Source organism: Chrysemys picta, chromosome 8 (genome assembly GCF_011386835.1).
Source record: "Chrysemys picta bellii isolate R12L10 chromosome 8, ASM1138683v2, whole genome shotgun sequence".
Taxonomy (NCBI): Eukaryota; Metazoa; Chordata; order Testudines; family Emydidae; genus Chrysemys; species Chrysemys picta.
In genome coordinates this window covers 72,288,633-73,442,065 of record NC_088798.1, presented here as the reverse complement: position 1 = coordinate 73,442,065, position 1,153,433 = coordinate 72,288,633, and the positions used below count along the sequence as shown (strand labels likewise).

Below are 1,153,433 nucleotides of genomic sequence, written 5' to 3'. Positions count from 1 at the left end.
GGAGCAGGAGGTGAGGTTTTTACTCACGAAAGCTTATGCCCAAATAAATCTGTTAGTCTTTAAGGTGTCACCAGACTCCTTGTTGTTTTTACCGGAAGGAAGTACATCGCCTACCGGGCCAAGGGAGTCTCCTGGAGGACTTCCTGGTATGATGCGTCATCGGAAGAGGAGACTAAGTGTCAGCGTCGGGAAGCGAGGCGTAGGTCTGCCGGAGAGCGCCGGACCCTGGAGGGTTTGGAGTTCGGCTCCCAAAATGGAACCATAGAGGCTCATGGGGCTGAGGGAGCGGCCTGACCCATAGAGATCGATTGTGCTCAGGGGGCGGGAATGGGGCTCATCCGGAACGAGGGAGAACGGGAAGGAGAACGCTTCCGGCTGCCTCTGCGTGAGGGTAACAGGGGGAGGGGATCGGAGCAGTGTCCTGACTCCCGTGATGCTCCGCGGGGCGGGGATTTGGGACAGAGCGTGACCCCGGAACTTCCCCTGCCACAACACTGATTATCAAGGCCCTTCCCGTCCCCATGACAACCCAGCATGGGTGCCTACGTCTGAGCCAAAGAGCCACGAGGGGATTTCGTCTCCAGCCCGTGCCCTCGAACTGTCTGTTCTGTTTGTACAGCACCTAGCACAGCTGGGGCAACTGCGTGCGATGGTAAAACAAGCAACAGCGAAAGGTGTCTCTGAAGAGCAGAGTGTTTGCTATTGAATGTGCGAGCGATTCTGGGTGAATTGCTACCTGCCTGAAGGTAGGATCCCATCACACCCCAAGTCAAGGGTGAGAGTTGGGAATTTCCTATTAGTAAGGGGAGCCCCCACCACACAGGTAGGAAAAGGACCCTGATTGGAGTCAGTGCCCTTGGCCTTGTTGCACAGAGAACACATCCCATCCATGAAAACATGTTGCTTTACTGCCTTTTGCAGTTCCCATAGAGGCAGTAGTTACCACACACGTCATAGGACATCTTTACAGATGGGAAAGGGCCTACAATAGGGAAACCAGAACTTAATTTTTGTCAGGGCTGAACCCCAGCACCTCTAGATTTGGCAGTTCAGAGCCCCAGCACCTCTGGGCTTGCTGCATCAATTATGAATGTAAAACAATTGTTTGAGCCCTGACATCTTTTTCATTACAAATTAAGCACAGAGGAAACCATTATATTTTAGTAAATTCATGTTTCTTTCTTGTGAGCCCTACAAAGCCAGCTGGAACCTCTTTCAGCTTTGTGCATTGTCAACAATACTGCTAATTAAGTTCTAGGTTAAAAAAAAAACCACCACATTTTGCTCATTGACATCTGTACAATCCCACTGAAGACAACAGGGCCCTTGGGTATCCAGGAAGGCAAGATTTGGCCCTGCCACCTCTTAGTTATGATGCATGGGTTCCAAAGGACACAACTGGCTTACAGAGTTATTGGTGCTGGTAGCTTATTTGTAAGGCTACAATTTAGTCATGAAGGTCGCAGAAGTCACAGGATCCGTGACTTTCAGTGACGTCAGCCTAAGGAGATCTGGAGCTGCAGGGCCCTCCTCTGCCAGCATGGGCCGGGAGCTGCAGGCTCCCACCGTTGCCTCTGGTGGCCCCCAGAGCTCCAAGCCACTGCAGAGGGCAGGGTACCCTGCAGCTGCTGCGGGCAGTGGGGAACCCCAGCTCCCACAGGTGGTGGGGGAATCCCTAAGCTCCGGCCACTGTGGGCAGCAGAGGACCCCCGGCTGCCAGCAGTGGCGGGGAGCCCTGCAGCTCCCAGCTATGGCAGGGAACCCCACTGCTCCCAGCCACCGTGGGAGGCAAGGGCACCCCATAGCTCCTGGCCCCCATGGGCAGCGGGAGCAGTTGCAGGTAGCAGGAGTACCCCGCAGCCCCCAGCTGCTGCTGGTGGCTCCTAGCCCCTGTGTAGCTGCCCCACTTCAGGCAGTGGGGGGGATCCACAGATCCCCATTTTCTCAGGTATATTTTTAGTAAAAGTCAGGGACAGGTCATGGCTTCCTGTGAATTTTTCTTTTTTGCCTGTGACCTTTCCGTGACTTTTACTAAAAATATCCATGACAAAATCTTAGCCTTACTTATGTCAGTGGAGCAAGTTTATCTAAGTAGTTATATGTGCCCTATGCTCCTCTCTCTCCATGCCAGTGTAGTATCAGAGTCCATAGGAAACCTACTATGGCATTTTTACACTTTGCTTTCAGAGAAGAAATGTGCTTTAAACTTAGTTTTTATATATCTTTTCTACATAAAAGCTAAAAATTAACACACAACTAAGCAGCTTACATTAGTCATGGATTAGGAAAGCCTTGTCTGTCATTACTTGGTTTTCTTTACTTGGCTTAGAAAAGCCCATTGCCTTCTTTTTCTGATATTTCTGCCACTTTCTGTAGGAAAACCTCTCATTTAATGAATTTCAATGGAGCAGAGGTATATTCTTATTCCACTTCTCCCCCACTTGTCTCTAGTGATGGGTTTTGGATGTTGCCCCCATGACCATTTTAGATATTACATATGTAGGAGACAAATATTTGTGTGCATAACTTTGGTGCTGATAGCCTGGCTGCCTGGAGCTGGACTCTCACTCTGCCCGGAGCTGACAGCCTCAGTTTTCAGCATTGGGTAGCCAGCTTGTGCTGTCAGCACTCCATGCTGCCCCCCGACTTAAGGACACACACCACTAGCAGAAGGAGAGTAGTGGAGACATGAAAAACTGCAGTAATTACTGCGGTGGCTGTAAGTCGACCTAACATTGGTCAATTTAATCGTGTAGTGTAGACAAGGCCTTTATTTGGGTTGATTCCACCCCCCACCTCCACTGGGGTTACCAGGCCTTGCTCTCACAGATCAAAACACTGAGCAGAATGCAAGGACAGGAGGACACCCCTGGAGACTGCTGTGTGTGTGGAAAACTAGACCTCTCAGGGTCCTCATCACAAAGATGGTTAGACAAGAGGCATGAAATGGGTGTGTAGACTTTTTAGTTGCTTTAATCCTTTTCACTGACTGCTTTGTTCCCAGGGCTAAATAAACAATACTTTTGGCTTTAAAAAGGCTGTTTTGGGTCACTGAATGAGCTCCTGGTAATAAGCTCTCAGCAGGAAGACCTGCAGGTATCCAAACCCAGTTGGACATGCAGTGTAAGAACTGCTAGTGCCCCATACCCAGTTTGAGAGTGAGAGAGTCACAATTCCACCTTAAGAGAAATGCGGGCACAAACCCTGAGACTTGAGAAGGGGTGTCCTCAGAGATCAGAGGTGGGACAGAGCCTCACGGAGCCCTGAGCCTTGTCTACAGAATAACTTTTTGTTTCTGAGATCTAGAGTTTGAAATTTTACACAGTTATACCAGTATAAAACTGATCTAGGCACTCTTTTCTCAGTAGAGTACCCTTATATCTCCTGGGAAGTGTTATAAGATAAAGTCACTCTTACAGTGGAATAATAATGTCCACAAGGGGTGGGTGAGATGGAAATTTTACTTGTATAGCTGCTAAGGCTTTCCCAGGTAGATAAGCTCCTCAGGGTGAAAGTGCTAAATGGGCTTTTCTCTCCTCCACAAGTGCTTGGAGACCTCTGACTGCTAGAAGATGGGATGGCTCACTGAAAAAAATTGTCCTGTTCTGCTCGCTCCCTCGGAAGCATCTGGCACCAGCCACTGTCACAAGATGGGATACTGGGCTAGATAGACCATTGGTCTGACCCTGTAGGGCGATTCTTAGGTAAGGGCCATACAAACATCAGAACTTGGAACAGCCCATTATTCCAGTGACTGCTCTGCTCAGACTGCTATGCTCTACTGTTCACTGTTTCACACATTTGAAAATAGTCTTGCCTTTCAAAAAAAAAAAAAAAAAAAAAAAAAAACCCTATTCTGTTCTAGCAAGCTAGGGAAGCTACCCTTTATAACCAACAAAAAGAAAATCCCAGTTGGGAACTCACAAAAGTAGCTATAACTTAGGCATAGCACATTGCTGACTTCAGCTAGACCTGTAAACAGCAGTCAAACATCCTCAGCAACCCACAGTATTTTATTTACATCATTTATCCATGTTTGCATGGAAACCAAAGTCTCGGCTCATCCACAGCCTCATTCACTTTAAACAGAACCATTGGAGAAGAGACTAGATCACTAAAATGGGGTCATTTCCTGGGAGGAGGGATGTAGCTACTGTACAGCACTAGGCCAACAGCCCAGCCCAGGCACAAAATGGGAATATCATGTCCAATCTCCCAATGACATGTAGGGATACTGAAGAGCATTCTTGAAGCATAGTTCATGTGTATCCTGGACAGTAGTGGTACTCCCATCCCGCTGAGCAGGGAAAGAGAAATTTCCTAGTTCAGCTCCATGACTGGGGGTAGGGAAAGGGAGCCCCACAGATGGGGACTGACCTTCCAGTGATTCATAGCTGCCTCGCACAGGTGAAGGGCAGATAGATTTTAAGGACAAGTTTCCATGGAGGTTCTGGATACATGAGGATGCTCACAAGGCCACCCGCAGCAAGCCTGAACATAGCAAAATGCTGAGTCAACTTGTAAAGGCATTTGGGCATTGTACAGGACCTGGCAGGTGTGAATTCCTTCAAGATAGTGCAGAGTTAATTTGCTAAGGCCTAGGTCATTGCAAGGGAATCTGCCTTATTGCAAATGTAGGAGCTCTGCTTTGACCAATGAGCTTGCTATCATAATACAAACACATTAAAACAGACCCACTCCTCATGCTACTTAACCTGAGAGGTCTAACCAATGGTAATCTGCCCTATGCCTTTAAAATGTGTCCGCTCCCTACACAGTGAGATGTTGTACCAAGTCATAAGATTGATGGGGCAAGATTAATCTCAGTGCAGCAGGAGGTGGCCAGCCTTCAGCCCAATCAGCACTGCCCAGATCCTCATGGAATCATGGCCTGGCAGTGCCATGTTACTGGCCTAGGAACTCCAGTGCATCGCATGGCTGGAAACAATCAAGATGGCAGGAAATAGGTCTAGTGAGTCAAGCTGCTGTGCACAGAAAGGCTCTAGGACTCCAACCTTCTCCTGATTTCCTCAGCAAGCTTCTCCCTAGGGATATTGACCTGCACAACAAACAAGAAGGAACTGGTCACAGCAATAGAACTGTCTCATGGGAAGTGCCACAAGCACCCAATGATATCAAGATGCCCACTTACCCCTTGCAGCCACCCAGACCTGTCTTCTGCCATCCCTCAAACGCTCCTCTCCATGAACTCCTGCTGGAAGCACCACCCCATAAAAATGCATCCCCTGACCAAGGAGAGACTTGTGGAAGAAGTGATGATTAGGAACTTCCTGTTCCACACCCCTGAGGGACAGGATTTGACTGCTCAGCAGAGAGCTTTAGTGATCTGTAACTCTGAGGAAGGTTCGCTGTGGACTTAGACCAGTTTGTAAAGAGGATTCAATCTGTACCGGAGCCTGGTTAACTCTAGTGATCTGCGATGCAAGCAAGAGCTCCCAAAGAGGCCCTAATAGCCAGGGAGAGTGTTGTCTAGAAGGGAGGCAGCCTTTGGATCCCCTATCCCATCCACAATATCCAAGGACATCCTAACCTCTTCCCTGCTAGCTACGACTCGTAGTTTGACGACTCCATCTTTCAGCTCCTGCTCTCCTATGATGGCTGTGAGAGGGATTCCCGTGTCTTCACAATACTGCAGCTGGTTCAACAGCTTGGGGTTCTTCTTATACAGCATCTCTGCCTAGAAGGGGCGGCAATGTGGTTGTGTTCAAGACCTTACACAGAATAGGAAGTGACAAAACCTACCCAGTTCTAACTCATTGCTAGGACTGGCTGGAAATTCGCCTATAGTTTTCTGGTGTAGAATGCAGATTAGTTGAAATCTAAACATTTTGTGGAGGTGGTTTGATTTTGGCTAAGCTCCAGCAGGACCAAGGCAAGTTTTGAAACCGACCTGCTAGGCAGGTTTTCCTACCAGCTGGCCTGCCTTGTGGGCTACCAATTCTTTTGCAGCCTACATAGCAAGCTGACAGTTCCCCTTCAACCTGCTGGGTGGAATTTCATCTGGAAATGATCAAAATTGTGATTTTTTGGGGGTTCTGTTTTAGGAGGTTTTGAAATTTTGGGGTTTTGTTCCAAATTGGCACTAAACCAAATTTTGAAATTCCAAATGCCTCCAGGAAACAGAATTACCATTCTCCTCACAGCTCTAGACATGAGCACAGAGTCTCCTGGGACAGATGGTTGCAGCAGGCTCAGTACCAGTAGCTGCCTTTCTCCGTCAGAGCCAAACAACAAAGAGGTTGGCGAGTCTGGGCTTGCTGTGCCACTTCTCCCCGGAGACTCCCTCTCCCCCCATTCTAAGGGCTGGCTTTGAGAAGCACAACTAGGCCAGTCCAATTGCCCAGTCTTACCTTGATCCCAGAATCCCACAGCTCAGAGATGAGTTTCAGTTTCACATCAAGGAAGTTCTTCTGGGGGGTTGCCACCAGCACTTGCGTCTCAGTCGTCCGGATCTTCTCCTTAGAAGCCTGGGAGCAGGAACAGAGTTGTGAATGAAACATATGGAAACATCCTATTGCTCGTGAAGACACATGCTCCAAGGTATCTGACGGTTGCTCCTCACCCACCCCTTGTACCTATTACTGGAGAATGCCACCATTTTCTTAACACAGGCTATATAGGGAGATTACATGAAAAACAACACCAACAACAAAACCCCACCAAACTGTGTTCAAAGAATGTAATTTTGCAAAGTCAAGCTTGTGCAACCTTAATTTATCTGCCTTGGGCACATGCATCATGACTCTGGATTTCATTATGTACTATTTTTTCCACAGGATCCCTGTCTCATTCTGAGCACACACTGGACTTGCTCTGGGGATAAGGCAGCTGTTCAATAATTTTTTTGAGCGTCACCAGACAATGAGTTGCCTCAGTCTTATTTACCACACATCACCCCAACCCTAAACTAAATAGAGAATTACTAATTTCCTCATGGGTTTTCCCACCATCTATCATAGTAGTATGAAGCTCACAACCATTTAGTTAATTATCTTCATGACGCCCTGGGAGACAAGTATTTTACAGATGGAAAAGCAAGGCACAGGGAGATTAAGGCCAAAATGAGGATGCCAATTTACAAACAGGGAAATTGACAGAAAAGCAGCTTGGTCCAAGCTTCAGCTAAGGAGTGGAAGAGCCCAGAATAGAACTCAAGACCTCCTACGTCTGAGCCCTACCGTAGTGAAAATTCTAATTCAAGTGATATGCCCAGGAAACCTGTAGCAGAGGATTCAGATCTCCTGCATTTCATTCAACCACAAGACCATCCTTTCTTTTACTGCAGTCCCATGCCTCATCTGCTACAGATCTTCCAATTTCTACAACAAATGTGTCAAGTATCCTACAGAAAGTGGCCACCTTACCTGCACCCCCTGGTTGGTTCCCACAGCTGAGGGCCATTCTGTGTACTTCTGAGTGGCACTCACCTCCACCTCCTGCTCCATGATGGAGAAGAGCCGCTCGATTCCGATGCTGACTCCCACACAGGGCACCTTCCGCCCCTTGGGGTCGAACATCCCCACCAGCTTGTCGTAGCGGCCGCCTCCAGCTACGCTGCCCATGCTGACTGGCTCCTCCCTGTGAGCGTTCAGAGGCTGCAGCACGACGGCCTCGTAGATCACCCCAGTATAATAATCCAGACCCCGCGCCAGGCTCAGGTCGAAGGAGATCTGCAGGACAGGAGGGGAATCCCATTACCAGGCACAACAAATGATCCAGCCAGGCCTGGGTCAGTATCCCTCCACCACTCACCTTATCTGCAATGCCAAACAGGGTCAGGTACTCAAACAGCAGCTTCATGTCTCCCAGCCCCTCCCGGGCCAGCTTGTTCTGGGACAGCTTAGGGTCCTGATCCAGCTGCTCAATCAGACCCAGCCCACCTGCAGAAATGACACACAACTTAAATATACCAGGGAGGGCGACGTGGCCAAGCTCCTATGGACTCACTCCACCCAGCCTGGGTCACACCTACCTGCTCACTCCTTCAGCCTTGTGCATCTCTATCTCCTTCCCAGGGGATACTGACCATGCATCCCACCTGGGACACCCAGGCTGCAAGTCAGCTAAACATCTGGGGAACAAACCCCCCGCACACACACCAGTTGTGTTGTCTCCCCACCCCCACCATGCAGAGACCAAGGAAGTTGGTCACTGGGAAGGCGAAGTGACCCACATGGACTCTCAGCTTGCCTGGGTGAGGCTGGACAGGGAACCAAGTCTCACAGCTCCACAGAACTCACCATGCAGTCGAACGTATTCCCCGATGCGATCTGCAGCCTCTGGCGAGAGACCTTTCTCTCCAACCATCTCATTCTTCACATCCTCCCATGTTGCCTGGGGTGGAGGAGATGAGAACATTAATCACAGCTTCCCTGGCTGAATCTGCTGCTCCTGGGAATGCAAAATCTCTTCCCCAGCTTCCCCCTCCACACCAATGCTACCCCATGGGTTCAGAACACACCCTGAGGAAACTGCAGGAAAGGGGAAACCATTGCCTGGTGACTAATCCAGTTAGAGATCTCCCATTTCTAACCTTCCCAGAAGAATTAACAATAGGTTTCACTCTCATTTGGTGCCTTCATTCTAAACTCTCAAAGCTCTTTATTAATGAGTTAGGACCAGATCCTCAAAAGGTATTTGAGAGTTAGGTGCCTACTTATTTCACTGGAAGTTAGCATACCTTTTGAGGATCAGAGCCCTAATCCCTCCAAATCCCTGGAGAGGCAGGAATTCTTATCCCCATTTTACAGATGGGAAAGCACAGGCACAGAGAGCGGATGCAACTTGCCCAAGGACAGAATCCAAACTTCTTGGCACTTGGGAGAGCCATGGAGAATGTCAGCTATGAAAATCCTGCTTCAGATGGGTGTTTCCATCCTACGCATTTGGAGATGGATCACAGTCCTCCCACCAGAGCATACACAGCTGAGGGCTAGGGCAGTGCTAGACAGCAGTCAGTGTCTGCCAGCCAGGGCTGGGAAATCCGCAGAGCATTACCTTGTTCAGTTTGTCCACGGTAGAGCAAGTGCTATGGAACAGGCTGTCTGGAATGCCACATACCGCAAACACTCCATTCAAAATGCGCCGGTCGTTGACCTGGGGGTGAGAAGCAGAGTCACTCTAAAGCGGATCCCAACAGAGCCTCCTAGTAAGATTGAATCACTTCCACTTGGTTTCTATATTGCTCCAGAGATCCGTGAAGCAGCTGTAGTCAAAATCCCCCCATGCCTTCCTTCAGAGGTTCTCTTGTATGCTGGGCACACCAGAGTGGGGGGATGGGTGGGAGGGCAGGCACATTCTTGCCTGGGCAGACTTGTAACTTTATTAAACCAATGGGCTATAGTTTTACCTTAATGAGAAAGTCTCCGAGCTGCAACACGCTCAGGATCTCATGCACGATCTTCAGACACTCAGCATCAGGAATCATAGGGTCAAAGTGGCCGGCAATGTCAAAATCCTGGGGTACAGGAAGAGGCAGTGAGAATCCAGGCAGTGTAACCCAGCTAGGACACCCCGGCAACAATCAGGGTCCCCAGACACACAGCTCCCTATGCTGTACCCCGTTCCCTGTACCCCAAGGGGAGCCCAGGCCTGTTGTTCAGAGACCTGTACTCTAAGCTGTCCAAGGTAATAGAAGTCCATCTCAGCCTGTTACAGAAAGCCATTGTTTATGAAAGTTAGCACAAGTTGGAGGCAACCAGACTAAGATAAACTGGACTGTTTAAGTTAAACCACTGTGCTAAGAGAACTGTAAAGTTCCTGGTAAAGAGGGGGATAGGACGGGACATATGGACTGGAAGGTGCGAGCTTTACCATCATGGTTGCCACCCCCACCATCTCCTGAAATCCACCAGAACACCACTGGGCCTTCATAAACCTGATGCTGAGACAGGGCCTGATCAGATTGGGCCAGAGAGAGGGAACAGATGACATCGCTGTCTCCACCCGGAATGTGAGATTTGCATTCATGCCGTCACCCTCCCTCATGTGTCATTTTCCTTCCTCACCTTATTTCTTCTCTCTCCTCTCCCTTTCCTTTTTCTGACTAAAGAGTCTGACTTAGCCTGCCAAGACAACACCATCTTTTGCAACACTGCTTTGAGCCTGTGACCAGAGAAGCAAGCTAAAAGCAATGCCTTCAACAGCCCAATGCTGGTACAAGTTTGCCAGGACTCTGAGTGTGCTGGGTCTGATTTTCACCAGCAGTGAGGTTGCAAATGAAAATCAGCACCCAGGACAGAAGCAGCATTTTCTACCTTTGCAATTCTGTTTTCTCCCCTTGGGTGTTTGTCTTCTTTTCTCTTAAAGAAACAGGAGTGGACTTCAACAACAGTTCCAGCCCATCTTAACTAACTTTTTCTCTTTTCCCCCAAAAAGACGGTTAGTAACATATTTCTTTCATCTAACAGACTTTTAGATAGGGGGTTCCCCTGTTCATACTCTACAGCTAAAGGGAATAAGGGATATTGTTAAGCCTGACTTAATACTTTGCATTTCAAATGCATTAACTGTTTTTCCTTCTTTTCCTGTATTTTTAATAAAAGGTTAAAAAGACTGGTAATGGTGGTTATTACAATGGGAGTCACAAAACCTTGGACCACACTTAACTGTTTGATGTTGTAACAGTAAAAAGGGTTTCACTGCATCTTATCTGTGAGACACCCCCCTTTTCAGCACAAAAGGCTCCAGACACACATGGAGCCCTCTTCCTCCCTGTCCTGTTCCCCATGCTTTGTGGGGAGCCAGAACTCCAGACCCCACACAGGGAATCCTGGGCCCAGACACACAGCTCCCCGCGGCACGGAGAGCACTCAGGCTGCCGGTACTCACACACTGGTAGAACTCCCTGTAGCGGCCCCTCGTCATGGCCGGATTATCCCGTCTGTAAACTTTGGCAATGTGGTAGCGCTTAATGTTGGTGATTTTGTTCATTGCCAAATAACGAGCAAAGGGCACCTGAGCACAAAGGGTTAAGGGTGGAACGTAAGAAGACTCTCCTGTGGCCTGGAGAGTCCAGGGCCAGCGTTCAGCCCAATTATCACTCTACAGACAGCTGCTGGGCCAGTACAACACAACCCCACAGCAAAGCCTATGCTGAAGGTCACCTGCAAACTGTGGCCACCTGTCCTAATGGACAGTAAAATCTCAGTCCCTATGAGCGCATCTTCTTAGAAATCACACCATGTTAACAGCCAGAACAAACAGCCTCATTGGTGGGTCATTTGAACAGATGTTGTGGTCCTTTGCTGCTATGATACAAACTGGGATTACATATATAATACAGTGACAGATTAAAGGCCAGAGATAAGGGAGCAAAGATGCTTTCAGGTGAAATTTTAAACAGAGTTGCAGTCAGTAAAGCACGGAGGTCCTGGATGGATGACCATTAGGCAACAGTAACAAAGGAAACGGCTCTTTCACTGAGAATAGGGAGGTTGTGTGAAGAGTCAGAAAGGAGGCTATACCAGATGAGCACAGGCAGATGGGGAAGGGAGTAGAGAGAGAAGGTTCAATGTCCAGGGAATACACTGGAGCAAGCCCATGGACGGTTTCTATGTACAGACCCTGAAGTCACCCGGGAGCTAGTTTTGAGGATGGGGTGATGTAGGCACCATTCTGAGTGTCTAGTGGTGAGTAGTAATTCTCCATGTGCTGGAGTCGGAAAGGCTGGGACTTGAGCTGATCCTAGAGCCGGAGCTACAGTAGTCTAGGTGGGAGGATGGAAGTTTGGATGAGGATGAGTCAAGACAGAGGTGTCCATGGGCAATGGCATGGAGGCAGTTACAGGTAGGCTTGGAAACACTGAGGAGGAATGGGATGAATGTATACAAAGTGGAATTAGCATGCATGTTCCTCCCCAGCTAGGAGGAGGTGACAGAGACTCCAGCATGTCTCACCTCCACCCCATGCACTCTTGCTTAAGAAACACCAGCAACCCCTGGATGAGGTGGTGCTTCCCAAGGTCTGGGACTCTGGCAGGATACAGTCAGGTCGTAGCGAAGAGACAGCAGCTCTCCCCCCTGGTCTTTCAGGTCATAGATGAGCTTTGAGTCCTCCCCATACTTCCCCATCAGAGTTTCCTACAGAAAAGCAAGACAACTGTGTCAGGCAAGAGAGGACGCGCTCCAGAAGCAGAAAGCAGGAGTAAGAAGCCTCTAGAAAGAAAGCAGGGAGAATCCTTGAGCCTGATTTTAGAGGTGATCAGTTGGATCTAACCCCGGTCAGATGATCTATCCCCTCCAGCTTTACCACAGAAGCTCACTTGCCACAGGAGCTGTTCACAGCTGAGTTCTTAGGGCATCTGCCCTTCAGGTCACAATTAAAGTAGCTACTGCCACTTAAAATGCACCCAATAATTTCAAGGGGCATAAAGCCACAAACCTATGGATCACATCTGACTCAGGGATCAGCGCCTCCAGCAGCACAACTTCCCCCTCCCAGATGTCACGTCGCAGCCCCTACCCTCACCTTCAGCTCAAACACAGGGGTGTCAATGACCTCAGCCCCATGGCGCTTGAAGCAGCTGATGATGGTGTTGAAGACTCTCTCCCGGATGGCCATTTGCTTGGGGCTGTAGTCTCTGGTGCCCTGAGAGCCCAAACCAACGGAAAGTGCGTGAGAAATCTTAAAAGTGAAGAATTATACCCACCACCCTGCAACAGTAAAAACATCCAATATCTAAACTGTTCCCAGTTCCTGCGGCTGCTCAAAGCTCTGAGCCCAAAAGTTTGGCGCTATAACAAGGGTCAGCTAGGCCTAGAATAATGGAAGTTGATGATCCATTGGACCTACTGCTGTTTGAAACACTAGGGATCTTTTAGTGCACAGGGTCCACATGAGCAGTTGGCATGTGGCATGCTGGAGCATTGTAGATTTATGCCCCCATTTGTCATGCACTAATTCCTCGTTTAGATATGCCCTTAGGCATAAGAGTCAATTGGGAAGAGGGAACAGAATGGGAAAAGGAGGAAGAGCCTTAGGCTTGAGAGCATAGGTGCCAACTTTCCCCCATGCCAGTCGGTGCTTTTGCCCCCTCCCGCCCTACCCCCATTCCAACCCCTTCCCCAAAGTCCCCACCCCAACTCTGCCCCTCCCTGCCCCTATTGGACACCTTCTGCAAATCCCGGCCCTGGCTTCGCCTCTTCCCCGAGCATGCCGCGTTCCCCCTCCCTCCCAGCGCTTCCTGCGCAAAACAGCTGTTTCGCGGCACAAGCGCTGGGAGCCATGGGGGAAAAGCGGGCATGCGGTGTACCCAGGGGAGAAGGCGGAGGTGAGCTGGGACGGGGGGCAGGGCGGGAAGGGGAGCTCCTGGTGGGAGCTAAGCACCCACCAATTTTTCCCCATGGGTGCTCCAGCCCTGGAGCACCCACGGAGTTGGTGCCTATGCTTGAGAGGCTGGAGCTGAGGAAAAACTGCACCCTACCATAAAGAGCAGGATAACAAGCAGGAAAGGGGCAGTTTGTTTCAGTGGTGGGAACACCTAAGCCGTATGTCAGTAGAGATGGGGTGGGGTAACCAGGAGAGGAAGCAACCCATGAGAGACCCAGCTGCCTGAAGGAGGTGGGGAGTTACCTTGGGGGGTTTCAGAATGAAGTTCTTTTTCCCCTCATCAGTTCCCAGCTGTGCCTTTGGCTGCTGGAGCTTTACCACACCCTCTGCCACCTGGGGACAGAGAAAAGGCTTTGATAAATGGAGTAGGACACTGACCCCTGAGTGTCTGTCTGATGTCAATTCAACTGGTGGACCTACAAGGCCTGCAGGAGGTTTCCTTAGTTTCTAACAGCTCCACTATAAGGAGGTGGCAGTTACCTTTGGGGTTTTGAGAATCAAGGTCTTCCCCCTTATCAGTTCCCAATCTGATTTCCTTCCCCAGACCTGAAGAAGAGCTCTCTGTAACTTGAATGCTTGTACCCTCCAACAACTGAAGTTGGTCCAATAAAAGATATAATTATCTCACCCACCTTGTCTCTCTAATATCCTGGGACCGACACGGCTACAATAATACTGCAAATAACAGCTCCACTGTAATTCAAGTCCTTGCTTTTCCTAGTTTTTCTTGCATTTGACATTTTAAATGTTAGCAGGACAGCCAATGGATTCTTAACAGCCCATTAGCGTGCATAGGAATCTGGGAGCCATTGACACCCACTGACTACAGAGTAGAAGATATAGTTGTTTGTTTTGGCTTTTCAGATAAATTAGAAGGCTCCCAAATCTGAATTATCATCACTTTCTATCCAGCCAGAAAAATCCCTGCCAGAACTACTGGACAGTCTGCAGGGAGCCTGCAACAGGTGGACTCCAAACTTTGCCCATCAGAGGGCTGCACTGGCAACTTGCCTGGGTTCTGCTGCCTTCATCTAACCCAGTCCTTTAGTCGGGATCAAGATAGAGCAGGGGTAGGCAATCTATGGCACGCGTGCCAACCTGATTTTCAGAGGAGATCACAGTGCCCGGGTCCTGGCCTCTGTTCCGGGGGGTTCTGCATTTTAATTTAATTTTAAATGAAGCTTCTTAAACATTTTTAACACCTTATTTACTTGACATACAACAATAGTTTAGTTATATATTATAGACTTATAGAAAGAGACCTTCTAAAAACGTTAAAATGTATTACTGGCATGCGAAACCTTAAATTAGAGTGAATAAATGAAGACTCGGCACACAACTTCTGAAAGGTTGCAGACCCCTGAAATAGATCCTCACACACTGGAACCTCTAGTCCGTGCTGACTGTCCGTTTGTACTCAGGGAACACCCTGGTAATAACACTTAGTGTTAACATAGCACTTAACACCTTGAAAGTCAGTTGGACACATTAATTACTTCATTCACACACAACACTCCAGGAGATGCTTTCGCCATCAATAAAGATGTAAACAGAACTTAGGTTAGGATTCAGGTGCCAGCCCCATGCAGCTCACTGCTTCTCTACAGCTTCATGGGCTCTGCCTGGCTTAGGCTCCGACCTCCCCCATCTCCTCCCAGGACTCAGAGCCCGTCTGAAAGACGAAGCGGACGGACCCTCGGGGCTGGAGCAGGGCCCGCCACCCGGAGCGGGCCTCACCTGGTTTTGGGGATGGGCAGCAAAGGCTCGCCGGGCCCAGGACGGTGTCAGGTGCTGGCCCCCAAAGGTCACCCGGCAGCCCCCCGCAGCGAGGGGGCGCAGCCAGTTCATGGCTCAGGAGGTAGCTGGATCCCGCAGGCCGCTGTCCGAAGGCTCCTGGCTAGAACTCGCCCCGGCCTTGCACTGGGTGCGGGGAGACCCGAGGCTACGCAGCTGGGAGCGGGGGCAAGACACGCGTGCGGGGCTGGGGCAGGCACCTCAGCGCCCCGGCCCCAGCGAGCTCCGCAGGGCCACAAGCTGACCGGGAGCCCCCGGGGGAGGCAGGAGCAGCGCTGCGGCCAGGGACACTCTTCTGCACTGACACCCTGCCTGGAGAATTCAGCCTCATTGCAGCCATAGAGTCTCAGGACCTATAGTGCGTTTCCGCAGAACTAGAGCGTCCCGGAGCCAACCGGACAGAGCTGTTCCGGGTCACCACCGGGGAAGACTATCTGGAACCATGGAGTCTCAGGAGACTTCCCAGAAAGGCACAAAGTTACTCATACTCCAACCGCAGGCACCTGGCCTACACAACCCTGAACATCCGCTTCCGGCCGCCACTCTCCGTCTCATCTCAGAGAACGACGTTACTCTCTAGCTACCGCGGCCGCCGATCTATGGTACCCGGGAGGACTGGTTCACTTTACGACTTTTGCTGCCGGAGTACGGCACTTTCTGGTTCCTTATTCACTTCACGTTCAACATGGCGTCGGGCAGCGGGGTAGGTGTTAAAAAGGGAGCGCGAAGGGGAGCCCGGGGCTGTTCCCCCTCCCGAGCGCGGAGCTATGCTCCCAGCCCGGGTAGAGACACCCTTCCCCGCGAACCCGGAGACACTTGCTGGGATGCTCCCACGTCCTGGCTCGGGGACAGGCTCTGTCTCAGTTGGCTTTTGCTTGCTCCTCTCCCCGTGGGCTCGGGGCAGTCTGTGCTCGTGGCCGGTCACTTGAGGCAGGTTCTCATCCTCCGTGCTTCGGATCCGGGCCAGGCGCTCCCTTTGGCTCAGTCTCTTCGCTGGTTGGAGGGTTGTTCCCCTCTCCGGTCGCGCTGTGCTTTGTGTCTCCCAGCGTCCGCCGCTAGCTTATCGACAGGATTCGTATTTGGTGGGAGCCTGCTTTAGCTCTTCCCATTTCGTGGCAGGGAGATTAGTGTGGTAGTTCTGTGCAGGGAGCCGTTGCATTGTAGTGTGTGGATTTTGATCTAATTTTTCCAGATACATTAATTCAGTGGCGCTCTCTGCCTTTCCAGACGACTGTACCCCTTTTAGGAGTCTGATTTATCTTGTGTACCCCCAAGTTTCACCTCATTTAAACTACTTGCTTACAAAATTAGACATAAAAATGCAAAAGTGTTATAGCACACTGTTACTGAAAAATAGCTGACTCTCATTTTTACTGTATAGTTATAAAATGAATCAATTGGATTATAAATTTGTTCTTACATTACAGTATATAGTATACAGAGCAGCATAAACAAGCCATTGTCTGTATGAAATTGTAGTTTGTACTAAATTTGCTAGTGCTTTTTATGTAGCCTGTTGTAAAACTAGGCAAATATCTAGATGAGCTGATGTACCCCCTGGAAGATCTTTGTGTACCACCGGGGGTACATGTACCTTGGTTGAGAACCACTGCATTAATTAGTGTTCTGGGTTTTGATGTAGTGTCCTGATCGCTGTTCATTTCAGTTACTCTGGGAGAAGTTTCCTCCTTTGGTTGGAGGTTAATATTGGGAGATCTGGGACTGTTGTTAATCTATTCATAAGTGCTTATTCAGATTTAGATTTTGCTCCTTCACTGCTTTGCAGTAGGATTGTTGCTGCCTTAGCTGAGATGGAGCCAGAAGTGCAGTTGTTTTTTTATATGCTAATGAGGGTGGGGTTCATCTTACCTTTGGTCTGTGACTCCTATTCTGCTGTACATGTAGAATTTTGTTTGCAGGGACTGTAAGTGGAAGGTTTCTATTTAGGCTATGTCAACACCACAGACTAGTCACTGTAAGGTCTCGCATGTAGCCGCTCTATGCCGACAGGAGACAGCTCTTCCGTCCGCTTAATTAAGCCACCCCCCACGAATGGTGGGGGAGAGTGTCTCCTGCCAACATAGCGCTATCTACACTGGTGTTTTTGTTGGTGAAACTTATGTCGGTCGGTTAGGTGTGTTTTTTCACACTCCTGATGGACTAAAGTGCTAGTCTAGACATAGCCTTAGAGCTTGTGCCATTATGTATACTTTTTTGACAAAGCTGGGCCACAGACTTGCTTCCTTAATCAGTAGTAGAATGAGAGGTGATTGTATCTATCTAGTGGTTTCTTTGTGGCATAGTAGGTCCTGCAGAGGTTTCTGTAATTTTTTATAACTAGTTTGAAATCCCCTGAACCACTTATGATTCAGCTTAAGTATATTTAATTTAAGATGTCTTAAATTGCCGTTTTATTATAAACCTTTATTTGTTTTGTGACTTTTCCTGAAAGATCATAACTCTTATTTTATCGATGTTGACCTTTTATGTTAATATGTTGAGATCATAGGAGATTAAGGTTGGAAGAGACCTCAGGAAGTCATCTAGTCCAACCCTCTGCTTAAAGCAGGACCAACAACAGGTTTCTTTCCCTGACCAGGAAATGAACCCTGACCGTGGCGGTGAGTGCGCCAAATCCTAATCACTAGACTACCAGATATGTTTCTAGTAGGTGTAAATGCTTCGACAGATCTATGTGGATGATGGCATGCTTAGATCATTCATGTGCATGAGTGTAGGTTTTATCAGTTGTTTAGTGGGAGTCTGGGTTTTGAGAATTACTGTAGTAGACACTTGACAGGTTATTGTCTATGTAGAAAGTGGTAGTGCTGAGGGGGAGAGGGACAGATTTGGGGTAACTTCTTTCTTCTTCCAACTTGAACCTACAAAAAGCTACCTAGGAAGAATTCACCACTCTTGCCCCTCCTCTCAAAAACAAAATGAAACAAAAACCTGACCTCAGGAGAGACACTGTTCTCTGCCCCCCCCCTTGAAACCCTGCTCTTCAGAGCCACAAGTAGAAGGAGGTGGAGTTCCCCCACAAAAATGCACTTGGGCAAATATCTCTATTTTCCCCTGTAGAAGAGACTTTTCTTTGCTTGAAGTTTAGCGAAAATAGCTTGGAGATTTGACTATCTTATCCCCAAGCCCAGAGATAGAGACTCATGCCCTCCAAAAACCCCTCAGTGCTGGGGAACCTTTCTCTGCAAATTCAGGGCAATCTTTTAGATTCTGAGCTACTTGAGGGGCTTTTGGGGGACACAAGTCTCTCTATCTCTGCACTTGGGGATAGGATTTCCAAATCTCTTGCATTGCTGCTGTCTTCCCTTATTCCAGACCTGTCTGTCTTTGGCCTCTTTTTTTCCCTTTTGGCCCCTCTGTCCTCTGATCTGTGAAAAAAGTGACAGCTTCCAGATTGGCTTTTGTGTTACCGTGTATACAGTAAAGATCTTTGTTGTTCATTATCCAGCTGCTAAGTGGAGAAGCCTCACTCCCCTAAACCATATTCTTCCTGGTGCCTCAAACTGCTGCCAGTTCACTTATCCGAACACTCAGTTTAAAGGCTTGTCTACACTGGCAATTTACAGTGCTGCAACTTTCTTGCTCAGGTGGGTGAAAAAACACCCCTCTGAGCGCAGCAAGTTTCAGTGCTGTAAAGTGCCAGTGTAGACAGTGCACTAGCTCTGGGAGCTACGCCCCTCATGGAGGTAGTTGTTTTAGCTCTGCCGCAACCACATGAGCCACGTTAAAGCACTACCGTGGCAGCGCTTTAGTATTGCCAGTGTAGACTAGCTCTAATATTGCTGAATCCATGCTATGTAGTTGTGAGGAGGCCATTCTGACTGCATAAAAACCCATCAGGGCTTCATGTTGAAACTGAATGAAAGGAGCATTGGGGTCACATGGGTAAGGCTGAGGGCATTAATTAAAACCACTTAACTGGAGATCAAGACTGTTGTTTTAACAAACAGGTAATGCCAAAGAGTCAGCTATTAGCACCACCGGGGCTTATATATATATTTTTTTCCTGCTTCCTTGGCAAAGCATTCCATTGCTGTGAGTCACATAGAGAAAAATGAGCAAGACAAATGGAATATTCAAGGGGCAGAATGGTCTAATGGTTAGCGCAGGAGACAATCGGGCCATGAATTCTATTCCCCCTGGTTGTAGGTGGATGTGGTGTTCATTCGTTAGAGCAGGACTAGAATCAGGACTCTTGGGTTTCATTTTCAGCTTTGGCCTTGGCTACACTTGCAGCTGTACAGCGCTGTGAGGTAAACCTGTCTTTGTACAGCTGAGTAGGGAAAAGCGCTGCAGTCTGTCCATACTGACAGCTGCTAGCGCAGTGGTGTGGCCACACTTGCACCATTTGCAGATGTGTTAGGAGTGGTGCATTACGTAGCTATCCCAGCATTCATGTGGCTGCAATGTGCTTTTCAAAACGGGGGGGTGGGGTGGATTGTGACAGGGAGTGTCGGGGGGGGAGGGGGAAGAGAGTGCTTTTTGGAGCATGTCAGCTCTCTATTTTGCAAGTTCCGAACTCCCGGCCCCCTGCTCATTCATTTACTCACTCAAAGCAAGAGTACTTGTGGCACCTTATAGACTAACAAATTTATTAGAGCATAAGCTTTCGTGGGCTACAGCCCACTTCTTCATATGCATCCGAAGAAGTGGGCTGTAGTCCACGAAAGCTTATGCTCTAATAAATTTGTTAGTCTATAAGGTGCCACAAGTCCTCCTGTTCTTCTTTTTGCGGATACAGACTAACATGGCTGCTACTCTGAAATCACTCAAAGCAAGCTGCAAACTATTTGCTTTTCTCTGGTACAAGCTTTGAAACCGGCACTTCCGCATTCCTGCAGCCGGTCACAACAATGGAGAGGATTGGCCACTTGACAAGGTGATTAGTACAGCTCTGCAAGCGTTTACACTCACACCGGTGAGTCGTAGCCACTCCGCTGCAGCTGTTATTCCTCTCGGAGATGTGGAGTACCTGCAGTGGTGTATCCAGGGAGATAGTGCTGCAAGTGCCCTGCCAGTGTGGACGGGGAGTGAGTTACAGCGCTGGGGGAGGCTTTACAGCGCTGTAACTTGCAAGTGTAGCCAAGGCCTTTGTCTCTGTTTTGCTATGTCACATTCACAGCCATTCAACTTCTCTATGCCCTACAATTAACATGGGGCCTCGGGTACTTTTCAGTCCTTAGCAGATGTCATCTACAGGGGAAATCTCATCTGTAACCTATAAGCAGTTGTTAATATAAAGATTTAGGGGCTTGCGGCAACCTCCACCCCCTGTTTGATCAATCTGAAAAAGTTCCTTTAGAATCACTAGGTAAGCCCTTGTTACAGATAGATCAGAAGTTGGATCTAATTCATTTCACTGTGTCTGGCCTGGGGACGCTGGTAAAATATCTTCAAAAGACTACATCCCTTTTATTATAAAAAGAGTGAAGCAGCAATGAAATTGCCTTCTCTTCAGGCTTCAACCAACTTTGATTTGTTATAATACTGCTTTTATGTGGGAGAATCTAGAGTCTGGAAAATACCCCAAAACATATTATTTTGCACTTTGTGAATTTCCCTTTTTTCTTACATGGGGAGGCTAATAATAATCTTAGTTGTGACATGTTTAAAATGCTTAAGAAGCTCAGGGAATAAATGAGAAAAGTTTTCTACCCATTTCCAAGACATTTTTATTCCTATCACTGGTTGTTAATTCCATTTTAAGGATTGCCAGGAGGGGGAAATTTTGAATGTTTGTACTGTTGCTATAATTTCAAATGTTTAATTTTTTTATTTTTTTTATTCATGATTAGAGTCATTTCCCTAAGTAAGGGAAAGGTGTCATGTATCCCTATTCACATCCCCGCCTTCTGACAGGCTCCCCTGGATCCCACTCCCACCCCTCCCTGTTCCCCATCCCCTGACCGCCACCGCCCAGAACCTCTACCCCATCCAACCGCCCCCTCCTCCCTGACTGCCCCCCCATAACTCCCCACTCCCTGCCCCCTTACCAGCAGCAGGAGCTCGCAGCCGCGACACCCGGCCAGAGCCAGCTGCGCTCCCCACACTGCCCAGCGGGAGCGATGGGCCAGAGTGCAGCCTGCGTGGCTGTGGGGAAGGGCAGACAGCAGGGGAAGGGCCGGGGATTAGCCTCCCTGGCCAGGAGCTCAGGGGCCGGGCAGGATGGTCCCGCGGGCCGTAGTTTGCCTACGTCTGTTTTAAAGGATGCCTTTTTGCCTCTCACTGTTTCTTTTACTTGTTTAACTGTGGTGTCTCTTTTTTGGTTCTCTTACTATGTTTTTTAAATTGGGGTATACATTTAAGTTGAGCCTCTATTATGGTGTCTTTAAAAAGTTTCCACAGTTTTCAAGAAGACAGACTTTAGCAAACTCAGGAAGCTGGTAGATAAGATTCCATGGGAAGCAAGTCTAAGGGGAAAAACAGTTTGAGAGAGTTGGTAGTTTTTTAGAGACGGCATTAAGGGCACAAGAGCAAACTATCCCACTGCACAAGAAAGATAGGAAGTATGGCAAGAGATGATGCTTGCTTGACCAGGAAATCTTCAATGATCTGAAACTCAAAAAAGAGTCCTACCAAAAAAAGGTCCAATTACAAAGAATGAATCTAAACAAACTACACAAACATGTGCTGTGCTCCCTGTAAGCTGTGCGGTTGGGCAGTTACCTAGGCGAGATTCAAGTGCCATGCAGTTGATTAGCAGAGCCATGCACATCCAGCCAGCAGTGTGTGTTTAGGTGCCCCTCCCCCCTGCGGCTTTGCAGCCACATTGCTCCTGCAGCTGCTCCCAGGACCCTCCTGCTGGCTGTGCAGAGTGGGGAAGGAGAGTACTGATGTTATGGTGTCCCCCAGCCCCTGTACCCCATCTCCACAGAGCAGGGTGGAGGGGACAGGGCTTAGGACTCTCAGCAGTTCTGAGGTCTGAACAAGCCTTCGGGTGAGTGAGTGCCTTAAAGAGACAGTGCATGGTCTCTCAGACTTCCCCAGCAGCCAGCACACTCTCTCTCTCATGCGTGCACACACTCTGTCTCTCCCCCTCCCCTCTGCACATGTACCCCATCTCTGCAGAGTGGGGGATGGGAAACATGGTTCAGGAGGAGGAGAGCGATCCGTGAGTGCCTTAAAGAGACAGCAGAAAGGCGTCTCTCCAAAACTTCCCCAGCAGCCGTATCTCTCTCAATCTGTGCCACACATCTCCCAACTCTGTTGTTGTTGTTGTTACTTCTTGGTACTTCCTGCAATGCACATATATTCTCTGTAATTTTATTCTTTCAAAATGTGGTGTTTTAGTTTTTTGACTGTCTATGCATTTCATAATTTGTATTTCTCTTATACTTAAATCTAATTCTTTGAGTAGTGAGTTCTAAAATTCCTAACTTGTCCTGCTGGAGTAATTATCCCTATTGGTAACTTTTTAAAAATATATATTATATCTAGGTTTTTTGTTTCTACTGGTAGCGCACATCCACACATTACCTTGGTGCACATAACAAAATTTATTCCACACATGGGTGGAAAAAATTAGAGGGAACATTGATGTAGGGACAAAATTAGAAAGGCCAAGGCACAAAATGAGATTAAACTAGCTAAAGACATAAAGGGTAACAAGAAAACATTCTACAAATACATTAGAAGCAAGAGGAAGATCAAGGACAGGTTAGGCCTGTTACTCAATGAGGTGGGGAAAGACAATAACAGAAAATGTGGAAATAGCAGAAGTGCTAAATGATTTTTTGTTTTTATTTCACCAAAAAGGTTAGTCATGACTGGATGTCTAACATAGTGAATGCCAGTGAAAATGAGGTAGGATCTGTGGCCAAAATAGGGAAAGAACAAGTTAAAAATTACTTATCTAAGTTAGATGTCTTCAAGTGGCAGGGCCTGATGAATTACATCCTAGAACAGCATTTCTCAGATGCGGCAACCAGGGGTTTTTCTTGCCGCCACAGCCTCCTAGGCTGTGATGGGTGGGTGGGGGGCTCCCCCTCCCTGTCGCTCCTGGATGCACTGCCTTGATGTTGGTTGCTGGGGCTACCAGCAGGGATTGGATCCTGCCCCCTCTGGAGTCACCTGGGGCACAATGCTGGAGGATCAGGCAGCCAGTGAGTTCCCCACCTTCCCAGGGGTGGTGGGGCTCAGGCTTTGGGCTTCAGCCCTGGGGTGGCTCTGGCTGCACAATGGCAGGCCGCCCCAGGCTCTGGCCACACGGCTTCGGGCTCCATCCCTGGGTCCTGTCCTCCAGCCGCAAGGCTTCAGGCTCATGAAGCAGGGTTTCAAGTTCCAGCCCCCCCGCTATCTCCCCTAGCCCCCACTGCCTCCCCAGGGCTTAATTTGTCCCCAAACTTGCCAGGGCTGAGTAAGACTGCTGTGCAAAGTGATACTTGTATGTTTGTTAATATCACTTTTCACAATAGACCTACTAGCTAGCAATAAATATATACACATCCAAATTATTGTAATTTGTGCATATTTATTTGGTTTTCCTAAAGCTAATTAACTATTTTATGGAAAAAGTGAGTGCGGCCACCAGCAAGAGTTGGTGGCCATATTCTGAGGCCACCAAAAATTTGTCCTGAGAACTCCTGTTAGAATACTCAAGGAGCTGACTGAGGAGATGTCTGAACCATTAGCGATTATCTTCAAAAACTCATGGAAGATGGGAGAGATTCCAGAGGACTGGAAGAGGGCAAATATAGTGCCAATTTTAAAAAAAGGGGGAATAAGGACAACCCGGAGAATTACAGACCAGTCGCTTAACTTTAGTACCCAGAAAGATAATGGAGCAATAATCAAGCAATCAATTTGCAAACACCTAGAATATAATAAGGTGATAAGTAACAATCAACATGGATTTGTCGAGAACGAATTGTGTCAAACCAACCTAATAGCTTTCTTTGACAGGGTAACAAGCCTTGTGGATAGGGAGAAGGGGTAGATGTGGTATATCTTGACTTCAGTAAGGCTTTTGATACTGTCTCACATGACCTTCTCATAAATAAATAGGGATATACAGCCTATGGAGCTATTCTAAGGTGGGTGCATAACTGATTGAAAAACCATTCCCAGAGAGTAGTTACCAGTGGTTCACAGTCAAGCTGGAAGGACATAGCAAGTGGGGTCCTGCAGGGATCAGTTCTGGGTCCGGTTCTGTTCAATATCTTCATCAGTGATTTAGGTAATGACATAGAGTACACTGATAACATCTGAACGATATCAAGCTGGGAGGGGTTGCAAGTGCTTTGGAGGATAGGATTAAAATTCAAAATGATCTGGACAAACTGGAGAACTGGTTTGAAGTAAATAGGCAGAGCCTTGCATGGATACAAATTTATATCCGTGGAACTGCAGGGCTCTCCCAGATACCGCAGCGGCGAAAGGAGCAAAGCATGGGGCTGCTGCTCCCAGGAGCCAGCACCCCGTGTGGCAGCTCCTCCTGCATTACTGTACCACCCCCAGCCCTGCCCCTGTCCCTTCCACACAGCTCTCTGCATCTCCTGTCTGGGAACGTGCGTGCTGCTTGAACACAGGAGCGCGACCAAGGACAGCTGCCAGTGAACCTGGTTCCCACCCCGGTGGGCAGGGTTGGGGTCGGTACAGCCAAGCTGGAGGAACTGCCAGAGCTGGTGCTGGCTCCTGGGAGCGGCGGGCCTATGTTCTGCTCCTTTCGCCGCCACGTTTCCTGGGATAGCCCTACGGATACCGATTTATATCTGCAGGTATAAATTTGTATCCACGCAAGGCTCTATAAATAGGATGAAATTCAATAAGGAGAGATGCAGAGTACTCCACTTAGGAAGGAACAATCATTTACACACGTACAAAATGAGAAATGACTCCCTAGGAAGAGGTACTGTGGAAAGGGATCTGGGGGTTATAGTGGATCATAAGCTAAATATGAGTCAACAGTGTAACACTGTTGCAAAAAAAAGCAAACATTCTGGGATGTATTAGTAGGAGTGTTGTAAGCAAGACATGAGAGTAATTCTTCCGCTCAACTCCCTGCAGATAAAGCCTCAGCTGGAGTATTGTGTCCAATGCTGGGCACCACATTTCAGGAAAGATGTGGACAAACTGGAGGAAGTCCAGAGGAGAACAACAAAAATTATTAAAGATCTGGAAAACATGACCTTTGAGGGAAGATTGAAAAAATTGGGTTTGTTTAGTGTGGAGAAGAGAAGACTGGGGGGAGAGAGGGGAACACTATAACAGTTTTCAGGTACATAAAAGGTTGTTACAAGGAAGAGGGAGAAAAATTGTACTCTTTAACCTCTGAGGATAGGGCAAGAAGCAATGGGCTTAAATTGCAGCAAGAGAGGTTTAGGTTGGACATTAGGAAAAATCTTGTTAACTGTCAGGGTGGTTAAGCACAGGAATAACTTGCCTAAGGAGGTGGTGGAATCTTCATCATTGGAGGTTTTTAAGAGCAGGTTAGACAAACACCTGTCAGGAATGGTCTAGTTATTACATAGTTCTGCCTTGAGTGCAGGGGACTGGACTAGATGACCTCAAGGTCCTTTCCAGTCCTATGCTTCTATCATTTTATGGTAGGAGAGGGAGACTAGCTACTTGAGATGCCTTGGGTGTGGGGAAAGCACCACTCCAGTTGGCTACTGCCTTTAGTGAACCTTCTGTGGTTTGCTAGAGGGACATACCTGATCATATCAGTCTGAATGGGGCTCTTCTTTGTGTTTTAACAATTGTGGATAGGGAAGAGATGGGGAGAGGCTCAGAGACTGGCAGAAAGGCTGAGCAGAACAGTTATCTGAAAAATGATTGTGCCAATGTGGAGACTGAATTGAATCACAAGTGCATATCTTGTCACAACCTTAATTTTAGCATCACCACTGGTGCCTAGATAAAATTTGCACATCATGTATATAGAGGTCATAGCCATGTGATGAATTATTTTCCATAATTAATCCTGTATCCTTGAACATTTGACAGTGTCACTGCCCATCTCCCCTGGCACTCACTTGAGCATTCTTAATTTTTGAGCAAAAGACATTTAAAAAAAAAAAAAAATCCGTTCCAGAAATGTTTTCTCTCTTCCTGTTTCCCTCCTCTCCCCCATTTGTCAGAGACGCAGGAATAGGAGAGTTACAGTTTTGGACCTGAGACAGCTTTTCTGCAAATAAAAAAAGTAATGATTTTAAAGTCTGATGTGTGACTAGGGCCCTACCAAATTCACGGTCCATTTTGGTCAATTTCACGGTCATAGGATTTAAAAAATAGTAAATTTCATGGTTTCAGGTATTTAAATCTGAAATTTCACGATGTTGTAATTGTAGGGGTCCTGACCCAAAAAGGAGTGGGGTGCATGTGGGAGGTCACAAGTTATTGTAGTGGGGGTTGCAGTACTGCTCCCCTCCTGCGCTGCTGCTGGTGGTGGTACTGTCTTCAGAGCTGGAGAGCGGTGGCTGCTGGCTGGGAGGCCATCTCTGAAGGCAGAGCTGCCGCCAGCAGCAGCAGTGCCGAAATAAAGATGGCAAGTTATGGTATTGCCACCTTTACTTCTGCACTGCAGCCTGCAGAGCTGGGCCCTCAGTCAGCAGCTGCCACTCTCTGGCTGCCTAGCTCTGAAGGCAGCAGCGCAGAAGTAAAGGTGGCATGGTATGGTATTATCACCCTTACTTCTGTGCTGCTGCTTCTGAAGCGCTGCCTTCAGAGCTGGGTGCCTGGCTAACAGCCGCTGCTCTCTGGCTGCCCAGCTCTGAAGGCAGAACAGAACTAAGTGTGGCAATACCATGACCTCTCTAAAATAACCTTGCGACCCCTCTGCAGCTCCCTTTTGGGTCAGGACCCCCAATTTGAGAAACGCTGGTCTCCCCCCCCCCCGGGGGGGGAAATCTGTATAGTGCAGGGCTGGAATCAAGAGCCTTATCCCATTGGAAAGGGGAGGTCCCCATTTTCCCATTGAAACCCAACAGTCACTTCTAGTCATGGAAGGACCAGGGATACAGCTGTAAATGTGAAATGTTTATGCATAGAAGATCTATTTTAGGTTATTCTTAAGGGGCCATAGCTCACCAGAAATATGTGCAGTTGGTCTCCTGGTATTTCTGGTATCTGGCCTTTGCAATTGAAGAGATACAAAGATTTCAGTGCCTGATTAAAAATTTTTTTTAAAGTGCTTAGTTTTTCTACAACTTGTATTCTGTGTATGCCACACTTAGTTGGAATATTCTGTATAAGTCACTTTGACTTTGTTTCTTGTGAATAGTGCATCCATCTTATAATCATGTTGATTAAACCTTTATACCACACCATCATGTACTCTGTGTACAGGTATAGACATATGTGCGCACACATCTTTGTATGTATTTATCTCTCAAGAGAATCTCAATCTTACGTTTGTCAGCATGATCTTTTGTGGATTCAGATTTTATTGACTTTGGTGAAAGAAATGTCACATTTTCTGTATTATTGGGTTTTGTCACTTGGTGTTTATGAATACTTGTTTCCATAATTTTTACCCCCCCCCCTTATTTGTCTCATAAATGGAAAATGGGGATTATCCTCTCAAGAGCTCACTAAGCTTTCGTTTGTGCAGAGCCATGAAATCCTCTGCTAAAAGGTGCTGTACAACTGCAAAGCGTTATCTTCCTACACCAGCCCTCATACTCCTGGCTGTGGGTACAGAGGTCGTCATTGGAGTGCACTTTTAGTGCGCTTGCTTGTCGCCATGGCCCAACAAGCCACATAATTTCAGCTTTGTCCAGGATCAGTCTTTTCTTACTGCTAGTGGAGTTGTGCAGGGAAGCCTCACTGTCTGTTTCCCTTGCAGACTAAAAACCTGGACTTCCGTCGGAAGTGGGATAAAGATGAATATGAGAAACTTGCAGAGAAACGGCTCACGGAAGAGAGAGAGAAGAAAGATGGTGAGTAGTGCACTGACTCCAGGCAGACTATTTTACAATGACTCACCCAGCCCCTTTTGAGTGTGAGAGGGAAAGCAGCTGGAAGCAAATAACAGGAATTCAGGACCAGTTTGTCCTCTGTTCCTTTTCCTTTGCTTGCCATAGAATATAATCCAGTGGGGTTTTTTTCATTATAAAAAAGAGGCCAGGAACCTTATTCCTTCCCTGTTCTATTCCATATAGAGATGGAGGAATGATCAACATCTGGAAATGGGAAGAGCTCAAAGTGTGGCCCAACTGGATGACTGAGGATTCTTTAGCAATCTTATTCATTATAAACTATCACTTACTCTGCTGTTCCCTACAATGCAGGGAAGAATTACTCTTTAAAAAATGGAATCCCAGCATGAACCAGATGGCCCAATGGTTCTCAATGACCTTTTTCACTGTGGGCAACTTGTGATCCATTGTTTTAGGTTCCCAAACCTTTCTGAAGTAGTTCTGTTTTTGGTTACGTTTTTAGGCAAACCGGTTCAGCCTGTCAAGAGGGAACTTCTGCGGCATCGAGACTATAAAGTGGATCTGGAATCCAAGCTGGGGAAAACCATTGTCATCACCAAAACTACCCCTCAGTCAGAGATGGGAGGGTAAAGCACCTTTATTTTTTTCCAGGCTATCATGCTTTCAGATGTTAACAAAGAAAGAGTCTTGGGATAGTGTTACGTGCAACTAGGGTCATGGCAAAGGAAGGGAGCCTTATAGTGTGCCAGTTTTTGTACCTCCTCAGCAGCACAGGAGGAATACTTTTTAGTTACAGCAACTTCCACCAACTTCTATATCGTGTTAGATCTGGAAATTAACTTTCTGGAATTATGGCCAGAAGTGCAGCAGTGCAAGCTTCTTCCTCCCTTACCACCCCACATCAATGTTTCTCAACCACTCTCTGGAAACCTCCTCTAGGCAATCTCTCTAGTCTGGTCAGTCCTTGGCTTCTTGGCTAAGACTCGCAATAAGAAGCCAGTTACATATTGAGATGCTCTTGTGATCTAGATACTTGTCCACTAGAAATGTGGCTGGTTTGCATCACAGAAATCCCCAAAGGTCTCTGCTGTAGTAAAGACTCTTGGTTACTATTGACAGGCGTTACGTTTGAGCTAGTGAAAGGCTCCTTAACCCATCCCCAATATTCTGAGCCATCAAGTCTCTGGAACAAGGAGCTTTAAAGATGGCCCAGAGTAATAAGAAGCATTTCAGTGGCCTGTTGTCAGAGGAAGGTAGCAAAAGATACCAAGAGAAATGTATGGATGGGAGAGAAGGGGTTAGAAAGGGGCTGACTGAAAGCAAAAATAAGCCATTGTACAACTGCAAAGATGGGCCAGTTTCTCTTCCAGCTCTTCTCTCACCCCACCTCACCAAAACATGGGAAGTAGGACCTGGGAGCAATCACTTCAGACTTTATAGGAAGTGGGTGCTGATTGTACTAGCTCACATTGTTTCTTGGACTCTCTCTGTTGTAGATAACTTCCCTTTCGCCCTGGGGGAGGAGGTACTATCCAAGAATCAGGCTTATCAGAGTCCAGACAATACAGTTCAATGCTCCTGTGTAATGTTGGGCTCATACTTATCATATTTCTGAATGCTCAGCATACTATCTAGCATTCTAGCTTTCTTTCGGTGCAGTATTTTTTAGTCTAGGGCTGCTGTCTGGAATTGAACTAGGCCCAGGTGAATTTCTCTCTTTAATTGGCATGAAAGGCAAATTCTTACAGGATGAATTTTGTCTTGTGCTTTGGAGCTGATCCCTTCTCTCTTTCTCCCCAGATATTACTGTAATGTATGTGACTGTGTGGTGAAAGACTCCATCAACTTCTTGGATCATATCAATGGCAAAAAGCGTAAGGATAATATATTTTCTCTGTGCCATGTTGCGTGATCACTAAAATACTGTCACAAGCCTTTCCCCTACCAAATGTACTTCCTTCTGTGTGGCCAGGGCCTACAGTGTCAAGTGTTGGCACATATGGAAATAAATGCTTTTGGTATTAGGATTTACTCAGCATTTGCTGGTGAGGGTCATGGAAATGCTGACTTATCTCCTAACAACTTCTCCATGGTGCTGGAGGCCACTGGTGTGAAATGAGCTCAGGAGAAATTGCAACAGTTAAGCCCTTCATTGGACTGGGAGTGAGAAAATGCTTCAGAATTTCTGTTGTCAGAGAAGCCCATTGTCGTCAAGCTGTGCAGTTCCTCAGGGAACTTTAAAAGTGGATGATAAATATCATTGGCGTGTCAATGTTAGAAGGAAATTTCTAAGGAAGGAATAGGGATATGTCCCCTGATGGCTAGATCCCTTTCTTAGAGGGAAGTGGAGCATAATGAATTCCTGAGCTCTGATATCAACTCTGACCTGGTCTCCCTCCATGGTTCTGAGCAAGGTACTCAACCTCTGAGTCTGTTTCCTCATCTCTAAAACATGGATCAAATGCACAGGGGTGTTGTGGGGATTAACTACTTTGTTTATAAAGAATTATTGAATTGCCTTGTAGAGCCATACTGTGCAAGCCATGTGCTGGGCTCCTGTTGATAACAACACAACCATTTAGTCTTGGGCTTAGGTGGGATCAAAAGGTTCCATGGCATGAAGTATAAAAAGCTATCCCTCATCCTCTGGACCAACTGTCATTTCCTTTTCCTATTTGTGTGATCATTCATGGAAGTAGGAACTCCTATTCTCTCAACTTTATCTTCTGGTTAATTTAAATTTAACATTGGCTTAGCTTTCCTATTTTATAATTAGGTAGAGCTGTAGTATTGAATTTTTAAAATAAATTTGTAGTGACTGAGCAATTCTGTTGGTCTTGACTCCATTGGAATTGCAGCTGACCCAGAATGAGAGGCTGGATTCACAAAGTATGCTTCTTGCTGAGCAGAATATCTACTGTAGATCAGCCTGTTAGTGAGTAGAGCGCTTAGGAGAGCAGAACTGTCCCAGCAGGTGTTCATCCTGTGTGGCTTTGTCCCCCATAAAGCATGATGGGAGTGGAGAAGGAAGTCTTCCTGATGGAGGAGGATTTGACTCCATGCCCTTGCTCTTCAAAGCTGATTAATTCATCAGTGTCTAAGTCCTCAGGTGGGAGTCTGTGTTCTCTGCCTTTGAGGTCAGCATTGTCCAGACATTAATCAGAGGCCATCATCATCAAGGCAGGCACAGATACCGTTTTATCCAAGGAAGCAGGGGACAGAGTTTGGCTCCTTCACTTCAGGTCGGAAGTGAAGAAGTAGGGCAAGACAATACCAACAAGCTTTGATTTCTTCATTTGTCGATATGGAAAAAAAGTGGTGGAAAAGGAGATCTCAACATCCTAGTTCAAAGTGATCAGTCAGAGTTCTCAGTCTAAGTAGTCCTCAGTCCTGAGTGTAGTAGGAAGAGAACATGAGATATAAACCCTTGTATTAGAGGCTGGGGCATGAGACCTGAGCTAAAGTAGTGGGCAACCTTTGCTGATATAAAGCAAAGTTAGCAAAAGTCAGGCTGTGAACAAACATCAGGCTCTGCCTGCTTGCAAGTTCACAGAATGTGGCAAGGACAGAGCTGATATTGCAGAAACACACATTCCTAAGAAGTGCTAGGCACAGAGTACTCACACAAACACATTCCAGAAGAATGGTACCAGTATATCCCAATATTAAGGATGATACAAAAACATTCCCCACAGATAACAGGAACACACTGACCCCTCCTGAAAGATATGGTCAGGATGACCGTATGATGAATAAAGATGTTTTGATCGATCCAACATGTACAAGGAGATGGGTGATAACTAGCACGTCATGGGGGCAGTATGTAACTTGTTTTTATCAGGGTATAAAGAGGTATCTCTGAGAGTGTGTCTTGGTCCAGCCGAGGGGGAAATGGAAAGTCCCTCCATTTGCTGAGTTGCGTCCGTTGTCACGGGCATACGTTTAGTATCCTTGTAGAGTCTGCCAGGTGCTATTACCGTGTTTTATTGACAATAAACCTGGCCTGGTGCTTTTGTACCTTAATGGATCTCGTAGACATTGGGCGCTTCGCTCGAGGTCTGCTGTGCCAGCTGTCTGCGCAGAGCTGGGGCAGCACACAGGGAGAACACACACATGCAGCCGAACATCTAACAACATTGAGAATCCATCTGTTCTGAGGAACTTACCAGTGGTGGTTTCATCCGTTCTTAAAGCTTTTGACAACTCCTCCTTCTGTGGGGGGAGACCAATTGGATCTAGTTTTGCAGTCTACACTAATTAAGCCTTTATACCATCTAAAAGCAGAAATTTTAGAGGACATGGATGAGAACCCTTACTGTTCTCTCAGTGGAGGATCTGTTGATCTGACTTTGCAGCTGGAATGTGGATCTGTAGCTTGTAAGGGATTAGTATAATTTGACTCTACTATGGAACACTGAAAGATCTGATCAGTCCAAGTTAACAGAAACGTACTTTAGCATTGTTCCAGGAACTGACAGTAAAAAGTGCCACTTTCACTAGTAGGTCCTTCCCCATGTGCTGATTTTATGTCTGGTGCAGTGTCATACAAGAGTAACAAACACCACCATTTTAGGATTCTGTGGCAGTTGGAGGCAGCCACTGTTGCATTCATCATAAATATGGTCTATGCTGTAACTGGTTTCAACATCTTCTGAGTATTCAAGGGTGAAGGTCCTTAGAGTTTCTGTTTCTAATTCCTATATTACTTTCATATCCCTGTCTCCTAGAAAGAAGGAATTGGTTAAAAACTGGGGAAGGAGAAATAAGAGGAGGAAATAGTGTAGAAAACAATCCTCCGTCTGTGGAGTCTATGGTCCTTTCTTCTGTGTCATCACCAGAAGATTCCAAGGCCTTTCTAGAGATCATAATCTAGATGCCCAAGGCTCTGGACCTTCCCCTCTCTGTAGCCCAAAATGAAAAGTCTCAGAATTTTTGATATGTTCTTGGTTGTGCAGAGAGCAAAAAGGTTGCTGACCCAATACTAAGGGTCTTTTGGATATAGCTAGGAAGTTGTGGGCTCATCTGGCCACAGTACCAGCAATAGTAAAGGAAATGAATTGGCCAAATTCAATCATATTTGTGGAGTACTTAGATGATACAGTGGTGTGGGCCATATGAGAATGTAGATAGATCTTCAGTCTTCCTGTTGAAAAGACCCAAATATCAATTATCTATTTTTTCCCTTGTGGATCTCTCATGCATTTGAAAAGGAAGATAGTGGCAATATAAGTCCCTTATGTCCCACTTTTATAGAGACCACTTTCTACCTCAAAGCCATTGTTCCTCTGCCAAAGAGCAGGTTTCATGACATCTATAGAAGCCCCAAATAGTTTCTTTACTCATCTGTTCCCCTTATAATACTTTTTGAGGATAGACTGCTTCATGTTTTCTTTTCCATTTCAGTCAGACGAATGGATGCTAGAAATGATTGGAAATGGCAGTTGTTTTGTATTTTTGATCTCTTTTTAGGGGGTCTTTCTCACAAGATGGTGCTATGGGGGAAAAATTACTTCCCTTTTAAAAAGCAACAGAGGGTCCTGTGGCACCTTTGAGACTAACAGAAGTATTGGGAGCATAAGCTTTCGTGGGTAAGAACCAGAAGTGAGGTTCTTACCCACAAAAGCTTATGCTCCCAATACTTCTGTTAGTCTCAAAGGTGCCACAGGACCCTCTGTTGCTTTTTACAGATTCAGACTAACACTGCTACCCCTCTGATACTTCCCTTTTAAAGATTGGTACTATGGAAACCGTGTCTGTTGAGTTCAAAGGCAAAGGCTTCTATTCCCCGTATTAGTATTTTTCTAAAGTCCTTAAAAGAAAGTGAGGGCCTTTGTCTTATCTCTATTATAAAAAGCTAAACAAATTAATTAAGAATTAAGTTTTACATAGTTTCTCTGTCAAATATTCCTTCCATTATTTCACAGCACCGGTTTAATGTGCTCTATCTCAGATGTTTATTTTCATATTTCTATAAGAAAAAGACTCAGGAAACTTCCAAAGTTCCAGTTCAGCAACAAGCATTTCCAATACAAGGTATTGACATTTTGCATTTTCCAAAGCCCCACAGTATTTATCTGTGGTGGCTCCTCACTTAAGAAGACAAAGTTTTCAAGCCTGTCTGCACTTTGCCAACTGGCTGGCTAAGCCAAAATTATTCTAAATGGCTCAAGATCTCTTGCAATCTGCCTGTTTTAGAGGTTGATCAAATGCAGAGAAAGTGCTGTTGGAGCCTAGTCAAAGTCTGACTTTCACAAAGCAACTCTGGATTTCTCAAAGGGACTAGCATTGCTGCTGCTTGACACATTTGAAGAGTTAAAGACAGTGCAGCTAATTACGGAGCAACTAGTGAACCAGCCAGATTTTACCTCATGGTGCCGAGTGTCATGGTGCCATGAATACTCTTAACTCCCTGAGCAAGATTATGAATGACAACTCTCCAGAAGGGGAATCTTACACAGTTTGAATGGGATTCTCTGTTTAATTAGAGGCTTGTTCAACACCCCTCTTTGGCTCTGATGCTACTTTCTAGGTTTCTGCAATGAGTGGTTTCAAAGACAGTCTTGGAAGGAAAAATTGACATTATTCACCCACTAACTTACATTCGTAGAAAGTGTTACCTCAGCAGATCCTCACTAACCTTGCCTCCTTCTCTCTTGCAAAAAATTTTCAAAATAAGCCTACTGATGTGAGAAACAAGAAAAATGGGATTTTTAAAGGAGTGTTGAGAGTAAACCACTGTAGTTTATTGAAATGTATTTAAAAGTGGCTCTGTTAGAAGGACAGGCCTATATTTGGCACACATTGGGGGGTCAGGTGGTGAGAGATGGATCTACATTTCAATAGAATTTGGAAGTAGAAATCCTGGGACACATTTATTTCCTCACTGCATGATCCTAACGTATTATTAACCTCTATCCTTTTTGTAAGATCCTGGGAGAGTTGCTGGTTGGGAAGGGAGGTTGTGTGCAAGGGGATCTCTTTATATAAACTCATTCACAGAATGAAGTTTGAGCATGATTGATCTAGTCCGTAAAGCTGGATGCAAAGTGAAACTGCCTAATATCTCTGGACCACTCTGAAGCTGGTTTCAGACATGTAGCACTCTTGTGCCTGAGCTTTGTACTGCTCCTTAACTGCTGCTCGCATTGGTGGTTCCAAAGCAATCTGCTGCCCCAAGGCATGTCCCAGACAGGCAGCAGACTATCTGGCAGTGTGGTGGCAGGAAGCCAAGAATGCATGGTGAATTGGCCAGGCATAAGTGCTTTGGAAGAACTGCCATGTGGAAACTTGTTCATAATCAACTCCACTTGTTAGAGAGCTTTGAATCTTCCCTATTCACTCTCTATGAATTAGTTATTTATAATTATTTATCTTGGTGTTTCATTGGAGGATGGGCAGCTCTTTAATCTTCCTGCCTGCATTTTACCAATGGCTAGAAATTCCCTGCTTAACACTGAGCTTCTACAAAATGCCACTGATTTCTTTTTGTCCTGTCATCACTGAAGAGGTCTGCTGCATGGCAGGACTTAATTCTGATAAGTAGAGTCTCCCACATCAGCTCTCCAGTCACTTACACCTTCCGTGGACAGGACAGAGTTGGATTTCCATTCAGAACTCCTGACATTTCAAAATATCCGGGATGGGGTAGGGGCTACCATCGTGGCACCTTTAAAGGAACAAGTCAACTTGTCACACTTTTCTGTGTAAATATTTTGTTTACTATTATTATGAGTACTGTCTGAGATTATTGTAACTGAAAAATGAGATGTGCCTTTCTCTCCCAACCCTCCTTTTTTGGTTTACGTGTGAAACTGCTTCTTTACCAAGTGCTGTCAAAAGCACAGTTTCCCTTGTTTAGTCATATGGTTTCCCGTTTCATTCATAGATTCCAAGTCTGGAAGGGACCACTGTGATCATCATGTCTGACCACCTGTATAACACAGGCCAGAGAACTTCCCCAAAATAATTCCTAGAGCAGAGCTTTTAGAAAAACATCCAATCTTGATTTTAAAATGGTGATGGAGAATGTACCACAATCTTCGGTAAATTGTTTCAATGGTTAATTACCATTGCGATCAAAACATTACACCTTATTTCCAGTCTGAATTTGTCTAGCTTCAACTTCCAACCATTGGATTGTGTTACATCTTTCTCCGCTTATACTGAAGAGCCCATTATAAGTAACTACAAGGGGAACAAATATTTACTAGACTGTAATCAAATCACCCCTTAACTTTCTCTTTGTTAAGCTAAATAGATTGAGCTCTTTGATTCATTACTATAGGGCAGTTTTTTTAATCCTTTATCATGACTCTTCTCTGAACCCTGTCCAATTTATCAACATCCTTCTTGAATTGTGGGCACCAGAACTGCACACAGTATTCCAGCAGCAGTTGCACCAGTGTCAGATACAGAGATAAAAATTGGTAAGGCAACTCCCATCTTTTCATGTGCTGTATATTTATACCTGCTTACTGTATTTTCACTCCATGCATCTGATGAAATGGATTATAGCCCATGAAAGCTTATGCCCATATAAATTTGTTAGTCTCTAAGGTGCCACAAGGACTCCTTGTTGTTTTTAGAGATAAAATAATCTCTCGCCCACTTGAGAATTCCCTTTTTATGCATCCCAGGATCACATTAGCTCTTTTGGCCACGGTGTCATTGGGAGCTCACGTTCAGCTGATTATCCACCATTACCCCAAATTTCTTTCAGACTCATTGCTTCCCAGCATAAAGTCCTCCGTCCTGTAAGTATGGCCTATGTTCCTCACTGTATACAGTTACATGTAGCTGTATTAAAATGCATATTGTTTGCTTGCACCCAGTTTACCAAGAAATCCTGATTGCTCTGAGTCAATGACTTGTCCTCTTCATTTATTTACTACTCCCCCAGTTTTTGTCATCTGCAAACTTTATCAGTGATGGTGTTATTTTCTTCCTGTTGTTTGTGTGGGTCTTTCACACAGACATGGAAGAGAGAGAAACAATAAAAAATAGATATAGGTGATTGTAAATCCACACACATTGGTTTGGGGGCTCAGAAGCAGGTGTGGATCTTAAATCTACATTTTAATTTTGACTAGGTTTTAGATCAGTGGTCCCCAAACTGTGGAGGGTGCCCACTGTAGGGGGATGTGGAGAAACGTTCGGGGGGGTATGGCAGAACCTGGGTCAGCCCCCCCCGGGGTCGGGGAGGAAGTGCCACCCAGCCCCACTCCCAACTGAGGTCTAGCTGCAGCACCAGCCCTGTTCCTGACTGCAGCCCCTGGCCCTGGCTCCTGACTGTGGCTCCAGGTGTGGGGGCAGGATTTGGACAAAAAAATGTGGGGAACCACTGTTTTAGATTGTGGAAATATCCCTTTAAAACCCATCACCTGTCAAACACTGCAAACTGCACAGAATATGGAAACAAGGGATTAAGATGGAGACCGGAGCTCTAATTTGCTGTCTGGTAGCACAGAGATCTACCTGCAAATCACTGCTGGGGCATTTTTCCCTAATTGATTTTTCAGAGGTTGCACTTGTGAAGCATTAGCAGTGAACGCATTGTGAGCTGGATTTACTATTGCCCTGTTAGTGCAAAGTGGGTATAAAGTGCTACTAATCAGAATGGCAGCATTTTACATCTGCTTTACACTTGAGTAAATGACTACACAAAGTACAGGGCAACAGTGAATTGGGCTCTATGGTGGCACTGGAAGTGGGTTGGGGAACATTGGTGCGAGGGGATGTATGGGGGTGGAATGGGAATTGGAGGAGGTTACAATGACACCTGAGTGTTGAGACTTCTAATTTTGGGTCCTGGAATAGGCTGTCTGCAGATGTTTAATGAGCACTGAAGTAGAAGTAACATGGCTGCTCTCTAATAGCCCTGTCCATTCCTGTCTCCTCCAGATCAGAGGAATCTGGGCATGTCCATGAGGGTGGAGCGCTCCACACTAGATCAAGTGAAGAAACGCTTTGAAGTGAACAAGAAGAAAATGGAGGAGAAACAAAAGGATTATGACTTTGAGGAGAGGATGAAGGAGCTCAGAGAGGAGGTGAGGCAATGGTAGCATTGCAACAATTCATTAATTGAAGGAAGCCACCATGTGTCTAACTATCAAACAAAAATGTGCAAAGAATGTTGGCAGCAAGTGCTCCCAGTACACCAGGATCTCTGCTGGGTTAAAAGAAGGTCTTCTCTTCTGTCTCCCCAAAAAGTCCTTTCTCTGAATTGTGACAGCAGTTGTTTTCAGACAAAACTGTCATCTTCATGTTCTCAGGCATAGTGACACTGATCAGAATATGTAACATTCAGTATATCAACTCCCATAAACTAAATGTGATCTCAGGGCTCAGAAAGTGGTAATTAAAGCTGACTTTTCATATATTTCCTTGTAGTGCTGCCATAGTTTCTGGTGCTGAGGTAGAAGAGGATCTTCTCCTATGTTGTACTGCATCTGTGCCACCCCCATGGATGCCAGAGCTTTAGGAAGCTTGATATGTGGACACAGGAACTCTGTTAAAATCAAATGCCCCATGTCACTTCCCTCCCTCCCTCTTGAAAATGTTTTTAAAAGGCAAAAGCAAAGCCCTGTAATGAAGATTTGCCTCGAATTTCATTTCAAAATAACCAGTTGAAAAGCATCTTGTATGTCCCTGAGCTCTTTGATGCTTTTATTTCCTATGAATGGTCATTACAAAAAAAAAATGCTCCTGGTACATAAGGCTCCCCTGCCACCTTGGTTTCCAGATTCTCTGAGCTTTATTCTACAGCATCCACAGGGCCACCAATGCAATCCTAAAACACTACCTCCAACTGTACTGGCTTGGTTGGGACAAAACTGGTCAACTGCAGGTTTTGTTGCTGATGAACCCAAGGAATTTTTATTAATCTATTTAGGGAAATACAAATGCAGAGACATATTAGGGGTGCAGGAAACTCCTTGGGATGAAAGACTACTGGAAATCTACATATTCTAAAAAATAAACCGTAGTATGTGACACCAATAAGCTGCTAAGTGTGGCTGTCTTAGGCCTTGTCTACACTACGAGAGTAGTTCGATTTTACTTGCATCGAATTTTTGTAATCGATATTGCAAAGTCGAGCGTGTGTGTCCACACTAAGGACAGTAATTCGACTTTGTGCGTCCACACTAACGGTGATAGCGTCGACATTCGAAGCGGTGCACTGTGGTCAGCTATCCCACAGTTCCCGCAGTCCCCTCTGCCCATTGGAATTCTGGGTGTAGCCGGCAATGCCTTCTGGGTAACAAAATGAGTCGAGGGTGCTTTTGGGAAACTGTCGTCATCCGTCCATCACTCCCGCCCTCCCTCCCTGAAAGCGCCGGCGGGAAAACAGTTCGCGCGCTTTTCCAGTCATTGACAGCGCGGACGCCACTGTACTCCGAGCATGGAGCCCGCTGCGACCATCGCTGCAGTTGTGGCCGCTCTCAACGTCTCGCAGCTTATCATAAAGGTTTCCCTGAGGCAGATGCAGAAAAGTCAGGCAAGGAGGCTACGGCACCGCGGTGATGTCCTGAAGTCTGAGAGTAGCACAGACCTGTCAGAAAGCAGGCGACCCAGCGCCGAGGACATCACAGTGGCAATGGGTCATGTTGATGCCGTGGAACGGCGATTCTGGGCACGGGAGACAAGCACTGAGTGGTGGGACCGCATAGTGCTGCAGGTCTGGGATGAATCCCAGTGGCTGCGAAACTTTCGCATGCGGAAGGGAACTTTCCTGGAACTTTGTGAGTTGCTGTCCCCTGCCCTGAAGCGCAGTGACACCCGGTTGCGAGCTGCACTGAGTGTACAGAAGCGAGTGGCCATAGCCCTGTGGAAGCTTGCAACGCCAGACAGCTACCGGTCAGTCGCGAACCAGTTTGGGGTGGGCAAATCTACCGTGGGGGTTGTTGTGATGCAAGTAGCCAAGGCAATCGTTGATGTACTGCTGCCAAAGGTAGTGACCCTGGGAAACGTGGAGGCGATCATAGATGGTTTCGCAGCGATGGGATTCCCAAACTGCGGTGGGGCCATAGATGGAACTCACATCCCTATCCTGGCACCGGACCACCAGGCCACCCAGTACATTAACCGAAAGGGCTACTTTTCCATGGTGCTGCAAGCACTGGTGGACCACAGGGGACGTTTTACCAACATCTACGTGGGATGGCCGGGCAAGGTTCATGACGCTCGTGTTTTCAGGAACTCTGGTCTGTTTAGACGGCTGCAACAAGGTATTTACTTCCCGGACCACAAAATAACTGTTGGGGATGTGGAGATGCCTATAGTCATCCTCGGGGACCCAGCCTACCCGCTAATGCCCTGGCTCATGAAGCCCTATACTGGCGCCCTGGACACTGAAAAAGAACTCTTCAACTACCGGCTGAGCAAGTGCAGAATGGTGGTGGAGTGTGCTTTTGGCCGTCTCAAGGGGAGATGGAGAAGCTTACTGACTCGCTGTGATCTCAGCGAAACCAATATCCCCATTGTTATAGCAGCTTGCTGTGTGCTCCACAATCTCTGTGAGAGCAAGGGGGAGACCTTTCTGGCGGGGTGGGAGGTTGAGGAAAATAGCCTGGCTGGTGATTACTCACAGCCAGACAGCCGGGCGATTAGAAGAGACCAGCGGGAAGCGCTGTGCATCCGGGAGGCTTTGAAAGCAAAGTTCCTGAGTGAGCAGGGTAACCTGTGATTTTATAGTTTGTGTACTGAGAAGCTAAACCTGCCCCCGTTTCTTTACCCAGGTAATGTTGACTATCCTATCCAGTTACATACCCCCTTCACCCCCCCTCCAACACACGTGTCGAAATAAAAATAGTTCTACTTTGTTAAAGCACACCGTTTTCTTTAATACTGTTTTAGCGGGAATTTTTTAAAACTGGGACGCAGACTGTGGTGCGGGGCGGGTCTAGTGTTGTGATGCGAATGCAGCTTCTAAACTCAAGGATTGACAGGCTCCGCTGCGGTGGGATGCTTGTTTCAACGGAGCCTGTCACCCCTCCTGATCGGGACTGTGTGTATGGGAGGTCTATTTGACTTTGTGGCAGGGGGAGGACGGTTACAGATCCCATGCTGTGTGGCTCTGTGATCCTGTCTAAGGACCGGCGCTTAAGATCTGTAACTGCCCTCCCCCGCCACAAAGTCACAGAGCAACCCACCCCCCCCAACATTACATCAAAACAACCTCCCAGACTAACCGGGGCAACTAGTCACTGCATCACTGCACTGTGTATGTGCCCTGCTGCTGTGCCTGCCCCCGACTATGTACCCTGCCAAAGGAGACTGTCCTGTCCAATTTCCAACCCCCTTTCCCCTCCTCCTCCAAAAGAACATGATTGAAACAGTAGTTAACAGAAACGAATTTTTTATTATCAACTACACATGGCATTGGGAGGTGAAACTTGGACGTGGGCTTGTGTCAGGCGGGAAGGAAAGAACTTTTCAAATTTTGGGAAATGAGAGCCTTCTGCTACTAGAGCTCTCTGCAGGGGTGGAGTGAGAGTTAGCAGGGACTCTGCCGCCTCTCCTTCTTTGCACTTTGGGTGAGGTGGGTATGGGACTTGGTGGCGGGGGAGGGCGGTTAGAGATGGACTGCAGCGGGGCTCTGTCCTCCTGCCTCCGTTCCTGCAGAACATCCACAAGGCGCCGGAGCGTGTCCGTTTGCTCCCTCAGTAGTCCAAGCAGCGTTTGAGTCGCCTGCTGGTCTTCCTGCCGCCACCTCTCCTCCCGATCCATGTTGGCTTGGTGCATTCGGGTCAAGTTCTCCCGCCACTGGGTCTGCTGTGCTGCCTGGGCTTGGGAAGAGGCCATAAGCTCAGAGAACATGTCCTCCCGTGTCCTCTTCTTCCTACGCCTAATCCGCGCTAGCCTCTGGGAGTGTGATTCCAGGCTAGGTTGTGAGACAGTCGCAGACGGGGCTGTGGAAATGGGAAAAAGGGAGTGAATTCCTCTGAAAGATAAATGTAGTTGTGAACAAAGAACATAGTCTTTCTCTGTGAACAAGACCATGCACAGCACCTTTCACATGCGCACTCAGCACAAGGTCGAATTCTCGGCCTTCGCATTCTGTGCCTGGGGTCTTGAACAGCACATTTGAGAAGCGAGGCAGCACAACGGAATTTCTGTTGCAGGCAGACATGGTAAGCCGTACACTTGTGGCAGTTTAAAACTTTTATATTACCACTGGCCTCATTTCACATTTAAATCAATGTCAGTCCCTGCTGCCAGCAATCCGGCAAGCGGGAACTCTGCCCCTGTCCCACCCCCTCGCGGCTGTCCCCGGGAATGATCCCTTTCGGCTGCCCCTCTCCCGCCTCCACCGCGTGGCTGCAAACCAGCGGTGACAGTTCTGTAAAGGAACGGGAAAGCAGTCCCAACACTAACATTCCCCTACCTAATTAAAAGCAGGTCACCATGGCCGACATCACCCTGATGAGGATCTCCGAGAGCGACAAAGAGAGAATGCTCCGGGAAAGCCTCCAAAGACCAGGGCCGTATGCCGCCCTGCTGTGCAGAGCAATGATCCCCGAGTACCTGATAATCTCGTGGCGCGGCAACGTGTCGTACTTCGGAGGACCCAATAAGGCCGCTCTCCCCAAGAACCTCATGCAACGGCTTTCAAGTTACCTCCAGGAGAGCTTCATCGAGATGTCCCAGGAGGATTACTGCTCTATCCCCGCACATATAGACCGCATTTTACTGTAGCTGCAGTAGCAGGGAATACACAGTAGAGCGGCTTGTGCAGGACAATCACTGAAAACCGGACATTGCTAGATTTCTTTTCAAAACTTGCACTGCCCCTTACTAAACCGTTAAGCGCCTAGGGCACACTAATCATGAACAACCCATTCTTTTAATTGTTAATATTCCTGTTTTGTTAAAAATAAATGTTTAGATGTTTACAACACTTACTGGCTGATCCTTCACCAGATTCTGTGTCCGGGGTAATGGCTGGGGACGCTTCGTAGGGGATCTCTGTAAGGGTGATGAAGAGATCCTGGCTGTCGGGGAAATCAGCGTTGTGAGAGCTGCCAACTGCCTCGCCCTCCTCATCTCCTTCCTCATCTTCCCCGTCCCCTAACATGTCTGAGGAACCGGCCGTGGACAGTATCCCATCCTCAGAGTCCACGGTCACTGGTGGGGTAGTGGTGGCGGCAGCACCGAGGATGGAATGCAGTGCCTCGTAGAAACGGGATGTCTGGGGATGGGATCCGGAGCGTCCGTTTGCCTCTTTGGTCTTCTGGTAGCCTTGTCTCAGCTCCTTGATTTTCACGCGGCACTGCGTTGCATCCCGGCTGTATCCTCTCTCTGCCATGTCTTTAGAGATCTTCTCGTAGATCTTTGCATTCCTTCTTTTGGATCGCAGCTCGGAAAGCACGGACTCATCGCCCCACACAGCGATGAGATCCAAGACTTCACGATCAGTCCATGCTGGGGCTCTCTTTCTATTCCCAGACTGCACGGCCATCACTGCTGGAGAGCTCTGCATCGTTGCCAGTGCTGCTGTGCTCGCCACGATGTCCAGACAGGAAATGAGATTCAAACTGGCCAGACAGGAAAAGGAATTCAAATTCAAATTTTCCCGGGGCTTTTCCTGTGTGGCTGGTCAGAGCATCCGAGCTCGCACTGCTGTCCAGAGCGTCAACAGAGTGGTGCACTGTGGGATAGCTCCCGGAGCTATTAGCGTCGATTTCCATCCACACCTAGCCTAATTCGACATGGCCATGTCGAATTTAGCGCTACTCCCCTCGTCGGGGAGGAGTACAGAAGTCGAATTAAAGAGACCTCTATGTCGAACTAAATAGCATCGCAGTGTGGACGGGTGCAGGGTTAATTCGATTTAACGGCGCTAACTTCGACATAAACGCCTAGTGTAGACCAGGCCTTAGACTAAATCACCTGTGTTGGAGTTACAAAGCGATAGACGTGCAGGTGGTGATGGAAACACTGAGAGACCTTGAGCTCCAGCACCAACAGGAACTGCTGCTGAGTAGGGAGCTGAAGTCACACTTCTGTATACCCCCAGCAGAAGTCTGGCGCCGTTCCAGGGCCTGTGATCTTCATAGAATGAAACATTCTGATTAGAGCAATGAAAACTCTTTGAAGCCAAACTCCCTCCCCACCCCAGGCAACTTAGAACTCAGCTTATGTTCCACTGAGCAGCTGTCACTCTGCTGCACCAAAAGCCATCAGACAGTGACATTGTCTGTCTGTAGCCATCATTCGGCACCACAGTTGTTGGAACAGGGCATCAGTACAAGAGAAATGTCTTCTGTTTTAAAAACAACTCTCCTTTTGCCTTGTTGAATTTCTGATTGTCTTTGGCATTTGTTTAACAGGGGAAGCTGAGAATCACACAACACTATTGCAGTATAATCCTCTTAGGTGTAATTTACCTGTTAGGATCACTTCCCTGTGGGAAGCCACTCTCCTCCAAGTCCACCATTTTCCTTCCATCCATTGTCTGTTCTTCAGACAGAAAAGAATCCTGTCTCCCTATGTTGGGGATAGAAATTAGGCTGACTGATAAGTGTCCAGACCTTCTATCTTAAAGGGCTTGCGGTATAAGAAAGTTAGAATCACACTGCATTTCTTTCCTTGTACTGCAGGAGGAAAAGGCCAAAGCCTATAAGAAGGAAAAACAGAGAGAGAAGAAGAGAAGGGCAGAGGAAGACTTGACATTTGAAGAGGATGATGAAATGGCAGCTGTGATGGGTTTCTCTGGCTTTGGCTCTACCAAGAAGACTCACTGATCAGCTCTGGACTTTACCCTTTCTTGATAAAGATTGTTTATACCCCCAGGACTCTGGAAAACTCTTTAAAGACTTGACAGAGAATTTGTATGTAATTCTCCCACTAGATGTTGGCTGGAGGAGTTGGGAAGCAATTCCACGCTCAACCTGTGCTGCAGAACAAGCTCTGTCCCCAGTCATTAGTGCCCTACTGCCTACAGAGATACCATAACCTTAGCCTAGCTGGCAAACCTCTAAATTCCAAATGAAGAGACCTTTCAATTAGCCTCTTCTCCACAAACTCCCCCCGTCCCATCCTGCAGTAAATTCTGTGGAGTTCTCATGGTTTCTGTCTCTGATTCTTTTCATCTTTTGTGAGGAGTCTGCAAGCTGAACGTTTCTTCTGGAAACCTCATTGGCCTTTAGCCACCTCATCCTTTGTACTAGTCCTGGCTGCTTGTCACTCTGTGTTCTGTGGCCGTGTGTGTGTGCGCGGGGAAACATTCTGTTGGGTACCTTTTAGTGTTAAACTAATAAAATTCTGTACAGATGGTATGGTTCAGGAATTGCTTGTCCAGCTGAGAAATGGGTACACTTTTTGTTTGCTTAAAATACAGAGAATTCTTTACATTTTTTTAGATGTGTATCAAAAGGAATTACACTGTAATGAGTGTTAAATATGGATAGTATAGGTTGAATTTTTATTTCTTTTGTTGAGAAGAGCTTGAGACTTTTTGGACACTGCGTTTGCTGAAACTTCTTTTTGTATTTTATCTGCAATGGACTATCTCTATTTTATTTTCACTGTTTTCCTTGTGTTCAGTGGTGTAATCAGAATTTCTTTAGCGTAGGTAAGAAATATCTTTCTGAGATTTACCTAGGATAGAGCTAAAGGGAAAACAGCAGAGAAATATGTGGAATTTGCCTAAAATAAATAATTTTTTGGAAACTATCAGATTGTTTTGTAGGGAATCTTGTTTTATTCTCTTTAAGTGAGGACTTGAGAACAGAACAGGTAATGGCTTTCGAAGTGTGTGTGTGTGTGTGTTTGGTGTGTGGGTTTTCTTTTGTGTGGGGGGGGAAGGGGCGGGAGAGGAATTGTTGGGTAGGAAATCCCAGACTGGAGTTTCTTGCCTCAGCTATAATAAATTGACTCTAGTATTTAATGGCTATTGTAGTATGTCCCTAAATATTTCTTATCTTATTTGGGGCTTTTTCTTTCTCATCTTGCATCTGGTTGGGGACCTGCTTTCTGAGCCACTTCAGGTCTCCTATTCCCCAAATCCTTTTCATTGCTCCTTTTATTTACTTCAATCCAACCCTCTGTGACTCATCTGCTTTTTCCAGTTAGGAGGATTTACATCTCATGTCGCTGATTTTCATAGTGCCATCCTTTTTATATTGATGGGATCATTGTTCTTGCCGCTCTCTGTACCTTTGTGAAATCTCAGACTCAAGGAAGGGCTGCAGTGTATTTAGCCTTCTCTTTCTAATACACACAGAATAAATCCTGTAATGCTTTTCTGCTCTTTTTAATTCCTTAATTTTAGACTGCTGACAGCTTCATTGCCTCAGATATTTCCACTTCAATTCAGATTATAATCCCCATTGAAGATGCTATTGAAATGATATACAGCCAGTAGCATTGCCAGCTGAGATACAACTGTCCTTGGTGATTTGACCCTTGAAACTCAAAAATCCTTTTACTGTGGCTCAGGAATGTCCTCAGTGCACAAAAGTGGAAAAATGAATTTCATTCCAGCCACGTACCTGTCCCTGTTCAAATCAAAGCACAAAACTACATTTAAATGAGTGAGAGAAAGGAAGCTTGTGATTGTACCCTCTGTGCCTGTTGGGTGGGGGAGAAGGGATTATGCTGCCATGTAGCTGTTTCATGCACATTAGAAGTTTAGAATGTTTTAGATGAGATTTCTACACCAGCCATTTTACCCTGGGTAATGGCTTTGCAGCCAGCTAAAGCCCTTCAATCTTTTGCTCAGACACATTTGCAAACCGCTCATGACTGCAGACTGAACTAATTAAGTTTGGTTTGTACTGATGAAAAGCAGCATGGTCCAGTGGACCATGGATAGAAGTGGGCACCAGGGCAGACCTCCTGTGTCCCTGTTGCTGGCTCTGTTCTTGATTTGCTGTATGACCTTGAGGAAAAGTAACTTCACAGGTAGGTGCCTCCATTTCCCTTTATGTAAAATGAGCACATGCTGCTATGGGGATTAACTAATTAATGTCTGCATAGTGATTGTTGTAGATTCCCTGCCTCCAAGACACACAGCCCTCGCTCATTGGAGCAGGCAAAGAGGGTGGCATAATCTCTGAAGGAATAGTTGGCAGTGCAATGGGGCAGGGTTGTGGCCATGCTCCGGTTAGTCCAAATAAAGACATTACGTCACCCAGCTTGTCTCTCAGGTTAGCACAAGACACCTGAGGTCTAGGTGAGTTCTTGACTCAGTTTGGTAGCACTTGCAGACGTGGCCTGTAAAGGATTATCAGACCAGGGATGTTACTTTAGCAGACAGTGGGAGAACTGACCCCTAGTGTCACCGTACCTGGCTATCTTTGGGTGTGTGCATCCTACTTCACTAGCAGGGATGGATACAGCTCTGTCTCCCAGCTGCCCTGGAGAAGGGGGAAATCCCTTGGCAGAATAGTTGGGGGAGGGGAGGAGCTGTTTTTCATTTGCATGATTTCTTCCCCCTTCTGCATTAAAAGCCTTTTACCTAAACCGAAGCCTGAGGCCATCTCCCTCTGCTGGGCCTAAGCTTCCGCCTACACATGGCAGTATCTCTGCCTGCTTCCTCAGTCCTGGCGCTGGGGCTATGCTCTCAGGGGGAGGGCTCTTTGTCTTGGTTACGTGCTGGGGGCAGTGGAGTGTGCAGTGGCAGAGATATAGGCTCGTGCTGGATTCCCAGCAGCAGGAGCTGCCTCCAGCCAAGGATGAAAAGCCAGTTTCATGGGAGGAAATAATATTTAGCAAAAAAAAAAAAAAAAAAAAAAAAGAGATAATAATCCCCTGCACTGAGCATTAACCCTCTCCTCTCCTGCCTGCCTGGCACTGAGCATTACCCCTTCATTTTCCTCCCTCCAATCCCCCTGCACTGAGCATTAACCCTTTACTCCTCTCTCTCTACCCCCACTCTGAGTATTAAACCCTGCCCCTGTTGGGGTGATACTCCCATGGAGGGGGAGGGAGTGGGACACAGCCTTCCTACGAGGCAGAAAATACAGTCTCCAAGGTTTAGATCTAGCACAGGACTGGACATGCTCCCTCCCCCCATAGCCATGCACAATGCCTGCTCGCTTCTTGCAATGCTGGGGGCGATGGCTGTTCCTCACTCTTCCCCAAGCCTTTGTGCCACACTAACTCCCCCCCAAGGAAGCTGGAAGATATGGAGCTGGGGGGGAGGCCCCCTACTATCACTGCCCACCCTACTCCCAGGGCTTGGGGTGCTTTTCAGTGGAACTCTCACCAGCTTGGACTTGGACATGGGGGTAGGGGACAGGGTTCACAGCCCCCTCTCCTGCCCTCTCCACTGCACCCCACCCCACCCCAAATTTGCATGTATTTTTCCTTGAGCAGGCTGGGTGCTTCTCTTCACCAACTCCTATAGCTTCCCCAGGCACCTCTTGCTTCCCAGCTGGCTCTAACCAGCCATTACTTCATAAATGCTCTGGCTGAGCGAACTTTGCTGGGATTTCAAGTCCTGTGGGCGCTGCCCTGGCTTTCACCTCCCAGGAGACCATTGGGAGCCCTGAATTGGAGTAACCACCTCAGAGGAGCTGGTCAGGGCCAGGGATTGACCCCGGAAGCATGAGGAAGACTGGAATTTGCACCTGTAGAGTAACATTGTAGCTGGGTTGGTCCCAAGATATTAGAGAGACAAGGAGGGTGGGTGAGCCAGACCTGAAGAGCTCTGCGTAAGCTCAGAAGCTTGTCTCACCAACAGAAGTTAGGCCACAACTTGTCTCAGCTCTATAGTAAAATACACACTGGGAGCGGCTGGAGCCCTGGCCAAAGCGGAACTGTATTGAAGGGAGGGGTGCTGTGCTAGGCAGGGACAATGACCAATTACCCCCCTTTCAAATACCCCCTCAATCTACTGTGATTTGTGCCAGCCTCAGTCCTGTAGCCCTTGCTCAGGCAGAGCTACCGCTAGCTTTGCTCAAGAAAGAACTCAGGGCTTCAGGATGTGGCCAGCTGTAGGGGATTCTCTTACTGTTTAATGCAATGAAATATTTATAGGAGCACTTGGAAAAGCGCATAGGCTTTTATGTCAGCCTATGAAAAAACTCAGCTTTCACTCTCTCTCCAGTTCATCTATCCCAGCAATTATTCTGGCCTCATAACCATGATAGCTGGGTGCCTTACAGAATTACATAGATCTGCCCTGTGGCCTTATCACTGCTGATGCTCTCCACACAGTTCTCCCCACGAGAGGGCAGAGTGGATATCATTATTAATATTGCTGCTGTGAGAAAGCTCAGGCGACGAGAAGCCCTACAAAACACTTGACAAGGGTGAGACAGCTGCTGTGCTGGCTGCTTATTACACTAATCAAAATAGCCTCGCTCTTACCTTGTGCTTCCACATCTCTGTTGTAACCACCTCGTGTGTCTAATGTTCTAGACAGACAGTAATTTCTTTGGGGCAGGGACTTTCTTTGTGTTATATGTGTGTACAGCACCTAGTGCATATAGGGCCCTGATTAGGCCCGTGGGTGCTACTACAATACAAATAATAACCATAATTCATGTGTTTTGCCCTGCAGGAGGTGAGAGTTGTGGTCATTATGACTTCTTGGGCAGGGGAATTCCATAAGCTGGAACCATGGCCCAGCTTTGCAAAGGTATTTAGGTGCCAGAGGTGGTGCTAGCCCATTGGGATCCTAAGCAGGAATATTTTTGGTCCCCTCTACACAAACTAAAAAAGAGAATAGGGGGCCCTCTTGAGCTGTTCAGGGCCCTAAACAATTACTTCGTCTGCTTATACCTAATGCCGGCTTCGTTTGGTGCCTAGCTCCCATGGGAGTTAGGTGCCTAAATCCCTTTGTGGATCTGGGCCTGTGTCGCTCAATGGCTCCTAACCTCTCTTGCCTTTGATCAAAGTCACCAAAACCCTTTTTTTGTGTTATATGTGTGTTCAGCACCTAGTGCATATAGGGCCCGGATTAGTAGGGCTGGCTCCAGGCACCAGACAAGAAAGCACGTGCCTGGGGTGGCACATTGTAAGGGGTGGCATTCTGGGCAATTTGGGGGTGGCCAGCCCAGCCCTGCAGGGGCATGAACTAGTGATCCCCGCTGCTCACCGTGCCGCTGGGCTCCCCAGGACGTGCCACTCCCCACCACCTGCACCAGCCTCCGCCTCCCGCGCCGCTCTGAGCCTGGCCCGGCCGAGCTGCCTTTAAAGGAGCGGCTGAGGCACCTCCTGCAGCCCCCGGGGGCTCCACCTGCCTGGCTGGGAGAGGCACCCCAAGGCTGGAGGGCTGCCCACGGGCAGAGGGAGCGGGCGGGTGCTGCCCTTCAGTCCCCTGTAAGCCGCCTTGACCACCCTCCACGTGCTCCCTGCGGCTGCCATTTTTTTTTTTTTTTTTTTTTTTGTTTTGCTTGGGGCAGCAAAAAAACTAGAGCTGGCCCTGCTGATTAGGCCAAACCCCCACTGCCCTTGAGCCTGCAGAATACCCAGGCGAATACACCTCAAGCTTTACTTGGCAATTTTGGTATTAAAAGACAAGATTTTAGTATTTCACACCTGTTTAACACCTACTGACTCAGTGTTTAACTACTTGGCACTAGCTACATTCCTTCCCATTAGAACATATGCTAATCCTGTCCCAATTAAGCAACAGCTATTCACTATCACGCTGAATCGCTTTCATGGGAGACATCCTGATAAAACAGCCATCCTGATTTACTTTGTCCCACTAACGGCACATATAGAGTCTACCTGCCATATTAAAGCACTTCAGAAGTTACATATATTCAGCAATATGGAATTGCAGCAGCATCTGGGGGTGGGGGATGGAAAGGGTAGCAGATGACTATCTGGTAAGACACTGCACAACAGTAGGGCAGGGACCAATGGGCAGATTCGTATATTTACTAAATACATCATAAACTCTTTAATGTCTACACAGCACACAAGGGGTATGTCTCTACTCCAGGGCTCAGACTCAGGTTATGTCTACACTACGAAATTAGTTCGAATTTATAGAAGCCGGTTTTATTGAAATCGGTTGTATACAGCCAATTGTGTGTGTCCACACAATAAAATGCTCTAGGTGCTCTAGTCGGCGGACCGCGTCCACAGTACAAGGCTAGCGTCGACTTCCGGAGCATTGCACTATGGGTAGCTATCCCACAGCTATCCCACAGTTCCCGCAGTCTCCGCTGCCCCTTTGAATTCTGGGTTGAGATCCCAATGCCCGGATGATGCAAAACAGTGTCGCGGGCGGTTCTGGGTACATGTCGTCAGGCCCCTCCCTCCCCCGTCACAGCAACGGCAGACAATAGATTCGCGCCTTTTTACCTGGGTTACCTGGGTTACCTGTGCAGACAACATGGAGCCCGCTCAGCTCAGCTGAGCTCACCGTCACCATATGTCCTCCGGGTGCCGGCAGACGTGGGACTGCATTGCTACACAGCAGCAGCTGCTAACTGCCTTTTGGCGGTAGACGGTGCAGTAGACTGGTAGCCTTCATCGGCGATCTGGGTGCTGGCAGCCGTGGGGCTTGCCTTTTGGCAGTAAATGGTGTATTACGACTGTTATCCGTCCTATTACAAGTCGGGTCATCGTACGTTAGCAGAGTCTTTCCTGAGCAGCCGATTGTGCAATAGGCCTGAAGACCATCGTCATACACTGCCCCGTATTTGCTGCCAAGCACCCAGAAAGAGCCCCGTATTTGCTGCCAAGCACCCAGAAAGATGCCGAGGGCTATCAGTCACGCTGCACCGTCGTCTTAAGATGTAAAAAATAGATTTGCTCTGTATTCATTTGCTTCCCCCTCCCTCCATCAAATCAACGGCCTGCTAAACCCAGGGTTTTCAGTTTAATCTTTGGGGGGACCATTCTGTGTGACAGTTGTTTGTGTCTCTCCCCGGTGCACAGCCACCGTTCTTGATTTTAATTCCCTATGCCTGTACGCCATGTCGTCACTCGGCCCCCCTCCCTCCTTCCCCTAGTCCGTCAGATAATACGTTTGCGCCACAGCTCAGAGAGCCGAGAAGCGGTTCGCGCCTTTTCTTTGAATTCTGGGTTGAGATCCCAATGCCCGGATGATGCAAAACAGTGTCGCGGGCGGTTCTGGGTACATGTCGTCAGGCCCCTCCCTCCCCCGTCACAGCAACGGCAGACAATAGATTCGCGCCTTTTTACCTGGGTTACCTGGGTTACCTGTGCAGACAACATGGAGCCCGCTCAGCTCAGCTGAGCTCACCGTCACCATATGTCCTCTGGGTGCCGGCAGACGTGGGACTGCATTGCTACACAGCAGCAGCTGCTAACTGCTTTTTGGCGGTAGACGGTGTAGCATGAGTGATAGTCGTGGGGCTGGCAGCCGTAGGGCTGCATTGCACCAGCCCCTTGCCAGGCGATGGTATATTATGACTGGTACCCATCGTCGTCATACTGGTGTGGCTGTCAATCATGGCCACCTGGGCAGACATGCTACTGTTTTGATGATGATGGTTACCAGTCGTAATATACTATTTTCTGCCAATTGCCCAGTATTGTCTGCTAAGCACCCAGAAGAGGCCGAGGGCGATGCTGGGTGCTGGCGGACGTGGGGCTGGCAGACGTGGGGCTGCATTGCTACACAGCAGCAGCCCCTTGCCTTTTTGCAGATGATGGTATTTTATGATTGGTAACCGTCATCATCGTACTGGAGAGGCTATCACTCATGCTGCACCGTCGGCTGCCAGCTTAAGATGTAAAAAATAGATTTGTTCTGTATTCATTTGCTTCCCCTTCCTCCGTGAAATCAATGGCCTGCTAAGCCCAGGGTTTTCAGTTTAATCTTTGGGGGGACCATTCTGTGTGACAGTTGTTTGTGTTTCTCCCTGTTCCTGTACCTGTACGCCATGTCGTCACTCGGCCCTCCCTCCCTCCCGCCCTCCCTCCTTCTCCTGGTCCATCAGATACTACTTTCGCGCCTTTTTTCTGACCAGGCGCCATAGCTAGCACTGGGATCATGGAGCCCGCTCAGATCACCGCGGCAATTATGAGCACTATGAACACCACGCGCATTGTCCTGGAGTATATGCAAAGCCAGGACATGCCAAGGCGAAACCCGGACCAGGCGAGGAGGCGATTGCAGCGCAGCGACGAGAGTGATGAGGAAATTGACATGGACATAGACCTCTCACAAGGCACAGGCCCCAGCAATGTGGAAATCATGGTGTCACTGGGGCAGGTTCATGCCGTGGAACGCCGATTCTGGGCCCGGGAAACAAGCACAGACTGGTGGGACCGCATCGTGCTGCAGGTATAGGACGATTCCCAGTGGCTGCGAAACTTTCGCATGCGTAAGGGCACTTTCATGGAACTTTGTGACTTGCTTTCCCCTGCCCTGAAACGCCAGGATACCAAGATGAGAGCAGCCCTCACAGTTGAGAAGTGAGTGGCGATAGCCCTGTGGAAGCTTGCAACGCCAGACAGCTACCGGTCAGTTGGGAATCAATTTGGAGTGGGCAAATCTACGGTGGGGGCTGCTGTGATCCAATTTGCCAGGGCAATGAAAGACCTGGTGATAGCAAGGGTAGTGACTCTGGGCAACGTGCAGTCAATAGTGGATGGTTTTGCTGAAATGGGATTCCCAAACTGTGGCGGGGCCATAGACGGAACCCATATCCCTATCTTGTCACCGGAGCACCAAGCCACCGACTACGTAAACCGCAAGGGGTACTTTTCAATGCTGCTGCAAGCCCTGGTGGATCACAAGGGATGTTTCACCAACATCAACGTGGGATGGCCGGGAAAGGTACATGATGCTCGCGTCTTCAGGAACTCTGCTCTGTTTCGAAAGCTGGAGGAAGGGACTTTCTTCCCGGACCAGAAAGTGACCATTGGTGATGTTGAAATGCCTATCGTGATCCTTGGGGACCCAGCCTACCCCTTAATGCCATGGCTCATGAAGCCGTACACAGGCAGCCTGGACAGGAGTCAGGACCTGTTCAACTACAGGCTGAGCAAGTGCCGAATGGTGGTGGAATGTGCATTTGAACGTTTAAAAGCGCGCTGGCGCAGCTTACTGACTCGCTCAGACCTCAGCGAAAAGAATATCCCCATTGTTATTGCTGCTTGCTGTGCGCTCCACAATATCTGTGAGAGTAAGGGGGAGACCTTTATGGCGGGGTGGGAGGTTGAGGCAAATCGCCTGGCCGCTGATTACGCGCAGCCAGACACCAGGGCGGTTAGAGGAGCACAGCAGGGCGCGGTGCGCATCAGAGAAGCTTTGAAAACGAGTTTTGTGACTGGCCAGGCTACTGTGTGAAACTTCTGTTTGTTTCTCCTTGATGAACCCTCCAACACCCCCGCCCCCGCCCCGGTTCACTCTACTTCCCTGTAAACCAACCACCCCACCCCACCCTCCCCTCCTGCTTGCAGAGGCAATAAAGTCATTGTTTTTTCACATTCATGCATTCTTTATTAGTTCCTTACAGAGGTAGGGGGATAATTGCCAAGGTAGCCTGGGATGGGTGGGGGAGGAGGGATGGAAAAGGACACACTGCATTTTAAAACTTTAACTCTTATTGAAGGCCAGCCTTCTGATGCTTGGGCGATCATCTGGGGTGGAGTGACTGGGTGGACGGAGGCCCCCCACCGTGTTCTTGGGCGTCTTGGTGAGGAGGCTATGGAACTTGGGGAGGAGGGCTGTTGGTTACACAGGGGCTGTAGCGGCGGTCTCTGCTCCTGCTGCCTTTCCTGCAACTCAACCATACGCTCGAGCATATCAGTTTGATGCTCCAGCAGACGGAGCATTGCCTCTTGCCGTCTGTCTGCAAGCTGACGCCACCTATCGTCTTCAGCCCGCCACTAGCTCTGTTCATCCCGCGATTCAGCCCGCCACCTCTCCTCTCGTTCATATTGGGCTTTTCTCATCTCCGACATTGACTGCCTCCACGCATTCTGCTGTGCTCTATCAGCGTGGGCGGACATCTGCAGCTCCGTGAACATATCGTCCCTCGTCCTACGTTTTCTCTTTCTAATGTTCACGAGCCTCTGCGAAGGAGAAACATTTGCAGCTGGTGGAGGAGAAGGGAGAGGTGGTTAAAAAAGACACATTTTAGAGAACAATGGGTACACTCTTTCATTACAAGGTCGCATATTTCGGCTTGCAGGCAGCCATCGTAGGCCACAGTGTTTTGGCTTTTTTAACCTTCTTAACATGCGGGAAAGGTTGCAAACAGCAGCGCATTTCCCATATTAAGGATAAATTGGGTTGTCCATTTAAAATGGGGTTTCAATGTAAAAGGAGGGGGCTGCGGTTTCCCGGTTAACATGCGGCACAAACACAAGTAAACCACCCACACACACACACACACACGATTCTCTGGGATGATCACTTCACCCCTCCCCCCACCGCGTGGTTAACAGCGGGGAACATTTCTGGTCAGAAGAGCAGGAACGGGCGCCTCTGAATGTCCCCTTAATAAAATCACCCCATTTCAACCAGGAGAGCTTTCTGGAGATGTCCCTGGAGGATTTCCGCTCCATCCCCATACACGTTAACAGACTTTTCCAGTAGATGTACTGGCCGCGATTGCCAGGGCAAAGTAATCATTAAACACGCTTGCTTTTTTTTTGTAATGTTTACAAATATTTACAAAGTTACACTCACCAGAGGTCTCCTGTGTGCCCTGAGGGTCTTGGGTGAGTTCGGGGGTTACTGGTTCCAGGTCCAGGGTCACAAACATATCCTGGCTGTTGGGGAAACCGGTTTCTCCGCTTCCTTGCTGCTGTGAGCTACCTACAGTACCTCCATCGTCATCTTCCTCGTTCCCCGAACCGTCTTCCCTGTGTGTTTCTCCAGTGAGAGAGTCATAGCACACGGTTGGGGTAGTGGTGGCTGCACCCCCTAGGATCGCATGCAGCTCCACGTAGTAGCGGCAAGTTTGCGGCTCTGCCCCGGACCTTCCGTTTGCTTCTCTGGCTTTGTGGTAAGCTTGCCGTAGCTCCTTAATTTTCACGCGGCACTGCTGTGTGTCCCTGTTATGGCCTCGGTCCTTCATGGCCTTGGAGATCTTTTCTAATACTTTTCCATTTCTTTTACTGCTACGGAGTTCAGCTATCACTGCTTCATCTCCCCATATGGCGAGCAGATCTCGTACCTCCCGTTCGGTCCATGCTGGAGCTCTTTTGCGATCCTGGGAGGACTCCATCACGGTTACCTGTGCTGATGAGCTCTGCGTGGTCACCTGTGCTCTCCACGCTGGGCAAACAGGAAATGAAATTCAAACCTTCGCGGGTCTTTTCCTGTCTACCTGGTCAGTGCATCTGAGTTGAGAGTGCTGTCCAGAGCGGTCACAATGAAGCACTGTGGGATAGCTCCCGGAGGCCAATAACGTCGAATTCCGTCCACACTACCCCAATTCCGACCCGCAAAGGCCGGTTTTATCGCTAATCCCCTTGTCGGAGGTGGTGTAAAGAAACCGGTTTAAAGGACCCTTTAAACCGAAAGAAAGGGCTTCGTTGTGTGGACGTGTCCAGGCTTAATTCGGTTTAACGCTGCTAAAGTCGACCTAAACCCGTAGTGTAGACCAGGCCTCAGGCTTGAGCCCAACCTCCCCTGCTGTCTACACACAATTCTATCTGACTCGAGCCTACCCCCCTGGAGCCAGCAGGAATGAAGGGTTTGAGCCCAGAGCCTGCAGGGACTCAGGTCCATACTCCATTGTTTTGAAGTGTGAACACAGCTCGAGCCTGGGCACCCCCAGACTTGTGTTGTGAGAGTCCACTAAAGCTATACCACAATCCCATGGGACAGTGTCTTTAGTTCTTTCTAACCCAAGACTGGCCAATTGACTCTCAAGAAATGGAAGCCACACCCCTGGTTCACATAGAGCTGCTCAGTGTTTAATCCTTCCATTTTATGTGGCTGCTGAGCTGCCAGGAGAGTGAACCTTAGCTATGGTCACTGACACTAAGAAGTCCTTTGCCAAGTATGCTGCTAGCTGGTCAAAGAAGCTGTGACGTTATCTGATTAAAATATAACCATGTAGATCACTGTTGCTACCACTGTTATATAATTGCAACAAATCTTGTACAAAGGTTGTCAAGTAAGATGTCTCTGGAAAGGGTATGACTTGCTGAATATGATTATGCTATTTGTTTGCATGTATCATTTTTGTATTTGAAGTTATGTCTGTTGGTTGTATACCTGTATTTCAAAATGTTTGCCCCTGGGTAGTGCCCACAAGGTAGTTAGCCAGCTCATCTTGCAGGGACTGTTCAAATGGAATGGCCCATCAAAAGAACATTTAACTCACAGTGGAAGACTCCCATCTACCCCGAATGGACTTTCCGGTGAACGTGCTGTTTGAGGTATAGATAATGACTTCTACTATGACTAAGTGTAATCATGCATGGACATGTGATTTGCCCATGTGACTCCAAACACCATCTTGTCACCTGTGATTCTCCACTAGCTGTGCTGAGGGCTTTGTTTGAAACAATGGGTTTCCCTCCACATGGCAAAAGCTATAAAAGGCCCTGGAAACCCCTCCATTTTGCCTCTTTCCTGCCCAAGCCTCTTTCCAGCTCGAACCTCTGGACTATGGACTTATACTAATGGGAGCATTTCTAGCCATTGGACTGAGGACCTTCCAATGATTTGGAAGCAACCAGAGACTTGACTTCAGCCAGCAGTTTATCCCATTGCTGCTACAAGCCTGAATCAAGAACTTTATGGTTACTGTATGTATTTGATTCCTTTAACCAAATTTAATTCTCACCTACCTTTCTTTCTTTCTTATAAATAAACCTTTAGATTTTAGAAACTAAAGGATTGGCAACAGCGTGATTATTGGGTAAGATCTGAGTTATATATTGACCTGGGTGTGTGGCTGGTCCTTTGGGATCAGAAGAACCTTTCATTTGATAAGACTGGTTTTAAAGAACCACTCATCTGTAAGTCTAGTATTTTGGTGGTGATACAAGGACTGGAATATCTAAGGGAACTGCTTTCCTGACTTCTTGTTAGCCAGTTTGGTGAGACAGAAGTTTACTTTTGTTGCTGGTTTGGTATATCTTATAGGAGAATAACCACCAGTTTTTGGGTGTGTTTGCCCTATTTCTCAGCAGTTTGTCCTGAATTTGGTCTTCTCAATTGTGCCCCACCAAGGCACAGTTACAGAATGGCAATCCATTCCCCCACCCCCGCCATTTCATTACGTGATGTGGCAGTACCTCATTTACTGTAAACATTGTACAATCATATTGATAAATGCACTAGACTCACTTCCATTGGGCCATGCAAGCCCATAACGTGGGAGCACAGAGCATCCTGGATTTGTTTTGCCTGGGCCCATCTTGCCCCAGTTGTGACAGATGCATTTTCTGGTTGCATGTACCGGTCCAGCAATCCATTACGGTCAGAGCTCCATTTAGGGGGCAGAGAGCTTACCTTTGGCTTTGCAAAGAGTCACAATAATGTGGGCGGCACTGATGACACAGGAATGCAAAAATATCTGTGGACAGCGCCAGTGGGATTTCAATCTGTCAAATACACATTCAGCCACCATTCTGCATCTGCTGAGAATGTAATTCAACCTTCTTCCTCCCGGCCCTCTGAGATTAGGATATGGTTTCATAAGCCAAAGCAAAAGGGGGTATATGGGGTCCCTCAGGATAACACTGGGGACAGTAACTCTGTTCATTCCAATGTAATTTGTTGGAATTTTTTTTTAATTTGCCAGTCTGTCCATAAATGCAGACTTCTGATCACCAGAAAACCCTGGCATCGTGAACTTTTCCAGTGCAGCCTATGTTGGTGTCCAAAAATGGAGTAGTACCCTTTGCGGTTTACGTATTCGTGTGCAACTTCAGGAAAGCAGACTATGGGCATATGACTCCTATCAATGGCCCCATTCTCTTAAAGCCAGATATTACTTCAAGGATATTGTTTATTCCCACCACCTTTGGGTAAATCACACACCTTATTCCCTCTGAAACCTCTGTGACCACTTTACCCACAGTTGACTTTCCAACGCTGAACTGGTTAGCAATGGACCTGTAGCAGTCTGGGCTAGCCAGCTTCCAGATAGAGCAACTTCTCATCCGGTATGGCCCCCTCATGCCTATATCCTGAGGCTGAAGGGGTGGGTCAAGCTGTTCACAAAGCTCTAGAAACATAGCTTTCTTCATGCAAAAGTTCTGGACCCACTGCTGGTCATCCCAGGTCTGCATGACCATATGATCCCATCAGTCTGTGCTTGTGGCCCTGCTACAGATGGTAGCAGCAACTCTACCAAGAGTAGTGAGCAGCATCAGCCAGTTTGAGTCTGTGATGTCTGTATTGTCCTCCTCCTCCAACAGGAGCCTTCAGTAGGTCAGAAAACATTGTGGAAATGTCCACCCAGTGTCTTATGGATGCTCTGCCCGTTTGCTGAAAGAGGAGTGAAAGCGCAAGCAAGAGAAACTCTTCAAATGGTGACTCCTCCATGTTGCTGGCTCTGGTTGCCAGGAGCATACAGACCCAAAAGACAGCTTGGTAGGATGTGTTGGGAACTTGGCAGGCTGTGACAACTTCCAGTAATGAGTTGGGTGGACAGTTAAATTTTTCCACACTACACCATGAACCAGGGACTAGAGTGGCCACAGCCGAGGAGTGGTGGTGCATGCTAGGAAGCCTGGGATATGGTGATTTCACTGTGATCTGCATACTCTGGGTGTAGATGCTGGACCCCTGGATTTGATGCCCAGTTCCAGAAATTGTAAACCTAGGGTCACCAATGTGTATGGATGCTCTAGCACTGGGCTTGCAAACCCAGGATCCATGGACTTGAGACCCTCCAACCCTGACCTTACATTGCAGTGTAGACATAACCAGAGTTTCAGTCTGTAAAGTCTTGTCTGAAAAATCCATCCACCACAATGTTCAGGACTCAGTGGATCTGCCTTGAGAATGAAGAGCGAATCCTGCCTAGATTTGAACATGTGGCTTCATAGAAATGGGGTAATTATTAACATCAAAATTGAACTATGTATTTGTTATTTGCATTACCAGAGCACCTAGGAGCCCTAATGATGTACTGGTGCTGCTCTCTCTACCTTCTTTTCTTTTCTTTTTCAGCTTCTCTCTATGCAGAAAACACTTCAAGCATTTCTCTCCCCTCGGCCACTCCTATTTACATACAATACTTGCATGCATACCGTGAGACTCTCCCGTCCCCATCCCTGTGGAAGACCTTAACTGCAGAGAAATGAAGGGATTTTGTTCTCCTTATGCGGTGTGGCTCTCTGCTGCTCCCAGCTGCAGGGGGGCTCTAATCACCATAGTCATACAATGAGCTGTGCTAGAGTGCTGTACAAATATTAACTAATTAATCCTCACAGTCCCCCTGTGCTGTTGGTAAATCAGCTTTGCAGACAGTGTAATTGCTGCCTACTCCTCTAGCCTACGTAGCCTCCTGGGCTGAGTACTTCAGCTCTGTGGGCCTGATTCACCAGTGTACCACTAGTTTAACATCAGTGTTATTCCATTGATTTCAGTGCAGCTACGCCAGTGTACAGTTGGAGTAACACCCTAGTGAATTAGACCCTGACTCCATAAAGGCTGACTGTAGTGGGAGACACTGGTTGCCCTTATGTAATGTGTTGTCACCTTGCACTCTCAAAGTGCCTTACGAAGCTGGGTAAGCATTAGCCCAATTTGAAGGCACAATGATTTAACAATGTATTTGGAGCTTATCACAAGTAGCTAAGATGTGTGTCTAGCTGAAAGGAGACCTGGATTCTAAGACCAGCCCTGCTTCTCTCTGTGTTACCTTGATCTTTATGACTCCATAACCCCAGCCCAGTTCTGCAAAGACACTTAGGTGTTGCAATGCCTAACTTCTAGGTGCCTAGCCACCAGGTGGAATCCACAAACCCTGGGTCAGGTGCCTAGGCTTCTTACACCATGCCTAGGAAGAGATAAGTGCCTGAGAATGGGATCCACAAAAGCCAGTACACCAGGTGAAGAGCTGCCTAAACTAGCCAATAGCAGATGCTGATGAGAGGAGAGAGTGTCCTCTAAACCTTGTTCCTCTCGGGGAGTTAGGCGCCTAAGGAAGGCACTTATATCTGCTTGGTATTGACAGCCAGGAGGAACCCCCTCCGGGCGGGAGTCAAGTGCTGAAGTTTTTTGATAAGAACAACAGGGGTACAAGCCCAGCTCCTTACAAAATGGCCTGGGGGAAGGGTAACAATTTCCTTATGGTTATGACAGGTTTCAGAGTAACAGCCGTGTTAGTCTGTATCCGCAAAAAGAAGAACAGGAATACTTGTGGCACCTTAGAGACTAATAAATTTGTTAGTCTCTAAGGTGCCACAAGTATTCCTGTTCTTCTTCTTATGGTTATGGAACTTACCCAGAATGTGGGAGACACCAGCTCAATTCCCCCCCTTGTCTGATGAGGAGAAGGGAGTTGGACATGAGTATCCACATTCTCAAGTGAGGGCCCTAACCACTGGGCCACAGAGTCACTCTCACAAGCTTTCTGGCCCAGTGCATATTTAATTATTTATACAAAGTGGAATGGCTTCAAGAGGCGAGATTGAGTGAGCCCCATATCAGAATATCCCATAGTCCTGTGGTTAGGGCACTCAGCTGAGAGGTGGGAAATTGGTCCTTGGTCCTCATCAGGCAGAGGGGGGAAATTGAACCAGGGCCTGCCACATCCTGCAAAAGTTCCTTAAGCACTCAGCTAAATGGAGGGCCTCCTTTGCTTGCCCTTCCTGGCCATTTGATGTGGAGTTAGGCATGTTCTGATCAGGCCACCCAGGGGGTCAGGCAGGGCAATGCCTCCCTTCACCTGGCTTGAGGACCTCACTGGGGTTTAGGTGCGAGGTAGGCATCCAGGCGCCTATCTGAGACAGCAGTTTGCATGCCCAGAGATAGAAATTTAGGTCTGGTCTACACTACAAGGTTAGGTCAAATTTAGCCACGTTAGGTTGATTTTATAAGCAATGTGGCTACACAACCAACCCTGTTCCACCAACCTAAAGGGCTCTTAAAATCGACTGCTGTATTCCTCCCCGACAAGGTGAGTAGCGCTAAAATCGACCTTCCTGGGTCGAAATTGGGGTAGTGCAGACACAGCACTGTGCAATTTGATGGTATTGGCCTCCAGGAGCTATCCCAGAGTTCTCCAATGTGACTGTTCTGGACAGCACTTTCAACTCTGATGCACCAGCCAGGTACACAGGAAAAGCCCCGGGAACTTTTGAATTTCATTTCCTGTTTGATCAGCGTGGCAAGCTCAGCAGGACAGGTGACCATGCAGTCCCAGAATCGCAAATGAGCTCCAGCATGGAGCGAACGGGAAACACTGGATCTGATTGCTGTATGGGCAGAAGAGTCTGTTCAGGCAGAACTCCAATCCAGCAGAAGAAATGCTGATATATATGTAACCCTTCTGTCCATCTAAGTTGGCAGCAACAAGGGCCGGGTTCTGTATCTAGGGGTTCCGTTTCAATAACACAGTGCAAAACCAGCTCGAGCCCCCACCCAGTGACCTGGGACAATTACATACCACCCCCTGGGCACCTCTAAGAGGCAATACTTCCCCTCTCGCAAGCACGGAGTCTGAGTGTAACAGAAAATGTTTAATAACATGAGGTAAACAACATCAGCATTAAATTGGAAAAACACCACAACTAGAGTTCTTAGACCAAACCATGAGCGAAGACCCACCCCAGCAAATTGGGCCGTGTCCTCTCCCATTGGTTCTTGAAACCCGCGACCCAAGAATCACAAAAGTCCCAAAAGTCCAACAACCCCCCAAAGTCTCTGTCCATGATCAGTGCAGCCCCAGAGTTCAAAAAGGGGGGGGGTGAGCAGGGTGTTAAGGGGCACCTTACGTGATCCGAGGCCAACCGGCTGCTTCTCCGTGGGGTTCCACCGCAGCCTTCACCACGAACTGCTCCACTCCACCCGCAGTCCCACTCCTGCCGTCCCACGAACTGCTTTGGCAGCTGCTCCGCTCCGCTCACCGACCTGTGAGCCGCTCCGCTCACCGACCTGTGAGCCACGCTGCTCCGCTCTGCTCCGCTCACCGACCTGTGAGCCGCGCCGCTCCGCTCCAGCTGTCCCTTGGGCCGCTCCCACAAGGCTCTGCTCTGCTCGCTGCTCCTCCAGCCGCTCCGCTCCGCTCACCCCCGCTAAGCTAAGTTAGCTTATAGCTTCAGGCTCCCCCACTAGTTAACACAGCCTCAGTGATCTCAGCTCTTAAATAGCTTTAGCTCTTTTGTGATTTCAGCTCTTAGTGATTTCAGCTAGTGGTAGGGGAGCCCCAGTGCTGGTGCACTATTGGCCCAAAGTGAACTCAGCTCAGCAGTCTGTAACTAGACTCCTAAGGGAATCAAAATTAGCTCTGACATTCAACAGTGGAGAGAGGAGGTAGTGCAATTGGTGTTTCAACCCCCTCGGGAAGGGGGGCCATACCATCAGGTACAAATACCTGTCCCCATCCTCTCTCCCTTTACTGGGTTTTGTAACCCATGCCCCTTGACAAGCAAATGCTACTTAGGTAATGGTGAATGACTCACTCAGTCCTTCTGTCATACAACAGTTCCACTGGCCTTGATTCACAGAATCAGGGTAACAAAACTTTATTCTTCCTGCCCCAATAACAGAGAAACTGGGGATCCCACACCAGCCAAAGTAACCACTTTGAGTTGCTGTGGTTTCATGCCAGGCAAGTGGGTGTGCCTATGCAAACAAGATCAGCCCCTGGAGTTCTTTTCCACACTCGCCATAATTCACCACCAGATGTCAGGGTAGAGCTCATCCTGACTCTGCTTACATATATGCCAAAATTGCACAGGGCATGGTGGACACAGGCTACACCAGGGACACACAGCAGTGCTGCGTGAAAGTTAAGGAGCTCAGGCAAGCCTACCAAAAGACAGAGGAGGTAAACGGTTGCTCCAGGTCAGAGCCCCAGACATGCCGCTTCTATGATCTGCATGCCATGCTAGGTGGGGACCCTACCCAGGACCGGCTCCAGGCACCAGCCCACCAAGCATGTGCTTGGGGTGGCACCTGGAGGGGGGCGGTGCGGCGCAGTGCTCCGGCCCGAGAGCGGGGCCTCAACTGGGCTCACCGCCATCCCCGCGGTGCTCTGGCCACCGGGGAGAGTGGAGCCGCAGCGGGCTCGCTGCCCTCGCCCGGCGCTCTGGCCGCCGGGGAGAGCGGAGCCCCGGCCGGGCTCTCCACCCTCCTCCCGGCGCTCTGGCTGCCGGGGAGAGCGGAGCCCCAGCCGGGCTCTCCGCCCTCCTCCCGGCACTCTGGCCGCCGGGGAGAGTGGAGCCCCGGCTGGGCTTTCTGGCCGCTGGGGAGAGCGGAGCTCCGGCCAGGCTCTCCGCCCTCCTCCCGGCACTCTGGCTGGTCAGGGAGAGCGGGGCCCCAGCCGGGCTCTCCGCCCTCCTCCCGGCACTCTGGCCGGTCAGGGAGAGCGGGGCCCCGGCCGGGCTCTCCGCCCTCCTCCCGGCGCTCTGGCCGCCGGGGAGAGCGGAGCCGCGGCGGGCTCGCCACCGGGGAGCGCAGAGCCCTGGCCGGGCTCTCCGCCCTCCTCCCGGCACTCTGGCCAGTCAGGGAGAGCGGGGCCCTGGCCGGGCTCTCTGCCCTCCTCCCAGCGCTCCGGCTGCCAGCGGAGCCGCGGCGGGCTCGCCACCCTCTCCCCGGCGCTCCGGCCGGTCGGGGAGAGCTGGGCCCGCGGCTGGGCTCGGCGCCCTCCCCTGCCGCACTCCGGGGGAGGGGGGCGGCGGGAGGGTTTTTTGCCTGGGGCGGCAAAAAAGCCACAGCTGGCCCTGACCCTACCACTATCCCACCACTGTCTGTGGACACCTGCAAGGAGGAAGCCTCATGCAACATGGATCAGGATTTTGTGGATGAGGAGGAGGAGGAGGAGGAGGAGAATGCGCAGCAGGCAAGCAGTGAATCCGTTCTCCCCGGCAGCCAGGACCTTTTCATCACTCTGGAGCCAGTACCATCCCAGGGCAAATTCTTCCTGGACCCTGAAGGTGGAGAAGGCACCTCTGGTGAGTGCACATTTGTAACTACAGTACAGGGGTTAAAGCAATTGTGTTTAATGTTTGATTTGCCCTGAAAAACTGGGATGCATTTGCAGTCAGTACAGCTACTGGAAAAGTCTGTTAACGTGTCTGGGGATGGAGCGGGAATCCTCCAGGGACATCTCCAGGAAGCTCTCCTGGAGGTACTCTGAAAGCCTTTGCAGAAGGTTTCTGGGGAGGGCTGCCTTATTTCGTCCTCCACGGTAGGACACTTTACCACGCCAAGCCAGTAGCAAGTATTCTGGAATCTTTGCATCACAAAATATGGCAGTGAATGGTCCTGGGTTTTGGTCACATTCAATCAACATTCGGTCTGTATCTTTCTGTGTTAGCCTCAGTAGAGTGATATCGTTCATGGTCACCTGGTTGAAATAGGGGAATTTTTGTAAGGGAACAGTAATCCCCTCTGTTTGGTGATCCCTGGTACATTAGACCCAGGTAATGCTGGGCTGTTTGCACTGGACTAAAAGGGATCATCCCAGAGAATAGCCACACATGGGTAGGGTGACCAGATGTCCCGATTTTATAGGGACAGTCCTGATATTTGGGGGTGAGGGGTAGGGAGCGAGGGGTGTGCTGCACATCCACCCGGAAACCTGCAGCCCCTCCTTTTAAATGGCCTCTGCAGGCCCTCCTTTTAAACGGCAAAGCCAACCGGCATTGGTTGCTATGGGAAAGGAGGGTGCTTCAGTTTGAAACCATTCCCACGTGTTATGAATGTGGAAGAAGCCCACCCCGCATACCCTTTGGCTTACCATGGATGCCTGGAAACCGAATTCTGTTGCCCAGCCGTTGGCAGGTGCTCAATATAAAAGGCAAATTCCGACCTTGTACCTAAAACACGTGCTGTGCTGATGTGAATTGCTTGATTCACTGTGAAAGAGTCTCCCTTTTGTTCTCAGAAATGTATCTTCTTAAAAGTCTACTCTCCCTTTTTTCCCCCCTGCAGCTGCAAATGTTTCTATGCTCCCCGCATCAACTCCATCCCTGAGGTTATCGCAGATTAGAAGGCGGAAAAAATGCACTTGCGATGACATGTTTTCAGAGCTCACGCAGACCTCCTGCACTGATAGGGCACAGCTGAATGCATGGAGGCATTTGGTGGCAGAGGCCAGGAAAGCGTACAGTGAGTGTGATCAGAAAATGCAGGAGGAGATGCTGAGGCTAATGGGGGAGCAAATGGACATGATGAGGCATCTGTTGGAGCTGCATGAAAGGCAACTAGAGTTCAGAACCCCACTGCATCCATTGTGTAACTGCCAGCCCTCCTTGCCAAGTTCCATATCCTCCTTACCCAGATGCCCAAGAATGCGGGTCGGGAGGCTCCGGGCACCCAGCCACTCCACTCCAGAGGCTGGCCCAAGCAACAGAAGGCTGTCATTCAAACAGCTTTGATTTGTAGTGTGGCTACTACCAGGGGCGGCTCTATGTTTTTTGCTGCCCCAAGCATGGCAGTCAGGAGGCCTTTGGCGGCATGCCTGCGGGCGGTCTGCTGGTCATGCGGATTCAGTGGCGTGTCCGCGGGTTATCTGCCTATTCCGCGCCTTTGGCGGGCCCGCTGCCAAAGCCACGGGACTGGTGGACCTCCCGCAGGCATGCCACCGAAGGCAGCCTGACTGCCGCCCCTTGCAGCTTGCTGCCCCAGGCACGCGCTTGCTGTGCTGGTGCTGCCCCTGGTGGCTACAATAAGCAATGTGGCCTTGTCCTTCCCTCCTCCTCCACCCTACCCGGGCTACCTTTTGCTAGTCAGCGTTGTCAGTGATCTCAATTTTTTAAAAAAATAAAGAAAGAATGAATGAATGGATTCAAAACAATAGGGACTTTATTTCCTTTGCCAGCTGTGGTCAAAGGCGGGAGGGAGACTGGCTTACAGAGAAGTACATTCACCAAAGATGGCTGCTTTGCATCTAGTACAAATACACACAGCTGTCACACTGTAGCCTGGTCAGTCATTAAACTGTTTTTCAAAGCCTCTCTGATGCACAGTGCGCCTAGCTGTGCTCTTCTAATTGTCCTGGTGTCTGGCTGCTCAAAATTGGCCGCCAGGTGATTTGCCTCAATCTTCCACCCCACCATAAACATCTCTCCCTTACTCTCACAGATATTATGGAGCACACAGCAAGCAGCAATAACAATGGGGATATTGGTTGTGCTGAGGTCTAACCTACTCAGCAAACAGCGCAGCGCCCTTTTAAACATCCAAAGGCACATTCTACCACCATTCTGCACATGCTCAGCCTATAGATGAACTGCTCCTTACTGCTGTCCAGGCTGCCTGTGTACGGCTTCATGAGCCATGGGAGCAAGGGGTAGGCTGGGTCCCCAAGGATCACTATTGGCATTTCAACATCCCCACGGTAATTTTCTGGTCTGGGAAGAAAGTCCCTTCTTGCAGCTTTTTGAACAGCCCGGAATTGCGAAAGATGCGAGCGTCATGCACCTTTCCCGACCATCCCATGTTGATGTTGGTGAAACGGCCCTTGTAATCCACCAGTGCTTGCAGCACCACTGAGAAGTACCCCTTGCGGTTTATGTACTGGTTGGCAAGGTAGTCTGGTGCCAAGATGGGGATATACATTCCGTCTATCGCCTCACCACAGTTAGGGAACCCCATTGCAGCAAAGCCATCCACTATGACCTGCACATTTCCCAGTCACTACCCTTGATAACAGAACGTCAATGATTGCCTTGGCTACTTGGATCACAGCAGCCCCCTCATCAGATTTGCCCACTCCAAATTGATTCCCGACTGACTGGTAGCAGTCAGGCATTGCAAGCTTCCACAGGGCTATTGCCACTCCCTTCTCAACTGTCAGGGCAGGTCTCATCTTATGATATTCCTGCGCTTCAGGGCAGGGGAAAGCTACTCACAAAATTCCATGAAAGTGGCCTTACGCATGCGAAAGTTTCTCAGCCACTGTGAATCATCCCATACCTGCAACACTATGTGGTCCCACCAGTCTATGCTTGTTTGCTGGGCCCAGAATCGGCGTTCCACTGTATCAACATGCCTCAGTACCACCCTGGTATCCCAATTGCCACATCCCGTGCATTCAGGAACATCTTTGTCCATGTCCTCCTCATAATCGTCCTTGTGCTGGTGGCTCCTAGCTAGGCTCTGCACATACTGCAGGATAATATGCAAGGTGTTTATAATGCTCACAAAAGCAATGCGCAGCTGAGCAGGCTCCATGCTTACCCTGCCATGGTGTCTGCACAGGTAATCCAGGAAAAAAGGCGTGAAACGATTGTTTGCCATTACTTTCACGGAGTGAGAGAGGAGAGCCTGATGACATGTACCCAAAACCACCTGCGACAATGTTTTTGCCCCATCAGGCATTGGGAACTTAACCCAGAATTCCAATAGGCAGCAGAGACTATGGGGTAGCTACCCACAGTGCATCACTCCGTGAGTTGATGCTAGCCATGGTATTGAGGATGCACTCTGCCTACCTAATGCGCTTAGTGGGGACATGCACGATGGACTGTATAAAATCGGTTACTAAAGATCGACTTTTATAAAATCGACCTAATTTCGTAGTGTAGACATACCCTTACTCTCACAGGGGACTTTCTGCAGCAAAAACCTAGGTGCCTATAGGGTTAGGTGGCAGTTGAGCCGGGGCTTTATGGATCACAATACTGTCTAAATCTGGGCTTTGGGCTCCTAAGTCCTTTTGTGGATCTGGGCCCCCAGCTTTAAAGAGGGGATAATGATATTTTCCTACCTCATAGAGGTGGTGTGAGGCCTGTGAATATTACAAACATGTTTGTAAAGTGGGAAATATAACGTCAGTCACTGGTAGAAGTAAGAAAAAATATCAGTGAGTCAACGGTGTGCCCTTGTTGCCAAGAAGGCTGACAGCATTTTGGGCTGTATAAGTAGGGGCATTGCCAGCAGATCGAGGGATGTGATCATTCCCCTCTATTCGACAGTTGTGAGGCCTCATCTGGAGTACTGTATCCAGTTTCGGGCCCCACACTACAAGAAGAATGTGGAAAAATTGGAAAGAGTCCAGCGGAGGGCAACAAAAATGATTAGGGGGCTGGAGGACATGACTTATGAGGAGAGGCTGAGGGAACTGGGATTGTTTAGTCTGCAGAAGAGAAGAATGAAGGGGGATTTGATAGCAGCTTTCAACTACCTGAAAGGGGGTTCCAAAGAGGATGGATCTAGACTGTTCTCAGTGGTGGCAGATGACAGAACAAGGAGTAATGGTCTCAAGTTGCAGTGGGTGAGGTTAGGTTGGATATTAGGAAAAACTTTTTCACTAGGAGGGTGGTGAAGCACTGGAATGGGTTACCTAGGGAGGTGGTGGAATCCCCTTCCTTAGAGGTTTTTAAGGTCAGGCTTGACAAAGCCCTGGCTGGGATGATTTAGTTTGGGATTGATTCTGCTTTGAGCAGGGGGTTGGACTAGATGACCTCCTGAGTAGGGTGACCAGATCACCACACTAAAATATTGGGACACATTGGGGTGTCATCAGCCCCATCCAGAGTCCACCTTTGCTCCTCCCAAGCTCCACCCCAGGTCCCGCCCCATCCCCGCTCACCACCCCCCTGGCGCACCGCTGGCTTGCTGCATCCCTCCTCAGTCCCTCACCCACCGCTCGCCTCCCCGCCCGCCTTCTACTCACCCCTGCGGCGCCGACTTCCCCTCTGCCAGGTGGATGCTCGCCCACCCCCGCCTCTTCCCGCCCTCGCCCCTTCCCCCAAGTCCCTGCCCTGCCTCGCCTCGTCTCCACCTCCTCCCCTGAGCGTGCCACATCCCCACTCCTCCCCCCTCCCCATCCTGGAAAGCGCTAAGTGCCGCCAAACAGCTGTTAGGCGGCGGGAAGTGCTGGAGGGGGGAGGAGCTGGGACATGGCACGCTGGGGAGATGCGGGGAGAAGGAGGCAAGGAGGGGGAGCTTGGCTGCAATTTTTCCCCGTGGGTGCTCCAGACCCGGCGCACCCATAGGGTCAGCACCTCCCTCCCGCTCACCTCCTTACCTGAATATCGGGACAAATGGTGTCTGGATCGTACATTGATCAGGACGCGGGATAAAGGGTTAAATATCGGGACAGTCCCGATTTTATCGGGCCATCTGGTCACCCTACTCCTGAGGTCCCTTCCAACCCTGATATTCTATGATTCTATGATCAGTTGCTTCTGACTCCCAGTCTTAAACTTGCTCACCCACGGTAAGGGGCCATTTGGGAGGCTGAAAGAGAAGGATATATATGCTAGAGATGAGCTCCTGGTATTGGAAGTGCTGGCAGGTTCAGAGCAGGCCAGTATATTTGGCCTTTTTTTACTCATATGCAGCACATCCGTGTTTAACACTGTGACTCAAAGTGGAATGGACTTTTCTACTGGGCATGTGCTGGGGCATGTGGTAAAATGGAATCAATATTAATTGCTCAAAGTAAACTAAAAATCATCTTTATTTCACACTTTTAATTCACAGGCCAAGTGTGAACATTTTCAGTCTGAAAGATGATTATTTCTAAAAGTTTTGAGCATCTGAAAACAGGGAAGGGGGGGGTTTGAAGAGAACTGATTTGTTGCTTTAACTACAGTTTTTGCTGCACTAAACTTTACACTAAAATAATTGTTTAAAACATAGTGTGTATGTTCCCAATTGTAGCTAGAGGCCTGCATCAAGGATCTGGGTCCCATTGTGCTAGGCCCTGTACACGCATATTACAAATATGGTCCCTGCCACAAAGGTCTTACAATCTAACTGTAAGATAAGAGACAACATGGGGGATACAGCAAACCAGACAGGACACTGGGGTGTGGGGAGGAGCTTTGTTCTTTCTTTTTTTCTGTCTTCACTTCTCTCACTCTCTTTCTTTCCTGCTCTTTGTCCATCACTTTATCCCTCTCTCTCTTTCTTGGAAAAAGAAACAGAGGGTCCTGTGGCACCTTTGAGACTAACAGAAGTACTGGGAGCATAAGCTTTCGTGGGTAAGAACCTCACTTCTTCACTTGCATCTGAAGAAGTGAGGTTCTTACCCACGAAAGCTTATGCTCCCAGTACTTCTGTTAGTCTCAAAGGTGCCACAGGACCCTCTGTTGCTTTTTACAGATTCAGACTAACACGGCTACCCCTCTGATACTCTCTTTCTTGGTGCTCTTTGCCTCAATCTACGTGCCTAAATTGCATATCTAAAAAAATCAGTTTCCCGTGGCCCAACTTCATCCCTCTTCTATCCAATCTTCAAACACTGCATCTCTTCAGCTTCTTCCCTTCTCTCACTCTTTCCCCTTTAATAGTTTCTTTCTCTAACCACATTCTTTTTTAATTTTTCTATTGACTTTCTCATCACTTTCCTCTCCTTCCCCCTCACTTTCATCATCCCCTTGTTTTCTCCCATTTCATTCTCTCACTTTGTCTCTCTCTCCTTCTGTGACAGTTTGGGGATCTGTCTGTGTAAACTTATGAATTCCATTTGATTTTATGAACTCTATTTATTGGCTGAGTGAAGCAAGATCTTACACTCATCTGTAATTGTCTCTAGATCAAAGAGCCGGGTGATGGCAGCCATTAACACCTTCCAGCATAACAACACCCTATTCCTGCTCTACTCATCCACCCAATGGAATTTAAAATGTTGACAGCCTGAATGATTTATCTCCCAGACAGAAAGTAGAGAAATAATAACAGTGGGGGAGAAAGCAGGAATGGGGAATAAGAGAGGGGCCCACAAACCCCCTGGGGGGAAAGAAAGGGGGAACTTGGTATAGAGAGAGGTGGTGTCAAGCTGCTTGCAGTGACTGAAGAGTGTGAGTACCAGACTGTTAAGAACCAGGGCACAACCCCCAAATTGGTTGTGAGTTCTATACCTAGGGTATGTCTACGCTACAAAATTAGGTCAATTTTATAGAAGGCAATTTTTAGAAATCGATTTTATACAGTTGATTGTGTACATCCACACTAAGCTTATTAAGTCGGCGGAGTGCGTCCTCACTACCGTGGCTAGCATTGACTTACGGAGCAATGCACTGTGGATAGTTATCTCACAGTTCCCACAGTTTCCACCCCCCATTGGAATTCTGGGTTAAGCTCCCAATGCCTGATGGGGCAAAAACATTGTCGTGGCTGGTTTTGGGTACATGTCGTCAGTCGCCCCTCCCTCCGTGAAAGCAACAGCAGACAATTATTTCCTGCCTTTTTTCCTGGATTACCCATGCAGACATCATACCACGGCAAGCATGGAGCCCACTCAGCTCACCATCACTGCTGCTGTTGTGAGCATTGCAAATACTTCACGCATTATCCTGGAGTATATGCAGAACCGGGCTAAGAGATGCCAGCACGAGGAGGATTTTGATAAAGACATGGGCACAGACGTTCCTGAAAGCATGGGCTGTGGCAATTGGGACATCATGGTGGCACTGGGGTTGGTTGATACAGTGGAACGCCGATTCTGGGCCAGGCAAACAAGCACAGACTGGTGGGACCGCATAGTGTTGTAGGTATGGGATGATTCACAGTGGCTGCGAAACTTTCGCAAGTGTAAGTCCACTTTCCTGGAACTCTGTGAGTTGCTTTCCACCACCCTGAAGCGCAGGAATACCAAGATGAGAGCTGCCCTGACAGTTGAGAAGTGAGTGGCTATAGTCCTGTGGAAGCATACAACACCTGACTGCTGCTGGTCAGTCGGGAATCAATTTGGAGTGGGCAAGTCTACTGTGGGGGCTGCTGTGATCCAAGTAGCCAAGGCAATCATTGACATTCTGTTATCAAGGGTAGTGACTCTGGGAAATGTGCAGGTCATAGTGGATGGCTTTGCTGCAATGGGGTTCCCTAACTGTGGTGGGGTGATAGACGAAATGCATATCCCTATCTCGGCACCGGACCATCTTGCCAACCAATACATAAACCGCAAGGGGTACTTCTCAATGGTGCTGCAAGCACTGGTGTATCACAAGGGCCGTTTCACCAACATCAACATGGGATGGTCGGGAAATATGCTTGACACTTGCATATTTAGGAACTCCGGGCTGTTCGAGCAGCTGCAAGAAGGGACTTACTTCCCAAACCAGAAAATTACCATTGGGGATGTTGAAATGCCAATAGTTATTCTTGGGGACCCAGCTTACCCCTTGCTCCCATGGCTCATGAAGCCTTATACAGGCAGCCTGGACAGTAGTAAGGAGCAGTTCAACTATAGGGTGAGCAAGTGCAGAATGGTGGTAGAATGTGCCTTTGGACATTTAAAAGCTCGCTGCCGCTGTTTGCCGAGTAGGTCAGACCTAAGCGCAAACAACATTCCCATTTCAGAGTAGGAGCCGTGTTAGTCTGTATCAGCAAAAAGAATAGGAGTACTTGTGGCACTTTAGAGACTAACAAATTTATTTGAGCATAAGCTTAAGCATAAGCATAAGCATAACATTCCCATTGTTATTGCTGCTTGCTGTGTGCTCCATAATATCTGTGAGAGTAAGGGGGAGATGTTTTTGGTGGGGTCGGAGGTTGAGGCAAATGGCCTGGCATCCGATTTTGAGCAGCCAGACATCATGGCAATTAGAAGAGCACAGCAAGGCGCGCTGCACATCAGAGAGGCTTTGAAAACCAGTTTAATGACTGGCCAGGCTTCGGTGTTACAGCTGTGTGTGTTTCTCCTTGATGCAAACCCGCCCCCTTTGTTGATTTTAATTCCCTGTAAGCCAACCACCCTCCCCCTTCGAAATAAAGTAACTATTATTTTGAAACTATGCATTCTTTCTTTATTAATTAAAAAAAATGAGATAATGGGCAAGGTAGCCTGGGTGGGGTGGGGGAGGAGGGAAGGACAAGGCCACATTGTTTATTGTAGCCACATTAAAAATCAAACTGTTTGAATGACAGCCTTCTGTTGCTTGGGCCATCCTCTGGAGTGGAGTGGCTGGGTGCCTGGAGCCTCCCCCCACCCCGTGTTCTTGGGCGTCTGGGTGAAGCAAATATGGAATGTGGGGAGGAGGGCATGTGGTTATACAGTGGATGCAGCGAGGGTCTGTGCTCTTGTTGGCTCCTGCAGCTCCAACAGACACTTCATCATGTCCGTTTGCTCCTCCAACAGATGCTTCATCATGTCCGTTTGCTCCCCCATTACCCTCAGCATCGCGTCCTGCCTCCACTCTCTACTTTTCTGGCCTCTGCCTCTGCCACTGAATGCCTCCATGCACTGAGCTGTGCCCTATCAGTGTGGGAGGACTGCATGAACTCGGAAAACATGTCATCTCGAGTGCGTTTTTTTTGCCTTCTAATCTGCGATAACCTCAGGGATGGAGATGATAGGGGGAGCGTAGAAACATTAGCACCTGGGGGGAGATAAAAAGGGAGAATAAAATTTAAGATGATACATTTCTGAGAACAAAAAGGAGACTCTTTCACAGTGAATCAAGCAATTCACAGCAGACAGCACATGTGCTTTAGGTACAAAGTCGCATTTTGCCTTTTATATTGAGCACCTGCCGGTATGGTAACACATCACAAATGGCTGGGCAACAGAATTTGGTTTTTAGGCAGCCATGGTCTGTTCTTAATGTTTCCTCTGAATACTGTGTGGGTGCCTCAGTTTCCCCTATGAATTTCTTAAGTCTCTAGATTGTGGGGAAAGGCCAGTGTGCATAAATCACTAATACTCTGTCTCCCTGGCAACAAATGGCCAGGGCCCCTTCCCCTCCTGCAGGGAAATAGCTAAAGGTGAACAAAGAGATCAGGTGAGCTCCTGGCCCAGGAAAGAGACAAAGCCGAGAGAAGGAGGGGCTGGAGGGTGTTAGAGAGTTGAAGCTACCTGGGGACTAGGAGTGAGGGCAGACGTGGGTGTCTGGCTCTCTGAACCCCATAATGGACCCAGCCGAGGGGTCCCGTTCGCCGCTATACCTACAAGCTCTGTTTTAGACCGTGTTCCTGTCATCTAATAAACCTCTGTTTTACTGGCTGGCTGAGAGTCATGTCTGACTCTGAAGTGGGAGTGCAGAACCCTTTGGCTTCCCCATGACCCCGCCTGGGCGGACTCGCTGTGGAAAGCGCACGGAGGGACATATGCTAAATGCTTCCAGGAGAGACCCAGGAGGTGAAGCCATGTGAGATTCTTGCCCTGAAGACAGTCTGCTCCAAGGGAGAGGAGGCGCCGCAAAGTCCTGACTGGCTTTGTGGGGAGCAGTTCCAGAGCATCGCCCAGAGACTCCGTGACAACTGGTGGCAGCGGTGGGATGTACGGCACCCCGTGAATGGCGCTTCTTGCAGTAAGTGACTGGGGATCAGTAAAACAGAGGGGGGACAGTTTCAGGGGGCGATTAACCCCTAGGAGTGTGTAACCAGCGAAAAGGACTGTTGGAGTAACGGGGTCCCCCTGAGGACTGCAGCGAGCAGTCTCAGGGGTGGAGGAGCTTGCCGCTCGACCCTGGGAGAGAGAAGGACGTTTGCAGTAACAGGGTTCCCCTGGGGATTGCAGCAAGCGGTCCCGGGGCAGAGGAGTCTGAAGCTCAACCCTGGCAAAAAGTTGGTAACCACAAGAAGGTCTGGCACACTAGGGGTTCTTCCTGGAAACCGTGAGGGAGCTAAGAGCACAGGGGCCTCTGAGTCCAAAGCAACTTGGGAACAGTGAAGTGATGGCCTATCACCGTATCCTTAAGAAAAACATTGTAATCCTGTGCAAAAAGAGAGGGTTACGCATTGGAAAGTTCACCAAGGCCCAGTTAATCGTGCAGCTGGAGGATGAGGACTGCTCTAAGGAGCAGATTCCTGACCCAGACGGAGCTACAAAAGAATCTGGGAGTAGCTGGAGCAGTAGCCAGGCATCCCTGAAAGTCTGCTCCCCAACCAGACGGGGGTCTTCACGATCGGGTTCCCCATCAGGGGATCGGAGATGGATGGGACTGGAGCTGAGTCCGAGAGAGCGAGAGGACCATGAGAGAGAGCAAGAGCCCAAGAAAAAGCAGCAGGAAAACCAACAGCAGCATGAACTGGCGATGGTGGAGCGGAGAGGCATAGGGGGCTTCCCAGAAGTAAGTGGGAATAAACCCCGGGCTGCCAGTTCCGCGGGGAGCCTCAACTCTAAATTGCTGCCCCTGGTTAAGGAGGGAAGAAATGTGGATGCCCACTACACGGCCTTTGAGCAGGCTGGTGATTTGAACCAGGGGTACCCTGCGGAAAAGCCCCGGTATCTAGCTCCCTTGCTGGGTCCCAAGGCCATAAACGCCGTCAGCCAGATGGGTGGGGTGGTGGATGTGACGAACTGGGCCTGTTCTTACTGTGGTCTGTGAATGCTGACAGGGGAGTGTGGCTAGGATAGTCTGCATTGGGGGATGGGAGTCTGCCCGAAGGCGAATACCAGAGCGTGTAACATGAGAACCCAGGAAGGGGTTGGAGGCCAGGTGACACCTTGGCCCGGGAAACTGAACAAAGGCGGTGGGAGGGGTCGCTGAAGGCAGAGTGCTGGAAGCGGGCTGGAGAGATGGCTGGGAGGCAGAGATGGCTCTGACCCCCCCAAAGGGGGGTGGGCTGGGATGCCCTGGGACCCCAAGCTGGACCTAACTGAGGGGGGCCCTGTTGTCTGTGCCTGCAAGACCTGTCTTGGACTGTATTCCTGTCATCCAAATAAACCTTCTGCTTTACTGGCTGGCTGAGAGTCATGGTGAACCGCAGGAAGCCGGGGGTGCAGGGCCCTGAGTTCCCCAATACTCCGTGACAACTGGTGGCAGCGGCGGGATCTACTGCACCCCGTGGATGGCGCTTCCTGCAGTAAGTGACTGGGGAGCAGTAAAACGAAGGGGGATTGACGGGGACCAGGCGTGCTGAAGAGTGAGAGAGAGACGGTTATTACCCCTGGGAGTGTGTGACCAGCGAGAAGGACTTTTGCGGTAACAGGGTCCCCCGGGGGGATTGCAGCGAGTGGTCCCAGGGGCGGAGGAGTCTGCAGCTCGACCCTGGCAGAGAGGTGGTGACCTCGAGAAGGGCTGGCACACTAGGGGTCCCCCTGGGAACTGTGGGGAGCTGTGAGCACACAGGCCGGTGAGTGGCCAGCAGGAAGATGTATGCCAAGCGGCTTAAGAGCGACCTGGTGGAGCTGTGCAAGCAGAGGGGGCTGCGCATTGGGAGGCTCACCAAAGAACAGCTCATTGCCCGGCTGGAGGCGGAAGATTGCGCGAATGAACTGATCCCTGTGTCTCAGGGAAGCAGCCTGGCAAATGCAGCGCAGGCACCAGTGTCTGTCCCAGCTGGGAGTGGTCAGCCGGCTGCTGAGGGCTTCCCGAGACCCCTCCTTCCTATGCCTAGGGGAAGGGTGGGGAGGAGCCCAGCAAATACCGAGGGCGCCGTGACCCCCCCGGCCAGCAGGGGATCCTCCCGGAGAAGCTCGCCGGCCAGCAGAGGATCCTCCCGGCGACGTTCGGCATCCGTGGAGCGGAATTGGCTGGAATGGGAGAAAGAGCTAAAACTGAGAGAGCTGGGGGATCGTGAACAAGAGAGACAGCGTCAGCATGAACGGGAGGAGAAAGAGAGACAGAGACAGCATGAAGAGAGACAGAGACAGCATGAACGGGAGGAGAAAGAGAGACAGAGACAGCATGAAGAGAGACAGAGACAGCATGAAGAGAGACAGCGTCAGCATGAACTGGAACTGGCAAGATTGAAGGGCAGCGAACCCCCGGCTGCGGTGAGTGAGGGGGGACCCAGGACTGCACGGAGCTTTGATAAGTGCATCCTGGCCCCACACAAGGAGGGGGAGGACATGGATGACTTCCTGGAGGCCTTTGAGACGGCCTGCGAGCTGCACCGGGTTGATCCCGCGGACAGACTCCGGGTCCTTACCCCCTTACTGGACCCCAAAGCCGTGGCATTGTACCGCCAACTGGAAGAGGCAGAGAAAGGGGACTACGAACTATTCAAAAAGGCCCTGCTACGTGAGTTTGGGCTGACTCCTGAGATGTACCGGGAAAGGTTCCGGAGTCAGGATAAAACCCCTGAGATCTCATATCTGCAACTAGCCGTCCGCATGGAAGGATACGCCAGCAAGTGGGCTGATGGGGCCCAGACGAAGGAGGACCTGGTCAAACTGCTGGTACTGGAGCAACTGTATGAGCGGTGCCCATCCGACCTGAGGCTGTGGTTGGTGGACAGAAAGCCAGAGAACCCGCGACATGCAGGCCGGCTGGCCGATGAGTTTGTAAAGAGCCGGTCAGGAGATAACAGGGAGGAGTCCCAAAGGAACAGTCCCACCACAACGCAGAGAGAGAGTCACCATGGGACCTCCCCGTGGGAAAATACAGAAAAACCCCATCAAAGGGGAACATCCGGCGTCAGGACCATCCGACCCACTCGGGGGGACCCATGGGACATGGGCTGCTACCACTGTGGCCAAAAAGGCCACATACGGGCCCAGTGCCCCAGGCTCAGGGACAGACTGAGCAGACCGAACCCACAGAGGGTTGACTGGGTAGAGACCCAGCCCGGCGAGAGGCAGCATTCCCAGGGAAGGGGGGCTGGCAGAGTACCACCTGCTAAGGAGGGAGGAGAGCTCCAGACCAGCTCCTCTAGGGGGCTGGATGCTCCAGACTCAGGGTTTTTGGTTTATACGGTGGGCGCGGGGCTGTCCCTCCGGAGAGAGTACCTTGTTCCCCTGGAGGTGGATGGGAGGAAGGTCAATGGATACTGGGATACGGGCGCAGAGGTGACGCTGGCCCGGCCCGAGGTGGTGGCCCCAGATCAGGTGGTGCCCAACACCTACCTGACCCTGACGGGGGTGGGCGGAACACCAGTCAAAGTGCCCGTGGCAAGGGTACACCTGAAGTGGGGGGCCAAGGAGGGCCCCAAGGATGTGGGGGTACACCCGTATTTGCCCACTGAGGTATTGATGGGGGGGGACCTGGAGAACTGGCCAAGCAACCCCCAAAGGGCACTGGTTGTGACCCGCAGTCAGAGCCGGCGAGGGGCACTGCACCCTGGCCTTCGGGGGGTGCCTTGCCTGAGGCGCAGGACCCTAACCTGGTGGGGAGGGAACGCCCAGGGACACGGCTCAGGGAGGCTGCAGCTTCAGACCCAGCGGGCGAGAAAGAGCAGGTGGCCATCCCTGTCCCAGCTGCTGAGTTCCAGGCCGAGTTACAGAGAGATCCCTCCTTGCGGAAGATAAGGGACCTGGCCGACCTCAATGCGGTACAGACCATGGGACGAGGTGGCCGGAAAAGGTTCCTGTGGGAGAAGGGGTTCCTGTACCGAGAATGGGCTCCCCCAGGGAAAATGGAGTCAGGGGGGATCAGGAGGCAGCTGGTGGTACCCCAGAAGTATCGCCGCCAGCTGCTGTGCCGGGCCCATGACATTCCTCTCTCAGGGCACCAGGGAACCTGGCGTACCCAGCAGAGGCTGCTACGGAGCTTTTACTGGCCTGGGGTCTTTGTTACTGTCCGACAGTACTGTGGATCCTGTGACCCCTGTCAGAGGGGGAGGAAGGCCTGGGACAAGGGGAAAACAGCTTTAGGACCCTTGCCCAGCATAAAGGATCCTTTCCGGAGGGTGGCCAAGGTTAAAAGGGCGGCTCTAAACCAAGAGAGCCCAAAGCACAGACCTCCAGATGGGAGCGCTGGGAGAAGACCACAGCCCAGTTGGAACCCCAGAGGTATGGGGGTGGGAAAAGGGCACAGGCCGCATAAACCTTCCCACATGCGAACTGCGAGGGCCATCAAGCACCCCGACCTAAGGGGGGGCGTGAAACTGGAGGAGCCTGGTGTAATTCTCACCAAGGAATGGGAGGGATGCGGGGGCATCCATGGGAACGGGGGTAGGTTCGAACTTCCCCGGGTCACTGGCTAAAGTGACCCTGCTCAGTTCGGTCTCGAAGGGGGGAGATGTGACGAACTGGGCCTGTTCTTACTGTGGTCTGTGAATGCTGACAGGGGAGTGTGACTAGGATAGTCTGCATTGGGGGATGGGAGTCTGCCCGAAGGCGAATACCTGAGCGTGTAACATGAGAACCCAGGAAAGGGTTGGAGGCCAGGTGACACCTTGGCCCGGGAAACTGAACAAAGGCGGTGGGAGGGGTCGCTGAAGGCAGAGTGCTGGAAGTGGGCTGGAGAGATGGCTGGGAGGCAGAGATGGCTCTGACCCCCCAAAGGGGGGTGGGCTGGGATGCCCTGGGACCCCAAGCTGGACCTAACTGAGGGGGGCCCTGTTGTCTGTGCCTGCAAGACCTGTCTTGGACTGTATTCCTGTCATCCAAATAAACCTTCTGCTTTACTGGCTGGCTGAGAGTCATGGTGAATCGCAGGAAGCCGGGGGTGCAGGGCCCTGAGTTCCCCAATACTCCGTGACAGTGGACAGGCTCCCACTCCTGGCCCAGGCCTATATGTCTACATGGAGTCTCCTGGGCTCAGGCCCCTTGGACCCCCAGTGGAAGCGGAAGGTGGTGGTCAATGGGGAGACATGCCTGGGGTGGCGAGACCCTGGGACAGAGAGAACTGTTGTCGGGTCCCAGGTGGTGCAGCCACAGATGCTGAGGGGCTGTGTGACCTGGGTGAAGGTCCCCGGGATGAAGGCCCTCGCCCTGTCTATGGCCCGGATCCCTGTGCAAACCCAGGAGGGGTCGGGCTAGCTGGCCATTGGGGTTCTCCAGGATATCGGCTGTGAGGTCCTTTTGGGGGGTGACTGTGTCTCTTTGGGACAAGATCCAGGCCCTGCCCCTGTAACGGCCAATCCCACTAACCAATTGGCTAAAAGGAAAATGATCAGTGAAAATGCAAATAACCTGGCTGGCAGGAGGGAGGGGCTGCTGGGCTCAGAATACCTGCCTACCTGTAATCAGACCCCTGGGGCTGAGTGGGAGGGAGAGATGCTCCCCGTCCCCCTGCACACTGGAAAGGGGGCTCATGCTGGCTCTAATGCTGTAACCAGAACAGAGAGCTCGCTCCCTGCCCCCACTGGGACAACAAGAACAGTGCTGGGCATGGTGGGAGCTAAGACCCCAGCTGAGTGGGAGGCAGAGGCAGGGTAGGTCGGCTGCCAACCAGGTTTGCCTGGTCCAGACAGGCTGCTGGGAAGTGATTACACAGCAGGGAGAGAGCTACCAGGGACAGGGCTCAGAAGGGCTGTGACCCCAGGCCCAGCCAGCGAGAGGGAACAGGTCCCACTCCCTCCCCCAGCATCTGAATTCCAGACCGAGCTGCAGAAGGATCCCTCCTTGAAGAAGCTAAGGGAACTTGCTGGCCACAGAGCTGAAACCCCCTTGGGGAAGGCTGCAGGGACAAAGTCCTGTGGGAGAAGGGATTCCTGTACCAGGAATGGGCTCCCCAAGGGGAAGTAGAACTGGGGGAAATCGGAAGGCAGCTGGTGGTGCCCCAGAAATCCACAGGGTTCTTCCCTTTTGAGCTGCTGTATGGAAAGAAAGTGAGGGAACCCCTGAGCCTGACAAGGAAGGATTGGGAGGAGAAGGGGGAAGACCCCCTGGTGAATCTCTTCCCTAAGGTGGGAGCCAATCTCCCCATCAGGTGTTCCCCGTTCAGAGTCACTGGAAAAGCAGCCCAAAACCTAAAGAAAGAGGTCAAGGACATGCTGGCTTTAGATGTGATCCAGCCGTTCAACAGCCCATGGGCCTCACCCATGGGGCTGGTCCCCAAGGGAGACAGAATGATCTGGTTTTGTGAGGACTATCGGAAGCTTAAAGCCATCACCGTGTCCGATGCCTACCCCATGCCTAGGCCTGGGGAAATTCTAGACAAGCTGAGGGGGATGGAGAACTTGGCCCTGGTGTGTCTTTAGCCAGACCTGGAAGGAACACATGGCCCAGGTGAAGAGGGTGCTGGGCTGCCTCAAGGAGGCAGGACTGACGGTAAAAGCCAAAAAGTGCAAGGTGGAGAAAATCAAAGATTGGCCCATTCCCCAGACCAAGAAACAAGTCCGGGCCTTTATCAGGATGGCGGGGTGCTACCAAAGGTTTGTACCCCACATTAGATCCCTAGCTGCCCCCATCCCTGAGCTATGTGAGAGGGGTAAGCCAGACGAGGTGGTCTGGACCGAGCAGGGCCAGAGGGCCCTCTGTATACTAAAGGAGGCTCTAATCCAGGGCCCACTAAATCTGGTAAACCCAGACTTTGCCAAGCCTTTTGCAGTGTTCACCAACGCCTCAGATGCAGGGCTGGGCAAGGTGCTAATGCAAGCTGATGCTAAGGGCAGGAAACACTCCACCGGGTACCTAAGCAAGAAACTGGTGCCCTGGGAGCAGAACTATGCGGCCTCAGAGAAAAAATGCCTGACCATGGTGCAGGCCCTTAGAAAGCTGCAGCTGTATTGTTTTGGGCGGCGTCACATGCAAGGGGCTGATGCCGAGCTGCTGGAGACAGAGACACCTGTTCAGAGGGTGGCAAAGGTCAAAATGGGGGCTCTTAACCAAGGGAGCTCAAATTGCAGCCCTCCAAACTGGAGCGCTGGGAAAAAAAACAATCTCAGTTTAGACCCCAGGGGTATTGGGGTGGCAAAAGGGTACAGGCCGCATAAACCTTCCCACATGCAGCCTGCAAACGCCATCAAGCACAACATATCCACGGGTGGGCCTAAAACTAAAATGTCTTGGTGCAACTCCCACCAAGAAATGGGAGAGATGATGGGGCATCCATGGGAACGTTGGTGGGTTCGAACTTCCCAAGGTCACTGGCTAAAGTGACCTCGCTCAGTTCAGTCTCCAAGGGGGGAGAGATGTGATGAAGTGGGACTCTTCTTAATGTTTCCTCTGAATACTGTGTGGGTGCCTCAGTTTCCCCTATGAATTTCTTAAGTCTCTAGGTGGTGGGAAAGGCCAGTGTGCATAAATCACTAATACTCTGTCTCCCTGGCAACAAATGGCCAGGGCCCCTTCCCCTCCTGCAGGGAAATAGCTAAAGGTGAACAAAGAGATCAGGTGAGCTCCTGGCCCAGGAAAGAGACAAAGCCGAGAGAAGGAGGGGCTGGAGGGGATTGGAGAGTTGGAGCTACCTGGGGACTAGGAGTGAGGGCAGACGTGGGTGTCTGGCTCTCTGAACCCCATAATGGACCCAGCCGAGGGGTCCCGTTCGCCACTGTACCTACAAGCTCTGTTTTAGACCGTGTTCCTGTCATCTAATAAACCTCTGTTTTACTGGCTGGCTGAGTGTCATGTCTGACTGCGAAGTAGGGGTGCAGAGCCCTTTGGCTTCCCCAGGACCCCGCCTGGGCGGACTCGCTGTGGAAAGCGCATGGAGGGACATATGCTAAATGCTCCCAGGAGAGACCCAGGAGGTGAAGCCGTGTGAGCTTCTTGCCCTAAGACAGTCTGCTCCAAGGGAGAGGAGGCTCCGCAAAGTCCTGACTGGCTTTGTGGGGAGCAGTTCCAGAGCATTGCCCGAGGACTCCGTGACACATGGTAAGCCAAAGGGTACGCGGGTTTGGCTTCTAACGCCTTCATAACTTGTGGGAATGTTTCAAATTGCAGTGCCCTCCTTTCCCAGAGCAAACAATGGGTTGAGTTTCATATTTAAAAGAGGGGCTGTGGTTTTCGGGTGGATGTGCAGCACACACCTACCCCAACCCCTCTAAGTAGCTATTCTCCGGGATGATCCCTTCACCCCTCCCCCCGCGCCATGTGGCTATTCTCTGCGATGATCCCTTTTAGCCAAGCGCAACAGCCCAGCATGAACGGGGTCCTTTTACTGTTCCCTTACAAAAATTCCCCTATTTCAACCAGGTGACCATGAACAATATCACTCTACTGAGGCTAACACAGAAAGATACAGACCGAATGTTGCTTGAATGCGACCAAAACCCAGGACCATTCTCTGCCATGCTTTGTGCTGCAGTGATTCCAGAATAGTTGCTACTGGCTTGGCATGGTAAAGTGTCCTACCGTGGAGGATGAAATAAGGCAGCCCTCCCCAGAAACCTTCTGCAAAGGCTTTCAGAGTAGCTCCAGGAGAGCTTCATGGAGATATCCCTGGAGGATTCCCGCTCCATCCCCAGACATGTGAACAGACCTTTCCAGTAGCTGTACTGGCCACGAATGCATCCCAGTTTTTCAGGGCAAATCAAACATTAAACACCATTGCTTTTAAACCCTCTAGTGTAGTTACAAATGTGCACTCACCAGAAGTGTCTTCTCCGGCTTCAGGGTCGGGGATCCCACCTTGGGATGGTATTGGCTTGAGGGTGAAGAAAAGTTCCTGGCTGCCGGGAGAACAGATTCACCGCTTGCCTGCTGCACATTCTCCTCTTCCTCCTCCTCTTCCTCTTCCTCATCCGCAAAATCCTCCTCCCTGTTGCGTGAGACTCCCCCCTTGCAGGTGTCCATGGACAGTGGTGGAATAGTGGTAAGGGCCCCACCTAGAATGCCATGCAGCTGGTCATAGAAGCAGCATGTCTGGGGCTCTGACCCGGAGTGACCGTTTGCCTCCTTTGTCTTTTGGTAGGCTTGCCTGAGCTCCTTAGCTTTCACACGGCACTGCTGTGTGTCCCTGTTGTAGCCTCTGTCCAACATGCCCTGTGAGATTTTGGCAAATATATTTGCATTTCTTCTTTCTGATCGGAGTTCGGCCTGCACAGATGCTTCTCCCCATACAGCAATCAGATCCAGTGTCTCCCTTTCGGTCCATGCTGGAACTCGTTTGTGATTCTGGGGGGACTGCATGGTCATCAATGCTGCTGAGTTTGCCATGCTGACCAAACAGGAAATGAAATTCAAAAGTTCCCGGGGCTTTTCCTGTGTACCTGGCTAGTGCATCGGAGTTCAAAGTGCTATCCAGAGCGGTCACAATGGAGCACTCTGGGATAGCTCCTGGAGGCCAATACCGTTGATTTGTGTCCTCACTACCCCAAATTCGACCCAGCCAGGTCGATTTTAGCACTACTCCCCTCACTGGGGATGAGTACAGAAGTTGATTTTTAAGAGTCCGTTAGGTCAACAGAACGGGGTTCGTTGTGTGGACGCAGTCATTTTTAAATCGACCTAACACGGCTAAATTCAACCTAACCCCATAGTAAAGACCAGGCCCTAGATTTCACCAGCCAATTATCAAGTGGAAACTCCTCAGGCACTATAAGAGCCTTACCATGAAGTCACAGACAGTCTCCTTGGGTACTCTAATCTAGTTAACAAACCCAGATGAGCATACCTTTGTGACAGATAGTCTCTTACACCTAGCATCCCAGCAATATGCAGGTTACACAAAGGACCATGCACTTACCCCAGGTCAATTGCTCCTAAGATCTCACACCAAAGACAATGCTTGTAGCTAATTCTATAATAAAACTATATACAAATGTATTAATTAGTAAAAGGAAACAAGAGAGTTTTTACAAGGCTAAAGCAGGTAAACATATCTACCCACAAATGAGTTATAATCTTAAATTTCCAAAGGCAATAGAAGCTTCTATAATAAGCAAGCTCTGTAGGTCCTTTAGGGCTAACCCAGGCTCAGCACTGGGGATCTCTTGCTTATGCATGGTAAACCTGGCATTCCAAAGTAAAAGCAGCATAGAGATATGGTTCCTTCTTGTTAGAGGTTTTTATCCCCCTCCTCCCATGTGCTCTGAGCTGCAAACTCAGCTGATGGGAGGAATCCTCTTGCTTGACTCATCTCTATGAGGTGAGGGAAGTCGGCAAAATAACAAATGTATTTTGTTCTCCTTATCATCTCACAATAGTTCATCTGGTGTCGATGGACCTTTCCTGTTGGGCAAGACATATCACCTTTCATTGGAGATCAGCACTTCACACTAGTTAATGTGCCTCTCCTGTTTGGTGATTTACACAGTCACAAAGGTTTACAATACAACTGCTCAAATATTACTTTACAGTATGGGATACAGATGTTATAAATGAGATTAATTCATGCAGCAACTCAGATGCATTCAATAAAGTCTAAATAGTAAATACATTCTTATAATTCTAACACCCAGGTGAGCCATATGTATTCCAGCCATGTATTTGAGGCATGGGGATCTTGGCATGAGCTGGCACCTATTCTGCCGCATCATAGGGTGTAGGGGGGCAGAGAGCCCCTGGAATGTGGGGGGGAATGGGGGACCTTGGTATGAAGAGAGGGGGAAATGAGGGCACACAGAGTCACTGTGTGGAGGGAGAATGGAAGACCCTATTATTGGGTGAGGGGAGAATGGGGAGACACAAAAACCACTGGGATGTGGCAGAGGAGGGAATGGGATGGCACACAGGGCTGCTGACATGGGGGGAGAATGGGAAACCCTGGAGGTATGGGAGCAGGAATGGGGGACACACTGAGCCCCTGACATGAGGGAGGGCTCAGAGGATAGTACACAGGGTGCTTGTAGGCCAGATGAAGGAATGCAAGGAGCCCCTGGTGTATGCAATGAACTTGGCCTAGAGAAACAACAGAATTTGCGACCCTCTAGTGAGTATAATCTTTAGTGTGGATTAAAACTTCCATTTTATGGCAGACCATATCAGTGAATCAGAAACAGGGCCAGCAACTGTACAACTCTACCCTGGTGGTACAATGGGGATTACTAAAACCCTCTGCTAGCACTCCTACTCATGGGTTGGAGAATGGAAAATCCTCTCAAGAAGAAAGGAGAAAAAGGTGTCAGAAACCTGTTGGAAGAGAGGGGGTGTATGTGCATGTGTGGTAATCCCCTCACCCCACTCCTCCCACCCCAGCCTGAGCATGTAATTGGAAGAGCTGCCATTTTCCTCCTGCTGATCACGTGATAAAGCGTTGCAGACTGTTTTGTACTTAAAAAAACATGACCTCTGATCGATAGGCCATTCCACCACCAGCAGCAAAAGATATAGCAGCAGACATGGGGGAAGGAGGGACCTGCCCCTCCCAATGGACACTGACCAAAATCCAAAAGACTCTCAAAGAGTAGTGAAGGGACTGGAAGAAGGGGTTTGGATTCAGGTGTTTGTTGTGTTTCTATATTCTGTAGCTCTCCTATGCCTTCTAAGAGTAAAGTGTGTGTTTAAGAAGTTCCTTTGTGAAGCTTGTGCGTTACTTTCTTTAATTGTCACATGGTGCCCAAAGAGTTAAGCTATACACCAGCATGCTCACAAGGGAAGAGATCTGGGGAGAGTGTGCTTAAGCTGTTGGGGGTCTCAGGAGGGCTGAAGCACTGGTTCCAGAGTTAAGACAGCTGGAGTGCAGGGTCCCATTGCCAAGAGAGATGTCAGATCTAGTATCTGTACCTGAGGAGCACATCTGAGTGATCCAGAGCTACGAGCAGTGATCAATCACTCACCAGGCCAGGGAGCTTGAAAGCAGGGCCGGCTCCAGGCACCAGCCAACCAAGCACGTGCTTGGGGCGGCACCTGGTAAGGGGCGGCCAATCTTGGAGTGGCAGGGGGCAGCGCAGTGCGGCGCTTGGCGGCGGGTTGGGGCGGGTTCCGGCGGCGCGGCGCTCCGCGGGGAGGGGTTCGGCAGCACGGCACTCGGCGGGGGGTGTTTGGTGGCACTCCGCGTGGGGGGGGGATTTCAGCGGCGCTCCGCGGAGGGTGGGGGGTGTTTGGCAGCGCGGCGCGGCGCTCCGCGGGGGGCGGGGGTGTTCAGCAGCGCGGCGCTCCACGGGGGTTTCGGCAGCGCTCCATGCGGGGGGGGGCTTCGGCAGTGTGGTGCTCTGCGGAGGGCGGGGGTGTTCGGCAGCGTGGCACTCTGCGGGGGTTTCGGAGGCGTGGCGCTCCACAGGGGGCGGGGGTGTTCAGCAGTGCGGCGCTCGGTGGGGTTAGGCGGCACGGCACTCGGTAGGGGGGTGTTTCGGTGGGGCGGGGCGGCGCTGTGTGTGTGTGTGTGTATTCCGGCGGGGCTGCACTTTTTTTTGCTGCTTGGGGCGGCAAAAAAGTTAGAGCTGGCCCTGCTTGAAAGCATGTGGGTCTAAAGGTTGGGTCTGGTTATAACAGTCTGGTAACTGCTCACAAGGGAGCAGGCAGGGCTGTGAAACCTTCCCATTTCCATCTCTTTATCCCTTGACGTCTTGACTCATTCTCTCTCTCTTCCCCCTCTTCCCCTCCTTATTTTCATCCTCTGTTTATCTCCTTTCTCCCCTTCTCCTCTCTTCCCAGTCTCTCTCCTGAACTCACTTCCTTTGCAGTCCATTCTTTTGCCTTTGGAAAGTGACAAGGGGCTTTCTTCTGCTCCCAGACTTCCATACACAGAAGGGAGCTGGCTGGGTTTCCAAGGGGAAGTTCAGTTATGAAGAACTGCTGGGATCACCTCTCCCAGAGTAAAAATGGGAAAACTTCATAGATTCATAAAGTTTAAGGCCAGAAGGGACTTTTAGATCATCTTGTCTGACCTCCTGTATTATTGAATTACATTGTTACCCCTGTATTGAGACAAATAACTTATGTTTGGATAAAGCATCTTCCAGAAAGGCAGCGAGCTGGATTTGAAGACATCAAGAGATGGAGAATACATTACTTCTCTTGGTTATTTGTTCCAATGGCTAGTCACCCTCACTGTTAAAAAATTGTGACTACTTTCTAATTTGAATTTGTCTGGCTTCAGCTTTCAGCCATTGGTTCTTGTTCTGCCTTTCTCCTCTAAATTAAAGACCCCTTTAGTACCCAGAATTTTCTCCTTGTGAAGGAAATCACACACTATCATCAAATCATCTCTCAATCTTCTTTTTGATAAACTAAACTGATTGAACTCTTGTCTCTCACTGGACTTGTCTACACCTGAAATGCTACCATGGCACAGCTGTACTGCTGTAGTGTTTCAGCATAGACACTACCTATGCTGATGGAAGGAGTCTTCCATTGGTGCTGAGGCAGATTATGGTTTTGTCAGGCCCCTGGGCCACAGCAAGTGGGGCTCCCTACCCCTTCCATCTGCAGTCCCCTGACCCCATTTCCCCAGCAGGAGTGCTGGGGAAATGGGGTCAGGGCACTGGGGCATGCCCTGCTCCGCCTGCTCACTCAGCAGTCCTGCCAGGAAGCGGGTTGGGTTGAAGGGACGCCCATGTTTCCCAGTTCCCAATTCTGCCACTGCATCGGTGTAGGTCAGTGTTTCCCAAACTTGGGACGCCGCTTGTGTAGGGAAAGCCCCTGGTGGGCCAGGCTGGTTTGTTTACCTCCCGCATCTGCAGATCCAGCCTATCATGGCTCCCACTGGCCGCGGTTCGCCACTCCAGGCCAATGAGAGCTGCTGGAAGCAGCGGCCAGTACGTCCCTCGGCCCGCGCTGCTTTCAGCAGCTCCCATTGGTCTGGAGCAGTGAACCGCAGCCTCTGGGAGCTGCGATCAGCCGGACCTGTGGATGCGGCAGGTAAACAAACCGGCCCGGCCCGCCAGGGGCTTTCCCTGAACAAGCGGCGTCCCAAGTTTGGGAAACACTGGTGTAGGTAATCTCCTCCCTGAGAGGTGGTAGCTAGGTTAATGGAGGACTTCTTCCATCAGCCCAGCGCTAGCTACACCAGGATTAGGTTGCTCAGGGTTATCTGGGTCAACTTAGCTTTTCAGTATAGCTCAGGCCACTGTAAGGCCTTTTCTCCAGCCCTCCAATCATTTTTGTGGCTCTTCTCTGCACCCTCTCAAATTTGTCAACAACCCTTTAAAAATGTGGACATCATAACTGGGTTCAGTATTCCAGTATCAGTCTTACCAATGCCATATGCAGAGGTAAAACCACCTCCTCTACTCACTAGTCCCCTGTTTATACATCCATAGATCACACTAGTCCTTTTTGCCACAGCATCACACTGGAAGCTCCTGTTGAGCTGCTTGTCCGTTATGATCCCTAAATCCTTTTCATATTCACTGCCTTCTCCCTGGCGATGTACAATATTCACCCCTCCCCCCCCAGGTAGGAAGCTGTTGTGTGGGCACACTGAAGAGGGGGAACATTAAGACAGCAGCAGCAGGATAAGGGAGAACAGGAAGCTGTCTCTCCCTGCTTTTAGCAGAAGGGTCTTATGCTCCTTTAACAGGCACCAGCAGTGGAACCTGCTCTTCTCTGGATCCTTGGACTAAGAATCAAATCCAACCCCTTCCCGCCCGCCCCCCCGCCCCCCCCGCCCACGGAAACTGCTGCTTCTCTGGCAGGGACTAGCACATGCATCTTATGGGGGAGCAAAATAAAACTGCTGCTTCTGGTTTAGGTGGAAGCGGACGAAGAATTGCTCTCATGGAACCTGGAGGGAGTGGATGGCTGAAGGGGCAGAAGATTACTGAAGATTTGCCCCGTGTGTTGCTGAGAGAGGTCAGTGCCTCAGAGACCTGTTGGATCCATCGCTGCTCCTGAATTCCATGACAGTGGGGAGCTTGTAATGCCACTTCCTAGCTATGCAGGGGCGGCTCCAGGAACCAGCGCAGCAAGCGCATGCCTGGGGCGGCAAGCCATGGGGGGTGGCCTGTTGGTCACTGTGAGGGCGGCAGGCAGGTGGCTTTCGGCGGTGTGCCTGCAGGAGTTCCACCGGTCCTGCGGCTTCGGCGGCAATTCGGCGGTGGGGACGCCGATGGTGCGGCACTGGCCAACCTCCCACAGGCATGTCGCCAAAGCTGCGGGACCAGTGGATCACCCGCAGGCGCGCTGCTGAAAGTCGCCTGCCTGCCGTGCTTGGGGCAGCAAAAAACGTAAAGCCACCCCTGCACCTGGCCAAGAGGATGCAACTTGTCCTCTCTAACGTGGACCTTGTAGCAGTCATCCACCTCTCTGGCCCTGCAGTCTGAACTATTGCATTTTGCTTCTCTCGAAGACCACCTGGAAGCTTCAGAGAGGAAGCAGACAATTATGGACATATAGGACTCTATCCTGCAAGGTGCTGAACAACTCCTGCTGGTTCTGAGTGCATAGTAATGGGAGTTAAGGATGCTGAGCACCTCCCACAGTTGTTCAGCACCTTTCAGAATCGAGTTTGTGGGGTCAGGTTTTCTAGGGCTCAGCACCCTGCAGCTCCCCCGGTGATAGTAATGGCCAGGCTTTCAAGAGAACTCACTTGAAAATCCAGCCACTTACACTGGTTCAGGAGCTGAGCTCTTTTGGAAATCGGGCCCTTAATGCCATTGCTCAGGCCTTTGTATCTCTTCCCTGTTTGCTTCTGAGCACAATTCAGGGTGTTAATAACAACAATCAGGGCTCTGATGTGTCTAGGACTGAGCTCCCTGAGAGAGGCCTCACAGATTCTGCCCCATTGTGGCAGTTGAGATCAGCTGATCCTTTTTGCTGTAGGTAACCGGAAATGAACTCTCCAGGAGGGCACCATCCTGCCTTTCAAACAAGTTCCCCTTGGCAGGTCTGCCAGAGCCTGTGCTTGGGACCCTTCAGGGCACAATAGAAGGCATATTTATTTGCTTTTTCACTTGATTGCATTTCATTTCTGCCTTTCATCCCTGACTAGCATGGGTTATTAGAGACTGTGGCTCTGAGCACTGGTGCTGCTAGCATTATCTGATGTGTGTGCCTTTCAGATTTTGCATCCCAGCACATGGAGGCAAGCAATTTGCCCTATAAGAGTTAATAAATACAAATTCCTCATTGACACAGTCACCTTACTCCCCTAAAGGCGCTGCTGTTTATTTTACCAATTTAATCCAGGGAGTCAAAGCTCCTGGAGGGAAGGATGGATGATTAACTCACAGAGGCACCTACTTCACATAACATATCCACTTAGCAAAACCAGTCTTCACTAAAGGGGAAATGGCCTGCTTGTCATTTGGCTACACAAATGCAACCTGCAAATGAGTCACCAAATTAATAGCAATATTGTGGGTCTCACAAACAAGCAGTGCCCTTTCTAATCTCCATATATGTGCTCCCTCTGGCAGCATCTGCCTTTCAGGCAAGTCTCAAGCTTTACACTGCTGACATTTTGATGGGAAAATAGAGTAACACACACACATTTGTGTGGATGGTGGATTTTATACCCATGTTAGAGTGTTCAATACAGGCATAAACAGTCAGCTTTTGTTTAAATTCCTCGGCGATTCTTCTAGTGGTTTGTTGAAACAAATAATTTTATAACTGTGGTGTGCATGGAAGTGGAATAACAACATAGGCCAGGCAAGGCTGAGCGCCAGCAGGCAGCTGGAGAAGCTTCCCCCATGCAGCTTTGCCAAGGCAGCTCAATCCTAACCTGCAGCACCCCTGCTATTTCCAGCCTGGTCCCTCGCACAACTCTGCCAATGCACATCAGTGCTGACCTGGAGCACCCCTGCTCTTCCAGCCCAGGACACTCACACAGATCTGCCTGGGCACATCAATTCTGACCTGTAATAACTGCTATCTCAGTCCTGGGACCACCACACAGGTCTTCAGTCTGGATCTGCAGCCCTCCTGCCATTCTAGTCCTGGGTCTCTTTCAGAAATAGGCTTTCAATGGTGCAATGGTTCTGTGGCACAGACAAACGAATCATAGAACAGGATGAAGCCAGATCTATTTCCATGTGTGACTTAGTCAAAATTGGAAATTTAATTTTCCAGGTGACATACAAGTGCATTGAGCTAGCACATGGCTCAACTCCAGGACCTAACCACCACTGTGCCACACTTCTTCTCCCCACCTCTGCGTTGGACTCCCCCAGCCCCCAATCCACACAGGAGATGCAATGGAGTAGAGAAATTCGCTCTACACTTCCATCTGCCAACAATCCTCTTCAGTCACTACCATGGAGCCTCCCACGATACACAGCAGTTCCAGAGCCCCCATCCCATTGTGCTATGGAGCTGCATGTCCCCTTCCAGTTGTACCCTTACCTCCCCCACTGTGTCCCTTCTGCTGAATCAGGACCCTCGTGTTCCACACTCCGCGCTATGGAAATCTCCGCTTCTGCACTTCCTTCACTGAGCTGTGCAGCTCCTATCCCAGCCTTCACTCAGCCAGCACCCCCGCTTTCCCTTGCTCTAGCGAGTCCTCTGCTACTCCCTTGCCCTTGGTTTCTCCATTGCGCTAATCCCCTTAGATCCCAGATACATGGGGAAAATAGAGATGGGGTGACAGCAGGAAATGGGGTAGTGGCGCACCAAGTAGGGAGCAGCAGAGAACCATAAACAACGGGAAGGATGGAGAGGAGAGACACCAGGCAAAGGAGAGAAAGGGGGAAGCCACTGGTGGAGGGAGGGAAACCAACAAGGAATAGGATAGGTGAACCATCCGCGAGCAGGTGAGGGCCCCGTAGAATAAGCAGGGGGAGCTTACTGGGAAACAGGGATGCAGAAGCACCAGGGGGCAGGAGGGGAAGTAACCGGGCCCCCCACAAAAAAACAGAGAGGTGACAGCCCCGGGAAATGCCAGGAGGAGGAGAGCAAGGAACGTGGAAGGAGAATCAGCAGGGAGGTCACAGGGCGATGCCATAGGTTGCGGGGAAGGAAGGTCCCAAGGGAGACGGAGAGCTGCCTCGGAGAGCGCTACCAGTAGGGTGACCAGATGTCCCGATTTTATAGGGACAATCCCGATTTTTGGGTCTTTTTCTTATATAGGTTCCTATTACCCCCCACCCCCGTCCCGATTTTTCACATTTGCTGTCTGGTCACCCTAGCTACCAGCCAGGGGAGGAGAAGACTAAAGGAATAGAAATAGTGCAAAAATTAAGTGAAGAGAGAGGAGCAGGAAAGGGGGAGGAAGGGAGAGAACAAAGGAGAGGAGGAGACAGTGAAGGAAAACGCCTGGGAAAGCAGAGAGACTGCAACTCTCTGGAGTATGGAGAGAGCGAAGACCAGGGCTGCCCAGAGGATTCAGGGGGCCTGGGGCAAAGCAATTTTGGGGCCCTTTCCATAAAAAAGTTGCAATACTATAGAATACTATATTCTTGTGGGGGCCCCGTGGGGCCTGGGGCAAATTGCCCCACTTGCCCCCCCCCCCCAGCCCTGGCGAAGACACCGTGTTTGCATGCGGGAAGGGGAGCGTGCACACAGTCATTGAGGATGAAACTGGGAAGCCGATTGAAGGGTCCAGGAGGCGTGGAGTGGGAAGGGAGGCCCAGAAAGAAGAATACATTTTTTTATGTGAAAACGACAAAAGGAAGAGATTTCTGACGGGTTTTGTGTTGATTTTGTTTTTTGACCGTTTGCAAAAAGTCTGGTGTTGGGGAAACCAAACTCATCTGTGCTCTGTGCCAATAACCCCAAAGAACAAGAAGCAACAGAGACCCGAAAGGGAGGGTGCAAGGTGGAGACGTGTGTAGGCGTGGCCATTCCCGGGGCAGTGTTTGTAGGGTAGAATTCAACAACCCCAGTAGCATCGCCGGCCCAAGCACGAAATACTTGCGTAAGGACCCGATTCTGCCATGGTTCTCCCGTTGCTTCCAGGAGTACGGTACTCTGGAGGGTGGTAGCCCCAGGCTCTCGGTGGGACTATGGAAAGGTTGGGATAGTGACAGGAGAAGGCGAGGGTTGTGGTCATGGCGAGCTGCAGTTAGCGATGCACTTAGTGGGAAATAGTGAGTCTTGCCGATTAAACGCTAAAAGGATTTGTTGGCTTGACCTAGTTGGGATTGTAAAGGATCCTTGACTGGCATGCGGGGAGGTCCTGGGGCTGGTGCTTTGTTTACCTGGCAAACTAGGGACAGGTGCCGGGCGTGGTGGGTCCTTTCCTGGGGCCAGAGAGGTGCAGGAGAACGGCCCCAGTGTGAGCTGGGAGCACTGCTGAGTGCTTTCCGGCTCCTCTAGGGAAGGTGCTACGGCAGGTGATTCCTTTTAACTCTAATTAGGTGTGAGGGCTGGAGAGTTGCCTTACTCTGCTCTACATAAGAGGGAAGCTACAACAGTCTATTTTAGGGACCTCCTGAGACGGTGGGGAGGGAAGTTTGGAAACCCTGAGTCCAGGGAGGCTTTGCTCGCTAACGGGATGGGGGGGGGGGACATAATGATGGTGCAAGTGAGATTGGGGACCCCCTCTGGAGCCTATATTCCGGCCTCATGTTGGCCAGCGCCCTGGCAGCCGTTATCGGAGATGCTGGTGCCAAGGGAAACCTCTTTGTGTTCGGGATCTTCTGAATGTTCCTTCACATTGAGCAGCATCCTGGCACAAGTTGTAGGGAAGCATTTGGTTTCAAGCTGGTTTGTGGGGCTCCCTGCATCATATAGCTCCAATGGGATTATAGGGAGAGGGGATTGAGAGTCAGTATCTCCCTGCCCCACCTGCTCCCGACGGACCTTCTCCCTGGCTCCCCTAGTGAGTCCGCTCCAAGCTCCCTAGCCTGGCGCTGAGCTGTGAGTCACACACCTAGCCTCGTCAGGACAGTAACTGCCCCGCGCTGTAGGGGTCCCAACTCCCATCAGTCCCCTCGAGCCTTCGCTGCACCACTACACCAAGGGAACCTGCGCTGCGCCTCTGCGGAACCCCCTAGCTCCCCACCAGGACCATCTCCAGAGCTGTGAAACTTCTCATCCCTATAGCTGCCCCGGCGCCTCCCCTCCAGACACTCCTCGCCCTGCCGCCGGTCCCAGCACGCCTCTTGCAGCGCCCTTGGCACCAAGAGCTTACCTCCGTATCACAAATGACTGTCCTTCCTCTTCCCGTGCCCGCACAGCCACCAGGGACTTCCCGGGCCTCCCACTGGACCACCACTGAGCACATACACAGCTCCCCACTTTGTCCCCACTGACCCTTCCAGCCGCCACCGCTAGCCTCCCAGCCCTCCCCACTGCTCCATCTGAAACCTCCCTCTGTGCCGCATTACTTCACCCCCCGCCCGGTCACCGACCACCCTCACCTTTGGTATCCCACATACCCCCTCCCCTCCTGCCCGGGACCCCGAACACCACCAGACCCCAGAGTCCCCTCATCGATCCCACCTAGCTCCTTCACCCCGGGGCGGCCTGGTTTGTACTTTGGTTGCCCGGCGGGAGGGGAGCAGCGAGGGTGGGGGCTGGGGATCTGGTAATTTCATAGTGACAGCAGACATCTCCCGTCCCGATTATTCAGCACAAAGCCTGAGCAACAGACAAAGGAGGGAAGCGCTCGCATCGAGCTGCGTTTTGTAAAACATCACCGCAGAAATAAATCTCCTCTGAGATCTGCGCCTCTCCCAATCCCTTAAATCGATTAACAGATTATCCCCTTTAATCAAGTCATCGGGAAGGATCTGCCACTAGGGGGCTTCTCGCGACTACACAATATCCCCTAATTAACGCCTGGAGAAGTCGCTGGCAGTTTCCATCCTTCTCAACTAGGAAGAGGATAAGCGAGTAGTTTCCTGGCCAATAAAAGCCGGTATCATTTATGGGGGCTTCTGAAGAAAATGTTTAAGTGAGAGCCGGATAATCCAATGGAGAAATCTTAATTGGGTGCCTCAGGGAGAAAAACAGGACGTGTTTCAAATAAAATGAGTTCTATTGGGAATCGCCACCACAGCTGGGCTTGCTGCTCACATTTAAGAGGATCAGAAATGTGGCTCGGGTGTGAGAAGCCCTCCCGTTACGCGGACCCCTGCCCCAGCCATCCCCAACCCGGCTGCCCTCCCTTCGCGAAGGGTGGCTGAGACACCTCAGCAAAAAAATGCAACTGTGGCGGTTTAAGGGCAAAATTAACAAGCAGAAAGTTGGTCTCAGCCTCCCACTGGCAGGCGCTGGCTGAAGTCTCAGCCTGCACTGCAGGTGTGTGCGCTGCTGAAGAAAGGTTAATGTAAAATCTGTTGAACAGCCAGTCACACGGAGCCCCCTTCGGGCGCTTTCCGCCATCTCTGCTCTCACAGCAGGGGACTCTGCTGGATTAGAGACACTTTGGAAATTCTGCAGGCTCGAAGAGGGCAGGGTGTTAGGGAAGCAGGAGGGGGGGCCTTTCTCCATGTCTCTGTGCTGATGGAATCAGCCTTGAGCCGGCTGTCTGGGATGTAATCCCCTTCTCTGGTAATTAAAAAAGTCAGCATTACAAGGAAAACGGTGTGCAGTAAAATGTAATCAATTCTGTGGGAGCTTAACCATCTGTTAAAGGTTAAATCCATGCATGGAGGCTGATGTCAGGATATTCATACGGAGGATTTGGCTTTCGGTGTGTTTCGGGCTCTTTAATCTACCGTAAGGATGAAGCAAACATCTGTGTGAAAATATTACTGGCCCCATATTCATCTGCTCGGGGCTAGAGATGCTGTCGCCCAGTAACCAGTAACATAAACTTCCTCTTTGTGGGCGGAGAGGCGAAGGCCAGTCAATGGGTCCCCGCGGGGGTGGGCCCTAGTGGGCGGTGTGATCGGATTTAATGGGAGTTGAGTTCTTTCCGTTCAAACAGGTTTTTTCTTTGCAATAAAGTCGCTGGGGCGGAATCCGTCTCCGTCAGGCAGTTCCGTGCCACGCTGGGAAGATACCTGACCTTTTCCTGTATGGAAATTATTGCAATCTCCCGGGCATTAGCATGAACACATCGCGCTCTCTCCTCCCTCGCTGCCTCTCTCCCGCCCCTCGCCCTCGTCAGCAAAGGGTTAACCATTCCGGCATAATTACAGCTCCGGCTTTCGACTCCTCTGTCCACCAATGCGGTGCTGAAATGCGAGGCAGGTCCTCCCTCCGCTGCTCCGTCTGTGAGCCCGAAAGTAGTTGGAAGTCCAAGTGTTGGACAAACACAAGTGTGGGAGCGGCAAAGCAGCAGCAGCGGCGGCGCTCTCAGGCCCGGGCTAGCCACCGCACCCTTCGCCTCCGATGTCTTCTGCCCGGGGAGACAGCGCAAGCTCCCGCTGGGTGGCACGGGTGGTCTCAGGTGAGCCTTATCCCTGGAGGCGCTGCCGGAGCAGGGGCCCCGGCGCCATGGGGACTGGAGTCTGGGGCAGCGGCTGGACTTGGAGCTGGCAGATGCTGTTGCTCCTGGTGACTTCATGCCAGGAGCCGGCGGTCGGCCAGCTGCGCTATTCTGTTCCCGAGGAGCTGGAGCACGGCGCCTTCGTGGCTAACATCGCCGAGGACCTGGGTCTGGACGTGTCCAAGCTGTCGACGCGGCGGTTCCGCATAGTGTCCCGGGCCGGCACCAAGCAGCACCTGGAGGTGAACTTGGAGAACGGGATCCTCTTCGTCAACGAGAAGATCGACCGCGAGGAGGTGTGCGAGGCCAGCGGGGCCTGCCTGCTGCATCTGCAGCTGGTGATCGAGAGCCCGCTGGCGCTGTACCGCGTGGAGGTGGAGGTGCTGGACATCAACGACAACGCGCCCAGCTTTCCCTGGCCGGAGTACGTGCTGGAGGTGACCGAGTCGGCGCTACCCGGCGCCCGCTTCCCGCTGGAGAGCGCGCAAGACCCGGACGTGGGCACCAACTCCCTGCGCACCTACCAACTCAGCCCCAACGGCTTTTTCTCGCTCGAGGTGCAGACCCGCAGCGACGGCAGCAAGTTCGCCGAGCTGGTGCTGGAGCGAGCCCTGGACCGCGAGCAGCAGCGCAGCCACCGCATGCTGCTCACCGCCCTGGACGGCGGCCTCCCGGAGCGGTCGGGCACGGCCGGAATCCTCGTCACCGTGCTGGACGCCAACGACAACGTGCCGGCCTTCGACCAGCCCTCGTACGGGGTGAGCCTGCCCGAGGACGCGCCCCCGGGCACGCTGGTCATCAAGCTCAACGCCACGGACCTGGACGAGGGCACGAACGGCGAGATCGAGTACTCCTTCAGCGGCCACGCGCCGCCCCGGGTGCGCCAGCTCTTCAGCGTGGAGCCGCGCAGCGGCCAGGTGCGCCTGGCCGGCCCGCTGGACTACGAGCGCGCGCGCTTGCACGAGCTCTATGTGCAGGCCAAGGACCGCGGCCCCTCGGCGGTGGCCGTGCACTGCCGGGTGCTGGTGCACCTGCTCGACGTCAACGACAACGCGCCTGAGGTGAGCCTCACCTCGGTCTCCACGCCCGTGCTGGAGGATGCGCCGCCGGGCACCGTGATCGCCGTGATCAGCGTGCTGGACCGGGACTCCGGAGACAACGGGCAGGTGAGCTGCGAGATCCCCCGCAACGTGCCCTTCCAGCTCCAGGCCGCCTTCCGCAACTACTACACGCTGATCACCACCGCGGCGCTGGACCGCGAGGCAGTGCCTGAGTACAACGTCAGCATCACGGCGCGGGACATGGGCTCGCCTGCGCTGCTCACCAGGAAGACCCTGACAGTCCAGGTGTCCGACATCAACGACAACGCGCCCCGCTTCCTGCAGCCCTCCTACAGCGTCTATGTGCTGGAGAACAACGCCCCGGGCGCCTCCATCTGCTCGGTCAGCGCCCTGGACCCCGACTGCCGGCAGAACGCCTACCTGTCCTACTCTATTGTCGAGGGGCACATCCAGGGCATGCCCGTGGCCACCTACGTCTCCATCAACTCGGACAGCGGGCACATGTACGCGCTGCGCTCGCTAGACTACGAGCAGATCCGCAACTTCCAGGTGCAGGTGCAGGCGCAGGACGCGGGCTTCCCCCCGCTCAGCAGCAATGTCACCGTCAACGTATTCGTCCTGGACCAGAATGACAACGCGCCGGTCATCGTCTCGCCCGTGCCCCGCAACGGCTCGCTTGCCACAGATGTGATGCCCCGCTCGGCCGACCCCGGCTACCTGGTGGGGAAGGTGTCTGCCGTAGACGCGGACTCCGGGCAGAATTCCCGGCTCTCCTACCAGATCCTGCAGGCCACTGACCCCAGCCTCTTCAGCGTGGCCCTGTACACTGGCGAGCTCCGCACCATCCGAGCCTTCCTGGACAAAGATGCCACCAGGCACCGCTTGGTCATCCAGGTGCGGGACAACGGGCAGCCGCCGCTCTCCGCCTCGGTGTCCCTGCTGCTGTCCGTGGTGGAGAGCATGCCCGAGACCCTGTCCGATTTCAACGAGCTCTCCCTGAACCCCGAGCTCTCCTCCTCCACGCTCACCCTCTACCTCATCGTCTCCTTGGGGTCCGTGTCTTTCACCTTTCTGGTGGCCATCATCATCCTCACGGCCATCAAGTGCCACAAGGACCGGCACTCCCTGCATGGCTACGGCTGCTCCCTTCCTGCCTGCTGCTGCGTGAAGGCCAGGGCCTCAGCCGACGTCTTCAAAAATTCCAACATTAAGCCCCAGCTCTCCTCGGGCAACAAAGTGCCCACCAACTGCCTGGATGTGGCGGGCAGCGGCCCTCCGGGCTACTGCTACAAAGTCTGCCTGACCCCGGAGTCCGCCAAGAGCGACTTCATGTTCCTAAAGCCCTACAGCCCGAGTCCCCCGAGGAACAACGAGAAAGCCGCCGAGAACTTACCAGGGCCGGGAAGGAAGCCCCGACTGGCCAATAACACCGTCAGTGCCGCCAGCCAGGTAACCCTGCGCTGCAGTACAGCCGGTGGGGCTCAGTGAGACACACCGGGAGAGAGTGCCATGAAATACCCCTTCAAGGGTTAGCCCGGCTTTCCCCCTTCTTCTCTACCTCCCCCGCCCCCTTGGAAACGAATCTGAGCTGGGAGAAATCCTTTCATTCGGGCACAACTTTTTAAAGATAATTACCCTACCCTTTGATCAAGTGGATGTGTCGGAATTAGTACCCCTCAGACAGCAGGGAATTCTCCAGCATGCTCCTTATCCATTTCAGTTAATGATTTGGGGAACGTCAGGCTCATTTTAAATTAGGGAAAGTAGCAGAAAGCGCTCAGAAGCAGCAGCCCAGCTCCTATTAAGACTGAAATACGGAGCGTGCCCAGGAAAGCCAAGGGCTGTCTCAGGAGATAACTGTCCCCTTTTGAGGGCTCTCGCTTAGCCTCCGATTGCGGCTGCACAACCCCGTAGCCTTCCTTCAAGAGAGCCAGACATGACACGGGGCAGCAAAGCAAGCTGTGTTTTAAGCCTCTTGAAATTTCACTCTCTATTCTGTATTTCCCCATAGCACATATTACAAGCGGCAGGAATTACTCAGACGCTCTAGTGGCCCTTGGGGATTTTCAGCTCCTTTGTCTCAATAAGAAATTCAGGCAGATACACCCGGCTCAAGCAGATTCAGATGCAGCCGTTGCCCGATGCTGCCTCAGTACCGCACCCAGTGCTTTCCTACTAGTGACGATACTTTTCGGGTTTTATTCTTATTATTTATAAATCGCCCTAAGTGGCTTTGTTGGAGGATGGGGGAGGTTTCATGTGGTGATTAAAATCCTTCCCAAACAAGCGAAGGGAGCGAAGGGTGTCATGCTGCAGTATTGCCTCTCCAGTCCTCACAGTTGAGACCTGGTGTCTTGTTTGGTTCTTTCAGAGGCATCTCCTTGTCTTTGTAACTGAGATACTTCGCCATTCCCCCCATTTCCTAAGGACACCACTTTTCTCCTGGCATCTATTAAAATTAATGCTGAAATATTGTCATTGAAGGGGAAGAGCACTTTGCAGAAGACAAATGCCTGACATTTCGGTGAACTGATCACTAGATGGTGCAAAAGCCTAGACTCTGAGCTCGGAGAGAAAAAAAGATTTAAAGAGATTTTTATGTCAACATTTGTTAGGTATTTAAATGAATAACGTCTAATTTTTTAGATGAAATACTCTTTCAATAACGCGATTACCGGGGATGGATGGGGATGAGAAGTCTAATCCATTTACAAACATTTTACTTTTAACAAAATATCCTTTTTTAAAATAAGCACAAGACATTCTGTAGACAGGTTTTCTTTTTACATTTTCCCTTGGATCATTGGACACAGTTGTCTAATATGTTAATGCGATTTTCCTCCAGTCAGTTACAAACTCCCTCTAGTGACATTCCGCACACAGCTGATTTCCACACCTCTCCGCCTCAGACTGGTGTAGGGAGATACCAGACTAAGCCACCTCAATCGAAACTAAATAATAATAATAAAAAAGGTTTACAAATATCAAGAGAAAAAAATCTGTAATGAAAGAATGGATCCAGATTTACAGACGGGGGTTGGGAATTAAGGTGTGAAAACTGGGGTAGTGGGGAAGAAGGAGAAGAAAGGAGGTGTGATCTAGTGGGGGGAGACAAGTCTGGAAGACTTCGCTTTCGGCTCTGTCAGAGATTTCCTGTGTCTCCATGCCTCAGTTTCCCATCTGTAAAATGGAGATAGTATTACCTCACAGAGGTGCAGTGAGGCTTAATTCTTGGATGTCTGAGGGGCGCTTTGAGAGCTGATGGGTGGCTCTGTAAAGAGGCAAAGCAAGTTGTTATCAAACCTGTGTTACCAAGTGCCAGGAGAACACTAGAGGGCTCAGTTATGTCCGAACAGTTACTTTGTTTACTACCACGGGCTAGTTGGCTTCAGAGGCGCATTGCTTTCAGAATACAGTAATTGGCCTGATTCCTATCTCACTCCCGCCGCTGTAACTCCACTGGCTTCTTTCTCTTGGCTGTTTTCTGGAACGAGGGCGGAGGGAGATATGTCCTAAGCTCACCGGATCTCATCCCTAATATATTTCCCACTCCTCATGCTGCCTCCCAAGGCAGGGAAGCCTAGAATTTGGATGTCCACTAATCTGCCTTTTCAGTTACAACCACCTCTAAGACATTTAAGTTTTTACCCCTAAATCCTCAGAAATGGCTTCCCTGATTCGGACTCGCTTTTGAACTCACACCTGGCCAATTACCAGGATCAACTGCACCCAGTTTGCGCGGGCCATGGCCTGAGAAATCATTGACAAGACAGGAACTGGAGCTTTCCAACGTCTGACCTAAATGACAACGAGGCAGGCATATTAAATAAAACTGTGTAACAATAGTGAAATAATTGGGGATTTTTAATGCAAGCCAAATCGAATACAGCTTCCATTTCACAATCCAGCGAGTCTGACACCGAGATTAAAAAATCACTCTGGCTAAACCCAAGTTGGAGTCTGACCGAGAAAACAGAATACAAATGAGCCTCTTTGAAAGCCCTGTTTGCTTCTCCGTTCATGTTCGTATCTGATGTTCCATCACCTCCTATTCTTTGAAGGAGACGGATTAGAAGAACAGGCAGATTATTTAGACCAGCAACATATTTACAGAGAGCAACTGAAGTGGGTTAGAGTGCGGGCCAGAGAGGGTTTTCAATGGATTTCTGGAAGCAGACGGCTTGTTGCTTCACTGGTGAAACATAAAAGATAAGACGGCTCCCTTTGTTAGTTATTCTAAACGCAGAAATCCTACAAGCAAGCAGCAGCTTTGTTCCTGCGCTTTGGCAGGGACAGTAATTAAATATTGTAATCTGAATGAGATCCGAAAGCAGACCATTAACTGGATGCGGAGTGACAGCTTTAGCTTCCAGTGGGAAAGGTAAATATACCTCCCCCGGAACAAGGAGAATAGGGCAGCATTGCCCTTCTATTTGCCCTCTGTCTCTGCCTTGCACTTTTCACTCCTCGCGTAGCGTCAGGTGTATGGGTTCTTGGGGGTGATTTTTTTATCTGAGCTGGAGATTCTGTCGAGTGATCAGTTTCACATAACCCTAGGAGATATACCTAGAAGGCATCTCACTTCTCTTGCTCTAGCGATCATTTCCCACCTATTTCGCAGTGTAGCTAATTCACCCCCTAACCACATGGAACCTGGGTCTTCAGTGGTTTCTTAATTTGCCCGAAAAGCAGGCAGAGTTCATCTAGCTCAGACCAACCCAACCTAGCCACAGAGCCAAAAGGATCTAACCTAATTCATTCAATTCCCTTTGCTGTGAGCATTAAGCACTTAAAGCTTCTTTGGGGGGAGGTGATGGGTATGTCAAACCCACGCACCAGAAAGATGGAAATTCCATGTGTTTAATGTTGTATATTTCCTGTGTTTTACAGATCAAACAGCCCAATACGGACTGGCTGCCTACAAAAACCCAGCGATCTGCCCTGAAAAGGTACCAGAACCTAATACTTAGAGGGTGTGGGGTAAAAGGGGAAGGACGATTATTGCTGACCCGAATATGAATGGAGTCTTCATGGCGTCTTTGTTGTCTTGATGGTTCTCTTTAGTTCGCAGAGTCTGGAAGACGTAGGGGGAGTCCGCAGAGGAGTCCAGAAAGAGCATGACAGGCTGCGTACCCTGGTCACTCCAGTCTCCGGTTAGTGTTGGGTAGTGCAGAACATCACACGCCTAAAGTCTAACCGGGCGGCTCCCAAACTGGCTGGGGAAACCGAACCAAGCTGCCAGCCTAAGGCCCTATCTGAGCCTTTCGTTCCCCACCAGCGCTGTATGTGCTTTATCCCGCATCGGAGCCCGGGCTGCTCCAAACCCTAGCCTCGCCGGAGGCCAGTGCACCGCCAGGAATGGGGGGGGGGGGGGGGAGCGGTGGTGGGAGCACTGGGATGTTGGAAACGCATCATGGTAGTGAGAGGAATCTTCCTATGTACCAGTCACAACAGCTATAGGCACCAGAACTAGTGATGAAGAGAGGTAGTCCAGCGCCAGGCCCCTTGAACGGATTCATTTCTTCCTACCTCAGGCATTTTAAAGGCCGATGAAGGCGCGGCTAGATTGGGAGGGAGGGTGTATCTGGCTGACTGATCCGCTCTGGTCCCCAGAAGCTTTTCCCGGCGCTAGCTAACGTTTGCTTTCTCCAGAATTCCAGAAAGCATCCGGGGCCTCCAACAGCATTTGGACCCCCAGGTACGGCCCCCTGTACCCGCCGCACATCCCGTACCAGCACAACGTTTATATACCAGGGACCCCAACCATGCTGGCAAACAAGGAGGGGCCCCGCTGCCTGGATCCGGAGGACAAGAACAGTTTCTCCACTTTTGGGAAGAGGAAGAAAATGGCCACCTATTGCGACATAGGCGACAGCATGATTATCAACAATGACCTAAAATAATGGCTGCCAAACCAGAGTGCCGGGCAGCTCTGTCCATGTTCCTGGAGAAGCTGAGATGGGGTCAGTTGCCTTTTCCAGCCTGCAGCTTTTATACAGTGCACGAAGCAGTGGGGTCCTTCTATAGGAAGTGCCCTCCTTGCTAATCTGCTGAACAGTGTGATGCTAAGACATTGCCTGCAGCCCCGGTACCTATTATTGTAATTAACCAAGTCCAGTCTCCGGCCTGCAGCTGGACAGAAGAGGAGATGGATTTGCAGCACTTGAACCGAGAGAAGGAATGAAATGGGAGACTGGAGGAAAGACATTAAGATTCTTCCCATGTCATTCTGCAGGGGTGGTAGCTGGCCTGTGTATTAGTGGGTACATGACCGTTTAGTAGTGGGTGTGAGAATTACACGAAGGATTTGCCTTGTGTTAAACACATCCCCATGCAGACTTATTCTGGGGGCCGAAAATCCGAGCAGCCCTCGGCCATATCTCGCGCATTTCAAGAAGCCTTTAGCAAGCTCCATTTTGTAACTATTGTAACTTCTTTCCTCCCGAGGCTGTGTGAATGTATCAAGTACACGTGTATGTTTCTGACTGTTGAACGCTCTGGAATCGCTGAAAAATGCCATGTTAAAATCAAGAGGGCTGAGAGAGCTACTCGGGTTAAAGCAAACATAGATAGTACCTGGGCAGGGAGAACTCTCCATAAATTAAGGAGTTATGGAATACTGTAATAATTTCTTAGACCTGGATCTCAGATCAGTTACAGGGGAGACTTGGAGGCAGGGCACAGCATGCTAAAACCAGCCCATTGCTTCTGGCCTCACTGACAGTTACAAAAACATAACCAAACAACTGCCGGGTGTTGTAATTTTTGATCCGCTCATCTGAAACGCAGATCTCATCTGGGAAGACTGTTTTTTTATTATTAAAATTATAACTGAAATTTTCCAGGATCTAAGCGTTCTTAAAGAGAGAGTTTATGGGCAAGTCTCGCGTTCCCAGGCAAGGGACCCACATCTCCTCCTCTTTGTGGTCTGTGATGTGGAAGGGGGATGGAGACTGGGCCGCCAGGGGATGCAGAGTGGGGCTATATCATCTTTTCTACTTAGCCTCCCTCAGGAATCTCAGGAGCACTGAAGGCAGAGACCCTGGTTATGCTACCAGGGTCTTAATGAAGCCAAGTTGCCATTTACCCGGGGACCCCTCATGGGGGTCAGACATGGTACAGGGGCTCAGTCTTCTAGGTGGATGACTTTGGCCTCCTGCAAGCCCCTGGAATCCTCTACATTTAGGGGAAGACTCTGCTGTCTTATTCACCAATAACAGTCCCCTTGGTGATGACTATGGGGTGGATCTCAGCAAGATTTCCTTCCCCAAAGCCCATTCTTGTCCCCCCCCCCATGGGAAGTGTAAAAAATAAACTCTCCCTTTTGACTGGTGAGCCATAGGATGGGACCCATCTTTAGATGGGGTGATGATCTCCTGCACACAAGCACATCACCGCTATAGCTGCCCTCCCAGATCAAAGAGAAGTTTTCACTCCATCCCATGTTGCTTTTTAAGGCATTAAACACACAATCGGGCAGAATCCCAAATCAAAAACACACTCCGCCCACCTCCTACAAACTCCTCTGTTAGTTGTACTCAGACTAGAGCTCGAAGAGTATATTTCCTTTGAGAAACTCAACCGAAGATTGTCCATCACCATTGAGAAAGTTAAAGCTCGTTCAAATTTGCCACGCAGGTGGGAGTGGGGACACAGCTCAGATCAGGTAATTCTAGTTTTGGCTTGCTTGGGACTAGCCCCCGAGATCCCCAAGGTCTCTGAATCTGAATCTCCTCTTTGTTGACAGATTTGAACTGACAAACCTATTTAAAATAACACAGAGGAACAATTTTCCTGGAGAGATATGTTGGTCTGTGGACATGGAAACCGTGTGGAGAAGTGTGCCAGAGTCACAGAAGGAAGATTGCTAGGCTTTTGAATTACAGCTAATTTCGAACAATATATGCAGTGCATGAGAAATTCCCTTTCAACAAGTAGCCTTTGTTTCACAGTGTTTGCTTTATACTAATAAAATTGTATTTTAATAGCTCAGACAGCTCTATGGCTTTTCTGACGGGCATCAAACAGCAGCCACACTGGCAACGGTTTCTCCGATGGTTTTGTTTTTCACCTTTCATTAGGCAGAATATTATCATCGTCTCTGAGCGGGGACTTGGCCAAAGCTTGCTGGAGATCTTTTAAAACTCTGTAATTTGCCGCAATTACCATATTGGATGCTGGCAATATTAAAATGCTTCATCTTGTCGTTTCCACGGAAGAGGTTATATCCCTTGCTTTTCTTTTAAAATCTCTGCTGTGTGCACTATTGCATTCCTCACCTGTACGGTCTCCTTTCGGCGACGGCTGAAGTATTCCCTGTACATACTTCACTGGACTCTTGTCTTGGCCCCTTTGAACCACTTTGGTGGTAAATTGGGGGCCGTCAAGCTTCTTTCACCAGCTGCCTGAGGATTCCATCAGCGTTGCGGGAACAAGTAGGTGGACTAGCCATTCTCCCCGACCTCTCTTCTGGCCCTGGGGAAAAAGGAGGCGTGGCTGGAGCAGCTGCAGATCCTGGAGATCCCCAACTGGCAGAACAACCCCACGAGGCTGTTCTAAGTGGCACAGGGGATCAAGGTATCTCCCTGCCCTCCTCAGGATTAGGGCGCCGCAAAGGTTGCAGAAAGTTGCATTTGCTCACCTGCCCAGGCGCCGATCCTACAATAACGGGTCTAGCCCGTTCAGCTGTGCTAGACCCAGGGATGCTAACCACTCTCAATAGAAAGCACTTTTCAGTATCCTTCTGCGTGAGAGCTGCAAGCTAAATATAATGACCTATTAGTTTCCTCTTTGCATTGTTTCTACTATTCAGTTAAGCTTTTCCTGAGAGACTCGCCACTCACACCTGGCATCTGGACTAGTAGGAAGACAGGCACCTATCCCTGGATATGTGCCAAACGCAAGGACGTAGGTGTCTGGAAGCAGATGTGTCAGATTTGCTATGGAAAAATCCTCCTCCCTCCAACCGCTTTCTTTCTTTCTTTCTTTCTACTGGAGTTCCCTGATTAGCTGCAGAGCTTGGGCAGCGGCAGTGCAACTTTCCCAAACACAGAAGTCAGACTGAGGGGGGAGGGAAGGGGAACGAGGGTAATCAGGTACTCTCCTCCCAAGCTCCAACCACAACCCACACTCCACCTGCTTGTGAGCCTCAAATGAGAGGATGCCCACAGTTAGACGGGGCAGATTTTCATCACCTGATCTTCCCGCTTTCTCCCATGATTTGATCAGCAATCGCTTTTTAGCAACGTTGACGTTAAATTGTCATAATTAGGCTTTAGAGCTAACGCCTAGTGGGAATGAATTGGGTCAATCATTGTCTTCTCTGCCGACTCTGCCAGCTGTGGGCTAACCAGTGCCAATTCTACAGCTGGTTTTGGGGATGTAGATTATACGTGTCTGTTCGGAAATGGACGGAGATCACCAAATCACTTCATAGGGGCCACTAAACAGTGGCCAGGAGGTAATTTTCGAGGTGAAGAATGATCTTGCAGTTAAGGAAAGCAGGCTTCGAATTCGGGAGACCTGACTTCTATCCACATTCCTGCCACATGATCTTAGGTAAAATAAAAAAAAATCACCCTGTGCTTCTGTAAAACGAGGCTAATGATATTGCCTTATTTCATAAGTAAGCTGTGAGGTTTCATTCAAGTAATATTTATAAAGGGCTTTGAGATCTTCAGAGAAAGTGTTTTAGATGTTTTATTATTAATGATTTTTGGTCACTATTAGTTTTTGCCAGATTCAGAGCAGAAATGAAAGCTTCATATTCCAATTTTACAATTTGGGATATAATTTTGTGGTCATAAAGGGGTGGTTTCATGGCCTATGAAGAATGTTAAGGAAAAACAAAGAAACTCCAGGAAACTAAAGTCTTACAACCTCATATGAAATTAGATGGTTTACAGAAACCTGATTGCTGCGGAAAGTAATACAATCAAGAAGCAATAACTCCATTACATTGACTTAATTCCCTATAAAACTTAGTGGGTATGTGCCAAATTCGGGGGTGCAATCCAAACCAATGAGGAGTTTTGTCACTGCCTGCCTTGTAATCCCGAGTGCTTCAAAATGCTCTGCTGCTGTAGTGCTCTTGACTGGATGTTTCTAGCCAGCATAAAAACATGCACTGAGTGTCTGTGTGTTAATCCCTGGTTCAGTTTTCTGTTCCCTACAGCCTGCCTACAACACAGAAGCCCCAATGTGGTTACACCTGACAAGATGACCCCAATGCCTCAGAGTCCTGAATTTTCCCAAAACTGTGGGCTCTGCAAAGTGGAGCCCTCTCCTGGATCATCAGAGAGATATTAAGGTTCTTTTGTTCCTTTTGATGATACAATACCCAGCATTACCACATTAACTGGTTCTTCTGATCCCAAAGGACCTAAAGGACGCACCCAGGTCAATATAGAATTTAGATTTTACCCAAAAATCACGCTGGTGCCAATCCTTTAGCATCTAAAATCTAAAGGTTTATTCATAAAAAGAAAGAAAGAAAAGTGAAGGATAAAATTGGTTAAAGGAATCAATTACATACAGTAATGGCAAAGTTCTTGGTTTAGGCTTGTAGCAGTGATGGAATAAACTGCTGGCTTAAGTCAAGTCTCTGGAGTACATCCACAGCTTGGATGGGTCATTCAGTCCATTGTTCAGAGCTTCAGTTTGTAGCAAAATTCCTCCAGAGGTAAGAAGCAGGATTGAAGACCAAATGGAGGTGTTTCCAGGGCCTTTTAAACTTTTGTCATGTGGAGGGTATTCCATTGTTATTACTGTGGAAAATTTCAGCAACAAGATGGAGTTTGCAGTCACATGGGCAAGTCCCATGTCCATGCATTTTGCCTAGTCACAGCAGAACATTCCATTAAGTGTAGATGGGCATCTCCCATGGTCCATTGTCAGTTAAATGTTCTTTCGATAGGCCACTCAATTTCAATAGTCCCTCCAAGATGTGCTGGCTAATTACTTTGTGGGCATTACTCCAGGAGCAAACATTTGAAATCCAAGTATAGAGCCAATACTTATAACTTCAAATACAAATATGATACATGCCTATAGATAGCATAATCATAACCAGCAAATCATAACCTTTTCATAGACATCTTACGCGACAAACTTTGTACAATATTTGCTGCAAATATATAACAGTGGTTGCAACAATTATCTATTTGGTCATATTCTAATCAGATTGTTCTCCTGTACAAGATGTCTTTGAGTGAGATTCCCAAGGGAGGATCTATTCTGGAGAGGAGAGTGCCTGGGCTCCCAATCACCTTATTTTTTCCCAGGGACAAAACGGGCTCTCTCTCTTAACACTGGGCTTCTTTCCTTCCCTCTGTGGCTTGTAATCACTGGATGCTTTAGCTTGCACATGTACATCAGCAAGATCCATGGCATTTTGGACAGACTCTAGGGGTGTATCCCAGATAGCTTGTCTGATTTCCTCAGAACACATGCCCAAGAATATTCTTGTGCAAAAAGATCAAACAACTGGTCATAATTCTCTGCCCCCTTCCTCTTGACCCATTTTTCATCAAATCACACAATTTATTCACATTCTTCATGAGTAATTTTGTTATGCATTTTAAGACCTCTAAATTTAATTTCATACATTTTGGGGGTGTGATGTTATCTGATTAAAATATGACCATACAGATCATAGTTGCAACCACTATTATATATTTGCAACAAATCTTGTACAAAATGTGGCATGTAAGGCGTCTATTAAAGGTTTTTATTTGCTGGTTATGATTATGCTATCTGTATGCATGTATCATTTTTGTATTTGAAGTTATGAGTATTGGCTGTATACCTGGATTTCAAATATTTTCTCCTGGGGTAAATAACAAGGTAGTTAGCCAGCACATCTTGGAGAGACTATTCAAATTGAGTGGCCCATCAAAAGGACACTTAACTCACAATGAACATGTGACTTGCCTATGTGACTCCAAACACTATCTGGTCACCTGTGATTCTCCACTAGGTATGCTGAGGTTTTTGTTTGAAACAATGAGTTTCCCTCCACATGCCAGACGATATAAAAGGCCCTGGAAACACCACAATTTTGCCTCTTTCCTGTCCTTTGGGATCAGAAGAACCTATTATCTGATAAGACTGGTTGTAAAGAGCCACTCATCTCTGAATCCAGTGTTTTTGGTGGTGATATAAGAACTGGAATGCCTGAGGAAACTGCCTTTATGTTTCTTCTTAGCCAGTGTGGTGAAACAGGAGTTTATTTTGTGGCTGGTTTGGTATGTCTTATAAAAGAATAACTATCAGTTTGATAGGTGGTTCTTTTTCCTATTTAATAAATCCTTATATAGTTTATTATAGGATTGGCTACAAGAATTCTCTTTGTTGTAAGATCTAAGGTGCAATTGACCTGGGATAAGTGACTGGTCCTTTGGGACTGGAAGTAACCTGAATATTACTGTGATTCTTGGTGGACGAGACCATCTATCACAAAAGTATGCTCACATGGATTGTGAGATAGATCTGAATACCCAAGGAGACTGTCTGTGACTCCATATTAAGGCTGTTATAGTGCCTGAGGAGTTTCCACTTGGTAATTGGTTGGTGAAATCTAAATATAGAATTCACAACCAATTTGGGGTTTGTGCCCTGGTTCTTAAGAGTCTGCCCTGAGATTGGTACATGTGCTCTTGAGTCACTGCAGGGCAGCATTACAGGGACCATTGCAGAATTCATGTTAAATTCCCTTCCCCCATGTCACCATCTAAGAAAAAGGAAATTTAATCTCATTAACTCTTCAATAGAGACAAATCATTATCTTTACCTTGACTCCTATTACCTTTGAAATTAATAGTGTACACTACATATTTTTGTTATGTTACCAAAGCAAAAGACAGCAATATTCACAGACTATAATTGCTGTGTATCAATTTGGATAGGTCAAAAAGTTGTTGCTTTTGGAAAAGCGTAATATAAAGAACTCAGAATTCAGGTCCTGAATCACAAAAGTTAGAGGTGGAAAGGTTTTGATCAGCCAATCCAACTCCTTGTAAATAAAGGAATATAGAAAGTTTCTTATCCTGGGACACCATTTAATTGTTTAATATATTTAACTTTCAGGATTTTTCTCATATTATTACCTTAATTTAAATTTGACCTATTATACCTTTGTGTATCATGCTAATTTTTGTCTATCCTTAATGTGAGAAGCAAATCCCTTAATTAAGCATATTTCAGTATATAAGGTACAGACTTCTTTTCCCATGCCTTAATCCCATGGCCATCCCAGGCTCACCCTAATGACACAGGCAGAAGCCTTTAATAGATTGCCAAGGTTACAACACAATGCTGGAAACTCTTATCTTGCCATATACTGAATATAAGAAGAAATCAGGGCTGTGGTTCAAACACTGTTCTGACTGTTCTAACTAGTGTGGAACCAAAAGAGCCATCCATAATGGAGGTGCTTTGGGAATGAAGTGAATAACTGGATGAAAAGTCTTTTCATTATTGCTGAAAGTTAAGTGGCCCCTTTATGGAAGGCAAAGAGGATGTCTCCAACCAGGAACTAATGAAAGTTTCTTCTCACCCCTTGAATTCAAGTGCTTTTCATGGAAGGTGCTAAGTCAATATAGCTTGGGCAGTTAAAGCTTAATGTTTTCCTTCCAGTTTCAACTGCAGAGTTCCAGCCCCAGAGGGAGCAATGATTGATTTTTATATGTATATATATTATAAAGAAAGGGGACATCTTATTTATCACCTGAATTAATTGTGCTTTTGCATAGTACTTTTACTCTCAGTATTTACATCATTTTATAAACATTGTTTCTCTGAGCCAGGTATACAACTTCCTGAAGGTCAAGCAGCATAAATGGTGAAAACTTCAGTATCATAAAACCCCAATATCACAGATTCCAATTTTTGTGATCTTTTGTCTTGTTTGTGAAAATCACACTAAAATGATGAAGGCTCAGTTCTGATCTAATTTCTGCATTGGCATATCACAAAAGGAATAGCATTTGCTTTTGAGTGGCAGAAGAAACCTCTGCTTAAAACTATAGCCACACTAGGATATTACAATCTTTGTAGAGAACATGCCTGGTCAGACACATATGTCTCTCTTCTTTGAAGATCTCCCACACAGGTTGCATATGATTACAAATGGAAGATCTTAGACCTACAACCTTGTTATTTTTAGGTTCCTTCTTGAACTAGTGCTAGGGCACATCTCAGGAGCATTAACAATTTTAGATATTATTGAAACATACACTGCACATGAGCATCCTCAGAAATATAGTCATGGAATATCAAGATTGGAAGGGATGGACCTCAGGAGGTCATCTAGTCCAACCGCCTGCTCAAAGCAGGACCAATCCCCAATTTTTGGCCCAGATCCCTAAATGGACCCCTCAAGGATTGAGCTCACAACACTGGGTTTACCAGGCCAATGCTCAAACTACTGAGCTATCCCTCACCCCTGTCAACAGAGTGCTGTCTTTTTACATATGGTTTTGCACATTTTGAAGATCAAAAGGCAAAATCCAGCATTCAGGGACTCAACAGACAGATTGTGATAAAAATGAATGTATAAAGGTGGTACGTGTCTTGTTGCTCTCAAACTTCTGAAGATTAACGTATGAGGCTCAGAGGGTCAGTAAGTTTGGCCAACCTCTGTAATATGCTTTCACTTCAGTGAGAAGCATGCCAAATAAGGCAAAAGGCAGTAACCTAACAGCAAAATGTTGCAGGTCATATTAGTTAGGTACACAGTGTTTCTGGGCTCAAAATACAATAGGGTTTATTTTCATGCTTATGCTCTAGTTGAATAGGCTCTTTGGACTTGAACATTATTTATTTCTTCTTAATAACTTGAAATCCTATTCTGGATTGGATAGCCAACATGAGTCCAGAGCTAGATACAAAATTGGAATGTGAGATAGATGGCTCTGATCCTGTGAGCACTTAAGCAGGTGCTTAACTTTATTCACATGAGTAATGTAAAGATATTACAGGACTGTTTCAATCAGCCCCACAGGTTACCTCATGGACCCAAGAAAAGCGGACACACCCACTGCTTAGGCAGATAAACCACTAAGTTCTTAGATTCAAGGACAAGATTTCATTTGCATAGGTACAGAGTGTTACATTCCACTTGATCACTGGGGTGCTGCAGGCCAGTGAACTGGTTATAATCACAAGGAGAGAGGCAGAGACTTTTATACACAATATTACACATCCTCTTTTATCAACACCCTTTTTCTCATTTGCTACCCTGAATTTTTCCTTCCCTATTGGGTAATATTTATTGTCATACATGATGTTCCAAATTACACAATTTAGCAATAACAAAATGATCAACCCTATTATATGAAAGAGATTTTGTTTTCCCTAGATAGCCCAAAAACTCAATATTGGATGTTCAGATGTTAATATTCTTTGCCAGGAACCTTTGTTCACATTTTTCTATCTCTAAAAGGTTATACAGAGGTTGTAACATCCACTTGAATACATAGGTCTGCAATAAGGCACACATTCAGCTTAATTGTGTTGCCCTCTTTTTGAGAGTACAGCCCTGAAAATATCAATGTGAGATCAGAGGTTGTGGCCACAGACCTGATCTAAAACCCACTGAGGTCAACGGGAGTCTTTCTATTCACTTTAATGGTCTTTGGATCAAGCCCACAGACTGATGGTTTGGATCAAACCCATTCAGAGGTGGTTTTAGTTTCTCCAATGACTCAGGTTTTTTCACAAAGATTAAAACCAGATTAGTATTCCCATATAGCAGTGACTGGGCCCAGTTATACATTGATTTCCATTGAAAGTGGCTCAGTGTGTCTCTTAGCCCATTCACTAGGACAATTCAGCATTTTGAGTTAACATTTACCCCTCTATTTCCTTCATATTATTCTATCACTTGTAGTTTTGTGTTAATAAATGTATTCATATACGTCTTTCTGATATTTAACCTTTGCCTCAGATTTAATGGCTGGAAAATTGCGAGGTAGGATTGTCATGTACTGTTCTCTCTGCTCCTTTTATTTTCTCTTTTACTCACCTGAAAACATCTTATGCTATCTTCCCCATAGATCTAAAATGTAGAAACAGGCCTGAGCTGAGTGAACTGCATAACTCCCAGTTTGCCTATAATGCATTTTCAGTCTAAGTGGTGGAAATGTCACAGATTCTGTTTGCAGTGTTCATTCTAGTGGAATGAATCTTTCTTGTTAGTGATAATAGGAATTAATCAGCTTAATTAGTGTGAGAGTAAGTAGACACCTTTGTGTATTGAATAACTTATGACATTTTTGTTCAAAGAGCTCAAATCAAGCCTTAGAAAATAAATTAAATATGACCCTAGTGCAGCCTGCACTTTGCCTAATGACTTGTCTACCATGAAATTCAATGATGTACAAATCTTACAGTTAAATAAATGATATATTTTTTGCATGTTTTAAACAATAGGAGCAATTTTATTACAGCATTCTGAATTCAAAGTATTTCTCCAATGCCAAGAAATAGGGCAAACAAGTTCATGCTAAACTGATTGAAAAATAAAATATTTGTACAGTCAACCATCAGAAATGCATTCAACAGATCTGGAGGCATGTGTGATGAGTTCATTTTACTTCATTGCTAGGGATATCTACAATAACAGGTGAAAAAAATTACAAGAAATAAGGAGAGAGTGAAGACTCCTGGAAGGGTCAGTGAGAGCTCCATATCAAATCTGCTTATTTTAATAATGTCTACAATAGGGAATATCATTAAATAGCTACAGAAATGTCTTATCATACATTTTGCCTGTGCAGAAAATAAATCATGGTGATACAAAGGAAAGATAAGGGTAGAAAAGCGGGAGAAGCTTTATGAGTATTAGCAGGATTTCAGCTAGGCTGGGAGGTAGAGTATGTATGAAAAGGTAGCTCCATCTGAAATACAAGAATTGGGGTTAAATTGCTATATGAACCTGGAGGAAATGATGGGCTATCTGAATTTACTCTGTTCTCTTACAATGAGTCACCACATTTCTGTATCCAAATCTTCATCTAAATAACACTGGTGTTCAACAATTCCATAGTGGTAAAAACATAAAGGAAGATATTTATAGAAGGATTTAACTCACTTCTTTTTTTAATCTATCTGAAATCCAGGTGTTTTATGAGCACCAGGAAATACAGCTGCACTAGTTTGATTCCTGCTGTGACCTGACAGGTTACTAAACATCCCATGGTGACAGATAGTGATCTAGAAATAAAAAGTTAGAAGACTGAAAGCTTTGATTTGCTCATGGTATTAATGTGTTACCCATCAAAAATAAAGTGGTTTTGGTTCTGCTGGTTTTGTTCTAAACTTTTATCAAACTTTTATCAGAGGTCTAATCCTGACCCTGCTGAAATCAATGGGAGGTTTGCCATTTGATTCAGGGGAGCTGTTTTAAGGTGCTATGAGCTCAATGCTGGACATCATCATCAATGATGTTCTAGTCCCAATCTAGCAAAGCACGTAAACACCTGCTTAATTTTAAGCAGGTGAATAGACCAATTGAAGTAACACATGTTGGAGTCTTTGCTGGCTTGGGGTCAGAACGCTCCGCACCTTGAAGAATGGAGTTGGTAAGTTACAAGGAAGCATTGCAGTTGTGCTGCTAGGTTGCAAAGATGCCCCCTTACTGCAGCCTTCCCATCCATGTCTCACACAGCCTCTGTCATAGTTTTAATTATTGTTCACTCTTTCTAATATACCCTCCTTTCCCTTCTATATAACTATTGTTTGGAAACACATTAGTTTACTTACCTATGAACACTTTTCCCTGTTCTCTCTCTTCCAAGAGACAGAGTGGAAGAGAAAACATGCACACACAACAGGTCCACAATCACCCTGGTTGGCTGCCCCCTCGCCCTGTAGGTGCCTAAACTCAGTTGGTGCCTAAATATTTACTGTAAAAGTCCCTTAGGCACCTAAGTTTCTGTCTCTGGACATGTGCACAACAGTTCACTCTAGGCATTCAGATGTCTAAGACCCAGTGGGAGCCTCAAACTAGGTATAGACGGGCATTCCCTGCCTATCTCACCTGTGGGGTCCAATCTGGTAGGCCTGCTTTGAGCACACCTATCTGATAGGGGCCCATTCAAAATCTGGCTGCAGGAGCAGATGCTGGAACCTCCCTTATAAGGGTATGTCTACACTACGAAATTAGTTCGAATTTATAGAAGCCGGTTTTATTGAAATCGGTTGTATACAGCCGATTGTGTGTGACCACACAATAAAATGCTCTAGGTGCTCTAGTCGGCGGACCGCGTCCACAGTACAAGGCTAGCGTCGACTTCCGGAGCATTGCACTATGGGTAGCTATCCCACAGCTATCCCACAGTTCCCGCAGTCTCCGCCGCCCCTTTGAATTCTGGGTTGAGATCCCAATGCCCGGATGATGCAAAACAGTGTCGCGGGCGGTTCTGGGTACATGTCGTCAGGCCCCTCCCTCCCCCGTCACAGCAACGGCAGACAATAGATTCGCGCCTTTTTACCTGGGTTACCTGTGCAGACAACATGGAGCCCGCTCAGCTCAGCTGAGCTCACCGTCACCATATGTCCTTTGGGTGCCAGCAGACGTAGGACTGCATTGCTACACAGCAGCAGCTGCTTAACTGCCTTTTGGCGGTAGACGGTGCAGTAGACTGGTAGCCTTCATCGGCGATCTGGGTGCTGGCAGCCGTGGGGCTTGCCTTTTGGCAGTAAATGGTGTATTATGACTATTAGCCGTCCTATTACAAGTCGGGTCATCGCACGTTAGCAGAGTCTTCCCCGAGCAGCCGATTGTGCAATAGGCCTGAAGACCATCGTCATACACCGCCCTGTATTTGCTGCCAAGCACCCAGAAAGATGCCGAGGGCTATCAGTCACGCTGCACCGTCGTCTTAAGATGTAAAAAATAGATTTGCTCTGTATTCATTTGCTTCCCCCTCCCTCCGTCAAATCAACGGCCTGCTAAACCCAGGGTTTTCAGTTTAATCTTTGGGGGGACCATTCTGTGTGACAGTTGTTTGTGTCTCTCCCTGATGCACAGCCACCGTTCTTGATTTTAATTCCCTGTGCCTGTACGCCATGTCGTCACTCGGCCCGCCCTCCCTCCTTCCCCTAGTCCGTCAGATACTACGTTTGCGCCACAGCTCAGAGAGCCGAGAAGCGGTTCGCGCCTTTTCTTTGAATTCTGGGTTGAGATCCCAATGCCCGGATGATGCAAAACAGTGTCGCGGGCGGTTCTGGGTACATGTTGTCAGGCCCCTCCCCCCTCGTCACAGCAACGCAGACAATAGATTCGCGCCTTTTTACCTGGGTTACCTGTGCAGACAACATACCACGGCAAGCATGGAGCCCGCTCAGCTCAGCTGAGCTCACCGTCACAATATGTCCTCTGGCTGCCGGCAGACGTGGGACTGCATTGCTACACAGCAGCAGCTGCTAACTGCCTTTTGGCGGTAGACGGTGTAGCATGAGTGATAGTCGTGGGGCTGGCAGCCGTAGGGCTGAATTGCACCAGCCCCTTGCCAGGCGATGGTATATTATGACTGGTACCCATCGTCGTCATACTGGTGTGGCTGTCAATCATGGCCACCTGGGCAGACATGCTACTGTTTCGATGATGATGGTTACCAGTCGTAATATACTATTTTCTGCCAATTGCCCAGTATTGTCTGCTAAGCACCCAGAAGAGGCCGAGGGCGATGCTGGGTGCTGGTGGACGTGGGGCTGGCAGATGTGGGGCTGCATTGCTACACAGCAGCAGCCCCTTGCCTTTTTGCAGATGATGGTATTTTATGATTGGTAACCGTCATCATCGTACTGGAGAGGCTATCACTCATGCTGCACCGTCGGCTGCCAGCTTAAGATGTAAAAAATAGATTTGTTCTGTATTCATTTGCTTCCCCTTCCTCCGTGAAATCAATGGCCTGCTAAGCCCAGGGTTTTCAGTTTAATCTTTCGGGGGACCATTCTGTGTGACAGTTGTTTGTGTTTCTCCCTGTTCCTGTACCTGTACGCCATGTCGTCACTCGGCCCTCCCTCCCTCCCGCCCTCCCTCCTTCTCCTGGTCCATCAGATACTACTTTCGCGCCTTTTTTCTGACCAGGCGCCATAGCTAGCACTGGGATCATGGAGCCTGCTCAGATCACCGCAGCAATTATGAGCACTATGAACACCACGCGCATTGTCCTGGAGTATATGCAGAGCCAGGACATGCCAAGGCGAAACCCGGACCAGGCGAGGAGGCGATTGCAGCGCAGCGACGAGAGTGATGAGGAAATTGACATGGACATAGACCTCTCACAAGGCATAGGCCCCAGCAATGTGGAAATCATGGTGTCACTGGGGCAGGTTCATGCCGTGGAACGCCGATTCTGGGCCCGGGAAACAAGCACAGACTGGTGGGACCGCATCGTGCTGCAGGTATGGGACGATTCCCAGTGGCTGCGAAACTTTCGCATGCGTAAGGGCACTTTCATGGAACTTTTGTGACTTGCTTTCCCCTGCCCTGAAACGCCAGAATACCAAGATGAGAGCAGCCCTCACAGTTGAGAAGTGAGTGGCGATAGCCCTGTGGAAGCTTGCAACGCCAGACAGCTACCGGTCAGTCAGGAATCAATTTGGAGTGGGCAAATCTACGGTGGGGGCTGCTGTGATCCAATTTGCCAAGGCAATGAAAGACTTGGTGATAGCAAGGGTAGTGACTCTGGGCAACGTGCAGTCAATAGTGGATGGTTTTGCTGAAATGGGATTCCCAAACTGTGGCGGGGCCATAGACGGAACCCATATCCCTATCTTGTCACCGGAGCACCAAGCCACCGACTACGTAAACCGCAAGGGGTACTTTTCAATGCTGCTGCAAGCCCTGGTGGATCACAAGGGACGTTTCACCAACATCAACGTGGGATGGCCGGGAAAGGTACATGATGCTCGCGTCTTCAGGAACTCTGCTCTGTTTCGAAAGCTGGAGGAAGGGACTTTCTTCCCGGACCAGAAAGTGACCATTGGGGATGTTGAAATGCCTATCGTGATCCTTGGGGACCCAGCCTACCCCTTAATGCCATGGCTCATGAAGCCGTACACAGGCAGCCTGGACAGGAGTCAGGACCTGTTCAACTACAGGCTGAGCAAGTGCCGAATGGTGGTGGAATGTGCATTTGGACGTTTAAAAGCGCGCTGGCGCAGCTTACTGACTCGCTCAGACCTCAGCGAAAAGAATATCCCCATTGTTATTGCTGCTTGCTGTGCGCTCCACAATATCTGTGAGAGTAAGGGGGAGACCTTTATGGCGGGGTGGGAGGTTGAGGCAACTCGCCTGGCCGCTGATTACGTGCAGCCAGACACCAGGGCGATTAGAGGAGCACAGCAGGGCGCGGTGCGCATCAGAGAAGCTTTGAAAACGAGTTTTGTGACTGGCCAGGCTACTGTGTGAAACTTCTGTTTTGTTTCTCCTTGATGAACCCTCCAACCCCCCCCCCCCCGACCCGGTTCACTCTACTTCCCTGTAAACCAACCACCCCACCCTCCCCTCCCCACTTCGAGCACCGCTTGCAGAGGCAATAAAGTCATTGTTACTTCACATTCATGCATTCTTTATTAGTTCCTCACAGAAGTAGGGGGATAATTGCCAAGGTAGCCTGGGATGGGTGGGGGAGGAGGGATGGAAAAGGACACACTGCATTTTAAAACTTTAACTCTTATTGAAGGCCAGCCTTCTGATGCTTGGGCGATCATCTGGGGTGGAGTGACTGGATGGACGGAGGCCCCCCCACCGTGTTCTTGGGCGTCTTGGTGAGGAGGCTATGGAACTTGGGGAGGAGGGCTGTTGGTTACACAGGGGCTGTAGCGGCGGTCTCTGCTCCTGCTGCCTTTCCTGCAACTCAACCATACGTTCGAGCATATCAGTTTGATGCTCCAGCAGATGGAGCATTGCCTCTTGCCGTCTGTCTGCAAGCTGACGCCACCTATCGTCTTCAGCCCACCACTTGCTCTGTTCATCCCGCGATTCAGCCCGCCACCTCTCCTTTCGTTCATATTGGGCTTTTCTCATCTCCGACATTGACTGCCTCCACGCATTCTGCTGTGCTCTATCAGCGTGGGAGGACATCTGCAGCTCCGTGAACATATCGTCCCTCGTCCTACGTTTTCTCTTTCTAATGTTCACGAGCCTCTGCGAAGGAGAAACATTTGCAGCTGGTGGAGGAGAAGGGAGAGGTGGTTAAAAAAGACACATTTTAGAGAACAATGGGTACACTCTTTCATTACAAGGTCGCATATTTCGGCTTGCAGGCAGCCATGGTAGGCCACAGTGTTTTGGCTTTTTTAACCTTCTTAACATGCGGGAAAGGTTGCAAACAGCAGCGCATTTCCCATATCAAGGATGAATTGGGTTGTCCATTTAAAATGGGGTTTCAATGTAAAAGGAGGGGGCTGCGGTTTCCCAGTTAACATGCGGCACAAACACAAGTAAACCACCCCCCCCCCCACACACACACGATTCTCTGGGATGATCACTTCACCCCTCCCCCCACCGCGTGGTTAACAGCGGGGAACATTTCTGGTCAGAAGAGCAGGAACGGGCGCCTCTGAATGTCCCCTTAATAAAATCACCCCATTTCAACCAGGAGAGCTTTCTGGAGATGTCCCTGGAGGATTTCCGCTCCATCCCCATACACGTTAACAGACTTTTTCAGTAGATGTACTGGCTGCGATTGCCAGGGCAAAGTAATCATTAAACACGCTTGCTTTTTTTTTGTAATGTTTACAAATATTTACAAAGTTACACTCACCAGAGGTCTCCTGTGTGCCCTGAGGGTCTTGGGTGAGTTCGGGGGTTACTGGTTCCAGGTCCAGGGTCACAAACATATCCTGGCTGTTGGGGAAACCGGTTTCTCCGCTTCCTTGCTGCTGTGAGCTACCTACAGTACCTCCATCGTCATCTTCCTTGTTCCCCGAACCGTCTTCCCTGTGTGTTTCTCCAGTGAGAGAGTCATAGCACACGGTTGGGGTAGTGGTGGCTGCACCCCCTAGGATCGCATGCAGCTCCACGTAGTAGCGGCAAGTTTGCGGCTCTGCCCCGGACCTTCCGTTTGCTTCTCTGGCTTTGTGGTAAGCTTGCCGTAGCTCCTTAATTTTCACGCGGCACTGCTGTGTGTCCCTGTTATGGCCTCGGTCCTTCATGGCCTTGGAGATCTTTTCTAATACTTTTCCATTTCTTTTACTGCTACGGAGTTCAGCTATCACTGCTTCATCTCCCCATATGGCGTGCAGATCTCGTACCTCCCGTTCGGTCCATGCTGGAGCTCTTTTGCGATCCTGGGAGGACTCCATCACGGTTACCTGTGCTGATGAGCTCTGCGTGGTCACCTGTGCTCTCCACGCTGAGCAAACAGGAAATGAAATTCAAACCTTCGCGGGTCTTTTCCTGTCTACCTGGTCAGTGCATCTGAGTTGAGAGTGCTGTCCAGAGCGGTCACAGTGAAGCACTGTGGGATAGCTCCCGGAGGCCAATAACGTCGAATTCCGTCCACACTACCCCAATTCCGACCCGCAAAGGCCGGTTTTATCGCTAATCCCCTCGTCGGAGGTGGTGTAAAGAAACCGGTTTAAAGGACCCTTTAAGTCGAAAGAAAGGGCTTCGTTGTGTGGACGTGTCCAGGCTTAATTTGGTTTAACGCTGCTAAAGTCGACCTAAACCCGTAGTGTAGACCAGGCCTAACTTTTAGACCAGTATTCAGAGCACTCACCAGGGATGTGGGAGAGCCATGCTCAATTCTCTCCTCTGCTTGAAGGGCAATAAGGGGTTGAACAGGGGTCTCTCACCTCTCAGGAGAGTGCCCAAACCACTAGGTTAGGGGATATTGTGAGGTGAAGCTCCCTCAATCTCTCCTGTTGGAGTGGTTCCACTTTGGACAAATACTTAATCATTGGGCCAGAGAGCATGAGAATGACTCTATAGACTGGTGGTCAAGGCACTCATCTAGGCAGTGGGAGACCAAAGGCCCTGTCCCCTTATTATTGGATTATTTATCCAAAGTGAAACATCTGTTTTGTGTGGCATTAGGTAAAAGAAACAGCTTAGACACCTGTCTCCAGGGGATGGTTTCCTGGTTGTGGATCACAAGCAAAGAGAGGCACCTCTCTGCAGCCTGGACTTAGGGTATGTCTACACTGCAGTTAGACACCTGTGGCTCACTCAGGCTTGCAGGGATTGGGCTGCAGGGCTGTTTAATTGCAATGTAGATGTTTGGGCTTGGGCTGTGACCTGAGCTCTGAGACTCTCCCACCTCACAGGGTCATAGAGCCCAGGCTCCAGCCCGAGCCCAGATATCTACACTGCAATTAAACAGCCCCACAGGGAGCCCAAGTCAGCTAGCATAGGCCAGCAGTGGGTGTTTAATTGCAGTGTAGACATACCCTCAGAGATCTAACTCCATGCAATGGGCAGGGCTTATGAGTCAGGACAAACTCCTTTCATTGGCATCTCCCAAGGGCTAGATAAGGCCTAGAATGCTGGCTGCTGTGGGTCCCATTCTTAAGCACCTGTCTCTCCCCATGCAGTGTGCTTAGGTGCCTAACTGAGGCTTTGTGGGTTTCAGTGGTTTTCAAGATGCCTAAAAGCTTTCTTGATTCACTGAATCAAAGGCCTGATAGATGTCTATAAAAAGTGTTGCTCATGACTTATTAAATTCAGCTATCTTCTCCAAAAGCCGTCTCAAGGTAAAGATCTGGTTGATAATTGAATGGCCATATCTAAAGCCCCACTGAATATTCCAGCCTTTGCCATGAAGCACATTGCTGATTACCCTGGGGACTATGAAATTCTACAAATGTGTAATCTTGAACCTTTCAGTGACTAGAGTGTTGTGTGTATTAACTGAAGATAAGGAACCTTTCTGTCTAGCTACTCAAATTGTGCCCATGCCATTTGCCTCCCTGGATGTCTAGTTTGGCCCCTCAGAGCCCTGTCCAAAACTGCCTCTGACTGTTTTTCTACTCTTGTTTCTACTCATGCTGTATTTCACCTACATCCTCTCCTCTCCACTAATGCTTCCAGCCTCATGTCACCATTCTTTTTCTTCTCCCACTTTCTTTCATGTCCCCCCTTATGCCTGGAATTACCTCCCCATCCCAATGACCTTCCTATCCCTACCCCATTGCATCAGGTTCCCATCTGTATTCTGTCAAATCCCCACTAAAAATCTACCTCTTCCATGCAGCCTACAGATGCTAACTGCCTGGTCTAAATAAAACCACACCGGCTCCCCAATCTGTACCACAAACAAACACAAATATTCGGGAATTATCACCATTCTGTGGCCTAGACACTATAGGGATGGATGCTTTATAAATACCATGACTACTAGCTAGCGAGACAGACAGACAGAGAGCTAAATTGTTTGGGTCATGCTTTTCTTGTCTGATCTTTGTCTCTTAGACTGAAAGCATCTATCTAGCTATCTCGCACTCACACCATGGTATACAAGCGCCTCCTAGGGCCAAGGAACTTGTCACCACTTAACTAATAATAAAATTATTAATCATTACGAACTAAAAACCTGTTGCTGCGTCTCTTAACGCTACTGATCTGTGTCACAAAGGACGATAACAGGGAACAGAACACGTGCTCATTATCAGCCACAAGCACTTTTGTCTGGTTCCACTGGGCAGTGGAAGTTTTATTCGGCAGTGTGGAGACTCTTTGGAGACCCATCCAACTGTGTCTTGGGGTCCAACGTTTGTTTGGCAGATTCAGAGTCACCGATAAGACGCTGGAGTTACTGACACATGTAACCAGATCTGGGCAGCCTCAGAACACCGGGACTGAGGTGATCCGAGGCTCTGGGCAGCGATGAATAACTCAGGCGGACCCCTGTTTGCACAACAAAATATGGTTAAGGATTTGATATTGGCGTAATATGGAGAGCTGAGGGTTCAAGTAGATTTGAATGCCAGGGGCTAAGTCTTGCCCTCACTTCACTGGGGTTCCCGGGAGTTTAGTGTGGGCGGAATTTGGTCCCCAAGTCTTTGCAAACAATCTTTCTTCTCCGTTCTGTATATTTGTTTATTTTATTTTATATTCCTGAAGCATTTGTGGAACAAAGCGCTAGCTGACGATGCCAAACGAAGCCCGTTGCTCTTATTCTGCCTGTTTGTTATGAACAGGATATTTTCTCCTTGTGTCTCTGAAAAAGAGTTCATACCAGATCGTGTGAACAGAACGATCCAACCCAAAGCTTCTCAGGACACACAAGACTCTTACACAGTTTAATCAGTTTCTGATGATTGGATTTTTATTTGCTCCTTTCCCCTTGTTTACCCTTTCATCTGGAAATGAAACTGTTTAAGGGATTATATAAAAAAAGAATTTCCCTGGGTCAGATTTATTCTGGTCTGTAGCTATTTGCGATCAGTGTGAATGGACACACCCATTTGTAAAGATCTGCTGAAGTTCCAAAACACGCGTTACAATTCTAATAAAAAATAAGCGAGTGCCATAATGTATGGAAACTCTAGGTGTCGCGGTTGACCAACAAGAAACTGAAATCTGTATGTCTGTCTGCCTTGCTAATTCAGAGATGAATTTAGAAATTTACTGGTGCTCTACTAGTGTTAGTATCTCAGGATACGAGAAAAAGCAACTTGGAGACTTTATTCTTAAATGATTGCTTCTACACAACACTTTGCGTCTGAATTATAGAGGACAATCCTCAGCGCAAAGCGGGTGAATTAAGCTAAGAGAAGGACAAAGAGGCGATTCTTGTATTTTCTTCTCATGAGTTGTTTCCTAATAAATACACAGTTCAATAGCCAAAGAAATGAACACAGAATACAAGTGAAGACTATCCTGAAACCCGTATTATGCTAAAGACCTGCTCTGCTCAGTGCTTAGGCGCCTTGAAAAAGTTGCCCCACAATGCTTTCAAAGGGAGGTAGTGAAAGTAACTAGAGCGAGAAATGACATTTTTGCTGCCTGAAGCTGGAGTTTAAAAACTCAGTTCACGATTATCGCCTTACTGAAGGGACTCTGACCACTGCAGGGTTCTAAACACGATGCTTCTTCTTAAGGGAATTCGCATTGGGTCCCTCTATCAGTTTATCCCTGAATCTCAGCATCGATGCCTGCACGCACACACACACAGAGAGTTATTAGTTTAATTTTGTTTTGAATTACAACAGGAAGCAGAGAGAATCGGAAAAGAAAACACGTTTTTCCAGTAGAGAGGCTGGAAATGAGGCCATTTATCCTGGTAAACGTCAATGGGGAACCGATTCCCAGCATTTCTGGGGGTAATTGTTAGCCGACGAGCAGCGATTTGTAAAGCCAGTAACAAGGGGTGGAAAGAAAATATAAATTATTGGCCTATGGGCTGATCTGTTAATTAGGTTTATGTGTCTGATTTCATTCTGGTTCCTTTGACAAGAAGTCGTGAACAAAGCATTAGGTTGAGAATGGTGGGGATTGTTTAGTGGACTGTCGGTCTGTAGGTTGTGTAGATCTGAGAACAAGTAAAAAATGTATATTCACTCATACTACGGAACCTGTGAAAAGTTCCCCCTAGAAAAATGTATTGTCTTGAGAATTTCCTGGGGGAGGGGGAAAGGAGGAAATGGAAAAAGAGGGTTAATAAAATAAAGGCTACAGAGGCAGTGATATTTCCTGGATATCCTCTCCTGGTGGAGTTATTGGAGACAGTATCATGTTTCCTGGCTTGACTCTCAGGAGCTCCAGGAATATTCCCACTAACCTAGGAATGTTGCTACTCCACAGACAGTACCTGTGATGATACGCCCTGGGCTGGGATAGGGAATGCATACAGTCACCTGTTAATTGCCGGTGATTACAAAATTATTGCATTTGTGCTCTGTAATTTAAAACCTTATCACATTCACCTGTGAAGATTTCATGACCCTTTCCTTTGTGTGACACAAATTCCACAAAAAGTGTAGATTAGATGTAGACAGCAGAATGCTTAGTGACAGGCCCTCTCAGAGGTCCAGAGAGGCCCAGGCCACATCCAGCTTTTGAGGCCCCTAGCCAGAAAATAAAAATAAAATATGACCACACATGAAAACAAAATAAGGCACCAAAAAAAGAGTAAGAGACATAATTTGATTTTTTTTATTTAACAAATGCTTTTCTAGCCTTTTTCTGTGCAAATGCACTAATTATTAAGGAAAAATCTAGCTTTTGTGCACTGTCACAGTTGATATTAAGCATGGGGAGCCTATTCAAATGCTCTTGTCCCATAGTTGAACGGTGATAGTTCTTTACCAGCTTCAACACGTTGAAGGTGCATTCACCTGAAGCCACTTATGCAGGCAAACTGACAAAAATACGCAATGCAATTGTGATATTAGGAAACACCCCAGAGAGTCCAAATTTGAGTATTTCTTGAAGCAATTCCTTTGGCTTGCAATCCAATTTAAAGTTCATGGAATATATTCGTTTGAGGAAGATGACCTCAACACAGATCTTTTAAGATTTCTTTGTTGTACTGTTGCTGAAATTGTTCAGCTGCAGAAAGTAGATCTTCATTACTCAGTCTGTTGAACTGCCAAAGAAACCCAAAAAGGATACAAATTAGTCACAGTGACTCAACTCGATGTGTAAGACCGGATTGAATAGAGTCAATGATGACAAGGAAGGCATTGACGCTATAATGCTGCTCAGCATCGGATTCAGTAGGTAAGTTGATGGTATTCAGTCTTTCAACTTCCTCCAACCTTTGTTGATGCTCCATCCTGATTGATCAGAGAGAACTGATGCATTTGCAGCACTTTTGTTCAAAATGAAGCAGGGTGCACAGTACAGAGATTGTTTTTCTGTACTCCAGCATAACCAGTCTCGTGTGCAGGCCTCACCATTTGGAAGTGTTTTTGTCAGCAGATGAGTAGGGAAAGCATGATTATCAGCATCTCATGGAATGTTACTTGGCATTTCAAAACAACTAATTTGAAGAAATAATTCCAATGTCAGTCACAGTTAAACCTGTAGTACTCATGAATTGCTCTTGCTGCATAAGATCTACATCTTCCTGTTGCTGTTGAGTTTCTTGATCGTACACAGGATCTTCTGCTGCATCTGTTACTGTTGGCATATCTCCTTCTTGACTACTGTTCTCATGTTCAGGTATTGGCATTGAAATATCACCTGTTGCAGTTGCGGAGTTTTCATTATCTGTAGCATTGTTTGTTGGGTAAGGTGTGTTTTCCAGTGGTTTGAGAAATGAAGTAATCAGCTTTGAGCTCTTAGCTGCTGCTTCACTCTGTTGTTTTCACCGTCTCTTGCTTGCACCACTTTCAAATCTCCTCTTCATAGTGATCTATCTGGTCAATATGTAGTCTATCCACACTTGAAATATTCTGCTGCAAATAAGTAGCTTATCTACACTTGAAATATTCTACTGTAAACATGTACACAAATGCTGAATGGTACACAAATGCTGAAAAGACTTAAAATGAAGGAATACTAATTAAGAACACAAAATGAAACAGTCGGACAGGTTATTATCCTTATCACTGAATCAAAACTCAAGCACCCAAGGTATATTATAACAGGCTGAGCTGAAGACATAGGGATGATATATGTATAGTAAACACAGACACGGATACAGACAGAGGGATAATGTCCAAAAATTTCAAACATGTGTCCTCACGAAACTCACTGTACAAGTATCAGAGGGGTAGCCGTGTTAGTCTGGATCTGTAAAAGCAGCAAAGAGTCCTGTGGCACCTTATAGACTAACAGATGTATTGGAGCATGAGCTTTCGTGGGTGAATACATCCGACGAAGTGGGTATTCACCCACGAAAGCTTATGCTCCAATACGTCTGTTAGTCTATAAGATGCCACAGGACTCTTTGCTGCTTTCACTGTACAAGATTGTCCTCACAAATTTTCACCTTGAATCTGGGCCTATAGACTACAAAAGCCTATGATGATGGCCAAGCTAACAAGCTAGGACTCAACCAACCAACCAGTCACCTCTTTTAGCTACCATATGAATATAATGATGAGGAATTCTCCCACATAAATAATTCCTTAGTCAACTAGACATAAAACTATAAAGACACTAAAATGTAACAATTCTCTATCTTTCAACACGCACTTGATCCAGCACCAGCCACTAGTAGTGGTTTGTTTATATAATCAGCTGATCTGAGAGGACACGTTCATCATGGTCTAATCTTGTGCCATCAGAACCGATATATTTTATGAACATTTTAAACTCTTTAATATGACAAAATCTATATCAGTTAACAAAAAATTATGTTTTTTACCAAATCACATGTCTTAGGGCTGGTCTACACTACGAGTTTAGGTCGAATTTAGCAGCATTAAATTGAATTAACCCTGCACCCGTCCACACAATGAAGCCATTTACTTCGACATAAAGGGCTCTTAAAATCGATTTCTGTACTCCTCCCCGATGAGGGGAGTAGCGCTAAAATTGACATTGCCGGTTCGAATTAGGGTTAGTGTGGATGCAATTCAACGGTATTGGCCTCCGGGAGCTATCCCACAGTGCACCATTGTGACTGCTCTGGACAGCAATGTGAACTCGGATGCACTAGCCAGGTAGACAGGAAAAGCCCCGTGAACTTTTGAATTTCATTTCCTGTTTGCCCAGCATGGAGAGCTGATCAGCACAGGTGACCATGCAGAGCTCCTCAGCACAGGTAACCATGGAGTCCGAGAATCAAAAAAGAGCTCCAGCATGGACCGTACGGGAGGTACTGGATCTGATCGCTGTATGGGGAGATGATTCCATGCTAGCAGAACTACGGTCCAAAAGATGAAATGCAAAAACATTTGAAAAAATCTCCAAGGGCATGATGGAGATAGACCACAATAGGGACTCACTACAGTGCCGCGTGAAAGTTAAGGAGTTCAGACAAGCCTACCAGAAAACCAAAGAAGCAAACGGACGGTCCGGAGCAGAGCCGCAGACATGCCGCTTCTATGCTGAGCTGCATGCAATTCTAGGGGGGGCTGCCACCACTACCTCACCCCTGACTGTGGATTCCAATGAGGGGTTACTCTCATCCATGCCTGAGGGTTTTGCGGATGGGGAAGAGGAGGACGAGCTTGTGGAGAGCACACAGCACCCTGTTCTCCCCAACAGCCAGGATCTTTTTCTCAGCCTGACTGAAGTACCCTCCCAACCCTCCCAAGGTGTATCCCAGACAATGAGGCCATGGAAGGGACCTCTGGTGAGTGTACCTTTGTAAATATAAAACATGGTTTAAAAGCAAGCATTTTTTAATGATTAATTTGCCCTGAGGACTTGGGATGCATTCATGGCTAGTACAGCTACTGGAAAATTCTGTTAATGTGTCTGGGGATGGAGTGGAAATACTCCAGGGACATCTCCATGAAGCTCTCCTGGAGGTACTCCAAAAGCCTTTGCAGAAGGTTTCTGGGCAGGGCAGCCTTATTCCGTCCTCCATGGTAGGACACTTTACCATGCCATGCTAGTAGCAAGTAATCTGGTATCATTGCATGACAAAGCCTGGCAGCGTATGGTCCCGGTGTTTGCTGGCATTCAAACAACATCCGTTCTTTATCTCTATGTGTTATCCTCAGGAGAGTGATATCATTCATGGTAACCTGGTTGAAATACAGGAATTTAATTAAGGGGACTGTCATAACTATAAAGGGAAGGGTAACAGCTGTCCTGTGTACAGTACTATAAAATCCCTCCTGACCAGAGACTCCAAAATCCTTTGCCCTGTAAAGGGTTAAGAAGCTCAGGTAACCTGGCTGGCATCTGACCCAAAGGACCAATAAGGGGACAAAATACTTTCAAATCTTGGGGCGGGGAAGGCTTTTGTTTGTGCTCTTTGTTTGGGAGTTCGTTCGCTCTTGGGACTGAGAGGGAGCAGACATCAATCCAGGTTCTCCACATCTTTCTAAACAAGTCTCTCCTATTTCAAACTTGTAAGTAAATAGCCAGGCAAGGCGTCTTAGTTTTCCTTTGTTTTCTCAACTTGTAAATGTACCTTTTACTAGAGTGTTTATCTTTGTTTGCTGTACTTTGAACCTAAGACTAGAGGGGAGTCCTCTGAGCTCTTTGTTTGATTACCCTGTAAAGTTATTTTCCATACTGATTTTACAGAGATGATTTTTACCTTTTTTCTTTAATTAAAAACCTTCTTTTTAAGAACCTGATTGATTTTTTCCTTGTTTTAGATCCAAGGGGATTGGATCTGTATTCACCAGGAGTTGGTGGGATAAAGAAGGGGGGATGGTTAATTTCTCCTTGTTTTAAGATCCCAGGGGGGTTGGAACTGTATTACCCAGGAGTTGGTGGGAGGAAGGAGGGGAATGGTTAATTTCTCCTTGTTTTAAGATCCAAGGGGTTTGGATCTGTATTCACCAGGGAATTGGTGAAAGGTTTCTCAAGGCTTCCCAGGGAAGGGAAGCCTTGGGATGGTGGCAGCGGACCAGAGCTAAGCTGGTAGTTAAGCTTAGAAGTTTTCATGCAGGCCCCTACATTTGTACCCTAAAGTTCAAAGTGGGGATACAGCCTTGACAGGGACATTCAGAGGTGGCCGTTCCTACTGGGCTGTTTGCCTGTGGCTGAAAAGAAATCCTTCCCTGCAGTTAGCCAAGTGGTGGGGCGGTGGGGGGGGCATTGGCGCTGAGCTGTTCGCATTTGGCTAGCAGGGATCTTCCCTGATACCAGTCACACGGTGGGGGAGGGGTAAAGCGATCATCCCAGAGAATTGGATGGGGGAGGAGGGGTTAGTTTGTTCTCTGCTGCTGCACGTTAACACGAAAACTGCAGCACTCAACGGGCTTTGCTTCGTATGTGGGAAAGGAGGGCGCTGCTTTTATGAAGGTTGCAGAAGCCGAAAGACAATGGCTGCATGCAAGCCGAATTCTGTTGCCCAGACCTGCGTCTGTGATCTCTAACACCAAAGCCACAGGCACTCAATATTAAGATGCAAAATGTGACCTTGTACTGAAATTACATGTGCTATGTAATGTGAATAGTGTTGTTCACCGTGAAAGAGTATAAGCATTGTTCTGTAAAATGTATCTTTTAAAATACTTCTCTCCCTTTTTTCCCTCCTGCAGCTGCAAATTTTTCAAACCTCCCTCCTCCGTCCCGAAGGCTATCTCAGATAAGGCGGCGAAAAAAACAGACATGAGACGAAATGTTCTCTGAGATCATGGAATCGACCCGCAATGAAAGAGCTCATCTGAATGAGTGGAAGGACATGGTATCACAGTACAGGAAAGCTGCCAGTGAACGTGAGGTCAGGAGGGATGAACGTGAGGAGAGGAGGGATGAACGTGAGGAGAGGAGGGACGCTCGAGATGAGAGGTGGCGGGATGCAAAGCTGGGGCTGCTGCGTGATCAAACGGAAATGCTCCGGCGTCTGGTGGAGCTTCAGGAACGGCAGCAGGATCACAGAGTGCCACTGCAGCCCCTGTATAACTGCCCTCCCCCCTCCCCAAGTTTCATAGCCTCCTCACCCAGACGCTCAAGAACACGGGGGAGGGGGAGGCTCCGTGCACCCTGCCACTCCACCCCAGTGGACAGCCCAAGCAAAAGGCTGTCATTATTTTGAACTTTTGAAGTGGCCTTTTCCTTCCCTCCTCCCCTCCTCCCAAACCCCACCTGGGCTACCTTGTCAGTTCTCTCCCTCTTTTTATAATCAATTAATAAAGAATACATGATTTTTAAATGATAGTGACTTTATTTCCTTTGAAAGCAAGCTGTGCTCGAAGGGGGAGGGTGGGTTGCTTACAGGGAATGAGTCAATCAAGGGGGCGGGTTTTCATCAAGGAGAAACAAACAGAACTTTCACACCATAGCCTGGTCAGTCATGAAACTGGTTTTCAAAGCTTCTCTGATGCGCAGCGCTTCCTGGTGTGCTCTTCTAATTGCCCTGGTGTCTGGCTGTGCATAATCAGCAGCCAGGCAATTTGCCTCAGCCTCCCACCCTGCCATAAATGTCTCCCCCTTACTCTCACAGAGATTGTGGAGCACACAGCAAGCAGCAATAACAATGGGAATATTGGTTTGGCTGAGGTCTGAGTGAGTCAGTAAAGTGCGCCAGCGACCCTTTAAATGTCCAAAGGCACATTCTACCACCATTCTGCACTTGCTCAGCCTGTAGCTGAACAGCTCCTGACTACTGTCCAGGCTGCCTGTGTATGGCTTCATGAGCCATGGCATTAAGGGGTAGGCTGGGTCCCCAAGGATAACTATAGGCATTTCAACATCCCCAACAGTTATTTTCTGGTCTGGGAAGTAAATTCCTTGGTGCAGTTGTTTAAACAGACTAGTGTTCCTGAAGACATGAGTGTCATGAACCTTTCCCAGCCATCCCACATTGATGTTGGTGAAAAGTCCCTTGTGATCCACCAGTGCTTGCAGCACCATTGAAAAGTACCCCTTGCGGTTTATGTACTGGCTGCCCTGGTGGTCTGGTGCCAAGATAGGGATATCGCCCCACCACAGTTAGGGAATCCCATTGGAGCAAAGCCATCCACTATGACCTGCACATTTCCCAGAGTCACTACCTTTGGTAGCAGCAGCTCAGTGATTGCTTTGGCTACTTGCATCGCACCAGCCCCCACAGTAGATTTGCCCACTCCAAATTGATTCCTGACTGACCGGTAGCTGTCTGGCATTGCAAGCTTCCACAGGGCTATCGCCACTCACTTCTCAACTGTGATTGCTGCTCTCATCTTGGTATTCTGCTGCTTCAGGGCAGGGGAAAGCAAGTCACAAAGTTCCATGAAAGTGCCCTTACGCATGCGAAAGTTTCGCAGCCACTGTGAATCGTCCCACACGTGCAACACTATGCAGTCCCACCAGTCTGTGCTTGTTTCCCAGGCCCAGAATCGGCATTCCATGGCTAGAACCTGCCCCATTAACAGCATGATCTCCAAAGCGCCGGGGCCCGCAGTTTGAGAGAATTCTGTGTCCATGTTCTCATCACTCTTGTCGCCGCCTCCTCCTCACCTGGTTTTTCAGGTTCTGGTTCAGCATAAACTGCACAATAATGTGCAAGGTGTTTACAATGTTCATGACTGCTGTCTTGAGCTGAGCGGGCTCCATGCTTGCTGTGGTATGGCGTCTGCACAGTTCACCCAGGAAAAAAGGCGTGAAATGGTTGTCTGCTGTTGCTTTCACGGAGGGAGGGGGGAGGCTGTACCCAGAACCACCAGCCGACAATGTTTTTTGCCCCATCAGGCATTGGGATCTCACCCAGAATTCCAATGGGCAAGGGAGACTGCGGGAACTATGGGATAGCTACCCACAGTGCAACACTCAGGAAGTCGACGCTAGCCTTGGTACATGGACGCACACCGCCGAATTAATGTGCTTAGTGTGGCCGCATGCACTTGACTTTATACAATCTGTTGCCAAAAATCGAATTTTGTAAATTCGGAGTAATCCCGTAGTGTAGACATACCCTTATATACTTAAATTTGCAGCTCTAAGCTGAAAGAGTGTGTCACATTTTAGTCCCATCAGGATGCACATAAAAACAAGTTGCAAAAATGATCAACTGCCAAAAAATTAACAAGTGTCTAAATCTGAGGTCCCCTTTGAGCTTGAGGCCCAGGCCAAATGGGCCTCCTGTCCCCCGCTCTGATTGGCCCTGCTTAGTGATGCACCAGGCCACCAGCTTCAGTGCTACTTCACAGACCAAGGGTTTCTAGGCTAATTTAATTCTATCTCGGTATTTACAGTCTCTGAAATAAAGAAAAAGCTGTATCTGGTGAGTATGTAGAAGATGGAAAATACTTGGAAGGCAGGGATGTGGAAGAACACTCTAAATGTCAGGATCTATGAAAAATGTAACAGAATTTCACTTTTTTTCAGCAGAGATCTCTCCAAGTGTCTCTCACTTGCATTCATACTAAAGTGAAATAGGGTTTTTTTCCGGGTCAAAACATTCTACTAAATGAGTGAGCTGCAGGTTTCCATGGCTTCTTTCATGTCTTTCTTTCATGTCTTTCTTGTCTTCACCGAAAACAACGTACGTTTTGGTTCTAACGCTGTTTTACCGCCAAATCCTCCCTTTTACTTTGATCTCTCCCGCTAAACGTTAACACTTGATTTAAACCCTCGCCCTTTCCCCTAGAACTAAACCGAGACCCAAACTGTAACCCTAACATTTATCCTGGACCTTTATCCCCAACCTCATTTCACAGCTAGCCCCGAATCCTATACCATAACCCTAACCCCTATTTTAAAGAAGACCTAGAGTGACACGGATTGTGAAGCAGCTCTTTGAAAAGTACTTTGAAGATGTAAAACGCTCAATAGATGCTGAATCTTTCTTGGCCTGAAGCTAACCCGCACACGGGCTTATTTTTCAAGATAAGGTGATTTAAGTAGCATTCTTCAGAGAGATGCTTTCGGTTTATTTAATAGTATAAACAAAGGGGCTCGTGTACTCTTCTCCCTGCTGTAGATGGAAACGTCCATCTTAACGCATTCAAGTTTAATGCAGTGCTGCTGAAAGTTCCCAGATCGGTTGCCCTGGGATCTGACTGAAGTCACTTTGTCCAGCCCCAGTATTGTCCCGGCGGCGGGAGGCCGAGCTGTACCCCACCAGCTTTCCTCCAGCTTTCTTTGCTAAGAGCCTTTCTACCGGCGAGGGGGGGCTTGGTCTCCGAGCTCGTTCACCCCCCGACATCGCCCTTCCCAAGTATCGGCGGGAGGCCAATTAACGCCAAGGGCGATGCTGAGTCTCGTGATGGACTGTTTTAATTTTCCTTTTGTGCCGCAGGCGACCCGGTTTGTAAAACAGTTACGAGAAACGCGACTGTCACTCTGCAACCCAATTAGGCCGGCCCCTGGGAAATAACAGCCGACGCACACATAAATCCTGAGCCTTGTAATTTTAATACAAGTCACAGCTTGTCGCCCTCTCTGCTAGACAGTGGCGACAGATTTCGCTAATGTGCAGCCCGGTCTCTAGCGCACTTAACAATATGAGGTGACAAAGCACCCGAGGGAGGGACAGAAAGCTGCGCCAGGAGCCTGCCCTGGTTGGAAGGGGAAAGCACCTTCCCAGCCCGTGGCTGGGTTGCCGGGCCGGATCGCTGCACATCTGGACACAGTAGACTTGGCTTCTCTGCAGGCGCTGGGCAGCTTTTAGGAAGGGCTGGGACCCAAGGGCACTGGTGGAAATAAGGGACAGGAACGGGGATTGCCTTTAAAACAGCTCAGCTCTGATCGGAACAATAACACCACCTGCTGGGGTAAATACACCCCGGGGCTGATTCTGCTTATTCACCAAGTCTGGATAGAGAGAGTAGCTGAGTGCTCCAGATCAGGAGGCTTATCTGGCACTTTGCACAGTCCAGATCCATTGGTTTGGGACCTTAGGCATAGAAATCTCCTTCCCGGGGTTCGTTTTCCGCCAGAAAGCCCACAAGGCCCACAGAATAAAACTGAATCCTGTTTCAGACGCTGATGATTCAAATACCCGAGTATTCCCTCCCTCGCTTGAGGCCTAGCACTGTCATCCCAGCTAAAATCGGGCATAGGGAAAAAGAAAAGGAAAAGGCTTCCTCCTCTCCCCTTTCCTCCCACCTAACTTCCAGGATTGCTGATGTTCATGTAAAGGTATCAGGACCGAAAGGTAAATTAACAACTCATCCTGGCCCCAGGTCTGAACAATCAGGGAATATAATCTGTGTGCTGAAAAGTGCAACAGCAGCTGGTAGGTTATTAATAAATTGTGTGCAATCTGTCCAGGATGAACCTCTGAATGGGAGTATAAACCATCTGCTGCAGGGTAGTAATCCTAATGGTGTCTGGGATCTTTTGGAAATGGACATAGAAAATGAAGGGGGATTAACGTCCAGGGTGAGCTGAATTACCAGCCAGCACAGGTGTGCAATCCATGGTTAGGCCAAGAGAACAGTGGCTTGAAGTGGCTCCTCTAGGGTAGAGTCTCTGATTGTTACCATTAACAGCCTCCCTGAGTGTCGCAATAACCATGGGGAATGTCCACTCCTGAGGTGAAGCATTGACCACTGTTATTGCCTGTAACCCTGACTTAGTGGGTCACAACTGAGGATGCCAAATTCAGGATGAACTGCTGAGAAATAGGGCAAACAACCCAAAACTGGTGGTTATTCTTTTATAAGATATACCAAACCAGCCACAAAAGTAAACTCCTGTTTTACCACACTAGATAACAAGAAAATATAAATGCAGTTTCCTCAGGCATTCCAGTTCTTATATCACCACCGAAAACATTGGATTCAGAGATGAGTGGTTCTTTACAACCGGTCTCATCAAATAATAGGTTCTTCTGATCCCAAAGGATCAGCCACACACCCAGGTCAATATATAACTTAGATCTTACCTCAAAATCATGCTGGTGCCAATCCTTTAGTATCTAAAATCTAAAGATTTATTCATAAAAAGAAAGAAAGAAAGAAAGAAAGAAAGAAAGAAAGAAAGAAAGAAAGAAAGAAAGGTGAGGGTTAAAATTGGTTAAAATTACATACAATAATGGCAAAGTTCTTGGTTTAGGCTTGTAGCAGTGATGGAATAAACTGCTGGAGTCAAGTCTCTGGAGTACATCCACAGCTTGGATGGGTCATTCAGTCCTTTGTTCAGAGCTTCAGTTTGTAGCAAAATTCCTCCAGAGGTAAGAAGCAGGATTGAAGACCAAATGGAGGTGTTTCCAAGGCCTTTTGTAGCTTTTGTCATGTGGAGGGCATCCCATTGTTCTTACTATGGAAAATTACAGCAACAAGATGGAGTTTAAAGTCACATGTGCAAGTCACATGTTCATACCCAATTTCCCTCAGTTATTGCTGGAAGCCATTACCTACACTGCAGACAGCACATTTACATGACAGCCCACTCAGTAGATAGGCATCTCCCATGGTCCATTGCCAGCCAAGTGTTTCTTGATGAACCACTAAATTTGAACAGTCCCTCCAAGATGTGCTTGCCAGCTACCTTGTGAGCGTTACCCCAGGAGCAAACATTTTGAAATCCAAGTATAGAGCCAATACTTATAACTTCACATACAAAAATGATACATGCATACAGATAGCATAATCATAACCAGCAAATCATAACCTTTTCATAGACACCTCACTCAACAACTGTTGTACTATATTTGCTGCAAATATATAACAGTGGTTGCAACAATGATTTATATGGTCATATTTTAATCAGATAACATCACATTGCCAGAACAGGCTGCCCTGTTGTAGCTGATCTAGCAGATCTCCCTGCCCTTTTCCTGGAAAGGGTTTAAGGCAGCGTCTGATGGAAAAAGCTTGATAAATGCAAAGTAATGCACATTGGAAAACATAATCCCAACTATACATATAAAATGGTGTGGTCTAAATTAGCTGTTGCCACTCAAGAAAGAGATCTCGGAGTCATTGTGGATAGTTCTCTGAAAACATCCACTCAATGTGCAGTGGTAGTCAAAAATGTGAACAGAATGTTGGGAATCATTAAGAAAGGAATAGATAATAAGGCAGAAAATATCATATTGCCTCTATATAATTCCATAGTATGCCCACACCTTGAATACTGCGTGCAGCTGTGGTTGCCCCATTTCAAAAAAGATATGTTGGAATTGAAAAAGGTTCAGAAAAGGGCAAGATAATGATTAGGATTATGGAACGGCTTCCGTATAAGGAGAGATTAATAAGCCTGGGACTATTCAGCTTGTAAAAGAGATGACTAAGGGGCGATATGATTGAGGTCTATAAAATCATGACTGGTGTGGAGAAAGTAAATAAAGAAGTGTTATTTACTCCTCATAACACAAGAACTAGGGGCACCAAATGAAATTAATAGGGAGCAGGTTTAAAACAAACAAAAGGAAATATTTCTTTACACAACGCACAGTCAACCTGTGGAACTCTTTGCCAGAGGATGTTGTGAAGGCCAAGACTATAAAAGGGTTCAAAAAAGAACTATATACATTCATGGAGGATAGGTTAATTAATGGCTATTATCCAGAATGGGCAGGGATGGTGTCCCTAACCTCTCTTTGCCAGAATCTGGGAATGGGCAACAGTGAATGGATCACTTGATGATTACCTCTACTGTTCATTTCCTCTGGCATTGGCTGCTGTCAGAAGACAGGATACTGGGTTAGATGGATCTTTGGTCTGACCCAGTATGGCCATTCTTTTGTTCCTTTGTTCTTCCTATTCAATGAATATATCACCCTGGCAATGAAAAGTGGCCACCCATGTGTAATTACACAAGCAGTAACTGCTGAGAAGGGGCGGCACGTCCGGGTCTTCGGCGGCAATTCGGTGGTGAGTCCTTCCCTCCCTCTCTTTCTCTTCGGCGGCAGCTCAATCGGTTGTTGTTTTTTTCTTCGCCGCTTCAGGAGGCAAAAAAGCTGGAGCCGGCCCTGCAGAGAGGATTAGTGGAGTGAAGACTGACCAGAAGTTAAAACTCTCCGAGCTGGAGGTTTGGCAATTTATTCTCTCAAGGAAGTCACTTATAATTTCTGTGACTCAATTTCCCCACCTGTAAAATTAGGATACTACTTACTCTTTTGAGATTGCTGTGAAGGTTAATTAGTGTCTGTAAAGCACTATATAAGGGCTAAGTAGTCATCTTATTATTTTCCACTGGAAAAAAATCCATCTTTTAGGCCACTGGTCTTGATTAAAGATCTAGATTTATCGGGAGGATCTTCATTTATATCTAACTCACTAACTCTAACTTGCTTAACTCACAAGTGTCATATTTCCATGAAGCTGTAATTGGTGACCTCAACTGGATGGGAAACAAATCAAGAAACATTTTAAAAGGGCTTTGTCTCTTCAAAAAAATGGGTGTTGATCCCTTTTAAAAAGTGGCAACTGTACAAATAGTCTTTCAGAAAAGAGTCTTTCATCTCACTAAATAATACCCTGGAACCATTTGAAATGAGATGGGAGGTATTGAGGAAAAAGAAAAAGAAGAATCCATAGCAACATCAAAGCCACAAACTGGAAGGAAGAAATATATACACTTTTCCTTCTCTTTAATACTTTTACAGGTATCTTCTGTGTCATTTTGAACTCTCTGTTTTCCAGTGAGAATTATGCTAACTCCTTTACCCTTTCCTCATTAATTACATTCCTCAGATATTATAATGTAATTGTTTATATGGGCTGCACAAAATAATGCTATACTTTAATTTAATACAGTGACCAATACTGCGGCATTCCAGATGGAGTTTAACAACTGCCACATAGATGTCATAGTTTTATTTTCTGCCTCTAATTAAATCTAATATGTTCTTTGCCTGTTACTGCAGCTGTGCACTGGCCAGTGATTTGTCTGCAATGATGCTTCCATTGGTTGCCAGATCAGTGTAATGCTGCATGATTGTTCTATTTAGTATAAAATCATTTGACTGATTCTTTGCTCATAGAGGGCCAGATTGCAGATCACTTACTTATCCAGGTGAGCAGTTACCTACACCATCAGTCTCATTGAGGCCTGTGAATCATCAAGGAAGTTTGTGAGTTTGACAAACTAATCATCAAGGAGTTCACAATCTGGGAGCATATATTTTACATTTTTCCAACACAGCTTTATTTGCCTTCTGTTGCCAAATCCTTTGAACAGAAACATCTTTTGTGATCATATCATAGCGCTTTAAAATGTGATGCTGGCTGAATTGAGGGGTTGTGCTCCTATAATCTCTGAATATAGCAAAAATACAACATATGTTTGTTTACATAAACACAATAAAAAGAAAAGAAAACAAAACATACAAAATACAAATTCTAAAGAAAAAAATACGTTTCATTGGGTGTGTGATATCTCCATATGGCTTTATTTCTGATAATGACCACTTCATGACATCTGTGAATGTTCCAAAACCATTATCAGATATCGGATATTGATATTGTCAGTCTTTGGTCTGCAAGTATGCCATCACTGATTAGTTTCTAAATGGATTGAAATAGCCGACACATTACATATCAGCATGGAATTATTGTTACATGTTTGGCTTAAATGCATAGTCATAAAGAAATCTGCATGGAATTTCATCTGGCTATAGATACAAATTTATTTGATGAGAATTTGGCACTTTCTTGAAAGTGTGACATTCAATGCATATTTTTTTCAGAACATAACCCTTATGACAATTGGGAAAATTAGAGAGATAATAATATCTTTGAAAATGTTCTCTGAAAACATCTGCTCAATGTGCAGTGGCATTTAAGAAAAGCTAACAGAATGTTAGGAACCATTAGGCAAGGGATAGATAATAAGACACAAAATACCATAATGTCACTATATAAATCCATGGTATGCCCACCCCATGAATACTGCATGATGTTCTGGTTGCCCCATCTCAAAAAAGCTATATTAGAATTGGAAAAGGTATAGAAAATGATTAGGGATATGGAGCAGCTTCTGTATGAGAAGAGAGTAAAAAGACTGTGACTGTTCATCTTAGAAAAGAGACTACCAAGTGGGAATATGACAGAGGACAATAAAATCATGAATGGTGTGGAGAAAGTGAATAAGGAAGTGTTATTTACCCCTTCACATAACACAAATGTGACACTGGCAGACCAGGTGTCAGCTCATGGCAAGGTGCCTCAACTGAATACTGACAAATGCATAGCTGAATTCAGTTTGGCTCACCTGTGTGTTATAGTGTGAAAATAGGTATTAGAATTATAATAATGTGTTTAGTTTTTAGATTTTATTGAATGCTTGAAAATTGCTGCATGCATTAATCTCACTTATAATATCTGTATCCCATATTATAAGATAGTATTTGAGTGTTTGCATTGTAAGTCTCCGTGTAAATTACCAGTCAGGAGAGAGACATTAACAAGTGTAAAGTGCTGACCTCCAACAGAAGGTATGTCATGTCCTGGCCCTCAAAGAAGGCCCAGTAATACCAGGTGGATTAGAGAGAACCTTAAAGAAGACAAAAGACTTTCTTGTTTACTTTTCCCCTCCTCCTCCTCTGAACCCCCATGAAGATGAGTATTGTAAATGAATTCCCCCATCAGCTGAGTTTGCATCTTAAAGAGGGGGTGTGGGAGGGTGTGGGTAAGGGAATAAAAAACACTTGTAAATAACTCTAATTTCTGTTTCCAATATAATAATTCTTTAGATGGTTTATTAGAGGATTGGCTACATGTGTTGTCTTTGGTGTGAGATCCAGGGCCGGCTCCAGCATTTCTGCCACCCCAAGCAAAAAAAAAAAAAAAAAAGCCGCGATCGCGATTGGCAGCGGCAATTGGAAAAAAAAAAAAAAAGCCGCGATCGGCGGCGGCAGTCCAGCGGCAGGTCCTTCGCTCCTAGAGTGAGTGAGGGACCTGCCGCCCCCGAATTGCTGCAGGTGCCGCCCCTCTCCCTTGGCCGCCCCAAGCACCTGCTTGTTAAGCTGGTGCCTGGAGCCAGCCCTGGTAAGATCTAAAGTGTAGTTGACTTGGTGTAAGTGACTGGTCCTTTGGGACAGGGAGTAACTTGAATATTGCTGGTTTCAGAGTAGCAGCCATGTTAGTCTGTATCCACAAAAAGAACAGGAGTACTTGTGGCAGCTTAGAGACTAACAAATGTATTTGAGCATAAGTGTTCGTGGGCTACAGCCCACTTCATCAGATGCATAGAATGGAACATATAGTAAGAAATATATATACATACAGAGAACATGAAAAGGTGGAAGTAGCCATACCAACTATAAGAGGTTAATTAATTAAAATGAGGTATTAGCAGCAGGAGGAAAAAAAAACTTTTGTAGTGATAATCAAGATGGCCCATTTTAGACAGTTGACAAGAAGGTGTGAGGATACTTAACATGGGGAAATAGATTCAATATGTGTAATGACCCAGCCACTCCCAGTCTCTATTCAAACCCAAGTTAATGGTATCTAGTTGCTGTGATCTTTGGTGTAAGGGATCATCTATCACAAAGCTAAGCTTACCTAGTTGGCAAGACAAATCCCAGCATCCCTGGGTGGCGAGATGGATGGGGATTGTCTGTGACTCCATTTTAAGGCTTTTATAGTGCCTGAACATAAGAAAATCTTCACACAATTCACAGTCAACATGTGGAACACATTTCCAGGGGATGTTGTGAAGGCCAAAAGTATAACTGGTTTCAAAAAAGAATTAGGTAAGTTCATGGAGAATAGATCTGTCAATGGCTATGAGCCAAGATGGCCAGCAACGCAACCCCATGCTCCTGGTGTTGACTGCCAGAAGCTGGAACTGGATGACAGGGGATGAGTCACTTGATAATTGCCCTGTTCTTTTCATTCCCCCTAAAGCATTTGGCCCTGACCACTGTCAGAAGACAGGATACTGGACGAAGTGAACCATAAGTCTGAAACAGTATGGCCATTCTTAAGTTCTTATGTTCTTGTCCTAAAGGAATATATATTTTGCAGAAAAAGAAAACAAGCCTTTGAAGTAGATTGAAAATTCTTAATTCTTTATTTTCAACCAGCATCAATCCTCAAACATGTGGTGATCCCTCCAGCCCTTGCTCAAAAACCCATCTCTTAACATTCATGCTCTTGACAACTATTGCCATAACATTCTTTTCTGGGACTTACTATTGAGAAGGAGGCGGTGGGCCATCTCCAGTACCATAGAGCATCCTCTAAATCTTTGGACACCAGAAAGTCAGATTTCAATCCTAAATGTGTGTGGAAATGTAATTAATTTTGGGTGTTCTTCTAATACTGATAGGCCCTTACACTGCTTTTTGTACTCTAGGGCATGAGGTACTCTTGACTGTGGAAACTGGCAGGGATGGAAGTAATCACTTTAAATTGGTTTCACATATTCCTTATGGAGAGATACTGGAGGCTGATGGTGGATGACTGCTCCTTAAATTCCAACAGAACCAAAGAAATAACACTTAGTGAATTAGAAGAGTCCAAGAGAGATCTAAGGAATAAATGACTGTGACATTCTGTACCTTCGGGGAACACCCAGCAACCCAATGTCCATCTTTATATTATGATTGTGCAGTATCTAATGCAGAGTTTGTCATGTCAGGTGTCTTCAGAAGGCTCATGATGTACTGAGCATTGTTGTTATAGTAATGTTATAGTAATCATGGTTATAGTAATGTTATAGGTTGTAATTTCATGTATATAGTTATGAGGCTGAAAATGTGTCCCTATGGATTAAAGCAAGCCCAGGCAAAAACTTTCCAAGAGCAGAGGGGCAGTTCCAACCTCATCAGGGCATGTATGGAACAAACCCAGCCCAGCCTCACAGGAACAAAGGACACTGGCCTAGGCAACAACAAAGGATCTGTTGGACTCTTGAGTGAGTCACACCCCTTCCTTTGGTCAGTTTGGGACTCCGATGAGGTATGCTCACCTGACTCTGAAGGGGGAGGGGCTAAAGCCAAGGGGGAAGAAAGGACATGATAAAAGGGAGAGACATTTGCCATGCTCTTCTGCTCTCTTCCACCTCCATCTAGAGACATCACCACCAAGTGACTGAAGCACTGATCAAAGGGGAGAGCCTGGCTGAAGGGCAACCAGCCAGCCTGTGGTGAGAAGCATCTAAGTTTGTAAGGGCATTGAAAGTGTTACGATCAGCTTAGAATGTATTCTGCTTTTATTTCATTTGACCAAATCTGACTTGTTATGCTTTGACTTATAATCACTTAAAAATCTATCTTTGTAGTTAATAAATTTGTTTGTCTATTCTACCTGAAGCAGTGCATTTGGTCTGACGTGTGTCAGAGACTCCCCTTGGAATAACAAGCCTGGTGCATATCAATTTCTTTGTTAAATTGACAAACTCATATAAGCTTGACAGATTTATTTGGGCATAAGCTTTCGTGGGTAAAAACCTCACTTCTTCGGATGCATAGAGTGAAAGTTACAGATGCATCTGTAACTTTCACTCTATGCATCCGAAGAAGTGAGGTTTTTACCCACGAAAGCTTATGCCCAAATAAATCTGTTAGTCTTTAAGGTGCCACCAGACTCCTTGTTGTTTTTGTAGATACAGACTAACATGGCTACCTCCTGATACTTCATATAAGCTTGCAGTGTCCAGAGGGTATAACTGGACACTGCAAGATGGAAGTTCCTAGGGTTGTGTCTGGGACCGGAGATATTGGCTAGTGTCATTTGGTTGTACTATCCAAGGAGCAGCTTACATGCCAGAGGCTGTGCATGAACAGCCCAGGAGCGGGGTTCTCACAGCAGAGCAGGGTAAGGCTGACTCCCAGAGTCAAGGATTGGAGAGGCCTAGCAGATCACTGGTCCAGATAACACCAGGGGAATGTCACAGTGGTGCAGCAAGCAGGTTGTATGTGCAGCTTGTTACTCCAAGTGAAGTTCACACTATAAGCACTGATATTTGTGATTTTAAGTGAGTCTTAAGTGCAGTGGCTAAGAACCATCAGGAGGAGGTCACAGTTTTGTTATTTTCTGTTTGTTTATTTTGGGTGAGGGAAATAAGCACAAGACAGCAGAAAAAATGACTACCAGTGAGCCAGCTACAAAACTAGAGCTGGCCAGATTGGAAGTGGCAGAGAAGGCAAAGGACCGTGAGTTGCAAATGTACCTGGCAGAAATGAGGCTCAAAGAAGAGGATGCTGCACACAGAAGGGCTATGGAAGAAAAAGAGAGAGAAGAAAAAAAAGAGAGAGAGATGAAAGGGAGAGAGAGCAGAAAGCGAAAGAGAGAGAAAACACAAGCTGGACCTGCTAGAGAAGCAGAACCAGAGGACCCCAACCCCAATGACTCACATCACTCCAAAAATCCACACATGGGAACACTTATGTCCTGCATACAGTTAAGAGGATAATATTGCTGAATATCTGACTACCTTAGAAAGGCTGTGTGTAATACACGAAATCCCTGTTGATAAGAGAGTTCCTACCCTGATTGCGAAATTAACTGGTAAAGCTCGAAATGTATTCAATGGAATGCCTATTAAAGATGCTTTAGACTATTGTAAATTTAAAGATACTGTTTTGCAAAGTTTTCAGATTACCCCAGAAACATATAGAGTTAAATTTAGGAATCTTAAGAGGTATATTGGTATGAGTAATGGGGAATATGTAAACAAAATGAAAGATTTGTTGGGAAAATGGGTAAGGAGTAAAGAGGTGGGAAGTTTTGAGGGAATGTTGGATCTTGTTGCTCAAGAGCTTTTCCTAAGCATATGTAAGGCATATGAGGTAAAGCAGTGCCTATGAGACAAAGATGTAAAGACTGTGGATGAGATGGCCTTTTTAGCTGATGGCTTCAAAAAGACTCAGGTGTCCATTGAGGGCAGGCCACAGAAAGAGGGGTTTAAAACTGGTGGGAAGGGAGGATCCCATTTTGCCCCTGGGAAGAGAGAAGGGGGTTGGGAGCCTAAACATTCTCTTACCCCAAAACATCCCTCTGCTGGTAATTCCCATCCCAAATCTATTGGTTTTGTGAGGTTGGCCTCTGCAGAACCAGATATGAAGCATGTTAAGGCCATTCAAGTTAATGGCAGGGAGTACTTGGGGCAGAGAGATACAGGGACCCAGATCTCTCTGGTTAAGCAGAGTGTGGCCCCAAAGGCCAGTATGTTACCTGGCCAAATGGCAGAGATTGTGGGGGTGGGTGAAAGCAGATTTCTCATACCACTAGCTAAAATCCATGTGGTTTGGGAAAGTTTTGAAAGTGTTTTGACTGTGGGGTAATAGAACACCTCCTAGTTGACCTGCTTCTTGGTAATGTTTTTTTCTGTGTAGCTCAGGTTAAAGTATTTGCTTGCAGCAGGAGAGAGTTTTATGCTGGGACCCCTGAGGGAAATGGTAAGGTCTCAGGAACTGCTGAGAGAATGGGAGAGAGTCTCCTTGATTCTCCTACAGCAGGGGGAAGCCACATGCTTCCAGGTAGGAGGGTGGTTGAGACCAACTCCTGCACTGCAGCTGGAGGCAACACCACATCAGGAAGGGATGGGGGTGTAATGCCTGCCAGGGAGAGAACTGTACAGGTTGTTAGCTGCCAGCAGGTCACAGCTGAACCAGAGACAAACTAGTTTCTAGAGAGCATAGAGAAATGAGTCCCAGAGGAGAGCCCAGAGAAGGGGTAGGGAATCTCAGAAACCTCAATGGTGGGTGAGGATTCCTGTGACTCTGTAACACAGGGAAGCAGTGTGCTTCCAAGTATGGGAGGGACTGAGACTAGCTCCTTTCCAGCAGAAGGCAACATGCCCTCAGGCGCAGGAGAGGTGTTGTCAGTGATTAAGGAAACTGTCCCAGTTGTTAGCTGGCAAAGTTTTGCAGTTGAACAAGAGATAGAACCCTTCCTAGGGAGCACAGAGAAATGTGTCTTAGGAGGGGCCCAGAAGAGGAAACTGGGGAAGGAATAGTGGGGGTACAGGAATGTCTCCTCACTAGTCACTTGGGGCATGATACCCAGGACACTAGGAGGATGGCTGGGTCAGCATCTATGCACCCAAACACTCAGCCTGTGACCCAGGTTTTGAGAAGGAAATGTATAACTGACCTCCTGGAGGGGAGCAGTCACACAGCTGACTTCTCAGGGACAGAGAAAGGGGTGGTGGAGGGTACCCCAATCCAGGTCCCAGTTTTTCAGGATGCTATTTCTGATAAGTTTTTGGAAAGTAACTGTGTCTCTTTAAATCAAGATGCAGCTCCAATGTCTGTGATAATAGAGAAGTTGGGACCAGGAAATTGCCAGGTAGTAGTTTGCTAGAATACAAATGACCCAACTGACAGAGAAGGGGGTGTTTTCCCCCAAGCTGGTAAGACACAGAGAGCAGTTATGGGAGAACTGCTGGGAAAAGGTGAATCTGATCGAAGGGTAAACACACCTAGCCCAGAGAGCACAGATCACAGCCCTCCAGGGGGCAGGGAAGGACTCAGTGCTGGGAGGGGGAAACACAGGGCAACCCCAAAAGGGGAGCTGGATTTTTTGCATATGTACAGTCCTGGGGTTGGGAGATCACTCCCCAAAGGGCCAGCCAATGTACAGGATCCCCCTGAACACCTATCTTGCCAGACCCTATGGGACCAAAATTCCAGAAACATGATTAAATTAAGAGCCCACACGGGGGGAACCTTAGAGGAAAAGAAAAGCCAGTGACTGATTATATGGGAGAGTCAAAGGACACCCTGGGTAATGAACAAACTAACCTCAAACTACACTATCTGAACAGAGGGAGTGGTATCATAAAATATCAGGGGGTAGCCGTGTTAGTCTGTATCTACAAAAACAACAAGGAGTCTGGTGGCACCTTAAAGACTAACAGACATGCATCCGAAGAAGTGAGGTTTTTACTCACGAAAGCTTATGCCCAAATAAATCTGTTAGTCTTTAAGGTGCCACCAGATTCCTTGTTGTTTTGGTATCATAAAGATACTTGTTAACACCCATCTGTGATACAATTTTTTGGTATTAATGTTAAGTTTTGGGGATAAGAATTTTGAAACGGATATTAAACCTTATGATAATGCTACTTTTCAATTAATATCTGTAAACAGGTTTAAAGCTTATCACAACAAAGAAACCATAAAAAAATTGTTTGCTGTGTGTGAATGGGAAACTGAGGTACACCACCTCATGGCCTTAATGGCTGGATGCCAAAAGAACTATAACACAAACTGCCTTCACGATAGTCAGTGACTAACCCTCTTGTAGTAAACTAAGGGGGGAGGTGTGACATTCTCTCGGGGGAACATCCAGCACCCCCATGTTCATCCTTATAACAAGATTGTGTGGTATCTAATGCAAAGTTTGTCATGTCGGGTGTCTTCGGAAGGCTCATGATGTACTGAGCATTGTTGTTATAGTAATGTTATAGTAATCATGGTTATAGTAATGTTATAGTAATGTTATAGGTTGTAATTTCATGTATATAGTTATGAGGCTGAAAATGTGTCTCCATGGCTTAAAGCAAGCCCAGGCATAAACTCTCCAGAAGCAGAGGGGCAGTTCCAACCTCATCAGGGCATGTATGGGACAAATCCAGCCCAGCCTCACAGGAACAAAGGACACCGGCCTAGGCAACAACAAAGGATCTGTTGGACTCTTGAGTGAGTCACACCCCTTCCTTTGGTCAGTTTGGGACTCCGATGAGGTAATGCTCACCCGACTCTGAAGGGGGAGGGGCCAAAGCCAAGAGGGAAGAAAGGACATGATAAAAGGGAGAGACATTTGCCATACTCTTTCGCTCTCTTCCACCTCCATCTAGAGACATCACCACCAAGCGACTGAAGCACTGATCAAAGGGGAGAGCCTGGCTGAAGGGCAACCAGCCAGCCTATGGTGAGAAGCATTTAAGTTTGTAAGGACATTGAAAGTGTTAAGATCAGCTTAGAATGCGTCTTGCTTTTATTTCATTTGACCAGATCTGACTTGTTATGCTTTGACTTATAATCACTTAAAAATCTTTTTTGTAGCTAATAAATTTGTTTGTTTTTTCTACCTGAAGCAGTGCATTTGGTTTGAAGCGTGTCAGAGATTTCCCTTGAGATAACAATCATATCAATTTCTTTGTTAAATTGATGAACTCATATAAGCTTGCAGTGTCCAGCGGGCATAACTGGACACTGCAAAACGGAGGTTCCTAGGGTTGTGTCTGGGACCGGAGATATTGGCTAGTGTCATTCAGTTGCACAATCCAAGGAACAGCTTACATGCCAGAGGCTGTGCATGAACAGCCCAGGAGCGGGGTTCTCACAGCAGAGCAGGGTCAGACTGGCTCCCAGAGTCAAGGATTGGAGTGACCTAACAGATCACTTGTCCAGATAACACCAGAGGAATGTCACAGTGGTGCAGCGAGCAGGGTTTATGTGGAGCTTGTTACTCCAAGTGAAGTTCACACTATAAGCACTGATATTTGTGATTTTAAATGAGTCTTAAGTGCAGTGGCTAAGAACCATCAGGAGGAGGTCACAGTTTTGTTATTTTCTGTTTGTTTATTTCAAGTGAGGGAAATAAGCACAGGAAATGGCTTGTGTCATTTGGTTGCACAATCCAAGGAGCAGCTTACATGCTACAGGCTGTGCGTGAACAGCCCAGGAGTGGGGGGTCTCACAGCAGATCAGGCTAAGGCTGGCTCCCACAGTCAAGGATTGGAGTGACCTAGCAGATCACTGGTCCAGATAACACCAAGGGAACCTCACAATGATACAAACTAATGGGTCCTAAATTCAGGACAAATTATTGTAAAAGAAATTGACAGAGAAAAACAGGGATCTACAAGGCGTAGTAACCCAGTGGATAATCCACAGCAAGAAATATATACCCAGGGATTGCCACACCCTTGAGAGTGCATCATGAATTTACATTTAATACACAGGGAGGTGTTCCTGAGGAAATTTCACATACAAAAACCTGTCTTGTTGCAATCAGTCAGAATCAGTGAGTGTGAGGCTATCCATTGTGGCAACTGGACAATATAGTTATTTTTTTGTGTGTCTGATGCCTGGCACAATGGAGCCCTGTTCTCAGATGGCTTAAGTGTAAATAAATAAATAAATAAATAAATAATGATAATAGGGTTAAGATATGGCACATGCTATGGTTAATAAATCTGGAATCACAAAACCATTTTGATATGGGGAAAGATTTGCATTAAAACCCTTTTTATTGTCCTTTTTATTATGCAAAAATACAATAACACAAAATACAATAACACAACAACAAAAACTATTGGAGGCCTCGGGGTCCTGCCACACACTGTCCCAGAGAGGAGCAGAAGAGAAGTCCTCCAAATGGCCTAGAGTGGTTTCAGGGAAGCAGCCAATGAGGGTGGCCATACAGAGCAGCCAATCAGGGCCCAGCAAACTCACATAAAAGGACCTTCAGGGCCAGAGTCAGTCAGTTGCTGTCTAGAGCTGGAGGAGTGAGAATTGTGTTCCTGGCTGGCTGAAGGAGCAGCAGCACTAGAGCAGTAGGACTATGGACAGAGCAGTTGCTGGTAGGGACTGGGGGAGCAAGGAAGGTGCTCCTGACTGGCTTCTGGGACTGAGCCCAAGACAGTTGCTGGCAGGGACTGTGGGAGCAAGAGGGAGCTCCTGGCTGGCTGCTGGGACTGAGTAAGGACTGAGCCCAGGGAGGGCTGCAGGAACACAGTGTCTCCAAGGAGTAAACACTTGAGGTATGGCCCCATACCAGGTCCAGAACTAGTTAAAGGCTGAGCCCAGGGAGGGCTACAGAGATACCAACAGAAGGCTTGTGGGATAGGCACCTAGTGGACTGTATACCCTAGAAGGGGTCTGTTCTGTTTCAAATACAGATGGTGTGTGTGACTTGGCTGGAAGGCTGAGTCACTGAAAACCCACCTGAGAAACCACCAACAGGGGTCATCACAAATTGAGATAATTTAGGCACATGCACTTCACCAGGGGGCACTCACGAGAGGTGCCACCCCATTAATTGAATGTCACCCCATTAAATTGTGGCCACTTATATAAGCATTTTTATAGTCAGATTTAATTTTTCTGCCCTTAGTTAGGTGAGGATAAAACCATTGGCCTAAAAGAAAGCTGTGTGCATGCATCGGAGTGCAGTATTTGGTCCACACAGTATGAAAGTTTGTTATAATGTCCATTTCAAGTTATACTCATAAAATAGATAGAAGGAAAGACAATAGTATGGTTCACAGCACATCTGCCATTCTGGGGAGGAAGACTGACATGGTGAGATCAAATAAACATTATTTAGAACAGATTCATAGAGTCTAAGGCAAGAAGGGGCCACAGTGATAATCTAGTCTGACCTCCTATATAACACAGGCCAGAGAACTTCCCCAAATTAATTCCTAGAATAGATCTTTTAGAAAACATCTGATCTTGATTTAAAAAAGATCAGTGATGGAGAATTCACCACAACCATTGGTAAATTGTTCCTGTGAACAATTACTCTCACCATTAAAAAATTATTCCGTATTTCTAGTCTGAATTTTACTAGCTTAAACTTCAAGCCATTGGATCATGTTATACCTTTCTCTGCTATATTGAAGAGCCCATTATTAAATATTTATTTCCCATGTAGGTGCTTACAGATTGCAATCAATTCATCCCGTAACCTTCTCTTTGTCAAGCTAAATAGATTGAGCTCTTTGAGTCTATCATGATCAGGCAGGTTTTCTAATTCTTTCATCATTCTTGTGGCACTTCTCGGAACCCTCTCCAATTTGTCAACATCCTTCTTGAGTTGCAGGCACCAGAACCAGACACTATATTCCAGCAGCAGTCACATCAGTGCAAAATGCAAAAATAAAATAACCACTCTACTCCTACTTGAAATTCTCCTGTTTATGCACCCAAAATCACATTAGCTCTGTTGGCCACAACGTCACACTAGGAGCTCATGTTTAGCTGATTATTCACCACAACTCCTAAATTTTTTTGAGAGTCACTGAGTCCCATGATAGATACCCATCCTGTAAAGTGCATTCTTTGTTTCCAGGTCAGGTGCATATGTAAAGCTGCCTGTAGTGACTCAAGAGTGAGAGTACCAACCTCGGGACAGACTGTTAGGAACAAGGGCATAAATGCCAAACTGGTTGTGAGTTCTAGACTTAGATTTCACCAACCAATTATCAAGTGTGAACTCCTCCGGCACTATAATGATACAGAGGATTTTCCAGCTGCTCTCTGTGCTGAAAACACTGTTCAGCACTAGGCGCTGTCCAGCATCAATATTGATGATCTGTCACCATTACCTGAAGCAGGGAGAGATGAGATTTGCGTTTATGTAAATTAATGGAATTGGAATGGTGACAGTGAAATATAATGTTAAGATGCATAGAAGTATGTAATGTTTTGGTAATTATAAGGATTTGAATAGTTAATAAAGATAGTTTTAACTGGTCATGGCTAGGGAAAACAAGATGATGGTCACAAGAAACCAAAGCTGTGAAAACCAAAATGGCAATTTAGCCAATCGCAAGCAGGTAGACTGGGGTGAAATAAAGGTCACTCCAATATCTGAAGGGAGGGATCAGTTAGGTAGAATATAGGTCTTCAAATAGATCCAGCTCTGAATGTGCAGGTTTTCAATTAGGTCCAGATTCCAAAGAGCTTGAAGCTGATTAGTAGGTTAGAATCATATGTGAAAGAACCAATCAGAATAGATCAAAATCTGTATATAAGGCAGAGAGCTGACAGGCTTTAATCAGTGCGAGTGGAAGGTACAGTGTGGATAAGCAGCAAAGGAGTCATCAGGAGAAGATCAAAATAAGAAGAAAGAGCTGAAATCACGAAGGCAGAAGCAAAAAAGCAAAGCAGTGGAGCATCAATTGACAGAATAGAAGGACCAACTCAGAGGGATAGAAAGAAGACAGCAGAGAAAGTAAGCATGATGATTTTAGTGGAAGAATCCAGTTGAAATGTGTATGTGTATGCCTGAGTTAATAAAGCTGGATATCTGTGTGTGTATGTGTGTTCATTGTTTTCAATGCCTTGCTGTCAGCATTCTGCATGTGACTGGCCATTGCATGCAGAATATAACCACTTAAAACTGTTTAATTGTATAATATCAGAGTATTGGATACTCGAATATGCATATGTGCTACTAGAATTTGTTTGTATTCTAATATATGCCTGTTATTCTAAAAAGTTTTATGGTTTATTTTTTTGGTATACGCATTGGACTTATTGTATTAGGGAATATTCTGTGTTAAATAAAGGTTATTTTGTTTTTGAAGAAATTACTGCCTGAGTGTTAATCCTTCAGGCGGAAGGCTGTCTCCGTGTCCTCCCAAGGGTTAACAGAACTAGTCTGCTCTGGGGAGTCTTTTGGAGGTCAGAGACAAATTCCCTGGTAAAATCCAGGTAATTCCTCTAGGGCAGGCCACTTCCTGTTACATACCAAAACAGATCAAACTGACAATTGATTTGTTAGGGTAGAAAGGCCATTGTGGGGTGTCTTAGGTCTGAATTTTGGATAATAATAACAGCCTTAACATGGAGTCACAGACAATCCCTTTGGGTACTCTGATTTATCTCACCATCCAGGTGACCATACCTTTGTGATAGTGTTGGGTATATGTCGTAATATGCTATAGGCCATTGAGGCCTAGTATGAATGCAGTGTGCTTGACATGAGTATGTGAGTTACATGTTGGCAACTGAAGGGAGGATTTAAAGTTGTGAGTGGTCAAGGACTGTTTGTGCAAAACAACTTGGTTTTGTCCATGGGAAACATACAGAATCAGCAGAAAAGGAAATAATATTGGTGTTGTTGTTATGACAATGTATCTGTTACAGCTGTGGACAAAAACTGGGGAAATGGAATGTCTGGGATTAGGGCAGACTGCCCGGAATTGTTTTCCTGAAGTTATGGGTGAAAGGCCTAGCAAACAGAGACAAAGAGCTGATGATGCGACAGACTGGTCTATAAATAGTTGCCTGACATATCTGATATTTGGAGTCAGACATCGATCCAGAGCCCTGATTTTGAAGAGGTGTGCAGTGCTGGCTCCCCACGCCTTATGATTGGACCGAACCTCGACAGGCCATCGGGACTTCATTCTAATCTTCGGAATCTGGTGCAGTATGTTTGGGGTGTGACTGTAGCGTGAGTGGGGTTTATATTGTAATCAGTAAAAGTATTTAGAGTATTATATACCAACACTGTGTCTGGTATCTGCCTGCTCCCCATCCCATAGAGAGGCCTCTATTAGAGCCTAACAATAGATGGTCCCTTTCACCAAGAATCCCAGCTATATTCAGTTTACTTCCAGTCCCAAAGGGCCAGTCAGTTATCCCAGGTCAGTTGCATCTTAGGGTATGTCTACACTACGAAATTAGGTCGAATTTATAGAAGCCGGTTTTATAGAAATCGGTTGTATACAGCTGATTGTGTGTGTCCCCACATAAAATGCTCTAAGTGCTCTGGTCGGCGGACCGCGTCCACAGTACCGAGGCTAGTGTCGACTTCCGGAGCATTGCACTATGGGTAGCTATCCCACAGTTCCCGCAGTCTCCGACGCCCATTTGAATTCTGGGTTGAAATCCCAGTGCCTGAATGATGCAAAACAGTGTCGCGGGGGGTTCTGGGTACATGTCGTCAGGCCCCTCCCCCTCCGTCAGAGCACCAGCAGACAATAGATTCACGCCTTTTTACCTGGGTTACCTGTGCAGACAACATACCACGGCAAGCATGGAGCCCGCTCAGATCAGCTCACCGTCACCATATGTCATCTGGGTGCCGGCAGACGTGGTACTGCATTGCTACACAGCAGCAGCAGCTAACTGTCTTTTGGCGGTAGACAGTGTAGCATGACTTGTAGCCGTGCGGCTGGCAGCCGTAGGGCTGCATTGCACCAGCCCCTTGCCTTTTGGTAGAAGATGGTATATTACGACTGGTAACCGTCGTCGTTGTACTGCAGTGGCTGTCAATCATGGGCACCTGGGCAGACATGCTACTGTCTCGATGATGATGGCTATCAGTCGTAGAATGCTATTTTCTGCCAATCGCCCAGTATTGTCTGCTAAGAACCCAGAAGAGGCCGAGGGCGATCTGGGTGCTGGCAGATGTGGGGCTGGCAGACGTGGGGCTGCATTGCTACACAGCAGCAGCCCCTTGCCTTTTGGTAGAAGATGGAATATTACGACTGGTATCCATCGTCGTCGTACTGCAGTGGCTATCAGTCATGCTGCACCATCGGCTGCCAGCTTAAGATTTAAAAAATAGATTTGTTCTGTATTCATTTGCTTCCCCTCCCTCCGTGAAATCAACGGCCTGCTAAACCCAGGGTTTTCAGTTTAATCTTTGGGGGGACCATTCTGTGTGACAGTTGTTTGTGTTTCTCCCTGATGCACAGCCACCTTTCTTGATTTTAATTCCCTGTACCTGTACGCCATGTTGTCACTCGGCCCTCCCTCCCTCCCGCCCTCCCTCCTTCCCCTGGTCCGTCAGATACTAGTTTCGCGCCTTTTTTGAGACCAGGTGCCATAGCTAGCACTGGGATCATGGAGCCCGCTCAGATCACCGCGGCAATTATGAGCACTATGAACACCACGCGCATTGTCCTGGAGTATATGCAGAGCCAGGACATGCCAAGGCGAAACCCGGACCAGCCGAGGAGGCGATTGCAGTGTGGCAAAGAGAGTGATGAGGAAATTGACATGGACATAGACCTCTCACAAGGCACAGGCCCCAGCAATGTGGAAATCATGGTGTTACTGGGGCAGGTTCATGCCATGGAACGCCGATTCTGGGCACGGGAAACAAGCACAGACTGGTGGGACTGCATCGTGCTGCAGGTGTGGGACGATTCCAAGTGGCTGTGAAACTTTTGCATGCATAAGGGCACTTTCATGGAACTTTGTGACTTGCTTTCCCCTGCCTTGAAGTGCCAGAATACCAGGATGAGAGCAGCCCTCATAGTTGAAAAGCGAGTGGCGATAGCCCTCTGGAAGCTTGCAACGCCAGACAGCTACCGGTCAGTCGGGAATCAATTTGGAGTGGGCAAATCTACTGTGGGGGCTGCTGTGATCCAAGTTGCCAGGGCAATGAAAGACCTGGTGATATCAAGGGTAGTGACTCTGGGCAACGTGCAGGCAATAGTGGATGGTTTTGCTGAAATGGGATTCCCAAACTGTGGTGGGGCCATAGACGGAACCCATATCCCTATCTTGGCACCGGAGCACCAAGCCACCGAGTACATAAACCGCAAGGGGTACTTTTCAATGCTGCTGCAAGCCCTGGTGGATCACAAGGGACGTTTCACCAACATCAACGTTGGATGGCCAGGAAAGGTACATGATGCTCGCGTCTTCAGGCACTCTGCTCTGTTTCGAAAGCTGGAGGAAGGGACTTTCTTCCCGGACCAGAAAGTAACCATTGGAGATGTTGAAATGCCTATCGTGATCCTTGGGGATCCAGCCTACTCCTTAATGCCATGGCTCATGAAGCCGTACACAGGCAGCCTGGACAGGAGTCAGGACCTGTTCAACTACAGGTTGAGCAAGTGCCGAATGGTGGTGGAATGTGCATTTGGACGTTTAAAAGTGCGCTGGCGCAGCTTACCGACTCGCTCAGACCTCAGCGAAAAGAATATCCCCATTGTTATTGCTGCTTACTGTGCGCTCCACAATATCTGTAAGAGTAAGGGGGAGACATTTATGGCGGGGTGGGAGGTTGAGGCAAATCGCCTGGCCGCTGATTACGCGCAGCCAGACACCAGGGCAGTTAGAGGAGCACAGCAGGGCGCGGTGCGCATCAGAGAAGCTTTGAAAACGAGTTTTGTGACTGGCCAGACTACAGTGTGAAACTTCTGTTTGTTTCTCCTTGATGAACCCTCCGCCCCCCCCCCCCCCACCCGGTTCACTCTACTTCCCTGTAAACCAACCACCCCACTCTCCCCTCCCCACTTCGAGCACCGCTTGCAGAGGCAATAAAGTCATTGTTATTTTACATTCATGCATTCTTTATTAATTCCTCACACAACTAGGGGGATAATTGCCAAGGTAGCCTGGGATGGGTGGGGGAGGAGGGAAGGAAAAGGACACACTGCATTTTAAAACTTTAACTCTTATTGAAGGCCAGCCTTCTGATGCTTGGGCAATCATCTGGGGTGGAGTGACTGGGTGGCCGGAGGCCCCCCCACCGTGTTCTTGGGCGTCTGGGTGAGGAGGCTATGGAACTTGGGGAGGAGGGCTGTTGGTTACACAGGGGCTGTAGCGGCGGTCTCTGCTCCTGCTGCCTTTCCTGCAGCTCAACCATACACTGGAGCATATCAGTTTGATGCTCCAGCAGACGGAGCATCGACTCTTGCCTTCTGTCTGCAAGCTGACGCCACCTATCATCTTCAGCCTGCAACTTGATCTGTTCATCCCGCGATTCAGCCCGCCACCTTTCCTCTCGTTCATATTGTGCTTTTCTCATGTCTGACATTGACTGCCTCCACGCATTCTGCTGTGCTCTATCTGAGTGGGAGGACATCTGGAGCTCCGTGAACATATCGTCCCGCGTCCTCCGTTTTCTCTTTCTAATGTTCACTAGCCTCTGTGAAGGAGAAACATTTGCAGCTGGTGGAGGAGAAGGAAGAGGTGGTTAAAAAAGACACATTTTAGAGAACAATGGGTACACTCTTTCGTTACAAGGTCGCATTTTTCCTCTTATAGTGAGGGCCTGCCAGTTTGGTATGAGAGATCACTCACGCAGTGCCAGGCAACAGATTTTGGCTTGCAGGCAGCCATGGTAAGCCACAGTCTTTTGGCTTTTTTAACCTTCTTAACATGTAGGAATGGTTTCAAACAGCAGCGCCCTTATTTCCCATATCAAGGATGAATTGGGTTGGCCATTTAAAATGGGGTTTCAGTGTAAAAGGAGGGGCTGCGGTTTCCGGGTTAACATGCAGCACAAACCCAACTAAATCCCCTCCCCCCCCAATTCTCTGGGATGATCACTTCACCCCTCCCCCCACCGCGTGGCTAACAGCGGGGAACATTTCTGTTCAGAAGAGCAGGAACGGGCACCTCTGAATGTCCCCTTAATAAAATCACCCCATTTCAACCAGGTGACCGTGAATGATATCACTCTCCTGAGGATAACAAAGAGAGATAAGGAATGGATGTTGTCTGCATGCCAGCAAACACCGGGACCATACGCTACAATGCTTTGTTATGCAATGATTCCAGACTACGCGCTACTGGCCTGGCGTGGTAAAGTGTCCTACCATGGCGGACGGGATAAGGCAGCCCTCCCCAGAAACCTTTTGCAAAGGCTTTGGGAGTACATGAAGGAGAGCTTTCTGGAGGTGTCCCTGGAGGATTTCCGCTCCATCCCCATACACGTTAACAGACTTTTCCAGTACCTGTACTGGCCGCGATTGCCAGGGCAAATTAATCATTAATCATTAAACACGCTTGCTTTTAAACCATGTGTAATATTTACAAAGGTACACTCACCAGAGGTCCCGTGTGTGCCCTCAGGGTCTTGGGTGAGTTCGGGGGTTACTGGATCCAGGTCCAGGGTGACAAACATATCCTGGCTGTTGGGGAAACCGGTTTCTCCGCTTCCTTGGTGCTGTGAGCTACCTACATTACCTCCATCCTCATCTTCCTCGTTCCCCGAACCCTCTTCCCTGTGTGTTTCTCCAGTGAGAGAGTCATAGCACATGGTTGGGGTAGTGGTGGCTGCACCCCCTAGAATGGCATGCAGCTCCGCGTAGAAGCGGCAAGTTTGCGGCTCTGCCTCGGACCTTCCGTTTGCTTCTCTGGCTTTGTGGTAGGCTTGCCGTAGCTCCTTAATTTTCACGCGGCACTGCTGTGTGTCCCTGTTATGGCCTCTGTCCTTTATGGCCTTGGAGACCTTTTCTAATACTTTGCCATTTCTTTTACTGCTACGGAGTTCAGCTAGCACTGATTCATCTCCCCATATGGCGAGCAGATCCCGTACCTCCCATTTGGTCCATGCTGGAGCTCTTTTGCGATCCTGGGACTCCATCATGGTTACCTGTGCTGATGAGCTCTGCGTGGTTACCTGTGCTCTCCACGCTGGGCAAACAGGAAATGAAATTCAAACGTTCACGGGTCTTTTCCTGTCTACCTGGTCAGTGCATCTGAGTTGAGAGTGCTGTCCAGAGCGGTCACAATGAAGCACTGTGGGATAGCTCCCAGAGGCCAATAACGTCGAATTCCGTCCACACTACCCCAATTCCGACCCGCAAAGGCCGATTTTATCGCTAATCCCCTCGTCGAAGGTGGTGTAAAGAAACCGGTTTAAAGGGCCCTTTAAGTCGAAAGAAAGGGCTTTGTCGTCTGAACGTGTCCAGGTTTAATTCGATTTAACGCTGCTAAAGTCGACCTAAACTCATAGTGTAGACCAGGCCTAAGATCTCACACCAAAGACAACCTTGTAGCCAAGCCTATAGTAAACTCTATATAGATTTATTAAATAGGAAGAGGAAACGAGAGTTAGTTACATGATTAAAGCTGGTAAACAAATACACAAATGAGTTAGAATCTTAAGTTTCAAAAAGTAATAGCTTCTATAATTAGCAAGCTCTCTATGTCTTTTAGGGCTATCGCAGGCTAAGCAGGTGGGGATTTCTTGCTTGTGCCTAAAAACACTGCTGTCAGATCACTAAAAAAGTTGCAAGTACAGTGCATTAAGAATAAAAGAAGAACAGGAGTACTTGTGGCACCTTAGAGACTAACAAATTTATTAGAGCATAAGCTTTCGTGGGCTGTAGTCCACGAAAGCTTATGCGCTAATAAATTTGTTAGTCTCTAAGGTGCCACAAGTACTCCTGTTCTTCTTTTTGCGGATACAGACTAACACGGCTGTTACTCTGAAACCTGCATTAAGAATGGCCTTTTTAAAACACAGGGTTAAAATATTCACATTCAACATATATTTGGTGGTGGTGACAGCCATGGGATAAATTGCAGAGCCACGTGGCAAACTGACAACTGTAGTTCTGTGATTTATCATTTACCTTTGACTGCCTCACCTGCACCCTGCCCAGTAATCCATCTTTCCCACAGGATCACTTCTAATATTCCAAATGTCTGAGCAGCTCTAAACAGATGCTTGGAAAAAAATCCAACTTCCATATAAATATATCCTTCTTTCCTCCCCAAACATAGAGCTTTTCATCCGAACTCACACTGAAGAAGACCAAGAGGGACAATATTCAGTCATTGACCAGTGACAGGTTTAAATGTTCCTATCTCCTGGCCCTGCAGGGATAGAAATCAGAGCTTTATACCAGTGAAAGGGGTGACTTCCAGCTTTTGGTGAGACCCAGCTCATTCTGAGGGTATGTCTACACTATGAAATTAGTTCGATTTAATAGAAGTCGATTTTTTAGAAATCGATTTGATACCGTCGTTTGTGTGTGTCCTCACTAAGCGCATTAAGTCGGCAGTGTGTGTCCACAGTCCCGAGGCTAGCGTCGACTTTCAGAGCGTTGCACTGTGGTAGCTATCCCACAGTTCCCGCAGTCTCCGCCCCCCCATTGGAATTCTGGGTTGCGCTCCCAATGCCTGATGGGGCAAAAACATTGTCGTGGGTGGTTCTGGGTACATGTTGTCAGCCCGCCCCCCCTCCGTGAAAGCAATGGCAAAAAATGGTTTCTCGCCTTTTTTCCTGGGTTACCCGTGCAGACGACATACCATGGCAAGCATGGAGCCCGCTCAGCTCACTGTCACCGTAGGTCTCCTGGGTGCTGCTGACAGACGCGGTACTGCAGTGCTACACAGCAGCAGCTCCTTGCCTTTGCAAGTTGGCAAAGACAGTTACCAGTCATACTGTACCATCCGCTGCTGTCATGGGTGCTCCTGGCTGGCCTTGGTGAGGTCGGTCAGGGGCGCTTGGGCAGACATGGGTGCTCCTGGCCGGCCTTGGTGTGGTGGGTCAGGGGTGCCTGGACAAAAATGGGAATGACTCCCCAGGTCATTCTCTTCTTTAAGTTTTGTCTAATGGAGATTCAGTCCTGCCTGGAATATCAGGCAAGCCTACTAAAGAACCAGAGAGGGAAATGGCTGCTCTGGGTCAGAGCCCCAGACATCCCGCAGAAATGATGAGCTGCATGCCATTCCAGGGGGTGCCCCTACAACAACCTCACCCGTTGCTTCCCTCCTCCCCCATCCCTCCCGGGTTACCTTGGCAGTTATCCCCCCATTTGTGTGATGAAGTAATAAAGAATGCGTGAATTTGAAACAACACCGACTTTATTGCCTCTGCAAGCAGAGATCAAAGGGGGGAGGGGAGGGCGGTTGGCTTTCAGGGAAATAGAGTGAACCACCATTCTGCACTTGCTCAGCCTATAGTTGGACTGCTCCTTACTACTGTCCAGGCTTCATGAGACATGGGAGCAAGGGATAGGCTGGGGTAGGTGGGACCGCGCGGTGCTGCCGACTGGGAGAACAGCCTGAGGCAGAAGCCTCCAGCTGGCATGATATTCCAGGCACGACTGAATCTCCATTACACAAAACTTAAAGAGAGAATGACCTGAAGTCATTCCTATTTTTGTCCAGGCACCCCCGACCGACCTCACCGAGACCGGCCAGCAGCACCCATGTCTGCCCAAGCACCCCCGACTGACCTCACTGAGGCCAGCCATGAGCACCCATGGGACAACGATGACAGCTACCAATCATACTGTATTGGCAACTGTCCGCCAGGCAAGGCAAGGGGATGCTGTGTAGTGCTGCAGTACCACGTCTGCCAGCAGCACCCAGGAGACATACGGTGACAGTGAAAAAAGGCGAGAAATGATTTTTTCCTGTTGCTTTCATGGAGGGAGGGAGGGAGAGGGCGACAATGTTTTTGACCCATCAGGCACTGGGAGGTCAACCCAGAATTCAAATGGTTGGCGGAGACTGCGGGAACTGTGGGATAGCTACAGTTGTCAGTCACCCCTCCCTCCATGAGAGCAACTGCAGACAATCGTTTTGCGCCTTTTTTCCACACAGACGCCATAGCACGGCAAGCATGGAGCCTGCTCAGATCACTGCAGCAGTTATGAGCACTGTAAACAGCATGCACATTATCTTGCAGTATATGCAGCACCAGAACCTGCAAAGGCAGGTGAGGAGGCGATGGCAGCGACGGCAGGACGGTCACGAGAGTGATGAGGATATGGACACAGACTTCTCTAAAACCATGGGCCATGGCAATTTGTCCATCCTGGTGACAATGGGGCAGGCTCATACCATGGAACGCTGATTCTGGGCCTGGGAAACAAGCACAGACTGATGGGACCACATACTGTTGCAGGTCTGGGATGATTCACAGTGGCTGCGAAACTTTCGCATGTGTAAGGGAACTTTCATGGAACTTTGTGACTTGCTTTCCCTTGCCCTGAAGCGCAAGAATACCAAGATGAAAGCTGCCCTGACAGTTCACAAGCGAGTGGCAATAGCCCTCTGGAAGCTTGCAACGCCAGACAGCTACCGGTCAGTCGGGAATCAACTTGGAGTGGGCAAATCTACTGTGGGAGCTGCTCTGATCCAAGTAGCCAAAGCGATCTTTGACCTGCTGCTATCAAGGGTAGTGACTCTGGGAAATGTGCAGGCCATAGTGGATGGGTTTGCTGCAATGGGATTCCCTAACTGTGGTGGGGTGATAGACGGAACACATATCCCTATCTTGGGACCGGAGCACCAAGGCAGCGAGTACATAAACCGAAAGGGGTACTTTTCAATGGTGCTGCAAGCACTGGTGGATCACAAGGGGCATTTCACCAACATCAACGTGGGATGGCTGGGAAAGGTACATGACGCTCTCATCTTTAGGAATTCTGGGTCTGTGTCAACAGCTGGAGCAAGGGTCTTACTTTCCAGACCAGAAAATAACCGTTGGGAATGTTGAAATGCCTATAGTTATCCTTGGGGACCCAGCCTACCCCTTAATGCCATGGCTCATGAAGCCATACACAGGCAGCCTGGACAGTAGTCAGGAGCTGTTCAACTATAGGCTGAGCAAGTGTAGAATGTGCCTTTGGACATTTAAAAGTGCGCTGGCGCAGTTTACTGACTCGGTTAGACCTCAGCGAAACCAATATTCCCATTGTTATTAGTGCTTGTTGTGTGCTTCACAATATCTGTGAGAGTAAGGGAGAGATGTTTATGGTGGGATGGGAGGTTGAGGCAAATTGCCTGGCTGCTGATTACGCTCAGCCAGACACCAGGGCGATTAGAAGAGCACAGCAGTGCGCGGTGCACATCAGAGAAGCTTTGAAAACCAGGTTCATGACTGGTCAGGGGGCTGCAATGTGAAAGTTCTGTTTGTTTCTCCTTGATAAAAGCCTGCCCCCTTGGTTCACTCCACTTCCTGTAAATAAACCACCCTCCCCTCCCCTCCCCCCTTTGATCACCACTTGCAGAGGCAATAAAGTCATTGTTGTTCAAAATTCATGCATTCTTTATTACTTTGTCACACAAATGGGGGGATAACTGCCAAGATAGCCCGGGAGGGGTGGGGAAGGAAGGAAGCACTGGGTGGGGTTGTGGAGGAGGGGAGGAGGGAAGGACAAGGTCACACTGCACTTCAAAACTTATTGAATGCCAGCTTTCTTTTGCTTGGGCAGTCCTCTGAGGTGGAGTGGTTGGGTGGCAGGAGGCCCCCCCATCGTGTTCTTGGGCGTCTGGGTGAGGAGGCCATTGAACTTGGGGAGGAGGGCGCTTGGTCACACAGCGGCTGCAGTGGCGGTCTGTGTTCCTCCTGCTGCCTGTCCTGCTCAACAATATGCCAGAGAATATGAGTTTGATCCTTGAGTAGCCTGAGCATTGCTTCATGCCTCCTTTCATCACGCTGATGCCATATCTCCTCTCGCTGGTCCCTCCTGTCCTCACGTTCATTTTGTGCTTTCCTGCACTCTGACATTGTCTGCCTCCACGCATTCTGCTGGGCTCTTTCAGTGTGGGAGGACTCTATGAGCTCAGAGAACATGTCATCGCGAGTGCGTTTTTTTCTCCTTCTAATCTTCGCTAGCCTCTGGGATGGAGATGATAGGGGGAGCGTTGAAACATTTGCAGCTGCGGGAGGGAAAAAAAAGGGAGAGTAGTATTTAAAAAGACACATTTTAGAGAACAATGGGTACACTCTTCCACGATGAACCAAGCTGTTAACATTACATAGCATGTGTGCTTTCTTTACAAGGTCGCATTTTGACTCATATATTGAGGGCCTGCCGGTTTGGTGTGAGAGATCATACACGCAGGGCCGGTGGGCAACAGAATTCGGCTTGCAGGCAGCCATGGTAAGCCTCAGTCTTTTGGCTTCTTTAACCTTCATAACATGTGGGAATGGTTTCAAACAGCAGCGCCCTCATGTCCCATACCAAGCACCCGTTGGGTTGGCCATTTAAAATGGGTTGGCCATTTAAAAGGAGGAGCTGTGGTTTTCAGGTTAACGTGCAGCACAAACCCAGCTAAACCCCCCACTCCACCCTATTCTCTGGGATGATCACTTCACCCCGCCCCGCCACCGCATGGCTAACATTGGGGATGATTTCTGTTCAGCCACAGGCAAACAGCCCAACAAGAACAGCCACCTCTGAATGTCCCCTTAATAAAATTCCCCTATTTCAACCAGGTGACCATGAATGATATCACTCTCCTGAGGATAACACAGAGAGATAAAGAATGGATGTTGCTTGAATGCCAGCAGACGCTGCCATGCTTTGTTATGCAATGATTCCAGACTATGTGCTACTGGCCTAGTGTGGTAATGGAGGACGGAATAAGGCTGCTTTCCCCAGAAACCTTTTGCAAAGGCTTTGGGAGTACATCCAAGAAAGCTTCACCGAGATGTCCCTAGAGGATTTCTGCTCCATCCCCATACACGTTAACAGACTTTTCCAGTAGCTGTACTGGCAGCGAATGCATCCCAAGTCTTCAGGGCAAATTAAACATTAAACATGCTTGCTTTTAAATCATGTACAATATTTACAAAGGTACACTCACCAGAGGTGCCTTCGCTGCCTTCAAGGTCCGTGAGCCCACCTTGGGTGGGTTGGGAGGGTACTGGCTCCAGGGTGATAAACAGTTCCTGGCTGTCAGGGAAAATGTTTTCTCCGCTTCCTTACTGTGCGCTAACTTCAATGTCCTCCTCCTCCTCCTCCTCGTTCCCTAAATCCGCATCCCTGTTGCATGAGAGACCATTGACAGAGTCAAAGCACAGGGGTGGGGTAGTTGTAGGGGCACCCCCTAGAATGGCATGCAGCTCATCATAGAAGTGGCATGTCTGGGGCTCTGACTCGGAGCGGCCGTTTGCCTCTCTGGTTTTTTGGTAGGCTTGCCTCAGCTCCTTAAATTTCACACAGCACTGCTGCGGGTCCCTGTTATGGCCTCTGTCCTTCATGCCCTTTGAGATTTTTTCAAATATTCCGGCATTTCGTCTTTTGGAATGGAGTTCGGATAGCATGGATTCGTCTCCCCATACAGTGATCAGATCCAGTACCACCCGTTCGGTCCATGCTGGAGCTCTTTTGCGATTCTGGGACTCCATGGTTACCTTTGCTGATGAACTCTGCATGGTCATCTGTGCTGATCAGCTCTCCGCACTGGGCAAACAGGAAATGAAATTCAAAAGTTTGCAGGGCTTTTCCTGTCTACCTGGCCAGTGCATTGGAGTTGAGAGCGCTGTCCAGAGCAGCTACAATGGAGCACTCTGGGATAGCTCCCGGAGGCCAATACCATCAAATTGCGTCCACACTACCCCAAATTCGACCCAGCAAGGTCAATTTCAGTGCTAAGCAAGGTCAATTTCAGCGCCAATCCCCTCGTCGGGTAGGAGTACCGAAATCGATTTTAAGAGTCCTTTAAGTCGACAGAAATGGCTGCGTCGTGTGGATGGGTGTAGGGTAAAATCGATCTAAAGCTGCTAAATTCAACCTAAACTCGTAGTGTAGACCAAGCCTGAGACTCCATTCACCTCCTGGACTTAGCCACAGAAGTTACTAACTTGGCTTTGCAGTCTGTGAGATTTAAAAAGAAAAGTCACCATATATTTTAAAAAACCCTCAAAAACATATCTAAAGTAGATTTTCTCTAAGTACATGTGGCATATACAGCATACATGATGGTGCAGTGTGGAATCAAGGAATTATGGCACTTGCTTGGGATGACCTACATAATTGATTGGTGGCTTTTCTTTTTTGGGTATTTTGGCCAATTAAAATTCATGAGATAAATCCTTTATACCACATCACACTATAATGTTGTAACTGTGCCTCAGTGGGTCACAACTGAGAATGCCAAACTCAGGACAAACAGCTGAGAAACAGGACAAACACAACCCAAAACTGGTGACTAATCCCTCGTAGGATATACCAAACCAGTAACAAAAGTAAACTTCTGTTTCACCACACTGGCTTACAAGAAGTCATAAAAGCAGTTTCCTTGGGCATCCCTTGTATTATGACCAAAACACTGGATTTAAAGATGAGTGGTTTTTTACAATAACCAGTCTCATCAAATAAAAGATTCTTCTGATCCCAAAGGACCAACCACACACCCAGGTCAATATATAACCTAGATCTTACCCAAAACTCACGCTGATGCCAATCCTTTAGTATCTAAAATCTAAAGGTTTATTCATAAAAAGAAAGGTGAGAGTTAAAATTGGTTAAAGGAATCAAATATTGTAGTGAGGTGGAGTGGCCTCTCAAGGACTTGGAGTGCGAGGGCCGCACTGAGCCTTGGTGGGTGGAACCAGGGGCTAATTCCCCTCCCCCCCCCCAGGAAGTGGGAGGGAGGGGCAGGAAGTATAAAAGGCAGCCCACGAAGTTCAGTAGGGAGGCAACCACCGGAGAGACCTGACGCCTCCTGTGGCCTCCCAAGCTGGGAAGCGGCGGAGAGTGCTGAGGGAGCAGAGGACTGGCCAGAGCCTCTGGGACTGCTAGCTGATTCAGACCTGGAAAAAGCAGACAACTGGCCTGGACCGCCCAGACCATTGTCGGACCTGACCCCGGAGGGAGAAGACAACTGGCCCGGACCACCAACAGACCAGACCCCCAAAGACTTGCTCGCGGTCCCGGAAGCTGCCATCAACCTCAACCTCAACCCCTCCTCACGGCAACATGTACACAAAGGAGGGGAGTGTGGAAGTGGCCCAGGGGTAGGAGACCCCTGTCTGACCATAACGCTGACAGAGGGTGAGTCAGCATGTTGCGGCATGGATCCCAGCTGACCCAGTGACAAAGTGCTTTGTCACTGCTAGGGACCTGGGCCAGGATGCAGTGGAGTGGGTGGGCCTGTCCCCCCACGCCACCCCAACACAGGTGTGGCAGTCTCCCCTTCCCCAGGCCAGAAGCCTGAGCCTCAGACTCTTTGCTGCCCCACCTTGATCCAGGGCCTGGGCTAATTGACTGTTCATTTGCTGCTCAGCCGGCACACAAGCCTGAGCCTCAGATTCTTTGCTGCTCTGCCTTGATCCAGGACCTGGGCTAATTGACTGTTTGGTTACCGCCCAGCCTGAGCACAGGCCTGGGTTCCAGCTGCGAGCAGAGACCGCTTCGTTCCCCATGGTGACTGACGTATCAGTGATATAGTGAGACGCGGTGGCCTCCTGACGACCCAGAGTGGGAGGGCCCCCACATTGAGCCACTACAATACATATAGAAATTGTAAAGTTCTTGGTTCAGGCTTGTAGCAGCAATGGAATAAACTGCTGGCTTAAGTCAAGTCTCTGGCTGCTTCCAAATCATTGGAAGGTCCTCAGTCCATTGATTAGAATGCTCTCATTAGTATAGTTCAGAGGCTTGGGCAGGAAAGAGGCTGGAGCAGGATAGAGGCAAAATGGAGGGGTTTACAGGGCCATTTATATCCTCTCTGCCATGTGGAGGGAAACCCATTGGTTCAAACAAAAACCTCAGCCCAGCTGGTGGAGAATCACAGGTGACCAGGTAGTGTTTGGAGTCACATGAGCAAGTCACATGTTCATGCCCAGTTTCGCTCAGTCATTGCAGGAAGCCATTACCTATATTCCAGATAGCACATTTGCGGGACAGTCCACTCAATGTAGATGGGTGTCTCCCATGGTCCATTGTGAGTTAAGTGTCCTTTTGTTAAGTGCCCTCTGTCAGCGCTGATGGGCCACTCAGTTTGAATAGTCCCTCCAAGATGTGCTGGCTAACTACTTCTTGAGCATTACCCAGGAGCAAACATTTGAAATCCAGGTATAGAGACAATGTTTATAACTTCAAATACAAAAGCGATACATGCATACAGATAGCATAATCACAATCAGCGAATCATAGCCTTTTCATAGACATCTTACATGCCACATTTTATACAAGATTTGTTGCAAATATATAACAGTGGTTGCAACAATGATTTACATGGTCATATTTTAATCAGACAACGTCACATATATGTTCTATATCAGGGGTCGGCAACGTTCGGCACACGGCTCACCAGGGTAAGCACCCTGGCGGGCCGGGCCAGTTTTATTTACCTGCTGACGCGGCAGGTTTGGCTGATCGCGGCCCCCACTGGCCGTGTTTGCCGTCCCCGGCCAATGGGGGCGGCGGGAAGCAGCGCGGGTGAGGGATGTGCTGGCCGCGGCTTCTCACCACCCCCATTGGCCCAGGACGGCGAACCGCGGCCAATGGGGGCCGTGATCGGCCGAACCTGCCGCGTCAGCAGGTAAATAAAACTGGCCCGGCCCGCCAGGGTGCTTACCCTGGCGAGCCGCATGCCGAACGTTGCCGACCCCTGTTCTATATATACATCTACAGTATTTACAGCTATAAAATATCTCTCCATGTATCTCAGAGCTACCACTTTAGGTAACTATCATTGCAGTGTGGCCTTGAGCATCAGTGCCCCTCAGTCCCTCCTATTCTCTCCCTGTAGCAAATAATTGTTTAGTTTTCAGTGGGCTGTAATACTTTGGTTTAATTTTGGTTGTTGTGTTTAATGTGTGGGTGCTGGTGGCCTATGATACACAGGAGGTCACACTAGAAGATCTGGTTGCCCCTTCTGGCTTTTAACTCTCTGATTCTTTGCTCTTGTAATATTGCTAGTAGATGGAGGAAATTAAAACCAAATGCTAACATTGTTAATTTAAAACAATAGAATCAACATATTCGCTGTAATAATCCATTTAAACTCAAGAAGTCGCTGCTGTCCATCACTACCATATTAGCTTTTCCTACGCAGAATACTCTTCAAGTAAAGGCAAACTTTAAAGGGATTTTTCCTATCCTATGGGAACGGATCACAAAGGGGAAAACGAGGAAAAGACTCGATTTGAGCTCTTCACAATTGATTTATATAAAAACCATTCAATTGAAATCTGAAATATTCTTGTTCTTCGGCAGAATATACTGAACAAGACTTTATTTGTGGAGAGGCTGACACTATGAAGGGGATAAACGAAAGAAGATGTCGGGTTCGGAAATAACCCTTCTTTATACCCTGTTCTGCTTTTGTTCTGCAATCTCTGGATGGGATGCTATTCGGTACTGTAGATGCTATTCGGTTCCCGAAGAATTAGAGCCTGGTACCTTTATAGGGAATATTGCCGATGATCTGGGGCTGAGTATCAAACATGCCCCCTCGCGGATTGTGCCGGGAACCGAACGAAAACTTGTAGAGGTGAATTTGCAGAATGGGGCCCTAATTGTTAATGAGAGGATGGACAGAGGAGAGCTGTGTGGGCGAACAGGAAGCTGTCAGATGAAATTTGAGTTTGTCATTGAAAATTCTCTCTCCTACACTATTTTCGGCTGGAATTCCTGCTTACAAATGACAACTCACGCAGATTTCCCCAGAGTGAGGTATCGCTCCTAGTAGCTGAGTCAGCAATGGCTGGCACCGTGTTCCCACCAGTCGGCTCTCAAGATCCGGATGTTGGAAATAATTATTTGGCCTCTTACAAACTTACTAGAAGTGAGCATTTGCTTTAAAAGTACATACGCATTGTGAATGGAATAAAATGCCAATGTTAGTGTTACAAAAGTCATTGCAGGGAGAACAAGAGGCGATTCAAAATATTACTGTAAAAGCTAAAGACAAGGGGGTTTCCCAAATATATGTCTGCATCGGTGTGCTGGATTCCAACGATAACGGTCCAGTGCTGGTTAAAACAGCTTCACTGCCAGACTAGCGGAGGAGGTGGTCAAAGACGCATTGATTATTCAGCTGAATGCAACAGATGTATTTGACGGTAAATTCTCTTTCTAATCCTATCGGGGAAGACACTGCAGCTGGGACGATGGTCTGTCTGCTCAGTGTCCTAGACCAGAACTCCGGAGACAACGGGAAGATCAGCTGCCACATTCTTCAGAACGTAGCCGTTTCAGCTGACGTCCCTGCTGAAAAAACATCCTTCTCCTTGGTGACCAGCGGCGCTTTGGACAGAGAGGTGGCCGCCGCCAACAAAGTCACCATAGTCGCCCGGGATTGCGGCTCCCCTCCTCTACCTAGCAGGGAAAACCCCCGAGTGGGAATTTCGATGTAAATGACAACGCCCCCTGCTTCGAATCGGCCTCTTACACTGTCTGTGTGTCGGAGAATAACTCTGAGTCTGGGCGCCTCCATTTTCTCGGTGGCCGGAGTGGACCCTGACGGCTGAAAATGGCCGATTGTCCTACCCCATCTTGAGCGGCGAGGCGCAGGGGGACTCGCTGTGGGCGCTGGTTTCCATCAGATCCCGGAGCTAGGATATTTACACTCTGGGCACGTTGGACTGCGGGCGAACGAAGAACTTCAGTGTCCATGTCCAGGGGCAGGACGCCGGGGACCCCTCCCTGAGCAGAAAAAGAACAGGAGTACTTGTGGCACCTTAGAGACTAACAAATTCATTAGAGCATGTTAGTCTCTAAAGTGCCACAAGTACTCCTGTTCTTTTTGCGGATATTGACTAACACGGCTGCTACTCTGAAACCTCCCTGAGCGGCACTGCCTCTGTGCACATCTTCAGTCTTGAGGAGAATAATAAAGCTCCTTGCTTGCTGTCCGCTGGGGAGCCGCGGGTGTTGCGGGAAAGTGCCCAGCGCTGCGAGCTCCGAGCAGTTGGCTCACAGCCCAGATCGCCGTCAGAAACCCTATCACACCTGTCTCTCCTTCCAGCTGCTGCAGGCCACTGACCGCAGCCTGTTCCGGGTGGGGCTGCACACGGGGAACTCAGATCGCTGCGGCTGGTGAGTGAGGCCGGTGATTGTGGTGAAAGATCACGGAGACCCAGTGCTTTCTACAACCTTAACCGTCACCCTGAGCTTGACTCGGTGGGGGAACGTGGCACCAGGGCTAGCTTTAGCAAGTGCGGGGCGGATTCATGGGGCGTGTACTCACCGGGCGGGACTCCGAGTCTTCGGCGGCACTTCGGTTTGCCGCGCTCTGGGCGGGGGAGCAGGGCTGCGTGCTTAGAGCTGTCTGCCCGCTCTCCAGCCGGGAGAAGGGGGCCGCGGGGCTTGTCGCGCTCCGGACTGGCGGTCTGACCCGGGGAGTGGGGCCGCGGGACTTGCAGCGCTCGCGCTGGCGCTCCCGCTGCTGGAGCGGGGCCGCGGGGCTTGCCGCGCTCCGCTGGGGAAGCAGGTCGCGGGGTTACTGGGCTTCGGCCAGGATAGCGGGGGGCAGCGGGGATTACCGCGCTCCAGCCGGGGTAGCGGGGCCGCAGGGATTGCCGCGTTCTGGCCGGGGTATCGGGGAGCGGGGCTTGCCGCGCTTCAGCGGGAGGAGCGGGGCCACGGTCTTGCAGCTTTCCGCCCGGCGCTCCGGCTGGGGTAGCGGGGCCTCGGGGCTTGCCGAGCTCCGGCCGGGGTTGCGGGGCTGCGGGGCTTGCAGCGCTACGTCCAGGGCTCCCTGGGCCGCGGACTTGCCGGGCTCTGGCTGGGCGCGGGGCCCTCTTAGGCGTGGGGCCCAGGGCCTGATTGGGGGAATCGGCCTAAAGCTGGACCTGCGTGGCACACAAGAAGCCTGAAGCGAAACTGATCGAGCAACTCTCCAAGGGCTTCTCACACATGACCATGTGTCTGATAATCACCCTGGGATGCATTTCCTTTATTTTCTTATTCAAATGTATAGTCCTGATTTCTAGCCACTGCCGGAGTGCAGGGGACTTGTCCAAGATCCCTTTTCTCCTGCGAGGGCTCCGGGAAAAGGGATGAGAATGGCTCCTTCTGTGGCACTCAGGGCCGGCTCCAGGGTTTTGGCCGCCCCAAGCAGCCAAACAAACAAACAAACAAACAACAACAACAACAAAAAAGCCGCTATCCCGATCAAGATCTGTGGCGGCAATTCGGCGGGAGATCCTTCGCTCCGAGCAGGAGTGAGGGACTATCCCCCGAATTGCCATGGAACAGCTGGATGTGCTGCCCCTCTCCGAAGTGGCCGCCCCAAGCACCTGCTTGGTAAGCTGGTGCCTGGAGCTAGCCCTGGTGGCACTTCTGAGGGCTTGGCTACACTTGTGAGTTACAGCGCATTAAAAGAGCCCCAGTGCACTAGCTCACTACCCGTCCACACTGGCAAGGCACTAGAGCACTCTAACTCCTCCTGGTACTCCACCTCCCAAGTAGAATAATTTTTGATGGGCCCCTGCTGGAGCGCCCCAGCGTCAGTGTGAATGAGGTGTTGCATTACTGTGCTCTGATCAGCCTCCAGAAACGTCCCATAATCCCCTTAAGTCAAGTGGTCACTCTTGTCATTGTTTTGGATATGCCCTTTGAAAGCTCTGTTTGACAACCAGCTTGCTTATCTGCTCAGAGACAAAGCAACCATTACTGTGGAATGCTGTGTGTGAGAGAGAGAGAGAGGCGGGAGAGGAGGTCTGCTGCTGTCTGAATTTACAAGACAGCATTCTGACATGCTCTCAGCCCCCCCAAAACCCATTCTCTCTCCCCCCACATACACACAACACACTCCCTGTCACACTCCACCCTACCCCCCCCCATTTGAAAATCACATTGCAGCCACTTGCATGCTGGGATAGCCACCACAATGCACTGCTCTCTGTGGCCATTGCAAGAGCTGCTAATGTGGCCACGCCATATGCTGTCAGCTATCAGTGTGGACAGACTACAGCGCTTTGCCTACTGCGCTCTACAAAGGCTGTTTTAACTCAAAGCGTTCTACGGGCATGGTTACACTTGCAGATGTAGAGCGCTGTGAGTTAAACCCGCCTTTGGAGAGCCACATTTGCATTATCCCACAGAGCACCTCTTCCCATTCTGGCGCTGTGTCTTGTGGGAAGGGGGCGGGAGGTGCGGGGCATTCTGGGTACTGTCCTAACTCCGAGTGATGCTTCGGTTTGCATCCCAGCATTCCTGTGCTTCTGCCCACATTTGGCGCCATCTTTCAACGTTTTTTGTACTGCGCGCTCTGTCTTTCCTTTCGGTCTCTGGGACTGGAGTCCGAACTGCTGAGAAGTATGCTGATGAGTCTCGCCAGCACGTCACGTTTGGCAGTCAAGTTATTCCTTAGGATCCAAAGTGACGGTGAGGGCTCCGATGATAATATCGACTCGAGTAGTGCATACAACATGAGTTTGCTTGTGGCATTCACGGACATGCTCACCACTGTGGAACACCGCTTTTGGGCTCGGGAAACAAGCATTGAGTGGTGGAATCACATCATCATGCAAGTCTGGGATGATGAGCAGTGGCTGCAGAACTTTTGGATGCGAAAAGCCACTTTCGTGGGATTGTGTGTGGAGCTCACCCCCACCAGCAAGGACACGAGATTGAGTGCTGCCCTGATGGTGGAGAAGCGGGTGGCTATTGCAATCTGAAAGCTGGCAACTCCAGACAGCTACTGATCGGTCGCTAACCAGTTTGGAGTGGGAAAGTCGACCATTGGAATCGTGTTGATGCAAGTTTATAGGGCCATTAATCGCATCCTGCTCAGAAGAACCATGACTCTGGGTAACGTGCAGGACATAGTGGATGGCTTTGCACAAATGGGTTTCCCTAACTGTGGAGGGGCAATAGATGGCACGCATATTCCAATTCTGGCACCAGCCCACTTAGCCTCTGAGTACGTTAATCGGAAGGGGTATTTCTCTATGGTTTTCCCAACGCTTGTGGATCACTGTGGGCATTTCATTGACATTAATGCAGGCTGGCCCGGAAAGGTGCATGATGCACGCATCTTTTGGAATACTGGCCTGTTCAGGAAGTTGCAAGCCGGGACTTTTTTCCCAGACCAGAAGATCACCGTAGGGGAGGTCGAAATGCCCATTGTGATCCTTGGAGACCCCGCTTACCCTTTAATGCCGTGGCTCATGAAACCCTACATAGGGAGCCTTGACAGCAGCAAGGAGCGGTTCAACAACAGGCTCAGCTGGTGCAGAATGACTGTGGAGTGTGCTTTTGGCCGTTTAAAGGGCTGCTGTATAGGAAGCTGCGAACAGGGGCTGCTAACAGGGAGTTTCTTAAGGGAGTTCTCCAGGTGAAGGAGGAGCAATACAGCACCCTTGGGGTAAGTGACTGTCTGTAGTGTGTGTTTGTTTGTGTTTGGGGGTTACTTGCTGTGTGCTGAGCTTGTATTTGTCCGTCTGTTTGGTTGGTTGATTGTTTGAAGGACCGTGTGCTGTGGCTGGCAGTTGGAAGCTGTGAGCTTCAAAGGAAGGTCTGAAAGCTAGAAGACTCTGGTAATTGGCTGAGCCTTAATCAGTGGGCGGGGCATTCACACAGGCCAGGGCTTTATAAAGCAGCGCACAAGCGACCAGGGAGCTTTTGCGACCAGGGGCTGCTAACAGTGAGTTTCGCAAGGGAGTTTAGAAGGGGAGTGGGAAGGGAGCGGGGGTCCCTTTATTCCCCTTAAAACTTATAAACCAAACTACATTCAAAACTTCTTGCTTAAACAACCCTTTCATTAACTAGGAGACAATGCAGGCAGAAGCCCAGCTGCAGAGTTGGGGCTATCCAGTTTATTGCACTGAGTGCAGCATGTATGATTACCTGCCCTGTAGGCGGGTGGCGTATGTGTGCATTCGGTCCAAGGAGCTCCTGGCCTCAGAGACCACATACGGACTTTGGAGGCCAGGGTAGCAGAGATGGAGGAGCTAAGGGAGGCAGAGAGGTATGTTGATGAGCCTTTCTGGGACACTGTAGAATTGTCCCACTGCCGGTCAGACAGCCCCTGCGCTGTTGAGGAGGATGAAAGGCCCAGGGAAGCAGAGCAGTCAACGGGAGGAGAGGGAAACCTTCCCATAGTTGGGACCCTCCTTCCAGATGGTGCTGGGGTTGCCTCTCGCACTGAGGTTACCTCTCCGGGGGAGGGATCTCCAGTTGCTAGGAAAAGGCAGGTGTTAGTAATAGGAGATTCGATCATTAGAAACATAGATAGCTGGATTTGTGATGACCGGGAGAACCACATGGTGACCTGCCTGCCTGGTGCGAAGGTTGCTGATCTCTCAAGGCATCTAGACAGACTTATGTGTAATGCTGGGGAGGAGCCGGTGGTCGTGGTACATGTAGGTACCAGTGACATAGGAAAGGGTAGGAGAGATGTCCTGGAGGCCAAATTTAGGCTGCTAGGGAAGAGACTGAAATCCATGACCTCTATGGTGGCATTCTCAGAAATGCTCCCTGTTCCATGCGCAGGGCCAGGTAGGCAGGCAGAGCTTCAGAGTCTCGATGCGTGGATGAGATGATGGTGTAGAGAGGAAGGGTTTACAATCATTAGGAACTGGGGAAACTTTTGGGACGGGGGGAGCCTATACAGGAGAGATGGGCTCCACCTAAACCAAAATGGAACCAGACTGCTGGCGCTAAACATTAAAAAGGTTGTAGAGCAGTTTTTAAACTAGGTTGATGGGGGAAAGCCGACTGCTGCAGAGGAGCATGTGGATCGGACAGAGACTTCTCTTAGGGGAGAGTCTAATGATAGCGAATCTCCAGGTTATAGTCAGGAGCAGAGGATGGAGGAGGATAATGTAAGGGCCAGATCAGATGATAAACATTCACATAAAAAAGAATCTAACACATCAGAAAAGGGCAGACAAATAAACAGTGACAAGTTTTTAAAGTGCTTGTACACAAATGCTAGAAGTCTAAATAATAAGATGGGTGAACTAGAATGTCTTGTGATAAAGGGGGATATTGATATAATAGGCATCATAGAAATCTGGTGGACTGAGAGCAGTCAATGGGACACAATCTTTCTGGGGTACAAAATATATAGGAAGGACAGAACAGGTCGTGCAGGGTGGGGGAGTGGCACTATATGTGAAAGAAAATGTAGAATCAAATGAAGTAAAAATCTTAAGTGAATCCACATATTCCATAGAATCTCTATGGATAGAAATTTCATGCTCTAATAAGAATATAACATTAGGGATCTATTATAGACCACCTGACCAGGACAGTGATGGTGATGATGAAATGCTAAGGGAAATTAGAGAGGCTATCAAAATTAAGAACCCAATAATAGCGGGGGATTTTCAATTATCCCCATATTGACTGGGAACATTTCACTTCAGGACGAAATGCAGAGATAAAATTTCTTGATACTTTAAATTACTGCTTCATGGAGCAGCTGGTACAGGAACCCACAAGGGGAGTGGCAACTCTAGATTTAGTCCTGAGTGGAGCGCAGGAGCTGGTCCAAGAGGTAACTATAACAGGACCGCTTGGAAATAGTGACCATAATACAATAGCATTCAACATCCCTGTGGTGGGAAGAACATCTCAACAGCGCAACACTGTGGCATTTAATTTCAAAAGGGAGAACTATGCAAAATTGAGGGGGTTAGTTAAACAGAAGTTAAAAAGTACAATGACTAAAGTGAAATCCCTGCAAGCTGCATGGGCGCTTTTTAAAGACACCATAATAGAGGCCCAACTTCAATGTATACCCCAAATTAAGAAACACAGTAAAAGAACTAAAGAAGAGCCACTGTGGCTTAACAACCATGTAAAAGAAGTAGTGAGAGATAAAAAGACTTCCTTTAAAAAGTGGAAGTCAAATCCTAGTGAGGCAAATAGAAAGGAGCATAAACACTGCCAAATTAAGTGCAAGAATGTAGTAAGAAAAGCCAAAGAGGAGTTTGAAGAACGGCTAGCCAAAAACTCCAAAGGTAATAACAAAATGTTTTTTAAGTACATCAGAAGCAGGAAGCCTGGCTAAACAACCAGTGCGGCCCCTTGATGATCCAGATACAAAAGGAGCGCTTAAAGATGATAAAGTCATTGCGGAGAAACGAAATGGATTCTTTGCTTCAGTCTTCATGGCTGAGGATGTTAGGGAGATTCCCAAACCTGAGCCAGCTTTTGTAGGTGACAAATCTGAGAAACTGTCACAGATTGAAGTGTCACTAGAGGAGGTTTTGGAATTAATTGATAAACTTAACATTAACAAGTCACCGGGACCAGATGGCATTCACCCAAGAGTTCTGAAAGAACTCAAATGTGAAGTTGCGGAACTATTAACTAAGGTTTGTAACTTGTCCTTTAAATCGGCTTCTGTACCCAATGACTGGAAGTTAGCTAATGTAACGCCAATATTTTAAAAGGGCTCTAGAGGTGATCCCGCCAATTACAGACCGGTAAGACTAACGTCGGTACCGGGCAAATTAGTCGAAACAATAGTTAAGAAAGAATTGTCAGACACATAGAAAAACATAAACTGTTGAGCAATAGTCAACATGGTTTCTGTAAAGGGAAATCATGTTTTACTAATCTATTAGAGTTCTTTGAAGGGGTCAAAAACATGTGGACAAGGGGGATCCATGTGGACATAGTGTACTTAGATTTCCAGAAAGCCTTTGACAAGGTCCCTCACCAAAGGCTCTTACGTAAATTAAGCTGTTATGGGATAAAAGGGAAGGTCCTTTCAGGGATTGAGAACTGGTTAAAAGACCGGGAACAAAGGGTAGGAATTAATGGTAAATTCTCAGAATGGAGAGGGGTAACTAGTGGTGTTCCCCAAGGGTCAGTCCTCGGACCAATCCTATTCAACTTATTTATAAATGATCTGGAGAAAGGGGTAAACAGTGAGGCAGCAAAGTTTGCAGATGATACTAAACTGCTCAAGATAGTTAAGACCAAACCTGACTGTGAAGAACTTCAAAAAAATCTCACAAAACTAAGTGAGTGGGCAACAAAATGGCAAATGGAAATTTAATGTGGATAAATGTAAAGTAATGCACATTGGAAAAAATAACCCCAACTATACATACAATATGATGGGGGCTAATTTAGCTACAACAAGTCAGGAAAAAGATCTTGGAGTCATCGTGGATAGTTCTCTGAAGATGTCCATGCAGTGTGCAGAAGTGGTCAAAAAAGAACAGGATGTTAGGGATCATTAAAAAGGGGATAGAGAATAAGACTGAGAATATATTATTGCCCTTATATAAATCGATGGTACGCCCACATCTCGAATACTGCATACAGATGTGGTCTCCTCATCTCAAAAAAGATATACTGGCACTAGAAAAGGTTCAGAAAAAGGCAACAAAAATGTTTAGGGGTTTGGAATAGATCCCATCTGAGGAGAGATTAAAGAGGCTAGGACTTTTCAGCTTGAAAAAGAGGACACTAAGGGGGGATATGATAGAGGTATATAAAAATCATGAGTGATGTGGAGAAAGTGGATAAGGAAAAGTTATTTACTTATTCCCATAATACAAGAACTAGGGGTCACCAAATGAAATTAATAAGCAGCAGGTTTAAAACAAATACAAGAAAGTTCTTCTTCACACAGCGCACAGTCAACTTGTGGAACTCCTTACCTGAGGAGGTTGTGTGGGCTAGGACTATAACAGCGTTTAAAAGAGAACTGGATAAATTCATGGTGGTTAAGTCCGTTAATGGCTATTAGCCAGGATGGGTAAGGAATGGTGTCCCTAGCCTCTGTTTGTCAGAGGATGGAGATGGATGGCAGGAGAAAGATCACTTGATCATTGCCTGTTAGGTCCATTCCCTCTGGGGCAGCTGGCATTGGCCACTCTCGGTAGACAGGATACTGGGCTAGATGGACCTTTGGTCTGACCCAGTACGGCCATTCTTATGTTCTTATGTTCTTATGGACCTGGCCGATAACAGCATCCCCCCAGTTATATCTGCATGCTGTACCCTCCATAACATTTATGAAGGGAAGGGTGAACAATTCACTCAGGCATGGAAGTCGGAAGTTCAACACCTGGAGGCTGAATTTGAACAGCCAGAGAGCAGGGCTATTAGAGGGGCCCAGCGAAGGGCTGCAAGGATTAGGGATGCCTTGAGGGAGCAATTTGAGGCTGAAAGCCACCAGTAATGTCTGGTGCCTTGCACGGGAGTGAAGTACAATGGTTCCAATGTTAGTAGAAATCTGTGTTTGCTACGCTGATTTGCAGTGCCTGTTTCTTTCCTGGGCTAAGGTATCTTTTACTTTATGCAATAATAAAGAACGTTTTCAAAGCCAAAAAATCCATTTATTGAAAATAAAATTAATTTATTGAAAAGAAACACAACTGCTTGGGAAACAGAAAGGGCAAGGGGGTGGGGTGGGGAATGGTACAATCACAGATTTGCATATGTCCTGTCTGGAGTGCTGTGCAATGAGTGCTGCACTTCAGGATGGCTATACTGCCTGATGATGTGGGTTGAGTGCAGTGGGTAAGGGTCGTAGTTTTCAGAGCTGGGTGGTGAAGCTACAGGTGTTGGAGGCAGCTGGTGGTGGTAAGAACCTGGAAGTTGGGGAAAGTGGGTTGGAGATGAAAAGGGGGCACAAGGGAAAGAGTTTTGGGACAAGGGCTGCAGGGGTGTATGTGGGTGTGGTAGTGCTCCACCTGCATGACTACGAGTGCCTGGATAGAGTCTGCTTTGTGCTCCATTATGCTTATCAGCCGACACATACTTTGCTGCCGGAGCACCGCGGCTTTGCTCCTCGTTCTGCTGGCGGATCCTCCTTTCACTCTCCTGCCACTCCTGCACTTTTTGATTTTCATTACTTGAATGCTGCATTATTTCATGCAACATGTCTTCCTTGCTTCTACATGGCCTCTTTCTGATTCTTTGGAGTCTTTCGGCCGGTGATAACACGGATGGCTGAGATCTCAAGGTTGCATCTGTAAAGGCAAAATCCAACACTTAACAGAGGCAGCATTGTTCACACCAGACAGAGCAATGATTCCCCCGTACTTAAGGGCAAGCACAATCTACACAATAACATAATTTGCCCATCCCAAAGCGAGTGCACGTAACCCACAGGAGCCCCAAAATGGTGAGTAAGCACAGGGTCAAGCGTGACTGATTGTTTCACAGCTGTACTGTCCTCTGGGTTTCTGTGCCATGGGGAGAGCCAACAGTGGCAGGGGGCCCCTATACTGAACACTGTCCCCACATTTTCCACAGGAGGTCATCCTGGAAGATATTTCACTGCTGAGAGTGACCTGGAAAGCAAGGGAGGGACTTATACTGCAATGCGGCTTCCGCCCTGGCTCATATGCAGCTTGCCTGTGTGCAGCAATGGCCCCCCCGCCCCTCACGGCACAGTGGCGCGGACAAATTAGCCTTCCTGGGACAAGGACCACAGTGGCTCTCCTGAGAAACCTGCGCAAGTGCATTGCCCAATTTCTGGATGAGGCCTTTGAAGAGATCAGAGGCCGATTACCGAGATGTAAGAGAGCACATGAACACCCTATTCCGCATCTAGGCATGCATTCAGCCCTAATCCTCCTCGCTCCAAGAGCCTGCATAGAATAACTTCCTTCCCAAAATAAAAGCCGCTTACTGGGAACCTCCTCTAGTGTTTGTCCTTCCCCAAGCACCGGCCGCTGCGACTGGCTACCTTCCTCCTGGCTTGAGAACAGCTCCTGTCTGCATGCATCTAGGGATTCTGGGGTGCCTTCTTCCGCCTCAGCACACTCGCTCCCGCTTTGCTCCTCCTCCTGCCTTGTTGAACTGGGCTCTGAAGTGTACATGGTGGTACTCGGAGTGGAGGTGGGGTCGCCTCCAAGTATCGCATCCAGCTCTTTGTAGAAATGGCAGGTCACGGGGGTAGCACTGGAGTGGTTGTTTGCCTCACGGGCTTTGTAGTAGGCATTCCGCAGCTCCTTCACTTTAACCCTGCACTGCAGTGTGTCCAGGTCATGGCCCCTTTCCATCATGTCCCTTGATATCTGCCTGAAGGTATCATAATTCCTATGGCTGGAGTGCAGCTGGGACTGGACAGCTTCCTCCCCCCAAACACTGATGAGGTCCAGCACCTCGCCATTGTTCCATACTGGGAACTGCCTGATGCATGGAGGCATGGTCACCTGGAAAGATTCGCTGAGAGCACTCCACGCCTGGATGAGCAAACAGGAAGGGGATTTTCAAAATTCCCAGAGACTTTAAAGGGCGGGTCTAATGGTTGGTCACCTGAGTGCTGGGCAGTAGAGTTCAAAGTGATGACCAGAGTGGCTAGAACAGGCATTGTGGGACACTTCTGGAGGCCGATCAGAGTGCATTAACAGGACAGGTCGTCCACGCTGGTGCCGCGGCGCTCCAGCAGGGGGTGCAGCAAATATTATTCCACTTGCCAAGGTGGAGTACCAGCAGAGCTGTAGCCGTGGAGTGAGAGCGCTCTATGTGCCTTGTCAGTGTGGACGGGGAGTGAGCTAGTGCGCACGGGGCTCCTTTATTGCGCACTAACTCGCAAGTGTAGCCAAGCCCTACATCTGCAAGTGTAGCCATGCCCTAAGTGTCAGGTGGCTTATCTCAGGAGCTGTCCAAGAATGACCTGATTTTGGTGAAACCGTTGAATACCATCAGGATTTCTAACGTGGGGAAATTCTCATGCAAAAACCTTCAAGGGTATGGACCCAGGGAGATGGTGAAGCAACTTTTCCATCGGTAAGTCACTGCGGGCTCATATATGTTTTTGGAGGATCATATCATAGCCTGAATGCTGGATTTGTGCAGAATTGTTTTCCTTTATGCTTCCTGCTTTTCCCCTGGATTCATTTTCTCTCGGGTATGTGGTTCATCTTAGTCTGAATATCTGATGATTATTATAGGGGGAAAAGAAACCGTTATATATTTGGATCTCGTTAGGAACAACTTTCTGCTGACTGGTGCTTTCGCTGGTGCTACGCGGTATCTTTTATTTCCCATTGACTTTCAGTTATGGCAGGCAGCATAGTTCCATGTTGGCACTCAGTGTTCACTGGGAATGTAAGGATACTGGGGGAGATTGTGACAAATCATGCGTTGCATAGCCATCAGGTATGTCTCTGCCTCTCGTAGCTTTACCTTATCTTCTCATTGAAGCAGGATAATGCTGTTTCCGTGTTGTGTTAAATTTCCGAGATGGAAATGATAGTGGTGGGTTGATGGAATCATGTAAGGAAACTGAAGGGATTTTGCATGCATCTGCAATCGAAGGCAGCAGTGCCGCCCTTCTCTCATATGGTTCCAGGTATGACAAAACCCGAGGAGTCTGGTGGACCGCAGCGCTTTTCTCTCATGTCCGGTTGAGCAGAAGATGGTGATTTTTCTCGCTCAAATATGGACCTCACCCCATTTACCCATGGGCTTATCATCGAGATTATTGTCATTCATGCTCCTTGAGCTTCCCTTGCTGAGGCTCTGGATTTTTTTCCCTGCAGAGTTCAACTGCTCATCTTCTGAGTGAGGTGGGATGGTATTTGCACATGAACTCCATTCACTGGCTACCACTTTTGGATGCAATTCAAAATACATTTTAATGCCAGCCATAGCCTGGAAGGGAACCCAATTATTATTTAAGAGCGGCGCCTTTCTTTAGCTCTGTAAGGACAGCTGAGATGCGCTGTGGCTTCCACTGTCAGGGGCTGGAACTCTGCTTCCCAGAGACAGCAAGGTTATCCAGGTCTCAGGTTTTTTAACTTTCTCTCCTTGACTGTGTTCTGTGCATGACAGCCCGAATTCAGGAAGCTTCCGATTACGAATGAGACGTTTTGTTCAGTCAGGTGCTTTGAGTAAAAAGCTTTGCTTTCTCCTTTTGGTTTGTAAGATATGTTAGTTTCTTAACAAAGATGGAATGAAGTTTAACCTTTTGTAGATAACTAGGTACTTTCAGTGTAGGCAAACATTTAATAAACATATAATAATGGTTTTATGCTATTTTTCTAATTTCTCCACATACGATGACTAATGTGTAATGAGACAAACTCCCAATGTCGACGACTAACAATTAAATCATAATTATGGATATCTAACTTTAAATAGTTTATTTATCAGCCTATTTGCCAAAGTATATAAGATGCGTCATTAGCAATAGATATGGAGACAAGGGATATGTATTAAAAGAAACTGGACTCTGTAGTAAGAGGACATATTATAACTGTGTCAAGACCTATATTTTCCCTTGGTTTTTAAATTACAGAACCTGATCCTATAACAACATCCTATAAGTGCAAAAGAATCAGTAGAAAATATGGGTTTGTGGCTTTTATGACATTCCCACATTTATCTTCCACTTCAAATTTCGGAGCGTTTCCTATGGAAGGGATGTTTGATTTGATCTACACTTTCAATGCTTTTGTTCTGATAATATGCTTTTATCTAATTACTAAAATTGTAATATCCAGTTTGTATCCAAATAATATTCAGAACAAGACCCTAATGAATCAAGTGTTTTCCAAATCAACTGTAAATACACACGGGTTTCAGTGAAATGAATGTTAACCATTAATTTTATTCTTGTTTTTCCCTTATCAGTAGATCATATTTCTAGTTAAAGAGGATAACATTATACTATTTTATGGGTTAGTTTAATTGTCTTTATATCCATGTATCAGAATGAATAAATAACAACATACACGGAGCTATACAATATAAAATAACTTTCTAAGACGGGGCTGGATGAACATATTTATAGATGTCTACCCAACTTCAGAACTGTGGATCTCCTTTCAAATTCCGCCTCAGCAGATGCTATCAGATGGTGCCTTTCATAAATAGTCAAAAGGAATTCATGAGATGTAGGGGCATATCTCCAGGGAGTGTTCACTTGCGTGCGGGGTTGCTTGGTCCATTTAAACAGGAAACAAGATTGTGAGCACAGTTCCTTAAGCATAGTGGCTGCTATAAAATCCAGTTAGCTTTTTTGGGATAAAGATGCCTCTCCCAAGACAGGAGCAAACATTCTGCTCAATGAAACCACAGGCCGGACTTTATTCTGGGCGTAATGACGTTTTCCATATTTACATATTATATAAAATTATATATTTTAGGATTTTTATACAAAACTTCAGTATTATAGGAGTACATAAAAGCAGAAGTATTACAGCTATTGCACGTTTTATGAAGCATTTTCTTAATAGAGGGTTTGATGTTGCGATTCATTTAGAGCAATTTTTGGTTTAGACCCAAGATGTCGCTGTTGTCTACAGTTACGGACAAGGATAGCTGATGATTTTTCTGTTTCACAATGCAGTCAGCAAGGCAAATCACTAAAGACAACGCTCGCCACACGAGTAAACAGACAAAGGTAAAACAAAGATATTTTCAAAGGAATGTATTTGTATATTTTAATTATTTCTTTATTTTATTGCACAATATAGTGAACCATAGAGAGGCAGGCAGAGACAAGAAACGATCTTATTGCCAAGCCTTTCTGAAGCGGTTACTATGAAGAACAGAAGCAAACTAAGATGTCGGACTCAGTGCTGGTATTTCAGAGCCCTATTTACTTCATTCTGGTTCTGTGTGTCTGTCGCTGGAGAGGGTCGTTACTCAGTTTCTGAAGCTCTAGCCTGGTGCCTTTTATAGGGAATATGGCCGAGGATCTGGGACTGCATATCAGAAACCCGCCAACTCTCAGGCTGCGGACTGTGTCAGGAAAAGAGAAAATTTGTGGAGATGAAAATGCAGAATGGCGCCCTGATCGTCACTGTGAGAATGGACAGAGCAGAGCTGCGTGGGCAGACAGTAAGTTGTGTGCTGAAATTTGAGATTGTGGTTGAAAATCTTGCAATGTAGTATGTGGAACTAGAAATCCTGGATGATTTCCCCACGTGGCTGAATCTGTTTTAGTGGGCAGTGTATTTCCTATAGTAGGGCTCAAGATCCTGATATCGGTACTGATTCTTTGGCCACATATGAGATTAGGGCAAGTTCACACTTCGCTTTGAAAATAGAGAATCGTGGCGAACGTAATACAGTGCCAATTTTAATACTGGAAGAGCCATTGTACAGAGAAAAAGGATCGACTCAGAATCTAACAGCAGCAGCTAAATACAACGGGGCTCCCCAAAGATCTGGCACCCTCCATATGGGTATCATTGTGCGGGATTCTATCAGTAACTGCCCTGCATTTGATGAAAACATCTACAATGTCTGCCTAGTGGAGAATGTGGACAAAGGCATCCCGGTTATTGACTGAATGCTACCGATTTAGGAGGAAATGGAAGGACATTTTTGGCAGCAACACTATAGTCAACGTTCAGAAAATGTTTTCTATCGATCCTGATAACGGGGAGTTAGGGGTGAAAGGTGAAGTGAATTGTGGACAATTGGGAATGCAGGCGCGGGAGGGAAGTCAGTTAGCATTGCACAGTTCTTGTAAAGGTTGTGAATGGCAATGACAATGTCCCAGCAGTGACGGTAAATTCTCTTTCTATCGGGAAAGGCACTCCAGCTGGGACGATGGTCGGTCTGCTCAGTGTCATGGGCCAGGACTCCGGGGACGATGGGAAGATCAGCTGCCACATTCTTCAGAACGTACTGTTTCAGCTGACGCCCCTGCTGATAAAACATCCTTCTCCTTGGTGACCAGCGGCGCTTTGGTCAGAGAAGCGGCCGCCTACAACATCACTATAGTCGCCTGTGATTGCGGCTCCCCTCCCCTATCTAGCAGGGGAACCCTCCCAGTGACAATTTCCGATGTAAATTACAACGCCCACTGCTTCGAAGTGGCCTCTTACACCACTGGTTCTCAATCTGGGGTACCTCTACCTCTGGGGATAGGCAGAAATCTTCTAGGGGGTACATCAACTCATCTAGATATTTGCCTAGTTTTACAACAGGCTACATAAAAAGCACTAGCGAAGTCAGTACAAACTAAAATTTCATACAGACAAAATGAGGAAGTAAGTACTTTTTCAGTAAGAGTGTGCTGTGACCTTTTTGTATTTTTATGTCTGATTTCCTAAGCAAGTAATTTTTAAGTTAGATGAAACTTGGGGGTACACAAGACAAATCAGACTTCTGAAAGTAGTCTGGAAAGGTTGAGAACCGCTCTCTTACACTGTCTGTGTGTCGGAGAATAATTCTGTGGGCTTCTGGATTTTCTGGGTGGCCATTGTGGACCGTGAGATAAAGACCCCAGTGAAAGTTGCTTTATACCATAAATGACTTCTTCTTGGCGCAGCTAATCCTGGAACCCACAAGGGGAGAGGTAGTTCTTGTTTAGTCCTAAATGGAGCACAGGATCTGCTCTAAGAGGTGAATATAGCTGAACTGCACAGTAACAGCAACCATAATATAATTAAATTTAACATCCTTGTGTGCGTGTTGGAAGAGGGAAGACAGCAAAGATGCCCACTACAGAAGCTCATCACAGTAGCATTTAACTTCAGAAAGGGGAACTACACAAAAATGAAGAAGCTAGCTAAATGGAAATGAAAAGGAACAGTCATAAAAGTGAAATGTCTGCAAGCTGCATTGGAACTTATTAAATAAACCATAATAGAGGATCATTAAATATAGACCCCAAATTAAAAAACATAGTAAGAGGACCAAAAAAGTAGGGCCAATCAGAGGGTGGGCCAGGAGGGCCATTTTTTCTGAGCCTCAAGCTCAAAAGGAGCTTCAAATTTAGACACTTGTTAATTTTTTTGGCATTTGATAAATTTTGCAACTTGTTTTTATGCGCATCCCTATCGGATCAAAATGTGACACACTCTCTCAGCTTAGAGCTGCAAATTTAAGCATATAAGAGATGTGATTTGGTAAAAGACATATTTTTTGATAACTGATATAGATTTTGTCATATTAAAGAGTTTAAAATGTTCATAAATATTAATTAAAATATATCGGTTCTGATGGCACAAGATTAGACCATGATGAATGTGTCCTCTCAGATCAGCTGATGATATAAACCAACCACTACCAGTGGCTGGTGCTGGATCAAGTGCCTGTTGAAAGGTAGAGAATTGTTACATTTTAGTGTCTTTATAGTTTTACATCTAGTTGACTAAGGAATTATTTATGTGTGAGATTTCCTCATTATTATCTTCATAGGGTAGCTAAAAGAGGTGACTGGTTGGTTAGATGAGCCATAGCTTGTTAGCTTGGCCATCATCATAGGCTTTTGTAGTCTATAGGCCCAAATTCAAGGTGAAAATTTGTGAGGACAAACTTGTACAGTGAGTTTTGTTTGAAAATTTTGGACATTATCCCTCTGTCTGTATCCGTGTCTCTGTTTGCTATATATATGTCATCCCTTTGTCTTCAGTTCAGCCTATTATATTATATCTTGTGTGCTTGAGTTTTGATTCAGTGATAAGGATGTCTGACTGTTTCATTTTGTGTTCTTAATTAGTATTCCTTCATTTTAAGTCTTTTCAGCATCTGTGTACCATTCAGCATTTGTGTACATGTTTACAGCAGAATATTTCAAGTGTGGATAGGCTACATATTTACTTTAGAACATTTCAGGTGTAAATGAATTGAAGAAAGGTATATTTTGTTTGATAATTTCATGAGTAAAATGGGAAAAGAAATTGTTGATTGAGTACTAGCAATTCTAGAAGGTTTTAAGTTAAATTTTCAAGTCTGAATTGGTCAAGCCTATGGCAATGGATCTAATGTGGCTGGGAAGTACAAAGGTGTACAAGCAGTTCTGCTTGAGCATAATTCAAACTGTATTTTCTCCAGCTGTGGAAACCACACACTAAACCTTGTAAGTGTTGACTGTGCTGAATCATGCAAGGAGGCAAATACTTACTTTGGAACTGTTCAGCAAATGTACAATCTCTTTAGTAGCAGTCCACAAAGGTGGGAAATTCTGAAGAAATATCTTCTTGTTTCACTGCATGGGATGTCCAAAACTAGATGGTCTGCACGGATTGATGGTGTTCAACCAGTTGCACAGTATTTGAATTCAGCGAGAAAGGCTTTAAATGAGCTGGAATCTCTCAATCTCACTGCACAGGCTGGAACGGAACTTCAGTCTATTCAGAAGCACATGTCCAAATTTGAATGCATTCTGATGTTATCTTTGTGGATGAAGCTACTTACAATGATCCACCAAACTAATCTGGTAATTGAAGCACACAATGCTACACTTGATGTTGAGAGGGATAACATTGAAAGTCTTATAAATGACATTCAACAGATTTGTGAACAAAGGGATGCGATCCTGACTGAGTCCAAATTAGTAGCACAGAATATTGGCATTTCATCTGAGTTCTCCGCCAATCGCAACTTACCCACTGAATCTGATGCGGAGCAGCATTCTAGGGTCAATGTGTTCCTTGTCATCATTGACTCTATTCAGTCAGGTCTTACACATCGATTTGAGTCACTGCAATTAATTTGTACCTTTTTTAGGTTTCTTTGGCAGTTCAACAGACTGAGTAATGAAGATCTACTTTCTGCAGCTGAATAATTTCAGCAACAGTACAACAAAGAAATCTCAAAAGATCTCAGTGACGAGACATTCTTCCTCAAATGAATATATTCCATGAACTTTAAATTGGATTGCAAGCTGAAGGAATTGCTTCAAGAAATACTCAAACTTGGACTCTCTGGGGTATTTCCTAATGTCACAATTGCATTGTGTATTTTTGTCAATTTGCCTGCATGAGTGGATTCAGGTGAACGTACCTTCAATGTGTTGAAGCAGTTAAAGAACTATCTCTGTTCAACTATGGGACAAGAGCATTTGAATGGGCTCGCCATGCTTAATATCAACTGTGACATTGCACAAAAGCTAGATTTTTCCTCAATGATTAGTGCATTTGCACAGAAAAAGGCTAGAAAAGCATTTGTTAAATAAAAAAATTCTAATTATGTCTCACTCTTTTTTTTGGTGCCTTATTTTGTTTTCATGTGTCATCATTTTTTATTTTTATTATGGCTAGGGGCCTCAAAAGCTGGAAGTGGCCCAGGCCTCTCTGGACCTCTGAGAAGGCCTGCAAAGAAGTGCCACCATTGATAAACACCAAAGTAAAAAGTGATTAGAGGCAAAAGACATCCTGCAAAAATTGGAAGCTAAATCCTACTGAGGAAATACAAAGGAGCAAAAACTCTGGCGAGTCAAGTGTAAAAGTATAATTAGGAAGGCCAAAAAAGAATTTGAAGAGCATCGAGCAAAACTAAAAGCAAACTTTTTAAAAAGTAAACTAGAAGCAGGAAGTACTTTAGTGGGGCCATTAGGCAATGGAGGTGCTAAAGGAGCACTCCAGGAAGACAAGGCAATTGTGGAGAAGCTAAATTAATTCCTTGACTCAGTCTTCACTGCAGCAGATGTGAGGGACATTCACACACCTGAACCATTCTTTTTACGTGACAAATCTGAGGAACAGTCCCAGACTGAGATGTCAATAGAGGAGTTTTTGGAACAAATTGATAAATTAAACAGTAATAAGTTACCAGAACCAGATGGTATTCACTCAAAAGTTCTGAGGGAACTCAAATACGAAATTGCAGAACTATTAATTGTAGTATGTAACCTATCACTTAAATCAGCATCTGTTCCAGATGACTGGAGGACACCAATTGTTAAAAAGGCTCCAGAGGTAATCCTGGCAATTATAGATGGTAAGACTAACTTCAGTACCAGGAAAATTGGTTGAAACTATAGTAAAGAACAGAATTATCAGGCACATAGATTAACCCGGTTTGTTGGGGGAAGAATCAACATGGCTCTTGTAAAAGGAAAATCAGACCTCATCAATCTATAAGAATGCTTCTTTTAGTGGGGGGAGGAGTCAACAACCATGTGGGCAAGGGTGATCCAGTGGAAATAGTGTACTTGGACTGTCAGAAATCCTTTGACAAGATCCTTCGCCAAAGGCTCTTATGCAAAGTAAGCAGTCTGTGGAATAAGAGGGAAGGACCTCTCATGGATCAGTAACTGGTTAAAAGACAGGAAACAAGGGGTAGGAATAAATGGTCAGTTTTCAGAATGGAGAAAGGTAAATAGTGGTGTCCCCCAGGGGTCTGCACTGGGACCTGTTGTTCAACTATTCATAAATGATCTGGAAAAGGAAGTGAACAGTGAGGTGGCAAAATTTGCAGATGATACAAAATTACTCAAGATAGTTAAGTGCAAAGTAGAATCAGGGCTAGCCGCCCCAAGCAAAAAAAAAAAGAGCACCGTAACAGCCCCCCCTGAGTGCCGCACCACACCGCCCTGCCGAAACACCCCCCCGAGCGCTGTGATGCCAAAACACCCTCCCAAGCGCTGCGCCACCAAAACACCCCCCTGAGCACTGCACCGCCGAAACACCCCCCTGAGCGATGCGCCACCCCGCCAAAACACTCCCCCGAGCACCGCGCTGCGGAAACACCCCTCCTGAGTGCCACTCCATGCCACCGAAACAAAAACAGCCCCCCCCCCCGGGTGCTGCCTGGCCGAACCAAAAACAACAACAACAAAAACCCTTGAGTGCCGCCCCGCGGAACCAAAAACAAACAAACAAACAAACAAACCCCTAGCACCCCCCGCCACCCCAAGATTGGTTGCCCCTTACAAGGTGACACCCCAAGCACATGCTTGGTCGGCTGGTGCCCGGATCTGGCCCTGAATATAATGCAAATAATTAGAAAGGGATCTCAGGAAACTGGGTGACTGGGCAATAAAATGGCAGATGAAATTCAGTGTCGATAAGTGCAAGTAATGCATATTGGAAAACATAATTCCAACTATACATACAAAGTGATGGGCTCTAAAGTAGCTGTTAAAACTCAAGAAAGAGATCTTGGAGTCATTGTGGCTAGTTCTCTGAAAACATCCACTCAATGTGCAGTAGCAGTCTAAAAAGCTAACAGAATGCTAGGAACCGTTAGGAAAGGGATAGATAATAAGACAGAAAATATCATAGTGGCACTATATATATCTATGGTACACCCACACCTTGAATATTGCATGCAGTTCTGGTCACCCCATCTCAAGAAAGATATAGTAGAATTGGGGAAGATACAGCAAAGGGCAACAAAAATGATTAAGGGTATGGAACATCTTCCATATGAGGAGAGATTAAAAAGACTGTGACTGGTCACCTTGGAAAAGAGGAGACTGAGGGGGAATATGATAGAGGTCTATAAAATTGTGGATGGCATGGAGAAAGTGAAAAAGGAAGTTTTATTTACTCCTTCACATAACACAAGAACCAGGGCTCACCTAATGAAATTACTAGGCAGCAGATTTAAAACAAACAAAAGGAAGTCCTTCTAAACACAAGGCACAGTGAACCGGTGGGATTCGTTTCCAGGGGATGTTGTGAAGGCCAAAATTATAACAAGGTTCCTAAAAGAATTAGATAAGTTTATGGAGGATAGGTCCACCAATGACTATTAGCCAAGATGTTGTAAGGATGTAACCTCATGCTCTGGGTGTCCCAAGCTTCTGATTGCCAGAAGCTGGAAGTAGGTGGGTCAATAATACATCTTAAATTTATTATTTATGTTACCATAGCTTAATGTAGCATGATATGGCAGTGTGTAGAACCATGTGTGTGTATGTGTGTAAGTTTTTATGAATGTAGTATTACATGAATTTCACAGTAACTGGTTTTTATTGTATGTATATTATCACTTATAAGAAAATGAGGCTAGCTACAGTCAAGTGTTATGTACTGAATTGGCAGGACAACCTTCAGCGTTAGATACGTACTTTGAATTAGTTAAACTCCTCAGCTATCTCGTCCCGTGTGGGAACAGGAACAAGTCTGATATAATATATACAGTGAAACAGCCAAGGCATTCTATCACAGATTGGACTCAGAGACTAGGTATATGCAGTTGTTATAATTACGAGATGTTGACAGTAGAGTGGAGATGAAAGTATAAGTGAGCCTCAAACTCATGACCTGATTGAAAGCAGCCAAAGGTGAACTTTAAATTAAAGTGTAAAATTTAGGTTGGGATTTTCAGAAGAGAGTTAGCCCCCTAAATCCCATTGCAAGACAATGAAAATTAGGCAACAAAATCTCACCAAAATCCCAGCTTCCATCTTCAAAAGGATCATTTGTCACATCAGATCTTGCTATCCCTGCCCAGTGAAGTGGCAGGTGTTTTGGTTACAAACAACAGTTTAACGATTTGATTAATGTTCAAAGGTTTACATTGATATGGTGTCAGGTCACTTCTACAACTAAATATAACCTGCCTTCCCCGTAGACTTTTGTTGTCGTTAGTGATGAAGAAAATTAATTTCACTTTAATTTTCAGAGCCCACAATGTATCTGTCAAGTATTCACCTTTTAATTCCACCCTCTCCCCCCGAAAAAAGGCATAAAAGGAAATAAACGGAAGATCACAATAGTGAAGCAAAGAAGCTGTTTTATGTATGAGGAAAAAATGTAATGCACACAACCAGCCACATGATGTCGCACTCCACCTACGAAGAAATTGTAAGGCAAAAAATCAAAACCGCTCCTCTTTTTATTGAATACGCAGTCAATCAGGGGTTCAAGAGGACGGCAAACATCGTGGCATTGGAATTAGAATACCAATTTCCAGAGGCTTACACATTTTGTATGAATTGGCTGTATATTCGAAGAAATCGGCGTCCGCGATGGCAGTTTTCCGGCGAGACTCCCTGGTAACCAGGCAGCTGCTGCGGTTGGTTCTGTTACACACGGCCTGGGAGGTGGGCAGCGGCCAGGTCCGTTATTCCGTGCCGGAGGAATCCAAACACGGCACCTTTGTGGGCCGCCTGGCCCAGGACCTGGGGCTGGAGGTGGCGGAGCTGGTGCCTCGGATGTTCCGGATGGTCTCCAACGGCAGGAGAGACTATTTCGAGGTAAATTTGCAGAACGGCGTTTTGTTTGTTAATTCGCGAGTAGACAGGGAAGAGCTGTGCGGCCAGAGCCCCCTGTGCGCCATTGACCTGGAGGTGATAGTGGACAAACCCCTGAGGATATTTCACGTGGAAGTGGAGATACAGGATATAAACGACAATGCTCCTGTTTTCTCAATAAATGAATTAAATCTGTTCATATCAGAATCGAGACTGCCGGGTTCGCGTTTCCCACTAGAGGGCGCTTCTGACGCAGACATTGGTACAAACTCTCTGCTAACCTATAAACTCAGCTCTAATAAATATTTTACTTTAGATGTACAAGTGAGAAATGACCATAATAAATTAGCAGCGCTTGGGTTAAAGAAAGCTCTGGATAGAGAGGAAACCACTGAGCATATTTTATTACTCACCGCCACTGATGGGGGCAAACCGGAGCTCACGGGCACAGTTCAGCTGGTGATCACTGTGCTGGATGCCAATGATAACGCGCCTGTATTTAATCAGTCAGTTTATGAAGTAACTGTGTTAGAAAATACAGCTAAAGGGACATTAGTAATCAAACTTAACGCCACCGATTTGGATGAAGGGACTAACAAGAATATTTCGTATTCGTTTGGTAATTTTGTGCCTCCCATTGTAAGAGCGGCGTTTAACCTAAATTCAGATACCGGTGAAATCAGGGTGAAAGGAGACCTGGATTACGAGCACGTTGAGTTATATGAAATTCGAGTTGAAGCTCAAGATAAAGGTCACCAGCCAATGACGGGACAGTGCAGTGTTTTACTACATGTTTTGGACGTGAACGATAACGCCCCTGAGCTGGCCGTGACTTCCCTTTCTCTGCCGGTTCCGGAGGACGCTGCCCCAGGGACAGTGGTGGCTCTTATTAGCGTCTCTGACCGGGACTCGGGAGACAACGGCAAAGTCACCTGCTCCATCCCCCCGAACCTGCCCTTTCAGCTCGTCTCCACCTTTAAGAATTATCACTCGCTGGTGCTGGCGGAGGCCGTGGATCGGGAGCGAGTGTCTGAATATAAGATCCTGGTGACAGCCAGAGACGAAGGGACCCCGCCTCTCTCGGCCAGTAGCAGCATTTTGGTGCCGATCGCGGATGTGAACGATAACGCCCCTGCTTTCCCTCAGCCCGTTTACACCTTGTTTGTGAAGGAAAACAACCCGCCCGGGGCTCATCTCTTCACCGTGTCGGCCTCGGACCCGGACCTGAGGGAAAACGCCTTTGTGAGCTACTCGGTGGTGGAGCGAAGTGTGGGAGAGCAGCCCCTGTCCAGCTACATCTCGGTGCACTCGGAGAGCGGGCACATCTATGCCCTGCAGCCCTTTGACTACGAGGAGCTGCAAGTGCTGCAGTTCCAGGTGAGCGCGAGGGACGCCGGGTTCCCGTCGTTGTGCGGGAACGTGACTGTGCAGCTCTTTGTCCTGGATGAAAATGACAACGCGCCCGCAGTGTCCCCGGCTGGCTCCGGCCGCGGCTCGCCAGGGCCTGAGCTGGTTCCGCTGTCGGCCAGCGCAGGGCACGTGGTGGGCAAGATCCGAGCGGTGGATGCGGATTCCGGCTACAACGCGTGGCTTCGCTACGAAGTGCAGGAGCCCAGGGCTGCGGGGCCTTTCCGGGTGGGTGTGTACAGCGGGGAGATCAGCACCACGCGGGCCTTGGAGGAGGCGGACGGCCCCAGCCAGAGACTCGTGATCCTGGTGAAGGACCATGGGGAACCGGCGCTGTCAGTGACAGTCACTGTCAGCCTGTCCTTAGTGGAGAGTCCCCAGGCTGTGAAATGGGACTCGAGGCAAAGGGGCAGGAGCGAAGGGCCCTTGGTTGACATGAACGTGTCTTTAATGATCGGCATTTGCTCGGTGTCCGGGCTGTTTGTGCTGGTGATTGTCGTGTACGTCGGCCTGAGATGCCACCCGGGTCCGGAAGTGATGTGCGAGCCTAGGAAAGCCACCGTGGTGTGCTCGAGCGAAGTGGGGAGTTGGTCCTATTCCCAGCGCCAGAGCCGGAACTTGTGTGTAGGGGAAGGCACCGCCAAGAATGACCTCATGGTTTTCAGCCCCAACTTTCCGCACTCCTGGGAAAATGGAGAGGCCGGGAAGGGGCAGATTCTCACACCAAATGCGTCTGGCCAGGTGAGTTTCATGAATTTGTTCTATATTTTTTTAATAAAAAAAAATTCCTTAATGCATCTGAAGAAATTAAACTAAGCTGTATTGCTTTATAAGACACTTTTTCGCTCCATTAAATTTAGGAGGACAGTTTCAACATTATTAATGAGAGTGGTAATTATTTCTGAGTAAGAAATAATAGTAATAATATATATAGTGGATGAAAGTGGTTGTTCTTCTCTCCTCCGAAGGTGACCAGTCAGAGATACTTCTGAGGAAGGTTCAGGGAGCTCCATAATGGGCAATTATGTGGAAACCTGGCCTATAAGTGAACCCCTGACGCATAGATATTGATTTATGTTATGGAAGATTAGGTTTTTGTAGCTTTTAGTGGTATTTTATTCTTTCTAAACTAATTGTAATTTTGAATTATCTAGACACACCTTCCATCTTTGATTGTTTCTCAAGAAACTGTTGATCTCTTCAGTGTCTAGAGGCAGTGAGTTCCACAAGTCGATAATGTACGGCTAAAATGTGTTTTATTTTATCAATTTTAAATTGGTTCCTCCTCAGTTTCACTGAATGTTCTTTTGTTCTTGTATTATGATAAGTGATAAACCAGAATTTTTCACAGATATTTGTTTGAATAATTCATTATATTGTATGGTTCTTTCATGTCCCCAATCACTCATCTCCTCTCTCAACAGTCCTAATCCTTTCAATATCACCTATTTTTCATTCCACCTCGCTCGACTAATTTATTTAATTGAGTTGATTCAGTGAACATTTTAATGGGGGAAAGGTAAATAGCTGAAATATTTTTGGTGAGAACAATGCCCTAAGTTGTTTTTCTGATGAATTATTATGTATACTTTAGCTTTAAACATGAGTAGATATTGTATCAGTTACTGTTAGTCACAATTGATAGGAAATTGAAATGTTGACACAGTTACCAAAAAATCATATCGAGCTGTAGAGATTTGTGGTTGACAATTGCATCTTCAAAGAAGCGGTAATAATAATAAGATTATTGTTCTAAAGTTATCTTCCATTGCATAATATTAGCAGCTCAACAATTTTCTACCTCTACATAAACTTTAAACTGTGCAACATGTTTAGAGTGCTAGACAATTTCAGCAGAGAAATGCCAAGGGAAGAAACAGCTTTAAATTACAGTTTATTTTCTTGTTTGGAGCTGGTAATAGGAGATGCAAACAAAGCAAATGTGAGCCAAGCATTGGCTGACTTTCAAACAAATATTGACTTTTAAAATATGTTGCTATAAAAGTAATTATTTCTTGCGGTGTAATTTATTTCAGAAAGAAGATTAAATATTGTGACTTTATATTTGAAGGAATTCAAATGATTTCAGATATTAGGATTATGCTCCTGAAATTTCCACTCATTTCCCTTGGTAATCAGTATATACTGGTCATAATAATAGTCCTGATCTTCTTCTCATTTATTCCTGAGATCAATGGAGTTATGAAGTGAAAAAAACATGGAATGCGAGAGAAAAAAAATGTCTGAATATTAATTTGCTGGAGAGGTTGCAAGTAGCTATAATATGAAGATCATGAAAATGTAATTATATTTATAAGTATAGAAAGTCATTTAAAAACTTTATGGGATTTTGGTGCTGAAAAGAGACAATGGAAAATTTTAGGAAAGAAAACTGTGATTTTATAAATTAAAGGGAAATTGTACTCTTATTTCTTCCATTCAGGGTAGGTACTAAAAACTGACCCTAGATGAGAGAACATTCATATTTAAGTTTATATAGATTGTATCAAAAATGTATTTATATTAAAAGTACAAACTGAAGCATTCAGGCCATGAGGCAACACTGCTAGATTTGGGTGAGGCATGCTTTGTAAAAAATGCTCCTAAATGAAAAGGGATTTTTTCTTTTAAATCAATAGAAAACAAACACTTTTGGAAGGGTCTTTCTACAGTCACTGACTGTAACTCTGATTTGAAGAATCTGCTAAATTAAAAAGTACCCCAAATCCTTCTCTTTTACTTTCAGACAGTATCTGAATTGCTGAACTGCTGTACTTTTGTTAAGAAAACTCCTGTTTGTGAATATTATGTTGTGATAAATGGCATTTTCTGTAATATTTTCATGTGTTTCAGTTTCCTTCTGTAGTTAGCATTGTTACCCAGTGTATACAAAAGGGACTTGGAACAGAGTAGGAGACATGAGATGTTTGTCTCCTAGCTGTATGGGGTGGAATGAATGGGTCATGAAAGAACTGGTTGAAACTGACCGAAATAAACAGAGGCTCCAGAAAGACCATGAGACCTCTCTCCCCACCCCACGCAAGGACTGAAAAATTGACATCTAATAGCAGGAAACCTTGTTAGGCAGAACATATGAACTCAGGTGAAGAAGAAAGGAGAAAGGTATCAAGTGACTGGAATAAGGGCTGCCCTTTGGAGAGACACACAGCTGTTACCTGGGACTGAGGATCAGGGAGAGAGCCAGAGCCAGCTTGCACTGGCTGGGCCAGGATGGACCATGTCTTAATCTTTGCAACTCTTTGCAACCTAAGGACTTCTATATGCTGTGTGCCAAGTGACTCATACATTATTACCTTGTTTTGAAATGTCTGCCTGCTGTTGCTGAAAAATATCCACTGAAAGCCTTTTGCCCTGAAGATGGACAGTGCAAGCCTTCCATCAGAGTCTGTCTTGCCTGGATTTGCTACAGAGAGGCACAGTGATCACTGGTGCCTGAAGGCTCAGTCTCAGCATTTTGGAGGCCATGGGCCTGCTCCTGAGGAACTGTGTGAACCCTTGGGGTTTGGCACATTAAAAGGGTCACTGTCAAGGGACTAGTTATTGCTGGAGCATAAACCAGACCCTGTGGATCCATGACAGATGTCACTGTCCTTTTAGGTGTACAATCTTCTCTTCAGCCTCCAGAATGACATTGCAGCCATTATTTAAAATGGCTGCCTAACAATATCTTTTCAAATTGGATCATCCTGTTAACATTCTTCAGAAAGAAATTGAAAGAGTTTAATAATTTATCTGGAGGTATTTAAAGGTCCATAAAAATAATAACTCTGGTCAAAATTCAGAAAGAAGGTATTAGAGATTTTTACAGATGATAAGTATAATTTAAAAAATTGCTGGGTAAATGATTCATATGGACAGCAGTTCTTTGCCCTAATCAACGGATATATAATTTATTCCAGATTATTGCTTCACTATGGAGGAATTTAGTAATAGTTTTTAAATTAGTTTTACATAATCCTTCAATATTATCTGTAACTGGTGTCCCTGGGTATTTAATTTTCTCTTAAAGACCCAAAGATTGTAAATGCAGTATCCTATTTTGGGAGAGTCCAATCAGCAGTATTTCTGTTTTGTGTAGTTAATTTTGTTTCCTAAAACATAGAAAATTAATCTAGAATGCAGACATCCTCGATGATAGATTATAGGAGCAGGAGTGTGAGTGTTCATGTCTAATGGTTAGAGTCAGGCACATGGAACCAGAGCTGGGGTCAGAGTCAGGTGCCAAGTCAAAGGTCAGAGCTGTAGTCATGTGTAGGGACCTGGAATGAGTCAGGAAGGGAGGAATAGAGAGGGATCTTGGATAAAGATGACAGGAACCAGGAACAAGCAGAAAGGCAGGGCTCAGGCAAGTAGGTAGGGTCCACAGTAGTAGACAGCTAGGAATTAATCTAGTTCCTCAGACAACATCTGTGCCTCTTTCTGGTTTAGATAGAGCATCCCAGACAATTGGTCAGCTGGATATCTCCCCCAGTAAGGAGTTTTGTGGGTGGGGCCTTTGCAAGATAGAGCTTCACTGGCTCCCTTCTCAACTGGGTCAGGTGAGCTGCTGGGTGGTGGCCTTGGTGTGAGGACTGTGTAGGGACACCTGGACCCAAGGACTGTGATGATCACATAGATTTACATGACCGTGTTAAATAAAGCATAATGGCATCATCTTAGAACAACACTTTCTGATGTATCCTGTTATAAAAGCAAATAATAGAGGAAACATTGGGTATGCCTGGTACATTCTTCTTTCCAACTTTATAACATTAGTCATGTAGATCAGAAATATACCACTGAAAATTAAGGCTGGGTATAAATATCGTTATACATTGAACTAAGAAAAAACACACAACCCGGTCAAAAGCCTTCTGAGCATTTGAGAGAATGAAAGCATTGCTTGACATTTTAAGGTCCAATGGTGATTAGAAAAGCTGCTTCCAGTTATATGTACAGATTTTTCAATTCTAATAGCATATGTCAAACTGTTCTACTGTGGCTCAAGAGAGTGGCTACTAACCTCAGTGCAGTGTTAGAAACCAGGCCACAAACCCCAAACTGGCTGTGAGTTCTATGCTTAGGTTTAACCAACCAATTATCAAGTGTAAACTCCTCAGGCACTATAACAGCCTTAACATGGAGTCACAAACAGTCTGATCTGTCTTTCCACCAAGGGAAGCTTACCTATGGTATAGATGATTTTCAGGTTACTCCCAGTCCCAAAGGACCAGTCACTTACCTCAGGTCAATTGTGCCTTAGATCTCAAACCAAAGACAACACTTGTAGCCAATCCTATAATAAACTATCAAAAGATTTATTATGTAGGAAAAGGAAACAAGAGAGTTGTTTACAAGGTTAAATGAGATAAATATATATAAACACAAACGAGTTCCAATCTTAAATTTCAAAAAAATAATAGAAGCTTTTATAATAAGCAAGCTCTGTATGTCCTGTAGGGCTAACCCAGGCTAAGCACTGGGGATCTTTTGCTCATCCTTTTCACCTCAGAGTCCAAGCAGCATAAAGATACAGTTCCTTCTTGTGAGGGGTTTTTATCCCTTCCCTCCTTCTGCTTCAAGTGCAAACTTAGCTGATTGGAGGAATTCACTTGAACCTTTCCTCTTCATTGACAGGGAGGAGTAGGGAAGAAGAAGGGGGCATAGAAAGGCAGGATAGAGCAGAACAATCAACAAAATGTTTTATTCTCTGATGTTCCATAATAGTTTATCTGGTGTCAATGGGCCTTTTTGTCAGGTGGGACATAACACTTTCTATTGGAGATTAGTACTTCATACTAGTTAATACTTCTCTCTTGTCCCCTGACTTATACAATTACAGAGGCTCACAATGTAAATGTTCAAATATTACCTTACAACATGGGATATGGATGTTTTAAGTGAGATTAATTCCTGCAGCAACTTACAAGCATTCAATAAAGTCTAAACACTAAGCACATTATTATAATTCTAATACCTATTTTAACAATACTAACACAGAGGTGAACCAGACTGATTTCAGCTATTTCTTTCTTGTCTTTGCTTTGAACATACTTGTGTGTTAAGTTTAACCAATGCTAATTCATTATACTGTTTGTTTTTATTCTATTTTAACTCATTCTTTTAGGTTATTGATTTTATTAAAGGATAAACTGGCTTATTTCCAAAGGTTTTAATCATCCTTCTATATCTGTGACCTGCTGGCTTCTTGAGATCCTGGAGATTTTCTTTCTGGTTATGTCAATAATTCCAGGGAATGTGTGGCATCTTCTGATTTTTGAAATAAGGAAACATTTAAAAGTATCCAAAGCATTTCAGGGTATGAGAAGGCCTGTGTGCGATGCACTGTGCAAACAGTTCATTAATGATAGTCCTTGGCTCAGACAGCTTATACTATAAAATGGAGTTTACAGTCTGAAAGACTTAGGTCTCTAAGAGCTAGAAATAATAATGTTTTTTTCCCTTTGTGATTTTAAAAACAGGATCAAATGCCGTACTTTTACATTTGGTGTGTGCACTGGTTTAGAGTGTAAGTGGTAGACCCTGGCAAGATGAAGAACCTTTTCCCTATCCTGGAAATGTAAACAAGTTTCCTGTAATAGTTTTGGGCTGGTTGATTCTCTGGACCCTTTCAGATCAATGACAGCTGAGGTGACCTTGAAGATTTCATTAAAAAGGGAGCCCATAAACTGGAGCATGTTACACTGGTCTACAATTTTTGAGAAGTCGTCTGCTTCAGAGATAAAATGTGCTATTGATTATGTATTTTGATGTGCTGAATTCAAATATGACAATTAAAACAACTGATTGGCTACTGTTTCTAAGATATTTAAGTTTTTACATTTTATGTCTATGTATATTGTGTAGATAGTAGAGTTTTAATCATAAATTGTAAACCTAGGTCTTTTCATGTGTTTATGGTTGCTTTACATGATAATATTTCACCTGTCCTGTTTATGTAACACTTTAAAAATCAGCAAAAGGGTTATATAAATAAAATTTATTATGAAACAAAAGGCAAAAAACTATTATGTACATAGTTTAGTCCTATTCAGTGTCTACTCGGCGCTTCTTGGCTTGTCTCTTGTATTCATTAAATGGAGCATCTCTTGTCACTGTCAAGCAATAGTCTGCAAGCATTGATGGGCTCCATTTGCCCTGGTAGCATTTCTCCATTGTTGCAATGTCCTGGTGAAATCGCTCGCCGTGCTCGTCGCTCACTGCTCCGCAGTTCGGTGGAAAAAATCTAGATGAAAGTGCAAAAAATGTATCTTTAGTGACATGTTGCAACCAAGGCTTTTGTATGCCTTGAGGAGGTTTTCCACCAACAACCTGTAGTTGTCTGCCTTGTTGTTTCCGAGAAAATTTATTGCCACTAACTGGAAGGCTTTCCATGCCGTCTTTTCCTTGCCACACAGTGCATGGTCAAATGCATCATCTCGAAGAAGTTCACGAATCTGAGGACCAACAAAGACACCTTCCTTTATCTTAGCTTCACTTAACCTTGGAAATTTTCCACGGAGGTACTTGAAAGCTGCTTGTGTTTTGTCAATGGCCTTGACAAAGTTCTTCATCAGACCCAGTTTGAGGTGTAAGGATGGTAACAAAATCTTCCTTGATTCAACAAGTGGTGGATGCTGAACACTTTTCCTCCCAGGCTCCAATGACTGTCGGAGTGGCCAATCTTTCTTGGTGTAGTGGGAATCTCTTGCATGACTATCCCATTTGCAGAGAAAACAGCAGTACTTTGTGTATCCAGTCTGCAGACCAAGCAAGAGAGCAACAACCTTCAAATCGCTACAAAGCTGCCACTGATGTTGGTCATAGTTTATGCACCTCAAAAGTTGTTTCACATTGTCATAGGTTTTCTTCATATGGACTGCATGACCAACTGGAATTGATGGCAAAACATTGCCATTATGCAGTAAAACAGCTTTAAGACTCGTCTTCGATGAATCAATGAACAGTCTCCACTCATCTGGATTGTGAACGATGTTGAGTGCTGCCATCACACCATCGATGTTGTTGCAGGCTACAAGATCACCTTCCATGAAGAAGAATGGGACAAGATCCTTTTGATGGTCACGGAACATGGAAACCCTAACATCACCTGCCAGGAGATTCCACTGCTGTAGTCTGGAGCCCAACAGCTCTGCCTTACTCTTGGGTAGTTCCAAATCCCTGACAAGGTCATTCCGTTCACCTTATGTTATGAGTTGTGGTTCAGAGGAGGAGGATGGGAGAAAATGTGGGTCCTGTGACATTGATGGTTCAGAACCAGAAGTTTCATCCTCTTCCTCTTCCTCTTCCTCTTCCTCGTTTGACTCAAGTGAGAATGATTCTGGTGCATCAGGAACCGGCAGTCCTTCTCCGTGGGTACTGGGCGTATAGCTGAAGGAATGTTTGGATAATGCACAGTCCACTTTTTCTTCTGTGACACACCTTTCCCAACTGGAGGCACCATGCAGAAGTAACAATTGCTGGTATGATCTGTTGGCTCTCTCCAAATCATTGGCACTGCAAAAGGCATAGATTTCCTTTTCCTGGTGAAGATTTGTTGCACAAGTGTTGCAGCATATGTGTGGGGCCCACCTCTTGTCCTGATCTCCAATTTTGCAGCCAAAATAAAGGTGATAGGCTTTCTTAACCATAGTGGTTATACTGCGCTTTTGTGATGCAAAAGTCACTTCACCACAAACATAGCAGAAGTTATCTGCACTGTTCACACAAGTATGAGGCATCTCTGCTCACTTTGGCTAAACAGAAATGTGTCCCTTTGCAAAATCAAACACTGACAAATAAGAGAGCACGACACTGTATGATTTCTAGAGCTGATATAGGGCAATTTGTTCAGCAGAGTGATGTAAGCTTCGTTATGATTGCATCATCCATGACTTCTAGGAATAACATGATGCAATTCACATCATGTATGACGCAATACCAGCTTCAGATTGCATCATTCATTGTTTTGCCTAAAAAGCAAGTACTGTCCAAACCCAGTCATAGATTTATTCATAGATCCAGTCAAAGATATATTTTAGTCATTTCTGGGTTAAATTGAGATCCCTTCCCTTTATAACTCACTTATCCTCTGCCATTCCCAAGTCAAGGGTCGTATATACTGACCCAATAGCATATCTTGAAAACTAGAGCCAATCAACAATTTTAAGCATCATTTTTGTTCTCGGTGACCCAGAATTAGTAAAGTTTGACTACATTTATTTCAGAAGCATTTTGGCTGTAGAGCACTGTATTGGCTCCTTCCATTTCTGGTAAATGAATTAAATGCCGAGTAGAGTTTCTGGCTGTTTTCTAGGTTACCTGTTTGATAGATACTTTTAAATAATTACTCTGAATCTTGCTGATCTTTATTTCCACTCTGTGGCTTTTCTGTATTCAAGCTTTCCACCTCTTAATATGAAGTGAGCTCCCACTAGCCTTTCCTGAGAGGCCTCTCTGCCGGTTCACATATTTCAGGATAGCTAAAAGAGCACCAACCTGTTCTGAAAGTTTCATGTTTCCATTGTGCAATGCATTAATAATTTCCATTACTTTCATTAAACTAATTCACTGGCTGCTTGATCTATTGGACTGCAATGTGTCTGTGTCGTGGAGGGCTCAGGTAGGGTGTTGTAAGAGGATGCCCACCATCAGGTGGATTCTGACTGGAGAAGATTCGAATTGCCATTCCACTATGTTTTTGTTGACTGGTTTTAAGTTCAGCCATCTTCTAATCTAGAGGGAAAGTTCTGGAGGGCATTTGAGTTGCTTTCTAGAGGCGAGGCAATGCTGGGGGAGCAGAGCTCTGACTGTAGCGATCTGTCACAATATAGAGTCACTTGATGTCTACCCAATAATTTATATTTAGAAACACAGCTAGAGATTTTGCAAAATGTATAGTATTCATAAGTCTGCAATAAGAACACCGGGCATGAAGTAACGGTATGGGGATATTTATTCAGAAATACATCAACTTACCCAGCTGGGCAAAAGGGAAAATTTCCCTTGTATTTTCACATTCACTTCACTAACAATTACTGTCACAACACCTAACTTACATGTAGTTGTAGTTAGCAGGCCTGTTATAGTTCATTGTGACTTGTTAGTTCCATTCTGTGGTACAGTCATTGCCTGTAAAGGGACTCACCAATGCATTTTGTAAAATAAGGTGGAAAGTTGTCAAATGAAAGTATACTGTTTTAGAACCCGAATAAGAATAAGAACTTTTTCTTTTATTGAACACCTTTAAAGGCTTTCCATCTTTCACTTTCTGCATTCAGATAAGTATAAAAACCATATTATATATTTACAGTCAGCTGATACAGTGATTTCCTCCTTGCAAAAGAGAAAACAAGTATTAGAGATCATTAATTTAATTACTAACTTGGCTAACACTAATATTGGGGGCGGATACCAGACTACACGAATCTCAACTCGGGGATGGCAAAAAAATTAGACGTCATGTACTACGGCCCACAGTATCGGCATTGCTCCAGACTTTTAACGATTATTCCGACTGAAATTAAGTTCCGATGATAGGACAACCTAAAAAAAAAAAAAAAAATAGACTAGAGCCAATAATTAAGTACAGTTGATCAGAAGAGTCCTTATACCATAATGGGGGGTGGGGTGGGGGGAATAATGATTAAATATAAGGAAAAGAAATAGCTAGCAGCGGACTTCATATTTACATCACAAGATGTCGCTGTAGACTGAAAATACGTTTTCATAGAAAGGGGAAAATACAGCTCCTCCCACCGTACTCATAATAACATCTGCAGCAAATCAGAGATTGGCCAGCATTGCCTGATACGGCTCGAATTAAACCTTTGCAGAGACGTGGCAGGATATATTAAAACATATTTATTTTCTGGCAAAAACCGGGATTTTATTTGTTAGCTTGCACTCTCCGCATTCGCAATGGCTCTTCTCCGGCGAGACGCCCTGGTAACCAGGCAGCTGCTGCGGTTGGTTCTGTTACACACGGCCTGGGAAGTGGGCAGCGGCCAGGTCCGTTATTCCGTGCCGGAGGAATCCAAACACGGCACCTTTGTGGGCCGCCTGGCCCAGGACCTGGGGCTGGAGGTGGCGGAGCTGGTGCCTCGGATGTTCCGGATGGTCTCCAACGGCAGGAGAGACTGTTTCGAGGTAAATTTGCAGAATGGCGTTTTGTTTGTTAATTCGCGAGTAGACAGGGAAGAGCTGTGCGGCCAGAGCCCCCTGTGCGCCATTGACCTGGAGGTGATAGTGGACAAACCCCTGAGGATATTTCACGTGGAAGTGGAGATACAGGATATAAATGACAATGCTCCTGCTTTTTCCGTAAATGAGCAAAACCTGAGTATAGCAGAATCACTAACTCTTCCAGGTTCGCGTTTCCCACTAGAGGGCGCGTCTGACGCAGATATTGGAACAAACTCTCTGCTAACCTATAAACTCAGCCCAAGCGAATATTTCACCATAAAGGTGCAAACTAATGAAGAGCAAAGTAAATCTTTAGTCCTTGTTTTAAAGCAATCACTGGACAGAGAGGAAACCCCTGCGCATCATGTATTACTCTCAGCCACTGATGGGGGCAAACCAGAGCTCACCGGCACAGTTCAGCTGCTGATCACTGTGCTGGATGTGAATGACAACGTCCCTTCTTTTAATCAGTCTAGTTATAAGGTTCGATTGTTAGAAAATGCAGCTAATGGAACAATGATAATGAAAGTGAACGCAACCGACTTAGATGAGGGAATTAATAAGGATATTTTATATACGCTTCGCGGTGTTACTCAACCCAGTGTAAGTGCCACATTTAGAATAGATTCAAATACTGGAGAAATCAGTGTGAATGGAGAACTGGATTTCGAAAACACTAAATTACACGAAGTTCGAGTAGAGGCCACTGACAAAGGTAATTTCCCATTATCCGGGCACTGCAATGTTTTCATAGAAGTGTTAGACGTTAACGATAACATCCCTGAGCTGGCTGTGACTTCCCTTTCTCTGCCGGTACCGGAGGACGCTCCTCCAGGGACAGTGGTGGCTCTTATTAGCGTCTCTGACCGGGACTCGGGAGACAACGGCAAAGTCACCTGCTCCATCCCCCCGAACCTGCCCTTTCGGCTCGTCTCCACCTTTAAGAATTATCACTCGCTAGTGCTGGCGGAGGCCGTGGATCGGGAGCGAGTGTCTGAATATAAGATCCTGGTGACAGCCAGAGACGAAGGGGCCCCGTCTCTCTCGGCCAGTAGCAGCATTTTGGTGCCGATCGCGGATGTGAACGATAACGCCCCTGCTTTCCCTCAGCCCGTTTACACGGTGTTTGTGAAGGAAAACAACCCGCCCGGGGCCCATCTCTTCACCGTGTCGGCCTCGGACCCGGACCTGAGGGAAAACGCCTTTGTGAGCTACTCGGTGGTGGAGCGAAGTGTGGGAGAGCAGCCCCTGTCCAGCTACATCTCGGTGCACTCGGAGAGCGGGCACATCTATGCCCTGCAGCCCTTTGACTACGAGGAGCTGCAAGTGCTGCAGTTCCAGGTGAGCGCGAGGGACGCCGGGTTCCCGTCGTTGTGCGGGAACGTGACTGTGCAGGTCTTTGTCCTGGATGAAAATGACAACGCGCCCGCAGTGTCCCCGGCTGGCTCCGGCCGCGGCTCGCCAGGGCCCGAGCTGGTTCCGCTGTCGGTCGGCGCAGGGCACGTGGTGGGCAAGATCCGAGCGGTGGATGCGGATTCCGGCTACAACGCGTGGCTTTGCTATGAAGTGCAGGAGCCCAGGGCTGCGGGGCCTTTCCGGGTGGGTGTGTACAGCGGGGAGATCAGCACCACGCGGGCCTTGGAGGAGGCGGACGGCCCCAGCCAGAGACTCGTGATCCTGGTGAAGGACCATGGGGAACCGGCGCTGTCAGTGACAGTCACTGTCAGCCTGTCCCTAGTGGAGAGTCCCCAGGCTGTGAAATGGGACTCGAGGCAAAGGGGCAGGAGCGAAGGGCCCTTGGTTGACATGAACGTGTCTTTAATGATCGGCATTTGCTCGGTGTCCGGGCTGTTTGTGCTGGTGATTGTCGTGTACGTTGGCCTGAGATGCCACCCGAGTCCGGAAGTGATGTGCGAGCCTGGGAAAGCCACCGTGGTGTGCTCGAGCGAAGTGGGGAGTTGGTCCTATTCCCAGCGCCAGAGCCGGAACTTGTGTGTAGGGGAAGGCACCGCCAAGAATGACCTCATGGTTTTCAGCCCCAACTTTCCTAACTGTGCAGAGAAAAGTGGGACAGTGAAGGAACAGGAGCTGGCACCAAATTCATCTGGCCAGGTGGGTTTCATGAATCTGTTCTATATTTATTACGTATTCAAGCATTTTGAGATCTTAATGTGGGTTGACAGAATTGTTTTCCATGAAAATGTAATAGAAATAAATTAAACCCGATTGTATTGCTTTAGAAGAGATGTTTATGATGTTTATGAGGACAGTTTCTATATTTTAAATGCGGTGGTAATTTATTTTTGGGAATGAAATGGTAATGATATGTATGCTGTATCAGAACAATTGCTCATCAGTTTGGTATCTTGTGTCTGACGGTTACCAGTTAGGGATGCTTCTGAGGAAGCTTCAGGGATATCCAAAATGGAGAATTATGGGATAACCTGATTATACGTGAAACTCAGTGCTAACCCCTGGCATTTAGCTGTTGGGTTATGCCCAGAAACATTAGGTTTGATATCCCTTTTGTTGAATTTTATTATATCTAAAGTAACTGGCTTTAAATTATCTAGATGACATCTAATCCTTTTTTGTGTCCCAGTAAACTCCTGCTCTTGTAATGTGTCCTGGCAGAGAGTTCCATAGGTGGATAGATCATGGTGCAAAAATATGCTTCCTTTTTTTAGTTTACAATTAGTTCCTCCTCAATTTTATTGAATGCCCCCCTAATTCTTATATGAGGAGAAATGGGAAACCAGAGTATTTCACTGACCTTCCTCTGTGTCATTCATTATGTTATATGCTTTTATCATGTCCCCTCTCACTCATCTTCTCTCTAAACAGCTCGATCATATAAAACTGAATTGCCTGAGGCTTAAAGTAACACCATGATCTACTCCCCCACATGCTCCAGTGAATGCCAGTACCATTGCTCCAGGGGCAGGACTGGAGCAGGAGGAAATCCTAGCAAACTATATTAGGATTAACAGCGAGGAGTATTTGTAGCACCTTAGAGACTAACACATTTATTTGGGCATAAGGTTTTGTGGGCTATAACCCACTTCATCGGATGCATGGAGTGAGAAATACAGTAGGCAGGTATAAGTATACAGCACATGAAAAGATGGCAGTTGCCTTACCAAGTGGGGGTTCAGTGCTAACGAGGCCAATTCAATCAGGGTGGATGTGGCCCATTTCCAACAGTTGAACAGAAGGTGTGAATATCAACAGAGGGAAAATTACCATCCTAGCCACTATGGATGTAGAACAGACATGGGAAACTATGGCCCGCGGGCCAGATCTAGTCTGCTGGACCATCCTTCCCGGCCCCTGAGCTCCCGGCCGGGGAGCCTAGTCCCCGACCCCTCCCCCGCTGTTCCCCTTTTCCCACAGCCATGCCACCACACGGGCCACACTCTGGCCCACCGCTCCCGCTGGGCAGTGTGGGGACCGCAGCTGGCTCTGGCCAGGTGTCATGGCTGAGAGCTCCTGCTGCTGGTAAGGAGGCGGGGAGTGGGGGGGTTGGTTAATGGAGCAGAGGGTTCTGGAGGGCAATCAGGGAGGAGGGGGTGGTTGGATGGGGCAGAGGTTCATGGGGGGCAGTCAGGGGATGGGGAACAGGGAGGGTTGGGAGTGGGAGTCCTGTCTGGGGGTGTGATGTGGATAGGGGTCAGGAGGGCAGTCAGGGGACAGGGAGCAGAGGGGTTGGATGGGGGCAGGGGTCCCAGGAGGGGAGAGGGGGGGTTGGATGGGTTGGGAGCTCTGAGGGGGGAGTCAGGGGTGGGAAGTGGGAGGGGGCAGATAGGGGGCGGGGACCAGGATGTTTGGGGATGCACAGCCTTCCCTACATGGCCCTTTATACAGTTGCGCAACCCCGATGTGGCCCTCGGGCCAAAAAGTTTGCCCACCCCGATGTAGAATCTCTCTACAGCAATATTCCACACAAAGATGGACTACAAGCCATGAGGAACAGTATCCCCGATAATGTCATGGCAGACCTGGTGGCTGAGCTTTGTGACTTTGTCCTCACCCACAACTATTTCAGATTTGGGGATGATTTATACCTTCAAGTCAGTGGCACTGCTATGGGTACCCGCATGGCTCCACAGCATGCCAACATTTTTATGGCTGACTTAGAACAGCACTTCCGCAGCTCTTGTCCCCTAGCCAGGAGCGGCGCCAGGGTTTTTTGCCACTCTAGGTGGCAGCGCTCCTCCTCTGAGCCTTCGGCGGCGGGGGTCCTTCCGTTCCACATCTTCGGGGCACTTCGGCGGTGGGTCCCGGAGCGAGTGAAGGACCCCCAGCCGAATTTCCACTGAAGACCCAGAGCAGAAGGACCCTCCACTGCCAAATTTCCACTGAGGGCGGCAAAATGCTGCCCCCCAAATCCTGCCGCCTAGGGTCACCTAGTGGAAGCACCGGCCCTGCCCCTAGTGCCCCTACTCTACTTGCGCTACATTGATGACATCTTTATCATCTGGACCCCTGGGAAGGAGGCTCTTGAGGAATTCCACCAGGATTTCAACAATTTCCACCCCACCATCAACCTCAGCCTGGACCAGTCCACACAAGAGATCCACTTCCTGGACATTACAGTGCAAATAAGCGATGGCCAAATAAACACCACGCTATACCGGAAACCTAATGACCGCTATACTTACCTACATGCCTCCAGCTTTCATCCAGACCACATCACATGATCCACTGTCTACAGCCAAGCCCTAAGATATAACCACATTTGCTCTAATCCGTCAGACAGAGACAAACAGCTACTGGATTTCTATCAAGCATTCTTAAAACTACAGTACTCACCTGGGGAAGTGAAGAAACAGATTGACAGAGCCCGAAGAGTACCCAGAAGTCACCTACTACAGGACAGGCCCAACAAAGAAAGTAATAGAACACCACTAGCCATCACCTACAGCCCCCAACTAAAACCTCTCCAGCGCATCATCAAGGATCTACAACCTGTCCTGAAGGACGATCCCTCACTCTCACAGACCTTGGGAGACAGGCCAGTCCTCACTTACAGACAGCCCCCCAACCTGAAGCAAATACTCACCAGCAACTACACACCACACAACAGAAGCACTAACTCAGGAGCCAATTCCTGCAACAAACCCCATTGCCAACTCTGTTTGCATATCTATTCAAGGGACACCATCATAGGAATTAACCACATCAGCCACACCATCAGGGGCTCGTTCACCTGCACATCTACCAATGTGATATATGCCATCATCTACCAGCAATGCCCCTCTGCCATGTACATTGGCCAAACTGGACAGTCTCTACGCAAAAGAATAAATGGACACAAATCAGATATCAAGAACTGTAACATTCAAAAACCAGTAGGAAAGCACTTCAGTCTCCCTGGACACTCAATAACAGACTTAAAAGTGGCCATTCTTCAACAAAAAAACTTCAAAAACAGACTTCAACGAGAAACTGCAGAACTGGAATTAATTTGGAAACTTGACACCATCTAATTAGGCCTCAATAAAGACTGGGAGCAGCTGGGTCACTACAAAAAGTAACTGTTGATACTCACACCTTCTTGTCAACTGTTGGAAATGGGCCACATTCCACCCTGAAAATTGGCTAAAGTAAATGGCATAGATTGTAAGGGCTGGACTCTGGAGGGACCTAGTGTCCCAATTCATTTTGGTCAAGGAAAGTTTGATAAGAGAGGATGACAGACTTCTGGTAAAAGTTTAATTGGCTTTGGCTGAATTCCCTATAACTGTACCATTGGCCAAGGTCTACCATGGGTGCAAGAATTTGAAAGGAGATGTTGTTAATATTGGAAATCTACCTCCCACTGATGTTTTAATTTGTAATGATATTTTAGTCATGTCTAAGCAGGTTAATATCATAACTCGCAGTCAGAAGCAGTATGGCTTGCCTGACTTGTCTTGGACAGCAGGGAGGGTTTTGAGGGGGGTGAAAATGCCCCCAGTCCTTTGTCAGCTGAAAGTAACAGATTGTCCCCGGAGGAGGGATTTAGAGATCCCATTGTTTTGCCAGAGCTTGCTCTTAACATAAATGAGACTCACAAGGAATTTCTTGTGATCCTTCCCTCGACAAGGAGAGGGATAAGGCTCAGAATAATACCCCATCTGTGGAAGAAAAGGGCAGATTTTTTCTAGATAGAGGCTTGTTGTACAAGGAGGCTCCCTTAGGGAAAAATTGACAAGCTGGTACTGGTGCTTGTTGAGTACAGGATGTTGAAGGTAGCTCATGATTGTCCCTTTGCTTGACACTTAGGAGTGGAGAGAACCTTGTGATAGGCTAAAATGGAATTTCTATTGAACTCACATTTTTGAGATGGTGAAAGATTACTGCAAGATTTATGTTTTATGTCAAAAGAATTAGAGGTTAAAGGGACACTGCAAGACATCTGACTTGATCTTTGCCTATTATTAAGGTGGTGTTTGCTAGAGTATATGTAGATATTGTGGGACCTCTACCCAGACCTTCCAGAAATGGAAATATATATACTGATTGTAGTGGATTTTGCCAGTAAGTACCTTTCAGCCACAGCTCTATCTAACATAGAAGCTGAAACCATGGCTACTGCCCTAATTACCTTTTTAATAGAGTTGGTTTTCTCAGAGAAATTTTGTCAGGCAAAGGTCCAAATGTCATGTCTGTAGTTTTCAAACAGTTATGGGAGTTGTGTGGAGTGAGCCTTATAAAAGCCTTCCCCTGCCATCCAGAAACCAGTGGTCTGGTAGAAAGATTCAATGGAAGATGAAAGTCTATCCTGAGACTCAGGGCCGGCTCCAGCATTTCTGCCGCCCCAAGCAAAAAAAAAAAAAAAAAAAAAAAGCCACGATCGGTGGTGGCAGTTCAGTGGCAGGTCCTTTGCTCTTAGAGGGAGTGAGGGACCTGCCGCCCCCGAATTGCCGCAGGTGCCATCCCTCTCCCTTGGCCGCCCCAAGCACCTGCTTGTTAAGCTGGTGCCTGAAGCCGGCCCTGCTGAGATTGTACTTTACTTGATGAGGGAATGAGTGGGATATGTTACTCCCTTCTTTATTATTCACTTACAGGCATATACTCCAATAGTCTACAGTGTTTGCTTCCTTTGATCTCTTTTATGGGATTCAGGTGAGGGTACCCCTAGGTCTAATTTCAGACTCAAGGGAGGGTTGTACAGAAGAGCCAGAAGAGCCTGTGGGGGACCATGTCACTCATTTTAAAGACTTTTTAAAGGCTATGGTGGAATTAATGCATCAGAACCTTGAAAAGAGTCAAAAGTCTAAAGACAGAAAAATGGCAATGAATATGATTTGTTGTGCTGGTGAGGGAACATTTACTTCCTCTTTAATTAATCTGGTCAGGGAGAGTAAGGAACAAACCCCTCTGGAGAGCACTGAGATTTGGGGGAGGGGGAAATTGGACACAACCCAAAAGCAGGAGATGTTGGCCCTTGAAATACCACAGGTGGGTATTTTCCAAGCTGCCAGGTTTAACTACCAAAATAGTGCATTCCATTAAAATTACAGGACCATACCATGCTAAAGGAGAAATGCAAAGACCAATTCAGGAGGAGATGGAGAGCATGCTAGACATGGAAGTGATTACTACATCAAAAAGCTCCTGGGTGTCTCCTGTTGTAATGGTATCCAAAAGGGATAAAAACATGAGATTTTGTGTGGGTTTAGAAGGATGAATGCCATCATCTAACCTGATCCGTACCCCACAGCCCAGATAGAGAACCTACTTGATCTGTTGTGTGGGGGAGGGTGCAAAGTTCATAAGTACTTTGGATTTGATTCAAGGGCATAGGCAAATTCTCTTAGATGCTGATGTCCCAGAAAAGTCAGCTTTCATAGTGGAATCTGGCCTGTATGCGTTTAAAGTTATGGCTTTTTTATATTTGGACTGTTAAGGAGAGGGCTGAGCAGTACAAAACATACATTTCTGGGGGAAAGCCCAGGACTTGAAGTGTGTTGGGATAACCCTGCTGTATAACCAAGACTAATGAGAGCCAGGGTGTGACTGGCAGGCTGCAGTTACAGAAACACATCTGGGAGTGATCTGGTGGCTGGTTGTGAGTTGTCCATGTTGGAGGCTACAATAGCAAGACATCGCAAAGCACCCCAGATTACAGGACAGGGGTGACACAGCCCTGTAACTGGTCTGGATTGTACTGTGATATGACACACTTACTATTTCATTGTTAAACTCTGATTTAAGATTCTTTTTTAAAGAAAAATGCTGTATTTATGACATGCTGTCTTCTTGGGTTCCTGGACACTTTACCTCTAGTTGTGACAATTATGTGGGGAAATATGTGGCATCTTCTTGTGTTTAAAAGGAACGAAATATTATCACTGCAAAGTTCCCACAGCAATTCAGGTCAGTAGAGAGCAAATCCATGCTATGCACCGTGTAAGCATTTAATCAGTGATAGTCCCTGTCCCAAAGAGCATACAATCTGCAATACTGCATAGAGCAGAAAAGGCTTAAAGCCTCTAAAATCTCAGAATCTGAAAGCTCCTTCTATTCATATTTTTGAAACAGAAATACATAACATTCTTTTACATAGGGTTTCTGCACTGACATGCGAAATACCTGAGTTTACTTACAGTGTGTGATAGACAACATTCCTTTCTTCAGATGAAGAATCTTTTCCCAATCCTGGAATTTTAAACATTTCATGATCACTGTGTTAAGCCCTTTTCCAGGAGTAATTTTAATCTCCTGGCCTTTGGAGGGCCTTTCAGATCAATAACAGGTGGGAAGCCCTTAACAGAAAATAAATCATTAACAGGGGAGCCCATAAACTGCAGAGCATGTTACTGCTTCCGTTTCCTTCTGGTAAACCTGTTAAATGAAGATTTGAAGTCCAGACTCTGTCTTCCACTCCACATCATCCACTTTGGTAAATACTTTTAATTAGTCATTCTGAATCTTGCCGATCCTTATGCCTCCTGCCAGGTTTCTATCCTCAAGTTCCTCTCCCCTTTAATTGAGCTTCAGCTTCCACCAGCCTTTCCTGTAAGACCTTGATACCATTTAATGTCTTTAAGGGAAGCTGAAACAGCACCAACCTATTTTGAATGTTTCACATGTTCCATTTGATTTACATTTTGGGTATTCTTTCATTCAGTTAATACACCACTCTGGTTATCTCCCACTGCACTCTGTGAGTGTGGCTATGGGAAGCCCACTGTGAAGTAGATTCTGATTAGGAGCAAATAGCGATTGGAATCGATTCCATGGTTTCGTCACCTGTATTGAAGAGACAGTGCTCTGGAGGGATGTGAGGCATTTAGGTTTCTTTCTGGGGGCGACGATGAGTGCTCAGGAGCAGAATTGTGGCTGTATAGAGCTGTCAGAACCTGGGGTCACGTGACTGCCACCCGACATTTGTATAGAAAAATAGAGCATTTATAAAATGTCATATTGTATTAATAAGCCTGTAAAAGGAACACAGTGAATGAACTGACGCCAAGGGGAAATTTTATTCTGAAATATATCATCTTACAAAATAAAACGAGCCCCAGAGATGCAAAGGGGAACTATTTCAATGTGTTTTCACATTCACTTCACTCACAATTACTGTCACAACTAACTTATATGTATTGAAATATAATGAGACAAGACTGGAATTAGCTCGTCTATTGTCAATGTAAAAGAAGCAGTGAGAGATAAAAGGCATCTTTTAAAAAGTGGAAGTCAAATCCTAGTGAGGTAAATAGAAAGGAGCATAAACACTGCCAAATTAAGTGTAAAAATGTAATAAGAAATGTCAAAAAGGAGTTTGAAGAACAGCTAGCCAAAAACTCAAAAGGTAATAAAATGTTTTTTAAGTACACCAGAAGCAGGAAGCCTGCTAAACAACCAGTGGGGCCCTTGGATGACCCAGATACAAAAGGAGCACTTAAAGATGATAAAGTGATTGTGGAGAAACTAAATGAATTCTTTGCCTTAGTCTTCATGGCTGAGGATATTAGGGAGATTCCCAAACCTGAGCCATCCTTTGTAGGTGACAAATCTGAGGAATTGTCACAGATTGAAGTATCATTAGAGGAGGTTTTGGAATTAATTGATAAACTTAACAGTAACAAGTCACTGGGACCAGATGGCATTCACCCAAGAGTTCTGAGAGAACTCAAATGTGAAATTGCGGAACTATTGACTAGGGTTTGTAACCTGTCCTTTAAATCAGCTTCTGTACCCAATAACTGGAAGATTGCTAATGTAACGCCAATATTTAAAAAGGGCTGTAGAGGTGATCCCAAGAATTACAGACCGGTAAGTCTAACGTAAGTACTGGGCAAATTAGTTGAAACAATAGTAAACAATAAAATTGTCAGACACATAGAAGAACATAACTTGTTGGGCAGAAGTCAACATGATTTATGTAAAGGAAAATCATGTCTTACTAATCTATTAGAGTTCTTTGAAGGGGTCAACAAACATGTGGATGAGGGGGATCCAGTGGACGAGGGGGATCCCTAACCCTAGCCCTAACCTCTAGATTTCCAGAAATCCTTTGACAATGTCCCTCACCAAAGGCTCTTACGTAAATTAAGTAGTCATGAGATAAGAGGGAAGATCCTTTCAAGGATTGAGAACTGGTTAAAATACAGGGAACAAAGGGTAGGAATAAATGGTAAATTTTCAAAATGGAGTGGGGTAACTAGTGGTGTTCCCCAAGGGTCAGTCTTAGGACCAATCCTATTCAACTTATTCATAAATGTTCTGGAGAAAGTGGTAAACAGTGAGCGGCAAAGTTTGCAGATGATACTAAACTGCTCAAGATAGTTAAGACCAAAGCCGACTGTGAAGAACTTCAAAAAATCTCACAAAACTAAGTGAGTGGGCAACAAAATGGCAAATGAAATCTAATGTGGATAAATGTAAAATAATGCACATTGGAAAAAATAACCCCAACTATACATACAATACTATGGGGGATAATTTAGCTACAACAAGTCAGGAAAAAGATCTTGGAGTCATTGTGGATAGTTCTCTGAAGACATCCACGCAGTTTGCAGTGGCAGTCAAAAAAGCAAACAGGATGTTAGGAATCATTAAAAAAGGGATAGAGAATAAGATGGAGAATATCTTATTGCCCTTATATAAATCCATGGTATCCCCACATCTTGAAAACTGCATACAGATGTGGTCTCCTCATCTCAAAAAAGCTGTACTGGCATTAGAAAAAGTTCAGAAAAGGGCAACTAAAATTATTAGGGGTTTGGAACGGCTCCCATATGAGGAGAGATTAAAGAGGCTCGGACTTTTCAACTCGGAAAAGAGGAGACTAAGGGGGGATATGATAGAGGTATATAAAATAATGAGTGGTGTGGAGAAAGTGAATAAGGAAAAGTTATTTACTTGTTCCCATAATATAAGAACTAGAGACCACCAAATTAACTTAATGAACAGCAGCATATATATTCATAATTGTTTGCATTGTTGCTGGAGCCGAGTTTGTCCTAGGATATGAGAGAGAAAAGGTAGATGAGGTAGATAATGTATTTTATTGGACCAACTTATGTTGTTGGAAAGGACACACTTTTGAGCTCTTCTTTCTCCTGAAACCTGTTTGAACCCCTTATGCTTAAGGATCAGTTCCACCCGGTATTTAGCTTGGACAATCTGCTTATCTTCACCAGATCTGAGGAAAAGCTCTGTGAATCTCGAAAGGTTGTCCTTCCCACCAACATAAGTTGATCCAATAAAAGATACTACCTCACCTGCCTTGTCGCTGTTATATATTCATCACTACTTTATTCCAGTCTGCATTCAGATATATGTAAGATACATTTGCACCTGTTATAGAGACTTTCTGTTTGCCAAAGTGAAAACAAGTATGATATACACTTAATTTAGACATTAAACTAAATATCACTAATATAATGTTGTTTGCAGCTATCTTGACTACAGCAGTCTCAACAGCCACACCTCAACAAAACAGAGTTTATGAAAGAAACCTCCCAGTATTAGACTTGTTCCAGATCTTTGACGATTGTCTGCTCTGAAGTTAAGGTCTGATGTCAAGAAAATCTTCAAAAACTTGTTCAAAATAGTTGATATTTACCAATAAAATTAAAGATGATTTTTTAAAAAATCATAAACATAATTTAAGCGATTTCTTTCCTTCAAAAAAAAGAAAAAGGGGAACTATTTGGAAGATCAGTATATTAGGCCACGGACTAATGATTAAACAGTGTCCATGACAAGTGGAAAGTTAAGTTAAGTTAAGAATGATTAAATATAAGGAAAAAGAATAGCTAGTAGCTGACTTTATATATTTATGTCACAAGGTGCCGCTGTTGACTAAAAATACGTTTTCATAGAAAGGGAAAAATACAGCTCCTCCTCCCCGTCCCCATACTACAATCTGCAGCAAATCAGATATTCACCAGCATTGCTTGACATTGGACTTGCATTAAACCTCTACATAGACGTGGCCCGATATATTAAAGCATACTTATTATCTGGCAAAACCTGGGACTTTATTGGATAAGCGGCACCGCCCCGTGTCCGCGATGGCTCTTCTCCGGCGAGACTCCCTGGTAACCGGGCAGCTGCTGCGGTTGGTTCTGTTACACACGGCCTGGGAGGTGGGCAGCGGCCAGGTCCGTTATTCTGTGCCGGAGGAATCCAAACACGGCACCTTTGTGGGCCGCCTGGCCCAGGACCTGGGGCTCGAGGTGGCGGAGCTGGTGCCTCGGATGTTCCGGATGGTCTCCAACGGCAGGAGAGACTATTTCGAGGTAAATTTGCAGAATGGCGTTTTGTTTGTTAATTCGCGAATAGACAGGGAAGAGCTGTGCGGCCAGAGCCCCCTGTGCGCCATTGACCTGGAGGTGATAGTGGACAAACCCCTGAGGATATTTCACGTGGAAGTGGAGATACAGGATATAAACGACAATGCTCCTGTGTTCCCTGGAAGTAAAGAAAATCTGTTTATTTTAGAATCGAGATTCCCCGACTCACGTTTCCCACTAGAGGGCGCTTCTGACGCAGATATTGGAACAAACTCTCTGCTAACCTATAAACTCAGCCCAAGTGAACATTTTACTGTAGACATGCGAACGAATGATGAAAAAAGTAAATCGTTAGTCCTTGTATTAAGGAAACCACTGGACAGAGAGGAAACCCCTGAGCATAGTTTATTACTCACTGCCACAGATGGGGGCAAACCGGAGCTCACCGGCACAGTTCAGCTGGTGATCACGGTGCTGGATGCCAATGATAACGCGCCAGTATTTAATCAGTCACTTTATAAAGTCCAGTTACTAGAAAATGCTCCAAACGGATCGCTAGTAATTAATCTCAACGCCACAGATTCGGATGAGGGAATAAATAAGGATATTAAATATTCAGTTCGCAGTGTCACTCCGCTCACTGAAAGCTCCATATTTAGTATAGATTCAAAGAGTGGTGAACTGAGAGTGAATGGAAAACTGGACTTCGAAGACACTAGTTTACACGAGATTCAAATCGAGGCTACAGATAAAAATCCGCATCCCCTGGCTGGGCACTGCAATGTTTTGGTGGAAGTGTTAGACGTTAACGATAACATCCCTGAGCTTGCCGTGACTTCCCTTTCTCTGCCGGTGACGGAGGACGCTCCCCCGGGGACAGTGGTGGCTCTTATTAGCGTCTCTGACCGGGACTCGGGAGACAACGGCAAAGTCACCTGCTCCATCCCCCCGAACCTGCCCTTTCAGCTCGTCTCCACCTTTAAGAATTATCACTCGCTGGTGCTGGCGGAGGCCGTGGATCGGGAGCGAGTGTCTGAATATAAGATCCTGGTGACAGCCAGAGACGAAGGGGCCCCGTCTCTCTCGGCCAGCAGCAGCATTTTGGTGCCGATCGCGGATGTGAACGATAACGCCCCTGCTTTCCCTCAGCCTGTTTACACGGTGTTTGTGAAGGAAAACAACCCGCCAGGGGCCCATCTCATCACCGTGTCTGCCTCGGATCCGGACCTGAGGGAAAACGCCTTTGTGAGCTACTCGGTGGTAGAGCGAAGTGTGGGAGAGCAGCCCCTGTCCAGCTACATCTCGGTGCACTCGGAGAGCGGGCACATCTATGCCCTGCAGCCCTTTGACTACGAGGAGCTGCAAGTGCTGCAGTTCCAGGTGAGCGCGAGGGACGCCGGGTTCCCGTCGTTGTGCGGGAACGTGACTGTGCAGGTCTTTGTCCTGGATGAAAATGACAACGCGCCCGCAGTGTCCCCGGCTGGCTCCGGCCGCGGCTCGCCAGGGCCCGAGCTGGTTCCGCTGTCGGCCGGCGCAGGGCACGTGGTGGGCAAGATCCGAGCGGTGGATGCGGATTCCGGCTACAACGCGTGGCTTCGCTACGAAGTGCAGGAGCCCAGGGCTGCGGGGCCTTTCCGGGTGGGTGTGTACAGCGGGGAGATCAGCACCACGCGGGCCTTGGAGGAAGCGGACGGCCCCAGCCAGAGACTCGTGATCCTGGTGAAGGACCATGGGGAGCCGGCGCTGTCAGCGACAGCCACTGTCAGCCTGTCCCTGGGGGAGAGTCCCCAGGCTGTGAAATGGGACTCGAGGCAAAGGGGCAGGAGCGAAGGGCCCTTGGTTGACATGAACGTGTCTTTAATGATCGCCATTTGCTCGGTGTCCGGGCTGTTTGTGCTGGTGATTGTCGTGTACGTTGGCCTGAGATGCCACCCGGGTCCGGAAGTGATGTGCGGGCCTGGGAAAGCCACCGTGGTGTGCTCGAGCGAAGTGGGGAGTTGGTCCTATTCCCAGCGCCAGAGCCGGAACTTGTGTGTAGGGGAAGGCACCGCCAAGAATGACCTAATGGTTTTCAGCCCCAACTTCCCTAACTGTGCAGAGAAAAGTGGGACAGTGAAGGAACAGGAGCTGGCACCAAATTCATCTGGCCAGGTGGGTTTCATGAATCTGTTCTATATTTATTACGTATTCAAGCATTTTGAGATCTTAATGTGGGTTGACAGAATTGTTTTCCATGAAAATGTAATAGAAATAAATTAAACCCGATTGTATTGCTTTAGAAGAGATGTTTATGAGGACAGTTTCTATATTTTACATGCGGTGGTAATTTATTTTTGGGAATGAAATGGTAGTGATATGTATGCTGTATCAGAACAATTGCTCTTCAGTTTGGTATCTTGTGTCTGACGGTTACCAGTTAGGGATGCTTCTGAGGAAGCTTCAGGGATATCCAAAATGGAGAATTATGGGATAACCTGATTATACGTGAAACTCAGTGCTAACCCCTGGCATTTAGCTGTTGGCTTATGTCCAGAAACAATAGGTTTGATATCCCCTCTTCGAAGATTGAAGGGAACTGGAAACAGGAGCAGATAATCTGTGATGGGCAGGTTAGTCATGTAATTGATCCACAAGAAATATATGAGATATAAGAGTTTTTTACAGGATTTTTATATTGGCTACAGTATTAGGATTTCATAATGTGGTGTATGTGAAAACCATAATTTACGTAGAAATCCTGTTTAGCAACATTTCCCAAACGGGCTATTGGAAAGCAGGTGAGCGGTAATTTGTTATGGGAACGGCTTTTTATTAATAGTGTTAATAGTATGAGTCGATGTAAACTTCTTTGCGGTTGCAAATTTAAGGGTAAAGTTGTTTATTTAAAAAAATCATACTAGTATTTTAAGATAAATGGTGAACGTCTTTTCCATTGGTGGAAATAGATATGATCATATTAGCACGTTACCCGACACATTGTATTTACGTTAGGGTTCTATTCCCTTTCACTATTTTCTATTTCTTCAGACCTATATATTTTAAAGAAATCTACCCTAGATTTTCTCTATGAATACTATGACTTTCAGGCTCTGTGTGGTTGATAAGAAAAACTGGTTGTTCCAGTGTGTTTCTTTTCTCAGTGATCCTATACTTCGCAGTAAGGTATTTTACAAATGTAGGTCTGCATGGCATTCGTGAAAACATCCTCATACTGTATGGGAAGTCCTTTGTGTGAATTTGGTTTTATTCTTAAGAACTCTAAAATTATTTGCAATTGAGCAAAATCTCATCCAGAAATGTTTTCATTGTTGATAATCCCAATGTCCCTCAGGCTTCAGAAAAGAAGCATTAGTTTACACAAAATCCCTTTGGAAAAGTGAGTCCTTACTTGGTATTTTTTTAAATCTGAATTTGAGACATGTCTGTAACATGTCCTCATCTGTTGGGCATTTTAAATATCCCTATTTCAGTAAGAAAAAAAATTAAGATTATGAGATTTTTAAAGTTCTTATTTATCTCATATAGTACCGATAGGAAGTGAAGAGAAACAGTCAAATGAAAAAGATTCCCATTCAATTACATCACATGAAGGCAGATAACTAAAAAGTGACAAATTTTATAAGTGCTCGTATGAAAATGCTAGAAGTCTAAATACTAATATGGGTGAATTTGATACCTTGAACTTGGTATTAAATGAGGATATTAGTATAATAGAAATCACAGAAACTCGGTGGAATGATGACAATCTTTGGAAACAGTAGTACTTGGATACAAAATATATAGTAATGGCAGAGTAGGTTGTGGTCGTGGGGGAGTGGCACTGTATGTGAAGAAAGCACAGAGTCAAATACAGTAAATATCTTAAACAAATCAAACTTTACCATAGAATCTCTATGGCTAGATATCCCATGCTTAAATAAGAAGAATATAGTAGTAGGAATATACTACCAACCACCTGACCAGGATGGTGACAATGATTGTAAAATGCTCAGGGAGATTAGAGAGGCTATAAAAATAGCAAACTCAATAATAAGGGGGGATTTCAACTATCCTCATATTGACTGGGTACATATCACCTGAAGCCAGGATGCAGAGATTAAGTTTCTAGATACCATTAATAAGTGCTTCTTTAAGCTGCTAGTCCTGGAACCCCCAAGGGGAGAGAGAATTCTTGACAGAAGCACAGGAGATGGTCCCACAGGTGCATATAGCTGAACCACTGGGTAATAGCCACTATAATAAAATTAAATTTAACATCCTTGTGTAAGGGAGGAAATACCAAAGAAACCCACCACATTAGCATTTAACTTCAAAAAGGGGAACTAAACAAAAATAAGGAAGCCAGTTAAACTGAAACGAAAAGGAACAGCCACAAGAGTGAAATGCCTACAAACTGCATGAGAACTTTTAAAAAACACCATAGTAGATGCTCAGATTAAATGAATACCCCAAATTAAAAAAACATAGCAGGAGGACCAAAAAATGCCACTATGGCTAAACAACAGAGTAAAAGAGTCCATTTAGAGGCAGAAAGCTATCCTGTACAAATTGGAAGTTAAATCCTACTACAGAAAATGGAAAAGAGCATACACTCTGCAAGTCAAATGTTAAAGTATAATCAGGCAGGCCAAAAAAAGAATTTGAAAAGCAACTAGGAAAAGACAAAAAACCAAAAGCCAAAATTATTTTTAAATACACCAGAAGCAGGAAGCTGCCAAACAACCAGTGGGGCCACTGGGCAATCGAGGTGCTAAAGGAGCACTCAACAAAGAGGAGGCCATTGCAGAGAAGTGAAATTAATTCTTTGCATCGGCTTCACTGCAGACAGTGTGAGGGAGATTTCCACACTGAGCCACTCTCTTTACATGACAAATCTGAGGAACTGCCCCAGACTGAGGTGTCTATAGAGGAGGTTTTGGAACAAATTGATACATTAAACAGTAATAAGTCACCAGGGCTAGATGATACACTATTCACCCAAGAGGCCCAAAGAAACTCAGATATGAAATTGCAGAACTTCTAAGTATGGTATGTAACCTATCATGGAAATGAGCTTCTGTGCCAGATGATTGGAGGATAGCTAAAGTGACACCAATTATTTAGAAAGATTCCAGAGGTGACCCTGGAAATTACAGGCTAGCAAGCCTGGCTTCAGTACCAGGAAAACTGGTTGAAACTGTAATAAAGATCAGTATTATCAGGTAGATTAACATTATATATTGGGGAAGAGTCAACATGGCTTTTGTAAAGGGAAATCATGCCTCACCAATCTACTAAAATTCTTTTAGATGGTTTAGATACAGTGTACTTGGACTTTCAGAAAGCTTTTGACAATGTCCCTCACCAAAGGCTCTTAAGCAAAGTAAGCAGTCATGGGATAAGAGGGAAGGTCCTCCCATGGATCAGTTGCTGGTTAAAAGATGGGAAACAAGAGGTAGGAATAAATGGTCAGTTTCCAGAATGGAGAGAGGTAAATAGTGGTGTTTGCCAGGGATCTGTACTGGGACCAGTTATTTTCAACATATTCATAAATGATCTGGAAAAAGGGGTAAACAGTGAGGTGGCAAAGTTTGCGGATAATACAAAATTACTCAAGATAGTGAAGTCCAGAGCAGACTGTGAAGAGTTAAAAGGGATCTCCCAAAACTGGGTGACTGGGCAACAAAAAGGCAGATGAAATTAAATGCTGATAAATGCGAAATAAATTATCATAAATTGTTTTATAAGGATTAGGCATTAAACAATCTCATACTTTCTAAATAATCCTGTATTCTTCCCTTTTACTGACTGATTTCACATTTTACTTAACTATTCCAAATGATTAATCTTTTTAAAATAATGTAAGAGCTGTAATAATTTTATGAGGGGAGCAGAGCACATACAAGCACCACTGATCTTCATTTTCAGTATTTGATTTTGGTTTTGAGCATTCCTTTTGTCGCTCTCTTCTGGAATTTATTTGAACGTATCTGAGGTGTGTCTTGTCTAGAAAAACAAGAATCCGTAGCCAGGCAGAGGTTTTTTTTCTGTCGTAGAACATAGACAGGGAAGATGGTGGCCTCTCTCCCTCCATGTGCGTGTGAGCAGCCCAGCAATAGAGTATGGGCTTTGGATGAAGAGCTCTGCTCTGCTTCTAAATTTGTCTCTAATTCACAGTTAGCTAATTTGCAGACATCTAGTTAAATAAAGGGCAAAGTCGAACCTACAGATGAGAGATTTGTGGAGTGATTTCGAATCACTGAGAAGAAGAAAGCTAATCTTCCAGAATCTACAGCCTCATTCCGTGCTTGTACTGTTACTGGCCTGGTAAGAGACAATATGTTGCTTTCCAAAATGAATGACATGAAGAAGACCCCTAGGAAACACCTGAGACTTATTGATGTTCTTGGTGGGTTAGAGTCTACTAATCTTTCTTCACTTTTTAGAAAATTAACCTGAATGATTACAGTTGTTTGATACTAGGGACTCCCGTCCAGTGCTCTTCACTAAAAGACTTTCTAAAGGTGGGGAAGAAACCCTCATCTAAATCTATGCCATGTGTCGTACTAATAGCTTGAAGCTCTGTGTCATTTCATATAGTAGTTATTGTAGATGCTAGCGCACCGGTTGCTTTTCAAGCTAACTAAAGTAGGTGTTTACCTACATTACATGACAATTTTAGGTAAATTATGCAAAGACATTATTTAATCGAAGATTTGGGGAAAGCGGACAGAAAGGTGTTGTTTATACCCCGATCAGCTATATACCGAAGTGGAAGACAATTTCTAAATGTTCAAGTCTGTGGAAGAGACAGAAGATATTGCTACAGCTGAAGAGGTGGAGAAGGGCCTCGACACCGATTAATTTTCACCTGAAGAGTCAGATATGAAATCGGAGTCTATGCAAATTAATATTTTAAATACAATCTGTAAAAATAATTGATTGTATACGAGAACCTATACTGTGTTTTGCATTATTGTGCTTTGTTTATATGAATGCATCTACATAGAATGTTCTCAGAGGGGAGATCTTTCCATTGATTTCTTCAGAGATGTACTGGCATAAATTGACAGCAGAATGTCGCTCCAGCTAGGGAAATTACTTCTGACCATCCATTCTCCATGGCATTTATAATTAGATACAGTATTGTGCACTTGCCCTTCTAAAAGCGGTTGTGTATATTTGATAATGCAAACTGGTTGACGTGATAAATTTACATATTGCTATATCCCAACTGAGCAGGTGAATGATCCTTATGTAGAATCTGAAAGACATTTTGGATCCCAGAGAATGAGTGTTGCTAAAAGAATGTAAATTCTTCTTCTTCTTCTTCTTCTCATCAGTCGCAGCAGCAAGAACAAAAATAATAATAATAAATAAACTATTTAGATGCCGGAAAATATTTTTAAAATATCAAGCATGTATTGGAAAAACACAAGAAGTTCTGCAAAACGAATTTCCTCACACCGGGTATTGATGCCAGTCAGAAATAAGAATTGTCATGATTCCCCATGTATTTAAATAATAAAAATACAGGATAAATGTTGACTACTGAAGAAGAATTAGGAGATACTCATTCAATTACAACCCATTATTTTTTGCCTCTTCTGCTTATTCTCAAACGCCACACTTAAAATTATGATTCTTTATAGATGAGAAATTAGGGGGGCATTTTCCGGTGTGGAGACAAGTGGCAAGAAAATAGATTTCAGCTGTGTGTGATCATAGAGATCTATGGATACTAAGAAATTGCACAGCGTCCAATAGTTAAATAGCTAAGTGCACTTCATCATATCAGCTTCTAAACCCGTCCCTGCAATCTCTTATTCACGTTACTTACTGATCCCAGTAACGCCACTCAGGCTTAGTAGATAAGAATCAGCTCCTAAGAATTAAAGTTACAGGACTGCGTACTCAGAGTCTAAGATCTTCAAGACAGGAATAGGAGTTCGGTATCTGTATAGTAGAATGTAAATGTGCAGCGTACATACATGATAAGGAAGATAAAATAATAACACAAAAACAGACAGGTTATAAGCTGATAAACCAAATTATATATTTCATAAACCCTTCAGTTGTTTTGAAGATCGCAGTTTTGTAAGGGGCTCATGTTCTGAAATCACAACAGAAAATAAACATTGAACATGATAAAGTCTCATACAGTGAAAAGAGGCGTTATCGGCACACGGGCGCTACTAATGTTACCACTGAATATATAATGAAAACAATGTATTTCAATATACCCTAAGTTATCACAAATTAAAATACGCATATTTCTATAAAATTAAAAAACGTATTGTAAAAAAATTCTGGAAAAGGGACAAGAATAAGAACAATAAGAAGAAAAAATACAAGCATATAAAATAAAAATAATCATAACAATTATGTTGCATTTCTACATTTAAACACATGGTGTCGCTGTAGACCAAAAAAAAGCCTTCGGTGAGAAAGTCAATAGGAAGCCCCTCCCTGGTTTGTACTGTGAATCACGTCAATATCAAAGGGCGGATCAAACCGGACGCAGAGGGATTAGACTGAGCATTTTGCAAAGATAAGGCTTAAAATATATTTTAAAATTATTTGCATTCGCCACGTCTTAGCCGGTGAATTTTGAAAGGAGTGTTTCTGCTATGGCAGTTTTCCGGCGAGACTCCCTGGTAACCAGGCAGCTGCTGCGGTTGGTTCTGTTACACACGGCCTGGGAGGTGGGCAGCGGCCAGGTCCGTTATTCCGTGCCGGAGGAATCCAAACACGGCACCTTTGTGGGCCGCCTGGCCCAGGACCTGGGGGTCGAGGTGGCGGAGCTGGTGCCTCGGATGTTCCGGATGGTCTCCAACGGCAGGAGAGACTATTTCGAGTTAAATTTGCAGAATGGCGTTTTGTTTGTTAATTCGCGAGTAGACAGGGAAGAGCTGTGCGGCCAGAGCCCCCTGTGCGCCATTGACCTGGAGGTGATAGTGGACAAACCCCTGAGGATATTTCACGTGGAAGTGGAGATACAGGATATAAACGACAATGCTCCTGTTTTCTCAATAAATGAATTAAATCTGTTCATATCAGAATCGAGACTGCCGGGTTCGCGTTTCCCACTAGAGGGCGCTTCTGACGCAGACATTGGTACAAACTCTCTGCTAACCTATAAACTCAGCCCAAGTGAACATTTCACTCTAGATGTACAAAAGAAAAACGACAAAAGCAAATCTGCTGAGCTAGTGTTAAGGAAGGCTCTTGATAGAGAGGAAATCCCTCTTCATAATTTATTACTCACTGCTACTGATGGGGGCAAACCGGAGCTGACGGGCACAGTTCAGCTAGTGATCACGGTGCTGGATGTGAACGATAACGCGCCTGTCTTTGGTCAATCCGTGTATGAGGTCAGTTTAACGGAAAATACAACTGTTGGGGAGTTAGTCATCAAACTCAACGCCACCGATTTGGATGAGGGGATTAATAAGGATATTGCGTATTCCTTTAATACTCTTATTGTTCCCGAAGTAAAAGACATGTTCAGTATAGATTCTCATACCGGAGAAATTAGAATAAAAGGAGAATTGGATTTTGAAGGTACTAAATTGTATGAAATTCAAGTCCAAGCTACAGATGAAGGTCACGCTCCAATGGTCGGACATTGCAAAATTTTGGTGGAGGTGTTAGACGTGAACGATAACGCCCCTGAGCTGGCCGTGACTTCCCTTTCTCTGCCGGTGACGGAGGACGCTCCTCCGGGGACAGTGGTGGCTCTTATTAGCGTCTCTGACCGGGACTCGGGAGACAACGGCAAAGTCACCTGCTCCATCCCCCCGAACCTGCCCTTTCGGCTCGTCTCCACCTTTAAGAATTATCACTCGCTGGTGCTGGCGGAGGCCGTGGATCGGGAGCGAGTGTCTGAATATAAGATCCTGGTGACAGCCAGAGACGAAGGGGCCCCGTCTCTCTCGGCCAGCAGCAGCATTTTGGTGCCGATCGCGGATGTGAACGATAACGCCCCCGCTTTCGCTCAGCCCGTTTACACGGTGTTCGTGAAGGAAAACAACCCGCCCGGGGCCCATCTCTTCACCGTGTCTGCCTCGGACCCGGACCTGAGGGAAAACGCCTTTGTGAGCTACTCGGTGGTGGAGCGAAGTGTGGGAGAGCAGCCCCTGTCCAGCTACATCTCGGTGCACTCGGAGAGCGGGCACATCTATGCCTTGCAGCCCTTTGACTACGAGGAGCTGCAAGTGCTGCAGTTCCAGGTGAGCGCGAGGGACGCCGGGTTCCCGTCGTTGTGCGGGAACGTGACTGTGCAGGTCTTTGTCCTGGATGAAAATGACAACGCGCCCGCGGTGTCCCCGGCTGGCTCCGGCCGCGGCTCGCCAGGGCCCGAGCTGGTTCCGCTGTCGGCCAGCGCAGGGCACGTGGTGGGCAAGATCCGAGCGGTGGATGCGGATTCCGGCTACAACGCGTGGCTTCGCTACGAAGTGCAGGAGCCCAGGGCTGCGGGGCCTTTCCGGGTGGGTGTGTACAGCGGGGAGATCAGCACCACGCGGGCCTTGGAGGAGGCGGACGGCCCCAGCCAGAGACTCGTGATCCTGGTGAAGGACCATGGGGAACCGGCGCTGTCAGTGACAGTCACTGTCAGCCTGTCCCTGGTGGAGAGTCCCCAGGCTGTGAAATGGGACTCGAGGCAAAGGGGCGGGAGCGAAGGGCCCTTGGTTGACATGAACGTGTCTTTAATGATCGGCATTTGCTCGGTGTCCGGGCTGTTTGTGCTGGTGATTGTCGTGTACGTTGGCCTGAGATGCCACCCGGGTCCGGAAGTGATGTGCGGGCCTGGGAAAGCCACCGTGGTGTGCTCGAGCGAAGTGGGGAGTTGGTCCTATTCCCAGCGCCAGAGCCGGAACTTGAGTGTAGGGGAAGGCACTGCCAAGAATGATCTCATGGTTTTCAGTCCCAACTTTCCTAACTCTGCCCCGAACGGGGAGAAAGAGAAACAGCAGGAGCTTACACCGAATTCAAGTGGACAGGTGAGTTCCAATAGGGGTTTTTAGGGCTCTTAGTATTATTTGTGTTAGTTAGGAAATGCTAAAATAATGAGTAATTGTTGACAAGAATAAATAATATTCTTGATTCATATATGGTTAATGGGTATATTGTATTGATGCCTAATCTAAAACTATATTCATCTTTTGGTGGAAGTTGTTGAACTTTTAGGAGTGGAGAGGTTTGTGATCATCATGGAAGTGACCTTTCTTTCTTTCTTTCTTTCTTTCTTTCTATCTTTCTTTCTTTCTTTCTTTCTTTCTTTCTTTCTTTCTTTCTTTCTTTCTTTCTTTCTTTCTTCTTACCATCAGTTCAGACCAGTCAGGTTGTGAGTTTCACCAGAATGCAAGCTGAACTGCTGTGTCCCCTTAGCTCTCCAGCTTGTGATGCCTTTAATACTACTTTACTGACAGAACAGCAACCCTTCTAGACTCTGCTCTCTCACATCCACTAGAATGTAAAGTCACTGAGAGCTGAATACATGAATGCTCTCCCAGCCATCCATGAGTCTATACAGGGTCACACCATCAGATCCCTCAGTCCCCAGCCTTATCCCTCAGAAATGTGTGTCTTGTACTGTTAAGTAGCCCACTGGACCATACCAGCTCACAATTAGTCCGTCATTGCGACAGTGGGTTATGAATATGCACCAATCCTGCTGACCCTGGTAAAGATTCCTCAAACAGTTCAATCAAACATAGTGGTTTAGATAAAACAGTAAAACAAGTTTATTAACTAGAGAAATATAGATTTTAAGTGATTTACAAATGCTAAGGCATAAAAGTCAGAGTTGGTTACAAAAGAAATAAAAAGATAAACATGGAAGCTACTTCCTAAACTTTACCAAATCCAATACGTTTAAAAGCAAACAGGTTTCTCTCATCCAAAAGCTTTCAGCAGTCTGTACTGGCTGGAAAACCTCCAGGTCAGGACCACTCCCCACAGTTCAATGATACACCATTGTCTTTCAAGCGATTTTGCTGCCCTGAGTAGAGATGCGGGAGGAGAAGAGACGAGGAAGTCACTGTCTCTTATTTTATATCACCCTCCTCTCTTTGAGGATTACACCTTGCTGGGATGTAGACAAAACAATCTGCTGTGTACCTGAGATTCGAAAAGTCTTTCAAGTGAATTGTAAATTTCTTTGTTTAGGGTCTCCCCTGCTGTGAATGGTTGCTTCAGCAGTTAATAGTTTTCTATCACCTGTGATCAGACCGTTGTTGTCTCTCAGGAGCTAGTCTGTGGGTGTTCCCCAGAATTACAACACATTTCAGTAACAAACATATCGTAAAATCTCCTAGCTCCATATATTGTGTTGATAGACACATTTTAATATGACAGTGATGTTCAGTAGATTACGAGTTTTCAAATGATATCTCACAAGGCATACTTTGTAAAGAATATATCACAAGCATATAAAATCGTGAATATGGGGTACAGCATATCACATGGGGTACAAGGTGTCACACAGGTATTGTTAGTTTTTAAAACACTTATTGTGATTTTCAGTATATATAATTTGAATTCAAGGTTACAGATTCATTGTGGTGCATTTTGTTTCCTAAATAAATCCATTCAGTAAATAAATAAATAAATCCATGAAATGTATTTAAAATACATTTATGTATATTTGTGCTATTGCAATTACAAAAGTGTATTACATATGTGGTTGTTTTCTGTAAGTAATCTTACCACTCTGGAACATGTAGGTTTTGATTTATATAGTATGTGGTGTAAGTTTTTTGCTCTGAAAGTCAATTTAAATATTCTTATATGGGGATATAATAATTTAAAAGTAATTGTGTTGTTACTCAAGCTAATTTATCACTTCTTCCTAATTTTCATAAAGCAAATTAAACTCGAAATCAAGAAACCATATTTTAAGTATTTTCTCTATAAATATTGTATTACATTGTATTTCGTTGCTAATTTGTCAATTCTAAAGTATTACAGCAAATTTTGTGAAATGAAAGAATAATTTGTTTACTTCACTAAAAATGTGTGCAATTACATTTTTAGTAAGGGCTAAATTGGCAGAAGTCCCGGTGGCACTCTTTTAAGCTCCGCCCACAAAATGTGCTCCACCCATGTGAGTCACCTGAATGAGATATTGCTCACAGCAAATCTTGAAAATAGTATGAATATTAATATGTTTCGCTTTACTGGGCTCTTAAGCTTGACTCCTCCTGGGTGGGTCTTGAATATGGGTTTCATGGGGCTCCTTGGGTTTGGCTCCTTCTTGACTGGGGAAAAATAAATAAATGATGGTATCTCCCAAATGCCACTCATTTGAGGCAGCAAAATGAAACATTGTTCACAGTGAATTCTGTCTATCTGTAACCTTTCCTTTTCTTTTTTACATGACTGATGAAATAATTAACAATGTTGACATTTAAATAATCATTATTGGACATCTGAGGTAACCCTTTGCTGACATGAGTGGAGCAGTTCACGCTTCTCTGAACTGTTGCTCCATGTTCTCTGAAAACTCATCTCTTCATGGGTTGCACTTGGTTCACAATTTTTAGGTTTCATCTGGAGCTTTAACAGCTACATATTTTTAAAAATGTTTTTCATAAAATGTCTGAATTGAATGCTAAGAAATCTGCAATTCTCCCTTTAGATTCTTTAGATTGCCATTGGTAGAATAGAATTTTGCGCGTCTCTATCCTTTGGTAAAACACTGGGTAATGCAATGCTGCATTCCAGCCACGGGAGGGAGTCAGAGCCACGGTTTGTCTGAATTGCACCTACGTTTAGGATCCTGGTGTCAAGGCTGATGCCCCTCTCCGGCACTTTGAGTGCAGAAGGTGCGGGCCTGTAAGGATTCTAAAAATTAATACTAGACACTCCAGGCTGGTATTAAACTCCTTAGATGGGTAGATGCTGCCACCACCCAAATGCAAAAAAACACTTTGAACCCAGGAAGCAGCACTTGGGAATTCCTTCCTGTGGGGTATCCTCAAGGCCTTTCACCCCCTCATCCCCCAGGAAGAGCTGAGAAAGAAACCAAAGGAAATCATCTGTTGCCACCAGCTAATTAAATAACATGTGCACAAACCTCTTAGGATACAAAAACCCAATCCTGTCCTTAAAACGGTAAATTTTATTAAAAACAAAAAGAAAGAAAATACATCTGGAATGTAGTCTATTGCTAGATTTAAAAAGAGCAAATATAATAATTAAGCATCAAGAGTGGTTTTCTTGAGGTCCAGCTTAAAGGTTACAAGCAAAACAAAAGCATTTGGGGGTTAGCACAGAGGAGTCCACAAGCCAATAAGAATTAAAAGAAATAACCTTAATTGCATCTTCCTAGACATTCCCTGATTTACTTACATATCTGGGGTTTCAGATAAGCAATTCCTAGGTATGATTTGATTATTTTTGATACCTGGTTTAGCTTCTTACAGCATTGCTGCTATGTGTTTTCTCTCTCCAGAGAACAACAGACAGACAAAAGAGAAGTTTTTTCCCAATTTTAAAAAGTTCTAGCCCTCGCATTGGCTCTTTTGGTCAGGTGCCCACTCCCTTCCTTTTACCTATGGGATTTTTTAACCCTTTACAGGTAAAGCAAGTAGAGAACAGCTACTAACAGGGATTTTATAGCTAACTGTCTGGCTGGGTGTCCATAAAAGGAAACAACCTCACCCCCACCCCCGCTTCTTAAGGAAAAAGCACTGTATTTCAGTATTCTACAGTCTGTCATATGGAAAATAATATATTCTTATATCCTATCTTGACGTCTGCAGAGCTAAATTCTGAGGCTTACTAAAATGTCAATGTCAAAGATTACAATGAGTTTGGAGGGTGTTTTCTGGTTTTGTTCATTGAGGTACTGGTGACATGTTCATACTTACAATATGTCACTGTGAAAGATCAAGTGCCAGATTGTAACATTGACCTTTTCCTAGATAAGGAAAAGATGCACACGTTTGTTGCTGATGGGAGAACATGACGCGCATACATTAATTTTTTTTGTAATTCAATGTAATTTAGCTTCCAAAGTTTTGTACTAATATTTCAGTTATTGCGGCAACTTGGGAGTTGGCAGAGAGAGAGACTTTTGAAGCACATTTTTAATGTCATAAAAATTTCACAAAATATTTACAATTGTTAAAGTTTGGAGTTTTGAGAAACTCTAATTGTCATTATGTTCTTTATCTCCAGTTTTTCTCCATAAAGGTCACATTCTCATGAGGTTTTACTCTATTCCTGTAGTGTCCTGGATACAGTGTATACAGCATTGACATAAAGAGCAGTAATTGATAATTTTAGCATAAGATATTCTTGACTAAAACTCTTCACTCTCTGGACTTTATGAATGAGAAAGTGGCTACGACCTTACAATTAATGAGAGAAATGGAAAGAAAGAGAACATTGAGGTGATGATCATGGAGAGTTTAATTACTTTGTCCATTATCTTTTAGAATGGTAAACAAAAGGTAAATTTGAATGACAGGCCAAACTGGGGATGGCTTTACTAACTAGAGTATTTTAAATTACATTAAATTGATTCAGGATATTTAATTTTGTTTCTTTTCACTACAGCATTTAGGAAAGCTAGGAAATAAACAAGCTCTTACTGTGAAAGAAATAATGCTACACTATATGAAGAAGGCTGTCATACAGAAAGAAGTTAAAAAAAATTCACTACAGATTCTTAAATTAAAATTCCACTATTTCCCCCCTCAAAAACCCTGGACTAATAATGAAACCACCAACACCAATGCTCAATGGTTTGTGGAAGTTTATTTAACACATTCTATAGTGCAGGAAATAACATGAAGGCTGGCAGAAATAAACTCTGCTTTACACAATTTGTGTATAAATTAATTGAACTATAATAATTCCAGTTTCTAAACTTATGGCAAGGACAATGGGCATGGTTCAGCACAAAGCCAGTGAATGGATGGCTCTATCTTCACTGCATTGGGTTTCTGGGGCTATCACATTCTGTGAGAGGAAATAGTAGCTACACCTAAAAACTGTTAGGGGAGAGAAATGTGCAAAGCCGAAGCAAAGAGAGAATCAAGGCCTTTTGCACATGGGAATTCCGTCCAAATCCATCTTCAAATTCTTCTCCTTCATTCACATCTGACAGACATGAGGCTATATCAGTCAAGAAAAGTCATTGGAAGAACCTCAGTCCATTGGTTAGAATCCTCACATAAGTATAGTCCATAGTCCAGAGGTTTGGGCAGGAAAGAGGAAAAATGGAGGGGTTTCCAGGGCCTTTTATAGCTTCTGCCATGTGGGGGGAACCACATTGTTCTCACTGTGGGAAAGTACAGTAACAAGATGGTGGTTGAAGTCACATGGACAAGTCCATGCATTTTGCCTAGTCATTGCAGGAAACCATTACCTATATTTCAGACAGCACATTTGCAGGACAGTCCATTCAGTGTAGATAGGCATCTCCCATGGTCCATTGTCAGTTAAGTGTTTCTTGATGAGCCACTTCATTTGAATAGTCCCTCCAAGAGGTGCAGGCTAACCACCTTGTGAGCATTACCAAGGAGCAAACATTTTGAAATCCAATCCAGAGCAAATATTCATAACTTCAAATACAAAAATGATACATGCATACAGATAGCATAATCATAACCAGCAAATCATAACCTTTCCATAGCCATCTTACATGCCACATTTTGTACAAGATTTGTTGCAAATATATATCAGTGTTTGCAACAATTATCTATATGGTCATATTTTAATCAGATAACATCACAATTATATTCTGAAAATTTCAGTGATACTTTAACTAGGAACTGGATGATGAGAACAGATAATTTGAATGGAAGAGGAAAGGGGATTGAATATCTGGCAGATCTCAGCGAGGAAAAATACAAGATTTCTCACTTCCTTAGATGCTATTTCAGGACTCGGAGAGATAATATTTTATTAAAGCTAATGTTAAAAAAATTATATAATACATAGGTTGGGAAAAGAGTGTCTGTACATCTGGGTATAGTGCTTACATTATCCACAAATGCAAAGTTTTTTTTTAAAGTCATATGATACATAGAGTACATAATCAGCAATAACCCAAATTTAGGTGAATAGATTTAACAATACAGCTTAGATATTAGAATCCGAATACTCGGGTACATCACTCATGAAAAGTTGTACAGAGATTTGGTTGTGGAAAGCAAAATACATCAATGAGTGGAGATTGTCCCTCAGTAATTGAGAATTAGGATAGGTTGTCCATTTAGAGAAAAAAAAAACAGTCCATCAGGAAAGTATTTGAGTTACTTTCTGGACTGCACTTCTCATCGGCACTCCAGCTCATCCCTCCTGGTTTTGCTGATGTCTACTGATACGTTCTGTGTAGATATTCCTTGATCACCTGATGGTGTCTGACACCATGAGTTGCCGCATCAGCTGAGCGTAGCGTTGACTGACTCCACATTCTCTCAGGACTCGCTCATTACCGGGGTCCCATGCACCCAGGGCTCCAATGATCAGTGTGTGAGTTTGGACCTAGTAGTCCCTAGCTCTCAGGGTGTTGGCCAGAGAGGCATATTTCTCCAGCTTTTGAGCTTGGGCGTCGTGGAAAGCCAGAGTCCTGTTTTTGAAGGGCACTGTGATGTCCACCATGATGATCTTCTTCCGGTCCTCGTTGCTGATGACGATGTCTGGTCACAGTTGGCTGTCAGTTCTGGGGATGGTGGAGTTTACAGCAACCTTCCCCATGGATGGCTGGATGACTCTGGTGAGATGATTTTGGATGGTATTGTGTCACAGCTGCCAAGCTCTCGAATGGGGCTTGCAGCTACACTGGATGTGGGGTAAAGTCTCATTGGCATAGCCGCACTTCTTGCATCGCTTGTCCCAATTCCCATGGCGGACAGCTCCACTCAGTGGGACGCAGTTGAGCCAGGCCTGGTGGATGAACCTCCAGTCGGCAAATTAGGTGAAGTTGCCTCCAGGGAGGAAGTGGTTGCTGGCTTGCCACTTGCATGTCACTTCAAAGGCCTTGCCCTGGTCTGGCTTCCGTTTCAGGTTTTCCACATATTGGCAGCGAATGACATCATTCAGGGTCCTCTCCAGCATGGTTCTGTCTCTTGGAGTGATGATGTGCACTCCATATTCTTCACCTGTGGCACCAGGGTTCCCAGCTTCTGGCGTTCTTCACACCATGTCCAGTGGCAGCCAATAAACTTCTCCAGTTATTGCGCAGCATTGCGGGCATGAGTCCAGAGCAAAGCAAAGTCTCCTCCCCTTCCAAATTTGTCTTCCAGTGAGTCGCTTAGGTAGGTGGCTACATCTTGGTTGGAGGGGGTCCTGGCAATTTGCTTCTTGATGGCATCCTGCAGAGCACTCTCCACGATGTTCCTCACTGTGCTGTCCGGGCATGTCAGAAGGTGGAAGGTATTATCTTGGCAAGAAGGTACCAATCAACTTGAAAAGCGAATAAGACCACAAATCTCAGAAGAATCAGGATTCAGAGAGATAAGGAAATCCCAGAGCCACCAATAATTCATGGAAGAATTCTTATGGGAGAATAAATATTAAAGGGATACTTGATTGGCGATCCTGTGCTGGAAAGAACTATCTATCTCATATACCTAGAAGTGTAAGGACTTCTGAGAAACACTTGCAGTTGTCAATGGTTCCAAAAATTGCAAAGAGCCATTGCAGGCCATAGCCAGGAGGAGTACAAGTGACCCGAAGTATGATGTGAAAGGATGACTTTAATCTTTCCATGACGTAGGTCTTCAGCACAAACAGAATGAGACTCGTTGGGAAGCATCTTGGAAAAGGAGACAAAGCAGCTACTGTTTCTGGGAAACCAGAGTCGTGCAGGAATAAGAGAAACACTGTATGGGATTAAATATTGGTAACGCACAGTAGGAGGAGGTGGGAGGATTTGACGACATGGGAACTGTATATATTAAATCCATATATTGAATCAGGCTGGTAAACTATTCCTGGCTGATTCAGACTATGCTGCCAAACCCGCAATTAGGGACAGGATGACATTCAACAGCGATATACATTGCCCATGCTACCTGGGCTGGAGATAGACTGGGGGGGGGGGTGCACTCTGTTCATACTCTCCAAACAGTCCCAGAGTAGTTGGGTGTTTTGGTAACCAAATAAACAATGAAATAGTTAACAAGGTTTACATTTGAATCAGCATAATCTGACATCTATCTGTGCGTTTACTTGGCACTGCGCATCTGAATTAACATTACATTGAGACGAATGAGGGTAGTTCGTAGATATCTTAAGATCAAGAGCTGACCACTATGCACAAACCCCAAGTAATAAGTTGCCTTTATGCAAAAGATTTAATATATTTTTTTTTGGGGGGGGGGAATTATAATAGTCCCTCAATCCAGTAGCTTTGTAGGAGTATCTGTATCGTTACTCCACTGCCACGGCTACAGCCCGTGGACTTTGTTAGCTAGTGGAACCCCTGTGTGCCTCCGACAGGTGGGTTTAGATGTGTGATTCTAAGCAGATGCTCTGGTCACATAATAATAATAGTAATAGTAATAATAATAGAAAGAAGAAGAAAAGGTGGAGCCTAGGAGTTCCAAATGAGTTGGGGCTCCATTGAGCTGGGCCATTGTGCAAACACATAAAAGACAATTCCAGCTTCCAAGAGTTTATCATTCAAATAGACAAGACAGTCAATGCGTGGGAAGGGAAACTGGTACAGAAAGGCGAAGTGATTTGCCCAAAATCACATAGCAAGTCAGAGATAGATCCAGGAATAGAATCCAGGTCTCCTAACTCCAAATCCAGTGCTCTGTCCATTGGACTCCTCTACAGGACCCACTACGACACCAAATTCTTTCTTTGGAATCCAACTGTGTAGTTTGCGTCCCACCCCATGTAAGCGAACTAGTAGAGGACAACTGTTCTCCGATTTCTATGGATTTTGGATTGAAATGATTAGCTTCTTTTTTTTGTAGATTTCTATACATTTAAATTAGCCTTTGTAATTTTGCACTCTTAGTATGGCCATAGGTGAACACTGAAGTCCGATTCCTTGGTGTTACAAAAGACAATACATCGAGGAAGACAGAAAAATATGATCATAAACACTCTGCTCCACGTAATAAATCACAACGTTGTCACTAACCTAAAGTAAATAAAAGTCGAGTCCTATTTCCTTAAATTTAAATCGAAAATAAAAACATACACCCATTAGTATCTAAAATTGAAGAAAAGGAAGGAAGGAAATTTAATGAATGTTCAGATGTCGCTCATTTAACTGTGGATATTTTTAAAAATTTTGCCATCTTCAAAGAAAATACTTTTTTTGAAGAAATTTGATAAAGGTCGGCGCAGGAGTAGTGCAGTAGGAAAATATTTTACCCCCCCGCCCCATTTAGCATTTACACGTTTTAGTCACAGGATGTCGCTGTTGACTTCATAAAAAAAAGGAAAAACAGAGCTCCACCTTGCTTTGTATCCAGTCTCTCACAGCCTGAGATCTGCTGAATAATGCCGGAGTCAAATGGAATTTATTTCATGATTTAAAACATACGTGTGAAAGTTTTCAAGAGATTTTCTTAATTTATGAACAACAGAAGGAAGATATATTTAAAAAAAAAAACGGAAAATTTCGGACTGTGCCTCTTCGGACTGTGCTGTAATTTGCAGCAAACAACAGATTCGGCAGGATTGCCTGACACCGGATTAAATTTGCACAAAGACACGGCAGGATATTTAAGAATATTTATTTTCTGTTAAAGACCTAGGAATTTTATCTCTCAAACAGTCACTGACACCGCCCCGTGTCCGCGATGGCTCTTCTCCGGCGAGACGCCCTGGTAACCAGGCAGCTGCTGCGGTTGGTTCTGTTACACACGGCCTGGGAGGTGGGCAGCGGCCAGGTCCGTTATTCCGTGCCGAAGGACTCCAAACACGGCACCTTTGTGGGCCGCCTGGCCCAGGACCTGGGGCTGGAGGTGGCGGAGCTGGTGCCTCGGATGTTCCGGATGGTCTCCAAAGACAGGAGAGACTATTTTGAGGTAAATTTGCAGAACGGCGTTTTGTTTGTTAATTCGCGAGTAGACAGGGAAGAGCTGTGCGGCCAGAGCCCCCTGTGCGCCATTGACCTGGAGGTGATAGTGGACAAACCCCTAAGGATATTTCACGTGGAAGTGGAGATACAGGATATAAATGAAAATGCTCCTGTTTTCTTGGTACAAGCGCAAAATCTAGTTATCTCAGAATCGAGACTGTCGGGTTCGCGATTCCCACTAGAGGGCGCGTCTGATGCAGATATTCATATATTCATAGATTCTAGGACTGGAAGGGACCTGGAGAGGTCATCGAGTCCAGTCCCCTGCCCCCATGGCAGGACCAAATACTGTCTAGACCATCCCTGATAGACTTTTATCTAACCTACTCTTAAATATCTCCAGAGATGGAGATTCCACAACCTCCCTAGGCAATTTATTCCAGTGTTTAACCACCCTGACAGTTAGGAACTTTTTCCTAATGTCCAACCTAGACCTCCCTTGCTGCAGTTTAAACCCATTGCTTCTTGTTCTATCCTTAGAGGCTAAGATGAACAGGTTTTCTCCCTCCTCCTTATGACACCCTTTTAAATACCTGAAAACTGCTATCATGTCCCCTCTCAGTCTTCTCTTTTCCAAACTAAACAAACCCAATTCTTTCAGCCTTTCTTCATAGGTCATGTTCTCAAGACCTTTAATCATTCTTGTTGCTCTTCTCTGGACCCTTTCCAATTTCTCCACATCTTTTTTAAAATGCGGTGCCCAGAACTGGACACAATACTCCAGCTGAGGCCTAACCAGAGCAGAATAGAGCGGAAGAATGACTTCTTGTGTCTTGCTCACAACACACCTGTTAATACATCCCAGAATCATGTTTGCTTTTTTTGCAACAGCATCACACTGTTGACTCATATTTAGCTTGTGGTCCACTATAACCCCTAGATCCCTTTCTGCCGTACTCCTTCCTAGACAGTCTCTTCCCATTCTGTATGTGTGAAACTGATTTTTCCTTCCTAAGTGGAGCACTTTGCATTTGTCTTTGTTAAACTTCATCCTGTTTAACTCAGACCATTTCTCCAATTTGTCCAGATCATTTTGAATTATGACCCTGTCCTCCAAAGCAGTTGCAATCCCTCCCAGTTTGGTATCATCCGCAAACTTAATAAGCGTACTTTCTATGCCAATATCTAAGTCGTTGATGAAGATATTGAACAGAGCTGGTCCCAAAACAGACCCCTGCGGTACCCCACTCGTTATGCCTTTCCAGCAGGATTGGGAACCATTAATAACAACTCTCTGAGTACGGTTATCCAGCCAGTTATGCACCCACCTTATAGTAACCCCCTCTAAATTGTATTTGCCTAGTTTATCAGTAAGAATATCATGCGAGACTATATCAAATGCCTTACTAAAGTCTAGGTATACCACATCCACAGCTTCACCCTTATCCACAAGGCTCGTTATCCTATCAAAGAAAGCTATCAGATTGGTTTGACATGATTTGTTCTTCACAAATCCATGCTGGCTGTTCCCTATCACCTTACCACCTTCCAAGTGTTTGCAGATGATTTCCTTAATTACTTGCTCCATTATCTTCCCTGGCACAGAAGTTAAACTAACTGGTCTGTAGTTTCCTGGGTTGTTTTTATTTCCCTTTTTATAGATGGGCACTATATTTGCCCTTTTCCAGTCTTCTGGAATCTCTCCCGTCTCCCATGATTTTCCAAAGATAATAGCTAGAGGCTCAGATACCTCCTTTATTAGCTCCTTGAGTATTCTAGGATGCATTTCATCAGGCCCTGGTGACTTGCAGGCATCTAACTTTTCTAAGTGATTTTTAACTTGTTCTTTTTTTATTTTATCTGCTAAACCTACCCCCTTCCCATTAGCATTCACTATGTTAGGCATTCCTTCAGACTTCTCGGTGAAGACTGAAACAAAGAAGTCATTAAGCATCTCTGCCATTTCCAAGTTTCCTGTTACTGTTTCTCCCTCTTCACTAAGCAGTGGGCCTACCCTGTCTTTGGTCTTACTCTTGCTTCTAATTTATTGATAAAAAGTCTTCTTGTTTCCCTTTATTCCCGTAGCTAGTTTGAGCTCATTTTGTGCCTTTGCCTTTCTAATCTTGCCCCTGCATTCCTGTGTTGTTTGCCTATATTCATCCTTTGTAATCTGTCCTAGTTTCCATTTTTTATAGGACTCCTTTTTATTTTTTAGATCATGCAAGATCTCGTGGTTAAGCCAAGGTGGTCTTTTGCCACATTTTCTGTCTTTCCTAACCAGCGGAATAGCTTGCTTTTGAGCCCTTAATAGTGTCCCTTTGAAAAACTGCCAACTCTCCTCAGTTGTTTTTCCCTTCAGTCGTGATTCCCATGGGACCTTACCTATCAGCTCTCTGAGCTTACCAAAATCTGCCTTCCTGAAATCCATTGTCTCTATTTTGCTGTTCTCCTTTTTACCCTTCCTTAGAATTGCAAACTCTATGATTTCATGATCACTTTCACCCAAGCTGCCTTCTACTTTCAAATTCTCAATGAGTTCCTCCCTATTTGTTAAAATCAAGTCTAGAACAGCTTCCCCCCTAGTAGCTTTTTCAACCTTCTGAAATAAAAAGTTGTCTGCAATGCAGTCCAAGAATTTGTTGGATAGTCTGTGCCCCGCTGTGTTATTTTGCCAACATATATCCGGATAGTTGAAGTCCCCCATCACCACCAAATCTTGGGCTTTGGATGATTTTGTTAGTTGCTTAAAAAAAGCCTCATCCACCTCTTCCATATTGGTACAAACTCTCTGCGAACCTATAAACTCAGCCTAAATAATTATTTCACTTTAGATGTGCAAGTAAAAAATTACCACAGTACATTGGCGGAACTTGTGCTTAAGAAATCTCTGGACAGAGAGGAAATTCCTGAGCATCGTTTATTGTTCACCTCCACTGACGGGGGCAAACCGGGGCTCACAGGCACAGTTCAGCTGGTGATCACTGTGCTGGATGCGAATGATAACGCGCCTATATTTAACCAATCTGTTTATGAGGTGAGTTCGTTAGAAAATGCAGGTCATGGAACGTTAGTCATTACACTTAATGCGACGGACTTGGACGAAGGAATTAATAAAGACATTTCATACTCCTTTAGTGATCTCCCATTCAGTGTGAGAAAAATATTCAGCATTGATGCTTATACTAGTGAGATCCGACTTAAAGGAGAAGTCGATTATGAAGTCAAAACCATGTATGAAATTCGAGTGGAAGCCAGAGATAAAAGCCCGTTTCCTTTGGCTGGACATTGCAATGTTTTGGTGGAAATTTTGGATATTAACGATAATGCCCCTGAGTTAACAATAACGTCTCATTCTCTGCCGGTTCCAGAGGACGCTCCCCCGGGGACAGTGCTGGCTCTTATTAGCGTCTCTGACCGGGACTCGGGAGACAACGGCAAAGTCACCTGCTCCATCCCCCCGAACCTGCCCTTTCAGCTCGTCTCCACCTTTAAGAATTATCACTCGCTGGTGCTGGCGGAGGCCGTGGATCGGGAGCGAGTGTCTGAATATAAGATCCTGGTGACAGCCAGAGACGAAGGGGCCCCGTCTCTCTCGGCTAGCAGTAGCATTTTGGTGCCGATCGCGGATGTGAACGATAACGCCCCCGCTTTCGCACAGCCCGTTTACTCGGTGTTCGTGAAGGAAAACAACCCGCCCGGGGCCCATCTCTTCACCGTGTCGGCCTCGGACCCGGCCCTGAGGGAAAACGCCTTTGTGAACTACTCGGTGGTAGAGCGAAGTGTGGTAGAGCAGTCCTTGTCCGGCTACTTCTCGGTGCACTCGGAGAGCGGGCACATCTATGCCTTGCAGCCCTTTGACTACGAGGAGCTGCAAGTGCTGCAGTTCCAGGTGAGCGCGAGGGACGCCGGGTTCCCGTCGTTGTGCGGGAACGTGACTGTGCAGCTCTTTGTCCTGGATGAAAATGACAACGCGCCCGCAGTGTCCCCGGCTGGCTCCGGCCGCGGCTCGCCAGGGCCCGAGCTGGTTCCGCTGTCGGAAGAGGAATAGAAATACAAGGAATGACAAGAATACAAAGAAAAGAAGAGAAACGTGAATTTGATCCTAGGTATCCCTGGACAAGGAAGAGAAACAACATATGAGAGCTGCCTGTAATCCACTCACACATATCAGTTTTGTAAGGCGCTTAGATACCATGGCGTTGGGCATAGTATAAAATATAGATAAATATATTTCATCTTCTTTTATTAAACTGATCTGTTGTTGGTACCAGCTGCACTTCTATTTAAAAGTGACTTGTTATTAGTAGGAATCGAAACTGATCTTTTTAAAAGGGAAAACTTAGTTGTTTCACAGTTTAGCTGTTGGTAACAAATTTTACTCTCCATTAAAATTCTTGTTCCTTCTACTGACAAATGCTGGACACTGGCTCAATAAATGATAAACAGCAACCCAGGAAACAATAGAAGAACATTTTATTTTCCACTGCATTTATCTTCGTGTGCCCCAAAGCATTTTACAGGGTTACGGTAAATTATACGACTACGGAGTTAAATAATAAATAATAGAAAAAAGAAAGAGAAATTAAAAAGTAAAGAGAAAAATGTTATAGATGAGATTTTAGAGCTGGAGAGTCGTTTGGGCAGACATATATAAAAGACTGTTCCAAAAGGATAGAGCTGGGGAGGTAAGATTGCGGACGGAATGCGAGGAAATAGGGCCTGAACCAAAGCTTATTAAAATTAGTGAAAGCAGGGCCGGCTTTAGCAAGTGCGGGCCGGATTCGTGGGTCTTGTACTCACCGGGCGGCGCTCCCAGACTTCGGCGGCACTTCGGATTGCCGCGCTCCGGCAGGGGTAGAGGGCCGCGGGATCTTGCCGCGCTCCGGCCGCGGGAGCGGAGCCGCGGCCTTGCAGTGCTCTGGCCGGGGCCGCGTGCTTAGAGCTGTCTGCCCGCTCTCTGGCTGGGGGAAGGGGGCGGCAGTGCTTGCCGCGCTCTGACCGGGGTAGCAGGGCCGCGGGACTTGAAGCGCTCGGGCAGGCGCTCCGGCCGAGGGAGCGGGGCCACAGGGCTTGCCGCGCTCCGCTGGGAGGAGTGGGGTCGCGGCGATTGCCGCGCTCTGGCTGGGTGGGGGGCCCTCTTAGGCGCGGGGCGCAGTGCCCGATTCGGGGGAATCGGCCTAAAGCCGGCCCTGAGTGAAAGAATCTTATTCTTACGTCAGTGGTGTTTCACTGAGGTTTGAATCAGGCCCTAAAGGAGCAGAAGGAGTGGGGAGGAGAAAAGGCGAGAGTTTCAAAGGACCCATGAGGTAGGATAGAGCAAGTTAGGGAGGGTTTCAAAAGCGAAACGAAGTGTAGGGAACTCCTGTTTTCAAACGTCAGAACTCAAATCTCTTTGTAAAGAAAAGGCCAGAATCATTAGCAAAGTAATTTTTTCAAATGTTAACTGAGATGATTGTGGCAGCCGCATTTCCCATTTCTATCAATAAAAAGTGGACACTCTGAGTATTAGAGATGGAGGAAAAATATAAAATAGATATTATCATTTTACATTTATATCTGCTTTACAGTTAAATATTTCAATATTTGTTTTATTGGGGAAGGAAAGTTCCTTCAGTCTATCACCGGTTATTACAGCATCATTCATTCAGATTTTCCTATGCACAGATATAATATGAGAATGATCAGAAATCAGATTATTTTAGATATAAGTAACATGAAAATATTTATTCTTAATGATGAATTAAATATAAATACGAAAAAATAATTTGTTGCTGTGACTCACATGTACCACATTGTGGCGCTGTCTACTAAAAAACCGCGTTATCCCTGGAAAATGAAAACATAGCTCCACCCTTGGAGGAAGAAAACACTGGCTGCCCCAGCCTCAGAATAACTGAATCATACTGGATGCGACAAGAGCGGCTGGAATTCATTGTGACAGTACTCCAGGGTAGCTCAAAAATATTATATAGAACGGCTAGTAATTAGTTAATCAGATTTGAATCCGAAACATTCCACGTTCGCGATGGCAGTTTTCCGGCGAGACTCCCTGGTAACCAGGCAGCTGCTGCGGTTGGTTCTGTTACACACGGCCTGGGAAGTGGGCAGCGGCCAGGTCCGTTATTCCGTGCCGGAGGAATCCAAACACGGCACCTTTGTGGGCCGCCTGGCCCAGGACCTGGGGCTGGAGGTGGCGGAGCTGGTGCCTCGGATGTTCCGGATGGTCTCCAACAGCAGGAGAGACTATTTTGAGGTAAATTTGCAGAACGGCGTTTTGTTTGTTAATTCGCGAGTAGACAGGGAAGAGCTGTGCGGCCAGAGCCCCCTGTGCGCCATTGACCTGGAGGTGATAGTGGACAAACCCCTGAGGATATTTCACATTGAAATAGAGATACAGGATATAAATGACAATGCTCCTGTTTTTTCGGCAAATGACTTAAATATATTTATTGCAGAATCTAGATTGCCGGGCTCTCGATTCCCACTAGAGGGCGCATCTGACGCAGATATTGGTACAAACTCTCTGCTAACCTATAAACTCAGCCCAAATGAACATTACACTCTAGACTTGCAAACGAAAAATGATCAAATCACATCTGCCGATATGGTTTTAAAGAAACCACTGAATAGAGAGGAAGCCTCTATGCATCATTTATTACTCACCGCCACTGATGGGGGTAAACCGGAGCTGACGGGTTCAGTTCAGCTCCTCATCACTGTCCTGGATGCTAATGATAATGCGCCTGTATTTAATAAGTCAGTCTACGAAATAAAATTATTGGAAAATACAGCTAATGGTGCACTAGTGATGACCCTCAACGCCACAGATTTGGATGAGGGAACTAATAAGGATATTTCCTATTCCTTCATTAGTCATCTTCCCCCTAGTGGAAGAGACTTGTTCAGTATAAATTCAAATACTGGTGAGATCAGAGTTAAAGGAGAAATTGATTTTGAAGTGCACAGTGTATATGAAATTCGAGTTGAGGCGAAGGATAAAGGGAATCTGCCACTGGCTGGCCATTGCAAAATTTTGATAGACGTTATAGACGTGAACGATAACATCCCTGAGCTGGCCATGACTTCCCTTTCTCTACCGGTTCCGGAGGACGCTCCCCCGGGGACAGTGGTGGCTCTTATTAGCGTCTCTGACCGGGACTCCGGAGTCAACGGCAAAGTCACCTGCTCCATCCCCCCGAACCTGCCCTTTCGGCTCGTCTCCACCTTTAAGAATTATCACTCGCTGGTGCTGGCGGAGGCCGTGGATCGGGAGCGAGTGTCTGAATATAAGATCCTGGTGACAGCCAGAGACGAAGGGACCCCGTCTCTCTCGGCCAGTAGCAGCATTTTGGTGCCGATCGCGGATGTGAACGATAACGCCCCTGCTTTCCCTCAGCCCGTTTACACGGTGTTTGTGAAGGAAAACAACCCGCCCGGGGCCCATCTCATCACCGTGTCTGCCTCGGACCCGGACCTGAGGGAAAACGCCTTTGTGAGCTACTCGGTGGTGGAGCGAAGTGTGGGAGAGCAGCCCCTGTCCAGCTACATCTCGGTGCACTCGGAGAGCGGGCACATCTATGCCCTGCAGCCCTTTGACTACGAGGAGCTGCAAGTGCTGCAGTTCCAGGTGAGCGCGAGGGACGCCGGGTTCCCGTCGTTGTGCGGGAACGTGACTGTGCAGGTCTTTGTCCTGGATGAAAATGACAACGCGCCCGCAGTGTCCCCGGCTGGCTCCGGCCGCGGCTCGCCAGGGCCCGAGCTGGTTCCGCTGTCGGCCGGCGCAGGGCACGTGGTGGGCAAGATCCGAGCGGTGGATGCGGATTCCGGCTACAACGCGTGGCTTCGCTACGAACTGCAGGAGTCCAGGGCTGCGGGGCCTTTCCGGGTGGGTGTGTACAGCGGGGAGATCAGCACCACGCGGGCCTTGGAGGAAGCGGACGGCCCCAGCCAGAGACTCGTGATCCTCGTGAAGGACCACGGGGAGCCGGCGCTGTCAGCGACAGCCACTGTCAGCCTGTCCCTGATGGAGAGTCCCCAGGCTGTGAAATGGGATTCGAAGCAAAGGGGCGGGAGCGAAGGGCCCTTGGTTGACATAAACGTGTCTTTAATGATCGCCATTTGCTCGGTGTCCGGGCTGTTTGTGCTGGTGATTGTCGTGTACGTTGGCCTCAGATGCCACCCGAGTCCGGAAGTGATGTGCGAGCCTGGGAAAGCCACCGTGGTGTGCTCGAGCGAAGTGGGGAGTTGGTCCTATTCCCAGCGCCAGAGCCGGAACTTGTGTGTAGGGGAAGGTACCGCCAAGAATGATCTCATGGTTTTCAGCCCCAACTTCCCTAACTCTTTGGAAAATGGGGAGGAGAAACAGCAGGAGCTCATCGCGAATGATGCAGGACAGGTAAGTCTCTGGATGGAATGTTATGAGTAGTCTCTCAGAGAGGACAGTGATAGTATCTCGTCTGCTTTTTGTATAAATGGTTATTTGAGATGGCTTTTAAAATAAAGATATTTGAAAGTAATCGATGTTTTTTTAAGGACATATCTAACGGTTTCACACGGAATGAATGATGCTTAATAGTGATTTCTGTATTTTTGATTAATGATTTGAAGCTTTGGTGAAATTTAAGGGGAGGGTTCAGTCCTGAGGCCTGGATAGATTGTTTTTCATAATGTAAATTAATATTTTAAAGATATTTTATCTTTTTAATGATACCCTTTAATTTTAATCAGTAAGTAACCCCGGGAGTGTTTTTAGTTAAAGTCTGCAGGAAAATCACACTTTTTATTTGGCACTGATTTCGAGCTGACATAGATTTCAGCCTCTGTGTGGTTTGATTCTTAATAACTGAAAGCGTGCAACAGCTGCATATATTTAAATTTCTGAAAAATTAGCTCTGATTGTGAGTTGTTAGATCTGCTAGATTTTATTTATTTATTATTTTGAACAGACTGTCACTTTCAAGGAGTGTTCCAGTTCGATTTTATTAATCTGAAAATAGATGCTTGATTTCCTTTTCCATCCCTTAATGAAAGCATGGTTGTTTTTCCTTCAGTCCCTGACTTAATTTTAGTCTTAGTTAAAACGAAGAATTGGAGACACTGTAGCTCAGAAGGAAGATGAAGGCTCCTGTTAGGAATACAAACATTCAAATTTTTTCAGTGTCCTACAGTCAATTGGAGGAACAATAAATGTTGCCATCTCCTATTTTCCCAATTTTGTAGCAAAATTCTCACAATGAGACAAGTATTCCTGTCAGTGATGAGAGTTTGGAATCAATGGTGGACGGTGTTTCTTTTTCTCAACACTAAGGTAAAGGCAACTGTATAATATTGTATGGTGAAAAGTAGTTTTAAGTGTTAGGCCAAAGCATTGAATTTCAACTGTCCTCCTGAATGCAATTGCTAAATATATATTCATTGGAGATGGTAGGATCTGGTAAATGGACATTAGGAACTTCTAAAAGTTTATGGGTTTAGATTTCAGAAATTTCAGCTACTGATGTAGTGGGAAGAAGTAATTGTGAAGAGAAAGAGAGGACCTTATCTTGATTACACTTGTGTAAATCCAATGTAATTAGGCATTCCAATGGCCCCATCCTCTATCTATAAGAAACAATGAACTCCTATTGGCTTTATTAGGAATAACTCATATCCTGGGAAGTACAGTTTGTAATTATTGATTCATAAATATAATATTATGATTATTTTTCACCTTATTTTTTTGAAGCATAGGAACTGCCTTACACCAATGACTGTCACTGTAGCATACTAGTAGATGTCTTGAAGAAAGTGTAAAATTCCAATGATAAACACTAGCATGCCTGTTGGAAGCTTCTTCTTAATCCAGGACAGTTGTTGGTTGCTTATGTCTTGAAGGAGGAGGGTTATATACTTAATGCCTTTTTATTATGTATAGTGCAAGAGAAGATATTTCAGAAATGCCGAGTCATAGAATCATAGAATATCAGGGTTGGAAGGGACCTCAGGAGGTCATCTAGTCCAACCCCCTGCTCAAACCAGGACCAGTTCCCAACTAAATCATCCCAGCCAGGGCTTTGTCAAGCCTGACCTTAAAAACCTCTAAGAAAGGAGATTCCACCACTTCCCTAGGTAACCCATTCCAGTGCTTCACCACCCTCCTAGTGAAAAAGTTTTTCCTAATATCCAACCTAAACCTCCCCCACTGCAACTTGAGACCATTACTCCTTGTTCTGTCATCAGGTATCACTGAGAACAGTCTAGATCCATCCTCTTTGGAACCCCCTTTCAGGTAGTTGAAAGCAGCTATCAAATCCCGCCTCATTATTCTCTTCTGCAGACTAAACAATCCCAGTTCCCTCAGCCTCTCTTCATAAGTCATGTGCTCCAGCCCCCTAATCATTTTTGTTGCCTTTTGCTGGACTCTTTCCAATTTTTCCACATCCTTCTTGTAGTGTGGGGCCCAAAACTGGACACAGTACTCCAGATGAGGCCTCACCAATGTCGAATAGAGGTGAATGATCACGTCCCTTGATCTGCTGGCAATGCCCCTACTTATACAGCTCAAAATGCCATTAGCCTTCTTGGCAACAAGGGCACACTGTTGATTCATATCCAGCTTCTCGTCCACTGTAATCCCTAGGTCCTTTTCTGCAGAACTGCTTCCTAGCCATTCGGTCCCCAGTCTGTAAGAGTGAATGGGATTCTTCCATCCTAAGTGCAGGACTCTGCACTTGTCCTTGTTGAACCTCATCATATTTCTTTTGGCCCAATCCTCTAATTTGTCTAGGTCCCTCTGTATCCTATCCCTACCCTCCAGTGTATCTACCACTCCTCCCAGTTTAGTGTCATCTGCAAACTTGCTGAGAGTGCAGTCCATGCCATCCTCCAGATCATTAATGAAGATATTGAACAAAACCGGCCCCAGGACCGACCCTTGGGGCACTCCGCTTGAAACCGGCTGCCAATTAGACATGGAGGCATTGATCACTACCCGTTGAGCCCGATGATCTAGCCAGCTTTCTATCCACCTTATAGTCCATTCATCCAGCCCATACTTCTTTAACTTGCCGGCAAGAATACTGTGGGAGACAGTATCAAAAGCTTTGCTGAAGTCAAGGAATAACACATCCACTGCTTTCCCCTCATCCACAGACCCTGTTATCTCCTCATAGAAGGCAGTTAGGTTAGTCAGGCATGACTTGCCCTTGGTGAATCCATGCTGACTGTTCCTGATCACTTTCCTCTCCTCTAAGTGCTTCAGAATTGATTCCTTGAGGACCTGCTCCATGATTTTTCCAGGGGCTGAGGTGAGGCTGACTGGCCTGTAGTTCCCCGGATCCTCCTTCTTCCCTTTTTAAAAGATGGGCACTACATTAGCTTTTTTCCAGTCATCCGGGACCTCCCCCGATCGCCATGAGTTTTCAAAGATAATTACCAATGGCTCTGCAATCACATCCGCCAATTCCTTTAGCACTCTTGGATGCAGCGCATCCGGCCCCATGGACTTGCGCTTGTCCAGTTTTTCTAAGTAGTCCCGAACCACTTCTTTCTGCACAGAGGACTGGTCACCTCCTCCCCATGCTGTGCTGCCCAGTGCAGCAGTTTGGGAGCTGACCTTATTTGTGAAGACAGAGGCAAAAAAAGCGTTGAGTACAGTAGCTTTTTCCACATCCTCTCTCACTAGATTGCCTCCCTCATTCAGTGAGGAGCCCACACTTTCCTTGACTTTCTTCTTGTTGCTAACATACCTGAAGTAACCCTTCTTGTTACTCTTAACATCTCTTGCTAGCTGCAACTCCAAGTGTGATTTGGCCTTCCTGATTTCACTCCTGCATCCCTGAGCAATATTTGTATACTCCTCCCTGGTCATTTGTCCAATCTTGCACTTCTTGTAAGCTTATTTTTTGCGTTTAAGATCAGCAAGGATTTCACTGTTAAGCCAAGCTGGTCACCTGCCATATTTACTATTCTTTCTACATATCGGGATGTTTTTTTCCTGCAACCTCAATAAGGATTCTTAAAAATACAGCCAGATTTCCTGGACTCCTTTCCCCCTCATGTTATTCTCCCAGGGGATCCTGCCCATCAGTTCCCTGAGGGAGTCAAAGTCTGCTTTTCTGAAGTCCAGGGTCCGTATTCTGCTGCTCTCCTTTCTTCCTTGTGTCAGGATCCTGAACTTGACCATCTCATGGTCACTGCCGCCCAGGTTCCCATCCACTTTTGCTTCCCCTACTAATTCTTCCCGGTTTGTGAGCAGCAGGTCTAGAAGAGCTCTGCCCCTAGTTGGTTCCTCCAGCACTTGCACCAGGAAATTGTCCCCTACACTTTCCAAAAACTTCCTGAATTGTCTGTGCACCGCTGTATTGCTCTCCCAGCAGATATCAGGGTGATTGAAGTCTCCCATGAGAACCAGGGCCTGCGATCTAGTAACTTCTGCTAGTTGCCGGAAGAAAGCCTCATCCACCTCATCCCCCTGGTCTGGTGGTCTATAGCAGATTCCCACCATGACATCACCCTTGTTGCTCACACTTATAAACTTAATCCAGAGACTCTCAGGTTTTTCTGCAGTTTCATACCGGAGCTCTGAGCAGTCATACTCCTCTCTTACATAAAATTCAACTCCCCCACCTTTTCTGCCCTGCCTGTCCTTCCTGAACAGTTTGTATCCATCCATGACAGTACTCCAGTCATGTGAGTTATCCCACCAAGTCTCTGTTATTCCAATCACATCATAGTTCCTTGACTGTACCAGGAGTCCTGGTGATGAAGATAACAATAATGGTTATTTGTAGCATAATCATATAAATGTAGGGCTGAAACTGGAAGGACCTCCAGAAGTCATCAAGTCCAGGCCCCTGTGCTATGGTGAGCCAAGTGAACACATCCCTAACTTGTTTTTTAAAACTTCCAATTATGGGGATTTCACAACCTCCCTTGGAAGCCTGTTCCAGAGCTTAACTACTCTTATAGTTAGAAAGTTTTTCCTAATATGTAACCTGCTTCTTCCTCCCTATGCATTAGGCCAGTAAATCCTCAAAGAAGCAATTAGATTGGTTTGGCATGATTTGTTCTTTACAAATCCATGCAGGCCATTCCTTACAACCCTATTATCCTCCAGGTGCTTACAAATTCACTGTTTAATAATAATAATAATAACTGTATTGAAGTTAGGCTGACTCTTCTAAAATTCGCTGGTCCTCTTTGTTCCCCCTTTTAAAGATAGGTACTGTGTTTGCCCTCCTTCAGTCTTCTGGGAACTTCAGCTAGTTCCTTAAGTACCCTAGGATGAATTTCATCAGGCCCTGCCGACTTGAATTATCTAAGGTATCTAAATATTCTTTAACCTGTACTTTCCCCTATTTTGGCTTTCATTTCTTAAATTATTTTTTTGCTGGTCAGTCTAATTTTAAACACTGAAATTTTAGGGATTGATTTTTGAACATGAGTCATTGATATCATACTTGCCACCCAAGAAGGAGATAGCAAGTAAGTGGAGGTTTCATTTTAACTATAGAGTCCATGGATTACAGGAATGATCACCTTTTTTTCTACTTGATAGTAAACAAGAAGTAAAATCGGATTATAGGAATGGATAGATATTAATCTGAATGTTCTCTTTCCCTTTTATTTTATCTTAGGTTATTCAGCCGGTTTCCCCATCACTATAACATTTAGATTATTTACAAAATACGCAGTAATTAGTGAGAACCAGAATAATGTTTCAGTGTAAGCGGAACAATCCGATATTGAAGGAAACAAAATAAATATCTTCAGTGCAGATGCATCTACCAGAGAATCTATGTCATTTAAATTGCATTGTTTATTTCGCTGCAATGGTCTAGGAAAGCTCCATATAGAAATTCTGTTTTACAGAAAGGCTAATAAGAAATTAGCTCTAAATTAAACAGTGGGGTTGTAAATACATTGCAACAGAGCAGTCACAACTTCTAAGAGGAACTTGACTGAGAGCACCCAAGCTACTAATGGAAGGAACACGCCTAGTTCTAGACTAATGCTCGTTTCTGGGTTTTATCCACAACAGAAAATAGTAGCTGGGTTAAGCAGTGATTTACTTTTAGAATATGTACTAACTCAAAGCTAAACCAGCGAATAATGACTTTCTACTCCTACCCCCCAGAATGGAGTCTTCTATACATGACAGCTTCTTCGACATAGTAGAATTCCTTGCATACTACGGAAGATACTTCCCCTCTCATCTTGACACGCACAATCAGCTGTCATTAAGCAACAGTTTGTGCAAACCCTTACCAAAGCGTAACGTATTCATGACATCCCCACACCAGCAATATTTGAGAGAAAAGATCATTTTTAATGGTCGTGGGAATAGGAAAATAACCAAAACAAGCGACTGAATGAGGATTTTCTCATAGTTACCTCCTCAGAAGCTGTGTCCTGCACAGGGGCGCGGATACAGTAGTAGTACTGAGGAAGTGGAAATCAGATCAGATCTCCAACTGCTAGAGAAACTGGGATTCCCACAGCTAAGGACCCCCCTGGTCCTCTGAACGGAGGGAGCAATTCCCAAAGAATAAAAGGGATGAGGGAAAGCGGTTCTTGTGAAGAAAAGAGTTGTGTGTGTCAGAAAATGGCCAGAGGGACTTGGAAGGGATTCTCATTGGAGCCTCTACTGCTTTTAAGAGCCACGAAGAAGCATTGCAGGGAATAGTTAACTGTTAAAGTAACCACTGGTACTTTCTGATTTGGGGACGCGGAGAGAAAGAGATTCCAATCTTTCCAGACTCTAGGACTAGGACATAAACAGGAAGGAATTAAGACTTTTTTTTAAAAAAGAAAACGGTTTCCTGTTTCCACACTACCAGTTATTCAGAGAGAGAGAAAAAACTAAATTAAACAATTTTAAGACTTCATTCCATTAGCATATGTTTGGAAATGGTTAAAAAAAGTTAATTAAGTTAATGGCGGCAGAACTTTGGAGGCTGAATTCAGGTAATATATTTACATAGGTACACACAAGCCACGGATATTATGGTGATATATATGCGATAAAATGTAGAACTATGTGATAAATAAATTTCTCTGTGACCACTTCAAATGTTTTCTGCGGACTCAGTCACGGCTGTCAAGAGACCATCTCAAATTGTTGATGATAAAAATCCCTATACTACATCACACCATCACATATACATGTGTCATTTATTGAGAGAGATGACTGACTCAATAGAGTTTCAGAATCTAGGTATCCGAATGTGAAAATAACCTCCCTTAATTGTACTATGTGTGGGATGAATGTGTGTGTTTTTTCTGTATAACTAATTTCCAGTTTGCATGCACTTCAATATCTCTTGACGCAATCACTAACAGAAAGTTAGAAATGGAAATGTTGCCTAAACATTTTGCAGAGCAACTTTAAAAAGCACAGAGTAACAGAAAACAGATAAACCATCCAGAGGAGAAAACAGAAGAAAAGCAATATATGAGATATTAAAGCAGGTAACTACAGTTCAAACTACGTCTTCCTCCTCTCCTAAGGCCTGCTGTTCATCTCACATGATTTATGTTATGACTTTTGTTCTTTGTACAACAAAACTAGTAAGAAAAACCACAAGGGCATAGTTAAAGACCAGATAAAAGTGTGTACTAAATACATAAACATGGAACTCCTAACTACATACCATCTCTGGCTGGTTTCTAGCAGTTTCTCAAAATATAGAACACAATAAGCGCCCTTAGAGGGATCACAAACTATTTAAAGGAATAGTATCCTATTCATATAGATTATGACTTGTAACTGAAGAGATATTCTATCATTCAGAGCCACAGTGAAACACTTGACCTTGAAACACTTGACTACGGAGCTTCTTAGTATTGCCTTCTTTAGAGAAACTCTGAGGCCATTTTTCCTGTCCCTTTCGTTGACCCATTGCTAAAAAAAACCCCTCTCTTCTACCTTTACATAAGTTAGATGATTACACATAGTTATGTATTATCTTTACATATATCTAGTGAGCTCACTGTAACTTGATAACGAGAAGATTGTATTTTCTACGTTTTTCTGAAAATTAGAGTTTTATAAGATAGGAAACATATTCCAATAAAAATTGATTAATTTCCTAGATGCATTTATTAAGAAATGGAAACTTCTAAAACGCATGTCATATGTCCTCAGATTATCACCTAAAATATCAAGTCAGACAATCAATCAATCAACAAATCCCAGCTGTTTCTAGACACCGTTATTTTAAATAGCTATTTAACGTGTCTTCAGATATAAATATTTTACTTGAATATAATTTTCCGTAATATCAGAAAAGATCACCTTATGCAAGAACTGCATTTGAAGACTGAGACACAATTGTAACCAGTGCCCATGGACAGAGAATAAAAATATTAACGAACAACTATGAAAAAAAATAGTGTGGTATTGCATAGTGTGGTACTCCATTTCAGTCACAAGGTGTCGCTGTCTACTTAAAAAGGTATTTCCTTAAATAGAGAAAAACACAGCGCCAGCCTGATTTAGAGCAGTGTGAATAAAGCTCAAGAAGATGGCGGAATAATACTGGAGGAAAACTGACTGCATTTAAAGCATTAAATGATAATATTTTGGCACATATTTAAAATAATTTTCTACATTTGCGAGATATAAAGCAGTAACATTTTACAAAGAAGAAGCATCCTACGTCCGCAATGGCTCTACGGCGAGACTCCCTGGTAACCAGGCAGCTGCTGCGGTTGGTTCTGTTACACACGGCCTGGGAGGTGGGCAGCGGCCAGGTCCGTTATTCCGTGCCGGAGGAATCCAAACACGGCACCTTTGTGGGCCGCCTGGCCCAGGACCTGGGGGTCGAGGTGGCGGAGCTGGTGTCTCGGATGTTCCGGATGGTCTCCAACGGCAGGAGAGACTATTTCGAGGTAAATTTGCAGAACGGCGTTTTGTTTGTTAATTCGCGAATAGACAGGGAAGAGCTGTGCGGCCAGAGCCCCCTGTGCGCCATTGACCTGGAGGTGATAGTGGACAAACCCCTGAGGATATTTCACGTGGAAGTGGAGATACAGGATATAAACGACAATGCTCCTGTTTTTTCGGTAAATGAAGATAATTTCATTATTGCAGAATCCAGACTCTCAGACTCGAGTTTCCCACTAGAGGGCGCATCTGACGCAGATATTGGTACAAACTCTCTGCTAACCTATAAACTCAGCCCAAGTGAACATTTCACTCTAGATGTGCAAAGAAAAAATGATCAAAGTAAATCTTTAGTGCTTGTTTTAAAGAAAGCTCTGGACAGAGAGGAAACCCCTGAGCATCGTTTATTACTCACGGCCACTGATGGGGGCAAACCGGAGCTGACGGGTTCAGTTCAGCTGGTGATCACTGTGCTGGATGCCAATGATAACGCCCCTGTATTTGATAAGACAGTTTATGAGGTGAGTTTATATGAAAATGCTGCCAATGGGACATTAGCTATCAAACTCAACGCCACAGATTTAGATGAGGGAATCAATAAAGACGTTTTCTATTCATTTAATAACCGCATGTCTACCAAAATAAAAGACATTTTTAGCCTAGATATTAACACTGGCGAAATAAGAGTGAAAGGAAATATGGATTTTGAATCTCAGAACATATATGAAATTCAAGTGGAAGCTATTGATAAAGGACACGCACCGTTGGTGGGACACAGCAAAGTTTTGGTGGAAGTGTTAGACGTGAACGATAACATCCCTAAGCTGGCCGTGACTTCCCTTTCTCTGCCGGTTCCGGAGGACGCTGCCCCGGGGACAGTGGTGGCTCTTATTAGCGTCTCTGACCGGGACTCCGGAGTCAACGGCAAAGTCACCTGCTCCATCCCCCCGAACCTGCCCTTTCGGCTCGTCTCCACCTTTAAGAATTATCACTCGCTGGTGCTGGCGGAGGCCGTGGATCGGGAGCGAGTGTCTGAATATAAGATCCTGGTGACAGCCAGAGACGAAGGGACCCCGTCTCTCTCGGCCAGTAGCAGCATTTTGGTGCCGATCGCGGATGTGAACGATAACGCCCCTGCTTTCCCTCAGCCCGTTTACACGGTGTTTGTGAAGGAAAACAACCCGCCCGGGGCCCATCTTTTCACCGTGTCGGCCTCGGACCCGGACCTGAGGGAAAACGCCTTTGTGAGCTACTCGGTGGTAGAGCGAAGTGTGGGAGAGCAGCCCCTGTCCAGCTACATCTCGGTGCACTCGGAGAGCGGGCACATCTATGCCCTGCAGCCCTTTGACTACGAGGAGCTGCAAGTGCTGCAGTTCCAGGTGAGCGCGAGGGACGCCGGGTTCCCGTCGTTGTGCGGGAACGTGACTGTGCAGGTCTTTGTCCTGGATGAAAATGACAACGCGCCCGCAGTGTCCCCGGCTGGCTCCGGCCGCGGCTCGCCAGGGCCCGAGCTGGTTCCGCTGTCGGCCGGCGCAGGGCACGTGGTGGGCAAGATCCGAGCGGTGGATGCGGATTCCGGCTACAACGCGTGGCTTCGCTACGAAGTGCAGGAGCCCAGGGCTGCGGGGCCTTTCCGGGTGGGTGTGTACAGCGGGGAGATCAGCACCACACGGGCCTTGGAGGAGGCGGACGGCCCCAGCCAGAGACTCGTGATCCTGGTGAAGGACCATGGGGAGCCGGCGCTGTCAGCGACAGCCACTGTCAGCCTGTCCCTGGGGGAGAGTCCCCAGGCTGTGAAATGGGACTCGAGGCAAAGGGGCAGGAGCGAAGGGCCCTTGGTTGACATAAACGTGTCTTTAATGATCGGCATTTGCTCGGTGTCCGGGCTGTTTGTGCTGGTGATTGTCGTGTACGTTGGCCTGAGATGCCACCCGGGTCCGGAAGTGATGTGCGGGCCTGGGAAAGCCACCGTGGTGTGCTCGAGCGAAGTGGGGAGTTGGTCCTATTCCCAGCGCCAGAGCCGGAACTTGTGTGTAGGGGAAGGCACCGCCAAGAATGACCTCATGGTTTTCAGCCCCAACTTCCCTCACTCTACCGAGAATGGGGAGAAGAAGATAGAATCCGAGTTCACACCAAATGAGAATGGAACGGTGAGTTTCTATTGTGGGATATGTATGCCTTGTTTATATTTTTCTGTAATTATGTCTTATTATTTGATGACATTTTCCCTTGGTATAGTTCTCTGAAGAGTCATAGTTCTCTGAAGAGTGATAGTTCTCTGAAGACATCCGCGTAGTGTGCAGCGGCGGTCAAAAGAGCAACCAGGATTTTAGGAATTATTAAAAAGGGGATAGAGAATAAGACGGAGAATATCTTATTGCCCTTATATAAAGCCATGGTACGCCCACATCTTGAATACTGATGTGGTCTCCTCATCTCAAAAAAAGATATACTCGCATTAGAAAAGGTTCAGAGAAGGGCAACTAAAATGATTCGGGGTTTGGAACAGGTCCCATATGAGGAGAGATTAAAGAGGCTAGGACTTTTCAGCTTGGACAAAAGGCGAAAAGGGGGGATATGATAGAGGTATATAAAATAATGAGTGATGTGGAGAAAGTAAATAGGGAAAAGTTATTTACTTGTTCCCATAATATAAGAACTAGGGGCCACCAAATGAACTTAATGGGCAGCAGGTTTAAAACAAATAAAAGGAAGTTCTTCTGCACACAGCACACAGTCAACTTGCGGAACTCCTTGCCTGAGGAGGTTGTGAAGGCTAGGACTATAACAGCGCTTAAAAGAGAACTGGAGAAATTCATGGAGGTTAAATCCGTTAATGGCTATTAGCCAGGATGGGTAAGGAATGGTGTCCCTAGCCTCTGTTTGTCAGAGGGTGGAGTTGAATGGTAGGAGAGAGATCACTTGATCATTACCTGTTAGGTTCATTCCCTCTGGTGCACCTGGCATTGGCCACTGTCGGCAGACAGGATACTGGGCTGGATGGATCTTTGGTCTGACCCAGTATGGCCATTCTTATGTTCTTGTGTTCTTATGTTGTTCCCCTCCAAATTATGTTTATTTACATATTTTTTTTGGAAAATTTTAATCAGTGGCTTAATTGTCATCAAAATAATCCTGGAAAATAAATCCAGGGCTTTATATCTCTCAAAATCTCTGTTTTAATGTTCAGTATTATAACTTTGGATATTCTTCTTCACATAATAGTGTAATCCTTCTTTGAAGACAAGTGAAACTAATTTTTTTTTTAGTGTGTTATAGGTGATACATGTACTGGTCATGCCTATAATTAAGGTTGCCTCACATATTTCTTTTCAGTCGCTTAATATTTTCCCAAGCTTAAATATTCAGAGTGAAATTTACCATGGTGAATATCTGCATCACATGATTTTTTCTTTTTTCAAAAATTTCAGCCAAAAGTTTTTATCTGTTTCTGACAATGAGGTAAGGGGGGAAATTATATTTTGTCTAAATTAAAAAAAGTTTTTACAAGTATTTTGTCAAGCAGTTCTTACACTGCTATTCTTTGATGCAGGGGCTTGAAATTTGTATCTGGGATTTTCCTTTGGCTATCTCCATGAAAATTCACCATAATTTAGTGAAGTTTTAATTTTTTGAACAATCTCAAATAGCACATGCTCAATAGAGAGTGGTTGGAATTTGGCAGCTAAATTCTCTGAAGAGTCCATATGTACTGAGCATGCTTTATCCCCTTTCAGATTTTACATGCCAATTGGAGTACACACAACTTCCCCACAGAGTGATTAAGCATGCTCCATCCCAGGAATGCAGGGACTGCGTAGGCCTTTTCTAGTAATTCCTCCTGTTGGTGGCTGTGGAACACTGTGGTGGTGGGCACAGGAACTGAGATCAGGGAGACAGTGTATCCTGTGGTCTCAGGCAGAGTGGGGGAAAAGGATGAAACACCCTGATTAAAATGCAGAGGGGTAAAGAGGGGGATGGGAGGAAGGGATGCAGGAGTGTGTGTGAGTGGGGGTTAAGGGCCTCTGAGAGGAATGGGAGTTAGGACAGTTGCTGTGGATAGACAGGGATAGGAGCAGGGGGAGGGAGCAGAAGGCTGAGAGGAAGGAACAAAGGGAGGGAGCAGGAGCTAGGGGTACGGTTGCAACCTGCCCAGTGTTTACCAGAATTCCCCCCATCCTTTTTTGAAGTAGCTTTCCCAAAAATCTGTAAGCGTGCTTAGTCCACACTGCCGGCTGTCCAGTTTTATGGACTGAGCATCATCCTGGATGTCCCATTTTTCTGTACCTCAGAGGTAGCAACCTTAGCTAGGAGGGAGTGTGATAGGAGCAGGGAGGAGGGGAAAAGCAGGATCCATGTAGGTGATAGAAGATGATCAAGGAGGGGGGAACACAGGCAAGAGCCAGGGGAAGAAAGGAGTGAGGGGCAAGACAGGGACATAGGGGCAGGAGATGGATGATCAGGAGACAGGGATATCAATAGACAGGCTATATGAGTAGGTGCTGAGGAGAGGGGCAGAAGAGGACAGAAAGAGGCTTGAGTGGGGCCAAAGGCAGAAGGGTCTAAGTACTAGAACACACTACCCTTCAGAACCTGGAATTGAACCCAGCATTTCTTTGTTATCTAGTACGTAGCTGTGAAACCTTCTCAGCCTTCTACTACACCAGTTACTCTGTTGGTAGGGGCCTGTGTTGTGGATCTAAAGATCCTAAACCTGTGGATGACCCATTTTGGGGGTCAATATGGTTTTACATGATGAAACATTTGTATTTAAATTTTTAAGTTTTTTAAAAATCTTAAGAAATGACATTAAAAGGACCTACGTTAAAATAAAATTAAGGTAGAAATGTCAGTTATTCAAAAGTTATGAACTGTCAGAATTAAGGTTGCCCAAAGAATCTTAACTCGGCCCCCTCATGGGTATGCATTATGGTATAGTATATAATTACATGAACTATATACACACACTATTTTCCATAGGACCCCTATCTTGTTCAGTGCACAGGACAGACTGTTCTCTAGGAATGAATCAAGGTTGTGTAGTGAATGAGTATGTTTTCTGTAGGAACCCAACCTCATTTGTTGCAGAAGCTGGAAGGTATATGGTGAATGAGGCAGAGAACTGCAGAAAGAGAAAGGATGGTTTTGTAGTTAAGGCAGTTGAATGCCACCTTAGAGAACTGGATTATGTGCATGTCTCTGCCACAGAGTTCCTCTGTGATGCTGGGCAAGCTACATAAATCTAAATTTATGCAAGTGGACAATGTATATTCCTCTTTTTCTGGATACCCAACTTGATACATCTGGGCTCTGACTTGCAGAAGTACCGACCACTAACTATATCTGAAGTCTGTGGAAGCTCTGTTCCAAACATATAAAGTGCTATAAAAATGATTATGTACTCTGAAGATATGGCCATAGGCTTCTCAGATGGGCACCCAAATTAGTTGATCCTTTTAACAATTTTGGATTTCATCTCTGAGCCTCATTTCCTCATGTGTGAATGGGGATAATAATACCACCTTGCCTCACAGGGGTGTTGTAAAAATAAATTCAGTAGTGTTTGTAAAGAATTAATATACTACTATGAGAACAGGAAATTAATAATTCTGTATTCAGTGCAGGGTTTGGATGGTGTGTATTACATAATGCATGGCACCACACATTGAATGATGATGAAAAAAATAATATTGAATAGCTACCCATTCAGTATGCGCTGAATCAGGGCTCCTGAGGAAAAATAGCTTATGCACAAGGGGGCTGAATTAAGGTTGCAAGAGAAAACCTATATGTCAGTAACCCTACCGTCATTGCAAATATCTTTATTTTGCCTACTATAATTCTTGTCCCTTGTAGACTCTTGGAGCTAGATTCATTAAAGGACATAGGTGTTGTGATGCTGAGTGTCATGGTACCTAGAAAATTGCTGGGATGCACAAAGCCAGATTTAGGCATGCAAACTCCCTATACAATGAATGGGAATGGATAGGTGCCTCAGAATGGGAGCGGTGAGGGTGGAGGAGACTTGGGCCCACCCACTACTCTGGGTCCCAGCCCAGGCACCCTGTAGATGGCTGCCACTTGCTGCATCCCCTCTGACTCCTCAGTTCATTTCCCTGGGCCACTTATCATAGAATCATAGAATATCAGGGTTGGAAGGGACCTCAGGAGGTCATCTAGTCCAACCCCCTGCTCAAAGCAGGACCAATCCCCAGATAGATTTTTGGCCCAGATCCCTAAATGGCCCCCTCAAGGATTGAACTCACCACCCTGGGGTTAGTAGGCCAATGCTCAAACCACTGACCTATCCCTCCTCCCTTCCCCGCAGCGTATAGCACCTTCTTTGCCCTTACCTCAGGACTTCAGTCTGCCAGTCTTAGCAGCTAGCCAGGAGCTCTCTCTAGCTTCCTTAGTCCCTTCTGGCAGCACTGCTCTGTCCAGGGTGCTGGCACTCCTTCCTCCTGCTAGGAGCCTGATATTCCCTGCTGGAGTTCCAGACAGCTTCTGAAGCCTTTCTGCTCTGCAGCCCGTCTTATATGGGACAGCTCAGCCCTGATTGGCTGCTCCTTGCAGCCCCTCTCTCATTGTCTGCCTCCTGTGCAGCCTCCAACAATAGTTTTAAAATGTAATGCGCAGTAGCAGATTTTTAAACATATAGAATGTTTGTAAAGCCATATCTTCCTTGTCCCTTTTAAAATAATTTTCCATTTCCCCCATTGTCTTTATTGTCTATATTAAATTCATTAGTATGCTTTACATCCTTGCCTTATTCCTCTTTGAAAAGAGAAGGTATTAGAGCTGCATCATTTTATAAGAACTATTGGCTGGGGTGATATAATGTTTCTCTTTGCGTCATAAATTCAGAGCCATATCCTGGGGCACAGTGTTGTATTTAAAAAAGAACAGGAGTACTTGTGGCACCTTAGAGCCACAAGTACTCCTGTTCTTTTTGCGGATACAGACTAACACGGCTGCTACTCTGAAACCTGTTGTATTTAAGTAATTCAATTCAACCCTGTCAAAGGCTTTTTCTCATATCTAATGATAGGAGAATCTGAGCGTTCTTTTGGATCTGGACTGAATATAGTATTTTTAGTTCCCATCTTGTATTTGTTAGGTATATCTATATTTCATAAAGCCTGTTTGGTCTTTATTAATATAGCTTGGTGATACCGGAAGTGGTGTACTCTACAGTGCCTTAGCCATAATCCTTACATGTGAACTTAGTAAATAAATTGATTTGTATAATTAACTTTAATTAAAATCCAATTCAGGTTTGGGAATGACTTCTGCACAGAGGTTTATATTTCTTTCTCTCTGAATATTGTGTAACACCCATCTGTGAGACGCCTATCCAATTTTCTTTTAGAGCTTTATAATATTTTATAATTAACCTGTCTTGAGCTAGGGCTTTACCATTTTCATACTATCAATGGCTGTTAAGATGTCTTCTTCTGTGTTAGATTGTTCAAACATATTTACATCTAAAAACTGAAATATGGAGTATCATTTTGTTTATCTAAAGTGCATTTTCTCTTAATAATGGATAATCTATTATGTGCATTTCTATGATAAGTTGAAAATGCATCATGTAGTTCTTTGGGATGGGTAACCATTTCTCCATGGCATTTCTAACTATTGGGATGACACAGTTAGTTTACATTACTTTTAATTTTCAGACCAATAGTTTGCTTTGCCTTTGCTTATTTGTTTTTGTTTTTTGTTATTGTTGATTTTTTTTTACTGGAGGTTTATTTCTCTGGTTTCAATTATAGTCTGGCTTAGTCTATTTATTTTGAATTTCAGAGGGTCCAATTAATAAAGCAACCTCTCACGACTGTTTTAAATAGGTCCCAGATATCTTATATTTACCCTGATGTGTATGTATGATATCTTTGTAACCCTTCTGCCCGTCTGAGTTGGCAGCAACAAGGGCCGGGCTCAGTATCTAGGGGTTCTGTTTCAATAACACAATGCAAAACCAGCTTGAACCCCCACCCAGTGACCTGGCACAATTACATACCACCCCCTGGGCGCCTCTAAGAGGCAATACTTCCCCTCTCGCAAGCAGAGTCTGAGTGTAGCAAAATCCTTTTAATAAAGGAGGGAAACAATGCGGCATTATGTTGGGGGAAACACCACGAACAGGATTCATAATACAAACCATGAGCAAAAGACCCACCCCCACAAGTAAGTTTGGCAGTATCCTTTTCCCCTCAGGGTCTTAAGTTCAGCAACCCAAAAAATCACCCAAAGTCCCAAAAGTCCAACACCCCAAAAGTCTCTTGAGTCCAGGAACCCAAAAATCACCCAAAAGTCCAACAACCAAAAAGTCTCTCTCCCTGGTCAGTGCAGCCCCAGAGTTCAAGTTTATCTACAGAGTTTTACCTCCCAGCCTGGTGGGGGGGGGGGGGGGGAGAGGCACAGTGCTGTTAAGGGGCACCTTATGTGGTCCAAGGCCAATTGCCCCGCCTCTCCATGGGGTTCTGCTGCAGCCTTCACCGTGAGCCACTCCACCAGCCACTCCACCAGCTGTCCCGTGAGCTGCTCCAGCTGTCCCGCAAGCTGCTCCAGTTGTCCCGCAAACTGCTCTGCTCCACCAGCTGCTCAGGAACATATTTTCAGACCCCCCCCCACACTCAGTGATTTCAGCTTGTAGTAGGGGAGCCTCAGTGCTGGTGCACCATTGGCCCAAAGTGAATTCAGCTCAGCAGCCTGTAACTAGACTCCTAATAGAATTAAAATGAGCTCTAATATTATACAGTAGAGAGAAGAAGGTGCAATTGGTATTTCAGACTCTCAAAAGGGGCCCATGGCATCAGGTACAAATACCTATCCCCAGCCTCTCTTAATTCACTGGGTTTTGGAACCCATTTCCCTTGTCTAGCAAGTGCTACTCAGTTGATGGCGAGTCCCTCTATCATAAAACAGTTTCATTGTCCTTGATTCACATAATCAGGGTAACAACACTTTATTCTTCCTGCCCCAATAACAGAGAAACTGGGGATCCCACAGCAGCCAAAGTGACCATTTGGGCTCATGCTAGGTGGGGTGGGTGTGCCTATGCAAACAAGATCAGCCCCTGAATTTCTTTTCCACAACTCGCCACAATTCACCACCAAATGTCAGGGTAGAGCTCATCCTGACTCTGCTTACATCTTCATCCACATTTTTGAAATATTGAATAATATGATTTTAAAATTATTTACTTGGTCTGGATCTTGTCATAGGAGACAACTCAAACTCCTGGTTTTCTTAGAGAGCTTTTTGTCCCTCAAGTTAAATGTCAGTTCAACTGGAGTATGGTTTGACTATGTAATATTATGTATGTCTGCATGCATAGTCTGCAGGAAGATGGTGTTAGCAATAAGAATTAACCAGAATCAAAATCTATCCTGAATAAAGGTTATATGGGTGAAAAAAAATAAGAAATCTTATTCATATGAGACTTCAAATATATTTCAATCCCTTTGTCCCTATGTTTAAAAAGACAATGTCCTAGATTTGTATCTTTCCTTTGCTTCAATATATAGATATAATTTCCTTATAAAATTATTTCTTCTTCTTGGATAGAGTCTAAAGTCCTATATTAATCATTGAAACACTGTTTTTTATTTGAGTTAGGGGCATAGATTGATCTTCTTGTAACTCTCCTGCCATTTAAATCTCCTTTGAGAATAATAAATTTACCATTAGGTATCTATAATTTGGTCTATTATTTTAAATCTAGTGTATTTGGATAAAGGAATAGCTATTCTTCTTCAACTCTGGCAGAGGCATAATAGTTTTGTCCCAAATATATTCCCATTAAGCCACTCTCCCATCTCTCATTAAAATGTGTTTCTTGTATGCAGAAAATATCGGATAGAGTTTTCCTTAGTTCTATAGTGACCTTGTATCCTTTAACCACATAATTTAGCCTATAACATATATCCAGGCAGGTTTAATAAGAGCTAATTATTACAGTAAAATCTAATTGATTACAAGGTACACCACTTTGGACATTATAATCATTTTTGGAAATTGTATTCTAATCCATCAGAAGTAGCTATACTTTCCTGAATTCTTTTGAGTAGATTTAAAACAAAACAATGTGCTTTCTTAAACAATCAAAATCCCAGTATATTTATCTGATCAGTTCTTAATGTGACCTTATACCCCACTTCTGTTAAACTGTCTTTGGACTATATCATAAGAGGAAAAAGTTTTAGTGGTGCAATAAAATAAATATTCAGAATAAACAGTAATATTTTACCCATCATTCTCTATCTTATCCTTCCCTTATATTGAACTACTTCTGTGGTGCATCTATTTGTTGTTCAGATTTTGGTGTTGACCTTTACACATTTTCCTTTTAACGGAAATTGTAGGGGAATGCAAAGCTTTCCACATATCCTCTGTATCATCTAATTTAACTTTATGTCATATCTAAATAATAATGACATCTTTGCTTCAACAGTTACCAAGAGAGGGCAACAAGGAAGACAAAGTATAAGATTTTATATGTATAGGAAAAACAGCTTTATATTTAATTAGCTGTTGATAAGAGCATGAAGAATTGAAGGAAAAAGTTACTAATATTAAAGCCACAGTGTCCAACTATGGACTTTGAGGTGTTGTTGATTTTCAATGTGAAAATAAAAGTGGGAGTACATGGGATAAAAATAGGTTGTGATGATGTTGAGGAGACGAAAACTTTCCACATCTGATTTGAGCACCAATAGAGAAAAAATAATGACAAATGTTTGAATGATTCTGTCAACAACCAATAGCTGACTTCCTCTCTGATTTTGACTAGGATACATTGCTTTGGTGTGCTATTTTTCCTGCTTTATATTCACTATATATTTCTTCTAATCTGCCTATAATGCATTTTTATTTCTTTACTTTTTGATTATTGTCCTACATGGAATACTTCAGTGTGTATCTCATATACAAGGCAAAACTGAAAGCATCTGGAAGATTTTGGTTAGATAAAATATAATCTAACTGTATATTTTTAAAAAAATATTTTTTACATTTGACAATTTTCTTAATAGTTTTATTATAATTTAATCTGAAAATTACAAATATTTGAATTTTGAAATTTAAATTACATGAAATTTTAATTTTTATATAAATTTATTTTTTAAAAAACATTATAAACACTTCAAAATTTTACATAATGTGAGAATTTCCATTATTCAGCCAAATCCTGAATGCCTTTCTCCGGAAAAAAAAATCCAAAGAAGCCAAAAGAAGTGAAGTCAATGGAAGGTTTGCTTGGTTAAGGAGTACATGATCTTCCCCATTTCCTTCAGTGAAAGTTCTCATCTGGGAAATGGATCTATGCCCAAAGTTTTCTGACATGGCAGTCAAATCTTTGGGAAAGTCATAAATCAAGGAGAAAATAGATCCTGAGTGACACAGTCATATAGCATGGCTTTCAACTCCTAATAATCCAGAAAGAAATCATGATTTTAGCAATTACTTTATGCTTAGGTATACTGTTCAAGAATCGGGTTTGGTTGTCAAAACTTGCATCTTTTAAATATTTGGATGAGTTATTCAAACATGATGTGTTATTCCCCCAAAAATATAGAGAATTATTTGTTTATTGAAAAATAAAAATAAATTCTACATTAGTGGGTTTAGTTGCTATAACTTTTGATGTGGTCTTGTTGAATTTGCAATTAACGGCCACATGCCTGATCATGCGAGGGACCAAATGCTCTGAGTTCCAATTCTACATCACTGGACGGAGCCCATAACAGAATAGACACAGAAAATGAGGTTGTATGACAAGCAATGCTCCATATTTTTATCAAATGAAATCTGCTATTCCAAGTTGGTTCTCTTTCTAATACATTAGTAAGTAGCACAGTAAATATGTGCAGTGTTTTTTTATTGACAGAGGCAGTAGCCTGGAAGAAGAGACTGTTTAGCAGCAGTCACTGGACTGGGTAATCTTAGGGACAGGGGTTGTCTTTTTCTTCTGTGTTTGTACATCACCTAGAACAACAGGGTCTTGGTCAAACATTGGTGCTCCTAAGCACAACAACAACAAACACAGACTGCCCAATATCAAATCAGATTATAATTCAAACCCACTTTACCTTAATTTATCATATTTCTGTCTATGATTTGTCTATTAGATATTACGTAATTACCCGTGGAAAAGTTTGGTATGAATAAAATAACTAGTGTAGGTTACTTCAGAAAAGCACAGTTCGGTGGTCCTGGTGGATCAGTTAAAATGACTCACATTTTAAGTACTAGGCAGCCACATCAAATTTGTTCTAAGATGCTTGAAAGATGATAAAATGAGACTACCCAACATGTCAACAAGCTGAGATAAACAACAATTGTCGCTCAATGGAAAACAAGTGTGTGCTTCAGTTCCATATGAGGAGAGATTAATAAGACTGGGACTTTTTACTTGGAAAAGAAATGACTAAGGGGGGATATGATAGAGGTCTATAAAATCATGACTGGTGTGCAGAAAGTAAATAGGGAAGTGATATTTACTCCTCATAACACAAGAACTAGGGGTAACCATATGCAATTAATCAGCAGAAACTTTAAAACAAACGAAAGAAAGTATTTCTTCACATAACACACAGTTAACCTGTGGAACTCTTTGCTAGAGGATATTGTGAAGGCCAAGACTATAAGAGGGTTCAAAATATATCTCTATGGATAGTAACTCCGTGCTCTAATAAGAATATAACAGTAGGGATCTATTATCGACCACCTGACAAGGACAGTGATAGTGACGATGAAATGCTAAGGGAGATTAGAGAAGCTATCAAAATGAAGAACTCAGTAATAGTGGGGGATTTCAATTATCCCCACATTGACTGGTACATGTCACCTCAGGACGAAATAGAGACCCAATTTCTCGATACTTTAATTGACTGCTTCTTGGAGCAGCTGGTACAGGAACCCACAAGGGGAGAGGCAATTCTTGATTTAGTCCTGAGTGGAGCACAGGATCTGGTCCAAGAGGTAACTATAACAGGACTGCTTGGAAATAGTGACCATAATATAATAATATTTAATATTCCTGTGGTGGGAAGAACACCTCAGCAGCCCAACACTGTGGGATTGAATTTCAGAAAGGGGAACTATGCAAAAATGAGGAGGTTAGTTAAACAGAAATTAAAAGGTACAGTGACTAGAATGAAATCCCTGCAAGCTGCATGGACCCTTTTCAAAGACACCATAATAGAAGCCCAACTTAAATGTATACCCCAAATTAAAAATCACAGTAAAAGAACTAAAAAAGACCACCGTGGCTTAACAACCATGTAAAAGAAGCAGTGAGAGATAAAAAGGCATCTTTTAAAAAGTGGAAGTCAAATCCTAGTGAGGTAAATAGAAAGGAGCATAAACACTGCCAAATTAAGTGTAAAAATGTAATAAGAAAAGCCAAAAAGGACAGCTTGAAGAACAGCTAGCCAAAAACTCAAAAGGTAATAACAAAATGTTTTTTAAGTACACCAGAAGCAGGAATCCTGCTAAACAACTAGTGTGGCCCCTGGACGATCGAGATCAAAAAGGAGCACTTAAAGATGATAAAGTCATTGTGGAGAAACTAAATGAATTCTTTGCTTCAGTCTTCACGGCTGAGGAGGTTAGGGAGATTCCCAAACCTGAGCCGTCCCTTGTAGGTGACAAATCTGAGGAATTGTCACAGATTGAAGTGTCATTAGAGGAGGTTTTGGAATTAACTGATAAACTTAAGAGTAACAAGTCACTGGGACCAGATGGCATTCACCCAAGAGTTCTGAAAGAACTCAAATGTGAAATTGCAGAACTATTAATTATGGTTTGTAACCTGTTCTTTAAATCAGCTTCTGTACCCAATGACTGGAAGATAGCTAATGTAATGCCAATATTGAAAAAGGGCTGTAGAGGTGATCCCGTCAATTACAGACCGGTAAGTCTAATGTCAGTACTGAGCAAATTAGTTGAAACTATAGTAAAGAATAAAATTGTCAGACACACAAAAGAACATAACTTGTTGGGCAAAAGTCAACATGGTTTCTGTAAAGGAAAATCATCTCTTACTAATCTATTAGATTTCTTCGAAAGGGTCAACGAACATGTGGACAAGGGGGATCCAGTGGACATAGTGTACTTAGATTTCCAGAAAGCCTTTGAAAAGGTCCCTCACCAAAGGCTCTTACATAAATTAAGTTGTCATGTGATAAGAGGGACGATCCTTTCAGGGAACGAGAACTGGTTAAAAGACAGGGAACAAAGGGTAGGAATAAATGGTAAATTTTCACGGTCAGTCCTAGGACCAATCCTATTCAACTTAATGATCTGGAGAAAGGAGTAAATAGTGAGGTGGCAAAGTTTGCAGATGATACTAAAGCACTCAAGATAGTTAAGACCAAAGCAGACTGTGAAGATCTTCAAAAAGATCTCTCAAAACTAAGTGATTGGGAAACAAAATGGCAAATGAAAGTTAATGTGTATAAATATAAAGTATTGCACATTGGAAAAAATAACCCCAGCTATACATACAATATGATGGGGGCTAATCTAGCTACAACTAATCAGGAAAGAGATCTTGGAGTCATCGTGGATAGTTCTCTGAAGACGTCCACACAGTGTGCAGCGGCAGTCAAAAAAGCAAACAGGATGTTAGGAACATTAAAAAAGGAATAGAGAATAAGACGGAGAATATCATATTGCCCTTATATAAATCTGTGGTACACCCACATCTTGAATACTGTGTACAGATGTGGTCTCCTCATCTCTAAAAAGATATACTGGTATTAGAAAAGGTTCAGAGAAGGGCAACTAAAATAATTAGGGGGTTGGAATGGGTCCCATATGAGGAGAGATTAAAGAGGCTAGGACTTTTCAGCTTGGAAAAGAGGAGATTAAGGGGGGATATGATAGAGATATATAAAATCATGAGTGGTGTGGAGAAAGTGAATAAGGAAAAGTTATTTACTTGTTCCCATAATATAAGAACTAGGGGCCACCAAATGAACTTAATGGGCAGCAGGTTTAAAACAAATAAAAGGAAGTTCTTCACACAGCGCACAGTCAACCTGTGAAACTCCTTGCCTGAGGAGGTTGTGAAGGCTAGGATTATAACAGGGTTTAAAAGAGAACTAGATAAAATCATGGAGGTTAAGTCCGTTAATGGCTATTAGCCAGGATGGGTAAGGAATGGTATCCCTAGCCTCTGTTTGTCAGAGGGTGGAGATGGTTGGCAGGAGAGAGATCACTTGATCATTACCTGTTAGGTCCACTCCCTCTGGGACACCTGGCATTGGCCACTGTCGGCAGACAGGATACTGGGCTGGATGGACTTTTGGTCTGACCCAGTATGGCCATTCTTATGTTCTTATGTAAAAAAGAACTAGATAAGTTAATGGCGGGTAGGTCCATCAATGGCCATTAGCCAGGATGGGGAGGGATGCAAAAGCATGCTTTGAAGTGTCCCTAGCCTCTGGTGCCAGAAGCTGGGAATGGGTGACAGGGGATGGATCACTTGATGATTACCTGTTCTGTTCATTTCCTCTGAAGCACCTGGCATTGGCCACTGTTGGAAGACAGGCTACTGGGCTGGATGGACCATTGGTGTGATCCAGTATGCCATTCTTATACTCTTATGATGTATGTTTGCATCTTTTTTGTTGAAATGAGAGGATAACAAGTACTATTGAAATAGTAAATCTTAAAATGACTTTCTTTTACTGTTGTATATATGAAGGAGGAAATTGACTTGTGAAAATAATGGATCAAAGCACGAGGAGAAATTCCTTATCTAAGCCGTTTTCTGTAAATCCATACATTTACATTTGTTTTCTTCTTCAAGTTCAATACGTTCATTATATAATTTTGAAATTGCATCACTGAAGACTAATGATCACTATCAACTTTTCAGTCTGTGGATGTCTGCTATTTCCTGGAGTTTGAGATGCAATAATTTAAGTATGCACTGGTACCTTTTCTATACAGATAGTTCTTAGTAATATCTCCAGGTCCATTATTTTTTCCTTTTAAGTATCTCCCTTACTCATTGCAGGCCCACAACTGTATTGCCCTAAAAGGAGAAGTTTAGGATTGGCGCTCACTGTTGCTTTATCTCAGTTTTTTGATATAAGGGAAGTTGCTGAATAGGAACTCATTTGAATATGTATTATCTGGTTTGTTAAGAAGAATATTGTCCCATAAGGGTTAGTGAAAGTTTTCTGCAGGCAATCGTTGTCCACTGGCTATTACTATCCCAATTGTTCTATGCTTCAAGGTCTGTAGTTGTGCTCCTCAGTTCCACAAGGTAAGGGGCTGCTACCACCTTTCTTGCATAATGACTTATACAATGTTTTTCTATTAACTCCAAGGACCATTGCCAGCATGGAGGACTGTGATTCTTCTAATACTTCAATAGGGATTTTTGTTGACAATTTTACCATCAAGGCTCTACTAAACCACATTATTGTTAGCTTATTTTATTTGATTAAATTTTTCAACAGAAATATAATGTACATTGTATAATGTTTCCAAATGGGGGATAGTAAGTATACTAAGTAAGATACTTTATCAAGGTTTTTTCACAATGGAAGCTGATTTTTTCTTATATTTTTGATATAATTGATTCTAAAACCCAACGTTTCTCTGAATTGGATGATTTTATTCATAACATGAAGCAGTGGGATAAGGATATCTAAAATCCTCATTAAAACATCATCAGTATGTAGTACAACTTTATTATTTAGGTCTCCTGCATTTATTCCAATGTTACTGTACATTTTATTACTGTGTTTTTGTTTGGAAACAGTTTAAAGACAATTCAAAATAAGAGTGGTGGTAGGGACAGCCCTTTCTGGGTGAATCTCTGAAGGCCAATAAGTTCAGAGCAGCTATGACTAATTTGGAATCTGACTATTAGAGTTTTATAAAGAGATTCCATCTACCTCATAACTTTTTCTCACATCAACCAGTATTCTTCTGAATTAATTCCATTCTACCTGATAAAAGGCTTCTCTGGATCAAAAGACAGCCATATACCAAGTGTACTATTTGACTGGCCCAAATGGATTACACCTGGAACTCTCCATAGGTTACCCACTACTTGGAAACATCTAATAAATGGTGTCTGGTTTCTATTAATTTACTTATGCCACCAGAAGGTCTACCCTAGTGGCAAACACCTTGCCAAATTCCTTCATATAAATATTTAGTAGGGAAATAGGTCTATATGAAGCACAATCAATTTTGTCTTTATCAGACTTCAGAATCAATGAAGTATGGGCTTCTAACATAAATTTTGGAATTTGCAAAGAATCTAAGAATCTATTAAATAAAATGCTAAATCTGCTGCTGAATCTTTATGATATTGACTAGAGAGCCCAGCAGGGTCTGGTTACTTGCCAGCAGGCATCTTTTAAATTATATTATAAATGTCTTCTGCACTGACAGGTCTAGCTTAGCTTCTCCATTGGTTCTTAGTCAAAGAAAGTAAATTAACAGTTGCAATATATTTTTAGCTGATTTTTATTTATCTAGATTTCACTTGTATAGAATAAGTGTGAAAATGCTCAAACATTTGGTATATTTCATTGCTTTATTATTCAGACTTTACCACCTTCTATTTCAATAATGTTTCTCTTTCCTCTCACTTGCCTCAGTCTATAAGCTAATTTTTAAAGTTAACACTACTTTAGCTCACAGATGACTCTTTCCATTTAATATGTAAGAAAAGCTTTCAGTTGCCCTGTCTGTGTTGTCAAGTTTTTAGAAAATGTTTTGCCTCTGTTTATTTATGTAATATATATATTGCAATATTTTAATTCCTGGTAATAAGCAGTTTCTTTTAGGTTCCCTTTCTCTCACTATTACAGTCAGTTTACCCCAATGTACTGTTTTATATGTTGCTCATATGGTATTAAGACTTTCCTTTTTTCATCCTTTGAAAGTATTTGTCTCACCCTTCAAAGTGTTCAGTGGTACTGAGTCCCTCTGAAGGAAGATATGTATGCCTTGATATAGCAAAACATGTCAGCTCTTGTTTAACTTTAGACATAATATTTGTCCCATTGACTTCAATGAAACTACTCGGGTTTAAAGTTAAACAGGTGCTTAAGTGCATTGTTGGATGGGACTCAGTGTCCATGCTTTTGGTCTTCACTGCTATTGTACTCAAGGAAGATGCCATCACTGGAGGTTGGCCTGGCCATTTACTTGCCCTATAGTGGCCTCATTGAAAAAGGGTCATAAAGAAGACCTGATCAGTATGTGGCTAATACTGGTATGTGCTTTAGGGGAATAGAAAACAAGGAGTAATTTCTTACATATGGATTAATTTCTCTTCCAGAATCAATAATTCACATTTCCAAAGGTACTTTGCATATTTGTAGGCCAATCAAACTCATCTTCCCTTTAAATTATCTGATCTATTTATTTGTGGGTTAAATGTTAAATTCAGGTATCTAATATTTAGCTCTTTAGAAACAAAGCTAAGCAGAGTGGGGAAGAACTTTTCAAAGAAAGATTTTTATCCACTTCTACTAGAGATCTACATTGAGCATATGATGATCTCTTTGCCCACAAGGTCACGTCTTATTGTTATGAATTGACGAAATTTGTCTTTTTTTGACATATTTGGCCTCCGACTGTAATGGTTTAGAAATCAGTCTAGCCACTCCCTCTGTCCCTTTTGACAATACTGTAGACATACAATTCCTGCCTGAACCAGGAATAGTCTATTTCTTCTTTCACATTTCTAATGAGGTTATTGTAAAGACTCGTGAATGCATAGGTAGTTATTTTTTGTAAGTATTCAAACCATTGACATTTTTATTAAGGTGCTAAGATATAGGGACTACTGTTAATATAAATCATGCTTTGTTCATATAACATTACCCATTCTTGTCAAATGTAATATTATTGTCATTGCTACATTTTTCTCTTTTCCTACTAATTCATTTGTAAATTTCCGATATTTATACCAAACACGTGTTTTAGTATTTTTGACTTCTTGATCTGTGAAGGCTGAAATACTTTTTCTCTCTCCCTTTCCCCTCTTTGTTTTCCTTCTTAGAGGATTCATCTCTATGGTGGGAAGTGTCCTACTCATCCACATCAGCCACAGTCTACCAGTATCTTAGGACAGATAGGTAGTGTCTTCTCTTTATGGCTTATCCTCCTGTATCATCTACATTCTCTTCATCACAGTATGTTCTCTTTGGAAATTATCTGTTCTGGTTACAAGTCCTCTGGGTTTAACAGGGTGCTACATTGATTTGGTTTCATTTCTTTTCTCTGTTTTTAAGTCTGATCCCAACATTATTAGCAGGTTTTAACTGAGTCTCAGTTCTGATAATATAACCTGAATTTTAAGGGGAAATCAATGTTTAAGAGGGAGGGACCACCAGCAGTTTCTTACATTGGCACAATGCAGAGATCTGGTGTTTCTTCTGAGTGCCTTTCTCATTCTTAATGTGAGCAAGGACAGAGTTTGAAAAATAGAAATGCATTGCCCCTGCACTTCCAATGGGACACGCCATTTTCTAATAATTCTCATTAAGTGATCCTTGTTTTCATAGTAGTGCAGCCAATTATACAGTAGGGTGAGTCCGTGCATCTACGTGTGGAAACACTGTGTGGCATGTTCTGTTTTGGTACATAGGAGCTTCTTTTTCCTTCCCAAATTATCGTAGTCGTGTTTTCATATATTTCTCCCCATTTTCTATCCCGTCTGTGAGGTCTTTCAGTCTTATGCTATTTTGCTCTTTGGGTTCTTTAAATCATTTTAAGGTCCAGATCAAACTTCTTGATTTTAGCCAACTGAATTCCTTTATCTAGATCAGTTAGTATATCTGAATGTTGCATTTAAGTCCTTTATCAGTAAATTCTTCTACATATGTATTATTTCCTGAAGGTGGTTTGCATCTCCGTTTATATTCATTTTTATTTCAGCTATTTCTCTGATGTCTGCCTTTGTAGCAGGCACATTCTTATCCTTGTCCATTGTAAGTTGTTTACCCACAGGTAGCTCTGCAGTCGGTCTTGCTGCTTCTCTCTGATGGCGTACACAGAAGCTCTTAATATCATAAGCAGCTTTCTGTACACGCATCCTGGATTTGGGAATATCCAGACACCTGTCATACGAGTTTTCAGGGATTCATATTTATCTAAGTAATCTCAATTGGCAAATGTAGAGACCATTGCTTTGGTGCGCTAAACAGGAGCAATCGCTTGACTGGCATGATGGCATGATGGATTATATAACGCATAAAATACAAGGGGGAATGGGGAGCTAGAAAGAGAGAGCGAGACAGAGAGAGAGAGAGAGAGAGAGAGAGAGAAAGAGAGAGAGAGAGAGAGATGGGAAAAACTTGGCCACTGTTCCTGCCTCTTCTGGGCTCCTTGCGGATACTTATGGAATATTCCTGCCTAAGCATCTCTAAGGTGCTTATCACCATTATCTGTTTTGATAAACACACACATACATACACAAGATGACCTACTGATGACAAAATATGAAAAGCACAGAATGAAGGTATAATGAATTATTACAATTGAACAGTTATGCAGTTCAATAATTTCTCATAGGTTCAAGTCTATTAATATAATTTATATAAAATATTTCCCCACACTCTTAGTTTAACACTGATTCCTTCACCATAGAAGAGTCATAGAGATGTGACCACCCAACATTTCACACATTTTAAAGACGTGGGAAATTTTTGTCCGATTTATCTACTGAGGGAAGATCAGTACATTTGAATGTTTGCGAATGAATTTTTCCTACTATTCGTAACTGAACACATAGATCATAATAGAGTATCTTTTGCGGTAAATCATTTTTAAAAATAACAATACATAAAATACAAGGGCTTCTAATTTTAAAGAAAAAGACACAGACATTGAGGAAAATTACCAGAAATGAAAAATAATACATCTTAGGGGCCAGCAACTAGCAAAACTCCCACTGCTATCTAAGGGAGTAGATTCATATAATCAAATTAGAGATCTATAATTTCCGATAATAATATAAACTGTTTTAAATTTTAAATAAAAAAACACAATACTGAAAACCAATCAGAATATTAAAACACCACGAAAAAAGTATATACATTACAAAGAAAATAGTGTTACAGCTATTTTAAAATAAACCTATCAATGTTTACTTACACATTCACAGACACATGGTGTCGCTGTCCCCTAAAAATACGTTTCAATAAGAAAAGAAACACATAGCTCCACCTTCAATTTCAACTACAGCCTTAGATGAAACGTCAGGAGGTCTCCCGGATGTGAGACAGTTGGATTAAATTAAACTGCTTTCAAAGGTACCGCATCCCCCCGTTCACTGGACTCTGCTGTTTGCTCAGTTAAAAACTGATTTATAAACCGGCACCGGCGCCCCGCCCCGTGTCCGCAATGGCTCTTCTCCGGCAAGACGCCCTGGTAACCAGGCAGCTGCTGCGGTTGGTTCTGTTACACACGGCCTGGGAGGTGGGCAGCGGCCAGGTCCGTTATTCCGTGCCGGAGGAATCCAAACACGGCACCTTTGTGGGCCGCCTGGCCCAGGACCTGGGGCTGGAGGTGGCGGAGCTGGTGCCTCGGATGTTCCGGTTGGTCTCCAACGGCAGGAGAGACTATTTTGAGGTAAATTTGCAGAACGGCATTTTGTTTGTTAATTCGCGAGTAGACAGGGAAGAACTGTGCGGCCAGAGCCCCCTGTGCGCCATTGACCTGGAGGTGATAGTGGACAAACCCCTGAGGATATTTCACGTGGAAGTGGAGATACAGGATATAAACGACAATGCTCCTGCTTTTTCCGTAAATGAGCAAAACCTGAGTATAGCAGAATCACTAACTCTTCCAGGTTCGCGTTTCCCACTAGAGGGCGCATCTGACGCAGATATTGGTACAAACTCTCTGCTAACCTATAAACTCAGCCCAAGCGAACATTTCACTCTAGATGTCACAACTAACGACGATCAAATCAAATTTGCAGAGCTTGAGTTAAAGAAATCTCTGGACAGAGAGGAAACCCCTGTATTTCGTTTATTACTCACCGCCACTGACAGGGGCAAACCGGAGCTCACCGGCACAGTTCAGCTGGTGATCACGGTGCTGGATGTGAATGATAACGCGCCTGTATTTAATCAGTCAGTTTATAAGGTCCAAATGCTAGAAGCTTCAGCTAATGGGACATTAGTCATCAAACTTAACGCCACAGACTTGGATGAAGGTATTTATAAGGATATTACATATGCGTTTAGCAGTCTTGTTCCTCCCTATGTTAAGGACATGTTTAAAATACATGGAAATTCTGGTGAAATCAGGGTTAAAGGGAAAATGGATTTCGAATACATTAACTTGTACGAAATTCAAGTTTCGGCCAAGGATAAGGGGAATCCCCCACTGGCTGGACACTGCAGAGTTGTGGTGGAAGTTTTAGACATGAACGACAACGCTCCTGAAATAACAGTCTCTTCTCAATCTCTGCCGATTCCGGAGGACGCTCCCCCGGGGACAGTAGTGGCTCTTATTAGCGTGTCTGACCTGGACTCGGGAGACAACGGCAAAGTCACCTGCTCCATCCCCCCGAACCTGCCCTTTCGGCTCGTCTCCACCTTTAAGAATTATCACTCGCTGGTGCTGGCGGAGGCCGTGGATCGGGAGCGAGTGTCTGAATATAAGATCCTGGTGACAGCCAGAGACGAAGGGACCCCGTCTCTCTCGGCCAGTAGCAGCATTTTGGTGCCGATCGCGGATGTGAACGATAACGCCCCTGCTTTCCCTCAGCCCGTTTACACGGTGTTTGTGAAGGAAAACAACCCGCCCGGGGCCCATCTCTTCACCGTGTCGGCCTCGGACCCGGACGTGAGGGAAAACGCCTTTGTGAGCTACTCGGTGGTAGAGCGAAGTGTGGGAGAGCAGCCCCTGTCCAGCTACATCTCGGTGCACTCGGAGAGCGGGCACATCTATGCCCTGCAGCCCTTTGACTACGAGGAGCTGCAAGTGCTGCAGTTCCAGGTGAGCGCGAGGGACGCCGGGTTCCCGTCTTTGTGCGGGAACGTGACTGTGCAGGTCTTTGTCCTGGATGAAAATGACAACGCGCCCGCAGTGTCCCCGGCTGGCTCCGGCCGCGGCTCGCCAGGGCCCGAGCTGGTTCCGCTGTCGGCCGGCGCAGGGCACGTGGTGGGCAAGATCCGAGCGGTGGATGCGGATTCCGGCTACAACGCGTGGCTTCGCTACGAAGTGCAGGAGCCCAGGGCTGCGGGGCCTTTCCGGGTGGGTGTGTACAGCGGGGAGATCAGCACCACGCGGGCCTTGGAGGAGGCGGACGGCCCCAGCCAGAGACTCGTGATCCTGGTGAAGGATCATGGGGAGCCGGCGCTGTCAGCGACGGCCACTGTCAGCCTGTCCCTAGTGGAGAAACCCCAGGCTGTGAAATTGGACTCGAGGCAAAGGGGCAGGAGCGAAGGGCCCTTGGTTGACATGAATGTGTCTTTAATGATCGGCATTTGCTCGGTGTCCGGGCTGTTTGTGCTGGTGATTGTCGTGTACGTCGGCCTGAGATGCCACCCGGGTCCGGAAGTGATGTGCGAGCCTAGGAAAGCCACCGTGGTGTGCTCGAGCGAAGTGGGGAGTTGGTCCTATTCCCAGCGCCAGAGCCGGAACTTGTGTGTAGGGGAAAGCACCGCCAAGAATGATCTCATGGTTTTCAGCCCCAACTTCCCTCACACTGCAGAGAATGGTGAGTCCGAGAAACTACAGGGAGCACAGGTGAGTCTGATGTAACTATATGTGGAATGTTTCTTACGATATATCTAAAGAATTGTGGTTAGATTTCCATATGGAATTTGTTTGGTCTGTAGAATATCATGTCATTTACCATCTAATGAACCATTTCTTCATATAGTGGTTCTTCATTTATACACTGGAAAGCTGTGTACGTGAAAAACACCTGCGACTGTTTTTCTTCCATATAGTCTGGCATCCATTTGGCGTGTTTCAGAATATTTGGTTATCAAGTGTGAAGGGCCAATAGTTTTCGAGATACTGTTTGAATGCACATAGTATACGTGTTTGTAAAATTCAAATCACGAGGCTTTAAATATTAGCTGAAAGAAATACTAAGCATGGAGATCATTTCTCTGCATACGTTTTTTAACATAAAGATCTCCACTTTTTCTCATTGTACTCCAGTCTTCGAGAACATGCAGGCGACCTAATATTTCGTGTGCTATGAAATAATGGGAGTAAATAAATGCTTTTTTTCTGTCAAGCTATCTCTGCTTGGAAAGATGTAATTTAGTGCTGCAGGGTCAGCATCAAGGCATGAAGTTCCCTACCATGGAACCTGTTCAACATGGAAAAATTGATACAAAGGGAGATAAATTTCGTGTTGAAGTGTGCGGCAGACATTACTACAGGGATATTGTAATGTGGAGTTATTTATGTATATACTTTCAAGATTGTAGACAAAACTTCATAACTAAACGATATTTTGTAAGCAGAAGGATAAATCACATGCAGTATTTGGTCAAGTGTGATGCCCATCTGTTTTTTGGCCAATTAATATTTTAATAATTATTTGGTGGAACCTTCTTCTCTTAATAAAATGTTCCATCAAGATCAATATAGCCTCAGAGTATCCATTAGCAGAAATACGATGTCACTCTTCGTCTGTGTCTTTAGCTAAAGCTCTATCTCAGCCTTGAAAGAGCATTCCTTTTTCTTCTCACTGAGTCACTGGTGGCCCTTGCTACACCTGTTATTCACTGTTTTCCATTCCATCAGTCTTCTCTTTTGCGTTTGCAGTAGGGGCATTTTTACATTTCCATATTACAATCCTACCACATTATCAGCATGTATTTATCAGCATCTTTTATATTTTCTTTTAGGGCTAGATTGTGACACTTTGAGACCTATCTTCCTCCGCAAGTGGTTCCATTTAGTTTAATGGGACTTGGCGCCAAGGGCTATTCAAAGTTTATAAAGTTACCACAATCTAGCCCATGTTGATGTAGCTGATATTGGAAATATAAATAACTGTTGTTGAACGAAGAGCAACTGGAAACGTTTTAATGGAAAATGTTATGGTGCTAATAAACTATTTGGGAGTTGGAAGCCAGTTTTAAATCTCCAGTTTTGTCATCAGGAATTTAGAATTTACCCGTGATATCTCCAAATGTGGAGTGGAGCCCACTTGCTTTACTCCGGCTAGCGTTTTCTTTAACTTCACTGAAAATAGGAATCGCTGCTAAACAAAAATGCCTGGAATTGTTGGAAAAGGGTCGTTACAAGGAATATGACCCAGCAATTCAGATGAAAGTGCAAATGGAGACGTGCATTACTAATCATGTTCCATTTTATCCAAACTGGCTTTTACTTTCTAACCCCAACAATTAGAATTTCTTGTTCCGGGTTTTCTCTGTGAATGCCTCACAGACGGCAGTGTGGAATGAGAAACCTTTCACAATAGCTGATAAAGGAGAGATTTTACTAGGATCTAGGAGTCCTATCTTTTCCTCCAAAGTCAGAAAAATACTGACAGATTTAGTGCAGTGTTTTAAAGATGTGGTGGGGAATGTAAATGTGATAAAATGCTGGGCTTCTCAGCTATAGGGACACCCAAAGGAAAACACACTGTAGTATGTGTGTCCAGTGGTATGGGAAATGGAAACACTAAAACGGAAGAGGGTTTCTGTCTGAGTTTGTTTCCGGTAGAGGATAGATTGTGAGGAATGTAAGGGGTGCTGGTAGTGTAAGGGGTGCTGTTCCAAGCTCCCCCCAGAAAATAAACTCTGTCCTTGTGAGTAGCCAGAATGAGGCGCCTCATAGGAAATGTGTGGTTCTCGGTGATCCCTTGAGGTCGAGGATGATCTCTTTCACAGGTTTTATTCATTATGGGTCCCCTTTGCTGACTGAGGAGTCTGATCCTTAAGCCGCATGCTCCTTGGCAGATGTTGAAGATGGTGTTGGAAGTCAAGGTTGGGATATGATTGCTGCATGACAGTTGTCTTTCCTTTCTTCTCTGTCATTTTTCTGCGATCAGGGCAAGGTGATTTTCCCTCAAAAGTGGACATTCCTTCTCTGACAAGTCTTTGCCAGTTATCCCTATTCTGCGCTACTGTCTCCTAGTGTATGGTGTCAATGCCACATCTCTTGATGTCTATCCTGAGAGTGTCTTTAAAGCATTTTTATTGACCTCCCCATTTCTTTCTTCTTTGGTGACTTGGGTGTACAACAATTGTTTTGGTGAGGGTACATCAGGCATGCACACACAGTGCCTGCTTCACCTCAGCAGGGGCTGGATAATCAGGGCCTCAACACTGAAGATGTTGTCCTCTGTGAGGACACTGACATTAGTGCAGTGATCCTCCCACTCTATGTTGAGGATCTTCCGAAGAAAGTGCTGGTACTGGTGTTACGGGTTTTTCAGATGTTTTCTGTAGGTCACCCAAGTCTCACAGCCACAGAGGAGAGTTGAGATTACCACTGCTTCATAAACTAAAAGTTTAGTATGTGTTCAGATGTCATGATTGTTGAACACCCAGCGAGACAGTCTGCCAAAGGCAAGGCTGGCACAGTGGATTCTTTGCTGAATATCGATGTCTATGTCTGCCATCTGTGAGAGATGGCTGCAAAGATAGGCAAAGTATTCTACATTTTCCAGTTCTTGTCTGTCAGTGTAGATCTTCCTTGCTGGGTCTTACGATTCACCGGGAGTTGGCTGGTGGAGAACTTTTGTTTTGCCGATGTTGACAGTTAAACCTAGGCTTTTGTAAACTTCAGAGACGCAATTAAGGGATGTTTGTAGATCCTCTTTTGGGTGTGCAACTACAGCACAATCATCTGCAAACCAGAGTTCAGTTATTGTTGCTGATATTACTTTAGTTCTGGTAGAGAGACAAGAAAGGTAGAAGAGGTTGCCGTCAGTCTCATATTGGATGCCAATGCCCTGAGGCAGGCGGTCTTGAGTTAACATTTCTATAGCTGCTAAGAAAATGGAGAAAAGGATGGGTGTTTTATGCCAGTTCAGATGACAAAGGGCTCAGAGGTAGAGCCATTGCACAGGATGGAGGCAGTCGTGGAGGAGTCTTACAATGATGATAAATTTGCTTGGGCAGCCAAACTTTGACATGATTTTCCACAGAGCCTCATGGTTGACAGAGTCAAAGGCTTTGGTCAGATTGATAAAGGCCATATACAGCTCCCGATGTTGTTCTTGACATTTTTCCTGGATCTGCCTGGCTGCGAAAATCACTTCAGTGGTGCTTTGAGATTATTTGAAGCCACACTGGGACTCTGCAAGAGGGAGCAAGATAGAGCAGGCAATTCAATAAGAGTCTAGCAAGAATCTTCCCAGCAATGGAGAGGAGGACAATGCGTTGATAGTTGCCACAGTTGCCTCTGTCTCCCTTTTTGAAAATGGTGATGATGTTAGCATTACGTAAGTCATCAGGGATTTCTTCTGTGTGCTAGATTTTGAGGAGCAGCAAATGAAGTTAGTTAGGGTATGTCTACACTACGGGATTAATCCGAATTTATATAATTCGGATTTGAAAAACAGGTTGTATAAAGTCGAAATGTATGCGGCCACACTAAGCACATTAATTCGGTGGTGTGCGTCCAAGTACCGGGGCTAGCGTCGATTTATGCACCGTTGCACTGTGGGTAGCTATCCCATAGCTATCCCATAGTTCCCGCAGTCTCCCGCGCCCATTGGGATTGTGGGTTAAGGTCCCAGTGCCTGATGGGACAAAAAACATCGTCGCAGGTGGTTCTGGGTACAGCCTCACCTCCTCCCTCCCTCCTCCCTCCCTGCATGAAAGCAACGGACGGCAGACAACCATTTTCACGCCTTTTTTCTTGGGTGGGTGAACACTGCAGACTCCATACCACGGCAAGCATGGAGCCCGCTCAGCTCAAGACAGCAGTCATGAACATTGTAAACACCTCGCGCGTTCTCGTGGAGTTTATGCTCAGCCAGGACCAGAAAAACGAGGCGAGGAGGCAGTGGCGGCGGCAGCGCAGTGACAAGCATGATGAGGATATGGACACGGACACGGATACAGAATTCTGTGAAACCACGGGCCCCGGTGCTTTGGAGATCATGTTGTTAATGGGGCAGATTCTATCCATGGAACGCCGATTCTGGGCAAGGGAAACAAGCACATACTGGTGGGACCGCATAGTGTTGCAGGTCTGGGACGATTCCCAGTGGCTGCGGAACTTTCGCATGCATAAGGGCACTTTCATGGAACTTTGTGACTTGCTGTCCCCTGCCCTGAAATGCCAGAATACCAAGATGAGAGCAGCCCTCACAGTTGAGAAGCGCGTGGCGATAGCCCTGTGGAAGCTTGCAACGCCAGACAGCTACCGGTCAGTCGGGAATCAATTTGGAATGGGCAAATCTACTGTGGGGGCTGCTGTGATGCAAGTAGCCAAAGCAATCACTCAGGTGCTGCTACGAAAGTTAGTGAGTCTGGGAAATGTGCAGGCTATAGTGGATGGTTTTGCTGCAATGGGATTCCCTAACTGTGGTGGGGCGATAGATGGAACCCATATCCCTATCTTGGCACCGGAGCACCAAGCCACCGAGTACATAAACCGCAAGGGGTACTTTTCAATGGTGCTGCAAGCACTTGTGGATCACAAGGGACGTTTCACCAACATCAACGCGGGCTGGGCGGGAAGGGTTCATGACGCTCGCGTTTTCAGGAACACTACTCTTTTTAAAGGGCTGCAGCAAGGGACTTACTTTCCGGACCAGAAAATAACTGTTGGGGATGTTGAAATGCCAATAGTTATTCTTGGGGACCCCGCCTACCCCTTAATGCCATGGCTCATGAAGCCGTACACAGGCAGCCTGGACAGGAGTCAGGAGCTGTTTAACTACAGGCTAAGCAAGTGCAGAATGGTGGTAGAATGTGCATTTGGCCGTTTAAAAGGTCGCTGGCGATCATTATTGACTCGCTCTGACCTCAGCCAAAGAAATCTCCCCATTGTTATTTCTGCTTGCTGTGTGCTCCACAATCTCTGTGAAAGTAAGGGGGAGACCTTTATGGCGGGGTGGGAGGCTGAGGCAAATCGCCTGGCTGCTGATTACGCGCAGCCAGACACCAGGGCGATTAGAAGAGCACACCAGGAAGCGCTGTGCATCAGAGAAGCTTTAAAAACCAGTTTCATGACTGGCCAGGCTACAGTGTGAAATATCTGTTTGTTTCTCCTTCATGAATACCCGCCCCCTTTATTGACTCATTTTCTGTAAGGAACCCACCCTCTCCCTTCCCCCAGCTTTCTTTCAAACCAAATAAAGTCACTATCATTTAAAAATCATTTATTCTTTATTAATAGATTAGAAAAAGAGGGAGGGAACCCGGGTGGTATTTGGGAGGAGGATTGCTGGGAAGGAAAAAGCCACAAAGAAAAGGTTAAAAAAATGACAGCCTTTTGCTTGGGCTGTCTACTGGGGTGGAATGGGAAGGTGTACGGAGCCTCCCCCCCCGTGTTCTTACACGTCTGGGTGAGGAGGATACGGAACATGGGGAGCGGGGAGGGTGGAACACGGGCTGAAGCGGCAGTCTGTTTTCCAGCAGCCGTTCCTGAAGCTCCACCAGACGCCGGAGCATGTCTGTTTGCTCACGCAGCAGCCCCAGCGTTGCATCCTTGCTCCTCTGGTCTTCCTGCCGCCACCTCTCATCTCGAGCGTCTCTCCTCTCCTCACGTTGGTCCCTCCTCTCCTCACGTTGGTCCCTCATGTCCTCACGTTGGTCCCTCCTGTCCTCACGTTCACTGGCTTCTTTCCTATACTTTGAAACTGTTTCCTTCCACTCATTCAGATGAGCTCTGTCACTGCGGCTGGATTCCATAATTTCAGAAAACATCTCGTCTCGCGTTCTCTTCTTACGACGCCTTATCTGTGATAACCTTCGGGATGGAGGAGGGATGCTTGAGGAATTTGCAGCTGCTGTAGGGAGGGGAAAAAAGAGAGAATTGTTTAAAAAGCTACATTTTGCAGAACAATGCTTATACTCTTTCACGGTGACCAACACTATTCACATTACATAGCACATGTGATTTCTGTGCAAGGTCGCATTTTGCCTCTTAATGCTGAGTGCCTGTGGCTTTGCTGCTAGAGATCACAGGTCTGGGCAACAGAATTCGGCTTGCATGCGGCCATGGTAAGCCATTGTTTTACAGCTTCTGCGCCCTCCTTTCCCACATACCAAGCATAGCCTGTAGAGTGCTGCGGTTTTTCTGTTAACATTCAGCAGCAGCAGAAAACAAACTAACCAACCCCCCTCTCGCCATGAATTCTCTGGGATGATCGCTGTACCCCTCCCCCCCACCGCGTGGCTGGTATCAGGGAAGATCCCTGCAGGCACCAAACTAACCACCCCCCCCCGCCGACCCCCTCCCGCCATGAATTCTCTGGGATGATCACGGTACCCCTCCCCCCACTGCGTGGCTGGTAACAGGGAAGTTCCCTGCTAGCCAAACGCGAAAAACTCAGGGCCAATTTCCCATCTGCGCTTGGCTAACTGCAGGGAAGGATTTATTGTCCGCCACAGGCAAACAGCCCAGTAGGAACGGCCACCTCTGTCCCCTTAATTAAGTTCCCGTATTTCAACCAGGTTACCAGGAGTGATATCACTCTCCTGAGGATTACACAACAAGATAAAGAACGGATGTTGCTTGAATGCCAGCAAACACCGGGACCATACGCTGCCAGGCTTTGTCAGGCAATGATACCAGATTACTTGCTGCAAGCATGGCGTGGTCAAGTGTCCTACCATGGAGGAGGGAATAAGGATGCACTGCCCAGAAACCTTCTGGCAAGGCTTTCGGAGTACCTCCAGGAGAACTTCATGGAGATGTCCCTGGAGGATTTCCGCTCCATCCCCAGACACGTTAACAGACTTTTCCAGTAGCTGAACTGACCGCGAATGCATCCCAAGTCCTCAGGGCAAAGTAATCATTAAAAACCGTTTGCTTTTAAAACAAGTTTTATATTTTAAAAGGTAAACTCACCTGAGGTCCCTTCCATGGGGTCAGAGTCTTGGGTACTGGCTTGGGAGGCTTGGGAGGGTACTTCAGTCAGGGTGAGAAAAAGATCCTGGCTGTTGGGGAGAACGGAGTGCTGTGTGCTCTCTGCAAGCTCATCCTCATCCTCCTCCTCCTCCTCTCCCCCATCGGCAGAATCCTCAGGCGTCGCTGATGAGACTATCCCCGACCCAGAATCCACGATCACAGGTGGGGTAGTGGTGGCAGCCCCCCCTAGAATTGCATGCAGCTCGGCGTAGAAGCGGCATGTCCGCGGCTCTGACCCGGAGCGACCGTTTGCCTCCTTTGTTTTTTGATACTCTTGTCTGAGCTCCTTGACTTTCACGCGGCACTGCTCAGAGTCCCTATTGTGGCCTCTCTCCATCATGCCCTTGGAGATTTTCTCAAAAGTTTTTGCATTTCGTCTTTTAGAACGAAGTTCTGCAAGCACTGAATCCTCTCCCCATACAGCGATCAGATCCAGTACCTCCCTCACGGTCCATGCTGGTGCTCTTTTTCGATTATCAGCCTGCATGGTTACCTGTGCTGATGAGCTATCTGTGGTTACCTGTGCTCTCCACGCTGGGCAAACAGGAAATGAAATTCAAATGTTCGCGGGGCTTTTCCTGTCTACCTGGCCAGTGCATTCGAGTTTAGATTGCTGTCCAGAGCGGTCACAATGATGCACTGTGGGATAGCTCCCGGAGGCCAATACCATCGAATTGCGGCCACACTATCCCTAATTCGAAATGTTAAAATCGATTTTGGCGCTACTCCGCTCGTCAGGGTGGAGTACAGAAATCGATTTAAAGGGCCCTTTACATCGAAATAAATAGCGTCGTTGTGAGGACGGTTACAGGGTAAATTCGAATTAAAGCTGATAAATCCGAATTAAAGTCGTAGTGTAGACCAGGCCTTAGTGTTTCTCCTACCACTTTCAGTACTTCAACTGGTATGCCATCAGGACCTGGTGCTTTATTGTTCTTTATTTGCTTAATTGCTTTGAGGACCTCTTTAGGTATTGGTGGGATGTCAAGCGTTTCCCAGATTGGGTGCTGAGGGATGGAGTCGATGGTGTCATCAGTCACACTCGATTTTAGATTTAGAATCTTTTGGTACTGTTTCTTCCAGTGCTTTTTGATGGATTCATTATCTTTAAGAAAGGTACTACCATCTCTGGATCTCAGCGGTGCGAGGCCACATGAGCTTGGTCCGTACAAAGGCTTTGTCTCTCAGAAAAAGTTCTGCATATCATGTCTGTCGATGAATGCTTGGATTTCTTTTGATTTGTCCTCCCACCATTTGCATTTGATTTCTCGGAACCTCCTTTGAACTTCAGTTTTGAGCTGATAGAGAGAGCTCCGCTTCTGACTGGATGATGGATGGTTTTGCCAGTTGCAGAAAGCTTTTCTCTTCTGGTCCAAAAGGGCTGTGATCTCAATATTGTTGTCGTCAAACCAGTTCTGATGGCAGCAGGTAGCAAGGCCAATGGATTCCTCGCAGACCTCATGGATGGTCTGTTTTAGGGCTTCCCAGGCTTCTTTGACATGTGTGTTGTCATTTCCAGGTACGTATATGGTCAGTTTTTCACTGAGGAGTGCTTGGTGCACTGAGGATTGAAGTCTTTGGATGTTATATTGCCCTCTGTGTGATTTGGATTGCTTTCTATGTTTTGGTGCAATCCTGATGGACACGACTGACCTCACCAGGTGGTGGTCAGTCCAGCAATCATTGGGTCCTCTCATGACATGGGTGATTTGGACAAATTATGTAGGTATTCAAAATAGGGATGTATATATCATGTAAAAAGTTAACCATTTAAATGATTAAAATTATATCATTTAACTGGTTAACTGATGTTGCTCCCACCAGCGTGGCGCAGCCAGGGCTGGGACTGAGGTCGGATGGCTGGCTGGCACAGGACTGCTGGGGCTGGGGTCGGCTGGCTAGCTGGCACAGGGCAGCCAGGGCTGGGGTCGCTTTGGCCGGCTGGCATCTCCAGGGCTGGGGTCCCTCCAACTGAGGCTGAGGTCACTCTGGCTGGTATGGGGAGGCCGGGGTTGGGGCTGCTATGGCCAGCACAGGGCTGGGGCTGCTCCACCTGGTTGGCCCAGGGCTGGGGCTGCTCTGGCTGGTTTGGGGCTGGGGCTGCTCTGGCCAGCACAGAGTTGGGGCTGCTCTGGCTGGTTGGCCCAGGACTGGGGCTGCTCCGGCCGGTATGCAGGGGGTTAACGGTTAAGGTCAATTAATGGTAAGCCTAATGCTTACCAGTTAATCGGTTAACCATTTAACATTTTACATCCCTAATTCAAAACATGATTTTTGTGTTGCTTGGCTGCTCCATTAGGTTTCTTGAACTTTGTTTAACTTTCCTGATTGGAGAAAAATAAATGATGGCATCTTCAAAAGGACAGCTACTTTGACACCAGAATGTAGGATAACTCACAGTGAATTGTGTAGATCTGTGATCCTCCTTCTCCTTTGTCTATGAAGAAGGAAACAGTTATCAGTGTTGACATTTAAAGTATCACCACTGGGCATCTGAGTTAACTCCCTCTGAGATTCAGGAGGCAGGTCACATCTCTCAGAGCTATTTTTCCGGTTCTTTGCAGACTCACCTCTGCATCAGTTACATTTGGTTCACATTTTTTCATGGTTGAGATTTTCTCCTCAACCCATAACAGTGGGTTTTTTATTATGATGATAAGGAGAATTATAATTAAGTTCCACTATAAAACCCCAGCCATATCAATTAATCATTGATATCCAAAGTAAATTGGTGATATTGTTCCATTGAATTAATATCATTTTTATTCACTTTTAACATCCTAGTTTAGTGTAACTGATTTGTTTTCTATGACTGATTTGTGATCTCATTGTAGCATATAATGCCGTGTATGTAGTGCACACTGTAATGTACTTTGTACATATATAATATCATACATGATTATTATATCCTCATACAGTTTTGTCCTCCAGTCATTTGCTCTTCTACCTCCCTTTATCACTAAACCTCATGGTCCTGGCATAGGACGTGGTATTTAACAGACTGGAGTTGGCGATAGTATTATCAGCAAAAGTTACCTCAAATTAGAATACAATAAAGCAAGCCTTTTGTTTTGTTTTTAAATTTTGATCTGTGATCATATGAATTTAAGAGTCTTTTTCATGCAACCACTTGAATAATTTTATAATGAGATTTCATCCAACAGTGCTATAATTGTTACTTTAGAGTAGAAGGAATCCAAGATTACCATTGACTATTATAAACTAGGGCTGTCGATTCATCGCAGTCAACTCACGTGATAAACTCAGAAAAAATTAATCGTGATTAAAAAAATAATCACAATTAACCGCACGGTTAAACAATATAATATCAATGGAAAATTATTACATATTTTGGGTGTTTTTCTACATTTTCAAATATATTGATTTAAATTACAACACAGAATGCAAAGTGGACAGTGCTCACTTTGTATTATTATTTTTATTACAAATATTTGCACTGTAAAAATGATAAAAGAAATAGTATTTTTCAATTCACCTCATACAAGTACTGTAGTGCAATCTCTTTATTGTGAAAAATGTAACTTACAAATGTAGATTTTTTTTGCCACATAACCGCACTTGAAAACAAAACAATGTAAATCTTTAGAGCCTATAAGTCCACTCAGTCCTACTTCTTGTTCAGCCAATCGCTAAGACAAACAAGTTTGTTTACATTTACGGGAGATACAGCTACCTGCTTCTTCAGGGCCGGTGGAAGGATGTTTCGCGCCCTAGGCGAAACTTCCACCTTGTCCCCGAGCCACTGCCGTGAGGTGCCCCCCCCATGGCAGCTCCCCCCCCTGCACTGAGGCACCCCCCCTGTGGCAGCTCCCCACCCCTCACCCTGAGGCACCCCCCCAGCTCACCCCTGCCCCGCCTCCTCCCCAGCACGCCATCGCTGCTTCACTTCTCCCGCCTCCCAGGCTTGCGGCCAGGGCCGGCTCTAACTTTTTTGCTGCCACAAGCAGCAAAAAAAAGTGCTGCCCCGCCGAGCCCTGCCACACCGAGCGCCGCGCCGCCGGAACCACCCCCACCGAGTGCCGCGCCCCGCCCCGCGCCACCTCCCCGCCGGGCGCCGCGCTGTCTCCCCGCCGAGCGCCGCGCCGCTGGAGCTCGCCCCCCGGCCGAGCGCTGCGCCGCTGGAGCGCCCCCCCACCGAGCGCCATGCCGCCGGACCCCCCCCCCCCGAGCGCTGCACCCCGCGTCGCCCCCCTGCCGAGCGCCATGCTGCCAGAGCGCCCCCCCCTGCGGAATGCCATGCCGCGCCGTGCTGCCCCCCGCCACCCCAAGATTGGCCACCCCTTACCAGGTGCTGCCCCAAGCATGTGCTTGGTTGCCTGGTGCCTGGAGCCGGCTCTGCTTGTGGCGCCTAAGCTGATTGGCGCCGCAAGCTTGGGAGGCGGGAGAAGTGAAGCAGCTCACCCCTGCTCCACCTCCTCCCCGAGCACGCCGTGGCTGCTTCACTTCTCCCGCCTCTCAGGCTTGCAGCGCCAATCAGCTTAGGCGGCACAAGCCTGGGAGGCGGGAGAAGTGAAGCAGCCATGGCGTGCTCGGGGAGGAGGTGGGGCAGGGGTGAGCTGGGGCGGGGAATTCCTCTGCGTGCCGCCCCACCCCTTACTGCAGGTGGCCCTCCCCGTGCTCCACTGCCCCAGCTCCCTCCACCTAAATGCCAGTGGGGACCGGGGCGGCCAAAGATCCGGCCGCCATGGTCACTGCTGAAGAAAATGGTGCCCCCCAAATCCTAGCGCCCTAGGCAGCCGCCAAGGTCACCTAAATGGTTGCACCGGCCCTGTGCTTCTTATTTACAATGTCACCTGAAAGTGAGAACAGGCATTCGCATGGCATTTTTTTAGCTGGCATTGCAAGGTATTTACGTACCAGATAGGCTAAACATTTGTATGCCCCTTCGTGCTTTGACCACCATTCCAGAGGACATGCTTCCATGCTGATGATGCTCATTTTAAAAATATTGCGTTAATTAAATTTGTGACTGAACTCCTTGGAGGAGAATTGTATGTCTCCTGTTCTATTTTACCCACATTCTGCCTTATATTTCATGGTATAGCAGTCTCGGATGATGACTCAGCAGGTTTGTTTTAAGAAGACTTTCACAGCAGATTTGACAAAATACAAAGAAGGTACCAATGTGAGATTTCTAAAAATAGCTATAGCACTCAACGCAAGGTCTCAGGATATGAAATGCCTTTCTAAATCTGAGTGGGATGAGGTATCGAGCATGATTTCAAAAGTCTTAAAAGAGCAACACTCCGATGCAGAAACTACAAAACTGGAGCCAGCGTGCAGATGTTAATTTTACTCACACAGTGCAGAGGTAACTTCTATAGCATAACATCCAATTCAGCAAAGTACTTAAGCACATGCCTAATTTTACACAAATGAATACATTCATTAAGGTCAGCATCAACAGGACATCTCACTTGGTGCACAGTGCCTTGCTGAGCATAGGATAAACCCTGCTGTTCACCCCTCTCCCTAACAGAGGCAAACACTAATATATTTCATCTTAGGCAAAACCAAAAAACAACCAACGAATCAGCTCCAAAAGAGAGCGACAGAGAGAAAACCAATACATGCAAACGTCTACAATTGTGCAGTTTGCACTTCACACAAATAATTAAAAAAAATCTTATTGGTAACGGGAAAATTTCTCAGGCGTGAAAGAATGGTGAGTAAAACAGAAAAGTTCTGGGAACGCAGTGAAAGTTTTGCACATATCGAATTACATACGACAAAAATATATCAACAACATATATTCACACTGTCCGATAGTAGATTTATCTTTACACTAAGATTTCTAACATTCATTAAAAAGATGGCGGCTAGTATACCTGGGCCAGAAACATACTTTAGTTAATCATGAAGATAACTGTTCCAACACAATAAAATAACCCCCAGTTTCACGAGGGAGTTCAGTTTTTAAATGAGAACGGCAACATTTGGAAATACTAGAAATTTCAGATTAATTCTGAAATAAATGAATAAATATCCCCGATGGTTAGAAAGCTACAAACCACATGCAGACACATGGTGCCGCTGTTCACTAAAGAAACGGTGTAACAGCAATTAAAATTGAACTCCTCCCTCCAGCGACGGAAAATTACAGTCATTCAGAGCCTGATGTCTGGATTGAAACCTGTACGCGGATATTAAAGGTTTTTCCCCCTCATCTACTTCAATATCTACGAAAGGAGATAACTTAAAAGAAGGCAAACCGCGTCAGCTATGGCTCTTCTCCGGCGAGACGCCCTGGTAACCGGGCAGCTGCTGCGGTTGGTTCTGTTACACACGGCCTGGGAGGTGGGCAGCGGCCAGGTCCGTTATTCCGTGCCGGAGGAATCCAAACACGGCACCTTTGTGGGCCGCCTGGCCCAGGACCTGGGGCTGGAGGTGGCGGAGCTGGTGCCTCGGATGTTCCGGTTGGTCTCCAACAGCAGGAGAGACTATTTTGAGGTAAATTTGCAGAACGGTGTTTTGTTTGTTAATTCGCGAGTAGACAGGGAAGAACTGTGCGGCCAGAGCCCCCTGTGCGCCATTGACCTGGAGGTGATCGTGGACAAACCCCTGAGGATATTTCACGTGGAAGTGGAGATACAGGATATAAATGACAATGCTCCTGCTTTTCCCGTACCTGAAAAAAATCTATTTATTTTAGAATCCAGACTCCCAGACTCGCAATTTCCACTAGAGGGCGCATCTGATGCAGATATTGGTACAAACTCTCTGCTAACCTATAAACTCAGCCTAAATGAATATTTCAGTGTAGATTTGCAGAAAAATAACGAGCAAAGAAAATCGTTAGTCCTTCTGTTAAAAGAAGCTCTGGACAGAGAGGAAACCTCTGAGCATCATTTATTACTCACCGCCACTGATGGGGGCAAACCGGAGCTGACGGGCACAGTTCAGCTGGTGATCACTGTGCTGGATGCCAATGATAACGCGCCTGTATTTAATCAGTCCGTCTATGAAGTGCGTTTGGTAGAAAATGCGGCTAATGGAACATTAATCATTAAACTCAATGCAACCGATTTAGATGAGGGAATTAATAAAGACATTTCATATTCATTTAGTAATTTTTTTAATCCTAATTTAAGAAACATGTTTAGTCTAGATCCAAACACTGGTGAAGTAAGATTTAAAGGAGCATTAGACTTCGAAAATATCAGTTTATATGAATTTCAAATCGAAGCAACTGATAAAAGTGCTTTCCCCTTGACTGGACATTGCACCCTGGTGGTGGAAGTTTTAGACGTGAACGATAACGCCCCTGAGCTGGCCGTGACTTCCCTTTCTCTGCAGTTGCCGGAGGACGCTGCCCCGGGGACAGTGGTGGCTCTTATTAGCGTCTCTGACCGGGACTCGGGAGACAACGGCAAAGTCACCTGCTCCATCCCCCCGAACCTGCCCTTTCGGCTCGTCTCCACCTTTAAGAATTATCACTCGCTGGTGCTGGCGGAGGCCGTGGATCGGGAGCGAGTGTCTGAATATAAGATCCTGGTGACAGCCAGAGACGAAGGGACCCCGTCTCTCTCGGCCAGCAGCAGCATTTTGGTGCCGATCGCGGATGTGAATGATAACGCCCCTGCTTTCCCTCAGCCCGTTTACAGGGTGTTTGTGAAGGAAAACAACCCGCCCGGGGCCCATCTCTTCACCGTGTCTGCCTCGGACCCGGACCTGAGGGAAAACGCCTTTGTGAGCTACTCGGTGGTGGAGCGAAGTGTGGGAGAGCAGCCCCTGTCCAGCTACATCTCGGTGCACTCGGAGAGCGGGCACATCTATGCCCTGCAGCCCTTTGACTACGAGGAGCTGCAAGTGCTGCAGTTCCAGGTGAGCGCGAGGGACGCCGGGTTCCCGTCGTTGTGCGGGAACGTGACTGTGCAGGTCTTTGTCCTGGATGAAAATGACAACGCGCCCGCAGTGTCCCCGGCTGGCTCCGGCCGCGGCTCGCCAGGGCCCGAGCTGGTTCCGCTGTCGGCCGGCGCAGGGCACGTGGTGGGCAAGATCCGAGCGGTGGATGCGGATTCCGGCTACAACGCGTGGCTTCGCTACGAAGTGCAGGAGCCCAGGGCTGCGGGGCCTTTCCGGGTGGGTGTGTACAGCGGGGAGATCAGCACCACACGGGCCTTGGAGGAGGCGGACGGCCCCAGCCAGAGACTCGTGATCCTGGTGAAGGACCACGGGGAGCCGGCGCTGTCAGTGACAGTCACTGTCAGCCTGTCCCTGGTGGAGAGTCCCCAGGCTGTGAAATGGGACTCGAGGCAAAGGGGCAGGAGCGAAGGGCCCTTGGTTGATATGAACGTTTCTTTAATGATCGCCATTTGCTCGGTGTCCGGGCTGTTTGTGCTGGTGATTGTCGTGTACGTCGGCCTGAGATGCCACCCGAGTCCGGAAGTGATGTGCGGGCCTGGGAAAGCCACCGTGGTGTGCTCGAGCGAAGTGGGGAGTTGGTCCTATTCCCAGCGCCAGAGCCGGAACTTGTGTGTAGGGGACGGCACCACTAAGAATGACCTCATGGTTTTCAGCCCCAATTTTCCTAACTCCGCAGAGAACGGGGACAAAGAGAAACATCAGGCGATGACGCCGAAACTCTGTGGAACGGTTAGTGACATTGTTCTTTTTTTTGTCTGAAATTATCTGATCGTTTTCTAATTTGGGAGAGAATTTAAGGCTGTTTGAAAGTTTCTAAATATTTTAGAAAAGGTCAATTAAAATTAATACGAATTCTTGTCAAAGTCTTCCAAACGTTTCTGCCACAGGCAGGAAAAATGGCTCAGGGGAGTGTTATTCTGTGTCAATAGTGAATTCCTCCCCCTCATCTCCCATTTAGTTTGAATTAATGTAAGAAATTGGAATGGCGATGAAAATGGTCCTCTTTATATTTTATATGGAGACCCCAGACGCATTCTGGACTCGGCGCTCCGCTCTTTCAAATGTAATTTCCAAACTGCAAGGCAGAAAATCCTACATCACGATTATTCATCTTCTGTAAATTCCCGTTGATTTATATGGAACCAATTTCCCACAATTTACACCAGCGTCACTCTCCTCTTATTTTGCCCTTCTCAGTGATACAACATTGAGTCGGTGTCAGCAATTTTCAGTGCCTAGTCAATACATTCTATACAGCAATGATGACTATTTTATAACTTATTCTTTTTCAGTGGTGACCCTTCCTGTGCCTTGTGTCTTTTAGACTCTATTCGATTACTAATAAACTTGCAAACATATGTATAAATAAATGAAATAACAATACTCCGGTGAATTCCTTCTGGGGATTTCTAAATAATTAAGTATCTCAGCGCATCTGTGATATTGGTTTTTCCAGTTGAAGATGGGGAACTCAGACAGAAACATGCAATGATTCGCAGAAGATAGCACAGAAAGAGAAATCAGATTTCTTAGCATGTGTCTTTAACCTCAAGGGCACCTTTCTTCTCTTTGGTTCCCTTATGGTAGCTATGCTGTCCTACTGGAGTTTTATCACTTTTCTCTTTTACCTATTAGATGGTATATTTTCCTTACAATTAAGTATAGGAATACCATCCCGGAAACAGTTTTTTAAAATTATATTTGTTTCTTAATTATAGTTCCAGAGTCCTTTATTACACTTAAATCACTTGAGGTTTCAGTGGAGCATGGTGAACAAAATCATTTAATAATATTACCCTATATTCAAGGTGTATTTCTGAAATAACTCGTCTTGCTCACAGTAAAAAAGTACTAAAATAGATTAGTATTATCTGTTGGCACTACAAGCTGGTCACTAGAATCATAGGGACTCTACTTATAGGTCTTAGATGTTTGATTAATAACAGCTAATGCCCCTCCTCCAGTTATCTCCCAACTGTATTGTTCTATCAGGTGTGATATAGATTAGCATTCCCTATAATATTCAGCTATTATCCCATGGTAATGAACACTAACTAATCTTATGAAGAGGAGCATGTACTTTTTAAAGAAAGGTATCACCATTATTTACTCCAATGGAATGCTTTTTTGAAATTTATTTCAGAGTGATTAAAGAGAGCAGATTGTTTTTATTGTCTATTTGTTTCCGCTGATTGTACATCCATATACCTGAGTCATTTCAGCTGTTGTTTTCCAGATTTTACTTCTTGTCTGATATTGGGTCAGGGAAAATGATCTGTCTTTGGTCATATTATTGGTCATAGTTCTTTATAAATTTTATGGGTATATGCTAGTAAGAATAATTAATGTTGGCTTAACCCCCGTCCCGAGCAAAATATAGGACCATTTTTCTAACAAATTTTACAGAATTGAAAGTTGGATAAAATATAAATTAAACTAATATAGAGTAAGATCACAGGAACATTGGGATTGCCAGACTGGATCAGACCAAAGGGACATTTAGTCCAGTATCCTGTCTCTGACGGTAGCGAGTAGTAGATGCTTCAGAGGACGGTATAAGAACCCCACAAGAGGCATATGTGGGATATTCTACCCCACTTTTAGGTATCATTCCGATCTCTAATAATTAGAGATTGTCTTAAACCCTGAAGCAAATGGTTTAATAGCCCTCCCAGAAACGTTGTGGCATTAATTATAATAATTGGCTATTCTTGATATCCATATAAATATCCAACATCTTTATTAATCTTGTTAAATTCTTGGTCTCAAGGACTTTCTGTGGCAACAGGTTCCCCAGTCTAATTACACTTTATGTGAAAAAGTATTTCCTTATATTGGTTTTGAATGTCCTACCTCTTAATTTAATATCCCCTTGTTCTTGTGTTATGAGACAGGGAGAACAGAGGTTCCTTTTCTAGACTATTTCTTATTTTATATCATCTCCTTTCTAAGGTAAACAATCCCAATCTTTTCCATCTCTCTTAACATAAGACCTTTTCCAGGGCCTTGACCATTCTCTTCACCCTTCTCTGAACGTCTTTCAGTTGTGCAATATATTTTTTTGAGATTAGGTGGCTAGTGCTACACACAGTATCCAAATGAGGCCACACTATTGATTTATGTAAAGACTTATAATATTTTCCATATTATTCTCTATCCCATTCTTGGTGCATCCTAACATCTTGTTGACTTTTTGACGGCAGCTGAATATTGAGCAGAGGTTTTTATTAAGCTGTCTACAGTCCCTGTCTTGGGTTGATACAGTTCATTTAGAACTTTATAAGGTGTAGGTGTAGTTTATTTTCCCTCCTCCAATATGCTTTCCTTTGCATTTGTTAACATTACGTTTCATTTGCCATCTTGTTGTCCATTCACCTAGCTTGTTGGGATCTCTGTGAAGTTCCTCACTGTCTGCTTTGCTTTCGACTAACCTAAATAAGTTTGTGTCATCTACAGATTTTGATACCTGAATTTATTTCATTTCCTTCCAGGTAATTAAATATTAAGCAACACAAAACCTAGTTCAAAACCTTTAGGAACCCCTGTTAACTTTTGCCATGATACAACTTGACCACCAACCTTTGGTTTCTGTCTCGTTGACAGTTTTTGTTCCAAGACAATACTTTGCCTGTCACTTCAACACTACTTAGCTTCTTTAGTTGCCTGCATGCAACTTTGTCAAATGTCTTTTGTAAGTCTAAATAAATTGTGTCATCTGGTTATTTTTTATCCACTATTTTATTAACATATTCAAAGAATTCTAAAAGATTAGCCCGATTCGATATTCCATTGCAGACTCCATGCTGTTTAGACCCTGACATGATTATATCTGTGTTGCTGCCTGCCCTTTCAGGCAAGCAGATATTGGAAGGCAATAGCTTGCATGTGACACCATCAAGGTGATGAAATGTGTATATATAAAATAGTCTTCAAATGCGGCCTTCGTCACATAAGAGGAAACATATGGCTTTCCGGGCTTTTTCCACTGTGGAGAGAAATTATCAGGGGCCAGCGGCCCAAACTTAACTGCCTGCAAGAGATGGCAGATGACTCAAGCTTTTTCCAGTTGTGGAACACCGTGTTGTTGTTCTTTAGTATTTATGTAAGTAGTGGACATATTCCTGCCTTCTGGCTATGGCATGGAGTCTTCTTTTTTCTTGTTGGTCAATGATCTCCCTCTGACAATGGATGAAGAGCAAGCGTCCATCTGGATTATTTTAGCTAAGTATATCAACTGCCTTTGATATCCTTGAGAGTGAGGTTTTGTGGACCCTGGCAGGGTTGGATGGATTTGCTCTTGATTATTTACCTTTCTCTGTGAGATGGCCCAGAAGGTATATATTTTCTGATTTCTTATCTGACTAAGGGGTAGCTCGTGTGAGTTATTGCAGCGTTTTAATCTTTCCTCCCACCTGTTTAACTTTTAGGTGAAGGCGTTACAGGAAATAATGAAACATCTTGAGCTTTGATTACTTGGGAAAAATCAGGAAACTTCAACTAATGCAAAATACGTTTCACCTGATTGTTAAGAGACGCTCCTGGCAGAGAGCCTACTACACTCCCAGCACCATTGACTGTAGTAATGTACAGTAGTGTACAGCTCCTGAATACAATTGAAGATATTGGTTCTAACCGTCAAATCCCAAATGGCCCCTGAGTACCTCAGAGATTGCCTGGCCCCTTCTCTGATATGATGCCGCATCAATTGAGATCAGCCGAGGCACTTGAACCAACAATTTCCTGGTTTCAATAAGAGACCTACCAGGTCATGAATATATAAATTTCACATATTAAGACATCTGGTCATAGTTGAGATAGCTCAGAATTATTTTTCACTTCCAGCAAAGTTTATTACATTTTATGTTTCAAGCTACTAACATTTTGCCATTATAAAAAAGAGGGGACATGGTTGTTAATGGCAACCATTATCGGGTAATTATGAGTATGTGTCTTTGCGAATATGCGCGGCGTAAGCATCATATATTTATGGTGTCAATGGTTATTTAAAATGGAATTAATCTGTTTTAGATTTGAATATAGAGACAATATATACCAAATTTACAAAATATTCAATATATATAAAATAGGACAAAATAGAAAGCGTTTATTTCAATAGCAGGCTAATGATAAAAAGAACTAGTGCAACATAGCAAGCGGTATAGTTAATGGGTTAGTAAAATATAAGAAATATTTCTGAATCAAGAAAAATAGTTACTGAGATTTAGAAAAATTGAAAGGCATGATTTGCAATTGTACTTACACATTTAGTCACAAGGTGTAGCTGTCGCCTAAAGAGACATTCCAAAAAGAAAGAAACACACAGCTCCTCCCCCAGCAGCCCTGAAAATCCTGCTTCTCAACGCGTCAGGAGGGCTCCCGGACGTGTCAGGCTTGGATTAAATTAAACTGCTTTCAAAGCGCATCTTCCTCATTCACTGGAGTCTGCTGGTCCTTCAGTTAAATCGTTGATTCATAAACCGGCACCGCCCCGTGTCCGCGATGGCTCTTCTCCGGCGAGACTCCCTGGTAACCAGGCAGCTGCTGCGGTTGGTTCTGTTACACACGGCCTGGGAAGTGGGCAGCGGCCAGGTCCGTTATTCCGTGCCGGAGGAATCCAAACACGGCACCTTTGTGGGCCGCCTGGCCCAGGACCTGGGGCTGGAGGTGGCGGAGCTGGTGCCTCGGATGTTCCGGTTGGTCTCCAACGGCAGGAGAGACTATTTTGAGGTAAATTTGCAGAACGGCGTTTTGTTTGTTAATTCGCGAGTAGACAGGGAAGAGCTGTGCGGCCAGAGCCCCCTGTGCGCCATTGACCTGGAGGTGATAGTGGACAAACCCCTGAGGATATTTCACGTGGAAGTGGAGATACAGGATATAAATGACAATGCTCCTGTGTTCCCCGTAAATGAAAAATATCTCAGTATTGCAGAATCGAGACTGCCTGACTCGCGCTTCCCACTAGAGGGCGCTTCAGACGCAGATATTGGCACAAACTCTCTGCTAACCTATAAACTCAGCCCAAGTGAACATTTCACACTCAATGTTAAATCAAATGATGCCAACAAGAAATCCTTATCGCTGGTGCTAAAGAAACCTTTGGATAGAGAGGAAACCCCTGAGCATAATTTATTACTCAGGGCCACAGATGGGGGCAAACCGGAGCTCACCGGCACAGTCCAGCTGGTGATCACGGTGCTGGATGTGAATGATAACGCGCCAGTATTTAATCAGTCCGTTTACAAGATTCGATTGTTCGAAAATGCAGCTAATGGGACATTAGTCATCAAACTCAATGCCACAGATTTCGATGAAGGAATTAATAAGGATATTTCATACTCCTTCAGTAGTTTTGTTCCTCTAAGTGGAAGAGATGTCTTCACAATAGAACCGAATACCGGGGAGATCCGAATTAAAGGACAATTAGATTTCGAAAAAAATAAAGTATATGATCTCCAAATTCAGGCTGACGATAAAGGTAACCTTCCTTTGTCAGGACACTGCGAAGTTTTGATAGACGTTTTGGACGTGAACGATAACGCCCCTGAGCTGGCCGTGACTTCCCTTTCCCTGCCGGTGCCGGAGGACGCTCCCCCGGGGACAGTGGTGGCTCTTATTAGCGTCTCTGACCGGGACTCGGGAGACAACGGCAAAGTCACCTGCTCCATCCCCCCGAACCTGCCCTTTCGGCTCGTCTCCACCTTTAAGAATTATCACTCGCTGGTGCTGGCGGAGGCCGTGGATCGGGAGCGAGTGTCTGAATATAAGATCCTGGTGACAGCCAGAGACGAAGGGACCCCGTCTCTCTCGGCCAGTAGCAGCATTTTGGTGCCGATCGCGGATGTGAATGATAACGCCCCTGCTTTCCCTCAGCCCGTTTACACGGTGTTTGTGAAGGAAAACAACCCGCCCGGGGCCCATCTCTTCACCGTGTCGGCCTCGGACCCGGACTTGAGGGAAAACGCCTTTGTGAGCTACTCGGTGGTAGAGCGAAGTGTGGGAGAGCAGCCCCTGTCCAGCTACATCTCGGTGCACTCGGAGAGCGGACACATCTATGCCTTGCAGCCCTTTGACTACGAGGAGCTGCAAGTGCTGCAGTTCCAGGTGAGCGCGAGGGACGCCGGGTTCCCGTCGTTGTGCGGGAACGTGACTGTGCAGCTCTTTGTCCTGGATGAAAATGACAACGCGCCCGCAGTGTCCCCGGCTGGCTCCGGCCGCGGCTCGCCAGGGCCCGAGCTGGTTCCGCTGTCGGCCGGCTCAGGGCACGTGGTGGGCAAGATCCGAGCGATGGATGCGGATTCCGGCTACAACGCGTGGCTTCGCTACGAAGTGCAGGAGCCCAGGGCTGCGGGGCCTTTCCGGGTGGGTGTGTACAGCGGGGAGATCAGCACCACGCGGGCCTTGGAGGAGGCGGACGGCCCCAGCCAGAGACTCGTGATCCTGGTGAAGGACCATGGGGAGCCGGCGCTGTCAGTCACAGTCACTGTCAGCCTGTCCCTAGTGGAGAGTCCCCAGGCTGTGAAATGGGACTCGAGGCAAAGGGGCGGGAGCGAAGGGCCCTTGGTTGACATGAACGTGTCTTTAATGATCGGCATTTGCTCGGTGTCCGGGCTGTTTGTGCTAGTGATTGTCTTGTACGTTGGCCTGAGATGCCACCTGGGTCCGGAAGTGATGTGCGGGCCTGGGAAAGCCACCGTGGTGTGCTCGAACGAAGTGGGGAGTTGGTCCTATTCCCAGCGCCAGAGCCGGAACTTGTGTGTAGGGGAAGGCACCGCCAAGAATGACCTCATGGTTTTCAGCCCCAACTTTCCTAACTCTGCAGAAAACGGGGACAAAGAGAAGCAGCGGGAGATGACGCCGAATCTCTGTGGAACGGTTAGTGACGTCCTATTTTTTTAGATCGATTACAACATCCTTTTATTATAGCAGATATGTACAGGCATTTTATTGATTAATCATCTCATTTTCCTTTTGTAAAATAGTAACAATAGTAATAATTTGATATGAATCATCTTTTTTATGGGTTTCTTCCCATACTTTTAAAGCGGTTTGTGTATGTAATCCTTCTGCAAGGTGGAGTCAGCAGCAACAAGGGCTGGGTTCAGTATCTAGGGGTTCCTTTTCAACAATACAACACAGAACCAGCTCGAGCCCCCACCCAGAGACCTGGGACAATTACACACCACCCCGTGGCCAACTGTAAGAGGCAATACTTCCCCTCTCACAAGGACAGATTCTGTCTGAGTTTAGCAAAACCTTTTAATAAAAGGGAATTAACTCAGCATTAATTTGGGAAAACACCACAACTAGGGTTCATGAATACAAATCATGAGAAAAAAACCCACCCCCAAGTAAGTTGGGCAGTGTCCTTTTCCCCTCAGGTTCTTAAGCAACCCAGAAGTCCCTTTAACGTGCCTGTCCCTTCTCTGTACCCCACTCACAGTTGCTGTCCTTAGCCACTGCAGCCCCAGAGTTCAGAGGTTCATCCAGAGAGTTCACCTCCCACACTGTGTGCAAGGCAGGGTGGGGTAAGGAGGCACCATACATGCTGCACTGCTTGGGTTCTTGTTTGTTGCCCCAGTGGCCGATTGCCATGCCTCTGCGGGGCTCTGCCCTGGCCCTCTCCTCCAGCTTCTCTGCTGGCCACTTGCCACACCTCTCCACCAGCCTCCCTGCTGGCTGCTTGCCACACCTCTCCATCAGCTGCCCAATATGTTTTCAGAGCCCTCTCCCATTTAACACAGCTCTCAGTGATTTTAACTGCTAGTGGGGGAGCTTCATTCTTGGTGCACACTGGGCAGTCTCTTGCAATAGAGACACTGTCCCAAAATAGGTCTAATACTCAGACCTAGGTATCAGTGATTTCAGCTTTGCAGCCAGTAAGAAGACTCTCAATTGAGTCTAAATTAGCTCTTGTATTATACCATGGAGAAAAGAAGGATCAAATGGTGTCTAGGATCCTGAAACAGGGCACACGCCACCAACTACAGCTACTCTGTTCTCCTCCTCACCCTCTCATTGGGCTTTAGAACCCACATCCCCTGCCTAGAGAGTGCTGTTCAGTTGAGGGTGAGTCCCTCCATTGGGGTATGCCAGGTACAGTTCTGCTGCCCTTGGTTCACACAACAAGGATAACAACCCGTTATTACTCCTTTCCCAATAACAAGGAGACGGGGGTTCCAAAACCAGCCATAAGTGATCATTTGGGCAAGCAATCCTATCATGCTGAGCATGTAGGCAGGGTGGGTGTGTCCATGCAAACGAGACCAGCTTCTGAAGTCTTTTTCCACAGCTCACTACTAGATGTCATGGGGGAGCTCATCCAGACTCTGCTTACAGTTGTATTCACAGAAGGAAAAGAATTGGAATAGAATTATTTTCTATGCATTAAAATCTTATGTTAAATAATATTGTTCTTGATGTACGTTAAATTATATTATAGAGTAAGTGTTAGGGGTTGCAGTTTTAGGGTCGTCCAAAAGAACTTTATCTAGAGATTTGCTTCTAATTGGTCCTTATCCTTATTGTTTATATTTCCTAATGGAAGGCTCGATTTCTATATATGTACTTCTATACTTCTTCGTTTGTAGAATGAAAACTGCAGAATTTATGTCCCCATTTGCACTCTGCATTATTATAGAACCTTCTCCTGGAGTAAAACACTTTTATTTGCTTGGGGAATTATTATAAAAATTGCTAGTTTATCTTTCGATTCTCGTTAGTTATGACCATCAATAGCCCAATGCTTTACTTAAATAAATAAAACTTTTCACTTAGATAGCAAAATCTATCTGAAGATGCTGAACTATTTTAGAAAAATGTTAATTAAGGTTCTGATTCCGCTCCTCTCATTGACTTCAGTGATGAAGCCTGCCAAAAGCCCTGTGAGTTAAATAGGACTGTCCCCATTTGTAGGTGAGATATTCATATGGGGAAGTGAAATAAATTGCCCATGGTCATACCAGAAGTGTGTGACTAAGGAGGGGATAGAAACCTGATCTCCTACTTCCCACCATTCCTCCTTAATCACAAAGGTGCCTATCCTACTCCCTTTAAAATCAGAGAAAAAACTTACCTTGTCTTCCCTGTGAACAGAATGGGCACAAGACCATTGTGTCTTTGGGTCTCTTCTTGAAACTTGATTATTTTATTGGTCCATTAATTTAATCTTTATATGGGCATATAATGCATTTTTTCTCAAAATGCAGCATGGAAATGGGTTTACAAGATGTGGAAATAAGTATTATGTTCTTTCCTGAGCCCTAAAGTGTACTGTTATATATTGTAACTAAAATAGTAGTTCACTGAAGCTCTGCCAGCCACAGAAATATCTAATTAAACACTCCTTTTAAAACTTAATTTAAAAAATACTAGTCTTTGCTGAGAAGAAATATCAATAGCATTTTTTGTATTAAGAATGAAGTGTTATGCATACTAAATACTGGTTTGTAATAACTACTCTTCACTCAAGAAAGACTCAAGAACTACTATTCACTCCAGACTCCCTCCTTCACATATGATGGATGATTGTATCTTATTTTAAATATATTGCACTATTAATCATTTTAAAACAGACTGCCATCCCTTTGGAAGCAAAAATGTTAATCTACCCGCTCCTAGTAACAGAAACTAACTAACTTTATGGAGAGGAGGGAGCATCTTGTCAAAAGTAGGTGTAAACATTGTGTACTGCCATGGAATCTTTTTCTTGGATTTTATTTCACTCTTGAACTTGATTTGTCTGAGAATTGTTATTAATCATAACTTAATTGTAGGAAAGTATATTGTTACCTTTACCTTATTTTCTCTGATACTGCAAAAGTTGCTTGCAGATGCTAGTTTACAAGTTTTAACTTTGTTTTCCAATATTGGATTATAGAATATAAAATAATTTAAAATTGTATTTCTCAGAAAATTACCTTACATTATAGTTTTCCTGGTTCCCTTTTCTAACAAAAGACTGTGGACAATAAAAATTTGATTTAAAACAGTTGCAAAATGTAATAATTTTTATATTAATGTTCACAGAATTGCAAATTGTAAAAGAAAGAAAATAAATATAAAATAATAAGGAAGATTAAAGAAAATGTGTTTAGACATTCTCCAGATTTGGTCATGATAAGATAGGTCCCATTCCCGCCTTAAACACTAAGGATGCCGGACAGGATGGGAATTGTCTCTATTTGATAACAACATGAACATGGAATATGGGCATGATGAAGAGGACACAGACACGTCCCACATTAAAGAGGGGAGTTATTAGTCTCTCCAGGTGTTTCCTGCTTGAGATAGGAAATGACAGCTGTGCATACTTTCCTCTCAATAGGAGGAGATAGGAGTTGGTCCTAGCGTTTTCCACTTGATTGAGCCATTTTGATGTGATGTAGTCCTTAGGCATATAAAGGGCATATCTCTGTATTTCTTGTATGTCCAAAACTTTCAGTGATTTTAACTGAGAGGGACAAGGTGGGTGAGGTAGTATCTTTTATTGGACCAACTTCTGTTGGTGAAAGGGTAAGCTCTTGAGCTCAAAGGAGCTCTTCTTCAGGTCTATGGAGCTCAGTCCAACAAAAGATTACCTCACCTACCTTGTCTCTCTCATATCCTGGGCCCAGCACCATTACAACAACACTGCAGACAGTGATTTAAATGGGAGTTGTAAGCATACCAGGACTGAAGTTTCACAACATAACCCTCTGCCCCACATCAGCATGATAATAAAAGTGACCTCTAGTGACATCATCAGTGAATACAGTGCCCTCAGGTGAAAATAGTTTCTTCAGTTGTGCAGCATGTGCCAATGGTCTACTAGGTGATCTAATAACTTGTCCTGGACTATGGTTACTTGCTCTCATATCCCTTGATTCCTCTCTCATCTTGATTCTTCAACACAGGTCACCTTGGTATGGCTTGTGGCACTTAGATACCACGGTGATAGCTTTTTTTTAGAAACAGTACTATAGACAGATAGATGAAGAGATAGATCAAGAAGGTAAATGGCTAGAGTGAAGGCAGCAGAAATGGCAATCTCAGATGGACAAACTATGATAAACAGCTTAAATCTTATTCAACGGCTGTGTGGGAAATAGGATAAGGCTTCTTCACTTGTATCAGAGCATCCTCAGTGTTCTGATCAGTGGAAGTGCTCTGGGAGGAGAACAGCCTGGTAAGTGCAGGCTAGCTTCATATAGATATTGCTTTCAGACTAAGCTTGGCTTTTGTAAGAGCAGAACCATTGCTGGAGACAAGGTTGAGGGTGCAGCAATGGATGGTTTCTTTCTTTCTTTCTTTCTTTCTTTCTTTCTTTCTTTCTTTCTTTCTTTCTTTCTTTCTTTCTTTCTTTCTTTCTTTCTTTCTTTCATCTGGTGTCACTTATTCAGGTTCTAGATGTTCTCAGAGAGCATTGGGTTACTCATCTGTGAACTGGGTTCTTGTTACTCTTAGTTGATGGAGGATGGGTTCCATTATTGTTGGGTATTTTTAATGTCTCCCTTAGGTAAGGTAGGATGCTAACACCTTCTAGAAAGCAGTTGTTAGGCTTCTGGTCAGGATGCCATTGCTTGATGATGATAATCCCATTTATTATTTGCATTTGCTAATTGCCCTTTTACTGATAGATGGTGTCATGACCATGGAGTGGTTCATGACCATAAGTGCCAACCTCAGGAGAGACTTTAAAAAGCAGGGCAGACACCCCAAACTGATTGTATGTTCTATCATTATATTTCAGCAGACCAGTAATATTCATTTTCACTTGAGGTGCATTATTAATATTTTATACTACATGTAATGCTTCACTGCTAAAATAGATGCTTACAATTTTTTTATAAGAGGGTGTATTGCCCCCTGACATGGCATATTCCCCATCACCTTGTACATGTTGGTTTAATTAAAACATCTTTATTACATATTGTCATTCTGACCTTATCTTTTAGAAGGGTGTAACCGTGTCTTAGTCGGTCACAACTGAGGATGCCAAATTCAGGACTGTCAAGACTAATTCCCCACTCTAGCACTTTGAGTGCAGAAGGTGGGGGCCTGCAAGGACTCTAATAGAAGCCTGGAGTGGCAAGTATTAATTTTTAAACTCCTAAGGTTACAGCTTTTCTCTGACCTTGGATGGGTAGATGCTGCCACCACCCAAGTGCAGAACCCCTTTGATCACCCAGGAAGGCGCACTTGGGAATTCCTTCCTGTGGGGTACCCTCAAGCCCTTTCACCCCCCCCCCCGCCCCACCGGGAAAACCTGAGAAAGAAAAAAATCAGCTGTTGCCACCATCTAATTAAACAACATGTGCCTCAACCTCTTAAAACACAAAAATCCAATTCTGTTCTCAAAAGGTAAATTTTATTAATTAAAAAAAGAAGAAAATACATCCGGGAACTTATGCTTTTGCTAGATTTAAAAAACAACAACTACAAGGATTAAGCGTCAAGAATAGCTTTCTTGAGGTCCAGTTTACAAGCAAAACAAAAGCACCTGGGGTTAGCACAGAGGAGTCCACAAGCCATAAAGAAATAAAAAGAAATAAACCTAATCGCGTCTTCCTAAACATTTCCTGATCTACTTACATACCTGGGGTTTCAAATGAGTAGTTTCTAGGTATGATACTGAGGATTTTTCATACCTGGCCCCAAGCTTCTTACAGCTTAACTGCTGTCCAGTCTGCCTCTCCCCGAGAGAATAACAACAGACAGACAAAAAGGAGTCTTTGTTCAATTTTAAAAAGTTCTAGCCTTCCCATTGGCTCTTTTGGCCAGGTGCCCACTCACTTCCTTTTACCTATGCATAGCAGTGAGACTTTTTAACCCTTTACAGGTAGAGCAATTAGAGAACAGCTACTAAGAGGGATTTTATAACTACTGACTGTCTGGGTGTCAAAAGGGAGCTACTCCCCCCCTTCATTTATCACAAGGACCAGGGCCGGCTCTAGCTTTTTTGCTGCCCCAAGCAGCAAAAAAAAGCGCCGCCTCCCGAGCCCCCCAGCCGAGCGCCGCACCGCTCTCCCACCGAGCGCCGCCAGAACCCCCCCAGAGCGCCACCCCCCCCGCCAAGCGCCGGAGCCCACCCCCCCCTGCGCTGAGCACCGCCGGAACCCCCCCCCCGAGCGGCACGCCACCAGAGCCCGCCCCCCCCGCCGAGCGCTGCGCCACCAGTGCCCGCCCCCGCCCCCTGCCGAGCGCTGCCGGAACCCCCCTCCAGCGCCACACCCGCGCCGCCCCCCCCGCCGAGTGCCGGAGCCTGCTCCCCCGTGCCGAGCGCCGCCAGAACCCCCCCCCCGAGCGCCGAGCCCCGCGCTGCCCCCCCGCCGAGCGCCGCGCCGCCGGAGCCCGCCCCCGCCCCCCGCCGAGTGCCGCCGGAACGCCCCCCCGCGCCGCCAGAGCCCGCCCCCTGCCCCCCGCTGACTGCCGCACCGCTGGAGTGTCCGCCCCTCCCCGCAGAATGCCGCGCCGGGCTCCCCCCGCCGCCCCTTACCAGGTGCCGCCCCAAGCATGTGCTTGGGTACCTGGTGCCTGGAGCCAGCCCTGACAAGGACAAACTGCTGAGAAATAGGGCAGATACACCCCAAGACTGGTGGCTAATCCCCCATAAGATATACCGAACCAGCAACAAAAGTAAACTTCTGTTTCACCACACCGGCTAACAAGAAGTCAGAAAAGCAGTTTCCTTAGGCATTCCAGTCCTTGTATTACCACTGAAAACACTAGACTTATAGAGATGAGAGGTTCTTTAAAACCAATCCCTTCAAATAAAAAGTTCTTCTGATCCCAAAGGACCAGCCACACACCCAGGTCAATATATAACTTAGATCTTACCCAAAAATCATGCTGATACCAATCCTTTAGTATCTAAAATCTAAAGGTTTATTCATAAAAAGAAAGAAAGAAAGAAAGAAAGAAAGAAAGAAAGAAAGAAAGAAAGAAAGAAAGAAAGGTGAGAGTTAAAATTGGTTAAAGGAATCAAATACATACAGTAATTGCAAAGTTCTTGGTTCAGGCTTGTAGCAGTGATAGAATAAACTGCTGGATTAATTCAAGTCTCTGGTTGCTTCCAAATCACTGGAAGGTCCTCAGTCCATTGGTTAGAAATGCTCCCATTAGTATAGTCCAGAGGCTGAAGGAGGATATATGCTGAAGCAGGATAGAGGCAAAATGGAGGGGTTTCCAGGGCCATTTATATCCTCTGCCATGTGAAGGGAAACCCATTGATTTAACAAAAACCTCAGCACAGGTAGTGGAGAATCACAGGTGACCAGATAGTGTTTGGAGTCACATGGGCAAGTCACATGTTCATGCCCAATTTCGCTCAGTCATTGCAGGAAGCCATTACGTATATTCTAGACAGCATGTTTACAGGACAGTCCACTAAGTATAGATGGGCATCTCCCATGGTCCATTGTGAATTTAGTGTCCTTTTGATGGGCCACTCATTTTGAGTAGTCCCTCCAAGATGTGCTGGCTAACTACTTCATGGGCGTTACCCAGGAGCAAACATTTGAAATCCAGGTATACAGCCAATATTTATAACTTCAAATACAAAAATGACACATGCCTACAAATAGCATAATCATAACCAGCAAATCATAACCTTTTAATAGACACCTCACTTGACAACCTTTGTACAAGATTTGTTGCAAATATATAACAGTGGTTGTAACAATGATCTATATAGTCATATTTTAATCAGATAACATCACAAGGCGTCAGTGTGTTCCTGTTACTTGTAGGGAATGTTTTTGTACCATTCTTAATATCAGGATGTTCTGGTACCACTTGATATCGGGATGTGTTTGCATGAGTACTCTGTGCCTAGCACTTCTTAGGAATGTGTATATCTGCAATATAAGCCCTATTCTTGCCCGATTCTGTGAGCAGGTCCTGCCTCTTGCTCACAGCTTGTCTTTGCTTTATGTCAGTAAAGCTTCGATTACTACTTTAGCCTAGGACTCAGGCGTCATACTAGTCCTTTGATACAAGATCTTATGTCTCAGGCTCTCTTCCTACTACATAGTATAAACACTAACACATCCTTACAAGTCTAACATCTATCTTGAACAGTACTCACGTACAGGAGAACTGGTCTGGTTTCCAGTTATGAATTTGTCAGTGCTCAGTTGACGCCTACAGCCTTAGCAAGAGTCAGCACCTGGTCGATCATTGTCAAACATGGAATACTCCTGGGGGAATTCTGTGCCACTGTGAACGCGCAGAATTCATGTGTCCTGCAGAATTTTTTTCTCTGCAGAAAATGCTCTTCTGCCCAAGAAGTGCTGCCATTCCACCTTTTACCCATCAGAGGACGCTGTGGTGCAAAACCAGCCTGAATGGTGCCACAACGGCCTCTGGTGGACAAAAGGCAGAATTGCAGTTCTTCTGGGGCAGAATGTATTTTTTGTGGGGAAAAAAAATTCTATCCGTGCACAGTGGCACAGAATTTCACCAGGAGTAGAAGTTCATCACAGCACCCTGCCTGCGGAGCCAGGTTAGGACTGACAGAGTGGGGCACATGGGGTTGCTGAGGTGTGAATGTCACACACTGGGATTCAGAATAGCTAGTGGGGGGACAGAGTGGGGTGCAGACTCAGGAGCTAGTGGTGTGACAGCATTGATCCAGGGGTTGAATGGGATTGGGGGTGCAAGGCTACATGGGAACAAGGATGGGGGGCTTCAGGGACACATGGGGATGGGGGAGGAGGCTGCAGAGACCCATGGGGGTGTGGGAACAGGGACAAATGTGCCTGACTATATGGGAGAGGCTTAGTGTCAGCCAGCATCTTCATGGGGGAGACTCCCCAACTCCCTAAAAATCCTACCTCTCACCCCAAAAAAACATATTCCATATTTCTCCCAGCTGCACACAACAACCCTTCAGGTTCACTCCAGGCGCCTTTCCTCTCCCTCAGCTTCTCTGTTATCCCTGACTCCCTCAAGCCTTTGGACTGCTTCTGACAGGTGCAGGAGATTCAGTTCTGAATTTGCTCCAACCCCTCAGACAGAGACAAACACCTACAAGATCTTTATCAAGCATTCGTAAAACTACAATACTCACCTGGGGAAGTGAGGAAACAGATTGACAGAGCAAGATGGGTACCCAGAAATCACCTCCTACAGGACAGGCCCAACAAGGACAATAACAGAACACCACTGGCCATCACATACAGCCCCCAGCTAAAACCTCACCAGCGCATTATCCACGATCTACAACCTATCCTGGAAAATGAGCCCTCACTCTCACAGACCTTGGGAGGCAGGCCAGTCCTCGCTTACAGACAACCCCCCAACCTGAAGCAAATACTCACCAGCAACTACACACCACACCACAGAAACACCAACCCAGGAACCAATCCCTGTAGCAAACCTCGTTGCCTACTCTGTCCCCATATCTACTCTGGCGACACCATCAGAGGACCCAACCACATCAGCCACACCATCAAGGGCTCATTCACCTGCACATCCACTAATGTTATGTATGCCATCATGTGCCAGCAATGCCCCTCTGCCATGTACATTGGCCAAACCGGACAGTCCCTCCGCAAAAGAATAAATGGACACAAATGGGACATCAGGAATGGTAACATACATAAGCCAGTAAGTGAACACTACAATCTCCCTGGTCATTCTATTACAGATTTAAAAGTCACTATCATTGAACAAAAAAACTTCAGAAACAGACTTCAAAGAGAAACAGCAGAACTAAAATTCATTTGCAAATTCAACACCATTAATCTGGGCTTGAATAAGGACTGGGAGTGGCTGGCTCATTACAGAGGCAGCTTTTCCTCTCCTGGAATTGACACCTCCTCATCTATTATTGGGAGTGGACTACATCCATCCTGATTGAATTGGCCCTGTCAACACTGGTTCTCCACTTGCGAAGTAAATCCCTGCTCTCCATGTGTCAGTATATAATGCCTGCATCTGTAACTTTCACTCTATGCATCCGAAGAAGTGAGTTTTTTACCCATGAAAGCTTATGCCCAAATAAATCTGTTAGTCTTTAAGGTGCCACCAGACTCCTTGTTAGTTCTGTATTGTAATTTAAATGAATTACTTAAAGTTCTGTATTAATATGCATAGTAAGGAATCTATTTGTAAAAAAGAAATTACTAGAATCTTTTTTGTCTGTATTGTTACAGACATACTTGCTGACAGATATTTTGAAATAAATTACCAAAATAATTGAAATTGGCATGATTATATTGTGTTATTTTGACAAATAAAATATGAAGAATTTTAAAGTATTGTGCACGGAATTTTTAATGTTTTGGCGCAGAATGTTTAATTTTTTGGCACAGAAATCCCCCAGGAGTAATGGAACTAGTTTTTCATTCAGAGTATTATTAGACTGTGGAACTTGTCGCTACGGGATGTTGTTGAGGCCAAGAATTTAGCAAGACATAAAGACGGATTGGACTTCTAGACAGATAACAAAAATAATCAGAATAATAATAGTTAATGTTCAAAAGTTTTTGAAGGCATATAAAACCTCCAGCTTCAGGGCTTAAGACAATTTCTAAGGTTAGGGATTAAAATGAGAAATTTATGGAGGACAAATTATCCCATCTCTTCCTATTGTCTGGTTTCTTTCACTTTTCTCTGAAGCATTTGTTATTGGTCCTGTTGGAGACATGATACTGGACAGATCTGATCCAGAATTACATTTTTTATGTTCCTGTGATCCAAATTTTCTTGACCCCAATCAATATAGCTTTAGACTTGGTTATGGTAAGCATACTGTACTTATCTTGTATATCAGTCCTCTCCTGCAATGGATGAAGATCAAGTGTCCATGTTTGTTATTTTAGACAATTCTATCAGCTGCCTTTGAAAGTCTTGACAATAAGATTATTGACATGGCTGTTAACACTGGCCAGGTTGGAGAGAACTTGGATTTGATTGATTTAATTCCTTTTTCTGTGAAAGGATTTAGCATTGGATGGTTTCTTATCAGCCCAAGGGGACTCATGGATTACTATTCTTACCCTCCTTTTCCATGTGTACATGAAGCTTTTAGGGAACATAGTGAGTGAGACTGTGGGTGTCTTCAGATGGCTCAGTTGCTAGGAGTTATGATGCTTGGGTAACATTTATTTCTGTGATTCATAGATTTTAGTTTCTATAGAATAGTTTAGTCCACAGTTTCTGTGGAATCTTCAGGTGCTCCTAGAAATCTAGATAGCAATGGCTCAGAGTGGGTTTTGCCATTTATTCTTGGCCAGGAAGTCGCATCCTTTTATTTTGGATGTGGTGTTCACCACAGTAATCCATGCTTTTGTCATTTCCATATTGGATTCCTGCAAATACATTGGGTAACACCTGCAATACACCCAGAAGCATCAGCTATTGCAGAACATGGCTGCCTGCTAGATGGTGCTTCTCACAGAGTGTGCATTATACTCATTCTGCATTAATTGTATTAGTTTGCACTTTGCAGCTTAATTCTATGTGCAATTTAGGTTGTTGAATTTAGCCTATTAAGGTCTAAATATTTTGTTTCTTGGGTATCTCAGGGACTGCTTCTCTCCTCGTACAATTAGAAGTGAAATCAGATTGCCTGTCTGCTCCACTGAGATCAGCTGAGGCACCTGAACTCATAGGATCCTAATTAGAATTGGGAGGGGACTGGAAGCCAGATATTTTTCACTGTGGGGCCCCTGAATCTAGAACCTGCTGACTATTGGTGCACCAGAACGTGAGTGTATTGACCTAGATGACATACCTCATATCCTATCAATTTTCAAATATTTTTTTTGGTGAAGGAGGGCTGATGGAAGTGATTGATGGTGATGATAGTCTGAGGCCATGTCTGCACTACAATCTTATGTTGACTCAAGTTACGTGTCAACAAATACTTTGCGGTCATTAAGCAGCATACCGTTCATTTTTTCAATAGCTCTTTCTGCTGCTTCCTGTGTCTCAAAATGTACAAATCCATAACCCTTGGACCCATTTTCATCACATACTACCTTACAGGAGAGGATGTTTCCAAAAGCAGAAAATGTATCATACAAAGCTTTATTATCAATTGATTTGTCCAAGTTCTTGATGAAGATGTTTCCAACACCACTTTTGCGTAGAGATGGATCACGCTGAGACCACATGATGCGCACTGGCTTGCCTTTAATGACATCAAAGTTCATGGTATCCAAAGCTCGTTCAGCGTCGGCGGGTTGCTGGAAGTTGACATAGGCGTAGCCCAGAGACCTGCGGGTGATCATGTCCCGGCAGACGCGGATGGAGAGGATGGGCCCGGCGGGGCTGAACTTCTCATAGAGCATGGCCTCGGTGACGTCGGGGTGCAGGTCCCCCACGTACAGGGAGGCCATGGGGTAGCTGGGGGCGCTAGGGTTCATCCTGCCGCCGTCTCCAGCAGGGGAAGGGGTCACACTGACGCGAGGAGGCCGCGGCGGCCCCGGGGTCCGTGAGAGGCGAGTGGAAGATTCGAAACTTAACGGCTCCGGGAGGCGGATTCTCGGCGGGGAGGGCCCGGCTCGCTCGGGGCCGGCCTTGGCGGAGGTCTCGGCTGCTCCTGGTCTAGGCGGGGGTCAGGCTCGCTCGGTGTCTCCTCTCGGCTGTGCCGGGTCCGGGTACAGCTGCTGCAGTTAGTACTTCGCTTGCATGTGTGCATACTTGACTCCTTGTGTTGGTGGTGTGTGTACTCACTGGGTGTGCTTGTGTTGATGCAGTGTGGCACACTAGGGATAGGCATCCCACTGTGCAACTCGCCACTGTTGGGAAGTTTTGCCAATGTATGATGGGGCCAAAACAAGTCAACTCAGCGGTGACTGGGAGCATGAGGTCAACTTCTCAGTTTGCAAATGTCTCCATCCCATAAAGGTATCTATATCTCATAATTTTTGCACCTTTTTTCAAAATCCTAAAAACCTGAATGCCCTCCTCATTGTCCATTGAAGTCTTTAAACCATGATTTGAGGACTTCAGTAGCTCAGACATAGGTTAGGGGTTTGATGCAGGAGTGGGTGGGTGAGATTCTGTGGCCTGCGTTGTGCAGGAGGTCAGACTAGATGATCATAGTGGTCCCTTCTGACCTTAAAGTCTATGATTCTATGATCATCTCTGATAGAAGCATGGAGGCTGCACAGCTCTACACTATTGTCATGAGCATTGCAAGCACAGGATGCACAATCCTGTAGTATTTGCAGAGACACAGTAAGAACCAAATGACTGGGGATGATTATTCATTGGAGGACAGATTGCTGTGGAACACAGTGAGAACCAATTCCAGGTTGTTGTTGGCATTCATGGAGCAGCTGCAGATGGAATGCCACTTCTGGGGCCAAGAAACAAGCACTGACTTGTGGGATTGCATCATAATGCAGATTTGGGACATTGAGCAGTGGCAGAACTTTTGGATGCACAAGGCCACATTTCTGGATCTGTGCGCTGAGCTCACCCCAGCCCTCCAGCACATGCACACCAAAGATGCCAGGGTCAGTATGCTCCTAGTCTGTGTACTGCAATGGTGCCTGCGGAAGTTCTCACTGAGTGGCATGGGAAAGTGTCCTACCACAGAGGAAGAAATAAGGCAGCCCTCCCTAGAAACTTTGGGCAGAGGATTTCAGAGTATCTCCATGAAAATTTCATCAAGTTCTCTCAGGGGAGAGAGAGGGACATACCTGTGTAGATAAACTAATTGTTTGACAGGTCCCCCCAATCCTGCCTAACTTTGGATGGGAATGAAAAGCAGATAGCAGCCTTACTTCTCTTGGTTGTACCACTACCCCTTCTAGCACAAGTATATTAATGAAAAGCCAAATGTTGTGTCCTGCTTCTTTGGGGGTGCCATCCTTGTAATTGAAAATTTATCTACACACTTACCCAAGTTTCCTTCCCCTGCATCGAGTTCACCTGTGCTCAAATGGCTGGAATGGCTGGACTATGGTGGTGTCAAAGACAGGTCCTGGCTTGCTGTGTAGCTGGATCCCCCTGTTGCCTGTCCCCCATGCCCCTCCTCCTTTTACTTTTCCACCACCTTTTCCTCCTCACTGTACATGACAGAGGCCTGTGACTCAGGCTTTTTGGAGGTATCCCCGGTGCTGTGGTGTTGTCTCTGCTGAGTCTGGCATGCAGCTCTTTGTAAAAGCAGCAGGTCTGCAACTTGGCACGAGATCGATTGTTGGCCTCCCCAACCTTCTGGTATGCCTGCCACAGCTCCTTGGCTTTCATGTGGCACTGCTGCTGAACCCTGTCATAGACCTTCTCCTGCATCCCCTGAGCAATCTGCTCATAGATGTCAATGTTTCTATGGCTGGTTCAGAGCTGTGACTGCAGAGCCTTTTTTCCCCATGTCCCAGGTGATCCAATATCTCCTGTCTACTCCAGGCAGGAGTGCGTCTGGTGCATGTTGCTGGCATGGTCAGGTGGGCTGTTGCACTCAACAGTGGAGAGTTTGTAGGTGTGCTCACCAAGCTGGGCAGTCAGGAAACAGAATTTAAAAAATTTGCAGAGCTTTAAAGGACAGGGGAGCGATTTCGGTCTCCATGACCCCAGGCAGTGAAGTTCACAATGGTGATCAAAGCACTCAGTGTCTGGAATTGTGGGACAGCTGCTGGAGGACTGTTAGGATCAACATAAGTAAAATAGTGTCTACACACGCACTGCATTGACTTAAGTACATCATTCATGGCTCTATGCCATTCAGGGAGGTGGTGTAACAAGGTGTTTACAAGTATCAGAGGGGTAGCCGTGTTAGTTTGGATCTGTAAAAGCAGCAAAGAGTCCTGTGGCACCTTATAGACTAACAGACGTATTGGAGCATGAGCTTTCGTGGGTGAATACCCACTTCGTCAGATGCATGTAGTGGAAATTTCCAGAGGCAGGGGTAAATATGCAAGCAAGAGTGAGTCAGGCTAGAGATAACGAGGTTAGTTCAATCAGGGAGGATGAGGCCCTCTTCTAGCAGTTGAGGTGTGAGCACCAAGGGAGGAGAAACTGCTTCTGTAGTTGGCTAGTCATTCACAGTCTTTGTTTAATCCTGAGCTGATGATGTCAAATTTGCAGATGAACTGAAGCTCAGCAGTTTCTCTTTGAAGTCTGGTCCTGAAGTTTTTTTGCTGCAGGATGGCTACCTTTAAATCTGCTATTGTGTGTCCAGGGAGATTGAAATGTTCTCCTACAGGTTTTTGTATATTGCCATTCCTAATATCTGATTTGTGTCCATTTATCCTTTTATGTAGGGACTGTCCAGTGTCCAATGTACATAGCAGAGGGGCATTGCTGGCATATGATGGCATATATTACATTGGTGGACATGCAGTGAATGAACCGGTGATGGTGTAGCTGATCTGGTTAGGTCCTGTGATGGTGTCACTTTTGTAGATATGTGGGCAGAGTTGGCATCAAGGTTTGTTGCCTGGATTGGTTCCTGAGTTAGAGTTACTATGGTGCGGTGTGTAGTTACTGGTGAGAATATGCTTCAGGTTGGTGGGTTGTCTGTGGGCGAGGACTGGCCTGCCACCCAAGGCCTGTGAAAGTGAGGGATCGTTGTCCAGGATGGGTTGTAGATCACTGATGATGCGTTGGAGAGGTTTTAGCTGGGGACTGTATGTGATGGCCAGTGGTGTTCTGTTGGTTTCTTTCTTGGGCTTGTCTTGCAGGAGGAGGCTTCTGGGTACACATCTGGCTCTGTTGATCTGTTTCCTTATTTCCTCATGCGGGTATCATAGTTTTGAGAATGCTTGGTGAAGATTTTGTAGGTGTTGGTCTCTGTCTGAGGGGTTGGAGCAGATGCAGTTGTACCTCAGTGCTTGGCTGTAGACAATGTATCGTGTGGTGTGTCCAGGATGGAAGCTGGAGGCATGAAGGTAGGCGTAGCTGTGTGGGTTTTCGGTATAGGGTGGTGTTAATGTGACCATCACTTATTTGCACCATGGTGTCTAGGAAGTGGACCTCCAGTGTAGATTGGTCCAGGCTGAGATTGATGGTGGGGTGGAAGCTGTTGAAATCGTGGTGCAATTTTTCCAGAGTCTCCTTCCCATGCGTCCAGATGATGAAGATGTCATCAATGTAGCGTAGGTAGAGAAGGGGCATGAGTGGACGAGAGCTGAGGACATGTTGTTCCAGGTCAGCCATAAACATGTTGGCATATTGTGGGGCCATGCGGGTGCCCATAGTGGTGCCACTGGTCTGGAGGTATATATTGTCATCAAATTTGAAATAGTTGTGTGTGAGGATAAAGTCACAGAGTTCAGCAACCAGTTGTGCTGTGGCATCTTCAGGGATACTGTTCCTGACAGCTTGTATTCCATCTGTGTGTGGGATGTTTGTGTAGAGAGCCTCTACATCCATGGTGGCTAGGATGGTGTTTTCTGGAAGGTCACCAATGCATTGTAGTTTTCTCAGGAAATCAGTGGTGTCACAGAGATAGCTGGGAGTGCTGGTGGCATAGGGTCTGAGTAGAGAGTCCACATATCCAGACAGTCCTTCAGTGAGAGTGCCAATGCCCAAGATGATGGGGCATCCAGGATTTCCGGGTTTGTGGATCTTGGGTAGTAGATAGAATAACCCCGGTCGGGGCTCCAAGGGTATGTTGATTTGTTCCTGTGTTAGTGTAGGGAGTGTCCTGAGTAGATGGTGCGGTTTCTTAGTGTATTCCTCAGTGGGATCTGAGGGAAGTGGCTTGTAGAATTTGGTATTGGAGAGTTGTCTGGCAGCCTCCTTTTGGTAGTCAGACCTGTTCATGATTACAACAGCACCTCCTTTATCAGCCTCTTTGATTATAATGTCAGGGTGGTTTCTGAGGCTGTGGATGGCATTGCGTTCTGCATGACTGAGGTTATGAGGCAAGCGATGTTGTTTTTCCACTATTTCTGCCTGTGCACGTCGGCGGAAGCATTCTATCTATAGGTCCAGACTGTCATTTAGACCCTCAAAAGCAGTCCATGTGGAGTTCTTCTTCTTGTACTGTTGGTGGGAAGGTATCTGTGTATCAGTGCGTTGTTCAGTGTTATCTTGAAAGTATTCTTTGAGTCGGAGACGGCAAAAGTAGGCTTCCAGATCGCCGCAGAACTGTATCATGTTTGTGGGGGTGGCAGGACAGAACGAGAGTCCCCTAGATAGGACAGACTCTTCTGCCGGGCTGAGTGTGTAGTTGGATAGATTGACGATATTGCTGGGTGGGTTAGGGGTACCACTGTTGTGGCCCCATGTGGCAGGTAGGATTTTAGACAGCTTACAGTCCTTTTTCCTTTGTAGAGAGGTGAAGTGTGTAATGTAGATCTCCTGTCTTATTTTAGTGAAGTCCGTTTGTATGGAAGTCTGGTTATTGTATGGAAGTCTGGTTATTTAAGGTGTTTACAGTGGTGGGAGACCAACTTATGTGTAGACGCATGCACAAATAGGTAAATGTAAGCTGCCTTGCATTGCCATAACTTTGTAGTGTGGACCCCGTCTTAGGGTGGGAGTAGTGAATTTTGATTTGGACATTGGTTTCAATTTGTGTAGATTTTATTCATTAATTTTGTTGAAATTAGAAAGCAAGCAAGAAAGAAAGTCCAAAATACACATATAAAGTCTCATAGGTTTCACAAGACTGTTGAAAAAGATGGGAAAACTTACCCTTTTAAATAGTTTTAATCAGTGAGGAATGGACAGTGTTGTCCTGGTATCTATCTCGTAAATATTAAGTCAACTTTCATAGTTAATATCTCACAGAACTATGATGCTGGTTAAAGATGGGAGTGAATTTCTGACATCTCCATTTCCTAACAAATATTTTCCCCATGATAAATATGTGAGATTACGGAACCAGTAGAGGAGCTGTTGGAGTGAAATTGGCAGAAAAATATTTTTTTTAAATTTTGGCTTCAAAATTAAGTTTAACAGTTGATTTACTTATATACCTGACTGTGGGGTAAGAAAATGTAAATATTATTATATGAATATTATACAAATTTACACAGTAAACAATCAGCTGTCAGCCGTGCCCAAAACGATGAAAATCTATTTTACTGCCTAATGCATTGTTGTAAAATAAGTAAAAATTCAGTAAAGAAATTTTGTTAGCAGAGTAGTGAAATATGAAATAAAGTCCTCATTAAGTAGAAAAGACATATGGGGGAAAATCTTCGCTGTTGTATTTACACATTATGTCACAAGGTGTCGCTGATGTCTAAAGAGACTTTTCAACAGGAAAGAAACACACAGCTCCTCCTACAGAAGACTTGAAAACCCTGCCTGTCAACGCGTCAGGAGGGCTCCCGGATGTGAGAGGGTTGGATTAAAAAAACTGTTTTCAAAGGTACTTCATCCTCCTCATTAACTGGACTCTGCGGTTCGCTCAGTTAAAAAACTGATTTATAACCCCGCACCCCGTGTCCGCAATGGCTCTTCTCCGGCGAGACTCCCTGGTAACCAGGCAGCTGCTGCGGTTGGTTCTGTTACACACGGCCTGGGAGGTGGGCAGCGGCCAGGTCCGTTATTCCGTGCCGGAGGAATCCAAACACGGCACCTTTGTGGGCCGCCTGGCCCAGGACCTGGGGCTGGAGGTGGCGGAGCTGGTGCCTCGGATGTTCCGGATGGTCTCCAACGGCAGAAGAGACTATTTTGAGGTAAATTTGCAGAACGGCGTTTTGTTTGTTAATTCACGAGTAGACAGGGAAGAGCTGTGCGGCCAGAGCCCCCTGTGCGCCATTGACCTGGAGGTGATAGTGGACAAACCCCTGAGGATATTTCACGTGGAAGTGGAGATACAGGATATAAATGACAATGCTCCTGTTTTCTCGGTAAATGAACAAAACCTGAGTATAGCAGAATCACTAACTCTTCCAGGTTCGCGTTTCCCACTAGAGGGCGCGTCTGACGCAGATATTGGTACAAACTCTCTGCTAACCTACAAGATCAGCTCAAGCGAACATTTCATTGTAGAGGAGAAAACGAAGGAGAAAAGTAAATCTTTAGTGCTTGTGTTAAAGAAACCTCTTGATAGGGAGGAAATCCCTGCGCATCATTTATTACTCACGGCTATTGATGGGGGCAAGCCGGAGCTCACCGGCACAGTTCAGCTGGTTATCACTGTGCTGGATGCCAATGACAACGCCCCTGTATTTAATCGATCGGTTTATCAAATCAAATTATTGGAAAATGCACCTAACGGGACTTTAGTCATAAAACTCAACGCCACTGACATGGATGAAGGCATTAATAAAAATATTTCCTATTCGTTTACCAACCATATTTCTCCAAACATAAGAAAAGTTTTCAGGATAGAACAAAATACTGGAGAAATCAGGGTTAAAGGAAATATAGATTTTGAAGATATTAATCTGTCTGAAATTCAAGTTGAGGCAAAGGATAAGGGGAATCCCCCGTTAGTGGGACACTGCAAAGTTTTGATAGACGTTTTGGACGTCAACGATAACGCCCCTGAGCTGGCCGTGACTTCCCTTTCCCTGCCGGTGCCGGAGGACGCTCCCCCGGGGACAGTGGTGGCTCTTATTAGCGTCTCTGACCGGGACTCGGGAGACAACGGCAAAGTCACCTGCTCCATCCCCCCGAACCTGCCCTTTCGGCTCGTCTCCACCTTTAAGAATTATCACTCGCTCGTGCTGGCGGAGGCCGTGGATCGGGAGCGAGTGTCTGAATATAAGATCCTGGTGACAGCCAGAGACGAAGGGACCCCGTCTCTCTCGGCCAGCAGCAGCATTTTGGTGCCGATCGCGGATGTGAATGATAACGCCCCCACTTTCCCTCAGCCCGTTTACACGGTGTTTGTGAAGGAAAACAACCCGCCCGGGGCCCATCTCTTCACCGTGTCGGCCTCGGACCCGGACCTGAGGGAAAACGCCTTTGTGAGCTACTCGGTGGTGGAGCGAAGTGTGGTAGAGCAGCCCCTGTCCAGCTACATCTCGGTGCACTCGGAGAGCGGGCACATCTATGCCTTGCAGCCCTTTGACTACGAGGAGCTGCAAGTGCTGCAGTTCCAGGTGAGCGCGAGGGACGCCGGGTTCCCACCGTTGTGCGGGAACGTGACTGTGCAGCTCTTTGTCCTGGATGAAAATGACAACGCGCCCGCAGTGTCCCCGGCTGGCTCCGGCCGCGGCTCGCCAGGGTCCGAGCTGGTTCCGCTGTCGGCCAGCGCAGGGCACGTGGTGGGCAAGATTCGAGCGGTGGATGCGGATTCCGGCTACAACGCGTGGCTTCGCTACGAAGTGCAGGAGCCCAGGGCTGCGGGGCCTTTCCGGGTGGGTGTATACAGCGGGGAGATCAGCACCACTCGGGCCTTGGAGGAGGCGGACGGCCCCAGCCAGAGACTCGTGATCCTGGTGAAGGACCATGGGGAGCCGGCGCTGTCAGCCACAGCCACTGTCAGCCTGTCCCTGGTGGAGAGTCCCCAGGCTGTGAAATGGGACTCGAGGCCAAGGGGCGGGATCGAAGGGCCCTTGGTTGACATGAACGTGTCTTTAATGATCGCCATTTGCTCGGTGTCCGGGCTGTTTGTGCTGGTGATTGTCGTGTACGTTGGCCTGAGATGCTACCCGGGTCCGGCAGTGATGTGCGGGCCTGGGAAAGCCACCGTGGTGTGCTCGAGCGAAGTGGGGAGTTGGTCCTATTCCCAGCGCCAGAGCCGGAACTTGTGTGTAGGGGAAGGCACCGCCAAGAATGACTTGATGGTTTTCAGCCCCAACTTTCCTAACTCCGCAGAGAACGGGGAGAAGGAGACGCCCAATCTATGCGGCACGGTTGGTTAAATAATATTTCCCGCTACAATACATTGTTTCCAGTGTCTCACTGAAGATTATTTTAAAGTAGTTAGTAGTGATTCTCTAATTAATTTGTATTTTTGTAAAATGCATGTTTGAATGACGAATAATGAATCTTTTTAGCGATCCAACTTTCTGTTTGTTGCTTTTGGGTGGGTACTTCGGATACAGTTTTTTAAACATAAGTGTTTTTTAGTTGCATTCGAATGAAATTCGAAATATGTCAGTTAGAATGGATAAAAGCCAAATTTACATGCATATAATATTATGCATGTAAATTTGCCATTGTATTGGCTCTCGTTTGCTCTTTTTTTAGTAGCACAATCTGCGCTGTTAATTCCATGAGAAACACTATATTTTTTCAGAAGAAGAAATAAATAGCCATGATCTGATGGTAGCATCCGTGTTCTTTGCCTGGGGAGTATTCCTCTAAGAATTACTTCCTTATATTTTTTGTTATTAGAGATGGCTCTTTATATGCTTCTTGACTGATAGTTTCCATTGATGATGACGACACCGTAAAGAACAATACTTTGGAATGGTTTAATACGTTCCACCTGAAGAAGCCAAAACATGTTAAAGCATTAGGATGAGTTAAAATGTAATGCTTTATTATTATCCCCTTCCTTCTGTGGGGAAACTGAGACCCAGAGCAGTGAAGTGACTTGTCCACAGTTACAGAAGGTTTGCAACAGATACAGAAACACAGTGTAGAATTCATGGTTGCCAGTCTTGCTTCTTGCCTAGAAAATCATCTTTCCTTTCCTTGGATCTCCTCCGAAATTTGGTGATTCCATTTGTCCTTTATCATTTCCTCTCCTGCTTATTACATGTTATTTGTTCTCTTTTAAATGCAGTTCAGAAGTGATTTACAAAGTTTTTTGAATTTTTTTTGCTATTCTTTCCTAGACCATCAACCTAAAGCACGTTAGTATGAAATCTCTTACAAGATTCCAGAGAATCTAGGGAAGCACCCAAATGAATGTAATTATATACCCATATTTTAAAATTTTCTGTTTCTAAAGTATTCTTTATGGCTTTCAGGATAAACCAGTAGAAACATCTTAGTGAGGAATACCTGGGTGTACCTATTACCAGAAATGTATATGCTTTTAATATTGATTAATCGCAGTTAACTCATGTGATTAACTAAAAAAAAAATTAATCGCACTGTTAAACAACAGAATACCAATTGAAATTTGTTAAATATTTTGGATGTTTTCTACATTTTCATTGTATTGTTTTCTGTGTTGTAATTTAAATCAAAGTGTATATTATTTTTTATTACAAATGTTTGCACTGTAAAAATGATAACCAAAACAAATAGTATTTTTCAGTTCACCTCATACAAATACTGAAGTGCAATATTTGTTGTGAAAGTGTAACTTACAAATATAGATTTTTTTGTTACATAACTGTACTGAAAAACAAAACAATGTAAAACTTCAGAGCCTACAAGTCCACTCAGTCCTACTTCTTGTTCAGCCAATCATTAAGACAAAAAAGCTTGTTTACATTTACAGGAAACAATGCTGCCCTCTTCTTATTTATAATGTCACCAGAAAGTGAGAACAGGCATTTGCATGGCATTTTTGTAGCTGGCATTGCAAGGTATTTTATGTGCCGGATGTGCTAAACATTCATATGCCCCTTTATGCTTCAGCCACCATTCCAGAGGACATGCTTCCATGCTGATGACGCCCATTAAAAAAATAATGCATTAATTAAATTTGTGACTGAACTCCTTGGGGGAGAATTGTATGTCCCCTGCTCTGTTTTACGTGCATTCTGCCATACATTTCATGGTATAGCAGTCTTGGATGATGACCCAGCACATGTAGTTCATTTTAAGAACACTTTCACTGCAGATTTGACAAAACTCAAAGAAGGTACCACTGTGAGATTTCTCAAGAAAGTTACAGCACTCGACCCAAGGTTTAAGAATCTGAAGTGCCTTCCAAAATCTGAGAGGGATGAGGTGTGGAGCATGCTTTCAAAAGTCTTAAAAGAGCAACACTCTGATGCGGAAACTACAGAAACCTGAACCACCAAAAAAGAAAATCAACCTTCTATGGGTGGCATCTCAGGCCAACATACACGACAATCACCATCACAAACAGCCCGGACACCGAGCGAATGAACATGCATTGGTCTGCACTGCTTTGGATTGTTATCAAGCAGAACCCATTATTATCATGGATGCATGTCTTCTGGAATGGTGGTTGAAGGTGGAGACATGTGAATCTTTAGTGCATCTGGCATGTAAATATCTTGCGACGCCGGCTACAACAGTGCCATGCGAATGACTGGTCTCACTTTCAGGTGACATTGTAAATAAGAAGAGGGTAGCATTATTCCCTGAAAATGTAAACAAACTTGTTTGTCTGAGTGATTCGCTGAACAAGAAGTAGGACTGAGTGGACTTGCATGCTCTAAAATTTTACATTGTTTTATTTTTGAATGCAGTTTTTTTGTACATAATTCTAAATTTGTAGGTTTAACTTTCACGATAAAGAGATTACACTACAGTACTTGTATTAGGTGAATTGAAAAATACTATTTCTTTTGTTTTTTTTACAGTGCAAGTATTTGTAATAAAAAAAATAAAGTGAGCCCTGTACACTTTGTATTCTGTGTTTTAATTGAAATCAATATATTTGAAAATGTAGAAAACACTCAAAATATTTAAATAAATCGTATTCTATTATTATTTAACAGTGCAATTAATCACAATTAATTTTTAAAATCTCTTGACAGTCCTATTTTATGTTATTTATTACAGATTTTATAATAGATCAATTTTTTGTTTACCACTATGTTATCAGCTTGTAAATTGATTTTATTACTTGGAAGTTCTCCTTTTCCTGATAATGCACAAGTAAATAACTGAATGAGTGTGTATCTTCGAGAATCTTACAAAATACCGTTCATTATGATTAACTGCTTCTTTTGGATTTTATTTAAAAATTAACAATGGTTATTTAGATTTGTGATGCATTATAACCCATATAAGTACTTCCTTTTTATGAGTCATTTCCAGTTTTTGGTTTTCAGATTCCATTTCGGTTTCTTTTTCAATAGTAATGGATTCTGGAACATGAAAAATAATGCAGTGGTTTTATAACCTTTAAAAAAGAATTACGGTGACTTATTTTTATACCTCCATTTCCACAGAAAGTCAACAAGTAACTACTAAGAGTGAGAGATCCTGTGCTCAGAGAACTAAGAATTGTTTTAGGAAGAAATAGTTACAGAATGTATCCCGTTTTCCCTAGTAAATGGAACAGAATTACAAAGAGGAAAACATACTACATAAGAAAATAAATAAAAAATAGTAAAGAGAACATCTTAATATATTTATCCTGTTATTTTTTCCCTTTGGATGCAGGGAACATTTTTTGGGTGGTGTGTAGCTAGCCAGCTGCGACTTCGACCATTTTTGCGATACACAATCTGACTGATTTAATTTGTGCCGTTAGTAAGCATGGTATACATTGGAAGATAATCCTGTATTTGTGATAACTTTATTGGCATGTGACTGAAAGAACCGAAAAAAAATTACTGACATAGTGACTATATATACCCTAACTATCCACCAGGAGGAGACAGACAGCTGTACAAACTTCTTCCATTGGGAGAGCGGAGTTATCAGTCTTCTCGGGTGTTCTCCTGCTAGGAAGAGGAGTCGATCAGCTGGCCTGTCTTTCCTGTCACCAAGAATGGATGAAAGTTGGTGCCAATACCTTCAACATGGGGAAGCCGTTCTAATGTGCTGAATTATTTGAGCATTAAATGGGTCTGTTCCCGCCTTCTTTGTACATCCCAAGCTTCTAATAGACAAATGTAAAGCAAAACAAATCGCACATACACATTATAGTGCATACAAAAATGCAAAAGGGAAAGAAAGAGATAGTCACTGTCTCAAATAATATCAATTTTTTAAAATGGTGTCATATAAAATAGGTGTATATATCGCCTTAGCCTCTGGTTCTAGTAACATAGCCCAAGACCAAAACTATTCTTCAGATTGTGCTATATTTTACCACTATTTTACTGATATTGCCTAAAATTATTATATATATATACAGCGAAGTATTTACAAACACCTGTAGTTAAGTTGCCTAAACATTTGCGTTCTGAATGGCCTTTTCCAGTTGCTTATAACCTGCTCAAACTTTTATCTTTTTAGTTTAAATTCCAGGTTTAGTCAAAGTAGAGAGCAGCTTTTGAGAGATGGTTACAACGGATTAATTGTTTTTACGTAAAAACAGAGTAAAATGTATTATTTCCCTTAAATATGTAACATTTCTGAAAACAGCTCTAGTGCCTAAATAAGTGGTCTGTAAAAACTTTAAATTTAAAGGGGGGCATATATGCTTTTCAGTGATCTGTTGAAATGGTTTGAGATTTGCTGACTTTAAAAAGGGTTGGGAAACATACTTTGACCGTATGCACTGGTTGCTGTTTTCTTTCTAATGATCTCCCGATGTTCCGTTCGCATTGTGTAAATGTGTGCATGTAACTGATCCATTCTATTTTAGTATCCGGTATCACTTATGTTCTACTGGCTCCCTACGTGCACGTGTAAGAAAGTTAAGAAGAATTTAACATTTAATATGCAAGTGTTTATGTAATGTGGTCTGCGAAAGTGTGTGCCGATAAAGATCGGGCTGTAAAGGAGCCCTACATATTCCCACGTGAAATCTGAAGCTATGTATGTAATGGGGGTATAGCCATACCCCATTATGTATGTTCTGTTAATCTATGTATTGTGTGAGGCAGGACTCCAGATAAGCCCTAGTTTTAGAGGGTGCACATATTGTACAGGCCAAGGCATTTCATTTCTGCCTAAAAATAGAATGGAAGTTATTTGTTTTTGTCAATTTTATTTTTGAAAAACGTAGGAAATTCCATTAAAAACAATGTTGAAGAACACTAAGATTGCAAAAGGAAGCACTCAGAAGTCGGGAAATGCCAACATTCAGGTTTCTAACACATCGATAACTGTGCTCATTTATGCATATTCATTAAAATGCAGTCATTAATTAAATAATTAGATTGGTTTCTTCTCCAGTTTAAAAGGTTGTGAAGTGAATGAGGAAGAAGTCCAGAAAAAATCGGCTTCACTCTGTGTAGAATAATAATCTGCAGGTAAGGCAGAGAGTAACTGGCAAAATAATAAACATAAATATTAAACAGCTCCCATATTTACTGAATGCCATGTATCCTCTGCACTGATGTAAATACACATTTAGGCACTTGTGGAAAACCAGCACAAGGGCAATGCACAATTTAAGTAATTTAAGCCTTCAAAATAAAACTATGCTTCTATACACAGAATTTCACCTTGAATGAGTTAGTTAAAGAAACCAACCAACCAACCAACCAATCAATCAACTAACGATGTAATAAAATAATAATAACCGAATCTACATGAATATTAACAAGGGAGAAGAATTTGGTATTTCCTGAGTTTTGAATGCTTTCCTTCAAAAACCTCCATGTTCTTTCAATATGTTGCGGTCTGTCCGAGTCGGAGATAACGGTAGCTATGTATCTCTGTAAGATAAATATAAGATATAGAGATATTAAGATGTAGACGCGTGTGTGTCAGTGGAAGTGCATTAGACTGTAGTGCAGGATCAAGTGATGAAATCTTTAAAGATCTGAAAGGGAAAAGATTAAAACATCTTTCTATAGGTAAGGAACCCCAGACTTCTTTTGGTGGTTCAGCTATAGAGGCAAAATTAGAAAATTTCCGTCTGTTGCCAAATATTATCTCCTATCATGAGCACGGAACGACATAACGTTCGAAGGCATATCTTCCCTGATAGCTCGGCGGGCGGAGAGAAAGGGGGAGGAAGAGAAGATGAAAAAACCGTATGCTTGAACTCTCTGGATTAAAGAAGACGTAGTTTGGAAGATATAAACTACAGAAGGGTCTGAGACACAAGATGTCGCTGTCGGCTAAAAAGACACGTAAACAGGAGAAAACATACAGCTCCTCCTTCAGAAGCTCTGAAAATCCTGCCTTTCAGCGCATCAGGCAGACTCCCGGATGTAATAACTGCATTTAATAAAACGGTTTTCAAACCTGCAACGCATCCTCCTCATTCCCTGGATTCTGCGCGTTCGCTCAGTGAAAACACTGATTTCTAAGGAGTCCGCAATGGCTCTTCTCCGGCGAGACTCCCTGGTAACCAGGCAGCTGCTGCGGTTGGTTCTGTTACACACGGCCTGGGAGGTGGGCAGCGGCCAGGTCCGTTATTCCGTGCCGGAGGAATCCAAACACGGCACCTTTGTGGGCCGCCTGGCCCAGGACCTGGGGCTGGAGGTGGCGGAGCTGGTGCCTCGGATGTTCCGGTTGGTCTCCAACGGCAGGAGAGACTATTTTGAGGTAAATTTGCAGAACGGCGTTTTGTTTGTTAATTCACGAGTAGACAGGGAAGAGCTGTGCGGCCAGAGCCCCCTGTGCGCCATTGACCTGGAGGTGATAGTGGACAAACCCCTGAGGATATTTCACGTGGAAGTGGAGGTACAGGATATAAACGACAATGCTCCTGTTTTCTCGGTAAATAAACAAAACCTGAGGATAGCAGAATCACTAACTCTTCCAGGTTCGCGTTTCCCACTAGAGGGCGCGTCTGACGCAGATATTGGTACAAACTCATTGCTAACCTATAAACTCAGCTCAAGTGAACATTTCACTCTAGACTTGCAAAAGAACCACGAACACAGTGACGGTTTAGTCCTTGTATTAAAGAAATCCCTCAACAGAGAGGAAACGCCCGTGCATTATTTATTACTCATCTCAACTGATGGGGGCAAACCGGAGCTCACCGGCACCGTTCAGCTGGTGATCACGGTGCTGGACGTGAATGATAACGCGCCTGTATTTAATCAGTCCGTTTATAAGATCCGATTGTTCGAAAATGCAGCTAATGGGACCTTAGTCATCAAACTCAATGCCACAGATTTCGATGAAGGAATTAATAAGGATATTTCATACTCCTTCAGTAGTTTTGTTCCTCTAAGTGGAAGAGATGTCTTCACAATAGAACCGAATACCGGGGAGATCCGAATTAAAGGACAATTAGATTTCGAAAAAAATAAAGTATATGATCTCCAAATTCAGGCTGACGATAAAGGTAACCTTCCTTTGTCAGGACACTGCGAAGTTTTGATAGACGTTTTGGACGTGAACGATAACGCCCCTGAGCTGGCCGTGACTTCCCTTTCCCTGCCGGTGCCGGAGGACGCTCCCCCGGGGACAGTGGTGGCTCTTATTAGCGTCTCTGACCGGGACTCGGGAGACAACGGCAAAGTCACCTGCTCCATCCCCCCGAACCTGCCCTTTCGGCTCGTCTCCACCTTTAAGAATTATCACTCGCTGGTGCTGGCGGAGGCCGTGGATCGGGAGCGAGTGTCTGAATATAAGATCCTGGTGACAGCCAGAGACGAAGGGGCCCCGTCTCTCTCGGCCAGTAGCAGCATTTTGGTGCCGATCGCGGATGTGAACGATAACGCCCCTGCTTTCCCTCAGCCTGTTTACACGGTGTTTGTGAAGGAAAACAACCCGCCCGGGGCCCATCTCTTCACCGTGTCGGCCTCGGACCCGGACTTGAGGGAAAACGCCTTTGTGAGCTATTCGGTGGTGGAGCGAAGTGTGGGAGAGCAGCCCCTGTCCAACTACATCTCGGTGCACTCGGAGAGCGGGCACATCTATGCCCTGCAGCCCTTTGACTACGAGGAGCTGCAAGTGCTGCAGTTCCAGGTGAGCGCGAGGGACGCCGGGTTCCCGTCGTTGTGCGGGAACGTAACTGTGCAGCTCTTTGTCCTGGATGAAAATGACAACGCGCCCGCAGTGTCCCCGGCTGGCTCCGGCCGCGGCTCGCCAGGGCCCGAGCTGGTTCCGCTGTCGGCCGGCGCAGGGCACGTGGTGGGCAAGATCCGAGCGGTGGATGCGGATTCCGGCTACAACGCGTGGCTTCGCTACGAAGTGCAGGAGCCCAGGGCTGCGGGGCCTTTCCGGGTGGGTGTGTACAGCGGGGAGATCAGCACCACGCGGGCCTTGGAGGAGGCGGACGGTCCCAGCCAGAGACTCGTGATCCTGGTGAAGGACCATGGGGAGCCGGCGCTGTCAGCGACAGCCACTGTCAGCCTGTCCCTGGTGGAGAGTCCCCAGGCTGTGAAATGGGACTCGAGGCAAAGGGGCAGGAGCGAAGGGCCCTTGGTTGACATGAACGTGTCTTTAATGATCGGCATTTGCTCGGTGTCCGGGCTGTTTGTGCTGGTGATTGTCGTGTACGTTGGCCTGAGATGCCACCCGGGTCCGGAAGTGATGTGCGGGTCTGGGAAAGCCACCGTGGTGTGCTCGAGCGAAGTGGGGAGTTGGTCCTATTCCCAGCGCCAGAGCCGGAATTTGTGTGTAGGGGAAGGCACCGCCAAGAATGACCTCATGGTTTTCAGCCCCAACTTTCCTAACTCTGCAGAGAACGGGGAGAAGTTGAAACAGCAGGAGATGGCGTCCCAAGTCTATGGAACGGTTAGTGAAAGATTGTTGCACCTCCAGAACGCTTGTAACTTCTGTGTAACTGAACAAAATTTTTCTAAATATGCTAGTAGTGTCTGGGTGTGGATTTGAAGTTCTATATGGTATTTTTAATATTAAACGACTTGTATTTTCCCCATAAATGTGGTGTGTATGTAGCGAAAGTCCTGGGTATGGAATCATTCCCTCTTGCTGAGCGGTTTTGAATAGGTAATCTTTGTAGTGATTTCAGTTTGTATTAACAAAGAATATAGCAATACTTGTTTGAACTTTATTTTATCTGTGAATTCTCTTTATATTTTTCATCCCCTTATCACTTTTCCATTAGCCTATAAATGTTTCCCAATAGTATTTTAAGGGGCCTTTGAAATAACAATCTTCAGACTTCATCGACAGGTGTTAATAATGTTCACGTTTCTGGAAACCCATGTTCGTGTGAGATACTTAATATCAATATTTTGACCTTAAAGCACAATATTAAAAGTTGCTTTTCTCATAAGATTCACAGTTCAGATAATGAAAAATATTGATAGTACAGAGGCTGTGATTTAGAATTGTCTTTTCATGTTTTTTGATGATGGGTGATGTCAGTGCTTTAAACTTTGCCAGAAGTTGGGAATGGGAAACAGGGATCACTTGATGATTGCCTGTTCTGTTCATTCCCTCTGAAGCACCTGGCATTGGCCACTGTCGGAAGACAGGATACTGGGCTACACGGACCTTTCATCTGACGGAATGTGGCCGTTCTTATGTTTTTATTGTGATATGATTACATTCCTCTTTATGAAACATACAAATGTACAAGGGGTACAAAGAGAAGACTGGAATAGTATGGCTATTTTTATACAGTGTTATAAGCAATTTATTTTTAAAATGTAGAATGAGCTCCACGGTTTACCCTGCTATCAGCAATGTCTCATTTTAATATTCGGGTCAAAATATCCTTACAATGGGGTCAGACATTTTCTTTGCGGGGGAATAAATTCCTTCAAAAATTTATCAGGCAACCTCCATCACTGATTGCTCTTGATATGTCGATTGTGAGGCACTCTCAATTCCATCCCTCATAACACTGATCGCTGATTATAATGATTGCAGTTATTATTGCAACTTCTGTAATAATACAACTTTTAACTTCCCTAGTACCTTCCGTCAAAGGACGTCAATGCACTTTAGAGAATTAGTGTGAATTTTATCCCAGTACAAAGAACCTTGACACTTAAATCCCGCTTTAAAGGTGAAACTCACGCCAGGTGCAGAGGGCAAGCACAAAACCGATGTACCCTTAATTCCACTTAAGCCGCACAATATCGTTTAAAAGATGCATGTCACCTTGCAGTGGCCTTCTGCACTAAGGTGAATTTCACCAGTTAATTTAGCCTCTTAATACCCCCGTGAAGTATATGTAACTAATCCCGTTTATTGATGCGGCAAACGGGAACTCGAGCAGTGAAGTGACTTGTCCAAGACTAGGAAAATCTGTGGTAGATCTAGGCACATGAGTGCGCACATCTCTGGATTTCCAGTCGTGCTTTATCCAGAAGTTCATCCTTCTTCTCCTTGGATTTCCTCCCAAACATGGGTGGTGTCATTGGCCCCTTCTCATTTTTTCTCTCTCATTACATGGAATATGTTTCTTCTTTTTATAGTGCAGCACAGAAGTATTTTACAGAAAATGAGAATTTCTAATGTTTTTCTTTTTGAGCTATCATCATAAAGCATTTTATTATATGTTAGTTCGCACAAAGTTCCAGTGAATCAATGTAAGCATCAAAATCCTGTAATTATAGTATTATATTCATCAACGTTTTATTCCCAAAGTCATAATCCTTGGTGACAGGATACACTAACAGAAACATACTGGTTGTGCCAGTTACCTATATATCAGACACGTATAGACCTTGCTTTTACTTCTTATGGATGATCTTAAACTAGATATATTTTTCCCTTTATTTTTGTATTATTACAACTGTAATATTGCAGCTGTAAAATTATTATAACTGTATTATTGCAGCTGTAAAACAGGTTTCCACCACCTGGAAGGTCTTTTCTTCCTGATAAGGGACAGCTAAGTGAACAAATATATGTGTAATTTGTCAAGAATAAGACTAAACACCATAGAGGGAATCCAGGCTCCATTGAAGTCAATTGCTTTGACTTCAATGGAGCTGGGATTTCACACCATATATTATAATTGATTTCCTTTCCCCCACATTTGAACTGATTTGTTTAAGAATTGGGATTAATGTGATTAACGCAGTGGCTGGGTTCTACTGCCTTTAATTTCTTTTCACTTTCCTTGAGTCACTTTCAGTTGTTTCTAGATTTCATGTCTGCTTTCTTTTCCATAGAAATGGATGCTGGATTACTGAAAATAACACAACTTTAAAAGAAAATTGCCTTTTCTTATTTGTTTCCAGTCCCATTTCTGTGCAAATCAGCAGATGGCCTCTAAGAGTGAGATATCTTCTGCTTAAAACAATGAAAATTGTGTTTAAAAATAACACAACTGAGTACTTTATCCTAGAATATTTAAAAGAATTGCAATGTGGATTTAAAAATAAAAATAATTAAGTAAACATAGTAAAGAGAACATTTTGGCATGTTTATTTTATTTTTATTTGTTGGATGGAGGCAATAACTTTTTTGATGGTTAAGAATGTGTGATTTCCGCTGTTCCATAGATGTTTTTGATTCGTGGTGTTATACATTGGAGGGTTATAATCACAAGTGACAATGTTATTGACATGCAGTATGGAAATGCAGAGAAATTGCCTCAAGTGGTGGCTAGATACCCTTATTATCCCAATGGAAGAGGCAGACAGTTATCCATACTCCTTGAGAGAAGTTATCAAGCTACCCAAATACCTCCTTTTGGACCTGACCAGATGGCCACATGCTTTTCTGGCACCAAGAGGAGATAGAAATTGGCTCTAATACCTTTTGTTTGGAGAGCCATTTTAATGTGCTGAATTCCTTATGCATATGGGCCCCAACCAGCAGAACACTAAACTCTTGAGTAGATTCGCTGACATGCTTAAAGCTAACTGGGTTTTTAAGTGATTTGCTGGAGCAAAGCCTTAATGGGGTCTGCTCTTGCAGTCCTTCCATACCCCAAAAATCTAATGATTTCATTTGTAGCAAAAGAGGACAAAGGTACCCAATACTTTTAGAATTAAGTGCAAACATTTTCAATGCATTTTTAAAAAGAATAGTGGTGCTTTTAAAAAAAAAAAAAAAAACCTATCAGTTAAAATGCCCTCAGAAAGCCTTCACCATACACCTTCTTCACCTGTTATATACATATATCAATTTATGGAGATATGTTTACATATAATAGATGGAATATGTAGCAACACCTATATATAAATTAACCTAAAATATTTGTTTCCATGCTCTAAGACCTTTTCTGACTGCTTATGTTTTCCCCAAACTTTACTTCAGGGACTGAAATTCTGGAAGTTTGGTCTCAGCACATTTTCTTTTTTGAAAGATCAAAAATGGTTTAGCTATTTTCAAATGAAAAGAGAATTAAAAATATATTTTGCCATAATTAAGAAAACTGTTGTGACATTTTTTGAACAGCTGTAGTGTCTAAGCAGGGGGTGGTAAAAACTTAAAATCTGACTAAGAGGTAAGCTTTAGGCATCAGATATGTCTTTCAGTGGTCTGGTAAAAGTCTTCTTAGCTTTGATCAGTTAAAATCAGTTTAAAGTACACTATGCACATGTGCAGTGTTTTAATGTGTTTGGGTTTTGTTTTGTTTTGTTGTATATAATTCTTTTAATGGTCTGTATTGGCACTGTGTATATGGTCACGTATAGCTGAGTGGAAATTCACTTTAATATAAGGACTCGCTGTGTTCCACTGGCTCTATGCAAAGTAGAGAGGAATTTCACATTTTACCTGTGGATGGTATGTAGAGTATGATCTGTGAAGTTGAACACTGAAGGAAGCAAAGCTCTAAAGGAGCCTGTCTCATTCCATATGTTGTATGAAAGGTTTCAGCCATGTTTTATTATATCTATCTATTAATAGGATCTATTTCTCTACACTGAATGAGCCAGGGCTCCTTAGGCAACTTTGCACTCATGGAGGCTGGGTTTCAGAGGAGCCCATCCCTTACTGAGTTCAGGTATTTTGAAAGACAGACCATTCTACTACTGCCCAACAAATAGTTCCATATGATTGCATTTCTTTACTATATTATTTGTCTTTTAGACACCTAGGGAATTCCACGAGAATGGTAAGGTTGCCAAAGAATCCCTGAAAAGTCAGGAAATGTGGAAGTTAAGGGGTCCCACACAACTTTAGTTCTGAGCCATGTATGTAACCATTATAATATAATTTTTGGTTACATTATAACAAAGTTTTTCTTCAGGCCACTGTCTCCTTCTTTGTGCAAGTTGGATGGAGAAAGAGGCAGGGTTGTGAAATGTATGAGGCAGAGGTTCAGAAAGTGTCTGTCTTCCTCCTTGCACAGGATGGTCAATGAACTCTGAGGATAAAAATAAATATTGAACAATTGCTTCATTCACAACACATCAAATAACCAAAAACCAAATCTAGGTTGCTTGCGTTATGAGTGTTTCACTACCCTTAAACGTCTTTCCACATGTTTTGATTGAGTGTGTGTATGTGTGTGTGTATGTGTGTGTGTGTATAGGGTTCTAGCCCAGGAAAGCTTATGCCCAAATAAATTCGTTAGTCTCTAAGCTGCCACAAGGACTCCGCGCGTTGTTGTTTGTTATAGGTACACAGTGTGTCTATAGACATGTAGAGATATAAAGTATATGAGCTTATAAGTCACTAGAAAGGGATTTTATGACAGCATTTTAAAAGTAAAGAATCAGGTTTTAAAATGTTATTCAAAGATTTAAAGGCAACAATAGCTTACCACAAATAACTATTTTGGCCTAAAATCTTTACTGTGTTTCATAATATTATTTGGCTATAGGAAAATATTATCATATGCTAACCAGTCAATGCTTGACTCTCCCCTGTAGCACACTTAATAAAAACGTGCAATGTTAGACCAGAAGTCTGTGTTTTAAACATTAAGACAATTTTCCAAGGTTAAGGTATCCCATATTTATTTTGCTCGTTCGGCTATATAGAGAAGATCAGGATATCTCCATATTCTACCAATTAATTATTTCCAAACAAAGTACGTTAAGACGTAGAGCTAATAGTATCTTTCGGATAGGTTGTAAAGAAAAAGAACGTCAGAAAACTGTAAGGATTACGTGCATTGTTATATTAATCTGTATATTTAAAGCATGGAAAGGTCTCAGACACAAGGTGTCGCTGTCGCCTAAAAAGGCTTTTTAACAGGAAAGAAACACACAGCTCCTCCCTCAGAAGTACTGAAAATCCTGCCTGTCAGCGCGTCAGGCGGGCTCCCGGATGTGTCAGGACTGGATTTAAATGAAATTACTTTCAGAGATCCCGCATCACGATATTCATACGGAATTAGGCGGTTCAAGTCACTGATTTATAAATGAGAACCGCCCCGTGTCCGCAATGGCTCTTCTCCGGCGAGACTCCCTGGTAACCAGGCAGCTGCTGCGGTTGGTTCTGTTACACACGGCCTGGGAGGTGGGCAGCGGCCAGGTCCGTTATTCCGTGCCGGAGGAATCCAAACACGGCACCTTTGTGGGCCGCCTGGCCCAGGACCTGGGGCTGGAGGTGGCGGAGCTGGTGCCTCGGATGTTCCGGTTGGTCTCCAACGGCAGAAGAGACTATTTTGAGGTAAATTTGCAGAACGGCGTTTTGTTTGTTAATTCACGAGTAGACAGGGAAGAGCTGTGCGGCCAGAGCCCCCTGTGCGCCATTGACCTGGAGGTGATAGTGGACAAACCCCTAAGGATATTTCACGTGGAAGTGGAGATACAGGATATAAATGACAATGCTCCTGTGTTCCCTGTAAATGAAGAACTGCGTCTCTCAGAATCGAGAACGCCAGACTCACGTTTCCCACTAGAGGGCGCTTCTGACGGAGATATTGGTACAAACTCTCTGCTAACCTATAAACTCAGCTCAAGTGAACATTTCATTCTAGACTTGCAAAAGAACGACGAAGACAGTGCGTTTTTAGTTCTTGTATTGAAAAAACCACTGGACAGAGAGGAAACCCCTATGCATCGTTTATTACTCACTGCTACTGATGGGGGCAAGCCGGGGCTCACCGGCACAGTTCAGCTGGTGATCACGGTGCTGGATGTGAATGATAACGCGCCTGTATTTAATCAGTCAGTTTATAAGACCCGATTGTTCGAAAATGCAGCTAATGGGACGTTAGTCATCAAACTCAACGCCACAGATTTGGATGATGGAATGAATAAAGATATTATATATTCGATACGCGGCAGTGCGACACACAGCGGAAGTGCCGTGTTTAGCCTACTTCCAGACACAGGAGAGATCAGAGTCAACGGAGAATTGGACTTCGAAGACACTAATTTATATGAAGTTCGGGTTCAGGCTACGGATAGAGGTAATCCTCCAATGGTCGGACAATGCACTATTTTGGTGGAAATTTTAGACGTGAACGATAACGCGCCTGAGCTGGCCGTGACTTCACTTTCCCTGCCGGTGTCGGAAGACGATCCCCCGGGGACAGTGGTGGCTCTTATTAGCGTCTCTGACCGGGACTCGGGAGACAACGGCAAAGTCACCTGCTCCATCCCCCCGAACCTGCCCTTTCGGCTCGTCTCCACCTTTAAGAATTATCACTCGCTGGTGCTGGCGGAGGCCGTGGATCGGGAGCGAGTGTCTGAATATAAGATCCTGGTGACAGCCAGAGACGAAGGGGCCCCGTCTCTCTCGGCCAGTAGCAGCATTTTGGTGCCGATCGCGGATGTGAACGATAACGCCCCTGCTTTCCCTCAGCCCGTTTACACGGTGTTTGTGAAGGAAAACAACCCGCCCGGGGCCCATCTCTTCACCGTGTCGGCCTCGGACCCGGACTTGAGGGAAAACGCCTTTGTGAGCTACTCGGTGGTAGAGCGAAGTGTGGGAGAGCAGCCCCTGTCCAGCTACATCTCGGTGCACTCGGAGAGCGGACACATCTATGCCCTGCAGCCCTTTGACTACGAGGAGCTGCAAGTGCTGCAGTTCCAGGTGAGCGCGAGGGACGCCGGGTTCCCGTCGTTGTGCGGGAACGTAACTGTGCAGCTCTTTGTCCTGGATGAAAATGACAACGCGCCCGCAGTGTCCCTGGCTGGCTCAGGCCGCGGCTCGCCAGGGCCCGAGCTGGTTCCGCTGTCGGCCGGCGCAGGGCACGTGGTGGGCAAGATCCGAGCGGTGGATGCGGATTCCGGCTACAACGCGTGGCTTCGCTACGAAGTGCAGGAGCCCAGGGCTGCGGGGCCTTTCCGGGTGGGTGTGTACAGCGGGGAGATCAGCACCACTCGGGCCTTGGAGGAGGCGGACGGCCCCAGCCAGAGACTCGTGATCCTGGTGAAGGACCATGGGGAGCCGGCGCTGTCAGCGACAGCCACTGTCAGCCTGTCCCTGGTGGAGAGTCCCCAGGCTGTGAAATGGGACTCGAGGCAAAGGGGCAGGAGCGAAGGGCCCTTGGTTGACATGAACGTGTCTTTAATGATCGGCATTTGCTCGGTGTCCGGGCTGTTTGTGCTGGTGATTGTCGTGTACGTTGGCCTGAGATGCCACCCGGGTCCGGAAGTGATGTGCGGGTCTGGGAAAGCCACCGTGGTGTGCTCGAGCGAAGTGGGGAGTTGGTCCTATTCCCAGCGCCAGAGCCGGAATTTGTGTGTAGGGGAAGGCACCGCCAAGAATGACCTCATGGTTTTCAGCCCCAACTTTCCTAACTCGCGGGAGAATGGAGAGGCAGGGAAGGGGCAATTGCTTACACCAAATGCATCAGGAATGGTGAGTCATTGGAGTCAGTCCTGATCTCTAAGGAAGGCTTATTTATTTATTTCCCAATTGAATATGTTCTTATGCATGTCTTTAATTCCTCAGAATAGGCAGAATTCTAGAAAATCAATGGCTAAATTTGAGCGGAGGTATAGCTCAGTGGTTTGAGCATTGGCTTGCTAAACCCTGAGTTCTGAGTTCAATTCTTGAGGGTGCCGATTTGGGGCAAAATCAGTTCTTGGTCCAGCTAGTGAAGGAAGTAGGCTGGACCTGCTGACCTTTCAGGGTCCCTTCTAGTTCTATCAGATATGTATATCTCCATATAAAAAAAACTTTCTCGTATAAGATAAAGGGAATTACACCAAGCATGACTCACCCAATGAATTTTGCTACAACCGGACATGATCCTTAATTTCAGCTGTTTAATATGTAATAGTCAAATCCATTATTTTTTCTATGTCAGGAGTTGGATACATGTTTTGTGATGAAAAATGAGGATACCTATATGCTATTTGTGATTCCACAATTTAACAAATGTGACTAACTCAAGCTCTGCATGTTCCATTGGTAGAATTGAAATACTTCTAGTTCTATCAGATATGTATATCTCCATATAAAAAAACTTTCTCGTATAAGATAAAGGGAATTACACCAAGCATGACTCACCCAATGAATTTTGCTACAACCGGACATGATCCTTAATTTCAGCTGTTTAATATGTAATAGTCAAATCCATTATTTTTTCTATGTCAGGAGTTGGATACATATTTTGTGATGAAAAATGAGGATACCTATATGCTATTTGTGATTCCACAATTTAACAAATGTGACTAACTCAAGCTCTGCATGTTCCATTGGTAGAATTGAAATACTTTTTTGGGGGGTGGTTAAATTGCTGAAATTTGTGAATACAGTTGGAAGTATCAATACTTGAGGAATGGGTTATCATTTAAACTGAGAGTAGTTTAAGCCCAGTGTCAAGGCTGATTCCCAACTCTGGCACTTTGAGTGCAGAAGGTGGGGGCCCGCAAGGATTCTAAAAATTAATACTGGCCACTCCTGGCTTGTATTAAACTCCTAAAGTTACAGCTTTTCTCTGACCTTGGATGGGTAGATGTTGCCACCACCCAAGTGCAAAAACCCCTTTGAGAACCCAGGAAGGCGCCCTTGGGAATTTCTTCCTGTGGGATACCTTCAAGCCCTTTCTCCACCGCCAGGGAAGAGCTGGGAAAGAAAACAGAGGAAATCAGCTGTTGCCCCATATAATTAAACAACATGTGCACAAACTCTTAGGACACAAAACCCAATCATTTTCTTAAAAAAAGGTAAATGTTATTAAAAACAAAAAGAAAGAAATACTTTTGAAACTCAGGCTATTGCTAGATTTAAAAAACCCACTTACAATAATTAAGCATCAAGAATAACCTTCCTGAGGTAAAGTTTAAAGGTTACAAGCAAAACAAAAGCATTTGGGGTTAGCACAGAGGAGTCCACAAGCCATAAAGAAATAAAAGCAATAAACCTAATTGCGTCTTTCTAGACATTTCCGGATCTACTTACATATCTGGGGTTGTAAATGAGTAGTTTCTAGGTATGATTCTGATGATTTTTTCATACCCGGACCCAAGCTTTTTACGGCATAGTCTCTGTCCCTTCTCTCTGGGAGAACAACACAGACAGACAAAAGTGGGGTCTTGTTTCAATTTTAAAAAGTTCTAGCCTTCCCTTTGGCTCCCAATGGGGCTCACTACAGCTTTGCTGTGCTAACCAGAATGGATTATGCTTTAACCTTCATTTCTCTATGCTAGCCTAAGGACTTTCTATGCTGTATCCAGCTGACTAAGAAACCTGCTGTTTTGACAATGCTGTATGAGTATCACTGCAAATGCTTGTTGAGGTGCATTCATAGCTAAGAGTGTACAAGTCTCCATCAGAGGTGTGTCTCAGTGGGACTCACTGAGCAGCGCTCATGGTGTGAAGCAGGACTGCTGCAGGCCCAGAGATCCAGTCTAAGGAGATGGTGAAGCCGCATGGCATAACTTGGAGGAAGTGTGAAACCCCTAGGGAGTCTAGCACACTGAAGGGGTTCCTTCTAGAGACTATTACAAAGTTGGGGCCATAGTCCTGATCCTGTGGATCTGTGACACCTCCATAGTAAGAAAGTTACACATTTTTATGCAGAGTATTTTAGAATTACACAGTATTTATTGAGATTGAGGGTTAATCACATACAAAGTATACAATGGTCATATTAAAAAGAGAAGTGTTTGCATTGCTACATTGGTTATGGAAAAAGAGTGGATATTATAAGTTTTCTGCAAACTGTGTGAGAATTCCCTTTGAGGGCTTGAGTTTACTGGCACTTCATGAAATTTGTTTTCATTAAGAACATGCCTGGGATGTACCAGTTTGATGTAACTTTAAAATAAAAGATTACTTGCAAACCCAAGAAATTTTGGCTTTTGGATAGTCCCAGGAGCATAGTAAAAGTTGTAATTTAAAAAAGTCTCTGACAGAATTGGTTTTGTAAATAGTAGATTTTGGAATTCTGCAGTTGTATAAGAAAAAAGGAAGGAATCTCCACTGCCAAACTGACATTTCTCAGCATTCTTTATGGGCCAGATTTCCTTCCCTGCTTACACTAATCAGCAGTTACTCCCAGTAGTCCTTCCACTGACTGTTGTGACTGCCCCTGTGAGTAATTACACTGCTCACACAGGTGAGCAAATGGGTCACAGTCAGGTCTTATAATTGTTGTCCTCAAAAAGTAGGGGTCAGACTGCAAGAACGTTACTCACAGTGAGTAGTAACCTACCCTTTGAGTCAGGGATTTGGAGCAATCAAATTTTTGAATTGCTCCGCTCCAGCTCTGCTCCGACACCAATAGTGACTGCTCTGGCTCCGCTCCAGCTCCGGGCAAAAACCTGCAGCTCCACTGCTCCGTGCTCCAGCTCCACGGTCCGCTCCAAAGCCCTGCTCTGAGTAGGTCCTTTGAAATAAAGATATCAGAATCTGATGCTAAAGAAATTACTAATGCTATTGTGTCAAACAATTTTCTAGTGAATGGGAATTTTGTCATGGATAATGGAAACAGTCTTAGGACCATGGATGGAGCACAAATGGAGTTTTTCAGAGTGAAGAAGGAGTTCCCCCACCAGTGAAGGTGGGGCATATAATTCAGAACATGAATGATTGGTCCAAAATGTGAATTATTAACTTGGTGTCGTCCCAAATACAATCAAACACAGGAGGGAAAAGAGAAAGTGTCCCAGAGAGGGATTGTTGAAGAAGTACTGAGGCGGAGTAATAAGTATCCATGCCCAAGACATAAATTTTGTAGAAGAAGGAGGAATGAGATCAAAACAAAAGAAAAAGCAATCAAATCAGAGTTAATGATAATAGTAGACAGGAACCAAGACTAGCTGTCTAACCATGCTATCCAAAGAAGCTATTAACAAAGATATCACCAGTTTTTTAATCACAACTTTGAAAGAAAAGCAATTCAGGGTATTTAACAACAGAAACCAGAGTGTATCTAGAAATGGCATTTTAACATAAGCAGCCAGAATACCGACCACCCAGAGACATAATTACCAAGGAAGAACTGTTTCCTTGTGCTTAACTTGCACTGTCTAGTTAGTATCTGGCTGGCTGGCTGATTCATTGCTGTCATTCTTGATGTCTGAGGGTCTGATCCAAAGTCCTTTGAAATAAGTGGAAAGGTTTCTACTGACTATGGGCATGTCTTCACTATGAAATTAGGTCAATTTTATAGTTGATCTTTAGTAACCGATTTTATACAGTCAGTTGTGCATGTCCCCAGTAAGCACATTAGGTCAGCGGAGTGCTTCCTCAATATTGTGACTAGCATTGACTCACGGAGTGGTGTACTGTGGGTAGCTATCCCACAGTCCCCGCTGCCCATTGGAATTCTGGGTTAAGCTCCCAATGCCTGATGGGGCAAAAACATTGTTGCAAGTGGTTTTGGGTACATGTCGTCAGTCGCCCCTTCCTCCCTCTCTCCTTGAAAGCAATGGTAAACAATCATTTCACGCCTTTTTCCCTGGGTTATCCATGCAGATGCCATAGCAAGGCAAGCATGGAGCCCGCTCAGCTGCACACTGCTTTTGTGAGCGTTGCAAACACCTCACGCATTATCCTGCAGTATGTGCAGAGCCTAGCTAGGAGCCGCCAGCATGAGGAAGATTGTGAGGAGGACAGGGACACAGACGTTCCTGAAAGCATGGGATGTGGCAATTGGGATATCATGGCGGCACTGGGGCATGTTGATACAGTGAAACACCGATTCTGGACCTGGCAAACAAGCACAGACTAGTGGGACCGCATAGTGTTGCAGGTATGGGATGAATCCCAGTGGCTACGAAACTTTCGCATGTGTAAGGCCACTTTCATGGAACTTTGTGAGTTGCTTTCCCCTTCCCTGAAGCGCAGGAATACCAAGATAAGACCTGCCCTGGCAATTGAGAAGTGAGTGGCGATAGCCCTGTGGAAGCTTGCAATGCCTGACTGCTACCAGTCAGTCGGAAATCAATTTGGAGTGGGCAAATCTACCATGGGGGCTGCTGTGATCCAAGTAGCCAAGGCAATCAATAACATTTTGCTAACAAGGGTGGTGGGGGAGGGATAGCTCAGTGATTTGAGCATTGGCCTGCTAAACCCAGGGTTGTGAGTTCAATCCTTGAGGGGGCCATTTAGGGACCTGGGGTAAAAATCTGTCTGGGGATTAGTCCTGCTTTGAGCAGGGGGTTTGACTAGATGATCTCCTGAGGTCCCTTCCAAACCTAATATTCTATGACTCTGGGAAAAGTGCAGGTCATAGTGGATGGCTTTCCTGCAATGGGGTTCCCTAAATGTGGTGGGGCAATAGACAGAACACATATCCCTATCTTGGCACCAGACCACCTTGCCAAAGAGTACACAAGCCGCAAGGGGTACTTCTCAATGGTGCTGCAAGCACTGGTGGATCACAAGGGCTGTTTCATCAACATCAACATGGGATGATCAGGAAAGGTGCATGATGCTCGCATCTTTCAGAACTCCAGGCTGTTTGGAAAGCTGCAAGAAGCAACTTTCTTCCCAGACCAGAAAATTACTGTTGGGGCTGTTGAAATGCCAATAGTTATCCTTGGGGACCCAGCCTACCCCTTGCTCCCATGGCTCATGAAGCCATACACAGGCAGCCTGGACAGCAGTAAGGGGCAGTTCAACTATAGGCTGAGCAAGTGCAGAATGGTGGTAGAATGTGCCTTTGGACATTTAAAAGGGCACTGGCACTGTTTGCTGAGTAGGTTAGATGGCAGTGAAAGCAATATTCCCATTGTTATTGCTGCTTGCTGTGTGCTCCAAAATATCTGTGAGAGTAAGGTGGGAGGTTGAGGCAGATTGCTTGGTGGCCAATTTTGAACAGCCAGACACCATGGCAATTAGAAGAGCACACCGAGGCACACTGCACATCAGAGAGGCTTTGAAAAACAGTTTCATGACTGACCAGGCTACGGTGTGACAGTTGTGTGTGTTTGTCCTTGATACAAAGCCTTCTCCTTTGATGAATATACTTCCTTGTAAGCCAGTCCCCCTTCCACCTTCAACCACAGCTGGCACAAGAAATAAAGTCCCAATGGTTCTGAATCCATTCATTCTTTATTAAAAAAACTTGAGATCATTGACAACGCTGACTAGTAAAAGGAAGTGTGGGTGTACAAAGGGTTTGATAAAGAGGTGGGGTGGGGGAGGAGGAAAGGACAAGGCCACATTGCTTATTGTAGCCACACTACAAGTCAAAGCTGTTTGAATAACAGCCTTCTGTTGCTTGGACCACCCCCTGGAGTTGAGTGGCAGGGTGCACTGTATGCTTTCCTGGCCTCTGCAACCAAATGCCTCCATGCATTCAGCTGTGCCCTATCAGTGCGGGAGGATTGCATGAGCTCTGAAAACATATCACAAGTGCGTTTTTTTGCCTTCTAATCTGCGATAACCTCAGGGACGGAGTTCATGCGGGGAGCATAGAAGCATTTGCAGCTGCAGGGGGGGAAGGGAGAGTAGAGTTTTAAGAAGATACATTTCTGAGAACAAAAGGGAGATTCTTTCACTGTGAATCAAGCAATTCACAGCAGACAGCACATGTGTTTTAGGTACAAGGTTGCACTCTACCAGCGTTTCTTTGGGGACTCAGGTTGTGCAGAATGTAAGGTTTTGTTTTTAAAAAATGCTCTTGTCCTTAAGAATGTGAAGCACACCTTCCCAGTGTGAACCAGTGTGCTTACTACATTTGTACAAGCAGACAGGAACAATGCGAGTAAATTAATTGCTAGTGTCATTCCTCCGATGTCAAGCTGTATCATGGTTGAATAAAGTCAGTGGAGTTATTACATTGATGAATTTGGGCGAGTATTATAAAGATGACATATTCGTCATTCATATAAAGGAGTTGCTGAGTCTGAATCCTTGTTGATGACAATGAAAATGTGAACATTGATAACTACGTCACGTCACTGGCAGTGTTTTGGGTCGGGATTTGGGGAGGAGTTTGCATAGTTCCATAAGTTTCTCCTCCCTCTACTCTGACTCCTAAAATGAACTGAGCAATGTAGAGAATATTTATTTCAGATATTCAGTTTTAGAAAACATGTTTGTATGTAACTTTAAAAATCGACTAGCTTGTTTTCTGTTCTGAATTAACTGAGATATTTTATTATTGACCTACTTTAATAGAATATGCTGAAAATATCCATACCTGTTTACTTAAAATGCTAATGTAACCTCTTTTGACAATGGATAGAATTTTGTATACATCCATCCAAAGAAACAGTGATCTGTGATTATTAGATCATCACAACTACCGCCTCTAGTTATTACTTGTCCTTTGAGTGTTTAATTGTGCCAGTTGTTTTGCCAGGAAGGAATGTCCCAAAGCTTGCTATTCAGAAATTAACATATTATACATAGATTGCTTTGTACTTGCGGTTTTGGCAGGCAGGTACGTATTTAAAAAAGGCAATAGCGATGTTTAAATTTACTTCACATATTAGCATTTCTCTAGCTATTGTGTTTGAAAAATAGCGCAAGATGAATAATCATTGTAGTTCAGGACCCAGGAACACTAGTTACGGTACGACCAAAAATCAAACATTTTTGCAGCTATAGTTGTACGTTGACTAAAAACATTTAGTGCACCGTCTTTCATCTGTGCAGTTATGCCTTTAGACAGTAGGTGGCGCTGTTAATCGGAAGATGTAAACAGGGAGGAAGACAATAATTCTTGAAGCTAGAACGGCGTTCAGAGCTGACTGCAGCGCTCTGTTGCAGTGACTCTCCTCGGAGGACATTTCCCAACCTCTGTACTGGAGTCGAGTGCTTCAGACACTAGGGATCGCGGAGCTGTCTGTTAGACTTGTGTCACGAAGCTACAAAGCGGATGTGGCTCTGGCATTACGTTCAGAAGAGACTTAGCTCCAAAGGTGAAATGCTCAGTTCCAGCAGGAAGCCATTGAGTCTATTAATTATTTCACTTCTTAGCTGCCTCGATCTGGGAGATGCTTGCATGTAGGTTGCATACGGTGTGCCGGAAGACTCAGAAGCTGGATTCAATATAGTAGACATGGCCAGAGATCTGGGACTGGATATTCCGCAAGTGGTATCCCGCAGAGCACGGCTGGTGTCTGACTTAAGTAAGCATTATTTTGTTCTGAATGTAAGCAATGGGCGTTTGCTGGTGAGTGACCGCTGGGATCGAGAGCAGCTCTGTGAGTCGGAGAGCAGAGGTTGTATTAACCTAAACCTGGTGATAGAGACTCCCTTGGAACTGTATGGGGTAGACATAGAAATACTGGATAGAAACGTTCCTCATATATAATTAGTTTACACACCCCGAAGTTAGCGGCTGCGAGCTCTCTCGCTTTTTGTTAGGCGGGAGCGCTCGATCCTGACGTCGGTACGAATTCTATCCGAAGTTACAAGTTCAGCCTCAAGAGCATTTTGGGGTAGAGCGCAGAGCTCCAGCGACGGCAGCAAATCAGGCTGGTGCTAGAGCAGCAGCCAGTGCACCCGCTGGTTCTGACAGCTCTGGATGGTGGGATTCCCCGTCGTTCCGGGGACACCCACATCTCGGTTCATGTGGTAGAGGCAATGAAAAGGCGCCTCAGTTTGAAGAGTCAGTGTACATGGAGCCCCAGGAGTCACAGGTGCTGCAATGTCACGACACTGATTTAGACGAAGGCGCAAACAGGGACGTGACCTATTCCTCCTCCAGCAAAAGCTCCAGCAAAGCCAAACGGGTCTTCTCCTTGGATGCTCAGAGTGGCGAGGTCACACTGAAGGCAGCAGCACGTGAACCGTTTACGAACTGTACCAACGGGACACAGACACCTGAACCCACGCGCTTTCCCATCCGGGACAAAGTCTGGAGGAGATCATTGTTATCAGTAATAACGCGCTACAAGTGAAGGTGGCTTCGCTTTTCAGCCCGGTGCCTGAGGATGCTTTGCCTGGCACAGTCGTGGGTCACTGTCAGTTACAGAGATTCAGGAGGGAATGGGAAATTTCATTGTCAGATTCCTTCGCATCTTCTCGCGTGTCTTCCGTGGATCACTATTACTACCTGCTCACAGATTCGCCCCTGGACAGCGAGATCCACTCGTCTGCTCTTGGCTCCGGTTCGCCTCAATCGGCCACTGTTTCTACAGTGCCACTTTCAGTGCTAAAATTGTTGTCGTTCAAGGGTGTGAAAAAACACCCCCCTGAGCGACAAAAGTTTTAACGCTGAAAAGCGCCAGTATAGACAGCGCTTTATCGCTGGGAGCAGTGCTCGGGTGTCTCCATCTGTCAAATGACTGCTTTGGATCCCGACACTGAGCAGAACGGCTTGCTCACCTACTCCATATGGGAGAATCTGAATGAAGGACTCTCTGTTTCCAGGTACTCCGCCATTAATTCCGGAACGGAGTTATCTACACACAATCAACCTTCCACTCTGAATATGTCTACACTATGGGATTAATCCGAATTTATATAATTCGAATTTGGGAAACAGATTGTATAAAGTCGAAATGTATGCGGCCACATTAAGCACATTAATTCGGCGGTGTGCGTCCAAGTACCGGGGCTAGCGTCGATTTCTGCAGCGTTGCACTCTGGGTAGCTATCCCATAGCTATCCCATAGTTCCCGCAGTCTCCCGCGCCCATTGGAATTCTGGGTTGAGATCCCAGTGCCTGATGGGACAAAAAACATCGTCGCAGGTGGTTCTGGGTACAGCCTCACCTCCTCCCTCCCTCCCTCCCTCCCTGCATGAAAGCAACGGACGGCAGACAACCATTTCGCGCCTTTTTTCCTGGGTGAACACTGCAGACTCCATACCACAGCAAGCATGGAGCCCGCTCAGCTCAAGACAGCAGTCATGAACATTGTAAACACCTCGCGCGTTCTCGTGGAGTTTATGCTGAGCCAGGACCAGAAAAACGAGGCGAGGAGGCAGCAGCGGCGGCAGCGCAGCGACAAGCATGATGAGGACATGGACATGGACACGGACACAGAATTCTGTGAAACCACGGGCCCCGGTGCTTTGGAGATCATGTTGTTAATGGGGCAGGTTCTATCCATGGAACGCCAATTCTGGGCAAGGGAAACAAGCACAGACTGGTGGGACCGCATAGTGTTGCAGGTCTGGGACGATTCCCAGTGGCTGCGGAACTTTCGCATGAGTAAGGGCACTTTCATGGAACTTTGTGACTTGCTGTCCCCTGCCCTGAAACGCCAGAATACCAAGATGAGAGCAGCCCTCACAGTTGAGAAGCGCGTGGCGATAGCCCTGTGGAAGCTTGCAACGCCAGACAGCTAACGGTCAGTCGGGAATCAATTTGGAGTGGGCAAATCTACGGTGGGGGCTGCTGTGATGCAAGTAGCCAAAGCAATCACTCAGGTGCTGCTACGAAAGTTAGTGACTCTGGGAAATGTGCAGGCCATAGTGGATGGCTTTGCTGCAATGGGATTCCCTAACTGTGGTGGGGCGATAGATGGAACCCATATCCCTATCTTGGCACCGGAGCACCAAGCCACCGAGTACATAAACTGCAAGGGGTACTTTTCAATGGTGCTGCAAGCACTTGTGGATCACAAGGGACGTTTCACCAACATCAACGCGGGCTGGGTGGGAAGGGTTCATGACGCTCGCGTCTTCAGGAACACTACTCTGTTTAAAGGGCTGCAGCAAGGGACTTACTTTCCGGACAGGAAAATAACCGTTGGGGATGTTGAAATGCCAATAGTTATTCTTGGGGACCCAGCCTACCCCTTAATGCCATGGCTCATGAAGCCATACACAGGCAGCCTGGACAGGAGTCAGGAGCTGTTCAACTACAGGCTGAGCAAGTGCAGAATGGTGGTAGAATGTGCATTTGGCCGTTTAAAAGGTCGCTGGCGTTCATTATTGACTCGCTCTGACCTCAGCCAAAGAAATCTCCCCATTGTTATTTCTGCTTGCTGCGTGCTCCACAATCTCTGTGAAAGTAAGGGGGAGACCTTTATGGCGGGGTGGGAGGCTGAGGCAAATCGCCTGGCTGCTGATTACGCGCAGCCAGACACCAGGGCGATTAGAAGAGCACACCAGGAAGTGCTGTGCATCAGAGAAGCTTTGAAAACCAGTTTCATGACTGGCCAGGCTACAGTGTGAAATATCTGTTTGTTTCTCCTTCATGAATACCTGCGCCCTTTATTGATTCATTTTCTGTAAGGAACCCACCCTCCCCCTTCCCCCAGCTTGCTTTCAAACCAAATAAAGTCACTATCATTTAAAAATCATTTATTCTTTATTAATAGATTAGAAAAATAGGGAGGGAACCCGGGTGGGATTTGGGAGGAGGATCGGTGGGAAGGAAAAGGCCACTAAAAAAAGGTTAAAAAAATGACAGCCTTTTGCTTGGGCTGTCCACTGGGGTGGAATGGGAAGGTGTATGGAGCCTCCCCCCCCCGCGTTCTTACACATCTGGGTGAGGAGGATATGGAACATGGGGAGGAGGGAAGGAGGTATAGGGGCTATAGCGGCAGTCTGTTTTCCAGCAGCCATTCCTGAAGCTCCACCAGACGCCGGAGCATGTCTGTTTGCACACGCAGCAGCCCCAGCGTTTCATCCTGCCTCCTCTGATCTTCCTGCCGCCACCTCTCATCTCGAGCGTCTCTCCTCTCCTCACGTTGGTCCCTCCTGTCCTCACGTTGGTCCCTCCTGTCCTCACGTTCACTGGCTTCTTTCCTATACTTTGAAACCGTTTCCTTCCACTCATTCAGATGAGCTCTGTCACTGCGGCTGGATTCCATAATTTCTGCAAACATCTCGTCTCGCGTCTTCTTCTTACGATGCCTTATCTGTGATAGCCTTCGGGATGGAGGAGGGAGGCTTGAGGAATTTGCAGCTGCTGTACGGAGGGGAAAAAAGAGAGAATTGTTTAAAAAGCTACATTTTGCAGAACAATGCTTATACTCTTTCACGGTGACCAACACTATTCACATTACATAGCACATGTGATTTCTGTGCAAGGTCGCATTTTGCCTCTTAATACTGAGTGCCTGTGGCTTTGCTGCTAGAGATCACAGGTCCGGGCAACAGAATTCGGCTTGCATGCGGCCATGGTAAGCCATTGTCTTACGGCTTCTGCGCCCTCCTTTCCCACATACCAAGCAACGCCCGTAGAGTGCTGCGGTTTTTCTGTTAACATTCAGCAGCAGCAGAAAACAAACTAACCACCCCCCCCCCGCCATGAATTCTCTGGGATGATCGCTGTACCCCTCCCCCCACCGCGTGGCTGGTATCAGGGAAGATCCCTGCAGGAACCAAACTAGCCCCCCCCCCCCCCGCCGTCCCCCTCCCGCCATAAATTCTCTGGGATGATCACGGTACCCCTCCCCCCACCGCGTGGCTGGTAACAGGGAAGATCCCTGCTAGCCAAACGCGAAAAGCTCAGGGCCAATTTCCCATCTGTGCTTGGCTAACTGCAGGGAAGGATTTATTTTCAGCCACAGGCAAACAGCCCAGTAGGAACGGCCACCTCTGTCCCCTTAATTAAGTTCCCGTATTTCAACCAGGTTACCATGAGTGATATCACTCTCCTGAGGATTACACAACAAGATAAAGAACGGATGTTGCTTGAATGCCAGCAAACACCGGGACCATACGCTGCCAGGCTTTGTCAGGCAATGATACCAGATTACTTGCTGCAAGCATGGCGTGGTCAAGTGTCCTACCATGGAGGACGGAATAAGGATGCACTGCCCAGAAACCTTCTGGCAAGGCTTTTGGAGTACCTCCAGGAGAGCTTCATGGAGATGTCCCTGGAGGATTTCCGCTCCATCCCCAGACACATTAACAGACTTTTCCAGTAGCTGAACTGACCGTGAATGCATCCCAAGTCCTCAGGGCAAAGTAATCATTAAAAACCGTTTGCTTTTAAAACAAGTTTTATATTTTAAAAGGTAAACTCACCTGAGGTCCCTTCCATGGGGTCAGGGTCTTGGATACTGGCTTTGGAGGGTTGGGAGGGTACTTCAGTCAGGCTGAGAAAAAGATCCTGGCTGTTGGGGAGAACGGAGTGCTGTGTGCTCTCTGCAAGCTCATCCTCCTCCTCCTCCTCCTCCTCTCCCCCATCGGCAGAATCCTCAGGTGTAGCTGATGAGACTATCCCCGACCCGGAATCCACGATCACAGGTGGGGTAGTGGTGGCGGCCCCCCCTAGAATTGCATGCAGCTCGGCGTAGAAGCGGCATGTCCGCGGCTCTGACCCAGAGCGACCGTTTGCCTCCTTTGTTTTTTGATAGGCTGGTCTGAGCTCCTTGACTTTCACGCAGCACTGATCTGAGTCCCTATTGTGGCCTCTCTCCATCATGCCCTTGGAGATTTTTTCAAAAGTTTTGGCATTTCGTCTTTTAGAACGAAGTTCTGCTAGCACTGAATCCTCTCCCCATATAGTGATCAGATCCAGTACCTCCCTCACGGTCCATGCTGGTGCTCTTTTTCGATTATCGGCCTGCATGGTTACCTGTGCTGATGAGCTATCTGTGGTCACCTGTGCTCTCCACGCTGGGCAAACAGGAAATGAAATTCAAATGTTCGCGGGGCTTTTCCTGTCTACCTGGCCAGTGCATCCGAGTTTAGATTGCTGTCCAGAGCGGTCACAATGATGCACTGTGGGATAGCTCCCGGAGGCCAATACCATCGAATTGCGGTCACACTATCCCTAATTCGAAATGTTAAAATCGATTTTGGCGCTACTCCGCTCGCCGGGGTGGAGTACAGAAATCGATTTAAAGGGCCCTTTATTTCGAAATAAATGGCGTCGTTGTGTGGACGGTTGCAGGGTAAATTCGAATTAATGCTGATAAATCCGAATTAAAGTCGTAGTGTAGACCAGGCCTGAGAAGTTAAAAGACATTTCCACTAGCGCCCAAACTCAGGATGGAGGTTCTCCACAGCTCTCCGGTGGTGGATCAGAATGACAATGCACCTGAAATCCTGCACCCTTCTCCCCTCGCAGGATTGGTCATAGGCCTTGGCTACACTTGCAGATGTACAGCGCTGTGAGTTAAACCTGACTTCGTGCAGCTGAGTAGGGAGAGTGCTGCAGTCTGTCCACACTGACAGCTGCCCAGCGCACTATTGTGGCTACATTTGCGGCAATTGCAGCGCTATTGGGAGCGGTGCATTATGGGCAGCTATCCCACAGAGCACCTTTTCCCATTCTGGCGCCATGGGTTGTGGGAAGGGGGAGTGGGTGCGGGGGATTCTGGGTCCTGTCCCAATGCCCCGTGATGTATCGCTTCGCATCCCAGAAATCCCTTTGTTTCCGTCCACCTTTGGCGCCATCTTTCAACGGTTTCTGTGCAGCGCGATCTGTCTGCGGGAAATGGAGTCCGAACTGCTGAGGCGTATGCTGACGAGTCTCGCCAGCACGTCACGTTTGGCTATCGAACTATTCCTTAAAATCCAAAGTGACAGTGACAGTGAGGGTGAGGATTCCGACGATGCTATCGAGACGTGTAACGAGTATGACACGAAATTGCTTGTGGCATTCACGGACATGCTTAGCACTGTGGAACGCCGCTTTTGGGTTCGGGAAACAAGCACCGAGTGGTGGGATCACATCGTCATGGAAGTCTGGGATGACGAGCAGTGGCTGCAGAACTTTCGGATGAGAAAAGCCACTTTCATGGGACTGTGTGAGGAGCTTGCCCCCACCTTGCGGCGCAAGGATATGAGATTGAGAGCTGCCCTGCCAGTGGAGAAGCGGGTGGCTATTGCAGTCTGGAAGCTGGCAACTCCAGACAGCTACCAGTCAGTTGCAAACCAGTTTGGAGTGGGAAAGCCTAACTGTGGAGGGGCGATAGATGGGACGCACATTCCTATTCTGGCACCACCCCACCTAGGATCTGAGTACGTTAATCGGAAGGGGTATTTCTCTATGGTTCTCCAGGTGCTTGTGGATCACCCTGGGCGTTTCATTGACATTAACACAGGCTGGCCCGGAAAGGTGCATGACGCGTGCATTTTTCGGAACACTTGGCTGTTCAGGAAGATGCAGGCCGGGACTTTTTTCCCAGAGCGGAAGATCACGGTAGGGGAAGTTGAAATGCCCATTGTGATCCTTGGAGATCCCGCTTACCCGTTAATGCCGTGGCTCATGAAACCCTACACAGGGAGCCTTGATAGCAGCAAGGAACGGTTCAACTACAGGCTGAGCCGGTGCCAAATGACTGTGGAGTGTGCCTTTGGCTGTTTAAAGGCCCGCTGGTGATCTCTGTATGGGAAGCTGGACTTGGCCGAAAGCAGCATCCCTGCGGTTATATCCGCGTGCTGTGCCCTCCATAATATTTGTGAAGGGAGGGGTGAAAGCTTCACTCAGGCATGGACCTCCGAGGTTCAACACCTGGAGGCTGAATTTGCACAGCCAGAGAGCAGGGCTATTACAGGGGCCCAGCGCGGGGCTGCAAGGATTAGGGATGCCTTGAGGGAGCAATTTGAGGCTGAAAACCAGCAGTGATATCTGGTGCCCTGCAAGGGAGTGAAGTGCAATAGTTCCAATCTTTAGGAGTCAGTGTCTGCTTAGCAGACAAGCAGACTTGCAGTGCCTGTTTATTTACTGGGCTAAGGAGTCTTTTACTTTATGCAATAATAAAGAATGTTTTCAAAGCCAAAGAATCCATTTATTGAAAAGAAAAAAAAATATTGAAAAGAAACAAGGGGGTGGAGTGGGGAACAGTGCAATCACAGATTTGTGTATGTCCTGTCTGGTGTGCTGTGCAGTGAGTGCTGTACTTCAGGGCAGCTATACTGCATGGTGATGGGGGTTGAGTGCAGAGGGTAAGGGTCATGGTCTTCAGTGTTGGGTGGTGAAGATACTGGTGTTGGAGGCAGCGGGTGGCGTGAAGAACACGGAAGTTGGGGAAAGTGGGTTGGAGGTGACAGTGGGGCACAACGGAAAGAGTTTTGGGACAAGGGCTGTAGGGGGGGTGGCGTTTGCGTTTTCGGTACTGCTCCTCTTTCTGCATGGCTACCAGCTCCTGGATAGCATCTGCTTGGTGCTCCGGGATGCTGATGAGCCTATCAGTGCTTTGCTGCCGGTGCACGGTGCTTTGCCGCCAGTGTGCTGCGTTTTCCTGGCGGATGCTGCTTTCTCTCTCCCTCCAGTCCTGTGCCTTCTTGTTCTCTTTAATAGATTGCTGCATCACTTCTTGCAGCATGTCTTCTTTGCTTTTTCGCGGTCTCTTCCTGAGTCTTTGCAGTCTCTGAGCAGGCGATAAGAGGGATGGCTGAAGTCTCAAGGTTGATGCAGCTGTATAGGCAAAACATAACATTTAACGGAGACAGCATTGTTTATACCAGACAGAGTAATGATTCCCCCCGCACTTAAGGAGTAGAAAACACACCGGGTCTACACAATAGCATAATTTTCCCGTCCGAAACAGAGCACACATATCCCACGGGAGCCTCAAAATGGTGAGTAATGGGGACTGATTGTTTCAGGGCTGCACTGTCCTCTGCATTTCTGTACCTTGGGAAAAGCCAACAGCTGCAGGGGGCACCTACACTGAACACTGTCCCAACATTTTCCACAGGAGTTCGTCCTGGATGATATCTCGCTGCTGAGGGTGACCTGGGAAGCAACGGAGGGTCTTCTACTGCAATGCGGCTTCCACCCTGGCCCATATGCAGCTTGCCTGTGTGCAGCAATGGTCCCTCCGCCCCTCGCGGCACAGTGGCGCGGACACGTTAGCCTGGCTGGGACAAGGACCATGGTGGCTCTCCCTATAAACCTGCGCAAGCACATTGCACACATTCTGGGTGAGACATTCGAGGAGATTACCGAGGCCGATTACCGCGATGTGATAAACCACATCAATGCACTATTTCGCATCTAGGCATGCATGCTTAACCCTCCTCTCCCAAAGAGCCCGCACTGAAAAAATTCCTTCCCGAAAAAAAAAAACGCTTACCGGGAACCTGCTCTTCTGTTTGTCCTCCACCAAGTACCGGCCACTGCGACTGGTTACCATCCTCCTGGCTTGAGAAGAGCTCCTGGCTGCATGGCTCCAGGGATTCCGGGGTGTCTCCATCTGGCCCACCACTATCACTCCCGTTTTCCTCCTTCTCCTTCTCCTCCTCCTCCCCCCCGCCCACCGGCTCTGAAGTATCCATGGTGGTGCTTGGAGTGGTGGTGAGGTTAACCCCAAGTATCGCATCCAGCTCCTTGTAGAATCTGCAGGTCGCGGGGGGAGCACCCGAGCGGCCGTTTGCGTCGCGGGCTTTGCGGTAGGCACTCCGCAGCTCCTTAACTTTAATCCTGCACTGCAGGGCGTCCCGGTCATGGCCCCTTTCCATCATCTCCTTTGATACCTTCCCGAAGGTATCGTAATTCCTATGGCTGGAGCGCAGCTGGGACTGGACAGCTTCCTCCCCCCAAACACTGATGAGGTCCAGCAACTCGCCATTGCTCCATGCTGGGGCTCACATGGTGCGTGGAGGCATGGTCACCTGGAAAGATTTGCTGATAGTACTCCACGCCACGCTGGGCTGAGCAAACAGGAAGGGGATTTTTAAAATTCCCGGGGAATGTAAAGGGTTGATCACATGGTTGGTTACCTGAGCCCAGGGCAGTAGAGTTTGAACTGATGACCAGAGTGGCTAGAACAGGCATTGTGGGATACTGCCGAATAATTCTGGAGGCCATTCACAGCGCATTGGGTGGCCACACTGGCGCTGCGGCGCTGCAGTGGCAGCGCTGCACTCACTATTCCTCTCGGAGAGGTGGAGTACATGCAGCGCTGCAACCAAGGAGATACAGCACTGCAAATGCCTTGCCAGTGTGGACGGGGAGTGAGTTACAGTGCTGGGGGCGGCTTTACAGTGCTGCAACTCGCAAGTGTAGCCAAGGCCCTAGAGTATATCTACACTTACAGAGTTTTTGCGCTGTAAGTTTTACCAGTGAAAGTAAAGTGCTGGTTTGTGTATCACTCAATTCCGCTGGCGTCAGAGAGTGTTTACACTACCAGCACTTCCATCACCGATGAGATCCCTGCTGTAGGGTAGCTATCCCACAGTGCAGCTCTCTCCATAGGTCTTTGGGGGTGAGCGGAAGGCATTCTGGGTCCCTGTTCAGTGCCCCGAGCTGCCCTACTTCATGTCTCAGGAGCCCCATTACTTCCTTGTTTCTTCTCTGGCATTTTTAAAAAAACCTCCTGCTGTCTGGCTGCTTTCCCTGCCACATCTACAACCAAAGGGAAAGGGAGCTTCAAACTTCCCCGGGCTTACAGGGGGAGGGGTGGATGTCCCTGCATCAGAGCAGAGGAGATGCTGGCCAGAGTGGTCACTTTTGGAACTGTGGGATATCCTTTGGAGGCCAAAAGGAGTTTACGCTGGTAGAACGTGTCTTCACTTTCATAGCAGTGCAAAAAGAACAGCAGTAAGAGCTATATGCCTCTCGTGAAGGTGGTTTTCTTTTTGCTGCGAAACTTCTGAGTTTCACTGCAAAAAGTCATTAGCAAGTGTAGATGCTCCTGTGGTTTTAGCGCAAAAAAGAGACTTTTTGCGCTTTACATGGTAAGTGTAGATATACCCATAGTTGAAATGGTGCCTCGAACCGCAGGTGTGGGCTACTTGGTTACAAAAGCGGGGGCAGATGACAAAGATGCAGGAGAAAACTGCCTAGCTGTCTTTCCATCTTCCTTCCTTTGCTGACTCCAGCCTTTTCACTATTTCACCACAGTCCAGGAAATGAGAACTAAGTGCATTATTAAAGACACAAATGCAGCAAAGGAGAAACTCACTGTCTTTATCAAAGACAATGGTGCCCCTTCCTTTTCCACATCAGTGACTGTTTGGATGTTGCTGATGGACATTGTACCTCACATTCTCCTTAATTTTATTGATGACCAGCCTCTTTCAGGTTTAAATCTTTATTTAATAATTTCTTTGTGGGCCATTTCCTTTCTTTGACATTGATACTAATTGCTGTGAAATTGCGCTCTTACAGAGAAATCTGATACCACAGCTGTCCTCTCTTCTGCTGTGTCTATAGATATGACACCTATATGGGACATTTCCCCAGGCAAATTATCCTAATTTATCAGAAGGTTCTGCAAACCCCTTACAAAGGTGTAGCTACATGGTATCACTTAGTCCAATGCCTACAATGGATGGCTCCAAGGTCAATGATGAAGAGATTAATGTTGATTTTACCTCAAATGATATTTTAATGTGAATGACGATGCACATACATACACGCCTAACTATACACGAGGAGATGATATCCACCTGATCTGCTGCAGAGTCATGTGATAAACTGCTTTTATTATACATCTTTGAATGCATTCCCCTCTGCTCACTAATCCATTTCTGCTGGACCTACTAATATTCCAACCACCCAATAAGCAAACTTTTTAAAAAATCAGCATGCTAGAGAATATTTACTTCTTTCCTTCTCTCCAAATAAAATGAAAATGGCTGTCTGAATAATCAGAATTCAGTTATGCACTAGTGACAGATTTAAAATCTGCTAACTTGTGATTTAGCAGGTCTAGAAACTGAAGCTTTATATTATTCAGAACATAAGAATGGCCATACTGGGTCAGACCAAAGGTCCCTTTAGCCCAGTATCCTGTCTTCCGACAGTTGCCAATGACAGGTGCTTCAGAGGGAATGAACAGAACAGGCAATCATCAACTAATCCATACCCTATCACCCATGCCCAGCTCCTGGCAAACAGAGGCTAGGGAAACCATCCCTGCCCATCCTGGCTAATAGCCATTGATGGAACTATCCTCCATGAATTTATCAAGTTCTTTTTTGAACCCTGTTATAGTCTTGGCCTTCACAACATCCTCTGGCAAAGAGTTCCACAGGTTGACCGTGCGTTATGTGAAGAAATACTTCCTTTTGTTTGTTTTCAACCTGCTGCCTATTAATTTCATTTGGTTCCTTGGTATGAGAAAGGAGTAAATAACACTTCCATATTTACTTTCTCCACACGCGTCATGATTGTATAGACCTCTATCATATCCCCCCTTAGTCATCTCTTTTCCAAGCTGAGAAGTCTCAGTCTTATTAATCTCTCCTCATATGGAATTTATTCCATACCGCTAATAATTTTTGTTGCCCTTTTCTGTACTTTTCCAATTCCAATATATATTTTGGGGTGGGGTGACCAGATCTGCAAGCAGTATTCAGAATGTGGGCATACCAGGGATTTATATAGAGGCAATATGATATTTTCTGTCTTATTAATTATCCGTTTCTTAATGATTCCCAACATTCTGTTAGCTTTTTTGACTGCCACTGCACATTGAGTGGATGTTTTCAGAGAACTATCCAGAATGACTCAAAGATCTCTTTCTTGAGTGGTAACAGCTAATTTAGACCCCATCATTTTATATGTATACTTGGGATAATGTTACTTTGCATTTATCAATATTGAATTTCATCTGCCATTTTGTTGCCCAATCACCCAATTTTAGGAGATCCCTTTGTAACTCTAAGCAGTGTGCTTTGGACTTAACTATCTTGAGTAGTTCTGTATCATCTGCAAATTTTGCCACCTCATTCTTTACCCCTTTTTCCAGATCAGTAATGAATATGTTGAAGAGTACTGGTTCCAGTACAGACCCCTGGGGGACATCACTATTTACCTCTCTCCATTCTGAAAATGGAGCATTTATTCCTACCCGTTGTTTCCTATCTTTTAACCAGTTACTGATCCATGAGAGGACCTTCCCTCTTATCCCATGACAGCTTACTTTGCTTATGAGCCTTTGGTGAGGGACCTTGTCAAAGGCTTTCTGAAAATCTAAGTACACTATATCCATTGGATCCCCCCTGCTCAAAGAATTGTAGTAGATTGGTGAGGCATGATTTCCCATTACAAAAATCACATTGACTCTTCCCCAACAAATCATGTTCATCTATGTGTCTAATAAGTGGGATTTAATTTCCACTTTTTTAAGGATGCCTTTTTGCCTCTAACTGTTTCTTTTACTTTGTTGTTTAGCCACAGTGGCACTTTTCCAGTCCTTTTACTATGTGTTTTAATTGGAGATATACATTTAAATTGAACTTCTATTATGTTGTCTTTAAAAAGGTTTCATGTATCTTGCAGGGATTTCACTTTTGGCACTGTACCTTTTAATTTCTGTTTAACTAACTTCCTCATTTTTGTGTAGTTTCCCTTTCTGAAATTAAATGCTACCGTGGTGGGCTGCTGTGGTGTTTCTTCCCTCCCACACAGGGATGTTGCATTTTATTATGTTATGGTTACTATTACCAAGCAGTTCAGCTATATTCACCTCTTGCACCAGATCCTGTGCTTAGGACTAAATCGAGAATTGCCTCTCCTCTTGTGGGTTCCAGGACTAGCTACTCCAATAAGTAGTCATTTAAAGTGTCAAGAAACTTTATCTCTGCATCCCATCCTGAGGTGACATGTACCTAGTCAATATGGGGATAGTTGAAATCCCCTATTATTATTGAGTTTTTAATTTTTATAGCCTCTCTAATCTCCCTGAGCATTTCACAGTCACTATCACCATCCTAGTCAGGTGGTCGGAAGTATATCCATACTGCTATATTCTTATTATTCAAGCATGGAATTACTATCCATAGAGAGTCTATGGTATGGTTTGGTTAATTTAAGATTTGTACTTCATTTGACTCTGTGCTTTCTTTCACATATAGTGCCACTCTCCCACCAGCATGATCTATTCTGTTCTTTTGATATATTTTGTACCCTGGTATTACTGTGTCCTGTTGATTATCATCATTTACTCCTGAGGACGTTCTGCACCAAAAAATTAAAAATTATGCATACAATATTTTAAAATTCTGCAAGTTTTATTTGTCAATATATAAATGTAGAGGCTCCAGCATGGCAGTGGGGAGCACAGGCCACTGGCTGCACAAGGGTGGGTGATCATCCTGTAGCCTCCCTACCCTCCACCCTGGGGACATGGTCTCAGTGGTGAGGCTGCACCTGATCCTGACACATCACAAGGCCTAGGCCTGCCGCAGAAACACCCTCAGGCTCTGCCTCTCTGCACCTGGCACGCCCGGTATGGGGCACGCAGGCTAACCAGGCAGGATCCAAGTGTGTGTGTGTGGGGGAGGGTTCAGTGTGGGGGGATCCAGGTGTGGTGTGAGAGGATTCTGTGTGGGACAATCTGGGTGCAGGCAGCTCAGTGGGGGGTCTAGGTGTGAGTGGATCTGGATGCACAGAGGCTCACTGGGCGGGTTCCAGATGCAGAGGCAATGGGACGCTGCAGGGGCTTCCAGGTGAAAGTGGTTGGGGAACAGCAGAGGGGTTTGGGTGTGGACGTATTAATAGCAGGGGGGTCTGGGTGCTGTGGGAGTGGGGCCTGGTGGGGTTGGGGTCTGGGTGCAGCTAATTGGGAGTCAGTGGTGTGGGGGTCTGGATGTGGGGGCTCAGGATGGTGCAGGGGGTAGGGCTTATCAGGATGGGGGTTTGAGTGCAGGGAGATCAATGGGGGGTGGTCTGGGTGCAATGGTGGGGGTCCAGAGGCAGGGGGTCTGGGTGCAGGGGCTCCAGCTGCAGGGGTTGAGGTTCAATAGGGTGGGGTTCAGATATGGAGGGCTAGGGGGGTTCTGGGTGTACAGGATGAGACTTGGTGGGGGTGTCTGGGCATGGAGGTCCAGATTCACAGGGATTGGGCAGATGAGGGAGCAGCTTCCTGTACAGTGACCCCTCCCCCAGCAGCTGAGGAGCCATGTGGGCAGGAAGCAGGGGAGGATGCTGAGCTTCCTGAAACTGGGGCCAGTTTCTGGGGGTGGGTCTGACATAGCCCCAGCCACTCCTTGTAGGAAGTCCCATCCTTTCCTGTCTCCAAGACTAGCAGCTGATCCTGGCTCAGGTTAGGAGCCACTGGCTGGAGTGCCTGAAACAATGTACCTGCACAGCTAGGGAGTGGTGCATGACTGCTCTTGCAGTTTCCCTTTGTTTCATTGTCAGAAAGTAATTTTTCTGTGGGGAAGCAAAGAAATCTGAGGGGGACATTAATTCTGTGCATGCGCAGTGGTGCCGAATTCCCCCAGCAGTAATCATTCCACCAGGTTTCTGTGATGCCTATTATATCAATATCCTCATTTAATATGAGGAACTCAAATTCACCCATCTTATTATTCAGAAAATGAATTGTTTATTTTCCAATGGGACAGCAGGTGCTAGCAGCCCTGGAAATGCCCAAGGTACTGGTCTTTCAAACAGTGACATGTTATGTCTAGAAAATCTATTTTAAGTGTTTTAAGATATGTCTTACATTTATCACTTGTATTTTTCCTTTCACACCGAGCCCTGTAAAGTTGAAATCATGGTACTAGGCCACATCATATATATGAAACTTATATATAAATTTTTACATCTCAGCCTGAAGATATGTCTTTTTTAGGGCAAATGAGTTTAATGTTGGAGTGAGCCTGCCCTTGTCTAAACATAGAGTTAGATCTGTTTCTTTTCTTAGATAGCTATAGGCTGTCCATCTGTCTGACTGGCTACGCATTTTAGTGAATGCTTCAAAATAGTATGTAGGTGTCACAAACCCAGATTAAGAATAGCATAGAAAAGACAAATGAGGTCAAGACAAAACACAGCACAATAACTGGAGAAATGGAGGATTGTGGAGTTTTGTTAACCAAACAATGAAAGTAGGAAGGCTTTATTGAAGAAATGGAGAGGAAGGGAGGGAAAAGAAGGTCTTTGGTGTACAAGTAGTGGGAGACTGTTCAAAGGCTAATGGCAGCATGTATGGTGGTGCAAAGAGTGTGAGGGAGATCAGTAGGAAAGGCAATTTGGGAAGTGTGCAGTGGAAAAGTTGGGGATAAGGAAACAACATGGGGGAGATTATGTAGGGCTGGAAATAGGGATGAGGATCTTGAATTTTATTTACTATGAGGTAGGAAGATAATGAAGAGATGCAAGAAGAGCGTCTTCATTAAAACGGTACAGCACTGCAGCTACAGCAGCATAGCTACATTGGTGTAGCTGTACCGGATGCAGAGTTTTAAGTGTAGACCTGTTTTGGGTCAAAGTTGCACATATCCCTTAATGTTGAGGAAAACCAGCAAGTAACTTAGTGATTTTTTTCAAAACCTAATGCACTTTCAATAATGTATTTAAGATAAGCAACCACAGCTACTTTATAGTATTTTATTAAATGCTTAGGACATTTGGTCAGGGCTGGGGACCCAAAACTCCTAGGTTCCCTTTTGATTCATTACAGGTGATTAACCCTCTCTGTGTCTCAGCTATTGGTATGTTTAGGTTACTAATAAACATCTTCACAAGGATCTTCTGAGGATTAATTAATTTATCTTTACACATCATTTTGGGCTGATTGTAAGCCAAGTAAAATCAGTGGGAGTCTTTCCATTTACTTCAATGGGCTTTGAGTCAGGCCTTTTGAAATTATTGGGTGAAAGATGTTATAAGAAGTGCAAAGTATTAGTAAGAGGAAAGACAAACCAGGAACTGATTGAGCAGTAATTTTTTTTTCAGACATTGTCTGGAAATTCTTCAACACTTGGAAGGGAGCAAGTTTGGATACTGACTCAGGGTTGTGTGTTCTGGTGAGGATTAGGTAGGAACTCATCCCATTTACAGGAAACAAGAAGTCAAGTTAAGTAGTGTGTACTGAATAAGTAAGTAATACATAAATTAAATTAAATTAAATTAAATTAAATTAAATTAAAAATACAGCATACTGATCAGGAACCTGATTTGTGGATTATTCTGGAAAAAGGTAAAAAATAAAATATCTTATTCCCAGGTACAGAGGAATTGAAAAGGCTAACAATATATATATTGTGATATCAGTGCAACATATTGAAGAAAATATACACGATATACAATTTCACACCCAAACTCACTTAGTGTTTGTGTGTGAAATTAAGGTATTTGTTACAGTTATTTTGTATGAAACATTTGCGATACATTGGTCATTATTGGATAAAAAAGAATATCATTGCCTTAGAGATGGTGTGGAAGAGAGTGAGGAAGCTGATATCAAATCTGAGATTGTTTATAAATTATAAGGCAATATTAAGGATATATTCTAATTACAAAAGTACAGATATTAACATTGCATAACAGATTTTCAAATGTATTAAAGGGGCGGATAAAATCAAGAGAAGGTATTATTTTACACAGGTGACATCAAGAGACAGAGATATTTAGTTTTAATATTTTACATAGGGGATTTTAGTGTAAATTAAGTATCATATTGACAGCTCAGAGGACTTAAGTCTTCTTACCACAGATCAGGTAGACTATGGGAGCAATACAGTAAGCCTCCGCACACTATCCAGCCGTGTTCTTTAACTGTAAACTGGGAGGAAAATTACATTTGAAGAGGAGAGATCGGTCCCTCTCCTTTCAGACCTTGGCTTTTCTGCTGATATTGACAAATCGTGCTAGTGGTGGGGAATTTGTTTGTTTATTTGAACACCTGTCAACTGCGAACTGGATTGGGAGGAGGAATGATTTCACACAAGCCTCTGAATAATTATCAGATGATAACTTTTGTTTTTTGTTAGGTGGTTAAAGGCGCATCGTCTTCAGAAATGTGGGGGTGGGGAATCAGAAAAGGGGGGAGGATTAAAATACAGTTTCAATAGGAAGGTATTTTAGGTTAGGCAGACTTTACTAGTTGCCAGAGATTTTTTACTTTCTTCTTTCTTGATAGCGCTTCATTGTATTCCAGTGAATGTAGATTCATTGCGACACGTGGGCTCACGTTGAAAGCCGTCTCTGAGTGTGTCACTGTTTGTTTAATTTTTGTAAAGGCTGCTCTGTTTGGTTGGAATATTTTTTTCCACTGTGCTGTGGAATTAGCTGCTATATAAAATAAGTGTCTCGAAAGGGCATGGGTAAGAGTGCATAGAAAGAGTTAAAATTTGACTTTACAGCATATTTATCGACTCTTGCTTTTGATTGATTATTGTAATTAAAATCCTTGTGTGAAGGCAGCTAGAAATGCAAGAGAGGGGTAGATTGCCGGCCACTAAAGTTAGACGATATAAATAGCTGTGAAAAGTGGATGTCCTCTGTACTGTTTAATAGATATCACTGGATGAAGGTCTTCTGAAATGAATATGCTATAAATTATGTTCCACCCTCTTGCAAAGTAACCCGAATAACGTAATATTCATTGTTTATTACAAGACAAATATTTAAAATGAAAATTTAACCTTGATTATATTTTTCCATTTGATATTTCTGCATAACTAGCTCATTATGTCACATTCTAATCATAGTCTTTTTCTCTGATCAAGCAAAAAGGGTGAAAAATGCTAATCGTATTGCTGCAGTTTCCTTCATTTCGCTTTAATTCAGGAAATCTCAGGCCCACGTCTTTTTCTTTTAATGTGATTTTAGCCTGACTGGGTACCTGAGAAAGTACCGCTACTAAATTATAGGATGCATTTCCCTCTTTAGAAGCAACATCAAAGAATGTAAGTTGTCTTTTCCATTTTTAAAGGCTGTGAGGTTTCACGGATGCACACGGCTGAATCGATCGCTTCGATTAAAGAAATGCTATACCAATCCGGTCCAATAGGGGGCTCCTCTTCGGCCTCTGCATCCGAGGGGAAGTTTCTCCTTCTACTGGCAGAGTGTGTGTCGCTGTCCGCTAACATGATGCAATAGTTCTCAGGATCTAACTCTGCTCTGAAGCTGCAGATCTCAGGGACAGTCACACAAGAGTGTTGTCTCCTGTGCTGTTTTTCACACTAGCCTATCTTTAATTTAATGGCCTTTTCAACGAGCCATTTACCCACCCAGTGCGGCAGTTCTGCCTGATTTCCCCTTGTTGCAGGTTTGCTGAGATTTTGAGGGTCCGGCTTTCATGTGTTCCTAAAGCATTCGAGCTGCGATCCGTTTGGGCAATTTTTCTAAGGATTTAGGGATTGCAGATTTTGGGACCCCCACGTCTCCAGCATGAGCCGGAGCTGCTCACAACTGATTTCAGACACGGGGCATTATTTGTACCATAGACCAAGAAGCCAGGTGTGACTCCAAACTGAAGGACATAAATCCACACCGTGTAGAGGTCAAAGCATAGGGGTTTATTACACACAGCGCTGGCGGAGTGTCACCTGGCTTATTAGGCTCAGAGACACTGTCAATTAATTGATTACAATGAAATATATAGATTTTCCATGGGCGGGGGAAAGTGACGGGGTAAGCAGTTCCACACCTCGGGATAGGTTTTGCAGCAAGACAAGATAGCACAATAGCCAATGGTTAAAAGGTTACACAATGTCTCCACCCATGGTCTCAAGTTAGCAAATTAACATTTGATTAATACTTTGATAAAATGTTATTAGTATAAAATATATATGTTGAATTCTGATTTGGGGTCCATAGGAATGGAGTAACTCCTTTGATTGTCCGACAGGTACATGTCTAGGGGATAAAGCAAAGAAACAGTGAAAGCATATGAAAATAGAGATTGTCTTTTTTATGTCTTAAGGCAGGGCATTGGTCCCTTGGAAGGGAGGTGGAAGGGTGCCATATCATTATAGTGACATGTGCCAATATTTCATAAACTCAAGGTTGGATCTGTGGGAAGACTGTTTTCCCTTCAGGAGAAACACAATAGGAACAGGGATCCTTTGTTCAATTTGAAACATTGGATGAAACATAATTATTCAGTTATTGCTTCAACATCTGGCATTTCTACTGACCAAGCAGATCTTAGTAAAGGCAATGTTATTTTGTTTACCCCAGCTTTCTCTTAGCTGATCACTATTAGCTAGGCCTCTGGTCTCCAGACCAAACTCTGGACTTCGGGTCTGAAAAAGAGCTGGCACAATCCATATATACCAGGTTGTTATATAATATGCACATGGATTTTAACCCTTCAAAACTAATCTGCTTTTTGCACCCGAAAGCGGTGATGGAAAATCCCCTACAAGTTCTGGTCCATTCAAATCGAAGCGACACAGATAAACAAGTCCCGATTTCCCACGCAAACAATTCGAGTCTATTACCGAGGTTGATTGTGATTCCAGGGCCGCCTGTCCCTCTAGAGAGAACAGAAGACCCAACTGTTGGCAGCAATTCTCTGACAATCTAACAAACGTCCCCATTAAAACGAGCTCTTCCTATTGGATCTGCAGCCCCGAAGCGATGTCATGTGCTTTCTCTTTTTAGGATTGGTAAAGCCTCGTAAAAAGCAGCTAATATACCAGCGAAGCACCTTTGCAAAAGACAGAGGCTCTCTGATAATCTGGACTGTTACTGTCCTGGGTGCTGGTGACAACGCCTCGGTGTTCAGCCAGTGTGTGGATCGGGTTACTGTCGGGGCAGCGTTCCTGAAGGCATTTCACTCACCTCGGCCACAGCAGTTGCCTTATGCCGGATCCCTTGGGGGAATTACGTATTGCCTCGGCAGGAGCACGGGATTCAGCCACCCAGGTCTGAACCAGTGCGCAGGTTAGGCTGAGATGCGCAGAAGCTTCTGACCGCCTGCATCTTTATACAATTTTCACATCCACTCTAACGGGACGGATGTTAGCGAGGTCCGGGCATTGCAGTGTCCGTAGAGATAACTGAGGGGAACTGGAACTCTCCCCAAATTGTCCTCGCCTGTCTTTTCAGCCCAGTGCCTACCCAGCGCCCGGGAGAAGGGTGCCTTTCATTACTGTGATGGACAAAGATTCAGGAATCAAGGAGAGAGTTTGCTGGAGGATTCCAGACGTCTTTGGGAACAGAAAGGTACGTGAAGAACTGTCACTCTCTAGGTACGGATGCGGTTCTGGACCGTGAGACAGTGTCCGAGTATTAGCATCACTGTTCAGGGACTGGCTGGGCGTCCCGCCAGTGCTAACAAAATCCTCCCTGGGAGTGTCTGTCTCTCTTGGCGCGGGTCTTTGCCTCGTCTGAAGTGTCCATTCGCTCCCAGAGTCGCCATTCTATGCTGAGCATCTTCAGGGTTCCCAAGTCCAAGTTAAAGCCCACAGCCACGGCCTAACTCTGCTCCGGAGCTCCATAAATGTGGTCATTATGTGGTAGATCCGAATTACAACGCAGCGGTGATACTCCCTTTCTGGGAACGGGACACCTGGTAGCTCTGGACGTGGTGCGCACAGGAAGGTTACCTGGTGATTCTAACTGTGGCACTGAATGGACGCTCAGCCAGATGTTTGAGACGGTTATGATTTGTTACAGCCAACTGAGCCCAGTTCTGCGCCTCTTTCCTCTGACTCCAGAGCACCCAGGACGGCCAATGGTAATGGCGAAGCAGCTCTCTCAGTCACGGTCAATATTGGCTTGTTCTTCCCAGATTCACGTCCTTCTGGATTTTAGTGAGGTGGCAGGAAATTAAGTAAGTGCTGCAGTCAGTCTCATCTTCTGTTTATTCAGCAACATGGTTTCCATTTCCGGGTTGGTTTTGTGTTTTTCAGTCCTACCTGCACCAAAGCGCCGCTCCCAGAAGAAAAGTCTTGTACAGAAGAAATGTCTTACTTAGGACTCCGGTGTCTGTAAAGACTTCATTGGTCCCCTTTCAAAATATTATTTACCACCCGAATCCCCGGTGGGAAGAAGAAGTGACGTTTTCTTGGATGTCGGTGGTTTTATGGCCGGTTTGGAATCCATTCTCCCTAAGTTGTATTTCTAACCTAGCAGAACTTTAATGCAACGTTAACGGTAAATAGCACTTTCAATCCATCTCATTTTCAAGTTTATATCTAGAAAGGAAAAGAACTCAGTGAATGAAACTGAGGCAAGAGATTACATTAACTAGTGAACATCAGAATTACATTTAGGCTAAAATATTATTTTATCGTCAGCTTTTCTGTTGTGAAGACAGTTTAATTCTTCAGGAAGAGAAATATTTTTGCTAAGGATCAGTTGAACATTTAATAGTGCTCTTTATTTGGATCAGTTCGATTACATTGCTGCTGTTTTCAATTAAAAGAGAGGATTGGTTTTAGGTTTGCAACTTTAAGCAGCAGATTGTGACACCGTTCGTTACTCATGCTGGTGAGGCGTTACTCACTCGAGTAGTCCCATTAATTTTAGCAGAGCTACTAGTGTGAGGAAGAGTTCAGCAATGTGAGCAAGGAGTTCATAAGCTGAGTTCAATGGATTGATGTCAAAGTAGCCATAGCCATGGGAGCTCTTCAAGTCATCCCTGCTAAATACCTCAAGACCGAGTCATTGGATCCAAAAGTCGCATGTTTTCCATAACGTCAATTCTCAAAACAAAAACAAAATGTAAAAATATCACTGATGACATCATTAATGTCAGAAGTTCTGAGGAGCGAGGGTTTTTCCTTTAGCCTGGGGAGTTAAACTGGCAGCCCAATCACATAAACTATTGCAGAATTTCAGCTGTCCCCTTGCAGGAAAATAGTCTGCGAAAGCGATCCGAGTCTTGCTTAGGGTGATCTCCCTCATACCCCACCTTTTATCCAGACTCTACTCTGTGTTCTTAGAACCCGATGTCTTTCTGGCTCTCCCACTGGACCAACATCCTAAGGAAAGCACGTGGGTGGGTAACTTCTTCATATGCTTTCGGAGTAATAAATAGTTTTTGTGCCACCCGCGAATCGGTTTTAATCACTCTCTCCCTTTATTTACAGAGCAAAGTGCAAGGTCATTGAGATCTGTAACACTTTTAATAAACATACAAGCAAGTATTGATGGGGGCACCTACCCTCCTGCACATAACTCGGTTAAGAGAAGCAGATCCCAGTGCAAACTGCAAGAGTTGTGCAGCTAGAAATTCAGGGCCTGATCCTGCGTCTGTTGAAGTCAATGGGAGCTTTGCCATTGATTTCAGTGGTCGTAGGATCAGAATCCCTAGTGCGGTGATCATTCTCCTTTCTCCCGAATAATCCAAGTTCATTTACATTAGTAAGTGAGCTCAGAAGTAAGCAAAAAGAAGTGGGCGGGAAGAGCTCAGAATAAAACCACTCCACTGAAATTAGTTAGAGACAAAGATGACTTTTACGTTTTTCAAATGGCATCTTAAGAAGCGGAAGAATTTTGTGCTAAGCCAGGAGCTTGCTAGGGCAGTGGTGAGCTCTGTTAAATGAGAGCTGTTACTTCCCTTTCACACGTCACTTCTACGCCTAGATGTACTGACAGCTTGGCTTGGGCGTTTTCCCTTGCTAATGCTGGCTGTTATGTTCCAGATGTGTACGGAATCGGCAGGATCTCCGGCATGGAGAATTTTCCGCGTCTTTTCCAAGTTTGTCATTCGTGGAAATATATCCAGCTTTCAAAAATAGCTCCAAAATGTTCTCTGAGGGCATTTAGAAGGATACGATTTATTTATTCTGTAACATTTTAACACTTTTCTTTAATCCAGTGCTGTGGCGGAGACTGTTCTTTACTAGCTGTCATGACAGCGGTTGGACCTCTAGGTGGCGCTGTCCACCAGTAAGGTACCCAAGTGTAATAGACGATCTTTTCCATCCACATGATCACATATAGCAAAGCCAGCTGCAATATAAAAGAGCTGGCAGTGGCTGGCTCAGCAGCAGATAACCCGGTGATGATTTCAGGGAGCATAAGGAAGAGCATATGCTCTTTTCCCACATTTTAGAAAACTATTTTGTGGGTTTTTTCTTTTTGTTTTTTGTTTTACTATTTTACCACTTTGCTCTGCTGTGGTAACTTCAGCTCTTTGCTGAGATATTGGATTATGTTACTGTTGAAACCGTCTGCAGGGAGCTGAGCCAGGGAAGGAAGAATGCGGGTCCATTTAATGGTGTTCTGCCTTATTTCCTACACCGTGAATGGGCAAATAGAGTATTCCATCTCCGAAGAAACTGAACGTGGTGTGTCTGTTGGGAATATAGCAAAGGATTTAGAAATAGATGCAACTACACTTTCACTCCGGAAATTTCGCATGCTCACCAGTTCAAGTAAGCAATATTTTAATTTGGATGTAAGCACCGGGGCTTTGTCAGTTAATGAGCCCATAGACAGAGAGCAGGTTTGTGAATTAAAAACTACCTGTTTTCTGAATTACGAACTTGTGCTAGAAAACCCTCTAGAGCTTTATAAAATGGAATTTAAAATACAGGACATAAATGACAACTCCCCCAGGTTCCCTTTAAATGAATATCACTTAAATGTAGCCGAGTTTTTATCTCCTGGGGCTCGATTTACACTGCCAAATGCCCAAGACTTTGATGAAGGCACCAACAGTGTCCAGACCTATTCTCTGAGCCCTAACGAACATTTCCGACTGGAAATGCAAACACGCGGGGATGGGAGTAAGTACCCCGAACTGGTGTTGGAGAAGCCCTTAGACAGGGAGCTGCAATCCACCCACAGACTTGTAATTACAGCCAAAGATGGTGGGAATCCCGAGAGGTCCGGTGACGCCCAAGTCATTGTGACTGTTCTTGATACCAATGATAACGCTCCAGCGTTTGAACATTCGCTCTACAGGGCAAGTATCTTGGAAAACTCCCCCAACGGCACGTTGGTAACCAAAGTACATGCCACTGACTTAGACGAAGGTCAAAATGGAGAGATCAGATACTCCTTTAGCAATAGCACTTCTGCTGATCTACAGAGACTATTCCTAATCCACCCCCAGACCGGGGAGGTAAAAGTGAATGGCATTCTAGATGTTCAGAGACCTGTTCTAGAGATGTTCATTGAGGCAAGGGATAAAGGTGCGTTTGGAATGTCCAGTACAGCTAAATTGCTGGTGGAGGTCACTGATGTAAATAATAATGCCCCAGAGGTTACAGTCAGGTCTCTTTCCAGTCCCATCCCCGAAGACGCTGTGCCCGGCACTGTGATAGCTCTTTTGAGTGTTCTGGATAAAGACCCTGGAGAGAACGGGAAGGTAACTTGCCAGATCCCTGCTAACATTCCCTTTCAGCTAAAACCCTCTTTCGACAATTACTATAGTTTGATCACTGATGGACTTCTGGACCGAGAATTGGTCAGTGAATATAACATCACCATCACCGCCACAGACCTTGGTTCCCCGCCAATCGTCACCCAAAAGACAGTATTGGTGCAAATCTCCGACGTGAACGATAACCCTCCCAAGTTCGCCAGACAGTCCTGTGACATCTCTGTGACGGAGAACAATCATCCTGGAGCATCTTTGTTCCGGGTGTCAGCATCTGACCCCGACATTAGCGGGAATGGCCAGGTCTCTTATGCGCTCAGGGACATCGACATTGCAGGCAGCTCCTTGACTAGTTTTTTATCCGTTAACTCAGAGAATGGAAACATCTATGCAAAAAGCACCTTTGACTATGAACAACTCAGGAGTTTTCATTTTCAAGTGATAGCCAAGGACAACGGATCCCCGGCCCTGAGTGCGGCCTTAACTGTGAATATATTCATCGCGGATCAGAACGACAATGCTCCGGTCATCCTATACCCTGGGGCCAGGAACAGCTCGGTCGCGGTGGAAATAGTCCCTAGGTTAGCCGATGCCGGTTACCTCGTGACTAAAGTGGTGGCGGATGATGCGGACAGCGGGCAGAACGCGTGGCTTTCCTACCATCTGCAGCAATCTTCCGACTCCAGCCTATTCAAGGTTTTGCCCAATACAGGAGAACTCAGGACTACTCGCTCCATGAGGTCCACGGATTCCATCAAACACAAAGTGGTCATTCTAGTGAAGGACAATGGGGAGCCATCCCTCTCCTCCACGGTAGCCCTGGGCATCCTGCTGGCTGACTCCCTTCCCCAGGCCCTCCCTGACTTCGGTGACGGGATGGAGGGACAAGAGCAGCTCACTAGCCTGAACCTTTACTTGATCATCTCGCTCGCTTCCATTTCCTTTGTGTTCCTTGGCTTTGTACTCTTTCTTCTTCTCACAAGGTTTTTCCATTGCAGAACGAACCCCTCCCGCAGCGGCTGCTGTTCAGGGTGCTGCCCAGTGGATGAGCATGACAAGTATCGCTTCAATGTGCGCATGCTCCCAAGATCTCATTTAACACCTGACATGGTGGAGGTCTCAGGAGTGGGCAAACTGACCCAGACCTATTTGTACAGAGCTTCTTTGGGTGTTGGTCCTAGCAATAACAATTTACTGCTGAATGGAGACGCTGGAAATCTTTCCAGTGGCGCAGGATTACAAGTGCCCACGGCCTGTGTTCAAGTCCGGAAGGTGAAGAGCGATCACTTTAATGCTATTCTAGTGGTAAGTAGTTTTTGTTTAAATTATCCCCATTTAACCTAAAGGTACGTGGACTGTTTGGTTTTAAATTTACTTACCCAGCGGTTCCAGTGCTAATCCTGTAAAAAAGCGAAGTTTAGGGAAATGATTTAATCACGGGATAGCAGATGCCATTATGTTAACACTAGCAAAATGAAATCGCCTAATATAATTCTAATCAGGATCTCCTAATTCTGTTTTAAACCGAAGAACTATACGAGAAAAAAAATACCTTCGAATGTAGCATGGACACAGTATGCCATATAAAGTCAGATGGTGCTCAGGCTGAGGGAACTATGTACTCTATGTACAAGTTCACCAAACAACAATTAGATGGAAAGAGGTTGTGAAATAAGTGAAAAGTAAATTGACTTATGAGTTCAACTATCTAATATCTAGAGCATGAGAACAAAAAAATCCAAAAAAGAGAGATGCCACCTGAACTTTCTAGATTCTAAAATTTTCCACTTATTGAGAGTTTCCCTTTAGGGAGGGAAATGGTGAGAGAGAAAATAATGTCATATGAAAAGGTGATATTTTAAAGTACTAATGCGACTTTTCCAAGGTACCTAAAGGAATTAGTTGCCCAGCTCCTTCAGGCTCCACCCTCAAAGCTTTAGATTTGCAGTTCAATTATATCTTCTACAAATAATATGAGGATTTTGTGAAAATCAAAATAATTTCTGGTCCTGTCACAATACAAGTGACCTCCCTCTGAGGAGGAATCATTTTGTTAGATTGCAGCACAGGACTGTGAGTCAAGAAAGTAGAATGGTGTCACTAGGATGTCACTGACTTGCTTAGTGACCTTTGGCCAGTTTCTTACGCTTCAGTTTCCCAATCAGCAAAATAATGATGATACCTTTTTGCGAGATGTCTTATGAGTTTTAATTAATGCTCCTGCATAACTTTGAGAGGCTCTGAGGATGGTAAAAGTTCTAAATGTTTATCTATAATCAAAACTAACCTGCAGTTTGCAATTATGCATCACAAAAGCACTAACTTTAGTCTGAGCTACATGCATTTATCTGCTTTTCATTAATTTGATTGGGTTGATACACAAAATATTGGGCTATGTTCAGTATACTGTACCAGCAATCACTAGAAAGGAATGGTATCTTCAGTTAGACTTTATGGCTTATGGCTAAGAATTTTAAAAGTGACAAAATGTCCAATCTGAGACAACTTAAAAGAGCCTTATTAGTTTGATTACCCAATTTCTGAAAATCAGCTATGTTTAAGGTGTTTCCAGTTGGACACCCAAAGACAGAGGTGACAAAATGACTAGTCATTTGTAGGAACATAGAAGTTACCGTATTGGAACACTCCTGAGACCTATCTACTCCACTGTCCTGTCTCTGATAGTGGCATGTACCAGATGCTTTTGATGAAGGTGTAAGTGCCTCACAGTAGACAGCTATGGAATAATCTTCCCCCCACATAAGGGTCTCACCCTGGTCTCTAAGGGTACGTCTACACAGCAACCCTGTCCCTGTGGCAGCGAGCCTGGGTCAACTGACTTGGCAGCGAGCCTGGGTCAACTGACTTGGGCTTGTACTGTGAGGCTAAAAATAGCAGTGTAGACATTCCTGCTGGGGCTGGAGCTCTGGTTCCGAAATCCTTGGAGAAGGAGGAACTCAGACTCCAGGCTTCAGCCTCAGCCCCAAAATCTGCATTGCTATATTTAGTCCTGCATACTGAGCCCCTCCACCCCAGTCAATTGATCTGTGCTCAGAGACTCACTGCCACTTTTTTTTCTGTGTAGGCAAACACTAATAGTTACAGATTGGCTATAGCCCTGAAGTATGTTTAATATCATTTCCAAAATCGTTGTTGTCATTAAGTTTGATAACATAGGATATTTCTGTTACCCATATAACATTTCAGTCCCTTTTTGAATTTTGCTAAATTCCTGGCCTCAATGACTTCCTTTGACAATGAGTTCCTTAGTCTAATTACTTTTTCACACAGTATGTATTTCCTTTTATGAGTTTTGAATTTGCACCTTTTAATTGAGTTGAATATATCCTTGTTCTTGTGTTATGACACAAGGAGAACAGAGCCACCATATCTACCTTCTAGTTCATTCCATTTTAATATTCTTATATCATGTCTTTTATTCATCTAAGGTAAACAATTCCATTCTTTTCCATCACTCTTCATATAGAAGATTTTTCCATGTCCCTAATCATTCTTATTGCCTTTCTCTGAACCCCTCTAATTATTCATTACAATTGTGGCCTGCATAACTATAACAGCTACAGGTTTAAATGTTTGTCATTGTTTGGTTTACTCACAATTACCCCACTAGTTTTATTATCAAAGTGGTAGCAGATTTAAAGTCCTCTTACTGATTACTATGCTGATAAATGGTCACTCATTTCAGAGATCTACCACCAAGCAATGAAGGAATACAATCAATGAATTTTACAAAACCCAGAATTTTCAAAAGCTTTTGGTAAGAACTTGTGTGGTCCAAGAAAATAGCAATTAGGAGCATCAAGAGGATATTTTGGATACTCTGCATTTGGGGAGCTTGGACTGGAAACATCACTGACAATTCAGTTTTAGGATTTGTAAAACAACCCAGCTTACAATTAGTTTAAGGGAGAATTATCAAAAGTTTTCTGGAACTTCCCTAACCCACAGGGTTGCTGCAAGAACAACCTCATGTTTTAAAAGTCACTTGCTTCAATAGAAAATGGTACATAAGTGTAAAGGAGTGATAGTACTACAAATAATTGTATTCGGGTGACTGATTGACACAGTTAACTTCCATGTTCCTATTGAGCTAGAATCTCATTATTATTTTATAGGGTTCATTATTTCAGTATAGCACTGAATAGTAAGAAACCACAAATTAACCATTGAGCTTTCCACCACAGATCATGAAAAGGTCATCAGTCTTCCTTATTAGATTTCAACCTCTCATGTGCATTTTTAAACTAGAATCTTGAAATGTGATACACTCATTCTTATGGGCCCCCAAGCAGAGGCAAAACAAATCCCAGATTTGTCCTTTGACTATTTTCTTAGCTAAAATCCACTAAACAGAAATGGTGGTAAGACCAGATATAACCCAGTGAAAGGCCAAAGGTTATATCTGGGAGGAGTAGAGCAAAGTTGAGCAAATGAACCAAAGGCACCAACAAAAATAGCAGTGTCAACTCTTAAAAATGGAGTGCTGTCAGTTAGTTATTATTGTTGATTTTATTGTTGCTGAAAATGAGGATTAGTCTACCTAAGAATTAACTACGCATATAGCATAAGTTATGTGTTTTTACAGTATTGAAGTCTATTCAAATTATGCTAATTCTAAAAGTAATTGGAATATACACAATAATTTGCTTGCTTTATGTATTCAAAGATATTTAGAATAAAATTAGGCCTTACCAAGATAAAGACATACTAGACTATAAATTTTCCTGTGATCTGTTATGGTATATAAGACCTTGGGCTTCAAGATTTGCAGTAATTCTGGAAAACTGATCCACACTCAGAACTCCTATTGATTTAGGTGTGATTTATGTGCATAGGAAAATCACAGGATCATCTTATTAGTAAAGAACAACTCTGTTCTTATCTTTTTGTATTGGAATTAAAGTTAAATGTTTAAATTCTACCTTTAGATGCATTCACACTGACTTTTTGGTGGTTACAAATATGTACCTGGGGCAGAATTTGACACTATGTGTTTCTGAATAGGATTGTATTATTACTCTTGATTACTATATACATACCTACCATAAAACATTAAATATAAAGGCACTGGTAGAAACTCAATAATTAAGGTTGTACAAATATTTTTATTTAAAGCAGGACTTAATCCATCTTTTAAATACCTTTTCTTCATATAGTTATTAGAATTGCCACTTACCAAAATATGTCTAAATATTTAGATATACCGGAAGATAATTAAATGGGATACATGTCTAGAAATTATATTTAGGGGAAATATATATGATTTAGTTTGGCTTCTTTGTTAGTACTTTTTTACTGTTGAGTTATATGAAAGTCTTGGATGTTCTTTATACATACAGACATGTAAGATTGTTCTGTGTTTTTACATAGGATATTTAGGCTACATCTAAAATTAGAACTGCATAAAGCCTAGCAATAGGGTATACCTTAACTATATGTCTTTCAAGATATTGCTGCATTTTGTGCAATGTGGCATGCATGCATGACAGTGAAGTGAAAAAAGTATAACACTCTGCTTTTAAACTGTGCCATGCTACAGACAGAAGCTTCAGCGGGATTAGTCACATAAGTAAGGACTGTTTACCTGAGCAAAAGTTTCAAGGATCAGGATCTAACCAGGGTGTGCCATACCCATTTTTTAAAAAAACGACTGGGCTGGTGAAAGGCTTGTATGGTGTGTGCACATACAGAGTGTAGTGACCCTTTAATGTTGTTACAGCTGCTATTTAGGTTACATCTAAAAATAGAACTACATAAACCTAGCAACAGAGAATTTTTTAACTGTCATGCAAGACTTAGCGATGGCAACATTTTATGCAATGTGGCATTTGTGCCAGTGAAGTGAGAAAGTTGAAATACACTTGCATTTTGACTGTGCCATGTCCCAAGCTCTTTCTTCAATAAAATTACTCACAGAAGAAAGGGTTATTCATATGAATAAAGGCTTCCTGGATATTCATATGAATAAAGGCTTCCTGAATGAGACTTGTACAATGGTATGCCACAGCAATAGTTGTTTAGGCATCCCAGGACTGCATTAGCGCTTTTGGCTATTGCGTTGAACTGGGAACTCATGTTCAGCTGATTATCCACCATGACCCCAAATCTTTTTCAGAGTCACTGCTTCCCAGGATAAAGTCCCCCATTCTGTAAGTATGGCCCACATTCTTTGTTCTTAGAAGTATACATTTACATTTAGCCATATTAATTAAAAAAAAAATTAATGGAGATATCCCATCTCCTAGAACTGGAAGGGACCTTGAAAGGTTGTTGAGTCCAGCCCCCTGCCTTCACTTGCAGGACCAAGTACTGATTTTGCCCCAGATCCCCAAGTGGCCCTCTCAAGAATTGAACTCACAACCCTGGGTTTAGCAGGCCAATGCTCAAACCACTGAGCTATCCCTCCCCCCCACCTTTTAACTTTTAAAAGTTAAAACACATATTATTTGCTTGAGCCCAGCTTACCAAGAGATCTAGATGGCTCTGAATCAGTGATCTGTCCTCTTCATTATTTATCACTCCCCCAGTTTTTGTGTCATATGCAAAATTTGTCAGTGATGATTTTATGTTTTCTTCTAGGTCATTAATAAAAATTAAAAATACTGTAGTACCAAGAACCAGTCCCTGCGGGACCCCACTAGAAATATTTACACCCATTCAATGATGATTCCCCGTTTACAATTACATTTTGAGACATATCAGGTAGCCAGCTTTTAATGCATTTAATGTGTGCCACGTTAATTTTATAACTAAAATGTTATGCAGTACCAAGGAAAATGCCTTATGGAAGTCTAAGTATATCAACACTGTTACCCTTATCAACCAAACTTGTAATCTTATTCAACAATGATATCAAGTTAGTTTGACAGTACCATTTTCCATAAACCCATGTTGACTGGCATTAATTATATTACCCTTAATTCTTTATTAATCGAATCCTGTATCAGCTGCTCCATTATTTTGCCTGGGATTGATGTGAGATTGACAGGCCTGTATTTACTGGGGTCATTCTGTTTGCCCTTTTAAAAATAATGGCTCACCATTAGCTTTCTTCTAGTTTTTGGGAACTTCCCTGATGTTCCAAGACTTATTGAAAATCAACATTAACAGTACAGTGAGCTCCTCAGCTAGGTCTTTAAAAACCCTTTGTACAAGTTATCCAGACTTGCTGGTTTAAAAGTGTCTAACTTTAGTAGCCACTGTTTAACATCCTCCTGAGATATGAGTGGAATGAAAAGAGAGTTATATTATGATATGACTACTTCTTTTGTTTTCCCCAAATATAGAACAGAAATATGTGTTGAACAATTTTGTCTTTTCTGCATTATTAATGATAATTCTACCATTTCCATTTAGAAATGGCCCACTACCATTGTTAGGATTGTTTTTGTTCCTAATTCACTGAAAAAACACCTTATTGTTCTTAACTCTGTTGGCCATAGATTTCTCCTTGTGTCCCTTTGCTTCCCTTATTAATTTTCTATAATTTCTGATTTATATTCATTACTATCAACTTTCCCTTTCTTCCATTTGTCTTATATCTGCCTTCACTTATCTGCTAAACCAGGTAATTTTTTAACCAATATGGCCTTCTCCTTTCATTGTGGTGTAACTATAGCACTCTCATGGCCAAGATGGAGTCCGCTTTGCAGGTGGCTCTGGCCAAGAAAAAGTGTGTGCAGGAACACAGCCGGGAAACTCCCCTCTACCCCAAGGGCACCTGTCCCCCACCCAGATTAAACACACACACACTGGAATAATACAAGGAATACAGGAAAGGGAAATATTTATTTACAGAGGGATTAATGGAGATAACAACAGGGGAAAAGGTAGGGAGAGCAGTAAAACAGGCTTAAATCCAACACAAGGGACCAGTGGTACCACAATATGAAAGGGCAGATGCCGAGCAATGCATCTACACTCAGAGTTCAGGAATCCTGGGCAGATTTCCAGTCCAGCAGTGACTGGGTACTCCTAGTTATCTTTGGCACCAGTAAACTTGCCCCAGAAAACACCTCTGGTGCCCTCTTCTGCCACTCTCTGCAAACCCACACAGAGTTACAACCTTCCCACTTAGCTAGCTACAGCCTCCCTCCTTATTCCCAATGAAAAGTCACAAGCCCCAGTACTCACAGCCCCATACAGCTCTGGGTGGCAGAGCTCTGGATACTAGGTCTGGCTCCAATTTGTCTTTCTCAGGTGATTCCTCCCTGGAACAGTGCTTCTTCTGGCTCTTGTCTTGGGGCATCCCCGGGCAGCTGCCCCATCCTTTCCAGGCTTTGGGCTGGTTCTTGGCTGCTTCGCTATGTGAGGGCCTGCTCGCTGTTTGGGGAACCAAATTTCCTGGTGCCCTGCGCAGCTGCATGTTTCTCCAGCCCCTGCTCCGGCTCTTCCACAGGGCCCCTGCTCTGCCCCGCCCCGCCTCTTCCCCACCCCCAGCCCGCCCAAGCCCCACCTCTGTTCCCCTGAGGACTCCAAAAGCGGTCAGGCCTGCACTCACCAGTAAGTAGAGTGACCTGGCCCCAGCCTGCTCCGCTCCCCTGGCTCCCAGCCATGCCGCCGGCGAGTGCTGGGGGGGCAGTTTCCCCTTCCCCCCAAGCCTGGGAGCCAGGGGAGCAGAGCAGGCTGGGTCTGGGTCACTCCACTTCCCTCAGGAAGTGGCCAGCCCCCCTCTCCCATGGAGGCCTGGGGCCAGCCCACCTTGCATTCCCCCCCACAGAGGCCTGGGGCCCCACACAGACCCCCCCTCCCATGGAGGGGCTGCGTAGGGCACCAAAATAGCTAGGGACGGCCCTGTCTCCACACCCCTGGAACAACCAGCATTTCCTCTGCCTCAAGTCAAGGTTTTAAAGGGGCCATGATCTCTGTTCCCCGAGGGGGTGACAAAGGGATTGTGGCTTTTTGGGTGTCTAGTAAAGTGGGTTCAGAGTCCCTGTCCATAGAAATGTCTAATTCCTTTTTGAATACTACTAAGTTTTTAGCCACAGTGATATTTTGTGTCAGTGAGTTCAAAAAGTTAATTAAGCATCATATAAAAATTCCTTTTATCCATTTAAAATTTGCTGTCTTTCAGTTTCATTGAATATCCCCTTGTTCATATATTATAAGAGAGACTAAATAAGATGACTTGATTTATCTTCTTATTTCTATTCATTACTTTATATACCTCTATCATGTCCCCTCATGGGGGTTGGAGGAGGGTGGAAGCTCCCTGTGAATGAGGGGGATGGAGGGATAGGATGGGGAGTGAGAAGAGGTACTGAGACTCGGGGGGTGGGGGGGAGAGAGAAGCAGTTAGAGGCTAGGAAGGGGTTTGGGGCTCCTACCTGCTCCTGGCCTCATTCTAACCCCTCTGGATCCTGCTTCCTGGCCTAAGCCTAGGCACCATGGAGGCCACTTCAGTCTTTCTGAGTTCTGCTTTTTCCTCCCCCCATCTCCCATCCCTGGGCATGCACAAGTTTATGTGGGGTTGGAACCTCGGCAATATTTCCATTGTGGGGGCACTAGCCTCCCTTGTCTCCCATCCTCCCAGTTCCGTAACCCCTGTGGCCTCTCTTATATATGGAAGATCCTCAGCTGGTAGAAATGATCACAATTTGAATGACTTCAGTGGAGCTATGACATCCGTAGCTCTGCCCCCTTATCTCTAATCCAGTGATACTCAGGCTGAGGCTTGCGAGCCAAGAAGTGGGTCTTTAATATGTCTCCTGTGGCTCTTTGCAGCACATGATATTAAAATACTGTGTGATTTAATTATTAACCAATCAGAATGCTTTTACTATGTTATTAACCAATTGTAGTTTATAAAATAATAATACTAGGTCAGTCATTTTGCTGTGAGAATTTTAATTAATTAATATATATATATATATATATATATATATATATATATATATATATATATATATATAAACCTAAATATTTCCCTTGTCATACTGTTTAAATACGAATCTATAATACTATAGTAAATGAAACAATAAATTCACACTACTGTGGCTCTGTGGCTCTTTTGGGTAATGTTGATCACTAATTTGGCTCCTTAACCACTGAAGTCTGAGTACAGTATCACTGCCCTAAACTAAACAGTCTATACTTTTCATTGTCACCTGAGCACATAAGTCTTTTCAAGCCTCTAATCGTGTTCATCACGCAACTTGGGACTCCTTGCATTTCCACTACATCTTTGTTGAGATGAGGTGACCAAAAATGAACACAGCATTCCAGGTGAAGATGTACCATCAATTTATATAATGGAAGTGTGAAAATAAAATAATGTGTGATCAGTAAATATGGGGTACATAGATTCAATATAGTAAGGAATAGGGTCAGAGAACAGAGCAGTACAAAGATATTAGATTTCAGGGAAGGGTCCGATGAGAAGAAATATTAAAATCTACTAGGATTGAAAAAGGCTGAAACATAGGAAAAGGCACTGAGTTTGATTCTTTTCTCATAACACTAGTTTAATATCAGTGGAACTGACTTCTGGTGATTTACTCCTGATTCACAGTGGTGTAAAGGCCCAGTGAGTGACAGGGACATACACTAAAATACCTCTGCAAAATAAGAATGGAATGAACACAAAATGACCAGTGTGGTTCTTTGAAGAACTGCTCAAGGTCTGCAGGAATCAATACAACATCAACAAAACCTAGAGCTAGAAATGGAAAAGGGGGAAGCAGGCAAACAGGACTAAAAAGAGTTAGTTGAGATTTTCAAGGAAAAGAAAAGGGCAGCACAACAGCAGAATGATTTAATACTAGCAGACGGCTTAGGAGGAATAAGAATGGATGGTATACATATATCAAAGGGAAAATAAATACTACAGAGAAAGAAGGTCCATTAAGAAATGAAGAGCAGGTTCTTATCCTCCAAACTTTAAATAGTTTGTCACACTGGCAGATCCTTGTTCCTTGAATTCTTTTTTCTCCCGAGGAATTATTGTCTATTTTATTCTACCATCTCTTTTAGCAATCTCCAGGCTTGTTCCCCTCTGATGGATTTTAACATTTCATGTATTTGCACCTTGTTCAGTAGTTTTCTTATGCCTTCCAGAAATCTTATACTCTTATACTACTCTTTCTGTGGACTCAAGTTTTTCTGTTCAAGAACCTTGTGGTCATTGGTACCAAGCTTTCCTGTTATTTTCGTAATTATAGTGAGTTCCTTCCTATTGGTAAAAAGCAGAGCAAGGTGGCTTCTCTTCTGGCTGGATCCTATACCTTTTGGATCATAAATCTGTCTTCTATCTAATCTAGGAACCTCTTAGTTGTTGAATGTTGGGCTGTAGTTTTGATCTCCTTCCTATAAAGAATCAGGGATGGCCACAGCTGGATATGGCAGATTGGACAGGGTGGCCCAGGAACATAATCAGGCACAGTATAGTTAAGGTTGTGAGACCATTTCCAGTATAGGTCTGCTTTTGACTTATCCTGTCTAACTTTCTGGAAAAAAGCTTTTTTCTCATTGTCATTGTTAATCAAGAGAATAATGTCTGGAAAAGTTTGAGGTTAATCAGACAAACTTTTTTTGAATTATGGGATTTAGAAAATTCATGGCTTTTCATTTTTGAAAAATGACTGTTTTTTATTTGTGGCTAAACATGGCTTAAAATGACTGGGTTTACAAACCTCAAATTTGTTTTTGTACATTGTTTTTTAATACAAATTAGTACATTGGGTCTGTATTAGTAAGGTTGGACTGAAAAATATGGCTTTATTTGACACAAAACTTCTGAATCACTGGGAGTTCCATGAAGGAAATGTTTTCTATTGTTAAAGCCAATATTAATTCCCATCTGATTTTCACACAAAAGTTCCCTTTTGCCTAAAATTTTACATATGTGGACTTCTGCCAGAGAAGAATTTGTTCTTCCAAGTTCAGGGGTTCATCCATTTATGAGCTATACAGTTTCAAAAAAAGGACTCATATTTCACTTTGGAAAAATCTTCTAACACTTTTTTTTGCCACTGAATGTCTTTAAAATAGCTTGACATAGGAACTCAAATTCTGTTGCATTCTCTAGGCTTCACTAGGGCTAGGGTATAGAGATATACTAAACTGTGGTGGGTAAATAATTGAAAACTTATTAACAATGAAAGAAACTAACCAAAATACTGGATGCTATCAGTATCTCTGGGAAGAGTATATCTTTAATGAGAAGTCTTGTGCTATTCATTCCCTATTACAAGGTGTAGTAGGTTGTGGCTGTCCCTCCCCGTCAGTCTTGGAGAAGGCCACTTCCCCTTGCTCTCGTGTCTCTTTTAAGGTGCTGGGGAATTAGCAGTCTCAGAGACCCTGACTCTCTAGGAAGGGCCGAGCAGTCTGTAGTTTGGAGCCTTGGTCCCAGGCAGAGCAAGACTCAAACAGTTTAGGACTCAGGCCCATAGATAGGCCGGAGTACCAAATGGTCTAGACATTTGGCTGCTACTAAATCACACAGTCTGGCTTGGTTCCCATATAGCTGGGAGAATTTCATACATTAATAAAACATCCTCCCCAAAGGCCTGCTACTTATAAACTTGCATAAATATTGACCAATCACTTCATACAGCACAATATTTGATATATTTTAAGATTCTTTAGGAGGGAGTGTCTTTCAAAACTCTTTCACACAGAGAAGCTGGACAGTAATCATCATTGTGGATGATAGTAACCTGTGTTCCCCATGAGTTTGCTACCAGTAGAATACCAATATTGTGTATGTGGTGGACACTTTTCTTGGAGCAGAAGGTAGAGTTCTCCTGGGACACCACTTAAATCTAGATTCTCCAATAGAAGTCTTGCAGTAACAGATGGAAGGAAGTGCAGAAATGTGAACAGCTTTCCAATTGCTGTTTGTTGTTAAAAGAAAATAATTATGTGTGATTAACTGAAATACATGAACCTTTTTTAAGTTGCCAGTTTCATCCGTTATTGTTGTAGTCTGCAACATATGTATGCTTTGCATCTGTGTTCTCCTACCCTTAACTGAAAGATGGTGATGTGGTTATAGTATACCACTGGGAATCAAGAAATATGATTACTAGTTATAACAGAATTTCTTTATGACTTCAGGTAATTCACATAACTGTGTCTACGTTTCCCTATATATAAGTGTTATTACATTAAAATAACTAGCATTCTAGAAATTCTTTTTCTTCTTACTGAATGGAAACTTCCATTTTCTTCTCACAGATGTTGGTGAAAATGTACTTTTTTTTCTTTCTGTCCACGTATTTAACTGACAATCCTGTTCTCCTTAGGCCTCCGTGACTTCCCCCCCCCCATTCATTTGGACTATAGGCTTTTTCTATCTCAGTACTTACATGACTCCACTTACCATAGTATCTGAGCATCATTTCTTCTCATCTCTTCTATAAGATAGGACTTACCTATTTTCATATTACAGTTAGGAAATCAAAGCACAGAGAGATTGTGTCCTGCATAAAATTGCAGAGAAGGTATTTCACAGAGCCAGGAATTGAACCCAATTCTTCTGAGTCCCAGTAAACAACCTTAACCACAAAACCATATTTCCTTCCTTTCTTTTAGCTGTTTTTATATCACATACTTCAGAGTAAAAATAGTACAAAATCCTCATTAAAGGAACAGGCTTCTTAAAATCTTACAGATAAAAATAATATTCAAAACACAGCAAAATATAAAGTGCTGCTAAGAGACATAACTCTGAATATTTTCCAATACATAACTTGCATCCATTTACAGAGCCATCCCTTGGGTATAGCGAATCAGGGCGACCACTGCGGGCCCTGCGCTTTGGTGGCCTCTGCGCTTCAGTGTGTGTGTGCTGTGCGGGAGGGGCTGGACTAGCCTGGGGGGTGAGGTTAGGGGGCCAGGCCAATCCAGGGGGCCAGTGGGGTCCTGGCGCCAGCAGCGAGGGTCGGGCCTGCACTCACCGGCAGGAAGCACGCATTGTATTTTTTTTTCGTGCTCGCCTGCCGACGCACTGGCGGCCAGTGTACTAGCGCTGCTGCAACATGCCAGCGCCAGGCTGACCCTATCCATTGCCCTTGTCCCCCAGAACCCCCCAGCACAGGGGGCCCCTCACCCCTAGCACAAGTGTCACCCTGTGACTCTCCATCGTCGCTCGCCCTCCAGCACGGGTGTCCCCTCCCCACACCAGATTTCACCTGTATAAAAATGTTAAGAGGGGGCCATACAGGCTGATTTGTCCTGGGTCCTGCATCCCCCTAGGGATGGCCCTGTCTATTTATATTTTGGTTGATCTCTCCTAGATCTTGTAAAGTTTTATCTCAAACTGAGCATGATTTATTTGAATACATTATGTAAATTTCATTTTCTTAACAGGAGTATTGATTTGTGGAAACTGTATTTGTTAAGTTTGATAGAATAGATAAGAAGAATATAAGGGAAGGAAAAGGTTACAACTTCAACATGAACAGTTTCCTCCACTGTGCCTTTGTGGCTATAAAATTCAGGAGATGAGAAACTGAGCATTGCAGGGTGAAAATTCAAAACGTGGTGATAAAAAATTCAAAACTCTGTCTGGGGAGTGGTCCTGCTTGGAGCAGGGGGTTGGACTAGATGATCTCCTGAGGTCCCTTCCAACCCTGATATTCTATGATTCTATGATAATAAATTAGTTTGCTCCATAGGAATGAATGAGGTGGTTATAAGAATGCTTAGTACTAAAATGAAAGGATTAATAAGGGACATCCCAACAACAGTTCTGGAAAAAAGAAAAATCCTGGAAAATTTCCTCTTGTATTGTACTTCCTCCAAGGTGTGCCCAGTAGAAGCCAGACATAGCTGTGAATTTGTGGTAAGAAGTTTAGCAAAGAAATGAAAGCTTGTATAGACAAAGTATCATAGTATAGATGGAATGGAAGCCTGGTTGGAAGATGATACTGAGGTTATTGAGAAGGACTGGTGTACACAGGCGCTAACTTTTTTTTTCCAGGTGGGTGCTCCACCCTTGCTCTGTCCCGAGGCCCTGGCCCCACCCCACCTCTTCCCGCCCCTTCTGTCCCCAGCCCCCCCCCTCCCCCCACCTGCCACTCACTCCTCTCTGCCTCCCCTGAGTGCCTCCCGCCAGCCGCAGGCTACTCTGCAGGCTACCCCGGGGCCCGCTGACCAACTGATCAGCGACCAGCCTGGGGGCCCCAGAACCATGGAGTTGGCACCTATGGTGGTGGAGCTCTCAGATTTTCTGGACCCCTTCAGTCAATTTTCATCCTGGGTATGGCAAGGATGCTGCTCTGCTTTTGCTGAGGGGATGAAGGCAGGCTGTTTTCATTTATAGCTGAGTTGAGCTTTTAGATTTTAGCTGATACACGTCAACTGGACCTAGTATTTTGAAAATAAATGTACAGTACATGTAATTATTTTTATTAGCTTACTGCAAAGGAGAACGGTAATAATCAATGACATTTTTAAAACTCTAAAACTAAATAAAATAAAAGTATGGTGTGAATATGGAAAGATATAGGGCAAAGTCTGGCTGTTTGGAGAGATCCACACTGTTATTGCCTAAATCAGGTAGTAAACTCAGTGGAACACCAGTGTTATATGTCCCAGGTTTGATTCTCAGCTAGTGTAAATCAGTGTTGTTCCAATGAAGTTAACAGAGCTATGTTGATTGAAGCCTACTAGGATCTGGCCCCTCTTGTAGGATGCCACCATTTTCAGAGATGATTTCTACATTAAGAGATCTGGCTGTAAGAGATGTTGAACAGCTTAACAAGATTTTCACTGTCTCTACATATTATAGTCAGAAGCATGTAGACATGAAGTAAGGATGTGTTTGTATTTGTAGGGTTTTTAAATGTTTTCTGTTTAGGGTTACTGCAATTTTAGATTGTTGATTTGGTAGGTTTAATATCTAGAAATTATAAAAGGACTTTTCTTCACCATTTCCCTTTACCCCCTCCTGGTGTGCTGAGGATACTAATGTAGTATGGGTGGAGGGATAGCTCAGTGGTTTGAGCATTGGCCTGCTAAACCCAGGGGTTGCGATTTTAATCCTTGAGGGGGTCACTTAGGGATCTGGGGCAAAATCAATACTTGGTCCTGCTAATGAAGGCAGGGGGCTGGACTCAATGACTGGTCCCTTCCAGTTCTATGAGATAAGTATATCTCCATATATATAGTTAGGCTATAGAATAGAAAAAAAAATACTAATTTCTAAAGAATAGAATGTGACTGAAGCATAAAGGTGGGGAATTTAGGGAATGTTCTCCTTTTTCTGGAACACTTTGCTGGGATCATCTGTTAGAATTAGGTAGGTGAATGGAGATTGCTGGAACTCATTTCTTTCAATCTTCTATGTTGCTGGTTAAAAGATCTGTGTTCCCATATAAAATAATAATAATAATTTTTAACAATTCTAATGAAATGAATGAGAAGGTTGTCAGTGTCACAGCTGGGGCTCATAACACTGCCTACTATTAATGTTGCCCAATATGTCCTATTATATGGCCCTGTTTTTAGTTACTTTTGACTTCACTGAACTTCAACCATTTGGGATGAAATTTTCCATGCTGGATGTCTGTTTCAGGCTCAAAGTTTTTTTAAAATTTCAGCCAGAATGGTTCAGCTGCTTCTGAGAATGAAGCTGATGAAAACTATGTTTGCTCATGTTAAATAATCTTGGTGACCTTTTCTTTGAGAAGCTCTAGCTCCCCCATACTTTGGAGCAGGAACTTGAAATTTGGTAGGGCATGGCCATTGTGTCAGGGATGTGAGTTTGCCATCCCTGTAAATATCTGTCCAAATTTGGCCAATTTATAAGCCTTTGAAAATTTGCAGCTTGCACAGGCTCAGTGGAGACTAGCTAGAGCTTTGCAACTAAATTCCCTGAAAATTCTGTTTGTATTAACCATGTGTGATGGGTTCCCCACGGTGCAATCTGGAAATGGGGTATCACTGAGCTCTCTGTCTTACCAACCTGGGCTCCCTCTCACACTGTGTGATGCTGTGACAAGCTGCAGACCTCTCCAGGTATTGCACTTAACACAGACATCCACAGGCAGGGACACACACATCTTAGTTACATGAATGCTTTTGTCAGCCACTCATGACCCAACAATAGAGAGGCTCCAGCCAACTCCCCACAGCTCCCCAGCCTAGGATCCCAGAGCTATACTGTCTTGCCCTGGTCAGAAGCCTGGCCAGTGTAAGTTTATTACCCAGTCTGCCCCTCCCTCAATGTGGAGGGGACATGCACCAGTTTTTGTCCCTGAGCAGATTCCCCAAGCACTGTGTAGGTAAAATATAAAACAGGTTTATTGACTACAGAAAGATAGATTTTAAGTGATTATAAGTAGTAAGCCTACAGATCAAAGTTGGTTACCCAAGAAATAAAAGTAAAATCGCAATCTGAGTTCTATAAACTAGACAAGATTTGAATCAGGCAGTTTCTCACCCTGATGGTATAGTTCCTTAATATACAAGCTGGGATTCTCCTTTCCAACCTTGGGACCACCTCCCCAGCTCAGTCTTTGTCCTCCAGATGTGTTTTCAGGTGTTGAGTTTTGGGGGGAGAGAGGCCCAGTGATGATGTCACTCCCCCCTTTTATAGCTTCTTCCAGCTTGCTGGAAAGATCCTTTGTTATGACATGAGTCAAGCAATCTCCATTGTCTATGTGCTATTTCTGAGGGGTCTCCATTGTATACTATTTCTGGGGTAGTCTTTGTGAGTATGGATCCCTTAATGGGCCATCAACAGGTCTGGCTCCTCCATTGTTGCTCATGAAAGGTTGGTTGTGGGTGTTTCTTACCTTACAACATATTTCAGTAATACACACATAGCAAAACTTCATAACATCCCATACAATGCTAGCACATACAATTCAACAGGATATTAATGGTCAACAGATCAAGACTTTAAAAATGATACCTCACAAGGCATACCTTGTGCAAAACATATCGTAATTATATGACAGTGGTGAATATGGGGGTGCCAGGGTGTTGCTTTGGGGTACAGAGTGTCACACCATGCTACAGCCAAGGGCTGAACAGGACTTTCCCTGCAATTGCAGCTGTGGGCTGCAGTGGGCCAGGCCATAGCTGGGACCCGGGATGAACACCGAAACTGAGAGCAGGGAAACTGTTTCTTCTGTGCTCTCAGTGTCCCCTCCCACTGTGCACAGGGCATGGAGGACATATATCCCTGATGCTAATGCAGAAGGGACAAACAATGGACCTGGGGGATGAGCAAAGTAGGTGGAGGGTATGTCCTATTGGATAGGGAACTGGACTAGGACTAAGGAGACCTGGGTTTTATTCTCTGCTGTCACTGGTCTGCTGGATGACCGTGGGCAAGTCACTCTCTGTGCCTCAGTTTTCCCATCTGTTAAATGGCAATAATGATATTGACCTTCTTTGTAAAGCACTTTGGGATCTACTGATGTATAGTAGTATATAAGACCTAGGTATTATTATAGATTGGGAAAAGGAGCCTGTGGGGGGGGAGGGAGATTGGGAGTAGAGGTTGGAGTGTGGTGGGAGGAGAGGGAAACTGGAACTGTGGGGCGATTGGAAATGGCTGAGCAAGAAGATGAAGACTGGGACTGAAAACTAGTAGGGTGGGGGAAGGGAAAACAGATTTGCTGAGGAGTCAGGGTGCCAGGGGATAATTGAGACTGGCTGGGCAAAGGGAGGAAAAATATTGGGAGTGGATGAGGAACCTAGGGAGGGAGAATGGTATTGGGCACCGGTGGGGATGGGGAATGTGGGTGGGGTTGGGAGTGACTGGAGACCAGGGGAAAAGCAGACAGATTAGATGAGGACGGGGAGGGGAGGAACTGGGACTGGTTGGACAGGGAGACTGGGACTGAGAATAGGGGTGAGACTGGCAATGGAAGTCTGATGCGGAAGACAAGGACTGGCTGGGCAAGGAGACTGGGAACTTTGGAAAACTTGGAATGACTGAGCAAGGAGACTGGGAGTGGGGGGAGATTGGGACAGAGAGTTCAGATGGGGAGACTTGAACTGTCTGGGCAAGGAGATTGGGATTGTTATGAGAAACCTAAGGAGTGGAGACTGGGACTGGTTAGGTGAGGAGAATAGAACTGGGATGAGAAGAGGAAGGACTGGGACAGGGAGAGGTTGGAGGGCAGAAGGGATCAAGCTTGTGCTGGGGGTTGGAGAAATGAGCAGAAGAGTTTGTGGCCATTAGACACATTCCCCTCCAGAGCCTGGAATGTGACCCAACATTCCTGAGTCTCACCATTCCTCTGCTATCAGCAAATATCTGTGAATCTCACTGGCAAAGTGTCTTATTCCCCTCTAGTGCTGGCCCATAAAGAGGAAGATAACCTACTTCTGCTATCATTTACTCTGTTAGCTCAAATGGCAGAAGTCTGTGCAGTGGATCTATAGCCGGGGTCGGCAACCTACGGCACGCGTGCCAAACATGGCACGCAAGCCGATTTTCAGTGGCATGCAGTTCCCTGCCACGGTCCCGGCCCCCAGCCCCACTCAGCAGCCACCCCGCCTCCCGCTCTCCCCTGTGGGGGCAGGAGGCAGAAGCTTGGTTCTGCGGCAGCCAAGCTTCCCCCCTCCCCCGCGTCTTCCCCCAGCGTGGTGCTTTCCAGCCCCTCCTCCTCTCTTTCCCTGGCCAATCAGCTGATGGCCCTAGCGAGGGGGAGGGAGAAGAGCGGCAGCGTGCACACAGCTCCGTAGAGGACGCAGAGAGAGGTAGGGATGGAGCCTGGGGGAAGGGGGTGGAACAGGGCATATCCCTTCCAGCTCCCTGCCATGAGCGGTTCAGGCAAGGGGGCTGGGAGCACCCCCACGAGCCGAGCACCCCAGCCTTCTGCCCTGCACCCCCCACACACCCCAGTCCTCTGGCCTGAACCCCTCCACCCCAACACACACCCTGCCTTCTGCCCTGCACCCCCACACACCCCCAGCCCTCTGCCCTGAACCCCCCACACCCCAACACACACCCAGCCTTCTGCCCTGCACCCCCCACAGCCCTCTGACCTGACTCTTGAACCCCCCACATACTCAGCCTTCTGCCCTGCTCCCCCCAGCCCTCTGCCCTGATCTCTGAACCCCCACCCCACACACACCTCAGCCTTCTGCCCTGAACCCCCTCCCCCAGCCCTCTGCCCTGACCCCTGGAAACCCGCCCCCCCCCCAGGTCTGGGGTCCCGGCTGCAGGCCCTGATCAGCCCGCTCCTGGCCTAGGTGAACAGAACCCCAGGCTGGCAGCGAGCTGAGCTGGCTGGTGGGGTAAGATCAACATTTTCATTTAATTTTAAATGACACTTCTTAAACATTTTGAAAACCTTGTTTACTTACATACAATAGTTTAGTTATACAATATAGACTTATAGAAAGAGACCTTCTAAAAATGTTAAAATGTATTACCGGCACGCGAAACCTTAAATTAGAGTGAATAAATGAAGACTCGGCACACCACTTCTGAAAGTTTGCCGACCCCTGATCTAAAGGGTCCAACATTGCTGATGACCCATGTGTGTCAACATGATGCCTACATGACAGAATTTCTGTTTTTTTTCAGTTTGCCTTTTTAAATACCTAGGCAATTACATACAAAAAACCATTAAAAGATAATTATTAATGTTGCAAAGACAAACACTCAAAAGATAGGAAATGCTAGAATTAGGTTGCCTGTGCATAAATTTTTATATAAAATTAGGCTTCCATTGTGCATATATATTATGATACAAACTTTGATTATATGATCATATACTTTTTTTTTTAATAGGACTGCTCTGAATGTGTCAGGATTGTTTGGTAAGGAGACTGTTGCTGTAGGATTCCTTCATTTGTTGCAGAAGTTGGAAGGTGTGTAGTGAGTGAGGCCAGGCATTGCAGGAAGAGAAAAGATGGTCTTGTGATTAAGGTAGTTGAATGAAGCCCTGGATTCTATCCATACCTATCTACCAGCTTCTGCGTGGTGTCAGGCAAGTCACTTTAGGCCATGTCTACACTACACAATTAAGTTGACCTAATTTACATTGGCATACAGCTGCTTCGGTAATTATGTCTCTTGTGTGTCTCTGCACTTTGCTCCTTGTGTTGGTGGTGTGCATCCTCATCAGGAGTGCTTGTATCAATTGTACTGTCAGTCTGGGGCATTGTGGGAAGGCTTCTGAAAGCCAGTAACAGTTGACACAAGCAATGCAATATCTACACTGACAATGTGTCTACCAAACTACATCGACCTTGGGTATATGACATTCATGGAGGTGGAGGTATTAAGACAGTGGAGCAGGGCAGGTATGTTACCCGGGGTTCTTTCAACCCAAAGCTCTCGGTAACTTTTACTCCGTGCAAGGTGGTGTCAGGAAATAAATCAGGGGAGACATGGCCGTCCAACCGATAGATGTCTGGCACAAACAGGACAACACAAGAGTGCTTTCACTTAAAGCTAAACTTTACTTAGTCTCAAGCATTTACACACGTCCTCAACAGGGTAGTAAAACACCCCCAACCCTTGATAATTACCGAAGCTGAGTGTGGCTCTTGAGTGGCACAGCGGCAGCCCGTCTGCCGGTGGGGAACACAAGATGCACCCAGAGGGAGAATCCCTGAAAAGCTCCTTCTGAGAAATCCCGCTACCTCAAACTTTTCCCCCTTATTTATACATTAGTAATACAATGACATATCGCTTAAAGAAAACTTGCTAAGTAAGCAGTTTTTAAAGGTCAAGCAAGAGGTTTCCTTATGATCATCAATTAACCAGATATGGGTTTTTTTCAGTGTCCAGGCCTTGGGACCCTGATAGACACATTCCTCTGGGTACATTATAGACAAGCTTCCTGTTTTTCTAAAATTCATATATCAGCAATTTCAACATTCTTAGCAGGAAGGACACAGAGTGAAGCTGCCCTGTCTGTGGCACCCAAAACCCCCTCCCCTCCTGCCTTGGTGATGCTAAGGCCACTGCATGACCAATTTACGGCCTGTTGACTTGGCTTCTTTTAGCAACAAGCAATAGTGGTTCAGTACTGCCTGCTAACTTGGCTACTGTTAGCAATAAGCAATAGTGATTTCAGGCACTTTACTGGTTTGCCAAAATCTCCCTGTATAGGTACATCTGCAGGAGTGAAATTTAAGTGTAGACACTTCCATAGTTAGGTTGACGTAAGTGCCTTGCATCAACTTAACTCTGTAGTGTAGACCAGGCCTTACACCAAACTTTCTACAGGTGATCAATCATTGTGTGTTCCTTATTTTATGGTGCCTGATTTGTGACCCTGGGTCTGATTTGCAGAAGTGCTGAACATTCTCAGCTGCATCTGAAGTCAATGGGAACTGTGCTTTGAACATAAAAATTGCTATGTAATGTTATGTACTCTGAAAAATCAGGCCTTAAGCAATCTCAGATTGGGGACCCAAAATTGGTGGATACTTTTTACTCTAATCTGTGTGTATCATCTTCCCATCTGTAAAATGGGGATAAAAATGTCTCCTCATTTCAAAGGGGTATAATAAAAATATATAAATTAATGTTTGTGAAGCACTCAGCTTCTATAGTGATGAGCACCATAGAAAAGCCAATGAGGAAATTAATCATTCTTTCTTCAGGTTTAAACAGGGTGCAGTAAATTAACCATGGACCATGAGGAGAAAAGAAAATATTGAATAGTTGTTCATTCAGTGACCACTGTCCATCCTGTGCACTGTATGAGGCAGGGGTCCCATGGAAAACATTGTATGCAATCATATAGTTAAGACTGTATCATATGCCAAAGGGGGTCTATGATGGGGTGTATCAGGCCCTTTGAGGCCCCCTCCTTGAAGCCTTGTGGTCCTATTACTCCCCACTACAGAGAGGAGCAACGGAAGTGGGTCCTCCAGGCCTGCCTAGAGAGGCCTTGTGGAAGCAGCCAATCAGAGCCCAGCAGGCTCATATAAAAGGAGCTGCAGGCCCTCCTGAGCCCATCAGTTCCTGGATGGGGCCAGAGGGGTAAGGAAGGTTGGTTTGATCTGGCCAAAGGAGCTTTATGGGTTGCATTTTTAAAACCTAGAAGCAAGAGGACCCAAGAGCTATAGCTCTAAAGTAATGGACAGAGGTGAAGAGACCAGGTGGGAAGAGGCCCAGGGAATTTAACAGCAACCAATGAAAGGAAGCAGTCTGTGGCTGCTGCTTATAAGATCCCTGGGTTGGGACCTGGAGTAGTGGGTGGGCCTTGGTTCCCCACTGGCTAAGTGGCCTAAGCCCTGTGGAGGGGACAAAGCTCCTTTAGAAGCCTGAGCAAAGGGCTGGATTTAAAGGGCCCAGAGATGGGTCTGAAGACCCTGGTGAGGGTGAGCAGTTGGTGAACTCTTTGCTACCCTGCAAGGGAGGTTCACTTGTGATTGTCTGACTTGGTTGGAGGGCTGAGCCAGTGAAGACCCATCAAGTGAGGAGGGCAACCTGCAGGGGGTGCCAGGAGCAGGAAAAGGCCTGCATTACGTGCAGCAGCAGGAGGTACTTGAGAGGTGAGTGTTGCCTGTCACAGGGGCAAATTAAGGTTGCAACTTTTGAGTGCTTGACTTAATGATCTTTCAATGCATGTTTTTGTCTATTTTTATAGAAGATACACAAGTATATTAAGTATACATGGTCAGGTCAACATTTCAGATAGTCTCAACTCAGATTTTAGTCTCAATTTTATGCAGGCAGTTAAATATGTGATTGACCCTCTCCCCATTTGTGTACATCCACAAATTAAATATCTGTCTGATTTGGTTGCACAAATACAGAGTTTTTACCAGCAGTTTATTGCATGAGTAAAATTTCAGGCACAATTTTAGAGGCCCATAAATATTTTGGGCTAACTACAATTCAGAGGAGTTTGGCCAAATTCTCTATTGGCATTATGTTTTTGAAAACTGGGCCTAGAAAACTTCAAGAAGGAAGATGATGCAAAAATGACACTAAAGATGTGTTAAAGGAATGTGACAAATTAGGAACAAAGAGAAAGTAAGGAAACTACATATATCAAAGACAGAAGGATAAATGATATGCATAGTTTCTTAGCAACAGGATGGCTCAGTTAGGGTGCAGAAAATAGAAGGCAGGGTGGAAACTTAGTGACAAAAGCTTTGATAGTTCTAAAACCCAATAATTTATTTTCTTCTATATTTATGCAGAAGTAGAGAATAACTTCTGAAAGTCTGAGACATTTTGTTTGGGAGTGATCAGGGCAAGGTAGAAATGCTTAAAAGCTTTAACATTTCACCAGTGCTAGGGGTGGGAGAAATCAGAAGTACTATCATTTGGTGGAGAACCAAACCCAGATGGCTTACATTCCAGAACTCTTGAATGAAGCACTAAAATGAACTAAAAACCCTTTGGTCACAATACACGATGGTATTTACAAAAATTGTAGAAGACTGTTAAGGTTGGAAAATCAAGCACTGAAAAGTTAGGGAATGCCAGAATTAGGGTTGCCTGCCTATGCTCTTCTGCCTCTATCCTCCCCACCTGCTGTCTCTGTCCCCTTCTGCTTCTGTCTCTCTCACCCAACACCTGCCATTGTCCTCCTAGCTCCCTGACTCCTGCCCCCTCTCTCTTTGTGTCCCCTGCTCCTGCTTATTCCCCCACCCCCCAGGTCCTATCCTTTCCCCTTCATGGCTCCTGCTCTTTCCCCCATCCCTATCCTCCCCCATCCATGGCTCCTTCTCATTCCCCATCCCCTCTACTCCTTTTTATTACTGTCATCCTCTATCCCCATCATCTTCCCCTCTCTGTTCCATTCCCTCCTGCTGGCTTCTGCTCCTAACCACGCTCCAAGACTCCTATTATTCCTCTTGCATCCTGCACTGCCCTTCCCACTCCCCGTCCCCCTCCCCGCATTCAAATCAGGGTACTTCCACTTCCTCCACACTTTATGGCCATCAGCAAGAGGAAGCACAGGAGACAGTCCCTCTGCTCTCAGTTCCAGTACCACAGTGGCCCCCAACCGTTAGGAGGAGAATTGCAGGGAAAGTCCTGTGATGGAGCATACACAACTACTCTGTGGGGAAGGTGCATGCGGTCTGCCTGGCATGTAGGAGCTGTGAAGTGATGCAGAATGCTCAATGCAGACAGACTCTTCAGAGTATTTAGCTGCAAAATTCTTACCAAGATTCTACTGAAGATGCGTGAACTGGGACTTTTTCAGAGGCTTATTAATTGGCCAGATTTTAACATATCTTCATAGACAGCAAAAGGCACATCCCTGAAATCAGGGTGGCTCCCCTGCCAAATTTGAAGTACCTGTTCCAGAGCATGGATTGCCAGCTTCTCGATAAAACAATTATACAAATGTTTTTTTAACATGAGCAAAACAACATATCTTCCCTAACATCGTTCTCAGAAATGGCTGGGCCATTTTAGCTGAAAGTTTAAAAAAATAAAATTGAGTCTGAGCCAGACATCTGGCATGGAAATGGCCAAACAACTGTTCTTGCAGACAATGTTATGAACAATTGAAACAGTGTCTTGTCATAGACATCATCGGGCAACCTTAACTATAAGCATTACTACCTGCTCTGCCTAGAATAAACACTCCACACTTCAAAGAATATGGAAAAGTATATATGATTCTCTCCTTGAGTATATATGAATTTCCACAGTACTCTCCAAAATTATCCCCAAGATATTATAGACTCTATCACAAATATAAGCAGATACAAAACCCTCTCCCAAGTATACACAAAACAACCAAAATTCCCCAAGTGTCTGGGCCTGATGCTAAAAGTGTCCTCATTTCATCTAAAGACAACTTTGCTGGTGCAAACACCAACACCTGTGATTGCTTCTGTCACCTGCGTGTCCAGGTGTTAAACTTATATCAACTGCATGCAGGGGTATTGCATCTTAAAAAGTGCATGCACAAGTATTTGTGTCTATATAAAAAGAAGTCAGGTTGAAATCTCTTTGAAAATCACACCTTATGTGTTCCAGTTAAGAAGCTATATCTTTTTGATCACTGATACAGATTGCTTCATGAGTTAATGTAAATATGTAATTTTCAACCTCCATAAAGTATGTAAAATACCAGTTATGCTTTCTAGAAGGGACTACATTTCATAAACATTTTAAGAATATCTGCCTTATAGAAGTCTGTGGACAGGTCAAGCATGACTAGGCTTTCTGTAATTCCAAGCAAGAGCTTATAGATTTCCCATGAGAAAGCTACAAAGGCAGAGAGCTCTCTATCTAAGGTATTTATATATTGCCAGTTACTATAGAATATAAGCACTACAGCAGAACCAAAGACTGTGACTCCTCTTACTTCTCCCCATACCCTGAAATTTCTGCCTTTCACCACCCTTCTATGGATTATGAGGGCCCAGGCAGAGAGCTGCTAATCCTAAGAGTCCTCCTGAACTGCATCTTCCCAGGTATTTCAGGCTTTGGTGGTTAGCATGAGGAGAGGCTGAATCTATAGTCTGTAAACAGGTTTTGTAACTAATGGACCACTCAGCCAACTTTTACTCTATATTCCCTTCATTCACCCCTCAATTTTTTGCTAATCAACAAAGCACAGTAAAAATTCAAATTAAAAAAGGAAAATATAATCAGGGAGTCACTGACAAAATAATCACTGACACACTGCAAGTCTGTAGGAATGATGAGGACAAAATTGTAATGAAATACAAGTTTTCTGGTTTCATTAGGTGAAGGGGTTATCAATATCTCTGTGGAGCTCTCTGAAGTTAGCATGCCCTGCTCTGGTATGTCTGTTTATTGATTGAAGAGAAATCCTATGTCATTGCAAAATCTTGCTCACAAAATCATTGTTTGTTTGTGGTTATAATCAATACGGGCCATATAGAGTTTGCCTGGGTACTAAAAAAGTTGGTTCATCATATACCTAATCAATATGGATTCATAGTATAGCTGGCAAATGTGCCTGAATTCTTTGACCACATTACTTTACTGTTAGGTAAAATACTGGACACAGTCTAGGATTAATGGAATGTTTTACTATTATGTCAATTACTTTGACATATGAAATCAGAAGACATAGGCTAGGGAAAGAAATACTGAAATATTTTTAAAATCCAAAATGAGGTGAATATTCTGTTTGGGTTTGGTTTGTATACAAATCCAACACTTAAGCGATTCATACTCACATGAATAGAAGCTAGTAAAATATCACATTCAATATTGACAATATTTCTTGGGAGAGGTTCAAATACCAAAGAAAGATTAAGAACATTCAGAAGTATTTGAATAGATTGTGTATTAATTTGCCAATGGACTTCATTGTATAGAAGTTAGGCTAATGTATAGAATTAAAAATAGGTAGTTATGGTGGCCAAAGCCTACTAGTAAACAACAAACTATTAAATGTATACAGATAAAATAACAAACTGTAGATAGAAAAGACTTGGGGTGGTTAAGGATAATGCACTTAAACCACTTGTACAATATTTGTAAGTAATGAGAAAGCACAACTGCTCCTGGGGTTAAGTGTATAAAGTAAGAAGTACAACTGGCAGAAGTTTCTTTGGCATCAGGTATTACTTCAAAGTGCATACTGTATTTAGAATACAATTATTTGCAGGTCTGGTAACCTTATTTAAGGAAAAGCATTGCTGAGAGTGTAAAGATGTAGTGAAGGGTACAAAATGGTTTAGGAACATAAATTATGAGGGAGGGATAAACAACAAATGAACAAGACGTGGCATGTATAATTTTAAAAAAGGAAACCAGGGATCTCATAAAGGTACAGGACCCTTAGAAGAAATGTTAATGTACAACAGACTAATTGAAAGTGTCTGTTAATCAAATAGGGTCAGATTCTGCTACCTTTCTTCCTGGGTAATGAAATCAACAGGACTACTCATGAAGTAAGATAATCCCTAACAGGAGCAAGGATGGCAGATTTTGGCCCATAGTATTTAATGTAATATGCTTAAAATAATCAATTCCTGACAGAACATATTCAGTTTTAGCAGATGGATTTTGTTATTAGGATTTGAAGTGAAATCTTCTAAGCTCAGAAATGCCTGCTGAGAATTAGCAAACAAAATATTTTCTGCCCTAGTTTCTCTGCTCAGCCTTTCCTATACAACCACATGACCTAAAGAAAGCTGTGAAGCAGCAACCATTGCATTGTGGTCTCATAAAAATTCTCTCAGGATTGATATGTGTTTTATGGTGCCTGCACTTTCATCTAGACCAGCCTGTTTTATTACCTTAAACAGTAACTGAAGAAAGCTATCAAATACTTCATTTTCTACCCAAGTATTTGGGTCTGTGGTATGTGTTAGAATTGTATGCAAAGATCTAAATTTCTGAATGCGCAACCAGAGGGGTTATAAGGGGTTAATTATTTTGGAGTATTGAGGCCCAAATCCACCCCTTCCATGTTAAAAGCTGTAACAGTTCCCTTGTGGAGATTTCTTCAAATCATTTGGTTGGGGGGAGGGGGGTTGGGTCATTCATGGAAGGAGCTGTAAGGGCTGCCTCTTGAACCTGGGGGCTCTGCAGGAGGCCAGAGCCATGTGTGGAGACTCCCTGTGGCTCTACATGAACTCCTGTCCCTGGGGTCCCCCTGGCTGCACAGGTGTGCTGGAGGGACTCTACTTCCTCCCAGCTGCAATGGGGCCAGGCACTCCAGTTTGGCTACTGTATTACTGTTTCCATGTCCTCGGTAAATTCTGCAGATCCAGAAAGACAGTTTTTTAATCCTTTTGGCCCACCCAATCTCTGATCCCTCCCCCAGTGAAAAACCTGCATCCTGTGGAGAGAGTTCTGCCAGGTCAGGAGTGGGGGCACAGACGGAAACTGTTACAAAGGTGGCTGAGCCCCCTTTCCACAAGGGAGTGAGAAACTCCCAGGCATGAAGGCATCCTACGCTTCTAGAGGGAATGATGTAGCTCATATTTATTCTATAAAGTGCTAGTTAAACTATACCTTTGTTGAGCTTAACAAACATGGGATTGAATTTCCCCCACACCAAGTAAACAACAATAAAATAATCAATCATAAAATGGCATCCTGAAAAGGAAAATTATTACTCCAGTCCTAAACTCTGCCCCACTCATAATCTTTTTTTAAACAGTTTGGGAGATTGCTGTGGGGTCTCTTTGTAAAATCTGGCACCAGAGCCTTTGGGGCCAGATCCTGGCCACCATTAAATCTGCTTTTCACCATTCCAGTCAGAGCCTTGGGTAGGGTGAATTGGGGTGACAGCTCTGAGCCCCACGCTTTGGGGGGCCCTGCACTTCTATAAAATTGGGACTGTCCTGATATTTAGCCCTTTGTCCCACATCTCAACCGATGTGTGATCAGGATGCCATTTGTCCTGATATTCAGTTGAGGAGGTGGGCAGGGATGTGAGGCAGAAGGTGGATGGGCAAGCAGGGTGAGGAGGTGAGTGGCAGGCAGGTAGGTGGCAGACAGTGAGGAGAGCAGCAGTCAGGCAACGGGGGGGGTGGTGCACCAGACAGACAGTGAGGAGACTAGCAGGGAGGCGGGCAGGCGGGTGAGGAGGCAAGCAACAAGCGGGCGGAGGGAGGTGAGGAGGTGAGCACCGGGTGGGTGCGCCAGGCGGACAGAGAGGAGACTAGTGGGGAAGCTGATTTGTCCCAGGCTCCGCATCCCCCTAGGGATGGCCCTGACTCCAGCACAGCTTAGCATGCTTAACCTGTCCTAGGTGGCCAGCTGAAGGTTACCTATGAATAGGATAATCTTCTGGTGGTGCCAAGCTGGAATAGCCAGCCCTGCTACCCTCCCTTATAACTTCTGTTGCAGGAGATGTGCCTGAGAGGAAGGGGGCATGGCTGGAATGCTGCTGGGCTCTAGTGATCCTTGCTAGCAATTTAGAGCTCCCCTAAGTCTGCCTTGAGTTACAGCATGGGTTGACTTGGCCTTGTGTGTGTGTGTGTGTGAGAGAGAGAGAGTAAAAGTGGTGTACAGCTCCTTTACCCTTCCCTTAGGTTGTGCACTTGGGCCTCTATTTTTTAACCTAAGATGATCTTTTGATGGCTGTGAGATGTATGCTGTGGTAGGTGAAATTCACTCTTGCACAGGGGGCCAACACAAGACCTGTGCTTCTCTTAAGTCCCATTTAAACCATAAAAATGGGATTGAAGTTGCATGTAGGCTTTGTGCTGGTCTTCTATGTGGGGGAGAAATTGACTGGATGTTACCAGTGTGGTTGAATGGTTTAATGTGGTGCCATAGATGCACTTGAAATAAGTTTTAAAAAAAATCAGTCATGAAATGGACTGACAGACAAAGTGAGAAATCTGAGATGACTTTGCTCATTTTGGGGGGGGGGGGGGGGGTTTAGTCAGCAGAGAGACTGCTGCATTTTGGGTAGACTGAAGATGCATTAAGAAATTATTAGACAGCCCAATGAACAATTCTCAAGTAATAAAAGCATGAATTAAACATTCTGTGTAAGTTGCATTGTCCCATAATTCAAAAACTTAGCCTGGCTGTGTAGATGAAGAAAGGGGACCTTTCTAACATCCTTTTATGCAGTTTCATGGGCAGCTCTGAATCAAATAGGATTGCCTAGATATAGGGCTTACTAAATTAAGCGCTGCGACTATGGCCTGGTATGTGATCATTTGCTAATTTAGTATAACTATCACTAATCAAGATAAACCATTGAGCTAGTATTGGGAAATACAGAGAGCCTGGGAAAGTTGTAGGATCTGCAATAGACTGAAGATGAAAAATACAAAAGATGAAGGAGAAAACATTGAAATTCTAGAAAGCAAAATCTGATCAAATACAGGACATACTGTACACTTAGATGAATAAACTAGTTAGCGTTACAGTGGAGAATGGGGCATGGGCAGTGGGGAGGATGTTAAATAACTACATATGTTTAAGAATACCACGATGTGAATATACACAGACATTGGGAAGGATGGGGAGCCTTACAATGCAACTCTAAGCCCTTTGGTTGATTAATGAGGCTCTCACGGGCTTGAAGAAAATCCTATCTAGTTCTCAGCTGGAAGGAATATGATTTCTCCTGATATCACTACTGGCCTGCAGTTTTGATGGAGTGATGTATTCTTATACTCTGGTCTCCAGGGTGTGTCTCTGGTTTTTATGGGAGTGGGAGTGGAATGTTGGGCGTGCACCCATGGTGGGGGAGCACTGTTCATAGTATTCCTAAAACAGTTTCAATTGGTTCAGTGCCTGTGCTTAGTGCTCAGCTTCCTACTTTGTCCTACCTGGATCAAATGGAGAGCAAAGCACAGATCAGATGCACTTAACCCCAGCATCTCGCTGGGACAGAATAAACATCCCTTTCATACAGGGGAACACTTGTAGAAATCCTAAGATTATAAGAGGACATATGATGGGAAGAAAAAGAAACGTAGGAAACAAAGGGAGAAGAAAGAGGTCACCTGGGATTAATCAAAGAGGAAGCAACCTTCTTTGAGGACCAAGGGAAGAAGAAAGGCAGTAGAAGAATAGGTGGATGGATTAGAGCTAGCAGATGGAAGGATAAAGATGGTAGAATCATGAAGGGGAAGGAGGGGTGGAGAAAGTTAAGCAAGGAAAATGGAGCAGAGAAACATGGAGAGTGGTAAAAGGGGAGAAGAGAAGGAGGAAGTAAGAGAGCAAAGGGAAAAAGAATAGGCAGTGGGAGGAAACCTGATGGAGAAAGGGAGAGAGACCAGATTAAAACGAAGGGGACAAAGCAAGTAAAATATGGAAAGCAGGGGTGGAGCTGTGAGTGCTGATGGAGGGAAGAAATATGGGGCATGAGAAAACAGATATATTCAGAGGGAGAGGAAATGGGGGAAGATAGAACTCAGACAGAAGAACATGCAGCTAGGAGTGATGCTCAGTGAGCAAGCTCGCAAGGAGATACTATCAAGTATTTAAGAGAAGCCAACTGTCAAGAAGCCATCCAATCAGAAAGTCCAACAGTCATCAATAAAGGCCCATTGACTCATAGGACAGGCCAGTGACCACTCAAGGCCAGCAGAAGAACCAATTTAATTGGATAAATAAAACAAACCTTGACTCTACCTGATGTCAAAATGTATCTTGTCTTCAGGAATAGGATTAGGTCAGGGAGACAAGGGTGCGGTTTGAGCCAGATCTTGACCACTGATAGAATAGTAAACTTAGGGTACGTACAGACTACCCGTCGAATCGGCGGGTAGTAATCGATCAATCGGGGATCGATATATCGCGTCTCACCTAGACGCGATATATCGATCCCCGAACGCGCTCCCGTCAACTCCAGAACTCCACCAGGGCGAGCGGCGGTAGTGGAATCAATGGGGGAGCCGTGGCCATCGATCCCGCGCCGTGAGGACCTGAGGTAAGTCGAAATAAGATACGTCGACTTTAGCTATGCTATTCCCATAGCTGAAGTTGCGTATCTTACATCGATCTCCCCCCCCAGTGTAGACCAGCCCTTACAGTAAAACTGGACTTTAAAGGAAATAAATGAAAAATGGAGAAACTCAGGAGCCCTCAGATTCAAAAGGCCCTCCCAACAAAGATAGAAATACAGACAATGTAAAGTTTGTATATAGGGACATGATAAAAAAGCAGCTGATTATAATTACAGAATTTTAAAGAAGGAATAAGAAGAAAAGTCAAATAATAAATTAAATAAAATCAATAAAACATAGAATTAAATATTTATTTACATATATGAAAAATTAACAACCTGGCTAAGAATAAAAGGCATTAATAGAAGGGTAGGGAAGCTAGCTAGACATTTTCTGTGACATAGGGTCATCAGGATCAGAGTGCTCTGAGCATGAAATGTGTGGCATCACTCTGGAAATAAACAATCCCAGTTTCTTAATGCTAACAAACAAATACTGTCAGACAGAAAAAAAAAAAACCCAACACACACCCACAAAGCATACATCCTCAGAGCTTCGTTCCCCTAACTAAACATTAGGACACTTCATTTACAGGTCTTATCAGTATCTTTATTGGAGTAGGTGCCTTCTGGTAACCCTCTGTTTTATACCCTGGAGAGTGTTCCCATCATGCTCTGCTCTTACAGGGGTATTCTTTCCCATGTAGAATACATTCAGTTTTTCTCTTTGCCATATCACTTATAAAAGGAGGAAGCTAGAAGAGAGCTCTGTGGTCCTGAGGGTGGTATAAGAACAGAATAGTAGAATAAATTAAAAATACATTGGCTAATACTCTGATAAAGAGCGGGGGTGGAGGAGAAGGAAAGAAATAGAGGTTACTGCAACCTGGTCACAAAAATACCTTAAAGGAGGATAGCCTGTCACAGAGTTCAGCTTCTGAATTTATTCTTTTCCTCAATATTCATTTAAAAAGTTGAAGATCACATCCCAAAGAGTAGCATAACTGCAGGAGTGATGAACACTGGGGTGGGGAAATATTAAGATGCAGGAAAAAAATAACAAGGTAACAATTATCTGAAATGAATCTGTTTATGAACCAGTATGTCTCACATTCAGTTCACCACATTGAAATTCACTGATGATGGTTTGGGCTAAGGAATTACAGTCCGCATAAGAGCATGACAAAGATCAGTGCTCCGTGGAGGGACATAATGGTGGCTAGGGAGAGTACACTAACTAAAGCCATCAGCAAAACATTTGGCAGTAACAGGCACTGAAAGGCTTTGTAGTGAATTTACAAAGGTGAAAGTTATTTTGGCAATCTAAGTCTTTAATGTCCTCTCATTTACAATGTTACAGCATGTGAAATTACAATTACAAAATTAATGGAAGGACTTTGCAGTCATCATAAAACTACAACGGATATCAACCTTGTCTACACTTACCAGAGGATCGATGATGCGGCTATTGATGCATCGGCGGTCGACTTAGAGGGTCTAGTGAAGACCTGCTAAATCGACTGCTGATCGCTCTCCCATCTACTCCTGTACTCCACCTGATTGAGAAGAGTAAGGAGAGTCAACGGGAGAGCATCTCCCATCAACATCGCGTAGTGTGGACCCCGTGGTACGTAGATCTATGCTATGTCGATTTGAGTTATGCTATTCACATAACTCAAATTGCGTAGCTTAGATCTACTTTTCCTTTAGTGTAGACAAGAGATCTCTGTAGTCAGAGATCTTTAGTGCTAAATTGATCTAGATAGTACTTAGTCCTGCCATAAGTGCAGGGGACTGAACTATAGATGACCTCTCGAGGTCCTTCTAGTCCTATGGTTCTATGACTTTATGATTCTAAATATTGAGGAAAAAGTGAGAAATATTTGAATGTGCCCCAGAGACAGAGAAAGACAAAGAAATATTTTTCCTATGTACTTGTATTATACATATTATGTCTGTCTGAATCCACCTTTACAACACATCTCTCTCTCTCTTGCCGTCTCTCTTTGCATACCATTTTCTAAAACAACAGCAAATGCACTACTGGGCAAAAAGAAATAGTTTGTGACCTAAATACAGGCAATATTTAGACTACATTTTGTCTGGTTGGCTAGAAGCCCCACATCCAGTAACAGCAGTGTTTAAAATAGTCTGGTTTGAGCTGTCTCAGAGATACAAAAGGAAATTCTGAACCGATTAGATTCAGACCAAAGAGAAGAGCAGATACATTGATATATATGAAAGAACAGATTCATACCAATGAGCAATTTGGCACAATATTTCAAAGAAAGAAGAGATGAGTTACACATGAGAGGACTTGTCCACAAGCAAGTCAGGCACAAAAGATGATTGAAACATGGAAATAAATGTCTAAGGCAGCACCAGAAACAAGAAATTCACACCAGCTCAGGAGGGATCTAAGAATATATTTAGGGAAGGGGAAAATCACAGCTGCAAGAGCAGATCATGCTCTCAGGAAAATCCCATGGAGTGTGAGGAAAATGTAGAATATGCACTGGAAAAATACCAGTTCTTTTATTTTCAGAACCACTCTGTCCCATTTTGACTCCAGTGAATATTTTGGGCTCAGCAGAGGGGAGCATAGGTGGGCAGAGAGGGTGGAGGCTTATCAGAGAGAGGGGCACAATCTGTGACGTTATTCCCCTTCAAACATTGTTTGATATCCCCCCTTAAATAGCCATGCAATCCACAAGTGGTATTTCCCTCTGTAAATAATAGTGATTTCTGAGAGTTTCTTCTCCACACTATAACACCACTCCCCTTCACAAACATATTCCCTAAGGGAGAAAGGGAAGTGGGCAGGCAGGAAACCAGTGGATACAGGGATCCTGAGGGAGCCTGCTGCAAGTAAGAAGGGGATTGGGGAAGTAGTGTGGGCCTCTGTCCAAAAGCATTGACCCTCTGGTGGTTTTCCTATGGATCTCAGAACATCTGGGGGTTAGAGGATCGTGCTCCAGCCCACTCTACAGTAGGACAAATTATCTGTAGGAAACTCTGCAGATTCAAATTCAGGAAGTTTCCTGGCCCCTACAAAGGTTTTTCCTGCATAAGGCATAATTTTACCCATGGTTGATAGCTGCCCTTTTCATGTTCTAATCCAGTGTGTGGATTGATTAGATTTAATTCTGAATAAGGCAAATCAAGTTGTAGACAACAAAATACAAGATTTATAGAGTAGCACCCACCAGCAGCCAGCGCCTCCCCTTCCCTCTCAGCACCTCCTGCCCACCGGTGGCCCCGCCAGTCAACTCTTCTCCCTCCCTCCCAGCGCCTCCTGCCCACCACGGATCAGCAGTTCTGTGGCATGCAGGAGGTGCTGGGGGGAGGGGAGGAGCAGGGACGGGGAATGCTCAGGGGAGGGGATGGAACTGAGTGGGAAGAGGCAGGGTGGGAATAGGAAGGACAGGGGTTGGGGTTTGGGGGAAGGGATAGAGTGGAGGTGGGGCCTGGTGCGGAGCAGGGGCAAGAAGAGGCAGGGTGGGGATGGGGCCTGAAGTGGAGCATGGGTTGAGCACTCCTCGGGCAAGGAGGAAGCCAGCACCTGTGCCTCAGAGCACTGGCTCAACCCTTCCAATATTCCATCTCTAGCCATGGCTATCTCTGATGCTTCAGAGGAAGGGGAGATCAAAACTACAGCCCAACATTAATTAACTAAGAGGTCTTACCAGTGCCTTGTACAATGGCATTAATACTTCTCTATCTCTACTGGAAATGCCTCACTTAAAATATCCTAGGATTGCATTTGCCTTTTTTGCAGCCATATGACATTGATAGCTCATAGTTAAAGCTAAGATTTTGTCACAGGTATTTTTAGTAAAACTCACAGATAGGATGTCGGCAATAAACAATAAATCAGGGAAGCCCAAGCCCCAGAGTGTGGGGCTGACAGCACGAGCCCCACCACCCGGAGCTGACAGCCGAAGACCCGCCACCTGGGGCTGACAGCCAGAGCCCTGATACCCAGGGCAGAAGTCATGGAGGTCACGTAAATCACAGAATCCTTGATGTCCATGACCAACCCATAGCCTTACTCATAGTCATCCTGTGATCGATCAACACACCCACGTCTCTCTCCTACTCTGTAGCTTTGAGCTGATAAGCCCAGAGCTTGTATCAGAAATTATTTTTATTAGACTCTAAGTGCATATCCTTACATTTTGCACTTTTGAATTTCATCCCATTTCTGTTATTCCAGTTTTAAAGGTCATCCAGATATTTCTTTACAATATTCCAATCCTCCTCTGTGTCAGCAATGCCTCTCAACTTTGTATCCTTAGCACATTTCATAAAGACACTCCTTCTTTTTGTGCCAAAGTCATTAATAAAAATATTGTATAAGATTGAGTCAGATATGTAAAATTATATCCCTCTCTTGGGTAAAAAATTACAGAGGAATATTATTTAGGCTCATGACATAGTCTCTTGACACCAAGGCCTGGTCTATACACAGATTTTATACTGGTATAATTATTTCAATTAGGAGTGTAATTTTTTTTAACCAAAATTGTTATACCAGTGAATCTCCTAGTGTGGGTGCCATTATATTCATATATTAGTGTCTTATACTGGTTTAGCTTCTTCCCTTCCCGTACAGGAATATGCTATACCAATATAAGCACTTTTATACTGGTATAATTATATGCACTTTAGAGAAGTTGCACTGTTTTAACAATGCCGGTATCATTAAAGGAATACTACATACTGTGTGTGTAGACAAGGCCTAAATGGGCCTGTGTCTGGTGCATGCATGTAATATCAATTAACTTCAATAAGAGTTGGGCATATACAGCAGCTGAAGATTTGGGCTCAATATGTTATCATTGAATGGTTTTGTCTTAGGGTCAGATTCTGATATTCTGCTCATGTTGAATAATACATTGAGTTGAAGTCAGTGAAACCACTAATAGTATAAGATGATGTTCATTGTGAGTAAGGGTATTAGAATCTGGTTCTTAATGGGGTCTACTTTTAAAATTGCAAAACGTTAACTCAATGGATACTGAAATGCCTTTTAAAAACCTGCCTTTTACTGGAAAAATCCATGTTACTAGAGATCCAGTCCTGAAGTCCTTCCTCAATGGGAGTTTCTCCTGAATAAGGACTGCAGGACTGGCTCTGCGTTACTAAGTGTATCATCTCATAGAGATAACTAAAGTTATCATGACCATCACAAAATTTTATTTTGATTTAAATCTATCCAGGGGACATTTAATAAAAACACACTCAGTTTCACTATCTCAGTTAAAAGCCGAAGTGTAGTCAGTACACAATTGTGTAAATCTAATATTTTAAGAAAGGAGGTACTATGCTATATTTATGTACACATTACTGTAGACGGTGATACAGTGTGGGATTAATCTGTAAATTGGGAATAACAATATTTATGTGTATTGTGAGTCTTAAATCTAATGGTCAGAATTTGGGTGTCATTGGGAATTATGGGTAATCAGAATTTCTGAAAATTAGGGGACAGATTTTCAGAAGAACTTAGCACCCAAACTTGCATTGATCAATGGGAAGGAAAAATTATTAAATGCATACAAAAATGGCACACAGTATTTTATTTATGTGTCACTCATAGACTCACATTTTATTTCAAAATCTGTCATATCCTGCCAAACTTTTGGTGTCTTTGGTCCTAAATCTATTGAATTACATCATGATCATAGTAACTCATCTAGTAATGTTCTTTATATGGTCTTGTTAATGCCTCATATGTTATTGATAAAATAACTTCAAATTTCAAAAATTAAAAATGGTTAATATTATTTTTCACTTCTAACATGCCTTTTATTGGAGGAGCTCAAAATACTGTGATAAATTTTTTCAAATGGAATCATAGAGATGTAGGACTGGAAGATACCTTGTTAAGTCATTTAGTCAAGTTGCCTGCACAGAGTCAGGACTAAGTATTATCTAGACGATCCCTAACAGGTGTTTTTCTAACCTGTTCTTCAAAACCTCCAGTGATGGAGATTCCACAACCCACCTAGTTAATTTGTTCCAGTACTTAACTACCCTTACAGTTAGGAAGTTTTTCTTAATGTCTGACCTAAATCTCCCTGACAGCAGGGATGCTGGAACAATTTGTATAGTGGGGGTGCCGAGAGCTGTTGAGCTAAATTGTAACTCCTATATATGATGGAAACTGCCTCAAGCCAGGGGGTGCTGCAGCACCCCCAGCACCCCTAGTTCCAGCACCTATGCCTGACAGTAATTTAAGCCCATTACTTCTTGTCCTGTCCTCAGTGGCTAAAGAGAACAATTTGTCACCCTTTTCTTTATAACAACCATTTCTGTACTTGAAGACTGTTATCATGTCCCCCCTCAGTCTTTTCTTCTCCAGTTTTTTCCATCTTTCCTTGTAGGTCATGTTTTCTAGATCGTTTGTCATTTTTGTTGCTCTCCTTTGGACTTTCTTCAATTTGTCCACATCTTTCCTGAAGTGTGGTGCTCAGAACTGGACACAATACTCCAGCTGAGGCCTTATCAGTGCTGAGTAGAGTGGAATAATTACTACTTGTGTCCTGCTTACAACACTTCTGCTCATACATCCCAGAATGATGTTAACTTTTTTTTTTTTACAACAGGATTACATTGTTGACCCATATTTAGTTTGTGATCCACTATAGCCCCCTGTCTTTTTCTGCAGTACTGCTTCCAAGGCAGTCATTTCCCATTTTGCATATGTGCAATTGATTTGTCCTTCTTAAGTGTAGTACATTGCATTTTTCCCTATTGAATTTACTCCTGTTTAATTCAGACCATTTCTCCAGTTTGTCAAGATCATTTTGAATTATAATCCTGTCCTCCAAAGTACTTGCAACCCCTCCTAGCTTTGTATCATCTGCAAACTTTATAAGTGTACTGTCTATGCCATTATCCAAATCATTTTTGAAGATATTCAGTAGAACCAGACCCAGGACAGATCCCTGCAGGACCCCACTCAATATGCCCGTCCAGCTCGATTGTTAACCACTGATAACTACTCTCTGAGAATGGTTTTCCAGACAGTTGTGCATCCACCTTCTAGTAGATTCATCTAGGCTTTATTTCTCTGGTTTGTTTATGAGATCATGTGAGACAGTATCAAAGGCCTTAATAAAGTTGAGATATGTTACACCTTTTGCTTCTCCCCATCCACAAGGCTTGTTACTCTGTCAAAGAAGCATATTAGCTTGGTTTGACTTGACTTGTTCTTGACAAATCCATGTTGACTGTTGCTTATGACCTTATTATCTTCTAGGTGGATACAAATTGATCATTTGATTATTTGCTCCATTATCTTTCCAGGTACCAAAGTTAAGATGACTGGTCTATAATTCCCTGGGTTGTCCTTATTCCCCCTTTTAGAGATAAGTATTATATTTGTGCTTTTCTAGTCCTCAGGTATCTCTCCAGTCCTCCAATGAGTTCTCAAAGATAATTGCTAATGACTCAGAGTTCTCTTCAGTCAGTTCCTTAAGCATTCTAGGATGTGTTTCATCAGGCCCTGCCAATCTGAAGACATGTAACTTGTCTAAGTAATTCTTAACTTGTTCTTTTTCTATTTTACCCTCAGATCCTGCCCCATTTACACTTTTGTTCTCTATGTTAGTTGTCTGATCCTTGCTAACTTTGTGGTGAAAACTGAAACAAAAAAGAAAAGAACATAAGAATGGCCAGAGTTGGTCAGACTAACGATCCATCTAGCTCAATATCCTGTCTTCCGGCAGTGGCCAATGCCAAGTGCTTCAAAGGGAATGACTAGAACAGGTAATCAACATTTTCTGTTATTGTCTTTCCCTTCTCATTTAGTAATGGGCCTATCCTGTCCCTGGTCTTCCTCTAGCTTCCCATATATTCGTAAAATGCTTTCTTGTTACCATTTATATTCCTAGCTAGTTTAATCTTGCTATGTGCCTTGGCCTTTCTAATTTTGTCCTTACATGCTTGTGTTTTTTATATATATATATTCATCCTTTGTAATTTGACCTACTTTCCACTTCTTGTATGACTCTTTTTGAGTTTCAGGTCACTGAAGATCTCCTGGTTAAGCCAAGGGGGCCTCTTACCATATGTCCTATCTTTCCAATGCATTGGTTTAGTTTGCTCTAGTACCCTTAATAATATCTCTTTAAAAAATGCCAACTCTTTGGAACTCATTTTTCCCTTAGACTTGCTTTCCACGGGATCTTACCTACCAATTCTCTGAGTTTGCTAAAGTCTGCCTTCTTGAAATCCATTGTCTTTGTTCTGTTGTTTTCCCTCTTACTATTCCTTAGAATCATGAACTCTATTATTTCATGGTCACTTTCACCCAAGGTGCCTTCCACCTTCAAATTCTCAATTAGTTCCTCCCTGTTTGTCAGAATCAAATCCAGAATAGCTTCTCCCCTAGTTACTTTCTCCACCTTCTGTCTCCAATGCATTTCAATAACTTGTTGGATAATCTGTGCCCTGCTGAATTATTTCCCCAACAAATGTCTGGGTATTTGAAGTCCCCCATCATCACCAAGTCCTGTATTTTGGTTTATTTTGTTAGTTGTTTAAAAAGTCTCATCCACTTCTTCTTCCTGGTTAGATGGTCTTTAGTAGACTCTGCCATGACATCACCCTAGTATTTTACCCCTTTTATCGTTACCCAAAGACTTTCAGCAGGTCTGCTTCCCACTAGTCTCAACCTCAGTGCAAGTGTATATGTCTTTGATATACAAGGCAACAACTCCTCCCTTTTCCCCCTGCCTGTACTTCCTGAACAAGCTGTACCCTTCTATACTAATATTCCAGTCATACGAATTATTCCAACAAGTTTCTAGAATGCCAGTTATGTAATATTTGTGATTATTCACTAGTATTTCTAGTTCTTCCTGTTTATTCCACATACTTCTTGCATTAATATGCAGACATCTTAGATGTCTATTAGATTCCCCCTAATATAGTCCCTCTTGTCTCTCTTTTGTCCATGCTGCAATTTCCCATGTTCCCCCCGGATTCTGACCCTTCACCCAGGTATCCATTTTTTGGACTTACCTGTGGGTTTTTTCTCCTGCTCCCATCAAACCTAGTTTAAAGCCTGCCTCACTAGGTTAGCCAGTCTGTATCCAAAGATATTCCTCCCCTTACTTGACAGGTGGACTCCATCTTTGCTCAACAGTCCTTCTTAGAACAAGATTTGATAGTCAAGGAAGCTGAAGCCCTCCTGGTGACACCATCCATGCAGTCATGTATTTACTTTCAGGATATGTCTGTCTCTACCTGGATCCCTACCCTTGACCAGAAGGATCCTTCACCCTCACCCCCAGAATCCTGTAGTCACTTCTGATATGCTCAGGTCATACCTCACACTTTCATTAGTGCCCACCTGGATGAGCAGCATGGTGTAGTAGTCAGAGGGCTGGATAATCCTCCGCAATCTTTCTGTAGTATCTTGGCTATGGGCCCCTGACAGGCAGCACACCCACCCCAGGATGCAAGGTCAGGCCTGCAGATGGATGCCTTTGTCCCCCTTAGAAGGGAATCGCCGGCCACCACCACCCTTCATTTCCTCTTGTGAGTGGTGGCCACAATCCTCCCAGCCTTGGCTATGGCTTCTCCTCCTCCTCCATTGGAGGAGATTCCTCGTCCCTTTTTTCCAGAGCAGCATGTTGTATTTTTTTTTAATCTCTGTGGATGGGTAGGTTGCAAAATCCATACTTAGGTAACCCCCCGCCCTCCACCCCGCCCCCCAAAAAACTGGAGCCAGATTTTCAAAAGAGCTTTGCTCCCATTTGGGCACATGATTTTCAAACATGCTGACCACACAGAAGCTCCCACTGGCCTTCCTGGTCTGAATAGGCCTATATTTGTCTAACTTTCAAAAATAAGCATGTTTGGGTGCCTCCCAGCAGTGACTACTGAAGTCAATGGAATCTGTTGGTTGCTCAGCATGTTTGAAAATGAGACCACTTATTTAAGTCCCTATATTTGGATGTAGGAACCTAACTTAGATGCCCATTAAAAAAAAAAAAATCTTGACCCTAATGATGTTCTGTGTTGCTGCTTCTCTCTGTTAGCAATGTTTTTGTGTGTCTTGTACACATTGATCAAAGTATAGCCATTGCACCATTGCCTGTGATTTTGTCAGTTCTGATAAACTATATGAACTTGGGTCTTGCTGGTACTTGAATATGAGTCTAAAAGGAGTAGTGGAAAACAAATGCAACTACTATTTCTTCTCCTGAACCTCTCCCTACAGTTCTAGTTGCACTCGCCTCACAGTTTGCCTGTATATTATGTAAAATAAACTGAAGCCCATGTTAAATAATCTCATAGTTCATGGGTGTAACTTGCAAAATTCAACGAGTGGAGCTAGTGGCAGGGTAGGGCTGTTACAGCAGTGGTTGAGGGGATCAAGGAAGGAGAGACATCAGTGAGAGGAAATAATCCCTAAAAGAGTGGGGAGGGTAATGCAGCAAGAATGAATTAAAGGGGGGCAGAGAAGACAGTCTTCAAGAAGGAAGGCAACATAGCTGTAGAAGTACACTGATAGAACCAGCTGTAAGCAAAAAAACACTGGGGGAGGGGAGTGCGTGCTTTTCAGATTGTGCTGATTTAACACTCATGAGCTGATGCATTCTAGCTCTGCAGCAGCAGCAGTAGGACTAGAAGTCTAGGCAACTCAGCAGTGAGACTGGCTAGGAAGGCAGTTCATTCCCTGTTTTCCCCTCTAGCACCTAGAATGAGGAGAGGGAAAGAGGCCAACGAACCATTCTGTATCCCTTTCCTATGACAAGCTGCTGCCTTGCTTTTGTTTGGGGCTCCATAGATTGCCCTGGCAGTGGCCTTGTGGGTAGAAAGACAGACAGGGATTCATGTTGGTAAATGTGGGAAGGCTTCTTCCCCATCCCCTATATCCAGGGCCAATGGGGGTGGAGGAGGAGGGGGAGGGGGCAGGAGGGCCATTTGGCCTGGGTCTCAAACTCAAAGGGGGCCTCAGATTTAGACATTTGTTAATTTTTTGGCATTTGATAAGTTTTGCAGCTTGTTTTTATGCACATCCCTATAGAACCAAAGTGTGACACACTCTCTTAGCTTAGAGTTGCAAATTTAAGCAAATAAGAGATGTGATTTGGTGAAAGACATATTTTTTTGTTAACTATTATAAATTTTGTCATATTAAAGAGTTTAAAATGTTCATAAATATTAACAAAAATATATCAGTTCTGATGGCACAAGTTTAGACCATGATGAATGTGTCCTCTCAGGTCAGCTGATTATATAAACAAACCACCACTAATGGTTGATGGTGGATCAAGTACTGTTGAAAGGGGCCCCAAAAACTGGAAGTAGCCTGGGCCTCTCTGGATCTCTGAGAGGGCCTGCCTATATCATAGGGGATAGGCGTTAGAGATTAGACCAAAGAGCCTCTGCAGTGGCAGGAGACAATCACAGGTAGAAGAGCTATCTTTCCGTTTGTCTAGACATAAAACGTATGTAAACATACACATGGACGTCACACTCACTCTTTCTCCTAATTTGAGTGTGGGCGGGAAGGCAGGGCTGCTAGGAAGTGAAGGGGTCCCTAACTGTCTCCGGAGGTGGGCGGGGAGGTACCTCTGTGAAGGGGGGTGGCTATGGGGGTAGTTGGCTCTGAACTCCTTTGGGGCTGAGGAGTGGCTGGGGCTGGGGGGGGGGGGGGGCGGTCCCGGTGTGTGTTGGGGGATTGGTGCTAAGGTTGGCTCCGGTGAAGAGCTCCCTGGGGACGGGGCTCTCCCCTGTGTGGGATATGCGCTGTGGCTGGCGGGATACTCTTACCCTCCACGGGGGGGGGCGGCCGGCCGCGCAACCCCCTCCCGTGCCGTCTGGCTGCTGCTCTTGGCTGCCTGCCTCGGTGTCGCTGTTCCCTGCCCAGGTGCTGAATTAGAGCCAGCCAGAGCTCAGCGCCCCTCCCCCGCACACTCCCCGCAGCAGCTAGAGAAGGAGGAAGTGGAGCTGCGAGTCCCCCGAGCTGCTGGAGGAGGAGAGGCCGGATTCTCAGCCGCAGGGCCTGGTAGCAGCAGAGCCGGGGAGCATGGATTTTCTGTGGAAGCGGCCGGCTCAGGAGCCAGCAGCGGTGGTGGCTGCAGGGTCGGCGGCAGCGCTGGGCGCAGCTGGCGGCGCCTGTTAGCCGGGTGCATGAACCCGCTGCTGGGTGTGGAAGGCGGCGGCGGCTGAGGGATGTGAGGCCCGGCAGGGCTGCGAGCGCGTCGGGTGAAAGCTGCGCTCGGCTCTCCCACCCCTCCCTCCGCCCTCGGCCATGGCGCCGTCTTCTCCCCGCGGCTGCTGCGGGGCGGCGGCGCTCCGGATCCCGGCTCTCCTGCTCCTCCTGTGCCTGGGCTCGGCGGACGGGCAGCTGCGCTACTCGGTGCAAGAGGAGCTGGAGCGCGGCGCCTTCGTGGGGAACGTGGCGACCGACCTGGGCGTGGATCCGCAGCGGCTGTCGGCCCGGGGCGCACGGCTGACCTCGGGCAGCGGGCGGCAGTACCTGGAGCTGGATCTGGGCCGCGGGGCGCTGCTGGTGAAGGAGCGCATGGACCGGGAGGCGCTGTGCGAGCTTAGCACCTCCTGCTTTCTCAGCCTGGAGCTGGTGATCGAGCAGCCCATCGAGGTGCACAACGTGGAAGTGGAGGTGCTGGACATCAACGACAACGCGCCCCGCTTCCCGCGGCAGGACTACCGGCTGGAGGTCAGCGAGTCCGCTGTGCCCGGTGCCCGCTTCCACATCGAGAGCGCGCAGGACCCCGACGTGGGCACCAACTCGGTGCAGAGCTACCGGCTCAGCCCCAACCAGCATTTCGCTCTGGACCTCAAAGGCTTCCAGCGCGGCAGCAAACTCCTGGAGCTGGTGCTGCAGCAGCCCCTGGACCGGGAGCAAAGCGCCCTGCAGCAGCTGGTGCTCACCGCTGTGGATGGGGGCAGCCCCGCCAGGTCTGGCACGGCCCAGATCTCCATACGGGTCATGGACACAAACGACAACTCGCCCGTCTTCGACCGATCCACCTACACTGTGAACCTGCTGGAGAATGCGGCCCCGGGCACGCTGGTGGTGAAGCTGAACGCCTCGGACCCGGACGAGGGCTCCAACGGGGAGGTGCTGTACTCCTTCAGCGGCTATACCCCCCAGAAGGTGCGGCAGCTCTTCAGCATCGACCCAGTCTCCGGTGAGGTGAGGGTCAATGGCACGCTGGACTACGAGGAGGCCTCCTCCTATGAGGTTTATGTGCAGGCCACAGACCGGGGTCCTGTGTCCATGGCCGGGCACTGCAAGGTGCTGGTCAACATCGTGGACGCCAACGATAATGCCCCCGAAGTGGTGCTGACCTCCCTGTACAGCCCGGTGCCGGAGAACGCCCGGCCCGAGACCGTGGTGGCTTTAATGAGTGTAACCGACCAGGACTCCGGGCCGAACAAGCAGGTCAGTCTGAGCATCCCTCCCAACATCCCCTTCAAACTCAACTCCTTCAAAAACTCATACACGCTGGTCACGCAGGGCGACCTGGATCGCGAAAGGGCTTCCTCCTACAACATCACGGTCACGGCTACGGACGCCGGGACCCCTCCCCTCTCTTCCCACAGAGTGATACAAGTGGACATCTCCGATGTCAACGACAACCCTCCGCGGTTCGAAGAGCCCGTGTATTCCGTTTACATCCCCGAGAACAACGCGCTCGGGGTTTCGCTGTGCACTGTCAAAGCCATCGATCCCGATGACAACGAAAATGCCTATGTGTCCTATTCTCTCCTGAAAGGGGAAATTCAAGGGCTACCTGTCACATCCTACGTCTCCATTAAATCCGACAATGGTAACATATATGCGGCCAATTCCTTTGACTACGAGAAGTTAAGGGAGTTTCAGGTTGTTGTTCAGGCCCAGGATGCTGGGACCCCAGCACTTAGCAGCACTGTCACTGTCCACGTGTATGTGGTGGATCAGAATGACCATGCGCCTCGGATTCTGTACCCTACCTCAACCAACGCCTCGGCAGCCTTGGAGATGATCCCTCGCTCCGCACACGCAGGTTATTTGGTTACCAAAGTAATAGCCATTGATGCAGACTCTGGACAAAATGCATGGTTGTTCTACCATCTGGCTCAAGCCTCAGACCCAGATCTCTTCAGAGTGGAGCTACACAGCGGGGAGATTCGGACTACTCGCAAACTGGGGGATGACAGTGTTACTACTTTCAACCTGTCAGTTGTTGTGAGAGACAATGGAGAGCCATCCCTGTCCTCAGCAGTAGCCATAACCATCGCTGTTGTGGATAGAGTTTCCAAAATCATCCCTGACACAAGGAGGCATATCAAAAGTACTAGAAACTACTCAGAGATAACTCTGTATCTCATTATTGCGCTGAGCTCAGTTTCATTCATATTTGTTTTGACAATCATTGTCCTAACGGTTATCAAGTGCTACAGATACAGTGTGTATGGTGACTCCTGTTGTGGAGGTTTCTGTGGGGTCAGAGAAAGGTATCCTGCTGAAATGTACAAGCAGGCTAACAACAACATTGACGCTAGGATACCACATGGTTTAAAAGTACAGCCACATTTTATTGAAGTGCGGGGGAATGGGTCTCTCACTAAGACCTATTGCTATAAGGCATGTCTGACTGCAGGATCAGGAAGTGACACTTTCATGTTTTACAATACTGGTGGCCCAACGGGAACTGGTCCTCATGCAGTGATGGCTGAGAGACATCTGACAGGGCAGAGTGGGCAAAGTGCACAAAACCTGATCATACTTAAAAATGACTCCATTACGCCTAATGAGGTGAGAATGAATTGATACATGACCAGAACCATGTTCTGAACCTAACAATGTGTCCTTATCTGAAGGTTAAAAGTGAAATGTCTAGATTCAGTTTATTCCCTATTGTGGTTGCTGAATTCTAATCTATGAAACACATTTGGTTTCTAGGTAAATACTGGGGCTTTCCGGGTTCATTTGGTAAGTTAGTGGCTCAGTGTGTGAGCACATTGTTTGAGACTCACTTCATTTCTGTTGTAGATGGTATAGAAAAGGTTTCCTTCTCCCCATCCTCCTTCCCTTTTCTTTACAGATATACCCACTCCAACAAACTACTGAGGAATGACACATGTAATCTTAAAATGTTAATGTTAGAATGCTGCAGAAGAAATGAGATGATACTGAGCATCAATATGACACTTTACAGTGATTAAAATATTTGACAATTTATTGCTTCTGTGCCCAGACAAAATTACCATGGCCAGGTCACTAATAAGATAGATTTTGCTTAGTATATGTGCTTTAGTTGTCTGAGAACATGTTATCTATACTTTGATGTTTGCACTGCATGAGGCTGCCTTTTTCTCTTCTCCTGTCTGGCAATACAGTGACACATTTCTAGGCTGTTGACCCAGTTTACCAGTGATGTTGCAGTGCAACAACCTGTAACCTGCTGGTTTGCTATTGAAAACTGTTTAATACCTATGGTTTGACCAGCAGTATATTAACCTCTGCAATCTTTTCCCACAGTGATGAATTAGTGACTGCTTTCTATTAGCACATAGCCAGCGTGGACCTAGTGTACAGTTTGTAGTGTTCTATACCATTCCCATGTTATGGATTTTGGAAATGAACAGAGCAACACTTTACTATGAGTGAAAAGATAGTGATTTCACTGCTGGACAGATTGTGTTTTAATTCGGATGTATAAGGAAAATATTGCATCTACTCTACATTACTTGTGCAATGGTAATATGGCAGGCACATGGCTTGTACATTATTATGAAGAATGTATGCAAGCATAGGGAAAGATTGTATCCTTGTGCTTGAATGGAATGTTGCTTTGCTTTTTTGTATCTACACAGAAATATGAATCAAATCTTTATGCTTATTTGCCCCTCTCAAATCAGCCAGAATGTTTTTCTTTTGAAAACAAGAACATGTCTTATCAAGCCATGTTTTCTTGTTCTCCTTATTAAGAAATGAGCATCTTGTCTCACTGATTTTAAAAGATATAAAGTGCAGGATTTAATAACAAGGTTTCTCTTAAAATAATGCTGATACCAAATAATGTTCCTCCATTTACAATTGATGTAGCTATTTTACTCTTTCCTAGTCATTCAATAGTATGATTTTGATGACTATGTGATTTTCACAATCTAAGTTCATAATGGCTGTCAAATATATAGTGTAGTGGGGCAAATGACCCATTAGTTATCTGATTTTTAATATGTATTATAAATATTTTTATTAGAAATATCTAGAATCTGTTGATCATAAGGTGACATGCTAGACACGGTGCAGAAAAGGGAAGAATCAAAGGATTCCAAATATTCCTTAGATCAGAGCTTCTGTGCAAACAGATGAATGATAATTGAAAATGACTTCAGTTTAGATGTAGAAACAGCAGAAATTTGTTTAATAGATTCCCATCATGTCTTTAGGGGATAGGTCCTATTGCATGTAGTGAATTAGCAATTTCTGAGGAACTGTGCAGGTCAAGCAAAGACAGCTTACTAATCCCAGTGTTGGTGTACAATAGCAGAGAAACACAATACAAATTTATTAACTCCTGTTTTTAATGTTGGAATGAAACAATATCTACCACATATTCAGAACCAGAATCCAGATGTGCAAGCAATTACGTAATAGTTTTGCAAGACTTAAATAGAGAAGAAATTCTGTTAGATACTATGTGCCACAAGTTGAGTGAAATTTCCTAAGGCCTTGCATTACAAAAATTGCCTATAGTGCTGTAATGCAGTGAACCTGTGTCATTGTCAGATGCACATGAGACAATGGAGCCATATAACTGAATTCACAGGGTATTAGTTTTTAGAAGATTATCTCTTTAAATTCACATATTTTCCCCATTACTCAGTCTCCACATACACATGTTAAAAGCAATCCATTGATTAACAATGTCAAGGTATGCTGGTTTTAATGGACATTGTTAGTCTTATTAGACCTGCCAGACACCATATTTTGCTTGTTTTTATAGTAATAGTGAATTTGTATGATTCTTGAAAGGCCCATCCCATCATCTGTAAAGCGTACTAGCAGGGATCACTGCATCTTGTGGCATCTTACAACGTTGATATATACGTAACTGTTACCACTGGACAGTCTCTAAAGAAATATTTTTTTCTAATAAGACTTGGGGACAGATGTTACCATCAATTAACTATAATATGATAAGAAGCTGCACCACTTACTCAGGCTTTCTGTGGAATTTACCACAAGTGACAATATTTCTTGGGTTTCACATGTATTAAAATGTTGTATACATTAATTCTGCAGTGGGATAAAAAAATTCTGTGTGTGTGTGTGGGTGTCACAGGTTCTTTTTATACTTAAAATTAGAGACAGATTCTTCTTTCACTTACTCTGAGGCAAATCAGGAGTAACTTCATTGTCATCAGTGGACTTACATTGATGTAACTGGCCTATTAAGTTTAGAGATTTCTTTGCATCAGCTGAAACTCTGTGGCTTCCTATATGGTTTTTCTGTACCGTTCTACTAATGTGTTAGTTGTGGTTTGGTAAATGATAATGTCTCTTTTCTTCAAGACAGCTCATGCTTCTGCTAATGTTCAGCTCACTGTCTCCTAGACCCTTTTGCAGGCCTATATGGTTATTTCAAATGGAATCTCAATCAAGTTTGTTTTGTAAAAATCAAACATATTAGCACTTGCATGAGTAGTCTTTAAACTAGCAGGCAGTGGAGTGATTGTTGGCAGGGCTGGAGACAAGGATCAAGATACTTGGTTTAATGAATGTCTGGTGCTATATCATCACTACTGGATAACCAGGGCAGTCAGCAAAGGATAATTACATACAGACAAAATTAGTTTGTGCAAATATTTTGGTTTCATTGTTGGAACTCCTGTGAAGTTACAGCCAGCATGTATGGCTGTCTACTGGGATGGACTGTGAGTGTGTGGAGGGGAGCGATCCTATTCTACCATTGGGCCCCTGGTATTGCTGCCTGTCTGTCATTTTCAGAAATTACTTATCCTCACCGTTCTGAAACTTTAATAATGTATTCTAGTGTCCATTTCTCTCACACATCCATTGAATTGCTGAGTGACACTTGGTAATATCTGTTCCCTGCTGTCTTTTTATCTTTGCCATCTTGTTCATGCCCTCTGTGTAGCTAAACCTGTTTGTTATATCTTGGATACCATGGCAGCCTTTTCACTTCAATGCAGGGATGAACAATCAGACTGGCATCTGGTCTAACTCAGTATTCTTAGCAAAAATGCACTGTGGCACATTATTAATTATCGGCTGGCATACTGAATCCTTGATGGAAAAATATACAGTCAGTTCTGGGCACTGGGCTCCCTCTGATGCCATTTTGTGCACTCATAGGATGATCAATAAAATGTAGGTTCCTTTGATGTTAATAAATAAAGCATTGTGTACCTTTTGAAGGAAAAATTGAAGCTGCACATTAGTAATGATAAATCCCAGTGGTTCATTCATTTTGTGGTTGTTTGTACACACGGAAGTACTACTCCCTCTCCCCCACCACACCCAATTGGCTGCTTCAAAGACAGAGTGCTATTCATTTTAAGTAAATCAAACAAAAATGTGTTACACACATCTTGGTATTTCTTTAGATTCAAGTGTGCTTTGAAGTGTCTAAATCTAGCAAACACATAGCATTGTCCAAAGCAATCTTCCCAAGAGATTTCTCACAAGGGCTTTAAAGGTATTAATGTTGGAATATCTTACAATCTCAGTTCAAGGACTTAAGCCTTTAAGAAATTCTCTGGGCTCTCTGACATTGGAAAGGTTAAATAGAAATGTTTGTTCTTTTGGTTAGAAGCAGCACCAGTTCCTTTTCTGCTATGCAGGGTCAGTGCTCTGTGCTCCAGGGAAGTCAAACTGTTAGGCTGAGGGTAACTGCTATGCTGGCAGAAACTTGCATCTAGCATTAAGCAGACAAAGCAGTTTTTCACTGTACCAGAACTCAATACATATATTTTAAAGAAGCATTGACCTGTTAATTTAATTTTCGATTCCTTAGGGTTAGGAATGCAAATACTCACTGTTAGGGGGAAATATTCTATACTAAATTTTGTTTTGTTAGCTTTTCGTTCTAGTTTTCTGAACGATAAACAAATGCTAGACTATAAATAGTTTATTCTCTATGTTGAATTTAGTGTGAGCATTTTTGTATAATCAATCTCAGATTTTACAGTAGGAAATCTGAAATAGCTCCATGAATCCCACAACTGTCAACATATTCTCAGTAGAAAGGAAACTGAGCTGTAAGTGGTCTAGGATTTTAAAAGGCCTTTTATTTATTGCTTCAAAGTGGATATATTTGATAAGAAGATGGTATGTTATTCTACTGAGTATTTGCGTGAATATTGGAGTAGAGTGGGATGTGTTTTAGCACTCTCATAATTTCCTAACTGTTTGTAAATGTTTGATCCACACAAACAGGGCTAGAGCCAACACCCATTGTAGTTAATGGAGGGGGGCTTTTATTGATTTCAGTGAACACTGAATCAGGCCCAGAGTACATATGAATCTCATAATTCAAGCAACAGATACTTGAGATGACAACATATCAGAACTAAGTAAAATTAATTTTCATTAAAATTTGTTTGTAATTCAGCTAAAATGTTTCTGAAATTGGATCAACATTATGCTATTTTAAAACATTGTCATTAAATTTTGCATAAACATGTTTTGTTTTTAGGATGACTGCAAACAATTGGTAGCACGTATTCACATTCATTATCTGAATTTCAACTTGGGTTGGTTGGTTATACCTGGACACATTAATCTCTTTGTATAGCTTCTGGTTCCCTGAATGGCTGGACATACCCCATGTGCTCAGTAGGGTTAGGAGTCATAAGCCACTATGGTGAGACACTCAGATACTGTGGTTTCAGAGTAGAAGCCGTGTTCGTCTGTATCCGCAAAAAGAACAGGAGTACCTGTGGCACCTTAGAGACTAACAAATTTATTAGAGCATAAGCTGAAGAAGTGGGCTGTAGTCCACGAAAGCTTATGCTCTAATAAATTTGTTAGTCTCTAAGGTGCCACAAGTACTCCTGTTCTTTTTTCAGATACTGTGGTGATGTCCACCATTAAAAACACCTGGATAGATTTTGATTCAGTTTTTCAGAAGGAGTCATTGCATTTTATGTGCTTTCTCTGGGCCAAACAGGAAAAGTTGATGATGGCAGAAACAGGAAGTGGCTTTCGGCTGCTTCCTACTACTGCATGTGTGATGAAAGCTTCCCATCACACCCTTCTTTTTGAAGACCACTGAGGAGTAGAAAGAATTGTCAGTGGCACTGTCTTGTGGCCTCACAAAGACACTGGATAGGAGTGCAGTCTATGCTCATATCTAAGATGGCAGAATGGGGTAGCAGGCCACAAATCATTCCTTGTAATGAAATAATATCAAGTAGGGTGACTGTCACCACATAGTCTCCCTCCACTCAACAGGGCCTGTGACAAGCCCTGCAAAAGATACCAGTTGTCAATTGCCAATATTTTTTTGTGAACTGTCCACTGGGGAATGTACTAAGACCACCAAACTAATTTCACATTGGCCATGAAGCAGCACTGAGATGCTCACAACTGTCACTATACAGCAGGGGGAGATTTGAATTTGTGATCTAAAATGAAAAGATCCATATCACGTTACCAAACTCTGATCCACTTGACCTTGCTAGGGCTTGAAAGTGGTACTAGTCTGTCATAGGGCCTGTGTGGTGGAGGGGGATTGTGTTTGGGACAGTCCAAACATCCAAACTTTGAAGCATCTGATTTTACCCATCACTATATTTATATTTAGCTTTGTTACCATGATGCTGGTTTTCAGTTTGCTTGTACATCTAGTTTGGCTGTGTTAAGGCTGGATTTGATTTGTTTTTAACATTCAGTTCCTTTTGTAGTGATATACAGAACGTAAGAATTCATAAAGCTGTGGGTACATTGTGGAATGCAGATAGGAAATAGGCTGGCTTATCTGTTTCCACACTTGAACATCTAACATTAATCATTATGACATATGCCTCAAACTCACTTCCCATGCCTTGGCTGCCCAAAATTCTGCTTTGAAGTCATATGCCTCCTCAACTGGCTTTTCTGTTGGGACCAAAGACAAAGAGTACTTATGGAGGCAGGACCAATAGTAGGACCAGAGGAGAAGCCTATTACTGCTAATGCCACAAAGAAGGTGTTGGCATTGATTTCTTTTACTCCCACTAGCATTGCCAGTTACAGGATATTGGCTTATGATGGCATAAAAGCATGATGAACCCATGTCTCCTGCAGATCACTGACAGCTCCTAGTCATCCAATGTTCAAACCCAGTCCTTCAGTGTCCAGAAAACCAAGCGAGAGCAGCCCCAAAGACATAGAAGACTGTTCGTTCTCATATGAGTCACTGTTTGCTCCCATGTGTATAAAAAAGGTTATAAAAACTAAGGGCTAGATTCTGCCACCCATACCCATGGTGAGTCAGACCTGTGAAGGTTCTTAAAAAAGTAAGGAAATTCCCAGAAATAAATTAATTAAAACAGCTTTATAGTTAAAAAACAAAAAACTCAACAACTCATATATATTTCACAGTCAGAACATTTGCATTTAAGGTTCCAGTACCAGCTTAACATGTGTCCCATATCTATCCCCACTCTCCTATGTAGGCCAAAGACAATTCCCCTTTCTGCCATTTAAATACAGCCGGTAGAGCCCTACTGTTCCCCACTCTGATATGTTACCGAACCCTGAAATGCTAAACAACTACTGCATCTGACCAGAAACCTGGCCCTTCGCTATTCCTTCTCACTAAAGGCAGAGATTACATTTTGCATTTTAATATCCATACAAGGGCTAAATACAACATCTTCTCCATTCCACTGTAGGTTGGAGACCTTATGATACACACCAGATTATCTATGTGGATGTGTATACTATATATATCTACAGTGTCCCAGTACACTCTGGCAGTTTGGGTCATTTACCATGCGCCCCAAATATATGGCAGATCAACCTCTAGTCTGCTCAACCTACACAGTGAAAAAATAGAGGTTTTATGGCAGTTGCAAACTCTTCCAGCAAGAATATCTGGTGGGGCAATAACCCTTTTGAATGCCTGACCTCATGGTTGTAATTTATATTATAAATCAAAGGTGTCAAACACCTGGCTTGTGGCTCAGATGCAGCCTACTTGATGAATTTATCCTGCCTCCATGACAGATTCATAATCTGCAGAATGAAAGCTTTCATGTAAATAAAGTAAGTTTCTAGCCCTTATTGTTGAGAAGGAAACCATCCAAGTGTTGTGAACCAATGTAGCAGTATGATAGACAGTCTCTCCTTTTTTGCCTTTATTTCCTTCTCTGCTTCTTTGAGAATTTCCCAGTTTTCAGCCATGACTATAACTTAATATGTTTTTTGGTCAGGACTATAGGAGGAATTCTATTCCTCATGCTGCTTCTCTCTCTTTTTGATCAGACACTCTAAGGAAGAGAGATTCTGGGGGCAAAAGACATATCTGGCTTCAAGACTAAGCTTGATAAGTTTATGGAGGGGATGGTATGATGGGATAGCCTAATTTTGGCAATTAATTGGTCTTTTATATTAGCGGTAAATATGCCCAATGGCTTGTGATGGGATGTTAGATGGGGTGGGATCTGAGTTACTACAGAGAATTCTTTCCTGGGTGTCTGGCTGGTGAGTCTTGCCCATATGCTCAGGGTTTATCTGATCGCCATATTTGGGGTTGGGAAGGAATTTTCCTCCAGGGCAGATTGGCAGAGGCCTTTATTTATTGCTGGAAGATTCTCTGCACCTTGAAGTCTTTAAACCATGATTTGAGGACTTCAATGGCTCAGACATAGGTTTGATACAGGAGTGGGTGGGTGAGATTCTGTGGCCTGCGTTGTGCAGGAGGTCAGACTAGATGATCATAATGGTCCCTTCTGACCTTAAAGTCTATGATTCTTTGACTCACTCCATTTAAGGTGACCCGATGAGAGACATGAAGTATTGGGACATGGGGGGGAGGAGGGAGGCACCGGCAGAACAAAAAAAAAAGAGCCGCTGGATCATAGGAAAAATTGGTGGGGGCTGCCCCGCACCAGCTCACCTCCGCCTCTCCTGAGCGGGCTGCCGCGTCCTGCTTCTCCCCCCTCTCTCCCAGCACTTGCACCACCATACAGCTGATTCGTGCAAGCCTGGGAGGGATGGGGGAGGAGGAGGAATGCGGTATGCTTGGGGAAGAGGCAGGGCCAGGGCGGGGATTTGGGGAGGGATCCAATGGGGCAGGGAGGGGGCGGAGTTGGGGTGGGGCCGGGGCACGAGCCCCCTCCACCTGTGCACCAGAGTGCAAAATATCAGGGCAATTCACATCCCATCCGAACATCGGGCGGGATGCGGGACAAACAAGTAAATATCGGGACAGTCCAATCGGGACAGCTGGTCACCCTAACTCCATTCCTGGTGCAGAAAGAGTGGAAATTGACTCTGTCTTCTGAGCTGAGAATTCCCTTGGTGTATGGGAGTCCACAACAGAAGAAAAGTCAGGATAGCCAGATCCTGTATGTGTCCACCTGCAGTATTGGTGTAGGAGGCATGTCAGGATGGGGAAAAGGTGTGATAAGAGCATGTTGTTTTCTGATAGTCCTTAGTAGTTGGATGGTTCCTGGAGGACAACTACCAGCTGGCCAAGTTTAGAACAGTCCTAATTTTTTTCTTTAAAGTTGGGTGAGGCTAGGGCCAGGGCCAGATCAGAAACAGTCAGAGAATCTTGGAGCCATAATTGTCTTTTTCACAACTAAGCCCAGCAGAAACTGGGCACTGACAATCTGGGTTTAAATGTGAAAGTAGTTACTAGCAAAGATGTTTAATATTTTGTTGCACTGTGTGGAATTTCTCTTTTGTGTATATCAGGATGTGAAGAATGCTACAACGCACAGTACCAAATAGCTCCTCAAACTCAGATAGTGATGGGGGGCCTTATAAATATTGAGATAGCCAGATAGAAAGATGGTGCATATCATTTATTGCTATATCTTTATTTGTATAAAACTTATTGATCTAGAGAAGAGCATACTGTGAATCCCAAGGGCAAAGACAAAGCTGGTTTTAAATAATTTACGGTATTCAACACATTTTTAAAAGTAATGGGGCCAAATTCACTTCTGGTCTACCTCCAATGACTTCAGTAGAATTACACCATTACTATCATGTATTATTTGTGTATTTGCCACTGTACAAGCAGGGCCAGCTCCAGGCACCAGCGGAGGAAGCACGTGCCTGGGGCGGCACATGCTTCAGGGGCGGCATTCCGTCCATTCTTGGGGCGGCACAGTCCGGGCGGCTTTTTTTTTGCTTCGGCAGTTCGGGCGGCCTTTTTTTTTTTTTGCTTGGGGTGGCAAAAATGGTAGAGCAGGCCTTGTGTACAACACACATCAAGTATGCATGTAATCCATTATGTCTATACTCTAACATTTTCAAACTTGGATGCCTAATGTTAGACACCTACATGCACAATTAGCCACCTAAAAAGTGTCACAATAATTAGATGTGCTGAGCACCTGCAGCTACAATTGAAATCAATGCTCAGCACCTCTGAAAATTAAATCGCTTAGCTGCTTAAATATTTAGGTGCCTGATTTAGGCACCCTCATTTGAAAATGTTGCCTATAAATTTAAATTATTATGAATGTTGCTATTGTATGCAGTGCACAGCAAGAAACGTGGTGTTAACATTTTCTGGAGCAACTTGTAATCAATCAGGAATTTCTCAGGAAACCCTTACATAGCAAGTCATGCTGTAGCAGGTCAGCGTGTGCTGAGATGTACTGGGTGAAGGGTATTGCTCTCTATTTTTTCCTCCCTGTTTTTATGCCTTTTTATCAATGTAGGAAATGTAGCAGCTCTTGGTCTTATGAAAGTACATGTCTGCCTTCAGTAAAAACCTGCTTCAGTCTGCGAGTCTGATACAATCTAGTGCAGTCCTCTGCAGTCCACTAACCCAGCAGAAAACTCACAGCAAGCAAACTGGCCCCAATGTATTCTTCACAGGGGGGCTGGGTTGCATTTTGTATGTGTACAGGTGGATACATTCCAGGGTAAGAGCATAAGTGGTCTAGTTTTATCAGGGAAACCAGCAAAGTATTTCTTCTTCTTCGAGAGATGTCCCTGTGGGTGCTCCACTACAGATGCTGGTGCGTCCCTGCGCCTTCGCCCGGAGATTTTTACAGCAGTGCTCATAGCGGCCACGCATGCTCAGAATCTGCCCCCCGCTGTGACTCTAGGGTAATAGAACGCATGCGTGGCCGGTCTCCTCAGTTCCTTCTCAACCGTCCCCGGCCTGAGACGGAGCTCAGCAGGCTCATTAGACAATCCCTCATTATTCCCTTAATTATCCTTTAGAAACCTTTTTCCTGTCAGTTTTTTCTGGTTAAATAGTTACCTACCCAGTTCACCTAAAAAAAAAAAAAAAAAAAAAAAAAAAAAATTTTCCTGTCAGCCGCGGCTATGCCGGGCTCCACAGGTTTCAAGCGCTGTGCTACTTGTAAGGAGGCTATCCCGTCATCGGATGGGCACTCAAAATGTATAAAATGTTTGGGGGAAGGTCACATTCCCCAAAAATGTGCCCACTGCTCTAAACTCAGCTCCAGGGCACGCAAAGACAGAGAGCTTAAGCTAAAACTGCTCCTGCTTCAAAAATCTATCGGGTCAGTTTCAGACCCAGGCATTGAAGCCGGCTCCGCTACCCGACACAGCCCCCCCCCCTCAAAAAAGATAAAGAAGTCTACAAAGAAGGGGCACTTTTCTTCACCGGGCAGGGCTAGGAGGCATACAAGTTCTCCAGGCAGATCAACGATCTCTCTGCCTGTGATCCCTCGCCTCAGCACTTTTCATGAGGCAGGCTCCTCCGGAACAGCGCAAAAGCCGCCGGAGGCTTCAGCGCCGCCGAGAAGCTCCGGTGCCGAGGCATCAGGCTTCCAGTTGCCTGCCTCAGTGACGGCACCGTTCGGCACCGCAAATGAGACGGTGCCGACATTCCTCGGCACACCGCACCCGAGGCAGCCCGACTTTTCTCGCCCGGCACCGACCGCGGCACCGACGCCTGCGGGGCATTCTGACACTCAGATCACAGCCAGAAGCCCCGATCGCAGGAATCCTCTTGTGCAGCAGCCTCTATCGGCTCAGCTTTCATCTCCTGCAGGAGCTGCTTTCACACAGTTTACTCAGACAGCTGATCTTCTAGTGTCACCTACCTTGCAGTCTCCGCTCATGAACGCATATTCTGTGGCAATGCCTGAGTCAGGATCTGAGCAGTTTTCCTCCAGTGAGGAGGAAGCAGATCCACAGGGAGTTTTTTCCCCATATTATGACTCCCAGCCCCGGAGCCAGAGCATTAAGGGCTATGGAAATACTACCTCATCCCACTCTAAGGACCATGCCCCTTGGGGGATGAACCCCTGGATGGCACCATCAATGCCCTACCCACCACCATGGCAATACTGGACACCATGGCCATCATACCCTCGGGAACACATGCCCCGTGCCCATTCGACCAGGCGCAACACTGATCCAGTGCCGTCTCCTAATACATACGCTAGTGACACGAGACGCCTGGCAACACAGCCATGCTCCCAGGATAAACCTAGCCCTTCTCCCGGTCCAACAGACCCGGAGTTACCACCGGAGGAAGCGTTACTTCCCCTTCCTCCCACTCCCTCTGATGAATATACGAAATTCCAGGACCTCTTTAAGAGAGTTGCTAGTGCCCTGAACATTAACCTGGAAGTGGTTCCCGAACAACAGCATGAGCTGACAAACATCCTACAGCCCCCTTCTTCCTCCAGATTGGCACTTCCAATTAACGCAGCCCTTTTAGAACCTGCTAAGTCCATCTGGCAGACTCCAGCGACAAGCCTACCTACCTGCAAGCAAGCGGATAAGAAGTATTTTATTTCTCCAAAGGACTCTGAATTCCTTTTTACTCACCCAATACCAAACTCATTGGTAGTAGACGCTGCGAACCAGAGGGCTAGACAACAGTATTCTCGTTCTGCCCCACCTAACAAGGATAGCAAACGACTGGACCTGTTTGGTCGCAAGGTCTATGCATCCTCCACCCTCCAATTTCGCATAGCTAATTATACCGCAGTCCTGGCGAAATACGACCATAAAAACTATAATAATTTAATGGACTTTATTGAGGACATTCCAGAACAAAGAAAACAACAGTTCAGAGCTATAGTTTCTGAGGGCCAAGCCATTTCACGCACCGCTCTCCAAGCAGCCCTCGATGTAGCCAACACAGCGGCAAGATCTACCGCTACGGCGATAGTCATGCGACGGGGCTCATGGCTCTCCTCTTCCTTTTTTCCTCGAGAAGTTCAGAACACGATTGAAGATCTTCCCTTCGACGGTGACAAACTTTTTGCTTCTAACACGAATGAAGTGCTTCATTCAATGAAAGACTCCAGAACAACCCTCCGGTCTTTAGGTCTCCAGACACCTACGGCAAGGAGACGACAATATCGATACCAACCATACCAACGACCACGTTATCCCGCATTTACACAACCTTCCCATAGACCGCAGGAACAGCAACAGCCGCAACGTCCACGACCAAGATTCCAGCGACGTCGCCCAAACTCTACAGGGGCGCCTCAACCCCCATCAGCTAATAGGCAGATTTGAAAACTTGGTCGAGGGTTTAGAAAACAATGCCCTCACTCCAGCCGACACACCAATCTTTGGACACCGCCTACGACCTTTTTTCCAACAATGGAGGAGCATTACCTCCGACAAGTGGGTCTTAGAGGTAGTTACAATTGGATACGTCATCCCGTTCCTCTCCTTACCTCCCACCCACCCACCCTCCCCGTCCCTCTTCAGGGACCCTTCTCACGAGCAGCTACTCCTCCAAGAAGTGCAACATCTCCTTCATCTGGGAGCAGTAGAAGTCGTGCCAGAGCAACACAGAGGGAAGGGTTTTTACTCCCATTATTTCTTAACAGAGAAGAAAAATGGGGGATGGCGACCAATCCTCGATCTCAGGCGGCTCAACAGATTCATCAAAAAACAAAAGTTCAAGATGGTGACCCTCAATACCATAATCCCAGCGCTGGAGCAGGGCGACTGGTTTTCTGCCCTCGACCTACAAGATGCCTATTTCCACGTCACTATACATCCGGCCCACAGACGTTTCCTCCGGTTTACCCTTGGTTCCACACATTTCCAATACAGGGTACTCCCCTTCGGACTATCTACAGCCCCCCGTGCTTTTTCCAAACTTCTAGCTGTAGTCACTGCTCACCTCAGGAGACAAGGGGTAATAATATTTCCGTACCTCGACGATTGCCTCCTCAAAGCTTCAACATTCGACGAGGCGTTCCGGTTCACACGACTCACAGTCGAGTGTTTTCTTTCTCTCGGCCTACAAATAAACAGAGACAAATCCACATTACGCCCCACCCAGCACCTTCAGTTCATAGGCGCAGACCTCGACTCTCGGACCGGGCTGGCATCGCTCCCACCCGATCGCTACAATTCCATAAAACAACTGACTACAACTATTTGCAACAGCCCTCAGGTAACTGCCCGAGACTGCCTACAACTACTAGGTCACATGGCCTCGTGCACTTTTGTCGTCCAGAATGCACGCCTGCACATGAGGTGCTTCCAAGCGTGGTTGGCAACGGTTTACAAACCGAATGTGCATTCTTTAAACAAGACTCTCTCCCTGCCTACTCCAGTCAAAGGCTCGCTACGTTGGTGGACCGTCCACTCCAACCTTTGTTCTGGAGTCCCGTTTCTTCAACAGACTCCATCACGCATTCTGACCACCGATGCATCTATGACAGGGTGGGGTGCACATATGTCTCATCACACAGTACAGGGACTATGGTCACCAACCGAGACCTCCCTGCACATAAATGTACTAGAACTTCGAGCCATTCGCAACGCGTGCCGTCACTTCCTGCCACTAATCAAACATCATCACGTACGCATAATGACGGACAACATTGCTTGCATGTTTTACGTAAACAGGCAGGGCGGAGCTCGTTCCCATTCGCTGTGCACAGAGGCGATGAAGCTCTGGAATTGGTGCATTCTGAACAACATCCGGGTATCAGCTGCTTATCTTCCCGGGATCATGAACACCACAGCGGACGAACTGAGCAGACGCTTCCCATGGGAACACGAGTGGGAGATAGACGACAAAACCATTCACGAGGTATTCAGCATCTGGGGCTACCCTACAATAGACCTCTTTGCAACTGCAAAGAACAAGAAATGTCTCAATTTCTGCTCCAGAGCAGGACTGGGCAAACGTTCCCTGGGGGACGCATTCATGATCTCATGGCACCGAAACCTATTCTATGCGTTTCCCCCGATACCAGTTCTCAACAGGGTCCTGATAAAAATACGAACGGATCGAGCCAAGGTGATCCTCATTGCCCCATCGTGGCCCAGACAACCATGGTTTCCCTTCCTCACCAGAATGTCAATCCAACCACCAGTCTCCCTGCCACTTATTCCGAACCTTCTATCTCAACAGCACGGTCGTTTTCTCCACCCCAACCTGTCCATGCTTCACCTCAAGGCCTGGTTCCTACGTGGTTCTCCCAACGCGAATTAGATTGCTCCGAACAAGTTCAGGAGGTGCTCCTACATAGCAGAACGCAATCTACTCGCAAGACCTATCTTCAAAAGTGGAAACGATTCACACATTGGTGTTCTGCCAAACACCTTTCTCCTACCTCGGTACCTCTTCCGCTTATATTGGACTATCTCTTGGGCCTTAAGCGAACCGGCCTTTCTTTCAGCTCCATCAGGGTCCATTTAGCTGCTATTACGACTTTCCACGACAGAGTTGATGATATGTCTGTCTTTGCTCACGCTACTACGAAGCGTTTCCTCAAGGGCCTACAAACCTTATATCCAGACATTAAACAACCACCCACCCCCTGGGACCTTCATCTGGTACTGTCTGCCCTAACTCAACAACCCTTCGAACCCCTAGCCACGTGCTCCCTTTTACACCTCTCCATGAAAACTGCGTTTCTAGTGGCAATTACTTCTGCCAGACGGGCAGGAGAAATGGCAGCTCTCATGGCTCATCCACCATATACGATATTTTTTAAAGACAAGGTTACCCTCAGATTGCATCCCAAATTTCTTCCGAAGGTACACTCATCATTCCATATTAATGAACCCATACACCTCCCGACTTTTTTCCCGAAACCACATGCAAACTCCTTTGAAGCCTCAATGCATACACTAGATGTTCGCAGAGCCTTGTCATTCTATTTGGATAGAACCAAACCCTTTAGAAACTCCTCTAGACTTTTTGTCTCTATTGCAGAGCGCTCCAAGGGCATGCCTATTTCTACCCAGAGACTCTCGAACTGGATCTCCCAGTGCATCCGACTGTGCTATCAGATGAAAGGGGTTGCACCTCCAGATGGCATTAGAACACACTCCACTAGATCTCTGGCTGCCTCCATCGCGTTCTTACGCAAAGTCCCCTTGGCTGACATTTGTAAAGCAGCCACTTGGTCATCTGACCATACTTTTGCTAAACACTATGCCCTTATTCAAGGCCCTTTATCTGACATACGCTTGGGCAGGGCGGTACTCTCGACGGCGTTCCTACCAGATCCGAAGTCCCTACCTCCTTAAGATACACTGCTTTTAAGTCACCTGTAGTGGAGCACCCACAGGGACATCTCTCGAAGAAGAAGAGGAGGTTACTCACCCTGTGCAGTAACTGACGTTCTTCGAGATGAGTGTCCCTGTGGGTGCTCCACTACCCACCCTCCTCCCCTCTACTTCGGAGTTGGGGGGCCTCCGTGGTAGAGAAGGAACTGAGGAGACCGGCCACGCATGCGTTCTATTACCCTAGAGTCACAGCGGGGGGGCAGATTCTGAGCATGCGTGGCCGCTATGAGCACTGCTGTAAAAATCTCCGGGCGAAGGCGCAGGGACGCACCAGCATCTGTAGTGGAGCACCCACAGGGACACTCATCTCGAAGAACGTCAGTTACTGCACAGGGTGAGTAACCTCCTCTTTTCTTTTCCAGCAATAATCGTCTCCTCCTATGGCCAGGATATTTCTGAACAGGGGCAAAATAACAGCCCCTCAATTTACAAAAATAACCTCCTTCTCCACTTTAACCCTCACAATCCAAAGTCTTGGTATATAAACATTTAACTCCATATTCAGTGACCTAAGTGCACTCATACAAAAGTGTCTTCAGATTTACTGGGAGATTTGGCAGCTCTGAATGCATAAAAAATGTAAATAGGTCTATGGAGCCATTTGACAATAGATGTGAAAATGTTTAGAAACTCTGGAGAAGAGCCTGTATTCAGCTGCATAGATTTTTAGATGTTTTAATACAAATTAATACAGATTTTGTTCTCTTTTGTTTCTGCAGCCAAAACAACCCAATCCTGATTGGCGTTATTCTGCATCCCTAAGAGCAGGAATACAAAGGTATGTACTGTGCTTCCCCTTCTTAAGGGCTTATATCTTTCTCCCTTTGTGAAGTAGACTGTCTTTCAATCTGGTATATCTGGTGACATACATTAGTGAGATCTGCATGCTGTGAGGGAAGCACCCAAGTTTTGCTTCTGAGGCATTATATCTGTCAGTCCTACTGATTCACTGTAATTGTTGCCTTTTATGCTGGTCATTACTATATTAGTGTTTGGTCTATGCATTCATGTTGTTTACCTCATGCTTCTTTATACATTTACTATCACTGCCTGATTGCTACAATTACTGAATTATTTAACTGATAATACACTCTTCATTCACATTAAAGCTTCCTGTTATCATCCACTCTGATGAATTTCAATAGATTGTATGCAGCATCAATAGTTTTCCATCTCACTACCTCTCATTACCATAAAAGTGTACCACTGCTGCAGGCAGTGTATTAACCACATGGTACATTCAAGGTATTTAACAAAGTTAAAAGGGCATTGACAAACATATCAGGCTGAGATTTCCAAGGAAACCTTCTTGAGTTAGGTGCCCACCTTAGACTCCTTTAGAAATCTCAGCCTCAGATCCCAAATTTGCCTTACTATAATTTGCTCCTCAATAAATTTAAAAAGAAGTAAAATAATGCTGTTTGTGTAGGACCTAGATAAAATAATATCTTTGCTCTCTGTGTCTTAGCAAATTAACTAACCAGTCTTATTCTCAGATCTATTCTGACCTTATCAATAAGATCGGATAACAAATTTAGAACTAAGTAAAAAGGCCGTGGTAATTTTCAAGTGGCATTACAAACTCAGAGGGAAAATCATTGGCTGAATACAAAAAGACAGATTTGAGGGAATTAAAATGTATTTTCATGTTTCTCTGGAGACTATTACAGCAAATACAAAGTAAAATAACTGTACATAAAATATTTGAAATGCCCTTTTAACTAAAAAATACCTTTTTAAATCAATATGAATGTTTATTTTCCTTAGTTAAATCAAGTTTAAATATCATACAGATCAAAATCATTTAGAAAGTAACAAGACGAATTACAATCTTGCAGTATTGAACTCCCAGTTTTAAAAATCTTGCCCATTAACACTGAGAAATGAATTGACCAAGTTTTAGAAACTTCTCTCGGTCGAAACTGAAATAGAACACCTCTTGAAATCAGTGGGAGCCTTGCCTGCATACAGGTGGAATAGGGAATACTTCAGGATTTTGCCTGAAGTAACTTTCATGATAAGTGAAGAGGGTGAGCTCATTTTAAAAATGACTATCTACTTTTTTAATTTTAAGATATCAGGCATCTATTTCCCCCCCCCCCATCATCATCATCTCCTTATGAGTTCAGAGCTAGATAATGTGCAACAATTAAATTTGCTGGTCTCATGGCAGACTGTTCATCATTTGACACTGTATAAAATTTGATATTACATGGTTATTGTAGTTTGTGACACCTAATTTCTCCCTTCAAAAGTGCTTGCCAAAAGCATAAGGTAATCAGCATCGGATACTATAAATTGCATTGGGATATTTGCTGTAGAAGAGTGGCTGATAATAGCATGCTGAAAGAAGCCCAGAACTGACTTTCATTATTTACTATCACAAACATGATATGGATTAGGGCCCAGGTCCTCAGAGGGATTTAGGCACCTAACTTCTATTTCAGTGGAAGTTAGGCACCTAAATACCTTTGAGAATCTGGGGCTAGGTGACTTCCCTGCAGTTTTAGTGATTTCACATCACATTAATGAAAACAAACAATCCTCTAGAGATAATATTTGTGTCTGATATGAACTGCATGGAATTATGTTGCAGCATTCAAATAATACCCAAAGCAATTTTTGCAGTTCTTACAGGATTGACATGATAGATGCTTTAATAATGCATTAGCAGAATCTGCTAGCATGATGCAATGTTGCATTAGCCCTGGTGCAACAAAGAACAACTGTGACTTTGGAGAAATAGCCAGAAAAGGGAATGTTGAACAAAAACAGGTCAGATGGGAACTATGTAATTTAATCAGTATGCTTGTTTATTCAGTGCTGTGCACATGGAGGAGGCAGGAATCTTACGAGGAGGGCCAGGAGGACCTGAACAGCTGTGGCCAACAGTATCCAGTGCAACACCAGGTTAGGATCCGACTACTGACATCTATTAATGGGATATTGGGAAATGTGATGGCTCTGTTCCCTTAAAGAGAGGAATGATTGTTATTTGAAACACACTTCCCATTGGATCATTCTTAACTTTCTTTCTACTTTGTGTCTCTGAATTAAGTCCCTATGAAACACTCTCTTGAATAAGATAGACGGTAATAAATAAAGCAAAGAAACCTTTCTCCTTTATTCACTAGCAGGTGCATACTAGAGATGGAATCAAGCCTCAAAATTTGGATCCAGACCTGAACTTATCCAATGTTTTGGGGTGGTCAGACCCAGGAATTTGGTATAGTTCACTAGAGAAGAAGGCCCAGTTGTGAGGTGTGGATTCAGAGCCACATTTCCCCAAAGTTTGGGAGTATTTGGGTTTAGGGTTTTAATTTATCCTCCATTTCTAATGGTCATCAAAATTACCAACTTCGCAAAAAGAGCCACTCAATTGGGGATGGAGTAAGTAATACAGAACCTCACCAATTCTTACTTCACTATTTTGCAAACTCAGTAATTGTTTTTAAATACCGACAGGTCTCATCCTGCTGTCAGGTAGTTAGGTTTCTTATTACTAAGTGTTCATTCCTTTTATAAATTAAACTGCAGTACATTTACTAGTATGCTATGGAGGGTTATCATAAAACATTTAACTAAACTGCTATTCACTTGTGAAAATAAATAACCAAAATACCTTTTATGATGAAGTATTCTTGATTTTTTTCATTATTTACTTGCTGACTCACTAAATCAAAATTCAGTAAGAATCAGCAAAGGGTCTTGTTGATTACTGGAGATAAGCAAATTCACTCAGTTCTTTTGCAGTGAAAGCAATGAATGTATTCTCACATTACATTTTGGGATAGAAAGAATTTCATCATTTAAAATGCCTACAAAGTGTTAGGAAATGGTATTTGGTGCTGCTCAGAAGTTCAGACACCAAGCACTGTATTAAGGAAAAATTTGATAACATGTGGTGTGGAAGCTAAAGCTCTTTCAAAAATAATTGGATAGCTTTCATATTTCTTTGTGGATAGAGAAGCAGAGAGATAGAGAGAAATAGAAATATTATGTGTACATTAAACATTGCTATGATTTCTTTTTATGGTTCAGTTGATTAAATATGCACAAGATTGCATTGCTATGTTACAAATATTTTACTGAACAATTAAGTTAAAAGTTGTATTTGAGAATAAAAATACTCATGGTTCATCCAGATGGCAAACAATGAAACTGGAAATAATTCACAGAACAACCTTTTAACCTGCTGACTGATTAAATATCCTTAAGGCTCCAGCAGGGGCAGAAGGAACTTTCAGGGAAAAAATTAAATTAATTCCTGTGGACTAGATTATCATTTTATGATCTGACCCGGATAAGGGTCAGACCATAGCTGCGCGCCCCAGGAGTAGACCATGAGATGAATTGTCTCAGAGTCCAAATTCATTCCCAGCTTCAAGGATGGAGTAAGTAACTTCACTCCATTTTGTCAGGAAGTACCCTGTGTGCCTGGGTAGCTACTTGGGTTAGGAATAAGCTGGGGAGAGGAGGTAAAACCAGGACACTTATTACTCCCATTCCCTCTCTCTGCTCCCTCCCTGTCCACTTGCGTGTAATGGGGCATTTTGGACAAGTAGCCCCTGCTCTTCCTACCGCAGCCAGAGTCACAGTTTGGGCAGGATCAGGCAAATGAGTAAAGAGGTAGTAAGAACTTGTATCTCCAGCCCCAGGAAGTCTTTCTGCTCTTTGAGAAAACCAGCCTCTTAAAAAGTCCAGGGTAGTTAAAACTGTTTTGAAATCCAGTTTCTGTGGATCAAGTTTCTTGATCCTTCCAAATTACTATTCTTCCTGTGCAAGAAAGAATCTTTTGTTTCCTTTCTGTCTGGCCTTAAGGGTTTAATGACTGCTAAAATAACATAAATGGGACCTTCCTACTATTTGTAAACAGACGATGTGGATTTCATTAGCCTTCAGTAACAAATAGTTTATGCATATAGAAGTGTCATTTAACAGAAAAGGTGAAATTAACACATAACTTTAATACATTACACTTTCAAATATAGTTGTTTATCACAATGGTTTATAATTACAGCTTTGGGTTCCCACACACATTTCCTCTTTCAATTGTTCTACCTCCTTTCCACTGCTCATGTTCATGACTTGTGCCATTTTTCATCAGGTTAAGACACAAAATTATGCTTTTCATTAGATATTTGACCCATTTCAGCCAATTACACTGGATAGAGACAACATATGCAGTTGCTCTTGACATGCCATTTACATCCGAACAGTGCTACACCTGTGTCCAGATAAACTCACAAATTAGCTGCTCATTATCTCTATTTCCATCAACATATGCAGCAGCTGCAGCTCTCCACTTCTAATTAGTATAAAACTGCCTCAAATCCCGCCTCGCATACATATGCTTAATGAAGTTGTTTTACTCAATTGATTAATTCCAATTGGTTTGTCACTAAACCATTCATTTAATTTAGCACTCCACAAAAGCCTCGGATAAAATGCTTCAGATTGAAGGAATCAGAAAGTTAATCAATGAGAGCCTCAAAAGATGATGTCATAGGAATGTTCTAAGAAGGATGAACAAGTCAAGTGTTAAATCAGTAAATCCTTAATTCCTAGTTCCTAGCTATACTCAGACACTACATGGTATATCACCAGTTCTATACCTTTCAGGGTAAATCCTGCTGTCACTTACATGGATAAAGCTTCCACTGACTTCAGTAGGAGTTTCACCTATGCAGCTGAGAGCAAAATTTGGCCCATTGTTTTTTGTTCCTTTCACAGGTTCTTCATCACAAAAAAGTGATGAAATCAAGATTTAAGGCTTATGCTCTGTCCCAAACTCACTCTGAGGTGAACAAAAGGTCCAGTGGTCTAAGTTAAGGATACACAATCAGATTCACTTTGGAATTCCTGCCACTTGTGTCATAGTTTTAATGCCATTTAAAGAGAGGTTGTTTTAAAAATTGGTTTCCTTGTTTGAAAAACAAGTTATGAAGCATATTATATTCCTGACAAAGAGCTCTTCCAGCCTCTCAGGTAAGGCGCTGCTCTGTGTATTTGGTAAATATTTTATCTCAGTGGTTTTTCTATGTATTATGACTGAGATTTTCAGAGAAGACATCCAACTCCCATTTCATTAAGCATCCAACTCCCATTTCAATAAGTCTATATGTAGACTTATAATTATTAGACAGTCTATAGGTAGACTTGTTATCTACCTGAATGTTGCAGATCACTTGCTTTAATCATTGCTTCTGGATATTTGAAATTGCATAATAGAGATCCATTTTCATCCCAAAAATTGTTACTTAAAAGAAAGTTAAGGTTGCCAAGTCAAGCACTCAAAAGCATGGAAATGCCAGAATTACATTTGCCTGTGCAACCGTAATTCAGCCTCTTTGTGCATATGCATTATGATACAGAGTGAAATCCTGGCTCCACTGAAGTCAATGGGAAATGTGCCATTGGCTTCAGTGGGGGTCAGTATTTTCACCAACCATCTTAGCACTATTTTTTCACAGGAATTCCACCTCATTCACAGCACAGGTTGGACCTTGCCCAGAGAATGAATCAGAGCCATGTAGTCAATGAGGCTGTTGTCTGTAGGATGGTTGCTTCATTTGCTACAGATGTTGGAAGATGTTTAGTGCATGAGGCAGGAAACTCCAGAAGAGAAAGGATGGTTATGTGATTAAAGCAACTGAATGCTATGCTGAAGAACTGCATTCTATCCCTGCCTCTGCCACAGTGTTCCTATGTGCTGCTGGGCAAGTTGCTTAAAACAGAATTTTCAGAGGTGGCCACTAATGGTGTACTGTTCATTTCTGAGTGCCCAACTTGAAACACCTGGGGGCTGATTTGCAGGAGTGCTAAATGCTCACAGCTGGAACTGAAGTTGACTGGAGTTCTGTTCTGAACATATATAGTGACATAAAAACGCTAGGAACTTTGAAAAATTAGGCCTTAGGGGCTAACTTCACCAAAGGACTTGCGTGTCTAAATCCCAGAATCTCACCCCACCAGGATTCACAAATCCCCGGTTCAGCTGCCCTCAAGCCCTGTCGATGCCTAAACTCACTTGGTGCCTACATTTTTGCAGTGAAAGTTCCTAAATCCCTATGTTTTGGCCTCTGAGCATGCACACTGCAGTCCCATACCAGGCATATGGATGGTTAAGCCCCAAAACGAGTCATGAACTGGGGAAAGATAGGCATTTCTCTGCCTTAGTTACCTGTGAGGCCCAATGAGATAGATGAATTTTGAGCTCGCCTACTTGATCAGATCCCTATAGATGAACTTACACAAAATGGCCAGGGGGAGGAGGACCTCCCTCATAACTTTTAGCCCAGAGTTTAGAATACTCACCTGGGATGTGGGAGACCCTTGGTTCAAGTCCCCACCTCAGGGAGGGAAGGAATTTGAATAGGGATTTGCCACATCTCTGGTGAATGCTCCAGCTACCAGGCTTACAGAGTCATTCTCATGCTTGCTTTCTCTCTGTGGTCTAATGATTCTTTCCTTATTTATCCAGTGGAACAGCTTCAACAAGGTGACCGAGGGAGCTATGCATCACAATATCCCAGAGCTCCATGGTTAGGGCACTCACCTGGGAGGTAGCAGAATCCTGTTCAGCTCCCTTCTCACCCTCAGCTACAGGTGGGAACTTGAACCAGTGGTCTCCAACATCCCAAGTGAGTACTCTAACCACTGGGTTACAAGTTATGAGAGAGTGCTACCTGCAGCTACTTCTTTCTAATATGGAGTATTGCCTAATGCTAAGAGAAGCCTTTGTAGTTGAAAATCCAAAGCAGGGAGAGGCACCTCCCTGCAGCCTGGACTTAGGTGCTTATCTTTAAGAGAGGGGGCTTTCCACACACTCCTCAGCTTGGCATATCCTATTGGCTATCTTAAGTGAGGAGCCAGCTAGCATGCTGACTTTTGTGAATCCTATTCTAAGGCCCTTGTGCCTAGGCACCAAACTGAGGCTTTGTGAATCCCAATGTTTTTTTAGAAGCCTATAAGTTAGGGGTGACTACACTCAATTTCTTTATGAATCTAGCCATGGCTGTCTTAAATTGGATGCCCAAAATTGGTGGATACTAAACAAATATGTCCTTAATTGCTCCTCACCTCAGTTTCCCTCTATAAAATGTGGGATGATAATACCAGTGTATCTCATAGGGGGGCTATAAAGATAAATTCATCAATGTTTGTAAAGCACTCAGATGCTATACTGATGAATGTCCATGATGAGAAAACCTATGCGGATATTAATTCTGTATTCAATGTAGGATTTAAATGGAGTAGAGTAAATAAAGCATGGGGCCATATACTGAATGATAACTGTGAACAGAAATATTGAATGGCTTCCCATGTAGTGAGCACTGTTCATCCGGTGCCCTGAATGAGGCAAGGAATCTATGGAAAAAATAGCGTATGATCATGTAATTAAGAACTGTGGGTGAAATACTGGCCCCATTGAAGTCAATTGCAAAGCTCCCATTGACTTCAGTGGAGCCAGGATTTCACTCTGTATCATAATGGATATGCACAAAATGGCTGAATTAAGGTAGGGTGACCAGACAGCAAGTGTGAAAAATCGGGACAATGGGTTGGGGGGGGGGGGGTAATAGGAGCCTATATAAGAAAAAGACCCCAAAATCGGGACTGTCCCTATAAAATCGGGACATCTGGTCACCCCAGAATTAAGGTGGCATGTGAGATGAATCCTGAGATTTCCTAACTTTTGAGTGTTTGACTTTGCAACTTTAATGTTCTTTTAACATTGGCTTCTTAATGTAATTTCTCACATTTTTTAAAGAAAGCAAATTGAAAAAAATAGAAATTCTGTAGTGTGGAACCATATGGACCCCAACATGAGTCATCAGCAGGACTGGGACCTTTAGATCCACAGCACCGACCTTTGCTACCATTTGAGCTAGCTGAGTAACTGGTAGCAGTAATACATTGTTATCCCCTAAGTGGATTAGCCAGTAGAGGGGGAAGAGAGAGACAATTTACCAGGGACTTTAAGAGCTATTTATTGACAGCAGATGAATGTTGAGACTTGGGAATCTGGGTTCAGTGCTAGATTATGGAGGGGAGTGTAACCTAGTGATTATAAACCCTTCTGCTTCTGTCCCTGCAATCCTGACCCCTTCTACTCTTGTTCTCTCCAGTCTATCCCTGTTTCAATCTTCTCCACTTTAGCTCCTGTCCCAGTCTTCTTTACTCTCACTGGCTTCTATCTCATTCTCTTTCCCTCTGTTTTTCTCTTCTCCCCACTGGTTCCTGTTTCAGTCCTCACCCTCCTTCTCCCTGCATTCCTGGCAGGCAATTTCCTTCTCCATGTTGTCTGGGCACCAGCAAGAGGAGCATGGGAGCATAGGAGAGACAGTCTCCTTATTCTCAGTTCCAGTGCATGGTGTCACAGCAGGGAATGTCCTGCTCAGCCCCTGCAGCAGTGGGATGGAACTTATTCCATCACCCTGTGGGGATGATGCATGCACAGTCCAGTTGGAACACAAGCATTATGTGGGACTAGAACATGCTCAACGCAGATGCAATCCTCAGAGAATTTAGCTGCCAGCCTCCAACAACCCTCCCTACTGAGCATGTGTGAACTCAGGGCTGGCTCTAGGCACCAGCAAAACAAGCTGGTGCTTGGGGCGGCACACTTTTAGGGGCAGCGTGGCCGGCGCCAGAATGCCGCCCCTAAAAATGTGCCCCGGCCGCCCTAGCTCACCTCCGCTGCTGCTGCCACGGCGCGCGAAACAGCTGATTCGCGCGCCGCTGCTCCCTCTCCCTCCCTGGCTTGAGAGCCTGGGAGGGAGGGGGAGCAGCAGCACGCAAATCAGCTGTTTCGCGTGCCGCAGCGGCTCGGGGTCTCCCCCTCCCTCCCAGGCTCTCAAACCTGGGAAGGAGGGGGAGATCCCGAGCGGCCGTTTCGCACGCCGCTGCTCCCCCCTCCCTCCCAGGCTTGGAAGCCTGGGAGGGAGGGGGAGAAGCGGCGGCCGCGCCGCGGCCACTTGGAGTCTCCCCCTCCCAGGCTCACAAACCTGGGATGGGGGGAGACTCCGAGTGGCTGTGGCGCGGGCGCCGCTTCTCCCCCTCCCTCCTAGGCTTGAGAGCCTGGGGGGAGGAGGCAGGGCTGGTGATTTGGGGAAGGGGCGGAGTTGAGGCGGGTCCGGGGGTGGGGTAATTAAAGAAGGGGGGGGGCGGCCAAAATTGTTTTTGGTTTGGGCGGCAAAAATCCTAGAGCCGGCCCTGTGTGAACTGCAATTTTCAGAGGCTCATAGCCTCCAAATTTGGGTAGATCTTCACAAGGATAGCAAAGGACACATCCCTGACACTCAGGCGGTGCTCCTGCCAAATTTCAAGTCCCTGCTCAAAGCAGGGAGGTGCTAGAGCTTCATAATGGAACAGTTGTAAAAAATTTTAATATGGGCAAAAATGTATTTTTAACTAATTTTATTCTCAGAAATGTCTGGACCAATTTTGCTGAAATGTTTCAAAACATGTGTCCAGCATGGGAAATTTCAGCCAAAATAGTTAAAATTTGGCAAAGTTGTAACCAACTGAAAATAGGATCTTATGATGGAAAGTATTATGCACCTTAAATACTAATGTCAATACCAGCTGTGCTTGTAATAGACCATGCTGGTTTTGAAGAATTAAGTCCAATACAGTATATTGTGCACATACACAGTAATGCTGTTCTATGACTAAAGAGAAAAGAAGTTCTAAGACACTATGAAATATATAAACAGCAGCTGGAACAGAGAAGGAGAGCTCTGAAAATGGCAATCAGAAAACCTAGGAGAGGATATATACTCTATTAATCTATTTCTGCATTCTTTATGCGGAGTAGATCAGTTTTAGGTGATGTTGACTAGTTTATAAGAAAGTCTTGCATGCTAAATACAGCTGATAGAGATCTTAATCCTACTGATAAAAGTTGCAGAAATAGAATGAGTTATAAATACTGGAACAAAAATAAACAATTAAAAACATCTGCAAACATGACAAATAAGCATTAAAATGGTCTAATCTGAAAAGCAATGGAAGCCTTTATATGATATTTGTAATGGGGGTACTGGATGGGAGATAGAGTGCTGAGAATGGGATGATTGCCCAGGAAATTGTGAAGAGAGAAATGAAGATGGGATGATAAGGGGCCTGGGAAAGGTGACAGAGAGCAGAGAGATAGCACTGAGCACTTAATAGATTTTAAGGCCAGAAGGAACCATTACGAGGCCATGGGATGTCACCCAGTGGTTCTTGCATCCAGCTCATAATTTCTGGTTGAACAAGAGCAAATCTTTCAGAAAGACATCCAGTCTTGATTTAAAGACTTCAAGTGATGGAATGAGATGAGAGGGGCCAAGTCAAAGGGGCATGGGGTAATGAGGCAGGGTTGGTAGAAGATGTAAAAAGGGTTGAGAGCCCTGAGAATGGGGTTATAGAAACCCTGGGAAAAGAGAACAGAAACCACTGAGAATGGGATGACTGAGTGCCTTAAAAATGGGGCATTGAGCACCCAGAATGGGATCAGGATGGCCCTCTATTGGAGTGGGATAATAGAAGCCTTAGGATAGGGGACAGAGAACACTGAAAATGGGATTATAGAGACTCTGGAGAGAGCCCTGAGAATAAGTTATTAGAGATCCTGGGAAAGGGAGGCTGAAAGCCATGGTAATACGGTAGTTAATGGGCTTCTGGGAAAGAGGACACAGAGCCCTGCTGAGGCTGGCTTCAGGTAATATAATTTCCATTTGAAAAATACGATTTGATCTGTCCAAATGTTTGAATCCATTTAGCATATCTACAGAAGGGAATGAATGATTTTTTCCAGTTTGACCATTTTACTCTCACATCAGACACAGCTCTTGAAATTCAAAAGGCATAATGCTCCAATAGCTGCTCACTGGGATGCCATGATATTGTCATGGGGATCTTAGTTCGTGAGAATTTTTTTTTTTAAATTTCATTTTAAAGTGCAAGAGTCAAAGCAGATGGTTTGTATGATTGGGACAGGCCCTTGCCTTTCACATACCTTGTTCCCATGGATATGTATTGTGATCCTAAATGGGGGATGTTTTCTTCCCAGTTGCAGTAGTGGGCTTTCCTTCTCCTCCCTCAAATGATCTCCCTTAGCTAAGGAAGGAAGGCTTGATACTACTCTCTTTGGACTCCATTGGTGTCATGCCTAGGTCAGCCACAGATATCACTGTAGCTGTGCCTCCATGGGTCACAACTGAGAATACCAAATTCAGGACAAACTGCTGAGAAATAGGGCAGATACACCCCAAAATTTGAGGTTATTCTCCCATGAGATATACCAAACCAGCAACAAAAGTAAACTTCTGTTTCACCACACTGGCTAACAAAAAGTCATGAAAGCAGTTTCCTTAGGCATTCCAATCCTTGTATCATCACCAAAAACATTAGACTTAGAGATGAGTGGTTCTTTAAAACCAATTGCATCAAATGAAAGGTTCTTCTAATCTCAAAGGACCAGCCACACACCCAGGTCAATATACAACTCAGATCTTACCCAAAAATCATGCTGTTGCCAATCCTGTAGTATCTAAAATCTAAAGGTTTATTTATAAAAAGAAAGAAAGAAAATTGTTTAAAGGAATCAAATACATACAGTCATTGCAAAGTTATTGGTTCAGACTTGTAGCAGTGATGGAATAAACTGCTGGCTTAAATCAAGTCTCTGCTTGCTTCCAAATCATTGGAAGGACCTCAGTCCTTTGGTTATAATGCCCTCATTAGTATAAGTTCATAGTCCAGAGGTTTGAGCGGGAAAGAGGCAAAATAGAGATATTTCCAGGGCCTTTTATAGCTTCTGCCATGTGGAGGGAAACCCATTGTTCTCACTGTGGAAAATTACAGTAACAAGATGGTTTGAAGTCACATGGGCAAGTCACATGTCTATGTATGATTTTGCCTAGTTATAGTAGAAGTCATACCTCAAAAAGCACGTTCACAGGAAAGTCCATTCAGGGTAGGTGGGCATCTTCCATTGTGAGTTAAATGTTCTTTTCATGGGGCACTCAATTTGAATAGTCGCTAAATACCTTGTGGGCGCTACCCAGGAGCAAACATTTTGAAATCCAGGTATAAAGCCAACAGTCATAACTTCAAATACAAAAATGATACATGCATACAAATAACATAATCATATTCAACAAATCATAACCTTTCCATAGACACCTTACTTGACAACCTTTTTTACAAGATTTGTCACAAATATATAATCTATATGGTCATATTTTAATCAGATAACAACACAGTCACTTAAGAGTAGGGTGACCAGATAGCAAATGTGAAAAATCGGGACATGGGGTGGGGGGGTAATTGGAGCCTATATAAGAAAAAGACGCAAAAATCAGGACTGTCCCTATAAAATTGGGACATCTGGTCACCCTACTTAAGAGAAACACAGGAGCTGAGGGTGCTGCCTCTGCAATGCTCCTGCTGGCCCACAAAAGACTAGAGATGGAAATCAAATCTGGGTCTCATATGGTGGTGCAGTGCATTACATCTCTATTTTAATATAAATAAACCACTGTGACCATCTCACCTGTGAAACCCTTCCTCAGATCCCATTTCTGAGTCTCATCACTGGCTCCTTGAATTAAATTCAAGTTTGTTGCTCTTCAAGATCATGTGGTCTTACCCATGCCTTCATGTCTGCCCTCATTACTGTGTACACCAGGGATCGGCAACCTTTGGCACATGGCCCGCCAGGGAAAGCACCCTGGCTTGCCGGGCTGGTTTGTTTACCTGCCGCGTCCGCAGGTTTGGCCGATCAAGGCTCCCACTAGCCGTGGTTCACCACTCCGGGCCAATGGGGGCTGTGGGAAGCGGGGCGGGCTGAGGGAGCCGCGATTGGCCGAACCTGGAGATGCGGCAGGTAAACAAACCAGCCTGGCCCGCCAGGGTGCTTTCCTTGGCAGGTCGCGTGCCAAAGGTTGCTGATCCCTGGTGTACACTTTCTCACTCCTGGTGCATCTGCCAGTTTTCTATGCATACTACTTCCTTTGTTTGCATTTTTTGCCTTCTTTCATGCTACCCTGTACATTTTGAACAGCCTCCCGCCTCTGGCCTGCCAAGTATTCATCTTTCTTCTCTTCCTGTTCTTCCTTAAAACCCATTTCTCTCATGAACCCTCCCTACTCTGATTTCCTCTCTGTAGGACTCTCCATGATCTCCTCTATCTGAATTGTTGTCCCGAAAGTGTTGGAAATGAGGTCACCTGCATGGCCACACATGACCTTTGCAATATTTCACATTGAGCTAAGAGTCTGCTGTGATAAGTGCTTCCCATTTCTAACAGCCATATGGAAGGTGGAGAAGACTAAGAATTTCAGGTCTTCTTTGCTCTGAACGAAAACATTTTGAAATCAAAAAGATTTTCAAAACCTATGCTAGAAACAATTAAATATGTATACTGTAGCTGCAATATGACAGCTCAGCTATTTTTTTTAAATGCCAATGATCTTTCTGACTGGAAGCACATATGTAGTTTACAAGATGCAAATTGCTGCTGAACCTTTTGGTGCAGCTCTCAGTATTTGCAACTAAGACTCAATAATTGATTGCAATAATTTATGCTTTCTTCAGCGGAATGGTGACCCTGTGCCTCCATCACATTCCGTGAAGTGGGGAAAAATACACTATATTATGCAGAGATTGTAATCACCACATATTTAATACTGAAGGCAAGTATACATTTGATTTTGGACCCACCCTCAACTTCAATAAAACCCAACCAATCTACCCAAAATTACGTGCGTGATTTTAGGGTTAATTTTTTTTTCTGGAAAGTGCAAGATAAATCAGACAATGTACTTGGGAGCTATTGTGGTTCAAAAATGAGTTCATCATACTTCTTGAACATTTACAAGGATCCTGGGACAGGGGTTGTGGGGGTTGGGTGGAGAAGGGGCTCATCATGACTCAGATTTGTTTTAATATGTCTTGATGAGGGCTGGTGTACTTGAGTAGGTTTTTTGTTTTGTTTTTGAGGGGGGAGGATGTTCTTAGAAAAGTTATGCTGTTATTCATAGCAATGTTATGCATACCTAGTCTCTGGGAAATTTTTAATTTAATCTGCTAGAAGCCCTGGCATCCATTTGTGAGCTTCCCAAAGTGTGCAAAAGGCCCACGTGCACTTCATGACCTCCACATAAGACATCTGTTCTGATGCAAGCTTCCCTAAGGCCCACATCCGAGCAATTGCTCTATGCTGAGATGCTAAATGCACATAACACTGGAGGCCTGTACACTTAAATCCCATGAAAGCCTAGAGGAGGAGGAGATGGTGGCTTTCTTGGGGTTATTGAAGAACAAGCAAAGGCTCTGAGCTTATCTTATTCTAGACCCATCTTTGCTACTGAATGGACAGAACAGTATATGGCATTTTACAACCATTAGTGAGATTTCAGAGCACCTCTGTCAGTCAGGCAGACATCGTCTGTTTCTGAGAGAGAAACAGAATCAGAAAAGTTTAAGTGACTTGCTCATGGTCATATGAAATTAGAGCCCAGATCTCCTTACTACCAGTTCTGTGCTTAATTCACTAGACCATAGAACATGACCCCTCTCCCTCCCAAGTCCTTCCGATCTATTTAACCTCTCTATGTATCATTTTTATTATTTACCATATAGGGAGCACTGTGGTGATAACACTTACTTACCTATCTCATAGGGGTACCTACTTTATGGCCCTCTTGGTTAAGGCACAGCCAACACTCTGTTCACAGGTACTTACTGTCTCAAGGAGGTGGAGGGGGAATGATTCGCTTCACTACAGACATGTGGATCACCTGTCAGACAACTGCCACAATTTGTGACAGTGAACCCACTTGGTCACTTTTAGGGGAGGAAACTTGGTCAGGGGAAGAGGGTTGGTAGTGCAGCAAGTTCCAGCCAGATTTCACATGGGGCCTGTGCAGTTTCCAGAAATCACGTACTGTGTGTATGTGACCCTGCTTTGAAAAGGGAGTAAATCGAAGCACACTAAGAAACTGTTAGTGTGAAACAGCAGGTTCCACACAGACACTGTGCGGCAGGCTAGCATGGGATAGTATTGCACCCCAGCTTGCCATGAACTAATGGTTCATCTCAACAAGCCATAAGTGTGCCACAAATGGAGGCAGATAATAAAGGAGTGGCTGACAAGTTTCCTGGAGCTCATGGCCTCAGAAAATGAGCCCAGTGAGGTGTGTGCAGTCCAGGGTTGCCTTGGAAAAATTGAGAGTGTATCTACACTGCAATCATGAGTGTGATTGCAACTGGTGTAGACATACCTGAGCTAGTAGTTCAGGTACCAGAGCAGTGAATCTCTGTTAGTGCACGTTTCAGCATGGCCTAACAATGCATGGAATTACCCAGTGTTCCTTACTCGGTGCCCAAGCTCACTAGATTGAAGCTCCATGATTGCGGTGTAGACATACCCTAAAATCCAAAAGGCCAAATTCAGAATGGAAACTAAGTGAGCCTATGAAAGATTAAGGAAATTTAGAGGGTGTCTAAATCAGTGTAACCTACACTTTCTTCTAGCCCCTCAGCATGTATGTTTCGCCAGCTTATCCTTCTCCTAGACTTACTGAGACTCCCTTGGATCTAACTACTTATTCAGAACCCTTACATTCAAAGAACCAATTTCAGAGGTGATGTGCAATTCAGATCCCTTACATTAAACACCCACCATGTCAATGTCTAAGGGAGCCTAATTTACACACTGAGGGGCTAGGAGAAGGTATAAGCTAATGTAACTCCCCACCCTCCTTTAACTTACACTTTCTTATATCTTCTTCTGGCTCCTCAGTATGTGAATTACAGTGGATGCACTTAAAATATTTTTCTGTTTTGATAGACATTACCAACTCTATTATTCATTGTAAGTATAAGGAGTCTCTCTCAAACTGGTGGAATAACAGCCTTATTTGTCTGAAAGTGCTTGACTTTAATATTTGTTGTTATTATTATTAATTTATTATATACATTACACCCAGATGTTTGCAAGGCATCTCAAAAAGCAAATAGTCAAGCAAGGTCCCCATGCTGAGGAACTTGAAATCCGGATTTTAGATCTGACACAAGTAAGGGAGAGAACAAATAAGAAGAGGGCAGAGTAGGGGAGGACAACTCTTACAAAAAGATCACCCAGTGACTCAGTTGTTTCACTTACATTTCTCAGTGGGTAATTTCAGTACAAATCTGTTCTAATTTTCAAAGCCAAGCAGGTTTGTACTTGGCTGGGTGATCTCTGCTTAGTACAGGGGTGGGCAAACTTTTTGGCCCGAGGGCCATATCGGGGTTGTGCAACTGTATGGAGGGCCGGGTAGGGAAGGCTGTGCCTCCCCAAACAGCCTGGACCCTGCCTCCTATCCACCCCCTCCCACTTCCCGCGCCCTGACTGCCCCCCTCAGAACTTCCAACCCATCCAACCCTCTCTGCTCCTTGTCCCCTGACCACCCCCTCCCAGGACCCCCACCCCCTATCCAAACCCCCTGCTCCCTGTCTCCTGACTGCCCGGACTCCTATCCACACCCCCGCCCCCTGACAGCCCCCCCAGGACTCCCACCCCCTATCCAACCCCCCTCTTCTGCTCGTCCCCTGACCACCCCCTCCCGGGACTCTTCGTCCCTAACTGCCCCCTTGGATCCCACCCCCTTATGCAACCCCCCTCCCGCGTCCCCTGACTGTCCTCCCGACCCCTATTCACATCCTCGCCCCCTGACAGGCCTCCTGGGACTCCCACTCCCAACCCTCCCTGTTCCCCATTCCCTGACCGCCGCCCCCCAGAACCTCCGCCCCATCCATCCACCCCCTCCTCCCTGACTGCCCCCCAGGTTCCCCCGGTCCCTTACCCAACCTCCCTGCCCCCTCATCATCAGCAGGAGCTTGCATCCGCGACACCCAGCCAGAACCAGCAGCACTCCCCACGCTACCCAGTGGGAGCAGTGGGCCAGAATGCGGCCTGCGTGGCTGCAGGGGAAGGAGGGACAGCGGGGGAGGGGCCGGGGACTAGGCTCCCTGTCTGGGAGCTCAGGGGCCGGGCCGGGCAGTCCCGTGGGCTGGATGTGGCCCGCGGGCCGTAGTTTGCCCACGTCTGGCTTAGTATCTAGGTTTGCTGCTTTTCTCTGATAATAATGGCAACACCCAATGATTTATGTATTTAATGCATGCCTAATGGTAATACTCTGCATTTATGCAGAAGACATGAATTTGTTTCCCCCGCCTGTTATTTCCCTAAGGCTTCAGTAAGTAAAAGAAACAATCCCTATCCTGCAGTTTTACTACCTTGGATTGTGATCATGTCAGATCTTATAAGCTAAGCAAGGATTTGCCTGGTCAGTACTTGGATGGAGTGTGTGGAATTTACATCTTTTTTGCATGAGACTGCAGCTTCCATTTTGTCTCTGACTGTGCTCCTTCTTTCTTCCTAGTTATGTTTCTGCTTTCACCAACTTACTTACTTATTTACTCTTTAATAGACTTCAGAAATTGTTTTTTGAAAAGGAAATTATATTAAAATATATGTTAATTCAACATTTTGGTGTTCCGATTCCCAGCGGAATCTTAACTCTGTATGTACATACATGTGATTCATTACCAGTGTGACATGTCTTTCAGCAAATAAAATAATATAATGGAAAAGTATTGTGACATTTTCAATAACTGTATATGTATGTACATATGTAGCCTTTCGCATTACTGCATATAGATTGTGTGATCATTCATGAAAAACTGTATAGTAATAGACACATGTGAGGGGACAGAACTAAGGTATTATTTTGGTGGTGGTTGTTATTATTGTAGTATAGTGGTACCTAGCAGCTCTGACTAAAAGGTTGGGGATCCATTGTACTCAGCAGTACAAGTAGAGTTTGTGGTAGAGCTGGGAATTGAATCCAGCTCAGTGTTTTTAAACACAAGACCAAATTTCCTTTCTAAGAGATGCCAAGTACCCCTTGGATAGCACTGAAGCCTTAACTCTCGTTGAATTGCATGAGAGATACAAAGGGAGCTCAGCACCTCCCAGGATTGAGCCCTAAATTTATTCTGGGAACTTTGCGGCAGATCATCTGCCCTGTTCCATCCCTTCTGTGCCCAATGTGGCCCCATCACTTTGCTAAGGAGTACCTAGCGGGATTAGACCCAGTGTAGATGGCTCCTATGTTACTTACCCCCAGAGACCCTAGAGTCAGGACATGTTACGAGCAGCAAGGAGACATGGCTGGAGCCACAAGCAAATGGCCTTTGGGAATTGTTTCCAGATAGCACATGTTAAAACAGTTATGAGGATGCTCTAGCTTGCACCAGGGTCAGGGATGGACAGAGAATCAGAGATCTGAAACTATCTCCTTGATGTCCTCCCTCCCCATCGTCCCACTGAGACCAGCAGAAACTTGGTGCAGTAGGGAACCTGGCTCTTTAACTCAAAATTTCCTGAGCATTGTGTGAATAAAATCTCAGCGTCTATGTTTCACTGTGCTGCTTTGCAGACACTACATAAACATTGTCAGGCCTTCAGCAATACAGAAGTTCTTATTTAAAGAGAAGGGCAAAGGCTCCTTCATATTCCCGTTGTCCATTATGTTTCTCGATTTAACAACCTTCCTAAGCCTCTTAACATCCTTCCATTCAAGCGGGACAGGGCAGGGTAGAGCAGAACAAGGAGTGCTGCTGCAGTGCTCTTTCTCTTTATCTAGCACATAACCTGATTATTTACATAACACTGACCTAGCAATGCTGCATTGACTGTGAGGTCTTTAAACTCCCAGCCATTCAGTCATTACTTGTGTGCACTCATAGGGTGGAATGAAGGATGTAGAACAGTAATAACAGCATTTGAAGGCATCCCCTTCGTTATGGGGATTTAATTCTCAGAAAATCGAGGCTCTGGCTATGGAGGGAATAAGAGTCTGAGTGCAGCTTCTATGTTGTTGTCTTATATAATTATATTCACCCATCCCTAAAAGCATTCCCTTATAGTACACACACACAGCCAAGAAGGGAAATGGGTTGAGTAGAGGGGAAAAGCCCTCATGGCTGTTGTAGAGATTGTCTCTCTATTTTTATATTGAAAAAAATTGTGAGCTATTTCTACAAGTGCAGGTAGGTGAGAATAATCCCTGAAGAGACAAGGGAGAGTTGGAGTGACCTCTGGTAGTTATTGCTCAGCCTCTTTTCCCCATCTCAATGTTCAAACCTTACCAGATTCAGAACCTGATAGTAGACTAAAAGCAAAACTGTGAACAACTTCATCTTATCCCACACCTGACACTGCCAGGGATGCTGCAGCTAAAAGTGAATTCATTGGCTAAGCTTTGAACAATATAACATTTCATTGCTTGTATTTTGATCCAGTTTGTTGCTAGGGGAAGATGAAGCGCTTCATTAATTATCACTAGCAGCCTAGTTCTGTCTTGTGGCTGCTTTGCATGGTTTGTTTTTCATCTCTGAGAAAGGAGCAGATTTGATTTTCACAAGGAAAAACCAAACTATATTCCCTAAGGGGCAAACCCTGCATCTCTGACTGCACAAGCTTCCCTGGCACAGCAGCAGAAACAATTGATATTCTGTTGCAAAAAGAGAAGCAGGATCTGAGGGGGCTGTGAAGGGGTTCAAATCAGGGCTGGCTCTAGGCACCAGCAAAGCAAGCAGTTGCTTGGGGTGGCAGATTTGCAAGGGATGCAAGAATCCAGCATGGGAGCAGAGAACCAACAGGGGGCCCTGGGAGCTGTAGTTCCTTGGTTAGCTCCCTGCCTATAGAGTCAGCCCTGGAGCAGGGAAAAAACTACATTTCCCAGCATTCCCTTGGCCACTAGCAACAGGGAAGGAGTATGGAACTGAAATCTGCAGCTTGCTGTGAATGGTAAGTACAGAGCCAGCTCTAGGTTTTTTGCCACCCCCCCCCCCCGCACCTCTGTATTGTCCCAGCCCTGGACTCTCCCCCGCCCACACCCCCTGCTGCCCAGCCCCAGCCCTGGGCTCTCCCACGCCCACACCCCCTGCTGCCCCAGCTCTGGCCCCCACCTGCACTCCCCTGCCGCCCCAGCCCTGGACTCTTCCCCCGCCCCGCACCCCCTGCCACCCCAGCTCTGGCCCCCACCTGCACCCTCCTGCTGCCCCAGCCCTGGGCTCTCCCCTGCCCACACCCCCTGCTGCCCCCGTCCTGGGCTCTCTCCTCCCCCCCCCCCCCCGCATCCCCGGCCACCCCAGCTCTGGTCCCCTCCTGCCACCCCAGCCCTGGACTCTCCCCCGCCCACACCCCCTACAGCCACAGCTCTGGCCCCCACCTGCACTCCCCTGCTCCCCCAGCCCTGGGCTCTCCCCCAAAGAAGAAATTGGGGGGACTAAATGGACAGTGCACCTCTCTATCTGAAGCCTAGCAAGGGAGGTATGTGGATCCCACTAGAATTTAAAATGAAAAGTAAGGGAGCGGGGAGGCTCTGGACCTGGGCAGCTTTAGATACAGTACCAGGCACTTAGGAGGATTTCCACTTCTGAGCCATGGAAGCAGAAATTGACTTTTCCTTTCCAGATACAGCTAATATTCAGAAAGAGAATCTAGCACCTGCCTTCCAGATTTGAACACCCTCAAAATCAGGAGTGCTCAAGCTCAATTTGGGCAGCTGTTACTTCATTTCCCCCAAATCAAATATACTGATCCACTGTAACTTGCTGTAGAATAAATTGAGCAAGAAATGCTTCCCAGTGGTTATTAGGACTGGAATTGCTATTTTCAACAGCCATTGCTTTTTTTTTTTTTTAAGTTTTATTTGTTTAAAAGGAAGACCATGATAGTGCATTCCCCATAGAAACAAAGAATGGAACAAAAGAATAATAAAGGCACCTCAACTTTTCCTCATTTATGTAGGACAGTCTTATAATATAATATGCTTCCAGCTATTCTCCAGTCACACAAGCTGAAAACTGTTTCACTTTACTGCAGTTCTGTAACCATATGGGAACCAATCCTGTCTGTGTTCTGTGCACATCCAAAATTCCTGCTGAATGACCTGCCCTGGGAGCGAGTTACCAGTGATCCAGGGCTGGGGCGGCAGGAGGGTGCAATTGCGGGGGGAGGGGGAGAGCCCAGGGCTGGGGTGGGGGGCAGCCAAAAACCTAGAGCCGGCCCTGGTTCAAATCCCATGTCCTGTGCAGAGCTCAGCACCATAGGGGCGCCCTATGCTAGAGCATAAAGAGCTTGGTTGCATGAAAGTCTGGGAGTGGGGACAGATGATTCATTGCTATGTGGATGTTCCCATCCTCCCCCCATGGGAGCAGTGTTTTTCCCCCAGTGCATCTCTCCAGTTCAGCCACTAGAGCTGGATGCTGGGCCAGCGCTTTGTTCATAAGTTACACATCCTTTGCCCATAATGCACCTTGAGTTCCCAGATCAGATGTATAAAAACTGGCTTGCTTTTAAGCTTTGAAAAAGAAATACTCAATTAGTTTCTTATATTTTATTCACAAGTGGTGGACTAGGGTCTCTAAACAAGCTCAGCAAGTTTCTGAGATCCGGACTTTCACACATGATAATCTACTGAAGCTGTCTCCCATTCTCCCATTCAAGCAGGCACCCTGCCTGCCCAGCTATCAGTGTTATATTTAAAACTTGGTTCCTTTTTAAATATCCCAAAATTAACCAGTTTTTATAAGCTGACCCCCCCAAGATGGATACGTAAAAATGGAAATTTTTTGTAACCCATTCATAAGCCGACCCTATAATTCAGGTGTTGGCAAACTTTGGCTCCCGGGCCATCAGGATAAACCGCTGGCTGGCCGAGACGGTTTGTTTACCTCGAGTGTCTGCAGGCATGGAATAAGTAAACAAAGTGTCCCAGCCTGGCAGAGGTTTACCCTGACGGGCCGGGACAGCAACTGGTGGGGAAATTGGGGGATGGAGGGGAAGCTGGGGGTCAGGGGAGTAACTCCTGTGACAACCCCCCACATGACCCCATCCCTAGCCTGGGGCTCCCACACTCTCCACATCCTATCCCTTCCCACCTTAGCTGGGGCGGGCCATGGTAGGATGTCTCTGGCCTGGCCAGAGCTGCTCCGGCAGGCTGGGCGGCGCGGTCGCAGCCTTCTCCGGCGGGCTTAGACCGGGCGGCACAGCCGCAGCCTGCCAGCCCCAGAGCTGCAGCTGCTTCGGACGCTGGGGGGAGAGCAGTGTGGCCAGAAGCGGAGAGACTTTGGCCCTGCCTCTTCCCTTCTGGCTCTGCTGGCTGTGCTGCCTCTCCTTGCCCCCTCTGTTGGGGGGGGAGGGGCTGTGTCCCACCTCTCCCTCTTTCTATACCTGTTCATAAGCCGACCCCCTTCTCTGATGCTTCCCTTTTTACTAAAAAAAATTGGCTTATGAACGAGTATATACGGTAATCAGTTGAAACCAGGATCTGGGCTTTAAAATAAGCACCAAGTATCACAAGATTCACAGTAAAATCACAAGATTTAGTAACAGTGTTATTGAGTGAAAAATAACAGATGATACACTTTAAAAATTCACATTATATTATTTGAAAAATGAGTAATGAAATGACCCATCCGAAGCCTTCATTTGAGACACTGCCTGCAAACTCTAATATAATACATTTATTTATAAAATATCCAAACTGGAATTAACAAGAAGTATGCATTATAAGCACAGATCATGACTTTTCATTGTTGTAACTCATCTTCCCTTGTTTCCTACCCCCTTTGTTTGTAGGTATCTCTTTCTGTATTACTTTTAACTTATACTTTAAGCTCCTTGGGGCTTGGACCTGTCAGTTTATTTGTAAATCAATATGCACACCTATGGTTCTATATAAATATTAGCAGTTAATAACAATAGTAATGTAATAACTTCTGTCTTCAGCCTCCCACAGTACCGATCCTAAACACTCTGTGTCCATAGACTTTAAGGCCAAAAGGGATCATCATAATCATGTAGTCTGACCTCCTGCACATTGCAGGCTACAGAACCTCACGTACGCCCTCTTGTAATAAACCGCTAACCTCTGGCTGAGTTATTGAAGTCCTCAGTTCATGATTTGAAGACTGCACGAAACTAAGAATCCACCATTTACACTAGTTTAAACCTGCAAGTGACCTGTGCCCCATGCTGCTGAGGAAGGTGGAAAAATCCCAGGTTATCTACCAATATGACCTGGGGAAAATTCCTTCCAGACCCCAAATATGTCAGTCAGTTAGACTCTAAACATGTGGGCAAGACCCGCCAGACAGACACCCAGGAAAGAATTATCTATAGGAACTTATAGCCCTCCCCATCTAGTGTCCCATCACCGGCCGTTGGAGATATTTGCTGCTAGCACTTGCAGATCGGCTGCATGCTATTGTAGGTAGTCTCATCATACCATCCCCTCCATAAATTTATTAAGCTCAGTCTTGAAGCCAGTTAGGTTTTTTTGCCCCCACTGCTCCCCTTGGAAAGCTGTTCTAGAACTTTACTCCTCTGATGGTTAGCAACCTTCGTCTAATTTCAAGTCTAAACGTGTTGATATCCAGTTTATATCCATCTCAGATAAAGTGAGCAGAGATTCATTACCAGAACCTATCTTCCAGTCACATTACATGAGTAACAGAGACACGAATGACAGAAACCAGAAATGTATTTTAAATATGGTGTTTTTATATCCTAAGCTCCAGATGCACAGTCTAAGTTCTGTGTCTTTACCTGTTTGAAGGATAAAAGTTAGCAGTACTGTGACTATGTAGTAAAAGTGGCAGCAATTATGTTCAGAAACAGAACTGCGCTCCTACTGTTACAGTTGGTAAATCTCAACATCTTTCTTCATGCACAAACTTTCAAGTTACATCTAAACATTTCAGGGATACTGGATGCTCAAGGGGACTGGTAATGGGAAAGGGAATCTCTAGATCTGCACGCAAAATGATTTGGTGATCGCAGTCCATTTCCCAGTAGACGTGCATCACAGAAAACACCATGAGGATTGACACTAATTGGCAACCTCAGCAGGGAGGCCAATAGGTCATAGAGCCTGAATCCCCAGAGGTCAATTTCAGGTCATGTATGTGGCATATTGGCTAGGCAGTGTGATGGGAAGGCTTTCAGTACCTCTGCCTGTATTGTACATGTTATGTGGGTAAATTGTCTTCACCTTTCATTGGCACTAACTTCAATTTAATTACTTTCTGTTTATTTTTTGAAGTTTTCCTTGAGGATTTTCAAAATGTACCAGCTACAAAATTAAAATGAAGCAAATTTATGAAGGGTTACAATTAACTTCAGAATTCCTGTCTGTCTTATTTCTTCTCATGCAGTTCCAAGATGACAAGCGGTTGTAAAACACATTATGGAAGCTGCATCTGGGGTCTTTGTAGATAAAGAGTGGGGTAAATCTTGACTGGAGGTCTCCTTTGATGATAACCTCAGTCTGAATCTGGGAATTCTTCTCATTCTGCCCATTTCCCCAGATTCATTTGAATTACATCTGATTCTGAGAGCTCTGCACAGTTGCTTCCTTTAGGGTAAAATCATCACAGAGTGGGCTAAAAGTGGAAGTGTGGTGTTTCTGCCCAGAGCAGTGTTTGTTTGATACATAGCCAGTAGGCAGGTTTTGAAACATCATGACATGGTGGTGTGCATCCTCCTAGTGTAATAAAGAAGAGGTGAAAACAGGCAGTTAAAGATTAGGTATGTCTACACAGAAGCTGGGAGGTGTGATTCCCAGCTTGGGTAGACAGACATGCCAGCTCTGCTTGGGCTAGCATGCCAACAATAGCAGTGTGGTTGTGGCAGCTTGGTTAAGCCACCTGAATATGTACCTAGGGGGTTGGGCAGCACTGCATTTGGGTGGCTAGCCTGTGCTGCCACAGCTACACTGCTATTATTATCATGCTGGCTCAAGCACAGCTAACACATGTATGAGCTAATTCGGTTTAAACTAAATGGAAGGAGTAACAGAATTAAGTCAAAGACTAGGGTTTATAATTTTAAAAAGGCCAATTTTAACAAATTAAGGGGACTGGTAAGGGAAGTGGATTGGGCAAACATATTAATGGATCTAAAGGCAGAAGAAGCCTGGGATTACTTTAAGTTAAAGATGCATGAGCTGTCAGAGGCCTGTATCCCAAAAAAGGGAAAAAGATTACTAAGCAAGAGATTTAGACCGAGCTGGATGAGCGACCGACTCAAAGGGGCGATTAGGAAAAAACAGAAAGCATACAAAGAGTGGAAGAGGGGAGGGATCAGTAAGGAAACTTACCTTAGTGAAGTCAGAGAATGTAGAGATAGAGTGAGAAAGGCCAAAGGCCGTGTAGAGTTGGACCTAGCGAGGGGAATTAAAAGCAATAGCAAGAGGTTTTACAGCCATATAAATAGGAAGAAAGCAAAGGAAGAAGAAGTGGGACCGCTGAAGACTATAGCCGGAGAGGAGATTAAAGATACTCTAGGCATGGCGCAATATCTCAATGAATATTTTGCATCGGTGTTTAATGAGGCCAATGGAGGTATTAGGGATACTAGCACCATGACAGAGGGGCTTACAGGATGGGGGATTACCGTATCCGAGGTAGAAACAAACCTTGAACACCTTAATGGGGCTAAGTCAGGAGGACCGGACGATCTTCATCCGAGGATATTGAAGGAATTGGCATGGGAAATAGCAGGCCCATTAGCGATAATATTTAATGAATCTGTAAACTCGGGGGTGGTCCCGTTAGACTGGAGAATAGCTAATTTGGTTCCTATTTTCAAGAAAGGGAAAAAAAGTGATCCGGGTAACTACAGGCCTGTTAGTTTAACATCTGTAGTGTGCAAGGTGCTGGAGAAAATTCTGAAAGGGAAACTAGTTGAGGACCTTGAGGTTAATGGCAATTGCGATAAATTGCAACATGGTTTTACGAAGGGCAGATCGTGCCAAACGAATCTGATCTCCTTCTTTGAGAAAGTAACGGACTTATTAGATAAGGGAAATGCGGTGGACCTAATATACCTGGATTTCAGTAAAGCGTTTGATACTGTACCCCATGAGGAATTATTGGTTAAACTGGAAAACATGGGGATCGATATGAAAATCCAGAGGTGGATAAGGAATTGGTTAATGGGGAGAATGCAGCGGGTCGTATTAAAGGGTGAACTGTCAGGTTGGAGGGAGGTTACTAGTGGAGTTCCTCAAGGTTCAGTTTTGGGACCCATTTTATTTAATCTATTTATAACTGACCTCGGAACCGATTGCAGGAGTGGGCTAATAAAGTTTGCGGATGATACAAAGGTGGGAGGCGTTGCAAATTCGGAGGAGGATAGGGATATTCTGCAGGGAGACTTGAATGAGCTTGTGAATTGGAGTGTCAGAAATAGGATGAAGTTTAATAGTGAAAAGTGTAAGGTGATGCACTTGGGGATGACTAATAACAATTTTAGTTACAAGTTGGGGACGCATTGGTTAGAAGTAACGGAAGAGGAGAAGGACTTAGGGGTCCTTGTAGACCGCAGGATGACTATGAGTCGACAATGTGACGTGGCGGTGAAAAAAGCCAATGCGGTCTTGGGATGCATTAGGCGAGGTATATCTAGTAGGGATAAGGAGGTGCTGCTTCCGTTGTATAAGGTGCTGGTGAGACCTCATTTGGAGTACTGTGTGCAGTTCTGGTCTCCCATGTTTAAAAAGATGAACTCAAACTGGAACGGGTGCAGAGAAGGGCGACTAGGATGATTAGAGGAATGGAAAACCTGTCGTATGAAAGGAGACTAGAGGAGCTTGGGTTGTTTAGTCTGACAAAACGAAGGCTGAGGGGGGGATATGATTGCTATCTTTAAATATATCAGAGGGGTAAATACAAGGGAGGGAGAGGAATTATTCCAGCTTAGTACTAATGTGGACACGAGAACGAATGGATATAAACTGGCTGTGGGGAAGTTCAGGCTTGAAATTAGACGAAGGTTTCTGACCGTCAGAGGGGTGAAATATTGGAACGGCCTTCCGAGGGAAACGGTGGGGGCGACGGACCTGTCTGGTTTTAAGATTAAGTTAGATAAGTTTATGGAGGGAATGGTTTAATGGTAAAACATAGTAGCCAAGGAATACCAAGCAATGGTGGGTAAATAATATAATGGCTAACAGAGGTCAGGCTAGAGACTCTTGCCTAAATGCTCGGGGTCTTACTGATCGCCATATTTGGGGTCGGGAAGGAATTTTCCTCCAGGGTAGATTGGCTGAGCCTCTGGAGGTTTTTCACCTTCCTCCGCAGCATGGGGCAGGGATCACTAGCAGGCGGGTCTCTGCCGATTGAAGTCACTAAAACACAGGATTGGGGACTTCAACAGCAGAGTCCAGGGAAGGGGTAGGGACGGTTTTGTGGCCTGCAGCATGCAGGGGGTCAGACCAGATGATCATAATGGTCCCTTCTGACCTTAAAGTCTATGATTCTATGAGTCTATGAGTCTACCCGAGTTGGGAATTTCATTTCCCAATCCTGTGTAGGTATACCCCATGTCTCTCATTGAAAAGAGCTGTGATAACCTGTGTTAGGCAATCGTTCTGAAGAAAATGGCTGCCAAGTTTGCCTGCAGAGACACTGAGTTATCAGAATTTAAATGCATGCTTTATAAAGCATGTTGGGATATCTTGAGCATGATGAATGCTCAGAATTGCTCCTACGCCTTTTTGTATAGTGAATGTAGCAATCTGTATGGAACTTGGATGGAGGAGCACAGGGTGCCGGAAGGAAGAATTTGGAGAGGCACCAGAAAGCCAATCTGTGTTCACCTGGCTAGAAAGTTAGCTGCACTTGTAGCATTTCTGTGCATAGTAGAGCAGAGCAGGAAACAGTTTTCCTGTCTTGTGAAAATTTTTGAGATTTTGAAAACCTTTTCCATATGGAATTGGGACAAAAAGTGAAAATTTCTAAAATTTTCATGAACCAAAGATTCGGGGGGAGGCACAGTTCAGGTCAATCAAAAAGTTCTATTTTAATAATTTTGAAACATTTTGTTTTTATTTAGACCATTTTTTGTTTTTACTCTAATTAGCTTAAATTTAAACATGAAAAGTTGTTTTGAAACAGAAAATCGGATTTTCTCATTTAGAAAATGTCAAAGCAGGACATCTCAACGATCAAAAAAGTTTTTTTCAAATTTGTTTTAGTTGAGAAATTTTTTGAAACTGACCCTTTCCCACAAACAAGTTTTGATTTTGACATATTGGCATTTTTTTTATAAAAAAAATGTTTTGTCTAAAAATTCACGACCAGCTTTAGTAAATAGCTCTCTTAATAAAGACCCAGTTTAGTTTTAGAAACATGGAGTCCTCTCAAGCTATTACCTAGCACATGTTACATGAAAAACAGCGGTCAGTCCAGTGCAGCATTTCTCAGATGTGGCCACCGTGGCCGCATGCAGCCACCAGTGGCTTTTCTTGTGGCCAGAGCCCTCTGGGGCAAAGCAGCAGCCTCTTCCCCTCCCTGTTGCTTCTGGATGCACTGCCTTGGTGTTGTCTGCTGGGGCTGCAAGCAGGAGTTGGGCCCTGGCCCCCTCTGGACACAGCTGGGGCACAATACTGGAGGAACAGGCAGCTGGTGAGTTCCCCACCTTCCTAGGGATGGTGGGGCTCAGACTTTGGGCTTCACCCCTGGGGTGGAGGGGCAGCAGACTCTGGCCACAGGGCTTTGGGCTCCAGCCCCAGTAGGGTTACCAACTGTCTAATTGCACAAACCCAAACTCCCTTGCCCTGCTCCTTCCCTAAGGCCATGCCCCTGCTTGGCCCCTTCTCTGAGGCCCCGCCTTCCCACTCACTCCATCCCCCCCTCCCTCCATCGCTCGAGGTCCCCCACCCTCACTCACTTTCACTGGGCTGGGGCAGGGGTTTGGGGTTCAGGAGGGGTTTGGGTGCGGGCTCTGGGAGGGTGTTTGGGTGTGGGAGGGAGCTCAGGGCTGGGGCAGAGGGTTGGGGTGCAGGAGGGATTCGGGTGTGGGCTCTGGGAGGGAGTTTGGGTGCAGGAGGGGGTTCAGGGTGCAGGCTCTGGCAGGGCTGTGCTTACCTCAGGCGGCTCCCAGAAGCGACTAGCATGTCCCTCCACCTACTATGCTCAGGCGTGGCCAGACAGTTCTGTGCACTTCCCCTGCCTGCAGACACTGTCCCCACACCTCCCATTGGCTGCAATTCCTGGCCAATGGGAGATGCGGAGTCGACGTTCAAGACCGGGGCAGCACGCAGAGATCCCCGCCCCTGACTGTCCCTATGCCTAGGAGCCAGCCATGTCAGCCGCTTCCAGGAGCCACGCAGAGCCTGGGCAGGTAGGAAGCCTACCTTAGCCCCATTGCGCTGCCAACTGGACTTTTGGCCTATTAAAATCTCCCGGATTGCTTTCAATAGCAACTGGGAGATTGAGGCCGATTCCAGGAGACTCCTGGCCAATCCTAAGCCCTGGACTCCGTCCGCATGGCTTTAGGCTCCTTCCCCGTCCCCCAGCCACAGGGCTTTGGGCTCTGGCTATGGGGCTTCAGGCTCTGGCCTCCCATGATCTCCCCAGGCTCTCCAAATCCATCGCCCCTGGCACCTACTGCCTACCCCAACCCCCGCTCCAGCTCTTAATTTGTCCCCAGGCTTACCAGGGCTGAGTAAGTCTTCTGTGAAAAGTGATACTTTTATCTTTGTTAATATCACTTTTTACAACAGACTTACTAGCTAGCAATAAATAAATTACAATGATTTGGGTGTGAATATGTGCATATTTATTTGGTTTTCCTAAAGCTAATTAAGTATTTTAGGAAAAAGTGTGAGAGTGGCCAACAGCAAGAGTTGGTGGCCGCACTCTGAGGCCACCAAAAAATTTGTCCTGAGAACTTCTGGTCTAGTGAGACCCACAGCATGGAAGAGAGTGATTAATAGGAAAACAAGGCAGCACCTAGAAACAGAGAAAACAAGCAGCATGGAGAGGACTCAGAATACCGGGAGTGCTAGATTTCCAGACAAAGAACTTTGCACAAGCATGGAAGCAGTGGAAGCAAGAATTGAGGCCATATACTGAGCCAACCATGGGGGATAAAGATGAGAAAATGAAGGTAAAAATTTTTATTATCTCAATGGGAAGAAAAAAAAGACGAGCAGTGAGTCAGACAGTGTTGTCAGGAATAATACCCAAAACATTGTAACAGCTGATAAAGATATTTGATGAGTACTATGACTGCAGACAGAAAGAGACTGCATAGAGATACTGTTTTTTTTTTACCCAAAACCGAGAAGCAGAAGAGGGAATAGATAATCTCATTGCAGAGATGAGAACTCGGGAATTCATGTATAACTTTGGAGACGTCAAAGACTCTCTAATTAGATACAGGGACAGGATTGTTTGTGGACACATGAGTTATGAGCAAGATTGGACCAGCAAGGGTTAATGGTGTGGGTCAGATGGTTGATTGGAAGCAGGAATCAGGCATTCTGGGAAACTGGAGAGATTCCAGTTTACAGGAGAGATTGTTGAGAGAAGCAGTCTAACTCCGGGGATAACAGCATGCTGAGACAAGCTAGGGAATGTATCTACTGGCTGGACATGAATGCCCAATTGAGAACATACAAACCCTGATATTCTATGATTCTATGGTACAGTGCGAGGTCTGCAAACAGTATATTGATCAATAATAGAAGGAGACTCTACAGCCTCATGAAATCCTAACTCGACCCTGGGAAGAGGTCAGAACAGACCCATACACTTTCAGTGAAGGGACTACATGGTCACAGTAGGTTACTACTACAATTTCTGGCAGTTGGACTCTGGAAGATACTCAGGCAAGAACTGTGATCAGGAAACTGAAGGTGCATTTTGCAAGGTATGGCATGCCTGACACACTGTGCTCAGACAATGGGCCACAGCACACTGAAGCAGAATTCAAATGATTCAATTGCCAAATGGGAATTTGAACACAAGATGTCTTGTCCTGGATACCTGTAAAACAACAGGAAGGCAGAGTCGGCAGTAAAGACAGCCAAGAAACCGATGGCAAAAGCAAAACAGGCGAGACAGGATCCCTACCTCCAATGTGGTACCATCACAATACATCTTCTTATGGACTAGATAATAACCTAGCAAAGGGACTGATGGGCTAGAGAACCAAGACTCTGCTTCCAGTGAGGAGCAGCCTGCTGCAGCTCAGCAGAGGAATGACAGACAGAACATAAAAGCAGTTAAGAGAACACCAAGTTAGTCAGACAGTCCTCTACAACAAAGGAGCCAAAGATCTGAGGTCACTATGCACAGATAAGCCGGTCTGGTCTAACTATCGAATAGCTACACAAGCAATGGCAAAAAACAACAGTCCAACCTGCAGTGCGACACAGGTCACATGCGATAGCTATGTACTCAGGACAGTGATGGAAAAGAAACTGAAGATAACTGCAGAGTAATGGCAGACAGACAGCATACCCAGACAGATGGGGCCAAGTCAAGGACCAGGAGGACTTAGAGCCTCAGCCATCAGCAGGCCTCATGTAGGAGTGTCAGAAGAAACAAGGTACATAAGCAACACAAAGGACCAACAGGACACCACCCAGAAGAATGAAGGCAGCAGCAGGATGGAAGCAAGTCTGTCCCACCAATAAAGTTAGCACAAACAAGGAGTGGGAGACTGGTTGAAAGACCAGCATTCTTGAAGGAAGATGAGGCCTAACAGGCAACAGTGGGCTGGCTGGTAAAGGCCATGTCCATAGGGTGGGCTATGTACTAGTAATCTCTGGCCACGGAAAGTCAGCAAAAGCTTGCACAAAAGACAAAATAACAATAATAAATGTTAAAAGGAAAGATGTAGTACTGTAACCTGCATGGAACTTGGAGGGAGGAGCATGGGTTGCAGGAGGGAACAGTTTGGAGGAGTCTTCCAGGAAGCCAATCTGTGTGCTTATGGCTAGAATGTTAGCTGGAGTTACAGTGCCTCTGTAAATTGTTCTCTTAATAAAGAGGCAGTTTAGTTTTAGAAACATGGAGTTCTCTCATGCTATTACCCAGCATGCAGTACATGAAACAATGAGCAAGAATTGGTTGTTGTTGTGGGGTTTTTTGGGGGGGGGCGGGGAGGGCACCAGTTTCCCAGAATGCCTGATTCCTGCTTCCAATCAACCATCTGACCCACATCATTAACCCTTGCTGGTCCAATCTTGCTCATAACTCATCCCTGCTCTCCCAGCTAGTCATTCCCCTCACATATAGATCCCTCACATCAGGTGAGCCATTCAATATATGTCCCCCAATTCCTGCTGTCCCTTTATACACACATACATTTCTCCCTCCCTCTGGTTACACTCGTGCCCATATATACACTGTCCCACTCATGCAGTCCTCCCATTCCACTGCATTTCCACATATATATATATTCCATTTCCAGTTGGTGAACCCTACTTTCACACACCCTTCCTGACCTGCTGTTCCTGGCTACCCTCCCCTACACTGAAGGGGGTCGGGAATGGGAGTAGAGACTTAGCAGAAGGAAGTGTGGGGAAGTTAGTGGAATCTTCACTCTTCATCCTCTGAGAGGTTCAGGGAAGGGGACACTGCCACAGCCTGCTGCCGACAGGACAATCTTTACATCTTGTCCTCCTTGATACACAGGATATGGGGAGCTGCCTGGGGGATTTTCATTCCCTATCTTCTCCTAGGCCCAATGGAAGGGGGCTTGTGGGAGCTGTTGCTAGTTGAATTCATCTCTCCTCCTCCCACCTAAGATTTTAACTCCCTCTAGAAGAAATAAGAAGGTCATAGAGGTGCAGGGGGACTGGTTAGGCCTCTGGTGTTGCAGGCACTGACAGCCTCTGCCTGGCAGACACTCCCTCCCTTGTTGCCTCCTTGAAGCACTGTGCTCATGTGACTAGTCCCATGGGCACCACATGTAACTGCATATGTCATGCCCCAATACCAGCCCAGCAACTTGTATAAAATCACATTATTTTCTGTATCTATTGAAACACACAGGTTATTCAGTCATTATTGTAATAGGTTGTGGGGGTTCCTTCTTTATCGAACTTGAGATGGGTGAGGGTCTGACTATGCCTTCCTAAGGAAGGATAGGATGCCAGCTTCACTCAAGTGAGTGGTTGCTCTGTCCTTACTCAGGAAACCATTGGCAATTCAGGACATTGGCAATCTTGCCAATCATATTCAACTTTTCTCTTTATGAGAAAGTTTATTAAGAAGATTGTGATGAAGCAACTTTGGTTTCATCGAGAGGCCCTAGATTTCCTGGATCCTTTTCAGCTGTATTTTTGACTTGGGTATGGTATGGAGACTACATTGGACTTACTGTTTTTCTCCTTCTAATGATGGACAATGGTTATGTTCAAGCTAATTCTGTTAGATCTATCGGCAGCCTATTGTCTGAGATTTTGGTAACTTGCTGGCAGCCTCTGGCTGAGGTAGATGGAATTTCATTGGAGTGGTTCTGTTTTTACCTCTCTGAGAGAACCCAGAGGTTAGTTTTGGAGAAATAAAATAATAATAATTTGTTTGGAAATTTGGGCCTTGGAACAGTGATTTATTCTTTGTGCCTTCCAGACTGGATTACTGCAACATACTCCATTTCAGGGATCGGCAACCTTTGGCACGCGGCCCACCAGGGTAAGTACCCTGGCGGGCCAGGCCGGTTTGTTTACCTGCTGCGTCCGCAGGTTCGGCCGATCGTGACTCCCACTGGCCGCGGATCACCACTCCAGGCCAATGGGGGCTGCAGGAAGCGGCGGCCAGCACATCCCTCAGCCCGCGCCGCTTCCCGCAGCCCCCATTGGCCTGGAGTGGCGAACCACAGCCAGTGGGAGTCACGATCGGCCGAACCTGCGGATGCAGCAGGTAAACAAACCAGCCCGGCCCGCCAGGGTGCTTACCCTGGAGGGCTGCGTGCCAAAGGTTGCTCTATTTGATGCAACACACAAACCTCTTAAGTATAGCCAACCCCAAGTATGGGGAATAAGCAGGAAGAACTGGAAGTGCTAATAAATAAATACAACTATGACATTGTTGGCATCACTGAAACTTGGTGAGATAATACACATGATTGGAATGTTGGTGTGGATGGGTACAGCTTGCTCAGGAAGGATAGACAGGGGAAAAAGGGAGGAGGTGTTGCCTTATATACACTTGGACTGAGGTAGAGATGGACATAGGAGACGGAAGTGTTGAGAGTCTCTGGGTTAGGCTAAAAGGGGTAAAAAACAAGGGAGATGTCATGCTAGGAGTCTACTACAGGTCACCTAACCAGGTGGAAGAGGTGGATGAGGCTTTTTTTAAGCAACTAACAAAATCATCCAAAGCCCAAGATTTGGTGGTGATGGGGGACTTCAACTATCCGGATATATGTTGGGAAAATAGCACAGCGGGGCACAGACTATCCAACAAATTCTTGGACTGCATTGCAGACAATTTTTTATTTCAGAAGGTTGAAAAAGCTACTGGGGGAAGCTGTTCTAGACTTGATTTTAACAAATAGGGAGGAACTCGTTGAGAATTTGAAAGTAGAAGGCAGCCTGGGTGAAAGTGATCATGAAATCATAGAGTTTGCAATTCTAAGGAAGGGTAGAAGGGAGAACAGCAAAATAGAGACAATGGATTTCAGGAAGGCAGATTTTGGTAAGCTCAGAGAGCTGATAGGTAAGGTCCCATGGGAATCAAGACTGAGGGGAAAAACAACTGAGGAGAGTTGGCAGTTTTTCAAAACTATTAAGGGCCCAAAAGCAAGCTATTCCACTGGTTAGGAAAGATAGAAAATGTGGCAAAAGACCACCTTGGCTTAACCACGAGACCTTGCATGATCTAAAAAATAAAAAGGAGTCATATAAAAAATGGAAACTAGGACAGATTACAAAGGATGAATATAGGCAAACAACACAGGAATGCAGGGGCAAGATTAGAAAGGCAAAGGCACAAAATGAGCTCAAACTAGCTACAGGAATAAAGGGAAACAAGAAGACTTTTTATCAATACATTATAAGCAAGAGGAAGACCAAAGACAGGGTAGGCCCACTGCTTAGTGAAGAGGGAGAAACAGTATCAGGAAACTTGGAAATGGCAGAGATGCTTAATGACTTCTTTGTTTTGGTCTTCACCGAGAAGTCTGAAGGAATGCCTAACCTAGTGAATGCTAATGGGAAGGGGGTAGGTTTAGCAGATAAAATAAAAAAAGAACAAGTTAAAAATCACTTAGAAAAGTTAGATGTCTGCAAGTCACCAGGGCCTGATGAAATGCATCCTAGAATACTCAAGGAGCTAATAGAGGAGGTATCTGAGAACTCTAGCTATTATCTTTGGAAAATCATGGGAGACGGGAGAGATTCCAGAAGACTGGAAGAGGGCAAATATAGTGCCCATCTATAAAAAGGGAAATAAAAACAGCCCAGGAAACTACAGACCAGTTAGTTTAACTTCTGTGCCAGGGAAGATAATGGAGCAAGTAATTAAGGAAATCATCTGCAAACACTTGGAAGGTGGTAAGGTGATAGGGAACAGCCAGCATGGATTTGTGAAGAACAAATCATGTCAAACCAATCTGATAGCTTTCTTTGATAGGATAACGAGCCTTGTGGATAAGGGTGAAGCTGTGGATGTGGTATACCTAGACTTTAGTAAGGCATTTGATATGGTCTCGCATGATATTCTTATCGATAAACTAGGCAAATACAATTTAGATGGGGCTACTATAAGGTGGGTGCATAACTGGCTGGATAACCGTACTCAGAGAGTTGTTATTAATGGTTCCCAATCCTGCTGGAAAGGCATAACGAGTGGGGTACCGCAGGGGTCTGTTTTGGGACTGGCTCTGTTCAATATCTTCATCAACGACTTAGATATTGGCATAGAAAGTACGCTTATTAAGTTTGCGGATGATACCAAACTGGGAGGGATTGCAACTGCTTTGGAGGACAGGGTCATAATTCAAAATGATCTGGACAAATTGGAGAAATGGGCTGAGTTAAACAGGATGAAGTTTAACAAAGACAAATGCAAAGTGCTCCACTTAAGAAGAAAAAATCAGTTTCACACATACAGAATGGGAAGAGACTGTCTAAGAAGGAGTACGGCAGAAAGGGATCTAGGGGTTATAATGGACCACAAGCTAAATATGAGTCAACAGTGTGATGCTGTTGCAAAAAAAGCAAACATGATTCTGGGATGTATTAACAGGTGTGTTGTGAGCAAGACACGAGAAGTCATTCTTCCGCTCTACTCTGCTCTGGTTAGGCCTCAGCTGGAGTATTGTGTACAGTTCTGGGCACCACATTTTAAAAAAGATGTGGAGAAATTGGAAAGGGTCCAGAGAAGAGCAACAAGAATGATTAAAGGTCTTGAGAACATGACCTATGAAGGAAGGCTGAAAGAATTGGGTTTGTTTAGTTTGGAAAAGAGAAGTCTGAGAGGGGACATGATAGCAGTTTTCAGGTATTTAAAAGGGTGTCATAAGGAGGAGGGAGAAAACTTGTTCACCTTAGCCTCTAAGGATAGAACAAGAAGCAATGGGTTTAAACTGCAGCAAGGGAGGTGTAGGTTGGACATTAGGAAAAAGTTCCTAACTGTCAGGGTGGTTAAACACTGGAATAAATTGCCTAGGGAGGTTGTGGAATCTCCATCTCTGGAGATATTTAAGAGTAGGTTAGATAAATGTCTATCAGGGATGGTCTAGACAGTATTTGGTCCTGCCATGTGGGCAGGGGACTGGACTCGATGACCTCTCGAGGTCCCTTCCAGTCCTAGAATCTATGAATCTATAAGTGTTCCAAAATCATGAGTCAAGCCCTCAAAAATAATGAGATTTTAAAAATAATAAACATGGGTTCTTTTTATTTGCCTTCTGGTATTTGAATGGTTAAGATTCATGTTTTCAAACTCTTCTCTGCAGCCATGAGGGCAAGAAATTTACTTTTTGAAACAAAGGCTGAGATTCTCAGTTAATAACCTGATTCCACTAGCTGGGGCTCTAACAAAGCCACCAAATACCTTTAGACTCAATAAAAATGCAAGAGTTGGCAATAGCACACTTGGAAGTCACAGGTGGTGGAGAATGGGCCTGTCTGTTAAGTGGTGTTAATCACTGGGAGCATATAAAAACTTCTTCCACAACTGTATTGGCTTTCCATTGAAACCAGAATGGAATTCAAGGTGTTAATGTTGAACTATGAAGTCCTAGACGACTTGGATCTTGGCTATCAGATGGATCACCTTACTTCTTATGTACATGGTAGTAGTGGAGGTCAGCTCAGGTAATCAAATTAGTAGTCTTTAGCTGATGGCCAGGCAGTCTTAATGGAGAGCCTTCAATTCTGAAGTTTGCATCCTGCTCTCATCTGACAGAGGATGAGTTTGTTGACCTGGAGGGCACAGTCCAAGGCTAATCTCTTTTCACAGGGGGGTTGAGGAGGTGAATGGGGTTGGTTTTGTTTTGTTTTAGGAAATGCCCTTTGTTTGCTCTGAAAAAGAGCAAACGTGTATTTCCTTAGGTGTTGTACATGTGCTCTGAGACAAGATAATTGGGCGCATTTTTATAAATCTAAAAATAAAATGTACATATGGTGAAATGAACATGAGGTTATTGAAATGAATTTAGTGCTAGTGAAAGGTAGCAGATTGATGAACCTGTGAATTAGGTCTCCTGTTTACCAACAGAACAGGCATAGCACAGTGTAAGTTTCTGCTTCCACCTAGTGCCATTATGCCTCATCTTTGACCTGGAGGAACCATATCTAGGGGCTAATGAGCAGATCGCTGTTCATAGGCTAGCAAGTCTTTAGTTTCTGTGCTGTGACTGGCAACAAGGGGACAAATTTGTGTTTTTTTTATGGTGGTCTTTGTGATGTGGAGATTTGTCCCACCAGGAATTGGACAGAGAGCCATCAACTCATTTCATGTAGGCCACCAAATTAGCATGAGATGGTAACATCTTTAAGCTGTGTTCAAACCTGTTATCTTGAGGTGAAGGTCTCCATATCACATTAGTCATCTAAGTCTTAAGAAGTATAAGATATATGAAGTAAACCCTAGAAGATGTTCACTCAGTATTTCAGAATAACTGGAGTGTGCCCTCTATGCAGAGTTACAGTTTGCACTGTACAAACTGAGCTTCCAGATGAGAATGTCACTGCCTAATCGGTAGAAACATATTCAGGTCAAGTGTCAGATGCAGTTATGCTGGAGAACAGTGTAGGTCCATGCAGCCTTTAGGGAAGGGGCATAATAATGGAATACTGAACAAGAATCCAGAGACCAGTGCACAGATCTGAAGGAAACCATCGGAAGACATTTTTCTATCTTACAGACAATGATTATTGATTACTCAGTCCTGTGATTCTGAGATGCGAGCTGTTCATACACTGAGATTACATTCAGCAAGGCTTCTGCTCTACAGCAGTAGCACATGGCATGTTCTGTTTATCACAGAAGCTTATGTAAAGAAGAGCATCTCTTATTAATGCATGCTTGTGTAGGGAGAAGAGTATGTAAATAGTCTCCTATTTACCTGTGCAGTATTGCAAACTCTGAGCATTCAAAAACCATAACGTAGACCCCCAAAATATTGAGACTGGCTTAAAAAAATCATGAGATTTTTAAAATAAATAAATGTAAACTTATTTTTATTTACTGTGTGGTGCATGAGTCTTTTGGAGTTAAAATTTTAGGCTTTCCCCTGCAACCATGAGGACTAGAAACTTTTTTTTTTTTAATAAAAGCTGAGAGTCTCACATAATCACATAATTCCCGGATCTGGGTCTTTAAGAAAAGCAACAAATATTGTGACAGTTGGCAACACAGCCTCTGAGTAAAAGGTAGAGGATGGGTGAGCATGAGCTTCTGGTCAGAAGAAACTAGGGAGAAAGAAAGGAAGACTCTTACAGGAAACTCCAGAAGCAGAAAGAGCAGGCAAGAAAGATTAGGCTGAAGTTTATCTTGTGTTTAGGACTGTCAATTAATCGTAGTTAACTCACATGATTAACTCAAAAAAATTAATCGCTATTTAAAAAATAATCACAATTAATGGCAGTTTTAATAGCACTGTTAAAAATTTCAATTGGTATTCTATTGTTTATTAAATATTTTTGGATGTTTTTCTACATTTTCAAATATATTTATTTAAATTACCCACAGAATACAAAGTGTACTGTGCTCACTTTATATTTTTATTACAAATATTTGCACTGTAAAAATGATAAACAAATGAAATAGTATTTTTCAATTCACCTCATACAAGTACTATAGTCAATCTCTTTATCATGAAAGTACACCTTAAAATGTAGATTTTTTTTGTTACATAACTGCACTCAAAAACAAAACAATGTAAAACTTCAGAGCCTACAAATACACTCAGGCCTACTTCTTGTTCAGCCAATCGCTAAGACAAACAAGTTTGTTTACATTTATGGGAGATAATGCTACCGGCTTCTTATTTACAATGTCACCTGAAAGTGAGAACAGGCGTTTGCATGGCACTTTTGTAGCTGGCACTGCAAGATATTTACATGCCAGATATGCTAAACATTAGTATGCCCCTTCATGCTTTGGCCACTATTCCAGAGGACATGCTTCCATGCTGATGATGCTTGTTAAAAAAAATAATGCGTGAATTAAATTTTGACTGAACTCCTTGGGGGAGAATAGTATGTCTCCTGCTCTGTTTTACCCAAATTCTGCCATGTATTTCATATTATAGCAGTCTTGGATGATGACCCAGCACATATTCATTTTAAGAACAATTTCACTGCAGATTTGACAAAACTCAAAGAAGGTACCAATGTGAGATTTCTAAAGACAGCTACAGCATTCGACCCCAGGTTTAAGAATATGAAGTGCTTTCCAAAATCTGAGAGAGACGAGGTGTGGAGTATGCTTTCAGAATTCTTAAAAGAGCAACACTCTGATGCGGAAACTACAGAACCCGAACCACCAAAAAAGAAAATCAACCTTCTGCTGGTAGCATCTGACTCAGATAATTAAAATGAACATGCGTTGGTCTGCACGGCTTTGGATCATTATTGAGCAGAACCCATCATCAGCATGGAAACATGTCCTCTGAAACGGTGGTTGAAGGTGAAGGGATATATGAATCTATGGCACATCTGGCATGTAATTATCTTGCGACGCCAGCTACAACAGTGCTATGCAAACGCCTGTTCTCACTTTCAGGTGACATTGTAAACAAGAAGCAGGCAGCATTATCTCCTGCAAATGTAAACAAACTTGTTTGTCTGAGTGACTGGCTGAACAAGAAGTAGGACTGAGTGGAGTTGTAGGCTCTAAAGTTTTACATTGTTTTATTTTTGAATACAGTTTTTTTTGTACATAATTCTACATGTATAAGTTCAACTTTCATGATAAAGAGATTGCATTATAGTACTTGTATTAGGTGAACTGAAAAATACTATTTCTTTTGTTTTTTACAGCACAAATATTTGTAATAAAAAATAAATATAAAGTGTGACAAAGTTCCTCCTCTATCTTGGTGAGTCCTGCGCTTATTGGCGGATTTTCTTGCCTCAGAGATTCACGATGTGGGTTGGGGAACAGCCCAGAAACCTTCCCCTCTGGAAGAACCCACAGTCCAGGTCAATTGGGAGGTTTGGGGGAAACCTGGGCCCGCCCTCTACTCCGGGTTCCAGTCCAGGGCCCTGTGGACTGCAGCTGTCTATAGTGCTTCCTGTAACAGCTGCATGACAGCTACAACTCCCTGGGCTACTTCCCCATGGCCTCCGCCAAACACCTTCCTTAGTCTCACCACAGGACCTTCCTCCTGGTGTTTGATAACACTTGTACTCCTCAGTCCTCCAGCAGCACACCCTCTCCCTCTCCCTCTCCCTCTCAGCTCCTTGCACCTCTTGCTCCCAGCTCCTCACACTTGCACCACAAACTGAAGTGAGCTCCTTTTTAAAGCCCAGGTGTCCTAATTAGCCTGCCTGCCTTAACTGGTTCTAGCAGGTTCCTGATTACTCAGAGCCCGTTCTCTGGTCACTCAGGGAACAGAAAACTACTCATCCAGTGACCAGTATATTTGCCCTCTACCAGACTCCTGAACCCCACTGGTCTGGGTCTGTCACAAAAGCGAGTACTGTACACTTTGTATTCTGTGCTTTAATTGAAATCAATATATTTGAAAATGTAGAAAACATCCAAAAATATTTAAATAAATGGTATTCTATTATTGTTTAACTGCGATTAATCATGATTAATTTTTTAATTGCATTTTTAATCATGATTAATTTTTTTAATTGCTTGACAGCCCTAGTTGTGTTATTATTATTTGAGTTTCCTTTAAATCAAAAAATCAGGAAGGGGTAAGTCTGAGCTCATGAAGTGTGGGTAGACTTTATTGTAACAGAGTAAGAATGCCACCTGCTCATAGATTGTCTTTATCAACACTGATTTTGTATTAAGCACAGAGCAGAATTACCTGGGCAAACAGCTGGAGGGTTACAGATATACTTGTTAAACTCACAGCTGCAGCGTAGGAGAGAGAAAACTGACAGTTCAATTTGACTTCCAACGACAAGCAATAACGTGTCACAAATTTTCAGGTTAGATATGCTGGAGAAGTCCGTAAGTCAGTCTCATGTTACTGACACTAGGAAAAAATAACCTTTATTTTCTGAAGAAAACCAACTGATTTACACTTTAAGTTTAGGTAGAAATCCGAGAACCAGTTGCTTCTGGTGCTTCACCCTTTCTTCTGCATGAGAAGGGAGGTGAACGGCTGTTCTCTAGGTGCTTACCCCATTTTCTTGACTGAGTGGATAAAATGTTCTGTTGCACATCACTGATACTTTCAGATGAGTGAATTGGGCTCTGGTGCAGAGGGGGGCTGTACAGTTACACAGATTCCATTTTCAGTATTCATAAACTAATTTTAGTCTTTCTTTTCCTCCTTCCTCTCTCTCGCCTTCTCTTCTCTTAATTCTGTTTGTATCCCTGAGAAATGTTGCTTGGCCATTCTGCCACCCTTGTTTTTGAGGCACAGTTTCTCTATAAATACGAGTCTTGCATAAAACCTTGAGGATAGCCTGGTTTAAGCTCAGCCTGAGCTCCAGTGGCAAGGAGTTCTCGAGTTGAGGGTTCTCTACCAAGAACACCCTAACTCCCAAGAGTTTGGCACTGGTCTTTGTCAGCCAAAATGCCTCAGATAATTTCAGGTGAAATGCTGGGCGTTGGAGAAAGAGGCGGTCTCTAAAAAAACCAGGCCCTGTCTAGCTTTAAGGGCCTTAAATATTAGGACCAGGATCTAAAATGAGATCCTGTATTGAAGGCTGCTGCCTTTTCCACATGGCTTTCCGTATCAGCTTCACATATAGTGCTTTGCAGTAGCAAAACCTGGAGGTGACAAAAGCATAAAACACCATGGCTATCGCCTCTTCTGAGCAGGGCCGGCTCTAGGCTTTTTGCTGCCCCAAGCAAAAAATTTTTTGGCTGCCCCCCACCCCAGCCCTAGGCTCTCCCCTTCTCCGCTCCCACGTCACCCTCCTGCCGCCCCAGCCCTGGATCACTGGTAACTCGCTCCCAGGGCGGGTCATTCAGCAGGAATTTTGGATGTGCACAGAACACAGACAGGATTGGTTCCCATATGGTTACAGAACTGCAGTAAAGTGGAACAGTTTTCAGCTTGTGTGACTGGAGGATAGCTGGATGCATATTATAAGACTGTCCTACATAAATGAAGAAAAGTTGAGGTGCCTTTATTATTTTTTTGTTCCATTCTTTGTTTCTATGGGGAATGCACTATCATGGTCTTCCTTTTAAACAAATAAAACTTAAAAAAAAAAAAAGCAATGGCTGTTGAAAATAGCAATTTCAGTCCTAATAACCACTGGGAAGCATTTCTTGCTCAATTTATTCTACTGTTTCTACAGCAAGTTACAGTGGATCAGTATATTTGATTTGGGGGAAATGAAGTAACAACTGCCCAAATTGAGCTTGAGCACTCCCTGATTTTGAGGGTGTTCAAATCTGGAAGGCAGGTGCTAGATTCTCTTTCTGAATATTAGCTATATCTGGAAAGGAAAAGTCAATTTCTGCTTCCATGGCTCAGAAGTGGAAATCCTCCTAAGTGCCTGGTACTGTATCTAAAGCTGCCCAGGTCCAGAGCCTCCCCGCTCCCTTACTTTTCATTTTAAATTCTAGTGGGATCCACATACCTCCCTTGCTAGGCTTCAGATAGAGAGGTGCACCGTCCATTTAGTCCCCCCAATTTCTTCTTTGGGGGAGAGCCCAGGGCTGGGGCGGCAGGGGGTGCAGGTGGGGGCCAGAGCTGGGGCGGCAGCGGGTACGGGGGGGGAGAGCCCAGGACTGGGGCAGCAGGAGGTGCGGGTGGGGGGAGAGCCCAGGGCTGGGGGAGCAGGGGAGTGCAGGTGGGGGCCAGAGCTGGGGCTGCAGGGGGTGTGGGTGGGGGAGAGTCCAGGACTGGGGTGGCAGGAGGGGGCCAGAGCTGGGGTGGCTGGGGATGCGGGGGGGGGGGGGGAGAGAGTCCAGGACTGGGGCAGCAGGAGGTGCGGGTGGGGGGAGAGCCCAGGGCTGGGGGAGCAGGGGAGTACAGGTGGGGGCCAGAGCTGGGGCGGCAGGGGGTGCGGGGGGAGGGAAGAGCCCAGGACTGGGGCGGCAGGGGAGTGCAGGTGGGGGCCAGATCTGAGTCGGCAGGGGGTGTGGGAGGTGACGCCCAGGGCTGGGGCAGCAGGAGGGTTCAGGTAGGGGCCAGAGCTGGGGCAGCAAGGGGGGTGGGTGGGGGAGAGCCCAGGGCTGGGGCTGCAGGGGAGTGCAGGTGGGGGCCAGAGCTGGGGTGTGGGCGGGGGAGAGTCCAGGGCTGGGGCAATACAGAGATCGGGGGGATGGCAAAAAACCTAGAGCTGGCTCTGTTCCTACCAGTCACAGCAAGCTGCAGATTTCAGTTCCATACTCCTTCCCCCACCCTTTCCTGTTGTTAGTGGCCATGGGAATGCTGGGAAATGTAGTTCCTTCCCTGCTCCAGGGCTGGCTCTATAGGCAGGGAGCTAACCAAGGAACTACAGCTCCCAGGGCCCCCTGTTGGTTCTCAGCTCCCATGCTGGATCCTTGCGCCCCTTGCAAATCTGCCGCCTAAAGCAACTGCTTGCTTTGCTGGTGCCTAGAGCCAGCCCTGCTTCTAAGAGAAACAGATGCAATCTCCTGGCTAGCTGAAAGTGGAAGAAGGCATTTCTTATCACTGTTTACCTAAGAGCAGCAATGAGTCCAATTGACACCCAAGACCTCAGACCATCTTGACTACTGGAAGGCAGATGTCCTCAACACAGGGTGATGTCTGATTTCCACTTAGGGATATTCCTTCTCTTGTCAATGTTATGTTTGTCTTACATGAACGTGAGGTTGCTGCTTATATCTATGCAGTAATTTCTCTCAGTTATTGAGATGTCTTGTTGGCAGCACAGGCAGTGACTTCTGAGAAAATTATATCTAATTAAATGTGATCAGCAGAATGCTGTCAGTGGGACCAGTAATATCTCACTATATCTCCTTGGCCAAAATAGCAGAGGAGAAAGGATTGAGAATTGAGTTGTGGCTTTCAGACTCCATGAGAAAGCACTTTAGGGAAAGGGAGCATTTGCCCATCATGACTCATTAGAACCTGTTCAAAAATATTGAGTGAAGCTATCTTTAAGCTGTTACACCTTGATCTGAAGGCTGATTGGGAGGGGTTCAATTTATGGGCAGAGTTAATGTATTTGATGCATATAGAAATATGATCCTCCTTGCACTGTCATTGAATTGTGTCACTGGAGGTGCAAACTGAGGAATCACTGATGCAAAAAGATACAGGGGTGAGAAGTACACATTTGGATGCACAATTACACAATTTGCACATGCAGTGGTAGTAAATGCTAGTGTAATTGTAGGTACACATGTGTACATGCATTTTTTTGCACACACATCTTCACCTTCAGGTTTTGAGAGTATAACCTGGAATGTATATCTGTCTGACTAGTACAATGAAATAACGATACATGCAGCATACTTAAACATCCTTTAGCTGCATTCTTTTCTCTGTATTAAATGTGTATTCTTTGACTGCACTTCCTAAGCCTTCAACGAAATCTCAGCTGAGCAGCTGTTTATGTGCTTCACTTTGGCTGAAGTGTTCACTATTCCATGTGTCAGCAGGAAGAACTATAAATAGAGTTTTCATCCCCCTGTTGTGGTGGTGCTATGTATTATTTCTGCTGGTTACCTGAAGCTGCAGATTGCCATTACTTCTTCAAGTCTGCTGTGAAATGATCACATTTAACCCCGGCTAAGTGTCACCACTGTGAGTCAAAAGAAAAATGAGAAGAAATATATTGATTGTGGCTTCTTGCTCCCGGTGCTTATTAGGAGGAGAAGCATTACAAGATGAATGAACAGCCAGTCCTGCTGCTGTCCAGGCTGTCTTGTTCTCTGGTAACTGGTCTTTTGCTGCAGAAGTCACCATGTTGAAAAATAGTTTGTAAATATCTCCAAAGAGCTGTTACAATACCCCTTTTATTCAAGTGGGTTTACTCATGATGCTCATCAATCTAATACTCTACATGCAGAATTCATATTTTAGTGGGCCTCCCGTCCCCTGGTATCTGGGTTGCAGATGTGGGGAGGGATAGCTCAGTGGTTTGAGCATTGGTCTGTTAAACTCAGGGTTGTGAGTTCAATCCTTGAGGGGGTTATTTAGGGACCTGGGGTAAAAATCTGTCTGGGGATTGGTCCTGCTTTGAGCTAGGGGGTTGGACTAGATGACCTCCTGAGGTCCCATCCAACCCTGACATTCTATGGTTGTGATTTAAAAGAGATGCTGGGAAAAGGGAATTGAAACAAGTGTTCTTTTGTGGTGAGTGATGCCTCCTGTTACTCCTAAGAGAGTCAGGCACTACCATGTAAGGACTCCGGCTGCATGAAAGTTTGTTGGATTTTTAGATAATTTAGTCTCACCTCATTCCTTCTGGTCCTCCATGTGCTGCAATATTTTTATGGCGAGACTCACTACATGGTGCTGTTACTCATGGTTTTTCAGTTTTATTTTGGGTTTGTTTTTGTTTTGTTTTTTTCATGTGAGCAATGTTCAGTTGTAACTGTGCCTCAGTGGGTCACAACTGAGAATGCCAAATTCAGGACAAACTGCTGAGAAATAGGGTAGATACACCCTAAGATGGGTGGCTAATCCCCCATAGGATATACCAAACCAGCAACAAAAGTAAACTTCTGCTTTATCATACCAGCTAACAAGAAGTCATAAAAGCAGTTTCATTAAGCATTCCAGTCCTTGTATTACCACCGAAAACACTAGACTTGAGATGAGTGGTTCTTTAAAAACAATCTCTTCAAATAAAAGGTTCTTCTGATCCCAAAGGACCAGCCACACACCCAGGTCAATATATAACTTAGATCTTACCCAAAAACCACGCTGATGCCAATCCTTTAGTATCTAGAATCTAAAGGTTTATTTATAAAAAGAAAGAAAGAAAGGTGAGAGTTAAAATTGGTTAACGGAATCAAATACATACAATAATTGCAAAGTTCTTGGTTCAGACTTGTAGTAGTGATGGAATAAACTGCTGGCTTAAGTCAAGTCTCTGCTTGCTTCCAAATCATTGGAAGGACCTCAGTCCCTTGGTTACAATGCCCCCATTAGTAAAAGTTCATCGTCCAGAGGTTTGAGCAGGAAAGAGGCAAAATGGAGATATTTCCAGGGCCTTTTATAGCTTCTGCCATGTGGAGGGAAACCCATTTTTCTATCCGCTGCCTCTGAAGGTCTTGACAATAAGATTATTGACATGGCTGTTAACACTGGCCAGGTTGGAGAGAGTTGGATTTGATTGACTTAATTCCTTTTTCTGTGAAAGGATTTAGCATTGGATGGTTTCTTATCAGCCCAAGTGGATTTATGGATTACTATTCTTACCCTCCTTTTCAATGTGTACATGAAGCTTTTAGAGAACATAGTGAGGCAGTTTCACCTGTGGGTGTCTTCAGATGGATCAGTTGCTAGGAGTTATGATGCTTGAGTAACATTCAGATTATTCTGGTTGGATTGGAGAAATAATTGGAAGAAATGGCAGAAGTAGTGTCCTTTTTCTAAAACTAGAGTGTTGGATCATTTTTTGTTTCTGTGATTCATAGATTTTAGTTTCTATAGAATAGTTTAGTCCACAGTTTCTGTGGGATCTTCAGGTGCTCCTAGAAATCTAGTTAGCAATGGCTCAGAGTGGGTTTTGCCATTTATTCTTGGCCAGGAAGTTGCATCCTTTTATTTTGGATGTGATGTTCACCGCAGTAATCCATGCTTTTGTCATTTCCATATTGGATTCCTGCAATTCTTTCTACATTGGGTAACACCTGCAATACACCCAGAAACATCAGCTATTGCAGAACATGGCTGCCTGCTTGATGGTGCTTCTCACAGTGTGTGTATTATACTCATTCTGCATTAATTGTATTAGTTTGCACTTTGCAGCTTAATTCTATGTGCAATTTAGGTTGTTGAATTTAGCCTATTAAGGTCTAAATATTTTGTTTCTTAGGTATCTCAGGGACTACCTCTCTCCTCGTACAATCAGAAGTGAAATCAGATTGCCTGTCTGCTCCATTGAGATCAGCTGAGGCACCTGAATTCATAGGATCCTAATTAGAATTGGGAGGGGACTGGAAGCCAGATATTTTTCACTGTGGGGCCCCTGAATCTAGAACTTGCTGACTATTGGTGCACCAGTGCATTGACCTAGATGACATACCTCATAGCCTATCAATTTTCAAATAATTTTTTGGTGAAGGAGGACTGATGGAAGTGATTGATGGTAATGATAGTCTGAGGCCATGTCTGCACTACAATCTTATGTTGTATCTTATATAACTTATATCTCAAGTTGCGTGGATATACAGCTGCTGCAGTTAGTACTTCGCTTGCATGTGTGCATACTTGACTCCTTGTGTTGGTGGAGTGCGTACTCACTGGTTGTGCTTGTGTCAATGCAGTGTGGCACACTAGGGGTAGGCATCCCACTGTGCAACTCGCCACTGTTAGGAAGTTTTGCCAATGTATGATGGGGCGAAAACAAGTCAACTCAGCGGTGACTGGGAGCATGGGGTCAACTTCTCAGTTTGCAAATGTCTCCATCCCATAAAGGTATCTGTATCCCATAATTTTTGCACCTTTTTTCAAAATCCTAAAAACCTGTATGCCCTCCTCATTGTCCCTTGAAGTCTTTAAACCATGATTTGAGGACTTCAATAGCTCAGACATAGGTTAGGGGTTTGATATAGGAGTGGATGGGTGAGATTCTGTGGCCTGCGTTGTGCAGGAGTTCAGACTAGATGATCATAATGGTCCCTTCTGACCTTAAAGTCTATGATTCTATAAGTCTCTGGCTGCTTCCAAATCATTGGAAGGTCCTCAATTCCTTTGTTAGAATGCTTCCATTAATATAAGTTCATAGTCCAGAGGCTGGAGCAGAAAAGAGGCCAAATGTAGGTGTTTTCAGGGCCTTTTATAGCTTCTGCCATGTGGAGAGAAACCCATTGTTTCAGACAAAGCCCTCAGCACAGCTAGTGGAAAATTAAGGGTGACAAGATGGGGTTTGGAATCATATGGGCAAGTCACATGTCCATGTATATTTTTGCTTAGTCACAGCAGGAAAGTCCATGGTTCATTGTGAGTTAAGTGTCCTTTTGACAGGCCATTGAATTTGAATAGTCCTTCTACGATGTGCTGGCTAGCTCCCTTGTGGTGTCAAAGGTGCCGACTTCTACTGGCGCCGGTGGGTGCTCGACCCCTCTTTGCCCTGGCCCTGCCCCGACTCCACCCCTGCCCTGCCCCCTCCTGCCCCCATTCCAACCCCTTCCCAGCCCCCTCCCACCCCTATCCCTTCCCCAAAGTCCCCACCCCAACTCTGCCTCCATTCCAACCCGTTCCCCAAATCCCCGCCTCTTCCCCGCCTCCTCCTCTGAGCATGCCACATTCCCACTCTTCCCCCCTCCCTCCCAGCTGTTTAGTGGTGGCAAGCGCTGGAAGGTAGGTGGAGGAGCGGGGACGCGGCATGCTCAGGGGAGGAGGCCGAAGCAGAGGAGGTGGTGAGGTGGGGTGGGGGCTGAGGGGAGCTTGGCTGCCGGTGGGTGCAGAGCACCCACTAATTTTTTCCTGTGGGTGCTCCAGCCCCAGAGAACCCACGGAGTCGGCACCTATGATAGGTGTTACCCCAGGAGCAAACATTTGAAATCATAGAACATTAGGGTTGGAAGAGACTTCAGGAGGTCATCTAGTCCAACCCCCTGTTGTTCATAGCAGGACCAACCCCAACTAAATCATCCCAGCCAGGGCTTTGTCAAGCCGGGCCTTAAAAACCTCTAAGGATGGAGATTCCACCACCTCCCTAGGTAACCCATTCCAGTGCTTCACCACCCTCCTCGTGAAATAGTTTTTCCTAATATCCAATCTAGAACTCCCCCCCTGCAACTTGAGACCATTGCTCCTTTTTCTATCATCTGCCACCACTGAGAACAGCCGAGCTCCATCCTCTTTAGAACCCCCCTTCAGGTAGTTGAAGGCTGCTATCAAATCCCCCCTCACTCTTCTCTTCTGCAGACTAAACAAGCCCAGTTCCCTCAGCTTCTCCTCGTAAGGCATGTGCCCCAGCCCCCTAATCATTTTCATTGCCCTCCACTTGATTCTCTCCAATTTGTCCACATCCTTTCTGTAGTGGGGAGCCCAAAATTGGATGCAATACTCCAGATGTGGTCTCACCTGTGCCGAATAGAGGGGAATAATCACTTCCCTCGATCTGCTGGCGATGCTCCTACTAATGCAGCACAATATGCTGTTAGCCTTCTTGGCAACAAGGACACACTGTTGACTCATATCCAGCTTCTCGTCCATAGTAATCCTCATGTCCTTTTCTGCAGAACTGCTGCTTAGCCAGTCGGTCCGCAGCCTGTAGCAGTGCATGGGATTCTTTCGTCCTAAGTGCAGGATTCTGCACTTGTCCTTGTTGAACCTCATCAGATTTATTTTTTCTAGGTCACACCTCTCCCTACCCTCCAGCTTATTTACCTCCCCCCCCCCCCCCCCAGCTTATAGTTATCCGCAAACTTGCTGAGGGTGCAATCCATCCCATCATCCAGATCATTAATGAAGATGTTGAACAAAACCGGCCCCAGGACCAACCTCTGGGGCACTCCACTTGATACTGGCTGCCAACTAGACATTGAGCTGTTTATCACTACCCGTTGAGCCCAACAATCTAGCTAGTTTTCTATCTACCTTATAGTCAATTCATCCAATCCGTACATTTTTAACTTGCTGGCAAGAATACTGTGGGAGACCGTATCAAAAGCTTTGCTAAAGTCAAGATATATCACGTCCACCACTTTCCCCATATCCAAAGAGCCAGTTCTCTCATCATAGAAGGCAATCAGATTGGTCAGGCATGACTTCCCCTTGGTGAATCCAGGTATAGAACCAATATTCATAACTTCAAATACAAAAAAGACACATGCCTACAGATAGCATAATCATAACCAGCAAATCATAACCTTTTCATAGACATCTTACATGCCACATTTTGTACAAGATTTGTTGCAAATATATAACAGTGGTTGCAACAATGATCTATATGGTCATATTTTAATCAGATAACGTCACATCACCCTTTGAAGAAATGTTGTTGTAGGTTAGTTTGGTAATACAGATCTTCTGGGGAAAGCTGTGGCAAACAGCAAGATTGTTTGCTCTCTGCCTTAATTTCTCTAACTACAGGAAATGCTTGGGGCAGTGTTGCTCCCTGAGCATTTTTGGGCATTTGGGCTGAGATTCCTGAAAGAGGGGTTTGTCTGCATGCTGTTTGTATCCGCCTCCATGCAAGGACTGGTGGGTATATAGTTTAAATAAAACAATTTATGCTAAGAATATATCTAGACTCACCATCACTAATTTATTTTCCAACGGAATGCTAATGTGCAAAGCCCTGACATCTGCTATCACTCAGAAGAGGAAGGAAAATAGCACAGCCTTGTATGCATCAATCTGCCAGGACATGATGGTGCCTTGCTGTTGTCAGGATCTTCACCCAATTTGTGTCTGCACTGTTCCTGTAGGAATCTCTGTGGCCATACTTACATGCAGAAATTACAGTACCTCTTCTCTGTGCAACTATTAACTAGCTAGTCAATTTCCTGTTTAACAGTCAAAACCCAATTCATAGAAGATAAACTAAATATATATTTATTTTAAGACTACAATAAGAAAACAGAAATTAAAGGGATAGTTAAAATCATAATCATTTAATAAGGATTCCACATACACATCCTATCAGCTACTACAATAAACTTCAATTACATAGGAAAGAGTAGAAATAATATCACTTCCTCCCAGCCCCCATAACTGTTAAGCTCTTTGACTGTTATCTATCAACCTGTCCAAGATACCTTGGCACATGACAAATCAGGAAGACAAGTAACTGTAAAGTTCAGTTCTGATATAGTCTCCCCCAGTTTTCCCCCTGCTTTTAATGCAAAGGTTGTATGCAGTGTTGTTGTAGCTGTGTTGGTCCCAGGATATTAGAGAGACAAGGTGGGTGAGGTAATATCTTTTATTGGACCAACTTCACTTGGTCAGAGAGACAAGCTTTCAAGCTTTGGGTACGCTCGAAAACTTGTCTCTCTCACCAACAGAAGTTGGTCCAATAAAAGATATTACATTACCTTGCCCTCCTTTTCTGTGTAATGCAAAGGTGTCACTATTGCAAAATATGTGAATTCCTTAAAGTTGGGCCAGTGTAAGATATTCATTTTGACTAAACCATCCTCCTATTTGAAATTAGTAATATACACACACAACATATTTTCCTTCTTCTGACATCAGACGTATGTTGTTGTATGATTATTATCCAGTCTGTTTAATAATTCACCTCCTAAGTTTGATTCCTATCCTTGTCCATTTCAGATGAGTTCTTCCACTCTTGTTGTTCACTAGGGACAAAATGTCATGCATATTCTTCAATTAGCTTTTTGGTGTGTTACTAAAGAGTGTTTGGGTAACACCTTTCTTGAAGCTGACTTTATTAACATGCAAATGAGCAATTCATTTGTACAATGCACAGCATAATTCTCTGTGCAAGGCAAGGCCAGGTCCATTTCTGTAATGAAGATTTTACAATTAAAATCTAAACAATTAAAACACAAAAGAGGTTGCTTCTTAATTGTTACACATGGATTATGGGGAGATGGCTAATCAGTTGCATTATAGGTACTATTCCAGGAAATTCAGTTGAATCAGTAAACAATAGGGATGGCTCTAGCAACATTTGTTGAATTTGCTCAATATTGAATAGTCTGTGTTCGGTATTTGGCAAATACTGAAATCTGAATATGAAGAGGGAAGGGTGAGGCTGTGGGTGGAGGGATCTGGGCTGGAGGCAGGGTGGCAGAAAGGAGCTGCAGCATACTTAAAATATCTGATGCCATGTGATACCAGACATTTTAAGCATCTACTTATTGTAGATTTGGCTTCATAGAATAATAATACCTTGAAAAGTGTTGGATTGCTGTGTTTTTCCCCTTCAGATGTTCTTGTTTAATTTATTTTACTTTACTGCAGTACTGGTAGTTGTATGGTCCCCACTGTGGGTAAAATTGCATAGTTTGTGTTATTAATTTTAATTTATGTTAGAGTTTGTGTTGTGGGAATAAGCACTGAACAAATTAATAAATAAATGTAAACTAGCTCTCAATAGAGGGCCAGATCCTGAGGTGGTGTAAGTCCGCATAGCTCGATTGAAGTCAATGGAGATATACAAATTTACACAACCTGAGGATACAGCCCAGAGAAAAAAATAGTATAGTATTATGTAGGTAAAAAGAACAGGAGTACTTGTGGCACCTTAGAGACTAACAAATTTATTAGAGCATAAGCTTTCATGGACTACAGCCCACTTCTTCGGATGTGCTGTAGTCCACGAAAGCTTTTGCTCTAATAAATTTGTTAGTCTCTAAGGTGCCACAAGTACTCCTGTTCTTTTTGCGAATACAGACTAACATGGCTGCTACTCTGAAACCTGTTATTATGTAGGTACTATCCCATTACTCAAAAGTTGGACTCCCCAGTTTAAGGGTAGAGAGGGCTACATTAGTGCAGTGCTGCTCAGCCTTATTATACAGGAGGACCATATAAACCTAAGCACAACCTTGTGTGGGCCAAACAGATTCTACATATTTTGATAAGATTTAAAATCCCCTGTATTGATTTATATTTTAAGTTCAGCTTGTTTTGTATGTATTTGGAAAGGTTATTTCTGTGTACAGCACTGTCTATTTACACACTTGGGTAAACTAAAATGATGTAAACATGACAAAACGCTAATGAATCGGCCATTAATATTGTGTTGAAGCAGCTGCAGACCTTATGAAATGTGCTGGTGGGATGAGTTCAATCATAAGTTGGGCACCCCCACATTAGTGCAGTTGTTGAAAATTTGGAGCGGTGCTGCCCATGCAATATTGCTCTGTGAATTCTAGACTGCAGGCTTCAAGGCTGTCAATCTGGCTCTTTTCCCGAGCACACCATTCTTATTTTAAAAAAGGCTGGACAACACAGTTTAGTGTAAATTAATACAATACATGCTTTTATATAATGTTACAAGACAGAGCAAGAGGAAGCGTTTATAGAGGGTGGGCCCTGAGATCACTCAGAATAGCAGAAACTTTTGGTAGTGGTAGGAGGAAGTCTAGATTTCTTTTCAAGGTCACTTTCCTTATTCTTTTAATAGGTTTAAAGGAGTCTGGAAAAGTGGAGAAAACATATAGCGTGCTTATCCAGGGGGCTTGTTATATTAGCAGTTATCCATCAGATCTAATTAAGATTCCTTTTTAGCTAATGTGAAATGTTACAATATTAGCCCCATTCATAGTGTATTAGTAAAAAGGAATAATAGTAGGATGTGATGCTAACAGGAGATGACAGAAAGCTGTTAATGTGAGATGACTTGCATACTCTGAAGGGATAGGAATGCTTTTGCTGCTAGTTTGTGCTTTGTGTAAACACTGTCTCTGATTTCACAGGGAAGGTGCAACTTTCAGTGGTGTGAATTAAAACAGTGCACCTGTTTTAGACCAGCCCTTTTGCAACAGCGGTATCTGTGAGCATCAAAATACACATTTTAGTTAATATTTAGTTAATCTGTACTGTATTCATTAATTGGTTTTCAGAGGAAGATCTCATTTATGGTGATGCTGCGAGGGGGCTGTCAGAGTGACAGTAGGTCAAGTAACAGATTTTGCTTGCCTGTGTCGAATTCAACTGTGTGGTGCAGTTCATTTTAAAACAGAAAAATGAACTGAAAAAAAAAAAAAAAAAAAAAAAAAAAAAAAAAACACAAAAAAGCTTCCTGCCCCACTGTTCCCAAACACAAAGAGCAAAGGCTGTCTTCAGCCCTACTCCCCAAAGTGCTAGTAAAATTAAACCTTTATCTGCACCTAGAAGCAAGCAGGTAACCAGCGTTCAGCACAGAACTTTGGTGTAATATGCTCTCAGCAGTTCACACCATTGCATTCTCTATTACATGCAACTCTGTTTACTCAAGGGTATGCAGATTTTCCTTTTTGGTCCGTCAGACTGCAGGCCTCTTTTTCTTTTGTTTACAGGCACACTCAATGTGTCTTTTTTGCCCCCGTGTTGACACACTAGGACCTTACATCAGCATTCTGATGTATGGTGACCCGGCTTACCACAGTGATAACATTCCCGATTCACCACAGTTTTGTGGGTAGGTTCTTGTGACACCTTATGCATCCTAGGGGATGCACCAATGTGTTGTGCCTCCTTTGTAGCCAGTTCCATGGAGACCGCAATATCAATGGCCTTCTGTAAGGTAAGCTGAGCCTCTGTCAATAGGCGCTTCCGTATAGCTTCACTGTGCAGGCCACACACTAACCTGTCACATAGGGCGTTGTAATCGGTCCTAGCCGGGGCTCGACCCTTCCGGGCAGGAGGGGAGCCACACCGACTCACTACTGGGGGAACAAGCAGTCAGTTAGTCCCGAAGCTCCGGCCCTCTGGTGCAGGGTGGAGCAAAGCCGACAGTTAGCTCAGGCCCTTGGTTGCAGGGGACTGAGCGGGTACATAGTTCAGAGCCCAGGCCCTGGATCAGGGCGGGGCAAACACAGTTAAGCTCAGGTCCCTGTTGGCAGGGGCTGAGCGAGCAAATAGTTCAGGAGCCCAGGCCCTGGATCAGGGCGGGGCAAACACAGTTTAGCTCAGGCCCTTGTTTGCAGGGGGCTGAGCGAGCAAGCAGTTCAGGTATGGCACGCCTAGGCTTTCTGAAGCCGAGCGTTGGGTGAGGGGGAAGCCTGCCACCCGTGAGCGGGGGAACGCAGGCCCACCCACTCCACTGCATTCCAGCCCGGGGCCCTAGCAGCGGTTACTGCCACTGCTGGTCAGTGGGGTATCCAGACCGCAACACACTGACATAGGCTCACACTCGGTTGCAGCCGGACCGGGGTCGGCTACCCCCGGGCTACTTCCACGATCCCCCTCAAAGCCTACCTCGTTCATCGCGCCGGGCTCGGGCCAGTCCATCTGCATGGGCTCCTCTCTGCCAGGGCTCGGTGGCAGGTCCGGTAGTTCTGCCGGGAAGTCAGGCCAACGGTCCTCAGGTGGCTCCTCTGGGTAGCAGCAGGGGCGGAGGGGTTCGGGTACAGTCTCACCCTCAGGGTTGCTGGGGTGGGGTTCCCAGGGATTCTCCCAGTGACGGGAGCGGACGGGCTCCGGCGGCTCCTCCTCGTAGCGTGCCCGGGGTAGCTCAGGCCAGCTAGGGTCCAGGCCTCGGTCTTCGGCGGTCTCCTGGCCAGGAGCTCCCGGCCGCACGTCTGCTCCCTGTGGTGGCTGGCTGCCGACTGAGCTCTGGCGGCCGGCCTTTATACTTCCTGTCCCGCCCCTTGACTTCCAGGGGGCGGGGACAGGCGGCGGTGGCTCCACCCACTCTGGTGCCTGCACGTGGGCTCCCTCTTCCGGGCAGGAGGGGAGCCACACCGACTCACTACAGGCGTCATTTAATATCTCCTTAAATTCACAATGTTCCGTAAGCTTTTTCAAAGTTGCTACAAATTGTACAACTGTTTCGTCTTCTTTTTGGTCTCTTTTGTGGAACCTATATCTTTCAGCAATTACCAGTGGTTTTGGAGAAACATGGGAACCCAGGATTTCCACAACGTCACTGTAAGATTTGGGCTCTGGCTTAAGAGGATGTAGTAAGCTGCGTAGGAGGGAGTAGGTCTTAGCCCCTACAACACTTAAGCAGGGCCGGCTCTAGGCACCAGCAAAGCAACCAGTTGCTTGGGGCGGCAGATTTGCAAGAGGCGCAAGTATCCAGGATGGGAGCTGAGAACCAACAGGGGGCCCTGGGAGCTGTAGTTCCTTGGTTAGATCCCTGCATATAGAGCCAGCCCTGGAGAAGGGAAGGAACTACATTTCCCAGCATTCCCTTGGCCACTAGCAACAGGAAAGGGTGGGGGAAGGAGTATGGAACTGAAATCTGCAGCTTGCTGTGACTGGTAGGAACAGAGCCAGCTCTAGGATTTTTGCCGTCCCCGCCCCCTGCCCTGGGCTCCCCCCGCACCCCTGTATTGCCCCAGCCCTGGACTCTCCCCCGCCCACACCCCCTGCTGCCCCAGCTCTGGCCCCCACCTGCACTCCCCTGCTGCCCCAGCCTGGGCTCTTCCCCCCCCACCCCCCCGCTGCCCCAGCTCTGGCCCCCACCTGCACCGTCCTGCTGCTCCAGCCCTGGGCGTCCCCTCCCACACCCCCTGCCAACTCAGATCTGGCCCCCACCTGCACTCCCGTGCTGCCCCAGCCCTGGGCTCTCCCCCCCTCCGCATTCCCGGCCGCCCCAGCTTTGGCCCCCATCCACACCTCCTGCCACCCCAGCCCTGGGCTCTCCCCTGCCCACACCCCCTGCAGCCCCAGCTCTGGCCCCCACCTGCACTCCCCTGCTCCCCCAGCCCTGGGCTCTCCCCCCACCCACACCTCCTGCTACCCCAGTCCTGGGCTCTTCCCCCCCCCCCCGTACCCGCTGCCGCCCCAGCTCTGGCCCCCACCTGCACCCCCTGCCGCCCCAGCCCTGGGCTCTTCCCTCCCCCACCCGCACCTCCTGCCACCCCAGCCCTGGGCTCTTCCCCAAAGAAGAAATATGGGGGAATAAATGGACGGTGCACCTCTCTATCTGAAGCCTAGCAAGGGAGGTATGTGAATCCCACTAGAATTTAAAATGAAAAGTAAGGGAGTGGGGAGGCTCTGGACCTGGGCAGCTTTAGATACAGTACCAGGCACTTAGGAGGATTTCCACTTCTGAGCCATGGAAGCAGAAACTGACTTTTCCTTTCCAGATATAGCTAATATTCAGAAAGAGAATCTAGCACCTGCCTTCCAGATTTGAACACCCTCAAAATCAGGAGTGCTCAAGCTCAATTTGGGCAGCTGTTACTTCATTTCCCCCAAATCAAATATACTGATCCACTGTAACTTGCTATAGAAACAGTAGAATAAATTGAGCAAGAAATGCTTCCCAGTGGTTATTAGGACTGGAATTGCTATTTTCAACAGCCATTGCTTTTTTTTTTTTTTTTTTTTTTTTTTTTTTTTAAGTTTTAGTTTTATTTGTTTAAAAGGAAGACCATGATAGTGCATTCCCCATAGAAACAAAGAATGGAACAAAAGAATAATAAAGGCACCAACTTTTCCTCATTTATGTAGGACAGTCTTATAATATGCATCCAGCTATTCTCCAGTCACACAAGTTGAAAATTGTTCCACTTTACTGCAGTTCTGTAACCATACGGGAACCAATCCTGTCTGTGTTCTGTGCACATCCAAAATTCCTGCTGAATGACCCGCCCTGGGAGCGAGTTACCAGTGACCCAGGGCTGGGGCGGCAGGAGGGTGAAGTTGGGGGGGGGGGGAGCCCAGGGCTGGGGTGGGGGCAGCCAAAAAATTTTTTTGCTTGGGGCAGCAAAAAACCTAGAGCCAGCCCTGCACTTAAGAACACTGGCACCTTCTTCTCTTCTGTAATGTCATTTGCAATAACAAAAAACTCAAAACACTCAGTATATATATGCCATTGCACTGTAGTCTCCTCAAAAGGTTCTAGCGGCCCGGTAAGTGTAGCATGGTTTTAGTTTCAGTTTGTGCCGTCAGTGCAGGCAAGCCAGTTCGCACCCTCTTCCAACAGCGAAAAGGTTTTATTTTATTTATTTATTTTTAACCTTGACTTCTACCTTCTTCTGTTGCTGGGGCAGCACAAGGATCCCATCCTCGTCGCCACGTTGTTGTATCCTTGGGGGCAGCAGTTTTAGGAAGAAATAACTTGAGACACAGAGAGCTGTAGACCTTGAAAAGCAGCCATTTATTGCCACACACTGAACTAACCAACAACCAGCCAAAACCGGCTAGGTTATCTCCTAATAACCTAACTCAGTTGCCATAGCAACAACAAGATTCTATTACTACGCAACCAAATACACAACAGCTACCTTCTCCTTTTTAACTTCTGCTTCTTCAGGGGCCCGTGTTTTTACATCCACAGCAGGGCCACTCTTGTCTTCAAGCAGCTGATGTATCTTATTGCACAGCTAATCTTTCTTTTGAAGTAGTTTCAGTTTCTCATCCCTGCATAATTCCAGCTCTTTTTGCAAGGCTACTGCCATTACTGCTGCTTCTATCTTGCACACAACCCAGGGTTTGTGCCACCGAGTCCCTTGACGGGCAACCAACTACCCTTCTCAAAAAGTCTTCCTGGAGACCCAATCTGTCAATTAACTCTGTATTGACACAAGCCTCCTGATAATTTATTTCCATGCTCATCATTTTATCACACCTCTCCACAAATGCTCCTGTGCCTGAGTCAGGAACTTCTACCATCCCGGATCAGCTTTCCCTGCAACCCAGCTTCTTCTCTAGGGTGTGCAGTGTTCCTGCCTTGTTGGCCAGTTCCCAAAGCTCACTGGCCTTAGCCTCCGGCTCCTTTTCCATCTTGGTAACATGCTGCTCCAGGATATGGTTGACGTTCTGTAGCTTGAGCTTCTGCTTCAGCTTCCTCCATTGTTCTACTTAAGGAGGAAACATACAGAAATATAGGCTCCCATACCTATATTTCTGTATGTTTCCACTTATCTCTAGAGTGCGTGAGTAGTTCTTCTCCAGAACACTGAGTCTTCTGACTCCATCTGTCTGTCTTTAGATTGGAAAATTCTTTCTTAAGGTTCCTGTTTACCTTTGCTTGTTCACACAACTGCTCTTTTAAATGGTTCTTCTCATCATCCATTTGTTCCACCTTGGCCCTCAGACTCAGTTTCTGGTGTGTTTCTTTCTGCAGGAACTAGAGTGACCAGACAGCAAGTGTGAAAAATCGGGACGGGGGGTGGGGGGTAATAGGCGCCTATATAAGAAAGACCCAAAAATCGGGACTGTCCCTATAAAATTGGGACATCTGGTCACCCTAGCAGGAACTCCTGCATTCTCTGCAGTCAGGAACACAGTTCTGCCAGGTTGTCCACTGACTTAGGTGACTTGGTCTCCAATTGGCTCACCTGCCCTGAGCTTCTATCCGAGCTAACTTCCCATTCAGTCATTTCCTTCCACTCATGCCAAGTGTTTCTTTGCCATGCAGAAACACCTTAACCTCATTTGCCATCATAGCACATTCACTCTTCCATGCCTGCTTTGCCATTTTGGGGTCTGCTTTTGTTCTCTTGGGGCTGAATGCACAAAAGAAATTAGGGGCCTAAGTCCTGGTTTTGGCTTTACTGCGATGCACAAAACTCCTGCCTAATCCCTGTAGGCACCTAAACTTACTCAGCACCTAAATTTTCAGGATAAAATTCCCTACGCACCTATGTTTCTGCCTCTGGGCATGGGCACTGCTGCCTCCTTGGGGCGTCTGGATGCCTATCTCCCACCTAAGCCCCAGAGTGATTCAGGGGAAGATAGGCATTCGGACATCTAAGTCACATGTGGGCATGATCTGGTAGGCTTACTCAGAGACCACCTACCTGAAAGAGTGATTGGAGCAGGGGGATTGGACCCAGGGTCTCCCACCTCCACTGGACTATGGCATCTCTTGCTTTCTCTGGCCTAATGACTATTAAGTATTTATCCATAGTGGAACAGTCACTCGGCCAGAGAGACAGAGCATGAGAATGACTCTGTAGTCCTGTGGCAAGGGCACCCACTTAGGAGGTGGGAGACCCTGGGTCCAAGCCCTCTGCTTCAGTGACATTTTCATTATTTATTCACAGTGGAATAGCTTCAACAGAAGAGACTGAGGGACTCCCACTTCAGAATATCCCATAGCTCAGTGATTAGAGGTCTGCTCCTGAGAGGTGTGGGAGACCCCTTTTCAGGTCCTTTCTCTCTCTCTGCTTGAGGGAGGAATTGAACCTGGGTCTCATACATCCTAGCTGAGTGCTCTAACCACAGGGCTAGAATAAGGTTGCCACCATTGTCACCACCTCCTTCTCTGGCCTGCTTTTCACAAAACAGTATAGGCGCCTAACTGGCTGTGAATCACTAACCAAGGATAGATGCCTCCCTGCAGTCTGGACTTACGTGCCTATCTCTGAGAGAGGGGTGGGGCTTAGCATTGCACCCCTGTTGTTGGCTCCCATTGGCTAGCTTAGTTAGGGAGCCTCCAAGCATGCTGGCTTTGTGAATCACAGGCCATGTCTACACTTATGTGAATCACAGGCTGCTGCGATCAATTCAGTGGGGGTCGATTTAGCAGGTCTACTTGCTAAATCGACCTCAGAGGACTCTCTGGTCGACTCCGGTACTCCACTGGAATGAGAGGAGTAAGGTAAGTCGACGAGAGAGCATCTCCCATCGACTCAGTGCCGTGTAGACACTGCAGTAAGTCGACCTACACTACGTTGACTCCAGCTACGTTATTCACATAGCTGGAGTAACATAACTTAGGTCAACTGACCCATTAGTGTAGACAAGGCCACAGTCTCAGGTGCCTATCTCTCTCCATTCATTTTATAGGGAGCCTAAGTGCCTAACTTAGGCTTTTGGAATGCAGTGTTGTTCCTGTGATTTTCTAGGCACCTAAAAGTTAGGTACTGTTTCACAATGTGTAACTCCTTTTGTGCATTCAGCCTTTGGTTAATTTCTGCTAAGTGGTCAGTGCCTCACCCCCACCCCAGCCTGGGAATGTCCCCCCCCCCCCCCCCCCCGTTCCTTGGATCTGTGCTTTAAGAATCTGTGTGTGGTCATCCAATTCCTGACAGAAAGTCTTTGTCTGGGCCTGCTATTTGTTGAACTGATTGACAGCAACATCAGGGTTCTTGTTGCCATTGTATCCCTGTCCCCTCTAAAGCCTTTGAGCCAAGTTCTATCTTTTTCCTGGCATCCCTAGCCCAGAAGTCCTACTGCCTTTCTGAGCAGCTGGTTGGACCCTACTTATATAGAGGTCCTTCTGGCTTCTAGGTGTGATGGAGTTTCTTTAAAAAGGTATCCAAATTCCCCCCCAACTCTCTCTATGGGGCTGAGAATAGAGTCGGGGTATCTCCCTTAATCAATGGCGAGTTTAAAACTCTTGGCCATCCTGTCACCTTTAAGCTTACATCCCGGGGCCTTTTTCCTTGACTATACTCAATTCAACTATTCCTGTAGTTTCTAGCTTCCCTATAGCTACAGTCCAACCATTCAAAGTCCAAATTCTTAGCAGGGCAACGCCTTCTTATGTATTCCATTTTCCCCCAACCAAAACAGATAGCCCTGACAGCCTCATAGTACCTTGCCCCTAAATGGCTTCCCACAGTCCTTTGTTTAGATTCCACAGTAGTTTTGGCCCCACCACCCCATGGTAAAGCCTGGACCCTCCCAAGTTTTCTCGGTGCTTTGCGCAACCAAGCAGGCCTTACAGCCATTATTCATGTAGGGGCAAACCCATCTTACATGCTTTACTTGCCTGCAGTCAGTGCACACAATTGACCCAGGATCCTGCACCAGGACCCTTTTTGTATCTACTGCAGCCAATCCTTTCCAGTTGCTGAATCTCCTTGACATGTTGTGGCTGCTGCTGGGGCATTTCCAAAAACTGGAGCTGGAACTCTAGTTGTTCCTGCCCCTCCGTATGCTAGCTCGGCAGGGTGAACATCTCACGGCCAAGGAAAATGTCTGTGCCTTCCTGACTCTCCACAAAGTGAGAGGTTCTTATGGCAGGGTCCCATCCCAGAGCACACCCCTTTATGTCATGGCCTTGCAGGCACCCTACCCTCATTTCCCTCCTAGTTTTTTCAATAATGTGTTCATAGCCCCGCATACTTAAAGTAAAGTTCCCCTTCCTGGGGTTCAGTTTAGTAAGTCTTTAGGAAATAAAATCTACTTTGGCCTTTAAGGCCCAAACCCTTCACTCTTGGGGTTTCCAATTTCACTCTCAATCCAGGGCTTCAGATTCCAGTTCTTTCTTCAGTTACTGCTGAGCCAGGGAACTCTCTCAGTCCCACTGCAGCCCCTGGAGAGTCTTTTCCCCCAAGTCTCCTCCACTACAGGTCCCTGGACTCACAACTACAGCTTCCCTCTAGTTAAGGCATTCCACTGCCCTCCTTCCAGGACTGTGTTGGTTGGCAGACAGGCTCCTCTCCAAGCTGTCTGTCCTCTTTCCCCCTGGTTCGTTAACAGCTGAGGTTTTAATCCTGGTTCCCATTTACCAGATTGTCTGCTGCTCCCCTAAACACCTGTTCCTTAAAGGGGTGATGTCATGGAACAGGGGTGGCTGGTCCTGAGCCCCCATACTCCTTAAAGGGGCCAGACCATCCTGTTGAAGTGAGGTTTTGCTCTGAAAAGCAAAAATATGTAAATATGTCACTTGTCAGGGATGGCCTAGATAATACTTAGTCCTGCCATGAGTGCAGGGGACTACTGGACTAGATGACCTCTCAAGGTCCCTTCCAGTCCTATGATTCTATGATGTTGTGAGGTTCCATATCTATTGTCTCTCTGATTCCATATCATATATGCTCTGTTTGACAAAGCTGAAAAAAATTATGAGCCAAATAAATTGGGAGGAAGAATTTAATTAGGAAAATGTGAATGATAATTGAGAATCATTTAAGAATACCCTACTGGATGCCCAAAAAGTCAAAATCAAGGAGCAAGGCTGTACTGGCTAAAAATATGATTGGTTTAGAGGGAAGGTGAAGGCAGGTATAAAAATGTTATATATAACAACTGGAAGAAAGGGAAAGTTGATAGTAATGAATGTAAACCAGAAGTTAGGAACTTTGTCACAAGTTCCTCCTCTATCTTGGTGGGTCCTGCGCTTATTGGCGGATTTTCTTGCCGCAGAGATTCACCATGTGGGTTGGGGAACAGCCCAGAGACCTTCCCCTCTGGAAGAACCCACAGTCCAGGTCAATTGGGAGGTTTGGGGGGAACCCGGGCCCGCCCTCTACTCTGGGTTCCAGCCCAGGGCCCTGACGACTGCAGCTGTCTATAGTGCCTCCTGTAACAGCTGCATGACAGCTACAACTCCCTGGGCTACTTCCCCATGGCCTCCTCCAAACACCTTTATTCTCACCATAGGACCTTCCTCCTGGTGTCTGATAACGCTTGTGCACCTCAGTCCTCCAGCAGCACACCCTCTCACTCTCAGCTCCTTGCACCTCTTGCTCCCAGCTCCTCACACTCACTCCACAAACTGAAGTGAGCGCCTTCAGGTGCCCTGATTAGCCTGCCTTAATTGATTCTAGGAGCTTCTTCTTAATGGGCTCCAGGTGTCCTAATTAGCCTGCCTGCCTTAACTGGTTCTAGCAGGTTCCTGATTACTCTAGTGCAGCCCCTTCTCTGGTCACTCAGGGAACAGAAAACTATTCATCCAGTGACCAGTATATTTGCCCTCTACCAGACTCTTGTACCCCACTGGTCTGGGTCTGTCACATATCCCTCCCCCCTGCTCAACGCCAAGGGGTTGGGCAGCTTGGGACTCCAGACAGTGCACACGTAACAAGCCATCGGCATTGCCATGATGGCTCCCTGCTCTGTGTTGCACACGGAACTGGAAAGGTTGGAGGGATAAGAACCATCTGGCCACCCTTGTGTTCTTCTCCTTGTTCCGCTGCATCCATTGAAGAGGGGCATGGTCGGTCACGAGGACAAATCTGCGCCCGAGCAGGTAGTAGCGCAATGTTTCCATGGCCCATTTTACAGCGAGGCATTCTCTCTCCACCACTGCATATTTTTGTTCCCTTGGCAGGAGTTTCCGACTGAGGTATAGAATTGGGTGTTCCTCCTCCCCGACCATCTGTGATAGAACAGCCCCCAACCCTACTTCCGATGCATCCCTCCACAGGATAAGCTCCTTGGTGAAATCAGAGGCTATCAGTACGGGGTTACTGCAGAGGGCAGTCTATAGGTCTGTGAATGCTTCCTCTGCTGCGTCAGACCATCTCACCAGATCAGGTCCACGGGCTTTCACTAGGTCTGTCAGGGGGCTTGCCCTTGTGGCAAAGTGGGGGATAAATTGTCGGTAATACCCCACCACACCTAGGAATGCCCGGACTTGTTTCTTGCGACTTGGTCGGGGCCAATTTTGGATGGCCTCTAACTTGTTCACTTGGGGTTTTACCAAACCTTTTCCCACAATGTAGCCAAGATATTTGGCCTCCATAAGCCCTACAGCGCACTTGGCAGGGTTTGCTGTAAGGCCAGCTCGCCTGAAGGTATCGAGGACTGCCTCCACCTTCTCCAGGTGGGTTTCCCAGTCTGGGGTATGAATGACCACATCATCCAAGTAGGCAGCAGCATAACTGTTATGCGGGCGTAATAGCTTATCCATGAGACGCTGGAAGGTAGCTGGGGCCCCATGTAGTCCAAAAGGGAGGACAGTATATTGAAAAAGACCCTCTGGTGTAGAGAACGCAGTCTTTTCCTTTGCGTCTTCCGCAAGGGGAATCTGCCAGTACCCCTTTGTCAAGTCTAGGGTAGTCAAGTACCGGGCATTACCCTGACGGTCCACTAGCTCATCTATGCGAGGTATGGGGTACGCGTCGAACTGGGATACTTCGTTTAGTCGCCGGAAGTCGTTGCAAAATCTTGTGGTGCCATCAGGTTTGGGCACCAGCACAATTGGGCTGGACCACTGACTGTGGGATTCTTCGATGATCCCCAACTCCAGCATTTTTTTTACTTCTGCTTTTATTTCCTCCCTTTTTGCCGCTGGCACCCAATAGGGCTTCATTGTTACTCTGGCCCCAGGGTTCGTGACGATGTGGTGATATGTCTCGGTTGTTCGATCCGGTTTTGTCGAGAACACATCGTGGTTCCGGAAGATCATCTCAGACACCTCATTCTTCTGGTCTGGTGTTAAATCGGGAGACACTCTCACCTGTTTGGAAGGCTTGTTTTCCTGGGTTAGGTCTTTTTGGACCGTTGTGCATGCCTCTTGTGCATGCCAGGGTTTCAGAAGGTTAACGTGATAAATCTGTTCTTGTTTTCTGCGTCCTGGCTGCCGCACCTTGTAGGTTACTTCCCCCATGGGTTCAACCACCTCATAGGGCCCCTGCCATTGGGCCAGAAGCTTGCTCTCTGCCGTGGGTACCAACACCATAACCCGACCCCCTGGTTGGAACTGTCACACTTTTGCCTGGCGATTGTAATGGGTTTGCTGGGCCTCCTGGGCCTTCTCCAAATGTTCCCGTACAATAGGGGTAACCTGGGCTATCCCGGTCTCGCATCTGCATTACATGCTCTATTATATTTCTCCACTCATTGGGTTCCTCTTCTCAGATCTCTTTGGCGATATCTAGTATGCCACAGGGGTGACGCCCATATAATAACTCGAAGGGGGAAAACCCAGTTGAGGCCTGAGGTATCTCCCGGATAGCAAACATAAGGTAGGGAAGAAGAGTGTCCCAATCCTTCCCGTCCCGACTTACCACCTTCCTTATCGTAGCCTTGAGGGTTCGGTTAAACCTTTCTACCAACCCATCAGTCTGCGGATGGTAGACCGAAGTTCTCAGCGTATATATATGGAGCAGCATACAGGGGTCCTTCATTAGCTTCGACATAAATGGGGTTCCTTGGTCAGTTAATATCTCCTTCGGAAGCCCCATTCGGGCAAAGATCCCCACCAGCTCTTTGGCTATAGTTTTAGAGGCTGTGTTCCGCAGGGGGACGGCTTCTGGGTAGCGAGTAGCATAGTCCAAAACAACAAGTATATATTGGTGGCCCCGAGCCGTCTTCTCCAGGAGTCCCACTAGGTCCATGGCTATTCGCTCGAAGGGGACCTCTATGATGGGAAGGGGTACTAAAGGTGCCCTCAAGTGGGGACGGGGACTGTGCAGCTGACACTCCAGGCAGGAGGCACAGTACCTCCGCACTTCATGTACTCTGGGCCAGAAGAACCGTCGTAGGACTCGTGCCAGGGTCTTCTCTACCCTCAAATGCCCCCCAAAAGGATGACTATGAGCAAGACTTAATACAGCGTTCTGGTGTTTTTGAGGTACTAGGATCTGCTGTACCTTCTGCCCCTGTACTGGTGCAACCCGATATAAGAGATCCTTCTTCATTATGAAGTAGGGTCCTGGTCCCTGGGTTTTCCCTTCCACGGGGACCCCATCTATTTCAGTCACCTCCTTCCTAATGTTGTCATACCTTGGGTCTTCTGCCTGGTCCCGTCCAAAATTTCCTCTCCCTGGGCTAATCTGCCCAAGATCTAGGGGCCCAGTCTCTGTTGCCTCTACTGGTTCAGAAGCATTAGGGTGGGGGTCAGACTCAGGTGCTTCTCCCTCTTGCGTGGCCTCCTCTTCAGCTGCGCGGGTCCGCCTACCTACAAGAGCGACCCTCTGGCTTTGGGTCAGTATTCGGGTTCTCAAGGCCTTAGCTGCTCTTCTTTACCTTTTTGTCTTTCTACCCTGTCTGGGAGTGGAGAACAAATCTGGGGATATTTCAGAGAAGATTGGGGCTTGACAGTCTGCTGTGGATGCCTCACCAATTTTAGGGTCCCCATCTTTCTCCAATCCCCCTACTTGGGAGTAAGTTTCCAAACCCTGGGAAGTCCCTCTCTATGAGCACCGGGTATGGGAGTTTAGGGACTACACCTGCTGCTACCTCAGTAGTGTTCCCTTGGATCTCGATTTTTACTGGGATGGTGGGTAGTAACTAACTGTCCCATGGACACATGTTATCCCCGTACGTTTAGCCTGCAGCAGCTGACTACGCTTCACGAGCTTCCCTGAGATAAGCGTGATAGCACTCCCCGAATCAACCAGTGCCGTGGTCCCTACCCCATTTAGTTTCACTGGTCTGGTATACATATGTGGGGTTAGTGAGACCCCCACAAGGTGGATTAGGGAGCATGGATCTGCCCAGTTCCCCAGGTTACACTGCATAGGCTCCTCAGCATTGGGACACTGTGCAGCTATGTGTCCCCACTACCCGCAGGCGTAACATCTGTATGGAGCCCTAGGCGTTCCCCGGTCTCTTGGTTTGGGCAGTCTAACATCATGATCGTCTTCTCCCTCAGTGCTCCGACTCTTTATGGGTCTGATGGGCCTTCAGCCTCTCTCTTTTTCCACCTGGGCCCTCCTGGTGGCCCAGTCACCCGAACTTTAGGGCTTGGTGCTGCTAGTTTAACCCGGGGTGCCTCTTCCTTAACTGGTTGGGTCAGCTCTCTCGCTGTCCTTCGCCTCTCTACCAGGGCGACAACCTCGTCATAGGTGGAGGTTTCGTTCTGGCTTACCCAGGCACGAAGGTCTGGTCGTAGTCCCCGCATGTATCAGTCGATGACCAGAACCGCTAGTATCTCTTCCGGACTCCAGGACTCTGTTTGCAACCGCTTTCGTGCGAGATGGATGAGGTCATACAATTGGGACCGCGGGGTTTTGTTTTCCTGGTACCTCCAACCGTGATACTGCTGGGCCCGCACTGCTGTCGTTACCCCAGATCTGGCCAGGATCTCTGCTTTCAGCTGGGGGTAGTCTGCCGCAGCCTCTTCAGGCAGATCATGGTAGGGCTTCTGGGCCTCCCCACACAGGAATGGGGCAAGGATGCCAGACCACTGATCTTGAGGCCAGGACTCCCGTAGGGCTGTCCTGTCAAAGGCCAGAAGGTATGCCTCTACATCATCCTCCCGCATCATTTTCTGCAGCCAATGGCTGGCCCGTATGACAAAGTTCCTTCTCTATCTTGGTGGGTCCTGCGCTTATTGGCGGATTTTCTTGCTGCAGAGATTCACCATGTGGGTTGGGGAACAGCCCAGAGACCTTCCCCTCTGGAAGAACCCACAGTCCAGGTCAATTGGGAGGTTTGGGGGGAACCCAGGCCCGCCCTCTACTATGGGTTCCAGCCCAGGGCCCTGTGGACTGCAGCTGTCTATAATGCCTCCTGTAACAGCTGCATGACAGCTACAACTCCCTGGGCTACTTCCCCATGGCCTCCTCCAAACACCTTCTTTATTCTCACCACAGGACCTTCCTCCTGGTGTCTGATAATGCTTGTGCTCCTCTCACTCTCAGCTCCTTGCACCTCTTGCTCCCAGCTCCTCACACTCGCACCACAAACTGAAGTGAGCTCCTTTTAAAACCCAGGTGCCCTGATTAGCCTGCCTTAATTGATTCTAGCAGCTTCTTCTTAATGGGCTCCAGGTGTCCTAATTAGCCTGCCTACCTTAACTGGTTCTAGCAGGTTCCTGATTACTCTAGTGCAGCCCCTTCTCTGGTCACTCAGGGAACAGAAAACTACTCATCCAGTGACCAGTATATTTGCCCTCTACCAGACTCCTGTACCCCACTGGTCTGGGTCTGTCACAAACTGTAGAAAATTGATAAGGGAAGCAAAAGGACACAAGGCGAATCCTGACAATGGTACTGGTCCATTACTAGATGGAAATGGGAAAATTATCAATAATAATAAAGAAAAGTGTTCAATAAAATATTTCTGATCAGTGCTTGGGAAAAACAGATGGTATAGTCTCATTATTTGGTAATGATAGCACTCTTCCCATTCCACTAGTATCTCTGAAGAATGTTAAACAGAAGCTACTAAAGTTAGGCTTTTTAAAATCAGCTGGTCCAAATAACTTGCATACAGTTTTAAAAGAGATGACTGAGGTGCTTGCTGGACCATTAATGTTGATTTTCAATAAGTCTTGGATCCTGGGGATGTTCCGGAAAACTGGAAGAAAGCTAATGTGCCATTTTAAAAAAAGGGTAAATGGGATGCCCCTGGTAATTATAGGCCTGTCAGCCTGATAATGGAGTGGCAAGATAATGGAGTGGCTGATATGGGACTTGACTAATATAGAATTAAAGGAGGGTAGTGTAATTAATGGAAATCAGCATGGGTTTATGGAAAATAGATCCTGTCAAACTAACTTGTTATCTTTTTATGATGAGATAACAAGTTTGTTTGATAAACTTATGGTGTTGTTATAATATACTTAGATTTCTGTAAGGTGTTTGACTTTGTACCGCATAATATTTTGATTAAAAAACTAGAAGGATATAAAATTAACATGGATTAAATGGATTAAAAACTGGCTAAGTGATACATCCAAAATGGGGAATCGTCATTTAATGGGAGTGTTTCCAGTGATGTCCCTCAGAGATTGGTTGTTGGTCCTACAGTATTTAACATTTTTATCAATGACCTGGAAGAAAATATAAAATCATCTCTGATAAAGTTTGCAGATGACACAAAAATTAGGGGAATGGTAAATAATGAGGAGGACAGGGCACTGATTCAGAGTGATCTGGATCGCTTGGTAAACTGGGTGCAAGCAAACAATATGCGTTTTGATATGCTAAATGTAAATGTATACAACGAGGAAGAAAGAATGTAAGCCATTCTTACAAAATGGGGAACTCTATCCTGGGAAGCAGTGACTTTAAAAAAAAGATTTGGGGGTCATGGTGGATAATCAGTGGAACATGAGCTCCCAGTGTGATGCTGTGACCAAAAGAGCTCATGTGATTCTGGGATGCATAAACAGAGAAATCTTGAGTAGGCATAAAGAGGTTATTTTAGCTATGTATTTGGCACTGCTACAACTGCTGCTGGAATACTGTGTCCAGTTCTGGTGCCCACAATTCAAGAAGGATGTTGATAAATTGTAGACGGTTCAGAGGAGAGCCACAAGAATGATTAAAGGATTAGAAAACCTGTCTTATAGTGACAGACTACTTAAAAATCTCAATCTATTTATCTTAACAAAGAGAAGGTTAAGGGGTGACTTGGTTACAGTCTGTAAGTACCTACATGGGGAACAAATATTTAATAATGGCCTCTTCAATCTGTCAGGGAAGGGTACACATGATCTAATAGAAGTTGCTAGACAAATTCAGACTGGAAATGAGGCGTAAATTTTTAACAGTGAAAGTAATTAGCCATTGGAACAATTTACCAAGGGGTATGGTGGATTCTTCATCACTGACAATTTTTAAATCAAGATTGGATATTTTTCTAAAAGAACTGCTCTAGGAGTTATTTTGGGGAAATCTTATGGTCCATGTTGTACAGGAGGTCAGACTAGATGATCACAAGGGTCCATTCTGGCCTTGGAATCAATGAATCTATTAAAAGGCAAACAGTTTTTTTTTAACTGTCACTTCTGCAAACTCAATGTGGATTTTGTCAGTCGAACTGGGCAGTTTCCTTCTTGTACATCATCACCACTGATAAAGACTGCAAACTAAATTGTCTGTGGTGGGTTTGCACAGATATAAATGGCTGGAACTTAGTAACCAATTTTGTTGATGGTGACCATGAAGGAATAAAATCCAGCTCACTCCTTTTTAACTCTGTTGGTTCTGCAGGGCTAACAGGAGTAAAAAGCACTAAATCAGTAGATATGATTCTGAATTCACACAAGGAGCAGGTCTGTGGAGTTAGGTGGTCTTTTTACAGCTCCTAATTTTGTCTCTGCCTTCATTTCAGCACTTTTATCTCCTCCCTAAGGGTATGTCTACACTACAAAATTAGGTCGAATTTATAGAAGCCGGTTTTATAGATATCGGTTTTATACAGTTGATTGTGTGCTCTAAGTGCATGAAGTCGGCGGACCGCGTCCACAGTACCGAGGCTAGCGTCGACTTCCGGAGCGTTGCACTGTGGGTAGCTATCCCACAGTTCCCGCAGTCTCCGCCGCCCATTGGAATTCTGGGTTGAGATCCCAATGCCTGATCATGCAAAACAGTGTCGCGGGGGGTTCTCGCTACATGTCGTCAGGTCCCTCCCCCTCCATCAGAGCAACGGCAGACAATCGATCCGCGCCTTGTTACCTGGGTTACCTGTGCAGACGACATACCAGGGCAAGCATGGAGCCCGCTCAGCTCAGCTCACCGTCACCATATGTCATCTGGGTGCCGGCAGATGTGGTACTGCATTGCTACACAGCAGCAGCTAATTGCCTTTTGGCAGTGGATGGCGTATTACGATTGGTATCCGTCGTCGTCGTACTCCTCAGTGAGTTCAATCAGAGGCACCCGGGAAAGTTCTTCAGCAGATTCCTCTAAGGAATACTGCACCAAACTTTCCACTCTGGGCATCTGATTCTTGACGACGATGGCTATCAATCGTAGTACATCATTTTCTGCCAAGCACCCAGAAGATGCCGAGGGCTATCAGTCATGCTGCACCGTCTGCTGCCAGCTTAAGATGTAAAAAATAGATGGACCAGATTTGTTCTGTATTCATTTGCTTCCCCCTCCCTCCGTGCTAAACCCAGGGGTTTGAGTTCAATCTTTCGGGGGGCCATTCTGTGTGACAGTTGTTTGTGTATCTCCCTGATGCACAGCCACCTTTGTTGATTTTAATTCCCTGTACCTGTACACCATGTCGTCACTCGCCCCTCCCTCCCTCCATCAGACAATAGTTTCACGCCTTTTTTCAGACCAGACGCCATAGCACTGGGATCACGCAGCCCGCTGAGATCACCGCAGCAATTATGAGCACTATGAACACCACGCGCATTGTCCTGGAGTATATGCAGAGCCAGGACATGCGAAAGCAAAACCAGGACCAGCCAACGAGGTGATTGCAGCGCGGCGACGAGAGTGATGAGGAAATTGACGTGGACATAGCCCTCACACAAGGTACGGGCCCCAGCAATGTGCAAATCATGGTGTTACTGGGGCAGGTTCATGCCGTGGAACGCCGATTCTGGGCCCGGGAAACAAGCACAGACTGGTGGGACTGCATCGCGTTGCAGGTATGGGACGATTCCCAGTGGCTGCGAAACTTTTGCATGCGTAAGGGCACTTTCGTGGAACTTTGTGACTTGCTTTCCCCTTCCCTGAAGCGCCAGAATACCAGGATGAGAGCAGCCCTCACAGTTGAGAAGCAAGTGGCAATAGCCCTGTGGAAGCTTGCAACTCCAGACAGCTACCGGTCAGTTGGGAATCAATTTGGAGTGGGCAAATCTACTGTGGGGCTGCTGTGATCCAAGTTGCCAGGGCAATGAAAGACCTGGTGATATCAAGGGTAGTGACTCTGGGAAACGTGCAGGCCATAGTGGATGGCTTTGCTGCAATGGGATTCCCAAACTGTGGTGGGGCGATAGACGGAACCCATATCCCTATCTTGTCACCGGAGCACCAAGCCACCGAGTACATAAACTGCAAGGGGTACTTTTCAATGCTGCTGCAAGCCCTGGTGGATCACAAGGGACATTTCACCAACATCAACGTGGGATGTCCGGGAAAGGTACATGATGCTCGCGTCTTCAGGCACTCTGGTCTGTTTCGAAAGCTGGAGGAAGGGACTTTCTTCCCAGACCAGAAAATAACCATTGGGGATGTTGAAATGCCTATCGTGATCCTTGGGGACCCAGCCTACCCCTTAATGCCATGGCTCATGAAGCCGTACACAGGCAGCCTGGACAGTAGTCAGGACCTGTTCAACTACAGGCTGAGCAAGTGCCGAATGGTGGTGGAATGTGCATTTGGACGTTTAAAAGCGCGCTGGCGCAGCTTACTGACTCGCTCAGACCTCAGCGAAAAGAATATCCCCATTGTTATTGCTGCTTGCTGTGCGCTCCACAATATCTGTGAGAGTAAAGGGGAGACTTTTATGGCGGGGTGGGAGGTTGAGGCAAATCGCCTGGCCGCTGATTACGCGCAGCCAGACACCAGAGCGGTTAGAAGAGTACAGCAGGGCACGGTGTGCATCAGAGAAGCTTTGAAAACGAGTTTTGTGACTGGCCAGGCTACGATGTGAAACTTCTGTTTGTTTCTCCTTTGATGAACCCTCCACCCCACCCCCCCACCCGGTTCACTCTACTTCATGCATTCTTTATTAATTCCTCACACAACTAGGGGGATAATTGCCAAGGTAGCCTGGGAGGGGTGCGGGAGGAGGGAAGGAAAAGGACACACTGCAGTTTAAAACTTTAAAACTTTAACACTTATTGAAGGCCAGCCTTCTGATGCTCGGGCAATCATCTGAGGTGGAGTGACTGGGTGGCCGGAGGCCCCCCCACCGTGTTCTTGGGCGTCTGGGTGAGGAGGCAATGGGACTTGGGGAGGAGGGCTGTTGGTTACACAGGGGCTGTAGCGGCGGTCTCTGCTCCTGCTGCCTTTCCTGCAGCTCAACCATACGCTGAAGCATATCAGTTTGATGCTCCAGCAGCCGAAGCATCGACTCTTGCCTTCTGTCTGCAAGCTGATGCCACCTATCATCTTCAGCCCGCCACTTGCTCTGTTCATCTCATGATTCTGCCCGCCACCTCTCCTCTCGTTCATATTGTGTTTTTCTGTAGTCTGACATTGACTGCCTCCACGCATTCTGCTGTGCTCTTTCAGCATGGGAGGACATCTGGAGCTCCATGAACATTTAATCCCGAGTCCGCCGTTTTCTCCTTCTAATCTTCACTAGCCTCTGCGAAGGAGAAACATTTGCAGCTGGTGGAGGAGAAGGGAGAGGTGGTTAAAAAAGACACATTTTAGAGAACAATGGGTACACTCTTTCACATTAAATTTTGCTGTTCACATTACACAGCACATGTGCTTTCGTTACAAGGTCGCATTTTTCCTCTTATATTGAGGGCCTGCCGGTTTGGTGTGAGAGATCACTCACGCAGTGCCAGGCAACAGAATTCGGCTTGCAGGCAGCCATGGTAAGCCATAGGCTTTTGGCTTTTTTAACCTTCATAACATGTGGGAATGGTTTCAAACAGCAGCGCCCTCATTTCCCATACCAAGGACCCATTGGGTTGGCCATTTAAAATGGGTTTGCAATGTAAAAGGAGGGGCTGGGATTTCCGGGTTAACATGCAGCACAAACCCAATTCCCCCCCCTTCCCCCCCCCCAATTCTCTGGGATGATCCCTTATCCTGGTATTCTGGCGCTTCAGGGCAGGGGAAAGCAACGCTCTGGGAGTCGACGCTAGCCTCGGTACTGTGGACGCGGTCCGCCAACTTCATGCACTTAGAGCATTTTATGTGGGGACACACACAATTGACTGTATAAAACCGATTTCTATAAAACCAGCTTCTATAAATTCGACCTAATTTCGTAGTGTAAACATACCCTAACAGATCAGGATGATAGCATTTTACACCATTTTCTACTGATATAAATGACAACACAAGGTCCAGAGCAATGGGGAACCAGGCCCTGTGTAAGCTAGTTGTACAGGTCAATTCAAGGCTGAAAAGGGATCTGAGATTGGGAAACTATTTTGCTTCCAATTGAAAGAAAAACTGTCCGTCTCTTTAAAATGTGAAAGAGAGCACAGGAAACAGAAATGAGTTAGGTGATTGTTTCTGACACATGGAACTAAAAAAGCATACATGTTTTGAAATTCATTTGTGTAATCATAGCAAGTATGCAAAATGCTTGACAAAAATAATTTTGATAAAAAAGATACACTACTTTGGATTAAAACCTAGCTGCTTTTCATGTGCATTACATTTTTTCCCTCACAAATTCTGTGAAAGCATTTTAATGTATGGATTTGGTTCATATTCTTATTTAGGCACCTAAACAGAACTGCTTCATATTTGGTTCATATTTGTAAGTAATAGAATAATGCATTTGCCCACAATGACTGTGAAGAAGCCATTTTGATATACAGTTCTAATAATCTGTGAACTATGAAGGATTTAAAGGGTGAATTGTAATGGCTCTGAAGAATGATTATAATCATTTCAAAGGGCCATTGTTTTGTAACTGGTAAAGAAAAGGCTGATCAAAATACACACACACACATACACACACACACACACACACACATATATAGTAGTATGTGTGTGTGTGTATATATATATATAACAAAATACACATGATACACTAGCTAAATATGGAAACTGAAATACATAAAATTAAGGCTGGATTTTTATCATAAGGAATATCATGAAATCACTGATTAGCTTTAAAAAAATCAATCAACCTTTGACAGTTTGAAATGTTTGTGCGAGCAGCAGATGTGATGATCGGGAACAGCAGAGCAAATGTCATTGAGAGCTGCACAGTGAAACCTTGGGCTGCATGAGGGATTATTAATGCCAGCATTTTCAAACCTGGATGTTTAAAGTTAGGCTCTTAAATCCACATTTGGCTCCTAAACAGAACCAGCCTGATTTTCAGAGGTGCAAAGGAGCGCCAACTGCTATTGAAATCAATGAGGGTTGTGGGTATTCAGTGCCATTAAAATCAGAACAGTTCTGCTTAGGTGCCTAAATAAGAATATAAGGGGGCTGTGAGAAAGATTTTCAAAATCACAAAATACCAGCTAGGCACCTAAGTGCTATTTGAGCCTTTGAAAATCTCCCCCTAAGAGCCTAATTTTAGGCAACAGGTTCGAAAATGCTTGCCATTCTGTCTACATTAGACTTTTTAGCCATTTTGGACAACGGGTGTCAAATATTCTCACACCCCCATCAGCCAGTGTTGAATTTGGTTGACCCACTGGTTTGGACAAGGTTTGGACAGAGTTCAGTGTCCATTTTAAAGCAACAATGGCCCTTCATTGTATTAGGGGTTGAACATGCTTTGTTCAAATAAGTGTTAAACTCAGTTGACGCTGTCCACACCCATGTGAGAGCCAAGTTCAGCACTGTTTGAGGAAGGGGCAGGAAGGACTGGGATTGACAACCATTGTCAAATTCAGCTGGAAAGCAGGACTTCAGCAATAACAATATGGTCCCACAATGGATTAGACCAGTGGGCTCTCAAAGAGTGCTTAATTGACCCCTTTTCAGTGCAGCTGAAAGCCATCATTTTCTTTAGCAAGCATCATTAATCAGGACAAGCTTTCACGGCCCCATTGGAGGAGAAAACCACAAGGGCTTCTGGGAGTCTGCAGACCCACTGGGGAAAGATCTGGATGAGCACTGTGTAATGTGGGAGTAGTGGAAGAGAAAAGAGTAGGAAAAAGAAGAGGAAAGATTCGTGAGACAAGGAGAGGAGGAGGGAGAATTGGCAATGAGGTAAAATGAGGAAAGAAGGAGGAGGAGGTTGAGCACAGCAGAACATGAGGAAGAGGTGAGGAAATAGAAAGAAAGAGGTGTGGGGAAGGAGGTTTGTTTGTTTGTTTTTTTAAGGAGAACAGTTTAACTAAGGGCATGGCTACACTTGCAGATGTAGAGCGCTTTGAGTTAAACCAGCCTTCGAAGAGCACAGTAGGGTAAGCGCTGCAGTCTGTCCATACTGGCAGCTTCAAGTGCACTTGCATGGCCACATTTGCCGCACTTGCAGCGGCATTGGGAGTGGTGCATTATGGGCAGCTATCCCAGCATGGAGTCTGGTGGCACCTTAAAGACTAACAGATCAGCATGCAAGTGACTGCAGCATGCGTTTCAAATGGGGGTGGGTGGGGTGGAGTGTGACAGGGAGTGTGTTGTAGGTATGTGGGGGGAGAGAGAGAGTGGGTTTTTGGGGGGCTGAGAGCATGTCAGCATGCTGTCTTGTAAGTTCAGACAGCAGCAGACACCCCCCCCCGCCTCTCTCTCTCACACACAGCATTCCACAGTAATGGTTGCTTTGTCTCGGAGCAGATAAGCATTCCGGATGTCAAAAACGGAGCTTTGAAAGGGCATATCCGCATTCCTGCAGCAATTCAAAAACAATGACAAGAGTGGCCACTTGACTTAAGGGGATTATGGGACGTTTCCGGAGACCAATCAGAGTGCAGTAATGCAACACCTCGTTCACACTGACGCCCGGGCGTTGTAGCCAAGGCGCAGCAAACATTATTCCACTCGCTGAGGTGAAGTACCAGGAGCGCTCTAGCTGAGGAGTCAGAGTGCTCTACGTGCCTTGCCAGTGTGGACAGGTTGGGAGTTAGGGCGCCCAGGGCTGCTTTAGGCCTGGTCTACACTACGGGTTTAGGTCGACTTTAGCAGCGTTAAACCGAATTAAGCCTGGACACGTCCACACAACGAAGCCCTTTCTTTCGACTTAAAGGGTCCTTTAAACCGGTTTCTTTACACCACCTCTGACGAGGGGATTAGCGATAAAACCGGTCTTTGCGGGTCGGAATTGGGGTAGTGTGGACGGAATTCGACGTTATTGGCCTCCGGGAGCTATCCCACAGTGCTTCATTGTGACCGCTCTGGACAGCACTCTCAACTCAGATGCACTGACCAGCTAGACAGGAAAAGACCCGCGAAGGTTTGAATTTCATTTCCTGTTTGCCCAGCGTGGAGAGCACAGGTGACCCCGCAGAGCTCATCAGCACAGGTAACCGTGATGGAGTCCTCCCAGGATCGCAAAAGAGCTCCAGCATGGACCGAACGGGAGGTACGAGATCTGCTCGCCATATGGGGAGATGAAGCAGTGATAGCTGAACTCCGTAGCAGTAAAAGAAATGGAAAAGTATTAGAAAAGATCTCCAAGGCCATGAAGGACCGAGGCCATAACAGGGACACACAGCAGTGCCGCGTGAAAATTAAGGAGCTACGGCAAGCTTACCACAAAGCCAGAGAAGCAAACGGAAGGTCCGGGGCAGAGCCGCAAACTTGCCGCTACTACGTGGAGCTGCATGCGATCCTAGGGGGTGCAGCCACCACTACCCCAACCGTGTGCTATGACTCTCTCACTGGAGAAACACACAGGGAAGACGGTTCAGGGAACGAGGAAGATGAGGATGGAGGTACTGTAGGTAGCTCACAGCAGCAAGGAAGCGGAGAAACCGGTTTCCCCAACAGCCAGGATATGTTTGTGACCCTGGACCTGGAACCAGTAACCCCCGAACTCACCCAAGACCCTCAGGGCACACAGGAGACCTCTGGTGAGTGTAACTTTGTAAATATTTGTAAACATTACAAAAAAAAAGCAAGCGTGTTTAATGATTACTTTGCCCTGGCAATCGCGGCCAGTACATCTACTGGAAAAGTCTGTTAACGTGTATGGGGATGGAGCGGAAATCCTCCAGGGACATCTCCAGAAAGCTCTCCTGGTTGAAATGGGGTGATTTTATTAAGGGGACATTCAGAGGCGCCCGTTCCTGCTCTTCTGAACAGAAATGTTCCCCGCTGTTAACCACGCGGTGGGGGGAGGGGTGAAGTGATCATCCCAGAGAATCGTGTGTGTGTGTGTGGGGGGGGTGGTTTACTTGTGTTTGTGCCGCATGTTAACCGGGAAACCGCAGCCCCCTCCTCTTACATTGAAACCCCATTTTAAATGGACAACCCAATTCATCCTTGATATGGGAAATGCGCTGCTGTTTGCAACCTTTCCCGCATGTTAAGAAGGTTAAAAAAGCCAAAACACTGTGGCCTACGATGGCTGCCTGCAAGCCGAAATATGCGACCTTGTAATGAAAGAGTGTACCCATTGTTCTCTAAAATGTGTCTTTTTTAACCACCTCTCCCTTCTCCTCCGCCAGCTGCAAATGTTTCTCCTTCGCAGAGGCTCGTGAACATTAGAAAGAGAAAACGTAGGACGAGGGACGAGATGTTCACGGAGCTGCAGATGTCCGCCCAGGCTGATAGAGCACAGCAGAGTGCTTGGAGGCAGTCAATGTCGGAGATGAGAAAAGCCCAATATGAACGAGAGGAGAAGTGGCGGGCTGAATCGCGGGAAGAACAGAGCAAGTGGCGGGCTGAAGACGATAGGTGGCGTCAGCTTGCAGACAGACGGCAAGAGGCAATGCTCCGTCTGCTGGAGCATCAAACTGATATGCTCGAGCATATGGTTGAGTTGCAGGAAAGGCAGCAGGAGCAGAGACCGCCGCTACAGCCCCTGTGTAACCAACAGCCCTCCTCCCCAAGTTCCATAGCCTCCTCACCCAGACGCCCAAGAACACGGTGGGGGGGCCTCCGTCCACCCAGTCACTCCACCCCAGATGATTGCCCAAGCATCAGAAGGCTGGCCTTCAATAAGACTTAAAGTTTTAAAATGCAGTGTGTCCTTTTCCATCCCTCCTCCCCCACCCATCCCAGGCTACCTTGGCAATTATCCCCCTGCCTCTGTAAGGAACTAATAAAGAATGCATGAATGTTAAAAAAAATGACTTTATTGCCTCTGCAAGCGGGAGGGGAGGGTGGGGTGGGGTGGTTGGTTTACAGGGAAGTAGATTGAACCGGGTCGGGGGGGGCGGTTTGGAGGGTTCATCAAGGAGAAACAAACAGAAGTTTCACACAGTAGCCTGGCCAGTCACAAAACTCGTTTTCAAAGCTTCTCTGATGCGCACCGCGCAGTGCTGTGCTCCTCTAACCGCCCTGGTGTCTGGCTGCGCGTAATCAGCGGCCAGGCGAGTTGCCTCAACCTCCCACCCCGCCATAAAGGTCTCCCCCTTACTCTCACAGATATTGTGGAGCGCACAGCAAGTAGCAATAACAATGGGGATATTCTTTTCGCTGAGGTCTGAGCGAGTCAGTAAGCTGCGCCAGCGCGCTTTTAAATGTCCAAATGCACATTCCACCACCATTCGGCACTTGCTCAGCCTGCAGTTGAACAGGTCCTGACTCCTGTCCAGGCTGCCTGTGTACGGCTTCATGAGCCATGGCATTAAGGGGTAGGCTGGGTCCCCAAGGATCACAATAGGCATTTCAACATCCCCAATGGTCACTTTCTGGTCCGGGAAGAAAGTCCCTTCCTCCAGCTTTCGAAACAGAGCAGAGTTCCTGAAGACGCGAGCATCATGTACCTTTCCCGGCCATCCCACGTTGATGTTGGTGAAACGTCCCTTGTGATCCACCAGGGCTTGCAGCAGCATTGAAAAGTACCCCTTGCGGTTTACGTAGTCGGTGGCTTGGTGCTCCGGTGACAAGATAGGGATATGGGTTCCGTCTATGGCCCCGCCACAGTTTGGGAATCCCATTTCAGCAAAACCATCCACTATTCACTGCACGTTGCCCAGAGTCACTACCCTTGATATCACCAGGTCTTTCATTGCCCTGGCAAATTGGATCACAGCAGCCCCCACCGTAGATTTGCCCACTCCAAATTGATTCCCGACTGACCGGTAGCTGTCTGGCGTTGCAAGCTTCCACAGGGCTATCGCCACTCGCTTCTCAACTGTGAGGGCTGCTCTCATCTTAGTATCCTGGCGTTTCAGGGCAGGGGAAAGCAAGTCACAAAGTTCCATGAAAGTGCCCTTACGCATGCGAAAGTTTCGCAGCCACTGGGAATCGTCCCATACCTGCAGCACGATGCGGTCCCACCAGTCTGTGCTTGTTTCCCGGGCCCAGAATCGGCGTTCCACGGCATGAACCTGCCCCAGTGACACCATGATTTCCACATTGCTGGGGCCTGTGCCTTGTGAGAGGTCTATGTCCATGTCAATTTCCTCATCACTCTCGTCGCCGCGCTGCAATCGCCTCTTCGCCTGGTCCGGGTTTCGCCTTGGCATGTCCTGGCTCTGCATATACTCCAGGACAATGTGCGTGGTGTTCATAGTGCTCATAATTGCCGCGGTGATCTGAGCGGGCTCCATGATCCCAGTGCTAGCTGTGGCGCCTGGTCAGAAAAAAGGCGCGAAAGTAGTATCTGATGGACCAGGAGAAGGAGGGAGGGCCGAGTGACGACATGGCATACAGGTACAGGAACAGGGAGAAACACAAACAACTGTCACACAGAATGGTCCCCCCAAAGATTAAACTGGAAACCCTGGGCTTAGCAGGCCATTGATTTCACGGAGGAAGGGGAAGCAAATGAATACAGAACAAATCTATTTTTTACATCTTAAGGTGGCAGCCGACGGTGCAGCATGAGTGATAGCCTCTCCAGTACGACGATGACGGATACCAGTCATAAAATACCATCATCTGCAAAAAGGCAAGGGGCTGCTGCTGTGTAGCAATGCAGCCCCACGTCTGCCAGCCCCACGTCCGCCAGCACCCAGCATCGCCCTCGGCCTCTTCTGGGTGCTTAGCAGACAATACTGGGCAATTGGCAGAAAATAGTATATTACAACTGGTAACCATCATCATCAAAACAGTAGCATGTCTGCCCAGGTGGCCATGATTGACAGCCATACCAGTATGACGACGATGGGTACCAATCATAATATACCATTGCCTGCAAGGGGCTGGTGCAATGCAGCCCTACGGCTGCCAGCCCCACGACTATCACTCATGCTACACCGTCTACCGCCAAAAGGCAGTTAGCAGCTGCTGCTGTGTAGCAATGCAGTCCCACGTCTGCCGGCACCCAGAGGACATATGGTGACGGTGAGCTCAGCTGAGCTGAGCGGGCTCCATGCTTGCCGTGGTATGTTGTCTGCACAGGTAACCCAGGTAAAAAGGCGCGAATCTATTGTCTGCCGTTGCTGTGACGAGGGGGGAGGGGCCTGACGACATGTACCCAAAACTGCCCGCGACACTGTTTTGCATCATCCGGGCATTGGGATCTCAACCCAGAATTCAAAGAAAAGGCGCGAACCGCTTTTCAGCTCTCTGAGCTGTGGCGCAAACGTAGTATCTGACGGACTAGGGGAAGGAGGGAGGGCGGGCCGAGTGACGACATGGCGTACAGGTACAGGGAATTAAAATCAAGAACGGTGGCTGTGCATCAGGGAGAGACACAAACAACTGTCACACAGAATGGTCCCCCCCAAAGATTAAACTGAAAACCCTGGGTTTAGCAGGCCGTTGATTTGACGGAGGGAGGGGGAAGCAAATGAATACAGAGCAAATCTATTTTTTACATCTTAAGACGACGGTGCAGCGTGACTGATAGCCCTCGGCATCTTTCTGGGTGCTTGGCAGCAAATACGGGGCGGTGTATGACGATGGTCTTCAGGCCTATTGCACAATTGGCTGCTCAGGAAAGACTCTGCTAACGTGCGATGACCCGACTTGTAATAGGACGGCTAACAGTTGTAATACACCATTTACTGCCAAAAGGCAAGCCCCACGGCTGCCAGCACCCAGATCGCCGATGAAGGCTACCAGTCTACTGCACCGTCTACCGCCAAAAGGCAGTTAGCAGCTGCTGCTGTGTAGCAATGCAGTCCCACGTCTGCCGGCACCCAGAGGACATATGGTGACGGTGAGCTGAGCTGAGCAGGCTCCATGTTGTCTGCACAGGTAACCCAGGTAACCCAGGTAAAGAGGCGCGAATCTATTGTCTGCCGTTGCTGTGATGGGGGAGGGAGGGGCCTGACGACATGTACCCAGAACCGCCCGCGACACTGTTTTGCATCATCCGGGCATTGGGATCTCAACCCAGAATTCAAAGGGGCGGCGGAGACTGCGGGAACTGTGGGATAGCTGTGGGATAGCTACCCATAGTGCAATGCTCTGGAAGTCGACGCTAGCCTTGTACTGTGGACGCGGTCCGCCGACTAGAGCACCTAGAGCATTTTATTGTGTGGACACACACAATCGGCTGTATACAACCGATTTCAATAAAACCGGCTTCTATAAATTCGAACTAATTTCGTAGTGTAGACGTACCCTTAGTGTGTTCTAACTCACAGGTGTAACCAAGCCCTAAATAAGAAAGAGAGGGAGGAGTAATAGGTGAAATAAAGGGGAAAAAACATGAATGGGAAGTAGATTTAGAGAGGAAGAAAGCTTCTCAAACAGAAAGGTGTTCTGAGAAAAAGGAGTGAGATGAAAGCATAACTGTTTTAGATAAATATACTTTAATGTTAAAATTGTTAAACACTAGTAAAATTACGGAAACCTGGTGTTGAATTTTCCTGAGGAAAGGATACGTCAGGGTACATGGTGTAAGGAAAGAGACAAAGTAGAGTAAAGAGAGAACAAAGGAAAGAAGGAAGAAAAAAGCAAGGAACATGGTGTAGTAATTTATTTTTAAAATTGTATATAACAGTTTGATGCTGAAATGTTGCAGTATAATAATAGAATGCACCCCACCCATCCTCCCACCCTCAGAGGAAGTATACACAATTGTATTTTATTGCAAATGTCAGTTTGTTGTCCTGGCTGGACACTACATTCAGTGATTTATTTAAGTCTTCAAAAGCTTTAGGGGGATACACTGCTAGCAGTTCCAGTAACAGATGAGTTAACTCCCTGAGGAGCCCTGAGTCCTGAGGAAGAAAAGATAAGATAAGGGGTAAGAAAGAAAGATTTCTGTGTAATGCTGAGCTGGGTGGGTTCTGGCATAAATGCAACCACTGGGAGTGTGGGGAAGACATGTCATCCCCTCAAACTTCACATTCCCTGCTGAATTCCCACCCAACTTTGCTTGTGCTTTAGCTAGGGAGGAAAGAATGAAAAGGCTTCTCTCCCTCTCCCTAGACATGGCCACATCCTGCTGTTAATCTCTGTTTAATGCCCCTTGGATCAAAATATTCTCTGACTACTCCGCACTCCCCACCACAGCTCCTGTTGGTGCTGGGTGATCTCTGGGTGGCTGCATTTGAAGACCCAGCAGAGGGAGGAGGTTGAGCAGAGGTTAATTTCCTCCTTCCTGCCCTGAAAGAAACAGGGTCTCCCAGTCTGACCACTATGGTGAAGGGGCTGTTCTGAGGGGAATGTTGTGGGGCACACTAGTCCCACAGAGCATGAGGACGACGTAGAGCAGCTGCATAGGGGACACACAGAAACCTGAGGAGGAAACATAGTTGGGGATGTAGCCCTATCTATAGATTGTGTATTAATTATATTGATTACTTAAGAATTCCCAGTTATCTGTCTGAGGGTTGACAGGTTCTTGTCCCAAGACCAGGTCCAGTATTATTAAAATTACTGTTCAGTTGGGAAATCCGCTGTGCACAATTGCAACACTCACACTTCAGGAACCCTTCTGTGTTTATAATGGTTTATTAACTAATTAGCGAAGTCACAAACACTCTAACCCATCAAGGTGTATAGAGATAATGTAGAATGTGCATCAGAATACTCATTTACTCACACCATCCCTTGAAGAACAACCTGAAATGTTAGCCATTATCTTCCTCCTCACCGTCACAGAGACCATCATCCTGACACCTCCCAAGGGCTATATCTCTCTTTCCTCCTGCCCACAGGCTGGGATACAGCTTTTATAATACATTACACTGATGCCACTATGTCTAATCCGTATTCAGTAGGGGGTTCTCCCCTCTTCCTTATTTGTATTTCCTCACCCTACTAATGTTGGGGTGCCTTTCTCCTATAGGTTAGTATATTAATGATCTCAAATTATTATCATGTATGTCAATTCATTGCCATGGCACTCTTGTGGCCAAACAGCTGCAGATGTTCTATCCTAAAATATGCAAAAGCTGATGTTAGCTCATGTTCCTGTGGTTGGCTGGTGTCATTATAGATACCATTATAGACACCCTTACACACTCTGTTCCCAGCTCCCCAAAACTTAGGGGTGACCATTAGGCCATTTATCTGTGCCAAAGTTAATAGGCAGAGCCATCCCTAGGTTACAGTAAATCAGGGCGACCTGATTTACTGTAACCTAGGACCACGCTTTGGGTGGCCCTTCAGTAGCAGGAGGCAGGCGGGGAGATGAGGTGGGAGGCAGGCAGGTGGGCGGGGTGAGGAGGCAAACAGGGAGGCAAGTGGCAGGCAGGCGGGCAGGGAGGAGGGGCCAAGGAGGAGCTCCATTACCAGAACCTCCCCCTCTGCCCAGCACCTCATGCCCGCTGGCAGACCCCACCGATCAGCGCCTCCCCTTCCCTCTCAGCGCCTACCGCAGATCGGATGTTTCGCTCCCGGCATCAGACGGCACTGGCGGGGAGGGGAGAGGAGCGAGGGCGCAGCGCATTTGGGGGAAGGGAGCGGAACTAGGTGGGGAAGAGGTGGGTCAGGGGTGGGAAGAGACAGGGAAGAGGTGGGGCGGGGGTGGAGCAGGGGTGAGAAGAAACAGGATGGGGTGGGGCCTTGGGGGGTGGAGTGGGGGCAGGGGTGGGGCCTGGGCGGATCCGGGGGGAGCGCCCTCTGGCTGATTAGAAACTGGGCACCTATGTCCGGAGCCTTGCACCCCCGTGGGGATGGACCTGTTCATAGGCCTCAAGCCTTATGTTAACTGCTGAAGCCAATATCTTACAGGAGACAGACCTGTGGGTTCCATGCGTTATTGCTAAATAAAATAAATGCTAAAGATAGTTCCATGGGCTAGAGGGGACATGAGGTGAGGGGACGCTAAGGGGACACAAAAGCATGAGGCTGGGAACACAAGAGTTACAGAGCCCTGGGGTAGACACAGTGCTGGGGGCACAATACTAGTGGGGACATTTGGTGGGATGACACAAAACAAATGGCAGGACTGTGGGACACAGAGCATTGGGTGGAAACAATCCAGGGAGACAGAGAGCACAATGGGGGACATGGGGATGCAGCACTGGGGAGGACACAGCACTACAGTATCACCCCTATTTTATGAACTAATTGGGGACTGAGGAGTTCATAAAGTAAAAGTTCATAAAACTGGCCATCGCAAAATTATAGTAAGTGTGGTGCAGAAGTTGCAGTATGGTGCACTGCATTGCTTTCTTCTTGTCCTTCAAACCACTGGCAAGTGATTTCCAGTGCATTAAAGGCATCAGAATATGAAGGGAGACTGACTTGTTCTTCATCGACATCATTTTTGTTATGTGATTTATTTTTCTGTTGGGAAAAATGGTTTATATAACTGGTTGTCTGTAAGATTGGTGTGCATAAAATCAGGGTTCTACTTTATTCACAAACACACACACACACAGAGATGCATGTGCAAACACACACATTCATGGTAGAATTGTAAGACATGATGCAGGGTAGGAGGTGTAAAAGCTTGTTTGTGGAGCCAGCTCCGTGTCCCTCACAATTTTTGGATAAAAGCACCTGGGCTCTGGTTTGACATCTCTGATTGTTCAAAGCCGCAATGCTTAAGGCATCAGGAAATGGAAGCAATGCAACCTGCACTCATTGGGGTTATTTATGTTCCAGAAACTCAGTTCACGAAAAGTTTGTTAAAGTGGACTCAGATTCCAGCTCACAAGTCTGCTGGTCTCTCCTTCCTCATAACAACTGTTCCCTGTGTCCCAGAAGCCCAATCCTTTGATTAAGAGAAAAGAAGATCCTTCTGTCCATGGAAGCCCAAAACTCAGGCAGGCAAAAGTGGGGAGAATCTCCCTCCTGGGGGCCCCCAATCCCTGAGAAGCGGTAAAGACCTCAGATCAGAGTGCACACACCCTGGATGTGCGTAAAGAGATACACCTGAGGCTTGCAACCCCCTGATCATGGGGAATAGAGGGAAGACCCCCACCCAGAGGACAAAACTCTTAGGCAGGGGAAAGAGGGAGAGACCCCGGTCTGGAGCCCTACAATTCTATGTGACGAAAGAAGAGATCATTATCAGTGAAGCTCCAGCTCTCTCCTTTCCCCAGTTGGGAGTTGGGACCTGTTTTGAGATACCATCTCTTTCCCTTAGTCAAAGATTGGGCTCATGGGGTCAGTCTCCTTTTTGGAGGGAGATGGGGGTAGGATGAGGAAAGGCCTGAATGGAGAGAGGGTTTAGGGAAAAAGGGAGCACCTGCAGGGAAAAAGTTTGAGGGGGTAGCTCTTGAGGGTTTGGGTTTATTGAGTCTAGTGACACATACAAACTGTCTCTGGTCGGGTTTGTAGAACTGCATTTCTCACTGCGCATTGTTTTATTGTTTGTGCAAAATTAGGCAAATGATGTCTATTGTTTTGAATGTTTAAATCATATTTTAAATGTGTATATATATGATTATATTAAAATATATTTCCATGATTTCTCCACCTATAATCACAATCTCCTAACAATTGCCACTACCAGACTGTAGGCATAGTGCATTATTAGGGTGACCATACGTCCCATTTTGGCCGGAACAGTCCCCTTTTTTAAGCTCTGTCCCCAACATCATGATGTTTTTTGCAAATCAGGGCATTTGTCCCATTTGCTCTTGCCCTAGATGGGCATGGAGGAACATTCAGGAAAGAGCAAACAAGACAAATGCCCGGTTTTGCCAAAAAAGTCATGACATCGGATCAGATGAGCGGCAACGGCAGGCGGGTTGGGCTGTGAGCCCTGCGTGGTGGGGCTCGGGCTGTGAGCCCCATGTGGTGGGACTCAGGCTGACAGCCCTTTACCCCACCATAGAGCTTGGGTGAACAGTGACACTAGGTAGCTCAGGCAAGCGGTGATGCCAGGTGGTTTGGGCTGTCAGCCCTATGCAGCAGGCCTCAGGTGAGTGACAACACCAGGCAGCTTACACAATGTCCTGTTTTCAGTTTAGGGGAATATGGTCACCCTATACATTATGCAAATAAAAATCCATATAATGCAAGCCCAGAGTCTGGAGCAGTCAGTAGCAAAATCTATAGACTAAGCAAACTAGGATATGTATTCTGCATTCATACCAAACTGCAATATATATCCAGTTGTATCAAGAATATAGCGGGCGGCCAGATATATGCATTATAATTAAGGCATGTCATATATAGTCCCTGATCTAAATTGGGTGAGGAAAGGGTTAAAACTGTGTTGCTGACTAAGGGGAGTAACGGGTACCTTCCTGCATTCCAGGATCCAAGAGACATTCAGCTATGGGGAGCTGGGCTAGGGTGACCAGATGTTCCAATATTTTTGGGACCATTTCGATATTAGGGGCTTTGTCTTACATATGCAACTGTACCCCCTTCTCCCTCCAAAAAAGGAGCATCCCGATTTTTCACACTTGTTATCTGGTCATCCTAGGCTGTATAAGAAGCTGAACTGAACTGAAGAGCAGGGTCTTCCTCTAATAAGGGAGCAATGGGGCTGTAGACGACTTCTTCTATTTGCTTGCATTTATCCAGTGTTACGCTTTGGCCACAAGAGGCCTGATTTTTAGCCTATGGTAGCTGGCAAGTCAGTTCCTGCTGTAATAACAGCCCAGAACACAGTGGCAGAGCTACTCCAGTACCTGAGATAAATATATTTTTTTTTAATTTCCCTGTAAGAATTTTTCTTTAAAGTCCAGTTGTGCCAGAACACTAATAACCACCACAAATCAAACTAGAAAATGCAGCAAGTCCTTGTTGCTTTTCTCCTGTATTATGCCTGGGTGTTAGAGCAGTTGGGGGTTGGGGATCTCACACACCATATGCGCTATAATTACCTAGTTTAATGTTACTGTATTTAAACACAGGCAGGGATTAAGGCAGCAGGCTCCCTGGTGGGGAGGAGCTTTTATTTTGCCCATTCTGCCTCTAAATCAGTAGGGTAGGACAGGTCAAACAGATGGAAGTGCAAAGAGCGAGAGTTATTTATTTGCTTGCTTTTTTAAAATTCCAAATTGATGTGATCCTTTGAAAAGACTATGATCATTTGCAGACACCGGGGTTAGGCTATTTGAGGTTTAACTTTTTTCTGTCTGCATCACTTCCCTATCTCGAAATTCAATATCTACCACTTTTCTTGATTAAAAAAAAAAAGATTAAATGGGCATTTTAATCCAGAAAAGGCTTAGGGAAGATCAGTGCAGCTAGAATGTCTGCAGAGTTCCCCCGAATGACACAGAGAGGTCTTTTTTTCCAGTGCACATAATGCTTGCACTTGGCATGCTGTTTCAGAATAAGTGTGCAGAATGTCAGACTCTTTATAGCAGTGAATATTCATCATGCCAGCCAGAGGCAGAAGCTGCAGTCAGTGCATCAGCAAAGGAGGCAGGGAGGAAAAGATCAGGTTAATGACTGGCTTTCCCTGCGATTTACTTCCTGCTTGTCGCCTGATCTCCATTTTAAATAAATGCATTTAATTGATAACAATGTGGTTGCACTGATATGAGGGTGGAGGAGTCTGTCAGTAAGGACTGGGTTAGTCCTAGATTCACAATGTCTATAGCGTGTGTGTTCTGTTGGCTAGAAAAATCAAACAATTCAAAAAGATTTCCTTTAAAACTACTAAGAATAGATGGTTTGGTTGAAAGCTTTTATCTGAATGACCTCTTGGATCCGTGAGCCACTGAAATCCTTACAGACAAGGACAAAATGATGAATGGGAAGGGGAGGGACAGAATAGAAGCAAGCTACTGTCTCAGCTGAGCATGTCACATAGTCACAAATATCTCTGCATGAAGATAGAGCTGTACAGAAATGCTTCTACCTCCCTTTAGCAGGGGCACATCTGCTCTCACACTAAACTCAGCCTTCTTCTGACAAAGGTTCTTTAAGAAAGCTGCAGAGAGATGGGAGGCAAAGACAAAGCACTACACTATATGGACAGTTCTCATTATGTAAAGTGAGCACCACCTGTTCCTGGCAAATGCCAGATTTTAGCTTTGGGGTTATGCAGAGACTTCAAGTATGCACAGTCCCTAAAAAAGAGAAAATAAAATGTCAATGAGAAAAAAACCTCCATCCCTGGCCCAGTCTTGATGGGAGTATTGATTTGCCGGCTGAGTGACATGATGTTTTGTGCTCTGTGAAGCAGGCATCATGCTCTGCACTTAGAAGATATCTCAATTCCAGACTATTTTAACCCGTCATTCTGCATGTCAGCTCTGTTCTGCTTACACAGCATTTGGAATAGGGTACAAGCCAGTAAAAACCAACCCCTCAATTGAGTGAATGCACAAATCTGATTTTCCAAAAGATAGCCATATAAAATCTGAGTGACAGACATTTATTTTAGCGTCTTTCATCAAAAGATTACCAAACCCACAAACTACACAGGGGTCACTTTGCTCATAATTGAAATGCAGCCTCTCTGGGGTGGAATGAAACTGCTTTCTAAACAATACAACCTTGACCACAGTCTTATTGAATTGAAACTAAAGGGGGAATCTAGGGCTGCAGAAAATTATCCATGCTGTAATTTCAACACACACTTCTTGCAAATAGTAGCCTAGGATTTTTCATGACTACTGCTGTTCATGATTTTAGTTTTATATTTCATCTTTTAAAAAATCTGGCATATTCAGTTGTGCAGTGTCTCTGAAAGCCATGGAGGGGTGTGGTTCAGCAGTATCTCAGAGGTCTGCTGAGATGCTTGCATTGTCTTTGAGCCTGTGGGTGGTGGCTGATGAGGTCAAAAAGGCATCTTCCATTTTAGAACGCAGACATGCACACATATCTGTAGTGTCAGGGAGCTGCAGCTGCAGTCTGGGTTTAGTTTCAGTTTTGTGCCTATGTTTTAAAAATAAATCATTTGATCATTGAACATAAGGACTCCTGAATTCATTGAGAACAAGACAAAGGAGAGAGCACTACTTACCTAGTCAGCTCCAGTTCAGGGAATGCCTAGGCACTGGCAAGAAGGGGCCAGTCCTGTTTTTCTTTGTGATGACCTCTGACAAGGTCATATATAGCTGTAGGGTGCAGAGAAAAGGAGTGTAACACTTTAAATGAAGTGTGATGAATATAGTTGGGGGGGTAGCTTTATTTAGACAGTTCTTATAAGTTCAATAAACATCTTAAAAGCATGTATTAAGCTACAGAAAATATGCAAGGGAAGCACAGCTAATCCTGTTAAGTGTAAAGTTACATCTAAATAGAGAGGTTTTGTGTGTTAAATGCTTGTTGATCAGACAATAAATAACTCGTTATAGAGGCTTTAGAAACTGAGGGGTAGGTGACATTTATCCCTGATCTGAAATGCCTAAACATGCAGTGATAGTACAACTGAACTGTGACCTTCCTGCCTGACACTCCAGATATAAACACTGTTGTCAGGTAAATCAAGCAGAAGTGAAATTTCTTGAAAAGGCTACTGAAGCCCTGCTAGTAGGAAATGATGATCATGAACCTATTACATTCTGTCTGTAGCCGTCTCCCTGCTTTTGAGTTCCTCAGCCCACTGTTAGGATAATTAGTTTCCTTTGGCTTAGTGAGTATTAAGGAGTATTAATATGCTTAATTTATAAGGGCAAAAAATGTATTCAAGGGCTGTGATAAAGACAGATAAGTGAAGGCAAACCCCTTAGTCTTGGTGCTCACAGAATCCTGATTCCAGGGTAAATATTATGGGTTTGCTAAGTTTGGTTCCACTATAGCAGAAGGATTTGTGATGTATATTAGTCACTTAATCTGGTGAGTAAATTTGTGTAAGCAGAACCAGATTAAAGAGACAGTATCCTGTTTTGCATTAGATTTCAGTGGTACAGACAGACACGTGCACTTTGTTTAACATTTTCAGGCAATCCAGGACCCCCCTACATTGTGCCATAGGATATACCCCTTTACACTGCAGAAAGGGATCTTAAATAACCCTTGCAGAATACCCTAATCATTAGGTCAACATAAAGCCCCTCTCCCTGGTATAAGGGACATGTTGAGGACAGGAGGAGCATGGCCAGAGTACTCTGTGCTCCAGTTGTTTTGCTGATATAGTGGTCTATAGAGGGGCATAATAAGCCAACACACTTTAAAGAAACCTTGGGGCTATACCTTATTGCACTGTGCAGGCCTCTGACACAGTCCAGAATTAGGGAGGTCCAAAAGTGGCTTAAGGTCACTTCTGTCTCTCCCGTTTATGTGCCCAACGCAGGAATAGAAGAAAAGAGAATCTGTGCCAGGGTTATTTGGAAGGAGTGATGGATGGGGGTTGTTGAGAAGGAGAAAATATTTATTTGTCAAGTAAAGCTTGATTTAAAGTGTGGAATATAAGAGGTCACATTTTATGTATACAAGAAGAGAGAGGATCAATTCCTCATTTGGAACTAGGCCAAGACACACACTATTCAGTTCCATAATTTATTATTTCAAGGAAATGAGGGGGATACCAAATGTACACACATCCCCAGGCAAACAATTTAATTAAGACGGAGTGAAGGCTGAAAGTACATATTAGTGTCTTGGGTGTTAAGCGACTTGCCAAAACACTGGTATTATCAAAAACAAACATGAAAAAAGTCAGCCGTTCAAAATTAATGTTACAAGAAACTTACAGGAATGTTGTAATTTTGTAAAAAAGAAAGGACACAAAGTTCTGTTAACATTCCAAAAAAGTGAAGATATTTGAAAACAGGGAAATCCAGTTTAGCTCACCAAAACAACTGTCCCAAAACAAGCAAAAAAGCTGAGACAGTTTTATCTAGTCATATTAATGTATGTATTTATTGTAAGTTAAGTTCCCATACATAACACAGGTTTATCTAATAATTGACCACAGAGCTAATGTCTCTTAATCATGTAGGAGACAACAACCTTTCTTTATGATCACACCATTCCCAGGAGAAGACATGCTTTACTATTTCCTGTTTATATGTCCCATACTGAAAACAATCATCTTACCTTACTCACAAAGATTCCATGGGCCACCTGTTACACAAATGTCCTCAAATACATGCTAATATAGCATTTAAACTGCCCTTGTAGGGTCTAGAACGTGAAAGTACAACTAGGGTTGCCAACTTTCTAATTCCACAAATCCGAACACCATAGCTCTGTGCCTTCCCCGAGGCCCTGCCCTCACTCACTACATTCCCCCTCCCTCGGTGGCTCGCTCTCTCCCACCCTCACTCACTTTCATTGGGCTGGGGCAGGGGGTTGGGGTGCAGGAGGGGATGAGGGCTCTGGGGTGGGGCCAGAAATGAGGAGTTCAGGGTGCGGGAGGGGACTCTGGGCTGGGGCAGGGAGTTGTGGGGTGTGGGAGGGGGTGAGGGCTCCAACTGGGGGTGCGGGCTCTGGGGTGGGGCTGGAGATGAGGGGTTTCGGGTGTAGGAGGGGGCTTCAGGCTGGGGGGTGGGGCTGAGGGATTTGGAGTGTGGGTTGAGCAGGCAGTTGGGGTGTGGGAGGGGTGAAGGCTGCGGGTTTTGAGCAGGCGGTTGGGGTGTGGGAGGGGTGAGGGCTCTGAGCTGAGGGTGCTGGCTCTCAGGTGGGGCTGGGGATGAGGGGTTTGAGGTGCAGGAGGAGGCTCTGGGTTTGGGGTAGGGCTCAGGGCTGGGGCAGGGGGTTGGGGCTCGGGGTTGGGGAATGGGCTTACCTCAGGCGGCTCCCGGTCAGCAGCGCAGCAAGGCTAAAGCAGGCTCCTGGCTAATGGGAGTGCGGAGCCAGTGCTCAGGGGGGAGCCCCTTGGGCCCCCTGCCTAGGGGCCGAACCTGCTGGCTGCTTCCAGGGTGCAGCACTGTGCCAGAACAGGTAGGGACTAGCCTGCCTTAGCCCTGCAGCACCGCCGACGGGACTTTTAACGGCCCAGTCGGCAGTGCTGACCGGAGCTGCCAGGGTCCCTTTTCGACCGGGTGTTCTGGTTGAAAACTGGACACCTGGTCACCCTAAGTACAACATCTGCATGAAAAGCAAAGATCAAGAAGCATCACACATATCAGAGATTTGTATGTATGCAACCAGTTTTAAGGAACAGAGAGTCCTGTGGCACCTTTAAGATTAAGAGATGTATTGGAGCATAAGCTTTCGTGGGTGAATACCCACTTCGTCAGACGAATGTGGGTATTCACCCACGAAAGCTTATGCTCCAATATATCTGTTAGTCTTAAAAGTGCCACAGGACTCTCTGTTGCTTTTTACAGATCCAGACTAACACGGCTACCCCTCTGATACTTGACAGTTTTAAGGAGAGACTGTAAACTTAAAAATGTGTTCTTTATTTCTGAGACACGAAAACCTTTTGGTTTGCATACATAATACCTTTTAAAACTTAAAACGTCTATGCCTAAAATTGCAGAAGTTGCAGAACCGCATAGTGAGATACAGAAGTACAAGAGATATTACATGTTTCACACGGATCACAGAAGAGAATGTAGAAGCATTGTGGGACTGCTGAGAGGACCAATTGCAATGGTCCCGCTGAAATGCTGGTGCTTTTGGTCTACTCTACCACTGCAACAGTGCATGCAGAGTGGCTCAATGCAGAATATGGTGGCGAGATTTGTTCAGAGCAAATCTAATTACAATGGTGCTGACAGTGTTTATTCACTATTGCACGCATGTGTGTGTGGACAGGAGGTGTGTTATAACCATGACAGGTGCTTGCAATTCTATTTGCAACACTACATTTCTCTACAGTACACAAGAATAAGATTTTGATCAGACTTCAAAGGTTTAAAAGGTCATAACAAATAACTCCAAACATAAGCATCAAATCTTCCCCAAAATACTCAGTCTCCAGCAAATACTCAGGACAGATAAATTAAAATAAATTTGAAGTTTCTGTCCAAAATTGGGAGTTTGTAAAAGTATATAAGAACATAAGAACGGCCATACTGAGTCAGAACAAAGGTCCATCTAGCCAGTGTCCTGTCTTCCGACAGTGGCCAATACCAGGTGCCCCAGAGGGAATGAACAGAACAGGTAATCATCAAGTGATCCATCCCCTGTCACCCATTCCCAGCTTCTGGCAAATAGAGTCTAGGGACACCATCTCTGCCTATCCTGGCTAATAGCCACTGAAAGTGTTCAAGACTCTTCAGATAGTAAAAGAACAAAACAAACAAAAAATAGCTTATTTTTCAAGCTCCCTACAAATGTAATCCACATCACATTTGGTCAGCATATTGTTAGTGGCAGAAGACCACACATGAGAAATTTCAAGTAAATTGGTTAGTTTTGGCAAAGTTGTGGCAGTGGGATTCAAAATTGGGTTTATACTGGAAAGCTAGTTACAGGCTGCCTAGTTTAAAGCATTCCTGCTTCGCTTGGTACGTTAGAAACCATGGCAGAGTTCTAAAACCAAGCAGGGGCTGTATAGACTGTGAGTCTAGCACACCAATTAAGAACTTCCCTAGTTATGTCCAAATTACTAGAAGGCCTGAAATGTCTGCAAAATGCTGATGACAAAGCTTTCTTATATTTTTATTTGACAATGAGTAGCTTCCAAAATAAAAGGATCTACCATATTTCATCGGAATGCCAAGAGGGGGTCACCAAAATCTGAAGTTTTAGGCCTTGCTGTTATGGAGTTACAACATGACAAGAAAATTCACAGAGAATTTTCCAGTCTAGGAAATCACTGAAATATTTACTCTCCTCTTCAAACATCTTTGCCAATTCACTCCCAATTTGACACCCATCGTCCCTCTAATTTCCGACTTTGCATTCCAGTTCATAGTCTGTCAAGACTTTCACTTTTCATGAGCATTTTAGAGGAGTAGCCATACTTGTCTTTCAAAGGGGGAAAGGCTATGGAGAAGACTATCCATAGTTATGAGGCCCAATTTGGAACCTTGTTTGAAAGAGTCCCTTAGGTGCTAAGGGTCCCTTAGTTTGCCCTGTGTATGCTATATTAGCTGATTAATTGTATTTGATGCTGCTGTAAGATTTTAATGTTGTTTTGACTTTTTCAGAACCTGAGGCAGGAGAGGTGTCCCCCCCAGTGGGAGCTGGTGTGAACAGCAACAGCTGGACCTTTAAATATGGACCTGGCAATCCCAAACAAGCTGGTCCCGGTGAGTTGCCAGACAAATTCATTATCCCGGGATCTCCTGCGATCATCTCCATCCGGCAGGAACCACCAAACAGCCAAATTGACAAAAGTGACTTCATAACCTTTGGCAAGAAGGAGGAGACCAAGAAAAAGAAGAAAAAGAAGAAGGGAAACAAGACTCAGGAGAAAAAAGAAAAGGGGAACAGCACCACTGACAACAGTGACCAGTGAGGGGTTTATACTGTCAGAACCCACTTAGCCATTTTTTTTAATATTGGCAGATCTCTCCTATGTAGCAACTCCCAACTTCTTCCTACTGTTAACAAATTTCCTGTGTATATATAGACTTCAGAAATCAGCAGGAAGTTCACAGTGTCTATCTAGATTGCTTAACAGGTTTTGTCTTGAAAGCTTTATTAAGTCTGGTGTTAACTTTTTTTCTCCACTCTGGCTTGTTTTCAGACTCTAAAAAGCAGACACAAGTTTCCTTTCTCCTACGCCGAAAAGGAGAATCTTCACAGTACAGCCAGTGAGAGGTTGGACTCTCTGCATTGTGATTCCTGTGATCCTGTCTTGATGACACTTACAGGACAAGTTTAAAAGTTTTAATATTGTGCACCCTGTGTCTGATTGGAAACATTTGTGTGCAGATGTCAGCTAGGTGATACAAGATCAGATTATAAATGCAAGAAGAGCTGGTAAAATATGAACAACAAAGGAAACACCTAATGAATGTAGTGTTCAAAGATGTTCAGGCTGGGGAGGAAATGTCTCAAAGGAGATAACCAGACTTTTTGAATATAGATACCAGCTGTGTGGAATACTGAGTCTTTTGCATGACGTATTGTACACACTCCAGCAAAGAAAAGCTCACATTTACAGCTCTTTAAGATACCATAAAGTATAACTCTCACCAAGCCATTGGCTATATTGTCATTATAAGTCCTGATTATCCTAGCAAGGATGTCCCTCAGAGTGGGACAACAAGGGATGGGCTGACACCTAGGGAACGTAACTGACTGTGATGTTTCCTCTACATCCTATTTCCAGTCTATTTAACATTCTTTTGCACTTAATGTCTCTGAAAAGGTCAGAGTATTTTCCACAACAGATATGCAAAAGCGAGAAAAAAGGAACACATTATCTATGCTATTTGTTATTTGATATATTTATTTATAAAGAAAATATAGCTGTAAATGTTAAAGAAATATGATGCCCTTTAACCCAAACAGAAGTCAATCTACAGCTATTAGAAATTATAATTGCTGCTATTAAAGTGCTTTAGAGAAAATGCCTGAAACATCTGTATTATATCGGCCACTTGCCAATCACAGCTTTATTCTGTTGGGTCACTCGGGCGCTGCCTCTTGCATGTATTAATAAATACAAGAATATAATTTTTTGCATTAATCTGCACTTTGAATACACAACATTTGCAAACAAACTGTCCTAATATAAAGAAGCAGAAGCAAACTATTTCTCACACAAGATCTGCTTACCTGCTAGCTCTGTGCAGTGTCTTGGTGTTATCTCCCACACAACCTTTTTTGGTTTTAGTTTTACTTTTCAATGAGGTTATGAATTGCTGACCCTATTAACACTCATTATGTAAAATTCAAATACTGTATGTATGCTGTATGCTCTTATAAGAATCCTGAAATATTTATTCTGTGCTTGTGTATGTGAATGTCAATGGAACTATTACCTAGACTGGACTTTAAGCTTTACTGTTGAATGTAAATCCATTCTTTCTTTTTTGTACACTTGTGGAAAAGTGGAGTAGTGTTAATTTTTTAAGCCACTGTTGGTTATCAGTTTTTGTGTATGAAACACAAGTAAAATATCTTTCTTAAATCAAGAAATCAGTGACTCAAGGGCTTTTATTTATGGATGATTATAAAGCAACAGCTCTGGTAACTGCGAAAAGCTAAGACTACAACTGGTGTATTGATTGTATCCTTTGGTATCAGTGTTTGGGCATAGACCAATATATGTATTTTTAAACAGAATTCTAAGGGAATTCTAAAGAGATGCCTAGAGTATTTTACATTCACAAAGTAAAGCTCAAGGTGTCCTACGAACCTGAGCTCTGTGAGATACCACACTGTTCTTAAAATTTCTAATGCTCACAGTAATCTAGGATCAAAGAGAACAGCTTTGTTCCTTGTGACATGTCTGATAAGTTTTAAATTTCCAAACTGCAGAGAGTTCAGAGCTGGTCAGTTACTACTGAGTTCAAAAACCTGCCAGTCTTGAAAACCATAGAAGGTAAATAATCTGATTCAAAGGATTTCATAGCTCAAAGAATGAATTTTATGAAGCACCAAAGGTACCCTGTAGTCCAAGAAATAGGGGTCTGTTTAGATTCATTTGTGGCCGTTGGCAAAGAAGAAATACTACTCATGAAAGAAACTCATCATTGACTCCAAGCTCCATTCAACAATCTTCAGAAGTTCAAGAGCCGAGGTGCACCTGCCTCGGGCTTGGGGCTTCAGCACTAAGGGAAGAGATCTTGGGGCTTCAGCCCTGGGGGGAGGTGCCTGCCAGGGCTTGAGGTTTCAGCCCTGTGTGTGTGGGAGGGTATCACAGGACTTCTGCCCCATGTGAGGCACCTGCTGATGCCCAGAGCTTCAGAGCTGCTGTGTGTGTTGGGGGGGAGGTGTCTCCGGGTTTTTGCCCCACAGGAGGTACCTGTCTGGGCTCAGGGCTTCAGCCCTGCTCCTTCAGAAGCCCTGAGCCCTGACAGGCATGCCCTCTGGGGTTGAAGCCCCTCCCTCCTCCCCCTGCTGGGCAGAGGCCAGAAGTGAGGTGTGGGTGGGGGGCACATGGGATCACATGCCCCCCCACATTTTTGCCAGGATTTGCTGGCCCTGCTTGGTCACATATGGTGCTGCTGGGCCCCCTCTATGCATGGCAGCTGCTGGAGCTGACAGGCTGGGAGCTGCAGCCGTGGGGAGAGGCAAACAGCTGGGAGCTGCAGGGAGAACCACTGAGGGTAAGGTGGGGTTCCTGGAGGGGGGCGTGACTCACGCTGTTTGGGGGGGTGAGCCTTTAAATTGTGCCCCTCCACTTTCAGCAGACACCAGTCATCTCTGGCAGAATCCCTTAGCCCCACCATAGGGCAGAAGCCCCAAGCTCCTCCCCCCAAAGTCTTGTAGGTGGAGAATGGGAGTGGTGGGGCTCCATGAGCTACACTTTAACTGTAAAATAGCTGCCTACAGCTCATGAGCCGCGGTTTGACCACCCATGATGTAGAACACTCTCTCGGAGAAGACATGGAGGGCCTGAAAAAAAGCCCAGGAGAATATACTTTATTGATTAATTTTGCATTGGCAGAAGAATGAATAAAATACTCTTCCAGATGATTGCTTTAAGATTTGACAATGCACTTAATTTTTCAACTCTGAACCCTTAGTTTCAATTTATAGTACTGACATATGAAAAGTGAAATGTGGTAACTTGGCACAACTGGCATTCTTGGTCCAAGGAAATGTCCAGGACTGGGGTAGCAGTGGGATTCTACCGCACAGAACTGGGATGATTTTGCAGAGCTGTGGGTTAGGGTCTAGTACTTGGATAACACACAGATTATGCGGAGCAGAGTTGAGGACTTTTATTTAAACACTATATAACCACTATTTAAACACTATAGAACAAACAAACCAATGGGTAAGAGAAGAATAAGACCCATAGCAATCAAAGAACAAGCAAATGTCTTTCTTTTCCCTCCTATTAACATATTAACAATTTCTCAAACAAAACACAGCTGAACTTGCTGAGTCCATGTTACAATGCCATATTTTTTAAAGACAAGTAGGCTTGAAAGAAATCTCACATCTGAAGTAGTTCATTTTTCTCTGCCCCACTGCTCTAAACAGCAACCATTGTCTCTGCGGGCATTTGCTTTTCATGCTGCCTGTAGGGTTTTATAGGGCCAAGTGATCAAAGGTGAAACATCCTCATTAAGCTGTTCTATATTTACATCACAACTTTATAAAAAGCTATCTCTGGTACAGCATTTTACATTAGATTTCTAAGACAGCCTGTTGTAATTTCTTCCTGATTTGCATTTGGGCCATGTCAAACAAGAGTGGACAATTTCAAAGAATTCTATGGCTCATGTGCAAGAGGAAGACTTGAAACTCAGTTTCCCAAATCTATATGACACTCCATTACTGAATTAATTGTAGTTAGATTTGACACATTGGTATCTCTCTAAAGATTCTTCTCCCGCCCCCCAATGTATCTGAATAAATATCTCCATTTTTGAACATTTAAAGAATGCTAATAGACTCCTTCCCCCTGGAGATAAAAGTACCTTCTTAGAACAATGCTTAATAGTGCATGACAAACTGACTACAATTCATGTAAGATATCTGCATTTCCTCCCACTCCCAAAATCCAACTACCATCTTTCCCTTACATAAGTAGAACTTCCCATCATCAACTTGGCTCATGGCCATCACAGTGTTGCCTTCTGTGTAGGTCAAGACCTTGGGGAAACTGAGTTCCGCCCTCTCATGTCTGAGATAAGATCTGAACAACATTCCTTCCTTCATCCTATTCCCTCCTACCAACAGTTTTCTGAGTGTACTGCAAAGACATGTAGAAGAGGCTTCAGTGGCCATCCCTGTCTGATCCCTAATAAGTTAATAGATTTCTTGTTTCTGCTGCCATTCACTCATTAAAGAAATAGTGGCTACTTCTAGACTCATAACCCTTACTCGTTTTAAGAAAGTTACAAGAATCCCATATTTCTGTAAAACCTCCCATAAATAATGTGCAGCTTGGTCAGAAGTATTACTTTGATCAAATGCTTTGCTTTGACCAAGAAGACTATCTGAACATTCCCTTAGTCTCCTTCATAAACTCTCTGAATAGAAAACTAAAAAAGAATAAACAGACAATTGATTGGTATTGTGGTTTCGTCACCTGGAATGCAATCACCTACACAAGCATAGTTACCAACACTATTGGGCACAGTATGCTTCAGCAGCCACAATATGAGGGACCATAAATATGGAGCCATTGATGCTATCAGCCATGCAGTAAATACATCATGTCTATGGCATAGCTATAAAATGTCTGGTAATGGTGGCTGGTAAACATAAGACACAAAATATGAGGCAAGATAGTGTCCATCTTTCCCTGAAGGGAAAAGTGCACAGCTGTTACAATGGACTACTGTCGCCCCTTCACATTCCTTGGCTATGCCTGTATAGTCGCTCTCATGTACATCACTATAGTACTGTGATGTTGCACGCCATATGTTTTATGGAAATATGCTTATGAGTGTGAATATGATGTAACTGGAATATGCTTTATGCAAAAGGTCACTTGCAAGGTATCGTTACAAAGGTTATACCCTACTGAATATATTCCTCCTATTTGTATGCATGTATCATTCTTGTATATGAAGCTAGAAATATGAAGTATAACTCTGAGGTCCTATTGTAATTATGCAAAGTGTGGGCCATTAATGGTGGTTTAGAATCTTGATGGCTCCCATTGATTAGGACAATTGGTTGTAGATGGTTTATTTACCTGAAAGCCTTCCTGTGTATGAGTGTGCCAGCCCATGGGTAATGAAGAATGAGGTCTGACAGGACATGTCACATGATACTGGAATCCATCTTAAATCTGGTACTTTTCCATTTAGAAGGAGGGGTGGGGACCCAGAGAGACAAAAGATTCCCACTTTGTGCCAAAGCTATAAAAGGGGGGTGGAACAGAACAAAGGCGGCAGTCAAGAGAATACCCCTGCTTTCCACCTAAGATGTCTGCTGGAACTAACAAGGAGTGTACCAGGGGAAAGGATTGGGCCCAGACTAGGAAGGAGTCTAGTCTGTGAAAGAAGCTTATTGGAATATCTCTCAGGGTGAGATTTTACCTGTAATCAGTTTCTTAATGTATTAGGCTTAGACTTGCGTGGTTTTGCTTTATTTTGCTTGGTGACTTACTTTGTTCTTTCTGTTATTACTTGAAACCACTTAAATCCTACTTTTATACTTAATAAAATTACTTTTGTTTATTACTCTGAACCCAGAGTAAGTGATTAATACCTGGGGGAGCAAACAGCTGTGCATATCTCTCTATCAGTGTTATAGAGGATTGACAATTTATGAGTTTACCCTGTATAAGCTTTAAACAGAGTAAAACGGATTTATTTGGGATTTGGATCCTATTGGGAACTGTTGTCTGGGTGCTGGAGATACGTGACCTGCTGAGCAGTTTTTGGTTAAAGTCTGCAGCTTTGGGGGCGTGGACCAGAAATGGGTGTGTGTTGCAGCAGGCTAGCATGTCTGGCTCAACAAGGCAGGGTTCTGGAGTCCCAAGCTTTTGCAGGGAAAATGGGCTCAGGGGTAATCTCAGCACATCAGGTGACAGTCCCAAGGGGGTCTCTGTGACCAAACCGATCACAAGTACATTGAAGGTGCTTAACATCAAATGACTATAGAGATATGGTAAAATAAAAAGCAATCACATCGTCCATTCAGTGAGCAATTTTGCTGCTATTAGAAATGAACCCAAAATTACAAAAATAGCTTCCCTGCATGTGCAAGTGTTTATTGAATAAAGGTACCAAATAACCAAGCAAGGTCTGACCTCTAGGGTGGGCTTTATCATGGACCTATTGAGCTATAAACCAGACCAGGGAACGGTGCTGTGATGTTACCTGATGAAAATATGACCATATAGATCATTGTTGCAACCAGTGTTATATATTTGCAGCAAATATTGTACAAAGGTTGTCAAGTGAGATGTCTATGAAAAGGTTATGATTTGCTGGTTATAATTATAATGCATGTATTATTTTTGTATTTGAAGTTATAAGTATTGGCTGTATACCTGGATTTCAAATGTGTGCTCCTGGGGTAATGCCCACAAGGTAATTAGCCAGCTCATCTTGGAGGGACTGCTCAAATTGAGTGGCCCATCAAAAGAATATTTAACTGACAATGGACCATGGGAGATGTCCATCTATACTTGATGGAATTTCCTGCTGTGACTAGGCAAAATGCATGGACATGGGACTTACCCATGTGACTCCAAACTCCATCCTGTTGCTGTAATTTTTCATATTAAGAACAATGGGATGCCCTTCACATGTCAAAAGCTATAAAAGGCCCTGGAAACACCTCCATTTGGTCTTTAATTCTGCTTCTTACATTCAGTTTGCTAGAAACTGAAGCTCTGAGCAAAGGACTGAATGACCCATCCAAGCTGTGGATGTATTCCAGAGACTTGACTTAAGCCAGCCATTTATTCTATCACTGCTACAAACCTGAACCAAGAACTTTGCAATTACTGTATATATTTGATTGCTTTAACCAATTTTAACTCTCACCTTTCTTTCTTCCTTTTTATGAATAAACCTTTAGATTTTAGATACTAAAGGATTGGCACCAGCATGATTTTTGGGTAAGATCTGTTATATATTGACCTTGGTGTGTGGCTGGTACTTTGGGATCAGAAGAACCTATTATTCGATGAGACAGTTTGTAAAGAACCTCTCATCTCTGAATCCAGTGTTTTTGGTGGTGATATAAGACCTGGAATGCCTGAGGAAACTGCCTTATGCCTTGTTGTGAAACAGAAGTTTACTTTTGTTGCTGGTTTGGTATATCCTATGGGATATTAGCCACCAGTCTTGGGATGTATTGCCCTATTTCTCAGCAATTTGTCCTGAATTTGGCATCCTCAGTTGTGACCCACTAAGGTACGGTTACAGCTGAACTGGAAGAGGGGGTACAAGGCGGAAACATAAGGTGGCTTAATGCCGCTTCCCCCCCCCCCCCACACACACACACAAAATGCTGGGGTTTGCCAGAAGCTGAACTGACATAAGTTAGAGCAGCCTAAAGGAAACTTGAAAAAGTTGCTCCACTGGCTAGAATCACAAATGTGCATCATGTTCAATCACCACCCTGATATGATGTCACTCCTCAACTTGCAATGTTTCCTAAACTGGGGGTAGAGGGGAGCAGGAGGGACTGGTTTACAGATGGATATGGCAGCCCCAATCCAGTTGAGGAGTCCCCTTTGCTAAAAGAATCCTTAGCCAATATCTTAAGGTAGCTTCAGGTTCCCTTTGCACTGCTGAAGTGACAGAAAGAAGAATTAACAGCTATTAGAATCTGCCTCATTAATTATGCATGTTGTGCCACCCAAGGGAAACTGGACAAGCCATTACAGTTATTACAGTACATTAATCACAAACACCCTGTATTTTAATATTGTAGTAGGTCTTTCTATAATACAAATTCTCCTAATTTTTCTGGGACTCTGACTTCCACAAGTGCATAGTCTATGGTCCCAATGTCAGGGAAACCAATTACATTAAAAAAAAAACACTCTCAAACACTTGCTGCCTGTGAAAGTCTGTATCAGAAAATGGAATGTAGCCATCCATATGTGTGATGAGAGCAGCTGTGAATTGGATAAAACTCCTAGACACTGAGAACAGTCACAGACATTACCTGCCACTCTTTGAAACTGACAGGGCACAGCAGAGTCCTGAAATGCCCGCATGCCAAGGTTGGGGGGCAGTTGGCATAGGAACTGGCTACTCCAAATGTATGTCATCTGAGAGCTCCCACACACTAGGGGAATTCTCAGCTGGTCAGTTAGGGCCACATTCTGGCCACATTTGTGCCATCTGAATAGTGGGAAGGGGAGGGGGGAACAAAGGGATTGAATCTAGCCTTATGATCTTTTATTAGCAAGGAGGAGCATGCAGGTGTTGTGTGGACAGGTCCAGCTGTAGTGTTAGAAGATCACGTAGTTTTAAAATGCTTTCACAGATCAATCTGAAAGCACAGAATGCACTCATTTTTCAAACAGAGGGCTGAACTGCTCTGCCTATAGATCCTCTGCCTAATGGACCCTGGGTTGGACAAGTGCTAATAAATGGACAGCCTGTATTTTCTGCTAACTTATCAGATATATTGTTACCCAGAGCTGAAGAAGACCTCCGTAAGTTCAAAACCTTGCCACTTTCATCAACAGAAGAAGTTGATTCAATAAAAGAGATTTCTTCACCCACCTTGTCTCTCAGATACACAGTTAGGCTGATTGTAGCCGTCGCTGACTTATGAATTACATTGCTCCCACTGTTTATACTCAAACAAAGCTACAGCATGATCAGGTGTCTCTACTTAATCCCATATTGTGAACTGTGCTGGACTCCCACAGTGAACATGCCAGACAAAATTACATAGACCACTGTGTTCATTAGTGTTTTACTGCACATAGACTGACACAAATCATATTCTGAATAAATCAACACATAAGTAACTGAACACTGCAATTACCAATTCATCAGCGCATTCTACTAAGGCATGTGGCTTTACAATCTGAGCAGGGTTGATGCTGCAGTTAGTGATGCACTGGTTACTTTGCAAAGTAAAACCCTTATAGCAAGCAAGTTCACTTTAAAGCGCTTGGTGCCACAAGGTCTACGTGAACCACAGTTTGTATAAAATAATAAAGAGCACACAAAGTCAAAGTAACTATCTGAAGCCTATGAACTATACTCTAATACAGCCACCCTATACAAGCCACGTAGAAATGATTCAGTTCTCAGTGCTGCATTTAAAGCTTTGTTGACACTAGACTCTAGAGATTAGGAATGGAGGAATCACAGTAAAATCACTAAAACCCAACAACTCCTAAGTCTATGGGGAAATGAGCAGAGGTTACAGAAGGAGAAACTCTGTTCCCTTTTCTTCCTGCCCTGCCCTGAAGCATCTGACTCTTCTCCTCCCTCATGCCCCCCACTCATCATCCCCTCCATTGCAGGTTCTGTTTCAGGGATGCACCATTTAAAGTGGTGAATGAACAATCCCATGGCCTGTGGTTCCAATTCAAATATTGGGGGGGGCAAAGAGGGGGAGTTCCAGTGTTTTCTCCTATGGGGACCCTGTTCTGATCCCCACTCAACCCCCTCATCCTCCTGCAGGGACCCCATATATGCCTCAGCTAGGGTGTCTCCCCTCTCTCTTAACCACAGAGTGCATGGACGGTGCCACCAGGAGTTGAGTTCTTGGCAGAGTCCCCTGCACTCTGCTGTACAGGAACAGACTCCCCATGTGCCAAGTTGTAACACCATTTACGAAGGCGTGGCTGCACCAAATTTCAGTGGTGTTGCAACCCTGTGTGCCTGATCGTAATGCCATGAATTAAGATTTGACTCAACTGCTTGTATGGAAGTGTGACCAGGTTGAATTTAAATGGCATCATGACCACGCAGCTGGAACGATGCTCTGGATTGCTTTGGCAGTAGCTGTGCTTATTAGATACGGGATCACTGCTTATAAATGTTCAGCCCATGACTACCCAGGCTCCGCGGTCTATGCAAATTTGAGGAAGTACAGAAACATTGGGGAGGGATGTTCACCCCTTGCCAGACTCTTATTATTGGCACCTATCATGGTTCTCACCATTTTAAAAAATAGAATGCATGAGGGCATGGTGTGGGCAGGGGAAGGGGAAGAAGAGCCCCATAACTTCCCTCCAGCAGTACCCCCAACTCCCTTCCACCGGCACCCACTCCCAACAGATGTTCATAAACTTTAAGGCCAGAATGGACTCTTGTGATCATCTAGTCTGACTTCTTGTATAACACAGGCCAGAGAACCTCGCCCAGTAATAGCTGCATCAAACCTATAACCTCTGTTTGAGCTACAGGATATGTTTTAGAAAGAAATCCACTCTTGATTTATATACTTCAGATGAGGGAGAATTAGGGTTGCCAACTTTCTAATCACACAAAACCAAACATCCCTGCCCCACCCCTACCCAACCCCTTCTCCAAGGCCCCATCCCCCCACCCTCGCTTCATCCCCTTCTCCCTCCGTCGCTCGCTCTTCCCCACACTCACTCACTTTCACCGGGCTGGGTCAGGGGGTTGGGGTGGGGGCGGGGTGAGGGCTCCGGCTGGGGGTGGAGCCAGGGATGAGGAGTGTCTGCCCCTGTGTTACCTTGTTCCTGCAGCTTCTGCCTTGTACCCAGCCTTGCATCAGTCCTGCCTCTGCCTTGAACCCTTGTTTACCTGCTACCTCGGCTTGTTTCAGTTCCTGATCTCCAGCTTGGCCTTTGGCTCTGGCTTCTGACTACAGGCTCTGACTTGACCCTTGGCTCTGGTATCCAGTTCCTACCCTCCAGGCTGACCCTGGGCACCTTCAACTCCGCTCACCCCAGAGTCGAAGATTCCACTGTCTGACAAATTTGATGGACATCAGGGCAAGTTTCGGGGATTCCTGAAGCAATGTCAGCTTCTGTTCTTACTAGGCCCTCGATTATTCCCCATGGACCAGGCCTGTGTGGGGCTCATCTGGAGAGTCCTTGGCCTGGGCTTCTCCCCTCCTGGAACAATCCAGTGCCCTCTTGCGACAGTTAGAATAATTGAATCAAGCCATGTCAATTATCTTTGACAACCCCAACTGCACGCAGACTACTGAGACAACCCTTCAGGCCTTCTGGCCGGGATGCTGGCATATTGCCAAGTATGCCACCTAATTTTACTGGTTGGCTTCTGATACCAGATAGAATGAGTGGCGCAGCACCACTATTTCTGCCTGGGGTTAAAGGAGGATGTGACACTGGCAGGTCAGATACCAGCTCTTGACCCAGCTGCAGGCATTAGCTAAGACGTGAGAACCTTGTAGATGGAGACCAGACCAGGTCATCTATACGTTAGTTTTACTCAAAATAGGTATTAGGGTTATAAGAATGTATTTAGTGTTTAGACCCTATGAAATGCTTGTATATTGCTGCATGCATTAATAATATCTATATCCCATGTGATAAGGTAATATTTAAGTGTTTGCTATGTAACTGTAAAAGTGGTTTGCTCTGAAACTGTAAACCCCCACAGTCAGGAGAGAAATGTTACCAACTGTGAAATACCAGTTTGCCACAAGTGGGGTCATCTCCTGCCCAACAAAAGAAGAATAGACACCAGACAAACCATTCTGGAACATCAGAGGACAAAAGACTTTCTTGATTACTCCCCTCCATCCCCATAAAGAGGATACATACACGTGAACTTGTCCCATCAGTCTGGAACTCCGGGGGAAGGGAATAAAAATCCCTGACAAGAAGAAACTGCATATTTTGGGCTATTTGAATTCTGAAGGGCCAGAGACTCTAAATGGAAGCCAGAGATCCCCAGGGGCTGCCTCCTCATAGACTATTAGGGTTGGAAGGGACCTTAGGAGGTCATCTAGTCCAACCTCCTGCTCAAAGGGGGACCAATCTCTAATTTTTTTATTTCCCCCTGTCAAGGCTGCTTCCCCACTCTGAACTTTAGGCTACAAATGTGGGGGCCTGCATGAAAACTTCTAAGCTTAACTACCAGCTTAGGTCTGGTCTGCTGCCACCATCCCAAAGCTAATTCCCTTCCCTGGATAGCCTTGAGAGACCTTCACCAATTCCCTGGTGAATACAGATCCAAACCCCTTGGATCTTAAAACAAGGAGAAATTAACCATTCTCCTCCTTCCTCCCACCAATTCCTGGTGGATCAAGATCCAAACCCCTTGGATCTTAAAACAAGGAAAAATCAATCATTCCCCCTCCTTCCTTTCACTAACTCCTGGTGAATACAGATCCAACCCCCTTGGATCTAAAAACAAGGAAAAATCAATCAGGTTCTTAAAAAGAAGGCTTTTAATTAAAGAAAAAGGTAAAAATCATCTCTGTAAAATCAGTATGGAAAATAACTTTACAGGGTAATCAACTTAAAGAACTCAGAGGACCCCCCTCTAGTCTCAGGTTCAAAGTACAGCAAACAAAGATAAACACTCTAGTAAAAGGTACATTTACAAGTTGAGAAAACAAAGGAAAACTAAGATGCCTTGCCTGGCTATTTACTTACAAGTTTGAAATAGGAGAGACTTGTTTAGAAAGATGTGGAGAACCTGGATTGATGTCTGGTCCCTCTCAGTCCCAAGAGCGAACAACTCCCAAACAAAGAGCACAACAAAAGCCTTCCCCCCCTCAAGATTTGAAAGTATCTTGTCCCCTTATTGGTCCTTTGGGTCAGATGCCAGCCAGGTTACCTGAGCTTCTTAACCCTTTACAGGGAAAAGGATTTTGGAGTCTTTGGCCAGGAGGGATTTTATAGTACTGTACACAGGACAACTGTTACACCCTTCCCTTTATAGTTATGACACTATTATTAAGGGGGGGAGGGATAGCTCAGTGGTTTGAGCATTGGCCTGCTAAACCCAGGGTTGTGAGTTCAATCCTTGAGGGGGCCATTTGGGGATTTAGTACAGGATTGGCCCTGCTTTGAGCAGGGGGGTGGACTAGATGACCTCCTGAGGTCCCTTCCAACCCTGATATTCTATGATTTTTTCTATGACACCCCCCATCCCTGAATGGCACCCTCAAGGATTGAGCTCACAACCCTGGGTTTAGTAAGCCAATACTCAAGCCACTGAGCTATCCCTCCTGGGTCTGCTCTAAAAAACATTTTGAATTGACAGATCACTGCAACTTTGTCACTCTTAGCTTTAGATGGTAACTCATTGGTGTGTCTATGTTTGCTTGCTTTAACCTGTAAATAACTCTCTTATTCCTTTTTCCTAGTTAATAAACATTTAGATAGTTTCAAGTATCAGGGGGTAGCCATGTGAGTCTGTATCCACAAAAACAACAAGGAGTCCGGTGGCCCCTTAAAGACTAACAGATTTATTTGGGCATAAGCTTTCATGGGTAAAAAACCCATGCATCTGAAGAAGTGAGTTTTTTACCCACGAAAGCTTATGCCCAAATAAATCTGTTAGTCTTTAAGGGGCCACCGGACTCCTTGCTGTTTTTATTTAGATAGTTTGTTATAGGATTGGCTACAGGTGTAAGATCTACGGTACCAATTGATCTGGAGGTAAGTGATGGTCTCTTGGGACTGGAAGCAACCTGAATGTGATGGATTTTTGGTGTACGTGACCATTTATCCATAAATCCAGTTTGTCTGGTGACAAGATAGACTGGAGAGCCTAAAGGGACTGTCTATGACTCCATGTGAGAATGTTATAGTGATCCAGGACTTCACATTTGTTACTGACTTGGTAAAATCTAATTATAGAACACACCACCAGTTTGGGGTGTCTGTTTTTGACAGTCTGACCTGAGGTAGGCACTCACAGTTATGACCCACTGTAAATAGTCTGACAGAGGATATAAAAGATGAGCTTGCGCTAGTGGAGCCTCTGTCCAGTTTGAATGATCTGATTGACTTGTGCATCTGAATTGATGATGGCCTCACAGATTGGCGCTGACGATTCTCCAGAGGTCATCAGCCACCCTGCCCACAACACCCCAATCATGTGGGTGTTGGTTGGCTCAGAGTTCTTGCAAACCAGCCAGGTATGCCTGAATCTCTCCACTTTTCACCATGGGCCTGGTCCCCTGCTATTCCTCTTCCCCCCGAGGCCCCTCCCCACGGCCAGAAGCTGGAGGTAAAGTCCAGGTAAAGTGGCCCGGGGAGACCAGGCAGCTATGGGGAGCCGCAGGCCCTCCACCTGTCCAGGGGGGCCGATAGCAGCCCTCGGCCTGTGTCCATGCCCTCTGTGACCCCCGCCCAGGGCAGAAGGTGGGGCTGTGGTTCCCCACAGCTGCCCGGCTGCAGCTCTTCGGCCCCTGAGGCCCCACCCCCAGGCCAGGCTGGAAGCCAGAGAAGGATCAGGGTAAGATCTGAGCAGACAGCTGTGGGGAGCTGTGGACCATCCACCTGCCCACCTGCCCTGGGTAGGGGGCCTGGGAGCGGGGATATGGGCCAGGGACTGCTCTTGTCCCCCCCCCCCCCCACCAGGCAGGTTGAGGGGCCCAGATTCCACAGCCTGGCTCTGGCTTCCAGCTTGGCTGGGGGGCAGGACCTCAAGGGGAGACAGGTTGTAAGGGGATGGCCACGGAGGGGGTGGGGGCCTCATGGCCACCCCACTTTTAGGAAGAGTCGATTGTCCCTGCCTCTCACAGCTCTGTTGTGGAATAGAGTCCAGTTTATATGGTCCCCAGAAGCACAGGCGGTTTTTGATAATTTGAAACAGAGATTTCTCACAGCACCCACCTTGATCCACCCAGACCCTGCCAAACCATTTGTGGTGGAGGCAATCATGTTAATCTATGTGTCTGATAATTCTGTTCTTTACTGTAGTTTCAACCAATTTCCCTGGTAGTGAAGTGAGGCTTACTGGCCTGTAATTGCCAGAATTGCCTATGGAGCCTTTTTTAAAAATTGGCATCACATTGGCTATCCTCCAGTCATCTGATATAGAAGCTGATTTAAATGATAGGTTACATACCATACTTGGTAGTTCTGCAATTTCACATTTGAGTTCCTTCAGAACTCTTGGGTGAATACCATCTGGTTCTGGTGACTTATTACTGTTTAGTTTATCAATGTGTTCCAAAACTTCCTCTATTGACACCTCAATCTGGGACAGTTCCTCAGATTTGTCATCTAAAAAGAATGGCTCATTTGTGGGAATCTCCCTCACATCCTGTGCAGTGAAGATTGATGCAAAAAATGCATTTAGCTTCCCTGCAATGGCCTTATTTTCTTTGAGAGCTCCTTTAGCACTTCGATCATCAAGTTGCCCCACTGATTGTTTGACAGACTTCCTGCTTTGGATGTACTTTAAAAGGTTTATGCTGTTTGTTTTTGAGTCTTTGGCTAGTTGCTCTTCAAATTCTTTTTTGACCTGCCTAATTATACTTTTATATTTGACTTGCCAGATTTTATGTGCCTTTTTATTTTCCTCAGTAGGATTTAACTTCCAATTTTTAAAGGATGCCTTTTTGCCTCTAATTACTTCTTTTACTTTGTTTTTTAGCCAAGGTAGTACTATTTTGGTCCTCTTACTATGTTTTTTAATTTGGGGTATACATTTAATTTGAGCCTCTATTATGGTGTTTTTAAAAAGTTTCCATGCAGCTTGCAGGGATTTCACGTTTGGGACTGTACCTTTTAATTTCTGTTTAACTAACTTCCTTATTTTTGTGTAGTTTTCCTTTCTGAAGTTAAGTGCTACGGTAGTGGACTTCTTTGGTGTTTTCCCTCCCACAAGGATGTTACATTTAATTATAATAAGGTAGCTATTACCAAGCAGTTCAGCTATATTCATCGCTTAGACCAGATCCTGTGCGCCACTTAAGACTCTCTTCTTGTGGCTTCCAGGACTAGCTGCTCCAAGAAGCAGTCATTTAAGATGTCAAGAGACTTTATCTCTGCATCTTGTTCTGAGGTGACATGCACCCAGTCAATATCGGGATAGTTAAAATCCCCCTTTAATATTGAGTTTTCTATTTTTATAGCCTCTCTAATCTCCCTGAGCATTTCACAATCACCATTACCATGCTGGTCACGTGGTCAGTAGTATATCCCTACTGCTATAGCCTTATTATTCAAGCACTGAATTTCCATCCATCGAGATCCTATGATACAGTTTGATTCATTTAAGATTTTTACTATATTTGACGCTATGCTTTTTCACATATAGTGCCTCTCCCCCACCAGCATGAACTACTCTGTCATTTCTATATATTTTGTACTCTGGTATTACTGTGTCACATTGATTATCATTGTTCCACCAAGTTTCTGTGATGCCTTTTATATCAATATGCTCATTTAATATCAGGCACTCTAGTTCACGCATCTTAGTATTTAGACTTCTGGCATTTGTATACAAGCACTTATGAAATTTGTCACTTTTTTTTGTGATGTAATGTCTGAACCCAAGTCAAGCCAGGACCCAGGTTTGAAGCCCTATTGCTTTGCAGTGTAGATACAGCCCTGCCTGAGTCAGGTCCTGGCAGTTCACCAAAAGTAGCCCATGGTCCTATTTCCTTTGTCCTTTCTATCCCAAGAGTTTTCAATCAATGCCAGTGAAAGGAAGCAACCCCTGTTGGTGCACTGCAGCAGCTCAGTGAGCCAGCATTAACCCTTCCATTCTCTTTTAACCATCAAGCTAAACACATCATCAGGGAGCCTTCTGTGTTTGCAGTGGAGACTGAATAGAAGAAGCCTTTGCAAAGCATGCTGCTTCATGGTCATGGGAGCACAACCAGATTTTGGCAAATCGCTGCTGTGAGGCCAGAAACACAGTAGACTTCAATAAGAGTATGAGGATTGACCATGCATATCAACAAATAGTGCAGAAGCTGGCAGAATTGCAAATTTACCAGACCGGTGACCAGTGCAGAGAGCAGATTAAGTAGCTCAAGACTGAGTACAGGAAAACCAGGGATCAGAACCATACCTCGGGCAACTTGTCGACATCATGCCAATTTTATGAGGAGTTTGACCAGGTGCTAGGCATTGCACTGAGCATGGTGCCACTGCCAACAGTGGTGCATGATGACCTTGTCTGCCGAGATGGCACCCTCCTGGACCCAGAATACAGCATGGGTACTTATGGTAGCCAGCAGCAGGTGTCAAGTGAGGGCAATGAAGTCACTGTTGCTGAAACTGGTCCCAGAGAAGGCTTTGGAGCAGGAGCAGCACATCCTGGGGCATTCTTGGCAGAGCCATTTGATGACCCTCTGACTAGTAGACCACTGAAAAGCCTGTTGCAGATATAGAAGGGACAAAAGCTGCCCCGGAGCCCAGAGAGTTTCTGACTCCGTTTGAGTATTTACTAATACAGAAATGGGAGGGAGTTCTGCTCTATGAACAAATGCAAAAGTTATTAGAAAGTGCAGGTAGCAACCTGTATCCACTAATGGCCGGTTGTATGCCAGTGCCTTGGTGTCCCCCTGCCCCTTCCCCACACCACGTGGCGTTCAGAATGATGAGCGGGAATTGAAAACAGTAAAAAATGGCTTGAAAGTGAATGTTTACTGGAAAGGCACAGATTTTTGCTAGGGCCATTCCTGTTTCTTAAAAATAACCACCTTACATTGCCATGCCTGTAAGTATGGCATGGCAATGTAAGTATGCCATGCCTGTAAGTATGCCACACTGTAACCACTCAATGGTTTATTGAGCCACCTGGAAACAGGAATTGGAGGCGGGGGGAGGTGGAAATGTGTTTCATTTACAAATCTAGTCCATTTCAGTTAAAGGTAGTCCATGCAGTCCATAGGTACAAAATCATTTGTCCCAAATACGACTGGGGTTTGAAATGTCCCAAAACGTGCTGGGAGGTGGGGATAAGGATGATGGCTGTGGAGTTCTGTGTGTTTGCATGCAGCCAAGCAGGCTAAGCCTGGTGGAAGCTAACACAGCATCCTGCTGATTCCCACGTGAGTTCTGACCTAATCCCAGGTGGTGGTAGCTGCAAACTTTCCCTGAAGGAAGAACTCCAGATAGGTAGCTTCATTTTGGGGAAGGGCATATTTTCCAGGGCCACCTCAGTAGCTGACCAGCCCCCTCCACTCATAGATACGCTGTTCAGTCACTATACATTTGAATATTTTGGCTGCGTACACTGCAGGTGTAACCCTTCTGCCAGGTTTAGCTGGCAGCAACAATGGCTGGGTTCAATATCTGAGGGTCCTCTTAATAATACAAAACAGAACCAGCTCAAGCCTTCACCCAGGAATCTGGAAGAACTTAACGCCACTTCTGGGCACCTCTAAGAAGCAATACTTCCCCTCTCGCAAGCACTACTTCTCTGTATAACAAAGGAGAACTTTCAATAAAAGGGAAAGGGAACCAAGCATCAGGTTGGGAAAACATCACAACCACATTCAAAAGCATGAAACTGTAAGCAAAACCAGTGCATTGGGCAGTGTCCTTTGCCTCAGTTTCCCACTTTGTGGTGGGAAAGTCCAATGAACAAATGCCCCTTTAATACATCACTCCCCTCTCCCTCCGCTGCATCCCACTCGCAGTTGGCTGTCCATGGTTAGCAAAGACCCAGAGTTCAGAGGTGTGTCTGCAGGAGTTCACCTCCCATGCCAGAAAGGGGGAGGGGGAATGTTGAGCAATGTATCTGTGGTCACTGTGCGCCTCTGCAACTGTCTGTTCGCTGTTGCTGCTTTTCTCTGCTGCCACTGGTCACTTGCTGATGCTGCATTTCTTCACCACGTGCTTCCATTTGCTGCCTCTGCTTGTCTCTGCTGCCGTTGGACACTCACTGCTGCTTCTGCGATGCTGTGTTCTGAGGTTCTACTGCTTAACCCAGGTCTTTAGTGATTGCAGTTCTTAGTGCTTTCCCTAGGTAGCAGGGAACCTCATGGCTAGTACAGCCTCTACAATGCCTTTTCTTTTACCAGTGTTTCAACACCAGATCTAAAGCCTAAGCCCTTATTAGTGATTCAGTAAATCACTGAACAGAAACAGTGATTTTTAATTGAGTCTAATTAGCTATCTTTAAATATTGAAGAGGAAAATATCAAATGGTGTCTAGGACTTGCTGAGTAGAGTCCCCACCTTCTCTTTTGTTCATTGGGATTTGGCATCCTTACCACCTGCTCAGTGAGTAAAGTTCAGTTTAGGGTGACCCCCTCAAACAGGGCAGGCTAAGTACAGTTCTTCTACCCGTTACTCATTAAATAAGGATGGAAACATTTCATTACCCCTGCACTCAATACTAGAGTGATTTGTAACCCAACACCAGACAAAAGTGATCATTTTGGCAAAGCAGCTCCATCATGCTGCCCACGTAGGAAGATCAGGCATGTCTATGTAAACATGGTCTGTTCCTAAAGTCTTCTCCCCCAGCTCATGACTAGATGCCAGGGGAGAGCTCATTCAGATCCTGCTTACACAGGTTGCCCACCAGCAGTTTTGGAATAACATCTCCCTTTGCCAATTGGGCACCACAAGAACCATTATGTCCTCCAAAACGTGGAAGGCCTGAAATGATAGAAAAAGCTTTTATATCATTCCCCCCACAACCCAAGTAATTCTGCAATTTTTAGAAATAAAAAAACAGCTTTGAATTTTTAACTTACCATTGGCTCTGCACTCCTTTTGCTGCAATTAACCTGGCTGTGTCCAGGAAGCTTCTGTGGTCTGAAGCATCCCTCCCTGAATATACTGAAGTTCAGTTTGGAAAAATATCATTTTATGTCCTTGAAATTCCACAAGGATTATTTTCTGTGCTCTTGCACTCATAGGCACCAACTTCTACTTGCGCCGGTGGGTGCTCGAGCCCCCTCTGCCCCGGGCCCCGCCCTGACTCCACCCCTGTCCCGCCCCCATTCCAACCTCTTCCCCAAAGTCCCTGCCCCCTCCCTCCCCCATTCCAACTCCTTCCCCAAATCCCCGGCCCCACCTTTTCCCCACCTCTTCCCTGAGCGTGCCACGTTCCCGCTCCTCCCCCTCCGTCCCAGAGCTTGCTATGCTGCCAAACAGCTGTTTGGTGGCAGCAAGCGCTGGGAGCTAGGCAGAGGAGTGGGGACGCGGCGCGCTCAGGGGAGGAGCGGAGGAGGAGGAGAGGTGGGGAGGGGAGGTGAGCTTGGCTGCCGGTGTGTGCAGAGCACCCACTAATTTTTCACTGGGTGCTCCAGTCCCGGAGCACCCACGGAGTTGGCGCCTATGCTTGCAGTGAGCTATTTGAGACAATAACCCTCTGTGTCTTGTCCTGTTCCAGGCCCCACAACCTTGACAGGCTGCAGCATCTCCACAGCTCACCCACACGGCAGCAGAAGCCTGGGTCAACGTACCTTCAGGGACCATTCCAAGCGGACACGTTTCCATGATGAACTTATGGCTGAAGTTCTGGTGAGGGCCAACAAACAGGTCCAGTACCAAAGACAGAGGGACTTATGTCTAGAGGAAAAGCTCAGGCTGGCTGCACAGCTTGAGGACAGGGCTTCAGCCCAGGAGCAGGCACTTGCTTCACATGGCTAAGGTGGAGGACAGAACTTAGCAGAAAGAACTGTTTGAGCAGATGCTATCACTAATGGCAGCTAGAGTATTGGCTTCTGCTGTACCATCCACACCATGTCCTGAGTCGCCTGTGTGGTAACCTGTGATTTACTCCAGAAATAGCTTGGAAAACTCCATGGCTGGATGGCCCATTCATTTGGGCCCCATGAGCAGCTGTGCAGGACAACCTTGCCCCATGCAGCAGTCCATACTGACCCTCTGTCCTGTAGATGCCCCTCCCTGTGCCAACTTCATGGCAAATGGGGAAAGGAGAATAGGGGGACAGGGGACATGCAACATTAGGGGATTCTGTTTTGTACATGTTTGCACTGTTTGCACTTGTTTATGCACTTTACAATTTATTTTCTGCAAGGTTCTGTTGTTACTGATGGTTTGGAGTGGTATTGGCAATTGGCCAGCCTGGCAATGGGCTAGTGTTGTACTTTTCTAATACATGTTTATAAACAGAGCTTTTTATTTCATCAAGGAAGTTTATTGCTATCACTGCATCACATCATATACTGTGTATTTAAAATAATAAAGGTAAACACCATAGGCGTGCGCAGCACATTTCATTAGGGTGTGCACCCAGGGAATTTTTTTTTTAAAGGCAAACATCATAAAGGTTGGGGTGTGGGAGGGGGTGTGGTGTGCAGGAAGGGGCTCAGGGCAAGGGATTGGGGGCAGAGGAGGGGTGCGGGGTGTGCGAGAGGGCTCAGGGAAGGGGGTTGGGGTGCAGGAGGGGCGCAGAGTGCGGCAGGGGGCTCAGGGCAGGGAGTTGGGGTGCATGGGGGGCAGCAGGGGGCAGCAGGGGGCTCAGGGCAGGGGGTTGGGGTGCGAGGTGCAGGCAGGGGGCTCAGGGCAGGGATTTGGGGTGCAGGAGAGGTGCAAGGTGCAGGCAGGGGGCTCAGGGCAGGGAGTTGGGGTGCAGGAGGGGTGCGAGGTGCAGGCCAGGGACTCAGGGCAGGGAGTTGGGGGGCAGGGGGCAGGAGGGGTTCGGGCTCCAACCCGGTGCCACTTACCTGCAGCGGCATGCTCCCTGCCTGCCTGTCCTGGCTCCACGCCGCACCACACACCACGTCCCTGCGCGGCCCCTGGGGGGGGCGGGCGGCCACAGGGCTCTGTGCGATGCCCTTGCCACGCCTCCAGGTACCTCCCCCGAAGCTCCCATTGGCCGCGGTTCCCCATTCCTGGACAATGGGAGCTGTGGGTGGCGGTGCCTGGAGCAACGCACGGAGCCCTCTGGCCCCCGGGCCTCAGGGACATGGTGCCGTGCCGGCCGCTTCTGAGAACGGCACAGGGCCTGCAGCACCATGGGAGGCAAATCCCGTGGGCAAGATCCAAAGCCCTGAGGGGCCGGATCCGGCCCGTGGGCATTAGGGTGTGCCTGGGCACATCCAGCACACCCCATGCTCATGCCTATGGTAAACACATGATCAGGGGGGATTAGGAATTAGTATGCAAACACTAAACCTTGAAACAGTCACCTGTATCAATCTGTATTTCAATCACTTCCTTACATCAATCATCCTGTGAATTCCCTCCACCCCCATTTCATAAGTGATCATGTCTGTCATTCATAAGTACATTGCATGGTAATCAACTCTCCACCCCTTCCCAAGCACTGAAATGCCGAAGAATCAATGAGCTCCACCCCTTCCTCCCCTGTCCCAAGCACATTCATGAAGGTACTATTCTCCTTCTTCCATTGGGCCATGCTGATCCATAATGTAGGAGCACAAAATATCCTTGACTTCTATTGCCGAGGTACATCCAGCTCCAGCTGTGCTAGGAGCACTTTCTGGCTGAGTGTCCTAACTCAGCAGCCCCTCACTGTCATAGGTCCATTCAGGGGGAAATGGCTCACCTTTGGCTTCACAAAGATTGTAAAGAGCACAGTGATGCGGACAGTATTGGGATGGCACCAGGGCTGGTGCAACCATTTAGGCGACCTAGGCGGTCGCCTAGGGCGCTAGGATTTGGGGGGGCGCCATTTTCTTCGGCAGCGACCGCGGTGGCCGGATCTTCGGCCACCCCGGTCGCCGCCGGCATTTAGGCGGAGGGAGCTGGGGCAATGGAGCTCGGGGAGGGCCGCCTGCAGCAAGGGGGGAGGGGGCGGCACGCAGGGGAACTCCCCGCTCCAGCTCACCCCTGCCCCGCCTCCTCCCCGAGCACACCGTGGCTGCTTCACTTCACCCGCCTCCCAGGCTTGCGGCACCTAAGCTGAATGGCACCGCAAGCCTGGGAGGCGGGAGAAGTTAAGCAGCCACGGCGTGCTTGGGGAGGAGGTGGGGCAGGGGTGAGCTGGGGCGGGGGGGGGCGCCTCAGGGCGGGGGTTCGGGGACGGGGGGGCACAAGGTGGAAGTTTCACCTAGGGCGTGAAACATCCTTCCACCGGCCCTGTATGGCACTGGCATCCAAATGGGTCTGTAAACATTGCCAATGGGATTTCAATCTGCCAAAAGCACATTCAGGAACCATTCTACACCTGCTGAGAGTGTAACTACACCATTTTTCGCCAGGACCTCTGAGATCAAGGCATGATTTCGCAAGCCAAGGCAAAAGGGGACATGTGGAGTCCCCAGAATTATGGTGGGGACAGTAACTCCATTTATGACAATGAGATCCCACCAATCTGTGCTTGTGGCCCTGCACCAGAAGTGTCGGTTTTACATAGGAGACATCAGCAGCTATACCAAGTGTCATGAGCAGCATCAACCAGTTAGAATCTGCCATGCCTAGGTACTCCTCCTGCTCCTGCTCCATCAGAAGCTCATCAAGAGCCTGTGGTGGGTCAGAAAACACTGCCAAAATGTCCACCAGCATCTCACAGAAGCGCTGTCCATTTCCTGACACAGGAGTGAAAGTGCAAGCAAGTTCTTCAAAAAAGGCACCTCCTCCATGTTGCTGGCTGGAGTAGCTGGGAGCAAACAGACCAAAATGACTGCTCAGCTGGACTGCTCAGTTGGTGGACTGTTCATACTTCCTGTGATGTGCAAGATGGACAGTCAAGTTTTCCCATAGTGCTCCATGTTTAAAGGGATAGTGCAACCACATTTCAGGAGGGTGCTAGAGAGTCTGGGATATGGCTAGTTTGACTCAGGTCTGTGTACTGCAGTGTGGATGACAGAAACACAGGTTTGAGACTCAGAAAATTTTTAACAATCAGAGTAGATGCTCTAATTCTGGGTTCTCTAATCCAGGGTCAGCTGACTCAAATCCCATTATCCCTAGGTTTACATTGCTGTATAGAATCATAGAATCATAGAATATCACGGTTGGAAGGGACCTCAGGAGGTCATCTAGTCCAACCCCCTGCTCAAAGCAGGACCAATCCCCAACTCATTGACTCATAGACTTTAAGGTCAGAAGGGACCATTATGATCATCTAGTCTGACCTCCCGCATGATGCAGGCCACAAAAGCCGTCCCAACCCCTTTCCCTTGACTCTGCTGTTGAAGTCCCCAAATCCTGTGGTTTAAAGACTTCAAGTAGCAGAGAATCCTCCAGCTAGCGACCCCTGCCCCATGCTGCGGAGGAAGGCGAAAAACCTCCAGGGCCTCTGCCAATCTACCCTGGAGGAAAATTCCTTCCCGACTCCAAATATGGCGATCAGTAGAGCCCCGAGCATGTAGGCAAGATTCTCCAGCCAGATCCTCATTGGCCATTGATACTATTTACCAGCGATGGCACGCTGTTTATTTGACTAAAATCATGTTATCCCATTAAACCATTCCCTCCATAAACTTATCTAGCTTAATCTTAAAGCCAGACAGGTCCTTCGCCCCCACTGTTTCCCTCGGAAGGCTGTTCCAATATTTCACCCCTCTGATGGTTAGAAACCTTTGTCTAATTTCAAGCCTAAACTTCTCCACGGCCAGTTTATATCCATTCGTTCTCGTGTCCACATTAGTACTGAGCTGAAATAATTCCTCTCCCTCCCTGGTATTTATCCCTCTGATATATTTAAAGAGAGCAATCATATCCCCCCTCAGCCTTCTTTTGGTTAGGCTAAACAAACCGAGCTCCTCGAGTCTCCTTTCATACGACAGGTTTTCCATTCCTCTGATCATCCTAGTGGCCCTTCTCTGTACCCGTTCCAGTTTGAGTTCATCCTTTTTAAACATGGGAGACCAGAACTGCACACAGTACTCCAAATGAGGTCTCACCAGTGCCTTGTACAACGGAAGCAGCACCTCCTTATCCCTTATACCTCGCCTAATGCATCCCAAGACCGCATTGGCTTTTTTCACCGCCACGTCACATTGTCGACTCATAGTCATCCTGCGGTCTACCAGGACTCCGAGGTCTTTCTCCTCCTCCGTTACTTCCAACCGATGCGTCCCCAGCTTGTAACTAAAATTCTTGTTAGTCATCCCTTAATGCATCACCTTACACTTTTCACTATTAAATTTCATCCTATTTCTGTTACTCCAATTTACAAGGTCATTCAAGTCTCCCTGCAGAATATCCCGATCCTCCTCTGAATTGGCAATACCTCCCAACTTTGAGTCATCCGCAAACTTTATCAGCCCACTCCTACAATTGGTTCTGAGGTCAGTAATAAATAGATTAAATAAAATCGGACCCAAAACCGAACCTTGAGGAACTCCACTGGTGACCTCTCTCCAACCTGACAGTTCACCTTTCAGTATGACCCGCTGCAGTCTCCTCATTAACCAGTTCCTTATCCACCTCTGGATTTTCATATCGATCCCCATCTTTTCCAATTTAACCAATAATTCCTTGTGCGGTACCGTATCAAACGCTTTACTGAAATCGAGGTATATTAGGTCCACCGCATTTCCCTTATCTAATAAGTCTGTTACTTTCTCAAAGAAGGAGATCAGATTGGTTTGGCATGATCTTCCTTTGGTAAAACCATGTTGTAATTTGTTGCAATTGCCATTGACCTCAAGGTCCTTAACTACTTTCTCCTTCAAAATTTTCTCCAGGACCTTGCACACTACAGATGTTAAACTGACAGGCCTGTAGTTACCTGGGTCACTTTTTTTCCCTTTCTTGAAAATAGGAACCACATTAGCTATTCTCCAGTCCAACGGTACCACCCCCGAGTTTAAAGATTCATTAAAAATTATCGCTAAGGGGCCTGCTATTTCTCGCGCCAGTTCCTTCAATATTCTTGGATGAAGATCATCCGGTCCGCCTGACTTCGTCCCGTTAAGGTGTTCAAGTTTGGTTTCTACCTCGGATACGGTAATCCCCCCTCCTGTATTCCCTTCTGTCATGCTGCCAATATTCCTAAACCCTTCATTGGCCTCATTGAAGACCAATGCAAAATATTCGTTTAGATATTGTGCCATGCCTAGATTATCCTTAATCTCCACTCCAGCTATAGTCTTCAGCGGTCCCACTTCTTCTTTCTTTGTTTTCTTCCTATTTATATGGCTATAAAACCTCTTACTATTGGGTTTTAATTCCCCTCGCAAGGTCCAACTCTACACGGCTTTTGGCCTTTCTCACTCCATCTCTACATGCTCTGACCTCAATAAGGTAAGTTTCCTTACTGATCCCTCCCCTCTTCCACTCTTTGTACACTTTCTGTTTTTTCTTAATCGCCCCTTTGAGATGGTCGCTCATCCAGCTCGGTCTAAATCTCTTGCTTACTAACCGTTTTCCCTTTCTCGGGATACAGGCCTCCGACAGCTCCTGCAACTTTAACTTAAAATAATCCTAGGCATCAGCTGCCTTTAGATCCATAAATATGTTAGCCCAATCCACTTCCCTAACCAGTCCTCTTAATTTATTAAAATTAGCCTTTTAAAAATTGTAAACCCTAGTCTTCGATTTAATTCTGTTAATCCTTCCATTTAGTTTAAACCGAATTAGCTCATGATCACTCGAGCCAAAGTTGTCCCCTACAACCATTTCCTCAACGAGGTCCTCACTACTCACCAAAACCAAATCCAAAATGGCCTCCCCTCTTGTCGGTTCAGCTACTACTTGATGAAGGAATTGATCAGCAAGCACATCTAGGAACATCTGAGCTCTATTATTGCTACTAGCATTTGTTCCCCAATCTATATCTGGGAAGTTAAAGTCCCCCATAATTACACAGTTCCTATTAGTATTTACTTCCCTAAAAACATTAAATAGTTCTTTGTCCATATCCAGGGTAGATCCCGGCGGTCTATAGCACACTCCAAGCACTATCCCAGGGGAGGCTCTAGTCGTTCTTTTACCCAGTGTGAGTATTGCCCAGACGGACTCCGTCTTATCCATTCCATCAGTTATTATTTCTTTACAGCTTACCTCATTATTGACATACAATGCCACCCCCCACCTTTACCTTTGTTCCGGTCGTTCCTAAACAGCACATACCCTTCCATACCTGTACTCCAGTCATGACTACCGTTCCACCACGTTTCAGTTATTCCTACGATATCCGGTTTCATTTCTTGGACCAGGAGCTTCAATTCCTCCATTTTGTTACCTAGGCTTCTCGCATTGGTGTATAAACATCTTAATGTATGCTGTTTAGCCTGTCTCCCATTAGTTATGCAATTTGTTATGGACCCCTTACTGTTCATCCCCCCTCTCCTTATGTCCAATCCCATCCCCCCGGCTATATCTGTTCTTATCTCATCACTCTCCTTTTCAATGTTGGAATCTGGCGTGGAGATTAACTGTACATCTCCCAACCGTCTCCCCCAACTTCCTAGTTTAAAGCTCTTTTGATGAGATGAGCCAGCCTCCCTCCCAGAAGTTATTTCCTTCCCTACTCAGGTGAAGTCCATCCCGTGAGAACAGCTGTCTGTCCCCGAAAGCCTCCCAGTGGCCATACATCCCAAAGCCCTCCTTATAGCACCACTCCCTTAGCCAAATATTTATCCTCACAATCCTGTCAGCCCTTTGCTGCCCTTCTCTAGGAACAGGCAGAATCCCACTAAAGATGATCTGAGCCTCGATTTCCTTGAGCGTCTTCCCCAGTCTGGCATAATCTCCCTTGATTCTCTCTAACGAGAACCTAGCTGTGTCATTCGTTCCTACGTGAAGGATTATCAAGGGGTTCTTACCTGCTCCTTTTAGGATCCTTTTCAACCGCAGGTCCACATCCCGTATCTTAGCGCCCGGTAGACAGCACAGCCTTCTGTTCTCTGGGTCTGCCCTGGTCACAGGCCTGTCTAACCTCCTCAGTAAGGAATCCCCAATCACGTAAACCTGCCTTTGCCTGGTGACAGTGCGATCTACTAATCTATCCTCTGTTCCCTCTAGTCGTAACCTGTGTCTGTTCCTATTTTCCCTTATACTCCCCCTCGTGCCATCCTGTATCCTCCCGGGGCCCAGATTTGGTGCTGTCTCCATCAACTCCTCCCCCCTCCCTATTGGACTAGCTGCTCTTCTCTTCTTCCTCACCCTCCCACCTTCAGTTACCACCTGCTACCCCCCTCCTCGTTATCCAAACAGCCAAACCTGTTCCTGAGTTCAATTTCCCCTTCACTAGCCCTCCTTTTCCTTGGCCTGCTTCTCACGGTCACATGCTTCCACTGCCCTTGTTCTCCCCCTAACATTCCCCCCTCACAGTCCCCAGCCCCTGCTTCCACCTGCACCCCTGAGCATTCCCCTTCAGCCCCTCCTTGCCTTTCCTCCATCAGCTGCTTGAACCCCCTTCTAAACTCCACCAGGGTATCTACCTGCATCTCCAACCCTCGAATCTTTTCTTCCAGTAACTGTATTAGGCGGCACTTCATACAAACATACCTCTGTTCAGGCTCACCCGCTAGCACCATATACATACCGCAGCTTCCACATGCAATCATCTGCATTCTGTCCCCTGCTGCTTGGTTCATGGCTGCTGCGGTCTCTGCCCACAGCACCTGGGGACACAGAACACACGACGCACCGCGCCCTCCTGCCTCCCCTTCCACCTCCCCCTGCAAACTCCCACTCAAACTCCCCTGTTAGCAGCCCTGTTTGCTGCCTCCTGTGCCGCTGATCGTCCCAGCCAGGGCTTTGTCAAGCCTGACCTTAAAAACCTATAAGGAAGGAGATTCCACCACCTCCCTAGGTAACCCATTCCAGTGCTTCACCACCCTCCTAATGAAAAAGATTTTTCTAATATCCAACCTAAACCTCCCCCACTGCAACTTGAGACCATTACTCCTTGTTCTGTCATCTGCTACTACTGAGAACAATCTAGATCCATCCTCTTTGGGACCCCCTTTCAGGTAGTTGAAAGCAGCTATCAATTCCCCCCACCCCCATTCTTCTCTTCTGCAGACTAAACAATCCCAGTTCCCTCATCCTCTCCTCATAAGTCATGTGCTCCAGACCCTTAATAATTTTTGTTGCCCTCCGCTGGACTCTTTCCAATTTTTCCGCTTCCTTCTTGTAGTGTGGGGCCCAAAACTGGACAGATGAGGCCTTACCAATCCTGAATAGAGGGGAATGATCACATCCCTCGATCTGCTGGCAATGCCCCCACTTATACAGCCCAAAATGCTGTTAGCCTTCCTGGTAACAAGGGCACACTGTTGACTCATATCCAGCTTCTCATCCACGATAACCCCTAGGTCCTTTTCTGCAGAACTGCTGCCTAGCTATTCGGTCTATAGTCTGTAGCAGTGCATGGGATTCTTCCGTCCTAAGTACAGGACTCTGCACTTGTCCTTGCTGAACCTCATCAGATTTCTTTTGGCCCAATCCTCTAATTTGTCTAGGTCCCTCTGTATCCTATCCCTACCCTCCAGCGTATCTACCATTCCTCCCAGTTTAGTGTAATCTGCAAACTTTCTGAGGGTTCAATCCATGCCATCTTCCAGATCATTAATGAAGATATTGAACAAAACCGGCCCCAGGACTGACCCTTGGGGCACTCCACTTGATACCAGCTGCCAACTAGACATGGAGCCATTGATCACTACCCATTGAGCCCGATGATCTAGCCAGCTTTCTATCCACCTTATAGTCCATTCATCCACCCCATACTTCTTTAACTTGCTGGCAAGAATACTGTGGGAGACCATATCAAAAGCTTTGCTAAAGTCATGGAATAACACATCTACTGCTTTCCCCTCATCCACAGAGCCAGTTAGTTCATCATAAAAGGCAATTAGGTTAGTCAGGCATGACTTGCCCTTGGTGAATCCATGCTGACTGTTCCTGATCACTTTCCTCTCCTCTAAGTGCTTCAGAATTGATTCCTTGAGGACCTGCTCCATGATTTTTCCAGGGACTGAGGTGAGGCTAACTGGCCTGTAGTTCCCCAGATCCTCCTTCCTCCCTTTTTTTAAAGATGGGAACTACATTATAGATATATCCTAAGTCTATCCACTAAAAGAAAGCCTACTTGTTTTTATTTTTAACATATTTTTAACTTAGTCCCTGATCCCACAAAGCATTACACATGGAGTAACTTTATCATCATGAGCAGCTCCATTGAAATGTACAGGACTACTCACATACATAAAGTTACTCACAGTTGTATGCGTAGATCAACACCTTGTCCCTCAACCTGAATTAACAAAGCACGTAAGGGAAAGAAAATTAGTTTGCCACTGGTTTCCTGCCTGTTTAAAGAACGTAATAAAAAATGGGTAAATTTGTACTTGCCACGAACTCTTGCAAAAGAACTGCATGTCTTTGTCTTGTGTCTTGCTTCGAGCATGTGCACTTGGATTTGCAATAAAATAGCTGCCAGACAAGAGGAGAAACAAATTTAACTTAAAGTGGCAGGTATCAGGATATAAAGGCCAGGAAGGGCTCTGGGGATCTACTCTTCTACCAAGCACACACCAGTTAAAAACATCCTCATAACAAAAAGTGGTTTACACTGACTGCATATTGCAGCCACCGTGCTCCCAATCTCAATTACCTCCACCTTCACACAGCATCTGGAGTTAATAATTCAGAGGAAAGGTAGAGGCATCTCAGGAAGAGCAGTGTGACTAACCGGGTCTCTTATCCCAATAGGCAACTCCTGTTGTTGCCAGCCCATGCTGGTTTCCACTGTGAACAGAGTGAGAGGAACAGAGAAGTCCTGCTTTTCTGCTGAGGCAGCTAAGGAAGAAAACATCCTCTTCCCTCTCAAGATGACTTCAACAAGGGTACTGAGCTGACTATGGGCATGCTGCCTACATTGAAAAATACCCCCACGGCAGCAAGTCTCAGAGTGAGGGTCAACTGACTGGTGCTCGTAGGGCTTGTGCTATGAGAACACAAGTGACACAAGCAGTACATTGATAGAATCACAGAACCCCCCCCAAGAGTAACCCTAATAAATAAGTGTACCCCAAAGTAACAGGCAAAACTGGTAACAGTTCCCCTGTGAGATAAAAAAGTATTATCCCCATAGATGGAAAACTGAGTCACACAGAAATAAATGAAGCAAGGCTGTCATATGCCTCTCTGTTTGAATTAAAAATGGTTACTTACCTATACAGTGTCAGCTCTGTGTTCTTGGGGAACCAAGGCGCAGTACCCAGCTTGTCTGACTCACGAAGGATACCCCCCCACCCACCCAGCCTCTGCTTGAACCAAAGCAGATCAGAAGAAAGACTTACAGAAAGCAATGAAAAGGCAGTGGGAGACACACCTACACCCCTCCGGACAAGGGTGACAGGATTAAGGAAACTTCCCTAGCCCCATTTGCATCGAAGATGGGACAGGGAGGTATCTCCATTAGCATACAGAATGGAGAACAGAGATTCCAAGGCAAGAACTGCAGTGAACTATGGGACCAGAAAAGCAGAGAAGCACTGCATGATGAGGGATCTTTGCTCCAGATGTTAATGAACCTACGCCTGCACACACCCAGCTCAGTAGTTATCAGACCAATTCTAGTAATAAATCCTTTACTGGTATCCAAAATACTGAAGCTGCCTAATTGCATTGTGAGCTCCCTCGAAGGAACACCTCCCATAGCCAGGAACGATCATCTAGCCTGAACAAAACAACTTTGGTATACTCTCTTGAACCATCAGTTTACCTATAAACAAATCTAGCGTTCTCCCTTGAACCATTGTTCTTTCTCTACAAAACCCCCTACCCATGCTCAAGTAAGTGCTCTGTGCCTGGATCCAAAATCTGCATCAGTTCCATTGGCCTTCATCTTCTCCTGACTGATCGTGCTGGGGGCTCTGCCTGTCTCCAGCACTCCAGACCCTCAGCTACCACCACCACTTGGGACCCCTGATCAATTCAAGCTTCACAGAGTGGTGAGAACCCAGATCTCTCTCTCTCTCTCTCTTTCTCTTTCTGTATAGCCTTCTGACCCTGACTTGTGTGATCAGTTATAGTTTTCTAAAGCTGACTTTTATAATCAAGTTTAAGTTAGATTTAATATTATAACTGTTTTGTTTGTTTGGCTCCGCTATGGTTATTACCTGGCAATAAATAACTTTCATGGTTAAACTGGTTGCTTCTCTCTCTCTCTCTCTCCCCCTTGTGGGTGTTTTTTGGCTTCCTCATTCGCTCTGCAGCAACGCTGCTTCTACCTAAGCTAAAGATCCCTGCAGTGCCCAAAAATCCTGTGGGGTGGTTACTACCAGAACAATTGTAACGTGAAAGTGGGGATAGGGACGTGCTGAACCTGGGGCATATAAGGGTGACAGATTAAAAGTGCTGCTCGACACAGCCTGCTCAGGTCCAGTGTGGTGCCCATGGCATATGAGGGTGTCACAGACTCACAGGTCGTGCCCACTCTTGGTCCTGTACAGTTTCTGGGGGGAACCCCCTTCAGTGTGACAGCCCTTCTCGGAGGTCCACTCTCTCTCGGGGTTAAGCCCCTCCACCTCCTGGAACCACACCTCTCTGAGCCTTAGCACGCCTGTCTCTTGCCATGGGTCCTCTCAGGGAGTCCGCTCGCTCTGGACCCCCGGGGCCTCCACTCCCAGAGGGATTAATGCAACCCTCTTCTCTAGACTGGAGCGATGCTCAGCCAGCGTAAAACAGGAGGGTTTATTGAGTGTCTGAACACAGCATAGGAAACTCTCAGGGTCCTCAGGCCTGGCCTCCCTCAGCACAGCACATCCAAGTCTCCCCTGCATCCAGGTGGGCTCTACCTGCTCTCTCTCTCCAGTGTTGAGCCCCCGTGCTTTCCAGCTGGGTATCTGATATCACCTCCCCCAAGTCCCGCCTCTGTCCATTGTCTTCTATCCAGGTAAACAGGGTTGCCTGGGCATCCTCTCCTCTCTTCTGTCCTCTGTCCCCCTCTGGCTGGAACTGGCTGGTTAGGTCACCGGGGTCCTCTTTTCGCAGCCCATTGTCCTCCCACTGGCCAAAACTGGCTGTGACACCCAAGCTTGGCCTCCCGGTCACCAGGTCACCAGTCGCTGGGGCATCCATTCTCCAGGCCCTGGGCTGGGGTCCCAAGTGCCATTGCTGGTCCTCTGTAACAACAAACTCCCTGTTCCATCACCTTGTTAAACCAGTAACACCCAGGAAAACTGAGTCTCACCTCCTCTGCATACAAACCATTGGAAAAAACAAAGAAAAAAACAAGAAAACCCCCCACTTTGTCATAGAGGGTGACAGCTTGGAAGTGCTGCTTGATCCAGCCTACTGAGTCCAGGGACATATAAGGGGTGAGCTTGGGAGTGCCGATTAACCCGGTCCTCTCAGATGCGCTCTGTTAATGTGTGTTCGTCTGATTCTGGGGCTGGAAGACCCCAGCCCTGTGGAACCTAAGTCCTGCAGGATAACTCCATTGGGAGGAACAGGAGTACTTGTGGCACCTTAGAGACTAACAAATTTACTAGAGCATAAGCTTTCGTGGACTACAGCCCACTTCTTCGGATGCATATAAAGTGGAATAAATATTTAGAAGATATATATACACACATACAGAGAGCAGGGAGGGAACTTGCAGAAGCAGAGCTCCATATGAGAACACAAGTGACACAAGCAATACATTGATAGAATCACAGAAACACCCCCCCCCCAGAAGAGTAACCCTAATAAATGAGCGTACCCCAAAGTGATGGGCAAATCTGGTAACAGTTCCCCTGTGAGATAAGTATTATCCTCATAGATGGAAAACAGAGTCACACAGAAGTAAATGAAGCAAGGCTGTCATATGCCTCTCTGTATGAATTAAAAATGGTTATTTACCTATACAGTAACTGAGGGGTAGCCGAGTTAGTCTGGATCTGTAAAAAGCAACAGAGAGTCCTGTTGCACCTTTAAGACTAACAGATGTATTGGAGCATAAGCTTTTGTGGGTGAATGCCCACTTCATCGGATGCATGTATACGACGAAGTGGGCATTCACCCACGAAAGCTTATGCTCCAATACATCTGTTAGTCTTAAAGGTGCCACAGGACTCTCTGTTGCTTTATACAGTAACTGTTATTCTTCAAGATGTGTTGTGCACATATACATTCCACTGTACTTGTATTTGTGCCCAATGCACTCAAGTTGGTAGACTCAAGTGCACTGGGCACACATACACCTGCAGTAGAATGTACATGTGCACAATCACTTCAAGGAGAATAATAATGTCAGATTTTTTTACCATGTGCTCCTACACAGAGGTTTGGCATCTTGCCACTCAAGTATGATCTATTACTGCATTTTGACCAGAGCATGTCCTGTTGGTAATACTTGCCTCCACTCACACACATATGAACGACCTGGGGCTTGAGAGTGGCACAAAGGTGGGTTTCAGTATGATCTTTGTGAAAACACATCTGCTCAGATGAAGTGCTCCATCTACATCACATACACAGCAGGCAGTTGGGAATGTGCCTGGTAGGAGGAAAGGGCTAGGGGTTGAGGGTGCATGGCCTTGGAAACCATAGATGGGAGGGATTATATTTTCAGTTTCTTCAGGCATGGTGTTGGTGGGACTTGTGATTTGTGGCATTAGACAATATCCTCTCTAGAAATACTCCCTGGTGAGGTTGGGAGAGAGAATAATTTGCATGGAGGAAGGATTTCTGATAAGTGGGCAGCTGACATATAACATGGGAGGTTGAAAGGACTTGTCCCATTGTAGAGGTATAACTTATTCCAAATGTGAGGGACTTGTCTGATTAGTGATAGGAGGGTTTTGACCATGTGCTTTCCATGAACAGTTCCTGGAACTCTTCAGAAGTATCTTCAGATACATCTTTAAAACATACTTTTGTGAAACTCACCAACTCTAACCCAGGTCAGTAAAAAGGCGATCATTCATCCATTACATTAAAATAAAATACTATAAATCTATTGGATCATACAATGCATTTCTATATGCTCTGTTTCATTTCTCTATTTTGGGTTGTAAGCCCTGTGGGGCAAGGACCATCTATTGATGTTCAGCAGGAGCCTGAGTACAATATTATTACTTAACAAGAAATAAATAATATTTAGCCCTATTTTCCTGGCCATCTCCTGCCTCTAGATCATTAATCTTCTTAGCTCACTTTATGTTCTACTTTACCAGTCTCCCATATTTGTGTATCATTTTCAGACACATCCTTTTTTCACTATGTGGCTAGTACCCCTGATTGCCTTTGGTTGTCCAAGAATTGTGAGGACTAAAAGGGTTCCATGGTTTTGTGACTTACTCCCTTTCACGACCACCCAACTGACATCCATAATAATGGTGTGATGTGACCAGAACTTTCTGGGGGGGCGGGGATAAGGTAATAGACTGATGGGGACAGGATTACTCAGAAGGTCTAGTGACAATGTAGTAGTGGGCAAACCAGGAAGCACAGCTGCGTGGAGTTGGGCAGATCAGTCTCTGGTTCTGTGGTGATGAAAGTACAATCATGTTTTATATTGCAGTGGCTGGGAGATCAGCACTTCACTGCTTATCTTGCTCCATCCAGATATAAGTGGTCTTTGTGAGCACCCTACTGGGGTGTTTTCTTCAAATTTTGTGAGCTCACTGAGCATGTGCATATGAATAAATGAGGTCCTCAGTCCTGAATTCCTGAATCCATAGAACTGGTATGTGTTTGAACCTGCTTCTCTTTCTTCAGATGCATTACTGACTTGCTTAGAGGTCAGGACAGCTGTTTCTCTTTGTAATTTGTATACATTGTTTTTCATGCCACCCCTTTTTCTTCTGGGGGAAGCTGTGTGGCTTAGACAATCAGCTTTTGTTGCAGGTATGCATATGGTGGTAATGTTTGAGGTGCATGATATCATGCTTACTATTATTTACCCTTCATATTTTTGTGGGTGCATGTAGGCCTGGCACTCTTCTTTTCCTGGGTGCTCTTCCTGCTGCTGGTTTGGCTGATGCTCCTCTGATATAAAAAAAGTGAGTGAGTATCTGGTGTTTTTAAAAGAAAATGGTCAAAACCATTATAAATCCCAGAACAAACATGCATTCATAGATTTTAAAACCCCACTCTTACTCTGATTGATATAATAAAAGTTCTCTATGTGCTTAAATTAAAAGAGATTATGAATATTAAAAAACCTGTAGACATAATTATCACAATTGAATATAAGCAGATTATTTGTCAGTCCATTCTAATTTAATTTATTAAAAGTATTTGTCTGGAACTCTAGGCACATTTATGATCTCTGTAAAACACATTCAACTGGATCAGAATCCAAAAAAAATCTTCAGAATTCCTCATTCCACTGCAAAATAAAATACCCTATGCTCTCAGCCTAGGGAAAAAACAGGCCATGTTATGTGCTTTGAAGAACAAATCTGCTCTCTGTCAGACAAAGAGAAGACGTGAATTAGAGTCAGGGCCATTCATTGAAAATGTCCTGCCTCCTTCCCATATGCACATAAGCAGCTCATTAGATCAGAACTGCCATGGTATCACATGGGAAGATCGACACAAGTATTATATGCTCACTGTGAGAAGTATTGCTTAATACATAACATGCATGTACCTTCTGAAATTTTTAAATGGCCTTCACTTACAGCCCCATGTCAAAAACACTGTAGTAATCTAATGACAAAGGCATAGGTTGTTACAGCAAGATCTGCATCAGACAGAATAGGTCTCAGTTTTCTTTCCCAGTGCAAATTACAAAACAAAGAAAAAACTCCATTGTCAATCATTGCCATTACCTGGCCTGCTATGGTCTGCATATGTGTTAGAATGTTATGGTGAGTTGTAGCAAAGGTGACTGATAGATCAGCAGAATGAGATAATTTCCAATACAACCATTAACATTACTGTGACGTTGCACTCTATATGATTTTATGAAAGTATGCTGATGAGTGTGAATATAATGTAACTAAAATATGCTTCATGCAAAAGGTCTCTTGTAAGGTATCATTACAAAGCTTATAATCTACGGAGTGTGATCATCCTATTTGTATAAATGTATCATTCTTGTATCTGAATCTAGAAATATGAAATATAACTCTGAAGGCCTATTGTAATTATGCAAAGTGTGGGCCATTAATGGTGGTTTGGAATCTTGATGGCTCCCATTAACCAGGACAATTAACTGTAGATGGCTCTGTTTTACTTGTAAGTCTTCCTGTATACATGTGTGCTGGCAAGTGGGAAATGAAGTCTTACAGTGACATGTGATCATGTCACCTGAACTGGAATCCATCTTTAACCTGGTACTTTTCCATTGAGAAGGAGGGGTGGGAACCCAGAGAGGGACAAAGGACTCCCACCTTATGCAAAAGATATATAAGTGGATGGAACAAAACAAAGGGGGCAGCCATCATGAGAAATCCCCTAGCTACCACCTGAGCTGGAACAAGGGCTGTACCAGGGGAAAGAATTCAGTTTTATTACTGTATTAGGCTTAGACTTGTGTGTTTTGTTTTATTTTGCTTGGTAATTCACTTTGTTCTGTCTGTCACTACTTGGAACCACTTAAATCCTACTTTCTGTATTTAATAAAATCACTTTACTTATTAATTAACCCAGAGTATATATTAATACCTGGGGTGGCAAATAGCTGTGCATATCTCTCTATCAGTGTTATAGAGGGTGAACAGTTTAGGAGTTTAATCTATATAAGCTTTATACAGGGTAAAATGGATTTATTTGGGGTTTGGACCCCACTGGGAGTTGAGCATCTGAGTGTTAAAGACAGGAACACTTCTTAAGTTGCTTTCAGTTAAGTCTGCAGCTTTGGGGCACGTGGTTCAGACTTGGGTCTGGGTTTGCAGCAGGCTAGCGGGTCTGGCTCAAACCAGGCAGGGCACTGAAGTCCCAAGCTGGGAGGGCAGGGAAAGCAGAGGCAGAAGTAGTCTTCGCACATCAGCTAGCAGCCCCAAGGGGGTTTCTGTGATCCAGCCCATCACAGTACTCACACAAGTAGTTCCATTGACTTCTGTGGGACAATTCATGATTAAGAGCTCATCATTGTGAGGCAGGAACACACAGACTAGTCTAATATCATGTTACTTTTATATATGTTTATATATTATAATACTAAAAATGACAGTAAAAAAGTTATGTTATTTTGAGGCAAAGTCAAGTGCTTGGAAGTTATGAAAAGCCAGATTGAAGGTTGATCCTGTATGGGAAACAAGGTGGGAGTGGAAAGGGAGATTTAACATTATTGGTTTACATGACTTCAACAATCACCTTAAAGGAAAATGTGTAGATTCATAAATTCCAAGTATAAAAGGGACCATTCCGATCATCTAGTCCAGGGGTTCAGGGTAAGCCCCTGGTGGGCCACAAGATGCTTCATTTACCTGAGGGTCCACAGGTACGGCCACTTGCAGCTTCCAGTGGCCGCGGTTCGCCGTTCCCAGCCAATGGGAGCTGTGGGAAGCGGCGCAGGCCGGGCCACCAATTCCCGGTGGCCACTGGGAACTGCAAGCGGCTGTACCTGTGGACGCTCAGGTAAATAAAGCATCTCGCGACCAGCCAGGGGCTTACCCTGAACAAGCCACGAACCAAGTTTGGGAACCCCTGATCTAGTCTGACCTCCTGTATAATAGAGATCATATAACTTCCCCAAAATACACCTCTACCTCGATATAACACTGTAATCTTATAGGTGAAACTGCGTTATATTGAACTTGCTTTGATCCACCGGAGTGCGCAGCCCCGTCTGCCTGGAGCACTGCTTTACCGCGTTATATCAGAATTCGTGTTATATCGGGTCGCGTTATATCGGGGTAGAGGTGTAATTCCTAGAGCCGATCTTTTAGAAAAGCATTCAATCTTGATTAAAAAATTGTCAGTGATGGAGAATCCAAACCCCGCCCCCCCCCTTGGTAAATCGCTGCAATTGTTAATTACTCTCACTGTTAAAAATGTACACCTTATTTTCAGTCTGAATTTGTCTAGCTTCAACTTACAGCCATTGGATTGTGTTATAACTTTCACTGCTATATTGAAGAGCCCGTTATTAAATGGGTGTTCCCTAGGTAGGTATTTATAGACTGTAATCAAGTCACCCTTTAACCTTCTCTTTGTTAAGACAAATAGATTGAGCTACTTGAGTCTATCACTATCAGGCACATTTTCTAATTATTTGATCATTCTCCTAGCTCTTCTCTGAATCCTCTCAAATTTATCAACTTCCTTCTTGACTGTAACTTGCAATTTCCACTTACTGATATCCAGGCTGGGGGGACCATCCAATGTGAGAGGTACCTGCTGGTGGAATCTCTCAGGCAGCAGGTGGGAGAGCTACAGGAGGAGGTGGCTAGGTTGAGGAGCATCCGAATCCACGAGCAATTCCTCGACAGTGTCCATGTGGAGACAGCTGAGGTAGCTGTCCCAGTACACAGGACTGCTGATACACCACTGGTGGAGGAGGAGATGGCTCAGGGTGGACACTGGCAGCTGGTTACTTCTGGCAGCAGGCAGTGCTCCACCCCTGCTCCGAACCCTCCTGCCGTGGTAATAGGTAACCGTTATGCTCTTCTTGATACAGGAAAGAAGGAATCACTCCCTACAGTAAAGGAGGAGAAGCCTCGTACCCCTAAGGCTGGGAGGTCTGTTGCCACCACTGCGAATAGGAAACGTAGGGTAGTGGTGGTCGGAGACTCTCTGCTGAGGGGGACGGAGGCGCCCATCTGTCGCCCTGACATTTCATCTCGGGAGGTATGCTGCCTGCCGGGAGCCCGTATCCGAGACGTTACGGAGGCATTGTCGAGGATTATCCAGCCCTCTGACTACTACCCCATGCTACTCATCCATGTGGGCACAAACGATACTGCGCGGTGTGACACTGAGCGGATCAAGAGTGACTACAGGGCTCTGGGAGTACGGGTGAAGGAGTTTGGAGCGCAGGTGGTATTCTCTTCAATTCTTCCTGTCAGAGGTAGGGGCCCGGGCAGAGACAGATGCATCATGGAGGTGAATGCCTGGCTGCGAAGATGGTGTCGCCAGGAGGGCTTTGGCTTCCTAGACCACGGGATGCTATTCGAGGAAGGACTGCTAGGCAGAGATGGCGTTCACCTTTCGAGGAGAGGAAAGACCCTATTTGGACACAGACTGGCTAACCTAGTGAGGAGGGCTTTAAACTAGGTTCGACGGGGACAGGTGAGCAAAGCCCACAGGTAAGTGGGGAACATGGAGACTGGGGAGATGGGTCGGAAACGAGAGGGAGTGTGGGCTATATTGTCAGAGAGAAAGGAGGGTCAGGACAAAACTGGGAGGAAAGATCAAACCAGTATCTTAGATGCCTATATACAAATGCGAGCAGTATGGGCAATAAGCAGGAAGAACTGGAAGTGCTAATAAATAAATACAACTATGACATTGTTGGCATCACTGAAACTTGGTGGGATAATACACATGATTGGAATGTTGGTGTGGATGGGTACAGCTTGCTCAGGAAGGATAGAGAGGGGAAAAAGGGAGGAGGTGTTGCCTTATATATTAAAAATGTACACACTTGGACTGAGGTAGAGATGGACATAGGAGATGGAAGTGTTGAGAGTCTCTGGGTTAGGCTAAAAGGGGTAAAAAACAAGGGAGATGTCATGCTAGGAGTCTACTACAGGCCACCTAACCAGGTGGAAGAGATGGATGAGGCTTTTTTTAAGCAACTAACAAAATCATCCAAAGCCCAAGATTTGGTGGTGACGGACTTCAACTATCCGGATATATGTTGGGAAAATAACACAGCGGGGCACAGACTATCCAACAAATTCTTGGACTGCATTGGAGACAACTTTTTATTTCAGAAGGTTGAAAAAGCTACTAGGGGGGAAGCTGTTCTAGACTTGATTTTAACAAATAGGGAGGAACTCGTTGAGAATTTGAAAGTAGAAGGCAGCCTGGGTGAAAGTGATCATGAAATCATAGAGTTTGCAATTCTAAGGAAGGGTAGAAGGGAGAACAGCAGAATAGAGACAATGGATTTCAGGAAGGCAGATTTTGGTAAGCTCAGAGAGCTGATAGGTAAGGTCCCATGGGAATCAAGACTGAGGGGAAAAACAACTGAGGAGAGTTGGCAGTTTTTCAAAGGGACACTATTAAGAGCCCAAAAACAAGCTATTCCGTTGGTTAGGAAAGATAGAAAATGTGGCAAAAGACCACCTTGGCTTAACCACGAGATCTTGCATGATCTAAAAAATAAAAAGGAATCATATAAAAAATGGAAACTGGGACAGATTACAAAGGATGAATATAGGCAAACAACACAGGAATGCAGGGGCAAGATTAGAAAGGCAAAGGCACAAAATGAGCTCAAACTAGCTACGGGAATAAAGGGAAACAAGAAGACTTTTTATCAATACATTAGAAGCAAGAGGAAGACCAAAGACAGGGTAGGCCCACTGCTTAGTGAAGAGGGAGAAACAGTAGCAGGAAACTTGGAAATGGCGGAGATGCTTAATGACTTCTTTGTTTCGGTCTTCACCAAGAAGTCTGAAGGAATGTCTAACATAGTGAATGCTAATGGGAAGGGGGTAGGTCTAGCAGATAAAATACAAAAAGAACAAGTTAAAAATCACTTAGAAAAGTTAGATGCCTGCAAGTCACCAGGGCCTGATGAAATGCATCCTAGAATACTCAAGGAGCTAATAGAGGAGGTATCTGAGCCTCTAGCTATTATCTTTGGAAAATCATGGGAGACGGGAGAGATTCCAGAAGACTGGAAAAGGGCAAATATAGTGCCCATCTATAAAAAGGGAAATAAAAACAACCCAGGAAACTACAGACCAGTTAGTTTAACTTCTGTGCCAGGGAAGATAATGGAGCAAGTAATTAAGGAAATCATCTGCAAACACTTGGAAGGTGGTAAGGTGATAGGGAACAGCCAGCATGGATTTGTGAAGAACAAATCATGTCAAACCAATCTGATAGCTTTCTTTGATAGGATAACGAGCCTTGTGGATAAGGGTGAAGCTGTGGATGTGGTATACCTAGACTTTAGTAAGGCATTTGATACAGTCTCGCATGATATTCTTATCGATAAACTAGGCAAATACAATTTAGATGGGGCTACTATAAGGTGGGTGCATAACTGGCTGGATAACCGTACTCAGAGAGTTGTTATTAATGGTTCCCAATCCTGCTGGAAAGGCATAACGAGTGGGGTACCGCAGGGGTCTGTTTTGGGACCGGCTCTGTTCAATATCTTCATCAACGACTTAGATATTGGCATAGAAAGTACGCTTATTAAGTTTGCGGATGATACCAAACTGGGAGGGATTGCAACTGCTTTGGAGGACAGGGTCATAATTCAAAATGATCTGGACAAATTGGAGAAATGGGCTGAGGTAAACAGGATGAAGTTTAACAAAGACAAATGCAAAGTGCTCCACTTAGGAAGGAAAAATCAGTTTCACACATACAGAATGGGAAGAGACTGTCTAGGAAGGAGTATGGCAGAAAGGGATCTAGGGGTTATAGTGGACCACAAGCTAAATATGAGTCAACAGTGTGATGCTGTTGCAAAAAAAGCAAACATGATTCTGGGATGTATTAACAGGTGTGTTGTGAGCAAGACACGAGAAGTCATTCTTCCGCTCTACTCTGCTCTGGTTAGGCCTCAGCTGGAGTATTGTGTCCAGTTCTGGGCGCCGCATTTTAAAAAAGATGTGGAGAAATTGGAAAGGGTCCAGAGAAGAGCAACAAGAATGATTAAAGGTCTTGAGAACATGGCCTATGAAGGAAGGCTGAAAGAATTGGGTTTGTTTAGTTTGGAAAAGAGAAGACTGAGAGGGGACATGATAGCAGTTTTCAGGTATTTAAAAGGGTGTCATAAGGAGGAGGGAGAAAACTTGTTCACCTTAGTCTCTAAGGATAGAACAAGAAGCAATGGGTTTAAACTGCAGCAAGGGAGGTCTAGGTTAGACATTAGGAAAAAGTTCCTAACTATCAGGGTGGTTAAACACTGGAATAAATTGCCTAGGGAGGTTGTGGAATCTCCATCTCTGGAGATATTTAAGAGTAGGTTAGATAAATGTCTATCAGGGATGGTCTAGACGGTATTTGGTCCTGCCATGTGGGCAGGGGACTGGACTCGATGAGCTCTGGAGGTCCCTTCCAGTCCTAGAATCTATGAATCTATGAATTGTGGACAGCAGAGCTGGACACAGTATCCCAGCAGTAGTTGCACCAATGCCAAATACAGATATAAAATAACCTCTCAACACCAACTCAAGATTACCCTGTTTATGCACCCAAAGACTGCATTAGCCCTTTTGGACATAGTTTCACTCTGGGAGCTCATGTTCAGCTGTAAAAAGCAACAGAGAGTCCTGTGGCACCTTTAAGACTAACAGATGTATTGGAGCATAAGCTTTCGTGGGTGAATGCCCACTTCGTCGGATGCATCCGACGAAGTGGGCATTCACCCACGAAAGCTTATGCTCCTGTCATAACTATAAAGGGAAGGGTAACAGCTGTCCTGTGTACAGTACTATAAAATCCCTCCTGGCCAGAGACTCCAAAATCCTTTTCCCTGTAAAGGGTTAAGAAGCTCAGGTAACCTGGCTGGCATCTGACCTAAAGGACCAATAAGGGGACAAGATACTTTCAAATCTTGGGGGGGGGGGAAGGCTTTTGTTTGTGTTCTTTGTTTGGGAGTGCGTTTGCTCTCGGGACTGAGAGGGACCAGACATCAATCCAGGTTCTCCACATCTTTCTAAACAAGTCTCTCCTATTTCAAACTTGTAAGTAAATAGCCAGGCAAGGCGTGTTAGTTTTCCTTTGTTTTCTCAACTTGTAAATGTACCTTTTACTAGAGTGTTTATCTTTGTTTGCTGTACTTTGAACCTAAGACTAGAGGGAAGTCCTCTGAGCTCTTTAAGTTTGATTACCCCGTAAGGTTAATTTTCCTACTAATTTTACAGAGATGATTTTTACCTTTTTCTTTAATTAAAAGCCTTCTTTTTAAGAACCTGATTGATTTTTCCTTGTTTTAAGATCCAAGGGGTTTGGATCTGTATTCACCAGGAGTTGGTAGGAGGAAGGAGGAGAATGGTTAATTTCTCCTTGTTTTAGATCCAAGGGGGTTGGATCTGTATTCACCAGGAGTTGGTAGGAGGAAGGAGGGGAATGGTTAATTTCTCCTTGTTTTAGATCCAAGGGGTTTGGATCTGTATTCACCAGGGAATTGGTGAAGGTTTCTCAAGGCTTCCCAGGCATGGAAATTCTGGGGATGGTGGCAGCGGACCAGAGCTAAGCTGGTAGTTAAGCTTAGAAGTTTTCATGCAGGCCCCTACATTTGTACCCTAAAATTCAAAGTGGGGATACAGCCCTAACAGCTCCAATATGTCTGTTAGTCTTAAAGGTGCCACAGGACTCTCTGTTGCTTTTTACAGATCCAGACTAACATGGCTACCCCTCTGATACATGTTCAGCTGATTATCCACCACAGTCTTCCAAATCCTTTTCAGAGTAACTGCTTCCCAGGATAGAGCCCTCCATTGTGTAAGTATGGCCTACATTCTTTGTTCCTAGATGTATACATTTACATTTAGCTGTCTTAAAACATGTATTTGCTTGTGAAAGAATCCAGATCTCTCTGTATCAGCGACCTGGCCTCATCCTTATTTAGCACTCCCCTGATTTTTGTGTCAGCTGCAAATTTTATCAGTGATGCTTTTATGTTTTCTTCCAGGTCATTAATACAAATTTTAAATAGTGCAGGGCCAAGAACTGATCTTTGAAGGACCCCATAGAAACACACCCGTTCAATTATGATTCCGTATTTACAATTTTATATTGAGACCTCCTGAGATACTAGTGGAATGGAAATAGTAGTCCTATCATATGATAACATATCATCTGAGGGTTTTTCCCCAAATACTGTACAGAACAAATATTTATTGAACACTTCTGCCTTTTCTGCATTGCTATGGATAATTCTACTATTTCCATCTAGTAATGGACCAATACCATTGTCAGGATTCTTTTTGTTCCTAATATATTTTAAAAACTCCTTATTGTCCTTAACTGTGCAGTCCATAGATTTCTCCTTGTATTCCTTTGCTTCCCTTATCAATTTTCTACAATTCCTAGCTTCTGATTTATATTCATTACTATGAACTTCCCCTTTTTTTCGTTTGTTATATAATATTTTTATAAACTGCCTTCTCTTCCCCTCTAAACCACCTTGATTTTTAAAGCAATATTGCGGGATTATGGCTAGTAAAGTGTTCTTAAATTATTCCCAGTTATTCACATTTTTCTGATTAAATTCTGTCTTTCAGCTGATTTGGCTCAATTGTTTTTAGCTTTGTGAAATTGGCTCTTTTAAAGCTCCAAGTATGTATATCACTCGTCTGGACTTTATTCTGTTTACACATGATAAATGTGATCAAGTCATGATCACTTGTACTTAAATTACCATTAAGTTTTAGTTCTTTGACCAGTTCCTCTTTATCTTGTCAAGACGAGGTCTAATATAGAATTCCCCCATATTGGATGCAACACTTTTTTAGTTAGGAAATGTCGTCTATAATATTTAAAAATTCCAAGGATGTTTTAGTATTGGCAGCACCTCCAGCACATGTCACAGATTGAAGTCTCCCACAAGGACTCAGTTTTTTTTCTCTACACATTTATACATGGGTGCATAATGAACCGGTCTTCTTGTTCCTTAATGTGATTTGGTGGTTTGTAGCAGACACCAATTAATACCTCATCTTGTGCTTTATCTGTTAGGATATTCATCCATAAGCATTCATGGTCATTTTCTTCTGAGTTATCAGTGACTTGGAAACAGGTAATGCCATTTTTATACAGAGTTCAACTCCCGCTCCCCTTTTGCCCATTCACTCCTTCCTAAATAGGTAATAACCATTGATTTTAACATTCCAGTCATGGGAATCATCCCATAAGGTTTCAGTAATACCAACTTGATCATATTTATGCTAATAAATGAGCAATTCCAAATCCTCTTGTTTGTTACCCAGGCTCCTAGCACTGGTGCATAGGCACTTAAAGATTTTTTTCTCTTCATGGCCTTTCGTTCCTTGATTAAATTTGTTCTCAATGTCCCAATTTTATAGAGAGTGAAGACAAGGAGGCAAAGAACATAACCCTGTAGGCCCCTTCTGGAGATCTGAAGAGAGGAGATGAGAAAAATAGATAGTTTTAGGTGAGAGTCCGGTGTCAAATAATGGGCTTGGACTGGATCATGGGATGGGGATCAATGAAAGAAAGGATAAGTGGTGCTGTTTGGTGAGGAACGGAGCAGAACTGAAGGAAAAATGAACTTGTTGTGGAAAAAGTCTGTAGGGCATGGAACTTTCTCCAGAGATGCTCAGCAGTACAGAAACAGGAGCAAAAGAAGTGGGTCTTGGGGAAAAGCCAGAGTTAGAGGTTGAAGGCACGGATTTTGTCAAGGGTGGCAGAGAAAATGGAGTGGGGGATTTAACACCAGAATCAGTGGAGGAGGGAGCAGGGAAGAGGAGGCTGTGGATATGGATGGCTAGAAGGTGGCAGAGATAGGATGCCTGGTGGCAACTGCCCTGATCTAGGTGAAGTGAGAGGGAATTGTAAGAGCTAATGATGAGCTCCTCCCTGTTCCACTCCAAGATCCTGGGCATTTTAGTAACCATCTGGGAGTTGTGATGGACCAGCCACCATGCAAATTTAAAACCACATGGCCATTTCCAAGCTTGGTTTGCAATCAAAGGGGATTTCAAGAGATTTAACCCATCTGCCAAGAAACTGCATCAGACTTTCCCTTTTCCTCTGGCTCATGGGCAGTTGACTCTCTTGAGATTTAATTCAGGGTCCCTACCAACATCTGATGGCCCTCAGTGATACATAGTCTCCTCTTCATGTTTGTTGTGTAATAGCCACACTCCTACATACACAATAAAGTTTTATCCATGGGTTCTATGTGGCAGGATGTATTTGTGGATCTTAACATACAGAACACTCTAGTTTGGATAAGCTGTACTCCTTTTCTGGGGTCATCCCTTTATTCACACTAGGGCAGAATACTGATACAATGATAGTGTGATGTAAAGCAATGTATTAAGATCTTACATATATAATATACCATTTGATGCATAAATCTTTGTGCATCCCATGCCAGAATTTAACACTTGAAATTTGTAATGATACATGAGACAGAAGAGATCAGATTTTTTAAGGCATTCTTCAAAATAATACGTAAATTGATTATTACATTTTCTTTGTATTTCACATATTATCTGCTTCTCTGTCAACATGAAATGACCACAATATCAGCATGACAGAGATGAATGCACCGATGTCTTGTTGCCAAATTGAAAGCCCAGAGATTCTGTGAGCTAAAGAGAGAGTTTTATTACAGTGAATCAATGTGAGTCCCTAAGTGTGATCTTTAGCACTGATAACTGTCAAAGCTTACTTTTAATTTCCTCCAAAATATTAGGCTGTTTTAAAGTGACCATTGTAACTGATTATATTGTTGTGTACATGTTTTTTGGTGAAATAAAATGACTAACTTTTTAACTTTACTCTCCTTCATTTATTCGCTTGGTGTTATCTGGAGTCACTCCTTTATAATATTTCAACCTTAGCTGTTTTTTAACAAAGTTTTTGTTTGGAAATGCATCTTTGTTTGGAAATGCATTGACAAGCCAACTATAAAGTGTTGATTACTGCATACATTCAAGGTGAGAGCTCCATGGGAAGAAGTATTTGAAGGAGAAGTTGTTGGTTCCCAGAAGCAGGGAGATGGTTCAAAGCACAGGAAGAGGCTGAAAGAAGATGCAAAGATTAAGGTGGGAGGATAAAAAGAGGCTGTAAGAAAGAGATTCCTTGCAATGGTGCTAGTCAGTGTGCACCAGAACCTTGTCCCATAAAGGATGAAAATGAAGATACTGAATTGTATTTATTTATGATTTATAAATGTGCACATCACATTCTTCTAGATACAAATACAAGCTCAAGAGTCTCAGCAGATATAACCCACCAAGATATTGTATAAGGAGAGAGGCAATCTGAGGTATTAATGCTCCAGACCATTTAGGGATTTATAAATTAAATTCCTTGGATTTTCAGAGGGCATAGGGCCAGATGGTGGCACACCACTATGCAGGTGTTGAAGTGGGGGAGGGTATAAAGAAACTCTCCCCTTGTGGCCTTGGTCAGTCAGATACTATTATAGTCTTTGCACTCACCTGAGCAGGGCCAGCTCTGGCTTTTTTGCTGCCCCAAGCGCAAAAAAAAAACCAAAAAAACTTGTGGGGCAGTCGGAGTGGCAAAGCAAAAAAAAAAAAACCTTGCGGGGCGGCCGGAGCCAGGGTGCAGGGGGACTCCCTGCACTGCAGACATGCCCCGGGCAACAGAGTGAGCACCCCAGCTAGCAGGGGGAGGGGGCGGGAGCGGGGGGGAGAGAGAGAAGGGGGGTGGCCAGGGCTTCCTTCAGCGGAGTGCTCACCACATGGCCCCTCCCGCCGCGCTGCCTGCTGGGAGGGCTCCGCACCGCTCCGGTCGGCGGGGAGGGAAGGACGGGGGCTGCCCTGCCAGGCTTGCTGCAGACCTGGCACTGGCTGGGGCAGATGGAGTGCGCAGCCTGCTCCCAGCAGGGCGCTCATCTCCTCCGTGCCGCCGCCCCCTACAGGGCGGCCGGAGCAGCAAACCAAAAAAAAAAAAAAACCTGCGGGGAGGCCGAAGCGGTGAAGCCAAAAAAAAAAAAAGGATTGGAGGGAAGCTGCCCCTTAGAATCTGCCGCCCCAAGCATGAGCTTGCTTGGCTGGTGCCTGGAGCCGGCCCTGCACCTGAGCCCCAATAATTGCTCCCCTTGAAGGGCTAGCAATCCTAAAAAGGAACAGAGAGGGCTAGGGAGGCAAGGCATTGACCCTTCTCCCCACTGCATCAGCCAGCAGAGCTGAAGAAGTGCAACCATGGGTGTAGTCCCCCTGTTCTGGGGTGTTCCTGGAAGAACTGCTGCCCCCTGAGGCATACTGCATCCCAGTACTCTCAGTGAGATGGTGCAGTTTTGTACTGGCCCCTAAATGGAGCAGTAGACTATAACTACAACTGCTGGTTTGTTTTCAGTTTGCAGAGGCTGGTAGGGAGCAGTGTGCTATGAGAGAGGCAGAGCCCTGATTATGGGGCCTATAAGTGCAGCCAAGCAGCCACCCAGTAGCACAGGAGCCAGCAAACAGAGTTGAAAATGGGGGGGGCAGGGGGAGAGAGAGAGAGGAAGTCTGTGGATGTCTCAGGATCTTAGAAGCAAAGGCTGTGACCGCTACAAAGGCAGCAGTGATAGTGACACAAGGAATAGAAGAGATGATGATGATGACCGGATGTGGAAGCTGTGACATGTGCATTATCGTGGAGTAAGAACCTAGGAAGTGGCACCTGATAGAGCTGATGGAAGAGAAGATCGGAGGCTTGGAGATGTAGGTTGAAACTATGGTTGTGAATGGGATTCAAGCAGATGATGGAGGGAAAGTGAGAGGAGGCTGAAGGGAAACCTCAAGACTCACAGATGCAAGCTGGACTGTAGAACTCTGAGGGTAGTCTCCTGGATAAGGCAAGTAGCCAATGGAAGCATGTGACTACAAGAACCAGGCAAAGGAAAAGACTGGCTAGTGAAGAAGAAATAGAGCTCAGGAACAGTTTGCTGAGGTGGAAAATGAAAAAAGGGCACAGCAGGCAGTAAAAGAAGCTGGGAGGGAAAGGAAGAAGAAAAGAGCAGCTAATCCTACAAGAAGAGGGGAAGAGTCAATGGAGATAGAGTTCGGAGCCCCAGGAGGATAGAGGATGACTTGCAGAAGACTGCAAGTGAGAACACAAGACAAGAGGACTTGCAGTCAGAAAGAACAAAAGGAGGTGTAGTAGGAACAGCCAGAGATAGGACACTACATGGGAAGGGTTCTGAGTTACTTCAGAGAATTCTTTCCCAGGTGTCCAGCTGGTGGGTCTTGCTGACAATGCTCAGGGTCCAACTGATCACCATTTTTGGGGTTAGGAAATAATTTTTCCCCAGGTCAGATTGGCAGAGAGACCATGAGAGTTTTCCATATTCCTCTGAAGCATGGTTCACGGATCACTTGCTGGTTTAAACTAGAGTAAATGGTGAATTCTCTGTAACTTGACATCTTTAAATTATGATTTGAGGACTTCAGTAATTCAGCCAGAGGTAAAGGGTCTATTACAGGAGTGTGTGGGTGAGGTTTGTGTCCTGTGATGTGCAAGAGGTCAGACTAGATGATCACGATGGTCCCTTCAGGCCTTAAAATCTCTGAGTATGATTCCATAATAAGGAGCAATGGCCTGAAATAGGAACTTTTAGGCTTAATATTGGGAAAACTTATCAATAAAATAGTTGGACAGTGGAGTAGTCCATTTCTCATGGCTAGCCTTAGACTTATTGTTTTCAATTTCCTGTATTTTCCTTAATATAAAATATAGGTGGTACACTTGGCTTTCTCTAAATACATCTCTTGTTTCCCCAAGGAAAAAAGTCAGTGCACCAGAATGGCAATTGTTCGAGTTCAGATTAAAAGAAGTCAGAGAATAACAAAGGCGTTAGTCATGCAAAATACAGGAGGTCAGACTGGATGAGTTAATACGGTCTATTCCAGGGATCGGCAACCTTTGGGGCTGGTTTGTTTACTTGCCGCATCCACAGGTTTGGCCGATTGCGGCTCCCACTGGCCGCGATTCACCGCTCCAGGCCAAAGGGGGCTGCGGGAAGAGGCGACCAGCACATCCCTCAGCCCGCCCAGCTTCCCGCAGCCCCCATTGGCCTGGAGCGGTGAACCACGGCCAGTGGGAGGCACGATCGGCCGAATCTGTGGACGCGGCAGGTAAACAAACCGTCCCGGCCCACCAGGGGGCTTACCCTGGCGGGCCATGTGCCAAAGGTTGTCGATCCCCGGTCTCTTCTATGTGCTGTCTGTTGGCCAAACTAAAACTTGGTGTAAGTGGTTGCACTAAATTCAGTGGAGTTGAACCCAACCTTTGGTCTGAACTTGGTCTTCTGATTCTACATATTTCATTTTGAAGCTAGTTCTTTCTTTTTGCAAGTATTTTTCACTGTACACCATAATTATTAACTTTCTAAATAAACAATATGTTGTATTGTGTCAAATCAGTCTGAAATTCTGGGTAATTATATCCACAATTTCCCCCTCAAATATTTGTTATTACTTTTAAATATGCTGGCAGACTTGTTAAGAATAATCTTCCATGTGTGAATCCTGCTGAGCCTAACTATCCTTAATTAAATCAGAACTCTCCAACTGGTTCTTTTTCCATTTCTGTTTAACAGTTTTAGTCCATTTCTCAGGGCTAGCTTCAGACTTATGACTTTCAATTTCCTATATTTTCCTTAATATAAAATATAGGTGCTACACTCAGCTCTCTTTAAATACTTCTCCTATTTCCAAAGACGTTTTGACTACATGTGCTAATGTTGCCCCATTTCTTCTGGCATTTGCTTCAGAATTTTGGGTTGGATGCTTTCTAATTTTGTACAGTTGCTTAATCTTCAACTGCTCTAATTTTTTAAGTACCTATTCTGGCAAGATTCAGGTTTCCTTCAGCAGATTTTCCTTCACCAACATATTCATGTCTGTTTCTGGAGTAAGTGACTCATTTTTACTGATTATACTTTTATCAGTACTTTCCCCTTGCCCTCTCTTGTTCCTTATGTAATTAAATGAAAGGTTATCCCTTCTTTATTGAATGCTGACCCTACTGTTCAGCTGGTAGGTATAGACCCTAGCCAAAAGAGCATGCAGTGTAGTTCAGGCACAAACAAGTTAGTTTGGAAATGTAATATATCTGTTGACAGTGGTGGCTCAATCCAGAAAGGCTTCATGGAGGAAATGTATTTGAAGGAGAGGTTATTTGATTCACAGAAGGAGGGAAGTGATTTCAAGCATAAATGCTTGAAAGAAGATACAAAAGTTAAAGTGGGAGGATAATACAAAGGAGGCAGTTCCCTTCATTCTTCTGCTTGCTCAGTCAAGATTTTTCACGCAGTCGCCTCATTCATTTTATGGGATTTTTCAGTTTTCCAGGCAGGGATAGATGGGGCATGCTTCAGTGGTTTTGCACTTGCCTTTCTTGAGAAAATGCAGAGGGCAGTATTGGACCAAGGACTCTCCCATGTGGGGCACATGAGGTTTCCAGGCTGTTTCGGAGGTAGAGAGGCATTGTGACCTGCGGGACAGTCAGTATGTAGATGGCACCCAGCCCTGCATCTCCTTTTCATCAGATCTGAAAGGTCCAGTTGATCAACTACTATTGTCTACAAAAAATAGGGGGTTAGATGAGAGCAATTTGCCCTTGATGCAACTGAGACAGGACTGATATAATGTTGGTAGCATAGCATAGGAGAATTGACCAGAGGAAATGGCAGAAATTATGAGTTTCCTTGATTGAAGAAGCTTGCTTATATTTAATTACTCAGGTTTGAAGTCAATGGGACTACTCACATGATTAAAGTTAAGCACATGCTTAAATGTTTTGTTGGATCAAAGCCCTAGTGCTCAGCATCTTCTGTAACTGACCCCACAGTCTGCACTGATTTACAGTTCATTTTTGGGTGCAATTTCTTTAATTCATATATAGTGTTACTTTTAAGATATTCATATTATTATGATCAGTTCCCCTGAGTGTTCACTGACAGACACAAAACATGCTGTATATATTTTTTATAATTTTAACTCCCTCCATTCTTCTTATCTTGCAAGCCTTACATGTTTTTCTGTTGTACTATAGTGCTTAAAAATGATCAAGTTTACAACATATCATTAAGAGCCAAATTCCATGATGTCACAAGGGGAAATATGAAAAAAGTGTCTTTAAAAATCAGTTTACACTAATCAGAAACCACAAACACTAAAATTCATTAATAATAGTTGTATGGTTTTGCATGGTGTTTGCATGGTGACTTGCACAGAACCTGAAAGGAGGCAGATGGGTGGCAGAAAGGAAGAGTTTGGAGAAGGCACGAAGAAGGCAGTCTGTAAGAGGATTGCTAGGAATATTAAGGTGCAGTTAGAGCTGCTGCTTAAATGAAAAATAATGTTTAGATTACCAAAAATGAAGTCATCTCACATTGTTACTAACCAGCACATGGTACATAAGAGACATAGTGTCACTGCAGGGCAGAATTAAAGCTGTTTGGATGTTCTAACTATGCCTTTCCAGTCTCAACCGGTTTGATTTCTTTTACATTTAAGTTCAACTCTGAATTTCCTGGGTTTGTAATTCTTGTTTTTAGAATAATGCCTGTAATCTATTTACCCTTAAATTATGGATATGTATCCTTAACCTTTAAGCTTTCTTACTGTAGAATTCTTCTCATAATAGATATTACAAGTCAAAATAGCAAGTTAGTTATCTACTATAGTCTACTTCTTCACAATACAAACTGAATTCTCTTACTAAACATTTGCAAGCATCTATTATAGCCAACTTCAGAATATTTCCCTACACAGTTTTTACAACTTGACTTGTAGAAATCCAAATGTAAACAAACCACAACCTTATCCTGGTGTAGAGTTTGCGTTTTTCCCCAAGCCATTTTGGGTAGTAGATGCTCCTAGTTCCGCCTCCCTGAACCTCCCTTGAGAGTTCTTTCTCACTTCACTATTGACAAACTTCGCATATTTGTAGGCTCCTATCTCATCTCTTCATCTCCTTTTCCCCAAGCCATACATATTTAACTCTCTTCCCTCACATTTCATTTCCTTCAAGCCTTTATCTCCTGGTAATATTTCTCAGTTTATCAATATGCTGCATTTGAGCAGTGTGGCCATTTTATTATAAAACGGATATTATAGAAATGGAGAAAATATAAGTCAGACAGAATTATACATGGATCTAGGAACTGCAGTTAATTAAAAATATCACAGACGATACATCTCAGCAGTTTAGAAAATAGGAAGCTTATTGATGGCTCATTGTACAATACACAATACAGACAGATGCTACAGGTGTATCTGAATTGGTGCCTAGTGAAAATTATAGGGGAAATGTATAAAGAAATATATAAACAAAGTGCCCTGATGTAGAAAAGGTGATTTGTATCCTTTATTGTCCCCCAATTTATGTCCTGCTCCAAGTTCAGCTCAGCTAAACTAGAGGTAAGGAGCCAGAGCATCTGTTATTATTTAGTGTTTCAGTGACGTCTAGTCAAACAGTTTCTGAAGATAAAAATGTATACAGTTAGAAGGATAAACATGAATGTTATTTAAATTGGAATAACACTCGTGGATTTTAAATTGCAGGGTGGGGGAAAAAATCTGTGAATGTGAAATATTTTTAGGATCCTGCAAACTGCACTGTTATTATTATTACGGTAATAGTAGCAGTAGTGTTTGTATTATGATAGAGCCTACAAGCCCCAGACAGGAACCCAGACCCCATTGTGAACAGCACCCAGCAAACAAAACAAAAAAATGGTCCCTTGCCAAAGAGTTTATAATCTAGATTCTAAATAATAATTAATTAGATCCGGAAACCCTGGGACTTCCTGAGGATCATCTTCCCTGTGATCACAAGCCTCTTTCTGGTCCCATCCTGTCAAATCTCATTGCAGATTTTAATATCACCGTGACTTTAAAAAATTTTGGGGAGAATCCTGTGGAGTAGTCTCCCTCTTCCCATTCAAATCCTACCTGTGGGCCCTGCTTTGCATATCTGGAAAAGGGTTTCCATCCTTGACTCATTCCTTTGTGGTCTGGGAGTATCCAAGACTCTGCTGCCTTTATCCTTTTCTCCTGTGTCTGCTCTGCCAGGGTCTGTCTGCCTTTAAAACACAAAGATCCATTTTTCAGGTTAATTGGTTCTGGGAAGCCATACTGGAATAAAGCCCTGCCACTGTCCCAGAAAAAGCCAAATGTTTGACACAGCAGCCATGAAACTGTACAGGCTGGGGCTTGCATGAAGACAGAGGCATGACATTGTGGGACTTTTGTTACATGTTGAGTGGGCAGGTGGGTGAATATGAGGAAGCCAGTGGGTAGCAAGTGCAGTGTGATGTATATTAAAATACCTACCCAGTACTAAATTATATTTTGCTGCCTATAAAGCCTGTCTGGCCCTTTCCATCAATTTTCTGTGATTTCCACGACCTGGCCACTAAACTTCCTCCAGAACTTTCTCCAAATTCAGTTTCTGTGAGGGAGGGAATGTGTAGAGATGGGAAGAATATCATGGGAATGTTAGGGGAGAGAGTTACCAAGGATCTTTTGGGGATAAAATCCATTAACTTATATGATGAATGGACACATTGAGTAAATAATGCCAGATAAATGTAGGTGCCCTTCTGTGACTCAAGGATTCCTCAATGCCAGCTGGCAAGAGGGTTACAAGAATATATTGAAACTGGTATGTACATTCTATCTCACCGAACAATACTGTGTGAGGTCTTAAATGAAAGCCAGGGTCACAGTGCTCATTGGAGGGAGGGATAGCTTAGTGGTTTGAGCATGGGCCTGTTAAACCCAGGATTGTGAGGCCAATCCTTGAGGGGGCCAGTTGGGGATTAGTCCTGCTTTGAGCAGCAGAGTGGCCTAGATGAGGTCCTTTCCAACCCTGATATTCTATGATTGTTGTGACATACATGTACAGATACTATGTAAGAAGTTATTTATATATACTGAAAATATGTTCATGGATTCTGTATCACAGCAGAGGTGGAGAAACAGATTTCCTGTCAGGCAAGGGATATTTATTCTCCTGTTTCTCTGTTGAAATGTAAATTAAGTACTGTCCCATTCACAATGGGTCTGACATCACCTGTGTAAACTGAAAGCAGATGAAGGATTGTAAGAATTTCAGAAAAGAACTAACAGGTATAGAAACACAGCAGGGGAAGAAAACCATATCTTGAGATCCAGCTATATTGAAATTTACTATATTTGGGGAACAAAGACGACACTCCATCATCTTGCACCTAGCAAGTAAACGGGCAGCGCATTTACATTCATGAAAATGGGATCACAACTAGACTTGGCTGAAGGTAATGCAAAAGTGACTGAGAAACTTCTTTATATATGAGGTTAACCTACACATTAAGTTTACTCTCCAGAAAGCGTGTTATGATTTTGTTTTATATGTAACCTTTTGTTTCCATTATCCTTACTCACTATCTCTTGAATCTTTGGTAATAAATGTATTGTTGTTTTCACAATAATTATGTCTCAGTGCTGATCCTGAGTTGAATCATAAAAGCTGCTGTGTACACTGTTCCCTTGGGAACAGCAGACCTTGTATTTTTTGTGAGTAGCCAGCTTCAGGGACTGGACACTACTGGGGAAAGCTTCAAAGGGATTTGGGGACTGGGATGCATCTATTTCTAACCTGCCAAGCAAAGTGAGGGCTGGCATAGCCCAGAGGAAAGTATTTGGGTGGTTTACAGATTGATGTCAGGGACCTGACACCCAGTTAAGCACAAGCAAGTCTCTCTCATGCTGGAGGCAGGGGAGTAACAAGGTGACTCACAGTCCTAGGTACCCTGAAAACTGTAAGACCCTCTCTGGGATGTCTCAACATCTTAAGCTATAAGGGGAAAAATTATTATTAGAGCTGATGGTGTTATAAACATAATTATCTTTCTTGCTGGTCTGTGTGGGTTACAGTTGTGAATACTGCACTGGAAGAAAGCCAGTCAATGAAATACTTTAACTTGCGCAGGAAATGCATTAAATCCTCCATTGTGTTTCCTCTTAGTGGGGTTCTTGCATTCAAAGTATGCATAGTTCTGGGCATGGACTTTCACGGACAGGGGAAAAATATTATCCCACCAACCGAGCCACCAACACATAAATCCTGCCTTATTTTACACAAAAAAGTTGCATTGCTTAGACACCTACCACCAATCTGGCCACTCATTCTCCACTGGGATGCTGCGATGTTTTGCATGTAATCTCTGCTTACATGGAGATCATTTGTGCACAAGGACACTCTCTAAACTGTTCCATTGTACAGGAATGCAAACCAAACCAAATTTGATTAAAAGGTGACTCTCAGGCCTATTGTGGGACCATGAAAGTGAACCACAATATATTGTGCATGGATCCTGTAACAGTGGACCATTATTAAGCTGAGAACCCCAACAGTGCTGCTGGTCAGTGGAGAACAAAATCTGTGAGGGATGTACAAGGTGCTGGCTGCTGCAACTCTGCTAATACAGCGGTATTAAATCTGCACCTGTGTGTGTGCCAGGATTTACCTTCCACTAGACACTACAGGCCCTTTCATAGGGGGACACTGCCCAAAGGATTAATGATATTCTAGGATGAATTCCACTACCAAGGTTGCCTCTTCTTCCCCTTCTGCTCCCCCATCCTGCCTTGAGGCTTTTATTGATCCTTGGTGGCTGCAGCGGGGGAGAGGCAGAAAAAAAATCACAGTTCTCTCCCTGCATGGCTTAGAAACATCACAAAGCACCTTTCCTCCAAACCTCTTGCCAGGTTCACTAGTTGTAATGAACTGCATATATACAGGTCATCAGCAGGGATCATATATGTGAAACCTTTAGCATCAAATGCACAGGCCTTTACCACTTGTGGTAAAGGAATAACTCCTGCAGCTGTGAGTAAGTAGCAGGTTATTTTGGTCACTAGAGGGAGACATGAACATATACACTAAGCTACAGTCTCACAGGGTCTGTGCCCTTCTCTTTCTCTTCTCCCTTCATGCATGGCTTACATAGCTCCCATACGTCCAGCCAGTTAGCAGACACTCTGGCATATGGCACTGGCCAATCACCAGTATCCCCCCTGGCTCAATATGCATTGGGAGCTGCACCTCATCTTCAGTGTAAATAAGTAGCATACATTAACCAGAGTTAGCTAATTCAGATACTGGGTTTTCTTCTCTTTCCTCTTTCTCCATCTGAGAAAGAAACAGAAATTCATATGAATACAAGAGGCAAGGTCCAAGGAAAAAAAAACTCATTAGCTTACCCACCCACCCACACACACACAGAAGGTTCCAAGGATGCATTACTTCCTGCAGAATGAGGTGACCAATGACACATGACTCAGTGGATACCTTTAAGGAGCTTTCCTGTTCCCTAAGAACATCCTCTCTAGTAAGGAGCCACAGGTGTGGCTGTTGTTCTCCAAAGGGCAGATGTATGAGATGGGAGCTAACAAATCACAGGGAGTCACTGTTGATCCACAGTAATATGGCTGAAGGAAAACTTATCCCATGAGACAAGACAGGACTATGAAAGATATAGCTCTTAAGGGTTCATTTCATGGGCTGAAGAATGTCCTCATCATAAGAAACAGGACTGGGTCCAGGTGGCCTGGACATTATGGCACCCCAAAACTAGATGTGAATAAATTTCATAGAAGTCTGTTGGTGGGTAAAATTTTATGCAATATGTAATTAGTTGGTGGAACTCACTGTCACATATTATTGAAGGAAAGAGGTTTCTTAAACTCTGGAAGTCACTGCTACAGGATATTCTTGAGATAAAGAGGATTTGGGAAAAGGGTAGACATTTGTACCATTAATAAGAAATTCATCCTCAATTACATTGCATACTAGCTACTAATGCATAAAAGGTGGAAACCCTCCTGCTTCAGGAACACCTGCTGAAGTTAAAAAGGAACTTCATCCATTGGAAAGTTACTGCATAATTGTTCATTGTGGGGGTTTTGCACCTTCTAAAACATCTGACAGTGGGAACACTCGCAGACAGGAGAATGGAAAAGGTGATCTGACTTGGAATGGAAGTTCCTGTGAGTTTATATACCCAAGGGCAATACCTCAAAATTGTTGGAGCTGTTCCTTCTCCTGTATAAAAGGAGAAATATTACATCTAGGGTCTGTCGCTTGGAAATGAAGGATACTTTGTTTATTGAAGGGAACACAGGGTAATACATCAACCCAGATCCAGGGGAAGCAGCAGCAAGATCAGGCGATGAATAGGAAAAAAGAATGCAGTGTGTTAGATGGAGAAACAAAGATACACTTCAGATGTCAAAGGAGTCAGTGTCTAAGGCATGGTCTGCACTACAAAATTAGGCTGATGCAAGGTAGCTTACATTGACTGAGTTGTGTCAACACTTAAAATTTCACACCTCAACTGCTAGCAGAGCACCTCACCCTCCCTGATTGAACTAACCTCGTTATCTCCACACTGATATATACCTGTGTGGAAGCAGAGAAAGAACTGACAGGAAGGGGATGCAATGCATGACAGTTCGTTAGCAAGAGTTAGGCTAACTGTAACCCTAATAACGCGAGATTTGTAGAAGCGAGGAATGTGTGAGGCGAATGGGAAAGAACTGTGTGAGAAGTTGTTGCGACCTTGTGTAGATAATATGGAATGTAGACTAAGAGTCTACATTAGTGAGCAAAACAAGATATCAGAATGACCTATGTATAAACAAAATGCAACTGTTGCTCATTATTGTCTGTAACAAAAGGTATAAATGCTTGCTGTAATTGTTTACCTGTTGAGAGACCTGCTTAGCTCTCTCCCTCTGCGCAATTGTGAGAGTTAATAAAGCATCTGACGTGCTATACCTAAACAAATAGTGAGAACTCTGTTTTTCTCCGACACCTGCCTCTGGAGATTTCCATTACTTGCATCTGAAGAAGTGAGGTTCTTACCCACGAAAGCTTATGCTCCCAGTACTTCTGTTAGTCTCAAAGGTGCCACAGGACCCTCTGTTGCTTTCCACTTAAAATTTGTCTCCCACTGAGTTGTGCCCTGTTATACTGAAGTAGTAATACCACCTTCAGGAGTGGTCTAGAGTCATGGTGAATGTACTTAGGTTGACACAGCACAAGTGTAGATACTTTGTTACTTATGTTGACCCTAACTGTTACCTTTGTCCAGCTTGTCCTTGTCCGTCCCACTGTTCGGGGAGATTTTGGCAAACCAGTAAAGTGCCTAAACCACTATTACTTATTGCTAACAATAGTCAAGTTAGCAGGCTATACTGAACCACTCTGGCTTATTGCTAAAAGTAGCCAAGTCAGCAGGTCGTAAATTGGTCATGCAGTGGCCTCAGCATAACCAAGACAGGAGGGGAAGGGGTTTTGGGTGCCACAGACAGGGCAGCTTGACCCCGTGCCCTTCCTGCTAAGAATGTTGAAATTGCTGATGCATGTATTTTAGAAAAACAAGAAGTCTGTTTATATGCACCCCCGGGAATGTTTGTCAGGGCCCTAAGGCATGGACACTCTGGAAAAAAAAAATCTCTGGTTAATTGAGGATCATAAGGTGCTTGACCTTTTAACCCTGCTTGCTTAGCACATTTTCTTTAAGGGATATGTCATTGTATTACTAATGTATAAATAAAAGGAAAAAGTTTGAGGTAGTTGGACTTCTCAGAAGGGGCTCTTCAGGGATGCTCCTCTGGACGCATCTTGGGGTCCCCACCGGCAGACAGAAGCCTGGCTAGCGGAAGCCTGTCACGGTGCAACTCGAAAGCCATGCTCAACTTCAATAATTATCAAGGGTTGGGGGTGTTTTACTAAACTATTGTGGACGTGTGTAAGTAAAGTTTAGCTTTAAGTGAAAGCACTCTTGTGTTGTCCTGTTAGTGCCAGCCATCTATCGGTCGAATGGCCGTGTCTCCCTTAATTTATTTCCTGATACCACCTCACACAGAGTAAAGGTTACCAAGAGGTTTGGGTTGAAACCCCCCCCCAGGTAACACCTCCACGAATGCAAGTCAACACCACACCATTCCGTTTTGTTGCGAAAACGTTCTTTCCATTTCTGGCCAAAGAGTTTTGTAATGGGATCCGCCCAGCGTGTTTTTGGTCTGCCCAGCGGTCTCTGGTGGTCTCTGGGGATCCAGTCACTGATGTGGGTTGTCCGCCTATTGTCTTGCCTGTGGACTACATGACCCACCCATCTCTGCTTTGCACGGTACATCTCCTGCCCTACATTGGTCATCTCTGTGCGCCTCCTGATCTCCTCATTCAGTATGTGATCATGGAGTGATATCTTACACATTCGCCTTTCCATTGCTCTCTGGGTGACAGTGAATTTTTCTTCCTCCGCTTTCGTTCTTGACAGGGCCAACTCCAGGCACCAGCCTGGCAAGCAGATGCTTGGGGCAGCCGCTCTGGAGAGGGGCGGCATGTCCAGCTATTCGGCGGCAATTCGGCGGATGGTCCCTCACTCCTGCTCCAAGTGAAGGACCTCCCGCCGAATTGCCACCGCAGATTGCGATCGCGGCTTTTTTTTGGCTGCTTGAGGCGGCCAAAACCCTGAAGCCGGCCCTGGTTCTTGACCAGCTTTCTACTCCGTATATCATTGCTGGCAGAACAGTGGAGTTAAACAGCTCTTTCCTTTACTTCATGGGCAGTTCATCATCTGTTAGAGAGGTCTTTATTTTGTTGAAACTTGCCCACCCGGCCTTCCAGCAGGTCAATGTACCTCAAGTCAATTCTGATTTCATTGAGCTCATTGAGTGCAGCTTTAATCAATCACCCTAACTGTCCTCCAGCAACAGTCAGACAATGCCTCACACTGACCATTCTGGTCATTATTGTGAACTTCACAGTCCAGGGGTCATGGAGACCAGAAGCCCCCACTCCTCTTTAAAGGCCTGATACTTTTTAAAATTCCTTTTCCTGACTGCCTGGCTTGGTGAGCACACCTAGCAGCTCTTCACTGTTGTATGCAACTGCCCAGCTGACCATGCTGGCTACAAGCTCCAGATGTGCAGCTGCCTGGAGTAGACAAGAGATATAAGTTCTCCTGGGCCTGTGAGGAGAAGAGGCTGTGCAGACATGTCACCAAACCAGCCATAGAAATGTTGACATTACGGGCAGATTGCTCAGGGGATACAGGAGAAGGGCTATGACAGGGACCAGCAGCAGTGCCACGTGAAAGGCAAGGAGCTCCAGCAGGCATACCAGAAGGCCAGGGAGGCCAACAGTTGATCCAGTGCTGAGCCACAGACCAACTGCTTTTACAAAGAACCGCATGCTTTACTTAATGGAGACCCCCACTTCCCCGCAAACGCTGTGGCTACCTCTTAGGAATCCAAGTCACAGGCTCTTGCCATGAACAACAAGGAAGATGAGGAGGAGGAGGTATATGGGGGACAGGTAACAGGGGGATCCATCTGCGCAGCAAGCCAGGACCTGTTTTTTACTCCGCCGCAGTCCAGGCAGCCCCACCAGTTGAACATGGGCGAGTCCAAGGCAGAGGAAGGAACCTTGGGTAAGTGTGTAGATCAATTTTCACTTATAGAGATGGCAATGCAAAGTAGGACACATCTTTTGACTTTTCATTAATTTACTCATGCTAGAAGTACAAACAAAAGAGGTAGAGTTGCTATCTATTTGTGGGGGAGGGTTAGTGAGAATGTCACCGATCTCTCACCTGCCCTTGTGGGTATAGCTATTGAGAAGATAGGTGATTTAAGTGGCCCAAAAGTGCGTTGATTGTCTGTGCTTAGTGTGAAGGCAGGAGCCATTTCTCTCCCATAGGTGACCTCACTACACTACAGGTTCTAATTTCCAGGCTTTTGTCACCTCCAGACTGGATCCTGCTGTGAGAAACCCATCATGGGTCAATAACAAGTATACAGCCCCAGATCTGCAGCACCAAGAACAGAAGCCACTACCTCTTGAGCTAAAAAAGGAATGTGCTTAATGATAAGGAACTCACTTATTCGCTATGGTGACCTGCTCTATCAGAGACACAGCATTTAGGGTCTGATTTTTCAGAGATGCTGAACACCTGCAGCTCCCATTAACTTCAACTGAATTTATGGGTCCTCATCACTTCTGAAAATTACTTACTGAGTTACACTGCCATGTGCTCTATATACAGCTGCCTTTAAAGATTATTCTGAGGCTTCAGCCAGTGTTGTACAGTGGTTGTTTGCTCAGCAGACTAGTCCCACATGGAGCCCATTTTCCACAGACTGCACTGGCTTTGGGTGCAATTCAAGGTTAACATTGATCTTTAAATCCCTATGTGATCAGGACCCCAGCCACCTGAGAAATCACCTCTCTCTTCATGTACCACTGTAGCAGCTGATAACTACTGAGGGGCCTTTGCTAACCCTCTGTGGATTCCAGAGCATGATCCCTCAACTCCACCCCTTAATCCAAAAAACTATGAGTCTATTGAAGTTCAGGGCTCATTGCAAGCCTACCTTGATTACACTGCAATTTGCCCCATGCAAACACATTTCTGTCCACAGCTGAGGGTGGCATTGAGGAGAAAAGCTTTACTTAACAATGCTCAGCTGGATGTGATTAAGATTAAGTAATAAATAGTTATATACCTGCCTCTCAATACTCCCAGCTCCTGCTGCTGAATTCAGTAGCACTTTAACTACTATTGAAGTATTTGCTGTTCGTAGCAGCCCATACAATGAAATCTGCTTATCTAGCTCCTGACAGTTGCGGCTCACAATCTTATATTGTTGCTTCAAGCCCCTTTCTACAGATTAACTCTCTATTCTAATTTTCTCAGTATATTTACTCACTATCTTCATAATTTCTCTTTGAAGCCTCTGCCAGTTTATTTTCCTTCTTAGAAACAAATTCAACACTATATACGAATCACGGTGAGAGATTCTGAAGGGGAAAGTAAGTATTCAGGGATACGCTTCCCAAGGGCCTTCTGCAAACCCCATCTATTTTGTGTTCAGTGATAGCATTTCCTTCATGCCAAACAGCAAATTGGGCTGGAAATTCAGGCCTTGAGAGCCAAATATTTCCTGAAATCCCCAGGGATTTACCTTCATCTGATCCAGTGCTACCTGAAGCATGGATCCTTAGCAGCTGACAGGTACCAGGTTAAGTCAGGCAGCCATCCTCAATAAAGCAGCACTCAGGGCTCCTCGTATTCCGTGTATTATGAGACCCAAATTCAGGGGTGAGATCTGCCTTCAGTCTAGCTGAATGTTGGAAATCACAATGCAGTGTGTGACACTGGGGGAAACCTTCCCAGGCAGAGGATCTGATTGAATTGAGCTAAATGGACTCTCACACAATCAGTATTGAACTTAGCACAAGGACGAGAGAACAAACATGTGACTGATGTTAGTCACATTGCTTAGTGCACTATTGGAAGGCACTCAGATATCCAGGGGCAGCTCTAGGCACCAGCAAAGCAAGCACGTGCTTGGGGCAGCCCATTTGCAGGGGCGGCAGGGATCCAGCATGGGAGCTGAGCAGGGCCGGCTCTAGGTTTTTTGCTGTCCCAAGCAAAAAAAATGTTGGTTGCCCTCCCGTCCCAGCCCTGGGCTCCTCGCCACACCCCCCTGCTGCCCCAGCCCTGGGCTCCCTCATTCCTCCCCACCATTGCCCCCCACACACACCTCCTGCCGCCCCAGCCCAGAACCATGTTGGTTCTCATTTGCAGGGGCAGCAGGGATCCAGCATGGGAGCTGAGAACCAACAGGGGGCCCTGGGAGCTGTAGTTCCTTGGTTAGCTCCCTGCCTATAGAGCCAGCCCTGTAGCAGGGAAAGAACTACATTTCCCAGCATTCCCTTCTCACAGTGCACCTCTCCATTCACGGTAGGCTGCAGCATGAGGTCTCAGCTACCTCACTCCCTCCCCCTCTTTCCTGTTGGTAGTGGCCAAGGGAATGCTGGGAAATGTACAGCTCCCAGGGCCCCCTGTTGGTTCTCAGCTCCCATGCTGGATCCCTGCCGCCCCTGTAAATGGGCTGCCCCAAGCACATGCTTGCTTTGCTGGTGCCTAGAGCCACCCCTGGAGCTGAGAACCAACATTATTTTAACATTAAAAAAATAGGACACTCCACAGGGTGGGAGGGTAGCCCCACCCTGCCACCATCCACTCCCTCCGACTGCCCCCCACAGAAACCCCAACCCATCCAACCCCCCATGCTCCCTGTCCCCTGATCATCCCTGCCCCTAACTGCCCCCCAGGACCCCACCCCCTATCTAAGCATCGCTGCACCTTGTCCCCTGATTGCCCCCTCCTGGGACCCCTGCCCCTAACTGCCCCTTGGGACCCCATCTAAGCCTCCCTTCTCCTTGTCCCCAACTGCCCCCTCCTGAGACCCTCCCCAACTTCTGCCCTAGGACCCCACCCCCTACCTGTCCCCTGACAAACCCCCGGGACTCTCATGCCTATCCAACCGCAGCCTGGCCCCTGACTGCCCCCCCCAAATCCCCTGACTCATCTAACCCCCCCTTCTCCCTGCCCGACTGCCCTCCCCGAACCTCCGCCCCATCCAACCCCCCAGCCCCCTTACCGTGCCACTCAGACCAGCATGTCTGGCTCCGCGCAGCGCCAGACACACTGCTGTATACATGCTGCCATGCTCCCCCGCAGAGCCACAGCCCCCCTCCTCCCCCCCAGCACCTGCCTTCCAGATTTGAACACCTCAAAATTCAGGAGTGCTCAAGCTCAATTTGGGCAGCTGTTACTTCATTTCTCCCAAATCAAATATACTGATCCACTGTAACCTGCTGTAGAAAAAGTAGGATAAAATTGAGCAAGGAATGCTTCCCAGTGGTTATTAGGACTGGAATTGCTATTTTCAACAGCCATTGCCTTTTTGTTTGTTTGTTTGTTTGTTTGTTTGTTTGTTTGTGTAAAAGGAAGACAGTGATATTGCATTGGCACATTCCCCATAGAAAGAGAGTGGAACAAAAGAATAATAAAGGCACCTCAACTTTTCCTCATTTATGTAGGACAGTCTTATAATATGCATCCAGATATCCTCCAATCACACAAGCTGAAAATTGTTCCACTTTACTGCAGTTCTGTAAGCATATGGGAACCAGTCCTGTCTGTGTTCTGTGTACATCTAAAATTCCTGCTGAATGACCTGCCGTGGGAACAAGTTACCAGTGACCCAGGGCTGCGGCGGAAGGAGGGTGCAGGTGGGGGGGGAGAGAGACCAGGGCTGGGGCGGCAGGATGTGTGTGGGGGGCAATGGTGGGGAGGAATGAGGGAGCCCAGAGCTGGGGCGGCAGGGGATGTGGGGCGGGGGGGAGAGCCCAGGGCTGGGGCAGCAGGGGGGGGTGTGGCGAGGAGCCCAGGCTGGGACAGGGGGGCAGCCAACATTTTTTTTTGCTTGGGGTGGCAAAAAACCTAGAGCCGGCCCTGCAGATATCATGGTGAAAAGTGCAGTATAAGAACCTATATAGAACAGAATAATCGAACTCTGGACTCCACTACCAGAACACCCTGGTTCCCTGTTCTGTGTGGTACAGGGGCTCCCAGGCTCAGAGAAAGTACTTCCTGCAGCCTCCTCTGTTCCCATTGTGGGAGTCACATTCTACAGCTGGGACCCAGTTCTGTCACTGTTCCTAAGCTGCAGAAGGGGAGCAAGGGTTGGGAAACATAGGGCACATTGAAAACTGGCTACTGCCCCTGCCAAATCCACTTCCTTTGCTATTGGGAACAGGAACAGCAGCTGCAGCTGAGGGGATTCAGTACTGGTTCATTTCAGCTGAAGCTGTATTTTCCTTTCTCACCATTTTCCTTCAGATTCTATCTAGTACACTAAGGCCTTGGCTACACTGGTGCTGCAACTTGCTGCACTCAGGGGTGTGAAAATGCCCCCTCCCCAAGCGCAGCGAGTACAGCGCTGTAAAGCACCAGTGTAATCGTAGCCTGCAGCGCTGCATGCTCGCTCGCAGCGCTGCAAGCTATTCCCCTCGGAGAGGTGGAGTACTTACAGCGCTGTGAGAGAGCTCTCTCAGCGCTGGTGGCACGACTACACTTGCGCTTCACAGCGCTGCCGCGGCAGCGCTGGGAAGTCCTGAGTGTAGCCAAGGCCTGAGTAGGTTAGTGGTGTTGATCTGCATGGCTGCCTTGAACTTTGCATCTCATTTTTCTGCTCACCCTGGCAATAAATTTCCTTCCTAGCCCACAAGTCAAAAATCAAGAGATCAGAATTTAAATGCTCCAGAGGAGAAACAAAACTGTACCTAAAACTTCACCTTTGTCTCCTTCTTCCTCCTCCTGAAAAACAGGTCCCTTAGCCAGCAACACCTTCTCTCCTGTAAGGGTTTTGTGCCTCCCTCTTTCCCCGGCTTAAGAGAAAAATCAAGGGAGACACTGGGCTTGATCCTGTTTCCAGTGAACACTTCATGGGGAGCTTTGTCATTGACTACAATGAGGTTTGGATTAGGCTGATCATACAGAGCAATTTATAATTGTAAAGGGCTCTAAAAACATTTACTAATGAATCCTTATGACTTCCTTGTGGCTGCAGATCAGAAGGCCAGAGATATTAGAAATGGGTGAGGGGGGGGGAAATTTCCCATCTGGTCTATCCTAGAGGAGGGATAGTTCAGTGGTTTGAGCTTTGGCTTGCTAAACCCAGGGTTCTGAGCTCAATCCTTGAGGGGGCCACTTAGGGATCTGGGGAAAAATCAGTATTTGGTCCTGCTAGCAAAGGCAGGGGGCTGGATTTGATGACCTTCCAGCTCTATGAGATAGGTATATCTCTGTATTTTACCGCAAAACTTCCAGCACATACTACCTTTTAAAAACCTACCTGCAACATCCAGTGAGGTGAGAAAAACTGCTTGATCCAAATATTGCTCAGTCTAATAAGATCTAGGATTTAGAATGCATCGTCTCCTCCTCCTCAGCTGTCTCTTGTCTGAGGCACCCCAGGAAAAGGGGATGAAGTTTAGTCGACTGAAATTTTAGCTAAACCAATCTAAATGAGATTTAGGGAGCAAAAGGGGCTCCCAAGGGTGCTGGAACTTCAACAAGTTTAAAGTGAGGCCTTGGGTGTGAAAGGCTTGTCTCTAGCTATTGTTTGCCTGACTTCTTTTAAGGGTTAATATTGTGATGTCCAACTCTCTCCCCAGGAAATGGGTTCAGGTTGCCCTATATGGTAGGGGAAGGTTGCCTGGGGCGGTCCCAGATATGCCGTTTCTGACATTATAGAGTCATTAGTGGAGTGATGATGGCTGAAGTGGTGCTGTCTGTTAGCTCACTCACAAAACAGTGGGGGAGATGATGGGGTTGAGTCTATGAAGGATCTTTCTGTGAATGTGTGAGAGGGGCAGATGACTATGTGAGTCTAATATTCAGAGGTCTCACCCTAGGGCCTGACTTCTAGGGAGAAGGGAGCTGTGACACATAATTTGGCATCTATAAAGCCTCAATGAGATACCCTTGTATAGAGATTAAACAGCAGATTTCCTGCTAAGAGATACCAAGAGGAGAGCGGGATTTGATGGTAGCTTTCCTCCTCAGGCTCTCTGTCTCAGCCACAGTAGGCAGATCGTCTTCAGGCATCAGCTCCCCCAGAGAGGTGAGTGAGCCTTCCTGGGGAAGCAGCTTCCCTGCTGTAGCAGGTAGGGCTCCCTGGGGAATCAGCTCTTCCTCTGGGGAGGCCCCTCCTCCAGCATAGTGGTTGAGGGTCTTCCGGCCTGGCAACTCCACAAGTGCAGCAAGGGAGGCCTCTGGGCATTGAAGCTCCTTGAGCACAGTGAGTGAGGCTTCCTGGAGCAGCAGGTCCCTGGCTGTGGTGGGGAAAGCCTCCTGAGTGGCAGCTCCCCCAGAGTGAAGGATTTCATGCCCTCTGGACCTGATTTCTCAGCAGTCCTCTGTTCTTTTCTTTTTCAGACCTCCAAATAGCTCTGGCCGGTTTGTTTGGTTTTTTCCTTCTTTGGCCTGGACCTACCTTGCTCCCTCTGCCTTCTTTCTCTCCTTTTTTACCAGCTTGTCCTCTTCCCTGGTCTTCTCTCTCTTTCTGCCTTTTGCATCCCTTCTAGCTTCCTGGCTTCTTCAGCCCACTCTCCACCAGGAAACATTTCTGCTGGGGCTCATTGGATACCTTCATCCACCCCTGAGAAGCCTGCTAAGAAACAAATTCAATTGTACAGGAAAAACTGAACAAGAAGATTAGAGACCCCTAAACCTAGCAAACCTCCTAAACTGTTCAGGAAGGACAGGTATGGGAGGAAAGGTGGAGGAGTTGCATTGTATGTAAGAGAGCAGTATGATTGCTCAGAGCTCCAGTTTGAAACTGGAGAAAAGCCTGTTGACAGTCTTTGGGTTAAGTTTAGAGGCAAGAGCAACAAGGTTGATGTCATGGTGGGCATGTGCTATAGACCACCAGATCAGAAGGATGAGGTAGATGAGGCTTTCTTCAGACAACTAACTGAAGTTTTCAGATCACAGGCCCTGGTACTAATGGGGAACTTAGGTACCAATCACCCTGCCATCTGCTGGGAGAGCAATACAGCAATGCACAGACAATCCAGAAAGTTTTGGGAGAGTGTTGGGGACAACTTCCTGGTACAAGTGTTGGAGGAACCGACTAGGGGCTGTGCTCCTCTTGACCTGCTGCTTACAAACAGGGAAGAATTGGTAGAGGAAGTAGAAGTGGGTGGCAACCTAGGCAGCAGTGACCATGAGATGGTTGAGTTCAGGATCCTCACAAAAGGAAGAAAGGAGAGTAGCAAAATACGGACCCTGGACTTCAGAAAAGCTGACTTTGACTCCCTTAGGGAATTGATGGGCAGGATCCCATGGGAAGCTAATATGAGGGGGAAAGGGAGCCCAGAAGAGCAGGCTGTATTTTAAAGAAGCCTTATTGAGGGCACAGGAACAAACCATCCCGAAGTGCAGAAAGAATAGCAAATATGGCAGGCGACCAGCGTGGCTTAACAGTGAAATCTTTGGTGAGCTTAAACTCAAAAAGGAAGCTTACAAGAAGTGGAAATTTGTAGAGATGACTAGAGAGGAGTATAAAAATATTGCTAGAGCATGCCGGGGTGTAATCAAGAAGGCCAAGGCACAACTGGAGTTGCAGCTAGCAAGGGATGTGAAGGGTAACGAGAAGGGTTTCTACAGGTATGTTAGCAACAAGAAGGAGGTCAGGGAAAGTGTGGGACCCTTAATGAATGGGGGAGGCAACATAGTGACAGATGATGTGGAAAAAGCTGAAGTACTCAATGCTATTTTTGCCTCGGTCTTCATAGACAAGGTCTGCTCCCATACTGCTGCACTGGGCAACACAGTATGGGGAGGAGGTAAGCAGCCCACAGTGGTGAAAGAACAGGTTAAGGACTATTTAAAAAAGCTGGACGTGCACAAGTCCATGGGTCCAGATCTAATGCATCCAAGGGTGCTGAGGGACTTGGCTGATATGATTGCAGAGCCATTGGCCATTATTTTTGAAAATTCGTGGTGATCAGGGGAGGTCCTGGATGATTGGAAAAAGGCAAATATAGTGCCCATATTTTAAAAAGTGAAGAAAGAGAACCCGAGAACTACAGACCAGTCAGCCTCACTTCAGTCCCCAGCAAAATCATGTAGCAGGTACTCAAGGAATCCATTCTGAAGCACTTGGAGGAGAGGAAGGTGATCAGGAACAGTCAACATAGATTCACCAAGGGCAAGTGATGCCTGACCAACCTAATTGCCTTCTATGATGAGATAACTGGCTCTGTGAATATGGGGAAAGCGGTGGATGTGATATATCTTGACTTTAGCAAAGCTTTTGATACAGTTTCCCACAGTATGCTTGCCAGTAAGTTAAAAAAGTATGGATTGGATAAATGGACTATAAGGTGGATAGAAAACTGGCAAGATTGTCAGGCTCAACGGGTAGTGATCAATGGCACGATGTCTAGTTGGCAGCAGTAGCAAGCGGAGTGCCCCAAGGGTCGGTTCTAAGGCCGGTTTTGATCAACATCTTTATTAATGATCTGGATGATGGGATGAATTGCACTCTCAGCAAGTTCACAGATGACACTAAGCTGGGGGGAGAGGTAGATATGCTGGAGGGTAGAGATAGGGTCCAGAGTAACTATACAAATTGGAGGATTGGGCCAAAAGAAATCTGATGAAGTTCAACAAGGACAAGTACAGAGTCCTGCACTTAGTAAGGAAGAATCCCATGCATGGCGAGAGGCTGGGGACCAACTGGCTAAGCAGCAGTTCTGCAGAAAAGGACCTGGGGATTACAGTGGATGAGAAGCTGGATATGAGTCAGCAGTGTGCCTTTGTTGCCAAGAAGGCTAACAGCATATTGGCTGCATTAGTAGGAGCATTGCCAGCAGATCGAGGGAAGTGATTATTCCCCTCTATTCAGCATTGGTGAGGCCACACCTGGAGTATTGCATCCAGTTTTGGTCCCCCCCACTACAGACGGGATGTGGAAAAATTGGAGAGAGTCCAGCGGAGGGCAACGAAAATTATTAGGAGGCTGGGGAACATTATTTACGAGGAGAGGCTGAGGGAACTGGGGTTATTTAGTCTGCAGAAGAGAAGAGTGAGGGGGGATTTGATAGCAGTCTTCAGCTACCTGAAGGGGGAGTTCCAAAGAGATGGAGATCAACTGGTTTCAGCGGTGGCAGATGACAGACGAGGAGCAATGGTCTCAAGTTGCAGTGGGGGAGGTCTAGGTTGGATATTAGGAAACACTGTTTCACTAGGAGGGTAGTGAAACACTGGAATGGGTTACCTAGGGAGGTGGTGGAATCTCCATCCTTAGAGATTTTTAAGGCCCGGCTTGACAAAGCCTTGGCTGGGATGATTTAGTTGGTGTTGGTCCTACTTTGAGCAGGGGATTGGACTAGATGACCTCCTGAGGTCTCTTCCAACCCTAATATTCTATGATTCTAAGAGCTTGCCGGTGACATCCAATTCTCATTTATACTGTGGTAAATCTGAAGTAACTACATTGATTTCAAAACACTCTAGATTTATACTGATGTAAATGACATTGGAAGCTGGTCCACACTTTATTCCCAATCTCTTTGCCTAAATAATTTGCTCCTGTTGGGGTAGGGCAGGCAGAAGAGAGGGATAGCCCAATTCAAGGGTTAAGCAGCACCTGCCTATTTAAAGCAGACTAAAGTTCCGTTCTGAAAAGTGAATTTGTAAATACAGTATTGTGGACTCCCATTGTCACAGCTCTGGTGCTATGGCCCCAGCTTTGGAACAGTTTCTAGGAGGAACCCCTTCAGTGTGCCAGACCTAGGTGTCTTGCTCTTCCTCCAGGGCAAGCCATACAGCTTTACCACCTCCTTAAACTAGACCTGTTGGCCTGAAGCACCCCTGCTGTACACCATGAGCTCTGTTCAGTGAGTCCAACTGAGACAGACCCCTGATGGAGACTTGTACACTCTTCAGGGATTAATGCACCTCACCCAGCATTTGGAGTGATCCTCACACAGCATTGCCAAAACAGTAGGGTTTATATGTTAACTGGAACACAGCATAGGAAGTCCTTAGGGTAGTCTGGAGAAATGAAGGTTAAAGCATCATCCATTCTGGTTAGCCCTGAGTTCAACCAAGCTGTAGTGAATCCCTTGGTTCAAGATGTCTGTCTCCCTCTGTCTGACCTCCTTAGCCAAACTCCAGGTGCTAGAGTCTCAGTGCCTTCCAGAGCCAACTTTTATCCCCCTCCTCACCTCTCACAGGCCTTTGTTCTTGAGCTGGGGGATTGTTGTTCAACTTCCCTAAGGAGAGGCAGGGAAGGTTATTGGTTGCTAGGTGTCAATGTCCTGGCAATTCGATTTGCCACTGTCTTCTCAGATACGCCATTGATACGGGGACTAAGGCCCAGACAGCTAGGCAACACCCACATCTATGTGTCTCAGCCTGCCCAGAGAGTAAACAGTCCTTTCCCTCCCCGCACTGGGTAACAATGCAGCATATGGGGGAAACTGAGGCACAAACAGTCTTCATAAAAATATTACAAAAAATTCTCACTCCGTCACATCCATCACATCTCACAGTTTAGAGTGACTGCACTTGTATTTTGCCTTAGTGGTTCAGCAAGGGCCCCCACTCTCAGGCTTCCTTCCAGCTCCCTAGCTGTTGCATTTCTTGGGTGGAAACTTGCATTGTCCCCTTCCTGACCAGTTCCCTGCCTTCAGTGTGTTATTTCCAGCAAAAGAAAATCTGCCTAACCAGGCCTGCCTGCTTTCTCTTCAGAGACTGATAACACTGACTGCCCATCGTTAACCACACAGCACTTGCTGTACAAGCCTATTTTATTCTTAAGGTAAAAGCACTACTGAGAAAACATTAAAATGATATAAGAGCATACACGCATGCTAATAAACTTACCAGAGATCACCCAGCTTTTACATGGGCTCTGGCAGCAGCAGTCCTTCAAAACCCCACAAAGGGATTTCTCTGGTCACAAGTTCATAGCAGCCTCAGCTCAGAACCAGCACCCTCATAAAAAGTTTAGTCCATCCTTTATATAGTTTGGGGGCCTTTGAACTGGAGTTTCCAGGAGCAGGTGAGTAGTAGACAATAGGTCTCTCTCCCCAGGGCATAGCTTCAAAAGGCTGGCTTTGGAGGGGAGAACTTTTGTTTCCTTCCTCCCAAGGAAACCCACATCAGACGTATTATCCCAAAAAAAGCAGTTTGAAGTTCCCAGTATTTTCCAGAGATTGCATCAGTTGGTCTCTTAAAGAAGTAACATACACCCCATACATAATTGCATTTAATACTATGGACCACAAAGATATTTGACTTAATTCAATAATGAATGTGGCGACGAAAAAGGAAGGAGACAGAGCGCCAGGTCGTGGTAGCCGAAAAAGCCTCCCAGGGACTTTTCACTGGGGTTTTTATTATCTTACTTCTCTATTTACAACACTTATAAGTGGTTGAATTTCTGCGCATAGGAGGAGCATACAATACTCATCAACATGACTTAACAAGGTCATATCTTGTGCACGTGAAAGCGAGCAGCGAGGGTGATGATTAGGTCAGCCAATAAATTTTTTAATCACAGGCGTGGGGGTGTAGGCCGCTCCGGCCTTGCAGCCACAGGCGCAGTGTGCTGCAGCCGTGAACTAGCAATTCGGGAGCTGTGTGTCTCTACATTCCCACCTTTTTTGTTTTAAAAGCGGTGTTTAGACGGGGCACCCTCGCAGGGTCGCATACACAGTGCTACCAGGCTAGGTATACATTGAACGAAGCAGCACAGTGAAATGCCAAGGACCAAAATTAGGACCCCATATTGCAAGAGGGTTTTTATCCACCCAAAAGGTAGCCATGACCAGAGGTAATCTCACCAAGGAGGGGAGATATCTTGGCGTATGGCTTGGGCATATTGTTTTAACATATTAAGCTGCTGCTGTATACGATTGCCATTATCAGTGAGATTGAAACAGCACATCTCTTTTATTGTCTCACATCCCAGATGTTGCTGCAAAAGTAAGTAATCGATAGCGGCTCGATTATCTAGGATGGCGTGCCGTAATTCTTGTTGCTCCTCATTGAGGAGCCCAATGGTCTGGGAGGTTGAATTTATGGTTTTTGCTAACAAACATGCCAATTCTGCTATATTATTGCCTTGAGCTATGGCCAGCCCAGGCAGGCCTACAAGAGAGGCTGCAAGAGAAATATATTCTGCTTGACTTAATAGACTAACATTACCATTACATGTCATAGGCAAGGGGACACTACTACGCTTAAGGCGGGGCGGAAAAAGAAGCAACGCTTTTTGCGGCATGATGGGGACCAAACGACTCAAACAACATTGAGTATCAGAAAGATTTGCGGGGACATAATTAAACGTGCGACGGCCACATGTAAAGAACTAACCGGATGGCAATTCGATGTGCCCAAAATTAGCTGACACATTCTGCGGTTTGGTACAATTCCATAAGGCCTGGCCAGTCGCCAAACACCCCCCATGGGGCTTATAATTAGAGCAATTAACTACTTTGGCACAAGTATTATTGGCATGATCTGCCACAAAGGGGGTATAAAGTTGTACTGCCCGCAAGGGGAGACGATACATAGCCTCTCCCCAGCGGGTAAGAGTGGAATATTGTATGACAGATTTATTAACAATATTATTAAGGCCCAACTGCATATTCACTGGTATGTCGCTAGGTGGCTTACAGACAGGAATAAGGCAGGTACTTAACAGACCTTGCATTTCCAGGGTAGCGGCTAAGCAAAAATTAGATTGATTCAATACTTGCGCCAGGCGGACCCAAATGTTAAACTGCAGCCGCTGTTCCATCTGGGGCTCGCCTTGACAACCAGGAGCCAGCAAAAAAAAACCCAGTATGCAAAAAATAAGGAGCGAGTTAGCATTAAGGCAAGCTAGCAATGTCACAAGATAATTTTCTGCGGTAGGTTCCAGCTGCTGCTGCACCCGCAACTGCTGGGCCTGCAGTGAGAGGGCCTTAACTTGTCCCCAGGTCATGCGCTGCGGGGGCTAAGGTGGACGGAAAAGAACTGTTGCAGAGTGAGAAAAAGGGCCAACAGGTTGTCATCACAGGAGGGCGACACATAGGAGCCTGGAAGAGACTTAAGAACATTAGTAACATAAAGACTATCAGTAATAAGATTAAAAGGGTCATCCCGGAAACATCGACAGGCCAATATAACAGCGGCTAGTTCCGCACGCTGGGGGGAACGCTGAGGCAGGGTAAAACGGACCTGCCAACTGCCCTGCTTGTAGCTGGTCATTGACCAAGTGCTGGAGGGCCTCCAGCTTTTCTAAAGGAAGCGGCCACTGCGCAACCCAGACGGGCTCGTCAGTGAGCCAACGGAGGGGGAGGGCCGTACGCCTAATCATCAATATGGATGGTGGCAGCAAACTGCGTTAATAAATCACGGCCCCACAGGTTGAGGTGGACGGGGAGAATGATGGGCCGGATACGGGCGCGGCGGGTGCCCTGGGGCGCCCTAACCTCCAACCATCGGGCGCTCTGTTGCGAGTCCTGTGCCCCGCCCACACCCCAGACAGCCAGAGCCTGCTCCGTGGGCCAATGGGCGGGCCACTGCGCAGTGGCGATGACGGTGACGTCTGCCCCAGAGTCGATGACACCCTCGAACGGCTGATCGTCGAGACAATAAACGCGTTTAGGTTGGGGTGATCCAATGTCTTTAACGACCGCTGCTACTTGCGGGTGAATAGTGCGCTGGCTGGTGGACCCGAAACCGCCGGTTCGGGGGACGTTTCTTCCCCCTGCCGGAAGGGAGTAGGGCACAAGTATAAGTTGTGCCCAGGCATCTCCCTGAAACAGTTGTTTTGGCAGATGACTCCACAGCTGAACGTGGATAATTCCACCATAGTCCGAGTCCACCACCCCAGGCACCACAAACAAGCCCTGCTTGCTGGCGGACGAGCGGGGCAGAACAAGGCCCACCGTGCCCTCCGGCAACGGGCCCTGAATTTGAGACGGCATAAGGAGGACCTCCCCAGGGAGAGTTATATCCATATTTTTCTGATTGACAAGGTCAATCCCCGCACTGCCCCTTGTGGCGGCGGGAACATCGTGCACGGAGCGGGGCGCGGCCTTTGGCCTCGGGCTGGTCGCAGGCCCGACTACGAGTTTCCCGGGGGGTTGTCCTGGCTGGTTGTTAGGGCCCGGTTGTCACCCCCGGCTGAGCGACACTGCGCCGCCCAATGGTAGCCCTTTTTGCATTTGGGACACAACGTGCGGGGCCTCTGGCCTGCTTGGGGTTTGTTTCGGCATGCCCCCCCCCCCCCGGGGGGCCCAGCACTCCCGCCGAAAATGCCCGGGCTTTTGGCAATTAAAGCAGTTCCCCTGAGGCTTCTGCCCCTTGTGCAGGGCAGCAGCCAATAAGGCCATCTGATGGGTCTGAGTGCCTATGTCAGCACACGCCTGTAGCAACTGTGCCAGGGTGTACTCCGGGCGCCCGACCACTGCCTGCATTGCATGGCGGCAATCTGCATTGGCGTTTTCATAAGCCAGCTTTCTCATAAGCTCAGTTTGGGCCTCCGGGTTGTCGATCTGCCTTTGGACTGCCTCTTGGAGGCGGTCAATAAACTGATGGAATGGTTCGGCGGCACCCTGCCGAGTAACCGCGAAAGACTTAGAGGACTCGCCCGTAGCGGGAACCCTACGAAACGCCCGACGGACGCACTGACCAATAATGGGATAAGCCGCTTGGGGCGTGCCCACCGCCTGCTGGGGGATGCTCGAAAACTGTCCCGTGCCATATAACTGCTCAGCGAGATAGGCCCCCTCCACCCTGTGTGGCCGCCGCAAGCGCCTCTCGCTGGTACTCGCTATCCCACACAACGTATTGCGCGGGAGACAGCACCATGCGGCACACATCTTTCCAGTCTTGGGGGATTAACCAATAGCCGTTCGACACACCTTCCAAGATCCCCAGGGTGAAGGTAGACCGCACCCCGGTCTCGCGAACCGCCTTGCGGAGCTCGCGCAGAACCGAATAGGGGAGTGCCTGCCAGTCCACGATCTGCCTTCCGTTACCGTCATCCCGCCAAGAGACGGGAAACGCCTCAAACCCACAGCTGGATTCCTCGTCGGTCAAGAGACCGGCCTCACGCGCTCGCCGCACCGCCGCAGCGACAACACCCCCCCGACCGACAGGTGGACGGGGGGCGCCGCCGCAGGGAGGGTCAGCTGCGGGTAAGAGGGGGGCGGTCCATCACCTGGGGGCAAAAGGGAGACCGGCTTGGGACCATCGTGGCCGACCCCCTCCAGCGCCTCCTTACAACGCTGCCAGAGCAGCAGGTGCTGAACCGGGGCACGGGGTTCACTATAGAGGGTGGTCCCAATCCGTATCCAATCAAGAAGCCGCAACGACCCGCAGTCCGGATACCAGGGGCACTGGCGATCTATTTCCCTTAGAAGGTCCTCGATATGAGCGACCGAGACAACGACACATGATCGTTGCCGTATAATCTTTTGTAACTCTCTTGCGTGCTCCTTCTGGGCACTGGAAAGTCCCCCTCCCCCATACTCACGAATCAGGGGTGGCAAACGGCCGCGGAGGTGCACTCGGCGTATCCAGCCGGTGAGCAGGGGGGGATCACGTCGGGGTCACCAGATGTGGCGACGAAAAAGGAAGGAGACAGAGCGCCAGGTCGTGGTAGCCGAAAAAGCCTCCCAGGGACTTTTCACTGGGGTTTTTATTATCTTACTTCTCTATTTACAACACTTATAAGTGGTTGAATTTCTGCGCATAGGAGGAGCATACAAAACTCATCAACATGACTTAACAAGGTCATATCTTGTGCATGTGAAAGCGAGCAGCGAGGGTGATGATTAGGTCAGCCAATAAATATTTTTTAATCACAGGCGTGGGGGTGTAGGCCGCTCTGGCCTTGCAGCCACGGGCGCAGTGTGCCGCAGCCGTGAACTAGCAATTCGGGAGCTGTGTGTCTCTACAAATGAATATCATAATTCCATAAGGTTTGTCAGTCTTTCACACCAAGTGTCACAATTCCAGGGTTAACTGAATTTTTGCCCCCTCCTCAAGGGTGCCTCTTTACGTCTCAGGCCTCCAGCCATCACCTTTCCATAGGCAGGGATCTCTGTCCAGACCAGGATTTTGGCTTGCAGTCCCCTGCAATTCACTGTACTTATCCCAGTGGGTCTGACATTAGTCCAACACCTGCAGTTCACCCTCTCTCAGGGACAATGACAGAGTGACCAACCAGCTTCTCCAAAGCACAATACATTTATTTTAGAACAAAAGCATTATGGAGAAAACATAAAACAATAAAAATTTACTAGCTTACAAGGTGTCAGCCATCTTCCACATGGACATCCTAGCAGGTTCCAGTCCTTCCAACCCTTTTAGCAGGATTTTGCCCTCTTGCTTACAATCTCATGTCAGTTTTTGGATCAAAATGAGGGTCACTCAGCTAGTTTTGGCTGACACTTTATCCCATAAGCTCTTTCTTTGGGTGACAGGATGCTGTTAGTAGCTATAAATTGAGCCCTTTGGAAGCCAGCACCTTGGTCACTTAGAACACCCAAGGCACTGGGTGTAGCTAGAGTGGAAAGGACTTAGCTAGTTTGGGTTTGGAAGAATAGAAGGGATCACTTTCACCGTTGGGGAGCCTGATGAGCTAATGTGGTAATTAGCTCACCAACTGGGTAGCTGGGAGAGGAAAGCAAGCAATATAAAAGGCTGAGTCAGGGAGCAGGAAGGGGGCTTTACATAGCAACAGTTGTGATGTAGGTGACACATAAACAACAATAAAGACACTTGGTGAAGGTACTCGGGTGGACTGTGAATACTGCTTAATTTACAAAGGAGTTTACCAACCAGAGTTTCCAGCAGCTGAAGGGGGAACCCATTCACACTTTGCCTCCTGTGCCTCTGGAAACCAATTTATGCAAATTCCTCAGGGCAAGGCACTTCTCTGGAGTTGTTTACCTGTCCCAGATCTGCAGTAATTACCCCTACTATTACTAATGTTACTTCTTGAGGGGAAGCTCAGTAACTCTCCCCCACAGAATTAAAATACAACCCCTGGTTTACACAGATACAAAAGTTTATGACTAATCCCTGGGCTCATTGTCTGGCACATCTCAATATAATATAGTCTTTTGAAGTTCCCATGCTTCCAAGGTCCTGCATCTGTCACACCATGTTTATTATGTTTGAAAAAATCCAGATCAAATCTGTTCCTTGTACAAGCAAATAGATATATTTTCTACTGTTTCCTAGCTAACATATCCTAGTATCAGAGCCAGGCTGAGTTCTTACTGGCTTGTGTGTATCTCCAGTAATAAAGATTCTGTAAATCAAATTCCTCCTTCAGTTACCCTTCTGCAACCCCATTATCACCAGGATCTACCCTGTAGATGGCACAGTTTTGTTGCCAAAGTCAAAATCTGGCCCTGCAAATGGAATTTAGTTAGCAATTCTGTTAATGTATGAGTCATTATAGACGCCAGCTTCCTCTTCCAGAGCTATGCTGACTTTGCATACCTCATCGGAGAATAGATAGTAAAAACAAGTGGTAGTGTCTATGGAGTCAAAAGATGACATTTTTATGTCTTCATTCTTCAGAGCAGAATTACAATTAAAAGCAATTATTTTAAAATAACTAAATCAAATAAGAGGCCTACTAGCATATGTACAAGTCCACGAGGGATAACACAGCAGCAGCTCTCATTTGGAGCAGGTCTATCATTTGGAAGGATCCTGTGGGAACTGGACTTGCAGAAAGCAACATCTGATGCCCACATATGTCTCAACCAGGGAAAAGGAATCTTGTGTTTGTTTCTAGAAAATTCACTAAATGTTGATGTTAAATCTATGCAATCTCATTGGCTTCAGTGGAAAATCTATAGCTCTGTTATAGCAGGATGATCAGGTTTCTGATTGCCTTGGAATGTGGTGTGACTCGGGGGGAGCTCTAATGCTGCCCTACAGACACTCAAGAGCATGAGTACCAACTTCAGAGCAGACTATTAAGAATCAGGGCACAAAACTCAAATTGACTGTGTGTTCTATACTTAGTTTCAGTGCTGGGTTTACAATGGTGCCAGTGGCGCCATGGAGCCGGACCCATGCTCAGAAGGGGCCCCGGCCTGTTCTGCTCACACTGCTCCCTGAGACCCCGCCAGCCACTTGTTCCTCTTGGCCTGCTCACCCACTGGCTGAGGGCTCCTCTCCGCCTCTCTGGCCCCACCCACCGGCTCCTCTCTGCCCCCTGGCCGGATCCCATTGCCCATCCTGCCCTGCCCCATTGCCCCTGGCTGGCCCCTCGCTCCAGGGACTGACACCCCCCCCCGCCCTGCTCCATTGCCCCTGGCCGACCCCTCGCTCCGGGGACCGACACCCTCCATCCCACGCCATGCTCCACGGGGGCCTATAAATCTCTTTGGTGCAGGGCCCACAAAAAGTTAATCCGGCCCTGCCTTAGATTTCACCAAACAATTATCAAGTGTAAACTTCTCCAGTGCTATAACAGTCTAATACAGAGTCACAGACAGTCTCCTTTGGTATTCTGATCCAGTGGTTTTCAAACTTTTTTTCTGGCGATCCAGTTGAAGAAAATAGTTGATGCCCACGAAACAACGGAGCTGGGGATGAGGGTTTTGCGATGTGGGAGGGGCTCAGGGCTGGGGCAGGGAGTTGGAGTGCAGGAGGGGGTCAGGACTCTGGGCTGGGGGTGCAGGCTCTGGGGTGGGACCAGGGATGAGGGGTTTGGGGTGCAGGAGGGGACTCCAGTTTGAGGGTGGGCTTAGAGCTGGGGCAGGGGATTGGGGCATGGGCTTGAGGAGTGGGCTTACCTCCAGTGGCTCCCAGTCAGTGGCACTGCCGGGGTGCAGAGGCAGGCTTCCTGCCTGTCCTGGCAGTGCATACTGTGCTGCATCCCAGAAGCGGCCAGCAGCAGGTCCGGCTCCTAGGCTGAGGTGTGCAAGCGGCTCTGCACGACTCTCACCTGCAGGCTCCGCCCCCTCCACCAGCTCCCATTGGCTGGGAACTGAGCCACTGTGGGCAGCAGTGGGAACTGGAGCGCTGAGACTCTGGCCCAGAGCTCTCAGCCACTGTGGGCAGTGGGTGCACCAGGAGCTCAGCCACCACAAGTGGTGGGAGACCCCAGAGCTCCAAGCCACTGTGGGCAGCAGGACATGGGTGGAGCTCTCACCACTGTAGGCAGTAAGGGGGCCTTGGAGCTCTCAGCTGCTGGGGGTGGCAGGGGGGCCTTGGAGCCATCAGCTGCCATTGGTGGCAGAGGACCCTAGAACCATCCATTGCAGTGGCAGCAGGAACCCCAGAGTTCCAAACTGCTGCAGTCAGGGGGACCCCAGTGCTCTGAGCCACTGGGGCTGCAGCGGGGGCCCCAGAGCTGTCCGCGACCAATAGCCATTGACGGACCCATCCTCCATGAACTTATCCAGTTCTTTTTTTAACCATCTTATAGTTTTGGCCTTTACAACATCCCCTAGCAACGAGTTCGACAGCTTGACAGTGTGAAGAAGTACTTCTTTTTGTGTTGTTAAAACCTACTGCCTATTAATTTCATGGGTGACCCCTGGCTCTTGTGCTATGGAAAGGAGTAAATTACACTTCCCTATTCACTTTCTCCACACCAGTCAAGATTTTATCGACCTCTGTCATATCCCCCCTTAGACGTCTCTTTTCCAAGCTGAAAAATCCCAGTCTTTGTAATATGTCCCTGTCGGGGACTTTTTAACCCAGACGGCAAGGTTCGTTGTCTGACCGCAGAGTGAGAGACAGGCAACACCAGCAAGGTCCAATACAAGCTCTTTATTGAAGAGTGCACACAACAATAGAGAGCGGCCCGTCTCCAGAGAGAACGAGCCACGATTACAATAACTAGTGAGATTATATAGACAGTTCCGTCGCGTCATAGTTAAAGCAACCCAATCCCCTCCTTTACTAGTTAAAAGCTTCTAATATTCATGCATATCTATGTTCTTTGACAGTACAAACAGTTCATGATTCCTCAGCAGCTTCTTATCAGCTTTTTCGTCATGCACTAGAAAGTAGGGAGTTAAGAACAGAAACAGGGAGTGGAGACTGCAAGTCTCCATATGTCCAAACAAACCGTTCCTAGTACATTTGGTACAAGAATACGGTCCCCCCTTTATCTCATTCTTTGAAGCCCAAGCAAGCATGTCCTCATGTTTCACAGAGAGACAGGAATGGCCCAGCAACTACAGTTAGCCTAACTTTGGCTAAGCTGGCCAAACAACCTGTTCTATACTCCATTTTCCTTGGACCTAACAGTCCCCCCTTTGTCCCTGGAGTACCTCGAAGGGACTCCTGGGACAACTAACTACTATGAGACCGCTATGAGTGGTAAGCTTGGGAGTTGATTACTTTTGGACAGAACACACCTTGGTGCCCATCCAACATCTAATCTTTATCATAACATACAAACCTAGCAGGCCACATATAATTACAATGGCGCTTCGGAGTACATTATGGAGCCAACCACCTATATCGGGAATCCAATTGAACAAGTTACTCCACTAGGATTCAATTCGCTTCCCTCCGTGGTCCTTTGCTACTTCCATAAGGTGGTTTGCTCTTTCTCAAGTGACATTATAAACGTCTGGGACATACACACAGCATTCTTGTCCAATTAATGCACATGTTTCTCTCTGAGAGGTCAGTAAAATATCTAGAGCCAAGTGGTTCTGGAGAACCATCTGCCTTAGTTTTCTCTGTGCGGTTGCCAAGTCCACCAGGGCATCGGCGTTAGTCTAATTTCCCAGATGTCTCGGTGAATTACCCAATCCCACATGCATCCTCCCCATGGACCCGGCAGGATTCGGTATGTGGGAGCCCACACCTCCCTAACCGGTCCATATGCTTGGAAGGAGCGTTGAGAATGTCCGCACTTCCACCAGGAAGTCTCCAAGTATTTCTTTATGGCCACAGATCAGATGGTACTTCTGATGTGTCTGTAAGGGCAGTGGGCCAAGCCTGAACATGCTAGATCCCACTGCAATGCCTTCCCAGCCTCAGTGATATTCAATACCATCTCTGTCAGCAACTTCTGAGTCATAGAACTAAGGGCGGAGATAACATATAACTCACCAATTCCAGCCTGTACCTGGGTTAGCTGTGCTCCACAAATAAGGCTTGTGGCCTTCTTTAGTTGCCCTAATTTCTTATTATGTTTTTGGTTTTTAAAAATATTTTAAACTGCTGCTGTACTATTGGCCTTATTTTATAGGGATCTGGTCAAGTCTCTTTTCTTTCTAGAGGAAATAACCCAAGCCCTCTGTTGTGCTAATCTAATAGCAGCCCCTTTTGCATTTAAAATCCAATTAGGGAGGGCAATACATGCTGAAGGACTTATTCAAAACACAGAGTGCAGCCTGTAGAATAAACCCCAAAATCCAATCAAAACCACATTCCCAAGCATGGGTCCCACAAGTTTCTTCCTGCCAGTGTATAATTCTTTGTTTCTTCACCAGGGTCAGTTCTTAATGTTTTTTTTGTTGTTGTTGTTTTTTTTTGTAGTCAGGAATTCCTGGACTTTGGTGGTTTCAATGGAGCGAGTGTTCCTTCTTCTCTTTTTCTGAAACAGTGTGGTTCAGCATCATACAGGGGAGAGGTTACTAGCACATCACCCTGTAATGGGTTTTGCTTCTTTTAGGAAAAAATCCAAAGGCACAGTAGGTCTGTCAGTGGATAAGGGAGAGGTTACTAGCACTTCACCTTGTCTTTTTTTTCTTTTCCCTGCTGTCCAGAAGGCACAGCAGAGTTAGAAGGAGGAATAGGCTGATCATCAGTCGGAGAGTCCTCCCGAGGTGGAGGGGTCTTTTTGCAGTGAGAAGCATGAGTCCAGGTAGGCAGTCCTTGGCACTTCACAGCAGAGTTGGTGGTTAACAGGACTTGGAAAGGGCCTTTCCAGTATGGAGTCAAAGCAGTCTTTCGTTGATGGACTTTACGTAGACTCAGTCTCCTGGTTTCAATGAATGGCAGGACTGCTACCGTCTTTAGGTAGTGCTTCTTTACCTGTGAAAAAAACCTAACACATTTCATTAATGCCTGGCAGTGTTTTGCAGATTTTACAGCTGCTTGGGCACATTCAGGCCCCCCTTTTCTTGGCTGTCAGCCAAGTCTTAGCTGTGGGCAGTGCCCTTGGATGGGCCAGCATCTTATCTTTAGACTGAGCTTGCTAGCTATTTTTTTTTCCAGTTAACTTGTTCTGTTCTTTTTCTTTTTTCTCTTCTTGGCTTTTTTTTAACTTACAAAGGAAACTTCCACTCTTCACTCATACACCTTTTCTCAACAATGAACACTTACACATTGCCATTATACAGTACATTCGTCTTATTATTCAATGTATGCCATATACACCTTTTTAGTAAAATAACTTTTATACAGAGCTTTGGAGCAACAAACCAGGACAAGCACACCCACCTTTGAGGAGTTCACTCGGTACAACCTCAGGTGTCCAATAGCTTTCCTCCCTCCCCAGCCCTCTGGCTAGAAATCTGAGGTAGCCAGAAGGATCCCATGTGCAATATGGGGAGTGGGTTAACCTTCCATATCCTTGCTTCCAAAGACTGTTGATATGCAAATTTTAACAACATTTTTTTTCAATTAAAAGATCTGACCAATGACGCTTTTCTTTTTTTTTTTTTACTTAAGCAAATGTATTAGACTTTAGTATATCACATTTTTCCTGATTTATTTAAACACTTTGTATTCCAAGTTGAATAAAACAAGTATCTGCTTTTTTATTTAACCCTTTTATTTAATTTTGAACTCGACTGTCTTATGAAAATATTAAACACAACAATTCTGGCCACAAGACAAACCCCACAAGACAGGACATAGAACACAAAAATAATTCCTATTGTACTGTTAGGTAAAAAAGCAAGTCCTCACTCACCTCTCCAGCACCCGAGTTCGTGCGGAGTTGGTATGGGGCTCACAATCTGTCAGAGACCAGACACTAATTCGTTGATCAACGGGCTCACACTATCCTTAGCTTGAAAGGCTTCAGAATAAGTGTGGCAAGTTTATTAGGGGTGAGCATCAATATTTATACACAGAAGTAAACAAAGTGATTAACAGATCATAATGGTCATGTATAATCAATCAAGATTCTACAGGATAAAACAGGTTAAAATGTAAATTCAAAAAGAGATAAGGGGAGATGGCTACTTAAGGGGAGGGGGGGTGTCATGAGTAGTTCACAGGTCAGAGCTTTGATTAAAAGTTCAGACAGAGACATCAAGTCTGGGTTAAGTTTAAGCTCATCAAAAGTTCAGACTCAACATTCCTCCATTTGTAGCTTTGGGATAACTATTTACCAAAAGCTACACCCCATTTTAAGGAGCCAAGGGCCGCTTGGCAATTTCAGCCTGGGCCAACTCGAAGAGAGTAAGGCCCTTGGCTGAAGTAGGAAAAGAATAAACTGACCCACATGAGTCTATGAGGGAGAGGACACACTGAATACAGCAACACAGTATTATAAGGATTACTATGGCCCCAACAATACCCACCAAGAGTTTTTTAACCCACCCAAATCCAGGCAGCCAATTCCATAAGGCTCCCCACCAATCATAAGGTGGCTGGCCAGAGGAGTAGTTCTTAGCCATTTCCCTTAGATGTTTGGTACGTTGAAAAGTGTCAGAGTAGGTGTCATTTACAAAAACACAGCATTTTTCATTTATGAGGGCGCAAGTTCCTCCCTGGGCTGCTAACATTATGTCTAAAGCCATTCGGTTTTGCAAAGCTAACTGGCGCAGCTGGGACATTTCCCCGGCCTGATTCTCAAATAGGGTCGCAGTTTCATTGGTTAAAGATTCTAGTAGTCCCTGTAGACGGATGACACCACCCCTCAAGCTAATGAGACCATCCCACCGCTGCCACGACAAACCATCACGGATATTAATATCTCTGAAGGTTTCACGGATGTTACGAACGTGGGGAAAATGAGGGGGAGTGAGGGAGATGCGAGAAGGCGGTGTTAGCCACGCTAAATAACATGACCCTGCCCAATCAGGGGAGAGAAAGTAATAAGCTTTGGGCCCGCACACCCAGTATGTTCCATGCAATGAGTTTCGGGTATTCCATTTCTCAAAGTAGGAGGTAACCCACCACCCGTTGGACCACTGTTCCCCTGGTAACGCAGAGGGGTCGTTGTGCGAACTGCAGAGGCACAATTTGGTAGTGGTGTTTTCAAAGGGCAGTGTAGTACTGCTTGAGCAGTTGTAGAAGGCAATCGTATGTCCCTTAGCAATTAGTTGGACACCCTTGTGATCTGAGCAGGGCTTCTTAAAAGCTGACTCTGAAGGCTTGCCCACCCATGAAAAAGTTGGATCGGAGTGAGGGATCCACATATGGGATAAGTGGGATGCGCAAGGCTTGAAGCCAAGATTTTTACTAAAGGCGGTGCCATTAAATACATGTTGCATTTACTTGTTCCTACAAAAGTTGACCCCTTTTCTTTAACAAAACACAGTGATCCTGTCTGATTGGTTACCCTGAGATATCTGTTAATTGGCACTCCTGTTTTGTCCCATGTAAGATTGTGTTGGACTGGATCTTTTACTCTAGCCGGTGGCATCCAAGTCATATTAGCAGTGGTCAGGGGAATGGGTGTGAAGGGGAGTCCCTGTTCTGCATTTACTGGAAATTGAGTACATACCCAGCAATTACTTCTATTTCCTAAAATATGAGTTTTAACCTCGTGGGAATATCTAATAAAAGCATTATCTTCATAAGCAGAAAATAAACTAAAAAGGCATAATAAAAAACATACAGTTGTCAGAATAAAAGGTCCTCTCATTTTGCCGAGTCAATTTAAGTCTGATGTCTGAAAGAGGTAAGCTGGTCCACTGGTCGGAGGCAGTGTCCTCAGTGGTGGCAAGAGCTGCTGGTCCGTCACTGTGGTTCACTACGGCTGGCTTGACGTGGGAGTGGTGGATCCAGGATTTGCGTCCTTTCAGGAACACTGCAGTCTGGGTTGTTAAAAGAACCTGGTGGGGTCCAGTAAACCTCGGCTGGAGGGTGTCGCCACGAACGAACTTTTTGGCCCAGACGAAGTCCCCTGGTTGGAACGGGTGGATCTGTTCTTCCAGCGGCACGGTCTGGGAAAACTGCGAGGCTTTCCAAAGGGTACGGAGGCAAGCCTGTAGGGAGAGAAACTGGCACGCGGTCATATGATCCCCTCCCAATAGTGAAACATCAGCACGTGGTAGCGCCCCGCCTTTGAAAGGGGGGTGTCCATAGAGCAGTTCAAAGGGGGATAATCCCAATACACGGGTTGGGCGAGTACGAAGGTGAAACAGGACCAAGGGAAGTACCTGAGGCCACTTTAACCCTGTTTCCTGACAGTATTTAGCCAATGTAATCTTAAGCTCCCTATTCATACGCTCAACTTTCCCGCTAGACTGGGGGTGGTAGGGTGTATGAAAGGAGTGTGAAATGCCCAGTCCTTGTTCTAAACGGCCAAGGACATGACCAGTAAAGTGAGGTCCGCGATCTGAGTCAAGCACGAGAGGGATGCCAAAATGGGGTACAATGTCTCTAAGGAGAATCTTCGCCACTGTGGCAGCAGTACAATTAGCAGTAGGAAAAGCTTCGACCCAGGAAGTCAGAGGGCAAACCAAAACAAGGAGGTGCTTTTCCCCAAAAGCCTTTGGCATATCTGCAAAGTCAATTTGAAGATGTTGAAATGGAGCAGCAGGCGGAGGTCTTCCACCCTTAATTTTTTTAAGAGGCGGAGCAGGTTCATTACGCTGACATGTGCTGCATGCTTTCACTATTGACAGGCAGTAGGGTTGAATGCCTGGAGCATACCAAAAGCGAGCGACGGTGTCCAGAAGGGCGTGCGTGCCGTAGTGACCCCCCTTATCATGGTGCCAGCGAACTGCCACGGGGTATGTGGAGCGAGGGAGGCAGGCTCGGCCATCCGGCATAAGCCAGGTCCCTTTGACCAGAGTGGCTCCGAGGCTCTCCCACAACTGTAGTTCAGCAGCGGGTACTGGTACGGGGTGCGGTGGAGTAAAGGAGGAGGCTGCAATAGCCAACGTGGGCATGGCTAAGGGTAAGATGGCAGCCGTCTTGGCGGAGGCGTCAGCCAGGGCATTCCCATGGGTGACGGGACTATCATCTTTAGTATGGGCCCGGCAGTGAACTACAGCCAGGACCAAGGGTTCTTGGAGGGCGTCCAAAAGCTTGTGGATGAGGGGGAGGTGCTGAATGGGTTTACCGGCAGCTGTCTGGAAACCTCGAAACTTCCAGAGGTGGATGTGACAATGCACAACTCCAAAAGCATACTTGCTATCAGTAAAAATGGTAACGATCTTACCAGCAGCCAACTGGCAAGCTCGGGCCAGGGCACAGAGTTCGGCGGCTTGGGCTCCCCAGTTGCCTGGCAGTGAGGCGGCCTCTTGAATGTCCCATTCAGAGGTGACTGCATAACCGGTGAAACGCTTGCCATCAACATAGAAGGAGCTTCCGTCCGAGAAGAGGATGCAATCAGGGTTGTCCAGTGGCACGTCAAACAGGTTGTCCCTTATCTGTAAGATGCTATAAACTACTTCCACACAGTCGTGCTGATCCTGGAAGACTGGCAGGTCAGGAAGCAAGGTAGCTGGATTAAGGGGCCCACACCTTTCAAAAATTAGGTTAGTGTCTTCTAAGAGTTCGGCCTCTAGCTGTTGCTGACGATGGGCCGAAAAGACTTGGGTTGTGCCCCTACGCAGAAGGGCTGACAAGGCATGAGAGGTCCAAACCATGGTAAAATGACCCAGGGTCAGGCTCTTTGCCTTTGTGATCAGCAGGGCAGCTGCTGCCAGAGTCCGGGTGCAGGATGGGGTTCCCTGAGTGACAGGGTCGATCTGCTGAGAGTAAAAAGCAAGCAGGAAATGGTGGGGCCCGCATAGCTGGGTAAGGACACCACTAGCAATTCCGCCCCTCTCGTGGACAAAAAGGTGAAAGGGTTTGCTGTAATTGGGGGGGCGGAGAGACATGGAGGAGGCCACACTGTCCTTGAGTAACTGAAAGGCTTGGATTGTGTCCGGGGACCACTGCAAAGGGTCAGGAGCAAGGTTAGCAGTGAGTCGGTGGAGCGGTTTGCTTAATTCCCCGCAAGACGGCAACCAGGGGCGACAGAAGCCAATTAATCCTAAGAAACCTCGAAGTTGTTTCTTGGTGTTTGGCAGAGGACAGTTTTGGATAGTCTTTATGCGGACTGGGTCCATTTGTCTCCCCTCTGGAGTTAACAGGAAGCCCAGATATCGGACCTTCTGTGAGACCCACTGAATCTTGTTAGGGTCTACCTTGTGGCCTCTGGTGTGTAGGTATAATAAAAGTGCCTTACCATCGATGCAGAGGGCAGCTTCTTCGCGGTTACCTAATAGGATGTCATCTACGTATAGGACTAACGTGGATCCCTGCGGACTGGTGAAGCCTTCCAAGTCGTGGCGGAGGCATTGGCTGAAAATCGTGGGGCTGTCTCTGTAGCCTTGAGGAAGTCGTTGCCAGACATAACTTTGTCCCTCCCAGGTGAAACCAAAGAGATACTGAGAGTCTGGGTGCACAGGAATGCTGAAAAAGGCTGATTTTAAGTCAATAACAGTGAACCACTCAGCATCCCAGGGGATTTGGCTGATGATAGTAGCTGGATCAGGAACTACTGCATGAAGAGGGACCACATACTGATTAACAACCCGTAGATCCTGTACAAAGCGCCAACGAATAGGGTCTCCGTCCTTTTTAGGAGGCTTTTTGACAGGCAGTATAGGGGTGTTACAGGGAGTGCGCTGAGGGCGGACTAGCTTTTGTGCAATGAATCCCTCGATAATGGGGCGGATGCCCTCCCGGGCTTCCAGCGACAGGGGGTATTGAGGGACTGACGGGGGGGTTAAGGAGGGCTTCACTTGAATCCTTACTGGCTCTGCTGAAAGGAGCAGGCCAACATCAGTGTCAGAAATTCCCCAGAGGGTTAAAGGCAAGTCAGTGAGGTCAGGGGAGAGAGGGGGGGGTTTCCCAATTACCCTGAGTTGGGGCCGAATCTCCTAACACTGTCATCAATAATCCTACCCCTTCAGGAGTGCAGGTTAAAGTAGCCTCAAGCTTACAGAGTAAATCCCGGCCCATCAAAGGGATCGGACAAGCTGGGGAAAAAAGAAAACGGTGAGAAAAACATTTATCAGCATAAATAACATTTAGAGGCAAAGTGAGTCCCAGAGACTGTGGGTTGCCCTCCACCCCAGTTGCAGTTTTAACCTCAGAGGATAGCCAGGGAGAGGGGGCATGATTTAAAAGAGAGAAAGTAGCTCCAGTATCAATGAGGAAGGAGACAGGCAGTCCTTGGACTGAAAGGGTTAGACGAGGCTCTTTGCTGGGAGGGGAGAAAGTGAGGAAGGAGCCGGCTAAAGACATGAAGGAAATAAGACCATCACATTGTTTGCCTTCGCCCCCGGGGTACCGTCATTGAGGAGGCTGAGTTTGCTGCAGCTGCTGCTGTTGCTCGTAGTTGATCCAGGCCTGGGGAGCGGGCTGAGCTGGTGGTGCAGGGGTGTATTCGTCCCTGGTGTAAGTATCTGTGGATGCGACCGGACCCTCTGGGCGTCCCCAGGGGAGGGGTATGCAACCTGCTGCATCTGCTTGATCTTTTGCCTAGTAATTACTCCTCCCGAGGTGTGCCCTTCCATTTCCCCCTTATCCCTCTGCAGAGATTCCGATCTGGAGTCCTGCAGATTCCCCTCTGCGCCCTGGAGAGAGTCCCCCTGCGGAGGAATAGGGGCAGGTGCAGTGGGGACCAACTGACGAGTCAAAACACGCCGTGGTTTACACCCTTCATCGAAATAACATGGAGGGGGTTCACTCTCGGGAGAATACCTGACTGCCATAATTTTTAAAGATTTCCACAGCTCTGCTGCTGTGTCCCAACAAAACCAGTAACATAACTGTCCCGGATGGTCTTTTTCGATCTGGCTCCTTACTCCTCTTAAGGCAGCCTGTTCGAAAGAGCCATACGAAGGCCACCTCATCTCCGGGTCGGCCAATACCGCGGTATACCCAGTCCAATTCCTTACACACAGTGTGTACAACTTCCTCCTAGACATTCCTGTCTGTACTGGGAGTTTCCCTTTGTTCCATAACTTATTTACAATCCCCAACAGACTCTCAAGAGGCACACTAGTCCCTTGACCCATGGTGTCTGACAGGAGCCCTCCAACTGGCGTTTACCCTGCTGTCCAGTACACGACCCCTCAATATTGAATTGGCTGGGAGAAATCTCCCATGGCGCCTGCCAATTCGTACATGAGTGGTCTTACCACTGGACAGAGGCACCGCACCAGAAGGAAATCCCGGACGAGCCCCCAAATTGTTAGGTAAAAAAGCAAGTCCTCACTCACCTCTCCAGCACCCGAGTTCGTGCGGAGTTGGTATGGGGCTCACAATCTGTCAGAGACCAGACACTAATTCGTTGATCAACGGGCTCACACTATCCTTAGCTTGAAAGGCTTCAGAATAAGTGTGGCAAGTTTATTAGGGGTGAGCATCAATATTTATACACAGAAGTAAACAAAGTGATTAACAGATCATAATGGTCATGTATAATCAATCAAGATTCTACAGGATAAAACAGGTTAAAATGTAAATTCAAAAAGAGATAAGGGGAGATGGCTACTTAAGGGGAGGGGGGGTGTCATGAGTAGTTCACAGGTCAGAGCTTTGATTAAAAGTTCAGACAGAGACATCAAGTCTGGGTTAAGTTTAAGCTCATCAAAAGTTCAGACTCAACAGTACCAGTAAATGCATGGTACGTTGAATGCTGTTCAGCTGGCATCCGTTTTCTCTGATGATTTGAAAGACATTATTTACTTAAAATATTTCCTTTATATACACATACTCTTGTTGATTTTAGACAAAACAGAGGAATTACCCCATATTTCCTTGTATTTGTTTTATAGGCAGCCCAGGTTTCAGTGGCTTCTACCTTATTAGTTAGAAAATTGCATTAATACAAATGCTTTCTGGCTTGCTTCCAGATCCAAAGCTATCCACGGCTTAAAGATTCTTACTTAAAAAAAAGGACACAATTAACTTTCCCAGACTTTTGATTGCCTTTTACTTCTAACTCCTGCTTTCAAACACACAGTGTTCTGAAAAAGACAACACAACCTATATTGGTAGGTTTGCATTTCTTTTACCTCTGCTACAATATACTGCACATGTTTTGGGGAAAATGCACATTCTCTCCACAATTCAATTTCTACAACACTAGACACATCAATTTCTACACAAGGTGTAACTGTTTCTTTTATGCTTACAAAATCTCCATGCACTCACAGCAAAGTGTCAGCTCCACTACACAGAGCCAGGGGCACTGTCCTTCTCTCTCTTTACCAGATCTTTTATCTGCTATTTTGTTACCCAAAAAGAAATTTAAATCTTTTATTCTTCTGGTTTTGACTACCCTGCTGCAGCCACAACCTTTGGTCTTTATTTAAAACATTTTAAATCTTGTAGCATTAAGTCACTTTAAGGATTAAATGCTAAATACCCTAAACAACACTAGTTTCCTGTGCCTGACAAAAGTATTCTCGGTTTTGTAACTCTTTTCAGTCTGCTTTGGACTTAACTATCTTGTGTAATTTTTTTATTGTCTGTAAATTTTGATTCTGATAGATTGGTGAAGCATGATTTCTTTTTACAAAGAGATTCTTTCCCAACAAATCATGTTCATCTATGTGTCTGATAATTTGTGACATTACCTGATTAAAATATGATCATGTAGATCATTGTTGCTACCCCTGTTATATAATTGCAACAAACTTTATACAAAGTGTGTCAAGTAAGGTGTCAATAGAAGAGTTATGATTTGCTGAATATGATTATGCTATTTGTATGCATGTATTATTTTTATATTTGAAGTTATGAGCATTGGCTCCATACCTGTATTTCAAATATGTTTGCTCCTGTGGTAATGCCCACAAGATACTTAGCTTGCACATCTTGAAGGGACTATTCAAGTTAAGTGGCCCATTAAAGAACACTTAACTCACAATGGAAGATGCCTATTGACACTTAATGGACTTTCCTGCAGTGACTAAGCAAAATCACGCATGAACATGTGACTTTCCCATGTGACTCCAAATACCATCTTGCTACCTGTAATTTTCCATTAGCTGTGCTTTGTTTGAAACAATGGCTTTCCCTCCACATGGCAGAAGCTATAAAAGGCCCTGGAAATATCTCCATTTTGCCTCCTTCCTGCTCAAACCTCTGGACTATGAACTTATTCTAATGGGAGCATTCTAACCAAAGGACTGAGGACCATAGGTGCTGAGTTTCTAATATGCCGGGAGGTGCTCCTCTCTGGCTCCACCCCCACTCCATCCCTTCCCCCCAAGGCCCCAGCCCCACCCTGCTTCTTCCCACGCCACCCCTGCCCCCCCTGTTCCCTGCCTCATCCCACCTCTGCCCCACCCCTCCCCCGAACACATTGTGCCCTCGCTTCCCCCCTCCTCCCAGCACCTCCAGATATTCACACAACAGCTGATCCACAGTAGGTGGTAGGTGCTGGGAGGGAGGGTGGGGGCTCTGACTGGCAGGGCCTGCCAGCAGGCAGGAGGTGCTGGGGGAAGGGGGAGGTTCTGGTAGGGGGGTTGCCAGTGGGTGCTCAGCACCCACCATTTTTTCCATGGGTGCTTCAGCCCCGGAGCACCCATGGAGTTGGCGCTTATGCTGAGGACCTTCCAATGATTTGGAAGCAACCAGAAACTTAACAAGCCAGCAGTTTATTCCATCACTGCTACAAACCTGATCCAAGAACTTTGCATTTTTGTATGTATTTGATTCCTTTAACCAATTTTAACTCTCACCTTTCTTTCTTTCTTTCTTTCTTTCTTTCTTTCTTTCTTTCTTTCTTTCTTTCTTAATAAACCTTTAGATTTTAGATACTAAAGGATTGGCAACAGCATGATTATTGGGTAAGATCTGAGTTATATATTGACCTGGGTGTGTGGCTGGTCCGTTGGGATCAGAAGAACCTTTTATTTGATTAAATTGGTTTTAAAGAACCACACATCTTTAAGCCTAGTATTTTTGGTGGTGATACAAGGACTAGAGTACCTGAGGAAACTGCTTTTCTGACTTCTTGTTAGCCAGTGTGGTGAAACAGAAGTTTATTTTTGTTGCTGGTTTGGTATATCTTATGGGAGAATAACCACCAGTTTTGGGGTGTGTCTGTTCTATTTTTCAGCAGTTTGTCCTGAATTTGGTATTCTCAGTTGTGACCCACAAAGGCACAGTTACACCACATGTTTATTGACCCCCTCAAAGAATTCTAATAGATAGGTGAAGCATGATTTCTCTTTACAAAAGCCATATTGAGTCATTCCCAACAAATCATGTTCATCTATATGTCCGATAGTTCTGTTCTTTACTGTAGTTTCAATCAATTTCCTTGGTAGTGAAGGTAGGCTTACCGGCCTGTAATTGCCAGGATCGCCTCTGGAGACTTTCTAAAAATGTGGTGTCACATTAGCTATCCTCTAGTTATCTGGTATAGAAGCTGGTTGAAATGATAGGTTACATAACACACTTAGTAGTTCTGCAATTTTATAACTGAGTTCCTTCAGAACTCTTGGGTGAATACCATCTGGTCCTGCTGACTTATTACTGTTCAATTTATCAATTTGTTCCAAAACCTCCTCTACTGACATGTCAATCCTGGACAGTGCCTCAGATTTGTCTGAATGGCTCATTTGTGGAAACCTCCCTCACATCCTCTGCAGTGAACACTGAAATAAAGAATTAATTTAGTTTATCTGCAATGGCCTTATCTTCCTTGAATGCTCCTTTAGCACCTCAATCTTCCAGTGGCCCCACTGATTGTTTAGCAGGCTTCCTGCTTTGATGTACTTAATTTTCTTTTGCTGTTAGTTTTTGAGTGTTTGGCTAGTTGCTCTTCAAATTCTTTTTTGTACAGCCTAATTATACGTTTACACTAGACTTGCCAGAGTTATTGCTCCTTTCTATTTTCCTCAGTAGTATTTAACTTCCAATTTTTAAATGATGCCCTTTTGCTTCTAACCGCTTCTTTTACTTTGTTTTTTAGACAGGGTGCCACATTTTCGTCCTCTATTATGTCCGCTTGTGATGGAGTGGACTAGGGCCAAAGGCCCCCTGCTGGAAGCCTCAGGATTCTGCCACACCCATCCCAGGAAAGGAGCAATGGAGAGGTCCTCCAAGCAAGCTAGAGTGGCTGAAGGGGAAGCAGCCAATCAGGGCCCAGGAGGGCCATATAACAGGAGCTGCAGATCAGAGCAGTAGTTAGTTGTTGCATGGACCAGGAGAAGAATGGACTGCAGGCCTGGCTGCCTGGAAGAGCAGCAGGCCTATAGAAAGCTAAGTCTGCTGGCAGAGACCCTGGAAGCGAGAGGCTCTTGGGGACTGAGTAAGGACTGAGCCTGGGGAGGGCTACAGAAAGAAGGGAGGAAGCCCTGGGTATACAGCCCCATATCAGGGCTAGACTACTTAAAGACTAAAGCCCAAGGAGGGCTAGAGAGAGACACCACCAGAGGGGTACTGAGCTAGGCCCTGTGGACTGTATACCCCAGAAGAGGTTTGTGCTGGCTAATGTGCAGACTGTGTGACTTGGCCGGAGGGATGAGTCACTGAAAATCTGCCTGAGAACCACCGAAAGGGGTCTCCAGACATAAAGAATGCAGACATGCCCAATCAGAAGGGGGCACTTGTAACAGAGTTGGAACCCACCTCTCACACTGCTATTTTGAGCCTATGGTGGTTTTAAAGTTTCCATGCAGCTTGCAGGCATTTCACTTTTGGGACTATACCTTTTAATTTCTGTTTAACTAGCTTCCTTATTTTTGTGTGTTTCCCCTTTCTGAAGTTAAATACTACTGTGCTTGGCTTCTTTGGTTCCCTCCCACCCCCAGAGGGATGTTAAATTTAATTATAATATGATTGCTATTACCGAGTGGTTCAATTATATTCACATCTCTTACACCAGATCCTGTGCTCCACTTAGGACTGAAGCAAGAATTGACTCTCCTCTTGTGGGTTCCAGGACGAGCTGCTTCCAAGAAGCAGTCATTTATGGTGTCAAGAAACTTTATCTCTGCATCCTGTCCTGAGGTGACATGTACCCAGTCAATATGGGGATAGTGGAAACCCCCCATTATTATTGAGTTTTCTGGTTTTTATAGCCTCTTTAATCTCCCAGTGCATTTCACAGTCACCATCACCATCCTGATCAGGTGGTCGTTAGTATATCCCTACTGCTATAGTCTTATTATTCAAGCATGGAATTTCTATCCATAGAGATTCTATAGTACAGTTTGGTTCATTTAAGACTTACTATATTTTACTCTATGCTTTCTTTCACATATAGTGCCACTCTCTCACCAGCATGCACTACTGTCACTTCTATATATTTTGTACTCTGGTATTACTGTGTCCCATTGATTATCATCATTCCACCAAGTTTCTGTGGTGATGTCATTTTTTGCTAGTGACATTGTATTGAACTGAACAGGATATTTATTCATTTAAGCAAAGACCCACCTTTTGGCAGACACAGCAAAACAAGTTGGCTTGCTCATCAACAAGGAGAAGACAAAATATATGGCTATCCATATCCCAAGAGTAATCATTAGAGTATTTGAAGAAATACTGGAAGAAATAAGTCATTTTATACATTTAGGGAGTGAGATGTGACATCATGCTAAATGTCAACCAATGAATATCAAAAGCAGCAAATAACTTGCATAAACTTGAAAAGATTTGGAAAGGTAGTATGACTGAACTGACAAAAATATGAATTTTTAGCACTGGCATCATGTCTGTCCTCCTTTATGGAGGTCTACAACATAAATTGATTAGAAAATCAATTCATTCCAAAGTAAATGCCTGCAGAAGATCTTCAGCATCCATTAGAAAGAGCTTTGTGCAACAAAAGAAATTCTATGTTAAGCACACCAATCTAACTCATCAAATATTGTAAGACAACAAGTGACATATCTGTGACATGCTTTGGGTGTCACCAACATGACTTCCATGTCAAGTGATAACATGGACACTGCCTGGAAAAGGAAAAAGAAGGTGATCTTAAGAACACTACACACAACAACAGAGAAAGAAGCCAAATCCATCAACATGACACTCGGAAGCTGTCAAGGTTCCTTCCCCACTCTGAACGTTAGGGTACAAATGTGGGGGACCTGCATGAGAAGCTCTAAGCTCAATTAACAGCTTAGATCTGGTCTGGCTGCCACCACTCCCAAGCACTAATTCCCTTCCCTGGGTAGCCTTGAGAGACTCTTCACCAATTCCCTGGTGAACACTGATCCAAAACCCCTTGGATCTTAAAGCAAGGAGAAATTAACCATCCCCCCTCCTTTCTCCCACCAACTCCTGGTGGATCCAGATCCAACCCCCTTGGATCTAAAAAAACAAGGAAAAATCAATCCGGTATTAAGAAAAAGGCTTTTAATTAAAGAAAAGAAAAGAAAACCCTCTGGGAGAGATTAGCATATCAGCTACTCTCACAGACAACAGATTCCAAACACAGAGGATGTTCCCCTGGGCAAAAACTTAGTTACACAGAAAAAATACCCAATTTGACTATTCCTCTAATTGCACAAGACAGGTTACAAAGAAATAAACATAAACCTATTTATTTCCTTCACTAATACTCACTACTTGATAAGGGGCTGAATTCTGGAGCTTTCCCACTCCCGTCAAAAGTGAAACTCCACAGACAAAGGGAACTTCCCTTTGAACCATCTTGTCCTCCCATTCGTTCCTCTGGTCAGGTGTCAGCTAGGCTAGGTGAACTTCTTACCTCTTTACAGGTAAAAGAGGCATTAACCCTTAACTATCTGTTTATGACAGAAGCCAATACAGACCAGCAAATGACTGAAATAAATGGTGGATGCCCTAGGCACCTGAGGGTGTGGGAGGATAAATAAAGAAGAAATGCCTGTGGTAGGCCTCAATCAGTGCAGCCACAGCTTCATATACTGCAAATGCACAACACGCAGTCAACCTGTGGAACTTTTTCCAAGAGGATGTTGTGAAGATCAAGACTATAACAGGGTTCAAAAAAGAACTAGATAAATTCATGGAGGATAGGTCCACCAATGGCTATTAGCCAAGATGGGCAGGGATAGTGTCCCTAGCCTCGGTTTGCCAGAAGCTGTGTGAGGCAGATGAAAGTCAATGTTCATAAATGCAAAGTAATGCACGTGGCAAAATATAATCCCAACTATACGTACAAAATGATGGGGTCTAAATTAGCTGTTACCTGTCAAAAAAGTGATCTTGGAGTCATTGTGGCTAATACTCTGAAAATATCCATTCAGTGTGCAGCAGCAGTTAAAAAAAGTGTATATAACGTTGGGAATCATTAAGGATAGATAAGACAGAAAATATATTATTGCCTCTATATAAATCCATGGTACGCCCACATCTTGAATACTGCGTGCAGATATGGTCACCCATCTCAAAAAAAGATATATTGGAAAAGGTACAGAGAAGGATAACAAAAACAATTAGGGATATGGAGCAGCTTCTGTATGAGGAGAGATTAATAAGACTGGACCTATGTAGCTTGGAAAAGAGACAACTAAGGGGGATATGATTGAGGTCTATAAAATCATGACTGGTGTGGAGAAAGTAAATAAGTATTCTTTACTCCTTCTCATAACACAAGAACTAGGGGTCACCAAATGAAATTAATAGGCAGCAGGTTTAAAACAAACAAAAGGAAGTCTTTCTTTACACAACACACAGTCAACCTGTGGAACTCCTTGCCAGTGGATGTTGTGAAGGCTAATATAACCTATATTAGGTTATAACAGGGTTTATATATTAGGCTATAACAGGGTTTAAAAAAAAAAAAACTAGAGAAGCTAATGGAGGATAGGTCCATCAATGGCTACTATCTAGGATGGGCAGGGATAGTGTCCCTAGCCTCTGCTTGCCAGAAACTGGGAATGGGCGACAGAGGATGGATCACTTGATGATTACCTATTCTGTTCATTCCGTCTGGGGCATCTGGCATTGGCCACTCTTGGGAGACAGGATACAGGGCTAGATGGACCTTTCATCTGACCCAGTATGGCGGTTCTTATGTCCTGGTGTATGATGGCTTCAGGGCTGAGTACCTCTGTGAGGTCAAAGAAGGTCCTGCCGGGCTCAAGTACACTGTTAGCAACGTAGTATCATTTTCTCTTCTAGTCTAATGCCAGCCTGGTCCTCTGCCTTGTCTACCTCACTTGTTTCAGCATACAGAGGAATCATGGCTGGAGACAGTGCAACAGGTATCTTTCTTTTCCACCTACACTGTATGTGTGTGGTGGTATCTTAATTGGTGTGTGATAAGGATGGGATCTGGGGGTGTAATTCATCTATATGAGCCACTAGGTGCATGTGTGCTATGAGTGGCTTAACTGGTGCCTGCTGAGTTAATCACGGTTGATTAACTGAAGCGGCAGCATCTGTTTGGGTGTGTGAAGGGCCTCAGGGTGCTTCTGAAAATGTGAGGTGAATGGCCATGATCTCAACCACACCCAGTTCTCTTCCCTTTGTTTCTGCTCCCACCTAGGCACTCAGGGCTGTTGTGGCCACCTGCCCTCTCCGCTTTTAGAAAATGCCTTAGGTGGCCTGAGGAGCTGAAAATCCTTTCTAGGTACCACCAATTTTTCTCACCCAATCTTCTGAAAATTCTAGACCAGGTGTATAATGGAGAATTTGGTAAGGTTGCCCCAGGCACACATTTACTTATGACGTGCATGTGATACTCTTCACTGGCAGAAATATTGTATATCTGCATAATTCTGACTAAGAGCACAAATCCTGTTTTCTCTCCTTTTAACATGCCACAGAATAGTTTGCAGAATTTAGCTTATTATACTCCTGCTTAAAAGTTGTGATAATTATTTAAACTGGAGAATTGAAATTATATATTCTTTAAAAAATTGGGATGGCATTATTGTGCCTGCTCTTGTGTAAAAACATCATTGTAAAATTTTTTGCATGTATTTTTGCACAAAATAAAAAAATTTAATAGAGCAAGAAAAGGGAATGAACTTAAATTTTAAAAGGCCTAGGAACTAAGGTCTAAAAGCAACTAGTGATTTTGGCATGCCTCAATTTTTGACTGTCTATCTTGAGACATTGACAAGGAAAATGATTTTCAAGAGTGTTTAGCACTCACCTGCTGAATATCAGCCCCCCCCCCCTTAAGTTGGGCACCCTAATACTGCAGCACTCAAAACCTCTAGTCCTCTTTAAAATCTTGGCTAAAACATATTTAGGAATGTTTTCTTTGAAAAGGATATAAATAGGTAGAAAGGCAAAAGTAGGATAATCTAATATAATCAATCTTGAAATTAGGTCTGGCAGGTATTTAGGAAGAGTGCATATTTCAAACTCAGAAAAGTAGCCATTTCTTAAATGAATGGGTGTCTGTATCCTTAACATTTCCTACATATCTAAAATATATGGCAAAATTATGTGCCATTGATTGTGGTGGCCAAGCCCTTGGGATCAGCATAACCTATATTAGATTAGATTAAAATATGGCATCTTCTGTGTTAGACAAACTCCCTCTTCAGGATCCTGACTCTGACTCGACTGGAGGTGATAATCTCTCTATCACCCTCTAAGAGTGAGACCTGATTCAGATCTCTCCTAGTCCTAGGGTACCCTTTGGTTCCTAGGTGTTAAGATGATTGGTTGGAAACTGTCTCTTTTTGCAATGCCTTCCAAATGTAGGAGAGAGAGGGCACAAATTGCAAAATACTACTGGCTTTATACCTGTGGGTTACAGTTTCAATGAAAGAGACCGAAGCCAGTGCTAAATCCACTGCAGCGCTCCAATCCCTTCCCCACTGGCCTCCAGAGATAAAATGATTAATACGTATGAGCCGCGTGGCCCGCTTTTCCTCCTAAATCCAGCTCAGTTTGGAGCTCTCTGCTCATATTTCGTCTCCACCTACAATCAAAGTGCGTCACGTTGATGACCTCCTAGTCACCATTTATCCACGGTTTCCAGACTCCAGGTTTTTGCGTAAAACTCGGTCGCATCCAGCCTGATTTAGAAACCTCAGAAATTTTATAGTGTTGTGATTTAAGACAGAACAGTTTAGGACTGAGAGTCGGCTCCTGCTGCCGCTCAAGTCGATGGCAAAGCTGCCATTTAGTGGGTGCTACACAGAACCGTCTGCTGCCTGAGTCCAGTACAAACAGTCTTCGGTTCTGGGTATGTTCAGCACTCTGCGAGATTCTGCCCTTTTTACATGTGCGAAACTCCGGCTGAAATCACACAAGGCCGTTCGTATTTTTGAAACGGGTTTGTTTCTGTTGTGTGACTTGCAGAACATAAAGTCAGATTCTCTCTTCTGACAGCGCCAGGCTTCAGATGCCCAGCTGCATCCGCCCTCTGCTGGTTCCCAGCAGGATTTGGAATTTGGCCTATAGGAGAAAGCATTTTCCTCCGAAATAGAATAACCCTGTGAATAAATATGAAATACAGAGGTATAATCCAGCTATTTCTCATTCACTTCCCACCCCCTTTCTCCCCAGATCCAGCTAAACACGGTTGGGCCTTTGAGACTCTGCATGCGATTTACAGTATGTTTCAGTCTCTTTAACCCTTTTAAATCCAAGACATCCTCCCTGGTAATTGAAAAGGTTAGGAAGAGCTTCTGCCTTCTAGTTAAGCAGTAAGGCAGCTTCACGTTTCAAACCCGTCAGTGAACCCTAAAACAGGGGTTCTCAAACTGGGGGTCGGGAGGTTATTACATGGGGGATCGTGAGCTGTCAGCCTCCACCCCAAACTGCACTTTGCCTCCAGCATTTATAATGGTGTTAAATATGCTAAAAAATGTTTTTAATTTATGGGGGGGGGGGTCGTACTCAGAGGCTTGCTATGTGACAGCAGTCACTAGTACAAAAGTTTGAGAACCACTGCCCTAAAAGGAAAATGTATTTAACTATCCTGTTACCTCATGTGTTAATTGTATAGACTTTTTTGTTTGTTTGTTCTCAGGGGGATTAAACAGGGGGGAAAATGCTGTAATTTCAATGGAATATATTATGTCGTTCATTTTAAAGCAGAATTTCCCATTCATATGGCCCAGTAGCTTTAACCTTACAAGATAGAACTTCCCAACCTGATAGTAGAGGAATTCTGAAATAAGAGGCAGTCACCATCCACAGGGTGCAGACTCTTTGGGAACTGAATTCTCCTCTACAAAACTTCAAACTGGTTATGTTACTCCTGAGGTCATTCTGCACCAAAAAAATTAAAATTCTGCAAATTTTATTTGTCAAATAAATGTAGAGATTCCAGCATGGCATTGGGGAGCACCACCACCACCTGACACAGACTCAGCGGTGAGGCTGTACCAAGGGCCAGTCAGGAGTGGGGGCAGGAGGGCCATTTTGCCTGGGCCTCAAGCTCAAAGGGGGGGCTAAATTTAGACACTTGTTAATATTTTGGCATTTGATAAGTTTCACAACTTGTTTTTATGCGCATCCCTATCAGACCAAAATGTAACACACACTCTCAGCTTAAAGCTGCAAATTTAAGCAAAGAAGAGATGTGATAAGACATAATGTTTTTGTTACCTGATATAGATTTTTGTCATATTAAATAATTAAAAATATTTATTAATAAAAATATATTGGTTCTGATGGCACAAGATTAGACCATGTGTCATCATTTTTTATTTTTATTATGGCTAGGGACCTCAAAAGCTGGAAGTGGCCTGGGTGTCTCTGGACCTCTAAGAGGGCCTGGTTTCACGCAACCATGACAAAGCGCAAGGACCTGGCCTGCCTCAGAAACACCCCAGGTCCTTGCCCCTCTGTGTGGGCAGGCAGGCTCAGCAATGCAGGATCCAAGTGTGGAGGGACTTAATATGGGGGGGGATCTAGGTATGGGTTGAGAGGGTTATGTGTGGGGCAATCTGTGTGTGGGCAGCTCAGTGGGGGATTTTGTACAGGGGCTTGTTTGTGGGGAAGGGGTTCTGAGTGCAATGGTAATGGAACTCTTCAGGGGGGTCCAGGTAAAGGTGGTTGGGTCTCAGTTGTGGGGGTCTGAGTGTGGGGAGGATAAAGCTCAGCAGGGGTGTCTGGGTGTGGTGGGCTCTGTGGTGGATCCAGATGCTGGAGAAGTTGGGCTCAGTGGGATGGGGGTGCAGTTGGTTGGGGTTCAATGGATTGGGGAGAGCTCATTGGAGTGGTCCAGGTGCAAGGGGAGTGGAACTCATTGGGGGGGTTGAGTACAGGGGGTGAGGCTCGGCAGGAGGGTCTGAGTATGAGGGGGTCTGGATGCACAGGGGTTGGGCAGATGGGGGAGCACTCTCTGTACAAGTATCCCTCCCCCTGCAGCTGAGGAATGGTAGGTGCAAGAAGCGTGTGTGTGTGTGGGGGGTGAGTTTACAGAGCTTCCTGAAGCTGGGGGAGAAATCTGGGGGTGGGTCTGACCCGGCCCCAGATGCCATGCAGGGGAAGAGGAAGTCCTGTCTTCCCCAGCCCAGCCAGAACTAGCAGCTGAGCCTGGCTCAGGGTAGGAGCCACCAGCTGGGTCTTCCCCAGTCCCACCTCCTGCCTGCAGTGATTTACCTCTTTGCTGGCTGCCCTGGGCACTCAAAACATACTGCTGGAAAGGGTCACATGACCGCTCTTGTGGCTTCCCTTTGCTTCTCTGTCAGAAAGTCATTTTTCTGCAGGGAAGCAAAGAAATCTGCAGGGCACATAAATTCTGTGCATGCACAGTGGCACAGAATTCCCCCAGGAATATTATGTGTAATATGCACTAATAGAAGTACATATTATATATGCACCCATATATGTATGTATATATTATAAACACATTGGCCAAAACTTGAGGTCCTTATTCAGTTTTCACTCAGTCATTGTTTATGTGAACTCCAATGGGAGTGAAGTTGGTGCTGAAGTCAATGAGAGTTTGCTAGAGTAAGGAATGATTAAAAGGTGAATAAAGATTTGTGTTTTAGGCCCAATAGGGTTAGCTTTTACTATTGTGCTGATCCTCCAACTTTCTCAAAATGGAAATTTCCTACTTCCCGAGTATCTGTGTATACATTAGAGAGATCACAAATGTAGATCATTTTTTCGGAGGTTTTTAAAACAGAATTCTTAATATAACGTAGTTTTCTTGGTATGTCAGGGATACAAACAAAACAAGAAGCAACAAACCAGTTTATCTGAACTTGTTGCTTTGTAGTAAACATAAATGTGTTAAAGTAATACAAGGTCGACGAAAACAGTTAAGAAGCCCTTGGTCTTGCCTTTGCCTTGTCAGCAATAGAAGTGTGAGCTAGGAAGTATTTAACAGGGTGGGACAGTTTCTCGCTTCCTGTCCTTGGTGCTGAAGTGTAACGCGAGATTTCGCTAGTCTGCCTCGATCTGGCTAGCTGTGGCTGGGTTTGCGTCTTCCCTTGGAAGACAGCGAGCATTCACGCCAAGGCGAGGGATGAAAACGAGTTCCCTTTTAAAAATAATGCACACGAAAAATAGCCTTTAAGTTCGAGGTAAGGACTCAGATTCACCAACTACTCCCCTCCATCTTCCTTTTCCCGTTTGTCTCCATAATGCTGTAGGTTGCTGTTTACTCTGACTGCCTTCCCTTCCTCTCCTCCTTTGGTCACTCAGGTCTATTCTACATCCTACCATAACAAACCTCTCCAATGGCATTACTGACCTCCTTCTAGGTAAACCCAAGGTGTACTTCTCTGTCCTCATCCTTCTTGATTCGCGATGTCAAAAACAGTAGGCAGCTCTCGCTTTCCTAATTTCTCTTTTTTTGCTTCACTGGTTTTATAATTTCATGATTCTCCTCCGATGTCACTGACTGCTCCTTTGGCATCTCCTTTATTAGCTCATTTCTTATTTAGTTACACCGGTTTCTGGTCGTGATCCCCTCATTTTCGCACTCAAATACTTTATCTCCTTTCATGTTTTCAACTCAGATTCCGAAATCTACTTATCAACCCAGACTTCTCTCCTCCCTCCAGTCTCTCGTCTGTAACTGGCAGTCTGACATTTCGAAGTCTTTCCCAAGGGAAACATTGTATTATTCCTTCTAATTCCTTCCCTGTGTTACTTCTCCCTTAATTGAAAACTCAATTTTCCTTCATATCTCCCTGGAATCTCTGAGTCCTTCTACAGTTTCTCACAAAATCCTGTTGTTGCTTTAGCATCATAGACTATCAGGGTTGGAAGGGACCTCAGGAGGTCATCTAGTCCAACCCCCTGCTCAAAGCAGGACCAATCCTCAGATAGATTTTTGCCCCAAATCCGTAAATGCCCCCCTCAAGGATTGAACTCACAAGCCTGGGTTTAGGAGGTCAATGCTCAAACCGCTGAGCTTTCTTTTTAATAACGCCAAACCCACCCTTTCCACCTTTATCCCACTCTTGATACTTTTGTTCCTATGTTGGTAATCTCCTGCATTGTTTACTATAATGTTCTGTGTGCTCTCATTGTCTCTCAACTCTCACCACTCAAGTCTGTCCAAAATGTCGATGCTAAAATTGTAAAAGGTAATTACTGCTTTATACCGGCCATCCAGGTGACAATCATTGCTCCAAATAAATTCTTTGAGGACACTAATTTCTCCTATGAATCATGTGCTATTGCTGAGCACCCGTTAATAGGTGAAAAATAAGATGTCAACTAAAATAACATCAGGCTAATTAAGATACTAGTGGGACTCGAGAACAAGAATACAGACCTGTATCATAAGAAAGCAGGGGCAGAAAGACCTCTCTATACATTATCAACAACATGAAATATTCTGACTTTTTGTGAGAACTTAAAACTTGGATAAAAGTACTAGACCCTTGGTAACAATATTATTTGATCAATCTACTCGATATCATCCATGAAAAAACGGAGAAATTAAAAGCCAAAAAGGCGGTGATACAAAACCAGGGTAGAATTGTTTCACTATCCCAATTAGATAACTCATGCATATTGGTTCTGATGCTGATGGCATTCCCGTCTGTAGTTCGTGTTATGCCATTGAGGTCAATCACAGCAACGACTTGTATTAATTGCTTGAATTGCTAATAAATGTAATGAATTCAAAGAATAAAATGCGGATTCTACCTCAACATAAAACAGATATTGGGTAGATGGAGTTTTCGACGCAGATGTCATGAATTGTTGGAAAAACAAATGTTCTTTTATGGTCTCTCTCTGGACTCTTTAATACCTCAGGAATCATATTGGAGAGTTGTAGCTGTTCCAGACTCCTGTGACATGTTTGGCATGTGGATTAAACTGAAATACCTTAAAATGAACGTATGTCCATCTGAACACAAATATTAGGAAAATCAGAACATTAATTTGGCTGATTCATATTAATGGCTTTGAAAAATAGACCCTAAAGGCTGAAACTAAGACGTGAACATTTCTCTGGAGATATGGAGCATGTCACGGATACAAAAGAGAATTAGTGTTATTTCCTTGAAAACGTGGAGACAGGAAAGGGACTGGTTAGAGATCTCATGGAAGGCCAAATCATCCAGCCATTCGCAAACTTTCAGCAGAATGTCACAGACAAGGTAAAGTGGAAATGCAAGTACCAGTAGCTGAAAATGCCGCAAGTAAAAAAAAATAGAGGTAATAATTATCTCACTTGGGGGTAACCTTTGATATGATGTAAAGCATAGAGGTTTCCTTTGTTCTCCAAGCCCTGAGACGCTGCTTGGGGGTTTTGGGGGTATGGATTGCCCATAAATTGTGTGATGGCTTCAGTAACAACATAAGATACCTGGTTTACATTATGAAATTGGCTCTTAAACTCGGATTACTTAAGCAAGCACAAGATATGAAAATGTGGTAGGAGTGCCTCCTTGGAAAAGCAACAAATAACCACGTTTTCAGCCTTCTGTGACCAACCTGTCAGCCGACATGACTGGTTTCTTGACCTATGTTCTACATAGAGTGTCGTAGCGATGTCTGGTATACTTACATTTCCTATATGACATTTATTAGCCATATGTGGAAAAATGTTAGTATAAAATGTCTTAGGCTATCGTGAAACAGCTAGATTCTTTGTGCAGTTTTAAGTGTGTTGAACATAACTGAATCCATGTATGCGTGCAAATTTTTGAAAATGAGTAACGTATCAATATCTTAATTTGAAAAGAGACAAAACATAGTATAGAAATGTTGTCTGAGCTATTTAAACGCATATTTGCAGTTCTTGGTTTGAACACTCCGTGTCGCTCTTGCTGTATTTTATTGCTGCTGAGACTCAAGGAATTTTCAGGCAGGAAGCAGCCTGCTGAGAAACAGCTACCCTGACGTTATCTGGCTGTTGAATTCCCGGCTGCAATATTGTGCTTATATTTGACTATTACCCTCGCTCAAAACCGTTCAAAGGGATTTAAAAGCGTCGCCGCGTCAAGAAATGAAATGAAACCTCTCTTCCGCGGAAGGAGATTATAAATGTGATCACAGACAGTGGTTTTCTTTCTCTTCCTTTTGCTATATGATGTCGCTTATTCGCTGATTCCTGTAGAATGAGGGGGAGGGATTTCTGCCAAAGATCTGGAACGATTCATACACAGACGGTTGAATGGTAAGATCCGAGTTAATTCCGGGAGAAATAAACTGTTACACTTTCCCCTTTTTCACATTGGTAAATATAAGTGAAGATCGAATAGAGTAAACGTAGGTACTCAACACCTTTTTCGTCTGAGTATGGAGGCAGAAACGGAAAATCTACTCTGTGTATTTACAGTGAAGATGGAGATTCTGGAGATAAGGAACAATGATCCGCATTTTCCTGACAGTCATGTCCTTACCAATTATTAAGATTTTGAGGTATCGCTGTAGACAGGCAAGGATGAGAGCCCATTCCAGGAACTGATAATAAAAAGGAAACCAACACAATTATACAGACTTCCTGCATTTGATGATGGAAATCCACGAAGACCTGGAGATGGAAGGCAGACAGACGTTTCTAGTTTTGCTCTATATGTAAAGGAAAATGCACGAAACATGAATCAGGCTGCCTGCAGAGTACGGCTGGAGAAGAATGCATCAAAAGACTGATATGAACGAGTGAGGTGGGAAAGGAACAAGTGGCGAAGGGGAGGTACAGGAAGAGAACATATGCTTTCAGCCCTAAGAATTTATCCAAGTAAAATAAGCTTCTTATCTAAATTCCTGAACAGGAGACACCTACATGAAAGAAGTAGATTTTAGAAAGCTGGAAACAATTAACTACTTTTAGGATGCAAAAATTGTGCCGAATCATTGCATTTTACAAAGTTCTCATTGAGGTTCTGAAATTAAAGGATATGGTGTGATAAAAGAAAACTGAACACGAGGTACTGGTGTAGGTCTTTTTAGTGTCAAAGGATTTAGGGAACAATAGGAGGTTTTCTGTGGAAAATTGAATAATTTTATCACTCTGTGATAAAATTCATAACAAAATAAAAAATACCTCTGATAATCGGAAAGGCCTTCGACTGTGAGAAGCTTGAGTAAATCATCTACAGAGCGAGAAGCTCTGGAAACATTAAAATAGAAAATTACCCGTTTTATCCCGATTCTTGTATATTTACTCAACTCTCATGCACCTTGCACTGGACAAAACAACTCAGCTGTACTGACAATGTAAATTCTACTGCTTTAGATTCGGATCAGAATGCCAATTTGAGATGTTTACTAGTAGGGTAAGTGAAAATTTTTATATTTATATAAACTCTGAAAATGGTGACAACAGTGTTCTAAGAACAATGGATTATATCTATATATATCATTCTATATAAATAAAACAGTGTTGTCCCGTTTTACATACAATAGATATTAAAATGATTGAACTAGGGAAGTTAAGATCATTTGTTATAGTTTCGTTTCCTCTCTATATTCATTTCATATTACCGTCTATTAACATATAACAAACAGCCTTCAGAGCAAATGTATGTATAGCGTATGTGTATATTTGCCCTGGGGATACTTACGGCCCTTGATTTTAACTGTACCTAGATTCCAGTCAGACTGGTTTCTGTAATTGTCAGTTGAACACTTGGTGGCGCTGTTGGCCAAGCTGCTGCAGAAATGGCGACGCAAATATTGTCCGCTCCATTGTTATAAAGGCGTCATTCTGCGAAGAGGAAAAAGGGAGAACTGCTTGGGAAGACATTCAAGGACTAATAAGTAGCCGGGCCTCAATGCACCGGTAAGACCGCCTCCAGCAATGGGAACCACTCCGGGTCCCTGGGATCAGCTGTGCTTTGGAATGATTCGCAGAGAAGGGAAGCTCGGCAGGAGAAGGCAAGTCCTCTGTGTCTTTCTGCTTGTTTCTGTTTGCGGGGCGGTATCGGACACCCTGCGATACTCGATGCCAGAGGAGAGGGAAAGCGGATCTTTTGTAGGCAATATCGCAAATAGGGTGACCAGATGTCCCGATTTTATAGGGACAGTCCCGATTTGGGGGTCTTTTTCTTATATAGGCGCCTATTACCCCCGTCCCCCCACCTCACGATTTTTCACATTTGCTGTCTGGTCACCCTAATCGCAAAGGATCTGGGGCTGGATGTAAGAAAGCTCTCTATTCGTAAAGCCAGGGTCGTTTCTTCTCAGGACAACCAAGAGCAGCTGCTGCTCAATGTAAACAGCGGGGATTTATTAATAGGAGAGCAAATAGACCGAGGATGGCTGTGCGGGCCCCTCGACCCTTGCACTTTATATTTCGAACTAGTGCTGGAAGATCCATTGCAGTTATATCTGGGCGACGTGCAGAAAGAGGCTATCAATGACAATTTACCTACATTTCCCCCAAAAGAGCTGATCTTGAACATTAACGGAAGTGTCTCAAACCCACACCCGCTTCCCCCTAGGAAGAGCCCAGGATTCAGACGTGGGAACAAACGGTATCCAAAGCTACACGATCAGTTCCAATGAACACTTCCGTCTGGATGTGCAAACCCACCGGGACGGCAGTAAGTATGCGGAGCTGGTGCTAGAGAAACAGCTAGATCGTGGGGAGAAGACAGAATTTAATTTGATCCTCACAGCTGCCGATGGGAGCACTCCGCAGAGGACGGGCACAGCTCAGATAGGCGTCGTTGTTCTAGATATAAATGACAACTCTCCTCAGTTCAGTGAGTCAGTGTATACGGTGAAGTTGGTGGAAAACAGTCTTCGGAGTATTCTGGTCTCTAATGTTGAAGCCAGCGGTTTGGATCATGGTTCAAATGCAGACATCACCTATTAATTCAAGCAGATACCTAACGGTCCTCCGGTTATTCAAGTTAAACCGATTAACAGGCGAAATCGCCGTTTGGAGATTGATTGATTTTGAAGAAGCAGCGATGTATGAACTGGACATTGAGGCCACCGATTCTGGGGGCCTCTCTGCACACTCTAAGGTCCTTGTGCAGGTTATCGATGTAAATGACAATCCCCCAGAGGTGACAATCACCTCCGTAACCAGCCCAGTATCTGAGGACTCCCCCAACGAGACCGTGGTGGCCCTGTTCAATGTGAGAGACGGGGATTCCGGGGACAATGGGAAAAGAATTTGCTCCATTCAGGATAATCTTCCTTTTGCTCTTAAACCAACATTCCAGAATTATTACGAGCTAGTGACACAAAGTCCCCGGGACAGGGAGGAAGTGCCGGAATATAACATAACCATCACAGCCACAGACCTAGGGCACCCCAGGCTAACCGCTGAGCGGGTCATCAGTGTGCAAATATGGGACATTAAACACCGGCAGGTTATCGTTAATCAGTCATCATACCTCATGTAGTACCTCAAGGAAAACAACAATCCCAACCAGCTGGTTGGAGCCGTGCGCGCTGATAACATGGATGCAGAGCAGAATGCCGGAGTGCAGTACTTGCTATTGCCTGGGAAGGTCGGTAACTTCCAGTTGTCTTCTTACATCCCCACAAACTCCGAAAACGGGAACGTGTACGTTCTGCGGTCTTTGGATTATGAGCAAACGAGGGATTTCCAGGTTGCAGTGAGAGTTGCAGATGGCGGGTCCACGCCACGGAGCTCTGAAGTCATTTTCCGAGTTGTGATAATCGATGAAAATGACAACGCCCCTTTCATTTTATACCCTCTGCAGAACAGCAGCTCCCCCGCTAATGACCTGGTTCCCAGATCGGGGGAGGCGGGTTATCTGGTGACGAAGGTGGTAGCTGTGGATGGAGATTCCGGTCAGAATTTTTGGCTTTCCTGCCAGCTGCTGAAGGCCACAGACCCAAGTCTCTTCACTGAGGGGCTCCAAAACGGGAAAGTAAAAATCACGAGGCCAGTGACGGAACGAGACAACTTTAAACACAAGCTTGTCATCCTGATTAGGGATAATGGAAAGTCACCTCGCTCCACTACAACGATGGTCCATGTGCTCCTGATAGACGCGTTCTCAGACGCCTACATGCAGATAGAGGATACTTCAAAGGAAGCAGAAGAAGATGGAACGTTGTTTTTGTATTTAGTAATTTCTTTGGCTTTAATTTCCTTTATTTATCTTGTCTCTGTGGTGATAATTGTCGCCATGAGGAGAAATACAGCAGGAATGTGTAGGGAATTTTTTACGGCGATTCCAACTTTCCCAACAACTTGGTAGACGTAACAGGCACTGGGACTCTCTCTCAATCCTATCGTTATGAGGTCTGTCAGACAGATGGGCCAGGCAATAGTGACTTTAAGTTCTTTCAACCGCTGGGATCGTCTTTGCCTGTGGAAAATGGCAATGTGGAAGTGAATCCCGGGACCAGTTTGGAGACTCAGACTAATTCCAACCTGCTGGATGGAAAGGATCCCGGGAGAGCGGTGAGTGAGCCCTTCCACTTAGCGCTTGCGCTATGGAGACAAGAGTATTATGTTTCCATAATCTATATTTATTTACCTGTGATTGAAACACATTTTGGACTATATACACATATGCCTTTGTATGAATCACTGGCATTTCTCGCTTGAAATAATATAGGCTGCTATTTTCAAAGGATCCTAAAAGATAAAGCACCCAACACTGCACTGATATGGGTGCACAACTTCGGCTTTTGAAAATCCCAGCCTTGGGTTAATTCTTCTTAACGGTCACCTCCTTGATTTCCAAACTCCAAGGCTGTGATATGAGAGTACTGAATACCCTAAAAACTATAACCAAGCGAGAAAGTTACATCCTATTTAGGTTCTGTTAACTGTCCATCAATTATAAGATACAAGTTCGCATACATCAGACCAGGGGTCACTACTTGTGTTGCTATAACTGTTAATTGTAACAAATTTGGAAATCTGTAGGCTTTGTATTGCTGAGATAATGATTGCATTTTATTTATTTGTTTGTATAGAGTGAGTTGTTTTTGTTTATTAAAGAATTTTTAACAAATTAACCTAGTAATTTAAAAAAGGATTGGGGCAGGTCTTCACTACGGGCGGGGGGGTCGATTTAAGATACGCAAATTCAGCTACGCGAATAGCATCGCTGAATTCGACCTATCAGAGCCGACTTACCCCGCTGTGAGGACGGCGGCAAAATCGACCTCTGTGGCTCCACATCGACGGCGCTTACTCCCACCTCTGCTGGTGGAGTAAGAGCACCGATTCGGGGATCGATTGTCGCGTCCCAACGAGACGCGATAATTCGATCCCCGAGAGATCGATTTCTACCCGCCGATTCAGGCGGGTAGTGTAGACCTAGCCTTGGAAACTAGGCAACGAAGAGAAGGCTATTGTACTGGCAGAGAAAACTAGTTCTGGAGTACCAGAAGATGAAGGAATGGGGGGGGGGGGAGAGAATCATAGAATATCAGGGTTGGCAGGGACCTCAGGAGGTCATCTAGTTCAATCCCCTGATTAAAGCAGGACCAACACCAACTAAACCATCCCAGCCAGGGCTTTGTCAAGCCAGGCCTTAAAAACCTCTACGAATGAAGATTCCAGTACCTCTCTAGGCAACCCATTCCAGTGCTTCACCGCCCTCCTAGTGAAATAGTGTTTCCTAATATTCAACCTAGATCTCCCCCACTGCAACTTGAGACCATTGCTCCTTGTTCTGTCATCTGCCACCACTGAGAACAGCCGAGCTCCATCCTCTTTGGAACCCCCACTGAAGGCTGCTACCAAATCCCACCTCACTCTTCTTTTCTCCAGACTAAATAACCCCAGTTCCCTCAGCTTCTCCTCATAAGTTATGTGCCCCAGCTCCCTAATCATTTTTGTTGCTCTCTGCAGGACTATCTCCAATTTGTCCACATCCTTTCTGTAGTGGGGGGACCAAAACTGGACACAATAGACCAGGTGTGGCCTCACCAGTGCTGAATAGAGGGGAATAATCACTTCCCTCGATCTGCTGGCAATGCTCCTACTAATGCAGCCCAATATGTCGTTGGCCTTCTTGGCAACAAGGGCACACTGCTGACTCATATCCAGCTTCTCATCCACTGTAATCCCCAGGTCCTTTTCTGCAGAATTGCTGCTTAGCCAGTCAGTCCCCAGCCTCTAGCCATGCATGGGATTCTTCCATCCTAAGTGCAGGACTCTGCACTTGTCCTTGTTGAACCTCATCAGATTTCTTTTGGCCCAGTCCTCCAATTTGTATAGTCACTCTGGACCCTATCCCTACCCTCCAGCATATCTACTTCTCCCCCCAGTTTAGTGTCATCTGTGAACTTGCTGAGGGTGCAATTTATCCCATCATCCAGATCATTAATAAAGATGTTGAACAAAACCAGCTCAGGACCATACCCTGGGGCACTCCGCTTGATACTGGCTGCCAACTAGACATCGAGCCATTGATCACTACCCGTTGAGCCAGAGAATATAGCCAGCTTTCTATCCACCTTATAGTCCATTCATCCAATCCATATTTCTTTAACTTACTGTCAAGAATACCATGGGAGACCGTATCAAAAGCTTTGCTACAGTCAAGATATATCACATCCACCACTTTCCCCATATCCACAGAGCCAGTTATCTCATCGTAGAAGACAATCAGGTTGGTCAGGCATGACTTGCCCTGGGTGAATCCATGTTGACTGTTCCTGATCACCTTCCTCGCCTCCAAGTGCTTCAAAATGGATTCCTTGAGTACCTGCTACATGATTTTACCGGGGACTTTTGAAGTGAGGCTGACAGGTTTGTAGTTCCCCAGGTTCTCTTTCTTCCCTTTTTTTAAATATGGGCACTGTATTTGCCTTTTTCCAATCATCCAGGACCTCCCCTGGTCACCACGAATTTTTACTCTGCAATCACATCAGCCAACTCCCTCAGCACCCTTGGATGCATTGGATGTGGACCCATGGACTTGTGCATGTCCAGCTTTTCTAAATAGTCCTCAACCTGTTCTTTCACCACTATGGGCTGCTCACCTCCTCCCCATACTGTGTTGCCCAGTGCAGCAGTCTGGGAGCGGACCTTGTCTGTGAAGACTGAGGCAAAAAAAGTATTGAATACTTCAGCTTATTCCACATCATCTGTCACTATGTTGCCTCCCCCATTCAGTAAGGGTCCCACACTTTCCCTGACCTTCTTCTTGTTGCTAACATACCTGTAGAAACCCTTCTTGTTACCTTTCACATCCTTTGCTAGCTACAACTCCAATCATGCCTTTGCCTTCCTGATTACACCCCTGTATGCTCTAGCAATATTTTTATACGCCTCCCTAGTCATATATGAGCTAGGCAGTGTTAGCCCATGAAGAGTGGGTTTGTTGTTGCTGTTATTTAAAAACAGGGATTTAAAAAAAAATTAGTCCTGAAATGAACATGGGACCAGTGGAGTCCTCTAAGGATTGGAATGTCATCATCATGCTTCTTTCTGTATTTCAGAAAGTGGGCATTAAAATTCTGTGCATCCCATAGTTCAGAAAGTTGGGTCTTGGTAAGGCTCTAGAGAAGAGTCATAGTAGTCAGGGTAGGAGAGATGAAGGCATTAATAGAGATTTTTTTCAAGAAAACTGAGTGAAGCAGTGTGATGTTTGAGGAGGATGGGTGAGGGGAGAATGATGATAGTAAGTTGCCAGCGCCCAGCTCTATGAGATGAAGAAGGAGAAGGAAAGTTCTAAGTCATGGATGGTACCAAAATTTAGGATAGTAAAGGCAAATAATTCTCAGAAGATTGAGTCTGACTGGAGGTTGCTCCTGTGGCCCAGAAAATTAAAAGGAAGCCACTCCCCTGAATTTGTATCTGTATCTATAAAGTATTTCTTTAAATATTTGTAAATTACTATAGGGATCCATTCTTACCATTAATGATTAAATAAAAGGTGAACCATCTTTCTGCTTTAGAGTGATCTCTGTTAGTCTTCTTTGTGCATCCAAGATTAGTGTAAGAAATTAGGTTTATTTTGACTTCCACGAGAGAACGTTATTTTTTTTCCTGATCCTTCTATGCTTTGAGTAGAGATCTGCTCTTTCTACCCACCTCACCAACAATGACCCGGTAGCTTTTCAAAAAGGGGAATGGTCTGGCCAAAAAGGGATGCGCTTACCTCAAAAGTTCTTTAGTCAGAGCTGTTAAAATTCAAACTTGATATTAAGAGTTTGTAAAGTCTAAAGAATAGACATAGTGAGTGAATCACAATGGTCTTGTGAGAAAATACCTTGGAAACTTATGTCTGCGGAAGAGAATATATTTTCAAAGGAAAACCCCAGATCAGGAGCTGAGAGCTATGCTCACAAGGTTTGATCGGGTGCAAAGGGAAGAAAATGAGATGGAGTATGACACAGAAGGTGAGAATCTTCCTGTCCCACACCACACAGAGATGACCATGGCAGTGGAACTGGCCTGATTGCAGCCCCTGAGAGTCAAGGAAGAACGTGACCACCAGAGATGGATGGCAGAATTAGGGATCAGGGAGACTCAAGGAGCCCAGAATGCTGAGGAGAAAGCCCATGAGAGGCACATAGAACAAATAGCAGCAGTCAAGGCCAAAGAAGAAGCCAAGGAAAAAACCACCAAAGATGAAAGGCCAACTAAAAAGATGAGGAAAGGGCACACAGGAGGCTGATGGAAGCTCAAGCAATGCAGCACAGAATACTGAAGCAGCAAAGGGGGCTTTCCCATCCTTTGAGTATGACCCCCTTCCCCCCCCCCCCCACAACACAAGGGAATGGGAGAAAGTCTGCACAATTTATAAAGAGGATGACTCTTATACAGAATACCTGTCTGCTTTGGAAAGACTATATAGGATGAACAGTATTCCAGAGAGTAAACCAATATATTATCTTAACCAGAATACCTGGGAAGGTGAGTCAAGACTTTAATGATATAGAGGAGAGTGATGCTAAGGTGTACAAGAAATTTAAGGAAAATTACCCCGACACCTATCAATTGAAGAAACTTCAGAATGGCTAAATATCTTGCATGTTTTTGCGAGAACAGGAACCGCTAACAGGGAGTTTCGAGAGGGAGTTCTCCAGGTGAAGGAGGAGCAAATATGGGAACCTTGGGGTAAGTGGCTGTCTGTAGTGTGTGTTTGGGGGTTACTTGCTGTGTGCTGAGCTTGTGTTTATCTGTCTGTCTGTTTGTTTTTGTTTTGTTTGAAGGACCGTGTGCTGTGACTGGCAGTTGGAAGCTGTGAGCTTCTAAACAAAGTTTGAAATCTAGATGCCTCTGTTCATTGGCTGAGCATTAGTCAGGGGATGGGGCTATCAGGAAGGCCAGGGCTTTATAAAGCAGTGAGCAAGCGACCAGGGAGCTTTGCGACCAGGGGCAGCTAACAGGGAGTTTCTAGAGGGAGTTGGGAAGGAGGCAAGGTACACTTGCCATTCTTTAAAACCTTTAAACTAAACTATAATCAAAACTTCTTGATTTAAAGAAAAACCCTATAATTAACCTAGGTAGCTGTAGGAGAGAATGCAGGCAGAAGCCCAGCAGCAGAGTGCGGGCTATCCTGTTTATTACACTCAGTGCAGCATGTATGATTACCTGTCCTTTGGGCAGGTGGCATATGTGTGCATTTGGTGCAAGGAGCTCCTGGCCCTCAGAGACTGCATACGGGCTTTGGAGGCCAGGGTGGCAGAATTGGAGGAACTAAGGGAGGCAGAGAGGTATGTTGATGAGGCTTTCTGGGACACTCTAGATTTGTCCCATCTCTGGTCAAACAGCCCCTGTGCTGTTAAGGAGGATGAAAGGTTCAGGGAAGGAGAGCAGTCAATGGGAGCAGAGGGAAACCTTTCCATAGTTGGGACCCTCCTTCCAGATGATGTTGGGGTATCCTCTCGCACTGAGGTTACCTCTCCAGGGGAGGGAACTCCAGTCATTAGGAAAAGGCAGGTGTTAGTAATGGGAGATTCAATCATTAGAAACATAGATAGCTGGATTTGTGATGACTGGGAGAACCGTATGGTGACTTGCCTGCCTGGTGCGAAGGTTGCGGATCTCTCGAGACATCTAGATAGACTTATGTGTAGTGCTGGGGAGGAGCCGGTGCCTGTGGTACATGTAGGTACCAATGACATAGGGAAGGGTAGGAGAGACGTCCTGGAGGCCAAATTTAGGCTGCTAGGAAAGAGACTGAAATCCAGGACCTCTATGGTGGCATTCTCAGAAATGCTTCCAGTTCCGCGTGCAGGGCCAGGTAGGCAGAGCTTCAGAGTCTCAATGCGTGGATGAGACAATGGTGTAGAGAGGAAGGGTTTAGATTTATTAGGAACTGGGGAAACTTTTGGGATAGGGGGAGCCTATACAGGAAGGATGGGCTCCACCTAGACCAAAGTGAATCCAGACTGCTGGCACTTAACATTAAAAAGGTTGCAGAGCAGTTTTTAAACTAAGAGATGGGGGAAAGCCGATTGCTGCAGAGGAGCATGTGGATCAGACAGAGACTTCTTTTAGAGGAGAGTCTATTGATAGAGATTATCTAGGAGAGGATGGAAGAGGATAAAGTATGGTCCAGATCAGATGAGAAACAGTCACATTAAAAAAGAATCTGACACATCGGAAAAGGGCAGATAAATAAACAGTGACAAGTTTTTTAAAAGAACAGGAATACGTTTTTAAAGTGCTTGTACACAAATGCTAGAAATCTAAATAATAAGATGGGTGAACTAGAGTGCCTCATGTTAAAGGAGGATATTGATATAATAGGCATCACAGAAACCTGATGGAGTGAGGACAATCAATGGGACACAATCATTCCAGGCTACAAAATATATCAGAAGAACAGAACAGGTCCTGTGGGAGTGGGGAGTGGCACTATATGTGAAAGAAAATGTAGAATCAAATGAAGTAAAAATCTTAAATGAATCCACATGGTCTATAGAATCTCTATGGATAGTAACTCCATGCTCTAATAAGAATATAACAGTAGGGATCTATTATCGACAACCTGACCAGGACAGTGATAGTGACGATGAAATGCTAAGGGAGATTAGAGAGGCTATCAAAATAAAGAACTCAATAATAGTGGGGGATTTCAGTTATCCCCATATTGACTGGGTACATGTCACCTCAGGACGAAATGCAGAGACAAAATTTCTCGATTACTTTAAATGACTGCTTCTTGGAGCAGCTGGTACAGGAACCCACAAGGGGAGAGGCAATTCTTGATTTAGTCCTGAGTGGAGCACAGGATCTGGTCCAAGAGGTAACTATAACAGGACCGCTTGGAAATAGTGACCATAATATAACCTTTAACATTCCTGTGGTGGGAAGAACACCTCAACAGCCCAACACTGTGACATTTAATTTCAGAAAGGAGAACTATGCAAAAATGATGAGGTAGTTAAACAGAAATTAAAAGGTACAGTGACTAGAGTGAAATCCCTGCAAGCTGCATGGACACTTTTCAAAGACACCAAATAGAGGCCCAACTTAAATGTATACCCCAAATTAAAAAACACAGTAAAATAACTAAAAAAGAGCCACCATATCTTAACCATGTAAAGGAGGCAGTGAGAGATAAAAAGGCATCTTTTTAAAAGTGGAAGTCAAATCCTAGTGAGGCAAATAGAAAGGAGCATAAACACTGCCAAATTAAGTGTAAAAATGTAATAAGAAAAGCCAAAAAGGAGTTTGAAGAACAGCTAGCCAAAAACTCAAAGGTAATAACAAAATGTTTTTTAAGTACATCAGAAGCAGGAAGCCTGTTAAACAAACAAACAGTGGGGCTTCTGGATGATCGAGATACAAAAGGAGCACTTAAAGATAATAAAGTCATTACAAAGAAACTAAATGAATTCTTTGCTTCAGTCTTCACAGCTGAGGATGTTAGGGAGATTCCCAAACCTGAACCATCCTTTGTAGGTGACAAATCTGAGGAATTGTCACAGATTGAAGTGTCACTAGAGGAGGTTTTGGAATTAATTGATAAACTTAACATTAACAAGTCACCGGGATGAGATGGCATTCACCCAAAAGTTCTGAAAGAACTCAAATGTGAAATTGCGGAAATATTAACTATGGTTTGTAACCTGTCCTTTAAATCAGCTTCTGTACCCAATGACTGGAAGATAGCTAATGTAATGCCAATATTTAAAAAGGGCTCTAGAGGTGATCCTGGCAATTACAGACCAGTAAGTCTAACGTCAGTACCAGGCAAATTAGGTGAAACAATAGTAAAGAATAAAATTGTCAGACACATAGAAGAACATAAATTGTTGGGCAAAAGGTCAACATGGTTTCTGTAAAGGTAAATCATATCTTACTAATCTATTAGAGTTCTTTGAAGGGGTCAACAAATATGTGGACAAGGGGGATCCAGTGGACATAGTTTACTTAGATTTCCAAAAAGCCTTTGAAAAGGTCCCTCACCAAAGGCTCTTACGTAAATTAAGTTGTCATGGGATAAGAAGGAAGATCCTTTCAGGGAATGAGAACTGGTTAAAAGACAGGGAACAAAGGGTAGGAATAAATGGTAAATTTTCAGAATGGAGAGGGCTAACTAGTGGTGTTACCCAAGGGTCAGTCCTAGGACCAATCCTATTCAACTTATTTATAAATGATCTGGAGAAAGGGGTAAACAGTGAGGTTGCAAAGTTTGCAGATGATACTAAACTGCTCAAGATAGTTAAGACCAAAGCAGACTGTGAAGAACTTCAAAAAGATCTCTCAAAACTAAGTGATTGGGCAACAAAATGGCAAATGAAATTGAATGTGGATAAATGTAAAGTAATGCACACTGGAAAAAATAACCCCAACTATACATACAATATGATGGGGGCTTATTTAGCAACAACTAATCAGGAAAGAGATCTTGGAGTCATCATGGATAGTTCTCTGAAGACGTCCACGCAGTGTGCAGTGGCAATCAAAAAAGCAAACAGGATGTTAGGAATCATTAAAAAAGTGATAGAGAATAAGATGGAGAATATCTTATTGCCTTTATATAAATCCATGGTACATCCATATCTTGAATACTGCATACAGATATGGTCTCCTCATCTCAAAAAAGATATACTGGCATTAGAAAAGGTTCAGAGAAGGGCAATTAAAATCATTAGGGGTTTGGAATGGGTCCCATATGAGGAGAGATTAAAGAGGCTCGGACTTTTCATCTTGGAAAAGAGGAGCCTAAGGGGGGATATGATAGAGGTATATAAAATCATTAGTGGTGTGGAGAGAGTGAATAAGGAAAAGTTATTTACTTGTTCCCATAATATAAGAACTAGGGGCCACCAAATGAAATTAATGGGCAGCAGGTTTAAAACAAATAAAAGGAAGTTCTTCACACAGCGCACAGTCAACCTGTGGAACTGCTTGCCTGAGGAGGTGGTGAAGGCTAGGACTCTAACAAGATTTAAAAGATAACTAGATAAATTCATGGAGGTTAAGTCCATTAATGGCTATTAGCCAGGATAGGTAAGGAATGGTGTCCCTAGCCTCTGTTTGTCAGAGGGTGGAGATGGATGTCAGGAGAGAGATCACTTGATCATTACCTGTTAGGTTCACTCCCTCTGGGGCACCTAGCATTGGCCACTGTCGGTAGACAGGATACTGGTCTGCATGGACCTTTGGTCTGACCCAGTATGGCCTTTCTTTTATGAGAAAATGGAGAATGGGAGTGCGGGCTGAAGGTGATTATGGAAAACTGATCTGATGGCCCAGGAGCAATTGTTGTGGATAGTTACAGATGAGGTAAAGGCAGCCGTCTGTGACAAAAAACAAAATCCTCCACCATTTTTGAGGCTGCAGAAATTGCTGATGAATATGTTGAATCGAGGGCCCATCAGAGGCACAAATCCCAGGGGAATTAAAATCCCCATGACATCCTGGTGAAGAGGGGATTGGAAATAAACCTAACCCCAACTTTGATTAAAAAAGCCCTCTAGAGTCAAGGGTTTAAAATCCCCTACCAAAAGGGAAGACAAGTATTCTGTCATCACTAAGGGATTCTGGCCAGATAAAACCAAAATGCCTGAGGCTCAAGGGAACCCCATGATCTGTGCCCAGCGCCCCGGTGAATACCACCCCCATTGTTTCAGACGTAGTGGTGGAGTAGGAGGAAATCCTAGTGAACTATATTAGGATTGGATCTTGGGAGGGTAGTGAAGAATTTATTAAAATGCAAAGGTAAATGGCATAGATTGTTAGGGCTGGAGGGACACAGCAGCCCAAGTCACTTTGATCAGGGAAAGTTTGGTGAGGTGGGGGAGACAGAATTCCTGGTAAACACTTAAATGTATTAGTTTTGGCCAAATTCCCCTAATTTTTCAGCACTTCATTGATTTTTAGAAAGGTAAATGCCATCCCCTAACCCTGCTCTTTACCCCACACCCAGGACGGAAGACCTGCTGGATCTATTGGGGAGTAAAAAGTACATCAGTAATCTGAATTTAATTTAAGGGCATAGGCCAGAGGTGGGCAAACTACAGCCCGGGAGCCTCATCCAGCCCTCCAGACATTTTAATTCAGCCCTCGAGCTCCCAATGGGGATCAGGGTCCAGGGCTTGCCCCGCTTGGGTGCTCCAGCTGGGGATCAGGGTCATGGCCCTGCCCCACTCTGCGCAGCTCCCAGAAGCAGCAGCATGCCCCCCTCCAGCTCCTACACATAAGAGCAGCTAGGAGGCTCTGCACACTGCCCCTAGTGCTGCCCCCACAGCACCCATTGGCCAGGAACTGCGCCCAATGGGGTGGCGCCTGCAGACAGGGTAGCGCACAGAGCTGCCTGGCCGCGCCTCCTTGTAGGAGCCAGAGGAGGGACATGCCACTGCTTCTGGGAGCTGCTTGTGGTAAGCACCACTGCACCCCTGACCCTCTCCTGTGCCCCGACCCCCTGCCCCAGCCCTGATCCCCCCTCCCACCAGCCAAACCCCTCAAACCCTGCCTGGAGCACCCTCCTGCACTCCCAACCCCTTATCCCCAGCCCCATCCCAAAGCCCACATCCCCCTCTGCATCCCAACTCCCTACTTCAGTCTGGAGCCCCTTCCTGCATCCTGAACTCTTCGTTTCTGGCCCCACCCCAGAGCCGGCCCCACCAGCCGGAGCCCTCACCCCAACCACCAATTTCGTGAGCATTCATGGACCACCATACAATTTCCATATGCAGATATAGCCCTCGGGCCAAAAAGTTTGCCCACCCCTGGTATAGGCAAATTCCCTTAGATGCTGATGTCCAGGAAAAGTCAGCTTTCTTAGTGGAATATGGTCTATATGGATGTGGGGTCTACCTTTCAAAGGCTAATCAAAGAATTGCTGCAAAACAAGGGGAATATTGCTCCCTCCTTTCCCCCACACCATTCCCCCGTATTCAGTACCGAAGCTGACACTTCATGCTCATAATTGAGAAAGTTACTAGAAGCTGTATAGATTCATAGATTATAGGACTGGAAGGGACCTCGAGAGGTCATCGAGTCCAGTCCCCTGCCCGCATGGCAGGACCAAATACTGTCTAGACCATCCCTGATAGACATTTATCTAACCTACTCTTAAATATCTCCAGAGATGGAGATTCCACAACTTCCCTAGGCAATTTGTTCCAGTGTTTAACCACCCTGACAGTTAGGAACTTTTTCCTAATGTCCAACCTAGACCTCCCTTGCTGCAGTTTAAACCCATTGTTTCTGGTTCTATCCTTAGAGGATAAGGTGAATAAGTTCTCTCCCTCCTCCTTATGACACCCTTTTAGATACCTGAAAAGAGTATATCTAGAGTATATCTAGAAAAGATATCTAGAGTAGAATCATATTTTCAAGTATCTGTGCCACATACTCAAAAAGGAAGATATTTTCATAGCATCTCTGTCGCTCTCTCAATCACATTATTGCAAGAAGAACTGAAATAAATGTAGATATAGTTAAGTCGAAAAATCAAAATGATAACGTTATCCAATGAAAACAATTTAATAGAATCAATTATTTTAGTGGCGGCGCTGTTGACATCCTTTAGCCATATGAGTTAGGAAGCAATGTTCACGCTACGCCGAAGGAAACGCCATCTTAGCTGTTCGGGAGGACTAGCTGAAAAATGGTGTAAGGATGTTTTAAATGCATTCAGGGAAAGTAATTAATAGCCGAATTACTCGCAATTAAGGTACAATATTGGACGCCAAGAAAATGGCAGGAAAGCACCGTGATTGCTTTAAAAAGACTGTCTTTTGTTGAAGTAAAATGGCGTGGATCAAGCGGATCCATGAAAAGGCAAGTAGAGCCTCGTTTATTCTCTAGCTGTGTGTGTGCCGGGCGTAATCCGAAACAATTCCGTGTTCTTTAGCTGTGGACATGGAAAGTGACTCCTTTGTCACCAATATTGCAAAGGACTCAGGGGCTGCTGTTAGCCAGCTGTCTGCTCCTAGGTCTGTCCGCTCTTAAGGTCCGCATTTTTCTGAATCTAAACACCCGGGATATGCCAATAAAAGAGAAACTGGACCGTGAGAAAATCTGCCCGGAAAGTGAGATCTGTAAAATATTCTTGGAAACCCCATTGTCTCCACTCCAAGCATAAGTAGTGGAGGTTTCTTACATAAACGATCATTCCCCTCTGTTCCGTTCCCCGAAAATTAAATGGTTGTAGAGATGCCGGAAACCACATCCGTTGGGTCTGGCTTTCCTCTGGACAGTGCCCAGGATTTAGCTGTGAGAGGCAATAGCCTTCAGATCTACACGCTGAGCTCCGATGAGCTTTTCTCCTTAGCTCTCAGGGTTAACGAGGGTGGCTTTAAATGCTCAGAGCTGGTACTGCAGAAGCACTTAGACCGGGACGAGAAGCAGGAGATTAGTTTCACTGCAACCAATGGGGATTCTCCACCCAGGTCTGGCACAGGCCAGGTCTACGTTATAGTCCTGGATGGCAATGATAACATCCTTGTCTTTACTCGCGCGATTTACTAAACCCGTCTTTCGAAAAACAGCCCCATTGACCAGTAAATCAGAAAGATGTCGTCAGCTATTTCAGCTACACTGTCACCGGAGCAAAACGAATCTGCGGAAGGATGGATTTTGAGAAAGCTAAAAGTTATCTGATGGAACGTAGCGCCACAGACGACGAGGGTCTGTCTGCTTACTGCAAAGTCCTTGTGGAGGTTCTGAATGTGAATGAGAACCCGCCGGAAATAGCATTCATATCCTTCACCAGCCCTATCCCCGAGGAGTCCCGCCAAGAACAGTGGTGGCCCTGTCAGTGTCAGAGACGCAGATTCCATGGACAACTTAAAGGAAAGCATCGGCCCAGCTGTACTGATTGGCAATGTAAATGCTGTTGATTTAGGTTCAAAGCAGAAGGCCAAAATGAAATATTCCTTAGTGCAGAGTCAGATAAGTGAGCTGCCTTATATCTCCATACATTTTGAAAATAGTAATATGTATGTTCTCAGAACCCTGGATAAGAGGTAAAAAGGTAAGAGATTGCCAGGTTGCAGGGAGAGTGGCGGGCGGGTGGCAGCTCTGAAGTCCATGAGGCGCTGTAGTCGTCATCTGAGTTGTTAAAATTGATAAAAATGACAAAGCCCTGTTCATTTTATACCGTCTGCAGAACAGCACCTCCACCCTGGTTCTGAGAGCAACGGAGGCGAGTAACGTTGTGGCTAAGGTGGCGGCATTGATTCTGGTCAGAATTTTTGGTTTTCCTACGGACTGCTGAAGGTCACAGACCCAGATCACTGTCGCCGACAGTCTGTCGGACTCCAAAATGGAGAAGTAAAGACCAACTACGGAGCGAGATCACGTTAAGCCAAAATTATTTGTTGTCTAAACAATGGACACCTGCCCTAATCCAGTGCTGCTACGCTAAATATACTGCTAGTGGATGGGTTTTCAAATGTGCATATACATGTGTAAGTACGTAAGAGGAGCAGCATGGCATATTAAATATAAATATATACTTAGATTGAAATTGGCTTCGCCAGAACTACATATCTGATGGTTGATCAACAGTGAGTTCTGGTTTATCAGGCCTCAGTTTCCTAGTTTTCCTATTAAGGACCCAAATAAAGAAGAGCATTATAGGACTTCGGTGGGTACCCAAGATATCTCTAACCTCGCGGAAGAAACAGAAGCAACGGGACACATGAGAGAATTGCATCGATGTGGTTTTATGGTATTTACCTGTGGAGAATAAACGTTCTGGGATGTTAGAGAAGAAAGCATGTGGAAATATCAGAATCCATTTTATTTCTCTATTAATTTATATTTCTCTCTCGTATAATGGGAAATAACCTGGGTTAAGACTTTTCTTACTATGAAATATTATAATCACAAATTGTACTTAAAAGAGAAATCTTTGCCATGCAGAGAGTAACTACACGCAATAAGTTTACACTGTAAAACCATGCATGTCTTATTTTAGCTGAGACACGAGGTGGCGATATTGCCAAAGACGGTGCTGAAAATGCAGCTTTTCAGACTCCATCAGCCTCAGTGGAAGCTGCATTAAGACATCTGAATCCAGACGACAACGGCTCTGCGCCCGGAACGAGTGACAAAGGATTACAGGGAAGGGGCGGCTGAATAATTACAAATAAAATCAATATCGGAGGATAAATCGTTTTCCCACTAGCACAACATATGAATGGCTGCAGCAGCTTTGCAGAGAGGCCTGTGTTTCAGATCTGACCCGGGAATGGCTGGCGGAATGGAGAATCGCTTCAGGAAAAGGCAAGTTCTGTCTTTCTTTCTATGTCTGTGTGTGTCCCTGGGGGCGTGTGAGACGATCCGCTATTCTGTGCCTGAAGAGAAGAAAAGCGGGTCTCTACTTGGTAATATTGCAAAGGATTTGAAATTGGATGTAGGGAATTTGTCTGGTCGCAGTGCTCGGCCAGTTTCTAAAAACACCAAAGAGTATTTTGAGCTGAACACAGGATCCGGGGATGTGATAATAAAGGAGAAAATAGACCGTGAAGATCTGTGCGGACAGAGCGACCCGTGTTTGCTGCAATTCGAAATTGTGTTGGAAAATCCACTGCAGCTGTACCGAATAGAGGTGCAGATCGAAGATGTGAATGACAATTCCCCTAAATTCTCTAAAAATGAATTCGTTTTTAAAATGCCGGAACAGATCCCCATAAACACCCGCTTCCCCTTGGAAGGAGCCCAAGATTCAGACATAGGAACAAATGGGATCCAGAGCTATGCAATAAACCCCAATAAGTATTTCCGTCTGGATGTACAAACCCTGGACACAGACGGCAGTAAATACGCGGAACTGATATTAGAGAAACAATTAGATCGGGAGGCGCAGGCGCAGTTGATGCTGATTCTCACAGCTGCCGATGGGGGCCTGCCACAGAGAACGGGCACAGCGCTAATACGCATTAATGTGCTGGACAGCAACGATAACTTCCCGCAGTTTAGTCAGTCGGTGTACAAGGTGCAATTAATGGAAAATAGTCCTAGAGGTACTTTGGTCACTAAGGTGGAAGCCAGTGATTTGGATCAAGGTTCAAATGCAGAAATCACCTATTCATTCAGGCAGGTGCCTGACAGATTCCTCAAGTTATTCAAATTAAATCAATCATCTGGAGAAATCGCTGTTATGGGGTTAATTGACTATGAAGAAAGAAGCAGTTATGAGATAAACATCCAAGCCACGGATGGCGGCGGTTTTTCTTCGCACTGCAAAGTCCTAGTGCAGATCGAGGACGTGAATGACAACGCCCCGGAAGTGACGCTGACATCCCTCACCAGTACCATACCCGAAGACTCCTCCCCTGACACAGTAGTGGCCCTGTTCAGTGTGAGAGACCGAGACTCCGGGGACAATGGCAGAACGCTCTGCTCCATTCAGGACAATGTCCCTTTTGCTTTGAAATCGACTCTGAAGAATTATTACCAGCTTGTTACACAAAAGCCCCTGGACCGAGAGAAAATGCCTGAGTATAACATAACTATCACAGCCACAGACCGGGGGATTCCGAGGCTCACCTCAGTGAAGATCATCCGAGTTCAGCTATCGGATATTAATGACAACCCCCCTGTATTTAATGAAAGTTCATACGTCATGTACCTGAAGGAGAACAACCACCCGAGCCTGCTGATTGGAACTGTCCATGCTGCTGACCTAGACACAGAGCAGAATGCCAAAGTGACGTATTTGGCATTGCCTGGTAACATCGGTGACCTCCCCTTCTCCTCCTCCATCTCCATAAACTCCGAAAACGGGAACGTGTACGCTCTGCAGTCTCTGGATTATGAGCAAACGAGGGATTTCCAGGTTACAGTGAGAGCTGCAGATGGCGGGTCCCCTCCACTGAGCTCTGAAGTCATTGTCCGAGTTGTGATAATTGATGAAAATGACAACGCCCCTTTCATTTTATACCCTCTGCAGAACAGCAGCGCCCCCGCTAATGACCTGGTTCCCAGATCGGCGGAGGCGGGTTACTTGGTGACGAAGGTGGTGGCTGTGGATGGAGATTCCGGTCAGAATTCTTGGCTTTCCTACCAGCTGCTCAAGGCCACAGACCCAAGTCTCTTCACTGTGGGGCTCCAAACCGGGGAAGTAAAAACCAGCAGGCCTATAACGAGCCCAGACTCTGTTAAACAGAAACTTATCGTCCTGGTTAGAGACAACGGAGAGCCGCCCAGATCCAGCACCTCGACGCTTAATGTGCTTCTGGTGGATGGGTTTTCAGACGCCTACATGCAGTTACTGGATGTACCAGAAGAGGAGGAGCAGCAGGACACGTTAACCCTGTATCTAGTCATTTCCTTGTCTTTCATTTCATTCCTTTTTCTGGTTTCTGTGGTAACCATTATCGCCATCCGGCTGTACAAGACAAGGCAGTGCCGAGAGCTGTATGTTCCATCTTCCAGGAACTTTTATAGTGACCCCAACTTCCCCACAAAACCTGCGGAGACGAGCGGCACTGGGACTCTGCCTCAATCTTATCGTTATGAGGTTTGCTTGACAACTGGGTCTGGTACCAGCGAATTTAAATTTCTCAGGCCGCTGGTACCATCTCTACCCGCTGTCCCCAGCGTTGCAGGAGGGTCCATTCTTGACTGTCAGATTAATTCTCAGCTAAAGGAAGAGAAAGAATCGGTGAGAGAGGTGAGTGCTTATTTCACTCCATTTGCATCAATACCTTGCCTGAATAGGTTTGTTTCTACTGCTCTGAAAATTACTTAGATTACTTCCATAAATGTCTAGAGATTTTTTTTCGTATGGAGCTTTTTCTGTAGTTTATTGTTCATCTTCTACACTTGCATCATGTTCAAGTTAATATAATTCCACTGAAGTAGTATTCTATGCTGTACCCCTCCCCACATAAAAAAAAGATCATTTCTCAAAGTCTTATATTGGTCTCTGTGCAGAGTCTCTGATCTCTGCAAAGGAAGGTTGAAGCTTGTCTAAGGCAATTTTTAAAAGTAATTATTTATGGTAGCACCGGAATTATGTGATCTAGATAGTGTTCTGCACGGGGCTCTCGGGAATCTGAAATGTTACAGAGAATCTGAGTCTGCCCTTGCTTCTTCACTTGTGTTTTCGGACGGTGAATCTATATGAGGTGCGAGTTGCCGGGCTACTGCGTGAATATGAAATGGCGGAGATCAGGGAAACGTTAAAGTAAAATAGCTCTATCTAAAGAAATGTATATTGCGCTTTATTTGTCCATCAAACCCTTTGCAATGGGAGTAGCCAGCAGTGTCTGCGGTTTCACAGTGGGAGGAAGAGGCAATGTTTACTTAAATCCTATGAAATCACCGTCATTTATAGCTTCTGGGGTTTATGAACCTATAGCAATCAATACTGATATGAAATACCCCTATTACATGCATCCCAGTGATATAGTGGCAGCTGATGGCATCAATATATTTGCAGACAGCAAGTCATTGTCCAAGTTATTATTTGATTACAATGACGACGGCCCCTTCATTTTACACCGTCTTCAGAACAGCCGCTCCCCTTAAAGACCTGGTTCGCACAGCAACGGGGGCAACTTACTTTGTCACTAAGGTACATGGAAATTCTGGTCAGAATTCTTGGCTTTCCTAGGAACTGCTTAAAGCCACATACCTAGGCCTCTTGACTGTCGGACTCCAAAATGGAGAAGGAAAGACAGAGAGATCAATTAGGGAGCGAGACCACATTAAGCCAAAATTAGTTACCATTGTTAAAGACAAGGGACACAGACCCCGCTCCACTGCTGCAAAGCCAAATATACTCCTACTGGATGTGTCTTCATATGTGCCTATGTGAGTCAGCGACGTAACTACGGAAGAGGAGCAGGATGGCATGTTAAATATATATTTAGTGATGTGTTTCGCTTCAATTTCATTTCCTTTTCTTGTTTCCGCTGTGGTTTGTATTGCCATAAAATACATAAGACAAGAAAACCAATAGAAAGATACATGTCTGCTTCTTCCAGTTGCCACGGGAGACCCATTTTGTTGTATAATTGTGTAGAAGCCAGAACTGGATCCCTTAACCAGAGCTACATATATGATATTTGCTTAACCACCGGTCGATTACCCATTAGTTCGTTTCTTAAGTCGCAGGTTCCTTGTTTTCCTGATTAGCACCATATTAGGCGAGAGAATCATGAGACTTCGGTGGGTTTCCAGGTAACCTCGTGGACAAAAAAGAAGCGATGACACAGGTGAGCGAATTGCATTGACTTGTTTTACATATTTAGCTATGGAAAATAAAAGTGCTGGGATATGAGAGAGGAAAACGAATTGTGGAAGTATCACAAGTCGGATTATTTTTCTAATATTTTATAACTATTTCTCGTTTAATGGGAAATAACCTCGGTTAACTACGTCCTTACTTTGAAATATTTGAAACACAACGTGTACGTAACAAAGAGAAATCTTTACTATGCAGATAATAATTGGGCACAGTAAATTAACAATTTGAGATGTATTGTTCTAGCCTCTCCCATTTAATGACCGATTCCCAGATCGGCGAAGGCGGGTTACCTTGTGACCAAGGTGGTGGCTGTAGATGAAGATTCTGGTCAGAATTCTTGTCCTTCCCACCAGCTGCTGAAGGCCACGGACCCAGGTCTCTTCACTGTCGGACTCCAAAACGGAGAAGGAAAAACCACGATGCCAATTACGGAGCGAGACTTCTTTAAGCAAAAACTAGATATCATTGTTAAAGACAATATACACCTGCTCCAATTTGCTGCTGCGACGCTTTAAATATACTGCTAGTGGATGGGGTTTCAGATGTGTATCTGCAATTCAGTGACATAACTACGAAAGAGGAACATGATGAGATATTAAAGATATACTTAATAATCTCTTTGGCGTCAGTTTCTTTTTCTTTTTTTTCGGTTTCTGCTATGGCCTTAAAAAAACATAAGACAAGAAAGTCCGGAGAAAGATACATGTCTGCTTCTAGATGACAAGACCCGATCGCTGACCCAGAATTATATATATCATGCTTGCTTAACCACTAGTTAGTTCTAGATTATTAGGCCTCAGTTTCATAGATTTCCTGTTGAGCGCCATACTAAGCACGGGAATCATAGAATTTAGGGATTCCCAAGATATCGCTAAACTAGTGGACCGAAAGAGAAGCGATGGCACAAGTGAGCGAATTGTAGTAACTTCTTTACTTAGCTAGCTGTGAAGAATAAAAGTATTGGGATGTGAGAGAAGAAAATGTGTTGTGGAAAGATAATTCAATAACTATTATATAATTTTGCAACTCTCTACCTCCTTCAATCGGTAATAATCTACCTTAACATCTCACAGTTCTTACAGTGAAATATTATCAGCAGAATTTGTACATTAAAGAGAAATCTTTGCTATGCAGATAATAACTGCACATAAGTTTACAATCTAAATATCATGGAATGTCTTATTTTAGCTAAGCCACGAGGTGGCGGTATTGGCAAAGATGGTGCTGAAAACCAGCAACACTCAGTGAAAGCTGCACTCAGACATCTGAATCCAAACGGGAACGGGTCTGCGCCGGGAACGGGTGACAAAGGATTACAGGGAAAGGGCGGCTGAATAATTACAAATAAAGTCAATATCGGAGGACAAATCGTTTCCCCTCTAGCACAACATATGAATGGCTGCAGCAGCTTTGCAGAGAGGCCCGTGTTTCAGATCTGACCCGGGAATGGCTGGCGGAATGGAGAATCGCTCCAGGAAAAGGCAAGTTCTGTCTTTCTTTCTATGTCTGTGTGTGTCCCTGGGGGCGTGTGAGACGATCCGCTATTCTGTGCCCGAAGAGAAGAAAAGCGGGTCACTAGTTACTAATATTGCAAAGGATTTGAAACTGGATGTAGGGAAATTGTCTGGTCGCAGTGCTCGGCTAGTTTCTAAAAACACCAAAGAGTATTTTGAGCTGAACACAGGATCCGGGGATGTGATAATAAAGGAGAAAATAGACCGTGAAGATCTGTGCGGACAGAGCGACCCGTGTTTGCTGCAATTCGAAATTGTGTTGGAAAATCCACTGCAGCTGTACCGAATAGAGGTGCAGATCGAAGATATGAATGACAATTCCCCTAAATTCTCCAAAAATGAATTCCCTTTGGAGCTGCCTGAACAGCTCCCCGTAAATAGCCGCTTCCCCTTGGAAAGGGCCCAAGATTCAGACATAGGAACAAACGGCATCCAGAGTTACGCAATCAGCTCTAATGAGCACTTCAGTCTGGATGTGCATTCCCGGGGGGACGGCAGTAAATACGCGGAGCTGGTATTAGAGAAACAATTAGATCGGGAGGCGCAGGCGCAGCTGATGCTGATTCTCACAGCTGCCGATGGGGGCCTGCCACAGAGAACCGGCACAGCGCTAATACGCATTAATGTGCTGGACAACAACGATAACTTCCCGCAGTTTAGTCAGTCGGTGTACAAGGTGCAGTTAATGGAAAATAGTCCGAGGGACACTTTGGTCACTAAGGTGGAAGCCAGTGATTTGGATCAAGGTTCAAATGCAGAAATCACCTATTCATTCAGGCAGGTGCCTGACAGATTCCTCAAGTTATTCAAATTAAATCAATCATCTGGAGAAATCGCTGTTATGGGGTTAGTTGACTATGAAGAAAGAAGCAGTTATGAGATGAACATCCAGGCCACAGATGGCGGGGGTCTATATGCGCACTGCAAAGTCCTAGTGCAGATCGAGGACATGAATGACAACGCCCCAGAAGTGAAGCTAACATCCCTCACCGGCACCATACCCGAGGACTCCGCCCCTGAGTCAGTGGTGGCCCTGTTCAGTGTGAGAGACCGAGACTCTGGGGACAATGGCAGAACGCTTTGCTCCATTCAGGACAATGTCCCTTTTGCTTTGAAGTCGACTCTGAAGGATTATTACCAGCTTGTTACACAAAAGCCCCTGGACCGAGAGAAAGTGCCTGAGTATAACATAACCATCACAGCCACAGACCGGGGGATTCCGAGGCTCACCTCAGTGAGGATCGTCCGAGTTCAGCTATCGGATATTAATGACAACCCTCCGGTATTTAATGAAAGTTCGTACGTCATGTACCTGAAGGAGAACAACCACCCGGGCCTGTTGATTGGAACTGTCCATGCTGCTGACGTAGACACAGAGCAGAATGCCAAAGTGACGTATTCGGCATTGCCTGGCAACATCGGTGACCTCCCCTTCTCCTCCTCCATCTCCATAAACTCCGAAAACGGGAACGTGTACGCTCTGCAGTCTCTGGATTTTGAGCAAACGAGGGATTTCCAGGTTACAGTGAGAGCTGCAGATGGCGGGTCCCCTCCACTGAGCTCTGAAGTCATTGTCCGAGTTGTGATAATTGATGAAAATGACAACGCCCCCTTCATTTTATACCCTCTGCAGAACAGCAGCTCCCCAGCTAATGACCTGGTTCCCAGATCGGCGGAGGTGGGTTACCTGGTGACGAAGGTGGTGGCTGTGGATGGAGATTCCGGTCAGAATTCTTGGCTTTCCTACCAGCTGCTCAAGGCCACAGACCCTAGTCTCTTCACTGTGGGGCTCCAAACCGGGGAAGTAAAAACCAGCAGGCCTATAACGAGCCCAGACTCTGTTAAACAGAAACTTATCGTCCTGGTTAGAGACAACGGAGAGCCGCCCAGATCCAGCACCTCGACGCTTAATGTGCTTCTGGTGGATGGGTTTTCAGACGCCTACATGCAGTTACTGGATGTACCAGAAGAGGAGGAGCAGCAGGACACGTTAACCCTGTATCTAGTCATTTCCTTGTCTTTCATTTCATTCCTTTTTCTGGTTTCTGTGGTAACGATTGTCGCCATCCGGCTGTACAAGACAAGGCAGTGCCGAGAGCAGTATGTTGTATCCTCCAGGAACTTTTATTGTGACCCCAACTTCCCCACAAATCCTGCGGAGACGAGCGGCACTGGGACACTGCCTCAATCTTATTGTTATGAGGTTTGCTTGACAACTGGGTCTGGTACCAGCGAATTTAAATTTCTCAGGCCGCTGGTACCGTCTTTACCCGTTGACCACATCGCTGCAGGAGGCGCCCTACTTGACTCTCAGATTAACTCTAAGCTAAAAGGGGAGAAAGAATCGGTGAGAGGTGAGTGCTTATTTTACTCCATTTGAATTGATACCTTTTTTGAATATGTGTGTTTCTACATCTCTGAAAATTTCTTAGAAGGCAATCACAGAACCATTAATGTCGAATCCTGCTCTTTCTGGTAGTAGGAACAGAGCGGCACTCGGGGGAGAGCCGGCTGTTGCTGCTGGGGAAAGAGGGTGAGAAACTGCTGTGCTGTGCAGGGCGGGTGGCTGATGTGGGTGGGGGTTCTCTCTCTCTCCTCCTTCTTCACGGAGTTTACTCAGGCTGCTGTCTGAACTTTAAGAGACAGTATGCCCACACACACTCCCTGTCACACACTCTCCTCCTGCTCCCGCCTCCCATGTACACCTTCAGTTGAAAAGAGCTGACAATCTAATAAAGGATACCCATGGAAGGATGGGATCAAAACCTGCACCCTGTAACGCTGTACCTGCTCCATGGGGCAATGCAAACCCTTCACAAAGCACCCTGAGGCCAATTGCACAGTGGGATAGTTGCTACCCACAGTGCACAGCTCCCTGTGTCCATGCAAGAGCTGCTACTGTGGATGTGCTCTGCTGACACAAGGAACATAGTGTGGACATGCAACAACCGTTTAATTAAAGTGGCATAACTTTTTGCACAAAACTCTGTCCTGTAGACAAGATCTAAGATTACTTCCATAAATATCTAGAAATAGTTTTCAAGGGATCTTTTTCTGTAGTTTATTCATCTTTTCCACTTGTATGATGTTCAAGCTAAGATATTTGTATTTAAGTACTTTCCTTTATGTACTCCTATGCTATTTTCCTCTCTAAAAACATGTATCTAACTGTGATACTGGTCTCTGTGCAGAGTCTATGATGTTTGCAAAGCAAGGCTGAAGCTTCTCAACGGAAATTAAAAAAGTAATTGTTTATGTATTTGTCAAGAACTCAATAGCAGCGGAACTATGTGACCTAGATAGAGCCCCCTGCAGAACACCATGGAATCTGAAATGTTACAAAGAATGTGCGTCTGCCCTTGCTTCTTCAGTGGTGTTTTCAGACGGTGAATCTCTGAGGTGTGAGTTGCCAGGCTCCTGCGCGAATGTGAAATGACGGAGATCAGGGAAACGTTAAAGTAAAATAGAACTATTTAGGGAAATGTAAACTGCGCTTTATTTTTCCATCAAACCCTTTGCAACGAGAGTAGCCAGGAGTGGCTGCGGTTTCACGGTGGGACGTACTTGTAGACGGAAGAAGCAATGTTTACTTAAATCCTATGAAATCGCCATCATTTACATCTTCTGGAGTTTATGAACCCATCAACAGTGATGTGAAAGACCCCTATTACCTGCATAACGGTGATATAGTGGCAGCTGATGGCATCAATAGGATTTTTGCTGGCAGCAAGTCATTGTCCAGGTTGTTAGTATTTAATTAAAATGTGAACGGCCCCTTTATTTTATACCGTCTTCAGAACAGCACTTCTCCATTTAATCACCTGGTTCGCAGTGCAACAAAAGCTGGTTACCTTGTGACCAAGGTGGTGACTGTGAATGGAGATTCTGGTCAGAATTCTTGTCTTTCCTGCCAATTGCTAAAGGCCACTGATATAGGTCTCTTCACTGTCGGACTGAAAATGCTGAAGAAAAATCACAATACCAATTATGGAGCGAGACTCCTTTAAGCAAAAACTAGATGTCATTCTTAAAGACAATGGATCCTTGCCCCCAATCCACTTCTGCGATGCTAAATTTACTGCTGTTGGATGGGTTTTCAGATGCGCGTATGCAATTCAGTGACATAACTACGGAAGAGGAATATGATGGGATATTGAGAATATACTTAAGTTATCTCTTTGGCTTCAATTTCGTTGTTCTACTTGTTTCTGTTGTGGCCTGTAATGCCATAAAATATATAAGACAAGAGAATCAGGAGAAATACACTGATCTGCTTCTTCCAATTGCCATGGGAGACACATTTTTTTCGAATGATTGTGTAGAAGCCAGGACTGGATCCCTTCCCCACACTTACCTATATGATGTTTGCTTAACAAGTAGGTCCATCACTAGTTAGTTCTAGTTTATTAGGCTGTAGTTTCCCAGTTTTCCTCTTGGCCACCCTAATAAGCCAAGGATTTAGAGATTTCCAGGATATCGCTAACCTCGTGACGAAAGAGAAGCGATGGGAAAGGAGATCCACTTGTAGTAACTTCTTTACTTAGCTAGCTGTGAAAAATAAAAGTATTGGGGTGTGAGAGAAGAAACTGTGGTGTGGAAGGATCACAATTCAATTGGCTATTATATAATTTGGCAACTCTCTATCTCCTCCAATCGGTAATAATCTACCTTAATATTGCACAGTGTTTACTGTGAAATGTTATAACCACGTTTTGTACTTAATAGAGAAAACTTTGCTGTGCAGTTAATAGCTGCACATAGTAAGTTTAAAATGTAAACATCATAGCATGTCTTATTTTAGCTGAGCCACGAGGTGGCGATATTAGCAAAGACCGTGCTGAAAATGCAGCCTTTCGGACTCCGTCAGCACTCAGTGGATGCTGTACTCGGACATCTGGATCCTGACGGCAACGGCTCTGTGCCCTTGACAAAGGATTACAGGGAAAGGGCGGCTGAATAATTACAAATAAAGTCAATATTGGAGGACAAATCGTTTCCCCTCTAGCACAACATATGAATGGCTGCAGCAGCTTTGCAGAGAGGCCCGTGTTTCAGATCTGACCCGGGAATGGCTGGCGGAATGGAGAATCGCTCCAGGAAAAGGCAAGTTCTGTCTTTCTTTCTGTGTTTGTGTGTGTCCCTGGGGGCGTGTGAGACGATCCGCTATTCTGTGCCTGAAGAGAAGAAAAGCGGGTCCCTACTTGCTAATATTGCAAAGGATTTGAAATTGGATATAGGGAAATTGTCTGGTCGCAGTGCCCGACTGATTTCTAAAAGCACCAAGCAATATTTTGAGCTGAACACAGGATCCGGGGATGTGATAATAAAGGAGAAAATAGACCGTGAGGATCTGTGCGGACAAAGAGATCCGTGTTTGCTGCAATTCGAAATTGTGTTGGAAAATCCACTACTGCTGTACAGAATGGAGGTGCAGATAGATGATGTGAATGACAATAACCCTAAATTCTCTAAAAATGAATTTCTTTTAAAAATGCCGGAACAGATCCCCATAAACACCCGCTTCCCCTTGGAAAGGGCCCAAGATTCAGACATAGGAACAAACGGCGTCCAGAGTTATGCAATCAGCTCCAATGAGCACTTCAGTCTGGATGTGCATTCCCGGGGGGACGGCAGTAAATACGCGGAGCTGGTATTAGAGAAACAATTAGATCGGGAGAAGCAGGCGCAGTTGATGCTGATTCTTACAGCTGCCGATGGGGGCCTGCCACAGAGAACCAGCACAGCGCTAATACGCGTTAACGTGCTGGACAACAACGATAACTTCCCGCAGTTTAGTCAGTCGGTGTACAAGGTGCAGTTAATGGAAAATAGTCCGAGGGACACTTTGGTCATTAAGGTTGAAGCCAGTGATTTGGATCAAGGTTCAAATGCAGAAATCACCTATTCATTCGGGCAGGTGTCTGACAAAGTCCTCGAGTTATTTCAGCTAAATCAGTTCACTGGCGAAATCACTGTTTTGGGAATAATTGATTTTGAAGACGCAGCAATGTATGAAATAGAAGTTCTGGTCACCGATGGCGGCGGTTTATCTGCGCACTGCAAAGTCCTGGTGCAGATCGAGGACATGAATGATAACCCCCCGGAAGTGACGGTGACATCCCTCACCGGCACCATACCCGAGGACTCCTCCCCTGAGACGGTGGTGGCCCTGTTCAGTGTGAGAGACCGAGACTCCGGGGACAATGGCAGAACGCTTTGCTCCATTCAGGACAATGTCCCTTTTGCTTTGACATCGACTCTGAAGGATTATTACGAGCTTGTTACACAAAAGCCCCTGGACCGAGAGAAAGTGCCTGAGTATAACATAACCATCACAGCCACAGACCGGGGGACTCCGAGGCTCACCTCAGTGAGGATCATCCGAGTTCAGCTATCGGATATTAATGACAACCCCCCTCTATTTAATGAAAGTTCGTACGTCATGTCCCTGAAGGAGAACAACCACCCGGGCCTGTTGATTGGAACTGTCCATGCTGCTGACGTAGACACAGAGCAGAATGCCAAAGTGACGTATTCGGCATTGCCTGGCAACATCGGTGACCTCCCCTTCTCCTCCTCCATCTCCATAAACTCCGAAAACGGGAACGTGTACGCTCTGCAGTCTCTGGATTTTGAGCAAACGAGGGATTTCCAGGTTACAGTGAGAGCTGCAGATGGCGGGTCCCCTCCACTGAGCTCTGAAGTCATTATCCGAGTTGTGATAATTGATGAAAATGACAACGCCCCCTTTATTTTATACCCTCTGCAGAACAGCAGCTCCCCAGCTAATGACCTGGTTCCCAGATCGGCGGAGGCGGGTTACCTGGTGACGAAGGTGGTGGCTGTGGATGGAGATTCCGGTCAGAATTCTTGGCTTTCCTACCAGCTGCTCAAGGCCACAGACCCTAGTCTCTTCACTGTGGGGCTCCAAACCGGGGAAGTAAAAACCAGCAGGCCTATAACGAGCCCAGACTCTGTTAAACAGAAACTTATCGTCCTGGTTAGAGACAACGGAGAGCCGCCCAGATCCAGCACCTCGTCGCTTAATGTGCTTCTGGTGGATGGGTTTTCAGACGCCTACATGCAGATACTGGATGTACCAGAAGAGGAGGAGCAGCAGGACATGTTAACCCTGTATCTAGTCATTTCCTTGTCTTTCATTTCATTCCTTTTTCTGGTTTCTGTGGTAACGATTGTCGCCATCCGGCTATATAAGACAAGGCAGTGCCGAGAGCAGTATATTTCATCCTCCAGGAACTTTTATTGTGACCCCAACTTCCCCACAAATCCTGCGGAGACGAGTGGCACTGGGTCTCTGCCTCAATCTTATTGTTATGAGGTTTGTTTGACAACTGGGTCTGGTACCAGCGAATTTAAATTTCTCAGGCCGCTGGTACCGTCTCTACCCGCTGACCCCATCGCTGCAGGAGGGTCCATACTTGACTCGCAGATTAACTCTCAGCTAAAAGGGGAGAAAGAATCGGTGAGAGAGGTGAGTGCTTATTTTACTCCATTTGCATCAATTCTTTGCTTGAATATATTTGTTTCTACTGCTATGAAAATTACTTATATTATTTCCATAAATGTCTAGAGATGTTTTTTCTTAGGGAGCTTTTTCTGTAGTTGATTCATTTATTTACACTTGTATGATGTTCAGGTTAATATATTTGTACTTAATTCCTTTTTATATGTTATATTCTTTTCCTCTCCAAAAGGCCATTCATCAAAATGTGATATTTGTCTCTGTGCAGACTCTCTGAGCTCTGCAAAGAAAGATTGAAGGTTGACAAAGGAAAATTACAAAAAAGTAATTGTTTATGTACTTATCAAGAGCTCAATAATAGCAGAATTATGTGATCTAGGTAGTGGGTTCTGCAAGGGGCTCTATGGAATCTCAAATTTTACAAAGAATCTGAGCTTGACCTTGCTTCTTCAGTAGTATTTTCGGAGGTACTCTATATGAGGTGCGAGTTGTAGGGTTACTGCATGAAGGTGAAATGACAGAGATCAGGGAAACATTAAAGTAAAATAGAAGTATCTAAGGGAGGGATTTCCCAACCCCTCCCCTGAATTTCCCCATCATGCCCCTCCACAGTGGTAATTATTTACATGTGGTGTTGCCAATTTAGTCCTTGGTTGGAAATTTGAATTGAAACATTAATACACACTTTAAAAGCAGATAAAGCAGATGATAAAATACTTGTACATGAAAAAGCATAAAAGGTTTGAAAAGTATGAATAAAGACCAACTTCCTCACACAGATATTGTTTTTTATGACAGTTTTGGTACCTTCGTTTCAGTCATGTTGACCAACCTAATAATTTGAAATTATGATTTGCAAGCAAGGTCTGACAGCTAGTGATGAGCCAGGCTGTGGAGGGGGGAAGGCAGCAGGGCCAGACCATATTTACATGAACACACCTAATCTGCCTCGGTATCCAGGAGACAAGCTGTGTTGCCAAAGTGATCAGATTTGGCTGGTGTTGGGTTAGACATCACTTTTAATGAATGTGGGGGTAATGAAATGTTACCTTTATTGAATGAGTAAAGGGCAGCACAAGTGTACTTGACCTGTCCTGAGGAGGGTGACCTAAGTGCTTAGAGTAGCAGCCGTGTTAGTCTGTATCCGCAAAAAGAAGAACAGGAGTACTTGTGGCACCTTAGAGATTTGTTAGTCTCTAAGGTGCCACAAGTACTCCTGTTCTTCTAAGTGCTTAATTTGTGCCAGAGCTGAGCCCTGGCACATGTAATCTTGGCAGTTCATAGCTCTGGGACCTATGGACTTGCCACATCAGTTATGGAAGTAAAAAGTTGCTTGAGCCCTGACACATCTTTCATTACAAATTAAGCACTGGTCACACCCTCAACTGAACTGCACTCGCTAAGAGAGAGTGTGGATGCAAGATCTCAGTGGAGGGAGAAAGGGATGGGGTCAGGCGTTTTGCTTGGTGGTGTGGGATCTGCCTAAGAGTCACAGCACTATTTGACCTGCCCCTTCCCCTGTTTAAAGATAGAGTTTTTTAGGCTACATGGAGAGTCTTTGGTGTGTGTGTGTGTTTTTTTTTTAAGTGACCACTAGAGCTGAAATCACTGATAATCTGGTCTAAGTGCTCAAACCTCCTGTGGGAGAGCGTTTCCGTGGAAGAGATAGCTCAGCCTGTACTAGCAATGAGGATCCCTTACTGAGAGATGAAATCACTGAGAGCTGGGTGGAATCTCAGGAGACTGATTCGCAGAGGTCACAGTGCCAGGTGGCAGCAGAAGGTGACAGCACAGGGCCATCAGCGATAGAGCAGTGGACTGAATGGTGGCACGATGCACAACAGTTGCCACACTGAGTGACCTGAGTGAGTGGTGAGTGGCTGAAGGAATGAGTAGGGTGACCAGATGTCCCGAGTTTATAGGGACAGTCCTGATATTTGGGGCTTTGTCTTATATAGGCTCCTATTACCCCCCACCCCCGTCCCGATTTTTCATACTTGATGTCTGGCAAACCTAGGAATGAGCAAGGTGCCTTCTCTCCCCTACCACCCAGAGTGGGAGGTGAACTCATGCAAAAGCACCTCTGAATTCTGGGTCTCCACTGACCAAGGACAACAACTATGAGTGGGGTTCAGTGGAGGGAGAAAGGAGGGGCACATTAAAGGAACATTTGTTTGTTTTAGTAACTTTGCTCCAGAATGCTAGGCTTGTGACTGGAAAACTTACACATTTCATACTAGGCCAAGATTTTTAAAATGTATTATTTTCCAAGGTTGTTATCTCACATTGTTGTTATTTCGAGAGGTCCTTATCTTGGGGAATTTCTGTACTAAACATTTTTATTATTATACATTATTTTTTACATAAGAACATACTGTGTTGGACCAATGGTCCATCTAGCCCAGTATCCTGTCTTCCAACTGTGGTCAATGCCAGGTGCTTCAGAGGGAATGAACAAAACAGGAAATCATCGAGTGATTCATCCCCTGTCGTCCACTCCCAGCTTCTGGCAAACAGAGGCTAGGGACACTTAGAACATTGCATCCCTGCCCATCCTGGCTAATAGCTATTGGTGGACCTATCCTCCATGAACTTATCTAGTTTTTTTTTTAACCCTGTTCTAATTTTGGCCTTCACAACATCCCCTGGTAAAAAGTTCCACAGGTTGACACTGCATTGTGTGAAGTACTTCCTTTTGTTTTAAACCTGCTGCCTATTCATTTCATTGCATGACCCCTAGTTCTTGTATTATGTGAAAGAGTAAATAACATTTCCTTATTCGCTTTCTCCACACCAGTCAAGATTGTATAGACCTCTATCATATCCCCTCTTAGTCATCTCTTTTCCAACATTAAAAATCCCAGTCTTTTTAATCTCTCCTCATATAGAATCTGTTCCTTACCCCTAATCATTTTGGTTGCCCTTCTCTGTACCTTTTCCAATTCCTATATCTCTTTTTTGAGATGGGGGCAGTTTTCAAGATGTGGATGCACCATGGATTTATGTAGTGAAATTGTAGCAGCTTGGTTTGCAAGACCAATCAGCAAAGCCAATGCTGACAAAACTATGTGAAAAGGCTGCAAAACACCAAGCCTCTTGTCAAGGTTCCTTCCCCACTCTGAACTTTAGGGTACAGATTTGGGGACCTGCATGAAAACTTCTAAGCTTAACTACCAGCTTAGATCTGGTTTTGCTGCCACCACTCCCAAGTGCTAACTCCCTTCTCTGGGTAGCCTTGAGAAACTTCTTCACCAATTGCCCGGTGAACACCGATCCAAACCCTTGGATCTTAAAACAAGGAGAAATTAACTATTCTCCCTCCTTTCCCCCCCCCCCCAATTCCTGGTGAGTCCAGATCCAACCCCCTTGGATCTTAAAACGAGTAAAAATCAATCAGGTTCTTTAAAAGAAGGTTTTTTATTAAAGAAAGGTAAAAATCATCTGTGTAAAATCAGGATGGAAAATAACTTTACAGGGTAATCAGATTCAAAGAGCCCAGAGGAACGCCCTCTAGCCTTAGGTTCAAAGTTACAGCAAACAGAGGTAAACCCTGTAGCAAAAGGTACATTTACAAGTTGAGAAAACAAAGATAAACCTAACACACCTTGCCTGGCTGTTACTTACAAGTTTGAAATATGAGAGACTTGTTCAGAAGATTTGGAGAGCATGGATTGATGTCTGGTCCCTCTTAGTACCAAGAGCGAACAACCCCTAAAACAAAGAGCACAAACAAAAGCCTTCCCCCCACCAAGATTTGAAAGTATCTTGTCCCCTTATTGGTCCTTTGGGTCAGGTTTCAGCCAGGTTACCTGAGCTTCTTAACCCTTTACGGGTAAAAGGATTTTGGAGTCTCTGGCCAGGAGGGATTTTATAGTATTGTACACAGGAGGGCTGTTACCTTTCCCTTTATAGTTATGACACCTCTGGACTGCATCGACGTGCAGAAAGTCTTATAAGCCAGTCACTGTCAAAGCCAATTTTAGAAGTACTTAATGAGGCTGTTAAGTATGCTGGAGACACAACACTGTTTATATGAACAAACAGAGCTGTCGCATCATGCTTTCTGTTTAAACAAGAGATACCACACGCTACAAACTGGAGGCCAATGTTAAGTGCATTGTCATTTATTAATCCTGAAGCGGACACTGGATCCAAACAAGACCGGCAAATGCTCGCTATCTTTCGCAAGGAACTCAACTGACTGACTAGAAGCATGTGGTGCAACATCAAAAGACTCAGTCATTGAAAAAGTGAAGAACTCTCACCACATTCAAAAACAGAAAATTAACAGAGCTGCACAAGATTACAAGAAACCAGGAAGGATGTAGATATGTAGGGCTTTACAGTAGGCTTGAGGAGCAACTTTAATTTGTATGATTTTAAAACATGAGTAAAATCTAATAAAATGGTCATGAAACATTTTTCAGTTTTTACTGTGGGTCCATACAGCACACCTTTGCCCTCCTGGTAGGCCTTAACCCCCCTGTAAATTTGATTCCCCCCTCCTGCCCTTCAGTTCCTGGGGAAAACAGGCATTTTAAAGGAAAATGATCTAAGGAAAATGTAAACTTAATCTTATTTGTCCATCAAACCCTTTGCAATATGAGCAGCCAGCAGTGGCCGCGGTTTTGATGGAAGAGGCAATGTTTACTGATATTCTATAAAATGAACATCATTTACAGCTTCTGGAGTTTACGAATCAATCAATACCTATATGAAAGACCCCTATTATATCCATACATAAGAACGGCCATACTTTGTCAGACCAAAGGTCCATCTAGCTCAGTATCCTGTCTTCCGACAGTGGCCAATGCCTGTGCTCCAGAGGAAATAAACAGAACAGGTAATCATCCAGTGATCCATCCCCTGTCACTCATTCCCAGCTTCTGGCAAACAGAGGTTGGGGACACCATCCATGCTCATCCTAACTAATAGCCATTGATGGACCTATCCTCCAGAAACTTATCTAGTGCTTTTTTTTTTTTACACTGTTCTGGTCTTGGCCTTCACAACATCCTCTGGCAAAGAGTTCCACAGGTTGACTGTGTGTTGTGTGAAGAATTTGAAATACTTTTCCTTGTTTTAAACCTGCTGCCTATTAATTTCATTTGGTGCCCGCATTTATTGTGTTATGAAGGGGGAGGGATAGCTCAGTGCTTTGAGCATTGGCCTACTAAACCCAGGGTTGTGAGTTCAACCCTTGAGGGGACCACTTAAACATGGGGCAAAAATCAGTACTTGATCCTGCTAGTGAAGGCAGGGGACTGGACTCAATGACCTTTTGGGGTCCCTTCCAGTTCTATGAGATAGGTATATCTCCATTTATTGTATTATTATGAGAAGTAGTAAATAACACCTCCTTATTTGGTTTCTCCACACCAGTCATGATATATTATAGACCTCAGTCATATCTCCCCCCTTTATTAGTCTCTTTTCCTAGTTGAAAAGTCCCAGTCTTACTATCTCTCCTCTGATCTAGTGATATAGTGCCAGCTGACGGCATCAATGGGATTTTTACAGGCAGCAAGTAATTGTCCAAGTTATTTGATTAAAATGACAATGCCCCTTTCATTTTATGCCTTCTTCAGAACAGCACCTCCCCCATTTAATGACATGGTTCGCAGAGCAAGGAAGGCAAATTCGTGGCTGTAGATTGAGATTCTGGTCAGAATTCTTTTCTCTCCTACCAACTGCTGAAGGCCGCTGATGCAGATTTATTCACTGTCGGACTCCAAAATGCAGAAGAGAAACCACGATCCCATTTACGGATCGTGACTCCTTTACGCAAAAGCTAAATATTATTAAAGACAATGTACATCTCCCCAATCCGACGCTGCGATACTAAATATACTGCTAGTGGAGGATTTTCACATGCACATATGCAATCCACTGACATAACTACGCAAGAGGAATGTGATGGGACATTAAATATATACATAGTTGCGCCTTACGAAGTGGGTATTATGCTCCAATACATCTGTTAGTCTTTAAGGTGCCACAGGACTCTCAGTTGCTTTTTACAGATCCAGATTAACACGGCTACCCCTCTGATACTAAATATATACGGTACTTCTCTATGGCTTCAAGTTCATTTTTCTTGTTTCTCTTATGGCCTGTATTGCCATAAAATATATAAGATAAAAAAATCAAGCGAAAGATACGTTTGCTTCTTCCAATTGTAATGGGAGACCCATTTTGTCAAATAATTGTGTAGCTGCCAAGACCAGACCCCGTCCCCACAATTACCTATATGATGCGTGCTTAATCACTGGATCTATCCTAGAAAAGAGAATCATAGATTTAGGGATTCCCAAAATGTTGTAACTTAGTAGACGAAAGAGAAGCGATAGAACGTGTGATAGACTTGCAGTATCTTGTTTACTTAGCTGTGAAGAATAAAAGTAGTGTCATGTGAGAGAAGAAACTGTGGTGAGGAAGGATCACAATTCAATATACTATTATATTATTTTGCAACTCTCCATCTTCTCTAATCGGTAATAATCTGCCTTAATATTTCACAGTTTTCACTGTGAAATGTTATAACCACAATTTATACTTAATAGAGAAAACTTTGCTATGCAACTGCACATAGTAAGTTTAAAATGTAAACATCATGGGATGTCTTATTTTAGCTGAGCCACAAGGTGGCGATATTAGCAAAGACGGTGCTGAAAACGCAGTCTTTCGGACTCCGTCGGCACTCAGTGGAAGCTGTACTCAGACATCTGGATCCAGACGGCAACGGCTCTGCGCCGGGAACGGGTGGCAAAGGATTACAGGGAAAGGGCGACTGAATAATTATAAATAAAGTCAATATTGGAGGACAAATCGTTTCCCCTCTAGCACAACATATGAATGGCTGCAGCAGCTTTGCAGAGAGGCCTGTGTTTCAGATCTGACCCGGGAATGGCTGGCGGAATGGAGAATCGCTCCAGGAAAAGGCAAGTTCTGTCTTTCTTTCTATGTCTGTGTGTGTCCCTGGGGATGTGTGAGACGATCCGCTATTCTGTGCCTGAAGAGAAGAAAAGCGGGTCCCTACTTGCTAATATTGCAAAGGATTTGAAATTGGATATAGGGAAATTGTCTGGTCGCAGTGCCCGGCTGATTTCTAAAAGCACCAAGCAATATTTTGAGTTGAACACACGCTCCGGGGATGTGATAATAAAGGAGAAAATAGACCGTGAGGATCTGTGCGGACAAAGAGATCCGTGTGTGCTGCAATTCGAAATTGTGTTGGAAAATCCACTACAGCTGTACAGAATGGAGGTGCAGATAGATGATGTGAATGACAATAACCCTAAATTCTCTAAAAATGAATTCGTTTTAAAAATACCTGAACTACTCCCCGTAAATAGCCGCTTCCCCTTGGAAAGGGCCCAAGATTCAGACATAGGAACAAACGGCATCCAGAGTTATGCAATCAGCTCCAATGAGCACTTCAGTCTGGATGTGCATTCCCGGGGGGACGGCAGTAAATACGCGGAGCTGGTATTAGAGAAACAATTAGATCGGGAGAAGCAGGCGCAGTTGATGCTGATTCTCACAGCTGCCGATGGGGGCCTGCCACAGAGAACCAGCACAGCGCAAATACGCGTTAACGTGCTGGACAACAACGATAACTTCCCGCAGTTTAGTCAGTCGGTGTACAAGGTGCAGTTAATGGAAAATAGTCCGAGGGACACTTTGGTCATTAAGGTTGAAGCCAGTGATTTGGATCAAGGTTCAAATGCAGAAATCACCTATTCATTCGGGCAGGTGTCTGACAAAGTCCTCGAGTTATTTCAGCTAAATGACTTCACTGGCGAAATCACTGTTTTGGGAATAATTGATTTTGAAGACGCAGCAGTGTATGAAATAGAAGTTCTGGCCACCGATGGCGGGGGTATATCTGCGCACTGCAAAGTCCTGGTGCAAATTGAGGACATGAATGATAACCCCCCGGAAGTGACGGTGACATCCCTCACCGGCACCATACCCGAGGACTCCTCCCCTGAGACAGTGGTGGCCCTGTTCAGTGTGAGAGACCGAGACTCCGGGGACAATGGCAGAACGCTTTGCTCCATTCAGGACAATGTCCCTTTTGCTTTGAAATCGACTCTGAAGGATTATTACCAGCTTGTTACACAAAAGCCCCTGGACCGAGAGAAAGTGCCTGAGTATAACATAACCATTACAGCCACAGACCGGGGGACTCCGAGGCTCACCTCAGTGAGGATCATCCGAGTTCAGCTATCGGATATTAATGACAACCCCCCTCTATTTATTGAAAGTTCGTACGTCATGTACCTAAAGGAGAACAACCATCCGGGCCTGTTGATTGGAACTGTCCATGCTGCTGACGTAGACACAGAGCAGAATGCCAAAGTGACGTATTTGGCATTGCCTGGTAACATCGGTGACCTCCCCTTCTCCTCCTCCATCTCCATAAACTCCGAAAACGGGAACGTGTACGCTCTGCAGTCTCTGGATTTTGAGCAAACGAGGGATTTCCAGGTTACAGTGAGAGCTGCAGATGGCGGGTCCCCTCCACTGAGCTCTGAAGTCATCGTCCGGGTTGTGATAATTGATGAAAATGACAACGCCCCCTTCATTTTATACCCTCTGCAGAACAGCAGCTCCCCAGCTAATGACCTGGTTCCCAGATCGGCGGAGGTGGGTTACCTGGTGACGAAGGTGGTGGCTGTGGATGGAGATTCCGGTCAGAATTCTTGGCTTTCCTACCAGCTGCTCAAGGCCACAGACCCTAGTCTCTTCACTGTGGGGCTCCAAACCGGGGAAGTAAAAACCAGCAGGCCTATAACGAGCCCAGACTCTGTTAAACAGAAACTTATCGTCCTGGTTAGAGACAACGGAGAGCCGCCCAGATCCACTACCTCGACGCTTAACGTGCTTCTGGTGGATGGGTTTTCAGACGCCTATATGCAGTTACTGGATGTACCAGAAGAGGAGGAGCAGCAGGACACGTTAACCCTGTATCTAGTCATTTCCTTGTCTTTCATTTCATTCCTTTTTCTGGTTTCTGTGGTAACGATTGTCGCCATCCGGCTATATAAGACAAGGCAGTGCCGAGAGCAGTATATTTCATCGTCCAGGAACTTTTATTGTGACCCCAACTTCCCCACAAATCCTGCGGAGACGAGTGGCACTGGGTCTCTGCCTCACTCTTATTGTTATGAGGTTTGTTTGACAACTGGGTCTGGTACCAGCGAATTTAAATTTCTCAGGCCGCTGGTACCGTCTCTACCCGCTGACCCCATCGCTGCAGGAGGGTCCATACTTGACTCGCAGATTAACTCTCAGCTAAAAGGGGAGAAAGAATCGGTGAGAGAGGTGAGTGCTTATTTTACTCCATTTGCATTGATACATTTTTGAATATGTGTGTTTTGTACATCTCTGAAAATTACTTAGAAGGCCATCACAGAACCATTAATGTCGAATCCTGCTCTCTCTGGTAGTAGGAACAGAGCGGCACTCCGCGGAGAGCCGGCTGTTGCTGCGGGGGAAAGAGGGTGAGAAACTGCTGTGCTGTGCAGGGCAGGTGGCTGATGTGGGTGGGGGGTTCTCTCTCTCTCTCTCTCCTCCTTCACGGGGTTTACTCAGGCTGCTGTCTGAACTTTAAGAGACAGTATGCCCACACACACTCCCTGTCACACACTCTCCTCCTGCTCCCGCCTCCCATGTACACTTCAGTTGAATAGAGCTGACAATCTAATAAGGATGCCTATGGAAGGATGGGGTTAAAACCTGCATCCTGTAACGCTGTACCTGCTCCATGGGGCAATGCAAACCCTTCACAAAGCACCCTGAGGCCAATTGCACAGTGGGATAGTTGCTACCCACAGTGCACAGCTCCCTGTGTCCATGAAAGAGCTGCTACTGTGGATGTGCTCTGCTGACACAAGGAACATAGTGTGGACATGCAACAACCGTTTAATTAAAGTGGCATAACTTTTTGCACAAAACTCTGTCCTGTAGACAAGATCTAAGATTACTTCCATAAATGTCTAGCGATAGTTTTTAAGGGATCTTTTTCTGTAGTTTATTCATCTTTTCCACTTGTATGATGTTCAAGCTAAGATATTTGTATTTAAGTACTTTCCTTTATGTACTCCTATGCTATTTTCCTCTCTAAAAACATGTATCTAACTGTGATACTGGTCTCTGTGCAGAGTCTGTGATGTTTGCAAAGCAAGGCTGAAGCTTCTCAAAGGAAATTAAAAAAGTAATTGTTTATGTATTTGTCAAGAACTCAATAGCAGCGGAACTATGTGACCTAGATAGAGCCCCCTGCAGAACACCATGGAATCTGAAATGTTACAAAGAATGTGCGTCTGCCCTTGCTTCTTCAGTGGTGTTTTCAGACGGTGAATCTCTGAGGTGTGAGTTGCCAGGCTCCTGCGCGAATGTGAAATGACGGAGATCAGGGAAACGTTAAAGTAAAATAGAACTATTTAAGGAAATGTAAACTGCGCTTTATTTTTCCATCAAACCCTTTGCAATGAGAGTAGCCAGCAGTGGCTGCGGTTTCACAATGGGAGGTACTTGTAGAAGGAAGAAGCAATGTTTACTTAAATCCTATGAAATCACCATCATTTACAGCTTCTGGAGTTTATGAACACAAAGCAATCAACGCTGATGTGAAAGGCCCCTATTATATGCTGTAACACATGCGGGGTGAACTGACCTGGGAATGTCCCCTAGTTTTGCTGGGACTGCTTGCATGGGGGATGGGAGAGCAGGGGATGACTTTATTTGTGGAAGGATACGTGAGCCACGAGGGGGATTGGGCCAGGTGATACCTTTGCCCAGGAAACGGACAAAGGCTGGAGGAGGAGCCAGGGAAGGCTGGGTGAGACTACTGGAGGGGGTTTCAGTTTGGAGTGGACTGGGGAAGAGGAGGGAGCCCACAGGTTTGGGGTTTAATCTCCCTGCCCCCCCCCCGAAGGACCTGGCTGTGGGATCCTGTTTGTGCCTACAAGCTCTGGTTTGGACTGTGTTCCTGTCATCTCTAATAAACCTTTTGTCTACTGGCTGGCTGAGAGTCACAGTGAATCGCAGGAAGTGGGGGTGCAGGGCCCTGATTCCCCCGCACTCGGCGACACATGCATACCAGTGATATAGAGGCAGCTGATGGCATCAATAGGATTTTTGCTGGCAGCAAGTCATTGTCCAGGTTTTTAGTATTTGATTAAAATGTGAATGGCCCCTTTATTTTATACTGTCTTCAGAACAGCACTTCTCCATTTAATCACCTGGTTTGCAGTGCAATGAAAGCTGGTTACCTTGTGACCAAGGTGGTGACTGTAAATGGAGACTCTGGTCAGAATTCTTCTTTCCTACCAATTGCTAAAGGCCACTGATATAGGTCTCTTCACTGTCGGTCTGTAAATGGTGAAGAAAAATCACAATACCAATTATGGAGTGAGACTCTTTTAAAGCAAAAACTAGATGTCATTCTTAAAGACAATGGACACTTGTCCCAATCCACTTCTGGGATGCTAAATGTACTGCTGTTGGATGGGTTTTCAGATGCGCATATGCAATTTAGTGACATAACTAGGAAGAGGAATGTGATGGGATATTGAGTATATAATTAGTTATCTCTTTGGCTTCAATTTCGTTGTTCTACTTGTTTCTGTTGTGGCCTGTATTGCCATAAAATATATAAGATAAGAGAATCAGGAGAAACATACTGATCTGCTTCTTCCCATTGGCATGGGAGACACATTTTTTTCGAATGATTGTGTAGAAGCCAGGACTGGATCCCTTCCCCACACTTACCTTATGTTTGCTTAACAAGTAGGCCCATCACTAGTTAGTTCTAGTTTTATTAGGCCGCAGTTTCCTAGTTTTCATCTTGGGCACCCTAATAAGCAAGGGAACCATAGGACTTATAGAGATTTCCAGGATATCGCTAACCTCGTGGATGAAAGAGAAGCGATGGGACAGGGGATCCACTTGTAGTAACTTCTTTACTTAGTTAGCGGTGAAAAATAAAAATATTGGGGTGTGAGAGAAGAAACTGTGGTGTGGAAGGATCACTATTCAATTGATTATTATATAATTTTGCAACTCTCTATCTCCTCTAATCGGTAATAATATACCTTAATATTTAACACTGTTTACTGTGAAATTTTAATACCACAATTTGTACTTAATAGAGAAAACCTTGCTATGCAGTTAATAACTGCACATAGTAATGTGAAAGTTACTAGTGACCACCCTTAATAGAGCAGTCGTTATGTCAGCCAGCGGCCATTATGGGGAAGCAGACACCTTAAGGACACAGTAGCCTGAACTTTTCAACTGTCTTCCCTTCAAGGCCTTAAGGTAGTTGGAGCTGGTCCCAAGCCGGTTTTCACTGACCAGATAGCAAAAGCAGAGGTCTGACAACCACCAATCAAGTGTTAACACTGCAAGGACCTTTGTCTGAATGTGTATAAAGGATCTGTAAAATGTGTGTAAGACAGAGTTTTTGTACCAAGGTGCAAAGCTGTCCTTTCTTCTTCAGAATAAAGCAACTCCTTCTTATCCCTGTCTGGCTGTTATTGGCTCTCAGCTAGGTGGACCCGATATTTCGGTGACAGTTTCTGGCGACTCCGCCGGGACTCTCCTAGCTCGGACATTGGACTCCGGACGGCTGCGGCAAACTGGGAACGGTGCCAACGGGGTGTTTCGCCCCTTTTCTCTGCTTCACCGCAGCCCCTGGGGTTCGTGCTCCGATAAGGTGAGTCCTAATAGGATAAGGAGACACTATCTATTTCTGGTTCTGGTCTGGTTAACCGGTTAATGAATTTCTGTCTTAAACATTTGGGCGTTAGGTGTGTGAACGGAACTGAGCCTCCCATTCATAATTCCTCAGAGTGGAAGCCATCACGTGCGATGAAGCTCTGAGGTCGAATTGGGATCCTTCTGTCCCGTCCCCTGTAGCGGTCAGTATTAGTAGAAATTCCTGTAATAGGATCCTATTAGGCCATAATTCCCTCTGTTCTCTGTGTAATTCTTTGTTAGAGTGTCAGCAGGCAGATGGGTGGGTCTCTGGTAAAACCCTCAAAGGATAGTCCTTTGGATTATATGTTAAGCAAATGGCCCTTACCTGGTGTTCAAAAAGGGATGTCAAGGAAGTGTTTTTTACAACTTTGTACCCAGGATTGGCCATCCCTAGGGACTGCATGGCCTGAGTATGGCTCCTTTGATATTCCTACCAATTTAACTCCCTTACGCCTGACATTGGAAAACCAGATGCCGGGGCAAATGGACTATTGGTTTTTGTGGGATAATGAGGCTCATCATCGCATGAAGAAGGTACAGATTCAGGCCCCTCTATTCCCGAAAGCTTCTGCCCCTCACGAGGCTGATTATTTGGAGGATACCCCCCCCATGTATTGCTTTAGACCACGCCTACCCCCAGCAGCAGCATTGCCAATTGCGGTGGACCCGGTACCCTCCTCAACGGAGCCCAGGACAGCAGGTCTACCGAGACAGATCCTGCCAACAAAGATTGAGGACGCCACAATGCAGATCCCAAGGCCACGGACACAGTCCACGGTCAGGCTTATTTTTATTTCCCAGTCAGCCCCAGACATCAAGAAGCGGTTGCAGCAGCTCGAGGGTGCTGAAGGAAAATCCCTGGAGGAACTGGTAAGCATGGCCACCCGGGTATATCATATAAGGGAAAAAGTTCAAGAGACCGAACAGGTGAGGATGCTAGCAGCCCTTGTAAACATTGGAAATGAAAAACAGGGAGGGCGGCAGGGACCCCCCAAGTGGCAACCAAAATCGGATTATGGGGGGACCCCAAGACATGCCAATGACATATGTAACTACTGTAAGCAGCTTGGCCACTGGAAGAGAGAGTGTCCAAACCAACCTACCGGACGACAACCCCGTCACCCAGACCAACCTCAACAACAGATGGCTGTGACAAGAACAGACGCTGTTGCTAATGAGGAATGACGGCAACCAGGGGGTCCTCTTGTCACCTATTCAAATGATTTTACCACTTATGTTTGTTCCTCCACAGACCCCCAGGTTTGCCTAACATTGGGAGGAACCGCCTATTTTTGTCTTTTGGATTCAGGGGCTGCACTTTCTACTGTTACTGCCAAGCTGGAGAGAGGAAGCCTTACAGATAGGAGCATTCCGGTAATGGGTATAGGCGGGAAGCCATTTGACTGTTCTATATTACAGGAGGCTGCTGTAGAAATCTCTGGTGTCTCCGCCTCCCATGCCCTTCTGCTAGCTCTGGATTCCCCAGTTAACCTCTTAGGCAGAAATCTGTTGTGTAAACTACGTGCTCAGATTTTCTTTTCAGATGACAAAATCATTCTTTGGTTGCCTCAAACCCAACTTCCCCACCTGTGTGCTGTTCTGACTCAAGTTTCAAAGAACCCAATCCTGCCTGCGGACCCGATCCTACCCGAGCGACTCAGACAGGAGGTAAACATCTCCCTGTGGGGCACTTCAAGGGCAGACTTGGGTACTCTCCAGACAGAGCCAGTGCGTATAACCCTGAAGCCAGGCATTGAAATTCCTCGGATTCGTCAGTATCCCATCCCCTGAGAAGCTCTGTTTGGCCTCCAGAGTCTTATCACCACATTCCTGCAGTTGGGAGTGCTGGTTCACACCAAGTCTCCTTTCAATACTCTCATTCTGCCAGTCAAAAAACCTGACATGGACTCAGAGGGAAAACTGGTATACCGATTTGTCCAGGACTTACGTGCAGTAAATAAGGTTGTTCAAGCTAGACACAATGTGGTGCCAAACCCTCACACAATCCTGACTGCCATTCCAGCAGGTACTGCTTGTTATTCAGTAATAGACTTGTGTAATGCTTTTTTGAGGGTATGTCTACACTACGAGAGTAGTTCGATTTTACTTAAATTGAATTTTTGGAATCGATATTGCAAAGTCGAACGTGTGTGTCCACACTAAGGACAGTAATTTGACTTTGTGAGTCCACAGTAACGGGGAAAGCGTCGACATTGGAAGCGGTGCACTGTGGGTGCACTGTGGGCAGCTATCCCACAGTTCCCGCAGTCACCGCTACCCATTGGAATTCTGGGTGGAGCCGCAAATGCCTTCTGGGTAAAAAAAATGTGTCTAGGGTGCTTTTGGGTAACTGTCGTCATCCGTCCATCACTCCCGCCCTCCCTCCCTGAAAGCGCCAGCGGGAAATCAGTTCGTGCACTTTTCTAGTCAGTGACAGCGCGGACGCCACAGCACTGCGAGCATGGAGCCCGCTGCCACCATCGCTGCAGTTGTGGCCGCTCTCAACGCCTCGCAGCTTATCATCCACCTTTCCCTGAGGCAGATGCAGATAAGTCAGGCGAGGAGGCTACGGCACCGCGGTGAGGGTCTGAAGTCTGAAAGTAGCACAGACCTCTCAGAAAGCATGGGACCCAGCGCCGAGGACATCACGGTGGCAATGGGTCATGTTGATGCCATGGAACGGCGATTCTGGGCCCGGGAAACAAGCACTGAGTGGTGGGACCGCATAGTGCTGCAGGTCTGGGATGAATCCCAGTGGCTGCGAAAATTTCACATGCGGAAGGGAACTTTCCTTGAACTTTGTGAGTTGCTGTTCCCTGCCCTGAAGCGCAATGACACCCGGATGCGAGCAGCCCTGACTGTCCAGAAGCGAGTGGCCATAGCCCTCTGGAAGCTTGCAACGCCAGACAGCTACCGGTCAGTCGCGAACCACTTTGGCGTGGGCAAATCTACCGTGGGGGTTGTTGTGATGCAAGTAGCCAAGGCAATCGTTGATGTACTGCTGCCAAAGGTAGTGACCCTGGGAAATGTGGAGGCGATCATAGATGGCTTCGCAGCGATGGGATTCCCAAACTGCGGTGGGGCCATAGATGGAACTCACATCCCTATCCTGGCACCGGACCACCAGGCCAGCCAGTACGCTAACAGAAAGGGCTACTTTTCCATGGTGCTGCAAGCACTGGTGGACCACAGGGGACGTTTTACCAACATCTACGTCGGATGGCCGGGCAAGGTTCATGACGCTCGTGTTTTCAGGAACTCTGGTCTGTTTAGACGGCTGCAGCAAGGTATTTACTTCCCGGACCACAAAATAACTGTTGGGGATGTGGAGATGCCTATAGTCATCCTCGGGGACCCAGCCTACCCGCTAATGCCCTGGCTCATGAAGCCCTATACTGGCGCCCTGGACAGTGAAAAAGAACTCTTCAACTACCGGCTGAGCAAGTGCAGAATGGTGGTGGAGTGTGCTTTTGGCCATCTCAAGGGGAGATGGAGAAGCTTACTGACTCGCTGTGATCTCAGCGAAACCAATATCCCCATTGTTATAGCAGCTTGCTGTGTGCTCCACAATCTTTGTGAGAGCAAGGGGGAGACCTTTATGGCGGGGTGGGAGGTTGAGGCAAATAGCCTGGCTTCTGATTACGCACAGCCAGACAGCCGGGCGATTAGAAGAGACCAGCAGGACGCGCTGTGCATCCGGGAGGCTTTGAAAGCTAGGTTCCTGAGTGAGCAGGGTAACCTGTGACTTTTAAGTTTGTGTACAGAGAAGCTGAACCTGCCCCCGTTTCTTTACCCAGTTAATGTTGACTATCCTCTCCAGTTACATACCCCCTTCACCCCCTTCCAACACACGTTTAGAAATAAAATCACTTCTACTTTGTTAATGAACACCGTTGTCTTTATTACTGTTTTCGCAGGAATGTTTGAAAACTGGGACGCAGACTGTGGTGGGGAGCGGGTGTAGTGTAGTGACGCAAATGAAGCTTCTAAACTCAAGGATTGACAGGCTCCGCTGTGGTGGACTGGTTGTTTCAACGGAGCCTGTCACCCCTCCTGATCGGGACTGTGTGTATGGGGGGGCGATGTGACTTTGTGGCAGGGGGAGGACGGTTACAGATCCCCTGCTGCGTGGCTCTGTGATCCAGGATAAGGACCGCCGCATAAGATCTGTAACTGCCCTCCCCCGCCACAAAGTCACAGAGCAACCCACCCCCCACCACATAACATGAAAACCACCTCCCAGACTGACCAGGGTAACTAGTCACTGCACTGTGTATGTGCCCTGCTGCTGTACCTGCCCCCGCCTATGTACCCTGCCAAAGGTGACTGTCCTGTCCAATTACCAACCCCCTTTCCCCTCCTCCTCCAAAAGAACATGATGGAAACAGTAGTTAACAGAAACGTATTTTTTATTATCAACTACACATGGAACTGGGAGGTGAAACTTGGACGGGGGCTTGTGTCAGGCGGGAAGGAAAGAACTTGTCAAATTTTGGGTAATGAGAGCCTTCTACTACTAGAGCTCTCTGCAGGGGTGGAGTGAGAGTTATCACGGACTCTGCCGCCCCTCCTTCTTTGGACTTTGGGTGAGGTGGGTATGGGACTTGGTGGCAGGGGAGGGCGGTTAGAGATAGACTGCAGCGGGGCTCTGTCCTCCTGCCTCCGTTCCTGCAGAACATCCACAAGGCGCCGGAGCGTGTCCGTTTGCTCCCTCAGTAGTCCAAGCAGCGTTTGAGTCGCCTGCTGGTCTTCCTGCCGCCACCTCTCCTCCCGATCCATGTTTGCTTGGTGCATTTGGGACAAGTTATCCCGCCACTGGGTCTGCTGTGCTGCCTGGGCTCGGGAGCAGGCCATAAGCTCCGAGAACATGTCCTCCCGTGTCCTCTTCTTCCTACGCCTAATCTGCGCTAGCCTCTGGGAGTGTGATGCCAGGCTAGGTTGTGAGACAGTCACAGATGTGGCTGTGGGAATGGGAAAAAGGGAGTGAATTCCTCAGGAAGATAAATGTAGTTGTGAACAAAGAACATAGTCTTTCTCTGTGAACAAGACCATGCACAGCACCTATCACATGCGCACTCAGCACAAGGTCGAATTCTCGGCCTTCGCATTCAGTGCCTGGGGTCTTGCACAGCACATTTGAGAAGCGGGGCAGGACAACTGAATTTCTGTTGCAGGCAGACATGGTAAGCCGTAGACTTGTGTCAGCTTAAAACTTTAATATTAGAAATGGCCTCATTTCACATTGAAAGCAATGTCAGTCCCTGCTGCCAGCAATCCGGCAAGCAGGAACTCTGCCCCTGTCCCACCCCCTCGCGGCTGTCCCCGGGAACGATCCCTGTAGGCTGCCCCTCTCCCGCCTCCACCGCGTGGCTGCAAACCAGCGGTTACAGTTCTGTAAAGGAACGGGCAAGCAGTCCCAACACTAACATTCCCCTACCTAATTCAAAGCAGGTCACCATGAGCGACATCACCCTCATGAGGATCTCTGACAGCGAGAAAGAGAGAATGCTCCGGGAAAGCCTCCAAAGACCAGGGCCGTATGCCGCCCTGCTGTGCAGAGCAATGATTCCCGAGTACTTGATTGTCTCATGGCACGGCAACGTGTCATACTACGGAGGACCCAATAAGATCGCTCTCCCCAGGAACCTGATGCAACGGCTTTCCAATTACCTCCAGGAGAGCTTCATTGAGATGTCACAGGAGGATTTCTGCTCTATCCCCGGACATATAGACCGCATTTTACTCTAGCTGCACTAGCAGTGACAAAACAGTAGAGCGGCTTGGGCAGGACAATCATGCAAAACCGGACATTGTTAGATTTTTTTTCAATAGTTGTACTGCCCATGACTGAACCGTTAAGCGCCTAGGGCAAACTAATCATGAGAAACCCATTTTTGTTATTGTTAATATTCCTGTTCTGTTAAAAATAAATGTTTAGATGTTTACAACACTTACTGGCTGATCCTTCCCCAGATTCTGTGTCCGGGGTAACGGCTGGGGACGGTTGGTAGGGGATCTCTGTAAGGGTGATGAAGAGATCCTGGCTGTCGGGGAAATCAGCGTTGTGAGCGCTGTCGACTGCCTCGTCCTCCTCATCTCCTTCCTCATCTTCCCCGTCCGCTAACATGTCCGAGGAACCAGCCGTGGACAATATCCCATCCTCAGAGTCCACAGTCAGTGGTGGGGTAGTGGTGGCGGCCGCACCTAGGATGGAATGCAGTGCCTCGTAGAAACGGGATGTCTGGGGATGGGATCCGGAGCGTCCATTTGCCTCTTTGGTCTTCTGGTAGCCTTGTCTCAGCTCCTTGATTTTCACGCGGCACTGCGTTGCATCCCAGCTGTATCCTCTCTCTGACATGTCTTTAGAGATCTTCTCGTAGATCTTTGCATTCCGTTTCTTGGAGCGCAGCTCGGAAAGCACGGACTCATCGCCCCACACAGCGATCAGATCCAAGACTTCCCGATCAGTCCATGCTGGAGCCCTCTTTCTATTCTGAGATTGCACAGCCATCACTGCTGGAGAGCTCTGCATCGTTGCCAGTGCTGCTGAGCTCGCCACGATGTCCAGACAGGAAATGAGATTCAAACTGGCCAGACAGGAAAAGGAATTCAAATTCAAATTTTCCCGGGGCTTTTCCTGTGTGGCTGGTCAGAGCATCCGAGCTCGTACTGCTGTCCAGAGCGTCAACAGAGTGGTGCACTGTGGGATAGCTCCCGGAGCTATTAGCGTCGATTTCCATCCACACCTAGCCTAATTCGACATGGCCATGTCGAATTTAGCGCTACTCCCCTCGTCGGGGAGGAGTACAGAAGTCGAATTAAAGAGACCTCTATGTCGAACTAAATAGCTTCGCGGTGTGGACGGGTGCAGGGTTAATTCGATGTAACGGCGCTAACTTCGACATAAACGCCTAGTGTAGACCAGGTATTCCTCTAGATAAGGACAGCTGGGGCCACGCTTACAAATTCAATTTCAGTCCCTACTCGCTGATGTTCCTGCCCACCGGATTGCTCCAGGAGACTGGGTCTATGTGAAAGAGTGGAAACACGAACCTCTCCAACCCCAGTGGGAGGGCCCTTTCCAAGTCCTTCTTACCTTTCACACTGCTATTCGAGTGAAAGAGCAAGACACTTGGATACACCACACCCGAGTCAAGCTAGCCCCTAGGATGGGGCCAGAAGCAGATGACTTCGGACCTCGAGGGAGCATCGCCAGCTCTTCCCACCGCGACCCGGAAGAGCCAGAAGCAGATGATACCTGGAAACCTCTTGAGAGACTAAAGCTTCTGTTCCGGCAAACAAAATCCTAAGACTTTATAACTATGGGTTCTCAGACGGTGCTGCAGTGACTATTGCTTTTGGGTCCGCCCCTTGTACAAGCTAACCCACACCCAGCCACTAAACCTCTTCAGTGAATAGCCACGTTGAGACACTTATCTGATTGTTGGCTGTGTCACAAAACCTGCTCTGAGGAAGGAATAGGGTTGTGGGCTGTACCTGCAAATCTCTCTGAAGTACTCTCCTTACAGGTAGTACAGAAAACTGAATGGGCATGGGTTGGGGAATATCAATATGACAAATATGGGAGAAGGTCTGAAGTTTGGCATTATTACTGGGCAGCTAAGGGGGTCCCTCTTTTTGAAGTTCTTGGGATTGGGTATAACCTGCCCCTTTGTTTGGAAAATGCTGAAGGAAGTGGGAGGGAAGTGGGCTACCTTCCCCTGGAGGCCTGTGATCAAACCCTTCGGTTTGAGGTCAGAAATGGAACCCTTTACCCTTTAAATACCCCTGAGAATGCCCAACCCACCCCCCTTGTCTCCTGCACATGGCCTTTTCTGTGAAACCAACAGGCATTCGTTATCAAGGGCAGTGGTTTCCCTCATTCCTCCCATTAGGCCCCATAAATAAGACACATATGTATTATATGGATATTTACTCTGGCATTCTGTTGCCCCACACATCCCTTGAAAGGATGTCTGGATGCCCGGAGTTCATGGGATCACTTGCAAGTTTCACAGCTAACATATTTGAGGTTACGTATTGTGGGGCCATTTTAAACAATACCCTTGCCCTAGGAGACTTAAATGTTTCCCATTGGAGGTGCCAGGACCGCCTAGTGAATAACTCCTGGGACTGGGATGAATGGGTGACCTGGCGCCATCGAGTTGCGGGTAATGCCCTTACCCTCTATTTAGAGACCCCTGGCTTGTATTTTATCTGTGGCCACAGTGTCTACAAAGCTCTCCCTCCAGGTTGGCAAGGTCAGTGTGGTGTGGCCTGGGTGTTACCAGATGTCCAAGTAAACGACACATTGGATTCCAGCCAGATCCTCAACCTGGGCAGTTATTCCCATAAGTTTTTCACACACACCCCCCCATAAGGACTAAAGCAAAATGCGCCAACAATCCCCTAGTAGTCAGGCAAACGGGGTTTCACTCCTTTGTTCATGCGCTCATTCCTGGGTTGCGGGTAGACGAGCTAGAAAAAGCAGTGGTAAATATTTCTGCAGAACTAAAAAAAAATAGCCAATGCATCAATAGACGCTTTCCAAAAGTTGAAACAGGAGATTGATAAGGTGGCAGAAATAGCTTTGCAAAATAGACGTGTGTTAGATGCTATGAATGCTGAATTGGGGGGGGCTTGTGCTCACATGGGAAAAAAATTGTTTATATGTTAATCATTCTGGCTTAATTGAGCAGGATTTACAAGCCATTAAGAATGCTGCTGTTGTTTTCCATGCTGTATCTCTTGATCACACCTTTAGTTTTGAGAACCTCCTTCCAGACCTTGGGTCATGGTTTACGGGGCTCTTTCGAAAAATTGTTAAATGGATTCTTTTCTTTCTTTTCTTTCCATGTGTTATTTCGACAATGATACAATGTGCCAAATGCCTATGTAATGCTATGATCAAAAGCTCTGCTGTCCATAAGAAAACCCAGTATCTGTCCCTCCAGCTTGATTGCAAATTGCGGAACGGGCCTGACAATTTTTGAATTTGTCAGGCCCGAAGGGGGGACTGTGAAAGTTACTAGTGACCCCCCCTTAATAGAGCAGTCGTTATGTCAGCCAGCGGCCATTATGGGGAAGCAGACACCTTAAGGACACAGTAGCCTGAACTTTTCAACTGTCTTCCCTTCAAGGCCTTAAGGTAGTTGGAGCTGGTCCCAAGCCGGTTTTCACTGACCAGATAGCAAAAGCACGGGTCTGACAACCACCAATCAAGTGTTAACACTGCAAGGACCTTTGTCTGAATGTGTATAAAGGATCTGTAAAATGTGTGGAAGACAGAGTTTTTGTACTAAGGTGCAAAGCTGTCCTTTCTTCTGCAGAATAAAGCAACTCCTCCTTATCCCTGTCTGGCTGTTATTGGCTCTCAGCTAGGTGGACCCGATATTTCGGTGACAGTAAGTTTAAAATGTAAACATCATAGCATGTCTTATTTTAGCTGAGTGAAGAGGTGGCGGTATTGGCAAAGATGGTGCTGAAAACCAGCAACACTCAGTGAAAGCTGCACTGAGGGTACGTCTACACTACGAAATTAGTTCGAATTTATAGAAGCCGGTTTTATTGAAATCGGTTGTATACAGCCGATTGTGTGTGTCCACACAATAAAATGCTCTAGGTGCTCTAGTCGGCGGACCGCGTCCACAGTACAAGGCTAGCGTCGACTTCCAGAGCATTGCACTATGGGTAGCTATCCCACAGCTATCCCACAGTTCCCGCAGTCTCCGCCGCCCCTTTGAATTCTGGGTTGAGATCCCAATGCCCGGATGATGCAAAACAGTGTCGCGGGCGGTTCTGGGTACATGTCGTCAGGCCCCTCCCTCCCCCGTCACAGCAACGGCAGACAATAGATTCGCGCCTCTTTACCTGGGTTACCTGAGTTACCTGTGCAGACAACATGGAGCCCGCTCAGCTGAGCTCACCGTCACCATATGTCCTCTGGGTGTCGGCAGACGTGGGACTGCATTGCTGCACAGCAGCAGCTGCTAACTGCCTTTTGGCGGTAGACGGTGCAGTAGACTGGTAGCCTTCATCGGCGATCTGGGTGCTGGCAGCCGTGGGGCTTGCCTTTTGGCAGTAAATGGTGTATTACGACTATTAGCCGTCCTATTACAAGTCGGGTCATCGCACATTAGCAGAGTCTTCCCCGAGCAGCCGATTGTGCAATAGGCCTGAAGACCATCGTCATACGCCGCCCCGTATTTGCTGCCAAGCACCCAGAAAGATGCCGAGGGCTATCAGTCACGCTGCACCGTCGTCTTAAGATGTAAAAAATAGATTTGCTCTGTATTCATTTGCTTCCCCCTCCCTCCGTCAAATCAACGGCCTGCTAAGCCCAGGGTTTTCAGTTTAATCTTTGGGGGGAACATTCTGTGTGACAGTTGTTTGTGTTTCTCCCTGATGCACAGCCACCGTTCTTGATTTTAATTCCCTGTGCCTGTACGCCATGTCGTCACTCGGCCCCCCTCCCTCCTTCCCCTAGTCCGTCAGATACTACGTTTGCGCCACAGCTCAGAGAGCCGAGAAGCGGTTCGCGCCTTTTCTTTGAATTCTGGGTTGAGATTCCAATGCCCGGATGATGCAAAACAGTGTCGCGGGCGGTTCTGGGTACATGTCGTCAGGCCCCTCCCCCCTCGTCACAGCAACGCAGACAATAGATTCGCGCCTTTTTACCTGGGTTACCTGTGCAGACAACATATCACGGCAAGCATGGAGCCCGCTCAGCTCAGCTGAGCTCACCGTCACCATATGTCCTCTGGGTGCTGGCAGACGTGGGACTGCATTGCTACACAGCAGCAGCTGCTAACTGCCTTTTGGCGGTAGACGGTGTAGCATGAGTGATAGCCATGGGGCTGGCAGCCGTAGGGCTGCATTGCACCAGCCCCTTGCCAGGCGATGGTATATTATGACTGGTATCCGTCGTCATCGTATTGGTGTGGCTGTCAATCATGGCCACCTGGGCAGACATGCTACTGTTTCGATGATGATGGCTACCAGTCGTAATATACTATTTTCTGCCAATTGCCCAGTATTGTCTGCTAAGCACCCAGAAGAGGCCGAGGGCGATGCTGGGTGCTGGCGGACGTGGGGCTGGCAGACGTGGGGCTGCATTGCTACACAGCAGCAGCCCCTTGCCTTTTGGCAGATGATGGTATTTTATGATTGGTAACCGTCATCGTCGTACTGGTATGGCTGTCACTCATGCTGCACCGTCGGCTGCCAGCTTAAGATGTAAAAAATAGATTTGTTCTGTATTCATATGCTTCCCCTTCCTCCGTGAAATCAATGGCCTGCTAAGCCCAGGGTTTTCATTTTAATCTTTGGGGGGACCATTCTGTGTGACAGTTGTTTGTGTTTCTCCCTGTTCCTGTACCTGTACGCCATGTCGTCACTCGGCCCTCCCTCCCTCCCGCCCTCCCTCCTTCTCCTGGTCCATCAGATACTACTTTCGCGCCTTTTTTCTGACCAGGCGCCATAGCTAGCACTGGGATCATGGAGCCCGCTCAGATCACCGCGGCAATTATGAGCACTATGAACACCACGCGCATTGTCCTGGAGTATATGCAGAGCCAGGACATGCCAAGGCGAAACCCGGACCAGGCGAGGAGGCGATTGCAGCGCGGCGACGAGAGTGATGAGGAAATTGACATGGACATAGACCTCTCACAAGGCACAGGCACCAGCAATGTGGAAATCATGGTGTCACTGGGGCAGGTTGATGCCGTGGAACGCCGATTCTGGGCCCGGGAAACAAGCACAGACTGGTGGGACCGCATCGTGCTGCAGGTATGGGACGATTCCCAGTGGCTGCGAAACTTTCGCATGCGTAAGGGCACTTTCATGGAACTTTGTGACTTGCTGTCCCCTGCCCTGAAACGCCAGGATACCAAGATGAGAGCAGCCCTCACAGTTGAGAAGCGAGTGGCGATAGCCCTGTGGAAGCTTGCAACGCCAGACAGCTACCGGTCAGTCGGGAATCAATTTGGAGTGGGCAAATCTACAGTGGGGGCTGCTGTGATCCAATTTGCCAGGGCAATGAAAGACCTGGTGATAGCAAGGGTAGTGACTCTGGGCAACGTGCAGTCAATAGTGGATGGTTTTGCTGAAATGGGATTCCCAAACTGTGGCGGGGCCATAGACGGAACCCATATCCCTATCTTGTCACCGGAGCACCAAGCCACCGACTACATAAACCGCAAGGGGTACTTTTCAATGCTGCTGCAAGCCCTGGTGGATCACAAGGGACGTTTCACCAACATCAACGTGGGATGGCCGGGAAAGGTACATGATGCTCGCGTCTTCAGGAACTCTGCTCTGTTTCGAAAGCTGGAGGAAGGGACTTTCTTCCCGGACCAGAAAGTGACCATTGGGGATGTTGAAATGCCTATCGTGATCCTTGGGGACCCAGCCTACCCCTTAATGCCATGGCTCATGAAGCCGTACACAGGCAGCCTGGACAGGAGTCAGGACCTGTTCAACTACAGGCTGAGCAAGTGCCGAATGGTGGTGGAATGTGCATTTGGACGTTTAAAAGCGCGCTGGCGCAGCTTACTGACTCGCTCAGACCTCAGCGAAAAGAATATCCCCATTGTTATTGCTACTTGCTGTGCGCTCCACAATATCTGTGAGAGTAAGGGGGAGACCTTTATGGCGGGGTGGGAGGTTGAGGCAACTCGCCTGGCCGCTGATTACGCGCAGCCAGACACCAGGGCGGTTAGAGGAGCACAGCAGGGCGCGGTGCGCATCAGAGAAGCTTTGAAAACGAGTTTTGTGACTGGCCAGGCTACTGTGTGAAACTTCTGTTTGTTTCTCCTTGATGAACCCTCCAAACCCCCCCCACCGACCCGGTTCACTCTACTTCCCTGTAAACCAACCACCCCACCCCACCCTCCCCTCCCGCTTGCAGAGGCAATAAAGTCATTGTTTTTTAACATTCATGCATTCTTTATTAGTTCCTTACAGAGGTAGGGGGATAATTGCCAAGGTAGCCTGGGATGGGTGGGGGAGGAGGGATGGAAAAGGACACACTGCATTTTAAAACTTTAACTCTTATTGAAGGCCAGCCTTCTGATGCTTGGGCGATCATCTGGGGTGGAGTGACTGGGTGGACGGAGGCCCCCCCACCGTGTTCTTGGGCGTCTGGGTGAGGAGGCTATGGAACTTGGGGAGGAGGGCTGTTGGTTACACAGGGGCTGTAGCGGCGGTCTCTGCTCCTGCTGCCTTTCCTGCAACTCAACCATACGCTCGAGCATATCAGTTTGATGCTCCAGCAGACGGAGCATTGCCTCTTGCCGTCTGTCTGCAAGCTGACGCCACCTATCGTCTTCAGCCCGCCACTTGCTCTGTTCTTCCCGCGATTCAGCCCGCCACCTCTCCTCTCGTTCATATTGGGCTTTTCTCATCTCCGTCATTGACTGCCTCCACGCATTCTGCTGTGCTCTATCAGCCTGGGCGGACATCTGCAGCTCCGTGAACATCTCGTCCCTCGTCCTACGTTTTCTCTTTCTAATGTTCACGAGCCTCTGCGAAGGAGAAACATTTGCAGCTGGCGGAGGAGAAGGGAGAGGTGGTTAAAAAAGACACATTTTAGAGAACAATGGGTACACTCTTTCATTACAAGGTCGCATATTTCGGCTTGCAGGCAGCCATCGTAGGCCACAGTGTTTTGGCTTTTTTAACCTTCTTAACATGCGGGAAAGGTTGCAAACAGCAGCGCATTTCCCATATCAAGGATGAATTGGGTTGTCCATTTAAAATGGGGTTTCAATGTAAAAGGAGTGGCTGCGGTTTCCCGGTTAACATGCGGCACAAACACAAGTAAACCCCCCCCCCCCACACACACACACGATTCTCTGGGATGATCACTTCACCCCTCCCCCCACCGCGTGGTTAACAGCGGGGAACATTTCTGGTCAGAAGAGCAGGAACGGGCGCCTCTGAATGTCCCCTTAATAAAATCACCCCATTTCAACCAGGAGAGCTTTCTGGAGATGTCCCTGGAGGATTTCCGCTCCATCCCCATACACGTTAACAGACTTTTCCAGTAGATGTACTGGCCGCGATTGCCAGGGCAAAGTAATCATTAAACACGCTTGCTTTTTTTTTGTAATGTTTACAAATAGTTACAAAGTTACACTCACCAGAGGTCTCCTGTGTGCCCTGAGGGTCTTGGGTGAGTTCGGGGGTTACTGGTTCCAGGTCCAGGGTCACAAACATATCCTGGCTGTTGGGGAAACCGGTTTCTCCGCTTCCTTGCTGCTGTGAGCTACCTACAGTACCTCCATCGTCATCTTCCTCGTTCCCCGAACCGTCTTCCCTGTGTGTTTCTCCAGTGAGAGAGTCATAGCACACGGTTGGGGTAGTGGTGGCTGCACCCCCTAGGATCGCATGCAGCTCCGCGTAGTAGCGGCAAGTTTGCGGCTCTGCCCCGGACCTTCCGTTTGCTTCTCTGGCTTTGTGGTAAGCTTGCCGTAGCTCCTTAATTTTCACGCGGCACTGCTGTGTGTCCCTGTTATGGCCTCGGTCCTTCATGGCCTTGGAGATCTTTTCTAATACTTTTCCATTTCTTTTACTGCTACGGAGTTCAGCTATCACTGCTTCATCTCCCCATATGGCGAGCAGATCTCGTACCTCCCGTTCGGTCCATGCTGGAGCTCTTTTGCGATCCTGGGAGGACTCCATCACGGTTACCTGTGCTGATGAGCTCTGCGGGGTCACCTGTGCTCTCCACGCTGGGCAAACAGGAAATGAAATTCAAACCTTCGCGGGTCTTTTCCTGTCTACGTGGTCAGTGCATCTGAGTTGAGAGTGCTGTCCAGAGCGGTCACAATGAAGCACTGTGGGATAGCTCCCGGAGGCCAATAAGGTCGAATTCCGTCCACACTACCCCAATTCCGACCCGCAAAGACCGGTTTTATCGCTAATCCCCTCGTCAGAGGTGGTGTAAAGAAACCGGTTTAAAGGACCCTTTAAGTCGAAAGAAAGGGCTTCGTTGTGTGGACGTGTCCAGGCTTAATTCGGTTTAACGCCGCTAAAGTCGACCTAAACCCGTAGTGTAGACCAGGCCTAAGACATCTGAATCCAAATGGCAACGGGTCTGCGCCAGGAACAGGTGACAAAGGATTACAGGGAAAGAGCGGCTGAATAATTAGAAATAAAATCAATATTGGAGGACAAATCGTTTTCCCTCTAGCACAACATATGAATGGCTGCAGCAGCAGCTTTGCAGAGAGGCCCGTGTTTCAGATCTGACCCGGGAATGGCTGGCGGAATGGAGAATCGCTCCAGGAAAAGGCAAGCTCTGTCTTTCTTTCTATGTCTGTGTGTGTCCCTGGGGGCGTGTGAGATGATCCGCTATTCTGTGCCCGAAGAGAAGAAAAGCGGGTCACTAGTTACTAATATTGCAAAGGATTTGAAACTGGATGTAGGGAAATTGTCTGGTCACAGTGCTCGGCTGATTTCTAAAAGCACCAAGCAATATTTTGAGTTGAACACAGGCTCCGGGGATGTGATAATAAAGGAGAAAATAGACCGCGAGGATCTGTGCGGACAGAGAGATCCGTGTTTGCTGCAATTCGAAATTGTGTTAGAAAATCCACTGCAGCTTTACAGAATGGAGGTGCAGATAGATGATGTGAATGATAATAACCCTAAATTCTCCAAAAATGAATTTCTTTTAAAAATGCCGGAACAGATCCCCATAAACACCCGCTTCCCCTTGGAAAGGGCCCAAGATTCAGACATAGGAACAAACGGCATCCAGAGTTATGCAATCAGCTCTAATGAGCACTTTAGTCTGGATATACATTCGCCGGGGGCCAGTAGGAGCTGGTATTAGAGAAACAATTAGATCGGGAGGAGCAGGCGCAATTGATGCTGATTCTCAGAGCTGCCGATGGGGGCCTGCCACAGAGAACCGGCACAGCGCAAATACGCGTTAATGTGCTGGACAACAACAATAATTTCCCACAGTTTAGTCATTCGGTGTATAAGGTGCAGGTAATGTAAAATAGTCCGCGAGCCACTTTGGTCACTAAGATTGAAGCCAGTGATTTGGATCAAGGTTCAAATGCAGAAATCACCTATTCATTCAGGCAGGTGCCTGACAAAGTCCTCAAGTTATTTCAGCTAAATCCGTCCACTGGAGAAATCACTGGTTTGAGGATAATTGATTTTGAAGACGCAGCAATGTATGAAATAGAAGTTCAGGCCACGGATGTCGGGGGGTTTTCTTCGCACTGAAAAGTCCTGGTGCAAATCGAGGACATGAATGACAACACCCCGGAAGTGACGCTGACATCCCTCATCGGCACCATACCCGAGGACTCCTCTCCTGAGACAGTGGTGGCCCTGTTCAGTGTGAGAGACCGAGACTCCGGGGACAATGGCAGAACGCTCTGCTCCATTCAGGACAATGTCCCTTTTGCTTTGAAATCGACTCTGAAGGATTATTACGAGCTTGTTACACAAAAGCCCCTGGACTGAGAGAAAGTGCCTGAGTATAACATAACCATCACAGCCACAGACCGGGGGACTCCGAGGCTCACCTCAGTGAGGATCATCCGAGTTCAGCTATCGGATAATAATGACAACCCCACTCTATTTAATGAAAGTTCATACGTCATGTACCTGAAGGAGAGCAACCACCCGAGCCTGCTGATTGGAACTGTCGGTGCTGCTGACCTAAACACAGAGCAGAATGCCAAAGTGACGTATTCGGCATTGCCTGGCAACATCGGTGACCTCCCCTTCTCCTCCTCCATCTCCATAACTCCGAAAACGGAAACGTGTACGCTCTGCAGTCTCTGGATTATGAGCAAACGAGGGATTTCCAGGTTACAGTGAGAGCTGCAGATGGCGGGTCCCCTCCACTGAGCTCTGAAGTCATTGTCCGAGTTGTGATAATTGATGATCGGCGGAGGCGCGTTACCTGGTGACGAAGGTGGTGGCTGTGGATGGAGATTCCGGTCAGAATTCTTGGCTTTCCTACCAGCTGCTCAAGGCCACCGACCCTAATCTCTTCACTGTGGGGCTCCAAACCAGGGAAGTAAAAACCAGCAGGCCTATAACGAGCCCAGACTCTGTTAAACAGAAACTTATCGTCCTGGTTAGAGACAACGGAGAGCCGCCCAGATCCAGCACCTCGACGCTTAATGTGCTTCTGGTGGATGGGTTTTCAGACGCCTATATGCAGTTACTGGATGTACCAGAAGAGGAGGAGCAGCAGAACACATTAACCCTGTATCTAGTCATTTCCTTGTCTTTCATTTCATTCCTTTTTCTGGTTTCTGTGGTAACGATTGTCGCCATCCGGCTGTACAAGACAAGGCAGTGCCGAGAGCAATATGTTGCATCCTCCAGGAACTTTTATTGTGACCCCAACTTCTCCACAAATCCTGCGGAGACGAGCGGCACTGGGACTCTGCCTCAATCTTATTGTTATGAGGTTTGCTTGACAACTGGGTCTGGCCACTGGTACCGTCTCTACCCACTGACCCCAGCGTTGCAGGAGGGTCCATACTTGACTCTCAGATTAACTCTCAGCTAAAGGAGGAGAAAGAATCGGTGAGATAGGTGAGTGCTTATTTCACTCCATTTGCATCAATTCCTTGCTTGAATATGTTTGTTTCTACTGCTATGAAAATTACTTATATTATTTCCATAAATGTGTAGAGATGTTTTTTCCTAGGTAGCCTTTTCAGTAGTTGATTCATTTTTCCCCACTTGTATGATGTTCAGGTTAAAATATTTGTTCTTAATTCCTTTTTATATGTTATGTTCTTTTCCTCTCTAAAAGGCCATTCATCAAAATGTGATATTTGTCTGTGTGCAGACTCTCTGAGCTCTGCAAAGAAAGATTGAAGGTTGTCAAAGGAAAATTAAAAAGTAATTCTTTATGTATTTATCAAGAACTCAATAATTGCAGAATTATGTAACCTAGAATTATGTTCTGCAGGGGGCTCTATGGAAACTGAAATTTTACAGCGAATCTGAGCTTGACCTTGCTTCTTCAGTAGTATTTTCGGAGGTAATCTCTATGAGGTGCGAGTTGTAGGGTTACTGCATGGAGGTGAAATGACAGAGATCAGGGAAACGTTAAAGTAAAATAGAAGTATCTAAGGGAGGGATTTCCCAACCCCTCCCCTGAATTTCCCCATCATCCCCCTCCACAGTGGTCATTATTTACATGTGGTGTTGCCAATTTAGTCCTTGGTTGGAAATTTGAATTTAAACATTAATACACACTTTAAAAGCAGATAAAGCATATGATAAAATACTTGTACCTGAAAAAGCATCAGAGGTTTGAAAAGTGTGAAGAAAGACCAACTTCCTCATACAGATATTGTTTTTTTTATGACAGTTTTGGTGCCTTCGTTTCAGTCATGTTGACCAACCTAATAATTTGAAATTATAATTTGTAAGTAAGGTCTTAATGAGTTCTCCTCTGACAGCTAGTGATGAGCCGGGCTATGGAGGGGGGAAGGCATCAGGGCCAGACTGTATTTACATGAACACACCTATTCTGCCGGTATCCAGCAGACAAGCTGTGTTGCCAAAGTGATCAGATTTGGCTGGTGTTGGGTTACAAATCACTTTTAATGAATGTGGGGCTAATGAAATGTTACCTTTATTGAATGAGTAAAGGACAGCACAAGTGTATTTGACCTGTCTTGAGGAGGGTGACCTAAGTGCTTAATTTGTGCGAGGGCTGAGCCCCGGCACATGTAGTCTTGGCAGGTCATAGCTCTGGGACTTATGGACTTGCTACATCAGTTATAAAAGTAAAAAACTTGCTTGAGCCCTGACACATCTTTCATTACAAATTAAGCACTGGTCACACCCTCAACTGAACTGAACTCGCTAAGAGAGAGTGTGGATGCAAGATCTCGGTGGAGAGAGAAAGGGATGGGGACAGGCATTTTGCTTGAAGGTGTGGGCTCTGCCTAAAAGTCACAGCACTATTTGACCTGCCCCTTCCCCTGTTTAAAGATAGAGCTTTTTAGGCTACATGGAGAGTCTTTGGTGTTAGAAGTCCAGTCTTTGGTGTGTTTTTTTTAAGTGACCACTAGAGCTGAAATCACTGATAGTCTGGTCTAAGTGCTCAAAACTCCTGTGGGAGAGTGTTTCCGTGGAAGAGATAGCTCAGCCTGTACTAGCAGTGAGGTTCCCTTACTGAGAGATGAAATCACTGAGAGCTGGGAGGAATCTCAGGAGACTGATTCGCAGAGGTCACAGTGCCAGGTGGCAGCAGAAGGTGACAGCACAGGGCCATCAGCGACAGAGCAGTGGACTGAATGGTGGCATGAAGCACAACGGTTGCCATACTGAGTGACTTGAGTGAGTGGTGAGTGGCTGAAGGAATGAGTAGGGGGACCAGATGTCCTGATTTTATAGGGACAGTCCTGATATTTGGGGCTTTGTCTTATATAGGCCCCTATTATCCCCCACCCCCTGTCCCGATTTTTCACACTTGCTGTCTGGCAACCCGAGGAATGAGCAAGGTGCCTTCTCTCCCCTACCACCCAGAGTGGGAGGTGAACTCATGCAAAAGCACCTCTGAACTCTGGGTCTCCACTGACCAAGGACAACAACTATGAGTGGGGTTCAATGGAGGGAAAAAGGAGGGGCACGTTAAAAGAACATTTGTTTGTTTTAGAAACTTTGCTCCAGAATGCTAGATGTGTGACTGGGAAATTTACACATTTCATACTAGGCCAAGCTTTTTAAAATGTATTATTTTCTAAGGTTGTTATCTCGCATTGTTGCTACCTCGAGAGGTCCTTATCCTGGGGAGTTTCTGTACTAAACATTTTATTATTATACATTATTTTTTACATAAGAACATAAAAACAGCCATTCTGTGTTGGACCAATGGTCCATCTAGCCCAGTATCCTCTCTTCCAACTGTGGCCAATGCTAGGTGCTTCAGAGGGAATGAACAGAACAGGAAATCGAGTGATTCTTCCCCTGTCGCCCACTCCCAGCTTCTGGCAAACAGAGGGTAAGGACACTCAGAACATGGTATTGCATCCCTGCCCATCCTGGCTAATAGCTATTGGTGGACCTATTCTCCATGAACTTATCTAGTTTTTTTTAACCCTGTTCTAATTTTGGCCTTCACAACATCCCCTGGCAAAAAGTTCCACAGGTTGACACTGCGTTGTGTGAAGTACTTCCTTTTGTTTTAAACCTGCTGCCTATTCATTTCATTGCATGACCCCTAGTTCTTGTATTATGTGAAAGAGTAAATAACATTTCCTTATTCGCTTTCTCCACACCAGTCAAGATTTTATAGACCTCTATTACACTGGTCTACAAGTCGTCTGCTTCAGAGATAAAATGTGCTATTTATTATGTATTTTGATGTGCTGAATTCAAATATGACAATTAAAACAACTGATTGGCTACTGTTTCTAAGATATTTAAGTTTTTACATTTTATGTCTATGTATATTGTGTAGATAGTAGAGTTTTAATCATAAATTGTAAACCTAGGTCTTTTCATGTGTTTATGGTTGCTTTACATGATAATATTTCACCTGTCCTGTTTATGTAACACTTTAATAATCAGCAAAAGGGTTATATAAATAAAATTTATTATGAAACAAAAGGCAAAAAACTATTATGTACATAGTTTAGTCCTATTCAGTGTCTACTCGGCGCTTCTTGGCTTGTCTCTTGTATTCATTAAATGGAGCATCTCTTGTCACTGTCCAGCAATAGTCTGCAAGCATTGATGGGTTCCATTTGCCCTGATAGTGTTTCTCCATTGTTGCAATGTCCTGGTGAAATCGCTCGCCGTGCTCGTCGCTCACTGCTCCGCAGTTTGGTGGAAAAAAAATCTAGATGAGAGTGCAAAAAATGTATCTTTAGTGACATGTTGCAACCAAGGCTTTTGTATGCCTTGAGGAGGTTTTCCACCAACAACCTGTAGTTGTCTGCCTTGCTGTTTCCGAGAAAATTTATTACCACTAACTGGAAGGCTTTCCATGCCGTCTTTTCCTTGCCACGCAGTGCATGGTCAAATGCATCATCTCAAAGAAGTTCACGAATCTGAGGACCAACAAAGACACCTTCCTTTATCTTAGCTTCACTTAACCTTGGAAATTTTCCACGGAGGTACTTGAAAGCTGCTTGTGTTTTGTCAATGGCCTTGACAAAGTTCTTCATCGGACCCAGCTTGATGTGTAAGGGTGGTAACAAAATCTTCCTTGATTCAACAAGTGGTGGATGCTGAACACTTTTCCTCCCAAGCTCCAATGACTGTCGGAGTGGCCAATCTTTCTTCATGTAGTGGGAATCTCTTGTACGACTATCCCATTCGCAGAGAAAACAGCAGTACTTTGTGTATCCAGTCTGCAGACCAAGCAAGAGAGCAACAACCTTCAAATTGCCACAAAGCTGCCACTGATGTTGGTCATAGTTTATGCACCTCAAAAGTTGTTTCATGTTGTCATAGGTTTCCTTCATATGGACTGCATGACCAACTGGAATTGATGGCAAAACATTGCCATTATGCAGTAAAACAGCTTTAAGACTCGTCTTCGATGAATCAATGAACAGTCTCCACTCATCTGGATCGTGAACGATGTTGAGGGCTGCCATCACACCATCGATGTTGTTGCAGGCTACAAGATCACCTTCCATGAAGAAGAATGGGACAAGATCCTTTTGATGGTCATGGAACATGGAAACCCTAACATCACCTGCCAGGAGATTCCACTGCTGTAGTCTGGAGCCCAACAGCTCTGCCTTACTCTTAGGTAGTTCCAAATCCCTGACAAGGTCATTCAGTTCACCTTGTGTTATGAGGTGTGGTTCAGAGGAGGAGGATGGGAGAAAATGTGGGTCCTGTGACATTGATGGTTCAGGACCAGAAGTTTCATCCTCTTCCTCTTCCTCGTCTGACTCAAGTGAGAATGATTCTGGTGCATCAGGAACCGGCAGTCCTTCTCCGTGGGGTACTGGGCGTATAGCTGATGGAATCTTTGGATAATGCACAGTCCACTTTTTCTTCTTTGACACACCTTTCCCAACTGGAGGCACCATGCAGAAGTAACAATTGCTGGTATGATCTGTTGGCTCTCTCCAAATCATTGGCACTGCAAAAGGCATAGATTTCCTTTTCCTGTTCAACCACTGGCGAAGATTTGTTGCACAAGTGTTACAGTATATGTGTGGGGCCCACCTCTTGTCCTGATACCTTTATTTTGGCTGCAAAATAAAGGTGATAGGCTTTCTTAACCATAGTGGTTATACTGAGCTTTTGTGATGCAAAAGTCACTTCACCACAAACATAGCAGAAGTTATCTGCACTGTTCACACAAGTACGAGGCATCTCTGCTCACTTTGGCTAAACAGAAATGTGTCCCTTTGCAAAATCAAACACTGACAAATAAGAGAGCACGACACTGTATGATTTCTAGAGCTGATATAGGGCAATTTGTTCAGCAGAGTGATGTAAGCTTCGTTATGATTGCATCATCCATGACTTCTAGGAATAACATGATGCAATTCATATCATGTATGACTCAACACCAGCTTCAGATTGCATCATTCATTGTTTTGCCTAAAAAGCAAGTACTGTCCAAACCCAGTCATAGATTTATTCATAGATCCAGTCAAAGATGTATTTTAGTCATTTCTGGTTTAGATTGAGATACCTTCCCTTTATAAGTCACTTATCCTCCGCCATTCCCAAGTCAAGGGTTGTATATACTGACCCAATAGCCTATCTTGAAAACTAGAGCCAATCAACAATTTTAAGCATCATTTTCATTCTCAGTGACCCAGAATTAGTAAAGTTTGACTACATTTATTTCAGTAGCATTTTGGCTGTAGAGCAGTGTAATTACAGTTGTAATAATACAAAAGTAAAGGAAAAATATATCTAGTTTAAGATCATCCATAAGAAGTAAAAGCAAGGCCTATACATGTCTGATATATAGGTAACTGGCACAACCAGTATGTTTCTGTTAGTGTATCCTGTCACCAAGGATTATGACTTTGGGAATAAAACGATGAATATAATACTATAATTACAGGATTTTGATGCTTACATTATATCCCCTCTTAGTCATCTCTTTTCCAACCTTAAAAATCCCAGTCTTTTTAATCTCTCCTCAAATAGAATCTGTTCCTTATCTCTAATCATTTTGGTTGCCCTTCTCTGTACCTTTTCCAATTCCAATATATCTTTTTTGAGATGGGGGCAGCCAGAACTGCATGTAGTATTCAAGATGTGGATGTACTATGGATTTATGTAGTGAAAGTATAGCAGCTTCGTTTGCGAGACCAATCAGCAAAGCCAATGCTGACAAAAATATGTGAAAAGGCTGCAAAACACCAAGCCTATGGACTGCATCGACGTGCAGAAAGTCTTATAAGCCAGTCACTGTCAAAGCCAATTTTAGAAGTACTTAATGAGGCTGTTAAGTATGCTGGAGACACAACACAGTATATATGAACAAACAGAGCTGTTGCATCATGCTTTCTATTTAAACAAGAGATACCACACGCTACAAACTGGAGGCCAATGTTAAGTGCATTGTCATTTATTAATCTTGAAGTGGACACTGGATCCAAACAAGACCGGCAAATGCTCACTATCTTTCGCAAGGAACTCAACTGACTGACTAGAAGCATGTGGTGCAACAGCAAAAGACTCAGTCATTGAAAAAGTGAAGAACTCTCACCACATTCAAAAACAGAAAATTAACAGAGCTGCGCAAGATTACAAGAAACCAGGAAGGATGTAGATATGTAGGGCTTCACAGTAGGCTTGAGGAGCCAACTTTAATTTGTATGATTTTAAAACATGAGTAAAATCTAATAAAATGGTCATGAAACATTTTTCAGTTTTTACTGTGGGTCCATACAGCACACCTTTGCCCTCCTGGTAGGCCTTTACCTCCCTGTAAATTTGATTTTCCCCTCCCGCCCTTCAGTTCCTGGGGAAAACATTGATCTAAGGAAAATGTAAACTTCACCTTATTTGTCTATCAAACCCTTTGCAATATGAGCAGCCAGCAGTGGCCGCAGTTTTGATGGGGGGGATACTTATAGAAGGAAGAGGCAATGTTTACTGATATTCTATAAAATGAACATCATTTACAGCTTCTGGAGTCTATGAATCCATAGCAATCAATACAGATATGAAAGACCCCTATTATATGCATACATAACAACGGCCATACTGCATCAGACCAAAGATCCATCTAGCCCAGTATCCTGTCTTCCAACAGTGGCCAATGCCAGTGCTCCAGAGGGAATGAACAGAACAGGTAATCATCCAGTGATCTGTCCCCTGTCACTCATTCCCAGCTTCTGGCAAACAGAGGTTGGGGACACCATCCATGCTCATCCTAGCTAATAGCTATTGATGGACCTATCCTCCATGAACTTATCTGGTTCTTTTTTTTTATGCTGTTCTGTTATTGGCCTTCACAACATCCTCTGGCTAAGAGTTCCACAGGTTGACTGTGCGTTGTGTTAAGAATTTGAAGAAATACTTCCTTTTGCTTGTTAAAACCGGCTGCCTATTCATTTCATTTGGTGCCCGCATTTCTTGTGTTATGAGCAGTAGTAAATAACACCTCCTTATTTGTTTTTTTCACACCATTCATGATATTAAAGACCTCAGTCATATCCCTCCCCCGTTTATTAGTCTCCTTTCCAAGCTGAAAAGTCCCAGTCTTACTATCTCTCCTCTGATCTAGTGATATAGTGCCAGCTGATGGCATCAATAGGATTTTTACAGGCAGCAAGTAATTGTCCAAGTTATTTGATTAAAATGACAATGCCCCTTTCATTTTATGCCTTCTTCAGAACAGCACCTCCCCCATTTAATGACACGGTTCGCAGAGCAAGGAAGGCAAATTGTTGGCTCTTGATTGAGATTCTGGTCTGAATTCTTGTCTTTTCTGCCAACTGCTGAAGGCCGCTGATGCAGATTTATTCACTGTCGGACTCCAAAATGCAGAAGAGAAACCACGATCCCATTTACGGAGCGTGACTCCTTTACGCAAAAGCTAAATATTATTAAAGACAATGGACATTTCCCCAATCCGCTGCTGCGATACTAAATATACTGCTAGTGGAGGATTTTCACATGCACATATGCAATCCAGTGACATAACTACGCAAGAGGAATGTGATGGGACATTAAATATATACATTACTTCTCTATGGCTTCAAGTTCATTTTTCTTGTTTCTCTCATGGCCTGCATTGCCATAAAATATATAAGATAAAAATATCAGGAGAAAGATAGGTTTGCTTCTTCCAATTGCAATGGGAGACCCATTTTGTCGAATAACTGTGTAGCTGCCAAGACGAGATCCTTTCCCCACAATTACCTATATGATGCGTTCTTAATCACTGGGTGGATCCTAGATTTACTCTAGGACACCGTAATAGAAAAGGGAATAATAGATTTAGGGATTCCCAAAATATTGTAACTTTGTAGACGAAAGAGAAGCGATTGGACGTGTGACAGACTTGCAGTAACTTGTTTACTTAGTTAGCTGTGAAGAATAAAAGTATTGTCATATGAGAGAAGAAACTGTGGTGAGGAAGGATCACAATTCAATATACTATTATATTATTTTGCAACTCTCCATCTTCTCTAATCGGTAATAATCTGCCTTAATATTTCACAGTTTTCACTGTGAAATGTTATAACCACAATTTATACTTAATAGAGAAAACTTTGCTATGCAACTGCACATAGTAAGTTTAAAATGTAAACATCATGGGATGTCTTATTTTAGCTGAGCCACAAGGTGGCGATATTAGCAAAGACGGTGCTGAAAACGCAGTCTTTCGGACTCCGTCGGCACTCAGTGGAAGCTGTACTCGGACATCTGGATCCAGACGGCAACGGCTCTGCGCCGGGAACGGGTGGCAAAGGATTACAGGGAAAGGGCAACTGAATAATTATAAATAAAGTCAATATTGGAGGACAAATCGTTTCCCCTCTAGCACAACATATGAATGGCTGCAGCAGCTTTGCAGAGAGGCCTGTGTTTCAGATCTGACCCGGGAATGGCTGGCGGAATGGAGAATCGCTCCAGGAAAAGGCAAGTTCTGTCTTTCTTTCTGTGTTTGTGTGTGTCCCTGGGGGCGTGTGAGACGATCCGCTATTCTGTGCCCGAAGAGAAGAAAAGTGGGTCCCTAGTTGCTAATATTGCAAAGGATTTGAAACTGGATGTAGGGAAATTGTCTGGTCGCAGTGCCCGGCTGATTTCTAAAAGCACCAAGCAATATTTTGATCTGAACACACGCTCCGGGGATGTGATAATAAAGGAGAAAATAGACCGTGAAGATCTGTGCGGACAGAGAGATCCGTGTTTGCTGCAATTCGAAATTGTGTTGGAAAATCCACTGCAGCTGTACAGAATGGAGGTGCAGATATTTGATGTGAATGACAATAACCCTAAATTCTCCAAAAATGAATTCGTTTTAAAAATACCTGAACAGATCCCCATAAACACCCGCTTCCCCTTGGAGAGAGCCCAAGATTCAGACATAGGAACAAACGGCGTCCAGACTTATGCAATCAGCTCCAATGAGCACTTCAGTCTGGATATGCATTCCCGGGGCGACGGCAGTAAATACGCGGAGCTGGTATTAGAGAAACAATTAGATCGGGAGAAGCAGGCGCAGCTGATGCTGATTCTCACAGCTGCCGATGGGGGTCTGCCACAGAGAACCGGCACAGCGCAAATACGCGTTAATGTGCTGGACAACAACGATAATTTCCCGCAGTTTAGTCATTCGGTGTACAAGGTGCAGTTAATGGAAAATAGTCCGCGAGACACTTTGGTCACTAAGGTTGAAGCCAGTGATTTGGATCAAGGTTCAAATGCAGAAATCTCCTATTCATTCGGGCAAGTACCTGACAGAGTTCTCCAGTTATTTCAGCTAAATCCGTCCACTGGCGAAATCACTGTTTTGAGGATAATTGATTTTGAAGACGCAGCAATGTATGAAATAGAAGTTCAGGCCACGGATGGCGGGGGGTTTTCTTCGCACTGCAAAGTCCTGGTGCAAATCGAGGACATGAATGACAACGCTCCGGAAGTGACGCTGACATCCCTCACCGGCACCATACCCGAGGACTCCGCCCCTGAGTCAGTGGTGGCCCTGTTCAGTGTGAGAGACCGAGACTCCGGGGACAATGGCAGAACGCTTTGCTCCATTCAGGACAATGTCCCTTTTGCTTTGAAATCGACTCTGAAGGATTATTACGAGCTTGTTACACAAAAGCCCCTGGACCGGGAGAAAGTGCCTGAGTATAACATAACCATCACAGCCACAGACCGGGGGACTCCGAGGCTCACCTCAGTGAGGATCATCCGAGTTCAGCTATCGGATATTAATGACAACCCCCCTCTATTTAATGAAAGTTCATACGTCATGTACCTGAAGGAGAACAACCACCCGGGCCTGCTGATTGGAACTGTCCGTGCTGCTGACCTAGACACAGAGCAGAATGCCAAAGTGACGTATTCGGCATTGCCTGGCAACATCGGTGACCTCCCCTTCTCCTCCTCCATCTCCATAAACTCCGAAAACGGAAACGTGTACGCTCTGCAGTCTCTGGATTATGAGCAAACGAGGGATTTCCAGGTTACAGTGAGAGCTGCAGATGGCGGATCCCCTCCTCTGAGCTCTGAAGTCATTGTCCGAGTTGTGATAAATGATGAAAATGACAACGCCCCCTTAATTTTATACCCTCTGCAGAACAGCAGCTCCCCAGCTAATGACCTGGTTCCCAGATCGGCGGAGGCGGGTTACCTGGTGACGAAGGTGGTGGCTGTGGATGGAGATTCCGGTCAGAATTCTTGGCTTTCCTACCAGCTGCTCAAGGCCACAGACCCTAGTCTCTTCACTGTGGGGCTCCAAACCGGGGAAGTAAAAACCAGCAGGCCTATAACGAGCCCAGACTCTGTTAAACAGAAACTTATCGTCCTGGTTAGAGACAACGGAGAGCCGCCCAGATCCAGCACCTCGACGCTTAATGTGCTTCTGGTGGATGGGTTTTCAGACGCCTACATGCAATTATTGAATGTACCGGAAGAGGAGCAGCAGGACACATTAACCCTGTATCTAGTAATTTCTTTGTCTTTCATTTCATTCCTTTTTCTGGTTTCTGTGGTAACAATTGTCGCCATCCGGCTATACAAGAGAAAGCAGTGCCGAGAGCAGTATATTGCATCGTCCAGGAACTTTTATTGTGACCCCAACTTCCCCACAAATCCTGCGGAGACGAGCGGCACTGGGACTCTGCCTCAATCTTATTGTTATGAGGTTTGCTTGACAACTGGGTCTGGCACCAGTGAATTTAAATTTCTCAGGCCGCTGGTACCGTCTCTACCCGCTGACCCCAGAGTTGCAGGAGGGTCCATTTTTGACTCTCAACTAAAGGAGGAGAAAGAATCGGTGAGAGAGGTGGGTGCTTATTTCACTCCATTTGCATCAATTCCTTGCTTGAATATCCTGTGGCACCTTTAAGACTAACAGACTATAAGCTTTCGTGGATAAGAACCTCACTTCTTCAAATGCAAGGCATCTGAAGAAGTGAGGTTCTTACCCACGAAAGGTTATGCTCCCAATACTTCTGTTAGTCTTAAAGGTGCCACAGGACCCTCTGTTGCTTTTTACAGATTCAGACTAACACTGCTACCCCTCTGATACTTGCTTGAATATGTTTGTTTCTACTGGTATGAAAATTAGTTGGATGGAACATTTAGAAATGTTCAGAAATATTTCATTGTCTAGGGAGCTTTTCTCTTTATTGTCCAACGTATTGTTCAAATTTTATTATTTGCGGGCTAATATAATTGCACAGTAACGCTCTAAAAGAGAGTTTGCCAAACTGATTCTGATCTTCTTATGTTATGTGTGTTCTCTACCAAGAAAGGTTGAAACTTGTCAGAGTAATCATCTGGATGTTATTTATCAAGGGCTCATTAACATCAGAATTATCTGTCCTTTGTGCAATATTCCTAAGGAGTCTCGATGAAGTCTAAAATTTTAGAAGGAAAATGAGGCTGAACTTTCTTCTTCAGCAGTGTTTTTGCTGAGATGCAGATTTTAGGACTAATGCATCAATATGTAATGAAGGAGATCGGGGAAACAAAGTAAAACAGAAGTATCGAAGGAAAATGTATTCCTCCCTCCCATATGTAAGCTACATCTTAGTTGTCCAACAATCCCTTTTCTATGTGAGCAGCAAGCAATGGCAGAGGTTTCAATGAGGGGGATATTTATTGAAATAATGGGCAATGATTGCTTAAATCCTGTAAAATCACCATCAGTTCGAGCTTCACGAGCTTTGTCGAGCTTCACGAGCTTTTGTACCCATGACAATCAACGTGGATGTTATAGGCCAGTATTATATGCACACTGCTAATATAGTAGTATTAATAGGATTTTTATAAGCAGGCAGCAAGTGTGGGAAATGGGTGAAGAATGGAATAGAGTCCAGAGTCCAGGGAGAGGCAATAATCTAGAGCAACTAAGGAAACTCACTGTTTACAAGTAATTTCCGATTGTTATGGATGTTTATGTGTAGAAACACCGGTGGCTAGTACCTTGTCCAACAGTGCTGAAAATACAGGGTCAGGTCCTCAGCTGTGGAAAAACTCCGATAGGCGCAACTGATGGCAGGGGAGGCGTAATTCAATATAAAGCAGTCGGGCTTGGTACCACTCAGCTCTCTGTTTTTGTTTTGAATGGACAGAAGTTTATAGCCCGTGGGAAGTAATAATAGTGACTGTTTTGCATTATAAGATTGAATGTGTTTAATGATTGTAGGATAACACACAGGAGGCCGTATCCAAACGCATTCTCCTGACGTTACACTTGGTGGTGGATAATATTTATGTCCTCTCTGCGGGGAACTATGGCATTGACTCATATTGTACTGTCCCTGAAGCAAACCCCGCAGGAAGAGAGGGCCCAGGAGATTCCACTTCATGGAGTTTGCTACCGATCTTATCCTCAGGTGGAGGGATGTATTAAGGGAGAAAAGGAAGGTGCACAAAGAATACAAGGAGTTTGGATCGATGGGAGAAATAAATCTGACTCCTCAGAGGGGATGTTCCCCGTGTTCTTCTCTGGCTTCCCACACTCTGTAGCAGCCCCCTCCTCCCCTTTCTCTGTTTTCTCCATGGACAGAGGAAATCCAGAAGCCAAATATGATGGAATCGTCACCTCCCGCTGGTCTTGCTTGAAGAATTTCTGCTGGTTCGGGAGGGGAGCAGGCATTAGAATTAACTGTAAAACTGGGGGGAACGTGATGCGAAACTTAATACCCCCTATTCTACACACAGTGGCCAAATTCCATCATTTTCTGCTCCCTTCCACCAGAACAAAGGTGAAGGAGCATCTAGCCTTTAGTAAATACAGAGAAAGCAGCTCAAGAATAAATGCTACCTTAATTCTGGCTCTTCGTTTTCTAGATAATGGATACAACTAAAATGAGGTTTTATGGGCCCGGTGTTTGCAAAGAGTTTACAGATTTTTTCCCCTCCAAAGAGAGAGAGAGAGTTACAATAATCAAGCAGTATTTCAGATAGAGTTGGTCATTCAAGAATAATTTTGTGACACCAGTCCTAACAAATACCTTGAATCTAAGAACTTGAGGTTGTTGTGACTATTAGTAATGGCTAATTGGTGAATTATTCTTACTATACATGAATATGTGTATAGCTTTTTTTAAAAACCTATAGATTACAGTCTTTTTTTCTCTGTAAAAATGAAATGAAGGTTTTAGATATCTTAATCTATTGCCAAGAATCCTGGATTAATTAAAACAGAGATCTCTATTTGTGAAAGTAAAATGTACTCCCAAAGACATTTTAATATAAATGGTCATTTCTAATTATTACCTAAAGATAACCTGGAATTCAACATAATTAATGAATTCTTTGGTTATAGTAATTTCTTTGGGGAGAATAGTCTGGATTTGGATACCTAAGATAGAATGGCAAAATGCTCCAAAAGAAAACCCGCACTTCCCCTTCAGAAGTAAACAGCAAATACAAAACTGATATTAAAGACATCAGTATGCCAGCTGGTGTAAATCGACATAGCGCCGCTGAAGTAAATGGTGGTTGGGGTGGGAGCCAGTTTACAGCATAAGAGCATCTGAGCATTTGGCACTTTGACAGCCCTGATCATGAAAAAAATCAGAGTTTATGCTGGCACTTTATAGGGGTTACACAGCATTCCTACAGAAAGTATTAACCAACAGTTAATCAGTTGCTATCAAAAGAAGTTATTCTTAACTCTTACAAATCTATTTTTAAAAAATTAAGACCGATCTAGTTGGTTATTGTTACTGCTAATGATCCTGGCCACACATTTTTAAATTGGCTCATGATTTTTGAAGCTTACCTTTTTGATGCCCAGTATTAGACACTCAAGCCCTGATTTTTCAGAGTCATTGAGTACCCATCACTCCCATTGAGTTCTGTGGGAGTTCTGGGTACTGAACAGTTCTGAAAACTAGGCCCAAGATGTCTGGACTTGGACACACACAACCAATGACCACATTTGAACATTTTGGCTTAAACAAACAGCAAGATAATGATCTTTTTGAATCAGCCACCTAAATTACCATAAAGCTTTTCCAGATTTCTAATTGTAAACACCTCACAGGGGATGTAAGATGTTCCAGACAGTTTTTGAAAGACAGAAATACAAATAGAAATACAACAAAGTGGATATGGCTGTATTTGGCTTATCAAATTACATTTACTTCTGAATTTTCACATTGTAAAATTTCCCTTCGAATTATATAGATAATTCGTGCCATCTTTTAGGATATAATTAAACATGAGCATTTATATTATACGATGTAGGTACAGGCCAGATCCTGCTCCCTTTGAAATCAATGACAAAACTTCTGTTGACTTCAAATAGAACGGTATCCCAGCCACAGTTCTGTAAGATGAAGCCCTGATTGCATGTCCCCCAGTGCATACTAATGCCTGCATTCTTCATAACAGCCGATAATGACACCACATCATTCTATATTGTTTGCAGGGCAGAGCTTCTGTCTCTGAAGACTCCATACCCAGATCTTCAGGGACAGGCTGTATTGTTAACAAGGTGATAGGGATAAATGAGAACTGTGGTCAAAACGGTTGGCTTTCCTACCAATAGATGAGAACAACCAACTCTGCTCTGTTCAACTGTCAGACACCATAAAGGAGAAATGAGAATCAAGAGGCTTATCGCCCTTCAAGAAACTTTCAAGAAGGTACAGGCCCTTTCTGTATGAGAGCAAGGATATGTATTTCTACATTGTGTAATTCTTTATTCCTGGTTTTTCACTTAGACCTTTGCATTTGTGGTATGGCTATTGAAGAAGAGCAGGAGCTCCTATAGCATGCTTTCTTTGTAGATTCCACCTAGCCCTTAGTGTATTATTATTAGAGCTTAACAACTTCTACTTTATCTAGATATAAAGGAAACATAATAAGTCAAACCTAAGCTTTAACAGTAAGTTATCATAAACCATCTTCCCTATGATTCTCCCTTACAGAGATGATTATGTAATAGTATGTTGATTTTCTGAAATCTCTTTTCAATGTACAAGTTTAATGTCCAATGAAAATTAAGAATAAATTTCACTTACAAAGTAATTATGTATTAACAAATAGAAGCTGGTTAAATTAAAGCTGCTTAGCCGCAATGTACATTGCGTATTTGGTTGGGAGGTTGAGCTTTGTATATATTGTAAAATGTGTATTTTCAAAATTGTAGTCTTTTTTTCTAACCATATGAAACTGAAACTAATAGTTATAAAGCATTTTGAGATCCTTGCTTAAAAGATACTGTAGAAGTGAAGAGTAATATTGCATTAGTAGTATGTTAGTAAAATAGGTTAAAAGTGATACAATCAACTTTAAACACTTTGTAGTGAGTAATGAGTTAAGATAAATCTCTTTCCTTCTGTCTTCATTTAATTTCATTACCAAATATAATATTTAAGATAAAGGGAACATGGTGTAATTTTCCATGTTGTTTACGAGGTTTTAAAAATCGTGTTATGGTTACCAGAAACGCTAATAAAAACAATTTTTAAAAGGGCGTTAGATTGACTTTTTTATCCGTTGATTCTGAGGATTGGTAGCTGTGCTGCCAGATCAGGTTCTGTGAAAGTCATCAGGGGACATGTTCTTAAAGCACTGATTTCTAATGACCTGTTCTGGGGTCTGGTGGATGGGCTGTCCCTCCAGAATGTGAGGACTTGTGGCCAGTATATGCAGGATGGATGGCTATGAAATCTGATTCCATTGCTGGCAGGTGGAGAGGAAGAGAGTGTGGGAAACTACAGATCTGTAAACATGTCCTCTTTTACATTAATGAGTCACTCCCAGGCAGCAAAGGAAATGCAGCTCCCATTGAAGTCAGGCAAACATTGGTTCCGTCTACAAATCTTCATTAGATGGGAGAAGTCGGGGAAATTTCTTCTAACATTTAACTAAAACATAAAAGGAATGAAAAATGTATCAGACAAAAGTATACCTGGAACAATGTTTTTAAAAACTAGAGTTAAAGGTAGGTTCTTAAATCCCCAAACTGACAACCTAATTTTCCAAAGTGCTGAGCATCCAGCACCTTCCATCAAAGCCAGTGTAATTGCGCCTGTTCAGCACTTTCAAACACTAGACCAATCCTTTGTAGGTGCATAAATATGGTTTAAGAACCTAACTTCAGGCCATCACATCTGAAAAGCTTGAACCCCTGTACAAAACTGGACTGCAGGAGCCCCTCCCCTTTTCCAATGCCGACCTTCAAATGTGAGGGGAGGAGAATTTTTTTTTTTTTGCATCTGCACTCAATAGATCTGTCATATTTTAGGGGGAATTCAGTACCTATAAACTATTAGCTGGGTATTCCCAGGGTCCAAGGACATTTAACCTATTTGGCACTATTTTTACTATTGTGGGGGGCCTCTGGTAGTGTTTTAGTGCAGAATTCCTGTTTGGGCATATAGCAGAAGTTTGTCATCTTAAAATTATTAATTATTATAACAACCGCTTCTAACTGTTAGAGCAGTCAGCAACTTCTCCCAATAACTTGCCAAAGCTCTAGACATAGGATTCCTTCCTTATTGTGCTCCTCCATTCAAACCTAGATGTAATTTTCACCCTTGACATCGTCTACGGTGTTTGCACTCTTTCTGCTTTCCCATTTCTTTCTTGGAACTTGAGCTGCTCAGATGGTTTTAGATTCCTGGTGCCCCTAGTAGTAAATTTCCCAACCTTGTATCTTCGCTGAGCTTAGGTTCTACCTGTCTCATTCAGGGATCCCACTTCTAACTGACGTTCTTCCATATTTTTCTGGATTCTTATTATACTTTCCTGTCCTTTATTTAGGAACGTTCAGTCTTTGGGAAATAGTCATAGCAATTTCCCCATACTTCCTGCTATGACTACGGAATTAGGGTCCGATGTCCCTCCATCGAAGTGAAAGAAATTTCTGACTTCAGTGGGAACAGGAATGTATTTACTCAGACCGCTGGAAAATGCTATCAGGTTAGGGTTTAACATGAGATACACACATGTAAATAACCGTGTATTTTCAACATGCTATCACTGATTAAATAGAGCCTAGAAACACAGGAAATGATCCATCCGAAGACGGTGAAGTCATTGTTAGAGTCTGTCATGACAGAAATATTCTGAAAAGCTGAGCAACTGTAATTGTGACTATCCCAGTATTGAATCATTCTCTGCCTGAGTTCATGGCTGCTTTTTTCCACCATCAGACACTACATATTGGAAGATGGGAGAGAGGATTTTCTCCATTCATTAGCACTTTCCTTTTAAGACAGTTGTTAAATGATTGACATCTGATGGAACAGAAAAAACTATCAAAATATTACGTTTCCAACATATTTCGAAATTCTGTTAATTTTCCTAAAGGTAATGGAAGCTCCTTACTCAGGGGTGCCATTTCAGATTTTGGTTGGCGGGGGAGGGAACTTTAACCGCGATTTTGGCAGATAGGAGCACTGTATCTAATTCCTATATAAAAGAAAGACAATTAAATAAATATTAGACCCACTCAGCTCTAATACGAACATGTTCTTACATCTTGTGGCAAGTCACTTAAGGGACCTGGTTAGGTTTAAAATGTTAATGTATATTTTTATTTTGTTACTAACTTTGTGGAGAGAGAGAGAGGCCTGGTCTACACTGTGGGGCTAGGTCGAATTTAGCCATGTTAGATCGATTTAAAAATGACTGCGTCCACACAGCCAACCCCATTCCATTGACCTAAAGGGCTCTGAAAATCAACTTCTGTACTCCTTCCCGACGAGGGGAGTAGTGCTAAAATTGACCTTGCTGGGTCGAATTTGGGGTAGTGTGGACACAAATCGACGGTATTGGCCTCTGGGAGCTATCCCGGAGTGCTCCATTGTGACCACTCCAGACAGCACTTTGAACTCCGATGCACTAGCCAGGTATACAGGAAAAGCCCCGGGAACTTTTGAATTTCATTTCCTGTTTGGTCAGCATGGTGAACTCAGCAGCACAGGTGACCACGCAGTCCCCCCTGAATCGTAGAGCGTAGAATGTTTCTACGATCCCCCTATCATATCCGTCCCTGAGGTTATCGCAGATTAGAAGGAAAAAAAAAAAAAAAAAACCCTGCACTCGCGATGACATGTTTTCCTCCTGCACTGAGAGGGCACAACTTAATGCATGGAGACATTCAGTGGCAAAGGCCAGGAAATAATTAAGTGAGTGCAAAAAGCGGAGGCAGGATGCAATGCTGAGGCTAATGGGGGAGCAAAGGGACATGAAGAAGTGTCTGTTGGAGCTGCAGGAAAGTCAACAAGAGCACAGACCCCCACTGCTTCCACTGTATAACTGCCTCCCCTCCTCCCCATGTTCCATAGCCTCCTCACCCAGATGCCCAGGTTGAGATAGAAGTAAGAGACAGACTTGTTGAAAGTCTCTGGATAAGGATAAAAGGGGTAAAAAAAACAAGGGTGATGTCTTGGTAGGGATCTACTACAGACCACCAAACCAGAAAGAAGAGGTGGATGAGGCTTTTTTTAAACAACTAACAAAATCATCCAAATCACAGGACTTGGTGGAGATGGGGGACTTTAACTACCCGGACATCTGCTGTGAAAATAACACAGCAGGGCACAGATAATCCAGCAAGTTTTTGGAATGTATTGAAGACAATTTTTTTTTATTTCAGAAGGTGGAGAAAGCTACTGGGGGGAGGCTGTTCTAGATTTGATTTTGACAAATAGGGAGGAACTGGTTGAGAATTTGCAAGTGGAAGGCAACTTTGGTGAAAGTGATCATGAAATGATAGAATTCATGAGTCTAAGGAAAGGTAGGAGGGAGAACAGCACAATAAAGACAATGGATTTAAAGAAGGCAGACTTTAGCAAACTCAGGGAATTGGTAGGTAAAATACTATGGGAAGCAAGTCTAAGGGGAAAAACAATTGAAGACAGTTGGCAGTTTTTCAGAGACATTATTAAGGGCACAAGAGCAAACTATCCTACTGCATAGGAAAGATAGGAAGTATGGCAAGAGACCACCCTGGCTTAACCAGGAGATCTTTAATGATCTAAAACACAAAAAAAGAGTCCTACAAAAAGTGGAAACTCAGTCAAATTACAAAGGATGAATATAAACAAATAACACAAGTATGTAGGGACAAAATTAGAAGACCCGAGGCACAAAATGAGAACAAACTAGCTAGGGACATAAAAGGAAACAATACAACATCCTACAAATAAATTAGAAGCAAGAGGAAGACCAAGGACAGAGTAGGCCCGTTACTCAATGAAGAGGGAAAGACAATAACAGAAAATGTGGAAATGACAGAGGTGCTTAATGACTTCTTTGTTTCGGTTTTCACTAAGAAGGTTTGTGGTGATTGGACATCTAACATAGTGAATGCCAGTGAAAATGAGATAGGATCAGAGTCTAAAATAGGGAAAGAACAAGTCAAAAATTACTTAGACAAGATAGATGTCTTCAAATCATCAGGGTCTGATTAAATGCATCCTAGATTACTCAAGGAGCTGACTGAGGAGATATCTGAGCCATTATCAATTATCTTTGAAAAGTCGTGGAAGATGTGAGGCATTCCAGAAGACTGGAAAAGGGCAAATATAGTGCCCATCTATAAAAAGGGAAATAAGGACAACCCGGGGAATTACAAACCAGTCAGCTTAACTTCTGTACCTGGAAAGATCATGGAGCAAATAATTAAGCAATCAATTTAAGATCAAAATAAGGCGATAAATAACAGTCAGCATCGATTTGTCAAGAACAAATCATGTCAAACCAACCTGATAGCTTTCTTTGACAGGGTAACAAGCCTTGTAGATAGGGGCAGGACTGGCTCTAGGCACCAGCAAAGCAAGCACGTGCTTGGGGTGGCACAATTCCAGGGGCAGCCATTCTTTTTTTTGCTTGGGCAGTTGCGCTCTCGGAGCTTGGGGCAGCACATTTTTTGCTTGAGGTGGCAAAAAACCTAGAGCCAGCCCTGGATAGGGGGAAGCAATAGACATGGTATATCTTGGCTTTAGTAAGGCTTTTGATACTGTCTTGCATGACCTTTTCATAAACAAACTAGGGAAATACAGCCTAGATGGAGCTACTATAAGGTGGGTGCATAACTGGTTGGAAAATCATTCCCAGAGAATAGTTATCAGTGGTTCACAGTCATGCTGGAAGGGCATAATGAGTGGGGCCCCTCAGGGATCAGTTCTGGGTCTGGTTCTGTTCAATATCTTCATCAGTGATTTAGACAATGGCACAGAGAGTACACTTATAAAGTTTAACAAATTTATTAGAGCATTAGCTTTTGTGGGCTACAGCCCACTTCTTCGGATGCACATAGAATGGCCATTCTATATGCATCCGAAGAAGTGGGCTGTAGCCCATGAAAGCTTATACGCTAATAAATTTGTTAGTCTCTAAGGTGCCACAAGTACTCCTGTTCTTTTTGCCGATACAGACTAACATGGCTGCTACTCTGAAACTTATAAAGTTTGTGGACGATACCAAGCTGGGAGGGGTTGCAAGTGCTTTGGAGGATAGGATTAAAATTCAAAATGATCTGGACAAACTGGAGAAATGGTCTAGAGAAACCAGAGAAATGGTAAATATGATTAAATTAAATAAGGACAAATGCAAAGTATTCCACTTAGGAAGGAACAATCAATTGCACACATACAAAATCGGAAATGACGGCTTAGGAAGGAGTACTGGAGAAAGGGATCTGGGTGTCCTAGTGGAACTAAATATGAGTCAACAGTGTAATGCTGTTGTAAAAAAAGCAAACATAATTCTGGGATCTATTAGCAGGAGTATTGTAGGCAAGACACAAGAAGTAATTCTTTCGCTCTACTCCGCAATGATTAGGCCTCAACTGCAGTATTGTATCCAGTTCTGGACACCACATTTCAGGAAAGATTTGGACAAATTGGAGAAAGTCCAGAGAAGAGCAACAAAAATTATTAAAGATCTAGAAAACATGACCTATGAGAGAAAATTGAAAAGACTGGGTTTGTTTAATTTGGAGAAGAGAAGACTGAGAGGGCACATGATAACAGTTTTCAAGTACATAAAAGGTTGTTACAAGGAGGAGGGAGAAAAAATGTTTTTCTTAACCTCTGAGGATAGGACAAGAAGCAATGGGCTTAAATTGCAGCAAGGGAGGTTTAGGTTGGGCATTAGGAAAAACTTCCTAACTGTCAGAGTGATTAAGCACTGGAATAAATTGCCTAGGGAGGTTGTGGAATCTCCATCACTGAGGATTTTTCAGACCAGGTTGGACAAACACCTGTCAGGGATGGTCTAGATAATACTTGGTCCTGCCTCGAGTGCAGAGGACTGGACTAGATGACCTCTCGAGGTCCCTTCCGGTTCTATGATTCTATGATGATAATCTTTAAAATTAGCTTGGATCTGAAAGCAAAGGTGCTGTTTGAGACACTAGGAGGCGCTGTTATCAAAGGTGGCGCTGAAATAGAGCTACGGAGTAATAGGTTTCATCACGGCGGTGTTAGAAGAATCGCCATGACAGGAGCATCCCCGAGATAAAAGACGAACAGTCCTTCTCTGAAGAAAGATAATTAGGTTTCGATCTAAAACCGAATTGTTTTACCCTGCACATATGCTGTTAATCAAACTATTGCTCTGGTACCACAGGAACTATTTTTAGGCATCAGAGCTATGGAAATCGTTGTGTTTTAGATCAGACCGGGAATGGCTGGCGGAATGGGGAACCACATCAGAAAAAGGCAAGTTCTGTCTTTCTTTCTGTATCTTTGCTTGTCCCGAGCGCTGTGTGAGGTGATCCGCTATTCCGTGCCTGAAGAACAGGACATCAGGTCTGTAGTTGCTAACGTTGCAAAGGATTTGGAATTGGATGTAGGGAAACTGCTCGCAGGGCCCGGCTGATTTCACAAAGTAGCAAAAAGTATTTTCAGCTCATCACCGGCTCGGGGGATGTGATAATAAAGAAGAAAATAGACCGTGAGCATCTGTGCGGACAGACTGATTCGTGTTTGCTGTAGTTCGAAATTGTATTGGAAAATCCATTGCAGCTGCATCGCTTTGGGATGAAGATAGAGGATGTGATTGATAGTTCTCCTAGTTTCCGAAAGAAAGAATTTATGTTCGAAATTCCAGAACTGACACAGAAAAACACCCGTTTTCCCCTGGAAAACAAATGCCATCCAGAACTACACGATCAGCCCCAATGAACATTTCCGGATGGATGTGCAAGCTAGGGGAGATAGAAGTAAATATGCTGAACTGGTATTAGAAAAAAACATTAGCTCGGGAGGAGTAGCCAGAATTTAATTTGATTCTCACAGCTTCTGACTGGGGGTAGCGGGGAGAGAGGGCTTCCCCAGAGGACCGGCAGAGCTCACATACGAGTTATTGTTCTGGATATCAATGATAACACCCCATGGCTTTAGTCAGTTCCTGTACAAAGTGCATGTATTTGAAAATGTTCCTAAATATCAAGTAATTTGCAAACTATCTGCTACAGACATGGACGAAGAAACGAACAGCCAGATAACATATTCTTTTAAAGAGATCACAGAAAGAAGTCAACACATTTTTGCAATAGATTCTGTGACTGGAGAAATAAAAGTGATAGGAGAGGTGGATTTCGAAGAGGACTAGACCCATGAGATGAAAATCAGAACTCAGGCTGGAGGGGGTCTGTCTTCACACTGCAGAGTCCTCGTGGAGGTTGTGGCTGTGAATGACAATCACTCAGAAATGACAATAATGTAATGTCTCTGAACAGCCCGATACCCGAAGACTCCCCGCCTGAGACGGTGGTGGCGCTTTTCAGTGTGAGAGACCGAGACTCGGGAGATAATGGAGAACTGCTTGCTCCATAAATCTTCCGTTTGCTGTGAAACCTATCATCCAAAATTATTACGCTCTGGTGAGCGATAAGGCTCCGGACAGAGAGAAGTTATCAGAGTATAAGGTAACCATGACTGCTATGGACGCTGGGTCTCCCAGCCTATTCACTCAGGAGACCATCAAGATGCAAATTTCAGATATCAATGATAACGCACCGGTGTTCAATCAAACATCCTATCTCATGTCTATAAGGGAAAATAACAATCCATCCATAATGATTAGAAATGATAACAGGCCACTGATTTAGATTCAGAGCAAAATAAGAAGTGATCTATTCAATATTACCTGACCAGAAAGGAATCTTCCCTTTATCCTCTTACTTTTCTGTCAATTCTGAAAATGGTAACATCTACATTCTGCGTGGATTATGAATAGATGAGAGGTTTCCGGGTTGCAGTGAGATGGCGGATCCCCTCCACGAAGCTCTGAAGTGAATGTCCGAGTTATGATACTTGATGAAAATGACAGTGCCCCCTTCATTTTATACCTTCTGCAGAACAGCAGCTCCCCCGCCAATGACCTGGTTCCCAGATCCGCAGAGGGGTGTTACCTGGTGTCGAAGGTGGTGGCTGTGGTTGGGGATTCTGGTCAGAATTCTTGGCTTTCCTACCAGCTGCTAAAGGCCACAGACCCAGGCCTGTTCAGTGTGGGATCTCAAAATGGAGAGGTAAAAACCACAAGGATAATAACCGCCCAAAATACGATGAAGCAAAAACTTATTGTGCTTGTCAGAGACAACGGAGAATCGCCACTTTCCTCATCAGTAACACTAAATATACTTCTAGTGGATGGATTTTCAGATGGTTATATGCAATTTGTTGATGCGCAAAGGAAGCGGAAGATGAGCAGGAAAACACGTTGACTATGTATTTAGTAATTTCATTGTCTTTAGTTTCATTTCTTTTTCTAGTTTCAGTAATCATTTTTATAATTATTAAGATATACAAGAGAAGAAATTGTAGAGACAAATATCTCTCTGCTTCTGGTCATTTTTGTGGAGATGGAAATTTCCAGAATAATTTGGTAGATGTAACAGGTAATGGAACTTTGTCCCGAGGTTATGGCTATGAAGTTTGTTTAGCATCTGGATCGGGAACCAGTGGATTCAAATTCCTCAGATCCATTATCCCCAGTCTTCCAGAACAGCAATTTAATGGAGAAACGAATTCGGATTTTCCTATGAACTCTACCAAGGGAAACTAAATGAAGTCATCTAGTCAGGTAAGAATATTATATTCATTTTGAAAGCAAAAATATTGACTTTTCCCCATCAGCTACTTACCTCTTTAATACAGGAAGTGAATTTGAAAATGCTTAAACCTTTTACATAGATATTCTTAATTTTCTATTGCTATGTTATTTATTGATCATTTACAATAAAAAAATCTTCTTTTCCCTGTGTTAATTAACATAGGTGCCTATAAAGAAAATTCCTTGATGTTTTAGTTTTTGTAATTTTGAAGAATATTGGTAAATAATAATGCCTGTATATGATTGTCTTAGAATTTATAAATTTTTATATTTTAATATGTTAATATTGTTAATTATGGACTGTTTGTGTCATCAGCTAGTAAAGCACAAAGCATGATCCCTAAAAAGGGAGAAAGGACTAGAACATATGTAATGTATGGACAGTTTGCGAAAAATTGAAATAGTTTCATCTGTAAATATGGGTACAGCAAAATGTGTGGAAACAAATTCATTCCGACCTGATGTCCATGTAATCATACAAGGTATGAACTTGATCTGTAAGTGATCATCCAGTTACATAATATCTGTCCAGATGTTGCTAAAGGTTCTATGTCTACTTTATGAATAATAGAATTGTATTTAGAAAGAGAAAAGTTTCGGAAGCCAAGTAGATACCCTTCAAAATACATGTTAGCACAAGAAACTGCTAGTACAGGTTTGATTCATAGCCAGCAGGGGTCCAGTTGGCAGAAAAGGTAATGGTATTCCTCCGAGCTTCACCTATAAAATAAACTGCAAGCATGTGGGTCACCAAAATGTGACACGGTAGATTATGCAGTTGTTCGAAATATGGTCGTGCGTGGCCTCTCACCTCCACTGGGCCTTCGGAATTTGGATCCTCCTCAGTTGACATGAATGTGCCCATGGACTGCCACTATGCTATGGTTCTTGCACTTGGCTCCTAGTGACTGCGGGACAAGGAGGAAGGCACTTGTGGCACCAAACTGAGATGTCACTCACAGTAAATTGTGTAGATCTATGATCTTCTCCTTTATTCTCCGAAGAAGGAAATATTTTAAAAGGCCGACATTTGAGTTATCATTGAGTATCTGTGCGCTAACTCTTCACTGAGAGGAATGGGGCAGTTCACAACACTCTCAGATCTATTATTTCAGCTTCTCTGCAGACTCGCATAGGCATCTCTGTATCGGTTATGCTGAGTTCATGTATTTTAGGTTTTCTTTGAAACTGTAACTGCTAGAGATTTGCTTATTCTTAAAGGAAATCTGAGATCCTGAAGAAGATAGCAGCCTGAGAAAAATACCGCTATGCTTTGAAGCTATGTATGGGTCCCATCTCAATTTTGCAATGAATCAGGAAGTGATTATTTGTTCTAGATCCATTTCAAGGGATCTCCCTGATGCATAGACTGCTTCTGCCGTATCAGTCGAGGTATTACAAAACAGACACAAATACTAACCCCCGCAGGTGCAGAGCCATGGGCTTGGTTTAAGAAGTGTATAACTATCTACCCCGAATTGAATTTAGATTCCGGAAAAATATAGAAAATATTTAGATAAAGGAAAACTGTCCACAGGATGAAATAGTGATTTCAGATAAAATCCATAACTAATATATATATATATATTTGGAAATGAGTCGTTCAAATACATTCGGGAACGCATTTGGCATCGTACAGGTCAATATCTGGGAATTGCTAAGGGAAGTTTCTTAGGCGTATTGGACCAAATTTATTCTGGCTGTAATCTCATTGAGGTCAATGGAGTTACACAAGGGATACATTTATAACGAAAACAAAAAGTCTATATTTTATTTCCTTCATTTACCCCTCCCACTTGAAATCAATGTGGCGGAGAAAGTACCTCAGAGAAACGATAAAATTAATCGTTTTTTACAATAAACCATGCTGAAATCAAGAGTCTGTTTAATCTTTTTAATATAATAAGGCTACTCGTATTTATTTGTTTCGAATTGCACATTATTCTATTTCCGTTTTCATTAAATATTTTATTGCGGTTATGTTTGCAAAAGGTTTTGACGATATGAAATGTATAAACCATTTTTACATTGAAAAATATCTCAGTAATTTTTAATACAGACGCTTGGTGGTGCTGATCACCACAAAGGCGAAGAAAGAGAACTGCGGCTGCAGGTGACTCCATTAGTCGCCGAGACTGCGTCTCTCCGCCAGGCAAAGAAGCAGACTATAACAGTGCGTTGTCCAGAATGTGAACTGCACTGTTCCTGAAAGAGCTTCAGATGGAGACGGGTTTTGGCAAATATTCTTGTCCGTAAGCATTACTAAGGGACGCTGAAATATATGTAAAGAGAGAACAGGTATCTGTAGAAGAGGTTCGGTTACAAGGAAACATGGGGATAAGAAATAGTGAGAAAGGCCTGACAAGGCAGGTTCTGTCTCTGATCCTTTTTCTCTGTGTGCCGGAGGTGAGAACTGAAACGCTTCGGTATGCTGTGACTGAAGAAACAGGAAGCGGGTCTTTCGTGACGAATATTGCAAAGGATTTGGGGCTGAAAGCCGAGAAACTGTCCGCTCGGCAGGCCCGGATTATTTCTGAAGGGAAAAAACAGTATTTTCAGCTCGACCGCAGCACCGGGGATTTGTTTATACAAGAAAAAATAGACCGAGAGGAGCTCTGCGGGCAGATCGACCCCTGCCTGGTGCATTTTGAGATATTGCTGCACAGTCCGCTACAGTCCTACCGAGCTGAGGTAAGCGTTTATGATATAAATGATCATTCTCCGGTGTTCTTGAATAATGAATTTATTCTAAAGATCTCGGAAAGTACTATGCCTGGAAACCGGTTTTTACTGGAGAGTGCCCAGGATTTAGATGTTAGCAACCACAGTCTCCAGAATTACAGCATTAGCTCTAATGACTATTTTCAGATTTATACTCGGGATCGCAGTGACGGCAGAAAGTACGCAGAGCTGGTGCTGGATAAACCCCTGGACCGTGAGGAGAAGCCGGAGATCAGTTTCACACTCATAGCTATCGATGGTGGTTCCCCACCGCGGTCGGGTACAGCCCGAATTCGAGTTATGGTTCTGGATATAAACGACAATAATCCGGTATTTTCTCGTCTTCTTTATAAAGTCCAGATTTTGGAAAATACACCTGAAGATTATTTGTTAGCTACAGTCTCTGCTACCGATTTAGACGAAGGAATTAATGGGGAAATATCCTATTCCATTATTCAAAATTCAGAGGAAAATCGCCAAACCTTTAAGATAAATCCTATCACCGGGGAAATTCGACTCAAGCGGCCATTGGATTTTGAAGACAGAGAAAACTATGAGATAGACATACAGGGCATGGACGGCGGGGGTCTGTCTGCACACTGCAAAGTCCTGGTGGAATTGCTGGATATGAATGACAATGCTCCGGAGGTGACCATAACATCCCTCACCAGTCCTATCCCCGAAAACTCCCAGCAGGGGAGAGTGATGGCTCTATTCAGTGTCAGGGACCGGGACTCCGGCGATAATGGGAAAACTGTCTGCTCCATAGAGGACGAGCTGCCTTTTACTGTCAGAAAAGTATCAAAAAATTCCTACTCTCTGGTGACCGAAAGCGCACTGGATCGCGAGAGACTATCGGAGTACAACATAACAATTACTGCTCAGGATTTGGGATCTCCCAGTCTCGCTACTGCAGTGACAATCACCGTGAAAATATCAGATATTAATGACAATTCTCCCGTGTTTAATGAAGCGTCATACACTATGTACATAAGAGAAAACAACGGGCCAGGGATAAAAATTGGCAAAGTCAGTGCTATTGATTCGGACTCAGAGCAGAATGCCAAAGTGACATATTCTCTATTGCCTGCTGAGGTAGGTGGCCTTCTGCTTCTCTCTTATATCTCCATAAACTCGGAAAATGGGAATGTGTACGCTCTGCGATCCATGGATTATGAACAGATAAGAGAGTTCCAGGTCACAGTGAGAGCTGCAGATGGTGGGTCCCCTCCACTAAGTTCTGAAGTCGCTGTCCGAGTTGTGATAATTGATGACAATGACAACTCCCCCTTCATTTTATACCCTCTGCAGAACAGCAGCTCTCCCGCTAATGACCTGGTTCCCAGGTCGGCGGAGGCGGGTTACCTGGTGACGAAGGTGGTAGCTGTGGATAGAGATTCCGGTCAGAATTCTTGGCTTTCCTACCGGCTGCTGAAGGCCACAGACCCAAGTCTCTTCACTGTGGGTTCCCAAAATGGTGAAATAAGGACCAGTAGGCCATTAAATGAACGAGACAGCTTCAAGCAGAAACTTCTTATCCTTACTAAAGATAACGGAGAACCATCCCTATCAACCACAGCGACGCTAAATTTTCTTGTGGTGGATGGATTTTCAGACGCGTATATGCAGATTTTTGAGGTACCCAGCGAAGAAGAGAAGGACAACACACTGACTACGTATTTAGTGATAGCGCTGGCTATGATTTCATTCATTTTTTTATTTTCGATAGTAGTATTTGTAATTATTAAGGGATGTAAAATGCGAAATTTTAGTGAAAAATATAACTCGGCTTGTAGCAATTTTTATGGCGCTAACGGCTTCCCCGGTGATTTAGTAGGTGCCAGTGGACCCGGAATCCTATACGAGCCTTGTCATTATGAAGTCTGTTTGACAAACGGATCGAGTAACAGCGAGTTTAAATTTCTCAGACCAATAAGTTTTCTTGCTCAGAATTCTGAAATAGACAAGGTCAGAGACAATGATTTTCTTAATAGTTCCCATGCGGGTAGTCAGATAGAATCAGTGAGTCAGGACAGAATATCTGCTTATGTTGATTAATATTTAATTTTCCAAACTTGCTTTGATGCTTGTTAGTAAGAGTTTAACAGAATTTTAAACAATTTGAGTGTGCATAGTAATAATTCAGCTATATACATCCCTACTATTCAATCTTCACGCCCTTGCCTTGTGCTTTAATTATGAATATTCCTCTTCTCATAGAAATCCATTGATGATGATGATGATGATGATGATGATGATAGCGATGTCCCTTTGTGTACAGATATTATTTTAGATTAGTGATTTTTGGTTAAATTTTCGAGAGCGACAGAAATTCCTAAATCACTTTTGAAAATGGGACTTCGTTCTAAATCACTTAGTCACTTTTGAAATTTTTAGCCTTTGTTGCGAAACTGTAGTATTGTGTGGGATGAAGAACATGTAACTCTCTCAGCTCCACTGAAGTCTCGATAAAATTATTCCACTTTGAACTCTGCTTGATAAGGTTCATGAGGCCACTTAGGTCCATGAATTAACATGTAATGCAACATACGTATAAAATCTTTTCATGTAGAAAAAGTTGAGGCAAATTCCCGACTGATTTCCTTTAGGACTGGAATGTAGGGATCGCTATTAGCTGGACAGACTTGAAGTGCCATTGCTTAGTTTATCCACCGGCATTGTGGAAGTCATGGAACAACACTGTTCCTAAAGTACCCCAGATATAGAATGTATCATATATGTCTGGATCAAAATTTTCCAGCTGGGGGCCTAAACACAGGCAAGCAAACGCATATTCAGGCCCCCCAATAAAAGTAGGCTTTTTTTTCTGGGCTTCCATTTTCTTCAATGGGAGTTGAAAGAACGCTGTAGCTTGGAAAGTTAGACCACGCCTCTAAGGTGTCTAACTTTAAGCACTGACTTTGCAGACCGTTACCCTCGCCTTTAATTTCTCCATTGACGGTTGAGCTCACAACCACCTATGGAAACTCTTTCAAATTTCTTCATATTATTTCGTTTAAAAAAAATCTGACCTTTAACATATGTTCTTCGATATGGGTCATACCACTAACGTGTCTATATTCACACCAGAGGTATGACCCTTTCCAGGTTTAGCTGTGGCCCTCACAATTATTCACTTTTAACATGGTTCACCAAACCCTGAGGGAGACTTACCCGCCAGATATCTCTGGCTAATATCATGGTCACTGACCACTAGAACTTTTAGCACTGAAATGATGGCATATAATCCCAACAGTCATATCTTGTGTGTGTGTTCATCTCTTGGTTAAACTTTGTAGTTGTTTACATCATTATTCACTCAAATTAAACGTCTCTGTATTAAATTAGCACATATCAGGAATAAGATTAAGCGATTTGAAGTGAAATAACTGGAGTGTATTGTGACTGCATGTTCTGTTCCCTAAACTCAATAAAATCTATATTTCCTTTGCTTCAAGTTAATAATACCACTACTTCTCGCTCGCTGTTTGCTGCTTAATTATGCGGATGCTTCTATATTATATTTTTAGGGAATTACACATAGTTACCACTACTTCCCTGTCTTTTATTTTCTCTGGATCTCTCTTGTTGGGGCTGATTTTCCAACCTGTGTTCATTTTCTGCTCTCTCTTGAACGCTCCAATTGATGTTTTAAAAAAACAAAATAAAAATAAAAAAAACCCACAATGACCAAAAATGGATATCTGAAGTCTAAGCAGGGCTGAAAACCCTTACAGATGTAAATCTAACAGTATGGCACTTGCTCTATGTGTGTTGACATTATAAAGATGTGGACTGAGACTCAAGTTAATTCCTATTCTAACCAGATAGTTTTAGCTACGATGGCTAAGCTCATCCCATTTAATACTCTAATTAGATTGTTCTCCAGTTTATGAAGTTGTACTATGTGCTCCAAAGTAGATACGATTATGCTTAGTTATATATTATTCACACATTTTTATTTAATTTTTATTTATTCTTCACTTGTTCCTCCATCTCTTTCTTGAATATTATCTGAACCAGAATGCACTATGTGCAGCTCACTCAAGACCTACTCCTAGCCGGATAGTGAGCTATAAATAATTCTCTTGTGTATTTGATTATTTAAAGCGAGTCTGACTCTGATGGCCCACAGACCTTTAGTTTATCTATAGGAATATGGAGTGGAACTCTATTAGGCACCAGATTCAATAGAATGACCATAGTGCATTGACCTGATCCTGCTACCCTGACTTCACTCAACCATTCCTTCCGTGGGCTTTAAAGGGCCTGGTGAAGGCTTTGTTGAGGACCCACAGCACATGTGGATGTCATTGCTCAGGAGCACTGCGTCAGTCACACAAGTAAGTGGACAATGCTTCTTCAGTGGTGACAGAGTATCACATTGTTTTCACTGAATATATTAGACGTTCTAATAATAATGCTGTAATCTGATAAATGTATGACAGGAAAAAAATTTAGGCAACAAAAACAAAGGTCCTTTTAATTAAAGCATTTGTTCTGGTCTTTATAGTAGCCCATGGTGACACATTTAGGAAGTGGGGGACAATAAAATGATTACTATAACTTCAGAAACTCATTTATTAAAATCATGTCAAGTGATGCTACTCAGAAAGGTTCAAAGTGTTAATAATAATTGTGAGTCTCCCTTTGTGAAATGTCATACTAGAATCATAGACATATAGGGCTAGAAGGTACCTTGAGAAATCATGAAGTCCAACTCCCTGCACTGTGGCAGGACCAAGTAAACCTGATGAGTGTTTGTCCAACCCAGGGGTCGGCAACCTTTCAGAAGTGGTGTGCCGAGTCATCATTTATTCACTCTAATGTAAGGTTTTGCGTGCCAGTAATACATTTTAATGTTTTTAGAAGGTCTCTTTCTATAAGTCTATAATATATAACTAAACTATTGTTGTATGTAAAGTAAATAAGGTTTTTAAAATGTTTAAGAAGCTTCATTTAAAATTAAATTAAAATGCAGAGCCCCCCGGACTGGTGGCCAGGACCCGGGCAGTGTGAGTGCCACTGAAAATCAGCTTGTTTGCCGCCTTTGGCACATGTGCCATAGGGTGCCTACCCCTGGTCCAACCTGTTCTTAAAAATCTCCAGTGTCAGCATTCTACAACCTCCCTTGGAAGCCTATTCAAGAGCATAACTACCCTTGTAGTTAGAAAGTTTTTCCTAATGTCTAAACTTAATCTCCCTTGCTACAAATTAAGTCCATTACCTCTTGTCCGCTCTTCAATGGATATGGAGAACAATAGATCACAGTCCTCTTTATAAGAGCCAATAACATATTTGAAGACTGTTATCAGGTCCCACCTCAGTCTTCTTTTCTCACCGTGCCCAATTTCTTTAACCTTTCCTCATAGGTCAGGTTTGCTAAACTTTTTATCATATTTGTTTCTCTCCTCTGGACTCTCTCCGACTTGTCCACATCTCCCTTAAAGTGTGAGGCACAGAACTGGATGCAATACTCCAGCTGAGATCTCACCAGTACCAAGCAGAGCAGGACAGTTACCTCCCATGCCTTAGATACAACACTTCTGCTAACACACCCCATAATGATATTAGGTTTTTTTCAGAAAGGCATCACATTGTTGACTCATATTCAATTTGTGATCCACTATAACCCCCAAATCCTTTTCAGCAGTATTACCATCTAGCCGGTTATTCCCATTTTGCAGTTGGGCCAGGGATGGAGCCCCAGTCCAGGGAAGTGAGCTGCAGCCTAACCAAGAATTGACAAAAGCTTCAAAATACATTTTATATAATTTGTATTGATAAATATATACAGATTTAAGGATCATTTGTGATTTTATTTAAATGTAACAACTCACTCTCTCCAGAAGAAAAGTGCAGTGCCAGCAAGTTTGAAGAATGTAATGCAGAACGAGGCTTTTGGTATAGCTAATAGTGCCTCAAGAAGTTGCCTTGTTAACGTGGCATTTTACATCCCTACTTATGTAAGGGCCTTGATGTGGTAACCACTGCTTGGTGAGGCCATGGCAGGATTGTAGCAATTAAACCCAAGCTACACGGAGGTTGCAGGGGGTGGAAATGGGGCAGGCAGCCTGTGCCTCCCCAGCCTTCTCCCCCGTGAGGCAGGCCCCATGCTTGTTGTGCATGAGCAGCTGCCCAGCCCCAAGCCTGCCTGATGCGAGGCCACCAGCCCCGACCCAGGTAGCAGTGGCAGCGGTAGTGGCTCCAGCTCCAAGGTCTGACTGCTGCTTCTTCTTTACTAAAAATAAGGTAAGTTTTTAACAGCTATTAAATTATACATTGTGCAGGAGTAGAAATAACTATTTTGTGATTTGTTCCTCACCTGTCCAAAAAGTCGCCCTGAGTGGTGCATTTGATTTTTCCTTCTTAAAGGGAGGTACTTTGCATTTGTCTTTATTGAATTTAATTTTGTTGATTTCAGACCAATTCTCCAATTTTTCAAGGTCCTTTAGAATTCTAACCCTGTCCTTCAAAGTGCTTGCAATCCCTCGCAGCTTGGTGTCATCCATATTTTTAAGGAAGTTAAGTTTTAGCTGACATCAGAGCTCCAAAAACAGCAACACTGACAGCAGCAACAATACTCCACAGCACTAACAACACTGGGTAGGACAAATTGGCTCAGAAAGCAATTTGCCAGGCATACTATAGAGACTGTTTTATTTTACTGTTTGTTTAATGCCGACAACTGTGCTATATGGAGTACAAGATAACCTCTCCCCCACAGATTTTACAGTCGAAGAAACAGTGACCAGACCGTTAGATATTCTGGGCAGCCTCAACTCACATTAATATCGAGGTGAACTTTGGCTACTTTGCACCTCTGAGTTTTCGGATTAGGTACTATTTGAAAAAAATAGACTAAAATGCACATTAAATATTCAGTATGTCTGTTCTTGCTTTCCGTATTAGTATGTTACCTAAATAGATTTACGTTTTATAAAAAAAAGTTTATTAATTCAGGATATCTAAAAAGAAAGCAATATAATAGCCATTCTGTAAAGGAGATAGAACAGCCATAGAACAGATTTTCCAACCGGTTTTACGGCGAGGAAGACCGCGTTTAGACGCATAGTGGCGCTGTTGGCTAAGAAGGGGAAAGATTACAACAGGCGATTCTGGCGTCACAGGGCTAGACCGTATCAGGACCAGATACATGTATCTGAGATACGGGTGATTTGTCTGGTATCGCAGAGAAAAACAAAATTATAAAGGCGTTGGATTAACTGAATCCGTAGAAAGGAAATATACAGACTAAAGTAAATCTTTCGGAAATCAGAATTCTGCAATGAATTTCCACTAGTGTCATTATTTCTCGATCGATGTCTGTGTGTTCTTTCCTATTAAGAATGGCGGATAAGAAGAGGAGAACAACAATCAAAAGGCAAGTCGCTTCTCTCATTCTATTTCTTTGCATGTGGGCCCTCAGATGCGAGACGGTTCGCTATTCTGTGCCTGAGGAAATGGAAAGTGGGTCCTTTGTGGCTAATGTAGCAAAGGATCTAGGGCTAGACCCGAAGAGACTGTCTGCTCGCAGGGCCCGTGTGGTTTCCGAAGGCAGCCGCCAGCATTTCCAGCTAAACAGCAACACTGGGGACTTGTTTATTAAAGAGAAAGTGGACAGAGAGGAATTATGCGGGGAAACGGACCCCTGTATGGTGCAATTTGAAATAATCCTGCAAAATCCCTTACAAGCCTATCCCGCTGAGATAAGAGTTTATGATATAAATGATTATTCTCCAGTGTTCTCAGAAAAGGAATTTATTTTAAAAATCCTGGAAACGTCTGACCCTGGGTCTCGGTTTCCCTTGGAAAATGCCCAGGATCTAGATGTGGGAAACAACAGCCTCCAGAACTACAGCATTAGCAATAATGACTACTTCCATATTTATACGCGGGTTCGGAGTGACGGCAGGAAATTCGCAGAGCTAGTGCTGGATAAACCACTGGACCGCGAGGAGCAGCCAGAGGTGAGTCTAGTGCTCACGGCCGTGGATGGCGGCTCTCCCCCGAGGTCCGGCACAGCACAAATCCATGTCATTGTCCTCGATGCCAATGACAATCCTCCTGTGTTCTCTCAGACCACTTACAAAAGTCGAGTTCTGGAAAACAGCCCCAAAGATTACCTGGTTGTCACTGTTTCTGCAACTGATTTAGATGAGGGAAATTATGGGGAAATATCCTATTCTTTCAGCCAGAAATCCAAAGAAAACAGTAAAACTTTTAATATAAACCCAGTGACAGGGGAACTTCGACTCACAGGCCAATTGGATTTTGAAACTATTGAAACATATGAGCTAGATGTTCGGGCCACAGATGACGGGGGGCTGTTTTCCCACTCTAAAGTGCTTGTGGAGGTGCTGGATGTGAATGACAATCCCCCGGAAGTTAAAGTAACGTCCCTCACCAGCCCCATACCTGAGGACTCCTCGCCTGTGACAGTGGTGGCGCTTTTCAGTGTCAGAGACCGGGACTCTGGGAACAATGGGAAAACAGTCTGCTCCACAGAAGATGATCTTCCATTTTCTTTGAAAACAACTTTCAAAAATTCCTACTCTCTAGTGACTGAATATGTGCTTGACAGAGAGAAAGTATCTGAGTATAACATCACCATCACAGCCAGGGATTTGGGAACTCCCAGTCTCTCCACTGAGGAGAGAATCGTCGTGAAAATATCCGACATCAATGACAATTCCCCAGAGTTCAGTCAAACATCATACACTATGTATGTCCGAGAAAACAACGGCCCAGCCGTCTTGATAGGGAAGGTCAATGCTTTTGATTCTGACTCAGAGCAGAATGCCAAAGTGACATACTCTCTATTGCCTTCTGAGGTAGGTGGCTTTTCGCTTCTCTCTTATATCTCCATAAACTCGGAAAATGGGAATGTGTACGCTCTGCGATCTATGGATTATGAACAGAGAAAAGAGTTCCAGGTTGCAGTGAGAGCTGCAGATGGCGGGTCCCCTCCACTGAGCTCTGAAGTCATTGTCCGAGTTGTGATAATTGATGAAAATGACAACGCCCCCTTCATTTTATACCCTCTGCAGAACAGCAGCTCCCCCGCTAATGACCTGGTTCCCAGATCGGCGAAGGCGGGTTACCTGGTGACGAAGGTGGTGGCTGTGGATGGAGATTCCGGTCAGAATTCTTGGCTTTCCTATCATTTGTTGAAGGCCACTGACCCAGGTCTATTTACTATCGCTTCCCAAAATGGTGAAATAAGAACCACGAGGCTAATAACAGACCGAGATACGGTGAAGCAAAAACTTATTGTGCTAGTTAGGGACAGCGGAGAATCACCTCTTTCTTCATCTGCAACTCTAAACATAGCTCTAGTGGATGGCTTTTCGGATGCATACATGCAGTTTACAGATGTAGCTGTGGAAGAGGAAGAGAATGACACATTAACGATGTACTTAATAATTTCCTTGTGTTTAGTATCGTTTGTCTTTTTTATTTCAGTGATAATATTTATAATTATCAAGCTTTATAGAAGAAGGAATTATGGAGAAAAATACATGTCTGCTTCTGGCAATTGTTGTGGTAATAGCAACTTCCAAAATAATTTGGCAGATGTAACGGGTAACGGAACTCTGTCTCACAGTTATCGTTATGAAGTCTGTTTAACAACTGGATCAGGAAACAGTGAATTCAGATTCCTCAGACCAATTATCCCCTCTCTCCCACCTCAGCATGGCAATGCTGGAACGGACTCTGGAAAAGAACAGGATCTTCTTACTAACTTTGATCTGACCACGGACATGAAATCAGCGAACCAGGTAAAATTAACTTCTCATTCTCTATAGTTTTTTTATTTCTTATTTTCTTATTATTGATTTAACATATGCCTATATGTAACTATATTTAAAGAAAACATCATAAATATTTCACAATTATTCAGAATGCTACTTTTTTGTTCTATTGGTTCTTGCAAATGAGTTTAGTATTGATCTGTATATATTTAATGTTTCGTAGTTTGTGTTTTGGTTTAGAAATATTTGGAAGATTAGATAGCTTCAGTAGACAAGTATTCGAGAGTATTAATATACTATTGGTCCATTGAGTATGCACGTTATAAGGAAATGATTGGCCTACTGTTTTGGGGAAATATTCTTGAATATTCTAGTCGGGATAACTGATTTTTGTCTTTGACCAAAGTATGCTGGTGTCATTAAAGAAACAAACTTTGCCACAAGCGCGGTTTAACAGGGAATTGTAAATGATAAATTAATGCATCCAGCTATTTCCCCATTGTTATTGTTACAGTCACCCAGGACCGAATTAAGGCAAAGGAGGCCTTAGGTATACTCTATGGGGCCCCATGACACCACTCCCACACTGTGACCCCACCCACATGGGAAGGCCCTACCCTGCTTCTGCTGGGATGATCTAATCTTTCAGGCTAGCTGCTGTGGCAGGGATCAGTTGCACTGGATTTATCTTTATAGAGTTTTCCTTGCATCCATGAGAGCTAGACATATCTTTAAATGAAAGCCTAGAGACTCTGATCTAATCACGTGACTCTGGGAGCTGGGGCCTTAGGAGTCTCTGGTGTTACTCGAATTATGTCATATAGCCAACCTTAACTTTGTCACGTTGCTTTATTCTGTAATGGAAATATCTCGATGCATACTGTTGACTTTATATATTGTATAGTTCATTTGTAGAAAACATATTGAAAGCTGTATAGTCTCAGGCCATATTGAATCATATCAGAATTCTATCTGTTTTTTCATGACGTCATGTGTTAATACAGCAGAAGACTATTTTAATTAATAGAAACTGAGCGACTGATCTACTTGGTGTTGTGAAATTCCTTGATGGTGTTGTGTCCTGTGGTATAGAACTTGCAAATTTGTATTTAAACTATATTTTACAGTGGTTTTTATATTTTTGTAATAAATAATGTAACTTAAGTTAGTATTCAGGATTATTAGAAATAGATTCCTAGAATCGGAAATGGAATTTTAAAATCGTTCATTATGTTGTTATCTTGGCCTTTGCAGGTAGTTTTGCAATTTATTTCTGGTGTGATAACACTAGGTGATGAAAGATTATATGGTAGATGTTTCTAAAATGTGTGTGTGTGTGTGTGTGTGAGAGAGAGAGAGAGAGAGAGAGAGAGAGAGAGAGATGGATTCAATTGACACTCACTTACAACCTTCCTTAACTCTTGCTTTAACATATTTTTTATTTTGGAATTTTCTGCTCTAAAAAGATTTAAAATCAGGTTAGCATATAAAAGTCACAAGAGGGGGCCCTGCTCTGACACATCTTTAGAAATCCACCGAAGTAGGGCTGCTGTCCTAAATATGTTATCAAGTTGATAGGAAGTTTATGTTGTGGGGGGATTTATACATGACACAGAGTAGAGGATGAATGAGTGTGAGGATGAATGGAGAGGGAGACTTTATTCAAAGGGAAATCATTAAACATTTCAGATTATATATCTAGAAAATGTTAAGTGTTTACAGTTTTTAAAACATTGAAAAGACCATTTTTGCCAGTCCCCCGCTATGCTTTCTATGACCCATGGGTGTTTCCCATGACCCAGTCCCATATCTGTCCCAACTCACTGCATTCCCATTTCTTTCATGGTCCCTGTGGCGGGGCTAGCACCGCAGTGCCCCTTTGTGGCAGGGGCAGGAAAGGTGTCAGCGTCTCGCCTCTCTCTAGTCTCAGTGTTTGCCTCTCTAAGGGCTGTCTGTTACTCAGTCGTACGCTCTTCTCTCCCCCGGTAGGTGCAGTAGCGCGACTTGGCAGGCAGAGTCTATATAACCCCTCTTACGAGTGGGTGGCTCGACCTAGTGGCTGGAGTCCATATAATCCCCCTTTGCAGGTGGGGTAGCACGGCCTAGCGGCCAGAGTCCATATAATCCCCCTTTGCAGGTGGGGAAGCACGGCCTAGTGGCCAGAGTCCATATAATCCCCCTTTGCAGGTGGGGTAGCACGGCCTAGCGGCCAGAGTCCATATAATCCCCCTTTGCAGGTGGGGAAGCACGGCCTAGTGGCCAGAGTCCATATAATCCCCCTTTGCAGGTGGGGTAGCACAGCTAGTGGCCAGAGTCCATATAATTCCCCTTTGCAGGTGGGGTAGCACGGCTTAGCGGCCAGAGTCCATCTAATCCCTCATGGTTCAGGGTGAGGGGGTAGGGGGACTCAGGCCTGCCTTTCCACCGAGCCCCGACCCAGGACCCTGGTAGCGGCAAGCTCTACTTGCCACTCGCTCAGCGGGGATCTGCCCGCAACACGCCAAGCAGTAATACAGCTTTAATGCCATTTATCTGTACTTTTCCCCTGGGTCACTTCCTACCAGGAATGACAGTGCATCTGCGGCAAGGGGTCCTCCGGTCTGTTCCTCCCCTGGGTCGTCCTCCGTCAGGGTCTCAGGTAGTGCCTCGGCAGGGCTGACTCCTGGATCCTGGCTCACAGGCCCTCTCTCTGCAGGAGCTAGCAGCGTGCGTCCTTCCCCTCCGGCGGTCAGCCCAGACTGAGCTGAGCTGCAGGCTTTTATATCTGACCTCCAGTTGGAGCATGCCCAGCAGAACTTCCGGGGCAGGGCTTCCTCTGTGAGGAGGAAGGGTTAACCCCTGCTATACCAATGCGGGGCTGCTCTGCCCCGTCACAGTCCCCTACATTCTTTTTCTGTGATTAGAGGAGTTTGAGGCGCAAGTGGTGTTCTCGTCCATCCTCCCTGTGCAAGGAGAAGGCCTGGGTAGAGACTGTCGAATCGTGGAAGTCAACAAATGGCTACGCAGGTGGTGTCGGAGAGAAGGCTTTGGATTCTTCGACCATGGGATGGTGTTCCAAGAAGGAGGAGTGCTAGGCAGAGACGGGCTCCACCTAATGAAGAGAGGGAAGAGCATCTTCGCCAGCAGGCTGGCTAACCTAGTGAGGAGGGCTTTAAACTAGGTTCACGAGGGGAAGGAGACCAAAGCCCTGAGATAAGTGGGGAAATGGAATCCTGGGAGGAAGCACAAGCAGGAGAGCGCAAGAGGGGAGGACTCCTGTCTCATATTGAGAAAGAGGGACAATCGGTGAGTTATCTTAAGTGCCTATACACAAATGCAAGAAGCCTGGGAAACAAACAGGGAGAACTGGAAGTCCTGGCACAGTCAGGGAACTAGGATGCGATTGGAATAACAGAGACTTAGTGGGATAACTCACATGACTGGAGTACTGTCATGGATGGATATAAACTGTTCAGGAAGGACAGGCAGGGCAGAAAAGGTGGGGGAGTTGCGTTGTATGTAAGAGAGGAGTGTGACTGCTCAGAGTTCTGGTATGAAACTGCAGAAAAACCTGAGAGTCTCTGGATAAAGTTGAGAAGTGTGAGCAACAAGGGTGATGTCATGGTCGGAGTCTGCTATAGACCACCAGACCAGGGGGATGAGGTGGACGAGGCTTTCTTCTGGCAACTAGCAGAAGTTGCTAGATCGCAGGCCCTGGTTCTCATGGGAGACTTTAATCACCCTGATATCGGCTGGGAGAGCAATACAGCAGTGCATAGACAATCCAGGAAGTTTTTGGAAAGTGTAGGGGACAATTTCCTGGTGCAAGTGCTGGAGGAACCAACTAGGGGCAGAGCTTTTCTTGACCTGCTGCTCACAAACGGGGAAGAATTAGTAGGGGAAGCAAAAGTGGATGGGAACCTGGGAGGCAGTGACCATGAGATGGTCGAGTTCAGGATCCTGACACAAGGAAGAAAGGAGAGCAGCAGAATACGGACCCTGGACTTCAGAAAAGCAGACTTTGACTCCCTCAGGGAACAGATGGGCAGGATCCCCTGGGAGAATAACATGAAGGGCAAAGGGGTCCAGGAGAGCTGGCTGTATTTTAAAGAATCCTTATTGCGGTTTCAGGAACAAACCATCCCGATGTGTAGAGAGAATAGTAAATATAGCAGGCGACCAGCTTGGCTAAACAATGAAATCCTTGCTGATCTTAAATGCAAAAAAGAAGCTTACAAGAAGTGGAAGATTGGACAAATGACCAGGGAGGAGTATAAAAATATTGCTCAGGCATGCAGGAGTGAAATCAGGAAGGCCAAATCACACTTGGAGTTGCAGCTAGCAAGAGATGTTAAGAGTAACAAGAAGGGTTTCTTCAGGTATGTTAGCAACAAGAAGAAAGTCAAGGAAAGTGTGGGCCCCTTACTGAATGAGGGAGGCAACCTAGTGACTGAGGATGTGGAAAAAGCTAATGTACTCAATGATTTTTTTGCCTCTGTCTTCACGAACAAGGTCAGCTCCCAGACTGCTGCACTGGGCAGCACAATACGGGGAGAAGGTGACCAGCCCTCTGTGGAGAAAGAAGTGGTTCGGGACTATTTAGAAAAACTGGACGTGCACAAGTCCATGGGGCCAGATGCGCTGCATCCGAGGGTGCTAAAGAAGTTGGCGGATGAGATTGCAGAGCCATTAGCCATTATTTTTGAAAACTCATGGCGATCGGGGGAGGTCCCGGATGGCTGGAAAAAGGCTAATGTAGTGCCCATCTTTAAAAAAGGGAAGAAGGAGGATCCGGGGAACTACAGGCCAGTCAGCCTCACCTCAGTCCCTGGAAAAATCATGGGGCACGTCCTCAAGGAAACAATTATGAAACATTTAGAGGAGAGGAAAGTGATCAGGAACAGTCAGCATGGATTCACCAAGGGGAAGTCGTGCCTGACTAACCTAATTGCCTTCTATGATGAGATAACTGGCTCTGTGGATGAGGGGAAAGCAGTGGATGTGTTATTCCTTGACTTTAGCAAAGCTTTTGATACGGTCTCCCACAGTATTCTTGCTGCCAAGTTAAAGAAGTATGGGCTGGATGAGTGGACTGTAAGGTGGATAGAAAGCTGGCTAGATCATCGGGCTCAACGGGTAGTGATCAATGGCTCCATGTCTAGTTGGCAGCCGGTTTCAAGCAGAGTGCTCCAAGGGTCGGTCCTTGGGCCGGTTTTGTTTAATATCTTTATTAATGATCTGGAGGATGGTGTGGACTGCACTCTCAGCAAGTTTGCAGATGACACTAAACTAGGAGGTGTGGTAGATACACTAGAGGGTAGGGATTGGATACAGAGGGACCTAGACAAATTAGAGGATTGGGCCAAAAAAAAACCTGATGAGGTTCAACAAGGACAAGTGCAGAGTCCTGCACTTAGGATGGAAGAATCCCATGCACTGCTACAGACTAGGGACCGAATGGCTAGGTAGCAGTTCTGCAGAAAAGGACCTAGGGGTCACAGTGGACGAGAAGCTGGATATAAGTCAACAGTGTGCTCTTGTTGCCAAGAAGGCTAATGGCATTTTGGGCTGTATAAGTAGGGGCATTGCCAGCAGATCGAGGAACGTGATCGTTCCCCTTTATTCAACATTGGTGAGGCCTCATCTGGAGTACTGTGTCCAGTTTTGGGCCCCACACTACAAGAAGGATGTGGAAAAATTGGAAAGAGTCCAGTGGAGGGCAACAAAAATGATTAGAGGGCTGGAGCACATGACTTATGAGGAGAGGCTGAGGGAACTGGGATTGTTTAGTCTCCAGAAGAGAAGAATAAGCGGGGATTTGATAGCAGCCTTCAACTACCTGAAGGGGGGTTCCAAAGAGGATGGAGCTCGGCTGTTCTCAGTGGTGGCAGATGACAGAACAAGGAGCAATGGTCTCAAGTTGCAGTGGGGGAGGTCCAGGTTGAATATTAGGAAACACTGTTTCACTAGGAGGGTGGTGAAGCACTGGAATGCGTTACCTAGGGAGGTGGTGGAGTCTCCTTCCTTGGAGGTTTTTAAGGCCTGGCTTGACAAAGCCCTGGCTGGGTTGATTTAGTTGGGAATTGGTCCTGTTTTGAGCAGGGGGTTGGACTAGATGACCTCCTGAGGTCCCTTCCAACCCTGATATTCTATGATTCTATGATTACCTTCCTGACCCTACCTCCTATCCCTTGTCCACTTTCCATTCCCCCTACAATGTTTGGGGAAGGTTATGATTTGCTGATTATGATTATGCTATCTGTATGCACATGTATCATGTATCATTTTCATATTTAAAGTTATAAGTATTGGCTCTATACCTGGATTTCAAATGTTTGCTCCTGGGGTAACACCCAGGAAGTAATTGGAAAGCTCCTGAACCACACAAGTGCATGGATTCTGGCTGAAACACCTAACAACTCTCCATGGCTGTTTACTTGAACAATTTAACAAATGTTTGAAGAATGGATGTCAAAAATGGATAGTGACAGTGATACACATCCTCCTACCAAAAAAAAAAAAAAGAAGAAGAAGACTGTAGTGATTCTATGAATTATATATAATATAATAATTATATTACTATCATGTGCTTACCAACTATGCTGAAACTTCTAAAAGCAATTCTGGCAAAGAAGATATAGATGGTGCTAGCTCACAATGGAATGCTGCCTCCTAAGCTGAGCAAGCATGCTGCACAGTAAACATGAAAGGGACAAAACAGGCTGAACAGGAGGATCACAGAATATGTAAAACAGGAAAAAAAAATTTAGAGATGGTGTGGCTAGATTACCCAAAAGCACATGACAACATCTCATATTAATGGATCATTGAGAGACTTACAATTCACAAGGTTCATCCAAAGGTCATTTCCTTTCTGGAGCAATCTATGGTTAACTGGCACACTAGACTGTACCTTGAAGAGATTGTCATTGATGAGGTCCAAATTAGAAGAATCTTTCAAGGGAATTCCTTATCACCAGTGCTGTTTATGGTAGTGATGCTACTGCTTACATGGATACTTGGTGAGATAAATTGTGGTTATTATAACAACAAAGAGCAACAAACAGTAAAGCATTTGTTTCACATGGATAATCTGAAACTATATGAACAGTCACAAAAGGAGATTGTGATGAAGTGTACAAACCCCATAATGAGCAACAAAGGGTTAAGGAAGTACTCTGGGCTCAGCCAGTGCCACCCTGCCCTGCCTGTAGGAAATGTGCCAATTGGAGGAGGGGTTAAAAGTCAGGGGAGCTGCTCATCTTGTGGCAGACCAGGGAGGAGAGCAGACATGCTACTTGCAGCTCCAGGGAGCTGAGGGAAGGCAGAAGAATCTCTCCCTAAACAACTGCCCAAAGATCCCTCCCTGAGGAAAGGGAAGGCCTGCTGCAGGGAAACCCTGAGTGGAAAGCATTCCCCTCTCCCTCTCATATGAACACTGGACTTGATTGAACTACCCCAGCAGGGGAAAACCCTTGGACTGAGCTGGCCCTGGGAGGCTGGGTCATGCCACAGGAGGAAAGGAGAACAACCTCACAACATGCAGCCTCCAGAAGTGGGGTGAGCAGACAACCCTCGCGCTGCCATAGCTCAGATGGCTACGTTGGGACAATCTCAGGGAGGTGGTAGTAAGTGGCCCAGGGAGGGCTGCCTTAAGCATCTCTGTCTGTCAGAGCACTGATAGCTCCCAAAGGGTCCTGGTCGGATTCCAGTGGAGTGGGAGGGCCTGTGCTCCCCTACCAACAACCCCCTGCATGTCACAGGTCTAAGTCATGACAGCTAGGTGGCACTCCCCTACCAACAAACCCAACCAAGGGCTGTCACAGATACACAAAGACAGATGATATGTAGAAAAGATTGATGAAGATATAAAGCTAGAGGTTGGTGTGACTAAATACAGTGTACATATCTGTAAAGGGGGCAAACTGATACAATCAGATGGCATACAAATTAAGAAAGGCTTACTGTGGTGCCAGCAGGCCAGGTGACAGCTCATGCCAAGCTCCCCATGTCTCAACTGGACACTGACAAATACATAGATGGAATCTGTCTGTCTCACTTGTGGGTTAATATTGATAAAATAGGAATTAGAATTATAAAAAAGTGTTTAATGTTTAGACTTTGTTAAATTCTTGTGAGTTGCTGCATGCATTAATCTTACTTGTAATATCTGTGTTCCATACTGTAATGTAATATTTGAGTGGTTGTATAATGAGCCTCTGTGACTGTATGAATTCCCATACAGGAGAGGGACATTAATTAGTGGGAAGAGCTGCTCTTCTACAGAAATTGTTATGCCCCTCCTAAAAGAGGAGACCCTTTCCCTAACTTACACATCTTCATATAGTTCACTATAGGAATGGCTACAAGCTTCATCTTTGGTGTGAGACCTAAAGTGCAATTGACTTGGGGTAAGTGACTGGTCCTTTGGGATGGGGAGAAACCTGAATATTGCTCTGATTCTTCATGTAAGGGACCATCTATCACAGAAATGCACTCAACTGGGTGGCAAGACAGACTGGATTACCCAAGAGGACTGTCTGAGACTCAGTGTTAAGGCTATTAAATTGCCTGAGGTGTTTGTAGTTGGTGTGGTTGGTTGATGAACTCTAAGTTTGGAACTTGCAACAAAATTGGGGGTTTGTGCCCAGGTTTTTAACAGCCTTCCAGGAGGTTGGTACTCAGGTTCTTGTGTCACTGTTGGGAACTTCACAGGTACTATATAAAGTATTTCTCATCATGGGCCCTACAAATACCTTGGAATCAGGGGACTGTTGGAGTTGCAACATAAGGAAAACAAAGAAGAAGGCAGAAAAGATTATTACAGATTAAGAAGAACTACTCTAAGGACAAAACTCAACTCAAAGAATTTGATCCAACACATTCATATATGGGTGATACCAGTAGTAAAGTATACTGCTGGAGTGATCTACTGGAATCAAGAGGAGAAAAAAATTGACATCCAAACAAGAAAGCTCCTGGCTATGCATACAGCAATGAAAGGAAAAGGTCTGCTAGCTATGGAGGAAGCAATTGAGAAGGAAGAATATACATCAAAATATAAGAAGAGTCAACTGAATAGAAGATCATATGGCTGGGATAACAAGTGATGGCCAAGCTTGCATCCCAACCCAAAAAAGCATAAAGGAAAGGAGAAAGCAAATCACCAAAGAAAGATTCAAAAGATTTACACAAAAATCAATGCATGGACAATGATGGAGAGAGATTGAACTCACTTGTGATTGAAGATTAACAAACTCATGGTTTGTAGAAGGATATATCAAAAGAGAGAGAGAGTCTCATTAGGAGTGCACAAGAGCAGTCCTTAAAGTTTAATTATGTTTGAAACAAAATTGACTGACAGAACTGCTCCCCAAATGGAAGAATCTGTTCTGAAAAGGAAAAGATGGTGGACCATGTGTTGAGCATCTTCAAGTGTCTGGCTGGAAGAGAATATATGAACAGATGGTCATCAAGTGTCTGCATTGGTGTCTCTATGGCAAGTATGGATTGAAACCCACCATGTGGTATTATGACCACCAAATTGAAAGTGCTCTAGAAAATGAATAGGTAAAAATTATGGAATATGACAATTGTCACAGACTGAATGGTGAAGGTAAATAGTGTGGCTATAGCTGTTGTAGAGAAGAAGGAAAACAAGACATGTTAATTGATCTGACCTTACCAGCAGACAGAAAAATAAAAAAAGAAACAAGAAGAGAAAATGGCAAAGGATGAAGAACTCTGTCACAAAGTGGAATGATTATGGAAAACTGGAACAAAGACAATCCCAGTGATTATTGGGGCACTTGGGTTCACTAAGGATAATAATGAGCAGCTCAAGAACATGTTGGGTGTGGACATCACTACAATGATGCCTGCACTGCCTCAGGAGTGTGAATCCCAACCTCTGGATAGACTGTCTGTCTTGCCACCCAGATGAGTGTACATTTGTGATAGATGGTCCCTTACACCAAAAATCACAGCAATATTCCAGTTTCTCCCAGTTCTCCAGGTTGATTGCACCTTAGATCTCACACCTAAGACTATGCTTGTAGCCAATCATGTAATATCTATAAAGATTTATTAAAAGAAAGTGAGCGAGTTACTTACAAGGGTAAAGCAGGTAAACCTAGATACACTAATGAGTTACAATCTTAAATTTCAAAAGGTGTAAAAAGGTTCTATGACCAACAAGTTCTATATGTCCTTCATTACTAAACCCTGCTAAACAGGTGGGGATTTCTCACTTATGCCTAGAAACACTTTGCCCCCCTAGAGTCCAAGCAGCATAGAGATACCAAGTTTCTTTTGTTTGGGGTTTTCATCACCCTCCTGCCATGTGCTTTGAACTGCAAACTGAGCTGATGGGAGGAATCCACATACATGACTCATACTCATGGGCAGAAAAGCAGAACAAGAAAAGTCTTTTGTCCTCTTATTGATGCTATGTAGGGAAATTCCAAATGCAATGCCCATAATAGTCCCTCTATGGATGGACCTTTCCTTTTGGGAAAGGCATAACAGTTTCTATTGAAGATCAGCCCTTCACACTAATGTCTCTCTCCTGGCTGGTGATTTACACAGTCAGAGAGGCTCACAAATACAACTGCTTAAATATTACCTTACTATATGGGATACAGATGTTATAAGTGAGATTCATGCATGTAGCAACTCACAAGCATTCAATAAAGACTAAACAGTAAACACATTCTTAGAATTATAATACCTGTTTTAACAATGCTAATACACAGGTAAGCCAGACTGATTCCAGCTATGCATTTGTCAGTGGTCACTTGAAACCTGGGGACCCTGGCATGAGCTGGCACCTGGTCTGTCAACGTCACAATCACAATCAATAATCTCCAGAAGACAGCTCTCTTACGCACTGCAAGAATTTTAAGGAAAGTCAAAGGAGAACAAGTGCCGTTGAGGACCTGAAATGCAGGAATACTGTGAAAAGTCTAAAAAACTCCTGAATACGCAAACCTATGGAGCTGATTAATGGTCAGGATTTATTGGCGACTCATAGGGATAAATTTTAGACAGTAGCTTTCCTCTTTTTATGCTTAAAACTATTGTATATTGTGAAGGCTATAGTTTTTAAAAAATCCCCATAATGTAATACTGAGGGATAATACTACTATTATTAAAAATAATAATTTTCTGCTTTTTACAATAGTTAAATAATACTAAACCTCAGAAATTAGTCCTAGGGGAACATAAATAAAGTTTATAATATGTAATCATATTCATAATGATCTGCAAAATATTAACATACAGAAGGGAATGGTGAAAATAACTGATCATATAGGCTGAAATGTAATTGAACAAAAACACCCCTATGGGTTGAAATTACTAGTCTCATTATTTCATGTAGACTTTCACTATTGCATATTGCATATTTATAAAATAATGGGGTCTAAATTAGCTGTTACCACTCAAGAAAGAGATCTTGGATTTATTGTGGATAGTTCTCTGAAAACAGCCACTCAATGTGCAGCAGCAGTCAAAAAAGTGAACAGAATGTTGGGAATCATTAAGAAAGGGATAGATAATAAGACAGAAAATATCATATTGCCTCTATACAAATCCATGGTATACCCACATCTTGAATACTGCATGCAGATGTGGTTGCTCCATCTTAAAAAAGATATATTGAAATTGGAAAAGGTTCAGAAAAAGGGCAACAAAAATGATTAGCAGTATGGAGCATCTGCCATTTGAGGAGAGATTAAAAAGACTGGGACTTTTCAGCTTGGAAAAAAGACGACTACAGGGAGATATGATAGAGATCTATGAAATCATGACTAGTGTGGAGAAAGTAAATAAGGAAGTGTTATTTACTCCTTCTCATAACACAACCTCTGGTCCCCAAACTCAGCCTGACTCTGACCCCGACTCTTGCTTACTGAACCTGGCTGTTGTGATTCCTCTGACTTCTGCTCAGTGACTATTGTCCCTGATATGCAGACTCAGCCCAGCTGTAACCGTTAGGCCAGACTACCTAGGCCCTGGTTCCTTACACCCAGGTAATTATAGGCTTGTCAGTCTGACATGGCTCCCTGGCAAGATAATGGAGCATGGGCTAAATATTATATAGAAATAAAGGAGGGTAATATAATTATTGTTAATCAACATGGGTTTATGGACAAAAATCCTGTCAAACTAATTTGATATTTTTTGTCAATGAGTTCACAAGTTTGGTTGATAAAGGTAATAGTGTGTATAATATACTTGGACATTTATAAGGCCTTTGATTTGTCACCACATGACATTTTGATTAAAAACCTGGACTGATAAAATTATCATGGCACACGTTAAATGGATTAAAAGCTGGCTAACTGATAGGTCTCAAAATGTAATTGTAAATTGGGAATCATTATCCAAAGAGTGTGTTTCTAGTGCTGTCCCACACTGACCCTATGTTATTTAACATATTTATTAATGGCCTGGAAGAAAACATAAAATCATCACTGTTAAAGTTTGCAGATGAAACAAAAATCTGTGGGGGGTGGGAAGGAGACAGGTCACTGATACAGAGTGATCTGGATCATTTGGTAAGCTGGATGCGAGCAAACAATATGCCTTTTTACTGGGGCTAAATGTAAAGGTAGGTATTTAGAAAGAAAGAGCATAGGCTGTATTTACAGGATGGGGGACTGTGTCCACGGAAACAGTGACTCTGAAAAAGATTTGGAGGTGGTCGGTTATCTGCAGGACAAGAGCTCCCAGTACAATGCTGTGGCCAAAAGGGCTAATATGATTATTGGATGCATAAACAGGGGAATCTTGAGTAGAGTAGAGAGACTATTTTACCTCTGTATTTGGACCTGGTGTGATGGCTACTGGAATATTGGAATACAGTTCTGGTTTTCAGAATTTAAGAGGATGTTGATAAATAAGAGTGGGTACAGAGAAGAGAGGCTAGAATGATTAGAAGATTAGAAAAAATGCCTTATAGTGATAGATGCAAGGAACTAATTCTATTGATCTTAACAAAGTGAAGGTTAAGGGATGATTTGATTATAGTTTATAAGTACTTACAAGGGGAAGATATTTGATAATGTGCTCTTCAATGTAATGGAGAAAGATATAACAGGATCCCATGGCTGGAAGTAGAAGCTAAACAAATTCAGAAGGGAAATAATATGTAAACTTTTAACAGTGTGAATAATTCACCATTGGAACAATTTATCAAGGGTTATGGTGGATTCTTCATCATCTGCAATTTTAAGATCAAGATTGAATGTTTTTCTAAAAGATATTCTCTAGGAATTATATGGGGGAAGTTCTCTGGCCTGTGTCAGACAGGAGATCAGACTAGATGAGTACAAAGCTCCATTCAGCCTTGGAATCTGTGACTCTAGTAATTAAATACAACTTTATGGTTAGCTATGAAAAGAAGTAACTGTTGTGAAACAAATAAGTACAAATTATAGTAACAAGCATACAAAAATAAATAAATCCAGACCAAAAGAAATGAGGGTAAAACAAGAAGACCAGTTATAAATTTTAAAATTACTGTGGTTTGGGGAAGCATCTGCTTCAGTTTAAGATATACTATTTTAACGTGTTTTACTAGCTAAAGCAGAATATTAGGAATTCAAGATTTCACACATCTCCTCATTTCAGATGTCTCTGATAGACATGCGATCTCTAAAAGGAACGTGAATTTTTAGAACTGAAATAATTTGGATAACAGATTAATAAAATACCATAGATATGACAGTTTAATCCTTTCATTTTTCAATCACTATTCATATGTACTTACAAAATATATTAAAATGCTATGAAAAGAATCTCAATTCATGTTATTTTTGTTGATTCTATATAAATTTCGATCAAAACTCAAACAATAAATATTTTATGTGTTTAAGTATGGGTAGGACACTACGCAACATACTATTTTATACATTTGAAAAAAACAGGAAAAAAAAGCAACGAACATAAAGTTCAGACATCTGGTGGCACTGTTGGCTAAGAAGGGCTTACAATTGCAGATTGTAATGCACTCCTGAGCAGGGCCGGCTCTAGGATTTTTGCCGCCCAAAGCAAAAACAATTTTGGCCGCCCCCCCTCCCTTATTTAATTACCCCACTCCCGGCCCTGCCTCAACTCCGCCCCTTCCCCAAATCCCCAGCCCTGCCTCCTCCCCCCAGGCTCTCAAGCCTAGGAGGGAGGGAGGGGGAGAAGCAGCGCCGCGCCGCGGCCACTCGGAGTCTCCCCCTCCCTCCCAGGTTTGAGAGCCTGGGAGGGAGGGGGAGACTCCGAGTGGCCGCAGCGCGGGCGCCGCTTCTCCCCCTCCCTCCCAGGCTCTCAAGTCTGGGAGGGAGGGGGAGCAGCGGCGCGCGAAACGGCCGCTCGGGATCTCCCCCTCCCTCCCAGGTTTGAGAGCCTGGGAGGGAGGGGGAGTAGCGGCGCGCGAATCAGCTGTTTCGCGCGCCGTGGCAGCAGCAGCGGAGGTGAGCTAGGGCGGCCGGGGCACATTTTTAGGGGTGGCATTCTGGCGCCGGCCATGCCGCCCCTAAAAATGTGCCGCCCCAAGCACCAGCTTGTTTTGCTGGTGCCTAGAGCCGGCCCTGGTCTTTCCGTCTGCCTGCCTCTCTCTGTCTCTCTCTAATGCTTCCATTTCGGTATGTTATCTGAGTACCAATTGTGTGTTGTGGGGGGGGGGGGCGCACACACACACATGCAGCGAGAACGATTGTACGTGCTATAATTACTTGTCCGGTTCAATGAAGGACTTGATTTCAAATACAGGAAGTAGCATAAACTGAATGGGTGAAATGCTAGCTAACTAATGTTAATGGTAAAACACCCACTAACTTAAATGGGCCAGGATTTCACCCAATCTCTCTTGTCTGGATAAAACAGAGGATTGAGAGGAGGGAATCCATAGACTGAAGAGTCGGTCCAGAAGTTCAGCCATGTTTTCTATTTGCTGCTCAGTGCAGGAGGTAGATGTAGTTACAACTTCATAGAATAATAGAATCATAGAATATCAGGGTTGGAAGGGACCTCAGGAGGTCATCTAGTCCAACCCCCTGCTCAAAGCATGACCAAGCCCAACTAAATCATCCCAGCCAGGGCTTTGTCAAGCCTGACCTTAAAAACCTCTAAGGAAGGAGCAACAAAGAGTCCTGTGGAACCTTATAGATTAACAGACGTATTGGAGCATAAGGAAAGAGATTCTACCACCTCCCTAGGTAACCCATTCCAGTGCTTCACCACCCTCCTAGTGAAAAAGTTTTTCCTAATATCCAACCTAAACCTCCCCCACTGCAACTTGAGACCATTACTCCTTGTTCTGTCATCTGCTACCACTGAGAACAGTCTAGATCCATCCTCTTTGGAACCCCCTTTCAGGTAGTTGAAAGCAGCTATCAACCCCCCCTCCACCCAATCTTCTCTTCTGCAGACTAAACAATCCCAGTTTCCTCAGCCTTTCCTCGTAAGTCATGTGCTCCAGCCCCTAATAATTTTTGTTGCCCTCCACTGGACTCTTTCCAATTTTTCCGCATCCCTCTTGTAGTGTGGGACCCAAAACTGGACACTGTACTCCAGATGAGGCCTCACCAATGCTGAATAGAGGGGAATGATCACATCCCTCGATCTGCTGAAAATGCCCCTACTTATACAGCCCAAAATGCTGTTAGACTTCTTGGCAACAAGGGCACACTGCTGACTCATATCCAGCTTCTGATCCACTGTAACCTCTAGGTCCTTTTCTGCAGAACTGCTGCCTAGCCATTCGGTCCCTAGTCTGTAGCAGTGCATGGGATTCTTCCATCCTAAGTGCAGGACTCTGCTCTTGTCCTTGTTGAACCTCATCAGATTTCTTTTGGCCCAATCCTCTAATTTGTCTAGGTCCCTCTGTATCCCATTCCTACCCTCTAGTGTATCTACCACTCCTCCCAGTTTAGTGTCATCTGCAAACTTGCTGAGGTTGCAGTCCACGCCATCCTCCATATCATGAATGAAGATATTGAACAAAACTGGCCCCAGGACCGACCCGTGGGGCACTCCACTTGATACCGGCTGCCAACTAGATATGAAGCCATTGATCACTACCCGTTGAGCCCGACGATTTAGCCAGCTTTCTATCCACCTTATAGTCCATTCATTCAGCCCATACTTCTTTAACTTGGCAAGAATACTGTGGAGACTGTATCAAAAGCTTTGCTAAAGTCAAGGAATAACTTAAGTACATTTCATGTTGATTTTTATACTGTTCTTTACCCTCCTGCAATTTACACATTTAAATAGGGACTAATAAACAAAAAATGAAATTGTGTAGATGTTCTGATAAAGCAAGTGGATAATGCCAGGTATTCTAAATAAAGCATAATGGGAAAATTAACTATTTCTGTTGTAACTGTGAACTTCTGGGAGATAGAGCATAATGGCTGGTTTCCATCATATGGCTGTATTTAACAGGTGTCCCATATATTACTCAACCAAGTCTCTTGCGACCCATACAACAAGACTGAAGTTCACTTGCTGTTGGCTGAACCATTTTCAGTTGTAAAGATTGTTTCACTTTCTCATTGTAGCTCTGGAAAATGTGGAGGTCTACTATTGACTTTAGTGAGAATTAAATCTGGCTCTCTGTGGACAAAAAATGTCCTCCTTATTCACCACCTACACTGGGAGCCGGTCACCTAGTCATGCACTGTAGTGTCCACACAAGGGTGTCGAGGATAAGAGAAAATATTGCCAATTAGCTTGGACTGGCTATGAAGTTGCATCCTAGCTGTTGCATTCACCACAGCTGAATTTGCCTCCCACTATACCTATAGTGGACCTGAGATTGAGGCACAGATCCTTGTGATCCCTTAGCAGCACCTCTTCATGATGGACCATAATAGCCTCCATAATAGACCATAATAGTCTGGGGGGCATTCTGTGCCAAAAAGTTAAAAATTATGCACACAATATTTTAAATTCTGCAAAATTCTGCAAATTTTATTTATCAAAATAACACTACATAATTACATCCGTTTCAATTATTTTGGTAATTTATTTCAAAATACCTGTCAGCAAATATGTAACAATACAGACACACACAAAAATTCCCTGAGGAGTAGAATGTTTAAGAAACCCATATGACAACCCAGTTCCTGTTTCTCTGCTCCCTCCACACACACCCCTGAGCCCAGCTGTGACCCCCCCTCCCCCAGAGCCCAGACATCTGCCCCCTTCCTTCCCCAGAGCCCAGGGATCCAGAGGGAGAAACAGCCTGATGCTCGGTCCTAGGCTTGTATGGAGTTTCCTGCACACAGCCCTCGCCTTCTCCCAGGGCATACTGGGAACTGCATCTGCCAGGAACCCTCTGGCTCCCTCTCCCTCTCCCTCTCCCCAGCAGTGTCTTCTATGTACGAGCTGGGCTATGCCAGGTCCAGTAGCCCTAGTGGGGGCTAGCAGCACTGCAGCCCATTTCTGTGGGGGAAAGGAAATTCTGTACACACAATGTTAATTTCTGCAAAATTCTGTATTGCACAGTGGCACAGAATTCTCCCAGAAGTAAATTTAAGACAATATGAACTCTAACTTCTGGAAAATGTACATCTCTCTTTGCTTATATCAAGTTCCCTTCATACAGTAAGTAAATGTTAGTGTGGGGATCATTGCTGGATTTTATAAAAGTAAAGTGTTCTGGTTACTTAGATAGCAACTTCTTCATTGGCAGTAGCTATGCCACCTTCCAAGCTCCCCATGAATAAACCGCGATCTCATGAATTGACTGAGAAGTTCAATCCTTCTTTCTGTTGAGACTGCCAGCAAAAGGATGACAATCAGCTTTATATGATGTTGCTTTTTTCCAATTCAACTCGTCCACTATAAGATCCTAATTCTAACGAACAACTCACTTCACATAAACAGTGAACAGCCACCTGAAAGCCATCAATGTTAAGAAGTTGATAGTAACATTGTGTATAGTTAGTGTCTTTTCTTCCAATCTCCTTATTACACAATTATAAATGATTGTACAGAAATATAACTGATTTGCAACCATTTTATCAAGAATATCTTGGCGGGGTAGCTCTCTCTGTCTCTCCTCACATGTCTGTTGAATACTCGATGCTGTGTGTCGTACTAATTTTTTCTCCACGAGTTTGTGAGTAACAGGAAAGCAAAGAGAACAGGAGTATTTGTGGCACCTTAGAGACTAACAAATTTATTAGAGCATAAGCTTTTGTGGACTACAGCCCACTTCGTGGCTGTAGTACACGAAAGCTTATGCTCTAATAAATTTGTTAGTCTCTAAAGTGCCACAAGTACTCCTATTCTTTTTGCGGATACAGACTAACACGGCTGCTACTCTGAAACCTGTCAGGAAAGCAAAGGCGACATATGTAGATCATCACAAACGAGTGTTCATAAAGCTAACCAATAAATTATGTAGTTTTAAATAACTCAGATGTTATAGGAAAAAGTACTTTAGGGATATTTTAGAAAGCTTTCTAAAAATTGTTATTTGGAGTTTCTCTTGCATCCTTCCAGTGGTAAAGTCAGATACCTTTGTTACTATGAACCGAAAAATGCAGGTCTTAAAAAGAGAGGGAAAATGAAACTTATAAATGTAAAACATCTTAAAATGACCCAGAATTGCTTTCTTTTCATAAAAAATGTTAGGACTTTAAGGGCTGATATATATGGTATTCAGAGGTAGACAGGTTTGCTGGACCCACTGAAATGGGCAGGGATTGTTTAGGAGGGAAATGTAAAATTTGGGGAAGAAGGTATTTTTCAGGCTGACAATTTTTAAAATACAGAGGCTATTGGAAGCTGATTGGGGTTCGAAAAAAATCATAAATTAATCCCAGGACATGGCTCATTGAGAAGGTAATACACTGATAGAATGTCTGTGCAATTTTCAAAAGTTGCTTTGATGTATTACTGCCAGGCCATCTGGAGTACCTCAGGACATTGAGTGCCTACCTCAGTGCAGACACCCCAAACTGGTGATGGGCTCCATGATTAGATTTCACCAAACCAGTAACAGGTGTGAACTCCTGGATTACTATCAGGGCCGGCTCTACCATTTTTTACCAAGCAAAAAAACAAAACAAAACAAAAAATGCTTGGAATGCCGCCCCTTAGTATGTGCCGCCCCAGGCACATACTTCCTCCGCTGATGCCTGGAGCTGGCCCTGATTACTATAATAGTTTTACCATACAGTCCCATTAGACTCTCCAGTCTATCTTCCCACCCAGACAAACTGGACTTTACCATAAATGGTCATTTATACCAAAAATCACAAACACTACAGGTTACTCCCAGTTCCAAGAGACCAGTCACCCAGATTGAGTTGCATTCTAGATCTCACACCAAAGATAACCCTGGTAGTCAAGTATATAGTAAACTAACTATATGTTTATTAGCTAAGAAAAGGAAATGAGATCTGTTGCCAGGCTAAAGCACGTAAAATATACCTACAGGTGAGTCATAGTCTTTAATTCCCAAATGGTGGTAGAAAAGTCTTTTCAGGATAGCCAGATTGTTTCTGGGGATCTCTGCTTTGCTTCTGGTACCCTTCCCTGTAACAGTCCAAACAGTCCAGACATGCAGGATCTTTCCCTGAATCCATAGGTATAGTTTCTTCTCACAGAAAATAGGCTGACAGGCTCACCATCCAGATGGGCTCTTTGGTTGATAGAGAGATAGGAGTACATTTAGCGTCTTCGATCTCTGATCAGCACACACAATGACCACTTGCCTTCAAATAAGCACTTTCCTGTTAAAGTTCTTCATTGCATTACACAAGGCTTCTTTCTCATTTGGTGGGTTATTTAGTTACAGAGGAATATAGAATGTAAATGTTTTATATTATAACAGGATGCATATCAGTGAAAACAATGCATGTAACATCCCATTAGTTTTCATGAAGTTTAAATACCAAATACATTCTTAAACAATTAACAACCACTTTAATCTATATTAATACATATCTGAATTGGTTTGGGGCTTTGGCATGAGCTGACACCTGATATGTCAGCATCACAATTAGATTGATATCACCTCCAAATCTATGCTATATATTAGGGCTGTCAATTAATCAGTTAACTCACACGATTAATTCAAAAACATTAATCACGATTTAAAAAATTAATCATGATTAATCACAGTTTTAATCACACTGTTAAACAATAGAATACCAATTGAAAATTATGAAATATTTTGGATGTTTTTCTACATTTTCATATATATTGTATTGTGTGTTGTAACTGAAATAACAGTGTATACTATTTTTATTATAAATATTTGCACTGTAAAAATGATAAAAGAAATAGTATTTTTCAATTCACCTCATACAAGTACTGTAGTGCAATCTCTTTATCATGAAAGTGCAATTTACAAATGTAGATTATTTTTGTTACATAACTGCACTCAAAAATAAACAATGTAAAACTTCTGTCGTGGAAAAACGACCATGTGTTGTGTTTGGATCAGAATCGCCTGAGGCCCCTTTATTACGAGCATGCAAGGGGAGTACCAGCAAACCGGCAGTCCCCCCGAATACAGATTTTCAGCAGCTTATATAGCATAAAACCACAATTAGCAATATACACTTCCTTGTTAACAATTTTTGCCATAATTGGAATGCACCTTCCATAAAAGAAAGGCAGCACCAGCCAGCTTTCCTGTTATTCACAGTTTGCCCTTTGCGGTTACAAGCTTTTGGAACACTAGCAGTGGGCAGTTACATTTCACAAGCCTGGTGATTACAAATAGTTCTGCTTTTGTATTTTTCCTTTACCCTGTCTCCAATACCTGCCCCCGCCCCTTTTTACGGTTAACTTGACCAAAATTCAGACCCGACAAAGTTCAGGCCTGAGCCAAAGTTTAGGCCTGAGCCAATTTTCTGCTACAATCCCCCATTTGATACCTATTTGGCATCACCTTTGCCTAAACTTCCATATTCATAAGTTGGTAAATCTCCCTCTGCTCTTCCCCTTCTTCCTTTTTATCCATCCAAATATTACTGTAAACATGCATCAACTTTATTACTTTCCGAGGCTGGGCCTGGAGTCTTTCTTGCCTTGGGTTAGGTGGACAGGTACAAGGACAGCACTGTGTTTTACAACAGCAATAGCAAATACAAAGACTTAATCCAAGCAATACCAAAACCGTTAACCCTCCTATTGCAGCGATATGATGGGGTTGGCATATAACCTTAGTTACATTACACATTACATCAGATTCAGTACATAATGTGGATATACGATGGGCTGTATGGAAGGCTTGCTTTTCAATTTGATATATGTTTTCAAGTACCTGAGTAGGTCCTTGCAATTCGGAGAGTTTTTGAACTTCCGGTAGGAGTGAAAGCAGATTGTGAAAGCAGTTGGGTATTAAGGTGGTCCAATTAAAGGAGATTTTGTACTTAAAGACTACCTGACAAACCTTATTAGCAGGCCAATAAACAAGATGGCTGCCTGCAGCCATGGTAAGATTAAAATGTATATCTAACAGAGCAGAGGTCTTCAAGCACACATTGGTGTCATTAGCTTGGAAGAGCAAGTGTCCTGTCAAGTTAGTTCCTAACCCCATGCCTTCCGAGCAGACACTGTCATGAACAGTGATGACATCCCCTGGTTTCAGTTTGCATATACATTGAAGCTGTGGGGGCTCTAAGGGCCAGAGTGTCCACTGATTCCCAAGACCTATCCAAATATCGTGTGTTATTTCAGGAGCACTGTTCGCAAACCAGTTAGGTCCACCAGGCACTTTGATTTCCCAAATGTCTTGGTGGATTACCCATTCTCACATGCATCCTCCCCATGGACCCAGCAGGATTTGGTATGTGGGCGCCCACATCCCTCTAACTGGTCCGTATGGTTGGAAGGAGCACTGTGAATGTTCACACCTCCACCCTGAAAACCTCCAGGTATGCCTCCATGGCCATAGATTAGATGGAATTCCTGAGGCATTTGTAAGGGCAAAGGGCCAGGCCTGATGCATAAGATCACCTCGAATGTCCAATACCTGATCATTCAGGAAATCCTGAATCTCTGAACATGCTAGATCCCACTGCAATGCCTTCCCAGACTTGCTGATACTTAATACCATCTCTGTCAGCAGCTTGCGAGTCATTGGACTAAGGGCGGAAATAACATGTAATTCACCAACACCAGCCTGTACCTGGGTTAGCTGTGCTCCAGTAATAAGACCAGTGGCTTTTTCCAATTGGCCTAATTTTTCCTCATGCTGTTGGCTTTTGTGAACATTCCAAATTTCAGCTGCGCTATTTATACCATCCCATAGGTGTCCAGCCAAGTCTCTTCTCTTTCTAGGGGAAACCCAGATCTTTTGCTGTGCTAGCTGAATAGCAGCTCCTTTAGAGCAATTTGGATATGTAGAGATAATTTGAAAACTGGACAGTGTGAATTGAATGGTCCCTAATGTAACATTATTTACAGTCCATTGGTGTCCTAACACACTAACACATCTGTCCATTGTGAAGTATTATATCACATCTGTTGTCTAAACACCTTCACAAAGGGCAGAGAGGCATCAACATTAATGGCATAGGAAGGGGTATATTGCAATAGGGTACAGGATAAATTATTAGTTACAGGAATAATTTTCAGTACAGGTAAAATCTTCAGTGGCAGAGCAGATTCTTTGGGTATGTTTGATTATTTGCTAGTGAGGCTACTGATTGACTAAGATTTAGAAAAATATTACTTTCCCATCCCCACCCTAAGTTCGTTAAGAAGGAGAGGCTGAGGAACATTAAAAGTTTCATCTTCAGGTTGTTTTGTCTAGCCTCCGCAAGCTATTCTTTGAGATTTTGTAGTCTTAGTTCACTTAGCTGTCCGGCAGTGAGGTAGCAAGGGAGAGGTTACTAGCACAATCACCTTGCTTGGTTGGAGGCTTTATTATGTCTTCAGATGGAGAGGTTGTTTTCTCAGCAAGATTCAAAGGCACAGTGGGTCTATCAGCGGACAAAGGAGAGGTTACCAGCTCTTTACCTTGTTCTTTACTCCTGCTGTCCAGAAGGAGCAACAACACCAGGAGGAAAGATAGACCGATCATCAGTTGGAGAGCCATTCCAGTGAGAAACATGGGCAGGTAGTCAATTGTCGGCACTTCACAGCGGCGTTGATAATTAGCAGGACTTGATAAGAGTGCCTCAGCACGGAGCCAGGATGGTTCCTCGCTGATGGACCCCCATGTAGACCCAGTCTCTTGGTTTCAGTGAGTGGCAGGGCTGCTATATATAAAAAGACCTAACACATTTCATTAATGCCTGGCAATAATTAAGCATTGTGTTATTTATTAAATGACTGTCCATCTGGGCCAGGGCCAGTGGGGCGCAGCTGGTAGTCGCATTGGGCGCCCTGTTAGAATTTCATGAGCGCTGAGTTTGGTCTTTCGATTGGGAGTGGCCTTCAAAGGGCATTTGGCCATACTGGATCTGTAAAGCTGCACATAATTTTTTTATAATCAGTCCAGATATGCCAGATTGTGATACAAAATCCTTAAGCAAAAGTTTCACAACAGTTTTGGCATCTGCCTTTTAACAAGGAAATACATTACTAAAACTAACACATACTTACAATTACAACATTTAAACATTTGAATAAAGTCAATCTGAATATTTACAAAGGGTCCCCAGAGAGGGGAAAGTGCTGCCTGCCTAATCTTGACAGCTTTACCAACATTATGTTGCTGGAAGCAGTGCTGGGCCACAGAGGAAAAGTCTTATTTACTGCAACAATTAACCCCCCCCCTTTGCTCACGCATGCCATCCCGTGATGCATGCGAGCAAATAGGGCCACAGCAACTGAGGCGCAACCAGGTGGCCGTCTGGGCCAAAGGTGCTCAGGGTGTAAGGTGTACTCAGCAATCACTTTGTGATCGGCGTCGGCCCACCTACCCGCTAGGGGGCGGTGGGGAGCTACGAGGTCACTGGTCGGCCTGGGTCACGCCTCCGTCAGCGGGGAATTAGCGGCCGGGCGGCCGCCAGCCAAAGTCTGTAGCGCGCCCCTCAGGCAGGGGAGCGCCGGCAAAGGTCAGTAGCGCGCCCCTCAGGCAGGGGAGCGCCGGCAAAGGTCAGTAGCGCGCCCCTCAGGCAGGGGAGCGCCGGCAAAGGTCAGTAGCGCGCCCCTCAGGCAGGGGAGCGCCGGCAAAGGTCAGTAGCGCGCTCCTCAGGCAGGGGAGCGCCGGCAAAGGTCAGTAGCGCGCTCCTCAGGCAGGGGAGCGCCGGCTAAGGTCCCGGCGTGGCTCTGCCGAGTAGGGGAACGCAGGCCCACCCTACACCACTGCGCTCCAGCCCAGGGCCCTGACAGTGGCAGAACGAGGGTCCCACCACTGGGTCAGCGGGGTCGTCCCGCTACATAGACTCACCACTGTGCAGCTCTGTCCCTGGGCTACTTCCTACCCGATTGCTCGCCTGAATCCCTCTGGTCCCGTGAGTGCGTCGGGGTAGTCCGCTGCTGGCAGCTCCGGCTCCCCCTCAGGCTCAGGCTCCTCCAGCTCCTCTGGGTACTCGGCTGCTGGCAGCTCCCGCTCCCCCTCCGGCTCCTCCAGTTCCTCTGGGTACTCGGCAGCAGGCAGTCCTGGCAGCCCCAGTCCGTCCTCCAGGTGAGGTTTCCACGGGTCCAGGGCCTCCCCTGGTGTGGCAGCAGGCTCTGAAGGGAGCAGCCCACGGTCTGTGTCTGCCTCCCTCCCTGGTGCCGCCCTAACTGAGCTAAGGGCCCCGCCCTTTATACTTCCTGTTCCACCCCTCCCCTTCCGGGGGGTGGAGCGAGCTTGGGCTGGCCCCGCCCACTCAGGCTGAGGGAAAGGCACTTTACCCTCAGGTTCGGAGGGAAGCCACCCTGGCTCCCTACATACCCCACCCCTCAAATCCCGCTCCCGAACCTCGGAGCTGGCGTCCTCAGCCTCCCCCAGACGGGAGAAAAAGTCCGCGTTGGCGTTGTCCCGTCCCGCCCGATGGCGGATCGTGAAGGCGTAGGTTTGTAGTGTAAGATACCACCGCTGCAGGCGGGCATTCGCGTCCTTCATCTTGTTGAGCAACTTCAGGGGTGCATGATCTGTAACCAGTATAAAGGGGCCCCCGAGGAGGTAGTAGCGGAGAGCATCAACCGCCCACTTAACAGCTAGGGCCTCCTTCTCCAGGACGGAGTAGTTCCGCTCCCGGGGGAACAGTTTCCGACTGATGTAAACAATAGGATGCTCCTCCCCGTCCACCTCCTGTGAGAGGACCGCCCCAAGCCCCACGCCGGAGGCATCGGTCTGGACAATGAAGTCCCGATCGAAGTCCGGGCTGAAGAGAACGGGCTCGCTAGACAGGCGGTCTTTGACAGTTTGAAAGGCCCTCTCGCAGTCGTCAGACCAGCACACTCTACGGGGGCTATCTTTGGTCAGGAGTTCTGTCAGAGGGGCCGTAATGGTTGCAAAGTGGGGTACGAACCGCCGGTAATAGCCGGCCAGGCCCAAGAATTGCCGTATCTGCCTCTTCGTGGTTGGCGCCTGACATTCCTGGAGGGCTTGAACCTTCCCGATGAGGGGGCGTACCTGTCCCCGCCCCAGGGTGTACCCCAGATAAGTGGTTTCTTCGCGCCCGATTCGGCATTTCTTAGGATTGGCTGTGAGGCCGGCGGCGCGGAGGTCCCGGAGGACAGCCGCCACTTGGTTGAGATGTTCCTCCCAGTTGCTGCCATAGATGACCACATCATCCAGGTAGGCGGCGGCGTACTTGGTGTGAGGTTGCAAAATCCGATCCATCAAGCGCTGGAAGGTTGCTGGGGCCCCATGGAGGCCGAAAGGCATCCGAGTAAACTGGTACAAGCCTGACGGGGTGGCGAACGCAGTCTTCTCCTTGGATCGGCGTTCCAAGGGGATCTGCCAGTACCCCTTGGTGAGATCTAAGGTGGTGATGTAGCAGGCTTCTCCAAGCCGGTCAAGGAGCTCATCGACGCGGGGCATTGGATACGCATCAAACTTTGAAATGGCATTGACTCTCCGAAAGTCAATACAAAACCGCCGGCTCCCATCTGGCTTCGGAACCAGGACGACAGGGCTCCGCCATTCGCGCTGGGAATGCTCGATAACACCCAATCCCAACATGGCCTGGACTTCCTCCTCCACAGCCTCTCGCATTCGCCTAGGCAATGGCCGGGTCGTCTCTCGGACCACCACCCCGGGGTCGGTCTGGATTGCATGGTAGGCAAGCGTAGTCTGTCCGGGCTTCGTGGTGAAGGTCCTGGGGAATGCCTTCACTAGGCAGAGGGCCTGTTCCCGCTGCTCAGCCGTGAGCGTCTCGGCTAGCTGGGGTTCCCCATTATCAGACTCTTCGGGGGGTTGTGGACCAAGGTCTGGTTCAGGTGGGTATGGGGCAATTAGTAGTCCTTCCCGTTCCCACCAGGGTTTTAAAAGATTCACGTGATAGATCTGCTTTCCCTTCCGGTGATCAGGCTGCCGGATTTCATAATTGACAGGCCCCACTTGGCGAAGGACTTCATACGGGCCCTGCCAGCGGGCAAAAAGCTTTGATTCCTCCGAGGGGAGCAGGAGGAGAACTCGGTCCCCGGGGGCAAATAATCGGACCTGGGTGCCCCGATTATATTGCTGCTCCTGGCCCCTTTGGGCCGTGTTTAAGTTTTCCCTCGCGAGTTCACCCACCCGGGCCAACCGTTCCTGCAGCTGCAAGACGTATTGTAAAAGGCCCTGCGTTGAGGATGGTGTATGTTCCCAAGTTTCTCTCAGGAGATCCATCACTCCGCGGGGCCGTCGCCCATAGAGGAGCTCAAATGGAGAGAACTTCGTGGAAGCCTGTGGAACTTCCCGAACCGCCAGTAGTAAAGGGGGAAGTAGTTGATCCCACTGACGGAGGTCCTGGGTGGGGAAGCGTCGCAACATTCCTTTCAGGGTTCGATTAAAACGTTCGACTAACCCATCCGTCTGGGGATGGTAAACTGAGGCCTGCAGCTTCTTAATCCCCAGCAGGGCACATACCTGACGGAACAACTTAGATGTGAAGTTGGTCCCTTGGTCAGTAAGTAACTCTCGAGGGAGGCCTACCCTGGCGAAGATCTTCACGAGCTCTGCCGCAATAGTGCGGGCAGTGATACTCCTTAAGGGGACAGCCTCAGGGAAGCGGGTGGCGTAGTCCATCAAGACAAGGATGTATTGGTAGCCCGCCTGACTTTTCGGGAAGGGTCCGACCAGGTCCATCGCTACTCGTTCAAATGGAACGCCCACGGTTGGTAATGGAACTAGGGGGGCCTTCCGGATCCCGGCCGGGGCGGCGCGTTGGCAGTCCGGGCATGACCCACAGTAATCCTTCACTTCGCGGTGGATGCCGGGCCAGAAGAACTTGGCCAGGACCCTAGCTGCGGTTTTCTCCGGTCCTAAATGGCCTGCGGCTGGGATGTCATGGGCTAGCTTTAGGACCGCCCGTCGATGAATGCGGGGAACCACGAGTTGGGTCCGGACCTCTTGAGTTTGAGGGTCCCGCTCCACACGGTAGAGACAATCCTGGTCAAGCTCAAATCTAGGCCATTGGGTAGCCCGCTGGGCCTCCACGACCTTCCCCTCTACCCGTGCCAGCTGTTCATAGGCAAACCGGAGCGTAGGGTCCTCCCTTTGGTCTCGGCTAAAGTCCCGAATGTCCACCGGGGGGCCCCCTGTCTCCTGGCCGTCCTGCCTGGGTGAAAGGGATGGGTCACCGTCGGGGTCGGGGCTCCGCCTGGGGCCTGGGTCCGTCGCAGAGGAGGCTCCCTCGAATGCCTCTTCCGGAGATAGGGACCGGAGCAGCTCGACGAATTCTGGCCAGTCCCGGCTCAGGATGATTGGGTAGGCAAGGGACGGGGCCACCGCCACATTCATTACCTGAGTCGCCCCGTCTACCGTGAGAGGGACCTGCACGGTGGGGTACGGTTTCACATCCCCATGTATGCACTGTATCCGTACCTCCCCGATGATCTGCTCGGTGTCCGGGAGGAGGGACTGGCGGACAAGAGTCTGCCCACAGCCCGAATCAATTAGACCCACCACAGGTGTCCCGGCGATGCTCATGGGGGCTGTCAATTTGGCCGCGGATGGTGTGCGGGCCCGGCTCTCCCCGGTGTACACCTGGCCAAAATCGCATTCCATCGCCGTACAGTCTCGTTGCAGGTGGCCGTACTCACCACACCGAAAGCAAGGTCCTACCTCTGTGCGCCCTGGCCGTGCCGGGTCACCCGGGTGGCCGCGGGGTTGGCCGGGGCCCGATGGACGGGCCAAACGTCCAGACGGTGCGCGTTGTGGGGTGGACCCCCTTTCCGGCTTCTGAGCGCCGGGTCCAGAGCTTGGGGGTCGGGCTGTCGGTCCTATTGGGGCCTCGGCCTCTAGAAAGTTCTCCATAAGTGTGACTGCTGCACTTAGAGTTTGAGGTCGGTGCCGCAACACCCACGCCCTCCCTGGAGTCGGAAGGATGTGCACGAATTGCTCGAGGATGATCTGTTCTGTCACCTCAGCCACAGTTCGATGCTCGGGTTGTAGCCATCGGCACGCTGCATCCTTTAATTCCTGTGCCACGGCTCGGGGCCGGGCCCCCGGGGGGTACAGCTTTCCCCGAAACCGTCGCTGAAAAGTCTCCGGGGTGATGTCGAAGGCATCCAGGATAGCCGCTTTTACTCTGGCGTAAACACGGGCTTCATCGTCTGGTAGCCCCCGGTAAGCCTTCTGGGCCGGCCCCGTTAGATAGGGGGCAAGCAGGGTTGCCCATTGGTCCGGCGCCCAACCAGCTACTGCAGCAACCCGCTCGAAGGTCACCAGATAAGCCTCTGGGTCATCCTCAGGCCCCATCTTGGCCAGACGGACTGGTGGAGCAGGAGGGTTGGGGGTGGTCACCCCGCCCGGCTGGGCTCCACCGGGGCTCGGCCACAGGGTGGCAAGTTGCTGGAAACATTGAGTCTGTTGTTCGCGGTGCTGGGCCCCCAAGGTTTGAAGCAACTGCTGCTGGTGGGTACCCAGCTGCTGTATGAGTTGTTGCTGCTGCTGAGTCTCGGCCAGCACCTTGATAAGCCTTTCCATCTCCATCTTCTGTTTAGGGGCTGTCGCTGCCTCCTTGCTCTAATCCCTTCCGGCAGGGATAGGGGGCGCTACCTGCATTCTCCACCACTTGTGATCGGCGTTGGCCCACCTACCCGCTAGGGGGCGGTGGGGAGCTACGAGGTCACTGGCCGGCCTGGGTCACGCCTCCGTCAGCGGGGAATTAGCGGCGGGGCGGCCACCAGCCAGAGTCTGTAGCGCGCCCCTGTGACAATGCGGTTCTGGCGGAACCCAACTGAGAGTGCCAACTCAGGACAAATTGCTCAAATAGGGCAGTTACAGCCCAAGGCTGGGGTTTTTTCCACCTCTAAGGCAAACCAAACCAGCCAGACTAAGAGGACTTCAGTCTCACCCCACTGGCTAACTGCAAGTCTCACAAGCAATCTCCTTAGACACTCCAGTTTCCCAGTATTACCACCAGTACCACTCGTTATGGGGACAAATGGTTATGAAAACCAATACCCCAGTAAAAGAAAAAGGTTCTCCTGATCCCAAAGGACCAAGCCCCAGACCCAGGTCAATATACAAATCAGATCTTACCCACAAATCACGCTGTTGCCAATCCTTTAGAATCTAAAATCTAAAGGTTTATTCATAAAAGGAAAAGATAGAGATGAGAGTTAGAATTGGTTAAATGGAATCAATTACATACAGTAATGGCAAAGTTCTTGGTTCAGGCTTGCAGCAGCGATGGAATAAACTGCAGGTTCAAATCAAGTCTCTGGAATACATCCCCCGCTGGGATGGGTCCTCAGTCCTTTGTTCAAAGCTTCAGCTTGTAGCAAAGTTCCTCCAGAGGTATGAAGCAGGATTGAAGACAAGATGGAGATGAGGCATCAGCCTTATATAGTCTTTTCCAGGTGTAAGATTACCTCTTTGTTCTTACTGTGGAAAGTTACAGCAACATGGAGTCTGGAGTCACATGGGCCAGTCCCTGCATACTTTGCTGAGTTACAAGGCGTATCTGCCTTCTCTCAATGGGTCCATTGTATAGCTGATGGTCCTTAATGGGCCATCAAACAGGCTAGGCAGAGCTAACACCAGTTTGTCTGGGATGTCACCCAGCAGCATAGCCTAAGTTTGAAATACAGACAGTATAGAGCCAATATTCATAACTTCAACTACAAAAGTGATACACACATATAGACAGCATAATCATAACCAGTAAACCATAACCTTGTCTTAGACACCCCATTTGACCCCCTTTATACAAGATTTGCGTGCCACTACAGGACCTTGGTTGCAACAATGATCTATATGGTCCCAGATTATATCAATAACGTCACACCCCCAACGCAAAATTGATGCAGGAAGGGATGACACAAACATCTCTGACTGCATCCCAAGAGCTCCCCATCCTTGGGTTTATCTCACTATGGCTTAGCTGGCTAAAGAACAACCGAAATGGTTTATCAAAATTGTGTTCAACAACATGATTGAACCTCTTTACAAACAAGGTAAAACTTGGTTAGAACAATAGTGGATTGGATCTGCTCTTGCAGCATGGTTCCTGTATGTCTCATGTGACCTTGCCAAGAGCTAAAGAAAACAGCTACTTTATTCATACAAGCTCGGGCAAATGTTTGGAACCCAATTAACATCAAATAAATGCAGATATTAATGATGTTCATAGTACAGGAATCTTGGCATTTAGCCATGAAGGCAATATGGTAGTGTGCCTTAGTTTCCCTTCTCATACAGTACATTAGGTCTGGAATGTCTTTTCTCCTGTGAAAAGTTCCAATACTGTTTACAGGCATCAACTATGAAACATTAGTATAGCAAGGCCTTTTAACATAAAGTGTGTTCTCATGTATTCCTTTTAACATGTTCAAGGGATTTTCCAACAGATTAGGAACATTGTACATTCTTACAGTTCTTGGTAATAGCAACACATCAGTTACAAAATTACCATTAGCATTAACAACAAATCCATTGCAAGTGTCCATCTACAATCATGGTTGTCATGCCACACCTTTGGCTCCATACCATTGGAGTTTATGCATTTTAGGGTTAACCTGTGGCTTTCCTTTGCAAAATTCAGTTTTCTCTTTCCTCCTTGTCCTGCAGGATCACACCCTGATTTTTCTTGCTTAACAGAATCTACTGGCTGATGGGGTGGGCTCTCTGTGCTAACAGCTATTAGCAAGTCCTTCCCCTCCCAGCCAGACAAGTAATTTGCATTACCACAGACAGAAGCCAGTCCACCAGTTTTCATATCCTTAACTGTTATCATTTCCAAGGCTGGACTCTGTCTTAAAGAGATACCACACAAATCCAAAGAGTCTGAGGGTGAGAGTTTGCTTGCTCTCCCCTGCATCCTCAAGCATTTAGCCATAAAACTGTTCTGCTTTGAAACACCAGTAACCAAATCTGTCCTCAGACCCTGAAGCACAGACTGCTCACTTAAAGAATTAGAATGGAGACATTCCTGTTTCAACACCATTGTCTTCCCAACAAGCTGGCCACACACAGCCACTTGGTTATAGGGCTGCTCAACTTTCTTAACAGCTCTTACTCCATCTGAGACCTTCTCAAAGCTACCCACACTGGATCTTTCGAAAGGAAAGTCAGTGGATCCATTCACAACAGAAAATTTCTGGCTGTTAGGAACTGAAACTTCCTTGATTAAATTACTCTCACACCCTTCATTTGCAGGGAACTGCTTGCACAAATTACCATGAGGATTCCTTTCCCCAGGAGCTTTTTTAAGCAGCAAATCACCCCTCACAGAAATTCTGCCCTTACCCTCTTCACCTAGGGCTTGCTTTAAAGGAACACTTTCCTGAGCAACAACAGACTTTTTCTGGGTCTTACTTACATCCAGGATCTCCTTTGGCCCATCAGGCAGATTTCTACACAATCCCCTTTCAGGCAAACCCATAGACTTCCTAGATGAAAGGTTAGAAACATTTTCCTTTCCTTTGCCACACACAAGTTTAGGAATCCTTTCCTTCTTGCTACAAGTTTCCACACCATCAGTAGATAACACAACCAAATCACCTGCATGCTCTCCGTGTGCCCCGGCTAGGGTATTACCCTGATTAGACAGTGTTGCTACACCCTTTACCAACCACACACTAGCAATAGGCAAAATACAAGCACCAGAATTGTCTGGTCTCTGGGATTTTGCTAAGACACTAACTGGATGCAACTTAGTTACAGTGCCATCCTCCCCAGCAGACACAGACTTAGGACCATTCCCTTCCTGGGCTTTAGCTGAATTTAGAACCAACTCTGAGACAACTGCACTAACCTCAACCATCACAGGCTGAAAGGCACCTTCTGTCTGCTCCACAGACAAAGAAGAGCTGGAGACACCTTTTTTACCAGACACACAGCTCGGGATTTCATTTCCCTTGTCCCAGCACACAGGGCTGTTCACAGACAACTGCTTGGAGACTGAGGTAGCTTCCTCCATAGGCAAGTCAATACCCCTGACAGACACAGGCACATTTCCTTCACTGTCACTATTCTCCACACGGGAAACAGGTAAAGTACAGGGACATTCATCTTCCCCTCTCCCTGCCTTCCCAAACTGCTGACTAGACAAAGCCATCAGCTCACAAGGCTGCCCAGGCTCCTCCAAACTTTTCCTGCCTTCCTCTCCTTTGTCCCAGCACACAGGGCTGATTACAGACAAAGACTGGGAGAGTGGGGCAGCTTCCTTACCAGGCACCTTGCCACTCCCAGCAGACAAACTGCTCTTTTTACTACACTGAGCCACTGCCAGCAAATTACAGTTACCCTTTTCAGATTCACTTTTACCAGCTGTACTAGCCACCAAAGCATCACCCATCAAAAATCCACCCTTTCCTTCCTCAGTTAGGGCTTCCACCTGACCATCCTCTTTAGTCTGCTCCAGAGAAACATTTTCCTGCCCAATAAGATTTTGCTGCTCTTGATTTAACTCCAGATTCACTTTTGAGACACTAGACCGACATTCAGAAACTTCATTTACCGACAAATAGCTCTTCTCAGACAAACCTTTGGAGCAACCCTCCCCAGGCAAATCATTGCCCACAATGGACACAGGTTTAAGATCATTCCTGTCCTGTGACTGACCACCTGGACTGAACAAAGCTTTAACATTTTCCCCAATCAAAAGATCCTTAGGCAATAACTTCCTTACACCAGCTATAACCTCATGCTTAGCACCATTCCATTCAAGGTGGATTCTGGCTAAAGGCACACGGACAGTAAACTCATAGAGGACTACAACATTCACACTCTGATTTGGTAAATAATCTTCCTCTTTGACAAGATCTGCTTTAACAAGAGTGATGTTAGAAGCCATAATTTGCCCTACACAGCTTTTACCATTGACTTTTACATTCTCTGTGAATCTTTCATTACCACTCCCATACAGAGCATTGGCACCAGTTATGGAGTCACCCTTTACTGAACACACAGTAAAAGCATTTACATAAAAGGTGGCAGAATTGGGGTACATTTGGTTACACCCAGACAACTGCTCAGAGTTATACAACATACCAACATTGTTATAAACCGGACTTTCAGGAGGATACAATTTCTGCTTTTCTTCCCTTGCTTTTTTGACTTGGAGCTGAAATCTTTGCACTTTTGCCTCAGCTTCTAGTTCCTGCAATCGAATTTCTGCCAGTCTTTGTTCATGCTCAAGTTGAAGTTTACTTGCTGCCTTTTGCTTTTCAATTGCTTCTGCCTTCTGATCACTGGCCATTAACAGATCTCTCAGTTCTTGATTTGTAGCTTTCTTTCTAAAGCTTATCCCCTTTTCTGAACACAAATCTTTCAGGGCTTTTTTGTCAAGGCCCTCATGTGCTCTTTGCTCACCCATTGCAACTGCTCTTTAACCAACCAAACTCTCAATCCCAGAATTCAAATTTGGATAACGTGGGGTTCTGATCCAAAGCTTAATTGACCTGGTTCTGTGGATCCAAGCACGACTACGCCACTGTGACAATGCGGTTCTGGCGGAACCCAACTGAGAGTGCCAACTCAGGACAAATTGCTCAAATAGGGCAGTTACAGCCCAAGGCTGGGGTTTTTTCCACCTCTAAGGCAAACCAAACCAGCCAGACTAAGAGGACTTCAGTCTCACCCCACTGGCTAACTGCAAGTCTCACAAGCAATCTCCTTAGACACTCCAGTTTCCCAGTATTACCACCAGTACCACTCGTTATGGGGACAAATGGTTATGAAAACCAATACCCCAGTAAAAGAAAAAGGTTCTCCTGATCCCAAAGGACCAAGCCCCAGACCCAGGTCAATATACAAATCAGATCTTACCCACAAATCACGCTGTTGCCAATCCTTTAGAATCTAAAATCTAAAGGTTTATTCATAAAAGGAAAAGATAGAGATGAGAGTTAGAATTGGTTAAATGGAATCAATTACATACAGTAATGGCAAAGTTCTTGGTTCAGGCTTGCAGCAGCGATGGAATAAACTGCAGGTTCAAATCAAGTCTCTGGAATACATCCCCCGCTGGGATGGGTCCTCAGTCCTTTGTTCAAAGCTTCAGCTTGTAGCAAAGTTCCTCCAGAGGTATGAAGCAGGATTGAAGACAAGATGGAGATGAGGCATCAGCCTTATATAGTCTTTTCCAGGTGTAAGATTACCTCTTTGTTCTTACTGTGGAAAGTTACAGCAACATGGAGTCTGGAGTCACATGGGCCAGTCCCTGCATACTTTGCTGAGTTACAAGGCGTATCTGCCTTCTCTCAATGGGTCCATTGTATAGCTGATGGTCCTTAATGGGCCATCAAACAGGCTAGGCAGAGCTAACACCAGTTTGTCTGGGATGTCACCCAGCAGCATAGCCTAAGTTTGAAATACAGACAGTATAGAGCCAATATTCATAACTTCAACTACAAAAGTGATACACACATATAGACAGCATAATCATAACCAGTAAACCATAACCTTGTCTTAGACACCCCATTTGACCCCCTTTATACAAGATTTGCGTGCCACTACAGGACCTTGGTTGCAACAATGATCTATATGGTCCCAGATTATATCAATAACGTCACAGCCCCTCAGGCAGGGGAGCGCCGGCAAAGGTCAGTAGCGCGCCCCTCAGGCAGGGGAGCGCCGGCAAAGGTCAGTAGCGCCCCCCTCAGGCAGGGGAGCGCCGGCAAAGGTCAGTAGCGCGCCCCTCAGGCAGGGGAGCGCCGGCAAAGGTCAGTAGCGCGCCCCTCAGGCAGGGGAGCGCCGGCAAAGGTCAGTAGCGCGCCCCTCAGGCAGGGGAGCGCCGGCAAAGGTCAGTAGCGCGCCCCTCAGGCAGGGGAGCGCCAGCTAAGGTCCCGGCGTGGCTCTGCCGGTTAGGGGAACGCAGGCCCACCCTACACCACTGCGCTCCAGCCCAGGGCCCTGACAGTGGCAGAACGAGGGTCCCACCACTGGGTCAGCGGGGTCGTCCCGCTACATAGACTCACCACTGTGCAGCTCTGTCCCTGGGCTACTTCCTACCCGATTGCTCGCCCGAATCCCTCTGGTCCCGTGAGTGCGTCGGGGTAGTCCGCTGCTGGCAGCTCCGGCTCCCCCTCAGGCTCCTCCAGTTCCTCTGGGTACTCAGCAGCAGGCAGTCCTGGCAGCCCCAGTCCGTCCTCCAGGTGAGGTTTCCATGGGTCCAGAGCCTCCCCTGGTGTGGCAGCAGGCTCTGAAGGGAGCAGCCCACGGTCTGTGTCTGCCTCCCTCCCTGGTGCCACCCTAACTGAGCTAAGGGCCCCGCCCTTTATACTTCCTGTTCCACCCCTCCCCTTCCGGGGGGTGGAGCGAGCTTGGGCTGGCCCCGCCCACTCAGGCTGAGGGAAAGGCACTTTACCCTCAGGTTCGGAGGGAAGCCACCCTGGCTCCCTACAGTCCCTTCTCCCTCCGTCCTTCCCTGGCCCTCCCCTGCTGTTGCTTGCTGCTCTCCTTGTTGCTGCCGCTGCCGCTGCTGCTGCGTGCGTGAGTGAGTGAGTGCGGAGGGGGGGGCCTTGCCGGCCTGCCCCCCCCCTCGCCCTCGCCTCCGGAGGGAGAAGCACCGGCCCCCCAACACCAACACCGATACCATCTGGGGGCCCACCTGCCTGCTTGCTTACCTGCCTGGCCAGTTACCCGGCCGGCTGACTGCCGCTCGCTGCTGCTGCTGTTCCTGTGTGGGAGCCGCTGCCTCCGTCGCGGAGTGCGAAGAGACTGCGTCCCTGGTTCGGGAGATTGTGGAGGGGGTTGTTTGAGGACTGTGTTTTGAGTGACTTTGCCATCTTTGCTCCTGGGGTGGTGGTGCCCCCAGTCGCGTTAGGAGTGTGGACGGTACTGAGCCTCTCGTTTGTAATTCCTCGGACTGGAAGCCGTCGCTTGCCAGGAAGCTCCGAGGTCGACTTGGGAGCCTGCTATCCCGTCCCCCGTAGCGGACTGTTGAAGGGGGTGTGGGGGGGGTGCGGTGCCCCCCCCCTTCGTCCATCTGCTCCCCCTCTACCACCACCCCCACCGCCGACAGCTGCCGACAACCCCTCCACCGCCCCGCGTGCCACCTGGACCTGCTTTTCGCCCCTCGGCGGGGCTGTTTGCTCCCCCCGCCATTTCCATCGTCCGGGACTGTTTACTTGCAGCGGTGAACGGCAGAGCCTGCGCTTCGCGAACGCTGTGGGTGCACCTTTTCCCCCGCCCTGGACTTCTCCTGCCCCCCAACTACGTTTCGCTGGTGGGGTCCCCTCCCTGTAGCCCCCTTTGTATTAGTTGGCCCTACTTTACCCCCCTCCTTTTGAGCCCCGTCGGTTTATTTTTTTGGTGCCCATTCCCCCCCCCTCGATTCCTAGCCTGCTGGCTGTGTTCCCGGCCCTGTCCTTGGGCTGCGGCTGGCTGGAGTTTTTCCTCCTACCCCTCCTTGTCCTTGGGCTGCAGCTGGCTGGACATTCCATTCTGTTTTCGAGCCGCTGCTCCGGTGCACCCCCCCCCTTTCGCCCCCCCGCGCGCGTTTGTGCCCCCGTTTTGTTGCCCCCTCCCCTTTTGCACTGTTCACCCCCCCCTTTTACTGTTGTAGTCCCCCCCCCCGCCCCAGTGTAGCCGGGGGAGCCGGATTTCTTTTTTGGCACCTGTGCCCCACCCCTCTCTTTTCGCTCCTGTGTGCCCTCTCCATTGGCACCCTCCTCCCCAGCCTGCAGCCTAGCGGGGGGGAGTGGTTGCCTTTCCCTCGTTTTGTCTTTTGCCTAGAGGGGAGGAGCGGCTGCAGGTTGTAATGGCGGGGGACTCTGCCCCTGCCCCTGCCCCTGCCCCTGAACCCCCGCCCACCCCAGTGGCCGGCCCCTCGGCTGGCCCTGTCCCGGATACTGCCGCTGCCACGGCTGCCCCCTCCACCGGCAGGAAGGGCCAAGGGAGGAAGAAGGGCAAGGGCCCTGCCCGTGGAGCCAGACCTCCTGCGGGCGGGGCTACGGTCCCCGCTGCGGCCCCGACACCGGCCGCGGCCCCTCCCTCTCCTGCCGTCCCTTCCACCAGCTCTGGTGGTGCTCCACCTCCGGCCCCCAGAGCATACGCCCAGGTGGCCGCCGCCTCTTTGCGTGCCGCCGCGTCGTCCGCCCCGACCGCCGCCTCTGGACCTGTCCCTGGTGACCACGGCCCCTTCCCCTCGCTGACTAGGAGGCATGGCGTCCGTTGCCATTTGGTGCCTGCCTCGCCCCACATTGAGACTTATGTGCGGGCGTTGGCGAGGGTGGTGGGGCCTACGGCCATCGTGGCGGCCTCCAAGATGTACGGGAAGGCCGTGTTCTTCCTGGCGTCGGTGGCCGCCGCGCAGGAGGCGGTGGAACAAGGCCTGGCGGTGGGGGGCGTGTTTGTGCCTTTGGAACCCCTGGAGGACCTGGGCGTACGGGTGCTCTTGACCTCTGTCCCGCCCTACCTCCCCAACGCCGCCCTGTTGCCGGCCCTCTCCACCCTGGGGAAGCCCATTTCCATTCTGAGCTCTCTTTCATTGGGCTGTAAGGACCCTGCCCTCCGGCACATCCTGTCTTTCCGCCGGCAGGTCCAGCTTTAGCTGCCACCGGCGGCGGGTGCCGGAGTGGCGCTCGAGGGGTCCTTCCTGGTGCCCTACCGGGGGGCCCATTATCGGGTCCACTATTCGACGGGGGAGGCCCGGTGCTTCCTCTGCCGGGCGCCGGGGCATGTCCGGAGGGACTGTCCCCTGGCCCGGCCTGGAGGGGCGTCCGAGACCCCCGGGGCCCGGGAGGGTGCCGGCCCTGTCATCGCCGGCAACCCTGGCAGTTCGGACACTGCTGCTGCCGCCGCCCCTCCTCCTTCTGCCGCGGTTCCCGCTCTGGCCGCGGAGACGGCCGGGCAGGCGGGCCTTGCCGTCGCCGACCCTGGATCGGCGGGGCATGTGGAGGAGAGGGCGGGGCAGCTTCCGCCGGCCGCGGGGAAGGGCCCGCCCAAAGGGGGAGGTTTCCCTCTCCCCTGCTGTCCCTCCGACCCTGCCGCCCCAAGCCCCGAAGCCATCGCCCTTGCCCTCTGGCCCTGCCCCTGCTGACCGGCCCTCCACCTCCTCTTCCACCTCGGGGGGCTGGGTGACCGTCCGGGGGAAGCGCGGCGCCCGCAGGTCGCGGGCTCTCTCCCTCCCCTCTGATGAGGAGGGAGAGCAGGCCCCCCGAAAGATGCCGCGGGGGGCCGACGTTGTTAGTTCTGTTTCCGCGCCCCCGGACGGTGCCCAGCAGGAGGTGCCGGCCATGGAGACCGTGGATGCCGTGGCAGCGGCTGGGGAAACTTCTGTCCCTTTTGTTGGGCCCACGTCTGAGGAGGCTTCAGCAGCGGTTCTCCCGGCCCTTGCTCCGTCTGTGCCCCCCGCCGCCGCCGCCGATGCCGGGGCGGCCCTTGTCCCTGTGACTGGCGGGGAGGTGGCCGGGGCCGAGGGGACCGCTTTCGCCTCCATTTTCGATGAGATCGAGGCCCTGGGTCTGACCCCGGTTACTCAGGGGGAGGACGACCCTCCGCCAGCGGGCCCCGATCCGGGTGCTGGCTTAGTCCTGCCCCCTTCTCCTGCTCCCGGTTCCTCGCCCCACTCTGCCGCTCCCGACTTAGTCCTGGGAGAACCCTTAGCCCTACCTGCCAGCCCGGCCGCGACTCCCATCTCGTGCACGGCCGCCGAGCCCCTCGGGGCGACAGCCGTTGCTGAGCGGCCGGTTCCTGCCCCCGATCCTGCCCCTTCCATCGTTCCTGCCCCTGAGGCTTCCCCTGTCCCTGCTGCCTCCGTCCCCTCGGATGCTGACCTTGGCCGAGGGGAGCCGCAGTCTAGCGGCTTGGCAGCGGGAGATGAGGAGCCCGTTCCCGCTCCCGTCCCTGATCCTGTCCCCTCTCCTGCCCAAGTCCCTGTTCCCGCCTCGAGCCCCGCCCCTACTCCCGCCCTTGCCCCAGATCCTGTCCCCGAGGTGTCTCTGTCTGCCACCTCTGGTGTTACTGCCGCCCCCGGGGTTGTCGCATTTCGGTTGCCTGCAGACAACCCTCAGGGGGCGGTTTTCGTGTCTCCCCTTCCTGCCACTGTGGGGGCTGTGTTGTTCCCTCAGCCGCCCTCTCCTTTGCCGGGGATGGGGACGGGCTGCCCGGCGCAGCGGCGCCGGAACTCGGCCCCTTGTATGTCCGTCACTGTGGGCTGCGAGGACCCTTCAGGGGCCCCGCCGGAGGATGGCGGCAGCTTGGCCGCTGCCTCCCCCTCCGTGCTGCGGGATGAGCTGCGCCTCTTTCTATCGGATTCCCGTGGTTCCCAGGGTAAGGCTCAGCTCGCCCTTCAGCGCTGGGGGGACTTCCATCTCGTCCTCCGGGCCGTGCAGGCGCTTTTGGGGGAGGGGCGGGGGTCCGGTCGGTGGGACATCGCGGCCTATCGGCGGGCCCGCAGATTCCGCGACTCCCTTTTGACCTTCGGAGTCGAAACCGGGATCTTGCGGGGCCCGCTGGGGGCCGATGGTCCCTCCGCCCGTGAGGATCTGCCCCAGCCCTCCGCATGACAGTTACCACCTTTGCATCGCTGAACACTCGGGGCTGTAGGGTGGGTCTCCGCAGGAGCCAGGTGCTCTCCTTCCTTCGGGAGGGGGGGTACTCTGTGATTTTCCTGCAGGAGACCCACACGGCTCCGGCCGTCGAGGCTAGCTGGCGGCTGGAGTGGGGAGACGGGGTTTATTTTAGCCACCTCAGCGCCCATTCGGCTGGGGTGGCCACCCTGTTCTCCCCGGGGCTGCGGCCTGAGGTGCTGGGGGTCGCCGAGGTCGTGCCGGGCCGCCTGCTGCACGTCCGGGCCCGTGTGGAGGGGCTGGTTCTGAACTTGGTCAACGTTTATGCCCCGAACGCGGGCCTGGAACGAGTGCCTTTCTATCAGCGGGCGGCGGCCTTCCTCGGCACTCTGGATTCTCGCGAGTGCCTGGTCCTGGGCGGGGACTTTAACACCACCCTCGAGGACCGGGACCGCTCCGGGCTTGAAAATTCCCAGGCAGCCGCGGGCATCCTCAGGGAGATCGTAGACCATCACTCCCTGGTGGACGTCTGGCGCGAACACCACCCGGACGACGACACCACCTTCACCTATGTCCGGGTGGAGGACGACCGGTCGCGCCACTCCCGGTTGGACCGGATCTATCTGTCCCGCTTTCATCTGGCGCGGGCCCATGCCTCCAGCGTCCGGCCGGCCCCGTTCTCGGATCACCATCTGGTGACCGTGACGGCTTCTCTCAGTTCCGAGCGGCCGGGGCCGGCCTATTGGCATTTTAATAATAGTTTGCTGGAGGACGTGGGCTTCGTGGCATCCTTCCGGGAGTTCTGGCTGGCCTGGCGGGGGCAGCGGCGCGCCTTTCCCTCGGCGCGGCGGTGGTGGGACGTGGGGAAGGTCCGCGCGCGGCTCTTCTGCCGGAACTACGCCCGGGGCGCCAGCCGGCGGCGAGATGCGCTGATAGGGCAGTTGGAGCGGGAGGTCTTGGAGCTGGAGAGGCGTCTGGCCTCCGGCCCCGAGGATTCACCCCTCTGCGCGGCGTACCGGGAGCAGCGGGAGGAGCTCCGGGCCCTGGAAGATCACCGGGCCCGGGGCGCGTTTGTTCGATCCCGCATCCGTCTCCTTCGGGAGATGGATCGCGGCTCCCGCTTCTTCTACGCCCTGGAGAAACGGAGGGGGGCCAAAAAGCATGTCACCTGCCTCCTGGCGGAGGACGGCGTCCCCCTCACGGATCCGGAGGAGATGCGTGACAGGGCCAGAGCCTTCTACGCCGCTCTTTTCTCCCCGGATCCGACCGACGCCGAGGCCCGCAGGGTGCTCTGGACCGAGCTCCCGACGGTCAGCGCGGGCGACCGAGACCGGCTGGAGCTGCCTCTTTCTCTGGCCGAGTTCTCGGCAGCCCTCCGGCTCATGCCCACTAACAAATCTCCGGGCATGGACGGGCTGACCGTGGAGTTCTATCGCGTGTTCTGGGACGTCCTCGGCCCAGACCTCGTCACCGTCTGGGCCGAGTCCTTGCAGGGCGGGGTCCTCCCTCTCTCGTGCAGGCGAGCCGTGCTCGCCCTGTTGCCGAAGAAGGGGGACCTCCGCGATTTACGAAATTGGCGTCCCGTCTCGCTCCTCAGCACGGACTATAAGGTCGTAGCGAAGGCCATCTCGCTGCGGCTGGGGTCCGTGCTGGCGGACGTGGTCCACCCCGACCAGACCTACACCGTCCCGGGCCGGAGCATCTTTGACAACCTGTACTTGGTCCGGGACCTGTTGGAGCTGGGACGTAGGGATGGTCTGTCGTTCGCCCTCCTGTCTCTGGACCAGGAGAAGGCGTTCGACAGGATGGACCACGGGTATCTCCTGGGCACTCTGCGGGCGTTCGGTTTCGGGCCCCAGTTTGTGGGCTTTCTCCAGGTGCTGTACGCTGAGGCGGAGTGTCTGGTCAAGCTCAACTGGACCCTGACCGAGCCGGTCAGCTTCGGGCGGGGAGTACGGCAAGGGTGCCCCCTCTCGGGCCAGCTGTACGCTCTGGCGATCGAGCCCTTCCTCTGCCTCCTCCGTCGGAGGTTGGCAGGGTTGGTGCTCCGGGAGCCGGAGCTGCGGCTGGTCCTGTCGGCGTACGCCGACGACGTGCTCCTCGTGGTCCAGGACCCTGCGGATCTGGTGCGGGTGGAGGCCTGCCAGGCCGTTTATTCGGCCGCCTCCTCCGCCCGGGTCAACTGGGTCAAGAGCTCTGGCCTGGTGGTCGGGGACGGTTGGCAGGCGGGCTCCCTCCCACCCGCGCTTCAAGCCATTCGGTGGAGCGCGGGTCCGCTGCTCTATCTAGGCGTTTATCTTTCCGCCACGCATCCTTCTCCGTCGGAGAACTGGCTGGATTTGGAGGCCAGGGTGCGTGGGCGGTTGCGGAGATGGACGGGACTACTCCGGTGTCTCTCCCTGCGGGGGAGGGCGCTGGTGCTGAACCAGCTCGTCCTATCCATGCTCTGGCACCGGCTCAACACCCTGAGCCCGGCCCCGGAACTCCTAGCCAGGCTCCAGAGGATAGCCCTGGAGTTCTTCTGGCCTGGACTGCACTGGGTCTCTGCAGGGGTTCTGAGTCTTCCCCTGGAGGAGGGGGGACAGGGCCTGGTCTGCCTTCGTAGCCAGGTCCATGTCTTCCGCCTCCAGGCCCTGCAGAGGCTCCTTTACGGTGCGGGTAGTCCGGCATGGGGCACGTTAGCGCACGCCTTTCTCCGCCGCCTCCGAGGACTCCGATACGACCGGCAGCTCCTTTTTCTTCACCCGAGAGGTCTTCCGCGAGACCTCTCGGAGCTGCCGGTCTTCTACCAGGACCTTCTCCGGACCTGGAAGCTTTTCTCGGCGACCAGGTCCACTGTGGCCACCGAGGGTGTGGATCTCCTCGCGGAGCCCCTGCTGCACAATCCCGATCTCCGTGTGCAGGTGGCGGAGTCACCCTCGGTGAGCCGGAGGTTGGTCCTGGCGGAAACCACCAGGGTCGGAGACCTCCTGGACTACACCAGAGGGGACTGGGTGGATCCCCGCGCGCTTGGTCGGCGCATGGGGCTCTCCACCCTCGTGACCCCTCTGCGTGTACTCCAGGAGGTGGGCGCTGCATTGTCACCTCTTGCTCTCGGCTTCCTGTGGCGGGCCCTGCGGGAGGGCGCTCCCCGCCCACCCCTCACCCCGGGCCCTCCGGACCTTTTTCTCGGGCCCTTGTTCCGTGAGCCCCCCCGGCTCCCCCGTTCCCATAATCCGAGCCGGCTGCACACTTTGCAGCCGGTTCGGTTTCGGACCGCGTCCAGAGACCACCTGTACACGCTCGTGCTCCACACGTTGCATCACCTCACCCTCGTGTCCCGCCCCGACACCAAGTGGAGGGACTATCTGCTACCTGTGGAGGGTGAGGAGCCCCGGTGGGCCAGCCTTTATTCCACCTTAGTTCCGAGGCCCGCCGGGGACATTGGTTGGCGGCTCCTTCATGGGGCCGTGAGCACGGGCGTGTACTTGGCGCGGTTCACCCCTATTCCAGAGGCCTGCCCATTTTGCGGCATTAGGGAGACCCTGGCGCACACTTACCTTGAGTGCGCCAGGCTGCAGCCCCTTTTCCGGCTTCTCCAGAACCTCTTGTTGAGGTTCTGGCTACACTTTTCCCCGCACTTGTTTATTTATGCGCACCCTGTCCGTGGCCCCACTAAGTCGCGGGACCTCCTCGTCAACCTCTTCCTGGCCCTGGCCAAACTCACCATCTATAATACCAGGGAGAAGATGTTGGACGAGGGGGTGCTCTGCGACTGTGGGGCCTACTTCCGTACCTCTTTGGTCTCACGTCTCCGGGCGGAGTTCCACTGGGCAGCGTCCGCTGGCTCCCTTGCCACTTTCGAGGAGCAGTGGGCGCTGTCCGGGGTTCTCTGCTCGGTGTCCCCATCTGGTTCCCTGATTTTAAACCTATGACCGTCACCTCGCTCCCTGTTTTTTTATTAGTTGTCCCACGTAATCATTTGGTACTGGGTCCAGTGGTCCCTCCCGCTGGGCTGGGGGAGGGGCCTTTCGTAGTGGGCGGCTGAGCCCGCCCACTTCCCGGTTCGCCAATACGGCTCCCTACACACTTCAAAAACAATTTGCAGCTTTTCAGTTGGTATCAGATTTTCCTATTATTTTTTCTGAAAGACAAAGAGCATGTTTCTACCCTCTTGGGGTTGGCAGATTATTGCTTAAAATATTTCTTCTTTTTTTTATAAATACCCTTGCTGCTTACAGGCAAAACTGAGGAATTACTCAAATTGCTCCCCATATTTTCCAGTATTTGTTTTATAGGCAGGTCAGGTTTTAATGGCTTCTATTTTTTAACTTCTGCTTTCAAATACACATTGATTTGAAAAGGAAAACACAATCCACTTTGGCTTCCCTTTGGCAAAGTGACTGTTGATTACACAGAGACACCTTAAGGCTTAGTGTGGGGTACTGACTACAGCTTCTATCTGCTATTTGTTACCAAAACAGATTTAAAATCTTTTACCATTCTCCTGGCCTTGACTGCCCTGCTGCAGCCACAATGTTTTTTTTTTATTATTAAAAAACAACAATTTAAATCTTGTAACACATTAAGTTACTTTAAGGATTAAATGCTAAATACCAAAATTAAACAATACTATTTTTTTTGTTTGTTTGTTTCGCAAAAGTATTTTCAGTTTTACAACCTTAAAACAACACCAATTTATTTTAAACTTATAAAACAAAGATTTTACACATCAGGAGTGTTCTTTAGCAAATTTGACCAACTTTTTTATAGTCAAATGATTTCACTTAAATAACCTGTTGCCTGGATTATCTACAGACATTCCCAAAGGAATGGCTGCAAAGAAACCAAATTTTTTTCTTTCATAACACTTTCTTTTAACATTTATACAAAGTTTTACTGCTTAATTCCTTCCAGTAACTACAGAGTTAACTTCTCATTTTTTTTTCTTTCAACTTCTCAAACTGTGGTTGCCTGCTTGTTTGGGCCTGATCCTTTTCCCCTTGTTGCATTATTTCTTTCCATGGGCACAGGCATTGTTTCACTACCAATTTGGCAAGGGGGGTGGGCTTTTGACTAACCTCCTTTTATTTATTTATACACACCTATTTACATACACACATTACATGTAGATACATCTTATTTAATAATAACCTTAATTCTTTATGTCCAGACTTAATACAATCTTTCCTTGAGGCGGTAACAACCCCTCAGCACCGGTGCATTGTAAGAAAGGATAGTAGCAGGGCTAGGGACAACGGGAAAGATGGGGAGAACAGCCACATTAACAGCACTGTAAAATAGGGGAGTTACACTCACTGACTATAGGAATAATGACTCCTTACTGAATGCAGGAGATAATAACAGGTTGGATTTTTTCTTGGCCTGTTTTGATAGAGGGTACTGCTGCACCTTAGGAAGGGGTCTTGCTGGGTTTAGGCGAATCTTAACAGGTTGGGCAGACCCAATGCACCCAACCTGGTTGGCATGATCGGCTCACAAGGCTCACAGGGAGAGACCTTAGCCAGCAGTTCCTGTTGCAATGAGGAAGGACTGGGGTCGGTCTCCTCCTTTGGAGCGTCCATGTACAATTTAATTTACATAGCAAGTCTCTTCCCAAAAGGTTAACCACCAAACAAGGACTGAGGAGGAAAACATGATGGTCAGACAGAGGACCAATAGAAACAGTCAGAGGTGAAGAGATGGGGTGGGGAATAGGTGTATTTCCCACCCCTACTGCATTTACTATCTCAGAAGTTAAAGGGAAAGAATGGAAGTCAATGGCACGAAGAGTAGATCGTGATGTGCCAGTATCTAGCAGACAAGTGGTGGGCTTGCCATCAATAATACAGGTTACATATGGCCCAGCCTGATTCAAGGGAATAAGCGGAGCGATGACTTAAAGGGTAGAGAGATATCTGCTGGCCAGCAGGGGCTTGTAAAAAACCCAATTTCTCCTTTGTCTCCTTTGTGTTTTAAGTTTCTCCTGGGAGTCCTTGAGACTCCTCCTTTGAGATTCACGGCGCTGTTTTTCTCTTTCTCCATACCAATCGAAATATGCATCAAACTTTGGCCAGAAGTGTGCCTCTGAGGTGTAGGAGCAGAGCCAGGGTTTTTGCCGCCCTAGGCAGCAGTGCTTCTCCTCTGAGCATTCAGTGGCGGGGGTCCTTCCGCTCCGCGTCTTCAGGGCACTTCGGCAGCGGGTCCCGGAGTGAGTGAAGGACCTGCTGCTGAATTTCCACGAAGACCCGGAGCGGAAGGACCCCCCTGCCACTGAATTTCCCCCGAGGGCGGCAAAATGCCACCCCCCAAATCCTGCTGCTGTAGGCGACTGCCTAGGGTCGCCTAGTGGAAGTGCCGGCCCTGCTGAGGTGCACAATCTTGTCAAGGTCAAAACTTTCCCTCTATGGGAGACCATAATTTTGAATCATCCCTGGTATACCAATTCCATTTTTTCCAGAAACTTGCAAGTAAAAGGACTAAAATTTGTGTACATATAAAACGCTGGTGTGCCTTTTGGCAGGATGGCAGTTCCTTTGGACTTACCGACCCCTATCTTCCTTGAGTCTACCCAATTATGGGACTCGAACCCGCGATCTCTAGGTTTCCGACTGTGTGATCCAATCTCACAATCCCTAGCTTTCTGACCGCGTGACCCGAGCCCACAATCCCTGGCTCCCACAATCCTCAGCTTTCCGGCCACCGAGGCAAGGTCTACAACCGAGGCCTACTTTGGTGGGGACTCCAACTCACACCTACTTACCCGTGGCTCTTCCCGGGGAAACCAGAACCAAAAGGGTGTCAGGCGTGTCTGGCAGCAAAAGGTCCAGATCCAGTGTGCTACTCACCCCAACCCAGGGCCTACGGGCAGTCCTCCACCGGGAGCCCAAATAGAGATTTAAAAGGTCTCTCACCTTTCAGATGCTGGCTGGGTCCGGTGGGGAACGGTCCACGGTTCCCTGGTCCAGTGGGTAGTCTGTGGCCCCGAGTCATGGCACCAAGATTGTCATGGAAAAACGACCACATGTTGTGTTTGGATCAAAATTGCCTGAGGCCCCTTTATTACAAGCATGCAAGGGGGGTACCAGCGAACCGGCAGTCCCCCCTAATACAGATTTTCAGCAGCTTATATAGAGTAAAAACACAATTAGCAATACACACTTCCTTGTTAACAATTTTTGCCATAATTGGAATGCACCTTCCATAAAAGGAATGCAGCACCAGCCAGCCTTCCTGTTATTCAGTTTGCCCTTTGCGGTTACAAGCTTTTGGAACACTAGCAGTGGGCAGTTACATTTTGCAAGCCTGGTGATTACAAATAGTTCTGCTTTTGTATTTTTCCTTTATCCTGTCTCCAATACCTGCCCCCGCCCCTTTTTACGGTTAACTTGACCAAAGTTCAGGCCCAACAAAGTTCAGGCCTGAGCCAAAGTTTAGGCCTGAGCCAATTTTCTACTACACTTCAGAGCCTACAAGTCCACTCAGTCCTACTACTTGTTCAGCCAATCGCAAAGAGAAACAAGTTTGTTTACATTTACAGGAGATAGTTGTTCATTTTAAGAACACTTTCACTGCAGATTTCAGAAAAAGCAAAGAAGGTACCAATGTGAGATTTCTAAAGATAGCTACAGCACTGGACCCAAAGTTTAAGAATCTGAAGTGCCTTCCAAAATCTGAGAGGGAGGAGCTGTGGAGCATGCTTTCAAAAGTCTTAAAAGAGCAACACTTCCGTGTGGAAATTACAGAACCTGAACCACCAAAAAAGAAAATCAACCTTCTGCGGGTGGCATCTGATTCAGATAATGAAAATGAACATATGTTGGTCTGCACTGCTTTGGATTGCTATCGAGCAGAACCCGTCATCAGCATGGATAGATGTCCCCTGGAATTGTGGTTGAAGCATGAAGGGACATATGAGTCTTTAGTACATCTGGCACATACAGTGCTATGTGAATGCCTGTTCTCACTTTCAGGTGACATTATAAACAAGAAGAGGGCAGCATTATCTCCTGCAAATGTAAACAAACTTGTTTGTCTGAGCGACTGGCTGAACAAGAAGTAGGACTGAGTGGACTTGCAGGCTCTAAAATTTTACATTGTTTTATTTTTGAATGCAGGATTTTTTGTACATAATTCTACATTTGTAAGTTCAACGTTCATGATAAAGAAATCGCACTATAGTACTTGTATTAGGTTAATTGAAAAATACTATTTCTTTTGTTTTTTACAGTGCAAATACTTGTAGTCAAAAATAAATATAAAGTGTGCACTGTAAACTTTGTATTCTGTGTTGTAATTGAAATCAATGTATTTGAAAATGTAGAAAGCATCCAAAAATATTTAAATAAATGGTATTCTATTATTGTTTAAAAGTGGATTAATCATGATTAATTTTTAATCACTTGACAGTCCTAGTATATATGAATGTACACACATAGTATAAGACAGACATAGGTATGTAAAATTGGCAAGCATTAGAAAATATTATGTACGTCCTTTGACATTCCAGCTAAAGAAATAACCTTGATCCTTTCCAAGAAAGAATCATCTCTCCCACCCCCCTTCAATCCAAACTAACAGAGGAAATGCTAACCTTGTCAACTGAAGTAAAAAGGATGGACTTTTGACGTGACTGTTTCTCTTAAAGACTCCTAAGGAATTATCCCCTAGAAAGAGACTTCTAGGGGTTTTTTGTTTCAATATGCTAATTTCTGGAATAGAACTAGCACTATAATTCAGCAGTGCTCCAACCAGCTCGATCAGGAGAACTGTTATAAAAGGAATACAGAGAAAGCTGTGAAAACAAGGATTGTTAGTTTTGCTTGAAAATAACATTCCGTGTTATAGCCAGATTCGTTGAATATTAACACACACGGACATATGAATCTAGGACAAAATAGACTGGTCTGACAGAAGAAAGTAACAAGAAAAACACCAGCCCCAAACCCAGACTCGTTTGGGTATTAACTGCTCATAAGGGGCATGTTATTACGGGGTGGAGTCAATGAGAAGTCCCACTTAAAATTCACGGGCAGGATGTGGCTCAGTATTTGAAATACCTAGGGATATATCGCTAGCTAATGAAATAACTCTATCCTGACCGATGTTCAAAAAAATTACAAGTTTATATCAAACATTCCATATTATTTTTCCAGTCAGTGCTTTCTAAAGATGCAGTGGATTCAAAAATCTACTGTAATAGCTGGATACTATTTTCACGAATTTAGTAACTGAAGGCGGCTGTAAGGAACTGAAAGATCCGACAACTCGCCCCCAAAGTGAAGTCTTTGTGTTGTAAAAGAAACTTCCAGAGGCGGAAAAGGATTTTCAGAATAATTAGAATTCTCAAATTATAAATATTCATATAAAAGATATCTGAAGCTCTGCCTTTTACATTCCCTTTACATTCATTTCTGTTTTACACTAAACAGACTTAAATACTTTGCAAATGAGAGTGTTCCATTTACATGCGAGACTGGTAGCTGATGGCAAATATACAACAACATTTCTGATCTTTGTAAATCGATTCAAAATCCAATCAGTATCAGCTGAGACGCTTGGTGGCAGTATTGGCTAAGGAGAACAGAGATCGACAACCTGAAACATTCGCGCGAGACTGGAGTAGTTTATGTACGCAGGAGCAGGGATGCGTGCAGCTCTGGAACTGCAGAAGAGACTACAGCAAGTGACATTATTTCACCACAGAGCTCTTTATATTTTCGCATTAAAATGGCGGATAAGCAGAGGAGAACAACAATCATTAGGCAAGTAGTGTTTCTTCTTTTATTTCTTTGCGTGTGGGCCCTCGGATCCGGAACAGTTCGCTATGCTGTGCCTGAAGAAATGGAAAGCGGGTCCTTTGTGGCTAATGTAGCAAAGGATCTAGGGCTAGACCCGAAGAGACTGTCTGCTCGCAGGGCCCGTGTGGTTTCCGAAGGCAGCCGCCAGCATTTCCAGCTAAACAGCAACACCGGGAACTTGTTTATTAACGAGAAACTGGACAGAGAGGAACTGTGTGGGCAAACTGACCCCTGCATTCTGCATTTTGAAATAATCCTGGAAAATCCCTTGCAGTCCTATAGGGCTCAGGTAAGGGTTTATGATGTAAATGATCATTCTCCGGAGTTCTCAGATAATGAGCTGCTTCTAAAGATGCCCGAAAGCACTCCGCCTGGGTCCCGATTCCCTCTGGCAAACGCCCAGGATTTAGATGTCAGGAACAACAGCTTGCAGAGCTACGCCATCAGTTCAACGGACCATTTCCGCGTATACACTCGCCATCGCAGCGACGGCAGGAAGTACGCGGAGCTAGTGTTGGAGACACCTTTGGATCGAGAGGAGCAGGCAGAAATTAGCTTCATGCTGACTGCGATAGACGGAGGCTCCCCAGCGCGGTCCGGTGCAGCGCAGGTACGAATAACTGTTCTGGATATCAATGATAATGTTCCCGAGTTTTCCCAGACTCTTTATAGAGCTCGGGTTTTGGAAAATTCCGAACAAGATTACGTGGTTCTGACAGTTTCCGCAACTGATTCAGACGAAGGAATTAATGGAGCAATATCATATACATTTAGCCAAAAATCCAAAAAGAATGTCAGCTCATTCAGTATAAACCCGGTAACTGGGGAGATTCGACTTTTGGGACCACTCGATTTTGAGGAAACAGAAACCTATGAAATAGACGTTCAAGCTACAGATGGCGGGGGGCTGTCAGCGCACAGCAAAGTCCTGGTGGAGGTGGTGGATGTCAATGACAATGCCCCAGAGGTGAAAGTAACATCTCTTGTTAGTCCGATACCGGAAGATTCCTCTCCCGAGACCGTGGTGGCCCTCTTCAATGTCAGAGACCGGGACTCTGGGGACAACGGGAGAACAGTCTGTTCCATAGAAAACGATCTGCCGTTTTCTGCAAAACCAACTTCAAAAAATTCCTATTCTTTAGTGACCGAAAATACATTTGACCGAGAAAAAGTATCGGAGTATAACATAACCATCACAGCCAGGGATTTAGGAACTCCCAGTCTTTCTACTGAAGAGAGAATCATTGTGAAAATATCCGACATTAATGACAATTCCCCAGAGTTCAGTCAATCATCATACACTATGTACGTCCGAGAAAACAACGGCCCAGCTGTATTGATAGGGAAAGTCAATGCTTTTGATTCAGACTTAGAGCAGAATGCCAAAGTGACATACTCTCTATGGCCTGCTGAGGTAAGTGGCCTTCCTCTGCTCTCCTATATCTCCATAAACTCGGAAAATGGGAATATGTACGCTCTGCGATCCATGGATTATGAACAGATAGGAAGTTTCCAGGTTGCAGTGAGAGCTGCAGATGGCGGGTCCCCTCCACTAAGCTCTGAAGTCATTGTTCGAGTTGTGATAATTGATGAAAATGACAACGCCCCCTTCATTTTATACCCTCTGCAGAACAGCAGCTCCCCCGCTAATGACCTGGTTCCCAGGTCGGCGAAGGCGGGTTACCTGGTGACGAAGGTGGTGGCTGTGGATGGAGATTCCGGTCAGAATTCTTGGCTTTCCTATCACTTGTTGAAGGCCACTGACCCAGGTCTATTTACTATCGCTTCCCAAAATGGTGAAATAAGAACCACGAGGCTAATAACGGACCGAGATACGATGAAGCAAATACTCATTGTGCTTGTTAGAGACAGCGGAGAATCGCCCCTTTCGTCATCTGCAGCTTTAAACATCGCTCTAGTGGATGGGTTTTCAGACTTACACATGCGGTTTACAGATGCTGCTGTGGAAGAGGAAGAGAATGGCACATTAACTCTGTACTTAATAATTTCCTTGTGCTTAGTATCATTTGCTTTTTTAATTTCAATAATAGTATTTATAACTATCAAGCTTTATAGAAGAAGACATTATAGAGAAAGATTCATGTCTGCTTCTGGTAATTTTTATGGTAATAGCAACTTCCAAAATAATTTGGTAGATGTAGCGGGTAACGGAACTCTGTCTCACAGTTATCGTTATGAAGTCTGTTTAACAACTGGATCAGAAAACAGCGAATTCAGATTCCTCAGACCCATTATCTCCTCTCTCCCACCTCAGCATGGCATTGCTGAAACGGACTCTGGAAAAGAACAGGATCTTCTTACTAACCTCCAGCTGAACACGGACCTAGAATCAGCGAACGAGGTTAGATTAACTTCTGATCTTCTCGAGTGTTTTTATTTCATTTTCGTTAATTATTTATTTAAAGTGTACCCATTATTAAAAGATAATTTAGAAGTTTTTATTTTCAAAATTATTCAGAAAGCGATTCCTTTCTTTCTCTAACGTACATATAAATATTGCCTTTACAATTTGAAGTTAGTATTTATCTGTGTACATTTAATGTTTTGTAGTTTATGTATTTTGGTTTAAAGATATTTGGGTTATTAGATATCTTAAGCAATGAACAGATGTGAAAAGAGTTGGAAAATATTAAAATACTAATGGTGCATTGTATATGCATGTTATAAGGACATTATTAGTCTACCTTTTTGGAAATACTCTTGAATGTCCTAGTAGGGTGTACTGATTTGTGCTTTTGTTAAGGAGAGCTGGTGTTATTAAAAATCAGACTTTGCCATAAGTGTGGGTTAACGGGGAATTGGAGATGGTAAATTAATGGACCTAACCAGTTACACACTGTTATGTTGACTCACTGTTACCCAATTAAATTAATCGAAGCTCTAGGTATGCTCCCTATAGGGCCTCATAACCCCACTGCGACAGTGTAGCCCCACCCACTTGTATTGGCCCTGTCCCTCCTCCAGCTGGGATGAGCTCTTCTTTTAGGCTAGCTGCTCTCTCAGACATTATATTGTTTACGGTATTTCCCTTGCCTCCATACAGCTGGATACATTTTAAATAATTTTTTAGAATCCATACAAATGGCAACGCCCCCTTCCTTTATACCTTCTTCAAAACAACACCTCCCCTGCTATTGAACTGGTTCCTAGAACAGCAGAGGCGGCCTACCTTGTGAGTCAGTAGTGGAAATTCTGGTCAGAAATCTGGCTTTCCTGCCAAACGCTGAAGGTCACTGAACCAGATTATTGTGGTCATTTCCATAATGGGGAAATAAGAACCATTAGGATAATAACAGATGGGAACAGTATAGACTGAAGGCTGGTTATTATGGGTATGTGCGCATTATCCCCAATACATTATTCTCCGTTCCTAAATCTATATTTCAATGTTGATACGCAAGTTTGGAATAACCCAGATTTTCAAAAGAACTCTGCGAAACGAATTGTTATCGATGTCCGGGTGAACTATTAGCTTATACAATTCTGGTTTTGCTGTTCTCGTTTTATCGAGAAAACACGTTCTTCGTGATTTTTCAGTGTTAATGTTACACTTGACATCCGTTTTATTATGTACTGCCAATCGATTCTATTGTTGTACTTTCCCAATATGTGACTATATGATATTTAATACATTACTTATAGAAGCGTGTGTATATGTTTAATAGATATAGGTAAGCTATTTTAATAGACTTGTTTTCAAATTTTAGATATTTGATTTATGTAACTCTTTTTGTCATGAAATTGTAAACATTTTTACTCTATGATTAAGCTATTTTGCCCTTTATTATTTTGATTTAATCCAGGAATTCATTTAATTCAGTTGTTAAAATGCCACTTTATGGTTGTCTGGAGAGAGGAAAAAGCATTGCTCAATTTTCTTATTAGATTCAGAAGGACGTGAGGAGACATAAAGCTTGGCTTTATCCATGTATTGGAAGCATTTTGAGCCTATGAACTCTCTGGACCTGTTTAAAGAGATTTCATATATAGATTGAAAAGGAAAAGAGACAGAGTCCTTATTTATTAATTTACTCTTGTGTTGACTACCTGTTGAGGCTTTTCAAACACTTAAAAAGACATTCCCTGCTATGAGGAACCCACAATCTAAGGGATCCTCTGAAAGTCTTGTAAGGAGACCTTTAAGGGAGGAGAAGTAATTGACCTTCTTGGCTCTCTGGACTCTATAGAATGGGAACCATAGAATGATAGAATCATAGAATATCAGAGTTGGAAGGGACCTCAGGAGGTCATCTAGTCCAACCCCCTGCTCAAAGCAGGACCAATCTCTAACTAAATCATCCCTGCCAGGGCTTTGTCAAGCCTGACCTTAAAATCCTCTAAGGAAGGATATTCCACCACCTCCCTAGGTAACCCATTCCAGTGCTTCACCACCCCCCTAGTGAAAAAGTTTTCCCTAATATACAACCTAAACCTCCCCCACTGCAACTTGAGACCATTACTCCTTGTTCTGTCCTCGGCTACCACTGAGAACAGTCTAGATCCATCCTCTTTGGAACCCTCTTTCAGGTAGTTGAAAGCAGCTATCAAATCCCCCCCTCGTTCTTCTCTTCTGCAGACTAAACAATCCCAGTTCCCCCAGCCTCTCCTCATAAATCATGTGCTCCAGCCCCTAATAATTTTTGTTGCCCTCCGCTGGACTCTTTCCAATTTTTCTACATCCTTCTTGTAGTGTGGGGCCCAAAACTGGACACTCTACTCCAGATGAGGTCTCACCAGTGCCGAATAGAGGGGAATGATCACGGCCCTCGATCTGCTGGCAATGCCCCTACTTATACATCCCAAAATGCCATTAGCCTTCTTGGCAACAAGGGCACACTGTCGACTCATATCCAGCTTCTCGTCCACTGTAACCCCTAGGTCCTTTTCTGCAGAACTGCTGCCTAGCCATTCGGTCCCTGGTCTGTAGCAATGCATGGGATTCTTCCTTCCTAAGTGCAAGACTCTGCACTTGTCCTTGTTGAACCTCATCATATTTCTTTTGGCCCAATCCTCTAATTTGTCTAGGTCCCTCTGTATCCTATCCCTACCTTCCAGCGTATCTACACTCCTCCCAGTTTAGTGTCATCTGCAAACTTACTGAGGGTGTCATCTGCAAACTTGCTGAGAGTGCTGTCAACGCCATCCTCCAGATCATTAATGAAGACATTGAACATTAATCCTTGACTTTCTTCTTGTTCCCTCTCTAGTCATGCTCGGTTTTGAAGCGTGACAGCACTTTGTTTTGATCATTGATCACCAGAGGAGCTGATAGTTCTGGAAATCTAAGACTTGAATGTTTGTCTGTTGTCATTCCTGAGGTGGTTTCCCATCATCAGCAGCATAGCTGTGTGCACTGAGTTCGGACTGGGAAAAGTCCAGCAGGTCAGCTAATTATAGGTTGGTTATACCCAATGAAGTTCGGATAAAGAAAAATGGGAAAGGTTATTGGCATCCAGTGGTGATTTCCTGAGAGCCAGACTGATTAGGGCCCATTTCAGAGTGTTTGGGAGAGTGCCTTCCCTGAAGGATACATTGATTATTTCCTTCCGTGGGGGACCTATGTGCTGTTCGCAGGTTTTCAACAGCACACGGGCACAGATCCATTTCACACATGGTGGACTTCCCACATGACATGTGTGGATACTGTGGATTCACAGAAGACAATTGCTGAGGCCTGTTTTCGAGAAGTCCTTGTCCTTGTGCTGCCGTGGATCTGAAAAAGTGTGTCTTGAGCCACCAGCATTCTTACCTTCTGCTATCCTGCATCATCTGGCACAGCTCATCCATGAATCATAGTCACCTGTGTTGCGGTGAGAGCAGAATATCAGGGACATAGGACATCAGATGACTACGTTGTTCCTAAAGCTGTCAGAACTCTGTGTCTGTGTCTGGTTCCTCGTATCCTTTAGGACAATTTGGAAGTTCAGTGGAATCATTAACTTTTATGAGTGTGCGAGGAAGATAGGGAGGGCAATTTGTTTTTCAGACTATTTATTGAATCAAAGGCAAAAGCAATGCTCTCTATCCAGAAGAAGTGGTGATTGGATCAGGAAAGCGAGTATTATTTATTTCTTCCATGTTTACTCCCAGTCCAAAGATTAGGTCCGGTATGTGGCCAGCTTTGGGTGTAGTTTCAGTGACCACTTCGGAAAATTATCTTGCTGCTTTGGTGAATATAAGGGTTTGAACCAGGTTTTTTTGTGCTGTTGTCTACGTGGGTATTTAAAACCACGATTAATCTATTTTGATTTATAGATGTATGGTTTCAAATGGTTTTATTCTCTTCTACACGTGAGACTGGATGAATGCAGTGTGGCTCCGCATCCTTATTCCTTGACTCTGATTTCCGGTTGAAATGCGCATTTGGCAGGAATGAGCTGTGTCATCAAAATCCCGGCAGTGCTTTCCAGCCACTTCTCCTTGCTGCAGGAAAGTCTGGAGCCTCATCCGTTATTAGTCATGCCTGGTGATGGCCGAAATGGGGACATAACAACAGAATGAACTAGTGCCATGTTATGTATTTGTAAAACGGGTGAGGACAAGAGAAATTCAGTGTTCTTTTACTCCTCTTGCTAAGTACAGCTAATAAATGTGATATCTCTGAGATAAGGGAACGGAAGGGCAGGATTTTCACATAACATAAGAACATAAGAATGGCCATACTAGGTCAGACCAAAGGTCCATCCAGCTCAGTATCCTATCTACCGACAGTGACCTATGCCAGGTGTCCCAGAGGGAGTGAACCTAACAGATAATGATCCAGTGATCTCTCTCCTGCCATCCATCTCCACCCTCTGATAAACAGAGGCTAGGGACACCATTCCTTACCAATCCTGGCTAATAGCCATTAAAGGACTTAACTTCCAAGAATTTATCTCTCTCTCTTTTCAACCCTATTATAGTCCTAGCTTTCACAACCTCCTCAGGCAGGGAGTTCCACATACACTCATAAACAGGCGTTAGTAAAACAGCACAAATACTGTTATTTGTGGAAAATATACTCCTAGTTTTATTCTTTCTTACTTTTAAAAGATCAGCGGTAACTGAAGTGTGCAAAGACATTTTGCAATGACAATTTATCTTTTCTGTTTTATATTATATTATATTATATTATATTATATTATATTATATTATATTATATTATATTATATTATATTATATTGATATCTATGCATTTTTCATTCCTGAAAGAAAGCTTTTTTCTCCATCCAGAATTTATACAAGGATTGTATCCATTTAATTACTTTTATTAATTGCGTTATTACTTTTTCTGAACCTCAAAGGAGGAAAATAATTTGGAAGAATGTTTTGAAACGGGAAGAATCCCTTTTTAAAGCCGCTTGGTAGTGCTATTGGCCAAGGCGACGCGAAACAGAACTGTGTGTCCTGTAAACCCAGCCGTTCAGCCAGACAGTATCAGTCAGAGACGCCGGAGAGCAGACACCGGGGCATTACTTTGTGAGGAATGACGGACTGAACAATGTTTAGCGCGTTTTGAAAGGGCATTATAGCTTTACGTGTAAAGGGATATACAATAAAATCTATTTTCCCGCATTCTGCAATATTTTCGTCTGGGAAATAAGGGGACTTCCTGACAGGAGTTTTGTGAGACGAATGGCGACTACAAACCTGAAAATCGCATTAATAAGGCAAGTTCTGTGTTTCTGTGTTTTTATCTCTGCACCTTATGTTCTCTCTGAAACGATTCGCTATTCTGTACCTGAAGAGATTGAAAATGGGTCCATTGTAGCTAATATTGCAAAAGATCTGGGGCTGGATTTGAGAAAACTGTCTGCTCGTGGGGCCGGATTGTTTCAGAAGACAGCAAGCAGCGCTTTCAATTTGAACGCAGTACAGGGGCTTTGTTAATTTAAGACCGAATAGATCGCGAGGAGATTTGTAGGAAAATTGTCATGTACACTGTACATTTTCAATTATTACTGGAAAATCCATTGCAATTATTTCGATCTGAAGTGGAAATTTATGATATCAATGACCATTCTCCAGTTTTCTCTGAGGACAAATTAATTTTCAAGATCCCGGAAACAATTGATTCTGGATCTCGTTTTCCACTAGAGGGCGCTGAGGATTTTGATCTGGGAAGTAACAACCTTCAGAATTATACTATCATTCCTCCTAATGAATATATTAACGTATATTTTCGGGATGAAAATGACGGTGATAAATACTTAGAGCGAGTATTGGAAAAATCATTGGACAGAGAGGGGCCGCCTGAGATCAGTTTTATTCTCACTGGTATAGATGATGGAACTCCCCCCAGATCCGGTACAACACAAATTCACATCATGGTTCTGAATGTAAATTATAATGCTCCTATCTTTACTCGGGAGTTGTACAAACTTAAGATTTTGGAAAACAACCCAGAAGACTCTATGTTTGTCACGGTCATTGCAACTGATTTAGATAAAGGACTTAATGGGGAGATTCATTCAGTCAAAATGCGGGGAAGAGCCATTCAGCATTCAAAATAATCCCTCTGAGTGGTGAAATACTAATAGTAAAACCTCTGGATTTTGAATGTATTGAGAAATACGAGATTGGCGTTCGAGCCACAGATGGCGGAGGTCTGTCTGCACTCTGCAAAGTTCTTGTAGAAGTTTTGGATGTGAATGACAATCCCCCTGAAGTGACAATAAATTCGCTCATGAGCCTCATACCAGAAAACTCATCTCCTGAGACAGTGGTGGCCCTTTTCAGCATTAAGGATCTCGACTCCGGGGGAAATGGAAGATCATCTTGTTCTATTAAAGATCAACTGCCTTTTGCTCTAAAACCAGCTTTTAAGAATTATCATGAACCGGTGACAGAAAAACCTCTGGACAGAGAGAAAGATTCTCAGTATGTTATAACCATCACTGCTACAGACTCAGGGTCCGCCTCGCTTACTACCACTGAAGCCATTACGGTGCAAATATTGGACATCAATGACAATGCCCCTCTGTTTAATCAGGTATTTTACACCGTGTATGTGCATGAGCATAATAATCCAACTGCATTAATTGGCACCGTAACTGCTGTTGATCGGGATTTAGGACAGAATGCCAACGTGAAATATTCTATATTGCCTGCTCGGAAAGCTGATCAGTCCTTAAATTCCTACATATCTATTAATTCTGAAAACGGAAATATATATGTTCTACGGCCATTGGCCTACGAGCTTATAACAAATATCGATGTCCTAGTACAAGCTTCAGACTTTGGCTCTCCTCCATTAAGCACAAATGTCACAGTTCATGTAATCATTATTGACGAAAATGACAATTCTCCAGCTCTTCTGCCTCAGTTGACTTGGCTCCCAGAACAGCGGAGGCAGGCTATCTTGTAACTAAGGTGGTGGCTGTAGATGGAGATTCTGGTCAGAATTCTTGGCTTTCCTACCAACTCTTCAGGTCAACTGATCCTGGTCTATTCATGGTGGGGCTTCAAAATGGGGAAATAAGATCCATCAAGCCAATAACTGAGCGAGACTCCTTCAGGCAGAAACTCATCATCCTTGTTAGCGACAATGGACGACCGCCTCTTTCCACTACGCCGATGTTGAATATCCTTCTGGACCGGTGGAGGGATTCTCTGCCGCACATATGCCACTCACTGACTCGGCTCAGGAGGAGGAAAACGGCAGTATATTAACTATGTATTTAGCAATTTCATTGGCTTTAATTTCATTTCTCTTCCTGGTTGCGCTAATGATACTCATAGTTAAGTTACGTAACAAAAACAATTTGAGGAGAATTACATGTCAACCTCTGGTATGATTTATGGAGGTTGTAACCTTCTGAGTAACTTGGTTGATGTAAATGTTACGGGAACTCTGTCCCACGCTTATCGTTATGAAGTCTGTTTAACAACTGGTTCGGGTAACAGCGAATTCAAGTTTCTGAAACCGCTCATTCCCAGCTCAGCACTGTAATATAGAAGGAACTGTTGAGAGAAGCGGATTTTAAGAATATTCTTAACCCCAATAAGGAGGTGGGCTCAGAAAACCAGATAAACATTCGTTGATATTATTTTTCATTATTTTTCTTTAGATCTTGCTATATGTGTTTATGAAATGGGTTGATGTTTTTCACACAAAATGATACTGAATGATACAGGAATGTAGTCTCATTTGACACTGTATAAGAGGTTAAAGGAACTACATGCCTGACTAAGAGAAACAGAATTTGGTCCGTAAGGATGATTAAGATGACTTGTTGGGTTTTTGTTTGTTTGTTTGAAACTTCTGGAAAGTGTATATGCCACGTAACACAATATTTATCTTTTATGCTTAGCAAAGCCAAGGGTTAATTACAAAGCAAGGTGTACTGGATGTTTATTTGGATAAATACTTTTCTGATTCCTTTATAACATTTCTGAATATCTTTGTAGAATTAACAGGGTTCCACAACCCTTCTCCTTCATAAACTTCGCTTAGTTAAATTTAGCAATCACATCGAACTTAATAAAATTTAGTTGTACACAATGTGACAGTCCTATACCTTCAGACAATGGTGATATACTAAATTAAACGTAGTTTTCAGACTGCTTCCAGATGCTAAAGGGAAGAGATTCCCACTTCTTTTGATAGAGTGATTCACATTGTTTTACTAATTCAGTAACAACTTCAGTGTGATATTTTGTTGTCACAGAAAATAAATGTTAGAAAAAATAGTTTTAATACAACCAGTGTAGTACTATATGAATATTCCACCATCATCATACAATTTAGTGAACCATGAACTACTTTTTCAGATTTTTTTCGATACATACACTATAATCTTTTATACTTGTGCATGCAGATAGTGGCGCTGCTTGCTGTCGCATGTTTTGTCTTGTTAGCAATTTATCGGATGATCCGATGACATATATGTTCTATATCTGTATACGTTGCTTTAACAATTTTAAAGAAAAAAGTGTGACACGGTAATGGGCAAATCCGTGACAGCCGTATACTACAGTACGGTATTTCAACTCATAATTGGAAGCGGCAATTGTCTTTGAGCAATAAACAAAACGAGAATTAAATTTTACACAGGAAAAGTGTTGTTGGGATGAGATTTCTCTGATGAGGAGATTAAGAAATTAGAACAAGAACTCTACCTCTTGTGTATTATCTTCCGAGTGTCTCCTTGAGTAATAAAGAAATCTTCCCTCAAATTATTTAACCGTTTGTAATGCTGCCTCCATTGACTCTAGAGCCTGAGTACCAACCTCAAGGACGATTGTTAGGAACCAGGGCACAAACCTCAAATTGGATGTGAGTTCAGATTTCACCAACAAATCATCAAGTGTAAACGCCTCAGGCACTATAAACTGGTCATCAGGAAGTTTAGACTTGAAATTAGACCAAGGTTTCTAACCATCAGAGGAGTGAAGTTCTGGAATAGCCTTCCAAGGGGAGCAGAGGAGGCAGAAGACATATCTGGCTTCAAGACTAAGCTTGATAAGTTTATGGAAGGGATGGTATGATGGGATAGCCTAATTTTGGCAATTAATTGATATTTGACCTATTAGCGGTAAATATGCCCAATATCCTGTGATGGGATGTTAGATGGGGTGGGATCTGAGTTACTACAGAGAATTCTTTCCTGGGTGTCTGGCTGGTGAGTCTTGCCCACATGCTGATTGCCATATTTGGGGTCAGGAAGGAATTTTCCTCCAGGGCAGATTGGCAGAGGCCCTGGCTTTTTTTTTGCCTTCTTCTGCAATATGGGGCACGGGTCACTTGCTGAAGGATTCTCTGCACCTTGAAGTCTTTAAACCACAAGTTGAGGACTTCAATAGCTCAGACATAGTTCAGGGTTCTACTGAAGTGGCGTGGATACTTAGGTGCAGATTGTATGCTCCCTCCATCCCCTGAGTGCCACCCTAGTGGAAGCCGAAGCTGAGAGGCGGGGAGTCTGCCTCCGGCAGAAAGGAAGTGACCCAAATCCAATTAATTCTGGCTATCTCCAACTATTCTATGGTCTCCAGCAGACGAAGATTAAAGTAAGAGGGAGGGCAGGAGAGGGTGAACAGTGTCCCTGGCTTGGGTAAGCAGCTCTCCCCTACAACTGTCCCTCGTTCTTGGCTGGTGATAGGAACCTGATTCGATCTATGTGATTAATTGCTAGGGTACCATGCTTAGCTTGCACAAGTTTAATATTCCCAAGTAGCTCTATCCTGAGCCTGGATTGCTCTAGAGAAGAGAATCAGATAGCCATAACAGGCCCCTTGACTGATCACGGCTCTGCTGCTCCCAGCGGAAGCTGGATAGCAGAGAATCTGCCCCTTAAAACGGTGAAAGCTACTTAAAACATATGATAAAACATAATCTGTTATACGACAACATTTTAATTTGTTTCCAAGGCTGGGACATTAGCATTTCTCTAAAAGAGAGAGAGATCTGGAAGAGTATTCTGGGAATGTGCATCAAAATAAGCAACATTTAAACGTTCTGCTTCTATAATTTACTTACCGATTAAGATGGAGCATTTCAAACTTGATTAGGATAAATCTAGAAATCTGAGTTCATATTTGCCAGTAATACGTAAATAAATCTGTTTTTCCTTTCTACATAAAATAATAATAATAATCAGGGAAAACCCGCTCCTTTTATACAATATTTCTATTTTTTCGGTGTGGTGCCTTCAAATCAGTAGGTTCATTCGAGTACTGAAAAGGGGGAATGGGGCTGAAGGGAAAAGAAGCTGCTATGAGGGGAAATGGAGAGCCAAATCCTGTTCCTAATGAAACAAGTCTTTGTGTACTATTGCCAAATTCTAGTCGCATTCCAAATATCTGGAATTTGTTAATCCTTGAATATCTGTATTTCTCTTCAGCAAAGTGTCAGTAGGGAGGGATCCTCACAATATAATTAAAATTGCATTTTGGTCGCTGTACGTATGCTGTCAAAGAGATAAAACTGTATTACATGATTTATAGATATTGGCACAAATACTAAAAATATTAATACAACGCACTTATTCAATTGTAATCAGTTCTTTTTCAAGGAAAATGCGATTGGATTTAATGGAATTTAATTGAACCGAGGACTGAGCAACATTTAGCAAAAATGGAGTGAGAACCTCTGGATTTGGCCCAGTTATTACATTTAATGAGTTTTCTGTTTTTACCATAAAGATGGCACTTTGAGACTATATACTTCTGCACACGACGAAAATGTCCATATTTTCTCTTTTCATTTTCATCTATTTATTTATTTAAATACCATTTTGTGTCACTTTTCAAGACTTCCTCCCATGAGTTCATAATTAAAGAGCGGTATTTCTAAATATTTCAGAATATTTGTTGTACAGATATTTCCATTGCACTCCTAATTACATTATTCTGCGAAAATCCATCTAAAGTATTATGTAATAACTTTTAGCTTTATTGAAAACAAATTAATATAAATCACGAAAAATATATAAAAATGAACACTCTCCTTAAAAATAATTGCAGCTTCCAGTACTTCGCAATTGATGCTCTGTGCGGCGCTGTTCTCCCGTTAAGGAGACAAATGAAAATCCAGTTCAAGCAACTCTTTCCCCTTATACACACCGCACAAGCAGAGATGGATCAACCACACATAAGTGTTTGGTTATGAAAAGGGAATGTTGGGACTGTATTTTGCCTTTGAGCTATTTTTACATTTTTCCAAACTTCTTGTGAGGTATGCATTAAATAATAAACATAATCTCGATTACTACAGTATTCGCCTAAACAGAAGTCAGAGGCATCTTCACTCCTATGGCAGACAAAGTGTCTGGAATTGCAAAGGGCGAGTTCTGCTTTATTTTCTTATTATTACAATTCTGGAGACAGTTTCTGGGAAGATTCGCTGTTAGATTCTTGAAGAAATTCAGAAAGACTCTTTCGTGGGAAATATTGAAAAGGATCTGGCGTTGGATATAAAGGCTGAGGACACGGTGAAGTGAACAATGAGCTGAAGGTTATTAGTGATCTAGGTTATTAGTGATAAAGAGTCCAGCTTCCAGAGAGACAAATGTTGTTAGGAATCAATGAGCTCAGGACTCCGGGGACGCGCTTTTTTCTACACAATGCGCAGGATCGGGAGGTGGGATCCAACTCCCTACAGAGCTGCAATATACATTTCAATCTGGATGTAAGGACACACGCTGGTGGCGCGAAGTATTCCGAACCAGTTTTGGAGAAATCTCTGGACCAAGACGAGGAGCAAAGTCTTCACCATCTCACAGTTGCAGGTCAGGTACAGCTCTGATCTAGGTTATTGTTCTAGATGCAAACGACAATCAGCCTGTGTTTAATCAGTCCGTATATAAAACATATGTGATGGAAAACATGCAAGAAGGAACCTTGGTAATTAGACTTTTGGAGACTCACAAAGACGAGGGAGCGAATAGTGTGTTTAAACTACTTCTTCGGGGAAGTATCTGAGGGAATGCATAGGATTTTATACTGTATTTCCACCACGGGAGAAGTAAGAAATATTGGAATATGGATTATGAGGAAGCTCCGCTGTATAAAACAGAGGTAGAAGCTAAGGCAAGTCGCGGGCGAGGAATTATTGCAAAGTAATTATATATGCTATTGAGGAAAATTATGTCACTGCAACGTCTGAAGCGTTCTCTCTCTTTACCTCTGTCTCAGAAGATATTTCAACAGATTCAGTAATCGCTATTTTTAATATAAACAATAAAGATTCAGGGAGAAATGGACTAGAAGGAGAATGCCAGTCACTCCTAAATTGTTGATAGTGGCTTTCATGAAATTCCTAATACGTCTACCTCTCCATTAACTCAGAAACTCTGTTTCTACACTCTGCGCTCCTTCAATTACGAACACTTCTGGAAGATTCGGTTCCAGTGCAGGCTCAATATGGAGGTACCCCATCTCTCAGCAGTAATGTCTCCGTCACTGTTTCTATATTGGGCAATACCGCGGGAACTGTGTACCCTTCCATTTCCACTGTTGGCTCCACCTGATTAGAATTGGCCCCTCTTTTCTCCGAGCCGGGTTACCTGGTCACTAAGGTGGTGGCGGTGGATGCAGACTCCGGGCAGAACGCCTGGCTCTTCTACCAGCTGCTAAAGGCTACAGAGCCGGGGCTCTTCTCTGTGGGACTCCACAGCCGCGAGATCAGGACGGCGCGCTTAAGCAAAGTCTACGGTGGTTTTAGTGAAGGACAAGGGGCAGCCCGCTCTTTCTGCCACGGCCACTGTCACGGTGGCAGTCATAGATTCATAGAGTTTAAGGCTAGACGGGACCATCAGATCACCTAGTCTGAACTCCCATACATAAAATCATAGAATCATAGAAGATTAGGGTTGGAAGAGACCTCAGGAGGTCATCTAGTCCCATCCCCTGCTCAAAGCAGGACCAACACCAACTAAATCATCCAGCCAGTGCTTTGTCAAGCCAGGCCTTAAAAACCTCTAAGGAAGGATATTCCACCACCTCCATAGGTAACCCATTCCAGTGCTTCACTACCCTCCTACCTAAACCTCCCCCACTGCAACTTGAGACCATTACTCCTTGTTCTGTCATCTGGTACCACTGAGAACAGCCAAGCTCCATCCTCTTTGGAACCTCCCTTCAGGTAGTTGAAGGCTGCTATCAAATCCCCCCCATTCTTCTCTTCTGCAGACTAAATAACCCCAGTTCCCTCAGCCTCTCCTCCTAAGTCATGTGCGCCAGCCCCCTCATTCTTTTAGTTGTCCTTCGCTGGACTCTCTCCAATTTGTCCACATCCCTTCTGTAGTGGGGGGGTGGGGCGGGGAGGAGAGACCAAAACTGGAGGCAATACTCCAGGTGTGGCCTCACCACTGCTGAATAGAATGGAATAATCACTTCCCTCGATCTGCTGGCAATGCTCCTACTGATACAGCCCAATATGCCATTGGCCTTCTTGGCAACAAGGGCACAAGGCTGACTCATATCCAGCTTCTCATCCACTGTAATCCCCTGGTCCTTTTCTGCAGAACTGCTGCTTAGCCAGTTGGTCCCCAGCCTGTAGCAGTGCATGGGATTCTTCCTTCCCAAGTGCAAGACTCTGCACTTGTCCTTGTTGAACCTCATCAGATTTCTTTGGGCCCAATCCTCTAATTTGTCTACCTCACCGCCACCCACACCACTCCATACCCACACTCTAAATCCAACTGAAAGTAAACTGAAGCTCACTAGAGACAAGACTATTATGTGCCACAGGCAGAGACTAGGAGGGACTGAGGTGCACCAGTGCCTGAGGCCCTGCAGTGGTGGAGAAATGATTCTGGCAGGAGACCTGAACCCACATGCTGCAGAGGAAGGAAAACAAAAACCAAAAGAAACCAACCACCAAGGTCACTGCCACTCTGACCTGTGGGAGATCAGTTAAACCTCGAGTACATATTTCAGCAAGAACCAGCTAACCAAGGACCTAAGGGTACATCTACACTACAGGGGGGAGTCGATTTAAGATACGCAAATTCAGCTACGTGAATAGCGTAGCTGAATTCGACGTATCGCAGCCGACTTACCCCGTTGTGAGGACGGCGGCAAAATCGACTTCTGCGGCTTTCTGTCGGCGGCGCTTACTACCACCTCCGCTGGTGGAGTAAGAGCGCCGATTCGGGGATCGATTGTCGCGTCCCGATTCAGGCGGGTAGTATAGACCTAGCCTAAGAGAGAGTAAATGCTTGGTGACATCTCAGAGCCCTGGCCCTCCTCCTCTAATGTCCCATCTCCAGCTGTGACCATCTCTGATGCTTTAAAGGAAGGAGAGAGAGAGAGCGCGCAGGCCTGTGTGTGTGTGTGTGGGGGGGGAAAGATCCCTCCCTGACCCCTGCAGTTGGTGGTCTGAAACCCTGAATCGTGAGCTTTTAGGAACATAAGACATAAACAGAAAGTGAGTCCCTCGGATGTTGAGCCCTGTCCACTACCATCACAAGCAATACCATCATACAGCTGCACTTATAAATTTGCTTAGCTCTTAAAACTAATTTAAGTTGTTTACCCTCACTGATAACATCCTCAAAATCCTCCCCGATTTAAGCAGCTTTTCAGCTCCTGCAGACACCTAGTCCAATGTCACCTCCTATTTGGAGATGTGATGGCGTCTGTTTCCTGCTTTTTCTTTATCTTTATAATAGTGCTACTGGTCCTCAGACTCTGCAGGTGGAGGAACTCTCGTCTATTTGACTCCTCCAGTGTAACTTTTAGTGGAGTTCCCGTGTCCCAGTACATGGTATAGAGGGAGTCAGAGCTTTTCTTCACACTAATTACGATCCTGATGAGTGGCGAATTTAAAATGGCTCGGTTTGGTTTGGCCGAAGCAAGTAGCTCAAACGATTCCCTAAAAAAACTCCAAGAAAATGATCAAACGGATTCAAACAAGTCTGAGAAAAGTTTGAAGAAATCTAACGAAGAACATTTAATTAATCGGATTAGTCCCTCGCTTGTGTATATTTTGTGCTAATGACGATTTAGAGTGTATTTTGTTATTTATGTTTACGTATTATATGGAAATTAAATATGAAAATTTTAGACCTATGCACATACATTTACATCTTGTAACATTAGTAATTTTAAATGTTTTGTGATTAGCCAATGTTTTCTTTCTACTTTCAGATGAGTTTGGGTTTATTTCTGTACATCATGCAATCTAGTTTTAAGCAATTGAGGTTAATTAAAAAGTGTATTTATTGATTAACAAACTCTTCGTTTGACCTTTTTTTAATTTCTTGGTGACACCTCTCCCATTATCTAATTTATTCAAATTAATTTATTAATCTGTAGGCACATTTTAAGAAGTGAAATACTTCTACTACTTCAAAATGTTACTGTCAAACATTGTGAAGTATGATAAATGACAGTATTTAAAGAATAATAATGCCAAATATAATGCTGAAGTGCATTTGTAAGATCTATATTCAAAAGACGGTAATGGAAGTAATGCTTTTACAAATGTATGTAATTATAACGAAGCATCTTTTCCATTCTAAAACACAAGAGTGTTTCCACTGTATTGAAAAATCTGTATTCCCTCAAAATATGGGCTCATATGTGAAATGACATTACAGAGACAAATTCATTCACCGAGGCAATTTATTTTAGCTCAAGAGTTCTAAGAGATTAATTAAATTGTCATTGGTATGGCCTAGTAAATAGAGCACTGGACTTGTACTGGGGTTTACTCTCAGCTCTGCCCCGGGCCAGCTGGGTGACCTTGGGCAAATAACTTCATCTCTGTGTGCCTCAATATCCTCTTCTGTTAAGTGGGAATAATTATACTAAACCCATCTGTAAAGTGCTCTGAAATCTACTTATTATATATATTATATATGTATATTATGTATATTTTAATATTGTGTCTGTTGTTGTTTTTTTGATGTGTAGTATCCCAACAATCTCATGCTTCAAAATATGTCCACATTAGTCTATGTAATTTATGGAAGAAATCCTCTTTTCTTATTTCTGGCTATTAATATGTGAACTTCTGTACGCATTCTATTGTTGGAAGGGTTTTTAACACAAAATTCAATTTAAGGGATTTATACTTCACATTTTAATAGATATCATGTAGATGGTAATTTTATTAAGAAGTGACATATATGTCAGCAAAAGGCATTATGTATATCATATTTCATTATACACGTTCCCCTCTCACACTGAGATTTGATGTCTTTCTAAAAGATATATCCTGATTCAGTCATAATCAGACTGCAGAGTGTTCCATTATATTGTAGAGAATTATATATATATATATATGCATAACAGTTCATATAGCATAATATAATAATACGTTTAATTACATATCTAGCGCTTTAAAATGACTGAACAATTGAAATGTCAGTATTAAAAAACAAAACAAACCGTTCACAATGGAGTATTCTGCAGTCATTGATATAGACTCTGAGTGTCGCTGTTCGCTAACGATGCACAGACGGTCTAATACGAGATCGAGCAAACCCATTTAACAGCAAACAAAGACAGAGAAGCCGCAGAATTCAAGGTCTGAATAGAAACAGAGGACCTTGTTATTGAATCTAGCCTTTACATAGGATGCCGTAATGAAGATTTGGTCCGAGACAACAGCATACAAATTCCTGATTCCTAATCACTGCAGACATCGGTAAGAGAACTGGAAGGCAGCCCTTCATCCTCTTTGAAATGGCGGACACACAGAGCAGACAGGATTGCAAAAGGCGGGTCTTGTGTTGCTGTATCTTGGTCACCGTTTGGGAGACAGTTTCGGGACAGATTCGCTATTCGATTCCTGAGGAAATGGAGATAGGAGCCTTCGTAGGGAACATCGTAAAGGACCTGGGACTGGATCTAAAGGAGCTCTCAGACCGCGGAGTCAGCCTTGTTGCCAGAGGTAGGACACAATATTTTGGTTTGAATTTGAAAAACGGCCATTTATTTGTCAACGAAAGGATGGACAGAGAGCAGATCTGTGGTCATATTGAAAAATGTGTGTTAAATGTTGAGGTTCTTGCGGAAAATCCAGTGAAGCTTTACAGAGGGGAAGTGGAAATAAAGGATATAAATGATAACTCACCCAGTTTCCCAGAAAATGAAAGCGTGTTAGAAATCAGTGAGAATACTGTAAGAGGTACACGTTTCCCATTAGAAAAAGCTCATGACCCTGATGTAGGACTGAATTCTGTACAAAATTACAAATGTAGCCAAGACAGCTATTTTATCCTGAATGTAGAAACCGGAGATGACGGTGTAAAATACCCGGAATTAATATTGGAGACATCTTTGGATCGAGAACATCAAGCAGTTCATAATTTGATCCTCACCGCCACTGACGGTGGGGATCCTGTAAAATCAGGATCATCAATAATCCGTATTATAGTGCTGGATGGAAACGACAATGCCCCAGAATTTACGCAATCGGTGTATAAAGTGAGTGTAAAGGAAGACATTCCTGTGGGGAGTGTGGTGCTCAGGGTAACAGCCTCGGACAGGGATGAAGGCATAAACGCACAGATCAAATATTCGTTTCTCAAAATCTCAGAAAGGTTTGACAAAAAATTTAAATTGGATTCTGAAACTGGGGACATCCAAGTAACAGCAAAGCTTGATTTTGAAGAGTTAGCATTTTATGAACTCGACATACAAGCGAGGGACGAAGGCGGGCTATCAGCCCACTGCAAAGTTCTGATAGAGATTGCTGACATTAATAATCATATCCCTGGGATCACCGTCACATCTCCTTTCAGCCCCATTGCCGAAGATTCCCTCTTAGGTGCAGTAATTGCTATTCTTAATGTGCATGATCGAGATTCTGGGGAGAATGGTGAGGTCACGTGTACTATAATTCCAGAAAGCCTCCCATTCAAACTAGAGAGGTCATTTGATAATTTTTACACTGTGGTGACTGATAGAACTTTGGACAGGGAGCAAGTCTCCGAATACAATATCACTGTTATAGCCACAGACCGAGGGATTCCTCCTCTCAGCTCAAACAAAACTGTCTTTATAGAAGTTTTGGATAAAAATGACAACCGGCCTGTCTTCGATCAAAAATATTACACGGCTTATATCCCAGAAAATAGCACCCCAGGTGTTTCTGTATTTCATATGAAGGCAAATGATGTGGACTGGAAGGAGAACGCCAGAGTCACTTACTCCATTATTGAAGGAGACAGAAGCGAAGTTCCTTTGTCCTCCTACATCTCCATTAACTCCGAGACTGGGGCTCTCTACGCTCTACGCTCCTTCGATTACGAACAGTTCCGGGAGATTCGATTCCAAGTGCAGGCTCAGGATGGGGGTTCCCCACCTCTCAGCAGTAATGTCTCCGTCACTCTCTTTATACTGGATCAGAATGACAATACCCCGCAAATCTTACACCCCTCCTTTCCCACCGATGGCTCCACGGGACTGGAGTTGGCCCCTCGCTCCTCCGAGCCGGGTTACCTGGTCACTAAGGTGGTGGCGGTGGATGCAGACTCCGGGCAGAACGCCTGGCTCTCCTACCAGCTGCTGAAGGCTACAGAGCCGGGGCTCTTCTCTGTGGGACTCCACAGCGGAGAGATCAGGACAGCGCGCTACTTTGTAGACAAAGATGCGCTCAAGCAAAGTCTGGTGGTTTTAGTGAAGGACAACGGGCAGCCCTCTCTCTCTACCACGGCCACTGTCACGGTGGTGGTGGCTGACAGCATCCCCGACATCCTCTCCGATTTAAGCAGCCTCTCAACGCCTGCAGACCCCCAGTCCAACCTCACCTTGTATTTGGTGATCGCTGTGGCTTCCGTTTCCTGCTTGTTCTTTACCTTTATCATAGTGTTACTGGCCCTGAGGCTCCGCCGGTGGAGAAACTCGCAACTGTTTGACTCCTCGAGTGTGACTTTCAGTGGAGTTCCCGTCTCGCAGTTTGTGGGGATCGATGGAGTCAGAGCTTTTCTTCACACTTCTGCTCAGGAGGCTGTCCTATCTAAGGACTGTGGATTCTTCTTTCAAGAGGGAAGTGCTTCAAACACTCTTACGGGTATTAATCCTGCTGTTAACAAGGAGATTGAATCGTTTGATGAAGAAACAAGTACCAGAAATGCTCTCGACATCTTCTTGGAGGTGAGTGTACTCGGCTGAATTCGATATTTCTTTGATCTCTGAGTAAAACACTTCAATTGATATATTTCCATTATTTCTTGTAGTATTTTTGTCTAATCGTATTTGTAATGATATTTTAAAAGGAAGAAAGAGCGTTTTATTGAGTACACATGTTAAAAATAAGTTTATGAAAACAAAGATGTCAAATCAAATTCTGTTTACAGAAAAATGTGGCTTAATATTTAAAAATGGAGGAGGGTTGGATTGATTGACTCTCAGAGAAAAAATGATAAAACAATTAGTGGCCATTTCTTCCATTTGACATATTTTCTGTTAAGGAGTTCAGAATTTCCATTCTTAATTTCTCCACAAATACCTCACATACACATTCTTTGATTTCTATATTATTATATCCTAGCTGTGTTGTTAAACGGCCAATCACAGTAGCCTTATCACTAAATTAGTCCATATCAAAAATTTAAGAAATTGGTGCCTTAAATTGGGATTCTATATCTGTAGGAAATGCCTAAGCTCGTGCCCATTTATTGTTTAGAATCAGGTTACTTGTGAAGATACCTAAATTTGGATGTAAGAGACAAACTGTGGGCACCCATTTTTAAAATCCTTGCCAACGACAATTAAACAGCATCTAGGGATTTCTTTCCTCATAGGTTCTTCATCTAGAGCTTAAATCCTAAACCTGTTCCTGATAAGCAGTTTCTAATCGGAAGGAAGACCTATGAAGAGTTTAAGGAGCTCTCTAAGTCTTTACTTTGATCATGAAAAATCGTCAGTGATCGGTGCAGAAGATATCTTCTTTTCAAAAATGAAATGTACATGAATAGTTTACACTGAGAGCCCTCAATAAAATAAATGGCCCTTATTACCATTACAATCTGTAACGAAAATGTTATTCTAGTATATTATAAATCTAATTTACATTGACCATTGCTAGAGGTTTGCAATCGTAAACGCTTATTCCCCAAATAGCCTAGATATAATACGTACCCCACATCTAATGTCATTTTAGCAAGTCACATTTTGAAAGCAGACTGCCTTATAAATATGATGGCATTATTCCCTATTTGATGTCTGGCTAGCCTAGAATAAAAATCTTTTATGAGATTACTAATTTAGTTGATAAAAGTAACTGTGTTGACCTAGTATATTTACATTAATACCAGGCATTTAACTTAATACCACTTGATATTCATATTGAAATCTAATACTATAAAATAAATAAGTTACATATTAACTTGAGTAAAACTATTTCAGACATGAAAATCTTTTTGCTATGTCAAGATAATCAAATGATGGTGTTTCTAACGAGGCTCAGCAAAGTTGGAGTCAAAGCCCAACTTTATTCAGTATTATTATCTATGATCTGGAAGAAACTATAATCATTAACATTTGCAGATGCCATAAATATCGATGGGGTAGTTAATAACAGAGATCCAGTCAACGATACAGAGAGGTCTGTAGTCTGGGAGCAGTCAAAACATACATTTTAATATAGTCAAATACAAGGTCATGCATTTAGGAGCCATACATTCAGGATGGGAGGCTGTACCTGGGAAAGGATATAGGGGCTGTAGTAGATAATTCACTGAGTATGAACTCCCAGTGCAGTGCTACGGCTTTATTCTTTCAACCTGATTCTTTGGTGTATTAAAGGGCGATATGAAGTAGGAGTAATGGAGTCACAGAGCCACCAGTTTGAATGACAGAAGGGACCACTAGATCATCTAGTCTGATCTCCTGTATATCACAGGCCTCCAACACCCTCCAGCACCAGCACACTAAACCCAACAAACAAAGTGAAACCAAAGTATTACAGCACACAGGAAACTAGTCTATTATGTACCACAGGCAGAGTACAGGAGGGACTGAGATGCACTGTACTCAGGCTCCCTGCAATGGCAGGGAAATGATTAAGTGAGAAATACCCAGATAATCCTGGCAAGTGACCAGCACCCACACACTTGCAAAGTAAGGCAAAAAACCTCCAAGGTCATTGCCTATCTGATCTGGGGGATAATTTCTTCCTGAGGCCACATATGACATCAGAGAATCATAGAATTGTAGGACTGGAAGGGACTTTGAAAGGTCATCTAGACCAGTCCCCTGCACTCATGGCAAGATTAAATATTATCTAGAGTATCCCTGACAGGTGTTTGTCTAACCTACTCTTAAAAATCTCCAGTGATGGAGATTCCATAACCTCCCTAGGCAATTTATTTCAGTGCTTAACCACACTGACAGTTAGGAAGTTTATCCTAATGTCCAATCTAAACTGCCCTTGCTGCAATTTAAGCCCATTGCTTCTTGTCCTATCCTCAGATGTTAAGGAGAAATAATTTTCTCCCTCCTCCTTGCAACAGCCTTTTATGTACTTGGAAACTGGTGTCATGTCCCTTCCCAGTCTTCTCTTCTCCAGACTAAACAAACCCAATTTTTTCAATCTTCCCTCATAAGTCATGTTTCCTAGACCTTTAATCATGTTTGTTGCTCTTCTCTGGATGTTCTTCAATTTGTCCACATCTTTCCTGAAATGTGGCACCCAGAACTGGACACAATACTCCAGTTGAGGTCTAATCAGCACACAGTAGATTGGAAGAATTACTTCTTGTGTTTTCCTTACAGCACTCCTGCTAATACATTCCAGAATGATGTTTGCTTTTTTTGCAACAGTGTTGCACTGTTGACTCATATTTAGCTTCCTATCCACTATGACCCCCAGTACTCTTCTGCAGTACTCTTTCCTAGGCACTTATTTCCCATTTTGTATGTGCAAAATATTATGTGCAAAATTCAGTTAGACACTGAACATATGAGCAAGAACCAGCCAGCCAAGCACCTGAGAGAGGGAATGCTTGGTTCCTACTCAGAGTCCTGGCCCTCCCCACCCAATGTACCATCTCCAGCCATGGCTATCCCTCACTTCATCAAAGGAAGGAGGTTAAAAAAAACCTTCCAGAATACCTAGGTGGGGAATCTCTTTCTGTCTCCCTGCTAGTGACTGGCTGAAAGACTGAAGCATGAGCTTTAGGAACATAAGCCATAAACTGGAAATGAGCCCCAGGGCTGTTAAGCCCTGACATCTAACTCGCCCCCCTCCATCACAAGCAAACCCATCAGACAATTGCACTCATTAATTTGTCCAGCTCTGTCTCTTAAAACTAATTAAATTATTTGCCCCCAAAACTCCTATAAGGAGACTGTTCTAGAACCTCTCCCCTCTCATGGTTGGAAACCTTCTTCCAGTTTCCAGCCTGAATTTGTTCATGGCCAGTTTTTATCCATTTGTTCCTGTGCCAACGGTGCTTTAGCTTCATAAGAGCATAAGAACGGCCATACTGGGTCAGACCAATGTTCCATCTAGCCCAGTGTCCTGTCTTCCGACAGTGGCCAATGCCAGGTGCCCTGAGGGAACGAGCAGAACAGGTAATCATCAAGTGATCCATTCCCTGTCACCCATTCTAAAGCTCTCTAACTTTACTGTCATTTCCCCAGAAGCCATGTTTTTATAGAGAGCAATCATATCCCCTCTCAGACTTATTTTGCTAGACTAAACTAGGCAGGAGCTTCCAGACTCCTCTCGTAAGTCCCTCCCCCTTTCCCATAAACATCCTAGTAGCTCTTCTCTACACTTGTTCCAGTTTAAATTCAGCTTTCTTGAACCTGGGTGATCAGAATTGTACATGGTATTTTATAGGAGGTCTTTCCAGTGCCTTGTACAAAGGATAATACTTCTCTACCTAGGGGTAGACAAGAAGATGAATATGAATCAACAGTGTGCCCTTGTTGCTAAGAAGGCTAATGACATTTGGGCTGTATAAGTAGGGGCATTGCCAGCAGATCAGGGGACATGATCATTCCCCTCTATTTGGCATTGGTGAGGCCTCATCTCGAGTACTGTGTCCAGTTTTGGGCCCCACACTACAAGAAGGATGTGGAAAAATTGGAAAGAGTCCAGCGGAGGGCAACAAAAATGATTAGGGGCCTGGAGAGGAGAGGCTGAGGGAACTGGGATTGTTTAGTCTGCAGAAGAGAAGAATGCCGGGGGATTTGATAGCTGCATTCAACTACCTGGATGGATCTAGACTGTTCTCAGTGGTACCAGATGACAGAACAAGGAGTAAGGGTCTCAAGTTGCAGTGGGGGAGGTTTAGGTTGGATATTAAGGGAAAAAAATTCATTAGGAGGGTGGTGAAGCCCTGGAATGGGTTACCTAGGGAAGTGGTGGAATCGCCTTCCTTAGAGGTTTTTAAGGTTAGGCTTGACAAAGCCCTGGCTGGGATGATTTAGTTGGGGATTGGTCCTGCTTTAAGCAGGGGATTGGACTAGATGACCTCCTGAGGTCCCTTCCAACCCTGATATTCTATGATTCCATATTAGCTCTGTATATGGCACTGGTGATATCAGTCATGGAATGGCGAGTCTAGTTTTGTGTAAACAAATTAAAATAGATGTTGAAGAAACTCTGGAGTGCTTCAGGAAAGACCTACAAGAGTTTCCTGAACTAGAAAACATGAGAGACTTAAGGAGCTGTGTCTATTTATGTCATGGAAGATAAGGTTAGTAAGCAACTTGGTCAAGGTCTTTAAGTACCTACATAGGGAGAAGATATATAATACTAGATGGTTCTTTTAGCTAGCAGACAAATTCTTAACAAGATCCAGTGCCTGGAAGTTGAAGTTAGACGCATTCAAACTGGAAATAAGGTGCACATTTTAAATAGTGAGTGTAATTTATTATTAGAACAGTTTACCAAAGAAAGTGATAGATTATCCATCATTTGGCATCTTTAAATAGAAATAGGATATTTTTCTAAAATATTTTCTCTAGTTCAACCACAAATTGTTGAGTGTTGTCCAGGGATTAATGGTTGAAATTCTGGAGGTCAGAGTATGTGACCCTTTGATCTTATAGTCTATGAATTTATGAAAATGTCTAACTACGGAAGAATATGCATGGATCCTTTAGTTAGAATCTATGTTCCTTGTCCTCATGGCTGTACGTTTGTGTTTCTGTTTGCTTTGTTTTTGTTCAGATAGTAATTCCTCAGAATTTTAGAATGCCTGCTGATTTTTTAAACGATCCAACACAATTAGATATTTTAAAAGTCTTAAATAGCATATGTTATTGAAATTGTTCAGCCAAAACAGTATGAGCGCTGTGAGCAAATGCTTTTCCTGCATCCCTTTGAAAAAGTATTGGCAATTTTTTCCCAGATCATTTTTAGCAATTGTCTACATCTGGAGAGAAAGAAAGAAAGAAAGAAAGAAAGAAAGAAAGAAAGAAAGAAAGAAAGAAAGAAAGAAAGAAAGAAAGAAGCCTGTTCCACATTTGCCAGCTCTTTGTGTGCTTTATTTATTTATTTATAAGATAGCTTTATCTCTCCATAATATTTTGGTATGCTAAGGCCTACTCTGGCCTTTTCTTATATTCATAATTTTATATTCAAAACTTACATTTTTTTCATACTCAAGAGTTTTCATCTTGAATTTTTTCACTTGTCCGGTGTGTACTTTGGGAGTAGAGGCATCGGAAGGCTCCACGTTCATTTTTCTACATTAGTGAAACAAAAAATGCGACATTAAAACTCTGAATGTGACAAAAGACCAGTGTGATAAATCTCATAGTTAAAGTGAAGTGTCACTCACAGATTAAACCCATTTATAATTTTGTTTCAGAACATGTTGTAAATTAATTAGAGAGGAATACGACAATGCAAAAATAATAACGTTATCCAACAACGTTCCGGAAGGAATCAACCGTTTCAAGTTTATTGTTGATTTTCATTAAAATTCATTTTCCGTCTCTTTTATATCTGGTAATAATCATCTCAGTTATTAAAAATACGAGGAAGCTTCTATTTTTCTCGGTGCACTGAGTGACCACTGTGTCTCGGGTGCTCCTTGGGTTTTCTTGCGTTCGCTGTGATATTTTCCAATTTTTTCAGATAACTTTTGTCCAATCTGAAAGCTTCCTCAGCTCCTTCTCTCGGAAAATATGAAAGTCCTCATCCCTTGTCTGAAGAAGTGAAGTATTTTAAGGATGAATCTAGAACTTGATATGGATTTTATATTACGAAGGCAGAACACATTTTGTTAAAAACTAAATATAAGCCAGTATACTGCGGCTTATGATTGAAAATATGAGAGTCGCTGTTTACCAGTGTGGATCAGAAGTTCTGGAACAGAATCGGCAGATTTCCTTGGCAATTTACGTAGCACAAAACACAAAACAATTGCTCTGAATGACTTGGGTATAAAAGAGATCTCTTGCGCTGGCAATTTATGGCCCACTCCAGGCTGCCTTAGCGTATTTCTCAGTTTAAATAACTCTTATTCTTGCTTATGATATCACTGCATAAGAGTCTTGAATAAGAATCGGAGATAATTCCTCAGATAGATGAGCATTTAATCCCATTATGGAGGATGGGGATTTATATGAGTTGAGATGCTATATAGAGAATAACGCCTATATATATTACTTTTTAATGTCTAGATTGAGAATGGAAAGTCTGAGCTCAAGTTTTGCTTTGGTATTTTGTGTGTTCTTTTGAAAAACATTTTTACAACCATGGGCGGATTTAGCGATAAAAGCACAAAGTTAAAATAAACTGTAAAGTGGTCCTAGTAACAGGGAGATATTAGACAGTTAAAAGTTAGCGACGGGTTCTAACTACAGTTCTTCACCCTGGAAATATTCTCTGTAGAAAAGGATTTTTTTATAAGAAGCGTGCTGACCCAGGGGCTGATTGCATAGTGAGAAGCTCGTGCGGATGGACATAAATCAAAGGCGGTTAGTGAAGTTTCTCATCTAAACGTTCATGTCCAGATTTGGAAGCGTTGTATGATTAGGCATTTAGGTACTTTCAGAGACACGCGCGGAGTCATCTGGAGTGGTGGTGGCACACACGAAGGAAAATTAGTGAAAAATGAAACCGGTTTCGCTCTTCATATATTTTAAGATTCATTTGATATGACTGTGTAAAGGCTTGCTCTACAATCGGAAAATTACTTGCATAGTTATGCAGATATAATTGTAATATAGTATATATAAGGTTATATATATTCTTGTATAATATTATGTGTGGTGTACTATTGTTAATTATAACGTTATAATTATACCAGCATAGCTATGATGGTAAAATCATCTTATGGACACACTTATCCCGGAACAACAACAACAACAACAACAACAATAATTAATAATAAATAATAAATACATTAATTATGAGATTGTAGCCATCTAGAAAAGAGATTTAAAATTGAAAGTGACTGCAGAAGGATTGAAAATAAAATCCAGGGCTGAACTAAACATTTTGATTGAAGAAATACCTTAATGAATATAAGAATCGTGACAAATCACGAGTAGAAATAATTGTCCACTCTCACTGATAAGGAAGACTCTGGTGTTGATTTTTAAGAACAGGAAGAAATGTGAGGGGTTATATCAACTGCCTTGACTGGGGAGTGTTCCCGTTATATATAAGTCAAATTCACACTTGGGATCATGCTGAGTGCTCAGTATTGCTGTACGTACAAGTATCAACAATGGACGGGGAGGAGGGGGGTTGCTTGTTTGCACGTGGCAAGACGTTTGGAGGGTTTTTTTTTCATTTGAATATCTCACCAGAGTTAGATATACTTTTATCAACTCCACATTTCATTATTTCAATGCACTGTGTCCATGGGGCTATCCTTGAGGACCACAGGGACACTTCAATGAGTGCAGAATGCAGATATACATATATTTCCTGACACTTCTGGTACGGAACAGATTGAAATTGTGCTCATTACTCTGCATTGGAATAGAGGTGGTTTCTAGATGAAGTTTAAAGTCTTGGTTTTGGCCTATAAAAGCTATGAGTTACTTTGAGTGTGGTTATGTCCCCCGGCGTGCTACTGTGACAGTTGGGATAAGTGGAGTCACTTCAGCTAAAGTGTAACAGGATAGTTTATATAACAAATTAAAACAAGAGGGACAAATTTGAGGGCATTTTGAAGGGTTCTGGATTCTGAACCTTATTCTTCTTCTTAGTTTGGCAGAGTCTGGATTTACCAGAAGTTGCATGACCTATCTATGTTATGAGGCTTCCTCTAGGAGGGTAGGTCGGATGGACACTTGAATGCGATGAAGAGCGAGAATGTTAGTGTGGTGAGCTGGAAGGGTCTATTTTTGGTTATTGAACCACAAGAACTCTCTTGTATGAGCTTTTAAAAAATGTGTGTAAATGCCTAGAGTTTAGACAAGTTATTTTGGATAAATATAAATAAATAAGGCCAAATCCTGAAGTCTTTAACAAAATTCCTAATGACTCCAAGTGATACTTTCCATTGGAAAAAATCTGCAAACTCGGGAATTAATTATTCACTATAGACTGTATATTTATATGTTCCGGGTACTATACTTTAATGTAGTTTTCCCTTTTGGGCACTATACAGAGAGTTGCAAATTTAGCTTTATAGTTATATTTCCTTATGAAATATAAACACGAAAAGTTGTTCACTTCCATCTTATGAGCTGCAGCCGTTAAATGTCTGATGAATATGTTAATTTTTACTGAGAATCCGATGCAGTTTTACAGAGTGGAAGAGGAAATTCTGGATATAAATGATAACGCTCCCAGGTTCCCCAAATTAAAAAAAAAGTGTTAAAAATAAGTGAGATTTCATCATCTGGAGTGCGGTTTCCTCTAGATGACGCGCAGGATCCTTATGCAGGAATTAAGCTTTCTCCAGAGCTTTGATCTCAGTGACAATAAACGCTTAATTCTGGATGTGCAGATTATCTGAGGCTCGGTATGCAGAACTGGTGTTGGAGAAAGCTCTGAACCAGAAGGACCAGATTGTTCATTATTTAGCCCTCACAGCCACTGACTGTGGGGATCCGGTCACAGAATCTATGCAGATAGATCCGTGCCAAATGACAAGGAGCCAACTTTTAGTCAACTTGAATATAAAATGGCAGAGATGCTTAATTACTTCTTTGTTTTGGTTTTCACCAAGAAGGTTGGTGGTGATTGGACGTCTAACATGGTGAATACCAGTGAAAATGAGGTAGGATCAGAAGAGGCAAAAATAGGGAAAGAACAAGTTAAAAATTACTTGGACAAATTAGATGTCTTCAAGTCAACAGGGCCTGATGAAATGCATTCTAAAATACTCAAGGAGCTGACTGAGGAGATATCTGAGCCATTAGCGATTATCTCTGAGAAGTCATGGAAGATGGGAGAGATTCCAGAAGACTGGAAAAGGGCAAATATAGTGCCCATCTATAAAAAGAGAAATAAGGAGAACCCAAGAAATTACAGACCAGTCAGCTTAACTTCTGTAGCTGGAAAGATAATGGAGTAAATAATTAAGCAACCAATTTGCAAACATCTAGAGGATAATAAGGTGATAAGTAACAATCAGCATAGATTTGTCAAAAACAAATCATGTCAAACCAACCTGATAGCTTTCTTTGACAGGGTAACAAGCCTTGTGGATGGGGGGAAGTTGGAGACTGGTATATCTTGACTTTAGTAAAGCTTTTGATACTGTCTCGCATGACCGTCTCATAAACAAACTAGGGAAATGAAACCTAGATGGAGCTACTATAAGATGGGTGCAAAACTGGTTGGAAAACCATTCTTAGAGAGTAGTTATCAGTGGTTCACAGTCATGCTGGAAGGCCATAATGAGTGGGGCCCCCAGGGATCGGTTCTGGGTCTGGTTCTTTTCAATATCTTCATCAGTGATTTAGATAATGGCATAGAGAGTACACTCATAAAGTTCGTGGACGATACCAAGTTGGGACAGGTTGCAAGTGCTTTGGAGGATAGGATTAAAATTCAAAATGATCTGGACAAACTGGAGAAATGGTCTGAAGTAAATAGGATGAAATTCAATAAGGACAAATGCAAAGTACTCCATTTAGGAAGGAACAATCAGTTGCACACATACAAAATGGGAAATGACTGCCTAGGAAGGAGTACTGCGGAAAGGGATCTGGGGGTCATAGTGGACCAGAAGCTAAATATGAGTTAACAGTGTAGTGCTGTTGCAAAAAAAGCAAACATAATTCTGGGATGTATTAGCAGGAGTGTTGTAAGCAAGACATGAAAAGTAATTCTTCTGCTCTACTCCACTTTGATTAGGCCTCAACTGGAGTATTGTGTCCAGTTCTGGGTGCCACATTTCAGGAAGGATGTGGACAAATTGGAGAGAGTCCAGATAAGAGCAACAAAAATCATTAAAGGTCTAGGAAATATGACCTATGAGGGAAGATTGAAAAAATTGGGTTTGTTTAGTCTGGAAAAGAGAAGACTGAGAGGGTACATGATACCATTTTTCAAGTATGAGTCATAGAATCATAGAATATCAGGGTTGGAAGGGACCTCAGGAGGTCATCTAGTCCAACTCCCTGCTCAAAGCAGGACCAATCCCCAACTAAATCATCCCAGCCAGGGCTTTGTCAAGCCTGACCTTAAAAACCTCTAAGGAAGGTGTCATAAACATACAGCTAAGGGTAGCATAAAATTCCTCCTTTACCTGTAAGGGGTTAAGAAGCTCAAATAACCTGGTTGGCACCTGACCAAAAGGACCAATAAGGGAAGACGATACTTTCAAATCTGTGGGGGGGAGGTTTTGTTTGTGCTCTCGTTGTTGTTATCTCCGGGACAGAGAGGGACCAGGGCAGGAAAAACCATCTCCTAAAACCCTGCCTGAAATAAGCATCCAAGATTACAAAAATTGTAAGTAATCACAAGGAAATGCGTTAGCTTATCTTTTGTTTTAGCTTGTGAATTTTCCCTATGCTAAGAGGGAGGTTTATTCCTGTTTTTTGTAACTTTGAAGTTTTGCCTAGAGGGGAATCCTCTGTGTTTTAAATCTTATTACCCTGTAGAATTACCTTCCATCCTGATTTTACAGAGGTGCTTCTTTTACTTTGTTTCTTTATAATAAAGTTCTGCTTTTAAGAACCTGATTGTTTTTTAGTGTCCTAAAAACCCAAGGGTCTGGTCTGTGCTCACCTTGTTTACCTATTTGGTTGGTATATTATTCTCAAGCCTCCCCAGGAAAGGGGGTGAAGGGGTTTGGGGGGATATTTTGGGGAAACAGGAACTTTTCCTGAATCTTTGTCTAACTCACTTGGTGGTGGCAGTGATACCATCCAAAGACAAGGAAGAATGTGTGCCTTGGGGAAGTTTTTAACCTAAGCTGGTAGAAATAAGCTTAGGGGGTCTTTCAAGTGAATCCCCACATCTGTACCCCAGAGTTCAGAGTGGGGAGGGAACCTAGACAGACGGAGATTCCACCACCTCCCTAGGTAACCCATTCCAGTGCTTCACCACCCTCCTAGTGAAAAAGTTTTTCCTAATATCCAACCTAAATCTCCCCCATAAAAGAAGACCCAAGCCAGGCAGGAGTTGAACATACAATCTTCTGATTGTACAATCTTATGTAAAAGGTTGTTAGAAGGAGGAGGAAGAAAAAATGTTTTTCTTAACCTCTGAGGATAGGACAAGAAGCAATGGGCTTAAATTGCAGCAAGGGAGGTTTAGGCTGGTGTGATGGGGCGGCTGCCCCTCACTGGTAGATAAGGGGTTAAAACCATCCTGGGGAGGCTATGCAGGAGGCAGCCAATGAGGAAAAGTCTTATAGTGCCAACCAATCAGGAGAAGTTTTATTGGAACAGCCAATCATGGCCAGGCTGGCCCATATAAGAAGGGGCTGCTGAGCAGGGGAGGAGGCAGTCACTCCCTGAAGTGGGAGAGAGGAGGACTGGCTGCTTAGAAGGCTAAAGCACCATGGACAGAGCAGAGCTGGGCAGGGTCAGCAGAGTAGGAGAAAGCTCCAGGCTGACGGCTGCCAGACTGAGGCCCTGATACAAGAGCGGAGAAGGTGCTAGGGCTGCAGGGAAGCGGCCCAGAGAAGGAGATATCAGAGTTGGAGGAGGGGCAGTACATGGCTGCGTCGGGACAGAGTAGCAGGCGGGGCCATGTCCTGTCCACCCTTACCCCCACTAGCCACTGAGGGGAGTGGCCAGTGAATGGACTTCAGTTTGCCACTGAGACAAGCGGCTAGAATCGGGACTGCAGTTTGCCACTGTGGCAAGTGGTTGGACTAAGGACTGTTGGTCCCCCGGAAGGGGGGAAAGAACTGAGTGGGGCACAGCCAGAGGCCTGTGTCCAGAAGAGGACGATATGGTCCGGGGAGCGATGTGGGTCCTGGATGTGGAGACAGGAGTGATGACGGGCGAGACACTAGACAAGGGCACTCCAGTGAAATGAGAGCTAATTCCCAGGACAGCCAGCAGGAGGCACTGTGGTGGTGAGTCATGCCCTGTTACAGTTGGACATTAGGAAAAACTTCCTAACTGTCAGGGTGGTTAAGCACTGGAATAAATTGCTTAGGGAGGTTGTGGAATCTCCATCATTGGAGATTTTTAAGAACAGGTTAGACTAACCCCTGTCAACAATAGTCTAGATAATTAGCCCTGCCATGAGTGCAGGGGACTGGACTAGATGACCTCTCAAGGTCGCTTCCAGTTCTATGATTCTATGAAAAATGAGAGTGGTGGGAAACCTGCCAGAAGGTACAGTAGTAGTTTCAGTAAATGCCACAGACCCTGATGAGAATTTGCATTCAGAGGTAATATACTCACTTATTAAAATATGTCAGAAAGCTTCCCAAATATGAATTGTTAATTCTATAACATGAGAGATTAAAACTAAAGGACAATACCGAATTCGATTAAATAAAAGTCCAAGCACAAGCCAGTGGAGGCTAGTTCAGTCAGTGCAGAATTTTGTTACAAATTACTGATGTTATTAATAACACACCAGAAGTTACCTATCTACCTACCCCTTGCTCCAATGGCTCATGAAGCCATACACCAGTCACCTTGACAGCACCAAGGAGCATTTCAACTACAGAAGGGATTGGCAACCTTTGGCCTGCGGCCCGCCAGGGTAAGCACCCTGGCGGGCCGGGCCAGTTTGTTTACCTGCTGCATCTGCAGGTTCAGCCAATCGCAGCTCCCACTGGCTGCAGTTCGCTGCTCCAGGCCAATGGGGGCTGCACAAAGTGGTACGGGCTGAGGGAGCTGCGATTGGCCGAACCTGTGGACGTGGCAGGTAAACAAACAGGCCTGACCCGCCAGGGTGCCAAAGGTTGCTGATCCCTGAACTACAGGCTCAGCAGATGAGAATGACAGTTAAATATGCCTATGGTCATTTGAAGGGTCGCTGGTGTTGTCTACTTATGATAGTGGACCTCATTGGAAAAAATATTTCAATGGTTATGGCTTCCTGCTGTGTCCTACCATAATATCTATGAAGAAAAGAGGGGGGAAGTTTTCACTGCAGTGGACCGTGGAGGTGGAGCAGCTGTCTGCTGAACAGCCAAATATAAGGGCTATAAGAACAGCTCAGTGTGGAGCTATGTAGCTCAGGGAGGTTTTGAAAGACCATTTAAATAGTGAGTCACAATAGTGTGTATTGCTGTAGTGTGCTCTACCCGGGCTTGCCCTTTTGCAGCCCACTATGAATTCTGAAGTGAGTGTTGTATGCATAGGAATATAACATTATCAACGAACCTATTAATATTGTCTGATAAACATGCTATGGTTATTGACAAAATGAATTAACAGGAAATTTTGGGATGTCAGACATGATCATCACCAGCCTGCATATGTTGTTAACTAATAAAGACAAATTATGTTCCAAAAATTAGAATTTTATTCTGTGACATTAACCAGGCAAATTAAAAATCATTTAAAACATTATAAAACTCAATAAATTAAGGGAACTCAACTTATAAAGGGAAAAGAGCAGTCACTTCCTTTTCCTTCCATGTCTTTCAAAGGTCAGTGTATTTGCAGCTATGATTTTCTTTAATGTCTCCCGAGGTGGAGTGGTAGAGGTAGTGCAGCAGCCCCTGACGTCATGTGGAATGTTGAAGAGGGATGTAGAAAGGGCCCAACATTGAGTTGTCTATGGGCTGCAGAGGGAGGCAAACATGGGATTCTTGGAGCTGCAGGTCTACCAGTGTCCACAGCATCTCTGTTTGCTGCCTGAGAAACCCCATTGTGTCCACGTGCATCCCCCTCTCCTTTTCCTGTTTGGAATCCCGGGCCTTTTTCCTCTCCACTCTTTCTTTCTCCATGCTGTCTGCAAGGGTCATCCTCCAGGCCCTGGTCATGTTTTCTGATGCAGCACAGGCTTGCAGCATCTCCTGGAACATGTCATCCCAAGTCCTCTTGGCTGCTGGCCAGGCTCCAAGCTCCAGCAGCAACAGAGAAGTAAGCCTGGATGGGAGGCTAGGGGGCCAGAGAGCAGCCACTGGCCTATGTCCCCGCCTGCTGGGGTGCTCTGCCCATGGCAAGTGAAGGGTCTTCGGCTCTCCACAGTGGCCTGGACTGATCCACTCTGGCCTGGGCTCCCAGGCCCTGCCCCCTGCCCTCACTGCTCCCTAAGGGCTCTGCTGGCCCAGTGCCGGGTCCCCCAAGTTTTGCTAATAGTTAAAATGATCTTCATAATGGTTACTTAACATTTTTCATGCTGAATTTGTCAAAGTATCATGGATTTAAAATTCATGATACGTGATACCCGCGGCCCCCTACCCCGGCCAGAGCGCGGCAATCCGAAGTGCTGCCGAAGCCTCGGAGGCCGCCCGGTGAGTACAAGCCCCATGAATCGGGCACCGCACTTGCTAAAGCCGGCCCTGGGTGTGTTCTATATCAGTGAGAAACAATCAAATACAACAACAACAAGAAAATACGCTCTTAGCAACGTTGTGAAAAAAATCTAATAGTGAAATGTTTTGGAAGTTCTTGTACCTTTTTATGATCTTTTTCATACCTATTTAAAATTCTCTACTTTGTATAGAAAACCTCTGACTCCTAAGGGCAACACCATCTCTGGTGAAATTTCAATGAATTTAAAGAGAGAGATTTAAATAGACTCAAAGAATCATAGAATTTGATACTACATTTTTATATTTTTAGTATTAGTTTTTAAAACATTTAATAATGAATTTCGCATAGAATTAGATTTCGTTTAGAAGAAGACATATCTTTACATATCCATCGCTCCTACATCCACGTCATGTTTAGTCAGAGATATGATTTTGAATACTAAATAATGATAGAATGTTGTTTAGGTTTTGGTATTGGAAATGCATATTTTATTTTATTTTATATTTTTTAAAATAAGTGTACACAAAAGAGAATGAGTTTCCGTTTATTAATTCTGCACGCTGCAGTTACTCGGCAAAGACTCAGCGTGTCGCCGTTGGCCGACGCGAAGAGGCGGCTGCCGATCCATTGGAGCCTCCTGCAGTGCTATGAAAATAACAGAAACAGCAGCAAGACATTCCTGCCCGGTCGCTGATAAAATACGTAATTCTTCAGGATTATTGCAGACAATTGGGTGGCAACTGTGATTTTATATGTTTGTCATTTCTGCGGATTCTTTGAGCCGAACGATAAATTAACATAACGGAACTGTCCAGAATAAAACGAACTGGACATTCAGTAAAGATGGGAGAGGAAACCAGAGACAGAGAGCCGGACTGGGCAGTCACACGGCAAGTAGTGTTCTTTCCCTTCTTATTGTCTTTGTTCGGCCGGGCGGTCTCGGAGCAGATTTTTTATTCGATTCCTGAAGAAATGGCCAAAGGTTCCCTTGTGGGGCACCTCGTCAAGGATTTGGGACTGAATGTGAGAGAACTTCCTCAGCGAAAGCTTAGTGTTGTCTCTGGTTTAGAAAAGCAATACTTCTCTACTAACACAGAAAATGGAAATCTGATTGTAAATGAAAGGATAGATCGAGAGGGAATATGCGGGGAAGCATCTCTTTGTGTCCTCAGTTTTCAGTTGGTTGTGCAAAATCCTTTTAATATTTTTCACATGAATGTTGAAATCCAGGATATTAATGACAACGCACCGCGGTTCAATACTGAATACAATGATTTAGAAATTATTGAATCCACACTGCCGGGTGCGCGATTTCCTCTAGGAACGGGAAGAGATCCAGATGTCGGCACCAATTCACTACAAAATTACCAGCTCAGCCTCAATCAGTATTTTACCCTGGCGGTGAAAGAAAGCCCGGATGGCAGTAAACAGGCAGAACTGCTACTGGAGAAACCTTTGGACCGGGAAAAGCAGAGATACCATCACTTAGTTCTGACGGCTGTGGATGGCGGAGATCCAGTCAGAACCGGTACAGCTCAGGTTAGAGTTAATGTCACTGACGCCAATGACAATCCCCCAGTGTTCACTGAAGAGATCTACAAAATCAGCCTGAGGGAAAACCTACCAAAGGGCTCCTTAGTGCTTCAGGTGAGAGCTACTGATACCGACGAGGGTTTAAATGCAGAAATCATGTACTCTTTCAGCAATGTCCCTGACAATGCTCGCAAACTATTCAGTCTGGATCCTCGAACGGGTGGGATTACAGTGACGGGTCCTTTGGATTTCGAAGAGGTGAAATTTTATCAAGCGAACGTGGAAGCAAAGGATGGGGGCGGTCTGACAGCTCATTCTAAGGTGCAAATACAGATCCTTGACGAGAACGATAACGTCCCTGTGATTGACTTCACAATAATCTCCAATCCGGTTCCCGAAGACTCTGCTCCCGGGACTGTCCTAGCTCTCCTTAATGTCCGTGACCGAGATTCCGGAAAAAACGGAGAGGTTACCTGTAGTGTGGAAGGTAATTTACCTGTAACACTAACATTTTCTTCTAGTAATTCTTATAAACTCGTAACCGAAAATATTCTGGACAGAGAGATAATTTCTGATTATTCTATCACAATCACAGCCACAGACAAAGGCTCTCCCCCTCTCACCACCCAGAAAACCATCCTGTTGCAGATCTCGGATATCAATGACAACGCCCCTGTCTTTGAGAAACTTTCCTACACCGCCTATGTGCCAGAGAACAATCCCTCGGGGGCCTCTATTTGCAGTGTAAAAGCCTCAGACCGGGATCTGGACCAGAACGCCCGACTCACTTACTCCATCCTGAGCAGCAACCTCCAGGAGCTGCCTCTCTCCTCCTACATCTCCATTAACTCCCAGACCGGAGCGATCTATGCGCAGCGCTCCTTCGACTACGAGCAATTCCGGGAGTTTGAAGTGCAAGTGAAGGCCCAAGACGGCGGGTCCCCGCCTCTCAGCAGCAATGTCACCGTCAGGGTGTTTATTCTGGATCAGAATGATAACGCCCCTCGCATACTGTACCCTTCCCTGGGAGCCGATGACTCCGCCTTGTTCGAGATGGTCCCTCGCTCGGCCGAGGCAGGTTATCTGGTGACTAAGGTGGTGGCGGTGGATGGTGACTCAGGACACAATGCCTGGCTCTCCTACCATCTGCTCCAGGCCACGGAACCGACGCTCTTCAGCATGGGGCTGCACAGCGGGGAGATCCGGACAGCCCGCGCCTTTGCGGACAGAGATGCTGTGAAGCACAGACTGGTCACCCTGGTGAAGGATAACGGGCAGTCGCCTCTGTCAGCCACAGTGACTCTCAACCTGGTGTTTGCTGAGAACTTCCAAGAGGCTCTTCCGGAAATGAGCGACCAATCTGGTGACTCGGCACCTCAGTCTGATTTACAGTTCTACTTGGTGCTGGCTTTAGCCCTGATCTCGTTTTTGTTCCTTTTAACAATTGTAGCAGTTCTTATGATGAAATTTCGAAGATCAGTGAATCCCACCGTTCTCCAGTGTTTCTCTCCTAGTTTGTATTCCAAATCTAGTGCCAGATGCCCACCAAACTGTGGCGACGGGACTTTACCATATTCTTTTAAGCGATGTTTAGCCGGAAAAAACGATCTTAAATTTCTAAAACCAAACGACCAGACTGTAATAGCAGAGAATATCCTTTCGAGTGACAACTGTGGAATACTATTTTTGAGCAATGACTGCGGCGACCCCAAATCTGAGATTAGTGTTCCTGATAAGGTGAGTTTTGCATTAGATGCCTGTTTGTTATTTGGGGTATGAAATTACTGTAAACTAAAACTAGATTTTTTTTCTTTTAAAATGAACACCGTGGTTAAATGGGGAATATAACAATACTCCGAGGAAAAGAACGTTTAATATATTTATTATTTCTCTTATTTGACAAGTATTATTGCAGAGAGGATTTGTGAATTACTGGTTAAATATGCAAGTTAAAATTCTTATGAAATAATGGTTATATTAAAATACCCAGAAAATAGGTTTCCCACATCCATTTTTGTCTGTACTTTGGCGAATAACTCCAAACCCTTATCGGTGATCTCTACGGTAGTCCTTTAAATTTATTGTTAATGAATTAATTACTTTCAGTGTAGTTGGGAGCTTTTATCTGCATTGTTGTTTTAGGAGCTAGTCCAGTGAGGTCATTTTGACAAGAAGAGATTTCGTTTTTCTTCGGTTTCTTAACCTCTTCCTTCTTTCATAGCATCTGTATAGGGTGTTATTTCACTCAAGGAAACTCTAAGTTGTTTGTATAACCGGTTGCTTTTTCTTGCTATTTTTAATGTTGCGGAGAGAGCTCTTTGGGGTAGGGATCTTCTCTACCTGTATATTTGCATAGTGATCAGCCCCAATGGGGCCCTGACCCTGAATGAAGCCACTAAGCTACTGCTACTAAGTATATTTTGCACTATGCTTTTTGATGGAATTACGTTTTTACTTATTTTTTACTTAAGAAATAAGGTATCGTTTACAAATGTTATTGAAGATTCATTTAGGATACAATGTCACACCGATAACGTGCATATGGAGGAATTTATGTGTTTTTAGAGTGTACTTGATGTTTACTTTCAGATGTATGGAACTGAATATAATGCTGTGACACTGGATCCCTTAAAGATTGACTGGTTGATGCACTGGGTCTTGAGTCCACTCTTCTGCCAATTTTAAAGAAGGTCTTTTAGATGGTCATGTGTCCGCTATGTATATAATCCATCTCCTGTTAATTTGTTACATCTTTGCACTATTGTTGTTAAAAGGCAAACACAGGTTCAGGAACGCTTTTCACAAAGCGATCACTCCATATTTGATCTTTCAATACTTATCCTCAAAGGAAACCTGCACAACACCTCTCAGTTTCCTACTTGACTGTAACCATACTCCCTTTCTAGCCACACCTGCTGCAATGGAATCACCATTCCAGAGTTGTCAGGGATACATAACCACTGCAGAATGTAACGTTAAGAGACAGGGTGCATAATACTAGCATTTGTACATATTTACGTCCACTATAATAACCTTTGATTTTCCTACACATCAGAATTACCTCCCTTCTTATGTGTTGTCATCTAATCTGAGATTCTGGACTGCACCCCCATTTACTAGTATCACTTTGCCTCCAGGAAGGATTTACATAAGATGCCAGCATTTAGGGAGGTGGTCGGATGATGTCATGTGTGGTATCAAAAGCTCATCCTGGCACATTTTATTTGCACATGAATGAGCCAGTCCATTGTTTGCAGGGCAAGTCACAGTTTTGGCAGGGATTCTGTGATCCGTAGATATCCTATTTCTTTCTTCAAAATTAATCGTGATATTGTCTCCTGTGGTTCTTCCTAATCATTGTGCCTCTGTGTATCTGCTACTGATATTCCATAAGCCGGTGTTCGTTTGTTTCCTTTGTTGCTGTAACTCTAGTTGCCACAGAGTTGTACATGGTGCGATTTAACTCTCTCACACCTATTTCATTCAGAGGCAATTAGATAGAACATAGGGCACAGGAGTATGCTTTCTGGACACATACCCTTTTCTCGGAGCCATTCTAACTTTTGCTGTGCCATGGAGTTCAGCAGGTATGGAGCAATTCCAGTACCCATGGAATTAAGGGGAAATATTCCAAAGTGTCAGATTTTTGTTTTCTTTTTTATTTTCTTTTGTTATTTGAGAAGATTTGCCTCAGAATCAGATTTTGCACCATTTCTTGTCATTTGGGCACGCTGAGGATGGAGTAATAATCTCCATTGTATACAAACTAAGAATTCTGAAGCAATTCACCAGGCGTCAGAGATTTCAGAGAAAAACTTTCTTTCAATTTGTAGACTGATACGACATTAGGGCAAGTCGTTACGTCATCAAAATGATTGTACATCAGAAGTATGGTTCCAGTTTACATCATGATGTATTATATATTATTTAAATACCTTTAACAAAATAACTATTTATCCTGTAGGAAAGATCTTCCATTTCTATCTTTCCAAATGATAAAAGATATCATGTTTATTCTCACATACTGATGAAAGTTAGGATTTATTAGAAAGTGGGTGGATATACAACATCACGCTCAAACTTGGTATTCTTCAGCGTTGAAAATAACTTGTTTATGTTTTTCTTTTCAATAAAAAGAGCTGTATCTCTCAAGGAGAATAGAAAAAATATTTTGCGTGCTGAATTTCGAGTGAGCATTCAGAAAGGTTTTCTATTATTTTGTATTCTTTCCTAATTCTCTAAGAGGAATAATTTTGTTTCATTAAACAGTTTGAGACTCTAAACTTCATCCTGAAATCATGAAAATATTTTCCTTCATTTACATTACTATATATTCTACATTTCAAACATAATTATTTCATCTTGATTTCAGTGCATGTGTCAATGGGCATTTGGGTATACAACTAAGGCATACAGAGTGAAAGGAAATTATTAGCACACGCAGAAAGCCTCAAAATCTTTCGCAATTACTCCAAGTATGTGCAGTTATTGGTTGACACTGAATGCTTTATCAGAGAAAGAAAGGCAAAGAGAGATACATCATCCTTTCCTCGGCAAGTAGGTAAATAGAAAGACAACTTCAATGGAAGAACTGAGCCCATCATTTCTTTAAATTAAGTATTTGCGATTTCTGAATAATTCCTATGCACAGAGTTCTATATAAAGCAAATGTAGAGAAAAAACGAGTAGGAATATCTGGGAGTTCCACTATTCTATTCCTGGAAAATCACCTTTCTCTCTTTTGTAGAAAATATTGCAAAGAACCTGGCCGAGGATAAATGAGAATTATGAATCCCAGGGATCGTGTTTTCTCCAGACAGCAAACTAGATATTTTGTTTTGGTCTTATAAGTATCACAGGAGGAGTAGATCGAGAGCAGTTCTGTGGCAGAATACCGAAGCGCCTGTTCAGTTGTGAAGTGCTTGTGCAGAATAAAATGAAACTTTATGCACTTGAAGTTGCTATAACATATTAATGACAGTTCTCCCATCTACTATATAATTTTAAAATAAAAACAAAATTACAGCCCAGGAGTATGGTTTATTCTGCTGGGCTGGTAGGAGTTAACGCTCTTACCGGCTATTCCTTCAGCATTTAACGTTTCACTTCAAGTGTGAAAAACAGAGCAGATCATGCAAAATATTCAGAAATGGTACTTGAATAAAGTCCGGTTAGAGGAAAAATAGCGTATTCTCAAAGTATTCTTCCAGTCAGGTCTGGCTTGGAAAATATCCTCCTTACTTTGCTGGAAGCAAAGGCTCCCTTTTAAAAATAAATCTTTCTACAAAATTAATGCTTGTGAAAATGAGCGCAATGGGTCCCTGTTGGTCAGAGCAAGCACCGCTTATATGGATGAACATTAAATAGAGATATCATATTCATACAGTAAATCACCAAGGCTTCATAAATCTTCCATATGAAAACAAGAAGGGAAGAAATATGAAATAGAGGGAATCTGTATTTTGGGGAATCCAAATTACATGAAATGAAAATGCAACCCAGAGAGAATTATCTGCTCTGGGCAAGGTGACTGAAGAACAAGATAACGGATCGCAAGATCGTTGCGATCACGTTTCTCTTGTTCCATCGCCGACGACTCTTCTTTGGCGACAGTAATCCCTCTGTTAAAAATACGAGAGCAACTGAGAGAGAATGGTGAGGTCACGCGCTATGTCTCAGGCAATCTCCTATTTGGTTACCGAAGTAATTGGAAAATTATGACAGTTTGGTGACGGACAGAGCCCTGAAGAGGGAGCAGGTCTCGGATTATAATGTAACTATCACAAACGTACACTTGAAATGAGTTGATAGAAATAAATCTGACCTGTACTAATTTTATATATGTAAAATTAATAAAAATGATCATCTAAGCTATCAAATAATATATTTATAAAACTAAAAAAATGTGTAAGGTAAAGGCACTCTAGAAAAACGATAATCGGAAAAAATGATTTAACATATATATGTCCAGAATAGCAATTCTGTAACAACCCACATAACTTGAAATTATTGTTATTAAATATCCACTGTGTCTCCAATACTCTGTGGAGATGAAAGCATAAGTCTACATTTACAGACAAACATCTAAGATGTATTTAATATAACTTTATATGATTAAACTTCGAAATAATATTTTATAAATGTAATTGTATTATACTTTGCTCACAAAACAATATTCCCCTTTAAGGGAAAGTAAATGTTACTCCCTTTCCACAATCTCTCACGGAAATTAATTCCTCAGATTGTTGGTTGGTTGATTGGTTTTCATTAGTGCTGTAAAATAAACACAATGTTGTAGTTAATAAGGCCTTATGATAATTTATTGCCAGGTAGAAAGGGGCAGCAGAAATTCTGAGCCTGTATCTGATCTCATTTACTACACCAGCAGTCAATGGAGTAACATGAGTATAAAGCTGCCTTAAATTAAATCAGATTGAAATCTTCTCACTTTTCATTGCCAACGATTTTTTTTAATCTTCTGGACTGTTTATACTAACTACATTTAGAAAAACGTGAATATTTTTTGAAATGTTAGACATTTCTGGAGCCCGAACACACACACACACACACTTTTTTTTTTTCAAATGGAGACTTTTGAGTCAATTCTTGAATCGGGAAAATTAAAAGAATTACCTCGGGGCAGTGTACGTTTTCCATCTTCTGCCTTCAAATAATCATCGAATCATGAAAGTGTAGGGCTGAAAGGTACTTCGCGGGGCCATCTAGTCTAGCCCCCTGAGCTGAGGGTTTTCACTTTTCGCAGTTCACTTTTTGGAACCTCTTAGGTCTGTCACTTGGAGCTCCCGAGTATGATACCTTTAAAACTGTAATGGAAATTAGGATACACAGTGAGTGAGACAAAGATTAAATTAGCACACAAATAGATATCCAGTTAATGTAGCATCTGAGTTGGTGCAGTTATTGGTTGAGACTCTGAGCGCCGCTGTTAGCCCAATAAGACAGAGAACTATAATGAGAGATCCAGCCAGCCCAGCCCCGCTGTTACAAAGCACAGCAAAAGAGATCAGATCCACACTGATTGCTTTTGGGTAGAAAAGAGGAAGATAGGTGAGTGCTTCTAGTTCTTCGCTGATTTGGACCGATTTGGTTTTTATGCTTCTAGCTTCCGAACCATCCCTGTATATCTGGGGAAATATATATAACACTGGTCTACAATTTTTGAGAAGTCGTCTGCTTCAGAGATAAAATGTGCTATTTATTATGTATTTTGATGTGCTGAATTCAAATATGACAATTAAAACAACTGATTGGCTACTGTTTCTAAGATATTTAAGTTTTTACATTTTATGTCTATGTATATTAGTGTAGATAGTAGAGTTTTAATCATAAATTGTAAACCTAGGTCTTTTCATGTGTTTATGTTTGCTTTACATGATAATATTTCACCTGTCCTGTTTATGTAACACTTTAAAAATCAGCAAAAGGGTTATATAAATAAAATTTATTATGAAACAAAAGGCAAAAACTATTATGTACATAGTTTAGTCCTATTCAGTGTCTACTCGGCACTTCTTGGCTTGTCTCTTGTATTCATTAAATGGAGCATCTCTTGTCACTGTCCAGCAATAGTCTGCAAGCATTGATGGGCTCCATTTGCCCTGATAGCGTTTCTCCATTGTTGCAATGTCCTGGTGAAATCGCTCGTCGTGCTCGTCGCTCACTGCTCCGCAGTTCGGTGGAAAAAAATCTAGATGAGAGTGCAAAAAATGTATCTTTAGTGACATGTTGCAACCAAGGCTTTTGTATGCCTTGAGGAGGTTTTCCACCAACAACCTGTAGTTGTCTGCTTTGTTGTTTCCGAGAAAATTTATTGCCACTATCTGGAAGGCTTTCCATGCTGTCTTTTTCTTTCCACGCAGTGCATGGTCAAATGCATCATCTCGAAGAAGTTCACGAATCTGAGGACCAACCAAGACACCTTCCTTTATCTTAGCTTCACTTAACCTTGGAATTTTTCCACGGAGGTACTTGAAAGCTGCTTGTGTTTTGTCAATGGTCTTGACAAAGTTCTTCATCAGATCCAGCTTGATGCGTAAGGGTGGTAACAAAATCTTCCTTGATTCAACAAGTGGTGGATGCTGAACACTTTTCCTCCCAGGCTCCAATGACTGTCGGAGCAGCCAATCTTTCTTGATGTAGCAGGAATCTCTTGCACGACTATCCCATTCACAGAGAAAACAGCAGTACTTTGTGTATCCAGTCTGCAGACCAAGAAAGAGAGCAACAACCTTCAAATCGCCACAAAGCTCCCACTGATGTTGGTCATAGTTTATGCACCTCAAAAGTTGTTTCACATTGTCATAGGTTTCCTTCATATGAACTGCATGACCAACTGGAATTGATGACAAAACATTGCCATTATGCAGTAAAACAGCTTTAAGACTCGACTTTGATGAATCAATGAACAGTCTCCACTCATCTGGATTGTGAATGATGTTGAGGGCTGCCATCACACCATCGATGTTGTTGCAGGCTACAAGATCACCTTCCATGAAGAAGAATGGGACAAGATCCTTTTGACGGTCACGGAACATGGAAACCCTAACATCACCTGTCAGGAGATTCCACTGCTGTAGTCTGGAGCCCAACAGCTCTGCCTTACTCTTGGATAGTTCCAAATCTCTGACAAGGTCATTCAGTTCACCTTGTGTTATGAGGTGTGGTTCAGAGGAGGAGGATGGGAGAAAATGTGGGTCCTGTAACATTGATGGTTCAGGACCAGAAGTTTCATCCTCTTCCTCGTCTGACTCAAGTGAGAATGATTCTGGTGCATCAGGAACCGGCAGTCCTTCTCCGTGGGGTACTGGGCGTATAGCTGATGGAATCTTTGGATAATGCACAGTCCACTTTTTCTTCTTTGACACACCTTTCCCAACTGGAGGCACCATGCAGAAGTAACAATTGCTGGAATGATCTGTTGGCTCTCTCCAAATCATTGGCACTGCAAAAGGCATAGATTTCCTTTTCCTGTTCAACCACTGGCAAAGATTTGTTGCACAAGTGTTGCAGCATATGTGTGGGGCCCACCTCTTGTCCTAATCTCCAATTTTGCAGCCAAAATAAAGGTGATAGGCTTTCTTAACCATAGTGATTATAGTGCACTTTTGTGATGCAAAAGTCACTTCACCACAAACATAGCAGAAGTTATCTGCACTGTTCACACAAGTACGAGGCATCTCTGCTCAATTTGGCTAAACAGAAATGTGTCCCTTTGCAAAATCAAACACTGACAAATAAGAGAGCACGACACTGTATGATTTCTAGAGTTGATATAGAGCAATTTGTTCAGCAGAGTGATGCAAGCTTCGTTATGATTGCATCATCCATGACTTCTAGGAATAACATGATGCAATTCATATCATGTATGACTCAATACCAGCTTCAGATTGCATCATTCATTGTTTTGCCTAAAAAGCAAGTACTGTCCAAACCCAGTCATAGATTTATTCATAGATCCAGTCAAAGATGTATTTTAGTCATTTCTGGTTTAAATTGAGATCCCTTCCCTTTATAACTCACTTATCCTCCGCCATTCCCAAGTCAAGGGTCGTATATACCGACCCAATAGCATATATTGAAAACTAGAGCCAATCAACAATTTTAAGCATCATTTTCGTTCTCAGTGACCCAGAATTAGTAAAATTTGACTACATTTATTTCAGAAGCATTTTGTCTGTAGAGCAGTGTAATCAATAGGATGGGAAAATATCCCAGTGATTTGGAAATGGCGGATAAAGAAAGAAGCTGGGATTGCAAAATAAGAGTCCCGCTTTTCTTCATAATTGTGACATTCTGGGGTACAATTTCTGGACAGATTCGTTATTCAATTCCTGAAGAAATGCAGAAAGGCTCTTTCGTGGGGGATACAGCAAAGGACCTGGGACTGGATCTAAAGGAGCTCTCAGACCGCGGAGTCAGGATAATTTCCAGAGGTATGAAGTAATATTTTGCTCTCAGTTTAAACAATGGACATTTATATATTAGCGAAAGAATAGACAGAGAACAGATCTATGGCCGGATAGAGAAGTGTTTATTAAATTTTGAGATTCTTGTTCAGGATAAAGTGAAGCTTTTTGCGGTTGAAGTCGAAATAACGGATATTAATGATAATGCGCCGAGTTTCCCAGTGGAGGAACTGGAATTAAAAATAACTGAAACCACGGGAAAGGGGGAGCATTTTCTTTTGCCCGAGGCTCGGGATCCAGATAAGGGACTCAATTCCCGCCAAAGCTACCAAATTAGTAAAAATAAACACTTCTTTCTGGATGTGCAAACGGGAGTTGATGGTGGCAAATATGCAGAGCTGGTTCTTGAAAAATTATTGGACAGGGAAGAAGAGAAAATTCATCAGTTAATCCTTACAGCTGCAGACGGCGGAGATCCAGTCAAATCTGGCACTGTGAAAATCAGAGTTATTGTTATGGATGTAAATGACAATGCGCCAGTTTTCAGCCAGTCTGTCTATAAAGTGGCTATTATGGAAAATGCCCCTGACGGTTTCCTGGTGCTTACAATAAACGCCACTGACCAAGATGAAGGAATTAATTCAGAGGTAACATACTCATTCAGAAAAATAGAGGACAAAGCTGCCCATATATTCCAGTTAGATTCTGGGACGGGAGAAATATTAGTTGTAGGGAATCTGGACTTCGAGGACTCTGAAATACATGAAATGGAAGTACAAGCTCAGGACGGGAGTGGATTATCGTCTCGAGCCAAAATCTTGTTAAGAGTCATTGATGCAAATGATAATGCCCCGCAGATTACTGTAACATCTCTTCGCAGAGGAATCATTGAAGACTCTCCTCCTGAAACGGTAATTGCCCTTATAAATGTACAAGACCGAGATTCCGGCGTTAATGGTGAGATCACGTGCTCTATCCCAGATAATCTCCCATTTCGATTACAGAAGTAATTTGATAATTATTACAGTTTGGAGACTTCCAGAGCCCCGGATAGGGAGCAGGTCTCGGATTACAATATAACTATCACAGCCACTGATCAAGGCACTCCTCCCATCGCTACAACCACCTTCCTCCTACTGAAGATATTAGACAAAAACGACAACCCGCCCATTTTCAGCCAAACAACCTATGCCTCTTATATTCTGGAAAATAATCCAAAAGGCGCTTCCATAATCGTGGTAAAGGCAAATGAGCCCGACTGGGGGGAGAATGCCAGAGTCACTTACTCTACCCACGGTCAGAGCCAGGAAGCTCCGCTCTCCTCCTACATCTCCATTAACTCCGAGACTGGGGCTCTCTACGCTCTTCGCTCCTTCGATTACGAACAGTTCCGGGAGATTCGGTTCCAAGTGCAGGCTCAAGATGGGGGTTCCCCACCTCTCAGCAGTAATGTCTCCGTCACTCTCTTTATACTGGATCAGAATGACACATTTTACACCCCTCCTTTCCCACCGATGGTTCCACGGGAGTGGAGTTGGCCCCTCGCTCCTCCGAGCCGGGTTACCTGGTCACTAAGGTGGTGGCGGTGGATGCAGACTCCGGGAAGAACGCCTGGCTCTCCTACCAGCTGCTGAAGGCTACAGAGCCGGGGCTCTTCTCTGTGGGACTCCACAGCGACGAGATCAGGACAGCGCGCTATTTTCTCGACAAAGATGCGCTCAAGCAAAGTCTGGTGGTTTTAGTGAAGGACAACGGGCAGCCCCCTCTCTCTGCCACGGCCACTGTCACGGTGATGATGGCTGACAGCATCCCCGACATCCTCTCCGATTTAAGCAGCCTCTCAGCTCCTGTAGACCCCCAGTCCAGCCTCACCTTGTATCTGGTGATCGCTGTGGCTTCCGTTTCCTGCTTGTTCTTTACCTTTATCATAGTGTCAAGTATCAGAGGGGTAGCCGTGTTAGTCTGAATCTGTAAAAAGCAACAGAGGGTCCTGTGGCACCTTTGAGACTAACAGAAGTCTTCTTGCATCTGAAGAAGTGAGGTTCTTACCCACGAAAGCTTATGCTTCCAATACTTCTGTTAGTCTCAAAGATGACACAGGACCCTCTGTTGCTTTATCATAGTGTTACTGGCCCGGAGGCTCTGCAGGTGGAGAAACTCGCCGCTGTTTGACTCCTCGAGTATGACTTTCAGTGGAGTTCCCGTCTCGCAGTTTGTGGGGATCGATGGAGTCAGAGCTTTTCTTCACTCCTACTCACATGAGGTTTCTCTAACCACGGACTCCAGAAAGAGACAGTGGAAATTTCCTAGTGGAAGTTGTTCCAATACTCTGATAGGTCAGCATCCTTCTGAGAAATCAGGGCCTCTTTTAATTGCAGAAGATTCAAATATTAATAAAGAAGGTCAAGTCATCAGCCAGGTAGGTTTCATGGTTTTGTTTTTAATTTTGACTTCCGTTTAAATCTTAGCTTTCAATGTACTAAAAAAACCTACATGTTTGTGTGTGTAAATCTCAACTGTGCTTCCCAAAATACTGGCTGGCATTCTAGGAAGTTGTGTCAAGCATTAATTTTTAGATTTAAAAATGTAATCGGACATAAATCATATTTTTCATTGAACAATTTTTCACAATCTCTCTCTACTCCTTAAGAAAAATCAATCAATTAATTAGTTAATGTATTAATTAATTTCCTTAGAATGAGTCTGCTCTTGACATCCCATTGTATACATTTCCTTCCTTCCTTCCTCCTCATAATTTTCCTGTTATTGTGGGTATGCATTTGCAAAAATCTTTGATTTACACCATAATCTAGGGCCCCATTTCCGGAGAGAATTTAATCACGTGTTTAAACATATTCGTAAATCCCATTAATATAAAATTAACAGGTGCTTTCCTGAATTCTGGAATAGAAAAGTAAAACAAAGAGTGTTTCTGATCTCTCCTTGTGGTATCTTCCATAGTCTCTTACCTAGCACAGAAATTGCTTTGCCTCTAACTTCTGAAAACTTCTCCCTAATTATCCTTTGGGTCATAGATGAGTAGATGGGCTCTGATGTGAGGCTGTGAGGTGACTCAGAAAGGTATGTAAACATATGCCTACTTTTTAGTATGTTCAGATGCTTCAAGTAGGCACCCTTAGGTATGGTGCTGAATTTGGGCCTGAGAGTCTTATAGATTAGGGGCTAGAGTCACAAAATTATTTAGGCACCTAACTTCCACTCTAGTTGCCTACATCCCAGAATCAGGCCACACTGGGATTCACGAAGTCCCCACTCAACTGCCCCCGAACCTTGTAGGTGCTTAAAATTGTTGGGCATCTAAATGTTTTCAGTAAAATCTCCCCAGGTGCCTATATTTCTGCTTCTAACTATGCGCACTTCAGCCCCACAAGAGATGTCTGGGCGCCTAAGCCTCAGAGCACTGGAAAAAGATAGGTATTATTCTGCTTAACTTGCCTGCAGGGCACAATTCGGTAGGCAGGCTCCGAGAGCACCTACCAGACCAGGCTCTCGTAGAAAAGCTTACACACGGGGGGGAGAACTTCTCTGAATGCTTTAAGCCCAGTAGTTGAAGTACTCAACTAGAATGGAGGAGATCCCTGGTTCACGTCCCCTCTCTGGCTGATAGGGAGAAAAGATAGTTGTGTGCTACCTCTGTGATGAGTGCCTTAGCCACTGGGCTGTAGGCCATTCTGATTTGGGGTTCCTTCAGTCTCCCTTGTTGGAGCTGTTCCACTGTGGATTAAATAATGAAAGAATTGCTGGACCAGAGCAAGCATGCAAATGGGGCTGTAGCCTGGTGGTTAAAGCACTCATCTGTGAAGAGGACGACCCAGGAGCTAGTCCCCTTACTCCGATGACTTTTTAAAATTATTTGCCCACAGTGGCACAGCTTCACCAGGAGAGACCCACCTCTGAATGTCCTATAGCTCAATGGCTAGGGCACTTACCTGAAAGGTAGTAGATCTCAATTCAAATCCATTCTACCCCTCCGCTGGAAGGAGAACTTGAACTGAGCGTCTCAGATATCCCAGCTGAATACCCTAATCACTAGGATAGAAGTTATGAGAGATGTTCAGGTTCTTCTCCTCATTCCCTCTTCCTTCCCCTCCACACAGGTTCTTGCTGTGGTAAAGGCACCTAACTCCAGAGGGTTTGCAGCTAAGAATCCCAAGCAGAGGAAGGAAGCAGAGATTTAGGGCCTATCTCCTCCTCTTGGCATCCCCCATCGGCTATTTTAGGCTAGGAGCCACCTGCATGCTGGCTTTTGTGAATCCCATTCTGAGGTGCCTATCTCTCACCATTCATTGTAGAGGGAGTTAGGCATCAAACTCAGACTTCCTGAATCCCAGTGATTTTCTAGGTGCCTAAAAGTTAGGTGTGCTAATGCTCAGATGTCTATGCTTAAATTGTAAAAGCTCAATGGAACTGACTATCTTTTATTTGCTCTGTAAAATGCATGTCACTCTTTACTACTACTACTATTGTTACTACCAATATGTAGGATAATAATGATGGTGATTGAGTGTGTCGGAGAAAAACGAGTCCTCACTCTGAGTTTGAAGCAACAAGCCAGAGGCAGCTTTATTTTTGAGCAATTGCAAATGCACAGGAGAGTACACAGGGGCAGGTCTCCTTAGATAAACAATTAAGCAAGCTTTTAAACCTTTCCTTACCTACAATAATGAGCAACAGCTGCATTTTGTTATATATATTTCTTCCTGATATCTCACTTTTCTCCTTAATTTCTGCTACAGTCTACATTCCATTCTTATCTAACACAAGGTCAAAACAGTATCTCTTACTGTCTGTTCCCATTCGCTTTCTCGCTTTCTACCTGCCTAGACCCTACTTTCAAGTCTCGCTATTGGAGTCAGTGTCAGCCCGACTTTGTTAGCCTGACTCTTGCTCTATTCCTAGAGACAAAACTAAGATCTCTATGTTCAATTCCCTTTATCTCTTTCTCCATTTCCACAAGTGGAAGGACCAAAAATTTGCAAGCGATTTTGGAAGATAAGAGTCCCAAGTGGAGACAATATTTAGCCCAGATCTGCAAGACTATTGGCAGTTTTAGGATGACTGTGATTTTCCTACTGTTTAATGCTGAGACTTTGAAATTGTTGTGAATTATCCATGAATTTTAAGAAAAGATTTTAAATTGTGCATAGGAACTAAAAAGGATGGTAATTGGCTTGGTGTAAATCTTCAGTCTTTACTTTTTATCAGAAATGATATCCTATTTTGATTTATACATTAAAGATTGCATTATATTTTTCTTGATTGGGTACATTTAGGATTATGCCTTTCTTTCTGTTAGAGAGACAAGGTAGGTGAGGCAATATATTTTATTAGACCAAAGAAGAGCTCTGTGTAAGATCGAATGTTTGCCTCTCTTACCAACAAAAGTTTGTTCAATAAAAGATATTACCTCACTCACCTTGTCTTGCTAATATCCTGGGACCAACAGGGCTACAACAACCTTTACTTTCTGTTAGTAAATAGCGATTGGTTTCAAGCTTAATCATGGGAAAGGATTTACAAAAAAGTGGTACCATAATAGGACTAATTACAACTTTCCCAGTGTGCCTCATTGTACTGATGTTAACAAAAGAAGCTCTGTCACATCTAGGATCTGGAAGAATGGAGAATGGATAGGGGCTATGGTCTGATCTGATAAAGATGTCTCTCTCTGTCTCTCTCTTTTTCTCTCGCATTACTTTTTAACACTTTTCCACAGAATTCTAGAATACATAAATAACTATAGGATAAGGGACACAGTAACATAGATAAACCTCAAATTAAACACGTGAAGTACAAATTTAAGCCACCTATTTACAACATTTATCTGGCTTCTGAGTAAGATATTATTTTACCAGGGAATGGAAAGATTCATTTGACTAAAGTTTTACATTTTAAATGTACATGGAGAAAGACATTTTTATTCTGCACAGTCTATGATATTCACGAACTTTTTTATTAGACCAGTCTAGCTGCAATTCTAAGGCCGAGACTCAGAGTGCCGCTGTTGGCCAGTGCCATGACAGAGCTGCTGCTGAAGATCATTTGGAGCTTCCTGCAGTGTGATTGCCAGACACACAGCGCAGATCGGAGAAGAGACACGGCCGGGAGAAATTTCACTCAGTATTGCTTAACGGAGAAATCACCCCTCTGGAAAATGATATGAAAACAGAAAGATAATTTGATTTTCAGTACTCCTCATTAACGCGGAATTTTCGTTCTCACGGAAATATACAAAATACAATATTGGATTCTCTTCAGAATACATCCGATTAGAAATTCAGCAGAGCTGTGGTGAGCAGGATGGAATTACAGTGCAGAGAGAAGCCTTGCGGATTCAGATGGCAGGTACTGTTCCCCTTGTTATTCTTTTTGTTGTGCGGTGCGGTCTCAGAGCAGGTCTATTATTCAATTCTTGAAGAAATGGGAAAGGGGTCTCTTGTGGGGAATCTTGCTAAGGATCTGGGACTGAATATCAAAGAACTGCAACACAGGAAACTGCGAGTTGTCTCTACGGCAAAAAAACAGTATTTTAGAGTCAGTACAGAAAATGGTAATGTGTACGTAAACGATAGAATAGACAGAGAGGAAATGTGTGGGAAAACATTGCTTTGTGTCCTAAATTTAGAAGCCGTGGTTGAAAATCCATTAAATATTTTTCATGTGAATGTCGCAATCAAGGATATAAATGATAATGCACCCGGCTTCGGCAAAAATTCAGTTGATTTAGAAATAAGTGAGTCCACCTTGCCAGGAGCAACATTCCCCCTAGGAAATGCTCTGGATTCGGATGTTGGGAATAATTCGCTACAGAATTACGAGCTCAGCTCCAACCAGTATTTTATCTTGACAGTGAAAGAGAACAAGGATGGAAATAAATACGCTGAGTTAGAGTTGGAGAAACTTTTAGATCGTGAAAAGCAAAGTTCCCACCTCTTGATCCTGACAGCTGTGGACGGGGGAGATCCAGTAAGAACTGGGACGGTTCAGATTAGGATTAATGTTACTGACGCCAATGACAATCCTCCCACATTCACTGAAAAAGTGTACAAAATCCGACTGCGGGAAAATCTACCAAAGGGCTCGTTAGTTCTTCAGGTGAAAGCCACTGATATGGATGCAGGTTTCAATGCACAAATCACATATTCTTTCAGCAATATACTAGACAGTGTTCGTCAGTTATTCTCACTGGATCCCGGAAACGGAAGCATTACAACTAGAGGTATTATTGATTATGAAGAGGCAAATAGTTATGTACTTAGTGTGGAAGCCAAAGATGGAGGCGGACTGGTTGGTCATAGCAAAATTGAAGTAGATATTACAGATGAAAATGACAATTCCCCCAAACTGACACTTACATCTGTGTACAGTCCCATTCCCGAAGATTCTCTGCCTGGGACAGTGATAGCTCTGATGAATGTATACGATAAGGATGCTGGAGAAAATGGCAAGCTCAACTGTCGCATTAAAGAGGAATCTCCTTTTAAAATAATCTCGTCTTCTAAAAATTACTACAAACTCCTCACAGACAGCACCCTGGACAGAGAAAGGACCCCGGAGTACAATATCACAATCACAGCCACAGACAAAGGCTCTCCCTCCCTCTCCACCCAGAAAACCATCCTGTTGCAGATCTCGGATATCAATGACAACGCCCCTGTCTTTGAGAAACTTTCCTACACCGCCTATGTGCCAGAGAACAATCCCTCGGGGGCCTCTATTTGCAGTGTAAAAGCCTCAGACCGGGATCTGGACCGGAACGCCCGACTCACGTACTCCATCCTGAGCAGCAACCTCCAGGAGCTGCCTCTCTCCTCCTACATCTCCATTAACTCCCAGACCGGAGCGATCTATGCGCAGCGCTCCTTCGACTACGAGCAATTCCGGGAGTTTGAAGTGCAAGTGAAGGCCCAAGACGGCGGGTCCCCGCCTCTCAGCAGCAATGTCACCGTCAGGGTGTTTATTCTGGATCAGAATGATAACGCCCCTCGCATACTGTACCCTTCCCTGGGAGCCGATGACTCCGCCTTGTTCGAGATGGTCCCTCGCTCGGCCGAGGCAGGTTATCTGGTGACTAAGGTGGTGGCGGTGGATGGTGACTCAGGACACAATGCCTGGCTCTCCTACCATCTGCTCCAGGCCTCGGAACCGACGCTCTTCAGCATGGGGCTGCACAGCGGGGAGATCCGGACAGCCCGCGCCTTTGCGGAGAGAGATGCTGTGAAGCACAGGCTGGTCACCCTTGTGAAGGATAACGGGCAGCCGCCTCTGTCAGCCACAGTGACTCTCAACCTGGTGTTTGCTGAGAACTTCCAAGAGGCTCTTCCGGAAATGAGCGACCAATCCGGTGACTCGGCACCTCAGTCTGGTTTACAATTTTACTTGGTGTTGGCTTTAGCCTCGATCTCATTTTTATTCCTTCTGACAGTTACACTGGCCATTGTGATGAAATTGCGAAGATCAAGGAATCTACCAGTTTTGCAATGTTTCGGTTCTGATCATTATTCCAAGGCGGGACCTGGATTCCCACCAAACTACTGCGATGGGACTTTACCATATAGCTATAACCTGTGTTTAGCTGCAGATTCCGGAAGAAATTACTCTAACTTTCTAAATCCCAGTCGTCAGAGTAATGTGAGAGACACCACCCTTTCTGTTGAGAACTCTGTGATGATATTTAAGAAAAATAATGATCCAACGTCTGAGAAGGACAACATTCCTCCGGTGAGTTTGTGCATTGATGTTAAATTTTTTACAACAGTATAATCTGGTTAAATTTAAAACAAACACTTTTCTATTAATAAGAACGATTTAGGGAGGAAGCAGGGTAGTGTACGCTGTTGAAAATACTAGTTAAGAAATTTTGTTTTTCTTTATCAACGTTTTTCTCATCATCTTTTACATTCATCAACTGTAGAGGGCTTTATGGTACGACGTTGTGAATTTGTTTCTCTTGGTATTGTAATGTCTGTTTGTGGCTGGATATGAGTAGTAGGGTTAGCAAAAAGAGCAAAAGGGGTCCTCTCGAAACTTGGTACCGTGTCTTGTAGTTCGCCCTAACGTGTACACTCCCGGTGTTACTAACTCACATTGGATCAGACTTTCCAAGGAACTCAAATAGTGGCAAATCTTTTCCTCTTAATTTTTTTAGTTGGTAGATTTCTCCCCGCTCCACTTCCTGTGTTCCCAATGTATTTACCACCTGGATAAATACTCATTAGCTGTCACATCCATTTTATTGTTCCTAGGTGCAAAGGGTATCCATGGCCATTCTGTGAGGACTCTGGCGCAAGAGTTTTCTCCTTCTCTCTGTCAGAGGACTGCTGCTTTCCCACCATTTGAGTGGATTAATTCATTAAGTTACCAAAACCATTCTCATTTGCTGGAATGAATTACATCCCAGCAGGTGTATGCATGCATCTGTAAGCACTTTCGATTTCACCAGTGGCATTCCCCCTTGCGAAACCCTCGGTGTGAATTAGAACCTGTGTAGAAGAGAGCAAAACTGTTGCAGGACTACAAGAATATCTTATTTCACCAAAGTTGGTTTGTTTTCCCCTTTGATAGTAATTCATGAAACTGTTGGGTATAATCAGACTGAATATTGTAGGTAGAAATGTGACCTGTCTCTTTCCAGATCACAAGCCTCTAAGGTACCTGTTTTGTCTCGGGAAGCATTTCTGGTGGGACAAAATTTCTACTGTCTGAGGGGTTTACATAGAATATTCACACAATTCTGAGCAGAGCAGAAGATCTTTCCATGTTATCTTCACGACGCTGACTACTTTCTCTATTTAAGTGACATGAGTGATTCCAGTATACCTCTCACGAGGATTGTCTTGGTGGGAGCCAAAATTCTCCCCACCCCCTTTCACTAACCCACCAGTCAGGATGAATCCTTCTTATTGTGAGATTCAGAAATCAAAATGAGTGTCTGGTTACAGCTTCTAAGGCAATCTTCTCAGTCAGTCAACTCCAGTAAAGTCAGGAATCACAACGGTCTATTTTATTAGGTGTCATTAACCAATGTGCATGATGATCGGTCAAGGTGCTGTTGACCTAGTATATGACGTGATATGTTTAATGGCAACTTGATCTCCTGCAATCAGTGAGTGGTGTCAAAGCACTCCGGGGCATTCAAGAAGATATGTGCGCAAATGGTGTCACCCTACCTCTGAGAAAAAGTCCGTACAAAGTCATATATACAGTCCTCTAATGAGTCAAGAACCAGTGTTGGTAGAAACAGTGAGAACTTCTAGTTAAAAGGCACTGAAGAGAAAAGTTTATTGGGTGAAAGGGATAGAAAAGAGAAACGGTAATAGTTTATAAAGAAACAGAAAATCAGTCAGTTCTCAAATCAACGCCTTCCTCTCCCCTACCCGCCATTTTAGCATGGCACGCAGGCCACAGAATATGAACCTAGTTATCTCAGCATCGGGTAAGGTTCAGAGGAACCGGCTGCAAAGGTTTCACTTTTAGTGAACTCTCTTTGCTGATGCAGAATACTTCACTCATTAGATGAGCACACGTGATGAAACGCCTCTCGCAAGACTAAGCCTACTTGGGATGTCTCTTACAATTATGAAAATGAAATCAAGCCATTGGGATATATATAAGTTTACTATGGATGTTAATGAACTGTTCATTTCCATATCTCCATGTGTGTTTATGTATATGGATTACGGTGTTCGTATTTTAAAAATGCAGAACATGAGAATATTCCAGGCATATCTACACTGGGGAAACCCCATGCCTCACACAAGCTAGTTAATGTTTTATCTGGGTTGGTGCAATTATTGGTAGACACCCTGAGCTCCACAGTTCACCAATCGGGAAAAGAAATTTACTGAGAGATACAGCCAGCTCCGCCCCGCTGTTACATATCACATCCAAATGGAGAGATCAGACTCATACCTACCGAATCTGGATACACAGAGGAACAGCACCAAAGAACTCAGTCATTTACCGATTAAAGGTTATTTTTGGAACAGTTCTGTTCTTCAGAAAAAAGTAAGCATTAACTATCAGGCTAATTAAGAAGCACAGAAGCGCCGGTACTGCAAAAGAAGTGCCTGCCTGTCAAGGCTGGATCCCCACTTTGAACTTTAGGGTACAAATGTAGGGGAAAACTTCTAAGCTTAACTACCAGCTTAGCTCTGGTTCCGCTGCCACCATTTCCCAATTCTAGATTCCCACCCTGGGAATCACTGAGAAAAACCTTTCACCAATTCCCTGGTGAATACAGATCCAAACCCCTTGGATCTTAAAACAAGGAGAAATTAACCATCCCCCCTCCTTCCTCCCACCAACTCCTGGTGAACACAGATCCAATCCCCTTGGATCTAAAACAAGGAGAAATTAACCTTTCCCCCTCCTTCCTTTCACCAACTCCTGGTGAATACAGATCCAAACCCCTTGGATCTTAAAACAAGGAGAAATTAACCATCCCCCCTCCTTCCTCCCACCAACTCCTGGTGAACACAGATCCAATCCCCTTGGATCTAAAACAAGGAGAAATTAACCTTTCCCCCTCCTTCCTTTCACCAACTCCTGGTGAATACAGATCCAACCCCCTTGGATCTAAAAACAAGGAAAAATCAATCAGGTTCTTAAAAAGAAGGCTTTTAATTAAAGAAAAAGGTAAAAATCATCTCTGTAAAGTCAGTATGGAAATTAACCTTACAGGGTAATCAAACTTAAAGAGCTCAGAGGACTCCCCTCTAGTCTTAGGTTCAAAGTACAGCAAACAAAGATAAACACTCTGGTAAAAGGTACATTTACAAGTTGAGAAAACAAAGGAAAACTAACACACCTTGCCTGGCTATTTACTTACAAGTTTGAAATAGGAGAGACTTGTTTAGAAAGCTGTGGAGAACCTGGATTGATGTCTGGTCCCTCTCAGTCCCGAGAACGAACACACTCCCAAAACAAAGAACAGAAACAAAAGCCTTCCCCCCCCCCAAGATTTGAAAGTATCTTGTCCCCTTATTGGTCCTTTAGGTCAGATGCCAGCCAGGTTACCTGAGCTTCTTAACCCTTTACAGGGAAAAGGATTTTGGAGTCTCTGGCCAGGAAGGATTTTATAGTACTGTACACAGGACAGCTGTTACCCTTCCCTTTATAGTTATGACACTGCCCTTCTTTGATTTATAATGATTGCCGTTCGGAAGGCAGTTTCTGGGCAGATTCTCTGTTCCATTCCCGAGGAAATGCAGAAATACTCTTTCTTGGGGAATATCGCAAAGGATGTGAGATTGGGTATAACGGAGCTCTGATTCTGCGAAGTCCCCATTGTTTCCCGAGGTAGGATTTAGTATGTTACCCTCAATTTTTAAAACTACCATTTATATGGGAGATTACAGAGGCTACAACAACCCCATATTGACTGGGTACAAGTCACTTCAGGAAGGGATGCAAAGATAAAATTTGTAGACAACATCAGAGGGTCCTGTGGCACCTTTGAGACTAACAAAAGTACTGGGAGCATAAGCTTTCGTGGGTAAGAACCTCACTTCTTCAGATGCAAGTAATGGAAATCTCCAGAGGCAGGTATATATCAGTGTGGAGATAACGAGGTTAGTTCAATCAGGGAGGGTGAGGTGCTCTGCTAGCAGTTGAGGTGTGAACACCAAGGGAGGAGAAACTGTTTCTGTAGTTGGATAGCCATTCACAGTCTTTGTTTAATCCTGATCTGATGGTGTCAAATTTACAAATGAACTGGAGCTCAGCAGTTTCTCTTTGGAGTCTGGTCCTGAAGTTTTTTTGCTGTAAGATGGCTACCTTTACATCTGCTATTGTGTGGCCAGGGAGGTTGAAGTGTTCTTCTACAGGTTTTTGTATATTGCCATTCTTGATATCTGACTTGTGTCCATTTATCCTCTTGCGTAGTGACTGTCCAGTTTGGCCAATGTACATAGCAGAGGGGCATTGCTGGCATATGATGGCATATATAACATTGGTGGAAGTGCAGGTGAATGAGCCGGTGATGTTGTAGCTGATCTGGTTAGGTCCAGTGATGGTGTTGCTGGTGTAGATATGTGGGCAGAGTTGGCATCGAGGTTTGTTGCATGGGTTAGTTCCTGAGTTAGAGTTGTTATGGTGCGGTGCGTGGTTGCTGGTGAGAATATGCTTAAGGTTGGCAGGTTGTCTGTGGGCGAGGACTGGCCTGCCTCCCAAGGTCTGTGAAAGTGAGGGATCATTGCCCAGGATGGGTTGTAGATCACTGATGATGCGTTGGAGGGGTTTAAGCTGAGGACTGTAGGTGATGGCCAGTGGAGTTCTGTTGTTTTCTCTTCTGGGCCTGTCTTGTAGCAGGAGGCTTCTGGGTACACGTCTGGCTCTGTTGATTTGTTTCTTTACACTTCAGCCTCCCTGGCCACACAATAGCAGATGTAAAGGTAGCCATCTTACAGCAAAAAAACTTCAGGACCAGACTCCAAAGAGAAACTGCTGAGCTCCAGTTCATTTGTAAATTTGACACCATCAGATCAGGATTAAACAAAGACTGTGAATGGCTATCCAACTACAGAAACAGTTTCTCCTCCCTTGGTGTTCACACCTCAACTGCTAGCAGAGCACCTCACCCTCCCTGATTGAACTAACCTCGTTATCTCCACACTGATATATACCTGCCTCTGGAGATTTCCATTACTTGCATCTGAAGAAGTGAGGTTCTTACCCACGAAAGCTTATGCTCCCAGTACTTTTGTTAGTCTCAAAGGTGCCACAGGACCCTCTGTTGCTTTTTACAGATTCAGACTAACACGGCTACCCCTCTGATACTAGACAACATCAGTGATTGATTCTTGGAGCAGATAGTCCTGGAACCCAGAAAGGGAAAGGCAATTCTTGATTTAGTCTAAGTGTAGTACAGGATCTGGTCCCAGAGGTGAATACATCTGAACCGCTTGGTAATAGCAACCATCACGTAATTATATTTAACATCCTTGTAGGAGGGAAAATAACAAAGAAACGCACCATATTAGCATATAATTTCGAAAGAGGAAGCTAGTTAAATAGAAATGAAAAGGAACAGCCGCGAGAGTGATATGTCTGGAAGAAGCATGGAAAATATTTATAAATACTGTAATACAGGCTCAAACTAAACGTATATCCCCCCCAAAAATAAACCCCAGAGGACCAAAAAATACCACCATGGTTAAAGAGCAGAGAAGAGGAGGCTGTTAGCGACAAAAAGGCATCCTTTAAAAACTGGAAATCTAATCCTACTGAGAAAAATAGAAAGGATCATAAATTCTAGCAAGTCAAATGTAAAAATATAATTAGTCAGGCCAAAAAAAAGTTTGAAAAGCAACTAGAAAAAGACACAACTAATAGCAAAATAAATAAATAAAATAAAATTAAGTCAGAAGCAGGAAGCCTGCCAAACAATCAGTGTGGCCATTGGATGATCATAGTGCTAAAAGAGCATAAGATAAGGCCACTGTGGAGAAACTAAGTGAATTCTTTGCATTAATCTTCATTGCAGAGGATGAGAAGGAGATTCCCACACCTTTCTTTTTAGGTGATACATCTGGGAAACTGTCCCAGATTGAGGTGTCAGTACAGGAGGTTTTGGAACAATTTGATTAATTAAATGTTAATAAGTCACCAAGACCAGACCATATTCACCCAAGAAGTCTGAAGGAACTCAAATATGAAATTGCAGAACTACTAACTGTGGTATGTAACTTATCCCTTAAATGAGCCTGTGTGCCAGGTGACTGGAAGGTAGCTAATGTAAGAACAATTTTTTAAAAAGGCACTAGAGGTGATCCCGGCAATTGCAGGCTATAAGCCTAACTTCAGTACCAGACAAATTGGTTAAAACACTAGTAACAAACAGAATTATCAGATACACAGATGCATGATATGTTGGGGAAGAGTCAACATGGCTTTTGTAAAGGAAAATCATATCTCACCAATCTATTAGAATTCTTGAGGATGTCAACAAGCATATGGATAAGTGTGATCCAGTTGATATAGTGTACTTGGACTTTCAGAAAGCCTTTGTCAAGGTCTCTCACCAAAGACTCGTAAGCTAAATTGGCAGTCAAGGGGTAAGAGGGAAGGTCCTCTTCTGGATCAGTAACTGGTTAAAAGATAGGAAACAAAGGGTAGGAATAAAAGATAAATTTTCACAGTGGAGAGAGTTAAATAGAGGGATCCCCCAAAGATACGTTCTGGGACCAGTGCTGTTCAACATATTCATAAATGATCTGGAAAAGGGATAAACAGTAAGATGGCAAAGTTTGCAGACAATATAAAATTACTCAAGATAGTTAAGTCCAGTGCTGACTGTGCAGAGTTACAAAGGGATCTCACAAGACTGGGTGACTGGGCAACAAAATGGCAGATAAATGTCAATGCTTATAAATGCAAAGTAATGTACATTGAAAAACATAATCCAGATTATACATACAAAACGATGGGATCTAAATTAGCTCAAGGAAGAGATTTTGGAATCATGATGGATAGTTCCCTGAAAACATCTGCACAATGTGCAGCAGCAGTCAAAAAAGCTAACACAATGTTAGGAACGATTAGAAAAGGGATAGATAATAAGACAAAAAAATCATAATGCAATCATATAAATCCATAGTATGCCCATGCCTTGAATACCGTGTGCAGTTCTGGTGACCCCATTTCAAAAAAGATATATTAGCATTTGAAAAAGTACAGAAAAAGTCAATAATAATAATATATATGGAGAAACTGAAGAAGGATGTGTCACCCAATGAAATTAATAGACATCAGGTTTAAAACAAAGATAAAGAAGTATTTACTCACACAATGCACAGTTAACCCATTAAAATTTATCCCAGGGGATGTGATCATAGAATCATAGAATATCAGGGTTGGAAGCCAGGTCATCCAGTCCAACCCTCTGCTCAAAGCAGGACCAATCCCCAACTAAATCATCCCAGCCAGGGCTTTGTTAAGCCTGACCTTAAAAACCTCTAAGGAAGGAGATTCCACCATCTCCCTAGGTAACCCATTCCAGTGCTTCTCCACCCTCCTAGTGAAAAAGTTTTTCCTAATATCCAACCTAAACCCACCCCCCTGCAGCTTGAGACCATTACTCCCTGTTCTGTCACCTGGTACCACTGAGAACAGTCTAGATCCATCCTCTTTGGAACCCCCTTTCAGGTAGTTGAAAGCAGCTATCAAATCCCCCCTCTTTCTTCTCTTCTGCAGACTAAATAATCCCAGTTCTCTCAGCCTCTCCTCATAAATCATGTCCTCCAGCCCCCTAATCATTTTTGTTGCCCTCCACTGGACTCTTTCCAATTTTTCCACATCCTTCTTGTAATGTGGGGCCCAAAACTGGACACAGAACTCCAGATGAGACCTCACCAATGCCAAATAGAGGGGAATGATCACGTTTCTCGATCTGCTGGCAATGCCCTTACTTATACAGCCCAAAATGCTGTTAGCCTTCTTGGCAACAAGGGCACACTGTTGACTCATATCCATCTTCTTGCCCACTGTAACCCCTAGGGTCCCTTTCTGCAGAACTGCTGCCTAGCAGCTCGGTACCTAGTCTGTAGCAGTGCATGGGATTCTTCCTTCCTAAGTGCAGGACTCTGCACTTGTCCTTGTTGAACCTCATCAGATTTCTTTTGGCACAACCCCCTAATTTGTCTAGGTCCCTCTGTATCCTATCCCTACCCTCCAGCATATCTACCACTCCTCCCAGTTTTGTGTCATCTGCAAACTTGCTGAGGGTGCAATCCATGCCATCCTCCAGATCATTAATGAAGATATTGAACAAAACCAGCCCTTGGGGCCCTCCTCTTGATACCGGCTGACAACTAGACATGGAGCCATTGATCACTACCCACTGAGCCCAATGATCTAGCCAGATTTCTATCCACCTTATAGTCCAAAAGTGTGAAGGCCAAAAGTATAATTGGGTTCAACAAAGAATTAGATAAATTCATGGAGGATATGTCCATCAGTAACTATTATCCAAGCTAATTAGAGATGCAACCCTGTGCTCTGGGTGTCCCTAAACCTAAAACTATGAGACACACGGAGTACATGAGAGGGAATGGATCACTTGATAAATTGCCCTGTTCTGTTCATTCCCTCTGAAGCATTTGGCACCTGCCACTGTTTGAAGACCATTGTTATGACTCAGTGTGGCCATTCTTATGTTTTAATGAATTTACCCTGTGTGGTAAATCATATATGATCATACCATTAAACAGTGAATTGACAGATAGGTAAATAGATAGATTAGACAGATAAACACAAGTGGCAAAGTTAAGGTTGAATGGACAATTTAAAAAATTCTAGATATTTAAGTATTTTGGTTTGTAATTTTAATTACCTTTTAGCCTCGTTTATTGTGGAATTTATAAAATTGTATATTTAGGAAAGAAAATTTGCTGCTTTTCAAGTTTCTTAGGTTCTTATAATTTCTGCAATATACAAGTTATATACAAGTCTTTACAAGACTTTGTTTTCAGAGGCTCACAAACTTTTAAATCTTTAAAATTTTGTGCTGAAAATTGGAAGGCTTTGCTTCTAGCTGAGACTGAATCTTTCTAAAAAGTTGGGGCAAAAACACTTGAGCCACTTTTGAGGCTTAGGATGACAAAAAAAGATGGAAACGTTTAAAGAAAAGTAAGATACTTTAAACCACAATCTGAACTTTGGAATCAGAGAAAGAAAGAGAAATTTTACGATGATCTGCACAGGATTGTTGATGAATACTGAATGACTTTAAAGGTTTCCTCTTGTTGGCTGGCGCATCAGAGGAAGATATAGGACATATTTATTATTAATTAATTTATTATTTATTTTATTATTGTGGTAGTGATTGTGGTGAAAAAGGTGCAGAACTTTTATCAAAGTTTTCCTTTATTCAAAATGTTAACTAGCCATTGCTAACATAAAAGGCAAAGATATATACAGTTTAATTGAAAAATCCTTTCCCCCCTTGACGAGTCAACTTTCACTTTCTTTCCTCTCGTGATGTCATTCTTTACAGTAGCTCTCCTGCGTCTTACAGTGTAAGAAGGAACTGAGTTCCTAATGTAAAACAACAACAAAATATTACATCTCTCTTCTTCATACATAGAATCATAGACTTTAAGGTCAGAAGGGACCATTATGATCATCTAGCCTGACCTCCTGCACAACGCAGGCTCAGAATCTCACCCATCCACTTCTGTATCAAACCTGTGTCTGAGCCATTGAAGTCCTCAAATCATGGTTTAAAGACTTCAAGGTGCAGAGAATCTTCCAGCAAGTGACCCGTGCCCCACCCTGCAGAGGAAGGCGAAAAACCCTCAGGGCCTCTGCCAATGTCCCCTGGAGGAAAATTCTTTCCCGACCCCAAATATGGTGATCAGCTAAACCCTGAGCATGTGGGCAAGACTCACCAGCTATACACCCAGGAAAGAATTTTCGGTATTAACTCATATCCCACCCCATCTAACATCCCATCACAAGCGATTGAGCATATTTACCACTAATAGTCAAAGACCAATCTCATTATACCATCCCCTCCATGAGCTTATCAAGCTTAGTCTTGAAGCCAGATATATCTTTTGCCCCCACTACTCCCCTTGGAAGGCTGTTCCAGAACTTCACTCCTCTGATGGTTAGAAACCTTCGTCTAATTTCAAGTCTAAACTTCTTGATGGCCAGTTTATATCCATTTGTTCTTGTGTCCACATTGGTACTGAGCTTAAATAATTCCTCTCCCTCCCTGGTATTTATTCCTCTGATATATTTCTAGAGAACAATCATATCTCCCCTCAGCCTTCTTTTGGTTAGGCTAAACAAGCCAAGCTCTTTGAGTCTCCTTTCATAAGACTGGTTTTCCATTCCTTGGATCATCCTAGTAGCCCTTCTCTGTACCTGTTCCAGTTTGAATTCATCCTTCTTAAACATGGGAGACCAGAACTGCACACAGTATTCCAGAAGAGGCCTCACCAGTGCCTTGTATAATGGTACTAACACCTCCTTATCTCTACTGGAAATACCTCACCTGATGCATCCTAAAACCGGATTAGCTTTTTTCACGGCCATATCACATTGGTGGCTCATAGTCATCCTGTGATCAACCAATACTCCGAGGTCCTTCTCCTCCTGTTACTTCCAACTGATGCGTCCCCAGCTTATAAAAATATTTCTTGTTATTATCCCTAAATGCATGACCTTGCACTTTTTACTATTAAATTTCATCCTATTACTATTACTCCAGTTTACGAGGTCATCCAGATCTTCCTGTATGTTATCCCAGTCCTTCTCTGTATTAAAGATTAAATAAGATTGGTCCCAAAACCAATCCCTGGGAACTCCACTAGTAACCTCCCTCCAGCCTGACAGTTCACCTTTCAGTATGACTCATTGTAGTCTCCCCTTTAACCAGTTCCTTATCCACCTTTCAATTTTCATATTGATCCCCATCTTTTCCAATTTAGCTAATAATTCCCCATGTGGAACCGTATCGAATGCCTTACTGAAATTGAGGTAAATTAGATCCACTGCGTTTCCTTTGTCTAAAAAATCTGTTACCTTCTCAAAGAAGGAGATCAGATTGGTTTGGCACAATCTACCTTTTGTAAAACCATGTTGTAATTTGTCCCAATTGCCATTGACCTCAATGTCCTTAACTACTTTCTCCTTAAATTTTTTCCTCAAGACCTTGCATACTACAGATGTCAAACTAACAGGCCTGTAGTTGCCTGGATCACTTTTTTTCTCTTTCTTAAAAATAGGAATTATGTTAGCAATTCTCCACTCTTATGGTACAACCCCTGAGTTTACAGATTCATTAAAAATTCTTGCTAATGGGCTTGCAATTTCATGTGCCAGTTCCTTTAATATTTTTGGATGAAGATTATCTGGGCCCCCCGATTTAGTCCCATTAAGCTGTTCAAGTTTGGCTTCTACCTCGGATGTGGTAATATCTACCTCCATATCCTCATTCCCATTTGTCATCCTACCATTATCCCTAAGCTCCTCATTAGCCTCATTAAAGACTGAGGCAAAGTATTTGTTTAGATATTGGGCCATGCCTAGATTATCCTTAACCTCCACTCCATCCTCAGTGTTTAGCGGTCCCACTTCTTCTTTCTTTGTTTTCTTCTTATTTATATGGCTATAGAACCTTTTCCTATTGATTTTAATTCCTTTTGCAAGGTCCAACTCTACATGGCTTTTGGCCTTTCTCACTTTATCCATACATGTTCTGACCTCAATAAGGTAGCTTTCCTTGCTGATCACTCCCATCTTCCACTCCTTGTAGGCTTTCTGCTTTTTCTTAATCACCTCTCTGACAAGCGGCATGGGCTGAGGGATGTGCTGGCCGCTGCTTCCCATAGCCCCCATTGGCCTGGAATGGCGAACCGCGGCCACTGGGAGCCGTGATAGGCTGAACCTGTGGATGTGGCAGGTAAACAAACTGGCCCGGCCCGCCAGGGTGCTTACCGTAGCGGGCCACATGCCAAAGGTTGCCAATCCCTGATCTAGACTTAAAGAACTAAACTCAGCAGCAGCTGTTTCTTGCGCCTCCACCACACTCTTCTCTGATCCACACTTTTCTTCAGGAATGTCTTATTATCTTATTATCAAATGGTTACATCCATTTGATAATAAGATATGGATGCTGCAGTAGCTGCCAGATCACCAGGGTCGGCTCCAGGGTTTTTGCCACCCCGCTCATTCTTCTGCGGCAATTTGGTGGTAGGTCCTTCCCTCCGAGAAGGACTGAGGGACCCGCCGCCGAATTGCCGCCAAAGAGCCGGAAGTGCCGCCCCTTTCCTTTGGCCACCCAAGCACCTGCTTGCTGGGCTGGTGCCTGGAGGTGGCCCTGCAGGTCACCTGCACTCCGACTAACTGGAAGATCAGGCATCTCCTCACCACTCACATCCTCACTGGGGCTGGAAGGCTCACCGTGAACATTTCTCTCTATGTATCTCAAGAGAGCTCTTTCCTGCTTAGCTAGAAAAGCTTCCTTTGCTTTCTTACTTTTTCTGAATGCTGCCCCCAGAGGGGTGTTTTCTTCTTTCACTCATGACTGCTATTCCGTGCCAGCTATAGTGGCTCTCAACACTCAGTTGAAGGGGACAAATAAGCAGGTTGGTAGCAGGGCCTGAGTGAGGGAAGATATCAGTGTCTTAAGGGCCTAACTGGCTCCTACTACTTCAGTTGACTGCCTGTTCTCTTCAAGCGGATTCAGGGAAGCAGCAGGAAACAGGAAGCTCCCGTAGAAGCTGGTGTTAATCAGCCCAGGCTCCTGGGGGTGCTAGAGAGGTACATAAGAGGCTCCTCCTCCTCTCTCTCCCTGCAGCTCCTGCTGCTTTCTGTTATTCCCTCTCACCTTTTCTCCTGCCTGCCTGTTATGTCTCTTGTGCCCTCCTTCCTCCAGCACAGCACTCCACCATCTCTGTGGATCTAGAGCAGAGAGAATACATATGTACCAGCAGCAGATACAATTTTCTACACTCTGGGTCCTAGTGGCACCTCCCCCCCACAGTCTGGCACCTCAGGTGGTGGCCTCAGTTTGCCTCATGGTAAGGCCAGTCCTGCTTCTGCATGTGGCAATAACATTTTTACGATATAATGATTCTTTGGAAATGGAGAAGCAAAAAGTCTTTGTCCACAATGAATAGCCACATTTCTCTTATAACTTTATTTCAAATATATTTTTTCTCGAATCTTCAGGTCATTACAGCAACTCAAAATCAGGGGAAACGATTATTTTCCATTTCAAGATGATGTTTTGAGTATTGTGGGTGAATAATTAATGGATTTTAAGAAAAAAAGTTCCCGAATTTAATTAATTCAATTAAATGTCTAGCTCTGTTTGTTTTTGTGGAGTATTCATTAAAAAAATAGAGGGAGGAGCACACCTAAAAGATTAAAACAAATAGGCAAAATAAACTCAGGGAAAACAAGAGGGATATTTATCTGAGCTGGTGCAGTTATTGGTTGAGGCTCTGAGAGTCGCTGTTCACCGATCAGAGAGCGAAATGCAATGAGAGACTCAGACAGCCCATAACCGCTTACACAACGCATAACACAGAGATCAGATTCACGATCAGTCAGAGAGATTCTAAAGAGAACTTTGCGAGTGGAATAATCTCTGAAACAGTCTCGATGCAAACATCAGTTGCTGCGGAGACAAAGGACTGGCTATAATGCCACAATAGTCACATCGGTGACGGGGAATCAGAGTAATACTATTGCTAGGGAAGGAAATGGCCGATAAACAAAGACTCCGGGATTGTAGAGGGTTGCTGTGTTGCTTTACGTTGCTTTTCCTTTGGGAGGCAGTTGCTGGGCAGATTCACTATTCGATTCCTGAGGAAATGCAGAAAGGCTTTTTCGTGGGGAATATCGCAAAGGATCTGGGGCTCGATACAAAAAAAATCTCAGACGGTGGAGTCCGAATTATTGCAGAAGGTAGGACGAAATATTTTGCTCTCAATTTGCAGAACGGCTATTTGTATCTTAGTGAAAAAGTGGATAGAGAAGAAATATGTGGCCGGATCTCAAAATGTCTGTTACAATTGGAGATTTTTGTTCAGGAACAGGTTAAACTTTATACAGTTGAAATTGAAATCTCCGACATTAATGATAACGCGCCAAGCTTCCAAGTAGAGGAATTGGAGTTAAAGATCAGTGAGATCACAAGCACTGGGTCGCGCTTTCTTCTGCCAGACGCCCAGGACCCAGATGTAGGAAGTAATTCTATTCAGAGCTTCCAATTCAGCAGCAATAGGCATTTCTCCCTGGACGTGCAAACGGGAACTGATGGCGCAAAATACGCTGAACTGGTGCTAGAAAAAATTCTAGACAGAGAAGAACAAGCCGTTTACAATCTAGTCCTCACAGCCATTGATGGAGGAGACCCAGTCAGATCTGGCACTGCGAGAATCCGCGTTATTGTTGAGGATGCAAATGACAATGCGCCAGTTTTCACACAATCTGTTTATAAGGTGAAGGTTTTGGAAAACGTGTCTATAGGTTCCCTTTTGGTTACAGTGAACGCCACTGACCTGGATGAAGGAATGAACTCCGAGATAACATACTCCATCCGGAAAATATCAGAGAAAGCTTCAGACATATTTCAGCTGGATCCTAAAACCGGGAAAGTGACATTGACGGGGCACTTAGACTTCGAAGAAAGTGAATTATATGAAATAGAGGTTCAAGCCCGCGACGGGAGAGGACTATCTGCTCGCACAAGGGTTTCGTTAGTTCTTATGGATGTAAATGATAACGCTCCGGAAATTACAATCACAACTCTCATCAGCTCGATCCCCGAAGACTCCTCAGAGGGAACTGTGATCGCCTTTTTAAAAGTACGAGACGCAGATTCAAGAGAGAATGGTGAGGTCACGTGCTCCATCCCAGTCAATCTCCCCTGTCGGTTACAGAAATTATTTGACAATTACTACAGTTTGGTAACAGACAGAGCACTGGACAGGGAGCACGTCTCGGATTACAATGTAACGATCACAGCCACAGACCAAGGGATTCCTGCTCTTTCCACAACCACGTTCTTCCTGTTGAAGGTTTTAGACAAAAACGACAATCCGCCTGTCTTCAGCCAGACACTCTACACCTCTTATATCACAGAGAATAATCCTAAAGGGGCTTCTATTTTCACATTAAAGGCAAACGATGATGATTGGGAAGAAAACGCCAGAGTGACGTATTCAGTTACTGAAGGTCAAATTCAAGGAACTCCGCTCTCCTCCTCCATCTCCATTAACTCTGAGACTGGGGCTCTCTACGCTCTGCGCTCCTTCGATTACGAACAGTTCCGGGAGATTCGGTTCCAAGTGCAGGCTCAGGATGGGGGTTCCCCGCCTCTCAGCAGTAATGTCTCCGTCACTCTCTTTATACAGGATCAGAATGACAACAGCCCGCACATCTTACACCCCTCCTTTCCCACCGATGGCTCCACGGGAGTGGAGTTGGCCCCTCGCTCCTCCGAGCCGGGTTACCTGGTCACTAAGGTGGTGGCGGTGGATGCAGACTCCGGACAGAACGCCTGGCTCTCCTACCAGCTGCTGAAGGCTACAGAGCCGGGGCTCTTCTCTGTAGGACTCCACAGCGGAGAGATCAGGACAGCGCGCTATTTTCTCGACAAAGATGCGCTCAAGCAAAGTCTGGTGGTTTTAGTGAAGGACAACGGGCAGCCCCCTCTCTCTGCCACGGCCACTGTCACGGTGGTGGTGGCTGACAGCATCCCCGACATCCTCTCCGATTTAAGCAGCCTCTCAGCGCCTGCAGACCCCCAGTCCAACCTCACCTTGTATTTGGTGATCGCTGTGGCTTCCGTTTCCTGCTTGTTCTTTACCTTTATCATAGTGTTACTGGCCCTGAGGCTCCGCAGGTGGAGAAACTCGCAGCTGTTTGACTCCTCAAGTGTGACTTTCAGTGGAGTTCCCGTCTCGCAGTTTGTGGGGATCGATGGAGTCAGAGCTTTTCTTCACTCCTACTCACATGAGGTTTCTCTAACCATGGACTCCAGAAAGAGTCAACTGGCCTTTCCTAATGGCAGTTGTTCAAATAGCCTTACAGGTCAGCATCCTTCTGAGAAATCAGGTCCTCTTTTAGTCGTAGAAGTTTCAAATATCAATATTGACGATCAAGTCTCCCTTCAGGTGAGTTTCTTAAACCACAACTTTCTCTTTCACGTGGAAAGGCTTATTTCCTGGTGTGTTTTATATGTAATAGTTCCTGTAGAGCAACAGTTCATCGGCGTATCCTATAAATTAATGAAGTTTTACTTACTACACTATGCAATTATAAATAATTTTCCGATAATTTATTTGTAATGTAATGTAAATACCTTTAATTTTTCTGTACAGTATTACTTTTCAAAACTTCAATGAGCACTTACATGCAGGTGAAAACCAATATACTATTATATCTATACTTATTTGACTTCTACTTTATAATATTTTACTTATGGCGGTATCTGAGGTCCAACCATCAGCTTGAGAAATATTTATTTTCATACCAATGTGAATTGTAAAAAGCTCAACTCAAATAATATATCAAAATATTTCCCCAAACTCAGAATAATCTGAAAAAAAATTAAATGTCTTCTTACAATAAAATCTGGATTAAACACTGTAATCTTGCCTTTGTGGGTCACAACAGAATACCAAATTCAGGACAAACTGCTGAGAAATAGGGAGGACACACCCCAAACTAGTGATTATTCTCCCATGAGATATACCAAACCAGCAACAAAAGTAAACTTCTGTTTCACCACACTGGCTAACAAGAAGTCATAAAAGCAGTTTCCTTAGGCATTCCAGTCCTTGTATCACCACCAAAAACACTAGACTTAAAGATGAGTGGTTCTTTAAAACCAGTTTCATCAAGCAAAGGGTTCTTCTGATCCCAAAGGACCAGCCACACACCCAGGTCAATATACAACTCAGATATTACCCAAAAATCAGGCTGTTGCCAATCCTTTAATATCTACAATCTATAAAATTTATAAAAAGAAAGGTGAGAGTTAAAGCTAAATTAACTAATTAGATAAAATTAGATATTAGATCAAATTTACATTTGCCTTTATGAATAACTCCATCTAGAAAACACTGTCATAATCCAAGCAGAATATGAGGAAGGGATGGATAATTGTGAGGTCTGTGTCGGAAACAAACATGCCCAGGGCTGGCTCCAGGGTTTTGGCCGCCCCAAGCAGCCAAACAAAACAAAACAAAAAAAGCCGCGATCACGATCTGCGGCGGCAATTCGGCAGGAGGTTCGGCACGAGGTCCTTTGCTCCGAGCAGGAGTGAGGGACCCTCCCTGAATTGCCGCCGAACAGCTGAACATGCTGCCCCTCTCCGACGTGGCCGCCCCAAGCACCTGCTTGGTAAGCTGGTGCCTGGAGCTGGCCCTGAACATGCCTCACTTCCTTGCCATACAGACATGGCAGGAAAGGCATTTTCTTCGCCTTCTCTATAACCTGAGTGTCTGAGGATCCCTTCGAGATGATCTCTGAACTGCCAAATGTATTAATAAATCTGGGGTTAAGTATACAAGTAAAATTCTTAGTAATAGTTATCAAACCGCTTGGGTGAGAGTTTCTGCTAACTTTCTTTTCATAAGCAAATGAGAAAAAGAGGTGTGTGTTTAAATGAAGGAGAGAAGTATCTACTGATACAGTTAGGTGAATTTTCCACTAACAATTAATAAGCTATAACTTAACACTTCGCTATATGTTCTCTTATCCCCAAGTAGTAATAAGATAATTTTGTATTTATATCTATATCTATTGGGGAAAGGGCGGGGGGAGGGGCTAAAGGGCTCCTTGTGAGAACACCATGACATGCATTCTAAGGATGTCAACTGAATTTTAAACATTTCTTTCTAAAACTAGTTTCCGGTGGATTATGCCTTAGTTTTTAATTGACTGCCACTTCCGATGTATAATTTCATTTTAATTACTTTTAAACTTGCTCTTTTCTCTGAGTGATCTGCTTAGAAAACAGTATAAAGAGTTTGTTAGTTATTTAAAATGAATGTCATAGTTCCATATTAAAGCCAGGAATTAAGTTCTGAGTAAGGGTTTGGTTATAATAATGAAGAGTATTAATGTATCTGTATTAGCTATAATGTTTGGAGTGTATTTTCTTCGATATCCAGAAATAGATTATCTTACCTCCGAGAAAATATTTAATAGGCATAGACAAGATCTCAAAGAAATATGGGTAAACGGGGTCTTATTCCTGAATGGGAACTTCTTGAAATATTCAGAAAGCGAGAACATTTGTTTTCAGAAGCTCCGTTTTTCTACGTTGAAGCAAACTGTCCAGTTATGCCCCAAATGAAAATACGATGAGTAAGTTTATCGGTATAAATTTGCCTGTATTTCGAGCACTGTTGTATCGGTTGGTTTGACAAAGACATTTTTGTTTTAAGTAATTCTTTACATTATTTTACCTTCGATATTTATTCAAATAAGTTGGAGGTCAGAGTTAGTCTCTATTCAGCGCCATATAGTTGCATTATCGAGATGCGCCTAGCTGCAGATCTCCGGCTGAGACGCAGGGTGTCGCTGTTGGCAAGTGCGATGAGGGAGCGGCAGCTGGGGATCCATTGCAGATTCCGGCAGTATCGCAGTCAGCCTGTGCAGAGCGGAGAGGAGACATAGCAGAGATATATCCACACAGACTCGCTGAAAACATCAGTCTCTGACTGGCGTTTCCATGAAATATTGAGAAGAGAAATAATTTTATTTATTCAACCTTATCGCAGAAGGTTTCAATTTACTTGGAATCTAAAACTCCCGGTCCGTTCGGAATGGACGAGGAGAACAATGCAGTGAAATTAAGAAGGACATGGATAAAAACATGCGACAGAACCAGGGGCCGGAGATACGAATGGCAAGTACTGTTTTTTCACTTCTTATTCTCGTTGTTCTGCCCGACGCTTTCTGAGCAGCTTCGCTATGCGATTCCTGAGGAAATGGCCAAAGGTTCCCTTGTGGGGAACTTTGCCAAGGATTTGGGGATAAATGTAAGAGGACTGTCATTTCGGAGCCTCCGTATTGTCTCTAGTTCAAAAAGGCAGTATTTCGCCATTGGTGCAGAAACTGGAAACCTAAATGTAAATGACAGAATAGACCGAGAAGAAATATGTGGAAAATCTCCTCTTTGTGTTCTAAATCTCGAAACGGTAATTGAAAACCCTTTCAACGTTTTTCATGTGATTGTAGAAATCCAAGATGTTAACGATAATCCGCCGTATTTCACCAGAAGCAATGCTGATTTTAAAATAAGTGAGTCCGCGCTACCCGGGGCTCGGTTTCCATTAGAAATGGCGCAAGATCCCGATGTTGGGATCAACGCAGTACAGAATTACCAGCTCAGCCAGAATCAGTACTTTGTCTTGTCAGTGAAGATGAGCACAAATGGCAATAAATACGCAGAATTAGTTCTGGGTAAGCATTTGGATCGGGAGAAGCAAAGTTACCATCACTTGATGTTTACGGCTGTGGATGGGGGGGACCCAGTCAGAACTGGGACTGTTCAGATAAGGATTAATGTCACTGACGCCAATGACAATCCCCCCGTATTTACTGAAGAGATCTACAAAGTCAGCCTGAGTGAAAATCTACCACAGGACTTCTTAGTGCTTCAGGTGAAAGCCACGGATAAAGATGAAGGGTTATATGCAAAGATTGTCTACTCTTTTAGTAACATACCCGACAGTATTTCTAAACTATTCAAGATGGATCCTGATAACGGAGAAATTATAACTAAATGGAATCTGGATTATGAAATAGCCAACAACTTCTTATTGGATGTGGAAGCGACCGACGGCGGAGGTCTGACTGCTCACTGTAAACTTCAAATAGAAATTCTTGACGAGAATGACAATGCCCCAGAGATAACGCTGACATCTGTGTCCAGTCTAGCCCCCGAAGACTCTTTGGCGGGGACAGTGATAGCTTTGATCAATGTCATTGATCAAGATTCTGCTGAAAACGGAAAGGTCATTTGTCATTTAGACGAAAAATTGCCTTTTAAAATATTATCCTCTTCTAATAATTACTACAAACTCGTCACAGACAGCATCCTGGACAGAGAAAGGACCCCGGAGTACAATATCACAATCACCGCCACAGACAACGGCTCTCCCCCCCTCTCCACCCAGAAAACCATCCTGTTGCAGATCTCGGATATCAATGACAACTCCCCTATCTTTGAGAAACCTTCCTACATCGCCTATGTGCCAGAGAACAATCCCTCGGGGGCCTCTGTTTTCAGTGTAAAAGCCTCAGACCGGGATCTGGACCGGAACGCCCGACTCACTTACTCCATCCTGAGCAGCAACCTCCAGGAGCTGCCTCTCTCCTCCTACATCTCCATTAACTCCCAGACCGGAGCTATCTATGCGCAGCGCTCCTTCGACTATGAGCAATTCCGGGAGTTTGAAGTGCAAGTGAAGGCCCAAGACGGCGGGTCCCCGCCTCTCAGCAGCAACGTCACCGTCAGGGTGTTTATTCTGGATCAGAATGATAACGCCCCTCGCATCCTGTACCCTTCCCTTGGAGCCGATGGCTCCGCCTTGTTCGAGATGGTCCCTCGCTCGGCCGAGGCAGGTTATCTGGTGACTAAGGTGGTGGCGGTGGATGGTGACTCAGGACACAATGCCTGGCTCTCCTACCATCTGCTCCAGGCCACGGAACCGACGCTCTTCAGCATGGGGCTGCATACCGGGGAGATCCGGACAACCCGCGCCTTTACGGACAGAGATGCTGTGAAGCACAGGCTGGTCACCCTGGTGAAGGATAACGGGCAGCCGCCTCTGTCAGCCACAGTGACTCTCAACCTGGTGTTTGCTGAGAACTTCCAAGAGGCTCTTCCGGAAATGAGCGACCAATCTGGTGACTCGGCACCTCAGTCTGATTTACAGTTTTACTTGGTGTTGGCTTTAGCCTCGATCTCATTTTTGTTCCTCCTGACAGTTACACTGGCCATTGTGATGAAATTGCGAAGGTCAGGAAAACCCACTGTTCTTCGATGTCTGAATTCTGACATTTACTCCAAGGCCCATCCCAGTTATGCACCGAACTACTGCGATGGTACTTTACCTTATTCCTACAATCTCTGTTTAGCCACAACTACCAGTGATAGTGGCTTTAAGTTCTTGAAAACCGATGGTCAGAATGATGCACCAGGTAGTAATCTTTGCAGTAATAACTCTGGAATGTTGTATCTGAACAGCAACAGTAACGACCCAAATTCTCAGTCCGAAACTCTACCGAAGGTGAGTGAATAAACTGATCCATTAGTGTTCTTCTTAATATTGGCCATGTCTCGGTATTTTTAAAGGAAACCTGATTATTAATTATCTTAATTAAAATGTTTAGTATCTAAAAGATCGTGTGTTAATCCCGAAGAAGTATTTTTAGTTTTGTGTTTTTGATTTATGTTGACGTAGCATTTAGTTAGAGGTTGTGATTTTTTGAGAAGTGTATTTTGATATGATTGTGATATTGGCATGCCAAGTTCCAGCTCATGCCAAGGTTCCATGTTTTAACTGAGACCTGACAGATACAGAGCTGGAATCTGTGGGTTAATATTGATAAAGTAGGTATTAGAATTAAAAGAAAGTGTTTAGACTGTATTGACTGCTTGTGAGTTGTTGTCTGCATTAATCTTACTTGTTATATCTATGTTCCATATTATATGGTAATATTTGAGCCGTTGTATTGTGAGCCTCTGTTACGGTATGAATTGTCACGTGGAAGAGGGACATCAGTTAGTGTGAAGAGGGTCTCTTGTACAGTAATTATGCCCATCTTTAAAGAGGAGACCCAGGGATATCAGACATTCTAAGGGGTCATTTTAAGGAGCTCTGTTACTGTGTGAAACCTTCGCCTTTTGGACTTACATGTTCCTATTTATTCTTTAATTAGTACTTTTTTAAAGTTTAAGCTAAAGTGTTTTATCGTTTTTATAGAAAAATAGATCTTTTAAAAATGTACTTTTGGCCTTTATACAATTGTGTCCTTTATTTGTTAGTATCCTAGTATCTCAGCAAGAGGTGACATAATATAGAAATGTGCTGGACTGTGGCTTTAAGTAGTCTAGTGGATATATGTTTTGTTCTAAAGGTTTATTACTTAACGCATTTGCACTGGTGTTTGTTGCATGATAACAGATGATTATTCATGATGTACCAGTGTTCCAGTGGCTCTGCACATGTACGCACATAACCTGATATTCGCTTTCAATGTTCCCTAGCAGCATTTGATTAGCTATCAGAATGCATGGAATATCATCTTATATGTACTTACATGAGGAATACTATCTATAAAGTTATTCATTAATTGTAGCAGATGTTTCATTCCATGGTAAGTGCTGTTACATATGGAACTGGCATGTTTGTGGATGAGGTGTTCCTCGTTCCATATCATATGTAAATATGATTATGGAGTGAAACTTGGCTCCAGAGGAGCCCTGGCTCATTCTATTTGATCTATCTTTTTGCACTTTGTGTGATATGGACAGTACATTAAATGGGAGAAAATATATTTATAAGACCATTCCCTCAATTATGTCACAGTATTTTCTGGGCAGAGCATTCCACTTCTCCCTCAGAAATAGCTCTAATTTCTTTGTTCTCTCATAAAAAAGGAAATTCAAAAATCTGTTTTGTCATACAAAAGAATATATTAAAAATAAATTAGGTTGCCAAGTGACACATTTTATAGTGTGGAAATGTCAAAGTTAAAGTTGCCAAAGCAACCCTGTTGTGAAAATATAGTATGGTACAGCATTTTATTTCATGGTCATATGCTACATTTTATTAAGAGACCATGCCTCAGTCAGAACCTGTAAATTGAACAGTGAATGAGTCCGAATTCTGCAGTGAACTAAGCAAGGACTCACTGAGTGCAGAAGTTGAACAATGTGCAGTGAAGGTGGCAATGATATGGTGGGATCATGCAGGAACAGGGGAGGCCTCCTAATTCATACTGAGAAAGTAGGGCAATCAAGGTGAGCAGCCCTCAGTCATGAAAGAACAGGTTAAAGACTATTTAGAAAAACTGGACATGCACAAGTCCATGGGGCCAGATGGAATGCATCCGAGGGTGCTGAGGGAGTTGGCTCATATGATTGCAGAGCCATTGGCCATTATCTTTGAAAACTTGTGGTGAATGGGGGAGGTCCCGGATGATTGGAAAAAGGCAAATATAGTGACTATCTTTTTAAAAGGAAAGAAGGAGAATCCGGGGAACTACAGACCAGTCAGCCTCACCTCTGTCCCCAGAAAAATCATGGAGCAGGTCCTCAAGGAATCCATTTTGAAGCACTTGGAGGAGAGGAAGGTGATCAGGAACAGTCAACATGGCTTCACCAAGGGCAAGTCATGCCTCACCAACCTGATTACCTTCTATGATGAGATAACTGGCTCTGTAGGTATGGGGAAAGTGGTGGACATGGTATATCTAGACTTTATCAGAGCTTTTGAGACAGTCTCCCAGAGTATTCTTGCCAGCTAGTTAAAGAAGTGTGGATTGGATGAATGGACTATAAGGTGGATAGAAAGCTGGCTAGACCATCGGGCTCAATGGGTAGTGATCAACGGCTCCATGTCTAGCTGGCAACCGGTATCAAGGGGAGTGCCCCAGGGGTTGGTCCTGGGGCCAGTTTTGTTCAACATCTTTATTAATGATCTGGATGATGGGATGGATTGCACCCTCAACAAGTTTGTGGATGACACTGAGCTGGGGGAAGAGGTAGATTTGCTGGAGGGTAGGGATAGGGTCCAGAGTGACCTATACAAATTGGAGGATTGGGCCAAAAGAAATCTGATGAGGTTCAACAAGGACAAGTGCAAAGTCCTGCACTTAAGATGGAAGACTTCCATGCACTGCTACAGGCTGGGGACTGACTGGCTAAGTGGCAGTTCTGCAGAAAGAAACCTGGGGATTACAGTGGATGAGAAGCTAGATATGAGCCAACAGTGTGCCCTTGTTGCCAAGAAGGCTAACAGCATATTGGGCTGCATTAGTAGGAACATTGCCAGCAGATTGAGGGAAGTGATTATTCCCCTCTATTTGGCACTGGTGAGACCACATCTGGGGTATTGCATCCAGTTTTGCCCCTCCCCCCCAGAGAGTCCAACAGAGGACAACAAAAATGATTAGGGGTCTGGGGCACATGACTTATGAGGAGAGCCTAAGGGAACTGGTCTTACCTAGTCTGCAGAAGAGAAGAGTGAGGGGGGATTTGATAGCAGCCTTCAACTACCTGAAGGAGGGTTCCAAAGAGGATGGATCTAGGCTGCTGTCAGTGGTGGCAGATGACAGAACAAGGAACAATGGTCTCAAGTTGCATTGGGGGAGGTCTTCTGAATGCTTGATTTCACAACTTTAACATTCCTTTAATGTAGGGTTCAGCTTTTGGTGTTTCCATTTCTCAGTGTATATTCCTAGGTTTTTAAAAAACTAATTTTGGGGGGAAATCAGAAATTCTGTTGTGTGGAACCATATTACCCTGCCACATGGGTCATCAGCAGGGTTGGGACCTTCAAAGCCACAATGTTATCCTCTCTGTGGACCAACCACTAAAGAGGGAAGAAACAAACATTTCCCCAGTGGGTTTCACAGCTATTTGCTAGACAGCAGAGGACTGCTGAGACTCAGAAATTCTGTGTTTGGGGTTCAAACTTTTGAAGAAAAGTATGCTGTAGTGATTACAGACCCTTCCTCCCTGTTCTTCCCCAAGCAAACCCTTTCTGAGCTTTTCGCCTCCAGCCTGTACTTCTCCCAGTCATTCTCAAAGCACTGTTCTCATCTCAGTCTCCCACAATCCCTGTGTATTCAAGTGAGGCTATCCCTTCTTCAATCTGTGTGGGTGCTTGTAAGAGGGGCCATAAGATTACAACAGAGACAGTCTCCTTTCTCTCAGTTCTAGTGCAAGGTTCCAAACATCCCCTAACTAACAGGAGGAAGGAAAGGTCTGATGAGCACTAGCAGCCCTGCAGAGAAGCATGCTTAGTCACTGTAACAGGGCCTCCTCAGTCCCACTTCTATCTCCATCTGCACAGCAGAGACCCTTGTGCTGGTCCAACACCTTGTGCAGTTTATTTATATATGAGTCCCACCACCTTCACATACATGGCACCTTTCCAAGCATAGGGGAGAGCAATATCTCTTTCCTTCTCACTGCCTGCTTTCCCCCTTTTCATTTCCTTCCTGTGCCTATTCGTGGGCTCTGTCTAATGGCTTTATTAGCCTTTCTGCCCTGTCCCAACCATAAATGAAGCACAGGTCTGTCTCCTCAACTCCAATCTGCTATGCCTGATTGGAGCTTCTGTGAACAGAGTGATGACTCAGGGTTTCATACCTAGCACTCTATCATAGTCAAGCTGTGGTGGTGGCACATGTGCAGTCCCATTGCATGTAGAATCTCTGTGGGGATAGATTGTTCTCCATTCAAACAGAATCTTTAGAGAATAGAGCCACCTGATTCTAAACCTCTACTGAGAATGTGCCAACTCTGATTTTTCATAAGTTTATAACTCAGCTAAATGCTTGCAAATCTTCACAGGAACCGCAAAAGGCACAATCCTAATACTACGGTGCCTACCCAGTAAATTTTCATATACCTGATCAAAAGCATCGGGTCAGGAGAGCTTCTCAATTAAATGGTTCTAAGAATTTTTTCAATATGAAAAAAACAATATGTTTTCCCCTAATTCCATACTCAGAAATGGATGAACTGTTTTAGCTGAAAGTTGAAAAACATTCAGCCTGAGGCAGCATAGAAAATTTGAGTCCAAAGAATTAAATTTGACAAAGTTTAAGCAACTGAAAAGAGAGTTTTATAATGGCAAAAGTTAAGCACTCCCAAATAGGCATTGCTACCAACTCTAATTTCATGGAGCTAATTACATTATTGTGTAGACACAATATTTAGCCTTCTTCCTTTTTGCTTAATAAGTTGTTTAAAGGTAAGTTTCATACCCTTTATATGTTCACCGAACATTAGCCAATTTCTGAATGAGTGAGTGAATGAATGAAGGAATGAATACTAGTTTCACCCATATGAATGTCTCCACTGACTAAACCGGCTGTTGAATCAGCCCCAGAATGAGAGAGAATTCCCGTAGAAACACCAGTAGCTGAACATGTTATTTAAAACTGTATTATCATGTGTAACCACAAAGAGGCGTAATTAAAATTGTATGCACAATCTTATTTTGGGGATTTACTGAAAGGTGAGTGCTTAGCTTTGCAACCTTAACATTCTGTTAAAATAGATTTTGTATGGATTTTGACTATCAAAGATAATAAATATATTGTAATAAAAGAATATAGCAAAACTGATTACTAATTTAACTGCCAATGTGTTTGCAGAACATATGAATCTAAATCCTAAACAGCAATGGCTCTGGCCATTAGATCACTTATGCTTGTGTTTATAAAGTCACTGAGATTATTGAGATGTATGAACTTCTCACATGGCCAAGTTTACTGGGCTGGTACTCAAGAGTATTATTATTAAATTATACAAAAAAGTCAAAGAGCAGTAAGCCAAAGAACAATAATTCTTTAATTTGCATCATGAAGAAAAACGTTATAGTTGAGACTTGAATGATAGATAAACAGAGAGTAAGAGAGAAACAGACAAGCAGAAAGACAGAACTCGACATTTTAAGCATTTCCGACTTATAATGACTGGATTATAAGGGTATGTCTACCCTACGGGATAACTCCGAATTTACAGAATTCAATTTTTGGCAACCGATTGTATAAAGTCGAGTGCATGCGGCCATACTAAGCACATTAATTCGGTGGTGTGCATACATGTATCGAGGCTAGCGTCGACTTCCGAAGCGTTGCACTGTGGGTAGCTATCCCATAGCTATCCCATAGTTCCCGCAGTCTTCCCCACCCATTGGAATTCTGGGTTGAGATCCCAATGCCTGATGGGGCCAAAAATTTGTCGCGGGTGGTTATGGGTAAATGTCGTCAGTCAATCCTCCCTCCGTGAAAACAACGGCAGACAATCATTTCGTGCCCTTTTCCCTGGATTGCCCAGGAAGACCCCATAGCATGGCAACCATGGAGCCGGTTCAGCCTTTTTTCATTGTCACCGTATGTCTACTGGATGCTGCTGACAGATGCGGTACTGCAACACTACACAGCAGCATCCCTTTGCCTTTGCAAGTTAGCAAAGACGGTTACCAGTCATACTGTACCGTCTGCTGCTGTCATCGGTGCTCCTGGCCAGCCTCGGACAAAAATGGGAATGAATCCCCAGGTCATTCTGTTCTTTAAGTTTTGTCTAATGGAGAGTCAGTCCTGCCTAGAATATCAGACAAACCTACTAAAGAACCAGAGAGGCAAACGGATGCTCCGGGTCAGAGCCCCAGACATCCCGCAGAAATGATGAGCTGCATGCCATTCTAGGGGGTGCCCCTACAACAACCCCACCCATTGCTTCCCTTCTCCCCCATCCCTCTCGGGCTACCTTGGCAGTTATCCCTCCCATTTGTGTGATGAAGTAATAAAAAATGCATGAATTTGAAACAACACTGACTTTATTTCCTCTGCAAGCAGAGATCAAAGGGGGGCGGGGAGGGCGGTTGGCTTACAGCGAAGTAGAGTGAACCACCATTCTGCACTTGCTCAGCCTATAGCTGAAAATGGGAATCTGTGATAAGCACTAGGATAGAAGCACTTGCAGGGCTGAATCTCCATTTGTGTGTGTGGGCCTTTGGTTGACACTGGTAAAATACAAAATGTCCCAGGATATGTATGTTGGGGGACAGTTCTAAACAGCAGCTTTATTTTTTTATTTGCAGCAAAATGTAGAGGTCTAAGTATCTGATTGTGAGCCATGGGAGCAAGGAGTAGGCTGGGGTAGGTGCGACCGTGTGGTGCTGCCGACTGGGAGAGCAGCCTGAGGCAGAAGCCTCCGGCTGGCATGATATTCCAGGCAGGACTGAATCTCCATTACACAAAACTTAAAGAAGAGAATGACCTGGAGTCATTCCCTTTTTGGTCCAGGCGCCCCCAACCAACCTCACCAAGGCCAGCCAGGAGCACCCACTGGACGACGATGACAGTTACCAGTCATACTGCACCATCTGCCATCCGCAAGGCAAGGCAAGGCAAGGGGATGCTGCTGTGTAGCGCTGCAGCACCGCGTCTGCCAGCATCATCAGACATACTGTGACAGTGAAAAAAGGCGAGAAACTATTTTTTCCCCCTTGCTTTCATGGGGGAGGGGGGGTGCCTGATGAAATATAGCCTGAACCACCTGCGACAATGTTTTTGACCCTTCAGGCATTGGGAGCTCAACCCAGAATTCAAATGGTTTTCGGAGAGTGCGGAAACTGTGGGATAGCTACGGTTGTCAGTCACCCCTCCCTCCATGAGCATCCATTTGATTCTTTGGCTTTCTGGTATGCTTGTCTCAGCTCCTTAAGTTTCACGCAGCACTGTGTTGAGTCCCTGTTGTGGCCTCTGTCCATCATGGCCGTGGAGATTTTTTCAAATGTTTTGGCATTTCGTCTTTTGGAACGGAGTTCTGATAGAACAGATTCATCTCCCCATACAGAGATCAGATTCAGTATCTCCCGTACGGTCCATGCTGGAGCTCTTTTTTGATTCTGGGACTGCATGGTCACCTGTGCTGATTAGCTCTGCATGGTCACCTGTGCTGATCAGCGCTCCACGCTGGGCAAACAGGAAATGAAATTCAAAAGTTCGCAGGGCTTTTCCTGTCTACCTGGCCAGTGCATCTGAGTTCAGATTGCTGTCCAGAGCGGTCACAATGGTGCACTGTAGGATAGCTCCCGGAGGCCAATACCGTCGAATTGTATCCACACTAACCCTAATTTGAACTGGCAATGTCGATTTCAGCGCTACTCCCCTCATCGGGGAGGAGTTCAGAAATCGATTTTAAGAGCCCTTTATGTCAACAAAAATGGCTTTGTTGTGTAGATGGGTGCAGGGTTAATTTGATTTAACGCTGCTAAATTTGACCTAAACTCATAGTGTAGACCAGGCCTAAGAAACAGTTCCAGAGTTACATTGAAAGTCTATCTGTGTTTATCTTTGTCCGTGTGTTAATTAAAAAATTAGACAGATGAGAACATCTAAAGAATTAAAACAATTTGAAAAAATGAACTCAGGGGAAGCTGATTTTTTCTGAGATGCTGCGGTTATTGGTTGAGACTCTGAGTGCCGCTGTTCACCAATCAGAGGGAGAAATGCAATGAGAGATCCAGGCAGCCCTGCTGTTACACAGCACAGAACACAAAGAGATCAGACTCACATTCATCCGGTCTGGAGACCAAAGGGAGCATCGTGATTGAACTCAATCTCTCCTCCACCCAGGCTTGGAAGAAGTATTTTGGAAACACTCCTCTAAAGAGTTATATCTATAATAGCTGTACAGAAATCTCATGAATAGCAATCTGAGGCAATTATTCGCTTGCTGGAAATGGCTGATCCACAAAGACACCGGAACTGGTTACCATTTGGGAAGTAGTTTCTCAGCAGAATCGTTATTTGATTCCCGAGGCAATTAAGAAAGGGTCTTTTGTGGGGATATTGCAAAGGATCTGGGCGGTGTAAAAAGAGGCTCTCAGACCACGGAATCCGGATCATATCGAAAGGTGGGACGCAGTGTTTCTTCTAAACAGCGGCCATTTATATTTGTCAGACAAAATAGAGAAGAGATCTAAGGCTGAATACCAAGGTCTCTGTTACTTCTTTGAAGTTTTAGTAGAAGACATATTAAATGTTTTGCAACAGAAATGGAAATCACAGACATTAATGATAACGCGCCAAGTTTCCAAGCTACATGGAAACTTTTTAAAGACACTATAATAGAGGCTCAACTTAAATGGATACCCCAAATTTAAAAAAATAGTAAGAGAACCAAAAAGTGCCACCGTGGCTAAACAACAATGTAAAATAAGCAGGGAGAGGCAAAAAGGCATCCTTTAAAAAGTGGAAGTAAAATCCTAGTGAGGAAAATAGAAAGGAGCATAAAATCTGGCAAGTGAAGTGTAAAAATATAATTAGGAAGGCCAAAAAAGAATTTGAAGAACAGCTAGCTAAAGAATCAAAAAGGAATAGCAACAACAACAAAAAAAAATTAAGTAAATCAGAAGCAGGAAGCCTGCTAAACAGCCAGAGAGGCCACTGGACAATCGAGATGCTTAAGGAGCACTCAAGGACAATAAGGCCATTGCGGAGAAACTAAATGCAGGAGTGAAAGGAACTTAAATTTCCTACTGGTATGGTTGTATCGCAACCCCTCTTCCCACCTCCACTCCTACACACTTAACTTCATGGATCTCTTTGCATTACTTTGATACAGTAGCTGTCTACTAGTTTTATTCTAGAGTATTGGTAGTAGCTTTAAGGGTATGTCTATACAGCCAACGTTAAAGTGTTGCCCTGGCAGTGCTGCCACAGCAGCGCTTTAACATGGCTGTGTAGTCATGGCTCCAGCGCTGGGAGAGAGCTCTCCCAGCTCTGTAATAAAACCACCTCTCTCCCAGCGCTATGCCACAACTACACAAGCCATGTTAAAGTGCTGCTGCCGCAGCGCTGCCAAGGCAACACTTTAATGTTGCTAATGAAGACTTGCCCTTAAAACTAGCCTATTTTACCCACTTGTGCTGAATGCTTCGGCCACTTTCTTAGGCCTGGTCTACACTGGGGGGAAAGAGGGCAGATTGATCTAAGTTACGCAAATTTAGCTACGTGAATAATATAGCTGAAGTCGATGTACTTAGCTCAACCTACCATGGTGCCTTCACTGTGGTGAGTCGACTGCTGCCGCTCCCCCGTCGACTCCGTTTGCACCTCTCGCGACGGTGGAGTACAGGAGTCGACAGGAGAGCGCTCAGGGATCAATTCATTGCAGCTAGACTAGACACAATAAATCGACCCCTGCTGGATCGATCGCTGCCCGTCGATCCGGCGGGTAGCGTAGACATACCCTTGCTGGCCCCTACCAGCTTACTTTCACCTCTGACTAAATGAATTCCTCACATAGGTCTTTACGGCTGAGGATGTGAGGGAGATTCCCAAACCTGAGCCATTCTTTTTAGGTGACAAATCTGAGTAACTGTCCCAGATGGAGGTGTCATTAGAGGAGGTTTTGGAACAAGTTGATAACTACTAACTGCAGTCTGTAACCTATCATTTAAATCAGCTTCTGTACCAAATGACCGGAGGATAGCTAATGTGACGCCAATTTTTAAAAAGGGCTCCAGAGGTGATCCTGGCAATTTTAGGCTGGTAAGCCTGACTTCAGTACCGGGCAAACTGATTGAAACTATAGTAAAGAACAAAATTGTCAGACACACAGATTAACATAACTTGTTGGAAAAGAGTCAACATGGTTTTTGTAAAGGGAAATCATGCGTCTCCAATCTACTAGAATTCTTTGAGGGGGTCAACAAGCATGTGGACAAAGGGGATCCAGTGGATATAGTGTACTTAGATTTTCAGAAAGCCTTTGACAAGGTCCCTCACCAAAGGCTCTTAAGCAAAGTAAGCTATTATGGGATAAGAGGGAAGGTCCTCTCATGGATCGCTAGTTGGTTAAAAGATAGGAAACAAAGGGTAGGAATAAATGGTAAGTTTTCAGAATGGAGAGAGGTAAATAGTGATTCCCCCAGGGGTCTGCACTGGGACCAGTCCTATTCAATATTCATAAATGATCTGGAAAAAGGGGTAAACAGTGAGGTGTTTGCAAATTTGCAAATGCTACAAAACCACTCAAGATAGTTAAATCCCAAGCAGACTGCGAAGAGATACAAAAGGATCTCATAAAACTAGGTGACTGGACAACAAAATGGCAGATGACATTCAATGTTGATAAATGCAAAGTAATGCACATTGGAAAACATAATACCAACTATATAAATAAAATGATGGGTTCTAAATTAGCTGTTACCACTCAAGAAAGAGATCTTAAAGTCATTGTGGATAGTTCTCTGAAAATATCCATTCAACGTGCAGTGGCGGTCAAAAAAGCGAACAGAATTTTGGGAATCATTAAGAAAGAGATAGATAATAAGACATATTGCCACTATATAAATCCATGGTACACCCATATCTTGAATACTGGGTGCAGATGTGGTCACCCTATCTCAAAAAAGATATATTGGAATTGGAAAAGGTCCAGAAATGGGCAACAGAAATGATTAGGGGTATGAAATGGCTTCTGTATGAGGAGAGATTAATAAGACTGGGACTTTTCAGCTTGGAAAAGAGGCAATTAAGGGAGGATATGACTGAGGTCTATAAAATCATGACTGGTGTAGAGAAAGTAAATAAGGAAGTGATATTTACTTCTTCTCGTAACACAAGAACTAGAGGTCACCAAATGAAATTAATAGGCAGCAGGTTTAAAACAAACAAAATGGGGTATTTTTTCACACAATGTACAGTCAGTCTGTGGAACTCTTTGCCAGAGTATGTTGTGAAGGCCAAGATTATAACAGGGTTCAAAAAAGAACTAGATAAATTCATGGAGGATAGGTTCATCAATGGCTATTAGCCAGGATGGGCAGGGATGGTGTCCCTAGCCTCTGTTTGCCAGAAGCTGGGAATGGGTGACAGGGAATGGATCACTTGATGATTACTTGTTCTGTTCATTCCCTCTGGGGCACCTGGCATTGGCCACTATTGGAAGACAGGATACTGGGCTATCTAGAGATTACAGACAGAATGGGGAGGTCTGGTGCTCCATCACAGACAGCCTTCTATTTATACTAAAGAAATCATTTGACAATTACTATAGTTTGGTGACTGACAGAGCCCTGGAAAGGGAGTAGGTCTCGAGTCAGATTACAATGTAAATAACACAGGCACGGACCGAGGGACTCCTCTCTGCAACCACCTTCCTTCCACTGATTATGTTGGACAAAAAATACAACCTGACGGTCCTCAACCAATCATCCTATACTTCCTGTATCACAGAGAACAATCGCAAAGGGGCTTCCATTGTCACTTTAAAAGCAAATGATCCTGACTGGGAAGAGAACGCTAAAGTCACATATTCTACTCAGAGTGCAGATCAGAGAGGAAACAGAGCAGAGGAACAAGCACACGCATTCACTACCATAAATCCTCATTACAGGAGAAAATGGATCATTAAGGAGCAAGTTCTTCAGTGTTTTGGCTGTGATATTTCTAACTGTGTGGGAGATTCAGCAGTTGAATATACTAGACAGGGCTTGTCTACACTACAAAATTAAGTTGACTTTATCTAATTTGACCTCGAACCTCCAAATTAATTAAATTGATTGTGGGTGGCCACACCATGCCTATTGTCTTGATGGAGTGCATCCTCACTAACAGTGCCTGCATCAATATGCACAAAGCAGTGCTTTGTGGGTAGCTATCCCAAAGTGCAACTTGCTGCAGTGTGTTTTGAGACATTTGTGCAATGCCTCATGGGATCAAAACATTGTCGCAGGGGAGAATGGGGGCATTGCATCGACATCCCATGATGCACTGTGCTCCCTCCCTCATATCAATGGCAAACAACCCAGTGGTTTTCACGCCTTAAAACTGCCATGCATACATCATAACCACAGAAGCATGGCGCCTGCTCAGTTGTGCACTCTTGCTGTGAGCATCTCAAACACCTCACGCCTTCTCCTGCAGTATTTCCAGAGCCGAAGTTAGGTTCGCTGTGTGGAACATAGCGATGTCCTGCAAGCAGCCCTGCTGCAAGCCATTGAAAAAAACAATTCACAGTTGCTGCTGGCAGTCACAGAGCAACTGCATGCTATTGAGTGCCGTTTTTGGTCTCGTGACTGGTGGGACCGCATCGTTTTGCAGGTATAGGATGACAAGCACTGCCTGCAGAACTTTCAAATGTGGAAAGCCACCCTCCAGGAACTTTGTGCAGAGCTTTCCCCTGCCCTGCAGTTCAGCAACACAAAAATGAGAGCTGCTCTGACAGTGGAGAAGCGAGTGGCGATCACTCTTTGTAAGCTTGCAATGCCAGTCAGTTACCAGTCATTGTGGAATCAATTTGGAGTAGGTAAATCAACCATGGAAGCTGCTGTGTTCTAAGTGTACAGGGCTATTAATTGACTTCTACTACGAAGGGTAGTGAGTCTAGGAAATGTGCAGGACATAGTGAATGGTTTTGCCACAATGGGGTTCCCTAAGTGCAGTGGGGCGATAGATGGCACGCATATCCCCATCTTGGCACCAGACGACCTTTCCAAAGAGTACATAAACCAAAAGGGATACTTTTCAATGGTGTTGCAAGTGCTGGTGAATCACAGAGGGTGGTTCACCGACATCAGTGTAGGATGATTGGGAAAGGTTCATGACATGCACATCTTTAGGAACTTGGATCTGTTCAAAAAGCTGCAATCAGGGACTTTCTTTCCAGACCACAAAATGAACATTGACGATGTTTAGATGCCTATAGTTATCCTGGGGGATCCAGCCTAACCTTTGCTCCCATGGCTCATGAAGCCATACACCGTTCGTCTGGACAGCAGTAAGGAGCCATTCAGCTGTAGGCTCAACAAGTTCAGAATGGTGGTTGAATGTGCCTTTGGTCATTTAAAAAGGCGCTGGAGAAGTTTACTAACAGGGTGGGACCTTAGTGAAGAGAACATCCCCATGGTTATAGCTACCTGCTGTGTGCTCCATTATATCTGTGAAAAAAGGGGGAAATTTTTCTGCAGGTGTGGGCAGTTGAGACAGATCACATGACAGCCATTTTTGAGCAGCCAGACACCAGGGCAATAAGAAGAGCACAACAAGAGGCACTGCATATCTGCGAGGCTTTGAAAAGCCATTTCACTAATGTGTCACAGTAATGTGAGCTGCTTGTCTGCATTGTGATTTCCCAAACCTTCATCTGGCTTGTATCACTGTCCCTGTAAAGCCAACCCCCTGCCCAAGCCCACTGCTTTTACTCAATAAAGAACATTTATTTCTCCAATCCATTTATTTTATTTAACAAACATAAGTAAAGAGGGAGAACAGAAAAAAAAAGATAACCATGGGGAAAGGAGGTTGGAAAGTTAGAACGGGAGAAATATTTTCAGCTGTGTAACATAACACCGCATTCTAAACCATCAAAGGTCTGTGAATGGGAGCCTTCTGTTCCTTGTACCCTCCCCCTGAGTTAAGTGAAAGGGATAATGGACTTTTCATCCACGCCTCATGGAACTCTTGAGGGAGGGTGATTCTGTACCAGGCAATGCTGGCTGGCTGTCCACCGGGGTCTTCAAAGGAACTCTATCCTCCTGCTTCTGTTCCTGCAGTTCAACCAGATGCCTCAACATGTCTGCTTGGTCCCTCATAATCCAAAGCATTGCATCCTGCACTGCACACTCTTGCTCATGGGAGGCTTTCCTGCTATCCATGTCCATGTCTAACTTCTCAGACAGTGAAATCCTCCATGCTCTCAGCTCTGTGTCAGCTGTCCCGGAGGCGTTCATTATCTCAGTGAACATGTCCTCCCGTGTTCTCTTTCTCCTCCTTCTAATCAGCGAAAGTCTGCTTTCAGGTGTTGATGATACTCTGAAGGACACATTTCCAGCTGTCAGTCATGGGAAAAAATAAAGGAGCCATTGTACATGAATAAAATGTTTTCATAGCAAGGCTGTTTTCATTAAAAAAAAACTTATTACACTACATGCAAGCCATAACATAATCAGAATCTGTAACCGTTCACTGCACCATTTTGCTGCTCCAACCATGGTGGGTAGGCCCACTTTTAATGATGTTTATGGCAGGCTTATGTCGGGAGCAGAGATAGCTAGTTGAACAATGGCCCTCCCCCATAGCACCAGAGGAAGCAGTTTACAAACAGGGCGGGCGTGAGGGGAACGTTTTCACTCCCAAAGTGCAGAATCTCACATGTGGGGCCCCAGTCCCCTATCAGCCACTTAAACTAGTTGCCGACCCATGCCAAGCACAGTAAAGGCACATTAGCGGTCACGTGGATTGGCAATCTGGAATGTGGGAGGGTGGGGTGGGTCTACATGCTCTTTTTTTTCTTGTAAGAGCACTTTTAATGAGAACTTCCCCATTTCCCCTAGGCGACCCTATGTGATATCAGTCTCCTGAGAGTAACTGAGGTGGAAAGGAAGGAGATGCTGCAAGCATCTGGGTATAGACCTGGTCCTTATGCTGCTATGCCGTGTACCACAATGATGACAACAGAATTAATTCAGGAGTTGTGTGGGAAAGTGCCCTACCATGGTGGAGAAAATAAGACTGCCCTGCCCAGAAACCTTCTGCAAAGGCTTGCAGAGTACCTCCATGAAAGTTTCCTAGAGATATCCATGGAGGATTCCTGGGCTATCCCAGTCCATGTAAACATTCTTTTCCAGGGGTCTCCATCTGCATAGGTGGAGTGGCCTTTTGTAAGCAGAGAACCACAGCACCTCGCTTTTTCTTCACAATAAACATGCAATATCACTGAATGTGTGTGCCCGCTAAAGTTTAACTGGACTTTGATTGTAACTGTACACTCACCAGAGGTGCCTTCCCCAGCATCACAGTCAGCCACTACGATGTCCTGCAACCCATAGGGCTCCAGGGTTAAACATATTTCCTGGCTCTCAGGGAAACTGGATCTACCACTCTCCTGTCTCCCATTCTCCTCCTCTTCCTCATCCACTATATCATCCTCCTTGTTGTCCCTAGACTCACACACCTGTGAGATGTCCACATTGCTTCGGGGGTACTGGTAGGGTCACCCCAGAGAATCGCATGCAGCTCATTGTAGAACCGGCATGTGTGGGGTTCAGCACCAGAATGACTGTTCTCCTCCCTTGCCTTCTGGTATGCTTGGCAATGGTTTTTTATTTTCATATGGCACTGCTGTGTGTCCCTTGTGTAGCCCTTCTCCACCATTCCACAAGTGATCTTTGCATAGATGTCAGCATTTCTTCTGCTGGGTCAGAGTTCTGCCTGCACAGACTTTTCTCCCCACACAGCAATGAGATCCATCACCTCCTGTGCAGACCAGGCTGGAGCACATTTGGGGCGTGTAGTCTCCTTGATCAGCTGTGCTCAAGCTGACATGCTCCCAATGCTTATCAAACAGGAAATGGGAAATCAAGAATTCCCAGGGCTTTAGCAGGGGAGGGGCTGTTTCCGTTGTACCTGGCTACACTGCAGCAGAGTTGAGAATGATCTCCAGAGCTGTCACAGATGAGCATTGTGGGACGCTACTGGAGGCCAATTAAGTTGAATTACACAATGCTGCATCTGCACTACCTTGCAGTCGACCCAGGAAAATCAAATTAAGTGCTACGCCTCTCGCAGAGGTGGATTACAGAAATTGACATTAGAGGTTACTTAGGTCGGCATAAAGGACCCGGTAGTGTAGACACATACATTAACAGGTCAACTTAAGGCGGCTTCCTTCAATCCAACTCTGTAGTGTAGACAAGGCCTCAGCTAAAATGAAAGCAAAAGGGATGGGACTCAAACACAGTGGGACAGGCACAGGCTGGGGACTCAGACCGCAAGTACTGTTTTCCAAATACTTTGTTCTCTTTGCTTTGCCGAGTGCTCTCTGAGCAGATTCGATTCCTAGGGAAATGGCAAAAGGCTCCTTGAGATTGAATGTCAGAGAGCTGCCTCAGAGAAAGCTCTTTGTTCTTGCTCTGGCTAAAAAGCAATATTTCGTTATCAGTATAGAAAATGGAAACTTGTATGTAAATGACAGAATAGACGGGGAGAGAACATGCAGGAAATCTCCAGTCTGTCTTATAAAACTGGAAACTGTAGTTGAAAACCCTTTGAAAGTTCCTCATGTGAATGTTGAAATCCAGGACTTAAATGGTAATGCACCGCAGTTCAAAGGAAATAACACTGATCTAGAAATGATTGATGAACATTGTCGGGTGCCGAATTTCCACTGGATTCGGCTCAAGATACTGATGTTGGGATGAATTCATTACAAAATTACCAGTTCAGCCCGAACCAACGTTTCTCTCTAGCCGTGAAGGGTAGACAGGATGGCAATAAATACTCAGAACTATTTCTAGCGAAACACTTGGATGGGGAATGGCAAGTAACTCATCACTTGATCCAGTCAGAACCTGGACCGCTCAAATTAGGATTAATTTGACGCCAATGAGAATCCCCCTGTATTCACTGAACAGATCTACAAAGTCAGCCGGAGATAAAATCTACCAAAATAATTATTTGTACTGCAGGTGAAAGCCAGGAATAATGAGAAAGGTCTTAACGAACAATTCACATTGAGCATCATACATTCAGCATCATACCAGAAAATGATCTGCAAATGTTTACGCGGGTTCCCGAAAACGGTAAAATTACAACTAAAGGAATTTTGGACTTTGAAGAGCAGATAAATACATCTTCGGAGCGGAAGCCAAAGATGGAGGGAAATAGCTGCCTACAGCAAGGTAGTAGTGGATATTGTTGATCAGAAGGACAACGCCCCCTAGCAGTGTCTAGACCAATTCTCGAAGACTGTCTCCCTTGAACAGTGACAGCTCTGATCTGTGTATCCGTCTGAGATGCAGGAGAAAATGGCAAGGCCAAATATCATATAATGGGTAGCTTTCTGTTTCAGATAATATCCTTTCCTAATAATTATTATAAGCTGGTCACTGAGAACACTCAGGACAGAGAAAGGACACCGGAGTATAATATTACAGTTATAGCCAGAGACAAAGACATCCTCATCTCCACCCAGAAAACCATCCTGTGTTTTGATAATTACTTCAAAAATATATAGTTTTGCTTTGTGTGTTCAGTTTTAAAACATACCTTAATTAGGACATCACGATTATATACAGTGCTGAAAAAGTAAGCTGTCACACAGAAAAACAGATACCGCTTTATTTATCTGAGCAGTTGTAATTATTAGTTGAGACTCTGAGTGCCGCTGTTCACCACTCGGGGAGAGAGATGCAATGAGAAATGGAGCAGACGGACCAGTGTCTCACAGCACAGAACAGAGATCAAATCCTCTTCAAACGGCAGCATCGCTGAATAAATCCTCTGCACTCGGCTTGGATTATAAACCCAATAGAAGAAAGCCTGTCTCCGAACTCTGTGTGCTGGTTCCATCTCAGATGTCTCTTTAGAGAGCTGGAAATGGCGAATGCACACATGCTGATGGGAAACGAAGGACAAGCCCTGTTCTGCCTCATATTGGTTAATGTTTGGGAGGCAGTTTCTGGGCAGATTCGCTATTCGATCCCTGAGGAAATGCAGAAAGGCTCTTATGTGGGGAATATTGCAAAGGATCTGGGGCTGGATATAAAGGATCTCTCAGACCGCGGAGTCCGCATTGTTGGCAGAGGTAGGACTCAGTATTTTACTTTGAATATTAAAAGCGGCCATTTATACCCCACGGAAAGAGTAGACAGAGAGCAAATCTGTGGCCAGCTAGAGACGTGTCTGTTAAATTTTGAAATTATAGTAGAGGACAAAATGAAGGTTTTCGGAGTTGAAGTTGAAATCACAGATATTAATGACAATGCGCCCCGCTTCCAGGAAGATGAATTGGAATTTAGAATCAGTGAGTTAGCCGCTGTGGGAACCCGATATTCCCTTGAGGGGGCGCAGGATGCAGATGTGGGAACCAATTCTGTGCAGGGCTATTATCTCAGCAGTAACAAACACTTCTCTCTGGATGTGCAAACGGGAGCTGACGGGGACAAATATGTCGAACTGGTGCTGGAAAAGTCTCTAGACCGGGAAGAACAAGCTGTTCACGATCTAATCCTCACAGCCACTGACGGGGGAGATCCAGTCAGGTCCGGCACTGCGCAGATCCGCGTTATCGTCCTTGACGCAAATGACAATGCACCAGTTTTCAGTCAGGCTGTCTATAAAGTGAGTGTTTTGGAAAATGTGCCCATCGGGTCTCTGCTGCTGACAGTAAACGCCACAGATCCCGATGAAGCGATAAATTCGGAGGTCACATATTCACTCAGGAAAATGAAAGACAAAGCGTCTCAGATATTCCAGGTGGATTCTAAAACGGGGAAAATATCAACTGTGGGAAACCTGGACTATGAGGAAGCTGCATTATATGAAATGGAGGTTCAAGCAAAGGACGTTGGAGACCTCTCGGCCAGGTCTAAAGTTCTGATAGCTGTTATTGATGTCAATGATAATGCTCCTGAAATTACAGTCACGTCTGCAATCAAATCGGTGAGTGAAGACAGCCCTCCAGGGACTGTGATCGCTCTAATAAATTTACACGATCGAGATTCAGCGGAGAATGGAGAGGTCACGTGCTCCATCCCCAGAAACATCCCATTTTGGTTACAGAAATCATTCGATAATTATTACAGTTTGGTGACTGACAAACCCCTAGACAGGGAGCAGGTCTTGGATTACAATGTAACTGTCACAGCCACAGACCGAGGGACTCCTCCTTTATCCTCTACAGCAACAATTTTAGTACAGCTTTTAGACATAAACGACAACGCTCCCATCTTCAACCAGACATCCTACACTTTGTACAGCACAGAGAACAATCCCAGAGGAGCTTCCCTTTGTTCCCTGAAAGCGAATGATCCTGACTGGAGGGAGAACGCCCGAGTCACTTACTCAATTATTGAAGAAGACAGAAGCGAAGTGTCCTTGTCCTCCTCCATCTCCATTAACTCCGAGACTGGGGCTCTCTACGCTTTGCGCTCCTTCGATTACGAACAGTTCCGGGAGATTCGGTTCCAAGTGCAGGCTCAGGATGGGGGTTCCCCACCTCTCAGCAGTAATGTCTCCGTCACTCTCATTATACTGGATCAGAATGACAACACTCCGCACATTTTACACCCCTCCTTTCCCACCGATGATTCCACGGGAGTGGAGTTGGCCCCTCGCTCCTCCGAGCCGGGTTACCTGGTCACTAAGGTGGTGGCGGTGGATGCAGACTCCGGTCAGAACGCCTGGCTCTCCTACCAGCTGCTGAAGGCTACAGAGCCGGGGCTCTTCTCTGTGGGACTCCACAGCGGCGAGATCAGGACAGCGCGCTACTTTCTCGACAAAGATGCGCTCAAGCAAAGTCTGGTGGTTTTAGTGAAGGACAACGGGCAGCCCCCTCTCTCTGCCACGGCCACTGTCACGGTGGTGATGGCTGACAGCATCCCCGAAATCCTCTCCGATTTAAGCAGCCTCTCAGCTCCTACAGACCCCCAGTCCAGCCTCACCTTGTATTTGGTGATCGCTGTGGCTTCCGTTTCCTGCTTGTTCTTTACCTTTATCATAGTGTTACTGGCCCTGAGGCTCCGCCGGTGGAGAAACTCGCCGCTGTTTGACTCCTCGAGTGTGACTTTCAGTGGAGTTCCGGCCTCGCAGTTTGTGGGGCTCGATGGAGTCAGAGCTTTTCTTCACTCCTACTCACATGAGGTTTCTCTAACCACGGACTCCAGAAAGAGCCAATTCAACTTTCCCAAATCAAACTATTCAAATACTCTCACTAATGAGCCGATTGAAAACTCGAAAAATAATGACGGGAATGATGTGTTTGGTCAGGTAAGTTTTCTTTAGTTCCTTTTTAAAAATATTTTGACGTGTAATTATATAGTTTTATTCACTGAATATTGGAAGCAGCTCTTGTGCAGAGCAAACATTTTCAGTGAGGGCTACCCCAGGCACACCAGGTCACAAGCACAACTCTATTTCTTGAAATAATGAATGCAAAACCCATCTTCTCTCTCCATAATATATAAACTTCACAAAATCTAAGAATAAGTATTTTATTTTCAAAATGATACCTGAATTAAAGCATAAACAGAATCCCCATGTCTTCCATGAGGGCTCTGGCTCTTAGGAGGAAAATGCAATAATAATATAAAAAATACAATTACACTTTATTTTGAAGCAAACAACTTTGATAAAGGATAAAGAAAGTGCTACTGTAAACTATAGAGATGTCCGTGGGTGTTTGGAGGAACCCTTTAAAATTTAATTAAGGCTAGAACAGACTGGATTGAGAATAATTTAAAAACATTTATATTAAATGTATTAGAATACCTTTCCTCGTGTCTAGATCTCTATCGGTGACTTCATTAGTTTTGTGTGCTGCAGTTCTCCGTCTGAGCTCAGAGTGCCGCTGTTGGCCAATGCGGTGCGGAGCTACAGCCAGAGATCCATTACAGCCGACTGCAGCCTGATTTCTCAATCACACAGTGCAGATCGCAGAGAAAACAACCCGAGAAACGCGCACACAGCCTTGCTGCTCAGAGAAAGCCTCCCTCTGGACTCTGATGTTCAATTAGCCTGAGCAATTGAATCCATTTTCTCTTCATTACCTGGGATATTTACCATATATCTGGATTTATAAGCACTTTTTGTACAGAATAAAGAAAAGAGCGTACGTGAAAATGCATGGGATGGAAACCAGGCACAGACTGAGCGGCCGGGCAGTCAGACAGCAGGTACTGTTGTTTCCCTTCTTATTCTCTTTGTTCTGCCGGGTGGTCTCGGAGCAGATTCGTTATTCGATTCCGGAGGAAATGGCCAAAGGTTCCCTTGTGGGGAAGCTCGCCAACGATTTGGGGTTGAGTATCCGAGAGCTTCCGCAGCGAAAGCTCCGTGTCAATTCGGAAAAGCAATACTTCAGTGTGAATGGGGGAAATGGCAACCTGTATGTGAATGGCAGGATAGACCGGGAGGAGATATGCGGGGAAACACCCCTTTGTGTCCTGACACTCGAAACGGTGGTGGAAAATCCTTTGAATGTTTTCCATGTGAATGTAGCAATCCAGGACATTAATGATAACGCCCCGCGGTTCAAGACAAACAACATTGATTTAGCAATTATTGAATCCGCACTGCCTGGTGTGCGATTTCCACTAGAATCTGCTCAAGATCCAGACGTTGGGGTCAACTCACTGAAGAGTTACCAACTCAGCAAGAACCCGCATTTTATCCTGTCAGTAAACGAGAGTCCAGATGAAAACAAATATGCTGAGTTAATTTTGGAAAAATCTTTGGATCGGGAAAAGCAAAACTCTCATCACTTGATCCTGACGGCTGTGGATGGGGGAGATCCAGTCAGAACTGGGACGGTTCAGATTAGGATTAATGTCACTGATACCAATGACAATCGCCCCGAATTTACTGAAGAGATCTACAAAGTAAGCCTGAGAGAAAATCTACCAAATGGCTCCTTAGTGGTTCAGGTGAAAGCCACGGATCAGGATGAAGGGTTAAATGGCCAAATCACATACATTTTTAGCAACATTAAAGAAAATGCTCGTAAATTATTTCATTTAGATCCTGTGAATGGAAGAATTACAAATACGGGGATTCTGGATTTTGAGAAAACAAATACATACACAATACGTATAGAGGCCAGAGATGGGGGAGGACAATCTGCTCATTGCAAAGTTCAAATAGAAATTCTTGATGAGAACGACAACGTCCCGGAAGTGACGTTTACATCTATATCCAGTCCCATTCCAGAAGACTCAGTAGCCGGCACAGTGGCGGCTCTGATCAAAGCCTATGACCGAGATGCCGGTGAAAATGGAGACGTCACCTGTCATCTTCAACACAACTTGCCTTTTAAAATAGTGTCGTCCTCTAATAATTATTACAAAATTCTCACAGACAGCACCCTGGACAGGGAAAGGACCCCGGAGTACAATATCACAATCACAGTCACCGACAAAGGCTCTCCCCCCCTCTCCACCCAGAAAACCATCTTGTTACAAATCTCGGATATCAATGACAACGCCCCTGTCTTTGAGAAACCTTCCTACACCGCCTATGTGCCAGAGAACAATCCCTCGGGGGCCTCTATTTTCAGTGTAAAAGCCTCAGACCGGGATCTGGACCGGAACGCCCGACTCACTTACTCCATCCTGAGCAGCAACCTCCAGGAGCTGCCTCTCTCCTCCTACATCTCCATTAACTCCCAGACCGGAGCTATCTATGCGCAGCGCTCCTTCGACTACGAACAATTCCGGGAGTTTGAAGTGCAAGTGAAGGCCCAAGACGGCGGGTCCCCGCCACTCAGCAGCAATGTCACCGTCAGGGTGTTTATTCTGGATCAGAATGATAACGCCCCTCGCATCCTGTACCCTTCCCTGGGAGCCGATGGCACCGCCTTGTTCGAGATGGTCCCTCGCTCGGCCGAGGCAGGTTATCTGGTGACTAAGGTGGTGGCGGTGGATGCTGACTCAGGACACAATGCCTGGCTCTCCTACCATCTGCTCCGGGCCACGGAACCGGCGCTCTTCAGCATGGGGCTGCACAGCGGGGAGATCCGGACAGCCCGCGCCTTTGCGGACAGAGATGCTGTGAAGCACAGGCTGGTCACCCTGGTGAAGGATAACGGGCAGCCGCCTCTCTCCGCCACAGTGACTCTCAACCTGGTGTTTGCTGAGAACTTCCAAGAGACTCTTCCGGAAATGAGCGACCAATCGGGTGACTCGGCATCTCAGTCTGATTTACAGTTCTACTTGGTGCTGGCTTTAGTCTTGATCTCATTTTTGTTCCTCCTGACAGTTGCACTGGCCATTGTGATGAAATGTGGAAGGTCGATGAATCTCCCAGTTTTGCGATGTTTTGGTTCTGATCGTTTTTCCAAGTCGGGTCCAGGATTGCCCCCAAGCTACTGCGATGGGACTTTATCGTATAGCTATAATCTGTGTTTAACCGCAGACTCTGGTAAAACGGCGTTTAGTCTCCTAAAATCAAATGGTCAGAACTTCATAGAAGAGAACATTCTTTGCAGGGATAACTCTGGAATGCTACCTATGAGCAGTAAATTTGCTCCTGGAGACCCAAAGTCTGAAGCTGAAGCACTTGGAGAGGTGAGTCTTTGTATAGATTCGCTCGTATATCAGGGCTTTTTAAAATCCATTTCCTTTAACTCAAAATTAGAGTTCTTAATAGTTAAAAATATTGTTATTTGGATTAGTTATTTCTAGTATCATCAACTTTTATCGCTTTAGGATAGGGGGGGTCTAATACATAGATTTTTTTTTCAGTAGAGTGTCTGAATTTTCTTCGGCGTGTCAAAGTAAAATGAATCAGCGTTTTGTTTTGTTTTAAATTATGAGATACATTGTGAAACATAATTTTCTTTAGGAGTAGCTTCCTTGTAGCATTTGAAAATGAGCATATATTGTCAGTTTGTGTGTATACATATAAAATTTATGCTCACACATATTATATAGGTATACTTAATTTTATAATAATTTAGGTATAAAACAAAATTATACATTTATATATATGAAAACAGCTAAAACTCAAATACATGCTTGCATCTACAATGCATATACTGCCTTGAGAGTTTTCTCTATTCCTAGTCTGTTCTATGCTATGTAGGTTTTTATACCTCGTTCTTCACCATAATGTCTGAGTTCCTCCCAGTAGTGCATTAAGAAATGTGAGTACACATCTGCCATCTAGATTAGAGAAGCCAAGGTCAAATAAGTGTGCTTTGCATTTGGAACAGAAAGTGGTGATGTTTGTGATGGTCCTTAGTTCCTGAGAGAGTTCATTCCACAGTCTCTGCTCCCAGAGAGAGTTCTTTCCCCAAACAAATGGTTTTAATCTTATTGTTCAGAATTCCATTTTGCCAAAGGAGCAAAGTGGTTGACCACGGTCTTTGTCCCAAAGCATTACAGTCGTTTTGGTGTTCTGGGCCCAAGGAAGTGAGCACTTGGACAATAAGGACCATCACCTTGAACAAAATTCGAAATTGTATTGGAAGCCAGTGTAGACAGTAGAGGACAGGCAACCTATGTTGTTGAGGAGATGAGCTGCAGCATTTTGTACTAGTTGGAATTTTCAAAGTGCTGAAGGTTTCATGACAAAATATATTGCATTGCTGTAATCCATTCAAGAGGTGATACAAGCATGAATAACTGAGGCCAGGTCTTCATTACCAGGATGGGATGGAGTGTCATAGACTGGTGGAAGTGAAAGAAAACATTAAGCACAGCTGTTGTTTGTAAGACCTCAGCATCAGCAAGAAATCCAATAGTACACCTAGACTACAGATTGAATTTATCAAGTGTAGATGTGAAATTTCAGGTAAAGGAGACTTCACTGTGACTACAAACTCCTCAAAATACTTTCCACTTCCCACCAGCATCACCTCTGTTTTGTTCAGTTCCAGCTTCAGCGAGCTATTCTTCGTCCAGGAGCTGATTTCATCTAAGCACTGCCATGTTGGTGGTAGTGGTGTGGTCTTATGTAGTGAAGGATAGGTGAGCCAGGAGCACCTGGGCCACAATATAGATTTTAATAGAGCTGCATGAGTTTAAAATCATGTCCGAATTTGGTCCTTTTGTATAAGTAGACAAATTCGCATGCTTATAGTTAATGTTTAACTTAACTTTTTGATATCTTATGTACTGAAGGTGATTGAAGTGTCATGAGATTAAACTGGGAGTGACTCTGTATGTGTATGCGTGCGTGTATGTGCATGTGTGCACCCGTGTGTGCAGGAAGTAACGAAATTTACTTCAATTTTTGTAAAAAATTATAAAATAGATTGATTTGCATATGTTGAATTCTTATGTAGAAAGTATATTTGGAGGAATTTGTCCATGGTCCTGTGAGATGCTTTTCATTTTCAACACCTAATAATTGTTCAAGAGATCTTTTATCACTGATCAATAGTAAGAATCCTAGGAGGGAACCTCATGTGGTTTTTACACATTGGTTTTTCAAAATAAAAAAGGACATTCTTAAATATGTTAAGCATTTTCTAGTCTCTGTCGGAAGACTTCATTTAAGAAAGAAAGAAAGAAAGAAAGAAAGAAAGAAAGAAAGAAAGAAAGAAAGAAAGAAAGAAAGATTGATTCCCATCACCCTGTGAAACCTTACTGAAAGAGACATTTTATAGTGTAAATGGGAATGACCCAGGAAATTAGTCAGTTAGCCTGACATAAATCCAAGAAAAAACTGTCGTAGTACCTGATACAGGACTTTATCAATAACATTTATAGGTCCAGTTGCTAGTATCAATCAATATGTTTTTATGGAAAACAACTGTTATTAAATGGCTTTGACATCTTTTTTTATATGATTACAAGTTTGACTCACCAATGACTGTGTGATTATTTTGGAATCTCACGGGGATCAGATCTCATTCTGGTGCTGTTCCATATTTTTGACATTGATGTGGAAGAAAATACAAAATAGGTTCTGATAAAAAATTGCAGATGACAGAGAGATTGATGGAAAGGTAAATAATTGTAAATGCGGGTCATTGACACCGAGTAATCTGGATCGCTATATAATCTGAGACCAATCAAAGGCCATGTGTTTTAATAAGACAACTGCAATGTCATACCTTTACAGACAAACATTATCGGCCATACTTTTGTTTTGGGGGAGTGTGGGACTGTAATCTTGGCAGCAGTGAATCTGAAAAAAGATTTAAGGATTGTTATATCATCAGCAGCAGCATCCCTGAGTATTACATCATGAGAATTAAAACAAACAAACAAACAAACAAACAAACAAACAAACAAAAACAGTTAGCCTTCACAACGTACAAAATCTTTAAGCATAAAAAGGGGGAAACTACTTTCTAAAATTTATCCCCGTGAGTCACCAATAAATCCTGACCATGAACGGATTCCATAGGTTTATGCAGTGTAGCCCTGTCGTAGCCACGTTAGTGCAAGGATATTAGAGTGACAAGGTGGCTGAAGTAATAAGAACCAACTTCAAGAAGTTGGTCCAATAGAAGATATTACCTCGCCCACCTTGTCACCATAGGTTTGGTTGAAACCTCACCAGAATTCCTGCATTTTAGGTGCTCAAATGCACTTGTTCTTCGACTTTCCTTAAAATTCTCATAGTGCCTAAGAGCGCTGTTTTCTGGAGGTTATGACGTCTTGCATGCTTTATGCGTTATTGAATTACTCATGCATATCCTTAGGGATCGCTCCAAATATCTGTGACATTGTCTTTGTTCTAGTCGTCCATTATTATTCCACGACATGGCAGAGTTCTTCATACTTCATTATCTTCTCTTGTTTCTTTCTAATGTTTCTGTCTGCTGGTATGGTAATATCAATTAGCATTCTTATTGGTCTTCTTTTCTACAGCTATGTTCAGCCTGTTTGCCTGCACCATTCGGTCTGTGACAATTGCCAGATCCTATAAAATCTTAACCTCTCCATTCTGTAGAGTGTTTTCAATTTGGTAGTCATAACACAACATGGTTAGCTGAAATCCGTACTTGAGATAGGGGCTCCAGTTCATACACTTGGTGACCTAATTGTGTGTGTTCATATATTCTTTCCCAGCTAGGCTCCTAGAGGTGCTCAACACATGCTGCACCACCTCTCTCTCTTCTCAGAAAACATGCTGCAGTTTGGGGAACAGTTCTGTTGGTCACTTTTGTTTAGAACATAATAAAACCTTAAGGACTGCTCTTGTGCACTGCTGAGTCTCTCTCTCTCTCTCTCTCTCTCTCTCTCTCTCTCTCTCTCGCTCTCTTGAGGTATCCTTCTGCAAACCATGAGTTTGTTAATCCTCAAACAGTTGTGGGTTTTATCTCTCTCCACCACTGTCTGCGCAGATTTCTGTGTAAATCTTTTGAATATTTCTTTGACAATTTGTTTTCTCCTTTCATTTTTACTTTCTTGGGCTGGGATGCATGCTCAGCCATCACGTGTTATAACGACCAGATGATATTTTACTCTGGTTGCCTCCTCTTATATTTTCATGTTATATTCTTCATTGTTAATTGCTTCTTCCACAGATAGCGAACCTTTTCCTCCATCGCATCATCAGATGTACATCCCGTCCACATCTTGATTGATATTCATACTCTATGCATCTCCAGAGCTTTCTTGTTTGGATGTCGATTTCTTTCTTCTCTCTTGATTCCACTTGGGCAAACTGGCGGTGTACCGTATTACAGGCATTACTCACATAGTAATGGTTTGCATCAAATTATTGGAGTTTTCTCATTAGAGTAGCTCTTATTCATTTGTAATATTATTTCCGCACTCTTCATTAACTTTATTAGGTTGCAACACAGACAGTTCTCTTATTCCAAGGTATTTGCAGGGGCCATGGTGAGAGATATGTTGGATAGCATTTTTGTTAACTTGTATGCACTCTGAGTGTACCAGTTAGCCTCTCTTTACAGATGCCAAGCTAACCCATAACTTTATATCTTCACCAGACTTTTCTACATGTAATCAATCTCAGTATTGCCTTTTGTGACTGTCCACATAGCTTCAGCTCATCCATGTGTAACAATGGTTAACTGGTTGCTGCTCTTATGATAACCACTCACGAAGCATCTATGACACTGGAACCATTGCTACCATGAACAACATTGGTGAAAAGGAATCTGCTTGAAAGATTCCTCTTCTAATTTAGATCTCATCAGTGAGAGTCCATTCCAGGTAGAGTTGAATGTTCCAGTTAATCAGAGATTGCCACAAAAAGAAAATAATCTTTGGATAAACCTTGTGCATTTTCATTGTCCTAGTGGTCCACACATGTGGGATGATGTTACATGCTTTCTGATTGTCTGTCCACACCATCTCTCATTTTCTCTCTCTTTTTGTGTTTTGAATCTTCTTTGATCCTTTTGTTCATCCAGAGACGGTCCTTTGTCCCTTTTCATGTTTATTGTGCAGTCTTCTTGCACAGGAGGAAGCATTCCATTGTGAGCTAGCACTATTTGGATCTTCTTTGCCAGAATTGCCGTTAGAAGTTCCCACATAGCTGGCAAAAGTGATCAGCCATAATTCATAAGATCACTGTGGCCTTCTTTCTTTCTTTCTTTCTTTTCTTTTTTCTTTTTTTTTTTTTTTTTGCACGAGGATGGTCCTTCCTGTCACTGTCCATCTTGAACACCCTTTCTTCAAACATGTATTTAGTTTTTCAAGTAAACAGCGGAGAGAGGTGTTTCGGTCAGAATCCGCACACCCCATCTAGACCAGGGGCTTTCCTATTTTTCATTCCTGTCAGTATCTCACCTGTTTCTTTCTTTGATATTCCTGTGTATTTGTGATTTCTAAATTTCTCTCACACATTATTAATCCAGTCTCTTGTTGGTTATGTTGGTTATTCTCAGACCACAATGTCTTTCCACTAGCACTAGAACTATTCCACATTATTTATTGGCTCTAATTTTTTCCCCTATTCTGCTTTTACTCTCAGTCTGGTCAAATAATCTTTTAGAAAATGAATATTAGCAGGACAAGATTTCATTTGCCAAAGCCAGAGAAAAAGATGTTGCAGTACTCAGCACATGAGACAATGAGAGCCTGGATGAGAGTTATACCTGTTTGGATGGTTAGCAAATACCGTATGTTAGAGATATTATGCAGCAAGAATCAGCAAAATTTAGTCATAACCTGGAAGTGAGGACCTAGAGAGTGGTGTGAATTAAAGATGACACCCAGATTATGGGTGTGAGCTACAGGCAGGATGGTGGTATTGTCCACAATGATAAAAAGTAGTCAGAAAGCACAGGTTGGAAGGAAGATGAAAAGACAAGCTCAGATTTTAGTTTAGACAGATGAAGACAGGTTTGGAGTAGAGAGGTAGATCTGTGAGTCACCAGCACAGAGATAATAGTTTAATTTTTATTTATGGGTGAGATTACCCAGAGATAAGCTGGGAAGGGTGAAGAGAAGAGGACAAACGACAAAACCATGTGGAATCCCAACTGAAAGATGGAAGGTGGATGAGAAGGGGTCTCTGAAGGATACTCTGAAGGAACCATTAGAGAGGTGGGAGGAAAATCATGAGAGGATAGAGTCATAGAATGCAAGGTAGGATAATGTTGTAAGAAGGAGAGTATGGCTGACAGTTTCAAATGCGGTTGACAAGCTGAGGACTGAATATTGATTCTAACATTTGACTAGCAAAATTCATTAGAGGCTTTGGTGGGAATACTTTCAGTGGAGTCCATGGGAAGGAACTCATATCGGAGAGGGTCTAGGGTAGAATTGGAGGAGAGAGGCTCCATACAGTGCTTTTAAATGGTCCATTCAACAAGCTTAGGCCTTGTCTACACTACGAGAGTAGTTCGATTTTACTTGCATCGAATTTTTGTAATCGATATTGCAAAGTCGAACGTGTGTGTCCACACTAAGGACAGTAATTCGACTTTGTGCGTCCACACTAACGGTGATAGCGTCGACATTCGAAGCGGTGCACTGTGGTCAGCTATCCCACAGTTCCCGCAGTCCCCTCTGCCCATTGGAATTCTGGGTGTAGCCGGCAATGCCTTCTGGGTAACAAAATGAGTCGAGGGTGCTTTTGGGAAACTGTCGTCATCCGTCCATCACTCCCGCCCTCCCTCCCTGAAAGCGCCGGCGGGAAAACAGTTCGCGCGCTTTTCCAGTCATTGACAGCGCGGACGCCACTGTACTCCGAGCATGGAGCCCGCTGCGACCATCGCTGCAGTTGTGGCCGCTCTCAACGTCTCGCAGCTTATCATAAAGGTTTCCCTGAGGCAGATGCAGAAAAGTCAGGCAAGGAGGCTACGGCACCGCGGTGATGTCCTGAAGTCTGAGAGTAGCACAGACCTGTCAGAAAGCAGGCGACCCAGCGCCGAGGACATCACAGTGGCAATGGGTCATGTTGATGCCGTGGAACGGCGATTCTGGGCACGGGAGACAAGCACTGAGTGGTGGGACCGCATAGTGCTGCAGGTCTGGGATGAATCCCAGTGGCTGCGAAACTTTCGCATGCGGAAGGGAACTTTCCTGGAACTTTGTGAGTTGCTGTCCCCTGCCCTGAAGCGCAGTGACACCCGGTTGCGAGCTGCACTGAGTGTACAGAAGCGAGTGGCCATAGCCCTGTGGAAGCTTGCAACGCCAGACAGCTACCGGTCAGTCGCGAACCAGTTTGGGGTGGGCAAATCTACCGTGGGGGTTGTTGTGATGCAAGTAGCGAAGGCAATCGTTGATGTACTGCTGCCAAAGGTAGTGACCCTGGGAAACGTGGAGGCGATCATAGATGGCTTCGCAGCGATGGGATTCCCAAACTGCGGTGGGGCCATAGATGGAACTCACATCCCTATCCTGGCACCGGACCACCAGGCCACCCAGTACATTAACCGAAAGGGATACTTTTCCATGGTGCTGCAAGCACTGGTGGACCACAGGGGACGTTTTACCAACATCTACGTGGGATGGCCGGGCAAGGTTCATGACGCTCGTGTTTTCAGGAACTCTGGTCTGTTTAGACGGCTGCAACAAGGTATTTACTTCCCGGACCACAAAATAACTGTTGGGGATGTGGAGATGCCTATAGTCATCCTCGGGGACCCAGCCTACCCGCTAATGCCCTGGCTCATGAAGCCCTATACTGGCGCCCTGGACACTGAAAAAGAACTCTTCAACTACCGGCTGAGCAAGTGCAGAATGGTGGTGGAGTGTGCTTTTGGCCGTCTCAAGGGGAGATGGAGAAGCTTACTGACTCGCTGTGATCTCAGCGAAACCAATATCCCCATTGTTATAGCAGCTTGCTGTGTGCTCCACAATCTCTGTGAGAGCAAGGGGGAGACCTTTATGGCGGGGTGGGAGGTTGAGGAAAATAGCCTGGCTGGTGATTACTCACAGCCAGACAGCCGGGCGATTAGAAGAGACCAGCGGGAAGCGCTGTGCATCCGGGAGGCTTTGAAAGCAAAGTTCCTGAGTGAGCAGGGTAACCTGTGATTTTATAGTTTGTGTACTGAGAAGCTAAACCTGCCCCCGTTTCTTTACCCAGGTAATGTTGACTATCCTATCCAGTTACATACCCCCTTCACCCCCCCTCCAACACACGTGTCGAAATAAAAATAGTTCTACTTTGTTAAAGCACACCGTTTTCTTTAATACTGTTTTAGCGGGAATTTTTTAAAACTGGGACGCAGACTGTGGTGCGGGGCGGGTCTAGTGTTGTGATGCGAATGCAGCTTCTAAACTCAAGGATTGACAGGCTCCGCTGCGGTGGGATGCTTGTTTCAACGGAGCCTGTCACCCCTCCTGATCGGGACTGTGTGTATGGGAGGTCTATTTGACTTTGTGGCAGGGGGAGGACGGTTACAGATCCCATGCTGTGTGGCTCTGTGATCCTGTCTAAGGACCGGCGCTTAAGATCTGTAACTGCCCTCCCCCGCCACAAAGTCACAGAGCAACCCACCCCCCCCAACATTACATCAAAACAACCTCCCAGACTAACCGGGGCAACTAGTCACTGCATCACTGCACTGTGTATGTGCCCTGCTGCTGTGCCTGCCCCCGACTATGTACCCTGCCAAAGGAGACTGTCCTGTCCAATTTCCAACCCCCTTTCCCCTCCTCCTCCAAAAGAACATGATTGAAACAGTAGTTAACAGAAACGATTTTTTTATTATCAACTACACATGGCATTGGGAGGTGAAACTTGGACGTGGGCTTGTGTCAGGCGGGAAGGAAAGAACTTTTCAAATTTTGGGAAATGAGAGCCTTCTGCTACTAGAGCTCTCTGCAGGGGTGGAGTGAGAGTTAGCAGGGACTCTGCCGCCTCTCCTTCTTTGCACTTTGGGTGAGGTGGGTATGGGACTTGGTGGCGGGGGAGGGCGGTTAGAGATGGACTGCAGCGGGGCTCTGTCCTCCTGCCTCCGTTCCTGCAGAACATCCACAAGGCGCCGGAGCGTGTCCGTTTGCTCCCTCAGTAGTCCAAGCAGCGTTTGAGTCGCCTGCTGGTCTTCCTGCCGCCACCTCTCCTCCCGATCCATGTTGGCTTGGTGCATTCGGGTCAAGTTCTCCCGCCACTGGGTCTGCTGTGCTGCCTGGGCTTGGGAAGAGGCCATAAGCTCAGAGAACATGTCCTCCCGTGTCCTCTTCTTCCTACGCCTAATCCGCGCTAGCCTCTGGGAGTGTGATTCCAGGCTAGGTTGTGAGACAGTCGCAGACGGGGCTGTGGAAATGGGAAAAAGGGAGTGAATTCCTCTGAAAGATAAATGTAGTTGTGAACAAAGAACATAGTCTTTCTCTGTGAACAAGACCATGCACAGCACCTTTCACATGCGCACTCAGCACAAGGTCGAATTCTCGGCCTTCGCATTCTGTGCCTGGGGTCTTGAACAGCACATTTGAGAAGCGAGGCAGCACAACGGAATTTCTGTTGCAGGCAGACATGGTAAGCCGTACACTTGTGGCAGTTTAAAACTTTTATATTACCACTGGCCTCATTTCACATTTAAATCAATGTCAGTCCCTGCTGCCAGCAATCCGGCAAGCGGGAACTCTGCCCCTGTCCCACCCCCTCGCGGCTGTCCCCGGGAATGATCCCTTTCGGCTGCCCCTCTCCCGCCTCCACCGCGTGGCTGCAAACCAGCGGTGACAGTTCTGTAAAGGAACGGGAAAGCAGTCCCAACACTAACATTCCCCTACCTAATTAAAAGCAGGTCACCATGGCCGACATCACCCTGATGAGGATCTCCGAGAGCGACAAAGAGAGAATGCTCCGGGAAAGCCTCCAAAGACCAGGGCCGTATGCCGCCCTGCTGTGCAGAGCAATGATCCCCGAGTACCTGATAATCTCGTGGCGCGGCAACGTGTCGTACTTCGGAGGACCCAATAAGGCCGCTCTCCCCAAGAACCTCATGCAACGGCTTTCAAGTTACCTCCAGGAGAGCTTCATCGAGATGTCCCAGGAGGATTACTGCTCTATCCCCGCACATATAGACCGCATTTTACTGTAGCTGCAGTAGCAGGGAATACACAGTAGAGCGGCTTGTGCAGGACAATCACTGAAAACCGGACATTGCTAGATTTCTTTTCAAAACTTGCACTGCCCCTTACTAAACCGTTAAGCGCCTAGGGCACACTAATCATGAACAACCCATTCTTTTAATTGTTAATATTCCTGTTTTGTTAAAAATAAATGTTTAGATGTTTACAACACTTACTGGCTGATCCTTCACCAGATTCTGTGTCCGGGGTAATGGCTGGGGACGCTTCGTAGGGGATCTCTGTAAGGGTGATGAAGAGATCCTGGCTGTCGGGGAAATCAGCGTTGTGAGAGCTGCCAACTGCCTCGCCCTCCTCATCTCCTTCCTCATCTTCCCCGTCCCCTAACATGTCTGAGGAACCGGCCGTGGACAGTATCCCATCCTCAGAGTCCACGGTCACTGGTGGGGTAGTGGTGGCGGCAGCACCGAGGATGGAATGCAGTGCCTCGTAGAAACGGGATGTCTGGGGATGGGATCCGGAGCGTCCGTTTGCCTCTTTGGTCTTCTGGTAGCCTTGTCTCAGCTCCTTGATTTTCACGCGGCACTGCGTTGCATCCCGGCTGTATCCTCTCTCTGCCATGTCTTTAGAGATCTTCTCGTAGATCTTTGCATTCCTTCTTTTGGATCGCAGCTCGGAAAGCACGGACTCATCGCCCCACACAGCGATGAGATCCAAGACTTCACGATCAGTCCATGCTGGGGCTCTCTTTCTATTCCCAGACTGCACGGCCATCACTGCTGGAGAGCTCTGCATCGTTGCCAGTGCTGCTGTGCTCGCCACGATGTCCAGACAGGAAATGAGATTCAAACTGGCCAGACAGGAAAAGGAATTCAAATTCAAATTTTCCCGGGGCTTTTCCTGTGTGGCTGGTCAGAGCATCCGAGCTCGCACTGCTGTCCAGAGCGTCAACAGAGTGGTGCACTGTGGGATAGCTCCCGGAGCTATTAGCGTCGATTTCCATCCACACCTAGCCTAATTCGACATGGCCATGTCGAATTTAGCGCTACTCCCCTCGTCGGGGAGGAGTACAGAAGTCGAATTAAAGAGACCTCTATGTCGAACTAAATAGCATCGCAGTGTGGACGGGTGCAGGGTTAATTCGATTTAACGGCGCTAACTTCGACATAAACGCCTAGTGTAGACCAGGCCTTAGAGATTAAAGGGGGACGTGAAATGGGGTGGTGATTGGAGAGGCAAGTAGGGACAAGGATGGAGTGGTTTGTTTGTTTATTTAATGGTAGAGAGTAAAACATGCTTGTGTGAGGGGAAAGAGCCAGAGGAGAGGGAGGGAGAGGATGAGAGTGGACACAAGGGCTATCAGGAGATGGGGTCACTGGGACATATGGAGGGGTTACTGTGGAACTCTTTGCCAGAGGATTGTGTGAAGACCAGGACTATAACAGGTTTAAAAAAAAGAACTAGATAAATTCATAGAGGATAGGTCCATCAATGGCTATAAGCCAGGATGGTGTCCCTAGCCTGTTTGCCAGAAGATGGGAATGAATGACAGGGAATGGATCACTTGATCATACCTGTTCTGTTCATTCCCTCTGGGGCACCTGGCATTGGCCACTGTTGGAAGACAGGATACTGGTCTAGATGGACCTTTGGTCTGACCCATTATGGCCGTTCTTATGTTCCTATGTTAGAGGAGGAGAAACTATGAGAAACTTTTGTGTATTTGACAGGGGAAGAGAGAGTTGTACCGTCAGGGTGTATAAACATTTGAATGAGCTCTCGGTGTGATGTTGCTGCAAAAGGGATAGCAGCATCACTGGATGTATAATATGGGGAATATGGAACAGGCGTGGGTATTGGCACTGGAACAATTTGTATATAGCCATTGAACCAAACTGTAAACACTGTATATGATGAAAACCACTTCAAGACAGGAAGTGTAGCAGCACCCTCAGCACAGCTATTTTCAGCACCTATGGGGATATGGAATAGGAGTAGAGAGATGGTATTATCTCAGCATACTATACTGGTGAGATTGTTCCTGGAATAGTGTGTCCATTTGTGGTGTCCACACTTTGAAAGAGATGTTCAAAATGGAAAGGGTTCAGAGAAGAGCTACAAAAATGATTAGAAGACGGGACAACATACCTTATAGTGAGAGACTTAGTGAGCTCAATTTATCCAGTTTATTAAAGAGCAGATTAACATGCAACTTGATCATGGAATATAAGTAGCTACACTGGGAAAACATACCTGATTTAAGAGAACTTTAATATAGCAGACAGATATGAGGAGGCAATAACTGGATCCTAAAGTTAGAAAAACTCAAATTGGAAATTAGGCAACTTTTTGACAGTGATAGTAATTAACTACTAGAAAAGCTTTGATAAGAGAAGTAGCTAATTCATCGTCACTTGGAGTCTTTAAAAAACGTTTGGCTGTCTTTCTAAAAAATATGATTGAACCACCACTTGTAATGCTCTAATAATGCCACTTACACATTAGGGGGAAATCGTTTCCCCACTGCAGGCATTATTGGGTGAAATTATCTGTCCTGTGTGGTGTGGTAGGTCGGACTAAATGCTATTAGAAGTTCTTGACGGCCTTAAAAATTGTAAATCTGTGACTGATTGGTCATATACATTAAACATAACTTACAGTTGCTTATTTAATTTCAGTTCCAACACATTCAATTGTTGACATTTTGCATTTTGTACATAAAAAATAATGTTCTTTGGGTCAAAATCTGCTCTTATTTATACAGATACGAATTTAGAGTAATAATACTTATAATTTAAATAGCACTTTTTATTCAGACATTTCAAATAGTTTGCAAAGGTAACATTGCCAATATTATCTACCACTTTCCAAAATGAAAAACTGAAACACAGAGGGCTTAAGTGACTGGACAAAGACTGGAGCAAATCAACGGCGAGGTGGAATATAATCGCTGTTTAATGATTCTCGCTACCGTGTTTTACTGGATCAAGCTGTGTCCAGATTTACATTGCAGTAACGAGATCAGAATCTGGCTCCCTCTATACAGCTACTATAGGTCACAAAATCTAGGAATTCATGGAAACTTTTTCTTCCTGACGAGAGACTATCTAATCCTACACAATGTCGTTTAAAAATGAGTCAAACAGTTGTGGAACCTGAACATACAAAACTTCACAGAAAACAAAAGAAAACGAAATTAAAATTGATGCCAAGCCGTTTCTACATTTTCATATAGATTATGCAGTTTATATTTGTCAATGAGTTACGAATCTACTTCCTCTTTCACGAGATCAATTTAGCTGTAGTTCTGCGGCCGAGACTGCAAGTGCCGCTGTTGGCCAACGCGGTGCAGGAGCAGCTGCTGGAGATCCATAGGAGTCTCCTGCAGTGCGATTGCTCAGTAACACAGCACAGATCCGAGAGAAAACAAAGCAGGGGAAAGCTCTCACACACTTGCTGAGAAAAGAAATCGTCTCCGGGATTTGTGGTGTGTTACTTGGCAGAGAAGTTCATTTTGTTTACCTTAAAGTGACTAGTCTGGAAAACCTTTCGATGTAACGGGAATTTAAGACAAAGAATCTATTCAGACCAGACAGGCCAGGAGAGCGTATCGGAGAGTGACTGAGATGGAAATCAGGCACAGAGATCTGAGCCGGGCAGTCACACGGCAGGTACTGTTGTTTCCCTTTGTATTCTCTTTGTTCTGCCGGGCGGTCTCGGAGCAGATTCGTTATTCGATTCCGGAGGAAATGGCCAAAGGTTCCCTTGTGGGGAATCTCGCCAAAGATTTGGGGTTGGATGTCAGAGAATTGCAGCAGCGGAAGCTCCGTGTCAGTTCGGAAAAGCAATATTTCAGTGTGAATGAGGGAAATGGCAACCTGTATGTGAATGGCAGGATAGACCGGGAGGAAATATGCGGGGAGACACCCCTTTGTGTCCTGACATTCGAAACGGTGGTTGAAAATCCTTTAAATATTTATCATGTGAACATCGAAATACGGGACATTAATGATAACGCCCCGCGGTTCAAAAGAAACAGCGTTGATTTAGAAATCAGTGAATCGACACTATCAGGCGCGCGATTCCCAGTAGAATCTGCACAAGATCCAGACGTTGGAATCAACTCGCTGCAGAGTTACCAGCTCAGTAAAAACCCCCATTTTATCCTATCCGTGAAGGAGACCCCAGATGGCATTAAGCATGCGGAAATAATTTTAGAAAAACCTTTAGATCGGGAGCAACAAAGTTCTCATCACTTGATTCTGACGGCTGTGGATGGGGGAGATCCATTTAGATCGGGGACAGTTACCATTAACTTTAAAATTTCTGACGCCAATGACAATCCTCCAATATTCACTGAAGAGATCTACAAGGTCAGACTGAGGGAAAATCTACCAAAAGGCTCCTTTGTTCTTCAGGTGAAAGCCATGGATAAGGATGAAGGGTTGAATGCAAAGATCACCTACACCTTCAGCGACATACAAGACACAGGGCGCCAATTATTCAGCCTAGACCCAGAGAAAGGAGACATTACAAGTACAGAACTTCTGGATTTTGAAAAGAAAAATAAATACATGTTGGGGATAGAAGCCAGAGATGGCGGTGATCTGATAGGTCACTGCAAAGTAGAGATCGAAATTATTGACGAGAACGACAACGCCCCAGAAGTGACTGTAACATCCATGTCCAGTCCTATCTCCGAAGACTCAGTGCCCAGAACCGTGATAGCTTTGATCAAAGTCTATGACCGAGATGCCGGTGAAAATGGAGACGTCACCTGTCATCTTCAGCACAACTTGCCTTTTAAAATAGTGTCGTCCTCTAATAATTATCACAAAATTCTCACAGACAGCACCCTGGACAGGGAGAGAACCCCGGAGTACAATATCACAATCATAGCCACAGACAAAGGCTCTCCCCCCCTCTCCACCCAGAAAACCATCCTGTTGCAGATCTCGGATATCAATGACAACGCCCCTGTCTTTCAAAAACCTTCCTACACCGCCTATGTGCCAGAGAACAATCCCTCGGGGGCCTCTGTTTTCAGTGTAAAAGCCTCAGACCGGGATCTGGACCGGAACGCCCGACTCACTTACTCCATCCTGAGCAGCAACCTCCAGGAGCTGCCTCTCTCCTCCTACATCTCCATTAACTCCCAGACCGGAGCTATCTATGCGCAGCGCTCCTTCGACTACGAACAATTCCGGGAGTTTGAAGTGCAAGTGAAGGCCCAAGACGGCGGGTCCCCGCCACTCAGCAGCAATGTCACCGTCAGGGTGTTTATTCTGGATCAGAATGATAACGCCCCTCGCATCCTGTACCCTTCCCTCGGAGCCGATGGCTCCGCCTCGTTCGAGATGGTCCCTCGCTCGGCCGAGGCAGGTTATCTGGTGACTAAGGTGGTGGCGGTGGATGGTGACTCAGGACACAATGCCTGGCTCTCCTACCATCTGCTCCGGGCCACGGAACCGGCGCTCTTCAGCATGGGGCTGCACAGCGGGGAGATCCGGACAGCCCGCGCCTTTGCGGACAGAGATGCTGTGAAGCACAGGCTGGTCACCCGGGTGAAGGATAACGGGCAGCCGCCTCTCTCCGCCACAGTGACTCTCAACCTGGTGTTTGCCGAGAACTTCCAAGAGGCTCTTCCGGAAATGAGTGACCAATCGGGTGACTCGGAACCTCAGTCTGATTTACAGTTTTACTTGGTGTTGGCTTTAGCCTTGATCTCATTTTTGTTCCTCCTGACAGTTGCACTGGCCATTGTGATGAAATGTGGAAGGTCGATGTATCCCCCAGTTTTGCGATGTTTCCGTTCTGATTATTCCAAGTCGGGTCCCGGATTGCCCCCCAGCTACTGCGATGGGACTTTACCGTATAGCTATAATCAACGTTCAGCCGCAGACTCTGGCATAATGGCGTTTAGCATCCTAAAATCAAATGGTCAGAATTTCATAGAAGAGAACATTCTTTGCAGAGACAACTCTGGAATGCTACCTATGAGCAGTAAATCTGCGCCTGGAGAACCAAAGTCTGAGGCCGACACACTGCATGAGGTGAGATTCTGTCGTGATGCGCTAGTGTATCTGCGGTTTGAAACAGTTTAAATTCTAGTCAAAATTAGAGCTCTTGGACCTTTTTAGTAATACACTATTTGCTATAAGTGTTGCTTGACTAATTATCTTATGAGTACATTTTTATTTTATTTTCTGTAATGCAGCTTGCTTTCCGTAAAGAACTTTTTTTTTAAGTGGTGTCATGTTCTGGTGCCAAGTTCATTGATGAGACAAGTTGAAAAGCAATAGTTTTCTGATAAGTGTGGAATATGTCATGATGCACAAATACCAAAAGAGATATAGACTATCAATAAGTAGTTTCAATGTATTATAATAATTGTCATGTTAAGACATTACTTTATTTCCACATTATTATATCTTTCTCTTCCTTTGACATGGAATGGGTATTAATACAAATATAAACATAAAGATATTTTTAATGTGCCTCATCCATAGCATGGGAGAATAAAGTGGCACAGAAAAAAATAGTTACATAAATAGAAAATTTCCTGATAATATGATTAAATTATTCCCTAAACATTAAAAATGATTCTAGGGTAACATTTTAATTTCTAGGCTGATACACAGTTTGCTCTCCCTCTCATCCCTGTCTTTCTTTTGCCCTTCTTCCTTCTGTTCATCAGTCTCTGAGGATTGAAGCATATCTAACACAAAGCAACTAGGGATAAATGCTTGGTCACCCCAAAGGAATAAGACACAATTTTTGCATATAGATGTAAGAGATGTAAACAGAACCTATGAGATATTATTTTATAGTCCTTTAGGAGATATTTTCTGTATCTCCTTTTCCATGCAATAACATGATTTCACAGGTATTTCATTTTCACACATCATTAAAAACTATTCGATTTATAAGAAAATTGAAATGCTACGTTACAATAACTAAATATCCCCACCTGTATAAATAAGGTACTTTTGGTCTTGTCTCAGGAGGGAGCACCAGTGCCCCATGATCTGCATTGGCTGTCTTTTGATTTCTAAGTGAAGTTTAAGGTGCTCAAAATGTGATATACTGGCCTAATTGGAATAGGCGGAAACACCGGAACTGGAGCCACAACGGGGTAAATTAGAGAAGGGGGAAGGTGATGGCAGGGTATTTTACTGTGAGTGTCCTTAACTTTGGAAACTAATATCAATCTCCAACTCTGATGATCTTTAGGGCATGCTGCAAAAAACATCTGTTTTCAGGAGCTCTTAGGAAAGAACCTTGTTGTTGTTGACGAATGTGGAGCGTTATCGATATTTTAATTTCCCGAGAGTACGAGTCTTCCTCTTGGGGATAGGAGACAGGCTGCTGGATTTGCTTTTATTTATACTGAATTTTACATGTGCAAAATTCCTTAGAACGATGCATAGACATTTTTGTTCTCGTGAAAAAATAAAATACAGATTAAAAGTGAAAGAGAATGAAAGAATGTACTCTACGCATTCGTATGTGCAGTAATGTCTAAGAAAACAACAAAAATAGGAATGATTCGTCCTATTCGAGTATGATTTATATTCAAGGTCGATTTCTCCCAGTATGAAACATAGTCGTGAATTATCCCCAATTTGAAGGGGAGAGAGAGAACGGAATAGTTTTGTTCGTTTGACACATTTTTATAAAATTATTGCATCAAGATGAGGAGTCTAGCTAACAGTAAGTACGCCATCACAGCAATATTTGTTTAATTTGTAGATTTATTACGTAGTTTTAAGACTGGATAAAGCTCATGGTGCCGAAAAAAACCCAGAACATATTGAAAGCCAATTTTAAAAGTATTTATTGGAGCTGTTGCAGTTATCGGTTGAGACTCTGGGTGCCGCTGTTCACCAGAGAGGCAGAGAAATGCAATCAGAGATTCAGGCAGCCCAGCCGTCTGTTTCACAGCACAAAACACAGAGAGCTCAAACAGTCTGTAGCTCAGCCTTCATACAAACGGTTGCATGAATGATATCCGCAGTATAATTATTATATAAATTAGTATCTCAGGAAAGAAAACAATAAATATTACACTAAACTACAGCGTCCCGAGATTAGGATCCTGCACCTCTACTTCAAAGATCTGGAAATGGCGGATAAAGCAAGGCTCCGCGGCTGCAAAGGACTAGCCCTCTTCTGCTTTACATTGGTTTCCGCTTGGGAGACAGTTTCTGGGGAAATTCGCTATTCGATTCATGAGGAAATGCAGAAAGGCTCTTTCGTGGGGAATATCTTAAAAGATCTGGGACTGGATCTAAAGGAACTCTCAGACCGCGGAGTCCGCATTGTTTCCACAGGTAGGACTCCGTATTTTGCTCTGAATCTTAAGAGCGGTCATTTAATCACCACAGAAAGAATTGACAGAGAGCAAATCTGTGGCCAGCTAGAGACGTGTCTGTTACATCTTGAGGTTCTTGTTGAGGATAAAGTGAAGCTTTTCATAGTTGACGTTGAAATCACAGATATTAATGACAATGCGCCCCGCTTCCAGGAAGATGAATTGGAATTTAGAATCAGTGAGTTAGCCGCGGTGGGAACCCGATATTCTCTAGAGGAGGCGCAGGATGCAGATGTGGGAGCCAGTTCTGTGCAGGGCTATTATCTCAGCAGTAACAAACACTTCTCTCTGGATGTGCAAACGGGAGCTGACGGGGACAAATATGTCGAACTGGTGCTGGAAAAGTCTCTAGACCGGGAAGAACAAGCTGTTCACGATCTAATCCTCACAGCCACTGACGGGGGAGATCCAGTCAGGTCCGGCACTGCGCAGATCCGCGTTATCGTCCTTGACGCAAATGACAATGCACCAGTTTTCAGTCAGGCTGTCTATAAAGTGAGTGTTTTGGAAAATGTGCCCATCGGGTCTCTGCTGCTGACAGTAAACGCCACAGATCCGGACGAAGCGATAAATTCGGAGATCACATATTCACTCAGGAAGATGAAAGACAAAGCGTCCCAGATATTCCAGGTGGATTCTAAAACGGGAGAAATATCAATTGTGGGAAACCTGGACTATGAGGAAGCCGCATCATATGAAATGGAGGTTCAAGCAAAGGACGTTGGAGACCTCTCGGCCAGGTCTAAAGTCCTGGTTACTGTGATTGATGTTAATGATAATGCTCCCAGAATAACAATCACTTCTCTCTTCAACTCAGTCAGCGAAGACAGCCCTCCAGAGACTCTGATTGCTCTATTAAACATCAGAGATAAAGATTCTGGAGATAATGGAGAGGTCACATGCTCCATACCCGGCAACCTGCCATTCCGGTTACAGAAATCATTTGACAATTATTACAGCTTGGTGACTGACAGACCCCTGGACCGGGAGCGGGTCTCGGATTACAATGTGGCGATCACAGCCACAGACCGAGGAACTCCAAATCTGGCTTCCAAAATAACAATTTTAGTGCAACTTTCAGACATAAACGACAACGCTCCCATCTTCAACCAGACATCCTACACTTTGTACATCACAGAGAACAATCCCAGTGGAGCTTCCCTTTGTTCCCTGAAAGCGAATGACCCCGACTGGGGGGAGAACGCCCGAGTCACTTACTCCATTACTGGAACTCAGATCCAGGAAGCTCCGCTCTCTTCCTCCATCTCCATTAACTCTGAGACTGGGGCTCTCTACGCTCTGCGCTCCTTCGATTACGAACAGTTCCGGGAGATTCGGTTCCAAGTGCAGGCTCAGGATGGGGGTTCCCCACCTCTCAGCAGTAATGTCTCCGTCACTCTCTTTATACTGGATCAGAATGACAACAGCCCGCACATCTTACACCCCTCCTTTCCCACCGATGGCTCCACGGGAGTGGAGTTGGCCCCTCGCTCCTCCGAGCCGGGTTACCTGGTCACTAAGGTGGTGGCAGTGGATGCAGACTCTGGGCAGAACGCCTGGCTCTCCTACCAGCTGCTGAAGGCTACAGAGCCGGGGCTCTTCTCTGTGGGACTCCACAGCGGCGAGATCAGGACAGCGCGCTACTTTCTCGACAAAGATGCGCTCAAGCAAAGTCTGGTGGTTTTAGTGAAGGACAACGGGCAGCCCCCTCTCTCTGCTACGGCCACTGTCACGGTGGTGATGGCTGACAGCATCCCCGAAATCCTCTCCGATTTAAGCAGCCTCTCAGCTCCTACAGACCCCCAGTCCAGCCTCACCTTGTATTTGGTGATCGCTGTGGCTTCCGTTTCCTGCTTGTTCTTTACCTTTATCATAGTGTTACTGACCCTGAGGCTCCGCCGGTGGAGAAACTCGCCGCTGTTTGACTCCTCGAGTGTGACTTTCAGTGGAGTTCCGGCCTCGCAGTTTGTGGGGCTCGATGGAGTCAGAGCTTTTCTTCACTCCTACTCACATGAGGTTTCTCTAACCACGGACTCCAGAAAGAGCCAATTTACCCTACCAAAACGGAACTATTCAAGTACCCTAACATGTCAGTCAATTGATAAAAAAAAGGAATCCGTCCTCATGTCGGAGGATTTGAGTTTGAGCAATGGGGATCAGCCACTTTTTCAGGTGAGTCTGCCACTTTACATAGTGTGGTTTGGACTTTGTATGCCCTGTATTGCTTTTCCATCTGAGGAATAGAGACGAAGGTGAGAGTGTTTGTCCTTGGCTAATATATAAACGTATATATTTGTACAGTTCTCTGCATCCTTCATGTGGAAATGTAATATATATCATTTCACATTTTATCAATGCAAAGCATTTACTCAGCTGTAGTTTTAAAGTGGGCACTTCATTTTTGCACCCAAATGCACCTTTACATGACTTGGAAAGTTACAAATATATTGAAATGTGTACATTAATAAATTGGTAACATGGTGGAAGGCATTGTTTAGCCCAAAGAATACCTCTTAATTTGTAATCATTGTTACTTATATCCCTCATTTAATAGACAAGTCTATTGAAATATACCAAATATATAGTGGTTTATTTTGACTAGTTTTAATTATCTGAAAGATAAAATAGGTTGTAGAATGTGTCACTGAAGTGAAGAGTTATTTTTTATGAAATAGTGGGAACTAATTTATATTAAAAGTTGAATATAGCTTTATTTTTACACCATATTATTGAACCCCACTTACACTTCCCTCAAAAGAAAACCTGTTTCCCTGAAATACCATGAAACATGTCACCCCATAGTAAAGCATGTCTGTGTAGTGTGGCAAAAATAAGAAAATTAATTTTAATGTTATCTTGTTTTTACAATATTGTGACACAGAGGCCTATTGGTGGTTCACAGTTCTGTGTCAGCAACTCTGGCATACTCACTACACCTAGCACACTGTTGTTATGATATATACCCAAAAGGTGGTGTGTTATATATGATTGGAAAACTAATAACTCAGTTATCAATATTCTTGTGTGATGTATGTACAAAGAGTTATGGGTATATGCTAGTGCTATGTTCTTAAAATGTGGGCAATGTAGGAGGTAGCGGGACTCCCTAAACCCTCCCACCCAGGTCCCACTGTCCTTCATTCACCTTCTCTACACCCCCAGTGACTGCAATCAGGGGAGTTTTCTGGGGAAATTGCCTCTTGGCAGAGGCTTGGTTCTTCTTTCTCCCTGTCCCTTGTTAGAGGGGAGGGTCTGGCTGGAACAAAAGTCAGCGTCTCAGAAAGCCCCCTGGATAGGGCTTTACAGGCTCAGTCTCTGAAAGTCTATTGCTCCTTTGTGGTGTTTACCTACTACCCCTCTTCCTGGGGTGTGTTACTTGGCTGTTAGCAGGGGTGGCTGTGGAAGCAGTGTGGTCCACATGGCTTTCTTGTCCTCACCTGGCCTGCTTCTGTTACTCACAGTCTCTGCATGGAGCAGCTTTCTTCCTGGTCACCACCCCTTCCTATGGTAGGCTTCCCCTTATAAGACCCTCCTCCTTGAGGAGGAACAAGCTGTGCAGGTGTACCTTGTTAGTACAGCACAGGCCCAGAGGAGCTCCTTAGCCTCCTCCCAGCCAGTGAGAAGGCATGTCCCTTCACAGGCAACAAATGTATAAGACCAGTCTGCCCTAGACAATGGGATGTGTATTTGCTTGGCTGACTAGGTCCTCGTGCAGAGACAATAAAGGCGCATTTACATAGAAGATAAACAAAGCCATCAAGCTAATAAGGAGTGGAAGAAGAAACTCAACTATCACCAGCAGGGGAGGAACCAGCATAGTCTTCACCAGACTGCATGGAGTCTCTTCCCAGAAGGAGAAAATGGTTTTCTGGACTATAAAGACAGGGGTCTTAACCTCAGATGACAAAAAATTGAATCATCTGATAGTATACAATATTACTGTATTATAAAAGTGTATCCGATAAGGTGTTTTATGGAAGCTAATGACACACAGGTGATTAATATCATTGTAAAATGCAGGTATTAATACTATATGAGGAATTATGAATATTCACTGATATTATGCTTTAAATTGTGTGTCCAACAAAAGGAGAAACAGGTTTTCTCCCAGACAGGCGGGAAGGCAGCTGTCTACCTGTCTCCAGTGAAATTAAGCAAGGTGTGACCAAAAACAATTAAATTCCCATTTATATATGAATCCTCAGTGGCACGGGAAGTCCACAGGAAGGGAAGAACATCATGAGGTCATCCAGAGTCTGGGAACAAAACTGACATGCACAAGGGGCCAGACCTCTTGCAAGCTGAGAACAGTGGGTCCTTCAGTCAAGGGGGTTGAAGTCTCTGGGAACTGAATGTATGTAAAACTTGCTTAGGCAAAGACCTTTCACCTAAGAAAACAAAGAAAACCAACACCTTGTACTTCTGTGGAAAGACCCGACTGCGAGAAAGTCAGCCATGGCTAGAAAGAAGAAAGATTGATAGAAAATCTACCTTGAACCAAGGCAGTAGCTTGTTAAGTTAAGTCTTAGCCACTAGAAAGCATATTACTCTTATTTGAAGTGATTGTTAACTCCAGTTAAAGTAATAAGTTGAGCTTTTGTCTCTTTAGATGAGGAAAAACCTTATTAATTCTCTGAGTGTTCCAGGAAAGGGCTGGACACTTCTGGGCAGATGGTTTGGGGGAAATTCAGGACAGGGTGTGTGTTGGGGTCACCCTGCAGGTATAACGGAGGCTGCTGGAGACCTCAGTGGGGATGTTGTGTTGTGAGTAGACCTCTATGTTCAGAAGTGCTGAAGCAGGGCTGCATGGCATACAGACACTCAGGGAACTGCATGCTCATCTGCTGACTGTTGATGACCCAACTGTGAACCACAGTAGCAAAGTATTTAAGGCACCCAGAGTTATAGGGCAGGTGGTAACGCAACCTCTCACTGGTCTGGACTGCACCCAGACACCTGACAAATATAACAGTAGTTCACTTGTGAAAATGTTTCTAACTTGTTTGAATCATAAGATCTTCAGAATGATTATGCCCAGAAACTCCTGATTTGCTTTGTTTTGTTTCCGTTGTTGAGTAGAAGTGTCTTTTGATATTTTCAGGGACATAGTAGAAAACTTACAAAGATATACAATAAAAACTTGAAACAGCTTGTTCTATATCACACAATCTAGGAAGGAAGGAAGTTCATTGGGATTAATTAAAGCAGAGTTATAGAAAGAAGCCAAAGAACTGCTGTGGGAGGGATTCAGATGGAAATAGGAAGAGGAAGTGTTTGACTAACTATGTCACTATATCAGGAAATTTAGAGAAACTTAGAACTGAAAAATTATGTCCTACTTAAAAGAGAATTTTTAAGTGAATAAATGTTTGTGTTTTGTATTGGCTAGAGCAAAGTTCAGTTATCTGTTGCTAGCTATGGGTGGAAGGTGGGTTGAGGGGAGAATGGAGAAGTTTAGATCAAGATAAAAAAAATTGGTCTAACACCATGCACTTTATGCTGGGTGGATTCTTGAAGGAGATATGAAGGACAGACAATGGGTTGGGAGGGACTTGGACTGGGGTTAGGAGTCTGGGTATCAAGGAGCTGTATTATTGGTCTTGGAAAGTGAGAGTCTTGGATAGGAAGAAAGAGGAGGTGCATGAATGAGGCAGGATATTGACAGAAAATGGAAGGAGAATGAAGTAATTATAGGGTGCTAGGCATAAGGAAGAGAAGAGCAGAGTATTCAGGGAGCAATGTAGGCTGGGTCAGCATACTGGGATGCATAGAGAGGGACAGGGATTTCTAGGTGCCCCACATCTGGGCCTTGACAGACTGAAATTGTTGCATGTTGCATCATGACTTCAGGCCAAATTCTCCTCTGATTTATACTCTGTCTCTGTGCCTCCCTAAGGATTTTATCATGGCTGCATATGGTTTAATATTAGCAGAATTTTGCTATTTTTATAAGTGGAAAAGTTCAGACACTTCTGTTTATTGTTTCACTTGCCTGCTTTGATATCACTGACTAATGTGTTATGGGAGGAAACACTCTCTCTGTGGTAAAGATAGTACAATGAATGTATTTAATATTTTTTTAAGTATAACATGTAGGTATAAGTGTTCGGTTTGCATGGGCTAAAGTCTTTTGAAGACATTATTTTATTAGGAATATGCTCTTAGTTCTTGGGATGTTCTTTATTTCCAAAACCTGGTATTTGTCCTAAAAAAGATAAACACCAGCCTATATTAACAGTCCTATCAGAAGCCTAATGTGAGTTTTATATGTAAACTTTTCAGAATGAAAGAGCACATCCTTCATTTTGTAACATTTTTCTGTCTTTTGTAAGAAGACTGTAATTCTTAGAACCAAAAAAAAGAATAAAAGAAGACTGTTTTAACATAGTTTAATAAGATATTTTAAAAACACAAAAGGGAATGGCCCATGTAATTGTAGTCTAGTTAGACTGAAGTTATTTTGGAGAAAAATAATGAAATTGTAGATGCAGGGATCTATAAGTAAGAAATTAGAGGACAGAAATATAAGTATTGCCAATCAATATCATCTCCCGAGAAATATGTCTTTTCAGACAAACTTTATGCCATCCCTTGGCTAGATTATATGTATGATTAACACAGGTAATTGTGTTGATGTAATATATTTAGATTTTTGTCAGATGTTTGATCTAAAACTGCAGCACCAACTGATTAAAATTTTAGCACTATCCAAATTAGATATTATTGTGCTTGGAGTCACCAGATGGCACATGGTTATTAATTTTTGTAAAGCAGGCTCTCTTCTGGGAGGGAACTGCAAACAACAAGAAAGTTTCCTGTTCACCTTAATGTCTCAGACTAGAGTCAATTACTGGTGCAAAGTTGCTTCTTGGAAACCGGATATTAGTGTTTCAACTGAGATTTCTGAAAAAGAGGTTTGCTTGAGTTTGTTCAAGTACGGTCTCCACCAACAGAAAACCATCCTGCAAGACACCAAAATCTGTTACCAGTTGGCAAATGGATGACAATATGATCCATAATAAATGGCTTAAAGTTCTATTGAGTGATAGATCTCAAAATTTAAATGTAAAGGAGAAATTACCAATTATGGCACTGTTTCTGGTAGGGTGCAGCAAGGATTACTTCACAGTCTAATGCTTTTCAAAAATTACCAGTGACCTTGAAGAAAGTACACGTTTGCTGATGAACTGTGCAGATAACTCAAAGATTGGTAGAATGGTAAATAATGACGAAGCCAGACCATTGATACAGAGGCATGTAGACTGTAAGATAGATGTTATTGAATAGAATGTATTTTAATACAGTCAAATACAAAATCAGCTTTCTAGGAACAAAGAATATAGGCCATTCTGACAGGATAGTGAATAGTACCCTGGAAAACAGTGACTCTGAAAAGTACTTATGGCTCATTGTAGATAATTAACTGAACAACAGCTCCCAGTATGAACCTATAACAAAAGGGCTCATGCAATTGTAACATTACCTGCAGTGACACAAGAGCATGAGTATCAACCTCAGGGCAGACTGTTTGAAAGCAGGACCCAAATCCCAAATTAATTGTGAGGTCTGTACTTAGACTTCACCAACAATTGTCAAGTGGAAATTCCTCGGGCATTATAACAGGCCTTAATATGGTGTCTCAGACAGTCCTCTTGGATACTCCAATCAATCTTGCTACCCAAGGAAGTATCCCTTTCTGATAGCTGGGCCCTTACACCAAGAATCACAGCAATATTCAGGTTACTCCCTGTTCCAAAGAACCAATCTCTTACCCTGGTCTAATTGTACCTTAGATCAGTGGTTTTCAACCTTTTTCTTTCTGAGACACCCTCCCCGCAACATGCTATAAAAACTTCACAGCCCACCCGTGCCACAACTGTTTTTCTGCATATAAAAGCCAGAGACAGTGTTAGGAGGTAGTAAGCAAGGCAATTGCTTGGGGCCCCACTGTCATTGTGCCTCCGTGAGTCACAACTGAGAATACCAAATTCAGGACAAACTGCTGAGAAATTGAGCAGACACACCCCAAAACTGGTGGTTTTCCTCCCATAAGATATACCAAACCAGCAACAAAAGTAAACTTCTGTTTCACCACACTGGCTAACAGGAAGTCAGAAAAGCAGTCTTCTTAGGCATTCCAGTCCTGAATTCAACACCCAGACACTAAACTTAAAGATGAGTGGTTATTTCAAACCAATTTCATCAAACAAAAGGTTCTTCTGATCCCAATGGACCAGCCACATACCCAGGTCAATATATATATCAGATCTTACCCAATAATCATGCTGTTGCCAATCCTTTAGCATCTAATATCTAAAGGTTTATTTATAGAAAGAAAGAAAGAAAGAAAGAAAGAAAGAAAGAAAGAAAGAAAGAAAGAAAGAAAGAAAGAAAGAAAGGAAGAAAGAAAGAAAGAAAGGAAGAAAGAAAGAAAGAAAGAAAGGTGAGAGCTAAAATTGGTTAAGGAATTAAATGCATACAATAATTGCAAAGTTCTTGGATCAGGCTTGTAGAAGGGATGAAATAAACTGCTGGCTCTGGTTGCTTTCAAATCATTGGAAGGTCCTCAGTCCTTTGGTTAGAATGTCCCCATTAGTATAAGTTCATAGTCAGGCTTGACAAAGCCCTGGATGGGATGATTTAGTTGGGGATTGGTCCTGCTTTGAGCAGGGGATTGGACTAGATGACCTCCTGAGGTCCCTTCCAACCCTGATTCTATGATTCTGTGATAGTCTGACGAAGTGGGCAATACTGCGTCTGACGAAGTAGGTATTCACCCACGAAAGCTTATGCTCCAATACATCTGTTAGCCTTAAAGATGCCATAGGACTTTCTGTTGCTTTTTATGATAGTCCAGAGGCTTGAGCAGGAAAGAGGCAAAATGGAGATGTTTCCAGCACCTTCTATAGCTTCTGCCAATTGAAGGGAATCCCATTGTTCTGACTGTGGAAAATTACAGGTAAGAAGATGGTGTTTGGAGTCATATGGGCAGGTCACATGTCCATGCATGGTTTCGCTTAGTCATAGCAGAAGCCATTATCTATACTAGTAGATGGAAAGTTCACAGGAAAGTCCATTAAGTGTAGATAGGCATCTCCCATGGTTCATTGTGAGTTAAGTGTTCCTTGATGAGCCATTTAACTTGAATAGCCCCTTCAAGATATGCAGGTTAAATACTTTGTGGGAGAAAACATATTTGAAATACAGGTATAGAGCCAATGCTCATAAATTCAAATACAAAAATTATACATACATACAAATAGCATAATCATATTCAGCAAATCATAACCTTTCCATAGACACCTCACTTGACATACTTTGTACAAGATTTGTGGCAATTATATAACAGCGGTAGCAACAATGATCTACATGGTCATATTTTAATTAGATAATGTCACACCCACACCAGAGGGGGCCCCACAAAGTTAAGTTCCTCAGGCTTTGGCTTCAGCCCCGGGTTGCGGGGCCACGGGCTTCAGCCCTGCAACGTGGGGTTTTGGCTTTCTGCTCTGGGCCCCAGTGAGTCTAATGCTGGCTCTGCTTGATGGCCCCCTAAAACTTGCTCATGACCCCCCAGGGGGCCCCAGACTCATAGGCGCTAACTTTGTTTTTTGCTGCTGGGTGCTTTTGAAGAGGTATGTGTGTTTTGGGGGGGCACTCTGCCAGTTTTGGGGGGGAGGCTATTTCCAGCATATTTATACACTTCTTTCATATTCTAGTTACTGAATGTGTCTATCATTGGATCTTTACTGTTTTAATAATTATTACATTGTTATGAATTACATAATTACATTACCATGAATTACAGTATATTAAAATCATTGCAATCACCTACAAGCTGTCTTCACTAATGTCCCATTTTAAAGACATTATGTCTCACTGTAGCTTTCTGGATGGGCTGTCAGTAATCTTATTCACATCTAGTTCCCTGGTATTGTCTTGATGCTCATTAAGGACAGCTACATTATTCAGTTGCATCTGTCCCATTGATGACTGGAGATAATTTTTAAGTCTTCTGAAGCTGGAGAATGAATTCAGGATGATACAGGCACAGTGAGAAGGATTTTTATAAATGTTCAGTTCTCTGGAAACATAGTGCTTCCAGAGTACTGCAAATGACTCCAAGATCTCTTTCTTGATGGGTAACAGCTAATTTAGGCCTCATCATTGTGTATGTATGGTTGGGAATATATTTTGCCATGTGCATTACTTTGCATTTACCATTGAATTTCATCTGCCATTTTGTTGCCCAGTCACACAGTTTTGTGAGATTCCTTTGTAATTCTTTGCAGTCTGTTTTGGATTTAACTATATTGAGTACTTTTGTATCATATGCAAACTTGCCACATCACTGTTTACCCCTTTTTGCAGCTCATTTATGAATATGTTGAACAGCACTGGTCCCAGTACAAGCCCCTGGGGACACCACTATTTACTTGTCTCCATTCTGAAAATGGACCATTTATTCCTACCCTTTGTTTCCTATCTTTTAACTGGAGTGCCTGGGAATGCATTCAGGATCATCTAACAATCCTTAATTTAATTTAATGACAAGCCTTTTGTTATCTTACTCACCCTGATTCTGTCTATAAATAATCTTCCTGCCCCAAAGGCAGAAGTTGTTAGCAGCACAGAACTCATCACATTCCACACTCAAGCTCTGGCTCCTGAGCACCGACTGTTTTTTTTTCTGTGGGTGCTTGAGCCCTGGAGCACCCCTGGATCGCTGCCTATGCCCAGAGCCCTGGTTGATAACTGCTGCCTTACATTTCACACCAAAGACAACACTTGTAGCTAAGCCTATAATAAATTATATAAAGATTTATTACATAGGAAAAGGAAACAAAGGAGTTATTTACAAGATTAAAGCAGATAAATTAATTACAGTCCTACATTTCAAAAGTTAATAGACAGTTCTATAATAATCAAATCCTATGTGTCATTTAGGGCTAGCTGAAGCTAAGAACTGGGGATCTCTTGCTTATATCTAGAAAAGCCTTGCACACCAGAGGCCAAGCAGCACAGAGATAATCATTTCCTTTTGTTTGGGGTTTTTATTCCCCTCCTGGAAGGTATGCTGAGCTGCAAACTCAACTCATGGGAGGAGTCCACTTGTATGACTCATATTCACAGGAAGGAGGACAGAGCAACAAATGTTTTTTGTCCTCTTGTTGATGGTACATAGTGAAATTCCAGTTGCAATGTCCACAATAGTCTGTCTGTTATTGATGAACCTTTCTTTTTGAGAAGGGCTTAAGAATTTCAGTTGAAGGTCAGCCCTTCACACTAAATGATCTCTCTCTCGTCTGGTGATTTACACAGTCTCAGAGGCTCACAATACAGCTGCTCAGATATTACCTTAATAAATTATAGACTCATAGAAGTATAGGACTGGAAGTAACCTCAAGAGGTCTTGAACTCAAGTCCCTTGAACTCAAGGCAGGATTAAGTATTATCTAGACTATCCCTTAATGGTGTTTGTCTAACCTATTCTTAAAAATTTCCAGTGACAGAGATTTCACAATCTCCCTATGCAATTTATTCTAGTGCTTATCTACCCTGACAGTTAGGAAGTTTTTCCTAATGACCAACCTAAGTCCTAGATTTGGAAAGGTTTGGACCCAACCCAAAAGCAGGAGCTATTGGTCCTCTTGAAATACCTCAGGCAGGTTTAGCAGCCCAGACTATGGCACAACATTCCTTCTTGATGACATCATAGTTCTGTTATATGTGGGTCAGTTTTTTACTTAAAAAGGCAATGGGGTCGCTGTTGTCCTCAACCCAGCCTGCATTAGCAATGCACGTAACCCAATATCAGAAGCATCAGTGCACAGCACAAGGTTTGCTAAAATCAGGGATAACTTAAACTGGCAAAGCCTCTTTTATGCCCTTGAAGCCCTTCTCACAGGCCTCAGTCCATATCACCCAGTATAATTTTCCCTTTTTTATAAGGTCTGGTTACGAGGCCACAATGTTGCTAAACCCCTTTAGAAACCTCTGGTAATAACTCGCCAGAACAATAAACCTGTTTTTTTGTTCATGGGCTAGGCTTGGGTCTTGGACCTACTTCCTGGTTCACAGGGCAGGCCAATTCCCAATGGCTTTTACTTTTAGAGGAGCAGGACGAACAAACCCTCTGCCCATCCTATATCCTAAATTAGGTAGGTCTGCTGCCCCCATCTTGCATTTGGACACCTTGACAGTGAGCTTGGCTTCTCTAAGCCTCTCCAATGCAATTCCCACATGGTTCAGGTAGTCTTTCTAGGTGTCACTTAAAATAGCCAAGTCACCTACATAGGCCTGGGCCATGGTCTGTAAACCCTGCAGGATCTCATTGACAAGCCTCTGAAAGGAAACCCCTGAATTAATTAATCTGAAAGGTATAACCTCTTACACTGATATAGGCCAGACTTCTCTATGAAAACTGACTTTTCCTGGGCATCAGAATTTGGAATTTCTGAATACCCTTGAGTTAAATCCAGAGTACCCCTTCATAGATCCAGTAGGTCCTCTATCTCGGGTATGGGGTAAGGATCAGGTTGGGTGATGGCATTTACCCTTCTAAAATCCACTCAAACTTTCATCATTTTATTCCTCTTGGATACCATTACAATAGGAGACACCCAGGGGATTTTTGATTTAGTAGTCACTCCCATGTCTAGAATGCTTTCCACCTCCTCCTGAATTTGTCTTTGTATTTCTACTTTAGCATGGTATGCTCTGAAAGGGGCCTGGAGTGGCCCTATAGTTTCTATGGAATGCACAGTGCTGTTAGTTAAACCTGGAAGGTTTGAAAATATCTGCCTGAGGTATTTCAAGAGGACCAATATCTCCTGCTTTTGGGTTGGGTCCAAACCTTTCCAAATCTGAATGCTCTCCAGAGCAGTCTGTTCCTTACTCTAGCTGACCAAATAATTTAACGGAGCAGTAAATGGTCCCTCATCAGCCCAACAAATCATATTTACTGCCATCTCACTTTTGTGTTAAGTTTTCAATCTACAGGTCTGTCTCATCTTACGCTGGGGTTACGTTCCGCAATCAGTGCCTAAAGCGAAAATCGCGTATAGTCAAAATTACATTGAGTGTAATGGCGGGCAGAATCGCCCACACTACAGAAACAGTATTTAAATTGTTATTTTTCTCTTTTTGGGGTTTTTGTTTTTGTTTTTGCCGACCACGTAAGGCTGAAATCGCACATGTTAAATGCGCCTAAGATGCGACAGACCTGTATTGACATGTACCGTTTTACACAGCTCCCCTGCCTTGCAGTTTCATTGCATCATAAATCATCTCATTCACTATCTCTATCATATTGAAAGGTCCCTCACAACAATCTTGTATCCTTTTTTTTTCCTTACAGGAATCAACACTAACACAAAGTCACCTATATAAAAAGACCTTTCTCAAGCATGTCTGTCATACCATGCTTTCTGAGACACCTGATTCATTTCAAGGTTTTGATGCAATAAGTCCTTCACAGACCTTAAGTTCTCTTTAAAATGAGTGACATACTCTGCTATAGGTTGTCTTGACTCTTCTGTACTACCCTCCCCAACACCTTGAATTAAATCTAACGGTCGCCTCATCTATATTCCATAAACGAGATCAAAGGGGGCAAACCCTGTAGACTGTTGGGGTACACACCTGTACATTAATATCAAATAAGAGAGCAACACATCCTAGTCATTCTCTCACAAGTCAGCACACATCCTCAGTGTAGACTTCAGAGTTCCATTGAATCTTTCTACTGGACCATTAGTTTCTGGATGATATTTGCACCATGGTCTGATAAGATTTCCCCACTCAGCTAAAAATGGTAATTAGGGCAATAGCCATAGTTTCAGCTTCTATATATCTCCATGTCTGGGTAGGGGTCCCATAATATCTACAGACATTCTGCCAAACATCTTCTTAATGATGGGCAACAGCATCCCTTTAACCTCTTATGCTTTTGACATAAGACACAACCCTTACAGTAATTTTGAACTATCTCAAACATGTGAGATCAATAGAAATTCTGTTTGAGCCTCCCACACATTCTCTCCACTCCTAAGTGTACAGCAAAGGGACAATAATGAGCTACGTGCAGCAGTTCTGTCCTGTACTTATCAGGCATGATTACATGCCTGTAAATATCACCAGGGCATCTCTTTTTTCCTGTAGGAGCATCCCTGTACAACAAACTTCCTTCTAAGAAAAAGTTACCCTTTCCTTCTCCAGCAGGTGTATTATTCTGAGCCACATTTCTCTCCTTGTGCAGAGAAGGATTTGCCTGTTGAGCCTCAATAATTTGCATTTGCATCTCACTTAAGTTAAAATGAGACTCTGGCAAAGCAGTGGAATCCCCAAACCCTCCTCAGGTTACTCTGAGCTGTCCCTCTCAAACTGACAAAGGACTGAGTGCATTTCTCCCTGCTCTCACGGCCCTCCTTGCTGTCCATAAACAAGCCAGGAGACGCAGACCCAAGCTCTTTGTGGCTAAGAGTTATATTAACCTGCTTAGACATGAATAAAATATCATTATCTATTAAAACGTCAGTGGGAAGTAGACTCCTAATGCCCACCACAATGTCTCTGTTAAAATCCTTGCACTTGAGGTAGACCTTAGCCAAAGGCAGAGTTATAGGGAATTCAGCCTAAGCTGATATATTTAGGCTTTTACCAGGAAGTCTGTCTTTCTCCCTTACCAAACTTTGCTTGACCAAAGTATTTTGGGATGCTGTGTCCCTCCAGTCCTTACAATCTATGCCATTTAACTTAGCATTTTTAATAAATTCCTCACTACCCAACCAAGATTCAGTCCTAATATAGTTCATTAGGGTTTCCTCCTGCTCCACTGCTGCCTCTGGAGCAATGGTAGTGTCATTCACTACGCCAGGTGAGGGTGTGAGTTATGAGGTTACCTTAAGTTTTGGGCAATTTGGTTTCATATAGCCAGGAGCCCCACAGTGATGTTAGATTACTTGCCTTCCCTCTAGGTAGGGGGATTTAAACCCTTTGCTCCCTTGGAGCTTTTTAAATCAAAGTTGGGGTTAGGTTTATTTCCAGTATCCTCTTCTCTCTTAACCTGGGTAACATGGGGGTTTCCCTTCCCCTTGGATTTGCACCCTGCCCCTCCATGGGCCCTTGATTCAACATGTTCATCAGCAATTTCTGCGGTCTCTAAAACTGTGGATTTTTTTTGTCACAGATGGTTTCCTTTACCTCATCCTTAGCTACTCATAACAATTGCTCCTGGACCATCAGATCAAACAGTTTTCCATCATCACCTTCAGCCCCTGCCCCCATTACCCATTTTTTTCATAAAATTACACATTTTATGTACACATTCAACATGAATGACATTGTGAAACATTCTGAGGTTTCTATATTTCAATTGATAGGACTGAGGGGTAATCTTAAATCTTTTCAATACCTTTTGTTTAAATTTCTTGTACACCTCAGTATCACCTCCTCCATATCATTAAAACTTGTCTCACTTTCCCAGTTAATCTGGTTAAGAGGATAGGCATCTGTTTATCCTCTGGAATATTGTGCATCCTGCCTAATCTCTCGAAGGTGGACAGGAAAGCTTCTATACAGTCAGTCCTTATAAACTGGGCAAACTTTCTCCCACTCACTTGTGTTGTGGGTGGGTATACTCACTGGATGGGGTAGCCCATTTTTAGGGTTACCATATTCAAACATTTAAAAAAGAGGACACTCCACGGGGCCCCGCCCCCGCCCCGCCCCCGCCCCTTCCCAAACCCCGGCCCCACCCCAACCCCACCCCTTCTCCGCCCCCATTCCAACCCCCTCCCCAAAGTCCCTGCCCCAACTCTGCCCCCTCCTCTGAGCACCCCGCATTCCCCCTCCTCCCTCCCACTCTGATCTTGGTTGGGGGTTGCTAAGTGCTTCCCTGCTCCCCACTCACCCCACAGCCCCTATGCCCTTGCCTGCCCTGCACCTCCTCACCCTGCAGCCTCTGCACTCCCTCGCCCCTGCAACCTCTGTGCCCCCTGCTCCCCACTCACCCTGCAGCCTCTGCACCCCCCGCCCCTGCAGCCTCTGTGCCCCCTGCTCCCCACTCGCCCTGCAGCCTCTGCACCCCCCCACCCCTGCAGCCTCTGTGCCCCCTGCTCCCCACTCGCCCTGCAGCCTCTGCACCCCCCACCCCTGCAGCCTCTGTGCCCCCTGCTCCCCACTCGCCCTGCAGCCTCTGCACCCCCCCTGCCCTTGCAGCCTCTGTGCCCCCTGCTCCCCACTCACCCTGCAGCCTCTGCGCCCCCTGCCCCTGCATCCTCTACACACACACACACACCCCGCCGCCTGCCCTGCTCCCCCCGCTCACCCGGCAGAGGGAGAAATGCAGGCTCCACATGGAATCAAACACAGGCGCGCTGCTCTGTGGGGGAGGAGGGAGCGGGGGATGGGGAGGGACTCTGGCTGCTAGAGGCCCTAGTGGCTGCAAACGGCTTTCAATCAGGCCAGGCGTCCAATCAGCCGTGCCGCACTCCGCATGAGGGGAAGGGGGAAATCCTGGACATTTCTACTTGATTAGAAATCCCCCCTGGACGGCCATTTAACACTGAAAAAGCCGGACATGTCCGGGGAAACCCAGACGGATGTTAACCCTACCATTTTGCTGCTCCAGTATTTTGAGTAGCATTGCTTGAGTTTTTATCAGCTTCCCGTGTACCCTCTATTACCGTGCCTCCGTGGGTCACAACTGAGAATATCAAATTCAGGACAAACTGCTGAGAAATAGGGCAGACACACCCCAAAACTGGAGGTTATTTTCCCATAAGATATACCAAACCAGCAACAAAAATACATTTCTGTTTCACTGCACTGGCTAACAAGAAGTCAGAAAAGCAGTTTCCTTAGGCATTCCAGTCCTTGTATCACCACCAGAAACACTAGACTTAAAGCTTAGTGGTTCTTTAAAACTAATTTCATCAAATAAAAGGTTCTTCTGATCCCAAAGGACCAGCCACACACCTAGGTCAATATATAACTTAGATCTTACCCAATCATGATGTTGCCAATCCTTTAGTATCTAAAATCTAAAGGTTTATTTATAAAAAGAAAGAAAGCTGAGAGTTAAAATTGGTTAAGGAATCAAATACATACAATAATTGCACAGTTCTTGGTTCAGGCTTGTAGCAGTGATGGAATAAACTGCTGGCTTAAGACAAGTCTCTGGTTGCTTTCAAATAATTGGAAGGTCCTCAGTACTTTTGTTAGAATGCTCCCATTAGTATAAGTTCATAGTCCAGAGGTTTGAGCAGGAAAGAGACAAAATGGAGGGGTTTCCAGGACCTTTTATAGTTTCTGCCATGTAGAGGGAAATCCATTGTTTCAGCACAGCTAGTAGAAAATTACAGGTAGCAAGATGGTGTTTGAAGTCACATGGGCAAGTCACATGTCCATGCACGATTTTGCTTAATCACAGTAGAGGTCATTACCTAAACTCTAGTTGTTCACATGAAAGTCCATCAGGTGTGGATGGGCATCTTCCATAGTCCACTGTGAGTTAAGTGTCCCTTGATGGGCCACTTAAGTTGAATAGTCCCTTCAAGATGTGCAGGCTAAATACCTTGTGGGCATTAGCACAGGAGCAAACATATTTGAAATACAGGTATAGAGCCAATTCTCATAACTGCAAATACAAAAATGATACATACATCCAAATAGCATAATCATATTCAGCCAATCATAGCCTTTCCATGGACATCTTACTAGACGTACTTTGTACAAGATTAGTTGCAATTATATAACAGTGGTAGCAACAATGATCTGCATGGTCATATTTTAATCAGATAACATCACACCCTCTCTCCAGCTTCTTCATTGGATTTGACTGCTGCTATTTCTTCCATGTGTCTTTGGCATGCCTTTACCTAACTGCCTTGGTTGCTTCCGTCTCTCTGATCCACAATTCTGCCATCATTCTCTGGTTCTTCTTTGGCTGTCAGGTGCTGCAATCCAGCTAGTTCCATGGTTGTGGTTGCCTCTGCAGCATGTGGGACAGGATGGTTCTCACCCTGTTGATCAGTCTCCATCTCCTCTACTTCCCTGGGTATGTGGTCAAAATTTATGAGCAAAACTCTTAACTCCTGACCTGGGAATTTCCTTTTAAAGGACATTCCATTCTGCAAACATAAATGTTCAAAGTCTTCTCCCTTAAGACTATCATATTACTGTAGTTCACACAGTATGTCTATTCTTTAATCTTTAAAACCCTCAATATCAAGTTTAAACATTAACACTCTCCTGCCGATAACGTGAATGCCGCTTGTTGGAAGTATTTTGTCTGCAAAAGAGCCGACAAACAGCAGCTACACTGCCTGACTTTAGCGACATAGCTATGTCCACACGGCCATGTCACTTAAAGTTCGGTAGTGTAGACAAAGCCTAATTGACCTGTGGTATGTGAATCATGTCGACTCTGCTAGTGTAACACTGCCTGCAGTGATTCAACAGCATGAATACCAACCTCAAGGAAGACAGTTAGGAAGCAAGTCACAAACCCCAATTTTTTTATGATTTCTATACTTAAATTTCACCATGCAGTTATCAAGTGTAAACTCCTCAGGCACTATGACAGCCTTAACATGGAGTTACAGTGCCCTTGAGTTCGTTGATCTATCACCACCCAGGTGCATGAATCTTTGTCATAGCTGGTTCCTTAAACCAAGAATCACAGCAATGTTTATGTTATTCCCAGTCCCCAGGTCAGTTGTACCTTAGATCTCACACCAAAGACAACACTGTAACTAATTATATAACAAACTCTATAAAGAGTTATTAAATGATACAAAACAGTTATTTACAAGGTTAAAACAGGTAAACATATATACAAAAGACATACAATCAACTTTCAAAAGGCAATAACAGCTAAAACTGTCAAGCTCTATGTATGATTTAGGACTAATTCAGGCTAAGCAACTAGGGATCTCTTGCTTATGTCTAGAAAGGTTAGCCCCCTCCCACCCCCCAAGTCCAAGCAGCATAGCGATAAAAATTTCCTTTTGTTTTGTTTGTCTTTATGCCCTCCATATCTCTGAATGGCAAACATAACTAATGGGAGAAGTCCACTTGCATGATTCATCTTCACAAGGAGTAGGACAGAATAACAAAAGTCTTTTGTCCTCTTGTTGACAGTGTGTAGGGATCTTCCAGTTGCAGTGTCCACAATTGTCAATCTGGTATAGATGGACCTTTCCTTTTGGGAAGGGTATAACATTTTCTGTTGAAGGTCAGCCCTTCACATTAAATGATGTCTCCCCCTTGTCTGGTGATTTACACAGTCACAGAAGCTCACGATACAACCACTCAAATATTGCCTTACAATATGGGGGGCAGATATTATAAGTGAGATAAATGCATGCAGCAACTCACAAGCATTCAATAAAGTCTAAACATTAAATACATTCTTATAATTCTAATAGCTGTTTTAATAATACTAACACAGGGGTGAGTCAGACTGATTCCGGCTATATATTTGCCAATGTTCAATTGAGATATGGGGACCTTGGCATGAGATGCAACCTGGTCTGCCAGCATCTCAGTAATATCAAGGGAAGTGATGATGCATCTAAATTGGGTATCGGTGAGACCACCACTAGAATAGTGTCCAGTTCTGGTTTCCATATTTTTTAAAAGATGTTGAAAATTTGGACAGTCTTGAGAGAGCTACAGGATTGGTTTAAGCTCTGGAAAAGGCACCTTATGGTGAGATGCTTACAGAGTTTTATCAAAGGAAAGAATAAGAAAGGGTTTATTCAGTGAGACTATAATTGATTTTAGGCTATCTTTAAGCTCACAGACAAAGCCATAGGAGACAATGGCTGGGATCATGAAAACTTCAAATTGAAAACAAGATGCATTTGTTTTATAGTTAAGGTAATTAATGATTGAAACACATTAGCATTGGAAGTGGTAAATTCATAATAATTAAGTCTTTAAATTGAAATTGGATATTTTTCTAAAAGATATGATCTAGTTAAATGATAAATTATTGGTCTAAATAGTGTCAATGACACAGTAGGGAATATCAATTTCCTCTACTCTAGGAATCATTGGGTAACATTCTATTACCTGCATTATAGAGGATGTCATATTAGATAAACAGACTACATCAGTGGTTCTCAATCAGGAGTATGTGTATCCCTGGGGGTACCCAGAGATCTTCCAGGGGATACAGCAACTCATCTAGATATTTGCCTAGTTTTACAACAGGTTACATAAAAAGCATTAGCACAAACTAAAATTTCATACAGACAATGACTTATTTATACTGTTCTACTGAAATATAAGTACAATATTTATATTGCAACTAATTTTATAATTATATGGTAAAAATGAGAAAGTAAGCAATTTGTAAGCAAGTAGTTTTTAAGTGAGGTGAAACTTGGGGCTACAAAAGACAAATCAGACTCCTGAAAGGGGTACAGTAGTCTGGACTTCAAAGCATGAGAGTTCAGACACATAAATTAAGTAGCCATAGAATTTACTATTTTTAGTTTCTGGTTCAGAATTCTCAGTTGTTTATATTTTCTCGTCTCATACTGGGGCATATTTTGCGTTCATTTACATAGATGTGAATTTGGAGTAATAATAACATTTAGCACGTAAATAACAATTGTCATCCGTAAATCTAAAATGTCTGCAAAAGTAGATAACCAGGGTGATATCCTCCTTTACCAACGGATCAACTAAAATACAGGGAACATAAATTGCTAGACAAAACCCGAAAATGGCCAGGGCATAGTATAGCATAGGTCTCCTACTACTGTGTATTATCTATTAGACCAGACTGCCCCCTTCACTTTAGACGAATTCCTCTGCCTTTACATTGCCGTAACTGAGATTAAAATCTGGCTCTGTGTATGGAAGAACGGCAAATCTGTCACATATTACAGGAATTCAGGGAAGCTTTGCTGTGTGGGTTTGGATTTCCAGATAGAATTTTATCGTTCTTAGAAATATAAGTAATGACGCTTTTATTCGTAATTAAACAGACTTGTTACTGAACATACAAAACTCTCAGAAAACAGAGTGGAGTGGGCGTGTATCTTACTACACATTTTTGCCGATTCATTTAACTTTTTCCGATACATAGGATGGTTTACTCTAGTCATCTGTTTTAGGACTTTCGAGACAGGAATGGGTTAGCCTTTCATTATGCTCTTTAGACATGAGCGTTTTGATGAGACCAAACAGTTGCAGTTCTGTAACTCAGACTCAGAGTGCCGCTGTTGGCCAATGCAGAGCTGAAGCTGCATCCGGATATCCACTAAAGCCTCCTGCACTGAGATTGCTCAGTCAGCGATTGCGCACACATACATGCAGTTCGCTACTGAGAGACACCCTGTCTCGAAACTCTCGTGGAAAATTAGATTGAGATGGTAATTTTATTTACTCTCCAAAACCGTGGATTTTAACATTCTAACGGAGATTTAAAGCACAAAATCGAAGTAGAATAAATAAGAAAATAAAAGCAAGCCTGAGTGGGATGGAAAACAGGCAGAGACCGAGCGACCAAGCAGTCACACGGCAAGTACTTTGGTTTCCCTTCTTATTCTCTTTGTTCTGCCGGGTGGTATCGGAGCAGATTCGTTACTCCATTCCTGAGGAAATGGCCAAAGGTTCTCTTGTGGGGAATCTCGCCAAGGATTTGGGGTTGGATGTCAAAGAACTGGCGCAACGGAAGCTCCGTGTCAGTTCGGAAAAGCAATATTTCAGTGTGAATGGGGAAAATGGCAACCTGTATGTGAATGGCAGGATAGACCGGGAGCAGATATGCGGGGAGACTCCCCTTTGTGTCCTGGCATTCGAAACGGTGGTTGAAACTCCTTTAAACATTTACAACGTGGATGTAGCAATTCAGGACATTAATGATAACGCCCCGAGCTTCGACAAAAATAACGTTGTGTTAGAAATCAATGAATTTACACTGCCAGGGGCGCGCTTTCCACTCGAATCAGCGCAAGATCCAGATGTTGGACTGAATTCACTGCAGAACTACCGGCTCAGCCCAAATCAGTATTTTATCCTGGCAGTGAAGGAGAATGCAGATGGCAATAAATACGCAGAATTAGTTTTAGACAGACCTTTGGATCGGGAGCACCAAACTTCTCATATCTTGATCTTGACGGTTGTGGATGGGGGAGACCCTGTGAGAACCGGGACCGCTCAGATTAACATTAAAATCACTGATGCCAATGACAATCCCCCAATATTCACCGAAGAGATCTACAAAGTCAGAGTAAGTGAAAATCTAGCCAAAGGCTCCATAGTGGTACAGGTGAAGGCCATGGATAAGGATGAAGGATTATATGGAGAAATCAGTTATTCCTTCAGTAATGCCCCACAAAATGTCCTGCAATTATTCAAAATAGATCCCGAAAATGGAGTAATAACAAATACAGATATTCTGGATTTTGAAGAGACGAATAAATATACAATGGGAATTGAAGCCAGGGATGGGGGTGACCTGACTGGTCACTGCCAAGTTCAAATAGAAATTATTGACGAGAATGACAACGCCCCCGAAGTAACCCTCACATCCGTGTCCAGTCCTATCCCCGAAGACTCTGTGCCCGGGACAGTGATAGCTCTCATAAGAGCTCGTGACCGAGATGCAGGAGAAAATGGAAAAATCACCTGTCACCTTCAACACAACTTACCTTTTAAAATACTGTCCTCCTCTCGTAATTACTACAAAATAATCACAGACAGCACCCTGGACAGAGAAAAGATCCCAGAGTATAATATCACAGTAATCGCCGCAGACAAAGGCACTCCCCGTCTCTCCGCCCAGAAAACCATCCTGTTGCAGATCTCGGATATCAATGACAACGCCCCTGTATTCGATAAACCTTCCTACACCTCCTATGTGCCAGAGAACAATCCCTCGGGGGCCTCTGTTTTCAGTGTAAAAGCCTCAGACCGGGATCTGGACCGGAACGCCCGACTCACTTACTCCATCCTGAGCAGCAACCTCCAGGAGCTGCCTCTCTCCTCCTACATCTCCATTAACTCCCAGACCGGAACTATCTATGCCCAGCGCTCCTTCGACTACGAACAATTCCGGGAGTTTGAAGTGCAAGTGAAGGCCCAAGACGGCGGGTCCCCGCCTCTCAGCAGCAATGTCACCGTCAGGGTGTTTATTCTGGATCAGAATGATAACGCCCCTCGCATCCTGTACCCTTCCCTCGGAGCCGATGGCTCCGCCTTGTTCGAGATGGTCCCTCGCTCGGCCGAGGCAGGTTATCTGGTGACTAAGGTGGTGGCGGTGGATGGTGACTCAGGACACAATGCCTGGCTCTCCTACCATCTGCTCCGGGCCACGGAACCGGCGCTCTTCAGCATGGGGCTGCACAGCGGGGAGATCCGGACAGCCCGCGCCCTTGCGGACAGAGATGCTGTGAAGCACAGGCTGGTCACCCTGGTGAAGGATAACGGGCAGCCGCCTCTCTCCGCCACAGTGACTCTCAACCTGGTGTTTGCTGAGAACTTCCAAGAGGCTCTTCCGGAAATGAGCGACCAATCGGGTGACTCGGCACCTCAGTCTCATTTACAGTTTTACTTGGTGCTGGCTTTAGCCTTGATTTCATTTTTGTTCCTCCTGACAGTGATACTGGCCATTGTGATGAAATTTTATAGAGCAAGGAATCCCCCAGTTCTGAGATGTTTCCGTTCTGATTATTCCAAGGCGGGTCCCAGATTCCCGCCCAGCTACTGCGATGCGACTTTACCTTATAGCTATAATCTGTGTTTAGCAGTAGACTCCGGAAGGAATAACTCTAATATTCTAAAACCAAATGGCCAGAACGATGCAGGAGAGATTATCCTTTCCAATGACAACTCTCGGATGTTTATAATGAGCAACAGCACCTCCGCTTCTGTAGACCAAAAGTCTGAACCTGACAGCGTTGGGAAGGTGAGTTTCTGTGCTCATGCGCTTGCACGTGCTTGTATCTTTATATATTTTAGTAGTGGCAAATCAAGGGGTTATATATCATTTAACGTTAAACTTGATGAATTAGAAATAGTAATCCTCTGAACAACCAATTTTTATATCAGCTTGTATTTGTTTATATTTGTTCGGGGTCTTAACGTTATTTAAGTGGTATGAAGGTGATACGGCAGAAAGTTTTCGACATATATTGCAATGATAAAATAAACTGTATATCAGCAGTTTTCCGTTTATGGCTATGTAGATAACGCATTGCCTTTTAAATTCATGATCTTTTTCTTTTTGATTTTCCATCAATTTTAAGAATAACAAAACCATTAAAATATATTAACTTCATAAAATAATGGAATACATTAGCAGATAAGTAAATAACGCATAACATCAACAGAAATGCCTCCAAAATAAACATAAAAATTAAAGCCAAAATAGAAGCAGTTAACTAAAGATACACAGTTCGAAATTTGATCTGCTAGTCAGATTTCCTGTCTAGCTTTCTATCTCCCTTCTCCTTTCTGTTCATCAGTCTATGTGAATGAACTCACCGTTCAGGGTTGCCATATCGAAAACAAAGCAACAAAGAACATATACTGGGTTACCCAAAAGGAGTAATATTTTTAAATATCCTACTTTATATATTGGTGAAACACGTGCACAACACCTATGAGATATTCTTGCATTATTTCCTTAAATGTATTTTTGATTTATCCTCTGAAGTGAGAATCAGTGCTCCATGATCAGCAATGGCTGCATGTTTGTTTCCAAGGGGTGTTCAGTATTCTGGTTTTGGACTATAAACTCCTGAATGGGTGGGGCCCGTCTATTTGAGAGATCGTTTCTCCCTGTCTCACATACTGCGGTAAATGCATTACACTGCAGCACCAGAACTGGAGCTCCATCTGCTGACAGGGCTTTCTCTTTCCGCTGCTTTGGAAATGATTGCTAGTCCACCTGGGCCAAATTAGCCAAATTCTGTTGACCTTAGAGCATGATGCAAAGCCAATCTGATTTCATGGGCTCTTGGAGCTAAGGGAGAATAATTGTAAATTGTGCTAGTGTGCAGGATAATTTATATTTTAGTTTTCTGGATGTATGAGTCTTAACCTTGCAATTAGAGTAGGCTACTGGATTTGATAAAGTTCACGGATATTATTGTGCTGTGCAAAAGTCTCTAAGGCACTGGATAGGCACTTTTGCCCTATAATGAATGCCTAAATTAATATATAAGTAAACAAATAAATAGATGCTAAATTCTAAACAGAAAGGTGAACAAATTGTTCATTGGAAGGGAAAGTACATGGGACTGTGTGACTTCACACAATAATGTGTAAACTAAAATTAGTCTTCTTGTTTATTACAATGTGATATAAATCCAGGATTACTTTAATTTATTATGCAAAAATAAATCTGTGTGTCATTTTAAAATGAGGAAATTAAGCAGAGGTTGTGTTCCATTTGCCACAGATTATGTGACTAGTGGATTAAAGGGAAGAGTTAAGCTTTACAATATATCTAGCATAAGATAATATGCATTTTGCATCTAGATTTGTTTCATTAATATTAGGGCTGTCAAGCAATTAAGAATAATCCTGATTAATCATGTGATTAAAAAACTAATTGTGATTAATTGTGTAATTAATTGAACAGTTAAACAATAATAGAATAATATTTAAATATTTTTGGATGTTTTCTACATTTTCAAATATACTGATTTCAATTACAAAACAGAATACAAAGTGTACAGTGCTCGCTTTATATTTATTTTTGAATACAAGTATTTGCACTGTAAAAAACAAAATAAATAGTATTTTTCAAATCAACTTTCATCATGAAAGTTGAATTTACAAACATAGAATTATGTAAAAAAATCTGCATTCAAAAATAAAATAATGTAAAACTTTAGAGCCTACAAGTCCATTCAGTCCTACTTCTTGTTCAGCCAGTCACTCAGACAAAGAAGTTTGTTTACATTTGCAGGAGATAATGCTGCCCTCTTCTTGTTTACAATGTCACCTGAAAGTGAGAACAGGCATTCCCGTGGCGTTCTTGTAGATATTTACATCCCAGATGCGCTAAAGATTCATATGTCCCTTCATGCTTCAACCACCATTCCACAGGACATGCGTCCATGCTGAGGATGGGTTCTGCTCCATTACAATCCAAAGCAGTACAGACTGAAGCACGTTCATTTTCATTATCTGAGTCAGATGACACCAGCAGAAGATTGATTTTCATTTTTGGTGGTTTGGGGTATTTTTTGCATTGGGGTGTTGCTCTTTTAAGACTTCTGAAAGAATGCTCCACACCCCACCCCTCTCAGAATTCGAAAGGCACTTCAGACTCTTAAACCTTGGGTCCAGTGCCATAGCTATCTTTAGAAATCTCACATTGGTACCTTCTTTGCCTTTTGTGAAATCTGCAGTGAAAGTGTTCTTAAAATGAACAACATATGCTGGATCATCATTTGAAACTGCTATAATATTAAATATATGGCAGAATGCCGGTAAAACAGAGCAGGGGACATACAATTCTCCCCCAAGGAGTTCAGTCACAAATTTAAATAATGCATTTTGTAACAAGTGTCATCAGCATGGAAGCATGTCCTCTGGAATGGTGGCCTAAGCATGATGGGGCATACGAAAACAAATAACATTGCCTGTTCTCACTTTCAGGTGACATTGTAAATAAGAAGCGGGCAGCATTATCTCCCATAAATGTAAACAAACTTGTTTCTCTTAGGCATTGGCTGAACAAGAAGTAGGACTGAGTGAACTTGTAGGCTCTGAAGTTTTACATTGTTTTGGTTTTGAGTGCAGATATGTAACAAAAAATCTACATTTGTAAATTGCACTTCCACAACAGAGATTGCACAACACTACTTGTATGAGGTGAATTTAAAAATACTATTTTTGTTTATCATTTTACAGTGCAAATATTTGTAATAAAAATAATATACACTTTGATTTCAATTACAACACAGAATATATATGAAAATGTAGAAAAACTTCCAAAATATTTAATAAATGTCAATTTGTATTCTATTGTTTAACAGTGCAATTAAAACTGCTATTAATCGTGATTAATTTTGGGGGTTAATCACCTCAGTTAATTGTGATCAATGACAGCCCTAATTAATATATAATATACATTAGGAGACTAAATATGCTGGAGAAATTAGCTAACACATATATATTGGGGAAAATGCGTTTAAAATTATGTATCTAAACTGCTGCAGTTATTGGTTGAGACTCTGAGCGTCGCTGTTCACCAATCAGGGAGACAAATGCGAGAGATCCAGCCAGCCCCGCCCCGCTGTAACAGACCGCACAACAGGCAGACCAGGCACTCTTTGTAAAAGCCAGAATACACAGTACAGCATAGCTGCACTAACCCCCCTGGGAAAGCTCTTGATCCACGAACTACTGATTGAAGAGCGGGATTTTTATGTTTACTAGTTTTTATATACTGTTCTGACACTCGGACTCTAAGGCATCTATTTCCAGTGCTAGACATGACGGATATAAAAAGGCTCCGTGACTGCAACTGTCGAGTCCTGTTCTGCTTTGTATTTTTTACCGTTTGGGAGGCAGTTTCTGGGCACATTCGCTATTCCATTCCGGAGGAAATGCAGAAAGGCTCTTTCGTGGGGAATATCGTTCAGGATCTGGGGCTCGATACAAAGGAGTTTTCAGACCGCGGTGTCCGCATTGTTTCCAGAGGTAGGACTCAGTATTTTGCTTTGAATGTTAAAAGCGGTTATTTATGCCCCACAGAAAGGATTGACAGAGAGCAGATCTGTGGCCAAATGGAGAAATGTCTGTTACATTTTGAGGTTCTCGTTAAGGATAAAGCTAAACTTTTCCCAGTTGAAGTTGAAATCACAGATATTAATGACAATGCCCCCCGCTTCCAGGAAAATGAATTGGAATTTAGAATCAGTGAGTTAGCCGCTGTGGGAACCCGATATTCTCTTGAGGGGGCGCAGGATGCAGATGTGGGAACCAATTCTGTGCAGGGCTATTATCTCAGCAGTAACAAACACTTCTCTCTGGATGTGCAAACGGGAGCTGACGGGGACAAATATGCCGAACTGGTGCTGGAAAAGTCTCTAGACCGGGAAGAACAAGCTGTTCACGATCTAATCCTCACAGCCACTGACGGGGGAGATCCAGTCAGGTCCGGCACTGCGCAGATCCGTGTTATCGTCCTTGACGCAAATGACAATGCACCAGTTTTCAGTCAGCCTGTCTATAAAGTGAGTGTTTTGGAAAATGTGCCCGTCGGGTCTCTGCTGCTGACAGTAAACGCCACAGATCCCGACGAAGCGATAAATTCGGAGGTCACATATTCACTCCGGAAGATGAAAGACAAAGCGTCTCAGATATTCCAGGTGGATTCTAAAACGGGAGAAATATCAACTGTGGGAAACCTGGACTATGAGGAAGCTGCATTATATGAAATGGAGATTCAAGCCAAAGACGTTGGAGACCTCTCGGCCAGATCTAAAGTCCTGGTTACTGTGATTGATGTTAATGATAATGAGCCTCAAATTACAGTCACCTCACTCACCAACTCTGTGAGCGAAGACAGCCCACCGGGAACTGTAATCGCCTTTATAAATTTACATGATCTGGATTCTGGAGAGAATGGTGTTGTCATATGTTCTATACCACCCAACCTGCCATTCAGGTTACAGAAATCATTTGACAATTATTACAGTTTGGTGAGTGACAGAGCATTGGACAGGGAGCGGGTCTCCGATTACAATATAAGTACCACAGCCACAGACCGAGGGACTCCTCCTTTATCATCAACAACAACTATTTTAGTACATCTTTCAGACATAAACGACAACACTCCTATTTTCAACCAGACATCCTACACTTTGTACATCATAGAGAACAATCCCAGAGGAACTTCCGTTTCTTTCCCGAAAGCGAATGATCCTGACTGTGGGGAGAACGCCCGAGTCACCTACTCTGTTACCGAGGGTCAGATCCAGGAATCTCCGCTCTCCTCCTACATCTCCATTAATTCCGAGACTGGGGCTCTCTACGCTCTGCGCTCCTTCGATTACGAACAGTTCCGGGAGATTCGGTTCCAAGTGCAGGCTCAGGATGGGGGTTCCCCACCTCTCAGCAGTAATGTCTCCGTCACTCTCTTTATACTGGATCAGAATGACAACAGCCCGCACATCTTACACCCCTCCTTTCCCACCGATGGCTCCACGGGACTGGAGTTGGCCCCTCGCTCCTCCGAGCCGGGTTACCTGGTCACTAAGGTGGTGGCGGTGGATGCAGACTCCGGTCAGAACGCCTGGCTCTCCTACCAGCTGCTGAAGGCTACAGAGCCGGGGCTCTTCTCTGTGGGACTCCACAGCGGCGAGATCAGGACAGCGCGCTACTTTCTCGACAAAGATGCGCTCAAGCAAAGTCTGGTGGTTTTAGTGAAGGACAACGGGCAGCCCCCTCTCTCTGCCACGGCCACTGTCACGGTGGTAGTGGCTGACAGCATCCCCGACATCCTCTCCGATTTAAGCAGCCTCTCAGCGCCTGCAGATCCCCAGTCCAGCCTCACCTTGTATTTGGTGATCGCTGTGGCTTCCGTTTCCTGCTTGTTCTTTATCTTTATCATAGTGTTACTGGCCCTGAGGCTCCGCAGGTGGAGAAACTCGCAGCTGTTTGACTCCTCGAGTGTGACTTTCAGTGGAGTTCCCGTCTCGCAGTTTGTGGGGCTCGATGGAGTCAGAGCTTTTCTTCACTCCTACTCACATGAGGTTTCTCTAACCACGGACTCCAGAAAGAGCCAATTCAACTTTCCCAAATCAAACTATTCAAATACTCTGACCAGTCAGCAGACCTGTGAGATAAATGATTCTGTGTCAATATCGGGAGATTTAAAGAATGGCGATGGCGAGAAGAAATTTGTTCAAGTGAGTTTGCTTCTTTTCTTATTTTTCTTTTTAACCAGGTTGATGTGTTTTAAGAGCCGGAAATATTATTTATTTATTTATTGTAAAACCCATCGTCTTTTTTGACCCATCACGCATTATTACCTTGTATTAGAGTGATCCCACTTTCCTTATGACCCTCTACTTCCTTTCCCTCTTCATTAGGGTAGGTTTTTTGTTGTTGTTTGTTTGTTTGTTGAGCCTTAATTCATGACTCAGGTTCAAGTAACATAGCAAATCTTCCAGGCAAGCGTGATGTGTACTTTTTTGTTTACACACAATTAGATCTCGATCTTCATTGGGGCTTTTCGACGTTACTACAATTCAAACAGTGTAGCGTAACATATACAGTATTTTTAAAGGGAACTACAGTTGTTTGTTGGAAGGACGGATCAGTTTACAGAGGGTCTTATAACAACTCCGAGAAACCTTTTTGAATGAAGCTTCAATCTCCTCAGTTACGTATATATTATGTTTACTTGTTTAGTTTCAGATAGGTGTTATTAGATCTTGACAATCCTGTGCTCTCTTTACATCAAAGTACCATAAATCCCACGAAATCCACCAGACCAGAATTAGGCCGTTTACACGGAAAGATGACTGAAAAGATATTTTATTTTTGAAGGAAGTTCTGAAGAGAAATAATTGTGTTGTGCCAGGGCCCTGATTCTGGATAGCGAAATTTTGTAATAATAACAATTTCATTGCGCTTTTTGTTAAAATCAAGCCACTTTGGTGACAGAACATACAAACTACACAAAAAGCAGACAAAATGGAAACCCATACCATTCAGCTTTCCTAAATTCTTTTTGTGTGTGCGTTATATATTTTTCTACCTAAGGATGGACGAGGGAATGCATTGATCCAAACGAATTTCCATTGCCCTCTCTGTACCTACGTCCTGGCTTTTATCATATCATTCGAGCTGCAGTTCTCCGGCAGAGACTCAGAGTGCCGCTGTTGGCCAATAAGGCGCGGAGCTGCAGCCGGAGATCCATTGGAGCCGGCTGCAGTGTGATTGCTCAATCACATAGCGCAGAGCGGAGACAAAAGCGCACACAGCCTCGATGCTCAGAGAAACCTTCTATCTGGACTCGGATGCACAACTGGAGTAATAAAGGGATTTTATTTTATTTTATTTTCATCGCTGGGAATATTTACAATACAGGCTGGATTTTAACTACAGGATCTAAACTGAATAAAAGAGAAACGAAAAGAGCATAAGTGCAAGCGAGTGAGATGGAAACCGGACACATACAGACCGGATGGGCAGTCACACGGCAGGTACGGTTGTTTCCTTTCTTATTCTCTTTGTTCTGCCGGGCGGTCTCGGAGCAGATTCGTTATTCGATTCCTGAGGAAATGTCCAAAGGTTCCCTTGTGGGGAATCTCGCTAAGGATTTGGGGTTGGATGTCAGAGAACTGCCGCAGCGGAAGCTCCGTGTCAGTTCGGAAAAGCAATACTTCAGTGTGAATGGGGAAAATGGCAACCTGTATGTAAATGACAGGATAGACCGGGAGGAGATATGCGGGGAGACACCCCTTTGTGTCCTGGCATTCGAAACGGTGGTTAAAAATCCTTTAAATATTTACCTCGTGAATGTCGCAATCCAGGACATTAATGATAATGCCCCGTGGTTCATAAAGAGTGACATTGATCTAGAAATCAGCGAATCAGCACTGCCGGGTGCGAGATTTCGACTAGAATCTGCGCAAGATCCGGATTCTGGGATCAACTCACTGCAGAATTACCAACTCAATAAAAACCCCTCCTTTACCCTGGCAGTGAAAGAGAGCCCAGATGGCAAAAAGCAAGCAGAATTAGTCTTAGAAAAGTCTTTGGATCGGGAGGAGGAAAGTTCCCACCAGTTAATCCTGACAGCTCTGGATGGGGGAGATCCAGTCAGATCTGGGACAGCTAAAGTTAGGATTAAAATTACTGATGCCAATGACAACCCCCCTGTATTCACTGAACAGATCTACAAAGTCAGCCTGAGGGAAAATCTACCAAAGGGCTCCTTAGTGTTTCAAGTGAAAGCCAGTGACAAAGACGAAGGTTTAAATGGCCATATATCATACTTTTTCGACAGCATACCGGAAATCACCCGCAAATTATTCCATTTAGACCCTGAGAATGGAGAAATTACAAATACAGCGATCCTGGATTTTGAAGAGAAAAATGAATACATCATGGAATTGGAAGCCAGGGATGGGGGTGGGCTGACCGATCACTGCAAAGTTCATATAGAAGTACTGGATGAGAACGACAACGCCCCGGAAGTGACGATTTTATCAGTATCCAGTCCTTTTCCCGAAGACTCACCGCCAGGAACAGTGATAGTTCTGATCAAAGCTCTTGATCCAGATGCCGGACAAAATGGAGAACTTAGTTGTAGTATTCAACACAACTTGCCTTTTAAAATAATATCATCTTCTATTAACTACTACAAGCTCCTCACAGACAGCACCCTGGACAGGGAGAGAACTTCGGAGTACAATATCACAATCACAGCCACAGACAAAGGCTCTCCCCCTCTCTCCACCCAGAAAACCATCCTGTTGCAGATCTCGGATATCAATGACAACGCCCCTGTCTTTCAAAAACCTTCCTACACCGCCTATGTGCCAGAGAACAATCCCTCGGGGGGCTCTATTTTCAGTGTAGCAGCCTCAGACCGGGATCTGGACCGGAACGCCCGACTCACTTACTCCATCCTGAGCAGCAACCTCCAGGAGCTGCCTCTCTCCTCCTACATCTCCATTAACTCCCAGACCGGAGCTATCTATGCCCAGCGCTCCTTCGACTACGAGCAATTCCGGGAGTTTGAAGTGCAAGTGAAGGCCCAAGACGGCGGGTCCCGGCCTCTCAGCAGCAATGTCACCGCCAGGGTGTTTATTCTGGATCAGAATGATAACGCCCCTCGCATCCTGTACCCTTCCCTCGGAGCCGATGGCTCCGCCTTGTTCGAGATGATCCCTCGCTCGGCCGAGGCAGGTTATCTGGTGACTAAGGTGGTGGCGGTGGATGTTGACTCAGGACACAATGCCTGGCTCTCCTACCATCTGCTCCAGGCCACGGAACCGACGCTCTTCAGCATGGGGCTGCATACCGGGGAGATCCGGACAGCCCGCGCCTTTGCGGACAGAGATGCTGTGAAGCACAGGCTGGTCACCCGGGTGAAGGATAACGGGCAGCCGCCTCTCTCCGCCACAGTGACTCTCAACCTGGTGTTTGCTGAGAACTTCCAAGAGGCTCTTCCGGAAATGAGTGACCAATCGGGTGACTCGGCACCTCAGTCTGATTTACAGTTTTACTTGGTGTTGGCTTTAGCCTTCATCTCATTTTTATTTCTAATTACAATTATAGTGGTGATAGCCATGAAAGTTAGAAGTTCAAAAAGCTCCTCTATTCAGTATGTCAGGCCTGCGCTTTATTCCAAGGCTGATCCCAGATTCCTACCAGATTACGAAAACGGGACCTTGCCGTATTCCTATAATTTGTGTTTGGCTACAGACTGTGGGCAAAATGGATTTAACTTGCTTAAAAGTAGCGACCAGAACATTACAGCTGAGAATATCCTTTGCAATGACAACTCTGGGATTTTAGTTGTGAATAATTCTGGTTCTGAAGCACCCAAATCCGCGTCCGAAACTCTTCTCAAGGTGAGTTTTTGCATTAATGCGTTATTTAATTTACTGGGTCCTGGCTGTAGCGCTAATCTGCTTTCACCCCCTAGTAACAGTTTCAGTGGCTTTAATCATGAAATTCCGAAGATCAAAGAATTCCCCTGTTCTTCAATAAATCAGTTCTAATCTTTATTCCATCATGGCAGATCCCCGATTTCTACCAAACTGCGATGATGGGACTTTGCCATATTCTTATAAACTGTGTTGTGCTAAGGACGCTGGGAAGAATGAATTAAACTTTCTGATAACTAATGGGCAGAGTAATACAGGCGAGAATATCTTTTGTAATGACAACGCTGCGATTTTAATTTTACGCAGTAATTTTAGTTTAGAGGGCTCAACATTTGACACCCGAAGGCTTCCACCGGTGAATTTTTTCACTGACATATTCGAGGTGAAGTCTACACTTTGATTTTTAAGTGAGCACATTGTCGTGTGATATTTATGAAATTTATAGAGTCGTTTATATTGCGATCTTTTCAGAGTAATTCTTTTTTTCCCTTGTGTGCAATTGTTGTTATCAGGTGCTCCAAGTTTTAGTACCAAAGGATTGTCGGCACCTGCTGTTTAGTGGCAGATTTGTAGAAGCAAAAATTGTTTGTTCTATTCTATGCTATATAGATTCGTATCTTTCCCTTATCTGTGCAGTATCAGACCAACTTCCAATAGTGCATTAAGTATCTGTCACCTCTTTCTTATCATCTTTCCATGGGGAGAATTGCGTGTTTGTGTTTTGGCAGGGTTTTGATTTTGACTGCGATGTGACTGTGCATCAATGAGTTAAATTTTCCAGCCATAATTTACCTGCCTGGAATTTATGGCATGCTGTAAATATATTCCAATTCTTCTAATATCGTCTTCTAATGAGACTTTTCGGACATTTAAGGAGATACTTATTCAAATAATTATTAAATGAGTCATTTTTCCATTCAATTTCACAATGAGTTAACGTTCTTAATCATTAGGGAACATCAATACCATTTAAAATCAAAGCGTGTAACAGAACGCGGTGTTAAATTTAATCATTTGTCATCAACCAACTAATTTATTATGACTTCTGAAGAATCGTGATCTATGAATTTGCAAAGTTTGTTTAAACTAATTGATTAGGACATATCTAAGTCAATTAAAAAAACGCATTTCCTCCAGCATAAAAGTTATGGTAGCTAAAGAGGAATGATGAGAAAAGGACCGAATATGGTCACCTCTACATGAGGATTCTATAGTCCATCATACACTGAGATAGTTTTTCATTTCTCGGATTTAACGCCCTCTTAGTATCCTTCCCTGTCTGTATCACTCTGTGAAGATGAACATCTAATTCTGCATTAACATGTAGAAAACAAAACCGCTCGGGATATCTGTTAGGTCACCGAAAAGGAGCAAACATTGGGAATACCATTTATCTTTACTTAGTGGTATAATACAGCATGTAAGATATGTTAATTTGAAAGGTATCAGAGGGGTAGCCGTGTTAGTCTGAATCTGTAAAAAGCAACAGAGGGTCCTGTGGCACCTTTAAGACTAACAGAAGTATTGGGAGCATAAGCTTTCCTGGGTAAGAACCTCCCTTCTTCAGATGCAAGTAATGGAAATTTCCATTACTTGCATCTGAAGAAGGGAGGTTCTTACCCAGGAAAGCTTATGCTCCCAATACTTCTGTTAGTCTTAAAGGTGCCACAGGACCCTCTGTTGCTTTTTAATTTGAAAGGGACCGTCAGCTATTCCCATTATACACAATTATATATCTCAGGTATTCTGTTCTCACGGGTTGAAAACAACAGGTTTTATTGACAATAAGATGGAAATACAATGTTACAATTACAAATATCCCTTAACGTGCAACAAAAACGTGCCTGTGATATCATGGTTCTTCAAATCTCTATTTGAAGGGGAGTAAGGAAACTATAGGAGGCTCTGAATAATTCACAGGAAATGTGTACAACGCTTGGTGTTTTCATATTTGTATATCTTTGTGAGTCCCTGACACCAATAGACTTGCTTCATTCTGACAAAGAAAACTGTGACTGCGCACTCTAGTTATAAAGCTAAATGGCACATCGGGATTTCAATAGCACCGTGATCTTTATGTAAAATGGATAAGGAACTGTCCGCATTAAAACAACGTAATCGAAAACTCATATGAGTTTATTTCTAATATAAACATCACTCGGTATACATAGCGCTAGAGATTTAAACTAACAGATTAAAAGGCGGATTTTTAAATCATTGTCTGCAGTTATTGGTTGAGACTCTGAGCGCCGCTGTTGACCTATCAGGTGGAGAAACGCGATGAGAGATCCAGCCAGCCCAGCCCCGCAGTTACACAGCGCAAAACACTGAGAGATTACACTCACTCAGAGGGATTGTAAAGGGAACACGGCTGCAGGAATTTTATATAAAACAGCCTTGGTTAAAACATCAGTGGCTGCGGAAACAAAGGATTAAAGATAAGCGAAAATACTCTCAGCCGTGACCCAGGAATCGGAGTTCCATACCCATCGGAAGAGAAATGGCAGATACACAAAGGTTCCGGGTCTGCAAAAAGAGAGTCCAGTTCTATTTTATGTTGGCTACTGTTTGGGAGGCGGTTTCTGGGCAAATTCGCTATTCGATTCCCGAGGAAATGCAGAAAGGCTCCATTGTGGGGAATATCGCAAAGGATCTGGGACTGGATATAAAGGAGCTAACACACCACGAAGTCCGCATTGTTTCCACAGGTAGGACTCAGTATTTTGCTTTGAATCTTAAGAGCGGCCATTTAATCACCACAGAAAGGATAGACAGAGAACAGATATGTGGCCGGATCGAGAAGTGTCTCTTAATTTTTGAGGTTCTTATTGAGGATAAAGTGAAGCTTTTCGCAGTTGAAGTTGAAATCACAGATATTAATGACAATGCTCCCACCTTCCAAGCGAATGAGCTAGAGTTAAAAATTAGTGAGATTACAGCTGTGGGGACCCGGGTTTCCCTGCAGGAGGCGCAGGATCCAGATGTGGGAATTAATTCCATCCAGAGCTATCAACTGAGCAATAACAAACACTTTTCTCTGGATGTGCAAACTGGATCTGATGGTGTTACATATGCGGAACTAGTGCTGGAAAAGTCTCTGGACCGGGAAACGCAGACTGTCCATAAATTAACTCTCACAGCAGCTGACGGGGGAGATCCAGTCAGATCTGCCATTGCTCAGATCCGTGTTGTGGTTGTGGATGCCAATGACAATGCACCGCTTTTTACTCAGCCGGTCTATAAAGTGGGTGTTTTGGAAAACGCGCCTCCAGGGTCCTTGATAATTACAATACACGCCACTGACCGGGATGAGGGACAGAATTCTGAGGTGACCTTTTCATTTAGAAAAATTACAGAAAAGGCGTCTCAGATATTCCAGCTTCACCCTAGGACAGGAGAAATATCAACGATAGGTGACCTGGACTACGAGGAAGCTGCATTATATGAAATGGAAGTGGAGGCAAAGGATATTGGAGATCTCTCCGCCAGGTGCAAAGTTCTGATAACGGTTATTGATGTCAATGATAATACCCCGAAAATTGCAATCACTTCCCTGTTCAACTCAGTCTCTGAAGATTCTCCCCCCGGAACAGTAATCTCGATATTAAATTTGCAAGATGGAGATTCCGGACAGAATGGTGAGGTCACGTGCTCCATACCAGCCAACCTTCCATTCCGGTTACAGAAGTCATTTGACAATTACTATAGTTTGGTGACTGACACATCACTGGACAGGGAGCGGGTCTCGAATTACAGTGTAACTATCACAGCCACAGACCGAGGGATCCCTCCTTTATCATCAACAGCAACAATTTTAGTACAGCTTTCAGACATAAACGACAACGCTCCTATCTTCAACCAGCCATCTTACACTTTGTACATCACAGAGAACAATCCCAGAGGAGCTTCCGTTTGTTCCCTGAAAGCAAATGATTCCGACTTGGAGGAGAACGCCCGAGTCACCTACTCTATTAATGAAGGACATATAAATGAAGCTCCGCTATCCTCCATCTCCATCAACTCCGAGACTGGGGCTGTCTACGCTTTGCGCTCCTTCGATTACGAACAGTTCCGGGAGATTCGGTTCCAAGTGCAGGCTCAGGATGGGGGTTCCCCACCTCTCAGCAGTAATGTCTCCGTCACTCTCTTTATACTGGATCAGAATGACAATACCCCGCACATCTTACACCCCTCCTTTCCCACCGATGGCTCCACGGGAGTGGAGTTGGCCCCTCGCTCCTCCGAGCCGGGTTACCTGGTCACTAAGGTGGTGGCGGTGGATGCAGACTCCGGTCAGAACGCCTGGCTCTCCTACCAGCTGCTGAAGGTCACAGAGCCGGGGCTCTTCTCTGTGGGACTCCACAGCGGCGAGATCAGGACAGCGCGCTACTTTGTAGACAAAGATGCGCTCAAGCAAAGTCTGGTGGTTTTAGTGAAGGACAACGGGCAGCCCCCTCTCTCTGCCACGGCCACTGTCACGGTGGTGGTGGCTGACAGCATCCCCGAAATCCTCTCCGATTTAAGCAGCCTCTCAGCTCCTGCAGACCCCCAGTCCAGCCTCACCTTGTATTTGGTGATCGCTGTGGCTTCCGTTTCCTGCTTGTTCTTTACCTTTATCATAGTGTTACTGGCCCTGAGGCTCCGCCGGTGGAGAAACTCGCAGCTGTTTGACTCCTCGAGTGTGACTTTCAGTGGAGTTCCGGCCTCGCAGTTTGTGGGGCTCGATGGAGTCAGAGCTTTTCTTCACTCCTACTCACATGAGGTTTCTCTCACCACGGACTCCAGAAAGAGCCAGTTCAACTTTCCCAAATCAAACTATTCAAATACTCTGAGTAGTGAGCAAACTTGTGAGATAAAGGATCCTATTCTAGTTACTGAAGATTTAAACATTAGTAACGGGGATCAGACCTCCATTCAGGTGAGCTAACATAATCGGTCTTTTTGCTATTAGTTTATAGTATAGAAATTTAGTCTTCCTCGTGGACTGTGCAATTAGTTGAAAAGTACGGATTAAAGAGGACTGAATTTGCATTAGTGAGGTTAGTGTGAGTTCTGCCATTGACTTCAATAAGTGTAGCATCAAGCCCTCTGTGACTGAGAAAATACAGTGTACATATGGCTTGCTCTAGGGGAGGAGGGTATTATTGTGTCTTGATTACTTATGAATGTACCAAATTCAGGGTCCATTTTGGTCAATCTCAGGGTCATAGGATTTTTAAAATAGTAAATTTCATGATTTCAGCTATTTAAATCTGAAATTTCATGGTGTTGTAATAGTAGGGGTCCTGACCAAAAAAGGAGTTGTGTGGCAGAGGGGTCACAAGATTATTGTAGGGGGGGTTGTGGTACTGCTACCCTTACTTCTGTGCTGCTGCTGGCAGCGCTGCCTTCAGAGCTGCGCAGCTGGTGAATGGTGGCTGCTGGCTGGCAGCCCAGCTCTGAAGGTAGAGCAGCCACCAGCAGCAGCACAGAAGTAAGGATGTCATGGTGTGGTATTGCCACCCTTACTTCTGCACTGCTGTCTGCAGAGTTGGGCCCTCAGTCACTCTCTGGCCACCCAGCTCTGAAGGCAGCAGTGCAGAAATAAGGGTGGCATGGTATGTTATTGCCACCCTTACTTCTGTGCTGCTGCTGGCAGGGCATTGCCTTCAGAGCTGGGTGTCCGGCCAACAGCCGCCACTCTCCAGTGGCCCAGCTCTGAGGGCAGCACAGAAGTAAGAACAACAATACTGCAACTCTCCCTACAACTCCCTTTTGGGTCAGGACACCCAATTTCTCCCCCATGAAATCAGTATATAGGGTGAAAGCACACAAAAGACCAGATTTCATAGGGGGAGACCAGATTTCATGGTCCATGACGTGTTTTTCATAGCCATGAATTTGGCACAAACATCCTTTTCCTTTCTTATTTTAAATGAAATTACTCTTTATTGAATATTTGTTTTAAACAACATTATCTTTTTAAGATTTCTTGAGACCCAGTTTGGGAAGTTACAAATATACAGATATTTCTGAGTATGTGAAATACTAAGGTTAGTGGAAGGCACATTGATGTGATGTTGATGAGCTTCAAATCTACCCCACTGCAGGGACAACAATAATTTTTCTCACACAGTTAATTTAATCCCACTGTCATATGACTTCAATTTGTTTTTATTGTTGTAATCTAGAATTATGTTAGTGCAGAATTCTGCTGATTAATTAATCTGAAGTTCTTTGCAGTTGTCTGCAGCATTGATTTTCTTGTTTCCAATAGTCTGGCCTTTGCGAGTTAAATGTTGTGGGTGAAGATTTATTCATCAGGTTTTATTGTCGTTGCTTTTATTTTAATTAGAGATAAGTTCCGGCACCTGTTTTTAATGTTTAGAAAAGACAATTTTTTAAATTTCCATATAGAGGCACTGATTCAGCTGACCTAGCATCTTTAGTTCTTTGTACGTGGAATGAAGATATACTGATTGTCTCTAGAATCATATCAAATGAGAAGAAAAATGAAGGATTTATGTGGAAGTAAAAGGAAATAAAGTTGTGTTTGTCTGTTTATAAACAGTTATATAGATGTAGTTATATTTATGTATATTTCAATGTAGGTATCTTTCATTTGAAAATGACAATTTAACTTTATGTATGCAATATTGTAGAGCAGTGGTTCTCAAAGCTGGTCCGCCGCTTGCTCAGGGAAAGCCCCTGGTGGGCCAGGCCGGTTTGTTTACCTGCCACATCCGCAGGTTCGGCCAATTGTGGCTCCCACTAGCCGCGGTTCGCCGCTCCAGGCCAATGGGGGCTGCAGGAAGCAGCGCGGGCCGAGGGATATTACAAAAGAAATTTATCAGAGGCATATGTTGTATCCTTGCATCTGGTGATATCTTCTAATGAATGTGTTTACAATGAATAATTTCAGCATTCCATGTCTCATATTTGGAATTCCTCTGGAACATTTTAGTTTTGTCCAGAAGACAGTGTCTTCTTGGGACATGGCCTACATTTCAATGATGGAATTACATGTGTTATCTTAATCTTGAGTTACCTTAAAGCTTTTGATTCTTTGTATGTTGAACTGCTGTCATTAAGAACATCATAATATGTGAATAAGAACATCATCATATACATCACATTACAGCTTATATAGTGCCTTCTAACCAGGGATCTCACGGTGCATTACAGATAATAATTATTTAATTAAGATTCCCAACAATCCTGTGAGGTAGGAAATGTATATTCTACATATTTGACAGACGAGGAAGCTGAGACATGGACTGATATTGAGCTTTTCAAACTTCTAAACACATAAACCTATATTTAGGCATTAAGTGGGGGGCCGCGTTTGGTAGGTTCTGAGCTCCACAAATCCTAATGACATCAATGGGAGTTACAGATGCTCAAAATTAAGCTGTAACACTGCCTGCAGTGATTCAAGAGTGTGAGTACCAATCTCAGGGTAGACTGTTTGGAAAAGAAAATTAGTTTATTTACAAAGTTAAAGCAGGTAAATATATATACAAGATGAGTTATAATCTTAAATTTCAAAAGGTAAATGAATCTTATATAATAAGCAACCTCTATATGTCCTTTAGGGCTAATCCATGCTAAGCAGCTTCGGAATCTCTTGCTTATGCATAGAAATACTTCCTCCCCACACTCCAAGAAGCTAGTTCCTTTTGTTTGGGGTTTTTGTCCACTTCCTGCCATGTGCTCTAAACTGCAAACTCAGCTGATGGGAGGAGGCCACTTCATGGCACATCTTCAGGGGAAGGAGGCAGAACAACAACAGCGTCCTCTTGTTGATGGTAGGTAGGAAAATTCCAGTTGCAATATCTCACTATAGTCTGTTTGATATTGATAGACCTTTTCTTTTAGGAAGGGTGTAACAACTTCTGGTAAGATCAGCCGTTCACTTTAATTAATGTCTCTTTCCTGAATGATGATTTACACAGTCACAGAGGCTTACACTACAACCACTTAAATATTACCTTGCAATATGGGATACAGATGTTATAAGTGAGATTAACACGTGCAGCAACTCACAAGCATTCAATGAATTCTGCTACTCCTAATGTAGCCATTTGGCTCAATCAACTTCAAGTGAAATTGTAGTTGCTGCTCTACACCAGCCATATGAAAGAAGAAGAAGAAATTCTAAAAACTAAACACATTCTTATCATTCTAATACTTTTTTTTAACAATACTGACACACACATGAGCCACACTGATTCCAGTTATATATTTGTCAGTGTGAGACTTGGGGACCTTCACATCAATTGGCACATGGTTTGCCAGCATCACTTATTTATATTTATAATGATGGATTTACATCTAAGTTAGAAAATTTTGCCCTAAACAGCTTTCCAAATGTCACACTGTCAAGCTGTCTGTAGTGAATCAAGAGCATTACAGTTGGGTTCCAAAAGGTAGTACAAGCTGCTGTAATATGCAAACCCTATATTTTCTCTAGGGCTAACTCAGGCTAAGCAACTGGGGGTCCCTTGCTTATGCTTAGAAATTCTGACCTCTCCAAAGTGCAAGCAGCATAGAGATCCATTTTCTTTTTGCCTGGGATTTTTATTCTCTTCCCCTCAGAGTTCAAGCTGATGGGATGAGTTCATGCTCATGTCTCCTCTTCATCGGGGAGTGGGGAGAGGAGTGCAATTAATGAAGTATTTGATGTTTTACAATGCCTCATTTGGTTTCAGTGGGCCTTCTTGAGGGCAGGACCTAACACCTTCTGTGGAAGTCAGCATTTCACATTAGTTAATGCTTCTTTCCTGTTTGGTGAGTTACAGTTACAGAGGATTACAATGCAAACACTCGATATAACCTTATAACATGGGGTACAGATGTTATAAGTGAGATTAATACGTGCAGCATCCTACAAGCATTTCATAAAGTCTAAGCACTAAACACATTCTTATAAATTTAACTTCTATTTTAACAATGCTAACACACAGGTGAGCCAGTCTGGTTTTCCACTATGTATTGCTCAGTGTTCAGTTGAGACCTAGGGGCCTTGGAATTAGATGGTACCTGGTCTGCCAGTGTCACACACACAGAAGAATTTTGTGTTCACACTGCTGCTTAACTTAAATAACTCCTCTCACTCCCTGATGTATTTATAGAGAGCAATCATATCTCCCCTCAGCTTTCATTTGGTTAGCCTAAATAAGCCAAGCTCTTTCAATCTCCTTTCATAAGGTAGGTTTTCCATTTATTGTATCATCCTAGTAGCCCTTCTCTGCACCTGTTCCAGTTTGAATTCATCTTTCTTAAACATGGGGGACAGATGAATTCAAACTGTTCTTAAACATGGGATATCAGAATTGCACACAGTATTCCAGATGAGGTCTCACCAGTGCCTTGTATAATGATACTAACACTTCCCTATCTCTACTCAAAACATCTTGCCTGATGCATCCTAGGACTGCATTAACCTTTTTCATGGCTGCATCATGTGGCTGGCTCATACACATCCTGTAATCAACCAGTACATCCTGGTCTTTCTCCTTGTCTGTTACTTCCAACTGATAAGTCCCCAGCTTATAGCAAAAATTCTTGATGTTAGTCCCTAAGTCCCTATCTTGCACTTCACACTATTAAATTTCATCCTATTTTTTTATTACTCCAGTTTTCAAGGTTGTCCAGATCTTCTTGTATGATATTCCGGTCCTTCTCTGTGTTGGCAATACCTCCCAACTTTGTGTCATCCACAAATTTTATTAGCACATTTCCACTTTTTGTACCAAGGTTAGTAATAAAAATGTTAAATAGGATTGGTCCCAAAACCAATCCCTGCAGAACTCCACTAGTAACCTGCCTCCTGGGGCTTTTGTGAGCTTGATATTTCTGGAAGAGTGCCTTGCTCTCTTCTGTCCAACAAGGAGTTAATGATTTTATGAAGCCCCATGCAATGCTCATTTGGCAGCCAATATTAGTAGGCCTACAAAGTGGTGGTAATTAGCTGAATATAATGGAATCTGGTTTATCGAGCCGTCTACAATCACCACATAGCTGGGCCAGTCAGCAGACTGTATTTTCCAGGGCAGTTGCAGGAAGGATTGAATGAGTGAAAATTGTAGGCCTATGCAAACCATGACCGGGCTGTGTTTGCTCTTGGCAAAGTCATTGAGAATTGGCCTTTTCAATGGTATTGTGTGACCACAGATGTCACGTGACACAAAACAAATGTCAGGAGTATAGCATTGCCTCCATCCAATCTGAACATGCCACGGTATTTGGCATTGGAGAGGAGGTGCTGGTCTTCAGTGAAAGCCCAGGATGTGCTCCTACATAGATGGTAGGATGGCTTGGTGTTGGTAAAACTGGACTTGACCATTCCATTGACAGTGGCTTGTATAAGTTAATGACTGTTCGATAGCCATTCTTGATGGTGATTGAGTAGGGGTTCATCATAGGTAGGACTTTGATGGAATCTTTAAGGTCATATTTTATGTACATCACAAGTCCATATGTAGGGTGATGGCTTGCAGACATGTGGACTCTACTAATCTTCTATCACTGGCCTTCACTCTCCAGGTCTGTTTTATGTACCTCAAGGGCATAGATATTTTGAATCTGCAGGATCATTGTGAGGTAATCACATTTTGCATTAGATAGGCCCTCAATGTTGAGCTGCACAATTTGAAGCAATGGGCCTATTTGAAGGTTTGGCCCTGACATGGGCCATTATTACCATTCCGTTTCTGACTGGAAGGTCATTTAAGGACCTCTGGTCATTGATTTGATAACATTCTTTGTGCTTTCACACATAATAGAGAAGACTGTGTGAAGGTTATCATCTCCTCCAGTTTATATATATTTTAAAATATGTATTCTTCATCTGGAAGTTACACAAGTATCTATCAATTTTGTGGATTTATGGAATAATGTTTGTTATTTGTTTGGATTAGGAGAATATTTTTTCCTCTCTTGTGAAATTGTCCCTGCTTATTTGAATTTTGAACACACATCAATGCTTTTTACCATGTTTAAAATTCTACATTTTCAAATAAAATGTGGATGTTTAAAGAAGACTCACTGATTAGAGGACCTCTCAACTTTAAAAGAAAGAATCTACTTTAATATTCAATCTACAAATTTAATTCAATCCCACACATACATGGCATTATCTTGCCGGTACTCATATATATACTGTAAATGTAATAAATACAGAATTATGGAGCTAGCATAAATAAATCCTATCATTTTAACATGTCAGATTAATTTCTGTATGTTTTTGTTTGTGTCTTCCTGTTGGGCCTAAACACATTTCAATGTTTGATTAAAAGTTTCTTCAGTGGGCTATATAATTACTTTATAATAATTATTAATAAGAATACAGAAAAGTTTCTCACACATCTTTCTAGTAGTTTCTTTAGGGACAGTCATTCCCTGACATCACATATGTGTTTAGTCACTAGATGAAATGCTTTGGTGTGAGGTATTGCAATGGATTCTGACAACTAACTAAAGACATTTATTGAAGACCTGCATTGTGTCCCTTCACCTACTGATATTTTTTGAAGAATAATTTTATGTCAATATTTTCACTATTCCATAAAATGTTTCATATGTGGAGTACCTAATATTTCTATTGATAACTGTTTGTTTTGTTCATAAGGAAATGTCCTCTTTGGTATCTGACTTGGATTATAATATGGAATGCCTATAAGAAAAAAAAAAGTAAAATCTCTTATTTTTAGTTATCTCATAATTTTTGTACTCTATTGGTCTGTTCTCATCAGAACATCTCTGTGATACTTCACACTTATATACTCCCTTCCATGCAAGCATTTTAAGGGGCCTGATCCAAAAACCTATTGAAGTCAGTGGGATTCTTATTTTTATTGATTTTTATTAATTTCACTGGGCCTTGGATCAGGCTCACAGTAAACTACAAACAATGATTAATTTAGTCTAACAACAATCCTTTGAATTAGGAAAATGATATTATTCCCAAATTAACTACGAGAAAGCTCAGGCACAGATAGGTTAAATCAAAGTGTTCAAATGTTGTTATTAGGCATGTGAATCAATATTTAGTCAGCTATATAAAAGGTTTCATATTCTAGTAGGCGGGGACTCACAGATCCCAAATTAAGTGAGTGGCAGCTGAAGTTGCTCAGTTAGGGTTACCATATGTCCGGATTTCCCCAGACATGTCCGTCTTTTTGGTGCTCAAATCCCCGTCCAGGGGGAATTTTCAAAAAGCTGAACATGTCTGGGGAAATAGGGAGGCATAAGCCAGGGTCCGACCGGCCCCAGCAAGATGCGTCGGGTCCGCAGTGCAGCCCAGTCGCCCCGGCTACATTGTAGTGAGCTTGGGCAGGGGGGCGCAGCCGCAGAAAGCGACAGATGGGCCGCTGCTGGCCCTGCAGGCCAGGCGGACCACGTGCCCCAGCTGAGCCCACAGGACCACGGGGAGGCCGGGCCCAGCCAGCAGCTCGGGCTTCCCTCGCGGGCGGGGACCCCAGCCACTGGGGGACCCTTCCTGTGGCCCCGTTGCCCCACGTGGCTCGGAACCCAGTGCTGTGGGAGCTGTTCCAGTGGGGACAGGCCAGGGAACGTGCTCAGCAGCGGCGGGGAGTGCGGCGTGTGCCGGGGCTGCAGGGACCCGCGCCGCCCTGGTCGCCGCTGAGCCTCCGAAGCCCCCGCCAGGCAGAGGCTTCTGGGTGAGCGGGGGAGCAGGGCAGGCAGAGGGGTGCAGAGGCTGCAGGGCAAGGAGGAGCAGGGCAGGTAGGGGCATAGAGGCTGCAGGGGCAGGAGATGCAGGGGCAGGGCAGGCGGGGGGCGCAGAGGCTGCAAGGGCGGTGGGGGGCAAGTGGGGAGCAGGGGTCACAGAGGCTGCAGGGGCGGGGGGTGCAGGGGCTGCAGGGCGAGTGGGGAGCAGGGAAGCACTTAGCAACCCCCAACCAAGATCAGAGCGGGATGGAGGAGGGGGAATGCAGGGTGCTCAGAGGAGGGGGCAGAGTTGGGGCAAGGAGTTTGGGGAAGGGGTTGGAATGGGGGCGGGGAAGGGGCAGAGTTGGGGCAAGGCCAGGGCCCCCATGGAGTGTCCTCTTTTTTCAGTGTTGAAATATGGTAACCCTTTCTCAGTGTCGCTGACAATCAAGACACTTATTTAGGCTCTTCAGTATGGATTTAGGTACCTAACTTGAAGGCTCCAAATTTGAAAAATTTGGACTAATTAACTTTCCAAATGTTGCACTTAGTATGGGTGCTGGAACAGCAGGGACCAATGGACCATGGCCCTCCAGGTCCGTCCACTTTTTTCCCCGGGGCCCGGCCCCCTGCCCCTCCTCTTCCCCCTGAGGTCCCGCCCCCAGTCATGCCGCCCGGAACAGACGCTGGAGCTGGCCCAGACAACAGCGGCCTGAGGAACCGGAGCCGGGGATCCTCTACCTGCCCGGTCCGGGGGAGCCGAGAGCAGCCCCCGACTCATGTCCCCGCCCAGGACAGATGGATGGTCCGCGGCTGCTCCCCACAGCTGCCAGGGTGGCTCTTCGGCACCCTAGGCCAGGCGGAAAGCCGGAGCCGGGTAGGGGTAAGAACCGCGCGAGCAGCTGTGGGGACCCAGCGCGGACCTTCCACCTGCAGTGGGCAGGGGTCCCGAGAGACGGAGACAGGGCACCGGGGGATGCTCTCGGCCTTTCCATCATCAGCAGGTGAGGAGGCCAGGGCTCCGTGATCCGGTTTGGCCAGGGGCGGGGCCTCGTGGGCAAAGAAGGGGGCGGGGCCTCGTGCCCCCTCCCCGCCTTTACGAAAATTCAGCCCCTGCCTAGGAGTTTTGTGTCGGAGCTGGGAAGGGAACTGTTTCTCAAGGGAGAAATCCTGACACCACTGAAGCAATAAAATATTTGCTGTTGACCTCTGCGAGAACAGGATTATACCTTATGTCCCAGGCCTCGTTCATACACATACCGGGAGATTATTTTAGAAATAAAATAAGAATGGGTACATCTAGCCGTGAACAAAGGGTTTTAAGTAAGATAGTTCCATCTTCAGAGAAGCATACTTTGAATTTACTTAATACATTCCATATTCAGCCTCCAACATAATTAACGTTCTCTGCTCTCTAGCGACGAAAATCATGTTATAGCCTATGGCAACAACAGAAATTTACAAATAATCTAACCGAATGAGGATATGAGGGAGCTAAACTGCCTCACCTGAAATTACTTATAACGCTGAAAATGCATGCAATGGCATTTTTTTACACCAACAGACACTTACATGTTGTATTTTAAATCAAGAGGGTAAAGAAGTCGGTTGTACTCTTGAAAGGAAAACTAATTTTGCAACATTCCGATGAGAATCTTACCTTCGGAGTTGGTTCATTATAAATTGACCTGGTCTGCGGAGTTTCCACTTCTCAGATCTTGATGATTTTTTTAACTCTCAAAAAATAGTTTATGAAAGAACTTATGCTTAGTGATATTGCGGGGTCTTGCGTATTTCCGTCTCCGATGTGAGCATTTCGCCTGCAGTTCCCTCACTAAGACTCAGAGCGCCGCTGTTGGCCAATGCGGAGTCAGGACTGCGGCCGGGGACCTATTGAACAGAGCCTCTTGCAGAGCTATTGCATTATTATACTGTGCAGATCTCTTAAGAAACGCAGCAGAAAGACACAGTGTCTCGGAAAAACCAAATCCTCCCGGATTGCTATAATCTAGCAGGGGAATATATTTCATTTATATTTCATTACCGACCCAGAGGATTCTTACGAGCCGAGGGAAATTTGGAACGGAGAATCGATTCAGAATAAAAGAGGCAAGGAAAACAGAGCCGAGAGTGGCTGATATGGAAACCAGACACAGAGAGCCGGGCCGGGCAGTCACGGGGCAAGTACTGTTGTTTCCCTTTTTATTCTCTTTGTGCTGCCGGGCGATCTCCGAGCAGATTCGTTACTCCATTCCCGAGGAAATGGCCAAAGGTTCCCTTGTGGGGGATCTCGCTAAGGATTTGGGGTTAAATGGCAGAGAGCTGCCTCAGCGAAAGCTGCGTGTCAATTCGGAAAAGCCATACTTCAGTGTGAATGGGGAAAATGGCAATCTCTATGTGAACAACAGGATAGACCGGGAGGAGATATGTGGGAAATCACCGATTTGTTTCCTAAATTTAGAAGCTGTGGTTGAAAACCCTTTGAATGTTTTCCACGTGAATGTCGCAATCCAGGACATGAATGATAATGCACCGCGGTTTACTAAAAATAATATGGATTTAGAAATTAATGAATTAGCACAACCTGGTGCGCGATTTCCTCTAGAACCTGCGCAAGATCCCGATGTTGGAGCCAATTCACTGCGGGGTTACCAGCTCAGTCCAAATCGGTATTTTATATTGAAACTGAAGGAAAATCCAGATGGAAAAAAGGAGGCAGAATTGGTGTTAGAGAAACCTTTGGATCGAGAGAAGCAGAGTTCCCATCACTTGATCCTGACGGCTGTGGATGGGGGAGATCCAGTCAGAACTGGAACAGCTCAGATTAAAATAACTGTTACTGACGCTAATGACAACCCCCCTGTATTCACCGAAGAGATCTACAAAGTCAACCTGAAGGAAAATCTACCAAAGGGCTCTTTAGTGCTCCAGGTTAAAGCCATTGATGCAGATGAAGGATCATATGCCAAAATAACATATTATTTCAGCAACATACCGCAGAGTTCACGACATCTGTTTAGTTTAGATTCTGGTAACGGAATAATCACAACAAAAGGATTTCTGGATTTTGAAGAAGGAAATAATTATATAATGGGTGTAGAAGCGAGGGATGGGGGAGGTCTCACTGATCACTGCAAAGTTCATATAGAAATTCTGGATGAGAACGACAATACACCCGAAATGACACTCACATCCATGTCCAGTCCAATTCCCGAAGACTCAGTGCCCGGGACAGTGATAGCTCTGATGAAAGCCCGTGACCGAGACGATGGAGGAAATGGAGAAGTCACCTGTCGCATTCAAGATAATTTGCCGTTTAAAATAATATCTTCCTCTAATAATTACTACAAGCTCCTCACAGACAGCACCCTAGACAGGGAGAGAACCCCGGAGTACAATATCACAATCACAGCCACAGACAAAGGCTCTCCCCCCCTCTCCACCCAGAAAACCATCCTGTTGCAGATCTCGGATATCAATGACAACGCCCCTGTCTTTCAAAAACCTTCCTACACCGCCTATGTGCCAGAGAACAATCCCTCGAGGGGCTTTATTTTCAGTGTAGAAGCCTCAGATCGGGATCTGGACCGGAACGCCCGAGTCACTTACTCCATCTTGAGCAGCAACCTCGAAGAGGTGCCTCTCTCCTCCTACATCTCCATTAACTCTCAGACCGGAACTATCTATGCCCAGCGCTCCTTCGACTACGAGCAATTCCGGGAGTTTGAAGTGCAAGTGAAGGCCCAAGACGGCGGGTCCCCGCCACTTAGCAGCAATGTCACCGTCAGGGTGTTTATTCTGGATCAGAATGATAACGCCCCTCGCATCCTGTACCCTTCCCTCGGAGCCGATGGCTCCGCCTCGTTCGAGATGGTCCCTCGCTCGGCCGAGGCAGGTTATTTGGTGACTAAGGTGGTGGCGGTGGATTATGATTCAGGACACAATGCCTGGCTCTCCTACCATCTGCTCCAGGTCACGGAACCGACGCTCTTCAGAATGGGGCTGCACAGCGGGGAGATCCGGACAGCCCGCGCCTTTGCGGACAGAGATGCTGCGAAGCACAGGCTGGTCACCCTGGTGAAGGATAACGGGCAGCCGCCTCTCTCCGCCACAGTGACTCTCAACCTGGTGTTTGCTGAGAACTTCCAAGAGGCTCTTCCGGAAATGAGTGACCAATCGGGTGACTCGGCACCTCAGTCTGATTTACAGTTTTACTTGGTGTTGGCTTTAGCCTTCATCTCATTTTTATTTCTAATTACAATTATAGTGGTGATAGCCATGAAAGTTAGAAGTTCAAAAGGCTCCTCTATTCTTCAGTATGTCAGGCCTGCGCTTTCTTCCAAGGCTGATCCCAGATTCCTACCAGATTACAAAGACGGGACCTTGCCATATTCCTATAACTTGTGTTTGGCTACAGACTGCGGGCAAAATGGATTTAACTTGCTTAAAAGTAGTGACCAGAACGTTACAGCTGAGAATATCTTTTGCAATGACAACTCTGGGATTTTAGTTGTGAATAATTCTGGTTCTGAAGCACCCAAATCCGCGTCCGAAACTCTTCTCAAGGTGAGTTTTTGCATTATCGCGTTAGTTATGGTGTCTCTTCTCTGATTTTAATTAAATTTTTCAGACAATGAAAAATGATATTAATGAATATGTATAATCATGTGAACTAAAAGGTTTTTAGATTAATTTTATTTTTATATGTGTGCGTTATTTCTCTTCGGTGTAGTACTGTAAATGTTTGGTACCAACCGGTGATTAGTGGCAATTGAATTGTGCAGCACTATGTCCAAAGTTCTGATACTATTGCGCGTTGCTGATATAAATTTTGTAGCAGTAACTGTCTTACCTGAGATTTATGGAATGTGAAAATTATACTCTCACCATCCCGTTAGAAGTTTTGAAGGAAAAGCGTCAGTCAGTGATGGACTATTCGAAGGATTATAACATTTGACATTTTAAAAATTCCATTTACCAATATGCTACAGTCCATAGTTGGCAGGGAACTTCAATATAGTTTCAAAGCAAAGTGTGTAACAGAACGCGGAGCCAATTTTAGAATATCTTTGTGAGCTCCTGACAAATTTATACACAGAGCTGTATTTTATTCAGGCAAATACAACTGTGATATCACCCTCTTGTCTGGGAAATAGTACTCTGTGTTCCTTTAGCACAACGAACTCTACTTAAATAATTGCTTATCAAGGACTATTTACTTAACGTAATTCCATGTAAAACTCAAATAGGCGTATTTAAATAGAGGAAGTAACTGTAAATAAATAGTCGTGAGAAAAGATTAATTAACAAACAGATAGGAAGGTGTTGGATTTTTTTTTAATGCAGTTATTGGTTGTGACTCTGAGCGCCGCTGTTCACCAATCAGGCAGAGAAATGGGAAGAGAGATCCAGCCAGCCCCGCCCGCAGTTACACAGCACAGAACACAGAGATCAGAGTCACACTTACTCAGAGGGATTTTACTGAGAAATATCTATGAAATAGTCTTAATTTTAACATCAGTGATTGCGAAAACAAAGGACTGCGGCTAAAAGAAAATACATACCTGACTGGGAATCAGAGCAATATATACATCCGGAGAAAAATGGAGGATATACAAAGTCTCCGGGACTGCAAACGGCGAGCCCTGTTTTGTTTTTTATTGGTTACCGTTTGGGAGGCGGTTTCTGGGCAGATTCACTATTCGATCCCGGAGGAAACGCACAAAGGCTCTTTCGTGGGGAATATAGCAAAGGATTTGGGACTGAATCTAAAAGAGCTCTCAGACCGCGGTGTCCGCGTTGTTGCCAGAGGTAGGAGTCAGTATTTTGCTTTGAATTTTAAGAGTGGCCATTTATACACCACAGACAGAATAGACAGAGAGGAGATCTGTGGCCGGATAGAGATATGTTTGATAAAGTTTGAGGTTCTTCGTGAGGATAAAGCGAAGCTTTTTCCAGTTGAAGTTGAAATCACAGATATTAATGACAATGCTCCAGGCTTCCAATCAGAGAAATTAGAGTTAAAAATCAGCGAGACAACAACTGTGGGGACCCGGATTTCCCTGCAGCAGTCGCAGGATCCAGATGTGGGAATTAATTCTATCCAGGTATATCAACTGAGCAATAATAGGCATTTCTCTCTGGATGTGCAAACTATAACTGATGCTGTGAAATATGCCGAACTGGTGCTGGAAAAGTCTCTAGACCGGGAAGAACAAGCTGTTCACGATCTAATCCTCACAGCTACTGACGGGGGAGATCCAGTCAGGTCCGGCACTGCGCAAATCCGCATAATTGTTCTTGATGCAAATGACAACGCGCCAGTTTTCACTGAGGCTATCTATACAGCGAGGGTTTTGGAAAATGTGCCGAAAGGTTCCACGGTGGTATCAGTAAAAGCCACTGATCCGGATGAAGGAGTCAACAAAGAATTAAAATACTCATTCAGAACAATCACGGAGAAAGCTTCCCAAATATTCCACTTGGATTCTAGGACGGGAGAAGTAACAGTCGTGGGGAACTTGGACTTTGAGGAATCCGCATTATATGAAATCGAGGTGCAAGCCCATGACGGGGGAGGCCTTTTCGACAGATCGAAAATACTGATCATTGTTAGTGATGTGAATGACAACGCTCCAGAATTAACAATCACATCTCTGGTCAACTCGATCCCTGAGGACTCTCCGCCTGGGATTGTGATCGCCCTTTTAAATGTGCAAGATCTAGATTCCGGAGAGAACGGGGAAATCACGTGCTTCACACCCAGCAACCTCCCCTTTCAGCTGAGGAAATCGTTGGATAATTATTACAGTCTGGTGACAGACCGAGCTCTGGACAGGGAGCAGGTGGCAGCATACAACATCACAGTGATCGCCACGGACAATGGGAATCCTCCTCTTTCTACAGCCACCACGATCCCACTCCGGATTTTAGACACGAACGACAATGCACCTTTCTTCGATAAAACATCCTACACCGCCTACCTCACGGAGAATAACCTGAGAGGAGCCTCCGTTTTCTCCTTGACGGCGCGTGACTACGACTTGGAGGACAACTCCCGAATCACTTACTCCATTACTGGAACTCAGATCCAGGAAGCTCCGCTCTCCTCCTCCATCTCCATTAACTCCGAGACTGGGGCTGTCTACGCTCTGCGTTCCTTCGATTACGAACAGTTCCGGGAGATTCGGTTCCAAGTGCAGGCTCAGGATGGGGGTTCCCCAACTCTCAGCAGTAATGTGTCCGTCACTCTCTTTATACGGGATCAGAATGACAACAGCCCGCACATCTTACACCCTTCCTTTCCCACCGATGGCTCCACGGGAGTGGAGTTGGCCCCTCGCTCCTCCGAGCCGGGTTACCTGGTCACTAAGGTGGTGGCGGTGGATGCAGACTCTGGGCAGAACGCCTGGCTCTCCTACCAGCTGCTGAAGGCTACAGAGCCGGGGCTCTTCTCTGTGGGACTCCACAGCGGCGAGATCAGGACAGCACGCTACTTTCTCGACAAAGATGCGCTCAAGCAAAGTCTGGTGGTTTTAGTGAAGGACAACGGGCAGCCCCCTCTCTCTGCCACGGCCACTGTCACGGTGGTGGTGGCTGACAGCATCCCCGAAATCCTCTCCGATTTAAGCAGCCTCTCAGCTCCTGTAGACCCCCAGTCCAGCCTCACCTTGTATTTGGTGATCGCTGTGGCTTCCGTTTCCTGCTTGTTCTTTACCTTTATCATAGTGTTACTGACCTTGAGGCTCCGCCGGTGGAGAAACTCGCAGCTGTTTGACTCCTCGAGTGTGACTTTCAGTGGAGTTCCCGTCTCGCAGTTTGTGGGGCTCGATGGAGTCAGAGCTTTTCTTCATTCCTACTCACATGAGGTTTCTCTAACCACGGACTCCAGAAAGAGCCAGTTCAACTTTCCCAAATCAAACTATTCAAATACTCTGAGTAGTGAGCAAACTTGTGAGAAAAAGGATCATATTCTAGTTATTGAGGATGTAAGCATTAGTAACGGGGATCGGACCTCTGTTCAGGTTAGCTAAGGTTATTGTGTCTTCGTTCTGTGGGTCGAAAGTATCTAATGTTAATTTCTCGGGCAATGTCTAATGAAAGGGAAATGATGCTTTATGTTTGTTTGTGAGATAAGGAAAGGAGGTAATTCCAGGCCCCACTGAAGTCAATAGTGAACTGTGGCTTCTGTGTTGCAAGGGTTGGCTCTCGGGGCATTAGGATATGTGTGACTTTTGATATATTTTCAATCATCTACCTTTTCTTTTTAAATGGCACAATATATGTTTCTCTTTTTTCAGTGAAATTACACCCTTTTAATGTTTGTCTGAAAGTAGATTCTCTTCCTGTATCTTCATATATCTGTTACCTACTTGGGATAGTACAGAAATTTCAGTGTATATAGTACTTCAATTTTATTGGAAGACAGTTTGATTTGAAGACCGTGAACCTCTTAAATTTAACGTAGTAAAAGAACTACCTTATTTTTCCTATAATATAATTTAATCACGCGTAAAATCATAGTTTTGTCCTATAATTTATCTCATGTTCTTTTAATTTTGTTTCCCTGTTGATATACATGTTCCCAATAGTCTGGCCTTTCACGTTTGAAAGTTATGGACATTTTTTTATACAGCACGTTATATAAGCACTCATTCAGCACGCTCCTTAAGACACCTGTATACATGTAAACAAGTCAATAACCCTATTGATACAGATACTTGCTGAGTCGGGTCATAATCATTACTTTATAATTATTTGTAGACTATTGACTTGCCTGGTGAAGATATACCTCTCAGCTTTAAGAGGATTAATCCAATTTTTAAACCAAACTCATTTAAATTCCACTCGTATCTATTATTATTATTATGTAAATGTCAAAAATGCAGAATTATGAAACTAGGATATATGGTATCATTATAATATGTGATAATGTCTATATTTTTTGTTGTTTGTGTGTTACCATTGGGCCTTGAAACATTTAATGGTTTGATTCAACGTTTATAAAGGAGGTTATAGCATGACTTTGTAATAATTTTATTATTAGAGAAAACATTCTCCTACATAGTCACAATTATATATTTGAAATGAGAGCTAACTAGTCACTATATTAAATTCCTTGGTCGGTGGTAATGCAATGAACTCTGACTCATATACAAAAACAATTTATCAGAGCCTTATGTTGGATCCTGGTGGTGTCCTTTGACGATTGGGTTTATAAGTGAAATTTTCAAAATTCCTTGTGATGTTTCCTATTTAGAACACTTAATAGTTCTATTCTATTCTATATAGGCTCTTATACTGCACTCATCACCATAGTATCTGAGCTCTTTATTCAATTCTTGTATGGGAAGCCAAGGTAGAGAGTAGAGGACAGGTTTGAAGTGCTAGTGGTATCCTGTGTTGTTGAGAAGATGCACTACAGTGCTCTATACTATATGGACTTTCCTTAACACTGGAGGATTTATGCCAGTCATATCACATAGCTATAGACCAGTCAAGAGAATAATTGAGGTCAGGTCATCCTCTGCCAGGATGGGGAGTCTCCTAGCTAACCAGAGATGATAGAAAGTGCTACTTGTCCAAGAGGATGAGAATGGATGTCTGCCTTTTATCCATTGACTGAAGGAAATTATCCATCAGTGCCACACAATCCATTTCAGTTCCATCTCCTGGTTTGAATCCAGATTGTGCCAGGTCTAGAATATTAATGTTAGTTAGGTAAGATTGTAGTTGGCCTTTGTGTAGCTATTCTGTGAGTTTATTCAGGAATGGGAGCTTTTACTTTGGGTGATAGATGGCTAGAACTGATGTATGCAGAGTGGGTTTCTTTGATGTTGGTTAGATGACCACATGTTTGAAGGAAGAAGGGTAGATTCCTTCTCTGAATGTGACATTGGCTATTTCTGTCATGAGTGGCACCAGGTACTCATGACTCTTTCACAAGTCAGGAAGGGCATGTATCTGATTCACAAGTCTTGGGTTGGGACTTTTTAAGAGTGTCCTTAACTTCTTGAAAAAAAGGAGTACTTGTGGCACCTTAGAGACTAACAAATTTATTAGAGCATAAGCTTTCGTGGACTACAGCCCACTTCTTCGGATGCATATATATCTCCTCAATATATGTTCCATTCTATATGCATCCGAAGAAGTGGGCTGTAGTCCACGAAAGCTTATGCTCTAATAAATTTGTTAGTCTCTAAGGTGCCACAAGTACTCCTGTTCTTCTTTTTGCGGATACAGACTAACACGGCTGCTACTCTGAAACTTAACTTCTTGATGAGTGAATGTACTGAATTCCAGGAATGCATATAGTCTGTTGATTGGTGAGTACAGGTAGAGTGGATGCAGGCTACTTGAAAAGGTTTTCTGAATGTGCGTGATCTTCTTAGTGAAGTAGGATGATAGCTCTTTGCAGGGCTTGGTACTCAGTTCTGATGCAGGTTGTTGTAATTTAGGATTAAGGAACTGGTTTTCCACTCTGGGTAGCTCCTTATGATAGGATTTGGTATCCTCAGTGGAGGTTAATAGGAGGGTTATTTTGGCCTGTAATAAAGCCTCAATACAGGGTTTGAGGAACTTATTACATTTCATCCTCTGTGTATCAGCTTTTGTTTTCCACCATTAGCACTTAATTTGCCATCCCTCTTTCTTTATTCAGTGCAGAATGTCAGAAAACCCAGGAATTCTGTGTGGGCCATGGAGAGGAAGTGGCCATTTGGGGACCATTCAGTTAATGATCAAGGCTCATGTACAGTGATAATGATTCACCACGTCCTCCTCTTCTCATTCTATGGGGGGAATGCTGTTGTCTTTTAGCAGCCTTTGGGAATTCTTGGTGTCCATGTGTCCTCATGGCCAAATCAGGATCACTGGTCTCGTTACTTCAGAACTGGAAGATCTCTGATCACTGCTGTAATGAGGTGATGGTCTATCCAAGACAGTGGCTGGGTTTTGATGTCCTTGATCTTGACATCTAGGCTGAAGGTCAGGTCCAGGGTATGACCAGCTGCATAGGCTGGACATGAGATTACCAGTGAAAGTCCTGAAGAGGCAAGAGAGGAGATGAATTTTGGGGCTTTTGCATTTGCAGCCTTTGAAATATGTATGTTGAAATCTTCCAGGATGACAAGCTGGGGTATGTCACCACCATAACTGAAAAGGTATCAGTGAGCTCCTTTATGAATCCTTTAGTCAGTCATGGTGTTTAAATACGCATCAAAACTACGTTAGCTTTGGCTCTGATTTCTATTGTCAGATTAATTAATTTGAATGTTGTCTTACTTTTTTGGATTTGATGTTTGATGAGAAGATGAATGCAGTGCTGCCTGCTGTCTTGTCTTGTCTAGGTCTGTGAAACACTGACCATCCTAGGAGGATGAAGTGGGCTAGTACAGGTGTCATCCAGCCAGGTCTCAATGATGTGGGATATACTGGGTGCTTTATCACTGATGCGGTTATGAATTATTCTCCAGTGGATCATTCCATTTGTTCCTCAGGAGATGAGATCTTGGGAACCTGACGTGGATTATAACTATTCACAAAAAGAAGAACAGGAGGACTTGTGGCACCTTAGAGACTAACAAATTTATTAGAGCATAAGCTTTCGTGGACTACAGCCCACTTCTTCGGATGCATAAGAAGAAGTGGGCTGTAGTCCACGAAAGCTTATGCTCTAATAAATTTGTTAGTCTCTAAGGTGCCACAAGTCCTCCTGTTCTTCTTTTTGCGGATACAGACTAACACGGCTGCTACTCTATAACTATTCAATTACTTGAGAATAAAAAGTCCTTACCTTATATGACCCCTAATGCTTTATTCTCTTTATGATGGATTGCTGTCATTGGAACATCATGGTTATGCTTCACAGTTATATAATGCTGTCCAACCAAAGGTTTGATCTTTGCTTACAGAAATCAACAGGAGTGTTTCTCCTCTGCCATCAGTTGGCTTTAGATCAGCCCCCAAGGACATTAAAATTACAATGAATATTAGTTTCCCAATAATCCTGTCTATTTAATAAAAATTTATTTATTATCACAATTTTAAATATGGGGAAGGTCAAGCACAGAGAGATTTAGGCCAATTTCTTTTTTCAAATCTGCATGCTTAAAATTTAAATAAGTGGTCTGTTTCAAGAATTGGTGGTAGATAAAAATCCCAGTAAAATCAATTGGAAAACATATTCCACATCCCTGAACATCAAGTCACTTACGTATATTTGTAATTATGCATTTAATTACCTTACTTGAAGCACACAACGTTGAAAAAATTGGCCTAAGTGACTTTCCAAATGTCATGCACAGGAAATTTGTGGCAGAGCTGAGAAGAGAACCCAGATCTCCAGACTCAAGGCCCAATGCTTAAATCATAAAACCATTCATAGATTATTTTAAACACAAATCCAAAATGGGCAAGAGTTTTGCACCTATGTTTTAATCCTGAAAAGGGAGTTGAAAAGTGTTTATTCTTATCAGGGAAGCGTGCCATACATTTTCAGCATCGAAAATAGTTGACTTTCTTTGTTCTTTATAGATTAAATATAATGTTATCTCTTTTGTAAACAAGAGAATTTCCACACAAGATCACTCCGAACTTGGTTGTTAGGGAACTGTGATGTCTTATATAAAATTAATTATAATACTGACAATCTACTTAATGTCATATTAATCCTCCAGTCAATTACTTCTATTATATTGAATCAACTCGTTGATTTCTCTGAGGCAGATATATTGTAATCCAAAATCAAAGTGTAACTTTGCACCTTTTCAGAGTGAATCTAACTCATTCAGTTTTACATCTTTCTCAAAACACCTGTCTTGAGGACTGCCTTCTTGTCTGCCGCTTTATAATCTTTTACCCTCCAAAATTAGTCATGTGGAAGCAAGAACTTACACTTCCTCCTATTTTGGGCTCCTGTGATTTCCCCTCTCACGATGCAATTCATTTAGCGTTGCAATTCCCTCACTAAGACTCAGAGTGCCGCTGTTGGCCAATGCGGAGCGAGGGCTGCAGCCGGAGATCCACCGGAGCCCACTGGAAAGCCATTATAGTGTTACGCAGTGCAGATCTCGGATGAAGGAGAGCAGAGGGACAGTGTTTCTGTCAAAAGAAGTCCTTCCGCTTTATCGGATTTCCGAGGTAAAATTAACGGGAATGGATTTTATTTATGTTTTATTACGGAGGAGTCTTACAATCTGAGGAGAATTTGGTCCGGAATATCTATTCAAAATACACCGGGAAAGGAAACAAAGGCGCTGAGAGTGACTGAGATGGAAACCAGACACAGACAGACAGCCGGAGCAGTGAGACTACAAATACTGTTGTTTCCCTTCTTATTCTCTTTGTTCTGCCGGGCGGTCTCGGAGCAGATTCGTTATTCGATTCCTGAGGAAATGGCTAAAGGGTCCCTAGTAGGGAACCTCGCCAAGGATTTGGGGCTGAATGTGAGAGAACTGCCTCTGCGAAAGATCCGTGTGAATTCGGAAAATAAATATTTCATTTTAAATGAGGAACAGGGCAACCTGTATGTAAATTACAGGTTAGACCGGGAGAAACTATGCGGCGAGAAACCCCTTTGTGTCTTAAATTTAGAAGTTGTGGTTGAAAACCCTTTAAATGTTTTCCACGTGAACGTGGCAATCCAGGACATTAATGACAATACACCGCGATTCCTTAAAAATAATATCGATTTAGAAATTAATGAATTAGCACAACCTGGTGCGCGATTTCCGCTAGAACCTGCGCAAGATCCCGATGTTGGAATCAACTCACTGCAGAGTTACCATCTAAGTCCAAATCCATATTTTGTTTTGGAACGGAAGGAAAATCCGGACGGCAACAAATATGCAGAATTAGTGTTAGAGAAACCTTTGGATCGAGAAAAAGAAAGGTCTCTTCATTTAATCTTGTCCTCTGTGGATGGGGGAGAGCCAGTCAAAACGGGGACAGTTCCGATTAAGATTAACATTATTGATGCCAATGACAACCCCCCTATATTCACTGAAAAAATCTACAAAGTCAGCATGAGAGAAAACCTACCGAAGGGAACCTTAGTGCTTCAGGTGAAAGCAACTGATGCGGATGAAGGTACAAATGCCAAAATAACATATTCTTTCAGCAACATACCGCAGAGCGCGCAGCAACTGTTCGGTTTGGATGCTAGTAATGGAAAGATTACAGCAAAAGGTATTTTGGACTTTGAAGAAAAAAATAGCTACACGATTGACGTGGAAGCCAGGGATGAGGGAAGTCTGACTGCCCACTCTAAAGTTCAAATAGAAATTCTCGATGAGAACGACAACGCCCCCGAAGTGACATTGACATCCGTATCCAGTCCCATTCCCGAAGACTCACTTCCCGGAACAGTGATAGCTCTCATCAAAGCCCGAGACCGCGATGATGGAGGAAATGGAGACGTCACCTGTCGCATTCAAGATAATTTGCCATTTAAAATAATTTCATCTACTAATAATTACTACAAGCTCCTCACAGACAGCACCCTAGACAGGGAAAGGACCCCGGAGTACAATATCACAATCACAGCCACAGACAACGGCTCTCCCCCCCTCTCCACCCAGAAAACCATCCTGTTGCAGATCTCGGATATCAATGACAACGCCCCTGTCTTTCAAAAACCTTCCTACACCGCCTATGTGCCAGAGAATAATCCCTCCGGGGCCTCTATTTTCAGTGTAAAAGCCTCAGACCGGGATCTGGACCGGAACGCCCGACTCACTTACTCCATCCTGAGCAGCAACCTCGAGGAGCTGCCTCTCTCCTCCTACATCTCCATTAACTCCCAGACCGGAGCTATCTATGCGCAGCGCTCCTTCGACTATGAGCAATTCCGGGAGTTTGAAGTGCAAGTGAAGGCCCGAGATGGCGGGTCCCCATCTCTCAGCAGCAATGTCACCGTCAGGGTGTTTATTCTGGATCAGAATGATAACGCCCCTCGCATCCTGTACCCTTCCCTCGGAGCCGATGGCTCCGCCTTGTTCGAGATGGTACCTCGCTCGGCCGAGGCAGGTTATCTGGTGACTAAGGTGGTGGCGGTGGATGCTGACTCAGGACACAATGCCTGGCTCTCCTACCATCTGCTCCAGGCCACGGAACAGTCGCTTTTCAGCATGGGGCTGCACAGCGGGGAGATCCGGACAGCCCGCGCCTTTGCGGAGAGAGATGCTGTGAAGCACAGGCTGGTCACCCTGGTGAAGGATAACGGGCAGCCACCTCTCTCCGCCACAGTGACTCTCAACCTGGTGTTTGCTGAGAACTTCCAAGAGGCTCTTCCGGAAATGAGTGATCAATCCGGTGACTCGGCACCTCAGTCTGATTTACAGTTTTACTTGGTGCTGGCTTTAGCCTTGATCTCATTTTTGTTCCTCCTGACAATGGCACTGGCCATTGTGATGAAATTGCGAAGTTCAAGGAAACCTAAATTACTTCAGTGTTTTGGTCCTGATCCTTTTTCCAAGACTGTCCCTACATTCCCATCAAATTTTGATGAGGGTACTTTGCCTTATTCTTATCAGCTATGTTTATCCTCAGAATCTAAGAAAAATGAATTTTCTTTCCTGAAATCTAATGCCCAGATATCAGAGAATGTTCTGTGCAGTGAGAACTCTGGGACCTTACTTATGAGCAACGGATGTAGCGTCTTAACAACTGAAACTGCTGAAGTGGTAAGTTTCTAGTTCCGTGGTTTATATGATTTTTAGATGTATTACTTGTTTTCATAATTGTACAAGACTAATCTTCCTTAAATGGTATAGGAGACTTTTGTTAAACTGTTGTTATTTTTGTAGGATTTACTGGCACTCAAAATTGCATGAATTTGTTTTCACTGTACCCCGTTCGGGGGTTATTCCCATTTTTGTTATTCCCATTTTACAGGGCATGAAGAAGTAAAATAACTTTTGTAAGGTCAGAAAGAAGTATAATAGAATAAACTCAGATTTCTTAAGTCCCCACCATTGCCTTAACAACCACTCCCTCCTGCATCTCCAAGGAAGAATATCCTTCCTCTCATTTCAGTGGATTTCTTTACAATAACTACATTTCTAGGAGCCTTTTTATAATTTAAGTGGGTTGTACTGCTTCTTGTGAGTAGGAAAAAATAATTATTCCTATATATTAACAATGTTCTTTTAAAAAAAAACTTTTTAATTGCTTCTTTGGAAATATTCCTTTTTTGCTATTCCATGGGAAATTGAATAATTATTCCCAGCTAGAAGAAGATTGTTATTCATTTTAAGTGTCACATCTCTTTCATTTTACAGATACACAATTACATATCTGTAAAATACACTAATATAGTGTAAAGATTTCATTGACATGGCTTTGTAGAGGCTGCATTATTCATCTGTGGCAAAATCTTCAGTCAATTATTCAGGTCCTCCTAACCAGGTGATAATAAAACCTTTATGCCAAACCTTCCTATAATCTCTGTGTATCATATATATTATAGAACTACTTTTTGAAGTCTTTGAATAAAAATTGAAAGTATTTAAGATTCGATAGCTTGTAATTTTTCAGTGCCTAAAGTCAGTTTGGGTCCCACGGCAAAGCTATACACTTTTTCTTAATAATGTAGGGATTCTATTTCTGCAGGGTCAGTGTTGTATGATTAAATAATGCCTGACCTGGGCCTTGGGCCCCTGTAATTAGAAGTGGACATTCCATATTTAGGGAATGGGAAGTGTATTCTTTTGTGAGTTGCTGTTATGTCAGTTCTTTGAACCTGATCTATGGATTGGAATGCTGATTATTGACCTGAAGGAGATCAGTTAGTGGGCCAAGTGATGGTGATGGTTTGTAGTCGATTGTTTGTGGTTCAAAATGTCTCTGCCTGATTTGGGCATATATAATGCTCTTGCAGTACAAAGGAGCCCATAGCTTCTCATAATACTAGATCTTCTAAAATTGAATATGGATATTACCAGATAAAAATGCCGAATACAATATTTAATATTACCCATTAGGCACAGTACATACAAACAGACAGATTTCCCAGCATCTCTTTAACACTCATATTTCATCCATTAATAGATTCTGAGGCCAGAATGGATCATTGTGATCATATGGTCTGACCTCCACTATAACACAGGCCGTGGAACTTCTCCAAAATAATTACTAAAGCATATCATCTAGAAAAAACATTCAATCTCGATTTTAAAATTGTCAATGATGGAGCATCTACCAAGACTCTTGGTAAATTGTTCCATTAAAAATTTACACCTTATTTCTGGTCTCAAGTTGTCTAACTTCAACTTCCAGCTGTTGGCTTGTATTATACCTTTCTGCTAGATTGAAGCCCAATATTAAATATTTGTTCCCCATCTAGGTACTGTAATCAAGTCTATTACCTTAACTTTCTTTTTGTTAAATTAGAGTGAGCTCCTTGAGTCTATCTAGCACTATAAGGCATGTTTTCTGATATTTTAAACATTCTCATGGCTCTTCTGTGAACCATCTCTAATTTATCAACATCCTTCTTGAATTGTGGGCACCAGAACTGGACATAGAGTTCCAGCAATGGTCACACCAGTACCAAACACAGAGGTAAAATAACCTCTCCACTCTTACTTGAGATTCCCCTATTTATGTGTCCCAGGATCACATTAGTTCTTTTGGCCATAGCATCACATCAGGACCTCATGTTCCGCTGATTATCCATCCCCACCCCCAAATCTTTTCAAAGTCACGACTTCCCAGGATAGCATCTCCCATCCTGTATTTATGGTCTCCATTTTTTATTTACAGATGTATACATTTAAATGTAGCAATATTAAAATGGATATTGTTTGCTTGGGCCCAGTTTACCAAACAATCTAGATCACTCTGAATCAGTGACCTGCCCCACTTCATTGTTTATCACTTCCCCAATTTTTGTGTCATCTGTAAACCTTATCATTTATGATCTTATGTTTTCTTCCAGGTCATTGATAAAGATGTTAAAAAGCATAGGGCAAAGAACTGATCCTCTGAAGGACTCCATTGGAAACAGACCCATTTGATGACAATTCCCCATTTACAGTTACATTTTGAGACCTATGAGTTATCCAGTTTTTATCCATTTAATGTTTGCCATGTTAATTTTATATCATTCTAGTTTTTTAATGAAAATGTTGTGTTGTAACTAATCAAACACCTTACAGTAGTCTAAATATATTACATTATATCTATTACCTTTATGAACCAAAGTTGTAATCTCGTCAAAAAAGATAAGTTAGTTTGACAGGATCTATTTTCCATAAATCCATCCTGATTGGCATTAATTTTGTTACCCTCCTTTAGTTGTTTATTAATGGAGTCCCATATCAGCTGATCCATAATCTTGCCTGGGATCAATGTCAGGCTATCAGGCCTATAATTACCCAGGTCATTCTGTTAGCTCTTTTGAAAAAATGTCACAACAGTAGCTTTCTTCCAGTCTTCTGGAACTTTCCAAGAGCTCCAAGACTTATTGAAAATCAATATTAATGGTTCAATGCATTTCTCAGGCATGTCTTTTCAAACTCCTGGATGCAAGTTATCTGGACCTGCTGATTTAAGATGTCTAACTTTGTAGCTTCTGTTAAGATCCTCCAGAGACACTACAAGAGACACTTGTAGTCAATCCTATAATGAACTATATAAATATTTATTAAATAGGAAAAGGAAACAGGAGAGTTATTTACAAGGTTGAAATGGCTAAACAGATACACAAATGGGTTACAATCTTAAGTTTCAAAAGGTAATAGAAACGTCTATAATAAGAAAGCTGTATATGTCCTTTAGGACTAACCCAGGCTAAACAGCTGGGGATCTTGTGTGTATGCCTGGAAACACACCTCGCTCCCCAGAGCCCAAGCAGCATAGAGATGATCAATGCCTTCTTGTTAGGGATTATATTCTCTCCTTCTCACATGGTTTCAGCTGCAAAGGTCAGCTGATATGAGGAGTTCCTTGAATGACTCATCTTCACTGAGGAGGCAGAACAACAACAGTCTTTGGTCTTCTTGTTGACAGTACATCGATAACTTTCAGTTGCAACATCCACAGTAGTCCATCTGATATTGATAGACTTTCCTTTTGGGAAGGGCATAACACTTTTTGTTGAAGATCACCCTCTCACACTAATTCATGTCTCTGTTCTGTCTGGTGATTTACACAGTCACAGAAGCTCACAATACATCATCATCATCATCATCATGTTCTTATTACGCCTCTGGCGTTTAGAGCAGTGATGAAGCTCCTCCAATCCTGTCTGTTTCTGGCAAGTCTTTCAATGGTTCCCCAGCTGTGCCCCAGGTTTTTCAGATCAGCTTCCACAGCTCTTTGCCATGTTATTTTTGGGCGGCCTCATTTTCGCTTGCCTTCAGGTGTCCATCTTATTGCCACTCTACTGATGAAATCAGTTTCCATCCGAAGCACATGACCGATCCATCTCCAACACCTGCTGGCAATGATGGTGCTCAGATCCTCTTGGCTGCATTGTGTCAATAGATCTTGGTTTGAGATATCTTATGCCAAAAGATATGGAGGATTTTTCTGAGGCAGGTTGTATGGAATGAAGACAGTTTGGACATGCCATACTTTCTCATTCCCCAGCATTATGCACTATAAAGTAGTATTGAAAGTATGCAGTTCTTATAAATCTTGAGTTTTGGTGTTGTATTTTGATGATTTCCAGACTGTATTTAAGCTCCTGAAGGTGTTCCTGACTTTATTGATTTTGTTCTGGATGTCCTGGCTTGTTCCACCGTCCTGCCCAAGTATGTGAATGCTTCTACACTGGTGGGAACATAATCCTCTATCCGTACTGGTGATGCAATATTAAAGGAGGGGAGGAATAGCTCAGTGGTTTGAGCATTGGCCTGCTAAACCCAGGATTGTAAATTCAATCCTTGAGAGGGCCATTTAGGGATCTGGGGCAAAAACCTGTCTGGCGATTGGTCCTGCTTTGAGCAGGGCGTTGGACTAGATGACCTCCTGAGGTCCCTTCCAACCCTGATATTCTATGATATCTGTCTTATTGCAGTTGGTTTTCAGTCCAATTTGCTGGCTGAATGCATTGAGTTGAGTTGTTTTTTCTTGTATATGGTGTTGGGTATGTGATAGGAGACCGACATTATCCAGGAAGTCCAGGTCTTCAAGGGATGAGAAGAGTGTCCATTTAATGCTTCTTGGCATGTCTTCTTTTGTATGCCGATGTGATGAAGTGGGACTGTTTTTAATGTTTTTTTTAATACTGTGTGGGTACCTTAGTTTCCCCTATGCATTTTTTAAGTTTTTAGGGGGTGAGATTGTTGCAGAGCAAAGGGCCAGTGTGCATAAATGGCTGGCACTTTGTCTTCTGGCAACTAATGGCTGGGGCCCTTTCCCCCTGCCAGGGGATAGCTAAAGGTGTTGGAGAATAAAGAGATCAGGTGACCTCCTGGCTCGGAAAAGAGGAAAAGGCAAGAAAGGAGGGGTGGGAGAGGTTCAGTCTTGAGCTGGCAGGGGAACCGTAGAGAACTTTGCGGTTGGGAGCTAAGTTCGCTACTACCCAGAAGGACCTGACTAAGGGGGTCCCGTTTATGCCTACAAGCTCTGATGTGGACTATGTTCCTGTCATCTAATAAACCTTCTGTTCTACTGCCTGGCTAAAAGTCACGGTGAATCGCAGGAAGCCGGGGGTGCAGGGCTTTGCCTCCCCCAAACTCTGTGACAGCCGGATTACCCAGTCAATGGCAATGTTGAAGAGGATTGCAGACATGACATACCCCTGGCATAGTCCTGTTTTGACTTCAAAACTGAGCTCACTCTGATCAACACTGCATGTAAAGTTGAAATAGAAGCTTTTGATTATGTTGATTATACGGAAAGGAATTCCATACGCCCACAGAATGCTCCATACGCTGGTCCTGTGAATGCTATCAAAAACCTTCTCATAGTCTATGAAATGTATGTAGAGTTGCTGTTGCCATTCTAAGCACAATTCTATTATGTTTCGTAGAGTGAAGATCTGGTCTGTGCATCCACGCCCTTTCCAAAAACCAGCTTGCTCTTTTCTGAGAACGCTATAGACCGCCTTTGATAGATGCTGGACTATGATCTTACACAATACTTTGCTTGGCACAGATAAAAGTGATACCACGCCAGATATTACAATCACTGAGGATTCCTTTCTTTAGTATCTTCACTATAACCCCATTGGTCCACTCATCTGGCACTTGATCTCTTCCTTAGTTGAGGTGTCTATGTTGATATCAAGATCTTCTTCTGCCTCCTGGATGTTTGCTTCCTCTTTAGGTGGCTCCCTGTTCAGCAATTCTTTAAAATGCTCTGTCCAGCACATTTCTTGTTCTTTTTCAGTTGTTAGTAGGTGTTCTTGTTTGCTCCTGATGAGAGTATTTGTTGGTGTCTGCCATTTACCACTGATAAGCTGCGTCATTTTGTAGACGATTCCTTGTTCACCACGAGCAGCTGCATGCTCTGCTTGTGTTGCCAGATTATCAATATTATGCTGTTTGTCCACTCTTATAAGGTGTTTGACCTCCCAGTGTGCCTTGCTATACTGCTTGTGGTATTTGTCCTTTAGCTTCTGGGATTTTGTGTCTAAAACTTTTTTCTTCAGGGCTCATCTGGTTTCTATGGCATTCCATGTGCTGGGTGTAATTCACTCCTTCCTTCTCTTCTACCTGTAGCCTAGACAGGCTTCATGGCTCTATTTATAAATTACTGGTTCTTTGTCCCACTTCTTGTTGATCTCCTCATCTGCATTCCCCTCCTCTTCGTCAAGGTCTGCAAGTGCTTGAAACCTGTTCTTTAAATGCAGAACGAAGGCTTTCTGTATTTCAAGGGACTTTAGCTTGTCAATATGATAACACCTAGGTCCCTTGATTGGTGGACTCTCACTTCTCAGTTTTAGCTTGATAGAGGCTATCACTAGGTGATGGTCGCTGCCAACATCTGCACCCCTTCTCACTTTCACATCTGTCAATGAGCATCGCCATTTGCCATTGATCATGATATGGTCAATCTGGTTCTTATCTCTGTCATTTGGAGAACACCATGTCAGCTTGTGAATTTCACAATGTTCAGATAGGATTCCACCGATGACTAGGCCATTCATATTACAGAAATCAACAAGCCTTTCTCAATTTTCATTCATGGTGCCACACCCATGTCTTCCCATTGCTCTATCATTGTTTGTGTTGTCCTTACGGACCTTGGCATTCAGGTCTCCCATGACGATAGTTAGGTTGTGGCATGATACTCTCTCTAACTCCACCTGTAGTGTAAGGTAGAATTTATCCTTTACTTCTTCATCACTGTTATTTGTCAGAGCATAGCATTGAATCAGGGTGATATTATTACACCAAGGCTGCTTCCTCACTTTGAACTTTAGGGTACAAATGTGGGGGCCTGCATGAAAACTTCTAAGCTTAACTACCAGCTTAGATCTGGTCCGCTGCCACCATCCCAAAGCTAATTCCCTTCCCTGGGTAGCCTTGAGAGACCTTCACTAATTCCCTGGTGAATACAGATCCAAACCCCTTGGATCTTAAAACAAGGAGAAATTAACCATCCCCCCTCCTTCCTCCCACCAACTCCTGGTGGATCAAGATCCAACCCCCTTGGATCTAAAAACAAGGAAAAATCAATCAGGTTCTTAAAAAGAAGGCTTTTAATTAAAGAAAAAGGTAAAAATCCTCTCTGTAAAATCAGGATGGAGAAATAACTTTACAGGGTAATCAAACTTAAAGAGCTCAGAGGACCCCCCTCTAGCCTTAGGTTCAAAGTACAGCAAACAGAGATAAACACTCTAGCAAAAGGTACATTTACAAGTTGAGAAAACAAAGATAAACTAACACGCCTTGCCTGGCTGTTTACTTACAAGTTTGAAATATGAGAGACTTGTTCAGAAAGATTTGGAGAACCTGGATTGATGTCTGGTCCCTCTCAGTCCCAAGAGCGAACAACTTCCCAAACAAAGAGCACAAACAAAAGCCTTCCCCCCCCCCCCCAAGATTTGAAAATATCTTGTCCCCTTATTGGTCCTTTGGGTCAAGTGTCAGCCAGGTTACCTGAGCTTCTTAACCCTTTACAGGGAAAAGGATTTTGGAGTCTCTGGCCAGGAGGGATTTTATAGTACTGTACACAGGAGAGCTGTTAACCTTCCCTTTATAGTTATGACACGCCCCCCAAATCACAGATAGTGTTGGACAGCCGGTTCCACACTGGCTGTGATTTCTTCCTGGAGCTCTAGGAGAAAACAGAGTTAATAAGACACATGCACCTTTAGACATACTACTGATTATATAAAAACTAACAATATGTTCCACATTCCAAGAACAATTTTTAACCAGTTGATTCTGGGAAACTTTCCTGGGAGAGTGCATCAGCCACTTTGTTAGAAGCCCCTGAAATGTGTTGTATTTCAAAATCAAAATCTTGGAGAGCTAAACTCCACCGAAGAAGTTTTTTGTTATTCCCCTTGGCAGTATGAAGCCACTGTAGCACAGCATGGTCTGTTTGTAGTTGGAAACGCTGTCCCCAAACATATGGGCGTAGCTTTTCCAGCACGTACACAATGGCGTAGCATTCCTTTTCGCTGATTGACCAGTGGCTTTCCCTCTCAGACAGTTTCTTGCTGAGAAACACGACAGGATGGAATTCTTGATCCGGTCCTTCCTGCATTAAAACTGCTCCCACGCCCCGCTCGGACGCATCTGTGGTTACTAGGAACGGTTTGTCAAAGTCTGTGGCCCTTAGCACAGGGTCAGACATGAGTGTCGCTTTAAGCTGGTGAAAGGCCTTTTGACACTCATCAGTCCACTGAACTGCATTTGGCTGTTTCTTTCTGGTTAGGTCTGTCAGCGGGGCGGCGATTTGGTACAAATCTCCTATAATATCCGGCCAAGCCTAAGAAGGATTGGACCTGTTTCTTTGACTTTGGAACTGGCCACTTTTGGATAGCATCCACTTTGGCCTGTAGGGGATTTATAGTTCCTTGACCCACCTGGTGCCCCAGGTAAGTCACTCTGTTTTGGCCTATTTGACACTTTTTAGCCTTAACAGTTAGTCCTGCCTGCTGGATGCGCTCGAAGACTTTTTCCAGGTGCTCCAGGTGTTCTGTCCATGAATCAGAAAAAATGGCCACATCATCGAGGTAGACAACTGCAGATTCTCCCAATCCCACTAGGAGACCATCTACAAGTCTTTGGAAGGTGGCGGGTGCATTTCGCAACCCGAAAGGGAGTACATTGAATTCATACACCCCTCCGTGGGTGACGAAGGCTGACCTTTCCTTAGTGGGTTCATCTAGTGGTACTTGCCAGTACCCTTTGGTTAAGTCTAAAGTAGAGATGAATTGGGCATGTCCCAATTTCTCCAATAGCTCATCTGTGCGTGGCATTGGATAGTTGTCAGGACGAGTTACAGCATTTAGCTTACGGTAGTCCACGCAAAAGCGTATTTCCCCATCTGGTTTTTGGTTCTGTTCACCCCAGAATGGCCACTGGGATGATCATGGGCTAAGCTCAAGAGCTTTACCTGATACTTAGTGGGAACTACCAACTGTCTTTGAGGATGCCAGTCTTCCTGGTGCCCACCAGAAAGAGTCTCCTTGTATAAAAGTCCTTGTTCTACAACAAACCGGGATCGGTTAGAAGAGCTGAGAGGCGGTGGGGTGCCCCGTGCCGCCGCCCAAGCTTTCTGAAGGCTGTCATCTGCTTCCTGCTCGGCCTCGAACTGTTCCCTTGATGCTGGAGACATCAGTTCCTCCTTGGACTGTGGACTGGGGCTTGGTCCCTCTGGAAGCAATGCAGGTTCTGGGGCTGTTTCCATTGACTGTGAACCGCTGTCTGCTGGTGCACTATGTGGTATTTCAGGCTCTGGCTGAGCCTCTTGGGTAGGGTTATCTGCTGCTTCTGCCGGTTCAGGCTCGCTGGTGCCCTCTGACGTTGGAGTGGTAGATGGGTTTGCAAGCGCTGGACTCAGTGCTGGCAATGGGTCTGTTGCTGGTCGCGTTGCCAGTTCTGGTTCTAGGACTGGCTTTGTCCGGGTCTCTGGGATTGGATCCACTACGGCTGTTGCAGTCATTGGCAGGGGATCCAGTTCCACCACCTTTGTTTGGGTCTCTGGTAACACAGACGGGGCCCTGGGGGACGGCTCAGGAACAGGGATGGAGGTGAAAGCTTGCTTAGCCTGGCTGCGGGTGACTATTCCCACCCTCTTGGCTAGCTTCACATGGTTGGCCAAGTCTTCCCCCAGCAGCATGGGGATGGGATAATTGTCATAGACTGCAAAAGTCTACATTCCTGACCAGCCCTTGTACTGGACATGCAACTTGGCTGTAGGCAAGGTTACAGACTGTGACACGAAGGACTGAATTGTCACTGGAGCCTCCGGGTTGATGAGTTTGGGGTCCACTAGGGATTGGTGGATAGTTGACACTTGTGCCCCAGTGTCCCTCCAAGCGATAACCTTCTTTTCGCCCACTCTCAAGGTTTCCCTTCGCTCCGAGGGTATGAGAGAGGCATCTGGGTCTGGGGATCTTTGGTGTGATTGTGGTGCAATGAACTGTAATCAGTTGGGGTTCTTGGGGCAGTGAGCCTTTATATGTCCCAGTTCATTACATTTAAAACATCGCCCTGCTAAGGTATCACCCGGGCGATGTTGGCTGGTGGAGACTGGTGTGGTGGGGTGAGAAGGCATCTGGGGTTTCCCTTGGGATGTGGGTGGGGCCTTGGGTTGTCCCCGGTGGTAAGGTTTGGTTTCGGGTTGCCCCTTCTGATATTCGCTCCAACTGCTACTAGTTTTTTTCTTTTCTGCCACCTCCACCCATTTGGCTCCAATCTCCCCCGCCTCGGTTACAGTTTTGGGCTTCCCATCTAGGATGTACCTTTCTATTTCCTCAGGAACACCCTCTAAAAACTGCTCCATTTGCATTAGGAAGGGCAACTCTTCCGTAGATTTAACATTTGCTCCTGATATCCAGGCATCCCAATTTTTCCCAATGTGGTAGGCATGTCGGGTAAATGACACATCGTGTTTCCACCTTAGGGCTCTGAACCGCCGACGGGCATGCTCAGGTGTTAGCCCCATTCTGATTCTGGCCTTGTTTTTAAAAAGTTCATAACTGTTCATGTGTTCCTTAGGCATTTCAGCCGCCACCTCTGCTAAGGGTCCACTGAGCTGCGGCCTCAGCTCTACCATGTACTGGTCTGTAGTGATGCTGTATCCAAGGCAGGCCCTTTCAAAATTTTCTAAGAAGGCCTCAGTATCATCGCCTGCCTTGTAGGTGGGGAATTTTCTGGGATGGGAAGTGGTACCTGGAGAGGGGTTGTTAGGATTGGCTGGTGTATCCGGCCTAGCCTGTGCTAATTCCAGTTCATGCTTCATCTCTTTTTCTCTCAGCTCCATAGCTCTCTTGAGGGCCTCCTCTTTGGCTTTTTCTTCTCTTTCATGGGCCTCCTCTTTGGCTTTCTCTTCTCTTTCTCTCTGCTCTTTCTCGATAATTGAAGCAGTCTCTGATGTTTTTTTTCATTTTCTTCTGCTTCTAGTCTGGCCAGTTCTATTTTGTTAGCTACTTCTTTGGTAGTCATTTTCCTGTTTTCTTGTGCTGGGCCACACCCCTCTGCAGTTGACTGAAACTGGGAGGCACTCAGCTCAGGCTGCTGCTGAGGTAACAGAGACTTTCTAACTGGCTATCCCCGAGTAGAAAGAAAAAAAAACAGTTCAGCTTGTAAATTCCTTTTACCAGTTGTTTGCTCACTGATTGAACCCTTCTCTTAACAAAGACCCTTGTTAAAAAAAAACTTAACACCTCTGCCTTCAGGCAAGGAGAGATAAGATATGCATCTACCTTCAGCTCTGCTTTCCAAGCAGCTAGAAAGGAGAAAAAAAAATCTTACTGGCTTTTGGTTTAAAATGATCCCACCGCTCTGCCACCAGGTCAAGGCTGCTTCCCCACTTTGAACTTTAGGGTACAAATGTGGGGGCCTGCATGAAAACTTCTAAGCTTAACTACCAGCTTAGATCTGGTCCGCTGCCACCATCCCAAAGCTAATTCCCTTCCCTGGGTAGCCTTGAGAGACCTTCACCAATTCCCTGGTGAATACAGATCCAAACCCCTTGGATCTTAAAACAAGGAGAAATTAACCCTCCTTCCTCCCACCAACTCCTGGTGGATCAAGATCCAACCCCCTTGGATCTAAAAAACAAGGAAAAATCAATCAGGTTCTTAAAAAGAAGGCTTTTAATTAAAGAAAAAGGTAAAAATCCTCTCTGTAAAATCAGGATGGAAAAATAACTTTACAGGGTAATCAAACTTAAAGAGCTCAGAGGACCCCCCTCTAGCCTTAGGTTCAAAGTACAGCAAACAGAGATAAACACTCTAGCAAAAGGTACATTTACAAGTTGAGAAAACAAAGATAAACTAACACGCCTTGCCTGGCTGTTTACTTACAAGTTTGAAATATGAGAGACTTGTTCAGAAAGATTTGGAGAACCTGGATTGATGTCTGGTCCTTCTCAGTCCCAAGAGCGAACAACTTCCCAAACAAAGAGCACAAACAAAAGCCTTTCCCCCCCCCCCTCAAGATTTGAAAGTATCTTGTCCCCTTATTGGTCCTTTGGGTCAAGTGTCAGCCAGGTTACCTGAACTTCTTAACCCTTTATAGGGAAAAGGATTTTGGAGTCTCTGGCCAGGAGGGATTTTATAGTACTGTACACAGGAGAGCTGTTAACCTTCCCTTTATAGTTATGACACACCCTCATGGTGTTATCCATCATCCTGTCCAGAAAACAGCAAACTTTTTCCTGAGGCTGTTGTTAATCTTCCTGATCCCATCCATCTGCTCTTCCTAATACCCAGGATGTGTAAGCTGTAGCATCTCATCTCTGCTGTGACCTGAGCTAGCTTCCCTGTTTCATACATTACACTGCTCTACAGCCAAAATGCTTCTGAAATAAATGTAGTCAAACTTTACTAATTCTGGGTCACTGAGAACGAAAATGATGCTTAAAATTGTTGATTGGCTCTAGTTTTCAAGATATGCTATTGGGTCAGTATATATGACCCTTGACTTGGGAATGGCGGAGGATAAGTGAGTTATAAAGGGAAGGGATCTAAATTTAAACCAGAAATGACTAAAATACATCTTTGACTGGATCTATGAATAAATCTATGACTGGGTTTGGACAGTACTTGCTTTTTAGGCAAAACAATGAATGATGCAATCTGAAGCTGGTATTGCGTCATACATGATATGAATTGCATCATGTTATTCCTAGAAGTCATGGATGATGCAATCATAACGAAGCTTACATCACTCTACTGAACAAATTGTCCTATATCAGCTCTAGAAATCATACAGTGTCGTGCTCTCTTATTTGTCAGTGTTTGATTTTGCAAAGGGGGACATTTCTGTTTAGCCAAAGTGAGCAGAGATGCTTCATACTTGTGTGAACAGTGCAGATAACTTCTGCTATGTTTGTGGTGAAGTGACTTTTGCATCACAAAAGCACAGTATAACCACTATGGTTAAGAAAGCGTATCGCATTTATTTTGGCTGCAAAATTGAAGATCAGGACAAGAGGTGGGCCCCACACATATGCTGCAACACTTGTGCAACAAATCTTTGCCAGTGGTTGAACAGGAAAAGGAAATCTTTGCCTTTTGCAGTGCCAATGATTTGGAGAGAGCCAACAGATCATTCCAGCAATTGTTACTTCTGCATGGTGCCTCCAGTTGGGAAAGGTGTGTCAAAGAAGAAAAAGTGGACTGTGCATTATCCAAAGATTCCATCAGCTATACGCCCAGTACCCCACGGAGAAGGACTGCCGGTTCCTGATGCACCAGAATCATTCTCACTTGAGTCAGACGAGGAAGAGGAAGAGGATGAAACTTCTGGTCCTGAACCATCAATGTCACAGGACCCACATTTTCTCCCATCCTCCTCCTCTGAACCACACCTCATAACACAAGGTGAACTGAATGACCTTGTCAGGGATTTGGAACTACCTAAGAGTAAGGCAGAGCTGTTGGGCTCCAGACTACAGCAGTGGAATCTCCTGGCAGGTGATGTTAGGGTTTCCATGTTCCGTGACCGTCAAAAGGATCTTGTCCCATTCTTCTTCATGGAAGGTGATCTTGTAGCCTGCAACAACATCGATGGTGTGATGGCAGCCCTCAACATCGTTCACGATCCAGATGAGTGGAGACTGTTCATTGATTCATCGAAGATGAGTCTTAAAGCTGTTTTACTGCATAATGGCAATGTTTTGCCATCAATTCCAGTTGGTCATGCAGTCCATATGAAGGAAACCTATGACAAAGTGAAACAACTTTTGAGGTGCATAAACTATGACCAACATCAGTGGCAGCTTTGTGGCGATTTGAAGGTTGTTGCTCTCTTGCTTGGTCTGCAGACTGGATACACAAAGTACTGCTGTTTTCTCTGTGAATGGGATAGTCGTGCAAGAGATTCCCACTACATCAAGAAAGATTGGCCACTCCGACAGTCATTAGAACCTGGGAGGAAAAGTGTTCAGCATCCACCACTTGTTGAATCAAGGAAGATTTTGTTACCACCCTTACACATCAAGCTGGGTCCGATGAAGAACTTTGTCAAGGCCATTGACAAAACACAAGCAGCTTTCAAGTATCTCCATGGAAAATTTCCAAGGTTAAGTGAAGCTAAGATAAAGGAAGGTGTCTTTGTTGGTCCTCAGATTCATGAACTTCTTTGAGATGATGCATTTGACCATGCACTGCGTGGCAAGGAAAAGACGGCATGGAAAGCCTTCCAGTTAGTGGTAATAAATTTTCTCGGAAACAACAAAGCAGACAACTACAGGTTGTTGGTGGAAAACCTCCTCAAGGCATACAAAAGCCTTGGTTGCAACATGTCACTAAAGATACATTTTTTGCACTCTCATCTAGATTTTTTTCCACCGAACTGCGGAGCAGTGAGCGACGAGCACGGCGAGCGATTTCACCAGGACATTGCAACAATGGAGAAACACTATCAGGGCAAATGGAGCCCATCAATACTTGCAGACTATTGCTGGACAGTGACAAGAGATGCTCCATTTAATGAATACAAGAGACAAGCCAAGAAGCGCCGAGTAGACACTGAATAGGACTAAACTATGTACAGAATAGTTTTTTGCCTTTTGTTTCATAATAAATTTTATTTATATAACCCTTTTGCTGATTTTTAAAGTGTTACATAAACAGGACAGGTGAAATATTATCATGTAAAGCAACAATAAACACATGAAAAGACCTATGTTTACAATTTATGATTAAAACTCTACTATCTACACAATATACATAGACATAAAATGTAAAAACTTAAATATCTTAGAAACAGTAGCCAATCCGTTGTTTTAATTGTCATATTTGAATTCAGCACATCAAAATACATAGTAAATAGCACATTTTATCTCTGAAGCAGACGACTTCTCTAAAAAATTGTAGACCAGTGTTATCCGTACATTCCAAAAAACAAGTTTGGGTTTTGTCTTGGTGTTGAGCACTTCAGTCTTCATGCCAGTGGCTTTCTTTTGGCTTTCACCACTGGCAGTCATATGGGTCATTGACTCCTGAAGGCTATCACACACAGTAATGGTCGATTTCTCCATCGCTGTTTCCATAACATATTTTGTCTTTTATGAGACAGGGTTGTTAGCTGTGTGCCTAACCCCTAACCTGGAGGACCAGGGTTTCTGTTTTGTCTGGCCCCTCCCTCACAGACCAATACAGCATGGTTGAACCTACCAGGAGCAAAAAGCCCCTGCTGACACAGACTCTGGGGATCGTTAGAGCACACAAGCTGTCCCAGCACAACAACGCACAGACACCAGAGGACAGTACAATACAACCCCTCAATATTACCATATAGTCATTTTGTCTGGAGTGACTGATGAACATGGTTGCCAAACTCAGGGCAGACTGTTACAAACCAGGGCACAAACCCCAAACTGGTTGTGTGTTTGATAATAATTTTCACCAACCAAATACTAAGTGTGAACTCCTCAAGCACTATAGCAGTCTTAACATGGAGTCACAGACAGTGCCTTGGGCACTCCTGTCTATCATGCCACCCAGGCAAGCCTTCCTTCATGATAGATGGTCCCTTTCACCAAAAATGACAATAATATTCAGGTTACTTCCAGTCCCAAAGGACCAGTCACTTACCCCAGGTCAATTGTACCTTAGATCTCTCACCAAAGAAAATGCTTGTAGCCAATTCTATAATACTAAATAAAGATGTATTAACTAGGCAAAAGAAATAAGAGTTATTTACAAGGTTAAAGCAGGTAAACATACACACACAAATGAATTACAGTCTGAGTTTTCAAAAAGTAATATAAGCTGCTATAATGTGCAAGTTCTGTATGTCCTTTAATATGGGATGTATTAGCAGAAGTATTGTATGCTAGACACAAGGAGTAATTCTGCCACTCTACTCCATGCTGATAATGCCTCAACTGGAGTATTGTGTCCAGTTCTTGGTGCCCCATTTCAGGAAAAATGTGGACAAATTGGAGAAAATCCAGAGGAGAGCAACGAAAATGGTTCAAGGTCTAGAAAACATGGCCTAGGAGGAAAGATTGAAAAAACTGGGTTTGTTTAGTCTGGAGAAGAGGAGACTGAGGTGGGACATGATAACAGTTTTCAAGTACACAAAAGGTTGTTACAAAGAGGAGGGTGAAAAATTGTTCTCCTTAACCTCCAAGAACAGGACAAGAAGCAATGATCTTAAATTGCAACAAGGGAAGTATGACGGGTAGTCTACACACCACAGGTATGGTGCCTCTTCCTGGCCATTCTGGGGAATAGCTCACCAGGTTGAGCTCTCAACCTCTCCCTATGGTTGCAAGCCTTCCCTCCACCTCTAGCTCTTTGTCTGCAGCCCCTCTCTACCTCTAGGAGCTGCTGCAGTCTCTTCATGACTCAGCCCTCTGGCTAGGTCACAGTCAGGGGGGAGTCTATTCCCCCAAACAGGCTCAGGCAGTCTTCCTATGCACTGCCCCTCCAGTGCCACTATTCCAGAGGCTAACTGGGGAACCCAGTCCTGCCCCCTACCACAGGTTTCAGCTCAGGAACCCTCTAGTCAACAGTCAAGATCTGTTTCACCCCGTACCTTGCTGCATTTCCCTGAGCCCTTTTCTACTCTTTTGGCTCTCCCTTCCTTCTCTGGGTCTGCCAGTTTTACCACTGTAACTGTGTCTTTGTGGGTCACAACTGAGAATACCAAATTCAGGACAAACTGCTGAGAAATAGGGCAGACACACCCCAAAACTGGAGGTTATTCTGCCATGAGATAGACCAAACCAGCAACAAAAGTAAACTTCTGTTTCACCACACTGGCTAGGAAGAAGTCATAAAAGCAGTTTCCTTAGGCATTCCAGTGTTTATATCACCACCAAAACCACTGGATTTAAAGATGAGTGGTTCTTTAAAACCAATCTCCTCAAATAAAAGGTTCTTCTGATCCCAAAGGACCAGCCACACATCCAGGTCAATATACAACTCAGATCTTACTCAAAAATCACACTGTTGCCAATCCTTTAGTATCTAAAATCTAAAGGTTTCTTTATAAAAAAAAAAGAAAGGTGAGAGTTAAAATTGGTTAAAGGAATCAAATACATACAGTAATTGCAAAGTTCTTGGTTCAGGCTTGTAGCATTGATGGAATAAACTGCTGGCTTCATAAGTCTCTGTTTGCTTTCAAATCATCGGAAGGTCCTCAGTCCCTTGGTTAGAATACTCCCATTAGTATAAGTTCATAGTCCAGAGGCTTGAGCAGGAAAGGGGCTGGAGCAGGATAGAGGCAAAATGGAGATGTTTCCAGGGCCTTTCATAGTTTTTGCCATGTGGAGGGAAACCCATTGTTTCAAACAAAGCCTTCAGCACAGCTAGTGGAAAATCACAGGTGACAAGATATTGTTTGGAGTCACATGGGCAAGTCACATGTCCATGCATGACTTCACTTAGTCATAGCAGGAAGCCATTACCTATACCCAGACAGAACATTTACAGGACAATCCATTCAGTGTAGATGGGCGTCTTCCCTGGCTTGAAGTGGTTTCCATCATATACAGGATTTACAGTTTGGTTCAATGGCTCTCAGCACCCCCACTATACAAATTGTTCCAGCATCCCTGCCTCTTGTTTGTTGCTGAGCTCCTATCATTATCATCAATTGAACTGCTAATTAATTTTATGAATAGCATTTGAACAAATAAATACTATCTTAAAATAAATAGTATTTACAGCTGCAGATGTACAAACCAGAAAGAAGGTTGCTAAAATTGGGCAGCACTGTTTAACAATTGCACAGTGCCCAAATGAAAGGCACAGATGACAGTAAGGTGGAAGAATATCATATCCAGGTAAAAGATATTTGCATATACATGGAATTTGGGGGATTTCAATCCATGACCAACTCCCCAATGAAGTGATCAGACAGCAGAGCGGAGTTCAGGAAGTCGTTGTTGAAAGCAGGTACAATAAAATGTGATGGGTCGGGCATGTAACTGGGCTCAGTGACAATCAGTGGACTGCAGCTGTTGCCAAATGGTACCCCTGGGGACTGAAATGACCACTAGGCCAATCTCCAAAGGGATGGGAAGATTTTATGGTGAAAAGGTATTGCTGAACATGGAGCAGCAAGGCCAGGATAAGAGAAGACTGGAAGATGTATTGTGATCGGTGTAATCTATATGAGGACTGAAGGACCAGTCTGTCAAGGTGACATACATATGATCATTATAAACAAATGTGTGTGTGTAAAATTCATGCACAACCATATTAAAATTACACAACATATTATTACAATATTTGTATGTAAAATAAAAGAGATTCTGCACCAGCAATACCTTTGTTCATTCTTTATGTGCCAGTAGACTCTCCTATTTATATAAAAGTGAAAAGTAGCATATTTACATTTTAAAATATCAAATTAAAAACTTGCAGGGAGCGTATGTTGTTATTGTTTGATATAAATACCAATCGAAAAACTCCAGCACAGAACTTCTGCAGTTACTGGTTGAGACTCTGAACTCTGCTGTTCACCAATCAGGCAGACTAACGCCAGGAGAGATCCGGCCATCTCCACCCCATGTGTCGGCCATCTCCACCCCAGAACACAGGTCAGACTCTCTCACTCAGCAGAGCCGGCTCCAGGCACCAGCTTGCCAAGCAGGTGCTTGGGGCGGCCTCTCCGGAGAGGGGTGGCACATCCAGCTATTTGGGGGCAATTCGGCGGAGGGTCCCGCTGGGAGCGAAGGACCTCCGGTCTAATTGCCGCCGCAGATCGAGATCGCAGCTTTTTTTTTTTTTTGCTTGCGCTCTTGGGGTGGCAAAAACCCTGGAGCCGGTCCTGTCACTCAGCGGGTCTGGGTGGAATCGTAAAGGGCGATATTCGATGGAAACAGTTTATGATTTAACAAGTGATACTGTCGGAAACATTCGGCCAAATATAAAATCAGACAGAGACATTCCCAGAGGAGAATGGGCGGCATTGCCACATCAACATGAGAGTGACAGAATAGAAACATATAAGCAACGACACTGCGAAGGGTGAGCCCTGTTTTGCGTTATATTGGTTACTGTTTGGGAATCAATTTCTGGGGAGATTCGTTATTCGATTCCGGAGGAAATGGAGAAAGGCTCTTTCGTGAGGAACATCACAAATGATCTGCGGGGCATGGATATAAAAGAGCTCTCAGACCGCGGAGTACGCATTGTGCGAAGAAGTAGGACTCAGTATTTGTTTTGAATTTTAAGAGTGGCCGTTTAATCTGCACGGAAAGGATACTCAGAGAGTAGGTCTGCTCACCGGATGGAGAACTGTTTGTTAAATTTGAGGCTAAAGTGGAGGATAAAATGAAACTTTATGAAACTGACATTGAAATAAAATGTATTAACGATAATGCTCCCAGCTTCCAAACGAAGGAACTGGAGTTAAAAGTCAGAGAGTTAACAGTGGCGAGGACCCGATTCCCAATTCAGGAGGCGCAGGACCCACATATGGGCATTATGTCTCTCCAGGGCTATCAACTGAGCACGAATAGGCGTTTCTCTCTGGTTGTGCAAAGTGGATCCGATGGAGTTAAATATGCCGAATTGGTGCTGGGAAAGTGGCTGGACAGAGAAGAACGAACTTTACAATCTAACCTTTACAACCACTGACGGAGGAGATCCCGTTAGGTCTGGCACTTCGCATTATCAGAGTTATTGTTGAGGCTGCAAATGACAATACGCCAGTATTAGGCAGTCGGCCTACAACCTGAGTGTTCTGGAAAATGTGTCTTATAGGGTTCAGGGCGGTGACAGTGAAAGCGCCTGATCCTGATGAAGGAATCAATAAAGAAATGCAATATTCAGTTAGAAAGATAACTGATAAAGCTTCCACTTGGACTCGAAGACGGCAGATCTAACACTTGTGGGGAACCTGGACTTTGAGGAATCTGCGTGATATGAAATTCAAGTGTAAGCTCATGACGGGAAGTTCTTTTTGAAAGATCAAAAGTTGTCGTTGCGGTCCGTGATGTGAATGACAACGCTCCGGAAATCGCTCTCAGGTCTCTTACCAGCTCGATCCTCGAGAACTCTCCCCACGGGACTATGATCACCCTTTTAACTGTGCAAGATCCGAATTCAGGAGAGACCGGGGAGGTCAGGTGCTCCATATCCAGCAACCTCCCCTTCCAGCTGAAGAAACCCTTCGATAATTATTACAGTCTGGTGAAAAGACCGAGCCCTGGACAGGAAACAGATGGCAAAATACAACATCACATGGGTGAAGAGAGAAAACGCCAGTCACTTACTCGGTTACCATGGGTCAGATCCGGGAAGCTCCTCTAGGCTCTTCCATCTCCATTAACTCCGAGACTGGTTTCAGAGTAGCAGCCGTGTTAGTCTGTATCCGCAAAAAGAACAGGAGTACTTGTGGCACCTTAGAGACTAACAAATTTATTAGAGCATAAGCTTTCGTGGGCTACTGCCCACTTCTTCGGATGTGGCTCTCTCCGCTCTGCGCTCCTTCGGTTACGAACAGTTCCAGGAGATTCGGTTCCAAGTGCAGGGTCAGGATGGGGGTTTCCCCACCTCCCAGCAGTAATGTCTCCGTCACTCTCTTTATACTGGATCAGAATGACAATACCCCGCACATCTTACACCCCTCCTTTCCCACCGATGGCTCCACGGGAGTGGAGATGGCCCCTCGCTCCTCCGAGCCGGGTTACCTGGTCACTAAGGTGGTGGCGGTGGATGCAGACTCCGGGCAGAACGCCTGGCTCTCCTACCAGCTGCTGAAGGCTACAGAGGCGGGGCTCTTCTCTGTGGGACTCCACAGCGGTGAGATCAGGACAGCGGGCTACTTTCTCTACAAAGATGCGCTCAAGCAAAGTCTGGTGGTTTTAGTGAAGGACAACGGGCAGCCCCTTCTCTCTGCCACGGCCACTGTCACGGTGGTGGTGGCTGACAGTATCCCCGAAATCCTCTCCGATTTAAGCAGCCTCGCAGCTCCTGTAGACCCCCAGTCCAGCCTCACCTTGTATTTGTGGATCGCTGTGGCTTCCGTTTCCTGCTTGTTCTTTACCTTTTATCATAGTGTTACTGGCCCTAAGGCTCCGCAGATGAAGAAACTAGCAGCTGTTTGACTCCTCGAGAGTTCCCGTCTCCCAATTTGTGGGAAAGTTATCATAACTCTGAATAATAATATGGTTTACATTGAAATGTGCATCAAAATCTGGAAGCCTGCAGTTAGATCACTTCCTTTATTGCAAATCTATCTATCTATCTATCTATCTATCTATCTATCTATCTATCTATCTATCTATCTATCTATCGCTGTTCTGCTGCCACATAGCATCGTATTATCTGAATATCTTCCACATAAAATTAATAGCGAAGTCCCAACTGGACTTCCTGTTGTCTGGCTTCCCTCCCTTTTCGGAGTAAATACTGTTCTTTAGGGAGGGTTTTGGTTTTGAAGTTTTAGGTTTTACTATTTTTCTTTATATACAGAGAGAGACTAGAAATACATAATCCAGAAACTAACGTTATAGAATCCTTTATTTATGACTAATTACTTCAACATTTCAGACAGAATATTTTACTTCTTCTTTGTTATGCTTTTAAAAAACTACGTGCTTCTATAGCACTGTATATTAATATAGATAAATTCTTAACTGACTTGAAATATGTTGGTATAATGGGCGTATAGTACTAATTTTACGTCTGATTTGTGCTGGCATGATTGATTCTCCTAGTTTAGATTTGCATCACGGAAAAGCTTTTGTATACAGGGTTTTCAAGAGAACATTCCCACGATTTTAGGTATGCATTATATATGGAACGCTTAAGGGTTCTTCCGGACTCCTTTTATTTTGTTTATTAGGATTTATGAGAGAATCTAGCTTTTAAGTACAGTATCACTCAGGAGAGCGGAGCCGCCTTCTTCATCTTCTTTTTGTAGTTGTACATTATTAATGGGCAGATTTCTTTCGGAAAAAAAGAGAAGCTTAAAATGGACATATATGTGAGTGTGAAATGGGTTTTATTTATGATGCTAAATCGGATATATAAACCTGCAATCGTTCCCGCTCTTCTCAATTAAGAAAATAATTCTTTCTGTCAAATATATCACAATTATCACTTGCTGGATTCCACGCATATGTGTGAACGTGGATATTTGAGGATTGTGGTTTATGAACGAGAACTTTTTGCAAGTGTTGGAAAGTTCTTCTATCTACTCGTTGGATATAGTTTAAAAATAATTAGAACTATAAATTATCCGTATTCATTTTTTAGATTCACCAGACAGCTATTTTTTCTATACTAAATCAAAAGGATTAGTTTGTAGAAAAGGACAAGATTTCATACTATAGCTTCCACATATATAGAGATATATCTACAAAAAAATTTGGGGAATATATGTATAGTTTTGCTCTGGGATGCAGTTGTTTACAGTTAACAAGAAATGTACAGTGCTTTACAATTTGAGTATATTCTTTAGATGATAATAATATTAATAATTAATAAATAAAGCGACTAAGCTGCACCGGCGCCTTGATAAGATCGCTGCTATTGCAGTTCTCCCGTTGAGACTCGGAGTGCCGCTGTTGGCCAATGCGGAGCCAGGGCTGGAGCCGGAGATCCATCCGAGCCTCCTGCAGTGTGATTGCTCCGGCACAAAGAGCAAATCGCAGAGGAAACAGCAGAGAGACCTTCGCAGGCCGGCTGAGAAAAGGGAACGGCCGTTAGAACACACAATACGGGAACGTTTACCCCTCTGCCGCGGATTCCTTTGCCCTGATGGGATTTGTAAACATCTGATGTAACCAAAACAAGGAAAGGAGAGAGCAAATCTGACAGAGACCGGGATGGACATCAGGCGCCGAGAGCCGAGCCGGGCAGTCACAGGGCAGGTACTGTTGTTTCCCTTCTTATTCTCTTTGTTCTGCCGGGCGGTCTCGGAGCAGATTCCTTATTCCATACCTGAAGAAATGGCCAAAGGTTCCCTTGTGGGGAATCTCGCCAAGGATTTGGGATTAAATACCAGAGAACTGCAGCAGCGGAAGCTCCGTGTTAGTTCGGAAAAGCAATACTTCAGTGTGAATGGGGAAAATGGCAACCTGTGTGTGAATGGCAGGATAGACCGGGAGGCGATATGCGGGGAGACACCCCTTTGTGTCCTGACACTCGAAACGGTGGTGGAAAATCCTTTGAATGTTTTCCATGTGAATGTAGCAATCCAAGACATTAATGATAATGCCCCGCGGTTCATGAAGAGTAACATTGGTTTAGAAATCAATGAGTTAGCATTACCGGGTACGCGATTTCAACTGGAATCTGCTCAAGATCCAGATACGGGGATCAACTCAGTGCAGAATTACCAACTCAGCAAGAACCCGCATTTTACCCTGGTTGTGAAGGAGAGCCCGGAGGGAAATAAATACCCAGAATTAGTGCTGGAAAAATCTCTGGATCGCGAAAAGCAAAACTCTCATCACTTGATCCTGTCGGCCGTGGATGGGGGAGATCCAGTCAGATCCGGGACTGCTCAGATTAGGGTTAATGTCACTGACGCCAATGACAATCCCCCCGTATTTACCGAGGAGATCTACAGAGTCAGCCTGAGGGAAAACCTACCACGGGGCTCCTTGGTGCTTCAGGTGAAAGCCACGGATAAGGATGAAGGGGTACATGCCCAAATCACATACTCATTCAGCAACACTCCGGAAAATACTCGTAAAGTATATCATTTAGATCCTGAGAACGGCAGAATTACAAATATAGGGAATTTGGATTTTGAAGACACACATAAATACATGTTGGGGGTAGAAGCCAGGGATGGGGGTGGGCAAACAGCTCAATGTAAAGTTCAAATAACAATACTTGACGAAAACGACAATGCTCCGGAAGTGACGTTTACATCCGTGTCCAGCCCGGTAGCTGAAGATTCAGTACCCGGCACAGTGATAGCTTTGATCAAAGTTCGTGACCAAGATGCGGGAGAAAACGGAGAAGTCACGTGTCTCATTCAACACAAATTGCCTTTTAAACTAGCGGTTTCGTCAAACAGTTACTACAAGCTCCTCACAGACAACACCCTGGACAGGGAAAGGACACCGGAGTACAATATCACAATCACAGCCACAGATAAAGGCTCTCCCCCTCTCTCCACCCAGAAAACCATCCTGTTGCAGATCTCGGATATCAATGACAACGCCCCTGTCTTTGAGAAACCTTCCTACAGCGCCTATGTGCCAGAGAACAATCCCTCCGGGGCCTCTATTTTCAGTGTAGCAGCCTCAGACCGGGATCTGGACCGGAACGGCCGACTCACTTACTCCATCCTGAGCAGCAACCTCCAGGAGCTGCCTCTCTCCTCCTACATCTCCATTAACTCCCAGACCGGAGCTATCTATGCCCAGCGCTCCTTCGACTACGAGCAATTCCGGGAGTTTGAAGTGCAAGTGAAGGCCCAAGACGGCGGGTCCCCGCCTCTCAGCAGCAATGTCACCGTCAGGGTGTTTATTCTGGATCAGAATGATAACGCCCCTCGCATCCTGTACCCTTCCCTCGGAGCCGATGGCTCCGCCTTGTTCGAGATGGTCCCTCGCTCGGCCGAGGCAGGTTATCTGGTGACTAAGGTGGTGGCGGTGGATGGTGACTCAGGACACAATGCCTGGCTCTCCTACCATCTGCTCCGGGCCACGGAACCGGCGCTCTTCAGCATGGGGCTGCATACCGGGGAGATCCGGACAGCCCGCGCCTTTGCGGACAAAGATGCTGTGAAGCACAGGCTGGTCACCCTGGTGAAGGATAATGGGCAGCCGCCTCTGTCAGCCACAGTGACTCTCAACCTGGTGTTTGCTGAGAACTTCCAAGAGGCTCTTCCGGAAATGAGTGACCAATCGGGTGACTCGGCACCTCAGTCTGATTTACAGTTTTACTTGGTGTTGGCTTTAGCCCTGATCTCGTTTTTGTTCCTCCTGACAGTTACACTGGCCATTGTGATGAAATTGCGAAGGTCAGGAAATCTCAAATTACTTCAGTGTTTTGGTCCTGACCCTTATTCAAATACCGGCCGCAGGTTCCCACCAAGCTATGAAGATGGGACTTTGCCTTACACCTACCAGCTGTGTTTGTCCTCAGATTTAACGAGGAATAAATGTACCTTCCTGAAACCCAATGCCCAAATGGCAGAGAATATTCTGTGCAGTGACAGCTCTGGGATGCCATTTATTGGCAATGGATGTAGCAGTTTACAGGCTGAGACGGAGACTACTGGGGAGGTGAGCTTCTGTTTTCATTGTTTACATGATATCTTTGCAGAACAGGTGTTTATTGTGAAAGAGTAGGTGTCTTTCCGTCATCCTCATATTATCCGTGGTCTCAAAGTATGAATGAATTTATTGTCACAACATCCCTGCAAGGCAGATAAAGTTATTTCCATTTTACACGAGTATGTGAGGTATAATGGGAGTAACTGAGCGGTGGCAAGTCAGGAATGAAGTATTAAGTAAGCCGAGGATAAAAGTCATACCTCCTAAATCCCTTTCCATTGCTTTAACTGAAAGACAGTTCTTACTTTCAAGGGAATAGCGTCTTTCCTCCAATTTCAAAAGCTTTCCTTGGAATAAATGCATTTTCCAGAAACATTAAGTATCTTCTTTAAGATCTGCTTTTTTTCTGATAGTAGAGAAAAATATGAAAGCTGTCTAACTGAAACATGTATTTTTGAAATACTTTTCAAAATGCTTCTTTTGAATAACTGAGCCTAGTTTAATGTTCCAGGGCACAGATTGTCCTACATGTTCGGAACGTATTGGAAACTTTTTTTTATTTCAGAGGGTGTACAAAGCTTCTAGGAGAGAAGGTATTCTAGATTTGATTTTGACAAATAGGGAGGAACTGGTTGAGAATTTGAAAGTGGAAGGCAGCTTAGGTGAAAGTGATCATGAAATGGTAGTGTTCATGATTCTAAGGAATGGTAGGAGGAAAAACATCAAAAAAAAAAGATAATGGATTTCAAGAAAGCACATTGTAGCAAAATTAGGGAGTTGGTAGGTAAGATCCCTTGGGAAGCAAGTCTAAGGGGGAAGAGAGTTCAAGAGAGTTGGCAGTTTTTCAAAGAGACATTATTATTAAGGGCACAAGAGCAAACTATCCCACTGTGTAGGAAAAATAGGAAGTATGGCAAGAGATCACCCTAGCTTAAGCAGGAGATCTTCAAAAGTCTGAAACTAAAAAAAAAAAAAAAAAAAAAGAGTCCTACAAAAAGTGGAAACTGGGTCAAATTATAAAGGGTGAATATAAACAAATAACACAAGTATGTAGGGAAAAAATTAGAAAGGCCAAGGCACAAAATAAGATTAAATTAGCCAAAGGCATAAAGAATAACAAGAGAACATTCTACAAATACATTAGAAGCAAGAGGAAGACCAAGGACAAGATAAGCCCATTACTCAATGGGGGGAGGACAATAACAGAACATGTGGAAATGGCAGAAGTGCTAAATTACATTTTTGTTTCAGTTTTCTCCAAAAAGGTTAGTAGTGACTGGACATCTAATATAGTGAATGCCAGTAAAAATGAGGAAGAATCAGAGGCTAAAATAGGAAAAGAACAAATTAAAAATTATTTAGACAAGTTAGATGTTTTCAAATCACCAGGGCCTGAGAACAGTGGTTCTCAATGAGGGGTACTCAGAGGTCTTCCGGGGGTACATCAACATTTGCCTAGTTTTACAACAGGCTACATAAAAAGCACTAGTAAAGTCAGTACAAACTAAAATTTCATAGACAATTATTTGTTTATTCTGCTCTGTATACTATACACTGAAATGTAAGTACAATATTTATATTCCAATTTATTTATTTTATAATTATATGGTAAAAATAGAAAGTAAGCATTTTTTCAGTGATAGTGTGCTGTGATACTTGTATTTTTATGTCTGATTTTGTAAGTTTTTAAGTGAGATGAAACTTGGGGTGTGTGTGGGGTGTGACACAAGACAAATCAGACTCCTGAAAGGGGTACAGTAGTCTGGAAAGGTTGAGAGACACTGTCCTAGAATACTCAAGGAGATGACTGAAGAGATATCTGATCCATTAGCAATTATCTTTGAAAAGTCATGGAAGATGGGAGAGATTCCAGAGGACTGGAAAAGGGCAAATATAGTGCCAATCTAAAAAAGAGAAATAAGGACATTCTGGGGAATTACAGACCAGTCAGCTTAACTTCAGTACCTGGAAAGATAATGGAGCAAATAATTAAGCGATCAATTTGCAAACATTTAGAAGATAATAAGGTGCTAAGTAACAGTCGGGATGGATTTGTCAAGAACAAACTGTGTCAAACCAATCTAATATCTTTCTTTGACAGTGTAACAAGCCTTGTGAGTAGTGGGGAAGTGGTACATGTGGTATATCTTAACTTTAGTAAGGCTTTTGATACTGTGTCGCATGACCTTCTCATAAACAAACCAGGTAAATACAACCTAGATGGAGCTACTATAATGTAGATGCATAACTGGTTGGAAAACCATTCCTAGAGAGAAGTTATCAGTCATTCACAGTCAACCTGGAAGGGCGTATCAAGTGGGTTCCCACAAGGATCAGTTCTGGATCTGGTTCTGTTCAATATCTTCATCAATTATTTAGATAATGGCATAGAGAGTATACTTATAAAGTTTGTGGATGCTACCAAGCTGGGAGGGGTTGCAAGTGCTTTGGAGGATAGGATTAAAATTCAAAATGATCTGGACAAACCGGAGAAATAATCTGAAGTAAATAGGATGACATTTAATAAGGACAAATGCAAAGTACTCCACTTAGGAAGGAACAATCAGTTGCACACATACAAAATGGGAAATGACTGTCTAGAAAGGGGACTGCAGAAAGGGATATAGGGGTCATAGTGGATCTTAAGCTAAATATGAGTCAAAAGTGTAACGGTGTGGCAAAAAAAAAGTGAACATCATTCTGGGATGTTGTGACCAGGGTCCTAGTGGGGAGCCAACTATGGTCATTCAATTAGGGTGAACTGTAAAGAATGGGGCAGACAATCCCCATAAAGCTGGTGGATATTCCAATACTTAGATTCACCAAACCAATATAAAACAGCTTCTTTATTACCTTACTGTTACTCAGAAGTCCAAACAACACAGTTCCCTTAAAGTGATTCAGCCTCAGGCCTCCATCCAGGTACTCACGTCAAATATGATGAAAATTTCTGTAAATCTTATTTTATCATATAAAAGAAAAGGTTCTTCCAATCCCAAAGAATCGGACACATTATCTCCCAGGTTAATGACTGTTTCAGATCTTACCCAAATACACACTGCAGCCAATTCTTATTAACTAAATTAAAATGTATTAAAAAAAAGAGAGAGAGATTATGGTTAAAAGATCAATATACATACAGACATGAGTTCAATTCATTGAGGTTCATATTCATAGCAGAGATGGTGAGCTTTGTAGTTGCAAAGAGTTCTTTCAGAAATAGTTCATAGGTTATAGTCCAATGTCCAAATCTCATATTCAGGGTATACCAGAATAACTGGGACCTCAGTCTTGCGATTCAAACTTCCCCTGATGAAGCCTAAGCAGATCTGAGGCCTTGGCTACACTCGCGGATTCACAGCGCTGCTGTGGCAGCGCTACCGCGGCAGCGCTGTGAAGCATGAGTGTGAAGCATGAGTGTAGCTGCAAGTACTCCACCTCTCCAAGGGGAATAGCTTGCAGCGCTGCGGGCGCTGATTACACTGGCGCTTTACAGCGCTGCACTCGCTGCGCTCAGGGGGGGTGTTTTTTCACACCCCTGAGTGCAGCAAGTGCAGCGCTGTGAATTGCCAGTGTAGCCAAGCCCTGAGATGACAGAATCAGGACCCAAGGATATTTTATACAAGTTTATGTCTTTTGACAAATTGGAGTTCCTCAGGGAACAAAAGGTAATTAGAATGACTTTGAAGGAGGTCCATCACCAGTACGTAGCTATATGAATTAACATAAGGCCATTTGCTTGTTTCTCCACCATTCACAGTACATTTCAAAGAGAGATGAATACCGAGATATCCCATGTTTACAATTCATTTAAATGATAGGATGTTCTTTTGACCTCTGAATTATCAGAATACAGAATGGATAGGGACGGTTGATTACATAGTCAACCCGATTCATACACAAAATACACAAAAACACAAACATTATCTCCCCACATGTCTTTTGACAGTTATTTATTTTGCAGGATGTTTAACCCTTTCTCGCCATGCATCACAGATGTATTAGCAGGAGTGTTGTAAGCAAGACATGAGAAGTAATCCTTCCACTCTACTCGGCATGGATTAGCTTCAACTGGTATATTTCTGGGTGCCATATTTCAGGAAAGATGTGAACAAATGGAGAAAGTCCAGAGAAGAGCAACAAAAATTATTAAAGGTCTAGACAGGGGTTGGCAACATTTGGCACGCGGCTCGCCAGGGTAAGCCACCCTGGCGGGCCGGGCCAGTTTTATTTACCTGCTGACATGGCAGGTTCGGCCGATCGCGGCCCCCACTGGCCACGGTTCGCCGTCCCGGGCCAATGGGGGCGGTGAGAAGCAGCGCGGGCGAGCGATGTGCTGGCTGCGGCTCCTCGCCGCCCCCATTGGCCCGGGACAGCGAACCGCGGCCAGTGGGGGCCGCGATCGGCCGAACCTGCCACATCAGCAGGTAAATAAAACTGGCCCGGCCCGCCAGGGTGCTTACCCTGGTGAGCCGCGTGCCAAACGTTGCCAACCCCTGGGTCTAGAAAACATGATCTATGAGGGAAGATTGAAAAAATTGGGTTTGTTTAGTCTGGAGAAGAGAAGACTGAAAGGGGACATAACAGTTTTCAAGTACATAAAAGTTTGTTACAAAGAGTAGGGAGAAAAATTGTTCTTCTTAACTTCTGAGGCTAGGACAAGAAGCAATGGTCTTAAATTGCAGCAAAGGCAGGTTACATTGGACATTAGGAAAAACTTCCTAATTGTCAGTGTGGTTAAAAAATTGCCTAGCGGGGTTATGGAATCTCCACCGTTGGAGATTTTTAAGACCAGGTTACACAAACAGCTGCCAGGGATGGTCTAGATAATACTTAGTCCAGCCATGAGTGCAGGGGATTGCACTAGATGACCTCTAGAAGTCCCTTCAAGTCCTACAATTCTATGATTCTGTAAGATCTTGGGTAGTTGCTATAGCTGCAAGTATAGAAAGATACTCTTGTTCTTTGGGTAATGTCTTTCTATTATAGCATTGTGTTGGGTAGTGGTGTGATATAGATGTTTTAATGGCATATGTTTTTATGATTTTATTACTCAACAGTGACAGAGCCTTGATGTATCATGCTAAGTAAGTGATGATAAAATCTTTACATAACACTATTAGTTATTTTGGATATGCCATACTATTTAAAGGGGAAAAACACTTTTCCAAATATTGGTGAGATTACAAAAATATTATAGGGCAATTTTTCTTTATTTGCAGTTGTAACACCAGATTTCTCTTAGCTACCCTGAGCCAATATTCAGTGTTCACAAGGAGTTATACAAATATTTAGAAATATCCTCCAAACGCCTTCATATACATACCAATGTCATATTTTGGGGAAATTTCTTTGTGCCACTTTCAGAGTTAAGAGCAAGCTTTGATTCCCAATGGGAATGTGAAAGTCTCTCCTTTTCCGTAACATGTATCTACTTACAGCCCTTCAGGATCCCCAGGTGGCGAGCCTTAGGGTATGTCTACACTACGAAATTAGGTCGAATTTATAGAAGCCGGTTTTATAGAAATCGGTTGTATACAGCCGATTGTGTGTGTCCCCACATAAAATGCTCTAAGTGCATGAAGTCGGTGGACCGCGTCCACAATACCGAGGCTAGCGTCGACTTCCGGAGCGTTGCACTATGGGATCCCCATGCCTGAATGATGCAAAACAGTGTTGCGGGGGGTTCTGGGTACATGTCGTCAGGCACCTCCCCCTCCGTCAGAGCAACGGCAGACAATCGATTCGCGCCTTTTTACTTGGGTTACCTGTGCAGACAACATACCACGCCAAGCATGAAGCTCGCTCAGCTCAGCTCAGCTCACCGTCACCATATGTCCTCTGGGTGCCGGCAGACGTGGTACTGCATTGCTACACAGCAGCAGCTAATTGCCTTTTGGCAGTAGACGGTGCAGTATGACTGGTAGCCTTCATCGGCGATCTGGGTGCTGGCAGACGTGGGGCTGCATTGCACACAAAAGCAGCCCCTTGCCTTTTGGTAGAAGATGGTATATTACGACTGGTATCCATCGTCATCGTACTGCAGTGGCTGTCAATCATGGGCACCTGGGCAGTCTCGACGATGATGACTATCAGTCATAGTATGCTATTTTCTGCCAAGCACCCAGAAGATGCCGAGGGCTATCAGTCATGCTGCACCGTCGTCTGCCAGCTTAAGATGTAAAAAATAGATTTGTTCTGTATTCATTTGCTTCCCCCTCCCTCCGTGAAATCAACGGCCTGCTAAACCCAGGGTTTTGAGTTCAGTCTTTGGGGGGGGGCATTCTGTGTGACAGTTGTTTGTGTTTCTCCCTGATGCACAGCCACCTTTGTTGATTTTAATTCCCTGTACCTGTACGCCATGTCGTCACTCGCCCCTCCCTCCCTCCATCTGTCAGATACTAGTTTCGCGCCTTTTTTCAGACCAGACGCCATAGCACTGGGATCATGGAGCCCGCTCAGATCACCGCGGCAATTATGAGCACTATGAATACCATGCGTATTGTCCTGGAGTATATGCAGAGCCAGGACATGCCAAAGCAAAACCAGGACCAGCCGAGGAGGCGATTGCAGCGCGGCGATGAGAGTGATGAGGAAATTGATATGGACATAGACCTCTCACAAAGTACAGGCCCCAGCAATGTGCAAATCATGGTGTTACTGGGGCAGGTTCATGCCGTGGAACGCCAATTCTGGGCCAGGGAAAGAAGCACAGACTGGTGGGACCACATCGTGCTGCAGGTGTGGGACGATTCCCAGTGGCTGCGAAACTTTCGCATGCGTAAGGGCACTTTCATGGAACTTTGTGACTTGCTTTCCCCTGCCCTGAAGTGGCAGAATACCAGGATGAGAGCAGCCCTCACAGTTGAGAAGCGAGGGGCGATAGCCCTGTGGAAGCTTGCAACACCAGACAGCTACTGGTCAGCCGGGAATCAATTTGGAGTGGGCAAATCTACTGTGGGGGCTGTTGAGATCCAAGTTGCCAGGGCAATCAAAGACCTGGTGATATCAAGGGTAGTGACTCTTGGAAACGTGCAGGCCATAGTGGATGGCTTTGCTGCAATGGGATTCCCAAACTGTGGTGGGGCCATAGACGGAACCCATATCCCTATCTTGGCATCGGAGCACCAAGCCACCGAGTACATAAACCGCAAGGGGTACTTTTCAATGCTGCTGCAAGCCCTGGTGGATCACAAGGGACGTTTCACCAACATCAACATGGGATGGCCAGGAAAGGTACCTGATGCTCGCATCTTCAGGTACTCTGGTCTGTTTTGAATGCTGGAGGAAGGGACTTTCTTCCCGGACTAGAAAATAACCGTTGCGGATGTTGAAATGCCTATAGTTATCCTTGGGGACCCAGCCTACCCCTTAATGCCATGGCTCATGAAGCCGTACACAGGCAGCCTGGACAATAGTCAGGACCTGTTCAACTACAGGCTGAGAAAGTGCCGAATAGTGGTGGAATGTGCATTTGGACATTTAAAAGTGCGCTGGCGCAGCTTACTGACTCGCTCAGACCTCAGCGAAAAGAATATCCCCATTGTTATTGCTGCTTGCTGTGCGCTCCACAATATCTGTGAGAGTAAGGGGGAGACATTTATGGTGGGGTGGGAGGTTGAGGCAAATCGCCTGGCCGCTGATTACGCGCAGCCAGACACCAGGGCAGTTAGAAGAGCACAGCAGGGCGCGGTGCGCATCAGAAAAGCTTTGAAAACAAGTTTTGTGACTGGCCAGGCTACGGTGTGAAACTTCTGTTTGTTTCTCCTTGATGAACCCTCTGCCCCACCCTCTCACCCGGTTCACTCTACTTCCCTGTAAACCAAAAACCCCTCCCCCTTCGAGCACCGCTTGCAGAGGCAATAAAGTCATTGTTACTTCACATTCATGCATTCTTTATTAAGTCATCACACAACTAGGGGGATAATTGCCAAGGTAGCCCGGGATGGATGGGGGAGGAGGGAAGGAAAAGGACAGACTGCAGTTTAAAACTTTAACTCTTATTGAAGGCCAGCCTTCTGATGCTCGGGCAATCATCTGGGGTGGAGTGACTGGGTGGCCGGAGGCCCCCACACCGTGTTCTTGGGCGTCTGGGTGAGGAGGCTATGGAGCTTGGGGAGGAGGGCTGTTGGTTACACAGGGGCTGTAGCGGCAGTCTCTGCTCCTGCTGCCCTTTCCTGCAGATCAACCATACGCTGGAGCATATCAGTTTGATGCTCCAGCAGCCGGAGCATTGGCTCTTGCCTTCTGTCTGCAAGCTGATGGACAGAGTGCAACTGAATGAATCTGTAAACTTGGGGGTCATGACCTATGATTAGAAAATTGCTAATATATACCTATTTATAAGAAAGGCGAGAAAGTGATCCAGGAAACTGCAGGCCTTTGAGTTTGACCTAAATTATATTCAAGGTCTTGGAACAAATTTTGAAAGAGAAAGTAGGTAATGACAAAGAGGTAAACGGTAACGCGGATGAAATACAACATAGTTTTCTGAAAAAGGTAAATCATGTCGGACCAACCTGATCTCCTTCTTGGAGAAGATAACTGATTTTTTAGACAAAGGAAATACAGTAGATCTACCTGGATTTCAGTAAGGCATTTGATACAGTTCCACATGGGAAATTATTAGTTACATTGGAGAAGAAGGAGATTAATATGAGAATTGAAAGGTGGATAAGGAACTGGTTAAAAGGGAGACGACAACAGGCCATACTGAGAGGAGAACTGTCAGGCTGGAGGGAGGTTATTAGTGGTCAATCACAGAATGACTATGAGCCTCCAAAGTGATGCAGCCATGAAAAAGCTAATGCAGTCCTATGATTCATCAGGCAAGGTATTTTCAGTAGACATAGAGAAGTGTTATTACCATTATACAAGGCCCTGGTGAGACCTCATCTGGAATACTGTGTGCAGTTCTCGTCTCCCATGTTTAAGAAAGATTAATTCAAACAGGAACAGGTGCAGAAAAGGGCCACTAGGATTATTAGAGGAGTGGAAATCTATACTGACAGGAGATTCTGGGAGTTTAGCTTGTTTAGCCTAACCAAAAGAAGACTGATGGGAGATATGATTGCTCTCTATAAATGCATCAGAAGGATCAATACCAGGGAGGGAAAGGAGTTATTTAAGTTAAGCACCAATATTGACACAAGAACAGATGGATATGAACTGGCCCTCAACACGTTTAGTCTTGAAATTAGATAAAGATTTCTAACCATCAGAGGCGTGAGGTTCTAAAATAGCCTTCCAAGAAGAATAATGGGAGCAAAAACCCTAACTGGCTTCAAGACTGAGCTTGATAATTTTAGGGAAAGGAAGGTATGATGAGATAACCTACAATGGGAAGTGGCCTATCTGCAACTGCTAGTAGCAAATATCCCCAATGGCTGGAGATGGGACACTAGATGGGGAGGGCTCTGAGTTACTACAGACAATATTTTCTCAGGTGTATGGCTGGTGGGTTTTGCCAACATGCTCAGGATCCTACTGTTCACCATATTTGAGGTTGGGAAGGAATTTTTCCAGGGGTCAAATTGGCAGAGATGGGGGGGGGAAGGTTGCCTACTTCTGCATCATAGGGCACGGGTCACTTACTGGTTTAAACTAGAGTAAATGGTAGATTCTTTGCAATTTGAAATCTTTAAATCATGAGGAATTTAAGGACTTCAGTAACTCAGTGAGAAATTATGGGTCTATCACAGGCCGTGGGTGGGTGAGGTTCTGTGGCCTGCAATGTGCAGGCGGTCAGACTGGATGATCACAATCGTTTCCTTCTGGTCTTGAAGTCTGTGAGTCTCAGTGACCAAAGATGCAGAATAAACCAAATAATCATGTGATTTTATTCATTATATGGGTAGGCAGTTTGTCAAACTGGTATTACTACCAGATATGTGGTATATATCTGTATATGTGTGTGTTGGGCATCTGTATATAAATGCACATGTTTGTCTGTTCATATTTTGCATTTATGCATTATTGCTCTTTTGTGGTATAATTTTCAATGAAGCCTCTCATTCTATTCTCAATTGTTAACTGACTGTTAAAATTACAAGAATTGAAAATTTATGGAGTACAGATTATTTTATAAAAACAACAAGGAGTCTGGTGGCACCTTAAAGACTAACAGATTTATTTGGGCATAAGCTTTCGTGAGTAAAAACCTCACTTCTTCGGATGCATCCGAAGAAGTGAGGTTTTTACTCACGAAAGCTTATGCCCAAATAAATCTGTTAGTCTTTAAGGTGCCACCAGACTCCTTGTTGTTTTTATAGATACAGACTAACACGGCTACCCCCTGATACTTGACAGATTATTTTATGTCACCCATTTTACAGAGCTCATCCATTGTGAGCACTCATGTTTTCTGTATTCCTATTTCATCAATTGAGCTGGTAATGAATACTGTAACTTAAATGGCAGATTTGACCAAGTCAAAATATCTCAGATATGAACAAAATATTACTCCATGTGATATATGTATATGTTACGAATAAAGTCACTAAAAGAGGATATTAGAATATGACAAGTGACCACACGAATGACATTCAAACAGATGGACTGTTAGATTAAAAGACATATATCTGATATGTCTAGAAAAATCTGAGTATGTATAATTCATACACAACCATATTTAAACTACACCAACCATTATCAGTAACTCTTTCAAAGGAATAAAATGAGATTCCCCCAGCATCCAACATTTTGTTCCTTCCCTCGGCATCAGGTATATTTACCAAAGAAACAGCAGGTGGCTTGTTTACAATATTAAATCTCAAATATAAATACCGCTTTAAAATTTCCAGCATGGAGATACTGCATTTATTGGTTGAGGCTCTGAGGGGCACTGTTCACGTACAAGGGGAGAAATGCAATGAGAGATCGAGCCAGCCCAGCCCGCAGATACTTAGCACAGAACACAGAGTGAACAGATTCACACACACACCGGGTCTGGACAACAGCAAAGAACAACATTAGCTGAAATTGGATTTGGTTTAATTATTGACAGTTTTGGAAACATTTACCCAAAGATAAAACCTAAACGGAGACCTTTTCCCTGACAGAGAATCAGATGCTTCTCCACATCTCCACAGGAATGGCAGATATACAAGGCTCTGGCACTGCAAAGGGCGAGCTCTGTTCTGCTTTATATTGGTTACCATTTTGAAGGTAGTGTCTGGGCAGATTTGCTATTTGATTCTGGTGTAAATGGAGAAAAGATCTTTCATGGGGAATGTGGCAAAGGATCTGGGACTGGTTGTAAAGCAGCTCTCAGACCCGGCATCCGCTTTGTTTCCAAAGGTAGGACTCGGTATTTTGCTTTGAATTTTGAGAGGCCGTTTACTCACCACGGAAAGGATAGACAGAGAGCAGATCTGTGACGGGCTGGAGGGAGTGTCTGTTAAACAGTGAGGTTATAGTGGAGGATAAAATGAAGCTTTATAGAGTTGAAATTGAAATCACAGATATAAATGACAATGCTCCTAGCTTCCCAGCAGAAGAAATTGAGATAAAAAATAGTGAAACAACAGCTCCAGGGTCGCAATTTCTTTTCCCAGAAGCACAGGACACAGATTTTGGAACTAATACTCTCCAGAGCTACCAGCTCAGCAGTAATAGGCACTTGTCTCTCGGTGTGGAAAATGGATCAAATGGAGTAAAATATGCTGAATTGGTGCTGGAAAAGTCTTTGGACAGAGAAGAAAAAGCTGTTCATGATCTAGTCCTCACAGCTAGACATGGGGGGATCCAATCAGGTCTGGCACTGCGCAAATTAGAATTATCGTTCTTGATGCAAATGACAATGTGCCGGTTTTTAATGAGCCTGTCTAGAAAGTGAACATTTTGGAAAATTTGCAGAAAGGTTCCAGGGTGGTTACGTAAAAGTCACCAATCTGGATGAAGGAGTCAACAGATAAAATACTAATTCAGGAAAATAACAGAGAAAGCTTCCAAAATATTCCACTCGGACTCAAAAAAGGGTAGAATAACATTCATGGGGAACCTGAACTTTGAGGAATCTGCGTTATATGAAATTGAGGTGCAAGCGTATGACGAGGGAGGCCATTTTGACAGATCAAAAGTTGTCATTGTGGTCAATTATGTGAATGACAACGCTCTTGAAATTATTATCAGGTCTCTCTTCAATTCAGTCCCCGAGGACTGTCCACCTGGGACTGTGATTGCCGTATTAGACGTACAAGATTTTGAGATTATTGTTGAAGAAAAAATGAAGCTTTATAGAGTTGAAGTGGAAATCACAGAGATTAAAGACAATTCTCCCAACTTCCAGACAGAAGAATTGGAAGTAAAAATCAGTGAGACAACAGCACCGGGATCGTGGTTTCCCCTTCAGGAGGCGCAAGACCCAGATTTAGGGATAAATTCTCTCCAGAGCTACCACCTCAGCAGTAATAGGCATTTCTCTCTGGATGTGCAAACTGGATCAGATGAAATTAAATATTCCAGAACTGATGCTAGAAAAGTCTCTGGACCGCAAAGAACAAGCTAGATCCATGATCTAATCCTCACAGCCACTGACGGGGGAGATCCAGTCAGGTCTGGCACTGCGCAAATCCGTGTTATTGTTAACGATGCTAATGACAATGCACCAGTTTTTAGTCAGCCTGTCTACAAAGTTAATGTTTTAGAAAATATGCCTATGGGGTCCAGGATGGTGACAGTGAAAGCGACTGATCCGGGTGAAGGAATACCCCAAGAGGTAAAATGTCATGTCACCTCAGGTCGGGATGCAGAGATAAAGTTTCTTGTCACCTTAAATGATTGCTTCTTGGAGCAGCTGGTCCTGTAACTCACCAGAGGAGAGGCAATTCTTGATTTAGTCCTAAGTTGAGCACAGGATCTGGTCCAAGAGGTGAATATAGCTGGATCATTTGGTAATAGTGACCATAATATAATTAAATTTAATATCTGTGTGGTAGGAAAAACACCACAGTGACCCAACACTGTAGCATTTAATTTCAGAAAGGGGAGCTACACAAAAATGAGGAGGTTAGTTAAACAGAAATTAAAGAGTACAGTGCCAAAAGTGAAATCTCTGCAAGCTGTGTGGAAACTTTTTAAAGACACCATAATAGAGGTTCAACTTAAATGTATACCCCAAATTAAAAAGCATAGTAAGAGAACCAAAAAAGAGCCACCATGTTGCTTAAACAACAAAGTAAAAGAAGCAGTGAGAGGCAAAAAGGCATCCATTAAAAAGTGGAAGTTAAATCCTAGTGAGGAAAATAGAAAGGAGCATAAACACTGGCAAATGAAGCATAAAAATACAATTAGGAAGGCCAAAAAAGAATTTGAGGAACAGTTAGCCAAAGACTCAAAAAGTAATAGCAATTTTTTTTTAAGTACATTAGAAGCAGGAAGGCTGCTAAACAACCAATGGGGCCACTGGACGATCAAGGTGCTAAAGGAGCACTCAAGGACGATAAGGCCATTGCGGAGAAACTAAATTAATTCTTTGCATTGGTCTTCACAGCTGAGGATATGAGGGAGATTCCCAAACCTGAGCCGTTCTTTTTAGATCTGAGGAACTGTCCCAGATTGAGGTATCATTAGAGGAGGTTTTGGAACAAATTGGTAAATTAAACAGCAATAAGTCACCAGGACCAGGTGGTAATCACCCAAGAATTCTGAAGGAACTCAAATGTGACATTGCAGAACTACTAATTGTAGTCTGTAACCTATAATTTAAATCAGCTTCTTTACCAGATGACTGGAGGATAGCTAATGTGAGCCAATTTCTAACAAGGGCTCCAGAGGTGATCCTGGCAATTACAGGCCTGTAAGTCTGACTTCAACCAGGACAAACTGGTTGAAACTATAATAAAGAACAATATTGTGAGACATACAGATGAACATAATTTGTTGAGGAAGAGTCAACACAGTTTTATTAAAGGGAAATCATGCCTCACCAATCTACTGGAATTCTTTGAGGGGGTCAACAAGCATGTGGACCAAGGGGATCCAGTGGATATAGTGTACTTAGATTTTCAGAAAGCCTTTGACAAGGTCCCTCACCAAAGCTTCTTATGCAAAGTAAGCTGCCACGGGATAAGAGGGAAGGTGCTCTCATGGATTGGTAACTGGTTGAAAGATAGGAAACAAAGGGTAGGTATAAATGGTCAGTTTTCAGAATGGAGGGAGGTAAATAGTAGTGTTCCCCCAGGGGTCTGTTCTAGGACCAGTCCTATTCAACATGTTCATAAATGATCTGGAAAAAGGGGTAAACAGTGAGGTGGCAACATTTGCAGATGATACAAAACTACTCAAGATAGTTAAGTCCAAAGCAGACTGTGAAGAGCTATGAAAGGATCTCTCAAAACTGGGTGAGTGGGCAACAAAATGGCAGATGAAGTTTAATGTTGATAAATGCAAAGTAATGCACATTGGAAAGCATAATCCCAACTATACATATAAAATGATGGGGTATAAATTAGCTGTTACCACTCAAGAAAGAGATCTTGGAGTCATTGTGGATAGTCCTCTGAAAACATCCACTCAATGTGCAGCGACAATCAAAAAAGTGAACAGAATGCTGGGAATAATTAAGAAATGGATAGATTATAGGACAGAAAATATCATGCTGACTCTATATAAATCCATGGTACGCCGATATCATGAATACTATGTGCAGATGTGGTCACCCCATCTCAAAAAAGATATATTGGAATTGGAAAAGGTTCAGAAAAGGGAACTAAAATGATTTGGGGTATGGAACAGCTTCTGTATGCGGAGAGATTAATAAAACTGGGACTTTTCAGCTTGGAAAAGAGATGGTTAAGGGGAGATATGATTGAGGTCTATAAAATCATGTCTGGTGTAGAGAAAGTAGATAAGGAAGTGTTGTTTACAGCTTCTCATAACACAAGAACTAGGGGGTCACCAAATGAAATTAATAGGCAGCAGGTTTAAAACAAATAAAAGGAAGTATTTCTTCACACAACACACAATCAACCTGTGGAACTCCATGCCAGAGGATGTGAAGGCCAAGACCATAATAGGGTTTAAAAAAGAACTAGATAAATTCATGGAGGATAGGTCCATCAATGGTTATTAGCCAGGATGGTCAGGAATGGTGTCCCTAACCTCTGTTTGCCAGAAGCTGGGAATGAGCGACAGAGGGTGGATCACTTGATGATTACCTGTTCTGTTCATTCCCTCTGGGGTACCTGGCCCTTAGTCTGATCCAGTAGGGACATTCTTATGTTCTAATACTCAAATCAGAAAGATAACTAATAAAGCTTCACGGACATTCCACTTGGATTCAAGGACGGGAGAATTAACAGTCGTGGGGAACATGGATGCATCCCAACTCCCTGCCCTGAGCCCCCTGCGGCACCCTGCACCCCCATGCACTCCAACTCTCACCCCTGAGCCCCCGTCATACCCCGCACCCCTCCTGCATCCCAACCCCCTGCCTTGGGCCCCTTCCTGCACTCAGCATCCCTCCTACACCTCAACCCCCTGCCCTGAGCCCCCTCCTGCACTCTGCACCCCTCCTGCCCCCCCAACTCCCTTCCCTGAGCCCCCTCATACACCTCTCACCCCTCCTCTGCCCCAATCCCTTGCCCCGAGCCCCTTCCTGCACACCGCACCCCCTCTCACACCCCTCCCACACCCTGCACTCCCTCCCGCACCCCAACCTTTATGATGAAACCAACAGAACTCCACTGGCCATCACCTACAGTCCTCAGCTTAAACCTCTCCAACGCATCATCAGTGATCTACAACCCATCCTGGACAATGATCCCTCTCTTTCACAGACCTTGGGAGGCAGGCAGTCCTCGCCCACAGACAACCTGCCAACCTTAAGCATATTCTCACCAGCAACCACACACCACACCATAACAACTCTAACTCAGGAACCAATCCATGCAACAAACTTCAATGCCAACTCTGCCCACATATCTACACCAACAACACCATCACAGGACCTAACCAGATCAGCTACAACATCTCAGGTTCATTCACCTGCATGTCCACCAGTGTTATATATGCCATCATGTGCCAGCAATGCCCCTCTGCTATGTACATTGGCCGAACTGGACAGTCACCACATAAAAGGATAAATGGACACAAGTCAGATATCAGGAATGGCAATATACAAAAACCTGTAGGAGAACACTTCAACCTCCCTGGCCACACAATAGCAGATGTAAAGGTAGCCATCTTACAGCAAAAAAACTTCAGGACCAGACTCCAAAGAGAAACTGCTGAGCTTCAGTTCATTTGCAAATTTGACACCATCAGATCAGGATTAAACAAAGACTGTGAATGGCTAGCAACTACAGAAGCAATTTCTCCTCCCTTGATGTTCACACTTCAACTGCTAGCAGAGGATCTCAACCTCCCTGATTGAACTAACCTCGTTATCTCCAGACTGATTCTTGCCAGCATATTTATACCTGCCCCTGGAAATTTCCATTACATGCATCAGACGAAGTGGGCATTCACCCAGGAAAGCTTATGCTCCAATACATCTGTTAGTCTTAAAGGTGCCACAGGACTCTCTTGCTTTTTACTTCATTACTGGAACTCAGATCCAGGGAGCTCCGCTGTCCTCCTCCTCCATCTCCATTAACTCCGAGACTGGGGCTCTCTACGCTCTGCGCTCCTTCGATTACGAACAGTTCCGGGAGATTCGGTTCCAAGTGCAGGCTCAGGATGGGGGTTCCCCACCTCTCAGCAGTAATGTCTCCGTCACTCTCTTTATACTGGATCAGAATGACAACACTCCGCACATCTTACACCCCTCCTTTCCCACCGATGGCTCCATGGGAGTGGAGTTGGCCCCTCGCTCCTCCGAACCGGGTTACCTGGTCACTAAGGTGGTGGCGGTGGATGCAGACTCCAGGCAGAACGCCTGGCTCTCCTACTGCTGCTGAAGGCTACAGAGGCGGGGCTCTTCTCTGTGGGACTCCACAGCGGAGAGATCAGGACAGCGTGCTACTTTCTCGACAAAGATGTGCTCAAGCAAAGTCTGGTGGTTTTAGTGAAGGACAACGGGCAGCCCCCTCTCTCTGCCACGGCCACTGTCACGGTGGTGGTGGCTGACAGCATCCCCGAAATCCTCTCCGATTTAAGCAGCCTCTCAGCTCCTGTAGACCTCCAGTCCAGCCTCACCTTGTATTTGGTGAACGCTGTGGCTTCCGTTTCCTGCTTCTTCTTTACCTTTATCATAGTGTTACTGGCCCTGAGGCTCCGCCGGTGGAGAAACTTGCAGCTGTTTGACTCCTCGAGTGTGACTTTCAGTGGCGTTCCCGTCTCGCAGTTTGTGGGGCTCGATGGAGTCAGAGCTTTTCTTCACTCCTGCTCACATGAGGTTTCTCTAACCACGGACTCCAGAAAGAGCCAGTTCAACTTTTCCCAAACTATGCATATACTCTGACTAGTCAGCACTCTTGTGAGATTAAAGAATCATATTCTAATTACTGAGAAGTTAGACAATAACATGGATCAGACGTCCATTCAGGTCAACTAATATCTGCTTAATCTTGTGATTTATATTTGTAAATATAGGTAGCTGTTAATCGTTAGAGAATTACTGAGTGCATCAAGCGTTTGGGGGCCTGTATTAGAGAGAATGTTGTGGGTCGGGGAGAGAGATCAATTCTCGGTTATACTAGATGTTTTTCTTTTAAAGCTTTGATCACCGGAACCAGACTCTGGCATGCTATTCGGAATTGAGTTTGGAGTCAATGTTGTCCTCAGAGTATTGGACGGATACGTGCATATAAATATATTTTATGTAATAATATTTACATTGTGAACCCATTTAGAAAACAAATTTCCTATTTCCCTTTTGCAGTTCTCATTAAACGGTGTTTTTTTCAAAACTTGAATCTGCTTTTAATCTGTGATACTATATAAGTTACCTTACTTCAGATATTACAAAGTAAGGACATTTTTCTATGTTTTTAGAAACATAGATCGGAGAGAATAAGAATGTTACTGAAGGGCAAAATGTTCCAGTGACAGCACAGTTCTCAATATTAACTTATTTTTATAAACCAGTGTATTTAACTCCAAATATGATTTCATCTGACTTTCCGTATTGCAAATAATTCAGGGTAGAAATGCATAATCATGAAGCAAAAGGTATGTAAATATTTGATTAAGAAGAGACTATTTCGACAGTCCTGCAATAATAATGTTCTTTTGACTTATATTGAGCCTTGAGAATTTGAGAGAAATTGATGACACATTACAATAATATGTTTTTATAGCATGTAGTTAGTATTACCAAAAATATTCTGTATGCGGTGTTGTAGCCGAGTTGGTTCCTGGATATTAGATAGACAAGATGGGTTAGGTATTGTCTTTTATTGGACCACCTTCTGTTGGTGAGAAAGACAAGCATTCAGGTAAGAAGAAAAGCTCCGTGTAAGCTCGAAAGCTTGTCTCTCTCGCCAACAGAAGTTGGTCCAATAAAAGAGAAGATTCTAACATTTATTGTATTTTTTATTAAAAGAGTAATATATGTTTCCATAACACATTGTTTAAAGCAATCAAAGAAAGGCTAACTCAAATATGTTTGTATAGTGGGCACGTGATTATACTTACATTATTTGACGGTCTCCTTTGTCTTTGCATCACTTTTTGAATACATTGGCTCACTGGGACTCAGTTCACTTTTCCATTCATGTTTAGTTTTTGGAATGTTTGGAAAACTATTAAAGTGCTCTTTAACGCGGTTCTACGAGAGAAAAGCGCCTGATTTTCATTATAGCTCAACTCAAGAGAAATGTTCTTAGTACTTTTTAGAAACAACCTGTGTACTCTGAGTGGGCAGATTACTTTCGAAGGAAAGATAACCTAAAAGTGACAATAAGAGCTAACCACGAAAATAGTTTCGCTGGGGAGTTTAGATTTATATTTTGATCCCGCAATCATTCGGTTTAAAAACCATTGCTTTCTGTCAAACACTTTAGAACTGTGCTTAGCTGAATCTTACCCACAGTAGTGTTTGCAGAGGATGTGGTTATTACATGGAAATTGTTGTTCTTGTACATATTCATTACACACACAGACACCAAGACGTACACCCACACATACACGCATATATATATGTAAACAAAGGCAAAAAATTTCAAGAATTTTAAGTTTTACACTTGAAATCAGTAAATAGACACAAACACACATACACACACATATTCAAAAAGCATTTAGATTTTACATTTATACTTATGTTAAGAAACACTATTGTTTATATTTCACGGCAATGCTTTTACTTTACTACATGTTTTGCATTTCCATGCAAATTAGAAGAAAAAAACACAAAACATGCATGATTGTGAGTAGAGCTGCACCGGCGCCTTGATAAGATCGCTGCTATTGCAGTTCTCCCGTTGAGACTCGGAGTGCCGCTGTTGGCCAATGCGGAGCCAGGGCTGGAGCCGGAGATCCATCCGAGCCTCCTGCAGTGTGATTGCTCCGTCACACAGCGCGGATCGCAGAGGAAACAACAGAGAGACCTTCACAGTCCGGCTGAGAAAAGGGAACGGCTGTTAGAACACACAATACGAGAACGTTTACCCCTCTGCCGCGGATTCCTTTGCCCTGATGGGATTTGTAAACATCTGATGTAACCAAAACAAACAAGGAAAGGAGAGAGTAAATCTGGCACAGGCCGGGATGGAAATCAGGCGCCGAGAGCCGAGCCGGGCAGTCACACGGCAGGTACTGTTGTTTCCCTTCTTATTGTCTTTGTTCTGCCGAGCGGTCTCGGAGCACTTTCGTTATTCCCTAACTGAGGAAATGGCCAAAGGTTCCCTTGTGGGGAATCTCGCCAAGGATTTGGGATTAAATACCAGAGAACTGCAGCAGCGGAAGCTCCGTGTCAGTTCGGAAAAGCAATACTTCAGTGTGAATGGGGAAAATGGCAACCTGTATGTGAATGGCAGGATAGACCGGGAGGCGATATGCGGGGAGACACCCCTTTGTGTCCTGACACTCGAAACGGTGGTGGAAAATCCTTTGAATGTTTTCCATGTGAATGTAGCAATCCAGGACATTAATGATAACGCCCCGCGGTTCAAGACAAACAACATTGACTTAGAAGTTATTGAATCAGCATTGCCTGGTGCGCGGTTTCCACTAGAATCTGCGCAAGATCCAGACGTTGGGGTCAACTCAGTGCAGAATTACCAACTCAGCAAGAACCCGCATTTTACCCTGGTTGTGAAGGAGAGCCCGGAGGGAAATAAATACCCAGAATTAGTGCTGGAAAAATCTCTGGATCGCGAAAAGCAAAACTCTCATCACTTGATCCTGTCGGCCGTGGATGGCGGAGATCCAGTCAGATCCGGGACTGCTCAGATTAGGGTTAATGTCACTGACGCCAATGACAATCCCCCCGTATTTACCGAGGAGATCTACAGAGTCAGCCTGAGGGAAAACCTACCACGGGGCTCCTTGGTGCTTCAGGTGAAAGCCACGGATCAGGATGAAGGGGTACATGCCCAAATCACATACTCATTCAGCAACATACCAGATAATGCGCGTTCGTTATTTTATTTAGATCCTGAGAAAGGAAGAATTACAAATACACGGATTCTAGATTTTGAAGACACACATAAATACACGTTGGGCGTAGAAGCCAGGGACGGGGGTGGCCAGTCCGCTCACTCGAAAGTTCAAATAACAATACTTGACGAAAACGACAATGCCCCGGAAGTGACGTTTACATCTGTGTCCAGCCCGGTAGCTGAAGACTCAGTATCCGGCACAGTGATAGCTTTGATCAAAGTTCGTGACCAAGATACGGGAGAAAACGGAGAAGTCACGTGTCTCATTCAACACAAATTGCCTTTTAAAATAGCGGTTTCGTCAAACAGTTACTACAAGCTCCTCACAGACAGCACCCTGGACAGGGAGAGTACCCCGGAGTACAATATCACAATCACAGCCACAGATAAAGGCTCTCCCCCTCTCTCCACCCAGAAAACCATCCTGTTGCAGATCTCGGATATCAATGACAACGCCCCTGTATTTGAGAAACCTTCCTACAGCGCCTATGTGCCAGAGAACAATCCCTCGGGGGGCTCTATTTTCAGTGTAAAAGCCTCAGACCGGGATCTGGACCGGAACGCCCGAATCACTTACTCCATCCTGAGCAGCAACCTCCAGGAGCTGCCTCTCTCCTCCTACATCTCCATTAACTCCCAGACCGGAGCTATCTATGCCCAGCGCTCCTTCGACTATGAGCAATTCCGGGAGTTTGAAGTGCAAGTGAAGGCCCAAGACGGCGGGTCCCCGCCTCTCAGCAGCAATGTCACCGTCAGGGTGTTTATTCTGGATCAGAATGATAACGCCCCTCGCATCCTGTACCCTTCCCTGGGAGCCGATGGCTCCGCCTTGTTCGAGATGGTCCCTCGCTCCGCCGAGGCAGGTTATCTGGTGACTAAGGTGGTGGCGGTGGATGGTGACTCAGGACACAATGCCTGGCTCTCCTACCATCTGCTCCAGGCCACGGAACCGACGCTCTTCAGCATGGGGCTGCACAGCGGGGAGATCCGGACAGCCCGCGCCTTTGCGGACAGCGATGCTGTGAAGCACAGGCTGGTCACCCTGGTGAAGGATAACGGGCAGCCGCCTCTGTCAGCCACAGTGACTCTCAACCTGGTGTTTGCTGAGAACTTCCAAGAGGCTCTTCCGGAAATGAGCGACCAATCGGGTGACTCGGCACCTCAGTCTGATTTACAGTTCTACTTGGTGTTGGCTTTAGCTTTGATCTCATTTTTGTTCCTCCTGACGGTTACACTCGTCATTCTGATGAAATTGCGAAGGTCAGGAAATCCCAAATTACTTCAGTGTTTTGGTCCTGACCCTTATTCAAATACCGGCCGCAGGTTCCCACCAAGCTATGAAGATGGGACTTTGCCTTACACTTACCAGCTGTGTTTGTCCTCAGATTTAACGAGGAATAAATGTACCTTCCTGAAACCCAATGCCCAAATGGCAGAGAATATTCTGTGTAGTGACAGCTCTGGGATGCCATTTATTGGCAATGGATGTAGCAGTTTACAGGCTGAGACGGAGACTACTGGGGAGGTGAGCTTCTTTCTTCATGCGTAATCTGATATTTTTACATCGTAGGCAGTCATTGTGAAATACTGCCTTAATGTTCTTAGGTGTATCTCGCTTTTATCTCGATAGTGGATGAGGTATCACATATATAAGTGAATTTGTTTTCAGAACAAAAATTCCTGCATGGCAGAGAAATATTATCTCCGTTTATAGATGACGAAATGAGACACAATGGTATGTAACAGAGGAATTCTGCATTTGAATCTAAGATAAAACTCTATCTTCCCAATTCCCTATCCACTTCCTTAATTGCACGTCCATTCTTACTTTCCAAATCAGAGCCTCGTTTCTCTCATTACAAAAGGTCTAACTGAAATAAGTACATTATGTAGAAATATTTATGCATCTCAGATATGATGTATTTCTTCCAAAGAAGACAAAAATATTAAAGTAATCTAATTTTAATATGTAAATTTTCTTTAATGCTCTTCTATATGCTTTTTGAGCACCTCTTCTTTACGATCTTAGGTGGCTGTTATAATCACAAGTATTTAAATATTTTGACCGACTTTTCATATTTTTCTTGAGACTTTTATAGCATGATATTGGGATATGGTGTCATATAAGGGCATAATTGTTTATGATTTTATTTCCTATCAGTGGTAGAGCAATGCCGTAATTATGCAGGGCACCTGAAATGTGATGATAAAAAAACCTCACAAAATGTCATAATGTATTCTGTATATGCCACACAATTTATATAGTGGAAATATTTTACAAATAGTTCACAGATTTTAAAATGTTGTAGAGTATTTTTCTGTTTTTATCTGCTCTTGTCAAGCCAAGTTTTCTTGGCTACCGAGAATCCAAATATTCACAGATCATAAGAGCCACAACAATCCTTAAAATGCATATACATGATATGTTCTGGAGTTGGCCCTCTTTGCACTTTCCAGAGCTAGGAGCAAATACTGAATCCAATGGACATGTTAAACACTTATTTTTCAATAGCGTAGATATACTAATAGCCCTCCAGAATCTCGATATATCGATCCTTAGAATTGTCACTGAAGCATGATTAAATATTGACTATCATGGCTCTGGGGTTAGTTTAAATATTTCAGCGGGGGAGGAGCATACTCCACAACTGAGGGGAAGAAGGAAACATTTCCCTGGAATGCTTATATTTCAGAATGTCGCATTTTTGAAGGACTCCGCGGTTTGGAAATCGTAGAAGTTAGAACATAAGAACATAGGTTGTCCTCAAAGGCACGCAGTAGTGCTCAAAGTGCAGTTGAAGTGGTCAAAGATGCATGCCAAATTGAAGAAACGTGATCTTATTCATCTCTTGGCTCCGTAATTTATCAAATGGATATTACTACCACATATGTGATATGTATCTGTGTATATGTCTATGTTGCTCTGTGTATATATATACACACGTGTTCGTTTCATATTTTGACTTCATGCATTATTGGCATATATGTTCTTCTTGTGGTAGCATTATCAAGGAAAATTAGACTAGATATTAGGAAACTGAACTTGAAAACTACCAGGCTGGGAAATACACAGAGTAGGAATTGTTTTATAGTACCCATTTGACAAAGTCTACCCATAGATAACACTTAAAATTTCATTTCACCCATTGATTTGGTAATTCATGTTTGGTAATTAAATGACGAATCTGACCAAGTCAAAATATCTGAAATGTGAACAAAATTTGACTTAATGCTGCAGAGATATATATCAAATCTAAGGTTACTAAACGAAGATATTGATATATAACAATTGCACAGTATGTGAGTGAAAGCCTAAAAAAATCACTTATATTTAAAAGCTACATATATACATAATAACTCAAGGGGAAAATGGAGATATGTCTAATTCATATGCAGTCAGATTAAAATTACAAAAATATTATCAGTAAGTCTTTTAAGGAATAAAAGATTCGTCACTGACAACAGTTTTGTGGATTTCCTGTGCATATATCAGACTCATATTTGCCTAATAAAAAGAACGCAGCATATTTTAAAAAATAAGTGTCAAATATAAATACAAATCTACAAATTCCAGCGCAGAGCTTCTGCAGTAATTGGTTGAGACTCTGAGCGCCGCTGTTTACCAATCAGGGAGAAAGACGCGAAGAGAGATCCAGCCAGCCCAGCACCGCTGTTAGACAGCACAGAGCACAGAGATCAGACTCTCACTCACCGGGTTTCTCTGGACTAAGCATTAATGGACGATACCGGCTGAAATAGGCTTATTGTTTAACACCCGATATTTTCGGAAACATTTGGCAGACATTCCCTGACGAATCGGCGGCATTTCCACATTACCATGGGAACTGCAGATGCACAAAGGCTCCGGGACTGCAAAGGGCAAGCCCTGTTCTGCATGATACTGGTTACCGTTTGGGAGGCAGTTTCTGGGCAGATTCGCTATTTTATTCCGGAGGAAATGGAGAGAGGGTCTTTTGTGGGGAATATCGCAAAGGATCTGGCGCTGGATGTACAGCAACTCTCAGACCGCGGAGTCCGTATTGTTTCCGGAGGTAAGACTCAGTACTTTGCTTTAGATTTCAAGAGCGGCCATTTATACATCACGGAGAGAATAGACAGAGAGCAGATATGTGGTCGAGTGCAGAAGTGTTTGTTAAACTGTGAAGTTATAGTGGAGGATAAAATGAAACTTTTTCCGGTCGAAGTTCAAATCACAGATATTAATGATAATGCTCCCAGCTTCCAGTCAGAAGAATTCCAGTTAAAAATCAGTGAAACAACAGCGCCAGGATCACGGTTTTCTGTGCGTCAGGCAGAGGATCCAGATATGGGACTAAATTCCATCCAGAGCTACCAACTCAGCAGTAACAGGCATTTCTTACTGGATGTAGAAACGCGATCTGATGGAATAAAATACGCTGAACTGGTGCTGGAAAAGTCTCTAGACCGGGAAGAACAAGCCGTTCACAATCTAATCCTCACAGCCACAGACGGGGGAGATCCAGTCAGATCCGGCACTGCGCAAATCCGCGTTATTGTTCTCGATTCTAATGACAATGCCCCGGTTTTTAGCCAGCCTGTCTACAAAGTGAGCGTTTGGGAAAATGTGCCTGAAGGTTCCACGGTTGTTACAGTAAAAGCCACTGACCTGGATGAAGGAGTCAACAAAGAGGTGAAATACTCTTTCCAAAAAACCACAGACAAAGCTCCCCAAATGTTCCACTTGGACCCGAAAACGGGTGAAATAACAGTCGTGGGGAAACTGGACTTTGAGGAAGCTGCATTGTATGAAACTGAGGTGCAAGCGCATGACGTGGGAGGTCTTTTCGACAAATCGAAAATTATAATCGTTGTTAGCGATGTGAATGACAACGCTCCGGAAATCTCTCTCAGGTCTTTCATCAGCTCGATCCCCGAGGACTCTCCCCCCGGGACTGTGATCGCCCTTTTAAATGTGCAAGATGCAGACTCAGGAGAGAACGGGGAGGTCACGTGCTCCGTACCCGGCAACCTCTCCTTCCAGCTGAAGAAACCCTTCGATAATTATTACAGTCTGGTGACTGACCGAGCCCTGGACAGGGAGCAGGTGGCAGCATACAACATCACAGTGACCGCCACGGACAATGGGACTCCTCCTCTTTCTACAACCACCACGATCCCACTCCGGATTTTAGACACGAACGACAATGCCCCCTTCTTCGATAAAATATCCTACACCGCCTACGTCACGGAGAATAACCCGAGAGGAGCCTCCGTTTTCTCCCTGAAGGCCAATGACCCCGACGAAGGGAAGAACGCTAGAGTCACTTACTCTGTTACCGAGGGTCAGATACAGGAAGCTCCGCTGTCCTCCTACATCTCCATTAACTCCGAGACTGGGGCTCTCTACGCTCTGCGCTCCTTCGATTACGAACAGTTCCGGGAGATTCGGTTCCAAGTGCAGGCTCAGGATGGGGGTTCCCCACCTCTCAGCAGTAATGTCTCCGTCACTCTCATTATACTGGATCAGAATGACAACACCCCGCAAATCTTACACCCCTCCTTTCCCACCGATGGCTCCACGGGAGTGGAGTTGGCCTCTCGCTCCTCCGAGCCGGGTTACCTGGTCACTAAGGTGGTGGCGGTGGATGCAGACTCCGGGCAGAACGCCTGGCTCTCCTACCAGCTGCTGAAGGCTACAGAGCCGGGGCTCTTCTCTGTGGGACTCCACAGCGGCGAGATCAGGACAACGCGCTACTTTCTCGACAAAGATGCGCTCAAGCAAAGTCTGGTGGTTTTAGTGAAGGACAACGGGCAGCCCCCTCTCTCTGCCACGGTCACTGTCACAGTGGTGGTGGCTGACAGCATCCCCGAAATCCTCTCCGATTTAAGCAGCCTCTCAGCGCCTGCAGATCCCCAGTCCAGCCTCACCTTGTATTTGGTGATCGCTGTGGCTTCCGTTTCCTGCTTGTTCTTTATCTTTATCATAGTGTTACTGGCCCTGAGGCTCCGCCGGTGGAGAAACTCGCAGCTGTTTGACTCCTCGAGTGTGACTTTCAGTGGAGTTCCGGTCTCGCAGTTTGTGGGGCTCGATGGAGTCAGAGCTTTTCTTCACTCCTACTCACATGAGGTTTCTCTAACCACGGACTCCAGAAAGAGCCAATTCAACTTTCCCAAATCAAACTATTCAAATACTCTGACTAGTCAGCAGACTTCCGAGATAAAGAATCCTATTCTAATGACTGAAGAGTTATACATTAATAACGGGGAAGAGACCTCTGTTCAGGTGAGCAGATATTTTGGCGCTTTCTTATTTGTGTTTAGATATAAGGACTTTTGAATATATAGCAATATTCTAAATGTACAGGAGGGGGTGTTATATTCAGCATAATGCACATGTAATTCATTTGGAAGTGTTTTGGAAACCATTGTAACTCCCGGAGCATTTGGTCAGACCTTATAAATTTTGTTTTGTGTCACAGAAAAGACATATCTTAATTCACTTTACTGATGAAATAATAATTCATTTAAAACCTGGCATTATCTTTATCTATTATAACGGATACTTTTCATTGCCTGAAATAGTATAAAGGTATTCATATTTTTAAAAGGCATAATTTTAAAAAAAAGATTGGCAGAGAATATGAACGGTGTTTTAAAGCAGAGTGAATAGGTATCTGCTTGGCTGTCAATATTATTTTAATTTACAAATCAGCTTACTTGAATTCCAATTCGATGTTATTGCAAACTATATGCCCTCAAAATCCATGAGGAAATTAAGGTTATGTTATTCTGAGAGGTATTGGTGACTGCAGCCATCATAAACCTCTTTGAGACTGGGTGTGAATACACTTTTAAAGTAACGTAGCTGTCAGTATAAGTTAATGGGAAGCCCCTCACCTAAAACAAAAAGGGGTTGTGAACCCACCCGGAAGTTTGGAGTGAGTGGGAGGAGGGCTGTTGCTGAGTAATGTTTGTGTGGTGGGGTGGAGGAGAGGCATAACGTACAGACACTAAACTGAGAGAACTTTTGAGTCTGGTGTTGGCTAAAGAGTCTTGGGTCTATAAACTTAGAAACTGATCCTTTTTTCCTTCGGTCCTCCTGTCTTTGGAGAAGAAGGTCTTTGTACATTCACTGTAAATAAATAAGTCTGCATCAAAGAAAATACCAGACTCCATCAACTTCTGCTTCCAGCTGAAACCTCCCCAGGGCCCAGAAATTTGACGAGCAGCTGGAGTGAAAAGGGAGCAACAGTTATAAATAGTTATTTAGGATGAAGATACTATTTGAACATTTTTCCATGTCTTGTAATAATAATATTCTTGTGTCCTAGTTTGGGGCCCTGAGAAGTTGCCATATATGTGTGGCAGATTATACTAATGCTTTTAAACATAGCTAGTATTAGAAGAAATATTCTAACATTTCTTAGTCACGTTTATCTAGGAAGAGATATGTTTTTCAACACCACATGGATTAAGAATAATTTTAAAATGTCTAACTGAAATTTCCACGGTGAGTGGACCGATTATAGATAACTTATCAGTCAGTGGTGTACGGATATTTGACAGTATTATTTTATCTTTGCATCGTAGGGCAATTTTTAATATACGGATTTACTAGGACTGATTTTACCTTTCCAGAGATGCTTCAAATCTGGAACACTTCAGGGTATGTTTGGAAACCTTTTACTGTGCTTTTTAGTGCAGTCTGTTTCTGTAGGAGAATTCTGCCTAGTGTGTATTTATAGTACAATTTGAGAATGGAAACTTTCCTTTGTTGCTTTAGAAACACTCTGTGTATTCTGAGTGGACCAAATAGTTTGAAGGAAAAAGAGAAGCTAAAACGGGCAATAAGACTCTAAAGCTAACTCAGAAAATGGCTTAGTTCAGAAGTTTACTTTGAGGGTTAGAGCCCGCTGCTACTCATGTGCGCTCATGTCATTCACGTATTAAAAATGCTGACTCTGTCAAACAGTATTGGCTGTGTCTCACGGGTATTAGTGATTGTGGTAGATGTGATTCTTTAAATAGAACTTGTTGTGAATGTTGGAAAGTTCTCCTACCTATTCATATTCAGATATACAAATATAAATATACTGAAAGAATCACTGTCACCACATACACACAAACGATACAGAAAACTCAATAATGTCCGAGATTTGCACTATCCTTGAATGGCTACACACAAACATACGTACACAGTATTTATAGTCGAGACTTTTACATCTCATCTGTGATTCATTTGTTTACAATTAAGAGAAATCGTTTTACAAAACTGTACACTTAGAATACATTTTGAACAGAAAAAAAATATCTCCCACGAGAGTCCTAGTGCTGCTTCGTCGCCCATAATAAAATCACTGCTATTGCAGTTCTCGGGCTGAGACTCGGAGTGCCGCTGTTGGCCAATGCGGAGCCAGGGCTGGAGCCGGAGATCCATCCGAGCCTCCTGAAGTGCGATTGCTCCGTCACACAGCGCAGATCGCAGAGGAAACAACAGAGAGACCTTCACAGTCCGGCTGAGAAAAAGGAACCGCCACAGAGCGCTCTGTACAGCTAAGAAGACAATCAGGACTCTATTTGCACTACTTGATCGCACATTTCTTCAACCCGAAGGGATTAATGAAAACAAAGAAGACAGCAAGAATAGTGCAGATCTGACAGGGACCGGGATGGAAATCAGACGCCGAGAGCCGGGCCGGGCAGTCACACGGCAGGTACTGTTATTTCCCTTCTTATTGTCTTTGTTCTGCCGGGCGGTCTCGGAGCAGATTCGTTATTCGATTCCTGAGGAAATGGCCAAAGGTTCCCTTGTGGGGAATCTCGCCAAGGATTTGGGACTGAGTGTGAGAGAACTGCCCAACCGGAAGCTCCGTGTTGTCTCTGCAGCTAAAAAGCAATACTTCAGCGTGAATGGAGAAAATGGCAACGTCTATGTGAATGACAGGATAGACCGGGAAGAGATATGCGGGATATCTCAACTCTGCCTCATAAATTTCGAAACTGTGCTGGAAAATCCCTTGAATGTTTTCCATATAAATGTCGCGATCCAGGACATTAACGATAATGCCCCGCTTTTCCTAAAAGATAATATCGAACTAGAGATTATTGAATCTACTTTACCAGGTGCCCGTTTTCTCCTGGGAAATGCTGAAGATCCTGACGTTGGGATGAACTCTCTGCAGAGTTATCAGTTGAGCCCCAATCAGGATTTCATCCTGGAAGTCAAAGAGAGCCGGGATGGCAATAAGTATACAGATTTAGTGCTGCAGAAACCCCTGGATCGGGAGAGCCAGCGCAGCCTTCACTTGATCCTCACGGCTGTGGATGGGGGAGAGCCGCAGAGAACTGGGACCGCCCAGATATGGATTAATGTCACCGACGCCAATGACAATCCCCCCATCTTCACACAGGAGCTCTACAAAGTCAGCCTGAGGGAAAATGCACCGACGGGCTCCTTAGTGCTTCAGGTTAAAGCCACCGACAACGATGAAGGTTCAAATGCTCAGATCAGCTACGTCTTCAGCAATATTCCAGAAAAAGCCCGTCAGAAATTCAGTCTGGACCCAGAAACCGGGAAAATTACAGTGAAGGACCCTTTGGACTTGGAAGAGTCACGTGATTATCGCATGGCAGTAGAAGCAAAGGATGGAGGCGGACTAGTGACACACTGCAAAGTGGAAATCGAGGTTCTTGACGAGAACGACAATGCCCCCGAAATGACACTAACATCCATGTCCAATCCAGTCCCAGAAGACTCACTGCCCGGGACAGTGATAGCTCTGATCAATGTTAACGATCAAGATTCTGAAGATAATGGAAAGTTCTCCTGCCATTTGCAGGATGATTTGCCGTTTAAGATAATATCGTCCTCCAATAATTATTACAAAATTGTCACAGACAGCACTCTGGACAGGGAAAGGACCCCGGTGTACAATATCACAATCACAGCCATAGACAAAGGCTCTCCCCCGCTCTCCTCCCAGAAAACCATCCTGTTGCAGATCTCGGATATCAATGACAACGCCCCTGTCTTTGAGAAACCTTCCTACAGCGCCTATGTGCCAGAGAACAATCCCTCCGGGGCCTCTATTTTCAGTGTAGAAGCCTCAGACCGGGATCTGGACCGGAACGCCCGAGTCACTTACTCCATCCTGAGCAGCAACCTCCAGGAGCTGCCTCTCTCCTCCTACATCTCCATTAACTCCCAGACCGGAGCTATCTATGCCCAGCGCTCCTTCGACTACGAGCAATTCCGGGAGTTTGAAGTGCAAGTGAAGGCCCAAGACGGCGGGTCCCCGCCTCTCAGCAGCAATGTCACCGTCAGGGTGTTTATTCTGGATCAGAATGATAACGCCCCTCGCATCCTGTACCCTTCCCTGGGAGCCGATGGCTCCGCCATGTTCGAGATGGTCCCTCGCTCGGCCGAGGCAGGTTATCTGGTGACTAAGGTGGTGGCGGTGGATGGTGACTCAGGACACAATGCCTGGCTCTCCTACCATCTGCTCCAGGCCACGGAACCGACGCTCTTCAGCATGGGGCTGCATACCGGGGAGATCCGGACAGCCCGCGCCTTTGCGGACAGCGATGCTGTGAAGCACAGGCTGGTCACCCTGGTGAAGGATAACGGGCAGCCCCCTCTCTCCGCCACAGTGACTCTCAACCTGGTGTTTGCTGAGAATTTCCAAGAGGCTCTTCCGGAAATGAGCGACCAATCGGGTGACTCGGCATCGCAGTCTGATTTACAGTTTTACTTGGTGCTGGCTTTAGCCTTGATCTCATTTTTATTCCTCCTGACCGTTACACTCGTCATTGTGGTGAAATTGCGAAGTTCAGGGAAACCTAAATTACTTCAGTGTTTTGGTCCTGACTCTTATTCAGAGGCTAGCCATAGGTTCGCACTGAACTATGATGATGGAACTTTACCTTATTCATATCAGCTGTGTTTATCCTCGGATTGCAAGAAGAATCCTAATGTCCAGATAGCAGAGAATATTCTGTGCAGTGACAGCTCTGGGATGCTATTTCTGGCCAATGGAAGTAGCATCTTACATGCTGAGAAGGAGACTGCTGGGGAGGTAAGCTTCCAATTTCATATTCATCTTTGTTTGCAGATTTTTAAATTATATGTTTACCTCTTCAAGGAGCGTAGGAGGTCATTGTGAAACTGAACGTGAGTAATTTTTTTGGCTATTATGTGATACACATCACTGGAATCTCTGAAACATGGATTAATCATAGAATAATGAAAATATAAAAATGGCAAGGACCTCCCAGCCCTCTCTACCGTGTCAGGACCAAGGAAACCTATACCATCTGTGACAGGTGTCAAGCTGTTCTGCAATGAATCAAGAGCCTGGACAGACTGTTAGGAAACAGGGCACAATCCCCTCTCATTCCCCCCCCCTTTGGCTGTGAATTCTATATATAGTTTTCACCAACCAATTATCAAGTTTGAACACGTTAACAGCATTAACATGGCGTCACAAGCAGTCCCCTTGGATACTCCAATCTGTCTCACCACCATGGTAAGCTTGCCATTGTGATAGATGGTCCCTTCCACCAATGATCACAGCAATATTCAGGTTACTCTCGGTCCCAAAGGATCAGTCACTTACCCCAGGTCCATTGCACTTTAGGTCTCACATCAAAGAGGCTAGTAGCCAAATCTATACTAAAGTATCTAAGCATTTATTAACTAGGAAAAGATGAAAACAGCTAAATATACACACTCAAATGAGTTACAGTCTTAAGTTTCAAAAGGTAGTAGAAGCTTCTCTAATAAGCAAGTTCTATGTGTTCCTTGGGGCTAACACTGGCTAAGCACTTGGGAACTTTTGCTTATGTTTAGTAATCCTTGCCCCTTAGAGTTTAAGTAGCATAAATGTACAGTCCCTCCTTGTTAGGGCTTCTGATTCCTTCCTCCCTTCTGCTTTAAGTTGCAAACTCAGCTGTTGGAAGGAATTCATTTGAAGGTTTCCTATTCATGGGGGATGGGGGAAGAGTAATAAACAGAATCTTTTGTCCTCTGATGTTCCACAATAGTTGTTCTGGTGTTGATGGGGCTTCTTTGCCAGGCAGGACATAACATCTTTTGTTGGAGGCTAGTATTTAACAGGAGTTAATGTTTCTCTCCTGTCGGGTGACATACAGAGGCTTATAATATAAATGCTTAAATATTACCTTGCAATGTGGGATACAGATTTTGTAAGTGAGATTAATGCATGCAGAAACTTACAAGCATTCGATAAATTCTAAACACTAATCACATTTTTATCATTCTGATTCCTGTTTTAATAATACTAACACTCAGGTGAGCTATACTGATTCCAGCTACCTGTTTGTCAATATTCAAATGAGACATGGGGATCTTGGCATAAGTTGGCACCTAGTTTGCCAGCATCACAACAGGTGTTTGTCCAACCTATTCTTAAAAAACTCCAATGATGGGGATTCCACAACCTCCCTTGGAAGCCTAGTCAAGTGTTTTGCTGCCCTTATAGTTAGAAAGGTTCTCCTAGTCTAACCTAAATCTCCCTTGCTGCAGATTAAGCCAATTACTGTACTTCTTGTCCTGCCTTCAGTGGATACGGAGAACAACTAAACACCATTGTCTTTATAACAGCCCTTAACATATTTGAAGACTGTTATCAGGTCCCCTTTCAGTCTTCTTTTCACAAGACTAAATATGCCCAGTTTGTTTAACCTTTCTGCATAGGTCTGGTTTTCTGAACATTTGATCATTTTTGTTGCTCTCCTCTGGACTCTCTCCAGTTTGTCCACATTTTTCCTAAAGTGTGGTGTCCAGAATTGGACACAGTACTGCGGCTGAAACCTCAACAGTGCTGAATACAGGGGGACAATTGTCTCCCATGTCTGACATATTACAGTCCTGTTAATACACACCAGAATGTTATTAGCCTTTTTCATAACTGCATCGCATTGTTGACTCATATTCAGTTTGTGATCTGCTATAACCCCATGATCCTTTTCAGCAGTACTACCATCTAGCCAGTTATTATTCCCCATTTTGTAGCTGTGTGTTTGATGTTTTACCTTCCTAGGTACTTTACACTTGTCTTTACTGAATTTCATCTTGTTGAATTCAGACCAATTCTCCAGTTTGTAGAGGTCATTTTGAATTATAATCCTTTATTCCAAAGAGCTTGCAAGCCCTCCCATCTTGGTGTCATCTGCAAATTTTATAAGTGTACTCTCCTCTCCATTATCAAAGTCATTAATGAAAATATTGAATAATATTGAACCCAGGACTGACCACTGCAGGACCCCAATAAATACATCCTCCCAGTTTGTGAATGAACCATTAATAACTACTCTTTGAGTAAGGTCTTTCAACCAGTTGTGAATCCATTTTATACAAATTTCATCTAGATGGCATTTCCCTATTGTGCTTATGAGAATGTAATGTGGGACTGTGTCAAAAACCTTACTAAAATCAATATATATCACATCTATCGCTTCCGCCCATTCCCCAAGGCCAGTAGCCCTGTCAAAGAAGGCAAATAGGTTGGTTAGCATATTTTGTTCTTGACAAATCCATGCTGGCTATTCTTTATAATCCTATTGTCCTCTAGAACCTTACAAACTGATTGTTTAATAATTAGTTTCAGTATCTATCCTGGTATTGAAATTAGGCTGACAGGTTTATAATTCCGCAGGTTATTCTTGTTCCTCTTTTAAAAAACAGGTATTATGTTTGCCCTTTTTTAGTCCTCTGGGACCTCATCTATCCCCTAGGAGTTCGCAAATTGCTAACAGTTCTGAGATTGCGTCACCTAGTTTCTTAAGTACTGTAAAATGAATTTTGTCAGGCCCTACCAACTTATTTAAACATTCTTTTACCTGTTCTTTCCCTATTTTGGCTTGTGTGCCTGCAGTGACTCAAGAGAGTAAGTACCAAACTCAGGCCAGACTATTAGGAACCAGAGCACAAACCCCAAATTGGCTGTGAGTTCTATACTTAGATTTCACTAAACAAATATCAAGTGTAAACACCTCAGGCACTATGACAGCTTTAACATGGAGTCACAGATAGTCCCCTTATGTACTAGTCTGTCTCACCACCAACATGAGCTTACCTTTTTGATAGCTAGTCCCTGACATCAAGAATTACAGCAATATTCAGGTTACTCCCTGTCCCAAAGGACCAGTCATTTACCCCAGGTCAATTGCACTGTAGATATCACACCAAAGACAATTGGCTTCTATTCAATTCTATAATAAACTATATAAAGATTTATTAAATAAGAAAAGAAAATCCAAGATTTATTTAAAACGTTAAAGCAGGTAATCATAGAAACACAAATGAGATACAATCTTTATTTTTAAAAACTAATGGAAGCTTCCATAATAAGCAAGCAGTATATGTTCTTGAGGGTAACCCAAGCATAGCAGCTGGGGATCTCTTGCTTATGCCTAGAAACATTTTGCACCCAGAGTTCAAGCAGCATAGAGATAAAGTTCCTTTTATCCCCCTCCTGGCATGTACTCTCAGCTGCAAGCACTGCTGGTGGGAGGGTGAGATGGAATACACCCCTATATTCACACTCTACACATTATTCTAATAATCTCTGTACAATGTAAGCCTTGTAAGGTTTCATATGAAAACTCAAAATTTGCTGGTCAGTAATATACTGGTAAAATATGTGTGGCAACATTGTATGTGACGTTATAAAATTCCCCTGTATGATGTTATGAACACATGTTCTACAGCCCTGCCCAAGCAGAAATCAGGTCTGTCCTAAACAAAAGAAGGAATGTGTGCTTGCCTTAATTTGAATTTAAGCAGTAAACAGAGTCATCGAGCAGTGAGGGAAAACAAAGGAAGTTCAAACAGGTAAAAAAAAAACACCATGGAATATCCTTCCATATGGACTCTTTGTCTCCTGGGTCTCAGCTGGAAATATTTTTCAAGGGGGGGACTGAAACTATAAAAAGAAGGGACAGACACCCCAAGGGATCCCTCTTTCTCTCCCTGCCCACATCATTTTCAGCACCTGAGAAGACAAAAGGAAACAGCCATTGGACTCTGGGGGAGGGGTCCTGACCTTGGTCAATAATCTGCTGGAGCATGTGGTGAAAAAGTGTGCTTTGCAACTAAGATAGTTTCTTAAATAGATACTAGTAAGCATTTTATCTCTGTTTTTCTTGTAACCATTTCTGACTTTTATGCTGCAATACTTGTTCTCACTTAAAATCTATCTTTTTGTAATTAATATATTTGTTTTACTGTTTTATCTAATCTAATGTGTTGAAATAGAAGTCTCTGGGTAACTCCCTTTAAGATAATAAGATTGCATACTATTTCCTTAAAGGAATTATGGACTTAATATGTTTGTACTGGTGGGAGTCTGCTATAGACCACCAGACCAGGGGGATGAGGTGGATGAGGCTTTCTGAAAGCAACTAACAGAAGTTACTAGATTACATGCCCTGGTTCTCATGGGGGACTTCAATCACGCCGATATCTTCTGGGAAAGCAATATAGCAGTGCACAGACAATCCAGGAAGTTTTTGGAAAGTGTAGGGGACAATTTCCTGGTGCAAGTGCTGGAGGAACCAACTAGGGGCAGAGCTCTTCTTGACCTGCTGCTCACAAACAGGGAAGAATTAGTAGGGGAAGCAAAAGTGGACGAGAACCTGGGAGGCAGTGACCATGAGATGGACAAGTTCAGGATCCTGACATAAGGAAGAAAGGAGAGCAGCAGAATACAGACCCTGCACTTCAGAAAAGCAGACTTTGTCTCCCTCAAGGAACTGATGGGCAGGATCCCCTGGGAGAATAACATGAGGGGGAAAGGAGTCCAGGAGAGCTGGCTGTATTTTAAAGAATCCTTATTGAGGTTGCAGGAACAAACCATTCCAATGCGTAGAAAGAATAGTAAATATGGCAGGTGACCAGCTTGGCTTAACAGTGAAATCCTTGCTGATCTTAAACGCAAAAAAGAAGCTTACAAGAAGTGGAAGATTGGACAAATGACCAGGGAGGAGTATAAAAATATTGTTCAGGCATGCAGGAGTGAAATCAGGAAGGGGAAATCACATTTGGAGTTGCAGCTAGCAAGAGATGTTAAGAGTAACAAAAAGGGTTTCTTCAGGTATGTTAGCAACAAGAAGAAGGTCAGGGAAAGTGTGGGCCCCTTATTGAATGGGGGTGACAACCTAGTGACAGAGGATGTGGGAAAAGCTAGTGTACTCAATGCTTTTTTTGCCTCTATCTTCATGAACTAGGTCAGCACCCAGACTGCTGACCTGGGCAGCACAGTATGGGGAGCAGGTAACTAGTCCTCTGTGGAGAAAGAAGTGGTTCAGGACTATTTAGAAAAGCTGGATGAGCACAAGTCCATGGGGCTGGATGCGCTGCATCCAAGGGTGCTAAAGGAGTTTGCAGATGTGATTGCAGAGCCATTGGCTCTGAAAACTCTTTGAAAACTCGTGGCAATCGGGGAAGGTCCCGGATGACTGGAAAAATGCTAATGTAGTGCCCATCTTTAAAAAAGGGAAGAAGGAGGATCCGGGAAACTACAGGTCAGTCAGCCTCACCTGTCCCTGGAAAAATCATGGAGCAGGTTCTCAAGGAATCCATTCTGAAGCACTTAGAGAAGAGGAAGGTGATCAGGAACAGTCAGCATGGATTTACCAAGGGCAAGTCATGCCTGACTAACCTAATTGCCTTCTATGATGAGCCATAACTGGCTCTGTGGATGAGGGGAAAGCAGTGGACGTGTTATTCCTTCACTTTAGCACAGCTTTTGATACTGTCTCCCACAGTATCCTTGCCGACAAGTTAAAGAAGTATGGGCTGGATGAATGGACTATAAGGTGGATAGAAAGCTAGCTAGATTGTCAGGCTCAATGGGTAGTGATCAATGGCTCCATGTCTAGTTGGCAGACGGTATCAAGTGGAGTGCCCCAGGTTGGTCCTGGGGCCAGTTTTGATCAACTTCTTTATTAATGATCTGGATGATGGGATGGATTGTACTCTCAGCAAGTTCGCAGATGACACTTATCTGGGGGAGAGGTAGATATGCTGGAGGGTAGGGATAGAATCCAGAGTGACCTAGACAAATTGGAGGATTGAGCCAAAAGAAATCTGATGAGGTTCAACAAGGACAATGCAGAGTCCTGCACTTAGGATGGAAGAATCCCATAGACTGCTACAGACTAGGGACCGAGTGGCTAGGCAGCAGTTCTGCAGAAAAGGACCTAGGGATTACAGTGGACGAGTAGTTGGATATGAGTCAACAGTGTGCCCTTGTTGCCAAGAAGGCTAACGGCTTTTGGGGCTTTATAAGTAGGAGCATTGCCAGCAGATCGAGGGACATGATCATTCCTCTCTATTCGACATTGGTGAGGCCTCATCTGGAGTACCATGTCCAGTTTTGGGCCCCACACTACAAGAAGGATGTGGAAAAATTGGAAAGAGTCCAGCAGAGGGCAACAAAAATTATTAGGGGGTTGTAGCACATGACGTATGAGGAGAGGCTGAGGGAACTGGGATTGCTTAGTCTGCAGAAGAGAAGAATGAGGGGGGATTTGATAGCTGCTTTCAACTACCTGAAAGGGGGTTCCAAAGAGGATGGATCTAGACCAGTGGTCCCCAACACGGTGCCCGCAGGTGCCATGGTGCCTGCCAGGGCATTTATGTGCACCCACTTAGTGCCCAGCAGGGGAGAGAAACCACGGCCCCGCGCTGGCCAGGGACAGAGAACTCTGGGGCTGCAGGCTGCGGGCACCAGTGTTCTCTGTCCCTGGCAGGCACGGGGCTGCAGCTTCTCTCCGGCTTCTCTGCTGCAGGCTGCGGGCGTCGGTGCTCTCTGTCCCCGGCAGCTGCGGCCCCATGCCTGCCGGGGACAGAGAACTCTGGGGCTGCAGGCTGTGGGCGCTGGTGTTCTCTGTCCCCGGCAGGCGCGGGGTCTGCCTAGTGCCCAGCAGGGGGGAGAAGCAAGGGCCCCGCACCTGCTGGGGACAGAGTACTCCGGGGCTGCAGGCTGCGGGCGCCGGTGTTCTCTGTCCTCGCGGCTTCTCTCAGGCTTCTCTTTACACTGCCCAGAACTGCTGCCAAACAAACAAACAAACAAACAAACAAACAAACACCGCTCCGCCTCTGCAGAATGGACTGAATGTTTATGATATTTATTTTGTAAAATAAATCCACCTTGAAAAAAAAATTTTCTTACAGGTAGATAAAAAAGAGGAAATTCACATGGTAAGGTGAAAGAGTAATTGCCGAATAATTTAATTAATACCTTTTACATGAAAAATTGCCTTTTTTATCTTATGGATTCATATATTATGTAATATTAAATATGATGTTTTTCGTATTATTTAATGTACAAATACAAAATAAGCCTTGAAAAATTGTTGGTGCCCGCCACACTCTTCTGAAAACAAGAATGTGCTGCTGGCCACAAAAAGGTTGGGGACCACTGATCTAGACTGTTCTCACTGGTACCAGATGACAGAACAAGGAGTAATGGTTTCAAGTTGCAGTGTGTGTGTGTGTGTGTGTGTGTGTGCACGTGCGAGGGAGTTAGGTTGGATATTAGGAAAAACTTTTTCACTAGGAGGGTGGTGAAGCACTGGAATGCATTACCTAGGGAGGTGGTGGAATGTCCTTCCTTAGAGGTTTTTAAGGTCAGGCTTGACAAAACCCTGGCTGGGATGATTTAGTTGGGGATTGGTCCTGCTTTGAGCAGGGGGTTGGAATAGATGACCTCCTGAGGTCCCTTCCATCCCTGATATTCTGTGATTCTATGTTTCTATGAAAGGGCTAGGCAGCATAAGACATGAAGATCTGGGACAGTATAGCCAAGGGTGGTGAGATCCAGGACAGTATAGCCAAGGCTGGTGAGAGCCAGGGTGTACTTGGCAGGGTGCAGTTACACAGAGACCTTCAGGGTGTGGCTTGAAAGCTGTTTGTGAGTGGCCCAGGTGGGAGCTACTACGGCAAGGCACTGTAAGGCACCTACAGTTGCAGGGAAGGGGTTACACAGCCCCCCACCAGTCTGAATTGTACCCCAGTATTCAGGGGCGGCTCTAGCTTTTTTGCCGCCCCAAGCCTTTGGCGGCCTGCCTGCGGGAGGTCCCCGGTCCCGCGGATTCGGCGGCATGCCTGTGGGAGGTCTGCCGGTCCCGCGGCTTTGGCATACCCGCCGCTGAATTGCCGCCGAATCCGCGGGACCGGTGGATCTCCCTCAGGCATGCCGCTGAAGGCTGCCTGACTGCCGCCCTCACAGGGACCGTCAGGGCGCCCCCCACGGCTTGCCGCCCCAGGCACGCGGTTGGAGCACTGGTGCCTGGAGCCACCACTGCCAATATGTGACAGAGGGGTCTGCTTACATGACTCATCTTCATAGGAAGAAGGACAGAACAACAAAAGTCTTTTGTCCTCTTGTTGATGAAATATAGGGAAATTCCAGCTGCAAGGATCCACAGTAGTCTATCTGGTACTGATGGATCTTTCCTTCTGGGAAGGGCATAACACCTTCTTTTGAATATCAGCCCTTCAAACTAGATGATGTCTCTCTCCTGTGTGGTGATTTACACAGTCACAGAGATTCACACTACAGCTGCTCAAAGATTACCTTACAATATGTTACAGATGTTATAAATTAGATTAATGCATGCAGTAACTCAAAAGCATTCAATAAAGTCTAAAGATGTTCTTATAATTCTAATATCTGTTTTAACAATACTAACACATAGGTGACCCAGATTGATTTTAGGTATGTATTGTTCAGTGTTTAATTGAGACCTGGGGACCTTAGCATGAGCTGGCACCTGGTCTATCAGCATCATATCTTCTCTCTCGTTAATATTCATTGTATTAATTATCTGGTCACTGTAACGGATTCGATCACAGAGACCCCCTTGGGACTGTCACCTGGTGTGATGAGACTACCCCTGAGCCCGTTTTTCCTGCCAGCTTGGGACTCCAGAACCCTGTCTTGTCGAGCCAGACACACCAGTCTGCTCCAACACACACCCAGGGTCTGAACCACTCACCCCAAAGCTGCAGACTTAACTGAAAACAGCTTAAGAAGTGTTTCTGTCTCTAGCACCCAGACACCCAGCTCCCAATGGGATCCAAACCCCAAATAAATCCGTTTTACTCTGTATAAAGCTTATACAGGGTAAATTCATAAATTGTCCACCTTCTATAAAACTGATAGAAAGATATGCACAGCTGTTTGCTCCCCCAGGTATTAATTACTTACTCTGGGTTAAATAATTAGCAAAAGTGATTTTATTAAGTATAAAAAGTAGCATTTAGGTGGTTCCAAATAATAACATACAGAACAAAGTAAGTTACCAAGCAAAATAAAGCAAAACATGCAAGTCTAAGCCTAATACATTAAGAAACTGATTACAGATGAAATCTCACCCACAGAGATGTTCCAATAAGCTTCTTTCACAGACTGGACTCCTTCCTAGTCTGGGCCCAATCCTTTCCCTAGTACAGTTCTTGTTAGCTCCAGCTCAGGTAGTAACTAGGGGATTTCTCATGACTGGAACCCCCTTTGTTCTGTTCCACCCCCTTAAATAGCTTTGGCACAAGGTGGGAATCTTTTGTCTCTCTGGGCCCCCCCTCCCTCCTTCTAAATGGAAAAACACCAGTTTTAAGATGGATTCCAGTACCAGGTGACATGGTCACACGTCCTGTGAGACCCCAAGCCTTCATTCTTCCTGGCCAAGACTCACAGGAAGGCTTGCAAGTAAACAGAGCCATTTACAATTGTCAAGGCTGTATCCCCACTTTGAACTTTAGGGTACAAATGTAGGGGCCTGCATGAAAACTTCTAAGCTTAACTACCAGCTTAGCTCTGGTCCGCTGCCACCATTTCCCAATTGGATTCCCTCCCTGGGAAGCCTTGAGAAACCTTTCACCAATTCCCTGGTGAATACAGATCCAAACCCCTTGGATCTTAAAACAAGGAGAAATCAATCATGTTCTTAAAAAGAAGGTTTTTAATTAAAGAAAAAGGTAAAAATCATCTCTGTAAAATCAGTATGGAAATTAACCTTACAGGGTAATCAAACTTAAAGAGCTCAGAGGACTCCCCTCTAGTCTTGGGTTCAAAGTACAGCAAACAAAGATAAACACTCTAGTAAAAGGTACATTTACAAGTTGAGAAAACAAAGGAAAACTAACACGCCTTGCCTGGCTATTTACTTACAAGTTTGAAATAGGAGAGACTTGTTTAGAAAGATGTGGAGAACCTGGATTGATATCTGGTCCCTCTCAGTCCCGAGAGCGAACACACTCCCAAACAAAGAACACAAACAAAAGCCTTCCCCCCCCCTCAAGATTTGAAAGTATCTTGTCCCCTTATTGGTCCTTTGGGTCAGATGCCAGCCAGGTTACCTGAGCTTCTAACCCTTTACAGGGAAAAGGATTTTGGAGTCTCTGGCCAGGAGGGATTTTATAGTACTGTACACAGGACAGCTATTACCCTTCCCTTTATAGTTATGACAACAATCAATTGTCCTAGTTGATGGGAGCCATTAAGATTCCAAACCACCATTAATGGCCCACACTTTGCATAATTACAATAGACCTCAGAGTTATATTTCAGATTTATAGGTTCAGATACAAGAATGATACATTTATACAAATAGAATGACCATACTCAGTATGTTGTAATGATACCTTACAAGAGACCTTTTGCATGAAGCATATTCCAGTTACATTATATTCACACTAATTAGCATGTTTTCATAAAATCATATGGAGTGCAACATCACAGTCACCATTCATCTTTTTAGTGAAGACTGAAGCAAAATAGGTATTAAATACCTAAGCCATCTTGATGTCAACAGTTTTTAGGCCTCCTTCCCTATTAAGTAGAAGATCTTCACTTTCCTTTGTATTTCTCTTGCTCCTAATGTATTAAAAGACCCACTTTTTATTGACTTTGAAGTCTCTTTCTTGGAATAACTTATTTTGTGCCTTATTCTTATATTTCCTTTGCATCAAGATAGTTTGCAGTTGTGCTTTTAATATTGTCTCCTTGAGAAACTGCCAGCTCTCCTGAACTCCTTTCTCCCTTAGATTTTCTTCTCCTTACCTATGAGTTCTCTGAGTTTGTTAAAGTTTGCTTTCTTGAAGTCCTTTGTCCTTATTCTCCTGCTCTTGCTCCTTCCTTTCCCTAGTATCATGAAATGATATATTTCATGATAACTCTGACCCACATTGTTTTCCACCTTCAAATTTGTTACCAATTCCTCTCTGTTGGTCAGAATCAAGTCTAAAATGTCTTTTCTTCTAGTGATGTTGTCCACAAAACACCCCAGCAATTTAGAGTAGCGTTATTACCCATTTTACTGGGAGGAGTTGAATACAAGGGGAATGACTTGCCACAAATCAGAGTGGAAATCTCTGACAGAGAAGAAATAGAACTCGAACCTCCCAAGTCTGAGTCCAGTGCTTTGTCTACAAATCAACTCCTCTTGTAATGGAAGAACATCCTATCTTTCATTTCAAAGAAGTTGCTTGGAATAACTGTATTATCCAGAAGTATTTATTTTCCTCCAATAAGATATACTTTTTGTAACGATAGAGAAAAGTCTTAATGCAAATTTATTGAAGATAAAGATTAAAAAGCAAGATGATTGAATTGCTTCTTTAGCAGAAATCTTCCTAGCTTATAATAATAATAAGAAGAATGGCCATACTGGATCAGACCAATAGTCCATGTAGCCCAATATCCTTTCTTCTGACAGTGGCTGATGCCAGATGCTTCAGAGGGAATGAACAGAACAGGGAAATTATCAAGTTATCCATCCCCTGTCATCCAGTCCCAGCTTCTGGCATGCAGAGGTTCAGGGACACCCAAAGCATGAGTTGCATCCCTGATCATTTTGGCTAATCGTGGCTGATGGACTTTTCCTCCTTGACTGTATCTAATTCTCTTTTGAACCCAGTTATACTTTTGGCTTTATACAGCACCCCCTGACAGTGAGTTTTACAGATTGACTGCATTTTGTGAAGAAGTACTTCCTTAAGTTTGTTTTAAAGCTGCTGCCTATTAATTTCATTGGGTGACCCCTGGTTACTGTGTTATGTGAAGGGGTAAATAACACTTCTTTATTCGCTTTCTCCATACCATTCATGATTTTATAGACCTCTATCATACCTCTATCCTCCCTCACCCCAGTTGTCTCTTTTCTAAACTCCTTTATATCTCCTGGTACAGAAGCTATTCCATACCCCTAATAATTTTTGTTACCCTACTCTGTACTTTTTCTAATTCTAATATATCTTTTTTGAGATTGGGCAACCAGAACTGCATGCAGTATTTCAGGCTTGGGTGTACCATGGATTTATATTGTGGCATTATGATATTTTCTGCCTCATTATCTATCCCATTTCTAATGGTTCCTAACATTGTGTTAGCCTTTTTGCACATTGCACATTGAGCAGATGTTTTGTAGACTTTTTATTTCTTTAAATTAAATTTAATAATTTGTATTAAACTACCATGAGTTCAGCTCCTGTTGCTACATTTTCAAGTTCAGAAGACTGAAAATCTTCTCTTCCGTTTCTCTCAAATTTAGAGACTCTAGGAACACACAAAGTTCAAGGATAGTGACCACAGACATGACCACAAGTAAAAAGTCTTATCTGTACTACAAGTTTTATTAAAGCAATAAGTAAAGTTACAATGATGTATGCATATATAAATCATACAAAAAACATGCAATGACTAAAACTGTAGTCATACTCACATCCTCAAAGATATTCTAGGGTCTGATTGATCTCTCAACAGACAATCATTGACAGACATATGGTTCCTGCTTGGGCTGTCCCGTGGGGGTCATCCCTTGGGGTCATCCCACTTTTTCTCAACCAGTGAACCTCTTTTGTATTGTTTTTCTGACCGTGCATAACACCTTATGCATATACATATACTTCTTTTCCTTATCTGTACTTCCACAGCTTATGAATATTGGGGTGTCAAGTTTTTCATAGATTGTTTCTTAGTTCCTCTTATTCTCATTAGTATCTATGCACAACATGTACCCTGTGGTCAGGATAGGACATTCCATGATATTACAATCAGGTGTCTCGTGATCTTGCACAGTTCATTGCGGTTTATTGCAATCTAGTTTTCTGTAACATTACCTATTAGCATATCTTTCACAGTAATCTCTTAACCTGACTGGCATAGGGTTATTCCTATGTCCCCCACTCATGTCAAGCATTCTTAAGCTCAAGGCCTAGTATGGCTAAACTAAAATCTTACAGGCCTCAGCCTGTAACCCTTGCATTCCAGCCATGTTTTACTTATATACCTAATACATAGGTTTCAGAAGGGTAGCCGTGTTAATCTGTATCAGCAAAAACAATGTGGAGTCCTTGTGGCACCTTAGAGACTAACAAATTAATTTGGGCATAAGCTTTCGTTGGCCAGCATTTTTATGGCTGACTTAGAACAACGTTTCCTCAGCTCTCGTCCCGTAGTGCCCCTATTCTACTTGCGCTACATTGATGACATCTTCATCTTCTGGACCCATGGGAAGGAGGCCCTTGAGGAATTCCATCAGGATTTCAACAATTTCCACCCCACCATCAACCTCAGCCTGGACCAGTCCACACAAGAGATCCACTTCCTGGACACTACAGTGCAAATAAGCGATGGTCACATAAACACCATCCTATACCAGAAACCTACTGACCACTATACTTATCTACATGCCTCCAGCTTTAATCCAGACCACATTATATGATCCAGTGTCTACAGCCAAGCCCTAAGATACAACTACATTTGCGCCAATCCCTCAGACAGAGACAAACACCTACAGGATCTCTATCAAGCGTTCTTAAAACTACAATATCCACCTGGGGAAGTGAAGAAACAGATTGAGAGCCAGAAGGGTACCCAGAAGTCACCTACTACAGGACCGGCCAAACAAACAAAGTAACAGAATGCACTAGCCATCACCTACAGCCCTCAGCTAAAACCTCTCCAGCACATCATCAAGGATCTACAACCTATCCTGAAGGACAATCCCTCACTCTCACAGACCTTGGAAGAAAGGCCAGTCCTCGCTTACAGACAGTCCCCCAACCTGAAACAAATACGCACCAGCAACTACACACCACACAACAAAAACACTAACCCAGGAACCAATCCCTGCAACAAACTCTGTTGCCAACTCTGTCTGCATATCTATTAAAGGAACATCATCATAGGACATAACCACATCAGCCACACCATCAGAGGCTTGTTCACCTGCACATCTACCAATGTGATATATGCCATCATGTGCCAACAATGCCCCTCTGTCATGTACATTGGCCAAACTGGACAGTCTCTATGCAAAAGAATAAATGGACACAAATCAGACATCAAGAATTGTAAAAGTAAAAAACCAGTAGCAGAGCACTTCAATCTCCCTGGACACTCAATAACAGACTTAAAAGTGGCCATTCTTCAAAAAAAAAAAAAACCCTTCAAAAACAGACTTCAAGGAGAAACTGCAGAACTGGAATTAATTTGCAAACTTGACACCATCAAATTAGGCCTGAATAAAGACTGGGAGTGGCTGGGTCACTACAAAAAATAATTTCCCCTGTGTTGATATTCACACCTTCTTGTCAACTGTTGGGAATAGGCCACGTCCACCCTAATTAAATTGACCTCATTAGCACTGACCCCCCCCACACACACTTGGTAAGGCAACTCCCATCTTTTCATCTGCTATATATTTATACTTGCCTACTTTTTTTCACTCCATGCATCTGATGAACTGGGTTATAGCCCACAAAAGCTTATACCCAAATAAACTTGTTAGTCTCTAAAGTGCCACAAGGACTCCTCACTGTTTTTACCTAATACACAGTCATCATTCCTAAATACTTGCAGTCTTATACTTCTGCAATCCTACAATTTCAGTCTATTTAGCCTACATTGATTATGTATGAAATGGCAAATAGCACAATGATAAATGGATGCTAAAAGGAACTAATTGGCTGCAGTTTTAAGAGAACTGTCCATGATGATGCCAAGATCTCTTTCTTGAATGGTAAAAGCTAATTTAGGCCCCATCATTTTGTATGTATAGTAGGGATTATTTTTTCCAATGTGCATTACTTTGCATTTATCAACATTGAATTTCATCTGCCATTTTGTTGCCCCATCACCCAGTTTTATGAGATCCATTGGTAGCTCTTCATAGTTAGCTTTGGATTTAACTGCCTTTAGGAATTTTATAGCCTCTGCAAATGGTTTACCCCCTTTTCCAAATAATTTATGAATATGTTGAACAGCTAGGGTGACCAGATAGCAAATGTGAAAAATCAGGACGTGTGGGGGGGGGGGAGGGGGGTAATAGGTGCTTATATAAGAAAAAGTCCTAAATATCAGGACTGTCCCTATAAAATCGGGACATCTGGTCACCCTATGAACAGCACTGATCCCAGTACAGATTCTTGGGAGACCCCACTATTTACTTTTCTACATTCTGAAAACTGACCTTTATTTCTACCCTTTGTTTCCTATCTTTTAAACAGTTGCTGAGCCAAGAGAGGGCCTTTCCTTTTATCCCAAGACTGCTTACTTTACTTAAGAGTCTTTGGTGTGGGACTTTGTCAAAGGCTTTCTAAAAGTCCAAGTAGACTGTATTAGCTGAGTCATGCTGGTCCGCATGTTTGTTGACATCTTAAATAATTCGAATAGATTGGTGAGGAATAATTTCCCCTTACAAAAGCCCTTTTCACTCTTCCCAGATGTATCATGTTCATCTATGTGTCTGATAATTCTATTCTCTACTATAGTTTTAACCAATTTTTTTAAAGTTCAAAAGGAACCAGGTTAGTTACAAATATATAAAGAGATTATTATTATTCCACCAGTTTCTCACCTCTTACATATCACCTATATAACATGAAGTTATGGTGTGTTATGAAGGTTTTATCTGCATATGTTTGTGATGGCCACTTTACGTAACAGTGGCAAGGCCATTAGAGAGTTACATGTGTCATTCCAAAGAAGTGATGATAAAACCATTAAAACACCTCTTCCTGTAACTGTCCATGCCACATGTCTTATAAGGGGAAAATTTGTTAAAAATTTTGTTGGGCCTATTTTTTTCTCTTTACCTGCCTCTGTCAAGCCAGGCTCCCTTAGTTACTATGAGGCCAAATGTTCAGTGGTCATGTGATGCCTTAAACATTTAGATAATATATTTTTTAAAGTCTTTGTATATAAATGTGAATATGTAATATTTAAGGGCTAGTTTCTCTACTCTTTCCAAAACTAGAAGCAAGGACTGAGTACCACTAGAATGTTATGACTCCTTTTCTGCAGCACAGACAGTGCTCCTATTTCTTGCAATTCACGATATGGGTTCTTCAAAGTAGTATCTGTGTATGACTGACTATTGACTACCCTGGGTCTAGGTCACGTGTTTTTATTTTATTTTTGTGGACGATAAGGACATATATCACTGTAGAGGGGGAAAGGAAATATTTCTTTGCCTCTTTGATAGTTTTAAAATACTGTTTTTAAACTGCTCATAGGTTTGTAATATTAAACGCTATCCTGGAAGAGGTGCATTAGTGGGCAGAGCGATCAAAGGTGTATAACCAACGATAAAATCACGTGATTTTCCTCACCATCTGTCTCTGCAATTGATCACATTGTATGACTACTACCTGTGTGTTGTGTTTATGTGATTTGATATTCGAAATGTGTGCATTATTGGAATATATATGCTTCTTAAAGTAGCATTCTTTTAGCACCATTTGCAATAACCTCCCATTGTCTTAAATATTATAAAACTCAATATGAAAATTGCCAGACTTGTAAATATATGGAGTACAAATTATTGTATATCACAGAATAGATATAGCCAACTCATTGACAGCGCTCCTGAATCGTTTATTAATATTTGATCCATAGTGCAGTAATATGAATATATTGGCTTGAGCGACAAAATGAACAAGTCAGATATAGAAAAAAATTGAAATACATCTAGCGACGTAAAAATCAGATATAAGATTACTACAAAGATGTTAGCATTCAGCAATTGCACAACGCACCACCAGGGTCGAATGCAGAGAGGCGAATCAGATTGGAGAAACATATCCATATACACTTACAATATGCATAACTCTGGACAAAGCTATGTATCTGTAGTTCATAATCAAGCATAGTAAATTTAAACAAAATTCAATCACTAAATCCTTATAACTAATAAAGTCAGATTCAGTACAACAAAAATTCTTACTCCTTGTGTGTACCTCAGACGAAAACGTACATAATAATGAGAAAACAGCATATTTATAGCGTTAACCATCCAGTGAAAATACCGTCAAAAATTCCAAGGAGATTCTGCAGTTATTGGTTGAGACTCTGAGCGCCGCTGTTCACCAGTAAGGGAGAGAAACGCGACGACAGATCCAGCCAGTCCAGCACTGCAGTTACAGAGCACTGAACGCTGACAGATCAGAAGCACATTCAATAGGTCTGGACTGAACATTGCAAAGGCAGATATTCCCTAAAACTGACTCTGGTTTAACTATCAACGTTACCAGAATCAGGGGATCAAATACAGAATCAAGACACGTTTCTTGACATAGAATCAGTGGCGTGTCCACATCAGCATGGGATTGGCAGAAACTCAAAGGCGCCAGCACTGCAAAAGGGGAGCCCTGTTCTGCTTTATGTTGGTTACCGTTTGGAAGGCAGTTTCTGGGCAGACTCGCTACTCCATTCCCGAGGAAATGCAGAAAGGTTCCATTGTGGGGAATATCGCAAAGGATCTGGGGCTGGATATAAAGGAGCTCTCAGACCGCGGAGTCCGCGTTGTATCAAAAGGTAGGACGCAATATTTTGCTTTAAATGTTAAGAGCGGCCATTTAATCACAACGGAAAGGATAGACAGAGAGCAAATCTGTGGCCGGATCGAGAAGTGTCTGTTAACTTTTGAGATTATTGTTGAAGAAAAAATGAAGCTTTATAGAGTTGAAGTTGAAATCACAGATATTAATGACAATGCACCCAACTTCCAGGCGGGAGAATCGGAAGTAAAAATCAGCGAGATAACGGCACCGGGATCGCGGTATCCCCTGCAGGAGGCGCAAGATCCAGATTTAGGGATAAATTCTCTCCAGAGCTACCACCTCAGCAGTAATAGGCATTTCTCCCTGGACGTGCAAACCGGATCAGATGGAGTTAAATATGCCGAACTGGTGCTGGAAAAGTCTCTGGACCGCGAAGAACAAGCTGTTCATGATCTAATCCTCACAGCTACTGACGGGGGAGATCCAGTCAGGTCCGGCACTGCGCAAATCCGCGTTATTGTTCTCGATGCTAATGACAATGCACCAGTTTTCAGTCAGACGGTCTATAAGGTTAATGTTTTAGAAAATATGCCTGCGGGGTCCACGATGGTGACAGTGAAAGCGACTGATCCCGATGAAGGAATACACCAAGAGGTAAAATACTCAATCAGAAAGATAACTAATGAAGCTTCACAGATATTCCACTTGGATTCAAGGACGGGAGAATTAATAGTCGTGGGGAACTTGGACTTTGAAGAAGCTGCGTTATATGAAATCGAGGTGCAAGCCCATGACGGGGGAGGCCTTTTCGACAGATCCAGAATTGTGATCGTTGTTAGCGATGTGAATGACAACTCTCCAGAATTAACAATCACATCTCTCGTCAACTCGATCCCTGAGGACTCTCCCCGCGGGACTGTGATCGCCCTTTTAAATGTGCAAGATCTAGATTCTGGAGAGAACGGAAAGGTCACGTGCTCCGTACTCAGCAACCTCCCCTTCCAGCTGAGGAAATCGTTGGATAATTATTACAGTCTGGTGACTGACCGAGCCCTGGACAGGGAGCAGGTGGCAGCATACAACATCACAGTGACCGCCACGGACAATGGGACTCCTCCTCTTTCTACAACCACCACGATCCCACTCCGGATTTTAGACACGAACGACAACGCCCCTTTCTTCGATAAAACGTCCTACACGGCCTACGTCACGGAGAATAACCCGAGAGGAGCCTCCGTTTTCTCCCTGAAGGCCAATGACCCCGACGAAGGAGAGAACGCCAGAGTCACCTACTCTGTTACCGAGGGTCAGATCCAGGAAGCTCCGCTGTCCTCCTCCATCTCCATTAACTCCGAGACTGGGGCTCTCTACGCTCTGCGCTCCTTCGATTACGAACAGTTCCGGGAGATTCGGTTCCAAGTGCAGGCTCAGGATGGGGGTTCCCCACCTCTCAGCAGTAATGTCTCCGTCACTCTCTTTATACTGGATCAGAATGACAACACTCCGCACATCTTACACCCCTCCTTTCCCACCGATGGCTCCACGGGAGTGGAGTTGGCCCCACGCTCCTCCGAGCCGGGTTACCTGGTCACTAAGGTGGTGGCAGTGGATGCAGACTCTGGGCAGAACGCCTGGCTCTCCTACCAGCTGCTGAAGGCTACCGAGCCGGGGCTGTTCTCTGTAGAACTCCACAGCGGAGAGATCAGAACAGCGCGCTACTTTGTAGACAGAGATGCCCTCAAGCAAAGTCTGGTGGTTTTAGTGAAGGACAACGGGCAGCCCCCTCTCTCTGCCACGACTACTGTCACGGTGGTGGTGGCTGACAGCATCCCCGAAATCCTCTCCGATTTAAGCAGCCTCTCAGCTCCTGCAGACCCCCAGTCCAGCCTCACCTTGTATTTGGTGATCGCTGTGGCTTCCGTTTCCTGCTTGTTCTTTATCTTTATCATAGTGTTACTGGCCCTGAGGCTCCGCCAGTGGAGAAACTCGCAGCTATTTGACTCCTCGAGTGTGACTTTCAGTGGAGTTCCCGTCTCGCAGTTTATGGGGATCGATGGAGTCAGAGCTTTTCTTCACTCCTACTCACATGAGGATTCTCTCACCACGGACTCCAGAAAGAGCCAATTCAGCTTTCCCAAATCAAACTATGCAAATACTCTGACTAGTCAGCACTCTTGTGAGATAAAGGATCCTATTCTAATTACTGAAGAGTTAGACAATAACATGGATCAGACGTCCATTCAGGTCAGCTAATATCTGCTTAATCTTGTGATTTATATTTGTAAATATAGGTAGCTGTTAATCGCTAGAGAATTACTGAGTGCATCAAGTATTTGGGGGCCTGTATTAGAGAGAATCTGGCGGGGGGCGTAGAGAGAGTCTCGGTTATACTAGATGTTTTTCTTGTAAAGCTTTGATCATCCGAACCATACTCTGGCATGCTATTCGGAATTGAGTTTGGAGTCAATGTTGTCCTCAGAGTATTGGACGGCTATGTATATATAAATATATTTTGTGTAATAATATTTACATTGTGAACCCATTTAGAAAACAGATTTCCTAGTTCCCTTTTGAAGTTCTCATGAAACGGTGATTTGTTCAAAACTTGAATCTGCCTTTAATCTGTGATACTATATATGTTACCTTACGTGAGATATTACAAAGTAAGGGAATTTTCCTATATTGTCAGAAACATAGATTTTCAGAGAGAATAAGAATGTTACTGAAAGGCAAAATATTTCAGTGACCACACAGTTCTCAATATTAACTTATTTTTATAAACCAGTGTATTTAACTCCAAATATGATTTCATCTGACTTTCCGTACTACAAATAATGCAGGGTAGAAATGCATGATCATGAAGCTAAAGTTATGTAAATGTTTGATTAAGAGACTATTTCAGGGATCCGCAACCTTTGCGGCCCACCAGGGTAAGCACCCTGGCAGGCCGGGCAGTTTTGGCAAATCGCCGCTCCCACTTTCCGCGGTTCGCTGCTCCGGGCCAAAGGGGGCTGCGGGAAGCTGAGCGGGCTAAGGGATGTGCTGGCGGGCCGCGTGCCAAAGGTTGCCGATCCCTGGACTATTTAAACATTATTTTAAATTTCCTGCAACAATAATGTTCTTTTGTCTTATATTTGAGCCTTGAGAATTTGAGAGAAATTGATGACACATTACAGTAATATGTTTTTATAGCATGTAGTTGGCACAGAAAACATTCTCTATGCGGTGTTGTAGCCGAGTTAGCTCCAGTATATTAGATAGACAAGATGGGTTAAGTATTGTCTTTTATTGGACCAACTTCCGTTGGTGAGAAAGACAAGCATTCGAGATTACAGCGAACTCTTCTTGGTAAACTCCAAAGCTTGTGTCTTTCACCAACAGAAGTTAGTCCAATAAAAGAAAAGATTCTAACATTTATTGTAATTTTTTATTAAAATAGTAATATATGTTTCCATAGCACATTGTCTAAAGCAATCAGAGAAAGGCTAACTCAAATATGTTTGAATAGTGGGCACGTGATTATACTTACATTATTTGACGGTCTCCTTTGTCTTTGTATCACTGGGAAGACTTTGAATACATTGGCTCTCTAGGACTCATTTAAGTTTTCCATTCATGTTTAGTTTTTGGAATGTCTGGAAAACTATTAAACTGTTCTTTAGCGCGGTTCTACGAGTGAAAAGCACCTGGTTTTTCATTATAGTTCAACTCAAGAGAAATTTTCTTAGTACTTTTTAGAAACAACCATTGTATTGTGAGTGGGCAGATTACTTTCGAAGGAAAGATAACCTAAAAGTGACAATAAGGGCTAACCACGAAAATAGATTTGCTCGGGAGTTTAGATTTATATTCTGAACCCGCAATCACTCGTGCTATTGGGTTTAAAAACTATTGTTTTCTGTCAAACGCTTTGGAACTGTGCTTAGCAGAATCTCACCCATAGGAGTGTTTGCGGAGGATGTGGTTATTACATGGAAATTGTTGTTCTTGTACATATTCATTACACTGACACACACCAAGACGTACACCCACACATACACGCAAACATATATGCAAACAAAGGCAAAGAAATCTCAAGATTTTTAAGTTTTACACTATCAATAAATAGACACACACACATATCTATATCTATCTTTGTTTCTATCTGTATTCAAAAAGCATTTAGACTTTACATTTATACTTATATTAGGAAACACAGATGTTTATACTTCACGGCAATGTTTTTACTATACTACATGTTTTGCATTTACACGCAAATTAGAAGAAAAAAACACAAAACAAAACAAGAAAACCTCCATGAATGATTGTGAGTAGAGCTGCACCGGCGCCTTGATAAGATCGCTGCTATTGCAGTTCTCCCGTTGAGACTCGGAGTGCCGCTGTTGGCCAATGCGGAGCCAGGGCTGGAGCCGGAGATCCATCCGAGCCTCCTGCAGTGTGATTGCTCCGTCACAAAGAGCAAATCGCAGAGGAAACAGCAGAGAGACCTTCACAGTTTGGCTAAGAAAAAGGAACGGCCGTTAGAACACACAATACGGGAACGTTTACACCTCTGCCGCGGATTCCTTTGCCCTGATGGGATAGTAAACAACAGATGTAACCAAAACAAACAAGGAAAGGAGAAAGCAAATCTGACAGAGACCGGGATGGAAATCAGGCGCCGAGAGCCGAGCCGGGCAGTCACACGGCAAGTACTGTTGTTTCCCTTCTTATTCTCTTTGTTCTGCCGGGCGGTCTCGGAGCAGATTCCTTATTCCATACCTGAAGAAATGGCCAAAGGTTCCCTTGTGGGGAATCTCGCCAAGGATTTGGGATTAAATACCAGAGAACTGCAGCAGCGGAAGCTCCGTGTTAGTTCGGAAAAGCAATACTTCAGTGTGAATGGGGAAAATGGCAACCTGTATGTGAATGGCAGGATAGACCGGGAGGCGATATGCGGGGAGACACCCCTTTGTGTCCTGACACTCGAAACGGTGGTGGAAAATCCTTTAAATGCTTTCCATGTGAATGTAGCAATCCAGGACATTAATGATAATGCCCCGCGGTTCATCAAGAGTAACATCGGATTAGAAATCAATGAGTTAGCACTACCGGGTACGCGATTTCCCCTACGACAAGCGCAAGATCCAGATACGGGGATCAACTCAGTACAGAGTTACCAGCTCAGCAAGAGCCCGCATTTTACCCTGGTTGTGAAGGAGAGCCCGGATGGAAATAAATACCCAGAATTAGTGCTGGAAAAATCTTTGGATCGGGAAAAACAAAGTTCCCATCACTTGATCCTGACGGCCGTGGATGGCGGAGATCCAGTCAAATCCGGGACTGCTCAAATTAGGGTTAATGTCACTGATGCCAATGACAATCCTCCCGAATTTACTGAGGAGATCTACAAAGTCAGTCTGAGGGAAAACCTACCTCGGGGATCCTTAGTGCTTCAGGTGAAAGCCACGGATAAGGATGAAGGGGTACATGCCCAAATCACATACTCATTCAGCAACGCGAAGGAAAATGCTCGTACAGTATTTCATTTAGATCCTGAGAACGGAATAATTACAAATAGACAGTATTTGGATTTTGAAGAAACAAACACATACATGCTGGAAGTAGAAGCCAGGGATGGGGGTGGACAAACTGCTCACTGCAAAATTCAAATAGAAATATTTGACGAGAACGACAACGCCCCGGAAGTGACATTCACATCCGTGTCCAGCCAAATACCGGAAGACTCAGTGCGCGGGACAGTGATAGCTCTGATTAAAACCCATGACCGAGATACCGGAGAAAACGGACACGTCACCTGTTACATTCTAAAGAGTCTGCCATTTACAATAGTGTCCTCTTCTCGCAATTATTATAAAATCGTCTCGGAATCTTCTCTGGACAGGGAAAGGACCCCGGAGTACAATATCACAATCACCGCCACAGACAACGGCTCTCCCCCCCTCTCCACCCAGAAAACCATCCTGTTGCAGATCTCGGATATCAATGACAACGCCCCTGTCTTTGAGAAACCTTCCTACACCGCCTATGTGCCAGAGAACAATCCCTCGGGGGCCTCTATTTTCAGTGTAGCAGCCTCAGACCGGGATCTGGACCGGAACTCCCGACTCACTTACTCCATCCTGAGCAGCAACCTCCAGGAGCTGCCCCTCTCCTCCTACATCTCCATTAACTCCCAGACCGGAGCTATCTATGCGCAGCGCTCCTTCGACTACGAGCAATTCCGGGAGTTTGAAGTGCAAGTGAAGGCCCAAGACGGCGGATCCCCGCCTCTTAGCAGCAATGTCACCGTCAGGGTGTTTATTCTGGATCAGAATGATAACGCCCCTCGCATCCTGTACCCTTCCCTGGGAGCCGATGGCTCCGCCTTGTTCGAGATGGTCCCTCGCTCGGCCGAGGCAGGTTATCTGGTGACTAAGGTGGTGGCGGTGGATGCTGACTCAGGACACAATGCCTGGCTCTCCTACCACCTGCTCCAGGCCACGGAACCGACGCTCTTCAGCATGGGGCTGCACAGCGGGGAGATCCGGACAGCCCGCGCCTTTGCGGACAGCGATGCTGTGAAGCACAGGCTGGTCACCCTGGTGAAGGATAACGGGCAGCCGCCTCTCTCCGCCACAGTGACTCTCAACCTGGTGTTTGCTGAGAACTTCCAAGAGGCTCTTCCGGAAATGAGCGACCAATCGGGTGACTCGGAATCTCAGTCTGGCTTTACTATTATATTGGTGGTAGCTCTAGCTTTGATCTCATTTTTGTTCCTCTTGACAGTGATACTGGCCATTGTTATGAAACTGAGAACGTCAAGGAAACCCAAATTACTTCAGTGTTTTGGTCCTGAGCCTTATTCCAAGACTGGAACGGTGTTTTCACCCAACTATGAAGATGGGACTTGGCCTTATTCCTACCAGCTGTGTTTGTCCTCAGACGCCAGGAAGAATGATTTCACTTTCCTGAAATCGAATGTGCAGATGGACGGGAATATTCTGTGCAGTGACAGCTCAGGAACGGTGTTCATGGGCAATGGAGCTAGCAGCTTACATGGTGGGACGGAGACTGCTGGGGAGGTGAGTTTCTGTTTTGATGCCTCATGTGCTCTCTTTATAGAGAGTACGCAGTCATTGTGAAATACTGCCTTAATGTAATTAGACTTTTCTTTTGCGCCATTGCCATAGTATTTGCGGTCTCAGAATTTGTTCTCAGGTGCATGACGGCGAAAGTTATCCCCATTTTAAGGATAAGGGTCACCACAATGGAGATAAGTGACGTAGGCATGTCAGAGAGGAAATCTGCAATTGAGCACAAGATAAAACTCAAATATTCTAAGGCCCTGTAGACTTGCTTAACTGCAAATCCATTCGCTCTTTCCAACGAGCATATTTTGTCTCATTTGAAAATATTTAAATTAAATAAGTGCATTATTCAGCGAGATTATATACCTGCTCGCCAGTATGATGTGCTTCTGCTAACGCCAGAGAAAAATAGGACAGCCTTTTAATTTTAATATGTAAATTTTAATTAATACTCTTCAATATGCTTCTTTTGAACTGTTCTTTGTTAAAAGTGTCATAAGTTTAAAGTGCCAAAAGTTTTGAAGTTGTTATAATCGCAATTATAGAAAGTGCGCTTGTGGTTTGGCCAATGTCTTGCCTCTTTCTTGTGAATTTTATAGCATGATATTTGGATATGGTATCATATAAAGCTACGTTTTTTTATTATGACTTTGTTATTCACCAGTGGGAGAGCGATGAGGAAATTTTGCAGGTCAGCTTAAATAAGTGATGATATAACCTTAATACATTACTATAATGTGTTCTGGATATGGCACATCATTTACATGGAGGAAAGTGTTTTACAAATATCTGAGCGATTAAAAACTATTATAGGGCTATTTTTCTGTCTTTATCTGCACTTGTCACACCAAGTTCTCTTAGCTACCGTGAATCCAAATATTCAGGGGATCATAGGGAGCCATAAATATTCGTAAAATGATATTTTAAAGCCTTTTTATACATTTAACTGGCATTTTTGGGAGGACGGCTCTCTGTACTTTCCAGAGCCCAGAGCCCTCCTAAGCAAGTGCAGAGTCCACTGGAAATGTTAAACTCCTTTGCAATAGCGTAGATCTACTTGTAGCCCTCCAGGAGTTAGAGATATGGACCCAACTGTCCCTGAGTTATGACTGAACTGAATATTAGCTACCATAAGTCTCGGAACAGTTTAAATATTTCGAGGTAGGGGAAGGCGCATAGTCCATAATTTCCCTGGAAAGTGGATAGTTCAAATTTTCAGATTCTTGAAGCATCTTACCGGTTTGGAATGTTAGAAAATTTCCTTGAGGGGGTGCAACAGTGGCCAGGGTGCAGCTGAAGTGGTCAAATATGCATGAGAAATTGAAGAATCATGTGATTTTATTAATCATATTGCTCTGCAATTTATCAAATTGATATTAACATCACATATATACGTGTCTGTGTATGTGTTTTGGCTGTGTACATACATGCACTCGTGTATCCTTTCGTATTTTGACTTTATATATATTCCTCTTGTGGCAGTTTTTCCAGGAAGCTAATAGCCTCTTATTGTAATAGGTATTATAAAACTGAATGTGAAACTTTATAGTACATTTTTGTATCACCCTTTTGACGAGCCTACCCAATGATAGCGCTCGTATGGCTCCTATATTTCTATGTCATCAAATGAGCTGATAATGAATATAGTGAATTAATGACAAATTTGATTGAGTCAAAATATCTGAAATGTGAACAAAATATTATTTAATGCGACAGATTAACAAGTCAGGTACAAGGTTACGAAACGAGGATATCAGTATATTACAACTACACAGTTAGTGAGAGAAATTCTCATGAAATTCACAGTTAGATTGAAGTGCCACATATAAAGAGAGAGTAATAACTCTGGCAAAATCGATGTATGTGTAATTCATAGAAAACATATTAAAATTACAAATATATATCAGTAACTCTGTATAAGGAATAAAGTCAGATTCGCCTCCGACAACAATTTATTTGTTTTCTGGGGATATATTGGACTCCCCTATTTACCTACAAAACAGAACGTAGCATATTTTAAAAGATTAAATGTCAAATATAAATACAACTCTACAAATTCCAGCGCAGAGCTACTGCAGTAATTGGTTGAGACTCAGAGCGCCGCTGTTCACCAATCAGGGAGAGAAACGCGAAGAGAGATCCAGCCAGCCCAGCCCCGCTGTTACACAGCACAGAACACACAGATCAGACTCTGGGCTAAGCATTGATGGACGATACTGGCTGAAATTGGCTGCTGATTTGGTACCCAATATCTTCGGAAATATTTGACCAAAGATAAAATCCAAACAGAGACATTCCCTGACAGAGAATCGGCGGCGCTACATCAGCAAGGAAATGGCTCATGCACAGAAGCTCCGGCACTGTACAGCTCCCGTCCTATTCTGCATTATATTGATTGCCGTTTCGGAAGCAGTTTCTGGGCAGATTCGCTATTCGATTCCTGAGGAAATGCAGAAAGGCTCTTCCGTGGGGAACATCGCAAAGGATCTGGGGCTGAATGTAGAGCAGCTCTCAGACCGCGCCCTTCGCATTGTTTCCAGAGGTAGGACACAGTATTTTGCTTTGAATTTTAAGAGCGGCCATTTATACGTCACGGAAAGGATAGACAGAGAAGAAATCTGTGGTGGGATGGAAATGTGTCTGTTAAATTGTGAGGTTATAGTGGAGGATAAAATGAATCTTTTTCCGGTCGAAGTTGAAATCACAGATATTAATGATAATGCTCCCAGCTTCCAGTCAGAAGAATTAGATTTAAAAATCAGTGAAACAACAGCGCCAGGATCACGGTTTTCTGTGCGTCAGGCAGAGGACCCGGATATGGGACTAAATTCAATCCAGAGCTACCAACTCAGCAGTAACAGGCATTTCTTACTGGATGTAGAAACGCGATCTGATGGAATAAAATACGCTGAACTGGTGCTGGAAAAGTCTCTAGACCGGGAAGAACAAGCCGTTCACAATCTAATCCTCACAGCCACAGACGGGGGAGATCCAGTCAGATCCGGCACTGCGCAAATCCGCGTTATTGTTCTCGATTCTAATGACAATGCCCCGGTTTTTAGCTAGCCTGTCTACAAAGTGAGCGTTTGGGAAAATGTGCCTGAAGGTTCCACAGTTGTTACAGTAAAAGCCACTGACCTGGATGAAGGAGTCAACAAAGAGGTGAAATACTCTTTCCAAAAAATCACAGACAAAGCTTCCAAAAAACTTCAACTGGATTCGAACACAGGAGATGTAACTATTGTGGGAAATCTGGACTTTGAGGAAGCTGCATTATATGAAATTGAGGTACAAGCGCATGACGGGGGAGGTCTTTTCGACAAATCGAAAATTGTAATCGTTGTTAGCGATGTGAATGACAATGCTCCCGAAATAGCTCTCAGGTCTCTCATCAGCTCGATCCCCGAGGACTCTCCCCCCGGGACTGTGATCGCCCTTTTAAACGTGCAAGATCTAGACTCCGCAGGGAACGAGGAAGTCACGTGCTCCATAACCAGCAACCTCCCCTTCGAGCTGAAGAAACCCTTCGATAATTATTACAGTCTGGTGACAGACCGAGCCCTGGACAGAGAGCAGGTGGCAGCATACAACATCACAGTGACCGCCACGGACAATGGGACTCCTCCTCTTTCTACAGCCACCACGATCCCACTCCGGATTTTAGACACGAACGACAACGCCCCCTTCTTCGATAAAACATCCTACACGGCCTACATCACGGAGAATAACCCGAGAGGAGCCTCCGTTTTCTCCCTGAAGGCGAATGACCCCGACTGGGGGGAAAATGCCAGAATCACTTACTCCATTATTGAAGGAGACAGAAGCAAAGTGTCTTTGTCCTCCTCCATCTCAATTAACTCCGAGACTGGGGCTTTCTACGCTCTGAGTTCCTTCGATTGCGAACAGTTCCGGGAGATTCGGTTCCAAGTGCAGGCTCAGGATGGGGGTTCCCCACCTCTCAGCAGTAATGTCTCCGTCACTCTCTTTATACTGGATCAGAATGACAACACTCCGCACATCTTACACCCCTCCTTTCCCACCGATGGCTCCACGGGAGTGGAGTTGGCCCCTCGCTCCTCCGAGCCGGGTTACCTGGTCACTAAGGTGGTGGCGGTGGATGCAGACACCGGGCAGAACGCCTGGCTCTCCTACCAGCTGCTGAAGGCCACAGAGCCGGGGCTGTTCTCTGTGGGACTCCACAGCGGAGAGATCAGGACGGCGCGCTACTTTGTAGACAAAGATGTGCTCAAGCAAAGTCTGGTGGTTTTAGTGAAGGACAACGGGCAGCCCCCTCTCTCTGCCACGGCCACTGTCACGGTGGTGGTGGCTGACAGCATCCCCGAAATCCTCTCCGATTTAAGCAGCCTCTCAGCTCCTGCAGACCCCCAGTCCAGCCTCACCTTGTATTTGGTGATCGCTGTGGCTTCCGTTTCCTGCTTGTTCTTTACCTTTATCATAGTGTTACTGACCCTGAGGCTCCGCCGGTGGAGAAACTCGCAGCTGTTTGACTCCTCGAGTGTGACTTTCAGTGGAGTTCCCGTCTCACAGTTTGTGGGGCTCGATGGAGTCAGAGCTTTTCTTCACTCCTACTCACATGAGGTTTCGCTAACCACGGACTCCAGAAAGAGGCAGTTCAACTTTCCCAAATCAAACTATGCGAATGCAGTGACCAGTGATCAGACTTGTGAGATAAAGGATCCTATTCTAGTTACTGAAGAATTAAACATTAGTAATGGGGATCAGACCTCGGTTCAGGTGAGCTAATATTTTTCGCGCTGTTTTATCGCCTAAATACATGTGTGGAACCAATAAAGGCACTTGTAATTCATTTGGAATTAGATTAGGTGGTATTGTAACCAGCGGAGTATTTGGTCAGTACATATAAATAAAATGGGTGTGTGTGTACACTAATGTTTGTACCGAGCTATAAAGAACAGAGATTCTAAATCAATTCCGATGAAATAGCGATTGATATAAAACCTGGCACTACCTTTGTCTATTTTTGGTGAACTGTACCTATAATTATAATTAAATTTATCTGTTATTGGTGTAGGGATATTTCAAGATTGTTTTTTTCATTGCATCATAGGATAGATTTTGAGCACACGGCTTCGAGAGATGCTTGAAATTTGAGACACGTGAGGGTATGACTGGCAACCTTTTACTGTGTTTCCTTAGGGCAGTTCTATAGGAGAACTTTGTCTAGTGGGTACTTACAGTTCAGTTTATGAGACTGGAACCTTTCCTTAGTTGATTTAGAAATACTTTCTGTGAGTGGGCAGATTTTTTTGAAGAAAAAAATGAATCTAAAAAGGACAATAAGGCTCCAAGTGTAAGAGCATTGTTTCGCTCCGAAGTTTTCTTTGAGGTTTAGAGCCTGCGGCCGCTCATGTCATTCTCGTATTAAAAATATTGTCTTGTGTCCAACAATAGGTAAGTATCTTTGGGTGTATTTCAGGTATGTGGTAGATGTGATTCTTTAAATAGAAATTGTTATAAATGTTGGAAAGTTCTTGTCATTATTCATATTCATATATACATACACACATACATACAAAAATATAATTAAAGAATCAGACCCATCACCTGCATACATATGGCACAGAAAACTAAGGCCTGGCACTATCCACAGATGGATAGATATGCGTGTGCATATGCAAATAGCATTTACGGCTATTTTTATTTATTATTTATTTATTTATTGTTTACATCTATTCTGTGATTCACTTGTTTACAATTAGGGACAATCATTTTAAATGCTGTACATATAGAATACATAGTAAGCAGAAAAGAAAACCTCCCATGATAGTCACTTGACCTGTACCAGCACCTGAATAAGATCGCTGCTATTGCAGTTCTCCCGTTGAGACTCGGAGTGCCGCTGTTGGCCAATGCGGAGCCAGGGCTGGAGCCGGAGATCCATCCGAGCGTCCTGCAGTGCGATTGCTCCGTCACACAGTGCAGATCGGATAGAGCATAGCAAAGAAACCTTCACACTCTGCCTGAGAAAGGGGAACATCCTCAGAGCTCTCTGTACATATAATCAACAGGCAATCTGGGCTCTGGCTGCGATACGTTACCGCTGATTCCATCCTTTCTAATTTAATGAAAACAAAGAAAAAGAAACAGGAAGAAGAGAGGAATTCTGACGGGCACTGGGATGGAAATCAGGCATAGAGAGCCGGGCTGCGCAGTGACACGGCAAGTACTGCTGTTTCCCTTTTTCTTGTCTTTGTTCTGCCGTGCGGTCTCGGAGCAGATTCGTTATTCGATTCCGGAGGAAATGGCCCAAGGTTCCCTTGTGGGGAATCTCGCCATGGATTTGGGGCTGAGTGTGAGAGAACTGCCCAACCGGAAACTCCGTGTTGTCTCTGGAGCTAAAAAACAATACTTCAGCGTGAATGGGGAAAGTGGCAACGTCTATGTGAATGACAGGATAGACCGGGAAGAGATATGCGGGACATCTCAACTCTGCCTCATAAATTTCGAAACTGTGCTGGAAAATCCCTTGAATGTTTTCCATATAAATGTCGCGATCCAGGACATTAACGATAATGCCCCGCTTTTCTTAAAAGACAGCATCGATCTACAAATCAGTGAATCCAGTTTGCCAGGGGCTCGATTTCTCCTTGAATATGCTGAAGATCCTGACGTTGGGATGAACTCTCTGCAGAGTTATCAGCTGGGTCCCAATCAGTATTTCACCCTGGAAGTCAAAGAGAGCCGGGATGGAAATAAATATGCAGATTTAGTGCTGCAAAAATCACTGGACCGGGAAAGCCAGAGCAGCCTTCACTTGATCCTCACGGCTGTGGATGGGGGAGAGCCGCAGAGAACTGGGACCGCCCAGATATGGATTAATGTCACCGACGCCAATGACAACCCCCCCATCTTCACACAGGAGCTCTACAAAGTCAGCCTGAGGGAAAATGCACCGACGGGCTCCTTAGTGCTTCAGGTTAAAGCCACCGACAACGATGAAGGTTCAAATGCTCAGATCAGCTACATTATTAACAAGGTATCAGAAAAGACTCTTCAAAAATTCAGCCTGGACTCAGAAAATGGAAAAATCACAGTAAAGGAGCCCTTGGACTTTGAAGAGACACGTGACTATACCATGGCAGTAGAAGCAAAGGATGGAGGCGGACTAGTGACACACTGCAAAGTGGAAATAGAAGTTATTGATGAGAACGACAATGCCCCCGAAGTGACATTCACATCCGTGTCCAGTCCTGTCCCAGAAGATTCAGTACCTGGGACAGTGATAGCTCTGATCAGTGTTAATGATCTAGATTTTGGAGATAATGGAGAGGTCTCATGCCATTTACTGGATGATTTTCCGTTTACTACAATGTCGTCTTCTAATAATTACTACAAGCTCCTCACAGACAGCACCCTGGACAGGGAAAGGACCCCGGAGTACAATATCACAATCACCGCCACAGACAACGGCTCTCCCCCCCTCTCCACCCAGAAAACCATCCTGTTGCAGATCTCGGATATCAATGACAACGCCCCTGTCTTTGAGAAACCTTCCTACACCGCCTATGTGCCAGAGAACAATCCCTCGGGGGCCTCTATTTTCAGTGTAACAGCCTCAGACCGCGATCTGGACCGGAACTCCCGACTCACTTACTCCATCCTGAGCAGCAACCTCCAGGAGCTGCCCCTCTCCTCCTACATCTCCATTAACTCCCAGACCGGAGCGATCTATGCGCAGCGCTCCTTCGACTACGAGCAATTCCGGGAGTTTGAAGTGCAAGTGAAGGCCCAAGACGGCGGATCCCCGCCTCTTAGCAGCAATGTCACCGTCAGGGTGTTTATTCTGGATCAGAATGATAACGCCCCTCGCATCCTGTACCCTTCCCTGGGAGCCGATGGCTCCGCCTTGTTCGAGATGGTCCCTCGCTCGGCCGAGGCAGGTTATCTGGTGACTAAGGTGGTGGCGGTGGATGCTGACTCAGGACACAATGCCTGGCTCTCCTACCATCTGCTCCAGGTCACGGAACCGACGTTCTTCAGCATGGGGCTGCACAGCGGGGAGATCCGGACAGCCCGCGCCTTTGCGGAGAGAGATGCTGTGAAGCACAGGCTGGTCACCCTGGTGAAGGATAACGGGCAGCCCCCTCTCTCCGCCACAGTGACTCTCAACCTGGTGTTTGCTGAGAACTTCCAAGAGGCTCTTCCGGAAATGAGCGACCAATCGGGTGACTCGGCACCTCAGTCTGATTTACAGTTGTATTTGGTGCTGGCTTTAGCCTTGATCTCATTTTTGTTCCTCTTGACAGTGATACTGGCCATTGTTATGAAACTGAGGACGTCAAGCAAACCCAAATTACTTCAGTGTTTTGGTCCTGAGCCTTATTCTAAGACCGGCTCTATGTTCCCACCCAACTATGAAGATGGGACTTTGCCTTATTCCTACCAGCTGTGTTTGTCCTCAGACGCCAGGAAGAATGATTTCACTTTCCTGAAATCGAATGTGCAGATGGACGGGAATATTCTGTGCAGTGACAGCTCAGGGACGGTGTTTATGGGCAATGGAGCTAGCAGCTTACATGGTGGGACGGAGACTGCTGGGGAGGTGAGTTTCTGTTTTGATGCCTCATGTGCTCTCTTTATAGAGAGTACGCAGTCATTGTGAAATATTGCCTTAATGTGTTTAGGCTTTTCTTTTGCGCCATTGCCATAGTATTTGCGGTCTCAGAATTTGTTCTCAGGTGCATGACAGCGAAAGTTATCCCCATTTTAAGGATAAGGCTCACCACAATGGGGATAAATGACCTGTTCATATCAGAGATGAATTCTGCGATTGAGCACAAGATAAAACTCAAATCCTATGTGGAGCGCTGCTTCGACTATGAGTAATTCTGGTAGCTTGAAATGCAACTGAAGGCCCAAGATGGCGGGTCCCCGCCTCTCAGTAGGGTCACCGTCAGGGTGTTTATTCTGGATCAGAGTGATAACACTCCTTGTATCCTGTACCCTTCCCTCTGAGCCGATAGCTTATTCCTACCAGCTGTTTATCCTCAGATGCCAGGAAGAATGATCTCACTTTCCTGAAACCAAATGTCCAGGTAACAGATAATATTTTGTGCGGTGAAAGTTCTGGAATGGTATTTATGGGCAATGGATCTAGTAGTTTACATGCTGAGAGACGCAGCCTGCTGCGGAGGTGAGCTGGTGAATTTATAATTTCATATTCATCTTTGTTTGAAGATTTTAAAGTAACTCTTTTCATCTTTAAGAAGTGTAGGAGGTCATTGTGAAATTGAACCGTAGTGGTTTTTAGACTGTTCTGTGGTGCACACAATTGGCCTCCCTGAAACACTAATTAGTTGTTTCCACAATTGTCCTGCATTTTAGAGTAGCTTTATTTTACCTATTTTACTGGGGAGGAGCTGACGCACAATGGGAACAACTGTAAGATAAAGATGTAAAAAAACCGATTAAACTGCTTCTCTTGCAGCAATTTTTGCTAAGAGTGTGATAGGAACCTGATTAGTTAATATAGACACAAACATATAAAGATTCTATTGTTCCACTGATGACCCACCCCTTAGGTGTTCCTTATGTAACATGATTTTGTGGTGTGATATAAAAGTTTTATTGGCATAAGTTTGTGGTGGCTGAATCATTCAACAGTGGCAAAGCTATTAGAGCGTTATGCGGGTCATTCAAATGAAATTATGATAAAACCGTTACACTTCTTCCTGTAATCTGTCTATGTCTATATCTTACAAGGGGGACATTTGTTTTACAAGTAATGTACAGAGTTTTAAAAACATTAACAGGACTTTTTTTCTTTGTAACTGCCCGTTCAAGTTAGGTTTCCTTAGTTACCTTGAGTCCAACTGTTCAGTAAGGGTGTGAAGCCAGACCCGTTTAACCTTTAAATGATGCATTTAAAAGTCTTTGTATATAAAAGTGAATGTATAATTTTTAAGCAGTCTGGAGTGGCTCAAAGGCCTGAGTACCAACCACAGGACAGGCTGTTAAGATGCAGGGCAAAAACTCCTAACTGCTTGTGAGTTCTATATTAGATTTCACCAACCAAATAACAAGTGTAAGCTCCTCAAGCATTATTACAGTCTGAACATGGAGTCACAGACAGTCCCCAGGGGTACTCTAGTCTGTCTTGCTACCTAGGTAAGCTTACCTCTCTGATAGATAGTCCCTTATCCCAAAAATCATAACAATATTCAGTTACTCCCAGTCCCAAAGGACCAATCACTTACCCCAGGTCAATGGCACCTTGGATCCTTACACTGCAGACAGCACTTGTAGTCAGGCCTACAATAAATTAACTAAAGATTTATTAAACAGATTTATTAAATTTTATTAAGAAAAAGAAATTAGAGAGTTATTTACAAGATTAAAGCAAATAAACATGCACTGACAAATGAGTTACAGTCTTAGGTTTCATAAGGTGATAGAAGCTGCTCTAATATGGAAGCTCTATATGTCCTTTAGGGCTAACCTTGGCTAAGCAGCTGTGGATCCCTTGCTTATTCTTAGAAATCTTGCCCTCCCAAAGTCCAAGCTGCAAAGAGATTCAGTTTCTTCTTGTCAGAGGTCTTTATGCCCTTCCCCCAGAGTTCAAACTGATTGGAGGAGTCCACATGCATGTCTGCTCTTAGTGACTGTGAGGGAGGAGCAACAAATCAACAAAGTCTTTTGTCCTCTGATGTTCCACAGTGGTTTATCTGGTGTTTATAGGCCTTCTTTTGTTGGGAAGGCGCTAACATCTCCTCTGGTAAACTAGTATTTCACACTTGCTTCTCTCCTGACTGTGTGGGTTTACAGTTTCAGAGCAAGCACTTATACAGTTACAGGGCAAACACTTTAATATTACTTTATAACATGGGGTACAGAGATTATAAGTGAGATTAATGCATGCAGCAATTTACAAGCATTTAATAAAGTCTAAACACTAAACACATTTTTATAAATCTAATACCTGTTTTAACAATACTAATACAAAGGTGAGCCAGACTGGTTTACAGCTAAGCATTTATCAGTGTTCAGTTGAGGCCTACTGGCCATGGTATGAGTAATGTTTTTAAGAACCAGTTTTTCTACACTTTCCCAAGATAGAAGCAAGTACTGGTTTCGGAGAAAAACACTGGGTACCACTGGAATGCTATAACTCCTTTTCAACAGCAACATACAGTGCTTCTATTTCTAGCCTGCAAGAAGTAGACTCTTCCTAGTCTCACTGGCTATTGACTACTATGGGCCCAGGGGCCAGTGTTTTTATTGTATTTTATTTCTTTAATTTTTTTATGTGAGAAAGGTCATATACCACTTTGGAGGGGAAAAGGGAAACATGTACTTGTTTCGTTGGTACTTTTAAAATAGCGATTTTGTGTTAGCTTCTCAAATGTTGATAATATTAGATGTTTTTGCCATGGAATAGGTGTATTAGTGGTCAGAGTGTTCAAAAGTATATGACAAGCTGTAGTATCATGTGATTTTCCTCACCATATGTCTCAGCAATTGATCACATTGACGTTACTAGTATGCGTGTGTCCTATATGTGTGATTTTATATTTTAAATGTTTGCATTATTGGAATATATATATATACTGGACTTTGTGATAAAATCACAAATCAAATGAAACCAAAAATCACACTACATCAGGTTGCTCCCAGTCCCAGGAGACAAGTTACTTACTTCACATCAATTGGTACTCTAGATTTTACACCAAAGATAGTGCTAGCAGCCAATTCTGTAGTAAACGAGCTAAAGGTTTATTAGCTAAGAAAAGGAAATAAGAGTTATTAAGCAGTTAAAACAGATAAAATATATCTACAAGTGAGTCACTATTTGGAACTCCAAATGGTGGCAGTAGGGTGACCAGATGAGAATTCAAAAATATCAGGACCGCCGCAGGGGAAGCGCCTTTTCAATTGTTACACTCACCCGTCCGAGTCTTCGGCGGCACTTAGGCGGAGGGTCCTTCAGTCGCTGACGGTCTTCGGCGGCATTTCGGCGGCGGGTAATAAAGCTTGCCACCAAAGAAGGAAGTACCCACCGCCGAAATGCCGCCAAAGACCGTTGGCGACTGAAAGACCCACCGCCAAAGTGCCGCCGAGACCTGGGTGAGTGTAACAATTGAAAAGGCGCTCCCCCCGCCTGTCACCGCTGCCTAACCAACAAGAAAAAAAAACAAACCACCCAAAACAAAATATTGGGACAAATGGCGTCCCGACCGTACTTCGGTCGGGACGCAGGACAAACTGCTCGATATTGGGACAGTCCCGATTTTATCGGGACATCTGGTCACCCTAGGTGGCAGTGATGTACTAAACTGCCAGTTTTCCCAAAGTCTTTTCAGGGTTCCTAGATTGTATCTGGGGATCTCTGCTTTGCATCTGGTACACTTCCCTCTAAGAGTCCAAACAGTCCAGACATGAAAGCTCTTTCCTTGAATCCATACTTAGAGCTTCTTCTCACAGAAAACAAGTTGACAGTGTCACTACACATGTGGGCTTTTCCTTTGATGAGGGAGAGTGAGGAATCCATTTTGAGTCTTTGACCTCTGATCCTCACACACAATGACCACTTGCTTTGATATTAGCAGGTTTTTTGTTACAGTTCTTCATTTGCATTTCACAAGGATTCTTGCTTGTTTGATGGCTCATTTGATGGGTTATTTAGTTACAGGGGTATCCACAATGTAATGTTTGCTACTACAGTGGGATACATATAAAAGAAAACAATGCAAATAACATCCCACTAGTTTTCAAGAAGTTTAAATTCCAAATACACCCTTATACATTTAACAATTACATTGATCTATACTAATACACAAGTGAATTGGCCTGGGGCTCTGGCATTAGCTGACACCTGGTCTGCCAACGTCACACTAGTCAACTGAACATTTGGTCGATAGATACATCTAAGTCCATTATTGTTCCATAGAAAGGAGATCTCCTAATTCCCTTTTACCAATTCCTATGAAATATACGTTTGTTGCAAACCTAGTAGTTTATTTAATCAGAGAGACTGGAGAGTTTTAATTGCCTGAAATATTACAAACAAGTGGAAATTCGTGTATATTTTTGGAAACATTGATTTCTATACATTTTTAGTGCAAAGTAAAATGAATATTTTATAACAGAGGAGGTCTGTACAATGTTATTCTGCAACCCAGTTTATTTCAGTCCAAACAGGGTTTTTGCAAACTTTCATGACTGAAAGACATAGACGTTGAAAATTCATAAAAATTACATTAGATTATGTAAATATATATTTATGATGAAGAGACAGTTTTGACATCATTTTAAGTTTCCTACAATAGTAATTTTCTTTTGTCCTAAATTTGAGCCTTGACAGATTGATAAATATGTATGACAGATTATACTAATGTGTTTTTCGTGGCATTGTTAGCATTAGAAATTAGATTCTAAAACATCTTAGTAACGTTTAGCTAAGACAAATTATATGTTTCCATAGTAAATGTATTAATAGTGATCAAATGGCTATTTAAATTTCTTCAGTCTAGTAGGCATGTAATTGTAGCTAGATTTAGGTCTCATTGGTGTAGGAATATTTGACAGACTTACTTTAGCTTTACATCCTAAGAAAACTTTTGAATACAGAGGTTTAAGCGAAACATTTTTGCCTTTTCTGAGATGCCCTATATTTTGTAAACCCGAGAGAGCTTCTGGGAACTTTTTACTACGTTCTTTAGTGAGGTTCTATCGGAGAATATGGCCTACTGTATAATTACAGTAAAGTGTAGGAGAATAGAAACTTTTCTTAGTTATTTTAGAAACACTCTCTTCTGAGGAGGCAGATTACTTTGAAAGAAAAAGACAAACTAAAGGCTCTAAACTCTAAAAATGGTTCTATTTAAAAGTTTAGGCAGCGGTTTAGAACCCACAACGGCTCTTGTCATTCTAGGTTTCTATTGCTTTTTGTCAAACTCGATAGAACTATCCTTATCTGGATCTCACCCATGTGTGTGTTCGCAGGGGATATGATTATTTAAACGAAGTCATTGTAAATGCTGAAAAGCTCTTTTACCTATTTATGACATATGAGTGCGCGCACGCGCGCACGCATATATACATACTAACAACGTGAAAGAAAAGTTAAAGAAGGATTAGGCTTACAATATTCACAGACCGATAGGTGCACACATACATACACAAAAAGCATGTCGAGTTGACATCTACGTTTCTATACAGAGATTCATATTTTTGTACTTGATAATGGTTTCATTCTCTTCTTTACAATTACAATATGACTTTTAGCTATACAGAATAATCCACAATAATCACTACAGCTGCACCGGCGCCTTGATAAGATCGCTGCTATTGCAGTTCTCCCGTTGAGACTCGGAGTGCCGCTGTTGGCCAATGCGGAGCCAGGGCTGGAGTCGGAGATCCACCGGAGCCTCCTGCAGTGCGATTGCTCCGGCACACAGCGCGGATGGGAGAGAAAGCAGAGCAAGGAGACTCCACGCATGCTTTGCTGAAAAAAATAAACACCCCCTTACAGCGCTCTGAACAGTTAAACAATCCGGACTCCAATTACTGTTTTTTACCGCGGATTATATCAGCCTGATGAGGTTTTTCATTACCTGATCTGGTTAAAAAAAGAAGGGGAGAGACAGCAAGAAGAGGGTAATACTGACAGGGATGAGGATGGATACCAGGCACAAAGAGCCGGGCCGGGCAGTCACACGGCAGGTACTGTTGTTTCCCTTCTTATTGTCTTTGTTCTGCCGGGCGGTCTCGGAGCAGATTCGTTATTCGATTCCGGAGGAAATGGCCAAAGGTTCCCTTGTGGGGAATCTCGCCAAGGATTTAGGACTGAGTGTGAGAGAACTGCCGAATAGGAAGCTCCGTGTCAGTTCGGAAAAGCAATACTTCAGTGTGAATGAAGAAAATGGCAACGTCTATGTGAATGACAGGATAGACCGGGAAGAGATATGCGGGATATCTCAACTCTGCCTCATAAATTTCGAAACTGTGCTGGAAAATCCCTTGAATGTTTTCCACATAAATATCGCGATCCAGGACATTAACGATAATGCCCCGCGATTTTTAAAAGATAATATCGAACTAGAGATTATTGAATCTACTTTACCAGGTGCCCGTTTTCTCCTGGGAAATGCTGAAGATCCTGACGTTGGGATGAACTCTCTGCAGAGTTATCAGTTGAGCCCCAATCAGGATTTCATCCTGGAAGTCAAAGAGAGCCGGGATGGAAATAAATATGCAGATTTAGTGCTGCAGAAACCCCTGGATCGGGAAAGCCAGCGCAGCCTTCACTTGATCCTCACGGCTGTGGATGGGGGAGAGCCGCAGAGAACTGGGACCGCCCAGATATGGATTAATGTCACCGACGCCAATGACAACCCCCCCATCTTCACACAGGAGCTCTACAAAGTCAGCCTGAGGGAAAATGCACCGACGGGCTCCTTAGTGCTTCAGGTTAAAGCCACCGACAAGGATGAAGGTTCAAATGCTCAGATCAGCTACGTCTTCAGCAACATTCCAGAAAAAGCCCGTCAGAAATTGAGTCTGGACCCAGAAACCGGGGAAATTACAGTAAAGGAGCCCTTGGACTTTGAAGAGACACGTGACTACACCCTGATAGTAGAAGCAAAGGATGGCGGCGGACTAGTGATACACTGCAAAGTGGAGATCGACGTTCTTGATGAGAATGACAATGCCCCGGAGGTGACACTCGCATCCCTGGCCAGCCGCATTCCCGAAAACTCAGTGTCCGGGACAGTGATAGCTCTGATCAAAGTTCGAGACCGAGATGACGGAGAAAACGGGAAGGTCTCCTGTCGTTTACAAGAAGATTTACCGTTTAAAATTATATCGTCTTCCAATAATTACTACAAGCTCCTCACAGACAGCACCCTGGACAGAGAAAGGACTCCGGAATACAATATCACAATCACAGCCACAGACAAAGGCTCTCCCATCCTCTCCACCCAGAAAACCATCTTGTTGCAAATCTCCGATATCAATGACAACGCCCCTGTCTTTGAGAAACCTTCCTACACCGCCTATGTGTCAGAGAACAATCCCTCGGGGGCCTCTATTTTTAGTGTAGAAGCCTCAGACCGGGATCTGGATCGGAACGCCCGAGTCACTTACTCCATCCTGAGCAGCAACCTCCAGGAGCTGCCTCTCTCCTCCTACATCTCCATTAACTCCCAGACCGGAGCTATCTATGCGCAGCGCTCCTTCGACTACGAGCAATTCCGGGAGTTTGAAGTGCAAGTGAAGGCCAAAGACGGCGGATCCCCGCCTCTTAGCAGCAATGTCACCGTCAGGGTGTTTATTCTGGATCAGAATGATAACGCCCCTCGCATCCTGTACCCTTCCCTGGGAGCCGATGGCTCCGCCTTGTTCGAGATGGTCCCTCGCTCGGCCGAGGCAGGTTATCTGGTGACTAAGGTGGTGGCGGTGGATGGTGACTCAGGACACAATGCCTGGCTCTCCTACCATCTGCTCCAAGCCACGGAACCGACGCTCTTCAGCATGGGGCTGCACAGCGGGGAGATCCGGACAGCCCGCGCCTTTGCGGACAGCGATGCTGTGAAGCACAGGCTGGTCATCCTTGTGAAGGATAACGGGCAGCCGCCTCTGTCAGCCACAGTGACTCTCAACCTGGTGTTTGCTGAGAACTTCCAAGAGGCTCTTCCGGAAATGAGCGACCAATCGGGTGACTCGGAATCTCAGTCTGGCTTTACTATTATATTGGTGGTAGCTCTAGCTTTGATCTCATTTTTGTTTCTCCTCACTGTGACACTGGCCATTGTGATGAAATTGAGAAAGTCAAGGAAACCCAAATTACTTCAGTGTTTTGGCCCTGACCCTTATTCCAAGACCGGCTCTATGTTCCCACCAAACTATGAAGATGGGACTTTGCCTTATTCCTACCAGCTGTGTTTGTCCTCAGACGCCCGAAAAAATGAATTCACTTTCGCGCAGCCTATTGTGCAGACTAACGAGAATATTCTGTGCAGTGACAGCTCAGGGACGGTATTTATGTGCGATGGATCTAGCAACTTAAAAGCTGAGACAGAGACTGTTGTGGAGGTGAGCTTCCGTTTTCATGCATTATATATTTTCCTGTCCATCTTTGAATGAATAATTGTAAATGAAAACCAGGCGTCTTCTACTATAGGAACACATTGTGAAATAGGTGTTGGGGGGGGGCAGTTGTTTTGTTTTGGGTATGTTTGTTTGTTTTTAAGGCTTCTACCTATAGTTCCTCATGTGGCATCTAGGCGTATCACAAACATGTATGAATTTGTTCTCATGACATTCTTGGAACCTAGAGAAAGACTACCCCCATTTTACAGATGAGTTTAAGTAAAAGTAGACCTCCTGTTGATCACAAAAGAAGTCCGTAACAGAATTCGGAATCAAACTCAAGACTCCTAAATCCCAATCCGCTGTTTTAACTACAACCTATATTTTTTCTTTTAAGAGTGAGCATCCTTCCTCTCATTCAAAACATTTCCTTATAATAACTTCATTCTCAATAAATATGTAGATACCTCAGGTAAAAGATATATCTTTACAGAGCAAATGTTTCAATCCATTTTAATGCATACATTTTTTTAAATAACCCCTCTACATACAACTTATTTTGCAGAAGTCTTCTTTGATTAATGTTCTACAATATCTTGGACAGATGATATAATCACAAATATATAAAGATACCCTTTTTACTCCTCCAGTACCCTTGGAGGACTCTGCTTTATGTCGCTTATATAGCCTGGTTTTCGGGTTTGATATAAACGCTTTCAGTTATACGGATTTGTGATGGCTTCATTACTCACCTGTGGCAAAGCCATGAGTGAATTTTTCCGCTCCTCCCAGACGAGTAATGATAAATCTTTTTTGCCCTACTATCCTATATTCTGTACATGGCCATACATCCCGCAGAGCAAGACTGTTTTTCAAATGTTTTGGAAAGTCTAAAAATGGTCATTGGGCCTTTCCCCCCTATACCTACACCTATCAGGCCAGGTTGCTTTAATTCCCATGATTCCAAATGCTCTGGGATAATAGGGAGCCATCGAGTTTCTTAAAATGTGCTTTATAAGTCTTGATATACAGAAATACATAATATTTTAAAACTTTCCAGACGCATTTTCCAGAACTAGAAGCAAGTGCTGGGTTACATTGGAAAGATGTATGTGTTCTGCCCAGAGACCCTGAGTCTACATCTCCCATGGCGAGATTTCGACAATGAGAATTGTCACGGGGGTGTGGTAAATATTGACTGTCAAGGGCCTGGGCCCAGAACGATTGTTTTTAGGAGTAGCGAGGAGTGGCATATTCCTCATTTGCGGGGAGGGGAATTTCCCTCGGCTGGTTGATGTTTTAGTGATGGGGATATTTGAAGCTGCTCAGAGGTCTGGAATGTTGTCCAGGAAGAGGGGACTTTGTGGGCAAAATGCAGTTGAAGTGCTCAACCGTGCTGATAAACGAAGGATGAAGGATCCTGTGATTTTATTTTTCACGTGGCTTTTTAGTTTATCACATTGACATTTCTACAGCACATGTGGTATATATATATATATATAAAAGTCTGTGTGTGTATGTATGTATGTGTGTGTGTGTATGTATGTGTGGTGTGTATATACATACACAAATAAATGTACTTTTGTATTTTCAGTTAGTGAATTGTAGTTACATATCTTCTTCTTGTGTTAGAGTTTTCTGGGAAGCCAATAGCCTCCCTATTTACTAGGTATTAAATAACTAAGAGTGAAAACTGGAAAATATATGGAATACAAAGGTTTCAGAGTAGCAGCCGTGTTAGTCTGTATCCGCAAAAAGAACAGGAGTACTTGTGGCACCTTAGAGACTAACAAATTTATTAGCGCATAAGCTTTCGTGGACTACAGCCCACTTCTTCGGATGCATTATATATGCATTCTATATGCATCCGAAGAAGTGGGCTGTAGTCCATGAAAGCTTATGCGCTAATAAATTTGTTAGTCTGTAAGGTGCCACAAGTACTCCTGTTCTTTTTATGGAATACAAATAATTTTATATCCTCTGTTAGATAGAGCTCACCATATATCCATTGCGACAGAAATGAATAACGTGAATAAAGTAACAAACATGAACAGCCAAATATAACTGAATATAAAAATATAATATTTAATGTTGCTAATGTACAACTCAGTAAGAACTTTACTAAACGAGCATAAGTACACCACCAAGGACAGTCAGATGGAAAAACATAGATATAGACATAATAATCCTAGGCAAATCAGTTTACATGTAATTCACGCATAAACATATTAAAACACGTAAATCATTATCTCTACATATTTGTGCATAACAACCCAGATTCCTGACCACCTTCATTACGTGGGAGCATTTCAAGCTCTCATATATCCCTAACTAGGAGAAACCACTTAGGGTAGAATGTTGAATATCAAATTAAAATTCCAATAAACTATCAGTCTAAAAGCTCCAGCAGGAAGCTCGTGCAGTTATTGGTTGGGACTCTGAGCGCCGCTGTTCACCAATCAGGAAGAGAAATGCGCTTGAGAGATCCAGAAAGCCCAGCCCCGCTGTTACACAGAGCACAAACCACAGAGATCAGATTCAACTCACCGGGTATGAACATTAAACGGTGATATTCGCTGCAAGTTGCTTTGGTTTTAACTACACATATTTTCGGAAACATTCCGCCAAAGATAAAATCCAAACGCGGCGTCTCCGTATCAGCATGGGAATGCCAGAAACTCAAACTCTGCGGCACTGCAAAGGGCGAGCCCTGTTCTGCTTTATGTTGGCTACCGTTTGGGAGTCAGCTTCTGGGCAGATTCGCTATTCGATTCCGGAAGAAATGGAGATAGGATCTTTCGTGGGGAATGTCGCAAAGGATCTGGGGCTGGATGTAAAGCAGCTCTCAGACCGCGCAGTCCGCATTGCTTCCAGAGGTAGGACCCAGTATTTTGCTTTGAATTTTAAGAGCGGCCATTTAATAACCACGGAGAAGATAGACAGAGAGCAGATCTGTGGCGGGCTGGAGGAGTGTTTGTTAAACTGTGAGGTTATAATGGAGAATAAAATGAAGCTTTATAGAGTTGAAATTGAAATCACAGATATTAATGACAATGCTCCCAGCTTCCAGAGAGAAGAAATTGAGTTAAAAGTCAGCGAGACAACAACACCGGGATCCCGGTTTCCTTTGAGTGATGCCTATGACTCAGATTTGGGCATTAATTCTCTCCAGAGCTATCAACTCAGCAGTAACAGACATTTCTCTCTTGATGTGCAAACGGGAACCGATGGAGTTAAATATGCCGAACTGGTGCTGGAAAAGTCTCTAGACCGGGAAGAACAAGCTGTTCACGATCTAATCCTCACAGCCACTGACGGGGGAGATCCAGTCAGATCCGGCACTGCGCAAATCCGCGTCGTTGCTCTTGACGCAAATGACAACGCGCCAGTTTTTAGTGAGCCTGTCTATAAAGTGAACGTTTTGGAAAATGTCCCGGATGGTTCCACAATTCTTACAGTAAAAGCCACTGATCTGGACGAAGGAATAAACAAACAGGTGATATACTCATTCAAAAAAATCACAGACAAAGCTTCCAAAATATTTCGCTTCGATTCGAACACGGGAGAACTAACAGTCGTGGGAAACTTGGATTTTGAGGAAGCATCCTTATATGAAATTGAGGTGCAAGCGCATGACGGGGGAGGCCTTTTTGGCAGATCCAAAATTGTAATCGTTGTTAGCGATGTGAATGACAACGCTCCGGAAATCGCTCTCAGGTCTCTCATCAGCTCGATCCCCGAGGACTCTCCCATCGGGACTGTGATCGCTCTTTTAGATGTACAAGATCTAGATTCCGGAGAGAACGGGGAGGTCACGTGCTCCATACCCAGCGACCTCCCCTTCGAGCTGAAGAAACCCTTCGATAATTATTACAGTCTGGTGACAGACCGAGCCCTGGACAGGGAGCAGGTGGCAGCATACAACATCACAGTGACCGCCACGGACAATGGGACTCCTCCTCTTTCTACAGCCACCACGATCCCACTTCGGATTTTAGACACGAACGACAACGCCCCCTTCTTCGATAAAACATCCTACACCGCCTACGTCACGGAGAATAACCCGAGAGGAGCCTCCGTTTTCTCCCTGAAGGCGAATGACCCCGACTGGGGGGAAAATGCCAGAGTCACTTACTACATTATTGAAGGAGACAGAAGCGAAGTGCCTTTGTCCTCGTCCATCTCAATTAACTCCGAGACTGGGGCTCTCTACGCTCTGCGCTCCTTCGATTACGAACAGTTCCGGGAGATTCGGTTCCAAGTGCAGGCTCAGGATGGGGGTTCCCCACCTCTCAGCAGTAATGTCTCCGCCACTCTCTTTATACTGGATCAGAATGACAATACCCCGCACATCTTAAACCCCTCCTTTCCCACCGATGGCTCCACGGGAGTAGAGTTGGCCCCTCGCTCCTCCGAGCCGGGTTACCTGGTCACTAAGGTGGTGGCGGTGGATGCAGACTCCGGGCAGAACGCCTGGCTCTCCTACCAGCTGCTGAAGGCTACAGAGCCGGGGCTCTTCTCTGTGGGACTCCACAGCGGCGAGATCAGGACAGCGCGCTACTTTCTCGACAAAGATGCGCTCAAGCAAAGTCTGGTGGTTTTAGTGAAGGACAACGGGCAGCCCCCTCTCTCTGCCACGGCCACTGTCACGGTGGTGGTTGCTGACAGCATCCCCGACATCCTCTCCGATTTAAGCAGCCTCGCAGCTCCTGTAGACCCCCAGTCCAGCCTCACCTTATATTTGGTGATCGCTGTGGCTTCCGTTTCCTGCTTGTTCTTTACCTTTATCATAGTGTTACTGGCCCTGAGGCTCCGCCGGTGGAGAAACTCGCCGCTGTTTGACTCCTCGAGTGTGACTTTCAGTGGCGTTCCGGCCTCGCAGTTTGTGGGGCTCGATGGAGTCAGAGCTTTTCTTCACTCCTACTCACATGAGGTTTCGCTAACCGCGGACTCCAGAAAGAGGCAGTTGAACTTTCCCAAATCAAACCATTCAAATACTGTTACCAATCAGCAGACTCGTGAGATAAAGAATCCTACTGTAGTTACTGAAGAATTAAACACTTATAACGGAGATCAGACCTTGTTTCAGGTGAGCCTATAACTCTGGAGCTTTATCATTTTTATCTGAAATTGTTGGTATCTTTTTATTTCTAGACGGCTAATCAGTAAATATACTAATGTATTTGTCCGTATGTTGGAGAGAGGGAGGAGGGAGAGTGTGTGTATTTCTCTGGAATAAACTGAGTGATTTCCATTGAGTGCTTTCAGTGTCACCGGAAGGCCCTGGCATTTTCTTTGCGATTGTCTAGTAAACCAACGTCGTGCTATTTTTAGGTTTGTCAAATGAATGATTTTCTGGAGTTTGTGTTACAAACAAGTATCTTAATAGCCTTCCCTTATTCTTAAGAAATAGAGGTTTGTTTTCACCCTTACACCAGGGCCGGCTCCAGGCACCAGCATTCCAAGCAGGTGCTTGGGGCGGCAATCTGCAAGGGGCGGCAGTCCATGTGTTTTTGCCGCCCCAAGCAGCGCCGGGGCAGTCCATGTGCAATTAGGGCTGCACGCAAGTTTCCGCGGCAGTTTCTGTATTCAGCTGCCTGCAGCAGCAATTCGGCGGCTTCTGTTTTTCGGCTGAAGACAGAAGCTGCGGTCGAATTGCCCCCTCCGGAGAAACGCGGCTGTCGCCCTAACTGCACACTGACTGCCCCCGCGCTGTTTGGGGCGGCAAAAACAGTAGAGCCGGAGCTGTCAGGACACAATCTTTATTCAGTTGTGTGGAATAGTGTTCTTTACCGGAAAGATTACATGTGCCTGCATTGCTGATTATTTTGTTAGAAATTTAGCTTTCAAGAAAATATATTACTGTTAATCTAGGACAACATAGCTTTTAAAGAGGAATAGATTAAATCAAGATTTTTAACATTTTCCTCAATAATAATGTTGTTGTGTCCTAATTTTGAGCCTTAACAAATTACGATGTATAGTGACATACTGTACTGACGCGTTTACAGTTTTATTAATTAACATAGGAAAAATAGATTCTAAAATTTCTTAAGATCTTTTATTAAATAAGCATTATGTGTTTGTAAACCATTTGCATTAATACAGAGATAAGTGAATGACTGAAATATCTTTGGGGTTGTGGTTATATAGTTATAGATAATTTTGTTCTTTTTTATGTTGCCATCTTTGATTATTTAATTTATTTTTTGCATCACGGGAAGGCCTTTGAATACAGGGATTTTACAGGAACATGGTCATGGTTTCAGAACGTTTCATGTTTGGAACATATAAGCGTTCTTCTGGTAACATTTGTGTTCCTGGGGTTGGTTCTATGACAGAACTGAGCCTACTTTTGAAATATATTGTAATTTACCGCAACAGGCCTTTTTCTTAGCTTTTAGAAGTATATGCAGTGTTCGTTTAATGGGAAGGGTTTTCTTTTTTTTTTTTCCTTTCTTTGTTTGTTTGTTGTACAGGAAAACCAGAATTTTTTAAGCGGACAAAAAGGACCTTAAAGTAAACCACTCAAAATTTGTTTTGCTCACAAGTTTGGACCGAGGTACTCTTCTCTGTTTACAATATTAAAACATTTCTGTCAAATTTTTCAGAACTATTATTTGTTGGAGCTCACAGAAATGTGGGTGTGTGGGAATTGTGATTCCATATGTGGAAACAATTGTAACTGTTAGAACGTTCTTTCCTCTTCTCAATAATAGTCCTTTGTAGATAAAGATGTGCACAGTTACCCTTCCCACTGTTCCATTATTCCATTCCCCATAAAATAGCGGTTTAGTATACTTTAACTTGAGTATATATAAACTCATACCAAAAAGAACTATGAAGTCCATAGTTAACTGGAGATGCAATTGTTCACATTTGACAATGTTATAATGCTATAGACTTAGAAAATAGTGTTTGGCAAGGGGGAATTCTTTCATTATAGTCGCTAGAGCTGTGTCGGCGCCTTGATAAGATCGCTGCTATTGCAGTTCTCCCGTTGAGACTCGGAGTGCCGCTGTTGGCCAATGCGGAGCCAGGGCTGAAGCCGGAGATCCATCGGAGCCTCCTGCGCTGCGATTGCTCCATCATACAGCGCAGATCGCAGAGGAAACTGCAGGGAGACAGTCACCGTCTCTCTATGAAAAGGAATCTCCTCAGAGCACAACGTACCGTTAAGCAGACAATCGGAGCTCAATTTACTCTCCCTTACCGCGGATTACTTCAGCCTGATGGGATTTCCAAACAACTAACGTAATCAAAATAAAGCAAGAGAGGAGAGAGTAAAGCTGACAGAGACTGGGATGGAAATCAGAGAGCCGGGCCAGGCAGTCACACGGCAGGTGCTGCTGTTTCTTTTCCTATTCGCTTTGTTCTGCCGGGTGGTCTCGGAGCAGATTCGTTATTCGATTCCTGAGGAAATGGCCAAAGGTTCCCTTGTGGGGAATCTCGCCAAGGATTTGGGGCTGAGTGTGAGAGAACTGCCCGACCGGAAGCTCCGCGTTGTCGCTGCAGCTAAAAAGCAATATTTCAGTGTGAATGGGGAAAGTGGCAACGTCTATGTGAATGACAGGATAGACCGGGAAGAGATATGCGGGACATCTCAACTTTGCATCATAAATTTCGAAACTGTGCTGGAAAATCCCTTGAATGTTTTCCACATAAATGTCGCGATCCAGGACATTAACGACAATGCCCCGCTTTTCTTAAAAGACAGCATCGATCTACAAATCAGTGAATCCAGTTTGCCAGGGGCTCGGTTTGCTCTTGGAAATGCTGAAGATCCTGACGTTGGCATTAATTCTCTGCAGAGTTATCAGCTGAGCCCCAATCAGGATTTCATCCTGGAAATCAAAGAGAGCCGGGATGGCAATAAATATGCAGATTTAGTGCTGCAGAAACCCCTGGATCGGGAAAGCCAGCGTAGCCTTCACTTGATCCTCACGGCTGTGGATGGGGGAGAGCCGCAGAGAACTGGGACCGCCCAGATATGGATTAATGTCACCGACGCCAATGACAACCCCCCCATCTTCACACAGGAGCTCTACAAAGTCAGCCTGAGGGAAAATGCACCGACGGGCTCCTTAGTGCTTCAGGTTAAAGCCACCGACAAGGATGAAGGTTCAAATGCTCAGATCAGCTACGTCTTCAGCAACATTCCAGAAAAGGCCCGTCAGAAATTCAGCCTGGACCTAGAAACCGGGAAAATTACTGTAAAGGAGCCCTTGGACTTTGAGGAGACACGTGACTACACCCTGGTAGTAGAAGCAAAGGATGGCGGCGGACTAGTGACACACTGCAAAGTGGAGATCGAGGCTCTTGATGAGAATGACAATGCCCCGGAGGTGACACTCGCATCCCTGGCCAGCCCCATTCCCGAAGACTCAGTTCCCGGGACAGTGATAGCTCTGATCAATGTAATCGATCAAGATTCTGGAGACAACGGGATCGTGTTTTGTCATTTCCAAGACGAGTTGCCGTTTAAAATAATATCCTCCTCTAATAACTACTACAAGCTCCTTACAGACAACACCTTGGACAGGGAAAGGACCCCGAAGTACAATATCACAATCACCGCCACAGACAAAGGCACCCCCCCCCTCTCCACCCAGAAAACCATCCTGTTGCAGATCTCGGATATCAATGACAACGCCCCTGTCTTTGAGAAACCTTCCTACATCGCCTATGTGCCAGAGAACAATCCCTCGGGGGCCTCTATTTTCAGTGTAAAAGCCTCAGACCGGGATCTGGACCGGAACGCCCGAATCACTTACTCCATCCTGAGCAGCAACCTCCAGGAGCTGCCTCTCTCCTCCTACATCTCCATTAACTCCCAGACCGGAGCTATCTATGCGCAGCGCTCCTTCGACTACGAGCAATTCCGGGAGTTTGAAGTGCAAGTGAAGGCCCAAGACGGCGGATCCCCGCCTCTCAGCAGCAATGTCACCGTCAGGGTGTTTATTCTGGATCAGAATGATAACGCCCCTCGCATCCTGTACCCTTCCCTGGGAGCCGATGACTCCGCCTTGTTCGAGATGATCCCTCGCTCGGCCGAGGCAGGTTTTCTGGTGACTAAGGTGGTGGCGGTGGATGCTGACTCAGGACACAATGCCTGGCTCTCCTATCATCTGCTCCAAGCCACGGAACCGACGCTCTTCAGCATGGGGCTGCACAGCGGGGAGATCCGGACAGCCCGCGCCTTTGCAGACAGAGATGCTGTGAAGCACAGGCTGGTCATCCTTGTGAAGGATAACGGGCAGCCCCCTCTCTCCGCCACAGTGACTCTCAACCTGGTGTTTGCTGAGAATTTCCAAGAGGCTCTTCCGGAAATCAGTGACCAATCGAGTGACTCGGAATCTCAGTCTGGCTTTACTATTATTTTGGTGGTAGCTCTAGCTTTGATTTCGTTTTTATTCTTTTTTACAGCGATATCAGTTTTAATTTTTAAATGTCGGAGACCTAGAACTCCCCCCGTTTTTGGATCTTACTATCCGGATCTGTATTCTAGTCTCGGCCCCAAATTCTCCGGCAACTACAGCAATGGGACCTTGCAGTTGCCTTATTCCTACGAGGTGTGCTTAGCTGCCGATTCCGGGCAGAACGAGTTCACCTTTCTCAAACCGGGCGAAAAGGCCTTGACCGACGTTCTCCTTTCTGATGAGGATTCTGGCGTGGGGAATGAGTCTGGCAGGGGAAACCTGAGCTCTGACAGCCAGGCACAGGTGAGACACCTTCATGAAATGCAAGTCTTGCTAACGTAGAGAATATTTCTACCAGTAATCTAAGGTTTCCTGGGTAGTGCTTCCCTGTAATTCTGCAGCAAGTATGTAGACTGCAAATAGATCTAAGTTTTACCGCATGAACACGTGTTATAAGAGTTAAGTAGAAATCCTGTTAAACTTTTCAGTTTCATTCTGATCAGCATCATCTGCATTATGATATAGGATAAATGAATGTCAAGTATCAGGGGGTAGCCGTGTTAGTCTGTATCTACAAAAACAACAAGGAGTCTGGTGGCACCTTAAAGACTAACAGATTTATTTGGGCATAAGCTTTCGTGAGTAAAAACCTCACTTCTTCGGATGCATCCGAAGAAGTGAGGTTTTTACTCACGAAAGCTTATGCCCAAATAAATCTGTTAGTCTTTAAGGATAAATGAATGTTTCCCTTCTCAGAATAAATGGAAGGTTCTCAGTGTCCTTTATGTAAAACATTTTCATAGATTATTTTACTATTTTGAGTATTTTCGATAAAGAATATGTCCGAGTTTATTTGTTGCATGGGACCAACTACTACTTCAGACACTTTCAGTCTCTAGTGGTGGAAAGTCAGGGAATTATTCGAGTCCAAAGGGAACTATAGTAGGTTAGACCATTCCCCCGTATTGTGCCAATATTTTCTCTAAAGCATCCCTATTTTACATGTGTCATATGACAGCCTTGAACATCTCCAGATGACGTAATTCCACAATCTACTTTAGCAGATTATTTCAAATGTCCTTATACCTATATTGTTGTAATGCAGTGATGTTGTACCCAGGATATTAGAGAGATAGATGAGTAGGGTAATATCATAGAATATCAGGATTAGAAGGGACCTCAGAAGGTCATCTAGTCCACCCCCCTGCTCAAAGCAGGACCAGTCCCCAGACAGATTTTTGCCCCAGGTCCCTAAATGGCCCCCTCAAAGATTGAATTCACAACCCTGGCTTTAGCAGGCCAATGCTCAAACCACTGAGCTATCCCTCCTCCCCAATATCTTTTATTGGACCAGTTTCTGTTGGTGAGAGAGATGATCTTTGGATCTTACATAAACTGGAAAGTTTATCTCTGTCACCAACAGAAGTTGATCCACTAAAAGTTATTACCTCACCCACCTTGTCTCTCTTACACTCATTAGCATTTTCATAATATTCAACCTGAGATTAACTTTCTAAATTTATTCCCTTTGCTTCAGGTGTCCTTAAATTAAGACTCTTGACCCTCTCCTCTTTGTGATACTGTATATATTGTGTTATATTATGTATTCCTGACTTCACTGAGTATTGCAAAACAAGGTGCTGTTTCAGCTAGAATTTTAGTTTCTGTGGTTTTGAATGTATTTACCTTTTACAATTTTGAACAGATTGTAGTGCTTGTGAAAGGTGCTTAACAACAGTCTTGGAGACTCAAATCCTCTTTTCATCCTCATACCCAGGGCAGCAGAAGTGGACATTTCCCCCCATGCCATACCCATCAATGTGCTCCAGCTGCGAACTGGAGGAGCACATCTGGGGATGAAAGGGTAATTTTGTCTCCATGGCTCTGTCTGGACTTGTCTTGCTTGCTGATTCTGCCACGCATGTCAGTTAGAGTCAATTGTGATGATGGCTTTGATGAAAATGTTAAAAGGGAATGCAGTGGACATTATATACCTGGACTTTTGCAAGGCTTTTGACACAGTGCCACATGACATTCTGATAAGAAAGCAGGAGAAATGTGGGGGTGGCTGAACTATCATTAAGTGGATACATAATTGGTTAAGCAACGGCAATCAAAGAGTAACTATTAATGGAATGATGTCAGATTGGAAGGGGGTCTCAAGTGTGGTTCTGCTGGGCTCTGTTCTGGGTCCTGTGTTATTGAACATCTTTATTAATGATCTGGGTGTAGGAATAGAAAGCATACTGATCAAATTTGCAGATGACACCAAGCTAGGGGGTTGTAAACACTTTAGATGATTAGAGCTAAAATTCAATGGGATCTTGACAAACTGGAGAACTGGGCTATAAACAAGAAAAGGAAATTCAACAAAGACACATATAAGGTGCTATACTCAGGGAAGAAAAACCAAATGCACCAACACAGAATGTGGGATAACTGGCTTGGCAGCAGTACAACTGAAAAGGATCTGGGAGTTGTGGTGGATCACAGCCTCAACGTGAGTCAACAATGTGATGCTGTTGCAAAAAAAGCAAATGCAATTTTGGGTTGCATTAAAAGAGGCATAGCATGCAAGTCATGGGAGGTGATAGTACCACTCTATTCGGTGCTGGTTAGGCATTAGCTGGAGTACTGTGTCCAGTTTTGGTCACCAATGTATAGAAAGGATGTAGAGAAACTGGAAAGGATCCAGAGGCAAGGGACAAATATGATCAAAGGAATGGAATGCAAGCCATCTGAGCAAAGGCTGGTGGAACTGAGTATGGTTAGCTTAGGTAGGAGGAGATTAAGGGGGGACATGATAGCGGTCTTCAAATATGAAAGGCTGCCATAAAAAGATGGAGAAAAATTGTCCTCTTTTGCCACAAAGGGTAAGACAAGAGGTAATGGGTTCAAACTCCATCATAGCCGATTTAGATTAAATCTCAGGAAAAAATTCCTAATTATAAGAACAGTAGGATAATGGAACACACTGCCTAGAGAGGTTGTGGAAGCTCCTTCATTGGAGGTTTTTAAAACAAGGCTAGATAGCCACCCGTTTTGGATGGTTTAGACGCAACAAATCCTGCATCTTGGCAGGGGGTTAGACTAGATGATCCTTGCGGCCCCTTCTAACCCCATGGTTCTATGATTCTATGAAAAGAAAGCTGGTATTTATGAAAATACGGTATGTGCCCTAGATGATAGCAAAAACCTATGAAGTCATTTTATGTGGCAGATTGATATAAACATACCGCTGTGTCCCCACTAAGCTTCTGTATTACAGATATCCACCTATCAAAATACCTCCACAATGACACAGTGAGCAGGAAAGATATGTTCTGCTGGTATTCCAGTATGTGAGCTTGTACTGAGGTCTAGGATGGCATGTTTTCTCATCTATAGGTAATTTGTACAATTAGACTCCTCTTCCTCTTGCTATCTCAAGTGGTAGACTTTCAGGAGCTTAGAAACTTAAATGAGAAATAGAGATAAAGAACATTGAGTATGGGGTTTTCTACTGGAAAGAATAAGAGCTCACCTCCCTCATTCAATCGAAATACAGACTTTTGAAATATTGTGATTGTGCATTTAATAAATGGGTATAAACCATAATTGTATGAAATACTTCCACTGTTCTATAGATATTATGAAGAAAAGCTACTGAATAATTGTTCTTTTTGTGTATATATATTAAGATTAAAGGTGCTTTTCATAATTGCAGTATATACTTTGGAAATGGAAATTATTATTCAGTAAACAAAAGTCAAGAAATTGCCATAAATATGTTTGAAAAATAGTTAAAGGTGTTTCTATAAAGTCAGGATATTTTATTGTTTCCAACATCAATTTTACTTGAGGTACCATCTAAATCTTTTGTACCAGAGCAGAAAAATGGTGAGAACGTTCAAGTCTACTTTGAAAGGGGTGACTGTGATGAACTTTGGTTCTCTCTCTCTTAAGTCATCTTTCGGGGTGCGGGGGGGAATAACAGCAAGTTGTCTGCAGAGAGGCCTATAAGAAAGGATGTGAGTATAACTAGAAGAGACAGAGGTAGATTACAGTAAGAGAAATTAAAATTTCAATACAGTAGTTGACTATCTGTTTCAGGGAAGAATGACAGTGGACAGACTATTGTAAAGATTTGTACATAGGACCATAAAATACCTGTGGCAGGTAATCCTTCCAGAGTTAAAGGTGCATCATTTCCATTAGACAACTTGTTTCCAAGGGTTTGCGTGTCAGTAGTAAAAATTCATTCCCAACATAAACTTCACATCAAGTGTAAATGGATAACTAATTTGTGTGTTTGTGTGTGTGGTCGGGGATTTTTTTTTAAATATCTGTTCATTCACTTTATAGTGAGAACTGAACAAATGTATTTGAGATCAAAATCTCTCAAGTGGCTTCATGCACTTTTGACAGAGTTTAGTGTTCAGAACAGATTTGTAGGTATTAAAGAAAATAGCTGAACAAGTGTGGGCAAACTAACATCCTCATCCATCACCCATGTTTAAAACAAAATTAATGCTAAAGCTTTTTAAAGATTTTGAAATATGTAGATAGTTTTTTTTTCACTTCTGCTTTCTGTTCAGGCCTGGAATTGAAAGCACATGTGAAAGCCTATGAGTACAAGGGGTCTGATCCTCTGTTGTGTAGTCATTTGCACTGGTGACAGCATTGGTAGTATTTCATACCCACTTTACCCAGGTGTAAATTTCCAGCCAAATTTTGCAGCCTAAAGAGCTCCAAATAGATAAGGTTCAGGTAAGCTAATGAACATCTAGAATTGCATTCATCCTGGGTCTGCTGAGGGCTGCTCATTATTGATTAGTTCTGTGATGCAAAGTAATTTGTGAAAAATACATTGGAAATTGCCAAAACTTTAATGTTTTTGTATCATGCCTTTTGTACTGCATTTTCTGCTCAAGTTTATTTTATTTTATTTTATTTTATTTTATTGCAGTATCGTGATTACATAATTACATGTTGCAGTTTTAGGTACTAATTGTATTGATATCTTTACTTATAGTAATTCTGTTCTGACACATAATTAAACTAACTCTCTAATCATGAGACAATAAAATCACAAATTATTGTTAACAAAAAATACCATATCAAAATAAACAAAAAGGCAGCCAGAGATTAATTTGGTCCAAAATGTGGTAGCACAGTAAGATGATCCTGGTGCACCTTTTGTGTCATGATGGGGTTAATCAGTTTGCAAATGGCCTGTTGAATTAGATCCATGTTTCTCAAACTTCATTGCATCGCGACCCCCTTTTGACAACAAAAATTGCTACAAGATCCCGGGAAGGGGGACTGAAGCCCAAGCCCCTCCATCCTGGGCAGGGGTGCCAAAGCCGAAGCCCGAGCCTTGACCCCTGTGACGAGGGTGAAGCCAAAGCTTGAGAGCTTCAGCCCTAAGCAGGTGGGGGGCTGTAACCTGAGCCCTGCTGCCCAAGGCTGAAGCCCTCAGACTTTGGCCTCAGCCCTGGGTGGTGGGACTCGGACTTTTGACTTCAGCCCCAGGCCCCAGCAAGTCTAAAGCAAGCCCTGGTGACCCCATTAAAACATGGTTGCATTCCAAGCAGGTGCTTGGGGGCAGCAATCTGCAAGGGGCGGCAGTCCGTGTGTTTTTGCTGCTCCAAGCAGTGCGCCGAATTGCCGCCGCGGACGACGGGGGCAGTCCGTGTGTCATTAGGGCGGCACGCACATTTCGGCGGCGGCAATTCCGCAGCAATTTCTAGGTTCAGCTGCTCGCGGCAGCAATTCGGCGGCTTCTGTCTTCCGGCTGAAGACAGAAACTGCTGCCGAATTGCTGCCGCCGCAGAAACGCACCTGCCGCCCTAACGGCACACTGACTGCCCCTGCGTTGCTTGGGGTGGCAAAAACAGTAGAGCTGGACCTGATGGTCGGGACCCACTTTGGGGTCCCAGCTCACAGTTTGAGAACAGTTGAATTAGATTATCTAGCCCAAATATCGGACACTCACTCTACACCAGTAGATTTCAAACTATGTTATGTTGGTCAAGATTTAAGTGATGAAACCAGACGCTCTGGCTGACAAAGGTAAATAGAGATCTGGCAGTTAGAGTTGAGATGGAAATCGGTGGGTGTGAGTGGGGGATTGGAAGTTTGGGGTTCCATTAAGGTCTCTGCAGTTGAAAATGTTGTGAGGTATATTTTTTGCATCTTACTCCTTATATGTAGTCCTTAAGCTCAACCTGAATGGCTTCCAAATAATTTGCCATGATTACCTCAATAAGCAAAGGATTCCACTTTAAATTCTCCTTTTCCGGCAGGGATTTACTCTTCGTTTTCCCAGTTGAATTCATCCTCCGCCCCCCCCCACACACACACCTTTTTTTTTTTAAATGTATTATTTACTCCTAATGGCCAGTTTATGCAGACCTTTCCCTTCGGATACAATCGCCTTTGAATATTAATGGGATGATCCTCATCTCAGAGGTCTTTGGTCCAATCATCCCCTCAGTTTAATGGCAAATAGACAAGAAAAAAGAAAAGGTAATATACCTTATCCGCCAAAGGAGGATAGCCTACATGAAAAGGGGGATGATTTGTAGCTTCTCTTTGGGGGTAAAGTGTGGCCAGTTCAGTATGACAGGTGCACACAGCTGGCGCACCCACAGAAAAGGGGCATGAAACCCAGAAAAGAGGGTCTGGCCAAAGGTCAGAAGGCAGAACCGCAGGCTCCCATCTGCCCATCCCTGGGTGTGGGCTTCACGGGCAACAGAAGCATAAACTAAATAAGCAGGGTCAACTGCCAAGTACCCACATGATGAAAGCTGCCAGCTAGCCCTGAGGTACCTGCCTACTGCTTAATGCTGTATGTGTGCGCCATGGGTGAGAAGTGTGACATTGCCATAAGATTCCACAGCTCTGCGGTTGCAAGGTTGCAGTTTTGCACAACCCCGCTTTCTGCAATACCCATTCCATTCCTCGGTCCAATTTACCGAATTATTGCTTTGATTTGTACGGGACCAGCTGCTTCCCGCCTCCACGTGTGGAGGTGCTTTTAGGTTATTTACAGTCCCTTATCCAACACCTTACCGGAGCACAGTGCTGGGAACACAAATCCGATATTCAGTGATTGTGCTTCTGCCTCTCTTCACCCTTGGCGGATGACTTTACCTCTTGGGTGGTAGGATGACGGAAGCTAATGGAAAACCTAAGGTTTATAGATAGACCGAGCGCAAGAGAGAGGACAGATATCAACTGCAAGATATGCCTCCCTTTTATGGGCATTTCTCCTTGCAGTTTTAAGCTAGCTTTCTTTTCTGCTGGAGTGATCACCCCTCCTGCCCTTATTCAGGCTAAGTCAGTTAATTCCTTTAACCTTTCTTCCTAATTCATATCGGGATAGTTAAATAGGAATCCCTGTGTTTTTGTGAGTTTGCCTCATAGTCTTCACCTCGGTTTGCTATATTGTTTGTCGTGTGATTATAACAGTCTGGATCGAAGGGGGAAGGGCAGGTGCTAGTAACGTCTCCTAGACGCCTATATTCTGGCGTCTTGTGTAGCTCGGAAATGGTCATTTGCGGAGAGACCAATGGGAGGAGATGAGAATCATAGAGACTATTGGGCCGGTTGATTCCCCCTGGCTATGAACGATGACTGGCTTCCTAAAGTCAAAGGGAGCGTCCAGTGCGAGACCCTTTGCAGAATTTGGCCCATCATTATCGTTATTATCCTCCTACCCACATGGTAGTTGCTGCTTTGTTGACAGTCAAATCATGTGGCGTTCGAAGCAAGCGCGTCATTCTAACTAAAATCGGCAGAGTCCTCCGGAAGACTCAATGGGGCGAAGTCATCCGAGAAAGGGGAGGGGCAGGAGCTCGGTTAAGATGTGCCCCTTTGAAACCGCTTCGAAAAGATGCTGAAATAGCATGTACGATAATATTGATCCATTTCCACTTCCAGTTCAGACAGGCAAAGTCGAGGAATGTGCCCGCAATGGAGCATCTTCCTCGCTATAGCAGTTGCTCTCACTGGTTCTCCATGTCCCCGCTACTGTGACTGTAACGGGACTTCTGCTGCCTCTCTTCCTTCCCGACCCCACTCCTCTGTGGCCTCCCACTGTCCTTTCCACCCCGTAAGCCACTTGCTCCTCGCCTTCCCCTGCCCTGCACACACCTGTTAGTGACCCCTCAACCCTGTGCTATACCTCTCGCCTCCTGTTCCCACACGCTCCGTTACCACTGGCGTCTCTCATTCCTTGTTATAAGCGGACCTGTCTTCTGCGCACTACAAATGGTTCACTTCATCGCCCCTGCTTATTTTTACCCTTTGCTGCTGCCTGCGTGTGGTTTTCTGTCCCACCTGGAAAAATAGCTCTGTGAGGTTAGGCTGACATGATATTTTCGTTGGTTTCTCTGAAGAGATATCTAGTTTAAGTAAATGATTTGTTTTGATCCAAACGATGTCAGTGGGAGATCAGCATGTAGGAGTAGGAGGAGAATATTTCCTTGGCTTTTAGAGCTGTGATACGATGTGTTATGGCTCTAAGAAATGTGCCTTTCTAGGACATACACAGAAGTGCGAAACCACTTAAATCCCAAATTCCCATGTGCCTGGGTAAATGCGTTTTCTTCTGACGTGTTTAGTTTTGTATTAAACCCCAACTGTGACACCGCGTTCCCATGACCACTGGGTAGCGATGTGACAAGTTAGACAAAGCTCCTGGGACTGCGCACGCGCAGTAGTTGGGAGCCTGCTGGAGCAGTTCTCCGTGCAGTTATTGGCTGGGACTCTGTGTGCCGCTGTTGGCCAATGAAGGAGCTGGGGATCTGGCGGCCCTTCCTGCTGTGAACCGGGATGAGGCAGAGGCAGTGAGAGCCGAGCGGGAGCTGTGCCGGAAACCAATGCCCGAGTCTCAGCCACACAGCCCAGTCCAGGGACTTACCGAGTCTCAGTATGAAGGGAGGAGCTGAGGATTTTTAAAGGAAATAGACCGTGCAAACGCCTGGCTAACGAGTTGCCCGACAGTGACATGAAACGCGCTGCTGGAAGGAGCCGCTGGGTAACTGAATGGCAAGTACTTAGTTTGTTGTTTTTGTCTGGCGTTTTGGAGTGGGCTTCCGCAGCAATTCGCTATGCCATACCCGAGGAAACGCAAAAAGGCTCCTCGGTGGGGAATGTGGTAGCTGATCTGGGCTTGGAGCTCAAGCGGCTGCCGGATCGCAGGCTCCGGGTGGTGTCTGGAGGCAGCAAGAGGTACTTTGAGGCAGATCTGAAGAGCGGGATGGTGTTTGTGAAGGAGCGGATAGACCGGGAGGAACTCTGCGGGACGTTGTCTCCGTGCACCTTGGGCTTTGAGATTGTGCTAGAGAACCCGCTGGAGCTATACAGCGCTGCCGTGGAAATCCAGGACATCAATGACAACGACCCAGCTTTCCCGTCCAGCCGAATCAGGCTGGAAGTCAGTGAGTCAGTGGCGCCTGGAGCGCGCTTCCCGCTAGAGAGCGCGCAAGACCCGGATGTGGGGAGTAACTCTTTGCAGACCTACCAGCTCAGCGCCAACCAGCATTTTGTGTTAAATGTGAAGACGCGAGGGGATGGCAGCAAATATGCGGAACTGGTGCTGGAAAAGGAGCTAGACAGGGAGGAGCAACCAGAACTGCAGCTGGTCCTCACAGCACTGGATGGGGGAAGCCCTCCGAGATCTGCCAGTGTGCACATCCACATTGATGTTTTGGACGCTAATGATAATGCCCCGGTCTTTAACCAGACAACCTACCGGGCGAGCGTAAGGGAGAACACCGGGACAAACACTCTGGTGGTCAAAACCAGCGCCTTTGATTTGGATGCGGGGCCCAATGGAGATATAGTTTACTCCTTCAGTAGTCACACCGCTGCCAAAGTGAGAGAGCTCTTTGCCCTGGACTCCGCTACTGGAGAACTGAGGGTCAAAGGGCTTCTGGATTACGAAGAAACATTTTTTTATGAGATTTATATACAAGCTAAAGACAAGGGCTCTAATCCGGGAGTGGCTCATTGCAAAGTACTGGTGGAAATCATTGATATAAATGACAACGCCCCTGAGATCACAGTGACGTCAGTATACAGCCCGGTGCCTGAAGACGCCGCCCCAGGGACAGTGATAGCTTTGCTAAGCGTCACTGACCTGGATTCTGGAGATAACGGTCTGGTAAACTGCTTGATGCCCATTGGCATCCCTTTCACACTCAGTTCCTCCCTGAAGAATTACTACACATTGAAAACCAAAGCAGCTTTGGATCGGGAACTTGTGTCCGAGTATAACATCACCGTCACAGCCAGGGACTCGGGATCGCCCTCACTATGGGCGGAAAGCCAGATACTAGTGCAAGTGTCAGATATCAACGACAACCCCCCCAAATCTCCCCAGCTCTCCTACCAGGTGTACGTGGCGGAAAACAACCTCCCTGGCGCGCCAATATTTAACGTAAGTGCCTGGGATCCAGACCTGAACCACAACTCTCGCCTCTCCTTCTCCATCCTGGAAAACAGCTCCTCGGGCAATGTAGTTGGCAGGTATTTCTCTATCAGTCCGGAGAACGGCACTATTTGTGCCCTGCTCTCCCTGGACCACGAAGACATCATGGAGTTCAGAATAACAGTGCATGTCCGCGATGGCGGCCTCCCGGCGCTCGCCACCAAGCTCACTGTCACTGTGTTTGTTACGGACCTGAATGACAACGCGCCCAGCGTGTTATACCCGCCTCCAAACGCCAGTTCCTTACACCTCGAGATGATCTCGCCGACAGTCAGAGCCGGGCACGTGGTCACCAAGCTTGTGGCCTGGGATGCGGACTCGGGGTACAACGCTTGGCTCTCCTACACCCTTCTTCAGGCCACCGACACCAGCCTCTTCTCGGTGGGACTGCACAGCGGGGAGATAAGCACCGCTCGCCAGCTGCTGGAGGGCGATGCTCCTAAGCATACTTTGGTCATCTTGGTCAAAGACCATGGGGAGCCAGCCCGGTCCTCTAGCGCGACCATCACTATAGCCGTAGCGGAGACGGATAAGGAGGCCATGACGGACCTCACTGATGTGTCCCCCACACAAGACAAAAAGAAGCAGTTGACTTTCTATTTAATCCTGGCTGTGATCTTGGTCTCCGTGGCCTTCTTTGTCACGGTGATAGGGGTGAGCATTGTTCAAGTTTACAAATGGAGGCAATCGAAGGAGATTTTCAGCTCTTCCCGGAGCTCCCTTTACGGAACGCCGGGGCCTTTCACCCGCATAGATGCTGTCCGGGGTGGATATGTGCCTCCGAACTTCTACCAGCAGGTGTATCTTACCACGGACTCCCGCCAGAGTGATCTTCTGTGCACAAAGCCCTTCGCCCCCAGTCCCACTGGGAGCCGGCAGAACACTGTGAAAAACTGCGAGCCCGGATTATATCATCAGAGAATAGACAAGGCTAGCAGGTGTCCCGCTCCCGGCGAGGTAATGTAGCCCTCTCACATGTATTCGGTAATGTGTGGTCAGCTCTCAGCTCGAGATAGGTACAAACCACTGGTTTTTACCTGGCTGCTGCAGCTGTGGAAGTCAACGCGACTTTATGTCCCTCTGTGTTATGTCGGCATTTAGTGAGCTGTTCCTGAACGACAGGAATAACGAATCCCCGCCGTTCCGCCATGTTTTATTCCCTAAATTAAGTGACTTTGAAAAGTGTCATAGTTTGTCCAGTGTCCTCCCGGAAGTAGATGTCCAAGATGTAAATGCTCTTTAGCTTTTGGTTGGCATAAAGGAATCCCGGGGATACCTCTCATTAAAGTAATCACGTTGAACAAGTGTATATTTAATTCATTGTTCTGCCTCAAGAGACCGTGGAATCGCTCCACTGTGGAGGGGGCGGGTATTAGGACTTTATACACATTAGTGGTTCAAGTCTTGGTTTGTGAGACGCATGTGTAACCTCCAGAGGCTACTAAAGTTAATATAAGGCCCACTGTAACTTTTCCTCGGCTAATCTAGTTTAGCTGTTTTTATTTTACTTTATAGCAAGAATGTGGGCGAGAGGTTTACTCTGCACCTTTGAAAGGGAATCAAATATCTTGTATTGGAAGCGAATGTTTTTCCCAATCACTATCCAAGTGCTTAGGGCTCATAATTGTGCAACGTTCTGAACTCCCGCAGCTTTCACTGTGGTCAGTGGGAAATAAGGGCAGTCCTCACTCTGCAGATTTGCAAATAGTCTTAGAATCTCCCCAGTGTGGTTTTGTATCAATATGGTGGGTGGGTAAGTGAGAACTGAGGTGCCTCAGAGTCAGAGAAAAGAAGCTCTTGGATCCTACACTTTAGAACAACATCTCATTGCCATGCTGTAGTATTACATCTTCATTATTTCTGAATTAATAGTACCTGATATTGTATTGATTAGGCTATTATAATTTTGTATGTGATTTCATCTGAAAAATATGACTGAAAACAAGTAGCATTCCCTAGGAACTTGCTCTTGGTGCAGTTACTGGTTATGTAAGAAATTAGTGCCATATCATGTGTTCTTACTGTTTTTTTTTATTATTATTTTATTTTATTTTTAAGCTATTATAATGGTTAGAGAATGGACTTTCAAGAACACTAAATACCAACCGTTTCATACTAACACAATCTGTGGTTGTATTTTAACATGTAATAACAAATGCAGTGACTATATGATTGTGGTATAATATTTCACTGTCTTTCTCATTTTTCATGCAATTTTATTTTCCCCGTACATAGATCGGGGGTATAACATTTGCCTTTGTTTGTCCTCTGGGTATATAATAGGCCGTGATTACATATTTCAGTTATTTTCAGCATTTGAATGAGTTGGATAGGTTTTTGCTGTAGACTCCGGTTTGAATGAGAAGTCAAGAATTAAATCCACCTGCTTTGGTTTTTTTAAATACTTGAAATGGTATTCATTTTGCACCTCAATAAGCAACAAATTGGCAGAAGTTTGAGTGTTGTAGGTTATTTCCGTTGTGCTTACTAATTAACCCTTGTGCAGTCAGAATAATATAGGAGCTTTCAGTTCCATAGAATTGTTTGATCATGAGGAATAAGACAACGTGGTAAATCCCTGAACTGATGAGAGCCTACCGTTTCTGGGACAGGTGTTATATATAATTTGTGAGACATATACATTAATGCACATATGTTTTCTACACAAGAACACAAGAGTGTTGAAAATGATAGGGTGGGAAATACATTATCTGGTAGTCTTGGAGGCAGGGAGCAGGAAATATTACATATGTAAAAGCAATGAAAAATTAACCTTGTAGCTTTAATAGCGTTTCTGCTGTCGTTATTGGCTGAGTGCCTGTGGCGCTGTCTGCCAATGAGGTGCTGAAATGAGACTGAATCAACTCTGCTACCCCAGAAAGTACAACGTAACCCTTCCAGCGCTCGCCAAGCAAAGGCAGAGAAAGCAGGAACAGAAAGGGAAACCTCGCTCTGGCTGCTGCAGGTTAGATTTTTCCGTAATCATTATTAAGGATCTGCACCCTCAGCCAGATCAACTTGTGCATCCAGCAGCCAACGGTGGAAATGGGCGACGGAAGCCAGGGCAATAAATGGAAAAGACCAAGTCGTTTCTCTCTTGCCATTTGGATTTAATCTCTGGGCAGATTCGATATTCTGTCCCAGAGGGATCCCAGCAGGGCGCCTTTGTGGGGAATATAGCAGCAGATTTGATGCTGGATATTGATTCCTTGGCGGCTCGCATGCTGCAGGTCTCTGATGAGGCGAACAGGCAGCATTTTCGAGTGGATCTGGGAAGCGGGCCTCTGCTTATAAAGGATCCAATCGACCGGGAGGCGCTTTGTGGGCTGAGTTCTAGCTGCGTTATGCAGTTAAGAATTCGTGATTGAAGTTCCCTTTGAAATGTACTGAGCAGAGGTGGAGATCGCAGAGTTAAGGACAATCCTCCCAGCTTTCTGAAAAGAGAACTGGATTTAGGAATAGGGAGCCAGTGTCCCCGGGACAATGGATCCCGCAGGAGAAAGCACGGGATCCTGATTTCGGCGGTAATTCCGTCATGGGCTGCAAAGCCCCAAGGATCACTGCTCTGGAAGTGAAGATGCGCAGCGATTGGAGTCTCGTGCCAGAGCTGCTGCTGGGTGGGGCTTTAGACAGAGAGAAACAAGTTGATACCAGTTGGTATTAACAGCTCTGGACGGGGCCGCCCGCCACGATCTGGGTTAGCAAAACTCAGGATCTCTGCTCTGGACGCCAGTGACCATGCGCCGCTCTTTGATCAGTCTGCCTAAAGGGTCAGCCTGCTGGAGAGAACGCCACCTGAGCCCTTGTGGTCCAACTCAACGCCACTGACCCAGACAGGGTCACATTACCTGTTTACATCACCTGGGGTGGTAGTGTAGCCTAATTGATAATCCTGCAGCCTAGGATTTAAAGGAGCTGGGTTCTGTTTCCTGCTTGGGTATTGAGTGATCCTGGACAAGTTAGTTCAGCTCTTTGTATCTCATTTAGGGGGGAGGGATAGCTCAGTGGTTTGAGCATTGGCCTGCTAAACCCAGGATTGTGAGTTCAATCCTTGAGGAGGCCATTTAGGGATCTGGGGCAAAAATCTGTCTGGGGATTGGTCCTGCTTTGAGCAGGGGGTTGGACTAGATGACCTCCTGAGGTCCCTTCCAACCCTGATATTCTATGATTCACTCAGTGGCCACGTTCACCGTGCACCCGAAAGCAGGGAGGTCACACTGCTGGGCAGGCTGGATTTGGAAACCGGAAGACATTAGGAATTTGACATCAAAGCGAAAGATGGGGATCGCCTCCCACGGAGGGGCGCTGCAGCGTTAATGTACACATGCAGGATGTCAGTGATAAAGCTCCGGGGATCAGACTGACCCTGGTGCTGGGCCCCATCCCCGAGAGCGCCGAGCTGGAGCTGTGGCAGCGCTCAATAACGCCAAAGATCTGGATTATGGAGAAGTGACTCTCCGCATCGCTGAGCACCTGCCCTTCAGACTGAGCTCCTTCTTGAGAAACCAGTTCTCCTTGCATCTGAAGAAGTGAGGTTCTAACCCACGAAAGCTTATGCTCCCAATACTTCTGTTAGTCTTAAAGCTGCCACAGGACCCTCTGTTGCTTTTTACAGTTCTCCTTGGTCACTGCAGCTCCCCTGGCTAGTGAGGCGTGTTCCGGCTACGCAATCACAGTCACTGCCGCCGCTTCCAGATCGCCGCCTCTTTCCACCGAAACAGCTTTGGCGAGAAACCTTTCCTCTGTGAACCACAATCCGCCCGCGTTCCTGGAATCTGCCTCCGAGGTGCTTGTGAAGGAGAACGCCGCCCCCGGCGCCCTGGGGTTCCCTGCGTCCGCGTCGAACCCAGACTCAGGCCAGAACTCGCTCAGTTCCTACTCCCTGGTGTACACCCAGCCACAGGAAGCGCCCATCTGCTCGAACGTTTCCATCAACTCCCAGACCGGCAGCGTCCACCCCTCCGCTCCTTTGACCGCGAGCAAACGCAAACTCTCCAACTCCAGGTGTAGGCCAGAGACCTGGGAGACCCGTCTCTGTGGCAGCGCCTCTGTTCGCCTCTCCCTTCTGGACTTCACTGATAACCCCTGCCATTTGATACCCGCGGGTCAAACCAGCTCTGTGTCTCCGCAAACCCTTCCTCCTTTTGCCGACGCCGCTTAACTGGTGATCAAGGTGACGGCTGTGGGCTCAGATTCGGGCCCAAACGCCTGGCTTTCTTGTCAACTGATCAGCGCCCCAAACCCTAGCCTGTTTGTGGTATCACCTTACACCGGGGAGATTAGAACCGCCCACGCAGTTCACGGAGATATTTTGCCCCCAAATCTTATAATCCTTGACCCTCCTCTGTCAGCCTCCCTGACCCTTATGGTCTCCATAGAAGACAATTCTATTGACGCCTTCCCTGAATTTAAAGAATTTTCCACAGCCAAAGAGAACGAGTCCCACTCGCCCCTGTGCCTGATTCTATCCTTGGCAGCGATCTCAGTCATCGCCTTTGCCGCCTTCCTTGCCCTGCTCTCCAGGTGCTGCAGAGACAGTGCTTGTGATTATAGCTTTTGGGGAGGGAGCTGCTCCTGTATTAGACAGTCCAGTAGGAGGCGGGAGGAAGTCAGACACTCCAATGGAATTCTCCGCACACAACTTGGCGCTGAAGAGCCTATTAAATTCATTGACATAGGGGGAAATGCCCACATGCCCCAGACTCACTACTACGGAACCTTTGTTTCTTCAGCCTCCAGGAGCAACAGCTTCAGGTTGTTGAAACCTTTCAATATATCTCCAGCGGGGGACGTTTCCAATCCAACCTGCCAGTCAACAGACATGAGCCTGACCAAAGAGGTGAGAAGCACTTTTGATCGAGGTGAGGGTGGCCCAACCCCTCAGCTGCAGGGAGAGATGATAGAACTCCTGGGGCATATGGATCAGAGCGTGTGGATGAGTTTAGCTCCCAACCGGGGATTAAAGGAGAACAGTAAAAGATGATTATAACCTCTTCGCATTCTTTCCAGCTGCATCCTTTACAAGGGTTTAGCAGAATACTCTGTGCGCGATCTTCACATAGGGTTTAAACGAACTAAGAATGATCGCAAGTGAGAGGAATGACGTTTAATTTGGTAATGATTTATATCACTAATGTTAGTGTTCGCTTGTTTATTTACCGATCTGCAGGAAATGTGCAATTTCCCAGATTGTGAATGGTAAATCTGGCCTTTGGAACAAACGGATACCCGTGACTAAGGTAAAACGCTTTAAAAGCTTTCGGTGAGTGATTACTTACAGTTCAGTTCATCCGCTGCCGAGTGCAATTGTTGGCTGTTGGTAAATTGCCTCCTATCGCTCTTAGCCGTGCTGGCCCTTTAAGCGTTCCCCATCACTGCCTATAAGTGGAGCGTGGGTGATTCTCTTCAACGAATCAGATGTTGCCGTTGCTGTGGTGATCGAGTCTCCTCTGACTGACAGTGGGACTGTCCCACCTCCTTCCTCCGGGCCAGACGAAGCGCTGCTTGTTGCTGCTCTGCCGGGAAACAAGGCAGGGACGCTGGCACTGCGCCGCTCTGCTCGCCTGGAGGGTCTGAAACCCGCCGCGCCGCCTGCCGCTGCTCTCACCCAGTGGCCTCGGCCGTGCCGGAGCGGGGAGAGCTCCGGGAAAGGCAGGGCGGGTTCTCCTGGTTTGGGCTGCGCCATGGGCTCAGCGGTGGAGAGCAGGGGGTTCCTGCAATGGCAAGTAGGCGCTTTGCTTCTGGTTTTCTTCCCGCTGCGGGGTGGAGGGAAGGCGGCACAGATCCGTTACTCCTTCCCGGAGGAGTTGGCCCCGGGATCCTTTGTTGGGGATGTGGCTAGGGACCTGAGTCTGGAAGCTGCCCGGGTGGCCTCCCGACAGCTGCAGATCCTGCCCGGCTCGGCTCAGAAGCACTTCAGAGCAGAGGCGCAGAGTGGTGTCTTGGTGGAGGAGGAGCGGATAGACCGAGAGCGGCTCTGCGGCTCTAGCCCGCGCTGTCTGCTGTACCTGGAGATCTTGCTGGCCAACCCGCTGGCCTCGCACCGCGTGGAAGTGGAGGTTCTGGATGTGAACGACAATGCTCCGGCGTTCCTTACTAGCCTCACCCGCTTGGAGATTGCCGAGTCCGCAGCACCAGGCGCGCGGTTCCCTCTGGAGCCTGCAGAAGATTTAGACTTTGAAGCCAACTCCATCAGCACCTACCGGCTGAGCCCTCCTGGATGTTTCACCTTGAGTGTGAAGAATCGTAAAGACGGCAGCAAACACCCCGAGCTGGTTCTGGAGAAGGCGCTAGACAGGGAGCAGCAGGAGCAGCATCGGCTGGTGCTCACAACACTGGATGGTGGGCTTCCTGCTAAATCCGGAACTGCTGAGATTGTCGTCTCAGTTATTGACGCCAACTACAACCCGCCCGTCTTTGGTCAGCCCGTGTACAAAGTAACCCTGCTGGAAAATGCGCCGGAGGGGACTATGGTGATTAAATTAAATGCCACCGACCAGGACGAGGGGACAAATGGAGAGATCGCCTATTCCTTCAGCAGCCACACTCGCCAGAAAATCCGGCGGTTGTTTAGCATTCAGGAAAGGACCGGAGAGGTAAGAGTCCTAGGAAATGTCGACTATGAAGAGGGCACAGTGTACGAGATCGATGTGAGGGCCAAAGACGAGAGCTCTCCCTCTATGGACGCCCATTGCAGTGTCTTGGTGGAGATAAAGGATGTCAACCACAACGCCCCTAGCGTTAGGTTCACATCGCTCTCAGCCACGGTTCGAGAGGAGCGCCAGTGGGGGCGGCAGTGACTCTTCTCAGTGTAAGTGATGGAGACTCCAGGGAAAACGGAGAGGTTCAGCTGCAGCTCCCGGCAGACATTCCCTTCCAGATCGTACAGTCCTTCAGGAACCACTACTCCTTGGTCACTAGCGGCCCGCTGGATCGGGAGGAGGTCTCGGAGTATAAGGTTGTGATCACAGCTACAGATTCTGGATCACCGCCACTTTCCAACCAGAGCAACCTCCTGATAAACATATCGGACCTGAACGATAACCCACCCCGCTTTTCCCAGCCTGCCTACCAAGCGGAGGTGCCAGAGAATAATACTTTGGGCGTTCCCATCTGCTCCGTGTCCGCCTTTGATCCCGATATGGGCCAGAACTCCCAGCTGTCTTACTCCATCGTGGATAGTACCGTGCAGGGGCTGCCCGTTTCCTCCTATGTCTATGTCAGCGCCAAGAACGGGACCATCTACAGCAGCTCCTCGTTCGATCATGAATAAATCAAACAGATAGTTGTGCAGATACAAGCCAGGGACGGCGGGTCATCGCCTCTCAGCACCAACGTGACTGTCTCCATCTTCATCCTAGACCGGAACGATAATGCTCCTCTGATTATCTATCCTGTGGCTCGGAAGGGGTTCCTGGCCCAGCAGTCCGTCCCTTTCTCTTCGCAGGCGGGACACTTCGTGACCAAAGTGACAGCTGTGGACGCATGGCTCTCCTACAAACTGCAGCAAGCCACAGACCCAAGCCTCTTCAAAGTCTCCCCATACACCGGGGAGATTAGAACTACCCGAGCTCTCCTTGAACAAGACTCCCCCACGCAGAAGATTGTCCTTGTTGTCGAAGACTGTGGGGAGCTGCCTATGTCTACCACAACCACTGTGATCATGAACATAGAGCAGGACCCTGACCGGAGCTCAGCAGACTTCAAGAGGTCTAACCTAGAACAGGATGGCCTTCCCCACCTGACAGTGTACCTCATCATTGCTCTGGTAGCAATCTCAGACCTCTCTGCTATGACTTGCGTATTTTTAGCCGTGAAGTGCCTTAGAAATGCAAGAGCCAGAAACTCGGATGCAGCTTGGACTACTTATCTAAAGGGAGGAAATACCCTGCAGGCGTGGAGACACTTTGATAGAGGTCTTCAGAGCGTGGAGGAGAAACTGGAGTTCCCCACTGCCTTTGGGGGAGATTTTCTTTCTCTATGTCCTCTCCAAAGGCCTGGTCAGACTCCATTACCAGAGGGGAGCAATCACCTGTTTGCAAAACCCGTTAGTCAACCGGACATCAACAGCGCAGACACTCTTCTGGCCAGCAATAACCTCAGCGATCCCAGTGAGGCGAGAAGTGAGAGACAATTACATATTTGGTGTTTGAGTTAATGTCTTCTTGTGATGTCCTTAGCATGTTAGTTAATTGCTTTTATTTCAGATGACTTGTGATTTGGAAAACATCTATTTACTCTTGGTTTTGAGTGAGGGATTAATATTGGAGTTCCTGGTGAAGAAGGCGAGGTATTTCTCTTAGCCTGCATAGAAGTAATAACTGTACTGTTGTCCTTGTACAGCAGCTTTTAAAAAGTGCACAATGGATTGTGTTTCTGGAAATCCTCCTGGTGTCTTTAAAATACATGGCAAGGCCTCAAAATAGTGTGGTAAATGTGAACATTCTACTCTTTTGGGGGGTAAATTATCGCAATAGTGTTGGGAGACCCTGACAGATTTCTCAGTCTTGTGTTGAAAGGTGGCAGTTGTGAGGTGTTTAGAAAGTGCTCTGGTCTATCGGTTACCCTGAGGTTTCAAAATTATATTGGGGATATTTCGCCAAACCAGTGAAATGTTTGATATGGAGAGTTCATCAGGCTTTAACAAATGCCTTTTCATACCGTATGAAAACACTGTATACAGAGACCAGGGTTCTGCATTCATCACAGCTGAGGATTTGTCCTTTGTTGCGATGAGATGGGTGACATCTGAAATCACGATCATGGTTGCCAAAGCAAAATAATGAGGATTTGTACCTTGTATGCTTCCACGACGTGCTGTTTCCTTGAGAACAAAAATCTGAGCTGCTAAATTTAGCTGCCAAAACCACTGACTAACGCTTGTGAAATGTAATTCTGGGGGAGTTAGTCCTCCTGACGCTGGCTTGCGGCTCTTGTCTCTGTAGCTTTAAGTGTTTAGGAGGCGTTGTCATTGGCCGAGAGCGGATAGAGCTGTCATCCAATGAGGTGCTGATCTAGGCTGCAGGGATCTGCTCTTCCTCTCTGTACCCCCCCCCCCCTTTCCTCCAGCGCTGTGGCTATGATTCAGCTCCCTTCCCCCATCCCACGCCCTCCACTCAGTGACTAACAATCGCTGCTGCAGCTAGGCAAACCCGGGCGCCGTTCTATCAGCTGTGGAGGGGAATACCGGGGATTTTAGAAGCTCGTATCCAGACCCCGGTGCCTCCTGTGTGCCGGGACAGGACAAAAACTCTTTCTAGGAGAGGATAGCTCAGAAATGGAGCCCAGAAGCCCCGGGCAACCCGCTTGGAAATGGCAAGTACTGATTTTGCTTTCCCTGTGCGGCTGGGGCTGGGTCTCTGGGCAGATTCGCTATTCAGTGGTGGAGGAGTCGGAGCTGGGAACAGTGGTGGGGAATATGGCTCAAGATCTAGGCTTAAAGGTGGCGGATCTTTCGGGTCGCAGGCTGCGCTTGGGTTCGGAGGAGAGCAGACTGTACTTTGCGGTGAGCCTGGCCAGCGGCGCTCTGCTGGTGAATGAAAAGATAGACAGAGAGAGCCTCTGCGGAGCCAGCGCGGGGTGTGTGCTGCCGGTGCAGGTCGTTATAGAAACGCCCCTGGAGCTTTTCCGCCTGGAGGTTGAGATTCTGGACCTGAATGACAATTCGCCCAGCTTTCCCATTGCCCAGCGCACGGTGAGGATAGCGGAGTCCGCCACCGTGGCTGCGCGCTTCCCTCTGGAGAGTGCCCAGGATCCGGATGTGGGGACCAACACTGTCAGCGCCTACCGGCTCAGCCCCAGCCCGCACTTCTCACTGAATGTGAAGAAGCTTAAGGACGGCAAACTCTTCCCGGAGCTGGTGCTAGAGCAAGCCCTGGACCGAGAGGAGCAGCGAGAACACCAGCTGGTACTGACTGCCATTGACGGGGGAAATCCGGCCAGGTCAGGCACTGCGCAGATAACCGTGGTTGTTGTGGATATCAATGACAATGCACCTGTGTTCGACCAGTCTGTCTACAAGGTCAGCGTGCCGGAAAACACCCCTGTGGGCACTCTGCTTATTCAACTCAATGCTACTGACCCTGACGAGGGCCCCAGCGGAGAAGTACAGTACTCCTTTGCCGTTCACACTTCCGACTCCGTCCGGAAGTTGTTTGATTTGGATCCTCCCACTGGCGCCATCCGCGTTCAGGGAGTTGTGGATTTCGAAGAAGCGGGTTTCTATGAAATCCACGTAAGAGCCCGAGACAGGGGCGTGCCGGAAATGGAAGGCCACTGCGTTCTCCAGGTTGAAATAGAAGACGTCAATGACAATTCCCCAGAGGTCCTGTTGACCTCCTTGGTGAACCCGGTGCCAGAAAACACCCCCTTGGAGACCGTGGTGGGGCTTTTCAATGTGCGAGACCGAGACTCGGGTGCCAATGGGGAAGTGAGTTTAGGAATAGCACCAAACCTGCCATTCAAAATTAAATCCTTCGAAAACCACTATGCGCTGATCACCCGCGAGAAGCTGGACAGAGAATCCGTCTCTCAATACACCATTGAGCTGACTGCCAGAGACGCAGGATCCCCCTCTCTGACCACCGAGACCACAATACTTCTGAATATTTCGGACGTCAATGACAACCCCCCTCGTTTTTCTCAGACTTCCTACAACGCCTTCGTGAGAGAGAACAACCCCCCGGGCTCCTTGCTCTGCACCTTGTCGGCTTCTGATCCCGACGAGGGAGAAAATTCCCGCCTCACTTACTCTATAGCGGGAAGTCAGATCCAGGATGCGCCTGCCTCTTCCTTCGTTCACATTAACCCGGACAATGGCAATGTTTACGCGCAGCGCACTTTTGACTTCGAGTTGCTTCAGGTGCTGCAAATCCCCGTGACTGTGCAGGACTCGGGGTCTCCTCCTCAGGGCTCCAATGTTACCGTCTACGTCTTTATTCTGGATCAGAACGATAACGCCCCGGTCATTTTGCACCCGGTGACTGGCAGCCAGGTCGCAGCGCCCCAAAGGATACCCCAGTCTGTTCCCGCTGGCTACATGGTCACCAAAGTCACAGCAGTGGATGCAGATTCTGGCCATAACGCCTGGCTCTCCTATTCGCTGCTGCCACAGTCTACAGACCCCTCCTTGTTCCGAGTGGCTCCTTACACAGGAGAAATCCGGACCATCCGGGGCTTCCAAGACACAGACCTGGCCGCGCAGAAAATCGTCGTGCTAGTCAAGGACAACGGGGACCCAGCTTTGTCCTGCACAGTCACCATTATGGTTTCCTTAGAAGACAAAGCGTCGGAGGAAAACTTCAAATCTCGCGATTTCCTTACAAACCCCAAAGATAAGCCCGACCTGACTCTCTATTTAATTATTGCGCTGGTGGCAGTTAGCATGGTGTGTCTTGTTACTTTCATCGTATTCTCTGCAAAGTGCATCAGGAAAAGAGACAGATACTCCTGTTGCTGCCTGAGCAACTCACCCTCTAGGGACATTTTCAAACACTCCAGCCCAAAGCTTCAGCTGAACACGGACGGCACGTTGAAATACATGGAGGTGACACTGAGGCCCACAGACTCTCAGAGCCAGTGCTATAGGACCTGCTTTTCTCCAGGCTCAGACAGAAGTGACTTCACCTTTATGAGACCTATGAGTTGTCCCCCGCCTAGTGCCCTAGCGATGGAAACTGACACTTTCTTATCTGGTACGAATACATCGAATGAATCCGGTCAGGTGAGATGGCACTTTTGCCCTTAATTTCTCACAAATGACACGGGTGTCTTGAAGCGTATTTCCTATGTGACCAAGGACAGAACAGCACATGGGATTTGTGTCTAGGGATGAACTGTGAAAATGTGTCACCATTATGAAGTGCGCTCAGGCACCAAGGGTTTCTTTTGTTTGGTTTATGTACAATAACGCTCCAGATGTTGTGTGTAAGGCAGGTATTCCAGATACACTCGTGCTCACACAATGAGCTGTTCAGTAGTTTGTGAGTCAGAAAATCAGGGATTTAGTTCACTGGACTGTGCCTTAAACAATGACAAATTTATAACATGGTTATGACAGGAAGTGTGCAAGCAATTAATTACGTGAGATTAATCAGGAAACTCTAATGAGGGAAGGGAAGGGAGGGGAAAAGAGAGGGATGGACATTGATTATTTGTTCTCAGTTAACTAACTTTCAATTCCAAATGAGACCGGCTGAACCTATCTCTGAACCTAATTTAAAGAGTTTCAGTTCATGCAAAATATCAGTGTGTGTTTTCAAGAAAATGCTTCTGTTTTGCAAACAGGTAATTCGGATCACACTTCTGCAAGCCTTGTTGCTGACACTCATGCTTAAATCACAAAGAGTTCGCTTTGTTCGTCATTGTCTGCTGTTTGCCTGGTGTCTCTAGGTTAAAAACTGCAGGTTCCACGGTCCTTTGTTACACAGCAGCAACTTCCGCCCATGGATTGGTGCTTGTGTTGCTGTCCCGGGAAGGAGGCTGGTGATTGGATAAACGGGAAGACACTATTAGCCAATGAATAAGAGGCTAATACTGGAGATCAGCGTGTACCCCTCCCCTTTCCCGCCGGAGCTGTATCATTCAATAGGTGCCCAAAACAATGAATAAGAGAGGTAAACAGTGAGCGCAGACCCCTTTCTCTCTGATACTTTACTACAGATCCACAGTTCATCGCCCAGCAGTTTAAGCAGACACGCTTTCTTTGCTGTGCATAGCTTCTCGCTGTGGATTTAGAAAGATGCTAAGAGCGGAAAAGTCTGCCTGGTCCCTGGTACTCCTGCCTTTCTTTTCTCTCTGTTTGTTTTTGCATAGCTCTTCCGCCCAGATCCGTTACTCTATCCCAGAGGAACTGACTCGAGGTGCCTTTGTGGGAAATATTGCTAAGGATCTAGGGACAAATGTGGCAAAACTCGCGGCTGCTAATCTGCAGGTTCTTTCCGATTCTGATTCCCAATATTTCTCTGTGAATGTGAACACTGGGATTATAGTGGTCAATGACAGAATCGACAGAGAGTGGCTCTGCGGGCAGAACTCGCGGTGCTTCTTGCATCTCAAACTCGCTATCGAAAATCCAGTGGAGTTCTACCGCATTGAAGTGGAAATATTGGATATAAATGATAATCCTCCTGAATTCCCGAGCAGCGAGATCGCTTTACAGATCTATGAACTGGCCTCTCTGGGCGCCCGCTTTCCTATCCATCAGGCGCAGGACCCGGACGTGGGCTCTAACGCTTTGCAGACCTACCACCTCAGCGCCAATGAGAATTTCAATCTCAACGTGAAGGCACGTACAGATGGCAGCAAATTCCCGGAGCTGGTGCTGGAAAGAGCGCTGGACAGGGAGCACAGAGCTGCCCACCATTTGGTCCTGACAGCTGAGGATGGCGGCTCTCCCCCCAGGTCCAGCAAAACACGAATTGCTGTCCAGGTTCTAGATGCCAATGATAACCATCCAGTGTTCGATAAACCTTCCTACCAAGCTCGTTTGGTGGAAAACTCTCCCTCGGGCACGCTAGTCATTAAACTGAATGCCACAGACGTAGACGCAGGGCCTAACGGAGACGTACGCTATTCCCTGGGCAGCCACAACTCGGAAGCCTTGCGCAGGATATTTGCAATAGACGATCAAACGGGAGAAATCCGAGTTCGGGGGAACCTAGATTTTGAAGTAGCGTCTGTCTACGAGATTGAAGTTGAGGCCAAGGATATGGGCTCTCCCACGATGGAGGAGCATTGCAGCGTCACTGTAGAGGTCACGGATGTGAATGACAATCCTCCAGAGGTGGTCCTCACCTCCTTCTCCAGCTCCTTGAGTGAAGATGCCCCTCCCGGGACTGTGGTCGCTGTGATACACGTGAAAGACAGAGACTCCGGGGAGCATGGGAAAGTCCAGTGCCATCTACCCAGAAGCCTTCCCTTCAAACTTCGGAAAGATTTTGAGCACCAGTATTCTCTGCTCACCAGCCAAGGGCTGGACCGCGAGAGCGTCTCCCAGTACAATGTCACCATCTCCGCCTCTGACCTGGGAAGCCCCCCTCTCTCACGACACACAATTCTCTCCATCACGCTTGCAGACATCAATGACAACACGCCACAGTTTGAGAGAACTTCCTATGAAGTCGTCGTTAAAGAGAACAACCGGGTGGGGGAAATACTGGTCACGGTATCCGCAACCGATCCTGATTTGGACCAGAATTCGCGCCTTTCCTATTCTGTTCTGAGCAGCCCGGGGAAAGGTCCCGCTGCGGATCCCTCCGCATACATCTCCATAAACCCAACAAGTGGGCAGGTTTCCGCGAAGCTGCCTTTTGATTACGAGCAAACCACGTATTTCCAGTTCCAGGTGGAAGCCTCAGATGGCGGCTCTCCAGCTCTCAGCAGCAGGACAGTGGTCCACGTCTTCGTCACAGACCAAAATGACAACGCCCCAGGGATCCAGTTCCCTTTGACCGGGAAGGACTCAGTAGTCCTGTTCAGGATTCCCCGATCTACCAGCCCCCAGGCCTTAATAACGAAGATCATAGCGGTGGACCTAGACTCTGGACGAAATGCATGGCTCGCCTACCATTTAATGCAGGCAACCGATCCCAGTCTCTTCGTGGTGGCCCTGCGCTCCGGAGAAATCCGGACCACTCGAGCCCTCCAGGAGCAGGATGCTGCCACGCAGGAACTCTTCTTGGTAGTCAAAGACTCAGGCGAGCCGCCCATGTCCACCTCCGTCACCGTGTTGGTGTTGCTGGAGGAAAATGCCCCCGAAGCCTTCCTGGGGTTAAAGGCTCAGGCGGCGGAAAGTGAGAGCGTCCCCAGGTTAACACTGTATTTAATCATTTCATTAGCAACAATCTCAGCGTTGTCATTGGCTGCTTTGGTGGGGCTGGGTGTCCGGTGTGTCAGGGGAGATGCACGTGCTGCGGTTGGCTGCTGTGTGAAAGCGGACACGCTCCGGGTGCCCCCAAACCCCTTGCTCGGACACGTACAGTACCAGCCCACCCTGGGGGACGCCACGATCGACGTGCAGGTGACCTCCACGGCCCCCCCTGCCCGGGGGTATAGATCCTGCTTCTCTCCCGTCTCGGACATCAGCGAGTTCATGTTCATGAAACCCTCTGTGAGCCTCGGAAACAGCTCGGGCAACAGCCCGCCTGATCGCAGCTTCTCCACTGAGGTGAGCTCCCTGAACGTGCCATGGCAGTGTCCCCAGCTGACCCCGCCGTGTGACCTGCAGTGTGTCTGGCTGGGTCGGTGTGTTCCAAAGGCACGAGACGTGCTATAGGACAACGCTAAACTGCAGCCAGCTCCTCTCGTGCCGGGCAAGGGGAGAGGACACGGCCGCTCTCTGTACCGCGTCTGCCCCCCCCCCCCGGTTCTGTGTCAAGTCACAGCTCTCCCTGATCGCTCTGCTCAGCACCTGCCCTTTCCATTGGCCACCCCGCCAGAGCTGAACGCACCCCCGGGGCTTAGGGTGTCCTTTGCCGGTGACTCACTGCCAGCGTCCCGGCGGTGCAGAGCGGGGTGTGTGGCGGGGCTGCGTGCGTGAAGCGCAGGGTGGGTGAGTTTTGGGGAAGGGGCACTGCTGTCGGGAGGAGGGATTGTCACTTGTCAGCACCCATCGCCCGCCGACTTTCTGCGACGCTCTTTGCCGGGGAACTGAGCATTTGAGATCAGCTCCCCTCCCGCCCCTCCGGCTGCAGCTCCCCTCCCCCCGCTACGCCCTGCCGGGCAGCCGGGAGCGCCCCAGGAGCGGACTTTGGGGACACTGGAACCGGCGGCGCGAGTTCCCGGGAGGCAGCGAGCGGGGCGGGAGCCGGGGAGGCGGCGCCGAGTGGTTTCAGACACATACAACGGAGCGCGGCATGGCCGGGAGACCGAGTTTGAGCTGGCAGCTCCTGCTGCTTGGTGCTTTCCTCTCTCTGCCGGACCCGGCTGGCGCACAGACTCGCTACTCAGTGCCCGAAGACCTCGAGCCGGGCTCCTTTGTGGGGAACATTGCCAAGGATCTAGCTGTGGACGTGCGGAGCCTATCGGCCCGCAGCCTCCGGCTGGTCAGCGAGGGCGGCCGCCAGCACTTCCAGGTGAACCTGGCCAATGGAGTCCTGCTTGTGAATGAGAAACTAGACCGGGAAGCGCTGTGCGGTCTGAGCTCCACGTGCTTCCTGCAGCTCCAGCTGGTGCTGGAGAGCCCGCTGCAGCTGCACCGGGTGGAGGTGGAGATCCTGGATGTCAACGACAACGCGCCGCAGTTCCCGAAGAAGGAAGTTTCTTTAGAGATCACCGAGGTAGCGAACCCAGGGACTCGCTTACCCCTGGAGGTAGCAGAAGACCCAGATATAGGCTCCAACTCCATCTCCACCTATGAACTCAGCGCCAGTGACCATTTTGCCCTGAGCATAAATGTAAGGGGAGATGGTGTGAAAATGCCTGAAATCGTGCTGGAGAAAGCCCTGGATAGAGAGAAAGTGGCGGCCCATCACTTAACCCTAACAGCTCTTGATGGTGGGGACCCGGTGAGATCAGGCACTGCCAGGATCACAGTTCATGTCCTGGATGCCAACGACAACCCCCCTGTGTGTGATCCGCCGATTTCCAAAGTGTTTCTGGAAGAAAACGCCCTGTCAGGGACGCTGGTTACACAGCTGAACGTCACTGACTTGGACGAAGGCCTGAATGGGGAGGTTGAATATTCGTTCAAAACCAGCAATAATGCCCCCGATACATTCCTCAGGCTGTTCAGCCTGGACCCCCAGACAGGGCAGATCACAACCAAAGCCCCGCTGGATTACGAGGACTCCAGTGCTTACGAGATCACTGTTCGAGCCAGAGACAAGGGCTCCCCCGCAATGGAGGGGCACTGCAGCCTCCGGGTGGAACTGGTGGACGTGAACGATAACAGTCCGGACATTGTGCTGACCTCCCTGTCCAGCCCGGTGCAGGAAGATGCGCCCCTGGGGACTGTGATAGCGCTAGTTGGTGCCAAGGACAGTGACTCTGGGGAAAATGGACACGTCCATCTGCAGATAAGCAATGATCTTCCTTTTAAACTGGTGAGCTCCTTCAAAGGGCATTACTCACTGGTCACCACTGGGCCACTGGATCGAGAGAAGGCTGCTGGATACAACATCACTGTTATGGCCACAGACGCCGGGTCCCCTCGAAGGTCCACCGAGCAAACCATCTTCCTGCAGATCTCCGATGTGAATGATAACATGCCCAGGTTCTCCAGCCCCTCCTACACGTCCCACATTCAGGAGAACACCCTTCCTGGGGCCTCCGTGTTCTCTGTATCCGCCTCTGACCCTGATGTGGGCGCCAACTCCAAGCTATCCTACTCTATTCTGGACACTGGCATGCAGGATGTGCCCCTCTCAGCCTACCTCCACATCAACCCAGAGAACGGCACCATCTACGCCTTACGGGCTTTTGACTATGAGCAGGACAAAGTGTTCCAGGTGCCCGTGGAGGTGCAGGACGCTGGGTCCCCTGCCCTGAGCAGCACCGCCATGCTCCACCTGTTCGTCCTGGATCAGAACGATAACGCGCCTACCATTGTGTACCCACCCGTCCCCAGGGGCTCCGTCTTCCAACAGACAGTACCCTCCTCGGCAGAACCCGGCTACTTGGTCACCAAGATTGTGGCGGTGGATGCTGACAGCGGCCACAATGCCTGGCTCTCCTACCAGCTCCAGGAGACCAGTGAGCCATGTCCCTTCCGGGTGGAGCTCCGCTCCGGAGAGATCCGAATAACTGAGGCACTTAGGGAGTCAGGAGCGCCCCACAGGCTGGTGGTCCAGGTGAGGGACAATGGGACCCCCTCCCTGTCCACCTCAGTGACTCTAGTCATCTCCCCCGAGGAGAACGCTGTACAAGACTTTGCCAAGGCCTTGGACCTTCCCAAATTGCCTTCCAGAGCATCCAGCATCACTCTCTACCTCATCATCTCCCTGGTAGCCATTTCCCTGGTGTCATGCGTGATGCTGGCTGTCCTAGGCACCAGGTGCCTCAAATCGGGCTCCACAGCTGCAGGCTGGCCCCTCTCACACTGTTGTAGGAGGACAAGCTGCAAGTCTGCATCGAACTTCCCTGGGCAGTTGAATCCGGATGGTTTCATCAAGTATCTGGATGTGGGTGGAGCTGGGCTGGTGTCCCAGGCACAACACTACAAGTCTTGTTTCTCTCCAATGTCTGATCAGGGGGATTTCCTCTTCATAAAACCTTTCAGCCATTCCACTACCGGGGAGAGCATGGCTGCCTTTGATCAGGTGGCCAGTGCTTCAGTGAGTCCCTGCGATGGGGTAAGCTGTGTGTGTGTCCTGCTGTCCTTTCTGTTCAGAGTCACTGCTGTTCATAAATATCCACTCTTCTCCTTCAGGCCTTTCAATCCACTTTGGCCTCCTGGGGAAAGTGCGTTACCTTCACCTGTCCAGCAAGAAAGAGGGGGAAAAGTCGGGGCTCTGCATAATGGAGGTGGGATGCCTGGGTGGGAATAGCATCTAACACTTTAGGACCAGAGCCCTAAATTGAGAGTGACTGGCCCAGGTAGCTGCAGCTTCTCCTTAGACCATTCCTTGATTACATACTCTAAGTTTTGTAAGTGACACGTTGCGTTGTTATATGCAGTGTTACTGTAGCTGTGTTGGTCCCAGGATATTAGAGAGACAAAATGGGTGAGGTCATATCTTTTATTGGCCCAACTTATGTTGGTCAGAGAGGTAAGCTTTCCAGCTTTTCTTCAGGTTAAATAGGAAGTTTTTTGAATTTACCTCTTACTACTTTATTCTGAAGCTGGACTTGGAACTGAGTACTTTGCTAAACAAAGTTTATCTGTTTTGAGTATTTTGCAGGTGTGTGGCAGAAACTTTTCACTTGGTGATGTATTGTACTACATGCTGATCACGTCACGATGACAACTCCAGCCAAAATTTTCAAACTTGGAAGCATAAATACGTAGCCCCAGTTTTAGAGGTGCTTGGCACCTGCAGCTCCCACTGAACTCAGTGAGATCGGAGGGCGCTCAGAACAGTTGAAAATAAGGCTATTTTTATTTAGATGCCTATACGTGGCTATAAATGCCTAAATTTAGGCATCCAGGTTTGATCATTTTGGGATCCAGCTCTAAAATTATTTTTGTCAGTAACTGTATGTCCTAAAATTGAAAGTGACAATTACAGTAACATTTCAGAAAATAAATAGAGAAGGCCTCATTTACAAAATGTGTGTCTATATATGTATTGTTGTGTGTGTGTAAATATTTTTTAAAAGAAGTCAAAGATAGATACTTTTTAATTTGCATACATACAGCTTGGATGACAATGGGACTCCTTTGTGGGGAAATCAGTAGTTATTCTGAGGCTTTTCTTTACCATAATCATTAAAGCTATAGGTAAATTAGTAATATCACAACTTCTGATAAATAAAAACTAGGTCAGCTGTATCTATCTTCCATTTTCCTTAGTAATTGTATATACAAGCAGAATACTCCTGTTCTGCTTTATAAAGCCTAAACTGCTCATTCCCAAGATAACCCAGGAGACATCTTTACAGAGCTAAAGACAGCACGATATTACTGCAGAGTTAATTAAGAAGATAGCTAGAAGTCTATGATTTTGGGAAGTACTTGTATTTCAGGCAGAAAACAGTTCTCCCTTTTAACTCTCCTTACAAAGACTTAATACATAGAGCTGTTTCATATATTTCTTTATTTACAAACTGCCCCTTGTCTGATAATAAAACTGTGGGTGGAAAGTGATACAGGGCCCATTAATCAAGTTCCATAGTGGTCTGTTATGTCTATAGTCTGTTATGTCTCCTAAACAAATAATATATTTTGTTGTGGGAAGTGAATTATTTTCTACATAGACAGAAAAATACTGTAATGCACCAAGGCCACAGTATCCAGGAAAAGATTAATTAAAATATAGAATGTGAAATCAAGACACTGTGCAAGCATTTTTAGAAAGGGAGAAAGGACAAATTAGGAAGTTCTGATATCATTTCAGCTTCTGGCGTTAAAACACATCTTTCTCAGTATCAATTAACTCTGCTTCTCCCTCAGCTAATTATTTCTGGTACTATAGAGTTCTTTAGATTAAATTGATGTGCTTATCAGTCCATAGCATGCTCCATTTCTTTCACAGCTTGGTTTCCTAGCTTATTCTGGAAGATTATTCACTGAATTGTTTTGTCATGCTTTTTAGCAATTGTCTTGATTCAGGAATATTCAAGAGGGAGGGGGATCTGGTTGTTTTGTGTCTTTGTTTGTTTGTTTTACCTGGATGGAGAGGTATATTTCTGGTTACTCCACTGAATTTTAAAATTATTCTCTTTCATCTACATTTTTAGCTTCTCCTAAGCATGAATGGATTTCCAGGCTGCAATAATCCTGGATCAGTTTGCTTTGATTTCCAAAGGCTAGAATAGAGGCATTAAATTACTTTTCTGTTTCCCTTGTAGCAAGCACAGCCTAACCCGGACTGGCGTTTCTCTCAGGCCCAGAGACCTGGAACCAGTGGGTGAGTGAGTCAGTTTCTGTTCCTCTGCACACATGCTGGCTTTTTTTATTTTTCTTGTTGATTTCATGATTTCAGTGCTGGCGGAAGGTGCCAGATTGGTGGCTCTGGAGATGGAGCTTCTGTGCTTATATACAGAATAGATATAGCCTAGGAAGCAGGGCAAGATTCCTCCACCCCCAGACTCACCCCCACCCCCACCCTGCCTCTGCAGCTCAGGCTTGACCTGGAGGGGAACACTCCTGGCCAGAGAGGGGAGTTTAATCTTGTGAGCAATTTAGTCCTTGGCTTCTCTGCTGAAACACCCAAAAAGAGGTCATATTAGTACCAATTCTGCTGGTGTTCTTTGCAGCATCGTCTGTCTAGCTCCCTATACTTGGCTACTGGGAACTGGAATGAGGCCTTGTCTGCACACAAACTTGCATTGAACTAACTCAATGGGTTTGAATTCATACCATTTGTTTCTCAGTGCAAGCCTGCACACGTGGACACTCCTATTTTGGAATTAGAGTAGCGTAGTTTGCTTTTGCTTAAATCAGTAAAAAATGGCTCAAGTTAAATCAAAATCAGACACATTTATTCTAAAACAGAGACTTTCACTTGGTGGTTTAATTATTTCAGTGCAAGTTTGGAATCACTGAAACCTCCAACACATTTTACATTGGTGTCAAATTTTGATTACTGTCAATCTGGGCTGGAATTAAACTGCTGATTTATAGGTAAAAGTCTCCATATCATGGTAGCAATCCCCTGAGTTTTCAACTCTCCCTAGCATGCTATTTGTTGTTAGTAGTAGTAGTAGTAGGTAAAAGTATTATTTTCAAAATTTGGCATATGAGCAGAGGTGAAAGTAAGCTGGTACGCCCTGGTACGGCGTACCGGCAAGAGTCAGTGCGCCGTACCGGGGCGGCCCGGCTTCCCCAGGCGGCAATTTAAAGGGCCTGGGGCTCCCAGCAGCGGCTGGAGCCCTGGGCCATTTAAATTGTCGCCAGAGCCCCGCTGCTGGAGCCCTGGGGTAGCGGCAGCGAGACTCTGGGGGTTATTTAAAGGGCGGGGGCTCCCGCTGACTCTACTGCCCTGGGCCCTTTAAATAGCCGCCGGAGCCCTGCCACCGCTACCCCAGTGCTCCAGGGGCTATTTAAAGGGTCGGGGCGGTAGAAGCAGGGGAGCCCCGGGCCCTTTAAATAGCCCCTGGAGCCCTGCTGCTGGAGCCCTGGGGTAGCAGTGGCAGCTGGGGGCTCCGGCAGTGGTTTAAAGGGCCCAGGGCCGTAGCAGCGGCCAAGCCCTGGGCCCTTTAAACTGCTGCCGGAGCCCCCAGTACCGCTGCTACCCCGGCGGGGGAGGGGGAGGGCAGTTACAGGGCGGGCTGGGGCTGGCTCTGACCCCCCATCCCCACCCCTTCCGCCCGAGGCCCCACCCCTTCTGGGGGCCAGAGCCGGCCCCAACACAGCCCCATACCGGTAAGTCCCTATTTCTACTTTCACTCCTGCATATGAGTCTCCCCAGGTGCTAGCAAATTGGACAGGTACTAGGTAGGATCAGGGAAACTGAGGGACTTTTGTGGATTCCCTGTTGATCAGGGAAACTGAGGCTGAGGAGAGAGCCTATCAAAGACACATGGAACATATGGTCCTTTTGGTCCTCCACTCTCAGCACACATCCAACACCTGATTGCTCCTCCCACCTCCCAATGGAGTGCTCTCTGAGCTACCTCCAGCCCTCCTCACATATGCCTGTGGATTTCATACACAGGCACACACACATTATAGGCTTAAGCAGCTGTATCCATCTTACATTTAAAATGTAGGCTCTTTGAGGTGGGGACCAGCTTTCTGTGTTTGTACAGTACTTGTACACAATGGGCTCCTGAAATATGCCTAGCAAAGTGTCCATGTGGCCATCTGAAATATGAGAGAGACAAGTCATGGGTGAATAGGAGTGTGCAGTGAGGGCTGCTTTCTGGGAACAGAGCCAGGTGGGATCATTCATGAAATCATGCTATAGAGTCAGCCCTGTCACTAAGTAATGTGGCTTGGAATTTATGAGATGAATCTGGTTACTCAGAATTAATCAGGAGACTAGCTTGGTTAATTTAATATGATTTATTTTTGGATTTATTAAAAATGCATCCATCATAATCTCTAGGCACATGTAATTTAATATAAAACACCAACTAACTGCAAACACAATTTATATTTTAAAAAAAATCAAATCAAGCTCCCACTTCCCCATCCCAAATAACTTGGATTGGAGATTACAATGTTTAAATATTCAAAATAAAATTTATGATGAGACCAACAATCTAGGAGTAACACAAGATGCTAAGTGGGAAAGTGACAATGAGATTTCAGGTGGTTGCTTTGCTTCTGGGCCAGTAGAGCCAATGACACAGTGGAAGCAGTACTCTGCCCTTGGAAAAGAGAAGAGACTCCAGTCACCCTGTACTAGTGACCCTACTTGCTGATTCTGCAAAAGTCACCAAGGTGTAGAGATACCAAGATTGTCCCCTGCACATTCACCCACTTGCCCAATGGATCAGCTCCTGGCATGGCCTGCAGGAACTATTCTTTAGAGGGAGCTTTGATTTGCTTCTGCTTGTTCTTCTGGGCCTGAGTTCAGCAAAGCATTAGGGTTTAAGCACATGTTTAAGTGTTTACCAAATTGGGCCCTCACCCACAGACTAGGAGTAAGCCAAATGAGTGTCGTACAGATTACTGCTCCTGTTCAGTCTGTCATTGATCTAGCAATGTTACAATTGCCTCCTCGCACCCTGGGCTGTCAACCCCATGCCACATGGTGAGGAGAGAGAAACAGAACTTCGCAATGGGACAACTCTTGCTTTTAGCCCTGGAATTGACTGAGATTGACTGAGTCTATAGAAAAGCTATTGGGGTTATTTTAGAGGTGTTTTCTGGTATTAGTTATGTTTTATTCTCTCCGTCTGAACTCTGTATAATTGGATTCCTGGTACTAACGGAGCCTGGCTTTGCAGATGGAAGAATTTTTTTTTTTAAAGTCCCAATAAAACTTTTTAATACTCTCAGAAACATTATTAGCTGTACCATTTTCTGTAAAATATGTGGCATTTACAAAGTGCATGAAAGTGTGGTGTGGCACAAGGGTGTTCCTGGCACTTATGTGGCCTGCATAACTCACTTGTGAATTCATCACTCCTCAGTAAAAAGGACAACCACTCCACACCATCAGCTATGTGAATATGATATGTATGTGGGTGGGATTTGCAAAACCATGCACGTGCATTCTCTCACTCTCACTCATTCTCTGTCTCTGTCTCTGTCTCTCTCACACACACACACACACACACACACACACACACACACACACACACACACACACATATATATTCCAAAACAGAAACAAAGTTTGTTGATTGCTGGCTAATGTAACCAGAATAAAACTCTATATCAAGAACACTGCAACTAATTAAATCATAAGGGTTAAAAAGTCTGCCAATATTCCTTTAAGGTGATGTAGCTATAGATACCAACAGCTTTGCCTTTCATCCATTCTCTTTGCAAAAATCAAAATGTGTGAAAATTCACATTACACACACCAATAACAGCTTCAGGCTACATTCACCCCTGTTCCACTGTGGTCAACTGCACACCAAGGGGAGTCTTTCTGAGGAAGAGTAGGTGGTTGTACTTCTGGGACAGAGAAGACAGAGTTCCAGACTGAGCTTCATAGTCAGTGACAACTGTTCAGGAGTCCCTGCACCCTGAGATTGCTCAACCCCTGCTGGCCTGTTACAGTGAAGTGTAGGTTATCAATGTAATAAAAATAATGAATAAACCACATGTGGCATATGTCAGTTAAAGTATACAGAGAACAGAATTCTGGCCATTACATTGCAGAAGATGTGCTTTAAAGATATATCTTAACCGTGCAGCAATATCAGACACAAAACAACAAAGTTTGGGTAATGTGTAAATAATTTGATCATTAAAATATGTTACATTTATTGGTGATAGTTTCTGGTGAAAATACAGAGGACCTGGAGCTCTACATCCAGCTCCCAGTGTCTCTGAACTAGAGGGGAGCGGAGGAGCGGGGTGTTTCACCTCACCTACTCCTCCACCTCCTCCCCTGAGCGCTCCGCGTCCCCACTCCTCCGCCTACCTCCCAGCGCTTCCCACCACCAAACAGCTGTAGCAAGCTCTAGGAGGGAGGGGGAGGAGCGGGAATGTGGCACGCTCAAGGGAAGAGGCAGGGCCGGGGCAGAGATTTGGGGAAGGAGTCGGAATAGGGGCAGGGAGGGGGCGGAGTTGGAGCGGGGACTTTGGGGAAGGGGTTAGAATGGGGGCAGGAGGGGGCAGGGCAGGGGTGGAGTTGGGGCGGGGCCAGGGGCAGAGTGGGGGTTGAGCACCCACTGGCGCCAGTAGAAGTCGGCGCCTGTGGACAGAGGATGGAACACCTGATGATTACCTGTTCCGTCCATTCCCTCTGGGGCACCTAGCATTGGCCACTGTCAGATGACAGGATATTGGGCTAGATGGACCTTTTGTCTGACCCAGTATGGCCACTCTTATGCTATGTTCTAAGATACAGACTTCTCACCTTCAGCCCTTCTCTTATAGTTAGAGCTGAACCATCACACCTGATTGTAACCCTTGAAAACTGGGGAAGATTTAGATCCAGATCTGGACCCCAACTGTTCATTTGAAGTGAAACTATTTTAAGTCTTTTAAAACAGTCATTGTAAACTTATATGAGACATGCTATGATCACATACAGTGATATCGTCTGACTCAGAATTAAGGTTCTTAGCAGAATGTCTAATGTGAATTTTCACACATCTTGGCTTTTTTAAGTGAATTATCAATTATAGGGCTTTCATAATCTTTGGGCCCAATTCACTGATGCTGTCTGCTTTGCACCACTCTAGTTATACAAAACACCCAAGTAGCTAGCCTAACTGATCCAAGATGGCTCTTACACTACTCATAACATAAACCAGCTTTAAGATTGCTCTTATTCCTGTCAGGAATCAGGCCAGCCCAAAGAACAGGAGAATGTAAAAGTGACTTACAGTCTCTTTTGTCCTTTGGCCATTTCTGCTACTAGACACATTAGACACACAAATACACACATCCTTTGCACATGTAATTGAATATCTGAAAACCTATTAAATGTTGTTTAATGTTTGGAAGCAACTGTAATCAGAGTGAAGTTACATGCCTGTGCTCTCCCACTATGATTACAATCTAGTGCTGCATAATGCAGATTGTGGCATTAGTATATAGTGTAATGATGCTCGTGGGCACAGTAATAATAATAACTAATAATAAATGTACTCGACTTTTCCTAGGACAGTCACAAAGAGGTTTTGGACCCCATTAAACCTAAAGGGGATGCTTAGCTTAAGGCGAATGTTACAGCTTTATCATTTGTCTGAGAGACTGAGACAGGGACATAATGTGTTTGTTTGTTTTTTAATATTGTCTTCCCCATTGCCTAGCAAAGTGTCCATGTGGCCATTTTCTGGACAATGCCCACCCCTCCATTGTCTTCTACCCTCATCCCAGCCATTGTGTCATTTGCTCATTACACAACAAAGATGTTATGAAGGAATAACATGGGTACAGTGGGTCCAGATAACTGTGTTTATTGACTACAGATAACATTCAAGGCCTAGTTACAGACAGTGGTGCTCTGGCAGGGTTCTGGTGGCTTCTGAAACACACAGAATATAGTTAGGGATACTAGAAGGCTCACAAACTCTTTGAAGGGATAGTACCTAATTCCTAACACTATACTAGTGTAGGAACTGCTTCCACAGTACTGCATGTACAGAACGCTACCATGGCATTACCCCCAGTGCGAGGAGCACTGGAGTGCTCTGAGCTTGTGTTATAATGGAAGCAGGCCCCGTACTGTATATTGCACATGTTATTCAATGCATAAAGCCTTTGTGATGAGATCAGGGCTGTGCACGCACAGTGCTGCCACTGAAGCAGTTCTTATGCTGGGAGCAGGAAAGCGGATGTTGGAGGAGGGCACAGTCTTTGCACACTGCCACCTAAAGCAGATCAGCACTGGCAGACTGGACAACATGCTCAACAGAGAGGGCTTTTTTCTTTTTTTTTTCTGTTAAATAAAATTAAAGCCCCATGACGTGTCACACTGTCTGGAGTGGTTCACAACCATGAGTGCCTACTTCAGGGCAGACTGTCAAAAACAGACACCCCAAACCGATGGTGTGTTCTATTATTATACTTCACCAAGCCAGTAACAACTGTGAACTCCTGGATCACTATAACAGTCTCACCATGGAGTCACAGACAGTCCCCTTGGACTCTCCAGTCTATCTTGCTGCTCAGACAAACTGGACTTAGGGATAAATAGTCACTTACATCAAAAAATCACACCACATTCAGGTTGCTTCCAGTCCCAAGAGACCATCACTTACCTCCAGATCAACTGGTACCATAGATTTTAGACCAAAGACAATGCCTGGAGCCAATCCTGTAATAAATGATCTAAATGTTTATTAACTAGGAAAAAGAAATAAGAGTTATTTACAGGTTAAAGCAAGCAAACATAGACACACAAATGATTTACCATTTAAATCCTAAGAGTGACAGGGTTTTAGTGAGCTGTCTATTCAAAATGTCTTTCAGGGCAGACCCAGGAGGCAGCCCCTGGGGATCTCTGGCTTCAGTTTAGGTCCTGTCTACTCTGTCAAGTTTTTGCACAGTAAAACAGCTTTCTGCATTGTAACTCCTGAAGTGTACACACTGCCAAGCCACTTAGTGCACAGAAACTGCGCAGTTGCAGCGCTGTAAAAAAACCACCCCGAGAGGCGTACAGCTTTCTGCGCCTGGGGTACAGCACTGCAGGGCCAGTGTATTACAGAGCTGCGACTGGCCTCCTGGAGGTGTCCCACAATGCCTATTCTTGCCTCTCTGGGCATCGGTTTGAACTCTACTGCCCTGCCCTCAGGTGACCAACCATCATCCCCACCCCGTAAATTCCTTTGGAATTTTGAAAGTCCCCTTCCTGTTTGCTCGGTGATGTGTGCAGTGGTCTCAGCACATCTTTCCAGGTAACCATGCCTGCTCCACGCATCAGACGATCCCCCGCTTGGAGCAATGCCGAGCTGCTGGACCTCATCAGCATTTGGGGAGAGGAGGCTGTCCAGTACCAGCTGCATTCCAGCCATAGGAATTATGACACCTACGGACAGATTTCACAATGCATGACAGAAAGGGACCATGACCGAGACACACTGCAGTGCAGGTTCAAAGTAAAGGAGCTGCAGAATGCCTACCACAAGGCACGGGAGGCAAACCGCTGCTCTGGTGCTGCATCCAAGAGCTGCCAGTTCTACAAAGAGCTGGACGCGATACTCAGTGGCGACCCCACCTCCACTGCGAAGACCACTGTGGATACTTTGGTGTCTCCCGTGCCAGTTGAGAGTGGACTAAGCCAGAAGGAGAAAATCTTGGATGAGGATGTGGACGGGGACCCAGAGGCAGAAGATGACTTTGAGGCCAGAGATGCATGCAGCCAGGAGCTCTTTTCTACCCTGGAGGAGGCTAGCCAGTCATAGCTGTTGAATGTTGGCGAAGTGCAAACACGAAAGGAGGTCCCTGGTAAGTGGGTTTGATTTTGGGACTTGCTGAGGTGAGTTGTTGCGGGCAGGAGGGTTGCAGAAAGCAGGCTTGTCTCTGCATGATGCACGTACCACCACATGCCTAGTCTGAGCGGCGGAACAGGGTGTTGATTGACTCCCTCACATCTCAGGGTATGTCTAGGCTACGAAATTTAGGTCAATTTTATGGAAGTCGATTTTTAGAAATCGATTTTATACAGTTGATTGTGTATGTCCCCCCTAAGCGCATTAAGTCAGCGGAGTGCATCCTCACTAGCGTTAAGCTCCCAATGCCTGATGGGGCAAAAACATTGTCGCGGGTAATTTTGGGTACATGTTGTCAGTCTCCCCTCCCTCCCTCCCTCCGTGAAAACAACTGCAGACAATCATTTCACTCCTTTTTTCCTGGGTTACCCGTGCAGACGCATAGCACTGCAAGCATGGAGCCCGCTCAGCTCACCACTGCCGTTGCACGCATTATACTGCAGTATGTGCAGAACCGGGCTAAGAGACGGCAGCACGAGGATGATTGTGAGGGGGACATAGACACAGACGTTCCTGAAAGCATGGGATGTGGCAGTGGGGCTGGTTGATACAGTGGAACGCCGATTCTGGGCCCAGCAAACAAGCACAGACTGGTGGGACTGCATAGTGTTGCAGGTATGAGATGATTCCCAGTGGCTGCGAAAGTTTCGCATGCATAAGGCCACTTTCCTGGAACTCTGTGAGTTGCTTTCCCCCGCCCTGAAGCACAGGAATGCCAAAATGAGAGCTGCCCTGACAGTTGAGAAGCAAGTGGCGATAGCCCTGTGGAAACTTGCAATGCCTGACTGCTACTGGTCAGTCGGGAATCAATTTGGAGTGGGCAAATCTACTGTGGGGACTGCTGTGATTCAAGTAGCCAGTGCAATCACTGACGTTCTGCTATCAAGGGTAGTGACTTTGGGAAATGTGCAGGTCACAGTGGATTGCTTTGCTGCAATGGGGTTCCCTAACTGTGGTGGGGCGATAGACGGAACGCATATCCCTATCTTGGCACCGGACCACCTTGCAAACCAGTACATAAACCACAAGGGGTACTTCTCAATGGTGCTGCAAGCACTGGTGGATCACAAGGGGCGTTTCACCGACATCAACGTGGGATGGCCAGGAAAGGTGCATGACGCTCGCATCTTTAGGAACTCCAGGCTGTTTGAGCAGCTGCAAGAAGGATCTTCCTCCCCAGACCAGAAAATTACTGCTGGATTGAAATGCAGTAAATGGAGAACCAGCCACCCCTTGCTTCCATGGCTCATGAATCCATACACAGGCAGCCTGGACAGTAGTAAGGAGCAGTCCAACTATAGGCTGAGCAAGTGCAGAATCGTGGTAGTGGAACCTGCAGCAGCGGATTGTCCAGAATCTCCATGAGAGTTTCCTGGAGATCGTTGAGCCCTGGTCTACACTATAGGGTTAGGTCGAATTTAGCTGCAAAGTTCTAAACACCTGAAAATGGCAGTTCACACAGTTCAATAGAGACTTGTTAGAGTTTGGCAGTTACATTCTCTGGAGATTCCATCTGCACTGAGCATGTTCCAGCTCGGGGATATGGGCTGAGCAGGACTTAGAATCATAGAATCATAGAATATCAGGATTGGAAGGGACCTCAGGAGGTCATCTAGTCCAACCCCCGCTCAAAACAGGACCAATCCCCAACTAAATCATCCCAGCCAGGGCTTTGTCAAGCCTGACCTTAAAAACCTCTAAGGAAGGAGATTCCACCACTTCCCTAGGTAACCCATTCCAGTGCTTCACCATCCTCCTAGTGAAAAAGTTTTTCCTAATATCCAACCTAAACCTCCCCCACTGCAAGTTGAGACCATTACTCCTTGTTCTGTCATCTGGTACCACTGAGAACAGTCTAGATCCATCCTCTTTGGAACCCCCTTTCAGGTAGTTGAAAGCAGCTATCAAATCCTACAATTGTTCTTCCCAGATTCCAGGGGCCATTATGGGGCCAGGCACAAGAACAGAGAACAACGAGACTGTTTTCTGTGAGCGTTAAAAGCCCCTCCCGCTGTGCCCAAGCAGTATGGAGGAGGAAACCACCTGACTCAAATGCAGAGGGACAAGAGCTGGTCCTGAGGTGGGACTGGGAGTAGGATGGGACAAAGTGCCTAGGAGAGTGTGTAGAGGAGAACTGGAACTGTCAGGTGGGGGAAGATAGAAAAACTGGGATCTAGGAAGGAGAGATGGGGGACTGAAGAACCAGTGGGGAAAGGGGGAGACTGAGCTTGCCAAGGAGCTGGGAGGAGGGAGACTGGGATCTGAGGAACCAGTTGAGTGGGGCAATTCAGAGCAAGCGGTGGGTGAGACAGATCAGATGAGGAGCTAGGTTGGGTGGAGCTCAGACTAGCTGGACAAGAACCCTGGAGCAAAGACTAGGATGAGGAGCCCAAGGGGGCACTGGGACTGGAGGTAGCCCCAAGGCAGAGAGAACAGGAGTACTTGTGGCACCTTAGAGACTAACCAATTTATTAGAGCATAAGCTTTCGTGGACTACAGCCCACTTCTTCGGATGCATACAGAGTGGAATAAATATTGAGGAGATATATATACACACATACAGAGAGCATAAACAGGTGGGAGTTGTCTTACCAACTCTGAGAGGCCAATTAAGTAAGAGGAAAAAAAACTTCTGAAGTGATAATCAAGATAGCCCAGTACAGACAGTTTGATAAGAAGTGTGAGAATACTTACAAGGGGAGATAGATTCAATGTTTGTAATGGCTCAGCCATTCCCAGTCCTTATTCAATCCTTTGTTGATTGTGTCTAGTTTGCATATCAATTCCAGCTCAGCAGTCTCTCGTTGGAGTCTGTTTTTGAAGTTTTTCTGTTGTAATATAGCCACCCGCAGGTCTGTCATTGAGAGAGTTGGACTGGTTGGGCAAGGAAACAAGAAAAAGGATGAGAAGTCAGTGAAAAGGGAGGAGGACTGAGCCAAGGAGTTGGTGGTGGGGAAGCAACAGGACAAATACAAGAACAAACTGAAAAGACATCGCAGAAGGAGTCAGATGTTGGACAGGGGGGAAGGGGCAGAAGGGCCTGTGACCACTGGAGATCTCCCTCTCCAGAACCTGGAATTGAGTGCTCTGGGAATTACTCAGGATTGTATAGTGAAGGAGACAGTTGTCTGTAGGATCCTGCCTCATTTGTTGCAGAAGTCAGCAGCTGTTTAAGAGACTGCAGGAAGAGAAAGGTTTTAAGGCAATTGAATGAAGCATGGATTATTGAAATCTATCCCTGCCTCTTCCATAGAGTTCCTATGTGATATTAGAGAGACAAGCTGGGGGAGGTAATATCTTTTATTGGACCAACTTCTATTGGTGAGAGAGACAAGCTTTCAAGCTTACACAGAGCTCTTCTTCAGCTGTGGGAAACTATACAAAGTGAAACAGATTGTTTAGCATAAGTAGTTAATACATATTTTAAGGGACCATTCAAGGTGAAGGGGCCCATTAACACCTCTCCAGTCATAGGGAGGAAAGGAAGGGGAGGGGGAGGGAAAGCAGCTGGGGAAGGGGGTTGTTAGTGGGTTGCAGATTGTTGTAATAAGCCAGAAATCCAGGGTCTCTACTCTGTCCACGATTTTTAGCATCTAGCAAATTTATGAGTTTAAGCTCCCAGGCTCATCTGTTGAAAGTGTTGTGCAGGTGCCCTTTGAGAATGAGGACTGACAGCTCAGATATGGAGTTATCGCTTTATGAAAAGTGTTCACCCGCAGGTAATGTGGGGTTTTTGTCTTTTATAATTTTCCTGTCCAAGTTAATTCAAGAATGTAGTGATGGTCTGCTTTCACCCGTATAGTGGCTATTGGGGCATTTAGTGCAGAGGTGACACATGGGGGGCATGTGGGGTCAGATTGGCCTGCTGGGGGTGGGGAGGGAAAGGGGCTCTGTCCTTCTCTCCCTGTGCCTCCCCCCAGGGAGAAGGGCTGAGCATGCTGGGCGGAGGAGAGGGGGGCTCCAGCTCACTCAGTCCTTGTCCCCAGCAGCCGAGCCCAGGCAAGGAGCGGGCCACTGCTCCCTCCCAGCCAGGCTCTCTCAGGCAGAAGTGGCTTCGTCCCGGGGGAAAGGCACAGGGAGAGAAGGACAAATCTCATTCCCCCACACTGGTAACTTTGGTGGGGTGGGGAGGGGGGGGGGTCACTGGGCAGAGGAAACACATGGGGTGGCCATGTATCCTCCCCTTTAGATTGTGCCCCCCAAGTATGGGGAGGCACGAGTTGTCTATAATTTAGTGCACTGGACAAGGTACACCACATGTTGTGATAGGCATGTGTAGGACCCATGGAACTTGAAAGGTGTTTTAGGGTGTTGGGGCGGGGGTGTTGATCATTGTAGCAGTGAAGATATGTTTGCCTCTCTTGTTCTGTCAGAGTCTGGTGCTACTTTGAATTGGTGTGTCCTGGTCTGTGGGAAGCTTTCTTGTGATGATGATCTCGGAGAGGTCGGGGAGTTGTTTGAAGGCCAGAAGTGGTGGATCACTCAGGATAGATTTCTTTCAGGATGGACTGACTATGGGTTGTAGTTGTTTGATGATGACCCTCATGGGTTCCAATGTGGGGTGGTAGGTGACAACTGGGGTGTGCAGTCTTTACATAGATTGTAAAATCTCTGAGGCACGGATTGCCTCCTGCCAAGTATCTGTACAGTATCCAGCACAATGGGGCTCTAATGCTGTCTGGGGCCTCTCTGTGCTACTGTAATACAACTAAATATTAGTAACAATTCAGGGTGGCCCTCATAACTCACTTGTGGCTTGCTTTACACAGACCACATCATCTTGTAGTCAATAGGTTGATGTGGATAATGAGCTTTTGGGATACCCCAGATTTCACTAGACAGCAAATATTGCAAAAGCAATATCCCTGGATACCTCCTACTAGGGCTTCCTCTGCAAATTACACAATAGTTTGCATACTGCTCAGAAGATAGTTTTCAATGGCCAATCCCGCTTGGGATATTAGTGGAGTAATATCGAAAATGGAAGGGCATGGATGGTGGGTGAAACCCCCATTCAGGGAGGCTACCCCTAACCCCGCCCCTTCCACCAGAAGCTCCACCCATACCCCACCCCTTCCACCTCCCCTGCCTGCTGGAGCCCCGAGTCCTTCCCCCCCGTGGCTGGAGGAGCCCTGGCCAAACAGCCCTGATCCCTGGGCTACCAGCCAGCCTGAGAACTGCCCTTGGCTGCTAGCCAGCCCGAGCTGCCGGCCTGCCCTACCACCAGCCCAAACCACCCCAGGCCACCGGCCAGCCCGAGCACTGGCCTAAGCTGCCCAAAGCTGCTGGCCCGAGCCACTCTAGGCCGCCGGCCAGCCTGAGCCACGAGCTCCAGGCTGCTGACCAGAGCTGAGCCCCTGACAGCTTCTGGGGAGAGGGGGGTGAGAAGGGATGCAGTGGGCGGGGAGAGGGATGGGGGGCCTCGGGGGAGTGGGTGTGTGCAGGAGAGGAGAGACGCAGGGAGTGGCAGGTGGTGGGGACCTCATGGGGGAGTGGGGTGGATGAGAGGATGGATGCAGAGTGTGGCGGGAACCTCCAGAGAGGGGGGTGAACTGGAGGAGAGGAGGGACTCACCAGGCAGTGGCAGGCAGTAGAGGCCTCGGGGAAGAGGTGGTGCACAGGTGGGGCCACCACGGCCCAGGCATTCTGCGGCGGGTCCGTGGCGGCTCCTATTATATCCGCCGCCCGTGTGGAAGGGGAAGATGGTGTCATGGTTAAGGCATTGGACTTGAACTCAGCAGATTATGGTCCAACTCCTGGCCGTGTCACAGGCTTTGTGTGTGACCTTGGGTAAGTCACTCAGGGCCAGATTTTCAAAGGAATTTAGGTGTCTAAAGATACAGATAAGTACCTGGGCACCTAAATTCCACAGGCCTGTAGTCTCTCAGTGCCTCAGTATCCCATCTGTAAAATGGGAATAATAATCCTTCCTTTGTCTGTGCTGTTTATTCAGACTCTGATGTCTCTGAGGCAAGGGCTGTTTGTTGCTATGTGTCTGTACACAGGCTACATAAGGAGACCTTGATGTTGACTGGGGCCTCCAGTTGCTACCATAAATAAATAATAATAACTAATAATTTAATATGAGGAAGATCCTTTGGGCTCTAGGATTATTTCATTGGACCCCTTTGGGGGAAATATGATTGCAAGTCAATGAGCAAACAGTGTTAAACACAGCTGCTGGCCATCTGGCAAACACTGAGAAGCATGCTGTACTGTATCTAAGAATATAGATTGCAGCTTCATTTAAACAAAACTCCTGGTTAATTGAAGTTCAGTTGTATCCCCTGAAATTTGCAAAGCTGACTGACCAGTCTGTAGTGCTAACAGCCATCCATCAGTTTTCATTGAGCCCTGGGGTTGGGGAGCCAGATTTTAAATGCTGGCTATCCTCCTTTAGCCCCCTCTCACTTTCTCACCCTATTGCTACAAGAAGATAGTGGTAGCATCTTATTTTCTTCCCTGCCTCTCAGGTTCTGCAGAGCTAGTGAGTGGTATATCTCCCCTCTGCTCTGGGTCTGTGCTTTTTCAGCAGTGGTCAGATGGCTTCCCCCTCCCACCCCCACTTAATCCAAAACCCTGTTAATCCATAGGCAAGTGGTTCCCAAACTTTTTATTAAGGTGACCCCCCCCAACTGCATTTTGTCTTTTGTGTGTGTGTGTGTGACTCACCTTTACATGTATGCACCCTCTGCCCCGACACTGCAATCCGAAACCTGGTCTGGTGTGGAGGGGAGAGCCCAGGGCAGCAGGGGGCAGAGGGAGAGTGAGCTGGATCTGCACTCACCCCACAGTAGCCTGTTCCATGGGGCAGGGCCTGGCTTCCCATTCTGGGCATTGCAACCAGGCACAGTGGTCTCAACACCACTCAGGTTTTGCCCAGCAGCCCCTCCCTCAATCCCTAGGCCTCCTCTCCCCACCAGGTCAGGAGAAGTATATGTATGACTAGGTCAGGGCCAAACCCGGGACATGGCAACGCATCTACAACCTTCCCGCGACCCACTGGTGGATAAGGACCTGCCATTTGGGAAACACCACCATAGGCGTGTCCTCTGAAACCTTCTCATGAATAGGGTTACATAGTGTAGCTTATCTGAAACAACCTAAAGACCTTCACCTTACATAGCCTTCAGATGGGAAGGCAGGGCCTAGTCTTGCAAACACTGATGCATATAAGTGATTTTCCTCAATTACATGCACATATGTTTGCAGGATTGGGCCCATAATGCCAATTTTTTAAAGGCATTTAGGCACTTAAAGATGCAGATAGGTGCCTGGGGGTGCCATGTGACATAGGCACCTAGGCCCAGATTCACAAAGGTGCTTAGGCATCTAACTCCCAGACACCTAAATCCCATTTTTAGGTGCCACTGAGATCCACAAAGCACCCATGTGGCTGTCATCTAACCTGTAAGCGACCAAACTCATTTGGTGCCTAAGTTATTGTGGTACCTATGCACCTATATTTCTGCCTCAGCGCATGCACAGTGCTTCCTCACTCTGGACATCCAGGTGCCTATTTCCCAACTAAACCCCAGTGCAATCCATAAATCTGAGTGTAGGCCCTGTAACTGTGCCTTAGTGGGTCACAACTGAGGATGCCAAATTCAGGATGAACTGCTGAGAAATAGGGCAAACACAACCCAAAACTGGTGGTTATTCTTTTATAAGATATACCAAACCAGCCACAAAAGTAAACTCCTGTACACCACACAGGCTAACAAGAAAACATAAAGGCAGTTTCCTCAGGCATTCCAGTTCTTATATCACCACCAAAAACACTGGATTCAGAAATGAATGGTTCTTTACAACCAGTCTCATCAAATAATAGGTTCTTCTGATCCCAAAGGACCAGCCACACACCCAGGTCAATATATATAACTTAGATCTTACCCAAAAATCACGCTGGTGCCAATCCTTTAGTATCTAAAATCTAAAGGTTTATTGAAAGAAAGAAAGAAAGAAAGAAAGAAAGAAAGAAAGAAAGAAAGAAAGAAAGAAAGAAAGAAAGAAAGAAAGAAAGAAAGAAAGTGAGCATTAAAATTGGTTAAAGGAATCAATTACATACAGTAATGGCAAAGTTCTTGGTTCAGGCTTGTAGCAGTGATGGAATGAACTGCTGGCTTAAGTCAAGTCTCTGGAGTACATCCACAGCTTGGATGGGTCATTCAGTCCTTTGTTCAGAGCTTGTTTGTAGCAAGGTTCCTCCAGAAGTAAGAACTATGGGATATTCTGGTTTGGGTCTCCTCAGTTTCTCCTGCTGAAGTTGCTCCACTATAATTAAATGTTAATTGGGCCAGAGAAAGAATGAGACTCCCTCTGTAGTCCAGAGATTAGAGCACTCCCCTGAGTGGTGTCAGATCCCTTCTCCTTATCAATAGAGCCAGTGTTTTTCAGCAATGAAAACACAGTAATTTTAGATTTTCAAAGCTGTATATTTCAGAAATTTTGGATATGCGTTATAGTAATATAAAAATATCGTATTTCATTGTAATACTGAAGGCTAAAGCCAGCTGTTCAGTGGGGTGGGGGACAAACACTGGGCACTGAGGGCTAAAGCCAGCTGTGTGCTGGGGACAGGAGCCATCTATGTGCTGGGGAGATGAGCGGGGAGAGGCACTGTGGACACTGCCGAGAGCAGGTGTGAGGGTCGTCCGCTCTGCAACGTGGCAAGGGAGCCTGGCATCCTGCTGCCAAGTGCCCTGCCCACCAAGGGGAAGCTCCATGGTGGTTTTGGCAAGCCCAAGTCTGTGTGAGGAGGGGAGAAGTTGGCAGCAAGTCTCAACAGCAGCCAGCCCCCAGCCCCCAGCCTCTGCCCTACATCCTGAGGAGGAGTCAGGTGTCTCCAGGGACGTCGGATTTCTACTGCATTAATAGCCTAACATCAGTTAAAAACTAGCCCAAACATAGTCCAATGTATTTATAGAAACAAAGTAGGGAGTTTTGGAAGGGGGGTGCGTATACTGGGAGAGGGTATTTGCGGGGGCGCTGGAGGAATTATTTGGGGGGGGTACTGGAGAGGTGTGTGTACTGGGAGGGAGTATTAGGGGGGTTTCTAGAGGAATTATTTGGGGGGGGTGTTGGAGGGGTGTGTGTGTACTGGGAAGGGGCATTGGGGGTGCTGGAGCAGTTATTTGGGAGATACTGGAGGGGTGTGTGTGTATTGGGAGAGGGTATTGGGGGGTACTGGAGGGGTGTGTGTATTGGAAGGAGGTATTTGAGGGTGCTGGAGGAGTTATTTGTGGGGTACTGGAGGGGTGTGTGTGTACTGGGAGGGGATATTTGGGGGTGCTGGAGGAGTTATTTGGGGGGTGCTGGAGGGGTGTGTGTGTGCTGGGAGGGGGCATTTGGGGGAGTGCTGGAGGGGGGATGTATACTGGGAGGGGGTATTTGTGTGTGTGTGTGTACTAGGAGGGGGTATTTGGGGGAGTGATGGAGGAGCATGTGTACTGGGAGGGGGCATTTGAGGGGTGCTGGAGAGTTATATGGGTGTACTGGAGGGGTGTGTGTATACTGGGAGGAGGTATTTCGGGGGTTGCTGGAGGGGGTACCTGCGACCTCCAGGTGGGGGGCAGTGTCCTGCTCCCTGTCACGGTGACAGGGAAGCTGGCACAGGCACAGGCCATCAATCAGGGCCTCCCTGCAGGCCTTTCCCCCTCCCCAGGGTGGGGAGCCGGGGCCTGGCCCTGTCAACCTTCCTGGGTAGAAATCTGAGGGGCACATGACCCCACACATGCCTTGCCCACACATCACCTTTGCCCCAGCCTCTGCCCTGCACGCTGGGAGTAAGTTAGGTGTCTCTGGGCAGAAATCTGGAGAGTCACATGATCTGTGTGCCTTGCTCACCCTCTGATCTGGGATTCCAGAAATGAAAGTAATTTTGGAAAAAACCTGCGGCAATAGCAGCATTTTCTGGAAACCACCAGCCAGAGGTGAAAGTAAGCTGGTACGCCCCAGTACGGCGTACCAGCAAGAGCCGGTGCACAGTACCAGAGCGGATTGGCTTCCCCTGGCGGCAATTTAAAGGGCCTGGGGCTCTCAGCAGCGTCTGGAGCCCCGGGCCCTCTAAATTGCCGCCAGAGCCCTGCTGCCAGAGCCCTGGGGAAGCAGCAGCGGGGCTCGAGCGCCGGTTTAAAGTGCCTGGGGCTCCTGCCACAGCTACCGCCCTGGGCCCTTTAAATCATCCACGGAGCCCTGGGGTAGCGGCAGTGGGGCTCCGGCGGCTATTTAAAGGGTCCAGGGCTGCGGTAGCCGCTACCGCCCCGGCCCTTAAAATAGCGCTGGAGATCCGCTGCTGCCTTCCCAGGGCTCCAGCAGCAGGGCTCTGGGGACGATTTAAAGGGTCTGGGGCGGTAGGGGCAGCCGGAACCCTGGGTTCTTTAAATCACTGCCCTAGCCCCTGGCTGCTGTTGCTACCCCAGGGCTCTGGCAGAGGGCCTCGGGTGGCAATTTAAAGGGCCCAGGGCTCCCACTGCCACTACCTTCCGTGGCCCTTTAAATCGCCACCCGAGCCCTGCTGCTAGAGCCCTGGGGTAGTGGCGGCGGGGCTCTGGCGTTGATTTAAAGTGCCAGGGGCTCCCGGCTGCCACTACTGCAGTGGAGCCCTGGGCCCTTTAAAGCTCCGCCAGAAGCTGGGGCCCCGGGGTGGCAGCAGCAGCCGGGAGCCCCCTCTGATGGTGATTTAAAGTGCCCGGGGATTTAAAGGCCCTGCCTCTTTCGGTTGAGGCCCTGCCCCATTCTAAGGACTCCGGAGTACCGGTAAGTCCTTTAAGTTACTTTCACCCCTGCCACCAGCCCTACTTATCAGGTACGGAGCGGGGGGGGGGGGGGGCGCGGAGGGGGACTTGAATTGGTGGTCTTCCATCTCTGGGGGGAATACCCAAGCCACCAAGCTACAGGTTATGAGGTAGTCACTTCTTCTTCCCCAGCTCTTGTGTGTGGAGTTAGGCGACCTTTGAGCAGACCCCACATGACAGTTAGGAGGAGTCTTATCTGGATTTGTGGATAGCTAGGTGCCTCCCTGCAGTCTGGATCTAGATACCGATCTCTGTTAGAGGGGTGGGGCTTAGCACACATCCCTCTCTTCAGCATCTGCCATTGGCTAGTTTAGGCAGCTCTCAACTTAGAGCCTACCTACGTTTATAGCACTACAGCAACACAGCTGCACCAGTGCAGCTGCACCACTGTAGCGCTTAGTGAAGATGCTACCTTCACCAACAGGAGAACTCCCACACCCTGAGCAACATAGTTATACCGACATACATTTATAAGGTAGGCCAGGGCTCTAGCTTTTGTGGATCTCATTCTAAGTTGCCTGTCTCTCTCCATGTGTTGTATAGGAAGCCCAGGTGCCTAAATCAGACTTTGTGGTTCACAGGGTTGTTCTAGTGATTCTCTTGGCACCTCAAAGTTAGGTGTTGTGAAACTGAGCATGGCAACACCTAAGTTACTCTGTGGATCCGGGCCCTAGTGAAAACCTCACTGAGCAGCTATCTACATTGTTAGGCACCTACATACCTGTAAAATCAAGCCCTTCATGATCATTGTTCTTTAAAACTCCAGACACAGATCGAGGCCTTGGGGAATGTCTTATCTCTAGAATATTTCTTTAATGGGTGACCTTATAATAATCAATAGCATTAACTTTCTCTACAGAGCATGGTACTTCTACAGGCAATATCTGACAGAATCCCACCCTCTCTGCTGAGCCTTTGGTAACTCTTTGTTTATTTTCTTTTCCTTAGCTCCCAGAATGGAGAAGAAGGTGGAGCTTGGCCAAACAACCAGTTTGATACGGAAATGCTTCAAGCCATGATTCTGGCATCAGCAAATGGTCAGTTTCCTTTAAGTACAAGATAATTGCATCAGTTGCAATGATGTAACATTTAAAGTGCATGTAATTAGATAGGATTTTAATATTATCAGTGGTTCAGAGCAACTGGCCGGGACGATGTGGCTTCCTAAAGTACTTCTTAAGCAAATACCATCAGAATACCATTGGCACTTGTATTACTATGCAAAAGAGACATGAACCAGGGTGCCAGAACAATCTGTATAGTGAGGGTGCTGAGAGCCATTGAATCAAACTGTAAACTCTGCATACGATGGAAACCACTTCAAGCAGCACCACACACACACACCCTTCGTTTCAGCACCCGTTATATGAATAGGTTAGGATATGAATAGGATACGAATGGGGAATTATTAACATGGAGCAGGGCTTGCGGTTGATGTGAGATAGTTATTCAGTTGTGTAGTAAGGCAGGAGGGTAAAGGCTGAGACTTTCCAGTACCTGCATTCTTGAGAGAGTGATATCTGGCTCATAATATGGTGATATGGACTAGAAGAGCCTGTGTTTGGAGTGTCTCTCTCGCTTTTTAAAAATATATATGTGTAGTTGTATAGAAAGTCTGATCCCAAAATGAAACAAATATGCAATGTCTGATTTGATACACCAGTACATGCGAGGGGATGCCATTTTGGTGTGAATTTGAGAAAAGGAGCAAGTTGGGAGACTTGGCTGTGAATAGAACATGGAAACAGTACTGGAAACATAGGATTTGCTGTACTGGATCCCAAGGCCCATCTACTCCAGTATCCTGTCTCCACCAGTGACCAGCACCAGAGGATTCAGAGAAAGGTGCAGTAGACAGATGTGGGATAATCTGTCCCCCTCTTCCCCATTCTCACATATGAGGGAAGGAATAACATGTGTTAGTAGCAGAAAAGAGATGTTTTTTGGTTTTGGAACAAAGGGACAGATTTTTAAAGAAGAGAACTCCTGTTTTACAGGGGCAATTTTGCACCCATGAAAAACTGTGATCACAAATATTAGTTGGTAGATGTTTAACGACCTGGCTGTACCCACACATCCAAGAATTATTCTAGCTGCTAGCTCATTTTTGGTAGCAAAATGCAGACACATTTTTAGTGCTCACAGCAAAAGAGAGGGCTGAGGCATAACTGAATATCTGCCTCACCAGCTTTAAAATACTTTATTTGCAATGATTATTATTGTGGTTTGTGTGTGGGTTTTTTTTTTTAACTTTTACCATCTATTGTTATGTGAGAGTGACAGGAAATACAGAAGAGTATTTGTAGCTCTGTGATCCTGGTGCACTTTTGTTAATGAATCATAATAGACAAGTCATTAGAATACAGAATTCAAGATAAAGAGGCTAGCTGTTTTACATAGAGCCTTTGTTTATAAATACCTTTAAGTTTGTTCCCTCTAAATTTTAAAGATAGAAAAAACAGCATAGCCATAAAACACTGACAAAAATGCTTAGGATGTTTTCTCTCTGCTATTGGCAGAAAAAAGTCTGTGGTGAGGATTTCAAATTGCTATTTCTTCTTTGGAGAGCTGCTTTAGCCTGAACTTTGTCACCCTGAAAGCCTCTCTGCAGACTCTGAGCAGCCCATGCAAACAGCTGCCACAGCCAGTTAAGGAGATAAAGGTCTTGGACATTACAGTGTTTTCTTTCCTATATATATATTTTTTTTTAAATGTGAAATTGTGGTTCTACTCTGTAAATGGACTCTGTAAAAATACCCACGGAGGCCATATGTTTGTCATTTCTCCGTGACTCCAGCTAACATGTCCTCACTTTACAAATAACATGATTATTTTTCTACTTGCCTGCCTGCAATCCCTGGGATCTAAAAGCTGAATGGGTTCTTTCTAAATTGTGCATCAGTTTACACTTACCTGTGAGGAAGGGACCCTTTCTCTGGCAAAACTTCCCCATCCCACATGATAAGCTAGTTCATGGCATTGTTTGCTACTGCCCAGATTGGTGATGCCCTGCCCTGATGTGATGCCCCTCTGCAGGGTTTTTTCTGTGCTCCTGGGGATGTGTGAAATCTGTTCCATCCATTAGACTGTAGCAAATTGCTCTCCCTGATGAGTCAGCTCCACTCTGCAGAATGGAAGATGGGCAGAGGGCCGTGACTGTCTCCTCCCCAATCCTCCCTGCCGCGTTTTCTGTATCTTGCTGTGGGAGGATGGGGAACAGAAGCCAGGAGTCTCTGTTCTCACCAGAGTGTAGAGAGACCAGGACTGCTCTTGTGAGAGGCTCTTGCACAGCTACTATATTGATCCAGTTCGGCACAGTGCACAACCATGTGCTGATCCTTAAACACATTAGTAGTGTCATTGACTTCAGCATCATTCTTCATATGCTTAGGTGCTGGGCTGGATGGGGGAAAGGCTTCTAGTACTCCCTGTTTGTCACATGCCCATGCAAAAGCCACTTAAATTCAAGCCAGAAGGGGGACAGTGATACCACTGCTGCACCATTTCCCCTGTTTCAGCCTGGGATATCACAGATGCCCCTCCACTGAGTGTGAAGAGACAGAACAGGAGACTGGCTATGCTCTCCAGCACCATGCCCTGCAGATCCAATCTGTTTGGGAGTTAGTACAGTTAACAGTGGCATTGACTCTCTGGGTCCTGTTCAAGGCTGCCAGGGAGCAGCTGCAGGGAGACCCAGCTAATAGCAGTAGGGTTTCTTCCAGGGGTGAAGTCATTCCAGTGCAGCCCAGCCATGCAGAGGTGAAGCTATCCCTGGAGCATGGCTCATGTCTTTATGGCTCTGGGTTCCCTTCCCCTTGAATCCTCAGGACTTCAGGTTGGGAGACCTCACTCTGCAAATTCTACAGCTCCTAAACTCCTCTCTTTTCTTGAAGGGAGGCTGCTCAGGAACCTGCAAGGTCAGCCTCCTGGAGTTCTCTTTCCCCTCTGCTCCCTTTTCATGGGTTTCTCCCTGGGACAGGCAGCAATCCTGTCCAAAGTTTCATCAACTGGAACTCAGTTAACAACCAGTTATGTTCAGAACCAAGGCTATTGCTTCTTCTCCTTTCATTTTGCCAGTTTGTTAATCATAGACTCATAGAATATCAGGGTTGGAAGGGACCTCAGGAGGTCATCTAGTCCAACCCCCTGCTCAAAGCAGGATCAATCCCCCACTAAATCATCCCAGACAGGGCTTTGTCAAGCCTGACCTTAAAAACCTCTAAGGAAGGAGATTCCACCACCTCCCTAGTTACCCATTCCAGTGCTTCACCACCCTCCTAGTGAAAAAGTTTTTCCTAATATCCAGCCTAACCCCTCCCCCCACTGCAATTTGAGACCTCCTTGTTCTGTCATCTGGTACCACTGAGAACAATCTAGATCCATCCTCTTTGGAAATGGAACCCCCCTTCAGGTAGTTGAAAGCAGCTATCAAATCCCCCCTCATTCTTCTCTTCTGCAGACTAAATAATCCCAGTTCCCTCAGCCTCTCCTCATAAGTCATGTGCTCCAGCCCCCTAATCATTTTTGTTGCCCTCCGCTGGACTCTTTCCAATTTTTCCACATCCAGATGAGGCCTCACCAATGCCAAATAGAGGGGAATGATCACGTCCCTCGATCTGCTGGCAATGCCCCTATTTATACAGCCCAAAATGCTGTTAGCCTCTTGGCAACAAGGGCACACTGTTGACTCATATCCAACTTCCACTGTAACCTCTAGGTCCTTTTCTGCAGAACTGCTGCATAGCCACTCGGTCCCTAGTCTGTAGCAGTGAATGGGATTCTTACGTCCTAAGTGCAGGACTCTGGACTTGTCCTTGTTGAACCTCATCAGATTTCTTTTGGCCCAATCCTCTAATTTGTCTAGGTCCCTCTGTATCCTATCCCTACCTTCCAACGTATCTACCACTCCTCCCAGTTTAGTGTCATCTGCAAACTTGCTGAGGGTGCAATCCACGCCACCCTCCAGATCATTAATGAAGTTATTGAACAAAACCGGCCCCAGGACCAACCTTTGGGGCACTTCGCTTGATACTGGCTGCGAACTAGACATGCAGCCATTCATCACTGTCCATTGAGCCCGATGATCTAGCCAGCTTTCTATCCACCTTATAGTCCATTCATCCAGCTCATACTTCTTTAACTTGCTGGCAAGAATACTGTGGGAGACCATATCAAAAGCTTTGCTAAAGTCAAGGAATAACACGTCAACTGCTTTTCCCTCATCCACAGAGCCAGTTATCTCATCATAGAAGGCAATTAGGTTAGTCAGGCATGACTTGCCCTTGATGAATCCATGCTGACTGTTCCTGATCACTTTCCTCTCCTCTAAGTGCTTCAGAATTGATTCCTTGAGGACCTGCTTCATGATATTTCCAGGGACTGAGGTGAGGCTGACTGGCCTGTAGTTCCCCGGATCCTCCTTCTTGGCTTTTTTAAAGATGGGCACTACATTAGCCTTTTTTCAGTCATCCAGGACCTCCCCCAATCGCCATGAGTTTTCAAAGATAATGGCCAATGGCTCTGCAATCACATCCGCCAACTCCTTTAGCACCCTCGGATGCAGTGCATCTGGCCCCAGGGACTTGTGCTCATCCAGCTTTTCTAAATAATCCTGAACCACTTCTTTCTCCACAGAGGGCTGGTCGCCTCCTCCCCATACGGTGCTGCTCAGTGCAGTAGTCTGAGAACTGACCTTGTTTGTGAAGACAGAGGCAAAAAAATCATTGAGTACATTAGCTTTTTCCACATCCTCTGTTACTAGGTTGCCTCCCCCATTCAGTAAGGGGCCCACACTTTCCTTGACCTTCTTCTTGTTGCTAACATACCTGAAGAAACCCTTCTTGTTACTCTTAACATCCCTTGCTAGCTGCAACTCCAAGTGTGATTTGGCCTTCCTGATTTCACTCCTGCATACCTGAGCAATATTTTTATACTCCTCCCTGGTCATTTGTCCAATCTTCTACTTCTTGTAAGTTTCTTTTTTGTGTTTAAGATCAGCAAGGATTTCACTGTTAAGCCAAGTTGGTTGCCTGCCATATTTACTATTCTTTCTACACATCCGGATGGTTTGTTCCTGCAACTTCAATAAGGATTCTTTAAAATTCAGCCAGCTCTCCTGGACTCCTTTCCCAGTAATCATACCGGGAGATCGACAAATCGATGTCCAGTAGCCTATTGACCACATTCATTCTGTTAATCATTCACTTGTAACAGGAGAACCATGTGAAGATTTTTGTCTTGCCTCCAATTCTATTGATGACAGGCAGACTAGCCACCAGCTCACTCTCCCTAGCTGTGTGGGTTCTGCAGGGCTACCCTGAGGGCAGGGTATAAACACGCACCTTCCGTCAGTAAAGGCAGCAGATCTAACTCATTGTTGAGGAAGAAGGTGTTTTTTTATAGAGTCTCTTTTCTAACAATAAGAGCCAGAGGCGCCTACTTCCACAGTTCCCGAGGGGTGCTCAACCCCCGCTCACCCCAGACCCCGCCCCACTCCACCCTTTTCCCGAAACCCCTGTCCTGCTTCTTCCCACACTGTCCCTCCCCCACCTCTTCCTGCCCCTGCTTCGCCCCTGCCCCACCTCCTTCTGATCCCATGCCCACCCCCACCCTCTGCCACTTCCTGCCCCCACTCCTCCTTTCCCCCCCCAGTGCCTCCTGCACAGTGCTAAACAGCTGATCGTGGTGGGTGGGAGGGCTGGGAGGGAGGGGGAGGAGCTGATCATGGGGCTGCCGGTGGGTGCTGAGCGCCCACTATTTTTTTCCTCCAGCCTCAGAGCACCCACAGAGTCAGTGCCTATGATAACAGCACCTCAGAGATTTCATCCCTTCTTTTTGTATTTTCTCTCTCTAGCATATGGAGGTTTAAGTGGGGGTGAGGGCAGACTAATCCAACCATCAGTCCCTGACCCCTGGGGCTGTGACACCTGAGCTTTGCTAGCCAGTTAAAATGCTTCCATTTACACACCCACTCTGAAGTGCCTAAAGCTCTTCAGCAGTTCGAAAAGTCAGGGCTTCTGAGAGTCTGAAGTGATTTACTCTTTTGCAGACTGAGGAATACCCAAGATAATTTTTAAAGCAGGGACTAAATGCTAGACACATGATGGCATCTAATTCTAGGGACTCTCCCTTTAAAATGTTTTGGATAAAATCTAAATTGATATGATGCAATGTGTAGAGGAAGAAAAATCTGCTTTGATTGTGGTGGTAGAAAAAGTGAGTGAAATAAAGCACAGGATAGTCCTGCCTGGATTTTCAGACACCACCTGTCTGCAAGCTGAGGCATGGCTTTCTGTGCTGCACTATACATTGTTAAATAAAGGTCTCTATATTTGGTTTACTGAAAGCCACAACAGCAGCCGCAATGTCAAGTGCTCAAGTGATAAGCCCCCTAAAGCTTGTTGTCTTAGCCAGAGATGAGCTCAGTTTGTAAAAGAAACAGAGACATGAGTTGGTTATTTTTGTCTAAACTAAGATCCTGGATAATTTAATTTATTTTCCTCATCTTACTTTGACCATAAGAGCCTCCAGACAATTTACCGTAAGTGGCAGTATAAAAGGAGGTTACCTTACAGGAGTGTCAGGGAATCTGAAGCTATATAGGTTTCAGAGTGGTTGCCGTGTTAGTCTGTATCAGTAAAAATAACAAGGAGTCTCTGTGGCACCTCAGAGACTAACAAATTTATTTGGGCTTATGCCCAAATTTGTTAGTCTCTAAGGTGCCACAAGGACTCCTCATTGAAGCTATATAGACAGCCTATTATGTATGTCTCTGTACAAAGTTATTCAGACCTGCAACAAACTTGAATTTGTATTGATAAATGACTGAATACAAACTCTAAGACTTGTTACCAGCCAATAGGAGTTGAAACACTCTGCTTGCAGAAAAGCAGCTTAGTGCTGAATTAAACCTATCTGTTGTCTTGCTGTTCACCTGTAATTTTGTGTTAACTAAAAACAGCACATTGAGCTCACTGGTGATTCTTAGGGTATGTCTTCACTAGCAATGTTAAAGCACTGCCACGGCTGCGCTTTAACGTGGCTTTGTAGTTGCGGCACCAGCGTTGGGAGAGCTAAAAACTACCCCCACGAGCAGGGCCGGCTTTAGGACAATTCAACCAATTCCCCTGAATCGGGCCACGCCCCTAAGAGGGCCCCGCGCCCAAGCCCCGGTACCGGGGTGGCCCAGCTTCTCCAGGGGGCACTTTAAAGGGCCTGGGGCTCCCAGCAGGGGCTGGAGCCCCAGGCCCTTTAAATTGCCACCAAAGCCCCACTTCTGGAGCCCTGGGGTAGGGCTGAGGGGCTCTGGGGGCTATTTAAAAAGTCTGGGGCTCCCGTTCCTTCTACCGCCCCGGGCCTTTAAATAGCCACTGGAGCCCCACCGCTTCCCCAGGGCTCCCGCGGCTATTTAAAGGGCTGGGGCAGTAGAAGCAGGGGCGCCCTGGGCCCTTTAAATAGCCCCAGAGCCCTGGGGTAACAGGGGGCTACGGGGGCTATTTAAAGGGCCAGGGCTCCAGCTGCCTCCCCGGTCCTTTAAATAACCGCCGGAGCCCTGCCGCTTTCCCAGGGGTCCCTCAGCTATTTACAGGGCTGGGGCGGTGGAAGCAGGGGAGCCCCAGGCCCTTTAAATAGCCCCCGAACCCCGGGCTGCTGCTGCTGCTACTGCTACCCCGGTGGGGGAGGGAGGAGGAGGGGACACTTACTGTACAGGGTGGGCTGTACCCGCACCCCCTGCCCTGTCTCCAGCCAGCCCCGCACCCCCTGCCCACAGCCAGCCCCTGCTGCACCCCCTGCCCTGTGTCCAGACAACCCCTGCCACACACCCCTGCGGCCCTGCCCGAAGCCAGCCAGTCCCACACACACCCCTGCCCACACCAGCCCTGCACCCCCTGCCCTGCCTGTAGCCAGCCCCACACCCCCTGCCCTGTCTCCAGCCAACCCCTGTCGCACCCCCCTGCCTGAAGCCAGCCAGTCCCACACTCCTCTGTCTCCAGCCCTGCCAACCCATGCCGTACCCCCCCTGCGGCCCTGCCTGAAGCCAGCCAGCCCACCCCACACATCCCTGTCTCCAGCCAGACCCGCACCCCTTGCCCTGCCTGCAGCCAGACCCTACCTCCAGCCAGCCCCATGTCCTGCCTCCAGCCAGCCCCATGTCCTGCTGCTAGCCAGCCCCATGTCCACTGGTGCCCTGCAGTTCCCCTTTGCTTCAATGAGGGGGGCAGGGAGCAGCTGGGACCCACACATGTGCACGCCACACCCCCAGGGCGTGGCGGGGACCCACACATGTGAAATGGAACTCATTTCTAGTTCAGGCCCATCTTTTTAAAAAAGAACTTTAGGTAGGGTTAACATACATCAGTATTTTCCCGGACATGTCAGGCTTTTTGGTTCTTAAATCGTCATCCGGGAAAATATGGATGTATGGTAACCCAATTGGTACAAAAAATACATACTGTGGTACATCCCTTAAATCAGAACTTTTTATAGGGAACCGGTTGCTAAGAAATGAAAGGCTTTTTTTTACATGGTTTTTCTTTTTTAGTCATCCCTGCCGGGGCCCCGCAGAAAATGTTCGAATTGGGCCCCGCACTTCCTAAAACCGGCCCTGCCCACGAGGGGAGTCCCAGCGCTGGTGCACTGTCTACACTGCCACTTTACAGCGCTGAAACTTGCAGTGCTCAGGGGGTGTTTTTTCACATCCCTTAGTGAAAAAGTTGCAGCATTGTAAAGTGACAGTGTAGACAAGGCCTTAGACTGGGCAAACTGGCTCCTCCGGCAGCCTGTGAACTTCACAGACACTTTCCTCACTGGAAACCATGCAGACTCCTGATGTTTATTTCATCTAGGAAACCTGTTCTGCATCCTGATTGCAGCCCCTCCCCCGCCCCTGAGTACACAAGGCCTGCAATACTGTACATTTTCAACAGGCAGCTGGGATGATTTCTCTTAGTAACATTATGACACAGAAGTGGGTTGGTAGGTCACTAGCAATGATATGATGACTGAGGAGACAGATTGCTGTGTCCTCAGTGAATGCTCTATTTAAAGTGATACAGAAAACACATACTTAAAACTGCAAAGTCCCCTCCCCCAGCCAGTCTGTCTCCAGCTGAAATGAAGTGAATCAGCACAGAGAAAATTCCCCACCCCCTCAGCGTGGAATGAAATAAGAATCAAACTGCAAGCAGTTATCTCATCTGCAGTCAAATCCGAGATTGTATCTAAAGTGTTTAGTTCACCCATGAACACTTTGAAGCACCTGAAGGATGTGTTAATAAACTAGTGTATTAATTGTTGTTGAGATTAACAATTACAGGTCTCTGAGTATGTTTTAAAACAATGAGAAGGTAGAAGATGTTTAAACACTCTCCATGGAGTGAACTATAAAACCAAGGAATAAATAGTTAGCTTTGTGGATTAGCAATAAATGTAATTAACATGTATATGCCTTCTGCCCCCATACAGCCTCTTAAAAGCAATGCTACCCGATTTCAGGAATCAGTTCTAAAGAGAAACGTAGCCAAGTATCCCAAGACTATATAATCCAGCTGGGAAATCATAAACCACTAGAGAGCCTGACCAATTTCACACCAGAGTCCAAAATGGCATTTCCCTGCAGTATGGTTTTGTATTTTACAAAGTCCTTGTGAGCTTCCACTAGCAGTTCTTGTGCACTGTCCCCTGGGCTCTTACACTGCTTTCCTCTGACACTTCAGGCCTCTTCTCCTTTTACTGCTAAAAATCAACAAGAAAACCCGTTGTTTAGAATACTACAAACAAGACCCTATTTGGTTCAGTGCAAATATGTCCCATTATTATGATACCATGTTACAGGGGAGCAGGGGATCCCCAAGTGGGAGCTGGCTGGGTGCCAGCATTAAGGTCTCCATCACCAGCTGATCATCTTCAGTAGCAGAACACAGATCATTTGTGCATTTTTTTTAAAAGCAAGGCAAATATTTTAAAGTAAAAGAAGGTTAAAAATACAATTTGAAAGAAAGATTAAAGAAGAAAGGAGAACAATGAGGGTAAAATTCTGGACAGGACAATCGTATAGTGCTCAGTCTTGCTCTATCACCCCCACTGATCTCTAGTCTCTAGATCAGATCTGTGCTATTGAATGCAAGGTCAGTAGCTATTCAGGTAGCTCCCATGCATGATTTATTTAAGGATAAGCACCTAATACTACTGGGTTGGATGATGCTGTAGACCCATTATTAACCCAGTGACTTCAGCAGTAATCAGGAGAGAGTCAGGGAAGTGGTGTGCCTGTGCTGATTCTATCCCTAGCTGGTTTCTCCCCCAAAAACTGATAAAGTATGTCCATCTTGCATGTGATTCCTGAGCTAGGGGGAAGATGGAGCTAGTGCAAGGGTACAGATTGCCTTACTGCTCCAAGGTGTTCTTGAGCTAACAGAGTTCTTCTCCAGCGGGGCATTTGAGTCACCAGCATCAGTGATTATCCAGTTTTTTTCATTCTGCAGACTATTTTGTTAGAAAAAACTTTCCTCCTAAATACCCAGTCCCCCAGTACATGGATCTCAGAATGTTCCATGGCTAATCAGGAAAAATTCCACAAACAAATGATGGTCCATGGGCCACGCTTTGAGAACCTCTGATCTAGATCACTTCTGGTAGGTAACTTCGGTGTCCATGCGCATGGTGACTCCTGTGAGTTAGCCACTCCTTGAACTATTACAGGAATTCCCAGCTTCCCCAAGTCCTCTCTGTGCTCTGTGATTCACAGCCTGCATTACAGAAGTTCTTCCCCCTTTTCCCACTTCCATCTCTCTCTCCTGCATTCTATTCAAGTCAGCATTACAGCATGAGAGGAGTGCCCTACTTTGCTCCTGTAATATCAGCACTACAGGAATCCTTCTACTTATCTACCTCCCTCCTATGCTCTGCTCCCCAGCTTAGAATTGCAGCACAGAACCATGACAGAAGCTATTGCAGCTGTATTTATCACATTATGCTCAACTTCCCCAGACCAGTCAGTGCTGCTGCATTATAGGAATTTCCTATTACCCCACATATTTTACTCTCCAAATTAGACCCAGGCTACAGCAATTCTGGGGCCAGGGTTAAAGTGGTTAGAAAGAACTGCTACATATGACATTACCCAGTGATGGAATTTTCATAGTGCATAATAGTTATGGCTTGAGTAGTTGGTTTAAATACCTTTATAATGCTCTGGTTTCTCTGGATGGGGAAGGAAAGTATTTTGAATATTAGGTGGCAGATGTATACCAAGGTGAAAGGTATTGAATTTGTCAGGCAAGGAGCAAAGTGTGACTATGTTAGCCCCTTGAGGCTAGCTAGTGATGGGTCTAGAGCAGCCATGCAACAATGACTGATGTGCCAATACCAGACTGGCAAATGGTAGGTGTTCCAAACCTAAGAGTTCAGCAATAAGATCAGATTAGCCCATAGGATTTCTTTCCATCACCTTCCTAGTGCACTGTCCTGAACATGTAAATGACAGCACCATTACTAGCAGCAACGTGTCCTGAACAGAAACAGGGATGGGATGATCAGATGCTGCACTCCTCATTTAATCAGGGAGCACCAAATAACTGTTCCAACTCCAGGAACTGACCTGCCTCTGCCCCCTCTCTTTTGAGAGTGATTTTTTGGAGAGGTGGAAGTAAGGATTTTAACTGTTGATAGGAGTTCTCCTGCTTTCCCACCTCCCTGGCCCTGTGCCCTGCTCCCCATTCTTAGATATGCACTACTGGAGCTGCTGCTGCTGCCCCGTATGCCTTCTGCGCTCTATTCCTGACACCCATGCGACAGCAGGTCTTGTGCTGCTCTGATAAATAGTTATCCTTCTGTAATAGAAGGCTCTGATATTTTGGTTTAGAAAGTTACCTCTGTTTATCCAAAGAAACTCATTTTACTGTCAGTGTAGTGGCTCATCAGTAGTAATTCATTTGTGTTCCCATTCTGTTCCCATGTTGTAATCGCCCCCTTTCTGCCAAGAGCCTTTGAACAGATCTGCTCCTCTTGGTATATTAATCTGCCCTTCATCCTCTTATGAAACATTACAGTTTTGCACAATCTAAGGATGATCTTGTGATTGAAGCTCTGGACTAGCACTCAGGAGATCTGGCTTCACTGCCTGACTCTCCCACTGACCCCCATGTGACATTGTCTTTCTTGTCTATGTAGATTGCAAGCTCTTTGGGACAGGGACTTTCTCTCACTATATATCTGTGAAGTGCCTGGCACAAAAGGCCCCGAGATCTTGGTTGATGCCTGAAGCCTCTACTGTAATAGGAATAATTAATAATAAGTTGAGATTTCACCCTTGTAGATATTAATGGTCTTCCCTCCTGTTCCCTGTGCAGAAGCAGCTGATGGGAACTCTACATTGGGAGGAGGAGCCGGCACTATGGGCCTCAGTACCAGGTATGGCCCCCAGTTCACACTGCAGCACGTCCCTGACTACAGGCAGAATGTGTACATCCCCGGCAGCACTGCCACCCTCTCCAACTCCTCAGGTAAACGAGATGGGAAGAGCTCAGGCTCTTCAGGTGGAAACAAGAAGAAGTCTGGGAAGAAGGAGAAGAAGTAGAATTGACAGACCATCAACAGCTTAGACCAACAGGGCAGACCCCTCCAGCACTCCCCCAAATCACAGCTTAGGATAGAGGATGAATGTGAATTTTGTGATGAAAAAGCAGGAAATACAACGAATGTATGTCATCATCAGAGCTAGGAGTAGGGGCTCCTACTATTAGTCCTCATGATGAAAAATAATTGGAAACAAAACAAAACAAAAACCAAGTGCCCTGTTAATACTAACTAATATTTTATACTATCACTTGGGTAATTTAATGTGCAAGGATGTAAAATCTTTTAAACATGTCTTTGGATTTGGTTTGCTCCAGAATGGTCCAAGAAAGCCATGAGGCTTGTACTTGGCTTTGCCCAGTGTAAATAATTGTAACATGGATTTTTTTTTATTTATATACCTTAGATCATTTAAAAAAAAAGTTCCCCAGATTAGAACCCATGTTCCAGATTTTGATATTTAATTTTCCATTAGTGAATCTGACCCTGAGTAACCTTGAAATGGATTCCTAGTTACGAAGTTGGTAGGGAGTGCTTCAGTTCCTGTTTACCTATTATCCTAAATGAAATAAGTGTTTACACTGCATGAGCCTATGGGAATAAGGCTAAGATGCATTTTAAACATTTTTTTTTAAGTGTGACCAGTGATGGCCTGAAATATGAAACAAAAATCATGATGTCTGAGAGACAGGGAATGCATTCAAACTGCAGTGGAAAAGATCTAAGTGCAGAGCATGCCACTAGCATTATTGAGCTATACAAAACCTGTCCATATTGATTTAGAGGCCACTAAAGAGCAAATTCATCTCCTCAATTCTTTGCAGTAAATATTTATATGTACAGTTAATGTTTTCCTGGAACTAAAGTTAAGAAAGTCTAAGTCCCCTGCTGTGAGAACAAGGAGCTGCAGCTCCTTAAAGCAATGAAATAACTAAGTCTATACCAAGGAATGATATTATCAGAGAATAAACTCTGATCTATTTGTATGGAATAGAGACTGAATACTTCACATTTCTGCACATTGAACTGCATGCAAAATACTCACCTCGCATCTACCATAGGACAGCTAACTCCACCAGATCTAGGGAAGTCATCATTGCATGCATGTACAGCATGGTGTAAATACACTGTCAGATAAGTGAGTCTCAGTGCAGGCCAAGCAGTGTCTATCTGGGAGTGGGGTTCAGTAATAAGTGGCACAATGTGTTATAAAGAGTCATTGCTCTGGCCTAGAGCAGTGATAAGATTTGCACATTCCATGTCTATGCAGAGCAGCCAAGGAACAGCCTTTGTTCATTGGCCTTCAGAACTGGATACTCAGTAACTGACAGTTGATTTGATGAGACCAAGGGACCATACTCACAGATAAGGGAACCAAGAACTGGAGCTGAGCACATGCCACTCACTGCAAAGCCAGTGAGCCTGAGAGCTTCTCTGGAGATGCTCACAGGAAGGCCCAGGTCAGTCAGGTGACTAAGAGGTAGGATTCTGATACCGTGAAGGATACTGCCGGACCACACACTCATTCCAGCCCAGACTCTAACTGTACACAAGCAATTAGATGTGACTCAAAATCCACTGGGTTTAGTCAGAAATGTGGACAAGACTTTGCCTTGTTGTTAGTACCACTGGTATTGGGATTTTTACCACATTGATAGAATAGGATTGTCAGGAAGTAGGGTCTCTCCACTATGTACCCTTTGTAGCTATGTACTCTGCTCACTGTTGGTCCAGACACAGCAAAGAGAGAGCGTGCAATGTGCCCTTAGCATCAAGTCAGCTTGGCATTGAGTCCCCACAAGCACCTAGTCAGTGAGGAAGGCTGTATTGTACCCTTAAGCCCCTCTTCAGCTAGAGAAGGGGGGTGCCCTTTACACTGTGCTGGCTTCCCATATCAAAGTAAGTGGGACAGACCTGGGAAGGCAAGGACAAAGATACAGGGATAGCGATGCCAGGATTGTTTTAACTTCTAATGAATAACTCACCTGAGAAGATCCAGCCTTCTATGATCACTCAGGTTAAACTTTCTCCAAGCAGCCAGTGTGCTTGCCTGGCCTGACGCAGCCCAGCCTCCGGCAGTATTCACCAGAGCATTGTGCACTAACTGATGCCTCGTTAGCCAATTGCTTTCTCCTTGTGTCTAGAGAAACAGAACTTGTCTATGCGAAGAACTTGTCTGTGTATGATTTTTGTACTGATCCCAGTCACCCTCTGCGGTGGCTGCACTAGAAACAGTTTACACAGTTAGTAAGGCTTATACAAACTAATGTAGTTATTATGTGACCCTTCTAGAAGTACTGTAGATGAATTGTAGTGTTTATATTTCCTTTTAATCAGCAATCTGAGGTAGTGTAGAGAGTGTTTTGTACTAGTGGTGTGTTATTTTTATCTCAGTAAATAACTTGTGGACATCAGTATTTTCAATTTCTCTTTATCTTCTTTCTGTGTGATCTGTGCTCTAAGTGTATGTGAACTGAAACACACTTGTCCTTTCAATGTGTCTAATATTGAATTATACGTATATATTATATAAATGCTTATATCCTTCTTATATCCATATAGACCAATGTTCAATGTGCTACACGCAAGTTTTATACTCTAATATTTATATTGCTTTTTTTCTTTGGGAAAAAAATAATAAAATGGTTTCTTCTGAATTGATTGTAAAGTTGTTCCTGAGAGAGTCTATCTGCCTGCCTGCCTGCCTGCCTGTCTGCATGACTTTCTATGTGACTGCTGTATCTAGGCAGCAGACTTAGGTGACTAGAATGGGTATAGTAAATTATCATTCAACCTTCAGAAAGTGATACAGAGGCTCATGCTGCAGGGTTTATTCCCGTGTAATGTAGTAAAAACTGTGAATTATCCCTTGAGCACTGGTGCTTGGTCTCCTGGCCTCTGTGGCCCCTGGAAAAACATGGCTACGAGGGATGCAGACAGCTCCCTGAGGGGAATCCATGGAGTGAAGGGAGTAACAGCATTCTAAGTACTGCAAACTTAGGGCTAGTCTACACTGGCAACGTTAAAGTGCTGCCGTTTTAACATGGCTGTGTAATTGTGGCAGAGCGCTGGGAGAGAGCTGGGAACCCTGGGGTAGCGGCAGCAGGGCTCCGGCGGCTATTTAAAGGGCCCAGGGCAGTAGAGGCAGCGAGAGCCCCGGCCCTTTAAATAACCCCCCGGAGCCCCGCTGCCACTACCCCAGGGCTCCAGCAGCGAGGCTCTGGTGGCAATTTAAAGTGCCTGGGGCTCCAGCCGCCTGGGGAAACCAGGCCGCCCTGGTACGGCGCACCGGCTCTTGCTGGTATGCTGTACTGGGGCATACCGGCTTACTTTCACCTCTCAACAGGGCCCAGTGCTCCCCCACCAACCCCACAGTCATCCGTGACAGCTTCCATTGTTACCCCACCACCTCTACCACCAGCAGTGAAAAGGCCCAGTGCTATTCCACCAACCCTCTCCCACACTGACAGGGCACAGCATTCCTTCAGCCCCCTCCCCCGTCACTGACAGGGCTCAGCATTCCCCCAGTCCCCTCCCCAGTCACTGATATGGCCCAGCATTCCTCCACCACCCCTATCCACATCACTGACAGGAACCAACATCCCCCACTCCCCTCCCCCATTACTGACAGGGCACAGCACCCCAACACTCCAATCCCCAACAGTTACAGGGACCAGCCCTCCATCACCACCTCAACCTGTCAGTGACAAGGCTCCAGCACCCCCCTCAATCATCACTGACAGGCCCCAATGTTCTCCCACCACAACAACCCCATCAGTGACCGGGCCTAGCGCTCCCCATCACTGACAGGTTGCTGTTCTCCCCCTCTCCCATCACTGACAAAACCCAACTCTTCCCCTCCCCCAACACTGAGAGGGCTCAGCGCTCCCCTCCCCAGGTAATGAAAGACCCAGCAGCCAGCACTTACCTTCCTCCATCTCTGACAGGGGTCAGCACTCCCCCTCCCCCATTAGTCACAGGGCCCAGGCCTCCCCATCCTCATCAGTCACAGGGTGGTTTCCTCTCCCTCTCCCCCATCAGTGGCAAAGCCCAGCCCTCCCCCTCCTCCATCACTGATGGGGTGCTGTTCTCCCCTCATCACTGACAGAGCCCTACACTCCTGCTCCCCCAACATGGAGAGGGCTCAACACTCCCCTACTCTGTTAATGAAAGACCCAGTATTCACTTTCCTCCATCTCTGACAGGGATCAGCGCTCCCCATCCCCTATCACTAGCAGGGAGCTGTACTCCCTCCTCCCTATACCCATCCTTGAACACATCCTCTCCCCACCACCCCCATCACTGTCAGGGGCCTTTTCTCCTCCGTCCCTCAACAGTGACATGACAGGGCCCAGCCTAATCCCCTTCCTCATCTGTCATGGGGTACTTTTCTCTCCCCCTCCCACATCACCGAAAGGACCCAGCCCTCCCCTCCATTTCCTCTCAGTCACAGAGTGATTTTCTCTCCCCCACCCCCATCACTGACAGGACCCAGCCCTCCCCGTCCCCTGTTAATGAAAGGCCCATGCTCGCCTTTCCCCATCTCTGACAGGTCCCAGTGCTCTCCCTCCCCTGTCACTGGCAGGGTGCTTGCCTCTCCCCTTCCTCCATCACTAACAGGGGTCTCTTCTCCCCCCTCCAATCACAGCGGGGCCCAGCACTCCCCATCCCCCATCAATCACAGGACCCACTGATCCCCCCTCCCAGTCACTGACAGTGCTATTCTCTTCCCCCCCATCAGTTGCAGGGCCAGCACTCCCCCTCCGCCCCCTTCCTTTAGCTGGGGGACTCCGCCTGGAACGCGCCCTTCGGAGAGGTAGATTTCTGCGTGCCCAGGTTCACCTCTTCCCCGCCTCTGTCCCTAAGGCGCAGGGGCCTATACATCAGGCGGGGGTGGGGTGGGGGGAACGACCCGTGCATCAGGAACCCTCGCGGAGTGAACCGGTCATTTGGGTGCAAGGAAAGAGTCCCACGGCCCTGCCCTTGTGCCTCCGCTGTGCTCGGGCAGGCTGAACGCCCGGGAGCACGTACATTGGAGCGGTTTCCTGCTGCCTGCCGGGGCTGCTTGTGAGGGGAGGGGGTGCCCAGGGCCCGGGTTAGGCAGCAGCGCTCAGAGGCAGCCAACGAGGAGAGCGGAGTGGCTTGCTGCAGATGTGAGCTGCGAAGCCGAGGCTGGGGAGGGGAACCTGAGCCTCAAAGCTCTGGCTGCTCAGTGGCGCCAGCCTGAAGCAAAGAGGCGAGTGAGTGTGTCTGGGCTGCAGGGACGGATGGACTCGGTCGATAACTCATGGCTGAGCTAGAGCAGAATTAATGTGAGAGGCGAGTCTGCGGAGTCTGAGCCGTGGCAATGAGCTGGTGCCAGTCTAACGGGGGCAGTAACCATTAAAAAGGGCGCCCGTCCCCAGAAGACCCCTCCCTGCCACAGATAAACGGGGGGGGGGGGGAGGGGGAGGCTGGATTCAAGCTGAAAGACCCAGATCCTCAAAAGTATGTGGGCACCTAATTCCCATTTATTTCATTGTCCTGTAAGAGCCTAAGTACTTGAGAGGCTGTGGACCAAAGCCCCCCAGGTGCCTGGATCTACCCTCAAAGGCACCGTAGGTGAAATAAAGGTAACACGAGGGACACAGGACCCCGCTCCCACACCTGTGCCCCCAAGGCACTGACTGTAATAGTGTCTAACTTCAGAACACACCAGGGACATTTCACAAGCGATCAGGGCCGGCATTAGACCCCCCCCCTTCCCCGGCAGAAACTAAGACGTGCCCCCGCCTCCCCCGCCTTGTACATTTCTGAAGCCCCGAGCGCAGTCGCGCCCCTGGGGCGTGGGGCCCCGGCCAATTGCCCCCCCCCCCAGCTCATAAGTCCTCTGAGAACGTCTGGGTGGGATGGGCTGTTAGCACCCCTGGGTGGCTGACACCTTTCACAGCCTATCCCCTAGCCGGAGGGAGGGGGGGGGGCTCCCAGAATTAGGGCCTGGTCTGGCCACGGGGGCGAATCTCTGACTGACTAGCTGTGGGGAGAAAGGAAGCCCCCGAGGAATGTCAGGCTCTTTCTCTTCTGCCATCTCAAGTGCACCGTCTTGCCCCGGCTGGCAGCACCTTTCCTGTGCCTGCCCCTCTGCTCTCAGGAATTCTGGTTTGTACTCAGCGCGCTGGGCTTCTTGGGCACTGGGCTGGTGGAGGTGGCCGACAGTGACGGTCATTGCAGGTATCGTGTCGTGGCTGCCCTGGCTCTGCCCAGCCACAGCAGGAATGGTGTAAGCTGTTGCGAAATGCAGATAATGCTACAACTAGACAGGAAGGAGAGGCTCGGTTTGATCACGCTGATTTCTTTCCTTAGCTGTTTATACGGGTCGCCCATCCCCACTTCTCTCCTCCGCTGCGCCTGTATAGCTTCTCTGCTCTAGGGCCCTGCTCTCTCGCTCTGCTTTGGCCTCAGATTTGCGATTGCTTCATAACGAGCTCTAAATTGCACTGACTCAGGGACATTGGCTTCTCCCAGCTAAAGGTCAAGGGAGCTGATTGTGGACAGCCAGAGAACCATCTCACGCACGCTGCAATTTTATTGTCAGAGCTCACCGCATTACCCCCCCCCCCCCACACACACACACACACACTTCAACAGAGTCCAGCGAGGATCTACTGGCCTGTCACGTGTCTGTGGGGCAGCGGGCAGTCTGGCGTGGGGACTCAACAGGCTGGTGTCTGGAGCTGGGGACTTTTCTCCCCGCTGAATTCCGTCCGGGGCTGGGCGAGGCCTTTTGCCGCCATCTGGTCTCCCCGGTGCTGTGATACTGGCCCCGCAGCCCCTTCCCCTTTCAGGCTCGCACTGGGCTCGCTGAGGCAGCCTGCCCCTTGTGCGGCTCCCCAGGGGCTGGGCAGTAAATGGAACGTCGATACGTGTTCGCTCCATTAACCGGCCTTGAATGCGCAGCTCGGCTCTACTCCCTTTAAGTGCCGTTTAAAAATCTCCTGCCGTTTAATCTGCATAATTTCCTATCGATCCCGGCAGTGCTGCGCTGTCTAATGACATCTTATTTAATTGTGCAGGATCTCAGCCTTCCCGCAGCCGGAGTCAGCCGCGCGTCAGGAACAAGACACATTATGCTACACAGACATCATCACATCTTACACTTGCACAACCCCTGTCGCTCTCCAAATCTTGGCACACTGTAGAGACCCCTGAACTGCAGCCGGGTCTGGCTTGGCAGGCACGGGATTGTTGGCCCGCCCAGGACAAGCAGGCAGGCCTGCTATTTTAGGATCGGGGCTCTGGGGGTCTGTGATACCCAGGAACAGCAGCCAGACTTTATGGGTGTAGAACATCGTCAACGAGCCATCCAGTAACCTGCCTGGACCGATGGCACATATCGGGTAGATGTCTGATCTCTGGGGTGGAGGATTGGGGCGCTACACACACCTGCTGCTGAGAGCTGTAAGCCATCTCGTCTGGCAACTGCCGCTAGGATCATGCAACCCTTCAAACTATATTTTAGGGCCACCGCTTTTGCCTTCCCCGCTATTGTTGTCTGACCCCTCACACTCCGCTCCTCTTGGTCTAGTGCCTTTAGCAGCCCAAGTAAAACAGGGCTCTGCGCCTTCTGCCTAAGGGCCAGGGAAGGAAAAACATCGTGTGACTCTGAGAAGGTTATTGCCGGATAATGGCCATGACCACAAAGGCAGCAAAAGGAAAACACATCACCCCTCTTTGGCTGCGGCTGAGACAAGGCGGGAGGGAATGTAGGACACTAAGCAGATGTGGCGGGGTTGGAAGAGGAAGCAGGACAGAGGGATTCTCAGTAACTGGTTAACAGGAAAAACATGAGGACGAGTGAGCGCAGGCTGCTGCATCCCTTGTCTCCAGGCAGAGGAGAAGGTGCTGCAGAGAGGCTGAGCTCATGGTTTAATCAGGTAGTGCGGAAGCGGAGACGGGAAGTGTTAGAAAAACAGTCAGAAATATCACCCTGCCTTGGAGCTTCCAGGGGCGAGGTGACCTCAATCGGGAAGCTGCGGTTTGCCGGCGTTGCTATTCCGAGGTGTCTCATAGATACACACCTTCAGATTTCCGCACATTCCGAGTGAGAAAACCCAGGCCTCAGCAACGGGGGCACATGCCTGATTGCTCCCTGCGATCACAGCTGGGCCCGTGGGTGACAGCTCAGCTCAGTACCCTGGCGCCTCTCCTTTGCCAGAGGGAAACCGGACTATGCGTGGGAGGCGGTTCTACCGCTCAAAGAGTTATTTCGGCCCCATTAAAAGGCTGCTGGCATGAGGCCGGGAGAAGCATAAATTGTGTGCACCCCAGAGAACTCCGAGTAATACATATTTCGTGTGCGATGGGCTGTGGCTGCCAGGCCGAGCTATGTGTGACTGGGAGCGGAGCTGGAAGCCCTCCAGCGAGTATTTCTGGAACCTTTGTTCCGAGCCCAGACTGTCTCCGTGAGAGGGGCTGTTTGTGGCGAAAAGATTTCTCTTCACTTCTCGCTTTTAAACCATCGTTGTCATAGCAACAAAATCTTCCATTCTCCAGTGCCAATGACTGCTTAGAAAAACTGGGCATCTCTGAGGCAGAGCGAACGCTAGAATGGGGCTGTCTCTGTTGGTTGGACCTTATGTTTTTGTGTCAGTGTGCGCGTGCAGGGCAGGGATCGCAGGAGAGCAGAACCGAGCTGGAGCCTTGGGGACATGCGGGCACTAGGTCCATAGGGCGACGCTTGTTCCTGGGATTCCTGCGGAGAGAACATTTCAGCAGCTGGCTGCAGACTTAAGGCGCAGGCCAGGCTCTGTGGAGGCGCTGCAGAAAAGGGAGATTCTGATAAAAACGCTTCGGCTGTGACAGGAAAAGCAAACGGGTGAGGGAAATATCAAGGTTCCATTCGCGCTCGGCACTTGGGTTTGAGACATGAGGCTCCGGATCAGGGCCTTCCCTGCATCTCACGTGGGGAGCTGCGAGGGCAGCTGCCATGAATTAACCACGGAGATGCCGCAATCCCTGAAGGCAGCAACGGCCTCTGTCTCCATGCAGAAAAGGGGGGATGGGCGGAGCACATCCAGTCTGAATGGCTCTCTCTGCCTGCAGGAGGCGGGGGCCCATGCACAGAACAAGAGAGACGGGGGGTGCCAGTGGCAACGGGGGAGGGGAGCGCAGAGAGGATGCTGTTACATTTCTCCTTGAAAAGAAAAACGGGGCGCGCGTCCATACTTTCCTGATGGGATCATCCCGCAGCCTCTACCATGGGAGCCAGCAAACTCGTGACAGCCCGCGGCTAAACTCACCCACCAGCTGCTGAAAAACGGGCCATTTCCACGGCGGGTCAGTGCAATTTAGATCAAAGATGCTTTTGTCTGCCAGGACCCGAGCACTCCCAGTCCCTACCCACCCGGAGCTGCTGAATGAAAGGGGAATTCCCTTAAGATCTATCAGCCAGGCCGCGCGGGGGCCCTTGAGCCCAGATGAGGAGAAGGGTTCTGTCCATTCTCGGGAAAAACAAATGGTGTCATCCCTTATACCCAATAGCTCAGTGGCTAGCGCGCTAACCAGCAGGCCAAGGCGTATCTAGGAATCGGTGTTCTCCCAAGCTCTCCCGAGGAAGCTGTTCAACTTTGTATATAATACTTCAGTGTTCATTGGGTCGGAGAGAGCGCACAAACGGAATCCAGGGCATAACCCAGTGGCCAGGACACTCCCCTGGGACCCAAGTCCCTGCCAAGGAGTATTTAAGTATTTTTATCAAGTACCTTCAACAACAGAGATAGAGAAGAAGTGGGTTTTTTACCCACGAAAGGTTATGCCCAAATAAATGTTGGTCTTTAAGGTGCCACCGGACTCTTGTTTTTGTGAATACAGACTAACAGGCTACTCCTCTGAGAGATAGAGAAAGCTCTGCCCCAGCATACCCCTTAGGTCGGTGGTTAGTGAATTCTTGTGGGAGGCCTGGGGTTAAGTCCCTACTCTACGTTAGACCCAGGGCATTGGAATCTGGGTGAGAGCTCCAACTACTGGATTATTGGGTACAATGGGGGTAGGGTCTCTGCCACTTTTGTGCGCCTCATCTGGTAGGTGCCCTGAGAACCCGAGTGGATTGGGCCTCGCAGGGGAGGCAGGCAGCGGAATTGTTTGAGGAGCCCACCAGGACCTAGGTATGAGCTAGGCACCGGCTGTCAGGAGGGAGGTGGCTCTGGGCATACCCACCAAGAGTAATTTAGGCACCCTGGGGAGTTTACAAGTGCAAACCGAGGCACCTAGAGGATTTAGGCACCTAAATAAAAAATAAATTAATGGAAATATCCTATCTCCTAGAATTGGCAAGGACCTTGAAAGATCATTGAATCCAGCCCCGGGCCTTCAGTAGCAGGACCAAGTACTGATTTTGCCCCAGATCCCTAAGTGGCCCCCTCAAGGATTAAACTCACAACCCTGGGTTTAGCAGGCCAATGCTCAAACCACTGAGCTATCCTGCCCCGCAACGTTAGGCAGCAGCTGAGCAGGGGGCTGATGATCTAAAAATTGGATTCAGGCACCTAAAGTGGCAATTAGACCTGTAAATCCCCTTGCAAGTATAGCCCTCATCTCTGCCTAAAGGAGCTGCAGACGGGGAGAACGGTTAAAGCCCGGAAACTGTGACAACAGCTGGCACAATCCCAATCCTGGCGCTGCTGGCGGACCGGGAAGGGAGGATGGCGCCAGGAGAGAGGCCTGGCCCTCTACCAGGGGTGCTCGCCAGGAGTCCCCGTTCTGTGTGTGTCCGACGTCAGGAAATCCCGGCTCCTCCACCGACTCCCAGGGGCTTGGATGAATCACTGCGGCAGGAGTGCCTGTAAATCGCCCCCTCCCCTGCCCGCCCCGCTGGAAGGGGTTGGCATCTGGACAGTTATGGGGCTGTGGGGCGGGGGCTATACAGCGCCTCCTGGGGCACGTGAGAGGCACAAACCAAAGCACTCCGCGGGGCAGAGTGGAGCCACCGCAGCACAGCCTAGGTCCCTCTGGGCGAGGCCGGGCCATGCCAGCCGGCCGGCGCCGAGTGGCTGCTCCGAAGCCGCCCACAGACTCGCTCTGTGCCTGGAAGCAGCGTGACTCAGGCGCACCAGGGGTGTGAATGGCAGGAACAGAGCGACCGACCCACCGCCTGCTACGCCCTACAGCGCCCTGTGCCGGAGCCCAGGCCTGCTGAGCGGGGCGCTGCGGGAGGATGCGGGTAGAGCCGCCCTCCACCCCGCATGCTCCAACTGGGGCTCGGCTCGGCTCGGCTCCTCCCGCCCAGCCCCCTTCCCCGCTGGTGCAAGGGTTGGTTTAGTTCTTAAAGCTTCTGTGAGCACCGCTGCAATGAGAGCGGGTAGAAGGGAAGCCCAGAGACTGTGACCTGGGGAGCAAGGGGGTCACACCGGGAGTCCGCGCGGGTCTGCAGTATTTGTGTGCTAGCTGAAAGGGAAAGCGGAGAAGAGACTCCAGGAGCAGCCGAGACACCACCCCGCCCGCCAGCGATCAGGCTTGCTACTCTCGAAGTCATGGAGATGGGCCAATTCTCCACCTCCCCCCAGCACACGGGTGCGCACACCACACCCCGACACTGCACGGCTGCACCCCAGCTCATACTCCTCCCCCCCCAGACATCGCCCCCAGAGATGTACGCTGCTATCTGTTCACACGGCCACACACATCCAGCCCATCTAGCAGGCTCAGGCACGCCCCCTCCCCATATACACACTGAGACAGTTTCATCCCCACCCTCGCAGGAACACACGTGCTCCTCCCTCCACTTAGACGCTCTGCACTGACATCAGGGCACTTCTCCCACTGCCCCTCCCCCCGCACGCACCTGCGCTGAATTGTGCATACACAATCACCGATGCAAATCTCGGCCCGGGGCGGGGGGGCGATACTCGCTGCTGGTAGGGGGATGTCGGGATGCCCCGGTGCTGGGTTACGGGCATCGCTGCCAGGCACAAAGCCCGGCCTGTTTTCTTAACCGCACAGTAGGGTCAGAGGCGGGTAGGGGGATCAGAGCCGGGTGATTTGTTCTGCGGGGCTACCAGGTTAATCGGCTCCAGACTGCCCGGGGAACCGTGGAAAGTCCCTGGGGCTGCGGCGGGTCAGACTGGGGGCGGCG

The 1,153,433-nt window shown here is 45.2% G+C and overlaps 21 protein-coding genes and 12 pseudogenes across 82 annotated transcripts; 25 read left to right on the top strand and 8 right to left on the bottom strand.

Moving 5' to 3' along the window:
- Nucleotides 1-3,994: 3,994 nt before the first annotated feature.
- Nucleotides 3,995-15,446, bottom strand: LOC101941236 (histidine--tRNA ligase, cytoplasmic-like). 5 transcript variants are annotated; one of them, XM_042840753.2, is made up of 14 exons: nucleotides 15,088-15,446; nucleotides 14,362-14,503; nucleotides 13,594-13,683; nucleotides 12,490-12,609; nucleotides 12,006-12,101; nucleotides 10,852-10,977; nucleotides 9,371-9,478; nucleotides 9,019-9,117; nucleotides 8,262-8,355; nucleotides 7,774-7,901; nucleotides 7,449-7,691; nucleotides 6,372-6,488; nucleotides 5,552-5,698; nucleotides 3,995-5,059 (listed from the first exon to the last, which is right to left on the bottom strand). In XM_042840753.2, the coding sequence occupies exons 4-14, from the start codon at nucleotides 12,580-12,582 to the stop codon at nucleotides 5,003-5,005; spliced, it is 1,308 nt and encodes a 435-aa protein (XP_042696687.1). In that variant the 5' UTR covers nucleotides 12,583-12,609; nucleotides 13,594-13,683; nucleotides 14,362-14,503; nucleotides 15,088-15,446; the 3' UTR covers nucleotides 3,995-5,002. The 5 variants fall into 5 exon arrangements, with proteins under 5 accessions (XP_042696687.1, XP_065410898.1, XP_005280912.1 ...); XM_065554826.1 differs by lacking the exon at nucleotides 12,006-12,101 and having other exon boundaries at nucleotides 15,088-15,228; XM_005280855.5 differs by lacking the exon at nucleotides 14,362-14,503 and having other exon boundaries at nucleotides 15,088-15,225.
- Nucleotides 15,447-15,709: 263 nt separating this feature from the next.
- Nucleotides 15,710-45,719, top strand: ZMAT2 (zinc finger matrin-type 2). Its single transcript, XM_005280854.5, has 6 exons — nucleotides 15,710-15,847; nucleotides 27,950-28,043; nucleotides 28,546-28,669; nucleotides 29,844-29,917; nucleotides 37,944-38,089; nucleotides 44,645-45,719. Exons 1-6 carry the CDS (start codon nucleotides 15,830-15,832, stop codon nucleotides 44,786-44,788), a joined length of 600 nt encoding a protein of 199 aa, XP_005280911.1. The 5' UTR covers nucleotides 15,710-15,829; the 3' UTR covers nucleotides 44,789-45,719.
- Nucleotides 41,384-43,708, bottom strand: LOC135973141 (myb/SANT-like DNA-binding domain-containing protein 2). Of its 2 annotated transcripts, XM_065554829.1 has the most exons (3): nucleotides 42,948-43,668; nucleotides 42,663-42,740; nucleotides 41,819-41,953 (listed from the first exon to the last, which is right to left on the bottom strand). In XM_065554829.1, the coding sequence occupies exons 1-2, from the start codon at nucleotides 43,522-43,524 to the stop codon at nucleotides 42,706-42,708; spliced, it is 612 nt and encodes a 203-aa protein (XP_065410901.1). In that variant the 5' UTR covers nucleotides 43,525-43,668; the 3' UTR covers nucleotides 41,819-41,953; nucleotides 42,663-42,705. The 2 variants fall into 2 exon arrangements, with proteins under 2 accessions (XP_065410900.1, XP_065410901.1); XM_065554828.1 differs by lacking the exon at nucleotides 42,663-42,740 and having other exon boundaries at nucleotides 41,384-41,953; nucleotides 42,948-43,708.
- Nucleotides 45,720-54,403: 8,684 nt separating the features above from the next.
- On the bottom strand, nucleotides 54,404-56,295 carry LOC135973142 (myb/SANT-like DNA-binding domain-containing protein 2). The gene is made up of 2 exons (XM_065554830.1): nucleotides 55,621-56,295; nucleotides 54,404-55,024 (listed from the first exon to the last, which is right to left on the bottom strand). The coding sequence occupies exons 1-2, from the start codon at nucleotides 56,159-56,161 to the stop codon at nucleotides 54,816-54,818; spliced, it is 750 nt and encodes a 249-aa protein (XP_065410902.1). The 5' UTR covers nucleotides 56,162-56,295; the 3' UTR covers nucleotides 54,404-54,815.
- Nucleotides 56,296-97,434: 41,139 nt separating this feature from the next.
- LOC101954031 (protocadherin-10) lies at nucleotides 97,435-106,094 on the top strand. Its single transcript, XM_005280902.5, has 4 exons — nucleotides 97,435-100,174; nucleotides 103,616-103,674; nucleotides 103,790-103,878; nucleotides 104,378-106,094. The coding sequence occupies exons 1-4, from the start codon at nucleotides 97,568-97,570 to the stop codon at nucleotides 104,626-104,628; spliced, it is 3,006 nt and encodes a 1,001-aa protein (XP_005280959.4). The 5' UTR covers nucleotides 97,435-97,567; the 3' UTR covers nucleotides 104,629-106,094.
- Nucleotides 106,095-120,255: 14,161 nt separating this feature from the next.
- Nucleotides 120,256-122,422, bottom strand: LOC135973140 (mediator of RNA polymerase II transcription subunit 15-like). Its single transcript, XM_065554825.1, has 2 exons — nucleotides 121,504-122,422; nucleotides 120,256-120,907 (listed from the first exon to the last, which is right to left on the bottom strand). Exons 1-2 carry the CDS (start codon nucleotides 122,042-122,044, stop codon nucleotides 120,405-120,407), a joined length of 1,044 nt encoding a protein of 347 aa, XP_065410897.1. The 5' UTR covers nucleotides 122,045-122,422; the 3' UTR covers nucleotides 120,256-120,404.
- Nucleotides 122,423-192,747: 70,325 nt separating this feature from the next.
- PCDHA8 (protocadherin alpha 8) lies at nucleotides 192,748-198,048 on the top strand. The gene is made up of 2 exons (XM_065553643.1): nucleotides 192,748-195,120; nucleotides 197,998-198,048. The coding sequence occupies exons 1-2, from the start codon at nucleotides 192,748-192,750 to the stop codon at nucleotides 198,046-198,048; spliced, it is 2,424 nt and encodes an 807-aa protein (XP_065409715.1).
- Nucleotides 198,049-205,147: 7,099 nt separating this feature from the next.
- Nucleotides 205,148-217,654, top strand: LOC122172207 (protocadherin alpha-6-like). The gene is made up of 2 exons (XM_065554822.1): nucleotides 205,148-207,675; nucleotides 217,456-217,654. The coding sequence occupies exons 1-2, from the start codon at nucleotides 205,300-205,302 to the stop codon at nucleotides 217,462-217,464; spliced, it is 2,385 nt and encodes a 794-aa protein (XP_065410894.1). The 5' UTR covers nucleotides 205,148-205,299; the 3' UTR covers nucleotides 217,465-217,654.
- Nucleotides 217,655-217,882: 228 nt separating this feature from the next.
- Nucleotides 217,883-534,063, top strand: LOC101941509 (protocadherin alpha-C2). Of its 11 annotated transcripts, none has more exons than XM_065554819.1 (5): nucleotides 255,744-258,297; nucleotides 436,335-436,393; nucleotides 438,437-438,525; nucleotides 532,122-532,223; nucleotides 532,664-534,063. In XM_065554819.1, exons 1-5 carry the CDS (start codon nucleotides 255,928-255,930, stop codon nucleotides 532,732-532,734), a joined length of 2,691 nt encoding a protein of 896 aa, XP_065410891.1. In that variant the 5' UTR covers nucleotides 255,744-255,927; the 3' UTR covers nucleotides 532,735-534,063. The 11 variants fall into 11 exon arrangements, with proteins under 11 accessions (XP_065410887.1, XP_065410891.1, XP_065410888.1 ...); XM_065554818.1 differs by lacking the exon at nucleotides 255,744-258,297 and adding an exon at nucleotides 371,202-373,941; XM_005280858.5 differs by lacking the exon at nucleotides 255,744-258,297 and adding an exon at nucleotides 416,818-419,691.
- On the top strand, nucleotides 226,741-534,063 carry LOC103306249 (protocadherin alpha-8-like). Its single transcript, XM_065554821.1, is given in 6 exon segments — nucleotides 226,741-229,165; nucleotides 229,167-229,279; nucleotides 436,335-436,393; nucleotides 438,437-438,525; nucleotides 532,122-532,223; nucleotides 532,664-534,063. Coding segments are annotated over 3 exon segments (2,415 nt in total). The 5' UTR covers nucleotides 226,741-226,906; the 3' UTR covers nucleotides 436,378-436,393; nucleotides 438,437-438,525; nucleotides 532,122-532,223; nucleotides 532,664-534,063.
- Nucleotides 238,992-243,857, top strand: LOC122172211 (protocadherin alpha-8-like). Its single transcript, XM_065554813.1, has 2 exons — nucleotides 238,992-239,540; nucleotides 242,052-243,857. Exons 1-2 carry the CDS (start codon nucleotides 239,060-239,062, stop codon nucleotides 243,326-243,328), a joined length of 1,758 nt encoding a protein of 585 aa, XP_065410885.1. The 5' UTR covers nucleotides 238,992-239,059; the 3' UTR covers nucleotides 243,329-243,857.
- Nucleotides 277,207-280,364, top strand: LOC122172205 (protocadherin alpha-6-like; annotated as a pseudogene).
- LOC135973138 (SRRM2 protein homolog rsr-2-like) lies at nucleotides 285,427-288,085 on the bottom strand. Its single transcript, XM_065554823.1, has 2 exons — nucleotides 287,156-288,085; nucleotides 285,427-286,091 (listed from the first exon to the last, which is right to left on the bottom strand). Exons 1-2 carry the CDS (start codon nucleotides 287,700-287,702, stop codon nucleotides 285,556-285,558), a joined length of 1,083 nt encoding a protein of 360 aa, XP_065410895.1. The 5' UTR covers nucleotides 287,703-288,085; the 3' UTR covers nucleotides 285,427-285,555.
- Nucleotides 314,935-315,704, bottom strand: LOC101942491 (polyadenylate-binding protein 1-like). Its single transcript, XM_042840751.2, has one exon. The coding sequence runs from the start codon at nucleotides 315,451-315,453 to the stop codon at nucleotides 314,935-314,937; it is 519 nt and encodes a 172-aa protein (XP_042696685.2). The 5' UTR covers nucleotides 315,454-315,704.
- On the top strand, nucleotides 513,434-515,990 carry LOC135973139 (uncharacterized). Its single transcript, XM_065554824.1, has 2 exons — nucleotides 513,434-514,769; nucleotides 515,367-515,990. The coding sequence occupies exons 1-2, from the start codon at nucleotides 514,229-514,231 to the stop codon at nucleotides 515,867-515,869; spliced, it is 1,044 nt and encodes a 347-aa protein (XP_065410896.1). The 5' UTR covers nucleotides 513,434-514,228; the 3' UTR covers nucleotides 515,870-515,990.
- A 107,491-nt stretch (nucleotides 534,064-641,554) lies between the features above and the next one.
- On the top strand, nucleotides 641,555-644,770 carry LOC101932272 (protocadherin beta-16-like; annotated as a pseudogene).
- Nucleotides 644,771-658,162: 13,392 nt separating this feature from the next.
- Nucleotides 658,163-717,299, top strand: LOC122172198 (protocadherin beta-16-like). Of its 3 annotated transcripts, XR_010590066.1 has the most exons (3): nucleotides 658,163-660,844; nucleotides 662,287-662,393; nucleotides 662,669-663,041. XR_010590066.1 is itself a non-coding variant. In XM_065555822.1 (2 exons), the coding sequence occupies exons 1-2, from the start codon at nucleotides 658,367-658,369 to the stop codon at nucleotides 716,370-716,372; spliced, it is 2,598 nt and encodes an 865-aa protein (XP_065411894.1). In that variant the 5' UTR covers nucleotides 658,167-658,366; the 3' UTR covers nucleotides 716,373-717,299. The 3 variants fall into 3 exon arrangements, 2 of the variants coding, with proteins under 2 accessions (XP_065411894.1, XP_065411895.1); XM_065555822.1 differs by lacking the exons at nucleotides 662,287-662,393; nucleotides 662,669-663,041 and adding an exon at nucleotides 716,253-717,299 and having other exon boundaries at nucleotides 658,167-660,844; XM_065555823.1 differs by lacking the exons at nucleotides 658,163-660,844; nucleotides 662,287-662,393; nucleotides 662,669-663,041 and adding exons at nucleotides 709,494-712,649; nucleotides 716,253-717,299.
- Nucleotides 663,426-717,299, top strand: LOC101943870 (protocadherin beta-16-like). The gene is made up of 2 exons (XM_065555825.1): nucleotides 663,426-666,293; nucleotides 716,253-717,299. The coding sequence occupies exons 1-2, from the start codon at nucleotides 663,821-663,823 to the stop codon at nucleotides 716,270-716,272; spliced, it is 2,493 nt and encodes an 830-aa protein (XP_065411897.1). The 5' UTR covers nucleotides 663,426-663,820; the 3' UTR covers nucleotides 716,273-717,299.
- LOC122172199 (protocadherin beta-16-like) lies at nucleotides 666,646-672,456 on the top strand. The gene has a single exon (XM_065555824.1). It carries the CDS (start codon nucleotides 668,957-668,959, stop codon nucleotides 671,528-671,530), a length of 2,574 nt encoding a protein of 857 aa, XP_065411896.1. The 5' UTR covers nucleotides 666,646-668,956; the 3' UTR covers nucleotides 671,531-672,456.
- On the bottom strand, nucleotides 695,669-699,270 carry LOC135973256 (uncharacterized). Its single transcript, XM_065555826.1, has 2 exons — nucleotides 698,338-699,270; nucleotides 695,669-697,742 (listed from the first exon to the last, which is right to left on the bottom strand). Exons 1-2 carry the CDS (start codon nucleotides 698,876-698,878, stop codon nucleotides 697,240-697,242), a joined length of 1,044 nt encoding a protein of 347 aa, XP_065411898.1. The 5' UTR covers nucleotides 698,879-699,270; the 3' UTR covers nucleotides 695,669-697,239.
- On the top strand, nucleotides 699,269-716,371 carry LOC103306251 (protocadherin beta-1-like; annotated as a pseudogene).
- A 7,107-nt stretch (nucleotides 717,300-724,406) lies between the features above and the next one.
- LOC101932542 (protocadherin beta-7-like) lies at nucleotides 724,407-725,854 on the top strand (annotated as a pseudogene).
- Nucleotides 725,855-728,090: 2,236 nt separating this feature from the next.
- Nucleotides 728,091-1,143,981, top strand: LOC101938858 (protocadherin gamma-C5-like). 44 transcript variants are annotated; one of them, XM_065555808.1, is made up of 6 exons: nucleotides 728,115-728,593; nucleotides 738,319-738,405; nucleotides 790,423-790,509; nucleotides 1,109,238-1,109,296; nucleotides 1,128,698-1,128,786; nucleotides 1,141,099-1,143,981. In XM_065555808.1, the coding sequence occupies exons 1-6, from the start codon at nucleotides 728,234-728,236 to the stop codon at nucleotides 1,141,323-1,141,325; spliced, it is 909 nt and encodes a 302-aa protein (XP_065411880.1). In that variant the 5' UTR covers nucleotides 728,115-728,233; the 3' UTR covers nucleotides 1,141,326-1,143,981. The 44 variants fall into 44 exon arrangements, with proteins under 44 accessions (XP_065411881.1, XP_065411880.1, XP_065411845.1 ...); XM_065555797.1 differs by lacking the exon at nucleotides 728,115-728,593 and adding an exon at nucleotides 735,773-737,457 and having other exon boundaries at nucleotides 737,674-738,405; XM_065555809.1 differs by lacking the exon at nucleotides 790,423-790,509 and having other exon boundaries at nucleotides 728,091-728,593.
- On the top strand, nucleotides 795,641-798,083 carry LOC112059868 (protocadherin beta-1-like; annotated as a pseudogene).
- LOC103305739 (protocadherin gamma-A4-like) lies at nucleotides 835,738-838,976 on the top strand (annotated as a pseudogene).
- On the bottom strand, nucleotides 897,647-899,924 carry LOC135973255 (myb/SANT-like DNA-binding domain-containing protein 2). Of its 2 annotated transcripts, XM_065555821.1 has the most exons (3): nucleotides 899,211-899,924; nucleotides 898,926-899,003; nucleotides 898,082-898,216 (listed from the first exon to the last, which is right to left on the bottom strand). In XM_065555821.1, exons 1-2 carry the CDS (start codon nucleotides 899,785-899,787, stop codon nucleotides 898,969-898,971), a joined length of 612 nt encoding a protein of 203 aa, XP_065411893.1. In that variant the 5' UTR covers nucleotides 899,788-899,924; the 3' UTR covers nucleotides 898,082-898,216; nucleotides 898,926-898,968. The 2 variants fall into 2 exon arrangements, with proteins under 2 accessions (XP_065411891.1, XP_065411893.1); XM_065555819.1 differs by lacking the exon at nucleotides 898,926-899,003 and having other exon boundaries at nucleotides 897,647-898,216.
- On the top strand, nucleotides 938,579-941,091 carry LOC122172209 (protocadherin gamma-B2-like). The gene has a single exon (XM_042840745.2). The coding sequence runs from the start codon at nucleotides 938,641-938,643 to the stop codon at nucleotides 941,089-941,091; it is 2,451 nt and encodes an 816-aa protein (XP_042696679.1). The 5' UTR covers nucleotides 938,579-938,640.
- LOC135973274 (protocadherin gamma-A3-like) lies at nucleotides 984,372-989,654 on the top strand (annotated as a pseudogene).
- LOC101936662 (protocadherin gamma-A5-like) lies at nucleotides 989,601-990,395 on the top strand (annotated as a pseudogene).
- Nucleotides 1,005,445-1,007,038, top strand: LOC135972157 (protocadherin gamma-A4-like; annotated as a pseudogene).
- LOC101937228 (protocadherin gamma-A5-like) lies at nucleotides 1,007,084-1,012,024 on the top strand (annotated as a pseudogene).
- Nucleotides 1,053,005-1,055,582, top strand: LOC101938594 (protocadherin gamma-A4-like; annotated as a pseudogene).
- LOC135973254 (protocadherin gamma-C4-like) lies at nucleotides 1,094,335-1,097,070 on the top strand (annotated as a pseudogene).
- Nucleotides 1,143,982-1,153,433: the final 9,452 nt, after the last annotated feature.

Coding starts and splice junctions, on each gene's coding strand:
- LOC101941509 (XM_005280856.5), top strand. CDS start 417,178: ATGGCGCCGTCTTCTCCCCGCGGCTGCTGCGGGGCGGCGGCGCTCCGG. Junction 436,394..438,436: donor CTAAGAGCAGGAATACAAAG/GTATGTACTGTG, acceptor TTGTTTATTCAG/TGCTGTGCACATGGAGGAGG. Junction 438,526..532,121: donor AGTATCCAGTGCAACACCAG/GTTAGGATCCGA, acceptor TGACTTTTTCAG/AACCTGAGGCAGGAGAGGTG.
- LOC101938858 (XM_065555773.1), top strand. CDS start 735,946: ATGTCTGTGTGTTCTTTCCTATTAAGAATGGCGGATAAGAAGAGGAGA. Junction 738,406..790,422: donor ACATGAAATCAGCGAACCAG/GTAAAATTAACT, acceptor CTCCCACCTCAG/CATGGCATTGCTGAAACGGA. Junction 1,109,297..1,128,697: donor CAGAGACCTGGAACCAGTGG/GTGAGTGAGTCA, acceptor TCTTTTCCTTAG/CTCCCAGAATGGAGAAGAAG.
- LOC122172199 (XM_065555824.1), top strand. CDS start 668,957: ATGGCTGCAGCAGCTTTGCAGAGAGGCCCGTGTTTCAGATCTGACCCG.
- LOC101942491 (XM_042840751.2), bottom strand. CDS start 315,453: ATGAACCCTAGCGCCCCCAGCTACCCCATGGCCTCCCTGTACGTGGGG.
- LOC122172209 (XM_042840745.2), top strand. CDS start 938,641: ATGTCCAAAGGTTCCCTTGTGGGGAATCTCGCTAAGGATTTGGGGTTG.
- LOC135973141 (XM_065554828.1), bottom strand. CDS start 43,524: ATGCAGAGCTCTCCAGCAGTGATGGCCGTGCAGTCTGGGAATAGAAAG. Junction 41,954..42,947: donor ATCTGGTGAAGGATCAGCCA/GTAAGTGTTGTA, acceptor CCATTTCCACAG/CCCCGTCTGCGACTGTCTCA.
- LOC122172198 (XM_065555822.1), top strand. CDS start 658,367: ATGGCTGCAGCAGCTTTGCAGAGAGGCCTGTGTTTCAGATCTGACCCG. Junction 660,845..716,252: donor AGAAAGAATCGGTGAGAGAG/GTGAGTGCTTAT, acceptor TATTGTTTGCAG/GGCAGAGCTTCTGTCTCTGA.
- LOC101954031 (XM_005280902.5), top strand. CDS start 97,568: ATGTCTTCTGCCCGGGGAGACAGCGCAAGCTCCCGCTGGGTGGCACGG. Junction 103,675..103,789: donor CAGCGATCTGCCCTGAAAAG/GTACCAGAACCT, acceptor GGTTCTCTTTAG/TTCGCAGAGTCTGGAAGACG. Junction 103,879..104,377: donor CCTGGTCACTCCAGTCTCCG/GTTAGTGTTGGG, acceptor TGCTTTCTCCAG/AATTCCAGAAAGCATCCGGG.
- LOC122172211 (XM_065554813.1), top strand. CDS start 239,060: ATGGCTCTTCTCCGGCGAGACGCCCTGGTAACCAGGCAGCTGCTGCGG. Junction 239,541..242,051: donor AGAGGGCGCGTCTGATGCAG/ATATTCATATAT, acceptor TCCACCTCTTCC/ATATTGGTACAAACTCTCTG.
- LOC135973139 (XM_065554824.1), top strand. CDS start 514,229: ATGGAGTCCTCCCAGGATCGCAAAAGAGCTCCAGCATGGACCGAACGG. Junction 514,770..515,366: donor GGGCACACAGGAGACCTCTG/GTGAGTGTAACT, acceptor CTCCTCCGCCAG/CTGCAAATGTTTCTCCTTCG.
- LOC135973256 (XM_065555826.1), bottom strand. CDS start 698,878: ATGGAGTCCTCCCAGGATCGCAAAAGAGCTCCAGCATGGACCGAACGG. Junction 697,743..698,337: donor GGGCACACAGGAGACCTCTG/GTGAGTGTAACT, acceptor CTCCTCCGCCAG/CTGCAAATGTTTCTCCTTCG.
- LOC101943870 (XM_065555825.1), top strand. CDS start 663,821: ATGGCTGCAGCAGCTTTGCAGAGAGGCCCGTGTTTCAGATCTGACCCG. Junction 666,294..716,252: donor GGAGAAAGAATCGGTGAGAG/GTGAGTGCTTAT, acceptor TATTGTTTGCAG/GGCAGAGCTTCTGTCTCTGA.
- LOC135973255 (XM_065555819.1), bottom strand. CDS start 899,787: ATGCAGAGCTCTCCAGCAGTGATGGCCGTGCAGTCTGGGAATAGAAAG. Junction 898,217..899,210: donor ATCTGGTGAAGGATCAGCCA/GTAAGTGTTGTA, acceptor CCATTTCCACAG/CCCCGTCTGCGACTGTCTCA.
- LOC101941236 (XM_005280855.5), bottom strand. CDS start 15,198: ATGAACTGGCTGCGCCCCCTCGCTGCGGGGGGCTGCCGGGTGACCTTT. Junction 8,356..9,018: donor CCGTGGACAAACTGAACAAG/GTAATGCTCTGC, acceptor CCTCCACCCCAG/GCAACATGGGAGGATGTGAA. Junction 5,060..5,551: donor TCGTAGCTAGCAGGGAAGAG/GTTAGGATGTCC, acceptor TTTGTTGTGCAG/GTCAATATCCCTAGGGAGAA.
- ZMAT2 (XM_005280854.5), top strand. Junction 28,044..28,545: donor AGAGAGAGAGAAGAAAGATG/GTGAGTAGTGCA, acceptor TTACGTTTTTAG/GCAAACCGGTTCAGCCTGTC. Junction 28,670..29,843: donor CCTCAGTCAGAGATGGGAGG/GTAAAGCACCTT, acceptor CTTTCTCCCCAG/ATATTACTGTAATGTATGTG.
- PCDHA8 (XM_065553643.1), top strand. CDS start 192,748: ATGGCAGTTTTCCGGCGAGACTCCCTGGTAACCAGGCAGCTGCTGCGG. Junction 195,121..197,997: donor CACCAAATGCGTCTGGCCAG/GTGAGTTTCATG, acceptor CTGTCCTTTTAG/GTGTACAATCTTCTCTTCAG.
- LOC135973138 (XM_065554823.1), bottom strand. CDS start 287,702: ATGCAGGCTGATAATCGAAAAAGAGCACCAGCATGGACCGTGAGGGAG. Junction 286,092..287,155: donor CCCCATGGAAGGGACCTCAG/GTGAGTTTACCT, acceptor CCCTCCCTACAG/CAGCTGCAAATTCCTCAAGC.
- LOC135973140 (XM_065554825.1), bottom strand. CDS start 122,044: ATGGAGTCCTCCCAGGATCGCAAAAGAGCTCCAGCATGGACCGAACGG. Junction 120,908..121,503: donor GGGCACACAGGAGACCTCTG/GTGAGTGTAACT, acceptor CTCCTCCACCAG/CTGCAAATGTTTCTCCTTCG.
- LOC122172207 (XM_065554822.1), top strand. CDS start 205,300: ATGGCTCTTCTCCGGCGAGACGCCCTGGTAACCAGGCAGCTGCTGCGG.
- LOC135973142 (XM_065554830.1), bottom strand. CDS start 56,161: ATGGAGTCCTCCCAGGATCGCAAAAGAGCTCCAGCATGGACCGAACGG. Junction 55,025..55,620: donor GGGCACACAGGAGACCTCTG/GTGAGTGTAACT, acceptor CTCCTCCACCAG/CTGCAAATGTTTCTCCTTCG.